The 1,110,775-nt window shown below is 48.0% G+C and overlaps 22 protein-coding genes, 9 long non-coding RNA genes, 1 other non-coding gene and 5 pseudogenes across 286 annotated transcripts in view, besides 134 other annotated features; 20 read left to right on the top strand and 17 right to left on the bottom strand.

Moving 5' to 3' along the window:
* ASCC2 (activating signal cointegrator 1 complex subunit 2) overlaps window positions 1-37,257 on the top strand; it is a 49,664-nt gene extending 12,407 nt beyond the window's left edge. For 12 of the 57 annotated variants that reach the window (NM_001369934.1, NM_001369940.1, NM_032204.5 and 9 more), the window contains 18 exons: window positions 88-246; window positions 611-781; window positions 3,404-3,533; window positions 9,795-9,862; window positions 11,101-11,211; window positions 12,326-12,438; window positions 17,683-17,757; window positions 18,964-19,071; window positions 19,315-19,383; window positions 19,578-19,652; window positions 21,038-21,230; window positions 23,660-23,874; window positions 24,758-24,877; window positions 32,192-32,291; window positions 32,378-32,508; window positions 33,333-33,435; window positions 35,320-35,399; window positions 36,684-37,257. In NM_001369934.1, coding sequence (NP_001356863.1) covers window positions 713-781; window positions 3,404-3,533; window positions 9,795-9,862; window positions 11,101-11,211; window positions 12,326-12,438; window positions 17,683-17,757; window positions 18,964-19,071; window positions 19,315-19,383; window positions 19,578-19,652; window positions 21,038-21,230; window positions 23,660-23,874; window positions 24,758-24,877; window positions 32,192-32,291; window positions 32,378-32,508; window positions 33,333-33,435; window positions 35,320-35,399; window positions 36,684-36,855 — 1,932 coding nt within the window. In that variant the 5' untranslated portion in view covers window positions 88-246; window positions 611-712 and the 3' untranslated portion in view covers window positions 36,856-37,257. Of the gene's footprint in view, window positions 1-87; window positions 247-610; window positions 782-3,403; window positions 3,534-9,794; window positions 9,863-10,574; window positions 10,697-11,100; window positions 11,212-12,325; window positions 12,439-17,682; window positions 17,758-18,963; window positions 19,072-19,314; window positions 19,384-19,577; window positions 19,653-21,037; window positions 21,231-23,659; window positions 23,875-24,757; window positions 24,878-32,191; window positions 32,292-32,377; window positions 32,509-33,332; window positions 33,451-35,319; window positions 35,400-36,683 lie in introns of all 57 variants that reach the window. The other 45 variants (XM_011530455.3, NM_001369920.1, XM_011530454.3 and 42 more) reach the window with 17 other exon arrangements.
* Window positions 4,354-4,648: a silencer, noted in NCBI's record as "tiled region #3108; K562 Repressive non-DNase unmatched - State 25:Art". NCBI's record gives its function as "represses a minimal TATA promoter and a strong SV40 promoter by Sharpr-MPRA in K562 cells {active_cell/tissue: K562}" and the evidence as "EXISTENCE:reporter gene assay evidence [ECO:0000049][PMID:27701403]".
* Window positions 4,354-4,683: a biological region, named in NCBI's record as "Sharpr-MPRA regulatory region 3108".
* Window positions 4,375-4,564: a silencer, noted in NCBI's record as "fragment chr22:30217293-30217482 (GRCh37/hg19 assembly coordinates)". NCBI's record gives its function as "represses an EF-1alpha promoter that drives an FKBP-Casp9 reporter gene in an ReSE screen in phorbol 12-myristate 13-acetate-treated (for megakaryocytic differentiation) K562 erythroleukemia cells {active_cell/tissue: K562(+PMA)}" and the evidence as "EXISTENCE:reporter gene assay evidence [ECO:0000049][PMID:32094911]".
* Window positions 4,624-4,683: an enhancer, noted in NCBI's record as "active region_18821". NCBI's record gives its function as "activates an Ori minimal core promoter by ATAC-STARR-seq in GM12878 lymphoblastoid cells {active_cell/tissue: GM12878}" and the evidence as "EXISTENCE:reporter gene assay evidence [ECO:0000049][PMID:35858748]".
* Window positions 4,744-4,793: an enhancer, noted in NCBI's record as "active region_18820". NCBI's record gives its function as "activates an Ori minimal core promoter by ATAC-STARR-seq in GM12878 lymphoblastoid cells {active_cell/tissue: GM12878}" and the evidence as "EXISTENCE:reporter gene assay evidence [ECO:0000049][PMID:35858748]".
* Window positions 24,291-25,286: an enhancer, noted in NCBI's record as "H3K27ac-H3K4me1 hESC enhancer chr22:30196571-30197566 (GRCh37/hg19 assembly coordinates)". NCBI's record gives its function as "activates a minimal SCP1, AML or CMV promoter by ChIP-STARR-seq in primed H9 embryonic stem cells {active_cell/tissue: H9 hESC(primed)}" and the evidence as "EXISTENCE:reporter gene assay evidence [ECO:0000049][PMID:30033119]".
* Window positions 26,178-26,678: an enhancer, noted in NCBI's record as "H3K27ac hESC enhancer chr22:30195179-30195679 (GRCh37/hg19 assembly coordinates)". NCBI's record gives its function as "activates a minimal SCP1, AML or CMV promoter by ChIP-STARR-seq in primed H9 embryonic stem cells {active_cell/tissue: H9 hESC(primed)}" and the evidence as "EXISTENCE:reporter gene assay evidence [ECO:0000049][PMID:30033119]".
* Window positions 26,679-27,179: an enhancer, noted in NCBI's record as "H3K27ac hESC enhancer chr22:30194678-30195178 (GRCh37/hg19 assembly coordinates)". NCBI's record gives its function as "activates a minimal SCP1, AML or CMV promoter by ChIP-STARR-seq in primed H9 embryonic stem cells {active_cell/tissue: H9 hESC(primed)}" and the evidence as "EXISTENCE:reporter gene assay evidence [ECO:0000049][PMID:30033119]".
* Window positions 42,569-42,742: a silencer, noted in NCBI's record as "fragment chr22:30179115-30179288 (GRCh37/hg19 assembly coordinates)". NCBI's record gives its function as "represses an EF-1alpha promoter that drives an FKBP-Casp9 reporter gene in an ReSE screen in K562 erythroleukemia cells {active_cell/tissue: K562}" and the evidence as "EXISTENCE:reporter gene assay evidence [ECO:0000049][PMID:32094911]".
* Window positions 55,455-58,499, bottom strand: UQCR10 (ubiquinol-cytochrome c reductase, complex III subunit X). 2 transcript variants are annotated; one of them, NM_001003684.2, is made up of 2 exons: window positions 58,261-58,499; window positions 55,455-56,190 (listed from the first exon to the last, which is right to left on the bottom strand). In NM_001003684.2, exon 1 carries the CDS (start codon window positions 58,467-58,469, stop codon window positions 58,281-58,283), a length of 189 nt encoding a protein of 62 aa, NP_001003684.1. In that variant the 5' UTR covers window positions 58,470-58,499; the 3' UTR covers window positions 55,455-56,190; window positions 58,261-58,280. The 2 variants fall into 2 exon arrangements, with proteins under 2 accessions (NP_001003684.1, NP_037519.2); NM_013387.4 differs by having other exon boundaries at window positions 58,320-58,499.
* Window positions 58,327-58,976: an enhancer, noted in NCBI's record as "H3K27ac hESC enhancer chr22:30162881-30163530 (GRCh37/hg19 assembly coordinates)". NCBI's record gives its function as "activates a minimal SCP1, AML or CMV promoter by ChIP-STARR-seq in primed H9 embryonic stem cells {active_cell/tissue: H9 hESC(primed)}" and the evidence as "EXISTENCE:reporter gene assay evidence [ECO:0000049][PMID:30033119]".
* Window positions 58,327-59,007: a biological region, named in NCBI's record as "H3K27ac hESC enhancer GRCh37_chr22:30162881-30163530".
* Window positions 58,368-58,417: an enhancer, noted in NCBI's record as "active region_18819". NCBI's record gives its function as "activates an Ori minimal core promoter by ATAC-STARR-seq in GM12878 lymphoblastoid cells {active_cell/tissue: GM12878}" and the evidence as "EXISTENCE:reporter gene assay evidence [ECO:0000049][PMID:35858748]".
* Window positions 58,778-59,007: an enhancer, noted in NCBI's record as "active region_18818". NCBI's record gives its function as "activates an Ori minimal core promoter by ATAC-STARR-seq in GM12878 lymphoblastoid cells {active_cell/tissue: GM12878}" and the evidence as "EXISTENCE:reporter gene assay evidence [ECO:0000049][PMID:35858748]".
* Window positions 58,861-94,912, top strand: ZMAT5 (zinc finger matrin-type 5). 3 transcript variants are annotated; one of them, NM_019103.3, is made up of 7 exons: window positions 58,861-58,996; window positions 71,005-71,119; window positions 77,297-77,450; window positions 83,388-83,450; window positions 85,138-85,218; window positions 87,427-87,538; window positions 94,514-94,912. In NM_019103.3, exons 3-7 carry the CDS (start codon window positions 77,324-77,326, stop codon window positions 94,641-94,643), a joined length of 513 nt encoding a protein of 170 aa, NP_061976.1. In that variant the 5' UTR covers window positions 58,861-58,996; window positions 71,005-71,119; window positions 77,297-77,323; the 3' UTR covers window positions 94,644-94,912. The 3 variants fall into 3 exon arrangements, with proteins under 3 accessions (NP_061976.1, NP_001305058.1, NP_001003692.1); NM_001318129.2 differs by lacking the exon at window positions 71,005-71,119 and having other exon boundaries at window positions 58,861-58,919; NM_001003692.2 differs by lacking the exon at window positions 71,005-71,119.
* Window positions 58,977-59,626: an enhancer, noted in NCBI's record as "H3K27ac-H3K4me1 hESC enhancer chr22:30162231-30162880 (GRCh37/hg19 assembly coordinates)". NCBI's record gives its function as "activates a minimal SCP1, AML or CMV promoter by ChIP-STARR-seq in primed H9 embryonic stem cells {active_cell/tissue: H9 hESC(primed)}" and the evidence as "EXISTENCE:reporter gene assay evidence [ECO:0000049][PMID:30033119]".
* Window positions 76,951-77,696: an enhancer, noted in NCBI's record as "H3K4me1 hESC enhancer chr22:30144161-30144906 (GRCh37/hg19 assembly coordinates)". NCBI's record gives its function as "activates a minimal SCP1, AML or CMV promoter by ChIP-STARR-seq in naive H9 embryonic stem cells {active_cell/tissue: H9 hESC(naive)}" and the evidence as "EXISTENCE:reporter gene assay evidence [ECO:0000049][PMID:30033119]".
* Window positions 77,697-78,444: an enhancer, noted in NCBI's record as "H3K4me1 hESC enhancer chr22:30143413-30144160 (GRCh37/hg19 assembly coordinates)". NCBI's record gives its function as "activates a minimal SCP1, AML or CMV promoter by ChIP-STARR-seq in naive H9 embryonic stem cells {active_cell/tissue: H9 hESC(naive)}" and the evidence as "EXISTENCE:reporter gene assay evidence [ECO:0000049][PMID:30033119]".
* Window positions 87,745-88,598: an enhancer, noted in NCBI's record as "H3K4me1 hESC enhancer chr22:30133259-30134112 (GRCh37/hg19 assembly coordinates)". NCBI's record gives its function as "activates a minimal SCP1, AML or CMV promoter by ChIP-STARR-seq in primed H9 embryonic stem cells {active_cell/tissue: H9 hESC(primed)}" and the evidence as "EXISTENCE:reporter gene assay evidence [ECO:0000049][PMID:30033119]".
* Window positions 92,344-92,433: a silencer, noted in NCBI's record as "silent region_13596". NCBI's record gives its function as "represses an Ori minimal core promoter by ATAC-STARR-seq in GM12878 lymphoblastoid cells {active_cell/tissue: GM12878}" and the evidence as "EXISTENCE:reporter gene assay evidence [ECO:0000049][PMID:35858748]".
* CABP7 (calcium binding protein 7) lies at window positions 94,035-105,865 on the bottom strand. Its single transcript, NM_182527.3, has 5 exons — window positions 105,335-105,865; window positions 98,063-98,206; window positions 97,126-97,238; window positions 96,660-96,813; window positions 94,035-96,426 (listed from the first exon to the last, which is right to left on the bottom strand). The coding sequence occupies exons 1-5, from the start codon at window positions 105,441-105,443 to the stop codon at window positions 96,299-96,301; spliced, it is 648 nt and encodes a 215-aa protein (NP_872333.1). The 5' UTR covers window positions 105,444-105,865; the 3' UTR covers window positions 94,035-96,298.
* Window positions 103,766-104,556: an enhancer, noted in NCBI's record as "H3K4me1 hESC enhancer chr22:30117301-30118091 (GRCh37/hg19 assembly coordinates)". NCBI's record gives its function as "activates a minimal SCP1, AML or CMV promoter by ChIP-STARR-seq in naive H9 embryonic stem cells {active_cell/tissue: H9 hESC(naive)}" and the evidence as "EXISTENCE:reporter gene assay evidence [ECO:0000049][PMID:30033119]".
* A 99-nt stretch (window positions 105,866-105,964) lies between the features above and the next one.
* On the top strand, window positions 105,965-120,612 carry CABP7-DT (CABP7 divergent transcript). 2 transcript variants are annotated; one of them, NR_186695.1, is made up of 3 exons: window positions 105,965-106,320; window positions 119,634-119,737; window positions 120,439-120,612. It is a non-coding gene; the product is annotated as a CABP7 divergent transcript (long non-coding RNA). The 2 variants fall into 2 exon arrangements; NR_186694.1 differs by lacking the exons at window positions 119,634-119,737; window positions 120,439-120,612 and adding an exon at window positions 113,873-114,062.
* Window positions 108,841-109,041: a silencer, noted in NCBI's record as "peak4478 fragment used in MPRA reporter construct". NCBI's record gives its function as "represses an SCP1 promoter by STARR-seq MPRAs in K562 erythroleukemia cells {active_cell/tissue: K562}" and the evidence as "EXISTENCE:reporter gene assay evidence [ECO:0000049][PMID:32103011]".
* Window positions 120,035-120,698: an enhancer, noted in NCBI's record as "H3K4me1 hESC enhancer chr22:30101159-30101822 (GRCh37/hg19 assembly coordinates)". NCBI's record gives its function as "activates a minimal SCP1, AML or CMV promoter by ChIP-STARR-seq in naive H9 embryonic stem cells {active_cell/tissue: H9 hESC(naive)}" and the evidence as "EXISTENCE:reporter gene assay evidence [ECO:0000049][PMID:30033119]".
* Window positions 127,268-222,312, bottom strand: NF2 (NF2, moesin-ezrin-radixin like (MERLIN) tumor suppressor). 26 transcript variants are annotated; one of them, NM_001407056.1, is made up of 18 exons: window positions 221,756-222,235; window positions 197,095-197,210; window positions 188,992-189,117; window positions 186,656-186,778; window positions 183,583-183,666; window positions 171,143-171,211; window positions 170,192-170,274; window positions 167,604-167,679; window positions 164,529-164,663; window positions 160,804-160,878; window positions 157,422-157,535; window positions 153,920-154,042; window positions 152,382-152,599; window positions 150,927-151,032; window positions 147,545-147,672; window positions 144,267-144,429; window positions 142,804-142,848; window positions 127,270-131,116 (listed from the first exon to the last, which is right to left on the bottom strand). In NM_001407056.1, the coding sequence occupies exons 3-17, from the start codon at window positions 189,115-189,117 to the stop codon at window positions 142,813-142,815; spliced, it is 1,659 nt and encodes a 552-aa protein (NP_001393985.1). In that variant the 5' UTR covers window positions 197,095-197,210; window positions 221,756-222,235; the 3' UTR covers window positions 127,270-131,116; window positions 142,804-142,812. The 26 variants fall into 26 exon arrangements, 25 of the variants coding, with proteins under 25 accessions (NP_057502.2, XP_047297342.1, XP_016884298.1 ...); NM_001407065.1 differs by lacking the exon at window positions 197,095-197,210 and adding an exon at window positions 170,788-170,893; NM_016418.5 differs by lacking the exon at window positions 197,095-197,210 and having other exon boundaries at window positions 127,268-131,116; window positions 221,756-222,312.
* Window positions 132,776-133,396: an enhancer, noted in NCBI's record as "H3K4me1 hESC enhancer chr22:30088461-30089081 (GRCh37/hg19 assembly coordinates)". NCBI's record gives its function as "activates a minimal SCP1, AML or CMV promoter by ChIP-STARR-seq in naive H9 embryonic stem cells {active_cell/tissue: H9 hESC(naive)}" and the evidence as "EXISTENCE:reporter gene assay evidence [ECO:0000049][PMID:30033119]".
* Window positions 133,397-134,018: an enhancer, noted in NCBI's record as "H3K4me1 hESC enhancer chr22:30087839-30088460 (GRCh37/hg19 assembly coordinates)". NCBI's record gives its function as "activates a minimal SCP1, AML or CMV promoter by ChIP-STARR-seq in primed H9 embryonic stem cells {active_cell/tissue: H9 hESC(primed)}" and the evidence as "EXISTENCE:reporter gene assay evidence [ECO:0000049][PMID:30033119]".
* Window positions 134,019-134,639: an enhancer, noted in NCBI's record as "H3K4me1 hESC enhancer chr22:30087218-30087838 (GRCh37/hg19 assembly coordinates)". NCBI's record gives its function as "activates a minimal SCP1, AML or CMV promoter by ChIP-STARR-seq in primed H9 embryonic stem cells {active_cell/tissue: H9 hESC(primed)}" and the evidence as "EXISTENCE:reporter gene assay evidence [ECO:0000049][PMID:30033119]".
* Window positions 135,839-136,070: a silencer, noted in NCBI's record as "fragment chr22:30085787-30086018 (GRCh37/hg19 assembly coordinates)". NCBI's record gives its function as "represses an EF-1alpha promoter that drives an FKBP-Casp9 reporter gene in an ReSE screen in HepG2 liver carcinoma cells {active_cell/tissue: HepG2}" and the evidence as "EXISTENCE:reporter gene assay evidence [ECO:0000049][PMID:32094911]".
* Window positions 135,839-136,423: a biological region, named in NCBI's record as "NANOG-H3K4me1 hESC enhancer GRCh37_chr22:30085434-30085934".
* Window positions 135,923-136,423: an enhancer, noted in NCBI's record as "NANOG-H3K4me1 hESC enhancer chr22:30085434-30085934 (GRCh37/hg19 assembly coordinates)". NCBI's record gives its function as "activates a minimal SCP1, AML or CMV promoter by ChIP-STARR-seq in primed H9 embryonic stem cells {active_cell/tissue: H9 hESC(primed)}" and the evidence as "EXISTENCE:reporter gene assay evidence [ECO:0000049][PMID:30033119]".
* Window positions 136,643-137,142: an enhancer, noted in NCBI's record as "H3K4me1 hESC enhancer chr22:30084715-30085214 (GRCh37/hg19 assembly coordinates)". NCBI's record gives its function as "activates a minimal SCP1, AML or CMV promoter by ChIP-STARR-seq in naive H9 embryonic stem cells {active_cell/tissue: H9 hESC(naive)}" and the evidence as "EXISTENCE:reporter gene assay evidence [ECO:0000049][PMID:30033119]".
* Window positions 137,143-137,644: an enhancer, noted in NCBI's record as "H3K4me1 hESC enhancer chr22:30084213-30084714 (GRCh37/hg19 assembly coordinates)". NCBI's record gives its function as "activates a minimal SCP1, AML or CMV promoter by ChIP-STARR-seq in naive H9 embryonic stem cells {active_cell/tissue: H9 hESC(naive)}" and the evidence as "EXISTENCE:reporter gene assay evidence [ECO:0000049][PMID:30033119]".
* Window positions 194,527-195,026: an enhancer, noted in NCBI's record as "H3K4me1 hESC enhancer chr22:30026831-30027330 (GRCh37/hg19 assembly coordinates)". NCBI's record gives its function as "activates a minimal SCP1, AML or CMV promoter by ChIP-STARR-seq in naive H9 embryonic stem cells {active_cell/tissue: H9 hESC(naive)}" and the evidence as "EXISTENCE:reporter gene assay evidence [ECO:0000049][PMID:30033119]".
* Window positions 211,405-211,905: an enhancer, noted in NCBI's record as "H3K4me1 hESC enhancer chr22:30009952-30010452 (GRCh37/hg19 assembly coordinates)". NCBI's record gives its function as "activates a minimal SCP1, AML or CMV promoter by ChIP-STARR-seq in naive H9 embryonic stem cells {active_cell/tissue: H9 hESC(naive)}" and the evidence as "EXISTENCE:reporter gene assay evidence [ECO:0000049][PMID:30033119]".
* RPEP4 (ribulose-5-phosphate-3-epimerase pseudogene 4) lies at window positions 216,174-217,007 on the bottom strand (annotated as a pseudogene).
* Window positions 218,991-219,512: an enhancer, noted in NCBI's record as "NANOG-H3K27ac hESC enhancer chr22:30002345-30002866 (GRCh37/hg19 assembly coordinates)". NCBI's record gives its function as "activates a minimal SCP1, AML or CMV promoter by ChIP-STARR-seq in naive H9 embryonic stem cells {active_cell/tissue: H9 hESC(naive)}" and the evidence as "EXISTENCE:reporter gene assay evidence [ECO:0000049][PMID:30033119]".
* Window positions 221,890-222,469: a silencer, noted in NCBI's record as "silent region_13595". NCBI's record gives its function as "represses an Ori minimal core promoter by ATAC-STARR-seq in GM12878 lymphoblastoid cells {active_cell/tissue: GM12878}" and the evidence as "EXISTENCE:reporter gene assay evidence [ECO:0000049][PMID:35858748]".
* Window positions 222,720-222,849: an enhancer, noted in NCBI's record as "active region_18817". NCBI's record gives its function as "activates an Ori minimal core promoter by ATAC-STARR-seq in GM12878 lymphoblastoid cells {active_cell/tissue: GM12878}" and the evidence as "EXISTENCE:reporter gene assay evidence [ECO:0000049][PMID:35858748]".
* Window positions 235,744-235,793: a silencer, noted in NCBI's record as "silent region_13594". NCBI's record gives its function as "represses an Ori minimal core promoter by ATAC-STARR-seq in GM12878 lymphoblastoid cells {active_cell/tissue: GM12878}" and the evidence as "EXISTENCE:reporter gene assay evidence [ECO:0000049][PMID:35858748]".
* On the top strand, window positions 244,755-271,060 carry NIPSNAP1 (nipsnap homolog 1). 2 transcript variants are annotated; one of them, NM_001202502.2, is made up of 10 exons: window positions 244,755-244,823; window positions 255,336-255,463; window positions 255,661-255,706; window positions 256,581-256,675; window positions 264,006-264,076; window positions 264,222-264,362; window positions 264,666-264,697; window positions 265,040-265,134; window positions 266,915-266,998; window positions 269,869-271,060. In NM_001202502.2, the coding sequence occupies exons 1-10, from the start codon at window positions 244,786-244,788 to the stop codon at window positions 269,931-269,933; spliced, it is 795 nt and encodes a 264-aa protein (NP_001189431.1). In that variant the 5' UTR covers window positions 244,755-244,785; the 3' UTR covers window positions 269,934-271,060. The 2 variants fall into 2 exon arrangements, with proteins under 2 accessions (NP_001189431.1, NP_003625.2); NM_003634.4 differs by having other exon boundaries at window positions 244,755-244,883.
* Window positions 244,949-244,998: a silencer, noted in NCBI's record as "silent region_13593". NCBI's record gives its function as "represses an Ori minimal core promoter by ATAC-STARR-seq in GM12878 lymphoblastoid cells {active_cell/tissue: GM12878}" and the evidence as "EXISTENCE:reporter gene assay evidence [ECO:0000049][PMID:35858748]".
* Window positions 244,982-245,594: an enhancer, noted in NCBI's record as "H3K27ac-H3K4me1 hESC enhancer chr22:29976263-29976875 (GRCh37/hg19 assembly coordinates)". NCBI's record gives its function as "activates a minimal SCP1, AML or CMV promoter by ChIP-STARR-seq in primed H9 embryonic stem cells {active_cell/tissue: H9 hESC(primed)}" and the evidence as "EXISTENCE:reporter gene assay evidence [ECO:0000049][PMID:30033119]".
* Window positions 254,634-254,928: a silencer, noted in NCBI's record as "tiled region #10387; K562 Repressive non-DNase unmatched - State 7:EnhWF". NCBI's record gives its function as "represses a minimal TATA promoter and a strong SV40 promoter by Sharpr-MPRA in K562 cells {active_cell/tissue: K562}" and the evidence as "EXISTENCE:reporter gene assay evidence [ECO:0000049][PMID:27701403]".
* Window positions 256,394-256,688: an enhancer, noted in NCBI's record as "tiled region #2653; HepG2 Activating DNase matched - State 5:Enh, and K562 Activating DNase unmatched - State 5:Enh". NCBI's record gives its function as "activates a minimal TATA promoter and a strong SV40 promoter by Sharpr-MPRA in HepG2 and K562 cells {active_cell/tissue: HepG2 | K562}" and the evidence as "EXISTENCE:reporter gene assay evidence [ECO:0000049][PMID:27701403]".
* Window positions 271,194-271,891: an enhancer, noted in NCBI's record as "H3K27ac hESC enhancer chr22:29949966-29950663 (GRCh37/hg19 assembly coordinates)". NCBI's record gives its function as "activates a minimal SCP1, AML or CMV promoter by ChIP-STARR-seq in primed H9 embryonic stem cells {active_cell/tissue: H9 hESC(primed)}" and the evidence as "EXISTENCE:reporter gene assay evidence [ECO:0000049][PMID:30033119]".
* Window positions 271,741-271,810: an enhancer, noted in NCBI's record as "active region_18816". NCBI's record gives its function as "activates an Ori minimal core promoter by ATAC-STARR-seq in GM12878 lymphoblastoid cells {active_cell/tissue: GM12878}" and the evidence as "EXISTENCE:reporter gene assay evidence [ECO:0000049][PMID:35858748]".
* On the top strand, window positions 272,111-319,989 carry THOC5 (THO complex subunit 5). 11 transcript variants are annotated; one of them, XM_005261798.2, is made up of 22 exons: window positions 272,111-272,197; window positions 275,025-275,140; window positions 276,710-276,816; window positions 281,265-281,408; window positions 282,326-282,439; window positions 282,912-283,009; window positions 286,392-286,538; window positions 289,130-289,244; window positions 293,905-294,037; window positions 294,758-294,790; window positions 296,629-296,706; window positions 297,402-297,442; window positions 297,691-297,790; window positions 299,922-300,030; window positions 304,769-304,870; window positions 305,764-305,860; window positions 306,748-306,862; window positions 308,502-308,605; window positions 308,752-308,839; window positions 313,732-313,847; window positions 314,572-314,762; window positions 317,348-319,989. In XM_005261798.2, the coding sequence occupies exons 3-22, from the start codon at window positions 276,721-276,723 to the stop codon at window positions 317,409-317,411; spliced, it is 2,085 nt and encodes a 694-aa protein (XP_005261855.1). In that variant the 5' UTR covers window positions 272,111-272,197; window positions 275,025-275,140; window positions 276,710-276,720; the 3' UTR covers window positions 317,412-319,989. The 11 variants fall into 11 exon arrangements, with proteins under 11 accessions (XP_005261855.1, XP_005261854.1, NP_001002877.1 ...); XM_047441558.1 differs by lacking the exon at window positions 272,111-272,197 and adding an exon at window positions 272,213-272,420 and having other exon boundaries at window positions 275,033-275,140; XM_006724347.2 differs by lacking the exon at window positions 272,111-272,197 and adding an exon at window positions 272,213-272,420.
* Window positions 272,211-272,400: a silencer, noted in NCBI's record as "silent region_13592". NCBI's record gives its function as "represses an Ori minimal core promoter by ATAC-STARR-seq in GM12878 lymphoblastoid cells {active_cell/tissue: GM12878}" and the evidence as "EXISTENCE:reporter gene assay evidence [ECO:0000049][PMID:35858748]".
* Window positions 273,289-273,988: an enhancer, noted in NCBI's record as "H3K27ac-H3K4me1 hESC enhancer chr22:29947869-29948568 (GRCh37/hg19 assembly coordinates)". NCBI's record gives its function as "activates a minimal SCP1, AML or CMV promoter by ChIP-STARR-seq in naive H9 embryonic stem cells {active_cell/tissue: H9 hESC(naive)}" and the evidence as "EXISTENCE:reporter gene assay evidence [ECO:0000049][PMID:30033119]".
* NEFH (neurofilament heavy chain) lies at window positions 334,478-345,650 on the bottom strand. Of its 2 annotated transcripts, XM_011530200.3 has the most exons (5): window positions 344,723-345,650; window positions 342,294-342,493; window positions 340,021-340,145; window positions 336,576-337,019; window positions 334,578-336,287 (listed from the first exon to the last, which is right to left on the bottom strand). In XM_011530200.3, the coding sequence occupies exons 1-5, from the start codon at window positions 345,603-345,605 to the stop codon at window positions 335,165-335,167; spliced, it is 2,775 nt and encodes a 924-aa protein (XP_011528502.1). In that variant the 5' UTR covers window positions 345,606-345,650; the 3' UTR covers window positions 334,578-335,164. The 2 variants fall into 2 exon arrangements, with proteins under 2 accessions (NP_066554.2, XP_011528502.1); NM_021076.4 differs by having other exon boundaries at window positions 334,478-337,019.
* Window positions 343,774-344,628: an enhancer, noted in NCBI's record as "NANOG-H3K27ac-H3K4me1 hESC enhancer chr22:29877229-29878083 (GRCh37/hg19 assembly coordinates)". NCBI's record gives its function as "activates a minimal SCP1, AML or CMV promoter by ChIP-STARR-seq in naive H9 embryonic stem cells {active_cell/tissue: H9 hESC(naive)}" and the evidence as "EXISTENCE:reporter gene assay evidence [ECO:0000049][PMID:30033119]".
* Window positions 347,189-347,690: an enhancer, noted in NCBI's record as "H3K4me1 hESC enhancer chr22:29874167-29874668 (GRCh37/hg19 assembly coordinates)". NCBI's record gives its function as "activates a minimal SCP1, AML or CMV promoter by ChIP-STARR-seq in naive H9 embryonic stem cells {active_cell/tissue: H9 hESC(naive)}" and the evidence as "EXISTENCE:reporter gene assay evidence [ECO:0000049][PMID:30033119]".
* On the top strand, window positions 347,742-372,084 carry LOC107985541 (uncharacterized). Its single transcript, XR_001755482.2, has 4 exons — window positions 347,742-347,858; window positions 353,419-357,735; window positions 369,062-371,076; window positions 371,192-372,084. It is a non-coding gene; the product is annotated as an uncharacterized LOC107985541 (long non-coding RNA).
* Window positions 355,224-355,724: an enhancer, noted in NCBI's record as "H3K4me1 hESC enhancer chr22:29866133-29866633 (GRCh37/hg19 assembly coordinates)". NCBI's record gives its function as "activates a minimal SCP1, AML or CMV promoter by ChIP-STARR-seq in primed H9 embryonic stem cells {active_cell/tissue: H9 hESC(primed)}" and the evidence as "EXISTENCE:reporter gene assay evidence [ECO:0000049][PMID:30033119]".
* Window positions 361,461-361,988: an enhancer, noted in NCBI's record as "H3K4me1 hESC enhancer chr22:29859869-29860396 (GRCh37/hg19 assembly coordinates)". NCBI's record gives its function as "activates a minimal SCP1, AML or CMV promoter by ChIP-STARR-seq in primed H9 embryonic stem cells {active_cell/tissue: H9 hESC(primed)}" and the evidence as "EXISTENCE:reporter gene assay evidence [ECO:0000049][PMID:30033119]".
* Window positions 361,989-362,516: an enhancer, noted in NCBI's record as "H3K4me1 hESC enhancer chr22:29859341-29859868 (GRCh37/hg19 assembly coordinates)". NCBI's record gives its function as "activates a minimal SCP1, AML or CMV promoter by ChIP-STARR-seq in naive and primed H9 embryonic stem cells {active_cell/tissue: H9 hESC(naive and primed)}" and the evidence as "EXISTENCE:reporter gene assay evidence [ECO:0000049][PMID:30033119]".
* Window positions 365,294-365,845: an enhancer, noted in NCBI's record as "H3K27ac-H3K4me1 hESC enhancer chr22:29856012-29856563 (GRCh37/hg19 assembly coordinates)". NCBI's record gives its function as "activates a minimal SCP1, AML or CMV promoter by ChIP-STARR-seq in primed H9 embryonic stem cells {active_cell/tissue: H9 hESC(primed)}" and the evidence as "EXISTENCE:reporter gene assay evidence [ECO:0000049][PMID:30033119]".
* Window positions 372,085-383,412: 11,328 nt separating the features above from the next.
* Window positions 383,413-437,959, bottom strand: RFPL1 (ret finger protein like 1). 2 transcript variants are annotated; one of them, NM_001393612.1, is made up of 10 exons: window positions 437,772-437,959; window positions 418,991-419,065; window positions 417,301-417,365; window positions 416,230-416,294; window positions 415,664-415,691; window positions 414,690-415,170; window positions 408,536-408,856; window positions 391,261-391,430; window positions 386,704-386,994; window positions 383,413-384,326 (listed from the first exon to the last, which is right to left on the bottom strand). In NM_001393612.1, exons 9-10 carry the CDS (start codon window positions 386,987-386,989, stop codon window positions 383,746-383,748), a joined length of 867 nt encoding a protein of 288 aa, NP_001380541.1. In that variant the 5' UTR covers window positions 386,990-386,994; window positions 391,261-391,430; window positions 408,536-408,856; window positions 414,690-415,170; window positions 415,664-415,691; window positions 416,230-416,294; window positions 417,301-417,365; window positions 418,991-419,065; window positions 437,772-437,959; the 3' UTR covers window positions 383,413-383,745. The 2 variants fall into 2 exon arrangements, with proteins under 2 accessions (NP_001380541.1, NP_066306.2); NM_021026.2 differs by lacking the exons at window positions 391,261-391,430; window positions 408,536-408,856; window positions 414,690-415,170; ... (3 more) ...; window positions 418,991-419,065; window positions 437,772-437,959 and having other exon boundaries at window positions 386,704-387,285.
* Window positions 383,739-388,853, top strand: RFPL1S (RFPL1 antisense RNA 1). The gene has a single exon (NR_002727.2). It is a non-coding gene; the product is annotated as an RFPL1 antisense RNA 1 (long non-coding RNA).
* Window positions 390,912-392,527, bottom strand: RFPL4AP6 (ret finger protein like 4A pseudogene 6; annotated as a pseudogene).
* Window positions 410,428-416,800, top strand: LOC102723305 (uncharacterized). 2 transcript variants are annotated; one of them, XR_007068059.1, is made up of 4 exons: window positions 410,428-410,515; window positions 413,215-413,350; window positions 414,768-414,912; window positions 416,211-416,800. It is a non-coding gene; the product is annotated as an uncharacterized LOC102723305 (long non-coding RNA). The 2 variants fall into 2 exon arrangements; XR_007068060.1 differs by lacking the exon at window positions 410,428-410,515 and adding an exon at window positions 412,856-412,993 and having other exon boundaries at window positions 416,211-416,731.
* On the top strand, window positions 437,298-498,188 carry AP1B1 (adaptor related protein complex 1 subunit beta 1). 8 transcript variants are annotated; one of them, NM_001127.4, is made up of 23 exons: window positions 437,298-437,444; window positions 458,598-458,661; window positions 462,762-462,867; window positions 465,909-466,044; window positions 466,897-467,142; window positions 469,252-469,442; window positions 470,997-471,218; window positions 474,043-474,163; window positions 474,602-474,697; window positions 475,718-475,833; window positions 476,485-476,650; window positions 483,485-483,583; window positions 484,108-484,367; window positions 485,011-485,212; window positions 486,094-486,114; window positions 486,735-486,878; window positions 491,458-491,603; window positions 493,952-494,081; window positions 494,335-494,419; window positions 495,159-495,245; window positions 495,336-495,490; window positions 496,148-496,156; window positions 496,973-498,188. In NM_001127.4, the coding sequence occupies exons 2-23, from the start codon at window positions 458,625-458,627 to the stop codon at window positions 497,045-497,047; spliced, it is 2,850 nt and encodes a 949-aa protein (NP_001118.3). In that variant the 5' UTR covers window positions 437,298-437,444; window positions 458,598-458,624; the 3' UTR covers window positions 497,048-498,188. The 8 variants fall into 8 exon arrangements, with proteins under 8 accessions (NP_001118.3, NP_001365492.1, NP_001365491.1 ...); NM_001378563.1 differs by lacking the exon at window positions 486,094-486,114; NM_001378562.1 differs by lacking the exon at window positions 496,148-496,156.
* Window positions 492,610-492,705, top strand: SNORD125 (small nucleolar RNA, C/D box 125). Its single transcript, NR_003686.1, has one exon. It is a non-coding gene; the product is annotated as a small nucleolar RNA, C/D box 125 (small nucleolar RNA).
* Window positions 494,552-495,508: an enhancer, noted in NCBI's record as "H3K27ac-H3K4me1 hESC enhancer chr22:29726349-29727305 (GRCh37/hg19 assembly coordinates)". NCBI's record gives its function as "activates a minimal SCP1, AML or CMV promoter by ChIP-STARR-seq in naive H9 embryonic stem cells {active_cell/tissue: H9 hESC(naive)}" and the evidence as "EXISTENCE:reporter gene assay evidence [ECO:0000049][PMID:30033119]".
* Window positions 498,189-506,008: 7,820 nt separating the features above from the next.
* Window positions 506,009-512,935, top strand: RASL10A (RAS like family 10 member A). Of its 3 annotated transcripts, XM_011529822.1 has the most exons (4): window positions 508,550-509,393; window positions 509,645-510,003; window positions 511,881-512,005; window positions 512,300-512,935. In XM_011529822.1, exons 2-4 carry the CDS (start codon window positions 509,725-509,727, stop codon window positions 512,565-512,567), a joined length of 672 nt encoding a protein of 223 aa, XP_011528124.1. In that variant the 5' UTR covers window positions 508,550-509,393; window positions 509,645-509,724; the 3' UTR covers window positions 512,568-512,935. The 3 variants fall into 3 exon arrangements, with proteins under 3 accessions (XP_011528125.1, XP_011528124.1, NP_006468.1); XM_011529823.2 differs by lacking the exons at window positions 508,550-509,393; window positions 509,645-510,003 and adding an exon at window positions 506,009-506,559; NM_006477.5 differs by lacking the exons at window positions 508,550-509,393; window positions 509,645-510,003 and adding an exon at window positions 510,171-510,840.
* Window positions 510,175-510,979: an enhancer, noted in NCBI's record as "H3K27ac-H3K4me1 hESC enhancer chr22:29710878-29711682 (GRCh37/hg19 assembly coordinates)". NCBI's record gives its function as "activates a minimal SCP1, AML or CMV promoter by ChIP-STARR-seq in naive H9 embryonic stem cells {active_cell/tissue: H9 hESC(naive)}" and the evidence as "EXISTENCE:reporter gene assay evidence [ECO:0000049][PMID:30033119]".
* Window positions 510,980-511,784: an enhancer, noted in NCBI's record as "H3K27ac-H3K4me1 hESC enhancer chr22:29710073-29710877 (GRCh37/hg19 assembly coordinates)". NCBI's record gives its function as "activates a minimal SCP1, AML or CMV promoter by ChIP-STARR-seq in naive H9 embryonic stem cells {active_cell/tissue: H9 hESC(naive)}" and the evidence as "EXISTENCE:reporter gene assay evidence [ECO:0000049][PMID:30033119]".
* GAS2L1 (growth arrest specific 2 like 1) lies at window positions 513,081-519,218 on the bottom strand. Of its 7 annotated transcripts, none has more exons than NM_001362985.3 (6): window positions 518,715-519,218; window positions 517,130-517,781; window positions 515,322-515,429; window positions 515,134-515,230; window positions 514,870-515,041; window positions 513,081-514,406 (listed from the first exon to the last, which is right to left on the bottom strand). In NM_001362985.3, the coding sequence occupies exons 2-6, from the start codon at window positions 517,760-517,762 to the stop codon at window positions 513,371-513,373; spliced, it is 2,046 nt and encodes a 681-aa protein (NP_001349914.1). In that variant the 5' UTR covers window positions 517,763-517,781; window positions 518,715-519,218; the 3' UTR covers window positions 513,081-513,370. The 7 variants fall into 7 exon arrangements, with proteins under 7 accessions (NP_001349914.1, XP_011528127.1, NP_689422.1 ...); XM_011529825.1 differs by having other exon boundaries at window positions 519,099-519,218; NM_152236.3 differs by having other exon boundaries at window positions 518,682-518,845.
* Window positions 514,727-514,876: an enhancer, noted in NCBI's record as "active region_18815". NCBI's record gives its function as "activates an Ori minimal core promoter by ATAC-STARR-seq in GM12878 lymphoblastoid cells {active_cell/tissue: GM12878}" and the evidence as "EXISTENCE:reporter gene assay evidence [ECO:0000049][PMID:35858748]".
* Window positions 518,482-518,621: a silencer, noted in NCBI's record as "silent region_13591". NCBI's record gives its function as "represses an Ori minimal core promoter by ATAC-STARR-seq in GM12878 lymphoblastoid cells {active_cell/tissue: GM12878}" and the evidence as "EXISTENCE:reporter gene assay evidence [ECO:0000049][PMID:35858748]".
* Window positions 518,712-518,761: a silencer, noted in NCBI's record as "silent region_13590". NCBI's record gives its function as "represses an Ori minimal core promoter by ATAC-STARR-seq in GM12878 lymphoblastoid cells {active_cell/tissue: GM12878}" and the evidence as "EXISTENCE:reporter gene assay evidence [ECO:0000049][PMID:35858748]".
* Window positions 518,712-519,465: a biological region, named in NCBI's record as "H3K27ac-H3K4me1 hESC enhancer GRCh37_chr22:29702393-29703136".
* Window positions 518,722-519,465: an enhancer, noted in NCBI's record as "H3K27ac-H3K4me1 hESC enhancer chr22:29702393-29703136 (GRCh37/hg19 assembly coordinates)". NCBI's record gives its function as "activates a minimal SCP1, AML or CMV promoter by ChIP-STARR-seq in naive H9 embryonic stem cells {active_cell/tissue: H9 hESC(naive)}" and the evidence as "EXISTENCE:reporter gene assay evidence [ECO:0000049][PMID:30033119]".
* Window positions 518,782-519,051: a silencer, noted in NCBI's record as "silent region_13589". NCBI's record gives its function as "represses an Ori minimal core promoter by ATAC-STARR-seq in GM12878 lymphoblastoid cells {active_cell/tissue: GM12878}" and the evidence as "EXISTENCE:reporter gene assay evidence [ECO:0000049][PMID:35858748]".
* Window positions 519,466-520,211: an enhancer, noted in NCBI's record as "H3K27ac-H3K4me1 hESC enhancer chr22:29701647-29702392 (GRCh37/hg19 assembly coordinates)". NCBI's record gives its function as "activates a minimal SCP1, AML or CMV promoter by ChIP-STARR-seq in primed H9 embryonic stem cells {active_cell/tissue: H9 hESC(primed)}" and the evidence as "EXISTENCE:reporter gene assay evidence [ECO:0000049][PMID:30033119]".
* Window positions 519,812-519,861: an enhancer, noted in NCBI's record as "active region_18814". NCBI's record gives its function as "activates an Ori minimal core promoter by ATAC-STARR-seq in GM12878 lymphoblastoid cells {active_cell/tissue: GM12878}" and the evidence as "EXISTENCE:reporter gene assay evidence [ECO:0000049][PMID:35858748]".
* Window positions 522,419-522,919: an enhancer, noted in NCBI's record as "H3K4me1 hESC enhancer chr22:29698939-29699439 (GRCh37/hg19 assembly coordinates)". NCBI's record gives its function as "activates a minimal SCP1, AML or CMV promoter by ChIP-STARR-seq in naive H9 embryonic stem cells {active_cell/tissue: H9 hESC(naive)}" and the evidence as "EXISTENCE:reporter gene assay evidence [ECO:0000049][PMID:30033119]".
* EWSR1 (EWS RNA binding protein 1) lies at window positions 525,347-557,600 on the bottom strand. 52 transcript variants are annotated; one of them, NM_013986.4, is made up of 18 exons: window positions 557,519-557,600; window positions 553,616-553,652; window positions 553,437-553,488; window positions 552,004-552,127; window positions 551,586-551,603; window positions 547,652-547,838; window positions 543,311-543,478; window positions 538,734-538,945; window positions 537,082-537,262; window positions 534,269-534,303; window positions 533,699-533,731; window positions 533,262-533,380; window positions 529,500-529,629; window positions 527,919-528,041; window positions 526,973-527,135; window positions 526,537-526,634; window positions 526,017-526,269; window positions 525,347-525,746 (listed from the first exon to the last, which is right to left on the bottom strand). In NM_013986.4, exons 1-18 carry the CDS (start codon window positions 557,529-557,531, stop codon window positions 525,707-525,709), a joined length of 1,986 nt encoding a protein of 661 aa, NP_053733.2. In that variant the 5' UTR covers window positions 557,532-557,600; the 3' UTR covers window positions 525,347-525,706. The 52 variants fall into 52 exon arrangements, with proteins under 52 accessions (NP_053733.2, NP_001425429.1, NP_001425465.1 ...); NM_001438500.1 differs by lacking the exon at window positions 551,586-551,603 and having other exon boundaries at window positions 526,537-526,673; window positions 534,269-534,306; window positions 552,004-552,130; NM_001438536.1 differs by lacking the exon at window positions 551,586-551,603 and having other exon boundaries at window positions 526,588-526,673; window positions 534,269-534,306; window positions 552,004-552,130.
* Window positions 556,003-556,052: an enhancer, noted in NCBI's record as "active region_18813". NCBI's record gives its function as "activates an Ori minimal core promoter by ATAC-STARR-seq in GM12878 lymphoblastoid cells {active_cell/tissue: GM12878}" and the evidence as "EXISTENCE:reporter gene assay evidence [ECO:0000049][PMID:35858748]".
* Window positions 557,137-558,008: an enhancer, noted in NCBI's record as "NANOG-H3K27ac-H3K4me1 hESC enhancer chr22:29663849-29664720 (GRCh37/hg19 assembly coordinates)". NCBI's record gives its function as "activates a minimal SCP1, AML or CMV promoter by ChIP-STARR-seq in naive H9 embryonic stem cells {active_cell/tissue: H9 hESC(naive)}" and the evidence as "EXISTENCE:reporter gene assay evidence [ECO:0000049][PMID:30033119]".
* Window positions 557,255-557,344: a silencer, noted in NCBI's record as "silent region_13588". NCBI's record gives its function as "represses an Ori minimal core promoter by ATAC-STARR-seq in GM12878 lymphoblastoid cells {active_cell/tissue: GM12878}" and the evidence as "EXISTENCE:reporter gene assay evidence [ECO:0000049][PMID:35858748]".
* Window positions 557,515-557,574: an enhancer, noted in NCBI's record as "active region_18812". NCBI's record gives its function as "activates an Ori minimal core promoter by ATAC-STARR-seq in GM12878 lymphoblastoid cells {active_cell/tissue: GM12878}" and the evidence as "EXISTENCE:reporter gene assay evidence [ECO:0000049][PMID:35858748]".
* Window positions 557,685-557,744: an enhancer, noted in NCBI's record as "active region_18811". NCBI's record gives its function as "activates an Ori minimal core promoter by ATAC-STARR-seq in GM12878 lymphoblastoid cells {active_cell/tissue: GM12878}" and the evidence as "EXISTENCE:reporter gene assay evidence [ECO:0000049][PMID:35858748]".
* On the top strand, window positions 557,705-566,016 carry RHBDD3 (rhomboid domain containing 3). Of its 6 annotated transcripts, none has more exons than NM_001329536.1 (7): window positions 557,705-557,779; window positions 558,291-558,442; window positions 560,200-560,389; window positions 561,650-562,033; window positions 565,004-565,166; window positions 565,255-565,542; window positions 565,631-566,016. In NM_001329536.1, the coding sequence occupies exons 3-7, from the start codon at window positions 560,242-560,244 to the stop codon at window positions 565,806-565,808; spliced, it is 1,161 nt and encodes a 386-aa protein (NP_001316465.1). In that variant the 5' UTR covers window positions 557,705-557,779; window positions 558,291-558,442; window positions 560,200-560,241; the 3' UTR covers window positions 565,809-566,016. The 6 variants fall into 6 exon arrangements, 5 of the variants coding, with proteins under 5 accessions (NP_001316465.1, XP_024307977.1, NP_036397.1 ...); NR_138044.2 differs by lacking the exons at window positions 557,705-557,779; window positions 561,650-562,033 and adding exons at window positions 557,887-558,120; window positions 564,443-564,668 and having other exon boundaries at window positions 565,631-565,996; NM_012265.3 differs by lacking the exon at window positions 557,705-557,779 and adding an exon at window positions 557,887-558,120 and having other exon boundaries at window positions 565,631-565,996.
* Window positions 564,564-565,417: an enhancer, noted in NCBI's record as "H3K27ac-H3K4me1 hESC enhancer chr22:29656440-29657293 (GRCh37/hg19 assembly coordinates)". NCBI's record gives its function as "activates a minimal SCP1, AML or CMV promoter by ChIP-STARR-seq in naive H9 embryonic stem cells {active_cell/tissue: H9 hESC(naive)}" and the evidence as "EXISTENCE:reporter gene assay evidence [ECO:0000049][PMID:30033119]".
* Window positions 565,418-566,272: an enhancer, noted in NCBI's record as "H3K27ac-H3K4me1 hESC enhancer chr22:29655585-29656439 (GRCh37/hg19 assembly coordinates)". NCBI's record gives its function as "activates a minimal SCP1, AML or CMV promoter by ChIP-STARR-seq in naive H9 embryonic stem cells {active_cell/tissue: H9 hESC(naive)}" and the evidence as "EXISTENCE:reporter gene assay evidence [ECO:0000049][PMID:30033119]".
* Window positions 566,271-619,972, bottom strand: EMID1 (EMI domain containing 1). 19 transcript variants are annotated; one of them, XR_937808.4, is made up of 17 exons: window positions 619,729-619,972; window positions 610,829-610,942; window positions 610,238-610,341; window positions 600,652-600,735; window positions 599,317-599,378; window positions 594,728-594,848; window positions 594,360-594,410; window positions 594,186-594,275; window positions 593,466-593,612; window positions 592,400-592,489; window positions 592,202-592,254; window positions 591,669-591,731; window positions 591,519-591,563; window positions 582,379-582,423; window positions 571,778-571,938; window positions 571,581-571,665; window positions 566,271-567,051 (listed from the first exon to the last, which is right to left on the bottom strand). XR_937808.4 is itself a non-coding variant. In XM_011529869.4 (16 exons), the coding sequence occupies exons 1-16, from the start codon at window positions 619,827-619,829 to the stop codon at window positions 566,924-566,926; spliced, it is 1,383 nt and encodes a 460-aa protein (XP_011528171.1). In that variant the 5' UTR covers window positions 619,830-619,972; the 3' UTR covers window positions 566,271-566,923. The 19 variants fall into 19 exon arrangements, 17 of the variants coding, with proteins under 17 accessions (XP_011528171.1, XP_011528170.1, XP_011528172.1 ...); XM_011529869.4 differs by lacking the exon at window positions 571,778-571,938; XM_011529868.4 differs by lacking the exons at window positions 571,581-571,665; window positions 571,778-571,938 and adding an exon at window positions 570,507-570,597.
* Window positions 591,222-591,722: an enhancer, noted in NCBI's record as "H3K4me1 hESC enhancer chr22:29630135-29630635 (GRCh37/hg19 assembly coordinates)". NCBI's record gives its function as "activates a minimal SCP1, AML or CMV promoter by ChIP-STARR-seq in primed H9 embryonic stem cells {active_cell/tissue: H9 hESC(primed)}" and the evidence as "EXISTENCE:reporter gene assay evidence [ECO:0000049][PMID:30033119]".
* Window positions 591,723-592,223: an enhancer, noted in NCBI's record as "H3K4me1 hESC enhancer chr22:29629634-29630134 (GRCh37/hg19 assembly coordinates)". NCBI's record gives its function as "activates a minimal SCP1, AML or CMV promoter by ChIP-STARR-seq in primed H9 embryonic stem cells {active_cell/tissue: H9 hESC(primed)}" and the evidence as "EXISTENCE:reporter gene assay evidence [ECO:0000049][PMID:30033119]".
* LOC105372985 (uncharacterized) lies at window positions 600,038-602,460 on the top strand. Its single transcript, XR_001755481.2, has 3 exons — window positions 600,038-600,137; window positions 602,150-602,273; window positions 602,417-602,460. It is a non-coding gene; the product is annotated as an uncharacterized LOC105372985 (long non-coding RNA).
* Window positions 601,687-602,188: an enhancer, noted in NCBI's record as "H3K4me1 hESC enhancer chr22:29619669-29620170 (GRCh37/hg19 assembly coordinates)". NCBI's record gives its function as "activates a minimal SCP1, AML or CMV promoter by ChIP-STARR-seq in primed H9 embryonic stem cells {active_cell/tissue: H9 hESC(primed)}" and the evidence as "EXISTENCE:reporter gene assay evidence [ECO:0000049][PMID:30033119]".
* Window positions 606,057-609,541, bottom strand: LOC124905099 (uncharacterized). Its single transcript, XR_007068058.1, has 2 exons — window positions 609,233-609,541; window positions 606,057-606,905 (listed from the first exon to the last, which is right to left on the bottom strand). It is a non-coding gene; the product is annotated as an uncharacterized LOC124905099 (long non-coding RNA).
* Window positions 607,089-607,668: an enhancer, noted in NCBI's record as "H3K4me1 hESC enhancer chr22:29614189-29614768 (GRCh37/hg19 assembly coordinates)". NCBI's record gives its function as "activates a minimal SCP1, AML or CMV promoter by ChIP-STARR-seq in primed H9 embryonic stem cells {active_cell/tissue: H9 hESC(primed)}" and the evidence as "EXISTENCE:reporter gene assay evidence [ECO:0000049][PMID:30033119]".
* Window positions 607,669-608,248: an enhancer, noted in NCBI's record as "H3K4me1 hESC enhancer chr22:29613609-29614188 (GRCh37/hg19 assembly coordinates)". NCBI's record gives its function as "activates a minimal SCP1, AML or CMV promoter by ChIP-STARR-seq in primed H9 embryonic stem cells {active_cell/tissue: H9 hESC(primed)}" and the evidence as "EXISTENCE:reporter gene assay evidence [ECO:0000049][PMID:30033119]".
* Window positions 608,829-609,408: an enhancer, noted in NCBI's record as "H3K27ac-H3K4me1 hESC enhancer chr22:29612449-29613028 (GRCh37/hg19 assembly coordinates)". NCBI's record gives its function as "activates a minimal SCP1, AML or CMV promoter by ChIP-STARR-seq in primed H9 embryonic stem cells {active_cell/tissue: H9 hESC(primed)}" and the evidence as "EXISTENCE:reporter gene assay evidence [ECO:0000049][PMID:30033119]".
* Window positions 609,409-609,988: an enhancer, noted in NCBI's record as "H3K4me1 hESC enhancer chr22:29611869-29612448 (GRCh37/hg19 assembly coordinates)". NCBI's record gives its function as "activates a minimal SCP1, AML or CMV promoter by ChIP-STARR-seq in primed H9 embryonic stem cells {active_cell/tissue: H9 hESC(primed)}" and the evidence as "EXISTENCE:reporter gene assay evidence [ECO:0000049][PMID:30033119]".
* Window positions 609,989-610,568: an enhancer, noted in NCBI's record as "H3K4me1 hESC enhancer chr22:29611289-29611868 (GRCh37/hg19 assembly coordinates)". NCBI's record gives its function as "activates a minimal SCP1, AML or CMV promoter by ChIP-STARR-seq in naive H9 embryonic stem cells {active_cell/tissue: H9 hESC(naive)}" and the evidence as "EXISTENCE:reporter gene assay evidence [ECO:0000049][PMID:30033119]".
* Window positions 610,569-611,149: an enhancer, noted in NCBI's record as "H3K4me1 hESC enhancer chr22:29610708-29611288 (GRCh37/hg19 assembly coordinates)". NCBI's record gives its function as "activates a minimal SCP1, AML or CMV promoter by ChIP-STARR-seq in naive H9 embryonic stem cells {active_cell/tissue: H9 hESC(naive)}" and the evidence as "EXISTENCE:reporter gene assay evidence [ECO:0000049][PMID:30033119]".
* Window positions 619,538-619,597: a silencer, noted in NCBI's record as "silent region_13587". NCBI's record gives its function as "represses an Ori minimal core promoter by ATAC-STARR-seq in GM12878 lymphoblastoid cells {active_cell/tissue: GM12878}" and the evidence as "EXISTENCE:reporter gene assay evidence [ECO:0000049][PMID:35858748]".
* Window positions 619,618-619,777: a silencer, noted in NCBI's record as "silent region_13586". NCBI's record gives its function as "represses an Ori minimal core promoter by ATAC-STARR-seq in GM12878 lymphoblastoid cells {active_cell/tissue: GM12878}" and the evidence as "EXISTENCE:reporter gene assay evidence [ECO:0000049][PMID:35858748]".
* Window positions 619,788-619,877: a silencer, noted in NCBI's record as "silent region_13585". NCBI's record gives its function as "represses an Ori minimal core promoter by ATAC-STARR-seq in GM12878 lymphoblastoid cells {active_cell/tissue: GM12878}" and the evidence as "EXISTENCE:reporter gene assay evidence [ECO:0000049][PMID:35858748]".
* On the top strand, window positions 620,036-645,605 carry LOC101929638 (uncharacterized). 25 transcript variants are annotated; one of them, XR_001755477.2, is made up of 6 exons: window positions 620,036-620,397; window positions 620,547-620,708; window positions 639,606-639,671; window positions 640,669-640,898; window positions 642,487-642,696; window positions 645,205-645,605. It is a non-coding gene; the product is annotated as an uncharacterized LOC101929638 (long non-coding RNA). The 25 variants fall into 25 exon arrangements; XR_001755476.2 differs by having other exon boundaries at window positions 639,603-639,671; window positions 640,669-640,847; XR_001755475.2 differs by having other exon boundaries at window positions 639,603-639,671.
* Window positions 622,805-622,924: a silencer, noted in NCBI's record as "silent region_13584". NCBI's record gives its function as "represses an Ori minimal core promoter by ATAC-STARR-seq in GM12878 lymphoblastoid cells {active_cell/tissue: GM12878}" and the evidence as "EXISTENCE:reporter gene assay evidence [ECO:0000049][PMID:35858748]".
* Window positions 628,453-628,747: an enhancer, noted in NCBI's record as "tiled region #4816; K562 Activating DNase matched - State 6:EnhF". NCBI's record gives its function as "activates a minimal TATA promoter and a strong SV40 promoter by Sharpr-MPRA in K562 cells {active_cell/tissue: K562}" and the evidence as "EXISTENCE:reporter gene assay evidence [ECO:0000049][PMID:27701403]".
* Window positions 629,559-630,397: a transcriptional cis regulatory region, noted in NCBI's record as "candidate enhancer chr22.1165 targeted for multiplex CRISPR interference". NCBI's record gives its function as "positively regulates EMID1 gene expression in K562 cells {active_cell/tissue: K562}" and the evidence as "EXISTENCE:mutant phenotype evidence [ECO:0000015][PMID:30612741]".
* RNU6-1219P (RNA, U6 small nuclear 1219, pseudogene) lies at window positions 634,060-634,171 on the top strand (annotated as a pseudogene).
* KREMEN1 (kringle containing transmembrane protein 1) lies at window positions 657,535-752,833 on the bottom strand. Of its 6 annotated transcripts, NM_032045.5 has the most exons (10): window positions 752,641-752,833; window positions 731,448-731,610; window positions 726,915-727,006; window positions 704,387-704,511; window positions 700,452-700,605; window positions 688,194-688,526; window positions 687,035-687,244; window positions 685,502-685,586; window positions 683,768-683,924; window positions 657,535-658,824 (listed from the first exon to the last, which is right to left on the bottom strand). In NM_032045.5, exons 1-10 carry the CDS (start codon window positions 752,735-752,737, stop codon window positions 658,762-658,764), a joined length of 1,479 nt encoding a protein of 492 aa, NP_114434.3. In that variant the 5' UTR covers window positions 752,738-752,833; the 3' UTR covers window positions 657,535-658,761. The 6 variants fall into 6 exon arrangements, with proteins under 6 accessions (NP_114434.3, XP_011528731.1, NP_001034659.2 ...); XM_011530429.3 differs by lacking the exon at window positions 657,535-658,824 and having other exon boundaries at window positions 679,048-683,924; NM_001039570.3 differs by lacking the exon at window positions 657,535-658,824 and having other exon boundaries at window positions 679,048-683,924; window positions 687,086-687,244.
* Window positions 657,871-658,160: an enhancer, noted in NCBI's record as "active region_18810". NCBI's record gives its function as "activates an Ori minimal core promoter by ATAC-STARR-seq in GM12878 lymphoblastoid cells {active_cell/tissue: GM12878}" and the evidence as "EXISTENCE:reporter gene assay evidence [ECO:0000049][PMID:35858748]".
* Window positions 658,171-658,420: an enhancer, noted in NCBI's record as "active region_18809". NCBI's record gives its function as "activates an Ori minimal core promoter by ATAC-STARR-seq in GM12878 lymphoblastoid cells {active_cell/tissue: GM12878}" and the evidence as "EXISTENCE:reporter gene assay evidence [ECO:0000049][PMID:35858748]".
* Window positions 673,224-674,007: an enhancer, noted in NCBI's record as "NANOG-H3K27ac-H3K4me1 hESC enhancer chr22:29547849-29548632 (GRCh37/hg19 assembly coordinates)". NCBI's record gives its function as "activates a minimal SCP1, AML or CMV promoter by ChIP-STARR-seq in primed H9 embryonic stem cells {active_cell/tissue: H9 hESC(primed)}" and the evidence as "EXISTENCE:reporter gene assay evidence [ECO:0000049][PMID:30033119]".
* Window positions 679,383-680,083: an enhancer, noted in NCBI's record as "H3K4me1 hESC enhancer chr22:29541773-29542473 (GRCh37/hg19 assembly coordinates)". NCBI's record gives its function as "activates a minimal SCP1, AML or CMV promoter by ChIP-STARR-seq in primed H9 embryonic stem cells {active_cell/tissue: H9 hESC(primed)}" and the evidence as "EXISTENCE:reporter gene assay evidence [ECO:0000049][PMID:30033119]".
* Window positions 683,870-684,369: an enhancer, noted in NCBI's record as "H3K4me1 hESC enhancer chr22:29537487-29537986 (GRCh37/hg19 assembly coordinates)". NCBI's record gives its function as "activates a minimal SCP1, AML or CMV promoter by ChIP-STARR-seq in naive H9 embryonic stem cells {active_cell/tissue: H9 hESC(naive)}" and the evidence as "EXISTENCE:reporter gene assay evidence [ECO:0000049][PMID:30033119]".
* Window positions 684,370-684,871: an enhancer, noted in NCBI's record as "H3K4me1 hESC enhancer chr22:29536985-29537486 (GRCh37/hg19 assembly coordinates)". NCBI's record gives its function as "activates a minimal SCP1, AML or CMV promoter by ChIP-STARR-seq in naive H9 embryonic stem cells {active_cell/tissue: H9 hESC(naive)}" and the evidence as "EXISTENCE:reporter gene assay evidence [ECO:0000049][PMID:30033119]".
* Window positions 691,748-691,854, bottom strand: RNU6-810P (RNA, U6 small nuclear 810, pseudogene; annotated as a pseudogene).
* Window positions 696,660-696,868: a silencer, noted in NCBI's record as "fragment chr22:29524988-29525196 (GRCh37/hg19 assembly coordinates)". NCBI's record gives its function as "represses an EF-1alpha promoter that drives an FKBP-Casp9 reporter gene in an ReSE screen in K562 erythroleukemia cells {active_cell/tissue: K562}" and the evidence as "EXISTENCE:reporter gene assay evidence [ECO:0000049][PMID:32094911]".
* Window positions 751,925-767,196, top strand: C22orf31 (chromosome 22 open reading frame 31). Of its 4 annotated transcripts, none has more exons than NM_001386866.1 (3): window positions 751,925-751,991; window positions 765,025-765,453; window positions 766,686-767,196. In NM_001386866.1, the coding sequence occupies exons 2-3, from the start codon at window positions 765,145-765,147 to the stop codon at window positions 767,124-767,126; spliced, it is 750 nt and encodes a 249-aa protein (NP_001373795.1). In that variant the 5' UTR covers window positions 751,925-751,991; window positions 765,025-765,144; the 3' UTR covers window positions 767,127-767,196. The 4 variants fall into 4 exon arrangements, with proteins under 4 accessions (NP_001373795.1, XP_016884230.1, NP_056185.1 ...); XM_017028741.2 differs by lacking the exon at window positions 751,925-751,991 and adding an exon at window positions 763,850-763,956; NM_015370.2 differs by lacking the exon at window positions 751,925-751,991 and adding an exon at window positions 764,037-764,078.
* Window positions 752,815-753,144: a silencer, noted in NCBI's record as "silent region_13583". NCBI's record gives its function as "represses an Ori minimal core promoter by ATAC-STARR-seq in GM12878 lymphoblastoid cells {active_cell/tissue: GM12878}" and the evidence as "EXISTENCE:reporter gene assay evidence [ECO:0000049][PMID:35858748]".
* Window positions 762,900-763,667: an enhancer, noted in NCBI's record as "NANOG-H3K27ac-H3K4me1 hESC enhancer chr22:29458189-29458956 (GRCh37/hg19 assembly coordinates)". NCBI's record gives its function as "activates a minimal SCP1, AML or CMV promoter by ChIP-STARR-seq in naive H9 embryonic stem cells {active_cell/tissue: H9 hESC(naive)}" and the evidence as "EXISTENCE:reporter gene assay evidence [ECO:0000049][PMID:30033119]".
* Window positions 767,197-768,379: 1,183 nt separating the features above from the next.
* ZNRF3 (zinc and ring finger 3) lies at window positions 768,380-942,296 on the bottom strand. Of its 2 annotated transcripts, none has more exons than NM_001206998.2 (9): window positions 941,802-942,296; window positions 838,667-838,792; window positions 783,299-783,373; window positions 782,438-782,569; window positions 780,978-781,088; window positions 778,985-779,152; window positions 777,377-777,479; window positions 774,920-776,671; window positions 768,380-772,289 (listed from the first exon to the last, which is right to left on the bottom strand). In NM_001206998.2, the coding sequence occupies exons 1-9, from the start codon at window positions 942,099-942,101 to the stop codon at window positions 772,246-772,248; spliced, it is 2,811 nt and encodes a 936-aa protein (NP_001193927.1). In that variant the 5' UTR covers window positions 942,102-942,296; the 3' UTR covers window positions 768,380-772,245. The 2 variants fall into 2 exon arrangements, with proteins under 2 accessions (NP_001193927.1, NP_115549.2); NM_032173.4 differs by lacking the exon at window positions 941,802-942,296 and adding an exon at window positions 908,387-908,479.
* Window positions 770,373-770,667: a silencer, noted in NCBI's record as "tiled region #8961; K562 Repressive non-DNase unmatched - State 23:Low". NCBI's record gives its function as "represses a minimal TATA promoter and a strong SV40 promoter by Sharpr-MPRA in K562 cells {active_cell/tissue: K562}" and the evidence as "EXISTENCE:reporter gene assay evidence [ECO:0000049][PMID:27701403]".
* Window positions 780,733-781,027: a silencer, noted in NCBI's record as "tiled region #3696; K562 Repressive non-DNase unmatched - State 15:Elon". NCBI's record gives its function as "represses a minimal TATA promoter and a strong SV40 promoter by Sharpr-MPRA in K562 cells {active_cell/tissue: K562}" and the evidence as "EXISTENCE:reporter gene assay evidence [ECO:0000049][PMID:27701403]".
* Window positions 780,733-781,027: an enhancer, noted in NCBI's record as "tiled region #3696; HepG2 Activating DNase matched - State 14:Gen5'". NCBI's record gives its function as "activates a minimal TATA promoter and a strong SV40 promoter by Sharpr-MPRA in HepG2 cells {active_cell/tissue: HepG2}" and the evidence as "EXISTENCE:reporter gene assay evidence [ECO:0000049][PMID:27701403]".
* On the top strand, window positions 794,392-800,869 carry ZNRF3-AS1 (ZNRF3 antisense RNA 1). Its single transcript, NR_046851.1, has 3 exons — window positions 794,392-794,477; window positions 794,712-794,784; window positions 798,859-800,869. It is a non-coding gene; the product is annotated as a ZNRF3 antisense RNA 1 (long non-coding RNA).
* Window positions 794,443-794,612: an enhancer, noted in NCBI's record as "experimental_63211 CRE fragment used in MPRA reporter constructs". NCBI's record gives its function as "activates a minimal promoter by MPRAs in K562 erythroleukemia cells, with activity observed for both the introgressed and non-introgressed 22:29427329 variant alleles {active_cell/tissue: K562}" and the evidence as "EXISTENCE:reporter gene assay evidence [ECO:0000049][PMID:34662402]".
* Window positions 814,146-814,983: an enhancer, noted in NCBI's record as "NANOG-H3K27ac-H3K4me1 hESC enhancer chr22:29406873-29407710 (GRCh37/hg19 assembly coordinates)". NCBI's record gives its function as "activates a minimal SCP1, AML or CMV promoter by ChIP-STARR-seq in naive H9 embryonic stem cells {active_cell/tissue: H9 hESC(naive)}" and the evidence as "EXISTENCE:reporter gene assay evidence [ECO:0000049][PMID:30033119]".
* Window positions 820,383-821,193: an enhancer, noted in NCBI's record as "H3K27ac-H3K4me1 hESC enhancer chr22:29400663-29401473 (GRCh37/hg19 assembly coordinates)". NCBI's record gives its function as "activates a minimal SCP1, AML or CMV promoter by ChIP-STARR-seq in naive H9 embryonic stem cells {active_cell/tissue: H9 hESC(naive)}" and the evidence as "EXISTENCE:reporter gene assay evidence [ECO:0000049][PMID:30033119]".
* Window positions 821,194-822,003: an enhancer, noted in NCBI's record as "H3K27ac-H3K4me1 hESC enhancer chr22:29399853-29400662 (GRCh37/hg19 assembly coordinates)". NCBI's record gives its function as "activates a minimal SCP1, AML or CMV promoter by ChIP-STARR-seq in naive H9 embryonic stem cells {active_cell/tissue: H9 hESC(naive)}" and the evidence as "EXISTENCE:reporter gene assay evidence [ECO:0000049][PMID:30033119]".
* Window positions 822,004-822,815: an enhancer, noted in NCBI's record as "H3K27ac-H3K4me1 hESC enhancer chr22:29399041-29399852 (GRCh37/hg19 assembly coordinates)". NCBI's record gives its function as "activates a minimal SCP1, AML or CMV promoter by ChIP-STARR-seq in naive H9 embryonic stem cells {active_cell/tissue: H9 hESC(naive)}" and the evidence as "EXISTENCE:reporter gene assay evidence [ECO:0000049][PMID:30033119]".
* Window positions 824,473-825,038: an enhancer, noted in NCBI's record as "H3K27ac hESC enhancer chr22:29396818-29397383 (GRCh37/hg19 assembly coordinates)". NCBI's record gives its function as "activates a minimal SCP1, AML or CMV promoter by ChIP-STARR-seq in primed H9 embryonic stem cells {active_cell/tissue: H9 hESC(primed)}" and the evidence as "EXISTENCE:reporter gene assay evidence [ECO:0000049][PMID:30033119]".
* Window positions 825,039-825,605: an enhancer, noted in NCBI's record as "NANOG-H3K27ac hESC enhancer chr22:29396251-29396817 (GRCh37/hg19 assembly coordinates)". NCBI's record gives its function as "activates a minimal SCP1, AML or CMV promoter by ChIP-STARR-seq in primed H9 embryonic stem cells {active_cell/tissue: H9 hESC(primed)}" and the evidence as "EXISTENCE:reporter gene assay evidence [ECO:0000049][PMID:30033119]".
* Window positions 836,658-837,458: an enhancer, noted in NCBI's record as "OCT4-NANOG-H3K27ac-H3K4me1 hESC enhancer chr22:29384398-29385198 (GRCh37/hg19 assembly coordinates)". NCBI's record gives its function as "activates a minimal SCP1, AML or CMV promoter by ChIP-STARR-seq in naive H9 embryonic stem cells {active_cell/tissue: H9 hESC(naive)}" and the evidence as "EXISTENCE:reporter gene assay evidence [ECO:0000049][PMID:30033119]".
* Window positions 842,009-843,208: an enhancer, noted in NCBI's record as "BRD4-independent group 4 enhancer chr22:29378648-29379847 (GRCh37/hg19 assembly coordinates)". NCBI's record gives its function as "activates an origin of replication core promoter dependent on BRD2, P300/CBP, MED14 and CDK7 cofactors, and independent of BRD4, by STARR-seq in HCT116 cells {active_cell/tissue: HCT116}" and the evidence as "EXISTENCE:reporter gene assay evidence [ECO:0000049][PMID:35650434]".
* Window positions 850,051-850,551: an enhancer, noted in NCBI's record as "H3K4me1 hESC enhancer chr22:29371305-29371805 (GRCh37/hg19 assembly coordinates)". NCBI's record gives its function as "activates a minimal SCP1, AML or CMV promoter by ChIP-STARR-seq in naive H9 embryonic stem cells {active_cell/tissue: H9 hESC(naive)}" and the evidence as "EXISTENCE:reporter gene assay evidence [ECO:0000049][PMID:30033119]".
* Window positions 885,861-886,362: an enhancer, noted in NCBI's record as "NANOG hESC enhancer chr22:29335494-29335995 (GRCh37/hg19 assembly coordinates)". NCBI's record gives its function as "activates a minimal SCP1, AML or CMV promoter by ChIP-STARR-seq in naive H9 embryonic stem cells {active_cell/tissue: H9 hESC(naive)}" and the evidence as "EXISTENCE:reporter gene assay evidence [ECO:0000049][PMID:30033119]".
* Window positions 920,806-922,005: an enhancer, noted in NCBI's record as "CDK7 strongly-dependent group 2 enhancer chr22:29299851-29301050 (GRCh37/hg19 assembly coordinates)". NCBI's record gives its function as "activates an origin of replication core promoter dependent on BRD2, BRD4, P300/CBP, MED14 and CDK7 cofactors, with strong dependence on CDK7, by STARR-seq in HCT116 cells {active_cell/tissue: HCT116}" and the evidence as "EXISTENCE:reporter gene assay evidence [ECO:0000049][PMID:35650434]".
* Window positions 922,369-923,182: an enhancer, noted in NCBI's record as "H3K27ac-H3K4me1 hESC enhancer chr22:29298674-29299487 (GRCh37/hg19 assembly coordinates)". NCBI's record gives its function as "activates a minimal SCP1, AML or CMV promoter by ChIP-STARR-seq in primed H9 embryonic stem cells {active_cell/tissue: H9 hESC(primed)}" and the evidence as "EXISTENCE:reporter gene assay evidence [ECO:0000049][PMID:30033119]".
* Window positions 933,413-933,707: a silencer, noted in NCBI's record as "tiled region #5766; K562 Repressive DNase matched - State 19:H4K20". NCBI's record gives its function as "represses a minimal TATA promoter and a strong SV40 promoter by Sharpr-MPRA in K562 cells {active_cell/tissue: K562}" and the evidence as "EXISTENCE:reporter gene assay evidence [ECO:0000049][PMID:27701403]".
* Window positions 939,613-939,907: a silencer, noted in NCBI's record as "tiled region #4838; HepG2 Repressive DNase unmatched - State 1:Tss". NCBI's record gives its function as "represses a minimal TATA promoter and a strong SV40 promoter by Sharpr-MPRA in HepG2 cells {active_cell/tissue: HepG2}" and the evidence as "EXISTENCE:reporter gene assay evidence [ECO:0000049][PMID:27701403]".
* Window positions 942,190-942,589: a silencer, noted in NCBI's record as "silent region_13582". NCBI's record gives its function as "represses an Ori minimal core promoter by ATAC-STARR-seq in GM12878 lymphoblastoid cells {active_cell/tissue: GM12878}" and the evidence as "EXISTENCE:reporter gene assay evidence [ECO:0000049][PMID:35858748]".
* Window positions 946,360-946,461: a silencer, noted in NCBI's record as "fragment chr22:29275395-29275496 (GRCh37/hg19 assembly coordinates)". NCBI's record gives its function as "represses an EF-1alpha promoter that drives an FKBP-Casp9 reporter gene in an ReSE screen in phorbol 12-myristate 13-acetate-treated (for megakaryocytic differentiation) K562 erythroleukemia cells {active_cell/tissue: K562(+PMA)}" and the evidence as "EXISTENCE:reporter gene assay evidence [ECO:0000049][PMID:32094911]".
* Window positions 957,153-957,447: an enhancer, noted in NCBI's record as "tiled region #13625; HepG2 Activating non-DNase unmatched - State 23:Low, and K562 Activating DNase matched - State 18:Pol2". NCBI's record gives its function as "activates a minimal TATA promoter and a strong SV40 promoter by Sharpr-MPRA in HepG2 and K562 cells {active_cell/tissue: HepG2 | K562}" and the evidence as "EXISTENCE:reporter gene assay evidence [ECO:0000049][PMID:27701403]".
* LOC107985549 (uncharacterized) lies at window positions 977,315-985,861 on the bottom strand. The gene is made up of 4 exons (XR_002958745.2): window positions 985,433-985,861; window positions 980,808-981,741; window positions 979,356-979,550; window positions 977,315-977,477 (listed from the first exon to the last, which is right to left on the bottom strand). It is a non-coding gene; the product is annotated as an uncharacterized LOC107985549 (long non-coding RNA).
* On the top strand, window positions 989,654-990,254 carry BBLNP2 (BBLN pseudogene 2; annotated as a pseudogene).
* Window positions 990,044-990,545: an enhancer, noted in NCBI's record as "H3K4me1 hESC enhancer chr22:29231311-29231812 (GRCh37/hg19 assembly coordinates)". NCBI's record gives its function as "activates a minimal SCP1, AML or CMV promoter by ChIP-STARR-seq in naive H9 embryonic stem cells {active_cell/tissue: H9 hESC(naive)}" and the evidence as "EXISTENCE:reporter gene assay evidence [ECO:0000049][PMID:30033119]".
* Window positions 1,016,878-1,017,693: an enhancer, noted in NCBI's record as "NANOG-H3K27ac-H3K4me1 hESC enhancer chr22:29204163-29204978 (GRCh37/hg19 assembly coordinates)". NCBI's record gives its function as "activates a minimal SCP1, AML or CMV promoter by ChIP-STARR-seq in primed H9 embryonic stem cells {active_cell/tissue: H9 hESC(primed)}" and the evidence as "EXISTENCE:reporter gene assay evidence [ECO:0000049][PMID:30033119]".
* Window positions 1,017,694-1,018,509: an enhancer, noted in NCBI's record as "NANOG-H3K27ac-H3K4me1 hESC enhancer chr22:29203347-29204162 (GRCh37/hg19 assembly coordinates)". NCBI's record gives its function as "activates a minimal SCP1, AML or CMV promoter by ChIP-STARR-seq in primed H9 embryonic stem cells {active_cell/tissue: H9 hESC(primed)}" and the evidence as "EXISTENCE:reporter gene assay evidence [ECO:0000049][PMID:30033119]".
* Window positions 1,023,384-1,024,237: an enhancer, noted in NCBI's record as "H3K27ac-H3K4me1 hESC enhancer chr22:29197619-29198472 (GRCh37/hg19 assembly coordinates)". NCBI's record gives its function as "activates a minimal SCP1, AML or CMV promoter by ChIP-STARR-seq in primed H9 embryonic stem cells {active_cell/tissue: H9 hESC(primed)}" and the evidence as "EXISTENCE:reporter gene assay evidence [ECO:0000049][PMID:30033119]".
* Window positions 1,024,238-1,025,091: an enhancer, noted in NCBI's record as "H3K27ac-H3K4me1 hESC enhancer chr22:29196765-29197618 (GRCh37/hg19 assembly coordinates)". NCBI's record gives its function as "activates a minimal SCP1, AML or CMV promoter by ChIP-STARR-seq in naive H9 embryonic stem cells {active_cell/tissue: H9 hESC(naive)}" and the evidence as "EXISTENCE:reporter gene assay evidence [ECO:0000049][PMID:30033119]".
* Window positions 1,024,238-1,025,123: a biological region, named in NCBI's record as "H3K27ac-H3K4me1 hESC enhancer GRCh37_chr22:29196765-29197618".
* Window positions 1,024,914-1,025,123: an enhancer, noted in NCBI's record as "active region_18808". NCBI's record gives its function as "activates an Ori minimal core promoter by ATAC-STARR-seq in GM12878 lymphoblastoid cells {active_cell/tissue: GM12878}" and the evidence as "EXISTENCE:reporter gene assay evidence [ECO:0000049][PMID:35858748]".
* Window positions 1,025,174-1,025,753: a silencer, noted in NCBI's record as "silent region_13581". NCBI's record gives its function as "represses an Ori minimal core promoter by ATAC-STARR-seq in GM12878 lymphoblastoid cells {active_cell/tissue: GM12878}" and the evidence as "EXISTENCE:reporter gene assay evidence [ECO:0000049][PMID:35858748]".
* XBP1 (X-box binding protein 1) lies at window positions 1,025,299-1,031,308 on the top strand. 4 transcript variants are annotated; one of them, NM_001079539.2, is made up of 6 exons: window positions 1,025,299-1,025,570; window positions 1,026,715-1,026,811; window positions 1,028,663-1,028,791; window positions 1,029,676-1,029,714; window positions 1,029,741-1,029,821; window positions 1,030,136-1,031,308. In NM_001079539.2, the coding sequence occupies exons 1-6, from the start codon at window positions 1,025,344-1,025,346 to the stop codon at window positions 1,030,691-1,030,693; spliced, it is 1,131 nt and encodes a 376-aa protein (NP_001073007.1). In that variant the 5' UTR covers window positions 1,025,299-1,025,343; the 3' UTR covers window positions 1,030,694-1,031,308. The 4 variants fall into 4 exon arrangements, with proteins under 4 accessions (NP_001073007.1, NP_005071.2, NP_001380928.1 ...); NM_001393999.1 differs by lacking the exon at window positions 1,025,299-1,025,570 and adding an exon at window positions 1,025,791-1,025,908; NM_005080.4 differs by having other exon boundaries at window positions 1,029,676-1,029,821.
* On the bottom strand, window positions 1,036,567-1,053,173 carry CCDC117 (coiled-coil domain containing 117). 4 transcript variants are annotated; one of them, NM_001284265.1, is made up of 5 exons: window positions 1,052,645-1,052,731; window positions 1,052,090-1,052,143; window positions 1,044,696-1,044,920; window positions 1,042,223-1,042,360; window positions 1,036,567-1,039,779 (listed from the first exon to the last, which is right to left on the bottom strand). In NM_001284265.1, exons 3-5 carry the CDS (start codon window positions 1,044,761-1,044,763, stop codon window positions 1,039,542-1,039,544), a joined length of 444 nt encoding a protein of 147 aa, NP_001271194.1. In that variant the 5' UTR covers window positions 1,044,764-1,044,920; window positions 1,052,090-1,052,143; window positions 1,052,645-1,052,731; the 3' UTR covers window positions 1,036,567-1,039,541. The 4 variants fall into 4 exon arrangements, with proteins under 4 accessions (NP_001271194.1, NP_775781.1, NP_001271193.1 ...); NM_173510.4 differs by lacking the exon at window positions 1,052,645-1,052,731 and adding an exon at window positions 1,052,834-1,053,173 and having other exon boundaries at window positions 1,036,573-1,039,779; NM_001284264.2 differs by lacking the exons at window positions 1,044,696-1,044,920; window positions 1,052,645-1,052,731 and adding an exon at window positions 1,052,834-1,053,173 and having other exon boundaries at window positions 1,036,573-1,039,779.
* Window positions 1,043,145-1,043,645: an enhancer, noted in NCBI's record as "H3K4me1 hESC enhancer chr22:29178211-29178711 (GRCh37/hg19 assembly coordinates)". NCBI's record gives its function as "activates a minimal SCP1, AML or CMV promoter by ChIP-STARR-seq in naive H9 embryonic stem cells {active_cell/tissue: H9 hESC(naive)}" and the evidence as "EXISTENCE:reporter gene assay evidence [ECO:0000049][PMID:30033119]".
* Window positions 1,043,646-1,044,146: an enhancer, noted in NCBI's record as "H3K4me1 hESC enhancer chr22:29177710-29178210 (GRCh37/hg19 assembly coordinates)". NCBI's record gives its function as "activates a minimal SCP1, AML or CMV promoter by ChIP-STARR-seq in naive H9 embryonic stem cells {active_cell/tissue: H9 hESC(naive)}" and the evidence as "EXISTENCE:reporter gene assay evidence [ECO:0000049][PMID:30033119]".
* Window positions 1,052,761-1,053,060: a silencer, noted in NCBI's record as "silent region_13580". NCBI's record gives its function as "represses an Ori minimal core promoter by ATAC-STARR-seq in GM12878 lymphoblastoid cells {active_cell/tissue: GM12878}" and the evidence as "EXISTENCE:reporter gene assay evidence [ECO:0000049][PMID:35858748]".
* Window positions 1,052,761-1,053,395: a biological region, named in NCBI's record as "H3K27ac hESC enhancer GRCh37_chr22:29168461-29168962".
* Window positions 1,052,894-1,053,395: an enhancer, noted in NCBI's record as "H3K27ac hESC enhancer chr22:29168461-29168962 (GRCh37/hg19 assembly coordinates)". NCBI's record gives its function as "activates a minimal SCP1, AML or CMV promoter by ChIP-STARR-seq in primed H9 embryonic stem cells {active_cell/tissue: H9 hESC(primed)}" and the evidence as "EXISTENCE:reporter gene assay evidence [ECO:0000049][PMID:30033119]".
* Window positions 1,053,131-1,053,360: an enhancer, noted in NCBI's record as "active region_18807". NCBI's record gives its function as "activates an Ori minimal core promoter by ATAC-STARR-seq in GM12878 lymphoblastoid cells {active_cell/tissue: GM12878}" and the evidence as "EXISTENCE:reporter gene assay evidence [ECO:0000049][PMID:35858748]".
* Window positions 1,065,273-1,065,567: a silencer, noted in NCBI's record as "tiled region #506; K562 Repressive non-DNase unmatched - State 23:Low". NCBI's record gives its function as "represses a minimal TATA promoter and a strong SV40 promoter by Sharpr-MPRA in K562 cells {active_cell/tissue: K562}" and the evidence as "EXISTENCE:reporter gene assay evidence [ECO:0000049][PMID:27701403]".
* On the bottom strand, window positions 1,068,358-1,083,836 carry HSCB (HscB mitochondrial iron-sulfur cluster cochaperone). Of its 8 annotated transcripts, none has more exons than NR_134560.2 (6): window positions 1,083,537-1,083,829; window positions 1,081,945-1,081,986; window positions 1,081,164-1,081,253; window positions 1,079,860-1,080,004; window positions 1,074,580-1,074,627; window positions 1,068,358-1,068,790 (listed from the first exon to the last, which is right to left on the bottom strand). NR_134560.2 is itself a non-coding variant. In XM_005261359.5 (6 exons), the coding sequence occupies exons 1-6, from the start codon at window positions 1,083,685-1,083,687 to the stop codon at window positions 1,068,699-1,068,701; spliced, it is 672 nt and encodes a 223-aa protein (XP_005261416.1). In that variant the 5' UTR covers window positions 1,083,688-1,083,829; the 3' UTR covers window positions 1,068,358-1,068,698. The 8 variants fall into 8 exon arrangements, 7 of the variants coding, with proteins under 7 accessions (XP_005261416.1, NP_741999.3, NP_001305245.1 ...); XM_005261359.5 differs by having other exon boundaries at window positions 1,081,890-1,081,986; window positions 1,083,488-1,083,829; NM_172002.5 differs by having other exon boundaries at window positions 1,081,890-1,081,986.
* Window positions 1,083,362-1,083,421: an enhancer, noted in NCBI's record as "active region_18806". NCBI's record gives its function as "activates an Ori minimal core promoter by ATAC-STARR-seq in GM12878 lymphoblastoid cells {active_cell/tissue: GM12878}" and the evidence as "EXISTENCE:reporter gene assay evidence [ECO:0000049][PMID:35858748]".
* Window positions 1,083,492-1,083,571: an enhancer, noted in NCBI's record as "active region_18805". NCBI's record gives its function as "activates an Ori minimal core promoter by ATAC-STARR-seq in GM12878 lymphoblastoid cells {active_cell/tissue: GM12878}" and the evidence as "EXISTENCE:reporter gene assay evidence [ECO:0000049][PMID:35858748]".
* CHEK2 (checkpoint kinase 2) overlaps window positions 1,084,034-1,110,775 on the top strand; it is a 54,093-nt gene continuing 27,351 nt past the window's right edge. For 3 of the 21 annotated variants that reach the window (XR_937806.3, XR_937807.3, XM_011529844.3), the window contains exons 1-6: window positions 1,088,514-1,088,608; window positions 1,091,141-1,091,465; window positions 1,095,320-1,095,448; window positions 1,100,501-1,100,625; window positions 1,100,744-1,100,891; window positions 1,106,383-1,106,473. Coding sequence is in view for 17 of the 21 variants with exons in the window: in XM_011529844.3 (XP_011528146.1) it covers window positions 1,088,585-1,088,608; window positions 1,091,141-1,091,465; window positions 1,095,320-1,095,448; window positions 1,100,501-1,100,625; window positions 1,100,744-1,100,891; window positions 1,106,383-1,106,473 (842 nt within the window). In the remaining 4 variants the exon portion in view is untranslated. Of the gene's footprint in view, window positions 1,084,100-1,087,041; window positions 1,088,609-1,091,140; window positions 1,091,466-1,095,319; window positions 1,095,449-1,100,500; window positions 1,100,626-1,100,743; window positions 1,100,892-1,100,944; window positions 1,100,983-1,104,236; window positions 1,104,351-1,106,382; window positions 1,106,474-1,110,775 lie in introns of those variants that run through there. The other 18 variants (NM_001438295.1, NM_001438293.1, NM_001438294.1 and 15 more) reach the window with 15 other exon arrangements.
* Window positions 1,084,102-1,084,301: an enhancer, noted in NCBI's record as "active region_18804". NCBI's record gives its function as "activates an Ori minimal core promoter by ATAC-STARR-seq in GM12878 lymphoblastoid cells {active_cell/tissue: GM12878}" and the evidence as "EXISTENCE:reporter gene assay evidence [ECO:0000049][PMID:35858748]".
* Window positions 1,087,539-1,088,039: an enhancer, noted in NCBI's record as "H3K27ac hESC enhancer chr22:29133817-29134317 (GRCh37/hg19 assembly coordinates)". NCBI's record gives its function as "activates a minimal SCP1, AML or CMV promoter by ChIP-STARR-seq in naive H9 embryonic stem cells {active_cell/tissue: H9 hESC(naive)}" and the evidence as "EXISTENCE:reporter gene assay evidence [ECO:0000049][PMID:30033119]".
* Window positions 1,088,544-1,089,061: an enhancer, noted in NCBI's record as "H3K27ac hESC enhancer chr22:29132795-29133312 (GRCh37/hg19 assembly coordinates)". NCBI's record gives its function as "activates a minimal SCP1, AML or CMV promoter by ChIP-STARR-seq in primed H9 embryonic stem cells {active_cell/tissue: H9 hESC(primed)}" and the evidence as "EXISTENCE:reporter gene assay evidence [ECO:0000049][PMID:30033119]".
* Window positions 1,089,062-1,089,579: an enhancer, noted in NCBI's record as "OCT4-NANOG-H3K27ac hESC enhancer chr22:29132277-29132794 (GRCh37/hg19 assembly coordinates)". NCBI's record gives its function as "activates a minimal SCP1, AML or CMV promoter by ChIP-STARR-seq in naive and primed H9 embryonic stem cells {active_cell/tissue: H9 hESC(naive and primed)}" and the evidence as "EXISTENCE:reporter gene assay evidence [ECO:0000049][PMID:30033119]".

The raw sequence follows: 1,110,775 nt of genomic DNA, 5'->3' as shown, positions 1-1,110,775 counted from the left end.
GCCAAGTGTTGTCATTGCTGTGGGTTGGCAAATGGGCCCTCGCTGACTAACCTCTGCCACGTTAACACGTGGTTTTTGGATCCGTAGCACCCCGAGCAGAAGGCAGACCGGTATTTTGTGTTATACAAACCGCCCCCTAAAGACAACATTCCCGCCCTAGTGGAGGAGTACCTGGAACGCGCCACCTTCGTAGCCAATGACCTCGACTGGCTCCTGGCCTTGCCTCACGATAAATTCTGGTGCCAGGTAACATTCTATCAAAATTAACGCTAAGACAAAGCACATGACATGCCATTGGTTGGTTGCTGTTGTTGTTTTTCTTCCCCTAGGAGGTGCTTTTTTGTCTACTTCTTTCACTGGATCCTTAACAGCAAATTGTGGTTCGGATTGCTCTGTCTTGTATCACAATCTTAATGTTTACACACCTTTCAAAGTGTCAATTTTAGAATCTTGTGTTTAGCCCTTGGCTCATTCATACCTCCTTGGTCCCTTGGGGTCGGAGTGTTTGGAATAGGGCAGGGCTGATGGGCATTGAGTCCCTGCACAGTCCACCCACAAGCCCCTGGGGCCTAAGGGATAAATCCTCGCTCTCCTCTGTCTCCTGGTTTAGGTGATCTTTGACGAGACTCTACAGAAGTGCCTGGACTCCTACCTGCGCTATGTCCCCCGCAAATTCGACGAGGGGGTGGCCTCAGCCCCTGAGGTTGTTGACATGCAGAAGCGCCTCCATCGAAGTGTTTTTCTCACCTTCCTCCGCATGTCCACTCACAAGGAATCCAAAGTAAGCCACTGATCCCATGACAGGTCATCACCCGATACTCGACACCTCTGTGCCGGGCTCTCCACCCCTGGGAAGGAAGGCTCTGGAAGCATTGAGTTTCCTCTTTGTCTCTCTTCCATCTTTATTCCCACTGTTGGGGAAGAAATCTGTGCCACGTCCCTTATCCTCTAATTCACTGGGTTGGTCTGTGTTACACCCAGTATTTCCATCAAAGAGAGCCGAGGGCCCTTTGCCAGCTGACGCGTGACTGCCTTGACTTGTGCGTCAGAGAGAAAAAACATTGATTCTGACTTCTTAAAGGAACTTGTGTACTCTTTTTAAAAATCTTTACTGTTTTTTTTTTCCTGACTTTAAAAATAATACTGCTATCTCTAAACAACCCAAACATTGCGGAAATACGAATGTCACCGACAAAATCTCTCCCCTGCAAAATAACCACTGTTAGGTGCATTTTTCTTTCTTTGCTTTTTTTGAGACAGGGTGTCACTCTGTTGCCCAGGCTGGAGTGCAGTGGCGTGATTATAGCTCATTGCAGCTTCAGTCTCCCAGGCTCAAGTGATCCTCCCATCTCAGCCTCCCAAATAGCTGAGATACAGGCATGCACCATCATGCCTGGCTAATTTATTTGATTTTTAGTAGAGACGAGGTCTCGCTATGTTTCTCAGGCTAGTCTTGAACTCCTGAACTCAAGTTATATTCCCACCTCAGGCTCCCAAAGTGCTGGAATTACAGGCATGAGCCACTACACCCAACCCTATTACATGCATATTTCTTCAGGGAATTTGTTCCCTTTGAGTGTGTGTGTGTGTGTGTGTGTGTGTGTGTGTGTGTGTGTATTTAAAAAATAGGATCTTTTTAAAAAGTGTTATAATATGGACATTTTCTCTTCCTTTTTCTTTGTTTTTAGAGAATCTCTGTCACCCAAGCTGGAGTGCAGTGGCGCAATCATAGCTTCCTGCAGCCTCAAACTCCTGAGCTCAAGGAATCCTCCAGCCTCAGCCTCCAAAGTAGCTGGGACTGCAGACACCACCACACCCGGCTAATTTAAAAAATGTTTTTGGAGAGAGGGCATCTTGCTATTTTGCCCTGGTTGGTTTTGAATTCCTGGCCTCAAGCAGTCCTCCCTCTTCAGCCTCCCAAGTAGCTGGGATTATAGGCACTAGCCACCACACCTGACCTAGAATGGAAATTTCCAAATATACATAAATACAAAATTTTCTTTTCTTTTTTTTTTTTTTTGAGATGGAGTTTCACTCTTGTTGCCCAGGCTGGAGTGCAATGGCATGATCTCTGCTCACTGCAACCTCCGCCTCCTGGATTCAAGCATTCTCCTACCTCAGCCTCCCAAGTAGCTGGGATTACAGGCATGTGCCACCACTCCCAGCTAATTTTTGTATTTTTAGTAGAAATGGGGTTTCACCATGTTGGCCAGGCTGATCCCGAACTCCTGACCTCACGTGATCCGTCTGCCTCGGCCTCCCAAAGTGCTGAGATTACCGGCGCGAGCCATCGCGCCTGGCCACAAATACAAAATTTTCATATACAAAGTACAGTGAATCCCATGTACCCTTCAACAATTATCAACATTCCGCCAATCTCATTTTATCTCTCTCCCTTAGTTCTCTTTTTTCCTGAAGTATTTTAAAGCAATCCTAGATATCATACTAATTTATCTGCAAATATTTCAGGATAAATTCCCAACTGATTGTTTTATAGCATGCTTTGTTTTTACATTAAAAGGGAGAATGGGCCTGGTATGGTAGCTCATGCCTGTAATCCCAGCACTTTGGGAGGCCGAGGCAGATGAATCATTTGAGGTCAGGAGTTCGAGACCAGCGTGGCCAACATGGCAAAACCCTGTCTCTACTAAAAATACAAAAATTAGCTGGGTGTGGTGGCGAGCTCCTGTAATCCCAGCTACTTGGGAGGCTGAGGCAGGAGAATTGCTTGAACCTGGGAGGCGGAGGTTGCAGTGAGCCGAGATAGCACCACTGCACTCCAGCCTGGGCAACAGAGCAAGACTGTCTCAAAAAATAAAATTTAAAAAAAAATTTTTTTTAAAGGGGAGGCTGGGCACTGTGGCTTACACCTGTAATCCCAGCACTTTGGGAGGCCGAGGCAAGCTCATTGCTTGAGATCAGGAGTTCGAGACCAGCTTGGGCAATATAGGGAAACCCTATCTCTACAAAAAATACAAAAATTAGCCAGGCGTTGTGGCACGTGCCTGTAGTCCGGCTACTCAAGAGACTGAAGTGGGAGAATGGCTTGAGCTGGCGAGGTAGAGGTTGCAGTGAGCAGAGATTACACCACTGCACATCAGCCTGGGCAACAGAGCCAGACCCTGTATCAAAAAAAAAAAAAAAAAAAAAAGACATGATAATACAGCCAGTTGTAAAAGTCATGGGGATGTTTAGTCTAGAGACACAAAAACATAGATAGATTAACATTTAAAAAAAAAAAAAAAGGGCGGGGGGAGAATGGCCATTGCTCCAGGTCTATGCATAAGGCATCATTAACCAGTCCCCATTTGATGGAACCAAAGATCGTTTCTCATGAGTTTGCTATTTATAATGTAGGAGTGTTCAGAAAATCTCTATCCTTTCTCTCTGCATTTTTCCTTAGGATCACTTCATTTCCCCTTCTGCGTTTGGAGAAATCCTCTACAATAACTTCCTCTTTGACATTCCAAAGATCCTGGACCTCTGCGTGCTCTTTGGAAAAGGCAACTCACCACTGCTCCAGAAGATGATAGGTGTGTAGGATGCAGGACTGGGAGGATGCACCAAGATGGCCCCCACATGCCAAACTAAAGGTTGCAAAGGCCAGCGCTTTGACAGTGCCCAGGGACTCAGGGCGATAGGGGCAGGGAGTCTTGGGAAATTGCTTAACAGATATATGAGTGTCACCTCAAAATGACTAGGTAGTGACACTACCTAGGGAGGTGGAAATAAAACTGTGTACCAGACAGTTCCCCAGGGATCTGGAAATTTTTTGTTTTTGTTTTTTTTCAGGAGAATCACTTGAACCTGGGAGGCAGAAGTTGCAGTGTTTGAGATGGAGCAAGACTCCATCTCAAAAAAAAAGAAAAAAGACAAAGCCTTGCTCTGTCACTCAGGCAAGAGTGCAGTGGCGCAATCATATTTCACTGCAGCTTCACATTCCTGGAGTAAAGCTATCCCCCCAACTCAGCCTCCCAGGTACCTGGGACTACAGGTGCACACCACCATGCCTGGCGAATTAAAAAAAAATTTTTTTTAGTAGATGGGGTCTCACTATGTTGTTCCAGCTGGTCTTGAACTCCTGGCCTCAAGTCATCCTCCTGCTTTAGCTTCCTGAACAGCTGAGATTACAGTGTAAGCCACCATTCTGCCTTGGGAGTGTATTAGTATTATGCAATTGGCCATGCATCAGACATAGGAATGGGGAAGTTTCCTTTGGCGACGAATGTAAGAACAGCAGTGATAACTAAGCTAACCTTTATTGGAGAGTGTTCCGGGGACCTGGCATTCTGCCAAGCACTCCACATATGTTATGTCAATTGGATCCTCACAGCAGCCCTGTGAGATAAGTGCTGTCATCATCCCCACTTACAGATAAGGAAACTGAGGTTAAAATGTAGGGGACTTGCCTGAGAGGATATGACTAATAAGTGGCCCAGCTGGGACGTGTGTAAACGTAGACCTGACTCTCAAGCTCTTGCTCTGCAACTCCCTGCTTCAGGGATGATGGCACTGTGTCAAAAATGTCATGATTTGCATTGTTGCTGAGAGCAGGTAGGGACAGAGTTCAGAGAGGGCTCTTCTGGGTTGCAAAAGGAACGGACATTAGCCGTTGGATCCCATTAGCAGGCAGAGGGGAGAAGGTTTGATCAAAAACAAGCAGTTTTTTTTAGAGGTTCCTCTTTATACGCACACACACACAAAAAAATAAGAAAAAAAGAGAAACAGAAGCACTGTGGGACGTTACAGAGGGAGCGCCCCAGTGAATTCCTCTTTGAATTGTAGCTCATGGAGCTGGGCCTGGCACAGAGGGGTGCTCACCCTGGACGCCCTTGCCAGCTCTCCTCACCTGGAGACTGTAGGACACAGTCTTCGAAATACCTAGTTACAAAACTGAGTTATCCCTTATAATGGTCACTTTCCTTTATTCTTTCCTTTTTTTTTTTTTTTTTTTGTGTATTGAGATGGAGTTTCGCTCTTGTTGCCCAGGCTAGAGTGCAATGGTGCAATCTCGGCCCACCGCAACCTCCGCCTCCCAGGTTCAAGTGATTCTCCTGCTTCAGCCTCCGAAGTAGCTGGGATTACAGGTATTTTTAGTAGAGATGGGGTTTCTCCACGTTGATCAGGCTGGTCTCGAACTCCCGACCTCAGGTGATCCACCCGCCTCGGCCTCCCAAAGTGTTGGGATTACAGGCGGTGAGCCACTGCGCCCAGCCTTTTTTTTTCTTAATGGTAAAGATAATATGTGTTAATTTAAGAAATTTTGAAAGGATATAAAGTATAGTGAAGCAGGAAAGCAGTTACCAGATTTCTACAAGAAACAACCATTTGGTTGTTTTTTCCTTCTAGTCTTTTCTCTGTATTTTTCTTAAACCATACTTGATCATAATGTATATGAAATTTTGCAGCCAGGCGAGGTGGCTCACGCCTGTAACCCCAGCACTTTGGGAGGCCGAGGCAGGCAAATCACGAGGTCAGGAGTTCGTGACCAATCTGGCCGACATAGTGAAACCCCGTCTCTACTAAAAATACAAAAAATTAGCCAGGTGTGGTGGTGTGCACCTGTAATCCCAGCTACCCGGGAGGCTGAGGGAGGAGAATCGTGTTAACCCAGGAGGCAGAGGTTGCAGTGAGCCAAGATGGTGCCACTGCACTCCAGCCTGGGTGACAGTGCGAGACTCCGTCTCAGAAAAAAAAGAAAAAAAGAAATTTTGCATCCAACATTTTCACTGAAATAATCTCTGGTTTCTCATTCATATCTAATTATTTCCTGATCATCAGTTAATCTTTTTTTTTTCCAGCCTGGGAAACACAGCCACACCCTGTCTCTACAAAAAATTAAAAATTAGGCGTGGTGGCATGCCCCTGTAGTCTCAGCTACTCTGGAGGCTGATTCTGGAGGATGCCTTGAACCTAGGATGTTGAGGCTGTAGTGAACTATGATCACACCACTACACTCCAGCCTGGGTGACAAAGTGAGATCCTGTCTCTTAGACCCTGACTAAGAAAGACTCCTAGTAATTTTACCACATATTGAGAGGATGGAGCAAGTGAGCATCAGAAGGTACAGTTAGAGAAACAATTCTTAGGCCAGTTTGCTTAGAGAGTGGAGCATTCCAGGAGGGCAGCAGCAGGAGACGGGGGAGGGGGATTTGGAGCCTTGGAGCCAGATTGGGAAGGGCTTCATGCCAGGCTTTAGCACTTGGGGAGTGGTATTGCTTGGTGGCTAAGAAGACAGGCTTTGAAATCGAACTGCCTAATTCACACCACAGCTCTATTCCTGGCTGTGTCCCCTTAACCAAGTCAATTAACTACTCTAAGCCCCAGTTTTTTTCATCTGCAGAATGGGAAGACTAATAATATACCTACCCATAGGATGGGTGCAGGGATTACATTGGGTTGTTGAGGCTGGGTGTGGTGGCTCACGCCTGTAATTCCAGCATTTTGGGAGGCTGAGGTGGGTGGATCACCTGAGGTCAGGAGTTTGAGACCAGCCTGGCCAATATGGCGAAACCCCATCTCTACTAAAAATACAAAAAATTTGCCGGGCATGGTGGCAGGCACCTGTAATCCCAACTAGTTGGGAGGCTGAGGCAGGAGAATCGCTTGAACCTGGGAGGCGGAGGTTGCAGCGAGCCGAGATTGTGCCATTGCACTCCAGCCTGGGCAACAAGAGCGAAACTCTGCCTCAAAAAAAAACAAATTGGGTTGTTGAGATAGCATGAGTAGAGTACTCAGGACCGTGCCTGGCATGTCTCAGCCATTGGTAAGCATGAGCTCTTACTGTGATGAGACCGCGGAGCCTCCAGGAGCTTGGAGCAAGGCAAGGAGCCATCTGGTAACAAGATTCATCTGGCCACATGCAGGTGGGGAGGGTGGAGACAGGAGGCCTTGTAGGAGGTGGGCACATCTGTGTGGGTTTGAAGGTGAGAGCCTGGCTGGGCTGCTGGGGAAGAAAAGGAAATCCAGGAAGCAGATTTAAGCAGGGCTTGGTGAGGTCAGCTGGAACAGGTGTTGGTTGCAGGAAAAAGGCCCTTTGGGAGGTGGGAGAGGAAGCTTTGGGTAGAGGTGAGGTTCAACATGGGACCTATTGGGTGTAAGATGGCTGCAGGTATCCAGAGGGGACTGCGTGGTGATGGGAGAGTGAGAAAGCCTACTCACTTACTGCCTGGGCTCCTAATCGTCCAGATCACTGACTGCTTTGAGAATCAGATGAAAACTTCTGTCCAGAAAAATGTCCTCCCTCATAGATTCTGAGGTGTTTTTAAGAGTTCTCAGACCTTGAGGTTGAGAACCCTAAACTGGCTTATTAAGAAGAGCCCCTTCTTTGGCTCCTAGAGGGGAGTCAGCACAAAAGAAGTCAGGACCAGGCCTCAGGAGCCCCTTCACTGTGTGTGTGTGTGTGTGTGTGTGTGTGTGTGTGTGTGTGTGTGTGTGTGTGTGTGTGTGTGTGTGTGTGTGTGTAGGCAGGGAGTGATGCAGAGAAGGGACCTGCAGTTTCTGTCTGTCTCTCTCACACACACATACACAGCAGCTCTCTTTTTCTGTCTGTCTCTCTCACACACACATACACAGCAGCTCTCTTTTTAACCTTTGAGCAGAAGGCACAAGAAGGGGCAGCCGCCGATTTCTATACCGCGGAAACTCAGTCAAAGTGATCACTTGTAAGAGGATTGACAAGTGAAAGAAGGTGGGAGAAAGGGGACTGGTTGAGTGTTCTGTGAGTAGAAGCCCAGTTCCTTACCTTGCTTTTTTTTTTTTTTTTCCAAGCAATCCTCCCACCTTGGCCTCCTGAGTACCTATCCCAATCCCCCACCTAATTTTTTTTTTTTAACTTTCAAGGCTGGTATTGTGCATCAACAAGTATAATTTTGAAAGCAAGCCATTTCAGTTAGACTCTTGACACTGCTTTGCAAACCAGGAATGACTTGGGCCTTGGCCCAATTGTGGACTGCAGTGATCTACTTGGCAGTATCTCCATTCACCCTGGGTTTCTGAACTGCTTTCATCTGAGAAGGGACATTTCAAAGGATGCCATTGCTATTCCTTACATTTTTATTATTTCTTTAGGAGATCAAAAGTTACATCGTCACTGTCATTAGAATCAGATGAAGGTGAGGAAAGGGACTTAGAAGACCCCAAGAATAGAGTATGAAATTTGATCTATACTGATGCATGTAAAACCTCGCTTTACTCAGGCTGCAGCACTGGAAGGATCATGAGAGGGTGCCTCCCCAGTGCGAAGTGGTTGGGATGCTTTGGAGAACATGGTATGGCCCTGGGGGTTGTAAGAGGAGACCTCTCCTAATGCCTGGGTCAGGAGGCACTGCGTGGAGGAGGTGACACCTGCCTTATGGTGGAGTTAGCTCTAGGAAGGCACTCCAAACAGAAGGCGGGGACAGGGATGGTTTTCTGAGGTTGAGAATGGTGTGAGGGAGGAGTGTAGTGTAGGGAAGGGGGAAAGGGTGGCCTGGGATACCAGCAGAGGCCAGATCTCACAGGGCCTTTTGTGCCATGGTCAGGAGTTTGGACTTAATCTTGAGGGTTTTTTTTAGGAAGAACAGAGTTTGGTGGGGAGATAGCTCTGTCTTTCCTTGCCTATCAGGAGTAGGAAGTGGGTGCAGATGGTCTGGGCACACCTTCACAGGTTATGGGATCAGCACCCATCTGGAGGTGGGAGGTGCTGAGCAAGTGCGGGCTGGTAAAACTCAGCTTTCTGGAATCAAGAAATGCAGTGGCATCCAGGAAAGTGCTTACAGAAAGTCCAGCCACCTAGTGACTTGCTTACTCACCCAGCCCCATCTGGTTTTTGAACTCATTCATTTTTCAAATCCTCCAGGGTCCAGCAAGGGCTGCATGGTCATCGATAAGGAAACCAAGGACAGACCTGCCCAAAGGCAGAGAACACCTAGAATTCAGAGCATCCTGACCATCAGCCAGCCTTAGATGCTGGGATTACAGGGGGCCAAGAACCCTGGCTGCTTAAGGGCATTGGCATTTCACATTGTCACGTCCCCAAGCTAGCTGTGATCTTCCCTCCCTCCCTCCCTCCCTCTCTCCCTCTCTCCCTCTCTCCCTCTCTCGCCATTTGGGCAGCTGGAACACTTGGTTTCTGTTCCAGTTACCATATGCTCGAACCTACGCACTCACAGCGGCAGCACTTGGAGAATAGTAAACACTTGGAGACAAGCTTCATCTTATAGGAACAATTGCAAGTGTGTGGTAAATCTATCTCCAAGTCCTTCTCAGGCCTCTCACCTTGGAGTAGGATGGATTAGTATGGTTAGCATATCTAAAAGTGAAAGGTATGAAATTTCCGGAGAAATATCTCCCTGGAATCTCCTCATATTATTGGAGAGTCCTGGATTATTGCATCCATGTTTCTTGAGCAAAGAGATCCTATCTGCTAATTTTCCTGGATGACTAACTCCAACTTGCAGAGCCAAAGCTGTCATAGGAGGCAGGGTACCCAAGTGTGATCACTCCCTGGGGACATCAGTGTGAGCTGGTTTGACCAGGGCGGGTCTTTTATGTAATTCACTAGGCAGAGGTACTTAAAAGGTTAAATCATACTGAGCAAGGTCCCTCCCCCACCCTGGGGAAGCTTCTAGGCTGGGCCAAAGCTCAGTGCCAGCAGGGCCTGGGGCCAGGACTCGTCCTAGGTCCTAGCTGCAGATAGGATTAGGAAAAGGGAGAAAGGTCACAGACCTGCTGGCAACCATTTGTAATGTGTCCTCTTCACTGCCCCGAGCCCCCACCTTTTCTCAATTCCAACCTTTCTCTTCTCTTTTTAGGAAACATCTTTACACAGCAGCCAAGTTACTACAGTGACCTGGATGAAACCCTGCCTACCATCCTTCAGGTACCAGCTCTTGGCCCTGCGCAGGGGAGGTTGAGCTTGGAGGATAGGCCACCTCCCCAACTCAATGGTGTTGCCTGACTTTCCTGGAGGAGCTGAGGAAATGTTTATTCCCTGACTCTCGCATCTCCCCAGACAGTCTCTTTGTCTTACCCCTGACTACACCTCTTTAAATTTGCCGTTTTCCCTTTTGAACAAGACTTAAGCCTAAGGGCTGGCTGGCTGGCGCTCATACAGACAGAGTTTGGCTTGCATTTTTTGTTGCTTGCCAACAGCCATATGCCTCTAAGGATATCCCTCTAAGAGACCAGTGTTTCTCAAAAAGTAGCTTTAAAGTTTTACAAAATTATTTCATGAAATAATGTTCATTGTAGAAAATTCGGAAAATAAAAAATGAAAGAGGAACATTATCATTCCCTCATAATCCCACCACCAAGAGATATCTACTGTTCACAGTAAGTTTTGGAATCCTTACATGCTAGCCTTCTTAAAATGGCACAGTCAGTTCAGTGCCTACGATGGACCGTTTTCCTCTCACTGTTGATTTGTCTTATTTTCAATGTAGTTTCCATAAATAGCCATCTACAGGGGTTCTAAAGATTTGTTATACATTGCTAAAGTATATCTTAAATGTTCATTATACTTGCCTGGCCTATGCGGTCAGATAATATCTACAGGATTCTGGGAGGATTTTCTTTTTTCTTTTTTTTTTAAGACAGGGTCCTGCTCTGTCACCGAGGCTAGAGTGCAGTGGCACAATCATAGCTCACTGCAGCCTTGAACTCCTGGGCTCAGTTGATCCTCCCACCTCAGCCTCTCAAGTAGCTGGGATTACAGGTACACACCATCTTGCCCAGCTAATTTAAAAAAAATTTTGTGGAGATGGGGGTCTCACCATGTTGCCCAGGCTGGTCTTGAACTTCCGGCCTCAAATGATCCCCTATCCTTGGCCTCCCAAAGTTTGGGGATACAGGAGTGAGCCACCACACCTGGCCCCAGGTTGTCTTTTTAATCCTCTTCGCCCTCCTTTAAGAAGGATGCTCCCATCATCCCCATCTTACATAGTTTTTACTCTGACCTCACTCTTGGAGAAGGTAATTGTCTCAGCTTATATCCTGGAAACATGGGTAAATATTCTAGAAACTCCAAGGCAGTTTTCAGATCACCTGACCCTGGCTGCTGCCAGGGGTCCTAGCCCTGGTTCAGTATGATGTGAGAGAGCCCGTTCTTGTCTTTCACAGGTCTTCAGCAATATCCTCCAGCACTGTGGTTTGCAAGGGGACGGGGCCAATACCACACCCCAGAAGCTTGAGGAGAGGGGCCGATTGACCCCCAGTGACATGCCTCTCCTGGTAAGGTTGCCCTTCGGCCCAGTCTCTTTCCTGCCGGGTCCCTCCAACCAGGGCCTAGCTACCCAGAGGCTGGGAAGATTGCCCCAGTAGAGGACCCAGTGGCCTCTTCCCTGCCCAGGGCCCCTTCCTCCAGCACAGTGAGCAACTATTATGTCCCATCACACAGGTTTAGAGCATTTTCAGCTGGCTTGGATTTCTCTCTGGGAGCTTCATTTATAGAGTAGTGGAAAGAACTGGGGAATAAGGATTCAGAGTCCTCATTTATTTCAGTTTGACATGTTCACTTGTGCGTTATTCATTGAGCCATTTATTCAGTGGACTTATATTGAGGAGTCCTGAGCATGTGCCAGACCCTGTGCTATGCCTGGAGGCAAAGCAGTAAACAAAAGCAGACTGGCCCCTGCGCTCATGGAATTTAGAGTTGACAAGGGTGACAGATAGAAGGCAAACATTCAGGAAGCCTCAACATGTGTCAGGTGCTGCCCTAGCCCTGGAGATAGAACAGGAACAAGGCAGCTATGAGCTGTCCTCCTGGAGATGGTGATCTCATTTCAGAAGGGCACGTGGCAGGTGCTGTGGGAGCAAATCATTTTACCTCTCGGAACCTCGGTTTCCTTTTCTGTAAAATAAAGATCCTCAATAGCTTCCCAGCCTACTTTTCAGAGTTGTCATGAGAACCAGGAAAGTGTGTAAGAAACTTAGAAGAAAGTGTTTTGTATACCCTCTTCAAGATGTGAAAAACCTATGGACTTAATATTCTTGTCCTGCCTCGGATGTTCCTTCTTTGCATGATGTCTTCAGATTCAAGAGTTGGTTTTCCTTTAGCTTAGAAGAGGGAACTGTATTATCTTAGAACTGGAAGTAACCCTAGCGGTGATTGGGTGTAAGGCCATTGGAGTAATGACCTGAGGCTTAGAGAGGTTAGGTGACTCACCCAGATCGTGCTCCTGAAGATGGACTAGCCAGACTTTGCCTGGGACCTCCAGTGTTCTTTTCCTCCTGTGTAACATCCTGCCTGTTTGGGACCCTGACTGTTTTAATGTTGTCTCAGGTGCTCTGCAGATCTGTATGTGTGGACAGAGGAGAATAATGCAGTGTATTCTTTTGGCAACAGGAATTAAAGGACATTGTTCTCTACCTTTGTGATACCTGCACCACACTTTGGGCCTTTCTGGATATCTTCCCTTTGGCTTGCCAGACCTTCCAGAAGCACGACTTTTGTTACAGGTAAGGCGGTAGTTCTGGCTGTTGAAATAGAGATACTGGCTTATGTACTAATTTAACAAATATTTACTCATTTAACAAATATTTACTGGGTGCTTAGAATGTACCAGTCCCTCTTCCAGCCTGGGGATGCAGCAGTGAAAACGACAGATAAGCCTCCTGCTTGTGTGGCGCCTGCATTTTAGAAGCACTCCTGTTTTTGGCCAAGACCAGGATAGGGCAGGGAAAAAAAATACACACACACATACAATGGGCTGGGCGCGTTGGCTCATGCCTGTCATCCTAGCACTTTGGGAGGCCGAGGCGGGTGGATCACCTGAGGTCAGGAGTTCAAGACCAGCCTGACCAATATGGTGACACCCCATCTCTACTAAAAATACAAAAATTACTGGGCATGGCAGCATGCACCTGTATTCCCAGCTACTGAGGAGGCTGAAACAGGAGAATCACTTGAACCCAGGTGGCGGAGGTTGCAGTGAGCTGAGATCGCGCCACTGCACTCCACCCTGGGTGACAGAGCAAGACTCCATCTAAAAAAAAAAAAAACGCACAACCAAGAATAGTTTCAGTTCAATAGAGTAGCCTGGGGGGAACACACACTAGGAAACAACAGGAGTGCTCCAACATGGAGCTGTGAGATCACCCTTGAAGGATGTCTTGAAGGAACAGGTATCTTCCAGACAAAGAAAAGTTCCCATAGCAGGAAGGGCATCCTAGGCAGGTGAAGTGAAGCATGCAGAGGCCCAGAGAGAGAGCTGGGGAGTGAAGTGTGACATGAGGCAGAGGGTGGGGACACACAGAACAGCAGGAAAACAAGCCAGTAACAAGAGCCCACTTTGGGTAAGTCAGTAGAAGTCAGATCGTGGGGAGCCTGGGATGTGCTGGCAGGGCCTTTATGCTGTAGGCAGTGGGGAGCCCCTGGAGGCTTTTATCCAAAGGAGCTGTTAGAAAGATCCTGGTGGGAGGGAGACAGATATGAAAGAGAATATGAGCCAGGGAGGCAGACCCACTTTGCCCTCTTAGCACCAAGAGTATCTGTTGCTTGTGCAGTAAGAAAGGGGTGGGTGTGGGCATTCCAGGCCAGGGTGAAAGGGTTGGCAACCTGCGTATTGCCTGGCAGTTGTGGGCACAGGCCTCTTCCTAGTGGCCTCTGATTGTCACTCTAGCAAGACGTTTCTCCCCACCATTTGTAGCAGCTTCTGGGAGCTGCCCAACTCCATCCATTCAGCTGCCTGTCCATTCTGTCATTTACTCACCCATTTAACAAAACATTTATTTAGTCCTTACATGTGCCAGAGATGGCAGCTGGTGCTGTGACCCCTCCCTGGTCGCCTCAGCTTATAAAAATCAGACATTAGGGTTATTGAGCCTCCCAGAGAATGTTAGGATAACCTGCTGCCTGGCATTTTCCCCAGAAGAGAGGGGTATGTAGCTGTCCACTTTTTTAAAAAGGTATCTTTTCTCATGATAAAAGCAGCATGTGCTTGTAGAACATTTGGAAAATCCAGAAAAGTAGGAAATTAAAATCACCATAAGAAATCATACTATTCTTAGAATTTCGTACCTTGCATATTTTCGCTTATCATAGGCATTTTCCCATTTTGTTAAAGTGTTTCCCCAAATGTGGCACAGATTGCTTTTGAAAGGCTCTTTGGAGATGGGGAAGGGATAAGTTTTGGAAGAGCTGACTTTACTGCAAGGGACAGCAGAGGCAGGGGAGAAGCTATACCCATCTCAGGGTGAGGAGGAAGAAAGGGAAACACTTTTGACTAAAGGCAACACTGCCTTTGACCCACGAACACCCTGGGGCTGACCCAGCCTCCAACTGTGCTGGAGGCCAGGAACGCCCTGCTGAGCAAATACAGCCACCTCAGTTCTCCAGGCCTCTCTGAAAGTGGTTACAGTTGCCCAATCAGCTTTGTTGATAATCCCTCTCAAAATAACCTTTTTCCTCCTTCCTTTCCCATCTATTCAAGTATAGCTGAGTAGATATACTTTTATGAATAAATAACACATTCACATGGTTCAAAACTCAAAAAGTATAAAATACACACTGGAAAGTCCCCCTTTCTACTTTCCCAGTTCTATTATTCACATACAGCCATCATTAGGTTTTTTTGGTGGAATTTTCCAGAGATATGCAAGAATATATGCACATATGAGCAACTGTGCACATTATATGTCTCCCTCCTTTTAAAAAATTTAAGGCTGGCATATTATGAGTATTTACTGTTTGCATTTTACTTTTTTACTTAACAGTGGTGCCACATCAGTGCATTAAGCACCCTTTCTCTAATGTCTTTGGTATGGCCGGGTAGAATTCCACTGTATGGAATACCAGATCCCATAGATGGTCCTTTAGGTTTTTTTCAGTTGTTTGCTATACAAAAAAATACTACAGAGGCCAGGCGCAGTGGCTCATGGCTGTAATTCCAGCACTTTGGGAGGCCAAGGCAGGCAGACCACTTGGGGTCAGGAGTTCGAGACCAGCCTGGCCAACATGGTGAAACCCCACCTCTACTAAAAATACAAAAATTAGCTGGATGTGGTGGCACGCACCTGTAATTCCAGCTATTCGGGAGGCTGAGGTGGGAGAATTGCTTGAAACCGGGAGGCGGAGGTTGCAGTGAGCAGGGATTGCACCACTGCCCTCCAGCCTGGGCAACAGAGCGAGACTGTCTCAAAAAAAAAAAAAAATTACAAAGAATAACTTTGCACACACATTATTTGGTACCTCTGTGAGTATATCTGAGGAATAATTCCTAGAAGTAGACTAGCAAGGACAGATGGTATGTACATTTTTAATTTCCATAGATCTTGCCAAATCGCCCTCCATAGGGGTTGTTCCAATTTACTCTCCCACCAGCAACATATCCTGGCAACAGCTGAACCTGTTTAGGCCAAACTGCCCTCTCTGTCATTTTTCTGGACTATCCTGTGGGCCTAGTAGGGCCTGCCTCTTTTGGCCTAGTTACCCTTTGTTACATATAGCATTGTAGTAGGATAGACATTGCCAGAAACCAGCCAACTGACAGGCATGTGTTTACAGAGGACTTGCTCCAAATTCAGCACCAACCTAGACACTTAAGCTGCAGTTCCGGCTTTGGGAAGCTTAAGATGTTTGGGGGAAGAATTATACCACAGAAAAGAGGCAGCTGCAGTTTCACTTGCCAGGGCAACAGGGCAATATATTCCACATGCAGTGCATCTAGTTCTGGAAAGGAAGAATTCCCATGAGTGAGCATGATCAGGAAGTGCATGGGAGGAGATGGGCCTGGAATGCTGCATGGAGGAGGAGGAGAATGAGGAGAAAGAAGAGAAGAGCAGTGGCCAGCATTAGCCTGAGAGGAAGCCAGAGGGCTGTGGGAGTGCTGATCTCTGGAAGAATGTTGAGGGGTTGTGCGGCTGGGATGGAGAGTTTGAATTTGAGTTGGGAAAGGGTGGTATGAAATCACCTAGGTGAGAAGCAAGATTGGCTGTATACCGTGACAGATATGGATGTACCAGAGAGAATAATTATGGTTTGCTGTCATAAGAGGTAGGGAGCTGCTAGCAGCTGTTTTTCTTTTGTTTTTTTTTAATTAGTATAATTATATTTATTTGAAAATAATTTCGTATAAATTATTTTTAATTTTACAATTTTTAAATTTTTTTTTGAGACAGTCTTACTCTGTCACCCAGGCTAGGGTACAGTGGCACAATTTCAGCTCACTGCAACCTCCACCTCCCAGATTCAAGCGATTCTCCCTCCTCAGCCTCCCGAGTAGCTGGGATTACAGGTGCCCGCCCCCATGCCTAGCTAATTTTCGTATTTTTAGTGGAGACAGAGTTTCCCATGTTGGCCAGGCTGGTCTCAAACTCCTGACCTCAAGTGATCTGCCCACCTCAGCCTCCCACAGTGCTGGGATTACAGGCATAAGCCACCATGCACAGCCTTAATTTTATAAAAGTTTTAAGCCAGGTACCTGTAATCTCAGTGTCTTGGGAGGCTGAGGCAGGAAGATCGCTTGAGCCCAGGAGGTCAAAACTAGCCTGGGCAATATAACTAGACTTCGTCTCAAAAAAAAAATTAATTAGTTAACTAAAAAGTTATAGAAACAGTGCTAACTGGCTTAACTCATAAGCCAATGTAGAAAATATGATACATTTACTTTTTTCTTAAATTTTTTAATTATTATTTTTTATTTTAATATATTTTTTTCTCATTTCCAATGGGATTGGGAAAAAATCATGAGAACATTTAGCCTATTTTGACCAAATACAAATATTGTGTTGAGATTTTCATGTTAAATTTTTTTTTTTTTTTTTTTTGAGACAGAGTCTCACTCTGTTGCCCAGGCTGGAGTTCAGTGGGGGGCGATCTTGGCTCACTGCAACCTCCACCTCCCAGGTTCAAGCAATTCTCCTGCCTCAGCCTCCTGAGTAGCTGAGATTACAGGCGTGCACCACCACTTCTGGCTAATTTTTGTATTTTTAGTAGAGACGGGGCTTCACCATGTTGGCCAGGCTGGTCTCAAACTCCTGACCTCTAAGTAATCCACCCATCTCGGTCTCCCAGAGTGCTAGGATTACAGGCGTGAGCCACCGCACCCAGCCAGAACAATTTTTTTTTTTTTTTTTTTTGAGATAGGGTCTCACTGTCACTCAGGCTGGAATGTAGTGGTGTGATCATGGCTCACTATAGCCTTGACCTCCTGGCCTACTGCCTCAGCCTCCCAAGTAGCTGGGGCTACAGGTGTGGACCACCATGCCTGGCTAATTTTTGTATTTTTTGTAGAGATGGAGTTTCACCAGCCTGTTTCCCAGGCTGATCTTGAGCTCCTGGCTCAAGCAATCTTCCTGCCTCAGCCCCACAAAGTGCTGGGATTACAGGCATGAGCCACTGTGCCTGGCTAACTGACAGTTTTTGAGCAAGAAAATTACAAGCAAGTAATCTTGGATCTGCTTCTCAAACTTCAGTGGGTTCCGAGTGGCCTTCTGATTCCTCTGTTAGTATGAGCCTATCTGGGCCTCAGTTGCCCATCTGAATGAGGGACATGGCTATAGGTCACTTCTTATGAGCTGTTCCTGGGACCAGCCCTAGTGGGTCAGTCTGGGGTGAGCTCAGGGAAGAACCAAGGGGTCCCTGGAGAAAATTGTGTGGAAAAAGAAATGGGCCTTCCCACTCCCTGGGGTTTGCTTTGATGTTCTTATGAAGTGTGGTATTTATGAACTAATCCAACATTTTCCCTGTGTGTGCCTGCACAGACTAGCTTCCTTCTACGAAGCAGCAATTCCCGAAATGGAGTCTGCAATTAAGAAGAGGAGGCTTGAAGATAGCAAGTGAGGCGGGGACAAAATTAAGAATGTTGTTGTGGGACAGAGAGGCCCGAGCAGGGCCCTGCCTTCCCTGGGCATTAGCATCCCTATCTCTAAGACAAGTGGGTGGGACCAGGGACTGTGCAGCTTTGAGCTTCTGCATCCCTATCTAGCCACTTCCTGACCTCTGCATTTGTTTTTTTTTTTGTTGTTGTTGTTGTTGTTTGAGACAGGGTCTTGCTCTGTCACCCAGGCTGGAGTGTAGTGGTGCAGTCACAGCTCACTGCAGCCTTGACCTCCTGACATCAATCAATCCTCCCACTTCAGTCTCCCGAGTAGCTGGGATTATAGGCGTGTGCCACCACACCTGGCTAATTTTTGTATTTTTTGTAGAGATGGGGTTTTGACGTGTTGGCCAGGCTGGTCTTGAACTGCATTTTTTTTTAAACTCTTAGCATATTAAAAAAAATATATGTTCTCTGTAGACTTGTATGAAGACCTAATAAGAAAGACTGCAACAACTAGAGTTAAGTGTTACTAAACACCGTGAAGGAGACTTGACCCAAAGTCCTGCTTGTACTAAGGCAATTATGTCTATTAACCCAATCCCCCAAAATACCATGATGGCTGGGCCCTGCATTGAAGCCCTTCCCTCAGCTGTTACTCCATGCTCTTGGTACTCAGCCTGCTGGTTCCTGACCCACCGTTTGAACTGAGAAGCAGCCCTGGAAGCAGCTATCTTCTCTGGGCCTATGGCTTTTGCCAGCTGCTCTCAGCAGTGAATTGTGAGGCCTTCTCTGCTCCAGGGAGGCACCTGCAACTGCTGGGGAGAAGCTCCCTTTGTGCCTTTTTTTCTTTTTCTTTTTCTTTTCCCTTTTTTTTTTTTTTTTTTTTTTTTTGAGACAGGGTCTTGCTCTGTCACCCAGGCTGGAATGGCACCATCATGGCTCACTGCAGCCTTGACCTCCCAGGCGAATGCGATCCCCCTGCCTTAGCCTCCCCAGGAGCTGGAACTACAGGCCTGCATCACCACACTTGACTAATTTTTTGTATTTTTTGTAGAGACAGGATTTCACTTAGTTGCTCAGGCTGGTCTCAAACTCCTGGGGCTCAAGTGATCCTCCCACCTCAGATTCCCAAGATGCTAGGGTTTCAGGTGTAAACCACTGCACCTGGCCCCTCAGGGCCTTTTTGTCTCCTAAACCTGTGTCTTTTTTCTCTCTGGCCTAGGCTTCTTGGTGACCTGTGGCAGAGGCTCTCCCATTCCAGGAAGAAGCTAATGGAGATTTTCCACATCATCCTGAACCAGATCTGCCTCCTTCCCATCCTAGAAAGCAGGTAAGCCCTCACGAATTGCCTCCTGGTGGAAGAGTCTCCTCCCCAAGCCCTTCAGGAGCGTTTCCATTATTTCATCTTGGCTTCCTCCACTGCACTGGGGTTGGCTGAACAGAGATGAGAAACCAAGAAAAATGCCTCATTCCTCCACTGGGCCCCAGCCTTAAAGAGGGGCAGCGGGTGTGTAAAGGAGCTGCAGCTCATCTTGCATTGCATGAGCTCATCTTCCCTGGTGTCTTGTTCTAGCTGTGACAACATTCAGGGCTTCATCGAAGAGTTCCTTCAGATCTTCAGCTCCTTGCTGCAGGAGAAGAGGTGAGTGTGGCTGAGCTGGCCTGGGCCCATGACCCTCCCACAGGTCCCCAAGAGGCCTTACATGATAGACCCCCGCTATAGGCCCACCACAGCTCTAATAAGGTCGGGCTGCAAACACAGGGAGTGGCCTGCAGCAGCACAGCATTCCTGTGGCCCCAGCTCTGTCCATCCCATCTGCTCTCATCTGCCTGCAGGTTCCTCCGGGACTATGATGCACTCTTCCCCGTGGCCGAAGACATCAGCTTGCTGCAGCAGGCCTCATCAGTCTTGTATCCTTCTACCATAGCCCACTACGACAGGGCCCAGCTTGACTAGGTCAGAGGTGAGACAGGCTGCTGGAACCCAGAGGAGTGGAAAGAGGTTTAGCCCCAGAACGCATGGGTCAGCCAGCTGTCCGAGGTGGCCTGCCAAGGTCCCAGCCTTGCCTTTTCTAGAGGAGATGGCTGCTCTGATGCTTGGGGCAGGGGAGATGCAGTGCTATTTTCCGTCTGTGTTTCCTGAGTATCTGGGCCTATGTGACCAAGATGGACTCAGCCCCTCCTCACAGCAGGAGGGGAGGTGGACAAGTAAACAGGCAGTTAGATAGAGTGTCACGTGGGAAGATTTCAGAGGGCAGGAAACCAGAGGTGGCGCCTCACCCAGCAGAGCTCTGGGTGGGGGTCTCAGATGGAAATGATGTCCAAGCAGAAGAACAGCAGAAAGAATGGGAGAGCACCAAGCCAGGAGCAAGGACAAGGACAAGAATGTTCGCAGTGGACAGAGGACAGAGAAAACAGGCTCCTTAGAGCCACAGACGTGTATAGAGTACAGGGGGCAGTCCTTAAGGAGGGGTCTCCCAAGAGGAGGAATTGGGGTGTTGCAGGTGAGGTGAAGGCCAGCAACGTGCACAGCCCTGGGGTGACCATCACTAAGAAGTTTGGGCTCTGTCCTGCAAGCGCTGGGGAGCGCGGAAGGTTGTGAAGCAGGAAGTGACATGGGCAGTTCTATACTTTGGAAAAGCTCTGTCTGGCCCAGGGAAGAGAATGGACTGGCCCAGGACCACCGTGAGGCTCGGGCCAGTGAGGAGGCTGTTGCTGGCATCCAAGCATGGATGATGAGGGTTTGGACAAGAAGCAGTGAGGGAGTCTAAGGGGACTCTCAGATTTCTGGCTTGACAGTGCCCAGGGTTGTTAACAAGGAGGAAGGACAGGGAGGAGCAGCCAGCTTATGGGTCATTTTTGGTGGTTGCAGTAGATTGCTCAGTCCTGCTTCAGGGAAACCTGATGGCCCACAGCCTTTGCAGAATGCCCTCAGCTGGTTGGACAGGAAGCCCAGTGGCAGTGGCCCTACCACGCCCTCCTCCTGGCAGTCAGTACAAAAGAGGAGCTGCTGGCTCGTCCATACCTGTGCCCCAGGACACTCTGATGGCAGCCCTGGCCCTGTCTTTACTCAGAGCTGCTTTCTGCTGAGTGAAAGGCACTAGGTTGTGAGGCCAGAGTGGCTGTAGTCTGGCCCATTTTTCCATGCAGCCCAGGTGCCCGTGGGCTATACCACTTAGATATAGCCCAGAAAGCCCCTGGCAGGAACCATGTGGTCAGATGCTGGGGAGGGACTGAGAAATTATGCTGCTTCAGAGCTAGGAGCTTAAGACAGACCCCTTAACAAGTCCTCACAGGGACGAGACGCGGACTGCCTACATCCTCCAGGCAGTCGAGAGTGCATGGGAAGGGGTGGACAGACGGAAAGCCACAGATGCTAAAGACCCATCGGTGATTGAGGAGCCTAATGGGGAGCCTAACGGGGTCACGGTGACAGCAGAGGCAGTCAGTCAAGCATCATCACATCCGGAGAACTCGGAGGAAGAGGAGGTATGTGTCTGAGTGGCGCTTTTCCCTCTTCGCTTGTCCCTCCTTGGCCCTATCTGAGAGGCTGGGGCAGCAGGAAACCTCCCTTCTTTGCTTTTATACTCAGGGAAAAAGTTTTTTTGGGGAATAGACAGCCTCAAGCAACTGGTCAGCTCTGTGCTGCCTTTAGAGGGTCCCAAGCTGGGGGCATGCTGGACTGTGTGTGAGGAGAGAGCAAGTTGCTTCAACTATCGAAGCCTTAGCTTCCCCTCTATAAAATGAAGAGACGAAACTTTCCATGAACGTTTCCATGAGCCCTTCCCGGAGCTCTCCTCTAAATAGATAAAAGTGGAGCTCCTTTGGTTGCAACTGGGAACAGTGCCAAGTCCCATGGTTTGGCCTTCTTGGAAGCCCCTCCGTGGGGCTCCAGGATTCCACTGAACAAGTGTAGAAACCTCGGATCTGGTGCCTTCTCTCCAGGCTTTTCCAGGACTGGCCGAATCTGTGGCTGTCTTGATTGGCCACCAAGGCCAGGACTCTCCCCTGCATGTTGGGAGGCAGCATGATAAGAGAGATGAAGACCACACAGACTCAGGCGAGGCAGCTCAGGGGTGTGACCTGGTTCTGCCACTTGGCAGCTGTATGGCCTTAGGCACGTCACTCACGTTGAACCTTGGTTCCTCATCTATAAGGTGGGGACAGATGTAGTGCCCACCTCCATGAGGTGTTGGGATTCCCAGAGCTATCACATGGAATACCCTGAGCCTGACTGGCCTTCAGTGCTCCATTAACAAATGCCACAGTCCTTCCTCCCAGCCCAGACCCTGTGATTCCTGCAGGGCCTTGGAGAACAATGGCCTCCTTCACCTTTTCCCACCTTCTTCCCCATTTCGCTTCTTAGCAGAGTCATGGAGGTTTTATTGTTGTGATCTGTAAATTTCCTTAAATTAAAAGGCTAACACAATTAAGTCACATTGAGCAATATATAAAATGCATGCCCCTTACTTAAAAAAGAGATTGTAATTAAAGGGGAGCATCTCCACACAGTCCAGCTCTGGTGGTTGATGTTCGCCTCCACCGTCAGTAAACTTGTTGGAAAAGGACCTTGGATTAGTAGGAAGAATTGGTAGAAACCAGGGCTGTTTATGGAGGGCCTGGTCTGTGCCAAGTACTGTGCTCACTGGGTTTTGTGCCATCTTTGAACTATTTGAAACAACCCCATGAGGTGGGTGGTATAGGCCCATTTTATAAGGAGGAAACTGAGGTTCAGAGAGGGGAAGCATCCTGCCCAAAGTCACACAGCCAGTAGCCCAGCTGGTAAGTCATACAGTCCCTTCAAAATTTTAATTTAATTTAATTTAATATAATTATTTATTTGTTTTTGTTTGTTTGTTTTTTGTTTTTTTTTTGGAGATGGAGTTTTACTCTTATTGCCCAGGCTGGAGTGCAATAGTGCGATCTCTGCTTACTGCAACCTCTGCCTCCTGGGATCAAGCGATTCTCCTGTGTCAGCCTCCTGAGTAACTGGGATTGCAGACACCCACCACCACACCCAGCTAATTTTTTGTATTTTTTTTAGCAGAGATGGGGTTTCACCATGTTGGTCAGGCTGGTCTCAAACTCCTGACCTCAGATGATCCACCTGCCTCAGCCTCCCAAAGTGCTGGGATTATAGGCATGAGCACCATGCCTGGCCTAATTTATTTTATTTTATTTTTTATTTTTTGAGACAGGGTCTTGCTCTGTCACCCAGGCTGGAGTGCAGTGGCTTGATCAAGCTCACTGCAGCCTCGACCTTCTGGGATCAAGTAATCCTCCCACCTCAGCCTCCTAAGTAGCTGGGACCACAGGCGCATGCCACCACGCCTGGCTAATTTTTTTAGTAGAGACAGGGTTTCACTGTGTTGCCCAGGCTGGTCTCAAACTCCTGAGCTCAGGCAGTCCACCCGTCTCGGCCTCCCAAAGTGCTAGGATTACAGGCATGAGCCACCACACCCGGCCACCTGGCTACTTTTTTAAATTTTTTGAACAGATGGGGTCTTGCTGTGTTGCTCAGGCTGGTCTAACTCCTGAGCTCAAGTAATTCTCTTGCCTCAGCCTCCCAAAGTGCTGGGATTATAGGTATGAGCCACTGTACCCGGCCTTAAATTTTTTTTATTTTTTTTTTTTGTTTATTTTCCTGGATATGTAGTAGGTGTATATATTTATAGGTTACATGAGATATTTTGATACAGGCATGCAATAATCATAACAATCACGAGCCCCCTTTTTCACAGAGAAGGAAATGGAGGCTCAGAGAGACTTGAGTCACTTGACAAAGTTCCCACAGGCAGGAGGGGTAATCCCAGGACTTGAACCAGATCCCTGATGCCTAGTCCAGTGCTGTCTGGGGCCTGTGGCCCTATCACCGGCCCACTTAGCCTTCCCCTTCTTGGCTCTGGCTCTCACTACAGTGCATGGGAGCAGCCGCGGCTGTGGGCCCTGCCATGTGTGGGGTGGAACTGGACTCTCTCATCTCCCAAGTGAAGGACCTGCTGCCAGACCTTGGTGAGGGCTTCATCCTGGCCTGCCTGGAGTACTACCACTACGACCCAGAGCAGGTGATCAACAATATCCTGGAGGAGCGGCTGGCCCCCACCCTCAGCCAGCTGGACCGCAACCTAGACAGGTGGGAGAGACAGGTGGGAGGAGGCTCCCGCTGCCCAGGCTGCCTCGGGGTGGGGCCCCTTCCTCTCTTCCTTCCCTCATTCATGGCCCAGGACTCAGCTTGTTCTCTCTTCCCAGCCATTTAAACTAAAGCCCTCTTTGGGGAAACATAAAAACCTTAGGCCCCGCAGGAGTTTTTCACTTGCCCCAGGCAGGGCAGAGAGTGTACACATCCCTGCCACACTTTGTGGGAAGGCTGATTAGAGCGCCATGGATGTGTCTTCAGGGATGTAACACAGGGTTGTTGAGCCCTTCTGATCCCCTACATTCCTGACCTGCCCCTGTCATTACGACCTTCCCAGTAGATTTGTGAGAGAGGATGGCCACAGCGTCTCACTTTCATCACACCTACCATTTATTTGGCCCACTGCTGCCCTGAAGGCCCCATGGGACAGCAGGAACCAGTGCCCGAAAGGGTGTTTCTTCCATGAGCAAGTGATGTTTACCAATCACTTGTTAACTTGAGAAATTAGCTTTGTGCCTTTGGACAAGTTCCTCAGCCTCTGAGGCACAATGAGGTTGAGTGATCTGTGACTACTGATCTTATGCGACTATTACGAGCATTAAATGTGGGATAGCGCTTTTAAGAAACAGAAGGAAACCCTGTGTGAATGGCATGCAGAGAATGAGGGGGAGCTTTGTTTGAGGTGTGGCTGCATACCCAGGCAGAGGCCAGATCAGGCAGCAGCTTATCTCCCTCTTCAAGGTTTTGAGATTGTGTCCTAGGAGTGCCTGTTGAAGGGAACTGAAAAATCCGATGGATTTAATACAGCAGGGGGAAGTGGGGTGCAGATTGCATCAGCTGGCAGGGCCCCCTTAAATTGATCTCTGTGTCCCCCACCCAGAGAAATGAAACCAGACCCTACACCCCTGCTGACGTCTCGCCACAACGTCTTCCAGAATGACGAGTTTGATGTGTTCAGCAGGGACTCAGTAGACCTGAGCCGGGTGCACAAGGGCAAGAGGTGAGTGCAGTGGGCCATGGGGTTCCGATACCCCAACTCTGGAAGTGCAGAGAGGACACAGGGAAACCAAGGGCTCCATCTTCGCAGAATTGGCCATGGAGTATCAGCACAGGGATCCCTTCACAACCCTAGACCTGTGCACCCCCAGTGGTTAGGAGCAGGTTCTCTACTGATCAGGCTTCAGGTTCTGACTCTGTGCAGGGAGGCTGTTAGTGAATCCCCCCTGTTGATAGCAAAAGGCCAGAAGGGCCAAAACTATCCCCCTCTTCCCTTCTTCTTACATCTTTTAATGTGTTAACCATCAAATCACTGGTGGACAGTGCTTCCCAGAAACCACTCTTTGACCTGATTTTCCCCAGGCTGTGAGAAAATTAAGGACTTTGAATGAGCTTTTCAGAAGGTGAACATATTCCACTTTAAGGCCTTTCTATTTATTTTTAGTTTATGTCCTTCCTACTTTTTTGGCATTGAAAATTCCGTTCATGATTTATCCATTTATTCAACAAATATTTGTCTAATACTTACAGCATTCTAGGCTCTGGATTAATTAGGTTCTGGGGATATAGTGGGGAGTGAAACAGACACGGCCCCTGCCCACGTGGAGTTTGCATTAATCAACTCATCAAACAAGCAACATCAAATTGCAGGTATAACAAATACTACAAGCTGGAGGTGCACAGAATTCTGAGCCTTTGGTAGGGCTTCACCCCAGTCAAGAAGGCTCCTCTGAGAACATGACATGGGACCGAGAGCTAAAGGGTGAGGAGGGGTCACTTCTGCAAAGGAGGGAAGGAGAAGCTTCCCAAGCAGAGCAACAGGGACAGTGGTCCCGAGGCCATAGTGAGCACAGCAAAGGGTCCCATGAACCGACAAAGCCAGCATATTTTATGTTTTGAAAAGATCAGGGCTGGGTGCAGCGGCTCATGCCTAGTCCCAGCACTTTGGGAGGCCAAGGCAGGTGGATCACTTGAGTCCAGGAGTTCGAGACCAGCCTGGGCAACATAGCGAAACCCCATATATACAAAAAATACAAAAATTAGCCGGGTGTGCTGGCACACGCCTATAGTTCCAGCTACTCTGGAGGCTGAGGCAGTAAGATCACTTAAGCCCAGGAGGTCAAGGCTGCAATGAGCTGTGATCGTGCCACTGTACTCCAGCCTGGGTGACACAGTAAGAACCTGTCTCAAGAAAAAAAAATAAGAGAGTTCACCCAGCGTTGGAATGATGACCCATCAGAGGGACAGAGAGTTGGATGTCATGGTAAAGAGTACAACATCCAAGTAGAGAACAGCAAAATAAGATGTATTCTAGTCCCCCAAAGTTCTGCATGGAATCTAGAAATCAGGGGACTTCTTTACAAGTACAGGCTGCTCTTTCACCATCACGTGAATGGGGACCGTGAGGTTCAGAGAGGGAGGAGACCAGCCAGCCTTGTTCCTGTGGTAGGAGCCCCAGTGGCGGAAATGCCAGCTGCTTCTTCAGTTAGGGCCCTGTGCTGTTACCCCTCCCTAGGGCTGTCCACTGCTAAAAGCTTGGCTGGCTGAGGGCTTGGGGAACTGGCGCAGGGCAACTACAAAGCCGTCTGGCTGGCTGGACAGGAAGCACTTGCAAACTGCTTAGTCATACACATTGCAACACCCCCAGATCCCAGGCCAAAGATGTTATCCTGGATCAGTGGCCGCTATTCCAGGCCAGCATGGCCCTCTGTAGCTCCAGCGGTGGGCAAGGGGCAGACAAGGGGTCCTCCAGGCTGGCGAGAAGCCTGGCCCCCTGCTCCAATCCAGGAAGCCTGATTGGTAAGTTCCCCACAGAGATTAGCCATCTCTGGATATGGCCTTTCACCTTGATCTGTGGTTTTGTCCAGGGCCCATGGTATTGTAAAGTCTCATCTCACCCCACCTAGGTCATAAGTCACCTACGAGCATTTGCCAAGGGGCTGGTCCCAGCTGTCAGGGTCAGCAGAGTGGCTGGCATTGAGGTGGCCAGGTTTCTGGAACACTGTGCCCTTGTTCCTGGGGCCCTCTGGGCTGGCACGCAGAGAGACTCACTGTGCTGGGTAGCCCAGGGGCTGCAGATTGCAAAGAGGCAAAGCCTCCATTCATGTGTTCATTATTTATTCATTCAGCAAATATTTATTAAGAGATTTAGTAGCACCAGATCCTATGCTAGACACCAGGGAAACAGGGTGAGCTGGATACCCGGCCTTGCCCTCAAATGATCATAAGAAAGACCATTAAACAAGTAAGGACAGAGTGGGAGGTGCTGGGGTGGGGTACACAGGAACTTCGGCAGGGACACATGTCCTAATCCCATGAGAAATTAGGTAGGACGCTGCAGATGGTAGTGGAGTTAAAATGTGTTCGTTGTTGAATCAGATAGGCTGTACTCAGTGCTTAAGTAGTAAGGAAATCTGTTCCCTTGCATGACAAGGCGGTGTAAGGTAGGGCCGTCTAGGCTTGGTTGACCTATCATCCAGAATGTATCTTTCCAGTCTCTTGGGGCCTCACTTCGTGGTCAGGCTACTTCCTTTGAGGCTGCAGAGGGGCTGCAGCTGTTTCTACTATGGCTTCCAGACATGACAGTGCCAGGAGATAGTCCAGACCAGGTCTTCCTGTGTCTCTCCTAGAGCCTAGGATACCTTTCCCAGAAGTCTCCAATACCCCTCATATCTCATCAGGAAAACCAACTCACAGGGTGCAGGCCTGGAGCTCCAGGGTGAAACGGAAAGGTAGAAAGACCTAAAGAAAATGTAGGGTCTGTTTGGAGAATGGGTGAGGTGCAGCATGGCTGTTGTGGAGACATCAATACATGTGCTACAGGTATATCATAGCCAGTGAAGGAGTCAGTGGGCAAGAGGCAGGGTCCCCTAATCCCTTTGGACCATTCCATGGTGCCCTGGAAGACAACATGTGTTCTAAAAATATCTGTGCCGGCTGGGCGTGGTGGCTGTAATCCCTGCACTTTGGGAGGCCAAGGTGGGTGGATCACCTGAGGTCAGGAGTTCAAAACCAACCTGGCCAACATGGTGAAACCCCATCTCTACTAAAAATACAAAAAACTAGCTGGGCATGGTGGCAGGCATCTGTAATCTCAGTTACTCGGGAGGCTGAGGCAGGAGAATCATTTGAACCTGGGAGGTGGAGGTTGCAGTGAGCCAGGATCACACCATTGCACGCCATCCTGGGCAACAAGAGTGAAACCCTGTCTCAAAAAATAATAATAATTAAAATTTTATTTTAAGTGTCTGTGCCCTTGGTCTGCCTTTTGGGGAGTCGCAGAGCACATTAAGGCTCTGAAAAGTCCTGTAGTAAAAGAAACAGGATTCACTTTGTTGAGCCCAGAAAGTGCTGGATCTGCTTCGACATGTCATTTCTTTCTCACATCAGCCCTGGGAAGTGGGTGCCAAGAGAAGGAACTGAGACTTAGCGAGGTTAAGGGACTTGCCTGTGGTCACACAGCCCAGGAAGTGGCAAAGCAGACCTGAATCAGGAGACCTGTGTCTGGCCCTGGCTTTGCTCTTAGTAGCTGTGTGACCTTAAGAGGGTTGCTCTGCCTCTCTGGATCCCCTGATTCTTCACCTGGAAAAGTAGGAGTCTGTTGCTTCCACAGGCTCTTTAGAAGTTCAAAGGCAGGAGTCACCCTGCTAAGGACCAGTTTGAATTGGGCCTTGAAGGACAGGCTTGAGGAGATGAGGAAGGGAAAGGTGGCGAGGTTTCAGGGGCACCTGCATATTCCCAGGGCTTGCTCCCATCTTGGAGGCTGAGGAAGCTACCTGCTCCAGAGGGTCTCTGCAGCCACCATTGCCTGTGTTTCCAGGCTTGACTGAAGTTCTGGCCTCTGATGCATCTTTTCCCAGCTGGCTTTGGTCCTGATTTTTCTTTTTCCTTTCTGGCTCCAAATGAGGTCTGGGGCCAAGGTTGCATCTCCCTGGACAAGCTGCCCAGGTGCCCGGGCTTCACTGTCCCTACCTGTGTCTTCTTCCAGGGCATAGCTAGGGTGGGTGGAGCTTGCCATGCTTCTCTGCCTGGCCCTGCCAGGGAGCCACATAACCAGAGGCCACACAGCATGAAAGAACTGCCCCACTGCACAGAACCAGGGATGGGATGGACCAGAAGCCGAAGGTGTAGCAGAAAGGATGGTGATGCCTCTCATTCTTCCTCAGTCTCCTGGCCCAGCACAGGTCCTGGAACCTATTAGGCCCTTAGGAAATATGTGTCAAATGCATGGGTGTGCTCCTACCAGTGGCACCTACCACCTGAACAAGCTTGGGCTCCTTTTTCTTCCTCTCTACCTCTTTTTCAGCTTAGCATAGAAAGCCAGGTACAGGGCCAAGGTCACAGTCACAGGCCCCTTCCCTGGTGGATGTGAAAGATTTCTTTGAACTGAGATTTCTCCCTGGTCTAAATCAAGTGCACCATCCCTCCTGCCATACCTTGGGGCTCCTGGTCCAATCAAGTAACCCCCTACCGTGGAGCCTCCATTACCCCTTCCTACAGATGCCCAGCCAGACCTCCTGAACCAAGTTCATTCCCTTTGTTTCCAGGGCTTCCGTTCAGCACATTTCGTGTTGACTGGTCTGTCATCTCCACTACACTGAGTTCATGAGGGCAGATCTCTATCTTCTTCATTTCTGAATCTCTCCCCAACTCAGCCTCATACCCTGCCCGGCACAGAGAAGGTCCTTAATAAAGACTACTAAAAAAAAATACAAAAAATTAGCTGGGCTTGGTGGCACACACGTGTAGTCCCAGCTACTGGGGAGGCTAAGGCAGGAGAATCGCTTGAACCCGGCTGGTGGAGGTTGCAGTGAGCTGAGATCACGCCACTGCACTCCAGCCTGGGCAACAGAGCAAGAGTCCGTCTCAAAAAAAAAAAAGATGTGAAGGGAGGCAAACCCTAGCCCGCCATGCTGAAGGCTGCAGTCCTGACCTGCCCTGGCTGCCAGGCAGATAGCCTGACAGACTGAGATGGACTCAGACGCCTGCCTCTCCCTGCACCAAAAGCCAGTTAATAGAAGATTTTTATGGAAGCTCTGTTTGGCTTTGTGTCTTTTCTTTTTTTTTTTATTATCTTACCCTTGATACATTCCAGAGACCCGATTTCACAGCTAAGCTGGATTTTCTTGCCTGGCATCTCATATTGATTTTCCCCTGCAGGGCTAGAAGCTACATTCCACAGGCCTGGGTATGTTTCTGACAAGCCAGGTTTTTTCACAGGTTTGCAAAGCCGTGAGTTGAGAAGCCTCAGTCCCTGCCGAAGCTGTGCTGCAGCTCACTTGTGACCCAAACATGTTCCTTCTCCCACCCAATGCACCCGAGTTTCCTCACCTGTAACGTGACCAGAGTTGGGCTTCCAAACATTTTCTTCCAGTGAAATTTTACATGGAAACTTGAGCTGTGGAAGAGACAGAAGGCTGCTGTAGTGAGGTGGGGGTGATAGGAAGAGGACTGGGAACCCCCTTTTCTTATACCCCAGATATCCCTATGGCTCCCTTGAGCTCAGTCAGAAAGCCACATGTGGCCTTACTGCTTCTTAAATTTTTGTTTGTTGGCAAGGAAAGGTCATTTTTGAAAAAACAATAAACGAATAACAATTTTAAAATGAAAAAAAATTTTGTTTAAGAGATCCAGGCTGGGCACAGTAGCTCACACCTGTAATCCCAGCATTTTGGAAGGCTGAAGCAGAGGATCACTTGAGCCCAAGAGATCAAGACCAGCCTGGGCAATATAGTGAGACCCTGTCTCTACAAAAAATTTAAAAATTAGGCTGGGCACGGTGGCTCATTCCTGTAATCCTAGCACTTTGGGAGGTTGAGGCAAGCAGATCACTTGAGACCAGGAGTTCCAGACCAGCCTGACCAACATGGCAGATACCCCATCTCTATAACAAAATACAAAAATTAGCCAGGCATAGTGGCACGCACCTGTACTCCCAGCTACTCAGGAGCCTGAGGCACGAGAATCGCTTGAGCCCAGGAGGCGGAGGTTGCAAGATCATATCACTGCACTCTAGCCTGTAACAAAAAAAAAAAAAAAAGATTTAGACAACTCCAGGTGCTTCCAAGCAGTAACCACTGTCATTTGGCGTGGGGCTTCCTAGCCTTCTGTCTGCATTGTCATGCATAGGCGTGTGGCCATAGAAACAGAGTTAGCGTAGTTTGCTTTTGGGATCATACTGTACGCATTTTTCTGTAGCTTGCTTGTTTTCCTTGGGAATAAGTGAGAATTCTTTCCGCATCAGCACAAATAGATCAATGTCTTTCTTGACAACTACCACACAACGATCTAATACAGATGTGGCACAGTTCATTTGGCTCTTTCACTCATGATGGACATTAGTTGCTTTCCATTTTTCACTGTTGCAAACAATGCTGAAAAGAAAATCCCTAATCAGACCTCTGTACACAGAGCTGGTGTTTCTTTAGGGCAGATGCCTTGACAGGGAATATCCTGGTTGAAAGGTACGCACATTTTACCTTTTTTATTTATTTATTTATTTTGAGATGGAGTCTTGCACTGTCGCCCAGGCTGGAGTGCAGTGGCGTGATCTCGGCTCACTGCAACCTCCACTTCCCAGCTTCAAGCGATTCTCCTGGCTCAGCCTCCCGTGTAACTGGGATTACAGGCACCCGCCACTATGCCCGGCTAATTTTTGTATTTTTAGTAGAGACGGGGTTTCACCATCTTGGTCAGGCTGGTCTTGAACTCCTGACCTTGTGATCCACCCGCCTCGGCCTCCCAAAGTGTTGGGATTACAGGAGTGAGCCACTGCGCCCAGCCCCATTTTACCTTTTAACAGTGGCTCTTGGCCGGGCGCAGCGGCTCACACCTGTAATCCCAGCACTTTGGGAGGCTGAGGTGGGGGGATCACTTGCGGTCAGGAGTTTGAGGCCAACCTGGCCAACATGGTGAAACTCCATCTCTAATAAAAATACAAAAATTAACCAGGCCTGTAGTCCCAGCTACACGGGAGGCTGAGACAGAAGAATCGCTTGAACCTGGGAGATGGAGGTTGCAGTGAGCCGAGATCGTGCCACTGCACTGCAGCCTGGGTGACAGAGCAAGACTTCCTCTCAAAAAAAAAAAAAAACAGTGGCTCTTGGGATGCCCTCTAAAGTGGCTGGAGCCATCCTTATGGGCACCAGCAGCAGTGACAGTCCCACCCTCCCACGCCCTCACCAATGCTTGATTTCATTTGTCTCCGTGACAGTCTGAGGGCTGGAGCAGTTAAGCCTGTGGTCTCTGGACCCTCCGTACCCTGCGGCCTTCCAAGCCTGATGGTTTTCCTTCCTCTCTTTCTGCTGTTCCTTCTCAGCACCAGGAAGGAGGAAAACACGCGGAGTTTGCTGAACGACAAGCGTGCAGTGGCGGCACAGCGGCAGCGCTACGAGCAGTACAGCGTGGTGGTGGAGGAGGTAGGCCACCAAGGCCAGGTCTCTGCTGGGCCAGGGAAACCAGGCCAGCCCCTGAGCCCCCCAGACCCATGCTTATGCCATTGCAGGTGCCACTGCAGCCAGGCGAGAGCCTGCCCTACCACAGTGTCTACTACGAGGATGAGTACGATGACACATACGATGGCAACCAGGTGGGCGCCAATGATGCAGACTCTGATGACGAGCTCATCAGCCGCAGGTGAGGCCATAGTGGGGGTGGCGTTCCAGGGCAGAGCAGCTCTCAGGCCCATGGGGCTCCCTCACCCACTTGTTTACACAGATGTGGCAGATCCAGGGCCCAAACCCAGTCCTCCTGACTCCTAATCCAGTGCTCCTCCACCCCAGCCCACCCTGAATGGGGCAGCATTTATTCGGTGTCATGCAGTAGCTTTGCGTTTTTCTTTTTTGAGACAGAGTTTCACTCTGTCGCCCAGGCTGGAGTGCGGTGATGGAATCATGGCTGACTGCAGCCTTGACCTCCTGGACTACAAGTGATCATCCCACCTCAGCCTCCTGAGTAGCTGGGACTACAGGTGTGGTGTGCACCACCACACCCCGCTAACTTTTTTATTTTTTGTGGAGGTGGGGTTCTCACTATGTTGCCCAGACTAGTCTCACCTCCTGGGCTCAAGTGATCCTTCCACCTCAACCTCCCAAAGTGTGGGTATTACAGGCGTGAGCCACCGCGCTCAGTCCATTTTTCTTCTTAATTGAAGAAAATGTTTTCAGGTGGAATGTTACAGCGATTCCCCAATACAGATCCAAGCAGAGCTGTCCCGACTGAAGAGAGGACTGGAGACTCTCCCGGCCCCATTTCAGTCTCCCCCTCAACCCCACCTCAAATTCTGGTAACCTCAGAGAATCCAGGGGCTGGAGCAAATCTGGCTTGAAAGGCTTTTGGTTTTTCCCAACCTCCTGAGCCCTCCTGGCGGCCCCATCTCACCCAACCAGGTTCCCTCCTCCTTGTGGCTCTTGCTCCTGGTTGAACCTCGTCTTTGATCTCATTTCTCTCCACACCCTCAGGCCATTCACCATCCCTCAGGTGCTGAGAACCAAAGTGCCTAGAGAAGGGCAGGAGGAGGATGACGACGATGAGGAAGACGATGCTGACGAGGAGGCTCCCAAGGTACCTCCCTGGCAGGTAGCAGATGAAGGGGAGAGTGCAGTTCTGAGGGGTGAATCAGAAGGGCCCCTCACCCCTCCCTATGTCTGGCCCTGAGGCAGCCCCAGCATCACTGGCAGGGACAGGAGGAGTCCCTTTGAGCCCAGGATGTCTGCTTGGAGAGCTACTGGCTTAGAACTAACTTCTGCTGCCCACTAGTGAGGACCTAGGGGACAGATTAAAGGCAGGGCCTCTGAGCCACCAGCTTCATTATTAGGCCCAGGAGCCTAGGAGTCAGGAGAAGGGCAGTTAGCAGCACCATACCCAGGATGGCAATTCTTAAAATCAGAGAGGAGTTAGAGCCCAAGGGCCCTGGGAGGTCATCTGGATCGGTAAGTTAGAAAATTCTACTTTTTAGCAGCTAAACTTTTTATTTGAATGAAATCTTAACTAGAACCTCAACGTACAGAACAGATAAACGCGGTACTGCTCAGGTGACAGGGCAGCAACCTGGGATCATGCCCCACACCAGGGTGACAAATTCAGATGTTTCTGGGGCCAGGTCACCAACGGCAATGAGTAGCGGGGCCTGGTGGGGACTGCGCTGAGCAGTGGGAAGCACGTGCCCTGCCTCAGGGGCTCCTCGGTGCAAGCACAGACTCAGAGTTTCCACAGATTTATCTGCTTCTCAGGCAAGGGGTCAGCCCAGATTTTTATGTAAAACCTACCAGTTTTGTGTGTGTGTGTGTGTTTTGTTGTTGTTGTTGTTGTTTTGGAGATGGCGTCCCACTCTCGTCATCCAGGCTGGAGTGCAATGGTGCAATCTTGGCTCACTGCAACCTCCACCTCCCGGATTCAAGTGATTCTCCTGCCTCAGCCTCCCAAGTAGCTGGGATTACAGGAGCTCGCCACCATGCCTGGCTAATTTTTTGTATTTTCAGTAAAGACGGGGTTTCACCATGTTGGCCAGGCTGGTCTCCAACTCCTGACCTCAGGTGATCCACCTGCCTCGGCCTCCCAAAGTGCTGGGATTACAGGCATGAGCCACCACACCCAGCCTTCTTCTTCTTCTTCTTTTTAGAGACAGAGTCTCGCTTTGTCGCCTAGGCTGGGGTGCAGTGGTGCAGTCATGGCTTACTACAGCCTCAAACTCCTGGGCCCAAGCAATCCTCCCACCTCAGCTTCCCTAGTAGCTGGGATTATGGGCTCACACCACCACGCCTGGCTAGTTTTTATGTGTTTTTGTAGAGATGGGATCTCACAGTGTTGTCCAGGCTGGTCTCAAACTCCTGGACTCAAGTGATCCTCCCACCTTGACCTCCCAAAGTGCTGGGATTACAGATGTAAACTACAGTGTCTGGCCTTTTTTTTTCCTTTTTAAAGCTACTGGCCACCAAAGCCTGTCTGTGGTCCCTAGGTCCCAGTTTTTCCTTGCACTATTGGCAGAGAAGGCTGTCCTTGAGAGTGGGCACTCCCACACATGCTGCTAGTGGTGCCACAGTGAGGCCTAGGCCTGCAGCTCCCGGGACCACTTAGCTCCCACGGTGGCTCCCGCAGTCTTCAGGGCCCTGCACAGCCTCTCACAGTGGCCATCCTGGCTTCCCCACCACTCCCATTTGTCATTGTTATGCCATAACTATGGTCTATCCACTCTACCAGCCTGTCCAGGAAGCCTCAGTCCCTTCAGCTGCCACCCGCTCAGGGAAGAGGTGGGGCAGGGGGCTCCTAATGGAAACCTCAGACCACAGTAATCCCACTCCATTCCTGGGCGTCGCTCTGCCAGGCTGCAGCTTCCCCCCACACCTGGCATGGAGGCATCGACAAGCTTCACTTGAGCAGGGCCTCATCGCCGCTTAGGAAAATGTGGCAGCTCCTGACTCCAGATTTGGTCTCCTCTCCTTTCCACAGCCCGACCATTTTGTTCAGGACCCTGCAGTGCTGAGAGAGAAGGCAGAAGCCAGGCGCATGGCCTTTCTCGCCAAGAAAGGGTGAGCATTCAAGGGGCTGCTTCTGGGGGGACCCCTCCCACCATCTGGGGAGGGCCTAGCCAGCCACCCAGGAAACCCACACGTACACCCTAAGTGCTCCACGTGTATTTAGTTCTCACGACAACCCAGTGAAGTAGCTACCATTATCACTATCCTTATTTGACAGATGAAAAAACTCAGGCCCAGAGACGTTAAGTAACCAGCCAGAAGTCACACAGCTAGTAGGTGATGTAGCAAAGATGGAGCCCAGATGGCTCAGCTCCAGGGTCCCCACTCATAACCATTACTTGGTGAACACAGGAGGGGATTTATCACCCAGCGTGTCCAGGGCTAGCTGATATCAGGCAGAGTGTAAATGTGAGAGAGCTCAGACAGACACAGACACATCCTTTCTGGCTGATAGAGGTATGGAAGTGACGGGCACTTGAGTTGGGCCCCTAAGGGTGAAAAGGGCTCAGAGGAGTTTGTCATATGAGGGCAGAAAAGTAAGAAAGCAGGCGTGGTCAGGAGAGGGATCTTCGAGGGGAGCTGAGATCAGTACCCAGAGACTCCTCATCCAGGCCCCGCATCTTCCCAGTGAGGAAACATTGAGAGGGGCCAAGGATCTGCCTCCACCTAAGGCCAAGCCAGGAGTAGAAGCCCACTCCCGCATCCCGGCCCTAGGCTTCATGCAGCACTGTCTGCTGGGTTCAGGAGGCCTGGCCACAGGGAAGGCATTTGGATTTCATTCTGAAGGCAGTGGGGAGCCACAGAAGGTTGTTGAGCAGGGAGCAGAGCAACCCTGACTTCTCATCCATCCCAGCCCCCTGAGTGCGGAGCTCTGGCAAATCCCAGTGGTCAAGATGGTCTGAAAGGGCCCTAGGTCACATCTGTGAGTGCACTTGGTCTTTGGAGGCTGCCAGGCAAAGCCCTAGGGTAGAGAACAGGAGTAATGTCTCAGCTACAGCATGTGGCCCCAGAGGGAGAAAGGAGGAGACCCACCTGAAGCCCTCCCCGTCTCCTGTAGGCTGTGTCAGCTCTCTAGCTGTTCCTCCGCTACACGTAGCAATGGGCGGACCTGGAAGCAAGGCCCAGAGAAGAGAAAACACCAGGCTCGGGGCTGGTCAGAGCCCCAGGGCCCTGCCCCTGCTGGGCTCCATCTCTCCTTCCATCTGAAGTTGGGACATGAGTGACCAGGCCCAGTCTGTGTCCTCTCCCAGTGAACACCAAGGCAGGCTGTGGGCTCTCCCGCCAGAGCCTCTTCCGGCTGACAGGTTCTCGTGGGGTGGGTTGTTCCTCCCTCAGGTACCGGCATGACAGCTCAACAGCAGTGGCCGGCAGCCCCCGAGGCCATGGGCAGAGCCGCGAGACAACCCAGGAACGCAGGAAGAAGGAAGCCAACAAGGCGACAAGAGCCAACCACAACCGGAGAACCATGGCCGACCGCAAGAGGAGCAAAGGCATGATCCCATCCTGAGACCTGGTGCAGGGCCAGTGGGGAGGCAGCGGCACCAGACTCACCAGGCCGTGCTCCCATCGCCTGGGGCCTCCTCACTAGGGGCCCCAAGTTCAACTCAACCCCTCAACAGCCTCAGCTTTGCAGCCCCTGAGAAGGCCGCCTCTCATCTACCAGCCAGCCATGAGCGCCTTCCTGCAGAACACACAGTGCCTTATGCCACAGCCGAAGAATCCGTGGGGCCGGCAAGCAGGCACCTTCCCCCAGCTGCGCTAGCGGGAAAGAGATGGGGATGGAGTCCCAAGGCAAGCGCCCCAAACCTCGGGCCACAAGACACCACTTCCCCTTTACCCTGGACAGCAGGAAACCTGTATATTCAAAAACACAAAAAGTCCTGCTAATAAAATTTTTGACCCTTTCAAACGATCTGTGTATGTCCATGACCCACATTCCCTGTGTCTCATTCTTCAGGGACAGCTGCCAGCTGGAGGACAGGAAGGCAGGATGGTCACTGTACTCTCTCCGTCATCCTCTCCTGCTTGTGGCTCCTGTAACCCCTCTGATGCTGCTCTGCCTTGCTGTGTGACCCCAGAACATCACCCCCTTCTCTGAGCCTCCAGTCCTTGCTAGTGGAATGAAGGGCTGGGTGGGGTGAGCCCCTGTGGTCCTTTGCATTTTCTCATTCAGTTATGACAGCTCCACTGTAAGAGGTAGGTACCATTTTCAGCCCGGTAGTACAGATAAGGAAAATGAGGCACCGAGGGCTGAAGGCACCTGCCCCGGCCACAGCTAGGAAGTGGCAGAACAGGGATTGGACCCTGGCCTTTACAGGGTTCTAGACCCCTGTAGGTGGTGTCATCTCCATCTCACAACTGGCCCAAGGACATTCAGCCAGTGGCAGAGGCAGTACCCAAACTCAGCACCTCATGGTTGTATCTACATTGTAATAAATCCCCCCAAATCTAGAGTTCGGACAGAAACCTTAAGAAACAAGTGAGAATGTCGCTGCCAAGCCCTGTCAAAGTGAGTGGGACTTGGGCCTGTTTCCTCAAAGCCCCTTCCCAGGCATGGCCAACCAGTTCCTAGCGTGGCAGCAGATGCCAGGCCACACTGCGTGTTGTCACTCAATGGCGAGTCAACAGCGGGGCATTGACTGGGCTGACCCTAGCCCAGCCTAGCCTGGAGCCCCATCCTATCAGTGGAAGCCAGGGCCCATGCCTGGCTGGACCTTGACAAATCACCCTGGATGCTGGTGCAATTTATTTGCACGTGCTTAGGATGAGAGTCTGAAGCAGAGGCAGACAGGCACTTGATGGATTGGTTTTGTTAGGTCAGCCCGCACAAGTGAAAATCAATAGCAATCCCTCTGCCTGGCCAGCCCTCTTGGTGTATTTGAGATGCAGAGCAGATACGGGGGTGGTGTCCTCCCCCTGAGCTGCTGAATTAGCTGAGATCAGGCCCAGGGTCAGCCGTCCTGACAGGCAGCAGGAAGACTCTGTTTCCTCCTGGAGGCATTTGCCAGGGACCTCCCTAAACTCCTCAGGTCCAGTGCTTGTCCCTGGAGCAAGGCAAGGTGAGTTGGGAGTTCCCAGGATTTACTGGTCTTACCTGTTCCTGTTCACACGGCCCCTCTCACATTCTCTTAGTCATCTATACCTCCCACCCACCTGGACTGGTGTTCAGGCCTCATGTGAAAATCCTGGTTTAAAGTATTTGAGAAGGAGTCAGTTTTTCAAATTTTTCAGAATGTAGTGCCAGGTCAAACTTCATCTCCCTTGAGGATCTACTACTTTCTCATTTCAGATCTTGAAAGCACTCTTTCAGAGGTGCTTTGAAAACAGCTCAGGGGCCATCCAGAATGGTGTTCCTACGCCTACTGCCTCATCTCTCAGGGCCTCAGTTTTCCCATCTGTACAGTGATCCTGTTGGACCAGATGAAATCTTTCCACCTGGTGCCAGTTAAATCCTCTGAGGAGATCCCAAGGTTTAATTAACATTGGCAGCTGCTCCAGCCTGTGCAACATAGCAAGACCCGATCCCTCCAGAAAATAATAAATAAGGTGGGTATGGTGGTGCACACCTGTAGTCCCAGCTACGCAGGAGGCTGAGGCTGGAGGATCACTTGAGCCCGGGAGTTGGAGGGTGCACCCAGGAGTTGGAGGCTGCAGTGAGCTATAATCATGCCACTGCACTCCAGCCTGGGCAACGAGTGAGACCTTGTCTCTTTTTTTTTTTGAGACGGAGTCTTGCTCTGTCACCCAGGCTGGAGTGCACTGGCACGATCTCGGCTCACTGCAACCTCCGCCTCCCGGGTTCCAGTGATGCTCCTGCCTCAGCCTCCCGAGTAGCTGGGACTACAGGTGTGCACCACCGTGCCCGGCTAATTTTCGTATTTTTAGTAGAGACAGGGTTTCACCATGTTGGCCAGGCTAGTCTCAAACTCCTGACCTCGTGATCCACCCACCTCAGCCTCCCAAAGTGCTGGGATTATAAGCGTGAGCCACCGCACCCAGCCAGAGACCTTGTCTCTTAAAAGGAAAAAAAAAATTTGCAGCTGCAGAAGTGTTAGAAGCGAAGTGGGGCTAGAAATGCCTGCTGGGTCACTGCATCCCACCATCCCCACTGCTGCTTCTACACAGGTATTTTCTAAGTGCCTTCTCTAGGCCCTGGCAAAGAACACGACTATCACATTTGCCAGCAAGCTTTGAAGACCTTGCGTCTCCAAGAGGACTTAAGACTCCAGCGTCTTTGTTCCTAATCTGTGGGTGGCAATGTCATGGGCATGTGTGTTTGAACAGTGCTTCTGTGCCTCTGTGAGGTGGTGGGGCAGAGCCGGTCCTTGTTTACTAAAAGGGACCCGAGCCCCCACAGGGGTGGGAGGATGGGTTAGGCTTAAAGAGCCAGGTGCAGTCTGGAAGAAGAAAGGATTGGTGAGAACTTGCATGGCCCTGCCACACCAGGAGCTTGGGTAAAATCATACTGGGAGGGAAACAAAACAAAAAAAGTCAACACCCAAGAAATGCAGGGGGGTAACTCGACCACCTCTGTAAAGAAGAAAAAAAGCAAACAAAAGAAAAATGCAAGGGGGTGTTGTGTAGCCGTTTAAAATGATATCAACAGAGACTTGGTAGACTTGGTAGTGACATGGGAAACTAAATATTCAAGAATTTTTAAAAGTAGAATACATGATTGATGCACCATGATGGTGAAAATGTTAATTCTTTTTTTCATACAAACAAAGCAAGTCTGGAAGGGAATGTGCATAAATGAAAATAATAGAGGCCGGGCATGGTGGCTCACGCCTATAATCTCAGCACTTTGGGAGGCCGGGGCAAGTGGATCACCTGAAGTCAGGAGTTTGAGACCAGCCTGGCCAACATAACGAAACCCCGTCTCTACTAAAAATACAAAAATTAGCCGGGGGTGGTGGCACACACCTGTAATCCCAGCCACTCGGGAGGCTGAGGCAGGGGAATCACTTGAACCCAGGAGGCAGAGGTTGCAGTGAGCAGAGACTGCGCCATTGCACTCCAGCCTGGGTGACAGAGTGAGACTCCGTCTCAAAAAATAATAATAATAATTAAAATTAATTAAAAAAATAAAAATTAGCCAGGCATAGTGGTGCTCAGCTGTAGTCCCAGTCCTGACTATTCATGAGGTTGAGGCTAAGCCCAGGAGTTCGAGGCTGCAGTGAGCTATGATCAAGCCCCTGCACTTAGGCTTGGATGACAGAGCAAGGCCCTGTCTCTAAAAAAAAAGACAAAAAAAAAAAGGCAGGAGGGAAGGAGTTAAGGCCAGAAGGCAGGCCAGCCCACTGCCTAGTCAGTGGTTCAAAGCGCAGCTCTCAGTGTTTGCAGCTTGTTCTCAGAAATCAGGGACTGGGCGGTCAGCCCGGCTGGAAGGGAAAAGGAAGAGGAGGACAAGGGCATCCACTCACATATTCGCCAAAAATCGACTATGTGTCAGGCATGTGTGAGAAGAACCCAGACTCTGCCTTCTTGGAATTCACTGTACAAGAGGCATGTGGATATTATATAAGACATTTTGTAAAAATGATTAATAATTGTGCTAAATCCTAATACATGAATGAAGAAATGAGTGGGAAGAGAAATAAACAAGCAAAATCAACAGAAAGAGGCTGAGAGCAAAGAGAATTCCCAGAAGCAGAGAGAGAGAGAGATTAACTAGGCAGAGGCAATGGGGTTCACTGGGGCTCTGCCAGGAAGTGGCGGGGAGGCAGCCAGCAGGAAGAATGGAACAGGAGGATCCTTCTTGGAAGGAAATTGGCATTGACGAGGAAGAGGGGACTTAGAGGTGGGGAGGGGTGTTGGCACCCAGAGCATGTTTATGGGATGCCTAGAAAGAGCTGGGGAGGCACCCAGGCTCCAGGGGACCCACCTGGGGGAAGGCCAGTCCCCAGGGAGAGGAAGGGTGGAGCAGAGGCTCCCCAGAGCAGCTTGGCATCTGGCCTTCTCTAAATCTCTTGAGCGTGGGGCAGCAAGGCAGGGGCTTTGACTGTGGCCAGAGGCTGTTGCAATTCAGTAGTCAGAACTAGGGTTAAAAATTCATTCTGAGGGCTGGGTGCAGTGGCTCATGCCTGTAATCCTAGCACTTTGAAAGACGGAGGTGGGTGGATTGCTTGAGCCTGGGGGTTCAAGAACAGCTAGGGCAACATGGCGAAACCTCGTCTCTACAAAAAATAGAAAAATTAGCCAGGTGTGGTGGCATGCACCTGTAGCCCTAGCTACTCGGGAGCCTGAGGTGGGAGGATCACTTGAGCCTGGTGGGGTGGAGGCTGCAGTGAGCCCTGAGCATGCCACTGCACTCCAACCTGGGCAACAGAGCAAGACCCTGTCTCAAAAAAAAAAATCGTTCTTTCTAGAGGTTACCCTATGTGTGTATGGGGTGGGGGTGAGGATCCTCAAAACGAGCATGAAATTCTCACTTCACATCACACTGAAAATTCCCTTCCAACGATCGATAATCAGCAAGAGGATTTCATACAGACTGGCGGAATTCAGTACATCTTAAAGGGCATTTAGTCCAGATTTTCTCAACCTGTTTCAACCCCCAACCAGCCCCAATCTTAGGCTTTGGAATTCCAGACATCCCCCCTCCCCTGGGGGTGGGGAGCTTTGTCCTGCTTAAGACTCTGCTGGGGCCGGGTGTGGTGGCTCACACCTGTAATTCCAATACTTTGGGAGGCCGAGGTGGGCGGATCACCTGAGGTCAGGAGTTGGAGACCAGCCTGGCCAACATGGTGAAATCCCGTCTCTACTAAAAATACAAAAATTAGCTGGGCATGGTGGCACACATCTGTAGTCTCCAGCTACTTGGGAGGCCGAGGCACAAGAATCACTTGAACCCGGGAGGTGGAGGTTGCAGTGAGCCAAGATCATGCCACTGCACTCCAGCGTGGGCAACAGAGCAAGACTCTGTCTCAAAAAAAAGACTTTGCTGAGCTTCTGTGGCTCTCTTCCAGCCATGGAGGTTTCCTCCAGCTTTACTTACTGTGGTCTGAATTACAAAAATGACAGGTACTTAATTCTAGTTTTCTGAATATGAAATGATGACGGTGACGCTGCCTTTTCTAGCAACAGGAGTCCACTCTCAGCACTCTGACATGTCCCTTAAGTGCTCTGCCATCCTAAGGAGATTGTAATTATGGTTTTCTCCTCCTTAAAATGATTTTACGCAGAAGAGCCAGGTGGAAAAGGGGCCCCCAGTGAGAAAAGCACCAATGATTCCTATAAAGTTAGGAATTTGTCTTTCTTATTTTATTTTATTATTATTTTTAATAATACAGACAGGGTTTCACCATGTTGCCCAGGCTGGTTTTGAACTCCTGGGCTCAAGTGATCCTCCCGCCTTGACCTCCCAAAGTGCTGGGATTACAGGTGTGAGCCATTGCGCCCAGCCATCTCCCTTCTTTTAACCACCCTGCCAGAAACCCCTTTGCACACATCACCTGCTATTTCCGGGGGGCACAGTTCGAAGCATGGAATTCTGGGGTCCTAGGGCCATGAACAGTTATAGAGCGGCCCGTCACTCTGGGTTTTGGCTGGTAGTTCTCCCTGGTGGGACAGAATCGGGGGTGGCTTGAACTCCAAGGCTTTTGCCTCCATGGGTGACTTCTGTCGTGAAACAGCCTCTCCCCAGGCCCTTGTCTCTAGGGAAGGTTGGAAACTCCATATTTGAGCCCTTTGGATGGGAGTTTGTTTAGAAGAAAGTGAAGCTACTGGCCCCTTCACTCTGATGGGCTCCCCAGGTGCCCCATGACAGAGCCAATGTCCACAGCCCAGCCTTCAGGGTCAGAGGCCTTGCCACAGGACAGTGACAGTGACAGATGAGGACCAGCTTGATGACCTGTCAAACAGGAGGTGGCCTGTCACACCTGGAAAACCACACTCCCCTGCTTGAGAGAGGCCTACACAAAAAGGCATTTAACGCTCCCCAGGGTGTTAATTCAGAGTAAGACGTGATGGCCAGGTCAGACCTTTTCCCTGGGGGACCAGGGTCCCCTAAATGGCTGGTGGCCTATTTTGCTTTTGCCATTCAGAGCAGGGGCTAGGCTCTGGGGTCAGAACTGAGCTGGGCTCAGCCACTCCCTGGCTCTCTGACTTTGAGCAAGGTGGCCTCACCTTCCGAAGCCACAGTTGTCCTATCAATAAACTGGAGATGTTGGCAGGGTGGCTGGGATAAGGTGTGTACAGTCCCGGTCTGCCGTGAGACAAGCTAGTGAGCTCACAGGGACTTGCCCACAGGGACCGGGCTGGGAGAGGAGTGGCAGGTACTTCCAGCCAATGCTCCAGCTGGCTTTCTGTGCACCCCACACCCCACTCTCTTGGCAGAGCTGCCCTAATTCCTCCTGGGCCATCTCCCATGGGCTCTGGATGGCCTGGATACACAAGCTGGACACAGAAGACAGGCCTGGTAAGTGTGCAGTCGGTGTCCTGGGAGCCCAGAGGAGGTGCCCCACACAGCTTTGTAGGACTGGAAATTACCCTCAGTGAATCCTTGAAACAAAGCCAGGAAAATGGTTGATTAAAAGTCTTGTTTGGAAGTTCAGGCCGGGCACAGTGGCTCACGCCTGTAATCCCAGCATTTTGGGAGGCCAAGGCGGGTGGATCACCTGAGGTCAGGAGTTCGAGACAAGCCTGGCCAACATAGTGAAACCCTGTCTCTACTAAAAGTAAAAAATTAGCCGGGCATGGTGGCATGTGCCTATAGTCCCAGCTACTAGGGAGGTTGAAGCAAGAGAATTGCTTGAACCCGGGAGGTGGAGGTTACAGTGAGCCGAGATCGCACCACTGCACTCCAGCCTGGGCAACAGAATGAGACTCTGTCTCAAAAATAAAAATAAAAATAAAAAGGAAGTTCAGTCACTTGCTTTTGGCTGCAAAGTGGCTGAGTCAGAATTCAAACCCAGATTTGCAGCTTCCAAAGTCCATTCTCTCAGCCCCTATAGGCTTTCCTCCCCTATAGCTAGGCACTTGAACTGGAAGCTACAATACTCCACATGTGGTTAGCTCAGCACGAAAAAGAGGGCCTATCACCTCCTTTGTTCTAAATACCTTGCTTTTGCTGATATAGCCTGTAATTCAAGTCATTCTATTGGCAGAGGGGCAGGGGAAAGGGAAGAGAGTAGAAAGCTGGGCAGGGGAAAGGGAAGAGAGTAGGAAGCTGGGCAGGACATATTTCCCCAATCTCTGCTCTGCTGTAGCCTCTCCTGACTGCCAGTGGAGGGAAAGGATTCCCTGCAGAGGGCCCAATGGAAGGAGATGTTTCCATTAGGAAAGCTTGGTGAGCTAAGGAGATCAGGCATCGCATGGAGTTGCAGCCCCAGGGCAAGAGGTGGCCCTCCCTGTTTGGGGCCTGCACTGGAGGGAGACAGAAGCCTGCTGAGACAGCAAGGATGGAGGGAACTGAGAGGACTCTGTTCTCAGTGAAAGGTGCTGGGGAGAGATAAGGGATGCCCGAGGAAGATACACGGTTACTGGGGCTTAAAATAGTGTTGGAGGCATGGAAAATGAGATTGCCAAGGGACAAAAAGGAGAACACAGGAAAGCGATCAGGCCTCAGAGGGAGGGAAGGGATGCCGAGAACACGATTTTAAAGCAGCTGGGACAATGAGGGGGAGGCACTTGGCTGATTCAGCTGTACAGTCAGCCCCAAAGCGCTCAGCCTGCATTTTTGTGGATCAAATATGCTAATTAGGCACAGGTCCCTGAAGACTGTGTGGGGAGACCCATTCATTTACCCTCTGTAGCAACATAACAAATGACCCCTCCTAGACCTGTGCTAAGCACATCACAAGCACTCTCATATATTTTCCCAACCACCCTGTGACATGTCAGCATCATTATTCCATTTTTCAGATGAGGAAACTGAGGGTCAGAGAGGGGAAACAACCTGCCCAAGGACCCCCAGCCAAAGAGCAGCAGGGCTAGGATTCAAACTCAGGCATGTCCTGTCTCCCTAATCCATGCCCAGGCATAAGGTGATGGAGCAAAGGAAAGCCCAGCAAGGACCCTATTTGGTAGGTTTGTGAAGTGAGATTTGAGGTAGCCTGGGTCTTACATGTCAGGCTAGGGAATATGAACTTGATCTTGTTGTGGGCAGTGGGGAGCCATTGAAGGTGTTTAAGCAGGGGCATCAGTCTGGCCTTACAAGAGTGCAATGGAGGCTGGGTGCGGTGGCTTACGCCTGTAATCCCAGCACTTTGGGAGGCCGAGGTGGGTGGATCACCTGAGGTCAGGAGTTCGAGACCAGCCTGACCAACATGGTGAAACCCCATCGCTACCAAAAATACAAAATTAGCTGGGTGTGGTGGTGCATGCCTGTAATCCCAGGTACTTGGGAGGCTGAGGCAGGAGAATTGCTTGAACCCAGGAGGCAGAGTTTGCAGTGAGCTAAGATCGCGCCGTTGCACTCCAGCCTGGGCAACAAGAGTGAAACTCCATCTCAAAAAAAAAAAAAAAAAAAAAAAAGTGCAATGGAGAAGAAGGGTTCCAGCGCAATCAGGGAAGGTTCTGGATAAAAGTGTTTTGTTTTGTTTTGCTTTTTGAGACAGGGTGTCACTCTGCCACCCAGGCTGGAGGGCAGTGTTGTGACCTTGGTTCACTGCAACCTCCACCTCCCAAGCTCGAGTGATCCTCCCACCTCAGCTTCCTGAGTAGCTGGGACTGCAGGTGTGCACCACCACACCCAGCTAATTTTTGTATTTTTTGTAGAGATGGGGTTCCCCCATGTTTCCCAGGCTGGTCTCAAACTCCTGAGCTCAAGCGATCTGCCTGCCTCAGCCTCCCAAAGTGCTGGGATTACAGGTGTGAGCCACTGTGCCCAGTCTAGGCAGAAGTTTCAAAATGGGGATAGGCCAGGAGCAGCAAGAAGGCAGTCAGCACCAAGCAGCTGCCAGCCAACACTTTCGCTACACTCCATCATTGCTCTGTCCTTGATGCCTGCTGGAGTCTGCCCTTGGCATTCGGTCTATATATAAATTCAAGCATATCAGGCCAAGGCCCCAAAGAAAAGAGAAAAATGATTTTTTTTTTACATGGCACATAGTAATAAATATGAGCATAGCCAATGGTCCTGCATTTGGATCTCTGCTCTACTCTCACTAGCTGCGTTACCCTGGGCAAGACACTTAACCTCTCTGAGCCTCATTTTCCACTTGGAATGACAATCCAGTGACACAGGGTGCATGTGCGGCACCTGGCCCAGGCCTGCCCCCGAGTGAGTGCCCAGAGAAGGCACTATTTTTGTGTGTGTGATCTTCTGTGTGTGCTGGTTGCCTGCCCCACACAGTACAGAGTGTTCGTCCTTTGCTGTCACTCAAGCAGCTGCCACAACCTCCGTCTTGTGCAAGGAATTTGTATTCTCTCCAACTTTGCACATTGCTCAGGCATTGTAAATTCATTGATTTCTGTCCTTTCCCCAGAGGACTTCAAACTCATTTGTAGGACGGTCCTTGTTCCTTGTGTTTGGAAGGGCTGACTGAGTCATGGGGATGGAATCTATTTCTTTTTAATAACTTACATTGCTTCCCCCCTTAGTACAAAAGCAGTAACATGCTCGGTGTGGTTCACACAAATAAGCAAAGGAAAACTACTGATAATCCTGCCATGCGGAAATAATCACTGTTAAGATTTTAGTTCTTATCCTTACAGCATTTTTTTTTTAGAAAAAAAGAATACACATAATGGTTTTCTACAAATATGGGATCGTACTACACATGCTATTATCACCATTTATTCAGGTAATGAGATATTGTGAACATCTTTCTGTTTCTCATCTGCATCATGTCGAATGGCTTACTTGTCTTCTATTATACCATGCTTTAGTCGGGCAATTCCCTGTTTTTGTACATTGAGGTTCTTTCTAATTATTTGCCGTTAAGCTACAATGAAGAGTCTCCTGGCTAAATATTTGCCCACAATCATGATTATCTTCTCAGGATAAATTCTTAGAAATAGAATTGCTGGGTCAAGTTTTTTGACTGATGTTGTTGAATGGGTCTTCCCGCCAGCAGTGTTTGAAACGATCATTTCCCATATCTTGGCTCATGCCGGATATTATAATGATTAAAAAAAAAAAACTTTGTGAATTTAATAAGTAAAAGGACATCTAGTGATTTTTATTTTGCCAATCTGTTGTTACAGAGCTTCAAGAAGCAGATGCAGGTATAAAATGGGCCGGAGAAAGATGCAGAGGTAGGGAGGGGAGTGTGGTGGGTACCCATAGTCCCTTCAGTACGAAAGATTTACCACCTCAGATGCTGGACGTGCTGTTGGCCTCTTCAGGGATTGGCCAGGCTGAAGAGAACTGCCCTGCCCTGTCTGCCCACTTCCTAGGCAGCAGCCTCCAGCGAGTGATCAAAAGAGACTACAGTCTGGGTGCGGTGGCTCACGCCTGTAATCCCAGCACTTTGGGAGAACAAGGCAGGCAGATCACTTGAGTCCAGGAATTCAAGACCAGCCTGGGTAACATGGTGAAACCCCGTCTCTACCAAAAGAAAAAAAAAAAAACTCAAAAAGAAAAAGAGGCTATAAATGGCCCTGGTCACCCAGATCAGGACAGCTCTGAACGGCCATGCTTCAGAACTAACCAGGGTCAGCGGAAGCCTTTGTTGAAACTGCATCTATGGCCAGATGCAGTGGCTCACACCTGTAATCCCAGCACTTTGGGAGGCCGAGGCGGGTGGATCACAAGATCAGGAGTTTGAGACCAGCCTGGCCAACATAGTGAAACCCTGTCTCTACTAAAAATACCAAAACTAGCCAGACGTGGTGGTGGGAGCCTGTAGTCCCAGCTACTCGGGAGACTAAGGTGGGAAAATCACCTGAATCCAGGAGGCAGAGGTTACAGTGAGCCAAGATCATGCCATTGCACTCCAGCCTGGGTGACAGAGCAAGACTCCGTCTCAAAAACAACAACAAAAACAAAAACACAAAGAACACATCTACATCTTGGTCTGACTTCTTTTTTTTTTTTGAAATGGAGTCTCACTCTGTCGCCCAGGCAAGAGGGCAGTGGTGTGATGTCAGCTCACTGCAGCCTCTGCCTCCCAGGTTCAAGCAATTCTCCTGTCTCAGTTTCCCAAGTAGCTGGGATTACAGGTGCCCCCCCCCCCACCACCATGCCCAGCTAATTTTTCGTATTTTTAGTAGAGACGGGGTTTCACCATTTGGCCAGGCTGGTCTCAAACTCCTGACCTCAGATGATCCATCTGCCTCGGCCTCCCAAAGTGTTGGGATTACAGGGATGAGCCACCACGCCCAGCCAGTCTGACTTCTTCTGCTGGTCCTGTTTCTTTTCCTTGGTCTACACTAGCCCCCAGTGGAGTCCACTCCCCAGGGAACCCAGCCTGTGGTTAGGAAGCATCCTTGTGTCTACCTGGGACAAGCTCAACGTGTGCTTGGTGTACAAACCTAGAATGTTCTGAGAGCTGGGCCTTCCTTCTTTGGGCCACCATGACAACACAGAGGTAAAATGTTTTAAGCCCTGGCAGGCAGCCCTGGGGTGCCAGAAGCTTCTAGGGTACCCTCTGGCTGGGTTATTTAAGCAGTCAGCTGGGTGGAGATTTACTATACAGAGTTTACTTCCCTTGACACCCCTCCTAGATAACAACACCCTCAGAAACAACAAGAATTATGGCTGCCATTGTGCAGTATCATGGGGGTTATTTATTTTACAGATAAAGGAACTGGCTGAGAGAGGGTAAGTAACTTGTCTGAGTTCGCACAGCCGGTGAGTGGTGGGGCTTGAAGTCTAACCCAGGACTGTCCATTCTAAAATCAATGCTCTTGGCTGGCCACGGTGGCTCATGCAGGTAATCTCAGCACTTCGGGAGGCTAAGGTGGGTGGATTGCCTGGGCAACGTGGTGAAACCCCATCTCTATTAAAATACAAAAAATAATCTGGGCATGGTAGCACACACCTGTAATCCCAGCTACTTGGGAGGCTGAGGCACAAGAATCATTTGAACCCGGGAGGCAGAAGTTGCAGTGAGCCGAGACGGTGCCACTGCACTCCAGCCTAGGAGACTGAGTGAGACCCTGTCTCAAAAAAAAAAAAAAAAAAAAAAAAAGATAAAAGAAACAAAGCGCATGTAACGTTACTCTTCAAACCAGAGTCACTCTCCATAAATTATCAGTTTGATTTTCTTCATAGCCCTAACCTGAGCTGAAATTCTTTTTTTTTTTACTTTTTGTAGAGACAGGGTCTCATGTTGCCCAGGCTAGTCTCAAACTCCTAGGCTCAAGCGATCCTCCCGCCTTGGCCTCCCAAAGTGTTGGGATTACAGGCATGAGCCACTGCGCCCAGCTTAAGAGATATTTTTGAGCACAAGAGAGAAGCTAGGGAAATGACATTAACTCCAGTACTCTTAGGAGAGTGGTCCTGCTTGCTCAGAGTTATGTGGGATCAGAGACTTTCTGGAACTCACTTTCCAAGGTACCCAAGTATTTAACTTTTCCTAACACCTGTGCTGGGGAGCAAGTGGGAAGCCCTTGAGGCTTTCTGACTTTAAAGACTGTCCCAGCTTTTGCCTCCAGGAAATGCCTCAGGCTAAGCTTGGGAGGGAGGAGAACTGTTTTCTAGTTATAAACAGCTTCTTGGTGCCAATTGGAGGAGGGTGTTAATCCTACCTCTTCCCACCTGCATGGCAGTCCCATCCAGGGAGCTCTGGGGCGGGGGGGTGGGGAGGCAGCTCTCATTTGGCAGTGCCACCGAGGGACAAGTCCTCATTGGCATCTGAGGAGGGAGTCCTGGGCCACAAAGCAGAGGGGTTCCAGGCCTGGAGCCAGAGCTGGTGGCTCACGTTTCTTAGCTCTCTGTATTCACTCTCTATCTGGGAAACCCCCTTTTAATTTATGTACCCCACCTTATAAAAATAATACACGGTTGATGCAGAAAAGTTAGAAATCTAGAAAATACAATGGCAAAGAAAAATAACGGTGGGATACAGTGACTCATGCTTGTAATCCTAGCACTTTGGGAGGCCAAGGTAGAAGCATCACTTGAGGCCAGGAGTTCAAGACCAGCCTTGGCAACATAGCAAGACCCCCATCTCTTAAAAACAAACAAAAAATAGGCTGGATGGGCACGGTGGCTTATGCCTGTAATCCCAGCACTTTGGGAGGCCAAGGTGGGCAGATCACCTGAGATCAGGAGTTCGAGAACAGCCTGGCCAACATGGTGAAACCCGATCTCTACTACAAAATAAAAAAATTAGTCAGGCATGGTGGTGGGTGCCTGTAATCCCAGCTACTCGGGAGGCTGAGGCAGAACTGCTGGAACCCGGGAAGTGGAGGTTGCAGTGAGCCGAGATCACGCCACCGCACTCTAGCCTGGGTAACAGAGCAAGACTGGGCACAATGACTCACTCTTGTAATCTCAGCACTTTGGGAGGCTGAGGCAGGAGGATCACTTGAAGCCAGGAGTTCAAAACCAGCCTGGTCAACATAGTGAGACTCCATCTCTATAAAAGAAAAATTTTTAAATTAGCTGGGTGTGGTGGCAGGCAACTATAGTCCCAGCTACTGGAGAGGCTGAGGCAAGGAGATCCTTTGAGCCCAGGAGTTGGAGGCTGCAATGAGCCATGATTGTGCCATTATACTTTGGCCTGGGTAATAGAGTAAGACCCTGCCTCAAAAAAAAAAAAGACTTCTTAATAAAACTAACTTTAATTCTTTATGCATTTTTGTTTGTTTGTTTGTTTGTTTTCAGATGGTGTCTCGCTCTGTCACCCAGGCTGGAGTGCAGTGGCACGATCTCGGCTCACTGCAACCTCTGCCTCCCAGATTTAAGCGATTCTCCTGTCTCAGCCTCCTGAGTAGCTGGGACTACAGGCAGACACCACCACGCCCAGCTAATTTTTGTATTTTTAGTAGAGACAGGGTTTCACCATGTTGGCCAGGCTGGTCTCGAACTCCTGACCTCAAGTGATCCACCCGCCTCAGCCTCCCAAAGTGCTGGGATTACAGGCGTGAGCCACTGTGCCTGGCCCCTGCTTTATTGTTTACCAGAATGTTGCCCTCAAATAATTGGGAACAATTTAATATAAGTTGCAATCTTCAACCCCCAGAGTCATTCTCTATGTGATGCTGAAATCATTCATAAACATCTGAGACCAGGGATAGTGCCTCACGCCTATTTTCCTAGTGTTTTGGGAGGCCAAGGAGGGAGGATCACTGGAGGCCGGGAGTTTAAGAGCCTTCTGGGTAATGGCAAGACCACGTCTCTGCAAAAAATTAGCTGGGCACAATGGCACACACCTGTACTCCCAGCAACTCAGGAGGCCGAGGCAGGAGGAGCCCAGGAGTTCAAAGCTGCAGTGAGCTATTATGGCGTCTCAAAAACAAAAGTCTTAGAATAGCCTCCGCTTTGGTTCAGGGCTCCTTTTTTTTTTTTTTTTTTTTTCTCAAAAAAAAAAAAAAAAGCACACACACAGAAAAAACAAAAAAACTTCTGAATAAAACTAACTTTAATTTTTTATGCGTTTTTTGTTTGTTTGTTTTTGAGATGGGGTCTCGCTCTGTTGCCCAGGCTGGAGTGCAGTGGCACAATCTCAGCTCACTGCAACCTCTGACTCCCAGGTTAAAGCGATTCTCCTGCCTCAGCCTCCCGAGTAGCTGGGATTACAGGCATGAGCCATCACACCCGGCTAATTTTTGTATTTTTAGTAGAGACAGGGTTTTGCCATGTTGCCCAGGCTGGTCTCGAACTCCTGACCTCAAGTGATTCACCTGCCTTGGCCTCTCAAAGTGTTGGGATTACAGGCGTGAGCCACCACGTCTGACCGCGCCTGGCCTGGTTTAGGTCTTGATTTGACCCCCAGAGCTATACTATCTTCAGCAGGTCATGATTTTTCTAGGCTTCAACTTCGTCTTCACAAAGATACACCTCAGGTAGGAAAAACTGGACAATTTCTAGGGTCTCTCCTACCTCTCCATGGGTTTCCTGACCTGAATCTTCCTCCATCAGAGAAGATTCTGGATAATCCAGCTCTGGCTGAATCACATCAGGCTGTAGGTGAAAGATGGCAGACGGGTGAGTCATTTACCTTACTAGGCCAGGCAGCCACCCCAGCTACAAAACAACTGCTCTATGCCTGCTCAGGGCTTCCCAGTGTTCTCCTCTGGCACTCCCAGCCAGGAGGCACGGTTTCCAGCCAGGCTGCAAGGTCTCTAACAGCCATCAGCTCTAACCAGGAGCCAGGCATCAGCCTCCTAGCTAGGCTCTCTGCTTTTATTCCCACCCACTTCCAATCTAATTGCCCCACAGTTCCCAGAGTGAGGTTTTTATATGACAGAGCTTGTTGCTCCCTTGCTTAAGACATTTTCAGTAGTAGCTACTCATTCTAATTTTGGTAAAATCCAGATTCTTTTTTTTTTTTTTTTTTTTTTTTGAGATGGAGTCTCACTCTATCGCCCAGGCTAGAGTGCAGTGGTGAGACCTCAGCTCACTACAACCTCTGCCTCCCAGGTTCAAACGATTCTCCTGCCTCACCCTCCCAAGTAGCTGGGGTTATAGGTGCACGCCACCACGCCCCCGCTAATTTTTGTATTTTTAGTAGAGACAGGGGTTTCACCATGTTGGCCAGGCTGGTCTTGAACTCCTGACCTCAAGTGATCCACCCACCTCGGCCTCCCAAAGTGCTGGGATTGCAGGCATGAACCACTGTGCCCGGCCCAGATTCTTCACTATGACTTACCAGGTCCTGAATGATCTGGTCTCGTGTATTCTCCACCTTCAACCTCATCTACCTGGCCTGTGAGCTCCTGCAACACAGCAAGTGCTTTCCCCATATGGGCCCTAAAACCTGCTACTTCCCCTGCTTTGCCTCTAACGCCCAACGTAAGTGGCTCATCTTTATCACCTATCGGTCTCAGCTCTTCTGAGGCTTCCCTAGACCAGCTGTCACCCTGGTTAATCCCTCCCTCTCCTTGCACTGCTTCCCAGAGCCTTTGGCTCAGTCTGTAATAATACAGGATGGCTTTTAGTGTCTTCCCCATAGGAGTTTAAGCCCCACATGCTATATTACCATCATATGTCCTGCTAGCACAGTGCCTCACAGTGGCCAGCCAAACACTTGCTGAATGAATGACCAGACGTTTCTCCAACTCCTCCTCTTCACATTCCTACTGCTCCAGCCTTCCAGCAGAATCGTCTGGTTTTCTGAGTCCTTAGCCTCCATGTCTCTCTGCCAACAGTTTCTTCCATGTGCCAGCATCTGTGACTGTGCTAACTGCATTACAGCTCGTCTATTTTTTTTTTTTTTTTTGAGATGGAGTCTTGCTCTGTTGCCCAGGCTGGAGTGCAGTGATGCGATCTCTGCTCATTGCAACCTCCGCCTCCCGGGTTCACGCCGTTCTCCTGCCTCAGCCTCCCGAGTAGCTGGGACTACAGGCGCCCGCCACCACGCCCGGCTAATGTTTTTGTATTTTTAGTAGAAATGGGGTTTCACCGTGTTAGCCAGGATGGTCTCAATCTCCTGACCTCGTGATCCACCCACCTCGGCCTCACAAAGTGCTGGGATTACAGGCGTGAGCCACCACGCCCGGCCTACAGCTCCTCTATTTTTAAAAATTTAATTTAAAAACATTTTTGGCTGGGCATGGTGGCTCACGCCTGTAATCCCAACACTTTGGGAAGCCAAGGCAGGAGGATGTCTTGAGTCCAGGAGTTCGAGACCAGCCTGGGCAACATGGCAAAACCCTACCTCTACAAAAAATACAAAAAAACTAGTGGGGAGTGGTGGCGCACACCTGTAGTCCCAGCTACCTGGGAGGCTGAGGTGGGAGGATTGTTTGCACCCAGGTCGAGGCTGCATTGAGCTGAGATCAGGCCATAGCATTCCATTCTGGATGACAGAGCAAGACAGTCTTGCTGTCTCCCAGGCTGGAGTGTAGTGGCGCAATCTCGGCTCACTGTAACCTCCACTTCCCGAGTTCAAGCAATTCTCCTGCCTCAGCCTCCCGAGTAGCTGGGATTACAAGCATATGCCACCACACTCGGCTAATTTTTGTATTTTTAGTAGAGATGGGGTTTCACCATGTTGGCCAGGCTGGTCTTGAGCTCCTGACCTTAAGTGATCCGCCTGCCTTGGCCTCCCAAAGTGCTGGGATTACAGGTGTGAGACACTATGCCCAGCCAAAAATTTTTAGAGACAGGGTCTCACTCTCCCCCAGGCAGGAGTGCAGTGGCACAATCATAACTCACTGTAACCTTAACTTCTTGGCTCAAGTAATCCTCCCACCTCAGCCTCCCAAGTAGCTGGGATTATAGGCTGGTGCCACCATGCTCAGGTAATTTTAAATTTTTTTGTAGAGGCAGGGTATCTCACTATGTTGCTTAGACTGGTCTTAAACTGTTGGCCTCAAGCAATCCTCCCACCTCAGCCTCCTAAAGTGCTGGGATTACAGGCCTGCAACTCCTTTAATACTCCCAAAAATCCCACACAGTATGTTCTACTACCCCATTTTACAGATAAGGAAACCGGAGTTCAGCAAGTTCAAGTGCCTTGCCCTTGTGTATTAGTCCATTTTCACGCTGCTGATAAAGACATACCCGAGACTGGGTAATTTATAAAAAGAGGTTTAATGCATTCGCATTTCCACATGGCTGAGGAGGCCTCACAATCATGGTGGAAGGCGAAAGGCCCGTCTTACATGGCAGCAGGCAAGAGAATCAGAGCCAAGCAAAAGGGGAAACCCCTTATAAAATCATCAGATCTCGTGAGACTTATTCACTATCACGAGAACAGTGTGGGGGAACCGCTCCCATGATTCAATTATCTCCCACCGAGTCCCTCCCACAACACATGGGCACTATGGGAGCTACAATTCAAAACGAGATTTGGGTGGGGACACAGCCAAACCATATCACCTTGGTTCCCATAGCTAGAATCAGTGGAGTAAGGATTCAAACCCACCAACTAAGCACTTTTATGAACTGAACTCATCAGAGTGGAACTGTGGCAGGAGGCTGTGACCCAGAGAGGTATGACTGCTTACCAAAAGATACTCAGTAATAGGCAGAATACACCAAGCTTGTCCAACCCGTGGCCTGCAGGCTGCACGCAGCCCAGGATGGCTTTGAATGAGGCCCAAACACAAATTCTTCAACTTTATTAAAACATTATGAGATTTTTGCACAAACCATTGTTTTTTGTTTTAGCTCATCAGCTATGGTTACTGTATTTTATGTGTGGCCCAAGACAATTCTTCCAACATGGCCCAGGGAAGCCAAAGGATTGGATACCCCTGAACTATACCCTAGGGTGGGGAGTGGCTAAGACCCCTAGGCCAGGGTCTTTCCCCCAGCTGAGGCCATAGTGCTTCCCCATGGCCAAGACAGTGAGGTATTTAAGAATGGAATTACTGGCTTAGAAGCCAAAGTTGACTGTAATATCTCCAACTCTGGCTCCTGTTTTGAAAACCAGAATTCTTTGGAAGTTAATGGAAAACTCAAAATAGCAGATTCTGCCTTTGGGGTGTTTGCAGAGGGCTTTGAAGTGGTCTCAAATTACTGACAAGTGAAGATCAGGTAGAGTTAACAAAGCAACCAATGTAGAAGCAGGTCTCAAGGGCAATTCACATTTATTTCCTGAGCATGCTGACTAAACATACTTCAAACACAGCAGAAGGTAAAGAGTCTGTTTTGTAAGTAAAGCCGTTTCTTGCCAACAGCGAATGGTGGTCCATGAAGAGTACCTTGAGCATCATCTTCAAGCTGAGGCTCCAGCTCTGGGCAAACAGCTGCTGGGTGGACCTGGTCCTTCTGGCCTGGATGGGGGCCTCCAAGGAACTACTTGTTCTCATACTTGTGCTTGATGTGTTTCCACAGCTTCTGCATTTTAAAGACAAGAGCCACAAACTTTGACCTTTGCCTCTCACATTTTACAACTACTCCCACTGCCCTGGTCTCTAAAATGAGCTTGGGGGAAACACATGCCATGTCCTGATTAAAAAGATACACTTGTGGTGGGCAAACTCGAAGCAATCCTATGCTTGATGCACATTTTTTTTTTGAGACGGAGACTCGCTCTATCGCCCAGGCTGGAGTGTAGTGGCGCAATCTCGGCTCACTGCAACCTCAGCCTCTTGGGTTCGAGCGATTCTCCTGCCTCAGCTTCAAGAGCAGCTGGGAATACAGGTATGCGCTACCCGGCTAATTTTTGTATTTTTAGTAGAGATGGGGTTTCGCCATGTTGGCCAAGCTGGTCTCAAACTCCTGACCTCAAGTGATCTGCCTGCCTTGGCCTCCCAAAGCGCTGGGATGACAGGTGTGAGCCACCGCGCCGAGCCTTCATGCATAATTCTTGGCATTTATAAAATACTATGATGCTTTCAATCACCAGGTGAAGTAAGTGGAAAGGGGTGATCTTAATTTCACAGGAAATTCAGTTTGAGATTGAGGGAAGTGCCCCAAAACACACAATTATTAAGGAAAACAGCCTGGAAGATGTCTCAGTTCTTCAACTCCCAGGTATTACTGAAGAGATTATAAGTGCGTAGTCCCAAAATATTTCACCATGAGCCATTTAAGACATTTCCTGGGACCTAAATTGGCTGAAATTCTCATTCCCAGAAGCACAAGAGGTTGAGCACAGTGGCTCACGCCTGTAATCCCAGTACTTTAGAAGGCTAAGGCAGGAGGACTGCCTGAGCTCAGGAATTCAAGACCAGCCTGGGCAACATGGTGAAACCCCATCTCTACAAAAAATACAAAAATTAGCTGGGCGTGGTGGCGCATGCCTGTGGTCCCAGCTACTCAGGAGGCTGAGGTGGGAAGATCACTTGAACCCAGGAGGTCAAGGCTGCAGTGAGCTGTGATCATGCCACTGCACTCCAACCTGGGCGACAGAGTGAGATCCTGTCTCAAAAAAACAAAACAAAACAAAAAAAAGCACAAGGAAAATGGGTGAGTTATAACAACATACTTGGATGTCTCTCCAGATCAATGGGAGTGGTTAACAGAACCACTTGCAAGAGATGGGACAGTAGCAATGCTTTCATATGGGGCAGGAAGTTGCACTGGTCACAGGCAGCATAGCACTAGTGGACAGTGCCTTCCCGGGCTGCAGAGTCAGACAGTCTCAAATTAAAAACACAAGTGAGTGGTGGAACAGGGCTATATGTATAAGGCCTACTCCAGCACAGTCATAATTTAGCGATATAAAGCATGCACTGCACCTAGCACAGTGCATGATACATAAAAGTCAAAAATGTGTTGCGATTCCTACCTCATGCTTCCACTTTCTCCTGAGGAATGTAAGCAATGATTATTTTTCAGTGGTACCACCTACCAGGCATGTGGCACCCTGCCTGCATCTCATGTAATCCTCACAATCGTGCTCAGGTTACTATTAATATCTCCATCTCACAGTTAAAACGGAGTTCAGAGAAGAAACTTGCTCAACTTAATGCCACAGTTAAGTGACAAGGACCAGTGTTCCTATCCAAGGCTTTCTGATTTCATAGCCCCCACTCTCAACCATTAATACCAACTGTCTACGTGGGAAGCCTTGGGGACCAGAAGCGCCGTCTGAAACTTCAGCCACGGCGTCTAAGGTGTCTAACGTCCTTTTCACGACCGTCGCCTGCTCAAATCTGCCCTTGAAACTCTGAGAGACAGGGGTCCCGTTTCTGGCCCTGACTTGCCCCTGGCTTCCTGTGCAGCTAGTAAGTCCTTTGCTCTCACTAGCCTTTAGTTTTTGCTTCTGATAATGGGCAAGTGGGTATGTAGGGTGGCACACAGCAATACTTACAACCCCTGCAAAATGAAATATATTAACCTCGCTTAACGTTTTAGAATTCACATCAAGCCAAGGGGACAGACGGCGGACTCGAGACAGAAGACGCCGACGGTTTACCCCTTACCCCCTTCCTGGTAAAAGTATACTGAGTCCCATCCCACCTCTACTCCACTGTCACCCCTCAGGCGGGTCCAAGGTCAGGGATGGCACAGGCCCTCACCCCCTCGTTGATGTGGTCGTAGATAGCGTCCGCGCCTTGATCGAAGGCGCGCTCGAAGAACATGACGCCCACGATGATGGTGAGGGCGAAGGTGGAGGTCCTGCGGAACAGCAGGGAGTACAATTTCGAAGTCAACGTCGCGGCCGCCATGTTTCTTCACAGTCCAACTCGCGCCACCGCGCCTGCGCTGGGGCCGACCTCGTTCCCCAAAGGCCCTAGACGTGCAACACTTTATGGGATTTGTAGTTCCTCTGAATCTCAGCCTTCGTGTTTTGAACCACAGAGGTATTCCTATCCTGGGAATGAGGAAAAAAACTCAAAAGGTTCATATCAGGACAGCCCAGATAATCTGATAAGATTTATTACCCAATTTTTCTTCTCCAGAATTCCTGGCTGTTAGAATATGTCAAACTACAACTCCCAGAAGCCCTCGCGCGCCATCACCTTCTCCCCGCCCTCCGCCCAGTCCCGGCTTAGATTCCCAAAGCTCTCTGGGAAGGGCGAACTGATGGCCAAGGCGAGACTACGAATCCCAGCAAGCAGTACGCGACGCGAGGACGCAGGAGGAGGAGCCCGGAGCTGCAGCCACCGGGGAGCCAGGTACCTTCCGCGAGACGTCGAGGGGCGAGTCCTAGTCTCTTTTCTCCGCACTGGAAGACTTGAACACTTCCTTCTCTGTGCGTACGCCCTGCGGCGGGACGCACCATTTCTTGGGATAGGGTGTGGATAGAGGGGCGAGGGCAGCTGGGTTCCCGAGACCCTGGCTCAACTCTTCGCCTTGTCCCCTGCACCAGCCCCAAGTCTAGGCCAGGAGCTGGAGCCTGCGGCAAAAGTCTTGTCCTGGAGGTTAAACCCTTCACCCTGGATTAAGGGCAGGGACGGATCTGCCCTGCTTCCTGTTCCTCTCACCCCTGGGCTTCGCACCGGGCAACCCTGGTTTGGAAGGCTGGAGACTTGGAACCTGCTTGGGATTGAAAAGAGCAAGGGCTTTGGAGTACCTGGGGCATTCAACAGATGTTTTCCCAGCGCCTGTTCTGGTCCCTGCTCTGGGGACCCAGCAGTGAACAAAGTCCTTGCTCTCACAGAGCGCTCAATCTACGGAGTGGGCGGGTGGGGAGATGCAGTACAGCAAACAGATAGTGCTTTGGTTGACTGGAGAGGCAGTGGTGGTGACATTGCACCCTGGGTAGCTGCTCTGGGGGGTGACACTTGACTAGAGACCTGAATGAATAGTAGAGTTGAACAGGAAAACGTTGGTGCAAAGGCCTTGAGGCAGCTACAGTCCTGGGATGTTTGAGGGAAAGAAGTAGAGTGGACTGTGAAGAGGTTGACTCCGGTCAGCTCATGTCTGGCCTTGGAACCCACCTTACGGAGTCTTGTTTTCTTTGGTTTTTGTTTTTAGAGACAGGGTCTCACTGTGTTGCCCAGGCTGGTCTCCAACTCCTGGGCTCAAGCAATCTTCCTGCCTCGCCCCCCAAGGTGCGTGAGCCACCGCGTCTGGCCAAGGAGTCTTGTCTTTTTCTAGTTGCACTAGGAGGCCATTGAAGGGTTTTCAGGAGAAATGCGACAAGATTTAATGTGCACTTTAATGTCATCATCCTGGCTGGTCTATGGAGAGTGGACCGCAAGGGGGAAGTTATTGTAGTAGATCATTTGAGGGAAGATGGGTGGTTATTTATTTGAGATGGAGTCTCGGTCTGTCGTCCAGACTGGAGTGTAGTGGTGCTATCTCGGCTTACTGCAACCTCCGCCTCCCGGGTTCAAGTGATTCTCCTGCTTCAGCCTCCCGAGTGGCTGGGATTACAGGCGCCTGCCACCATGCCTGGCTAATTTTTTTTTTTAGTAGAGACAGGGTTTCACCATGTTGGCCAGGCTAGTCTCAAACTCCTGACTTCAGGTGATCCTCCCATCTTGGCCTCCCAAAGTGCTGGGATTACAGGCGTGAGCCACCATGCCCGGCCTGATGGGTGGTAATTTAGGTTAGGGTGTGGAGCAGGGCAGTGATCAGATTTGGGATGTAATTTGGGAGGGAGGGCAGACAGAGCAAGCTAGCAGATGTGTGTAGGGTGCACAGGAAAGAGGAATTGAGGAGGATATCTAAGTTTTTTTTGTTTTTTGTTTTTTGTTTTTTTTTGAGACAGAGTCTCACTCTGTGCGGCTGGAGTGCAGTGGCACAATCTTGGCTCACTGCAACCTCTGCCACCCATGTTCAAGCAATTCTCATGCCTCAGCCTACTGAATAGCTGGGATTACAAGCGGATGCCAACACGCCCAGCTCATTTTTGTATTTTTAGTAGAGACAAGGTTTCACCATGTTGGCCAGGCTGGTCTTGAACTCCTGGCCTCAAGTGATCCGCCTGCCACGGTCTCCCAAAGTGCCGGGATTACAGGTGTGAGCCACCGCGTCCAGCTGACATCTAAGTTTTGACCTCAACAATTTAAAATCAACAGAATGATCTTAAGTTCTGTTTTGGCCACATCAGTTTGAGCTAGCCAACAGACATCAAGTGGAGGTGTCTAGAGGCAAATGAGGACATGGATCTGTAGTTTAGAGGAGAGGTATGAGCCTGAGAAGAGTCATCCGGATAGGGGTGGCATTCAAAACCAGGGACTGGGCTGGGGATGGTGCCTCACACCTATAATCCCAGTGTTTTGGGAATCCAAGGCAGGAGGAACACTTGAGGCCAAGAGTTGAAGACCAGCCTGGGCCGTATAGTGAGACCGTCTCCATGAAAAACAAACTAGGGGCCAGGCGCGGTGGCTCACACCTGTAATCCCCACACTTTGGGAGGCTAAGGTGGGTGGATCACTTGAGGTCAGGAGTTCAAGACTAGCCTGGCCAACATGGTGAAACCCTGTCTCTACTAAAAATACAAAAAAATTAGCCAGGTGTGGTGGTACCCGCTTGTAATCCCAGCAACTCGGGAGGCTGAGGCAGGAGAATCGCTTGAACCTGGGAGGCGGAGGCTGCCACTAACTGAGATCGCGTCACTGCACTCCAGCCTGGGTGATGGAGCTCAAATGAAAACAAAACAAACAAAAACTAGGGATTGGATTGCAGGCCTGGCTCTGCCTCTGACTCTGACATTGATCAGGCTTTAACTCTCTTTTAATTCATCTGTAAAGAGCAACAGTAATACCAGGTTAGGGGATCAGAAGGTAAAATGTGAAATGCTTTACATCCATGAGTTATCCTTACTGTGGTTTTATACTATTTGCAAAGCATCCTGGGAGCCCCTCAGAGCAGGAAGTTGTGAGGCTCCAGGGGAAGACTACTTAGGTCTTGCTAATCATTTCCAACCAATCTGGCTGATGGGAAGTTCAGAGGAGGGAGAAATGAGTAGGGAAGACCACAGGGAGTTAAAGGTGTGGCTTGTTTCATTTGGTTTTATTATGTTTTATTTTTGTAGAGACAGGGTCTCCCTCCATTGCCCAGGCTGGAGTACAGTGGCACATAATTCCTGGTTGTAATAATCATAGTTCCTTGCAGCCTGGAACTCCTGGGCTCAAGCAATTCACCTGCTTCAACCTCCCAAATAGCTGGGATTACAGGTGTGCACCACCATGCTGGGTTATTATTATTACTATTATTATTTTGAGAAAGGGTCTTACTCTGTTGCCCAGGCTGGAGTGTAGTGGCACGATCATAGTTCACTGCAGCCTCGAACTCCTGGGCTCAAGTGGTACTCCCACCTCAGCCTTCCAAGTAGCTGGGACTACAGGTGCATGCCACTATGCCCCACTAATTTCGTTTTCTGGTTTTCTTATAGATTTTTTGTAAAGACTAAAAAAATTTAGGGGTGTCACCATGTTGGCCAGGCTGGTCTCAAATTACTGAGCTCAACTGATCCACCCACCTTGGCCTTCCAAAGTGCTGGGATTACAGACATGAGCCATCTCCCCAGCCTAATTTTTATTTATTTATTATTATTATTATTATTTTGTTTGAGACGGAGTCTCGTTCTGTTGCCCAGGCTGGAGTGCAGTGGCACCATCTCGGCTCACTGCAACCTCCGCCTCCTGGGTTCAAGTAATTCTCCTGCCTCAGCCTCCTGAGTAGCTGGGATTACAGGCGCCCGCCACCACACCCAGCTAATTTTTGTATTTTTAGTAGAGAAGGGGTTTCACCATGTTGGTCAGGCTGGTCTTGAATCTCTGACCTCGTGATCCACCCACCTCGGCCTCCCAAAATCCTGGGATTACAGGTGTGAGCCACCGCACCTGGCCTTATTTATTTATTTATTTATTTATTTATTGAGGCAGAGTCTCGCTGTGTTGCCCAGGCTGGAGTGCAGTGGTGCAATCTCAGCTCACTGCAACCTCTGCCTCCTGGGTTCAAGTGATTCTGTTCTCTCAGCCTCCCGAGTAACTGGGATTACAGGCACCTGCCACCACGCCCGGATAATTTTTGTATTTTTAGTACAGATGGGTTTTCACCATCTTGGCCAGGCTGGTCTAGAACTCCTGACCTCAGGTGATCTGTCCGTCTCGGCCTCCCACCCAGCCTAATTTAAAAAAATTTTTTTGTAGAGAGAGGGTCTTGCCACATTGCCCAGGCTGGTCTCTAACTCCTGGCCACAAGGGATGCTCCCACCTTGGCCTCTCAAAGTACTGGATTTTGGTTTTATATTTTATCTTTTAAATTCTCATTCGGAGGTAATCATTTAAAAAACGTAATTTCCCTTAAACTAGCAGTCCCCAACCTTTTTGGCACCAGAGACCAGTTTTGTGGAAGACAGTTTTTCTATGGACGGGATACAGGAGGGGGATGGTTTCAGGATGATTCAAGTGGATTATATTTATTGTGCACTTTATTTCTGTTATTACATTGTAATATATAATGAAATAATTATACAGCTCACCATAATGTAGAATCAGTGGGAGGCCTGAGCTTGTTGTCCTGCAACTAGACGGTCCCATCTGGGGGTGATGGGAGACAGTGACAGATCAACAGGCATAGATTCTCATAAGGAGCGTGCAACCTAGATCCCTCGCATGCGCAGTTCACAATAGGATTCGTGCTCCTATGAGAATCTAATGCTGCCGATGATCTGACAGGAGACGAAGCTCAGGCGGTAATGCGAGCAATGGGGAGTGGCTGTAAATACAGATGAAGCTTCGCTTACTCACCTGCCACTCACCTCCTGCTGTGCGGCCCAGCTCCTGACAGGCCATGGACCCGTACCGTTCCGGGGCCTGGGGGTTGGGGTCCCCTGCTTTAAGCCATGTATTTCAACTTAGAAATTATTATTCAATACATAAATATCGGCAAATAAGAAAAATGACCTTAATTTTTTTATTAATATTTGAACTCAAGTTGAAGATTCTGAATTTCTCAAGACACTCATCCCTATTTACAGCTTAATTTCATTCCTGCCAACATTTTAAATCTATTTGTAAATTTAATATATTTGATTTTCTTTTTAAGTACTTTATATGAATAACATAACAAGCACAGTTTTCCCCAGAGTAAAGAGTTACTACAAAATCTAATCAATTAAACTTATAATGAATTTCAAGTTCTTATAAATAATTATTTTTACAGACTTAGTAAAATTCTCTATGTCAGTGGCTCTTAGTTTAGGGAGCTAAAAAGAACAAAAACAAAAAAACAGGCTGTATTTCTGACATGAAATAGGAATATATGGGGGGCCCCTTAGTAACCTTTACAGCACCCCAGGTAATTCTGTTATACAGTCCATATTTCCAATCATTGCTAACCTCTCAATCTAAAATCACAACTCTAATATCAATTACTGACATATATTTTGTCACTAACTCTATATTTTAACTTTTGTATTTTAAATAGGAATCACAATGCTTATCTGTTAGACACTCAACATATCACATTTTTTTTTCAATATTACAGATACTTTTTTTGTTTTAGGCATTAGATTCTCATAAGGAGCACATAACCTAGATCCCTCGCATGCACAGTTCCCAGTAGGATTGTTCTGAGACAGTGTCTCACTCTCTCACCCAGGCTGGAGTGCAGTGGTGCAATCTTGGCTCACTGCAGCCTCCATCTCCCTGGGCTCAAGCGATCCTCCTACCTCAACCTCTTGAGCAGTAGTAGCTGGGACCACAGGCCCGAGCCCGCACCACCATGTCTGGCTAATTTTTTAAAAATTATTTGTAGAGACAAGGTTCCCCTATGTTGCCCAGGCTGGTTTTGAACTCCTGGGCTCAAGTGATCCTCCTGCCTCCCAAAGTGCTGGGATTACAGGTGTGAGCCACCATGCCCTGTCTACAGCTATTTTTTTTTTTTTTTTTTTTTTTGAGACGGAGTTTCACTCTCACCAGGCTAGAGTGCAGTGGCACAATCTCGGCTCACTGCAACCTCCGCCTCCCAGGTTCAAGCAATCCTCCTGCCTCAGGCTCCTGAGTAGCTGGGACTATGGGTGCGCACCACCACGCCCAGCTAATTTTTATATTTTTAGTAGAGACAGGGTTTCACCACGTTGGCCAGGATGGTCTCGATCTCTTGACCTTGTCATCCGCCTGCCTCAGCCTCCCAAAGTGCTGGGATTACAGGCGTGAGCCACCGTGCCTGGCCAACAGCTACTTTTTAATTCCAAAATATACAGATTATTACTAAATTTAGGATAGGAACATTAATACAGTGAATTTGATTTGCTCTTATGCTTCTATTTTTAATTCTAAACTTTCCAGGAGTGTGACAAGACACTTATCTAGTAAGAAAACAGCTTTATCCACTTTAACTAATTGTGCTTAGCATCAAGTTGGATTACCACTTCAGTGACCTGAGGTTATTCATAATTGGACTGATTTCTAGCTGGGACATGAGTCCAGGGGGCTGTGTCTACCCAGAATAACTGTCCCCAGCAGAGGCTGCATTTGGAACTCAAGGGAAAGTTCATTCCTCCAGGCTTTTGCTTCTTAAGGGGTATTAGACTTGCTAGTTAAAATGCAGATTTCTAGGTCCCCCTCCAGATCTGCTAAATCAGGATTTCTGGGGACCTGACCCAGGAGACTATTTTTTTGTTTTTGAGACAGAGTCTTGCTCTGTCACCCAGGCTGGAATACAGTGGCACAATCTGGGCTCACTGCAACCTTCACCTCCTGGGTTCAATCTCGTGCCTCAGCTTCCCAAGTAACTGGGATTACAGGTGTGCACCACCACGCTGAGCTAATTTTTTTTTTTTTTTTTTTGAGACAGAGGAGTCTGTCTCTGTCACTCAGGCTGGAGTGCAGTGGCACAATCTCGGTTTACTGCAAGCTCCGCCTCTCAGGTTCAAGCGATTCTCCTGCCTCAGCCTCCTGAGTAGCTGGGATTACAGGCGCCTGCCACCATGCCCAGCTAATTTTTTTTATTTTTTTATTTTTTGAGACGGAATCTCGCTCTGTTGCCCAGGCTGGAGTGCAGTGGTGCAATCTCGGCTCGCTGCAACCTCCGCCTCCCGGGTTCAAGAAATTCTCCTGCCTCAGCCTTTCGAGTAGCAGGGACTACAGGCTCGTGCCGCCATTCCCAGCTAATTTTTTGTATTTTAGTAGAGATGGGGTTTCACCATGTTGCCCAGGGTGGTCTCAAACTCCTGAGCTCAGGCAATCCACCCACCTTGGCCTCCCAAAGTGCCAGGATTACAGGCATGAGCCACCGTGCCCGGCCTAATTTTGTATTTTTAGTAGAGACAGGGTTTCACCATGTTGGCCAGGCTGGTCTTCAACTCCTGACCTCAGGTAATCTGCCCGCCTAGCCTCCCAAAGTGCTAGGATTACAGACATGAGCCACCATGCCCGGCCCCCTTTTATTTTTTTGAGACAGGGTCTCACTCTGTTGCCCAAGCTGGAGTACAGTGGCATGATCAGAGTTCACTGTAACTTCAGACTCCTGGGCTCCAGTGATCCTCCCATCTTAGCATCTTGAGTAGCAAGGACTACAGACACATGACACCCCAACTGGCTAATTAAAAAAAAAATTTTTTTTTAGAGACGGGGTCTCACTATGTTGCCCAGGCTGGTATTGAACTCGTGACCTCAACTGATCTGCCTTGGCCTGCCAAAGTGCTGGGGTTACAGGTGTGAGTCACTGCATTTAGCTGAGATTCATTTTTAATAAGTTTCTCACTTGGAAGCCATGGAAAATTTTGAGCAGGGATGATTTAAGGAGAGTTGATCTGATGCTGCTTATGATACAGTGAATGGAGGGGGCTGTCCAGATGTGAGGAGTCCAGAGGTGAGGAGCTGAGTTCTTTCTTGGGCAGTAGTGACAGTGGAGATAGAGGATCAGATGATATTTGGTGCCCAGACTCGGGAGAGAAGAAGCGGGAGGCAGAGACAGTTCTGAGTCCAAGTATCTGGTTCAGGAGCCTCATTCAGACTATTTTTACCTTTCCTATTTGGAAACTCTGGCCTCTTGGGACCTGTAACTATCTGATGAGAAACTTGTCTCCAGCCCGCAGTTCCTGGAGCCCAGATTCAGGCTCAGCCGACCTTCACCAGGCCTTGGGGTGTGCTAGGCCAAGTCTGGTTGGAATCAGGGTTTGCCTTGTCAGTCTTCATCCAGGGGGTGAGGGGAATGTCTGCTCTATTTCTTTCACTTACCACCCCTGGCTGGTTCATCCGAGTGAACCAGGTCTCTGGAACCCTCCATGGCAGCCTCCAGAGGGAGAAGGAATAGGATTTATCCCCGCCTTACAAATTTCCCTCTTGTTCTTTTTCTCTTTTTTAGAGGCTAGTCAAGCGAGGCAGTGGGAGTGCAGAAGGAACAAAGAAATCTGTATCTGGTTGTGATCAGTTAGTCACCAACACTGCTGCACTTGGACTAGCCCCCCACTTTTTTTGAAGGGACTTTTTGTGTGTGTGTAAATTTTAAAACAATACATGCCAAATATAGAAACTTTAAAAAATAGATACCAAATGAAAAAAATCTGGACATAATCCTATTAAGTTTTCTTTTCTTTTTTGAATGAGGTCTTGCTCTGCCACCCAGGCTGGAGTGCAGTGGCATGATCTCGGCTCACTGCAACCTTCATCTCCTGGGCTCAAGCGATCCTCCCACCTCAGCCCCCCAAGTAGCTGGAACTATAGGCATGCATCACCACACCCAGCTAATTTAAAAAAAACAAACTGTTTGTAGAGATAGGGTCTTACTATGTTGCTCAGGCTGGTCTCAAACTCCTGGACTTAAGCAATCCTCCTTTCTTGGCCTCCCAAGGTGCTGGGATTACAGGAATGAACCACTGCGTCCAACCTAAAGCAACAAACTTTTATTTTCTCATACTGTTTCTAGGGTCAGGAATCTGGGCGCTGCTTAGCTGAGTGGTTCTGGCTGAGTCTCTTGGGAGGTTGCAGTCAAGATACCAGCCAGGGTGGAGTCTTCTGAAGGCTTAACTGCGGCCAGAGGGTTTGCTTCCAAATGTATTCACGTGGCTGTTAGCAGGGGGTCTCAGTTCCTTGCCACGTGGGCCACCCTGCAGGGCTGCTCACAGTGTGGCAGCTGGCTTCCCCCAGACCAAGTGATCAGAGAAAGAAGACACTGAGATGGAAGCAGCAGTGTCTTTTTTTTTTTTGGAGATGGAGTCTCATTCTCTTGCCCAGGCTGGAGTGCAGTGGCGATCTCGGCTCACTGCAACCTCCGTCTCCCAGGTTCAAACAATTCTCCTGCCTCAGCCTCCCAAGTAGCTGGGACTATAGGTGCACGCCCCACACCCGGCTAATTTTTTGTATTTTAGTAGAGACGAGGTTTCCCCATGTTGGTCAGGCTGGTCTCGAACTCCTGACCTCAAGTGATCTGCCCGCCTTGGCCTCCCAAAGTGCTAGGATTACAGGTGTGAGCCACCATGCCCTCCCTGCAGTGTCTTTTATAACCTGTTCTTGGAAATGGCATACCCTCACCTCTGCTCTGTTCTCTTGGTCACATAGACCAACCCTGACCCAGCTTGGAGGGGACTACACAAGGTGTGAAAATCAGGAGGTGGGATTGCTGGGGGCTTGGAGGCTGGCTGCAACATGCACAAGCGTGTGTGAAGCACCATTGGCGTGCCAGGCACTGTGCTAAGCAGCTAGCATGCATGATTTAATTCTCACAGTAATCTTATGAAATAGAGTCATTACCCTCGTCTTCCAGATGAAGCTCAGAGGTAAGCAGTTTGCTGAGAGTTACACAACCTGAGAGTGGCAGGGACTGGATTCAGACCTGGGTTGGTGATTAGAGTAGTTGTGTTTAAGGGAAAACAGCTTCAAAGGATTGTTCTGTGTGACCTTGAGCATGCTCTCACCCTCTCTGTTCTGTCCATCATCTGCTACCTTAGGCTAGCATTTCTTTCTGTTTTTTTTTTTTTTTCTGTGAAGTCCTTTTTTTTTTTTTTTGAGATTGGGGTCTCACCCTGTTGTCCAGGCTGGAGTGCACTGGCGTGATCACGTCACACTGCAGCCTTGAACTCCTGGGCTCAAGTGATCCTTCCACCTCAGCCTCCCAAGCAGCTGGGACAACAGGTGTGTGTTATCATACCTAGCTAATTTTTTAATTAAAAAATATATATATTTTTTGAGATAGTCTCGCTCTGTCGCCCAGGCTGGAGTGTAGTGGTGCAATCTTGGCTCACTGCAACCTCCGCCTCCCAGGTTCAAGTGATGCTCCTGCCTCAGCCTCCCGACTAGCTGGGATTACAGGCATGCACCATCATGCCCAGCTAATTTTTGTATTTTTAGTAGAGATGGGGTTTCACCATGATAGCCTCGAACTCTTGACCTCAGGTGATCCACCTGCGTCAGCCTCCCAAAGTGCTGGGATTAAAGGTGTGCGCCACCATGCCTGGTCAAATTAAAAAAAATTTTTTTGTGGAGATGGGGTCTAACTATGTTGCCCAGGCTGGTCTCAAACTCCTGGGCTCAAGTGATCCTCCTACCTTGGCCTCCCAAAGTGCTGGGATTACAAGTGTGAGCCACTGTGCCCAGCCTGGACTCGCATTTCTCTGTGGAGTCTGAATCAGGACTTTCTTACATCCTGGCCCTGTCCCAGACCTGCCGAGTCAGAAATTGCAGTGGGTGGGCCCCTCGCTGCCTTAGACCTGTGGGAAAAAGATGATGTGCCTTACCCCAGGGGAGGGCAGGAGGCAAACACAGGGATGAGGTCAGGATGAAAAAGGTGTGTGGCTGCCACCCAAGGATCTCAAGGATGCCTCTAGCATACGGGGGTTCGGTCAGGAAAGACATCTGGATTTCCTTGGCGCTTCCTTCCGAACAGGGTCCTGCACCAGCAGTCTGCAGACCACCCCCACAGGGTGGTTCTGATGCCATCAACTCCAGATGGCAGGCATATATGACACTGGGACATTACCGAGCTCCTAGTGGGCGTGCAATAAAGCCGTCCTCTGGCTGTGGTTTACTGTTTACCTGGGGTCTGGAGGTGCCATAATTAGAAAAAATAACAGGTGAGCTTCAGGGTCGCCTGTGGTGAGCACAAGTCCAGGATAATTATAGTGCACATCCCAGCCCCTGGCCAAAGGCCGAGCTGTTGGCTTATTTTTGCCTTGTGCCAAAGCCAGCTCTTTCTGTACCTGAGACACACACAACGAAAGGAATGGAGAATATTGATGAAGCGCAAATGTTTGCCCTGTAGCAGCCTCACGGCAGGACAGTGGGATGGAGAGAGAGTGGGCTCTGGGGTCAGCCAGACCCAAGTGTGCGTGCCAGCTCTGGTGTGCCTTGGCTGTGGGGCCTTAGGCACGTGGCTTCACAGTGTCATGGTGAAGACTCCACAGGAGGGGATGTGGGGGTCCATGGCACCCTGGCCCACTGGCAGCTCAGGATGATGAGACGTGGTTGTTATTGGTTATTGATGTGTCATTATTGTTACTGACACTAACAGTAATTGTTATGGTTATTATTAGAGTCTTTCTGGCCATGGCTGTGAACAAATTAGGACCGAGTTTTCCCAAAACTGTTTTCTGGTCTGTAAAATGGACACTTGATATTGATATCTACTCAGAGTGTCTCTAGGAGGATTAAATAAGGGAATGAAAGCGAAGTGCCAAGCAAGCGGGAATCAAATCTGAAGCTGTCACCCCTCACCCACCATCCCCAGCCTCTTTTCTCCTCTCTGCCACCCCACAGTGCCTTGACTAGTTTTCTTCTTTCTTTCTCTTTGTTTCCTTTCTTTCTTTCTTTCCTTTCTTTTCTTTCTTTTCTTTTTCTTTCTTTCTCTCTCTCTCTCTCCCCCTCCCTCCCTCCCTCCCTCCCTCCCTCTCTCTCTCTCTCCTTTCTTTTTTTCTTTCTTTCTTTCTTCTTTTTTGACAAGGTCTCACTTTGTTGCCCAGCCTGGAGCATAGTGGCACAATCTCTGCTCACTGCAACCTCCGCTGCCTGGGTTTGAGCAATTCTCCTGCCTCAGCCTCCTGAGCAGCTGGGATTATAGGCGTGTGCCACCACGCCTGGCTAATTTTGTATTTTTAGTAGAAACGGGGTTTCACCATGTTGGTCAGGCTGGTCTCAAACTCCTGACCTCAAGTGATCCACCCACCTTGGCCTCCCAAAGTGCTGGGATTACAGACATGAGCCACCGTGCCCGGCCTTGACTGCGATTTTAAAGTGGGGTTCAGAGTGTGTTCACTTAGAGGGTGAGGGGGTGGGCAGCCCGGATGATAATAGTAACAACAGTAACAGCCTCCGTTATTGAGCAGGAACTATATGCTAGGCACATTTTTTTCTTTGTTTGAGACAGGGTCTCTGTCACCCAGGCTGGAGTGTAGTGGCGCAATCTCAGCTGGCTGGAGCCTTGACCTCCTTGGGCTCAAGCTATCCTCCCACCTCAGCCTCTCAAATAGCTGGGACTACAGGTATGTACCACCATGCCTGCCTAATTTTTTTCTTTCTTTCTGTAGAAATGGGGTCTGCCCATGTTGTCCAGGCTGGTCTCGAGCTCCTGGGCTCCAGTGATCCTCCCACCTCGGCCTCCCAACATGTTGGGATTACAGGCCTGAGCCATTGCAGCTGGCTACTAGGCACCTTAATGTACTACTGCCTCGGTAAACCTCAGCAGCTGTGGGATCCATATTTTATAGCTAAGAATAGATCAAGGGAGATGAAATGACTTCCCAGGGGTCACCCAGCTCATAAGCAGCAGAGCTGGAATTCAGATGTGACCCATGTGACCCAGAGGTTGTCCCACTAGCCTTGCCCGCTGCCCCTTGGCCAAGAGAAGCCAGCACTCTCACCTGCTGGTGCTCCAGGGATCCAGCAGATGCCTTTGCAGCCGTGCACCTGGTCCCTGGGAGTGGGTGGATGGCACCACCTGTGTTTCTGGCAGGGCGTGGGGCCGGATGGTTCTGTGTTCCAGACGGGACCTCGCTCACACTCTGCTGCGTGTGCCACCCTCAGAGGATGGGGATGAATCACAGCAGAGGGGGCCAGCTTAGTCAGCACCCCATGATGGTATCTGGGCGCCATTTAGAGACACTCCAGCTGTCCCCTTCCTCCCCTGTCCCTGACCCCTCCTCGGCTGCCAAGTACGGTGGTGCAGGTTGCACCTTGTGCAAGGACACCTGGCTGAGGGGTGAGCTGGAGCTGAACTCCAGCCGGCATTCTGCTTGCCAAGTTGTGTGTCTGGCAGGGCGCTGCATGTGTCCAGAGGATTCTGCAAGTTGAACCTTATCCTAATGTGGGCAAAGGCATCAGAGCGGGAGGCATTTGGTTCAGGAGCTCTAGAATTTTACATCTGAGCGAGGTCATCTTGTTGAAGGCCAGCCTCTGTCTGGGAACATGGCCTCAGGCACATGCCTGTGGGGACAGGACTGTGAAGTAGGTAGAATGTGTGCCCCCTCACCCCAATGCCATCCCTGGGCAGTGGGGGCTCTGCACAGCTGGTTCTTTTTTGTTGTTGTTGTTTTTGCTTTTTTTGAGAGGGAGTCTTGCTCTGTCACCCAGGCTGGAGAGCAGTGGTTCGATCTCGGCTCACTGCAACCTTCGCCTCCTGGATTCAAGTGATTGTCCTGCCTCAGCCTCCCGAGTAGCTGGGATTACAGGCATGCGCCACCACACCCGGCAATTTTTTTTTTCTTTTTCAGATGGAGTCTTGCTCTGTCACCCAGGCTGGGGTGCAGTGGTGCGATCTCTGCTTACTGCAACCTCTGCCTCCTGGGTTCAAGCAATTCTTCTGCCTCAGCCTTCTGAGTAGCTGGGACTACAGGCACACGCCACTATGCCCAGCTAATTTTTGTATTTTTAGTAGAGACAGGGTTTCACTGTGTTGGCCAGGCTGGTCTCTAACTCCTGACCTCACTATCCACCCTCCTCAGCCTCCCAAAGTGTTGGGATTATGGGCGTGAGCCACCACGCCTGGCCTGAACACTGTTATTATCCCAGTTTTCATAGCAGGAAAACAAGGCCAGAAATGCCAGTATCACTGAGTGAGAAAATTAGGAAGCAGTAGCGACTGGATGTAAGCCCTGACATCTGACTCCAGAGCCAGCTCTTAACTCTGTCCCCGGACAGCCTCCCCAGGCACAGAAATGCAGAGATAGCTGGTCCTGATGCTCAGTGCTGTCCCCAGGCTGGGTATCCCGCTCTCGGAGGTGAGATGGGGGTGCTGTGACCTGCTTCTTAGGGTGAGAGGGTCAGGGAGGGGCCTGCCCAGGTGGTGCTCAGTGAGCATGCTTTCCCGTCCCAGAGGGACTGTGCTGCCCGTTGGTCTCCCTGGCCTGACACTGCACATGTGTCTGTGACAGGTAGATAGAAAGCATTGCCGGCTTGGTGCGGTGGCTCTCGACTGTAATCCCAGCACTGCAGGAGGCAGAGGTGGGAGGATCACTTGAGCTCAGGAGTTTGAGACCAACCTGGGCAACATGGCGAGACCAATATTTACATTTTTTAAAAAAGCGTTATTTTGGGCATCTTCTCATCTGATCACTGGATATTAGAACCAGAGAGGCCTTTAGAGATCAACTGGTCCTGCCACTGCAGCTTCCCACATGGGGAAACTGAGGCCCAGAGAGGGCAAGTGGCTGAGTCACAGACTGAGCCACGTGGCAGAGCTGGGACTGGAATGTGGGGTCGTGTTGACCCATCCAGGATGGCCGAACACTTCTCATGTGCTAGATGATGGGTGGGCAGAGGAGGGCATGGGTGGGCAGCCATGGCCCTGAGCTGAGGCTGACAAGGTGATGAAGTGAAGGGAACCATTAGCTGGTTTGCCCCCCATGGAGTGGAGGGGGTGAGAGAGAGGGGGGAAAACATGAACACCCACACATATACACACACATACAGCCCACCAAAGGGGCTTACCATTTGGGTCAGAGTGTGGCTGGGGAGGCAGGCCGAGGAGCGTGTGGTCCAGTTTCCTGGTGGGCTGGTGTTTGGGACAGCTAGCACGGCAGCATGAAGACAGGCTTTCCTGGCAGACCTGAGCCCCAGGTACCCTGAGGCCTGCTCTGCCCTTCCTATGTGTGTGAGCTGGGGCCCCTCATGGCACCTGTCTGGGCCTCAGTTGCCTCATTCATGAATGAGATTATAATCCACACCTCTTGGGGCTTGAAGGGGCTAGCATGGTCCTAGGGTGTAGCTAGTGATTAATAAAGGAAAATTGTCATTATTATGATTTGTTGGAAGGAGACTTTTTTTTTTTGGATGGGGGTCTTGCTGTGTTGTCCAGGCTGGAGTACAATGGCTCAGTCTCAGTTCACTGCAGCCTCTGCCTCCTGGGCTCAAGCCAGCCTCCTGCCTCACTTCCTGAGTAGCTGGGAATACAGGCATGTGCCACCACACTCAGCTGATTTTTGCATTTTTTGTACAGATGGGGTTTCACTCTATTGCCCAGGCTGGTCTTGAACTCCTGGTCTCAAGCAATCGACCCATCTCGGCCTCCCAAAATGCTGGGATTAAGGAGGAGACTTTCATTATGTGATCAGGAGTGGGGACCCTAGAGGCCTGCTACCTGGATTCCAAGCCCAGCGGGGCTCCTTCCTAGCAGTGTGACCTTGGCTAAGTCACTTCATTTCTGGAACCTGAGTGCCCCCATCTAAAAAGGCATAACAGGCCCTCCCCCACAGGTTGTCCTGGGGATTAAATGAGATGATGCATATAGAGCTTTCAGCTTAGTGCCAGCACGTAGTAGGTATTCAATAAACCACTAGCCCTAATAATAGGTAATATTTATTGAGCACTTGCTTAATGCCAGGTATTATCAGCATCATTTTCACCATCTGCATTAGGAAACTTCTCTGTACCACTTCCTGATCAAGCAGCCATTGCCTCATATTCCCACAGTGAACGTAGAGGCCTAGAGACAGGAAGTGACTTGCCCAAGGTCACACAGGCAGCTTTTCAATGCCTGTGTGGTTTTGTCTATCTAAGTAGGCCGCAGAGCCACCGTTCTGTTCCAGTCTCCCAGAGAACCACCCTCCCTGTCCCCTCCCTTCCCCATTACTCTCCAGCGCCAGCAAGCTTCTGGGAGCTTCAAGCTTTCTGAATGGCTTGGTTTAGCACTCGGCCGTTAAACGTTCATCTCTTACAATTTCAATCCAATTCCTATAAGTTTATTGACAAGATGGGGTGTATTAGAGCTGCCAAATTTAATATATCAAGTGTGCGTGTCTGGGACACGGTCCCTCTGCAGTAATGGGAGAAGAGAGGTTTTATATGTTTTCATTTTGAATGACTGTCTGTTCCTGATCCCATTACAGCCCCTGACTTAATGGCTGCTGTCCCTGTCTGCTGCAAGAATGGCTTTCTCCATCAACCTGCTTGGCTGTTGGGACTGTCTCTGTGTCTCTCCCCAGTCTCCTCCTCCTGAGCTGTGTTCCCCCATTGGTCCACTGTGGTGATCAGGTCCTGGGAGTCCAGGGCTTTGGCTGCTAGCCCGGATAGCTACCTTGTGACCTGGGGGAAATCATTTCTCTTCCTCATCTGGGCCTCAGGAACCTTTTCTGTGAAGTGAGGGGTCTGACCACAGGGTGAGCAGTTGGTCTGGGCTCAGCCTTGGCAGATCCCCCTTGGTGGCCCAAAGTGGACCTGTCTGTCCTCCTGTTTTGCAGCACCATACTCATGGACCCAAGGGCTGGCCATGAGAGTCACTGAATTGCCACCCACCTTGGGCTGCAGATCTCCTGGGTCAGGAGTGGTGGCTGTGGTCACCATGGCTGAGGGGTCTTAAGACCCCAAAATGTTTTCATTTCCCTCTGTGACTGGATTCGGACCTGCCACCTGATAATTTAGTGATCTCCTTGGGAAGCTGTCAGCATTCACTGCCTGCGCCCTCTGGCTTCTCTAAGCCTTGAACTGGCTGTGGAAGAGAGGACACCTGGCAATGTAACGTTAGGGGACTGGGTTTGCCTTCTGCTTATCAGCTGTGTGACCTTGGGCAAATCACACTCCCTCTCTGAACCTCAGTTGTCCCAAAGGGAAAATGAGAATTGATACATTTAACAAGTACTTCAATGCCTACTCTGTACTGTGCACTATTTTAGGTGCTGGGGCTCCAGCAGTAAACAAAACACAAACCTGCCCTCATGGGTTTATATTCTCATTGTGGGAGAAAGACAGTAAACATAACAAGTAACTTATTGCATGAAGGGTGTATTAGTCCGTTCTCACATTGCTATAAGGAAATACCCAAGACTGGGTAATTTACAAAGGAAAGAGGTTTAAGTGACTCACAGTTCTGCATGGCTGGGAAGGCCTCAGGAAACTTACAATCATGGCAGAAGGGAAAGGGGAGGCAGGCACCTTCTTCACAAGGCAGCAGGAGAGAGAAGTGCTGAGCAAAGCACGAAGAGCCCCTTATAAAACCATCAGATCCTGTGAGAACTCTTCACTATCATGAGAACAGCATGGGGGAAACCACCCCCATGTCAGTTACCCCCACCTGGTCTCTCCCTGGACACCTGGGGATTATGGGGATTACAATTCGAGATGAGATTTGGGTGGGGATACAAAGCCTCACCATATCAAAGGGTGATACATGCTATGAGGGAAAATAAAGCAGGGAGTGGAGGAAGCTAAGTGGAAGATTCTGCCATCTTGGATAAAGTAGCATTGGAGCAAAGATGGAAGGGGTCAGGAGGGGAAGTGAGGCGGGAGTTTGCAGGAGGGCATACCCCTCCCTGGGGAGCCTTGGGTGCAAAGGCCGGGAGGTGGCCATGTGCCTGGCATGTGTGAGGAGCAAAGGGGAGGCCGGTGTGGCCTATATGATGCAAATGTGGAGGTCAGAGGTATGGTAGGGGATGGGGCGGTGGCTCGTACCTGTAATCCCAGCACTTTGGGGGGCCAAGGCGGGAGGACACTTGAGCCCAGGAGACCAGCCTCTGCAACATAGCGAGACCCCATCTCTACAAAAAAATTGTTTTTTTAAGTTAGGAATGATGACACGCACCTGTAGTCTCAGCTACTTGGGAGACTGAGGTGGGAGGATCACTTGAGCCCAGAAGGTTAAAGCTACAGTAAGCCGTGATCACACCACTGCACTCCACCCTGGGTGACAGAGCGAGACTCTGTCTCAAAAAAATAAAACCCTATGTGGTAGGAGACAAGGGAGGCCAGCCACAGGGTATAAGGTGGCAGTTCAGCCTACTTACATGTTAGAATCACCTGATAGACTTTAAAAACTACCAAACAGCAGCCAGGCACAGTGGCTCATGCCTGTAATCCCAGCACTTTGAGAGGCTGAGACAGGAAGATTGCTTGAACCCAGGAGGTGGGGGCTGCAGTGAGCTGTGTTTGCAACACTGCACTCCAGCCTGGGTGACAGAGCAACACCCTCTCAAGAAAAAACAGTGCCCAGGCCTCACCCACTGAGGTTCTACTTTAACTGGCCTAAGTTGCAGGCTGGGCATCAGAATGGTTAACAGATCCCTCTGGAATGAGGCCTCTTAGGCCATACTCATCAGCTTGACACTCCTAATGGGGCGGGGTGCATATGAGTAAAGCCTGGGCTCAGGCCTGGCCCTCAGGAAGCATTCAGTGGGCTGGTGAGGGATGTGTTTTCTCCAATGGTCTAATCTGAGCTCTTTGTGGCTTCCCAGGCAGCAAAGCACCTGCTCTGAGTGGCCATGGGGAAGCGATACTTCTGTGACTACTGCGACCGCTCCTTCCAGGACAACCTCCACAACCGCAAGAAGCACCTGAACGGGCTGCAGCACCTCAAGGCCAAGAAGGTCTGGTACGACATGTTCCGAGGTGGGTGCCGCTGGCTGGGGGCCAGGCTCCTGGAGCCCTGCTCTCTGATCTTTCTTATCATCAAAGACTCCTGTGGGTCAGTGACAGTCTAGGTCTGGGCTCTTTGAGGATCAAAAGAGAGGGAGGCCTGAGCCACTGGGCCCTCAGAGGAGCAGGCTGGTAGGTGAGCTCTTTCCCCAACAACGCTGACTGAAGGCTCTGTGGACAGGAGGAAGGCCCTAGAAGGAGGTGATGTTTGAGCCAACAGCTAAAATAGGGGAAAGCTAGCCATGCAGTTCTGGGTGGAGGGTGTGAAGAGAAGCAGGCAGCCCTGAGTCCAGCACCAGGGCTCTCGGAGCAGGAGGGAGAGGGTGTGGCTGGGCGGAGCAGGCCAGGGGAGAATGGTAGGGCTCAAGCTGGCTCTGGGGCAGGGATCTTCCAAGCCTGTGGAGGCCATCATAAGCAGGGGGCGGAGGTGGGGGGGTCCCTGTTCCAAGGGCAGAGAGCAGCCTTTGAAGGGCTTTAGCTGCCGTGGCCAGACCTGCCTTGACAGCGCAGACTGCTTCGTGGGGAGCAGTTGGGTGCGGTCAGTGGCAGTTGAATGACTGGCTGCAGGCACGGGTGAATAACCCAGTTGCAGAAGGAAGGCAGGCTCTTCTGGGAAAGGCCTCTCAGAGCAAGAACAATTGGGGTGAATGAGCTAAGGTCGGAAGTGCCTAGCACAGGGCCTGTTTCCCGGGAGGTGCCCAGAGAGGGGAGTTGTGCTGTTGCACGGCTGTCACTGGACATTCACACTGAGGAACAGCCAGGGAGGTTCCAGAGGGTGACTGGCAGGAGCCAGGTTGAGAGATATGGGCACTTGGCGGTGGGGCGAGGGTGGGCCAGGAGCTCCTGGAATGAGCCAGAGTGGGGCCGATGCCCTGTAGGTTGGTGAGCAGGATTCTGGGACAGGGCCTCCGAAGAAGGAACCAAATCCAGCAGCCAAGAAGGGAGGAGAGGTGGAGAGAGAGTTCCCTGGTTGGGGCTAGGTGTGGTGGCTTTCCCCTGTAATCCTAGCACTTTGGGACACTGAGGTGGGAAGATTGTTTGAGCCCAGAAGTTCAAGAGCAGCCTGGGCAGCATTGTGAGACCCCGCCTCAAAAAAGGCCTGAAACTGAGAGTTCACAAACAAGGAATGAGCATGGATCGCATGCCTGCTACATGCTGGTGCTTTTCATAGTTCGTCATTTGCTTTTCTCGACAACTCTCTAGGGCAGTGATTCTCAACTCCGGCTGCAGGTTAGGATCACCTGGAGACCTTTAGGCTAAAACCACTGATTCCCCAACCCCATCCCCTCCCCAGAGGCAGGTTTGGGGACTAGGCATGGTGTTTCTAAAGGCTTCCCAGACTCCGCATTTCACTTGAGGGAGCTGAGGCTCAGAGGTTCAAGTGAGGGGGTGGCCAGGCTGCTCAGCAGGCCAGGCGTGGCTGTGGTTGCAAGGCCACAGGAAAATTCATGGGCAGTGGGGTCTCCTAGCTCCCTAGGAGACTCTAACCCTGGTGTTACGCTAAGGCTCCCTGCTGTGCAAATCCAGTGTGGGCTGTGATCTAGAGGGAGCTGGGCCGAGATCACCTAGTCCCAGATTCTCAGCTGTCAACAGCTGGATGCTGGGATCCAGGGCTGATTGGCAGAGGTCCCTGTGTCACTTATAGAAAAGATGAAGCAGCAGGTGACAGGAGTGCCCCAGGGCTCCTGTGTTCTCAGTGTCCTCACATCCCCAACACATTCAGTCCTTAGAACAGTTCTGTAAGAGGCTGGGCAGGCCAAGCCAGGCATTCCCAGTTACAGGTGGTGACTTCAAAATCCAGAGCAGGCAGGGCATGGTGGCTCACACCTGTAATCCCAGCACTTTGGGAGGCTGAGGTGGGAGGATCGCTTGAGTCCAGGAGTTCAAGACCAGCCTGGGCAACATAGTGAAACCCCATCTCTACTAAAAATAAAAAAATTTGGCCAGACTCCGTGGCTCATGCCTGTAATCCCAGCACTTTGGGAGGTTTGAGGTGGGTGGATCACCTGAGGTCAGGAGTTCAGGACCAGCCTGGTCAACCTGGTGAAACCCTGCCTCTACTAAAAATACAAACATTAGCTGGGCGTGGTGGTGGGTTCCTGTAATCCCAGCTACTTTGGAGGCTAACGCAGGAGAATTGCTTGAACCTGGGAGGTGGAGCTTGCAGTGAACTGAGATCACACCACTGTACTCCAGCCTGGGCAAGAGAGCAAGACTCCATCTCAAAAAAATAAAAACAAAAATAAAAAAATTAGCCAGGCATGGTGGCCCATTCCTGTGGTTCCAGCTGCTCAGGAGGCTGAGGTAGGAGGATCACTTGACCCCAAGAGGTGGAGGCTGCAGTGAGCCGAGATTGCACCACTGCACTCCAGCCTCGGCAACAGAGCGGGACCCTGTCTCAAAAAAAAATAAATAAATGAAATAAAATCCAGGGCAGTGGGTTCCCTCACCTTGGGTCCCCAGCTACCGAGGACCAAGCTGGCACATGACCTCTTTCCACTTCCTCAGGAGGCTGCCCCAGGGCTTCTGCTCACTCTGAGCAACCGCAGGGACTTGCGGATATACCGTGTGAATGAACTCGACTTCAGCTTTGCTCCCAGCTTCTTGGCCTGGGCCACGTCCCCTTAGCCCTCAGAGGGGCTGATGATCCATCCGCCATGGTCAGGTGCAGGGCACCAGTCCCCAGGTGTCACTCACTAACACTGTGGCCCTCATTTTGTCATGTATAAAACAGCTACAACAGTCCCCACCTTCCAGGGCTATGACAGGGGCTCAGTAACCTCATGATGACTGCATGGCACATAAGAGCTTACTAAGTAGGCATGGTGCCTGTGGGTCCTCAGAAGGATTCCCTCCAGCCTTCATCTCATGGGCTCATTCATTCAGCATGTCCGCGGCTCCCAGGCAGGCTCTAAAGATTCAAAGGTGGATAAAATAGGGCCCCTCTGCCTAGCGAGCTTGCGCCCAATTAGAATGGTGTGTTCTGGGCAAAGCCCCTGTCCTGCCCAGGCCTCCATGACCTGCCGGCCTCTCCCTTCCAGCTGCAGCCACCCTGGCCACTGCATCTGCTGGGCATAAGCTGTCCCCTCTGTAGACATGCCCTTCCTGCTGTCCTCCCTGCCCCAAGCCAGGCCCCCCCACCACCTCAGAACTCAAGTCAGGCAGCAAATCCTCAGGGACGTCCTCCCCGACCCCTAGAACGGGTCAGGTCGTTTGGCTACACGCTAGATGTTTACCCCGCTTACATCCATAGGGATTAGTGTGACTGTTGGACCAGAAGGAAGGACCAGCTCCGACTTGTTCTCCACTTAAATCCTCAGCCTGGCGTGGTGCCTGGCACACAGGACATGCTCAGTGAATGTTTGGCAGATGAATGTCTAAGTGATTGAGCAAAGAAACATGAGGCACCAGGGGCAGCTGTTCATCTGGGAGATGAAGCAAGAAGGACCAATAGGATCAGATCATGAGGGGCCTTGAATACCCACTGCAAGAGCATGGGCTTCCTCGTGCAGGGCCTGGGCCAGGGGTTCTCAACCCTGAGTACACTTCAGAGTCACCGAGGAGCTTTAAACAATTCTGATGCCCTCCCTTCCAATGAATTAAAAGAGAACCTGAGAGGGCTGGGGCCGGGTGTCCATGTACTTTAAAAACTGCCTGGTGATTCTGATGTGTGGCTGGGGTCAGGAACCACTAAGCGGACGTGGGCAGCCTGGAATTCTTCTCCCACCCCAAGCCACCTGGCACAGCCCCTTGTATAGGACCCAGGCTCAGTCCCGCCGCCTGCCTCAGTCATCCCAGCCTTGGGGGTCCAGGGCAATGTCCACATGCCCTCCCCTAGTACCCCCCCACCTCAGGGAAAGGCAGGCAGTGGTGTCTGTAGCACCAGCTGGGTACAATGAGTCTGACAAGCCCGGCGCTAACAGATAGACCCTCCCCACCCTGCTGGTCCCCCTGGCATGAGTTCTCTGACAACCAACTCCTTATCCCAGCAGACCACACCCCCCGCCCGCCCCCGCCTCCCACAAGCCACCAGTTGCCCTTGGCAAATCACTTCCCTTGTCTGAACCTCTGTTTTCCCCTCTGCAAAGTGGGGATGTTTGCGCTGTTCAGAGGGTTTGTGAGGAAAAAATGAAGAATTGCTACCATTTGCTGTGTACCCACCCAGTCTTGGCCGTATACCTGGAGAACATGGTGCTAAGGCCACTGCTGGCCCCAGAGGCAAACCTGGTCACTTTCCTAGTGATTCTCATGTACCACCAGAGTTGGGAGCCACGGGCCTCCTCTGCAAAGCACTCTCCATTCATTATCTGATGACATTTTCACAGCAGCCCTGCCAGGTGGGAACTATCCTCCCATTTGACATATGGGGAAACTGAGACTTGGAGTTTATGCAGCTTGCACGTGGTCATATGTTGTTAGGATTTGAGCTCAGGTTTCTTGGACTCTGGAGCCTGTGGTCTTTCCTTGGCCTCTAGAAAAGGTGGTGGGTGAATGTCCAGCCCAGGCCTTGCCTCTCCCCTCCCCTGGGGTGGATATAAGGGTTCCTGAGTCAGGATACCATCCTCAGGTACCCTACTTCCTTACAGATTTTGACTGATTAATAGCTTGCCTATCAAGAAGCAAATTTAAAACCATACCTATATGATGAAAGTAAAGATAGGCTGGGCACAGTGGCTCACGCCTGTAATCCCAGCACTTTGGGAGGCCAAGTGGGGAGGATCGCTTGAGCCCAGGAGTTCGAGACCAGCCTGGGTAACATGGCGAAACCCCATCTCTACAAAAAAATTAAAAAATTAGCCGGGCATGGTGGCGGACGCCTGTAGTCCCAGCTACTCGGGAGGCTGAGGGGGAAGGATCACCTGAGTGCAGAAGGTGGAGGCTGCAGGGAGCTGAGATCATGCCGCTGCACTCCAGCCTGGGTGACAGAGTGAGAACTTGTCTCAAAGAAAGAAAAGAAAAATAGGAAAAATCAGAGGAAACTAGGGTTAAGATTAGGATCAGAGTGATTGCCGATGCTACAGAGTGATTGTCGGAAGTCCTGTCCGCGGCGGTGGCTGGTCTGGCCCTGAGTGCCCTACAGCTGGTGGAAGGAGGGGAGACAGAGGCCAGGGATTGCAGTCTTGCCTGTGGAGCAGTGCCTGGATCCTGGGATTGGCTGGTGGGCTTCCTGGGCACTAGGATTTACTTAAAAATTTTTAGCATTTTATTTTGAAATAATTATAGATTCACAGCAAGTTGCAAAGATAATAATGAGAAGTTCCATAGTGCCAGGATTTTTTTAAAGTATTATACCTCCAGGCTGGGCCCAGTGGCTCACACCTGTATTCCTAGCACTTTTGGAGGCCAAAATGGGAGGATCGTGTGAGCCCAGGAGTTCAAGACCAGCCTGGGCAACATAATGAGACACCAGCTCTACAAAAAGATAAAAAATATTAGCTGGGCATGGTGGTGCACAGCTGTAGTCACACCTAGTTGGGAGGCTGAGACTGGAGAAGGATCACTTGAGCCCAGGAGGTAGTGGCTGCAGTGAGCCATGATTGCACCACTGCACTCCAGCCTGGGTGACAGAGCGAGACCCTGTCTCTAAAAAACAAAAAAACCCAAAGTCCCCAGACTCTCCAGCTGACTCCCTCGTGCCAAGTTGAGAACTGCTGGCATGAAACTTGGTCCTTGTCTTTGGCCCGTCCTGCGTGGGGTGGGATGGATTGAGGTCACCTGCAGCTCGGATCCATCTGCCCAGGACTCCCACCTGTGGTCATCTCCTGCTTCCACTCCTCCGTGGAACAGGAAACTCTTCTTTCTGCACAGCTGTGTCGAGATAAAGGGTCCATATGCCCCTGTGGCTTCCACTTCCTGCCTCCTTTGGTGGAGCCTGAACCATCCGAATCCCGTCCCTCTCTTCTCTCGCAGATGCAGCTGCCATCTTGCTGGATGAGCAGAACAAGCGGCCCTGCAGGAAGTTTCTACTGACAGGTAAAGTCCTCTGCACAGCTCAGGTCCCTGCGGGGACCTGCGATATCCAGCCTGCCCCACTTGGACCTCTGCAGAGTGTCTTCCCCGACCCGGGCCACCATCCCAAGCCCACTTTGCAGCAGTGGCTCCAGCTGACTGGCCAGTCAGGGCCTTCCCAAGTGTGTCTCAGGACCTCCTAGAGTCTGGTCCTCAGCTCTTCAGATCTAGAATGTGATTATATCAGCTCACCTAGAACAAGCAAGGCGTGGGAGATTACATGTAAATCCAAGAGACACTTATGGGTGGAATAGACTTGTTGATTAAGTTAGCCTGGGAACCTGGCCTCCTTCCCAGCAGGCAGAACTTCAGAGAGTAACAGGGTTGATGATCTGAGGAAGTTCAGGATCAGAACCAAGGATGCTAGGTGTAGATTTGACTGCTCAGTACTCAGCTACTAGAGATGCATATAGGTCAGAGAGATAAAGGGCCGAGCATGGTGCCTCACTCTTGTAATCCCAGTACTTTGGGAGGCTGAGGTGGAAGGAATGCTTGAGGCCAGGAGTTTGAGACCAGCCTGGGCAACATAGCGAGACCCCATCTCTACCAAAAAAATTTTTTTTAATTAGCTGGGCATGGTAGCACACACTGGTAGTCCCAGCTACTAGGGAGGTTGAGGCAGGAGGATCACTTGAGCCCAGGAGTTCAAGGCTGCAGTGAGCTATGATTGCACCACTGCACTCCCACCTGGGCAACAGAGTGAGGACCCTGTCTCTTTTAAAAAAAGACAGAGCAAGAGGTAAAACCTCAGTAAGTGAAGGAACCAAAGACAGATACAAATAAGAGTAGGAAAAATAAGATAAAACCAAGAGAATAGTCTCCTCCATGCTTGCCCTTGAGGTCCTATGTATTCTCTAAGGGTTTGGCTCTGAGCTTCCTGGCAGCCATGGCAAAGAGGAAAACTATGATGATTCACATGGTTTGTAAGGGAGCTTAGCACTGGGGAGAGGTGCTGCAGCTGAACTAGGGAAACTGGGTGAATGTCCAAGCTCCCCTAGGATGGGCACCAAGCCTGCAGATCAGGGGCTTCCCTACAGACTTTGCCTTGATGTGAATATGTCACTGGTAGGTTATCCTGGCTTGAGACACCTCCAGCCTCCCAGTATCTCGACATACATTTTGGTCTCCTTGGTTGAAAGAGGGGAAGCCACCCCAGATTTTGGTGCCTCTTTGGCAAAGCTGCCACTGAAGCCTTTCTAAGGAGCAGTCCAATTGCTCCCGTGAGCCAGGTAGGCAGGCAGAATACTAGGCTGGGCATAGCACGTGCTGCGGCTTGGAGTGGAGAAAGGAAGCATTGCCCTTTCAGGAACCCATATGTAGTTCATCGAGGCAGGGCTGGGAGGGCTGGTGACAGAGACAGCCTGCAGAGGCTTGCGAGGCCCAGTCATGACAGGCTTCAGTTGGAAGTGATCCCCAGCATGGGGGGCAGCTGGAGAAGGGTCGTGAGCATGTGGCATGATAGGTGAGAAGTCGCTCTGGCTGCTGAATGGGCAGGGCCGGAGAGATTCCATTTTCTGTCCCGGATCAGGGTTGCTATTCTTTAGGCCCTGAAGTCCTGCCCCTAAGATTCTGGGATCCCTCATCTGGGCACCCCTCAGCCCCTGTGGGGAGCCCCTCCCGAGCAGCGAGTAACTCTGTCTTCCTGCTGCAGGCCAGTGCGACTTTGGCTCCAACTGCAGATTTTCCCACATGTCAGAGCGAGACCTGCAGGAGCTGAGCATCCAGGTGGAGGGTACGTCTCGGGATGCCCTGGGCTAAGCGGGAGTGGGGTGCTGGGGCATGTGGGCTCTGAGACCGGGGAAGCTGGCCTATGCCTCCCTATCTCCCCATCATTGGCAACCAAGGGCCACCCAGGGTGATGCGGAGCCCTGAGCCCCCGGTTTGGGCCAGGTGTTAGGAACAGCTTCAGCATGAGTGGAGAAGGCAGGCCTGTGTCCCCTTACAGTGGAGCCTGTGTGGCTTCCTGCCTGGGAGCCCTGAAGGTGCACCTCAGCCCCACCTGGACCCTGTGGCCAGCCCAGCAGTCATTGGTGGGTACACCCCATCCCTTCCTCAATCAGGCAGCATACCCAGTCCCCACTTGGCACCAAGCAGACCCCTTACGACAGTCTAGGGATAAGGAGTTTAGGAACGCACCTTCCCTGCCCTCTGGAGTCTCACAGCCTGGTGATTCCAGGGAGGGGCAAGTTCAGCTTCCATGGAAACTGACATCTCGCCTTTGGGAAATTCACTCCTCTAGTTAGAGAACAAGGAAGTTCTGACTGAGATGGTGTTTATCAATCTTCTTCCACAGCCTCTCACTGAACAGGTGGGGAAACTAAGGCCAACATTCAGACTGAAAGGCCTCGCGTGAGCCCCCCAGCAGGTTGGGGGCAGACTCCAGGTCTCTCAGTGCCTGCCCCCTTAAGCTTCTCTGTCCAGGAGGCCTCAGGGTAGCCAGTGAAGGTCTGGGGCAGCTTGGCCTTTGCCCTGATCCCCCTACGGGCCTCACTCCCCTCTGACCAGTTAGACACTGCAGGCTCCGTGCCCTGCCCTGGGAGCCAGTGGTGCTGTGGCTGCAGCCCCGGGACCAACACAGGGTTTCCAGGAGCATTTTTCCCCAGGGTGGAAGCAAGGCCTTGTGGGACTGGCCAGCAAGTCCTGGCAGCAGCGGCAGCTGCAGCTCTTCCCTGGCTATGGGCTCTCAGAGGACGGCTGGCCCATGGTGGGACGAGCACGGGGCAGTGGGCCTGGAACTGGAGACGATGCCGAGCGGGGACAGGAATGGGGAGAGGCCCAGGGAGGCTGGGAACAGAGTCCCAGCTGGCAGCTCTGACAGTCCCAGCTCTGCCACGTCCTCTGTAACCTTGGTACGTGGCTTAACCTCTTGGAGGCTGTGTCCTGTCGAATGTGATGTCTCTAAGGATGAAGCAAGATGACACCTGTACAGCCCAGGGCCCGGCCCCAAGTGAGCTCCAGAGACCAGGGCCCGGCCCCGAGTGAGCTCCAGAGACCGAGGCCTGGCCCCGAGTGAGCTCCAGAGACTGGGGCCTGGCTCTGAGTGAGTGCTAGTCAAGTGTATGATTACTTTCCTCTGGCCCAAGACTCCATCCCAGATGACTTGGCGACTCTGACCCCATCAAACGCTCACACCCAGCTTGTATAAATTCCATTCGTTGATTGGTTTTAATTCGTTGAGCAACAGGTTTTGTTGGACAGCTTATGAGAATAAAAACCAGGGAAGCTGAGGCTCATTACCCTGCCCAGGGTCAAAGACCCGGCAGGTGACAGAGCTGAGATGTGACCCCATTCGACTGCCCTCACTGCCTCCCTGCACCTCAGATTCAGACCCCTCCTTAGGGCCAGGCTCTCTCTCTCTTTTTTTTTTTTTGAGATGGAGTTTCACTCTTGCCGCCCAGGTTGGAGTGCAGTGGTGCGATCTTAGCTCACTGCAGCCTCCACCTCCTAGGTTCAAGCGATTCTCCTGCCTCAGTCTCCCAAGTAGCTGGGATTACAGGCACCCACCACCACACATGGCTAATTTTTTTTATTTTTATTTTTAGTAGAGGCAGGGTTTCTCCATGTTGGCCAGGCTGGTTTCAAACTCCTGGACTCAGGTGATCCGCCCGCCTTGGCATCCCAAAGTGCTGGGATTACAGACGTGAGCCACCACGCCTGGCCAGGGCCAGGTTCTCTACAAGCACTGTCCTGTTTCCAGCTCCCCAAGAGCTTGGAGGCAGCCGGGGTTGTCTCTATTTGATGGGAAAACAGAGCGAGGCCGAGTGCTGGGCCCTCGTGCACAGATGGCCTGGAGAAGCAGTCCAGGTGCATCCTCCTGGAAGGTTGCTGCAACTTCCCAGGCTTGCTCAGGGCCTACCAGTTGCTTCTGCTTTGTGAGAGGGTAGGGTTCTGGCAGGCAGGAGTGTACCCCTCACTTGCCTTTGTCTCCCTGTCCCCACAGAGGAGAGGCGAGCCAGGGAGTGGCTACTAGATGCTCCTGAGCTCCCCGAGGGCCATCTGGAGGACTGGCTGGAGAAGAGAGCCAAGCGGCTGAGCTCAGCCCCAAGTAGCAGGTACAGGTCCCCAGGGTTCCCTCCCGCTGTGCCCCCTGGGGGCAAAACCCCAGCCCGCCTTCCCCTTCCTGAGGCTCAGGAATCTCCATGAACTGCCCAGGCCCAGGGGCCGAATAAAGTTGCCTACACATAGCTCCCCGAGGAGCCCTTGGGGCCCCAGGCCCTGGCCAGAGGCTGAGGGGTGTTTGAAAGAGCCTCTCCCAAAGCTGGGCCCCTGTTGGAGTCTGTGCTGGCTGGAGGGGAGGCAGGCGGCAGAGCTGATTTGGCTGCAAGTCACAAGTCCGTTGCCAGAGGGAGGGGCCTGGGCTGTGGTCACCATGCACTGCTGCCCACTGTTGCCTCTAGGGCCTTGCAGAAGGGAAAACAGGGAGGGTGCGACTTGCCCGAGGGCACACAGACGGGAAAATGTAGAGCCGGGATTGCACAGGCGTGATGACGAGGTCCTGGTCCCACTGCCTTTCTAAGGAAGGGGGTCTGGAGATGGCCCCAGCCCTCGGGACGCTCACAAGTAGAAGGGGAGCTGCTGGATCGGGGTCCTTGGGGTGTGTGCTTCGTGATGTCCCTGGTCCTCCTCTTTGAGGGAAGGGCCTCGGGTGATATTCACATCAGAACGGGGCACAGGGCAGGCAGGGGCAGACAAAGGCTGGCGGCCAAAACCGAAGCCTGAGCTCCTGGGCTCTTCCTCCAGCAGTTGAAGGAGGGAGGGGAGGAAAAGGGGATAAAGCTGCGCCCAGGAGCCGCATGCGACTTTGAACACGTTTTCCCATCCCGACTACCTTGCTTTCCCCATCTTGCAACGGGCTTCAGACCTGACTACCTCTGTGGTGTGGCTTCACAAAATGGTGGCCTGGCCTGGGCCAAGGGGACCTGGCCAGATAGTCTGGGGGAAGAGGCCTTCCCTTGGAGCTCTGCCAGGAGGTGAAGGCCAAACTTCTTGCCTTCTCTGTGCTCCAGTGAAAGAGACTATGAGGGTGTTTTTTTTCTTTCTTTCTTTCTTTTTTTGTGATGGAGTCTTGCTGTATTGCCCAGGCTGGAGTGCAGTGGTGTGATCTCAGCTCACTGCAACCTCTGCCTCTGGGTTCAAGCGATTCTTCTGCCTCAGCTTCCCAAGTAGCTGGGATTACAGGCACCCACCATCATACCTGGCTGATTTTTGTATTTTTGTAGAGATGGGGTTTTACCATGTTGGCCAGCCTGGTCTTGAACTCCCGACTTCAGGTGATCCGCCTGCCTCGGCCTCCCAAAGTGCAACGTGTTGGGATTACAGGCATGAGCCACCACACTCGGCTTTTTTTTTTTTTTTTGAGACGGATTCTTGCTCTACCGCCCAGGCTGGAGTACAGTGGTGCAATTGTCTCATTGCAAACTCCACCTCTTGGGGTTCACGCCATTCTCCTGCCTCAGCCTCCTGAGTAGCTGGGACTACAGGCACCCGCCACCACGCCCGGCTAATTTTTTTGTGTGTTTTTAGTGGAGACGGGGTTTCACCATGTTACCCAGGATGGTCTCAATCTCCTGCCCTCCTGATCCACCCGCCTCAGCCTCCCAAAGTGCTGGGATTACAGGTGTCAGCCACCGCGCCCAGCCTTTTTTTTTTTTTTTTTTTTTTTGAGATGGAGTCTCGCTCTGTCACCCAGGCTGAAGTGCAGTGGCACGATCTCGGCTCACTGCAACCTCCGCCTCCTGGGTTCAAACATTTCTCATGCTGCAGCCTCCCAAGTAGCTGGGATTACAGGCATGCACCACCATGCCCGGCTAATTTTTGTATTTTTAGTAGAGACAGAGTTTCGCTGTGCTGGCCAGGCTGGTCTCGAACTCCTGACCTCAGGTGATTCACCTGCCTCAGCCTCCCAGAGTGCTGGGATTACAGGCATGAGCCACCGCACCCAGCCAGTAAAGGTGTTTTAAAACTAACTTTGTCTTTTACCTTTATTTTAAATCCGTGTTCAGTTTTTGTCTCCCCACCTTAAAAGTATATGTGGTACAGACATGACTCAAACGTTGGAGTGTGACATTCTCTCCTCCTGGTCCTGTCTGAAGGGTCCCGTCTAAAGGGGTTCTATCCTGTCTTTGTGCATGTGAGCACCTCCTTTGGGACTGGTTGCTGTCCAGGGATCCACGTCCTACACCCCAGACTCCTTCAGCCCGTGTGCAAAAGGCTTGAGCTGGTTGGAGGCTGCCCAGAAAGCTCTGGCCCCTGCACCGCTACTTGGACAGGATCTCCTATGAGTCCCATCCTCACTCTGCCACCTGCTAACCGAGTTGCACCAGCCACTCGCCTCCCTGCTCTGGGTCCATGGTGTCCTCCGCTGGGAGCGAGTCACAGAGGCCCGGCTGTCTCTTGGGGCTGTGACAAGGTTTCATGGAGTCCCTGTGGCTGAACTGGAGTGAGCACCAATGGGTGGGGTAGAGATGGGGTGCCCCAGAGTCCTTGCCTGGGTTCCAGACAGATGCATCCCTGTGCTGAAACAAGGCGCTATGAATTTGAGACTTGGGGGACTAGGGTACCAGATGGGGAAACTGAGGCTGAATGACTGGCTCCTAGTCACAGGTTGAAGTGGTGACCATATGAGAATTGAGTTTGGTGCTTACAGTGTTCCCAGTGTTTGGGGGCATTCAGGGAGATTGGCACCCCCATTTTGCATCTGAGGAATCTTAACCTCTCCAGGAGGTGGGGCCATCCTGATCACACGTGCCCTGCTGCCCTTAGCCCTCACTTGAGAGAGAGCTAGGTCCCTGCTCTGTGTCTAGACCCCAGGCTGCCTCTGACACCAAGTTCAGGGCTGGCCCAAGGCTCTGTGTGGCTGTGGGTAGTGGCAGTGGCAGCAGCAGGCTGCCCTGATGGCAGTGACTGTTTTGGGAATGATTGTTCTGCAACTGGAGCCCACCTTGGCTGTAGGGGGTCTGAGCCCTGTGCTCTGGGCCATTGTCCCTCTGGCCACCCAGCCTGGCCCCTTCCAGGGGATCTGCCACCTGCCTTCCTCCTGCCTCCTGAGGGCTTGGGGCCAAAATGAATTGTTCTCTAGGCAGAGCAGGCCTGTCCAGCCTTGAGAAAAAGGGGCTGTGGGAAGGGAGGTGACCGTTTATTCCTGCTTTTGCCATTGCTGCCTTGGGCGTCCATAACTGTCTCCGGGCAGGCTGGTCTCCTGAAGCCTAGCAGCCTTTCCCTCCGTCCTGGGCTTTGAGCCCCTCCCCTGCATCCACACCCCCTACCCTGCTTAATGGGAGGGGGTGGATTCCAGCCCCAGCCCCCGCAAGGCTACCTCACTTTCTTCCTGGCTCCCTCTCCAGCCTGGAGGCAGTGCTGCAGCAACAATGTTCTTCCTCCACCCTGGCTCTCCTGGGCACCCCAGCGGCCCCTCCCTGGTCTCCCACCTTCCCTCTGCTCCCGCGGGGGATCCTCCACACAGCAGCCCTGATGCACCCTGGCCCTGGCGCTTCCCCACATCCTCCACCTCTGGCCGCACAGCCCCATTTGCAGGGCTGGGGCTGGGGCTGGGGCGGGGGACCCTCCCTGATGCCTCCGCAGCCAGTCGGATCTCACCTTCTCACCTCTTGCCTCTGGCCTGACTGGTGGTCCCACTGGACACTCGGCAGCAGCTTAGATGAGGCATCATTTGTGATTTTGGAGCACCTTGCGCATGCTATTTTCTTGCCTGAAACTGCCTCCCACCTCTCTGCCTGGCAGAGTCAGACTTGTCCTGGAAGCTCTAGCTGAGACATCACCCCTCCCAGCCCCCGCTTCTCCTGCATGGCCTGGGCAGACTTGGGGGTGCCCAGGACAGGTTTACTGCATGAATGAGCATTTAGGCTGCTGTTCGGGCGTTCCCCAGGTGTTAGTGCTGCGAGCCTTTTGTGGGGCCTGGTCTGGAAGCCTGGGGGACCCCCTCTTCCTCTCAGGGTATCTGCTTCCTCCCCCAGAGTACAAGGCACAGAGAGCTGCCCACCCCACCTCGGGGAACCGAGACCTGCGGGCTCCAACCTCCGCTGGCTGAGCTGAGCCTCTCCAGTGAGCCAGGCCAGCCCTCCTTGTAAACATGGGGAAGTGGGGGTCCATGAAGCCCCAGCCTGGTGGCATAGCTCTTATCCCCCTCCGCAGACTGACCCTGAGGGATCTGTCAAGAGCAGCGGCGGCCTCAGACACACAGACTAATCCCTCGGCAAGGCCAGGCCTGGCCCTGCTGCCCATTGTTGGCTCTTCAGTTTGCGACTCTATCCCTCTTAATCTCTCCTTTGCACCCCTCTCTGGGCGGGCGCTGCCATCCTGGCCCATCCTCCTCCTCGACTCTGTTTCCTCTGATTAGGACCGCGGCTGGGAAAATGCAAGAGAGTGGCTCCTGTCCTCACGCACAGGACAAACAGGTCACCAGAGAAGCTACGAGCAGAGTTGTGCCAGACACGCACCTCAATGTCCCCAAGGCTTTGGCTCACGTGTCTGGGGCCCTGGCAGTGTGCCAGTGTGTGTGAGCAGGCACTGGGTATGCCTGTCTACTGGCGGGACCTCAGGGCAGGCAGGGGCACGGGGCTGAGACTTGGACCCAGGAGGTCCCAGGTTCCCAGGAATCTGCCCCATTTTCTAGAGGAAGGGCCTGAGGCTCAGGGGAAGGGGCTCCCCAGGATCACACCCTCCCTGGGGATCCCCACTGTCCCTGTGGCCCTGCAGGGAGCCCAGGCTTGGCTGGCAGCTAGGGCACTCCCTTCCAGCAACTGCGGAGCCTCCCCGCCTTCTCTGCGGCTGGTGGAGTTTATGAAATCTCCCCAGTGCCATAAATCATGTCAAGAGCTGCCTTCTGCACTTTCTAGCAGGCAGTGAGCCATGAAGCAGGGGATGTCCCTGTCCTCTCACACCTGGGGGTCCTGGAGGCTGCACCCAGAGCTCCCCGGAGTCCTTGACTCTGCATGGCAGGTCTGGTCCAGAGAGGGGCAGGTTGGGTGGGTGCAGCAGGGGAAACTCCCAGGGCTCCTGACCCCGGCTCTCCACCTCCCCCTCGGAGGTCAGAGGCCTCTCCAAACCCCTCTCCGCAGGCCCAAGCCCTTCTCTCTCTGCAGAGGGCTGGCCACTGGGCCCCTGAGCCTGCCAGGAGCTGCCAGGGCCTCACCTTGCCTGAAGGCTGGATGTTGGGGTGTGGGAGTGTGCCAGAGCAGAGGGAGCTGAAGTGGGAAGGCCGTGTCTGCAGCCGATGTGGGGCTGGTATTCCAGGCCCTCAGGCCTCATCCCGAGGGTGTCACTTGGTCACGTGACTGACTCCTTGCACCTCAGTTTCCTCATCTATAAAATGGGGTTCGCCTGAGGATTCTTAAGGTTTCTCTAGGTCATGGTGTGTGGCCCAGAATAGCACCTGGTCAGTAAGATCTTTCAGCATTGCTGTTTGTTCCACAATCACTGGGTGGCCTCCTGGCACCAGGCCTGGCCCTGCGCCTTGGGGTACAAATACACCTTACCCCTATCCCCTGGTCTACATCCTCTGGGGACTCCAGTCCTAAGTGGAAGACAGATGAGCTCCTGCCTGAATTTTGGCGGCGGCTGCATGGCACTCTCTGCTGTGGATGTGGATGTGCATGTGTACTTTTTTTTTTTTTTTTTTTTTTTGAGAAGGAGTCTCGCTCTGTCGCCCAGGCTGGAGTGCAGTGGCGCGATCTCGGCTCACTGCAAGCTCCACCTCCTTAGTCCACGTCATTCTCCTGCCTCAGCCTCCCAAGTAGCTGGGACTACAGGTGCCCCCCACCACACCCGGCTAATTTTTTTTTGTACTTTTAGTAGAGACGGGGTTTCACCATGTTAGCCAGGATGGTCTCGATCTCCTGATCTCGTGATCCACCCGCCTTGGCCTCCCAAAGCGCTGGGATTACAGGCGTGAGTCACTGCGCCCGGCCAATGTGCACGTGTACTTAATCAGTCCCCCACAGCTGGACATGAAGGCTACTTCCATTGTCTCACGGCTATTGCTGTAACTCAATGGCTGCCCACAACCCTGCTATTTCCTTGGGCTCAGTTCCTAGAGGTGAGGTTGCTGGTTCAAAGGGTCTGCATGTTTTTGAGGCTCTGCCTTCCAGAAAGGTCTTGTATAGGCAGCTGGGGTGATGGGAGTTCAAAGTGCTCAAAGGTTCAAAGTACTTCGAAGCCTGAGAAGGGCCATGCGGCCCTGGAGAAGCAGCATGCGTGGGGCCCAAGGCCAGAAGGATCTGAGTATGGGACAGGTGGAAGAATGGTTGGGGGGCCATCGCTGGGCCTTGGCAGGGTGCCCCGGGCTGGGCACGGAGGATGCCTCTCCTAGGGCAAGTACTTACATGGACCCCAAGTTCCAGGGGAGGTGGCTCGGGGTGGACGTTGAGGAGGAGGACAGTGAGTAGCATGAGAAATTAGGCTTTAAAAAAAAATTTAGACAATGTTTTTTTCTGATTTCAAAGGCTTGTGTGCTCGTAAAACTTTTGAGAAATATAAAGGAGTAAAAAAGTCACCCATAATGGCACCACTCAGATAGGACCACTGTTAACATTTTGCTGTGTCTTCCAGGATTTTTTTATGCATTTATATATTTTATATATTTTTAAACAAAAATAGTATCATGCTATATACATTATTTTATAAGCTGCTTTTTCTCCCTATCACACAGTATGTCTTTCCTCATCAGTGCATATAAATCTGCCTTAATTCTTACACAGGCCGCATGGCATTCTCTGCTGTGGACGTGCATATGTATTGAATCAGTCCCCCACAGGTGGACACGAAGGTTATTCCCATTGTCTCGCAGCTCAATGTCTGCCTGCAACCCCGCTATTTCCTTGGGCTCAGTTCCTAGAGGTGAGGTCGCTGGCTCAAACGGTCTGCCTATTTTCGAGGCTCTGCCTTCCAGAAAAGTCATGCAGGCAGCTGACCCTCCCCACAGCCAGGGTGGTGAGGCAGGTGGGCTGGGGGTGGCATAAGCCTGGGCTGTAGTGCACTCTTATTCTCCCCGCTTCTCTCTCTCTCTCTAGGGCTGAACCCATCAGAACCACTGTCTTCCAGTACCCCGTGGGCTGGCCACCAGTTCAGGAGCTGCCTCCATCCCTGCGGGCACCCCCACCTGGGGGGTGGCCTCTGCAGCCCAGAGTCCAGTGGGGCTGAGCCCCTTGCCCCCGACTGACCCCCACGTGGTCACTTTTCTCATCAGTCACAATAGGAAGCCAAGCCCGGTTCCTGCTACGCCCCATGGAGGCTCCGAGACCATCTGCCCAGCCTCACTGAGGCTCAGGACACGGCCACACCAAGTGCAGCCCTCGTCCTGGGTCTGCACCGGGCAGCTCTCCCCTCACTCTCCTCCACCTGCCCCCCTGCTTCTTAAGAAGATGGGGGAGAAAACTTCCAAATGTTTATAAAGAAAGTCTGTCACCACAGTGGTCTGGCTGTGTTTCCCTACACTGGGTGCTCTGAGCTCTGTTCTCCAGCCCCTAGCAGAGGTCGGGCAAGGAGGGAATCAGATGAGATTTTCCCCAGGTGACCCACGCTCACTCCCTTCTCCCTTGGGACCAGCAGAGGTTCAGCACGGCCAGGCAGAGGGTGTGCCAGGGTGGCTGTGCCCGTTGCCTGGTAAGAAGTGGCTCTAGGCCCAAGGAGCCCAAGGGCTCCATCTGCCATCCCCGCCCTGGAAGAATCCACAGCCCCCATGTCTGCCCATGCTGAGCTGCTGCCCAAGTATTTGGGATGGCACAGCTGGGGCATGGGAGCGGGGTCTCCAACCTTGAGGGCGTAGAGAAGTGGGAGGACAGGAGGGCAGGCCCTGGGCTGAGAGAGTGGCCTGGCGCAGCCTCTTGGCACTGACAGTGTGGGGCTGTGCCAGTTTCTTGGCCCAGGAGGTAGTACAGGGGCCCTCCCAAAGTTCAGCCCTGGAGGAGCCCCCTGGCTGGAGGCTGCTCAGAGCCTTCAGGCCCCAGCTCTGCCTCCTTCCTCAGCTGGACTACAGTTCTAGGCTCTAGGCTGGGGTGGTGGACAATGTGGCCTTGGTAGCTGGGCCTCTGGTGGGAGGGCCAGAAGGTGGGGGGCTGCAGGGCCACCTCAGATGCCCATCCTCCACGAGCTTCTGCCTTTCCTGAAAATCCCTGTGGAAGGAAGAACTGAGGCCAAGTCTCGGGGCCCTGAGCCTCGGGTTCCTCACCTGTGAAATGGGCTGGCCCAGCAGGTACATGGAGAAAAGGGGGTCTGGGTTGGGGTCCAACGAGGGTCAGAGGAAGGGGCCCAAGGAGAAGACCAGGGGCCTCCTCAGGCTATGCCAGGCAGCAAGGCCCAGGACACCCTGGCTTCCCACCCTCCCCCAGGAGAAGGCTTTCTGTCCCTGCCTGTGCCCTGTGCCCTGGGCAGACCTCAGGGACCAGGGCTGGGTTGGCTGTGTGGCCCCAGATAGGCTGCTGTCTCAAGGCACAGGGTGCCCGCTCCTGCCCAAGGGACCACAGCAGCGACTGGGTCCTGGGGGTTCCTGTGCAAATCCCTCCTTAATTTCCCAGGAGCCCCTGGATGGTAGGAAGAGTGAGTGCTCCTTACAGGCCAGGGTGGGGACAGGGTGGGGCTGGGGACCATCCTCAGAGCCACCACCCGGCCCTCCACAGCCAGGCCACAGCTCCAGGTGAGGACCGTGGGTGGGTGGGGAGGGCTCGCTGGATACCCAGGCCCTGAAGTACACGCAGATGGCGGCCCAGGGAGCCGGCCAAGGGAGAGGTCTGCAGGCGGCGGTGGTGTGGGGCGGGCCACGGGCACCGCATGCGGTGGATGGGGCATCCAGGTGGCGTCTACTTCATGCCACTGCGCAGCACCTGGTTGGCCGCAATGAGCATGACACTGATGATGAAGGCGATGGCGAAGGCGCAGATGAGACTCTTGCGCACGCAAGTCTGGCGGATCTGCTGGTTGGAGCAGGCTGTGGCCGCCCGCCGGGAGCACCGGGGAGACAGAAGGGGACATCAAAGCGATGGAGTCAGGAGCCGCCTGCCCTTCGGCACATGGGCTCATCCCATGGGGTGCCCCAATGGGACAGAGGCTTAGGACAGGCAAGGAGGCCCCCAGCCCCCCTCTGCAGACTCTCCCCACCCCGTGCGTCCCCCTGGCCAAGTCACTGGGCCCACCCGTGGGGTTCCAGGGCCAGCCACTCACTCTCCACATCCACGGGACACTCCTCGGCTGTGCCCAGGTGGCTCTCCTCCTCCGTCATGATGATGTTCTCTATGTCCTTCATGGACAGGTGCTCGCAGAAGGTGTCGTAGAGCAGCCGCTTCAGCTCATCCACCGTCAGCTTCTGCATGTCGCACTTGCGGAGGGGGACAACACGGTGCTCTGAGAGCCACCGCAGCCCCCACCCAGCACCCCACGGCCATACAGACCCGGTGACAGGCCTCTAGATTCTGGGGGGCTGGAAAACACTTGCTCCATTCCCCCAGAGAGTCCTTGACCAACACCGGCCTCCCCAGGGAGCCCATGGCCCTCTGAGAGGTGAAATGTCCAGTGGACACAAGCCTGAAGTGGTCATCCCCCCTTTACAGTGTGGGCCCAGCCATTCACTGGCTCCAGAACAGAACTCCACAGTGTGCACAGCCCTGGGTCCCAACTAGCCAGGGGATACCTTCCAGAAGACAGTATCAAAGTCGGTGCCATGGAACTTCTCTGGGATCCCTGAGGTGGAGAGTTTGGGTCCCAGAAGGGTCACAAACTCCTCAAAGTCCACTTGACCATCACCTGGTGGAGGCACAGGTCCAATCAATCAGTGGGTAGGGCCCAGGCCTGCAGCCCAGGGCCCAGAGGTCCTGGGATGGAGTCTTGATACACCTTGGGCCTACCGGGTGGCCTTAGGCAGGTGCCCGCCTTCTCTGAGCCTTGAGTCAGTGTCAGGGGCATCTACCAAGTGCCAGGCTCTGGGCTGACGCTGAAGCCACCCAGTGTGATGAGGCCTTACAAGGGGAGGTGGAGGTAGACAGCAGGTGGGCCGTGACCCTCCTATTTCACCCAGAACCCTCCGTTGCTCCCAGCACCCTGCGGCCATCCTGGGGTGGGCCATCCTCCACCATATAGACAGGAACTGAAGCTCAGAGTGGGGCAACCTGCCAAGGCTGTCACCTGGCCTCTGGATGGAGAAGAGGAGAAGAAGGGCCCGGGTGGGATAAAGAGGGGGCTTGGCATCACTATTCCTTATGAACTTTTCCTTAATAAAATGCCAGGTGGCAAACACAACTCAAGTAGTCATTTTATCTCAGGTGGTGGGAACTGGAGTATTTATTGCATCCTTTTACTTCTCTGTACTTTAAAACTTCTCAACACAGAGTGAAAGGAGCCATCTCTGAGCCCTGCATGTGGCTGGGACTGTCACTACCTCTCTGGCCTCAATTCTCCAGGCTGAGAAATGGGGCCAGACCGGGCTGCAACCTGCCACGGACTTTGAGGGTGGGAGTCAGGGGAGCGAGAGACCCAATTTGGATGCAGCCTCAGCAGCTCAGGCCCCAGCCCCTGCCCCACCCCCAGGGCCCAGATGCCAGGTGGGGAAACCGAGGCGGGGGGGTGCTCACCATCCATGTCCAGCCGCTGGATGATGACCTCCAGCTCCACCTCGTTGGGCATGTAACCCAGTGAGCGCATGGCTGTGCCCAGCTCCTGCTTGGAGATGAAGCCATTGCCGTCACGGTCAAACACCTTGAAGGCCTCTCGGATCTCTGAGGAGAGAATGGAGTAGGCTGGGACTTCACCCCGGTCCCCAACAGACCCCCTTTCCAGACCCCCAGGATCACCGACCCTGCAGCCTGAGCATGGCCTTGAGAGCCCAACCCAGAGCCTGCAGATCTGGTGAGAGCATGGCCCGAGGGTGCACAAGGGTGCCGTATTCTGGGACCTCTGGGCAGGCTGAGCAGGGCAGTAAAGCAGGGCTCAAGGCCCCCCAGCAGTGACCTCTTGGGATCTGATTGCGCCAGGCTCTCACAGCCTCTCCTGGTGTGCTCACAACGACCCCGTGTGGTGGGGACCACGTGCAGGGGAGGATGCTGGATCTCCCCGGCCCCCGCGGCTGCTGACGGCTTCCCCACCCGCCCCCATTCCTTTCATCCCCCTCTCCCCCACCATCTCCATCCCGCTGCGCCTCCTCCCCCAGGCTCGGATCCTTAGATCCTTAACACCGGCCAACACTTGCTAATGGCAGCCACGTGAGGCAGCTTGCTCCAGACTAATGGGCTGACAGGCGGCACAGACCTCTTTTGGTTCAGGGAAGACAGAGGGGGAAGGAGCCCCCCTCCAGGTCCAGGCCAGACCAGACTGGGTGGGGGGTCGCCCTCCACACTGTACGGAGCAGAAGACCGAGGCCTGATGACCTCGGTGACTCAGGTGGTGAGCAATGCACTGCGCTGGGAGCCCGGGGAACAAGCAACCCAACCTGTGACCTTGGGCCAGCCTCAGTTTTACCCACAGTGAAATGGGCAGAATGATGGTGGGGACTCCCTGGCACACAGTTGAGGGGGTCCTCACCTGTCACCTTAGCTGTACTGCTGTCTCTTCTGTTTCTCTGTTTTTAAGGGCTGCTGTCCCTTAATCATCACAGCCCCAGCAGGGCCCTAAACAGCATTTGCCTTTGGGAGTGGGGGGCGGGGCTCGATGCTCTCTCCGGCTCCCGGGGGTCTCCTTGTTTGCTTGCCAGCCACCTGGCCTTTGCCTAAGCTGTTCCCCTGGGTGGACTTTTAGCTTTCAGCAGGCAGAATCAATCTCCTCATGTGAGAGAGGGTGTGTATCTGTGTGTTTAAAAGTAGAGACACGCGAGGTGCTCCGTGCTGCAGACCAGAAACAGGCTGAGAGAGCCCCAGCGGCCGGCCCAGAGTCAGCGTGGGCTCAGAGCTGCTGTTGCTTGGGCTGGCCCAGGCCTTGCCTTAAGGGGTCCATGAACCCTGAAACTGCTCATAGGACCTTGCACTTTGGAGTCATTCCCTAGTCTCGGGGGACAGGGGAGCCTAGCCCAGCCTGTTGGTCTCACCACAGACTAGGGGCCATGGCCCGGAGAGGATGGCCACATGTCCCAGGCCACACTTCGAGGTGGCTTGGGCGGAGGCCCCACCCTTATCAGGCTTATCCCACTGGTGTCCACACCCAAGGCCTGAGGGTCAGACAGGCTCACATGTGCACCGGGGTTGCCTGGGCCCCCAGACTTTCTGACTCTGGACTTCCCCTTCACTCATCCCACCAGGACCTGGGAATCTCGTCTCCTAACCAATGGCCCCGGGGCCAGGGAAGCATCTGGGCGGGGAGGTCTGTGCCAGGGCCACAGGATTCTGCAAACCCTGGACTCTGGGAACTCCAGGCCAATTCCCACCTGGAGCTTTCCTGGGCCACCAAAGAGGTGGTGAGCTCCCCGTCACAGGGGATGTGTGAGCTGAGGCCTGTCAGCCACGGAGGCTGCTGAGGGGATTCCGGTCCCTAGAGCCTCTAGGTAGAGCTGGAGGCATCTGCACACACACGCTTAGGTTTCCGGCCAGCACTGCTGGCCTCCTCGCCCGGCCACATGTTCTGCCCACCCCAGGTGTCCTGAACTCCATCCAGGCTAGGGGCCCTCTCGGTCCTGTGGGTACCAGGACTGCTCCATCTCCAGTCCTTTGAACACGCAGCCCATTTTGCCTGAAGTGCTCTTCTGCTCGCCGTGGCAAACCCCGACACAACCCCAGCTCTCAGCTTGAACGGCACCATCTCCCTGGTGCCCTCCCTGTTCCCCACTGGCCAGCTCTGGCCCTCCTCTGGGCCCCCACAGGCCCTGCTCTTGCCCCATCCTTGCATGGGCCACGCTGGATTGTGCACTACAAGGGCCATGACAGCAGGGAGGGGCTGGTCTTGTTCGTGGCTGTGTCCCTGTTGCCTGGAACGGGGCCTGCCTCTTCGAGCATAAACATTTGCTGAATGAATGATGAAATGAATGAATGACTGATGTGGGGAGCCCATCCATCTGAAGCACGCAGTTCTCTGGCTCTTCTGAGCAGCAGTTCACATACCGCTTGCTGTGAAGCCGCTACTCAGAGCCCACGAACAATCCTGGTTAGGGGACACGTTCATTTCCACTCCCCAAGCAGCCGAGAAGCAGACAGGGAGGCTGAGGAGGCTGCTTGATCCCTTTTCCAGCCCCCAAGGATGCCATCCCCACCTGCCTGCGGGCCACCCGTGGAAGAGGGGCCTCAAGCTGAAGACGAGTGGGGGCCAGACGGTGGTGTGGGGAAGGAGGACCAGGGTCAGGCACCGCTCCTCCTCCTCCCTTTCCTCCTCTGCAGGGTCCTGCCTGGGAGATGTCAGGGAGGGATGGCAAAGTCCTGGACTCACAGTAGGGGATGCAGTGGGAGCCACCCCCTCCCCTGCCTGCTGTGAGCTGAGCTCCAGGTCATCCCTCCTACCCTTCGGGAGCTCCCAGAGCCCAGGGCTGCTTTGCTGGAGCCCCTGAGTCCCTTTGCTGGAGACCCTGAGAAAACGCACTGGGCCGAGGGGAGCCAGGGGAAGGCAGGTGAATATTGGGATGCACGGGCAGGCGATAAGCTGGGAGGCAGCCCTGCAGGCCCAGCAGCCTTTTCTCAGGCAAGGCTTACCTTCCCAGGCCACTAGGTAAATCCACACACTGCCACCTCCCCATGCATGAGTCCCTTTAACACCCCTCCTTGGCACATCCAACACACCACAAAGTCTCACCTTGGTGCCTTTGCCTGTGCTGGGAGCCCTGCCCCAGCCGACTCCCACCCGCCCACAGAGGCCGGGTTCAGGCACCACCTTCCCAGCCAGGGAGGCAGCCTGAAGTGGCAGAGACCCAAGGTCAAGTCCCAGCTCTCCTACATCCTGGCAGGGTGACCTTGGGCAGGTATTTGCTCACCTGTACAATGGGGCTGCTGGGATGATTAAGCAATAAAATCAAGCATGTGTCTGGCTGGTCCTGGCTCAGAGATGGATGCTATAAATCAGAATGTCCCAGATAGCAGAGCCAGAAGAAGAGGGAGGACTGAGTGAGCTTGGGACACCAGGCCACCTTTCCTGTTGGCGGTCGCTGGGACCAGAGGCCTGGGCTTGGATTCTGGCTATCCTGCTTAGCAGCCCAGTGGCCTGGGCAAGTCACGTCCCTCTCTAAGCCTCGGGTGTCTCATCTGTGAAATGGGGAGCGACTCCGGCACCATCACTGAAGCCCGGCCTCTGCCGGGGGCTCCCTGAGTGGGGCAGGTGTCGTGATTTCCTGCCACCGTTGTGCCATCAGCACCCCACAGCTGGGTGCATTTCCCCGAAAGCCTTGCTCCCTTCCCGTCCCGTAAGGCCAAGGGTAGCCTGACGGGTACCATCTTGGCATGAGGATGCTGGCAATGGGCTGGCAGGGCCACCAGGTTTCCAGGCTGACCTGCCCCCTACCTGCCACCTCCAGCCTAACATCCCCCAATGTCCTTCTCAACCTGTGGAGTTTCATCAGGGCCCAAGTCCCCAGCAGACTCCAAGGGACATCCGCACTCCATCAGGCAGCCAGAGTCCAGAGGGCAGGCACTGGCTGGAGGTCACTGAAGAGGGTAGTGTCCATCCTCCGCAGTGGCTGCTACTCTCCGTGGCACTGGCCCCGTGCCCCACCACTCTGGCCTCCCTGAGCTTTTGGCTGTGCAGAGGCGGCTCCTGGCCTTGCAGGGCAGAGAGGTAGGAAAGGGGACTCCCCAGCCTCCCCTGCCCTAAAGGCCCCCATTTGGCCACTCTCAATGAAGGCTCCACTCACAGACTGGGCAGGCCAAGTGTCAGCCCCAGAGCCCTACCCTGGGGACTGTCTGCCTGGAGGTCTGACTCCTTCCTCCTCTCTTCGGCCAGAAAGGGCTAAGACTTGCAGCCACCCCATTCCCACCCTTGGGTGCTCGAGTCAGCTGATGGTGCTGGGACCAGCCTCAGTGTTCCTGGAGGACTCTGCTGTGTGTGTATGTTGGAAAAGGTGTATGTCCCAGCCATGGTGGGCACACAGAGGGGATCTAAGAGAGTCCGTGCCTGTCCCTCACAGGGCCTGGGTGGGCCTCAGGCCAGCTCTGTGCAGCCACATTCCTACCCTGCCAACTGCCCTCCATGCCTCCCCAGGGCCACAGGTCCCCAGAGACCTTTTCCAGACCTTCAAGGCCTTTTCCACCCAGCTCTCCCTGCCAGCCTGCCCTTCTGGCTCAGCCTCCTGCACACCCTCACGGGCCTGGGCCCTGCACGCTCCAGCCTCTTACCCCCGCAGGGCCTCCCCTCATGTTGCATCTGGGTCCCTGAGCCCCCTGTGCTAGGTAGGTACTTTCACTGCATCCTCCATCACCAGCCCCCCTTTTATAGGTGGGGAAACCAAGGCTCAGAGAGGTGAGCGATTGCCCAAGGTCACTCCATGAGCTGAAGGTGCAGAGACTCAAACCCAGCGCCGCCTGGCTGGGAAGCCCTCATCTTAACTCTGTGCTTCCCACCTCCCTGCCTGGTCCTCCTTTCCGCTCAGACTGACCGCCCCCTGGATTTCTGCGGCAGGCACGTACTGTCTGCAGCATTCCATCCCGGGCTGCCCAGCTCCCTCTTCCTGGCACATGTGGCTCCTCCGCGAATGGCGTCCTCCCGGCAGAGGGCCTGGGTCTCGCCCAGACCGCCCTGGGGCAGGAGCACTCATGAGGCCCTGCAGAGGCGGAGAGGGCAGAGGGGGATCCGTGCCAGGAATGGCCAGCCCTGGCATTCAAGGACTGCTGAAAGGGACCTGGGGCCGCCAGAGGGCTTTTAGGGCACCTGCAGCCAAGAAGGGGGCTGGTCATGGAAAACTTCTTGCCTTCATCTGTAGCTGCCCACTGGGCCAGAGATGAGCTGGGACCACCCAGGCATCTGTCTACTCCATGACCCCACCTGCCCATCCCAGGGAGGGCCCTGCCCTTCAGATGCCCCCTGAGTCAGGGCCCCTCAGCTCCCCAGGGCCCAGGAGAAGGGGACAGGAGAGAAGCGGGGAGGGCACTTGTTGTGGCTGGTGACTAACGCAGCTGGGCTCCTGCCAGCACGCCATGTCGTTGGTTGGGGAGCCTGCGGCCTTGCCCCTGCACTGCCCACCCTGCGGCCCCTCGCCCCTGCAGCCAGCCTCTCAGCCTCTCCCCTTCCTCAGGGAGTGCACTCCAGGACTGGGGATCAGGAGAGGAGGGACCCAGAAAGGGCTGGAGTTGGGGTGGTGGGGTCCTGGTGGGGGTGCTGGGAGCAAGGGGAGGGAGTGAAGCGGAAGCTGCCTGGGGTCTGGGAGACATGGTGACTCCTGCTTGGATGGTCAGGAGGAGGGGATGGATGAGGGCCTCTGGAGGGAAAAATCTGCAGGAGGTTTGAGGTGGCCCAGGGCCGGAGGGGACAAAGGTGGGGAGGAGAAGGCCTATGCTCCATCTCCTGACCTTTCGCCCCCCACCATCGTACCCCTCCTTTCCCCGGGCTCTGGAGGAGGCTCTGGCCCTGGGTTTTAGGGGTGAATGGTGAGGTCATGTCGGGGGGCCCCAATCATCCATCTGTCCTGTCCGCATCAGACCCCAGACCCTGTCTCCACAGCTCTCCCCGCTTCTGAGGGTTTGCAGGGGCAGTTGGTGAGGAGCCTGGTGGCTCATGCCTATGGTGCAGTGAGCGAGGCAGAGGCTGCCTTCTCTCTCTGGATCTTCCCCCGACCCATTCTGACTCCTCTAAGATCTGCCCTCACCCTGGGCCTGGGTTGAGGGAGGACCTCCCTCCATGGCTTCCCCTGGGCTCCCACCATCCTCCCTGACTGTGCTGGTCTTGGCTGCACCCTCCCAGGCCCTAATGAGCCTCCAGATCTCAGAGACCCCTGGATCCAAGGTACCCCGAGAGGCCCATCCTCTGGGTGAGCTCAGCCCCTTGCAACAGCAGACATGCAGATCCCAGGAGGCCGTGACCCCCATCAGCCCAGATCCCCCACTCCACTCCATATGGGGGCTCCAGGAGGTCTGGGGGGAGGGGAAACCTCAGCACCTCCCCCAGCCCAGCAGGGAAGGAGCTGGGCGGGCCCCAGGGGTCTCACTGCTCCTCAGGACACACTGTCCCGGACCCCTGCCCCTGCCCTCTGCTCTGACCTCGCCCAGCCAGCGGCCTGCCATCCCCCTGCGAGTCTGAGAGGCAGGGGGAACGGGGTGGGGGCGGGTTTGGGTCCTGGCCTCTCTGCCTTTCCCTTCCAGGCTTGGCTATCGCGACTTAGCCGCCCAGTCCGGCCACTTGTTGTCGCCACCGCCTCCCGGGCCGCCTTCCCGGCGCGCCGGGCTGGGGGTCCCCGCAGGGCTGCAGGGAAGGGGCTACGGCCGCAGGTGGGGACGGGGGCGGCCCCGCAGCGGGCAAGAGCAGGGCAGTCGCCCTCTCCCCTTCTGCTGCTGCCCGAGCAGATTGAATTTTTAAAGCGACACGAGCGGAATGTCAATGCGAGCAGAGAGCCGCGGGCGGGCGCCGCGGAGGGGATCAGGATGCGGGTGCTCCGGCCGGGCCGGCGCTGGGGGCTCAGCGCGGACCCCCGCCCCAGTCCGCCGCGTTGCCGCACCGTCACCGCCGACTGCGCGGCCCCGTGACCCCGCTGCGGGGCCCGGCAAGTTTCCGCAGCGCTGGGGACCACGCGGGCAGGGGCTGGGCCGCTCTCCGCCTGAGCGACCCCCACCGCGGCGCCCCGGGGTGCGGACAGGTCTTGCCGCGGGGCACAGCTGCTAGCTGGGGCGCCCACCTGGCAACCGGCACCTGCGGACCGCCCCCCGCCCCCCGCCCCCGCGCCCCTGGCCCGCGCTTCACCTGGGCGCACAGGTAGGAGGGCCGCCGGGGCGGGGATCCCGGCGGACACTCACCCTCCAGCTCGTCCTCCGGGATGTCCACCGGGCGCTGCTCCGACAGCAGGTTGGGCACGGTGTAGATGCCCCGGTACATCAACGCCGCCGTCACCGGGTGGAACGGCATCTTGGAGGCTCCGCGCCCGCCCGCCCGCCGCAAACTTTGAGGCCGGGGCTCATGGGCCGGTGGCGGCCCCGGGGGCGGCTGGAGCGGGCGGGGCGCGCGGCTGCGGAGGGCGGCGGCGGCAGCGGCGAGGCTGGGGACGCCCCTCCGGGGGCCTAGCGCCCCCGCGCCCCGGGCCGCCGGGCCATGCCGCCCGCTCCCTCGTCGGGCTCCCAGCCGGGGCCCCGCAGGGGCAGCGGGGGCGGCGCCGCTCTGGCCTTTCCGAGAGCTCCGGCTGCCTCGCGCGGTGCCCGCCGCGCCCGCTCCTCGGTGCCCCGCGCGCTCCGCGCTGCTCGCCGCCCGCTAGTCCGCTCGCCGGCGCGGCCGCTACCGGCCCGGCGCTCAGGCTGTAGCCGCCTCTCCGCTCGCTCGCTCGCTCGTTCTGTGCCGCGCTGGCTGCGCTCCCCGCCTCCCCCGCCAGCCGCCCGCCCGCCCCCTCCGCGCTCCCCACCCCCAGCCCGCCCCTTCCCGCCGCCGGCCCCTGAGCGGCCGCCCCAAACCTGCCCGGGGCTCCTTCTCCCCTTCGGCCCCGATTCCCCTTTCCCACTAGGGCTCCCCTCTGTTCACTGGCTCTCCTCACCCTAAGTCTGCAGCCACCAGGACCAGGGAGGGGGTGGGTTGCGGGGGTCCTCCTTCCTGCCCCTTGGCTCACCTTCCCCCATCCACGCACCAGGAGCGGAGAGCCCGGAACTAAGAACTGTAGACCCAGAGAGGTGAGACTGGCCCCAAGCACCTGGGTCCTCAAGAAGAGTCACCGTTTCCGTGCCAGGAGGATCCAAGGTGGGGAAACTGAGGCTGAGAGAGAAGGACGTTGACCAAGGTCACAGGGCAGGAGCAGCAGGTAAGAGCTGGGTACACGTCTGGGGTAGGCTTCCTGCCCTGCCTGTGACTGACACCCTGCCGCTGACCTTGCTCCCCACAATGGGGCCCCAGTCCCGGACCCTTCCCAAGCCCCTACCTTTCAGCTTGCAGAAGAGGAGCCAAAGTGTCTCATGGCCCCCAGGGCAGTTCGGGACAGAGACATGGCCCGGTGCCTGTGGGGTCTGGTGTGAGGGCCTGCCAGTTCACATGGCTGCAGCTCAGACCTAATGTATGTGCAGGGCTTCCCCAGGCCCCAGGGCACGTCGGCACCCCAGAGCTGGGGTGGGGGCAGGTGTTTGAGGGAGCAGCCTGCGTGTGCATATGTCTGCTATCCATGAGGGTGTGTATGTGCCACTGGGCACGTGCGCAGGTGTCTGTGACTCCATATGCAGATGGACAAATGTCGGGAGTGTGTGGCCACCTGTGTGTGCCAAGGTTGTACGCTGGCAGGTCGGGGGAGGTGTGCAGGCCCTGGGGCTGGGAGTGGTGTGGGCATATGGTGCACAGATGTGCATGGGAGGGGGTGACCTTCTGGCCTGGCTGTGGCCCCATCTCTGGGTGCTTCCCTGAATCCCCCTACTGGGACCACCTCCCTGCCCCCTTTGGCCCAATCAGCTAAAGGTCCCAGCAGGAACGCTGATTGCACAGCCCTGCCCGGTCCTGCCCTGCCCTTCCCAAGCTGATTACACTTTTCTGCTTGTTTCTGTTTTTGTTACTGATTAATCGCAGCCTTGTCTCAGGGTCTGGGGAGAAGGGGCTCAGTGAGAGATGCTAGCCCCAGCCAAGCGGGGTTGGGTCAGCCTGGGCCCAGCACTTCCTGGGCCCTGCTCTGGAGGGAGCTCCTAGAAACATCTATAACCTGCGGAGGAGCCAGGAAGGACACCAGCTGTCTGTCTGTCTCCCCAGACCTCTCCGGGCTAGCTGGTTGCCCACTGGGACCTGGGCCTGGAGGTGAGAGAGGCCCCAGAAAAGCTCCCACCCCACTCCAAAGCTCTCCTTGCCCACCTGTCCCATCTTCTGACCTTCCACCGCTAGAGCTGAATGCCTTGAGCTTCCCCAGTGTTTTTGATGGAGCAGAGACTTGAGGAAGTAAGAACCCAGCACCAAGAGCCAGGCAGACTGGGGCTTCTGCATCCACCATCTCCTCACCATGGAACTACAGTCAGGTCCCTTAACCGGCCATAGCCTCAGTTTCCCTGCCTGTTAAGGTGGCAGTGCCACATCCCAGGCAGCGGTGAGGATGAAGTGACATAATGTAGGAAAGGTGCCGGGCATCACCTCCCTGAAACTCTTGGGAGTTTCCTATTAGCATGAACATCCCCCCCAAGGAATAGGAATTAATAATAATTATAGCTTCGAGTATTGATTGAGAGAGCGAGCCGCAGCAGCAGCTCAGTCGTTCCACGTTTACTAAGTGTCCAGGCTGTGCCAGCCCAGGCCTGTCAGTTCTAAATCAGAACCCCTGGGCCAAGGGAGAGTGGGCTAGAGCCTGCTGAGAGGCTGGCAGGAAACCCAGCTCCCAGTGACTCCCTGGGAGGCCGCTGCAGAGCGTGTTGGTACTCGCCCTGTGAAGGGGAAGCTCCTGGGCTTGCTGTCCAGGTGGGTATTTTTTTTTATTTTTTTAGGTGGAGTCTTTCTCTGTTGCCCAGGCTGGATTGCAGTGGCATGATCTCGGCTCACTGCAACCTCCGCCTCCCAGGTTCAAGTTATTCTCATGCCTCAGCCTCCCGAATAGCTGGGACTACAGGCACATGCCATCACACCCAGCTAATTTTTGTATTTTTCGTAGAGAACATGTTGGCCAGGCTGGTCACAAACTCCTGACCTCAAGTGATCTACCCGCCTTGGCCTACTAAAGTGCTGGGATTACAGGCGTGAGGCACCACTCCCAACCCATGGTGGCTTTTTTTTTTTCAAGTCAAGGGAATTCCAGGGGTCAAGAGGAGGGTGGGCAAAAGCTCAGAAGTGTGAGAGGGCCTCTCTTAGCTCTGAAGGGCAGGTCTGGGTCTGGGTTCTCCAGATCTCCTACGCTTGGCACAGGACTGGAATGGGCTAAGGTGGCTGGGGCTGGATGAACATCTGTCAAATGAATGAACGAGAGAATTAGTGAATGAACGACTGCCCGCTCACCACCGCCCCCCGCCCTTCGGCATTGCAGCCCCGTCCTCTCCTCTGTGCGTCACGGGGGAGCAGATGGCATGATCACAGGGTGTGAATTATGTCTGTCGCTCCCCCATCTGGGGAAGGTGCTGCTGCCATCACACTGCACTCTCTGGGGTGCCCACCGGGAGATGCCTGAGCCTCAGGTCCTCCCAAGAGGGGTTCTCCACAGGCCTTGCTAACTAATCATTGGGTCAGGAGGCTAGAGACACTGGGAGAGGTGACACGCTGAAACCTGTGATTCCAGGGGGGTTCCCCAAGTGGGAAGGAGACAAGGGGAGAGAGGTGGGAACTGCCATGTTCAGAGGCCAGACTCTTCCCTCCCTGAGACTGGAGCCCACTCCTTTCAAGAGCAGCACAGTCCCTGCCCTCCCTGGCCAGAGACCTCTTGTCCGAGGCCAGCATCCTCTTGCCACATTCAGCACCAGGGAGAGCTCCCAGCAGAGCTCAGGGCCCAGCTGTGTAGAGTGAAGCTGTGGAGGGACCCACAAGAGCCGGCCAAGGCTATCAATGAACCCATTGTCCAAACGAGGAAATCAAAGTGAAGAGGGTGTAAGCTTCAAGTTCAAGATCATGCTGGGACCAATAATTGCAGCCCTACCCAAGCCAGGGCTCCTGCTGGGGGAGAAGGTACTGGAGGAGGGGAGGTAGTGGTGGTAGGGAGGGGATGTCCAGGGAGGGCAGAGGCTATGGCCTCTGCTCCTAGGCTGAGGAACAATATTGTTCCAAGAACGCACTGGGGACAGTGTCTGGAGGTGAATAAAATATTCATTGTCCGGGCAAACTCCCGAAGTCAACTAATGAATAATGGAATTTATAGACTCAAAGATGCACACCGGGCTGAGAGGGGGTGCAGGCCAGAACCCAGAGGCCCCAACTGCTCAGATCCCTGCTCTTCTCTGGCTACCCCCCTCTGAACGCCCACATGCCCAGCTCTTGAAGGTGACAGGAGCGGAAAGGACAACAGGGAACAGAGTCCATGTGAGGGAAACAGAGTGAAGGGGACAGGCCCTTGAATTTGTTGCTATTGGGGGAAGGAACTTGGTGATGGGAAAAGAGCACTGGACTCGGAGTCCAGTGCAGCTGGGATGAAGTCTGACCCCTGCTACCAGCTCTATGACTTGAGTGTAGCCCCTGCCCTGGTCTCAGTTTTCGTCCCTGTAAAATGGAGTTTATGCTGCCACCACACAGCTTGCTGCAGGGATCTGCTGAGGTGACAGTGCTTGGTGCTGCTGTCCGAGGCTGGACCTTCTGAGCCTCCCTCTCAGGCTCAGGGCCCAGCTGCGGAGGGTGAAGCTATGGAGGGACCTAGGAGAGCTGGCCAAGGCTATCAATGAACCCATTGTCCAGACAAGGAAATAAAAGTGGAGAGGGTGTAAGCATCAAGTTCAAGGTCATGCCAGGACAGTATCCCCCGGCTGCACTGGGTCCAGCTGGAAGGGAGGGGAGACATGGTCCCCAGAGGAAAGAAGCTGCCAGCCCTCAGGGCAGGGATGATGTCAATAACTGCAAAATCCTGGCTCACCCTGCCACACATTCAAGTGCACTGCCCTGTATCCCCCCGAAAGGTTCTGCTCCCGTTGGTCTGGGCTGGGAGCAGAAACTTGGGGGGTGGGGCAGGTATTCTTCTAAAGCTCCTCTACGTGCTTCCAGGGTGCAGCCAGGGTTAGAACCAATGTTCCAGAGGGAAACTGAGTCTGGATAGGGGTAAGAGGAGCCTGGGGATGTCCCCGTTAGGAAATCACAGAGATCCTGTCCCTGGCGTCCTCTGGGCCTCCACCTATGCCCGGGGCCTGGCGGGGCTGCTGGCTGGGAGGCTGCCCCAGGGATCAGAACCTTCACAGATGGGAGGGGGACCATGGGTACTGCAGGCCTAGCCCTTGCTCCCAGACCACTTCCTGAGTGACAGCTGCGGCAGCTGGCGGGAGACGAGGCGCGAGGCAGCTCCTAATTGCTCTGGGCTCCCAGATCCCTGCCTCAGTCTGTTGCCTCTGATGAGACGCTCAACCAACTTGCCTGAGGCGGCTGCTCCCTGAGAAGAGGCCCAGCTCCCATCTGCCCGGGCATTAGCCTAGGGTGATAGGTGGAGGAAAGTCACCTCTCCTTGCCAGGTCCTGGAGCAGGGCGAGGCTGGGACCCTGCAGTCCCCCAGGGCCTGTCCCCCTCCTCTCTGCATCTCTCTGTGTCACATAAAGGGCTTGTGCATAAGCTTCCACTTCAACCAGGAGCTGCGCAGGTGTTGAAATAGACAGACTTTAGGAGTTTGTGGGTAAATGAATATTTATTTCACCTCCAGACACTGTCCCCAGCAGGTTCTTGGGACAATATTGTTCCTCAGCAAGGAGCAGAGGCCATAGATTCTGCCCTCCCTGAATACCCACTTCCCACCACAGGTACCTCCCCTCCTCCTTCTCTCCCAGCAGGACCCGCGGCTCAGGTAGGGCTGTGATCAACAGTCCCAGGATGACCTTGAACTTGGTGCTTACACCGTCTCCACTTTGATTTCCTCCTCTGGACAATGGGGTCATTAAAATATCCAGGTGCTGCCAGGTCAGCTTTGTGGCCTTGCCCGGCACACCCTGCCCCCCAGGGGGCACAAGCATGGCTTCATTAAGGGGTTCATCAAACCCCTGGGAATATCACTGGACCTCTGAGTTTTGGTGCCTCACCTGGGAATAAGGGCACCTGTTTCTCAGGATGATTAAGAGACGAGAGACGCTGAGCCCAGGGCCCAGGACAGCACAAATATTCCGGCGTCGGCTGGCGATGTCATGGACCAGGAGCCTTTAGCACACCTGCCTGGGGCTGAGCGTTCACGCTATGGCCGCCTCCCCATCTCCAGCTGACTGAACCCTTCCTGCTGCCCTGCCCTGCCCTGCCCTGCCCCTGTCCCTCTCTCTTTGTGGAAGCACTTCTAGGGCAGAGATGGAGAGCAGGAGACTGAACGTCTGGAATTCTTTCCCAAGAGGACCAAATGATTGATCTGGCTTCAGTTATCCAGCCCAACCCTGCCCCTTCCCTATGCGTGACCTGCTGTCTTTGCCTGCCACATGTGGCCTGGGTGCAGCCTCTGCACACCTCCAGAGACAGGGAGCTCACCCCTCTGAAGGAAATGGCTAGTATTCATCAAGTCCCTGGGCTCAGGCTTTGTGCTCAAATATCTTTCCTGTTTTGAGACAAAACACTGGGGGCCCCTACAGGGGCACCTGCTCATCAACTGGGAGAGGGACAATACTAACCTGTGATACCGCATCAGAGTGGAACCTCTCTCCACAGTGGGGGACACCCTGTGAGGTTGGCACCCTGAGCCTGTGGCAGCGAGAGGAGCAGGGGAAGGAGAGCAGGGGAAGTGGGGGCCAGACCTTCAGATGACCACCCCCGTCCCTTGTCCCAGGGCTCAGCTGCTGAGAGTAGCCCGACACTGAAAGTCTAGAACATGGAATAGATGAGTTTTGTCCCCAGGGAACATGAGGGAGGCCCAGACTGGAGGCATTGCCAGGGAGAGGCTGGGCTTGGGGAGCCCCTGCGCCCCCTGCCACCAGCAGATCTACAGGGAACTGGGCTCTAATTCTGTGGAGTCCCTGATGTTGGGGACTGGGCTGGAGTGGGGTACGAGGGCCCCGGTGGATGGAGGGACTTCCTCCAGGGCTAAGCTAGGCCCACACCCCTGGCTGGCCCCCCACCCAAGGGTCCGAGGATGGGCCTTGAGGCCTGCAGTGCCCCATCTGTGCCGAGTCTAAGTGATGAAAAATCGACAGCAGTTTAATTGGTGATTTTAGTCCTGGACAGAGCAGTAACAGCGTTACTAATTGGATCGTTAGAGATTTGTGCTTTATGGCTGTGTAATTAGAGGAGCTGCAGGGGTCCGGGTGAGCTAGGGGGCTATGTGGGGCCAGGGGCAGGGAAGAGGGGCGGGGCCCCTTCCCGAGCTACAGCTGGGTCATTGCTAAGACCTCCTGCTCTCCTGCTACTCCTGGGGCAGCTGGGTGAGGGAGGCTTGGCCAGGGGTCTACACACCACTCCTCCTAGACTCAGGGTCCCATCAGGTCAGGAGGAAGAGGGCTATGAGAGCATTTCACACAGGGACAATGATGGTCACTCCCCAGGTCCTCACAGGCCAGGGTGGAGGGGCTCCCCCAGCCTAGTCCTTCCCTGTGTCCTCACACACCTGTCCCCTGGGCTTTCTGGGGCTCACAGGGCTCTGTGCAGCCTGGCCCATGGCCACAGCCTCACCAGTGCCCAAGCCCACACAGGCAGAACCATAGCCCTGTCCCCTGGCACTGGTGGCCCCCAGGGCACTGGGTGACCACAGTGTGTCTTCATTTTAGAATAGGACAGGCTCTTAGGTCCTGTCCTCCAATCATTTCTCAGACGAGGAAACTGAGGCCCAGGAGGGAAGGGGACATCCTGTGTGCTCCACGCTGGTCCTAGATGTGTGTGTGACAGCCCCGTACACCAGTACACGGGTGTTCATTCTACACCCACAGGAGGCAGCACCTGGGCTGACCATCTAGAGTGTGGAGAGCGGCTGAGGTGGCCTGGCCTCCACCCCAGGCTGCAGGGTGGACATTGGAGGTGCCTTCCTAGGGGGTGGGGAGGGCGGAGCATCCCTTGGATTGAGTTCATAAAAGGCTAGACCTGTTCCTGCACTCGGCAAATACCTGCTGGATGAAGGAGTGAGAGGAAGCAAAAAAAGGGGCGGAAGGGAGAGGAGGAGGACAGACAGATGGCAGAGGGCCTCTGTCACATGCTCGGCCCCTGGTCCTCTAGGACCCTCCCACTGACCCTCCAACATCTCCCTTTGGGCCCTTAAGCTACCACCAATCACTCCCCCAAACAGCACGGTCCCTTCCCAGTCCTCCAGTGGCTCCCACCCTATTCCAAGGAAGAGCTGAAGTCAGCAAAGTTGCCCCAGGACCCACAGTGTCTCCCTCCTCCCCTCTCTACTCTCATTTCCTCCCCCAGCTCACCTGCTCTGCTGGCCTCGCCTGGCAGGCGCACTCCCACCCCAGGGCCCTTGCACTTGCTGTGTGCTCTGCCAGGAATGCTCTCCTCCCAAATACAATCACTTTTTCAGGTCCTTCCTTCCTTCCTTCCTTCTTTCCCTTCTCTTTCTTTCTTTCTTTCTTTCTTTTCTTTCTTCTTGCTTTCTTGCTTTCTTTCTCTTTCTCTCTCTCTCTTTCTTTCTTCTTCTCTTTTTTCTTTTTTTCTCTTTTTTTAGAGACAGGGTCTCACTCTGTCACCCAGGCTGGGTGCAGTGACACAATCATAGCTCACTGCAGTCTCCACCTCCTGGGCCTCAGCCTACCGAGTAGCTGGGACTACAGGCATGTGCCACCACACCCGGCTAATTTTAAAAAATTTTTTTGTAGAGACAGAGTCTCGCTATGTTGCTCAGACTGGTCTCCAACTTCTGGCTCAAGCGATCCTCCTGCCTTGACCTCGCTAAGTGCTGGGATTACCGAATGGGAGCCACCATGCCCAGTCTTTACTCAAAATTCACCTTCTCCCTGGGTCTTCTCTGGAGACCCTAGCTTTAAAAATAAACAAGTAAAAGACAAACCTTGCCCTTCTCCTAGTGACACCGCAGACTCCTTCCTTGCCTGGGGCTGGGTTTTGCTCGCTGCTGCGTCCCTGGTTTTGGGGTACACAGAGGATGCTCGTACTTAGTTGTGGGATGGATGAAGAGCTAGGGACTGCCTGCAGGAGCGGCCCTGGTAGGCAGGGCCAGGTGGGGGGCAGGTTTGTGGGTTTGGGGACAGGAGTGGTGGCTGAGACGCCCCTGGCTGTGAACCTTTTTCTTCCGGCTGCCCCAGCTCCCACCTGTCCCCCACCCATCCCCCCGGCAGCAGCTCAGTCAGGAGGCAGCACCCCAGCGACCTACATCAGCACGTTGCATGGCGAAGTGGAGGGGCTGGGGAGATAAAAATCTCTGTCCTCCTGCCAAATGCCACAGAGCCGCACCACCTCAGACCTTCCTGGCTGTCAGTCTGACCTCCACTCCCCTTCAGCCAGGTCACCCTGTGGCCTCCAGCTGCCTCCTTCAGGCTCCTGCCATCTGGGGGATGGGGGTGAGGTTGGGGCCCCAAGAAGACCCCTGTTCCCAGGCAGGTGTCCATGCCTGACATCCCACAGAGGGGGTTGCACCCGAGCCCAGAAATACCCTGCCCAGCTGCCCGGCCCAGCCTCCTCGGCATGGCTAAGTGATGTATGGCCCGCTCGCCCTGCCAGGAAGCAACAGCAGATGGACGGGCAGTGCCTGGGCGGGCTCAGAGCCAGGAGCCTTGAGCAGGGGGTGGGGAGAGGCCTGGCTCTGGAGACAGCCATTCCCGGAATGCCACCTCCCTGACCGAGGGCAGGACAGCAAGTGCGGGATGTTTTGGGCATGGCTCCCATGCTCTGGCCCTTGGCGTAGGGAGTGCAGGGAGCTGGAGGTGGGGGGTTCTTGCCCTGCGTAGTATCTCTCCAGGCCTCAGTTTCCTCATCTGTAAAATGGCGTTGAAGCCCCATTGGGAGGCAGTGGGGGGTACGAACTGAGAGAATGCACTTGAAGCAGAGCCCTGAACCCAGCGCTGCAGGCCTGTCCCTAAATCCCCGCTTCCTCCTCCTGAATCTCCCCACCAGAGCCCTGGCCTCACCTTCCTTTCCCGGTCTTTGGGAGAATCCCACAGCCAGACGTGGAAAGGACCTTGGAAAGTCAGTTTAGCCTCCCTCCGATTTTCCAGATGGGAAAACTGAGGCCTTGAGAGAGGAAGGACCTATCCAAGGTCAGGCGGGAGGGCTGGAGAGGCCCCTCGTGGTAGCTGCTGCAGGAAGCCCCCTCCCCACCATGGGGACATGGTAGCGTGTGGCGGCTGCTTCGGCCACCCAGCAGGTGGGGAAGGACAGGCAGGACAGCGCTGGGCACAGGGAAGAGGGCTGGGGGTGCTGGTGCAGCTGCTGCGGCCAAGTCAGGATGCGCCAGACGCTTCCGTGGGCTCTGTCTGCGTCCAAGGAGACCAGGACACTGGGCGGACGGACGGTGTGTCCTTGCCAGCTGGGCCCGGAGGAAGGATGAGGGAGCAGAGAGAGGGGTCATTCTGGGAACCAGGGCTGCCAGCGGGGCCAGGTGACATCTCCTGCCATCTGCTCACCTGCCCTGCTCCCCAGAGGAACAGGGACCCCATGTGGGCTCTCAGTGTCTGTGGGCATGTGACACTGATGTGCACGAACAGGTCTGGGTGGATGTGGGCTGTTGGTGCAGATGTGTGCATCTGTGGCTGGGTGTCTGGGTGCCAGGGTGGATGTGCACACACAGGGGTCTGACACTCTGAGGACCCGGGGCCAGGGCAGATGCAGGTGGAAACATACATGTGGCAAGTGTGCACACATCACAGGCATCTAATGTGCGGTGTACATGCACGTGTTACAGGTGCTCACTCCACATCCATTAGGCCCTGTGCAAGCTCAGCCTCAGTCAAAAGGAACAGGGGCTGGCCAGGCGTAGTGGCTCACGCCTGTAATCCCAGCACTTTGGGAGGCCGAGGCAGGCAGATCACCTGAGGTCGGGAGTTTGAGACCAGCCTGACCAACATGGAGAAATCCCGTCTACTAAAAATACAAAAATTAGCCGGGCGTGGTGGCACATGCCTGTAATCCCAGCTACTCAGGAGACTGAGGCAGGAGAATCGCTTGAACCTGGGAGGCGGAGGTTTCGGTGAGCCAAGATCGAGCCATTGCACTCCAGCCTGGGCAACAAGAGCGAAACTCTGTCTCAAAGCAAAAAAAAAAAGAACAGGGGCAGCTTCCCATTGCCAGATGGGGAAACTGAGGGCAGCAGCCTGCCCAAGGCAGCCAGGTTCCTGCCCGGTCAATTCAGGAGAATGATGCCTGCCCTGGCCTCCTGACAAGGTGGGGCTCAGACAAAAACATGTCCCACCCTGGTAGGGGGCAGGATTGACCCTGAAGACAGGCTCTGCAGCTGGTTATGGGCTGGGAAAATATCCTGAGGCGTGGGTCATGCTTTGTTCTTGTTCTGAGCAGGGGCAGGACATGGGCTGTGGAATGGCAGGGATGGCAGGGTCTCTGCTCAGGCCCAGTGGCCAGGAGCTTTGCAGAGGGGTGTCCTACCTGGAGGGTCGCCTCTCCAAGCCTCAGTTTCCCCACCTGTAGAATGGAGCCCCTACTTCTCCCGGGCTCCTGCTGGGAAGTGCTGATGGGATCCCAGACACCAAAGCCATGCCGTGAAGCAGAAGTCTGGGGACCAAGGTCATCTCAGGAGCAAGGCGATGGTCCTGACCACAACAGGCCATACCCCGCACAGGCTCCCCTGCCCACCTGCCAGCCTGGGAGGGGAGATGAGCTAGAGGGGATCCAAGGTGGGGAGGCAGGCCTTCTGGTTCAGTTAGTGAAGGGATTTGTCATTTTAATGATGTGATATTTCTTGCCTGGCTCCTGTCCATGGCGGCGCGAAGGGGACAGCTGCCTCCCTGAATGAGGAGTTGCTGGTGCTGGTGGGGGTGTCCTCAGGCTGCTGAGCCTCTACAGGCAGAGGGGGAGGGCGCCTGGACATGGAGGTCCAACGGGCCGAGAGCTCTCACCGAGCATTGCCTCCTGCCCAGCTCTGTTTCTCTGCCCCGCATGACCTTTTGGGTGAATCCTTCCCCAACTCCGAGCCTCAGTTTCTCATCTTTAAAATGGGGCAAATGCGACCACCCCTGGCTTCTGGTACTGACCGCCGTTGGTTCCAGGATTTCACATCCCTGCTCTTCGCTGGCTCTTCCAGTATCCCCTGCACCAGGGCTGATCTGCTTCTGCATTTTTCTTTTCATTTCTTTCTTTCTTTTTTTTCTACTTTTGAGACAGTCTTGCTCTGTCGCCCAGGCTGGAGTGCAATAGCACAATCTTGGCTCACTGCAACCTCTGCCTCCCGGATTCAAGCGAGTCTCCTGTCTCAGCCTCCCAAGTAGCTGGGATTACAGGCGCGTGCTACCACACCCGGCTAATTTTTGTTTTGTTGAAATGGAGTCTCGCTCTTTTGCCCAGGCTGGAGTGCAATGGCGCAATCTCAGCTCACTGCAACCTCCGCCTCCCGGGTTCAAGCGATTCTCCTACCTCAGCCTCCTGAGTAGCTGGGACTACAGGCACATGCCACCATGCCCAACTAATTTTTGTATTTTTAGTAGATGGGGTTTCACTGTGTTGGTCAGGCTGGTCTCGAGCTCCTGCCTACCCTGGCTTCCCAAAGTGTTGGGATTACAGGCGTGAGCCACCATGCCTGGCCGTTTTTGTATTTTTCATAGAAATGAAGGTTTCACCATGTTCGAGCCAGGATGGTCTCGAACTCCTGACTTCAAGTCATCTGCTCGCCTTGGCCTCCCAAATTGTTGGGATTACAGGCATGAGCCACTGTGCCCTGCCTTCTTTTCTTTTTTTGACACAGGGTCTTGCTCTGTCACCCAGCCTGGAGTGTAGTGGGGTGATCATGGCTCACTGCAGACTCAAACTCCTGGGCTCAAGCGATCCTCCTGTCTCAGCCTCCCAAAGTGCTGGGATTACAGGTGCACAGCACCACGCCTTGCCTGCTCCTGAATTTCAGCAGACCTTCAGCATGCCTCCTTCCCTGGCAGCAGCAGGGTCTTTTGGAAATGCCAACCTGGCCCAGCACCCTCCTGCCCTGGGGTGAGCCCAAACTGGCCTTGCTTCACCTCTCAGCCTGCCCTGGCCCTTGCCCCCGTCCCAACCCCACCATCCTGAACTTGTCACTATTGTGTAGACATGCCTTGCCCTTTCTCACATGGAGGCCTTTTTAGAAGCTGCTCGCTTTGTCCTGTGAAGACTCCTTGCCCTGGTCCCTCGAGTCAGCTCAGAGGCTTCCTCTGGCTTGCACAGTCACCCTCTGCTTGCCCTGTGACCATATTTGTCACATGGAGGGTGATGGCTGGTTTCCTAGTCTGTTTTGCTCACTGCTTCATTCTAGCACATAGTAGGCCCTGGTGAATACGTGTTTGTTGAATGACTGAATGAGCATCCGCAGACCTACCCTGCTGACCCTGGTGTGCAGTATCCAGAGTGCAGGAGGCAGCCTCGGCGAGGGTGGCCCAGTGAGTGGCCCATCCATCAGCCTGGCACTGCGCCTGACCAGATGGAGCCGAGCTCCTGGGGAGGGGGAGAGGAGGAAAAGATCCATCACCCAACGGTCGGTCGGCGGGTGTGTGTGCGTGTCGCACCTGCCCCCCGCGGGATCCTCATCCATCATGCTGTCCCTGCGATGCTGGCTGGGGGCCAGCCGGCTCCTCGGGGTGGAACCTTTAGAAAACTGCTGCTCGCTGGTGCACAAGGGAAACTGAGGCCTGGAGAAGGGCTGCAGAGGTTAAAAGTGGGGGCTCAGAGTGATAGCTCTTGTGGGACTCACTTGTGTGACCCGAGTGAGTCTCGGGAGACCACATCCTCATCTGTAAAGACTGGGGATGCAGCAGTGCCCCCCGCCAAGGGAGAGGAGGATGTGCAGAGGTGGGCATTGTGCCTGGCATGCAGACAGGGCTCAGGACAGGCTGGCCTGGCTTGGGGGTGTGACCCTGCCTGGCCCCTGCCTCTTGGACTGACAGGAGGAGGAGGCGGAGGCTTCAAGCGGTGGATTCAGGCGGGACTGCCTGATTGTCTGGGCCGTCATGGGGAAGGAGACTTTGACGGATGCTCCTCCTGGCCAGAGAGGCGTGGGGAGTGGGTGGCTGATTGATGATTGGGCCCGTGGTGATTACAGCTCAGCTGGCCCAACCAGCTGGCCAGGGGGACATCAGGCCCCGTACCCTCTCCCAGCCCCCACACCCATTTGCTGGGAAGTCACCGCCTCCCTCTTCCTCCTTCTCTGCATTTTAATTATAAAAACAAGCCCTTTCCAAGCCATCATTTCACCTGAATTGCACAGCAGCCTGGGAGTGGGATGAGTTTCTCAGGCACTGAGATGCTCGAGATGGGTAAACAGACACTCATTTATTCACTGAGTAGATATGTCCTGGGCACCTACTACGTGCCAGGTGCTGTGCTGGGCATGGTGCTGGGGATGGGGGCCAGACAAGTAGGCTTGGGCCACCAGCTCACCCCGGGCACTCTGGAGGTTACATGTGGCTCAGTCTGAGTTTTGCATCTGCATAGGCCTGCCAGATAAACGCAAATGTTATGGGACATCATCCCTTCTGGTGGCTCGAGCTCCCTGGCATTCTGGGTCCTCACTCTGTGCCAGGCGCTGTGCAAGCACTGTAAGTACATCATCTTACTTACTCATCCAAGGCAGACATCAGTGACCCCGTTTTCTAGCTGAGCAAACTGGAGCACAAAGAGGTGAAGTGTCTTGCTTGGGGCCCCCAGCTGGAGGAGGCAGAGCAGCATCTGCTCCCCAGACTTGGGTTCTTTCCTCCTCACCAGGGAGCACCGAGCCCAGTCCCACATCCCAGGTTCCTCCCCTGCCATGAGGAGGGGAAGGCCAAGACCGGGACCACCACTGCTTAGCCCATACCGAGCCCCGCTGGGCCTCCCACTGCTGAGCCCCCTCAGAGGGTCGTGGGCTGCACCCAGGAAATGTGAGGGGAGGGTCTCCTGTCCCACCCACTCTGAGCGGGGTGGGGCTGGGGGGATTCTTCTCTGAGGTTGAGTTGCTGAATGAGCCAGGCCCATGAGGAGGACAAGGTTCAAGTCCCAGCTCCGAGAAGTCAGTTGGCCTCCCTGAGCCTCAGTTTCCTCCTCTGTCTTACATGGGGATAATGGTAACTCTATGGGGCTCTCATGGGGGTCTCTGGTGATGACTCCAGGTAAGGCCTAAGTGGGAGCTGCTGGCATTCACTGGGCCCTAGTGTGCCTAATGGTCGCGGCCTCCTCTGGGTACTGCTGTGAGGATTAGGGAGAGACCAAGTGTGCCGAGGCCCACTCAGGTCACTGCTGGCGTTCTTTTCATCCTCCCTAGGGCCTGGCCAGAGCAGGCATTCAGAAGACATTGTGGCCCCAACCCCACGCACACAGGATCAGTGCTGGGGTTGGGACGGGGCCCATCAGCCAAGCAGGTGGGTCCAGGAGGAGCTGGGAGGCTTGGAGAGGGGGCTGCGCTTAGCCTGTGCTGCCCTACCCAGTGGAGCTGAGCCGGCTCTAATGAAGTGGGCTAGCTGCAGGCCACATTGATTTCAAGTCTCCGTGGCCACTTCCCAGCTGGTAAATGTCACTGGAGAGTGCAGCCGTGGCACCTGGCATGGGTCCAGTAGTGAGTGGGGGCTGGCAGGCTGCCAGAGGGGCTGGGGATGCCCATGAAATGCTGATACCAGTCCAGGGTCTCCAGAGCCTCCAGACTCTCCCACCAATCCCTGAGGAGGGGCTGTGTCAGGCCAGCTGAAGCTGCCACCCCCCTGGGGACATCTGCAACCACCAGCCCCTCTCCTGCTGTCAATATACAATGGACTGATGCCCGTTGCTGGGAGGGTTGCCCGTTTCTTTACTGGGGGGGCCGTTTAGGGTGGTCTAGAGATGGGCCCAGGGCCCAGGAGTCAAGGCGCAGCCATGTGAGGACCCCTCCTGGCCCACTGCCCTCCCAACCCTGAGCTGTCTCCTTTGATAACTGGCTCAGGACAAGCTAAGAGTAAACAGCCATAACCACACAGCGGCAGGCCTTGTTTAATAAACTCTCACTGCAGCCGGCACTGGCTCAGAACCGGTCCCTGTGATCTCATTCAACCCCACAGCGACCCTGTGGTGGATTCTGAATGCACTCCGTTGTTCAGGAGGGGAATGTGAGGCTGAGAGGCCAAGTTCTTAACTCTGAGCAGCACTGGGGGGCCCGGACACCCCCATCCCCAGTTCACCCACGGTCCTCATGGGACCCCTTCTCTGCCCCAGCTCCCCACCCCCATCTGCCCTGCACCTTTCTCCCCTTCGCCATCTCATGGGATGGTCAGGAGGTGGGGGTTGAGGGGAGGGTGGTGGGGTGGTCAGGAGGTGGTGGGGGAGGGGAGGGGAGGGTGGCGGGGTGGTCAGGAGGTGGTGGGGGAGGGGAGGGGAGGGTGGCGGGGTGGTCAGGAGGTGGGGGGAGGGGAGGGGAGGGTGGCGGGGTGGTCAGGAGGTGGGAGGGGAGGGGAGGGGGGCGAGGTGGTTAGGAGGTGGGAGGGGAGGGGAGGGGAGGGTGGCGGGGTGGTCAGGAGTTCGGGGGTGAGGGGTCCTGGGGAGGCATTCACTCTTCATGTTCCCTCCCCTGCCTTAAACTTCTCTCTTTCTAGAACCTTGATCTTGATCTCCAGGTCTGAGGCCTGAAAACCAAGGTTTGCCCAACCCACCCCCATCCTAGACTCAGCATTTCCCAGGCACTCTCGAGCATCCTAAATTGCATCCATGTGCTCCAGCCTGGACAGGACCGAAGGTGGCTAATACCAGTCCTGTCACCGGAGGGTCAGAAGCAGCACGCTTGGGGCAGACACACAGCAGCCACCAAGTCAGGCTCCCCTGTAACGCTGGGGGAGAGACCTCACGGGGCCCCTGAGCCCAGTGGAGGTCATCCTTGAGTATCCACAGCTCTTGGCCCCCTGGTGTCCCCCTCCCCATACCTTCCCTGCCCTGAGGAGCTCCTGAGGGTGGGGTGTTTCCCTGAGCCCTGCCTTGCAGGGTTCTCCACCCTACACACAGCATGCACTGGACACAGCAGGGAGGGGACTCTGGACTGGGGCTGGGAGCTGCCCCCACCACCTTCTGAGGGGAAGAATCTGCCCCAGCTGGGAGCTGCTCTCCCAACTTGGCATTTCCAGGGGCCCTTCCTACGTGATGTGGGGAGCCCTGGCATCCCCAGCCGCTCTCCCCCTTCCATGGGAAAAGAGGAGGGAGGAGAGGAAAGCCGTATTAATAAAAGAATAGGATACTGCACTAACCCCACAGCATGTGCGGCTCAGAATAGCAATGCGCCTTCTCAAGGCAAACAAAACTCCCCAGGTGTTAATGCAAATTCACTCCAGTTAAGATGAAAGAGGGTTGTTTCCCCCTTTGCTGGTTAATATGAAGGACTTAATAGATTCAGCCTCAGGAACTCAGGAACTCGGGCTGGGTGCGGAAGGCTGGCGAGTGAGGAGGGGGAAGGATGAAGGCGTGGGCAAAGAAGGGAGGTCCCATGGGTTTCGGGGCAGAGCAACTGTCACAGCAGGCCCGGCCGACGCTGCGGCTCCTGCCACCCCCCTCTGCCACCCGGGCTGACAGGCGCTGGGCCTGGTTGCTCAAGAGGAAAACCCAGAGTGGCCATGCCAATCCCCGCCCTGGCGCCTGCTGCCTTTCACTTGAGCTCGGGGGCTGGCAGCATGGTGGCCCCTCCCGAATTTGTGCCAGAGGATAGTGGGTCCAAGAGAAAGGAGGGATGTGGTGGGAGCTCTAACACAGGCCCCAGGCTGGGGTCCCTGCAGGGCACCTGGTTCCACTCCGGCTCCCGGCCATGGCTGTAGCCATAGCCACTCCTGCGGTATCCTGGGCCAGTCACTCCCATTTTGGCTCCTTGGAAGGTGAAGCTGGCTTGACATGGCCTTGGAGGACCTCGGGGGACCAGTCTGTGGAGTTGGAACCTAAGGGGGCCTCGAGTTCTGCTGGTCCAAACCTGACCTTCTATAGCCAAGGCATGGAAGCCCAGAGAGTGGAAGGGACTTACTCAAGGCCACACAGCAACAGGCGGAGAGCTGCAGGGGATCAGAGCCCACAGCCAGCTGGCCTGAAGCGCAGGCTGGACCATTGAGCTGCCTTCTGCTGGGACAGACAGGGCCCTGTCCTCCCAGAGTGGAGCTCCTCTCCAGCCCCGGGCTCCAGGCTAATCTGCTCATCCCAGAGCACTTGACTTTCTCAGATATATTCCCTGGGAATTATCCTCTGCTGAAAATCCCCAGGGCCCAAGGAGGGCCCCTGCTGGGGAGGATGGAGACACCATGCGCAGCTTGCCACAGCAGGGGTGTGCCAGGGTTCCTGGGGAGGCGCTGCCTGGCTCAGCTGGGGATAAAGGGAGACTTCAGAGATCCGGGGAGGGCCGGCCTGAGGCTGGGCTGTCCCTGTCGGTCCACTCCACTCCTCCAAATTTAACTCCTCTCTCTCTCTCTCAGGGTAAATGGCACAGCAGGTGCCTGCCTGGGACACCTCAGCAGCCTTCTTTGCTTTGTTTACCGACTTAATTCCTTCAGATCAAAGGCTGCCCCTTCCTCCCTGAGCAGGCAGATGGGGAATGACATTATTTATATCAGAAATGGGCAAGGCTCCATGGGACTTCTTCCTTATGCCTGATAAGAGAAAATTAGGTCACTCCCGTGCCTCCCTGGCGTCTGCAGTTGGGTTTTTACAGCCCAGGTACTCACAGGCTCAGGGAAGAGCTCATGTGCACAGTGTGGCCCACCTGGTTCTCTCCCACCCTGAGCCTCCAGTCAATTATTGACCTGAGCAGCCAGTATTAATGGGACAAAATGAGAACATCCTTCGCAGGCAGCTCCAGCCCGGAGTTATCTATCATTTCCCGGGCTTTGCAGCTGGCACTGGGCAAACATGGGCTTGGACAAACAGACCAGCTGCAGGCTCATTAAGCTCAGGGTGCAGGTGGAGGGGATGGAGGCCACAGGGGAGCCGTGAGTGGGCCTGATCCCTCTGAGCTGTGACATCCCCTGAGTCACTATGGCTCTTTCCTTTGCTTCCTCTTGCCCTCTGCCCCCAAAAGAAGTATCAGAAAAAAAGCCACCGTGTACCAAGTGGTGACTCACATCTAGGCAAGGTGCTTAGAGCTTTCTGGGCATTCGTAATCCCCACAAAACCCTATAAAATTCCCATTTTACAGGTGAAGAAAACTGCAGTGCCCAATAGACTGGACAATTTACGTAGGCTCACATGGCTGGTCAGTGGCCTAGCAGGAACGCAGGTTTGTCTGTGTTCTGAGGCAGGGAGGGCTCTTAGCCTCTCAGCTGTGCCGTTTCCCCAGCTCCCCCTGCAGCTAATGGTAGAGATTTCACCTTTCTTCAGGCCAGCTGCGTCTATTACTTGTAAGTTACGGTAACACTGCGACAGGTCCACACCCCTTTTCTTAGAAACCTGAGTGCATTTTGTTCCTGTTTTTCACGTTATCCTGACAACATCCCCCGGGTACCCAGAGGCCTCACTGTCAACTGTCTTCACAGGGGGTGGAAGGTCTGGCCCTTGTGGGGAAGGAAGAGCCAGGTGCCCTCCACCTCTCTGCCCTGGGCAAGTGTGGCTTAGGGGAGGGGCGAGATGCCTCTGGCTGCTCCCACTGCGGAGCCCTTCAAGAGAAGTCTTGATTTCAGCTCAGAGGCAAAATGCCAGGTGCTATTCTGGGGCCAAGTTGGTGAGAAATGGGCATCAAGTGGAAACCAGGAGAGGACACGGCGGGGGTTCCTCTCCGAGTCAGCTCGAGTCCTTGCTGGGCAGATTAACGGCCCTGTAATTTTCCCCAGGTGCTCCCATCACGGCGCAGAGGTCCAGAGCCATCTCTCTGGAAGCGAGCTGCGGTCTCCCTACCGGAGCTGGGGCTGTGGCTAGGATCCTGCCATAATGCAGTAATGACAGGCTGCCAGGGAGCCCCACACGGCCTGGCAGGGGAGGGGGAGAGGAGCCCTTGGCCTCCCTCTCTCTGCTGGAGATGACGCTGCCTGGGCTGTCTGAAAGGGAGACGGAGAACATGCGGGTGCCCGACTTTCTCTTCCCCAGACGGCTAAGAAATTGGACTAGATACAGTCACAGCAGTCTTCTCGCCAATACCTTTCCCCCCAGAGTTTCACTGCCAACTCTTCATTATATGTGGGTGGCTCCTTATCCTCTCTGCCACACGAAGGCTTCTGGGGTAGGCAGCCCTGGGGAACAGCTGTCAGGAACTCCCCACTCAGGCGAGGACCAAAGGCAAAGAATGAAGTGCTAGCAGGGAGGCCAGAATGAGCCACTTGGGGCTCCGATGGGACTGGCGGCAAATGCCACAGTGAAGCACTGAGGTCTGGCCCCCCCGCTTTGCATTTACAGCAGGGTCACTACAGACTAGAAAAAACAGCAAAGAATTCAACTGATCTCCTCGATACCAAAATACCATTAGAATCAGTCATTGGAACTCTGGTATTAGTAATTCTAACTCTACTTAGCGGGGACCTCTGACCTCAGGTCCCATTTACTATTTTGGTGGGGGTGGGGGGGCGTCGGGTTGTCTTTAATAGAAAGGTTAGGTAAAAATATTGCCTGGACGGCTTTAAATGACCAATATTTTTCAAAGTGCTTTCTTTGGCTTAGACTACGGAGGAAATCAAACTGCTTCCAATTACTAAAAATAACAATCTACATTTGCAAAATGAGTTTATATTATTCATCTAATAAAAAGTCTAATTAGTTACCTTTTTTTTTTGAGATGGTCTCACTCTGTCACTTTTTTTTTTTTTTGAGACAGTCTCGCTGTTACCCAGGCTGGAGGGTAGTGGCATGATCTTGACTCACTACAGCCTCACACTCCCAGGTTTAAGTGATCTTCCCACCTCAGCCTCCCAAAAAGCTGGGCCTATAGGTGCAGCCACACCTGGCTAATTTTTAAATTTTTTTGTAGACACGGGGTCTCTCTATGTGGCCCAGGTTGACCAATTCTATATATTCAAAGCTAACAACAAATTGTTAAAACTTTTCATATTCTTGCCGGACACGGTGGCTCACGCCTGTAATCCCAGCACTTTGGGAGGCCGAGGCGGGCAGATTGCTTGAGGTCAGGAGTTCGAGACCAGCCTGGCCAACATGGTGAAACCCCGTCTCTACTAAAAATACAAAAAAATTAGCTTGGCATGGTGGCAGGTGCCTGTAATCCCAGCTACTCAGGACGCTGAGGCAGCAGAATCACTTGAACCGGGGAGGCAGAGGTTGCAGTGACCTGAGATCAGGCCACTGCACTCCAGCCTGGGTGACACAGTGAGACTCTGTCTCAAAAAAAAAAGAAAAAAGAAAAAACTTTTCATATTCTTTAGTTTATCCACTTCAAACATCTTTCTAAAAAAAAAAACAAACACAAGTTATGTATAACTCAAAACATTTTGGAAAGACGTTGTGTATTTTGATAGGCTGTTTTCCTCACTGGCTTGTGCAATGGAAACCTGAAGTATGTCCTGACAAGTGTGTCGAGTGGGTCCCTTAGAAGTCCCGGCAGCCACACTGTGCTGTCTGACTCTCCAACTGGGGCTGCAGTGCTTCGGGACAGAGTTATCCTATAGAAGTTTTGGTCTTAATAAAGGACTTTTGTTGCTTAAGAAAACAGAAGCAAAACCCAAACTATAAGCTCTGCAGTGGTGATTTCCAACTTCAAGTGCAAATGTCACATAGCCCTGACAGTGGCTGCGCCTCATTTACTCTGCAGACAGCGCCTGGGCCCCAGGGGCTCTGCATGCACCCCCAGAGCCTGGAACGCCGAAAACAGAAATGTCTGGAAGGATCACCCAGCCCAGCTCCCTAGTTCTCTGGTCTGAAATCACGGATGGGCAGGGACCACAGAGAGGAAATGGAGTGCTGGGACGCCATGCAGGGCCCTTGCCACCCCCCAAGTGCCCCAGGAAGAGGGAGGCAGTTCCCTGGCGAAGGTGTCATTAGAGGTCTGTGGAAGGAGGTGATTCTTTTGCCACCAAAGACAAGGGGCCAGAGGTGAAGGCCCAAGCAGTGAGAGACAGCAGAGGGCTCGTTTCTCCACAGAACCACAAGACAGCCCCACCACCCAGCCGTGTTCTTGACGCCTCAATGGCCTGAGCAACAGGCAAACTGAGGAAGCCCAAGGCAAGTATTTTCCAGCTTAGAATTTTTATTAAAACAATCATTTAAGTTATAATCGTTCCCCAGAATAGAAAATAGCCTTCTATGATCTGGCCCTGATAGGAGGCAGGACTCGGGCCCTACAGGAAGAAGTGACGTTTGACATCTTTGAAAATGGATGGCGCTTCCCTGAAAGCCCTGGAGGGGCTGGCTTGGGCCCAGGGTCACTGGGCCAGGCTGTCTCCCTGCCAACGCTGCTCCCTCCAGGGGTGGTGAGGCCCCACCCTGTCAGTGAGGAACACTTAGACACTGCAGCTGGTTGTCAGTCTCTGGGCTTTTGACAAAAAAAAGAGAGGGAAAGAGAGAAACCTGTCCCCAAAATTACAAGACACAGCCACTCATGAAGTGTTATGTAATGCCACGGGGTGCTATCTAGCAGGGCCTGGCAGGTACATGAATAATAGGGTGGACAACACAGGTTGGGGGGACTGCTGTGGCTGAGGTGGGGCCTTGATCAGGATGAACGAAGCCATCTGTGCCACACAGCTGCACACGGCTACTGGCCAAAAGGACAGCCTCACGGACATCATGAGCTGGGCAGTGACCTCATGAATGGTCCCGGTGCTGTGGGGCTTCTGCCTGAGAGCCAGCAGAAGGGCTCGTAATGAAACCACCATGGTCAGGACGCTGCTCTTTGGGCTTGAGACTTCCTTACTTGACAAACTCCCAGGCCCTAAAATGTTCGCTTAAAAAGGACGCAGTCTGGCCAAGCGCGGTGGCTCATGCCTGTAATCCCAGCACTTTGGGAGGCCGAGGTGGGCAGATCACCTGAGGTCGGGAGTTCGAGACCAGCCTGACCGACATGGAGAAACCCCGTCTCCACTAAAAATACAAAATTAGCCGGACGTGGAGGTGCGTGCCTGTAATCCCAGCTACTCGGGAGGCTGAGGCAGGAGAATTGCTTGAATCCGGGAGGCGGAGGTTGCGGTGAGCCGAGATCACGCCATTGCACTCCAGCCTGGGCGACAAAGGCAAAAACTCCGTCTCAAAAAAAAAAAAAAAAGGATGCAGTCATCCCAGCCACAGGAACCAGTCTGTGAAAACCAGGCATCTCTTTCTTTCTTTCTCCTGCTACTGGGGCTTGAGATGCTCCTGAGGCCCATCCTCCTCTCCACCTTCTCCATCTGTGGGGAGGCACCTCAGTATTCCTGCCTCAAGGAGGGGGAAGTGCTCCTGGCTGAGCAAGGTCCTGCAGTTCCCAGCCTGCTCCCTGGAGCCCCAGGTGCTTCTGCCACAGCTCAAACACCAGCCAGCTCCCTTGAGGCCGCGTGGCTTGGCACTTCCCAGACTTCAGAAGTAGACACGGCAGCTAAAGAAGGAAACAAAGCCCGACAGCGTTTTTATAAACCACCATATGCTCCCACCTGCAGCCATTGTTAAAGAACAAATTTACAGGTCAGGAGGAAAGTAACTCCTGGTGGAAATCCAGGGATGGGCTTCAAGACTGAGAAGAGACCGGGCATGGTGGCTCACGCCTATAATCCCAGAACTTTGGGAAGCCGGGGTGGGAGGATCACCTGAGGTCAGGAGTTCGAGACCAGTCTGGCTAACATGGCGAAACCCCATCTCTACTAAAAATACAAAAATTAGCCAGGCATGGTGGCACACGCCTGTAGTCCCAGCTACTCGGGAGGCTGAGGCAGGAGAATCTCTTGTACCTGGGAGGCGGAGGTTGCAGTGAGCTGAGATCGTGACACTGCACTCCAGCCTGGGCGACAGAGCGAGACTCCATCTCAAAAAAAAAACAGAAACAGAAACAGAAAAAAAAAAAAAACGGAGGAGGCAGAGCCAGACCTCACTTTACAAACGCCTGAAGCTTCCGCTCCTGGCTGGGTCACACTAGGAAGACACAGGGCCACAACATCCATACTTACGCTCTAGGTCTGGAGTCCCACCCTGTAGACCCTAAGTGGCTGGGTGGCACCCAGGGCTGGTTTCCTTGGGGCAAGGTGACCCAAGCAGTTGCCGAGCAGCCCAACCCCATTAGGTCAGCCTGATAGTAGGAAGAAGGCAGGATCTCTGTGCTCTGTGAGCTGCTAAGTTTCTCAAAACCAGATGGAATTGCCAGAGACCACCTCTGCTCTCCAAAAATCTTGAGGCCCCCATAGCCTCTATCTTTTATCTGATTAAGACAAATCACCTGCTTTGCATAACAGCCAAACTGGAAGGATCTCAAGGGCCCTGGCTGGCCACAGCAGCATCAGCCATGGAGAAAAGAAAGGGCAAGAAGGGGCTGGGTGCAGTGGCTCATGCCTGTAATCCCAGGTGTGAGTTTGAGACCAGCCTAGCTAACATGGCAAAACCCCGTCCCTATTAAAAATACAGAACATTGGCCAAGTGTGGTGGTGCATGCCTGTAGTCCCAGCTACTTGGGAGGCTGAGGCAGGAGAATTGCTTGAACTCAGGAGGTGGAGGTTGCAGTGAGCCGAGATTGTGCCACCACACTCCCACCTGGGTGACAGAGAGAGACTCCATCTCGGAAAAAAAAAAAAAAAAAAAAAAAGAAAGGGCAAGAAGGTGGCCCCAGACCAAGGAGTGAGCCGTGGGGGTGGTTCTGTGGCCCTCTGTTGCCTGGCATGGAGGTGGGTCCTGTGACAGCCTAGGTGAGCGCCACCTGTGAGTGGACACCTGCATCAGGCCTGTGCTGGGAGGGGCACAAAGGGCCCTGGCTGGCCCCCAGGGAACAGAAAATTCAGGGCCCGAAGAGGGACAAGGGCAACAGCAAAGTGAGGCCTGGGTACAACAGTGGGTTGGGAAGTGGGCTGTGGCCACTGGCACGTGGCTGGGAGGGAAGGTGAAGCAGATGGGCCGTGCAGACTGGGCCGGTGGAGCTCAGAGTCTGGGCCAGTGAGAAGCAGCACCTGTGGAGCCACAGGGCTTACAGATCCCTGGTCATAGCCGGGTTACGGGTGCTGACTGCAGTACGACCAGGGAGTACCCCAGCCCCACACAGGAAGGAGCGTCTATGGGCGTCGGGCAATGGGGAAGACATGAGTGGCTCCTGCCTGCCTCTCGGACCCTGGTCTAGGGTGGCCGGAGGGGGACAGCGAGTGCCCTGTACCATCAGCTCCCGCACGGCACTACCCAGCCCCTCGGCTGGCAGTCAGCCTGCATCACAGCTTCTGCCTAAAGTCTCTCCCCAGCCACAGCTGCCCTGCCTATTCCCCACCAGCTGCCAGCCAGAGCGCCGCCTCGGGGTGCCTGGCGGGGACCCAGCACTTGCTCGTCACGAGCTCTGGGCGGGCTCCCTGACGATGAGAAGCCGGCAGGCGTGCTGGCCTGGGATCCGCCGGGCTGGGCTGCTTCGCTGCATGCCAGGTCCTCACCGGTGGGGGAATGAATGTTCCGGAACCCTGGGCGGGGTGGGGATGATGGCACTGGCTTCTCAGGGCTTCAGTGTCTCACTCCCTACAATGACTTCCCAGGCTGGGCGGTGGAGGTCAGCTCTGGAGTGCAAGACACACACACACCGGTGCCTTGGACGAAGGGAGTCAGGAATCCCACATTAGACAAAGGAAGACAAATACTTCTTAAAACAAAGACTCAGGTCAGAGAACTAGAACGCCATGAGAGAAATCTCTACAGGGTCGTAGTTCAAGGCAATTGCACATAAGAGGGGCTGGGCTCTTCACTCAGCTGGGGAAAGTTCTGGAGCTCCCACGGAAACCCCCAGCCAGCTCCCTATGGATGGCTCTCTTGATATCTGGTCCATCCCGCGGTCCCGGTAGCAGGAGAAGTGGCAGGTCCTGGGGTGGCTGGGTCACCTGCTAGAGCTCTTCAAAGAAGGCCACTCGGGACTTGGCGCTCTGCAAGGTGAGCTGTAAGAAAGCAGAGAAGAAGCTGAGAGGGCACAAGACCTCCGCTCTGTCACACAGGGTCCTGTCCTGCCACTTGGACTCACCTCAAAGGTGGCTGGGAGCGAAAGGGAAGGCTGTTCAAATAGATGCTCAAGAAGTTGGCTGTCAGTCCCAAATAAGCGGCCAGATTTGCCCAATAATTCAAATTAGGAGGTGACAAATGAGGATGTGCAAGGGGAAGGCTGGTGGGCAGAGGCACGCCAGCAGGAAAAAGCCGTCAGCATTGCCTCTTGACAGAGGACCGGAGATCCCTGCCTATTTTAATAGATTCTCACATTCCCATCTACCAAGGTCCCTGAGCCACCTCTGTGGTGTGCTGTCTGTGGCGGCACCAGCTGAGGCTGCTCATCCCCTCCGGGCTTGGCAGGGCAAGCATCTTAGTCCTCATGCCCTGGCAACATGGCTGGGGTAAGGTGACGTGGCCTGAGGCAAGGCAGGCCTGTGGCAGATGAGGAAGAGTTTACCCCTTCTACTCCTGGTTTCCCAGGTGGTCCCGAAGCAAACTTGCTCATGACGTGGCAGCTGAGAAGGTGTTTCTCTCCATGAGCTGGAGGCAACGGCTTTCTCAGTGTGGCTTGTGCAGGCAGGGAGGGCTGGTGCACACAGGTGGCACTCTGCCCAGCAAATGTAAAGAAGGACAGTCAGGGAGATGTGGAAGGGGATGGGGTGGATCAGGGACCGAGCTCTTGGCATAGTGAGGTTTGCAACCTCCTAAGCCCTTGACTCTGGGCCACTTCCCAGCATCTCCCTGGATAGAAGCATCTGGAGCCAGCACTCTCCCTACTCCCTGCTCTCTGCTGACTCCTGAAATCAATGCCTTGGGTGTGACTGTGTTCCATTTCCAGCTCCGGGACTTCCCACAGGAGTGCGGGGGTGGAGGGGAGGGAGTCTGTACCATTCATCTTCATATCCCCCAAATATCTGGCTTAGTGTTATGTGCCGATCAGGAGCTCAATGTTTGTTAAGCGACCAGGACGTGGGCTATGAAGATAACTAAACTGAGGTTCGCGGGAGAGGCAAGAGCTCCACACCCGGCTGAGAAGGTCCGAGAGCTCACTCTCTGCCATCAGCAGCTCACTGCAGACACCCCTGACCTCTCTGAGCCTCTTTCCTCTGGAGGTTGCCATGGGGCAGGCAAGATGGTCTGGCCCATTCTCTGGACCCCTCGAGTCTGCATGTGAAGAGTCCTCGGTACTATCGGCGGCTCCATAAAGGGCAGGGGAGGGAGACTCCAAACCCACCACTTCACCATCAGAAGACAGACAGCATTAGTGTGCTCAGAATGAGACAGCTTGAGAGCAACTCTTTAAATCCTGCCAAATCTTTTGGCCTTGAAGTTCCCGACTAACAAGCGGAATGTGGGGAGGCAGCTCAGCTGCCTTCTTCAGTGGAACCAATTTCAGAGCCCTTTGGAAAGCCCGGTTCTGATGGGAATGGAGAGCGCTTTTTTGCCTAAATGGAACTCCCTCTAGAAGGGAGCTGCATCAGGATGGGCTTCTCCCTAAATGTAATCAGAGGAGAAGGGCCAGGAGTTATGTGCCCTGTGATGATGGGAACCAGAATGGTCACTGGGGAAGAAAGGAGGAAGAGATTTAGCTGCCAGATAACTACTGGGGCAAAAATGAGAGAGGGTTTAAATGAAAGCATGTGAGCCCAGTATCTCCGCTCAGGTTTCTGAAAAGAACAGCCACTTTGAGTCAGATACAGGCACAGTCAGCTGCCTGGTGCAAGGCCCAGCTGGGCCACTGACCAGCTGTGTGGCCCTGGGCAGGTCACTTGCTCCCCTCTAGCCTCAGTTCCTCACTGTGAAGCGGGCGTGATGGCAGCCCCTTCCTCGTGGGGTGACAGGCAGAGGAATTGGGAACCGCGTGTGATGCACTCAACACTGCACCTGGCGCATGGTGGGAACTCGGCAGCTGTTATTGCTAATAGCAACATCACGTTTCTCCCCTCCCTGGGGAGGGAGGAGCCCTGGCCCCTCTCCTTCCAGTGGGGAGCAGGGTGCTCGTTAGGAAGGGGTGCAGGCAACAACAAGGTCACGTATGGCACTGGCCTCCATGCCTACCAGGCGGGCCAAGTGATGCCCCTATGAAGCCTGGCCACTTCCCCAGGCAGGGAGCCCAGGCTGTGGGGGCCTTGAGAGGCTCCTGCCCATTTGTGCAATGTTGGCTCCAAGAATTCCTGGATCCTCCACCCGAGGAGCATGCTGGCTGTCCCCTCGAGGTGCTAGGGGAGGGTTCTGGCACTGCCAGCAGCACCAGATTCCAGTGACTCGAGCATGTGCTTATTAGGATGCAGAGTGCTCTGGGGTGGGTGGGGTGCTTCCTGAGCCCCACCTGAGCTGCACTGCAGCGCCTCAGCCCCACCTCTTATCTTGCAAGAGCAGGAGCTTCGCCTCAGCCACAAGTAAAGGTAGAGAGGGAAATCAGTCTGCCCACACAGAAGTAGGAAGGCACCACAGCCACTGGGCAGGAGAGAGAGCCACAGTCCTCCAGAAGGCACTGAGGCGGTCAGAGGGGAAGGCAGACCCACCAGCTGGAGGCAGCCACGACCTGGCTGCACTGGTCAGCAAGGGCTGCTGCCCGAGGGCCCTGGGAGCCTTCGGCCACTGCTGCTCGCCCCTTAGACAGACCTGGCTGCTGCCGCCCCATCCTTTACCCTCATTGTGCAATTCCTATGGGTTCCAATCCCCACAGGAGCCCCGGAGTCAGAATTTACTGCACAATGCTCCTCCCTGCTGCTGGAGGCCACCCCCATGGCTCTGCTTCCACCTTGGGGGTATCCTTTATCTCAGACACCACAATGCCCTCCTCCCAGCAGGTGAAGAAGGCAGGCAGTGAGACGAGGAGAGCCCTTGAGCTTCTTTCCTGCAGGTAGCAGCTCAGTGGAGCCATTTGCCCTCAGGCAGTTTTTCTACAGAGAGCTTGGGAAGCCACCCCGCGGAGCATGCAAACAGCTCTGCCACCTGCACGCCCTGCCTGGGCACTGTCTCGCCCCTCCAGTGGGCAGGCTCCTCACCTGTGGATCTTTCACCATCTGCTGCTTCTAGAAAGCTCACTGGCTGTTACATTTACAGTACACCCATAGGCAGGAAGTATTCATAAAGGAAAAGGCAAAAGCTCAGAAGAAATGGCAAAAAGCTAGCCCTTCATAAAATAAACTCTGCCTCCGAGTCTTCTTTTTAAACACATGAAAACCAGCTAACAAGTTTCCTGGTTCCCCTGCGATGCTCTCATACCCTAAGGTGTGCAGGCCCATCAGTGTTAGGTACATCTTCCTGCTCAGCAACCGGCCTGGGTCCCTCTACACTGCCCAGCAACACCTGCTTGCTAGAGCCAGAAGAGGCCTCCCAAGAAGGCCTTCACCTTGTCCTATGTTGCACTGTGAGTTGAGCACTGAAGCCACTCTGGTGAGTCCCATTCCCACCCTGAATTCCAAACAAAAATGTCCATGCTCCCTTTGGCAATCCAGCAACAGCCCTCCCCTTGCCCAACCTTGCCTGCCTGGGGAGTGGAGTCCCCCCAGGAGGGCGGGGAATTCCTCGCATGCACAATGAGTATCTTGAAGGTTATCCAGGAAGAAGAGGTCTCCAAATTTCAGCAGGTAATGAAGCAGAAGCACCTCAGGGTGTACAACCAGGGTCTCGAGGACAGTGGCTGCACCAGTCTGGGACTTGCCAAGTCTGGTCAACTGCCTTTGAATCCTTCTGAAGACAAGTGAGCCAAGCTCTGGTGAACCTGACCAGTGACGTCTGTCATGCACTGTCCTTCAAAACTTTCACTGAATCTAGACAAGGTCCAACCATGGGAGTCCCGCAGCCAGGCCCAGTTCCTTGGGCAGGCTATAAACCCAAGGGCCCTGCTCAGAGTCTCCAACCCAAAGCGCTCCTGCCAGTTCCCTGAAGATGCCTACAAGAACATGAAGCCTCCGCACCAGGCATGGGCTGACCCGCTGCTCTCCTCCAGCTGTCTCTTCACATCTGATTAGAATCAGCCGTGTGAATAACACAGGAGGAATTAAGTTCTCTCTCGACTGAACCGGCTGCTCAAGTCTGTCACTAATCCAATTCCATTCTGAGGAGACGAACTTCCTTTTCTTTCTCTGGGGCAGATCTATGAGGCTTTATTGCTATCTGACTGTTCATCTTCACATCCCCCCTCTGATCCACTTGTTGGGTCCTGGCTTTTACTTCCTGCCCAACATCGAGACTCAGCCCCGGCAGGGTCCCTTTTCCCCTGCCCACTTGTCCATAAAACTGCCAGCTGTTTGTGACAGCCAGCAGGCTGTGAGACGGCAGGGGAGAACTTAGGAGAGTTCCATTCTGGCAGAGCTGGGCCTCCTTACGCTCCCCAAATTGTGTGTGGTGTGACAAAAACAGACACATCCACCCAATCTAAACAAGTTCAGATTCAGGAGACACATCTGTCTACTTAAAAAGACAGAAGAGGCTGGCTAAAAGAACCTGGTACCCAGCCGGCACTCTCTAACCCAGGCATGCAATCTGCATCTTCAACTGTTCCTCCTCACTGCTACCTGAGGATTTTGGGTGGCCCATTAGGGTACTTCTGAGAAATGGCCCCAGGGTCTGGAGAAAGCAAGCCTGGAAGGCACCTGTGACAAACATTCTCCTGCTGCCCTGCCAGCAGCAGACGGCTTCCAGCTACAAAGCCTCCGCCAGCATCGTTCCTGAGTGCCCCCTGCTGGAAAACCACAGCATGAGGCGCACGGCCAACTCTCCTTCCAGCTCTCCTCTAAAAGCCCTTTTGGGGGATCGTTTCCCAAAGTGATGGGAGGGTAACTAAATGTATTCCGGCACGGAGCCTGCAGCAGCAAGGCTGCTTGATTAAGAATGAATTACACTTTCATCAGCACAGACAGAAAATTGATTCACAAGGCTGCATTGTGATCATCTTGTTCCTAAAGCAAGGGAAGGTTGGGGGAGACACAGAGCTACTTTGGCTATCAGTGGTGAGAGAAAGGAAGCTGTACAATTAAGCTGGGGAACAAAACTAATCAGAGCACCAGGATTCCTTCAACTAGTCTCTGGGGGCCTTGCCTCAATCCACTCATCCCAGGGGAGGAGAAAAGAAGGTAGGAGGGGACCATCTCATTCATTTTAAACAATAAGACTCACAGTACTGAACCCATTTTAGATACTAACCTAATAACTCCAGGCGCTGGGTCTCTGCTTGTCCCATAAAAATGCAGTGGAATTGAAATGTGAGCCCTAAAATCATGTTACACTTCCTCTCCACTACTACATATTGAAAACGAAGGAGCGGGGGAGGGTGTAGACACAAAAGGACGTGCAGATCCTCTGGCACCGGATCCACAGGGAGAAAGCAGACTCAGAGCAGAAAGGTGACAGCTGAATCCAGCAGCAGCAAATTCCAAAAGAATCTTTGGTTTGGGGTGTGGGAAACCTTCCCCCTTCCAAATAAGCAAAGAGGAAGGGCCAGTAAAGGGGGATGGCTGTACTAAGTGGCCAGATCAAGCTTTTCTTTACTTTCTCTTTTTTTTTTTTTTTTTTTTTTTGAGACGGAGTCTCACTCCGTTGCCAGGCTGAACTGCAGTGGCGCGATCTCCGCTCACTGCAGCCTCTGCCTCCTGGGTTTAAGTGATTCTCCTGCCTCAGCCTCCTGAGTAGCTGGAACTACAGGCGCATGCCACCACGCCCAGCTAATTTTTGTATTTTTAGTAGAGACAGGGTTTCACCATGTTGGCCAGGATGGTCTCAATCTCTTGACTTCGTGATCCGCCTGCCTCGGCCTCCCAAAGTGCTGGGATTACAGGCATAAGCCACCGCGTCCGGCCCAGATCAAGCTTTTCTGCAGTCTGGCTAGGGACAGCTGCACCCAAATGCCATATGGTGATGTGCACAGTGGGAGCACTATCCACACACTTATCCTACACAGAGGTGGAACGAAAGGCCAAGTCCACCCCAATGAACAAATCCAATTTGTTATTAGCGACTTTATCTGCTCTCAAGAGAAATCTGCCACTGAATACCCAAGGGGCCCTTTTTGTGTATTAATCCCTGAGGGACCCAAAGCAGCAAAAGCTGCCTGAAAACCTGTCTACCTGCTTTGCAGGCTGCCCTGTGGCACTGGCCGGCGGGGCCCTCCGCTGCTCCTCTGTTCCTTCCCCTGACAAATGGCCTAATGGGCCTGATTCACCTCACTGGGCAGGTGGCGGCTATCTACTGAGTGGTCTGAGCAAGAGCCTTAGGAAAAAGGTCCAGATAGACTGATGTCATTTTAAAATTGCCAACATCAAAAGAGAAATCACAGCAAGGATCATGAGAACAGAACCTCGGGCTCGCAGAACGAGTTTGCATCTGGCTCTTCCCTCCCACTGTTGCAGCAACGAATCCGGTGCCGAGGAGAGCTGCACTGAAACACATCTTCAGTGCCGAGGGGCCGAACAGGGTGTTTTACTGCCTCAAATAAGGCCTGGTAATATCCTCAGGCATCTCCAAATGGTGGTAAAGTACCTAGGCAGGCAAGGCAGGTTTGTAGGCTCTTCAACACCTCCCAAAGAACAACTGCTTGACCAGGTAAAGTCTCTTAACCAAAAACAGGATTGGCTTGTTGACTTTTAGAAGAGGCCGATACAGTCTTCTATCTAGAGCTACCAGAAACAAGCAAGAAAACTAAGCTCTCAACAGTTACGAGACACCAGGAACTCAGTGTGTGAGAGTGGTAGGAGTGGCCTTCAGGGATGAGCCCAAGGTGTCCCATCCGGGAGGAGCACTAAGAGCAGCCTGCAGTTCCTAATGCCTTCCCTGGGCTTCCACAGAGCCAGGAGGCGGAGAGGAAGAGTTCAGATCGCCACTGCAATTTCTTCCCAGTGTGCTATGCCCACATCTGGTGCTGCTACTGCTCCCTGTTAATCCTTGCTCCCCACCCCACTCCCCACTCCTTTTTCTTTCCTTCCCCCTCTCACCCCTGCCTTGCTCTAGCAGGGAAGGTTCAGGGCTGGGGAGCCAGTATGCTACCTTTTATGTCAAGGCCAAGATGCTCTACCATACAACGCCCAGTTCCTAAAGCAAGCAGAGCCATTCAGCCCACTGGGGTCATAAGGAGGGTTGGCTATATTAACTACCTATTAAACTTAAGTAATTTAGGAGCCATCTTCAGGGCTGGCAATGCAGACCAGAGGTCGCCAGGGAGGCTCTGGCCACTTGTTTTAATTGTGGGAGACACCTTTCCCGCATATGCAATCTCTCTCTGTGATTTATCACTTCCCCGGGTGTTTTTTTAACTGTTCTACTTCACTTCACTGGCTCTGCAACTCCAAGGGGAGCCTGCACAAATTGAAGATGACATTGGACTTTTATGTCTTCCTGATCCAAGAGAAGCTGCTGGCGCTTGAGATAAATGTCAAGGCTCCTCTTCTTCCTGTTCCTCCATCAGTGGAAACCACAGCTGGACCTTGACGGTTCAAACCATTTACTAATGAAATAAGCTTTCTAAGCTCCACCACCCCCATGATTTCTCATCCGTCAATTTCCTTGGAAATCCTGTGCTCCTTGGGAGACCACAGGCACAAAAGTGATGACTTTGTTTGCTGGCACTCAGACCAGCTCAGGATCGGGAGACTGAAACCCCTCTCTTGAGAAGCGATGAAAGAAAGACCCTGAATGTATATATTCCAGGACTGCATTCTACCATCAAGGTATGGTGGTACAGTTACGCCACACCAAGCCACCACTCCCATCATTGGCACTGTGGCTCTGAAGGCACGAAAGCCAGGCTCAAGGCACCCTGTGTCCCTCAACCCCAGCCTGATGGCCAGACTCACTCCCCTCACTCGGAAGGCTCAGATGCCAGGACACGTGTCGCTCCCACTGAGAATGAAACAATTCCAGGTTCCCCAGGGCGGCTTTTGATCGCTAGCACTGCTCTGACTCAGATGCAAATGGCAAACTAGTTGTACTGATCATCAATTGGGAAAAATGGAAATACAGGAAGTTAAGATTAGCAAGAGGAGAAAAATACATCCTTGCAAACCCAAGTGAAATATTACAAGGAAACAGTGAAGTTAATTATGGCTATTTATTTATTTATTTATGAGATGGAATCTTGCTCTTGTTGCCCAGGCTGGAGTGCAATGGCACGATCTTGGCTCACTGCAACCCCCACCTCCCAGGTTCAAGCAATTCTCCTGCCTCAGCCTCCCAAGTAGCTGGGTTTACAGGCATGCGCCACCACACCTGGCAAATTTTGTATTTTTGGTAGAGACGGGGTTTCTCCATGTTGGTCAGGCTGGTCTCGAACTCCTGACCTCAGGTGATTCACCTGCCTCGGCCTCCCAACGTGCTGGGATTATAGGCATGAGCCACTGTGCCCGGCCAATTATGGCTTTTTAAAAGTTTTTACTTTCAGCCACGTAGCAATTAATACAATGAATGAATATGCCCAGCACAAGCAGTGTACCTAGATGTGGCGGTGTGGCCCACATGCCGTCCTTCGCCCTTTGCTGCAGGATCACAAGCAGATTTTCCCTTTTCAGAGTTTTAACCCCTTACTGAGCTCTGACTGTGCACTGAGTGTTGCACACACATTCTCTCATTTATTCCTCACAACACTCCTGGGGGCAAAGACTATTTTTATCCACCTTTTGCAGGTGAGGACACTGTGCCTCAAGAGAGAGTAAGAATTCATCCTTTTTTATAGCTGCATGTATACATATGTAACAAACCTGCACGTTGTGCACATGTACCCTAGAACTTAAAGTATAATAAAAAAAAAAAAAGAGAGAGCGAGCGAGTAAGAATTATAGAGAAAGGAAGTGGCAGAGAAGTAGGAACCTCGGTTAATCAGACTGGATGGCCGCTCAGCATTCCTCAGGGAATGCGGTAACCCCTGGTAACCTAAGGGCAAACTCCTTGAATCAGCTTCAATGTTACACAGCCCCCATGGGTACTGCTGAAACCACACAGCAGACTCTGAGACCTCTCAGTGAGGCAGAAGAGTACTGAAAACGAGGACAAATACAATGGCCAGGCAAGATGGCTCATGTCTGTAATCCCAGCATTTTGGGAGGCTGTGGCAGGAAGATCACTTGAGCTCAGGAGTTCGAGACCAGCCTGGAAACATGGCGAAACCCATCTTTACAAAAATAAAAATAAAAAAATCAGTCAGGCATGGTGGCAAATGCCTGTAGTCCCAGCTACTTGGGAGGCTGACGTGGGAGGATCGCTTGAGCCCAGGAGGTCGAGGCTGTCACCAAGGTGGGTGACAGAGTGAGATCCTGTCTCAAACAAAACAAAACAAACAAAAAACCTTATTAAAAACAAAACAGGCCAGGCACAGTGGCTCACTTTTATAATCCCAGCACTCTGGGAGGCAGAGGCGGGCAGATTGGTTGAGCTCAGGAGTTCGAGACCAGCCTGGGCAACATGGCGAAACCCCATCTCTATAAAAAATACAAAAATTAGTTGAGTGTGGTGGCTAGTACCTCTAGTCTCAGCTACTTGGGAGGCTGAGGCAGGAGGATCACTTGAGCCTGTGAGGTGGAGGTTGCAGTGAGCCGAGAATGTACCAGCCTGGGTGACAGAGGGAGACCGTGTCTCAAAACAAAGCAAAACTAACATCAACACAGGCTGGTTTGATCCCAGATTAGCAAGCTTTTGGACATTGGAAACTGTTCCATTCACTATCAGCTTTTGCATCTCATCCCCAGGCATTCTAGATGGAGTTCTGCCCTTGACATCTAGGTATCCCCACATCCAAGCCTAAAGCAGTACTTCTCTTCAGCTAGGCTTGTGCCAGCCAGACTGCAGCATGCACCACCCCAGAGCCACCCTAGTGCAGGCATGTGGCTGCTCATCAGTCCCGGTCACTGACCACAGGCACTGCCAAAGTCTAGAAAATGGAACATGCACTGAACTTCATGTGCAGCAAAATTTAATAGTGCAGCATTATTGAATCTAGTGATGCTGAGAGAATGCCTGTCCCATTAAACATCAAGTCCCTGCTTTTATTAACCCTTGATTAACCCGAGTGTTTGATTAACTGCCTGGTAGCCTGCTTTAAAAACAAGTTCACATCGAGACATTAAAATGGATGAATAAATAAATGCATCCATGTATGTCCCAGGAGCAGTGCAAATTTAACTAAAAATGAAACTTCTTTTGTCTGCAGTAAAAGCTCAGTGAGAAATGACAGTCAAAATCAGGACCCTGAAGAATTTCAGCATTCTGCATCATTATAGAAAGAAGAAAGAGGAAGTCACATTCAGGTTGAGCAGCACCTTCCCATGGAGGGAACACCTGGCAGCACTGGCTGAAATGCAGCGGGGTTTTCTGCTTGCCCCCATGGTTACAAAAAGTTCAGTAAACCAAGGTGGGTCCACCTGGCTGCTCTGGGTGCCATGAGCTGGCCTGCCCGTGACAATGCTGGCCATAACTGCCCTGCTCAGAGCGCGGACTGTTCTGTATCAGGGTATCAATGCCAACAAGGATATGAAAGCTGAAGAAACAGGAGCCCGCTAAATGAAAGTGTCGCATACAAAACAGGGTTCATGTCATGGATTCTTGGAACCACTGACAGCTCAAGTGTACCTTTTAATAAGATCTATCAGGGACTTTAACAGCTGACCTCTCTTGATGGGATAACGACCACAAGTAGGATCTATCTTATGCCAGATCTCTTTTTGTTAGAAAGGTTCCAATGAGCTTATTCCACTCTATGAGCAGAAACTGCAGGGAAGACTCCAAAGGACACATCCTATGCTGCTGTCAGGTGGTGTGGGGCTTGTTGGCATGGGTACTACTGGGGATTAGGTGAGAAGTAGAGGCAGGATGTCATTTTATTATTGGGCAAAATACATTCTCTCCACTGCCTAGGCATGCTGGAGGAATAATGAACTGTTGCAGGAGAAAAGCAGCAAACATTCGGTTAATTCACTCAGCAACCAGTGACCGCTCCTCTCCAGGGTGCCGTGAGTGTACTGTTCCAATGTGAGTTCACTCTGACCACATCTCTGCTCAGCCTATGGAGAGGAAGCTGAAGCAGAGGTGGCTGAGCACAGATGAACAGACAGTCCACTCCCCGTGGACTCACATATCAGACCCTGTGCTCTGGGTTTGCTTTATTTGAAAAGAAAAGGGATGTGTGCAGAAAGGGAAAGCTCTAAAGGAAAATGAGCCAGCACAAGCAACCCTTTTGCCCCACTACCAGAAGCTGCCAGGTGTGACCATGGGTCTTGAGAGGCTGTCAACGCATAAAAGGTCTTGATCTTGAGTTAAACACACCAGTCTCCAAAGTGCCCAGATTGACCCCATTTCCATGCTAGGAGTATGCCACCAAGACAAAGGACTTTTAGACACACCTGACTGGACAAGAAGCCATAACCTTCCCCAGCCCAACAATGACCCGAGATGGGAAGAATGGCTGGTCCTACAGCCCCATGACATGCTCTTCGGAACGAGGCAGTCTTCTGGGGCCCTGGAGGCTGGTCTGGCTTCACAGGGTGGGTGCCTACTTTTAGACTCAAAGCATGCTGCGGCCAGTACCCAGGCACCACCTGCCCTCGTAAGGGCTCAGTGTGGCCCGAGGACAGAGACAGGCAAGCTCATGCACGGGTTAGTATCACAGAGGGCAGCACCATCACCACATAGAGAGTACCTGGGAACAACCTACTTTGAGGGCTCAAATGCAGATAGGTCTTCTGCCTTGGGCTTGAGGCTAAACCAGCAAAATAAAATGAAGAAAAACAAAAACATACCCTGTGATATCAACAATGCCATAAGTGCCATCTGCAAAATGCTTGGATAGGCCTGAAATCGTGATGAGTGATTTTGTTTGTTTTAATGGCTTGGAACGGGGTCTCTCCAGCTCTCACACTGCAGGTTTCTGTGGCTGAGGGCACTGCTCATTGCAGCAGCAGTGGAAATGGTGAGACTGTTCCTGGGACCCAGATGACAAGGCTGGGGGTAAGGGGTGAGATGGGGTGTCTGAGGCAGTTCATTTAAGGGCTGACTGGCTCACTGGCTCAGCCATCGTTTTACCTCTTTCCTTAATGACCGAGGCCTCCCTTGAACTCCCCTTTACTGTTTAATAATTTTGTTTTGGAAGGGAAGCCCAGTAAATTACAGAAGCCAGAGGAAAGAAGAATGTGGAATGTGGAAATGCCTTTCCTTCTAGGTTGCACTATTAAAAGGAATTCTCTACCCGGTGCCAGTTGTGACTGGAGTCGAGAGGTAGAAGTCAGGGCTGCCTACTGTACCCAACAACGAAGGCAGGCAGAAACAGATCCCCTGGAGTTTTCAGATACAGCTTAACCACTAAAAACAGAGACAGTCCATAAAACTGGAAGCCTATTTTAAAGACTGAGGTAAAGAATAAAAAATTAACTGTATCAGTATCACCTAAACTCAATGGACAGTCTTATCTTAATAACACCTATTTTATAGGTGTTAACCTGGTCCTGGGCTATCAGTTAAGAGCAGAGCATTATTTGGTATGAGAGGACCCTTCTGCTTGGCCCAAATGAGAGAGGTATGCTCTTGGGCTGATAATTAGTATGGAATTTAGCTTCTGAATCTCGACAATGCTGAAAGCTCAAAATACCAGTAGAGAAAGATATGAAACCATTTGCAAAGTAATAAAGTCTTCTCTTTTAAAACAAAGAGGTTCTTTCCTAGACACTTCCTTTTAAGTATGAAAAAAGTTAAAAATTCAGTTTGGTTTTATAGTCCTTGCCACTTAAAGACACCACAAGACTAGAGGGAAAGTCCATTCTCAATAGCCTCCATTTCATTCTGCTTTCTCATAAAGTAAGGCAGCTCCCTGGGTATAACACCCCTTGGCTTAAAAGGGCATTATGCTTTACTGCTAAATGAGGGCTCAAAATCCACCCTGTAACAGGGGTTCATTACATCAGAGCTTTTAACACAAGCTCAACTTCCATCCAGCCAATGGGTTCATAGTCATTGGCAGATTAAATTCCCTTTCTGGCATAAGTTAAAAAATTTCCTCAACTAAGTACATACAAAAGATGCCAATAGTCTAGTGACTTGGCTACTGAGGAAACCAGATGCCAACCGCACATTTCATTAATGATGGTCCTGATCAGCAAAATACAAGAAAGAGACCCTGGGTACCTTTTTAATGGTATTGTGCTTGCTGCTGCCACCCCTGTCGGAGTTCTCATTGTGCAGAATATCCAGAGCTGTCTCCCTCTCTTTCAGTTTCAAGGCCTCGATTTCTGTCTTGAGTTCATTGAGCTGCTCCTGCAGATGCTTGCTCTTTTCCATGTATTCCACTCTGCCGGCAAGAGGGTATCATGCATCAGGGCTTGGGCAGACAGTGAGACACGGCTCAGGTGCTCTGCGGCCCACAAGCTGCTTGGTGTGCGATCTAGGGTTTGAGGCCTGGGGTTCACGTCTCTACTTGGCCACTCACAGGCCATGGGAGCTTGGGCTGGTCACTTAAATGCTATGAATGTTTCCTCATCATTAAAATTGGGATAATGATCACAGGGCCGTGGTTAGGATTAAATAAAACAGTGTAGGAGGCCAGGCACGGTGGCTCCACCTGTAATCCCAGTACTTTGGGTGGCTGAGGCAGGAGGATTGCTTGAGCCCAGGAGTTGGAGACCAGCTTGGGAAACATAGCAAGACCCTGTCTCTATTTTTAAAAAAAAAAAAAGAAAAGGAAAGAAAAAGAAAGAGTAGAAAAGCCCTTGGTAAATTCTCATAGGGGGCTCTACAAATACCAGCTCTCATGGACAGCTTTTCGTTCTGTACAAAAAAAAAACATACGTGAAACAAGCTTCCTGGGAACCCAGAACAATCTCCTTGTCTCAACCCTTCTTGGAGCAGTAATTCAAGTAAACTCTTTTTTTTTTTTATAGGATCTTGCTATGCTGCCCAGGCTGGCTTTGAACCCCTGGTCTCAAAGGGCTGGGATTATAGGCATAAGCCACAGCGCCCAGCTTCACGTGATCTCTTTTGATAGGCCACATCCACATTCCCACTTGTTCTGAGACTTCATCTAAAGATGACAGAAGCTCACTCAGAAGCTCACCCAACGCAAGGAAGAAAAGATCCCCACCCTCACCTGAGAACAGATAACACTGAGTGACAGCATCTATGATGGTGAAAATCTGGAAACCACCCACAAAGTGTCCAACTACAAGGCATGGCCAGAAAAACCATGCAATACAAATACCAAAAACACTCCATAGGGATTGCCATGGTTAGTATAGAGACTCTGCCAATATGTGCAAGGGTAAGAAGTGCTATGGTCTGAATGTTCGTGTCTTCAAAATTCATATGTGGAAACCTAATCACCGGCTGGGTGTGGTGGCTCACGCCTGTAATCCCAACACTTTGGGAGGCCAAGGTGGGCGGATCATGAGGTCAGGAGTTCGAGACCAGCCTGACCAACATGGTGAAACCCCATCTCTACTAAAAATACAAAAGTTAGCTGGGCGTGATAGCATGCGCCTGTAATCCCAGCTACTCAGGAGGCTGAGGCAGGAGAATCGCTTGCACCCAGGAGGTGGAGGTTACAGTGAGCCGAGATCGCACCACTGCACTCCAGCCTGGGCGATGGAGTGAGACTCCATCTCAAAAAAAAAAAAAGTGTCAGGAGGTGGGGCCTTTGGGCAGTCATGAGGGTAGAGCCTCATGAATGGGATTAGTGCCCTTATAAAAGAGACTCCAGAGAGACCCCTCATCCCTTCCACTGGGTGAGCATGCAGCAAAAAGGGGCTGATTATGAACCAGCAAGAATGCCCTCACTAGACTCCACCTCTGCCCGTGCCTTGATCTTGGCCTTCTCAGCCTCCCAAACTGTGAGAAATCAATTTCTTTCTTTTCTTTTTTTTTTTTTTGAGACAGGGTGTCTCTCTGTTGCCCAGGCTGGAGTGCAGTGGTGCAATCTGGGCTCACTGCAACCTCTGCCTCCCAGGCTCAAGCAATCCTCCCACCTCAGCCTCCCGAGTAGCTGGGACCACAGGCATGTGCCACCACACCCAGCTAATTTTTGTATTCTTAGTAGAAATGGGGTTTTGCCATGTTGCCCAGGCTGGTCTTGAACTCCTGGCTCAAGAGATCTGCCCCCCTTGGACTCCCAAAGTGCTGGAATTACAGGCATGAGCCACTGTGCCTGGCCAAGAAATAAATTTCTGTTGTTTATAAGCTACCCAGCCTCTGGTATTTTGTTACAGTAGCCAAAACAAACTAAGATAGTAACAAAATACAAACTATAAAATAGCAGACACAGAACAGCTTCACCCTGATCCCGGATCCCAACCACATAAATGTATATGTCTGGATAATGGTGAAAGGAACATGGACAGCAGATATGACAGCTAGAGGCTCTGGTTCATTGGCTACTTAGCTATACCCTCAGTGTGAGAGCCCAAAGAAAAACAGCCTGGGTTCTGGTTGCCCATACTGGACTCCATGGAGACACTTTCCCCAAAGGGTTTTCCTGAGGATACCACCCATGGTAAAAGCACATGGGCTGCAGAGTCAGATGGGTGAGGGGTTTCAACCCCTCTGCATCAGCTGTGGGATGCTGGTGGAGTTCACTAAACTCTCTAAATCTGAGTTCTCACTTATAAAATGGGAACATGAAAACCTACCTTTGATGTCATTTTGATGTTTGTAAGTTAGCAGGAATTAAATGAGACAAAAGCCAAAACCCCTGACACACAGGCACTCAATGCATGGTAGCTACTGTGGTTGTCCTCTAGCAAGCAGCAGCAGTTAACCAACTTACCGCTAGCTCTGGGAACTAGGGGCCCTCGCTTAGATTTCCTCTGCAGTGGGGATCCTTTCCTTTCCATCTCTGATCCACTTCTACCCACAATAAAGGGAAGACGGAGGGCAGCTCAGCAATTGCTGCCATGATCAGGCCATGCTGGGGCCCTGCCCAGTGCCACCCACTGCAGCAAAGTGGCCCCACCAGCTGTCAGCTTTCCTTAGCCTCGAGCCTGAGTCTCTTCTCTCACCTTTGTTTGTTCTAGACATGGGAACCACCACAGATCCCAGTTGCTGGAGAACACAACTAGGAGGTGACTACAGTCCAGTAGTATAACAGCAGTTGAACTGACTCAGAGATGCTAACAACCCAGTCCTACACTTTAGGTGAGGCTTAGAGCCACCAAAAACTCCAGCTCACCAGTCAAGTGTTATTTTTATCCTGGATAAAAATTGTTATTTTTATTCGTTCAGAATGAATGCTGATCTGTTGTCCTTAATTTCTGATTAAGGAAATTCTTCCTCCAGGGTGTAAGAGCAGAGCAAACCTTTGCAGGAGTAATGACAGGCTGCTGCAGCGACCTCTCACCTCTGCCCCAGCTTCCCAAGGCCCCAATCACTCAGTCTAGTTCACAGCTGCCCACAGCAGGGCACAGGGGGCTACATACTTTTCTTTCTCTATCTCCATGGAAAGCCGCTTCATGTCAGTATCTTTGAAGTCGAAAGACAGGCTGTCACCAATGAGGTTGAAGCTTGGTATGTCAGGAGGCAACGGTGCTGGAATTGGGTTCATGGGCTGTTAATGAGAAATTTCGGATTAGGAGCTTGGGTCATACAAGCACAGAAGGACACTACTGTGTTGACAACCGATCCTCCAGCAGCCACAGAGGCAATGGGCACAACTCGGGTCCCACCTCCCAATGCCACCACGAGTCCCCATCCCTCCACTTCACTCCCTCCACATTTGCCACTGCCAGGTAAACAATATCAAAGACTACAAATCCAGGAAAATCATCCCTCAAATCTCTAACCGTTCTTCATGCTCAGCTGAATCAAACACAAACTCCCACTCGCTTTTTCATTTAGGAAACTCCCAGGCCCTGTGCAAGGGGCTGGAGATGCAGAAAACAAGACAGCATCCTTGGCTTTGAGCAGCTGAAAGTCTTGTTCAGGAAATAGATGTGTTCACAGATCATCACTGTTAAAAAAGGTAAACACTGTAGCCAGGGAGCGAACAGAGGCTAGAAGAGATGCTGCTTTTGCTGGGATCCAAGGCAGTGCCAGGAGAAGGTCTGCCGGACGGGAAGTATGGCAATGGGTGGGGCAGTGCCCAGTGAGGGTGCCAGGAGTCTGCCATGCAGTGTGGAGAGGTGGGGTGGGAGATGGGCACCACCACAAAGGGCTCCCCACCGGCCCACCGAGGGGCTTGGGCTTGGACAATGGAACCGGAGTAGGGCCTGAAGCAGGGGTGGTGTAGTTTTTTTTTTTTTTGGACTTTCATCCCAGCACAAAGGGTCATCTAAAGAGGACCCCAATCTAGCTTCCCGGCTTCTCCTACTATTTGCCCTACTAAGTCACAGACAGTATTGTTTATTATCCCCTGGACTACTGCCTTCCCATCTCTGTACCCCTGCCTATCCCATTTCTCCTCCCTATGCTCCATCCCTCTTTCAAGGCCCTTCTCAAACACCACGATCTCTCACCAAAGCCTTTCTAGCCCCTCCCAGCCAGCCGGCAACCCTTTTCTTTGCTGTCCCTTAACGCTGTGTTTACGGTTCTCTAATGGTTCTTCTGCGATTCCACCCTGTAAAAGATTTCTTTTTGGCTGTATCTTCTTTCTACTATTTGCAAGTTTCCTGCAAACAATCTGCCTCTTTTTCATCCTTGGATCCCGTATTGAGTCTAGGACAGTGTCTGGGAAAGAGCAGAGGCTTGGAACATTCATTTGAGACATTCTCAAGGCCTGAGGCAGACCGTCTGCAAGGGTGCTGAGAGAAGGCTCCTTGGGTGCCAGGGATGTCCTGTTTTCTGATCTGGGTGCTGGGTACATGGGTATGTTCAGTTTGTGAAAATTCTTCAAACTGTACAGTTGTAATTTGGGCACTTCTCTATGTGTATGTTACACATCATAAAAATTTTCAGCAAAAACGCGTACTAGTTGCTGCACCACTAGTGAGAGCATGAACTGGTATGACTTCTTTGGAGAGTATCAAAATCGAAAATTTGACCCCACAGTTCTATTATAAGAATTTATTCTACCAATATATCCACGTGTGTGTGTCAAGATTTGTGTTCAGGGATGTTCAGTGTCATTTTGTTCAAAATTGCAAAAGAAAACAGACTAAATACTCATCCATGAGGGACTGGTTAAATAAATTACAATCCATCCACACAACAAAACATGATTAAAAAGCTGATATGGATGATCTCCTTCAGGATTGACTGCTAAGAGGAAAGAGCAGTTACAGCAGTGTATAAGCTTTGCTCCAGTGTATATTTTAAAAACAACACATATAGGCTGGGCACAGTGGCTCATGCCTATAATCCCAGCACTTTGGGAAGCTGAGGCAGGCAGATCACTTGAGCTCGGGAGTTTGAGACCAGCTGTGGCAACATGGCAAAACCCTGTCCCTACCAAATAAAAAAAAAAATTAGCTGGGCGTGGTGGTGCATGTCTGTGGTCCCAGCTACTCAGGAGACTGGGGCGGGAAGATCGCTTGAGCCTATGAGGCTAAGGTTGCAGTGAGCCGAGATTCTGCCACCGCATTCCAGCCTGGGTGACAGAGTAAATAAAACTCTCTCTCTCTAAAAAAAAAAATAATAAATAAAATAAAAAATAAAAACATAACACATCTCAGGTGTTCAGCCCAGTTGACTGCTCAGACGACTCCAGTCCCAGCTACCATCTGACTGTGACCACCAGAGAGATCCCCAGCAAGGATCTCTGTCTGGCCCAGTCAACCCAACAAGCCACCAGAGGTACTAACAAAGCCACACAGCTGGCTTGGGTGGGTTGTTACACAGTAACGGAGAACCGGGATATACGGCAACAGCAAACTGCTTACATTTTCCCCACCTCAAACCCTGGGCAGCTTGTGCCTCTGGTGCCCTTTGTGCATCTGGGTCATGTATGTGCCTGTGCCATGTGCATGAATGTAAGTATGGGTGCGTGTGTGTCCGTGCTGTGTGTGTGGATGTGCTATGTGCATCAATGTATGTATGGGTACGTGTGTGTGTCTGTGCCATGTAGATGACTGTGCTGTGTGTGAGTCTGGGCCATGTGTGCATCTGTGCCCTCACCCTGAATACCCTATGTTCTCTTCTCCACCTGGCTACTTCCTGCTCCCCCTTCAAGCATCAGTGTAGACACCACACTGAGCCTCTCCTGCTCCTCCAGGGTGGGCTGTGTCCTCCTCCTCTAGGCACCTGTGCACCCTGAGAACACCTGTCAGGATAGAGACTTCCAACTGCATGGCACTATGTGGACACTGAACAAATATGAAAAAAAAAAAAATGCCAAACTGAATGCACAGAAGAAAGGAAGGAAAGAGGCTTCTATTCATTTTGTGACCCCATTTAATGGAAGTCTGACTCTCTGTCCCCAAACTGAGAGTGGCTGCTCGTTCTTGCACGGCAGTAATTCACTCTGAGGTGTACAGCCAATCCCTTCCCAGAACTATAATTATGATATATGGTATATACTGATAGTTGAAGATTACATTCAGCTCAGCATTAAGAGGCAAGAGAGCAAATTCTCTTGAGGATAATTTGGGACTATATTACTTAGAAAAAGAAAAACATTCCAGAGCTGGAAAAGGCCCTGTTGCCTGTTATCCAGGCAACCAAAGAGACAACTAACTAGTCCAAAGCCAAATGGCAGACCAGGATGTTCTACCCAGTCCCTAACTGCAGGCTCTCTGCACCTCTCATCCAGCCATGTGTTTGCCTGAATGGTCACCCTGAAGGCACCGCCAGATGAACTGAAGGGCCGGGAGGAAAGAGAACATCACCAGGACTAAGGCAGCCCCAGCTGGTGGCCCCCAGGCTCACCGGGTACGTGGGCTTGGTGGCAATCTCCAGGAGCTTCTGCTTGGCTCTTCGCTCCGCCTCGCGTGCTTCCTGCAGGTCCTGCTTCAGCTGATCTGCCTCTTTGGCCCTGCAAGGAAAGGATGAGATGTCAGCTTCACAGAAGAGGGCAGGTAGCAGGAAAAGACACCACCCCACCCCTGCAGAGGAGGGACCTGGGCTAACCCTGAGGATGGCACCCAAAGAGGTGAAAAAGGACAGTGAGACAGGGATATTTACATGAAATCAGAACTTCCAAGCAAGGACAACATTCCTGAGGACTTTTGTTTGAGTTGGTAAATCTAAACTGGAAGAGCAGGAAAACTGGTGGGGAATGAGAGAAACCAGACCTTCTGCAGCCAGGAGACAGAGGAGCTGGAGAGGGCACCAGCAGCTTTCTCTGCTTTATTTTTGGGTGAGAGTGAGCTGGGCAAAGGAAGAACCTGGAGGATCAAAGTTCTTATATTGGATCGCAAAGGGCAGAATGTGCAAGAACTGCGTCTTCACAGCCCCCGGATAAAACACCAGTGGGCCTTGTGCCCACTTTCTCCAGCAGAAAGATGAGCCCAGTCACTGAGGGCACCCGCACCCTGGTGCAGATCCTCATCCTATGGGGCTCAGGTGGTCACGGCATGTGAGGCCTGGTGCAGGGACCTGGCCCAACCTGCATCATGCACAGGGAGTGACCCCCGAATACAGTAAGGGGCCTGAAGCAGGGCAGGCAAAAAGGAACCATATTCCCAGAACGACATGCAAAGCGTGGTGAGGAAAACTGTAGTGAATGCACCTTGGTAGCTAAAAGCCAAATTCAAGTGCTCTAAATCAACAGAGCCAAAAGCTGTGGGGAATGTGTCAGTGTTTATCTGAAGGTTGCAGGCCTAGAATAGTCTTTCAAAAGTACAGACAACAGTTCCATCCTTCAACCTGGCCATGAGTGGGACATCCCAGTCACAGAGATCATCCTAGCCCTCCTCCCCCATGTGCCAAGAAAGGCTGGGGGATGCAGGCACTAGCTTCCCTTTAAAGGTAGGCAGCTGCTGTTCTCCTGCAGCCCCACTGAATGAAAGCAGAAAAGAACCACACTTTTTTTAAATGCACAAAGAGCCTCCTCACATCTCTTCAGCTGAAAGCGGTCTGTGGATATGCTCAGGGGTTTTCCTGCACACACGGCCATCAGAGGGACAGGGGCTTATCAAAGAGACACAAGTATGACCAGAGAGGCCCCCCTGGAGGGGGAACTGAGTTCCTGTGCCCAACCAGTAGCGCCAGCCCCAAAATGGATAAAGCACCAGTCACCATCAGCCAAGGAGGAGCCTCCCCACGGCCCAGAAGATGGGCAAGCAGCTTGAGGACAACTGCTGTAGAGCTCAGCCTCAGGGCAGGCTGGTCTGCGGCCCTTCGCCAGCCTCCTCGCCAGTCTGGTGCCCGGTGCCCCCTCACCTCCTCTCTGACTCCTCAGCCATCTTCAGTGCCAGCACCTCGGCTTCCAGCACCTTCTGCTCCATCAGGCGCTTCTCCTCCTCCGTGCGAATCGCTGTGGCCTTGATGCGCTGCATTTCCTGCTCAGCCTCTGCGGCCTTCTGGGCCAGAAGTTTTGCCTCCTCCTCGGTGATCTGGGCCTTTTCAGCCAACAGGTCAGCTGTCTCCTCAGACCGCATCTGGAGGGCACAGTGCTCTTAGCTGAAGTGGGATCATGTGCTGTTCTCCCGCCCAGATCTGCCTTGAACACTGAGATGGGACAAACCAGAGTCTCGGACTCCTGGGGCCCTGCTGCTGAGTGCCCTCCATGACCCTCTGACAAGAAATGACAAGCCACATTCCCCAACTTTTCAGAAGGGCCCTTCGGGCTGCACCCATGGGGAGTAACAAGAGCACCTTCTCTGAGTACCCACCTCAGCTCAGGCTTATGCTTCACGTGGAGAAAAACAACTTAAACTCTGTTCTTTCCCTTTAAATCAGTGGTTAGAACCAGAGGAGTTTTTTGTCCCCTGCAAGAGACATGTGGCAGGTGGGGCACGGTGGCTCACGCCTATAATCCCAGCCTTTTGGGAGGCTGAGGCGGGCAGATCACCTGAGGTCAGGAGTTCAAGACCAGCCTGGCTAACATGGTGAAAACCCATTTCTACTAAAAATACAAAAAAAAAAAAGCTGGATGTGTTGGCGCGCACCTGTAATCCCAGCTACTTGGGAGGCTGAGGCAGGAGAATCGCTTGAACCCAGGAGGCGGAGGTTGCAGTGAGCCAAGATCATGCCATTGCACTCCAGCTTGGGCAACAAGAGTGAAACTCCATCTCAAAAAAAAAAAATAAAAGTACAGCTGGGCACGGTGGCTAACACCTATAATCCCAGCACTTTGGGAGGCTGAGGCGGGCAGATCACGAGGTCAGGAGTTCGAAACCAGCCTGACCAACATGGGGAAACCCCATCTCTACTAAAAATACAAAAATTAGCTGGGCATGGTGATGCATGCCTGTAATCCCAGCTGCTCAGGAGGCTGAGGCAGGAGAATTGCTTGAACCTGGGAGGTGAAGATTGCAGTAAGCTGAGATCGTGCCACTGTACACTCCAGCCTAGGCAACAGAGCGAGACTCCGTCTCAAAAAAAAAAAAAAAAAAAAGAGACATGTGGCAATGTCTGAAGATGTTTTGGATTGTTACAAATGGAGGGTGAGGTGCTGCTACTGGGATCTAGTTCCTACAGCAAAGGATGGTCAGCCCCAAATGTCAGTAGTGCCCAGGCTGAGAAGCCCTGCTATAAAGGCAACCTCGTGGTGAAAGTGGAGTTTGGCTGCACATAAGCTCAACCTAAATCTGCTTCTGCCAACACAGGTGAAAAGAAAAGGCACTGATTTTTTCAAAGCTGAAATTAAGTATTTCAAAGCAAACGCTGCTAACTCATGGTTTTCAGGAGACCAAGCTCCAGAAAAGCCAAGGAAGTCCCCAAGTAGCCTCCTGGAACCCCAGCCCCTCAGAAATCACCAGTGCTTCGTTGGCCATTGTTGCTTCTTCTTTCATCTGCAGCAGCCTCCTCTCCAACTCATCCCTCGTGCGTTCAGCCTCCTCCCTCATCTGCTTCTCTCGAGCGAGGCGCTGCCGCTCCATCTGCGAGGGGTGAAGAAAAACAGTCATTGAATCACAGGGCTCGAGACCTAGGGTGCCACAAGGGCCCAAAGATGCCCCATCTCCAGTCTCCCCTTTTGGGACCTTTTTCCTTCCCTTTCCTTTAGGTAGCCAGGGTCATTCTTATTGCCCCCCACCCCGTCCTTCTAAACCAGTTGCAGAGTTGAAAGCTGTGCCACTTGAAAAACAGTCTAGTGGTGAATGAACAAATGAACAAACAATAAAAACCTGTTGAGTCTTGACCCGGATAGAAAAAGGCATTCTTTTTTTTTGGTGGAGGGGACAGAGTTTTGCTCTGTCACCCAGGCTGGAGTGCAGTGGCGCGATCTCGGCTCACTGCAACCTCCGCCTCCCAGGTTCAATCAATTCTCCTGCCTCAGCCTCCCGAGTAGCTGGGACTATAGGCACCCGCCACCATGCCTGGCTAATTTTTGTATTTTTAGTAGAGATCAGGTTTCACCATATTGGCCAGGCTGGTCTTGAACTCCTGACCTTATGATCCACCCACCTTGGCCTCCCAAAGTGCTGGGATTACAGGCATGAGCCGCCGCGCCTGGCAGAAGGAGGCATTCTTATACACGGTGCACTGAAATGGCTACCTTGCCAATGTTGCTTTTTGTTGGGAAACCCCAGGTGGCTCTGCCCCATGGCCGATGGGATGCAATGCAGGACCTCCTCCCTCAGATAGAGCCCCAGAAATAAGCAGCTTTCTCATCTGGGCAGGCAAGCCATCTCACCATTTCTAATCCACATGGACCCCTCTCACATCTCTGATTTCATCAACAATAGCTCCACTCTTGCCTCTGACCCACAGAGAAGATGGAATCATTCTACGTGATGCATCAATAGTTCACACATTGTATTTCACAGGGGGGAGCTGCAACAGCCACAGCACAGACTTGCACAGCCTCATGTGGAGACAACTCCTGAGCCAGGCCTAGGACAGGAGGGAGCCAGGCGGGAAACACAGCCCCGTGTCCTTAAGGCAACAGCACAAAGCCACCACTACCTCCCTTGCCTTCTGGATCACTGCATTAATTGGGCCACATGCTGAGCTTAATAAGGGGAACAAGCACAAGACAGTGCCATTCCTCTGTGATCCCAGGGTACTAACTGAGTTCAAAAAGCAGAACCCAGAAGTGACCACTGCACTATTTTCTGCCTTAAATAATTAAAGCACATTTAATTACTTCTTGCTTCAATCTTATCCCACACTCTGGTCATACAAGGTTTCTAAGACTGCTGCTTTTTCTAAATCCTAAGCCAAATACACACACACACACACACACACACACACACACACAAGCTCAAAAAGATAATGCAAAGACAAGCAATAAAACAGTGAAAGTTCTTCTCCAATTTTCTCCTTGTAAGTCAATGAAAAGCTTGGCCAATTTGTTCTCTAATTTCCATCATATTACAATTTCCATAAGGTGGCTTACTACATATCTACAATTCTTTTAAAAAAAAAGAAACTAAGAAAGAAAGAAAGAAAAAGCCCAGTCAGGCCAGGCAGGCATAGCAGCTCATGCCTGTAACCCTAGCACTTTGGGGGGCTGAAGTAGGAGGAATGTTTGAGCCCAGGAGTTTGAGATCAGCCTGGGTAACATAGCAAGACCTGATCTCTACGAAACAATTAAAATTAACTAGGTGTGGTAGCATGCACTTGTAGTCCCAGCTACTTGAGGGGCTGAGGCAGAAGGATTGCTCAAGCCCAGGAGCTTGAGGTTACAGTGAGCTATGATGGCACCACTGCACTCCAGCCTCAGTGACAGAACAAGACCCTTTTATTAAAAAAAAAAGCCAGGTAATCTCCTTCAGTTCCTGGCCCTGTACTTTCCCTGAGACCTCTACCCCAATATAAAAGACCTCCTATTCACAAAAGAAGTTTACTGCATACAAAGACTGTAAGGTGTAATATACGTCCCTTCATCTGAGATGGAGAAGGTATATCATTAGTTTCACCTGATGGATGAGAAAACTAAGGTCTGGAAGGTAAGTCATTGACTTACTCACATTCTAAATTTCAGATCTGGCTCCAAGGTCAGTGTCTGTCCACCTGATCTGTGGTTGCCCAGATGCCAGGTTTGTGGCTCTGCTGTGCTGTAAGCAGTGCCGATCTGCAGTGTTCCTGCTATTCTCTGCCAGGGCCCACAGACTGCATATTCCCTGACACTTTCAGATTTCTTACTTCTAAGCTTTGCTCTGCTAAGAAAAAGGTCAAAGAAAGCTCTCCTCCTCCTTCTTATTTATTTACTTATTTATTTATTTATTTTGGTATTTTGTTTCTGCTTCTGTTTTAAAACAGGGTCTTGCTTGGTCACCCAGGCTGGAATGTAGTGGTGCAATCATAGCTCACTGCAGCCTCAAATTCCTAGGCAAGTGATCCTCCTGCCTTGGCCTCCCAAAGTGCTGGAGTTATAGGGATGAGCCACTGCCACGAGCTCTTCATGAAACTGCCACTATGACCCCATGCTGGCTCAGTAGGATTTCTTTGTCCAACAAATCCATCCCATCACCCTGAAAGCATCCCAAAGAACACATTTGTGGCCCACTACCTCAGAAAGCAAAGAGATAGAGAGCTGAAAGCACACTGGGCATTTCATTCTAAATCCTAGGGCTGGGACCAGCCTCTCCAATGTATCCAAATCAGAAAGGTGCACACAGACTAATTATTACACTTCTGAGCTTGCAAGTCCTGCGGGCAGCCAACTGCAGCTGCTGCTACTCTATCTAGTAGTTTATCCAAAAACACAATTGATATTCTCAGCAGTAAGGCCCAAATTAGTTGTGTGGATTTCCATGAGCAGAGAAGGTTTATGAGTAGAAAACAATGATGCAGATCATCCAGTCTGCTGATAGATGCTCCTGGCACCTCCTGGGGCAGGTGACATGCCATAAGGCCTGACCTGCAGTGGGGAATTGCAGCCAGAGTCAAATTAGCATTCCAGCCGCAAGCACTGAAATGCCACCTGGCATTCTATCACCATCTAATTAGAAAAGGAGAAGGCTGCACAAGGAGGCAGACAGGCAAAAAAAGAAAGCAAGCTAGCTAGCCGGACGGATAGATGCATGCACTCTTGGCTATTTCATCCCAAACTGGTGTTAATCACACTTAATTTCTCCAAGCGTAGAAATTACTAGAGATGTTTCTTTTAGATATGCTATTAGGGTTTATTCCTCATTTCCAGAGATGACATCCCACCAGGTAGGCATCGGCAAATGAAGATCCAAAAGGTATAAAACAAGAGCAGGTATGTCCACGGCCAAAAGACTCCTGCCAGCCCATGACCACTCCTCGCCTCCCAGGCCAGGACTGACCACACAGTGACATCATCAGTTAAAACAAGGTTGTGCTCACCTGCTTTCTAGCCTTCTCCTCCCTGGCCTGGGCTTTCATCTGCTGAACTTCCAAAGAATCGGCTTTCCTTCTCCTCATAAATAGATCATGGTTCCCGATACATAGCTGGAGAATCTGTGGCCACAGAAGCAGACAAAAAGGTTAATATCCACAAATTTACTTCACTGCCTACTGGCCCACTAGTGCCATAGCAGTTTGAGCTCTTGCAGGTAGCAGTAAACGTGAAGATGAATGCATAGAGTGAAACACCAAAGCCCTACTAGTGGCCTCTAGTGCCGTCAGCTCTGGAAACATGCAAAATGAAGGCGCCTCAGATATGCCAGGAGGTAAAAATCATAAATCAAGAGAGGACTGGAGGACACTTCACCATGTCTTCTGGGTGCACCTTACTCTCCTACATCAAGATGTGGTTCTGCAGACCAGGGAGGATAGGAAAGCTCGTTCAGTAAGCTGGGCTGAGGCAACAGGTTATGCATGTGGAAAAAAATAAGTTGTATCCCTCCCTTACACCTTACACAAAAATCAACTCCAGAAGGATTAAATACTTAAATGCAAAGATTAAGCCCTTGAAACTTTTAGAAGACAATATAGAAGAATATCTTTATGATCATAGGATAAGAGAAGATGCCAAGTAAGACACAAAAAGTGATTAAGGAAAAAATGTATATATTTGTCTACATTAAAATTAAAAATTCTTATTGTCAAGACATAAAAAAAGAAAAAGAGCAACAAACTGGAAGATATAGCCAATAAAGAAAACAGGCTAGGTGCAGTAGCTCACACCTGTAATCCCAGCACTTTCGGAGGCCAAGGTGAGAGGATCCTTGAGCCCAGGAGTTCAAGACCAGCCTGGGTGACATAGTGAGACGCCATCTCCACAAAAAACTCAAAACATTTGGCCAGACCTGGTGGCTCAGCACTTTGGGAAGTGTAATCCTAGCACTTTGGGAAGGGGAGGCAGGCAGATTGCTTGAGCCCAGGAGTTTAAGACAAGCCTGGACAACATGGCAAAACTTTGTCTCTATAAAAAAAATACAAAAAATTAGCTGGGCATGGTGGTGTGTGTCTGTAGTCCCAGCTACTGGGGAGGGTGAGGTGGGAGGATCACTGAGCCTGGGCAGGTCCATGCTGCAGTGAGACATGATCGTGTCATTACATTTCAGCCTGGGCAACAGAGTGAGACCCTATCTCAAAATCTCAAAAAAAAAAAGTTCATTTGATAATGAGATACCATTTTAGATGCACAAGATTGGCAAAAATTTTAAAAGGCTGATAATACAAGTATTAAGGATAGCAAAAAACAAACTTCACCCACTACTGTTGGGTCTGTAAAAATCGATTCACCTTCTTTAGAAAACAATGTGTCATAATTTTGAAATTTAAACATATACCAAGCCCTGTACTTCTACTCCTGTGTATATACTCTAAGCTCTATTTTTGATTTATTTTTATGTATTTATTTTTTTTTTGGAGACGAAGTTTTACTCTTGTTGCCCAGGCTGGAGTGCAATGGCATGATCTCGGCTCACTGCAACCTCCACCTCCTGGGTTCAAGCGATCTCCTGCCTCAGCCTCCTAAGTAGCTGGGATTTATAGGCATGCGCCACCACGCCCAGCTAATTTTGTATTTTTAGTAGAGACAGGATTTCTCCATGTTGGTCAGGCTGGTCTTGAACTCCTGACCTCAGGTGATCCGCCTGCCTCAGCCTCCCAAAGTGCTGGGATTACAGGAGTTGAGCCACTGTGCCTGGCCCTCTTTTTTATTATTTAAAAATTTTATTTATTTTCATTTTTTTGGAGACAGGGTCTTGCTATGTTGCCCAGGTTGGTCTCGAACTCCTGGCCTCAAACAGTTATCCTGCCTTGACCTCTCCAAGTGCTGAGATTACAGGCGTGAGCCACCCCACCTAGCCCAGTATACTCAAGACTCCAAAGAAACTATTGCCTATGTGCACCAGGAGGCAGATACAAAAGTTTTCATAACAGCCTGTTAAAACAGTATAGAAGTGGCTGGGTGCAGTGGCTCACGCCTGTAATCCCAGCACTTTGGGAGGCCAAGGTGGGCAGATCACAAGGTCAGGAGTTCGAGACCAGCCTGACCAACATGGTGAAACACCATCTCTACTAAAAATACAAAAATTAGCCGGGCGTGGTAGTGGCCGCCTGTAATCCCAGCTACTCAGGAGGCTGAGGCAGGAGAATTGCTTAAATCCGGGAGGCGGAGGTTGCAGTGAGCCGAGATTGTGCCTGGGCAACAGAGTGAGACCCCATTTCAAAAAAAAAAGTATAGAAGTAAAAAGCACTTAATTATCCATTAACAGAAGAATCAGAAAAATATATAACAGAGTGCTACAGAGGTGAGAATGAACAGACTATCTTTAAGCATCAACAAAGATATATCTCAAAAAAATAATGAAAAAGGAAAAGGAAAATGACAAAAGAATATATATACTTGACAGCATTTAGATAAATTTCATAAACATATGACATTGAATGGTATTTTTCTTTTGCCATATATGAAATAAAATTCTGTTGAAAAGCAAGAGGATGATGAATACTCAACTCAAAACAGTGATCACCCTTGGGGAGAGGGAAAGGAGAGACCAGCAGGGTGTTAACATGAAGGGTCTCAACAGTATTGGGACTGTGCTATTTCTTTTTTCCTTTTTCTTTTTCTTTTTTTTTTTTTTTCCTGACCTTGTGATCCACCCGTCTCGGCCACCCAAAGTGCTGGGATTACAGGCGTAAGCCACCGCACCCGGCCAGGACTGTGCTATTTCTTAAAGTGGGGTTGTGGGTACACAGCTATTCACTTTTGTTATTCTTTATAATTCATATGTTACACTTATCCTTTTATATGTATGAAATACTGCATTAAAAATCCTTTTTAAAAATTCCTCATCGGCTGGGCGCAGTGGGTCATGACTGTAATCCCAGCACTTTGGGAAGCCCAGGCGGATGGGTCACCTGAGGTCAGGAGTTCGAGACCAGCCTTACCAATATGGTGAAACCCCGTCTCTACTGAAAATACAAAAATTAGCTGGGCATGGTGTCTCATGCCTGTAATCCCAGCTACTTGGGAGGCTGAGCCAGGAGAATCTCTTGAATCTGGGAGGCGGACGTTGCAGTGAGCCGAGATGGCACTGCCACTGCACTCCAGCCTGGGCGACAGAGCGAGACTCTGTCTCAAAAAAAAAACAAAAAAAAAAACTTCTTCATGATATAATTTAGTTTTAACTCTTTAAGCTAAACAGAAAGTATGCGCCAAGTGAGATACCATTCTATACTTCACAAGATGTCACTCTGATATCCTTTAAAAAGAAGTATTCAATTCTCAGAAAAGCTACCATTATCAGTAATGAAAACCAGGATCTCAACTTACCAGCTTATTAACACGAAGCTTTGAGGAGTTAAACTTGAAGACATCAATTTTCTTATCCAGTGGTTTAATAGTAAACTGGAAGAATGAAGCAGAACACAGTTTCAGTCCGACAGCCTGGAATGTTACCAGCAATTGGAAATTCCACAAATGCGCAACCACACTGGCCACAGACCAGCATGAAGTTATGCCTTGTCCTGGCTTCCCAGTATCCAGGCACTAAACCTCAGGGAATTAGGAGCACCAAGTCTCGGGCTGTGGAAGCTCAGGACCCTAAAGGTACGCTCTCTAGACCATCTTAGGCATGAGTGTGGGAAGGGATTCTTGACAACCTAAAATAAGCATCCTTAATGGGCCCAACCCTGAGGCCAACACTGGAGGGCTACTGTAGTCGAGGGCATGGGCCCACCTTCATGAAGCTCACCATCTAGTTGGAACTAGGCTAACAACAGCCAATTACTCAAGAAATCACATCAAATATTAGTGCTTCACTGGGTGGTACAAATCACAAATATGTGGAGGTTCAGAGTAGATCCACCATAAGCAAGAGAGAGTGAAGCTGATCTTAGAAGAACAATCCAACAGGGTAGCTAAAAGGCAGGTGAAGGGGCATTCTGCACAGGGCAAAACCAGAAATAAGGTAGAGACAGGGAAATGAGCTGTGTGTGTGTGTGTGTGTGTGTGTGTGTGTGTGTGGTATTAGCTTTTTGGTGACTAAGATGATATAATAGGTTTAGCCTGAGAGGGAGGAAGGGGTGGGTGTAGGGGCTGGCAGTGAGAATAAAAGTCAGAGGCGGCCAGATATGGTGGCTCACACCCGTAATCCCAACACTTTGGAAGGCCAAAGCAGGAGGATCGCTTGAGGCCAAGAGTTTGAGGCTGCAGTGAGCTGTAATTGCACAACTGCACTCCAGGCTGGGCAACAGAGCAGACCCCTATCTCAAAAAAAAGAAGGGTTTAGGTTTGATGTGACAGGATACCTGAGCTCACCACAGGTTTCTGAACATGGGAATAATTTGGTAAAAGCTGTTAATAGAATCAAATGGGGAAAAAATGGACTATAGTAGAAGGGAAAACAGTTCTTGATGCTGAAATCAAAATGGAGAGAAAGATGAATGATAAAGACAGGGTGGTGGCTTGGTAGGAGAACCTAGGGTTAGACCACTAGCAGGAAAGCCTGCAAGGAACAAATGGCTGCTGCTCTCAACCACTCCCGATAAGACCAAACAGATCCTAGATTTCCAAGATGCACTTACAAAATGGATATCCATTCCCAAGAAAGACTTGCTAAGCAGATAAATATGTTTGGGAAGATATATTTCTTTCACACGTTATATTGCCCAAGAAGGGGTTAGTACACTGAGGACAGAAAATGATCCTTTGTTTAGCTTTCAGCCAAGTTAACTTAGAAGCAGTGTTGCTCTTGTGTAGGCTGCTATTCATGAATTTTGTGAGCTTATTTTTGGCTTTGCTGTCAAACCCTGGAGCTGTCATTGGGAAACCACAAGTAGTGGGGAAACCGCAGGCTCTGCACCATGCCAGGGCGTACACAAAGAATCAATGGATCATTTAAAATAAACTAACATTTCTGTTTTGACAGCATGGCTGTCATGCATAACTACCAAGACTACTTCTTTTATGTCAAGTCAGCTTGGGGTCTGCTTACTGCATGAGTTATTGACATGATGGAACATGATGGCGCCTGTCCCCCGGAGAGGGCATATTAGAGTTTACTGTGTCAGGCCATAGTATGGGAGATTTCAATCCTTGGCTTCTTTGAAGAACGGGTGTTTAGGGAGCCTTTAGCACACAAATGTGTGGACGTGCAATAAACAGACTTTATGAAATTGGGAGATGAAAAACTACCATACGGTGGCACACATACAGCTTTATGTCATGTGGAACTTTCAATTTAAGTACTTTAAAAAAGAAATACCTAACTGCTTATCTCCTGGGCTAACTACTAACAAAAACTTCAAAGTCAGAATGTTTTGAATTAAGGGGCTCAGTCTGTCTTATCAAGCATGGCTGAGTAGATCCCAACCATATACTGGAAACCAGGGGCCTGGTGTTCCCTTCCTTGAGTTGCCATGAAAAAGAGAAAACAGGAAATATGCTCAGGTTTGGGGCTCTGCAGGCAGCAACATAAGCTGTTCCTGTTCTTCACTCTCTAGTCTGTGTCCTGGCTGTGCAGGTACCAGGAGGTCACTGAGTGGAGCCTCCCTCTCCCCAGTGCCCCTGTGCTCTCAGGACTCAGCCTCTGGGCCTCCCTGAAAGGCGGGGGCTGTGGCATCAGCAACTCTGGCTCCTAATCTCTGCTACTTCACTCAGACACAGGTCACTTGATCCTTCTGTGTCTCTGCTTCCTGATGTGACACAGAGATATTGACAACACAGCCCCTGCCTTTACAGCAGTGTTCTTATAGAGATTAAATTCAGACGGTCAGGGTGAATGTGCTTGTATGTGGAAGACTACATTTGTTGTCATCATGTCTCTTCCACGGCACTTATTTATTATAGCAGGTGAGTAGTTACTTGACTTCCTTGAATGCTAAGACTGGATTTTCTACATCTTTGTTTCCCCCATGAAATCTAACACAAAGCAGATGCTCAATAATTCCTTTAAAATTAATGAAGAACTGCTGAGCACAGTGGCTCACACCTGTAATTCCAGCACTTTGGGAGGCTGAGGTGGGAGGATTGCTCAAGCCCAGAAGTTCAAGACCAGCCTGGTGGGCAATGTGGCAAAACCCCATCTCTACAAAAAATTAGCCAGATGTGGTGGCACACGCCTGTAGTCTGTTACCTGGGAGGCTGAGGTGAGAGGATCACCTGAGCCCAGGGAGGTCAAGGCTGCAGTGAGCCGTGATCATGTGCCACTGCATTCCAGCCTCGGTGACAGAATGAGAGCCTGTCTCAAAAAATGATAATAATAAAATAAAATGAATGAAGAATGAATGAATGGATGAGTGAATGAATGAATGGATGGATGAGTAAACATAAGATTATACATTATGGGACCTTTTTGGTAAAAGTCACCACCCTATATGGAAATATTTAAATTCTAAGAGCATTTATCTAAGTTATTCCACCTTAATTATTTTGGAATTCTTGTAAGCATATTAACCTAATATACTTATTTATATAATTACTGAGAGATACACACACAAAACACATATATGTCCATATGTGTATATGTGTGTATATGTATTTCTCTGCCACATGTATCAAGCACCGGACACAGAAAGAAAGCTCAATAAAGACCACACTTAAAATACGAAGAGAATTTAAGCCAGGTGCTGTGGCGCACACCTGTAGTAGCTACTCAGGAGGCTGAGGTGGAAGGATTGCTTGAGCCCAGGATTCAAATCCAGTCTGGGCATGCATAATGAAATCCTGTCTCTAAAAAAGAAAAGAAAACATACAAAGAGAATGTATCGACAAAAATAGAAAGCCAAGTAATAAGAAAATGTTACTGTTTTTGTTCACTATTCTTTGGGGTTTCTCCCTGGCCAGTTGAGCTTCCCAGTTTCCTATTAGTCATAGTGGGGTTATTGATGCCAATACTGTTCTGTAAAGACTTCGAAAATCAACAACCACACCCTCAAAGCCTGGGAATTAAAGGACTCTATGAATAACAAGGAGATGCCCTGGCTGGGGAGGCTCCAGTGAGGGGGGCAGACAGGGAAAGATCTGCTGGACCCATCTGCAGTACACACATGTCCTACCTCCTTGTCACTGTACGAGATGTTTCGGATTTCATTCCACGGGAAGGAGATCTTGGGGGTCAGTCTGTTCTCAGGGTCATAAATGTGAAGCCCCAGGGCATCCACTCCAAGCAGCAGCTCTGTGCCCTTTTTATTCTGTGGATCCAATAAGAACAGCTACTGTAAGCGCCAGCTGAGGCTCAAAATTTTATTCAACCTTCCAAAGAATCTGGCACACACTGTCACATGTGACAAGTTTCAGCAGGTCCCAACAGAAGTCACAGCTGTCTTATAAACCAAGAAGATTTCAGCTTTCTGAATTGGGGCAGGTAGAAGCAAAACTGTTCCATTCTTGTGACTTCTGGGTCCCCCAGAACAATCACTGAGGGCTTCTGTCACTGGCTCGATGGCTAAAGGAAGAGTAACATAAGTGTTGTTCCCTCTGGTTAAATAAGCAGGCTATCATAGGTATAGAATTAAAGCCCATAGGTTTAGGCGGGGAGCAGTGGCTCATGCCTGTAATCCCAGCACTTTGGGAGGCCGAGGCGGGCGGTTCACGAGGTCAGGAGTTCAAGACCAGCCTGGCCAGCATGGTGAAACCCCATCTCTACTAAAAATACACACAAAAAAATTAGCCGGGCATGGTGGCACGCGCCTGTAATCCCAGCTACTCAGGAGGCTGAGCAGGAGAACTGGTTGAACCCAGAAGGCTGCAGTGAGCTGAGATGGTGCCCCGGCACTCCAGCCTGGTCGACAAAGAGAGACTTCGTTAAAAAACAAAACAAAAAAAACCCATAGGTTTAATGATTTCTTATATTTAAAGAAACCATTGTTGGACTACTAGGAAGAAAATTTTCAGTGCCTGGGGCTGGATGGTCTCATTTTATGATAAAATGTAGTCTTCATGTGATAAAGCAAGTCTGGTAAAATGTTAACTGTAGAATCTAGATTGTGCATATATATGGGTATTCACTGAAAAATTCTTTCAGTTTTCCTGTAAGTTTGAAATTTTTAATAATTGCATGATGGGAAATACATATCAAAAAGAATTCTATTCATCAACAAAGTTGTCTAAAAGCCGTACTTATGCTCTGCCCCTGACAGCGGTCCTGGCCAGCAGTCAGAGCAGCCCGCGGCGGGTGCCCTGGGCTCCCACAGCACTGAACCTGCGACGGACTGAGTGGCTGTATCTTCACGTGCAGGTCCACCCGCCAGTGCTGTGGTCTAGCCCTCATTTGGAGTGGAAGGAAACTCGCTGCACAAGGATACTACAGCTCCTGACCCCTTGACGATAATGGAAACTGAACCAAGACTCAAGGGCAGAAAAACAGGTCTGCAAACTGAGAAGGTACTGGGACTGTGAAGAGAAGTACCCATCTAACAGCAGATATCAGACTGAGGAGTGAGTACTCCAGCATAAATCTTTTTACTCCTAACATCCTGAAGTCAGGTGCTATCACCAAACCATGAGAGACTCTTCTGCTCGTCAGCAAAGCCATGAAAGCTACTGCATTAATAGAAGTGAGGCTTTGTACTTTTACATCTGCAGTACATTTTGGAAAATGAGATGTTTCATTGTGTTTCAATAGTCAGAAAATAGTTTCTGACTATTTAGTTTAAATTTTTAAAAAAAGATTCAGCCTTCTGCCTCCTACCATTATGACTCCAACACTCCTAGAGATTAAACAGAGAGAGAGGTGAGGACTCAAGCAGCCCCTTTTAAACTGTTTTAAGCATACATCTTCCTTAGTTAATGGTGAGATTTCAGGAAATTTAACATAAAAGACACTAAGATAGCCAGTAGCTTTGTCTATTGCTCAATATAGGAAACACACACAAAAAACAGTATCCATTAGTCTGACTGATGTAGAAATATTCCCTAATAAGAAACCTTTTCAGCCAGGCACAGTGATACTCCCCAGCTACTTGGAAGGCTGGGGTGGAAGGATCACTTGAGCCTAGCAGGCCTGGGCGATATAGCAAAACTCCACCTCTAAAAAACAAAAAAGATTTTTAAAAACCAAAAAAACTGTTTTCTGAGGATTATAAAACTTTAGTTTTCTAGAATCTAGGTGGCCAGAACATGGGGCAAGAGGAGTTGAGTTGACAAAACCACAGAAATGTGTTACATTAGTTTGACCTTAAAGAAACCAAGCAATTAGCAAATACAAACTGACAGAACTTTAGAAAAGAACTTCCTGTACTATTATGGAGCATCTTTTAGGCACTTTAAGTGTGCCTTATTTTCTTATGCAGTGTAATCCATACAAATCTGTATTTACAAAATACAAATGAAGTAGAAAGCTATCCTAGAATATTTAAAATATGTTTCAATTTACCTGAATTTAATACAACAACTGTAGGAACCCAATAAGGGAAAGCAAAGCATGACTATGAAAATAAAGGTGGACCCGCCTCATTGTTTTAACATCTACTCATCTGCAGTTTGGAGTCCGTAGTGAAATGCTTTGGCAAATCGCATGCATCCCTTTGTAAGAAGCTGCCTATACACTGCATCCAGATACTGACCCACAGGAGAAAGACATTCTAAAGGCCCAGATCTGGGCTGCACACAAATGCCTCTCCCTGCAGAAGCAGTGGGTTCCCAGCAGACAGCAGACTATTAATAGTCTGAATAGAAAACCAATTAGCCTCATAGTGAGAATCCCAAACAAATCAGTAATCTATAAAGGCAGATCTACTCTACTAGTGCCTGGGGTGGGGGTGGGGGTGGGGATGGGGGTGGGGTGTGTGTTGGGGGGAGAAGTACTTACAAGTGCTCCCTGTGGACGGAGATCTCACAGAGCCAGAAATAATCAAATCTTACACTCAGAGCATTCAAACAGGTTTCTGCTGAGAGCAGAACCAGGTCCAAGTCCCCCAAGGCTCAAGTGACACTTAATTACCTATGATCTAATTGAAGTCCAAAAATAGAAAGTTAGGCACTAAGACCTCTCTTTCCTTCCTCTTTCCTTCTTTACCACAGAACCATAAAAGAGTCTATCGCCTTGGAATGAAGAAGTAACCATTTTAGCAGTCTGGCCCTCACTCAGTCTCTGTCTACTACACAAGGAGCTCAGAGAGGTTTCAACACACCCGGATTGCAAAGTAGTTCACACCGTACATCTCCAGGTCCTGAGCTATCTTCAGATATTCCATTTCAGCTTCATCCCTGTGGGGAGAACGGAAGACACTGTCATTGGAGCTAAGTGAGATGGGTGGAGAGCGGGTGGGCACCAAATCAAGCATTCTGACCCTGCCATTCCTCTAGAGCCACGTCGCTGCCAGAAGACAAAAGCCACAGCAGACACCAGCAAAGCTCTGCCCGGCCCTGAGTCTATTAAACACACTGAGGTCAAGCAGAATTTCCCATCCCCATCAAAAGATAGTCAGAGAACAGACTCATCACGGAGTTTCTTGGCCTTAGTTTCCCACCTTGCCCTTGGTAAACAGTAAACTCATCTCAAGTAATTCAACAAGAGTGTGTGGTATGTTATCTTCTACCCTCAAACAGATTTGGGTGTTGGAATTTTATTTAAGTTCTTGCTTTTCCTTTGTGTACTTTCTTTACCTGGAAGGTTCTGGAAATGAAACAGCTCTCTCTGCAAGCTTCCTGAGTATTGTTGGAGGTTAGGGCAAGAGTTATCTGGGTTGTAAAACCCAAGTCAGATCACCTTCATCTAAGTTATAATTTAAAGTAAGCTCTTGAAGTAGCAATAACTTGCAGAAAACTCCCAAACAGGTATCATACTGAAATATTTTAACTCAAGTCTCCCTATGACCTTGTCCTCTTCCTTCTCTCTCCAATCTCCAAATGCTCTCAATGAATTTTTAAAAACCCAGCCTGAGAGAACGCCAAGTGTTGGTGAAAAGGTGGAGAAATCAGAAATCATGCACATTGACGTAAATTGGTACAATTACTTTGGGAAATTGTTTGACATTATTGTAATAGCAAAACTCAGGGGACAACCCAACAACCTAACTGTCCATCATTAGTAGAATGAATAAATAATTTTTAATATACTAATACAGTGGAAGTCTATACAGCAATGAAAATGAGAAAACTATTGCCACATGCCACAAACCCCAATCTGACAACATGATGCTGAGTAAAAGGAGACACAAAAAACAGAATGCAAAGTTTAAGATGGGCAACGCCAATCTGGAATTAAAAATCAGGAGACTGGTTGCCTTTGGGGAGGAAGAAAGGGGAATTGGGGGTAGGGAGACACAGGTTATTTCTTCCTCTGGTGTTTTCACCTTACAATAATTGATCAAGTTGTATACTTATAATTTGTCTACTTTTCCATATGCATGTTGCACTTAAGTTTAAAAAAAAAAGTGTTAGGAAACTGATTTGAAGAAGAGAAAAAAATGTTAAAGGCTAATGAAAACATGACCAATTCCTAATCAAGGGAATGGAATTCTAACATAATACAACTTTTCACTTTTTAGATTACAAAAATTAGACTGATAAAAACAATTGTTGAGGATAGACTGGGGGTGGGGGGTGGGACACTCTCATAACACTTGTCGACAGGCATGTATAAACAGGTACAGCCTTTTTGGAGAACAATTTGGTGGTACCTGGCAAAATGCAAAATGCTCACATCCTTTGTCCCAACAACTCTTGTTTTAAAGAATATATTGGCTGGGCGCGGTGGCTCATGCCTGTAATCCCAGCACTTTGGGAGGCCGAGGCAGGCAGATCACGAGGTCAGGAGATCGAGACCATCCCGGCTAACACAGTGAAACCCCATCTCTACTAAAAACACAAAAAATTAGCCTAGGCGTGGTGGCGGGTGCCTGTAGTCCCAGCTACTCGGGAGGCTGAGGCAGGAGAATGGCGTGAACCTGGGAGGCGGAGATGCAGTGAGCCGAGATCGCGCCACTGCACTCCAGCCTGGGTGACTGAGTGAGACTCCGTCTCAAAAAAAAAAAAAAAAAAAAAAAGAATATATCCCCAGAACTACTCATACAATTGTATAAAAATAAAAGATTGTGCACTGCAGAAATTTTTGTAAAAGTGAAAAACCTACAGATACTCAAATGCCATCAATAAAGGGATGGATGCAAAAGCAATGGGATAGCCATACAATAGAATTCTTAAAATTCAGGCTAGGCACAGTGGCTCAGCTCACGCCTCTAATCCCAACACTTTGGGAGGCCGAGGTGGGCAGATTGCTTTGAGCCCAGGAGTTGAAGACCAGCCTGGGTAACATGTTGAAACCCCATCTCTACTAAAAATAGAAAAACTAGCTGGGCATGGTGGCGTGTGCCTGTAGTGCCAGCTACTGGGGGTGCTGAGGCAGGAGGTTTGCTTGAACCCAGGAGGTCAAGGCTGCAGTGAGCTGAGATGGCGCCACTGCATTTCAGCCTGGACAACAGAGCAAGACTCTGTCTCAAAAAAAAAAAAAAATCTTAAACTTAATTACCAGTGAGTACAGGTCTATATATCTTGACAGGCAGTACACATACCTACTTTATGTCATACGTACTAGAAAAGGACACACACAAAACTGAAGACCAACGTTACTCCCAGCTCCCCAGCTCTCCCCTTTTCTTTTATAGACTTCAGTACTGCATTTTGTTTAACAAGCATGTCCTAGTTTTGCAGTTCTTTAAGGCAAAAAAAAAAAAAAAAGCCCATAAAGGAATGTAAACCAACAATGAATGGGCCTCACCTGGCTCGGCCTCGGTGCTCTGCGTACCAAGCAGTAATTCTCTCCTCCCACATTTCCGGAGTCATCTGATACAGATTTATTACCTACCAAAAAATAGAGCAAAATAAAAAACCTACACATGAAGTAAATTTGGTATTGTTTGCCACTTTTATAATTATGCATCATTTTTACAAAACAGTAAAGCTATTTTTAAAAAGCTACACCCAGGGAGATAGTCACACAGAGAGAGGGCGTGTAAATAAGGCACCATTCTATTGGAGGAGCAACTCAGAAAGCTGCATGATAACTCAGACCTAGGTGCAACCCTCATCTGGCAGTGCCCCTGTCCCTGCCTGGGCGATACATCACAGAGACCACCTCTGACAGCGGAGCTCAGTCAGAAGCAATGCTCACTCATCTCAGGCCTTCACATGCTCAGAAGCCATCGAGGGACAGGTAAAGAGAGTGAGAGGTGAGAAACGGGCCTTTATTACCCAGTGACAGATGAGTGAGGGCTGTAAAATCGGCAGGAGCAAAAGGGAGGGCGGGCCTGCTTCTGTGGCTAATGAATAAGATGAACAACACTGAGGATTAAAAACCACAATGCCCACCCCTACCTCATCTCCTCTATCCGCCCCTCGCCACTGCAAACAGCTCAATTCCCCAAGCTGAATACACTCTGCTCCAGCCTCCTCTTTGGGAATCAATGATGCTCAACTGCATCTGAAAAAACAACCACGCTAGAAAAAACATTTACAGGCCATGCTAGTCCTGGTGACCCCAAACTAACTCCAAAAACCTTTGCTTTTTAATATTCTTAACAGAGATCCCACACTGTTTACTGGAGATTACAAAATATTTATTAAAATTAAATTGCTATGTACTTCCAATATTCCTTCAAGTCCTTTGGTTAGCTTTCTTTTAGACCACATATCTGCTATGTCTTCCTGAAAAGGGAATTTAATCTCTTACCCTTTTTGGAAGCAATTCCTCTTGGGCCAAAAATCCCCGCTTGTGAACACTGGGGTCGTAGTCACCATACTGGAAAGAAGAAAGGGAGAGCAGGCGATTGAGATTCTAAAGATAACTGCCATTTCTGAACAGAGCTGGACCAATCTCATTCCCTCCCAGCTCCAGGGAGCAATTCAATTCCGATGACAAGTCAAGATTTCAACCTTGCTAGTTTGTTATCCTTGAATGAAAATACAAAGCTGATTATATCTATGAACTGAGTTGCATAATCCTGTAAGAGATGGATGGGTGATGTGCTAACAAGAATGTGACACTTGTATGGAAATGTGGGCATGTTTTCTAACCCTCAAAGAAAGCAGTCACTTCCAAAACAGTAGCTTTTGAATTAAAACACCAAATCACAACTGTGAAAGTTGTGATTAACAACATATGATAAGAGTCTTACCTATAAATTCTTATAAGTGACTGGTAATTGGAGCCCATTACTAGGGGGATCCAGGAATAATGCAGGCAGTAGTTTTAATACCTTTCACCCAAGTTTCTGAAAAATACTTTGGAAAAATCTGATGTCAACACTGCCATTCCTATTGTACAGACAAAGAAGTGAGTAAAAGGTTAATTGATCTTCCTAAAGCTACAGAGAAGTCACTAATGCGGTTGGAAATAGGCCCTGCATTTTAATTTATCCCTCCGGGGACAATGACTTGGAAATTTATTCTCTGATTAAAAAAAAAAACTCCTTTCCTAGAAAACTCAAGTCTGATAAGGAAATAATCAAAAGTTAAAGAATGTTTAAAAAGAAACTAACTGAAACATACAGTAGAATATAAAATCAAAGCCTATCTCTTATCAATCAGCGTACAGTGGCTCTTCATTTTACCAAAAACAACAAAGCTCAGTACTTCAGTATAATCTATAAACATTTATTCTTTTAGCCACCAACAGTGAAAAAACAAAGGTCAGGCACAAGGCTGCTGTTTCTATATACCACCAAATCTCATTATTTCGTTATGTTCTCTCATTCTCAAAGAGCCTCAAGTTAAGACTTCTGGTGTGTTCTCCAAATGAAGCGGCCTAAAACTACAGACACAGGAGTGAAAGAAGATATTCATCATTAACTTTAAATCATGTCTCATTCCCATATCACCTTAACTGTAAAAGCCCCATGAATTCATATTTCTTTTGAATCTCATAATTATCTTTCAAATAGCAGAATTGTATTGCATTGTTTTTTTTGAATCTTAAGAGAATTAATTTGTCAATTTTTTTTTTTTTTTTTTTTGAGACAGAGTCTCGCTCTGTCACCCAGGCTGGAGTGCAATGGCGTGATCTCAGCTCACCGCAACCTCCACCTCCCAGGTTCAAGCAATTCTCCTGCCTCAGTATCCTGAGCAACTGGGATTACAGGTGCACGCCACCACCCCGGGCTAATTTCTGTATTTTTAGTAGAGACAGGGTTTCACCATGTTGGCCAGGCTGGTCTCGGACTTCTGATGTTGTGATCTGCCCGCCTCAGCCTCCCAAAGTGCTGAGATTACAGGCGTCAGCCACCGCGCCTGGCCTAATTTGTCAAATTTAAACATTTTAAACATGCCACAGTTTTTGTAACACAGTTTAGGCATTTCTTCATTTAAAAAAATAGGGTGGGCACCATGGCTCATGCCTGTAATCCTAGGACTTTGGGAGGCCAAAATGGGAGGGTCACTTGAGCCCACGGGTTAAGGCTACAGTGAGCTGTGATTGTGCCACTACACTCCAGCCTGAGTGACAGTGGAAGACCCTGTCTATAAAAATAAAAAATAACTTAGAAATTATAAATGAAAGGCCTTGGTATCTCTCTATTTCTGGGAGGCTCAGAGATGTGATGCAGTAAGTCGTAACTGTACTAAGCTTTAACAGTACTCCCTGCAAGGCAGCTGTAGAGTGAGGGTAGGAGCCTGGCTCTGGAGGCAGGCTGCCTAAGGTTTTATCCTACATCTTTCACATAGTAGCTATGTGGCCTTGGAAATTTTTGTGTCTCAGCTTTCTCATCTGTAAAACAGGAATAATAATAGTATTTATCTTGCAGGACTCTTACAGGGATTTAATTAAATAAGACCAGCAAAGTTTTTAAAACTATGCTTGGCTGGGCGTGGTGGCTCACACCTGTAATCCCAGCACTTTTGGGAGGCCTAGGCGGGCAGATCACCTGAAGTTGAGAGTTTGAGAGCAGCCTGACCAAATGGAGAAACCCGTCTCTACTAAAAATACAAAATCAGCCAGGCGTGGTGGTACATGCCTGTAATCCCAGCTATTCGGGAGGCTGAGGCAGGAGAATCGCTTGAACCCGGGAGGCGGAGGTTGCAGTGAGCCAAGATCATGCCATTGCACTACAGCCTGGGCAACAAGAGCAAAACTCCATCTCAAAAAATAACAAAATAAAATAAAATAAATAAAACTATGCTTGACACATAAACCTGATGTCCAAAAGATCTCAGGTCTCTCCAAATCTGTCTTTCATTTGTCAAATGAGAGCACTGGCCTTAGAGGATCCTGAAGGGAAGTGGGGGGGTGCTGAAGTACCCCTTCTGAGGCCTTGAGTAAGGCATCCTCTCTCTAAGCCTCAACTTCCTCATCTGTAGAGTGAGGGTCATAATAGCATCTGCCTTATAGGGGATGATGAGGATGAAGTAAAACAATACAGGTAAGCATTTCGCACAGCACATGGCTTATGGTGAAAGTCAGGTATTATTATTATTGCCATCCTCTGCATTACTTATGACAACATTGATCATTGTTTGCCTCCTGGATTTTTGAAAGGGTAGGATGCTAAAAGAAAGCCCTGTTAGTTGCATTTGCAAATCTCTCAACAGTGCTGACCAAGCTCTAATGCAAAAGCAAGCAGATATGCAAAGTTAAAGCTGTAAATTCAGGTTCCAAAGGCATGCAAGATTAACAACCCCCATTATTATACCAAGTTCTCAGCTAGTCCACTGATCAAATACATCACATTTGAGCAATGCAGAGGTGGCAAAGACCCTGCTGAAAGAACTTCTCCACTGGACTAACTCTGCTTCCAACATTAAAGCCACCTTGATGTATGTGTCTGCTCTTAAATGTCTCTTTAAACAACAAGGGAAGAAAAAAATCCTGAAGTTGTGGTAGCTGGTGAATACAAAAGAAAGTCATACCACTCCAGGGATGGAGATGGCTGCTCCTCATCGTTTTATGTAACAGATGCATTCTGATAATGTAACCAGGGTGAATTTACTGGGAAGCTAAGGAAGCTTGGATTTCAGGTCTCTGCACCTTCATATGCCTGTACCTAATTTGGTACTCTTGCATTAAAGACAATCCCCTAAATTATTAAAATTCAGACCCAGAAAACCTGGACCTACTCGTGACATAAACTAATTGAATTTAAATTCAAGGAGTTTACCATTTAAAAGACTTGTGGAGCCAATACTTAGGTTAAACGGAGGCTCTATCTGGATATGAAATAATTTCCTGTCTATAACTATGAGAAATGAGATAAAATGCTCTGAGTAGGATTTCACAAAAACATAAAGGTTAGATTACTACATATATAGAAAAAAGACAGACCCCCTCCCTACTATACCCACACACCAGTCAATAAATTCTTAAACCTATAAATGAAAATCCATAAAAATACCAGAACAAAACATAACAGAGTATGGATATAATAATGGTTGGTAAACGCATTCTAAAAGTCACTCAAAACATACAAAGAAAAAGATTGACCAGTCCTATACGTAAAATAGACAAAAGGTTGATAACTCATAATACATGGAGCATCTACAAATCAATCGGAAAAAGATGAACAGGTTGGGTGCAGTGGCTCATGCCTGTAATCCCAGCACTTTGAGAGGCCGAGGCGGATGGATCACCTGAGGTCAGGAGTTCCAGACCAGTCTGGCCAACATGGTGAAACCTCATCTGTACTAAAAATACAAAAATTAGCTTGGCATGGTGGCGCATGCCTATAGTCCCGGCTCCTCTGGAGGCTGAGGCGGATGGATCACTTGAACCTGGGAAAGGAAGAAAGGAAGAAAGAAAAGAAAAAGAAACAGAAGGGGAGGGGAGGGGAGCAAAGGGGAGAGAAGGGAAGGGAAGGGAGAAAGAAAAGAAAAAGGAAAGAAAAGGAAGGGGAGGGAGGAAGGAGAGAGAGAGAGAAAGAAAGAGAAAGAGAAAGAAAGAAAAAGAAAGAAACAAACAAACAATACAGTAGTAGGCAAGTCATAAACGGTTGATTCACAGAACAAAGAAATACAAATGGACAGTAAGTTTATGAAAAGACGTTCAGTCCCAATAGCAATCAAGGAAATGCAAATTTTAAAAAATCTTTTTCTATCAATTAGCAAAAATTTTAAAGACTGATAGTATCTACTGTTCGCAAGAATGTGGAAAAACAGGTATTCTCACACACTGTTATTGAAAGTTAAATTATGACATCAGTTTTGGAGGGTGATTTGGCTATATCTATTTAAATTTTTTATTGAGATAAAATTTATATACATAAAATTTACATTAAGTGTACAATTCAGTGTTTTTTAGTATATTCAGAATCTTGTGCAACCATCACCACTATCTAATTCCAGAACATTTCCATCACCCCAAAAAGAAGTCCTGTACCCACTAGCCATCACTTCTAATTTCATTTTTAATCTTTGTAAGTTATATTTATTTTTAATTTTTAATGTTTGTGGGTACATAGTAGGTATATATATATTTGTGTGGTACCTGAGATGTTTTGATACGGTGTGCAATGTGAAATAATCACATCATGGAGAATGGGGTGTCCATCCCCTCAAGCATTTATCCTTTGTTTTACAAACAATCCAATTATGTTCTTGTAGTTATTTTTAAGTGTATAATTATTATTGACTATAGTCACCCTGTTGTGCTATCAAATAGTAGGTCTTACTCATTTTTTCTTTTTTTTTTTTGTACCAGTGGCTCCTTTTTTATTTTTATTTTATTTTTCAGACAGAGTCTCACTCTGTCACCCCAGGCTAGAGTGCAGGGGTGCAATCTCAGCTCACTGCAACCTCTGCCTCCTGGGTTCAAGTGATTCTCGTGCCTCAGCCTCCTGAGTAGCTGGGATTACAGGCATATGCCACCACAGCTGGCTTTTATATATTTTTTGTCTTTTGTTTTGTTTTGTTTTGTTTTGTTTTTGCCTTTTTCTGGAGAAAGGGGTCTCGCTATATTGCCCAGGCAGGTCTCGAACTCCTGGGCTCAAGCTATCCTCCCACCTCTTGCCTCCCTGAGAGTTGGGATTACAGGCGTGAGCCACCGCACCCGGCCAAGTAGAGACAGGGTTTTGCCATGTGGCCAAGCTGGTCTCAAGCTCCTGGCCTCCAGTGATCCACCCACTTCAGCCTCCCAAAGTGTTGGGATTACAGGTGTGAGCCACCGTGCCTGGCCAGTATCAGTCACTCCTAATTTCCTCCTTCTCCCTTTCCCTGGCAACCACTAAATCTACTTTCTGTCTCTATGGATTTGCCTGTTCTGGACATTTCATCTACAGGTAAGTGGAAGCATAAAATATGTGGCCTTTTGTGTCTGGCTTTTTTTTTTGCTTCACATTACTTACATTTTAAATGTTCTTATTCTTTAACCCAGTTATACCATGTCTTGATATCTATTATAGAGAGATATTATCCATATATGCCCAAAGATGCATATTCAAGGATGTCCATTGCATCTGTTTCACCAATAGAAAAACAACAGAAAGAAAAACAAACCTAAATATCTACCAATAAAGATATATTTAAATAATCCAGTCCCTCCTTTCTATGAAACATAGTTCGGCAGTTAAATGAAAATGAGCTGGGGTCAGGTGCAGTGATTCATGCCTGTAATCCCTGCACTTTGGGAGGCTGAGGCGGGTATAGAGTTTGTGCCCTGGAGTTTGGGACCTGCCTGGGCAACAAGGGGAAACCCTGTCTCTACAAAAAACACAAAAATTAGCAGGGCATACGCTGAGGCTGAGGTGGGAGGATCCCTTGAGCCTGGGAGGCAGAAGTTGTAGTGGGTGGAGATTGTGCCACCTGGGTGACAGAGAGAGACTGCTGTCTCAAAAAGAAAAAGAAAATGAAGTGGGTCTATCTGTTGTGACAGTTTTAAGTGAAAAGGATGTGTGTGCAGAGATTCCTCTGGAGTAGCCACCTGGAACAGCCAGCGGTGTGTCTCCTCACTTCCACCCGTCCCTTCCACACTTGGTGCTCTACAGAGGTTATGCCAATTTCACAATCCCTTTGGCAGGTAAATGAGCACCAACAATGCAGTTACCCAATCTAGTAATCCCTGCCAATCTTATGGGTTTGAAATGTTGCCTTATTGTTGTTTTTTCTTTTTCTTGATTACCTGTGAGATGAAACATCTTTTTGTATTTATGACCATTCTTGTTTTCTCTTCTATAAAGTGCATGTTTCATGCCCTGTTTATAGCATTTGTCTTTTTATCAACTTAAGATTTTTTTTATATTGGGGTTCACCTCTTCTGTCAATTCTATGCAATTCTTCTTCTAGACACCTACCTTTTTTAATTTTTTTACTTTATTTATTTATTTATTTATTTATTTATTTATTTTGAGATGGAGTCTCACTCTGTCGTCCAGGCTGGAGTGCAGTGGTGTGATCTTGGCTCTCTGCAACTTCTGCCTCCCGGATTCAAGCGATTCTTCTGCCTCAGTCTCCCAAGTAGCTGGGACTACAGGCGCCCACCACTGCACCCAGCTATTTTTTGTATGTATGTATTTATTTATTTATTTTCGTAGGCACCTACCTTAAGGGGAAAAAGCATTTGCACATGTACATAAGGAATCACATAAAAGGATCTTCATTTGAGCACTGTTTAGATAATAAGGAAAAAGTGGAAACAAACTACCTCTCCCTCAGAAGAGGAACAGATAAATAAACTAGGTTTATTTATCAGTGGTTACCATATTAAATCAATTAAAATCAGTGAGCTACATCTATACACACAACATGGATACATCTCAAAGTAGATGCTGAGTGGGAAGAAAAATACCATTCTGTAAAAGGATATGAAAAAAAGGGATATGCAGAGTATAGCACCATCTAATCAACTTTTTATCTCCTGGATATTTTTAAATCAGTCAGCCCCCATCCAACCAACCACCTGAAGTGTGAACCTAATATTCTCTCACCAGGGCAACTATCACAGCCTTCTAATAGGTCTCCCTGTTTCCAAAGTTGTCTCACTCCAATCTGTCCATCACACAGCCACTACAGGCTCTATCTAAAATATAAACCCTTCACTGCATCGCCTACAGGATAAAGTTAAGACCTTTTAAGATCTGATTTTTTGCATACCTCTCCAGCCTCAACTCTTGCCACTCTCTACCTACACTTTACACACTCAATTTTCTAACTCAATTGTACTTTGGCACTCTGTCCCTGATTTGCATTAAAGAGTACTAAGAAACTAAGCTTCCCTTCCCACAATTCTTTTCTCTCTTCTGATCACTAGGAGTCTGCACACAGCAACATGAGATTCATAAATTATATGCCATTCTCTCCCAAAGTCATTTTCAATAAGAACACATTTCCAACACCAAATGGTCAATATACAATCCAACAGGTGACTTAAACATTGCAAGATGGTTTAGTGTGTCATGTGACTGCACCAAAAAAACCCTGACTACATTTTTTTTTTTTTTTTTGAGATGGAGTCTCACTTTGTCACCCAGGCTGGAGTGCAATGGCTCAATCTCAGCTCACTGTAACCTCCACCTCCCAGGTTCAAGCAATCCTCCTGTCTCAGCCTCCCAAGTAGCTGGGACTACACCACCACGCCTGGCTAATTTTTGTATTTTTAGTAGAGATTAGGTTTCACCACATTGGTCAGGCTGGTCTAGAACTCCTGACCTCAGGTGATCCATCCTCCTTGGCCTCCCAAAGTGCTAGGATTACAGGTGTGAGCCACTGTGCCCAGTCCCTGCCTACACTTTTGATTCAAGTATAACTCATATATGGTTCTTGTTAACTGAACCATGTGATTAGTATTGTATTTATACTTTGAGGGTAATTGTTTCTTTATGCTTTGGAATTAACTGTGTCTATATCATTCCAACAGCTGAAATACTGTAATGAATACATTTGTGCATAATTACATTCCATGTGTTAATGAGCTCAATTCGCTTTCCCTTCCACACTTCTAAAGTTCCTTTCTGTTTCAGAAAGGTTGTGGAAGAAAACAAGCTGAATATAATGGAAGGAACCAGTATGACTTACTGAAGAACTTAGACAAATGTGATCATATAAATGAAACTAGCCTTTAGTGAAAGGCAGTGGTTGCTACCCAAAGACCTCCCTCAAGCTAGACAGTGACAGGCAAGTGCAATGTGCTAACTTAGGCAGCCTGGACACTAGGGTTCCCATCCCAGCTCCACTCATTCTATTTGGCCTGAAATCCTCTCCATCGAGAAGTGGGCTAAAAATTTCATAAAAATAGGCTTAACATAAAAGTATTGTGAGTTTGCACAAGTCACAAATCCCTTTCTGAGCCTTAAATTCCTCATCTGCAAAACAGGCATAATACTCTCAAGCCTTGGCTTCTGGAAAGACTACACTGAGTGTCGCACAAAATATTCATTTGTATTGCTTTGGTAAAACTAGAAAACACTATGGGCATGTAAGATCTTATTAATATTATAATCAGATATCCTTTAACTATTAACCAGCAGTCCTAGAAACTGGAAGTATGTCATAGTAAGCCTTAGTTTCCCAAATGAAGACTTTAAGCCATAGATTACCTTTATTTGTAAGATCCTTAAAATTTACACCAGAAAAAATAGCTAGAACATCCTCCTCCATGTGAGCCACATATGTCGTCTGTGAATCACTTTCATCTCCAAATTAGTACGATCCAAATTAGCAGGGCTTTCCTACAGTGAAACCTGTTTAAGCAAACATCTGCTGGTTCACTGAAAAGTAATTTTTTTCTACAGGTGGCCTTTGAATTTGTGGCCCAAAAATCCATGGAAAGAAAATGTAGCCTTTGAGATGGAAGCCCTTCAAAGAGAGGTGGTGTCCTTGAGAGGCTGGGTCTGCTCTCGCTGGGGAGAAAGCGTGCGAAAAGGAACTCAACTCCAGGCCAGGAAGTGCTCGGATTTAATCAAAGTGCCAATGACTGCTTCATCACTGTCGGGGTGATACTGATTGAAAGGACACATTTTTCCTCTTACTAATATTCTTGATCAAAGCATAAAAGGAAGCATATGTTTTAGTTGAATGAGGGCCCATTTTCTGTTTTCTCAATTACTAATTTTTCAGGAAAGTAGAATATTGGAGGCACAAAATGCAATCTCAAAGCCATGAATTCTACCCTTCTGCTCTTAGCTTTGCCCAAGATTGTCTGAATGATCTTGGGCAAATCACTGAGGGCAGATACTTGCTTTAGTGCCTGCAACTATGAGATGGTCAACAACTCTCATGCTCTCTCCCCACCCTGGGCCTGATGAATACTCAGCAAATATTACATGAGCCATCAAATGATTAAATTGACTTTGGTGCTTCTATTGGTCTGACTAGCATGTATAGCCTTTTTTCCCCACAAATGACAGTTACTTCCTGGCTTTGATCTGAAATTGCATTAATCTACCCCAAAAAGTGAGTTAAGAGTATTTTATTATTTTTTCTAACCTTAAGGGAAATGGCTTCATGAACACCTTTAATTAAAAAGAAAAATAAGTGAAAAGATTATGTTTTAAAATCACACAAGTGCCCTCTCCCTCTCCCTCTCCCCATGGTCTCCCTCTCCCCATGGTCTCCCTCTCCCTCTCTTTCCACGGTCTCCCTCTCATGCCGAGCCAAAGCTGGACTATACTGCTGCCATCTCGGCTCACTGCAACCTCCCTGCCTGATTCTCCTGCCTCAGCCTGCCGAGTGCCTGCAATTGCAGGCGCGCGCCACCACGCCTGACGGGTTTTCGTATTTTTTTGGTGGAGACGGGGTTTCGCTGTGTTGGCCGGGCCGGTCTCCAGCTCCTAACCGCGAGTGATCCGCCAGCCTCGGCCTCCCGAGGTGCCGGGATTGCAGACGGAGTCTCGTTCACTCAGTGCTCAATGGTGCCCAGGCTGGAGTGCAGTGGCGTGATCTCGGCTCGCTACAACCTCCACCTCCCAGCCGCCTGCCTTGGCCTCCCAAAGTGCCGAGATTGCAGCCTCTGCCCGGCCGCCACCCCGTCTGGGAAGTGAGGAGCGTCTCTGCCTGGCCGCCCATCGTCTGGGATGTGAGGAGCCCCTCTGCCTGGCTGCCCAGTCTGGAAAGTGAGGAGCGTCTCTGCCCAGCCGCCATCCCATCTGGGAAGTGAGGAGCGCCTCTTCCCGGCCGCCATCACATCTAGGAAGTGAGGAGCGTCTCTGCCCGGCCGCCCATCGTCTGGGATGTGGGGAGCGCCTCTGCCCCGCCGCCCCGTCTGGGATGTGAGGAGCGCCTCTGCCCGGCCGCCACCCCGTCTGGGAGGTGAGGAGCATCTCTGCCCGGCCGCCCCGTCTGAGAAGTGAGGAGACCCTCTGCCTGGCAACCGCCCCGTCTGTGAAGTGAGGAGCTCCTCCGCCAGGCAGCCGCCCCATATGAGAAGTGAGGAGCCCCTCCGCCCGGCAGCCACCCCGTCTGGGAAGTGAGGAGCGTCTCCGCCCGGCAGCCACCCCGTCCGGGAGGGAGGTGGGGGGGTCAGCCCCCCGGCCAGGCCAGCCGCCCCGTCCGGGAGGGAGGTGGGGGGGTCAGCCCCCCGCCAGGCCAGCCGCCCCGTCCGGGAGGGAGGTTGGGGGGTCAGCCCCCCGCCCGGCCAGCCGCCCCATCCGGGAGGTGAGGGGCGCCTCTGCCCGGCCGCCCCTACTGGGAAGTAAGGAGCCCCTCTGCCCGGCCACCACCCCGTCTGGGAGGTGTGCCCAACAGCTCATTGAGAACGGGCCAGGATGACAATGGCGGCTTTGTGGAATAGAAAGGGGGGAAAGGTGGGGAAAAGATTGAGAAATCGGATGGTTGCCGTGTCTGTGTAGAAAGAAGTAGACACGGGAGACTTTTCATTTTGTTCTGTACTAAGAAAAATTCTTCTGCCTTGGGATCCTGTTGATCTGTGACCTTACCCCCAACCCTGTGCTCTCTGAAACATGTGCTATGTCCACTCAGGGTTAAATGGATTAAGGGCGGTGCAAGATGTGCTTTGTTAAACAGATGCTTGAAGGCAGCATGCTCATTAAGAGTCATCACCACTCCCTAATCTCAAGTACCCAGGGACACAAACGCTGCGGAAGTCCGCAGGGTCCTCTGCCTAGGAAAACCAGAGACCTTTGTTCACTTGTTTATCTGCTGACCTTCCCTCCACTATTGTCCTATGACCCTGCCAAAGCCCCCTCTGTGAGAAACACCCAAGAATGATCAATAAAAAAAAAAAAAAAAATCACACAAGTAAGACCAGGCATGGTGACTCAGACCTGTAATCCCAGCACTTTGGGAGGCCAAGGTGGAAGGATCACTTGAGCTCAGGAGTTCAAGACCAGCCTGGACAACATAGTGAGACCCCATCTCTATAAAAATACAAATAAAACATAAATAAAATAAAATCACACAAGTAATCAAGGAGCCCCAATTCTGGGGACAACATCTTGTGCTCTGGTGAAAGGCAGGGATCAGGGGAACCAAGAGAAGGTGATATATGACTGAAGTGAAAAATCTGAGGGACATGAAACTCCGTGGCTAACCCTCTCATCGGTCTTGTAAAAAAAAAAAAAAGGTCTATAGTGATTTAACGGAAGTGAACGATTTTCAGCTAACCAGACAGCTCAAGTGGGCTTGGTGGGCCACAGCACCTGCAGTGCTTAGCCACATGAACAGCTAGCATGTCAATCAGGGGCAGATGAAGCAGGGCATTCTCTGAAGGTGTAGTGTAGTGTCCACACACAAGGCAGCTTGTTTGCAAATGAGTTTGGAGTGAGGACCTGGGCCTTTCTGACCTAAAGGCCATGTTTGGCTAAAATTGGAGACCATAAATTCATTTTTCCTGGCTAATAGAAAGGTTGTACCACATGGTTGAGTTTATGGTTTAAAAAAAAAAAAGAAAAAAGGTTTTTCCAGTAAATGTCATAAACCACATGTACATAATGAGATTACACAGGAAATTCATCTTTCTGAATGAATTCACTTAGAATGAATTCTAATTCATTAGAACGATACTTATAATTTCTGCACACCACACACACACATACACACACACACACATACACACACAAGATTATACAAACACTGGAACAGTGACAGTGGTTCTTCAAGTCCACAAGTCCCATAACATCTCACTTTCTGGGGCAAGTCTCTCTGAAGTACAGAAAACCCAAAGAAAGAGAAGATAGGAGTGATCCCATGACCCAAATTAACGCCCAGGAAAAATACATTTTTCTTCTTTGAGCCTACCTTGGCCTGGACGGCGTAAGAAGCCAGGAGCACAGAAGCCTCAGGAGGGCAGTAGATCTTTTCATCTAAAATCTGCTTCTTTACCTGAAAGGAGCAACAAGGGAGACATGATACTCTGTGAGTGGAAGTGAGGTGTGTAGGCTGATCACAACAGATGGCCTCACGGCGTTCTAATGAGGGCTGCCAGAGCAGCCTGTTAATAATTTTCTGACAAAGGGTACAATTTTTTTTTTACTGATGCAGACAGGTGGAGAGTTCAGTCACAGAAGTTACTGGTATGACGGCTATGCATAAAAACCCCTTATCTCTTCTCTTCATGATCAATGCTGAAGAGTAAAAACGGTCTCTGTAGTTACAACAGAGGCTGTGTGACAGAGCGCTATGAACTCAAGAAGTGTCAAGAGCAGCTCTGGGGATGACTACAGCCTCAGCCCCTTTGAATATGCATGGCCCCAGAGGAAATGGATCTACTTTTAAGTATTAACACAAGACAAAAGTCACCAAGGCCACTGAGTTATGATTGCAGAAAAAACCATCACTCTCAACGTGCTGCTCTAAGGGAAAAGGAAGCAATAAAATTTGATCGATTCAACTTTTAAGTACACGTGAGGTCCAGGAAATATAATTCTTAAGCCATAATGTTGAATTAACATATTTCATTGCACTTAATTTTCTTAGAATGGTGCAACTTGGGATGTTCCAGACACAGAAGCAAGACAACTGCATGACGTGGCAGGGGGACACTGAAATAAACACAGCAGGAAAGCCAGCTCTCCTCTCACAGATGTCAACAGTCACCGGATTCATAAAAGCAGTAAATTTTGCCTTGCTCAGTCATAAAAATGCCTTAACATTTCAGTATGGGGAAAATCAAGTCAGTCACACAAGAGACAGGCAGTGCTTCCAAGTACTTACAAGAAAGCCATTTCTATAACATTAGGACATTCTGGGACCTAGGAGATTGTTAGGTGTTTACGTTCAAACACAAAAATTCTTCTTAGGTTTTAAAAGTGATTTTACATTCTTAGAGAGAAAATGAAACCTGAGATGTTTCTCAAGCAGTGCAACTTTCTAATCCCTTGGTTTCATTTCCAAAGAGAGGGGGGAAAAAGCAACGCTATAGAAAAACTGCAAGAACATCCCTTTTCTTTTGAGAAGGAGTTTCACTCTGGTTGCCCAGGCTGGAGTGCAATGGCGCAATCTCGGCTCACTGCAACCTCCACCTCCCGGGTTCAAGTGATTCCCCTGCCTCAGTCTCCCAAGTAGCTGGGATTACAGGCATGTGCCACCATGCCCGGCTAATTTTGTATTTTTAGTAGGGACGGGGTTTCTCCATGTTGGTCAGGGTGGTCTCAAACTCCTGACCTCAGGTGATCCACCCGCCTCGGCCTCCCAAATTGCTGGGATTACAGGCATGAGCCACCACGCCCAGCCTAAGAGTGTCCCTTTGATCTGCAAACATCAGAAATAAATTTGTCACCTCTTTTGCGCGTGCACACACACACACACACACACACGCCCCCCAGACCTTTTTTAAAAAGAATTTAGGGGGTTTTATTATATTTAACTTAATATTTGCTGACCACAATATACTGAGGCTGAAATTAATTACAGGAGGGCTATGTGACAGACTACCCAACTATCTCTGGGAAATCATGTAATTAATGCCCCTACTGCCATCTTTTACATTACTGAAACCTTTGAGCACACAAATAGCCCCAGTGCCAATCACTGCAACTGGCCATGAAACTGGGGAGCCACTCTGACCTGCAGTAAGAACATAAGTGAAACTGATAAGGTTTTCATCCTCAGACCAGTTCCCCTCCCTGTGCCTCTGGATGGTCAACCTGTAATTGTGAATTTCTTAATTTCTTCAATTCGGTGGGACAATTACTTATGGAATGCCTACTGTGTACTTAATGAGGCTTGCCTTTAAGGGGCTTACAATCTAATGAGGAATTAAGGAAGAAATAGGACAATTAGAGACACAGCATAGCATGAAGCACGATGTCTGAAGTACCACATATGGGGGACAAACCAAGTGTCACTAGAGCTCTGAAGTCCTCTTTTTTTTTTTTTTTTTTTTTTTTTAAGACAGAGTCTCACTCTGTCACCCAGGCTAGAGTGAAGTGACTCAATTTTGGCTCACTGCAACCTCCGCCTCCTGGGTTCAAGTGATTCTCCTGCCTCAGCCTCCTGAGTAGCTGGGATTACAGGCATGCATCACCATGCCTGGCTAATTTTTGTATTTTTAGTAGACATGGAGTTTCACCATGTTGGTCAGGCTGGTCTTGAACTCCTGACCTCGTGATCTGCCCGCCTCAGCCTCCCAAAGTGCTGGGATTACAGGGGTGAGCCAACCCGCCCGGCTGAAGTCCTTTTTTTTTTTTTTTTTTTTTTTTTTGAGACGGAACCTCACTCTGTTGCCCAAGCTGGAGTGCAGTGGCGCGATCTTGGCTCACTGCAACCTCCATCTTCCAGGTTCAAGTGATTCTCCTGCCTCAGCCTCCCGAGTAGCTGGGACTACAGGCACCTGCCACCACACCCGGCTAATTTTTGTATATTTAGTAGAGACGGGGTTTCACCATGTTAGCCAGATGGTCTCGATCTCCTGACCTTGTGATCTGCCCGCCTCGGCCTCCTAAAGTGCTGGGATTACAGGCCTGAGCCACCATGCCCGGCCAGTCCTCTCTTAATGAGAGCAGATTTTAAACTTTTGGAAGAACTACTGCTTTATAAGACTCTCTCTTTAGCCTTCCTTTGAAACTATTGAGTACTTTTAAGTTAGCTAGAAGAAAATAGGACCCATTTTCAAGGAGGTTTTAAGTTAGGTAGCTACTTGTATCCATTCTTCACCATCACACCTTCACAATTTCATCTGACACCAATTTTCATCACTCAAGTATAGTTCTGTTCTGAAGCCTTTTTTCCATTACAGAACCAAAGGGGCTGACCTTCCAGAGGTAGAATATTTTTGCAATACAAAGGTGTTTGTGGTCAACTCTGAGGCCAACTCTGCAACCACTCCTGGGCAAGTTCTCTCAGAACTGGGGGGTAGCCTTGACTGATGTACCTGTAAGAAGAATAAATGTTGTGTGATCTCCTGAACCAGCTCCTCTTCAGCATTCTCAGGATAAAATTTGGCCAAGAAGTGAAAGGTGACTGGTTCTTCCTTTGAAACATCATGATCCAGTACCTGCAGAATTGCAGAGCAAAAGACAAACACACTATATTGGCACTTCCTCCTGTGCTACCCTCAAAGAAGCCTTTGCAAGGCGTGCATTAAATTTTTTTCCCACTAAATTTATCACATTTCCTGAAAGTTGTGATTTTACAGTTTGAAGTATTCACAAAGTCACCTATAGCAAGAGGTAATATTCACTTCCTATGGTGTTTCTGAAACAAATTAATCAATAGCCCCAAGAAGTGAGCAGAGCTAGGATTAAGGCATAAATGTTCTCAGGGCCACAGAATAGTTAAAAACTAGAAATGTATCACTCAGCAGTCTTGGACACTGTCCTTTATGGTAGGTGGAAGGTTTTTTAATTATCTGAAGTAGTGGAATCTTCCTTTATTTCTTTTTTCTTGGTGCCTACTGCCAATATTTAGGTCCGTGATAGAATACGGCTTAGAGCGCTGGGCGTGGTGGCTCACACCTATAATCCCAGCACGCTGGGAGGCCACAGCGGGTGGATCACCTGAGGTCAGGAGTTCAAGACCAGCCTGGCCAACATGGTGAAACCCCATCTCTACTAAAAATACAAAAAATTAGCCAGGTGTGGTGGTGGACACCTGTAATTCCAGCTACTCGGGAGGCTGAGGCAGGAGAATCTCTTGAACCCAGGAGGTAGAGGTTGCAGTGAGCCGAGACTGCGTCATTGTACTGCAGCCTGGGCAACAAGAGCAAAACTCTGTCTTAAAAAAAAAAAAAAAAAATACAGCTTAGAGATGATGAACTAGATCATTATGAAGTCATCTAAACATTAACTGAGCAACAGAATAAAATGTGTCCATCATGGCAACCCTTTGTTTCAAGGAACCTCCAGAGATGCCCCACAAAATACTTGAAGCACAGTCTGTAAACCACTGCCTTTAAATCTTCTAACAATTCCATTCACCCCTGTAAAGCTTGAACCATCTGCTCTCCAGAGTGAATTTCAAGACATAAACACGCCATGTGACAGGCTACAAGGCTCCATTAACATGTGTCATGATGTATTTCCCTTGAGCAGCAAGTTCCACGGCTCCTGATGCCCCCAGTCTAATATCCATTTGGCCTACACTCAGCTATCATTAAAATTCACTTTGCTAAGAATCATGAAAAACATACAAAAAGTTTTGCTGTCTTTGACACATAACTCTCCATGCTCCTGCCCAAATTCTAGATGGCAATGCCAAGGAGATTCAAAATCTGGTCTACGACACCCTCACTGACAGTGGCCCCCAGTGGCACTTAGATGCTCATGATCATTGGGAATTACCATTGAACTTACAACCAGCAGGGATTCCCATGTGATTATTTAGATTACTGTGTACATATGTGAACACAATTCGAACACTTAAGCTTTGAGTCAAACTGGTAAAAAAAAAAAAAATAGGAAGCTTTCATTATTTATTATGCTCAGGTAGGCAACTGGAGGGGGCATCATTTGGGGTAAGAATTAGACATTGACTTACTTTGAAGTTCAGGTGTCTTTTAGGAGTTACTGACAAAAGCATATGGTCCTGCTCCCCGCCTGCCTTTCATGGCTAGGTAGGCAGGTCAGTAAGCAAGTGTATCCTTGTGTGAACATATGAACCCATGCAGAGGGCAGTTCCTTTAGGCAATATTCATTTCCAAGCCACATTAAAATTGCCAGGAGCCCAGCTTTCTTGGCCATGTGTCAGAAGCCCCAGAGAATCCTGAGGACAAAATGGACATTCTTTCACCCTGGGGACCAGGCACTCTCTATTCCTTAGATCATATTAATGATTACTTCATGTCAGACTATGGTGTTCCTCAAAAAGACTTTAAAAAATTCCCTAAAGAACACAAGCCCCAATACTCTCTAAAAGACACAAATTGGTTATTTTTAAGTATATGAAGATAACAGTAATTTTTATTCATGAAGTTTTTATTCATAAACTGAAAGGCATAAAGCCAGAAGCAATCAGGCTGGTAACAATGGGTAAAGAAGCCAGGGCCAGCAGCAGTCTAATCCTGGTAACTTCTGCTTGCCCAGGAGAGCCTGTGAGGAGAAGGAAACTGGTAGCATCTCTACGTCCTGCTTTCTGCATGACTTAATTCAGGAATGTGCCCCCTTCTCTACTATACAGCTACAGCGCCCCAGTGATGAGCTAGGCGCCTGCTCAGGGAAAAACTGGAAAGCTCACGTCAGCCCCACCAGTTTCATCGAGTTCTAGCCCAACCTTCTTGTCCATTTTGAGCCAGGCCACTGTGTCCTTGATTGTGTACTGCAGTCCAAAGAACCAGGTTTCTCGGAGCCCCAGAGTCCGGCACACCAAATCAAAGAGGTCCTTCCCTTTCCACTTCATCTGCAATAACAAACCAATGGGGAAGGACACTGTGAGCAAAAATCATTAATAAAACCTTTTCTCTGCACTCTCCACTCTCAGGTTCCAAAACGTGGGGATGACACTAAGACAGCTGATGAGGACTGAATTCCTAAATAATTTTAAAGCTTCCTTTACAAACCCATGAGTGGGAAAATACCAATTAGAGCTTAATGGCTTAATCACTGCAAAGCATACACAATACATCCCTTGGACAGTTCCTTACGGATTTTAACATCTCCAAAGCTGCTAATTTAGGAAAGCTGGTAAATAAGCATCCTCATTTAGGAGAGTCTAGCCTCTTAAGTTAACTCGGGGAGATGGCTAGCTTCTAGGGACATTCATTCCCTTGAAATTTTGTTGTTGATTTTTTTTTTAAATCATTACTTTGCCCTTTGATAAAAGGCTAGTATTCCTTTAAATAAGACTGGTTTTACTACAAGTTTTTTTTTAATATAAAGAAATCATAATCAAAGTCATAAATCATGGAGAAAAAGAACCATGAGAGACCAGACAGTCCAATCACAGGTCTGTCCTGTCAAGGATGCCTAACTGAGGCCAAAGGGGAAGCTACTCACCCAGTCACCCAGAGCAAATTCAAACTCCTGGTATCTAAACCCAGGTGACGAATAGATATCAATATACTGTAGTGTGTTTATCCTATAGCCTCACTTTCAAAAGAACCTGAAGCAATGGCAATCTCTTTTCTCAGCTATTCCATCTGCTATGTGGAAAAGCAAGTTCAATGTCTTAAGGGAAGAGAATGGCTGGCAACTTAGTAAATGTTGCCACCTAGTGGCTTTCAAGTTAAACCACCAGGATGTTCCCATACAACCCCTTAGTTGCTGCTTGCCCCCTCCTTGCCCCAACCACCCCTAAATATCAGATGGACATTCAAATACAAACTCGAGTGCATTAGGATCATATGAGATGCATCATAGAAATGGTGGTCATGAAAGAGTAATCTTTCGACAGACATGGGAAAAATGAGACCACTCAATTGCAGAAGCATCCGTCCCTTCCTGCCCTCATTAGAAATCTCCACTCAAAGTCTTGGCACACTGAAGATGTATATAATGAAAAGGAATGAAAAAAATTCTTAGGCAGCCGGGCGTGGTGGTTCACACCTGTAATCCCAGCACTTTGGGAGGCTGAGGCAGGCGAATCATGAGGTCAGGAGATCGAGACCATCCTGGCCAACATGGTGAAACCCTGTCTCTAGTAAAATACTAAAAAATTAGCCAGGTGTGGTAGCGCATGCCTGTAGTCCCAGCTACTCGGGAGGCTGAGGCAGGGGAATCACTCGAAACCGGGAGGCGGAGGTTGCAGTGAGCCGAGATCATGCCACTGCACTCCAGCCTGGCGACAAAGCAAGACTCCATCTCAAACAAACAAACAAAAAATCTTAGGGTTTAGAGACTTGCTATAAAACCAAGAAGGGAAAAATAAGTTAGACCTCTGATACCTGATTGGTTTTTGCTAAAACCTGATTCTACAGGGGAGTTTTCAAGTAGGCTTTTCATTTTTAACACATATGAATGAACAGTGGGTTCTCTACAAGGTACTCAACAGGAAAGCCCATCCCTTCTCTGTGTTTGCAGTCAAAGTCAAGCAAAGCAGCAACCTAGATGGAAGAATATCAGGACCACAGCAGACAAGTAGCTGAGATGCATACTGGCTTTTATCTTTTAGCAGGGCCGTTTCTCCTATCTGTCCTTCAACTTCTGCCCTGTCTCCTCTCTGACTATAGTGGGGCCACTGGAACACTATAAAGATTGAGGTCTTTAGGGATTATTTTGAGAAGAATAAAAGAAAATGATGAGTTTTATTTTTAACAGATGATCTCCTTCCTCGTTTTTAAGGCTGAGTAATGGGCACATCCATTTCCCAGTCTGACAATAGGACAAAAAGCTTTTTAATTCACCAAAAGTTTTAATTCCTACAGGCAGACTTCACTGAAGAAATGTTATTTTGGAAAACTAGAAGTTTCAGGATGCTGATTATCCTCTTGTCTCTATTTTAAGGCAGCTCTAGTATATAAATTATAAATGACTACCTTGCTACAAGATAATGTAACATTAAAGAACAGGCATTAACTTGGAAAAGGTAAACACCCAAGGGTTGAGAAGATCAAGGTAACGATTCCCAATCTGCCATAACTCATGGTCATGGCTGGGCTGGGCTTTGGCAAGAAGGGGCTGTCTGTAAGTGGGGTGTGCAGTGCAGAGAAACAAAAGCTGCCAAGGGAATGATGAGTGAATTTCCTGACATGGGAGTTTAAATTCTCCAGCATAAAATTGTATTAATGCAGTTTTCCTGTATTCCCTTCTACTTTGTTTTTAAAATGCAAAACTGTCTTTGTTGAATGCAAAAAGACAATGTATTTGTCCCCTTGGCACTTGCAATACAGTGAGAAGTGCATCAACTCTGACACCAATTCAGAATGCCCTACTTAGATTTTTAACTTTGACACAAAGGATCGTAGACTGTCAAGAGTTGGAAATGAGCATGAGTAATTACCTAATGTAGACTCATACCCTTTTTGTGCAAATAAGGAAACTGAGTCACAGGATTCTTTGCCAGCTGCCAAAGCATACACTGGCCTTTTTCACGGTGATCTAACATAGGCAAACCGCAGACCCTAGAGTGCCTCTTTTCCTGTTCTGTGGGGTCCCTTTGTTCTTGCTGTCCAGCACTCCCCAGACACCTTTTCCAGTAAGTAACCAGTGTTTGAAACAAAATCCATTCTCAGAAGAGTCAGATATTGCTCGTTTACAGCTCAATGTGAATTAAGCCTCTGTTACCTCCCACTTATTCTTTCAACAAGGATTATAGAGCACACCCTACATGCCAACCAATGTTAGACACTGATGCTACAAAATGGTGGAAGCAGTGTTCTGCAGGAGAAACAGGCAAGACCTAGGTCAGAGAAGGCTTTAAAGAGCAAGTGAGAGTTAGATGCAGGAGAGAAGGAAATAAGTCTTTTTTTAAAAGTCATGCTTTCTACAGGAAACTGCAAGTCATCTTGTAAAGCTTAAACAGACAGGAGGTGGCATGGCGGGAATGGGGCTCCATTTGGGACCAGGTGGCTCAACTTCAGCCAAAAGCTGCAAAGTCTTTGAAGACCCTTGAGCAGACGAGTCATAGGCTCCAATCTGCAATCTGGATGGGCTCTGACAACAGGGTGGAGTATGAGTTGAACAAAAGAAGCCCTGGATCAAGAAGGCCAGAAAGTAGGCCAACCCCTGACATAAGGAAGGCAGTAGAAGGGAGAGAAGGCAGCCTGAGAAACGGAAAAGAGGCAGAGTCACAGAACAGGTGCCTGAACAGGACCAGAGGAGACAGAATTAAGAGGGACACCTGTGTGTCTGGCTTGAGTACCAGGTGGTTCCACTAAAGGAGAGATGGAATCAAGGAGAAGCAGCAAATCTGGCAGGGATAGACCAGCAATTAAGTTTTAGACAAGATGAGTGAAGGTGCCTGAGGAAACCAAGTAAAGACGTTCAAACATATTTGATTTAAAGCCCTAATTCCACTTATAAAATAAAATTTTGTCTTTAAGCAATTAAGAAGTCTTTCTGTTTGGTTAAATCTAACCTCAACATGTTGCTACCTACATCAGGTTCCACTTTCCAACAAGCCCTTCCCCAAATGCATGAGGTTTGCTCAGTCTTCCTAATTTGGGTTTCTACTTCTTTAAAAACAAGCGCCATTGGTCACAGTTGCTCTGGGTGGTTCTCAGGACACCCTGGGAAAAGAGGTCTTGGGGTGTGGACGGGACTTCCAGGTGTCAGCCAACTTGCCAGAATATGACCAAGCTCATCTTCAGTGTCATCACTCATCCACTATACCATGCTGATGCTGTGAAGTGACTCACTGTCCTCTGAACATCTCCCGAGACTGTAGGTGCCTCAGCACAAGGGCAGTATTAGTCCTCTTTCTGCTCCCCACAGTGCCCAGGCAAGTGTGTACATACAAGACATGGCAAACAATGGCTGTCCACAGGACGGACTGTGGACGGACTTGACTACTTCAAAAACCCAAAACTCAAAGACTTAAAGCCAGTTAACTCCCGCTCACCCACCTCTTCCACAAATAGTTAGTGAACACACACATTGTGTCCAAGCACCGCCCAAGGTGCAGGGGACAAATGGGGAAAAAGAAACAAGTCTCTACACTCAGAGGACTAGGATATGAACTAGCTGGGAAAAGATAATCACCTCCTTCATCGCACACATAAAAACCCCAGGAGTGGGCTTTCAGCACTATAACACTTGTGAGTGCCACAACAGGACACCCAGCGGCTGTGGGAACCTCCTATCCTGGGCAGGTAGGGAAATGACATCTAAACTGGCTCATGGTAGAAAAGAGGAACCAAGTGAAGACTGGGCTTGGGGAAAGAGGAGCAAGCAGGTAAGTATGTTCCAGGCAGAGGGAATAGCATATGCACAAGTCTAGAGGCAAAAAAGAGGTCAGTCGTCCTTACAGGAAATGGGAGTAGGATAGTTCAGTCTGGCTGGAGGATAATGCTATGTTTCCAAAAGGACCGAAACTACCATCTAAAATCAAGAACAAAAAAAACAAAATAAAAATAAATACATAAAATCAATTCTTTGTCAACTAACTCTACCTATCTCATCTGAACCAAAAAACACAGAAAGTTATCTGGTGACCATTTTCTCCATTCTCCCAAGTAGGGAACACACTAATACCATTCTAGAAACAAGAGAGAAGTTAAATTGTTACCTAAGATGGATGCCTCAGGACATGAGGGCTTAATCTTTCCAGGAACTAGTCTAAAAGGAATATAGATAAGTGATGGTTGTCTCCATTGGTATGAATCTCTGCACTGTCACTGTGTGACCTTGGGCAAGTGACTGAACTTCCTTGTGCTTTGCAAAGGGGATAATAAACAGAACTCGTCTTAGCAGATTGATCTAAGGATTAAGTGCATTGATTCATTTAAAAACCCTAAGAGAGTGCTTGGCCCATAGCAAATAAATACTCAGTAAGGGGTAGTTATTGTTAATTGTAACTCTGCCACCTCTCCTTAGATTCTCAAGTGGCACTGTTTAAAGCCTCCCAGCCCTGCTTCACACCAAGGATGATGGATGACAGATCACAAAGGGCACCATCAATTCTCACTGAGCTAACCATACTATCAGTCATTTGACAAACCTTTATTGAGCATCCACTACGTCCTGGTCATTGTGCTCAAAACAGGAGAAAAATGATGAATTGAGGACAAGACACTGTCCCTGTTCATGTCTGACAGGGAAGACAGGTAAATGGATCACAAAAATGCAACCTGGTAAGTGCTAACAGAACAGGGTACAGTGGCAACACAACTCGGGCCTGGGTCTCCGGGAGTAAGGTCTTTCCTGAGGAGAGATGCTGTTTGAGCTGTATCTTGAAAGCCAGGGGGGTAGTTGAGCTGTGGTGAAGGGGCTGACAATAGGGAGGTCACGCCAGCCTGAGGGAACAGCAGGTCTGCCACTTGGGTCCAAGCTGTTGCAAAGTGAAGGAATGTTCTTTGCACTTTTCTAGTATCTGACAAACAGCATAATTATCCTATCTGCAGTACTGAATGTTCAATGCAGTACTGAATATGCAGCTTCAGCCCAGTGCGTGTGACAATTCTGACTCTCCACGCTGATTAGGAACTGGGTTGTTCAGTCACTGATTCGAAGCAATGATGCATCCTGCAACAATACCTGTGGGGCTCCAAGAACCTAGGACTAGTGGGATGAGTCTCATGTTTATTTTCTGGTTAAAAAATGTTCTTTTTGGATAACTGATGGCACGTAACGCTTTCAGGCCCTGCACTCGTGCCACTTGAGGGCCTTTTTGTTAGGGTTTATCATTTTTCCTCAACAGGTTGCCAAAAGAACAGCTCCTGGTTCTGATTAAATGCTCATTTAACCCCATCGCTTTCCACGCAGCCAAAGTGTTCAAACTGCTCTGGATCCACCACGGTTCCCTGCCTCATCTCAGCCTAGTGACGAAGAGGGAGGCTAAGAGGCAGATGCTCATTTTGCAGAAGGAAAGAGAGAGGTGGAGGGCGTGAGAAAGGTGACTTGCGGGAAGAAGAAAGAGAGAAAGGAGCACAAATGTGGACTCCAATGCCTGGAAGCTCCCTTCCACAGACCTCCTCCTCAAGGTGCCCTTCAGGCATAGAGACTAATAGGAGGAGTCTGGAAGTCGGATGCTTCTCGCCTTTGTGGCTGTGCTCACCCATTACTTTAACAGGCTGCAGTGCTATTTCATAGATATATACTTGTGCCTATATCATGGATAGATGTGTATGAACTTTATAAACAGGACTAAGTGCTATCAGCTTGCTATTTTTTTTGTAGGAGCTGGATTTATGAGCTTTACCCAGAGTGAAGGGCTTGTAATTTATCAACCTAGAATGTTTTAAGTAAATAGCACTAAGCACTTATGTTCCACAGCAGGAACGTAGCTGGAATGCAGTACTTTTCTGTTATAGGAAGCAACCAGCACCAATAACCTGCAGGACTGATTGAGTTCTATTAACCAGGGAAGCATTAGGAATAACATCTACTGAACAGCCATCTTGCAACTGGCCAGGTTGAGACTCAACCTTAAAACTGCTATTTGTTTTTTGCTTTGACAGCTGCATTTCTCCCACTGTTTTCTTTGGGACATACAGTCATCAGCAATCAAATCCTAGTACCTGCTGATACAACAGTGCGGGGTGAGTAAGAAACCAGACCCATGACAGGAAAAGGCCACAGTTTGAAAAGGACAACTTTCTTGAAGAAAGTGAACTGAATTTGGCTACTATATATGAAATGCCTAGGTATTAGAACCTATGGAGAAATGTTGGCTTTAAAGAGAATACTAAAATGTGGAAAAAGCTAAGAGAGAAGCAATATTCCCTTTCATAGGGGTCTGGTGGGCTAAATTATCAGCCACACGAAGAATGCCGTTTCAACGGCTGTCTCCTCTGCAGAAAATGAAAGAGAATCGACAAACTCAGCATTCACTTATCAGTTTCTTCTAATTAGCTCACAAGCTGCCCTAGCATTTGCCATAAAAATTGTCAAAAGGTTAGCTCCCATACAGATAGAGCAACAAAAGGAACGGCACCACCCCAGGCTCAGGACATGTGCCACGTGTCTGCCGTTATTTCAGAAATGGAAAACAAAGGATGATGTGATCTCCCCTCTCAATGTTTATCTATAACTGACTTCTGCAGCCATAGCTGGCCTAAGAGAACAGGTTTATAGGAGACTTGAGAATTTAAGATGCTAATATACCAGATCCAAACCTAACCTGAATACAACTTTTGTCTGTTTTGAAAAATAGAGGCCAAATACCTCAATTTACAAGAAAAACACAATGGAAAGTTATAAAAGTAATTTTACTGTACAGTAAGTGAATAATAAATTCCATTAAAATCTATTTTGATTAAGCGAAGAAGATAAAAAAGTGCAGTAATATATGTCTGACACTGATAATCTCAATTCAGGGTATGGTATCACCACACAACAAAAGCTGTTCTTGTGTCTCATGATTAAACCGCAAAACCATCATGCCGTTTCCTTTCAAAATTAAAGGATACACCACACCTCAGCCATTATTCTCAACATGAGGGGAAAAGAGATCCACCAAATAGAAATAGATCACAGGACAACACCTGTGAAAAGTGTGGGAAAAAAAATAGATCACAGCAAAAAGAGGGGAGTGGGGAGAGAGAGAGACTTTTTTCCTCTGCTGTACCAATCCTGAACCCCACATCCTTCATTTAAATCTGGGCAAGATCTCACAAACTTGGAGGCCAGGCGCAGTGGCTCATGCCTGTAACTCCAGCACTTTGGGAGGCCGAGACAGGTGGATCACCTGAGGTCAGGAGTTCGAGACCAGCCTGGCCAACATGGTGAAACCCCGTCTCTACTAAAAATACAAAAACTAGTTGGGCGTGGTGGCGCATACCTGTAGTCCCAGCTACTTGGGAAGCTGAGGCAGGAGAATCGCTTGAACTTGGGAGGCAGAGGTTGCAGTAAACCAAGATCACGCCACTGCACTCCAGCTAGGGTGACAGAGCAAGACTATCTCAAAAAAAAAAAAAAAAAAAAAAAGATGTCACAAACTTGAAAGCTCCTCTTTGCAAAAAATCCCAACTGTAATCTCTTGCCCTGTCAGTTTCTGCCATAATCAACTACAGCAAGTAATTTTCTTCTCCCAGTTCTCCAATCATCTCTGTTATTATGCCAAATCTATTTAATTACTGCCTTCAACTCTTCACCAATTTCTTCCTCCCTCCTTCAACCAATTACCCTACCTTATTACAACCCAGCCTATGTCCTCCCATGTCAGCAAACTTATGTGCTTCCATTTATTTGTAACTAGACCTTTCTAAGATCTATCCCTTTGTCTCCCTGCTGTCCATGTCCCCCAATGCCACATACATGAATCAGTATGGGCTTTACACATATTGAAAAATGAGGTACTTGTCTTTCCCCAAGTTTTCTGTCTTTCCTCCAGTTCTGCAGATCACAAACTCCTTGAAGGCAAGGGTGTACACACACACACACACACACACACACACACACACACACACACACAGATTAAGTCTCCCAGAACCCTGGCAAGTGCTGCATAATCTGTGGATACTCCATAAATGCTTGATGCTTGTGGTTGGTTGACGATGTTGATGATAATCATGATAACTAGATGAGGCTTCTGAGCAGAACAGTCTTCCAATTAATGATTGCAATGAAGCAAGAATTTATGACACTCGTTATTAAAAATGTAATTGCATAATTAGGCCTTAAGGTATATATTTTACCCCTTTGGTGAAACATACTGATTTCCTCTCTCTAAAAATACCTTGGCAAGGAAATCTAAATCTCAAACAACCAAAGAAGAAAATTTTCCACAGAACAAAGGAGACTAGTAAGAAACAAATCACAGCACCTTGGGAAGCCACAAAATGGAGCTTTTAAACTCTGGTAAGTCTTTCAAAACCAAATGAATTACAGTTTTTTAGGGGAAAAAAAGGCCTTATGCTTGCAGTTTCTGGCATCTTTCCCGCTGAAGTGCAGAGCAGTTATGGGAGCGGGAGGAACCCAGCAGGGAGGTCTGTATCCTAGATTCTCTGCCTCAACCACACACAAGTCTATGACTTGGGTGTGCCATGCAGCTCAACCGGGCCTCAGTTTCTTCATTTGTAAATCTCTTATGAGCCATGCAATCACCATATTTTACTATGCTGTAAACAAAGAAGATTCACTTCAAAGTTGACTGACAGATGACAAAGCAAAAAGAAACAATACAACCATCATGCTATGAAAGCAATACAGTCCCCACAAAAGCAAACACGACAATATCTTTGGAATTTAGCTCACAACATGAGAGCAATCATAGCTCATATAGTCAAACAGCTATAAAACACCCAAACCCGCTGTGCTGGGTAAGTCACTTAACCTCTTTGGGTCTCGGCTTCCATAATCATCAAGTGGTCTTCAGGATTAACACCACTCTCTGAGTCTATGAGCTTGACATGACTTTGTATAAACCATGTAGCATTTTTCATTGCTACGATAATTTTCTTTTGATCCTTTAACATCTCATTCTGTATCTTAAAATCATTTTCAGGGATGTAAATGACTTCACCTTTAGTTTATGTGTGGTTTCACATTCTTTTCCCTCATTCAGGGTCTGCTATTACGTTCCTTACTCCTAATAATCATGAGTTGACTGTATAATGATGAACTCTCTGATGTAGTAAAATTGGGAATGATAATGCTGCTGAAAAATAGAAGTTCTTATCACCTAGCATGTTATTGATATTCAGTGATTGGCAATGATTACAAATGTGTGATATACTGAGAATAATTTTGCAGAGCACTACAAATAGGAAACAATAGTAAATTCAGCACAAATAAGGCACAAGGTTAAATTTCAAATGCCTAAACATCAAGTACAACTAGCAGATTACGAAACACAACCCCTGACTAAGTATCAACCAACTGGTTACTCCTGCCCTGGACAATGTAAAAATTGTGGTTAGTATGTAACAATGCATTCCTTCAAAAAAGCTCCAGCACAACAGAGCTAGAGCATGATCCATTCATGTGAACTAGCTTCTATTGAACCCAGATGTTTGCCTGGAAAGAAATTTTGAATATTCTCTGTTTCTAGCTTGACCTTTTGATTAAGTCTCATGGTCATCAATGATAATAAAACTGACTTTAATAACATTAGAAGGTACAGGCATGAGTGGATAGGACTGGTAAAAATATCTGCAGATGGGGCTGGGCGTGGTGGCTCGCACATGTAATCCCAGCACTTTGGGAGACCGAAGCGGGTGGATCACGAGATCAAGAGATCGAGACCATCCTGGCCAACATGGTGAAACCCTGTCTCTACTAAAAATACAAAAATTAGCTGGGCGTGGTAGCAAGCACCTGTAGTCCCAGCTACTCGGGAGGCTGAGGCAAGAGAATCGCTTGAACCCAGGAGGCAGAGATTGCCATGAGCTGAGATGGCGCCACTGTACTCCAGCCTGGTGACAGAGTTAGACTCCATCTCAAAAAAAAAAAAAAAAAAAGTCTGCAGATGGATGAGAACTACCGTGGGCTGAAGACTAACATATTTATGAGACTGATTTAATCTCAAAATCAATATGATTAAGCAAGTAGGGAGATGCACTGTTGGTGAATTTAAAACCACAGATCAGTCGAGATACATTTAGTAATTACTTTGGGCTTCAGTTTTAAGTTTTATCTGAATGTCAAACTATCAAAACTATTGAAACAAGAAGACTAAAACAGGCAAGGTGGAGGGAAAAGCTATAAGCAACATAACTCACTAAGAGAAAGTTTATATGAAGTTTTCAAAGCTCGGTCCAAATTTGGCAAAGAAGCAAAAAAGAGAACAGTGGCAAAAGAGTTGGAAGAGAAAAGGCTGTCTTTAAAAATGATGCAGTCTGGCACCACCTAGTGGTGCCACACAGATTCCTGCACTAGGACAAGCACCTTGTGTCAACATGAGTGACTAAAGATTCCATTAAAAATTTTTCCCTGAAGTCAGCACTACTTTGGTAATAAATTTTGACACGCTAAAAATGTCCTAAACATGTGGATTTAGAATCTAAATTAGACAAAGCACAGACAGGAGGACAGAACACATCATCCTGTAACAAGAATTGAGAAGCCTCGTCACCAGCTGGCTAGAAAGATTAGCAGCTCTGAGAAAACTCAATTCTGGGTTTTTAAAACCTCAAACGCTTTAGTTTATGAAATTAAAAATAAACAAGCAGCAAAAATGTTCTTGGACAGGAATGCAAAACTAGCATGAATAACTGGAGAAGTCATCAAAAACAAAGAAAAAAGAAAAATTTCAATATGACACACTAGGGACAAAAGAATGCAGAATAATTAACTATGGCAGAAATCCGAAAAGAATCCTGCTATCACCGTGGACATCAAGCTAAATAGAGATTGTATTACTTAGCATGTTACAAAAAAGAAGATCTGGCCGGGTGCAATGGCTCGTGCCTGTAATCCCAACACTTTGGGAGGCCGAGGAGCGTGGATCACGAGGTCAAGAGATCGAGACCATCCTGGCCAACATGGTGAAACCCCGTCTCTCCTAAAAATACAAAAATTAGTGGCGCACGCCTGTAGTCCCAGCTTCTCGGAAGGCTGAGAAAGGAGAATCGCTTAAACCTGGGAGGCAGAGGCGGAGGTTGCAGTGAGCCGAGATCTCACCACTGCACTCCAGCCTGGCAATAGAGCAAGAAAAGAGAAAGAAAGAAAAAGAAAGAAAGAAAGAAAGAAAGAGAGAGAGAGAGAGAGAGAAAGAAGAGAGAGACAGAAAGAGGAGAGAAAGAGAAAGAAAGAAAGAAAGAAAGAAAGAAAGAAAGAAAGAAAGAAAGAAAGAAAGAAAGAAAGAAAGAAAGAGGACCCTTCAACAAGAACATGGCATAAGGTGAGTCCATTTTATTTGGACTAATTATAGTTTAGAGGGTCTACAATTACAAAGGCATGGACAATCTGAATAAGGTTCAAAGAAAATGAAGGCAATGATTAAAGGAGAAAATTCACAGTGCTTCTGGCATGAGACACTTCCTGTTCCCACACTCCCAGCCCATGACAACATAGATAGGTAACATTTATCAAATGCTCACTACGGGTCAGGCCCTGAACCAAGTGCCTGTAAAGGTCCACCTCATTCATGTCTCAAAACAACCCTGGCCAGGCACGTTGGCTCACACCTGTAATCCTAGCACTTAGGGAGGTCAAGGCAGGAGAATCACTTGAGGTTAGGAGTTCCAGGCCAGCCTAGCCAACATGGCAAAACCCCATCTCTACTAAAAATACAAAAATTAGCTAGGCGTGGTGGTGCACTCCTATAATCCCAGCTACTCAGGAGGCTGAGGCACGAGAATCGCTTGAACCCGGGAGGCAAAGGTTGCAGTGAGCCGAGATCGTGCCACTGCACTCCAGCCTGGGCAACAGAGGGAGATTCCGTCTAAAAACAAACAAACAAAACAAAAAAAACCCTATAAAAAAGATACTATTATTCTCATTTTATAGATGCAGCAACTGAGGTTTAAAGAGTTAAGTTCAAGGTCACTTGGGAAGCAGGTAGCAGAGGCAGGGCTTTTCCCAGGCCAATTTACCCCTTCCATCAGGGCTGTAGCTCTTATTCTTTAAGCAATATTCTTCCTGTCCTCTAGCAGACTTCCTCATGCCTATACACTCAAGTCTTGAGATGACTTCCTACCAAAGCAGGAAATATGAAAGGGAGAGGAGCACAGTGAGACTCTTCTGCCCAGATCACCTAAAATAAGACGCTAAAGCTGAGGGCCTTTGAATGTGAGTTCTTCCCCTCATCTTTCAGAAGAACTGAGGCCTGGGGGAAATAAGTGATGCGCCCAAGGTCACACGGTGGAGCTCTGCCTAGAAGCCTGGTGTTCAGACATCGGTTTAGGGATCTTGATGATTTTACACAAGTAAAACGATGCAGGAACCAGACAAGAGAAAGTGCACTGACTTCCTGAGCTCAACTCTGGCCAGCTTGATCCAACTTCCCTTCTGCCTGACTGACTTCGGAGACTGAGGACTGGCTTTGGACCTGAGAATCTCCTGAATCTTGAGCCTAGCAGGTCTTCTGCTCATTCTTGGTCACAGAACACCCTAATCTCTAGATTCACTAGATGCTTACATCTGCCTAGTTTTGTCCCAACCCCCAGCAAGTCCCACTGCTGTTCAGGTTTCAATGTGATACCTTGCCCAAAGCGTTTGCCTTCTAATTGTTTCCTACTTCCAACCTCTCTCTCCCTACCCCAAACCCCAAACGTTCCAAATCATTTTGCATGCCAACCACTTTAAATCACACTTCTAGTAAAAACTTCAAAGCTCTTCATCGCATCTGATGAATACAAGCCTCTTTAACCTGGGCTTCATGAGCCTCCAATATCTAGCTTGAAGCTACCAATTCACACACATCTCTAGCTGGGCATGTTGGCTCATGCCTGTAATCCCAGCACTTTGAGAGGCTGAGGCGGAAGGATCGCTTGAGCCCAGAAGTTCCAGACCAGCCTAGGCAACATAGCGGGATCCCATTTCTTCAAAAAAATTAGCCAGGTATTGGTGGCATGTGCCTGTAGTCCCAGCTACTTGGGAGGCTTAGGCAGGAGAATCACTTGAGCCCAGCAGGTCAAGTCTGTAGTGAGCTGTGATAGCACCACTGCACTCCAGTCTGAGTGAGACCCCATCTCGAAAAAAAAAAAAAAAAAAAAAAGGCCGGGCACGGTGGTTCACGCCTGTAATCCCAGCACTTTGGGAGGCCGAGGCAGGCTGATCACAAGGTCAGGAGATCGAGACCGTCCTGGCCAACATGGTGAAACTTCGTCTCTACTAAAAATACAAAAATTAGCCATGTGTGGTGGTGCACACCCATAATCCCAGCTACTCAGGAGGCTGAGGCAAGAGAATTGCTTGAACCCGGGAGGTGGAGGTTGCAGTGAGCAGAGATCACGCCACTGCACTCCAGCCTGGGCGACAGAGCGAGTCTCTGTCTCAAAAAAAAAAAAAAAAAAAAAAAAAAATACAGGGTCTTCCAAAACTGAACTGTCAGTGAGAGGGAAGCGGATTGTAAAAGTCAAAGAAACAATGTCGTCTGAACAGTTAACTAACTTTTCAAAATCCATACATGAAAGAGTCTCAGAATAAAGATGTTACCAATTGCTATCTAGGTGGGCATACCAAATATTATAAGACACCAGGCTGAATACAGGCAGGAGCATTCTGACTATGTTAAATATGCAACTAGACAATGCTTAACTGTTATAACATAAGCCTCATTTTAAGCCAAAGGTAAGGAATTCTCATTATATCATGAGCAAGTGAAAATGATTCACTTACAGAAAATGTCCACTTGATTCAAAATGACAAACTAGACACTGAGGTAATGTAGCACGGATCGTTAGTCATGTCATTCATCCGGCAAAAATGTAAGCCACTGGCAAGTTTACAAAATGCTTTTGAGATAGTATCATACACCAAATGCAATAAAATAATGCCATAGGCAAATAGTTGTTAAGTTGAGGAAGTCCTTCAAATGATCTCTTCTTTCCACTTTCTTTTTCCTGTTTACCAAATACCTAAGTTCTCTCCAGGTTTCTAACTTTTTCTCTCCTACTTCTCTTTTACGCTTCCTATTTGGGTAGCATAGGGTAGTGGAAAGAGGGCTGGCCTGAAAGACAGATGACCTGGCTTCAAATCTCAGTCCCATCACTTAGAAGCTATGTGGTGACTTTGGACACAAAGAAGAGGAAACCCTTGAGCAGAGCCTAGAAGGAGAATGAGTTCAGTTCTGCCAAGCAACAAATGAGAATGGCATTCCAGGCAAAGAGAACAGCCTATGCAAAGATGTGGCAGTGTGAAGGAGGGACCAGGATAATAGGCTCAGAGCAAGAGGGTGCGTGAGGAAGTGGAGGAGAGGCTGAGAAAGGGAGCAAGCTAACGACAGGCACTGAACTTATTTCCTTTTTATTTTTTTAATTTATTTTATTTATTTATTTTTTGAGACAAGGTCTCACTCTGTCACCCAGGCTGGAGTGCAGTGGTGCAATCAGGAAGCTTATGGCAACCTCGACCTCCCAGGCTCATGTGATCCTCCCACCTCAGCCTCCCGAGATGCTAGGACCACAGGTGCACACCACCACAACCGGCTAATTTTTGTATTTTTTGTAGAGATAGGGTTTCGCCATGTTGCCCAGGCTGTTATTTCTTTAGGTAACAACCATTATATATAGCACTTATCTTGTGTTAGGTACTATTCTACGTACTTTACCAGTAATTACTCAAATTTAATTCTTGTAACACTATGCAGGAAGAATTAATTACATTCACCATTTTACAGTTAGGGAACAGAGGCATGTGAGGGGGTTAAGGAGCTTTAAGGTTGCAAAGCTGGTTAGAGGCAGAGCCAGGAATCAAACTCTGAAGTCTATGCTTGTAATCTCTAGGCTATGCTGCCTCAGCGGCCCCAACAAGGAAACTGAAGCTTGAGTTAAGATTTGCTCAACTTACATGTCAGCCTCAATGTGAGGTTCAAATAAGCAACTGCAGGCTTTACTGGTCGATATTAAGTTAAAGGGTGTGCCCATCTATTCTCCCTATTCTCTCACTACCTACCTGTCCCTGTCCTATTCTGCCTCTTTCAGAATAGATAGTGGCTGCACTAAGCCTTTAAGCATGCTATGTATCCTGTCTGAGCCTCTGTTTCCCCACTTAAAGATGAAGTCAGTTACAGAACCTAGGTCCAAAGTAGTCCTTGATCACTGCTAGGAGGTGTTCCCTGCCTGGTCAACGTGGGCACCCAGTAAATCAGAGCTGCGTGTGGTGGTTCACACCTATAATCCTAGCACTTTGGGAGGCTGAGGCAGGAGGATCCCTTGAGCACAGGAGTTTGAGACCAGCCTGAGCAACCAACGTAGGGAGACCCCCATCTCTATTTTTTTTTTTGGAGTCGGAGTCTCTCCCTGTCATCCAGGCTGGAGTGCAGTGGCTCAATCTCAGGCAACCTCCACCTCAGGCAATTATCCTGCCTCAGCCTCCCAAGTAGCTGGAATTACAGGCACATGCCATTGCCCCCGGCTAATTTTTCTATTTTTAGTAGAGACGAGTTTTTCCCATGTTGGCCAGGCTGGTCTTGAACTCCTGACCTCAGGGATCCACCTGCCTCAGCCTCCCAAAGTGCTGGGATTACAGGAATGAGCCACCATGCCCGGCCAACCCTGTCTCTATTATTTAAAAAACAAATAAATAAAAGAGACAGAGTCTCACTCTGTCACCCAGGCTTCATGCAGTGGTACGAACATAGCTCACTGCAGCCTCGAACTCCTGGGCTCAAGTGATCCTCTTGTCTCAGCCTACCAAGTAGTTAGGACTACAGGTGCGCACAACCACGCCTAATTATTGTCTTTTTTTTGAGACAGAGTCTCGCTCTTGTCGCCCAGGCTGGAGTGCAGTGACGCGATCTCAGCTCACTGCAACCCTCACCTCCCAGGTTCAAGCAATTCTCCTGCCTCAACCTCCGGAGTAGCTGGGACTACAGGCGCCCACTACCACGCCTGGCTAATTTTTGTGTTTTCAGTAGAGACAGGATTTCACCATGTGCCCAAACTGGTCTCGAACTCCTGGCCTCAAGTGATCTGGCCACCCCGGCCTCCCACTGGGATTACAGGTGTCAGCCACTGTGCCTAGCCTATTTTATAATATCTCTTGAATGAATAAATGAGTCCCTGTTATATCAAATGAGGTAGTGTGCATTTAAAGCATTTAGCATGGTACCTAGCACAAAGTAACTGCTAGTCCCTAGCCCTTTGTCCCACACAAAGGCAGAATGGGGTCCAGTGGAGGGCAGCACTAGCCAGCATCTGTTTCTTCGCACCCCTTCATCAGCACGCACGCACTCATCACTCACCCCTGCCTGTCCTAGACCTGAGTAGTGGCACCCATGCCATCCATAGGCACTACTTAAAACCCATGGGAGAGGTCGGGCACGGTGGCTCATGCCTGTAATCCCAGCACTTTGGGAGGCCGAGCCAGGCAGATCATGAGGTCAGGAGTTCAAGACCAGCCTGACCAACATGGTAAGACCCCATCTCTACTAAAAATACAAAAATTAGCCTGGCATGATGGCAGGCACCTGTAATTCCAGCTACTCAGGAGGTTGAGGCAGGAGAATTGCTTGAACCCAGGAGACAGAGGTTGAAGTGAGCTGAGATCACGCCACTGCACTCCAGCCTGGGCAACAGAGCGAGACTCCATCTCAAAACAAACAAACAAACAAACAAACAAAAAAAACCCATGGGAGAGCACAGCGGTAAAAAGGTAGATAACAGGCCAGGCGTAGTGGCTCGTGCCTGTAATCCCAGCACTTTGGGAGGCCAAGGCAGGTGGATCACCTGAGGTCAGGAGTTCGAGACCAGCATGACCAACATGGAGAAACCCTGTCTTTACTAAAAATCTAAAAATTAGCAGGGCGTGTTGGCACATGCCTGTATTCCCAGCTATTCGGGAGGCTGAGGCTGGAGAATCACTTGAACCCAGGAGGCAGAGGTTTTGGTGAGCTGAGATCATGCACTCCAGTCTGGGCAACAAGAGTGAAACTCCATCTCAAAAAAAAAAAGGTAGATAACAGTCTTACTTCTGAAACAGGAATAGAAGTTTCTTGTTGCACTAATATAGAGTATAGAACTATTACCCTGTACAACTACACTGCCCTCCAGAGTTTACATCCTTGAAGGGGATGGTTTGCCTGGTCCTAGGGAGCCTAGGATTTAAGATTTTACTGAAAATGCCAGAATTGTTCTATCTGTCTTCCCCTTTAGAAAGTTCCTTCTGTTATGGACAACTTACGTCCACTTGTATGCTGGAATGATCTGCAATGTTGGTATTTAATACAATCATAATCTCACTTAGGTATGTGAAAACATTTAGAATGCCAAACAACAGGAGAAGGAGGCTTTGTTTTCAATATAAGATAGTATTAGGATCTCTTACAACTTCCTATTTGGCTTTTCTTACTGATAGATTGAATTATTAGAGTAAAATTCCAGCCTAGATAAGAAATAACATAGCCGTTTAGCCTCCTGGCAAATTACACTCAGCACCCACTTTCTCAAAATGACAAACAACAAATCTTTCAAGTGGAAAAATCTTCCAAAGCATCCAGCCAATTGAGCAATGCAGCAAGTAGTGCAGGAGATTTTTCCCCCTATCTCTGCAGTAAAAAGAAAAAAAGTCTGAACTTATTAGCATAAGGTAACATGACTCATATGTTAAATGCCACCGGTTCTGAAATTGAGTCCTTCTTGAAAAGCCACCTACATTTGACCTCAATAAAGTCAAGAATTCTACAAGTACTCTCTCTCTCCTTTTTTTTCAAAATGCATCTGCCATCTCCTTGCATCAGCACCTTGCTCATTAATGGACAACATAAAAAGCAGGCAGGAGAATAAAACTAATCACTTACCTGAGCCCTATCATCATAAATCAAACTATGATTACTTTCAACAGAATATGTGAACATGGTTTACAAACAGGTTTTTCCACTGGAAATCTGAGGTTCAGTGAGGTGTAATGGCTTGATAAATCACAACAGGGCAGTGCCCATGGTAACCAGAGCCTCCTACTTTAGGCCAATTATAGTCCCTCCTATATCTTCCTTTCTGCCAGGGACTATGCATTCCATGAATCCTTATAAGAACTCTGCAGGGTCAGCATTATTAGTCTCATTTTACCAATGAGAAAATAAGGTCCAGAGAGCTATGTAACTTGTCCAAAGTAGAAGTATTTTAGCTAGAATTCAAGCCCAGGTCTGTCTTCTTTCAAAGCCGATGCACTTTCTACTACTGCTCTGCTATTCAAAGTGTGGTCCTTGGGCCGGTGGCACAGGTATCATCACCTGAGAGTTTGTTATTAATACAAAATTCTCACTTCCATCCCAGAACTACTGAATCAGAACCTACATTTTTCCAAGATTCCCCAGGTCATTTATGTAAAATTAAAGTTTGGCAAGCTTTGCACTATACCATCCTGCCTCTCTGAATGTCACTACTATTATCCTTTTCTATAGATCAGTGGTTCTCAATGTGGTCATGGAGGTTGGGTAGGGAGAAAGAGGAGATTGGAGGGTGTCCTCCCTACCCCAGGGACACTTGACAATGTCTGAAGACATTTTTGGTTGTCACAACAACTGGGATGGGGTGGGGGAATGCTACTGGCATCTAGTAGGTAGAGGCCAGAGATCCTGCTAAACATCCTAGAACATACAAGACAGCTCCCCACAACAAAGAATCATCCAGCCAAAATGTCAATAGTGCCAGGGTTGAAAAACCTTGCTCTAGCTGATAATACTGTCCAACATCTTTGGGTCTGGAATCTACTTAATGAAGAAAAAAGAGCTTTTCCTGGCAAAATTGCGGCTGAAAAATGTCATACAAAATCCCTTTCCTGGATGGACACAGTGGTTCACACCTGTAATCCCAGCACTTTGGGAGACCAAGGAGGGCGGATCACCTGAAGTCAGGAGTTCAAGATCAGCCTGGCCAACATGGTGAAAGCCCATCTCTACTAAAAATACAAAAATTAGCCGGGCATGGTGGCACATGCCTGTAATCCCAGCTACTTGGGAGGCTGAGGCAGAAGAATCGCTTGAGCCTGGGTGACAGAGGTTGCAGTGAGCTGAGATCACACCATTGCTTTCCAACCTGGGCGACAGAGCGAGACTCCGTCTCAAAAAAAAAAACCCCCAAAAAACTAAAATCCCTTTCCTTATAGGCTAGTCTCTCTTACCCTCTCACAACATCTAACATCTATCAAATAGTAACTTAGATCAGAGATCAGCAAACTATGGCCCACAGGACAAATCCAACCCACCACCTATTTTTGTGTGGCCTGAGAACTAAGAATGATTTTTACTTTTTTTTTTTTTTTTTCTTGAGACGGAGTTTCACTCTTGTTGCCCAGGCTGGAGTGCAACGGCGTGATCTCAGCTCACCACAACCTCCGCCTTCCAGGTTCAAGTGATTCTCCTGCCTCAGCCTCCCGAGTAGCTGGGATTACAGGCGTGTGCCATCACGCCCAGCTAATTTTTCTATTTTCAGTAGAGGCAGGGTTTTACATATTGGCCAGGCTGGTATGAAACTCCTGACCTCGTCATCCGTCCACCTCGGCCTCCCGAAGTGCTGGGATTACATGCGTGAGCCACAGTGCCCAGCATGTTACATTTTTTAATGTTTATTTTCTTGTGAAAATTATGTGAAATTCAAATTTCTGTGTCCATAAAGTTTTCTTGGAACACAGTCATGCCCATTGTTTACATTTTGCCTAAGGTTTTTTTTAAACATCTTGATATATAATTCATATACCCTAAAATTCACCCATTTAAAGTGTATAATTCAGTAGTTTTTAGTACATTCAGTGTGTACAACCATCACCAGTCAGTTTTAGAGTATTTTCATCACTTCATAAATAAAACCTTGTATATTTCAGCTATCACACCCTCTACCCCACCCATTTTTCCCAGCCCTGAACAACCACTGATCTACTTTGTCTCTGTAGATATGCCTATCCTAGATTTGCATATGAATGGAATCATATGTGTTCTTTTGCGGCTGGTTTCTTTCACATAGCATAGTGTTTTCAAGGTCCATCCATGTTGAAGCACGTGCTGGTACTTCATTCTATTTTATTGCCAAGTAATTCCATAGTAAGGATAGACCACATTTTGTTTATCCATTCATCAGCTGATGTATATTTGAACTGTTTCTACCTTCTGGCTATTATGAATAATACTACTATAAACATTCACATATAAGTTTTTCTCGTAAAGCTATGTTTTCATTTCTCTTGAGAAGACATCTGTAAGTTGAATTGTGGGGTTATATGGTAACTCTGTGTTTAACTGTTTGAGGAACTGCCACCATGTTTTTCTTTTTATCTTTTTTGAGACTGGGTCTCACTCTGTCGCCCAGCCTGGAGTATAGCACCACAATCACAGCTAACTGCAACCTCAAAATTCTGGGCTCAAGGAATCCTACCACCTTGGCCTCTCAAGTAGCTGTGACTACAGAGGAACGCTACCACACCCAGCTAATTGTCTTCCTTTTTTTGAGACAGGGTCTCGCTTTGATTACCAGGCTGGAGGTGCAGTGGTGCAGTCATGCCTCACTATAGCCTCTCCCAGGCTCAAGTGATCCTCCCACCTCAACCTCCCAAGTAACTAAGACTACAGGTGCAAGCCACCACGCCTGGCTAATTTTTAAATTTTTTGTAGAGAAAAGGTCTCACTCTGTTGCCCAGGCTGGTCTCAAAATTCTGGCTTCAAGTGATCCTCCCACCTTGGTCTCCCAAAGTGCAGGAATTACATGTATGACCCACCATGCCTGGCTAACTAGTTTGCTTTTCAAACTGGCTGCACCATTTTACGGTCTTACCAGCAGTGTAAAAGGGTTCACATTTCTCCACATTTGTTTTTTGTTTTTGTTTTTGTTTTTTCCAGACAGAGTCTTGCTTTGTTGCCCAGGTTGGAGTGCAGTAGCACAATCTGAGCTCACTGCAACCTCCACCTCCCGAGTTCAAGTGATTCTCATGTCTCAGCCTCCAGAGTAGATGGCACTACAAGAGCATGCCACCACGGCTGGCTAATTTTTGTATTTTTAGTAGAGATGGGGTTTTGCTATGTTGGCCAAGGTAGTCTTGAACTCCTGTCCTCAAGCAGTCCACCTGCCTCAGCCTCCCAAAGTGCTAGGATTACAGGCATGAGCCACCACACCCAGCCTAATTTCTGTATTTTTAATATAGACAGGGTTTCACCATGTTGGCCAGACTGGTCTCAAACTCCTGGCCTCAAGTGATCCATCCACCTCAACATCCTAAAGTGCTCAGATTACTGGGGTGAGCCACCTCAACTGGCCCTTTGATCCATTTTAAGCTTTTTTTTGGGTGGGGGATGGAGACTCACCCTGTCACCCAGGCTAGAGTGCAATGGCGTGATCTCAGCTCACCCCTGGGTTCAAGCGATTCTCCTGCCTCAGCCTCCCAAGTAGCTGTGATTACAGGTGCCCGCCACCATGCCCAGCTAATTTTTTTTTTTTTTTTTAGATGGAGTCTCCCTCTGTCGCCCAGGCCGGAGTGCAGTAGTGCGATCTCGGCTTACTGCAAGCTCCACCTCCTGGATTCACGCCATTCTCCTGCCTCAGCCTCCTAAGTAGCTGGGACTACAGGCGCCCGCCACCACGCCCAGCTAATTTTGTTTTTGTATTTTTAGTACAGACAGGGTTTCACCATGTTAGCCAGGATGGTCTTGATCTCCTGACCTCGTGAGCCACCCACCTCGGCCTCCCGAAGTGCTGGGATTACAGGTGTTGAGCCACCGCACCCGGCCTACTTTTTGTATTTTTAGTAGAGATGGGGTTTCACCATGTTGGCCAGCCTCGTCTTGAACTCCTGACCTCATGATCCACCTGCCTTGGCCTCCCAAAGTGCTGGGATTACAGGTGTGAGCCACCGTGCCCAGCCATGAGTTAATTTTTGTATGTAGTGTGAGGTAAGGGTTTAATTTCTTCTTTTTTTTGCATGTGGCTATCCAGTTGTCTCAGCTCCATTTGTTGAAAGGACTATTCCGGCCGGGTGCGGTGGCTCACACCTGTAATCCCAGCACTTTGGGAGGCTGAGGCAGGTGGATCACGAGGTCAGGAGTTCGAGACTAGCCTGGCCAACATAGTGGAACCCTATCTCTACTAAAAATACAAAAATTAGCCGGGCGTTGTGACAGGCGCCTGTAGTCCAGGTACTCAGGAGGCTGAGGCAGGAAAATCACTTGAACCCAGGAGGCGGAGGTTGCAGTGAGCCAAGATTGCACCACTGCACTCCAGCCTAGATGACAGAGCGAGACTCCATCTCAAAAAAAAAAAGAAAAAAGAAAAGAAAGGACTATTCCTTCTCACAGTCTGTGGCATGTAGCAAGAAAAGACAAGACAAGACAGTTCTCCCCCACTGAATGGTCTTTGCACCCTTGTCAAGAATCAGGTGACCATGAACTCTCAACTCTATTCCACTGGGTTTATTTCTGGACTCTCAATTCTATGCCACTGATCTACACATTTATCCTTATACCAGTACCACACTGTCTTTTTATTTTTATTTTTTTGAAATGGAATCTCGCTCTGTCCCCCAGGCTGGAGTGCAATAGCACGATCTCGACTCACTGCAACCTCCACCTCCTGGGTTCAAGGGATTCTTGTGCCTCAGCCCTCCCAAGCAGCTTGGACTACAAGTGTGCACCCCCACGCCCGGTTAATTTTTGTATTTTTGGTAGAGACAAGATTTCGCCATGTTGCCCAGGCTGGTCTCGAACTCCTGTCCTCAAGTGATCTGCCTGCCTTGGCCTCCCAAAGTGTTGGGATTATAGGCATAAGCCACGGTGCCTGGTGACGTTGTCTTGATTAGTTGTTTTATAGTATGTCTTGAAATCACAAAGCGTGAGTCTTTCTGCTTTGTTCTTTTTCAAGATTTAGCTATTGTGGGTCCCTTGCGATTCCATAGGAATTTATGAATTGACTTGTCAATTTCTTTTTTTTTTTTGAGATGGAGTTTCGCTCTTGTTGCCCAAGCTGGAGTGCAGTGGCGCGTGATCTCAGCTCACCGCAAGCTCCGCCTCCCAGGTTCAAGCGATTCCCTGCCTCAGCCTCCCGAGTACCTGGGATTACAGGTATGTGCCACCACACCCGGCTAATTTTGTAGTTTTAGTAGAGACAGGGTTTCTCCATGTTGGCCAGGCTGGTCTTGAACTCCTGACCTCAGGTGATCCGCCTGCCTCGGCCTCCCAAAGTGCTGGGATTACAGGCATGAGCCACTACGCCTGGAGACTTGTCAATTTCTACAATGAAATAAACTGGGATTCTGACAGGGATTATGTCAAACGTGTAGATCAATTTCCAAAATACTGCCAATTTGACAACGTTATGTCTTATGATCCATGAACAAGAGCTATTTTCTATTTATTTATTTATTTATATCTTCTTTCTTTTAAAAATGTTTTACAGGCCAGGCACGGTGGCTCACACCTGTAATCCCAGCACTTTGAGGGGCCAACATGGGAGGTTGCTTGAGGTCAGGTTCAAGACCAGCCTGGGTAACACAGGGAGACTCTGTCTCTACAAGAAATTAAAAAACAAACAAACAAAAAAAAAAAGCTAGGGATGATCGCGCATGCCTGTGGTCTGAGCTGCTTGGGAGGCTGATATAGGAGGATCACTTAAGCCTGGAAGGTCTAGGCTGCACTGAGATATGATTGCACCACTGCACTTGTTCTCACTTCAGTGCAAGTCCGAGAAAAAAAAAAATCAATTAATTAAATATTTTAAAAGGCCAGGCTGGGCGCACTAGCTCACGCCTGTAATCCCAGGACTTTCAGAGGCTGAGGCGGGTGGATCACCTGAGGTCAGGAGTTCGAGACCAGCCTGGCCAACATGGTGAAACCCCCTCTATACTAAAAATACAAAAATTAGCCAGGCATGGTGGTGCACACCTGTAGCTCCAGCTACTCCGGAGGCTGAGGCAGGAGAATCGCTTTAACCTGGGAGGCAGAGGTTGCAGTGAGCCGAGATCGCGCCACCGCATTCCAGCCTGGACGACAGAGTGAGACTCCGTTTCAAAAAAAATTAATTTAAAAAACAAAACCAAAAATGTTTTACAGCTTTTAGAGTATAAGTTTTATACTTTCTTTTACTAAACTGTCAGAGGATGGAAAAAAAGATACCTCTTTTGTTATAAGTATTTTTATTTTTTAGGTTATTGTAAATGGAATTTTCTTAATTTCCTTTTCAGATTGTTCATTCCAAGTGGATACATTTACAACTAAGTTTTGTGTAATGATCTTGTATCCTATAACCTTACTAAACTAATAATTTATTAGTTCCAATACTTTGGTAGTGGATTCCTCAGGGTCTATATGCAAGATCATGTCATCTGCAGAGATGATCTTACTTGTTCCCTTCCAACATAGATGTATTTTATTGCATTTTCTTGCCTAATTGCCCTGGCTAGAACCTCCAGTACAATGCTGAATAGCAGTAGTGAAAGTAGACTTATCTCTCTTTTTCCTAATCTTAAGGATAAGCATACAGTCTTTCACTATTTTGTTTGTTTGTTTGTTTGTTTTGAGCTCTGTCGCCCAGCCTATTGTGTGCAGTAGTGCTATCTCAGCTCACTGCAACCTCTGCCTCCCAGGTTCAAGCAATCCTCCCACCTCAGCCTCCCAAGTAGCTACAATTATAGGTATGCACCACCACACCTGGCTAATTTTTTTTTGTATTTGTAGTAGAGACAGGGTTTCACCATGTTGGCCAGGCTGTTCTTGAACTCCTGACCTCAAGTGATCCCTCCAACCTTGGCCTCCTAAAGTGTTAGGATTACAGGCGTGAGCCACTGTGCCTGGCCTCAGTCTCACTATTATGAAGTTAGCTGTGGGTTTTTCATAACTGCTGTGTATCAGGTTGAGGAACTGCTCTTCTCTTCTTAGTTTATTTAGTGTTTTTATCATGAAAAACATGCTGAATTTTGTCAAATGCTTTTTCTGTGTCTACTGAGATGACAAGGTGATTTTTGTTTTTTATTCTATTGATATAATGCATTACATTATTTACACTAATTCATTTTTGGATGTTAAACCAACCTTGCACTCCTGGAATAAATCCTGCTTGTTTATGGTATATAATTATTTTTATATGTTACTGGATTCAGTTTGCTAGTATTTTTGTTGAGGATTTTTGCTTCCACATTTGTAAGATATATTTGTCTATGGTTTTCTTTTCTTGTAATGTCTTTTCCTGGTTTTTGGCAACAGGGTAATACCAGTCTCATAAAATTCGTTTGTAAGTATTTTCTCCTCTTTTTCATTTTTGAAGACTTTGTGAAGAACTGTATTAATTTTTCTTGAAATGTTTGATAGAATTCAGTGGTGAAGTTATCAGGACCTCTAGTAGGTACAGGCCTGGGCTTTGCTTTGCTTTTCTTTCTTCTTTTTTTTTTTTTTTGAGATGGAGTCTCACTTTGTCACCCAGGCTGGAGTGCAGTGGCGCAATCTCAGCTCACTGCAACCTCCAACTTCCCGGGTTCAAGCGATTCTCCTGCCTCAGCCTCTCGAGTAGCTGGGACTACAGGCGCACTCCACCATGCTCGGCTAATTTTTGTATTTTTAGTAGAGATGGGGTTTCACCATATTAGACAGGCTGGTCTTGAACTCCTGACCTCGTGATCTGCCCACCTTGGCTTCCCAAAGTGCTGGGATTACAGGCATGAGCCACTGCACCCAGCCTCTTTTCTTTTTTTTAAGAGACAGGGTCTCACTCTGTCACCCTGGCTGAAGCACTGTGGCACAATCATAGCTCACTGCCTCCTCAACCTCCTGGGATCAAGTGATCCTCACACCTTAACCTCCTGAGTAGCTGGGACTCCAGGCTCACACCACCACGCCTAGCTGAGTTTAGATATAGTATGTATATTTTAGAGTTGGGGTCTCTCTATGTTGCCCAGGTTGGTCTCAAGCTCCTGGCCTCAAAGGATCCTCCTGCCTTGACCTCCCAAAGTGCTGAGATTACAGGCAACAGCCACTGTGCCCAGGTCTCTCTCTCTCTCTCTCTCTCTAATTATTTATTTATTTTTTAAGGGTATACTATCCTACCCAAACTTATATTTTTAAATTCCATTAGACTCATATTACCAAGCATATAAACAAATCACACATAACACGAAATAGAAAAAAACATTAAGACTTCCTTTGCTTTTGGAAAACAACTGAGAAACAACAAAATTCTTTTCAGAAATACAGAAAAAAATTGTTTTTATAGTGTAGCTAATATGCCCTCCTTAGACATTAAGACACTTTTCTGTTTGTACCCTTAATGCAGCCATATTTTTACTCTTTATAAAAATCAAGGCTCTCAATAAAAACAGTATCTCACTCACTAATCATTAAATTGCATCACTGAAAATGTAGTTATACACACCAATTTCTAACTTCTTAGAATACTCTGCACAATCAATTATAATCACTGAAACGAATAACTGCTCAAAAACGCAGAATGGCTTCAACTACACTATGATTTGGTAGTCAATATTCCTGTTTTCCAGTAAAAAGGAGATTTCATAAACAAACATTGGGCTCCTTAAGGTTTCATCAATCAAGAGAATCTTTCTGAGCAGCTTCTGAGCAAATGTTTCTTAACAGGCTGATCACAGATCTAGGGTCTTCACTCCTCACCATAGCACTGCCAGACACAATCATGTTAGCTTCGCCTCTGCACACCTATGGACAGTGTCAGGATCTATTCCACCAGCGACCTCTATAGCCAAAGATGGGAACTGGATCCTCAACCAGTGAACCTTTAACATCATATCTTCCATGAATTTATGCCCTCCAAACCCTGGTTCCACTGTCATAACCAAGGTCATACCTAGTTGATTAGCCCATGGTGCCAAATACTGAACTGAGGTTCCTGGTTTTATGGCAAGGCCAACCTTCATCCCATTCTCCTGAATGTCTTTAATCAAAGCCCCTGGGTTCTCAGTTTCCTCGAGATGAAAGATGTACTGATTGGCTCCTCTTATAGCCATTGGCTTTACCCACTGTTCTGGCTTGGACACCATCACATGCATGTTCATCCATTACATTCCGGTGGAGATAATCGACCCCAGAGTCTAGCATCCAGAGGCACTGGGCCCCTAAATTGGCCAGGTAGCATTGAGGATGGACAGGCCAATCTTGCAGCCCGATGCCATACTACTGGTTCCCAAGGGCAAGTTACCCCACGAGTCCCCTCAATTACTAATTTAATATCTTTACTTGTTATAGGTCTATTCAGATAGTGTCTCTTCTTGGGTCAATTTTGGTGGTTTATATCTTTCTAGGAGTTTGTCCATTTTATTGAAGTTATCTAATTACTTGGCATTCAACTGCCATTTTACTTTTTTTTGTATGTGTTTCACATCTTTTTTTTTTTTTTCAGGGCAGGGATGGAGTCTCGCTCTGTCACCCAGGTTGGAGGGCAGTGGCACGATCTCTGCTCACTACAACCTCCGCCTCCCGGGTTCAAGCAATTCTCCCGCCTCAACCTCCCAAGTAGCTGGGGTTACAGGCACCCGCCATCATGCCCAACTAAATTTTTGTATTTTTGTAGAGATGGGGTTTCACCATGTTGGCCAGGCTGGTCTTGAACTCCTGACCTCAGGTGATCCACCCACCTCAGCCTCCCAGAGTACTCCCAAAGCCACTGTGCGGTGGCTGAGGCAGGAGAATCGCTTGAACCAGGGAGGCAGAGGTTGCAGTGAGCCGAGATTGCCCCACTGCACTCCAGCCTAGGCAACAGAGCGAGACTCTGTCTCAAAAAGAAAAAAAAAATTAACGAATTCTTTCTTCACCCAGTTCAAATCTGTTATTGAGTCCTGAGTCCCTCTAGTTAATTTTTAAATTTGTTATTGTACTTTTTTTTTTTTTTTTTTTTTTTTTGAGACAGAGTCTTGCTCTGTTGCCCAGGCTGGTGTGCAGTGGCTCGATCTTGGCTCACTGCAACCTCCGCCTCCCAGGTTCAAGGAATTCTCCTGCCTCAGCCTCCCGCGTAGCTGGGACTACAGGTGCCGGCCACCACGCCTGGCTAATTTTTGTATTTTTAGCAGAGACGGGGTTTTACCATGTTGGTCAGGCTGGTCTCGAACTCCCGACCTCAGGTGATCCGCCCGCCTCAGCCTCCCAAAGTGCTGGGATTACAGGTGTGAGCCACCGCGCCCAGCTGTTATTGTACTTTCAACTCCAGAATTTTCATTTGATTCTTTTTTTATAATTTCTATATCTTTATGGATATTCTTTAATTGATGCAACAGTGTCATACCATCCTTTACTTCTTTGTCATCATATTTTCCTTTAGTATTGTGAATATATATAGTACTGTGAATATATATATAGGCCAGTTTGAAGCCTTTTTCATTAATTTGGCCCCTTGTCTCACAGGCAGTTGCTGCTGCCAGCTTTTTTCCAGTGTATGTGTCATATTTTCCTGTTTCTTTGTACGTCTCACAATTTCTTGTTGGAAACTGGACATTTTAGATAATATACTGTAGCAACTCTGGGGATTGGTACCCCCTCTCCAGGGCCAATTGTTATTTATTTGTTTAGCGACTGGCTGGATTATTTGAGTGAAATCCATTTCCCCTGAAAAGTGTTAAGGCCTATGATATTGCTCTTCAGGGAGGTGCAGCTTTGGGTATGCTCACAGTCACCCTGGGATGACAGTGGTTTTGGTAGGGTTCTCTTCTATTCTCTCCTTGACCACACCCAGCTATGAAGCTCCACTAATTGTGGCATATTGTTCTATTATTTTCAACAACACACTGAGGCATAACTTGCTCTTACTCTACAAACTGATACAATCAAATTGTGGCTGTTTGGAGGAAAGCATTTTTTTCCACCTCTGCCACATACCTTACTTTTCAAATTGTTTTTTATTGATTCATAATAGTTGTACACATGTTGGGGGTACCTGTAGTATTTCGATACATTAATATACAATGTATAATGATACAACCAGGACAGGAGGGACATCCACCACCTCAGAGGTCTGTGGTCAATGTTTTGTTTTGTGACAGGACAGAGCTTCACTGTCACCCAGGCTGGAGTGCAGTGGCGTGATCTTGGCTCACTGCAACTTCCACCTCCCAGTTCACGTGATTTTCCTGCTTCAGCCTCCCAAGTAGCTGGGATTACAAGTGTATGCCCCCATGCCCAGCTAATTTTTGTATTTTTAGTAGAGATGGGGTTCACCATATTGGTCAAGCTGGTCTCAAACTCCCGACCTCAGATGATCTGCCTGCCTCAGCCTCCCAAAGTGCTGGGATTACAGGCGTGAGCCACCATGCTGCGGTCAATGTTTGATCCTTCTTCTGATCCTAGAATGGCTTCTTCCAGCTGTCTTATTCCCCAATTCTTTCCAGCAAACCAGGAGGCCTACAGTCTAGGCTGCATCTCCATTAAATCCGCAGATCTCCCAGTTGCCTCTTACCAAAACCTTCACATCTCCAGATTGCCCTTAGGCATGAATTTCTCCACACTGTGTTGCAAATGAAGTCACTGCCATTGGAAAGAGATTAGGAGCTATCTGTTTTAGGGCCTGCTTCTCTCCTGAGGCAAAATCCCGGAGCCAAGGCTCTGGAGCTGTGGGGAAGGACCCTGGAAAGATTCTCTCTGAGAAATACCCTCACTCTAGGAACTGAGCACTTGGTGGAAGGAGGCAGGGGACCGCAATAACCTGAGGCTCAGCCTGCAAGAACTGGGGGATGAGCAATTGGGGCACCAGTAATTTCAGTATGTCATGTCCAAGGTACAGTCCTGTTCCACAAGTAGGGACTAGGTGGAAGAAGGGAGCTCCAACTTTTCGCAGGGCACAGTGGCTCACGCCTATAATCCCAACACTTTGGGAGGCCGAGGCAGGTGGATCACCTGAGGTAGGGAGTTCAAGACCAGCCTGACCAACATGGAGAAACCCTGCCTCTACTAAAAATACAAAATTAGCCAGACATGGTGGCGCAAGCCTGCAATCCCAGCTACTTGGGAGGCTGATGTGGGAGAATCGCTTGAACCCGGGAAGCAGAGGCTGCGGTGAGGCGAGATCACACCATTGCACTCCAGTTTGAGCAACAAGAGCAAAACTCCGTCTCAAAAGAAAAAAAAAGAGAGCTCCAACTTTCAATTGCACTCACACAGGTTTTAACCTCAGCAACAAGTAGCTCTAGGTAGGATGAGAAATGCTGATGTCCTGCTTTTCCTGGGAAGAAAGCATTTGATTGGGAGCTGGGGGAGCAGTGCCCGGTATTACAGTTTGCAATAGTCTGGAGTAGAAGCTCCACCTCACTAAGCTAGGAGTGAGTAAGGAGGGAATGATCTTGGTTCAAATACCATACCCTCTCATCTTTCTTACCGAATTTGTAGATTTTCTTGAATAGGTGTTTTTTCATTTGTTGTTTGCCCTCAGGACCATTGCCGGAGGGTTTAAATAGTTGATTTTAAAAAAAGAATTTTTGGGCCAGGCGTGGTGGCTGCATCTGTAATCCCATCACTTTGGGAGGCCAAGGCGAGTGGATTGCTTGAGCTCAGGAGTTCAAGATCAGCCTGGGCAACATGGCAAAACCCTGTCTTTACAAAAATTAGCTAGGTGAGGCTGGGCGGGGTGGCTCACATCTGTAATCGCACCACTTTCCCACCACTTTGGGAGGCCCAGGTCGGCTGGTCACGAGGTCAGGAGTTCGAGATCAGCCTGCCCAATATGGTGAAACCCTGTCTCTACTAAAAATAGAAAAATTAGCCAGACGAGGTGGCGCACGCCTGTAATCCCAGCTACCTGGAAGGCTGAAGCAGGAGAATCACTTGAACCTGGAAGTGGAGGTGGCAGTGAGACAAGATCGCGCCATTGCACTCTAGCCCGGTGCACTCTGGGTGACAGAGCGAGACTCCGTCTCAAAAAAAAAAAAAAAAAAAAAATTAGCCAGGTGTGGTGGCACACGCCTGTGGTCCCAGCTACTCGAGAGGCTGAGGCAGGAGGACTGATTGAGCCAGGGAGGTTGGTCAGGGTTGCAGTAAGCCATGATCACACTACTGCATGCCAGCCTCGGTGACAGAGTGAGATTCTGTCTCAAAACGAAACAAAACAAAAAAGAATTTTCACCAGTTTTACAGAGGAATGGGTTCCTTAAGCTGTCATGCTGGAAGCTGATCTTATCTAAGGCTGCTTTTGTGTTACAATGGTAGAGTTGAAGAGTTGAATAACTCCAACAGAGATTCTCTAGTCTACAAAGTTGAAAATATTTACTATGTGGTCCTGTACAGAAAAAGCATGCCAACCCTTGCTTACTGCTGCCAATGCTGCTGGTCCACAAACCACACTTTTAGCAGCAAGAACTTAAATTACTTGAGAAGCAGTACTGTACGGGCTGTGAGCTTGGTTCAAAACCCCACCTTGCCATTTACTAGATAAATGGGTTTGTTCTGAGGATTAAATGTGCAAATGTCTAGCACTTTGAAAATACTGAACAATTGATAGCTGTTATCATCATGTTGGAAACTATGTGGAAAGTAAGTATGAGATGTTATATCGTTCTTCAAAGGGTTTTTTTTCCCAGAATATGCAAGCTTTAGAAAAGGGAAACAAGTATTGGCTTTCCAATAAACAAGACGCAACTTCTAATACCTGGGTACATAACAATATTACCTAATGAAAGAATAAACTTTCAAGCTTTTAAGCGTAAGCCTAACTTAAGCCTGACACTGAAATCCTGAATTTTCTATCACAGGAGCATCCAGCTTCTTCCAATAACAATGAATGAAAATAACCTTCAGGAAATGCCAAAACCCAAAAGTCCTATGAAAAAAAGCAGCAATCATCTTTAACATGAGGTTTTGGGCCTAGTTGGCCCTTCCGGTTCTGCCCGTCTCTAGCTACACCCATAAGATGATATAAAGAGAACCTCTCGAGCTTCCACCTCGACTGTCACCGCAGCAGTCGGGGCTGCCGGCCGGTTACCTCGCAATTGAACTCCATCTCGGCGTCCATGGTGACGATCCTCACGGTGAACGTCTTGGGTTGCTTCCTCTTGAGAGAGCTGAAGCTCATGCGGGAAGCGATGGCCCCGGCCATGGCGCGGGGCTCAGGCCCGGGACCCTCGCGCCCCACGGCCTGCACTCTGAGCCCTTTAGCCCCCCTGGAGTTGCTGCACAGGCCTCAGGGCCACCATGGTGGCCGGCTGCCCGGCCCGGGAACGGTCTGGGCTGCGCGGGTCCCCAGCGGCCAGCATGGGCCGCGAGGACCCTGCCTGAGCGGAAAGGGGAGTTGGGGGACGGGCCCTGACGGCTGCAGGGAGGGCACAGGAGCCGGGACCTTCGGTGCAGGCGCGACCCGGCACTCCGGGATTCGGGCCGGAGATGCCGGGGACGCCTCGGGACGGGACCCCTAGACGGCAGCGGCCCAGACTCCGCGCGCCTCTCAGCGGCCGACTAGGGTCACGGGGCCGCGCTGCATCGGGCGCGTACGCGCGCGCGTGGCTGTCACCGTCCTCACTCCGCGCGCCCGCGGGAAGCGCACCCTCCCCACAGCCCGGGGCCTGCTCCCGGCCCCGCCCTCAGGTCGCCCAGACCACTACGCGCAGCGCAACCGAACCGGAGGCTGACGCATAGATGCTGCGATTGGCTGGGAAGGCCAAGGTAGGCAGGACTTTCCCGCTCCGTCCCGCCTCCTTTGGGGTGACTCCACCAATGGAAAGTTTCACTCTAACTGCAAAAAAAGCAGGCCTAGGCTCGGCGTTGAGTGGCTACAGTGGCAGTCACTCTGAATGCTTTTGTGCCTACTCTAACAAGACTGGTTGAGGCGGCGGACCTCTGCTGACCTTACCCGGGAAACCACTTAGAGGCTGGATCCGGGGCGAGGGGAATTGGGTCCTTCGTTGGCCCAGGGAGGGACTCTTCGGTTCAAGTAGGCTCCGAGTGTGGCGCCCCAGGGGACTGCGTTTCGGACACACGGCGAATATTCTTCTTTGGCAGTTAATCACATATACCGACCCCTATGAAACTTTAAAGACACTTGTGGAGGCCTGTTAGGTTTGCTGGCACTTTCCCGCCAGATCCCTCTGCTTCCCTTTAGAATTATTATTATTATTGTTATTATTATTATTATTAATTATTATTATTATTGGGACGGAGTTTCGCTCTTGTTGCCCAGGCTGGAGTGCAGTGGCGCGATCTCGGCTCACTGCAACCTCCGCCTCCCGGGTTCAAGCGATTTTCCGGCGTCAGCCTCCCGAGTAGCTGGGATTACAGGTATGCGTCACCACGCCCGGCTAATTTTGTATTTTTATTAGAGACGGGGTTTCTCCATGTTCGTCAGGCTGGTCTCGAACCTCAGGTGATCCGCCCGCCTCGGCCTCCCGAAGTGCTAGGATTACAGGCGTGAGCCACCACGCCCCGCCTAGAATTATTATTGGTTATACCTACCTCGTGAGGTTGTTGAATTTCAGCGCACTGAATACATATAAGGCTTTAGAGCTGAGCCTGGCATCCTATGAAATTGCTGAATTTGGGTTGAAAATGAAAGCATTCTTTATTTTATACTCTATGATGCCCATTTTTGAACCGTATTCATGTATTATTTATTTAGTGTCATCAAGGGTTCTAACGGGTGTAGGGGGGATAATTACACCTTTCTGTACTTAGATAATAAATTCTATTTTAAAATAGCTCTTAGTAGTCAAATAGGGACAATTTACTGTGTTTTTTCGTTTGTTTTTTGTTTTGAGACAGAGTTTCGCTCTTGTTGCCCAGGCTGGAGTACAATGGGGCGGTCTCGGCTCTCTGCAACCTCCGCCTCCCGGGTTCAAGCAATTCTCCTGCCTCAGCCTCCCCAGTAGTTGGGATTACAGGCACCCGCCACCACGCCCGGCTAATTTTTGTATTTTTAGTAGGGACGGGGTTTCACCATGTTAGCCAGGCTGGTCTCAAACTTCTGACCTCAGGTGATCTGCCCACCTTGGCCTCCCAAAGTGCTGGGATTACAGGCGTGAGCCACCGCGCCCGGTGTACTGAGTTTTAACAACAATAATCACCCCATAAATGTTAGCTAACATTAGCATCACCCCCCCAACTCCACAGGTGAAGATACTGAGAGATATGATAGAGCCACTCGCTGACTATAATGCAGATAGTGAAAGGCAAAGCTAGGACTCAAACCCAGGTCTGTCCCACCCAGAGCCTGCTGGTTAGCACTGTGCTGCCCTGCTTCCAAATTCTCCCTACTACAGCCTCAGGAAATGTGAATTACAGTTCCGGAGTACTCAGCAGACATTGTTGCTGTAACGGTATATTAATGGAATAAATCTAGTTCTTCTGCACGGACCCCTGCTGTGCCTGGTAGCACCGGCCAGGCCTCAGGAATGATTTGCTGCCACACCCAGTGAGGCTGCTGTGGGGACTTTATGTCCTGCCTTCTGCTAGCAAATTCTCCCCACCAAAACTGATTGCTCAGGGCAGTATGGGCTTGGCATGGGAGTGTCTTCATTATCATTGCTTCATTTCTTCCCCGCAGGTGGGAGAACCGGGCTGGGTTTTCTGGGCTCCCCACAGGGACAACAAATGGCTGCTGATAAAAATACGTGACACCGGGCCGGGCCCAGTGGCTCACGCCTGTAATCCCAGCACTTTGGGAGGCAGGCAGATCACAAGGTCAGGAGATCGAGACCATCCTGGCTAACACGGTGAAACCCTGTCTCTACTAAAAATACAAAAAATTAGCCGGGCGTGGTGGCGGGCGCCTGTAGTCCCAGCTACTCGGGAGGCGGAGGCAGGAGAATGACGTGAACCCGGGAGGCGGAGCTTGCAGTGAGCCGAGATGGCGCCACTGCACTCCAGCCTGGGCGAGAGTGCGAGACTCCGTCTCAAAAAAAAAGGAAAAAGAAAATGCGTGACACTGGGAACCCAGTGAGGAGTAGCAAAAGGAGGTGGATCAGCTAGCAGGGACTAAAAAGCGACACTGATGATTGGTAATAGCTCATTTTTATGAAAAGACTTGCCAGGTGCTAGGCACTGGGCTAATTGGCCCCAAATGCCAAATTTAATGTTCCTGGGAGGACATCCAGCTGGACATATGGGTTTGAATCCCAGAAGGGAGGTCAGGGCCAGGAATAAAAATCGATGTGATAGAATCTTTTGCTGGTATTAAAAGTGCCATTCACAGGTTGGACACAGTGGCTTACACCTGTAATCACAGCACTTTGGAAGACCAAGGTTGGAGGATCACATGAGGCCAGGAGTTCGAGACCATCCTGGGCAGCATAGTAAGACCCCATCTCTACAAAAAAAAGTAAAAATTTAGCCAGTGTGTGCCAGGTGTGGTGGCTCACACCTGTAATCCCAGCACTTTGGGAGGCGGAGGCAGGTGGATCACTTGAGATCAGGAGTTCAAGGCTAGCCTGGCCAACATGGTGAAACCCCGTCTCTACAAAAATACAAAAAAAATTAGCCGGGCGTGGTGGCGCACGCCTGTAATCCCAGCTACTCCAGAGGCTGAGAGAGGAAAATCGCTTGAACCCAGGAGGCAGAGGTTGCAGTGAGCTGAGACCATGCCATTGCACTCCAGCCTAGGTGACAGAACAAGACTTCATCTCAAAAAAAAAGAAAAAAAAATTAGCCTGTGTGGTGGAGTGTGCCTGCAGTCTCAGCTACTCAGTGGGGCTGAGGCGGGATGGTCACACCAGACCAGGAGTTGGAGTCCACATGAGCCATGATGGTGTTATTGCATACCAGCCTGGGTGACAGAGTGAGACCCCCAGCTCCCCAAAAAATGCCATTCATAAAGAATAAATACGGGCCGGGCGCGGTGGCTCACGCCTGTAATCCCAGCACTTTGGGAGGCAGAGGCGGGCGGATCATGAGGTCAGGAGATCGAGACCATCCTGGCTAACACAGTGAAACCCCGCCTCTACTAAAAATACAAAAAATTAGCCGGGCGTGGTGGCGGGCGCCTGTAGTCCCAGCTACTCGGGAGGCTGAGGCAGGAGAATGGCGTGAACCCGGGAGGTGGAGCTTGCAGTGAGCCGAGATCGCGCCACTGCACTCCAGCCTGGGCAACAGAGCGAGACTCCGTCTCAAAAAAAAAAAAAAAAAAAAAAGAATAAATACGGCCAGGCACAGTGGCTCACACTTCTAATCCCAGCAATTTGGGAGGCCGAGGTGGGTGGATCACCTGAGGTCAGGAGTTCAAGACCAGCCTGGACAACATGGTGAAACTCCCGTCTCTACTAAAAATACAAAAACTTAGCCTGGCTTGGTGCTGGGTGCCTGTAATCCCAGCTAGTCGGGAGGCTGAGGCAGGAGAATCTCTTAAACCCAGGAAGCAGAGGTTGCAGTGAGCCGAGATCGCGTCATTGCACTCTAGCCTGGGCAACAAGAGTGAAAATCCATCTCAAAACAAAAAATAATAATAAATAAATAAACACAGATGATAATTATATGCACCAGATAAGGGTCTGAGGGGGAATTCAGATAGAGCTTATTATGATCTGGCACACAGACCCCAGTTAATAAATATCTGTTGAATGAATGAGTGACGGTCATAAAGAAATACTTACGGTGTCAACTATGGTCTGGACAATATTAGTAGCTACCATATTTTAAATGCTTACCATATACAGCACTCTGCAAAGTGCTTTGCATGCTTTGTTTATCTTGATCTTCTTTTTTTTTTTTTTGACATGGAGTCTTGCACTGTAGCCCAAGCTATGGTGCAGTGGCACGATCTCGGCTCACTGCAACCTCTGCCTCTGGGGCCCAAGCAATTCTCCTGCCTCAGCCTCCAGAGTAGGTGGGACTACAGGTGCGCCACCACGCCCAGATAATTTTTTGTATTTTAGTAGAGACGGGGTTTCACCATGTTGCCCAGGCTGGTCTGGAACTCCTGACCTCAGGTGATCCACCCGCCTCAGCTTCCCAAAGTGCTGGGATTACAGACATGAGCCACCGCGCCCAGACTATTTTGACCTTTTTCAAAACCACATTTGGTAGGTGTAATATCCTCAGTTTATATCTGAGGAAACTGAATAAGGCTGAAAAGAGGTAATTTACCCACAGCCATGATTGGTAGAGCTGCAATTTGCATCTAGGAGTGGTTTCATCCATATCTCTCCTGATTTACACTTTGCTCTTCCAGATCAGTGTTTCTCAGATAGTGGTCCCTGCCCTACAGGGGACATTTGGCAATGTCTGGAGACTTTTTTGGTTGTCACAACTGGGGGATGTTCCTGGCCTCTAAGGGTAAAAGCCAATGATGGCGTTCAACATTCCACAATGCGCAGGACAACTCCCCACAATAAAGAATTATCCAGGTCAAAGTGTCAATAGTGCCAAGATAAAGAAACTGTGCTCTAGAGCAGAGATTTTTGTTTGTTTCTGAGACAAGGTCTCGCTCTGTCGCCCAGGCTGCAGTGCAGTGGCAAGATCATGGCTCAGCCTAGACCTTCACTGGATCAAGTGATCCCTCCGCCTCAGCCTCCCGCGTAGCTGGGACTGAGAGGTGAGGTCATGCTGGCAGCCCTCGCAGCCCTCGCTCGCTCTCGGTGCCTCCTCGGCCTTGGCACCCACTCTGGCCGCGCTTGAGGAGCCCTTCAGCCCGCCGCTGCACTGTGGGAGTCCCTTTCTGGGCTGGCCACGGCCGGAACCGGCTCCCTCAGCTTGCGGGGAGGTGTAGAGGCAGAGGCACGGGCAAGAACTGGGGCTGCGCGCGGCGCTTGCGGGCCAGCGCGAATTGCGGGTGGGCGTGGGCTCAGCGGGCCCCGCACTTAGAGCGGCCGGCCCGCCGGCAAGCCCCGGGCAGTGAGGGGCTTAGCACCTGGGCCACCAGCTGCTGTGCTCGATTTCTCGCCGGTCTTAGCTGCCCCTCCGCGGAGAAGGGCTTGGGACCTGCAGCCCGCCATGCCTGAACCTCTCTGCCACCGCCGTGGGCTCCTGCGCAGCCGGAGCCTCCCCGACGAGCGCCGCTCCCTGCTCCAGGGCGCCCAGTCCCATCGACCGTCCGACGGCTGAGGAGTGCAGGCGCATGGCGGGGGACTGGCAGGCAGCCCCATCTGCGGCCACGGTGCAGAATCCACTGGGTGAAGCCAGCTGGGCTCCTGAGTCTGGTGGGGACTTGGAGAACCTTTATGTCTAGCCAAGGGATTGTAAATACACCAATCAGCACTCTGTATCTAGCTCAAGGTTTGTAAGCACACCAATCAGCACTCTGTGTCCAGCTCAGGGTTTGTGAATGCACCACTCCATACTCTGTTATCTAGCTAGTCTGGTGGGGACTTGGAGAATCTTTATGTCTAGCTAAGGGGAATGCACAAATCGGCACTCTGTATCTAGCTCAAGGTTTGTAAATGCACCAATCATCCCTCTATGTCTAGCTCAGGGTTTGTAAATACACCAATAGACACTCTGTATCTAGCTAATCTAGTGGGGAGGTGGAGAACTTTCGTGTCTAGCTCAGGGATTGTAAACGCACCAATCAGCACCCTGTCAAAATGGACCAATCAGCTCTCTGTAAAACAGACCAATCGGCTGTCTGTAAAATGGACCAATCAGCAGGATGTGGGTGGGGCCAGATAAGAAAATAAAAGCAGGCTGCCGGTGCTAGCAGTGATAACCTGTGCAGCTTGTTTCATATATTGTGGGAGCTTTGTTTGTTTGCTCCTTGTTTGGGTCCACAGTGCTTTTATGAGCTGTAATATTACCTGCAAAGGTCTGCAGCTTAAGTCCTGAAGCCAGCGAGACTACGAACCCACCGGGAGAAAGGAACAACTCCAGAAGCGCCGCCTTAAGAGCTGTAACAGTCACTGCGGAAGTGTGGAGTTTCACTTCTGAGCCGGTGACCATGAACCCACCAGAAGGAAGAAACGCGGAACACATCAGAACATTAGAAGGAACAAACTTTGGACACGTCGCCTTTAAGAACTGTGACACTCAACATGAGGGTCCTCGGCTTCATTCTTGAAGTCAGTGAGACTGAGAACCCACCAATCCCGGACACAGGACTACAGGCATGCACCGTCACGCAACGTTAATTTTTTTTTTTTGGTAGAGACAGTTTTGTGATGTTGCCCAGGCTGGTCTCCGGGGTTCAAGCCATTTTTCTGTCTCAGCCTCCCAAAGTGCTGGAATTACAGATGCGAGCCACTGTGCTTGGCCTGTATGTTACTTTAAGCCACTAAATGTATAGCAATTTATTGCACAGCAATAGAAAGCAGCCAGAAAGAAAAACATTTTTTGGTAAAGAAATGGGAACTCACTCTCACCCAAGCTGGAGTGCTGCTGTGACACGATCATAGCTAATTGTGGCTCTGAGTTCCTAGGGTCAAGAGATCCTTGCACCTCAGCCTCCCAATTAGCGGGGGCTAAAGGCACCACCATGCCATGCTAATTTTTAAAAAATTTTTTGTAGAGACAAGGATCTTGCTATGTTGCCCAGGCTGGTCTCAAACTCCTGGCCTCAAGCGATCCTCCCAGCTTGGCATTCGAAAGTGCTGGGGTTACAGGTATGAGTCACCCAGCTCACCTCGCCCGACCAAGAAAAACAACTGTTGGGGCTGAGCGCAGTGGCTCACTCCTGTAATCCCAGTATTTTGAGAGGCGGAGGCGGGTGGATCACCAGATCGGGAGTTTGAGAGCAGCCTGACCAACATGGTGAGAACCTGTGTCTTAAAAAAATACAAAAGTTAGCTGAGCGCAGTGGTGCGTGCTTATAGTCCCAGCTACTGGGGTGGCTGAGGCAGGAGAATCGCTTGAACCCAGGAAGCAGAAGTTGCAGTGAGCTGAGATCGCGCCACTGCACCCCAGCCTGGATGACAGAGCGAGATTCCGTCTCAAAAAAAAAAAAAAAATTTAACTCGCATAATCCACTGACCCACTGCTATCGCATACTACTTATTGTTTTATGATTTGTTAATTTTATTTTTTTTGAGACGGAGTCTTAGCTGGGCTGGAGTGCAGTGGCGCAATCTTGGCTCACTGCAACCTCCTCCTCCTGGGTTCAAGCAGTTCTCTGCCTCAGCCTCCCGAGTAGCTGAGATTATAGGTGCCCGCCACCACGCCCGGCTAATTTTTGTGTTTTAGTAGAGACGGGGTTTCACCATCTTGGCCTGGTTGGTCTTGAACTCAGGACCTTGTGATTCACCCACCTCGGCCTCCCAAAGTGCTGGGATTACAGGCGTGAGCCACCACGCCTGGCCATTTGTTAATTTTTCATTCATTAATATCCTCACCCGTCACTAAATATTTTATAATATAATTTTCTAAGAAATGTACAGGACTTTATGTATGGATGTAAATTTTAAGTTTTTTTCTCTTACACACATTGTAACTCAAGTAATCAAGTTTCCTTCCTGCTGGTAAGAAGCTCAGAGCCAAATTGTATGTCTGCCTCTGGCAATTGTACTTGACCTTGCCTTATTTTTGGCTTTATTTTATTCTTGCTGCTCTTGCTTACTTTACAGTGAATTTTTCCCTACCCACTTACTATTTAATTGTTGCACTAGCTGTATTTCTTTTTACACAGTTATAGATCTCTTATTTAAGGTTTTGTTATTGTTTATTCTTCTTGGGACAAGACCTTACATAACAAATTTGTTTTTTGAGATGGAGTCTTGGTCTGTCACCCAGGCTGGAGTGCAGTGGCGCGATCTCGGCTCACTGCAACCTCCGCCTCCCAGGTTCAAGCAATTCTGTCTCAGCCTCCAGAGTAGCTGGGATTACAGGTGCCTGCCACCACGCATGGCTAATTTTTGTATTTTTAGTAGAGACAGGATTTCACCATGTTGACCAGGCTAGTCTCGAACTCCTGACCTCAAGTGATCCGCCTGCTTCGGCCTCCCAAAGTGCTGGGATTACAGGCGTGAGCTACCGCGCCCCACCAACAAAGTATTTTTTAATGTGTATAATTTATAAGCTTTTTATTTTGACCTAATATTGGACTTAAAACCTGCAAAAATAGTAGAGTTTCTCTATATCCTTCACTTAGCATCCTCTAATGTTAACATTTTAGTTAATCGTAATACAATGATCAAAATCAAGAAATTAACATTGAGGCCTGGTGCCTGGCTCATGCCTGTAACTCTTAACACTTTGGGAGGTCAAGGTGGGTGGATTGCCTGAACTCAGGAGTTGATGAAGAGCCTGGCCAATGTGACAAAACCTCATCTCTACTAAAAATATAAATTAGCTGGGCATGGCGGTGCATGGATGTAGTCTCAGCTACTCACTGCCAGCTCCACCTCCCTGGATTCAAGGATTCTTGTGCCTCAGCCCTCCCTTGTAGCTGGGACTACAGGCGTGTGCCACCACACCCAGCTAATTTTTGTATTTTCAGTAGAGAAGGGTTTTGCCATGTTGCTCAATGTGGTCTTGAACTCCTGGGCTCAATTAATCCACCTGCCTCGGCCTCCCAAAGTGTTGGGATTACAGGCATGAGTCACCGTGTCCGGCCAGCCTTGACACTTTTTAAAGAGTATGTATGGGCTGGGCGCAGTGGCTCATGCCTGTAATCCCAGCACTCTGGGGGGCTGAGGCAGGTGGATCACCTGAGGTCAGGAGTTTGACACCAGCCTGGCCAATGTGGTGAAACCCTGTCTGTACTGACAATACAAAAAATTAGCTGGGTGTGGTGGTGGACGCCTGTAATTCCAGCTACTCGGGACGCTGAGGCAGGAGAATCTCTTGAACCCAGGAGGAGGAGGTTGCAGTGAGTCAACATCGTGCAACTGCACTCCAACCTGGGTGACAGAGCGAAATTCCATCTCAAAAAAAAAAAAAAAAGTATCGATAGAATATATTTCTCAAAGGTCTGTCTCGTTGGTTTGTCTTACATTTGCTTAGAATTGGACTGATGTTCTAGATGCATTTTTGTAAGCTGCACCAGCTGAGATAGCAATAAGCAAACTAAGAGGTTCTTGCCTATCTTGCAGTCTGAGGCTCAGTGAGGTAACCCGACTCATTAAACATCACCTGACCCAGATGACCTTGCATGGTCAGAGGCTCAGCCAAGGCACCACACTGGGGTACTGAAGCTGAATGAAAGCAGGCTGCAGGTAATAACTCCTATCTGGACCTAGAACACTTTTGGAAATAAGTAGTACTCCTCGTGTCCTCTGTTCTCTTCAGGCCAGATTGCAGAGATTTGAATTTCTCTAGGATGTCAGTTGATGGTGGAGGCAGACAGGCCTGAGGTAGAATTTCTATTTCTCTGTGACCTTGGGCAATTTAACTTCTCTGAGTTTCAGTTACCCCGTTTGTAAAAATGGTAATACTGTAATAATAAATGCTATGACAAGTTTAAAACCCCTCGTAAACCATAATTAATATTTATCGGCCGGGCGCGGTGGCTCATGCCTGTAATCCCAGCATTTTGGGAGACTGGGGTGGATCACCTCAGGTCGGGAGTTCAAGACCAGCCTGACCAACATGGAGAAACCCCGTCTCTATTAAAAACACAAAATTAGCCGGGCGTGGTGGCATGTGCCTGTAATCCCAGCTACTAGGGAGGCTGAGGCAGGAAAATCTCTTGAACCTGGGAGTCAGAGGTTGCAGTGAGCCGAGATCACACCATTGCACTCCAGCCTGGGCAACGAGTGAAACTCCGTCTAAAAAAAAAAAAAAAAAAATTATCAAGCACCTCCTATGTCCAAGGTGCTGTGTTACCTCAAAAAGATTTTTTACCATTTCCTGGCCTTCGTTCCATCATCACTTAAAAAGGAGAGAATAAGAAATGGGGGCAAGGCACAGTGGCTCCCCTGTAATCCCAGCACTTTGGGAGGCCAAGGAGGGAGGATTACTTGAGCCCAGCAGTTTGAGACGAGCCTGGGCAATATGGCAAAACCCCGTCTCTACTAAAAATATAAAAAATTAGGCCAGACGCAGTGGCACACACCTGTAATCCCAGCACTTTGGGAGGCTGAGCCAGGTGGATTACCTGAGGTCAGGAGTTCAAGACCAGCCTGACCAACATGGTGAAACCCCGTCTTTACTAAATACAAAAAAATTAGCCAGGTGTGGTGGCTCATGCCTGTAATCTGAGCTACTTGGGAGATTGAATCACTTGTACCTGGGAGGCTGAGGTTGCAGTGAGCTGAGGTTGCGCTATTGCACTCCAGCCTGGGCAATAAGAGCAAAACTCCATCTCAACAACAACAACAGCCGGGCGCGGTGGCTCACGCCTGTAATCCCAGCACTTTGGGAGGCCCAGGCGGGTGGATCACGAGGTCAGGAGATCAAGACCATCCTGGCTAACACAGTGAAACCCCGTCTCTACTAAAAATACAAAAAATTAGCCGGGCGAGGTGGCAGACGCCTGTAGTCCCAGCTACTCGGGAGGCTGAGGCAGGAGAATGGCGTAAACCCCGGGGGGCAGAGCCTGCAGTGAGCCGAGATCGCGCCACTGCACTCCAGCCTGGGCGACAGAGCGAGACTCTGGCACAAAAACAACAACAACAACAACAACAAAATTAGCTGGACATGGTGGTGCGAGCCTGCAGTCCCAGCTACTCTGAAGGCTGACATGGGAGGATCGCTTGAGCCCAAGAAGTCCAGGCTGCAGTGAGCTGAGATTGCACCACTACACTTCAGCCTGGGCAATGGGAGTGAGATCTTGTCTCGAAAAAAAATAATAATTATTTTATTTTTTTGAGATGGAGTCTCATTTTGTCACCCAGGCTGGAGTGCAGTGGCATGATCTCGGCTTGCTGCAACCTCTGCCTCCTGGTTTGAAGTGATTCTCCTGCCTCAGCCTCCCAAGTAGCTGGGACTACAAGCGTGCACCACCACGCCTGGCTAATTTTGTATTTTTAGTAGACACTGGATTTCACCATGTTGGCCAGGATGGTCTCAAACTCCTGACCTCAAGTGATCTGCCTGCCTCCACCTCCCAAAGTGCTGGGATTACAGGCATGAGCTACCCTGCCCACCCAAAAGAAATAAAAATAATTTTAAAAAAGAAATGGAGGCCAGGCATGGTGGCACATGCCTGTAATCCCAGCTACTTAGGAGGCTGAGGCAGGGGAATCGTTTGAACCCACGAGGCAGAGGTTGCAGTGAGCCGAGACCGCGCCATCGCACTCCAGCCTGGGCAACAGAGTGAGACTCCATCTCAAAAAAAAAAAAAAAAAAAAAGAAATGGAATTTCAAATAGTAAATCCATCCTAAAAGCACAAATTTATTGAATTGTTACTGAATGCTCTTTTTTTTTTTTTCTTGAGACGGAGTTTCGCTCTTGTTGCTCAGGCTGAAGTGCAGTGGCACGATCTCAGGTCACTGCAACCCGCCTTCTGGGTTCAAGCGATTCTCCTGCCTCAGCCTCCCAAGTAGCTGGGATTACAGGCATGCACCACCATGCCTGGCTAATTTTGTATTTTTAGTAGAGACGGGGTTTTTCCACGTTGGTCAGGCTGGTCTCGAACTCCCAGCCTCAGGTGATCCTTCTGCCTTGGCCTCCCAAAGTGCTGGGATTATAGGCATGAGCCACCACGCCCGGCAATTTTTGCATTTTTGTAGAGATAAGAGTTTTGCCATGTTGCCCAGGCTGGTCTTGAACTCTTGGGTTCAAATGATCTGCCCACCTCGGCCTCCTACAGAGCTAAGATTACAGGTGTGAGCCATTGCACCCAGTCTAAATGTCCCCTGTTCACAAGGACATTAGTCATACTGGATTAGGGCTCACCCTAATGACCTAATTTTAATTTTATTACTTCTTTCAAGACCCTATTTCCAAATAAGGTCACATTCCGAGGTACTAGGGGTTAGGACTTCAACATCTCTTTTTGAGGAAACACAATTCAACCCATAGCTCCCTGCTTGCAGGAGTGGACTCAAGTGGCCATATTTATGCTGGGGAGGACCAGGAATGTCATATTTATTTGTTTGTTTGTTTTTTGAGACAGAGTCTAGCTCTGTCACCCAGGCTGGAGTGCAGTGGCACCATCTCGGCTCGCTGCAACCTCCACCTCCCAGGTTCAAGTGCTGCTTCTGCCTCAGCCTCCCAAGTAGCTGGGATTACAGGCATGGGCCACCAAGTCTGGGTAATATTTGTATTTTTAGTAGAGACCGGGTTTCACCACGTTGTCCAGGCTGGTCTCAAACTCCTAACCTCAGGTGATCCACCCACCTCAGCCTCCCAAAGTGTTGGGATCATAGGCGTGAGCCACCACTCCTGGCCAGCCTCCCTCATTTAAATGTCATATTTTACAAGAAGGATGCCATGCTGTAAACTTAACATGATTCAAAACTTTGTGTTCCAAGAATACGAGTAGGAGATGAAATGCACTCACATAACTCATAAATCTGCACAACCATCTGACCACATTTTTGCTTTTGATCCTGCTTTGTATCTTTGCAGCATTATCTGTACCTGCGGGCAGTCTCCTAAATTAACAGCACCACCTGTCATGGAGGTGGTTTGGTCTTCTTCATGGTGTCTCATCATGTCCAATATCCACTCCAAAGGTGTTGATTTGAGGACATGCTTTTCAGCACTAGCCCCTCTCCTTCAGGAATGCTTGAATGATGTTGTTGTATCCTTTTTCTTATTTGTTTGTTTTTGTTTTTTCTGAGATAGAGTCTTGCTCTGTCACCCAGGCTGGAGTGCAGTGGCACAATCTCAGCTCATTGCAACCTCCATCTCCTGGATTCAAGCAATTCTCCTGCCTCAGCCTCCTGAGTAGCTAGGATTACAGGCATGTGCCACCACACCCAGCTAATTTTTGTATTTTTAGTAGAGACCAGGTTTCACCATGTTGGCCAGGCTGGTCTCGAACTCCTGACCTTGTGATCCGCCTCTCTTGGCCTCCCAAAGTGCTGGGATTACAGGCATGAGCCACCGCGCCTAGTCTTGTTATAGCCTTTTAAAGTGGTTTATAATAACAGTGTCTGGCCAAATAATAGCACAAAAAAACAATTGCTAGTGTCCCAAGCACGTCAACAACCGTGTGATTTGCTCAGTAATGACAGGATGTGGGCATTTGCTTCCTTGCTAAAGTGGCGCCACCTTGTGGCAATAGCATAAACACAGTTTATAATCCACTCCACCAGCTTTGAAATTGTTCTATACTTAACAGGTTAATTTTTTCCCCTAGCATTTGTATTATTTATAATCTATACGCGGAGTGGAACTTTTTGTTCTTTTTTTTTTTTTTTTTTTGAGACGGAGTCTCGCTCTGTCGCCCAGGCCAGACTGCGGACTGCAGTGGCGCAATCTCGGCTCACTGCAAGCTCCGCTTCCCGGGTTCACGCCATTCTCCTGCCTCAGCCTCCCGAGTAGCTGGGACTACAGGCGCCCGCCACCGCGCCCGGCTAATTTTTTGTATTTTTAGTCGAGATGGGGTTTCACTTTGTTAGCCAGGATGGTCTCGATCTCCTGACCTCATGATCCACCCGCCTCGGCCTCCCAAAGTGCTGGGATTACAGGCGTGAGCCACCGCGCCCGGCCTTTGTTCATTTTTTTTTTGAGTCAGAGTCTCGCTCTGTTGCCCAGGCTGGAGTACAGTGGCATGATCTCGGCTCACTGCAACCTCTGCCTCCATCTCGGCTCACTGCAACCTCTGCCTCCTGGGTTCAAGCGATTCTCCTGCCTCAGCCTCCTGAGTAGCTGGGATTACGGGCGCACACCACCACACCTGGCTAATTTTTGTATTTTTAGTAGAGATGGAGTTTCACCATGTTAGTCAGGCTGGTCTTGAACTGCTGACCTCAAGTGATCCACCTGCCTTAGCCTCCCAAAGTGCTGGGATTACAGGCGTGAGCCACCTCGCCTGGCCTGTTAATGTTTTTATGTGGCACTCTGTCAAAGGCACATGATTCATATCTGTATATGATGCATAGTCCAGAAAGGCTGGGACTTAGCTCTGTGGCTCTTGCCCCAGGTGAGACATAAAAGCTTTCTTGTCCCTTTCCCTCCTGTTTGGGGTCCCATAAGAACTGAAGGGTACAGTTCTCAGACAGCAGTTGGGTCTGAGCATAAAAGCCCATTAATAAGGAGCAGGTGACACTGCCACAGCTGGGTAATTTGTCTCTTTGCTCGTCTGCAGCCCATTTGGTGATGATCTATTTGTCTGAGGGAATGGATGATGGCAGGTTTGTCAATATTTTACACTTATGAACCTGCCTGTTCTTCTCTGCCTGGCTCTGCCCAACTGTCTTTGTCCCTGGCTCCTCTCATTTCGTTTTGCAGATTGGATAACGGACTTCGGCAAAGAGTTATGAAGGTGGATTCCATGAGGGCAGCTTTGGGAAGGGAAGAGGGCAGGAGAGGAGGGGTCGGCTCTCTGCAGGGAGAGGAGGGGTGGGTGGGAGACATGTTCAGGAGAAAAAGATGTCACAGACATAGTGGTGGGCAGAAAGGAACTTCAGAGAGAGAGAGATCCTAGGACAGAGGACAGTGGGGACTCTGGGGAGGCCTTGTAGAAGACAGCTTGAAGAACTGAGTCCAACCCTAATAATTAAGTTGGGCCTAGTACAAAAGCTAATTGTGCTAGCCAGCCTCCAGGATGTCCCACGTGACTCTCGCATGTTGATATTTACACCTATTGGTTAGACATGCAGCCCTGCTCACGTATTGATATTTATATTCTGAGCATGGATGGCGCATGCCTGCAGTCCTAGTGACTCAGGAGGCTGAGTCAGGGGGACTGCTTGAGCCCAGGAGTTGGAGACTTCAGTGAGCTATGATTGTGCCACTGCACTCCAGCCTGGGCAACAGAACAAGACCCTGACTCCTGCAGAGGAGGGCTCCATGTCCAACCAATGGGATGTACAAAAACGACAGTGTGACTTCCAAGGTCAGATCACAAAAGTCCTTGAAGGTTTCACCTTACTGGATCACTTGCTCTGGGGGAAGCCAGCCGCCATGTGGTGAAGACACTCAAGCAGCCCTCTGGAGAAGCCCATGTAGCAAGGAACTGAGGTCTCCTGCCAACTACCAGCGCTAACTTGCCAGGCATGTGAATGACTCACCGTGGAAGGGGATTCTCCAGCCTTGGTCAAGTCTTCAGATGACTACTAACCCAAGCCAATATCTTGATTACAGCCTTGTGAGACCCCCAGAGAAGGAACCGCCCCAGCTAACCACCCACTCCAGAATTCCTGACCCTCAGGAACTGTGTGAGATCATAAATGCTGATTGTTTCAAGCTGCTAAGATTTGGGGTAATTTATTCCATAGTAATTGGAAATTGTCTAAATCTCTATTTGTGGAATTTTTCTTTTTTTCTTTTTTTTTTTTTTAAAGACAAGATCTCCCTCTGTTGCCCAGGCTGGAGTGGCATGGCATGATCATGGCTCACTGAAGCCTTGACTTCTTGGGCTTAGGCAATACTCTGGCCTCAGCCTCCCGAGTAGCTGGGACTACAGGCACACACCACCAGCTAATATTTTAAAATTATTTTTATAGAGATGGGGTCTTCCTATGTTACCCAGGCTGGTCTTAAACTCTGGCCTCAAGTGATCCTCCTGCCTCAGCTTCCCAAAGTGCTGGGATTATAGGTGTGAGCTACTGTGCTCAGCCACATTTTTACTGGTGGAATTTTTTTTTTTTTTTTTTTTTTGGAGACAGGGTCTGACTCTGTCACCCAGGCTGGAGTGCAGTGATATGATATTGGCTTACTGCAACCTCCGCCTCCTGGATTCAAGCCATCCTCCCACCTCAGCCTCCTGAATTGCTGGGACTACAGGTGTGCACCACCACACCCAGTTAATGTTTGCATTTTTTGTAGAGATGGGGTTTTGTCATGTTGCCCAGGTTGGTCTCGAACTCCTGAGCTCAAAGCTATCTGCCCACCTCGGCCTCCCAAAGTGGGATTACAGGCATGAGCTATCCCACCCGGCCTATTGATGGAATTTTATCCTAACTGGTTTGCTGACCAGAATACAGCAACTGGTTTGCTACACAGAATGAATGGTCTGTGGGTAAGGACAGTTCACATCAGGTGCCCAGTTAACCAGCATTGTATGTCACTGAGTGCCACAAAGAGAGCCCAGTTCCACCCTCACTCTTTTTTTTTCTTTTTCTTTTTTTTTTTTTTTTGAGATGGAGTTTTGCTCTTGTTGCCCAGGCCGGAGTGCAATAGCGCACTCTGGGCTCACCACAACCTCCGCCTCCCAGGTTCAAGCGATTCTCCTGCCTCAGCTTCTCGAGTAGCTGGGATTACAGGCACGTGCCACCATGCCCAGCTAATTTTGTAGTTTTAGTAGAGACGGGGTTTCTCCACATTGGTCAGGCTAGTCTCGAACTCCTGACCTCAGGTGATCTGCCCACCTTGGCCTCCCAAAGTGCTGGAATTACAGGCGTGAGCCACCGTGCCCGGCATACCCCTTTTCTTTTAGAGTGAACGTCTTGTTCTGTTGTTCAGGCTGGAGTGCAGTGGCATGACCATAGCTCACTGCAGCCTCCAACTCCTGGGCTCAAGCAGTGCTCCCACCTCAGCCTCCTGAATAGCTGGGACTACAGGCACACATTACCATACCCAGTTCATTTTTAAAAATTTTTAGTAGAGACAAGGGTCTCACTATGTTGCCCAGGTTGGTCTTGAAATCCTGGCCTCAAGTAATCCTCCTGCCTGGGCCTCCCAGTGTGCTGCGATTACATGTGTGAGCCACTGAGCTTGGACCCCATCCCTGCTCTCTTTCTTCCTTTCCTTTTCCTTTTCCTTTCCTTTCTGTCTTTCTTTCTTTTGTTTTTTTGTTTTGTTTTGTTTTTTTGACACGGAGTCTTGCTGTGTTGCCCAGGCTGGAGTGTAGTGGCATGATCTTGGCTCATTGCAACCTCCACCTCCTAGGTTCAACTGATTATCCTGCCTCAGCCTCCCGAGTAGCTGGGACCACAGGCACCTGCCACCACACCCGGCTAATTTTTGTATTTTTGGTAGAGATGAGGTTTCACCACATTGGCCAGGCTGGCCTTGAACTCCTGACCTCAGGTGATCCACCCACCTCGGCCTCCCAAAGTGCTGGGATTACAGGCGTGAGCTACCTCGCCCAGACCCCAGCTCCCTTTCAAGGAGGGTAAATAGGGCCAGGCACGGTGGCTCACGCCTGTAATCCCAGCACTTTGGGAGGCCAAGGCGGGCGGATCACGAGGTCAGGAGATCGAGACCATCCTGGCTAACACAGTGAAACCCCGTCTCTACTAAAAATACAAAAAAAAATTAGCTGGGCGTGGTGGTGGGCACCTGTAGTCCCAGCTAGACGGGAGGCTGAGGTAGGAGAATGGCCTGAACCTGGGAGGCAGAGCTTGCAGTGAGCCGAGATTGCGCCACTACACTCCAGCCTGGGCAACAGAGCGAGACTCCATCTCAAAAAAAAAAAAAAAAAAAAAAAAAAGGAGGGTAAATAGATTTAGTTAAGCAAGGAAAAGATTCTGGGATGGAGTGGGTATATCTCCTGGGGAGAGAACTAGGGCCGTAATTGGGGTGACCAAAGGTTCTGGCTTGTCCAGGACTGAGGGGTTTTCTGGGATGGAGGACTTTCAGTGCTAAAACTGAGAAAGTCCAGGATAAACTGGGATATGTGGTTGCCCTAGCTGAGGTGGGAGTAGGGGCCTTGAGGTTGCCCTTCTAGTCAGCGGCCACACTGTGGTTCATGTGGGTTGGGGAGGGATGCCCATATCCCATCTCTCCCAGGCAGGGGTGGAAGCATGCTCCCAGCACCACCTTTTTTCACCCTCCTGCCCTATTTGGCTGGACAGAGATGGAAAACCCTTCTTAGAAATGCTAAGACCCACAGGAGGAGGCTGCAGGTCAGTCCTCCCTCATTCTCCTCACCTGGGAGGCAGTGTGAGGCAGCCAGGAATGCCAAGGCTTTGGTGAGAGCCTCTCACCCTAAACCACCAAGGCCGGCTCCTCCCTGTCCTTGGGTCCAGCTTGCTGTGGCCTGACTGCCAAATGCCCTCTACCACATAGCCAACGTGCTGCTACTCGGCCTCTGTTGACACAATTCAATGACATGCCACCAAGGCAGCCCATTCCATTGTTAGAAAATTATTCCAGCCAGGTGCGGTGGCTCACACTTGTAATTCCAGCACTTTGGGAGGCTGAGGTGGGTGGATCATTTGAGGTCAGGAGTTCAAGACCGGCCTGGCCAATGTGGTGAAATCCCATCTCTACTAAAAATACAAAAATTAGCTGGATGTGGTAATGCAAGCCTGTAATCCCAGCTATGCGGGAGGCTAAAGCAGGATAATCGCTTGAGCCTAGGAGGTGGAGGTTGCAGTGAGCTGAGATCACGCCATTGCACTCCAGCCTGGGCGACAGAGTGAGACCCTGTCTCAAAAAAAAAAAAAAAAAAAAGAGAAACAAAATTATTCCTGTACTGAATGAGAGGCTGCCATCACATAATCTCCACCCATTCATTATATTCAACTGTGCTTTCTTCCTGGAAGAGCCCTCAACACACACCCCTCATTTTTTTTTTTTTTTTTTTTTTTTTGAGACAGAGTATTGCTGTCACCCAGGCTGGAGTGCAGTGGCACAATCTCCACTCACTGCAACCTCTGCCTCCTGGGATCAAGCCATTCTCATACTTCAGCCTCCAGAGTAGCTGGGACCACAGGTGTGGCTACCATGACTGGCTAACTTTTTGTATTTTTAATAGAGATCGGGTTTTGCCATGTTGGCCAGACTGGTCTCAAACTCTTGGCCTTAATTGATCCACCTGCCTCGGCCTCCCAAAGTGCTGGGATTACAGGCGTGAGCCACCGCGCCTGGCCTCTGGCAGCCCCTTCACATACTGAGTACACATTGCTTCCTCTGAGTTTCCGCTGGTCCTTCCCTCTCTCCTGGCAGACTCCTACTCATCCTTTGAAGCTCAGGTCCAAAGTCAGGTTGGCGGAGGTGGTCACTTCCACCACTCCACAGTCAGTCTGCCACGCTGGGTTCCTAAGGAAAGAGCTGCTCCCACCACATGACACCATTTGCTGTGCTTCCATCAACCCACCTGGGTTTTTCCTGAGTGGCTTTGACTGGGGACTCTGCTAAGATCATACTGACTTTGATTTTTTTTTTTTTTTCGAGATGGAATCTCTATCACCCAGGCTGGAGTGCAGTGGCGCGATCTTGGCTCACTGCAACCTCTGCCTCCTGGGTTTAAGCCATGTTCCTGACTCAGTCTCCGGAGTAGCTGGGGTTACAGGTGTGCGTCACCATGCCATGCCTGGCTAATTTTTGTATTTTTATTTTTTATTTTATTTATTTGTTTGTTTTGTTGAGACGGAGTTTCGCTCTTGTTTCCCAGGCTGGAGTGCAATGGCGCGATCTTGGCTCACTAAAATCTCTGCCTCCTGGGTTCAAGTGATTCTCCTGCCTCAGCCTCCTGAGTAGCTGGGATTGCAGGCACATGCCACCACATCCGGCTAATTTTTATATTTTTAGTAGAGATGGGGTTTCATCATATTGATCAGGCTGGTCTCGAACCCCTGACCTCAGGTGATTCCCCTGCCTTGGCCTCCCAAACTGCTGGGATTACAGGCATGAGCCACTGCGCCCGGCCTAATTTTTGTATTTTTAGTAGAGATGGGGTTTCACCATGTTGGCCAGGCTGGTCTCGAACTCCTGACCTCAGGTGATCCACCCACCTTGGCTTCCCAAAGTGCTGGATTTACTGGCATGAGCCACCGCACCCAGCCTGATTTATTTATTTAATTAAAAAATCATAACTCACTACAGCCTGGACCTCCTACCTCAAGTGATTTTCCTGCCTCAGCCTCCTGAGTAGCTGGGACTACAGGTGTGTGCTACCATGCTCAGCTAATTTTTTGAATTTTCATAGATCCTCCTGCCTTGGCCTCCCAAAGTGCTGGGATTACAGGCATGAGCCACCACACGTGGTCCTAATCTTAAAATTATTATTATTTTTTTATAGAGACTGGGTCTTGCTCTGTTGCCCAGGCTGGAGCGCAGTGGTGCAATCATGGCCTGGCCTCCACTCCCCCCATGCCAAGCATAACAGGAGGCAACCACTAGTCAGTGGGTGGACATTCTTTTGGGGAGCTGTCCCTGCCCCTTTGGAAGTGGATAGAGCCCCTGCCCCCTGTGGGGTCTGCAGGCTCTCCACCCCTGCCAATGTCTGTGATCTGGGGGATTGTGGGCTGAGAAGGGATTAGTTTAGAGGGCGGGCAAAAGAGCTGGGCAGGGCAGAAAGAGGCCCCAGGATTTTCAGGCAGAGAAGTCAAAGGGGGATGAAAAGGGGAAAGGAGATGGTGGAGATAAAGTGTCTGCAGCTGACAGCCTTGCCCCTGTCTTCACTTGTAAGGAAGTTTGTTTCTTTGATGGTGATAAACCTGGCATGTGAATGCCTTTCCCCAGAGAATGCACCACAGAGGAGCACGTAACGTTGTATACAATTTCAGGGGGCTTACTGATGCAACCCCTTTGCAGAAATTTTAACAGTGAGAAAATTATGACAGTGAAAGTGATCTGACCTAACCGACTCCATTTTGCTTCTAACCCCCAAACTGTCCATATTCATTCCTGGGCATAGGCCAAACTTACAGTCTTTTTGTTTGTTTTTTGAGACGGAGTTTCGCTCTTGTTGCCCAGGCTGGAGTGCAGTGGCGCGATCTCGGCTCACTGCAACCTCTGCCTCCAGGGTTCAAGAGATTCTCCTGCCTCAGCCTCCCGAGTAACTGGGATTACAGGTGCCCGCCACCATGCCTGGCTAATTTTTTTGTATTTTTAGTAGAGACGGGGTTTCACCCTGTTGGCCAGGCTGGTCTTGAACTCTTGACCTAAACTTCTGATCCACCTTTGCCTCCCAAAATGCTGGGATTACAGGCATGAGCCACCATGCCCGGCAGCAAATTTATAGTTCAACTTTGAAACAAAGATAACAGCCCTCTCCCAAAATAAACCCCTTTCTTGCCTGGGGACCAGACTGCTTTTGTAAGACTAACAAATTAGCCACGAGATTAGAAATTACGGTTTAGGAGTCATGCAGGTAGTGGCCACAGATTCTAAACCTCCCCAGTTGCTCCTAGGGATAACATCACTACTGTAAAACCTAAGATTGGTGCTCAAGATATTTTTCCGATCCTGCACTCAATGGATCCGCTGGCGATACACAGATTAAGAAACCGGATCATCCGGTTTTGTGGCCCCCACCCAGAGATCCACTCAGCACAAGAGGACGGCTTCCACTCCCTATGATTGCATCTCCGACCTGACCAATCAGCACTCTCCACTCTCTGGCCCCTACCCACCAAATTATCCTTAATAAAACCCAGTCTCCGAATTTTCAGGGAGACTGATTTGAGTAATAATAAAACTCCGGTCTCCCATTCAGCCGGCTCTGCATGAATTAAACTCTTATTGCAATTCCTCTGTCTTGATAAATCCGCTGTCTGGGAAACGGGCAAAATGAACCCATGGGGTGGTTACACTGACCCTCTGCTGCACATCCCGGACAGCCTTGTTAAGAACCCTTGGTAGGCTGGGCATGGTGGCTCACGCCTGTAATCCCAGCACTTTGGGAGCACGAGGCAGGCAGATCACGAGGTCAGGAGATCGAGACCATCCTGGCTAACACGGTGAAACCCCGTTTCTACTAAAAATACAAAAAATTAGCTGGGCGTGGTGGCAGACGCCTGTAGTTCCAGCTACTCGGGAGGCTGAGGCAGGAGAATGGCGTGAACCCAGGAGGCGGAGCTTGCAGTGGGCCGAGATCGCGCCACTGCGCTCCAGCCTGGGCGACAGAGCGAGACTCCGTCTCAAAAAAAAAAAAAAAAAAAAAAAGAACCCTTGGTATTATTGTTCCACGCTCCCATTTTACCGAGGTGGATCCTGAGGCCCAGAGTGGGCAAAGGGCTTGCCAAGGTCGCAGAGCGCGCAGAGGATTAGAACCCTGACTTCCGTCCAGCACCTGCGGAGTTGGAGACGCCCACAGGAAACGCCCACCTGACCGGGTGAGTGAGGGGGCGGGCGAGCCGGAGGGGTGGAGTTTATTCGCGCCCCGCCTCCGCCACCAGGGCTTGGGGGCGGGGCCTTCCTGCAACCTTTGCGGCTCCAACATGGCTCCGCGGCTGTGCAGCATCTCTGTGACGGCGCGGCGGCTGCTGGGGGGCCCGGGGCCTCGCGCTGGGGACGTTGCGTCTGCAGCTGCGGCGCGGTGAGAGCCCGGCCAGGCAGGGATAGACGCGCGCGGGGTGGGGTGCAGGCGCGGGGGCCAGGGACTGGGTCGTGGGGGAGGGGCTGAGACTCCTCGCTTGGAATCTGGGGGTTAGAGGCGGGGCAGGATCAAGGCCTAGGGAGGGGTCTGGGCAAAGAATGGGGGAGGTGAGAAAGGGATGGGTAGGGTCTTTGTCCTGGTTGGGACCGGGCTGTGATGGGGACCTGATGAAAGATGGTGAGAAGGGCAGGTACTGGGCCCTGGAGAGTGGGAGAGGGCAGAAGACAGGAGGAGTGGCCCATTCCCAGGCGTAGCTTGTGATTTAACACCCACTGGGGGCTTCTGGTAGTCAGCTCCTCCGTCGGGAAGTTCTGTGGGAAAGAGATGATGGCAGGGGAGCAGTGGGGGATCCCCAGGGGCCATGGCTGCACAGACCCTTTGTTCCTCCACCTCGAACTGTACAGGTGGGGAAACGGACCTGAGAGGGAATGGGAGTTGTCCAAGGTCACCCTCCCTGCTGTGCCGTGGCAGCACCAGGTCTGGGACCCAGGCCTGCCAATGCGCCATGCACTTTGCACCCAACTGGTGGCCTCCTGGGAGTGGGAGTCTGGCTGGGCCATGTGCTCTCAGCCTGGGCTTTTGTTTGGGCCCTGCTCTGGGCTGAGCTAGGGCTTGGCCTCCCTGACTGGCCCTGGGCAGCCCCTCACTCCTTGGTCCCCACAGCCCTGTACTTCCCCCATCTCTGCATATATGACCCTGCACAGTTATGACTTGGTGCTTGTCTGTCTCTCTCACTAGACCATGATCTCATTTTTCTCTGTTTCCCCAGCCTCCCACCCTCAGAGGGCTCAGGACTGTGTATGGTCAAGGAATATTTACCAAAGAAGTGAGGCCACCTGTTCCCCCTCCCCCAACCTGTGAAAAGGAAGCAACCATCCCTCCTGCCCTGCAGCCCAGGAATGAAGCTGCAAAGTTCTGATAGTGCCTGCCATGAGATGTTACAGCACAGAGCAGTGGGGCTTTTGGACAGCTGGGAAAGAGGAGTGGCATAAGCGCCCCACCTAGACTGCCCAATAATTAGGGATAAAGCTGACACCGTGGGAAAAGCCTAGAGTTTGCCTGGCACTAACAGATCTAACTCAGACTTTGTAGGTGGGGTGACCTCAGGACTCTTTAAGCCTCGGGTTCCTCATCTGTAAAATGGGAGTAATCAGGATGTATCTCATAGGGTTGTTGAGGATTAAAGATGCTGTGGTTGGTCGGGTATGGTGGCTCATGCCTGTAATCCCAGCACTTTGGGAGGCCGAGGCAGGCAGATCACTTGAGGTCAGCAGTTCAAGACCAGCTTGGCAACACGGCGAGATCCTGTCTCTATAAAAAGTACAAAAATGGCCGGGCGCGGTGGCTCACGCCTGTAATCCCAGCACTTTGGGAGGCCGAGGCGGTGGATCACGAGGTCAGGAGATCGAGACCATCCTGGCTAACACGGTGAAACCCCATCTCTACTAAAAATACAAAAAATTAGCTGGGCGCGGTGGCAGGCGCCTGTAGTCCCAGCTACTCAGGAGGCTGAGGCAGGAGAATGGCGTGAACCCAGGAGGCGGAGCTTGCAGTGAGCCGAGATCCTGCCACTGCACTCCAGCCTGGGCGACAAGAGTGAGACTCTGTCTCAAAAAAAAAAAAAAAAAAAAAAAAGTACAAAAATTTCACCATGTTGGTGAAAACGTGTCTCTACTAAAAATACAATTAGCTGGGTGTGATGGCTCACCCCTGTAATCCCAGCTACTAGGAAGCTGAGGCAGGAGAATCAATTGAACCCGGGAGACAGAGGTTGCAGTGAGCCGAGATCACGCTACTGCACTCCAACCCGGGTGACAGAGCGAGACTCCGTCTACAAAAAAAAAAGATTCCGTGGTTGTGAAGTGTCTAGCACTTGACGAACATGCAGTAAGTGTTGCTCCTTAACCCCTAGCCTATGTTTCAAGCAATTTCTGCATGTGACCCACATAATGTTGAGGCTCAAAGGGCTCTGGGAAGATCATCTTTTATGAGCCCTTTGTTTTCCAGATAAAAATATCAAGATTGGGGAAGGGACAGAATGGATTGGTGGTAAAACCATTTGTGTGGCAAACACCCAGAGGCTGTAAAAGGAGCATGGGTCTCAGAGTCAGCCTGCTGCCCCTCACTCAGTGACCCTGGATGAGTTGCTGAACCTCCGTCAGCCTCAGTTTCCTTTTCTGTAAAGTGGGGATGTTGGTGTTTTCGGCAGGATTGCTATGAAGCCACTTGAATTAATGTTTATCAAGTCCCTCAAGGACTGTCTTGCAGTTACTTATACCTTAATTCCACATTGGATACCTGAGAACACTCTGTCCTGCTGCCCCTCAGGCTGCCCCATATCTCTCCAGAGTCACTAGTAGGGCCAGCAGCAGCCCTTCTGGCCTGTGAGGTTTGGGGGCAATGAGGCTGCTGGGGTGGGGATGGAGTGTGGGCTTTGAAATCAGATGGACCTGGGCCAGGCACCATTGCTCACGCCTGTAATCCCAACACTTCGGTAGGCCAAGGTGGGAGGATTGCTTGAACCCAGGAGTTTGAGACCAGCCTGGGCAACATGGCGAGATCCTGTCTCTATAAAAAATACAAAAATTTGGCCAGGCACAGTGGGTCATGCCTGTAATCCCAGCACTTTAGGAGGCTGAGGCGGGTGGATCACCTGAGGCCAGGAGTTCAAGACCAGCTTGGCCAACATGGTGAAACCCCATCTCTACTAAAAACACAAAAATTAGCCAGGCCAGGCCTGGTGACTCCCACCTGTAATCCTAGCACTTTGGGAGGCCCAGGCAGGCGGATCATGAGGTCAGGTATTCAAGACCAGCCTGGCCAACATGGTGAAACCCCGTCTTTATTAAAAATACAAAAATTAGCTGGGCATGGTGTGTGCGCCTGTAATCCCAGCTACTCTGGAGGCTGAGGCAGGAGAATCGCTTAAACCAGGGAGGTGGAGGTTGCAGTGAGCTGAGATCGCACCAGTGCACTCCAGCCTGGGTGATAGAGCAAGACTCTGTCTCAAAAAAAAAAAAAAAAAAAAATTAGGCATGGTGGTGTGTTCCTGTATTCCCAGCTATTCTGGAGGCTGAGGCAGGAGAATCGCTTGAACTGGGGAGCTGGAGGTTGCAGTGAGCCAAGATCGCGCCACTGCACTCCAGCCTGGGCAACAGAGGGAGACTCCGTATCAAAAAAACAAAACAAAACAAAACAAAACAAAAAAACATGCCGGGTGCGTTGGCTCACACCTGTAATCCCAGCACTTTGGGAGGCCGAGGCGGGCAGATCACCTGAGGTCAGGAGTTCGACCTGGCCAACGTGGTGAAACCCTGTCTCTACTAAAAATACAAAAATTAGTTGGGCGTGGTGGCAGATGCCTGTAATCCCAGCTACTTGGGAGACTGAGACAGGAGAATCACTTGAACCCAGGGGGCGGAGGTTGCAGTGAGCTGAGATCGTACCATTGCACTCCAGCCTGGGGAACAAGAGCGAGACTTCGTCTCAAGAAAAAAAAAAAAAATTAGCCAGGCATGGTGACACATGTCTATAGTCCCAACTACTCCGGAGGCTGAGGCAGGAGAATCCCTTGAACCTGGGAGGTGGAAGTTGCAGTGAGCCGAGATCGTGCCATTGCACTCCAGCCTGGGCAACAGAGTAAGACTCCATCTCAAACAACAACAAAAATTAGCCAGACGTGGTGGTGCTCACCTGTGGTCTCAGCTACTTGGGAGGCTGAAGTGGGAGGATCATTTGAGTCTGGGAGATAGAGGATGCAGTGAGCCATGATTGTGTCACTGCACTCCAGCCTGGGTGACAGAGTGAGACCCTGTCTCGAAAAAAGAAAAAAAAAATAGAAGAAAAAAGAAAGATGAAGCTGAGCTAGGATCAAAACCTGGATTTGTCCAGAGCTTGTGCTCATAAGCACTAGTTCTGCTGTTGGTGTTAAGGATGGAAAGGACCCCTGATCCCTGAGTGAAGTCACTCTGGGTCAAGGTCTACCTTTTTTTTTTTTTTTGAGACGGAGTCTCATTCTGTCAGCCAGGCTGGAGTGCAGTGGCGCGATTTCGGCTCACTGCAACCTCTGCCCTCTGAGTTCAAGCGATTCTCCTGCCTCAGCCTCCCAAGTAGCTGGGATTACAGGCGCCTGCCACCGCACCCAGCTAATTTTTTGTATTTTTAGTACAGACGGGGTTTCACCATCTTGGCCAGGCTGGTCTTGAACTCCTGACCTTGTGATCCACCCGCCTCGGCTTCCCAAAGTGCTGGGATTACAGGCGTGAGCCACCACGCCCAGCCTAAGGTCTACCATTTCTTTTGTTTCATACTTTTCAGCTTTCATCATTTTCATGCAAGAATGTCTTAGCTCCTCTTTCATTCATTTCTCAAACTTGGACTGCATTCTCACCATGTGCCCAGCACTGCTCCAAGCATAGGGGATACAGCAGGGATACAACAGAACAGACAAGGATTCTGCCCCGCTAGGGCTGCCTCCAGTTTAGAGACTGACAATAAACAAAGCACATAATAAGCCAAAAAGTATAGTGTTTTTTTTTGTTTTTAATTTTTAGTAGAGATGAGGTCTTGCTATGTTTCCCAGGCTGGTCTCAAACTCCTGGGTTCGGCCGGGCATGGTGGATCATGCCTGTAATCCCATCACTTTGGGAGGCCAAGTCAGGCAGATCACTTGAGGTCAGGAGTTCGAGACCAGCCTGACCAACATGGTGAAACCCCGTCTCTACTAAAACATACAAAAATTAGCCGGGTGTGGTAGCACGCACCTGTAGTCCCAGCTACTCGGGAGGCTGAGGCAAGAGAATCGCTTGAACCCAGGAGGTGGAGGTTGCAGTGAGCTGAGATTACGCCACTGCACTCCAGCCTGGGCAACAGAGTGAAACTCCATCTCAAAAAAATACAAAAAAAAAAAAAGGCCAAGTGTGGTAGCTCATGTCTGTAATCCCAGCACTTTGGGAGGCTGAGGCAGGAGGATCACCTGAGGTCAAGAGTTCGAGACCAGCCTGGCTAACATGGTGAAAACCCATCTCTACTAAAAATAAAAAATTAGCTGGATGTGGTGGCACATGCCTGTAGTCCCAGCTACTTGAGAGGCTGAGGCTGGAGAATTGCTTGAACCTGGGAGGCGGAGGTTGCAGTGAGCCCAGATCACGCCACTGCACTACAGCCTGGACGACAGACTGAGACTCCATCTCAAACAAAACAAAAAAAAAAAAACAACTCCTGGGTTCAAGCAATCCTTCCCTCTTGCGTCAGCCTCCCAAAGTGCTGGGATTATAGGCATGAGCCACTGGGCTAATCCTAGTATAGCGTTTTAGAACGTGCTCTGGAACAAGATAGAGAGCAGGAAGAGAGGGCTTGGGGAGGTCAAGGGTAGGAGAACATTGTAATTTCACTGAGAAAGTGACATTTGTACTCTTGCAGATGTACCCTTGGGGATGCTGGCTTGGAGTTCAAACCCTCCTCTGAGATCTTTGACAAGCTCCTTCTTGGATTTTACCTGTAGAAAACAGCTTTAGGGATGGGCTCCACCACCCTGCTCATTTGACAGATGGGGAAACTGAGGCCCACAGGCAGGAAGGATTAGAGTAGTGGGAAGAGACGGGAGCCCATCAGAGCTCCTGAAGTTTCCAGTGTTCCAGCCCCTAATCTCTTTCTTCAGGGCTGGCTATTTGACTGATATTTATCTTGGTCAGTGCTGATGTTAATAAATTACTCTGTCTAGTCCTTTCTAGAGCAAAGGTCTTGGTTGATAAATAGTAGGAGCTGCTCTCCTCACTGCCCATCTCCCTCCAGGGGAAGCAGCCCCTCTACATTAAAACCAAAGGTCAGGTCCCTCAGTGCCCAACCTGAGGTGGGGATTGGCTTTCAAGGAAAGAGCGCTGGGTTCTTAACTCTGCCCTCTGATTTTCTGTGCGGCCTTGGGCAAGTCCCTTAAACTCTCTGGGCTTCTTTCCATTTTATCCTCGCGAGAATGGGAATACTAATAGTACCAATACTATAAGATCATTGCATAGAATCAGTGAGATCCTGCAACTGAAAAGTACATCACAGATCCCTGGCTTAGAGCCTCCCTTATTCTGGTCCAAAAACTTCACAGACCGCACTACCCATCTAATGATAATTGTCTTTTTTTTTTTTTTTTTTTGAGACAGAGTTTCGCTCTTGTAGCCCAGTCTGGAGTGCAATGGCACGATCTCAGCTCACTGCAACCTCCGCCTCCCGGGTTCAAGTGATTCTCCTGCCTCAGCCTCCCGAGTAGCTGGGATTACAGGATTGCACCACCATGCCCAGCTAATTTTTGTATTTTTAGTAGAGACTGAGTTTCACCATGTTGGCCAGGCTAGCCTCAAACTCCTGACCTCAGGCAATCCGCCCGCCTCGGCCTCCCAAAGTGCTGGGATTACAGGCATGAGCCACCGCACCAGGCTGATAATTGTCTTTTTGCTAATGAAGCAGATGCATGTACAATGATCGAGAGAGTTCATGAATTCAGAAATGCTTAACACACTTTAAAATCTTTATAAAAAATTACAATGAATAAAGAAAAATTTAGCCATCTCCTATTCCTCTTTCCCAGGTAAGCAGTATTAACAGTTTGGGACAAGTAATTTATTTTCTTTTCTTTTTCTTTCTTTTTTTTTTTTTTTTTTTTTTTTTTTTTTTGTGAAGATGGAGTCTCACTCTGTCATCCAGGCTGGCGTGCAGTGGCGTGATCTTGGCTCACTGCAGCCTCCGCCTCCTGGATTCAAGCAGTTCTGCCTCAGTCTCTCGAGTAGCTGGGACTACAGGCACACATCACCACTCCTGGCTAATATTTTGTATCTTTTTTTAAGTGGAAATGGGGTTTTGCCATGTTGCCCAGGCTAGTCGTGAACTCCTGAGCTCCAGCAATCTGCCCGCCTCAGCCTCCCAAAATGCTAGGATTACAGGCATGAGCCACCATGCCCAGCCTCTTTTTTTGTTTTGTTTTGTTTTGTTTTGTTTTTTGAGACAGGGTCTGCTCTGTTGCCCAGGCTGGAGTGCAGTGGCCCGATCTCAGCTTGCTGCAACCTACGCCTCCTGGGTTCAAGCGATCTTCCCACCTCAGCCTCCTGAGTAGCTGGGACTACAGGCGCACTTGACACTCGACCACACCTGGCTAATTTTTTTTTTTTTTGAGACAGAGTTTCACTCTTGTTGCCCAGGCTGGAGTGCAATGGCCTGATCTCGGCTTACTACAACCTCCACCTCCTGGGTTCAAGCAATTCTCCTGCCCCAGCCTCCTGAGTAGCTGGGATTACAGGCATGCACCACCACGCCTGGCTAATTTTGTATTTTTAGTAGAGATGGGGTTTCTCCATGTTGGTCAGGCTGGTCTCAAACTCCCGACCTCAGGTAATCCACCCGCCTTGGCCTCCTAAAGTGTTGGGATTACAGGCGTGAGCCACCGTACCCAGCAATTTTTTTATTTATTGCAGAGACAGGGCTTCAGACTCCTGAGCTCAAGTGATCCGCCTGCCTCGGCCTCCCAGAGTGCTGGAATTATAGGCGTGAGCCACCATGCCCGGCCCATTTCTCATTTTTATGCTTATACAAACATATCACCACTTTGGCCCAGCGCAGTGGCTCATGCTTGTAATCCTAGCACTTTGAGAGGCCGAGGCAGGTGGATCATGAGGTCGAGAGATCGAGACCATCCTGGCCAACATAGTAAAACCCCGTCTCTACTAAAAATACAAAAATTAGCTGGGCGTGGTGGCACACGTCTGTAGTCCCAGCTACTTGGGAGGCTGAGGCAGGAGAATCACTTGAACCCGGGAGGTGGAGGTTGCAGTGAGTGGAGATCATACCACTTTACTCCAGCCTGGCGACAGAGCAAGACTCCATCTCAAATACAAACAAATGAACAAAACAAAACAAACATATCACCACTTTAAGATTATTTTTAAAAAGAAATTTTTTTTTTTTTTGAGACATGGTCTCTGTCACCCAGGCTGGAGTGCAGTGGCCTGATCATAGTTCATTGTAGCCTTGATTTCCTGGGCTTCATGCGATCCTCCTAAGTCTCTCAAGTGGCTGAGACTACAGGCATGTGTCACCACACCCGGCTAATTATTGTATTTTATTTTATTTTATTTTATTTTTTTGAGATAGAGTCTCACTCTGTTGCCCAAGCTGGAGTACAGTGGCAAGATCTTGGCTCACTGCAGCCTCAACCTCCCAGGCTCAAGTGATCCTACCACCTCAGCCTCCCAAGTAGTGGGACTACAGGCACATACCGTCATGCCCAGCTAATTTTATTTTTTGTAGAGACACGGTCTCACAAGTTTCCCCAGGCTTGTCTCATGGCCTCAAGCAATCCTCCTGCCTCAGCCTCCCAAAGTGCTGGGATTACAGGCATAAGCCAGTCATATTTATTATTTTTTTTGTAGAGATGGAGTCTCATTTTGTTGCCCAGGCTGATCTTGAACTCCTGGGCTCAAGTGATCCTCTGACCTCAGCCTCCCAAAGTACTGGGATTACAGGCATTTAGCCATCGTGCCCAGCTGATTTTATCCGTCCCAATGGCTGCTCCATATTTTGGAAAAAATTGATTGATTTTTTATTTGCAAGACATTTGTCCTTTTTTTTTTTTTTTTTTTTGAGATGGATTCTCGCTCTGTTGCCCAGGCGGGAGTGTGATGGTGCGATCTTGGCTCACTGCAACCTCTGCCTCTCAGGTTCAAGCAATTCTCCTGCCTCATGCTCCTGAGTAGCTGGGATTACAGGTGCACACCACCACGCCTGGCTGATTTTTGTATTTTTAGTAGAGACAGGGTTTCGCCATGCTGGGCAGGCTGGTCTCGAACTCCTGACCTCAGGTGATCTGCCTGCCTTGGCCTCCCAAAGTGCTGGGATTGCAGGCGTGAGCCATCACACCCAGCCTAAGACATTTGTCTAACCACATAAAAGTCTTAAAAAGGGATAGGGCAGCCGAGTATTTGTATTGTAAAAATACGAAAATTACCTGGATGTGGTGGTACGCGCCTGTAATCTCAGCTACTCAGGAGGCTGAGGCAGGAAAATTGCTTGAACCCGGGAGGCCGAGGTTGCAGTGAGCCGAGATCGCACCACTGCACTCCAGCCTGAGCAACAAGAGCAAGACTCTGTCTCAAAAAAAAAGAAAAGAAAAAAAGAAAAGAAAGGATAGGGCTTCCTGTGACCTCACTTGGAAAAAACAAAAGAGAAAAAAGAAAAAAGGGATAAGGCTTGCTGCCACTCAGGGATCCCTCTTGCCAGGCTCCCTGGCTAGGAATTGTCTCCATTGGGAGACTTCCTTTTCAGGCCTGGCTGCAAGCTGCACCAAGGCTGTGGAGCGGGAAGATTGGTAGTCTCAAAATAAGCACCCCTGCCTCCTGCTGGGACCTTGGGTATGTGTTTAGGATGGGAGTGCAGTTCTGGTCCAGTAGGAGCTGGCAGCAGACCCTCCACTGCCCTTAACCACAGTGCTCATGGGCAAAGCACATAATCATATTCATTGATCATTCATTCATTCATTCTCAGTATCCTATGGAGATGGGCAGAGCAGGTGTTGGCTGGATGAGTGAATGCATCTTGCTTTGCAGTGCCTTTTACTCCCTCTATCTGCCAAACCAGTCCTGGGGACTGACCAGCTCATCTCCTCCTCTGTAGAGAGTCTGCCCAGGTTGCCAGAAGCAGAGTTAAGGCTAGTTCACCTGGGCTCTTCCAGAGACCCCTCCTATAATTGTGTCCCAAGGCCCATTTCTCCTAGTGGACTATGAGCTCCTCAAGGACAAAGCTTATTTGTATTTGGCTTTCCATGTGTGGGGTCAGGGTGGGGACATGGGCCAAGTGCACTGTGAGAGTGCTGGGGAGGACGGTGAGAGCAGTCTTCTCGTTAGAGGGGACAGAACTTGTACAGAAAGCACAGAGTAGCAGATCCTGGTGTGTTCAGGGAAGAGCACACCTGGAGAGTGAGGTGTACAGGTGAGGGGGCAGGAGGGGAGGCTGACAAGTTAGGTTGGGTTGTCAAGGGCTTTGGGCATGATGCAAGGTGGATTTGGGGTTGATCCTCTTGGCGAGAGGCTGGAGTTATATGACCCAAGTAGAGGACCTCTTGGAAGGGGGATGAAGTGGAGGCAGGGAGGCTAGAGAGAGAAGTGGGAGGTGGGGCTGCCTCTCCTGGCGTCCTGAGGCTCTGCAAAGCTTCAAGAAGCCAACTGGGCAGCTGGAATATCTGTAGAAAGGAGCTGGCTCCAATAGCATTTCACAGTCTGGAGCTGCCACAGGACTCCGTGGCCCTGTTCCCAGAAATGTGGGTCACTGGTCTAGGGGAGCAGGACATCCAAGTGGATGGAATTGCTGGGGCTCCCCCAACCTCCGCGCGTCCCCCTCAACTCCTCTGTCCTGCAGTTTCTATTCCAAGGACAATGAAGGCAGCTGGTTCCGCTCCCTCTTTGTTCACAAAGTGGATCCCCGGAAGGATGCCCACTCCACCCTGCTGTCCAAGAAGGAAACCAGCAACCTCTATAAGATCCAGTGTGAGTGGCTGCTGAGCTGACCAATTTCTGCCCTTTCAGGGGCTCTGGGGGCCTGTGAGGCTCCAGGAAGGAGATGGGAGGGTCTGGAATGTCCTCAGCTGTCCTGGGACCCCTGGCCTTGATGGGCTCCCCTCACCCCAAGTTCTTCCCTGTGTACACACCCTACCTCACTTCTTGTTCTCTGTCCTCTGTTGCAGTTCACAATGTAAAGCCTGAATACCTGGATGCCTACAACAGCCTCACGTGAGCACCCTGCATCCATACATCCCATCCCCTGCTTGGGTGGGGAACACACTTTCAGCAAATTTGCGGAACATCCTCCACCCTGTTCTTTTCTGTAGAAATCCAGGAGATGTAGATTTCTTTTATTTCTGCCTTTTTCTTTCTTTCTTTCTTTCTCTCTTTCTTTTTTTTTGAGATGGAGTTTTGCTCTCGTTGCCCAGGCTGGAGTGCAATGGCGCGATCTCGGCTCACTGCAACCTCTGCCTCCCAGGTACAAGCGATTCTCCTGTTCCAGCCTCCCAAGTAGCTCGGATTACAGGCATGCGCCGCTAAGCATGGCTAATTTTTTTGTATTTAGTAGAGACAGGGTTTCACCATGTTAGTCCGGCTGGTCGCAAACTCCTGACCTCAGGTGATCCACCTGCCTCGGCCTCCGAGTGCTGGGATTACAGGCATGTGCCACTGCGTTTGGCCCCATTTTCTTTCTTTCTTTTTTTTTTTTTTAAGAGATGGTCTCCAGGAGGCGGAGGTTCCAGTGAGCCGAGATTGCGCCATTGCACTCCAGCCTGGGCAACAAGAGCAAAACTCTGTCTCACACACAAAAAAGAGAGATGGGATCTCACTTTGCTTCCCAGGCTGGTCTCAAACTACTGGGCTCAAGCAATCCTCCTGCCTCAGCCTCCCAGTGTTGGGATTACAGGTGTGAGCCACTGTGCCCAGCCAGGATGTAAATTTCAGTGTCGGAAGTCCTGAGGGCCTCTTGCCTAGCTTCTGCATTTTAGAGATGGAGAGTCTGAGGCCCAGCCCCAGGGTCTGTTTGAACTGAGTTTGAACCCTTATCTCAGAGGCCCTGGTGGCTATGTGAACCCTGCCCCTCTCTGCACCTCCCCCACAGGGAGGCTGTGCTGCCCAAGCTTCACCTGGATGAGGACTACCCATGCTCACTCGTGGGCAACTGGAACACGTGGTATGGGGAGCAGGACCAGGCAGGTAAGGCGCTCACCTCCCTAGTGCCATTGCCACTGCCCAGCCCTGGCCTCCAGCACCTTTCACACCTGGCTGTTCTCCACTCCCTCTCCACAACAGCACCTGGTGGGGCTCTTACTAAAACCTCATCACCTCACTCCCCTGCTCAAATACCTGTCCTGGCTCCCCTGTGCCCTCAAGGTGACCCGTGAAGCCTGTGACTCCTTCCCGGCCCTGCCCCCAGCCTCATGGCACCAAATCCTCCATGCCTCGCTGTGCTGTCCCACCCAGGACTCAGTTCCTCAGATTGACAGTTTCACTCTTTAGTTCCAGACTACTGCTCATTCTCTTTCTTCTGCCTTAAGCATTATTTCTTGTTTGCCTGCTTTACCTGGATCACTGTCTTTTATTCTTTTTTTTTCCGAGACTGAGTTTCACTCTTGTTGCCCCAGGCTGGAGTGCAGTAGTGCAATCTCGGCTCACTGCAACCTCCGCCTCCCCAGTTTAAGCAATTCTCTTGTCTCAGCCTCCTGAGTAGCTGGGATTACAGGCATGTGCCACCACGCCCAGCTAATTTTGTATTTTTAGTAGAGACGGGATTTCACCATGTTGGTCAGGCTGGTCTTGAACTCCTGATCTCAGGTGATCCACCTGCCTCAGCCTCCCAAAGTGCTGGGATTACAGGTGTGAGCCACCGCACCCGGCCTTTTTTTTTTTTTTCTTTTTTCTTTTTTGAGACAGGGTCTCGCTCTGTCACCCAGGCTGGCAGATAGTGGCACAGTCTTGGCTGACTGCAACCTCCACCTCCTGAGTTGAAGATATTCTCCTGCCTCAGCTTCCCGAGTAGCTGGGATTACTGGCCTGTGCCACCAGGCCTGGCTAATTTTGTATCTTTAGTAGAGATGGGGTTTCACATGTTGGTCAGGCTGGTCTCGAACTTCTGACCTCAGGTGATCCACCTGCCTCGGCCTCCCAAAGTGCTGGGATTACAGGAGTGAGCCACCACTCCCGGCCTTTTTTTTTTTTTTTTTTTTTTTTGAGACAGGGTCTTGCTCTGTCACACAGGCTGGAGTGCAGTGGCATAATCTTGGCTCACTCGAGCCTCAATTTCCCAGGCTCAAGCAGTACTCCCACCTCAGCTTCCTGAGTAGCTGGGACTATAGGTGCGCTCCACCATGCTCGGCTAATTTTTGTGTTTTTTGGTAGAGACGGGGTTTCTCCATGTTGCCCAGGCTGGTCTTGAATTCCTGAACTCAAATGATCCTACCTCCTCGGCCTCCCAAAGTGCTAGGATTGTAGACATGAGCCACCGTGCCTGGCCTTTCAGTTTTATTCATTTTTAAATTTTCATTTATTTATTTATTTTTGAAACCAGGTCTTGTTACCCAGTGGGGAGTGCAGTGGTGTGATCACAGCTCACACAGCCTTAACCTCCTGAGCTTAAGCAATCCTCCTACCTCAGCCTCCTGAGTAGCTGGGACCACAGGTGCATGCCACAATGCCCAACTAATTTATTTTAAATTTTTTGTAGAGACGGGATCTCCCTATGTTACCCAGGGTGGTCTCAAACTCCCGGGCTCAAGCGATCCTTCCACTTTGGCCTCCCAAAGTGCTGGGAGTACAGGCATGAGCCACAGTGCCTGGACTATTCACTTTTCTATTTTGGCATAGATGTCACCTCCTCCTGGAAGGCTGCCGAGATTTCCTCCACGCGGGCTGGGTCAGGCACCTTCCTTAGCTCTCCAGGCCTCAGTAATTACCTCCTCACGCCCTGATCATGTACCCCTATAGCTGCCTGTTTAGTTGTCTGTCTCCATATATGGGTGAATCCCCAATATGCAGCACATATTTGTGGAATAAATAGGAGTTCTTCTTGTCTGAGCTGGTGTCTTACAGTCCCAGGGGCACCCCTAGCATGCCCCATCCCAGCCTAATAGACACATCAAAGTTGGCACCAGCTATAAGAACCCACACATGAATTTGGCTGACTCACAGCATCTCAGCCACTCAAAGGGACCTCAAATTCAGACCCACACTGTCCAAAATGATAGCCACTAACCACATGTAGTTATTTATTTATTTATTTTTTTGAGATGGAGCCTCGCTCTGTACTGTCACCCAGGCTGGGGTACAGTGGTGCAATCTTGGCTCACTGCAACCTCTGCCTCCTGGGTTCAAGTGATTCTCCTGCCTCAGCCTCCTGAGTAGCTGAGGTTACAGGCGTGTGCCACCACACTTGGCTAATTTTTGTATTTTTAGTAGAAACAGGGTTTCACCATGTTGGTCAGGCTGGTCTTGAACTCCTGACCTCATGATCCTCCCGCCTGAGCCTCCCAAAGTGTTGGGATTACAGGCATCAGCCACTGCGCCTGGCCTATTTATTTATTTTTTTGAGACAGCGTCTCACTCTGGTTTCCCAGGCTGGACTGCAGTGGTGCAATCACAGCTCACTGCACCCTTGACCTCCCGGGCTCAGATGATTCTCTCACCTCAGCCTCCCAAGTAGCTGGAACTACAGGTGTGCACCACCACAGCCAGCTAATTTTTTATATTTTTAGTAGAGACAGGGTTTCGCTATGTTGCCCAGGCTGGTCTTGAACTCCTGGACTCAAGCAATCCGTCAGCCTTGGCCTCCTGGACTACTGAGATTACAGGTGTGAGCCACTGCGCCCTGGCCTCACATGTAGCTATTGAAATTTATATTAGTTAAAATTACATAAAATTTAAAGTTCAAGCTGTGTGCCAAGGTGCTCACCTGTAGTCCTAGCTACTTGGGAGGCTGAGTTGGGAGGACTGCTTGAGCCCAGGAGTTCGAGGCCGTGATTGAATACCATCACACCTATGAATAGCCACTGCACTCCAGCCTGGGCAACACAGTGAGGACCCTGTCTCTAAAAAAGAAAAAATTCAGGACTGAATATGGTGGCTTATGCTTATAATCCCAGCAGATTAGGAGGCTGAGGTGGGAGGAACACTTGAGGCCAGGAGTTTGAAACCAGCCTGGGCAACATAGTGAGACTTTGCTTCTATAAAGAAAATACATATTAAAAAAAAAAGAAGAAAAGATTTTAAAAAGAAAAAATTCAGTTTCTTAGTCATACTAGCTACATTTCAAATGCTCACTCATATACACACAGGCTCATGCAGAAAGTACTTTTGGACAGTACTGGTTTAGAGTGTCTGCATAGCACAGCCATAACAGATGGTCCTCTAAACTTCCCTTGAACACTCCTAGCCATGAAGAGTTCACTTGTAAGCCAATCTATTTCATCCTTTGACAGCCCTGATAATCGTGTCTTTGAAAATAATCTGTGACCTGCAGATAGATAGGTGTATCTCCTTAATCAATTATTTGGTTTCCGTAACAGACATTAACATATTATTTATGTTTTATTTTTATTATTTCCATTTAGAAACAGGGTCTCACTATATTGCCCAGGCTGGAGTTGAATTTCTGGGCTCGGGCAATCCTCCTGAGTAGCTGGGACTACAGGCGTGTGCCATCATACCTGGCTAGACACTGATATGTGGCTAAGGGAATAAGAGAAAAGCAAATTGCCTTCAGTTTCAGCCACTACAGCTTTCCCATTTTAAGCTTGACTTGATCAGCTCCAGCAGTATTCCTTGAATTCTCTTAAGCATTTGCTAGTTGTGAAATGAACTCTGAGGGATGGGATCCTGACTTTTTCTTTTTTTTCTTTTTCGAGACCGAGTCTCACTCTGTTGCCCAGGCTGGAGTGCAGTGGCGTGATCTCAGCTCACTGCAACCTCTGCCTCCCGGATTCAAGCAAGTTCTCTTGCCTCAGGCTCCCGAGTAGCTGGGACTACAAGTATGAACCACCATGCCTGGCTAATTTTTGTATTTTTAGTAGAGATGGAGTTTCACCATCTTGGCCAGGCTGGTCTCGAACTCCTGACCACAGTTGATCCACCTGCCTCGGCCTCCCAAAGTGCTGGGATTAAAGGCGTGAGCCACTGCCCCTGGCCTTTTTCTTCTTTTTATTTTTCTGTTTGGGACAGGGTCTCGCTCTGTCACCCAGTTTGGAGTGCAGTGGCATGATCATAGTTCACTGTAACCTTGAACTCCTAGGCTCAGGCGATCCTCTCACCTCAACTTCTCGAGTAGCTGGGACCACAGACATGCACCACCATGCCTGGGCTAGTTGTTTTGTTTTGTTTGTTTGTTTGTTTTGTAGAGATGAGGTCTTGCTATGTTGCCCAGGCTGATCTCAGACTCCTGAGCTCAAGTGCTCCTCTCCTGCCTCAGCCTCCCAGAGTGTTGGGATTACAGGCCTGAGCCACTGCGCCTGGCTGATCCTGACTTTTTAAAGCATACCCTACATTTTTTGTACCTTGAAGTTCAGTCCCTCACATAGTCAGCTGAATCATGTTGAGCTGTACGCTGGGAGTAGGGTTCAAGAATCTACATTTTAATAAACTTGTAAGAACCATTGATCCATCTCCTATGGAGAGCACCACAGTTGTTAGACAATTCCTTCTTCTTGGCTGGGCGCGGTGGCTCATGCCTGTATCCCAGCACTTTGGGAGGCTGAGGCAGGTGCATCACCTGAGGTCAGGAGTTCAAGACCAGCCTGGCTAACAAGGTGAAACCCTGTCTCTACTAAAAATACAAAAATTAGCTGGGCGTGGTGGCATGCGCCTGTAATCCCAGCTACTTGGGAGGCATAGGCAGGACAGTCTCTTAAATCCAGGAGGTGGATGTTGCAGTGAGCTGAGATCACGCCACCGCACTCCAGCCTGGGTGACAGAAAAATAAAGAAAATTCCTTCCTCTTGCCAATGATGCTGTCCTTGTAACTTTTCTCCGTTAATCCGTTTTCCACAGGTCATTCCTGGTTTTGGTAGATTTCTATCCATACAGTACTTTTGCCATTTCCTTTGGGAAAAAGACCTTTAAACCATAGGGTCAGGCCATTTTGCAGATGGGAAAATCAAGGCACAGATGGAGTCAAAAAACAGGTGAAGGTCAGGCTGGGGATGGGGATGGGAAGTTACAGAGTCTGAGTTTCTAGACTGCTGGCAGCCAGCTGCCCTTAGCTCTAGCTTGCCTGTGTGATCCCCTGGGGACCTTCCTCCGCTGATGGGCCCAGCCATGCTCCCAGGATGGCAAAACTGTTCCTTTCTTCTCCTCCACAATTAATTAGGTTTCTTTGTTACTAGGAATTAGATTAGTTTCCTGGGGTGGCCAGCATACCGCAAACTGGGTGGCTTAAAATAACAGAGGTTTATCCTGTCACAGTTCTGGAGGCTGGAAGTCACAAATCAAGGTGTTGACAGGGCTGTCCTTCCTCCTAAGGCCTTAGGGGAGAACCCTTCCTTGCCTCTTCCAGTTTCTGGGGATTGCTGGAAACTCTTAGTGTTCCTTGGCTTGTAGACTTGTCATTCTAATCTCTGCCTCCCTCGTCACATGCTGTTCTCTCTGTGTGTCTCTGTCTTCACATAGTGTTCTCCTGTGTCCAGATCTCCCACTTCTGATAAGGACACTAGTCACTGGACTCAGGGCTCACCTAGTATAATCTCATCTTAGGTCGATTATACCCACAGAGACCTATTTCCAAATAAGGTCACATTCTGAGGTTCTGGGTGGGCATAAATTTTGAGGGGACATTGTTCAACTCAGTGCAGATAATATGATTTTTATTTATTTTTATTTTTATTTATTTATTTTTTGAGACGGAGTCTTGCTCTTTTGCCCAGGCTGGAGTGCAGTGGTGCGATCTCAGCTCACCACAACCTTTGCATCCCAGGTTGAAGCGATTCTCTTGCCTCAGCCTCCTGAGTAGCTAGGATTACAGATGTGCATCACCACGCCCAGCTAATTTTTGTTTTAGTAGAGATGGGGTTTCGCCAAGTTGGTGAGGCTGGTCTCAAATTTCCGACTTCAGATGATCCACCTGCCTCAGCCTCCCAAAGTTGATTATTTATTTACTTGAGACGGAGTCTCACCCTGCCACCCAGGCTGGAGTACACTGGCACAATCTTGACTCACTGCAACCTCTACCTCCTGGGTTCAAGCGATTCTCCTGCCTCAGCCTCCCGAGTAACTGGGATTATAGGCATGTGCCACCACACCCAACTAATTTTTTTTTTTTTTTTTTAAGATGGAGTCTCGCTCTGTTGTCCAGGCTGGAGTGCAGTGGCATGATCTCGGCTCACTGCAAGCTCTGCCTCCTGGGTTCATGCCATTCTCCTGCTTCAGCCTCCCGAGTAGCTGGGACTATAGGTGCCCGCCACCACGCCTGGCTAATTTTTTGTATTTTTAGTAGAGACGGGGTTTCACTGTGTTAGCCAGGATGGTCTCGATCTCCTGACCTCGTGATCCACCTTCCTCAGCCTCCCAAAGTGCTGGGATTACAGGCGTGAGCCACCGTGCCCGGCCCAGGATTTTTATAAATTCTAACAGTACAAAGAGTTTTCCATGCAAAGTAAGCTTCCCTCCTGCCCGAGGCCCCACAGGCCTCCATTCTGTGTCCCAGGGGCATCTACTGTCAATCTCTTTTTTTTTGAGACGGAGTTTCGCTCTTGTTGCCCAGGTTGGAGTGCGATGGCACAATCTTGGCTCACCGCCACCTCTGCCTCCCAGGTTCAAGTGATTCTCCTGCCTCAGCCTCCCAAGTAGCTGGGATTACAGGCATGCGCCACCACACCTGGCTAATTTTGTATTTTTAGTAGAGATGGGGTTTTTCCATGTTGGTCAGGCTGGTCTCCACCCACCTCAGCCCCGCAAAATGCTGGGATTACAGGTGTGAGCCACTGCGCCTGGTCTACTGTCAATCTCTTAAGTCGCCATTAAGAGGTGATGCATAAATTAGCATCTCTGGATGTCCTTGCCACCTCAACACATGAGGTAGCATACCACACATCCTCTTCTGTTCCTTGGTTCCTTTTTTCAATTCACTGTCTTGGAATGTTCCATATCAGCCCATCAGTTCTCCCCTGTTCTTTTGTTCAGCTGCCCCTCTAAGGCCTGGTGGTCTTCCTTATGCATGCCACTGCTTCCAGGGTACAGGACACATCTGATCTTCTTGTTGCTATTTAAGGAAGGTGGGGTGGGAACATTATTCCCATTTTCAAGATGAGAACATTGAGGCCTAGAGCAGTCCAAGGCTGCTGGGCAGAGCTGGAGCTCAAATCCAGGTCTCCTAGACTTGTGTCTAGGGTCATCCCCTCCCCAGCATGGTCTTCCACCAAGGCAGAGGGAACTCAGGGAGTCTTGCTGCTACAGGGAACCAGGCCACCCCGCCTCCCCCGTCCCCACCACTTAGCCAACCTTGAGGAGGTCATCTGCTGGGGGTCCCAGCAGCTCACTGACCTATACCTCTCACCCCCAACAGTGCACCTGTGGCGATTCTCAGGTGGCTACCCAGCCCTCATGGACTGCATGAACAAGCTCAAAAACAATAAGGTATGTTAGTGTCCACTCAGCACACCTCTCTGGATGTGGGATGCAGCCCAGCCCTGTTCTGGGGACTACTCTGCTACCCCATGAGGCACACTGTCAGGATGGAGCGCACTTCCTGGTAGCCATGCCTTTACCACCATGCCCACAGGAGTACCTGGAGTTCCGAAGGGAGCGGAGCCAGATGCTGCTGTCCAGGAGAAACCAGCTGCTCCTCGAGTTCAGCTTCTGGAATGAGCCACAGCCCAGAATGGGTCCCAACATCTATGAGCTGAGGACATACAAGCTCAAGGTGCCTCCCTCCGACAGACCCCCTCCTGCCCCCCAATTTCCCTGCTGCAATGCTGCTTTGCAGCTGCCCCAACACCTAGACTGGGGCTTCTGGCTTCTCCCTCCCTATGGGCTCAGAGCAGAGTTGTATACACATGTGTGCAAACATGCACACCAGGTGTGTGTCAGGGCCTGCGAATGAGGCCAAATGGCCGCTGCAGCTTGGGAGGTGGGGAGACAGGGCAGTTTCCCTTCCTTGCCAAGCTGTGATGCTATGAATCTGAGGTGGGGGCTCATTCCCATCATCCCTTTGGTTCTCTTTCAGCCAGGAACCATGATCGAGTGGGGGAACAACTGGTAAGTGGCAGCACCAAGACTGGGGTTGGGGGAGGCGTACCCTGCTCACCTGCCCCACCAAGGCCCCTGGTGGGCCACCTTTTCCAGGGCCATATCACAGGGAACTCTTTACCTTCTGCCCCTCATGGATCTGGGAGAAGGATCCAGCCAGGAGGTGAGGATCTCCTAGAAGGTTGTGACCCCTCCGTTGGTAGAACACCCCGCCATCAGTCCTTTCTCTCAGCATCCCGGAGGACCGTGGGTTCCACCTAGGCCCCTCCTGTGAAGTGTGGCCAAGGAATCAGCCTCAGTACCCTCTGCACCAGCCCTGGCTTCTGCCCCATATTATTGTGCCTTCTCCAGGGCTCGGGCCATCAAGTACCGGCAGGAGAACCAGGAGGCAGTGGGCGGCTTCTTCTCACAGATAGGAGAGCTCTACGTGGTGCACCATCTCTGGGGTAGGTTGAGGACCTTCCAGGAGCCTTTTGTTAGTTCTCTTTCTCTGTCATCACTCTCTGTAGCCAATGGGGTTGTATTAGTGTCCTCATAGAACTTAATGTTCTAGCAGGAGACACTATCTTAGATGTAAAGTCACAAAAAGATCAATTTCAGATTACAAATAATATTTATAGAAAATAGGCAAGGAGTCTGGGAGCGGTGGCTCAAGTGTATAATCACGACACTTTGGGAGGCCGAGGTGGGCAAATCACAAGGTCAAGAGATCGAGACCATCCTGGCCAATATGGTGAAACCCCATCTCTACTAAAAATACAAAAATTAGCTGGGCGTGGTGGCGCATGCCTGTAGTCCCAGATACTCGGGAGGATGAGGCAGGAGAATCAGTTGAACCCGGGAGGTGGAGGTTGCAGTGAGCTGAGATCACGCCATTGCACTCCAGCCTGGCAACAGAGCGAGACTCCGTCTCAAAAAAAAAGAAGAAAAAAAAAAAAGGCAGGGAGAGATGATGGTGAAAAACATAGGGGATCTACATTGGTCTAGGTAGACAAATAATGCCTCTCTGAGGAAGTAAAATGTAAGCTGAGAGCTAAAGGATGAGAAGGAGCCAGCTGTGAATTGCTAGGCAAAAGCATTCCAAGTAGACAGAGCAGCACATGCAAAGGCCCTGTGGTGGGGAAAGGCCTTCGGGGTTTTGAGGTGTGGCAAGGAGGCCAGTGTGGAGTGAGTAGGGAAGAATGTGGGGAGATGGAACAGGAGAGGGGGAATGAGTTGGGATTTATTGTAAATGCAATGAGAGACTATTTGTTTCAAATAGCAGTGACACGACCTGATTTTTGTTCTAGTATGATTTCTCTGGCTGCTGTCTGCTTTGTTAAGAGTGCTTGGTAGGCGAGCAAGAGAGAAAGCAGGGCTTCAGGAAGCCATTACTCTAGTTCAGGCAGGAGGGGATGGGGCAGTGGGATGCTGAGAAGTCCACAGAAGATTTGTTAGTCTAGAGGTGGAACCAACAGGACTTGTGGATGAATTGTCTGTGTGGGGCAAGAGAAGGAGAAGGGCATTCCAGAAGAGCTCCCAGGCTCGTGCTTGAGCTGCTGTGTGTCATCTCCTGAGTCTGGGAGGTCTAGGGAAGGAGCAAGTCAGTGGGGTCAGGAGCGTAATTTTGGCCCTTGGAATTGTTACTTTTTTTTTTTTTCTTTGAGACACAGTCTTGCTCTGTCACCTAGGCTGGAGTGCAGTAGTGTGATCTCAGCTCACTGCAACCTCCGCTTCCCAAGTTCAAGTGATTCTCGTGCCTCACGCTCCTGAGTAGCTGGGATTACAGGCATGCAGTACCATGCCCAACTAATTTTTCTATTTTTAGTACAGAGTTTCGCTATGTTGGCCAGACTGGCCTCGAACTCCTGGCCTCAAGCAGTCCACCAGCCTCGGCCTCCCAAAGTGCTGGGATTATAGGCATGAGCCACCGCACCTAGCCGGAAGTGTTAACACTAAAAATGCTGACACACCAAAGTAGAGATGTCAAGTAGGCAGTAGATGGATATAGGAGTCTGGAGCCCTTGGGAGTGTTTGCGACTAGAAATATAAATGTAGGCAATATTAACATATGTACTGATTGGATGGATGATTAAAGCAGACAGTGTTTGCTAATAGTCTGAGGGAGGCATCTAGGGAGGAGGAGACAGCAGTGCAGGGTTTAGGGGACAGTGGGAAGAGGGCCCTGTGCTGGGTAAGGGATCCAGTCCTCTGTGCCTGAGGAATGAGCCTGTGCCTTTCTCACAGCCTATAAAGACCTGCAGTCTCGGGAGGAGACTCGAAACGCTGCCTGGAGGAAGAGAGGCTGGGATGAAAATGTCTACTATACAGGTGAGTGAAGCCTTTGGAGGTCTTCTGCTGAGAACCCTGTCTGAGGATGGAATCCTCTCTGCAAGGAGATCTAGTCTTTCTTGATTACCTCCAGTGATGGGGAACTCACTTTTAAGACAATGAGTTAATGGGTTTCTATCCAAGTGGCACACTCCATAGGATACCAGCAGGCCTAGGTGAGTACTCTAGGGGATGATAACATAGCCAGGGCCACGCCTCTGCCTAGGAGATGTGGATTAGCAAACGCCCATTGTGACCTTGGGCACGGTTCTTTACCTCGCTGAGGCTGTTCCCTCGTCTGTAAGATAGTGATGGTGATAGTGCTTCTGTCAGAGGGCTATAACGGAAGATTCTACAAACTATTTTATTATTTTATATTTTATTTTATTTTATTTATTTTTGAGACACAGTCTCACTCTGTCACCCAGGGTGGAGTGCAGTGGCATGATCTTGGCTCACTGTAGCCTCCGCCTCCCAGGTTCAAGCCATTCTCCTGCCTCAGCCTCCCGAGTAGCTGGGATTACAGGCGTGTGTCACCATGTCCAGCTAATTTTGTATTTTTAGTAGAGACGGGGTTTTATCATGTTGGCCAAGCTGGTCTCGAACTCCTGACCTCAGGTGATCCGCCTGCCTCGGCCTCCCAAAGTGCTGTGATTACAGGCATGAGCCACCACATCTGGCCCACAAACTCATTTATGAAAAGTGCTTTCTCCAGTGTCTGTCACAAAGGAAGCATGCAGGAAATGTTTTTGAATAAGGTTTTTGTTTTTGTAGAGATGCAGTCTTACTATGTCACCCAGGCAGGTCTCAAACTCCTGGGCTCAAGCAGTCCTCCCACCTCAGCCTTCCAAAGTGCTGGGATCATAGGCATGAGCTACTGTGCCCAGCCTTGAACAAGTTTTTTGCTCAAGGTGTTTGCCACTTTGCTAGGAACCTGAAACCACCTAGAGTCAGTGGGTGTTAATTAAGCCCTCACTGTGTGCCGGGAACTGTGGTAGGTAGGTGGTTGAGGGGCACATAAATGAACAAGAGCCTGTCCTTGCCATTGAGAAGTTTACAGTGATCACTTACCAGGTGGTATGAGGGAGAATGTGTCTGCTGAAGGAGTTAGCAGGAGCCTTGCTATTCAGTGTGGTCCCAGCTGGGTATGGTGGCTCACAACTGAAATCCTAGTACTTTGGGAGGCCAAGGCAAGAGGATCACTTGAGGTCAGTAGTTTAAGACCAGCCTGGGCAACATAGGGAGACCCCATCTCTACAAAACATTTTTTAAAAATTAGCAGGACGTGGTGTTTCCCATCTGTAGTCCCAGCTACTTGGAAGGCTGAGGTGGGAGGATCACTTGATCCCAGGAGTTTGAGGCTGCAGGGAGCCATGATTGTGCCATTGCACTCCAGCCTGGGCAACAGTGAGACCCTATCTCAAAAATAAAAAATAAAAATAATAAAAAACAAGACAAGCACAGTGGCTTACACCTGTAATCCCAGCACTATGAAGTTGAGGTATGTGGATCAATTGAGGCCAGGAGTTGGAGACCAGTCTCGGCAACATGGTGAAACCTCGTCTCTACTAAAAATAAAAAAAATTAGCCAGGCATGGTAACTCAAGCCTGTAATCCCAGCTACTCGGGAGGCTGAGGCACAAGAATCACTTGAACCCAGGAGGCGGAGGTTGCATTGAGCCGAGAACCTGCCACTGCACTCCAGCCTGGAAGACAGAGTGAGACCCTGTCTCAAAAAAAACAAAAAACAAAAAAAATCAAGTGTGGTCCCAACTGACAGTATTGGCATCCCCTGGGAGCTTGTTAAGAATGACAAATCTCGGCTGGGCGCAGTGGCTCACGCCTGTCATCCCAGCACTTTGGGAGGCTGAGGTGGGCAGATCACCTGAGGTCAGGAGTTCAAGACCAGCCTGACCAACATGGAGAAACCCTGTCTCTACTAAAAATACAAAATTAGCCAGGCATAGTGGCACATGCCTGTAATCCCAGCTACTCGGGAGGCTGAGGCAGGAGAATCGCTTGAAACCGGAAGGCAGAGGTTGCAGTGAGCCGAGATAGTGCCATTGCACTCCAGCCTGGGCAACAAGAGTGAAATTCCATCTCAAACAAAGAAACAAACAAGAATAACAAATCGCAGGCTTCCTGCAACCTACCAAATCAGAATCTGCACATTAACAAGAACTGCCAAGTGATTTGTATGCACATTAAAGTTTGAAAAGCTCTGAGCTGGAGGAAAGAGTCTAACCTCCTGGATGACCTGGAGCTGACCTTCTCTAGGCTGCACCCTCTCTATCTGTAAAACGAGGCAGTTGGTCTAAATCAGTGTTTTTCTTTTCTTTTTTTTTGAGACGGAGTTTTGCTCTTGTTGCCCAGGCTGGAGTGCAATGGCCTGATCTCGGCTCACAGCAACCTCTGACTCCCGGGTTCAAGCGATTCTCCTGCCTCAGCCTCCCGAGTAGCTAGGATTACAAGCATGTGCCACTACGCCCGGCTAATTTTGTATTTTTAGTAGAGAGAGGGTTTCTCCATGTTGGTCAGGCTAGTCTCGAACTCCTGACCTCAGGTGATCCGCCTGTCTTGGCCTCTCTAAGTGCTGGGATTATAGGCACAAGCCACCATGCCTGGCCAACAGATAACTATTAAAATTTAAGAAAATGTTATTCTCATCACCACCAAAGTCCTGTCTTATCCCATAATTTGAGGGATCTGGTGCTCTTCATGGGCCCTTCCACGAGGGCAATGGGACATTCCTGTCGCAGCATCTGGGGCCTCCTCCTGCCCACTCAAAGGCCAGCATGTGTGGGTGGGGCCAGGGGAGGTTGTTGGCTTGCTTGAGCCCCCTGTGTGACCTCTGCCTTCTCTCTCCGCAGTCCCCCTGGTGCGACACATGGAGTCTAGGATCATGATCCCCTTGAAGATCTCGCCTCTGCAGTGATGCTGCCTACACCTCCACCTCCTTCCCCTTCTCCCTCAGGCAACCCCGACAGACAGTGGCACTCCTGGTCCTGCTGTCTTGGTTTTGTCTTGGCTCTGGGAGGACTCTGAGGGGCAGTGCTCAGTTCAGACAAGGGGGAACTGAAGGCTGACAAGTTCTGAGGATTACAGCTCTGCCCAGGCCCTTTCTACTTTCCCTGCCTGCCTCCCTCCCCCTGCTAGAAGTAGTTTCTGATTTCCCTGAATGAAAGATAGTGATCTTTTAGGCCTTCATTTATCTTCTAAAATTCCTCATCTCAAGGCCACCAGTCCCCAGTTATCACCCTTGGAAATCCTCTGTTTAGCTTAGTTGCACAAAAGGTAGTATGTCCAGTGGCTAGAGGTGGGGTGGGAAGAGAGGAGGCCAGGCCAGGCCCTCAGGAATTCCCTGGTTTCCACTGGGCCACCCACTTGCTGGACAGTCTGAGCCAAGTCCCTCCTGCTGGAGAAAAGCCTGGAACTGCCAAAACAAAAAAACAAATACAAACAAACCTCGTCACCACGGTCAGGAGGAGGTTCAGACATTCTGCCCAGAGGGGCTGGGGAAAGGGATGGGAGCCAGGAAAGATTTAGGGGCAGGAGACAGACACGTAACAGGAACTCGGAAGGTAGAACTTAGAATTCAGAACTTGGGTTTCAATTGTAGAATTTGGAATCTGGAATACAGAATTGGGAAGAAGAACAGAGATGACAAAAGACCACTTGAAGAGAGGTTCCTAATACTAGACAGATGGAGAGTGGCTTGGCTGTTTCCCCCTGCATATTGGGGTTGAAAACTTAAATGTGTAGTTCCAGTCCTTCTATGCAGAGTCTCTCCTGCCCTCCCTCCTTCCTGCAGGCAAATATACAAGCTAGACCCTGTTCCCTCACCCTGTATCCTGTCTCCCCTAATTGACATTCTATCAGCCCAACCCTCATTCTGCAGGGCCACCTGGTGTGTGGAGGTGGCGGGAGGGGTCAGTGACTCTGGGGGTCTCCTCAGTGACCCCCATACCTCATCATGAACCCTTGGGTAGCTTGATTCTGCCTACCATCCAGGAAAACTTGTGCTGGAATTGCTGATGGAAACAATTAAATATTTACTATAAATCAGTGTCTTTTCTTCATCTGCAAGGAACTTTAGCAGGTGCCTGAGGCAGGGCACAGTAGAGCTGGTGGGCTTAGTCCCACATGGCAGATCTACCCTCCTGGAGGGTACTGTGTTCTTGAGCTATTCTCAACAGTCAGTACTGGTTGGGTGCAGTGGCTCACGCCTGTAATCCCAGCATTTTGGAAGTCCGAGGTGGGCAGATCACTTGAGTGAGGTCAGGAGTTCAAGACCAGCCTGGGCAACATGGTGAAACCCTGTCTCTACTAAAAATACAAAAATTAGCTGGGCATGGTGGTGCATGCCTGTAATCCCAGCTACTTAGGAGGCTGAGGCAGGAGAATCCTTTAAACCCTGGAGTCGGAGTTTGCAGTGAGCGGGGATTGCGCCACTGCACTTCAGCCTGGGTGAGAGAGCAAAACTCTGTCTCAAATAAAAATAAAAATAAAAAAGAGCCAGTATTTTCCTCCTTGCTCCTGGGAAGGAGAAGGAACTGGCCCCGTACAACCAGGGATTCAGGACACGTGTTACTAGCTCCAGATGAGGATTTACACGAAAAAATCCTGGGCCTTGTTTGTACAGTTCATGCCAGGGGTAGGAAATACCTGAAGCTTTCAAATACTGCGTTAGAGTTGTGACTCTGTCCTGGGCAAGTCAGGCCTAAAATGGAGAAACTGGTGATGCACTCCTCAAAAAGCCAAGTGTAAAATGAGGTTAATGCCCTCCCTGACTTGTTGCCTTCACTGGCGTGGCATATTATGGTAAAAATAATAATTAAGAAGTAAGGTTATGCAGGCAAATCCTCTAGCGCCGAAATCTTCCCCGCCGCGCTACCAGGTTCTTTCGTGTTATCTTGGACATAACACAACATTAATTCAACTACTCGGTGGAGCGCCCACTAGCTGCTGGACACTCTCTTAGGCCCTGGGCACAGTGAACGAGAAGCATGTGTCTTTGTTTTTACAGTCTCACCACGCCACCACCTCCCTCGGGGGCCTCCGCGCTGAGCTTCCGGCCTCTACGCCTCGCTTCCGGTCGGCCGCCCCTTCCTTACTTCCGGTTCTCTATGGTGCGCGGGCAAGCTTTGCTCCGCCTCCGGCAGTGGCTTACTCCCGGTGCCAGGTTCTTGGAGCTGTGAGGTGAGGAGGGGACAAGGGCAGTGGGGCTGGGAGATGGGGCGGGGCTGGGCGCTCCGGGACTGAGGTGCTGATCGCCCAAAGGGCGCCCCTGGGCTGGGGTCTGACCCGGCTTCTCCTCCCTCACTACCCGCGGTCCCCGGCCTCTCGGCGCTGCGCTGTTACCTCATCCGAAAAGTGTTCGCTGCAGCATCCTCAGGCTTCACGTTGGAGCCTCTTGATTGTGGTAATGTAGCCTGATGGGGGTGGGGGTGGTGGTGATGGTAACAGCTCACATATATCGTGCTCTTCGGTGTGCCAGGCACTCTACTGTGTTGCCAAAGTCAGGATTTCCCACACTTAAGCCTTTCAGGTCCGGTCTTTGTAGGCTTTGCCAGATCAACTTACCACCTCTACTACCGTTTATTAAAAATTTGTTTGTTTGTTTGTTTTAGTATTTATTGATAATTCTTGGGTGTTTCTCGCAGAGGGGATTTGGCAGGGTCATAGGACAATAGTGGAGGGAAGGTCAGCAGATAAACAAGTGAACAAAGGTCTCTGGTTTTCCTAGGCAGAGGACCCTGCAGCCTTCCGCAGTGTTTGTGTCCCTGGGTACTTGAGATTAGGGAGTGGTGATGACTCTTAAGGAGCATGCTGCCTTCAAGCTTCTGTTTAACAAAGCACATCTTGCCCCGCCCTTAATCCATTTAACCCTGAGTGGACACAGCACATGTTTCAGAGAGCACGGGGTTGGGGGTAAGGCTATAGACCAACAGCATCCCAAGGCAGAAGAATTTCTCTCAGTACAGAACAAAATGGAGTCTCCCTTGTCCACCTCTCTCCACACAGACACAGCAACAATCCGATTTCTCTATCTTTTCCCCACATTTCCCCCCTCTCTACTAGACAAAACCGCCATCGTCATCATGGCCCGTTCTCAATGAGCTGTTGGGTACACCTCCCAGACGGGGTGGCGGCCAGGCAGAGGGGCTCCTCACCTCCCAGAAGGGGCGGCCGGGCAGAGGCGCCCCCCACCTCCCGGACGGGGTGGCGGCCAGGCGGAGGCGCCCCCCTACCCCCGACCCGACGGGGCGGCTGGCCGGGCTGGGGCTGGCCCCCACCTCCCCCCCGGACGGGGCGGCTGGCCGGGCGGGGGCTGCCCCCCACCTCCCGGACGGGGCGGCTGCTGGGTGGAGGGGCTCCTCACCTCTCAGACGGGGCAGCCGGGCAGAGACGCTCCTCACCTCCCAGACGGGGTCGCAGCCGGGCAGAGGTGCTCCTCACATCCCAGACGGGGCGGCGGGGCAGAGGTGCTCCCCACATCTGAGATGATGGGCGGCCGGGCAGAGACACTCCTCACTTCCTAGACGGGATGGGGTCCGGGAAGAGGTGCTCCTCACTTCCCAGACTGGGCAGCCGGGCAGAGGGGCTCCTCACATCCCAGATGATGGGCAGCCGGGCAGAGACGCTCCTCACTTCCCAGACGGGGTGGCGGCCGGGCAGAGGCTGCAATCTTGGCACTTTGGGAGGCCAAGGCAGGCGGCTGGGAGGTGGAGGTTGTAGCGAGCCGAGATCACGCCACTGCACTCCAGCCTGGGCACCATTGAGCACTGAGTGAACGAGACTCCGTCTGCAATCCTGGCACCTCGGGAGGCCGAGGCTGGCCGATCACTCGCGGTCAGGAGCTGGAGACCAGCCTGGCCAACACAGCGAAACCCCGTCTCCACCAAAAAATACGAAAACCAGTCAGGCGTGGCGGCGCGCGCCTGCAATTGCAGGCACTCGGCAGGCTGAGGCAGGAGAATCAGGCAGAGAGGTTCCAGTGAGCCGAGATGGCCGCAGTACAGTCCAGCTTCGGCTCGGCATCAGAGGGAGACCGTGGAGAGAGGGGGAGGGGGGAGGGGGAGGGGTTTACTAAAAATTTTTAATCCAGTCCAAATTTTTTTTTTGCAACGGGATCTCTGTTGTCAAGACTGAGTGCAGTGGCGCGATCATAGCTCACTGCAGCCTGGAACTTCTGGGCTCAAGCCATCCTCCCACCCTAGCCTCCAGAGTAGCTTGGGACCACAGGTGTGCACCGCCATACTAGGCTAATTTTAAAATGTTTTCTAAAGATGGGGTCTCGCTCTGTTGCCCACTCTGGTCTTGAACGCCTGGGCTCAAGCGATTCTCTCACCTCTGCTTGCCTTGGTTTCCCAAAGTGTTGGGATTACAGGTGTGAGCCATGGTGTTGGGCCCAGTCACTTTTTTTGTTGTTGTTGAGACTGAATCTCGCTCTGTTGCCCAGGCTGGAGTGAAGTGGCTGCGATCTCGGCTCATTGCAACCTCTGCTCCCTGGGTTCAAGTGATTCTCCTACCTCAGCCTCCTGAGTAGCTGAGATTACAGGCGCCCGCCTCCACTCCCGGCTAATTTTTGTATTTGTGGTACTGACGGGGTTTCACCATGTTGGCCAGGCTGGTCTCAAACTCCTGACCTCAGGTGATCCACCCGCCTCAGCCTCCCAAAGTGCTGGGATTACAGGCCTGAGCCACTGCGCCCAGCCAAGTCACTTTTTAAACTCAAATTTACTTTGAGAGAAAACTTGAAATCTCTCCACCAGAAATGGAAAGCTGCTTTCACTTGTTTTATGTAGAAGGTAAAAATTAATATAGTTAATATAATGCAACTAGATCATTGTTAACAAACTCTGGCTAGATTTTGTTGTTTAAGGCTGTGGGATAGAGTTCTTTTGTTACAAAGGAACATTGGCATTCATAGATGTTAAAGACAAACTAGGGAACTGAGATGTTCTCCTTGAAGCAATCAGAAGTTTCAAAATAAGAATTGAAAAGGGATTAACTTTCTCCTTAGGTGTTCAGCATTATTTAAGATCACCTATGCATCATCTGAAGCCACAGTCCCAGGTCATCTTCATCACCTTCCCCAGTGGAATGCCTCCTGTGTTAAAGCCCACAACAACCCCTGTGGTAGGGACTGTTATTCTCATTTGATTTGTGAGGAATCAGACCCAGAGAAAAGTGAAGTGACTCGTCCGGGGACTCATAGCCATGAAAGAGTAGAATGGAGATTCCAGTTCAGGGCTCTCTGACTTTTACCGTGACAAACTATTGGCTCCCTCAAGTCGGGGATGTGGAAGCTTCAGTGAGTGATGATTGTGCCACTGCACTCCAGCTTGGGTGACAGAGCAAGAGGGATTAGGGTAAAGGGGACAGTGCTGCCCACCTCAGGAGGCTGTGGTGAGGCAACAAGGGAGGATGCTTTGTGACTGTAGAGCCCCATGAAATGTAGGTTCTATACTTTAAATTCTAGGATCAACCTGGGAGTCAATGGCATCACTAGATGAGAGGCTGGCAGGACTAGGAGGCATAAAAGTGTAGTTAAGAGCACCAGTATGGCATTGATTGGATAGATCCGGATTTTGGCCTACTAGTCATGTGACTCGCAATTACTTGCAAGTAATTCCCCTTGCGAGCCTCAGTTTTGTCATCTGTGAAATGGTGGTAGTTCTTAGCTGAAAAGTTTGTTATAAGGAGCAAATGAGAACATACCCATAAAGTAGTTAGATCAAGGCCCAGCACACAGTGATCACAGTAGTATTGGGAGTGTCTTTAAATGCCAGACCGAGGAGTTTGGATACTAATTTATGGAGCACTCTGCCAGGCTCAGGGGGAAGAGGGTAGAGCTCACAATCTAGGTGGGAAGACAGGTAAATGATTCATAGAGATAAATTCCCTAATAGTGTACCCAAAGTAGCCAAAAGAGGGCTTTGGGGAGACCTGACAGGCTTCCTAGAGCAGATGAGCATTGCTTAGTCTTGAAGGATATAGGGAGGAAAAGGAAGATCTTTGCAAGCAGGGGAAAAGACATGGAGTGTTTGGGGAACTGGGATTGCAGGGTGCAGTTGCAGCTAGGAGCAGAGGTTGGGGACAGTGGGAAGGTCGGTAGGAATAGGAATGCAAGAAATGAAGTTGGGAAGGTAGGTTGGGGACAAACCATCAAGGGTCTTTATGACAAGTCAGGGAATATGGATATTCAGTGCATTATGAAGAGCCAGCAAAGGTTTTGAAACAGGAGAGGCATTAATTAGGTCGGTCTTTTTTAAGAAAGAGAATTTAGACAGTATTGTTGGGCAAGACTGTTAGAGTAGTCCTGGAGAGGAATGTGGAGGGCCTGGCCTAGGGTGTTGAGATGGAGACACACATGGTGCCTGGATAGCTGGGTGAACACTTGAATGCAGGTCTCCTCTATGGAGAGTGTGGAGCAGGATGTGGGTGGAGGCAGGGCAGGGAGAGGTTGAAGTAGATGATTCCGAGGTCAGTGGGAGTGGGTGGTGATGCCTTTTTAAAAGAGAAGGTGGAGTTTGTTTTGGACAGGCTGAGAGATGCTTCCCTGTTGTATTACAGAGGGTTAAATTGAGGCTTTGAGGGGTTAAATGACTTTCCTTGAGTTACCAAGTCTGTAAGTGGCCAGAACTGCTAGTTTGACTTCAGTGTTATGACTCCAGAAGAATCTCAAAAACTTTCTCCTCTTAACAGGAGGAACAACCATGTCATCAGAATCGAGCAAAAAACGGAAGCCCAAAGTGATCCGAAGCGATGGAGCCCCAGCTGAAGGAAAGCGGAATCGATCTGACACCGAGCAGGTGAGATCAGTCAGGGTTGCCATGCTGCTGAGAAATTACATCTCATGGCCAAGCACCTGGCTGTGTGTTTGCAGCAGCTCGGGGTCGCATCTACCAGGTACAACTTTTTGGTGGCTTCCACTTGACCAGGTGACTGGGATTCCTGTTTCTTCACTAAAGCTGAGTGTCCACATCTGGTTTAGCTGCAGCATCTCCAAAACCAACAAGCCTGTATTAGACATGATTATACCTACCCAGAGAATGTATTCCAGTATGATATGTGTCTCCAGTTTTCCTGATGGTCAGAAGAAGGTAGTCCATCTGCAGCATGGCACTGGAGCTTCAGGAATCCCTCGGTGTGCTGCTGAGACAATACCAGAACCATGTGCCCACAGAACCTCTTTTGTGGCCTGAGAGCTCATGTGGTCGTCAGGTTCTTTTCTTCTTTTTGTCTGTTTCTCTGTCCTTGAATCTGTCAACTTCATTTGTGACTTAGCTATTTAAAAAAAATTTTTTTTGAGACAGGGTCTCACTGTGTCGCTCACGTCGGAGTACAGTGGCACGATTTCTGCTCACTGCAGACTGCATTTCCTGGGCTCAAGCGATCCTCCCACCTCAGTCTCCCAAGTAGCTGGGACCACAGCTGCACGCCACCATGCCCAGCTAATTTTGTATTTTTTGTAGATATGAGGTTTTGCCACGTTACCCAGGTTGGTCTCAAACTCCTGAGCTTAAGTGATCTACCTGCCTTGGCCTCCCAAGGTATTGGGATTATAGGTGTGAGCCACCCCGCACCCAGCTGGAATTCCTCTCTATAGGAGACTGTCATGCAGCCATTTTGATTGAGATCTGTATTTACTGGGATGGTCATATGGTTTGGCCGTGTCCCCACCCAAATCTCAACTTGAATTGTATCTCCCAGAATTGCCATGTGTTGTGGGAGGGACCTACGAGGAGGTAATTGAATCATGGGGGCCGGTCTTTCCCATGCTGTTCTTATTATAGTGAATAAGCCTCATGAGATCTGATGCGCTCATCAGGGGTTTCTGCTTTTGCTTCCTCCTCATTTTTCTTTTGCTGCCGCCATGTAAAAAGTGCCTTTCACCTCCTGCCATGTTCCTGAGGCCTCACCAGCCATGTGGAACTGTTAAGTCCAATTAAACCTCTTTTTGTTCCCAATTTCAGGTATGTCTTTATCAGCAGCGTGAAAATAAACTAATCCAGTAAATTCATACCAGTAGAGTGGGGGTTTGCTGAAAAGATACCTGAAAATGTGGAAGCGACTTTGGCACTGGGTAACAGGCAGAGGTTGGAACAGTTTGGAGGGCTTGGAAGAAGACAGGAAAATGTGGGAAAGTTTGGAACCTCCTAGAGACTTGTTGAATGGCTTTGACAAAAATGCTGATAATGGGCCGGACATGGTGGCTCACGCCTGTAATCCCAGCACTTTGGGAGTCTGAGGCAGGTGGATCACGAGGTCAGGAGTTAAAGACCAGCCTGGCTAAGATGGTGAAACCCTGTCTCTACTAAACATACGAACAAATTAGCCAGGCGTGGTGGCGGTAGCCTGTAATCCCAGCTACTCGGGAGGCTGAGGCAGAGAATTGCTTGAACCCAGGAGGCAGAGGTTGCAGTGAGCCAAGATCATGCCACTGCACTCCAGCCTGGGTGACAGAGTGAGACTCCATCTCAAAGAAAAAAAAAAAAGTTGATAATGATATGAACAATAAGGTCCAGCCTGAGGTGGTCTCAGATGGAGATGAGGAACTTATTGGAAACTGCAGCAAAGGTGACTCTTGTGTTTTAGCAAAGAGACTGAAAACATTTGCCCCTGCCTTAGAGATTTGTGGAACTTTGAACTTGAGAGAGAGGATTTAGGGTATCTGGTGGAGGAAATTTCTAAGTAGCAAACCATTCAAAAGGTGACAGGGCCATGTGCAGTGGCTCACGCCTATAATCCTAGCACTTTGGGAGGCCGAGGCAGGTGAACCACTTGAGGTCAGGAGTTTGAGACCAGCCTGGCCAACATGGCAAAACCCTATCTCTACTAAAAATACAATAAAAATTAGCCAGACATGGTGGTGGGCCCCTGTAATCCCAGCTACTTGGGAGGCTGAGGCAGGAGAATCGCTTGAACCCGGGAGGCAGAAGTTGCAGTGAGCTGAGATTGCGCCATTGCACTCCAGCCTGAGCAACAAGAGCAAGACCTTGTCTCAAAAAAAAAAAAAAGAAGTGACTTGGGTACTGTTAAAAGCATTCCATTTTAAAAGGAAAACAGAGCATAAAAGTTTGGAAAATTTGTAGCCTGATGACACAGTAGAAAAGAAAAACCCGGCTGGGCACGGTGGCTCACGCTTGTAATCCCAGCACTTTGGGAGGCCGAGCTGGGTGGATCACTTGAGGTCAGAAGTTCGAGACCAGCCTGGGCAACATGGTGAAACCCCATCTCTACTAAAAATACAGAAATTAGCCGGGCCTGGTGGCAGGTGCCTGTAATCCCAGCTACCCACTGTAATCTCCAAGCCTGAGGCAGGAGAATTGCCTGAACCTGGGAGGCAGAGGTTGCAGTGAACTGAGATCATGCCACTGCACTCCAGCCTGGGCGACAAGACCGAGACTCTGTCTCAAAAAATAAAAATAAAAAATAAAAAAAGGAAAGAAAAACCCATTTTTTGCGGAGAAATTCAAGTTGGTTGCAGAAATTTGCATAAGTAGCAAGGAGCCTAATGTTAATCCCCGTGGGGGATTAACACCATGGGGAAAGCGTCTCCAGGCCATGTCAGAGACCTCACGGCAGCCCCTTCCCTCACAGGCCCAGAGGCCCAGGAGGAAAAAGTGGTTTTCTGGGCCAGGCCCAGGGTCCCTGTGCTATATGCAGCCTAGGGACTTGGTGCCCTGTGTCCCAGCCAGTCCAGGCATGGCTGAAAGGGGCCAATCTAGAGCTTGGCCTGTGGCTCAGAGGGTGGAAGCCCCAAGCTTTGGCAGCTTCCAAGTGGTGTTAAGCCTGTGGGTGCACAGAAGTCAAGAATTGAGGTTTGGGAACCTCCGCCTGGATTTCAGAAGATGTACGGAAACACCTGGATGCCCAGGCAAAAGTTTGCTGCTGGCGCGCTCATGGAGAACCCCTGCTAGGGCAGTGTGGAAGGGAAATGTGGGGTCAGAGCCCCCACACAGTCCCTACTGAGGCACTGCCTAGTAGAGCTGTGAGAAGAGGGCCACCGTCCCTTCAGACCCTAGAATGGTAGATCCACGAACGGCTTGCACCATGCACCTGAAAAAGCTGCAGACACTCAATGCCAGCCCATGAAAGCAGCCAGGAGGGAGGGAGACTGTACCCTGCAAAGCCACAGGGGTGGAGCTGCCCAAGACCATGGGAAGCCACCTTTTGCATCAGCTTGACCTGGATGTGAGACCTGGAGTCAAAGGAGATAATTTTGGAGCTTTAAAATTTCACTGCCCTACTGGATTTTGGTCTTGCATGGGCCCTGTAACGCCTTTGTTTTGGCCAATTTCTCCCATTTGGAATGGCTATATTTACCCCCACTGTATCTACGAAGTAACTAGCTTGCTTTTGATTTTACAGGCTCATAGGCGGAAGGGGCTTGCCTTGTCTCAGATGAGATTTTGGACTATGGACTTTTGGGTTAATGCTGAAATGAGTTAAGACTTTGGGCGACTGTTGGGAAGGCATGATTGGTTTTGAAATGTGAGGACATGAGATTCGGAGGGGCCAGGGGCGGAATGATATGGTTTGGGATTTAAATCTCAACTTGAATTGTATTTCCCAGAATTGCCACATGTTGTGGGAGGGACCCAGAGGGAGGTAATTGCATCATGGGGGCCAGTCTTTCCCGTGCTATTCTCATGATAGTGAATAAGTCTCACGACATCTGATGGGTTTATAAGGGGTTTCTGCTTTTGCTTCCTCCTCATTTTTCTCTTGCCGCCGCCACATAAGAAGTGCCTTTCACCTCTCGCCATGATTCTGAGGCCTCCCCAGCTATGTGGGACTGTAAGTCCAATTAAACCTCTTTTTGTTCCCAGTTTCAGGTGTGTCTTTATTGGCAGCGTGAAAATGGACTAATGCAGATGGGAAGTTGCACTTAACAGCACGGACAGTATGATCCCGTTTTGTTTACAAATAAAATGTTTATTTATCCACAATCTTCACTCAGTTTCGGACTGAGAGGCGAAATTATAGGCAATTTTTCCATTTTCTTTTTGATACTCCTCTGTATATTCTGAATCTTTGATACCAGGCATGCATTACTCTGCAATCAGAAAGCAAAAGAGGTTTCTATTTTGAAGAGAAGAAAAGCATTTAATTTAAGGACCAGATCTTTTAGAGACCTGACTGAGGCTTCATTGTTACTGTTTTTATCTAAAAGGAGATGTCAGCCAAGTGTCCCTGATCCCAGCAGGGAGACTTTTACCCCATGCACACAGAGCCTTTATCCTTACCTCTACAGGAAGGTAAATACTACAGTGAGGAGGCCGAGGTGGATCTGCGGGACCCTGGCAGAGACTATGAGTTATACAAGTACACCTGCCAGGAGCTACAGAGGCTGATGGCTGAGATCCAAGACCTGAAGAGCAGGGGTGGCAAGGATGTGGTAAGGAGTGGGACCAGGTGGCCGTGAACCTGGTGGGTTTACATAGATGAGGCTGTTTTTGCACCTACCAGGGCCCTTCCTGATCTTGATCTTCTGTCCTAGCCATGATCAGGTGATTGGAGCCTGAGGGCTCCCAAAACCTGTGAATTTATTGGAACTTCTTATCACCATTCAGTCACCAATTACAGGAATGAAAGTACAGGATAATTAATTTTTTCCCTACTAATTTGATCATTCATCCAATTAATATTTATTAAGTGCCAGGCATTTTGCTAGGTGTTGAGAAATGATGGTACTTATACATTTGCTTGATACAAAGATGGATGTGTACAAGTAAATTGTAGATACCAAAAATGAAATTATCATTAATAGTAAATGAATAAATGAGGTTTTAGGGGCAGAGAAATTAAACAATGTGACTAAAAACTCGATAGATAAGTTTTTTAAAATCCATTTTTTCCCCCAGGAATCTCACGTATTTGTGCTTATGCTGACAAGTTTTGTTAGAATTATTGCATTCAATCTATTCTAGCCAAGCTTTATGGCTATAATTCTGTTATTTTCCATTTAAGTTATCCTGTAATGTTATTTATAGAGGTCAAATTTTATGACAAGATGTTACTATTGCTGGGATCTCTGTGTAGGATCTGTAGAGATAGATTGTGCCTTTGCTGCCCTTATTCCATCTTCAATTCCTGTTACTCTAGTCCAAGCAGAAATTACTTTTTTTTGCCCGAGATTCTTAATCATTTTCCTTATACAATCATCCTCTTATTTTCTTCATGACCCTTCTCATGGTTCTGAGCTCCCTCCGGTGCCGTTTTTGGCCCCAGATGAGGATGGGTCAGTGGTGAAGGACTGAAGGAAGCTGAGCTAGCCCTGTCGTCAGTGGGCTTTACTGTTTTCTTTGCCCACAGGCAATAGAAATAGAAGAACGGAGGATCCAGAGCTGTGTGCATTTCATGACTCTAAAGAAGCTTAACCGATTAGCCCACATCAGGTTGAAGAAAGGAAGAGATCAGACCCACGAGGTAGTAGTTAAAAGGTTTAATTTTAACCTTCCTCCTTCCTCCTCCCCATCCCCTTCTTTTTTTTTTTTTTTTTTTTTTTTTGAGACAGAGTCTCGTTCTGTCCCCCAGGCTAGAGTGCAGTGGCACGATCTCAGCTCACCACATCCTCTGCCTCCCAGCTTCAAGCGATTCTCCTGCCTCAGCCTCCTAAGTAGCTGGGATTACAGGCACCTCCCACCACCATGCCTGGCTAATTTTTGTATTTTTTAGTAGAGATGGGGTTTCACCTTGTTGGCCAGGCTTGTCTTGAACTCCTGAGCTCAGGTGATCCACTCGCCTCGGCCTCCCAAAGTGCTGGGATTACAGGCGTGAGCCACTGCACCCAGCCCCATCCCCTTCTTTATTCCCTTTACACCTTCTCTTAGTTTGCTGACCCTCTCCTCTGCTCCATCCTGACTTGCCCTGCTCACTTCTGATCGTATTTTCCTTTCAGGCTAAGCAGAAAGTAGATGCCTATCATCTGCAGCTCCAGAACCTGTTGTATGAGGTGATGCACCTACAGAAGGAGATCACCAAATGTTTGGAGTTTAAGTGAGTTTGGGAGGACAGGGCTTTGGCACATGTGGTCTTTCGGTAACTGCTTTTTCCCATGTAGCTCACTGTAAGTCTGTTTCTTTTTTTTTTTTGAGACGGAGTCTTGCCCTGTCACCCAGGCTGGAGTGCAGTGGCGCAATCTCAGCTCACTGCAACCTCCACCTCCCGGGTTCAAGCAATTCTCCTGCCTCAGCCTTCTGAGTAGCTGGGATTGCAGGCGCCCACCTCCACATCCAGCTAATTTTTGTATTTTTAGTAGAGACGGGGTTTTGCCATGTTGGCCAGGCTGTTCTCGAACTCCTGACCTCAGGTGGTCCTCCCGCCTCGGCCTCCCAAAGTGCTGGGATTACAGGCGTGAGCCACCGCTCCCAGCCTAAGTCTCTCTTTAAAAAGAAATCTGATGAGCTTAGAAAACTGTAGGATCTGGGAGAAGGGCAAATTGCAAGGGTGAATGTGGGAGAATTGCAAGCCGTGATTTCAGGCTGCATAAAGAACCTCAGAAGTCTCTCTGACCTTTTTGAGTTTTGAGCTCTGCACTTGGTAAAAAGCAGGTCTCTCTCCCTATCAGGGGTCTTTACATTACCAGTTTGATTTCTGGGCATGTTGTATGGGAGCAACTCACTTCCAGTCACATTCTTTTAACCTTTTGGCCCAGTTTTCCTTTCTGTAGTCCCAGCAGTTCATTTCTGCAAATGGATTTTATTCTTTGGAACCTGAATTTCTTGCTGCTTAGCTGCCTTCAGGTGAAGAAACTACAGTTTGTCAGTGTCCTTCCTCAAAACCAAGCTGAGAGATGAGAAGGAGGAAGGAGTAAACGGGAAGAGAAGGGGAAGTGTTCTCACTTGATCAGACCTGTTTATGCAAACTGAAAGCAGCTTTTATCTGTAACAAACTTGACATATGCAGGGGCCCTATTAGACATTGGGTCCAGGATATATATATATATATATATATATATATATTTTTTTTTTTTTTTTTTTTTTTTTTTTTTTTTGGAGATGGAGTCTTGCTCTGTCGCCCAGGCTGGAGTGCAGTGGCGTGATCTCGGCTCACTGCAAGCTCCGCCTCCCGGGTTCACGCCATTCTCCTGCCTCAGCCTCCCGAGTAGCTGGGACTACAGGCGCTTGCCACCACGCCCGGCTAATATTTCGTGTTTTTAGTAGAGACAGGGTTTCACCGTGTTAGCCAGGATGGTCTCGATCTCCTGATCTTATGATCCGCCTGCCTCAGCCTCCCAAAGTGCTGGGATTACAGGCGTGAGCCACCACACCCGGTGGGTCCGGAATATTTTTAATAATCATGATACTGATTGATTGTTTTGTTTTTTGTCTTTTTTTTTTTTTTTTTTTGAGACAGGGTCTCACTCCTGTCACCCAGGCTGGTGTGGTGGCACAATCCTGGCTCACTGCAGCCTTGACTTGACTTGGCTCAGATGATCCTCCCATTTCAGCCTCCTGAGTAGCTGGGACTATTGGCATGCACCACCATGCCTGGCTAATTTTTTGTATTTTTAGTAGTGATAGGGTTTTGCCATGCTGGGCTAGTCTCAAACTCCTGGTTGCAAATGATCCACCTGCCTTGGCCTCCCAAAAGGGTAAGATTAAAGGTGTAAGCCACCAAGCCTGGCCTGATGCTGATTTTTTTCTTTTCTTTTCTTTTCTTTTTTTTTTAAAGATAAAGTCTCGCTCTGTTGCCCAGGCTGGAGTGTGGTGGCGTGATCTTGGCTCATTGCAACCTCTGCCTCCTGGGTTCAAGCGATTGCATGCATGAGCCACCACACCCAGCTAATTTTCGTATTTTTAGTAAAGACAGGGTTTCACCATGTTGGCCAGGCTGGTCTCAAACTCCTGACTTCAGATGATGCACCCATTTCGACCTCCCAAAGTGCTAGAATTACAGGCATGAGCCACTGTGCCCAGCCCTGATGCTGATTTTTGAGAGGCATCTTTATCTGTTCCACAAAATCGTCACATAACAATAGTTAAATATGAATAGAGGTGAAATCTGCATCAGGTCTGTACTTGAGTTAATAATATTGTACCAGTGTCAGTTCCTGGTTTTGACAATGTATAATGTGGTTAGATAAGATAGTATCATTGGGTGAAGGGTACATGGAGGAAATACATTCTAAGTATTATTTTTGAAACTTCTTGGAGTCTTAAACTATTTCCAAATTAAAAAGGTATCAAAAACAAAATAATGTGATGCACTGGTCTGTAATCATCACCCAAATGGAAACTGACAAACCCAGAATACAGTGGAACTTGCGCCTGTTGGGAGGCAGACGGCCACATGGAAGGAGCATAGGCCTTGAAGTTACACAGCCTGGGTTCAAATCCCAGCTTGGCCACTCCCTAGCTGTGGACCTTGGGCAAGCTGCTTACTGATAGAAGCCTCCATCTCAGTCAAAAAATGGAGATTAAAACTCCCCACCTCTTAGAGTTGTTGTGAGGCTTAAATGAGGTGAGGATGACATATAGTGGGTGCTTATTAATATATGATAGCTGCCGTTATCATTACTGTCATCTGACCATAACCTGAGCAGTCAACTATGTTAATACAGCAAAGAGGGTTGGATTTTTTTGAGATGGAGTCTCGCTCTGTCTCCCAGGCTGGAGTGCAATGGCGCAATCCTGGCTCACCGCAACCTCTGCCTCCTGGGTTCGAGCGATTCTCCTGCCTCAGCCTCCTAAGTAGCTGGGATTACAGGCATGCGTCACCACGCCCAGCTAATTTTTAGTAGAGACGGGGTTTCACCTTGTTGATCAGGCTGGTCTCGAACTCCTGACCTCAGGTAATCCACCTGCCTTGGCCTCCCAAGGTGCTGGGATTACAGGGGTGAGCCACCGCGCCTGGCAGAATTTCTTTTCTTTTATACATATAAATCACTATGCATGCAACGGTTTAAGCCTCTAGATCTTTTTCCATCCAGTTCTCCCATGCTGGATCTTCCTCATTCTGTTCTTACGCGGCTAATGTCTTGAACTTAAGTGCAGACCCTTGTATTTATTCCTGTTAAATTATGTCTTGCTTTCAACCCTACAGCCTAGGCCCAGGCTGTAGTGTTTTTACTTGACTTTTTAGCTAGTAGTTCTCCTGCTCAGCTTGGAGACATTTGTAAATTTGATAAGAATCCCTTCCGAGTCTTTAATTCATGGGTAAAAAGGTTGGACAGCATGGATAAGGATCCTATGGCATGTCACCAACTACCTTTCTTCACACTGAAATATCTGCTAATGAGCATTTGTGGAGAAGACTGGATTCCAGGATCCTGTAGACCAGGACTAAGCAGGCATATGTTGGGGATAACTTTGGGCCTGCTTAAACTACAGTTTAGTTTCCTGAGAACAGCAGCTTGATGTCATGTTTTTGTCTGTAGGTCAAAGCATGAAGAAATTGATCTGGTCAGTTTAGAGGAGTTTTATAAGGAGGCTCCACCAGATATCAGCAAGGCCGAAGTCACCATGGGAGACCCTCACCAGCAAACACTGGCACGTCTGGACTGGGAGCTGGAGCAGCGGAAAAGGTAGCATTTCCTCCTTCCTGACCTTTTAACCACAAAGTGTCAGTGCTTTGTCATGACCCAGGATAAGGCAGCAAAACACTGTGCAACTCTCAGAATAGTTTCTAAGACCAAATCCCATTTTATGATTAAATCACACTGGATAGTTTAAACTTCACCAACCTCATCATGGATGGGGTTGGGGTTATAATTGCTTAAGGGTTTTTTTTTTTTTTTTTTTTTTGAGATGGAGTCTCACTCTGTCTCCCAGGCTGGAGTGCGGTGGTGTGATCTCAGTTCACTGCAACCTCTGCCTCCCAGGTTCAAGTGATTCTCAGTCCTCAGCCTCCCGAGTAGCTGGGTGGTAGGTGTGCACCACCACGCCCATCTATTATTTGTATTTTTTGTAGAGATGGGGTTTCACCATGTTGGCTAGGCTGATCTCAAACTCCTGACCTCAAGTGATCTGCCTGCCTTGGCTTCCCAAAGTGCTGGGATTACAGACGTGAGCCACTGTGCCTGGCCCTTTTTTTTTTTTTTTTTTTTTTTTTTCCAAAGAGATGGCGTTTCACTCTATTGCTCAGGATGGAGTGCTGTGGCACTATCACGACTCACTTCAGCCTTGACCTCCTGGGCTCAAGCGATCCTTCTGCCTCAGCCTCCCAAGTAGCCAGGACTATGGGTGCCTGCCACCATGCCTGGCTAATATTTTTATTTTTGTAGAGCAGGGTTCTCACTCTGTTACCCAGGCTGGTCTTGAATTCCTGGCTTCAAGTGATCCTCCCACCTTGGCCTCCCAAAGTGCTGGGATTACAGGTGTGAGTTACCATGCCTGGTCTCTCCTTGAAATTTTAATGCCGAAGACCTTATCTTTTGTACCATAAATCTAATTTTGTATTTGCCTTTCCCCTTATCTGTAAGTGTATGCCTATGGCAGAAAGCTTTGTAAACACTATTTCAGGAGGTTGTGCAACATTCTAGTGTATATTCTGGTGTATAGAAAAATGCACAAAATTATTCCCCTGTTGGATTTTAGGTTGTTTCCATTTTTTGCTGTCATAAATAATGCTTCAGCCAGGCGAGGTGGCTCACGTCTGTAATCCCAGCACTTTGGGAGGCCAAGGCAGGCGGATCACAAGGTCAGGAGATCGAGACCATCCTGGCTAACATGGTGAAACCCCGTCTCTACTAAAAATATAAAAAATTAGCCGGGCATGGTGGCGGGTGCCTGTAGTCCCAGCTACTCAGGAGGCTGAGGCAGGAGAATGGCGTGAAGCCGGGAGGCAGAGGTTGCAGTGAGCCGAGATTGCGCCACTGCACTCTAGCCTGGGCGACAGAATGAGACTCCGTCTCAAAAAATAAATAAATAAATAATGCTTCAAGTCACACTTTAGGTATAAACTTTTCTATATGAATAAAGAGGTTTATTTATTTATTTATCTATTTATTTATTTATTTTTTTGACACAGAGTTTCACTCTTGTCGCCCAGGCTGGAATGCAATGGTGTGATCTCGGCTTGCTGCAACCTCCACCTCCCTGGTTCAACCAATTCTCCTGCCTCAGCCTCCTGAGAAGCTGGGACTACAAGGCGTGTGCCACCACGCCCAGCTAATTTTTGTATTTTTAGTAGAAGCGGGGTTTCACCATGTTGGCCAGGATGGTCTCTACCTCTTGACCTCGTGATTCACCTGCCTCGGCTTCCCAAAGTGTTGGGATTACAGGCGTGAGCCACTGTGCCCGGCCAATTTTTGTATTTTTAATAGAGTTGGGGGTTTCACCTCCGCCTCCCCAGTTTAAGCGATTCTCCTGTCTCAGCCTCCTGAGTAGCTGGGATTACAGGCGCATGTCACTGTGCCCAGCTAATTTTTGTATTTTAGTAGAGACGGGTTTCACCATGTTGGCCAGGCTGGTCTCGAACTCTTGACCTCAGGTGATCCGCCTGCCTGGGCCTCCCAAAGTGCTGGAATTACAGGCATGAGCCACCATTCCCGGCCGAGTCTGGTTCTTAGGAAATTTGTGTCAGTGTCTTAGCAGATGGGGCTGACCTGTCACTCCGCTGTCCAGTCCACTGATTGTGCTGGGCACTGACTCAGCCATCAGTGCTGCATTCTTGTGGCACTGGTCCAGAATCTGTTCCCACCCTGTGCTAACCAGGCCAGTCCATGGGCCTCTTTTGGGTTATATAGCTGCTAAGTCCATGTTTGTGAAAGTTTTAGGTCTTACCTCTCAAGCAAGAAATGGAGCAGAAGATGGCATGTGTATTCCCTAGTGGTTACAGAGCAGACAGAGCCTCTGGAGAGCAAGAGACATGGATCCAAAGCCTAGCGCAGTGTTTGTTCTTAGCTGGATGCCCTTGGGCAAGTTATCTACTTGCCTGAGCCTTGGTTTCCTCCTTTGGGGATAAGCAAAGTCCCTGTCTTCCAGGGTCTTTATAAGTATTAAATGTAATTATGCTTTTAAAGAGCTCACCAAAGTACCTGGCACACATTGAGTGCTGGATAAACATTGGCAGTTAATCATGGCTGCTACTATTAGGTGGAGTCTGACAGTGAACAGGCATGTTGAGGTATCACTGGGGGATATCAGGTGACAATGCTCTTTCCTCCCCCAACAGGCTGGCAGAGAAGTACCGAGAGTGCCTATCTAACAAGGAGAAGATTCTCAAGGAGATTGAGGTGAAGAAGGAGTACCTGAGCAGCCTCCAGCCCCGCCTCAACAGCATCATGCAGGTGGGGCCCTCTGGCCTTTTGCTTTGCCTTCACCACTGACCAGGCGCTGCCAGAAGTCATGTCACCCTTTGGGCTTTGCCAGGTCTATTACCCTAAATTAGAGTATAGTATAAGGATGGCCTTGTCTGCATCCCTACCCAGTTGGTGTGATAAGCTTGTGTCTGGGAGGAAGAAGTGCTGGCCTCAGGAATATATACACACATTGACCTGGGTGTTTTCATCCAGAGGCCTTCTCTGGGTAACGTACTTTCTCAGACTGTGTAAATTTAGTTTACCCCCTGCATGGCCCCCACCGGCCTCACAATCTCCAGGCATCTAAACTTGCTTCCTGTGGATGTCTGTTTGATCCCCCGACCATGCTTCAGGGTCAGACTGCTCAGCAGATCTTCTCACTCTGAAAAAAACTTTACTCATGAGGAAGAGTCAACACTTCGCCTGTAAAACATAATGTCTTTCTGTATAGGTGATCCACTTTTTATTTGCTTTGCGAAGCCAGATTTGGTCTAAATCCTTATAATTTTATGAAGCAAGATGGCTAATATGAAAGAACTTTGTAAAAGGATCCTAGAGATAAATTTGCTTTTCTTCTTAGGATTTGGCAAGATCTATATTTCCTTTCTTCAACTGTAAGCGTAGAAGGAGAGTTGTTGACTGCTTGTGGTGCCTCATGCCTGTAATCCTAGCACTTCGGGTGGCTGAGGGGGGAGGATCACTTGAGCCCAGGAGTTTGAGACCAGCCTGGGCAATATCGGGAGACCCCGCCTCTACAAAAAAAAATTAACTGGGCATGGTGGCCTGTGCCTGTCGTCCCAGCTACTTGGAAGGCTGAGGCAGGAGGATCGCTCCAGCCTGGGTGATAGAGCAGAAATTAAAAGTTTTGGTTGTACTTAACCAAAGCCTCTGCATGGTTAAATTTTCTCTTGTTACCTGGAAATTTTCTAAATGTCCTTAAATAGGGTACAGGTTAAATAAATTCTTGTATGGTACAGCCTTAGAGCTGTGATGAAAGTATGGAATCAAACCACTGATATTTGAACCACTGACAGAATAACTGAAATATGAAAGAAGATCTGTCATATTAAATAAGAAATGCAAGTTGTAGAACATATAGTATGGACTCATTTCTATACCTTGGTTTACAAAGTATCTGTAGGGATATATACAAGTAGGAGTTGGGTATATGCGGTATATGCTTGGAAAAGTCTATATTCATAGCAGACCATTAGCAGCTACTTTGAGGACTGGGAACTGGGAGCTTTTGTTTTACAAACTTGAATACCACTTTTTTTTTTTTTCCTTTTCCTTACCCACCTTTGCCACCGCCCCCCATGACTTTAAAATGCTTTTTTTTTTTTTTTTTTTGGAGACAGAGTTGCTCTGTCGCACAGGCTGGAGTGGAGTGGCGCCATCTCGGCTCACTGCAACCTCTGCCTCCCAGGTTCAAGTGATTCTCCTGCTCTGCCTCCTGAGTAGCTGGGTTTACAGGCACCCACCACCACACCTGGCTAATTTTTGTATTTTTAGTAGAGATGGGGTTTCATCATGTTGGCCAGGCTAGTCTTGAACTCCTAACCTCAGGTGATCTGCCTGCCTCGGCAAAGTACTGGGATTATAGGCATGAGCCCCCACACCCGGCCTAAAATGCTTTTTTTTTTTTTTTTTTTTGAGACAGAGTCTCGCTCTATCACCCAGGCTGGAGTGCAGTGGCGCAATCTTGGCTCACTGCAAGCTCTGCCTCCTGGGTTCACGCCATTCTCCTGCCTCAGCCTCCTGAGTAGCTAGAACTACAAGCGCCTGCCACCATGCCCAGCTAATTTTTTGTTTTGTATTTTTAGTAGAGACGGGGTTTCACCATGTTAGCCAGGATGGTCTCGATCTCCTGACCTTGTGATCTGCCCGCCTCGGCCTCCCAAAGTGCTGGGATTACAGGCGTGAGCCACCACACCCAGCCTAAAATGCTTTTTATTTTACTTTATATATTGTACAATTGGTCCTCATGCACTGTGCAGAATCTGCAAACTTGAAACTCAAGGCGATCTAGTTCAGTCTTTCCCGAGTCAAGAAAAAAAAGAAAAAAAAAAACAGAAGAAAAGCACACAAATAAAATCTCTGAAACAAAACCTGAATTCATTGCCTAAGGTCTTGAATACAACTTTTAAAAACAGTGTACCATATATTACTTTAAAACAGAGTTTTTTATACAGAAAAGCATGTAACTCGCAAGTGTATGGCTCAATGAATATTCACTAAGCAAACACATCTGTATAACCAGCACCCAAAATCCCAGAGAAAGAACATTAACAATTTCCTGGAAGCTCCTTTATTCCCCCTCGCAGTCCCTATCTTCCCTCACACCCCAGTAACCATAATCTTGACATCTTAACATCATAGGTTAGTTTTGCCTATTTTTGAACTCTATACAAAGAGAATCATAGTATATACTCCTATGTCTGGCTTCTTTTGTTCAGCAGTATGTTTCTAAGATTCATCTGTGCTATTGTGAGTACAAGAGTTTGTTTTCATTGATGTTTAGTAATTGGTTGTTTCCGGTTTAGGGCCATTTCAATAATGCTGCTATGAGCATTCTTATACATGTGTTTTGGCATACATGTGTACATCTGTCTGTTGAATATATACCCAGGAATGAAATTCTAGGTCATACAGTATGTTATACATATATTTAGCTTTTGTAGACACTGAAACAGTTTTCTAAACTGGTTGTACCGATTTACAGAAATTCCCACCAGCACCATATGCAAGTTCTAATTGTTTTACATCCTTGTCAACACTTTATACTGTCAGTCTCCTTAATTTTGGCTACTCTGGAGGGTATCTCATTATAGTTTTAATTTTTATTTCCCTGAGGACTAGTGATGTTGAACACAGCACATTTTGCCTTTTGGATAACCTCTTGTGATGGGTCTAGGCAAGTCTTTTGCCTGTTTTCTGTTGGGTTGCCTGGAGATGAGTTTTTTCCCAGGTCTTCCCCATTCTGTAACCTCCTGCCTTTTCACTTTGCTAATGGTATCTTTTAATGAGTGCATGTTCCTAATTTTACTAATTATTCTTTTCCTTTATGGTTAGTACTTTTTTTGTGTCTTGTTTAAGAAATCTTTCTATTTAAATCTGTTGTCATCCTGGAAGTGATTTTGTTAGTTAAGGGTAAAGATTCATTTTTTCTTTCCACATAGGTATTTAGCTGACCATTTATTGAAGACATTCTCTTTCCACTGCTCTGTAGTGCCACTTTTGTTACAAATCAAATGTCTTTGTACATGTGGATATGTGTATAATCTCTGTGTCCATCCTTGCACAGTATCACACTGTCTTATTTACTGTGGCTTTATCAGAAGTCTCGATGCACAGTTCCAACCTATTTCTTCAGGATTGTCTTGGTTATTCTTGGCCCTTTGCATTTACATACAAGTTTCAGAATCAGGTTGTCTGTTTTCACCTGCTGGGATTTTGACAGGGATTGCATTGAATCTGCAGACCACTTTAGAATAAATTGTTACCTGGACAATATTTGAGTCTTCCAGGCCATTGACATTCACATGTATCCACTTATTTTAGACTTTTCATTTCTCAGGTTTTTGTGTAGAGGCTTATATGCCTTTCATTTGTTTATTTTATTTTGTTTTATTTTGAGGCAGGGTCTTGCTCTCTTGCCCAGGCTGGAGTGCAGTGGTACAATCTTGGCTCACTGCAACCTCCGTCTCCCAGGTTCAAGTAATTCTTCTGCCTCAGCCTCTGGAGTAGCTGGGATTACAGGTGCGTGCCCCCACACTTGGCCAATTTTTGTATTTATAGCAGAGATTGGGTTTCACCATGTTGGCCAGGCTGGTCTCAAACTCCTGACCTCAGGTGATCCACCTGCCTCGGCCTCCCAAAGTGCTGGGATTACAGGCATGAGCCACTGCACCCAGCCTGCTTGTTTATTATTTTTTGTTTGTTTTTTGAGACAGAGTTTTGCTCTTGTTGCCCAGGCTGGAGTGCAATGGCATGATCTCGGCTCACCGCAACCTCCACTTCCTGGATTCAAGTGATGCTCCTGCCTCAGCCTCCCGAGTAGCTGGGATTACAGGCATATGCCACCACGCCCAGCTAATTTTGTATTTTTTTTAGTAGAGACGGGGTTCTCTGTGTCCGTCAGGCTGGTCTTGATCTCCCGACCTCAGGTGATCCATCTGCCTCAGCCTCCCAAAGTGCTGAGATTACAGGCGTGAGCCACTATGCCCGGCCTGTTTATTCTTATTTGATGTTTTATTGATGGTATTGAAATGGCATCTTTTTATAATTTCTTTTTTTAAATTGATTTTTATTTTTTGTGGAAATGGCATCTCGCTAAGTTACCCAGGCTGCTCTTGAACTCCTGGCCTCAAGTGATCCTCCTGCCTCAGCCTCCCAAAGTGCTGGGACTATGGGCATGAGCCAGGGTGCCCTGACAGTAGGTAAAATAAAACAATTTTATTTCCTTACTGTTTGTTGCTAGTATAAAGAAATATAATTTTGTTTACGTTGAGCTTTTATCCACCTATTAGTTCTATTAGTTTATCATGTATCACTTTTATAAATAATGATTTACGGTCACTAAGTAGCCACTTTTTCCTGTGTGGACTGGCTAAAAAAGGAAGAACAAAAATCTGTCTCTTGTGTGCAGGCTTCCCTTCCGGTGCAGGAGTACCTGTTTATGCCATTCGACCAGGCTCACAAGCAGTATGAGACAGCCAGACACCTGCCGCCTCCCCTCTATGTCCTCTTTGTTCAGGCCACTGCGTATGGGCAGGCCTGTGGTGAGTATGGGGCCTGGGTGAGGACAAGGGGCTATGGGAGCAGCAGCTGTGGCCGAGTGAATCAGTTGGAAGCAGTACCTGCTCAGGAAATTTCTCAGTCCTGCCCGAAGCCCTCAGGTGACAGAAGCTTTCTTCCCTCTGCATTGCCCAGCATGGCTGCTCTGACCAGCTGGCCTAAGGCTGGATTAACCTGATGGGTATTTCACAATGGGTGGCTTTGAGTCATTCGTGAGCCTGGCTGGACAGCTCTTGGGTGCAGAACCCAGGCAGCCTGTCTGGGCTCCCAGGTGCTCACCCCATCAAGGCACGCTTGGCAGTTAGATCAGTGCCTCTTGCTCTGCTTCAGGGTGGGGGTGCCTGGTGAATACAGGTCTCAGCCAGCTCTCCCAGGCTTTCACCATGCCTTGAATCAGGCTGCATGTCTTTGTTGTGAATTTCCAGGTTAGATGATATGTCCTCATTAAGCTTGAGGGCAGCCTGTGACTCTGCTAGGGTTTTGAGAAAATTTTGGAGACTCTGCCTTTTGCCCTAATGCAGCTTTCACCCAGCACCTACATTTTCTCCCCCACCCCACCCCACCTCATCAGACAGACATACACCGCACCAGTGCTTGCTTCTCCTCCCACCTTGGGCACCAACACATTACTGTCTCTTCTTGTGTCTTCCTCGTCCTTCTGGTCCTCCCCTCCCCTTTGTTCTCCCTCCTGTTTCCATCATCAGCTCATATGAAATCCTCCCAGCCCCCTAGACAGGGTGAGTAATTTTCTTTTCTTTTATGTTTAAAATCGGCCTGTTCCATTCTGATGTTCTTGTAGAATGCTAATATTAAATGGCTGAAAAAAATAGTCTGTTGTTTGCCAGTGCTTGATGGGAGCAACTAGTTGCTTGGGGTGAAGGGTGGTGATTCACATAGGGTTGCCATAGATAAGGCAGTGGTCAGCCACTTGGGGGAAGTTTGCCATCCCTCCTTAGTGTGGCTAGGCAAACCGTTTCAGGCTCTTGGGACCATATGTACCCTTAAGAATGGAGTTGGACGGTGGTGGCCTGTCTGACCTCACAACGCTAGACCCTCAGAGGGGGTCTCAAGACATCACTCAATGAGGTGTCATACCTGGTGTATGCAACAGGCTGTTAGCTCATGTGCTGGAGAGGCCAAGCTTAAGTTGAACAGACCTGGTCTTGAATCCTGGTTTATCAGCCTTATAGCTGTGATGTCTAGCTTCTCTGAGCCTTAAGTTTCTCATCTATAAATGGCTATAATGTATTACTCCTGTAGGGTTGTTGTGAGTATTAAAAAAAATTTTTTTTTTTGAGATGGAGTCTGGCTCTGTTGCCCAGGCTGGAGTGCAGTGGCATGATCTTGGCTCACTGCAACCTCTGCTTCCCAGGTTCAAGCAATTCTCCCTGCCTCAGCCTCCCAAGTAGCTGGGATTACAGGCACCCACCACCGTGCCTGGCTAATTTTTATATATTTAGTAGAGACAGAGTTTCACCATGTTGGCCAGGCTGGTCTCGAACTCCTGATCTCAGGTGATCCACTCACCTTGGCCTCCCAACCAGACATGAGCCACCACACCCAGCCTAAAAATTAATTTTTAATAATTTTATAATTAAAATTACAAGCATCAGCTCATTCAGTCCCCACCACTAATGGGGCAGCTACTGTTTTTCTTTTTTCTTTTTTTTTTGAGACAGAGTCTCACTCTGTTGCCCAGGCTGCAGTGCAGTAGCATGATCTTGGTTCACAGTAACCTCCACCTCCTGGATTCAAGCAATTCTCCTGTCTCAGCCTCCCAAGTAGATGGGGTTACAGGCACATGCCACCACACACAGCTAATTTTTGTATTTTTAGTACAGACGGGATTTTGCCATGTTGGCCAGGCTGGTCTCTGAACTCCTGACCTCAGGTGATCCACCTGCCTCGGCCTCCCAAAGTGCTGAGATTACAGGTGTGAGCCACTGCACCCGGCAGCTACTATTTTTCAAGTCCCCTTTTCATAGATACAGAAACTGAGGCTCAGACAGTGACATAACTTTCCAGGTCATGTGTTTGAGAATTGGTTAGGCAGGGACTCAGGTCTGGAACTGGACTGCAAGATCCAAGTTCCTATTCACTGTCCTACTGCCTCCCAGTTAAGTGAGACAATGGCAGCCATGTGCTTGGTATAGTGTAGAATAGAGAATAAGCACTTAGGTGAGAGTCATTGTTTCTGGGATGTGGACAGGTGTGGATTTCTGGGTGAGAACCTCTAAGACAACTGGCAGAGGAGTTCCATGTGGCTTTAGGCCCTCAGTTTGAATTTCTGTGCTTTGGTGTGCACCAAAAAAGAGAGGCATTCACTGCTAGTTTCAGGTGATGCTGGTTTAGGAATTTGTACTTAAGTTCTCTGTTCTCAGTAAATGACGGAAAAAAAAGCTTAAGTGTCCCACCTTGTTTCCCTTCATCTGGAGCAAGGACTTTTGCCCTTCCACCCTTAGTCAGCAAGGAGCTGGGCAGAGGTGGGAGAAATGCAGCCCCAGAGCTGGCCTACTCACACTGCTTAGCAGCTTTCCTCAGCAGCTTTCCTAACAGACTTCTTCTTGCCCCCCAGATAAGACGTTATCTGTGGCAATCGAAGGCAGTGTGGATGAAGCCAAGGCTCTGTTCAAACCTCCAGAGGACTCCCAAGGTAATGTGGTGGTTGGGATTCGTCCCCCAGGGACACCAGGTCACCATCCAAGGGCAGTCCTGGTCTTTGGAGAACTAGCTGGACTAGTTCTGTGTAGCAGGAAGCTTGACTTGAATGTCTTAGCACCCTGGAGTAGACAGGAAAGAGAGCTCACTTCCCGGAGTCACAAGGTGCGGCCCGTGGATTTCAGCCCTGCCACTCACTAGCTGACTGACCCCGAGGAAGGTATTTAATATTTCAGAGCCTCAGTTTATTCCTTTGTGAAAACAGATAGTAACACCTCATGTAGGATTGTTATGTGGATTAAATAAGGTAATGCACATACAGCCTTTAGCATAATTCTCAGCACATAGTACCCCCTCAAGTTATGCATGCTTCTACTACTATTATTATTATTTGTGTTACTATTATTACCACAGCCACCACCACCATCACAAGGAGGGGCTTGTGTTCCATCTAAATGACATCAAAAAGCCCTTTGAAAAAAATGAGTTATACGTCATTCTTCTTTTTTCTTTTTTCATCACCATGTTTTGTATACTGAATAAGAAGCAGCAAGTTAATTTATTATTTATTACAGAGAAACTTATTTACAAAAGACAGAGTCAGGGCCCCTTTATGCCATGTGGGTTGGAGTGCTTTAGGGAGCATTTGGAGCCCCCTCACCTCTAGCTGCCTTCTCTCTGTGGCTGCAGATGACGAGAGTGACTCAGATGCCGAGGAGGAGCAGACTACGGTGAGAACCATTTCCTCTTGTGGGGGCATCAAGCAGCTGCATGCACTGGGGCATGCTTGTTCGCAGGTGCCGTCCTCCCTAGAAGCAGAAGAGGTGTGAAAGAAGGTGCTGCTGGGAGGGGAGTCTGACAACCCAGCTAGCTGAAGCAGCAGGTGCCAGGCAGTAGGGCTGAGGCCTGGCTGGTTGGGAGAGGGAAGGGGAGATTGCTATGACTGATGCTCATCAGCTTGGCACTTTCCTTTGTCCAGAAGCGCCGGAGACCCACACTGGGGGTTCAGTTGGACGACAAACGCAAGGAGATGCTGAAGAGGCACCCACTGTCTGTCATGCTCGACCTGAAGTGCAAAGGTCTGGTTGCACTCACCTTGTTTAAGGGATCTGTAGCACCTAAGAGTTCACCCAGCTGCAGGTGCAGAGGGTCCGGGAGCCAAACACCCATTTGCCCAACAAAGGATTCCCATTTCATATTGCTTTGTTTTTCCTTATTGTTTTGCATGGACTTTGTTTCTTTTTGTTAAATCATAACCGTAACAACATAGCAACAAAACTCCAGTCACATAAGGCAGAAGCTTGAGAAAACTATACCTCTTTCTGAATCTAGCAAGTCAAATATCTAGAACAAGTTGCAAAAGTATACAGGTTTTTAGTAAGACCAACATGTTTAATAAATGTAAGTAGAACTTTGTATTCTGCAGAGTATATGTTTTGAAGTTGGTTTGTATGAAAAAGTACCATATAATAAAATGTTCTAGCAGTAGAAGAGCTAACAGTAAAATTTAAGTTTCCCTCTCACCACAGGTTCCTATATACCAGTCCTAGGTCTCACCTCCAAGGGCAACCATTATTACAGACTTCTTATGTATTTTTTAGAAAGATTCTTTGCACCTGGAAGCTTTTATACAAATGTATATTTATCTGCTTCCCACTTTATTTTTTACACAAATGGAAATAGGCTCTACGCACTGGTTTTCTTTTTGCTGGTTGTTTGTTTGTTTGTTTGTTTTTAGAGATAGGGTCTCACTCTCGTCATCCAGGCTGGAGTACAGTGGCATGATCACGGCTCACTGCAACTTCAACCTCCTGGGCTCAATCGATCTTCCCACATCAGCCTCCCAAGTAGCGGGGGCTACAGGCATGTGCCATCATGCCAGTTAATTTTTGTATTTTTTGTAGAGATGGGGTTTTGTCATGTTGCCCAGGCTGGTCTTGAACCCCTGGGCTCAAACGATCCTCCTGCCTCAGCCTCCTAAGTAGCTAGGACTGGAAGCGTGCACCACCATGGCTGGCTTTGAGATAATTTTAGGCTCATAGAAGACTTGCCAAAATAACATGAGTTCCTATATACTCTTCATTCAGCTTCCCTAAAGTTACATCTTAATTAAAGATGGTATGATTAACAGCGATCCACACCACTCTTAATTTCATTGGCCCAATACTGTTAACAAAATGACAGAATTTTTTTAGTTTCTTCCTTTTTTAATTAATGTCCTTTTTCTGTCCCAAGATCCAAGCCAGGGTCTCAAAGTGCATTTAGTTGCCATGCTCCTTAGTCTGCTCTAGGCAGTGAGTGTCTCAGTCTTTCCTTGTGTTTCATGACCTTGATTAGACTGAGATTATGGATTTGGGGGAGAGAATAGCATAGATGAGGTCGTCGCTATCATGTCATATCAGGAGTACCTGATGCCACTGTATTATTTCTGCTGATATTGACCTTGATCGCTTGGTTCCCTTTCCATCTTGTATTTGTTAGAAGCAGAGTCACTAAGTCCAGCCCACTCTCAAGGGCAGAGAAATTAAGCCCTACCTCTTGGTGGGAAGCGTAGCAAAGAATTTGTAGATGCTCTCCTTGCTTCTTTTTGTTCATTATATTACTGTTGTGATTTTTTTTTTTCTTGAGACAGAGTCTCGCTCTGTTGCCCAGGCTGGAGTGCAGTGGCGTGATCTCTGCTCACTGCAAGCTCCACCTCCTGGGTTCACACCATTCTCCTGCCTCAGCCTCCCAAGTAGCTGGGACTACAGGTGCCCGCCACCACGCCCGACTGATTTTTTGTATTTTTAGTAGAGACGGGGTTTCACTGTGTTAGCCAGGATGGTCTCGATCTCCTGACTTCATGATCTGCCCACCTTGGCCTCCCAGAGTGCTGGGATTACAGGTGTGAGCCACCGCGCCTGGCCGATTTTGTTTTTATAGTAAATGATTGTAAAAGTCTCTGAATTTTTCTATAATTCTGTTTTTCTTTTTTTGTTATAATTTCAACTTTTATTTTCGATTCTGGGGATACATGTGCCGATTTGTTACACTATTTTGCGTGGTCCTGAGGTTTGGGGTATGAATGATCCCGTCACCTAGGTAGTGGGCATAATACCTAGTAGTTAGTTTTTCAACACTTGACCCCCCCACCTTACTACCCCCTATGACTCTGTTCACTCTGCTCTGAGTGTTTTGACTCATAAATTCTCTCATCTTCCTCCCCTCCAGATGACAGTGTGCTTCACCTGACTTTCTACTACCTCATGAACCTCAACATCATGACAGTAAAAGCCAAAGTGACAACTGCCATGGAGCTGATCACCCCCATCAGTGCAGGGTATTGAGCAGGCGCTCTGGGCAATGACGTGCGGGATGGGGAGGTGATGAGAGCCTCATTGTGGGGCTGCTCTCGGTTCCTCCCTCTGGCTCTGGAGAGGGCTACGGCTGTGTTGACTTGTCTTGTATCCAGATGGACCAGAAGTCCTGGCACATCGCTGGTATTTAGAAAGCACTCTCTGACTTTAATTTGTGAAGTCCTCTTACTACACAGCAGATGATAAAAGTGACAACAGCATATTTGCAAATTGAGTAGGTGGGGCAGAGCACCAGCTTTTTGCTACCAGTGGAAAGTGTGTGAATATAAAATGAGATTTGGCAGACATTATTAGGTTGCCAAATTCAGGCCACTCTTTCCCTTTTCTCTTTCTATCCCAAGGTGCTGGGATTTTTGCTCCCCAGCTCAGCCCAAGCCCATGTCCTTATCTGGGTGGTGGGAGGACTGTGGTGGGTCCCTGTGAAAGTTTTGAGAAGAGTGAGCAGAGGCACAGTAATGACAGCCATCATCGCATCCCCAGGAAGGCCCTGACTACAGTGTTCTTTTTTTAATTTCTATTTTTGTTGATACACAGTCTCACTATGTTGCCCAGACTGGAGGACCATGGCATAATCATAGCTCACTGTGGCCTCAAACTTCTGGGCTGTAGTGATCCTCCTACCTCAGCCTCCTGAGTAACTAGGACTACAGGTGCATGCCACCATGCCTGGCTGACTTTCTATTTTTATTTTATAGAAACGGGGTCTTGCTGTGTTGCCCAGGGTGGTCTTGAACTCCTGGCCTCAAGCACTCCTCCCGTCTCTGCCTCTCACAGTGCTGGAATTCCAGGCATGAGTCACCATACCTGGCCCAATCATGGCATTCTTCTTCTGCAAACATGGGCGGGAAGAAGGGTCATGCGGGGCTGAGGGTGAAATAGCTTCCATTCACAAGAGCACTGCCCTGACCTAGTCCCACTGTCAGCTGCAGAAAGACCACTGAGGCTTAGGGAGGTACAGCTCTGGTGCCTGGTAGAGCAGGGCTCTTTCCACCCCTGCCAGTTCTCCATGATGCTGGTGTCTCTTGGGTTTTAGACTGCCCTTAGAGTCCACATCCCCTTCAGGCCATAGCAGCTTTGGCTGCTGTGCCTGAGAGTGTTGTTGGACACCCCCAGGGGTGCTCTGGATGAAATTGCCCCTGTTCCCATCTGACCCCAGCAGAGGGAGCCCAGGGCTTGCTTCTGAGCACCCAGTTACACTGTCCAGGGCTCTCAGTTCATTGAGGAGTTCCAGGGCCCCCAGATCGTGGTAGAGCTCATCATGAACATTCTGCTTGTTCATTTCTCAGGTGCCCTACATGCTAATAACAGGGCTGCAGCCTGGCTTTATTGCATGCTCAACTCCAGCTCTTCACTAAGCTGTATACCTGGCCTCAGAATCTGTTTCCTCGCTGTGTGGTTGTTAATTGTAATATCCCCTCCCAGGGTGCTTGTGAAGAGTCAGGTCAAGTGCTTAGCATAGAGGAAGCACTTGGTAAAGGACAGCTGATTTATAATCATTGACTCTTGTAACTTTCACAATAGCTCTATGAGGTGAGTTAACTGAGGCTCTGGACAGTTAAGGGGTAGCCTCAAGGTCACAGGTAGAGAGTGGAGAATTATGATTCGAAGTCAGCAAGACCTGTATACCACTGCTGTCATAGCCAGGTGGGCCCTGACCCCCAAACAGGGAGGAGACATAAAAGGAGATGCCACTGTGAAACTGGGATTAGGTCTTTTAGGCCTTCAGGTGTTGTCTAGCTCATCCTCCTTTTACAAATAGAGAAACTGAGGTCCAGGGAGCATACAACCAATTATCGCAGCACTGGACCTAAAGCCCGAGACTCTGGGCTCCCAGCCCAGAAGCCTTTGCTCAAATACAGGCTGCCTTTGGCCACATGAAGACAGCAACCTGGCATACAGTTTTATTGATTTATCTATTAAAACATAAAGGGTATATTCTCACACTAATTCTTGAATCTCATACTATCATTCTAATTTCCCTGATTTTTTTCATATATTTTTTGGGGGAGGGAGTTTTCAGACAAACAATTTTTTTTAATAGTTTTGTGTTTTGAGTCTGGATCACTATAAGGCCCATACATTGCCAATGAGCAAAGCTTCTTTCAAGTATCTTATCAGAGGGTCCTGCCATCTCTTTTGTTTTCTCCTAAGATTCATTGTCTTGGGCTTTCCACCGTCTTTGTATTTGTTGGAGAAAATGGGTCGTTTGCTCTGTAGGTTCTACCTAGTCTGGATTTTGAGGACTGCGTCCCTGTGGTATCGTTAAACGTGTTCGTCTTTCTACCTGTGTGTTCTTGTGAACAGGGAGTTGGCTTAGAGACTTGATCAGATTAGGTTTTCGAAATTTTTTTGTGGTGGTGGGGTGGGTAGAGGGCAGGACTGTATCATGGCTGTTGTTGAATACTTCCATCAAGAGGCACAGGCTCTCTTTATTTTTGTGATGTTACTGTCTTGACAACTGTTGCCTAGATCCATTAATTCATTAGAGAATTTTTAAAAATCCTCCCTGACAGAGTTAATGTTTTTATTTTATTATTTATTTATTTATTTATTTATTTTGAGAAGGAGTCTCTGTGTGTCGCCCAGGCCGGAGTGCAGTGGTGAGATCTTGACTCACTGCAACCTCCACCTCCCTGGTTCAAGTGATTCTCCTGCCTCAGCCTCTCGAGTAGCTGGGATTACAGGCATGCGCCACCACGCCTGGCTGATTTTTGTATTTTTAGTGGAGATGGGGTTTTGCCATGTTGGCCAGGCCAGTCTTAAGAGTTAATGGTTTGGTTTTTTGTTTTCTTTTTTTCTTGAGACAGAGTCTCGCTCTGTCGCCCAGGCTGGAGTGCAGTGGTACGATCTCAGCTCACTGCAACCTCCGCCTCCTGGGTTCATGCAGTTCTCCTGCCTCAGCCTCCCAAGTAGCTGGGACTACAGGCGCGTGCCACCATGCTGGGCTAATTTTTGTATTTTCAGTAGAGACGGGGTTTCACCATTTCGGCCAGGATGGTCTCGATCTCTTGACCTCATGATCTGCCCGCCTCGGCCTCCCAAAGTGCTGGGATTACAGGCGTGAGCCACCACGCCCGGCCACTAAGGTTTTTTTAATCCCTTACTTTTTATCAAAATTTTATAACAAAGATTTGACTGGTTGAGAAGTTTTTTTGTTTTGGTGTTATATTTTTATGACTATAAATAGCCTTTCCTTTTATGTTCATCATTTTTACCAAGTTCAGTTGTCTTAGCCATATGTTGCAGATATAAATTTTGCCAAGAAGGTGATTCCTTCATCAGGTTTTGTCAATTAATAACCTTCATCGTGGGCAGTTTTAGTTCTGTTTTATTTATTTACTAATAGATTGAATCAATCTATTAGTAATAGTCCCTAAACACTTGCTAAAAGACTGAAAAGTTTTATTTTATTTTATTTTATTTTATTTTATTTATTTTTTTGAGACAGAGTCTCGCTCTGTCACCCAGGCTAGAGTGCAGTGGTGCAATCTTGGCTTATTGCCAGCTCCGTCTCCCGGGTTCACACCATTCTCCTGCCTCAGCCTCCCAAGTAGCTGGGACTATAGGCGCCCGCCACCATGCCCAGCTAATTTTTTTTTTTTTTTTGTATTTTTAGCAGAGACGGGGTTTCACCGTGTTAGCCAGGATGGTCTCGATCTCCTGACCTCATGATCCGCCCGTCTCGGCCTCTCAAAGTGCTGGGATTACAGGCGTGAGCCACTGTGCCTGGCCTGAAATGTTTTATTTGTTTGGTAGTCAGTTCTCCATTTGAGGTGGTGAAGGGGGCAAAGACCTTGGGGAACAGGGATACTCAGTGAGACACAGTAGGGAAGAGCTGGAAGCCTCCACTGTCCTAGCATGGAGTTCCTGAAGGCATGCTGGGGCCAAAACGCAGGACCGGCACGTGCTGCCCAAGTTGCTCCTGACGTTATCCATGGAAAGATGAAGGAGAACCCCCTTTGGTTCAGGGAAAGAATGGGCCTTGTCATCCTTTGTGATAAAATTACTACATTACCCTCCCACATTATCTCTTTTTTGCTTGTCACATTTAATGACAAACTGTGCCCGAACCATCCCAGGTGGGTGGCAGTGGCGTCACTATTTCTCTCCGCTTGTAGCTGTGGGTCTCCAGTGTATGTGATTGTATCTTTTTCTGGGAACATACAGGGGGCCTTTTCCTGTGATGAGCATAAGATTTGGTCAAAGTGAGATAGACATAGCACCAAAGCTATACACTTGTTCTCTCTGTAGCAGAAAGGAGTCTGTTCTGCTTTTATGAAAATTGAAATTATTTCTACTGATGGTGTCATGGGACTTTGCTCCCCTGAGGTAAGGCCTTAGGCACCATATAAATCTTGAAGGGATGAGTTTTTTAAAAATTAATGATTAAGAGTACTAGTCTGTTTGATCAGACAATATAAAGCCACCTCTAGCACTTACTAGCAGTGTGATCTTGAATAAGCCATATCTTTTAAAGCCTTGAGTTTTTCCTCTATAAAATGGAAATGATAATCCTCCCTCATAGGGTTGTAAGGATGCAATGACCTCAAGCATATAAACGGTCTGGCCCACAGAAAGCCTTCAATAAATGGTGGCATTGGTCATCAGTGAGACGTGGCATTACCATCCCCAAATGCCCAAGCCTATGTTGAAGAAAGATGTTGGCTGCATTCTCACTGCTTACTGTTTTTCCTTTTCTAGTGACTTGCTGTCTCCTGACTCAGTCCTGAGTTGCTTGTATCCTGGGGATCATGGAAAGAAAACTCCGAATCCAGCCAATCAGTATCAGTTTGATAAAGTTGGGTGAGTCAGCAGTTTCCTCCTCTCCGAGCTCTCTACTTCTGAGTTTCTCTGGTGGCTCAAGCTAAATGCTGGAGACCTGTTAGGGCCAGAGGTGACCCAGAGGATAGGAAAGACCACAGGGTAGAAGGAAATGTTTGTTCTTTCTTGCTTACAAGGCAAAGGGAGATCACAAAAAGGGTGGAAGGATCAAAACTCGGAAACATGCTGGGTGTGGTGGCTCACGCCTGTAATCCCAGCACTTTGGAAGGCCAAAGCAGGTGGATTCCTTGAGCTCAGGAGTTCGATACCAGCCTGGGCAACATGGCAAAACCCTGTCTCTACAAGAAATACAAAAATTAGCCAGGCATGGTGGTGGGCATTTGTAGTCCCAGCTACTGGGGAGGTTGAGGTGGGAGAATTGCATGAGCCCAGGAGGTTGAGGCTGCAGTGAGCCATGGTCATGTCGCTGTACTCCAGCCTGGGGGCAACAGAGCCAGACCCTGTCTCAAAACAAAAACAAAAAGAAAAACAAAAAAAACCCTCTGGAAGCATAATAATACGTGATACAATAAAAATGTTTGACATTTTAATTATCCGAGGATTAATTTTTAAAAGATTTTCTAAATTGGTAGACCAATAAAGACATTAGTACACTGCCTTTGTATTTGATATTTGCTTATAAGTTGAAGGCTGCAAGAAGAAAAGGAAAAAGAGGAAAGTGAATGTGAGAGAGATGAAATTCACAGTAGGGAACTGACAAAGTTGAAGGGCTTTGCCAGCAGCCTGGCTGTGAACATGGCCAAACCTGCAGGACTGGATGGTTTGTGGGGCATGGGAGGGTGGGAGGAGGCTGTATCCTGGGACCACAGCAGAAATGACTTACAGCACAATTTTATTTATCTTCTTTTCTGCAGCATCCTGACTTTGAGCGACTATGTACTTGAGCTAGGTCACCCCTATTTGTGGGTGCAGAAGCTGGGTGGCCTCCACTTCCCCAAAGAGCAGCCCCAGGTCTGTACACTGATCTCATCTAGTTGGCTGAGGAGCTTACCTCTTCTCTTCCTGTATAGACTCTAGAAAGGCCAGGCCAGGTGCGGTGGCTCATGCCTATAATCCTTGTACTTTGGGAGGCTGAGGCAGGTGGATCACCTGAGGTCAGGAGTTTGAGACCAGCCTGGCCAACATGATGAAACCCCATCTCTACTAAAAATACAAAAAATTAGCTGGGTGTGGTGGCACGTTCCTATAATCCCAGCTATTCAGGAGGCTGAGGCAGGAGAATCACTTGAACCAGGGAGGCAGAGGTTGCGGTGAGCTGAGATCATGCCACTGCACTCCAGCCTGGGCAACAAGAGCAAAACTCCGTCTCAAAAAAAAAAAAAAAGGCCTGTCATGGCCTTTGGAGTTTTGAACTGGCAGAATGTGTCCCCTCAGGGCTGTGACCTGTCTTCTATCCACTCAGGACACTAAAATGTCTTAGACTTACAAGAGTTTACGTACCTTTTGCATTTTCTCTGAGCCTAGTAGCCTTTTAGACCCAGGCAACTTGAGTCCTTGCTCTGGGACTCATGTCTGCAGGCTCTGCTGCCCTTGTTCTTGTGTGCAAGTACCAAATATGAGGCATGAGCAGAAATCCAGGGGGCCTGGCCCCTTAGCAGAAGCCTGCCTTTCCTCAGGAGTTGGACACAGCTTCTCAAGAACGCAGCATATTGTGTTGTTTCTGCCAGGACTCAGCGTCTGGCCTGTCATAGCAGATAAACCTTGCCATGTCTAAAGGGTACCCATCTTGGGGCATGGATAATCCAGGGTGCCGCAGACAGGCAGGTCCCAGGAGAGAGATGGTGCCCGGAGGAAGGGATGGGGGAGCACACGTGTATGTGTCTCATTGTCACTCACAGCAAACAGTGATTGCTGACCACTCGCTGAGCGCCAGCCACATGGAGACCACCATGAAACTTCTGAAGACCAGGGTGCAGTCCCGCCTGGCCCTCCACAAACAGTTTGCATCCCTAGGTAAGCTGATGATGGGGCAGTGGTTTAAGAGTCACTCAGACAACACACGGACAACAACAACTTAGCCTTTCACTCAAAACTTGAATCCTGATGACAAATACAAGACCTGGATTCCTGGCTTTACGGAGTGGGCATCTTGGCAGAGCCACTGGGGAGAGCTCCAGGCCTGTCCAGGCAGAGGACCGAGCTCCCCCTTAGAGCCATCAGTGCTGTCCTGCCTCACAGAGGAGGCCCAGAGCCATTGGGTGGCACAAGTTTGTGGACTGGTCGGGGCAGTTCATCCTAGGTCATGCATTGCAGATTTTGATGTGCATTCGACACATATTTAGTGAGATCCTGATTCATGCCAGGCACTGAGCATAGTGCTGGGGGAAGAACTGAGCACAGTGAACCCCTGCCCCTGGCTCTGTGGCTCACAGTCAGCTTTTTGAATATAGCTATCCAGGGAGCAACTCGCATATCCCTTCCCCAAGGCCTACTGACCTCGTGTTCCCCAGGGTGAGGCTGAGCCTATGTTTTCTTCTAAGCTCCCAAGTGATAATGATGAGCCACTGACTTAGGTGGTGGCATTTGGGGGCTTCTTTTAGTTTATTCACTCAGTAAGTGGTTGTCAAATGCTTACCATGTGGCAGGGGGATGGGGTCAAGATTTTTCTGACCTAAAAGAGTCTCTGGGACAGGCGCAGTGGCTCTTGCCTGTAATCACAGCACTTTGGGAGGCCAAGGCAGACAGATCACTTGAGGTCAGGAGTTCAAGACCAGCCTGCCAACATGGTGAAACTCCGTCTCTACTAAAAATACAAAAATTAGCTGGGCATGGTGGTGTGCACTTGTATTCCCAGCTACTCAGGAGGCTGAAGCAGGAGAATTGCTTGAACCTGAGAGGCGGAAGTTGCAGTGAGCTGAGATCGCATCACTGTATTCCAGCCTGGGCAACAAAGCGAGACTCCATCTCAAAATAAAAAGTAAAAAATAAAAAAGAGTCTCTGTCAGGAAAGGCATTGGGTTTCCAGGACACATCTGGAGACCACTCCCCACCAGTTCTTAGACTCCACATGGCTGCCGATCTCTCCAGAGCACTGATGTTTGTCCATCGGGCCGTGCTCCCCATCAGCACTGCTGAGTTTGTTTTGTCCCAAGGTAGGGAACTTGTCATTCTGGACAGTACTTACTGTGTTGGCATATTTGCTTATTTAAATGCCAGCAGGAATTTACCCTGGAGCAGTTATCTGGCTCTTCTCCCTGACACACAACACTTCAGTTGTTTCCTCCATCAAGGTCAGCTATGAAAACACAGGCCTCTATGCTATTTGATCTAATTAACAGTCACTGCTGCAGGGGCACCCTCCCTAGTTCTGACTGTAAGGGTTTTTCTTTGGCAGGCTATCATTTGCATTAAAGAGAAAGCACCATAAGTGCTGGCACTGGATCTGGCCACAAGCACATAGCACTGGGTGAAGGTCAGGTTGACATGCTTGCATTCCTGGCACGTGTTGACCTGGGTACTTCCTGAGTACCAGGTATACCAGGATAGCTGGCCGGGCCATCTGAGCCCTTCAGAGAGCCCCAGGAGGATGCTAGTTACCCATCTGTGGCACCTGATTTCTACCTGTGACGTCATCTGTCTTGTTCTCTTTTAGAACATGGCATTGTGCCAGTTACCAGTGATTGCCAGTACCTCTTCCCTGCCAAGGTTGTCTCTCGCCTGGTGAAATGGGTGACAGTTGCCCATGAGGATTACATGGTAGGTGAAGGAGTGACAAGTTACCCTTACTGTCCTGAGGATTGCAGGACCATGTCACCTTTCAGCTCCTGCCACCTCACTGGAAGAGCAGGGGGTTTAACCAGAGGAGCCAGCAGTTCACCTCTTGTCTGTGGTACCTCTTCTAGGAGCTGCACTTCACCAAAGACATTGTGGATGCGGGACTGGCTGGGGACACCAATCTCTACTACATGGCGCTCATCGAAAGGGGCACAGGTAATTGCTCTGCTGATTACAGGGGTTCTAGACAAAGGGCGCTGCCAAGAATCAAACACTCTCCGGGGCTGCCCAAAGCAGAAGATCCTGGAGTCCTGCAAGGACTTAACAGATAATAATGATCGTGAGAGCCTGTTCAGCAAGGACTCATTCTGCAACACAGTCACACACACGCTGTGTATCACTGAACCCTCACTGCAGTCCTAGGGGTGGTGCTTTCATTTCTATTTTACATGGGAGGAAATTCAGGCTTAGTTGCAAGCCCAGTCTGAGCGCTGAGCCTGAGCTCTTTGCTCCTTCCTTCACCGCTTTCTAGTACCGGACATCTCCTCCTTCTCCCTCTTCATAACAGGGCTGAGGTGTCACCCTCAGGTTGTAAAGGGCAGGGCCACAGGGCCTCGCTCCCTCTTCTGCAGTCCCTGCACTCACTTTAGAGGCATTGAAAGCTCTGATTCTTCATACCTCTTCTGGCATCTGACTCTGCCAGGGCTCCCTGCTGAAGTCCTGGGATGTTGTGTTTGGGCCGTTGTGCTGTTGTCCCACCCAAGCCGCAGCAAGCCTGGCACTGCCCGTGGGATCTGACACCCTCAAGACTTGGTGCTGAGCTGAGGAAGTTGTCTGTAGTTCTAAGACAGTTCCAGAACTGTAAGGAAAGGCTGAACTCTTTGGTATCAGAGTTTCTGTCCTCACTACCCCACTTTCTTCTCTTTCTATTCTTCATGTCTTTTAAAAAAAAAATTCTGAAGAAACTGAATATTTCAGATACAGTTGAGGCCTCCCTATCCCACTTTATTCCCTTTCTCCTAATAAGTGACCACTATTTGGATTTTATGCATTTGCTTTCCATCCTTTCCCCGCTACACCCTTTTTTTTTTTTTTTTCAGTAGAGATAAGGTCTTGCTTTGTCGCCCAGGCTGGAGTGCAGTGGCACGATCATAGCTCACTGCAATCTTGAACTCCTGGACTCAAGCAATCCTTCTTCCACCTTAGCTCCCTGAGTAGCTGCGACTACAGGTATGCTACCATGCTCAGCTAAGATTTTTTGTTTTTGTTTTTGTTTTTTTGTAGAGGCATGTTCTTACTATGTTGCCAAGCCTGGTCTCAAACTCCTGGCCTTTCTTCCAAAGTGCTGGGATTGTAGGCATCAGCCATCATGCCTGGCCTCTCCCCTTTCAAAATTTAATTTAACTTATTTTTTGAGACAGGGTCTTGCTCTGTTGCCTAGACTGGAGTACAGTGGCTCAGTCATGGCTCACTGCAGCCTCAACTGCCTGGGCTCAAGTCATTTCCCTACCTCAGCCTCTTGAGTAGCTGGGGCTACAAATGTGCACCACCATGCTTGGCTAATTTTTTTTTTTTTTTTTTGTAGAGATAAGGTCTTGCTTTGTTGCCCAGGCCAGTCTCGAACTCCTAGGTTTAAGTGATCCTCCCAACTCGGCCTCCCAAAGTGCTGGGATTGCAGGCATGAACCACCACACCCGGTCTTCCTTTTATCTCATCCCTAAACAACATAAAGTACAGGCATACCTCAGAGATATTGCAGGTTCAGTTGCAGACTACCACAATAAAGCAAACTTTGCAATAAAGTAGGTGACACAAATTTTTTGGTTTCCCAGTACGTATAAAAGTTATGTTTGCACTATAGTCTAAGTGTACAATAGCATCATGTTTTTAAAAAACAATATACAGCCGGGCGCAGTGGCTCATGCCTATAATCCCAGCATTCTGGGAGGCTGAGGTGGGCAGATCACCTGAGGTCAGGAGTTCGAGACCAGCCTGGCCAACATAGTGAAACCCTGTCTCTACTAAAAATACAAAAATTGGCTGGGCATGGTGGCATGCACCTGTAGTCCCAGCTACTCAGGAGGCTGAGGCAGGAGAATCGCTTGAACCCAGGAGGTGGAGGTTACAATGAGCCGAGATCATGCCACTGCACTCCAGCCTGGGCGACAGAGCAAGACTCTCTTTCAAAAAAAACAACAACAAAAAACAATATATATACCTTAATTTAAAAGTACTTTATGGGCTGGGCATGGTGGCCCATGCCTGTAATCCCAGCACTTTGGGAGGCTGAGGTGGGAGGATCACTTGAGGTCAGGAGTTCAAGACCAGCCTGGCCAACATAGCAAACCCTGTCTCTACTAAAAATATAAAAGTTAGCCGGGGTTGGTGGTGGGCACCTGTAATCTCAGCTACTTGGGAGTCTGAGGCAGGAGAATTGCTCGAACCCGGAAGGTTCGAGCTTGCAGTGAGCCAAGATCGAGCCACTGCACTCCAGCCTGGGTGACAGAGCAAGACTCCGTCTCAAAAAATATATATATATATATTTTTTCATTTGAGTGCATTGTGAAATTGAAAAGCAAAATTTAGACGAATAAGTGGGCAACAATTGCAAATATAATTCTTCAGTCATGGCCGGGTGCGGTGGCTCAGGTGTGTAATCCCAGCACTTTGGGAAGCCGAGGCGGGCGGATCACGAGGTCAGGAGATGGAGACCATCCTGGCTAACATGGTGAAACCCCATCTCTACTAAAAATACAAAAAATTAGCCGGGCCTGGTGGCGGGCGCCTGTAGTCCCAGCTACTCGGGAGGGTGAGGCAGGAGAATGGCGTGAACCCGGGAGGCGGAGCTTGCAGTGAGCTGAGATGGCGCCACTGCACTCCAGCCTGGGTGACAGTGCGAGACTCCATCTCAAAAAAAAAAAAAAAAAAATTCTTCAGTCATTCTACAACAGATCCATTTGGAAACTTTCTGTAGTGTGAATTTAAAAATTGGTGAACAGCCTGGGCGTGGTGGCTCACGCCTGTAATCCCAGCACTTTTAGGTGGAGGCGGGTGGATCACGAGGTCAGGAGTTCAAGACCAGCCTGGCCAAGATGGTGAAAACCCGTCTCTACTAAAAATACAAAAATTAGCTGGGCGCGGTGGCGCATGCCTGTAATTCCAGCTACTTGGGAGGCTGAGGCAGGAGAATCGCTTGAACTTGGGAGGCGGAGGTTGCAGTGAGCTGAGATTGGGCCATTGCACTCTAGCCTTGGTAACAAGAGCGAGACTCTGTCTCAAAAAAAAAAAAAAAATTGATGAACAGAGATAAATCCAGAAATGTATGCTGATTATTAGGACAGAAGCAATACAGCAGCAGAGAAAGAAAATACTTTTTATTTTATTTTTATTTTTTATTTATTTAATTCTTTATAGGGATGAGGACTTGCTATGTTGACCAGGCTGGTCTTAAACTTCTGGCTTCAAACCATCCTTCTGCCTCAGCCTGCCATTGTGCTGGGATTACAGGCGTGAGCCACGACGCCTGGCCAGAAAGCACTTTTTATTTATTTATTTTGAGACGGAGTCTTGCTTTGTTGCGTAGGCTGGAGTACAGTGGCATGATCTCAGCTCACTGCAACCTCCACCTTACCAGGTTCAAGTGACCCTCCCGTCTTGGCCTCCTAAGCAGCTGGGATTACAAGCATGTCCCACTAGGCCTGGCTAATTTTTGTATTTTTACTAGAGATGAGATTTCACTATGTTGGCTGGGCTGGTCCTGACCTCAAGTGATCCACCCACTTCTGCCTCCCAAAGTGCTGGGATTATAGGCGTGACCCCCCATGCCCAGTCCAGAACACTCTTTTTTGGGGACAGGGGGAGGTAAAGCAACTTTTTTTTTTTTTTTTTGAGACGGAGTCTTGCTCTGTCACCCAGGCTGGAGTGCAGTGGCACGATCTCTGCTCACTGCAAGCTCCACCTCCTGGATTCAAGCGATTCTCCTGCCTCAACCTCCTGAGTAGCTGGTAGCTGGGACTACAGTCGCCCACCACCACGCCCAGCTAATTTTTTGTATTTTTAGTAGAGACGGGGTTTCACCATGTTAGCCAGGATGGTCTCGATCTCCTGATCTCGTGATCCGCCCACCTCGGCCTCCCAAAGTGCTGGGATTACAGGCGTGAGCCACCGCGCCAGCCACAACTTTTTAATTAATGTTCTGACTGTTAGGGAAGAATTGTGTTAACCTCTCCTCTCCTCTGTTATTTGAATAACTAGTGGTCAGAGAGTGAAAGTCTCCCCCCTAAAAATAACTAAAAAGGAATGGCATACCTATCCCACTTGAGAAGATAAATGTCTTCCTGTTGAAAAAGGCAAAGGCTTTCACCAGAGAATAAATGAGTATGTTCAAAAACACAAATATTTTGTTTAATGATTATGAACACAGCTTTGATATCAGCCAGTTCTGGTTAAACTCAGCACTGCTACCTTCCAACTATTTGATGGTAGGGAAGTTTCTGTCAGAGCCTGTTTCTTTATGTGTAAAATGAGGATGAGGATAATAGTACCTAACTCATAGAATTATTGTTAGGATGAAATAAAATGTGTCTAGAGGGTTTAGCACAGTGCCTGGGATACAGTAAGGACTCTCTACATGTTGGCTAGTATACAGAATTTTATGTAACAAAGTATGTAAAAATCAAATGAAGAAAATAGAGAAAATATATTTGATGTGATAGTTGATACACAGTATTGTTGAAAAATTAGTAAGCTTTCACATGGAGAAAACCTTAGCTTGCTGGCAAATAAAGAAATGACAATTACACTTCTATCAAAGTAGCAAATAGAACTCATGGAGAGAGCCAAGGTGGACCAGACTCTGGGGAGTCCGCAGCTTTGTGGCACAGTAAATATGTCAAAGTCCTTGGAGAGACCAATTATAGGACCTCACATTCTGCAAGCTGGCAATTCCACTTAGGACATTCTGGAACAGTTGGTACCAGAATATACTCTGCAGCATTCAGATTAATAGGAGACATCTGAGCTAGCCTCAGGGGTGCAGTGGGGAGGCTGCCATGGCTGGCAAGCTGAGTCTTAGAACTGCGCATTTCCCCTCTCTCCTCTCTTCCCAGCCAAACTGCAGGCCGCTGTGGTGTTGAACCCTGGCTACTCCTCCATCCCACCTGTTTTCCAGCTCTGTTTGAACTGGAAAGGGGAGAAAACCAACAGCAACGATGACAACATTCGGGTAAGACCCAGCTGGGGATGACAGGAGGAGCAGGCAGAGCTCCCGGGGGAGGTGGCCGTGGCAGAACCCACTGCAGCTGAGGACTTGGGCACTGCCTTAATTCCCAAAACAGAAGGTTGTGCCAGGATTTGCAGAATTTGCTGGAGCTTGTGTGGTGTACTAGAGGAAAGAGCCCAGACCTACTTGCCTACCTTGGGGTCCACAGGTTTCCCCACTTAGAGAGTAAGGAGAAATACCTACCTTGAAAGGTTATTGGCTTGGGCTCCTATAAAAAATGTGAATAAGCTCTGAAGCATTATAGAAGCACTGGAATGACATGAGGAATGACATCACTGCAGTTGTTAATCAGCATTGCAGCTGTTAATCAGCATTGCAGTTGTTAATCAGCATTGCTGCTACTAAGTCAAACATGCCATGGAACACGTTTTTAACCAACATCTTCTGACTTAGGTCTTATTTTGAGACTGCTTCCCTGCACACCTCTGTTTTCCTGGCTGTGGGCATATGAGGCAGGGAAAGCTATGGGTCAGAATCAGGAAGACCTCATTGTCTTGATGAGGGGGCCTGAGGACAAGCCAGTCTAGCTTGATCTGATGGCCTAGCCCCTGGCCCAGCCCCTGCAGAGGCATCAGCGCTCGGGCCCATCCAGGGACGGAAGCCTGGCCAGTGTGGTCCCCCACATGCAGGAAGGTAGTGCTGAGATGCTGGCTTTCCTATCACACAGGCCATGGAGGGCGAAGTCAATGTGTGCTACAAGGAGCTGTGTGGCCCTTGGCCCAGCCACCAGCTGTTGACCAACCAGCTGCAGCGGCTGTGTGTGCTGCTGGATGTTTACCTGGAGACCGAGAGCCATGACGACAGTGTGGAGGGGCCCAAGGAATTTCCCCAGGAGAAGATGTGTCTGCGGCTCTTCAGGTGAGGAGAGGGTTGGGGCTCTGGTGACTTCTCATGGTGATGTGGGACAGAGATCAGAGCCAGATTTTCTGGGGAGAGCTTGCTTCTTCCTTCCTGAAACTTCCCCTGCAGCCGATGCCTATCACTCTGGTCCACCTGTTTTTCACTAACACCTCCTGAAGGTGTTAGTGCCAGGTCTGAGCCAAGAGGATTTGGCTGAACTTTATTTTCTATACTTTCTGTGGAAAACAATAGAGTTTGTTTGCTTTTTAGTGTCCAAATAAGCTTTTTAAACTGTGTGCATCCTCGCCTGTCCCCAGGGAGTCTGCTGTGGTCTTTCTAGGGTACTGTCCTGTCAGTGAGAATCACAGCTTAGGCAGTCAGGTGGCACAGAAGGAACCAGCTTCAAAGTAAAACAGATAGGAGTGCAGATCTCTGTTTTGCTGCTGACCTTAGAAGAGTCAGTTCTGCTTAGCTCTGAGCCCTCCTCCAGCTTTTTGTTTGTTTGTTTCCTTTTCTTTGAGACACGGTCTTACTCTCTTGCCCAGACTGGAGTGCAGCAGCATGATCATAGCCCACTGTAGCCTTGCAGTCTTGACCTCTGGAGCTCAAACGATCCTTCCGCCTCAGCCTCCCTAGTAGCTGGGACCACAGACATGCACCGCCACACGCAACTAATTTTTAAATTTTTTTGTAGAGATGGGGTTTCACCATATTAGCCAGGCTGGTCTCAAACTCCTAGGCTCAAGTGATCAGCTTGTCTCAGCCTCCCAAAGTGCTGGGATTACAGGCATGAGCCATTGTGCCTGACCCCTATTTTCTAAAGACAGAAATGGTGAAAGTAATACCTTCTAGCTCATGATGAAGCAGAAGTAATTCATATAAAGTCCTGGCACAGGACTGGGACTCGGAAAATGCCAGCAGTTCCTGACAGCTTGGTACTCAAGAGTGTCTGGGCTCATGGCACTTCCAGCTACTTTTCCTTTCTCTTTCATTTTGGGTCCTTTATTTCCCTTTCAGCCTCTAACTCATGTTCTTTTAAGAGTCAGTTTCAAAACTGCAGATTTCACTGCTCAGGCATCCCTTCCCTTCTGCATGAGGTTGGCGGGGAGCAGTGTTTGGGAAGGAAGAAGAGTGATAATCTGTTTCTAATCAGAACATCCCCCCTTGTTCCCTGTCAGTCTACACAGTGCCTTATCTCTCCCTCACCTTGTTCTCTGTTCCCTGTCAGTCTAAGCAGTGCCTTACCTCTCCCTCACCTTGTTCTCTGTTCCCTGTCAGTCTAAGCAGTGCCTTACCTCTCCCTCACCTTGTTCTCTGTTCCCTGTCAGTCTAAGCAGTGCCTTACCTCTCCCTCACCTTGTTCTCTGTTCCCTGTCAGTCTAAGCAGTGCCTTACCTCTCCCTTACCTTGTTCTCTGTTCCCTGTCAGTCTAAGCAGTGCCTTACCTCTCCCTCACCTTGTTCTCTGTTCCCTGTCAGTCTAAACAGTGCCTTACCTCTCCCTCACCTTGTTCTCAGACAGCCAGTTCTAGCCCCTAGAAGCAGTCCCAGCATCCTTTCACCTCATCTGACACCTCCACTGGCCTGGTTCATTATGTTATCTCATAATAACCAGTTCCAGCTCTGAGTGGCTGCTGGGAGGTGGAGCTGGTGGCCAGATGCTGGCACCTTCTAGGACTTGCTCTCTCCCTAGAGGGCTTGTGTGAGACCTCTGCTCTTCTCACCTGCCCAGCCCATTCTAGCACATTGCCAGGGTGGGAATTCTCACATGGCCAGCATTGATTTCCTCTTCTCCAGTGGTTCCCAAAGGACCCATTTCTTTTTCTTTTTTCTTTTTTTTTTTTTTTTTGAGACAGAGTCTCACTCTGTCGCCCAGGCTGGAGTGTAGTAGCATGATCTCGGCTCACTGCAACCTCCACCTCCCGGCCAAAGGACCCCATTCTTGAAGGGCTTTGTTGTGTCTCCAGGCTGAGCTCCTCTGTCAGCATTCTGGGAAGGTGCTCCTTCAGTGACTCAGATCCAGTTAACTCTATGGCCGGTAGATGTGAGAGGCAAGGCTCTCCGGCCAGGATGCAGAGTGCTGGCATGGGCAGCAAGAGACCTGAGGCCAGGAGTTCCACCAGCCTGGCCAACATGGCAAAACCTAAACTAAACCTCAACCTAAACCCGGGCGTGGTGGTGCATGCCTGTAATCCCAGCTACTTGGGAGGCTGAGGTACAAAAATCCTTTGAACCCGGGAAGCAGGGGTTGCAGTGAGCCGAGATCACGCCACTGCACTCCAGCCTGGGCGACACAGAGACTCCGTCTCAAAAAATAAAAAAAGGAACAATCCTAAAAAGTGAGGGTGCCTAAAGCTATGTCCCCGAAGTGCCACTGTCAGTGAGGGCCTTTCCAAGTTTGTGTTCACTCATTTGCAAGCACAAAAAGACATTTTTACAAAAATAGTATCGCACCTTATATGTTGTTCTGCCGTATGCTTTTCTCAACAACATTCTGTGTCATGTAACTCTGCCTCTTCTTTTTCCCTTGTGTGAATGAACCATAATTTATTTTATCAGCCTAGAAGGTGTGTTATTAACAACTCCGTTCTCCTATTTCTCTAGGGGTCCTAGCAGGATGAAGCCATTTAAATACAACCATCCTCAGGGATTCTTCAGCCATCGCTGATCTCCCGCGCAGACCGTTGTTTCCCCCAAGGCCTCACCCTGAGCACTGGGCTTCTGCTTTCTGCTCTGGCCCACATGTGACTCTTGATATTCTCCAAAGACACCAGCCAATTAAAAAGCGTCACCTGACCAGTGGCCTTTGTCTGTGGTTCCTGGCAAGGTGGCTTTGCAGTCTGGAAGGGCAGGTGGGAGCTGTGACACAGTGTGAAAAAGCATTTGTAGAGAGACTTTTTCTCAGCAGCCAATAAAAGCAGAGTGGAAAAAGATTCCAATTCTGCAGAGAGATGCTCACCTCTTGTCTACGCACACCCTATTTGTGCTTTGCGGGGTGAGGTCCTCATGATCTTGTATTTATTATCCCAAGTTCCTGCTGTTAAGAGGTGGTAGGAGAAGCCAAAGGCAGCAGAGCACAAAAAGCAAAACTCTTCCCTCCCCACCCGCTCTTCCCATTAGTCCTGTCAGGGTTGCCGATGGACAAATTGTCTCTGATCGTTGGATGTTATAAATGTCTGACAGTGCAGTGCAAACAGAAGACAAACTCAGTTGATCCTTGAACAACTCAGGGGTTAGGGGCACCAACACCCCCTGCCCTGCACAGTTGAAAAATCCGTGTATAACTTTTGACTCCCTAAAAACTTAACTAATAGCCTGCTGTTGACCAGTAGTATGCTATTAGTAGTTACTTACTGCTAACATAGTCAGTACATATTTTCAGTATATATTTTGTATCTTATACACTGTATTCTTACAATACAGTAAACTAGAGAAAAGAAAATGTTATAAGGAAAGTCACAAGGGGGCCTGAGTGCAGTGGCTCACGTCTGTAATCCCAGCACTTTGGGAGGCCAAGGCGGGTGGATCACTTGAGGTCAGGAGTTTGAGACCAGCCTGGCCGACATGGTGAAACCCTGTCTCTACTAAAAACATGGAAATTAGCCAAGCGTGGTGGCGCATGCCTGTAGTCCCAGTTACTCAGGAGGCTGAGGCAGAATTACTTGAACCCATGAGGCAGAGGTTGCAGTAAGCCAAGATCACGCTCCTGCGCTCCGGCTTGGGCGAGAGTGAGACTCCGTCTCAAAAATAAATAAATAAGAAAGCCATAAGGAAGAAAATATATATCTACTATTAAGTAGAAGTGGATCACCATAAAGGTCTTCACATACTGTCTCAGGGTTGAATAGTCTAAGGAAGAGGAGGGGTTGGTCTTGGTGTCTCAGGGATGGCAGAGGCAGAAAAAGTGGGGGAGGTGGAGGGGGAGGCAGGCACCACTGTTATTTTTATTGAACAAAATCTGTGCAGGGACTCATGACTGTAATCCTAGTACTTTGGAAAGCTAAGGCGGGAGGATCCCTTGAGGCCAGGAGTTCAGGTCCAGCCTGGGCAACGTAGTGAGAGACCCTGTATCTACAAAAAATTTAAAAATCAGCCAGGTGTGGTGGTATGCACCAATAGTCCCAGTTACTCAGAAGGCTGAGGTGGGCGGATGACTGGAGTCCAGGAGTTCAAGGTAGCAGTGAGCTATTCATCGTGCCTGTACTGTACTCCAGCCTGGGAAACAATGCGAGTCCCTATCTCTAAAAAATTTTAAAAAAAGAAATCTGCATATAATAGACCCACAGAGTCCAAACTATTGTTCAGAGATCAACTGTACTTCACAGAGAGTAATTCTAAGTCTTACAGGATTTCATGGAGATGGCGAGAGTGGTGTTGGAGAATCAATCACATACAGAGATACAGGACAGTGAGACCAGGTAACATTTGAGGAGAATATTTTTTTTTTATTGAGACAGGGTCTTGCTCTGTTGTCCAGGCTGGAGTGCAGTGGCACGAACACAGCTCACTGCCGCCTCAACCTCTCCTGGGTTCAAGTGATCCTCCTGCCTCAGCCTCCCAAGTAGCTGGGACCACAGGTGTGTGCCACCATTTCTGGCTAATTTTTAAATTTTTTGTAGAGGCGGGATCCCACTATTTTTCCCAGGCTGGTCTCAAACTCCTGGGCTCAAATGATCCTCCCACCTCGGCCTCCCAAAGTGCTAGGATTATAGGCATGAGCCACCACACCCGGCCTGAGTAGAGTCTTTAAGGTAATGACAAAAGTGCCTCAAAATATAATTATTTGATTAAGAGAAGTCTTGGGAAGATAGGTAACAACCTTTAAAATGTTCATAAAATTACATCCTTTGTAATACTCCTGCAAGTCAAAGTAAAGGATGGCATAGACTATTCTTGGACAGTTTTGTCAAAAAGTGTATCTTGACCCCACCATCAGTACTCCATTCTTCATTTTAAAAAATAAGATGGGCTGGGCACAGTGGCTTACGCCTTTAATATCAGTACTTTGGGAGGCTGGTGGGCGGATCACCTGAGATCAGGAGTTCAAGACCAGCCTGGCCAACATGGTGAAACCCCGTCTCTACTAAAAATACAAAAATTAGCTGGGCATGGTGGTGCGCGCCTGTAATCCCAGCCACTCGGGAGGCTGAGGCAGGAGAATTGCTTGAATCCCCGAGGCGGAGGTTGCACTGAGCCGAGATGGTGCCACTGCACCATCTGGACAACAGAGCAAGACTCCGTCTTGGAAAAAAAAAAAAAGATGTAGAAATGTAAAAATATTTGAGAATTATTACATAGTTGCAGATATAGTTTGCTAACTCCAAGAGGAAACACATTTTATTTTTTGTGATTGTCCTGATGAAACTTTATCCCCCCACAACATGCTGTTAAGCTTGGTTCCCATCATAAGCATATTCCCCCTAAGTGGACTTTTACTGATTTTCCATGGATAATGCAGACCTCCAGTATAAAAGCTATTCCTCCAGGTCTCTCTGCCGACCACTGAGTATCCCAGGGATAAGGATTTTAAGAGTAAGAGCTAAGTAATAAATTCCTGCCCCTAGCAGGGCCGTTCATTTTACGGATGAAAACCTGATCCTTGCTGGGCGTGGTGGCTCATGCCTATAATCCAAGCCATTCAGAAGGCTGAGGCAGGAGGATTGCTTGAGCCCAGGAGTTCAAGACCAGCCTGTGTAATATAGTGAGTCCCCATTCAGAAAAAGAAAAGAAACCTGAGCCTAGCAAGGAGAAGAGAATGGTACCTTTGGTGGCTGTTAAATCACCACCGCTACCCTCAGTCCACATCAGTCCTTTGAATTCCAAAGGCAGGTACTCTCTAGCTCAGAGGTCCTCGAACTTCAGCCTGTGTGGGAGTCACCCATCCTGGCACCTGATTAGAAACACAGACACCCAAGTCCCATTCCAAATATTCTGACTCAATTGACCTGAGATGCACCAAGGAAGTGTATTTTTTTATTTTTATTTTTTGAGCCTTGCTCTGTCGCCCAGGCTAGAGTGCAAGGGCGCAATCTCAGCTCACTGCAACCTCTACCTCATCGGTTTAAGTGATTCTCCTGCCTTAGCCTCCCAAGAGCTGGGATTATAAGTGTGCGGCTAATTTTGTATTTTTAGTAGAGACAGGGTTTCACCATGTTGGCCAGGCTGGTCTCAAACTCCTGACCTCGGGTGATCCACCCACCTTGGCCTCCCAAAGTGCTGGGATTACAGGTGCGTGCCACCACGCCCAGCCAGGAAGTGTATTTTTAACAAGGATCCCTGGGTATAGGCTGCCCTGGTCTCTTTATGGAAGGCACTGTACTTTCTTCCCTTCCCTTCCCTTTCTTCATTTTTCTTGATGACTCTACAGGGCCAAATTCTCTGGGCAGCTGTCTTTCTTCTGTCTTCTGCACTTGGGTAGCAGCATGAGCATCTGGGTGCTTTTTTTTTTTTTTTTTTTTTTTTTTTGAGACGGAGTCTCGCTCTGTTGCCCAGGCTGGAGTGCAGTGGCATGATCTCGGCTCACTGCAACCTCAGCCTCCCGGGTTCACGCAATTCTCCTGCCTCAGCCTTCTGAGTAGCTGGGATTACAGGCGCCCACCACCATGCTAATTTTTTATATTTTTAGTAGAGATGGGGTTTCACCATGTTAACCAGGATGGTCTCGATCTCCTGACCTCGTGATCTGCCCGCTTCGGCCTCCCAAAGTGCTAGGATTACAGGCGTGAGCCACCGCGCCTGGCTAAGTATTTCTCTCCACATAGCGAGATCTCCTTGTCTTTTCCCTGACCTACTTGCCTGGGACTTTGTCCCAGGCGGCATCCCCCTGGTCTGTCCACCTTCAGGCCTTGTGTCTCACCGCCTGTGCTGAATAAGATTGAAATAGAGCCTAAAAATAGTTTAATGGCCCCTGCATTGCAGCCTGCACTTCTCTGTTCTTGGCTGGAAGGCAGCCAAACTGACTCAGCACAAAAGCTCATCTCCAGAAGCCGGGACAAGATTTCAAAGAGGGCTTGTGAGGGCTGGGAAGAGGCTTTGCTTCTTAGACAGGGGATATCAGAGCCTGTCACCCTCCAGAAGAGATTTTCCCTTTCCAGAGAAGCAGACTGAACAAAAGAATCCCTTGGCTTTAAGGAGGATTTTAAAACAAGCGAGAAGCCCAGGTCAATCCCTCCCCTGTGAGCTACTTAGCCATTCATGCCAAGGGTGGGCAGATTAGGGGGAAAGGGACTGGCTTGGGAGGACCTAGAAGCTTCCTCCTCAGCTGGAATTGTCCACGGACTTTTGGCAGATTATACTCTGGGGCATATCGCAGACCGCAGCCCATCTGTCGCTCTCTTGTACCTGGGACTCAGCCTGTGTTCCTTGCTTTTTTTTTTTTCCCCTTTACAATTTTTTTAAAACATTTTTTTTTCTTTTGTAGAGACAAGGTCTTGCTATGTTGCCCAGGCTAGTCTTGAACTCCTGGCCTCAAGCAATCTTCCCACCTCGGCCTCCCAAAGTGCTAGGATTACAGGCGTGAACCCACCATGTCAGGCCTGTTCCTTGCCTTTTTAAAGCTGCCGTCCACATTCCTGATTTATTGGTATCTTCTAGTTTCTCCCTTATTTTCTTCCTAGCTTATCCCTTACTATTTTCTCTGCAAATAACTCCACAGACTCTTTTCATAAACTTAAGGGTGTTCTTGCTGATCACTCCGCAAAGCTAAGCAAAACTCTATCCCTAGGAAGGAGCAGGGCTGCCAGACTTCCAAAGGAACTTTGTCCCTGTCGGTGTAGCCGACTCTGTCCTTTCTATGGCGTTCAGCAGTGTCTCTGATGAGAATAGGCATTAAGCATCTATTTTGGGTCAGGCCCTGTGCTAATCACACTTTTACATTCACTGTCCTATTTAAATGAAACTTAGTGTATAAGTCTTTTGCCTCCTTGGTTAAATTTATCCCTAGGTATTTTATTATTTTTGATACTATTATAAATAGAATTATTTTCTTAATTTCTTTTTCTGATTGTTCATTGTTGGTGAGTAGACATACAATTGTTCTTTGTGTGTTGACTTTGTCCCCTGCTGCTTTACTGAATTCATTTATTAACTCTAGTAATTAAAAAAAACTTTTCTGCCAGTCTGGGCAATATAGTGAAGCCCTGTCTATACAAAAATAAGATTTAAAAATTAGCCAGGCATGGTGGCGCATAATTGTAGTCCCAGCTACTCAGAAGGCAAAGGCAGGAGGATCACATGAGCCCAGAAGTTGGAAGCTACAGTGAGCTATGATCACACAGGTGCACTCCAGTCTTGGGGACAAAGTGAGACCTTGGTCTCTAAATAAATAAATAAATAAAAGGGTTTACTGTGGATTATTTGGGATTTTCTATATATGTGATAATGTCATCTGCAAATAGAGATCGTTCTATTTCTTCCTTTCCAATTTGGATGCCTTTTCTTTTTCTTGCCTAATTTCTCTGGCTAGGACTGCCAGTACTGTGTTGAATACAACTGTGAAAGTGGGCATCTCTGTCTTGTTCCTGATCTTAGGGGAAAAGCTTTCAGCTTTTCACCATTGGTTTTGTGTTTTTTGTTTTAGATACAGGGTTTTGCTCTGTCACCCAGGCTGGAGTGCAGTGGTGCAATCAAAGCTCACTGCAGCCTTCAACTCCAGGGCTCAAGCAATTCTCCCACCTCAGCCTCCCATGTACCTGGAAATACAGGTGTGAGCCATCGTGCCCAGCTCCCCTTCATTCTTTAAGGCAAGGTAGTGTACTACATTAATTGATTTTCTTTCCTTTTTTTTTTTTTGAGACGGATTCTCGCTCTTTCACCCAGGCTGGACTCAGTGGCGCTATCTCGGCTCACTGCACGCTCCGCCTCCCGGGTTCACTCCATTCTCCTGCCTCAGCCTCCCGAGTAGCTGGGACTACAGACGCCCGCTACCATGCCCGGCTAATTTTTTGTATTTTCAATAGAGACAGTTTCACCGTGTTAGCCAGGATGGTCTCGATCTCCTGACCTCATGATCCACCTGCCTCAGCCTCCCAAAGTGCTGGGATTACAGGCGTGAGCCACTGCGCCCAGCCGATTTTCTTTTCTTTTCTTTTCTTTTTTTTTTTTTGAGACAGAGTCTCACTCTGTCGCCCAAGCTGGAGTGCAGTGGTGCAGTCTTGGCTCACTGCAACCTCTGCCTCCCAGGTTCAAGCGATTCTCCTGCTTCAGCCTCCCGAGTAACTGGGACTAGAAGTACTCGCCCCACCATGCCTGGCTAATTTTTGCTTGCTATTTATTTATTTATTTTATTTATTTATTTTTTTTGAGATGAAGTCTCCCACTGTCGCCAGGCTGGATTGTGCAGTGGCACAAACTCAGCTCACTGCAACCTCCGTCTCCCGGGTTCAAGCGATTCTCCTGCCTCAGCCCCCCGAGTAGCTGGGATTACAGGCGCGTGCCACCACACCCAGCTAATTTTTGTATTTTTAGTAGAGATGGGGTTTCCCCATGTTGGCCAGGATGGTCTTGACCTTGTGATCCGCCCACCTTGGCCTCCCAAAGTGCTGGGATTACAGGCATGAGCCACTGCGCCCAGACTGAATTTTTTTTTTTTTTTTTTGAGACAGTTTCACTCTTGTTGTCCAGGCTAGAGTGTAATGGAGTGACCTTGGCTCACTGCAACCTCCGCCTCCTAGGTTCAAGCGATTCTTCTGCCTCAGCCTCCCAAGTAGTTGGGATTACAGGCACGTGCCACCATGCCTGGCTAATTTTTGTATTTTTAGTAGAGACGGGGTTTCACCGTGTTGGCCAGGCTGGTCTTGATCTCCTGACCTTGTGATCCACCTGCCTTGGCCTCCCGAAGTTCTGGGATTACAAGTGTGAGCCACCCCACTTGGCCAGATTTTCTCATTTTTCTTGAGTCAGTTTCAGTAGTTTTTATATTTCTAGGAATTTATGCATTTAATCTAAATTATTGAATTAGTGGACATACGGTTGTTCACAGTATTGCCTTATAATTCCTTTTATTTCTGTAAGGTTGGCATTAATGCCTTCTCTTTTATTCTTGATTTTAGTAATTTGAGTCTTTTCTTCTTTTATCTTAGTCAGTCTAGCTAAAGGTTTGTGAATTTTGTTGGTCTTTTTAGGACCTTTTTTTTTTTTTTTTTTTGAGACAGAGTTTCACTCTTGTCATCCAGGCTGGAGTGCAATCTTGGCTCACTGCAACCTCCGCCTCCCGGGTTCAAACAATTCTCCTGCCTCAGCCTCCCAAGTAGCTGGGATTACAGGCGCTCGCCACCATGCCTGGCTAATTTTTGTATTTTTAGTAGAGATGGAGTTTCACCATGTTGGCCAGGCTGGTCTCGAACTCCTGACCTCAGGTGATCCGCCCTCCTCAGCCTCCCAAAGTGCTGGGATTATAGGTGTGAGCCACTGCGTCCGGCCAAGACCTAACTTTTAATTTCATTGATTTTCTGTGTCATTTTTATATTCTCTATTTCATTAATTTCCACTCTAATCCTTCTTTGGGTTTACTTTGCTCTTCTTTTTTCAATGTCTTAAGGTAGAAATTTAGGTTATTGATTTGAGATCATTCTTCTTTTCCTTTATTTATTTATTTAGAGACAGGGTCTTGCTCTGTCACCCAGGCTGGAGTGCAGTGGTGTGATTGTAGCTCACTGCAGTCTTGAACTCCTGGGCTCTGGCAACCCTCCTGCCTTGGCCTCCCAAGTAGCTGGGACTACAGGTACACGCCACTGTGCCTGGTTAATTTTTTAATTTTTATTTTGTAGTGACGGGATCTCACTATGTTCCCCAAGCTGGTCAGGAACTCCTGGGCTCAAGTGATCCTCCAGCCTTGGCCTCCCAAAGTGCTGGGATTACAGGCGTCAGCCACTGTGCCTGGCCTCATTCTTCTTTTTAAATGTAGACATTTACAACTTTAAATTTCCCTCTAAGCATTGTTTTACTTGCATACCGTAAGTTTTCATATGTTATATCTTCATTTTCGTTCATCTAAAAATATTCTGATTTCCCCTCTGATTTCATCTTTGACCCATTGGTTATTTAGGAGTGTTTGTTTTTCACATATTTGTGACTTTCCCAGATTAGTTATTAACTTTTACTCTAGTGTGATCAGAGAACGTACTTTGTACGATTTCAATTCTTTTAAATTTATGGAAGCTATTTTTTTTTAATTGAGGCTTTTTTTTTTAAAGATGGAGTCTTGCTCTGTTGCTCAGGCTGGAGTGCAGTGGCACCATCTCGGCTCACTGCAACCTCCGCCGCCCGACTTCAAGTGATTCTCCTGCCTCAACCTCCTGAGTAGCTGGGACCTGGTACCGGTGTGCATTACCACATCTGGCTAATTTATAAATTTTTTGGTAGAGACAGGGTTTCACCATGTTTGTGAGGCTGGTCTTGAACTCCTGACCTCAAGTGATCCACCTGCCTCAGCCTCCCAAGTGCTAGGATTATAGGCATGAACCACTGTGCCCAGCCCTAATTAAGGCTTTTTTATTTTTATTTATTTTTAATTCATTTATTATTATTACTTTTTGAGATGGAGTCTCACTCTGTTGCCGAGGCTGGAGTGCAGTGGCGTGATCTCCACTCATTGCAACTTCTGCCTCCCAGGTTCAAGTGATTCTCCTGCCTCAGCCTCCCAGGTAACTGGGATTACAGGTGTGTGCCACCATGCCTGGCTAAATTTTGTATTTTTGGTAGAGACAGGGTTTCTCCATGTTTGCCAGGCTGGTCTTGAACTCCTGACCTCAGGTGATCCACCTGCCTCAGCCTCCCAAAGTGCTGGGATTACAGGTGTGAATATATATATGTATATATGATGGTATACTACTCAACCATAAAAAGGAATGTATTAACAGCATTTGCAGTGACCTGGATGAAACTGGAGACTATTATTCTAAGGGAAGTAACTCAGGAATGGAAAACTAAACATTGTATGTTCTCACTGATATGTGGGAGCTAAGCTATGAGGACGCAAAGGCGTAAGAATGATACAATGGACTTTGGGGACTTGGAAGGAAGAGTGGGAGGGGGGTGAGGGATAAAAGACTCCAAATATGGTGCAATGTACACTGCTTGGGTGATGGGTGCACCAAAGTCTCCCAAATCACCACTAAAAAATGTACTCATGTAACCAAACACCACCTGTTCCCCAATAACTTATGGAAAAATAAAGTAATAAAAATTAAAAACAAACTAGTTTTATTTTTTGCTTTAACATGTTTACTAATATAGATGTAATTTATTTAGCCAGTCTCCTATTAGTGTATAATCAGTATATTTTCTGTTGTTCCAAATTATAACCAAAACTGAGGTACATAGATTTCATATTTGAATATTTCTGTATATACCTAAGTATTTATTTAGGATACATTCTTCAAAGTGGCATACCTTGGTTAAAGACTATCTAAGCTTGAGGCCAGGCACAGTGGCTCAAGCCTGTAATCCTAGCACTTTGGGAGGCTGAGGTGGGTGGATCACGAGGTCAGGAGTTCAAGACCAGCCTGGCCAAGATGGTGAAACCCCATCTCTACTAAAAATACAAAAATTAGCTGGGCACAGTGGCAGGTGCCTGTAATCCCAGCTACTTGGGAGGCTGAGGCAGGAGAATTGCCTGAACCCAGGCGGTGGAGGTTGCAGTGAGCCAAGATCACACTACTGTGCTCCAGGCTGGGCAATAGAGTGAGATTCTATCTCAAAAAAAAAAAAAAAAGACTAAGGTTTTAAGGCTTTTGATATATTTCGTTAGATTGTCTTCCTGGAAGATTTTCATTCCAAGCATTAGCTCCAGAAAATTCAGGTTTCTCTACATAGCTGCTAACACTGGGTATTATCATTCTTTTGGATCTTCTGCTACCTGCACTCCATCCACTGTGGACATTTATCATTACCAATGTCCAACATTCACTCCTTTTTCTCCTGCTAAGAGTACTTCTATTTTCCTTTGGGAAACTCCCCTCTCAAACTCTCAATTTCAGACTGAGGGGTCTGACATATTCCCTAGCTCCAGGGATGAGCAGGTGAACTCTGTCTAGCTCATCAGTGTCTCATGCATTGGCTCAAGGAGGATCATATGGCCCTACCAGCCCAGTGAGAACCAAACCCTGGACTTTTACTGGAATATTGAACAAGAGTTCTTTTTTCTCCCCTGAGTTTGCTAACCTGGTAGGATATAAGCCCAAAGCTTCTGGAGACCACATGGAGATGTTCTGCCTGACGTTAAAGCTGACACAAAAGGAAGCAGCTGAGAGATGGAGAAATGAGTGACAGCTTCCTGGGGAACATCATTTGAGAGTTCCCCTGGATCCAGCCATTCCTGAAGCAATTCAAGCTTCTCTTTTTTTTTTTTTTTTTTTTTTTTTTTTTTTGAGACAGTGTCTCACTCTGTCCCCCAGGCTGGAGTGCAGTGGCACAATCTCAGCTTGCTGCAACCTCCACCTCCCAGGTTCAAGTGATTCTCCTGCCTCAGCCTCCTAAGTAACTGGGATTACAGTCATGCACCATCACACTCAGCTAATTTTTGTATTTTAAGTAGAGACGGGGTTTCACTGTGCTGGCCAGGGTGGTCTCGAACTCCTGACCTCAGGCGATCCATCCACCTCGGCCTCCCAAAGTGCTAGGATTACAGGCATGAGCCACCACGCCCAGCTACGATTCAACCTTCTTGAACTCCTTGGGGTTATGTAAGCTAATATATTTATCAGCAGCAGCAGCATTAGTAAGTATTTTGCACAAACTAGTTTAATTCTGTTTTGGTCACTTGCAACAGAAATAATGCTGATGATGCTGGGTGCTGTGGTTCACACCTGTAATCCCAGCACTTTGGGAGGCTGAGGTTAGTGGATTGCTTGAGCTCAGGAGATTGAGACCTGCCTGGACAACATGGCGAAACTACGTCTCTACCAAAATATAAAAAATTAGCCAAGCGTGATGGCACGCAACTGTGGTCCCATCCCAACTACTCGGGAGGCTGAGGCAGGAGAATCACTTGAACCTGAGAGGTGTAGGTTGCAGTGAGCCAAGATGGTGCCACTGCACTCCAACCTGGGTGACAGAGCAAGACTCTATCTCGATAAATGAATGAATGAATGAATGTAGGTTTTTCTAAGTAAGGGTCACCCAGGGAAGCTTTATTTTATTTTATTTGAGACAGAGTCTCCCTCTGTTGCCCAGGGTGGAGTGCAGTGGCTTCATCATAGTTTGCTGCAGCTTCAAACTCTCAGACTCAGGCTATCCTCCCATCTTAGCCTCTGGGACTACAGGCACAGGCCACCATGGCCAGCTAATTTTTTTTTTTTTTTTTTTTAGTAGAGATGAGGTCTCGCTATGTTGCCCGGGCTGGTCTCAAACTCCTGGGCTCAAGCATTCTGCCCACCTCAGTCTCCCAAAGTGCTGGGATTATAGGCATGAGCCACCACATCCAGCTGAGATGACTATTTTTGATCAGTCACACATCCCTTTGCCCCTTTCCCCATCTTTCCCATTTATTTAGCTTACTTTCTGGTATAATCCATATTCATTGCTTTTATTACTATTAGGTAAATATTGTTACCTGTTGAATTGGCTAGTATATAATAATTACAACTTCTTCTTACACACAATTTTTCACTTCTCCTGGAGTTAATGTTTTCCTCCCTTTTATTACTTGTTTTGTCTTTGAAATTGACTAAATATTCCCGCAGTCTCCAGTAGTTCAATAAAAGACTTTCTTTTCTTTTTTTTTTTTTCCAGATGGAGTCTTGCTCTGTTGCCCAGGCTGGAGTGCAGTGGTGCAATCTTGGCTCACTGAAACCTCCCTGTCCCGGGTTCAAGTGATTCTCCCTGCCTCAGCCTCCCAAGCAGCTGGGACTACAGGTGCGCACCACCATGCCTGGCTAATTTTTGTATTTTTAGTAGAGACAGGGTTTCACCATGTTGGCCAGGCTGGTCTCGAACTCCTGACCTCAGGTGATTCACCTGCCTCAGCCTCCCAAAGTGTTGGGATTACAGGCATGAGCCACTGCACCTGGCCCAGTAAAAGACTTTCAATTCAATTTTACCCACGGTCATTCATGTCAAATAATTTGTCAGGTTTTTTTTTTTTTTTTTTTTTTGTGCCTCAGAACTCCCCCTCTTCCCCCAGACTCACTCCAATCTGGATGGAGGCTACACAGCTATTGTCCATCAATTTCTCTTTGTCATCAACCTAAGGAGTCCCTTCTCTCATCTTTGTGTAGCCCCTGTTTTCTGTATTCCCAGAGTTTCTATTTCCTGGCTTATGCTCACTTTTTGTTGAAGCATGTCCTCCAGTAATTTATGGAAAGTAATTTTTTGAGACTTCGTAAGCCTGAAATTGTCCTTTTTCTACCCTCATGCTTGATTTATCAGTATAGACTTCTAAGCAGTGTCCATCATTGCTGCTGAGAAGTTTGGGGCCATTTTGATTCTGTTTTTTTTTTTTTTTTTTTTTTTTTTTGAGACGGAGTCTCGCTTTGTCGCCCAGGCTGGAGTGCAGTGGCATGATCTCGGCTCACTGCAAGCTCCGCCTCCCAGGTTCACGCCATTCTCCTGCCTCAGCCTCCCGAATAGCTGGGACCACAGGCGCCCACCACCACGCCTGGCTAATTTTTTGTATTTTTAGTAGAGATGGGGTTTCACCGTGTTAGCCAGGATGGTCTCGATCTCCTGACCTCGTGATCTGCCTGCCTTGGCCTCCCAAAGTGCTGGGATTACAGGCGTGAGCCACTGCTCCTGGCTGTGCCATTTGATTCTTGACCCTGCTTTTTCTTCTCTCTCTCTGGAAGCTCTTAGGATTCTCTCTATCCTTGGGTTCTGAAATGTCAGGTCTAGTTTATGTGGTTGAGATAGGTTCAGATGGGCTGACTCCATCCCTGGATCTAGAGTTGGGTATGTGACCCAGCAGGTCCAGTCAGTGTGTTCCATCCTCCCTGGCCACAGTAATTAATTTCAGGATGGGTGCATGACCCAGTCTTCCACTGAGACTCACTTCTCACACTTTGATTTGAACTGGTAGGAACAGAATCTCTTTCCTGTGATTTGTACCTGGAATAATATAAGCCTATCATAGCTGAGGATCTCCATGAAGAGAAGGCCTTTCTGAAAGAGAAGCTTCATTACATCTATTTCTGTGTAACAAATTACCCGAAAACTTGGTGACTTCAAACAACAAACATTTATATCCAGGCACAGCTTAGCTGGGTGGCTCTTCCTTAAAGCCTCTCATAAGGCTGCAATCAGGGTGTTGGATGGGGCTGCAGTCTCATTTGATGGCTCAACTGGGGAGGATCTGCTTCCATTCTCACTCATGTGGTTATTAGTAGAATTCAGTTTCTCACTGAATTTAGGACCTCAGTTCCTTACTGGCTATTGGCCAAAGGCTTCCTTCAGTTCCTTACCATGTAGGCCTCTCCTTAGGGCAACTCTCAACATCGTAGCTGGCTTCCATCAGAGTGAGAGCAAGCAAAACAGAAGCCAGAATCTTCTTGTAAACTACTCACGGAAATGACATTCCACCACTTTGCCATATGCTAGTCATTAGAACGAATTACTAGGTCAGGCCTACATTGAAGGGGAGGGGATTACAAAACAGCATGAATAACAGGAGGTGGGAATTGTTGGGAACAATTTTATTAATTTTTAATTTATCTCTTAGAGACAGGGTTTTACTCTGTCACCCAGGCTGGAGTACAGTGGTAGCAATCATAGCTCACTATAACCTTGAACTCCTGGGCTCAAGCAATCCTCCTGCCTCAGCCTCCCAAGTAGCTAAAACTACAGGCATGCACCACCATGCCCAGTAGTTTGTTTAATTTTTGGTAGACAGGGGCTTTGTTGCCCAGGCTGGATTCAAACTCCTGGCCTCACACAATCCTCCTGCCTCAGCTTCCCAAAGTGCTGGGATAATAGGCACTTGGCCATTGGAGCCATTTTAGAGGAAGCCTATCACAAAAGCCAATACTGAGAGAAACAGACCTGAGAGCCAAGAAGTGACTGAGTCCAGTGACTTCACTTCAGCCCTTGAATGTTGCCATTAGGTTTTGTCATATGCAATATTCTGAAATGTGCTAGAATGGCTGCCCAAACATTAGGGGGAACAATTCATCCCCATTTGCCCAGGACTTTCCTGGTTTTAACACTAAAAGTCCTATATCTTGGGAAACTCCTATATCCCAGGTGAATTAGGACAGTTGACACCTGACATAGCAGTTATTTGATGACCAAAATTAAACCAATGCAGCTTGCTCAGGATTCTATGGCATGGTAGTACAGAAAACATGGACTCTGGAGTTAAGTTTTGGATTCAGATTCTGGCACTATCATTTACTAGCTTTGTGGCTCTGGGCAACTCACCTCGCCTGTTTTCTCACCACTAAAATAGGCATCAGAATCTCTACATTGAAAAATGCCCATGTGGATTGGAGAGAATTTATGTAAAAACATGATTATCTCTGCCAGACATGGTGGCTCACACCTGTAATCCCAGCACTTTGGGAGGCTGAGGCAGGTGGATCACCTGAGGTCAGGAGTTTGAGACCAGCCTGGCCAACATGGCAAAACCCTGTCTCTGCTAAAGAATACAAAAATTAGCCAGGCGTGGTGGCATGCGCCTGTAGTCCCAGCTACTTGGGAGGCTGAGGCAGGAGAATTGCTTGAACCCAGGAGGCGGAGGTTGTAGTGAGCCGAGATGGCGCCACTGCACTCCAGCCTGGGTGACAGAGCAAGACTCTGTCTCAAAAACAAAAACAAAAACATAACATGGTTATCTCAACAAATGGTACTGTCATCATTATAAGTATTTTGAGGTTCTCAACCAACTGTAACTTTTTTCAGACAAGACACATGGGAATTTCCTGGGTCTTAGATCCCAGTTTGATATTCAGATGCTATACTGTGTGCCTGGGCCTGTGGAGGTCCGTCTGATTTCCCTAGGGCAGAACTGCTCAGAAAATTAATGCTTAGGTTTTCATAGAGTCCTTGGGCATGTTTGATAATCAAGAGCCAATCAATCAAAGCCCTTCTCTCTCTGTTTTTTGGAGAAAAGGTCTTACCCTTTCACCCAGACTGGAGTGCAGTGTGTGATCATAGCTCACTACAGCCTTGAACTCCTGGGTTAAAACAATCCTCCCACCTCAGCCCCCCAGTAGCTGGGACCACAGATGTGTGCCCCATACCCAGCTAATTTTATTTTCTTTTTCTTTTTTTTCTCTATCAATCACCCAGGCTGGAGTGCAGCGGCACAATCTCGGCTCACCGCAACCTCTGCCTCCCAGGTTCAAGCAATTCTCATGCCTCAGCCTCCTGAGTGGCTGGGATTACAGGCACCTGCCACCATGCCCAGTTAGCTTTTTTGTTTTGTTTTTTGAGATGGAGTCTTTCTCTACCACCGAGGCTGGAGTGCAGTGACACAATCTTGGCTCACTACAATCTCTGCCCTTCTGGGTTCAAGCGATTCTCCTGCCTCAGCCTCCCAAGTAGCTGGGATTACAGACGTGCACCACCACACCCAGCTAATTTTTGTTTTTTTAGTAGAGATGGGGTTTCACCATGTTGGGCAGGCTGGTCTCGAACTCCTGACCTCAAGTGATCTGCCTGCCTCAGCCTCCCAAAGTGCTGGGATTACAGGCGTGAGCCACCACGCCCAGCCAATTTTTGTATTTTCAGTAAAGATGGGCTTTCACCATGTTGGCCAAGCTGGTCTCGAACTCCTGACCTCAAGTGATCCACCCGCCTTGGCCTCCCAAAGTGCTAGGATTACAGACATAAGCCACCATGCCCAGCTCCAGCTAATTAAAAAAAAAAAACAAAAAACAAAAAACTTTTTTTTAAGAGATGGGGTCTATGTTGCCCAGGCTGATCTCAAAATCCTGGGCTCAAGTGATCCTCCCACTTTGGCCTCCCAAAGTGTTGGGCTCATTGGCATGAGCCATCATGTCCTGCTGGAGTGTTTGTTTTTTGTTTTTTTTTTTGAGACGCAGTCTCACTCTGTCGCCAGGCTGGATCTCAGCTCACTGCAAGCTCCACCTCCCGAGTTTAAGCGATTCCCCTGCCTCAGCCTCCTGAATAGCTGGAACTACAGGCGCACGCCACCATGTCTGGCTAATTTTTGTATTTTTAGTAGAGATGGGGTTTCATCATGTTGGCCAGGCTGGTCTTGAACTCCTGACCTTGTGATATGCCCACCCTGGCCTCCCAAAGCTGGGATTACAGGTGTGAGCCACCACACCTGGGCAAGCGTGCATTTTTATTTATTTATTTATTTTTTTGAGACGGAGTCTTGCTCTGTCGCCCAGGCTGGAGTGTAGTGGCGCCATCTCCGCTCACTGCAAGCTCCGCCTCCCAGGTTCACGCCATTCTCCTGCCTCAGCCTCCCGAGTAGCTGGGACTACAGGTGCCCACCACCACGCCCGGCTAATTTTTTGTATTTTTAGTAGAGACAGGGTTTTACCATGTTAGCCAGGATGGTCTCGATCTCCTGACCTCGTGATCCACCTACCTGGGCCTCCCAAAGTGCTGGGATTACAGGCGTGAGCCACCGCGCCCGGCCAAGCGTGCATTTTTATAATACTCCCAGGTGATGCTGCTGAAGACAGTCCACAGTCCACACTGAGAAACCACATACCAGGCCACCTGTACAGATCATAAAAATAAAGCCCCTAGCACACTGCCTGGCACATGGTTTGTGCCCAGGAAACAGCACTAGAGAGACCATGCAAGTCGCTCTAGACCCACGAGGGAACTGATGCTTGCTCAGTCCCATGCAGTCTGGGGTGTCACATCCAGACCTCCCCTGCCCTGCCCCCAGCCTTCCCAGGGAAAGAGAATAACAGCAGCAACATTTTCATTTTATAAGCACTTGGTTTTATTGCACAGAAGCAATTGAAAGTGAACTCCAGTGGAAAGTGCGCCCTGGCATAATTCAGTGGCCAGTCCCCGGCCCCACCTGGACCGCTCTTCCAGAATAGAGAGCTCTGGGCAAGGGCTTGACCACTCCTTTGGAAAACAGAAGGCATTTGGGAATAGGTTAAGACATCTCAAGCATAATGTATTTCTAACTGCTCATTCATTATTGCGGTCATCTGTCAGTTGCACATAGAGGCAATAAATGCACTTATTTGGAAAGGAGGGGGGCAGTTTTTATAGTCAAGTGTTTACGTGTGGCATTCGGCATGTATCACATTCAGCTACATAAGCTATCATAATTGTCCATCGCCTGGGGAGGGCCTGGGGGCAGGGGCCTGGGAGTGCCCTCTCTTGCTAACATATTGCTAACAGAAATTCCTGTTTGAAGAAGGAGGCCCCGTCATCTAAGCAGTTTCTTCTTACATAAAGACAGAAAAAGTGAAAATTGTGTTACTCTGATCCTTGAGCTCCGGGACTCTTCTGAGTTTCTTTGGCTGTTCCGGATGTTCCTTTCTCCCTGCCTTACTTCCCCTTGGCGGCCTTGTCTTCTGTGGCCTTCTCTGGAGGCTTGCTGTCTTTTTGGTCTGTGCTGGAGGATTTTTCAGCCTTTTCTGCCTTAGGCTTGCTAGGCTCTTTTGAGAGGGTCTTGTCATCTTCCTTGGCTTTGGCCTCTGTCTTGGGTTTCTCCTCAGGCTTCTTGGCCTTCTCCTCCTTGGTGTCTTTTTTCTCCGGTGCTGCCTCCTTCTTCTCTGCTGGTTTGCTGGGTTCCTTGGCCTTGGCATCATCTGGTTCCTTCTTGGCTACCTCTGTCTTTTCTTTGGGTTTAGCGTCTTCCTTCACCTCCACCTTGGCAGGAGCCTCCTTCTCTGGGGTGGGGACTTTTTTCTTATCTTCAGCCTCTTCCTTCTTGGCTTCAACTTTGGATTCTTTGGGCTTTTCGACAGCAGGTTCCTTCTTCTCCTCCACCTTGGGCTTTGGAGCCTCCTTCTTGGGTGCCTCCTCTTTCTTGCTGTCCTTCTTCTCCTCTGTTTTTGGTGTGGCAGGGGCTTTCTCTTCCTCTGCCTTCTTTGGGGGCTCTTTGACTTTCACCTCCTGGGGCTTCTCCTCCTCCTTCACTGGGGACTTCACCTCTTCCTTTTTTGGGATCTCCTTCTCAGGGGCCTTGGCATCCTCCTTCAGGGGAGATTTCGCCTTCTCTGGGGACTTGACCTCCTCCTTGACAGGGCTTTTGGCCTTTTCAGGGAATTTGTCTGCAGGGGACCTTGCTTCCTCCTTCGCTGGAGTCTTGGCTTCTGGAGACTTCACATCAAGAGTCTTGGCCTTCTCTGGGGACTTGGCCTTCTCTGGGGACTTAGCTTCTTCCTTCACTGGGGACTTGGCCTTCTCGGGGGTCTTTGCTTCTTCCTTCACTGGGGACTTGGCCTTCTCAGGGGACTTTGCTTCTTCCTTCACTGGGGACTTGGCCTTCTCAGGGGACTTTGCTTCTTCCTTCACTGGGGACTTGGCCTTCTCAGGGGACTTTGCTTCTGCCTTCACTGGGGACTTGGCCTTCTCAGGGGACTTTGCTTCTGCCTTCACTGGGGACTTGGCCTTCTCAGGGGACTTGGCCTCTTCCTTCTCTGGGGACTTGGCCTTCTCAGGGGACTTTGCTTCCTCCTTCGTTGGAGACTTGGCCTTTTCCGGGGACTTGACCTCAGCTGGAGATTTTGCTTCTTCCTTCACTGGGGACTTGGCCTCAGCCGGTGACTTTGCTTCTTCCTTCACTGGGGACTTGGCCTTCTCTGGAGACTTGGCCTCAGCCGGTGACTTTGCCTCTTCCTTTGCTGGGGACTTGGCCTTCTCGGGGGACTTGACCTCAGCTGGAGATTTTGCTTCCTCCTTCTCTGGGGACTTGGCCTCAGGCGGTGACTTTGCCTCTTCCTTTGCTGGAGACTTGGCCTTCTCAGGGGACTTGACTTCGGCTGGGGATTTTGCTTCCTCCTTCTCTGGGGACTTGGCCTCAGCCGGTGACTTTGCCTCTTCCTTTACTGGTGACTTGGCTTCCTTCTCTGGGGATGCAGCCTCTTCTGCTGGGGGAGACTTTGTTTCTTCTTCTCCCCCTTCTGCCTCCTCTTCTTCACCCCCTTCTTCCTCCTTGCCCTCCTCCTCTTTGGCCTCTTTCTCCTCTTCTTCAGTCACTTCTTCAGTCACTTGGGTCTCCTCTGTCTGTTCCTCCACAATCACAGTTTCTTTCTCAGACTTCTCCACCACTTTGATCTTCTCTTCGCTTTTCACCTTTATGTGAGTGGACACAGAGGGAATTTTGGGGAGTCCTTCTGGAAGCGAGAAAGGAATTGGGCCAAAGCCAATCCGACACTCTTCACCTTCCAGGAGTTTTCTGCAGGATGGATCACGGAACACATTAGTATAAACTCAGGGCAAATTCACTATTTGGGTTCTTCCTAGACTATCCTGAAGGTCACTGACATCGAATGATATGGGTTTTGGTGGAACAGGAATGTGAATGGTGGGCATTATGAGACTAGAGAAAGTCACTTGGCAAATCATTCCAGTGACCACCCAGAATGTGTACCCCGGTGGGACTGGTCTTTTTTTGTTGATGTTGTTGTTTTTGAGAGGGTCTCACTGTGTTGCCCAGGCTGGAACAGCTGGTCTTCTTCAACACAGCTAAGCCTGAAACTTTTGAAATAAAACAACTTTTGCCCCATAAAAAATGGCCCTCAAGAGAAAGCTCCTAAATAAATTTAACAAAAGTTAAATTTATTGTCCCTCAAACTAAAATATTATTCAAGAGAACCCTGGGAGCCTGAGCAAACAATTCCACTTTTTTTTTTCCTTTTTTTGAGACGGAGTCTTGCTCTGTCACCTAGGCTGGAGTCCAGTGGTACAATCTCAGTTCACTGCAACCTCTGCCTCCCAGATTCAAGCAATTCCCCCAGCTTCAAGCAATTCTCCTGTCTCAGCCTACTGAGTAGCTGGGAGTACAGGCGCACGCCACCACGTCCAGTTAATTTTTGTATTTTTAGTAGAGACGGGGGTTTCACCATATTGGTCAGGCTGGTCTCGAACTCCTGACCTCAGCCGATCCACCCGCCTAGGCCTCCCAAAGTGCTGGGATTACAGGTGTGAGCCACCGCACCCGACCACAATTCTACTTTTATAAATTTGGGTTTAAGAGGTCTTAGAACGCTCCCATTTGAATCGCGAGTGTCTCTCATCACCCTGTATTACCATCTTTTGAGTTTCAGGAATAGGGTAGAGGCCGCAGTTTCTCCTCTTGGCTTTGCTCCTCACTAGATGGGTGACCTTGGCCAAGACACACCAACTCTTTGAGCCTCAATTTCCTCACTGGAAAAAGAGGGTCATTAGAGTCCCTACGTCAGAGGGTTGTTTCAGTGAGACAATGAATGGAAAAGACTTGGCAGAATGCTTGTCTCAGAGTAAGTGTGGGGGTTACCCCTCAGACTAGTACTTCCCAAATTTAGCAGCACACAGATGACCGGGGATCTTATCAAAATGCAGATTCTGATTCAGCAGGTCTGGGGAGGGGCTGAGCGTCTGTCTTTTGTTGTTGTTGTGTTGTTGTTATTTTTGAGACAGTGTCTCACTCTGTGATGACAGGCTGGAGTGCAGTGGCACGATCATAGCTCACTGAAGCCTCCAACTCCCAGGCTCAGGTGATCCTCCCACGTCAGCCTCCTGAGTAGCTGAGACTAAAGGCATGTGCCACCATGCCCAGCTATTTTTTTTTTTTTTGTATTTTTTGTAGAGATGGGGTTTTGCCATGCTGCCCAGCTTGGTCTCTGAACTGAAACAATCTGTCTGCCTTGGTCTCCCAAAGTGCTGGGATTACAGGCATGAGTCACTACACCCAACCAAGAGACTATCTTTCTGATAAGCTCTTGAATGATGCCAATTCTGCTGGTTCATGTGCCATGCTTTGAGTAGCAAGATTACAGACGAGAGCCAAGAGGTAGGAAGCCACAGGTCACCAGTCAGAACTGGGACAAGTCCTCAGGGAATCAGTCCTGCTCCCTAGCCCTGCTCCCCCCGGTCTTATTCCTCAGACTGGATTTCTCAAGGCTGCCACTGACTAAGGGTTCCCTCTGTAGCAGCCCAGTGGTACCTGTGCTTCCTGGATTAGCTTGGGAATGGGATTAGCTCATCTTCCTGACAACCCTATGACATGGTTGCCCTTATTATCATCTCCACTTTATATCCCCAAGAAATGAATGCTTGCAGAGCTAAGAAACTCTAAAGGACAGAGTTTGAAAGGTCCCTGACTCAAGCACCTCTTTTCCCTTCAAAGCAGGCCTCTGGCTGGCTGGATCTGGGGAGGGGATAAGGAACTTCCACCGTCTAAATCATTTCAGAATGAAAGTAAGTCACTCTCAAGACTCATTGGCTGGGCACAGTGGCTCACGCCTGTAATCCCAGCACTTTGGGAGGCCGAGGTAGGCGGATCACCTGAGGTCAGGAGTTCGAGACCAGCCTGGCCAACATAGCGAGACCCAGTCTCTACTAAAAATACAAAAAATAGCTGGGTGTGGTGGCATGTGCCTGTAATCCCAGCTACTCGGGAGGCTGAGGCAGGAGAATCACTTGAACTCAGGACACAGAGGTTGCAGTGAGCCGAGATAATGCTGCTGCACTCCAGCCTGGGCAACAGAGTGAGATTCCATCTCAAAAAAAAAAAAAAAAAAAAAGACTCATGTCTCTCAGAGTAAAAGAGTGGCTGCCAGGGGCTGAAGGAAGGAGAGAATGATAATGACGGTTTCTTGGGTATGGAGTTTCAGTTTGCGATGATGAAAACAGTTCTGGAGACAGACAGTGGTTATGGCTGCACAGTAATGTGAAAGTACTTAATATCACTGAACTGCCTACTTAACATTGTTGAATGGGGCTGGTCATGGTGGCTCTCGCCTGTAATCCCAGGACTTTGGGAGGCTGAGGTGGGCAGAGGGCTTGAGTTCAGGAGTTTGAGACCAGCCTGGCCAACATGGTGAAACCCTGTTTCTACTAAAAAAAAAAAAATAAAAATTAGCCAGGCGTGGTGGCGGGCACGTGTAATCCCAGTTACTCAGGAGGCTGAGGCATGGGAATCGCTTGAACCCAGGAGGGAGAGGCTGCAGTGGGCAGAGATCGCACCACCATACTTCAACCTGGGCAACACAGTAAGTCTGTCTCAAAAAATAAATAAAAAATAAAAGAAATTGGTTCAATGGTAAATTGTATGTTTTGTCTATTTTGCCGCAATTTAAAAAGAATTTTGTCCCTAAGACAGGTAGGCTGCCTAAACGGGGTCTTGAAACCCAAGGCTTAGCGTCTCGCAGGAACACAAGCTTTCTTCACCATGTGACAGCCCCTGTGCGTCTCACCTGTAAGCGGCTATCTCTATATCCAGAGCCATCTTGACATTGAGCAGGTCCTGGTATTCTCGCAGCTGGGCGGCCATCTCCCACTTGGTGTTCCTCAGCTCAGCGTCCAGCTGCTGAATGGCTTCCTGGGAAGGAGAGGTGACACACATCACATGCCAGCCAGTGTCTGGCCCTCAGTACCAGAGAAGCTGCGGCGGGCTGTGCGACCCCAGAGCAGGCCCATCCAGCCAGGCTCACTGGGGCCAACCCCAACCCTGCCAGAGCTGTAGGGTCCTCATTAGTGGACGTGGAACAATCTGGAGCAAAAATCCTGCTGTATAGTGACCTCAGACTGGAGAAGGTCTGAAATGAAATTCATCAGATGTCAACAGTTGTTCCTGCTGGTTTGGCTGGCAGGATAATGGGATAACATTTAGAGATCTTGAGCTTAGAAAGTGCTCAGTGAGGCCGGGAGTGGTGGCTCAAGCCTGTATTCCCAACACTTTGGGAAGCTGAGGAGGGTGGATCACTTGAGGTCAGGAGTTTGAGACTAGCCTGGCCAACATGGTAAAACCCTGTCTCTACTAAAAATACAAAAATTAGCGGGATGTGGTGGCACATACCTGTAATCCCAGCTACTTGGGAGGCTGAGACAGGAGAATTGCTTGAACCCAGGAGTCGGAGGTTACAGTGAGCCAAGATCATACCACTGTACTCCAGCCTGGGAGACATAGCGAGACTCTGGTGGTTCATGCCTGTAATCCCAGCATTTTGGAAGGCTGAGGAAGGAGGATCACTTCAGCCCAGGAGTTTGAGACCAGCCTGGGCAACACAGTGAGACCTCATTTCTACAAAACAATTAAATAATTAGCTGGGCATGGTGATGTGCACCTATAGTCCCAGCTACTCAGGAAGCTGAGGGAGGAGGATTACTTGAGCCCGGAAGTACAAGACTTTAGTGAGCTATGATCTCGCTGTCACATTCTGGCTTGGGCAACAGCGTGAGACTGTGTCTCAAAAAAGAAAAAAAAAAAAACCCAGTGGGAGCAGGGCCTTGCCTGCTTTTGCTCCTGTCTTTCTCCAGTGTGCCACAGTGTCCACCACACAGTCAGGGTTTGGTAGGCATTGATGACTGCCTCAGCCTTCTGAGTAGCTAGGACTGTAGGCACACACAACCATACCCAGCTAATTTTTTTAATTTTTTTAAATTTTCTTGAGACAGAGTCTCGCTCTGTCGCTCTGTCGCCCAGGCTGGGTGCAGTGGCACGATCTCGGCTCACTGTAACCCCCATCTCCCAGGTTCAGTTGAAGCGATTCTCCTGTCTCAGCCTCCCAAGTAGCTGGGATTACAGGCACGCACCACCATGCCCAGTTAATTTTTGTATCTTTTTAGTAGAGACAGGGTTTCACCATGTTGGCCAGGCTGGTCTCAAACTCCTGACCTCAAGTGATCCACCCGCCTTGGCCTCCTAAAGTGCTGGGATTACAGGCATGAGCCACTAGGCCCAGCCGCCAGTTATCTTTAAAAGAAGGAATCTGCTAAGGTCTTCCCCTGGCCACCCAAGACACTGGTTGCTGTTTACAGAATGTCCACTGCGACCAAGACCAACCTAGTGAGTGGCAGAGCTGGGATTCAAATCTAGAAAGATTCGAATGTTGAAGACCTTGCCGAGCTCATTCACAAGTTCACACTAATCTCATTTAAAGTATATCTCTTTAGGCCAGGCACGGTGCCTCACACCTGTAATCCCAGCACTTTGGGAGGCTGAAGTGGGAGGATTGCCTGAGCCCAGGAGTTTGAGACCAGCCTGGCCAACATGGTGAAACCCTGTCAATACTAAAAATACAAAAGTTAGCCAGGTGTGGTGGCATGCACCTGTAGTCCCCGCTACTCGGGAGGCTGAGGCACGAGAATCTCTTGAGCCCAGGAGGCAGAGGTTGCAGTGAGCTGAGATCATGCCACTGCACTCCAGCCTGGGCAACAGAGTGAGACTCCATCTCAAAATAAATAAATAAATAAATAAATAAATAAATAAATAAAAGTCTATCTCTTTAATCTTTCCAGCTCTGCAAAGCAGGCTTTTTTTTTTTTTTTTTTTTCATGGCTGGAAAGGAACTCAGATTCAGAGAATTAGATAACTTTCCTAGGGTCACACAGCTGGAAAGTGCTGGTATGTCTGACTCCAAGGGCCACAATCTTAACCACTACAACCCCACTCAGTGAGGGACAGTAACTTGTCCAGGGCTACCCAATCAGGTAAGGCAGTCTGGCTGTCTGCCTTGCCCCTGCCCACCTGGTAGGAGGCAATGTCGGCCTGATGACGGTCCTCCAGCTCAGAGCGCTGCCTCTCCAGTGAGTCCTTGGTGCTTTTCAGTGCCTCCAGCTCTGTGGTCCTGGCCTGCAGCTGACGCCGGTACTCAGTTATCTCCTCCTGCGCTGAGCGCATAGCGTCTGTGTTCACCTTGGCTGCCTCCGACAGTCGGTCCAGCCTCACTGGGGGAGAAGGTAGCAGGGCACAGGGTTAGACACACCTGGACTGGGTTCTAATGCCCAGATTTTTTTCTTTGTTCTTTTTCTTTTTTTTTTTTTTTGAGACGGATTCTCGCTCTCGCCCAGGCTGGAGGGCAGTGGTGCACTCTCAGCTCGCTGCAAGCTCCGCCTCCTGGGTTCAAGCGATTCTCCTGCCTCAGCCTCCCGAGTAGCTGGGATTACAGGCACCTGCCACTACGCCCAGCTAATTTTTTGTATTTTTAGTAGAGATGGGGTTTTGCCACATTCGCCAGGCGGTCTTGAACTCCTGACCTCATGATTCGCCCACCTCGGCCTCCCAAAGAGCTGGAATTACAGGTGTGAGCCACCACGCCCGGCCTAATGCCCAGATTTTGAAGGTGACACATGTGGATTGACCTACTGCGTGTGCCAGACACCATCCTGTATGCTTGACTCACTCTGTCCTGTGAGATAAAGGCAAGTGACTACTCCCCAAGGCCACCCAGCTAGTGAGTGGCAGAGCTGGGACTCAAATCCCCAAAGATCATGCTCTGTCTCCCCCAGTGTGGGATCCAAAAACCCTGCAGGGCAGAGGAAACCCTGGTCCTAATGCCTGGTCCAGCTCCCTAGCAAGGGCCTGGCAGTGCTGGTGGTTCAGATGTGATACCTGGCCCATGGGGCTTAACACTGAGCTGGAGGCTGCAGGTTTGTGGCTGAACAAGTTAATGAGCTTGTGACCTTTAGGAGGCATGAGGGTACCGTGAGCAATCAGGTCACCTTGTAGCCATGGTCCCTTCCTTACAGGTTTCTGCGCACAGTCCAAGGTCAGTGCAGAGCCCGTGGCCTGGGTGCCAACCCCTGTCCCTTTCTCCACCTAGCTGAGCATTGCCCCTGAGCATTGGTAGCCACACCCCGGCCCCCGCCAGCAACCCGCTCGTGGTTCCCAGGAAACCTTCCAGAGGCAGTGGAGGTCTGGAGACTGGTCTTTAGCTCGTAAAAGTGAACATCCTGAATCCCCAGATAGTGGCACTCAGGGCACAAGTCTTGGCGGGGAGGAAGGAAGCCAGCTGAGTGGGCCAGTACAATCCTGGGACGTCTGCCCCTACGACTGGCAAACCCAAAAGAGGTTTGCGCAGGGAGGGGCCTTGCTGCGGAGATGGAGGAGGGGATGGTTCTGCTCTGCAGAGGAGTGGAAAAGGAACAGAAAAAGCTATGCATCAAAATCCCAGCTTTCCCTGCTAGTGCTGGCAAAGACTTAGAAACCATCCAGGTGGTTGGAGATTCTCAACTATTGTCGATCACAGATGCTTTTGGAAAATCACTGAAGCCTCTGCCCTCTCTCTCAAAAACAACGCAAAGTTTTACAGACAGTTTCGTGAGACATCATGGAACTCCCCGGATTAAGCAGCCCAGTTGATCTACCCTCCTCTTTCAACTCAAAAAGAAATGAAAACCAGAGAGGGCAAGTGTTGGTCAAGGTCACCCTGCAGCTGCTGGGCACAGCCTCAGGGCAGCGCAATCTAGCTGACTCAGGGCTGCAAGGAGTTGGGGGAGGGGCAGACTTGGGAGGCTCCCAGCTTCCCTAAAGGAGAAAGGGGACATTAAAACATGAAAGGGCCCACCAGCCACCTCCGCCACAGGCAACAACTGACTGTAGTAATGGTTCCCTCTAGGAAGAAAGGATGCGAAAAGGTCCTGACCCACCCCCACGTGGAAGATTTAAGGTAGGAACGTTAAGCACTGAGCAGGTAGTGGGAAGGAGCCTGGTAGGGGTGAGAGGAATAGAGTTTCTTGCGGGGTGTAGGAGAGGGCATGGCAGCATTGGCGGGGAAGCCTTGCTACTTAGAAGGGCTAAGAGTCTCCAGCGCTTGCAGACCAGAATCCTGCACCACTTTTTTCCTGTAGAGGAAACTTGTTTTTTTCTTGACGGGGGAGGGATCTCAGAGTGGGGTCGCCTAAGCTTGGGGTAGAGAGCAGCAGGGGGCCCAGAGTTGAAGTACAGCCGTAAAGAACCTGGAAAGGGGGAACCGAAGGACAACCCAGAGTTGGGGCGTCCCACAAGAGACCCAGAGTAAAACTGCGATTTAACTAGGGGCATGCACTTTGCAGAGGGAAGGTGAGCAGCGCGCCACTCCACGCGCAGTCCGGCAGCGCCCCCTTGGGTCACGCAGCCCAAAAGTTCGCTGCGGGGTCAGCAGGGGCGCCCCTCCCCCCACCCGCGCGCCTGCGTACCTCGGAACCACTCCTCGGACTGCAGCGTGCTCTGCACCGCGTGGCCTTCAAGCTGCGCGCGAATCTCGCGCAGCGCCGACGTCACGTCGCACTTCAGGGCGTCGCGCGTCTCGGCCTGCATCTGCGCCTGCGCGGCGCCGGAGCCCTGGATCTGGCCGAGCAGCTCGCCCACCTCTTCCTGGTGGTGGCGCCGCAGGTAGCCGCACTCCTCCTGCAGCGCCTGCGCCTTCTTCTGCAGGTCCACGCGCGCCGCCTCGGCCTCCTGCGCGAAGCGCGCCAGCGCGCGGGCCGCCGCCTCGGCCTCCTCTCGCTGCCGGGCCTCGTCGTCTAGGCGCTGGCGCACGTGCGCGATGTCCTCGAGCAGGTGCTCCTGCTCCAGGCGTAGCTGACCGCGCGCCGCGCCCAGGCGCAGCACCGCGCCGCGCATCTCGCGGACCTCGCGCTCGTACAGCTCGCCCATAGCGGAGCGGCCCGCCTGCTGCTGCCGCAGCGCCGCAGCCTCGCCCTCCAGGCTGCGGTTGTGCGCCTCCAGCTGCCGCACCTTGTCGATGTACCCGGCGAAGCGGTCGTTCAGCGCCTGCAGCTGCTCCTTCTCACTGCGTGAGGTGGCCACCGCCACCATGCAGCCCTCCGGCCCGTTGCTCAGCGTGTCCAGCGAGTCGGTGCTTGAGGCGGCGCCTGCGCCACGGAAGCGGCTGGGCGAGGCGGACACGGAGCTCACGGACGTCCGTGTCCACGAGTGGAAGCCGCTGGAGGAGCCAGCGGCGGAGCGCGTCCCGCCTGCGCCACCCTTTCGGGCTAGCGCGTAGTGGAGGCTGCCGCCGCCATGCAGCGGCGCGAACGGGGCGCCCAGCAGCGCGTCCGCGCCGCCGAAGCTCATCATGGCCTGAGCAGGTGCGCGAGGCCGGGACGGGGCGGGAGGCACTGCGGCAGCACCAGGGCGCCGGCCCTTTTATAGCCGCCGCGGCCGGGTCCAACCCCTTGGCAGTGAGAGGGTGGGGAGGAGGGCCCCGCCCTCTCCGCCTCCTCCCCTGCGGCCCCCCGGCCGACCGGCTCCGCCGCAGTGAGAGGGGCGGGGCAGGGGACCGAGGAGGGAAGGGGAATCGACGCTGCGTCAGAGGAGACCCTCGAGGTCGGGGAAGCGGGCAGAGGACTCCCGGAGTGGGCCAGTGAGGACCCCCGGGTGCGCGTCGGAAGAGCCTGCGAGTGTGTTCGGAATAAGAAAGGGGACTTGAAACAGGGAGAGGACAAGGAGAAACCTGATGGGAATAGGGGCAGGATGCCCTCGGGATGGAGCAATGGAAGATTGCAGTCATTAGGATGAGGGGATCCCTGTATGAGACAGGACACGAGGCTTTCCAAATAGTTAAGAGAGGCTTTCAGGATAGGGGGTGCAGAGACTGTGCAGCCAGCCCCGGAACAGAGGAGGGAGCAAGGCAGTCCTGAATGGGAGCATGGACGCTCCATAGAACGGAGACAGGAGACCCCTGACCGGGGGAGGTACAGTGTTCTCCTAACATCTAGAGGACCCACTTGGAGAGCGCTCAGGAAACTCCGCGGCCAGCCCCGGAATAGATGAAGGGGGACCTGGAGTTGGGGAGAATAGCAAGGCTACCCTGAATGGGGGTATGGGAGACACTGCAGAGGATGGAGAGAGGGAACCCCGGATGGGTGGGGTTGGGGGGAGGCAAGGCGTTCTCTAAAAAGTCTGCAGTGGCCCCCGAGAGAGGAGATGGGAGACCCTGCTGCCAGCCCCAGTAAAGGGGACGGACCCTCAGCGAAGCGGGCAGAAGGTCCCCTGAACAGGCAGGAGAAAGCTGGGCTGAGTTTGAGGGGCAGAGAACCTACAGTGGGGGTACCGTAGGAGGGCTTGGGCATGAAGTTGAGAGAGCTGGCCCCTGTGTGGGGTGGGGGGAAATGATGGGTGTCACCCGAGCCAGCTTCTGCACACTGGGGTCAGCTAGGCAGTTTGCTGGTCGAATGACCTTGGACAAGCTGTGTCCTCCCACCCTTGTTTTTCCATCTGTACAACGAAGGGGTCTTGCCCCAGAGACAAGCTCCAACTCCTGACCCCCGACTGCCCCAGGAAGTTCCACTTTGAGGGGTCTCTGGCTGAACTGGGGATGGGGAACCCACATCTTGCCGTTCTGTCAACACTAGGAAGTCCTCTTTTCTCCCTCCCCCTCCCCATCTTCTCAGCCTCAACTTGTCCTCTCTTCCCCCACTCCTGTAACAGACAAGCAGGCGCCTGAGTCGGCATCCCTTCTCTCTTACAGGGAAGTGATGAGATGCTTTCTGAGTACCAAAGTCCCTCACCCCAATAGGATGTCAGGTAGAAGAAGGGGTCCCCAGGATTTAGGGGGCCCTGCAACGGCTGTGACATTTGGCTCTTTATTGGTTTTGGCTCATGTTTTATGCTGTGGGAGTGGGGGTGGTGCTGCGGCTGGCGCTTCAGCACCGGGGACAGGGCCTGCTCTTTGTTGGGCGTGGGGCGGGGAAAGAGATTAACCCTCTGCTTTTACTTTAGGGGAAGGAAGGGAGGGACACTGTGCTGAGGGGACCCGAGAGGGGAGGCAAGTGATCCAGCAGGGTCACATAGTGAGCCAGGGACCCCTCCCTGGACTTCCTGTCGGGGGTCCAGTTCCGTGTTTTCTGGGCTGTTCCCCTCCTGCTTAGGGACCCCTGCGAAAGGACCCCTGGGGATGCTGGGAGCCCTGAGACGCCCTTGAGAGTTTGTAGACTCGTACTTCCACTCTGAACCTCCCCCAGGCAGTTATCTCAACACCCACTACACCCCTACTTTACGCGGGTTTTCCTGCTCCAGGATCCCCAGGACAGAACAGACATATCCCCCAGGAAAGACCTCTGCCAGTTCCTTTCTCTTTGCCCTCTGTCTCCTTCCAGCCCCCTAGTTCTAAGCAGACCCTCAGAGCTGGGAAATTGATGGCGCTGTCCCTTTAACCACTTTTTACTGGAAGGAGAGTGCGCTGGGAGGAGGGAAGAGGGGGAGGGAGTTTCTGGTTTTGCATGAAGCAGCAGAACATGATGAAGCATTTTTCCCCCATCTAAAGATCCAGTCGTGCTCCAGTTTGCAGAGGGCAAGGGGCTGGTTGCAGGTGGTGCTGGGAGGATGGAGGTGAGTGGCTGGTCTGAGGTCCCTGAGAAAGGCATGGGGCGGGTGTTGGGCAGGACTCCCTTGCTCTCAGATGGCTCCCCATTTATTTGTCATTCTACTTGGAATTTTGCCATTGGAGCCTTGTTCCTCTGGGTCTTTTCAGTCTGCACAATGCTGATACATTCTCTGGATGTGAGAAGGCTCACAAGCAGCTGACAGCAAGGAGGAATGGGGGTTTGGGGTAAAAAGGGGGCTCCAAGATGTATTCTGTTGAGGCCAAGGGGCCACAGCCATCAGATTGAAGCTGCCTATGTAGTCCAAGAAGCCCCAAGCATGACTCTTGTGGCTGGAGAAAATGGCATGAGGGCTGGAGCCCTGAGGTCAGTTCCCCCAAAGGACCCTTCAGGCTCACCTCCAGAAAGCCATCCCTGGCCGCCTTCACCCCCACATTTAGTTAATTGTCCCCTCCTGGTGGTTCCCATGGTTCCCAGTGCTAATCTCTAATGCTGCTCTTACCACTCTGTGGTGTGTAAATGAATCAATGAATGAATAAGTTCCGTCTGTTTTCCAGCCAAACTTGTGGTCTGGAGGGGCTGTGAATGGTTCTGCCCTGAGTCCTTGGGGCTCGAATCGCTTTCACTTTCCTCCCTGTGATTCTTACCATTTGGAAGTGAGTAGAACGATATATTCATCTATCTATCCATCCATCCATCCATCCACCCGCAGTTCTTGGAGTTATCTTCCCAAAGCCTGGACTTGGCAGTGAGCATTGTGAATCTCCCAGAGGCAAGTAGAGTGTGCTGAGTTTCCCAAACTTAACTGCTCTTGGGCCCTTCTTGTCCCCAAGTGTCTCCAGGACAAGGGTCCAGTGGCTCACACTGAAAGGCACACTGAGATTTGGGTCTCAGCCCCTGCTGTCCCTGGGCTTTTGTGGACCCCAAGGCTGGTGCTCTTCAGGAACATACTTGCAGGGTGAAGGATAAAGCAGTAGGCGCTTAAACAGCCACCAGCCTCGCTGCTACTCACTGTTCACTCGGCAGGGATCATTGTCCCTATTTTATAGGCAAGTAGACTGAGACCCGAGTGAGGAAGTGGGTTGCCTGAGTTGACTCAGTGACACAGCAGAGCCCAGTGTCTCAACTCATCCAGACCTGAGCTGGCACAGGACACAGGGTGGAAACTTGTTTCTCTTGCATAGTAGAGGCCTAGATGGTCTGAGGGTAGAGGATTGAGAGGCCTTCAGAGAGGGGATGGGCAGCTTTCTGGGGCTGGGGTTGGGGTCTGGCCTCTGACAGATCACCCATCTGTGAGTCTCTGTGGCCCATGACCCAACATCAGCATAGCCTGTATGTGAGAACCTACTTCCCGGCCTGGGTACCCTCTGACACTGTGTCACCTCTGTGGGAGCTACATGTGACCACTGTTTGAGGTGCAGATGCTAAATTCCTCGTTCTCTTTTCCTGCTTGTTTTTTCTCCATAGGACTTGACGTTTTCTGACATGCTACTATGCATCTTCTCCACTAAATAGAACTTCATCAGGACAGGGATTTTTGTTTGTTTTATTCACTGCTGACATCTCCAGTGCTCGGAATATTGTCTGGCATATAGTGGGTGCGTAGCAAATAGTTTCAGGATGACTGCGAGGCTCTGCCTGAGAGGCCCGTGATCACCCAGACATTTTAGCACTGGGCATCTGGACAGTTCCAGGCCCTAGGGAGGCTGCCCGCAGGTTGACTGGAGAAGGAGGTCTTGAAAGTGTGGCCCCCATCCTGGGGCCTGAAGCCTCCCAGCCCGAGCTGTGTAGTCCCCTTTGCTGAGGCTCAACCTTGCTGGCTTTGTTGTCTGCAGACTCACCCTGCTCCTGCACAGCCTGTTCCTTTTTATGTTCAGCAATTCCTTTTAGGAAGTGCTGAGCCTTTCTTCTTGCTTCCTTTCCCCGTGAATGTCCGTCATGTCCCACATTCTCCGTCTCTCCTCTTGCCCCTCTCTCCACTGCATTCCCTTCCTTCTCCCTCTATTATATCCCTCCCTCTTTCCCCCCAATTTCTCTGTCCTCTTTATTCCTCCCCTTTTCCTTCCTCTCCCTCCTTTTTTCTCCTCTCCCTCCTTAGAGATGCCGTCTTTTTGCCGCGTTTGAATCTGATTTATAATAAAAGGGCGGCAGTCTCCCCATGTCTACTCCGTTTAGGACACAGACAGCAAAAAACTAAACTGTGTGCAGTTTTGCATAAGCCTCCCCCTCCTAGCTTCCACCCACAGCCTTAACCCCCAGGGACCAGCCACCGCAGACTCAGGCCTGCAGCAGGTCTGCCTGCCTGCCTGCCCGCCCATCTGCCGCCCTGGGACTGCACCAGGTGGGAAGCTGGATTCTACCCCAAAGGCCAGGAACTGGTGGATGGGGTCACAGGTCCACCCTATCTCCCCTGCTCTAGTTCCTGCTGTGGGAGATTATGGATGAATGATTCTTGGGCTGTGGTTCCCAAGATGGAGAGTGAGATGGTTTATTGGACTTTCATCTAGTAACTGGGGCTTGCCAAGTTACAAGTGCCCCAGGGCTGTCATTACTCTTCTTACCTAGAGCAAGAGGCTAAGTAGCAATGGGAATGAAGGCTGTCATCTAAGGAAAGGAGGAGATGCCTGGCCTCTCTTATTCTTGCAATCCTATGAAATAGATACCATTACTATCCCCATGTCATGGTTTGAGAAATGAAGAGAGGCTGGTCATGGTAGCTTATGCCTGTAATCCCAGCACTTTGGAAGGCCAAGGTGGGAGGATCACTTGAGCCCAGGAGCTTGAGACCAGGCTGGGCAACATAGCAAGACTCCATCTCAATAATAATAATAAATAAGTTTTTTAAAAAATGATGGCTCAGGTTGAATAACGTGCCCCAGGTTATACATCTGATAAGTGGTGGAGCTGGGATTTGAACTCAGGTCTGATGGGCTCTGCAGGAGGAATACTGAACTACAAGACTGTACATCTCGCATTCAAGGCAGGCCCAACTGGACCCAGCACTTTCCTGATTCCATCACAGCTGGCCAGGGTCTTTGCTCTAGGGCTTCCTTCTGGTGCCTTGGTGGAAGCAAGGGGGATTGAAAATTGGCTCAATCAAAATTTGTTTCTTTTCCCCCAGGTTTTTATACTCTCTCTGGTTGTCTTGAGGGAAGGAGGCTTCCCAAGCAGTATAGTCAGGAAGTTAAAATGATGACTAGCTCAGCTTTCTGGATGATCCTGACTGAAGAGATAGATAAGTAGAAAGAAGTCATTGGACAGTGATTGATGTTCACAGTGTACATCTTTTTTTTTTTTTTCAAAGTCTTGCTCTGTCGCCCAGGCTGGAGTGCAGTGGCACAATCTCAGCTCACTGCAACCTCTGCCTCCCAGGTTCAAGTGATTCTTGTGCCTCAGCCTCCCGAGTAGCTGGAATTACAGGTATGTACCACATGCCTGGCTAATTTTTGCACTTTTAGTAGAGGTGGGGTTTCGCCATGTTGGCCAGCCTGGTCTGGTCTTGAACTCCTGGCCTCAAGTGATCCACTCGCCTCGACCTCCCAAAGTGCTGGGATTACTAACGTGAGCCACTGCACCTGGGCTCACAGTTTAAATCTTGAGTAATGGAGAAAACAGCTTTGTCATCCTTTACGTGGTGGGCACCTGCCTGCTGTGCTCCACGTACATACGTGGTGTCTGCAACAACTCTGTCAGCTGTGCAAGGTCACTGTCCTCTACAGAGTAGAACATCGACACTGAGAAAGTGACCTGCCAAGGCCACAGAGTGAGGTGGTGGAGGGGCTGTGGCTCACATCTAGGCTTTGTCCAGGACCCTTGCACCTCCCACTATCCATACTGACTCTCAGGAAAAAAATAAGAAAAGGTTTCAGTGCTGTTTCATCTCTTTATTCTGGGGGAGAAGGAGGGAGCCCATAGTACATTTGAGAGAAAGATTCATGCCAGAGTTTAAATTGGAATGTTGGGGGCCGAGTGCAGTGGCTCACACCTGTAATTCCAGCACTTTGGGAGGCCAAGGCATGCGGATCACCTGAGGTCAGGAGTTCAAGATGCCTGGCCAACATAGTGAAACCCTGTCTCTACTAAAAATACAAAAATTAGCCGGGTGTGGTGGTGCGTGCCTGTAATCCCAGCTACTCAGGAGGCTGAGGCAGGAGAATCACTTGAACCCAGGAGGCGGAGGTTGCAGTGAGCCGAGATCACGCCATTGCACTCCAGCCTGGGTGACAGAGCAAGACTCTGTCTTGAAAAACAAAACAAAAAAAAACGGGATGTTGGGACTTGAGGGAGAATTAACAGTTGGATAAAAGTTCATTCCTGATGGCCAATGTTGGCATTACTGAGCCCTAAAAGAGGCCCCCCAGGCTGGGCACGGTGGCTCACGCCTATAATCCCAGCACATTGGGAGGCCAGGGTGGGAGGATCGCTTGAGCCTAGGAGTTTGAGACCAGTGTGGGCAACAAAGTGAGACCCTGTTTCTACAAAACAATTTAAAAATTAGCTGGGTGTGGTTGTGTGCATCTGTAGATCCAGCTACCTGGGAGGCTGAGCTGGGAGGATCATTGAGCCCAGGAGTTCAAGGCTTCTGTGAGCTATAATTGTGCCACTGCACTCCAGTCTAGGTGACAGAGTGAGACCCTGTCTCTTAAAAAAAAAAAAAAAGAAAAGAAGAAAAGCCCCTGCAAGTGGGCATGGCCCCAGGCTTGGTGGACATGAAGCTTCCCCTGCCCAGGGGCAGCTGCACCCTGGCTTGTCTCTCTGCAGCTGTGTGGGGACATGGAGGACTCGGGTGCAGCCTGGCACTGCCAAAGACAGCAGATGCCAGCATGAGAGAGACATGCCAAGAAAGTTTCTGAAACCTCTGCCTCAGCCCCGAGCGAGGCACTCCGTGTGCATGGAAAACTGCAGGAGCCCAGAGTGAACCTGAACCAGGGACCTGGCCACACACAGCAGGGACAGCTCTGCTGGGCGCCTGAACTACCTTCTGGCATTTGGGGAGGTTAAGTGGCAGAGGAAAGAGGAAGCAGGGCTTGAGGTCTTTGCTGTCTGTTAGGGGGAGTTAGTGGAGAAAATATACTTTTTATTAAACGTTTTGCTTGTGTGGTGGTCACCACAGAATTTCATTGCAAATTCCTGGGCTCGTCCAGATCATCCAAGTCAGAATCTCTGATGGAGCCTGGGGATGTGCATTCTGAGCCAGTGTCCCTAGAGCAGGAGAACTGACTCTGGATCTGGCCTCAGCCAACCTTCCAGGCTCATCGTTCGAGCTCCCACAGAGTCTTTCACATAGACTTTTACAAACATGATCTCATTTAAGCTCCACAACTCTTTATCTATCTATCTATCTATCTATCTATCTATCTATCTATCTATCTATCTATCTGTGTATCTATCTATCTATCTAGTATTTTGAGATGGAGTCTTGCTGGAGTGCAGTGGCGCGATCTCGGCTCACTGCAACCTCTGCCTCCCGGGTTCAAGAGATTCTCCTGCCTCAGCCTTCCGAGTAGCTAGAACTACAGGCACGTGCCACCATGCCCAGCTAATTTTTTTTTTTTTTGTATTTTTAGTAGAGATGGGGTTTCACCGTGTTAACCAGGAATGTCTCGATCTCCTGACCTCGTGATCCACCCGCCTCAGCCTCCCAAAGTGTTGGGATTACAGGCGTGAGCTACCACGCCCGGCCCTAGGCTCCACAACTCTAAGAAGCTTTGGTGAGTAAACAGGCCTGAAGAGGTGAAATCATTTGCCAAGCACAGAACCAGGATTCAAAACTTTGCAGTCTGGCTCTAGAATGCCACCCCGTCCCACCTCAGGACTGGCCCTCTCCTGGGAATTCCTTTCTCCCTCATCCTCCATGTCCTTTCTCTGTGGAGCCGTGTGCCCTGCCCATATCTAAGTACATGTCCTGGGATCCAGGGGATGACATATACTGGAGTCCCTGGTGCCCATGCCTTCTGACTCCTCCTAGACCATGAGCTGAGGGGACAGAGAGTGGCTCTTGCACCTGGGGGGCTCAGGGTGTGTACAGTGGGTGAACAAATGGGGGGACATTTGAGGCCCAGGCAGAAGGACACAGAATGTTCCCTGGTGGCAGCTTAGGAGGGGGCAGGGGCTGGGCAGAGGGGGCAGTTGTGTCCTTCCCTACCTGAACCTCTTCTACTCTCTGGGTCCACCGCCATGAAATTATTCATTCTGCCACATTCTCTTGCACCCTGGCTTTCTGTCTGAAATCCTTTCTCTGCCCCAGTATTCACTCTCCGACTCTTCAGCTCACTCCTCTTAATCCTTGAGACGTTCCAGGTTACCTGCTCCCTCAGGAGCTTTGCTAACCCCAAGGTTGTGATAACTGCTTTCTTTAGGCTCCCACAGTTGCTCGTTCTAATCCCAACACGGTATTTGAAGGGCTATTTATTTCTCTCCTGACTGGACTGTTGGGAGCTTTGTAAGGGCAAGAGCCATCTCTTATTTAATGTTGTATTCCTAGGGCCTGGTACCAGAGTATTAGTAAAGCTTGTTGAATGAATAAATGCGATTCAGCGGTGACTTCCCATAGATGCTACTCCATGTTATTCATGTCACTGTAATCCATCTTGGGCTGCATTTCACAAGCCAGCATTGAAGAAAGCTGGGCTCAGAGAGCCTTAGAGACCATCAGTGGTACAGATGAGGAAACCGAGGGCAGGCCTGGTTCTCACTGCCTCGCCTCTGGTTCTGCGACTGGAGCTCCGTGAGGACAGGAACCAGGACTTGGATGTTGTTTTCTGGCTTGGCAGGGTGCTTTGCCTGTGATCACAGTCATTGCCTTTTACTAGGTGCTTATAAGGTGCCAGCCCCTTTATGTGTTTTTCCACGTTTGCATATCCACAGGGAAGGGAGGTGCAATTATCCCCATTTACAGATCAACAAACAGGTGTAGGGAGGTTAAGTAATTTGGTTATTTATCAGTGTCTTCTGGTTCCTTTCATAAATTTATCTGGGTTCCACTGTAGCCTCACAACATTGTCATCAAACCCACTTTCGGCGGTGCAGTGGCTCACACCTCTAATCCCAGCACTTTGGGCGGCCAAGCGAGAGGATCGCTTGAGCCCAAGAGCTCGAGACCAGCCCAGGCAACACAGAAAAACCTCATTTCTACAAAAAATAAAATAAAATAAAAATAGCTGGGTGTGGTGGCGCGCCTGTGGTCCCAGCTCCTCGGGAGGCTGAGGTGGGAGGATCGCTTAAACCTGGAGAGGCGGAGGTTGCAGTGAGCCGAGATCACGCCACGGCACTCCAGCCTCGGCAACAGAGCGAGACCCTGTCACAAACGAACACTCTCCAGAGGGGGAAACCGAGGCCCTGGGACTGCAGAACCGGTTTCTCTGCCTCGGCATACTGCCTCGGCTGGCTCTGCGCTTGATAGAATCGCGCCAGCAACAGCGCCCCCTGCAGGCGACGGCGGGCACGCCTGCGTCACAGCCATCCCCGCCCTTCCGCAGTGGGAACGCCCGAATGCTTCATCCGGCCTCGGAAGATTGAAGAGCGCTCCTCCAAACTGGCTCAGGGAAGCCGGGCGCGCCGCCTTCAGCCCCGCCTTGGCCGCCGCGGCGTCGCATCAGTGGCATCCCCAGGGGCTGCAGGAAGGTAGCCGTAGCCTTGGCTGTCGTGGCTTCCCTCATCGTAACGGCCTGGGGGCAGCGGTGCTCAAAGAACTCAGGGGGTGGGGCTCAGGTAGGGGCATGGCCGGTGCTCTTCCTAGGGGCGGGATCCTGGGAAAGGGGATCGTCCCAGAAGGACCCAGCCACAAGCGAGGACACCGGTGCATCAAGCCCTGGCGCCTGTGTTTCCGTGAACAGCGCCCTTCTCCTCCTCCCCAGACATTGGTCCTGGCACCTGTGTGTCCGTGGGCAGCAGCCTCTTCCTCCTCCCCAGACCTCAGTTTCTGCACGTGTGAAAAGGGGGCTCTTCCAAGACTCTTACATGAATGCAAAAATCGGGATTTCGTCCAGCATGCTCAGAATTGTCGACCCTACACAGGCACCTGAGAAATCAGAGCTGAGTCAGGAGAGCCGGTGTGGATGTACTGGGAGCTCCTTCCCTTGCTGCGTCAGCACTCTTGAGACTGGAGAGCCCTGGAGGTTGGGGACCGGCCACTTGCTGGTGGACCAGACTCCCTGCAGTCTGGGATGGTGACAGACATGAGACATGGCTGTGGAAGTAATTGGTAACAGTAGTAGCCCGCATTTATTGAGCACTGACTATGTGCTTGGCTTTGTGTGAAGGCCAGTCACATGCATTATTTCCCCCTCCCACAGCCTTGTCTGGTGGGTACTGCTATTCTGTCCCCAGTTTACTGATGAGACATTTGAGGCCCAGAGTTGCTGGGTAGTAACCAGTCCAAAGTCACCCTGCTGACAAGTAGCTGAAGCAGTAGTCCCCAGTCTTACCTACTATACTGTACTGAGAAAGGTTTGACCTGGAAGGCAGAATGGCAGAGGGGGAAATGACAAGGTTCTAGCAGTATTAATAATAGATACCATGCATTGAGCACCCACTAAGTGCTGGGTGCTGGCCCAAGGGCATTTCATGAATCATTTATCCTCCTGACAGTGAACCCTATACTGTAAATTTTATTTCCATTTCAAAGGTGAAGCTCGGAGAAGTCACTTTATATGCCTTAGGGCACATATAGTAAAAAACTAACTTTTCGATTCATTGATGGTGCATTCTGCCTGCCTGCATGTCACTCTTAGGCATATTCCACTCTTCTCTGAGTCAAGCTTTCTCCTACTGTGAAATGAGAGGCTTGGACTGGGAGACTTTGAATGTTCTTTCCCCAGCCGATGTTGTTTGATTTTAGGGAGTTTTGACATGAATGTTGGAGATCTGGATTTGAGGATTACATTTGTTCCTAATTAACTGTAATTTAGGCACATCTCTGCATCTCTGGGCTTCAGTTTCCGCATTAGTAAAAGGTAAGACTAGACCAGGCATGTTGGCTCATGTCTGTAATCCCAGAACTTTGGGAGGCTGAGGAGGAAGGAGGATTGCTTGAAGCCAGGAGTTTGAGTCCAGCCTGGGCAACAAAACAAGACCCTGTCTCTACAATAAAAAAAAATTAAAAAGTTCAAATTAGCCAGGTGCAGTGGCTCATGCTTGAAGTCCCAGCTACTTGGAGAGCTGAGGTGGGATACTCACTTGAGCCCAGGAGTTTGAGGCTGCAGTGAGCTATAATCATGCCACTGCGCTCTATCCTGGGCAACAGAGCGAGGCCCCGTCTCTAAAAAGAAAATGGGCTGGGCACGGTGACTCACACCTGTAATCCTAACACTTTGGGTGGCTGAGGTGGGAGGATCACTTGATCCCAGGAGTTTGAGACCAGCCTGGGCAACATGGCAAAACCCTGTCTCTACGAAAAATACAAAAAACTGGCTAGGCATGGTGACATGTACCTGTGGTTCCAGCTATCTAGCTATCCGGGAGGTGGAGGCAGAAGGATCACCTGAGCCCAGGAGGTTGAGACTGCAGTGATCCATGATCACGCCACAGCCTTGGCAACAGAGTGAGACCCTGTCTCAAAAAAAAAGAAAAAAAAATTACAGAGATTAGCATTTCCAATCACCAGAGTGCCTTCTGGCTTGAATATTTTATGACTGCAGATGAAGAGACAACCTGAGGTTCAGCAAACTGCATCCTCTGAGAAAGTCTAATGAACGTAAATCTGCTACCTTACTCAGAATGTCCCTGGCACAAGTTTCCAAGGATAGACCCTCTGTGTGAAGGGGAGCAGCTGCCTTTGAGCAATCAGCAGTAACTGCTTGGGGAGGCTTAGTCCCCTAATAGTTCAGAAGTCACCTCCAAGGTCAGACGGACCCACAGCTGAACGCCAACACTTCCACTTCTCGGTAAGGCATCTCAGGCAAGTGACCTTTCCTTTCTGTATCTCAGTTTCCCCCGTATAAGATGGAATGCTGGCTGGGCACGGTGGCTAATCCCAGCACTTTGGGAGGCCGAGGCAGGCAGATCACCTGAGGTCAGGAGTTAAAGACCAGCCTGGCCAACATGGTAAAACCCCATGTCTACTAAAAATACAAAAATTAGCCAGGTGTGTTGGCAGGCACCTGTAGTCCCAACTACTAGGGAGGCTGAGGCAGGAGAATCGCTTGAACCCGGGAGGCAGAGGTTGCAGTGAGCCGAGATTGCTCCACTGCACTCCAGCCTGGGCAACAGAGCAAGACTCCCTCTCAAAACAAAAACAAACAAAACAAAAGGATGCTAATGGTACCAGCTTCATCTGGGAATTGGTGAGTAAACATGGGGGGAAAAATCTAACACCATTTTTTTGGCCTAGAAAATTCTCAGTAAACACAACTGTTACTAGTTGTGTCTGCAGCACCAGTCTGGGCAGCACCAGTCTGGGCACTGGGGGAGTTCCTAAGCCTTGGACCCCACCCATCCTCTATGCCCTAAGATGATTTTAGGGGAGGAGAGGCAGGATCCTGCTGAGTCAGTGGAGGATCCAGAGTTAGGACTCAGGCAGCCCCCACCTCTGAGGTTGCCAACACCAGCTTCTGGCCTAAAGTGGCATTAATGGGCATTCTAGCATGTCCCTAGCTGGCAGCAGCTCCTGGGGAGGGGCAGCGGCCGCTGAGAATAGGGAGGCAGAGGAATGGTGTTAGGAGTCCTGCAGTGTGTGCCGGGGACTATGGCTCAGCGCATCCTTGTGGTTCCAGGTGAGTTAACTGAAGTGTGTGCCGTGCTTTGGGCTTTTATGAAGTGCATTTGCATCAGTTGTGTCCTCAGGACAGGGTTGAGTGGCATAGGATACAGGGTTCTCAACGAGCAGTATAGGGATTCGACTACTGCAGACCTGTACAAGGGATCAGGAACCCCCAAAACTGTGCAGGATTGTGTGGGTGATTCTCCAGAGGCATAAGACCCAAAAATGTCAAAAGAGTTCTTGATTTAGGAGTCAGAAGACCTGCTCACTAGATCCCATCCCCATTTCTCCCTTTCTTCCACCCTTCTTCTTCCTTCCTTCCTTCCTTCCTTTCTTTCTTTCATTTGTTCATTTGTTCGTTCATTTTAGAGACAGAGACTTGCTGTGTCGCCCAGGCTGGAGTGCAGTGGTGCAATCTCAACTCACTGCAGCCTTGACCTCCTGGGCTCAAGCGATCCACCCACTTCATCCTCAGCTTCCCGAGTAGCTGGGACAACAGGTGCACACCACTATGCCTGGCTAATTTTGTTATTTTTTTATTATTATTTTTTGGTAGAGACACCCCATCTCACCATGTTGCCTGGCTGGTCTCGAACTCCTGGGCTCGAACAGTTCTCCCACCTTGGCCTCTCAAAGTGCTGAGATTACAGGTGTGAGCCACTGCACCTGGGCCTTCCCTCCTTCTGTCTCATCCATTCAACAGACATTTCCTAAGATGTGTTTCAGGCCCCACCCTGCACTGGGAATACAGCCATGAAGAAGACAGGCTCCCAGCTCCCCAGCAAGTTTGGGGCCAATTTTGTAAGAACTGATAGAGGGGGCAAGTCCAGGGGTTGTTAGAGCTTCAAACTGGGGCTCCTGACCCAGCATGTGGTGGGGGGCAAGCTGGGAGTCAGCAGGGGAGTCCTGGCTCAGTGCCTGTGGCCTTGGGTAGGCCACTAGCCTTGCTGAGCCTCAGTTTACCCCCCTCTCCTTGATGGGACCACTTGACAGAATGGGGTGAGGATGGAGGAGATGCGGGCCTGGTGGAGCCTCCTCAAAGGGGATGTGGCTGTGTTTCGGCTCCCATGGAGCCAGGACACCACCCGGGCACCCAGGCTCACAGCACAGTGCTCCCTTTACTTTGTTGGAGCTGGAGCATTTCCCGTTTGAAACAGGCCAGAGGAAGAACACTGGTGAGGAAGTCAGAGATCTGGCCCTGGGCCCCAGGGCTCTGCCTGGCCTCACTGGCCAACCTCAGACACCTTACCGAGGGCCTTAGGTTCCCACCCACACACACAGGAGGCCAGGCTGCCTGATCTTCTATGGACAAATACATATGAGCAGCGGGGGTACCAAGAAAGGTGAGCAGCCAGGGAGAGCCTCCCAAAGGAGGTGGCATAGCTGCAGCCTGAAGGATTGAGAGCAAGAGTGGGGAAATAACTGGATGGGTTCCCTGGTCCCGAAGTGTTTCTGGTAGAACCTCTAGGGGTGATGGAGGAATGTGGGGATGGGGCCCTGGGCTCGGGGAGGAGAGAAGGAGGGTCGGGGAGAGCTGCCCCTTTGCTCCAAGGCTCTCTTAACTGGTGACAAAGAGCAGGCCCTTGGGGCCAGGAAGGCCTCGGTTTGAATCCTTTTTGACATTGCTTCATTAAGGACCCCTAGGTAAGGGTTTCATCTGTCTAAGCTTCATTACTTCCATCTGGGAAATGGGTGATAATCATACCACATTCAAAAGGTTGTTGGCTATTATATGACTTTATTTATATGAAATGTCTAGAATAGGCAAATCTATAGAGACAGAAAATAGATTAGTGGCTACCTAAACCTGAGAGGATAAGGGACTTGGAGAGTGATAGCTAAAGAGTATGAGGTTTCTTTTTGGGATGATGAAAATATTCTTTTTTTCTTTTTCTTTTTCTTTTTTTTTTTTCTTTTGAGACAGAGCTCACTCTGTCACACAGGCTGGAGTGCAGTGTTGCAATCTTGGCTCACTGCAGCCTCCGCCTCCCAGGTTGCAGCAATTCTCCTGCCTCAGCCTCCCAAGTAGCTGGAACTACAGGCTCATGCCACCATGCCTGTCTAATTTTGTATTTTTAGTAGAGACAAGAGTTTCACCATGTTGGCCAGGCTGGTCTCGAACTCCTGACCTCAAGTAATCGGCCTGTTTCAGCCTCCCAAAGTGCCAGGATTACAGGTGTGAGCCACTGTGCCTGGCCTGGGGTGATAAAAATGTTCTAAAATTGATTGTGATGGTTGCACAACTCCATAAACATGGCATTGTTGCTTTAAATGGTTGAGTTGTATGGGATGTGAATTATCTCTCAATAAGGCTGTTATTAAAAAACCAAGAGGTTCAGACGAGATGTTCCACGCTCCCTAAATGTTGGCTGTCACTGGTGTTATTTACTCCTGGCAGCTCTTCCAGCCCTCCTCCAGAGAGGGCTGATAGGTTCCGGGAGAAGGGGAAGGGGCCTGGGCCCCTACTAGCTGGCTAGGGGCCCCAAGCAAGCTACATAACCTCCCTGAGCCTCAGTTTTCTCATCTGTGAAATGGGTGGGGGCGGTTTTCCAGGCCTTGGCCACCTCTTTGGACACTGTGCTGCTCAGATCAGACCATGGGCTTTGCTAGATATAGTTACATGGCCAGTTGTAGAGAAGGGCAGTGGGGGGATTGGATGTTCTCTCCGTCTGCACCCAGAGGGGCTGACTTCACACATCCGCTCATGGTTGCATACCGAGTGTGTTTTGTGAGCAAGGCACCATGCAGGAGATGGAGGAGGGACCGCAAGAGCCTGTGCCCCAGCCTGCCTGGAGCTCAGAGCCCCAGAAAAGGGACACGCAAGGGTTTGCCAGGGCTGATGGGAGCACTGCTGGCTGTGCAGGCCATCATTTCATCACTCTGGCCCTCAGTTACCTCATCTGTAAAAAGGGGAATAAATGGTACCTCCCTGCTAGGGTCGTGCTGAGGCTCACAGTGGCTGGCATAGCATCTCTAGTAAATACACAGGAACCATTGTCGTCACTATGGCTATCAATATCATCAGCCATCAGGTGCCTTTTGTCCCCTCCCCCCCTCCCCTTGGCTAACTTGTCGCATGGTGAATCATGTCAGGGCTAGCTTTCCTGTCTCTGTCCCTGCCCCAGAGCATCAACCAACTTCCAGGGTGGAGCCTGGATGCTCCCTTTTCAGACCCAGCCCACGCACCCAAAGAAGCTGTAGGCTCCTCAGTGAGCCTCGAGCCCCTTTCCTGCCCCCATTTCTTCAGGCCCAGCTGCAGAAGGCATGACCCTCTGGCCAGCCCGAGACTGAAGCCTCCCTCCTGTCCTGTCCTCTCCTTCCACCTGGCTGCAGGGTAAGGTCAACAGGCCACCCCCAGCCAGCCTTTCTGGGCGTTCTACTCTCTCTGCGGCGAGAGCCAGTTGAGCCCAACTCAGAATCTCCTCCCGCATTCCTCCACCTGCAGAGCCGCAGCAGGGCTGGGGACCTGGCCTGGGCCTCCACAGCCTCTGCAGCATCCCTGTCACTGTGGTGGGCGAAGGGCCCAGATGGGGGGCAGGCATCCCTGCTGGATGCTAGTCCCTGCTCCTGACCAGTAGCCGCAGTGCCTGATTTATGGCTCCCTCTGGGCTCTCTCCAGCAAAACTGCTTGCAAACCACTCCTGGCCTGTTCTTTTCTGGGTCCTGGTTTGCAGACAGGTTGCCTCAGGCCACAGCCTGCAGCCCCACCCCACCACACCCCCAGTCCCCAACCACCAGGCACCTGGGACATCAGGGCAGGTTGTGCCTTGAGAAGAAGGACAAAGTTCCATCCCAGCCCTGCCATGGGTGGGCTGGATGGCCTAAAGTGGCTTATGGAACCTCTCTGGGCCTCAGGTTTGCTGTTTGCACATTGAATGATCTTGAAGGTATCCTCACTGATACCCATGCTTCTGAGTTTCCTTCACATGGCCCCACCGCCTCCCAAGTCTTTTGCCTTGGAACTGAGTCTCCTTTTTTTTTTTTTTTTTTTTGAGATGGCGTCTTGCTTTGTTGCGTAGGCTGGAGTGCAGTGGCACAATCTTTGTTCACTACAACCTCCGCCTCCTGGGTTCAAGAGATTCTCCTGCCTCAGCCTCCCAAGTAGCTGGGATTACAGGCGTGTACTACCATGCCTGGCTGATTTTTGTATTTTTAGTAGAGAGGGGCTTTCGCCATGTTGGCCAGGCTGGTCTTGAACTCCTCACCTCAAGTAATCCGCCCACCTCAGCCTCCCAAAGTGCTGGGATTACAGGTGTGAACCACCATGTCTGGCCTGGAACTGGGCCTTCCATGTGTCTAAATGGAGACCCCAGCAACCAGGCCAGGTGAGCAAGAAAGAACTAGGCCTGGGTGGGTGATGGGTACTGGAGACACCCATCTTTGGAGCCCCACAGCCTTGGGCAGGACCGCTGGCTTTTTCCAGGCCACTCTCTTGCCTCCCTGAGCCCCATCCATAAAATAGGGAGAGTCGGACCTGAGCTATTGCAGGTGGATCCCTGTGCTAGACACAGCTTGAGCGGGTGACAATAAATATGGGTCTCTTTTCCCTTCAAGGCCTGGCTCAGCATCCTCAAGCCTGGTTCCCAGGGGCTGCCAAGTCCAGGCCACTGCAGACAGTGGGAGCATGGGCTGTGGGTGGGCATTTTGTGGCCAGCGTGGGGGTGGGGGTGGCGGTCATCACTGTGCCTCCAGGTCATCTGTCTGATCCATGAGCAGGAAGTGGGGAGGCCACAGTGGTCCCCAACACTGGGTGTCTGCAAGGAGGGCGTGGAACTGTCGAGAGCTTGGTGGCCTGTTTGCTCATGTGTGCATCCACTCAGACATATTTAGTCAGCATCATCTTCTTCTTCTTTTTTTTTTTTTCTTTTGAGACGGAGTTTCACTCTTGTCACCCAGGCTGGGTCTCAGCTCACTGTAACCTCTGCCTCCTGGGTTCAAGCGATTCTCCTGCCTCAGCCTCCCAAGTAGCTGGGACTACAGGTGCACGCCACCATGCCCGGCTAATTTTGTATTTTTAGTAGAGATGGGGTTTCACCATGTTGGCCAGGCTGGTCTTGAACTCCTGACCTTAGGTGAACCACCTACCTCGGGCTCCCAAAGTGCTAGGATTACAGGTGTGAGCCACCGCACCTGGCCTAGCCAGCATCTTCCTGATGGCCACTCTGCACCTGGGTCTGCAGAGGACCGTTCTAAGCACCTTACATGCATTAACTTGCTTTTATCCTCACGACAACCCTACAGGGTAAGCACTGGTCACATCATTTTTGCTCAAGGTAACACAGCTGATAAATGGTAGAATCAGGGTCTGAAGCCGGGCCATCCTTTCAAGTCCATGGCAAACGCCTTTTCTCAGCTTCGCACTGCCCTCAGCACCAGCCTGCTTCCTGCTCATCTGGAAGCAGCATTGCATCCCCGCTCTGGCCTTCGCTCTTGCTGCTCACCGCACCGCCCCCTTTCCTGACTCCCTTTCTCCTCTGATTGAACAACAAACTGATAGCCTTCTAGACTCAGCTGTATGGCTGGGTGCAGTGGCTCATACCTGTAATCTCAGCATTTTAGGAGCCTGAGGTGGGAGGATCACTTGAGGTCAGGAGTTCAAGACCAGCCCGGGCAACATGATTGAAACCCTGTCTCTACAAAAAGTACAAAAATTAGCCAGGTGTGGTGGTCAGCGTCTGTAGTCCCAGCTACTCAGGAGGGTGAGGCAGGAGGATTACTTGAGCCTGGGAGGTCAGGCTGTAGTGAGCCGAGATTGCACCAGTGTACTCCAGCCTGGGCAGCGACAGTGAAACCCTGTCTTGAAAAATAAAAAAATAAGACTCAGCTGTGGCATCACCTCCTCCAGGAAGCCTTCCTTGATGCCCTTCCTGTCCCAGGCTGAATTAGGCTCCTCCACTGGCCTCTCTCAGTTTCCCCTGTCCGGCACTCATCCATCTTGTTGCAAGCATCTGTTCATGTGTTTACCTCCTCTACCAGACTGTAAGCCCCTCGTCCTCACCTTGACACCCACTGTGCCTGGCACCATTTGTGGTACAGAGGAGATCACTGGGGAATTTTGAAGGGCCAAATCTTTTTTTTTTTTTTTTGAGATAGAGTTTTGCTCTTGTTGCCCAGGCTGGAGCGCAATGGCACAATCTCAGCTCACCACAACCACCGCCTCCCGGGGTTCAAGTGATTCTCCCACCTCAGCCTCCCGAGTAGCTGGGATTACAGGCATGCGCCACCACAGCTGGCTAATTTTGTATTTTTAGTAGAGACAAGGTTTCTCCATGTTGGTCAGGCTGGTCTCAAACTCCCAAACTCAGGTGATCCACCCGCCTCAGCCTCCCAAAGTGGTGGGATTACAGGCGTGAGCCACCATGCCCGGCCTTTTTTTTTTTTTTTTTTTTTAATGGAGTCTTGCTCTGTTTCCCCGGGCTGGAGTGGCATGATCTTGGCTCACTGCAACCTCTGCCTCCTGGGTTCAAGCAATCCCCCCACCTCAGCCTCCTGAGTAGGTGGGATCATAGATGTGTGCCAGCATGCCCAGCTAATTTTTTATATTTTTAGTAGAGACAGGGTTTTGCCATGTTGGCCAGGCTGGTCTCGAACTCCTGACCTCAAGTGATCTGTCTGCCTCAGCCTCCGAAAGTGCTAGGATTACAGGCATGAGCCACCATGCCTGGTCAGATGACCAAATCTTGATCGTTCGTAACCTTGTGAATAGTGGACAAGTTCTAGTATCTGTTTCACAGAGGAGGAAACTGAGGCACAGAGAGGTGACATGATTTTCGCAACTCACAGAGCTAGTGGTGACAGAGCTGGCATTTGTTGGAATGGCCTCCATTTCAGAACAAGCTCCTAGAAGGGTTTACCAAACCAGGGCTTAAATTTTTTGAATTATTTATTAATGGCTCAAAAGTCTGAAGGCGCGAAGGGTAGACAGTGAAAAATCTCCCTTCTCTTCTGTCCCCAGCCACCCAAATCCTCCTAGGGAAGCAGCCGGGGTGATCTGATTCTCAGGTGTCCTTCTCAGCAGTGTGTGTGTTCCCAGACAAACCCAGCATGTGTTATTTAGAACCAGGTTTAAACCCAGGCCTGTGGGATGCCCATCTCACCTGGGGCTGCTCAGGGCTTGGGACAGGGTCCACCATGTCCTGGCAAAGATATCGGGCCACCAGAGGCCTCCATCTCCCCATCTGGGGTCCCCTCCCTGTCCCAGGTCCCCTCCGGCTGTTGCTGTGCCTCCTCAACGGAGCTGCCTGCCTGGATCTGCTCCCCAGGCTGCAGCAGAGGCTGGGCTCAGGCCCACAGCCCGGCAGGGCTACAATGGTGAAGGGCTGCTTTGGGCTGAGGGGGCCTCCCTTCAGGCAGTCTGACACTTGCTTTCATTATTCCTCACAGAACGGGCCCAGTGTGGGGAAACAAGCCCAGCAAAGGCAGGGGCCAGAGTGAGGAGGCACTGGGCAGGCGGGGCACACAGGGCACATCACGGCAGGGCAGGGCAGGGATGCTGGCTCCACCCCTTTCTGCTGGGAACCGAGTGGGCATAATAGCTCCCCGAGCAGCCTCTTTTCTCTGAAGATTAAGAGACAGTACCTGGAATTGCTTGGAGAATGCAGTAAGCGCTCCAGAAGTGGTGACTGGAGTGTTATAGTTAGGGAGGCTCCGGGCTTTTCCACCACCCTAGACTTCCCTGTGACCCCTGAAAAGCAGAGACACAAGACCCTTGGGGCCTGTGCTCAGGGCTCTGACCCAGTCCCTTCCCCTGTGTGCATAAATATTTGGGGGATTGTTGTTGTTACTCTTTTTTTTTTTTTTTCTTGAGACAGAGTTTCGCTCTTGTTGCCCAGGTTAAGGTGCAGTGGCACAATCTCGTCTCACCGCAACTTCTGCCTCCCAGGTTCAAGCAATTCTCCTGCCTCAGCCTCCTGAGTAGCTGGGATTACAGGCATGTGCCACCACGCCCAGCTATTTTTTTGTATTTTGCATAGAGACAGCGTTTCACCGTGTTAGCCAGGATGGTCTTGATCTCCCAACCTCAGGTGATCCGCCCACCTTGGCCTCCCAAAGTGCTGGGATTACAGGCGTGAGCCACCACGCCCAGCCCTGTTGTTGTTACTCTTATTGGTGTCCAGTCTTATGATGTCCAATAGGAAACCAGGACTCCCACCTCCACCCTGTTGCCCAGGGTAGCTTTGGTGGAGGGCAGGGCAGCAGTGAATATGTGCACAGGTTTGGAGGGTGGGGAGGAGGCTACCAGGAGGCTGGGTGGGGCACAGACAGAGCACAGGGCTAGGAACCAGGCCTTTGGGGTTCCCCTCTTACATAGGAGCCCTGGGTCTGCCTGAATCCAGTTCCCTCCTCTATGAAATTAGGGTGATCATCCCTCTCCCCATTAACTTCATGGGATTTGGGATGCTCTGGGGAGAGAATGCATGAGAGAATCTTTGCCTTGAACTCCTGGCCTCAAGTGATCCTCCTGCTTCAGCCTCTTAAACTGTAGGGATTACTGGGATTACAGGCATGAGCTACTGCACCTGGCTGGGGATCTTTGCCATCTGCAAATCAGAGGTGGCAAGCAGGCATCCACAGGCCTGCAGAACCACAGAGGACATTAAAGGGATTTGATTTGGAAATAGTAGTAATGATTGTGCAATATTTTGAATATAATTAATACCACTGGCCTGTACACTTAAAATGGTAAAAATGGGCAGTTTTGTGTATAGATTTTTTTTCTTTTCCTTGCCCATCTTTTTTTTTTTTTTTTTTTTTTTTTTTTGAGACAGGGTCTTGCTCTGTAAGCCCAGGCTGGCATGCAGTGGTGTGATCTTGGCTCATGGCAACCTCTGCCTCCCGGGTTCAAGTAATTCTCCTGCCTTAGCCTCCCAAGTAGCTGGGATCACAGGCATGCACCACCACACCCGGCTAATTTTTGTATTTTTAGTAGAGATGAGGTTTCGCCATGTTGGCCAGGCTGGTCTCGAACTCCTGACCTCAAGTGATCCACAGGCGTCGGCCTCCCAAAGTGCTGGGATTACAGGCGTGAGCCACCATGCCCGGCCTTACACAGCCATTTTAAATATGGAAAAAAAAAAAGAGGATTTGAGTTAGTTGCCCTATCAGTCAGAAAAACAGAACCCACTTTAGGGGGTCCAATGGGGGAAATTTTGGAAAGCCAAACAGGAGGCTGGACAGAGGTGGGTTACCCAAACCCATGGCCTGGGACCACAGAGGTCTATCTGGAGGGAATTGTAAGTTTGGAGAAGACCCAGCCACTGCCCAAAGGCTGGAAAAACCCGGGCCTCTTCTATCTGCCAGTCTCCCTTCAGTGCCTCCCATTGGCTGGACCTAATCAACGCCGGTTTGCAAAGGAGCTTGGGAAATGTAGTTTGAAGGGTTAGTTCCCCCACCTTTCCAGATGGTGAGCAGAGGAGGGACAGCAAATGGATGTGAAATCATACAGCAGGCAGGGCATGGTGGCTCATGCCTGAAATCCCAGCACTTTGGGAGGCCAAGGCGGGAAGATGACTTGAGGCCAGGAGTTTGAGACCAGCCTGGGCAATATAACAAGACCCTCATCTCTACAAAAAATTTTAAAAAATTAGCCAGGCATGGTGGCACACACCTGTAATCCCAGCTACTAGGAGGCTGAGGTGGAGAATGGCTTAAGCCCAGAATTCGAAGCTTCAGTGAGCTATGATCGCACCACCGCACTCCAGCCTGGGTGACAGAGCAAGACCCTGTCTCTTAAAAAAAAAAGAAAAAACATCATATGGCAAATGAGGGTTATAGTTGTCAACATGAAATGACTGGGCGATTTAGCATAAAAATCTGGATTTATAGATTCTCCTGAAACACCAAAGGCTCCACTCCCTTGAGTCCAACATCTTAGCCTAGTTTTGCTGTTTACATTGTCCTTGGGGAGCCCTGCTGAGGAGTCCTGAGAAGCCTACAGGGTGAGGGGCATGAGGGGACCCCATATCCTTCAGGGTGGGATCAGAGGAGGAGAAGCCATGAGGACCCTGAGGCAGGTGGGCTGAGCAGGCAGGGCCAGGGGATCCAATGGGGCCATCAGTTTCTAGAGAGAGCACATTGGGGATCTGGAACTGTGGGGACCTTCCTATTGTTGCTTTTGTGTGTGTGTGTGTGAGACAGTCTTGCTCTGTCACCCAGGCTGGAGTGCCGTGGTGCGATCTCAGCTCACTGCAACCTCTGCCTCCCAGGTTCAAGCAGTTCTTTGCCTCAGCTTCCCGAGTAGCTGGGACTACAGGCGCCTGCCACCACTCCCAGCTAATTTTTGTATTTTTAGTAGAGATGGGGTTTCACTATCTTGGCCAGGCTGGTCTTGAACTCCTGACCTCGTGATCCACACGCCTCGGCCTCCCAAAGTGCTGAGATTATAGGCGTGAGCCACCACGCCTATTGTAGCTTTTAGAGACTGTCTGGTCTTAACGCAACTGTGAGGGTTGTGTTTGTTCATTTTAGTTATCTTTCTGACACTGTCAGGCCCTGTGTTCTAAATTTTCCAGGAAAGCCCAACGTGTAAACTGATGACAGACTATCCTGGAGGAAGAGGTGGGGCAGCCTGGAGTTTTCCTCTGGACATCCTGAGAGGGATACTGAAGCACTCAGGAGGGGTCTTAGACCTGCCCAAGCTCACTCACACAGTTTGAGAAGAGCTGCGCTTAGACCACAGGCCTCTTGGCTCCTGGGAAGCTGAGAGCATCGGCGTGGGAGTTCGTCAGACAGGGGCAAGTTCCAACCGCAGCTCAGTGACCTCAGACAAGCCCCCTCACCTCGCAGAACCAGGTTCTTCTTCAGAGTTGTAGGAAGGAGTGGAGGAGGGTCTCCGCATGTCAGATGTCCACACAGTGCCTGGGAGCTGAGGTTGTCATGGTTACCAAGAGGCCAGTCTCAGGGCTGCTGTGATGACCTGGGCTGCTCTCCCATTCCCAAGAAGGGGAGAACTCCTCAGATTCCCTACTCTGCTCTTCTTGCTCCCTCCCAAGCAATACATGAGCAGGAATTTGTCCTCTGCAGGAATGTGCAGCGAGAAAGTCTCCTTTTTTGATGAGACAGCGATGAGGTGATGTCTGGTTTTTTATATCCTCACTTGCTGAACTGGTGCCAGATGTAAGAGTCCAGGCTGGATTCCATTAGCCATATTTGTCCTCTGGGCTCCCAGCCCTGCAGGACCTTCTGGGGGCCCACCTTGAGACCCTCCAGTTGGTAAGAAGTTGGCTGGGGCAAATGATGCAGCCCTAAGACGAACCATTTCCACTGGGGACTCAGGCAGGGTCCCTGAGAGCCTGACTTACTCGAGTCTTTTCTTTAAAAATTAAAAAAACAAGGCTGGGCGCGGTGGCTCACGCCTGTAATCCCAGCACTTTGGGAGGCCGAGGCGAGTGGATCACGAGGTCAGGAGATTGAGCCCATCCTGGCTAACATGGTGAAACCCCTTCTCTACTAAAAATACAAAAAATTAGTCGGGCATGGTGGTGGGCACCTGTAGTCCCAGCTACTCAGGAGGCTGAGGCAGGAGAATGGCGTGAACCCGGGAGGTGGAGGTTGCAGTGAGCCGAGATCGCACCACTGCACTCCAGCCTGGGCAACACCGTGAGACGCCATCTCAAAAAAAAAAAAAAATTAACAAAACACATTGATCTTTTTTTTTTATTTTTACCGAAGTAAGAAACCCTTTGAAGTTTAGGAGCTGCAACTAATCCACGTTGAAGGCTAATCGGAGGCCTAGATAGGTTAATACCTTTCCCAGAGGAACCCAGTGGTAAATGTAAATGTCAGATTGATCAATTGTAGATTGAACTTCAGAAGCTGGAGTCCTCATTACTATTCTGGGGTGATGGTCGACTCTATTTGCTCAACAGAAGGATCAGTGGCCTGGAGAATTTGAGATAGTTGGTGATAACATTATAGGATTCTATTTTAAATGGGAAAGAAATTCCTAAAAGTTAAACGCATGTTAAAAAAAACTATATTAAGGCCGGGTACAGTGGCTCTTGCCTGTAATCCCAGCACTCTGGGAAGCCGAGGTGGGAGGATCGCTTGAGCCTAGGAGTTCCAGATTAGCCTGGGCAACACAGTGAGACCCCATCTCTAAAAAAAAGAACAAAATTAGCTGGCATGTCATTGTGCACTTGTAGTCTCAGCTCCTTGGGAGGCTGAGGTGGGAGGATTGCTTGAGCACAGAAGGGTGAGGCTGCAGTGAACTGTGATCACACCACTGTGCTCCAGCCTGGGTGACAGAACAATACCTTGTCTCAAAAATAAAAAAATTCATATACAAAAATGCCTGAGGTATACAATGAAAGCTCTTGAAAGCCACTGTCTACAGATAAGCATTAGAGCCACTTACACAGATTTTTTCAGATTTTTCTATGCATTTATATGTTAAAATTTATATTTTTAAAAGATTAACACTATACATTCTGTTTTGCAGTTTGCTTTTGCAAATAGCAGTAGCTCCTGAAATGTGGAAATTCTTTACCTGGCTGATTCATGACAAACTTGGTGGGAGAAGTAGCTGGTAAAGTTTTATGCAAAATTGTGTGTTGTGTGTATGTGAGCATTCTTTAGAAATAGTGACTATGATTCTCATCAGAATCTTAGGAAAGATTCAGACCCAAGACCCTTGATTTCAGATGGGGAAGGGACTCAGTCCTCGGGCTGGCCTTGAAGGATGAGGACAAGAATGCTGCAGTCGCCTGGCCCTGGGCATCCTGCCCTGGCCTTGGAGAGGAGCTGCATTCTGCAGAGCCAGAAGGAGGACAAGAGAGGCAGCCTGCCCAAGCACCAGGCTGAGCCTCTGCAGTCCCTGCCAGGAGAAGACTTACAGCCGCCGGGAGCTTGGGAAGGTTACAGAGAAAAAGCCTCTCGCAGCACTTGGGAGGACACTGCCTGCAGCACCGCGCCTGCTGTGGGCCTGCTCCAGGGTCAGGGAAGCCTCTGAGGGACAGGCTTGGGGCACAAGGGTGGGTGAGGGGCAGGGGAGAGAGTGTACTCTCTGGGCCAGGACCCCGGCACACCTAGCACACAGACCATGGGGAGGGTGCCAAACACAGGACTTGGCTACATTTTGTTACTGTCACTTTGAGTATTACCTGTGCAATCGAGCAGGCTTTATGGATCTCAGACTGCCCAGGACTTTTCTGGCTGCTATGGGAGGATGTAAGATTTACCAAGAACACCAGCCACCACCCAGAAAGCAGGTTTCTCATGTGAGCCCTGCGCCAAGCACTGTATGTGCACATGCCAGATTTTAATTTGCTGTGGGGAGGTGCTTTTATACTCGCCACTTGACAGTGGCCCCCAAAAAGCCAAGAAACCTGTCCAAGGCCCATGGGATCAGCAGGTGTTGATTTAATACTGGTACCCCCAGTTGCAGAGTCCCCAGCCTCAACCATAGGCACTCTCCTCTGCCCCCCGGGGAGGGACTGCCACCCTGACTCAGGGATGACCTCTGCGAGATGAGAGCAGAGGGGTTTTGTTCTGTTTCAACCTTTTTTGTTGTTTGTTTTTGAGACGGAGTTTTTGCTGTGTTGCCCAGGCTGGAGTGCAGTGGTGCAATCTCAGCTCACTGCAGCCTCCACCTCCTGGGTTTAAGCAATTCTCCTGCCTCAGCCTCCTGAGTAGCTGGGATTACAGATGCATCTCACCATACCCAGCTAATTTTTTGTGTTTTTAGTAGAGATGGGGTTTCACCATGTTGGCCAGGCTGGTCTCAAACTCCTGACCTCAGGTGATCCACCCACCTCGACCTCCCAAAGTGCTAGGATTACAAGTGTGAGCCACTGAGCCCGGCCTCAACCTTTTTTTATTATTATTTTTTGAGATGGAGTCTCACTCCATCGCTAGGCTGGAGTGCAGTGGCACAATCTCGGCTCACTGCAACCTCCACCTCCTGGGTTCAAGTGATTCTCCTGCCTCAGCCTCCTGAGTAGCTGGGACTACAGGCGCCCGCCACTACACCCGGCTAATTTTTTGTACTTTTAGTAGAGATGGGGTTTCACCATGTTGGCCAGGATGGTCTCAATCTCCTGACCTCGTGATCCACTCACCTCAGCCTCCCAAAGTGCTGGTATTACAGGTGTGAGCCATCGCGCTTGGCTTTTTTTTTTTTTTTTTTTTAAACCACAAGCATGTGTCACTTTTATAGTTAAGAGGAAAAACAAACTTTTTCTAAAAATCTGTATTTCTGAAATGGTTAGCAGGAGCCCAGCTGAGTCTGGGGTGCTGCAGGCCTCCTGCCTGTGGGGACCTCTCCTAGGCACCTCCTTTCTTAGACCCATCCTTAGGGCTGGGAGAAACTCCTTCCACAGTGTTCTTGGCTTCAAAGCAGGGCAGGCTTCCCAGATGGGGAAGCTCATAGGCTGGTGGGGGTGAGGTGCGGTGGGGAGCGGCAGAGAGACCTTCCAGGCCAGGTGTCCAGCCTAGAAAAAGGCTCAGAAGTGTGCATGAGTGTGAGCTGTTGTTGGGAATAAGAAGATTGTCCCAGGAGGGCCCAGTATGCACTAGAGGCTTATAAGTAATACTGCTGGGGGCCAGGTGTGGTGGCACGCACCTGTAATCCCAGCGCTTTGGGAGGCCAAGGTGGGCAGATCACCTGAGGTCAGGAGTTCGAGACCAGCCTGGCCAACATGGTGAAATCCTGTCTCTACTAAAAATACAAAAATTAGCCAGGCGTGGTGGTGGGAGCCTGTAATGCCAGCTATTTAGGAGGCTGAGATATGAGAATCACTTGAACCCAGGAGGCAGAGGTTTCAGTGAGCTGAGATTACACTGCTGCACTCCAGCCTGGGTGACAGAGTGAGACTCCTCAAAAAAAACAACAACAACAACAACAAAAAGAAATAGGCCGGGCATGGTGGCTCATACCTATAATCCCAGCACTTTGGGAGGCCGAGGTGGGTGGATAACCTGAGGTCAGGAGTTCGAGACCAGCCTGGCCAACATGTTGAAACCCTGTCTCTACTAAAAATACAAAAATTAGGCAGGCGTGGTGGCACGCACCTGTAGTCCCAGCTACTCAGTGGGCTGAGGCATGAGAATCGCTTGAACCCAGGAGGCGGAGATTGCAGTGAGCTGAGATCGTGCCACTGCACTCCAGCTTGGGCAACAGAGCAAGACTCTGTCAAAAAAAAAAAAGAGAAAGAGAAAAGAAAGAAAAAAGAATGAAAGAAAGAGAAAAAGAAAGAAAGAAAAAGAGAAAAGAAAAGGAAGGGAGAAAGAAGAAAGAAAGAAAAAGAGAAAAGAAGAAAAGGAAGGAAGAGAGAGAAAGAAGAAAGAAAGAAAGAGAAAAAAGAGAAAAGAGAAATACTGCTGGGCACCTGGGTGAGATGGCAGAGATGGCATGCGCTATAGTCCCAGCTACTCAGGAGTCTGGATGGGAGGGTCACTTGAGCCCAGGAGTTCGAGGTTAAAGTGACCTATGATCTTGCCTGGGTGGCACAGTGAGACTCTTTCTCTAAAAAAAGAGGAAGAAAAAGAAAGCAATCTTGCTCTGCATCTGTAGTTCTTGGGGGTGTCTCTTTATTCTCACCTGTCCATGCATTCATGGTGTCCAGGCCTAGGACCCAGAGTGACTTGACTTGATGGAGCCTTAATTGTCTCACCTAGAAACTGAGGATGCAGAAATGGCTTCCTGAGGGGCTGAAGGTATTCTGTGACTGTCAAGGGCTGTGCCAATATCAGATATTATTTCTTGGATTCACATGAAGCTGGGCATACAGTAGGTACTTTTTATTTATTTTTTTTTTTTGGTTATTTTTTTTTTTTGAGACAGAGTCTTGCTCTGTAGCCCAGGCTGGAGTGCAGTGGCATGGTCTCAGCTTACTGCAACCTCCACCTCCCAGGTTCAAGAGATTCTCCTGCCTTGACTTCCTGAGTAGCTGGAACTACAGGTGCATGCCAGCACGCCCAGCTAATCTTTGTATTTTTAGTAGAGACAGGGTTTCACCATGTTGGCCAGGCTGGTCTGGAACTCCTGATCTCAAGTGATCCACCCGCCTCGGCCTCCCAAAGTGCTGGGATTATAGGCTGGTCTTGAACCCCTGACCTCAAGTGATCCACCCTCTTCGGCTTCCCAAAGTGCTGGGATTACAGGCCTGAGCCACCGCACTCTGCCAAATATTTTTAAAACTTTTTTTTTTCCTTCTTTATGTTTATTGTGGATGATTTAGGAAATGTATATAAGCAAAAAAAAGAATATAGATGTTATCCATGATCCCACTCCTGCTAACATGTGGGCCTGTGTTTGTGTGTACTTAACAAAACTGGAATTACACTGCATGGTCTCGGCTTTTATGTATTAATTTTTTTTTGAGACAGGATCTTACTGTGTTGCTCAGGCTGGAGTGCAGTGGTGTGATCTCGGCTCACTGCAGCCTCTGCCTCCCAGGCTCAAGGTATCCTCCCACCATAGCCTCCCAAGTAGCTGGGACTATAGGCACATGCCACTACGCCCAGCTAATTTTTTGTAAAGATGAGGTCTCCCTGTGTTGCCCAGGCTGGTCTTGAACTCCTGGGCTCAAGCAGTCCGCCCACCTCAGCCTCCTAAAGTGCTGGGTTTACAGGCATGAGCCACCACACCCGGCCTATTTATTAATTTTTTAAAATTGAAGTAAAATTCATATATCATGAAAGTACTCATTGTAAAGTGTACAACTCTATGGCATTGAGGACATTTATAACATTTTGGAACCATCACCTCCCTAGTTGTGAAACATTTTCATCACCCCAAAGGAACCCTGTTCCCGTTAGCAGCCACTTCCCACCCTCTGTTCCCCACTCCCTGGCAATGGGCTTCCTGTCTCTATGGATTTACCTACTTCGGGCATTTCATATGAATGGGATCACACAATATTTGTCCTTTGTGTCTGGCTTCCTTCGCTTTGCATAATGCCCTCTAGGCTCATCCGTGTTGTCACATGTGTCAGTGCTTTATTCCTTCGCAAGGCTGAATAATCCTCTGTTTGTCCGGATAGACCACATTGTGTCCATTTATTAGTTGACGGGTATTTGAGTTGTTTCCACGTTTTGGATGTTGTATGTAAAGTTTTCAAACCTACTTTTTTCTTTTCTGTTCTTTTCTTTTTTTTTTTGAAACAGAGTCTCTCACTGTCTCCCAGGCTGGAGTGCAGTGGCGAGATCTCGGCTCACTGAAACCTCCACCTCCCGGGTTCAAGCCATTCTCCTGCCTCAGCCTCTTGAGTAGCTGGGATTACAGGTGCCCACCACGACGCCCGGCTAATTTTTTGTATTGTTAGTAGAGACAGGGTTTCACCATTTTGGCCAGGCTGGTCTCGAACTCCTGACCTCATTATCTGCCCGCCTCGGCCTCCCAAAGTGCTGGGATTACAGGCATGAGCCACCACACCCGGCCCTTTTTTCTTTTCTTAACAACGATGTGTGGCGAACATCTCTTCGTGCTAGTAAACCATGTTTATATCCTTGCATTTCAGGCATATACCCATCTGCTGTGTGGCTGGACCATGTGGGTAAACTCTCCGGAGGCCTGCGTGAGCTAAGGGGGATGCTCCATCCCATGCGCAGTGGAGCCTGCCTCCATGGGCCCTGCTGGCCTTCATGGCACCACCTCTCCCATAGACATCAGAGCTCCGATGCCAGCGCTTCCCCCCACAGACCCACTCGGTGGTGCCCAGCCAGGCTACCCTGCACAGCATCCCACTCATCTATGCCAGAGTGATGGCTGCTCAGCTAGCCACGAGAGGGTAGCACACCCTCTGCCCATCCTGCAACATGTCTGAAGCCCACTTAGACCCCTTCATCCCATGGACACTACATTAAGCACATGCACAAGCACCTGGGCTTCAGGTAAGAGCTACCTGGCCGCCTGCCCACCAATCCCCTGGAGCCAGCCTGTGCTGCCTTCCTGCCTGAGGCTAACCTCTTCGTGCCCTGCATGTGGGGATACCCGGAGATCCTGGTACTAATTTTTTTTTTTTTTTTTGAGATGGAGTCTTGCTCTGTTGCCCAGGTTGGAGTGCAGTGGCGTGATCTTGGCTCACTGCAAGCTCTTACTCCCAGGTTCATGCCATTCTCCTGCCTCAGCCTCCCGAGTAGCTGGGACTACAGGTACCCACCACCACACCTGCCTAATTTTTGTATTTTTAGTAGAGATGGGGTTTCACCATGTTGGCCAGGTTGGTCTCGAACACCTGACCTCAGGTGATCCACCTGCCTTGGCCTCCTAAAGTGGTGGGATTACAGGTGCGAGTCACGGCACCTAGCCCCTGGTACTAATTCTTATTGTTCTCCCTCAAAACCTTGAGAAGTAGGCACCAACCCAGTGATGATAGAGTTACTAATAACAGCAGCTCAGGCGTACTGAGAGCTCACACCCTATTGGGCTCTTCACATGCATCGGCCCAGGAAGCCTTCCCTGCAACTTTGCCTCTAGGTTCTGTTATTACCCCCAATTTACAGATGGGGAAACTGAGACACAGAGAAGTAAGTATTGTGGGCCTATATCACAGGACTCCAGAGTGGCAGGGCCTGCCTCTACTTGGTGATGTGTGTGGGGACACTGCAAGCAGTTCAGTGTGGTGGGGCCAACTGTCTTCATCATGGTGGGACTGGCTCCAGGAGGGATGGTGGAGATATGAAGCCAGATGGGGCACAGGGCTGTGTTCTGAGGGGCCTTGAGGCCTCAGAGAGGGCTTTGCACTTTATCCAGGGATTTCAGCGGGTCGTAAGCAGGAGGGGCATCTGGTTGGGGCTCTACTGGAAGGCTCATTGCTTTGGCCAGGAAGATGGGGAGGCTGGTGGCAAAGAAGCCCGTTGGAGGCTGTTAATGCCACCCAGGCCAGGGAGGCAGGGCCCAGGTGAGCCAGTGACAGGAGTGAAGGAGAGAGGGTGCCAGGGTAGAGAGAGCTGAAGGGGCAGTGGCAGCGCTGGGTAGCCCTGGGTAGCTCAGCACATTTTTGGGGGTTGAAATGCATTAGATATTTTCAAAAGGTGGTTTATAATCAAATCAAATAAAATAAAATAAAAAGAAATGCATCAGATAGAGCCTGGCATGGGACTGGTGAGCAGTCAGGAAGTCCAGCTCAACCCTCTAGCAGGAGCCAAGCGTATACTCAGAATTCATCTCAGCAGGCATTCCAGGGGGTGTCTGAGCGCATCCCAAAGTGTGTACATTTGTCCACCTGTAGCTCCCACGGTGGGTCCACCACAGGCATTTCTGAGTCCTGACCACCCTGAGCTGCTGTTTTTTCACCATTTCTTTGTTCAGCTCACCTGTCATTATCCGTTCTCAAAACCAGATCCTGAGCTTCCAACCACTAAGACAGGAGCATAGCTCACACCTGTGATCCCAGTACTTTGGGAGGCTGAGGCAGGCAGATCACGAGATGAAGAACCAGCCTGGGCAACATAGCAAGACCCTGTCTTTACAAAAAATAATAAAATTAGCAGGAGGATCAGTCGAGCCCAGGAGTTCAAGGCTGCAGTGAGCTATGACCATGCCACTGTTCTCCAGCCTGGGTGGGTGACAGAGTGGTCTCTAAAAAAAAAGAGCACACAGTGACATGGGAGGGCCAGGTACACATAGCTTAGGAGTGGCTGTTAAAAGCCAGAAAAGAGCCTTACAGATGCAGGTTCGAGTCCCTGCTCCACCCCTTACTAACCCCATCATTAAAATGTTTACCAAGCACATATTATTAAATTGCGCCCCATTGTGAGCAGTGTGATGAAATCTCCAGCTGACTGGGGTGTGAATCCTCCCTTTGTCCAATGTACCCACGCTATTTTTCACTACCCCATAATCACGTAGTAGCCCTCCCAGTTATCAAATCAACCATCACAGTTTTGCAGTGCTTGTGTTCAAGAAATCCTTATCTGACTTAACTATAGCCCCAAAGAGCAAGATTCGTGATGCTGGCAATTCAGATATGCCAAAGAGAAGTTGTGAAGCGCTTCCTTTAAATGAAAAGATAAAAGTTCTCAATAAGAAAAGAAGAAAATCGCCGGGTACAGTGGCTCCAGCCTATAATCCCAGCACTTTGGGAGGCTGAGGTGGGTGGATCACCTGACATCAGGAGTTCAAGACCAGCCTTGCCAACATGGTGAAACCCCATCTCTACTGAAAAATGCAAAAATTAGGCTGGGCACGGTGGCTCACTCCTGTAATCCCAGCACTTTCTGGGGTGAAGGTGGGTGGATCACGAGGTCAGGAGTTCAAGACCAGCCTGGCCAAGACGGTGAAACCCCATCTCTACTAAAAATATAAAAAATTAGCCGGCCATGGTAGTGGGTGACTGTAATCCCAGTTACTCGGGAGGCTGAGGCAGAGAACTGCTTGAACGCAGGAGGCAGAGGTTGCAGTGAGCCGAAATTGTACCATTGCACTCCAGCCTGGGCGACAGAGTGAGACTCTGTCTCAAAAAAAAAAAAAAAAATTAGCCAGGCGTGGTGGTGCGCACCTGTAATCCCAGCTACTCGGGAGGCTGAGGCAGGAGAATTGCTTGAACCCAGGAGGCGGAGGTTGTAGTGAGCTGAGATCACGCCACTGCACTCCAGCCTGGGCAACAGAGCAAGACTGTCTCAAAAAAAAAAAAAAAAAGAAAGAAAATCTGCTGAGCACTCTAGGGAAAAAAGTAAAAGAGAATGAGATCATGTCCTTTGCAGCAACATGAATGGAGCCGGAGGCCGTCATCCTAAGCAAACTAATGCAGGAACAAAAAACCAAACACCACATGTTCTCACTCAGAACTGGGAGCTAAACATTGAGTGCACAGGGACGCAAAGAAGGATGCAAAGAACAATAGATATGGGCCTACTTGAAGGTGGAGAGTGAGAGCCGTAAAACTACCTATTGAGGCCTGGCTGGATGGCTCACGCCTGTAATCCCAGCACATTGGGAGGCCAAGGCGGGCGGATCACCTGAGGTCAGGAGTTCGAGACTAGCCTGGCCAACATGGTGAAGCCCCATCTCTACTAAAAATACAAAAATTAGCCGGGTGTGGTGGTGAGTGCCTGTAGTTCCAGCTACTCAGGAGGCTGAGGCAGGAGAATTGCTTGAACCCAGGAGGCAGAGGTTGCAGTGAGGCGAGATCATGCCACTGCACTCCAGCCTGGGTGACAGAGTGACACTCTTTCTCAAAAACCAAAACAAACTACCTATTGGGTATGGTACTTATTACCTGGGTGACAAAACACTCTGTATACCAAGCATGCAATTTATCTGTAGAACCGACCTGCACATGTACCCCTGAAACTAAATAAAAGTTGAATTTGTAAAAAAAAGAAAAGAAAAAAATTATATGCTGAGGTTGCTAAGACCTATGGTAAGAACAAATCTATCTGTGAAATTATGAACGTGATGTTGTTATCATTGTCCTTTTTGGTTACTCTTGTTGTTCATCTCTTATTGTGCCTAATTTATAAATGAAATTGTTTCACGGGTATGGGTGTATAGGAGCAAACATAGTATATATGGGCTCAGTACTATCCATGGTTTCAGGCCTCCTCTGGGGATCTTGGAATGTATCCCCCAAGGACAATGGGGGGGACTGCGGTTGTCTTTTGGTCTCCTGTCCCCCACTCAACTCTGCCACCCCCACTCCCATCCACCTCGTGTGTCTCATCCACTGTCCTGGATCCACCTGTGGCTTCCCTGATCCTTAGTCCTGGCCTCTGGGCCACCCTTCAGGTTTGCTCTTTCATCTGGATGTCCCACAAGTCCCACCACCTCACTGAGCCCCCAAACCATTCATTTTCTTAAGTTTTTAAAATATTTGTTTATTTATTTATTTATTTTCTACTGAGACAAAGTTTCACTGTGTCTCCCGGGTTGGAGTGCAGTAGCGCGATCATTGCTCACTGTAACCTTGAACTTCCAGGCTCAAGTGATCCTCCTGCCTCAGCCTCCAGAGTAGCTGGGACTGCAGGTGTACTCCACTGTACCTGGCTAATTTTTTAAAAATTTTTCTGTAGAGATGGAGTCTTTCCATCTTTCCCAGGCTGGTTTTGAACCCCTAGGCTCGAATAATCCTCCCATATCAGCCTCCCAAAGTGCTGGGATTACATCTGTGAGCCACCACACCTGGCCCAAACCATTTTTTGATCCATTCAGTAGATGTCTAATGGGCACTCACTGTGCCTGGCTCTTTTTGGATATTGCTGAGACACAGGAATAAAACAATATAGCCTGTGCCCTCTTGGAGCGCACCTTCTTCTGCACGACCATTCACGGATTCATTTGGCAAACAATTCTCATGCTGGGGAGTGGCACCCACAGTCAGGAAAGATGTCGTCTGTGTTCCTGAGGAGCTCAGAATAGGCAGAGGCTGTACTGCATGACAGCTAAGGGTATGGGCTTTGGAACCAGGCAGCCAGGTTCTGCCTCTAGCCAGCTGTGTGATCTTGGGTGAATCGCCTCCCTCCCTGAGTCTCAGTTTCCCTCTGTAAGATGGGGGAAGTAATGATACCTACTTTGTAGGGTGGTTGTGGGAATTAAAGGAGATTTTTTTTTTTTTGAGATGAGTCTGACTCTGTCACCCAGGCTAAAGTGCAATGGCATGACCTTGGCTCATTGCAACGTCTGCCTTCCAGGTTCAGGTGAACCTCAGCCTCCTAAGTAGCTGGGACTATAGGTGTGGCCACCATGCCTGGCTAATTTTTTTTTTTTTTTTCTGAGGTGAAGTCTTGCTCTGTCACCCAGGGTGGAGTGCTGTGGTGTGATCTCAGCTCACTGCAACCTCCGTCTCCCAGGTTCAAGCAATTCTGTAATCCCAAGTAGCTGGGCCACTGCACTCCAGCCTGGGTGACAGAGCAAGACTCCGTCTCAAAAAATAAAAAAAATAAATAGAATAGTCCACTTGCAGCTCGGAAGAGGGGGCCATGTATTCGTAGGCTCCTGTGCCCTATGAGTCTGTGTGCCTGTGGCTGCCAGTTCCCTCTCAGGACTGGGCTGGTGTGCTAGGAAGCACCAAGAGCATCCCATGTCGGATGTCAGTGAACCCATGGGTGGAATCAGAGAGAGACGTCTGCAGGTGGCCAAGGCAGCAGTGACAGAGACCACGCACACTCAACGCGAGAGAGAGAGGGAGGGAAGGAGAAAGATCCAGACAGGAAGAAACAGGGAGATGCAGGGAAATGACAGGAGAAGAGCCTGGGGTGGGAGGGAGAGAAAACAGAACTGCTGGATGTGCAGGGTCAGCCCTGCCACCCCTCCGGCCTGGGGTTCTGCCGCACAGGACCTTCTGCTCACAGTTCTCCCAGGGACGTTTGGAACCGGACCATTCTGGATACCAGGGGTGGGGTGTGGCTTCATTCTAAGCATGGATGCCTGAGGGCACTGGGGCTCTGTCTCCTCAGGGATCCTTGAAGAGAAAGGCCAAAGGGATACATTAGTAACTAAAGTCTGTCATTCACATAGTGTTCTTTCTTCCTGTTACACATTTCTATGAATTTTGAAATATTTATGATGTTATGTTTACCATTTTGATCTCAGGAGGAATACTCTCCCCGCTCCAAAACTTCCCTCTTCTTTACTTGTGAATCTCTGTCCTCTTTCTCCAGAAACCTTACCAACTATTGATATTTTTACCGTCCCCTTGGTTTTGCCTTTTCCAGAATGTCATGTAGTTGGAGTCATGTATTAGGTTGACGCAAAAGTAATTGCGGTTTTCCCATTCTTTAAATGCCAGAAACCGCAACTAGTTTTGCACCAACCCAGTATTATGTAGCTTTTTCAGATGAACTTACTTCACTAATTAACATAAAGTCACCCTGCTCTGCCGCCTTTCTGTGTGTCTCATCCAGTGAAGGCATGCCCTCACAGTCTTTCTGATATATGCCATTGTCTTTTCTATGCCTTGTTGGAGAACTCCTTTAAATCACAGAATAATACTGTGTTTTATGGATGATTTTTTTTTTCATTCACCTCTTGAACATCTTGCTTCTAGTTTGGGTGGTTATAGATAAAGCTGCTGTAAACATTCCTGTGCAGGCTTTGTGTGGACATAACTTTTCATTTCAGCTGAGTACATACCTAGGAGCACAATTTTTGGATTATATTGTGAAAATATGTTAGGATTCATAAGAATTTGGTGGATTTCATAAGAGAAATCATTTGGTTCTGGTGTTGTCTTTTTGGAATGTTCTTAATGTCAATTCACTTAATAGGCAGAGGCTGTTCAGATTGTCTGTTTCTAGTGTGACCTTGGGAAGATTATGTCTCTCAAGGAATTGAGAGACTGTGTTATCAAACTGTGGGAATAGAGTCATTCATAACAGTCCCTGATTATCCTTTTAATGCTCAACAGTTTGGTAGACGTGGCCCCTCTTTCATTTCTAATATGAGTAATGTGTGGTTTGTTTGTTTTTTTTTTTTTTTGCTTTGTTAGCCTGCAGAGGTTTATTAATTGTTAACAATTATAATTAATAATTATAATAATTAATTGGGGGGAATTATCGTTGTTAATGTAGATGAATGCACATCCAGGAAAATGTTACCTATACTGAGCAATGATGGCAACAACTTGTTTTTTCAGTTCTGGTTAGGACATAGGCATTTATCCAGCTCTCTGTCCAAATACACACACACACACGCACACACATACACACGCTCACGCATTTACTATGAATAAAATCTATCGTACTCCTATCATTTAGAAAATCACATAATCCGGCTGGGTGCAGTGGCTCATGCCTGTAATCCCGGCACTTTGGGAGGCTGAGGTGGGTGAATCATGAGGTCAAGGGTTCGAGACCAGCCTGGCCAACATGGTGAAATCCTGTCTCTACTAAAAATACAAAAAATTAGCTAGGCGTGGTGGCAGTTGCCTGTAATCCCAGCTACTCAGGAGGCTGAGGAAAGAAAGTCACATAATCCATTAGGTGATATTCCAATGTTTATTTAACTCATAACTTCTATAATACATTAATTTGAACTTACAGAAATAAAAAAGCATTTGGAAATTGATCCCAGAATACAGAATATTTCTATAGGAAACAAGATGTGAACCATAAGACTCAATGAGTTGGATGGTGGCAATAATTAATACTTAGGACTCAATTTATAAACTAATCAAATTAGATTAAGTATAATCATGAATTGTCCCATATTTTTCTCCTATGACTTTGTATAACGCTTTTACCGAGTAGAGCGTTCCTAAGTCTGCCCACCCAAGTAATTTTCTTAACCTGTTTTTTGTTTTTTTGCAGTGGGGGCTTATTTGGCCTCCCCAGGATGGACTGGAGCATCAGTAGTGCCCGGGTTTATCACAGGACAGATACTCAAGACACTCTTATCACCATTAGGTGGACTTGGAGGAGCAAAAAACAAGTGCAGTGGCTCCTCAGCAGAGACACTCCTGAATGTATAGACATGGGAACCACCTTCAGCATCAAAAAAGGAAACGTTCTGCATGCCCATATCCAGAAAAATCCCCACTCGCTGTAACTTGCGGTCTACGAAGAGGAAAGTCAGCGGCACCGTGCTGGCAGAGAGGCGGCTTCCATCCCTCAAACTCACAGTCCAGAATCCACGCTCTGTGGTCAGATGGATCCTCCCTTTGCGGTGAACAGATTCTCTGCAGACTCCCAGGTCCCATTCTGTGCTTGTTCCCACGTCCACCTCCCAGTAGTGGCGGCCACAGGTAAAGCGAGGGGAGCCCAGGATGCAAATGGACACGTCAAATCTCTCGGCAAGGTCTTGCCGATTCTGTGTGATGCACCCACTTCGGACGCTCCTGAGGTCGTCAGAAATGAGGAGGAAGTTGTTGGCTGTGTCGGCATCCAAGGTCATATCCACTGTGAAAAGGAAAAAAAGTTGATCAGAAAATGGACAGAAGCCAACCCCATGCCTCTCCTCTACTTCAAAGGCCCAAATATCTCTTGACTTTGGTTTCTTTAATTCTCTTCTTCCCCCAAAATCAAAACTTTTCATGAGGCAACTTCCCTGACTAGTTCAAATTCTCATAGGTATGCTTTGTGGCAATACCCAACTCTTATTCACAGTAGCAATTATTTTACTTTATGTCACGTGTTTGCTTCATTGGACTTTTCTTCATTTAGAGTGGAGGGTCTCTGAAGGCAGACACCATGACCCCCTTTCTACCACCTTGATGCATGAAAAAATGAATGATAATTAAGACAATGCAAATGGTCGATGTTAAATATGTTTCTGCTTCCATCTTGTATTGCTCAACTCAGTATATAGAGCATGATTCCAGGCCTTTGTTTTCCATGTTTGTAAGCAAATTAATTGTGCATGGTTCTGACAGCAGGTAGGGTATCTCTGCAGCTGACAATGTGATGACAGAGGTGCCGGTCCTGGACATTAGGAGGCTCCAAGGCCAGGAGGAAGAGGGGGGCCTTAGATGAAAGAATGTTTTCCATCCTACATGGGAGGTGAAACCTTAAGCAAAACAATGGTAAATTTTGGAGTGAAGAGAAAGGTATTTGAAAGTTGTTTGTTGGCTGAGCGCGGTGGCTCACACCTGTAATCCCAGCACTTTGGGAGGCCGAGACGGGTGGATCACGAGGTCAGGAGATCGAGACCATCCTGGCTAACACGTGAAACCCTGTCTCTACTAAAAAACATACAAAAAAATTAGCCGGACATGGTGGCGGGTGCCTGTAGTCCTAGCTACTCGGTAGACTGAGGCAGGAGAATGGCATGAACCCAGGAGGCGGAGCTTGCAATGAGCAGAGATCATGCCACTGCACCTCCAGCCTAGGCGGCAGAGCGAGACTCCATCTCAAAAAATAAAAAAAAAAAGAAAGTTGTTCGTCATAACTGACTGATCGTAGAGAATAAGGGCAGTAAATACAAAGGTCAATAATTTAATGCATTGGGTATGTGGTTGATAGGTGAAGCTGCCAATTCTCATGGAGGAGGCAGTGTGATCTGGCCTAAAGAAAATTAATTGTCCAGAGCATTCTGAAAAAAAAATCTACAGAACATATGATCCTTCAAGTCAAAAAACTGATGATCACCAATATAGATTTTATAGATTACAGTAAGACTTGAGGAGACTGATTGCTGTTTGATGGTGAATTAGGGAATGAAATGAGATGAGTGGACATGGACAAGGAAGGAGGAAGAGGGTTCCAAACATGACTTAGGCAGGGTGAATCTGTCCTCCATATTTCAGCAGAGACACAGTCAGGTATGGGTAGGTGGATGAGTAGAGATCATGGGTGTCAGGGCAGAAGCCACCACCATTTATAGGTGTAATTCTTTGCCCAGGCTGACCATAACCTCTTCATTTAAATGTCCCTATTCCCCAGAGTTATGGAGAGTGATAGTATTTTCTGTAGCCAGGACCCCTGTTGAAGTCCATGGCACACCGATGAGGAGACCAGCGTCTGCAACTCGCCCCACTCACAGAAACAAACACCATAGGTGCTCCATTCCAAACTCTTCCCAACCCTGGGGTGAGGTTGTTTGGTACAGTGGGTGCCAATACTCACTGTGCATTAGAATTACCAGGCCCATTTAAATGTCAGAGTCCTGGGAACCTTTGCTAGAGAGAAATTCAAATTAAGTTGCTCTGTGTTTTTGCTACTCAGCAAAGTCCCCAAGCCAGCGGGATCAATCCTGAGACTTCCCAGTTCAGCATCTGCATTTTAACAAGATCCCCAGGTAATCTGAGCACACTAAGTTTAGAGAATCCCTTGTCTAACCCATGACATAGACATCAGGTTTTTTTTTTTGAGACGGAGTCTCACTCTGTCACCCAGGCTGGAGTGCAGTGGTGCAATCTTGGCTCACTGCAAGCTCCGCCCCCCCCAGGTTAACGCCATTCTCCTGCCTCAACCCCCAAGTAGCTGGGACTACAGGCACCCACCACCAAGCCTGGCTAATTTTTTGTATTTTTAGTAGAGACAGGGTTTCACCGTGTTATCCAGGATGGTCCCGATCTCCTGACCTCGTGATCCACCCGCCTCGGCCTCCCAAAGTGCTGACATTACAGGCATGAGCCACCATGCCCAGCCAGCCTTTTTTTTGGAGATCACCAGGTGATTCTGTATGTTGTCAGGGCTGAGAATCTGATGATGAAGAAGCATCTCAATTTTAGGTGCCAGACAGCAGCTAATCCCCATATGGAATGAGGGGCCAGTTGCACAGATGATTTTTCCTGGTCTGGTCGTAGGAAGGGGGCAGTGTATACAGATCCCTCACCTTGGAACTTCCGCATCCTTGGGTTCATCTGCAGAATCTTCTTCAGCTTGGGCTCCAGTTCCTTGATGTGGGAAGCCAGCCTCTCTAGCTGCCAACTGGGCCTGATTTTGTTCTTCTGAGAGACCATGGAACAGCAACAGCAAAGTAGATCCTCCCCATGGGGCTCCTTCTGCAGTGAATTGATGCACTTGAAGCAGACAGCGCATCCACACTCCAGGGACATTGGTTTCTCTAGATAGTCTGAGCAGACGGGACAGCTGCTTGCTTCTTGGAAGAGTGCAGCCATGTCCACTGCCAGGGGAAAAGTGCACAAGGGAAGAAAATTTCCGTGAGGTGAAAGCCTGTTAGTTGTGACAAGTGACAACCTTTTCATGCATAAAGGTATTGTGTCCCAGCTTTGTCACTTCTAGAACAAGACCATGAGTACAAACACTCAAGCACATCCCCCCACCCCCCGTCTTCAGAGATTTGAAGTTCTATTGGGAAAGAAAGTCACGAATCATCACTGTGCTCTGAACTGAGGTGGAGGAAGGGTCCATTCTACTGGTGACCCAGCAACTGAGCCTGAGCCAGTGACACGGCAGCACCCATGTGAGGAACAGCGAGCTGGGGTCATTTCACCTCCTCCTAGGGGAACCCCAGCAAGAGATTGATTGATGAACATAAGAATTAGGGGCTGGGAGGCCGGGCGTGGTGGCTCAGGCCTATAATCCCAGCACTTTGGGAGGCTGACGTGAGTGGATCATCTGAGGTCGTCAAAAGTTCGAGACCAGCCTGATGGGTGAAACCCCATCTCTACTGAAAATACAAAAGAATTAGCCAGGCGTGGTGGCACACGCCTGTAATCCCAGATACTTGGGAGGCTGAGGCAGGAGAATTGCTTGAACCTGGGAGGCAAAGGTTGCAGTGAGCCAAGATCCAGCCATTGCACTCCGGCCTGGACAACAGAGTGAGACACCATCTCAAAAAAAAAAAAAAAAAAAAAGAGAGGGACTGGATGCAGTAGCTCACATCTGTAATCCCAGCACTTTGCGAGGCCAAGGCTGGAAGATCCCTTGAGCCAAGGAGTTTGAGATCAGCCTGGGCAACACAGGAAGACCCCCTCTCTACAAATAATAGAAAAATTAGCAGTGAGCAGAGATCACACCAGGTCACTCCAACCTGGACAACAGAGTTAAGACCCTGTCTCACCAAAAAAAAAAAAAAAAAAATCACATCCTTCTCCAGCCTTGGAAATGAATACCAAATTGACTGCCACCACTCCTAGACTGGAGATCTGGGGATCCAGGGTGACTGGTTTTCAACTCTGAGGCAGCACTCAGACAGCCTTTGTTGAATTCATTAATTACGAATTTCTCTCATTCATCCCCCAAGGCATAACCCCCATTTCTAGGCATCTAAGGAGGAAAAACACACACACAGGCATGGGCTCACCTCTTCTGCTGGAAGCTCCTCTGTCCTCCAGCTGCTTCCACTGGGCGCTCAGGTCTTGTGCGGAAGGGGCACATGAGGGCGTTTTATTGGTGAGATTCCCACCTCCCACTGGGTCATGCCCTTCCACACCCTCTAACCTAATGAGGCTTTGATTTAATTATAACAGGGAATTAGGTTTTTACTGGTGATATATCTCCAGTTAATTGTAACTTTAGTAAATCCTTCATCCTGACAGTGTATTTTTCTTTCATATGAAGATAAGATTAAATTGCCTTTATATTAAATTAGGCTTAATGTACTAACTTCAAAAGCTTATTTTAGAGATGTTTCCATCAGTTGTCAGTAAAGATAATTCCTGTAATATGTTGTAGGCTTCAAGCTTTGCTTGGAAACCTGAAGTATTAAGTATGATTGGATTTGCAATTTTACAAAATGGTTTAAATTCATATACATCAGACTCAAAGGTAATAGGGGCATGCATTCCATTGAGGAAATTCTAGGGAATTTTTATTTATTTTCATTGGTTTATTTCTGGTTTTGAAAAAATTTCATAATTCATAGGAAAAAATTGGATAATTACTATTTTGACAAATGACCATTAAGCTTCTTGGACCTTGAGTACTTCACACAGTGTTAAGATAAAAGTCACAATTTAAAAAAAAAAGATGATTTTCTTGTGAAACTTGTGTTCTCAAATAAAAATTGTTACCCGTGAAGTGAGTTGTGCTTTCTTCCATTTGAATCAACCCCGAATCTTTTCATTTTCATGCCTTTCTGTGTAGTGGGATCTTTACTGCTTTGTTTTCAAATTTCAAATAATTTGAATATAATCTTATCATTTTCCCTATTCCCTTTGGCACATATTAAAGGAATTTTCTCTTTTTGCATAATTAAAAATAAAGACCTAATTTTGGTCGGCTTTAAATATGATTCCTCATGGGATTAGAGGACTCTGAGACACTCAGGTCTTGTTTTGGTTTACTTTTTTTTCCTCTTTACTTTCAGTTGACATGTAATAATTGTACATATTTATGGCACACAGTAATATTTTGATACATGCATAAAGTGTGTAATAATCAAGTCAGGATAATTAGCACACTCTAAACATTTCTTTCTTTTTTTTTTTTTTTTGAGACAGATTCTTGCTCTGTCAGCCAGGCTGGAGTGCAGTGGCACAAACTTGGATCACTGCAACATCCGGCTCCTGGGCTCAAGCAATTCTCCTGCCTCAGCCTCCTGAGCAGCTGGGATTACAGGCATGTGCCACCATGCCTGGCTAATTTTTTTTTTTTTTGTATTTTTAGTAGAGACAGCATTTCACCATTCTGGCCAGGCTAGTCTCTAACTCCTGACCTCAGGTAACCCGCCTGCCTCGGCCTCCCAAAGTGCTGGGATTACAGGCGTGAGCCACCGCCTGTATTTATTATTTCTTTGTGATGGGAGCCTTCCTAATCCTCTTAGCTTTTTGAAAATATGCAATCATGTACAAGTGACCATATTTACCCCACAGTTGTGCTAGAGCCCATTTCTCCCATCTAGCTGTAATTTTATATCCAATTACCGACCTCTCCCCAAGCTCCCCTCCCCCTTACCCTTCCCAGCCTCCACTAAAGCCCATTTCTCCCATCTAGGTATAATTCTGTATCCAATAACCAACCTCTCCCCAAGCTCCCCTGCCCCTTACCCTCCCAGCCTCTATACCCACAATTCTATGCTCTGCTTCTGTGAGCTCAGCATTTTTCATTTAGCTCCCATATAGGAGTGAGAACATGTGGTATTTATCTTTCCAGACCTGATTTATTTTGCTTAACATAATGTCCTCCAGGCTGAGACTCAGGTCTTGACCAGAAAACTGATGAATCTGCATGTATCATGGAAATGGACAAGTTAGTGATTAACTTGTACTTAATTCATAAAATAACAGCTTTGTTTTCAAATTTCAAATAACTTGAATATAATCTATTTCCCGCTCCTAAAATGTATCACATATTAAATAAAGATTTTTTTCTTTGTATATATATTTTTGAAAGACCTACATTTAGTTCTATTAAAAAATTATGTACAATGGGATGAGATCACTCCTTGGGATTCAGTGTCTGAGCAAGAAAACAAAGCTTGGGAGACAGTGTGTAGGGAGCCAAGTTAACTTTACATGATTGGAATGAATTGGATCCGGTCATAAAGCAATCATTTGGGGTTTGCTCTCTGCTGGATTCTGGGTCACTCCACAACCACATGTAAAGACAGAGTCCAGCCCTGGTGTATCCTGTATGTGAGAAAAACTTTCTGCCAAAACCAGGCTGGATACAACGTAAAGAGTGTGAGAATGACTTAGGAAATGAGTCAAATTCACAAGATGATCCTTTCAGATGCTCCAGGGAAGAAGGAACAGACAACAAGATAGATTTGCAGAAGAGATGTGATGTCAATGAGACAGCAGCACGGTGCAGGGTGAGGCAGCCAGGGCACAGAGAGCCAGCAAAAGCCACTCGGACAGGTGTGGGAGGGACACGGAGCCACGGCCCATAAAACCCAAAGGACAACTGTAACAATACTTTTTAGTATTTAAAAGGCAATTTCTTATTAATCTACTTAATTGACATTCATGGTTTGAGATGTTCCATATTTTTCTGCTGTAACTTTGTTCCATTATCTTGTGGCAAGCAGAAAAGTTTCTTGCATTGAGCATAAAGTGATTGTCTAAATGGTTTTGTGGCTAAAAGTTTATTTGCCCTGCTCAGGAGAAACTGTAGATTTGTCAATGCCAAGATTAATCACAGGACAGATAGGAAGCCTTGGTCATCGATAATTGAATCTGCAAGAGCATAAAATGGGCACAGTGGCTCTGCAGCAGAAATCTTAGTGAATGTAAAGATATGAGTCCCATCATTAATGTTATAAAAGGAAATCATTGTCATACCCATATCCAGGAAAATGCCTACCCTGCATAGCCCCGGACTCACCCAGAGGGTGGTTAAAGGCACAGTGCTGGCTGCAAAGAGCTTTTCTTTCCTCATACCCACAGTCCAGAAGCCAAGTTCTGAAGACCACACAATTCTCTTGTCGATTAACAGATTCTTTGCAGGCACCCAAATCCCATTATTTGCCTGTCCCCATGTCTACCTCCCAGTAATGGTGTCCAGAGGTGAAGCGAGGGGAGCCCAGGACACAGATGACTTGTTTGAATCTCGGCATACTCTGTGCGGTTCTAAGAAATCCACAATGGACACTCCACAGGTCTTCAGAAATGATGAGTCGATTGTTGGCTGTGTCAATATCTGACGTCATATCCACTGTGGAAAGAAAAAAGGTAAATCAGCAAATAGAAACTTCCCTGCATTCCCTGATTCCGTAGAATTTCTTAGAGAAGATTGAAATAGAATTGTAACAAATCCCTCTTGTTCATAGTAAGCATTCTTTTTACATTTTGATTATTCAAGATTTCTTGAGATCCATGAAGGCAGAAACCATGTCTGTTGTTTACTCTCAAAATCATAAAATTTAGCAGACTCTGTTCAAATATAGATATCTAATGAATATCTAGATGATGGAAAAACTATTTATTATACTATTAGATCAGGCTGTGTACGGCGGCTTATGTCAGTAATACCAGCAATTTGGGAGATTGAGGTGGGAGGATCGCTTGAGCTGAGGAATTTGAGACCAATCTGGGCAACATGAAACCACATCTCAAAAAAATTTGTGTGTATGTGTGTGTGTGTGTGTGTGAGTGTGTGTCAGAAATCCAGATTCTCAACCAGCCTAGTCCAATAGAAGGAGAATTTGCATTTTATAAAAGATCTCCAGGTAATTTTAAATTTTTCTGTAGACATTAAAAAAAATTCAACAATACTTTAAATAACATATTATAAGCTTGTATATCCAGAATTATTGTCACTTCCACATGGGGTACACCCATGTTTCAAGGGCCCCATAGCCACTGGTGGCTACCATATTGGGCAGCACAGGTCTAGGGTATGACTTAAATGTTATATTTTCTTCAAAATCTTCTGTTGTCTCTAATCTATACTCACAGCTGAGAACTGTTGTTGGGTGGGCATACACATTTTAGGTGCCAGAATTCAGCTAATGCCCCTATTTAATGGAGAGCCTTTTGAACAGTTGCTTTTTCCAAGGCTGTTGGTGGGCCGAGCGCAGGTTATACAGATTTCTGACCTTGAAACTTCCGCATCCTTGGGTTTTAATATAGAATTCTTCTCAGCTGGGGCTCCACTTCCTTGATTTTGGAAACCAGTTTTCCCAGCAGGAGATGGGGCGTGATGTCTTTTATAGTGACCACAGAGCAGATGGCGCACAATACATCATCCCCATTGGGCTCCTTTGGAAATGAACTGATACAGCGGAAGCAGCAGAGATATCCACACTCTAGGTATGTGGGTTTTTATTATTTTCTTTTTTCTTTTCCTTTTTTTTTTTTTTGAGACGGAGTCTTGCTCTGCTGCCCAGGCTGGAGTGCTGTGGTGCCATCTTGGCTCACTGCAGCCTTTGCCCCTGGGTTCAAGTGATTCTCCTGCCTCAGCCTCATGAGTAGCTGGGATTACAGGCACTGCCACAGCACCCGGCTAATTTTTGTATTTTTAGAAGAGACGGGGTTTCACCATCTTGGCCATGCTGGTCTTTAACTCCTGACCTCGAGATCCACCCACCTCAGACTCCCAAAGTGCTGGGATTACAGGCGTGAGCCAATGTGCCTGGCTAGTAAGTGGGTTTTTCAGGATAAGATAGGCAGCCGACACATCGACTTGCTTCTTTAAAATGTTCTGCCATGGCCAATGTCTGCAGAAACGGTACATGATATTGGAGTTCAATTAACTGAATGACAATACTCCTTTAGGCTCTTTCACTTTTACATGCATAGAGACATATCAGTGCCTGCTATAAACAATCACTAGTGATAGGTGATAAAAACACTATAAAATACATATAAGAAGAGTCATGGCCTTGAACTTCTAATATCGGAAATGCTAGTTGGAATGAAGGACATGATTCTTCAGTTGAGAAGCTGGTGTTGTGAAGGGTCTAGGCCCAGCGGTCCAGCCACATGTGGTTCTTGAGCACCCCAAATGGGGCTTATTGGAATTGGGATGTGCCTTTGTTGTAACCAAGCGAGTTATAGAGAAACGCCACACTTTGAGACTAATTCAGGAGTCCTTTATTAGCCGGCGACCGAGAGACGCTAACGCTCGGAATTCTCTCGGCCCTGAAGAAGGGGCTAGATTTTCTTTTATACTTTGGTTTAGAAAGGGGAGGGGGAATTGAGCTGAAGCAATCTTACAGAAGTAAAACAGGCAAAAAAGTTGAAAAGACAAATGGTTACAGGAAAACAAACAGTTCCAGGTGCAGGGGCTTTAAATTCATCACAGGGTGATAGGAGGGGGGCTCCAGACACAAATGCAGGGGGCTTTAGAGTACTGTCACCTGAGCAAATTCCTGGGAACTGTGGACATAGTTTGCCACAGTATCTTATCAGTTAATTGCACTCTTTGACGCGCTGAGAGTCAGCTTGCACAAGTTAAGTCCTTGAGGGAGGGAGTGGGTAAGGAGCCCTTAATGTCTTGCAAATGAAGGAGCCGAATGGAATCCATCCAGCTTTCTTAGCTAAGAGAGAGTCAATCAAGTTAATGTAAGTTAGCGTATCACACCTTCAGTGTAAAATGCGCACTGGATTTTGAAGAGGTATGAGAAAAAGAGAATGTAAGTTATCTTATTAAGAACTTTGGCCAGGTGTGGTGGTTCATGCCTGTAATCCCAGCACTTTGGGAGGCCGAGGTGGGTAGATCACGAGGTCAGGAGTTCAAGACCAGCCTGACCAACATGGTGAAACCCCATCTCTACTAAAAATACAAAAAAAATTAGCTGGGCTTGGTGGCGCACATCTGTAATCCCAGCTACTCAGGAGGCTGAGGCAGGAGAATCACTTGAATCGTCTCCGGGAGATGGAGGTTGCAGAGAGCTGAGATCGCACCACTGCACTCCAGCCTGGGCAACACAGTGAGACTCTATCTCAAAAAAAAAAAAAGAACTTTTAAAGATTGATTACACGCTGAAATAACTTTTTTGTATTAAAATTTACATTTTGTAATTTAATGTGGCTACTAGAAAACTTATCATTGCATATGTGGATTACATTATATTTCTACTGGACAGCTATGTACTAGACTCAGAGACCCTCCAACACCCCTATCCCCTGCAAAATCGTTCTAATCTGGCTGTGGCAAAAGCCCCTCCTAAGTAGCTGAAAGGTTGAATAGGTCAAAGAGAGAAACTCCATCATCATCTCATCGAGTTGGCCACACTATGATTAAGGAAAATGAAGACTGTCATTTCTCCAGACTGGGTACTGAAAATTTAAGTTCTGCTGTCTGCTTTTAGAAGGTGACCCAGGGTCTCTCTAAGTGCACACACTGTGCCTGGCATTGAGCTGCCCTCAAACAATGTTGCCGAATTCATAGTGACTCCATCCTGCAGCCCTTGCTCTCTAATACCTGCCCTTGGTAGGAATCTAGTAAGTCGAGAAAAACTACATAAGCCTGGATGTGTGTCTCCTCCATTAGGTTCTCCCCTGGCCTCCAGTAGCTTCCACCGACAGCTCAGTTTTGAGTGAGCTCCACTTACAAGGGGTTTTTATTACAAGAGCCTCTCCTCCCCTCTCATTTACATCCTGCTTATCTTCCTTAACCCAATCAGATTTTGATTTAATCATGCCGTAATTTTAACTGAGGTTGTAAACTGGTTACCCCAAGTAAAGATTATTTTAACTTAAGGGTTTTTAAAATTGATACAGACTAATATTGCCATCTCATTCTAAATTAGGCCATGTATATTATGGGTGTTGATAAGATTTGGGATTTCTGTAGCTATCTGCTTAGGAAAAATAAAAAGATTCAGGATTAGGGCTGAAACTGTTACAATGAAATATCTGGCATTAAGATTAATCTATGAATAGGGCTAGTTTCAAGTAGTTTTCTCATGAGAATAATATCTCCTCATGTTTTGATCAAAGAAATCTATCAAACTTACTAAGATGTTTTTTCTAAAATCACACTCATGTGACCATTTATTTAAAGGGACTTTTTCTCCAAGATCGTGAAAATGCACATTTAGAAGTTTGGTTTAAAAGAAACCCTAAAACTGTTCACATACAATCAAGCAGAGCCTTACAAGATCCTGTTTTTGTTGTTGTTTTGTTAGTTACAGTATTAATACTAAGATTTTTAAAAACTTTGATAATTTTACTGTTTCCATTACATCACAATATATATAAATATAAAAGTATACATATTTAAATGCGTATATATACATTTATAAACAAATGTATGGATACATTTGTTTAAATGCACACTGGATTTGAAAGGCTGAAAAAGAATTAAATTATCTCATTAAGATATTTGAGTGTCAGGCACCTGCAGTCCCAACTACTTGAGAGGCTGAGATGGGGTGATTGCTTGAGCTGTGGAGTTCATGCCCAGCCTGGGTATCATACTGAGACCACCCCACTGCCCCCCAAAAATCATCTTTGAAAACTGCATCATGTAAACCCATGTTTAAATGGCAAAACATTTTGCCAATTAAAATAATTGTGACTTGATTTTTTTTCACTTTCTTCAACGTGGCTACTAGAAAACATGTAATTACATAGACGAGTCACATCATATTTCTATAGTATACTGATACATCCAACGTGCTGGAAACATTGTTTCTGATAACCTCAGGAATGTCCAAAGTGGGCATTCAAAATAGAAATAAAAGAGAGACCGGAGAGATTCACCAAGTCAATTTGCACCCTGAGCTCTCCTTGGGTGACCTCTGGCTACCATACTGGGAATAAATGTGGGAACAGGCAAAGAGTGGGATTTCACCATTTTCAGGTTGTTCTCTGTTGGCATATACAGTTGCTACTGATTTTTATGTGTTGATTTTATATCCTAAAACTTTACTAAGTTTGTCATTTCTAACAGTTTTTTGGTGCGGTCTTTAGGTTTTTCTAAATATAAGATCATATCATTTACAAGTAAGGCCAGTAAGACTTCTTTTCCAATTTGAGAGCCTTCAATCTTATTATTTGAGATTGGTCTGTTCAGGTTTTTTGTTTCTTTCTGATTCAATCTTGGTAGGTTATATGTGCCCAGGAATCTGTGCATTTCCTCTAGTCTTCCCAATTTGTCAGTATTAAAATATAGTCACTCATAATAGTTTCTAATGATCCTTTGTATTTCTGGATTTCCAGTTGTAATGTCTCCTTTTTCATTTCTGATTTCTTAATTTATTTGGGTCTTCTTCTTCTTCTTCTTTTTTCTTAGTTAGCCTAGCTCACAGTTTGTCAATTTTGTTAATCTTTTCAAAAAATCAACTTCTTGGCTGAGAACAGTGGCTCATGCCTGTAATCTCAGCACTTGGGAGGCTGAGGTAGGAGGATTGCTTGCAGCAGGAGTACAGGACCAGCCCGGGCAACATAGTAAGACCCTCGTCTCTACAAAAAATAGAAAAATTCACAGGGCATGATGGTGTGCACCTATAGTCTCAGCTACTTTAGAGGCTGGGGTGGGAGGATTGCTTGAGCCTGGAGTCCAAGGCTGCAGTGAGCCATGATCATGCCACTGCACTCCAGACTGGGTGACAGAGCGAGACCCTATCTAAAACAAAAAAATGAAAGACAAAAAACCCAACTTTTCCTTTCACTGTGAGTTTTTTAAGTCTCTATTTTGTTTAGTTCTGCTCTGATCTTTTATTATCTCTTTTCTTCTCATTTTGGGTTTGGTTTGTTCTTGCTTTTCAAGTTCTATGAGGTACATTGTTAGCTTGTTTATTTGAAAGCATTCTACTTTTTTGCTGTCAGCATTTATTGCTATTAACTTCCCTGTCAGTACTGCTTTTATTATACACCATAGATTTTGGTATATTATGTTTTCATTTTCATCTGTTTCAAGACATTTTTCAATTTCCATCTTCATTTCTTCATTGACCCAATGGTTCAGTAGCATGTGACTTGATTTATATCTTTTTGTAGGCTCCAAAACTCTGTTTGTTATTGATTTTTTGTTATATTTCATTGTGGTCTGAGAAGATTACTTAATATGATTTCAATTTTTAAATATTTTTGAGACTTGCTTTGTGACCTAACATGTGGTCCATCCTGGAGAGGATCCCATGTGCTGAGGAGAAGAATGTAGATTCTGCAACTGTTCATCTGTTAGCTCTACTTAGCCTATAATGCAGCTTCAATCTGACTTATTTTACATTACTTTATTTTATTTTACCTAGATGATCTAGGCATTTCTAAAACTGGGGTGTTGAACTCCCTAATTATTATTGTATTAGAGTCTCATTAGCTCTAATAATATTTACTTTCTATATCTGGTGCTCCTGAGTTAGGTGCATATATATTTATAATTGTTATATCCTCTTGCTGCTTTGATCTCTTCATCATTATATAATGACCTGCTATGTCTCTTTTTATGTTTTTTGACTTAATGTCTATTTTGTCTGACACAAGTGTAGCTACTCCTGCATGCTTTTGGTGAACCTTTCGTTTTTCAACATTAGCAATGAATCCCTGTTTCTTAGGGGACAGGGCTGTGAAAACGTATCCCTAAAAGTCCCAGGAGGCTGAGAGGCTGAAGAAAGCTGACAAATCCACTTTCTTAGAAACATTTAATAGGGACTTATGAACAGAAGCCCTGTCTATGTCTCCGGTTGTGGTAAGAGAAGATAGTGAATCCCTGCACCATTATCCCCCAGACCCTCTAGGGCTTATATACCATATAGAAAGGGTGAATTACAAGGGATGTGTAGGATAATTGAAGTAGAGTAACATCAAGGTTGTTTGACCAAAGGGCAGGATTCATGGCAAGTACCTGCTCTTACACAGAACAACAGGTAAACTGGAACTCTTAGAGGCCTCCTGGAACAGGGGTTCATCAGAGGCCAACATGGCAAATATCAGCACCCAAGATAGAGTTGCTTTGGCCTCCACCCTTCACCCCCACCCCCAGTCCAGCTCTTACAATCTCATGTGCCCTCCTCTTCCACGATGGGCCCTCAGTCTTTAGGGAGGATGCTTGATATGGTATACTTTTAGCAGCAGGGCATTGGCAATGGAAAACAGATTGGGCCCAGTGGGATTCCAAATAAGGGAGAATCACAAGCTGTTGAATCATCTCTAGTCTTGGAATGAGAAAGGCATCTTCCCCAGCACAGAATGGGCATCCATTGGTTGTCTGATGGAGGCTGTGTCAGAATCCTATTCAGTTAGGAATCGGGGCCAGGTGACACTAGGTCAAGGCAGGGTAAATGTGACTTGAGGGCTACAGGCAGGAACAGGCTTTCACAGGACTCAGCTACCCTAGACCCCATCTCACCAGGCCCTACTTTCTCCCTCACTCATGTGGCTCAGCCCCCACCTTGTGCCCCTACAGCCTGAGGTCAGAGACACATTCATCCCAGGGTACCTGTCAGCAGGTGAGGTGGCTTTGGGAGATGCACTTCCCAGCCCTCCTCATCAGTCCTGGGCACTGTCAGGCCCCCCCTCAGTGTTTCCAGCACAGGTGCCTTCACCAGAGCTGCTGGGTGGCCAGGCCAGGCCTGGACAGAGCCACCTTGCGGCAGATAAATGTGTTCTTTTGGAACTTAATCACAGCCACCCCAACCCCAAATCACAACTTACAAGTTGGAAGGAAACTTAAGGGTCCTGATTCTCACCACTCTTTCTGGCCCCATTTCATGGATGTAAAGGCTGAGCCTCTGCAGCAAAGAGAACCACGTTCGTCTCCACCTTCTCAATGGCCCTGCTGGGTAGAACGCCAGACTCCTCTCTCGATGTCCCCCTGGGTGCTGTCCCAAGACTAAGCCCTCTCTTTACTGCCTTGTAAGATATTACAGAAAACTGACAGGACAAAAATAAGGAAACAGGAGGATAATACAGCTAATGTTGACCCACCCACAATCAAATAACTTTTTTTTTTTTGATACAGAGTCTGCTCTATCACCCTGGCCGGAGTGCAATGGCACGATCTCTGCTCACCGCAATCTCCGCCTCCGGGTTGAAGCAATTCTCCTGCCTTAGCCTCCTGAGTAGTTGGGATTACAGGCACCCATCATGCCCAGCTAATTCTTCTATTTTTAGGAGAGAGAGTGTTTCACCATATTGGTCAGGCTGGTCTTCAACTCCTGACCTCAGGCGATCCTCCCACCTCGGCCTCCCAAAGTACTGAGATTACAGGTGTGAGCCACTGCACCCAGCCTCAAATAACTTCTTTTATACGGTTGTCTGAAACAAATTGCAGATATCATATCTATTAGTCTATATATTCCATTCGTGTCTCTAAAAATATGGACAAAAAATACATCATTACAAACCTAAATAAAGATTATCAATAATTTTTTTTTTTGACATGAAGTTTTGCTCTGTCGCCCAGGCTAGAGTGCAGTGGCATGATCTCAGATCTCCGTAACCCTCATCTCCCGGATTCAAGCGATTCTCCTGCCTCAGCCTCCCAAATAGCTGGGATTACAGGCACTTGCCACCACGTCTGGCTAATTTTTGTATTTTTAGTGGAGAAGGGGTTTGGCCATGTTAGCCAGGCTGCTCTCAAACTCCTGACCTCAGGCGATCCGCCCGCCTTGGCCTCCCAAGGTACTGGGATTACAGACATAAGCCACCGCACCCGGCCTCAAATAACTTCTTTTACACAGTTGTCTGAAACAAATTGCAGATATCCTATCTATTAGTCCATATATTCCATTCGTGTCTCTAAAAATATGGACAAAAAATACATCATAACAAACCTAAATAAAAATTATCAATAATTTTCTTTTTTTGACATGAAGTCTTGCTCTGTGGCCCAGGATGGGGTGCAGTGGCATGATCTCAGATCACCTCAACCCTCACCTCCCAGATTCAAGCAATTCTCCTGCCTCAGCCTCCCAAGTAGCTGGGATTACAGGCACCTGCCACCATCTCAGGTGATCCACCCACCGCGGCCTCCCAAAGTGCTGAGATTACAGGCGTGAGCCACCACACCCAGCCATATCAATAATTATTTCCTATTAAAAAAGAATGTTTCCCATCAAATGCTTCACAAATGTCCTGCATTTTTTTTCACTAGTTTGAGCTGTTGTCATTTTGTGCTTTTGCATTTCATTTCTATGAGAATTCAATATGGTTTGAAATTCTGACCGGTGGCTGTGTTTTTAGGCCTGCTCCATCTGCAGGTATCTTCCTAATAGGTTTTTAATTTCCTTGCAAGGCAGAAACTGAGGAGCTAAGGGTTGGTCCCAGGACCTTTCCATGGTCAAGATGCAGCCCACGGCCTCCCCAAGCTGGAACTGAGTGCTTCTCTCTGCTTCTGTGTTCCCTGCAAAGGCGTTTCTTAAACAGAAAGGTTTACCAAGGTTCAGCGTGACTTCCACAGATGCAAAAAAAGGGACAAAGTGAAGTGGGTGTTCTCCATTCAAATGCCTATTTTATTTTTTGGAGTTGTGTGGTTTTCTTTTTTTTTTTTTTTTTTGAGACGGAGTCTCGCTCCGTCGCCCAGGCTAGAGTGCAGTGGCGCAATCTCGGCTCACTGCAAGCTCCACCTCCCGGGTCCACGCCATTCTCCTGCCTCAGCCTCCCGAGTAGCTGGGACTACAGGCGCCTGCCACCACGCCCGGCTAATTTTTTGTATTTTTAGTAGAGACGGGGTTTCACTGTGTTAGCCAGGATGGTCTCGATCTCCTGACCTCGTGATCCGCCCGCCTGGGCCTCCCAAAGTGCTGGGATTACAGGCGTGAGCCACCGCGCCTGGCCTGGAGTTGTGTGGTTTTCTATAACATATAAAAACTACAGATAGGATTGGAAGGCTGTACTTGAAAGTCTCAATTTTGCGGGGGGGGGGGTGGGAGGGACAGGGAGACAGAGTCTTGCTCTGTCACCACGCTGGAGTGCTGTGGCTCAATCTTGGCTCACTGCAACCTCCGCCTCCTGGGTTCAAGTGATTCAGCCTCCCGAGTAGATGGGACTACAGGTGTGCACCACTGCGTCCAGCCTCAATTTTTTTTTTTTTTTTTTTTTTTACTTTGTCCTTAGCCACTGTCAAGGAATTGTCCTCCTTTTCAGAAGCGGGAAGCAGAATTCCTTCATCGATAGAGCATAGGAACTAAGCTCAGGTAGACCTGAGATGGTCTCCCAGCCCAGCCACTTACAAGCCATTTGACCTTGGGCAAATTATGCAACATCCCTGAGTCCTTTTCTCATTTTCTGTAAAATGGGATTCAAAGCAGTTATATTATTGACAAGATTAAATGAGGTAATGTGGGTGAAGCTCCTGCCTTTAATAGGGGCTCGGTAAATGATAGATTCTTAATAAATCTTAGAACCATCCTAGAAGCCTTGGCCATGTATCCAGGGTATCTTTGTTCCTGTGTAACTTCTTTTCTTTCATCTGTTGCCCAGAAGAACTATTGAGGTACACAGTAGATGCTCAGTAAATTTTTGTTGAATGAATGGCGGAGCTTCACTACTTTCTTTGTCCTATGGTCTTTTTTTTTTCTGAGACAAAGCAGGATTCTGTCTCCCAGGCTGAAGTGCAGTGGTGCTATCTTGGCTCACTGCAGCCTCCGTCTCCCGGGTTCCAGTGATTTTTCCGCCTCAGCCTCCTGAGTAACTGGGATTACAGGCACGCACCACCACGCCCAGCTAATTTTTTGTATTTTTAGTAGAGATGGGTTTCATCTGGTCTCGATCTCCTGACCTCAGGTGATCCACGTGCCTTGGCTGGGATTACAGGCATGAGCTATAGCACCTGGCCCTTATTGTCTTACAATAGTACTTTACACCGTGAGCTTTGCTCTAGGAGATGTCCTGAGAGAGCCTGTAAGAAATTTGGCCAGGTAGATTTGGGAACTGCTATAGATTCTAGCCCTTTCCACAGATGAATCATACATGTTACTGTTTTAGCAGCTTAGAGAAGTCATGGGGAGAAGTCTCCCTAGCCTTTTAAGCTTGGTATTTTCTAATCTCATTTGACTGTATAGGGTAACATCGTGCCTTGATGATGCTGTGATGAGGCTTCTAATGAGTTAATGTGTGCCAAGCATTTAGGACAGTGCTGAGCAAAGTGGGTCCCACAAAGGGGCTGCTGTAAGCCCGTCCATCCTTGTGCAGATATTTTTGTGGGAAAGATTTCTAGAAGAGGCACATTCAAAAATTTGATGGGATCAGGTGTGGTGGCTCACACCTGTAATCCCAGCACTTTGGGAGGCCGAGGCAGGAGGATTGGCTGAGCCCAGGAGTTTGAGACCAGCCTGGGCAACATGGTGAGATCCCATCTCTGAAGAAAAAAAAAAAAGTTGATAGATTCCTCAGAATTACTTTTCAAAATCTAATCTGCCATGATCTAAAGTTTGTTTCTCCAGGAAATAGATAAGCAGCTGTTTTCCTGTACCACATGTGTTCTGGATCCTTCTCCTCCTCCCTCTGCACCATAACTGAAGATGGGATGGAGCATAACTGAAAGTCACCCCTCTCTTCTCTCTCTTGCAGAAGCCTGGCTACAGATAAGGGACCAAAATGACTGACTCAAAATATTTCACCACGACCAAGAAAGGTATTACTTGTTTAATAATGGGCCTTGTCCTACGCTTTCTCTTCCTGTCCCTTCTGTTTTCCTCCTATGGCGGTAGGGAGTAGGGGTGGGAATGAAGGCCTGGAAACATGTGGCAGGAATGACCTAGAGCTTGTGGTAGATCTAGAAAATTGAACTGTTGATGATATAAGAAATTGACCACTCCTTTTAGAGCTCAGAAAGGGAAGAACATTAGCTCCAAGTGCTAAAATAATTATGTTTTTGTTTCCAGGGGAAAGAAGACACACAATCCTATCAGCATCCCCACAGCAGAGAGAGAGTGTGTGTGTGTGTGTGTATGTGTGTGTTTCCGTCCATGTACCTGTGTGTCCTTATCCAACGGCACATGTTTTTCTTTTTTTTGAGATGGAGTTTCACTCTTGTCGCCCAAGCTGGAGTGCAGTGGCGCGATCTTGGCTCACTGCAACCTCTGCCTCCCAGGTTCAAGTGATTCTCCTGCCTCAGTTTCTGGAATAGCTGGGATTACATGTGCCCGCCACTATGCCCAGCTAATTTATTTATTTATTTGAGACTGAGTTTTGCTCTTGTTGCCCAGGCACGAGTACAATGGCACCAATATTGGCTCACTGCAACCTCTGCCTCCTGGGTTCGAGCGATTCTTCTGCCTCAGCCTCCCAAGTCATGGGATTACAGGCATGCACCACCATGCCTGGCTAATTTTGTATTTTTGGTAGAGATGGCGTTTCTCCATACTTGTCAGGCTGGTCTCAAACTCCCAACCTCAGGTGATCCACCAGCCTCAGCCTCCCAAAGTGCTAGGATTACAGGTGTGAGCCACTGCACCTGGCAGTTTTTTGTATTTTTAGTAGAGATGGGGTTTCACCATGTTGGCCAGGCTGGTCTCAAACTCCTGACCTCAAGTGATCCACCCACCTTGGATTGAGTCTATTGAGTAGCTACACTGAAATTTGCTAAGCTAGGCTTATATCGTTGGATATTTTGGTTGTTTCTGCTTTTAAGGAAATGGAGGATGTTGTCGTAGCTGACAAATGTGCTTTGACCCTGTAAGCATCTTTCTGGCCAGCCCTTCCTTCCTCCCTCCTTCCTTCCAAGTGATACTGACACATGCCTGCCGACCAGATGAAAAGAGTCTGTTGTTGGATCAGCTGATCCAGGACCCGAAGTCTGCCCCTTATCAGGCATTTCATGTATTGGTCTAGCTGGTTTTTACTGAGAACCTACCATGTGCAGTGGAAGAGAAACAGAGCCTCTGACCTGGTGTTGCTCAAGGTTGAGCAGGGAAGACAGTCTGTAGAGTAGTAACCACACTGAAGTGTACTGGGTCCAGGGGGGACTGTGGGAGAGCTCTGGGTGGAGCTGGCCAGATCGATGGGGGATAGGAAGGGGAAGGAGTGAGTGCTGTGCCTGTGACACATTTGGGGAAAGGAAGGTAGTGGGCATGAGCTACCGAGGAGGGTGATACAAGAAGAGGTTAGAGCCAGGCACAGTGGCGCCCCAGGTGGTGGCTTGGGTGGGAGGATTACTTGCTTGAGCCCAGGAGTTCGAGTCTAGCCTGGGCAACTAATTGAAAAAAGAGAGAAAGCAATTGGAGAGGTACACAGGGATCAGTCTTGTGGGGCTTAGTGAGCCACAGGGTGAACGTAGTGCTGAGTGTATTGGAGTCCCAGGGGTGGGTTTTGTTGTTTGTTTGTTTTTTTTGAGACAGAGTCTCTGTCACCCAGGCTGGAGTGCAATGGGAAGATCTCTGCTCACTGCAGCCTCCTGGGTTCAAGCAATTCTCCCAAGTAGCTGGGACTACAGGCACGTGCCACTATGCCGAGCTAATTTTTTTATTTTGGGGTTGGGGTTTTTTAGTGGATTTCTTTTGGGAAGAGAGATGTGTGGACAGACATGCCTGGGTTCAATGCTCCAGCCAAAGAGACAAGGAAACAGGTTTAGGAAAGCAAAGTGAGTATCTTGGGTAGGCCCAAGCATAGGGATTGAGAGCATGGGCTTTGGAGCTAGCAGACCTGGTTTTGAGTTTCAGTCCTACCACCTGCTGGCATTGGGTTTACGTTACTGAGCCTCTCACAGCCTCCATTTGCTCACTGCGAAATGGAGGGAAATGCAGAGTTGTGAGGATGAAATAAGAAAATGTGTGGGAACAAGTTAGTATGGGACTGGGCTTAGAGAAGGGCTCAGGGGGGCTGGGCACGGTGGATCACGCCTGTAATCCCAGCACTTTGGGAGGCCAAGGCAGGTGGATCACCTGAGGTCAGGAGTTTAAGACCACCCAGGCCAACGTGGTGAAACCCCGTCTCTACTAAAAATACAAAAATTAGGAGGGTATGATGGTGCCCGCCTGTAGTTCCAGCTATCTGGGAGGTTGAGGCAGGAGAATTGCTTGAACCCGGGATGTGGAAGTTGTGGTGAGCCGAGATCGCACCGTTGCACTCCAGCCCGGGAGACAGAGTGAGACTTCGTCTCAAAAAAAAAAAAAAAAAAAAAAAAGCAAAAAACCATCTGCAGTGGCTCATGCCTGTAATCCCAAGGCTTTGGGAGGCTGAGGAGGGCAGACCACGAAGTCAGGATTTCAAGACCAGCCTGGCCAACATGGTGAAACCCCATCTCTACTAAAAATACAAAAATTAGCCAGGCATGACGGCACGTGCCTGTAGTCCCTGCTACCCGGTATGCTGAGGCAGGAGAATTGCTGGAACCCGGGAGGCAGAAGTTGCAGTGAGCTGAGATGGGGCCACTGCACTCCAGCCTGGGTGACAGAGCGAGACTCCATCTCAAAAAAAGAGAGAGAAGGGGTCAGGAAATGACATCTGCCCTCCTAACCTGTTATCAGGGTCCTGACTATCTGTCCATGGCAGGACCAGACAACCCTACTTCCTCATTTGTTTTTCTCACATCATGAAGTTCTTCAGAACAATTGATTTCATGCTTGAGCTCTCATGGAGCAGCTGAATTCCCATTTTCAGAGCTGAGCAACCACTTGTGTCTCAGGAAGTGAAATCCTGAGCAAGCTGTCTTAGAGGTTTGAGGAAAACAGGAAAGGCCTCCATGTGGGAATCCACAAATCCTGCTCTCACCCCGCAAGCCTTAAGTACTCAGGTTCTATTGCACTGAGCCTTTTAAGGGTCTTTTGTTGAGTGAGGGTAGCTGAGGACAGCTTTGCCTTCCACTGGGTTTTTAGCTCCCTGGCTGAGCAGAGCCTGCCATCATGTTTTTGATGCTTTTGTCTTCCTCAGAACCTTTGTAGCTTCCATGGTTCCTGTTGCTTCAATCCAGAGTGGCCTCTAAGTTTCTTTTTTTTTCTTTTCTTTTTTTTTTTTTTTGGAGAGAGGATCTCACTTTGTGTCACCCAGGCTGGAGTGTAGTGGTGTCATGGCTCATGGCAGCCTCGACCTCTGGCCTCAAACAATCCTCCAGCCTCAGCCTCCCGAGTAGCTGGGATTACAGGCTTGCACCAAAAAATCGCGCTGATTTTTTGTATTTTATTAGAAACGAGGTTTCACTACGTTGGCCAGGATGGTCTTGATCTCCTGGCCTCGTGATCTGCCTCCCTCGACCTCCCAAAGCGCTGGGATTACAGACATGAGCCACCGTGCCCAGCTGATCCTCAGCCTCTTAAAGTGCTGGGATTACAGGTGTGAGCGACTGCACCCGGCCTACAAGTTTCCATCTTGTTAATTCCTGTCCTAACAGTCATCCCTCACTGTTGCCTGGCCCACCTGAGGCCAGGCGCCTGAAGCTTCCCTCAGCCAACAGCATAGGATGTCTTACGTGCCTCCCTCCGGTTCTTTTGGAAGTTAGATACTGGGAATTGTCCCCTGCCAGGGTAGGGAGGGATCACTCATGCTTGCCTCCTTTCCTTAGGGGAGATCTTCGAGCTGAAGGCAGAGCTCAACAGTGACAAGAAGGAGAAGAAGAAGGAGGCAGTGAAGAAAGTGATTGCATCGATGACCGTGGGCAAAGATGTCAGGTGTGTAGGAGTAGGCCTGGTGGCAGCTGGAAGCTGGCTGACAGGGGAGGGTTTATAGCTTGGGTCCACTTCAGTCTCTCCTTTAGGGTGTCTAGGGACCCATGTCTCCCCTCATACAGCTCCCTTCATAAAACTTTCTTCCCAATAGAAGGTTTTGTTTACACAGGAATCACGAGCCCAGACACTGACAGGTCAGGTGGTGATGGAGTGAGTTAACTGGAGTAGGTGGGAAAGGCAGCAGGTGATGGAGTGGGTGTGGCATGAACCCTCTCAGAAACTCCAGAGGATCAGTACTGGCTGGGGAAGAGGACCCAGTGTGGCCAGGTCTTCTGGTTTTTAAAAAGAATGGGAAATCTGGGCCAGGCGCAGTGGCTCACACCTGTAATCCTAGCACTTGGGGAGGCCCAGGTGGGCGGATCTCGAGGTCAGGAGTTCGACACCAGCCTGGCCAATGTGGTGATATCCTGTCTCTACTAAAAATACAAAAATTAGCCGGGCATGGTGGCACATGCCTGTAATCTCAGCTACTCGGGAGGCTGAGGCAGGAGAATTGCTTGAACCTGGGAGACAGAGGGTGCATTCAGCTGAGATTGTGCCACTGCAGTCCAGCCCAGGTGACAGAGCGAGACTCAGTCTCAAAAAAAAAAAAAAAAAAAAAGAAGACGAAGAAGAATGGGAAATCTGGATTTTTCATTTTAAATCTCCCTGTCTTAAGTGGCCAGATGATATTAAACAAACACTGTGTGGTGCAAGTAAAATACATGTGCAGATTGGATTTCTCTAATTTGTCACCGGTGTGCAGCCTCTATCGCACCCGATAGCTAAAGCAGGTCGTGTGTAGAGCGGCTGCCGCACCTTGGCTCATGCTTCCCCTGTGGGAGCGCCCAGTGACCCAGCTTGTCTTCCCATCTTTGAAAACCCATTCGAGGCTGGGTGCGGTGGCTCACACCTGTAATCCTAGCACTTTGGGAGGCCGAGGAGGGTGGATCACAAGGTCAGGAGTTCAAGACCACCTGGCCAAGATGGTGAAACCCCATCTCTACTAAAAATACAAAAATTAGCTGGGTATGGTGGCGGGCACATGTAATTTCAGCTGCTCAGGAGGCTGAGACAGAGAATTGCTGGAACCCAGGAGGCAGAGGCTGCAGTGAGCTGAGCCTGCACTCCAGCCTGGATGACAGAGCGAGACTCCCTCTCAAAAAAAAAAAAAAAAAAACCATTCAAGGTCTGCCTTCCCCGCATTCCTGCCTTCCCTCATCACCCCAGCTCACTACCCCAAACTCAAAGCATTTGCCTCTGTTCCCATCACCCAGCACTAAATGGAGACTGTTCTCTTGTTATGTGTACTTGTGTTTACCTGCTCACCAGATTGTAAAATCTCAAAGGCAGAGACTGGATTTTAAAACAGCTTGATATTTGCACAGTATTTGAGAGTCTGCACAGAACATTTTGAGATTTGTTTTCTCAGTAGTTCCTTACAATTCCCATATTGTAGGTAATGACAGTTTTACTGCCAAAGAAATAAAAACATAAAGTGACTGCCTAAGAGTCACATGGTTTATGGCAGAACTAGGACTCAAGCCCAGTTCTTCTGAAATCCAAATCCAGGCCACTTTCACCCATGCCCTCGTGGTGCCCAGCCCTGTGCCTCATAACCTGGGTGCTGAGGTGGAGCAGCTCCCATCCAGGTCCCAAGATAGGCTCCCACTGCTCCAGACGTCCCCATGGATCACCCCCCAAGCAAAGGACCTCCTGCCAGCAGCTCCGGGAAGGGGCTCTGCAGAGAGCCCTTTGGAAGCCAGAGCAGAAAGGGAACAGGTACCTGCTGGACAACTGGGCCTCCTTCCAAGTCAGATTCCTTCCAGGACAAAGCTGCTCTCCTTCACCCAGAACACCACTGTCACCTCCTCACAGAGGAGAAACATCTTTGTTCTTCCATCTCAAAAGAGCTGGCTTTGCTGATATGATAAGCCCCAAAGAGCGAGTCGGCCTCATCAGCAGTTTTTCCTCCTCCCTCCTCCCCATTCTTCCTGGTGCGTCATCTTCCAAGGTGACACATACATTTTGGCTTTTGGGGATCTGCCTGTTGGGGATCAGGAAGTTCACTTTGTCCTCCTAAGTCTCTATGTTGACACGTCCTTGACTGTAAATACATAAGAATTGAGAGGGGATATGATGATTCCAGAGATAGAAAATTGATCTCTAACCAAATTTCACATCTTGAGAAGGCCTGTGACTCTGGGACCACGGGTACCATGTTGAGAAGGGTTCCACCCAGTGGTCATGAGCATGGACCTTGTTCTCAGACCTGGCTCCTCCAGGCAGGTTATTTGACATTTATGAACCTCAGTATTCTCTGAAATGGGGATCATCCCCTGACTTCTAAGGGCAGTTAAATGAGATCAAGCATGTAAAGCTCTTAGCACCAAGCTTGGTGTATGGTGTGTGCTCCATGCATGCTGTGCTGGTTCTTACTGGGTGCCAGAGCTTGTGGAGAAAGCAGCGTGAGCCATCCTGCTTCCCTGCGACCCTCCAGAACCAGCAGCCCAAAGTAAGGGGCCACATTAAGTATCAGAGAGGGAGAAAGGATCATTTTCATTTACTCAGCATCTCCCAGATATCAAGGACCAGATACCTAAGTATGTTGTCTCATTCAGTTATAAAGGCCCTGGGAAGTGAGTTTCAGTTGCATCTTTCTTTAGGACGGTCAGCTGGGTCTCTCTGCTAAACATCAAGTGCTGTGACACAGGCTCATACAAAAACTACTCCCTAGGACCCCCTATGCCCCCCTCCCCAGCCCCCACCTGCAGCAGTGATGCAGGAAAGCTGAACCCCTGACTCCGGTGGGCATTTGCTCAGCAGGGTGTCCACAACTCTGCCTGCCCTTCTGAAGCTGAGATGAGACAGTCAGCCCCATGCATGCAATGACAGGATGTCTGGAAATGCAGAGGCCCAAGGAAATTCATGTCTGGATCAGGTTTTCCCTTTGACTGTGGCCCAGGAATGGGAATGAGCTCCTGGGAGGGCGTTTGCTTCCCTAAAGAATGAAGTGGCATGGAAGGGGACAGGGATTCTCTACATTATAGGGTTGTGGTAACCCCAATCTCTTGGTGACCACAAAGTAAGAGCAGGGAGGCATCCTCAGGTGTCTCCAATGCCCCAGGGTCTCAGCAGCCACGGGAAGGTCCAATCTGACCACAACCACAACTCCAGGGGTCTCACTTCCATCCTCTCTGGTGTTGCTTTAGCCTGTAGGCTGAAGATTAACCCCCACCCTAATCGCTTGTGCTATCTATAGATCACAGACAATGGTGTGGAGAAATACTTGCCTTGCTTACCCCCACCTAGTCACGTACCCCATGCTTGCTCAGTCTATCACGACCCTGTCACCTGGACCCCTTAGAGTTGTAAGCCCTTAAAAGGGCCAGGAACTCTTTCTTCGGGGAGCTTAGTTCTGTTCTTGAGACGCAAGTCTGCCGATTTCCCGGCCGAATAAAGCCTCTTCCTTGTTTAACCCGGTGTCTGAGGAGTTTTGTCTGTGGCTCATCCTGCTACATTTCTTGGTTCCCTGACCGGGAAGCGAGGCAGCCTCTTAGGCAGCTTAGGCTTGCCCTGTGGAGCATCCCTGCAGGGGACTCCGGCCAGCTTGAGCTACGCGGTTCCTGAGCATGCTCCTGGGTAGGCATTTGCCCCGGTGCAATGCCTCGTCAGAGCAGTGCATGGCAGGCCCCCGCAGAGGATCAGTGCAGTGGCTGAACACCGGGAAGGAACTGGCGCTTGGAGTCCAGATATCTGGAATACGGTAGGACTGGTCTTGGGAACTTGCCCACTCCATTTGAGTGGAAGCGTGGCCTGATCACCCACGGCATGCCTTTATCGGCACTTTGGTTTTGGTTTTGATTTTGACTTGGTTTGAATTCCTAGGCAAACGGGCGTGCCTTTATCAGCACTTTGGTTTTGGTTTTGATTTTGACTTGGTTTGAGCTGCTTGACAGGACCGGTCTTGGGAACTTGTCCACTCCATTTGAGTGGAAGCATGGCCTGATCACCCACAGCGTGCCTTTATCAGCACTTTGGTTTTGGTTTTGGTTTTGATTTTCACTTGGTTTAAACTGCTTGACGAACGGGCGTGCCTTTATCTGCACTTTGGTTTTGGTTTTGATTCTGATTTGATGTGAATTCCGTGAACCCACTAACCCACGGATGGCCCAAATGCATTCAGTCTGTAGCGGCAACTGCTTTGCTGACAGAAGAAAGTAGAAAGATAACTTTTAGAGGAAACCTCATTGTGAGCACACCTCACCAGTTCAGAAGTATCCTAATTAAAAAAAAAAAAAAAGCAAAAAGGTAGCTTCATAACTCAAAAATCTTAAAGTATGGGGCTACTCCGTTAGAAAAAGATGATTTAACATAAACCCCTGAAAATTCCCTTAACCCAGCAGATTTCCTAACAGGGGATTTAAATCTTAATTACCATACAAAGGTCTGACCAGACCTAGGAGGAACTACCTTCAGGACAGGATGATAGATAGTTCCTCCCAGGTGATTAAGGAAAAAAAAACACAATCAGTATTCTGTAATTGAGGAAAACTCTTGTAGAAGCAGAGTTAGGAAAATTGCCTAATAATTGGTCTGCTCAACTTTGCCACTCAGCCAAGCCTTGAAGTACTTACAGAACCAGGAAAAAAAAAGCCATCTATACCAATTCTAAGTTAATTTGGACTAAGCAATGTCTTATTTATAGCAAAGGATAATTGAAATCCCACACTTACAAGGTTTTCAACAAAAGTAAAGTTGTTTTGCTAAAAGTTAACAGTGTAACATGTATTATGGTAATTTCTAATCTGTGGCCTTAGAAAATCTAGTCCACAGACATGAAGGAAGTTTGCTTTGGAAAAGAATGGTTATCATCTTCGAAAAAAGAAAAAATTGGGGGTGCAAAAGGAATGTTATATGGAAAATTCTTGTCCTGAAATAAACTAACTAGTTGTTTAAAGAAAGGGATGTTTCCAATAAGTCAGAAAGTTGAGGCATGTCGAAGAATTGTCTGTGAAAGTCATGAAAAAAAGTGTTAGAAAAAGAAATTTATGCAAGAAATGTTGTATAATTTAAATTAATTAGTCCTCCTGAATGTAAAACTATTGAAGAAACAGTTTATGTGCAAGGTGTATAAGGTAAGTAAAATATGCCTTTGGTAAAAGGATTATAAGGAAGCATAAGAATATGAATTTTTACCTACATTAAAAGGTTACAAAAATAGTTTTGAAGGTTTAAGCAAGTTTTGAAATGTTAATTGTAAAGAAAATTCTGTGTGTAAACATTGGCTAAAGTTAAAGGGGTATCATCCAGTTTTTCTGTGAACTGGACATTAAAATAAAAACACAACGGGTTTTTCTTAAAGCGCTAACCTGCTGTTTGACAAAAATTATAAAAGGTTAAAAAAGCCTATAAAAATCTTATGGTCAGACATTAAAAGTTGAATAAATATGTCTACAAAGTTTTATTAAAACTGTTTAACATTAATAACACTAATATAAAGGTGAAATCTAGCTTATCTGGTATAAACATACAGGAAGCATTGTCAAATATAAAATGGTGTTTGGCTTTCTTTGGTCTAAAAACTAATAAAAATAGGTGCTAAAGGAAATTTCTCAGTAAGAAGGCACCAAGGACTATAAAGTCCACTGCTGATGTCCCTACATTTAAAATAAAAGGTCCATTTCTTAAAAATTATATACTTGATTTATCTCCCACTTTCCTTTCCCTCAAAACTAAAAGTCTTTTAGCACATGTACCACCCCGAGAATTTCTGGTAAACCAGCACCAGCCTGAAGATCATGTTCTCATCAAAGGGTGGAAAGAAGGAAAACTCGAGCTGTATAAACATGTGGCTGCTGGGCCATTGCATGGTCTCTGTTGATGAGGTTCTGAATTTTTAATTGTATATATTTAAATTTATTTAACCATGAAGAGGCACATATATGACTGAGAACCACACTAGATGGGACAGCTCCAGAGATCCAGAAATGAGGAAGACAAGACTCCCCTATCCTGGTGTTTTTTTCTGCAGAATCGTTTGCTGCTCTGATCCTACCATACATTTAAGGTTACTTCCTGGGCATCTGCATAAGGGCCAGTCACTGTGTGGGGCTGGGGATATGACCATGAGGACAATATCCAGGTCCAGAGGGATTCCAGCAGGGGGCGCTCTTGCACCCAGTGGAAGAGCATGGCCCTGCACACCCTGTCTAGACAAGATCACAGCGGCAGGAGCAGAGAGGTAGGGGCAACTCGCTGTCCTCAGGAGCTCACCCTCATCTCCAGGGACCCTGAATCATAAGCTGGGCAGGCTCCAGGATGAGTGTGGGGCTCAATAGGCTGGACAGGCTGTGAAGAAAACCTTTCCACACCTGCACTAGATACCAGCCCAGGGGTGATCTAGAACTCATCTCTGGAGTGTGTTCATTAAAACATTCATGGGGCCTAATGTGTCTTCCCCAGGACTGAGCTCTGGGATAAGAACAAATGAGGAAGAGACAGTCACTGCCCTGGCAGCAAACACCCATGGCCAGGGTTCCTCTATCCATCTGTGGGAAGACCCCAAGTTTGATACTGAAGATGTTAAACCATCTCCAAAGTAAGTGGAAACTGAGGTGTTGTGGATTCGATGACCTGGACCCTAGGGTCAGTCCCCACCCCTTTGCTGAGCTCACCCTGCCCTGGAACTCGTGTCCCTCCCCACCTCCCCTGCTACTCGGGAGCGCTGCCACTGCCCTGGCCAAGAACTGGGGGGCTACGTCTAGTTGAAACATATTTCTGGGCCAGACAACCATTGGCCAACAGTGTCTACTGAAGGACCATTCCCCAGGTGACTTCCAGAAGAGGTGAAAAATGAAAACTTATCTGTCCCAGACCCAGGAAGATCAGGTCTGGGACCTCTCTGTGTCTGGCCTGACCCTGAAGTCCATCCCTACTGACTCGTGTCCTGTCTGCTCTGTGTCAGAAAAGTGGGGACCTGATTCCTGTTCTGCCCCTCTCACCAATTTCTGCTGGTGTCATTGCCATCATCACACAAAGAGATGGGGAAGACATGGTACAATAAGGAAGCTGCTTTCTCGAGGCACTTAGGATGATGTTCACACCATACTCTCGGCAGACAGGAAGGCCAGGTCCTGCTCACTCCAACTGAGGTGGGGGGATCACTTGAGATCAGGAGTTCCAGACCAGCCTGGCCAACATGGTGAAACCCCATCTCTACTAAAATTACAAAATACTAAACATAAGAAAATAGCCTCATTTATAACACAAACCCCCAATATATTATGTTACCCATGTCTTACCATCATTTCAAACAACTTTCAGATTTATTTTCAGTTCCTGATTTCTACCACTCAGACTGGGCTGGAGGAACTCTAAGAAACAGACTTCCTGCTGACCCTCCTGCTCCGACTTCTAGGCATGTCTTTGGTGCAAATGTGGGCTCCTCTTCCTCCCTCATGCAAATTAACTCTTAAAGATTAGTCCACCAAGTCTTCTAGAGATATCTACACAAGTCTGAATTTTAAGGTAAAAGTGGCTGAGATTTAAGTTGAGAGTCAGTGTGGCAGATTCCTGGCTCTTAAAGGTTTTTACTTTGAAGAAGATAAAATGCATGAATCCTACTAGGGCAGAAAGAGTTCACAATAGGTGTTTTGGTGACAAAGCACTTGTTCTACATAGCCCAAGGGTAAATGCCAATACCTATTCAGAATGGAGCAGGGAAATTGAAAATAAATTTGAACGCTTCTAATGTAAAACTTCTGTTTCATATCCTGGCTCTCAGCAGCTGAGTGACCTTGGGCAAGTTATATAACCTTTCTGAGCCTTCATTTTCTCACCCTAAAATGGAGATAATATCAATATTGTCTCCATCACTCCCAACCCCCTTACTATTTGGTAAGAATTACATGAGATAAAATATGTAACTAACACAGTACCTGGTACAAAATAAGGAGTCAGTTAATATTAGATCTTCTTCCTCCACCAGCTCAGCTCCTTTCCTCTTCCTTATCCAGGAAATACAGAAATATATGGATTCACCGTAGAAGCTGGACCCAGCTCCTCAGATGCAGCAGATGGATTGGCCCACTCTGTAATGACCCAGGATGGGGCGGGTGTTCTTCTGCATGGTGACTGAGAATGTGAGCCTCAGAATGAAATGTAAGAACAGCAGGCTCCATGAGGACTGGCTGCAGCCACAAACTGCAGGTCACTGTTCACAGGTGCTCAGTAGGAAGAGAGAGAGGCTTGTGATTTTTTTTTCACCCAGATGGAAATATGCATTCATAAAATGATTTGAGCTGGGTGTGGTGGCAGGCGTCCGTAATCCCAGCTACTCGGGATGCGGAAGCCGGAGAAGTCCTCAAACCTGGGAGCTGATGGGTTCATTGAGCCGAGATTGTGCCATGTTAACCCAGCCTAGGGGAAAAGAACAAGACTTTGTCTCAAAAAAATATATATATAGATAGATATATCTACAATATATCTATCTATATATAGATAGATATATCTATATATATCTATATATAGATAGATATATCTACAATATATATATCTACAATATATATCTCTATATATAGTAGATATATATATCTACAATATATATCTCTCTATATATAGATATATATCTACAATATATATATCTATATATAGATATATATATCTATATATAGATATATATATCTACAATATATATATCTATATATATAGATATATATCTACAATATATATATCTATATATATAGATATATATATCTACATATATATCTATATATAGATCTATATATCTACATATATATATCTATATATAGATATATATCTACATATATATAGATCTATATATATAGATATATATATCTACAAATATATATCTACTATATATATATCTATATATATATATAGATATACTTACAGAGGTAATCTTCGCGTCTCTCCTTTGCCTACAATAGGAGAAAGGAAAACGCCATGAGGATTAGATCATGCTGGGCCCTGTTGGCACAGGTCTATTATTCACTTGGTGACAGTAGAAAACAACATGTCAAACAGTGATCAAGTCACTGGCCCCCCGAATGAAGCATAGACGATGCTTGTGGAAAAGGCAATGGGTTTTCATGGAATATTTAGCAAGTCTTTGTTGGCTGGCAAATACAAAATTATTTTTCAAGAAGAAAAAGTTGCTACTGAGAAATATGCTCACTACCAGATAATTTGTAAGTGATGCGCTCATTTTTGACTACCATCATCCAACTGGCCTCAGTTGGTCATAAACTCCAGTGACAGTCGCTAGAGTCCATGATCAACCAAGACCTGGTGGATGACGGCAATCAAATATGATATTCCCTTGATGTTCCAGCCAACAAAAAAATTGTATTTGTCTTCTATAATATACATGGTCAGATTTTTATATCTTCATTTCATTAATAAGGCAAGAGGGCCCAGAAAAAACATTTCTGTTCCAGACAGAGAAATGCATCTTACCATCTCCGGTGTCATGAGGTCTTCAAGATGGACAGATGGGTATTCACTGAGATCTTCGACCAAATCTAGGAGAACATAGTGACAGTCAGTGCATTGGTGCTGCTGAGGAATCCCACAAGGAGCCTTGGGGGATGTGGACCGGGGCTGGAGTGTGTGGAGGTGGGCGGTTGACAAGCTTGGACCGAGCTGTTGCTGGACCATTCTCCTTGGTGTTGAAGGATGGCAAAGGAGAAGGGCAGAAGGAAATGAAAGAGCCTTGGCTTTCTAGCTAGAGCAACTTCATCAATGCGAAATAGTCACCTTAAGAACCGGTTAATACAGAAAAGCACTGTACTATAGAAACAGGAAGTACATTTGTGGCTGCCTAGATCCAGGGGCATGGGAGATGGGAAAAACAGGAGTGACTACTAGTGGGGTTTCTTTGAGGGGGGAATAAAGAGGTTCTAAGATGAGATTGTAACAATGGTTGCACAACCGTGTAAATATAGTAAAAACGCTGAATCACGTACTTTAAATGGGTGAGTTGTTTTGCATGTCAACTATGTCTAAATAAAGCTGTTTAAAAAAAAAAGTATATGTACAGACTTGACGCTGGGCTTTCGACTTTCTCTGCAATAAGAGAAAAAAAAAACACCATGAGGATCAGATCATGCTGGGTTCTGTTGGCAAAGGCCTTTATTCACTTGGTGAAATAAAAAACCGGATGTGAAACAGTGATCAAGTCACTGGCCCCCAAATAAAGCATAGAGGATGCTTGTGGAACATGCAGTGGGTTTTTTGGAATATTTAGCAAGTCTATGTTGGCTGGCAAATACAAAATTATTTTTCAAGGAGAAAAGGTTGCTACTGAGAAATACACTCACTACCAAACAGTTTGTAAGTGATGCCGTCCTTTGACTGCCATTTTCAATCAGGCCTCAGCTGGTCATAACCTCCAGTGACCGGTCGCTAGAGTCCATGACACTGAGGCCTGAATCATGATGGCAGTCAAAAATGATACTCACTTGATATTCTAGAAGCCCCAGAAAAAACAAAAAGCATTTCTCTTCCAGAGAAAGAAATACATCTTACAATATCTGATGTCATATTCTCCTCCACACCGCCGTGTGCAGACGCCTGCACATCTTCAATGGGACCTAGGAGAACATAGAGTGACAGTCAGTGCATTGGTGCTGCTGAGGAATCCCACAAGGAGCCTTGGGGGATATGGACTGGGTCTGGAGTGTGGAGGTGGGCGGTTGACAGGCATGGACTGAGCTGCTGCTGGACCATTCTCCTTGGTGTTGAAGGAAGGCAAAGAAGAGGGGCAGAAAGAAATGAAAGAGCCTTGGCTTTCCAGCTAGGGCAACCTCATCAATGTCACCTTAAGAACAGTTTAATACAGAAAGGCACTGTATGGTTCAGCGACAGCATCTCATCACACCTCCTCCCCATTTGAAGGTCCAGGCAAATCCCCAATTTTATGAAATGTTACAAGATCATTTAACTTCTGTGGATCTACATATCCTGCCACTACATTGATCATCTACCCTGTTGTGTTTTTCAAATTGTAGTGAAGCATGCATATTTATCATTTTAATTATTAAGTGTGCATTTTAATGAGATTACATTCAATGAGTTACATTCAGGATGCTGTGTCAATAATGAGAAATGTCTAAATTCATAATCTTAGCTTCAACTTGGGCAATGAGAGAAAAACAGCAGTGTGATATAGAACAGAGGAAAAATAAATAACGATTGCAGAATACAATGGAATAGGAAACAGAAAATCCTCAGAGAAAATCAACAAAACCAAAAGTCAGTTGTTTGAAAAGATCAGTAACATTGATAAACCTCTACCTTGGCTACCCACAAAGGAAAGAAAGAAGTCACAGTATACTAATAATATCTGTTTAAGAAGAGTCAAATCAAAAAATAGTAAATAATAAAGGAATATCCTGAACACATCTGTGCTCACAATTGGATACAGTAGATGAAATGGGCTAACTGTTAAAATCTATTTTAGAAGACCAAAACTCAGGAGAAATAGATCATCTGAATAGGCCTATATTTATTTTAGAAATTAAATCAATGATTAATATCTTTTCAAAAAACTAAAACAGTATATTCAGATGATTTCACTGGTAAATTCTACTGAAATTCTTACAAAGAAAAATGTAGTCTTACCATACAAGCAAGTAATCATAATCCTAAGTATTTCCTCAGTTACATTTTAAAAATTGTGTTTCCAAACAAGACACAGGAAGGTTTATAATAGCTGTATTCATAATTGACTAAACTGAAAGCAAATGTCTAAATATTTGAGATGTCCTTTACTATCAAAGTTGAACTAAGCCTGGGCAACATGGTGAAATCCCATCTCTACGAAAAAAAAAAAATTAGCTTGGTATAGTGGCACGTGCCTTATGGCCAGCTACTTGGGAGGCTGAGGTGGAAGGATCCCCTGAACCTGGGGAGGTCAAGATCGCAGTGAGTTGTGATTGCACCAATGCACTCCTGGGTGACAAATGAGACCTTTTCTCACACACACACACACACACACACACACACACACACACAAAAGAACAACTCTAACTTGTCAATATTACTTTACTTGTGTAGTTGTATCATCTACCATTGATTTAATGCATTTAAATTGGCACAAATGAAATAAATGAAGAACATGACATAGCATTTACTGAGTTTCTCTAATATGGAGCACTGAATGAATAAACTGGAATTATTTGCTTAAATGAACTTAATGATTTAATTTCCACATTACCTATATTTTCTAGAGGCCAAATCCCGTGCCGTCTCCATATTATTTTTAACCAGCGCTTGGAGCGGGCGTCCAAACCTGCAAGGTAGAGCAGACTTCTTATAGATTCCAGGAAATGTATTATAATAAAGACAGTGCTTGACATGTTGCTGGCAGAGGATAGCAGAGAAATTAGTAAAAACTTATTCACAGATGAAAGTTTTGATCCCGGTTTGCACCGTCTGCTTTTCAACTCTACCTGAATTAGATTTGGGTTCTAGGAAGATTTTGCAAGGTTTGTTGCACTTAAAACAGACTGTGCAGGCAGATACCTTTATTTAGATGAGACAATATAGAAAAGCAGCAGATCCAAGTCACCAAGAATGGCCTGGGTTCAAATGCTACTTAGAATCTGCACATACCTGGGAGAGTGAAATGAACCCCTCTGTGCCTCAGTTCCCTATTCTGAGATGTGGGAATGTTAGTAGATCTCTGCTATAGACCTACTAAGATCTATAGGGCTAAAAAGGATGAGATACAGATAAAGGCTTAAGAAGACTCATGAGTTGTAAATGCCCAACAGTGTTCAATCATTCAATGTCTGGAAGAATAATCCAGATACTTGGTAGTGTATAGAATACAGAGAGGGAGCGTGTATGGCTCCCGGGCAGGGGAGGGTGGAAGGTGACTTCACTGTTTCCATGGGCATGATGCTTTCCAGCTCATGAAAGAGATGTGTTATTTCTTTTTTTTTATTTTTTTTTTTTTTTTTTTTTTTTTTTTTTTGAGAAGGAGTCTCGCTCTGTCCCCCAGGCCGGACTGCGGACTGCAGTGGTGCAATCTCGGCTCACTGCAAGCTCTGCTTCCCGGGTTCACGCCATTCTCCTGCCTCAGCCTCCCGAGTAGCTGGGACTACAGGCGCCTGCCACCGCGCCCGGCTAATTTTTTGTATTTTTAGTAGAGACGGGGTTTCACCTTGTTAGCCAGGATGGTCTCGATCTCCTGACCTCGTGATCCACCCGCCTCGGCCTCCCAAAGTGCTGGGATTACAGGCGTGAGCCACCGCGCCCGGCCGAGATGTGTTATTTCTTTGATCCCCACATTAGCCCCGAGGGACGGGCAGAGCAGGGGCTACAACCCGTATTTTCCAATTCAATGAATTAAAACTTAGACGTTTTGAGTGACTTGCCCAGAGTTACCACAGTGAGGCATGAAGATGTGGGGCAAGAATGTAGTTGGTTCCCTGGGGACAGAGATCCAGGAACATCTGAGTCCTCTAGATCATGCCCTGGACCCTGAACTGAGAGCTCTTCTCAAAAGCTTTGTCAAATCCTGCTGCCCCAATATTTCTTTGGGATGGTTGATGCCCTGGAGAGGTGGCAGGTGGCTTACTGCATTTACTCACCTGCTCTATTATCCCTGCGTCTTCACTTTGATTAGCTTTATGCCCCATAAGACAAACATTTAAAGTCTCTCAGTTATGATGCACAGTCTGGGATTTTACCTAAATCCACTCTATTTTGGGTGATTTTACCTAAATCACCCATCAGGTGATTCTCATCTGCTGGCCTGGAGGTGGCCTGCCATGTAAGAGGACACACAGCATACCATGGAGCTGCTGCGTCCCCCAGTCCTGTGCACACTCACGCCTTGCTTCTGCTTTCCCTGCTCCGACAATCCTAATTCTGGCTTCCAAAGCAATCCTGTACTTCCCTCTCAGTTCTCAGACTTGCCTAAACTGTTTAACGTTTTAATCAATGTTGTGACCATGACTGAGCTGTGACATTTGATATATCATAGTATATTTTTATCCATTTATAGATTTGTTAATAGCATTTAACTTCATTTTTCAGAGTTTTAGGAACATTTCTGGGCTAGGTGTCCTGGCACATGGCTGTAATCCTGACATTTTTGGAGGCTAAGGCAGGAGGATTGCTTGAGGTCAGAAGTTTGAGACCAGCCTGGGCAACATAGTGAGACCTCTTCTCTATAAAAAATGTTTTAAAAATTAGCCAGGTGTGGTAGTGAGCTCTTGTTTACCTAGGTACGTGGAAGACTTATGTGGGAGGATTGTTTGAGCCAAGGAGTTTGAGGCTGCAGTGAGCTATGATCAGGCCACTGCACTCCAGCCTGGGTGACAAAGCAAGACCCTGTCTCTTAAAGATAAAAAGCATTACTGAGTTACAAGTATCTCCATTTTATTTCTCATTATCTAATGTTACTGTTTTAATCCTGAGGCTTAACTACTTTAATAAACTAAAGGAAATTTTTTTTAAAAGAGGTAGTATTCAAAGCAGCTCATATGCACCTTGTAATAAATTCTAGTTTTATATGCCATGTCTAGAATTTACATTCTTGATCTGACTCTTATTTTTTCAAACCTTGAAAAACTCACTTTATACTTATTAGAACCAGCCTTCTCATATGTGACACAAGGAAAATTCTCATATTACACCTAACTTAAAACATTGAGAGGATCAAATAAAATGCAAGAGCAGTCTATTTACTACATAATGCACAATCAATTACAAAGCAAAGCTTCTGGGTGAAAAGTAAACAGTTAACATCCTTTGGAAAACCCATAGCAAAATAACATTTTGAGAAAACACGCACTTTGGCTACCCACTGAAGTTAAGGAGAAAACAGTCACAGGTCAGCATCAAGAATTCCCCAGCGTTGTTTTTTTGTTTGTTTTAATAATCACACATTATTCCCCCTGCTTTCTTTCATGTATGTTACCGCATGTTCTCCCTTTTTGCTTTTCTGTGTAACCTATCTTGGGAATCACTCCATAGCAGTAAAATGACATCTTACCCTTGTTTACAGCTCCATAGTTCTCCTTTAGGTGGAAGTACCAGTTAATTTTACTAGTCCCTTACTAGACATTTCAGTTATTTCCAATATTGAGCTATTGAAAATAATGCAACAAGGACTTTGTGCATAGGTTGTTTCATATTTATGGAGTATACCCTCGGGATAAAATGCCTCAAAGTAGGATTTCCGGTTTAAATGCATTTGCAAGGTTGTGAGATTGTGCCAAATTCCCCTTCGTGGAGTCGAGCCATTTTGCATTTCCACCAGCAATATATGCATGCAACTTTCCTTACAGCCAAACCAAAGAATGTATTGCCACGTTTTTGGAATTTCACTTAATAGGAGAGACACTGCAGTATAGTTGTCATTTGCCTTTCTCTTATGTGTGAAGATGTGTTTAAGGATCGTCTGCATTTCTTTTTCTGTGACTTCTCTATTTATCACTTTATTACCTACTTTTAGGATCACTTGACTCTAGAGATTCTCAAGTCAGCCTATTTCAGGTCATGATCGTCTGTCTGTTCACTGTTGACTCTCACCTGCACTTCGCCACCAGCCTCCTAGCTGGTCTCCCTGCTTCCACCCTTGCCTGCATTACAGGACATTCTCACACAGCCGCTGGTCAGTCTTCTTCTTGGAGAATTAACAGTAATCCCCAGGCTGTAATCCTCCAGTGGTTTCCCATCTCAACTAAAGTCCATATTCTTTGTCAATGCTCACTACGTGTACGAGGCCTTAGCCCATCATATTCATTTCACTCTGCTGCAGCCACCTTTGTGTCTTTCTGTCCTTTTCCCAAAACAAGTTTGTTCCCATTTCAGGAATTCCAAAGAAGAAATTCCTCTCTGGAAGCCCTCTCCCATCATCCTCACAAGGCTCCGCCTCACTTTTCAATTTATTTTTAAAAACAAATAAGATGGGATCTCTCTATGTCTATGAAGGTGGGGACCTTCTGTCTTATTTCAAAAAGAAAGGGACATAACAAGAACCAAGAGGCAAAAAACAGTCGTGAGAGTGTAGTCAGAGCTCCTCCTTCCACTACCAGCTACTGAAGGCTGCTGGCCCTGCCCAATGGCTAGTACCCACAAAGCCTCCTATGTCACCTGGTTACCAGGAAACAACCAAGTCAGGCTAGTGGCTCACAATGGCCGACCCCACAGACCCAACCAATGGCTCACACCTCCCTGCTGCTGCCCACCTTGTGGCCACCCTGTCCCTCTGTGGTGACTGCACTATTCGTCCTGGGCTGCCTGAGCTTTCCAGTCCTGAGAAAAGTGCAGGGGGGCGGGGGTTGTTATTGGAAGTCACCCCGGGCAATGAACTCAATGGAAAACCCTGGTTACTAAAGTCAGTTCCATTAGCATCTCTGTTTTTCTGAGTCTGGCAGCTTTCGTTTGCTCACCAAATGTAGTTATACACAAATTTCGGACTGCTTTGTAAGTAAATGCTTCTCTCCTGTCTTACAAGTGTTAGTTTTTGTCTTCAACTTGACCATAGCAACTCCTAGAGCCCTGGTCCCACTCTCGATAAAGCGTGATGACTGTGACTTGAATGAAACCCTAGGACACATCACACTTTCCCTTCCTTGTCTATAAAATAGGGACTGAACTCATCCTTCCCAGTTCTGAAATGCTAGGACCTACCAACTCTCTTTTCTCCCTCTGTTTCTTTCTTCCATGGCAGGGATATTCAGATATTTCTTTTACTAACAATGCATAAAGCGTGTTTTTCTTATACAAAATTGAGAACCACTGTCCTCATTTGATGAAGATGAATAGTAAATATCTGGCAAGCCTGACAGTGTTCCAGCTGTGGTATACTAATTTAACCCCCAGAAACCATTCCATTTTATGGATTTTACAGAATCAATCTAGATGGAGAAGTTAAGTAGCTTTCTCCAAGTTTCCATGACGGCTCAAGATGGGGCTAGGATTTAATCCTGAGTAATCTTGATCCCCACAAGCCGATCATGGTTATCAGAAAGTAAAGGTAGACGTCATGCTTGGAGGGGCAGTGACCTTGTAGATTAGTATTTTTTTTAAAGAATAACAGTTTTTTGATGTGGATTTTAAAATGCCTCCCCTTCATTCAACATTAAGTCTAAGTGCCAATACTGCATGTGTGAAACAGTCCCAACCCTCCGTGAGTTCAGGCAGATGAGCAAACAAAGGCTTAGAGGATTCAATTGTCTGAGGCTACACTGCTGGACAGTGAATCAACCTGGAATGAAAACGCAGATCTATCTGACCCAAAATTAGATGCTGGGGTAGAGTTTGAATTTTATTCTGGAAACGAGAGTCACTGAACCACACAGGGGTGAAGAGTCTCTATCCGATGTGTTTGCAGTGACGTCACTCTGCGCAGTGGAGAGGGCTTTATGAAAGCAGTGGGGCTGATTAAGATACTCTATGTTCATCTGGAGAACAGTAAGGCTAAAAAGGCAGCAGCAGTGACTGAAGTGGAAGGAAAAGTTTTGTGATCAGCTGGGAGATAGAAGAGGAAGTGCTTGGTGATTAGACGTGGAAGAAGAGGGGAAGGAAAAACAGGCTGCTAAGGCCCTAGTTTGATGGACTGTGTAAATAGCAGTGATTCTCCCCTAGACAGAGAATGTAGGACGAGAAAGAGGTGTGGGGAATGAGACAGTTTTGAACTCTTTAAGTGTCACATTGAAATGGAACCGTCTGGTTGAAAATTGGATATAAACCTCTGTAGGCTAAGTCCATTCTGTGACATCCCAACTCATGTTTTCAAAAGTAACACACACACAGTAACTCAAATCATTAAGGAAATTTCCTAAAATTTACATACTAAGAATATGACAATTTTTTAGTGATTACTTTCTTAGGGAAACTTTGAATTTATGGTTGTAGCGAATGAGGTGTCACGTAAAATAAAACTGTTATATAAGAACAACATTTAAATTCTATTGTCATAACAGCATATACAATACAATTGAAGCCATGGGTATGACCGTGACTGCTTTAAAAGGCTGTGTCTAATAAGGGGAGGGGTTTGGAGAGAAAGGAGGCTTGGGGAATAGGGAAATGTACGTGGCATGAAGTAAAGACTGCAAAAGTGAAAAGTGAGAGTCAAGGCACCTGAGTGTTCATCAGCAATGGCTGATCTGGTGGGTCTCATCGGAATGGAGGTGGTGTCTGCTTCTCATTTCTGTAATGGCCTCACCTAGCACAGGGCCTGGTCAGTAGGTACTTTATACCTAATACCCCAATCAACAGAGCCATATTTTGCCAAGAAGGCAGAAAAGCCACAGATGCCATTGCCTGTGGCAACTCAGTGATTGAGGATGTGTGTGAGTAAGCTGAGCGTCAGCAGTGGGGAAAGAGTGAACTAGAGGTGAGAAAGTAAAGACATCAACTGAGGGCTTCTCCTCCTAAAAGTATGGCTGAAAAGAGAGATGTGGGAACAGTTGAAGGGAGATATATGGTTAAGAAAGCTTTCATTCCCCCCCCATAAAGATGAGTATACTTTTATCCTAAATGGTAAGAACCAATAAAGGAAACATGTTTACAATTGGAAGAGAGGGAGAATTAATAACACATGATGCCCAAGAAGGCACAAGTTCATGCAATCCAGAGTGAGGACAGATTAGCTTCGGACTGATACAAAATCAAGAAGGGAGAAAGCACTGTGTGACTAGAGACATTTCTTCTAAAGGAGAGGTTTACAAAAAGCTCTTTTCATGACCAGCTCTCTGAATAGACTTGTCAGATAACTACTCTAGGAAAGAGGCAATTATGTATAGAGAAGTCTACACTTTAGAAAAGCTTGATAGGCCGGGCGTGGTGGCTCACACCTGTAATCCCAGCACTTTGGGAGGCTGAGACGGGTGGATCATGAGGTCAGGAGATCGAGACCATCCTGGCTAACACAGTGAAACCCCGTCTCTACTAAAAATACAAAAAAATTAGCCGGGAGCGGTGGCGGGCTCCTGTAGTCCCAGCTACTTGAGAGGCTGAGGCAGGAGAATGGCGTGAACCCAGGAGGCGGAGCTTGCAGTGAGCCGAGATCGCGCCACTGCACTCCAGCCTGGGCGACAGAGCCAGACGCTGTCTCAAAAAAAAAAAAAAAAAAAGAAAAGAAAAGCTTGATACACCTTACAATCCCCAAATAATGGCTTTCTTCAACAGTGAGTAAATTGAAAAGCAATTTGAGCAAAAACCCAGAGGCTCAAATATGAATAGGTGCATCACAAAAGTTGAAGAGGGGGCTAATTAACTCCCTCAAAGAGTTAAAAGAAAAAGCAACAACTGCGAGAAGAGTGAAAAATAAGAATAAAAGTATATGTAGTTGCAAAAAGTCTGAATGTTTACAAACCCTGTGACCACAAAAGGGGCCACAAAAGGGGCCACAGGGAGTGTTATCACAGGAGGAAAACGGTTGCTTCAAAAAGCAGAGGAGCAGGGGTAATAAAGATTCCATTTAGTTGAAAAGATTTAAGTAAAGTTTGAGGACAGTTAGGTGACATGTTGAAATGTGGAAAACCACAGTGGAAGGGGAAAAGACCCGATAAAGTTCAGTTTCAGCAACCAACATCCGATGAAATCCTCAGGACCCAGTGACTGCATTCTATGTCAATAATAATATTGGCTGAGGTCCCAGGAATGTCATTAGATACCATTTTGGATGATTCTTATGGACTTGAGGTGAGGTCTATTTTGTTCCAAATCAGTGCCTCCATTTAACAACAGACGTACACAAAAATACGTATCCATGACCAAGAAAACTGAAGAATTTTAAACTTGCTAAGCAGGACTATACTGGGAAGCATTGTCATGAAAATAGATTTTAAAACTTTTTTTTTTTTTTGAGGGGAATTCTGGAGCACATTTAAAAAAACAAAACACTATCCTTCTATGACAGGTGCAAGTTTGGGAGAGCAAAGGAAAGCAAATAGAAGTAATGTGACTTAAATTAATCAATACTTTAATTCTATGAAGGAAGCTGAAACCTTATTTATTGGTGAGTCTGAAGTAAATTCATTTATTCACCTATTCATTCAATAGTCATTCAATACCTGTGCCCTTAACACGTGACACACACTTTGTAAGTGTTCTGGAGGTCGCTTTGACCAAGATAAACAAGATTTCTGTTCTTGTGTAACTTGTCTTCTAGTAAGGGAGTCAAGAGACAGTGTGGCCCATCCCTGCTATCTTTGTGGCCTAGGGTGGCTGTTGATCTTCAGCTTTTGTATATTCGTTCCAGAGAGCAGGATGGAGGACAGGAAGAAGAAGGAAGATTTTCTGGAAGTTCCACATAGGACAGTGCTTACAAATCATTGGCTTAAAGGTTAGTCATATGGCCATACCTAGCTACACGGGAGACTAAAAGAAAAACCATAATCATCACAATGATTGATGACTACGGTGTGTTCTTTGTGCACCACGCATAGTGCATTGCCTCCTTTAGGCCACATAGCAGCCCCGAGGAATGGGCATCAGAGGAGACAGAGGCACAGAAAGGGCAAGTGACTTGCTCAGGGTCACACGGCTAGAAACAGCAGAACCTGGGTCCCGATCTAGATCCATGTGGCTGTCCTATCTTCCTCCCAGCTCAGCTCCTTTCCAACTGCACGAGGATTGCATGCCCTCAACTACGAAATGGGGATAACAACTGTGCCTGCCCCGTGGGGATATTTTGCAGATTAAGGGAGCCAGTCCAGTTTCATGATTTTTGCGTGGAGTCTGGCACATGGTGAGTTTTTGGCAAATGGCACCGCCATCATCATCACCATCATCACCATTATTACGAGTCCTAGCTGGAAGCCAAATGAGTGATCATCCAGTCCAGTCCCCTTGTTGTACAGATGGGAAACTGAGGCCTGAACTGGGGTCAGTGGATCACTGTTGGTAATTAGCAAAGGAGTAACAGAGATCTTCATGAGGCTGAGGCCTGCCATCTCCAGCCTTCCCACACCCCCATGAGTGCAGCCCCAGTGGTGGTCTCAGATGGCACTAACCAGCTTCGTACCACCAGCTGCCCAGGGTAGAGCGGATGAGCCACAGCACTGAGAGCTCTGACAGGTGCAGCTTGCTGCTTTGCGTGGGGAATTTGCCCTGCTCGATGTGGGAGACCCCTCGGGCAAGCCAGATGCCAACCCCCCCTTCCATGGATTCTTCCCACTTCCCAGCCACCCTGTCACACTGAGGGCCATCATTGTCCCCTTGGACATGGCCTCAGAGCCCCCTGGGAACTAGCCAAGGCCCGGGCTGGAGAGTCTGGGTGTCATGAAGTCCAGCTCAGCCCCAGATGGAAGCTCAGCTTCCACATGCCTCTTTACCCAACTAGAAGTGGGCACTACTCAAGCAGGGTCCCAATCTGCATGCAGAGACCCAAACCCCACTCCTGGGAGCATGTAACCCTATCCCAATAGGAGAATGGGGGTTAACACTCACCCACAGAGTCCCATCACCACTTTTGTTCCCAGAGTGCCCCAGTTCCAAGATGCCCACTTATCAAAAGACCCTCTATTGATACAGAAGATCTGGTTTTTAGGTCCAATCCTGGGTTTTCTTTTGTTCTGTTTGGCCCATCGGTCGGCAGGTAACTGCAGTTTCTTGCTGTTGGCACTGGCTTGGGAAAAGTCTGTCCTCGTCCAGCCACTGGTAGCTACAGGGCGGTTAGGAAAACTGGACTCTGAGCAAGTCCCACCAGGAGGACCCAAGGCTGATGGGTTTTGGAGACCTCACGCTCTAAGGACCTGCCTTAGAGCTGAACCAGTTGAAGACCTGAATCAGTGTATCCCCCCAATTCAGTCAGGGTTCAAGCACAGAAACGGAAACACCAGGGCATATAGATTAAGAGATTTGTCTCAGTTGTTGAACTTATGTCATTGTGGGAACTACTTAAGAAGTTTCAGGTGGCCGGGCGCGGTGGCTCAAGCCTGTAATCCCAGCACTTTGGGAGGCCGAGGTGGGCGGATCACGAGGTCAGGAGATCGAGACCATCCTGGCTAACACGGTGAAACACCATCTCTACTAAAAATACAAAAAAAATTAGCCGGGCGCGGTGGCAGGCGCCTGTAGTCCCAGCCATTCGGGAGGACTGAGGCAGGAGAATGGCGTGAACCCGGGAGGCGGAGCTTGCAGTGAGCCGAGATCAAGCCACTGCACTCCAGCCTGGGCGACACAGCGAGACTCCGTCTCAAAAAAAAAAAAAAAAAAAAAAAAAAAGAAGTTTCAGGCTGGGTGTGGTGGCTCACACCTGTAATCCCAGCACTTTGGGAGGCCAAGGTGGGTGGATCACTTGAGCACATGAGGCAAAACCCTGTCTCCACAAAAAATACAAAAATTAGCCAGGTGTGGTGCACGTGCCTGTAGTCCCAGCACTTTGGGAGGCCAAGGCAGGAGGATCACTTGAGGCCAGGAGTTCGAGACCAGCCTGAACTACATGGTAAGACCTCCCTCCAACCTCTATTTTTTTTTAATTAATACAAATTAAATTAATACAAAAGCTCCCATTTAAGGGGGACTTATAGATGCCAGGCACTGTACATTAGTTCTACAATTTAATCTCTACAGCAACCTTGCAAGAAGGCACAACCAACCTATGTTAGTCTGTCTTGTGCTGCTTTAACAGAATACCTCGGTAATTTATAATAAACAGAAATGTATTTGGCTCATGGTTCTTGAAGTCCAGAGTCCAAGGGCATGGTGCCAATATCTGCTCGGCATCTGGTGGGGGCCTCCTTGCATATTCCCATGGCAGAAAGAGAGAGAGTGAGAGAGAGTGCAAGAGATCTAACACACAGCCTCAAGCCCTTCTGTGATTGGCATTAATCCACTCATGAGAGTACAGACTTCATGACCCAAACACCTCCCATTAGGCCCCACCTCCTAACACTGTTGCAGTGGGGACTGCCAACATGTGCTTCCTGGGGGATGCATTCAAACCATAGCAAGTCCCATTTTTCAGACTGGAAACTGAAGTCCCATAGCTGAAGATCTGAGCCCAGGTGGGGTTGAGAGCCTGGGCCTCTTCTCTTCTCTTTTCTCTTATCTTCTCTTCTCTTCCTTCTCTTCTCTTCTTTCTCTTCTCTTCTCTTCTCTTTTCTTTCTCTTCTCTTCTCTTTTCTCTTATTTCTCTTCTCTTCTCTTTTCGACAGAGTCTCGCTCTGTTGCCCAGGCTGGAGTGGACGGGCATGATCTCAGCTCACTGCAACCTCTGCCACCCAGGTTCAAGTAATCCTCCTGCCTCAGCCCCCCTAGTAGTTGGGATTACAGGCACTCACCACCATCCCCAGCTAATTTTTGTGTTTTTAGTAGAGACAGGGTTTCACCATATTGGCCAGGCTGGTCTGGAACTCCTGACCTCAGGTGATCCACCTGCCTAAGCCTCCCAAAGTGCTGGGATTACAGGTGTGAGCCACTGTGCCCATCTGAGAGCCTGGGCTTTTTCGATGCATCGGCGGAGGGTAGTTCAGCACAGGGGTACCTGAGAGAGCAGAGCTCTTCAAGAGGGAGCCTGTGGTGTACAGCTAGGAGGGGCTGAGCAGGAATTTGCTACTGGGAAGACTAGAAATGGTGCACTGAGGACATCTGCAGCAAGGAGAGCTGGAGGCAAAGGCTGGGATCCCTGGCAAGCTCTAGGCCTCTCTGCCCTGGGGGTTGTGCCAGGCCTGGGCTGGGCGGGAGGGATGGGAAGCTGCCTGCCCTCAGCAAGCAGGTGGAGGCTGGTGTTCCTGAGGCTATGGACAAAGCCACCTCCTGCCTCCTTTTAGAAAGGCTCTGTGGCAACTTTTAGAGATTTGCAGGATGAAAACAACAAAAACCAGCAAGCAAACAGAGACTGGAGTAGAGGAATAGTAATCACAGAGGAACAAGAGTGCGGAAAGGCTGGGAATGTATATAGAAAGGCACAGCGGCCCCTGTGAAAGGATGGCAATTGAAGGGAACGGTGGCGGTTAGTGGCACCTGTGCGCACTCTAGTGGGCGCAGAGGGGAAGAATACTTAATTTGTTCATGTACTTATGCACCCATTCATTGTGGAGGGAGGATGGGAAGGACTTTGCTCTGAGATTCTGAGTATCAGAAAGGGGAAGGGACTTGCTGAGGGTCACAGAATGCCAGTGGCAGGGGTCACAGTGGGTCATTTCACGAGACCGCACGAACTCTCAACCTTCCTGGCATTGGATGAAACCTCATGAAGCAGGTAAGGGTGAGTGGAGAAGAAAGCATGAGGCCTGCCGTCATCAGCCCTGGCCTTGACTCTCCGCTAGGCCCATTGCTGCTTTGGGAAGCTGGGAAAGTCCCTCAACATTTCAGGACTTCAGTGGCCTCATCTGTAAAATGGGGTTATCTTAGCATCTACCTATTGAGAACGGTGAGAGTTAAATGAATTGATGGATGTCAAGGGCATACAACGATGCTTGGCCCATGGTGGGTGCACAGTTCGCAGAGAAGAGAAACTGAGGCCCAAAGAACTGGCCAGGCCCGGTGCAGTGGCTCACGCCTGTAATCCCAGCACTTTGGGAGGCCAAGGCGGGCAGATCACCTGAGGTCAGGGGTTCGAGACCAGCCTAGCCAACATGGTGAAACCCTTTCTCTACTAAAATACAAAAATTAGCCAGGCATGGTGGTGGGTGCCTGTAATCCCAGCTACTCGGGAGGCTGAGGCAGGAGAATGGCTTGACCCCAGGAGGTGGAGGTTGCAGTGAGCCAAGACCGCACCACCGCACTCCAGCCTGGACGACACAGCGAGACTCCGTCTCAAAACAAAACAAAACAAAACAAAAACAACAACAAACAAAATTAGCCAGGAGTGGTGGCACAGGCCTGTAATCCCAGCTACTCGGGAGGCTGAGGCAAGAGAATCACTTGAACCCAGGAGGCGGAGCTTGCAGCAACAAAAGCGAAACTCTGTCTCAAAAACAAAGAACTGGACAGCCCTGTCTCCACCAGCCAGCTCAAATCGGGCAGGGTATAAAAACACTGGGGCTTGGAGAAAAGTTTTAAAATGTCCTGGCTGGGCACAGGGGCACATACCTGTAATCCCAGAACTTTGGAGGCCAAAGCAGGAGGATCACTTGAGGCCAGGAGTTTGAGACCAGCCTGGGCAACATAGTGAGACCTCATCTCTAAAACAAATAAAAATAGGCCGGGCGTGGTGGCTCATGCCTGTAATCCCAGCACTTTGGGAGGCCAAGGCGGGCAGATCATTTAAGGTCAGGAGTTCCGAGACTAGCCTGGCCAACATGGTGAAACCCCATCTCTACTAAAAATACAAAAATTAGTTGGGTGTGGTAGGCAGATTGGGCAAAAAGAGTGAGACTCTGTCTCAAAATAAATAAATAAATAAAAATAAAAACTAGCCAGGAGGTAGTATTATTGTCAGGAAGTATGTATTTCTTGGGAGGAAGCCAGCGCCCTCTCTCTCTCTCTCTCTCTATCCAGGTGGGCTTGGCTACCATTGGCTCTGCTCCCCACATCCTAGGGCAAGGAGTTTCTCCTGGGCCTGGGGTCTCAGAGGGCCGGGGCACCCACATGTGCCCCAGGTGTGGCAGTTCCAGTTGTAGCTGTCAGCATTTGATGGTGTGGATGACTCAGGCAGTGTAGCTAGGTGGGTTTAGTGGTGGGGGCAGAGAGGGAAGTTCCCTTAGATGCTCCCTTCCCCACTTCTGTCACCCACCTCTGCAAGCTGTAATTATCCAGCCTTTTACTTTGAACTGTACTTCCTCTTACTAGTATATTTTTAGCTCTCCTGCCAGATCATGCTGTGGGAGAGCAGGTCCAGGCCCTCATGGAAGTAGGGAAGAAATCAGTTCTACCCACTGGTCTTTTCCTTATCTCTACTTGGGGACAGTCATGGAACTGTCATGGAATTATTGGGAAAGTTTAATGAGTTAATATGCAGAGGCGCTTCACACAGTGCCTGGTTAATGGTTAACTATTAGTAGTAGTCTCACCCTTCACAGTTCAGGTTGGGTGTCACTTCCTCCAGGAAGACTTCCCTGACTTTCCCAGGCTGAATTTGGTGCCTGCATCCCCTGTGCCTCCCTGGTACTTCCTACCACTCTGAGTTATAATTGTCCCTTTGTTTATCTTTCTCCCATACTCAACAGTGAGCCCCCAAGGGGGGATTGTGCCATACCCTGTTCACTGTTGCATCCCCAGTGTTCCTGGCTCAGATGGCAGTGATGATTATATTTTAGGAGAATGAATGAAACTCATGACAGCTGGGGCTCTGGGACCAGGCCCTCAGCCTTGTCACTCACATGCTATTTAAGTTCTCAGGGTTGAAGTTCCCCCCAAGATGAAATGGAGCTAAAACAACCCCTTCCTCATGGGGCCGATGTCAGGAGCAAATGAGATTTTCTGCACACTACCTGCCACGCTACATGTTCCATAAACATTCACTGTTGTTCTGCAGTTCCTGATTAAATACACTCTACTTGGCCGTGTGTGTTGGCTCATGCCTGTAATCCCAGCACTTTGGAGGTGGATCCCTTGAGGTCAGGAGTTTGAGACCAGCCTGGCCAACATGGCAAAACCCCATCTCTACTACAAATACAAAAATTAACCAGGCATGGTGGTGTGCAAATGCAGTCCCAGCTACTTGGGAGGCTGAGGCAGGAGGATTGCTTGACCCTGGGAGGCAGAAGTTGCAGTGAACCAAATTTGCACAGCTGCACTCCAGCCTGAGTGACGGAGACTCTGTCTTAAAAAAAAAAAAAAAAAAAAAAAAAAAAAAAAAGCCAGGTGTGGTAGCTCATGCCTATAATCCCAGCACTGTGGGAGGCCAAGGCGGGCGGATCACCTGAAGTCAGGAGTTCAAGACTAGCCTGGTCAACAGGTTGGAACCCCATCTCCACTACAAATACAAAAATTAGCTGGGTTTGGTGGTGGGCGCCTGTAATCCCAGCGACTCGAGAGGCTGAGGCAGGAGAATTGCTTGAGCCCGGGAGGCAGAGGTTGTAGTGAGCCGAGATTGCTGCCACTCCACTCCAGCCTGGGGGACAGAGCAAGACCCCGGCTCACCAAAAACAAAACAACAACAACAACAAAAACCTTCTACTTGTCCAGGCATCCCTGGTCCCTCCAACCCAAAGGAACTTCAGTTTTAGCTCTGGACTCCCATAGCCTCCCAGTATGTCCCCTCTCACAGCATCAGTCACACTTGTGACTTGCTCCTCTGTCACCCCCTCTCCCTGCAAACTGTAGGCTGAGCAAGGGCAGGGCCTTAGCCTCACCCATCTGACTATCCAGCACCCAGCCCAGGGCCTGGCTGAAACCAGAGGCTTGGAAAATGCTTTCTGCAGGACTCAGACACCTGGCTCCCTTGCACTGGGCGTGGGGGTGGGCCCGTGAGGTTTTCCTGCCTCGGCACAGTTCTTTTCTCTGGATTACCCTTTCCTTCTCTCTCAGCCTACGCAACTCTGTTCTCATTCGGCAAGACAGCGCAAATGCCATCTTCCCCAGGAAGTCCTTCCTGAGCCGCCCGGTGCTGTGACCTCTCCCTCCTTGGAAATCTTAAAGCTCTGACTCCTTCAACCACTGACTTGCCACTTGCACATAAGCTCTCCAGCTTGATACCTTTAGGTTTGTTGGTTTGTTTTGTAGGATAATTTTTCTCTTCTGATGTTACATTCCCAATGAAATTTTGTTTTCCACTGAGGCGGGTGGCATTTACCAACATCTATCATCAGAGAAGGGCAGTTCCTCCAGAAAGTTGCATATCACACATGCTGCATGGCACATACATACACATAAAATTATTCCAGGCACACAGAGGAAAGATCGTGTGAGGACATAGCAAGAGGGCGGCCATCTACAAGCCAAGGAGAGAGGCCTCAGAGGAAAGCAGCCATGCCAACACCTTGATCTTAGACTTCCAGTCCCCAGCACTGTGAGAAAATAAATTCCATTGTTGAAGCCAAAAGAAAAAAAAATTCCATTTGTTCCCTGACTACTTTTTTATTTTTATTTTTTTTGAGACAGAGTCTCACTCCGTCGCCCAGGCTGGAGTGCAGTGGTGCAATCTTGGCTCACTGCAAGCTCCACCTCCCGGGTTCACGCCATTCTCCTGCCTCAGCCTCCTGAGTAGCTGGGACTACAGGCACCCACCACCATGTCCGGCTAATTTTTTGTATTTTTTAGTAGAGACGGGGTTTCACTGTGTTAGCCAGGATGGCCTCCCTGACTACTTTTAAAAAGGATTTAAAAATGGAATAAGGTGGCCGGGCACGGTGGCTCACACCTGTAATCCCAGCACTTTGGGAGGCTGAGGCGGGCGGATCACAAGGTCAGGAGAGCCAGACCATCCTGGCTAACAACGGTGAAACCCCGTCTCTACTAAAAATACAAAAAAAATTAGCCGGGCGTGGTGGCGGGCGCCTGTAGTCCCAGCTACTCGGGAAGCTGAGGCAGGAGAATGACGTGAACCCGGGAGGCGGAGCTTGCAGTGAGCCGAGATCGAGCCACTGAACTCCAGCCTGGGTGATGGAGCGAGGCTCCGTCTAAAATAAATAAATAAATAAATAAATAAATAAAAATGGAATAAGGTTTGTAATTTAGATAACGGTATTTTACCAACACCACCAATTTCCTGCTTTTGCTATTATACTGCAGATATATAAAATGTCACCATTGTGGGAAGCTGGGTGAAGGGTATATGGGACTCAATTTTGGTACTAATTTTGCAATTTCCTGTAAGTCTATAATTATTTAAAAATAACTTTTAAAGGCTTTGAGGCTGCTTAAACATCTAAAATTATATTAAATATAAAAACCAGTAATATCTATATTAGATAGGACGTAGAGACTTAGCAATAAGTGCACTTAGCAGTAAGTGCAAGCTTATTTATTAACAACTTTTTGATAATATTAAAAAAGATGGATAACAACCTCAGGGGATTGTTTTTGAGATTAGCAGTACCATCCACGTAATGGAATACTATGCAGATACTGGAAAGTGCCAAGTAGAAATGTATTTACTATTTTGGGAAACTTTTACCAATATTTTGGTGAGTTAAAAAATACCAACAGTGGCTCACGCCTATAATCCCATCACTTTGGGAAGCTGAGGTGGGCAGATCACTTGAGGTCAGGAGTTCAAGACCAGCCTGGTCAACATGGTGAAACCCCCGCCTCTACTAAAAATACAAAAATTAGCTGGGCACGGTGGTGCATGCTTGTAATCCCAATTACTTGGGAGGCCCAGGCAGGAGAATCGCTTGAACCTGGGAGGCAGAGGTTGCAGTGAGCCAAAATCACGACACTGCACTCCAGTCCGGGCAACAGAGCGAGACCCTGTCTCAAAACAAACAAACAAAAAAAAACAAATGATCTATCAAGTTTGGAAGAATATTCACCAAAATATTAAAAGTGATTGTCTTAGGTCAGTGGGATTGCAGATGGTTTTTTTCTTTTTTCTTTTTTTTTTTTTTTGAGACGGAGTCTTGCTCTGTCGCCCAGGCTGGAGTGCAGTGGTGTGATGTCGGCTCACTGCAAGCTCTGCCTCCCGGGTTCACGCCATTCTCCTGCCTCAGCCTCCTGAGTAGCTGGGACTACAGGCGCCTGCCACCACACCCGGCTAATATTTTGTGTTTTTAGTAGAGACGGGGTTTCACCATGTTAACCAGGATGGTCTCGATCTCCTGGCCTTGTGATCCGCCCGCCTCGGCCTCCCAAAGTGCTGGGATTACAGGTGTGAGCCACCATGCCCGGCCATTTTTTTTCTTTTTTTGAGACAGGGTCTGGATCTGTCGCCCAGGCTGGAGTGCAGTGCTGCAATTATAGCTCACTGTAACCTCAACCTCCTGGGCTCAAGCTATTCTCCTGCCTCAGGCTCCCGAGTAGCTGGGACTACAGGTATGAGCCACTGTGTCTGGCTCAAGGTCACTCATCTTAAGAATGGAGGGGTCCAAACTAGAGCTGTAAACCTAGTTTGGACAGAGAGAGACCCCTCTGTAATCCCAGCACTTTGGGAAGCCGAGGCGGGAGGATCTCTCGGGTCCATGATTTCGAGACCAGCCTGAGCAATAAAGTGAGACTCTCTCTACAAAAAATAAATAAGTAAATAATAAGTAATTAGCCGGGCGTAGTGCTGCGCACCTGTGGTCCCAGCTGCTTGGGAGGCTGAGGTGAGAGGATCACCTGAGCCTGGGAGGCGGAGGGTGCAGTGAGCCCAGATCTTCGAGCCACTGCACTCTAGCTTGAGCAACAGAGCAAGACCCTATTTCAAACAAACAAACAAAAAATGAGTGACCTTGAGCAAAACCCTGCCCCTCTTAGAACCTCAGATTTGCCGTCTTTACACAGAAGATGGACTTCAAACTCCCTACGACCTTGCCCGGCCCCCTCACGCTGAATTGGCTAGCGGGATGGTTTCCCAAGGGCTCTGCGGGAGACTGCAGCATAGCAGCGCCGCGGCTGCCGAGGGGTTAATACCGTTGGGCTCTTCCCCTTTTCTTGCCCCGCCCCACGGGCACCACCCCCGCCAGGGTTGTACCCTTGACCCCGCCTTCAGGCCTTGCGTCCACCGGAAGTACCCGCGCGCGGGCAGCTCACTTCCGCCCGGCAGGTGACAGCCGCGGGGCTCCGAGCCGCCGGCAGCCCGGACGCACCGGGAGAGCGAGAGGTGGAGGCCGCGGACATTTTGGTGCCAAGCCGAACCGAGCCGGGGCGCCGGGAGCTATTGGGACCTGCGGGTGAGGAAGCGGGGACCCGGGCGAGCCAGGAGAAGAAGTGGGGCGAGGGGTCAGGGGTCCTAGGTGAGGGGTTTGCGGGGTCAGAGGTCATGAAGAGGACGCGGCGCTGCAGGGGCGCGAGCGACGTCCCCAGCCAGAGGAGGAGGAAGGGCTGAGGGTTCGTTCATTCATTCGCGCCCACTTGGCCGCCGGCCTGTTCCTCGGCCGCCCCATACCCGCAGCACCTCCTGGGGCTTCCGCCCGGAGAGACAGGACTTAGGCCCCGAGGAATTCCCCACTGGCCTGAGGGAAAACTCTTCGGGCTCTGATTTCCTCTTTCGGACTCACCTCCATGGCCATCCTGAGGCCTCCTCGTTGTTCAGGGCGTTATCTCTTTGCCAAGGTTGAAAAAGAAGAAAGAAAAAAAAACTAGAAAACGGTCCCGTGCCGCCCGCCTCCGGCTAGGCACTGGCTTGGTCTTGTTTGTTGGAGCCTCTAAGACAAGTTAACTGAATGGAGACACCGGTGATAATGCTGCAAAATAACGAGGGAGATGCTTGCTAGTGGCTATCGAGTCCCTTCTGTGTACCGGGCACTGTGCTAAGCACTTTCCTTACAATGACACATTTAAACTTCACAGCAACCTTTGTGGGGATTAAATATCCCTATTTTATCGATGAGGACCCTGAGGCACAGAGAGGTTAAATCCCACATGTAAGGTCATTCGGGTAGTAGAGGCAAGGCCAGGTTTTCTGCCAGGCTGTCAGAGACCTGCAAAGTACAGAGACAAAGGAAAGACTGGAGTTAAGGTTGGGGTGTAGGGGATATTTAAGACTTTTAGCCAGACATGGTGGCTCACGCCTGTAATCCCAGCACTTTGGGAAGCTGAGGCGGGTGGATCGTGAGGTCAGGAGTTCAAGACCAGCCTGACCAACATGGTGAAACCCTGTCTCCAATAAAAATACAAAAATTAGCCAGACATGGTGGCGTACGCCTGTAATCCCAGCTACTTGGGAGGCTGAGGCAGGAGAATCGCTTGAACCCAGGAGGTGGAGGTTGCAGTGAGCCGAGATCGTGCGACTGCACTCCAGCCTGGGCCACGGAGTGAGACTCCGTCTCAAAAAAAAAAAAAAAAAAAAGATTTTTAGCTGCCGTTGTATTTATTTGGATTTATGTCACGATGTAGCCTTATTGCTTTTTGTCTGATCTTCATAAGGGGCATTCGACTTACTTTCTTTAGGATAAAACAATCCTACAGGCTGTTGCTATTAGTGATACCTTTCAGGGCAAGAGTCTAAGATTTTCCTGACTTTAGGGAACAGTGAGACACAAAACAGGCTATCCGTGAAAACTATTTGAAGATTGTCGAGAACTTCTCTTCAGAGTGGTTGAGCTGCATTCGTTTTGGTCTAAAAAGAGAGGAACCACATGACCTCTAGGGGATCTTTTGGTCCTAGGTTCTGGAAGAAGGTACCCAGAGGAAGAATCTTTGCCTTTCTGAGAAATATGCAGGCCCCATGGCTTCTTGCCAGAGCAGAGCACGTCTTACTTGGGAGGTGGTGAGACGGTTTGGTGGCTGGAGGACTAGGCTGTATGAATCTAAGCCTCATTCCATTGCGGATATTCACTTGCTTCAATTCTGCCTCAGTTTCCCTGACATCAACATGAGAAAGACCTGCCGCCTTCCTGTCTGCTCCTAGGGGTATGAACCTGTGAATGAACCCGTGAGGGCTTCCACATGGCTTCTGAAGAAAGCTGTATATAAATATTACTGTAATACCTTTTTTTTTTAAGCTGTGTGATCTATTCTCCTAGTTCCATTGAATTCACAGAAACTTAATATTGTCACCTTATATTCCCATCCTTCCAAGGGAGGATTTGAGATGAAGCAACTTGTCACAGAGGGTAGGAACATGAGCAGAGCTCAGAGCTTCTGGTTTTCTGTCCTGAGTTGAGCCCACCAGTCTCCTCTGACCTCTTAGAAACTGTCATGAGGAGCATCTTCAGTAGGTCTCAAAGAGTCAGATCCCTCAGAGATTGTGTGAAGATCATCTGTTGAGTGTAGGTCAGTGGAGGCTTCACCCTGAGCTGCTTCAAGAGCCCAGAGGTATGATGGAAAGATCACCAGACTCCCAGTCAGTCAGCCCTGGGTTCAACCCCAGCTCAGCAGCTTCCTGGCAGTGTGACCTGACCTGGACCGTTGACATAGGCTGGCCCTCCTTTACCTCAGTTCTAAAATAATACTGGCCACCCTTTCTGACTCCTCTACCCCTGGTTTGTGTGAGGGTTAGATGGGAAAATTTGTGCAGGGCCTGTGATTTTTGGGTGCTTTGACTCTAGGCAGACTGATGCCTGCTGGGGGCCTGTGTCTGAGGAAGGCTGCCAACCTTGGCTTCTGGAGCGTTACTTCCTTCTGCAAACAGAGACCTTAATGTACGCAGGACTTTTTCCACCCTTCTTGTTTCACTTCCTAAAAGTAGTTCAGAACAAGTTCAATTTGTTGGTCCTTCTGGCTTTGAGCTTGGGCTTGCATCTTTTTCTAGTCATCCTCTGAAACTCTTGCATGTCTTAACTACTTCCCAGGAACTTCCCGTGTCTGGCACCAAAGCCTGACATGCTGACAGTAAGCAAACATGGCTTGGGTTTTGCACTTCGCTGTGTTTCTGAAGGTTGAGGTGACATCTGTGCCTTGCAGACATTTCTTTTTCTCAGCAGGTCTTTTTGCCTAAGAGACATCGTTGATATTATCACAGCCCAGAAGTGATTTTTCTGTTCTTTATGTCTTCACATGGAGAGGAACAAATACTCCTGAGAAAAAATGTCAACAGAGCAGTTGGGGAATCCTTAAAGAAAATTCTGCTTGAAAATTCATCAGTGGCTCCTAGTTGCCCTCGGGCTAAAACTCACATTCCTTAGCATGGCATTCAAGGCCCTTTGGACTCTGACCCCTGCCTAGCTCTCTTTTGTCATCTCTCCTGCTCCACACTCACCTTTTCCCAAGCTCCAGTCAACCTCAGCTACTTGCTACTTCTGCAAGCACCAACTCTTTTTCTTTTTTCGAGACAGGATCTTGGCTTGTTACCCAGACTGTAGTACAGTGGAGCTGTCATAGCTCACTGCAGGCTCCAACTCCTGGGCTTGAACGATCCTCCTGCCTCAGCCTCCCAAGTAGCTAGTACTACAGATGGGTGCCACTGTGCCTGGCAAATTGTTTTTATTTTTTGTAGAGATGGAGTCTTGCTATATTGCTCAGGCTGGTCTCAAACCCCTGGCCTCAAGCAGTCCTTCTGTCTGGGCCTCCCAAAGTGCTGGGATTACAGGCGTGAGCCACCACACCTGGCCTCCCAACTCTTTATACCTCTCTGTCTTTGCTTTGCACTCTTCCCTCTGCCTGAACACCATTTCCTGCTCTCCCAACCTTACCTGCCTAGCTGGAGTGCTACTTGGTTCTTCCCATCTGATCATCACCCCTAGGTCTGAGCTAGATGCCCCTCCTTGATGCCCTCTGGCAAGGGTCACAGTGGGTTGTGATTGTTTATTTGGCTCTCTTCTAAGTAAATAGCTCTTTTTTTTTTTCCAGACAGAGTCTCGCTTTTTCGCCCATGCTGGAGTGCAGTGGCGCGATCTTGGCTCACTGCAACCTCCGCCTCCCGGGTTCAAGCAATTCTCATGCCTTAGCCTCCAGAGTAGCTGGGATTACAGGCACCTGCCACCATGTTTGGCTAATTTTTGTATTTTTAGTAGAGATGGGGTTTCACCATGTTAGCCAGGCTGGTCTCGAACTCCTGACCTCAAGTGACCCGCCTGCCTCGGCCTCCCAAAGTGCTGGGATTACAGGTTTGAGCCACCGTGCCTGGCCAGTAAATAGCTTTTAATCCTTGACGAAGACCTGCCTTAACTACGTCTCCAGCACCTAGTGAGGTGTCTGGTACATAGTTGGTGCTCAGCAGGTGTTGAATGAGTGAATGAATGAATATTGCATTGAATTGTTAGGATTCCTTGACTCCTAAGGGGTTCAAAGCACTTTCTAGATTATCTCCTGTCCATCCTCATGTCACCTCATAGAGACAGGGAGAAATCTGATCAGTGCTGAGACTACTTTCAAACTACAGTTGGTACCACCAGACAGCCATCAGGGTGTTTCAGGGCTTCCAGAGACCTGGGAATCTGGTACGGAGCAGGGAAGTGGTAAACTCTCTCTCTCTCGGTAGTAGTAATAGTGGCTAACATTTATCAGGCATTTTGTGGGCCGGGCACTGCTAAGGGCTAGGTATGTATTGACTTGTTTTAGCCTCACAAACCCTTCAGGCATGTAACATTGTAGTTCCCATTTTACAGTTGTGCTGCAGTTGTGCCTGTTTGCTTTGTAGAACCTGGGAGAGCCCCTGTCCTACCTGCAATGGCTGCCTTCACCTACCCACTCCTTGTGTTTAGATTGTCCCCTCTTATATAGTGGAGCTGAGGAAGGACTTGGCTATGGTTCTACACTCCTACACCTCATGCTGTCTGGGTCTTTAGCCTTGGACTTGACCTCTGACCTCTGTCAGGAAGGGAGGCCTCTCCTAGTTGTGGTATGAGTGTGGCCTAACTCTGGGTTGACCCCACAAGGCCCAGAATTCATCAGTTACTGGGATGCCTTAGTCACTGATCCCCCAGGTTACCACCAATTACCACAGTCTACCCTGTGGACTCGGAGCTGGAAGGTGGTAGGTTTGAAAGTCAGGTCTCAAAAGCTTTTTTTTTTTTTTTTTTTTGAGACGGAGTCTGGAGTGCAGTGGCGTGATCTCGGCTCACTGCAAGCTCTGCCTCCCAGGTTCACGCCATTCTCCTGCTTCAGCCTCCTGAGTAGCTGGGATTACAGGCGCCCGCCACCACGCCCGGCTAATTTTTCTATTTTTAATAAAGACGGGGTTTCACCGTGTTAGCCAGGATGGTCTCGATCTCCTGACCTTGTGATCCGCCCACCTCAGCCTCCCAAAGTGCTGGGATTACAGGCGTGAGCCACCGCACCCGGCCCAGGTCTCAAAAGCTTTAAAACTGAACCTTCAGTGTTCATTTTTGGCATTTCAGTAGCTGAGTTCCATAGAGGAATAGACTTGGGTGGTAGATACTTTTTACCACACCCTCCTTACATTTAGGATCTTAAGCCTATTGGGAGCAGAATAACACAATTTCAGTAGAGCCAGCCTTGGGTCTGCTGCTGTGGTGGTCTTCATTGCCCGATCTCCGAGTATTGGGTGGCTGGCTGCTGGGACACTGAGGACAGAGACTTTCTAAGTCCAGTATTCATTCAGTATTTATCGAGGCCTGCTAATGCCTGGTGCTGGCCTATGCTGATAGGTCAACAGGCCAGATATGGCTTCAGGCTTCAGATAAGCCCTCTAGTTGCTTACTTCATTTTAATGGGAGAGAGAGACAAAGAAGTAGAGAAAAAAATGCAATGATTAGAAAAACCAATAAGCCACAAGGGAAACAAAAGGCATAGCAGCCAGAACTTATTAAAATATAGGTCAGATGTCAGGACTCCTCTGCTCAAAACCCTCCAGTGGCTCCAGCTCACTCAGTAAAAGCCAGAGACCTCACGCTTGATCATAAGGCCCCCTGCATTCTCCTGTGACTTCCTGACCCACTGTTTTCCTCATTGCTCACTCAGCCACATTCACTTCCCTTCTGTTCCTCAGACATGCCAGGCACATACTCACCTTTGCACTGGCGATCTCTTTTGCTTGGCAGGCTCTTTCGCAGACAGTGTCACCTGTCACCTTCTCAAGGAGGCCTTCTATGGCCACCCTAGTTAAATTTTAACTTCCCTTCCTCCCCTCTCCCCTCCCTATCCTCCTTCCCTCCTCTTTTTTGCCTCCATTGTGTTTATCACTATCTAAGATGTTATATATTTTACTCACTTATCTTGCTTACGGTCTCTTTCCCCCATTAGGACATAAACTCCATGTAGGGAAGGATTTTTGTCTGTTTCTTTCACTCCTGCATTCCCAACATGTAGAAGTGTTTCTGGTACACGAAAGATGCTCAGGAAATGTATGAATAAGAACACTGAAGGATGTGGACAGAGAAATACCTTCTTAAGGTTGTACATGCATGGCCAGGTGCCGTGGCTCATGCCTGTAATCCCAGCTACTTGGGAGGCTGAGGTGGGAGGATCATTTGAGGCCAGGAGTTCAAGACCAGCCTGGATAATTTAGCGAGACTCCACAAAAAACTTGAAAAGATTAGCTGGGCATGGCACACGCCTGTAGTCCCAGCTACTCAGGAGGCTGAAGCAGAATTGCTTGAGCCCAGTAGTTTGATGCTGCAGTGAGCTATGATCACACCCCTGCACTCTAGCCTGGGTGACAGAGCAAGACTATCTGTCTCTAGCAACAACAACAAAAAAGATAGTACATGTAGGAAAGGTATTTTTTTTTTGTTTCTTTTTTTAAGCATCAGAGGTATCACGCTGAAGGGAAGTTATCTTTGAAATGAGATCATCTAAGCTGAGATTTGAAGGATAAATTGGAGCAGTTAGGAGAGGATAATCCAAGCAGAAGGATCAGCAAGGGTAGAGATAGTGAAGAGTTGGCTGTTAGAGGAACAAAGAAGGCATGTGGGCCTGGAGGCAAGGACCTGGTACTTATATCCTGTGCCAGAGCCCCCCACCTTCTGCAGCTCTGTCACTCTGAGCTGATACCTATGGGAGCAGGTGAGAGTGACTTGGCCTCACTGAACGTTTCTCCCACTGGAGATGTTGCCACCTGATCTTCTACCCTTGCCATTTCTTCTCTCTCTCATAATTTATTCACTTAACTTCCATTTATTGGCTGTAAATGTGCTAGGGGTCTGGCATGTTCAATTTCAGTATAGTTAGAATAGCTTGACAATCAGAGCAGATGTATCTCTGATCCTGGATAACCCCGTGAATGGAACATGGAGAAGCTGCTCTAGCAGAGGTTGGTTTACAAAACATGAAATTTGCCCAAGAAGAGAGTTGAGCACTGGTCATTCAGCTACTTATTGAACACCTGTTTGCCAGGTACCAGCCTAGGAGTCAGGAATATGATAGTGAACAAAATGGACAAAATCCTTACCCCCATTTACATTAGGGAATTTATAGGGGGAGAAAGAATAGACAACGTAAGTATATTTTATAGTGTGTAGGTAATAGGTAATAAGTACTTTGAAGGGAAAAAGGGCAAAGAGGGTTAGGAAGTGGTGGGGATTATGGGGGAGGGGTATACAATTTTAAATAAAATGGTCAAAGAAGGCCTCAATGAGAAGATGACATTTGAGCCAAGACCTAAAGAGGTGAGGGACTGAGCCATGAGGCTGTCTGGAGAAAGAGCCTTCCTAGCAAAGTGAATAGCACGGGCAAAGGCCCTGGGGTGGATGCATGTTGTGTTCGAGGATCAGTAAAGAGGCCTGTGCGGCTGGAGCTGAGGGAATGATGGGGAGAAGAGTTCAAAGGGTAATGGCCAGCAGGGTGCATGCGTGAGAGAGGAGGGGCATGCATCTCTTATAGGACCTGTGGGCTATGAGGCCATGGTAGGGACTTTGGCTTTTACTATGAGTAAGACAGAGAACCGTTGGAAGACGTTGAGCAGAGGGGTGCTACTGTCTGATTTGGACTGTAAGAGGATCATCCTGGCTGTTGCTGAGATGGGGTGTCAGCAAAGCAGTGTGGGAGCAGCTTTGTTAGCACTCTAAATGGAAGGTGATGCTGGCTTGGAGCTGGGGTTAGTGATGGAGCTAGTGAGAAGCTGCTCATGGATTCTAGATTCATTTTGAAGGTCGGAATCCAATAGGATTTGCCGATAGATTTAAAGGAGAGTATGTTGTTAAGAGTGACTCAGGTTTTTAGCCTGAGGCCCTCTTAAAGATGGTGCTGGCAGGAACTAGATGATGTAGACTGCAGGGTGAGCCAGTTGGGGAAAGGAAGGAAGCAGGAGGTCAGTTTTTATCCCATTGTTTGAGCTGCCTGCTAGTCATCTCCACAGTAATGTGGAGATGTCAGTTACACAGTTTGGACATGTGTGCCCGGGGGTTCTGGGGAGAGGTTGGGCTATGTGGATGGTATGTAAAGCTGTGATACCGGATGATCCACCAAAGAGGCAAAATAGCATAGATGGGGAAGAGAAGAGGTACCAGGCCTGAGCCCTGGGGCACACAGTGTTGAAGGAGAAGGAGAGGAACAAGCAAAGGAGACTGAGAAGGCGCAGACAGTGGCGTAGGAGGGCAGGCAGAGAGCATGGCATCCTAGCATTTGAGGGAAGACAGGTTTTCAGGAAGGAGGGAGTGATCAGTAGTGTCAAATGCTTATCAGCATGAGACTTGTCATTTGACATGACCATTGTGTCTTCTCCTGGCAGGACCCAACACACCTGGCATCCAGAACCATTTCTGAATCTCATTCTTCCTTCCCTAGCCTCGTCTGCTCCTTTCCCTTCCAGGTCCTTTCCTTCAGCCAGGCAGCGGGGCTCACAGACTTCTTGTTTTGGCCTTAGGTAAATCACTCATCTCTCAGTGTCTCTAATTCCTTGTTTTTTAACTGAATTACCCTGAGAATTAAATGAGAAGGGTTGTAAATCACTTAGCAAGAAGCCGTTCCCCAGCTAGTGTTGATTTAATTGTTGTCAGTTCCCTCCGTTGTCACATTGGCAATTTCGTGGTGCATCTCTTTGCCACCTCCACTCTTGCCTCTCTAAATCTGACCTGTCTTTTTGCGTCAGCCAAGCCCCTCTTCATCTAAGAGAACTTCCCTTGCTGCTCCACCTATCTCAGAACCCTCCTCCTCTGGAGGCATGATCACTCTGCCGTTCCCCTGCAGTCCTTTACCTGGCCTCTAAATCTGTAAGAGCTCAGTGAGAAAAGACTGTCCTTTGTTTACTGTGTGCATGCTTCCGTGTGGGGCACAGTTCCAGGCATGGAGCGGATGGTGCTCTACACTGTTAATTTGACAGATCTTCAGAAAGTGTTCCCATTACATAGATGGGAAAACCGAGATCACAAAGAGCGTTGTTCTGTAGTCTCTGGCCTCTTTCTCCTCATCTCGATTAATTTAAGTATTGTTCAGAAGAAGCCTTACTTACTTTATTTTCAAGTCCAGAGGAACTTTTTCTTTTTTTGAGATGGAGTCTTGCTCTGTCACCCAGGCCAGAGTGCAGTGGTGCGATTTCAGGTTCAAGCAATTCTCCTGCCTGAGACTCCTGAGTAGTTGGGACTATAGGTGCGAGCCACCATGTCCAGCTAATTTTTGTATTTTTAGTAGAGATAGGTTTCGCCATGTTGGCCAAGCTGGTCTCGAACTCCTCACCTCAAGTGATCTGCCCACCTCGGTCTCCTAAAGTGCTGGGATTACAGGCATGAGCCACTGCGCCCATCACTTTTTTTTCTTCACAGCAGATCTTTCCGCACATTACGGCTTATAGATCAGTTCAGAACTGGTACCTGATTCTAGAATGGAGTTCTAGAGACTCAAAGCCAATATAAGAACGTTTGCATGTGACATTTGTCTGCCTTTAGTTCCTTTTCATTCTGAAGTCTTTAATTGCTAGTGGGCCTCAGGAAACTGACTTTTTTTTTTTTTTTTTTTTGTGGGACGGAGTCTTGCTCTGTTGCCCAGGCTGGAGTGCAGTGACACGATCTCAGCTCACTGCAAGCTCCGCCTCCTGAGTTCACACCATTCTCCTGCCTCAGCCTCCCGAGTAGCTGGGACTACAGGCACCCGCCACCAGGCCCAGCTAATTTTTTGTATTTTTAGTAGAGATGGGGTTTCACCGTGTTAGCCAGGATGGTCTCGATTTCCTGACCTCATGATCCGCCCGCCTCGGCCTCCCAAAGTGCTGGGATTACAGGCGTGAGCCACTGCGCCCGGCCTTTTTTTTTTTTTTTTTTTTTTTTTGATACGGAGTTTCTTTCTCTCGCCCAGGCTGGAGTGCAGTGTCACATTCACAGCTCACTGCAGCGTCAACCTCCCAGGCTCAAGCAATCTTCCCACCTCAGGCTCCTGAGTAGCTGATACTACAGATGTATGCCACCACACCTGGCTAATTGTATTTTTGTAGAGATGGGGTTTCGCCATGTTGCCCAGGCTGGTCTTGAACTCCTGCGCTCAAGAGATCTGTCTGCCTCAGCCTCACACAGTGCTAGGATTACAGGTGTGGGTCACCGTGCCCGGCCAGGAGATTGATTTTGACTAATCAGTTTTCATCCAAATCCCAGGAGGCCCATAACTTGGCAAGCGCACCCAGATAGGCTTTCACTAGGCACATGACCAAACTTGACGTTCCCTGTTGTCCAAACCGGCTGGGCTGGCCCTAAAATAACCTGTAATTCAACATCTGAGGGACTCTGCAGGGATGTGTGGCAACCCATTTCACATACCCTTTACCCTAGAGCATGTATATTTCTGCCAGGGCTTCATTCAGAGAGGAGCAGTTAGTTGCCTTGCTGGACAGAGTGGGACATGTGTGACCTTATTAGGGGGCAGCAGTGGAGAGTGCCGGCACTGCCATTTTCTAGCTGTGTAACTCCAAACAAATGCCTTGACCTCCCTGGTACTTCAGTTTCCTCATCTGTAAACTTGTGATAATATTAAAACCTTCATGGATTATCGTGAAGACTAACTTTTTTTTTTTTTTTTTGAGACAGAGTCTCGCACTGTCACCCAGGCTGGAGTACAGTGGCACGATCTTGGCTAACTGCAACCTCCGCCTCCCAGGTTCAAGCGATTCTCCTTGCCTCATCCTCCAGAGTAGCTGTGATTACAGGCGCCCGCCACCATGCCTGGCTAATTTTTTTGTATGTTTAGTAGAGACAGGTTTCACTATGTTGACCAGGCTGGTCTCAAACCCCTGACCTCATGATCTGCCAGCCTCAGCCTCCCAAAGTGCTGGGATTATAGATGTGAACCACCACGCCTTTCCACGAGGACTAACTTTAAAGCTCTTTACATAGTGTCTGTCACATGGTGCACATCCATTTACCATTACTACTACCACTGCCACCTTTGTTCCAAATTTCATGCTGAGCCTAAAGAACACAGATTATTTTCTCATAGTGATTGAACTGACTTGGAAGAGCCTGTCTGAATTTGGTAACCACGTTTTCTCAGAGAGAAAGTCTGAAATCTGGTTTTTCTACTGCTGACTCACCTTTTAGTCTTCCAGCTGGCCTTACCTGTTTCCCTGTCTGTAAAGTGAACTTAAGTATTTACCTATAAGGACCTTTTTCCTTTTTTTTTTTTTTTTTTTTTTTTTGAGACAGGGTCTCACTCTGTCACCCAGGCTGGAGTGCAGTGGCACGGTCTCGGCTTACTGCAACCCCCGCCTCCCAGGTTCAAGCGATTCTTCCACCTCAGCCTCCCGAGTAGCTGGGATTACAGGCACCTGCCACTACACCCAGCTAATTTTTGTATTTTCAGTAGAGACAGGGTTTCACCATGTTGGCCAGGCTGGTCCCAATCTCCTGACCTCAAGTGATCCTCCCACCTCGGCCTCCCAAAGTGCTGGATTGTGGGCATGAGCCAGCATGCCCGGCCCCTTTCCCTTTTTAAAAGGAGATTGTCAGACAAATGAGGAGTGGTGAATAGCGTCATCATCTCTAACGAACTCTAAGCTTTGTGGGAGCAGGTACACAGTCCAGGGCATGGCACAGAGTAGAGGAATACTTGTCAAATGAATTAACCTCTGCCTTTGAAACAGAACCAAAGCAGCAAAACACATGGAATGAACAAAGTTTGGCCTTTCTGCTCCAAATGAAGAAGAAACAGTGGCATCACCCCAGCCCCTTTTTTTCCACTCTTCCCTAACTTCCTCTTGACTGTCCATGAGCTAACAGGTTCTATGGAGCAGGTTTCTGACAGCTATTCATTCATTAGGGAAGTGTTTAACAGTGGCAGTTCCAGTACCAAAGTTGGAAGCCACCAACATAGACCTTCAGAGATCAGTTTTCCCTGCTTGAATGTCCTTGAGTTCAGAGATAGAGATGCAACTGGATCTGACCTTGTGAAATGTCTCTTTCCCCTTTTCCTTTCCTAAAGCTTTTTCTCTGCCTCATCTCACCACACTGATGGTCTCCTTCATTAATTCACTGAGTGCCAAGAGTGTGCAGTGCCTTGTGCTGCCACCACCAACTTCACACTTCTCATCTGATTGAAGAGCATGGGCTGCTCTGACATGAATCATTGCCCGGAGACTAGAAAAGGCCTTCCCCTGACATTGGCTGGCCATTTGGAGAAATTGAAACACTCTGTTGTTTGGCTTCTTACTGTTTTCCTTCCTACAGAAGACCTAATGGGGTTTGCTGGCCTTGGCTGCATTCTGAATTTGTTCTCTTTTTTTCCCTTTGGAAACATCTTATGTCATGTTCTTAGAATGATCATACTCTACTTCCTCGTGTTTGACACCTGGGAAGAACACTCATTGGTAGGGAAATGGGCCCCTCATCCAGCAGAGAATCATAGAATGTGAGATGTGGGAGAGATTTGTCATTCAGTAGACTGGTTTTCAAGCTTTGCTCCATAGAACCACGGGATGTCTGAAGGGCCGTGGTGAGGATGGGGAGAGGTAGGCATAGTGAAATGAGCCAGGCTCTAGGCCTCCCACCCTTCTTTCCACCAGAACAGTTCCACTTTTATCTGTTTGAAATGGTTTAAGAGTAGAGAGGGACTTGAGCCATTGATTAATCATATTCTTTTGTTTGACATTTGGAGAAAGGCAGGCCCAGAGATGGGGGTAGTTGCCCAGGGTCACACAGCTGTTGGTAGTAGGGCCAGATTTCCTGGCAGCCATCTTGACATTGCATCAGCCTTGCCATGTTAACTGCAAAGCCTTATGTTCCCAGTCTGGTCTGCCCAGTCATCACTGTCTGGCACTTGTCACAGCTCTCTCATCTTAATCTGTTTTGGGCCCTTGGTTTTGTAGCTTCTCTGGGAAACTGTCTTTTCATTCATTTTGCCAGCAAACATTTGGTGAGCTCCTAGAATGTGCCAGGCATCGTGGCAGTCACTGGGTTGACAGCATTCAACAGGACAGATCCCAAATTAGGGGAGGAAGTCTGTGGGGAAATCTGAGATGCTTTTTTTTTTTTTTTTTTTTTTTTTTTGTGATGGAATCTCACTCTGTCACGCAGGCTGGAGTGCAATGGCACAGTCTCACCTCACTACAACCTCTGCCTCCCAGGTTCAAGCGATTCTCCTGCCTCAGCCTCCCGAGTAGCTGGGACTACAGGCGTGTGCCACCACACCGACTAATTTTTTTGTGTTTTTAGTAGAGACGGGGTTTCACTATGTTGGCCAGGCTGGTCTCGAACTCCTGACCTTGTGATCCACCTGCCTCGGCCTCCCGAAGTGCTGGGATCACAGGCATGAGCCACCGCGCCCGGCCAGAACTGCCTATTCTTTTGCATGGTTGTATAGTATTCCATATGTCCATATGCTGTGCTATCATTTTATTTATGTATAGAGTTGGGGTCTTACTGTGTTGCCCAGGCTGGCCTCAAACTCCTGGGCTCAAACTATCCTCACCACTCAGCCTCCTGAGTAGCTGGAGCCACAGATGTGCCCAGCTCTACTGTGCTGTCATTTTTTAAAACAATCCTGTGGATGGACATTTACAGTATTTTGCTATTAGAAAGGATGTTGCATGAATAATTTTGTATCTACGTAGTTTTCCACATGTAAAGTCCTAGAAGCAGAATTACTGGGTCAACGGGTAAGGACCTTTGCAATTTTAATGGCTGTTACCGATTTGCTTCAGAGGTTGTAGCGTTTCAGACTATCACTAGCCTCAAATGAGGGCGCCTATTTACCTATGTCAGCTCCAACATGGGGTGTTATTAGACTCTTGGCTCTTTATCAGTTCAGCAGCTGACAGGTTATATTTCACCGTAGTTTCAGTTTCTGTGTCTCTTAGAAATAAGCTTGAACCATTATATTAATTCACTTTCTGTGAACTGTCCACATCCTCTGCCATTCTCCTATTTGTAGTCACTTTTTATATAGGAAAATAGGCCTTGTCTGCAATGTGATGCAAATGTTAGTGAGTATGTTTATCATACGGCTTTTGGCTTTTTATTGTTTTGGCCATGCAGGAAAACTCAATTTTTATGGAATTGAATTCATGGTTCTTTTAAGATTTCCAGATTTGATGTCACACTCCAAAGACTTTCCTCTGGATGCAATGTTTCATTCTTCCTTTCTTCTCCAGATTTGAGTTTTATTTTGTTATTTTTTTAAAAACAAAATTTTTTTTTAGACAGAGTCTTGCTCTGTTGCCCAGGCTGGAGTGCAGTGGCGCCGATCTTGGCTTACTGCAACCTCTGCCTCTGGGGTTCAAGCGATTCTCCCACCTCAGCCTCCCAAGTAGCTGTGATTACAGGCATGCACCGCCACCATGCCCAGCTAATTTTTGTATTTTTAGTAGAGATGGGGTTTTGCCATGTTGGCCAGGCTGGTCTTGAACTCCTGACCTCAGGTGATCCACCCCCCTCAGCCTCCCAAAGTGCTGGGATTACAGGTGTGAGCCACCGTGCCTTGCCTTTTTTTTTTTTTTCAGACCGAGTCTTGCTCTGTCGCCCAGGCTGGAGTGCAGTGGTGCCACCTCAGCTTGCTGCAACCTCTGCCTCCTAGGTTCAAGCGATTCTTGTGCTTCAGCCTCCCATGTAGCTGGGATTACAGGTGCCCACTACCAGGCCCAGCTAATTTTTGTATTTTTACTAGAGACGGGTTTCACCATGTTAGCCAGGCCAGTCTCGAACTCCTGGCCGCAGGTGATCCACCCGCCTTGGCCTCCGAAAGTGCTGGGATTACAGGCCTCTGCGCCCAGCACATTTTTTAAAATGTCTGTTTAATTTACACCAAGTGACATGCTTGGCTCTTAAGTGTACAGTGTGTCCAGTATCTGCATCAGGATGCAGATCATTTCCCTTACTGCAGGGGCCCTTCATGCCCACTTTCAGTCCTTCCCACCCAGAAGCATCCACTGACCTGACTGTTATCACCGTAGCTTAGGTTTGCCTCTTAGAGCTTTGTACACATGAAATCTTGTGATATTTATGATGTTTACATTTTTTCTTGTCAACGTGCTTTCATTCTCACATTAGCCCTTGTCAGAAGAAATATGTGAAATACACAGAAGAGCAGGTACAGCAGTCCCCACCCCCCACTCTTTTTTTCTTTTTTTGAGACACGGTCTCACTCTGTCACCCAGGCTGGAGTGCAGTAGTGCGATGTTGGCTCACTGCAACCTCCTGCCTCCCAGGCTCAAGTAGTCCTCCCACCTCCGCCTCCTGAGTAGCTGGGACTACAGGTGTGCACCACCATGCTAATTTGGTAGAGACAGGATTTCACCATGTTTCCCAAGCCAGTCTCAAACTCCTGGCCTCAAGCAATTTGTCCGCCTTGGCCTCCCAAGGTGCTGGTATTCACAGGTGTGACCCACAACACCCGGCTTGATCTCCCCATTTTAAAGAGGGAAATTGAACTATGGAGATGAAGTAGACTCAGTTCAGCATACTTTCCTTTTAAAGGTTGTCACCAATTTTGAGACATTGGAGAAAAATTGAAATACTATACTTAGTACCCATTTTCTTATGTTTTTATTTTTTTCATTCTCAAAGGAGGTGATTTTCTTATGTTTTAAAAATAGATATAAATTCATTTTATTAGCTTAAAACACAGAAAGATAGTCTATATTTCTTGTTCCTAAAATTATATTTAGATATATGAAGACAAAATTTGAAAAATATTGAGAACTTTTTTTCCTTTAAGCCTAACCCTAACTTCAGCAGCTAAAAACCAAAGTCTTTAGATGGAAATGTTTTTTCTTCTTCCCTTTTTTTTCCTTAGGACCTAGGACCTCTTTTTCCCTCTCTTAGATCATGTTACATCTTTGTCCCTGGACACTGTTTCCAAAAGTCTCACCAAGGGCTTCTTTATACATCTAGAAAACATAAGAGAGAAAGCTACTATATTTTAGGCTTTATTGCTCAGTTCCTTTTCTTTTCTTTTTTCTTTTTTTTTTTTTTTTTGAGACCCAGTTTCGTTCTTGTTGCGCAGGCTGGAGTGCAATGCTGCGATCTCACCTCACTGCAACCTCTGCCTCCCGGGTTCAAGTGATTCCCCTACCTCAGCCTCCCGAGTAGCTGGGACTACAGGCACCCGCCAGCATGCCCGGCTAATTTTTTGTATTTTTAGTAGAGATGGGGTTTCACCATGTTGGCTAGGCTGGTCTCGAACTCCTGACCTCAGGTGATCTGCCCACCTGGACCTCCCAAACTGCTCGGATTACAGGCGTGAGCCACCATGCCCAGCCTCAGTTCCCTTTCTTTAATTCTAAAAAATGAAGTTAACCAGAACTGTTTCTGGGATGTGACATCAAAGTCATAATCTTTCAAATGTGGGTGTGAGAAATATTAAGATTAAGAGAGGACAGCCACACTGGCTCCTCAAGGGTGAAACCAGTTGTTCCAGGTATGCCCCTCTTTTAATTTTGACCATGCCATCCCCTTGAGGCATTTCTTGGCCTGTAAATGCTGAAATTGAGGGGGGGATCCCAGCCCAGAATGCTGTCTCCTTAGCAAAGTGACTCATTATACTGGCCAGAGCAGTTTCTGAATCAAAAATTCCCCGTAATTAACCACTTTAAAAAATTTGCCCTGACACTTCCAAAGATGGAATCCAAACCCTAAGCTTTTTCTTGCCTAAATTTGCTGGCTTTTTTTTTTTGAGACGGAGTCTCACTCTGTCGCCCAAGCTAGAGTGCAGTGGCGCGATCTCTGCTCACTGCAAGCTCCGCCTCTGGGTTCATGCTTCTCCTGCCTCAGCCTCCTGAGTAACTGGAACTACAGGCACGTGCCACCACACCCGGCTAATTTTTTTTATTTTTCATAGAGATGGGGTTTCACCATGTTAGCCAGGATGGTCTCGATCTCCTGACCTCGTGATCTGCCCACCTCAGCCTCCCAAAGTGCTGGGATTACAGGCATAAGCCACCGCGCCCAGCCGCTGCCTGCTTTCAAATATGATTCGTGTACCCGATCAGATTCATCAGAGAACAAGGTCTCAGCCCCTTTGGCCTCTATGGGGTAGGGATACAGTGCATGATAACAGCCAAGCAGGTGCCAGGAAAAACACCAGTCTTTCTCATGGCATCTATGAGTCTGAGCCCCGTTAGGACTGAACTGTAGGGTTTTTTCCATTCCTGCGGAGAGAATGAGAAATCTCTTGCACTGATATCCATCCAAGAGGCAACTGCAAGACCAGGTACCAGCATTAGGTGCTCACAATGGAGAAAGGACACGAGGAGATAGCTGCCCTCAGTACATCACTAAGCTGTAGGTAGGGAATCATTCATGGTGAAGTGAGGTGTTTTGTTTTGTTTTGTTATCTGTGTTTTGGGGTGGCTTTCTAAAGCGTTTCACTTTTCTCCGCATCTCCTCCCTTCTCTACTTTAATTTCCTGCATATGAAACAACTTCAGAGGGATACATTTCTGCATCATCAGTCCCATTGGGCCCTCTGCAGAGGGATATGTGAAACAGATACTGCGGAAAAAAGCTGCAGCCAGCACCAGTGCACTGAGTGGCAGTTAAGTTTGTGAGTAGTTGCTTAGCACCTGTAAAAGGAAGACTGTCACGGAAAGCTCAGCGCTGTTGGGGTATCTGCAGCTGTGCTTTGACCAGCTACCCTGCAGCTGTGCTTTGACCAGCTACCCTGCAGCTCTGTCACTTTTTTTTTAAATCCCCAGAAAGAAAGGCTTTCTCACCCGTTTCTCCTCTTGGTCAGTTGCATACAGCACCCATCTGTCACCAGCAGGTTGCGTCCTGGGAATTTAGGGCCCTCTGATGTTGTATTGGGCCTGCAGGGGAGGGGACAGGCTCTGACGGCTTTTTCTTCTGGAGAGGCAAGAAATTCCGAGCAGCTCTCACATTAGTTATCTAAGGTATTTTGTTTGTTTTATTCACTTTTCTTTCTTTCTTTCTTTCTTTTTTTTTTTTTTTTTGAGACTGAGTCTCACTCTGTCGCTCGGGCTGGAGTGCAGTGGCACGATCTCAGCTCACTGCAGTCTCCACCTCCTGAGTTCAAGCAATTCTCTTGCCTCAGCCTCCCGAGTAGCTGGGACTACAGGCACATGCCACCACGCCCAGCTAATTTTTTGTATTTTAGTAGCGACGGGGTTTCACTATGTTGCCCAGGCTGGTCTCAAACTCCTGAGCTCAGGCAATCTGCCCACCTCAGCCTCCCAAAGTGCTAGGATTACAGGCATGAGCCACCACGCCCGGCCACTTTTGTTTCTTTTTAGATTTAATGTTGGAGTGGTTTCTGTGTTACTTTCTGTGTTTCTTTGTGGCCTGTGAGTTTTAGCCCCTTTTGTCTTCAGTTATCCCTCTTACACTCAACCTTGAGAAATGATATTATCCTATTATTTTGGATACTTTTGGCAGTTACACTCTCAAGTCTGTGACTTCTGGAACCATGCAGATCTTTATTGTAAGACAGAAATCCCATTATCTGATTTACCTGCCCATTTTCAGAGGTCCCCAAAGAACCCCTAGGTTGGTGAGGTTTCTTTGAGAAAATGGCTTTATGTGTGTGCAAAAAAAAAAAAAAAAAAAAATCGTTTTTAATGTCGGTAAATTCCTGTTGGAAACAAATGCTAACTAGTTACGTAACAGGGCTGCCAGAGAGCAGGCTGAGGCTCCCTGGGATTTTCAGTGGCCCCTTTTCATTTCTTTCAACAACTATCAATTGAATACTTGCTATGTGCCGGGCCTGGGCCAGGCATGAAAGAGGAGGGCGAACGGGAGCTGTGAGCCTGGCGCATGCGGGGCCTTCCTTTGTGGATCTGTCTACAGCCATGACTCATGCTGGGAGGACCAGCAAGTTTAGAGTCCCCACTGTGGGACTTGCAACATCAGACGCAGTGGGCTCTTCTGCTCTTTCCTGCAGCTCCCATAGAAAAGTGCCATCCTTCCTTTTCAACTTTGCAAAGCAAAAGGGAAGTAGAATTGTGCCTTTTTTTGTACTGTTTTGTCAGTGAAGCCTTTATTCCTTTATTCCTTCAGGATCCACAAAGGATTTAAGGTGACCCCAAGACAGTACGTATTTGTTTCCCAGTGATTACTGAAACAAAATCTATGGGTGTCTCTCGGTTGGGAGGCTTGCTCAGTGCCATCCTGCCATAAATACAAGCTTAATTTGGAAAAATCCAATTGGGCTGGAGAGGAGGTGCTGTGTTGGCTTGGTTTCCAGAGGCTGTGAAATGACTCCTGATCCCTCACATCCGTTGCACTAGTAACTTTCATCTTGCCCCCGTATAGTAATGACTTGAAAGGAGATATTGGTGGGTTATTTGTTTGAGTCCCTTCCATAGACGCAACAAAAGAGATAAAGTGAAGTGGGTTTTCTCCATTCAAATGTCTGTTTTTTGGAGTTGTGTGGTTTTCTATACCACATAAAACTACAGGTAGGATTGGAAGGCTGTACTTGAAAGTCTCAATGTGTTTTTTTTTTGCGGGGGTGGGGCGGGGAGACAGAGTCTTGCTCTGTCACCACACTGGAGTGCTGTGGCACAGTCTCAGCTCACTGCAACTTCTGCCTCCTGGGTTCAAGTGCTTCTTGTGCCACTCAGCCTCCCAAGTAGATGGGACTACAGGTGTGCACCACTGCGTCCGGCCTCAATTTTTTTTTTTTTTTTTGACTGAATCCTTTAGCCACTATCAGGGAACTGTCCTCCTCGTCAGAAGGGGGAAACAGAATTCCTTCAATAGAGCATAGGAACTAAGCTCAGGTAGGCCTGAGATGGTCTCCCAGCCCAGCCACTTACAAGCCATTTGACCTTGGGCACGTCATGTAACATCGCTGAGTCCGTTTCATCATTTGTAAAATGGGATTCAAAGCAGTTACATTATTGACAAGATTAAGTGAGATAATGTGGGCGAAGCCCCTGCCTTTAATAGGGGCTCAGTAAATGATAGATTCTTAATAAATGTATCTAGGGTATCTTGGTTCCTGTGTAACTTCTTTTCTTTCATCTGTTGCCCAGAAGAACTACTGAGGTACATAGGAGATGCTCAGTAAATTTTTGTTAAATGATTTTTGTTAAATGAATGGCAGAGCTTCAGTACTTTCTTTGTCCTATTGTCTTTTTTTTTTCTGAGACAGAGTCTTGCTCTGTCTCCCAGGCTGGAGTGCAGTGGTGTGGTCTCAGCTTACTGCAGCCTCAGTCTCTTGGGTTCCAGTGATTCTCCTGCCTCACCCTCCCAAGTAACTGAGATTACAGGCACACACTACCACGCCTGGCTAATTTTTTGTATTTTTAGTAGAGATGGTTTTTACCATGTTGGCCAGGCTGGTTTCAAACTCCTGACCTCAGGTGATCCACCCGCCTCAGCCTCCCAAAGTGCTGGGATTACAGGCATGAGCTGTGGTGCCCAGCCCCTATTGTCTACAATAGTACTTCACGCTGTGAGCTTTGCGCTAGGAGATGTCCTGAGAGAGCCTTTAAGAAAACTGGCCAGGTAGATTTGGGAACTGCTGTAGAGTACAGATTCTAGCCCTTTCCAGAGATGAATCAGGCATGTTACTATTTTAGCAGCTTAGAAAAGTTGTGGGGAGAAGAAGTCTCCCTAGCCTTTTAAGCTTGGTATTTTCTAATCTTATTTGACTGTATAGGGTAATATCGTGCCTTGATGATGCTGTGATGAGGCTCCTAATGAGTTAATGTGTGCCAAGCATTTAGGACAGTGCTGAGCAAAGTGGGTCCCACAAAGGGGCTGCTGTAAGCCCATCCATCCTTGTGCAGATATTTTTGTGGGAAAGATTTCTAGAAGAGGCACATTCAAAAATTTGATGGGATCAGGTGTGGTGGCTCACACCTGTAATCCCAGCACTTTGGGAGGCCGAGGCAGGAGGATTGGCTGAGCCCAGGAGTTTGAGACCAGCCTGGGCAACATGGTGAGATCCCATCTCTGAAGAAAAAAAAAAAAAAAAGGTTGATAGATTCCTCAGAATTACTTTTCAAAATCTAATCTGCCATGATCTAAAGTTTGTTTCTCCAGGAAATAGATAAGCAGCTGTTTTCCTGTACCACATGTGTTCTGGATCCTTCTCCTCCCTCTGCACCATAACTGAAGATGGGATGGAGCATAACTGAAAGTCACCCCTCTCTTCTCTCTCTTGCAGAAGCCTGGCTACAGATAAGGGACCAAAATGACTGACTCAAAATATTTCACCACGACCAAGAAAGGTATTACTTGTTTAATAATGGGCCTTGTCCTATGCTTTCTCTTCCTGTCCCTTCTGTTTTCCTCCTATGGCGGTAGGGAGTAGGGGTGGGAATGAAGGCCTGGAAACATGTGGCAGGAATGGCCTAGAGCTTGTGGTAGATCTAGAAAATTGAACTGTTGATGATATAAGAAATTGACCACTCCTTTTAGAGCTCAGAAAGGGAAGAACATTAGCTCCAAGTGTGGGGAAAAAAAGTGCCCTTTTATTTCCCATGGCTTAAAATAATTATGTTTTTTTCCAGGGGAAAGAAAACACAGAATCCTATCAACACCCCCACAGCAGTTGTGTGTGTGTGTGTGTGTGTGTGTGTGTGTGTGTGTGTGTGTGTGTGTCCTTATCCAAGGGCACGTGTTTTTCTTTTTTTTTGAGACGGAGTTTCACTCATGTCACCCAGGCTGGAGTGCAGTGGTGCGATCTTGGCTCATTGCAACCTCCGCCTCTCGAGTTGAAGTTATTCTCCTGCCTCAGCCTCCGGAATTGCTGGGATTACATGCGCCCGCCGCTATGCCCAGCTAATTTTTCTTTCTTGTTTTTTTGAGACGGAGTTTCGCTCTTGTTGCCCAGGCTGGAGTGCAATGGCGCTGATCTCAGCTCACCACAACCTCCGCTTTCCAGGTTTAAGTGATACTCCTGCCTCAGCCTCCCAAGTAGCTGGGATTACACCACCATGCCCGGCTAATTTTGTATTTTTGGTAGAGACGGGGTTTCTCCATGTTGGTCAGGCTGGTCTGAAACTCCTGACCTCAGGTGATCCGCCCCCTCAGCCTCCCAAAGTGCTGGGATTACAGGCGTGAGCCACCGCGGCCGGTCAGGCATGTATTTTCATCGTTTTAATCCTGTTTTTCATTTGATGTTTTGATATCATAAACATTTCCCAACAATTCTAATGACTCACTATTAAGTCTATTGAGTAGCTACACTGAAATTTGCTAAGCTAGGCTTATATCATTGGGTATTTTGGTTGTTTCTGCTTTTAAGGAAATGGAGGATGTCGTCGTGGCTGACAAATGTGCTTTAACCCTGTAAGCATCTTTCTGGCCAGCCCTTTATTCCTCCCTCCTTCCTTCCAAGTGATACTGACACATGCCTGCCGACCAGATGAAAAGAGTCTGTTGCTGGATCAGCTGATCCAGGACCCGAAGTCTGCCCCTCATCAGGCATTTCATGTATTGGTCTAGCTGGTTTTTACTGAGAACCTACCATGTGCAGTGGAAAAGAAACAGAGCCTCTGACCTGGTGTTGCTCAAGGTTGAGCAGGGAAGACAGTCTGTAGAGTAGTAACCACACTGAAGTGTACTGGGTCCAGGGGGGACTGTGGGAGAGCTCTGGGTGGAGCTGGCCAGATCGATGGGGGATAGGAAGGGGAAGGAGTGAGTGCTGTGCCTGTGACACATTTGGGGAAAGGAAGGTAGTGGGCATGAGCTACCGAGGAGGGTGATACAAGAAGAGGTTAGAGCCAGGCACAGTGGCGCCCCAGGTGGTGGCTTGGGTGGGAGGATTACTTGCTTGAGCCCAGGAGTTCGAGTCTAGCCTGGGCAACTAATTGAAAAAAGAGAGAAAGCAATTGGAGAGGTACGCAGGGATCAGTCTTGTGGAGCCTGGTGAGCCACAGGGTGAACGTAGTGCTGAGTGTATTGGAGTCCCAGGGGTGGGTTTTGTTGTTTGTTTGTTTTTTTTTGAGACAGAGTCTCTGTCACCCAGGCTGGAGTGCAATGGGAAGATCTCTGCTCACTGCAGCCTCCTGGGTTCAAGCAATTCTCCCAAGTAGCTGGGACTACAGGCACGTGCCACCATGCCCAGCTATTTTTTTTATTTTGGGGTTGGGGTTTTTTAGTGGATTTCTTTTGGGAAGAGAGATGTGTGGACAGACATGCCTGGGTTCAATGCTCCAGCCAAAGAGACAAGGAAACAGGTTTAGGAAAGCAAAGTGGGTATCTTGGGTAGGCCCAAGCATAGGGATTGAGAGCATGGGCTTTGGAGCTAGCAGACCTGGTTTTCAGTTTCAGCCCTGCCCCCTACCAGCATTGGCTATACGTTACTGAGCCTCTCACAGCCTCCATTTGCAAAACGGAGGGAAATGCAGAGTTGTGAGGATGAAATAAGAAAATGTGTGGGAACAAGTTAGTATGGGACTAGGCTTAGAGAAGGGCTTAGAGGGGCCGGGCATGGTGGCTCAGGCCTGTAGTCTCAACACTTTGGGAGGCTGAGGCGGGTGGATCACCTGAGGTCAGGAGTTTGAGACCAGCCGGGCCAACATGGTGAAACCCCGTCTCTACTAAAAATACAAAAATTAGGAGGGTTTGATGGTGTCCGCCTATAGTTCCAGCTATTTGGGAGGCTGAGGCAGCAGAATTGCTTGAACCCGGGAGGCGGAAGTTGCGGTGAGCCGAGATCGCACCGCTGCACTCCAGCCTGGGTGACAGAGTGAGACTATGTCTCAAAAAAAAAAAATGGCCGGGCGTGGTGGCTCATGCCTGTAATCCCAGTGCTTTGGGAGACCAAGGCGGGCGGATCACGAGATCAGTTCAAGACCAGCCTGACCAACATGGTGAAACCCCGTCTGTACTAAAAATACAAAAATTAGCTGGGTGTGATGGCGCACGCCTGTAGTCCCAGCTACCCGGTATGCTGAGGCAGGAGAATTGCTGGAACCCAGGAGGCAGAAGTTGCAGTGAGCTGAGATGGGGCCACTGCACTCCAGCATGGGTGACAGAGCAAGACTCTGTCTCAAAAAAATAAAAAATAAAAGAGAAGGGGTCAGGAAATGACATCTGCCCTCCTAACCTGTTATCAGGGTCCTGACTATCTGTCCATGGCAGGGCCAGACAACCCTGCTTCCTCATTTGTTTTTTTCATGTCATGAAGTTCTTCAGAACAATTGATTTCATGCTTGAGCTCTCATGGAGCAGCTGAATTCCTGTTTTCAGAGCTGAGCAACCAACCACTTGTGTCTCAGGAAGTGAAACCCTGAACAAGCTGTTTTAATTAGAGGTTTGAGGAAAACAGGAAAGGCCTTCATGTGGGAATCCACAAATCCTGCTCTCACCCCGCAAGCCTTAAGTACTCAGGTTCTATTGCACTGAGCCTTTTAAGGGTCTTTTGTTGAGTGAGGGTAGCTGAGGACAGCTTTGCCTTCCACTGGGGTTTTAGCTCCCTGGCTGAGCAGAGCCTGCCATCATGTTTTTGATGCTTTTGTCTTCCTCAGAACCTTTGTAGCTTCCATGGTTCCTGTTGCTTCAATCCAGAGTGGCCTCTAAACTTTTTTTTTTTGGAGACAGGATCTCACTTTGTGTCCCCCAGGCTGGAGTGTAGTGGTGTCATGGCTCACGGCAACCTCGATCTCTGGGCTCAAACGATTCTTCAGCCTCAGCCTCCAGAGTAGCTGGCACGGCAGGCACATGCCACCACACCCGGCTAATTAAAAAAAATTATTTTGTAGAAACGAGGTCTCACTATGTTACCCAGGCTGATCTCAAACTCCTGAGCTCAAGTAATCCTCAGCCTCTTTTTTTTTTTTTGAGATGGAGTCTTGGCCCTGTCGCCAGGCTGGAGTGCAGTGGCGCCATCTTGCCTCACTGCAACCTCCACCTCCCGGATTCAAGCAATTCCCCTGCCTCAGCCTCCCGAGTAGCTGGGATTACAGGCACGCGCCACTATGCCCGGCTAATTTTTTGTATTTTAATAGAGACAAGGTTTCACTATGTTGGCCAGGATGGTCTTGATCTTCTGACCTCGTGATCCGCCTGCCTCGGACTCCCAAAGTGCTGGGATTACAGGCATGAGCCACTGTGCTGGCCAATCCTCAGCATTTTAAAGTGCTGGGATTACAGGTATGAGCGACTGCACCCGGCCTACAAGTTTCCATCTTGTTAATTCCTGTCCTAACAGTCATCCCTCACTGTTGCCTGGCCCACCTGAGGCCAGGCGCCTGAAGCTTCCCTCAGCCAACAGCATAGGATGTCTTACGTGCCTCCCTCCGGTTCTTTTGGAAGTTAGATACTGGGAATTGTCCCCTGCCAGGGTAGGGAGGGATCACTCATGCTTGCCTCCTTTCCTTAGGGGAGATCTTCGAGCTGAAGGCAGAGCTCAACAGTGACAAGAAGGAGAAGAAGAAGGAGGCAGTGAAGAAAGTGATTGCATCGATGACCGTGGGCAAAGATGTCAGGTGTGCAGGAGTAGGCCTGGTGGCAGCTAGAAGCTGGCTGACAGGGGAGGGTTTATAGCTTGGGTCCACTTCAGTCTCTCCTTTAGGGTGTCTAGGGACCCATGTCTCCCCTCATACAGCTCCCTTCATAAAACTTTCTTCCCAATAGAAGGTTTTGTTTACACAGGAATCATGAGCCCAGACACTGACAGGTCAGGTGGTTATGGAGTGAGTTAACTGGAGTAGGTGGGAAAGGCAGCAGGCAATGGAGTGGGTGTGGCATGAACCCTCTCAGAAACTCCAGAGGATCAGTACTGGCTGGGGAAGAGGACCCAGTGTGGCCAGGTCTTCTGGTTTTTAAAAGAATGGGAAATCTGGGCCAGGCGCGGTGGCTCACGCCTGTAATCCTAGCACTTGGGGAGGCCCAGGCGGGCGGATCTCGAGGTCAGGAGTTCGACACCAGCCTGGCCAATATGGTGATATCCTGTCTCTACTAAAAATACAAAAAGTAGCCGGGCATGGTGGCGCATGCCTGTAGTCTCAGCTACTCGGGAGGCTGAGGCAGGAGAATTGCTTGAACCTGGGAGACACAGGGTGCATTCAGCTGAGATTGTGCCACTGCAGTCCAGCCCAGGTGACAGAGCGAGACTCAGTCTCAAAAAAAAAAAAAGAAGAATGGGAAATCTGGATTTTTCATTTTAAATCTCCCTGTCTTAAGTGGCCAGATGATATTAAACAAACACTGTGTGGTGCAAGTAAAACACACGTGCAGATTGGATTTCTCTAATTTGTCACCGGTGTGCAGCCTCTGTCGCACCTGATGGCTAAAGCCGGTTGTGTGTAGAGCGGCTGCCGCACCTTGGCTCATGCTTCCCCTGTGGGAGCGCCCAGTGACCCAGCTTGTCTTCCCATCTTTAAAAACCCATTCGAGGCCGGATGTGGTGGCTCACACCTGTAATCCTAGCACTTTGGGAGGCCGAGGCGGGTGGATCACGAGGTCAGGAGTTCAAGACCAGCCTGGCCAACATGGTGAAACCCCGTCTCTACTAAAAATACAAAAATTAGCCAAGCGTGGTGGTGGGCACCTGTAATCCCAGCTACTTGGGAGGCTGAGGCAGAGAATTGCTGGAACCTGGGAGGCAGAGGCTGCAGTGAGCCAAGATCACGCCACTGCACTCCAGCCTGGGCAACAGAGCAAGACTCCATCTCAAAAAAAAAAAACATTCAAGGTCTGCCTTCCCTGTGTTTCCTTCCCTGATCACCCCAGCCCACTACCTCAAACTCAAAGCATTTGCTGTCTGTTCCCATCACCCAGCACTAAATGGAAACTGTTCTCTTGTTATGTGTACTTGTGTTTACCTGCTCACCAGATTGTAAAATCTCAAAGGCAGAGACTGGATTTTAAAACAGCTTGATATTTGCACAGTATTTGAGAGTCTGCACAGAACATTTTGAGATTTGTTTTCTCAGTAGTTCCTTACAATTCCCATATTGTAGGTAATGACAGTTTTACTGCCAAAGAAATAAAAACATAAAGTGACTGCCTAAGAGTCACATGGTTTATGGCAGAACTAGGACTCAAGCCCAGTTCTTCTGAAATCCAAATCCAGGCCACTTTCACCCATGCCCTCGTGGTGCCCAGCCCTGTGCCTCATAACCCGGGTGCTGAGGTGGAGCAGCTCCCATCCAGGTCCCAAGATAGGCTCCCACTGCTCCAGACGTCCCCATGGATCGCCCCCCAAGCAAAGGACCTCCTGCCAGCAGCTCCGGGAAGGGGCTCTGCAGAGAGCCCTTTGGAAGCCAGAGCAGAAAGGAAACAGGTACCTGCTGGACAACTGGGCCTCCTTCCAAGTCAGATTCCTTCCAGGACAAAGCTGCTCTCCTTCACCCAGCACACCACTGTCACCTCCTCACAGAGGAGAAACATCTTTGTTCTTCCATCTCAAAAGAGCTGGCTTTGCTGATATGATAAGCCCCAAAGAGCGAGTCGGCCTCATCAGCAGTTTTTCCTCCTCCCTCCTCCCCATTCTTCCTGGTGCATCATCTTCCAAGGTGACACATAAATTTTGGCTTTGGCAGGACTCCTGCCTGTTGGGGATCAGGAAGTTCACTTTGACCTCCTAAGTCTCTATGTTGACACGTCCTTTCCTATAAACACATAAGAATTGAGAGGGGATATGATGATTTCAGAGATAGAAAATTGATCTCTAACCAAATTTCACATCTTAAGAAGGCCTGTGACTCTGGGACCACGGGTACCATGTTGAGAAGGGTTCCACCCAGTGGTCATGAGCACGGACCTTGTTCTCAGACCTGATTCCTCCAGGCAGGTTATTTGACATTTATGAACCTCAGTGTTCTCTGAAATGGGGATCATCCCCTGACTTCTGAGGGCAGTTAAATGAGATCAAGCATGTAAAGCTCTTAGCACCAAGCCTGGTGTATGGTGTGTGCTCCATGCATGCTGTGCTGGTTCTTACCGGGTGCCAGAGCTTGTGGAGAAAGCAGCATGAGCCATCCTGCTTCCCTGCGACCCTCCAGAACCAGCAGCCCAATGTAAGGGGCCACATTAAGTATCAGAGAGGGAGAAAGGATCATTTTCATTTACTCAGCATCTCCCAGATATCAAGGACCAGATACCTAAGTATGTTGTCTCATTCAGTTATCATAAAGGCCCTGTGAAGTGAGTTTCTGTTGCGTCTTTCTTGGAAGTTAGAAAATTGAGACTCAGGGCGAGGGGGCAGGTGACAAAGGAATTTCTCCAATGTCATATAGCTAGCAAGAGGCAGTGGTGGGTTTGATGGGCTCCAGAACTCATGTTTGAACTATATGAAAAGAATCAAGGACTTTCCTGCTTTTAAAATTACCCTTTGGGATTCCCTTTCTATCAATAGGTGTTGATTGTTAACAGCAGACCTGAAACCCTCCCTTTTACCAGGAAGTCCAGTGTGTCTCTCCTTTCTCTCCTACCCACTGTCCTCTCACCCACTAGTTAGCAGCCTGAAAATCTTCCTCTTCCTTTGTTCAGCCTTTCCCATGCTGACACCATTTTGACCTTCCAGTGCCCTCTTCCCCGATGTGGTCAACTGCATGCAGACGGACAACCTGGAGCTGAAGAAGCTAGTATACCTCTACTTGATGAATTACGCCAAGAGTCAGCCTGACATGGCCATTATGGCCGTCAACACCTTTGTGAAGGTGAGCAGACGCTTGGTGGGCGTGGGGACATTGGGTGCTTAAGGCTCTGTCTCCCCTCAGTCTCTTTGGGGCGGGGCCCTGTGGCACTGGATGGAGTCCAGACCTTCAGACTGCCCGCGCCCGCCCAGCCTGCAGGCCTCTTCCTCCAGCAGAGGGCTCCCACTCTCCAGAAAATCAGATGCTAAGGACCCTGCGTAACTCATCCTGTGTGAGGTCCTGCCAGGCCTGTTGATCCCCTCACTGCCCTGATTGGACCCTGCCCTGCATGCTTTGCTAGGGCAGGAATCAGCAGGTGCCCGAGAGCTTCTCTGTTGCCCTTACAGACTGCTGCTTTCTCCATTTTCTGTCCTTCAGATTAAATTGTCAGCTCTGTGCACCTATATTTTAATTTTATTTTCTCCTAATGTTCAGTACCTCTGAATTTGTATACCTTTAGAACCTTAGCTCCCCTGAGTCCTGTCCGTGCTCGGATATGGGGAAATGAGGCTTCTGTGGCCCAGTGGAAAGACCGAGGGCTGTGATGCTAGGTGGATGTGGGTTTGAATCACGGCTCTGCTCTGTGGCTTCAGATGAGCTCCTAGCCTTTCTGAGAGCCTCAGTTTCATCATCTATAAAATGGGACCCGTATTGTATTTCTACTGTGAGGATCAGAGGAGATGGTGTGCAGAGCTGGCATGGGTGCTGGTTATATAGCATTTACTTTTGCTGTTGTTGGCTGTAGTTGGTGAAGATCCACAGCAGCCATCTGATGTCGCTCAGCCTAGCAGGGCTCAGAGCTGCAGGCCAGGGAGAATATGAAGCCACAGATGGCTCATCCCACCCCTGCCCTGGCCGATGGCTGGTTCCCCCCAGGACTGTGAGGACCCCAACCCCCTCATCCGAGCCCTGGCAGTGCGGACCATGGGCTGCATCCGCGTTGACAAGATCACAGAGTACCTGTGCGAGCCACTCCGGAAGTGCCTGAAGGACGAGGATCCATATGTGCGCAAGACAGCAGCTGTGTGCGTGGCCAAGCTCCACGACATCAACGCCCAGCTGGTGGAGGACCAGGGCTTCCTGGACACCCTTAAAGACCTCATCTCCGACTCTAACCCCATGGTAAGCCACTGCCACCCACCGTGCTACCTCCACCACCTCCTGGGTTGCTTGGGAAGACATTGGCTTGACTCTTCACCAGGCAGTCCTGAGTACCTAGAAGTCGGAGCCTGGCTGGGGGTGCCAGTTGTTCTTGTGCCTTTTGGTGGTTCAGGCACCCTCTCTGGAGGGAGCTAGACCTAGATTCCCTTCTCCTCACCCTCTGACTAGCTGCGCAACCTGGGGCAAGCTGCCTAGGCTCTCTTTTCTTCATCAGTGAGATGGATCTCATTCTACGTGGCTGGCAGGAGTGCTGTGAAGGTGACGTGCCTGGGATGGCCTGGTAACGGTGCACCATCAATACTAGTGCCCTCCTTCCCCTTCTAGTCACTGTTATTGTTGCTGTCTTCTCACCAAGCCAATATGCTGCATGTGTGGTGCTTTTCCCTTCCCCCATCTTTGTTGGGTTGTAGAGGGTCACCCTTGAAGTAGCATAGCCTGGAAGACAGGACATCAGGATGTAGCTGGATGTGGAACCCCACAGTCCCCTTACCCACAATGGTGGCAGCAGTTTGGAGGGCAGTTTGGCAGGGCCTGTTTAAAATGAATGCACAAACCCAGCCATTCCCCACTCTGAGCAGAAACACTGAGCAACTGCCATACACAGTACTGAGCGGCCAGTACAGGGATGGGTACTGGAGCACTGGATGGTTCACAGAGAAAAGTTGGAAACAATGCAGAACACCCTTAAAAACAGCTGCCTGGGCCGGGTGCAGTGGCTCACGCCTGTAATCCCAGCACTTTGGGAGGCTGAGGTGGGTGGATTACGAGGTCAGGAGATTGAGACCATCCTGGCCAACATGGTGAAACCCCATCTCTACTCAAAATACAAAAATTAGCCGGGTGTGGTGGCATGTGCCTGTAATCCCAGCTACTCAGGAGGCTGAAGCAGGAGAATCACTTGTACCCAGGAAGTCGGAGGTTGCAGTGAGCTAAGACTGCGTCACTGTACTCCAGCCTGGCGACAGAGCTAGACTCCGTCTCAAAAAAAAAAAAAAAAACAGCTGCCTGAGGCCGCGCGCAGTGGCTCATACAGGATTACATGCCTGTAATCCCAGCTATTTGGGAGGCTGAGGCGGGTGGATCACCTGAGGTCAGGAATTCAAGACCAGCCTGGCCAACATAGTGAAACCCTGTCTCTACTAAAAATATAAAAATTAGCTGGGCATGGTGGTGCGTGCCTGTAATCTCAGCTACCTGGGAGGCTGAGGCAGGAGGATTGCTTGAGCCCAGGAGGCAGAGGTTGCAGTAAGCCAAGATTGCACCACTACACTCCAGACTGGGCAACACAGTGAGACTCAATCTCAAAAACAACAAAAACAAGCTATGTGCAGTGGCTCACGCCTATAATCCTAGCACTTTGGGAGGTTGAGGTGGGAGGATCACCTGAGGTCAGGAGTCTGAGACTAGCCTGGCCAACATGGCGAAACCCCATCTCTACTAAAAATACAAAAATCAGCTGAGTGTGGTGGTGCATGCCTGTAATCAGTCCCAGCTACTCGGGAGGCTGAGGCATGAGAATCACTTGAACCCAAGAGGTGGAGGTTGCAGTGAGCTGAGATCACACCACTGCACTGCAACCTGGGCGACAGAGCACAACTCCATCTCAAAAAAAAAAAACAAAAAACAAAAAAAAACACCTTCCTAGTGGAAATGGATTGAGGGCCTGGAGCTTCACCTGGCAAGCCCCCATCCACTCCCAGTAGCCTCGAGGAGCTCTGCAGGAATCCCCTAGCTCTGAGAAGCACAGCTGACAAGCATTGAAGTGAGGTGCTGTTGCTGGTAGACAGGCGCTGCTGTGTTAGGAAGCTGAGAATGCTTTCTGTGGCTAAGCCCTTGGAGCTAGGTCTTTCTTGTTTTTCTAAATGGCAGGCACACTTGTTTTGTTCCAGTTTGCAGAGGAGTCAGCAGGGTGAGTGCTTGGAGTGGGTCTCGTTGCAGCTCCAGACCCTGCCCATTGGGTCATATTCCTTTCAGGATATTTGACCTCTGACCAGCCAGCATCATTAATGCACTGCCCCCTGGCCTGTGAGCAGCACCCCCAGCCTCTGCCCCTCCCACCCTCTCAACCAGGTGGTGGCCAATGCAGTGGCAGCGCTCTCAGAAATTGCCGAGTCTCACCCCAGCAGCAACCTGCTCGATCTGAACCCACAGTCCATCAACAAGCTGCTGACAGCCCTCAATGAGTGCACCGAGTGGGGCCAGATCTTCATCCTGGACTGCCTCGCCAACTATATGCCCAAGGACGACCGCGAGGCCCAGAGGTGAGCGGGCTGCCCGTTGCTTGCCAGCCCAGCTTGAGGACCCTGGTCCTCAGGGGCTCCAACCAGGCACTGGGCCTTGGGCCTTAGTGGGCCCCTTTCTAGTGCTTTGCCCCATAACCCACCCTCAGACACACCTAAAGGGAGGCCTGCCTGCTTCCCACCTCTCCAGAGCCAGGTAGACAGGAGAGTTGCCTTGGGCAGCTATGGGCATACGCATGGCCTGGCCTTGGAGCTGGCAGAAGCCCAGGGCACCTCTTTTGAGTTCAATAGGTGGGTAGCGCCAGAGCCACTGCTCATTGAATTCTCACTGGGTGTCTGGGGCTCTGCCGGGTGCTTTCCACACTTTAGAGTCTTTAATGCAACTTTTATCATCATCCCCCACTTTCCAGATGAGGGAGCTCCAGCTTAGAGAGGTGGAGGGAATAGTGCAGGTCCCCTGGCTGGGGCTCACCTGACTCATGGTCTTAACCAACAAGATACCCTCCAAGTCGGAGGAAGTGAGGAGTTGCCATCTATACAGTATGTACTACATGCCAGTACTGTGCTTGTTCTTTTTTTTTTTTTTTTTGGCAGGGTCTCTGTTCTGCAGGCTGGAGCTGCAGCCCCAACCTGCAGGGCTCAATCAATTCTCCCAGGTAGCTGGGACTACAGACATCTGCATGCCAACATGAGCAGCTAATTTTTATATTTTGTATAGAGACAGGTTTTCTCCATGTTGCCCAGACTGGTCTCAAACTCCTGGGATCAAGCAATCCACCCATCTCAGCCTCACCCAGCCTTGTTCTTTACATGCGTTGTGTCAGTTAAGCCCCTAGCAACCCTGTGAAGTAGGCATCATCATCTTGATTCTATAAATGAAGAAACTGAGGCTCAGAGTGATTTGAACCTGCTAGGGGTTATCAAGCAGCAGAACCAAGATTTAGATCTTTCTCCTACAAAAAACATGTTTGTTTGTTTGTTTGTTTATGACAGGGTCTCGCTCTGTTGCCCAGGCCAGAGTGCAGTGTCACAGTCTCAGCTCACTGCAGCCTCAAACTCCTGGGCTCAAAGCAGTCCTCCTGCGTCAGCCTCCCAAGTAGCTGGGACTACAGGCATGCACCACCATACTCAGCTAATGTGTAAAATTATTTTTAGTAGAGAAGGGTCTCATGATTTTGCCCAGGCTGAACATGCTATTTTTTTTTTTTTCGAGACAGGGTCTCACTCTGTTGCCCAGGCTGGAGTGCAATGGCGCGATCTCGGCTCACTGTAACCTCCACCTCCTGGGTTCAAGCGATTCTCATGTCTCAGCCTCCTGAGTACCTGGGACTACAGGTGCTTACCACCATGCCCAGCTAATTTTTATATTTTTTGGTAGAGACAAAGTTTTACCATGTTGGCCAGGCTTGTCTCAAACTCCTGACCTCAAGTGATCCACCCACCTCGGCCTCCCAAAGTGCTGGGATTACAGGCGTGAACTATCACGCCTGGCCTGGACATGCTATTTTGGTAACTAAAAACAGAATGTTTCCCCTTGTCTTTCCTGTTTGCCCCGTTGGAATGGACGGACCCCAGCATCTGTGAGCGGGTCACCCCCAGGCTCTCCCATGCCAACTCCGCTGTGGTGCTCTCTGCTGTGAAGGTGCTGATGAAGTTCATGGAGATGTTGTCTAAGGACTTGGACTACTACGGCACACTGCTCAAGAAGCTGGCCCCACCCCTGGTCACACTGCTGTCAGCCGAGCCAGAGCTGCAGTATGTGGCCCTGCGCAACATCAATCTCATCGTGCAGAAAAGGTACTGAGGTCACCACACGCACGTCCATGCGTACCCCTCGGGGAGCCTCTTCTGCTGGGAATGGGGGCTCTCAAAGGAAACTGACCTGTCACCATGCAGGAAGTCTCAAATAGCTTAACCCAGAATAGCTTAACCAAAGTGGCAGCTTTGCCCCCCTGAGGGATATTTGGTGGTGTCTGGAGATACTTTGGTTTTCACAGCTGAGGGGGGCATGCTACCGGCTTCTAGTGGGCAGAGGCTAGGAGTGCTGGTCAGCATCCTACAGTGCACAGAATAGCCCCTCACAGTAACTGTCCAGCCCGAAATGTCAGCAGTGCTGAGGTTGAGAAGCCCTGGCTTAACCTAACTAGGAAGCAGGCTATGTAAAGACTAGCTTGGTGATTAAACTAGATATTGTCTTCATAGTCCACGAGCTGTCCTGAAATGGGCTGTCAGATTTTGTGTATCTGTGTACATTTCTTCGGGGGACAGAGTCCGTAGCTCTAGTCAAACTCTCTGAGGTTGGAACCTTGAGGTCTGGGGGAGAGGTACATCGGACTCACTCCAAATGCTGTGCCGCCCACTTCCCTCCCATGAGAATGGCTGAGCAGTGAGCTGCTGCTCCCAGGGCACGTGGTATGGTAGTGGGGGGTAGGCGAGAGCAGAAAAACCATTGAGCAGTGCTGGATCGGAGGGGTTCATGGCATGATCCCCTTCTTCCTCTGAAGTGGCTCTGAGTGGCAGAGCCCTGCAGCTCTGGGGAGGGGGATTGACCTTGAGTTCTCCTCACAGCTTTTGGTCAAATGGCTCAGTCAGCAGTGGGGACTTGACAGTAGCAACCATTGATCATTCGTGGGGACTTGACAGTAGCAACCATTGATCATTCGTATGTTACAGCAGGCCCTGTGGCTGGGAGTGGGGCTACACAGAGAACTGGGGCCTCATTAGTCATTTTCTCTTGGAAGACAGCACATCCTCCTGGTTGTAGCTTCAGTCTGGGTCTTAGTACTCTCCCGGGGGACCCAGAGATATTGGTCGAATTGGGTTATTAGGGAGGTAAATATGGGAAAGCCTTCTGAGTTCCTAAACCAAGGGATGAAACTAGGGCTTCCTGGTTGCAGTGTGGGTCTTTATACGCCAGTGCCCTTGGGTCACGGATTTAATGCGGCGTAGTGACTAGTAGAGCAGATCAGCGTGCAGGATTCCCTGTGCTATATTTAACATAGTAAATCTCTTAAGAATTTGTCCACGTCACTGAGACATGCCCTGCCCTGGTCCTGAGATGTGGCTGGGCAGCTTTTGCCAAGTCCTAATCGCAGAAATATCTTCCTGCTACCCAGCTCGGGGTCTTGCCTCTCCCATGGGGCACGACAAAGGCTCCTTGCTTGGCCAGGACCTCCCCGCAGTGTGCACAGCAGCACAGAGTACCCAGTTTTCTCCTTTCTCTCTGTCCTGTCTTCTCCCTTCCTCACCATCTGTCCTCGTATCTTTTCCTTCCTCCTCTCTGTTCTGGAAGGGCATAGGAGTAGGAGTCAGAGGCAGAGGATTCTCGCCCCACTCTCGTCTTTACTGACATTAGCCATGTGACCTAGTACCAGCCTCTCACCCTCTCTGAAGTTTCCTTGTTCAGGAAAAATGTGGTGGGTGATACTCGCGGAAGGCAGAAGGATGTTGCCTTTGAGGGAGGAACAATGACACATGTGAAAGGGCTCAGCTAGTGACAGCTCCTGCCTAGCGGTGCCTTCTCTGAGGCAGGCATCGATCATGCTGGATGCTTCTCGTCTCACTCTCACAGCAGGCCGATTAGGTCGGTGTCCATGTTGGGGTCCCAAGACCACCCTCATGCTCAGGTTTCACTAGCAGTACTCACAGGACTCAGCATATATTTTTTAAATATATATATTTTTTGAGACAGGGTCTCACTCTGTTGCCGAGGCTCGTCTTGAACTCCTGGACTCAAGCAATCCTCCTGCCCCAGCCTCCCAAAGTGTTGGGATGACAGGCATGAGCTGCTGTGCCCAGCCAGGACTCAGCATATAGCTATACCCACAGCAAAGATCTATCAGCAGCAGAGCAGGGCTGCCCGGCTGGGTCATAGGGGAGAAGGACACAGGTGGAGTCTGGAGGGTTCCATGAGAGGCTTCCTTGTACCTCCTCCTTCCCATGGGGAGTCATACAGAGCACACTCCTCCCCCAACAAAATGCAGCAACATGTATGTAATGTTTCTGCCCAGGAAAGCCTATTTGAGACTTCGGCACCCAAGTTTGTTATTGGGGGCACCTACACAAATTCCATATTCCCAGTAGGGAAGCATGTGTTCAGCATAAACTGTATTCTTTGTACAAATGGTCTAGGTACAGTTAAATACCTTTATCATTTAGGGAACAGTGAGAACACTTCAAAATCCAAGTTGCCACGTGCCAGGCCTTCTGAGGCTAGCAGTCCCAGACCTGCAGTAGTAACATGTTTCTGTACAGCGTCATTCCCATTTCATGGGTGAGGAAACAGGCCTGAGGTCACAGGCTGGGACTGGGACTGAGATATGTCTGATTCCCAAGCCCGTCCCATGGGGCCTGCTGCCTCTGGAGAGTGAGTGAGCCGTCTCTCACTGCCCTCCGTCTCCCTTCCGGCGACGTGCTCAGGCACACAGGAGCAGTCACAGCCTTGCTCAGGCCGGTTGCTGGGCCCTCTACCCAGGAGCTTGCAGCCATGGCAGTGACTCTGCCTTCACAGACATCAGGCTCCACCTCAGACCCCAGAAATGTCCCAGCAAATGTGGAGGGCATTTTCTCACAGGGCTTAAGCCTTGTTTTTTGCTCTCCGGGCATCCTGCCCCACCACCAGGCCTGAGATCCTGAAGCATGAGATGAAGGTGTTCTTCGTGAAGTACAACGACCCTATCTACGTGAAGCTGGAGAAGCTGGACATCATGATCCGCCTGGCCTCTCAGGCCAACATCGCCCAGGTCAGCTGCGTGTGATGGTCAGGACACGGGCTCAGTGTGGGACCATTCCACCACCACCAGACTGTAGGCTCTGGCCCAGGTGACCAGTCTCACCATTAACGGTTTATCTCATGAAGAGTGTTTAGCATGGGACATGGGGCTTCGTAAGCAAGTAAAAGAACTGATGTTTTTATTACTAAAGAATGTTTCTCCATGTTATCACCTGTCATCCCTTACAACGTGGTGTTGGATATGTTAGCTAAATCAACCCCAAACAAGGTTGTCCAGGCCTTCTTTCCTTTTCAGGCACCTGCCAGCTCTCTCCCTTGGGCCTTCTACCTGGAGCAGGAGGCAGAATCCCATTCTCCTAGGGAGTCTGTGTATATTCACTGCCCAGGAGTGTTCCAGCAGATTGCCCCATCAGGTGCCCCAGCCCCATCTTTTCTGTTTGGGCCACAGGTGTTGGCAGAGCTGAAAGAGTACGCAACAGAAGTGGATGTGGACTTTGTACGGAAGGCTGTGCGTGCTATTGGCCGCTGCGCCATCAAGGTGGAGGTGAGGCTCTGGGACTCTGTCCTTGGCTGGAGAAGGAAAAGGGGGCTGAAACCGGGAAACCAGTCTGATTCAAGCAGAATCTGCCAGCTTGCTTGTGGTCTGGGAAGGCCTGAGGCTCATCACTGGAGCCCCCATGGCAAGCATTGTGCAGATCTGGTGGGGTTCCTTCTCACTCTATAGTATCCTTTAGGCCTTCGAGTTGCTGCCGATCAAATTAACCCATCATAATCATGGTTCTCCTGCAGCATTTGTTAAGATGCTGGGGCAGCCACAAGTTAATGGACTTAGCATTCACTTCACAGAGCTCTGGGGTAAGGGCCCTGCCTGTTGAACACTTCTTGGCAAATATTGTCATCATTCAGCTGCCCACGTGCCTCTGTGTCCCAGCGTCCCAGGGCCACTCTAGACTCCTGTGTCCTGGCATTTTATCCCCGTCCTTTCTCTGTCTGTGGAGATGTTCCTCGACCACTAAGCCAGATTCTCCTTAAATGGGTCCACTGGTGGCTACAGTGTCCTAGGATAGGTGGTCGCCCCCGACCTATCCCCTTGAGGCGTGCTCACCCTGGAGCCTATGATGCCGTCCTGAGAAATCTCCTTCAGAGCAGGCCGTGAGAGCAGTGTGTGGAAGTAAAGGCAGAAGCAGTCAGAGGTTCTGTGAGTGTTTTTGGACATAGGAGCCCCCTTTCTGAAACAAGTAAAAAGAGAGGTGGGGTTGGACTGCAGCGTAGTCACCTTGCCCTCAGGTCCTGACTTAGAGGAGCTCCAAGGACCCTCCTGGCTCTCAGGAACTCTTCCTCTGGCTTCTCCTCAGTCTCATTCCCCATGTCCCCACCATCCTAGGGCCATGATTTGGTACTGGTTCTCTCCTGTTACCTGGGGAGAGGGTTCTCCTGTTTTCCCACTGTGATGAGGAAGGTGTGCCAGAAGTGATTTGCAGCCCTTGGCCGAGGCGTGGACATCAGAGGCTCTACTGGAAATGGGGTGCGGGGACCTCGCCCACACTCTTCTCTTCCCATGCAGCAATCTGCGGAGCGCTGTGTGAGCACGCTGCTCGACCTCATCCAGACCAAGGTCAACTATGTGGTCCAGGAGGCCATCGTGGTCATCAAGGACATCTTCCGCAAGTACCCCAACAAGTGCGTGCCCGCCCTCCTAGGGAGAGGGCATCTAGCTCTGCCTGGGGACAGGGATGGCGGGGCAGAAAAGGAAGGAGGAATCTCCTCTTCCTTACTTCTTGGCCACAAGCGTCATTCTCAAAAGAAACCCTTTGTTTTTTATTTCGTCCACACTGCCCCTCCTCTACTCCCCAGGCCAAAATAAGGGCTAACGTGTGACAGATGAAACTCAGATCCCCAGGCCAGGTGTGGTGGCTCTTGCCTGTAATCCCAGCACTTTGGGAGGCCGAGGCGGGTGGATTGCCTGAGATCAGGAGTTCAAGACTAGTCTAGCCAACATAGTGAAACCATGTTTCTACTAAAAATACAAAAAAATTAGCTGGATGTGGTGGCATGTCCCTGTAATCCCAGCTACTTGGGAGGCTGAGGCAGGGGCATTGCTTGAACCAGGGAGGTGGAGGTTGCAGTGAGGTGAGATCACACCACTGCACACCAGCCTGGGCAACAGAGTGAAACTCCATCTCAAAAAAAAAAACAAAACTCAGATCCCCTTTACCTGCCACCTTGGGGTCTTAGGAGGCAGGTCCCCTTCCCTCCTGGCCCCTGTCTGGCTTCCCTGGGTTTCCCGTTCTCCTTGAGGGCTCCCATACCAACTGTGCCCTGGTCTCCCAGGTATGAGAGTGTGATTGCCACACTGTGTGAGAATCTGGACTCCCTGGATGAGCCTGAGGCCCGGGCTGCCATGATCTGGATTGTGGGCGAGTACGCGGAACGGATCGACAACGCAGATGAGCTGCTGGAGAGCTTCCTCGAGGGCTTCCATGACGAGAGCACACAGGTGAGCCAGCGAGCTGGCCAGGGTGTGAGTCATGACTGGCAGCTCAGCCCCACTGTGGCCCATACTGCCATGAAACCCTCCCTTCCTATTACCTCGTAAACAGCCCTGACAGACAGATGAGTGATGTGCGCGTAATGGACACCGCCCCTTTTCCTCCTCACTGCAGTACAGTCGAGTCGGGGACACGTGAGAGTCTGTGGTGGTGTGCGTGGAAGGCAGGCAAAAGTTCTTCATTTTGTTTTAATTCCATAGTCATATTTTAATAGGAAATATATTGACTTGGTTTAAAATTGATACAAAAGCATATATAGTGAAAAGTTTCCCTCTCATCACTTTGTAGGACACAAATTCTCCTCCCAGAAGTCATCACTTTTTTGATTTCTTAGGAAAGTTCAGGAGATCATTTAGGAATACACCAGTAGACCCACAGATACACACACATGCACCCATCCTTCCTATACACACATACACACACATATGCAACCAATTCTTATTTTTCATGGTGCTTCTGTTCCATAGTCATGGCAGACACTGAATTAGCAAGTACTGAACCATAGCTCCTAGGAGAAATATAGAGTTTAGTTTCTGTGAGCATCTAGACCCAACGTTTTTGTCAATTGATCAGTTAATAACCTTTTTAAATGTGTGTTTCTGTTTAAAAACACCTTAGTTAATATATATTGTCAATTCATTGACATTGAACTCATGGCCATGGATACTGTAATTCATGCCTTAGCGAAGCTTATCAAGGACATGTTTTCTCTGAGGCACATCACAGCCTTCTGTGCTTGGGGACACTAGGCAAGCACTTCAGTGCTAGGGAGCATTTTAAACAAGGAAATCAACAAAAAGCTCAAAAATGTGAAAAACATGGCACTAAATAGGTGGTGGAAAGGATGCTTGTTTACAGGATGAGAGCTGAAACATGAGTGTTGCCTTATTTGACCTCAGCTGTGAATGTGTGTGTCAGGCAACTGAAAGCTTTCACGGTTCTGCACGTATTTGCAAATGACTGCAAAGGCACCATGAGTCTTGATTTGGGGGCTACAAGTAAATTTTAGCAAGTAGGCAGATTCACAAACATGGATTGCTCAAGTAGTGAGAATCAACTGTATCTACACTGCCCTCTCATTTATTTTTAAACACTGCTGTAGCATACTCTGTAAATTCAAATTGTTTAGCACCTTGCCTTTTTCTGTTACCAACACCTGCAAAGACCATGCTCTCATTCATTTATGCTTTATTTAACCATCCTCTCCTGGTGGGTATTTAGGTGTCCAGTCTTGTGCTCATTGAAACAGTACTGCCGAGAATAACCTGTGTAATGCACATCTGCAGGCATAGCTGGAGGATACATTCATAGGAGCAGGATGCTTAGAGAAAAGAGCATGTGAGTTTGAGATTTGGGTAGCTGTTGCCAGATTCCTGTTGTGGAGGTTGTGCTGGTTTAGACTCCTATCTCAGATGCTGGGATTGCCCTCTCCTTACTTCTGCTTTGTTTTTGCCAGTCCAGTAGCTAACAGGGGTACCTCACTGTAGTTCTGTTTGCATTTCTGTTATGAATGAGGCTGAATGTCTGCCTTGTCATTTGTATTCCCTTTTCTCAGTTAACTGGGAACTGTCTGTTAGTCTGTTGGTGAGCACAGAAATTTTTGCTGCCCAACTGGGGTTGTGTAATCCCGTGGGTCCAAGTGTGGGACTTAGAATGAGAGATCCCAGAGTCCATACCCCTCCTCTGCCCCTTCCTGGCTCAGTAACTTTATGCTTATCCCTTTAACTCTCTGAGCCTCAGTTTCTTCATTTGTAAAATGAGAATCATTAGATCTTCCCTCATCCTCTTGCTACGAAAGTTAAATTAGGGTGCTTTGTGTAATGTCCTTGACACATGGCCAGCCCATAATAAACACTCGTTCATGGTAGTGTTGGTTTGGGCCAAATTGGTTTCAAAAGCAAACTAGTCCAGGCCAAAAAGGGGACCAACTGGTTCCGGTAGCTGGCAAGTGTGGGTAGCATGCTCTCTTCTGGGACTCCTGGCTGAGGGTGCTTGGATGGTGGCATTGAGCTATCTTCTGCCATGGATAGGCTCCCAACAGTGGGAGCTGTAAGGAATCAACAGTTCCAGGCTATGTCCTTATGGCACAATAACTCCCATGGGAAGAGTTTTTCCCCTCCCCTCAGTAGTTCCAGCAAAAGTCCCAGGACCTATTTGCATTATCCTGAGCCAGGCACTGTGACTCTGGTTGGCGAGGTCTCTCAGGCACCGATCCCAGTTTGTGTGGACTGAAAGGGACAGAAAGAAGGGCGAGGCTCTGAAGGAAAGCCAGTGTTTCTGTTCCCAGAAGACAGAATAGATGCTGGGTGAGCAAAAACAACAGATGTCCATCTCAGAATCACAGTACTAATTCCCACCGTCACCCCCCCCCACTGCCACCTGCCTCCAGACTGCCTTTGCTTGCAATACCAGCCTCTTCCCTCTGTCTCAGAAGCAAAGCTTGCCTATGCTGGGTTCTGCTCCTGCAGTCAAGTCCTGCCTGGGATCACTGCAAGGATGTCCTGTAGTGCAGGGATCCCCAACCCCCGGGCCACCATGGCCTGTAAGGAACTGGGCTGCACAGCGGGAGGTGAGCGGCGGGCAAGCAAGCATTACTGCCTCAGCTCCGCCTCCTGTCAGATCAGCGGCGGCATTAGATTCTCATAGGAGCGCAAACTCTATTATGAACTGCACATGAGAGGGATCTAGGTTGTGTGTTCCTTATGAGAACCTAATGCCTGATCTGAGGTGGAGCAGTTTCATCCTGAAACCATCCCCCAACCCGCATCCCCTATCTGTGGAAAAATTGTCTTCCACAAAACTGGTCCCTGGTGCCACAAAGGCTGGGAACCGCTGCTGTAGGGGTGTGCTTCTGCCCCTATAATAGGGTCAGTCTTTTGCAGCTAAGCCTGCTAAAAAGCTAGAATGAGAGAAGCTGGACAGGGAGAGGTAAGCCAAGAGTCTGGTGGTGTGAACAGAAACAGAGCTCTGAAGTTTGAGATCCAAGCTCCTCCTCCCTGTTGTGTGGCCTGGAGCACAGTTACTTGAACTCACCAAACCCATTTCCTTGTCTCTAGTGCAGTTATTGCAAAGACTGCTGGGCCTTGTTTGTAAAGTGGGGGTGTGATGTAATTCAGTAGCCTGTTCACTTTGCATCTTTGGTTCACAACACAGTTCAAAGCTCTTTTAAGAATACTTGTTAGGGCCAGGCACAGTGGCTTACACCTGTAATCCTAGCATTTTGGGAGGCCAAGGCAGGCAGATCACTTGAGGCAGGAGTTTGAGACCAGCCTGACCAACATAATGAAACCCCGTCTCTACTAAAAATACAAAAATTAGCCAGGCATGGTGGTGTGCGTCTGTAATCCCAGCCACTCAGGAGGCTGAGGCAGGAGAATCGCTTGAACACGGGAGGCGGAGGTTGCGGTAAGCCGAGATCGCACAACTGCACTCCAGCCTGGGCAACAGACCAAGACTCCATCTCAGAAAAAAGAAAAAAAACAAAACAAAACTTGTTAACTGGGTGCAGCGGCTCACGCCTGTAACCCCAGCACTTTGGGAGGCCGAGGCAGGAGGATCTTTTGAGTCCAGGAGTTCGAGACCAACCTGGGCAACATAGTGAGACCTCATCTCTATAAAAAAAAAAAATTAGCTGGGTGTGGTGGCACACCCCTGTAGTCCCAGCTACTTGGGAGGCCTAGGTGGGAGGATTGCTTGAGCCTGGGAAGTTGAGGCTGCAGTGAGTCAAGATCACACCACTGCACTCCAGCCTGGGCAACAGACCGAGACTCCATCTCAGAAAAAAGAAAAAAAACAAAACAAAACTTGTTAACTGGGTGCAGCAGCTCATGCCTGTAACCCAGCACTTTGGGAGGCCGAGGCAGGAGGATCTTTTGAGTCCAGGAGTTCGAGACCAACCTGGGCAACATAGTGAGACCTCATCTCTATAAAAAAAAAAAAATGAACTGGGTGTGGTGGCACATACCTGTAGTCCCAGCTACTTGGGAGGCCTAGGTGGGAGGATTGCTTGAGCCTGGGAAGTTGAGGCTGCAGTGAGCCAAGATCACACCACTGCACTCCAGCCTGGGCAACAGAGCGAGACCTTGTCTCAAAAAAAAAGAATACTTGTTTAGTGCTTGACGATTTGGAGTTTTTTGTTTGTTTGTTTTAGTGGCGAAATCTCACTATGTTTTGCCCAGGCTAGCCTTGAACTCCTGGGCTCAAAGGATTCTGAATAGCTAGGACTATGGGCCTGCACCACTGCACCGGGCTTGACAATTATGGAACTCATTTTATATTGTCTTGTTGAATCTTCTCATCCTTGGCTCCTAGGCCTCTCTAGCCATGGACAGCAGACTTAGAAAGTCTTGGTCAGCAGCTGGGCTCACGCCTGTAATCCCAGTACTTTGGGAGGCCGAGGTGGGTGGATCACTTTAGGTCAGGAGTCTGAGACCAGCCTGGCCAACATGGTGAAACCCATCTAAAAATACAAAAATTAGCCAGGTGTGATGGTGTGTGCCTGTAATCCTAGCTGCTCGGGAGGCTGAGGCAGGAAAATCACTTGAACCCAGGAGGCGGAGGTTGCAGTGAGATGAGATCATCCCACTGCACTCCAGCTTGGGCAGGAGAGTGAGACTGCATCTCAAAAAAAAAAAAAAAAAAAAAAAAAAAATCTTGGCCAGGGTGGTATATCAGCCCAGCGTCTGGCCCTGTCCTGCCATCCCATCCTGTCTGGATGGCAGGGGCAATGGCATTATTGCAGAAGGCTGCCCTAAATATGCAGGCTAACGGCCTGAGTGTGTTGAGCGTGTTGAGAGGAACTGGAACGGATTGTTGAGCCAGGGCCCTGGGCACCTGGCCAGACCTCCCTCTGGCAATACAGCCTGAGGCATACCTGACTGGAACCACAGCAGATCTGACAGTGATGAATAATTCCAGGCATCCGGCTGACTGGACTGGGAAGAACTCTTTCAAGAGTCCCTGTGTGATGGTAGTGGTGATAATGACTGTGATGATGATAGCTGTTCTGTAGTGAGCAGAATACACAATGCTTCTTTACTTTTTTTTTTTTTTTTTGAGACAAAGTCTCGCCCTTGTCCCCCATGCTGGAGTGCAATGGCGAGACCTCGGCTCACTGCAACCTCTGCCTCCCGGGTTCAAGCAATTGTCCTGCCTCAGCCTCCGAGTAGCTGGGATTACAGGTACCTGCCACCAGGCCCAGCTAATTTTTGTATTTTTAGTAAAGACAGGGTTTCACCATGTTGGCCAGGCTGGTCTCGAACTCCTGACCTCAGGTGATCCAACCACCGAGGCCTCCCAAAGTGCTGGGATTACAGGTGTGAGCCATCACGCCTGGCCACTTCTTTACATTTGTGGTTTCATCAACTCTCCATTAACGCTGTGAGGTGTAATGACTGTTTTATACGTTAGGAAACTGACTCAGAGAAGCTAAATGACTTGCCGAGGGTCTGTCAGCTGAGAAGTGATAGAACTGGAGTTCACATAAGGTGTGATCTGACTCCAGCTCCAAGCAAGCTGCCATAAGTTGCTGTTTTTAAAGCTCACAAGAATCCCTGAAGTAGGCCACACCTCTCCTTTACAGATGGGGGTAAACGGCTTCCCATTGGCTGCCCAGGCAGGGCTAGAGTCTGGAAGCCAGATGCTGGGCTGCCTCCTGCCTTGGAAACAGCCAGCCTACTGCTCATCTGCTGCTGGCCCCCATGTAACCAAATTGCAGACTCTGGTTCACCCCAGAATTGGAGGACCACGTGCCCTCCATTCTGCCTGCCTCTGTCAGCCTTCCCTGCACAAGTGCCCTCCTGCTGGGCAGGTGCCAGAGATGCCGTCAGCACGGCTGCTGCTGGGCTTCCTGCACTGCCACTCCTGCCCTCCTGCTGCAGACCTGTCCCTGGCACAGCCTATGGGCTCCCACTGCCCCTGACTCCGGGAGCATCAGGCTGCCCCCTTGTCCTAGGACTAGCAAAAATGAGACCGTGACTAAGGAAGGATTATGTGCAGAGACTTGTTCTCGCATAGATGTTTCTTCAGTCAGCAAGTATTTCTTAAGTGCCTGCTATACACCAGGCACTAGATTGGGCAGTAATTAGTGACACGACAGTAAGCAAGACAGACATCACTCCAGCCCACAGGGGGCTCACTGTACAGGATAGCCAGCAACTGGTGGCGCTGTGACGGGGTGGAAGAGGCTGCAGAAGCATGGGGGGTCTGGAGGTGGGGTTGGCATGAGATCTGAAGGGTGAGGAGGTGTTGGCCAGGATGAGGGCAGCTTTGGGTATGTCCAGGCATGTGGCAGGGGCCGGTGGAGGGCCACCAGGAATAGTTCCAACCCTCTGGTAGAAGCACAGGTCCTTGACGGCAGGCTCTGTGGGCCCTGCTGCCCCAGTCCCCTGGGCCTCCATGGGACTGTCGCCACTTGTTGACAGATGGTCCTGATAAGAAGCACTCCAGCCACACATGTGAGCTTCTCATAGTTCTGTGAATTCTAGAGCTCCAACAGGTTTCTAAAACCCTAGGGCTGGGCAGCGGCCCCTGGCCTACTTGGGTTTGCCAAATAGTCCAGTATTCAGCTCCTTCCTGAGTGAGTGATGCCGAGGTCTGGCTGCTCAGCGGCACCAACACTTGTGGCAGCCCTTTGCCTGTGTGCCGTGACAGCCCCAAACCTAGAATAGCTATGCTTGGCTTCCAGGGACTTTGAACACCCTATTCCTCTTCAAGCCTTTTTGTTCTCCCTCTATCCCCATGTGAGGCCCACACTTCCTCCTCGTCACCGCTGTTCCCTGCAGGTCCAGCTGCAGCTGCTGACAGCCATTGTGAAACTCTTTCTAAAGAAGCCAACAGAGACCCAGGAGCTGGTGCAGCAGGTCCTCAGTTTGGCCACTCAGGTGGGTGCCCCAACCTCCCCGCTGTGCCCAGCATAGCCCTCACTCAAGCAGGGGAACTTTTGTCCCAGGAACTAGACCTGGAAGCCAGGCCCGCTCCTAAGACAGGTATCTTGTGGGTGGGACTGGCTTCCAGCCCCAGAGTTACCCAAGCTCCCTGCCTTCAGGGTGCTTAGAACACAACACAAAGTGCAGTGAGGTCAAGTAGTGAAGTTGAGACAAACTAGACAGAGGAGGAGGGCCCATGGAAACCTGAGGGTGTGTGTTGGGGGCAGGAAGGGCAGGCCACAGAGGGCGGTTGGGAGTAGAGACAGGCATGGCCAGGCTGGAGTAGAGTACCATGGGGAATGAGCCCGGGGCCAGGGCATGGCCCTGTAGGTGGTATAGGGGCAGGCTCATGGGAGCACTCAGGACTGCTGTCCCCATTGGCCACCCCTGTGCCGCACCTGGCTCATGGCTGCAGGAAGGTCTCCTCCCTTCTCACCTGGCTACTCTGAGTTTCATGGGCTTCTCCTCACCCCCACAAGGACTCAGATAACCCAGACCTGCGGGACCGTGGCTACATCTACTGGCGCCTGCTGTCCACGGACCCGGTGGCAGCCAAGGAGGTGGTGTTGGCTGAGAAGCCACTCATCTCTGAAGAGACGGACCTCATCGAGCCCACACTGTTAGACGAGCTTATCTGCTACATCGGCACGCTGGCTTCCGTCTACCATAAGCCTCCCAGTGCCTTTGTGGAGGGGGGCCGGGGCGTCGTGCACAAGAGCCTGCCACCTCGCACGGCCTCGTGAGTGAGACTGGCCAGTCGGCCTGCGCCTTCACACTCTGCTTCCCCAGTTTAGCAGCACAGGCACTCAGGCCTGGCGTGTTGTCCCCCAGCAAGACCTGAGTCTGAGGAAAACTGACAACCTTTTATCAGCTATTTATTGTACACAAGGTATTTGCTAGATGACCTCATTCCAGCCTAACGACAGTGCTGAGAGCAAATGTCCCCATTCTTCAGGTGGGAACAAGAGACAAGGAGAGCTTGAGGGACTGGTCCAGGATCTCACAGCTAGCAGAGCTGGGACTCAGACCAGTTCTGTCTCATTCCAGATCCCTGTCTGCGCCTCCTCCTCTGTTGTTCCCAGGTGGTTGGTGTGGCCTGGTGGCACCGTCCTAGGGCACTGGCATCCAGTTTTCTTCTTAGCATGGGCTGAGGGCTAGAAGCAGGCGGCCCTCTCCCTTCACTCATCCTCACGGAGGACCTGAAAGATGGACCTGCTGTGGGAATGGGAATGGGGAAGAAGTGGGGCCGTGTGGACAGCCCTGTCGGGGACAGTGAGGAGACTCAGTGCCTGTCCTGGGGGACAGCTCTGCCTGGAGGCTGGGGTCTCTTTGACCTTCCTGAGACATCCTGATGCCTCCACCCTACTTCTGTGTCCCGGCAGGAGTGAGAGCGCAGAGAGCCCTGAGACAGCCCCTACTGGAGCACCTCCTGGGGAGCAGCCAGATGTCATCCCCGCCCAGGGCGACCTGCTGGGTGACCTCCTCAACCTGGACCTCGGCCCCCCAGTGAGCGGCCCACCCCTGGCCACCTCCTCGGTGCAGATGGGAGCTGTGGACCTTCTTGGCGGTGGCCTTGACAGCCTGGTATGTTGTGGGCCCCCTCTGGATGATGTTGATAATGATCCTCAGAGGAGCAGTCACTGAATGCCCCTCCATGCCAGGCACCAGCTGAGTGCCTCAGGTACATTATATAGAGTCCTTACCATTTACCCTTGGAGGTGATTGTGTAGCTCCCTACTTATGATGAGAAAACCAAGGTTTAGAGAGGCCAGGCAGCCTTCCCTCCGAGGTCGCACAGCCCCTGAGAGGCAGACAGGATTCCACTCCCTTGTTGAACCTTCGAGTCCCAGGAGACCCTGGGCAGGGAGGCGCATCCTAGCCCTTGCCCTGATCCTGGCATCACAGTCACCTTTGCCCTGTAAGGCTAGGGTGTTCCTGGCTTTGAGGAATCAGACTTGTGTCCACTTACCCTTATGCAGCGCCAGCTGGGAATAGCAGCCCATCCAGGCCTATTTGAGAGGGCATGGGAGGCCGGGGAGAGAGGGGAGTGGGAAGACAGTAGGGAGGGGAGTGGTGAGACTGACTTGGGTATCTCCCTGGGGCTTCCTCAGGCAACTGGCAGGACCATGTGTGGGGGCGCCTAAACCTCTTCATTTGGCTGTGCTCGGCTCAGGTCCGCACGGTGGCAGCACGGGGGCAGGACACTGGTGATCAGTGCTGCTAGGGTGAGGCAGGAAGGGCTGTGGTGCAGGACAGGTGTTGGGGTAAAGGTGTGGGGTAGTGCCTTTCATAGAGACAGGGTCTGGGCCTCTCGCCAGACCTCACACCACACTCCTCTCGGATGGAGCTACCGTTGACTAATCTCCCTCTTTCCCTTCTCTCTCTTGTTTCTCTGTCTTCCTTCCTGGCTTTTTCTCTCTGCATGTGGCTGCCTGTTCTCTTCACCTGCCTGCTTCTGCTTGGAGATGGGGGATGAGCCTGAAGGGGTATGGTTCAACCCTTGCGTCACCAAGCCTTCGTCCTTGCTCCTCCCGAAAGCGCTGGCCCAGCATCCCAAGGGGCGGGGGCGGGTGATGTCACAGCAGCCTCCACCTGCTGAGCCCCTGCCTTGGTCCAGCATCCTGGCAGCCTCTGTCTTGACCACCTGGCATCCGGCTGCCACTGGGCCCCATAGCCATGGATTCTTGCCCAGTCCTCACCACCCCATGACACGTCGCCTTGTCATCGCGGGGATTGCCAGCCCTCAGTCCCACAACCCTTCTCTGATGTCCTGGAGGGAGAGCACCCATCTGCGTAGCATGTCTCCACCCAGCCGTGTGTCTTGGGACCTCCTTTTATCCATAGGCTGAGCGTCAATTTGGGAGTGTCCCCAGCCCTTTCCCAGAGGTTACTCCTAAGGCTCAAGGCTTGCAGGGCACGGGAGGGCTCAGCCTCTCTTCTCCACCCACCTCTCTCTGTCTTGTTTCTGTAATTTAGAGTTGATATGGAGGCTGTCCTGCCCCCTGCCCCCAGTGTCTTCTAAAGAGCCAGGTGGCTCTACTCATTCCCAGACCCTGATGTCTTTGCCTCTTGACGCCCACCTCTGACTCTTTCCCTCCCTTTCCAGATTGGGGGCACCAACTTCGTGGCACCTCCAACAGCAGCAGTACCAGCCAATCTTGGAGCACCCATCGGCAGTGGCCTGAGTGACCTCTTTGACCTGACCAGTGGCGTGGGCACCCTGTCAGGATCATATGTGGCCCCCAAAGCAGTAAGTCACTTGTCTTCTGTCTTGGCGGGAGCAGAGAGAAGTTATGGAGACTGGCATGTGGGCTCCTTTAAATGGCCTCGGCTGTGGAATTGGCTCAGGCCAGCAGTGATGAGGGAAGCTGGGGGCCACAGGGGCACCGAGGAAGAGGAGCTAAGTCAAGCTTGGTGGGTACCTAGGAAGGCTTTCCAGAGGAGTCGCAGGACCTCAGTAGCTGAACAAAAGCGGATAGGGGCTCCAGACCAAGGGAACAGTCTGTGGTAAGGCCTGGAGGGAAGGGAGACCACGGCCTTTGTGAGGGAATCAGCAGAGGCCTGTCAGGTGGGAGCAGTAGTTCTCAGTGCCATCAGACTCAGCACCCCTTAGTCATCATAGACATTTTACATTGTCACCATTCCTCTCCTTAAATGCAATTGGTGGGCTGTGTAACCTACCTACACATAGCATTCCAAAAATACTCAGATGCTTTCACTGCATGGAGGAGACATAAAAGGGAGAGAATACAAGTGTATGTATCAATGTTATAAACGTCTGGGCACGCCTGCCCGCTCACCCCAGAAGACATGAAGTTGCCAGGTGTTTGCTGCAGGGCAAAGTCACTGTGACTGTGGCAACCACAGTCTGGGTGTTTGTAGCCTGGACCCCGTGAATGGTTTGGCCAGTGGTGCCATTTGTTTCTGAAGTGGTCACTGACTCCCAGTAAGGTTTGGAGTAAGATAAAGAACAGGCTTCCCTCGATTTTCCTGAGAATTGTGTTCCTGGAAGTCTCAGGATATGTTGAAACCATGCAGAAAATACTGGAAGGATGCAGGACAGTTGCTTGTTGTGGGGTGGTTGTCCCCATGGTAGGATGTCCAGCATCCCTGACTCCAGCCCACTACATGTTATGCCACCTGAAGATGCCCACAGATGCCCACTATGCCACCTAGGGCACACCCCCAAGACTCCTGGCTAGACTAGGGATCAGTGAAGGAGGAAGCTGGCAAGGCTGGCGGGCCAGGCTGAGCGTTTCTTCTTGATCCTGGCACAGCCGGAGCCATTGGAAAGTTTTAAGCAAAGAGATGAACCAGTCTGATTTGCACTTGAGAAAGATGGCTGCGTCTGCAGGGAAGGGGTGGGGCAGAAGCACCGGCCCCGGGGGATTCCGTGGCAGGGAGGAGGAGTGCTGGGGCAGCTGGACCACGGGGGCTCTTGTGGGTGGAAACAGCGGCCAGACTTGAGAGCTCCCTGGGAGGGAGGAGCCGGGGCTGAGGGAAGGAGAGTTGAGTTTGGGATGTGAGGACATGCGGGCCTGGCACTGAGGAGAGCTCAGTGTGGGCCATGTTGTCAGTGTCAAGGAAGCTGCCAGAGGGGACCAACCAGGCCTGATCCCCTCATCACACTCAGATCAGAAGTTGTGTTTGCCAGAGCTCCCCTCTCTCTTCTGAGGTCCCCACCCCAAAGCAGGATACAGTTGGCGGTCAGGGGCAGTGACAGCTCTGTCATGACTAGGGAGCCATGAGCCAGCACCTCCCCACCCCCTGAGCTGGCTTTCCCCACCATATGCCAGCTGCACCTGCAGTGGTGGTGACTGGAGCCCCTGGCAGGGTCTGGGCACTGAGAGGCCCACAGCAGACAGCAACTCGGACACTAGTAGCCGCACACTTCCTTGTAGGGACAGCACAGCATTCCACAGCCACCGCCAGCACGTCCTCCTCCCAGCAGCCCTTTGTGGCTCTTCCTCCTATTTCGTGGTTGAGAAATCCTAGTGCTTTTGCCTAAGGTCACATAGCTGGTGACAGAGTCTGGAAGTGAAAGCAAGTGACACTAAAGCCTCTGCTCCAGACCCCTATATGATGGTCCCCACAGAGCGTGAGAACCACCTGTGCACCTGCCTTCATGCGTGGGGTGTCAGGGCCAGCAGGGCCACGGGAACGTAGAATCGCGGCATAACGTACAGCATGTGCAGTTGACTTACTACCTGGATTAGCTGCACCAAGGCATGAGGCCAACTCGTACTCACCAGAAGCCCAATATCACAGGCATACAAAGCAGGACTAAGGGACAGAGAACAGCAAAGACTCCTGTAACCCTGTGGGTGCCAGCCCTTGCCAGGCACTGCAGAGCTGCCAGGAAAAATAAGCCTGGAGCTGGCCTTTGGCAAGCTGGCACTAGGCTTGTGTGTTCATCTTTTTTTTTTTTTTTTTTTGAGACAGAGTTTTGCTCTTGTCACACAGGCTGGAGTGCAATGGTGCGATCTCAGCTCACTGCAACCTGTGTCTCCGGGGTTCAAGCGATTCTTCTGCCTCAGCCTCCCGAAGTAGCTGGGATTACAGGCACCTGCCACCATGCCTAGCTAATTATTTGTATTTTTAGTAAAGACAGGATTTCACTATGTTGGCCAGGCTAGTCTTGAACTCGTGACCTCAGATGATCCACCTGCCTCGGCCTCCCAAAGTGCTGGAATTACAGGTGTGAGCCACTGCGCCCAGCCATGTGTTTGTCTTACCAGTGTTACCCCTGCTTTGTCTTCGTGAAGGGTCAGATGAGTGTATCCAACAGAGCATGCTGGAAAGGAGAGGGGAGGGGATCTCCTAGTCAAGAGTCATCAGGGCAGGTTGCCTGGAGGAGGAGTTTTTCTGCCACGGGCAGGACTTTCCCCACTGCCTTGGTCATGGGAGGGTTCTAGGGTGTGGGTGCACTATCCCTTCAGAATCACTCAGTAGGTATCCACATCTTCCTAACAGCGCTGTGGCCACCTGGAATTGTTCATTCCTCATGCATTTCCACACCCTGCTTGTGGGGTTACAGACATTGGCCAACCATGTTGGTCTAAGGAATGAGGCTGTCTGTGCATAAGAACTTTTGGGTTCCTCACCATTTGAGTCTGCTGGTGGTGACAGTTCATTGGTTCATCCAGTAAAGATTGAAGATGGTTCTGTTGGGACCTGTGTGAGATGCCATGAACCCATAGTGACCAAGAGCAGTGCGGTCTGCATCCCCAGCCTTGGGCGACTGAGAGAGGGCCAGGGGAAAGGAGGCCTGATTGGGGGGCCCCTGGAGAGTTGTCCATGAGAGAGCCATGCCCCCCGGTCAGGTTCAGCCAGCTTCTGCGTACTCTCTCAGCCGCCGTGGCACAGCCAAGAACAAAAGCAGGGTGCTTTCTGTCCTCACAGATCTGTCCGGGGGCGTGCTCAGGGTTAACCGAGCAGGATGGGGGTGGGGAGGCGCTTTCAAAGCAGAGGGAACAGCCAGTGTGAGGTCCCAGGGGCAGGGGCAAGCCAAGCCTGGGGAGCAGATGGGCACCAGGCTGTGGAGGCCAAGGCCCGTGGAGGCCATTGCAGGATTGGAAGGAGTTTCTCAGGGTGCCATGATCAGATTTGCATTTCACAAGATAACATCAGCTGCTGTGGAAAGGGGGAGAGGGTGGAAATGGGGTGCCACCTGGCAGCTGCTGTCTTACCTGGGAAATCTGGTGGCAGCTTAGATGCTGGTGGCACCTCTGGAGATGGAGAGAAATGGAGGCCCTGGAGGCAGATGTAAGAGGTGGCCTTCACAGGACTTGGGTTGCGTGACTGTCTCAAGGGGGTTAGGGTGGGGTGGGGGGCTGGTGCCTGATGTTTCTGTGGTTTCTGGCCTGGCAACCTGAGAGACAGTGGGACCTTTGTTGGCACTGAGTGCGCTGCGGAAGCTGTCGGTGGGGTCTGAGCCTTTTCACCTCAAGGGGCCTGTGAGCCGTCCACAGGAGAGTAACCGCCTGAGAGGCGTTTGTGAGCCCACAGGATGCCGCTGGTGGATGTCTTCCATGGCAGGGCTCTAACTCATCCTGTTTGCTCAGCAAACACTCCCCAAACACTGGTTTCACACCAGGCTCTGAGCCAAGGTGGTAAAGACAGAAAAACAGAGCCTTTCCCTCAGCGAGCTCTCTGAGTACAGGAGAGACAGACACAAGCTCATATTTATCTGCCATAACATCACTGGGGCGAGGGAACCTGGGGGCAGGGTTCCAGGAGGAGGTGGTTCTTGAGCTGAGACTTGAATGACAAGGGCAGCCAAGCAGCAGAAGGCCTGCCAGGCGAGGGGTCCTCTTAGGTACTGTCCTTGGTCAGACCAGTTTCTACAGCCAAAGGCCAGCCCTGCCTCCTGCAAGGGAGGACAGGCGGTGATGGCCAGGAAGGCCCAGATTCTGGCCGAGGCCCAGGATGCCATTGGGCACTGAGCTCTGTCCTTAGCTCATGGCATCCCTCAGCCCTACTTCCCAAGTGATCCCTCCATTGCCAGCTCATGGCCTCCCTCAGCCCTACTTCCCAAGTGATCCCTCCATTGCCCTCTGAGGACTCAACGTCAGCCCTGGAGCGCTGAAGTGCCTCCCCACCCTGAGCTGCTCCGAGAGGCAGCCTGTCATGGCGGTGGCCCTAGATGGTACATGGGATTGTTCTGTTCCCAGTACACACCTGTTCATCCCCTAGCAGTAAAGGTGGGGGTGCTGGATCTGGGAGGCCCCTGCAGGAGAGAGAGAGAAAAAGCACCCTCAGGTGGGCTGTTGAGTTTGGGCTGCAGGAAGAGGCACCTACCCGCCCCCTCCGCACCCTCTTCCCTGCAGGTCTGGCTCCCAGCCATGAAGGCTAAGGGGCTGGAGATCTCAGGCACCTTCACCCGCCAGGTGGGCTCCATCTCCATGGACCTGCAGCTGACCAACAAGGCCTTGCAGGTCATGACCGACTTTGCCATCCAGTTCAACCGCAACAGGTGAGAGCTCCCTGAGGCCAGCGCACCTCTCAAGAGGAGGCCTGTGAGAGAACCCACTCGGAGTCTGTTCTGGGGACTGCAGGCAGGGGTGGGGGCTGTAGAGGGGAGGGCAGTGCCCCTTTTCTGAAGGATGTTCCCCACCACCGCTCAGGCCAAAACTCTCTGAAGCACTGGGTTTTGTTTGTTTGTTTTTTCTTTTGGAGACAGAGTCTCACTCTGTCACACAGGCTGGAGTGCAGCAGCGCCATCTCGGCTCACTGCGGCCTCCACCTCCTGGGTTCAAGCAATTCTTCCGCCTCAGCCTCCCGAGTAACTGGGACTACAGGTGCACACCACCACGCCTGGCTAATTTTTTGTATTTTTAGTAGAGATGGGGTTTCACCATCTTGCCCAGGCTGGTCTCGAACTCCTGAGCTCAGGCAATCCGCCCACCTCGGCCTCCCAAAGTGCTGGGATTATAGGTGTGAGTGACCGTGCTCAGCCAAGCAGTGGGATTTTTACCCCCAAGTGGCCTCTTCATATGGACTCCAAAGTACCAGGCAGAGTGGGAAAGGACGTCTTTCTTTTTAGTTTTTATTTTTTTTGAGATGGCCTCAGTGTATTGCCCAGGTTGGTCTTGAACCCTTGGGCTCAAGCAATCCTCCTGCCTCAGCCTCCTGGGTCTCTGGGACTACAGGTGCACGCCACCACACCTGGCCCCCCTTATTTTTGCCTCCACAGTCCAAAGGAGTGTTTTACAGACAGAAACGCCCTGCTCCAGCTGAGAAGCCCACCTCTGGCAAACACCCCACATAGGAGGGGCCCATCTTAGGGACCAGCTCTCAGAAGGCTGGTGGGGAGTGGGCCTGCCTACCAGCCTCCCCATTGTGGCAGAGGATTAAAGTGTCAGATGGGGCCTCTGGGAGCGGTAGCTGCTTCAGGCCCCTCCCCACCGGGTCCGCTACACTGGGTGTCAGTGGGAAGGTTGCGTCATGGACCCAGCCAGTGAGGCTAGGACTCCCTGGGGACCCCTGGCAGCCCCTCCTGATGATTCTTCTTCCTGAGCACGCTCATGATGAGCAAACTGAGCCTCTAAGAAGTTGACTGAAGGGGCTGCTTCCCCAAGGAAGCCTGGGGGCCAGTAGGTCCTGACCCTTGGGCAGACCGGGGCTAGGGGTGGCTCTACCACTTACCCTCATGTGACCCTGGAGGCCACAGAAGTGCACCAGGCTCCGAGAGGTGGTTCCAATGGTTGCCTCTAGCAAACTTACTGTGTGCTGAATGCTTCCTGGGCACCCAGGCCCTGTGGCACCGGCTTTGGGAGTATTGTCTCACTTGAGCCACTTGATGGCCCAGCAAAGTCACTGCCATCACCCCTTTTTAGTAGGTAATGACACCTGGGCTCCTTGGACAGCTCACATAGCGAGCAGTAGTGGAGCTCCCAGGAAAGCCTAGTGTGCTGAGCCACCAAGCGGACCTGGGGTTCCCCAAATGGTCTCCCTCTGTGTCCCAGGCAGGCTGATGGCTTCTTGGGCAGAGCACAGGCTGGGGTCAGACAGCCCAAACTCTGATTCTCAGCAGCGCCCTCACCCTATGGGGTCTGACACAGGCCTGCTCCTCCCTGAGACGGTGTCCTCATCTAGAGGATAGGAAGAGGTGTACCTGGCTCTGTTTTTATGAGGCTAGGAGCAGGTATAATATTGAATCCGCAGCCCAGGTATACCGAGCCCTCGGTTTGTGCCCCCAGTCCCATGCCCTGTGACTTACCTTCCAAGAGCCTGCTGCTGGCGTGTCTCACACCCATGAGGATCTTCCTAATTTGTCACTGTGCTGCTTTGCAGAGAAGCAGAGCTTTCCTGAATCTCTCTGTGGCCACTGTGTGACCTGGCAAGTTCTGGCCAAGAGAGTAAAATCTAGCGTCTTGCTTGGGATGGTCAGATCCCTTCTGGGAGTTGAGGATTGGCAGCAGAGACTTGGGTGGTCCCAGAGTTTTCAAGGTAGAAGCAGCTTATACTCCAGGCCCCTGGCATTAGACAGAGCTCCTTGAGGGCAGGACAGGGCAAGGCCTGCCTACCTGGGCCCACCAGTGCCTGGCCCAGAGGAGAGGAACAGAGCTGGGCTTCAGGCCTGCAGCCAGGCTGGGGCAGAGCAGAGCAATTGGCCTGGGGCTCTTTCTTTCTGTCCAGATGGCCATCTGGGGGAGGGGACCCACAGCCCATCCTTCTGTCCAGGGTCCAGAACATGGGAAGGCTGGCACGGTGAGAGGCTCCCTGCCAACCACAGCCCCAGCTCCCGAGTCGGAGGAGCTCACCTGTCCCGCATCAGCACCTACTCCCCCTGCCATCCCTGTGGGGCTTCTCTCTCCCCAGCTTTGGCCTGGCCCCCGCCGCCCCCCTCCAGGTCCACGCGCCACTCAGCCCCAACCAGACAGTGGAGATCTCCCTGCCTCTCAGCACGGTGGGCTCGGTCATGAAGATGGAGCCTCTGAACAACCTCCAGGTGGGTTCCGGGCAGGGCAGGCACCCCAGTCCTTACTCACCTACCAGCCGGGCCCCACTGGGGTCAGTAGAAGGTCGTGTCTGCGGAGTCATGCTCTTAGCTGCAGATGTGTTGGGGAGGCCCAGGTTGGGGAACGAAGGGGTGTGTTTACCAGGGAAGGCCCTGGGAGAGAATCTGCTCAGTGACACTCTTCCTGGGGCCTCAGAGGTGGCGTCAAGCCCCAGAGACTGACTGGGGACCCCCTTGTGCCTAGGTGGCCGTGAAGAACAACATCGATGTCTTCTACTTCAGCACCTTGTACCCACTGCACATCCTCTTTGTGGAGGACGGGAAGATGGGTGAGTCATGAGGGAGCCCGCTGGGGTGCCTGAAATGGGGCTGTGGCTTGGGAACCTGGCCAAGGTGGTGCCTTTACCAAGGTCCAGATGGACTGCCTTGCCCGTAAATGGAGTCGGGGAGTTGCTGCTTCCCTGCAGGGCCTGGAGTGAGGGGTATACCCAGGACCCCCCCGGCCTTAGTGGCCAGTTCTGGTCTGGCAGGTGGGCTGTGCCACATGGAACTCACCCCACTCCCAGGCTCTCCTGCTCGCTCCTCAGCCTTGTCCCATGGGCTGCAGCGAGCCCAGGTCATGCCCCACACCTGGTAACCCCCTCCTCTGTGCCCTTTCTGGAACCCCCAAGAAGGGTGTTGATCACAGCACACAGACGGCCTGCACCCTGCCCCTGGCTGCGTGGAGCCCTTGGCCCATGTCATCTCTTGCTTGCCACAGAAGGCCTGCATGGGAGGCTGTGACTAACGAGCAGGCTGCTCACCGAGGAGGAGGAAGGCGTGTGGGGGTGGGGAGGGGAGATCCAAGGCCTGGAGGCAGGAAGCCAGGGTCATTTGGAAGCGGCACTGGGGCCTCCCTCACAGAGCGGAGGGTGTGCTTAGGGAAGCAGGAGGGCTGTGCGGCAGCTAGTGCCTGTTGTCAGCTTTCACGTGGCACAGTAAAGGCCAGACCCATTTCCTGCTGAGCTACAGAGGGCCCACAGGTTTATGAGGGGCTCGCCTCTCATCCCCACCCTGCTCACCCCGCAGACCGGCAGATGTTCCTGGCCACATGGAAGGATATTCCCAATGAGAATGAGGCCCAGTTCCAGATCAGAGACTGCCCCCTCAATGCAGGTGAGGACTCCGAGCCCCCGACCCCAGCCCCTCGCCTGTACCCAGGCCCCCGCGCTGACTGGGGCCTCTCACGGCCATGTGACCCCACAGAGGCTGCGAGCAGCAAGCTGCAGAGCAGCAACATCTTCACTGTCGCCAAGAGGAACGTGGAGGGCCAGGACATGCTCTACCAGTCCCTGAAGCTGACCAACGGCATCTGGGTGCTGGCGGAGCTGCGGATCCAGCCGGGCAACCCCAGCTGCACGGTGAGAGCCCCGGCACCCGCCCTGCAGCCTTGGAGCCTCCCCTTCGTCCCATGCCAGGGGGTGGCCCTGGTGGAGGACGCGGTCCAAGCGTCCCTTCAAGCCTGGCTTGAACTAGAATCAGTTTGGTCCCTGAGAAGGACCTTTCTAGAAAGCTTCCAAATCAACCCCGTCAGGTTACCCAGATAAGACACCAATTGGGTCTCGGAACAGTGAGTTGGACTAGAAGATTGTGTAAAATTGGGCCCTGTAAGGTGGTGCAGTTGGTTTGGCACCCCTGACTGGGAAGTGACATTGCTGGGCACAGGCCCTGGCCCTGTCCTGTGAGTGCCTGCATGTCCAGCTGGGAGGACAGTGGTTCCCAGGAGCCTGAACCTCCCAGCCTTTGAGGTAGACCTGTTAGAGAATGGCTTCCCTGGGGCACACAGTTGTCCTGGAGGCCTGCACCGCTGTTCCAGGGCCCCGGACAGCCCCAAACTCTGCTTCTCCCCCACACCCCTGAGTCTCTGGCAGGCATGGCCCTCCAGACACTGCCCCTCCTGGGTCCTGCTGGCAGTGCTGGTCGGTGGGGGGCTGTGGCGTGGCTTCGGTGGTGGTAACTTCCGTCTCCCTGTGTTTGGTTGCTGCATGTCACCTTCCCTGCTGGTTCCCGTGGTGCAGGACTTAGAGGTTAGCAGATCGCTTTCTCTTTCCCCGTCCGCCCTCCCCAGTCTTGTCTCCTGTCATGGCCCCCATGCACCCCATGTCTCCTGTCTGCACCTCATCTCTTGGCCTCACCTCACCCGGGGGGCTTCAGCCAGGTGGCCCTGATTGAGGTGCTGACACCCCACTTCCACACATTCACAGTGTGCACAGAGTCCTTCCTAGGAGACCTGGAGGGCCCGTGGGCTGCTGCTGACCTGCGGAACTCCATTGTTCCCACTTCCTAACTGCACCCTGCAGAACCAGTGCTTTAGAGTGGATGGGTGGGGGCTCCTCTCTCCTCTGCCTGTGATCTCAAGCTCAGGCCCCAGAGCGGAGGCAAAGTCTCTACCGTGCCTGCTTCCTACGCAGGAAACCAGGAATGAGCCCAGCACCCCTCCAGGCTCCCTCCCAGCCCTCCGCACCCCCTCGGGATTTTCTGTCAGGCTTCAGTCCTGAGGACCCCAGACCTTCAGGGACTCTGGGGGGCCGGGCAGCCCTCAGGGTGGGGGCCGGGCACTCCCTGGCAGCCTCCGGCTCGTGACTCACACTGCTCGCCAGCAGGGCTCTGGTGACTGGGCTGACAGCAGGTGTGTGGGCTGCAAGTATATTTGGTCCACACCCGGCTGGCTGCGACAGCCGCCCCCTCCGCTTTACCTCACATCTGTGCCAGGCGCAGCTGCCGCCAGGCTGTGTGCACTCCACGCTGTCCCATTGGTTCCTGCTCTCTTCCCCACCCCTTTCCTTCCTGAGAGGAACCCCAGGGATGAGCGCTCTTTCCCCCGACCCCTCTCTCCCCTGCAGCTGTCCCTGAAGTGTCGAGCACCAGAGGTGTCCCAGCACGTGTACCAGGCCTACGAGACCATCCTCAAGAACTGAGACCCCGGCCAGCGCCCACCCCAGCCTTCTGCCCGCCCCATCGAGGAGGCCCCTCGGGGGCAGCACATCTTCCTCCTCGCAGGAGGGACCAGGCGGGGCTCCAGGCCACTCAGTGGGCTCCCTGGTCCTGATGGCAGAACCCACCCGATCCCTGGGGTAGGGCACCACCCCCTCCTGGGGTGAGAGCGCAGTGCACTCCCGTGCTCTGGGACACCCCTGCTCCTGTGGCTGTGATGTGGGGTTAAGTGAGGTGGGGACCAAAGGAAACAGAGCCAGAGCAGCCACAGAAGCTGTGCCTGAAGGGTGAGTGTGGAGCTTGCCCCTCCGGCTCACAGCCCCGGCAGCCCCTGGCTCCTTGGTCTCTCCGGTTGGTGTTAAAGGGCCCTCCACTGCCACCTCTCATGGGATGGACCCTGCCAACCTGGCCTGGGTGTGCAGGGAGGGGTTCCCCTTGGTACCAGGAGAGCTGCTCACTTAGGGCCTGGGGCTCAAGGAGCTGTAGGTGCCGGCAGAGGGGCAGAGCTAGGCTGGGAGGAGCCCAGGGCCTGCACCACCCACTTGCAACCACCAGGCTGGTGCCCTGCAGCTGTGCCAGTTGGGCCACAGCCTCCCGAGTGCTGACCCACATGGTCAAGACCAGGCAGAAGCTCCCAGAGCCCCTGTCTCGGGCTCCCCACCGACTGGCAGCTGCACTATCCCCAACTCCCCACTTCTGCCCCAAGGGTGGTCACTGCCTGTGATACATTCCTCAGTGTCGCCTCTGAGCCCAGGCCTCCTGCCACAAAGACTGGGCCGAGAGATGGGGCTGGGTAAGCGGGTGCGCCTCCTGTTTGGGTTTCTTCGGGGTTTCTCTGTAGTGTCTGCTGCCCTCCTCCTGGCCTCCCAGGTTTCAGTTGTGTCTGACAGAGCATTAGGTTTTCCTGTTACTGCTGTGTAATAATAAAGAAAGATTCGGCTTTTGGCAATCACGGACACTTTTTTCCCCTCCACCGAATGTCAGGATTGAAAGCTGCCTCCGAGTGGTTGGGGATGGTTTTCTGACCCTACGGTAACTAGATCTAATATATATCATCAGAAAATATATATTGTATGTTTACTCTTATTTTCAGAAAGAGAAAATGAATAAAAATGATGACATCAAGTGTGTCCCCAGCCAGTGTGTCAGGCCCGAGGCTCTTCTGGGCAGGAGTCCCGGGCTGCAGGGACCCCAGGGTCAAAGGCTCCAGTGGTATGTGCGGCAGCAGCCCCTCCCGTGGCACTCTGAGGACAGCGCCTTCCCTCCATCCTATCCTTGGCAAACTGACTGCTGCGGCCTGCTGCTGTCCCTGACCCCTCTCCTGCCATTGATCCCACCTCCCCCAGAGCTGACAATGCCTCGCCTTGTGATGCTGGCCAGAAGGCTGGGCTCCCCTTGTGGTTTTCCCCAGCTCCCTGCCATCTGGGAGGCTCCAGGGGCCGTGGGAGATCCCCTGATCAGGGGCAGCCGTGGGAGAGGGGGTGGGCGTGTGGACCAGGCCAGCCGCCACCGAGGACACCTTGTGTGGCCCCAGTCCTGGCACTGGCCTGGCTCCCAGTGAGGGTGGCCAGACCCTGGGCAGGGCTTCATCGGCTGAGCTGCCTCCTGGCTGGTGGGCCTCAGCCTGCTTCTGAGGGAGGAGCAGCCCAGGTGTCCCTCAGCCTGTTTCAGCTCCAGCCGCTCCCTCGTGTTCTGTCTGCACTTAGTCCCCCCACATGCTGCCCACCTCACACACACCGCTGCCTTCCTGGCTGCTGGAAGCTGGGTGAGACAGCCTGCCCTCTTGCAGGGCATCACAGGGGCACCTGGCCCTCCACTGCCCCACCTCTGACCTCTGTGGTGTCACTGTGCTGCCCTGGGGACCCCAGGGTCAAGGGCTCGAGCTGTGTGCCCAGCTGTGGCCCCTCCAAAGAGTCCAGAACCAACCAAGGCCCTTGACTGTGCAACCCTGGTTCTTGCCTCGCCTGAGAGTCTCTGCCCAAATGCATCTGGAGTCCCTGCCCTGCCATGGAACTAGAGGTTGGTGAGCCCTTAATGAGAGGGACTCTCACCCTGCCGTGTCGTCTGCCTCCCCTGAGCCCAATACCTTCGCACTCTGCCTGGGAAGCAGCTGCACGGGCCACCACGCCCATGGCCTGCCAGCTCAGCCATTCAGGGAGCTTGGCACTTCACCTCCCCACCCCTCCATTGCAAGGTCGGAAGAGTGCAAGTGTGGGATCGCTGTCCCCACCGGAGGCCCAGGACAAGCCACCCGGGTGAGGAGAGCTGGCAAGAAAGGAGGACCATCCCTAGACACCTTGTGTTTGAATGAGTCTGCTCAAGCCTCAGGTGATTGTGAGCGGTGCCTCACTACAGTTGGGCCCCTCTTTCACCCCCACAGTGCTCAGCATAAGGCGACCCAGCATATACTGGACTAAGCATATAATGCGGCTTAGTTTACATGCAGGGAAACTGAGGCAGGGAGGGCCTTCATGCTCCCAGTCCCCCACACTACTGCATCAGGAGAATAGACACACAGGATGCTACTTTGGGCCCCTGCCTTTAGGAAGAGTACCTCAGGGCATAGCCAGTCTGTGCCCTTCAGCTTCCCTGTCCCTCCCTCACCTCTGAGGGTCATCACAGGCCGCCTCCCTCCTGCTCATGTGGCACTTCCTGGTCCTGACACGCTCAGGCCTCCCCGTCTCGCCTCTTGGAGGCCTTGGCATCCCGCAGCTTGGGGAACTTCCCAGACTTTTCTTGGGAAGATTCCCAAGTGTCTTGAACCTTCCCAGCCAATCAGGAAATCCAACAACAGCAACCAGTTATTTCTGGAGGGTCCAACACATACCCAAGGGCCGATGGGCTCCCCTGTGCACCAGACACTGCCAAGGCTGTTGCGGGACCTGGTTTTACGTTGTTTAATTTTCAGCTAGTGGTTTGCGTTCATTTTTGTGGAGCAAGTAATTCAGGACCATGGTGAGGTCAGCCAGCCAGAGAATAAAGTTCTCCCTCCCACCCCATCCTCAGTCCTTAATTTTCCTCCCTTGAAGGCAGACATTGTCACTAGATTTTGATTTTCCTCCAGGGATATTCTGCACATGTGTATAAGCAAATCCATATAGAGTTTTACTAAACGAATGATGGCCTACCTAGACACTGCTAGCACATCGCTTCTCTGACCTGACAGTCGTTTCTGGAGCTCTTTCCCTATCAGTAGGAGCAGACCGCCTCAGGCTTCCTTGTGTGAATGGGCCACCGTTAGCCAGTCCCTGCTGCGGGGCATTCAGGCTGTTTCTGCACCCTAAGCAATGCTGCAGCGAATACTTCCCACATACACCCTCCTGCCTGGGCAGGGATGTAGCTGTAGGATCTAGCCCCGGAACTGCTGAACCAGAGGGTATACCCAAGATGCATTTTCTATTTTAGTTCTTGTTTTGAAAAGGTAACACATTCACATGGCTCAAAATCTAAAGACAAGACAGATGTAAAAACCTACCCCTTTCCCTCATTTTCCTCCCCAAAGGAAACCACGTAATTATCCAAAGAGACTTGGCAGTGCCTAATTGGATTTTTTTCCCTTCTTGTGTGGAAATAGTAGCACGGAATACATGTTGGGCTTATATCGCAGAGGTTTTTCCATTATTAGCCCATTACAGAGAGTGTCCTCATGCCTTTTTTTTATTTTTTCATTTTTAAATTTTTATTTCTTTTTTGAGATGGAGTCTCACTCTGACGCCCAGGCTGGCGTTCAGTGGTATGATCTCAGCTCACTGCAACCTCTGCCTCCCAGGCTGGCGTTCAATGGTATGATCTCAGCTCACTGCAACCTCTGCCTCCCAGGCTCAAGTGTTCCTCCTGCCTTAGCCTCCCAAGTAGCTGGGATTACAGGCGCCCGCCACCACGCTTGGCTAATTTTTGTATTTTTAGTAGAGACAGATTTTCGCCATGTTGGCCAGGCTGGTCTTGAACTCCTGACCTCAGGTGATCTGCCCGCCTCTGCCTCCTAAAGTTCTGGGATTACAGACGTGAGCCACTGCACCCAGCTGCCTTTTTTTTTTTTTTTTTTTTTTTTTTTTTGAGACAGAGCCTTGCTCTGTCGCCCAGGCTGGAGTGCAGTGGTGTAATCTCAGCTCACTGCAACCTCCGCCTCCCAGACCCAAGTGATTCTCCTGCCTCAGCCTCCCAAGTAGCCGGGATTACAGGAGCACACCACCATACCCGGCTAATTATTTTTTGTATTTTTATTAGAGATGGGGTTTCACCATGTTGGCTAGGCTGGTCTTGAACTCCTGACCTCAGGTGATCCGCCCTCCTTGGCCTCCCAAATTGTTGGGATTACAGGCGTAAGCCATCGCACCTGGCCTTTTTTCTCTTCTTCTTTTCTTTCCCTTTTTTTTTTCTTTTTTTTTGTGACAGGGTCTCTGTTGCCCAGGCTGGAGTGCAGTGATGTGATTACCACTCACTGCAGTCTTAACCTCCCAGGCTCAAGTGATCCTCCCACCTCAGCCTCCTGAGTAGCTGGGACTACAAATGCGCACCACCACACCAAGTAAATTTTTGTATGTTTTTGTAGACGGTCTTGCCGTGTTGCCCAGGCTGGTCTCAAACTCCTGGGCTCAATAACCTGCCTGCCTCAGCTTCCCAAAATGCTAGGATTACAGGCATGAGCCATCGCGCCTGGCCCTTCCCATGTTTTCAATGTGCCTCTTTGCATGTGTTTTTGAGCCACTTGTATGTCCCTTTCTGTGAGCTGTCTTCACATTTTCTGCCATTTTTCTATCTGATTATTGATCCTTTTCTTACTGATTTACCATTATTCCTCCCTATTTTGTTACTGCTTTTTACTTTTCCATGCTGAAATTGGGCTTTTTAAGATGTAATTTTCTTTTAATTTTTTCTTTCTAGTACTTGTCTGCTCTTCATTTTTGCATTTCAATCCTGTTCCATCTGGGCTTTCTGTAGGAATGAGGTAGGGATCCAACTTCCCTTTTTCCCCAGATGGTTCCCCACTTGTCTCCACACCATTTACTGAATAATTCATCTTTTCCCCACAGATTTGAAATGCCATTTTTATCATATTCTAAATTTCCACATATATCTGGGTGTTTTTCTGGACTCTGTTCTATACAAGATAATTTGTCTATTCATGTTTTGATAACTTTTATTTTTATTTTTATTCATTTATTATTTTTGAGACAGGGTCTCACTCCTGTCACCCAGGCTGTTGTGCAGTGGTGTGATCTGAGCTCACTGCAACTTCCACCTCCCAGGCTCAAGCAATCCTCCTGCCTCAGTCTCCCAAATAGCTGGGGCTACAGGTGAGAGCTACCACACCTAATTTTTGTGGTTTTTGTAGAGATAGGGTTCCCCCACGTGGCCCAGGCTGGTCTCGAACTCCTGAACTCAAGTGATCCACCCGCGTTGGCCTCCCAAAGTGCTGGGATTACAGGCATGAGCCACCATGCCCAATCATTTTTTATTTTTTGAGTCAGGGTCTCACTCTGTCACCCAGGCTGGAGTGCAGTGGCATGATCATAGCTCACTGCAGCCTCGAACACCTGGGCTCAAGCGATCCTCCTGCCTCAGCCTCTCAAGTCATTGGGATTACAAGTGTGAGCCACAGCTCCCAGCCATGTTTTGATAACTTCTTGTACCCTCTTATTCCCATTTCATTCTATTTGAACTTTAGAACTAGTTTGTCCTTAAAAAAAAATTGATCGTATCATTTGGATCACATCAAATGTTTATTTATGGAGAATGGCCTTGTTATGATGTCAATAACAATATTGGATCTTTATATGTAAAGAACAGGAGTAGATGCTTTCCCATTGATTCAGGTTTTCTTTTATGTCTCTGTAATATTTTAAGTTTTCTTCATGTAAAAGTTCTTTTTTTTTTTTTTTTTTTTTTCAGACGGAGCCTCCCTTTGTTGCCAGGCTGGAGTGCAGTGGCACGATCTCAGCTCACTGCAACCTCCGACTCCCTGGTTCAAGTGATTCTCCTGCCTCAGCCTCCCAAGTAGCTGGGATTACAGGCATGCGCCACTGTGCCCAGCCAATTTTTGTATTTTTAGTAGAGACGGGGTTTCACCATATTGGCCAGGCTGGTCTCAAACACCTGACCTCAAGTGATCTGCCTGCCTCAGCCTCCCAAAGTGCTGGGATTACAGGCATGAGCCATCATGCCTGGCCGCCCATTTCGGTTTTTTATTCGTGTTTCACTAGTTGTGCGCTCGTGTCCTCTTTCTGTTCCAGAATCCCACATTCCACGTGGTACTCATGCCTCCTTATATCTGTGAGAGTTTCTCAGCTATTCTTGGTGTTTCATGACCTTGACTGTTTTCAAGGAGTCCTGCTTGGGTATTCTGTAGAAAGTCCCTCAGTTTGGGTTTGTTGGGTGTTTTTCTCATGGTCAGCCTGGGATTATGGTTTTTTAGAAAGAATACCACACAGGTGACTTTTCCTACGCATCATAATCAGGGTGACATGCTATCGACATTTCTTGTCACCTCACGTTTGCCTGGATCACCTAGCCAAGATAATGTTTGCATGTTTGCAGTTTTCTCTACCGTGAAGTTACTTTTCCCCTCTTTATTTTTTATTTTATTTATTTTTTTAAGACAGGGTCTCATTCTGTCCTCCAGGCTGGAGTGCAGAGGCATAAACACAGCTCACTGCAGCCTTGACTTCTGGAGCTCAGTTGATCCTCCCACCTCAGCCTCCCAAGTAGCTGGGACTACAGTCACACACCATCACACCTGGCTAATTTCATTCAATATTTTTTTTATTATTATTTTTAGTAGAGAGGAGGTCTCACTATGTTGCCCAGGCTGGTACTGAACTCCTGGGCTCAAGTGATTCACCAACCTTGGCCTCCCAGAGTGTTGGGATTACAGGCATGAGCCACCGTGCCCGGCCATCCTCCTTTATGTACTCTATTCTTTGGAAGCAAATAACTAAATGTAGCCTACACTTTGGAAAGCGGGGTGGGGGAGTAGCTACATGGAAGTGTTTGGAATTCTTCTTTAAGCAAGACTGGTTTCTTCTCAGATGTATTTTTTTCCCCTGGGAGCAAGCAAGCTGAATGATCACATTTATTCATTTATTTACTCAGTCATTTATATCAGTTTGGACTCATGGATATTTATTTTATAATCTGGGCTTAATCCCATACAACATTATTTACTTTGTTGCTTGAATTGTTGCAGGTTTGGCCACTGGGAGCTCCTTCTGGAAGGTTCCTATGTCCCTGTGACATACCACCATCCTCGTTTTTGAGCACTTCCCTCCTTTCTGCCACCATAAGTGGCTCCAGGATCATCTTGTACTGGTCCTGCGCCAACCCTAGAAACAGTCATCTCTCCAAGGAGCGTGGTTCCTTTCACTGGAAAACCATATTAGAAACCAGGAGCAGCCAGGCTGGGCGCGATGGCTCATGCCGGTAATCCCGGCCCTTTGGGAGGGCGAGGTGGGTGGATCACCTGAGGTCAGGAGTTCGAGACCAGCCTGACCAACAAGGTGAAACCCAGTCTCTATTAAAAATACAAAAATTAGCGGGGCGTGGTGGCAGGCGCCTTGTAGTCCCAGCTACTCAGGAGGCTGAGACAGGAGAATTGCTTCAACCTGGGAGGCCGAGGTTGTAGTGAGCCGAGATCACGCCTCTGCACTCCAGCCTGGGCAACAGAGCGAGACTCCATCTCAAAAAAGAAAAAAAGAAAAAACAGAAACCAAGAGCGGCCAGGCGTGGTGACTCACACCTGTAATCCCAGCACTTTGGGAGGCCCAGGCAGGCTGATTGCTGGAGCCCAGGAGTTTGAGACCAGCAAAACCCTGTTTCTACAAAGAAATGCAAAAATTTAGCCGGGTGTGGTGGCCTATGCCTGTGGTCCCAGCTACTCAGGGAGGCTAAAGTGGGAGGATTGCTTGAGCCCTGGAGGTCCAGGCTGCAGTGAGCCATGTTTGTGCCTGTGCATTCCAGCCTGGACAACAGAATGAGACCCTGTTTCAAAAATAAATAAATAATAAAAAGGAAAGAAACCAAGAGCTAGATGCTGGATGTATTCACTGCCACTGGGTGTCACTTCTTCCAGGCCCTCTGCTGACAGAGCTAGAAAATATATGTGTGCCTGTTTACCCACGTATACACACATATGCCTCCATTATGTTTTGTATTTGTAGCCATTTACATAGAAAAATGGAAGTTTTATATGTACCAATTTTGTCTCCCCAAACTTAACAAGTTGTCTTGTTTTTCTCTTTGTATCATCTCATTGCATCCCACAGCTCAGTGAAGTCAAGAAAATTAATATTTCTTTCACAGAGAAGGAAGCTGAGAAGCAGAGGTGTTTTTTTGTTTGTTCGTTTTTTGTTTTTTCGAGACAGGGTCTTGCTCTGTCACCCAGGCTGCTGTACAGTGGTGTGATCATGGCTTACTGTAGCCTCGACCTCCAGGGCTCAAGCAATCCTCCCACCTCAGCTTCCTGAGTAGCTGGGACCACAGGTGTGCACCACCACGCCTAGCTAATTTTTTTTTTTTTTTTTTGAGACAGAGTCTTGCTCTGTCGCCCAGGCTGGAGTGCAGTGGTGCGATCTTGGCTCACTGCAACCTCTGCCTCCCGGGTTCACGCCATTCTCCTGCCTCAGCCTCCCGAGTAACTGGGACTACAGGCGCCCACCACCATGCCCGACTAATTTTTTGTATTTTTTAGTAGAGACGTGGTTTCACCATGTTAGCCAGGATGATCTGTATCTCCTGACCTCGTGATCCACCTGCCTCAGCCTCCCGAAGTGCTGGGATTACAGCACCCAGCTAGTTTTTTAATTTTTTTTTTTTTTTTTTTTTGAGACGGAGTCTCGCTCTGTCACCCAGGCTGGAGTGCAGTGGCGCAATCTCGGCTCACTGCAACCTCTGCCTCCCGGGTTCAAGTGACTCTCCTGCCTCAGCCTCCAGAGTAGCTGGGACTACAGGCCCCCGCCACCATGCCTGGCTAATTTTTATATTTTTAATAGAGATGGGGTTTCACCATGTTGGCCAGGCTGGTCTCAAATGCCTGACCTCGTGATTCCCCTGCCTCGGCCTCCCAAAATGCTGGGATTACAGGCGTGAGCCACTGCACCCAGCCAATTTTTAAAATTTTTTCTAGAGTCGGGGTCTCACTGTGTTGCCCAGGCTGGTCTGGAACTCCTGGGCCCAAGCGATCCTCCCGCCTGGGCCTCCCCAAGGTGCTGGAATTACAGGCGTCAGCCACTGCACCCAGCCCAAGGTGCAGAGAATTTAAGTAACTTGCACAGATGACACAGCCCTGGAAGGAGGTTTCAAACCCAAGAAAAGAAACTTTCAGAGGCTTGGAAGCCCAGCCCTGCCCAGCCTCCTTGTGTCCTGATGGCTGGAAGACCAGCCCAGCCCTCAAGAGGCTGCCTGGCTGTGATTAGTGGGAGTCATCATGAGGATGTCCAAGGACCCACTACACCCCAAGCATGTGAGCTGTGGAGGATCCCTCCATTCGTGGGTCCAGGAGGTGAGTTACTGGTGGTGTGGAGCCATGATTCGTGGCCAGGACAGACCATAATTAGTGGTGACTGGTGTGGCCTAGCAAAGGAGTCCAGAACTAACACCCCCTGGGAGCTGGATGCAGTCTTGGGTGCCTGACTTCAGGGATGGGCTGGAATCAGGCCCAGTTGGGAAGAAACACATGGGTGAAGGCCAGGTAGCTGGTGTTAGGAGCCTGTGGGCAATGAACTGGGGAAAGCAGAATTCCCCACCTGGTGCCTGCCCCTGCCCAGCCCTCCCCACTATCTGTGGCTTGATCCTTCAGGGCTCAGTATAAGCCCCTCAACTCCCGCTGGACTGGTGCTTACCCTAGGCCTCCTCATCTCCCCAGGCCTGAACCAGCCCAGAGCTCCTGTCTTCACCCGTCCCTGCCTAGCTGCATGTCTGTCTCTTTCTCCCTGCCACAGAGGGTAGGCAGGACCACCTTGGCCACTGTGTGCCTAGTGCCAGTCCCCTCTGCTGAAGGAGAAGATGCATGCATAGTTGGCAGGTGGTCCCTGGAGCCCTGGATAGGGGCATTCAAGGAGTGCCCAGGAGGCCCCTGGGGAATAGGGATTGGAGGGGGGCAGCAGGCAGGAGGCCTACAGCCTTTCCTTGGGGAAGGAATGAGGGGACTGATGAGAGAACCCTGAAATCCACATCCCAGGCAGACAGGCAGCTTCAGCCCCCCAGCCTGCTGGTCTTTAGGAAGCCTGGCACAGGGCTGCACACTCCCATTAGAGCTCATTTCAGCCCCTGTGGATGGGGGGCTCCACGGGACCTAGAGGCCTCCCCAAGTCCCTCCCGACAGGGGGCTGAGTGGTCACTGGGGGCTGAGCTTCAGTTGAGTACTTCCTGAGAACCCTCTGGGTCCAGATGAAGCCAGGCTTCTCAGCCAGGCTCTGGAGCCCAAGGGCCTGGGTTCCGGCCCCTGTGCTGCCATTTTCCTGCTAGGCAACTGTGGCCCAATCATGGCGTCCCAGGGAGCCTTAGTGAGCATGAGGCTGTGGGTCAGGCTTGGCACATCGCAGGCCCTTGATAAATGGGCACTGCTGCTAGGAACGCTGCTGTGAGAGTCTCCTAGGGAACATGGCACGTTTGCAGGGCTTCATGGGAGCCTCAGGACGTTCCCAGTCCACAGTGCCCCTTCCCCTCGCCATCCAAAAACACATACTGGGAGCCAGAGACGCCTCACACACAGCTCTGTTTGCAGTGTCGGAAGGAGAAGCAAGGAAAGTTTTTCAGAGAAAGAATACCCAGGGGTGGGCGGGAGTGCGCCTAGCATTGAGAACACCTTAAAAAAGACCGTCCTGGCCGGGCGCAGTGGCTCATGCCTGAAACCCCAGCACTTTGGGAGGCTGAGGCGGGTGGATCACCTGAGGTCAGCAGTTCGAGACCAGCCTGACCAATATGGTGAAACCCCGTCTCTACTAAAAAACACAAAAATTAGCCGGGCATGGTGGCATGTGCCTGTAGTCCCAGCTACTCTAGAGGCTGAGACAGGAGAATTGCTTGAACCCAGGAGGTGGAGGTTGCAGTGAGCCAAGATCGCACCACTGCACTCCAGCCTGGGTGACAGACCGAGACTCCATCTCAAAACAAACAAACAAAAGACCGTCCTGGTGTCAGCTTTTCAGACTTCTGGGTTTTGTTGTTGTGTTGCTGAGTGCCTTGTTATTTACTCCTTGCCTTGTTCCCCGAAGGAATTGAAGCAGCTCACAAAACCCAGAAGCCTGAAAAGTCAAAAACCCAGAAGTTTGGCCAGATGTGGTGGCTCACGCCTGTAATCCTCGCACTTTTGGAGGCTGAGGAGGGAGGATTGCTTAAGCCAGGAGTTCAAGACCAGCCTGGGCAACATAGTGAGATTCCACCTCTACAAAAAATAAAAATAAATCAGCTGGATGTCGTAGTACACACCTGCAGTCCCAGCTATTTGAGAGACTGAGGCAAGGAGGATCACTTGAACCCAGGAGGTTGAGGATGCAGTGAGCTAAGATCACACCACTGCACTCCAGCTTGGGTGACAGAGCAAGACCTTGTCTCAAACAACAAAACCCAGAAGTCTGAAAAGTTACAACGTGAAAGAGGACATCAAGTGAAGGGAAAAATCATGGTAGGAAAGAAAGATGAAGCCAGCAGTCCCCACTCACTGAGCTAGAAGACCTGGAACACTAGACAGAGGTGGTTCTGAGCTTCCTAGTGGCTGAGGAGAGGAGTGAAAGCGGACCCCAGCCCCCGATCTAGCATGGGAGGATGAAAGCACAGCCATTGTTCTGGAGACACTTTCTGGTTGTCATTATACAGGCTCCCTGGAGGATGTGCCTCCTCCCCCTTCAGGATTTAGCTCCTCTACTTCCCCTGGGCTGGTGTGGGCACATTGTCTGTGCTTTGACAGTCCCTAGATCCCATGTGTTCTAGAACCTTCTCTCCCAAAGCAGAACTTTTTTTTTTTTTCCTGTTTTCTGTTTTTTAAATCTATCTCAGCCTCCTGACAAGCAATAAGATTTGGAATATTTGTTGAGGGGATAAATAAATGAACTCCTTAGTCAGTGCAGAGATCTGTGCATTGCGGCCATTTCTTGAGCATTGCCGCCATTTCTTGAGCATTGCCATGTGCAGGTCAGAGACGTGGGAGCCCCCACACAGCGGGGAGGAGAGCAGAGGCGGAGGATGGGGGGGCTGGGCTAACCCAGGCTTTCCAAGCTGTGATGGGGCAGGAGCTTCTCCACTAGCTCGAGGGAGGGGGAACTTGGGCTCTGGGCGCCTGTTTTGGAGGTTGCATCCCTTTGAGGGGCGCTACGGGTTGCAACTCACGCAGGAAAGGTGACCTTAGTAGTGATGGAGGTGGAGTGGGCCAATTTCTGGATCTTTATTTAGTCACCTCCAGCCTTGCTGGGACAGGGATCTGGGGCTAAGCTGCTGTGGTCTCGGCACCCTCTGTCCCCACTTCCCCTCGAGGACGGCTGTTTGAATATTGTCTAGTGTGGGCCATTTACCCCCGTGGGCAGGAGGAAGGTAGGAGGGACTTCAAAGGAGACTTCAAGGGCCCCCCCACTGCCCTTCTAACCTTGCAGATTCCCCTCTCGGGCCTGTTTCCTCTTCTCTCAACCAGCGATGCCAGGCTGAGGCTGTAGGTTCGAGAATCACGTAGGTAATGGGCCTGGCACATAGTAGGCTCTCAAGAAAAGGTTGGAGCCTCTTGAGGAGTCTGCCTGTGATGGATGCGGAGCGCAGACCCAGCGCAGTGCGGCGATTCGCCCAAGGTCACACAGCCGCCCCCCCCAATTCGGACCCCGGGCGGCCTGACTCCGGGGGCCGGGGCTTGTCGGGAGCCAGCGTGGGGGCGAGCAGTGTTTGGAAGAGCGGCCGCGGCAGTGGGTGGGAAGGGGCTTCTATTTTGGAGCGGGTGAGAGGAGCGGGACACGCGGAGGAGGTAAGGAAGGGGTAGGCCCTCTCCGGGATCTCTGTCCCCCAGTCACCTTCCTGCGACCCTTCCTGGGAGGGGCGTCCTGGGCGGTGGGGGAAGGTGGGAGGGGCGGGCGGTTACCTCATCGCCGCCTCCGGGAGGCCCCGCTCGCTCGCGCCGGCGGCTGGGGCGGCGACTCCAGGCGCGGAAGCGAGAGAAGGATAGAGGCACAGAGGCTCCGGGAGGCAGCGCTGCCCCCCGCGCCCCGCACCGCTGCGGGACCCGCGCCGCGAGAGGGGCGGACTTCGGCGCCTCGCGCGTCCGCCGGCGCCTGGGTTGGCGCTGCGGGGCGGAGGCGGTGTCTGAGCGCCGCTCCGGCTCTGCTCTCTCTCGAGCTTCGGCACCCGCCCGAGCCGCTCGCGCGCCCGCCACCTGTCTGCCCACTCGGCTGTCTGTCTGCCCTCCCGCCGCCAGCTCCTGCCTCGGGCCTGCCCTCTCCGGTCTCGGTGCTCCGAGGGGCGACGAGAAGCGCGACGGGGCCGTGGCGCACCGGGCAGGGCGCGCGGGGCGCACGGCCTGGGGGCGCACGGTGCGGCGCCGGCCCATGAGGCTTTCCAGCGCGGGGAGCGACAGCGCCGGCCGGCCATGGGGGGTAGCCTGCGGGTGGCCGTTCTAGGCGCCCCGGGCGTGGGCAAGACGGCCATCATCCGCCAGTTCCTGTTCGGTGACTACCCCGAGCGCCACCGGCCCACGGACGGGCCGCGCCTCTACCGACCCGCGGTGCTGCTCGACGGCGCCGTCTACGACTTGAGCATCCGCGACGGCGACGTCGCTGGCCCCGGCTCGAGCCCCGGGGGTCCGGAGGTAGCGGCTCGAGGAGCGGGCAGGGGCGTGTGACAGTGTGAGGGGTGTGCGTGCTCGGTGCACACGTGCGTGTCCGCGTGGAGGCCTCGGGCGCCTGGCTGTGCTCCGGGATGGAGGGATGTGTGTGCGTCCTGGGATACTTGCGTTTCAGCCCTTCCCGCCGACCTGGAGACGCCCAAGCCCAGGCTGGAGGCCGGGCGATTTTGCCCAGGGGCGTTCCCTTGCTCCTGTGAGCGCCTCCACCTTTGCCTGCCTCGGCTGGGGGTGTGGAGCAGCTCTTGGTGGTGCATAACGGTGCCTTCCCGAGAGTGTGGCGTTTTGTGTTTGGGGCCTTGAGCAGAGCTACAATGGGAGAGACTGGGGTCAGGAGCAGGGGTGTACTTTCTACGGGGGCTGGTGGAGGGGTTCATTCTCTGCCCTATCATTTTTGTCCCCTGGAGCGAAGACTCGTTTAGTAATTTGTGCAAAGTAAAGGACAGACCTCCGACCCTAGAGCAGTGAAGAGGAAAGAGCAGGCAGGATTAAGCAGGGCTTCCTGGAGGGAGTGGCATTTGAGCTGAACCTGGAAGACCGAGTGAAGTTCTGAGTAAAGGAAGTGGCAAAAACATACCAGGTGGAAAGACCAGCAGGTGCTTACGCTACGGTCATAAACGGTTACAGCTGACAATCTGGGGGCGTGGTGGACCACGGGACTCGGGCCAAGGGCTTTGGAATTAGTCTTAGAGGCCGTGGTAAGCACCGAGAGCATCTAGGGAGGAGAGCGGCCTGAGCCGAGTTGGGGAAAGCTGAAAAGAGGAAGATTCGGGGTAAACAGAGGGGAGACCAAGGATGAAGGAGGCTGGCTGACAGGCTCCAGGCACGATTTGGAAAATTTTACCCTGGTGGTCATGAGGAGACGGCCCGGAAAGCTTGGGGGAGGGGCACAGAGGTCTGTATGGGGGTGATGTTGGCCTGAGGATTAGCGTCCAGGCCCCTGCAGAGGGTTCGAGAGCGGAAGAGTGGAAAGGAGGCTTCCGCAAACCCTGGCCTCCTGTCCCCAGGAGTGGCCAGACGCTAAGGACTGGAGCTTGCAGGACACGGACGCCTTCGTGCTCGTCTACGACATCTGCAGCCCGGACAGTTTCGACTACGTGAAGGCCCTGCGGCAGCGCATCGCGGAGACCAGGTAGGGGCCCGGCAGTTCTGGCGGTGGGGAGCTAGGACAGGTCTGGCAGGGCCTTTGCCTGAGGAGAGTGTGTAGGGTCTCCCAACGTCGTGGGCCGGGTCTTAGGCCTTCGCCCGTGGGAAGGTCTTAAGCTGTATGTGCTCTTTGGCCCACATGGGCCTGGGGTTTCGTTGGGGCGGCGGGGGGGGCGGTGTCTCTGGCCGTAGGAAGGGAATGCGCCTGCGTGTGTATACCCACTGGGGGAATTCTCCGGCCGTGGGGTCCCCGCGTCTCTCATCTCCATTCGGCCCCCAGGCCGGCGGGCGCGCCCGAAGCGCCCATCCTCGTGGTAGGCAACAAGCGGGACAGGCAGCGGCTGCGCTTCGGACCGCGGCGCGCGCTGGCCGCCCTAGTGCGCAGGGGCTGGCGCTGCGGCTACCTCGAGTGCTCCGCCAAGTACAACTGGCACGTGCTGCGTCTCTTCCGCGAGCTGCTGCGCTGCGCTCTGGTGCGCGCGCGCCCTGCACACCCGGCCCTGCGCCTGCAGGGGGCGCTGCATCCCGCGCGCTGCAGCCTCATGTGACCCGATCGGACAGTGCCATCCATGGGCCCCACCTTGTGACTGGGACAATCAGGGACCTGGATTGGACGGGATCGCCCAACTTCACTGGGACTGGACAGGGAAGTCTCCGCCCTGATTGGATGAGGAAAGCTCCAACCCAGTCTCCTAAGCGACTGGCCCCCTTTTGAACCTCATTGGACCCAACCAGGTCCCAAGCTCCATTGGAGATGACCAGTCCTTTCTGGGACCTCAATGGGTCACAATCCCATTGGATGGAAAGGACTTGGCTATGAACTTGACTGGAAACACGCAGCCTGCTCCTGGAGCTTCACTGGACATATTCTTTATGCCACACCTACCACGGGATAATAAAAGGGAAAATAATTTGAGTGCGCCTGGGATTTCTGGGCTGGGCGGGATAACGCCTTAAGCCTAGAGGTCAGAGTTGCCAGGCTTGGCCTCCAGGCAGTTAACTCCAGGGTCCTCGAAAGGGTCTGAATGGCCCCAAGGTGGAGTCCCCAAGAAACAGACAGGTGGCTGGAGCAAAACTTTACTGTCAGAGGCTCTGCTGGGCCACAGGTCTTCAGAACACCGGGCTCGCCCGGCCTCCTCTAAGGCATTCAATAATATTAGTAATTAAATAGCAACGCTCATCCCCCAACCGGAATGTACAACAGAGGTCCCATTGTGCCATGTGGTCCCAAGGGGTCTGGTCCCATGAGGTCTGGTACTCAAGAGGCAGAGGGGGCTCCCTGATGCAGAAGGGTTAAGGCCACAAAGGAAAAGGAGAAGGGATGGGGTCTGGGGACAGCTGAGCTGGTCCATCACATCCAGGAATCTGGCTCAGCCCTCGGGGTGACTGAGTGCAGGGCATGCCATGTCCCCAGCTCTGCGGGTCCGGAGGGGCGGCGGGGGCCCCGAGGCGTGGGGATACGTGAGGGTTTACGGTCTGGCTGTGTGTCCATCCGACCCCGTGCCCAGGTCCTCGAGGGTTCAGTGCAAGCCAGGGGGCTCCCAGGTGCATCTAGTGGCCCCCCCATGCCAGGGCAGGGGCTGCCTTCATCGGAGGAGCTGGAAAGGGCTTGGCTTCGGGGCCCAGGCAGCCCATTGGCCGTCCGGCCAGAGTCCCCAGGTTGGCCACATTTGCCACCCAGGACGCTGAGGGACGAAGAGGAGGAACTGGAGGAACAATAGGCAGAGTCAGGAGCTGGAGGGTCGGGGGCCCGAGCTGGGTCAGGGGCTGGTCCAGTGGGGGTCACGCTAGCAACAGCCTCAAGGGCCCGGGCATTGGCCAGGAACTCCTCTTCCAGGCGCCGGAACAGCTGCTGCTCCTGCTGCGGGTCGAGCTGCAGGGGTGTGCGGAAGATGCTGGCCGGTGTGGTGCCCAACTCTGGACTGGGGCTGGAGACCCGGGAAAGCCGGGGTGCTGCAGGGCTGCGGGCACGGGGAGTCTGGGGGGTGCTCCTGCCCGAGCCCCCACTGCCCCTGCCCCTTGGCACCCATGAGTGCTGCCCGTCTCGATCCCTGCGCACAAGCAGCACAGCCTGCTCCTCGCGGCTCTGGCTCCGGGCCCGCCGGGCAGGGCTGGGGACCGACAGCTGGGCTCCCCTGCCTCCTGGGGCCCCCCGGGGCCGGCCGCGATCCAGCCGGTCTCGGGACTGGCTGCGCAGGGCAGGAGGCCGTCTCGGAGAGGCCGGGGTGCCTGTGGTCAGCCGCCGGCTGGGTCGCTCCCTCCGGGGGCCAGTGCCTGTGTCATCACTGCGGGTACCAAGGGGGCCGCTCTGGGCGGAGGAGGCTGAGGAGTCACTGTCCCCGGAGTAGCGGCGGGAGCGGGGATGGGGGGGCAGCTGATCCCGGGGCCTGGGGCAGGGGGACAATAGAGACAGATGGGGTACCACGGAAGGACTGGCATGCAGAACAGGCAGGGAGAGGAACAGCAGGGTATGTGGCTGGTGGACGGGGCTGTCAGGGGCATCGGTCTGTCCTGGGGACTTCCAGGGAGAAGTGAGCAGCTTCCTCCAGCGGCCCAGGGCCCCAAAAGCCACGGAAGAAGAAGTTTCCTGGGCTCTAGACACCCCCCTTCCCAGGACGGGCCAGAGGAAGCAAGAGCTGGACTGGCTGCCGCCCAGCCACAGGGCCCGCCCCAGCTGTGTTGTTGGTTTGGTTGGGTTGCCATGGAGATGGGAAGCCAGGCCCGCCCCCACCCACGGGAACTTTTCCCAGGGTGTGAGTCACTCTGGCGCACAGGCAACCCATCATGCAGGCCAGGGCTGACGCCCCCCCACCCTCTGGACCCCTCACTCCTCGTCCTCCTGCATCTCACCTGGGTGGGGTCTCGGGCCCCTCCTTTGTGCTTCGTAAGCTAACGGGAGTCATCTCAGGCCGGGAGCCCCGGCGCTCACTCCCAGGGACTGGGCTAGCAGGGCGGGGACTGGTGGTGGGCGACACCCTCTGTGGAGAAAAGGTGCAGACCCTCGGCTGGGGTGGGCGATGAGCTGCGGGGAGAGAGGACAGGCAGCATGTGAGGGACAGAGCCACAGAAGCAAGTCCCCTGCCCGTCCAGCCCCAGCCCCACCCTGGCACTGACCAGTGGAGGAGCAGCGGCACGGGTCGTGCTTGTCCAGGTAATGCTCCAGCGTGTCCCAGCCACCACCCACTCGCACCATCACGTGGCTCCTCAGCACCTGCAGGTGTGGGCAGGTCACGGCTGTGCCCCGGGCGCCCCGCAGCCCACCACCTTGGCTGCTGCCCGCTGGGGCGGCCCCAGGCCCTTACCCGCACAAAGATGAGCAGGCTCGAGTCCCCCACACGGTACTTCCCCTCTGAGACCTTGATCATGGGAAACTGGTCAGGGCAGGTGCAGCGGCCCAGAATCTCCCTCACCTGAGGCCAGAGAGAGAGGGTAGGGGTCAGAGGTCAAGTCCTCCTCCTGGGGCTTAATGTCAGCCATTCCAGGGTCAGGAGGAAGTCAGGCTTTCCGGGTAAGTGGATGGAGGCAGTGTTGCCCCGGATGGGGTACAGCTTCCACACGTGACCTTTCTTTTATTTTTTTTATTTTTTTTTATTTTTTTTTTTTTTTGAGTTGGAGTTTTGCTCTTGTTGCCCAGGCTGGAGTGCAATAGCACGATCTCGTCTCACCGCAACCTCCGCCTTCCAGGTTCAAGCAATTCTCCTGCCTCAGCCTCCTGAGTGGCTGGGATTACAGGCATGCACCACCACTCCCGGCTAATTTTGTATTTTTAGTAGAGATGGGGTTTCTCCATGTTGGTCAGGCTCAGGAGTTCCACCCGCCTCGGCCTCCCAAATTGCTGGATTACAGGTGCGAGCCACCACGCCCGGCCCACACATGACCTTTCACCGGCTCCCCTTTCTTGGCTCTCTGGGTCCAGGGAGCTGCCCAGGATGAGATGATGGGACTGTGGTCAGGCCATGGTCTGAGACCCGGTGACGAACATCCCACAGCCCCTAGACCTGGGGAAGGCCCAGAGCCCGTCCTCACTCCCGCTTCACCCACTTCTCAGACAAGAAGGCTGGGGCCCACAGGAAGGCCAGGCAGGCTACAGGACACAGGTGCAGGGGGCCCCATGCCCCTGGGTGGGCACTGATGTGGAGGCGTACCACAGACACATCGGACACATGCACACACAGACCACTGGCCGGGTGAGCACGCACCACATACAGCCCCCCACCAGAGCCAGAGCGCTGCCAAGCTGGCTATGTGGGCAGCCCTGCCCGCCTCCCCGCCCACAGCGGCAGTGGTGCCGCCAGAGGAAATAAGCAGGTGGGGCCTTGAGTGACCCTGGTCCAGGACAGGGGGTGGGGCCCCAGGCTCTGCCCACTGCCATCCGCTATCTGCCTCCCAGGCAGGCACATTGTAGTCCTGACCTTCTGATAAGAAGGAAACTCTTGGTCCAGCCCTCAGGGGTGGCAGGGGCCACCCAGATCCTGGGAGAGGAGAGACTTGGGGGCAGGGCCCAGCAACGCCTATGCTTAGAGTAGAACGAATCCTGTAATTCCAAACAGGATCCCTGCTCCCAGCAACAGCAGCAACCCAGCTAGGCTTCCCAGGGGTGCCTGGGGAGTGGGGAGACCTGCAGAGCCCCCTGGGGCACCTACTGTGTGCCAGGCACCTTGCCCAGGTTTTTCCATGCCTCGTCTCAACCGAGCATCACAGCACCCGCTCAACCTCGAGCCTCCATGAGGTTGTGGGTACATCTGCCTAAGACTGACTGCAGGGAGGGCACAGAGGAGGCGCCCCGATCATGCGGCCCCCCAGAAGAAGGAATGCACAAGCTCAGTTGAGGCACAGTTAGCACACAAAGTGAGGGAAGATCGTGCCAGGAGCCCGCATCCTGTCCCAGGCCCGGCTGGGCTGCGTCATCTCCCCGGCACCTCCCTCTCTGTGGGCTACCCATTTCCTTGGGGTCAGGTATACATTCCTCGGTTTGGTGCTCAACATGTGCACTCTTTTTGTGGGGCAGACTGTTCTGCAGATAGCAGGGTGGACCCTGGGAGGTTCAGGGACAGATTGCAGGCACTGGCTGTGCTGTCGGGTCCCTGGCACCTGGTGCTGGGGGACTCACCAGCTCGTCGAGGTTGCGCAGGTCGCTGGGTGTCATGCGGGGGCCGCGGGCAGGAGTCCCTGGTGCGGGGGCGGTTTCAGTGGTGTCCTCCCCAGCGGCAGGGGCGTTGGGGGCTGGGGGTGCAGCACGCAGCTCCCGCTCAATCTCCTGCTCAAACTGCACGAGGCGTGGGGCCAGCAGGCCCAGGCGTGCCCCACGCCGCGCCACCTCCAGCAGGCACAGCACCACGCTCTTCTCGTTCTTGCGCAGCACCAGGTCCTCAGTCTCAAACATGAGCACCTCCGGCACACCCAGCTCCACGCGGCACCAGCCGATGAAGGTGGCCACGTTGTCGCGCGCCATGAAGGAGCCAGGCACTACACTGTGCGCCTGGAAGGCCACACCTCGGGCCGGGCGGGCGGCTGCCAATGCACGGGCAGCCTCGGTCACGGCGTTGGCATGTTGGCACAGGGTCGTGCCCGTGGCCAGCCCTGTCAGGAAGCCATCGCCACCACCCGGGAGACCCAGGCCGTACAAGGCATTGAGCCACTCGGCCAGGTCCTCCTTCATGGCCTCCACGTAGGCCTCACTGGAGCGAAATGGCCGCACGCTCTTGGCCGCCGAGCCCGCGATGCCCGCCACTGGGTCTGCCATGCCCGGACCGGCCGAGTCACTGTGGGCAGGAACACAGTTCAGGATCGCTGTGGGGACCCAGTAAGCGCTCAGTACAAATTAAGCTGCTGGCCACCTGCACCAGTCTGTCACTCAGGCCAAATGCCTGGTTTACATGTTGGCTCTGGGAAATGTCGGTGCCCCAAGTTTCCTCATCTGCGAAATGGGTACAGTAACATTCCCTGCCTCATAGGACTCTATGGGATAATTTTTATAAATTTAGGGTCCATTAAGTGTTTGCTGTGTGGCTTTTTGCGGTGGAAACTGGGGCTTGGCTGGGGCCTCCCTCTCAGGCAGGGAGGCGCGCCCATTGTGAAGGGCTGGGACCTAGAGAAGTGAAGACAACGGCTAAGGCCCCCAGTGGACACGAAAGGAACCCAGGTCCTGACCTCAGAGTGGGTTATGTGCATGGCTTAGGGCTGGTGCCCACCCCATGTCCTGCGGGAAGGTCCCCGTGCCTTCCTTGGCCCCCCTTCCATAAGGGCTGTGCCGTCATTAACGACATAGCAGCAGCAATAGTGTAACAGCACGACCGCGCTCGGGCTCAGCGCGCGGAGGCATTATCTCCATTTTATAGATGAGGAAACTGAGGCGCAGAAAGGGTCGAGCTCGTGAAGGTCGCAGAGCTGTGGGTGGAGGAGCCCGGCGTCCAGGCGGCGCAGCGTGGCCGGTCTCGGCGATCCGGGGCCAGGGCCAGGCCCCGCCTCCTCCAAGAAGCCTCCCCAGCGCTCCAGGCCGGTGCCTGCGGGGCCAGGACTCAGAGCGGCCTCCGCAGGCCCTGCCGGTGCTGGGGCTCTGGGCCCAGAGAGGGTGCGGGGCCGCCCAAGGTCACACAGCCCCGGGGAACAGAGGCCGAGGACGCCGCTTCCCGCCCCGCCTCCCCACCCCCGTCCATGCGCACCAGGCAGGGAGTGCTGGGGGTCTCCGCGCTCACCTGGCTCATCCCGCGGCCCCGGGGAGCATTGCCCCAGCGGGGGCCGGAGCCGGGCCGGGCCGCCGCAGGGAGGCGCCGCCCGAGCCGCAGCTCTATGCGTCCCGCGCCGCGGCCTCCTCCTCGCCGCCGTCTCCGCCCCGCCTCCCTGGAATTCGGATCCTGCCCGGAGGGGGCGGGCGGGGCCGCGCGCTCTTAAAGGGGCCGCCCCTTCCCCGAGCCGGCGGGAGCTGGGGTGGAGCTGGGGTCTCCCCCCGCCCGCGATCGGGCCAGGAATCCCGGGTCTTCGAGCGCTCTCGACGCAGAGAGCCCCAGGGCCCCCAGACAACTGCGACCGGCCCAGGCGCCCAACCCCCACCCAGCCTAGTACCCGGGGCCCCGTCCAACCTCTTTGGTCTCCTGGGGAGGAGGTTGGGACCTTTTAATCGCCCCCCTCCCCAGACGGTGGGCTCCCCGGGCTGGCGCACAGCACGGCCTGTTCCCAAGATGAAGGCAGGAAGCGATAGCGGCTGGAGGCTGCAAAGTCACCTCCTCCCGGGTGGACCTCCCCTGGCCAGATAAACGGCACCGCCGCGGGGAGGGGGAGGATGCCCCTGGCGACTGAGGGCTCCTTGTGCTCACTGAATGCTCATTTTTGACCCTGAAATGAGGGGAACCGGTTTTACAGATGAGGATACTGAAGCTCAGAGAAGTAGGCAGATGGCCAAAGCCGGAGTTCCGCACAGAACAGGGGACGGGGGGCATCGGAGGCCGGCCGGACGCGGGAGGGTTAAGCCCCGCTGGGCTCTTTTTAAACTGCAGAGGACGGACCGCCGGGATCAGCGGGAAATCCTGCCCCCTGCTGCTGCCGGCTGGGCTGGGCGGGACGTCGGGCGGGTCTGGGCGGCAGCCATGCTACACGGGTGGGGCAGGCCTGCAGGGAAGCCGCCAACCACAGCCAGGCTCAGAGCTCCAATAAATCTCCTACTGTGTGCTGCCAGGACTGCTCTGCGCCCTTGACCTGAATGAACTGGTGTGTCACCTCTGTGAAGGACACTCATGCCCAACTGGGGCACAGTCAGGAGAGCAGCTGGTGGAGCCAGGATTTGAACATGACGATTATGGGGACGCCCTCATCCACGGATCAGCAGCATTGGTTGAGCACCTGTGAGCCAGGCCTCTTGGTGCCAGGCATTCACAGGCATCCCAGAGAGTCCTTGTGACCTTTTCTTTTTTATTTTCTTCCTTTTTTTTTTTTTTTTTTTTTTTGTCTCGCTCTGTCGCTCAGGCTGGAGTACAGTGGCTGGATCTGGGCTCATTGCAACCTCTACCTCCGGGGTTCAAGCGATTCTCCTGCCTCAGCCTCCCGAGTAGCTGGGATTACTGATACCTGCCACCACGCCCGGCTTTTTGTATTTTTAGTAGAGACAAGTTCACCATGTTGGCCAGGTTGGTCTCGAACTCCTGACCTAAGGTGATCTGCCCGCCTCCACCTCCCAAAGGGCTGGGATTACAGGTGTGAGCCACTTGCCTGGCCTGTGTGACCTTTTCAAAGGCGTTTTCTCACCTCAGCGCCCCCCATGGCACTTCCTCCAGTGAGGAAGGCAGTAACTAGCAATCCTCAAGGCTGACACCTGCGTGGCACCTACTGTGTGCTGGGTCTCTTTGGGCACTGGAAATCAACAGCAAAACAGCAGGGAACCAAGCAGAGCCAGCTCTCAGGGCCTGTTGTCCAAGTCTGGCAGGGAGGCAGCCCCAGGGCAGAGACAGGGATGAGGTGCAGAGAAGACAGGGATGGAGCCGGGTGAGGGTGTGGGTGTGAGGGGGCTGCAATTTAAAATCCCTCATCAGGAAAGGAAGTGAGGGAGGAAGGTCGGGGATATCTGGAGAGGGAGAGGGAACGGCCAGTGCAAAGGCCCCATGGTGGGCATGTGTCCGGCGTGCTCAAGAAGACTGGGGAGGTGGCTGAGGCTGGAGTGCAGGGAGGTGGGTGAGGGAGGAGGTAGAGAGATTAGAGAGACCCCAGGGCCGGTTAAGCAGGGCCTTGGGGGCCGTGTCTCTTTTGAGGGACATGGGAGCCATGCAGTGATTTAGAGCAGGGGTGGTTGGCTTAGGTCTTAACATTCCCGGCCGGGCGCGGCGGCTCACGCCTGTAATCCCAGCACTTTGAGAGGCCGAGGCGTGCGGATCACGAGATCGGGAAATCGAGACCATCCTGGCTAACATGGTGAAACCCTGTCTCTACTAAAAAAATACAAAAAAATTAGCCAGGCGTGGTGGCGGGCACCTGTAGTCCCAGCTACTTGGCAGGCTGAGGCAGGAGAAGGAGAATGGTGTGAACCTGGGAGGCGGAGCTTGCAGTGAGCCCAGATCGTGCCACTGCACTCCAGCCTGGGCGACAGAGCGAGACTCCGTCTCAAAAAAAAAAAAACATTCCCTGGGGCTGCTGTGGTGGGCCAGGGCAGGAGCTGGAGCCTCAGAGGAAACCAGGTGGTGAGAGGGCGCTGGATTCTGGCCATATTGTGAGGGGAGAGCTGATGTGCTGGTGGATTGGTTGAGTGTGAGGACGGAATCCAGGACAACTCCCAGGGCTGAGCACTGGGAGGGCGGAGGTGCTAACACCTGGGGAGGGAAGGGCTGCTGGAGGTGGAGGAGGGTTGCAGGTTTGGGGTGGGGGTGAATCAGGGTGTGGACATTTAACAGTTTCATCTTCAAAATACCCCGATGAGCTATGATACTCTTAGGTGTTCTCATTTTACAATTTGGGGAAACTGAGGCCCAGAGAAGGCATGGGATATGTGTAGCCAGCAGCTGTGCAGGAATTTGACTCCTGCTTATACCTACCTTGCTGCATTTTGGGGTTTTGGACATGGGTGAAGTTGGACGGAACCCAGGCTCTGTCATTGGTCATTGGGTGGGATGGTGAAGCTCCCTGAGCCTCAGTGGCACCATCTGCAGAATGGGACAGTAGTAGTAGTTACATCATGGGGTTGTGAAAAATAATGCCACTACCCAGCTCAGTGTGGCCTGGCTCAGCATATCCACTTCTCTGGGGAGGAGGGATTATAAAGAAATTCCTTCTGCTGGGCGCAGTAGCTCACGCCTGTAATCCCGGCACTTTGGGAGGCCGAGGCGGGTGGATCATGAGGTCGGGAGATCGAGACCATCCTGGTTAACACGGTGAAACCCCGTCTCCACTAAAAATACAAAAAATTCTCTGGGTGTGGTGGCGGGTGCCTGTAGTCCCAGCTACTCTGGAGGCTGAGGCAGGAGAATGGCGTGAGCCCGAGAGGCGGAGCTTGCAGTGAGCAGAGATCAGAGATTGCGCCACTGCACTCCAGTCTGGGCGACAGAGCGAGACTCCGTCACACACACACACACACACACACACACACACACACACACACACACACGAGATTCCTTCCTCCTTCTCTCCCATGAGCTGTGGCTTGTGATAAGAGGCCTGTTCTAGACCACAGCCTCCCACCTGATTCTAGGACATGTAGCTGCTATGATGCAGACCTCACTGGGGGGTCAGACCCCTGGCCCAGGGCATGGTAGACCGTAGCTTTGACCCCCTCTGTCGTGTGGTGGCCCAGGGCCTGTGGGGCCACCTCTGGGAAAGCCTCAGCCTCTACATGGTCTCCCTTGTTCCTTGCAGGACCAAGAGAAACCACAGAAACTGCTGGAGGGACAGGAGGTTTGGGCTATAGAGACCCTGAGCCCATCTGCACGGACCCTTGAGGCCACCCACCTCTATGCACAGAATGCTGTGGCTCCCATGTGGGCTCCTTCTGGCCTTTGGCCAGAGGGCACATAGCCAGTTTCTTGCGCCCACTGCTGGGTGCCAGCCAGCAGCCTGCTTGGCCTTGGTTGCAGCTAGAGGTCAGATGATGGCTGTGGCAAAACTCTCATTGTGGCCTACATCCCTGCTACCGGGCAGCTCCAGGAAGCTCTGGCACTGGTTGGATTAGAACTCCAAATTCTCCAGTCTGGACTGAGGCTCTGAGCACAGCCCAGGCTAAGTGAGGGACTCGCAGGAGGCTTCCGGCTGCTGTGTCCAGGTGTGGGCTCAGCTCCAAGGACACCTGCTGGTCAGCTCCTGCTCTGGCTGTGGGACAGGTGACCCTGAGCTGCCTCCAGTGCCCTTCACAAGAGAGACGCAAAACTGGAAAACCCAAGTGGGCTCTTTCCAACCTGCCTGCATCACACTGTCCTCACTGCCGGCCCTGCGCCCAGCAGATCTGTCAGGAGTGGGGTAGGAGGGGACAGCACGAGGGCCAGCTGTTGTCCCTGTCACAGACTGCACAGTCCTCAGCCCCACAGCTGCTGGTACTGCTGTTGCTGCAGCCCTGTGCTCTTCCCCGTCGAGCAGGGGAGCCACTCCCTGTGGGCATAGATCAGTCTCCCCATGGACCCCGCCACCTTTGCCCAGGCCTGTGCCATGTGGCCTCGTGGGACCTCAAGTTTGTGTTGGCAACTTTTAGTCTAGGTGCTTTTGGGGAGTTTGACCAGGGTGTGGGTAGAGACTAGGCTTTTTCTCCACCTGCTCTGCTCTCTGCCCTGCCCACCTCCTTCATGCCCTGGCACCAGCCAGCTTCCTGCCGCCCTTTGAGACAGGCTTGGCATCCATGCTGCCTGAGGGAATCTGTGCCCAGAGCATCCAGAAGTTTCTTTGGGCTGAGAAAAATAGACCTGCCTGCTGTAAACATCTCTACCAGGGCTATTTAGTGCCAGTGACAAACCCCTCTCGGGCAGGGACATAAGGCTACTCCTGGGGAGCCTATGCAATGCCAGAGTCTGACAGATGCTTGTGCAGTAGCAGCTTCCAGAGCAGGCTGCTTGTCTTCCCTTAGTGCTGGCAGCATGCGGGTCATGTCAGAGCACCCATCCTTTTCAGAAGCAGGTGCCTGTATACAGTGGGTTGGTGGGAGGGTGAGCGTGCGGGGCCTGGAGGGCGACCACCCTTAGCTCAATTCAGGCCTCTCAATGGCAAGTCCTCCCTTGACCTCTCTCTTCCCATCTCAGCTGACGTGTGGCTGTCCTATGTTACCTGCCTTGAAGGTTATTAGGAATTAAACGCACAGAGGTACTTAGCGCAGTGCCTGGCACGACGCAGGGACCCAGTGATGCCCTAGTCGAGTTTGGGCCTCCTAGGTTATGTGTGCATCTTGGCTCTGACACACCAAGGCTGCGGTGAGAGCGTCCTCGGCCCCTTGAGGAACAGTGCTGGACTGGCGTGCAAGGTAGAGCAGGGCAGCTGGGGTCCCAGAGGTCTTTTGGGGCATGGCAAGCGTGCTTGGAGCCACCAAATGGTTTTGAGACTGGAGATGACCTCCCGTGTCAAGTTGGTTTGGGCCAAGTGTGGTGGCTTACGCCTGTAATCCTAGCACTTTGAGAGGTCAAGGTGGGATGATCACTTGAGCCCAAGTTGAGACCAGCCTGGGCAACAGTGAGACCTGGTCTCTACAAAAACATCAAAAAAATTAGCTGGGTGCTACACCTGTAGTCCCAGCTACTCAGCTCAGGAGGTGAAGCTGTGATTGCACCACTGTACTCCAGTCTTGGTGAGAGCAAGACCATCTCAAACAACAAAAAACCCCACAAACCTTGGTCTGGCTTCTGAGGAAGGGCTGGAGATACTGAGGGGAGAAGCAGGGAACCCAGTGAGGGGGCGTTATGGAGGTGGGGGCTGTGGGTGGATTTGCACCGTCCTGGATTTGCAAGAGAGCTAGGTTGGGGGCTGGGGTTTGAGAATGGGTCATGGATGACTCCAAGGTTTGGGGCAGGTGTGTGTTTACTGAACTGGGGTGTAGGCAGGACGGGACAAGAGCAAGCCCTGCTCTACACCCATCATGCACCCAAGCCGAGTTGGCCCTAGGGAGAAAGGGCTAAAGCCACAGTATGGAAAGGACAGCCAGGCAGTGTGGCGGCTCAGGGGAGCGCAATGCTAGCTTTGGGGCCTTCCTGCATTTAGGGATAGGAGAAAAAGGAAGCAATGAAGGAGATGGGAGAACAGAGAAGGAAAGACCATTGATTGGGCAACATTAGAGGTGGTTGGTGACTGAGAGCTGCTTGTTTTAGTGCAGGTGAAGAATGAAGTGGGTTCCAGAGAGGGAGGGGTGGACAAAGCTCTTTCCATGTGCTTCCTGTAGAAAGGGCCAGGAAGATGGTTTGATGGAGGGAAGGGGATGATGGCTGGTTAAGGGAGGGTTTTCCAAACGCAGGGAGTCAAACACATATTAGAACAGGAAATGACCAGGGAAAGAAACAGCAGAGGTGCACACAATGCATGCCCAGAAGTGCTGGGGATGAGAGGACCCGACCCAGTCCGCCTGAGAGGGATCGTCCCTCACCTGAGGGAGCAGCCCCTTAGATGCTCCTAGTGCCTGATCCGTGATCCCATGGAAGGCAAAGTTATTTCCAGTTCTTCCTGTGCCTCCCTTACCTGGATCTCCCCTTGAACCTTTGGACACTAGTGGGTCTCAGAGGCTGCATCAGGGCCAGAGTCTGTTTCCATGTCACAACCGCTTATTTCCCCTCACACAAACCCTGAACCAACCGTTTACCTGGAAGGCACCCCTCTCCTGGGTGGGGTGGGAGCATGCTCCCAGCAGACACACAGTGACTGTGGAACAGAGGCCGAGAAGGATGACTCTTTATAAACATTTGGAATTTTATTTAAAAAAAAAAAAAAAACATCACAACCATGAACATTGTTACAGTTAAGAGGCCCTCTTGGTTCTCCACAATGATACTGAGCATGCTCACAAGGGGTTCCCATTGTTAAAGTCTTAAACAACCATTTTTAAAAGAAGGAAGAAAAAAAAACTCCGCACACTACCATTTAACTTGTTTTAATGTTTCTTCACAAATGGTGAAAAATACTAAAGTACAGACAAGGAATAATCATAATGTTGTGGCCAACATTATAAATATGGAATTATAAATTTAAAACATTTTCTGGTTTAAAAAATAAATCTGGTAGTCAATGCAGCTCTGCGGGGTCTCTGCATCTAGTAGGGCCGATCTCTGCGCTCCTGACGGTGCTCGCCTCTGCAAGGTAAAGAGGGCCCTTCGGTTAGAATGGGAAGGGGTGAGGAAGCCCTTCCAGAGCCCCCAGGTGCCCCTTCCTGGCTCCTCCCAATCGGTTAGAATGGGAAGGGGTGAGGAAGCCCTTCCAGAGCCCCCAGGTGCCCCTTCCTGGCTCCTCCCAACCACTATCACAAGCTTCCTAGAGACATGAGGACTTGCGCCAACCAAGCTGGGAAGGGCTGTCCTCTTACTGTGCCTGGCGGCCCACAGCTGCTTTTCACCAGCACTTACTTATCCATTTTTCCAGGTCCTCCACGTCCTCCTCTTCTTCCTCCCATCTGTTCCATCAAAGGTCCAGGGGGCCCCCCAGGGCCACCTCGTCTTCCTCCACCAAAGCCACCTCGGTCCATGCCCCGGCCACCACGGAAGCCACCTCTGTCTCCACCACGGCCACCTCTGAACATTCCACCGGGACCACCACGATCCATGAGGCCACCTCTTCCTCCCCGCATGCCACCAGGGCCACCTCTGCCACGATCACCACCTAAGGTGAGAATAGCAGGGCGAAAGCAGTCAGTGGGTGGCTGCAGAGGCCCTGTGGACACTGTGGAAGCTGCTCTGCTTCCTTCTCTCACAGCAGAACAAACCAGACACTTCACTCAATCTCGGCATCGGGCTGACAATTTAGAAATGAGGACACGACAACTCAAAGTTGTTAAGCAGAGGGCAACTGCAGTTTACCAAGCCCACAAATAAGAAAAGAGGTTTAGCACCAGGAAGCTGAGGGGACACTCATGAAACCTGCACCTACCCGGGGGCGGAAAGGGTGGCGGGAGGAAGCCTTCAGGCTTTGGGGCCTTACACTGGTTGCACTCTGTTCTCCAGGCGAAGTTCTGGTTTCCACAACCCCTGCATACAATTACATCACAGCAGAAATCACCAATTGAACTAAGGAAGATAAACAAGGAAAGGTGGTGTGTGAACAGGTACACACTCACTATCAAGAGGATCTATGTACACCCATGCTTTAGGGCACAGCCTCAGGCAGCATTGCACCCACAGGACAGGTCAAATCAATCTTCAGAAGGCTCTGAAGCGTCCAGTGAATGGCTGACTAGTGTCCCTAACCAGCCATCAGGGTCATCATTCTGTTCCTCTAGACAGAGCAATCCACTCTAGAGTGGGGATGGGGTGAGGGAAGGGTGGCTTCACTCGTAGGGTATCAATTTGCCAAGACAAGTACATACGGATTGGGACACTGCCAGTCTCCAGCTCGGTGCTGGACGTTTCCTCCTCCAGAGGGGTTCCCTCGGGAACCCCGGGGTCCTCTTGGAGGGAAGCCTCCTCTATCTCCTCCACGGCCTCCCATGCGACCCATGGGTCCCCCAGGACCTCCTGGGCCTCCTGGACCTACAACAAGAACAACAAGAAACAGCAAATCATTTCTCTGTAGCACCAAATTTGCTATAGGAAATAAAAATCACTAAGTAAACCCACAGATACTACTGCTGTCATTTCCCCATCACCTGTCCCGTGTTTCCGTGTGGCTCAGGCCATCAGCCCCCTTCCCTGTGAGGAGCGTGTTCCACGTGCTCTACAGAAACAGAGCTCCCACAATTTTTTTTTTTTTTTTTTGGAGACGGAGTCTCACACTGTTGCCCAGGCTGGAGTGCAGTGGCACGATCTTTGCTCACTGCAACCTCCACCCCCCCAGATTCAAACAATTCTCCTGCCTCAGCCTCCCGAGTAGCTGGGATTACAGGCATGCACCACCATACCCGGCTAATTTTTGTATTTTTAGTAGAGAGGGAGTTTCACCACGTTGGCCAGGCTGGTCTTAAACTCCTGACCTCAGGTGATCCGCCCACCTCAGCCTCCCAAAGTGCTGGGATTACAGGCGTGAGCCACTGCACCTGGCTGAACTCCCACAATTCTGTAAGGAATAGGCATGTCTATACAGACACAACCAAAGCTGAATAAATGGCAGTCTGGAGTTGACAGGCAGAGTGGCTTCCAGCCTCCCATGTTCTTCTCTTCCTTTTATTCCCAACAAACATTCATTGTTAGCTCTCGATAGTCTAGTATTGACTCTACACACAATTTTATATTTCTTCACTCTAATAATCAAGTTTCTCAAGGGTATGAAGTGTACTGAAAACCTTTTAATGCAACATAGGAGCTCAGAAAAAGTACCTCCACGGAGTGGTGGTGGCATGCCTCTGCCCTCACGGGGTGGCAGACCACCCCGCATACTGTTCATTGGAGGCTTCTTCCGAGCAAGGGAGACTTTAAGTTTGCTCCCTTGAAAATCTTTCCCTGGAACAAGACAACAGAACATCAATTACTCCCCTGTACTCCCTGTTCACCAACTCCACATCATCATCAAATGACCACTCCCAGATGCATTAGGTCTGCCTGTAATCTTCTCTAAGATCTTTAATGACAAGGCCAGAAAAAGGCTTTTTTTGAGATGGGAGTCTCACTCTGTTGCCCGGGCTGGAGTGCAGTGGCACAGCTCACTGCAGTTTCAATCTCACTTGCTCAAGCAATCCTCCCAAGTAGCTGGGACTACAGGCACGCATCACCATGCCCGACTAATTTTACAAAATTGTTTGTAGAGGCAGTGTCTCACTAGGTTGCCCAGGCTGCTAGTGAACTCCTTGGTTCAAACAATCCTCCTGCCTTGGCCTCCTGAAGTGGTAGGATTATAGGCAAGAGCCACTGTGCCTGGCCAGAAAAAGGCCATACTTAAATACACTTAAAAACCTTCCTACAGCCTGACCAACATGGTGAAACCCCATCTCTACTAAAAAATACAAAAGTTAGGCTCAGCGTGGTGACATGCGCCTGTAGTCCAGCAGCTACTCGAGTGGCTGACGCACAAGATTGGCTTGAACCTGGGAGGTGGAGGTTGCAGTAAGCTGAGATGGCTTGTGTCACTGCACTCCAGCCTGGGTGACAAAGTGAGACCATCTCAAAAAAAACAACACAAGCAAAAAACACTGTCTACCATAAGGAGGAAAATAAGCTGGTGGGAAGCTGACTGCATGACCAAGAAAACAGAACCAGGACTTGTTATTTGACACTTTCTTTGAGACAGAGTCTTGCTCCGTTGCCCAGGTTGGAGTGCAGTGGTGCAATCTCAGCTCACTGGAGCTTCAAACTCTCCGGGCTCAAGTGATCCTCCCACCTCAGCCTCCTGAGTGGCTGGTACTATAGGTATAGGAGTGTGCCACAACACCTGGCTAATTTTTGTATTTTTTTTGTAGAGACAGGGTTTTGCCATGTTCCCCAGGCTGGTCTCAAGCCCCTGGATTCAAGCAATGCACCGATGTTGGCCTCCCAAAGTGCTGGGATTACAGGTGCAAGCCACTGGACATGGCCAAGTCATTCAATGCTTTCAAGTTGGTTTTGTCTGAAGTGAAATCCCACCATTAATGTCAAGGCCTCATTTAAATATATATATTTATCTATATGCAAATGTACACTGGCTAAGATGTTCTTTTGAAGGGTTTTCTGTACCTTCTGATAATCTGTGCTTAGGAAGTGTTTGCCACTTTAAGCAAGGTTGATTTGTAATACTAATGCCTCAAAATAAAGGGATCTCCAAATCCAGGGTCAATGGCTGGGTGCTACTACTACTGCAGGGAGACCGGCCATCTACCTCCCCCAGGAAGAGATGGAAGGTCTTCTTGCTCCTATGGTTCACAAGTTTCTCCCTCATGCCATATTCTATAGCCAGGGAGATTAAGAATGCCAGTGAGTACATCTCACCATCAAACCATTCCACGGCAGCCTTGGCAGTGGGTGGGTCTTCATAGGACACTGTGGCATCGCCTTTGGGCTTTCCTGTTTCCTTGTCCAGGTAGATGTGGATCATGGGTTGCCCAGTTCTCTTGTTCATCTAGACAAAGAATAGCATAGTTAGGCATGACTAGAATATACTAATTTGGGAGAAAAAAGTCCAGGCAAAATCCAGGAAAAGTACCAATTTCTCACATGTAGTAAGTCACTAAATGTCACCGTTTCTCCGCTTTTAAGTTTTTCAGAATTCTAAGTTATTTTCTCCTCTATCCCTGCTTTATCATAAAAACCAAAGTAGACCAAAGTGTGGAAGTGAACAGGATAGGCCCCACTCCTGCCTTAGCCATCTTCTGATGCTGGTTTGCCTGCCCTGGCATTTTCTATGCCCAGACAGGTATCCACTGAGCACAGCCACCTCGTAGGGGTAGTCAGACTTTGATACCACCACATAAGACATGACTGGCATAAAGAAAATTATCCTTAAACCGTGAAGGACAGTGTACAGGCTGTGAGTGAACTACAGGGATTCTTGGTTAGTCTAACACAGCCACTACTTCCTCCAGTTAGAACAGATGACTAGTCTTTCAGCTGAATATCAGATGTGGTTGACTTGAATTCAGGAGCTACCTTGTATAAGAATATCTTCACGTGTACTTTTTTGCATTATATATGCACACGATCAGTTTAGTCTGTAATTGTTTACATATATCCAGTAACACAAGAGCAATCTATTTATAGGACTTAAAAAAGATTACAACAGGATATATATATTGATACCTCTGACTTAAAAAAAGGAACGTGATACCTAAAAACTGAAAAGAAAATATGGCAAAACTGTGGTATGAATAATGTGGAAATGCATTTTTTTCTTTTTTGTGAGACAGAGTCTCACTCTGTTGTCCAGGCTGGTCTCAAACTCCTGGGCTCAAGCAATCCTTGGGATCCTCCTGCCTTGGCCTCCCAAAGTGCTGGGATTACACATGTGAGCCACTGTATCCAGCTTGGAAATCTATTTTAACATCTTTATTTCCAAAATTTTGATGGTAAATACTACTTTCTTAACCAGGATAAACTCCACATTCCTCAATAAACTACATGTTATATACATATTAAAAAGCAGTCTTTTTAATATGCTCAAGCCTGTACTCCCAGCTACTCAAGAGGCTTGAGGCTTGAACCCAGGAGGCGGAGGTTGCAGTGAGCTGAAATTGTGCCACTGCACTCCAGTCTGGGCAACAGAGCAAGACTCCATCTCAAAACAAAAAAGCAAACAAGGAGTCTTGCACAGGGTAGAATGTGACAGTAGACACTAAAAGCATTTTACTTTTGAGGTGTGTGTGATATCTGTGCACACACACACCTACAAGCAGGGAGAAATCACCTTATATAAGATTTACCAAAATCAACTGTATTTCCTTTTTTTTTTTGAGATGGAGTCTTGCTCTGTCGCCAGGCTGGAGTGCAGTGGCGCCATCTCAGCTCACTGCAACCTCTGCATCCTGGGATCAACTGATTCTCCTGCCTCAGACTCCCAAGTAGCTCAACTACAGGCGCGTGTCACCACACCCGGCTAATTTCTGTATTTTTAGTAGATACGGGGTTTCACCACGTTGGCCAGGATGGTCTCGATCTCTTGACTTCGTGATCCACCCACCTCGGCCTCCCATAGTGCCGGGATTACAGGCATGAGCCACCACGCCCGCCCAAAATCAACTGTATTTTTTTTTTTTTTTTGAGGCGGAGTCTCACTCAGTCACCCAGGCTGGAATGCAGTGGCGCCATCTCAGCTCACTGCAAGCTCCGCCTCCCAGGTTCATGCCATTCTCCCGCCTCAGCCTCCGAGTAGCTGGGACTACAGGTGCCCGCCACCAAGCCTGGCTAATTTTTTGTATTTATAGTAGAGACGGGGTTTCATCGTGTTAGCCAGGATGGTCTCGATCTCCTGACCTCGTGATCCACCCGCCTCGGCCTCCCAAAGTGCTAGGATTACAGGCGTGAGCTACCGCGCCCGGCCAAATCAACTGTATTTCTATACACCAGTAATAACCAGAAAAGTGTCATTTAACGAAGACCCTTAACCACAGCAACTTGAAAATAAACGAAACCTAGAAGTAAAACTAGTAAAATTTGCAAGACCTTTAAGGAAATCGATAGTCTTTACTGAAGATCTAAATAGGCTGGGTGTGGTGGCTCACACCTGTAATCACAGCACTTTGGGAGGCCTAGGTGGGTGGATCACGTGAGGTCAGAAGTTCAAGACCAGCCTGACCAACCTGGTGAAATCCCATCTCTACTTACAAAAATTAGCCAGGGGTGCTGGCAGGCGCCTGTAATTCCAGCTACTCGGGAGGCTGAGGCAAGGAGACCCGGGAGGCAGAGGTTACAGTAAACCAAGACTGCGCCACTGCAATCCAGCCGGGTGAAGGAGTGAGACTCTGTCTCAAAGTAAAATAAAATAACAAATAGAGACAGGCCAGGCACAGTGGCTCATGTCTGCAATCACAAAACTTTGGGAGTTGAGGCGGCAGATCACCTGAGGTCAGGAGTTCAAGACCAGCCTGACCAACATGGTTTCACCAAACCCCATCTCTACTAAAAATACAAAAATTAGCTGGGTGTGGTGGCGGGCACCTGTAATCCTAGCTACTCAGGAGGCTGAGGCAGGACAATCGCTTGAACCCAGGAGCCAGAGGCTGCAGTGAGCCGAGATCGTGCCACTGCACTCCAGCCTGGTGACACAGCAAGACTGTCTCAGTAAATAAATAAGCAAATAAATATACAAATAAATGGAGAAATAAAATCTTCATGGGGAAAAAAAGATCACTCAGTATCATAAAAATGTAAATTCTCCTGAAATTACTTCATAGATTTAGTAAATATTCAATTGGGGTTTTAAGGTTTTGAGGTTTATGGGGTTCATAAACTAACTCTAATACAGAAGAGCAAGAACTGAAAAACAGTCAAAATCCCTGAAGAAAAAATCTGCGTTACTAGCTATGAAGAATTAGCATAAAGACACAATAATTTGAGGTTGGGTGTAGTGGCTCATGCTTGTAATCCCAGCAATTTGGGAGGCTGAGGTAGGTGGCCACTTGAGGTGGCCAGGAGTTAGAGACCAGCCCGGCCAACAGGCAAAAATCCATCTCCACTAAAAATATAAAAATTAGTTGGGTGTGGTGGCATGTGCCTATAAGTCCAGCTACCTCAAGAGGCTGTGGTGGGAGAATCACTTGAACCTGGGAGGCTGAGATTGAGCAACACTCTGTCCCTAGGGGTGGAGGAGGGAAGGCCGGGCGTAGGGGATCACACCTGTAATCCCAGCACTTTGGGAGGCGCCAAGGTGGGCAGATCACCTGAGGTCAGGAGTTTGAGACCCGCCTGCCCAACACGGTGAAACCCCATCTTTACTAAAAAGACACAATTAGCTGGTGGCGCACACCTGTAATCCCAGCTACTTGGGAGGCTGAGGCAGGAGATTCGCTTGAACAGAGGTTGCAGTGAGCCAAGACTTGCGCCATTGCACTCCAGCCTGGGCACCAAGAAGGAAACTCCGTCTCAAAAAAAAAAAAAAAAAAAGGCTAATCTTTTTTAAAAAGGAACAAACCATAAGATACCTAGAAAGAAGTCAGGCAAAGGCAACCTTAGAAAACAACTCTCAACATCAATTCAATCTCTTTAAAATGCTCTGTGGTTTAAAGTTCTGCCAGATGACCTGGTTATGCTTTTACTGACCTTAACAACCCCACACTGCTTAAAGAAGTCTGCCAGATCATCTAGAGTCACACTGTCATTTAATCCTTGTACATAAATTGCACTGTTGTCAGAGTCTTCATCTGGATCTACAGGTGGGCCTTTCAGAGACAACAAGACAGGAGAATTATTATCATGTATCTATAGGGGTTTCTTAACTACCTGATCACTACTGCCCAAGGATATTCATCATAAATCTAAGAAAACTACCAAGCATACTAAGAAGAATGCTATCAAACTTTTGGTTTACTTCACTTAAGGCAATTATGAGTAGATGCTCACATAGGATTTCCCAAACTGTCCTTGACAGCAAGAATATCACACTGGTCTATAAGGCTGCTGAACTCTACGCATGCATTTACCTCTGTACCATTAATTTACAAAGCACGATATGAAGCACAACTAGAATTCAAAATTACCTAGATCAAGATCTGGTCCTTCATCCATGGGTCCTGCCAACCAGGAAAGATCATATAAAATATTATTAGTGCACGTCTTGCAAGCTACAAACCTTACAAACACACATAGCTATCTACTATACCACCATTTGATGGGGATTCATTAAACTCAAAATGACCCGCACTGCTAAAATGGAGCAGTGTCTCTTTAACATTTGTGAAAGGTTTGCTAGGGTTTGCTTTTTTCCTTTGCTGGTTTGCTTCTAAACCATTAACCAAATACACTCTCAATGCTTATGTGCCAAATCAGTGTTAAATTTAAGTCAAAATTTTTCCTCTAAATAAACCAAATTTAAAAATTTATTCTCCCCCATATTACAGAAGCAGTTACTCAATACTTCAAGTTACCCTTTGTTTTGTAACCATAGGTTAACCTTATTAACCCCTAAGACAATGCCGGCAGTACCCATTAGTCTCTTTTGTATAGATCATTTTTAAACCACTTATGAAACTAATAAAAAAATTATAGTTTTCTAAAAACTGACTGCATTTTTTTTTAAACACTATCTATGGTAATACTCAAAAACTTACCACCAGGCTTATTGAAGCCACCTCGCTCTCCAGCGCTGCTGGGGGGATAAACGAAGAAATGAAGGCCTTTCCCTTTAAAAGCCAGTACCGCTCTGAGCCTTGGGGGGGCTCGTGGGGAAGAAGGGCACTGGCTAAACACATCTCCAAACAATGCATCTCTCTCATCTTGTCACTATGCCTTTCTTCAGGGCAGCTTGCTCAAATTTCCTCAATATACAACCTTGCTTGTCTGATTGTACACACCAGTGTGGTTGGTTCCTTTCATTTCGGGGGCTGGTATTAATAGTGCAATACTTGGCAAATTAGCAAGAAAAAATAGATCCCAAACACCCACCCCGTCAGGTGAAAAACCAGAAGAGCTTGGTATAGAGGGGAGGAGCAAGTGGGGGTTAACTGCTGTGATAAACCTTTCCATGTTCATAAAGGTGCACCCTCAACCTCTCCCAAGGGAGAGCCAAATGAGGCCCAGGGTTTCCTAACAAGTCACAGTATAATAAAAGCAGGAGACAACCACATTAAATTCCTACAACACACATCAGAGGACGCATCCAGCCAATCTTCAGCATAAAGCCATACATCTCAGGGCACGAATAGATTTAACAATCGCTGTGAAAGGAGAATTTACAACAAATACCAAGGCTCAACGGACTGGGGGTGCAACTTTATAGACATATCAGTTAGAATAATGACTATGGCCATGTAAAATTACTTAAAGAGGGGAGAGGGAAATATGAATTGGACTTTTTGGGTTAGATTTTGTTTTCTTTAAAATTAAATAAAGGCAGCTCCCCAGTGGGAGGCCCTGAGTTTTTTCTAACCAGTATTGCACCTTTAATACCTGAATATACAATTTCAAGCTGTTGCATGCAGCTTTGTTTCCTTTTTAAAAGTACACACCATAAAATGTTCTCTCTCTTTAAACACAAAAGTTTACACTTTAATGTTACACAATTCTAGAGTATTATACCTCCTCTGGTTCATTACCAAACAACAAGTATGCAGTTACCAAAGTTACAGAAGGATTCCATTTATACAATGAATACATTTTGTTAAAAATATTCTATGTATATTTTTCCTCTCCATATGGACACCGTGTCTAGTCCCACTTTTCATTATGCTGCCGGCTGAGTACTGAGTACGGGTACTTTTTAAGTATTGAAGTGTATACAAGGCTCTCACTTTGTAACCTGTAGCATATAAATGCGACAAAGCATGTTAAAAAGTTTCCACGTTTAACAGCCAATGAAAATATCAAAATACTGAGGCAATGAAAAAGGGCATGTTAACAACATTGAGTGCCTTACCTGTACAAGACACTGAAAACCATCACCACACCACAATAAAAAGGGGGGCAACGAGGGAAATGCCCGTCTATCCCCACAGGATCCGACAGACTGCTTCACAGTCTGTTGAAAAACCTATGGGGAAAGCCATGGTCTCTTCTATGGCTGCAAGAGAGACTTCTCATCCAGAAAGAGGGGCCCCCTCTACTAGCAAAGTCTAGCACAATTAGTAGGATTATAACTTCTGGAGTATTTAAATAAACTTGAAATTGTATTTGCAATTTAAAAATACTAGGAATTCTAGGTGATTTGAGACGTGATGATAGTACTTTCAAGTGTCTATGTCTATTTTAAAACATCCAAAAAGAAGTGAAACCTTTATAATAGAGTATTTTCCAAATCAGAAGATTGATTTTACTTCATACCGAATCATTAAATTTTTGCCTGTTGTCAAATGACTTTCTTCCAATAAAGATTTCACTAAAGACTTTCTTAAAGTTATGCAGAATATGCAAAATAGTACTGTCTTTCAGTAGTGAAGAGTATTTGCTAATATGGAAGTTAAAAATCAACTTTAATTTTGAAGTTCATTCTGTTTTTTAAAAAATGCTATTTAATTTTTCCTTGAATAGTGGCACACCGTATCAAATGTAAATATCTAACATTCTGCATAACTTTTTTTTTTCTTTACCAGTTTATATAGGGACAGAACACACACAGAACTAAGCCTTCTGGATTATGTTAACCACCAATATTATAGCTCACCTTCATCAAAGTACAGACACCAGATAGGGAAAAGGGGATGGGAGAAGGGAGGGGAAGGGCAGGCAGAGGCAGCAGGGTTATGTCATTGATCTAAACAAAGTTTTCTAAACCAGATTGTGCCATCAATCAAAATGGTCAAACCGATTTAGACTTTCAACATCTCCAGTAGGAAGTGAGCCCATAATTATATACATTACTCTGCAAAATGCTATTGGATTTTTCTTTGCTCCATCCAAACTCTATGTAATCAGGTGCACCTCAGGCTATAGTTTAAGGATTATGGGACCAAAATCTTCATATGTTCAACGATTCTGAGTACAAACAGAAGTTGGGGACAAACACTGTGGAAAACAGCTGCATTCCTTTTCTGCAGTATATACACCAGGTATTTCAAGACAACCATTCAAAGGCAGTTAGTTAACAACTTAGGGTCATTAGAAGGGTTGTGTGTGTTCCATCCCAAATCTACTACCCACAGAGGCTTCTCACCTCTGGAAACCATGAAGGGAACTGAAAGCTCTGGTTTCAAAACCATTCTTTGTTCTCCCCGACCCAACGAAGTATACTGGCAGGGAAAGAAAATAAACTGCCACTTAATATATGCCACAAAGATGACATTTCCATGTTTTAGAAGATGGCTTGAGCTCAACAGATTGTCCATGGAAATGCAGAAATTAATTTCTTATGTCTTTCAGTCCCTTCTTTCCACTGAAAATCCTATGGATGAAACAAAATTAGGTAAAAGGAGAAAAGGTTTGCTCTTACCCCATTCCACCGCGTCCTCCTCCCCGCCCACCTCTGCTCATGCCTCCACGATCAAATCCCCCTCTTCCCCTGCCCCGGTTATCAGGGCCACTCATGCTCCGGTTCTCTCCTGGTCCGGAAAATCCTCCAGACTCCTGCCCATAAACACCCATGCTACTGGGGTGGTCCTGTCGGAATGAACCTGAGGAAAGAGTCACATCTGTAAGCCATGGACCAGCATTTACACCACTGCCTGATGTACTTTCTCCTGGAATCACAAAATCCTCAATTCCAAGGCACTAACCAAGGCACCATCTTCTTTACATCACGATAAAGCATCCTTAATAGGTAGGCTCTTTTAAGTTCAACAAAACTGCTGGATCATCACAGCTGAAATAACCTTATATAGTTAGCCTATAATAAACCTCTTCTAAATAACAACAACAAAAAAAGCCCTCTGGCTAACATATAGTTTATAGGGTTCTATATCCTAAGATGTCTCCAAAAGCAGCTTCTTTTGAGCTAAACTCAAGAAATGAAAACAGAGCCAGGTTTCTTAGGGCTTTAGCACACTGCTAGGGGCTGAGCTCCATAAATCAACACTACTCCTTTGAGTTGTTGAGAAATCCCCGTGGATAGAATGTAATTTAAAAAGAGCAATGATCCTAAATTCTGAAGATAATTATGTGTTTTGGTTACCTCTCTCCATACAGAAGAACTGCAAATATTCTGTGAGGAGGATTATTTTTCCCCCTTTCCTTTTCTATTTTCTTAAAGAATCTTTATTTATCTTTAAAAAGACAGGGTCTCACTATGTTGCCCAGGGTGGTCTCAAACTCCTGGTCTCAAGTGATCCTCCTGCCTTGGCCTCCCCCAAAGTGCTGGGATTACAGGTGTGAGCCACCATGCCTGGCCATTTTTCCCCTTAATGGATATAAACAAACAGCAACAAAAAAACATAGCTTTTACTTGACTATCAAAATCATAGTGGCCTGCAATAGCTGCCTCCCCACTTTACATTAATGACTGATAGGGAGGCCAAAAACGATGTTGAATTTACTCACTGCATACAACTTCCCCAAAGACAGCAGGGCTAGCAGTCTAAAACATTTTTTCTGATCAATTAGTATCTCTTTTCTTTTTTGCCAAGGCATACTAAAAACAAATTGGAAAAAAGCACTGAAATCTTCACTGGGGCATCCAAGATGTTAGCTGGAATGCCATGCCCTAAAGATGTGTCCTGGATTCCAAAAGCAAACAATGGCAAAGAGTATTCCCCCTGTTCAAAAACTCCAAACGTGGCTGGGCGCAGTGGCTCATGACTGTAATCCCAACACTCTGGGTGGCTGAGGCGGGAGGATCACCTGAGGTCAGGAGTTCGAGACCAGCCTGACCAACATGGTGAAACCCCGTCTCTACGAAAAATACAAAAAATAGCTGGGCATAGTGGCAGGCGCCTATCATCTCAGCTACTCGGGAGGCTGGGGCAGGAGAATTGCTTGAACCAGGAGGCGGAGGCTGCAGTGAGCTGAGATGGCACCACTGTACTCCAGCCTCAGCCCCAAGAGTGAAACTCCATCTCAAAAGAAAAACAAACCAACAAAAAAAATCAACCCCACAAAAAAACTCTAAACACATTCATTCTTATTTGGTTTTCTCTCTTAGCAACTCACTCTGCTGCCCGTAGCTGCTGCTCTGTTGGCTATATTGACTTGGAGCTTGGCTGTAGGATCCAGTTTGGGGTGGGTAACTAGTGGGAGGCTGCTGCCCATAGCTGCTTTGTTGACCATAGCTACTCTGCTGTCCATAGCTGCTCGGTTGCCCATAGGTGTTCTGCTGAGAGTAACTGCTCTGATCATAACTAGTCGGCTGTGTAGAGGAATAGCTGAAAGAGAGAGAAGAGAAAAAAAAAAAAGCTTTTTTAGAAAGAGGCTTGTTATTTCAAATCCCCTGAATAAAAGAGACATTCACACCATGTGACACAGACATCCATAAAACAGTAGTTACTTTCTACACATCAACAATTTGAATTTCAACTCAGCAAATACTTTTGTGTTCAGAATAAAACATTAAATGGGAGGGTAAAACAAAAAAATTTTTTTTTTTTTTTTTTTTTTTTTTGAGACAGAGTGTTGCTCTGTTGCCTAGGCTGGAATGCAGTGGCGTGATCTCCGGTCACTGCAAGCTCTGCCTCCCGGGTTCATGCCATTCTCCTGCCGCAGCCTCCCGAGTAGCTGGGACTACAGGTGCCCACCACCACGCCTGGCTAGTTTTTTTGTTTTTAGTAGAGACAGGGTTTCATCTTGTTAGCCAGGATGGTCTCCATCTCCTGACCTCATGATCCGCCCACCTCGGCCTCCCAAAGTGCTGGGATTACAGGCATGAGCCACGGTGCCCAGCTGGGAGGGGGAAATATTATAACCACCATCTGTATAATCCTTAAAGAGTTTTCTCTTAATCGCCACTCCCATTTAAAACAATGGTCATTTTCAGCTGGGAGCGGAGGCTCATGCCTGTAATCCCAGCACTTTGGAAGGCTGAGGCTGGGGGAATGGCATGAACCCGGGAGGTGGAGTTTGCAGTGAGCTGAGATCCGCTACTGTACTCCAGCCTTGGCGACTCGGGAACAGAGTGAAGATTCCGTCTCCAAAAAAAAACCCAAAAAATCAGGCCGGGTGCGGTGGCTCACGCTTGTAATCTCAGCACTTTGGGAGGCCGAGGCAGGCACATCATGAGGTCAAGAGATCGAGACCATCCTGGCTAACATGGTGAAACCCCCATCTCTACTAAAAAATACAAAAAATTAGCCAGGCCTGGTGGTGGGCGCCTGTAGTCCCAGCTACTGGGGAGGCTGAGGCAGGAGAATGGCATGAACCCAGGAGGCGGAGCTTGCAGTGAGCCGAGATAGTGCCACTGCACTCCAGCCTGGGCGACAGAGCGAGACTCCGTCTCAAAAGAACAAAACAAAACGTCATTTTCAACTATATTCAAGGCAGGCAAATATGGGAGTTTAGATGCTTCCTGTATTGTGGCAAGAATATGCACTTGGGGAAGGCTGACCCAGTGAAATGGGGACTGAGAAAATATAGAGAGAGTGAAGTGAGGCATTCAGTTCCAAGCCTGCCCGCCAATAATCTCGAGTTAACGATTTTCTGAAGGGATAAGGGTACTCAACACAAAAATAGTAGTTTTCCCTCAAAGATTTGTCTTTGCTACTTTCAATCTTTCAGACATGCCTGATTAACTATGAAATCTGAGTATTAATAGAGGAAACTTCAGAATGAAGGAATTGTATGAAAGACAAATATTAAGATTATGTCAATTACATGGGAGAAATTAATAGATACATTCTTGCACAGAAATGAAGCTTGAAAAGAACTGGTATTGGCCAGGTTTGAAGGCTCATGCCTGTAATCCCAGCACTTTGGGAGGCCAAGGCAGGTGGATCACCTGAGGTCAGGAGTTTGAGACCAGCCTGACCAACATAGTGAAACCCCACCTACTAAAAATACAAAAATTAGCTGGGTATGGTGGCACACGCCTATAGTCCCAGCTACTCGAGAGGCTGCGGCAAGAGAACTGTTTAAACCTGGAAGGCAGAGGCTGCAGTGAGCCAAGACAGCGCCACTGCACTCCAACCTGGGCAACAGAGCAAAACTCCATCTCAAAAAAAAAAAAAAAAAAACAAGGGCCAGAAGCAGTGGCTCACACCTGTAATCCCAGCACTTTGGGAGGCAGAGACGGGTGGATCACCTGAGGTCAGGGGTTCGAGACTAGCCTGACCAACATGGAAAAACACCGTCTCTACTAAAAATACAAAATTAGCTGTGTGTGGTGGCACATGCCTATAATGCCAGCTACTTGGGAGGCTGACGTAGGAGAATCACTTTAACCTGGGAGGCGAGGGTTGCGGTGAGCCAAGATCGCACCATTGCACTCCAGCCTAGGTAACAGGAGTGAAACTCCGTCTCAAAAAAACAAAACAAAACACACACAAAAACAAAAAAACCCATCTGGTATTAAGCTTTACAAATCATGATGAGAAACAGTAAGGACACATATTTTAAAGTCCGATTAAACTAGGCCAGGAAGTTCGAGGCTACAGGGGGCTACGACTGTGTCACTGTACCCCAGCCTGGACAACAGAGTGAGACCCGGTCTCCAAAAATAAACAAACAAACAAAGCTTCTAACACACCACATCCCTCACCATTGCTGTATGAATTCAATAATCTCTCACTGTGTACCTATCCAACTTGCCAGATTAACTGCTATTAACTGCTCTCAATGCAATAGGTACGAACCTGCTCTGTGGAAGAAGGGTTGTAAGCCCTACCCACTTTTGCTCCAAGCTGGCTGTATGGAGAGACACCCAATCAATTCTACTTGTTCCTAAACCTGTTCACATCTGCTGCAAAACAATGAAATGAGTGCAAAAAAGGGAACCGCTACTTCTAGCAAAACTTTCAGGGCACAATTCAAACAATTTGAAAACCCACATCTAATTAAACATGGGTTAAGAAAACTTGCAGGCTGGGCATGGTGGCTCACACCTGTAATCCCATAATCCCAGCACTTTGGGAGGCCAAGGTGGGCGGATCACTTGAGGCCAGGAGTTCAAGACCAGCCTGGCCAACATTGTGAAACCCTGTATCTACTAAAAATACAAAAACTGGGCCAGGCGCAGTGGCTCATGCCTGTATTCCCAGCACTTTGGGAGGCCGAGGCAGGCGGATCACCTGAGGATGGGAGTTCAAGACCAGCCTGACCAACATGGAGAAACCCCGTCTCTACTAAAAATACAAAATTAGCCGGTTGTGGTGGCGTCTGTATCTAATCCCAGCTACTAGGGAGGCTGAGGCAGGAGAATCGCTTGAACCCAGGAGGCAGAGGTTGCGGTGAGCCAAGATCACGCCATTGCACTCCAGCCTGGGCAACAAGAGCAAAACTCCATCTCAAAACAAACAAACAAACTGGCTGGGCGCAGGGGCTCGCGCCTGTCACCCCAGCACTTTGGGAGGTGGAGGCGGGTGGATCACCTGAGGTCAGGAATTCCAGACAAGCCTGGCCCACATGGTGAAACCCTGTCTCTACTAAAAATACAAAAAAAAAAATTTTTGCCAGGTGTGGTAGTGAGCACTTGTAATCCCAGCTACTCAGGAGGCTGAAGCAGGAGAATCACTTGAACCCAGGAGGTGGAAACTGCAGTAAGCCGAGATTGTGCCATTGCACTCCAGCCTGGGCAACAAGAGCGAAACTCCATCTCAAAACAACAATAAAACAAAAAGAAAAGTTAGTCAGGTGTGGTGGCATGCACTTGCAGTCCCAGCTACTCGGGAGGCTGAGGCATGAGAATCCCTAGGAGGCAGAGGTTGCAGTGAGCGGAGATCGTGCCACTGCACTCCAGCCTGTGCAACAGAGTGAGACTCTGTCTCAAAAAAGAAAACTTGGCCAGGCGATAATAATAAAAATAAAATAAAAAGAGTTGGCCCATACATTAAAAGGTTAGTGCATGAATAAACCTTTATGTGTTAGGTAAAATGTAAAATGATTAAGGTGAATTATAATGCCCTGCGCTTTACTTATCCTAACTGCATTGGGGAAGATGGCTCTTACATCTATTTACATGCTTTCATATACTTCTGCTTCCCATCTGAGTTAACTAAAACAGCAAAAGGAAGAAACTTAAAGAAAGAACTTAGAGTGGTAAAAATGTTTTTGTATTTAGAAAGAATAGTTATTAGCTGGGCCGGGTGCGGTGGCTCACGCCTGTAATCCCAGCACTGTGGGAGGCCGAGATGGGTGGATCACGAGGTCAGGAGATTGAGACCATCCTGGCCAACACAGTGAAACCCTGTCTCTACTAAAAATACAAAAAATTAGCTGGGCGTGGTGGCGGGCACCCGTAGTCCCAGCTACTCGGGAGGTTGAGGCAGGAGAATGGCGTGAACCCAGGAGGTGGAGCTTGCAGTGAGCCGAGATCGCGCCACTGCACTCCAGCCTGGGCGACAGAGAGAGACTCCGTCTCGGGGGAAAAAAAAAAAAAAAGAAAAAAGAATAGTTATTAGCTGCCAGGCAACACTATGGGACCCTAGATCTCAGGCTTTAATGTAACCAAGTATGGTCAGATGACTTATCACTGCGACAGTCAGATAACATACCTTAGCTGAAGAAGTCAAAGCAAGCTGGTCAACAACCTGAAAAAAACTGTTTTGTCACTGTTTTTGTTTTGCCACAAAAAGTAGACTGACCTGGTAGGAGGGTAGGATGGAGGTGCAGTGACTGGCTGCATGGGGTAGCTCCCAGGTACCTGGGGATAACTGTAGTTACTCTGTCCATATCCTAGGCTGGGCTGGTTGTAACCCCCTGTGCTAGATTGAGGTTGACTAGTCTCAGTGGGCTTGTTTCCATCCTGCGGTCTAAGAGGAGAAATAATAAATAAAATTAAAAAGTGACTTTTTTTGTGTGGTTGGTCAACCACAAAACTCCTGGGTAAGAATGCTACAAAGCTACGAGCAATAAGCAATGTTATGATTAAGCCTGGAAATAAATACAATAATAAATACAATCCTAAAGTAAACTACATCAAACTCAGTGTCGGTCCAACTATATTTGCTTGAAGACAACACTAAGGAAGGGGGAGAATCAATCATATCCACAGAAGAGACATTAATATGCTCCATTCATCACAGTAAACGCTATAAAAGTGCGTTGCGATATTGTGTGCTACCAGTTTAGGTGATCCGGGAGAAGTGATCTGTTAGGGAATAAATGCTTTTTCTCAAAGGGGACTGCTGAAGACCAGAAACTAACAATAATGTTAAGTTTTAGGTTGAAGTAACATTTACGTAAGTCCATGGCATCATAAATTTAGAGAATTTGTGGGTTTATGTTTCTCATTTATTAAAAACAGACCAGGTCAAGGCCAGGCGAGAATGGCTCATGCCTATAATCCCAGCACTTTGGGAGGCCGAGGAGGGCGGATCACGAGGTCAGCAGATTGAGACCATCCTGGCTAAGACAGTGAAACCCTGTCTCTACTAAAAATACAAAAAAAAAAATTAGCCAGGCATGGTGGTGGGCGCCTGTAGTCCCAGCTACTCAGGAAGCTGAGGCAGGAGAATGGCGTGAACCCAGGAGGCGGAGCTGGCAGTGAGCCGAGATCGCGCCACTGCACTCCAGCCTGGGCGACAGAGCAAGACTCCGTCTCAAAAACAAACAAACAAAAAAAATCCCAGCACTTTGGGAGGCTGAGGCAGGAGGATGGTTTGAGCCCAGGAGTTTCAGACCAGCCTGGTAATATAGGGAGACCCCACCTCTACAGAAATAGAAAAATATTAGCCAGGTATGGTGGTACATGCCTGTGGTCTCAGCTACTTGGAAGACTGAGGTGGGAGGGACTGCTGGGGCATGGGAGGTGAAGGCTGCAGTGAGCTGTTAGATCGCGTACTCCATCCTGGGCAACAGAGAGACTCCATCTCAAAAAAAACAAACTGCCAGGTGCGGTGGCTCATGCCTATAATCCCAGCACTTTGGGAGGCCAAGGCAGGTGGATTGCATGATGTCAGGAGTTGGACACCAGCCTGGCCAACATGGAGAAACCCCGTCTCTACTAGAAATACAAAAAATTGGCTGGTAGCGGTGGTTCACACCTATAATCCCAGAACTTTGGGAGGCTGAGACAGGAGGATCACGAGGTCAGGAGATCGAGACTATCCTGGCAAACACAGTGAAACCCTGTCTCTACTAAAAATACAAAAAATTAGCCAGGCATCATGGTGGGTGCCTGTAGTCCCAGCTACTTGGGAGGCTGAGGTAGGAGAATGGCATGAACCTGGGAGGCGGAGCTTGCAGTGAGCTGAGATGGCGCCACTGCACTCCAGCCTGGGCGACGGAGCAAGACTCTGTCAAAAAAAAAAAAAAAAAAAAAAAAAAAAAAAAAAAAACAACACACACACACACACAAAATTAGCTGGGCAGAGTGGCGGGCACCTGTAATCCCAGCTACTCAGGAGGCTGAGGCAGGAGAATCACTTGAACCCCGGAGGCGGAGGCTCCAGCGAGCCGAGATTGTGCCATCGCACTCTAGCCTGGACAACAAGAGCAAAACTCCATCTTAAAAAAAAAAAAAAAACCAACCAAACCATCCAACCAACCAGAAAAAAATCATTTCCTAAACTGGGCTGCCATAAACTAATCTAACTTGGCTCAAAGTCTCCGTAATGGAAACACCAGAGTAAGGCAAAGAGACCCCTCCCAAGTCCCTGCTCAGATGAACCTGGAAGTAAGTATCCCTGTTAAATGACGAAAATTAATCTCAGTTCCAAGGAAAACTCCAGGGGTTTCTATTACCTCTTGGCCCTAACACTTTACATCAAGGCTGCAGCAGACTGAGTTAGAGCTATTAATATTTTAAGCAAAGTCCAAAGAATCAACAGGCAGGCCGGGTGCGGTGGCTCACACCTGTAATCCCAGCACTTTGGGAGGCCAAGGCAGGCGGATCACTTGAGGTCACGAGTTCGAGACCAGCCTGGCCAACATAGTGAAACCTTGCCTCTACTAAAAATACAAAAATTAGCCGGGCATGGTGGTACATGCCCGTAGTCCCAGCTACTCGGGAAGCTAAGCCAGGAGAATTGCTTGAACCTGGGTGGTGGGTGCACTCGCCACTGCACTCCAGCCTGGACAACAGAGCAACACTCCATCTCAAAAACCAACCAACCAACCAACCAACCCAGAAAAACCAGAGAGGGTGTGAAGTACTAACTTTTCCTGAGCTGAAATAGGTCCCATACCCTTTTCCAGTCGAAAAAGCAGTTGCCACTGATTATGAGACAGACAGCTGTTTTAAAGTGGTAACAAGTGAAAAGAAAAAAAAAGGATGACTTATCAAAACCCAATTCATATATAAAACCCTCCAGATATGGCTTGGATATACTGTTGCATCAGAGTATCAAATGGGACTTCATACATCTGATGACACTCGGAAATGAGGCCTTTCAGGAATAAGCCACTAAGTTTAACTTAGCTACTGCAAAGGTGGTCTACCAAGGGTAAATTGCCAAGCGGCTCCGATTACTCACTGTGCATTTTAAAAGTAATTTCACGAGTGTTTGTCAGAGCTAATTTCTTACCTCTAGAGCAGATATATCTAGGTTAGAAGTTGATTTCCTAAAATGTCTTCTTTCAAACCAGAATTCAATGTCCTTTCAAGACTGTATACACAAGCCAGTTAAGTGACTGCCTAAAGCAAAGATCTAAAATCTTTTGTTAAGTAATAATTATACTGTTTACCTGCTAACCAGTCATGGGGTATGAGCTCTGCTCATCCTATAGCAGGGTACCCAGTTAAGAATTTTTATTTGCCTATAATATTTAGATTAAGCCTCTATACAATGTAGGGAAGTCATGTCAATTGCTTAAGCCGAGACAGTAATGTTTGATTTCTTGAATATGGTTATGTCCTTTCCAGACAATTAGGTCATACGACCATTTCTTGACTCACATGATGCTCCCTTCCCCTCCTGCCTGTGTGAACTACCATGTTTTTGCCAAAGAGAAAGCGGTTACCCATTTACAGGGTCAATGAAATCAAAGATAAAAGCATCAAAAGTACAATTCAAAAGTACAATTCTATCAGTTATGCTGTTTTGAGTGAAAACACACACACACACACTCTCTCTCTCTCTTCTTCTGGGTTTAAAAACAATAGCCTTCTCCTACCCTAAAAGGTCATTCTGAAACCAGAGAACCTATTCAGTGCCATTCCTCATTTTGACCCTTCGATAGCACCATTTCACTTTTTTTTTTTTTTGAGGTGAAGTCTTCCTCTGTCGCCCAGGCTAGAGTACAATGGTGCCATCTTAGCTCACTGTAACCTCCATCTCCCAGGTTCAAGTAATTCTCCTGCCTCAGCCTCCCCAGTAGCTGGGATTACAGGTGTGCGCCACCACGCCCAGCTAATTTTTCTATTTTTTTTTTTTTGAGACCGAGTCTTGCTATGTCTCCCAGGCTGGAGTGCAGTGGAGCGATCTCAGCTCACTGCAAGCTCCGCCTCTCGGGTTCATGACATTCTCCTGCCTCAGCCTCCCGAGTAGCTGGGACGACAGGCACCCACCACCATGCCCGGCTAATTTTTTGTATTTTTCAGCAGAGCCGGGGTTTCACCGTGTTAGCCAGGATGGTCTCGATCTCCTGACCTTGTGATCCCCCTGCCTCGGCCTCCCAAAGTGCTGGGATTACAGGCGTGAGCCACTGCGCCCCCCCGGTATTTTTGCATTTTTAGTAGAGACGGGGTTTCACCCATGTTGGCCAGGCTGGTTTCAAACTCCTGACCTTATATGATCCGCCCGCCTCGGCCTCCCAAAGAGCTAGAATTACAGGCATGAGAAACCGCGCCCAGCCAATTTCACTGTTAAATGCAGAATATTTCTGTGGTATGTTCTAGCACATCAGTTACTAACAGTGAACATCTGAGAGTATATGAAAGCAACCACTAATAAGGAACTAAACCACAGATTATTTTAAGTGTACACAGTTGCTTTCTTTCCCTCCAACATAAGACTGACGCATTAAGGACACCATGGCCTTACCTTGTAGGTGCAGTGGCTGCTGGCTGCTGCCCATAGGCTGGATAAGCAGGCTGAGTGCCATATGCAGACTGAGCTGCATAGGAGGCCTGGGTGGTGGTGACTGTAGCAGTGGTGGTATCATAAGCACCAGTGCCATACCCCTGGACAGGCTGGCTGTATGCCTGGGGGGCAGTTGGAGTAGTATAACCTAGAACAAAGGAGAGCTGCATCAGATTTCAGGTCCCCTCAGAGATCTGCCTAGACACTCATTATCAGAACAATTTGTAAACCACTTACTTTAAACCATCAGGATATTGAATCCCTTTAAATATTCCCCCTTCCGCAAGAGTAGCAACAAACTGGTATTTAAAGCCTAAGTTCTCTGAATGTACCTAGTTTTTGGTAAAGTAACTGTCTCATTTGCTCTAAAACCACACCTAACAGAAATGGCATGTCATGCTACAGAAAACAGGGTTCCTTCTGCCCCCTCTTGAATGCTGTGAATAGGAGACAAGTCTGTTTTTGCCAAGTCTGTACTGATTTTGCTAGCAGGTCGTCTTAACAAGTTTGTAAACAAACTTACCCCAAAATACCCTCAAGCAGGAATAAAACATCCCAGAAGAAAAGGTAAAAGGCAAATGACATAGCATTTTAAAATAATTAGAAAATGATCCAGGTACTAGTTCTAGCACTAAAACCTGTAATTTGGGTAGTAATTAATTTAATCACTTTCTTTTGGTCCCAAGCACTAACATCATGTGAAGCACAAGCTTAATTACTTGAGCACATGATTAATAAAAATAAGCTATAAATTATAGTTGCTTAACACAGTTTATCCTTTTTTTGTAAATTATTTAAAATTAAACTTCGATATTGCTCCAAACAAACATTTAAAAGGTAATGTTTTCACATCATAAAGCAGATTCCTGCCTCGTTATCAAGTTACTCAGCTCCATTCCTCTTACTTACCTACCACAAGCAAAAGGCCTTTTTCCTGCTCAGCAATATTGGAGGTAAACCCTAGAGTCTCTCCTCCCCTTCAGTATTTCACTAACCAGGTGTCAGAAAAAACCTGGTTTCACAGGTATGCTGCAAAGCAAGATGCATTCTATCCCTAGCTCCTGCCTCTGCCAGACCAGGCAGGATCCATGCCTTTCCCTTCGGGACTTCGGCGTGGAGCATGACCAAAACCACGAAAGTCTGCAGCTCCTAACTAGAGTACCTTTCCTGTAGGAGGTGTTACAACCATTCCTGGTGCTGGACTCTTCTTCCTCATGGTCAATGGGTACAATTAAGCCATGCAATAAAAAGTTTGGTTTACACTTTGGGAGGCTGAGGTGGGAGGACTGCTTGAGTTTAGGAGTTAGAGACCACCCTGGGCAATATAGTGAGACCTCGCCTCTACAAAAAATAAACAAACTTAGCTGGGCATGGTGGCGTGAGCCTTCAGTCCCAGCTACTTGGGAGGCTGAGGTGGGTGGACTGCTTGAGGCTGGGAGGTCAAGGCTGCAGTAAGATCCAGCCTAGGCAACAGAGACCCTATCTTAAAAAAACAAAACAAAACAAAACTTTGGTCTAGGTGCTGGCATTTATATCCAAAAAAAAAGTCTACATCTCACTAAAGAAAAAGCTTCCATATTTAAAATAAATCCTGAATCAAGACTGCCCATTTTAGTTAAGATTTAGGGCCTTAAAGTGTCCTCATGTACTGGCCAGAAACAAGTATCAGCTTCCTTTTGTACAATCACCATTTGTAGCACAGAATATAATAATACTCTTTCTTCTCTACCTCAAATATTAAAAGGAAATTCTGAAATTATACACAGAGATAGTAATGTCCTTGTCAAAACTGCTGAGTTAAAATGTGTATGAAAGTATACATAGTTCCAGAAAACAGGAAGCCCCAAGCAATAAAAGTTTTTGAGTTGGCATGTTGTTCATCTGAACTGCTTAAGTTTTTGCAGAGTCCTAAGGTCAACCACATAAGGCATTCATTTATTTAAATTAGAATCTAATACCATCTACCCTACCGTTCATATACCGATTACACCCCACTACATGACACGTCTATAAGATTTACAAGGAGGGCAATTAAAAAAACAAAAAACTAAAAGTGATCAGGGCAATAACTCATGTCATAAAACTATGCAGCAACAGTTAGGGCCTTGTCATGCTAAAGATTACAGCAATAGACACTGGGTTAATAAATAACCTTTTAATTAATCTGTAGTACCCACAAAAGCAGCCAAGCAAAATGAACAAAAATCAACAGAGCAAAATGATTTAATGACCAAAAAAAAAACAAAAAAACAAAAAAACAAAAGACCAGTGGCAAAAAAAGAAAACACACCTACTATGTGCTGACAACTTGAAGGAAAAAGGTGGTAAGAAATATTACACAAACCAAAACTTTTGTTCAACGTAAAAATTAAGAAGTTTTTAAGAATTCCATTGAATTGAGGTTTATATAACCCCTTTCTTCTGAAGTTTAATTTTTAAAAATCCTAGAAGAGAACAGTGTATTTCTATGTATTCCCTCCAATGACTATCCGATAACTTTCATGTGTAAAGGCAGTATGAGGTAAGGAAAAATGCAGCATGTGTGCTTGAACCCACGCACTACCAATTAGGCTCCTGCTAAGTTTTGTTCACACAGTTTGCTCATCAGGCTTAATTTTGGTGTTTTTATACCCCAAAAGTTCTTGGGAGGATTAAGGGAGACAAGAAGGCCACTCTATAAACTGTGAATTTTATACAAACATTATTATTACTAAGTGCAATCTCCAGCTCATCAAAGCTACTAGTCTCTAAACTAGAATGACCTGTACTTTTTAGGCCCACAGTCATGATGGGGATTTCTCAACCAACGACAATGTGATACATGGCTCTAGAGAACCATTAATTTGCCTATAAATCACTCCGTCTCATTCCTGTAAAATGATCTAAGGATTCGGAAGGCTAGATCTAGGCCACATTAACTTTCACATCATGCTTGTTTTAAAAAATGTAATGGCTTTAATACATGAAGTTTATCTCACAATTTCAAAATTCTATGCTAAAAAATCCAAACTGCATAACCTTAGTTCCAGCTCTTCCCACAGCTGCAATTAACACCACTAGAAAGTTTAGATAAACATTTCCCATCCTATTTGAGAAACACCCTAGAAGAGGTTAGGAATTACTTCCCATCAAAATCAGGACACTGGTACTCAATGAGATAAATTACAGACAGGTTTTTCCCCTTAACTGGACTATATATAATTTGGAGAACTAAAGACAGTTTGAAAATAAGAGCTCTGATATCTTTAAGACTTTATTAGAGTCTTTTATAACAGCAATAATAAAAGGGCAGGGGGAGACAGCCTGAAACATTACACAGCACTGAACACAAAAAAATTATCATAGGTTTTTCATGTATCCCACCCAACCTCAGTATCGGAATACAATTTCTTCTAATTCTTAGAATAGTTTATTTTTTAGTATCTTGGAATAATGTTATATATATTCAAGACATACCATGGATTAAAATAATTCATAACACTTAAAACAGAAAATAAAATGTGTCTGGACTAGAAACCAACCAATAGACAAACATGATACATGCAGGGTGGCAGTCTGCTCCTCTAAATAAATCTCATCATGCAATCTATCCTTCAGGGAACAGGGGAAAATCAGCTGGGGAGAAATCACCTGAAATACCTTTGGGAAGGTAAATAACTATTATTAAGGCTTGAAACAAAGTAATATTAAATAAAAAAACCTTTCCCAAAATCATATAAAGAATAGGACATGGATCTGCAAATGGCACCTGAAGCAGTTTTTCATTAGCACCTTGCTGTGTGTGATGTTAGAAAGTTTGGGGGTTCAACAAATGAAAACACCTAAAGGATTAACATTACAGGGTTAGACAAGATGGAAAGCATTTCCCATGCAAGAATGAGCAGGATAGTCAAACCTGTACTGGTCCCTTCTACTGTGGAAAGCACAAAACAAAAAGTAGAGGGTACACTATCAGATGAAGCAAACATGTGAAAACCAGTTTGATTTTTAAGCAGCTCAATTTAAGAAGACTCATTCTTACTCAGTATTAGCATTAGCAAAATCTTTTACATAGTCTCCATTTCATCGTGAGATTATTCAAACAGTTAAAAGTTCTTTTCTCTCTTGGAATTTATCCCACCCACATTCTATTGGAGATCTCTCAAGACTATAAGAGTAGGGAAGAAAGAGAAAAAATACCTCTTCCTAAGAATAAAGGATTCCCCAGATGCCAAGGTATGGACCAGAATATACATCCGAAAGCATGACTAATAAGCTTCTTAGCCAATGCCCTAGCCAGAACGACCCAAAAATCTCTCCAAGGCAGGCCTTACCAGTGGGAGGCTGTCCATAAGAAGTTGCATAGGCGGTCTGCCCATAGGTTGCAGTGGTCTGAGCCTGGGTATAGCTGACATCAGTGGGCTGTCCATAGGTTCCATAGCTTTGTTGCCCATATGCCTGCTCCAAAAAAAAACGAATGCAAGAACTTCATACATGAACTTTTGTATTTTAGCAATAAAATGGACTAAATTGGAGAACCAAAATCAAAAACATTCCTTTCTAGAAGATTAAAAAAACAAAACAAAAACAACAAAACAAGACAAATAATCACAGTATCATGAATGTTATCCCTTATCTGGTTCACTCATATTATGGTAAAGTTAGCTACGGAAAAAGCTCATTAGGTAAGTAGGCAATGTCATTCACAGCTTCTCAAAAGGGGGAAAAAAAAGATAATCAGGCAAAACCTCAGTTAACTATACATGAGATTAACAAGACACTCTCAAGGGAAGAGCAATAAGGGCACAGGTGTATTAACTGCTAGCACTTAGCGTAGCACAGTTTTAGTGATTGGAAACAAAAGGTACGAAGACAAATGAACAGAGAAAGCAATGAAGAGGGCTAAAATCTGTCAGAAAAAATTGAAAACCAGATTTTCAGCCTGACAAAAAGACTTTAAAACTACTATACCACTTCAAAGAAAATGAACCAGAACGCTGTATGTCCTCTTATGGTGGGCACATCAAGAGTACTGTCTTTTGAACTTAGACATCCATAATACTTAAAATCAGGCAAGGAAGAGTTGTTCTTTCAGATATTAGCATGATTATTCTCTAGGTTTGTTTAAATGACCAGTTATGTAAGATCTGCCAGAGACATCACATTCTGCTTGTCCTAGAACATGTTTCCATGGCAGTTATTAGTATCCATTTTATGGCATGGATCATTTCAGAATTCAACATTATCTTGAAAACACTAGAAGGCTAATTTCTAGAATCTGTTGGCCTAGGCTTTTCAACAGACTCTTCACTGGAAAGAGCTCAGCAGCTCCTTGGCTAGGTCGCCAGTTTTTAGAGCTAACCCCGCCACTTACTGTGCAACCACTGGCAAGTTACTTAATATCTATGCACTGCAATGTTCTCCTCTGCAGAATGGTCATATCATCCTCTTCCTTTGCAGAATTGCTATGATGAATAAATTCACTAAATTTAAACATAATGAAGAAGGACCAAGCATGGAACAGGGCACCTAACTTGAGAAATCATATTAAAAAGTTATAAAGAGTCAATTATCAGCTTCTGAATGGTTTCATTTATGATGGCACAATGGAGTCCTTCGCACTCCCACTGTGAAAGTTTAAAATGCCTGGGTATTTTACTATTCCAAACACATTACTCATTTGTTTTACTGGATAACTGAAAGATAACTGGATAATATACTGATTTTACTTGGAGGTGCAGCTACATGTAATTATTTTAAAGATTACCTGGGTGGTCTGTGCATATCCTTGAGTGGGCTGGGCGGTGTAAGCACTGTAGCTGCAAAAGAATTAAATGCAATAACTTGAATAGAGAACATTCAAATACCACCTCTACAATTATAGAAGGCTCCATATTCAAAAAATATTAATCACACACAAAATACGGTTATAAAAGACTGACTTACCCCTGCTGCGCTGCAGCTTGGCTATAGGTACTGTAATCTAGAGGAAAACAAGGAGGAAAAATAGTGTAAAGTTAGCAGAAACAAGGAGAAGAGAAAAAAGGGGGAAAGAATTCACGTGGCAGGAAGAATTCTTTAAACTGTAGGGAGACCTGCCAACACAGGTCCAAATGAGTCCCCCTTACCTCTCAACATCTAACAGAAAAAAAAGTCTAAACCAGTTAAACTCAACATTTGACTGTGGGACTAGCTAATGAGGTCAAGATCAGCTGATTTGGCAGGTATACTTTTTATGTTCCCATGACCACAAAACCCATCCCAATCCCAACTGTCATTTAAAATACAGGATGATCATCAATATCACAGACTGACAACAAGATCTACTAACAGGATCAGAAGTTTCTACCCTCATATAAAACGGAGGCATGCAACAATAATACAAAGTTTAACACTAGATTGGTTACGTTAGAACCTACCTCTCCTCAAAAATTAGTTTTCACTCCCCTCACTTTAGCAAGTTAGACAAACCATCATTCCCTAGCTCAACGACAGTGAAACGGAATGGCAGACAAGAAGGCAGTCACCACACTCCAGTGTTTTAAAGGGTTTGCTGTGTCAGAACTATATTTGTGCAGCAACTTAAAAGCTAGATATATTATAAACCCTGGTGAAGCAGAGCTAAGGCAGAACCCTGAAGACTGGCAAAGAAGAAAAAGCATTTAGTCTTTCTGGGAAAAATTTGGTAACACCATTGTCTTTCATACAACTCAAAATGATTTCAACTTAAAAAAAAGACATGAATTTTCATCCCTTATCTAAGTAAACCTCCCTATAATTTTCCTTTTCCTATGAAATTTATAACATGCATCCAAAGGGACCAAAAACTGGTCCACTGAGGTGTCTACAAGTAGTAAAAACAAACGGAAAATAGTTTTCAGAGCGCTACTGCATTAAAGTTAGATAAATTTAGTTTTTTTTTAAAGGCAGTTAAAGTAATTATTTTTGAAAATTCTGCCCAATTCTTTCTTCTCCACAAGAACACATATCTTGTTCTGTCTGAAGACAGTACTGCCATTAGGACGGAAAAAAGGGGTCCTTTATTTTCCAATCAGAAAGTAGTCCCTCATCCAAAACCAACAATTGACAGCTCTTCATGGCATCCACTTCATGGAATCCAAAGCCAGCCTCACAATCCCTCGGCGGCCTGAGAGAGCTTTGCTGAATCCATCTCTTCACGTTGGCTTATCTGCCTACCTCTCTGTACTTTACTGGACTACTTTCTTTCCTTTGTACACACTCTTAACTCAAAACCCTGAATCACCAAGAGGAACAAATCAACTGCCCAAAGGCTAACCTATAATGAAAAAAATAATCTGTTCATGACAATCTTAAAGGCATTTTCAATAGCACTACAAGTCATACTCTCTCTGACATTAAAACTAAATGCAGATCATTTTTTCCATGTGGCATCTACAAAATAAACACAGCAATGAATCATTTAACATCAAATATTTTAACCCACGTTTTGTTGAGGTCTTTGCTTGAGAAGTGATTGTAAATCACTGTCATGTAAGTTCAACGTTTGCAAGACGACTTTTACGCAAGAGCAGTTATGTAAAACATCAAACTGGCAAAGCTGATATGGAACAACCAATGACCTCTTATCAGTGAGAAACCACAGGATTCGGCCCTATACTAACTGGTGGGCTATAGAAGGTAGCAAATTTGTTTCATGAACTTACATTTATCTTCCTAGAGCACACAAACATCACAGGCCCTCAAGCAAGCTATTAGGTTGATGCAAACGTAATTACTTTTGCACCAACCTAATACAATTACAAACTGGTCAGATTATTCAGCAACCGTGTTCGTTTTTAACCCCCAAAAGTGAGCCACTGACTTCACTAAAAATCACTTCACTGTGATTGAGCGCTGGGGGTTCTAGATTGCTGCGAGTCTGCATTCCAATTCTTTGTTGCACTGGATATATATGCTTTACGTACTTTTCTACATGAGATAACATACGAGGAGAGAAAACTTCTATTATTAACCCAAGGCAACGGTTTAACACTTTAGAGCAGTCACTATGGAAGCTGCTTCACACTACCTGAGTTGAGCTTCACAGTACCTGAGCTGAAGTCAGCATAGGACAAATTTGTGGAATGCTTATGCTGGAAGGTCAGAAGGGCTCAAAAGCTTAAGAGGTCTAGCCTAACTTCTGTATTTTACAGGAAAGGAAACTAAGGACCAGATTACTTATGTGACTCTCTGAAGGCCCCCCCAGCCAGGCCTAATGTGTTTACTTTGTGTCAACAGAAACCACAACTGTAATTCTAATACAGTACAGCACATGGTAGTTACTGGTGAACAAGGTTTGAACAAAGTTGACTGAAAAAAGGCACGTCCAGCCACGCAAAAATGTCAACGCACACGTTTTGCCTTTTCAGGCTTTTGCAGAGCAGAAGAGGGTGGATAGGGCACCTAGGAAACCACTTCCCACCGGGAGGTTAGCTGTGGTATTTCAGTCCTCTCTTCTACCGGCACTCTTTGGTATCCACTCTTTGGTATCCCGGCACGAACAGCCAACACTTACCTGTTTATTGACCACAGATGGGGAGAATTCTTAAACTGTCCTTAAGTTGCTGGATTCTGGACTCCAAAAACTCTGGAGTGCCCAGAACTTTTCCTGTCTTCCTTCTCATCTTCTCCCACTGTCTCTAAGGCCTGGAACCAGGTGGCCTGAGAATACCCCCGGGGCAAAAATGCTCCACCCTGCCAATTTTCGCGGGTTAGTGTACCCACAGATTGCGAACTGCAGGTGATGGCTAGGCGACACTCTTAAACGCTCCTTCCATCAAGGACCACTCTACTCCCATTTTGGAGTTCCCAACCGGGGCTTGCTTGCAAGTGCCTTTAAGATTGCTTCTACTGGCCTTTTTTCCCCTCTCCTCTGTCGACCTACGAAATCAACAGGCCTGCCGGCCTAACGCAGGCGAATAAACGTGCGAGGCCACTGCTGAAACATAATTCAAATGAAGGCTCGGCCTTTTGTTCCTCCTAGGTCAGAGAGACCAGAAATATCTTTCTGGTAGCGTTTCTCGTCTCTCGACCCAGGCTGGCCTTATTATACAACGGATGTCCCTCGGCGTTTGCAGAAAAAGGGCCCTGGGAAGCCACTTAATTGGTTTTGGGGGAGGGGAGGACGTGGATTAATAACGATAAAAATGGAGAAGCCCAAGAAAGCGGCAAACTGGGGGCCCTGGAGGAGGGAAGCACATTCTGTCTAAAGCCCAGGCGAGCAGAAGTTCGGCTTGGGGCTGGAAGCCACAGAGGGGGCAGCTCGGCAGCGCCAGACGCCCCAGCCGACTGGGTCTTAAGGATGACGGGGCTCCCGCTCATAGGCCGGCACCCCTCGGCCCACAAATCCACGGTATCTTTATTTGCTTTTTCCCCTGGTTTCTCAGGAAACCCTGAAAACGGGGAGGGAGGCCTCACAGGGACAGCAGCCTGCGGGCCCCCCGGCGGTTTCATAGTGACCGGCTTGAGGCCTGGCCAAATCCTCCCCTTCACGCAGGGCCTCGAAGGCCGCAGGCCCCGCCCACGTGGCGGGAGGCCCGGAGCTCAGGGCGCGAGGACCGCCACACAATGGAGGCCAAGGCGGGCCCCGCGCGCCCCCGCCGCAGCAAGCCCCCCGCGCGCCACGGGCGCCGGAAGATTCCAGAACCGGCCCGCCCGGTTGGGGGAGGGGAGAGGAATGCGGATCCCCGAGCTCGTCGGGCCGCGGCGGGTGCCTCAACCCCCTCTCGGCAACTCCACTCAGTCTTCCCAGCCAAGCCCAGAGACGAACGACCCCCAGTTTGGGCGTTCCGGCTACCGCCGGCGCGACCGCAGTTCCACCATACTCACCCGTGGACGCCATTTTCTCTCCTTCCTCCTCGTTCTCTCAACGTCCGTCTCCCTCTCGCTTTCCCTCTAGGCGCCGCACTGCGCAGGCGCAAATCTCGCAACCCCGGGCGCGACCATCGGGCCAGGCCACGGGGGTGGGGTCAGGAGGGATGAACCACCGCTTACTCGTTCTTCGCGTCCGCAACTCTTGTCCCAGTCCTCTCTAAAGAGCGCCCGACGTGACACTCGGGCCAAAATAGCATCTAAGGGGCCAGAGCGGGGGTGAGCGGGTCTCAGCGTGAAACCGGAGAGGCTCTCAGCACGAGACTAGGCTGTTTGGAATGGTTCCGTCCGCTGGCTCTAGGGACGGTCGCTGAAGAGTCGGCCCTGCAGGGAGACGGAGATCGGCGGGAGGGCTGGGGGAAGGGACCCGGACTAGAACAACTGCTGACTAATCCGCGGGCCGCGGGGAATGGGTGGCGCGCCAGCCGGTCGGCAGGGGTCACGCGGCCGGGTGTGCGCGGAATGGATTCAGGGTTCTCGGGTCGCGCCCGGGAGCTAGAGTCCTGACTCCCAGCCGGGGTCCCCGACCGGCCTTTCGGGGTTGCCGGGCGCGCTCTGCAGTGAGTACCCGGGACGCGTGGCCCGGGCCAGCGGGGAAGGGTCCCCAAGGCCGGTCGGCTGGGTGGGAGGCCTCGAACGCCGTGCCTGGCCCCGAGACCCTATCCCCGGTAACGGTCGAGGTGGAGCAGGCCCTTTAATCATCCCTCATCCGATATCCTTGTTTCTACAGAAGGGGAAACTGAGGCCCAAGGAAATTGAGTATCTCTGCAAAGTCACCAGCTGAGTTCGAACCAGACAGATCCTGGGACCCCCTACTCTATCCGCCACCGGAAGAATCTCCGTCCTTGTCTTTCCATTCTGCCCTCCCGGCTTCCCAGTAAGGTAGGCAGGGCCTGGTGGTGCACTGCCCCGTTTCATAGATTGAAGAAAGTGAGGTCCAGGGGGCTCAAGTCCCAGTTCCGAGTGTCCACGGGTAAGCCCTTCACCCTTGCTAAGGTGCCCAGAGCTGGGGAATGGTTGTGAGGTGTCGATGCAGGAGGAGGTTTACGGTGGGTGCCTTGGCCCCAAACCCTGCCTCCAGGCAAGGCTGACCCTGCCCACCTTCCTGGACCTCTAGCCCCAGCCCCCTAGGTGGATGCCCGGGTCCGCGAAGGGCAGGGTTCACCTTCAAATCCCTCGGCAGGACCAGGAGCCAAGCTAGTGTCCTTTTTTCAGTGAACATATATAAAGCACTGGCTGTGTGCTGTGAATACCCTGGGGAATGTGGGGTTGGATCAGAGGAGCCATGAGCTCAGACCACCTGCCTAGGGAGACAGACTGGCCAAGCTGTGCTCCTAAGGATAAGATCCATGATGTTAGGGGGCCAGAGGAGGGGAAGGGATATTTGAGCTGGGCTTCCAAGGGTGAAATAGGAGTTTGCCTGCTGGCAAAATGGAGGGAAGGACAATGCAGGCAGAGGAGCTTTCCACATTTTTCCTGCAGGAAACTGGTAGATGTGGAGAAGGCGCTTGGCAGGGGAGCAAATTAGGCAGCCTTCTTGTCTCTCTGGGATCCTGCTTCCTGCCCTGAATCAGCTCAGTGGGAGTCCTGGGACCGAGAGGCCTGACCAGGGGTGAAGACCTACAGGCCCTGGAGGACAGGCTGGATGCAAGAGAACAGCACGGGGGAGAAGGCCTTGCTTTGGTGGGCAGGGAAAGGCCATGTTTGAGGGCCAAAGCTGGGACCAGCTAGGCTGGAGCAGCCACCTCCATATTGAGGCCTTCTCGATGGGCCAGTTGGTGGCTACAGACGCCTGCCATGATTAGTGCGGATTGCTATGGTTTATGGAGGAAGAGTTGTGGGCCAGGGCCTGCCTTAGCCTATTCCTTTTTATTTCATCATACTCTGAGGAAAAGAATTTATGAATTTCCATTTTACAGATGAGAAAGGAGAGGCTCATCTGTAAAATGAGGCTCATCTGTAAAAAGATGAGGTTGGAAACTTGCCTCAGGACACAGAGCAGAAAGAGGTGGAGCGCATACTGTACCCTTCCTGTGGAAAGGGGAGCCAGGGCCAGAGGGGCTGTGCCAGTAAGGAAGCAGGAGGAGGCTTACAGTGGATGGGTTCACCCTCAAAGGGGATGTCTCAGTCGCAGGTCTCTGAGTATGGCTCAAGATGTGGGACTTCTGCCCATCTGCCCTACCCCTTACCCTGTCGGCTTGCCCATTGTCTGGCCCCACCCCAGGGTCAAGGGCAACTGAAACCATCTGGAGCATTAAGGCTGGGAACAGGGGAGGGGAGGAAGGAGGGAGGTAGTAGTCTGAGGGAAGGGGGAGGACAGAAGAGGGCTAGAGATGGCCCTGAATTCGCCCTGGGGGGTGAGGGCCTGAACCCCTCTTTTTGGGAGTTCAGGGCCTATCAGGACTCAGAAGTCTCTATGCCTGTCCCCTGCCAGTCCTTAAACAGAGGTGAGTGGAATGGTAAGATGGCTTATGAGCGCATGGGTTAGGGTCTGAGCTCCACTAAGGCCAAGCTGCTGGGCCTGCGTCTCCAGCCTGTTTCCACCTCTGTAAAATAGGGCTGTTGATAAGGTGCTTGAGAGGGTATTGGTGAGATAAAAGCTCCAGTAATAACTTGTTATTGTTTTCTTTTATCCCCAGCACACAGCCCCAGGACCACCCTTGACCGTCCTCAACCAAGCGATGCATGCCAGGGGCCCCCATGGCCAACTGTCCCCAGCACTGCCTCTGGCCTCCTCAGTCCTGATGCTGCTGATGAGCACCCTGTGGCTGGTGGGGGCCGGCCCCGGCCTGGTCCTGGCCCCGGAGCTGTTGCTGGACCCCTGGCAGGGTGAGGGCCAGCCACGTGGACCTTGGAGGAAGCAGGAGACTTGCTGTAGGGCCTGGGCCCACTTGGCAGGAGCAGCACAAGGCCTCCAGGGGTCAAACAGGGATGGGGCCCAGTGTCCCGGGAAAGCATGGCCTTAGACAGGAGCATGCCCAGCACATCCACAGCCAAGAAGGGAGGCAGAGGACTCCCTAGGGTGGGCTGGAACCTATGGGTAGGAGTGCTTTTCTCATGGTTTCCCTTTCTAGCAGCTTTTCCTTGAAATAAGAACTAAGGCCAGGTGGCTGACGCCTGTAATCCCAGCACTTTGGGAAGCTGAGGCAGGTGGATCACTTGAGGTCAGGAGTTCGAGACCAGCCTGGCCAACATGGTTAAACCCTGTCTCTACTAAAAATACAAAAATTGGCCGGGCGCAGTGGCTCACTCCTGTAATCCCAGCACTTTGGGAGGCCGAGGCGGGCGGATCACGAGGTCAGGAGATTGAGACCATCCTGGCTAACACGGTGAAACCCCGTCTCTACTAAAAATACAAAAAGATTAGCTGGGCGTAGTGGCGGGTGCCTGTAGTCCCAGCTACTCGAGAGGCTGAGGCAGGAGAATGGCGCGAACCTGGGAGGCGGAGCTTGCAGTGAGCCAAGATCGCGCCACTGCACTCCAGCCTGGGTGACAGAGTGAGACTCCATCTCAAAAAACAAAACAAAACAAAACAAAAAAACAGCTAAGACTTTCAACTAAGCATCAGGATGGGAGGAGGAGGTGTTGGGGTTTTGAGGAGTGACCTCAGCTGAGCACCTGTTTCCCAATAATAACTCCTCCAATTTGTATTTGAGGACCCCCAATGATGCTCAGAGAGGTTAAGTGATTTGACCAGGGTCACACAGCTTGAGGGAATGGGGTAGCTCCAGGATTGAAGCAGGCCATTTCATGCTCTCAGCCAGGTATGATTTAGTAAATACAGAAGCAGAGTACCTTCATGGTGTCTGGGACATAGTGAGTGCTCTGTAGCGGGTTGTCAGTGAAAAGACTGAGTGGCACGTCCAGTGTATTCTGTTTAATACCACAGAGGCGTAGCCACAGTGTTTGGAAGTCCTTGGTCCCTTCCACCAATGATTAAGTGCTGGCTGTGGGAAGACTGGCTCCTGGGGAGGGGAGGTGGGCTCAGCAGGTGGCCCTGGTGTAGCGTAACCTTCAACCTGGCACACCTGGGACAGCCTTGGATGTTGGGGCCACTAACCTGGCACATAAGCCCCTTCTCTCTCCCAGTGCACCGGCTGCTGACCCATGCCCTGGGCCACACGGCCCTGCCAGGCCTGCTCCTGAGCCTGCTGCTCCTGCCCACTGTGGGCTGGCAGCAGGAGTGCCACCTGGGCACGCTGAGATTCCTGCATGCCTCAGCCCTGCTCGCCCTGGCTTCTGGGCTGCTGGCAGTGCTGCTGGCAGGCCTTGGGCTGTCCAGTGCAGCCGGCAGCTGTGGATACATGCCTGTCCACCTGGCCATGCTGGCTGGGGAGGGACACCGCCCTAGACGGCCCCGTGGGGCACTGCCACCGTGGCTGTCGCCGTGGCTGCTGCTTGCCCTGACCCCACTGCTCAGCTCTGAGCCACCCTTCCTGCAGCTCCTTTGCGGCCTCCTTGCCGGCCTGGCCTGTATCCTTTGCCTGAGCCCAGGGCCCGTGGGGATGTGTGGGTTCTGTGGGTGGGTGCCTGGGAAGGAAGTGGCACAAAGGGGTGAAGGCCCAAGCAATACCAAGGAGCCGTGCACACACATTCCAGGAGCTTCTCTGAGTCTTCCTCTGGGACATGCTCTGGGCTGGGACCTGGGGTCTTATGGCCTGGTGGAGGTGCCAATTACAATGTAAAGGGCTACGTGGGCTCCCTGTAATATCAATGCCATTCTTCGCAGAAATAGAAACAATAACCCTAAAATTTATATGGAACCACAAAAGGCCCAGAATAGCCAAACCACCCTGAGCAAAAATTAAAAATTAAAAAAATTAAAAGCCTGACCGGGCGCAGTGGCTCACGCCTGTAACCCCAGCACTTTGGGAGGCCAGGCGGGCAGATCACTTGAGGTCTGGAGTTCAAGACCAGCCTGGCCAACATGGTGAAACCCCATCTGTACTAAAAATAAAAAAATTAGGCCAGGCGCGATGGCTCATGCCTGTAATCCCAACACTTTGGGAGGCCAAGGTGGGCGGATCACGAGGTCAGGAGTTCGAGACTAGCCTGGCCAACATGGTAAAACCCCATCTCTACTAAAAATACAAAAATTAGCTGGGCGTGGTGGCGTGCACCTGTAATCCCAGCTACTTAGGAGACTGAGGCAGGAGAATCACTTGAACCTGTGAGGCAGAGGCTGCAATGAGCCGAGAACATGCCACTGCACTCCAGCCTGGGCGACAGGGCAAGACCCCGGTCTCAAACCCCAAAAAACAAAAATTAGCCAGGCGTGGTGGCAGGCGCCTATAGTCCCAGCTACTTGGGAGACTGAGACAGGAGAATCACTTGAACCTGTGAGGCAGAGGCTGCAATGAGCCGAGAACATGCCACTGCACTCCAGCGTGGGCGATAGGGTGAGACTCCGGTCTCAAACCCCAAAAAACAAAAATTAGCCAGGCGTGGTGGCAGGCGCCTGTAGTCCCAGCTACTTGGGAGACTGAGACAGGAGAATTGCTTGAATCCGAGAGGCAGAGGCTGCAGTGAGCCAAGATAGCGCTGCTGCACTCCAGCCTGGGCGAGAGAGCGAGACTTCCTCTCAAAAAAAAAGAAAATTAAAAGCCTAAGTGAATGGAAAGATCTCATGTTCACGGATTGGAATACTTAATATTGTTAAAATGGTAATGCTACTCAGTTGATTTATAGATCCCACACAATTCTTATCAAAATCTCAGCTGTCTTTGTTGTTGTTGCAGAAATTAGCAAGCTGGTCCTAAAAATAATATGGAAATGTAAAGAACCCAGAATACCTCAGATAATCTTGAAAAAGAAAAGCAAACCTGGAAGACTTACACTTTTCAATTTCAAAACTTAAAACTACAAAAGTGGCCAGGTGCGGTGGCTCACACCTGTAATCCCAGCACTTTGAGAGGCCGAGGCAGACAGATCACTTGAGGTCAGGAGTTCAGGACCAGCGTGGCCAACATGGTGAAACCCCATCTCTACTAAAAATACAAAAATTAGCCAGGTGTGGTGGCACACGCCTGTAATCCCAGCTGCTCAGGAGGCTGAGGCAGGAGAATTGCTGGAACCCAGGAGAGAGGTTGCAGTGAGCTGAGATTGCACCACTGCCCTCCAGCCTGGGCGACAGAGCAAGACTCTCTCCAAAAAAAAAAAAAAAAAAAAGCCGTACAAAATTATAATAATCAAGATATTGTGGTACTGGCATCAGGATAGACATACAGATCAATGGACTAGAATTGACCATCTAGAAATAAACTGTTAGATTTACTGTATAGTCAATTTATTTTGACAAGAGTGCCAAGTCGATTCAATGAGGAAAAGAATATTCTTTTTAATAAATGGTGCTAGAGGCTGGGTGCAGTGGCTCACGCCTGTAATCCTAGCACTTTGGGAGGCTGAGGTGGGCCGATTTCTTGAGGCCAGGAGTTTGAGACCAGCCTAGCCAACATGGTGAAACCCTGTACTAAGAATACAAAATAATTAGCCAGGTGTGATGGCACGTGCCTGTAATCCCATCTATTCGGGAAGCTGAGGCAGGAGAATTGCTTGAACCTCGGAGTTGGAGGTTGCAGTGAGCCGAGATTTCACCACTGCATATCAGCCTGGGTGACAGAGTGAGACTCTGTCTCAAAAATAAATAAATAAATAAGTCGTGCTAGAGCACTCTTTATTGGTGTTCTGCTTCTGAGATTTTTTTTTTAATTTTTAGAGACAGGGTCTCATTCTGTCACCCAAGCTGGAGTGTGGCGACGCCATCATAGCTCACTACAGCCTCAAACTCCTGGGCTCAAGCGATCCTCTTGCCTCAGCCACTTGAGTAGCTGAGATTACAGGTGTGCACTGCCACGTCCAGCTAATTTTAAAAATTTTTTGTAGAGACGGGGTCTATGTTGCCCAGGCTGGTCTTGAACTCCTGGCCTCAAGTGATCCTCCCGTCTCAGCCTCCCCAAGTGCTGGGATTATACAGCTGTGAGCCACTGCGTCCAGCCCTAAGATGATTCATACCTATCGGGGAAAACAGTGCCACTGGAGAGAACAGGCTGGCCTCTGCACTCTGGATTGGTGACAGGAGTTATCCAGGCCTGTCTGAAGGCAATAGCAGGTGTGTCCATGGGACTTCTTCCAGGACGGGTGGGTCTTGAGTTACAGACCTGAAAAGGTGCATAGGGTTCTGGGAACAGAGTGGGTCACGGGTGAGCCCAGGCCTTGGGGTGAGGCATACCTGGCTCTGTTTGGCTGAGTAGCTTCAGGCAGATCCCTTTTCCTTTCTGAGCCTCTGCTGCTGACCAGGGTGACGCTATTCCATGCTGGTCCACAGTGAGGAGACGGGAGGGAATGGTGGCCAGCACACTTGGCATGGGGCCTGGCCTGTGGCGTGGGCCCACCCCTGGCTGCTTTTGGTTTTCCTTGACCGGCCGCCCTGCCCCGGGCAGACAGATGCAGCTGGGGCCTTCCGGTGGCTGGAACCCTCAGAGCGACGGCTGCAGGTGCTGCAGGAGGGCGTCTTGTGCAGGACCTTGGCGGGGTGCTGGCCCCTGAGGCTCCTTGCCACCCCGGGTAGCCTGGCGGAGCTGCCTGTCACCCATCCTGCCGGAGTGAGGTGAGGGTGATGGGGGGGATGCCAGTCCAGGTGGTGGGCACTGTGGCAGGGCTGCCAGTCAGGCCCTCTTCTCTTCCCACTCCTCCAGGCCTCCCATCCCTGGACCGCCTTATGTGGCCTCCCCTGACCTCTGGTCCCACTGGGAAGACTCAGCCCTGCCCCCACCAAGCCTGAGGCCTGTGCAGCCCACCTGGGAGGGCTCCTCAGAGGCAGGCCTGGACTGGGCTGGGGCCAGCTTCTCCCCAGGGACTCCGATGTGGGCGGCCTTGGATGAGCAGATGCTGCAGGAGGGCATCCAGGCCTCGCTTCTTGACGGGCCAGCCCAGGAACCCCAGAGCGCACCATGGCTGTCCAAGTCCTCTGTCTCCTCTCTGCGGTAAGGTGGGGTGGGCAGAGGTGGGGTCCCCTGGTATAGGGGCCGGGGTGGCCCTGACACTCCCCACTTCTCCCCCCACCCCCAACAGGCTGCAGCAGCTGGAGCGCATGGGCTTCCCTACGGAGCAGGCGGTGGTGGCACTGGCAGCCACAGGCCGTGTGGAGGGTGCCGTGTCACTGTTGGTTGGAGGACAAGTGGGCACTGAGACCCTGGTGACCCATGGAAAGGGTGGGCCTGCCCACTCCGAGGGTCCTGGGCCTCCCTAGCCCAGGCAGAGAGTGGGGCACAGGCAGGCCCTTGGGTGCTAAGGGCTGGGCTGCATGTGGGTAGCCCGAGCTCCTACTCTGTCTAAAGAGGGCCACAGTGGGGAGCAGGGGCACCTCTGGAGGCAGGAGAGGCCCCCCAGCATGCTGCCCTAGTACGTGTTTAGAATAAAAACCAGTTTGTTTTTCAACCTGGACCTCCTTGGAGGCAGCAGTTGTGTTTGACTCTTCTGTGTTGGCATCAGGGGGATGAATGAATGAGTGAGCACCAAATGAATGACCAGTTGTGGGAGAGCTGTTCCCTGATGTCCAGAGACACAGGCTTCCTGGCCCTGCACCTTGCAGCCTATACCTCCAGGAGGCTCTGTCCTCCAGCACAGAGCATTCTCCACCGCCCATTTCTAGCCCTCTCCGTCGTAGCCTCATTCCCAGCTGCCCCCATCTAAGCACACACTGAGACCAAGCTGCGGGGAATCAGGTAGGGGCCTTTATTGGCCAGCACACATCTACCTCCTGGCATCTGTCACAAGCATTTGCAGGAGTAGGCGGCCCCTTCCTCTCCATGTCCCCATCCCCAACCTGAGATGCGGGAGGGCCTGGGGGCTCAGAGGGAAGAACTGAGGCAAGAAGCCCCCGGTGATCCAGTCAGAGGATTGGGCAGCCTGACCTCGGGGTGGGGAGCCCAGCACTGGACAACAAGGAGGGAGGGGCACAGGAGGGCTCCCCGAGGTTTGGTCGGGGAGGGGGAGGAAGACTGCCCCCTGCCCTGTCATCTCTGCATGTGCCGAGCCCCAGCTCCTGACTCCCTCAGTGCCTTTGGGCCTGGATGCTCAGACAGCAGATGAGACGAAGCCTTGTACCTCTATCCCTCCTTGAAGGCCTGCCTCCCCCCACTTCACAGAGGGAAACTGAGGCCCAAGCCTCTCCTCTCAGCCCTTGCTCAGCCTCAGACATGTGCATGGTGCCAGGACTGAGACCTGCTTACCCCTAAGGCCTAGATGGCAGAAGGGACCCTGAGGACATTAATAAATATGGACGGGCGGTCCCTGGAGGCAGCTGGCCGAGTCCAGGTAGGAGGGGAAGCCTGGCCTGGTCTGCCTCAGGGGCCGCCACCACCCTCAGCCTCTCTCGTCCCGGCTCCTGGGGGCCACGATCCGGTAGTTGGTTGCATGTCCGCCCCTCTTGCCCCGAAGGAGGCTGGGGGTGCCTGTGCCGGCAGGGCCCGCCCCAGACCCCAGCTCTGGTTCTGCCGGAGGGAAGAAGGAGAGAGGCCACATTAGAGGGGTTCATGTGAGGTGCCCACCTCCCCTTGGCCCTCTAGGGGGTGGCAGAACCGGGCACGCTCTGCCAGGTATAATCCACCCTGGTATCTGGCTGCAGAGCTGTGGGAAAGGGGGTCTGCAGATTGGTTGGTGCCTCACGCCAGGACTTACCAGCCCCCCAGCCCAAGGAGAGCACTCAGGGCCTCTGCTTCCTGCTTTGTCAGGTGGGGATAACCACACCCACCTCCTTTAGGAAGTGTTTAGATGCAGTGAATGCTTCATAGAAAGGCTGCTTCTTTTTCTATTCATTTTGGGGTGGAGGTGTGCCCTGAGTCATCCCCATTTGGTAGCTGGGTAAACTGAGGCCAGGGAACAGACATGGGCTAGGCCACCAGTTGGGGGAAAGAGCTTAGGAGGCCAGGCTCTGCCACTGACCTACTGTGCAGTCTTGGGCAAGCTGGACCTCTGTCAGGGCCTCAGTCATCTCATCTCTGAAACAGGGACAGTTCCGGATGGAACCAGAAAACTACTCATCCTTCAAAACCAAGGGTAGGAGCCATTTCCTCCAGGAAGCCTTCTGTGCCTATCATCTCAGCCCTTCCCAAAGTAAAATGAGCAGGCCAGGCAGGTCAGAAGAATAGGCTGTTTTTCTAGGGGGAGATGGACACTCAGGGAGGAGAGGGCCACGGTGGAGGACTTGGCTAAGCCTCCATAGGACAGATACTTGGGTTCTGGTAAACACCAGGTTCCCACTGAGGGCACTGCCATGGAGTGGGCTGTCCGTCGTAATCATGACTGCCAGTGCCCCGACCCTGTGTGGCCCAGCCTGCCCTGCACCTCTGGGCTGAGTTGAGGGCTCCCGGAGCAGACAGGCATGTGTGGTCACTGAAAGGGACATTCCATGCCTTAGGGAGCGTGGGAGGGGAGTGGCACAGAGCACTGGCCCCAATGCCAGCTGGGATCATGGCTTGGTCCCACTCTGCCAGTTATGTGGCCTTGGGCAAGTCATAGAACCTCTGAGCGTCATCTGGAACGTGGGCATAATAGTCCCATTTTCACACCCTTGTGATACATGTGTTTACCGTGACCAGGACTGGAAAGTGGTTTTCACGGGAAATGCTGGATTATTATGGTTACTAGGTTGGTGTCGCTTCCACCCAGGTCTCCTGCAGGTCTGGCCCCTGTGAGTTTGTCACAATCAAATTTGGGGCCCTGGATGAGTGGCAGAGTCAGCAAACCTTTGCTGATGCAGTCCAAAGGGCCAGGACTTTAGAGGGGAGACCTGAGGTGGACCCCTAGCCTGACCATTCCCATTCCTGTGACTCTGAAGCAGTCACAGGAGCCTCTGAGCTTCTGTTTCTTCACCTGTAAAATGGCCACGGCATCGCTCACCTAGCAAGTTTACTCCTCTAAGAGATTGGAGATGATCAATCCAGCCCAGGTGGGCCAGACACGTGGCAGCTGATACTATTATCATAATTATTGATTATAACCTAAACATGAACCCCATCTGGGTCTTCAGTAGCACCTGATGTGTATGTTGCGCCAATGGGGAGGGTCCCACCTCCTTCCCTGTCCCATTTCCCAGTCCCCCGACCTGTCCCTCCAAGCCCCGACCCAAGCTGGCTTGAGGGGCCACTGGCAGTGGGTGTGGGACTTCTGAGGTGTCTGGCACTTTTCTCCCTGGGCTGTCAGAGACAGAGCTGGCTGAAGGCAGGGACAGATCCAGGGACATGGTGGCTCAAATGTGTCCCTTCTAGCTCCTGCTCCAATCCTCAGAGAGGAGGTGGAGACACCTAAAAAGGTTCTGAGAGCCTGAGATTTGGTCCTTGGCCCCTCTCTGTAAGAGGGGAGGAGGTCTGGGAGCTAGGCACTGAAGTTTCTAGAAGTTAGAGAAGCATGTGGCACTGTGGGAGGAGCTTTGGAAGCAGACCCCACACCCTTCCCAGGCTCTGGGCCTCTGCACAGGCAGGACTCTCTCAAGGCTGCCCGACCCACTTCCCCACCTGGCACACTCATTGGGATCTTCCAGGACGCAACGCAGAGTCCCCTCTTCCAAGAAGCCTTCTCCAACCCCTAGGGACAAGTGACTCTTCCTCATCCATATCCTTCCATGCTCCCCTACCCCATATCTCCGTAGATACGATTCCCTGCCACTCATGGCCAGCTCCCCAAGGCCAGCACCTATCTGTACTCCAGAGCACCAGTGCCCAACAGGTCTGGCTTTCAATGAGTGCTCCCTACAGTTTTGCTGGATGAAGGAGGCTGGGCTCTAACCTTAACCCTTCTTCCTGCTTGGGATCTAAGTTTCTCAGTCTTTTTTTTTTTTTTTTTTTTGAGATGGAGTCTCGCTCTGTCACCCAGGCTGGAGTACAGTGGTGCGGTCTCGGCTCACTGCAACCTCTGCCTCTTGGGTTCAAGTGATTCTCCGCCTCAGCCTCCCGAGTAGCTGGGATTACGGGTGCCCGCCACCACACCCAACTAATTTTTAGTAGAGACGGGGTTTCGCCATGTTGCCCAGGCTGGTCTTGAACTCTTGACCTCAGGTGATCCATACGCCTCGGCCTCCCAAAGTGCTAGGATTACAGGTGTGAGCTAACATGACCGGCCTCTCAGTCTTTAAAATAGATGCGAGGTTGGACATGATATGGAGGCCTCTGTGCACTGATGTGCTCACTGGGCTGCGAGATAGGGCGGCTGGGCAGGTGAGGAATAGAGCTCAGCCCCTCGGGTGGCCAATCCCTTCCTTTCTTCAGGGCCAGCCACAGGCTCCAGTTTCATGGGGAGAGATTTTCTCAGCCTCACTCCCAGGAGCCAGACGCAAGGAGGGGTACCACCCACTGGTGTCTAACCACCTCCTGTACTACCCCAACCTGCCTTCTAGGACCTTCTCAATCTAGGCCCTGCCAGATTCTGTTGCTTCTAGGCTCCTTCTGGTCTCTTGGCCTTCGCTTATGCTGTTTCTCTGCCTGTTCACTCTCCCCAGATCCTTGCCCTTCAAGTCTTCACTTAGATATCACCTCCTCCAGGAAGACCTCCCTGACCCCCCTCCAACCTCCTCTGGGCCAGGCCAGAGGCACTTCTGTATTTCCATGGCTGCCTGTACTCCCTTTCCTGCAGTGTAGCTCACCTGGGTTTCTCTACCAGTGTCAGGGTTCTCCTGAGCCCCCCAGCACCCTACACTCCTCAAGGGCAGGACTGTGTCTGTCTTATCTTGTGGAGCCTGTCCCAGCAAGGTGCCTGGCACAGAGCAGGTGCGCATTCACTCAAGTGACCAGAGCCTTCTCTCTGCCAGGCACCATTTGCTGGCTGGCTGGCTGGATGAAGAATGAGTGTCCGCTGGCCTGGGCCAAGCATCGGAAGGCGCCTTCTGCATGCCCAGGCCTTTTCCAGGCCCTTCCTGGAAGAGGCTGCCCCTGCCTGCCCGCCCTGCCATTACCTGGCCAGATGATGGCTTCCAGGAGGGTGACCCGTCTGGCCAGGAGCTCCAGCTGAGCCTGCTGCTGCAGGAAGCTCTGTAAGCTAGGAGCCTGATGGGAGATGGAGAAGAGCAGACGGTGCGAGTCTGGCCTCCGAGGGCTGGGCTGGGGAGCCAAGCGGGGAGGGTGGGAGGGCACTGCCAGCTGGCGTCAGGGCAGGAGCCTGGGAGTGAGTCTCAGTACTGAGACCTCAGTTTCCCCTCCTATGGTGGGGACAGGGCTGGCCTGGCTCCTCAAATAACCACATGGGTGGAGAGTTTCTGGGTGAATGAATGCCTGGGGTGAGTGAGGGCCTGGCTCTCTTAGTCCCCTAAAGGGACCAACAGAACAGGTTAGGAGGACCAAAGGGAAAACTGCAAAGGGGACACCTGGGACCAGGAGGATCTGCCTTGTGAGAGCCTCTGGGGGCTTATGGGAGAGGAAAGTCAGAACTAGTAGGTGGTGTATTACCCAGAGTCCCCTGGGGCCTGAGCCTAGCTCTGTCACCCACAGTCCCCTGCCCTTCTGGAGTCTTGCTCCATGACCTATTGTCCTGCGGGCCTGACTCTGTTACCCATGATTTCTCTAGAGCTGAAGGCTGACTAGAGTCTGGATCCATTACCTATAATCCTCCTGTTGTCCTGAGCTGTGATTGGATTCCCCATGGTTCCTTGCACTCCAGGAGTCTGGCTCTGTTACCCACAATCCCACTGCTGGAGTGGAGTTTGGTTCCATTGCCCATAATTTCTTCCAAACTTAAAATCTTTCATCTCTGGTTCCCTGCAGGCCTAGAAACCACACTACCCATAATGCTTAGAGGCCCAGGTCTGACCACAGCAGCAGGGCCCGGGTTTCTAGGGCACCCCTGCACCCGTGGAGGAGGGAACCAGTCATTGAGGGAAGGGTGGTTGTGGCCTCTCAGGTCCATGCTTGCCTGGGGCAGGCACCTTCTCCAGCCTCATGACTGGGCTCAGGCCAGTTCCACCCCAGGAGGGCTTGGGGAAGGCTGGCAGGCAGGGGCTGGGCCGTCTGTCCGTCTGTCTGTCTCTACTCACCATAGAGCCCAATCATTGTTTCCAAGATTAAAACCCTCTCAGCTAAAATCTTCAAAGCCTCGCGTAGCTGGTGCAACCCCTCCCCCTGTGGAGGAAAGAGACAGATGCAGCCGTGAAGGGGGCAGGGGAGGGGACCCTGCAAAGCCCGTCGGTGGCCCATGCCCCACCCGGGACATGCACCTGCAGCCCCACACTACCTGCCACAGCCCAGGGTCCATGGACAGCCAGAACAAGACCAGGTGAGGACAGGAGGGGGACAACAAGGCAGACGGAAGGAAGCAACCCCTGCAGGACCTCCCAGAAGGTCCCGTTGGATCCCAGCTGGCTGCTCTCTGACAAGGCCGCAAATCCTGCTGCGCTGAAGGCAGGGGGAGCCAATCTTCAGGGGCAGAACGGCAGTCCCAGAAGCTGCTGGGAGCCCTCCTGTCCTCTAATGTCTGTCGCCCAGCACCAGTTGCTCTCCCAACACCTGCATGACTATATCTCTTGGCCACCTATATGCTTATTTACTTCACATTCTTTTTGCTTTAAATCACCACATTAGCCTCACCCTAATTACTCCGATCAGTGAGTTCAGGCTACTTACCAGTATTTCCACTTATGCCCAAATGAATATATAGATGTTCCTTGACTTTCAATGGGATTTCATCCAGATAAACCCAGTGTAAGTTGAAAATATCACAAGTCAAAAGTACATTTTTTTTTGAGACGAAGTTTTGCTCTTGTTGCCCAGGTTGGAGTGCAATGGCGCGATCTCAGCTCACCGCAACCTCCACCTCCCAGGTTCAAGCGATTCTCCTGCCTCAGCCTCCCAAGTAGCTGGGATTACAGGCATGCACCACCACACCCAGCTAACTTTGTATTTTTAGTAGAGACAGGGTTTCTCCATGTTGGTCAGGCTGGTCTGGAACTCCTGACCTCAGGTGATCTGCCCGCCTCGGTCTCCCAAAGGGCTGGGATTACAGGCGTAAGCCACCGCGCCCAGCCAAACACATTTCTTTTTTTTAAGAGACAAGGGTCTTGCTATGTTGCCCAGGCTGGCCTCGATCTCCTGGCCTCAAGTGATCCTCCTGTCTCAGCCTTCCAAAGTGTTGGGATTACAGGCGTGAGCCACCATCCCTGGCCAAAAAAGTGCATTTTTGACATACAATATTTTCAACTTACGATGGGTTTATTTGGAAGTAAGTTGAGGAATGTACTGAAAGCCTATATTGCTTTCGCACAATTGTAAAGTTGAAAAATTGTAATTTGAACCATCGTAAGCTGGGGACCATCAGTATGTCAATAAAATTAGACAAGGTTTGAGTTACATTGCTTTTGGAGAACTTGCGCTTAAAATTCTGAGAAACCTGAGGCTCAGCACTCTGTCCCTTCCCCAGGTCTTCACGCTTTGGGCTCCCTGCCTGGAAAACAGTGCTCACCTCTCCCAGGGCTTAGACTATGCCAGGTCCACAATCTGGCACATCCTGATGCGTCACCCTCAGCCCAGCCCTCTCCTCTTAGCAGTACGGGTCTGCTTCTCCCTGTCTCTGGCTCCCAGACCCCAGGGATGTGGCACTGGGCTCACAAAGCCCCTCCTCCAAGGCCACCAGCTCTGGGGCTCCCCACTCCCCAAGTGGTACCAGCTGCTACCCAGGGCTCATGCCAGAGACCTCATCTCTTTCTCCCCATCTGCATCCTTTCCTTCCCCAGCATATGGTCCATAGTCTTGACAACGCTCCACACTCCCTCACTCCTTCCTCTTTCCTAGTCCAGACCAAAGCTATTTCCAGAATGTAGATCTCTCAATTCCAACAGTGCACCAGGATGACAAATAGAACTATCCCAGCTCTGACAACATCTGGAAATCTCTCTTGGTGCCCTTTACTCAGTACAGATAAGTGAAGGGATAGACAATATGCATAATTGTATAATTACAAGCCAACCCTTTAAGGTTGCTGCTTCCCACAAAACCATCTAAACAACTAAGAGGTCTCTCAATATGTCCATCATGAGTGAGCCTGCTCGCTGGGGCTGACCCTTGTGATCCAGCTGTCCTGTCCACATCACATGGATCGGGTGACCCTCAGGCCGCTGAATGGCCATTTCAGCCTGGGGGTCCCAGGGTCACCACGAGCTGCATGCCAAAGTAATCCCCTTTCGAGTATTACAGGGGCAGGATCTAAAAATGAATGACCTTCGCTAGGCACAGTGACTTACACCTCTAATCTCAGTGCTTTGGGAGGCCAAAGTGGGAGCATCACCTGAGGCTAGGAGTTTGAGACCAGCCTGGGCAACATAGCAAGACCCCATATCTACAAAAAATTTAAAAATTAGAGTGGGCACGGTAGCTGTCCTGTAATCCCAGCACCTAATGACACTTTGGGAGGCCAAGGTGGGCAGATCACTTGAGGTCAGGAGTGCAAAAGCAGCCTGGCCAACATGGTGAAACCCCATCTCCACTAAAAATACAAAAATTAGCCAAGCTTGGTGGTGTGCACCTATAGTCCTAGTTACTTGGGAGGCTGAGGCAGGATAATCACTTGAACCCAGGAGGCAGAGGTTGCAGTGAGCTGAGATCACACCACTGTACTCCAGCCTGGGTGACGGAGGGAGACTCCATCTCAAAAAAAAGAAAAAAAAATTATTTGGGTGTGGTGGCACACACCTGTAGTTCTGGCTACTGTGGAGGCTGAGGTGGGAGGTTCACTTGAGCACAAGAGTTTGAGGCTACAGTGAGCTATGATTGTGCCACTGCACTCCACGATGGGTGACAGAGCAAGACCATGTCTCAAAAAACGCCGGGGGGGCTGGCATGGTGGCTCACACCTGTAATCCCAGCACTTTAAGTGGCCAAGGTGGGAGGATCACTTGAGCCTAGCCAGGGCAACATAGTGAGACCCCATCTCTAAAAAAAAAAAAAAAATGGCCAGATGCAGTGGCTCACGTCTGTAATCCCAGCACCCTGGGAGGCTGAGGTGGGTGGACTGCTTGAGCTCAGGAGTTCCAGACCAGCCTAGCCCACATGACGAAACCCCATCTCTACTAAAAATACAAAAATTAGCCAGGCATGGTGGTGTGCGCCTGTAGTCCTGGCTACTTGGGAGGCTGAGGTGGGAGGATTGATGCCCAGGAGGCTGAGGCTGCACTGGGCTGAGATCGTACCACTGCACTCCAGCCAGGGCGACAGAGACCCTGTCTCAAAAAAAGAAAAAATTAAAAAATTAGCCAGGCGTGGTGGTGTGTACCTGTAATTCCAGTACTTTGGGAGGCTGAGGTGGGAGGGTGGCTTGGGCCCCTGAGGTCGAGGCTGCAGTGAGTCATGATCATGCCATAGCACTCCAGCCTGGGCAACACAGCAAGACCCTATCTCAAAAAATAAAAAATAAAAAAAGATGATCTTAAAAAATTCCAGGCTGAGCACAGTGGCTCACACCTGTAATCCCAGCACTTTGGGAGGCCTAAGCGGATGGATCACCTGAGGTCAGGAGTTTGAGACCAGCCTGGCCAACATGGAAAAACCCTGTCTCTACTACTACTAAAAAAAAAAAAAAAAAAAAAAAAAAAAAAAAAAATTAGCCGGGTGTGGTGGTGCATGCCTGTAATCCCAGCCACTCTGGAGGCTGAGGTGGGAGAATCGTTTGAACCTGGGAGGCAGAGGTTGCAGTGAGCCGAGTTCATGCCATTGCACTCCAGCCTGGGCAACAGAGCAAGACTCTGTCTCAAATTAAAAAAAGAAAAAAAAAAGATAAAATAAAATTCCATGAAGCCATTCCTGGCATGGACAATGGGACAAGCTGACATCATGAGCTTCCTAACGAGGTACAATAAAAGGCACCACAGGTGCCCCTGCCAAGATTATTTAGCCTGCATCTCATCATGAAGAAACAATCAGACAAATTTAAATTGTGGGACATTCACACAAAGACAAAGTCAAGAGAAGAAGAAAAAGGCAGGAGGCCTGTTCTAAGTTAAAAGAGACAAGAAATGTGACAACCAAACGCAGTGTGTGAGAACCTTGATTATATTTTGGACTTTATTGATTGATTGATTGAGACAAGGTCTTGCTCTGTTGCCCAGGCTGGAATGCAGTGGTATGATCATGGCTCACTGTAGCCTTGACTTTCAGGACTCAAATGATCCTCCCGTCTCAGCCTCTCAAGTAGCTGGGACTACAGGTGTGCACCACCACACCCAGCTAATTGAAAACAAATTTTTTTATTTTTTTTGTAGAGACAGGTGTCTCCCTATGTTGCCCAAGCTGGTCTCAAACTCTTGGGCTCAAAAGAGCCTCCCACCTTGGCTTCCCAAAGTGCTGGGATTACAGGCATGAGCCACCTTGCCCAGCCAGATCTTGGACTTTGGAAAAAAAGAGCTTTAAAAGGCATTTTGGGGGCCAGGCGTGGTGGCTCACACCTGTAGTCCCAGCACTTTGGGAGGCTGAGGCGGGCAGATCAACTGAGATCAGGAGTTTGAGATCAGCCTGGCCAACATGGTGAAACATCGTCTCTACTCAAAATACAAAAATTAGCCAGGCGTGGTGGCAGGCACCTGCAATCCCAGCTACATGGGAGGCTGAGACAGAAGAATCGCTTAAACCCAGGAGGCAGAGGTTGCAGTGAGCAGAGATTGCACCATTGCCCTCCAGCCTGGGCAACAAGAGTGAAACTCCATCTCAAAAATAAATAAATAAATAAATAAATAAATAAATAAATAAATAATAAAGGTATTTTGGGGGTCAGGCGCAGTGGCTCACGCCTGTAATCCCAGCACTTTGGGAGGCTGAGATGGCCGGATCACCTGAGGTCAGGAGTTTGAGATCAGCCTGGCCAACATGGTGAAACCCTGTCTTTACTAAAAGTACAAAAATTAGCCAGGCATGGTGGTGTGCGTGCACGCCTGTAATCCCAACTACTCAAGAACTGGAGGCAGGAGAATGGCTTGAACCTGGAAGGCGGAGGTTGTAGTGAGCTGAGATCACGCCACTGCACTCCAGCCTGGGTGACAGAGACTCCGTCCTGGTGCTCCAGCCTCGGTGACAGAGACTCCATCTCAAAAAAAAGGAAAAAAAAAAGAAAAGCCATCTGGGGACAACTGGTAACATTTACAGGTAAGTCACATATTTAATGGCATCATTTTGCTAAATAAATGTTAGCTTTCTTAAGTATGACGACGGTATTGTGGTAATGTGGGAGAATGTCCATATTCATTCACGGTGCACACTGCAATGTTAGGGGAAACGTGGCTGGGTTTTGCAGCTTACTTTTAAATGAATTTGAAAAAAAGATCTATAAATATGTAAGAGAGAATGACAGAACAATTGTGGCTCAATACAGTCATACATCACATAATGATGTTTCAGTCTACGATGGATTGCATATCTCCACAGTGGTCTCATAAGATTATAATGGAGCCAAAAAATTCCCATTGCCTAGTATTTACTATATTTTACTTACTTATTTATTTTTGAGACAGAGTCTTGCTCTGTCGCCCAGGTTGGAGTGCAGTGGCGTGATCTCGTATTACTGCAGCCTCGACTTCCCCGGCTCAAGCGATCCTCCCACCTTAGCCTCCCAAGTACCTGGGACCACAGGCACATGCCATCATACCCAGCTAATTTTTTTATTTGTACAGACAAGGTCTCGCTATGCTGCCTAGGTTAGTCTGGAACTCCTGGGCTCAAGTGATCCTCCTGCCTTGGACTCCCAAAGTGCTGGGATTATAGATGTGAGCCACTGCACCTGGTCATATACTATACTTTAAATTGTTATTTTAGAGTGTACTCCTTCTACTTATTTAAAAAACAGTTAAGCTGTAAAACAGCCTCAGGCAGGTTCTTCAGGAGGTATTCCAGAAGAAGGCATTGTTATCATAGGAGATGACAGCTCTATGCATGTTACTGCCCAGAACTTCCAGTGGGACAAGAGGTGGACATGGAGACAGTGATACTGATGATCCTGACCCTGTGTAGGCCTAGGCTAATGTATGTGTTTGTGTCTTAGTTTTTAGCAAAAACATTTAAAAAGTGAAAAAAAAAAAAAAAAAAAAAGGGCCAGGCACAGTGTCTCACACCTGGAATCCTAGCACTTTGGGAGACCGAAGCAGGCGGATCACTTGAAGTCAGGAGTTTGAGACCAGCCTGGCCAGCCAACATGGTGAAACCCCATCTCTACTAAAAATACAAAAAAATTAGCTGGGCATCGTGGCGTTCACCTGTAGTCCCAGCTACTTGGGAGGCTGAGGCAATGAGAATCGCTTGAACCCAGGAGGCGGAGGTTGCAGTGAGCCGAGATCAAGCCACTGTACTCCACTGTACTTTTCTTGAGACATAGCAAGACTCTGTCTCAAAAAAAAAAAAAAGTAAAAAAAAAATTAATTTCACCAGCGCGGTGGCTCACGCCTGTAATTCCAGCACTTTGGGAGGCTGAGGTGGGCGGATCACTTGAGGTCAGGAGTTTGAGACCAGCCTGGCCAACATGGTGAAACCCCGTCTCTACTAAAAATACAAAAAATTAGCTGGGCGTGGTGGCTCATGCTTGTAATCCCAGCTACCCAGGAGGCTGAGGCAAGAGAATCGCTTGAACCTGGAGATGGAGGTTGCAGTGAGCCGAAATCACACCACTGCACTCCACCCTGGGCGACAGAGCAAGATTTTGTCCTAAACAAACAAACAAAAAAGCTCCAAAAATCTTTTATGGTGTATTTTTGCTGTACCTTTTCTATGTTTAGATACACAAATACTTACGACTGTGTTGCAGTTGCCTGCAATATTTAGCGTAGTAACGTGCTGTTTAGGTTTGTAGCCTGGGAGCAATTGGCTACACCATACAGCTGAGGTGTGTTGTAGGCTATCCCATCTAGGTTTGTGTATGTACACTGTATGATGCTCATGCCACAACAAAATCACCTAATGGCATATTTTCCAGGACATATCCCCATCATTAAGTGACACATGGCTGTACCAATAATTGGTCCATCTACAGGAAGGGCAGAATGACATTCATTGTACCAACTTTTCTGTATATCAAAATGCAAAATAGCTGGGTGCAGTGGTTCACACCTGTAATCCTAGCACTTTGGGAGGCTGAGGCGGGTGGATCACGTGAGGCCTGGAGTTCAAGACCAGCCTGGCCAACATGGCGCAAACCCATCTCTACTAAAAATACAAAAATTAGCCAGGCATGGCTACAGAGTCCCAGCTACTTAGGTGGCTGAGGCACGAGAATTGCTTGAACCCAGGAGGCAGAGGTTGCAGTGAGCTGTGATTGAGCTGTTGCACTCCAGCCTGGGCGATAGAGACTCTGTCTCAATAAAAAAGGAAAAAAACAAAATAAAAATAAACAAAAATATTGGGGAGGCCAGGTGCAGTGGCTCACACTTGTAATCCCAACACCTTGGGAGGCTGAGGTAGGAGGATCACTTGAGGCCAGGAATTTGAGACCAGCCTGGGACACATTGTGAGTTCTTGTCTGTATTTTTTAAAACATAAAATTAAAAAGAAAAATATGGGGAAAAGTGTTTTTAAAATCCACTGTTTGGAACTCCCTCAGACCAGGTGGCCTGATGTTTGCACTGATGACAACCCAGTCTCCTTCAGCCTGGCCTGCCCTCTGCACTCCGGATCTAAGTGTCTGGGCCTGCTGGACAACCCTACTTGGCTGTAACACAGACTCCTCCCGTTGGTCCACAGACAAAACTCAGCCTGCTTGCTTCTCCTGGTTCTCTTTTGCTATTTTAAGTCTCCCTTGACTCCTCACTCCCTTTTGCAGCCAGACCAGCACACAAGTGTCTTTTTGCTCCATCGACGGCTGTCTGTCCTCACTGGCTCCCACCCACTGCCCGGCTCAGTCTCTCACCAGGATGACCACGACAGCCCCCGACCTACTGTCTTTCTGCTTCTCCCATCCATTCGCCATGGCAATCAGAGGGATTCTTTGCAAATAAAAAAAACCTGACCGCATCACTCTGCTGCTTCTAGAGCCTTCAATGCCTCCCCACTGCCCTAGAACAAAGTCCAAATTCCTGAACGTGGCCTCCTACACCCTGAAGGCCTCTTTGGCCTCTGTTCCACTCTCTACCTGTCACAGTGCCACTCCAAGTATTTGCAGCTCCTCAAATATCCGAGGCTCCCTCTTGCCACAGGGCCTTTGCACCTGTTGTACCCTCGCCTCTGCCTGGACACTCCGTGCCTGGTTAATGCACCTTTCAGGCTTCACCTGGCTCCTCCGGGAGGATGCTAAAGTGTAAAGTGTTTATAAAGTTGACAGTCCTGTAGCTGCTGATTATAGGTCTTTTTTCCCTCACCTCACTGTGACCACCCTGAGGGTGGGGACTGTGTCTGAATTGCATCTGTGTAAACAGTGCCCAGCTCCAGGTCTGGTGCCTATGGAGGAGATGCTTGGGGAATGGTAGCTGGTTCTCTGGCCCTAGGAACTTAAAAGTCAGGGCTCCAGTTCCCGCTCTGCCAAGGATTCTCTCTGCCGAGTCGGGCCTCAGTTTCCCTGTCTGAATAAGGGGTGAGAGCTTTGATCCAGGTGGGCAGGCCCAGCACAGTCACTCCAGTTCCTGCAGTGCACTATCATGACCACCAGGTGTCACTGCTGGGCCACAGCCAGAACGCATCTGCAAGCTGCACTAAGGGAGTTGGTTGGTGAAGTGTACATAGGAGCCCTCGGGGACCTTGCCAGCACTGAACCTCATTCCCACCTGTCCCCAACAGAGCTGTTCCCCCAGCCCCCAAAGCTTCATGCAGCCCCCAGCCCAGTGGGTCCCCTCCCAGGCAAGCAGCAAGCAGGGGCAGAAGTGCAGGTAGAAGAGGGGCAGGAAGGTGGGTGGGCAGGGGCCCTGCTACCTCTTGCGGGGAGCCCACAGGTGGTTCTGGGTTCAAGGACTGGTCTAGGGTGGCCAGGGCATCCTGCCGGGGATTCTCATGAAGGGACAGGACTGCCCAATCTCTCCCACCCCTCCTGGACTGGGTGGTAAATGTGTTCCCAGACCAAGGGCCTCTGGGAGAGGCCAGTAATTAGCCTAGGGGAGGCAGAGAGCCAGGCTTGCATGGGTCTATCTGATCCCAGCTCAGCTCATGTCCATACTGGCAGTATTAAGAGACTCTGGAGCTACGGAGGATGGGTATGGGGTAGGAGGAGATTCAGGACAGCAGGGGCCAGGAGAGGCTAACTGGAGAGGTAGCAGGGCACCAGAAGTCATGGGCAGACACAGGGGAAGACTCGTGCAGGGTAGGGGGCTCCCACGGCTGTATCCATCACTGACCCCACAATCAAGAACTAAGAGGGCAAGGCAGGCACTGGGTGCCACCCACATCCTCACTAACTTGTGACTGCCAGGAAGTAGGGTGTCCCAGCCAGACTGCATGTGGAGGGGGAGTCACAATCCCCCCCACCGCCAAAAAGAGCTTCCTAGTTGTCTCTCTCTCCTGAAGGAGTGTCTGCCTCCACTCTGTCCATTTTCCAGATGTCTCCCCTGTCAGTGATGGTTTCCAGATCCCTGTGTCGTGGGGCTTTTGGGTATGGTATGTTTTAGGGTCCTCGTCTTTCCCCCACGTCTCTTGGGTGAGTAGATTTCTAGGTCCTAACCCGAAAATCCCTCCCCTGCAATGATTTTCAATGATTGTGAAGGTTTCTATTTTCTTTTCTTTTCTTTTTTTTTTTTTGAGACAGAGTCTCGTTCCGTCGCCCAGGCTGGAGTGCAGTGGCGCGATCTCTGCTCACTGCAACCTCTGCCTCCTGGGTTCAAGCGATTCCCCTGCCTCAGCCTCCTGAATAGCTAGGACTACAGGTGCGTACCACCATGTCCAGCTAATTTTTGTATTTTTAGCCCAAACCTTTAAGGCTAATTTTGTATTTTTGTATTTTTTTGTATTTTAGAGATGGGGGTTTTGCCATGTTGGCCAGGCTGGTCTCAAACTCCTGACCTCAAGTTATCTACCCGCCTCGGCCTCCAAGAGTGCTGGGATTACAGGTAGGAGCCACGGCATCCCGGACGATTGTGAAGGTTTCTAGGACCCCACATTAATCATGAGATTTTGCGGTGTGTGGTTTCTAGTTCCCCCTTCTTGTCCCCTTCTCATTTACTCTGTCTCCTGTATATGTGAGAGTTTCTAGGCTTCCCTTCTCATCCATCATGGGTCTCCTATGTATGTGATGGTGTCTAGGACCTTGTGTAAACTATAGGTCCTTTAAGTATAGAGGAGTCTAGGTCACCTGGCCTCATTAACCACATCAAACGTGTACATAGCAGTTTCGAGGCGTCTCTTCACAGGCTTCATGAATTTCCGATGTGTATGGTGGTATCTAGTTCCCTGTCCTTTTTACCACGTGGCTCCTATGTACCTCATCATTTCTAGGCCCCTTTCCTAGGTCCTCTATCCCATTCTCCTGTGTAGATATTGTCTTCATTCTTCCCTTTGTTCTGCAGACAAGGGAGCAAGCTAAGCCTTGGCTGGGAGGGGGCTATGGAGGCAGGGGATGCAGTCTGGCCTGGGTCAGCCCAAACCACCCAGGAGGAAAAGGCAGAGCCACCCTGGCCTGGAAAGGCCACAGAGGGAAGGTGGAGACAGGGACAGAGACTGAGACAGAAGGCATGGGGTCTGCTGATAGGGCTGGCCCTGCCCGGTTGGGAGCAACAAGATGGGGGAAGGAGTTGGGGCTGATAATTGCCAAGGCTCCTGCCTGGGAGACCAGGCTGTAGTGGGGATGTGGATGGGATGCTCCCACTCCCAGGGCCTCCTGGGGAGGGAATACTCTCTTGAGCATGTAGGGCTGAGAAGGCAGGGAGAGGCCAGTGCCAGGCCAGAGCTTACCCAGTGGCTCTTCTCACCAGGGTCTCCCTTAGGGCCAGGTTCCCCCTGCAAGGAGAGACAGAGATAGCAGCAGTGAGGAAGGCAAGGAGACAGAAAGGGACGGGAAAAAAAGAGGGAGGAAAAAGAGCGGGGAAAGGGAGAGAAACTTAGAGAAACAGAAAGTAGCTTGTATTGGATACAAAGCAAAAACCAACTGATTGAAGGCAACGGAAAGTAATAAAAAGCAGACAGACACTGGAGAATATTCAACCCTTAAAAGAAGGGAATGGCATTGGGTAAAATCCATGTATTTACAGCTTTTCCTCAGAGGGTGCACCTCAGCCCCATCAGCCTGGCAAAACAAGAGCTCAAGCAGAAAGTTTCAGTTTTATTGGCCTCAGGAATCAGAGGTTGAGGTTGCCAGAGAAGCAAGAAATTGATGAGAAATACTGGGAAGCAGGGAGCTACAAGTGGGGGAACTAAATCTGCATAAATGTTCCTTTCTGACGCTTGGATGGTCCCTGGATTGACCAATCACAGGGCAATACTCCAAGGAGCCCAGAGGGGGAGAACCAACAGATTGGTAGAACTGACTAAAGATGTCAAAAATTGCCCACCATATAGGAGACAGAGTTTAGAGTTCCAGTCCAACCAAGTTAGAGGTGCTTGTGAACACCTAAAGCTTTCTAATGAAACTCTAGAACAGCCATGACTTAGGAAGAAAGACCCTATCTCAGGATTAAGGGATTTTTCCTAGGACTAAGAGCAAAACCAGAGATTCTCTCTGATAAAACCTACAACTAAGTCTCTAAAAGAGCAAGATGACCCATCAATAATTTAACTGTTCTAGAATAAAACTCAATACTCTTCAGGAGATAACAGAATTTAGAGTCTTTTCAACATATTATCTACTTTGTCCAGTGTGCAACAAAAAATTACTAGATGTGAAGACACAGGAAAATGTGACCTATATTCAAGAGAAAAATCTGTCAATAGAAATAGATCCACAGCCGACCTATATGTTAGAATCAGCAAAGGAGTTTAAAATATCTATGATTAATATGTTAAAGAATCTACTGAAATTGATATCATGGGTGATAAGATGGAGAATTTTAGGAGAGATATATAAATTATAAAAAAGAATCAAATGGAAATCCTGGAAGTGAAAACGATAATACCAGAAATAGAAAATTATCAGATGAAATTAACATAAGATTGGACACAACAGAAGAAGTAATCAATCAACTTGAACATAGATCAATGGAATAATTTAAAGTACAGACAGAGCCTGTAATCCTAGCACTTTGGGAGGCCAAGGTGGGAGGATAGCTCCCTAGCCAAGGTGGGAGGATAGCTTGAGGCCAGGAGTTTGGGGCCAACCTGAGCAACCCCATTTCTACTAAAAATGAAAAAACAAAAACCAAACAAAAAAACAAGCCAGATATGGTGGTGTGCACCTGTAGTCCCAGCTACTCAGGAGGCTGAGGTGGGAGGATTGCTTGAGCCTAGGAGCTCAAGACTGCAGTGAGCTGTGATCACACCATTGCACTCCAGCCTGGGTGACAGAGCAAGACCCTATCTCAAAAAAGTAAAATAAAGAAATATAAAGCACAGAGAGACAAAGATTGTTTAAAAAACTAACAGAACTTCAGTGACTCATGGGAGAAAATCAATGGAGTTCCAGAAGGACATACTGGAGAGCAGAAACAGAAAAAAATGTTTGGGGAAATGTTGACCTTTTTTTTTTTCAAATTTGATTTAAAAACAAAACAAAACAGACTTCTGGGTTCCAACCTGGCATGTAAAGAGGTTAGAAGTTGTTGGCTGGGTGCGGTAGCTCACGCCTGTAATCCCAGTGCTTTGGGAGGCTGAGGCGGGCGGATCATCTGAGGTCACAAGTTCAAGACCAGCCTAACCAACATGGTGAAACCCCGTCTCTACTAAAAATACAAAAATTAGCTGGGCGTGGTGGCAGGTGCCTGTAATCCCAGCTACTCTGGAGGCTGAGGCAGGAGAATCGCTTGAACCCGGGAGGTAGAGGTTGCAGTGAGCCGAGATCACACCATTGCACTCCAGCCTAGGGGACAAGGGCGAGAGTCATCTCGAAAATAAAAAGACCTTAGAAGTTATCATTCCATCTTAACAACAAGTGGAAAGTTGAAAAAAACTGAAAAATCAACAACTCTTCTTAGATCTGTTGGAGAAGTGAGACCATAGGCAAACGATTGCCCCCAAAGCTGGAGAGGCAAATCCAGACTATCACAACTTACTAAAGCAGAAACCCACAAGCACAAGCCTCCAGAGGAACCAGGGCCAGGGTAGGAAAACCTAAACTGTAATTGATGAACTTCTGGAGGCTCAGTGTAGACCAGTCTTAGGGTTAAAAACTCCAGGGGGACCCAGTCAGACCCACATCCCTCCTTTCATGAGTTTTACCTCAAGGAGCTCTACAAGGCCCTCACAGTGAATATCAGAGAAAAATGCCCTTGTCCTTCCAGCAAGGAGAGGAGAGAAGGCATCATTTTGAAATAGACCAAGCATTCTGTTCTGAACAAAGCCTGACTCAGGAGAAACTACTTTACCAGAGCCTAACCTGTTGGAGTGATCGGACCCAACACCAGGTCATGGGGGCGACAAAGTCTGACAGAGTCAAAGGAATGAGAAAAGACAGTTTGAGAGAGAAAGTGCGTCCAGGGGGCCAACACAAGTATGGAGGCTGTGAAGGCCCCGAGTTCTGGGAGCCCACACTATTTACTGGTGATCAAACAAAGAAACAGGTGGCAAGGATGTGGGGGTTGAGAGAATGCGATGCGTCAAGCGCATGATTTACAGCTGTGACAGTTTAGCATTTTCTTTGAAGCATATGGAACATGTTCTGCTACTTGAGGTAATGGGAGTGCTAGAAGCAAGGAGCCAGCAAGTCTAGACACATTCCAGAGGCCACGAGGGGTTTTATGCCCTGAGCCCTGGATTCCATCCAAGTCACGAGGGGTTTTATGCCCTGGGCTTAGATTACGGTGTGGCAGGGTAGCCTTCCACCCTTTAGCACAGAGTTTGGTGTTCCAAAGGCCACGAGGGGTTCTTGACCCTGGACCCCAGACATGTTCCAAGACTCTTTTACATTATGTCAGACGTGCAAGCCCTGCCTCAGCTTCCCTCCCAACACTCAGCTTTTCTCCCAACACTAAGCAACCTGGAGGAAGCGAAATACCCACTTCCAGCTCCCTCTAGTTTCCACATGAAAGAAGGGAAATATCCAACTCTAACTCCCTCTAGATAACCTGTCCCACCTAAGGGGCAAAACAACCCCCAAACAAAAACAAAACAAAACAACAACTGAGACACACTGGTGAAGTTCACAGTCCAAGGGCACAAGCTCATCTAAAGACTGAGACCTAGGCCAGGTGCAGTGGCTCACACCTACAATCCTAGCACTTTGGGAGGCCAAGATGGGTGGACTGCCTGAGCTCAGGAGTTCAAGACCAGCCTGGCCAACACGGTGAAAGCTCATCTCTACTAAAATACAAAAAAATTAGCTGGGTGTGGTGGCGGGCGCCTGTAGTCCCAGCTGCTTGGGAGGTTGATTAGCTGGGTGTGGTGGCAGGCGCCTGTAGTCCCAGCTGCTTGGGAGGTTGATGCACGAGAATCACTTGAACACAGGAGGTGGAGGTTGCAGTGAGCCAAGATCGAGCCACTGCACTCCAGTGCCTGGGAGACAGAGTGAGACTCTGTCTCAAAAAAAAAAAAAAGACTGAGATCTAATCATAGGACTCCAGAACACTTCCCTTCCCCAATACCTTCTCACTACATTACTAAAGGCCTATCTACTGCAGTTCTTTTGCACAGTACATTATGTCTACCTTCCAGTGAAAAATTACAAGGCATACTAAAAGGCAAAAACACAGTTTGAAGAGATTCAACAAACATCAGAACCTGCATCAGTTATGGCAGAAATGTTCAGATTATCAGGCCAGGAATTTTAAAAATCTACAATTAACATGCTAAGGGAATTAATGGAAAAAGTAGACAACATGCAAGAAGAGATGGATTATAAGCAGAGAGATGGAAATTCTAAGAAAGGCCTGGGCGTGGTGGCTCATGCCTGTAATCCCAACACTTTGGGAGGCTGAGGTGGGTAGACTGCTTAAACTCAGGAGTTTGAGACCAGCCTGGGTAACATGGTAAAACCCTGCCTCTACATTAAAAAAAAATTTTTTTTAAAAGAAAAAAAAGATATTCTAAGAAATAATTAAAAATAAGTGGTAGATATAAAAAGCACTGTAACAGAAATAAAGAATGCCATTGATGGGCTTATTCGTGGACTGGACATGGCTGAGGAAAGAATCTCTAAGCCTGATGATATGACAATGGAAACTTTCAAAACTGAAATGCAAAGAGAAAAAAGGCTGAAAGAATAGAACAGAATATCCAAGAATTGTGGGACAATTACAAAAGATGTAAATATGCATAATAGAATACCAGAAGGAAAAAAGAGAAAGAAACACAAGCAATATTTGAAGTAATAATGACAGAATTTTCCCCCCAAAAATGTCAGACACCAAACCACAGATCTAGGAAGATAAGGGAATACCATATAGGATAAATGCCAAGAAATGACAAGTAGGCATATCATATCCAAATTTCAGAAAATCAGGCTGGGTGCAGTGGCTCACACCTGTAATCCCAGCACTTTGGGAGGCCAAGGCAAGAGGATCACTAGAGGTCAGAAAGACCAGCCTGGGCAACATAGTGAGATCTTGCTTCTAAAATTAAAAAAAAAAAAAAAAAAAATGGCCGGGCACGGTGGCTCACGCCTGTAATCCCACCACTTTGGGAGGCCGAGGCGGGCGGATCACCTGAGGTCAGAAGTTTGAGACCAGCCTGGCCAACATGGTGAAACCCTGTCTCTACTAAAAATACAAAAAATTAGCCGGGCGTGATGGCAGGTGCCTGTAATCCCAGCTATTTGGGAGGCTGAGGCAGGAGAATCGCTTGAACCCAGGAAGCGGAGGTTGCAGTGAGCCAAGATCACACCATTGCACTCCAGCCTTGGGGACAAGAGTGAGATTTCATCTCAAAACAGAAAAAAAAATTAGCCAGGTGTGGCACATGACAGTAGTCCCAGCTACTCGAGAGGTGGAGGCGGGAGGATCCCTTGAGCCCAGAAGCCTCAAGGCTTCTGAGGTGACAGAGTATGACCTTATCTCTAATAATAATAATAATAATAATAATAATAATAATAATAATAATAATAATTTTTAGAAAAACTTCAGAGAATCAAAGATAAAAAAATACTGAAAAGAAAACAGAGGGAAAAAATATCTTTCCTGCAGAGGAGCAACAATAATAATTACAACCAACTCTGCAGAAACCATGCAAGCAAGAGAGTGGAGAGTAATATACCAAGTATTGAGAGGAAAAAAACACATCAACCTAGAATTCTTTACCCTGAAAAATTATCCTTCATGCATGAAAGGGAAATGAAGACTTTCAGACAAACAAACAGTGAGGGAATTTTTGTCAGTAGATCTGCCTTGTAGGAAACATTAAAAGAAGTTCTTCAGCGGAGCACTTATTTTATTTTATGGAATGAAGTGTTGCCCGATTCTAGAATCACAAATAAAGCCAACTGGGAAAAAATAAAGGTAGTTCTTCAGAGAGGACAAAAATTATGTGTCAGAAACTCAGATTTTTTTTGTTTGTTTTTTTTGAAACGGAGTCTCGCTCTGTTGCCCAGGCTGCAGTGCAGTGGCGCGATCTCCACTCACTGCAAGCTCCATCCCCCAGGTTCATGCCATTCTCCTGCCTCAGCCTCCCAAGTAGCTGGGACTACAGGCACCTGCCAGCACGCCCAGCTACATTTTTTTTGTATTTTTAGTAGAGACGGGGTTTCACCGTGTTCACCAGGATGGTCTCCATCTCCTGACCTCATGATCTGCCCACCTCGGCCTCCCAAAGTGCTGGGATTATAGGCGTGAGCCACCGTGCCTGGCCAGAAACTCAGATTTTACATAAAGAAAGGAGGAGCATGGCCGGGCATGGTGGCTCACACCTGTAACCCCAGCACTCTGGGAGGCTGAGGTGGGTGGATCACCTGAGGTCAGGAGTTTGAGACCAGTCTGGCCAACATGGTGAAACCCTGTCTCTACTAAAAATATAAAAATTAGCCAGGCAGGGTGGCAGGTGCCTGTAGTCCCAGCTATTCAGGAGGCTGAGGCAGAGAATTGCTTGAACCCAAGAGGCAGAGGTTGCAGTAGCAGAGATCACACCACTGCACTACAGCCTGGGTGACAGAGCAAGACTCTCTCTCAAAAGAAAATAAGTAAGTAAATAAATAAATAAAGCCAAAAAAAGGCAGAAAAAGTCTGGCAGACAAAAATAGGAACAAAGAACAAGGAAAACAAATAGAAAATAGTAGCTGGGCGAGGTGGCTCACACCCGTAATTCCAGCACTTTGGGAGGCCAAGGCCGGTAGATCACAAAGTTAGAAGTTCAAGACCAGTCTGGCCAAGATGGTGAAACCCCATCTCTACTAAAAATACAAAAATTAGCCAGGTATGGTGGTGGGCGCCTGTAGTCCCAGCTACTTGGGAGGCTGAGGCAGGAGAATTGCTTGATCCCGGGAGGCGGAGCTTGTAGTGAGCCGAGATCCAGCCACTAGACTCCAGCCTGGGCGACAGAGCAAGACTCTGCCTCAAAAAATAAAAAAAAAAAGAAAAAAAAGAAAGAAAATAGTAATATGGTAGCTGTTAACCCAACTATATAAATAACACTTCATTTATTTAGTTATTTTTTATTTTACTGATTGACTTATTTTTTTGAGATGGAGTCTCACTCTGTCGCCCAGGCTGGAGTGCAGTGGCACAATCTTGGCCCACTGCAACCTCCGCCTCCCAGGTTCAAGCAATTCTCCTGCCTCAGCCTCCTGAGTAGCTGGGATTACAGGAGTGCGCCACCATACCTGGCTAATTTTTGTGTTTTTAGTAGAGACGGGGTTTCACCATGTTGGCCAGGCTGGTCTCAAACTCCTGACCTCAGGTGATCCCCCTGCCTCCACCTCCCAAAGTGCCAGGATTACAGGTGTGAGCCACCGTGCACAGACTATTTAGTTATGTTTTAGAGGCAAGGTCTGGTTCTGTCACTCAGGCTGGAATGCAGTAAAGCAATTATAACTGTCACCTTAAACTCCTGGGCTCAAGCAATCCTCCCAGCTCAGCCTCTCAGGTAGCTGAATCTACAGGTGCACACTACCACGTCCAGCCAATTTTTAAATTTGTTTTATAGAAAAAGGGTCTCATTTTGTTGCCCACTCTAGTCTCAAACTCCTGATTTCAAGTGATCCTCCTGCCTTGGCCTCCTGAAGTGCTGGAATTACAGGTGTGGGCCACTATGCTGGGCCTCAATAATCACTTTAAATGTCAATGGCCTAAATGCAGCAAATAAAAGATGAGGATTGTTAGAATGGACCAAAAAATAAGACCTAACCGTAGGTTTTCTATAAGAAACTGACTTTAAATATAACCACAAAACAGATTAAATGTAAAGGAATAGAAGTTAACTGGGCATGGTGGTACATGCCTGTGGTCCCAGCTACTCAGGAGGCTGAGGTGTGAGGATTGCCTGAGCCAGGGAGGTTGGGGCTACAGTGAGCTATGATTGCACCACTGCACTCCAACCTGGGTGACAGAGAAAGACCCTGTATCAAAAAAAAAAAAAAAAAAAAAAAAAAAGCTTAAATTCTAGAAAGCTTTAATTCTAGAAAGAAAATTAATTTTAGAAAGAGAAGATTTTAAGTCAGGCACAATGGTGCACACCTGTAGTCCCAGATACTTGGGAGGCTGAGGCAAGAAGATCACTTAAGACACTTCATTCACTATGTGCCCAGGAGTTTGAGTTCAGCCTAGGCACATAGGGAAACCCTGTCTCTAAAAAAGAAAAAAGAAATCATAAAAAGTACTCAATCCAAAAGAAGACAAGAAAAGAAAAGGGAAAAAAGAAACACAAAACAGAAGGAATAAATAGAACATAAACAGCAAGATGGCTAAACAGAACCATATTAATCAATTATACATATCATTAAATATAAATTAACTAAACAGTCAAACTGTTTTTAAACAGCAAGACCCAAGTCATATGATGCACTTTTTTTTTTTTTTTTTTTTGAGATGAAGTCTCACTCTTATTGCCCAGGCTGGAGCACAATGGTGTGATCTCAGCTCACTGCAACCTCTGCCTCCTGGGTTCAAGCAATTCTTCTGCCTCAGCCTCCCGAGTAGCTGGGATTACAGGTGCCTACCACCATGCCTGGCTAATTTTTGTATATTTAGTAGAGACGGGGTTTCACCATGTTGACCAGGCTGGTCTTGAACTTCTGACCTCAGGTGATCCACCCGTCTCAGCCCCCCAAAGTGCTAGGATTACAGGCGTAAGCCACCGTGCCCGGTCCACACTTTCTTACATTTAATAAAATTTATATACATATTTTTATATAAAGACAGAGTTTTGTCATGTTGCCCAAGCTGGTCTTGAACTCCTGAGCTCAAACGATCCACCTTCCTCGGCCTCCCACAGTGCTGGGATTACAGGTGTGAGCCACCACACCCAGCCATGATGCACTTTAAATATAAAGTTACAGGTTGAAAAAAAAAAGGATAAAAAAAGATATAACATGCAAATAGCAAGCATAAGAAAGCTGGTGTGCTATTAAAAGCACACAAAGTCGATTCAAGGCAAGTATTATCAGAGATAAAGATATTAATTTCATAAAGATAAAATGACCAAGGAGACATTAAAATACTAAATGTGAATGCACCTAATAACAAAGACTCAAAATACGTAAAGCAAAATTCACCAAATTAAAGAGAGAAATGAACAGATCTACAATCAGAATTGGAGAGATAGAGTGTAAATGAAATACAGAGTCAAAGAGACAGACGTACAGAGGGAAAGAGAGAGATACAGAGAAACAGAGAGCCAGAGTGAGAGAGACAGAGGCAGCCTAATCCAAAGAGGACAATGAGTCTCAGAGACAGGGAGCATCTGAAAATAAATGACAAGACAGGGAGGGTTAGAAGCTCTGGTTGCAGGGGATGGAGTCACAGGAGGAATCTGGGACTAAGGGATCCTGCAGGGATGAATGCGGGACAGACAGCAACACTTACCCGCTGCCCAGCAGAGCCTTGGGGGCCAGGCTCCCCACGCAGTCCCTGTGTAAGAGGGAGGAGACGAATGGCGTCAGCTGTTGAGGACTCTGACCTGGGGCCCTCAGGACTCCCCAGAATTCCCCCACCTGGGGCCACCTGGGTACTCACTCTCTCGCCCTTCTCTCCTGGGTGGCCAGAGATTCCTTTGGGTCCAGTGGGGCCTGGGGGTCCCTGAGCAACAAGACAGGGCCTCAGCCTTGTGTTGGGGCAGGATGGAGTGGGCAGGGGCTTGGGAACAGAGGTGTTGGGGAGGGCGCTCAAGCTTGGTCTGGGCCTCTGGGTTCTTCACCATACACCCAGCACACCGCAGTCAGTTCATACAGCTCAGTGTTAAAAGATCTGATCCTGGAGTCAGACAGTCCCACCACAGCTCATTGCCATGTGCTGGCACAAGAATCTCTACTTTTCTTGGTCTTAGGTGATAACCACACATGGTTCTCATTACTTGGATTGAATAAGATTTATGGAAGGTAGTTTGCATATTAAGTGCTCAATAAATACTTGTTGAATGAATGAATGGAAGGATGAATGGATGGATGGATAGATGGATACAAGGGTGGATGATGGACAGATGTATGGATGTATGCATAGATGGAAAGATGGACAGACACATGGGTGAGAGTACAAGGAGAACTACTCACTATGTGACCAGGACTCCCAGGGACACCTGTGGGGCCAGGAGGCCCAGGGGGACCTGGAAAAAGACAGGATGTCCTAAGGGCCGGAACAAAGTACAATCTCAGGAAGTGCCCCATCAGCTCCCTCCTGATAGCCACAAACCCTATTCCCTCTGCCATCTACCAACTTCACCCTTTACCCCTGGCCTGGACTCAACTTACCCATGGGCCCTGGAGGGCCTGGAGGCCCAGTGGGTCCCTGGGGCCAGTGGTTGTTGGTCTCAGTGAAGGTGTTGGACAGCAATGGGTCTCCTGGGTGAGCAAAGATGATGAGTGAGTAGAGCTGGGTAGAGTGGGGTGGTTAGTCTTCACCTGCCACCTCTGCCAAGACAGCTTGGACTGCCCTATGGGGCAGCCTGCAGCATGGCTGGTACCACCTGGGCACCTGCTCCAGGGTGAGGAGTGTGGAGAGTGTTGGTCCCGCAAGACCAGGAGGCAGGGAGATGTGGGTTCTAACCCCACTGCAATCCAGCTGGTGACATCCAGCAACACTTTCTACTTTTCAGAGCCTGTACTGTCACCTGTCAAATGGGAATGACAATAAAAGATACCATTTATCCACCACCTACTGTGTGCCAGGCTTCTGTACATGGATGTTACGCAGCTCTGGGAGGCTGGCACTGTCATTGTCCCCATCGTATGGATAGTGAGATGGAATGAATGCTGGGATGGCAGAATGAATGAATGGTGTGCTGGGTTGTGCACCAAAAACACAGTGGAGAAGAGGCTGAAACCTGGCGCTCCACACTCTGACCCCTGGCAGCCCATGGGCAGGTCAGGCTGGGCTGCCAAAGGGAAGAAGCCAAGGACGCACGTCAGGGCCTGGAGGAGGGGCCGGGCCTGTGGCCTTGGGAGTTCAGGACTCACTTCCTGCCGCCGGGTCTTTTGCGTCCCAGTGTTCCGAGAACTGGATTCCAGCCAGTTCCAAGGCTTGGGAGGGCCTGATGCCCGGTGGCTCTAAGCACAGGTTCTGGAGGCAGCCTGGGTTTGAAGCCGTTCCCCTACGCCCAGGCTGTGGGACCCTGGCAAGCCACCTTCCCTCTCTGGTCCTCAGTGTTCCTCACCTGTAACCACAGGAGGACAACGGCGCCTGCTGGAGGACTGGGTCACATGTGGCCTATCGTGAGCAGGGCTGGCACACAGAAGGCACGTGGCAGATGGTAGCGGGCACTGTGCTGATGGCTACTCCACCCCCACCTCCACCTGCTGGGATCCCAGGGGGACTCACCATGCTGGGAGATCCGGGCATGGGGTGGCCCAACAGGGGCTGGGGGCCCAGGGGGGCCAGGAGGCCCTGGTGGCCCAGGAGGTCCCCTCTCTCCAGGGGTGCCCACAGCTCCAGCCCGGCCAGGGCTCCCTGGGGGGCCCTGTGGACCTGCAATGGAATCACACGGATTTGTGGGTATACAGGAGGCAAGGAGGCCCAGGGTGGCCTTGAGCGACAGGACAAGGCAGCCTGGAGCAGTGGGCATGAGAGAGGGCCCCGGAGTCCACAGGCCTAGGCTGCCTGGTAGTCTAACAGGGGGATGAGCACAGCACCTAGTTCTCCACCTCGTCCAGGCTGAGTCTTCCTTCCTTGGGGCTCCCAAACCCCCAAAACCCCTCATAGAAACCCTGGTCACATGGGGCAAGCATTGCTGCTTCTCCTCTGCCCAGCCCTGCTCCCAGCAGCATGGAAGCTCCAGAAGGGCAGGGACATGTCTGACCCCACCCAGTGCCCAGCTCAGAGCCTGATAAGTGTAGGTGCCCAGGGAATGTGGGTCAGTGAACATAAGAGAGGACTTCATGGAGCCCAGGCGTGGGCAGGGCACTCCGTGGTGGGGTGCTGAGTGAAGAGGCAAGTAGATGAAAGGGCCCAGGTCATCCTGGCCATGTCAGGAGCAGGGAAGGGCCCACCTGGTGGAGGGGATGGCCAGAGGAGCTGTGGGGCAGCATTGCGGGCACTCACCTGGTGGGCCTCTCATCCCCATTGGGCCCCGACTGCCGGCATCTCCCTTGGGGCCGGTGGGCCCGGGAAGCCCCCAAGCACCGACTTGGTCTGGGGGGTAAAGCATATCAGACTGGCAGCTCCACATCTGCTCTTGACCCCCACCCTGGCCCCAGCCCCCCAACCAGCATCTACCATTTCGGGGAAGCAGCGGGACCCTCACACTCTCTATGGCTCCTGGCAGCCCTGGGGTGGGGGGGGTAGGCAGAGGTCAGTGTCCCTGCTGGGCCTGGAGGAGGGAGGCTCATCCAGAATCCCCACTCCCAGCTCCCCCCGACCTCCAGGCAGGGTCTGCTGGGGCTGCTTGGTCTCCAGGGACTGCAGCATTCAGGAGTCCCAGGAGACGGTCCTCTTAGGCGGGTCTAAGAAACGGGAAATGGGAAGACTGAGGCCCACTAGAGGGTTAAGTTGGGAGTCAGCGACAGGGTGGGGACCAGAATCCCACTTCCCCGATTCCCAACCCACTGCTCATTCCCACAGGGGAGTCTGAGTCTGACACTCACCCTGGAGGCCTCCATCTCCGGGGCTGCCCTGGGCAGGAGGGGGACCCCAGAGCGGGGCAGGGTCCTCAGGGGTAGCTGGTGTTGGAGGTACTGGCTGCTCTATGACAGTCAGCATGGTCATCTGAAGAGGAAGACAGGGACGGGGTGGGTACCAGGGTCTCACTAGGACCCCTCCCTATTTTTTTTGAGATGGAGTTTTGCTCTGTTGCCCAGGCTAGAATGCAGTAGTACTATGACGGCTCATGCAGCCTCAACCACCCGGGCTTAAGCGATCCTTCTGCCTCAGCCTTCCAAGTAGCTGGGACCACAGGGATGCACCACCACACATGGCAAATTTAAAAAAAAATTATTTGTAGAGACGAGGTCTCGCTATGTTGCCCAGGCTGGTCTTGAACTCCTGGGCTCAAGCAATCATCTTGCCTCAGCCTCCCAAAGTGTTGGGATTACAGGCATGAGCCAGGGTCTCACCACGGACAGGCCAGCCAAGGGGCCTGGTGTGGGAGGCAGGAGGCACATGGCCAGCAGGGCCCAGCTTGGAGTGGAGCCCCAGGCTCGCAGGGGCACCGAACTTCATCAGAAGTGACAGTGTTTTTCAAAGCACACAATTCATAACACGCATTATGGAAAAGTCACTGACACCATCATTGCCATCAAAGTTGAGCTTTGTGACTGTCGCGGTGCTTGCTGGGCCATGTGCTTTTTCTCTATGGTTATCCAAATAAGAAGCTTGTCTTGATTTCTTAAAGCACCACAGGGTATGGCTGGAAGAGTTTCACTTAGTTTGTTTTTTTGTTTTTTTTTTTTCCAAGATGGAGAGCCTTGCTCTGTTGCCCAGGCTGGAGTGTAGTGGCACGATCTCGGCTCACTGCAACCTCCGCCTCCCGGGTTCAAGTGATTCTCCTGCCTCAGCCTCCAGAGTAACTGGGATTACAGTCATGCGCCACCACACCTAGCTAATTTTTGTATTTTTAGTAGAGATGGGGTTTGACCACATTGGCCAGGCTGGTCTCAAACTCCTGACCTGAAGTGATCTGCTTATCTCAGCCTCCCAAAGTGTTGGGATTACAGGCGTGAGCCACCACTCCCGGCCTTTCACTAAATTTGGAAGGAAGTTTGGAAGAGTCTGACATGAAATAGAAACCTGGAGGTGTACACAAAGTCCACTTTTGGGCCCATGGTGAGGAAGACTCTGGGAAGCTGGAAGTGTCCCCTCAGCTGCTGAGGACCAACGAAAGGCCAGATGACCACAGATCAGGGGCTCAGGGATCGTGGGGGCCTGTCCAGAGAAAAGCTGAAACTCTCTGGCAGATCCTGAACCAGGAATTCCCATCAAGATGTGGGACTGAGTTGCCTCTTACATGGGCTTCTCCTGGGAGGGAGCTCAGGGAACTGCTCCTGGAACCCCGTGCCTTGTAACTCAGGTGCCAGCACACGCTATTTGGAAGCTTGGTTTTCCCATTTGATAAATCAGGGGCATCTTCTTTTTTTTTTTTTTTTGAGGTGGAGTTTTGCTCTTGTTGCCCAGGCTGGAGTGCAATGGCGTGATCTTGGCTCACCGCAACCTCCGCCTCCCAGGTTCAAGCAATTCTCCTGCCTCGGCCTCCCTAGTAGCTGAGATTACAGGCATGCGCCACCAAGCCTGGCTAATTTTGTACTTTTAGTAGAGATGGGGTTTCTCCATGTTGGTCAGGCTGGTCTCGAACTCCTGACCTCATGTGATCCGCCCGCCTCAGCTTCCCAAAGTGCTGGGATTACAGGCATGAGCCACCGCGCCCAGCGGCATCTTCTTTTTTTTAATTTTAGAGACAGGGTCTAGCTCTGCCGTCCAGGCTAGAGTGCAGTGGTGCTATCACGACTCACTGCAGCCTTGTCCGTCTGAGCTCAAGTGATCCTCCTGCCTCAGCCTCTTAAGCAGCTGGGACTGTGTGCCAGCTGTGTGCCACTAAGCCTAGCTAATTTTTTGTAGAGATGGAGTCTTGCTATGTTGCCCAGGCTGGTCTCGGGCTCCAGGCCTCAAGCAATCCTCCTGCTTCGGCCTTCCAAAGTGCTGGGATTACAGGTGTGAGCCACCATGCCCAGCCTAGAGAAATCTTTTCATATTAGGGAAGGGAAGTATTGTAAATGGCTGCTGAATGCCCCATAGAATGAATTCTCCACAATTATACAACCATGCCTTCTTTTGCCTGGTTTTCAAATTTCTCTATTGGTAAACATTTTTGCATCTGATAATCTCATTAAGTTCCCAGGCTGGGCACAATGGCTCACATCTGTAATCCCAACACTCCTGGAGGCTGAGGCAGGAGGATTCCTTGAGGCCAAGAGTTCAGGACCAGTTTAGGAAACATAGCAAGACCCCAGCTCTAAAAAAAGTTTTTTAAACTAGCCAGGTGTGGTGGCACATGTCCGTAATGCCAGCTACTCAGGAGGTTGGGGCAGGAGGATAGCTTGAGCCCAGGAATTGGAGGCTGCAGTGAGCTCCAACTCACGGCAGATTGCAATGCCTGCACTCCAGCCTGGGTGACAGAGCAAGACCCTGTTTCTGAATCAAAACAAAACGAACAAACAAAAGATAAATTTCCAGAGAAGGGAATGATGGAGCAAAGAATGGCACTAAAGTGTATGCATGTCTGTGTGTTTAGAAAATCTGGAAGAAAGGATGCTTAAGTGTCGACAGTTGCATTCTTTGGGGGCATGGGCAACTGCTGTGAATGGTTTGCTGGCTGTTTTTTCACATTTCTGAATTTTTCATGTTTCTAAATTTAGAATGTTGTACTTTTTAATTTAAATTAATTAATTAATTACTTTTTTTTTTCTTGAGACGGAGTCTCGCTCTGTCGTCCAGGGTGGAGAGCAGTGGTGCAATCTCGGCTCACTGCAACCTCTGCCTCCTGGGTTCAAGCAATTCTCTGCCTCAGCCTCCCAAGTAGCTGGGATTACAGGTACCTGCCACCACACTCGGCTCATTTTTTTTTTTTTTTTTTTTTGAGATGGAGTTTCGTTCTTGTTGCCCAGGCTGGAGTGCAATGGCACAATCTCGGCTCACTGCAACCTCTGCCTCCCGGGTTCAAGCGATTCTCCTGCCTCAGCCTCCCGAGTAGCTGGGATTACAGGCATGCGCCACCATGCCCGGCTAATTTTTGTATTTTTAGTAGAGATGGGGTTTCTCCAAGTTGGTCAGGCTGGTCTTGAACTCTTGACCTCAGGTGATCCGCCCTCCTTGACCTCCCAAAGTGCTGTGATTACAGGCGTGAGCCACGGCACTCGGCCCCGGCTAATTTTTTGTATTTTTAGTAAAGATGAGGTTTCACCATCTTAGCCAGGCTGGTCTTGAACTCCTGACCTTGTGATCCACCCGGCTCGGCCTCTCAAATGCTGAGATTACAGGCATGAGCCACTGCGCCTGGCCTAATTTGTTTTTTTTTTTTTTTTTTTTTTTGAGACAGAGTCTCGCTCTGTTACCCAGGCTGGAATACAGTGGCGCAATCTTGGCTCACTACAACCTCCACCTCCCAGGTTCAAGTGATCCTCAAGCCTCAGCCTCCTTTGTAGCTGGGATTATGGGTGTGTGCCACCATGCCAGGCTAATTTTTGTATTTTTAAAAGAGACAGGGTTATGCCATGTTGGCCAGAATGGTCTCGAACTCTTGGCCTCAAGCAATCCACCTGCCTCGGCCTCCTAAAGTATGGAGATTACAGGTGTGAGCCGCTGCGCCAAGCAGTACTTTTTAATTTAAAAAAAAAAAAAAGTTTTATGGCAGCGCAGCGGCTCACACCTGTAATCCCAGCACTTTGGGAGGCCAAGACAGTGAATTGCTTGAGCTTAGAAGTTCAAGACCAGCCTGGGCAACATGGAGAAACCCCATCTCTACCAAAAATTTAAAAATTAGCTGGATGTGGTATTGTTCACCTATGGTCCCAGCTACTCAGGAGGCTGAGGTGGGAGGATCATTTGAGCCCAGGAGGCATAGGTTGCAGTGAGCTGAGATCTCGCCACTGCACTCCAGCCTGGGCAACAGAGGAAGACCCTGTTTCAAACAAAACAAAACAAAAAATACACAACATTTTATCTTGAAATAATTTGAGATGTGTGATAGATGTTTTGTTTTTGAAACCAGGAAGATAGTATTATGGATGGGGGTTGGGGGGATAGAGAAAGGGGATGGGGCAGGGGCAGGCAGGAGATCCTACCAGGATCTCTGGGCAGTGTCTATGCTGATCTGGTGGGGATGGTGATGGAGCCCCATGGGAGGGAGCTCACAGGCCTCCTGGAGGAAGAACAGGCCAGGCTGGCTGTGACTTGCGCTTCACATATACAGTTTTCCCTGAGTGGATGCTAGTATCCCCTCCGCTTGACAGGTGGGAAAACTGAGGCACGACCTGTGAGCAGGCTTCCTAGGGAGGGACACTGGAGGAGACCATGACATGCCTGACAGGGGATGCTGCTCGCCGAGTCAGTTCAGAGCTGCCCTGTGGGTTCACTGAGGGTGCGAGCATGGGGTGCGGGGAAGGAGGTGGGGAGGGTGGGATGGTGGTTGCCTGGACTGGCCTGTGGCAGGGAACAACCACCCAGGAGGGAGCTGCTCACCCACCTTGGCCTCCAGCACCTTCAGCCGCTCTGTCAGCTCTGACACTTTGCTGCAGTTGAGACAACCTGCGGGGAGGGAGGAAGCTGGGGCCAGGGCCAAGGGTCCTAGGCTTCCCCTCAGAACCCTTCAGTCTCTGGGGGTTGGGATGGAGGAAAGCGTCAGATACCTGATGACCCCAACCCACGAGGGACCTTAGGCTTGGGAAGGGCTATAGGATCACAGTGGGTCCAGGGGGACCTCACCCTATGGGTTCCTTTTGGCACTGGAGCCTCCAGAGTGGCCTGCTTCTCCGGCAGCAGGACCAGGGACCTGACCCCTGGCAGCCTCTGTGTCCAAAATGACCCTTTTCCCAGAAGCCAAGAAATGGCAATGGGGCGGGGGCCATGGATGAGGCTGAGGACTTCTCCAGCGACCCCAGCCAGCCTCATGGGCTAAGAGTTTAGAGCTCAGACAAGCCTGGGTCTGAGCCTCGACACTTACTGTCCCGCGTGACTTGTCCTCTCTGGAAAGATCCTGTTGCTTCCTGCCTGGGCAGGGCTGGGGCCAGGGCTTGCCGGCTTTGGGGACCCACCCAGCGCAGTCTGGACTGGGCTGGCCTCAAAGGTCCCAACCTCTGAGCCTCCCCTGACCCACCATCCAGCACCGCTCCCCCGGCCGCCTGGCTGAGACTCACGAGAATGACATGAGTCATTCACAGCAGCTGTGGACATTTACAGAGCCTCCCAGCTGCTGGCCCAGCCAAGTGCTATGCCAGCAGTCTCTCCCCTCCTCACGGGAGTGTCACCCCTGTTCACACCTGAGGACACGGCTCAGAGCAGGAAGGGGTGAGTGCCTAACTAGCACAACATCTGGGGTCTAGTCCTGGTGCTGCCCCCACTCCTGGCTGTGGGGCCTGGGGCGGGGCAGGGCAGGGAGGTCGGAGACCTTCAGCTTCCTCCTCTTTAAAAAGGGGACAATGGGCGGGCAGTGAACAGCTGTGAGGTCTAAACGAGCTGCTGATGGGAAGCGCCTGGCACAGGGCCTCCAGCACTGCTGATGCTCAGAAAAGTGCTGATTAAATAAAAAGGGGAAATGGGGGATTGAACTGGCATCTGCAAGAGTCCAGGGGTCATGGGTCTCAGGGTGTCTGGGCCCAGGTCAGATGACCCTCTAGGGTCCTTTCTGTGCCCCTTGAAGCAACTTTTGTAGCCTGGGGAGCATGGGGTGGGAAGATAGTTACTGTCCTTGACCCTCCACTGCCAGACCTACTGGCTTTTAGGACAGTTACCAAACTGCCCTGAGCCCCCTCCAGGGCTCCCTCAGCCCAGGGGGACCTCAAGAAGCTATCCCAGGACCCACCTGAGAAGGCTGTGGGCCGAAGCGCCATCCGCCGCATGGTACTGCCCGACCACATGGGCTCCAAGGAGGCAGAGGAAGCTGCAACTAAGGGATGGAGGGTGAGAGCCCTGCTGGCATGTGATCCTTGCCTCCTCAGGCCCCCCTGCCCACCACTGTAGCCCCAGCAGGGACCCCTACTGCCCTCAGCGTAGGACACAGAGGCCCAGAGGAGAGGCAATGTATCTGGGTCAAACAGCATGAACTGGGCTGAGCTAGAGCAAGGCTGGCCACCTGATAGGGCTGGAAAGAGGGGCTGGCAATGGGGCGGGGGCCATAGATGAGGCTGAGGGCTTCCCCAATGACCCCAACCAGCCTCATGGGCTAAGAGGTTAGCGCTCAGACAAGCCTGGGTCCGAGCCCTGACACTTACTGCCCTGCATGACTTGTCCTCTCTGGACTTATTTTCCCATCTGTAAAATGGGATTCTAAGGCCTCTAAACCTCCCAGGCTGGGGTGAGGCCTGAGGTCGGCCATGAATGCAAAGGGCCCACTGTGCACACACAGGGACTGGCACACACAGTAGGTGCTCAATAAATGGCCGCCGTGGCTGTCGCCATCCACACTCTTGCTGCCTGGCTTGGTAAGAGGAGACTGAAGTGGATTCAGCCCTGGTTTTAAATGAAAACCAGAGGGAGGCTGGCTGCCTGGGAGGGCAAGGGGAGCCAGTTCCAGGGCCAACCCCTGCTGCCACCCCTACCGGAGGAGAACCCCCCTCACCCTCCCCAGCCGCCCTGGCTGGTCTGGTTTTGGGGGACTGGTTTTCTCCACAGCTGGAGGGATGGACTGGCCAAACCAGGGGCGGGGGCATAGCTGGAGAGGCTGTGGAGCCAGCACTGGCAACTGCCCCCCTCAGCCCCCCAGGCCTTCCTTTTAAGGCCACGAAATGTTGTCTGGGAGGAGACAAGACCCAAATAAGGCGCGGGCCTGGCAGCTCGGAGCGGGGCTGTGGGTTGATGCAGGGAGCGAGAGGCGCCGGGAACTCAAACCAGACGGGTCCCTCTGGCCAGCCCCCAGCGGAGGCTGCCAGGCCCTGCTCTGGGTCCCATTGTGGGGCCTTCACTCGTGCTGAGCCTGCATCCCCAGCATACCCTCCTCAAGGGCCTGTGACTTGCCCAGGCACAGGGGGCTAATCTCACCCAGGATGGAGGAAGGTGGGTTGCCAGCCCAGGACTGGGGCCGGCACTGGGGACTCCCTGGGGAGGGGAGACATCACTGTGAACCATGCTCATGTGAAGGACCTTGTATAGCCTGGCTCAATCCTACAAGGAAGGTGATAATCAGAACAGACAACTCTTGTTTAGCATTTACCCTGGCCCTGGCACCATCTAAGCACTTCACATACATAGTCTTAACTGTGAGTGGGTGCTAGTATCACCTCCAATTCACCTCCACTTTCCAGGTAGGGAAACTGAGGCACAGGGCAGCTCTGTGCTACCTCTTCTCTGTCACCCATGCTCAGATAAAGGTGGATGAGAGAATGAAGCTCAGCTCCACTTCCCCGCTAGGAGGAAATGAGGCAGAGAAGAGAGGCAACTCGGCATCAGTTGTCCACGGGACAGTCCCAAGCCTGGATTTGAACACAGGTCTGCCTGATTCCAGGGCCAGATTTCTTTTTTTGGTTGGTGGAGGTGGGGGGCACCTGGCAGGGAGGCTCAATGTTCAGCAGGAGCGCTGGTGCCTGAGAAGAACAGTCTCACCAAGCCCTCTTCATTCTTTCTGCTTCCAGGTGGAGATGTGATGTCATTTTAGTACTCTTTTTGAGAAGTTGACCAAAAGAAGCGGCCATCTCTTGCAACCTGGGGATATTTGAGTTTCCTCTGTGATGAAGCTTCGGCTGCTCCCCCCACCTGCTTCTGCCCTCCCCTCTACTCTGCTGTTGTTTTCTTTTTTTTCCCATTGCATTATCTACCTTCTAGCGTGTTATTAACTGCTCCAGTTTCCCAGGCCACTGCCTGTCATCTGGCCTCCTGGCTGGAACATCAGCCCCACTAGGGCAGGGACCTTGTCTGTTTTGTGCTTGGCCTACAAAAGTGCCCAGCACCCAGTAGGACCTCATGGGCCTCATGTATAAAACTTCTTTTTTTTTTGAGACGGAGTCTCGCTCTGTCACCCAGACTGGAGTGCAGTGGTGCAATCTCGGCTCACTGCAACCTCCGCCTCCTGGGTTCAAGCGATTCTCCTTCCTCAGCCTCCAGAGTAGTTGGGACAACAGGAGCGTGCCACAATGCCCAGCTAATTTTTGATATTTTTAGTAGAGGTGGGGTTTCACCGTATTAGCCAGGATGGTCTCCATCTCCCGACCTCGTGATCCACCCGCCTTGGCCTCCCAAAGTGCTGGGATTATAGGCATAAGCCATCGCGCCCGGCCATGTATAAAACTTTTGTTGATGAATACATGAATCACCAACTGAAAATAAATTTTGAGCAAGCAAACCAAATATAAGGCAGAAACAACTGTCTTGAAAGTCAACATAGGCCAGGCACAGTGGCTCACGCCTGTAATCCCAGCACTTTGGGAAGCCGAGGAGGGTGGATCACCTGAGGTCAGGAGTCCGAGACCGGCCTGGCCAACATGGCAAAACCCTGTCTCTACTAAAAATACAAAAATTAGCTGGGGGTGGCGATGCGTGCCTGTAATCCCAGCTACTTGGGAGGCTGAGGCAGGAGAATCGCTTGAACCTGGGAGCGGAGGTTGCAGTGAGCTGAAATTGCACCACTGCACTCCAGCCTGGGTGACAAAGTGAGACTCCTCAAAAAAAAAAAAAAAAAAAGTCAGCATAAATGGGCCAGGCGCAGTGGCTCACACCTGTAATCCTAGCACTTTGGGAGGCTGAAGTGGGCAGATTGCTTGAGCCCAGGAGTTTGACACCAGCCTGGGTAACATGGCAAAACTCTGTCTCTACAAAAAATTTAAAAATTAGCTGGGTATGGTGGCGCATGCCTGTAGTCCCAGCTACTTGGGAGACTGATACGGGAGGATAGCTTGAACTTGGAAGGTCGAGGTTGCAGTGAGCTGTGATTGTGCCACTGCACTGAAAGAGTGAGACCCTATCTAAAAAAAATAATAAAATCAGCATAAATGTTTTAATGTCACACTAGAGTGTCCCTGAGTTATTAATCTGTAAACTTGTGGTTGGAAATTCTTTTTCAACCAGTTTGTTTTCAGCGTTTCTCCAGGGACCAGAAAGAATTAGGAAAACAAATAAAAACATGGTCTGACCAGCAGCATAGACATCAAATGCTCAAAGTAATTGCAAATTTAAATTAAAAAAAGAAAAGAGTTTAAAGAAATAACAAAACTGTTCAAAAGACCAGAAAATTTTGGCTTTGGATTCAAGATTCACAAAAAGTTATCCAAAAACTCCCCCAAAATTCTGAGAAATGGACAGAAACATTTTAAGGGATGTAGCAGGTTGTAAAACGACCCTGTAGCACACAAAATTCCAGTAAGGAAGAAGCCACAGGTTGTGGGGAGATCTGCTGTTGGACAAAATGTCATATCCTGGCCGGGCGTGGTGGCTCACTCCTGTAATCCCAGCACTTTGGGAGGCCGAGGTGAGCAGATCATGAGGTCAGGAGATCGAGACCATCCTGGCTAACATGGTGAAAGCCCATCTCTACTAAAAATACAAAAAATTAGCCAGGTGTGGTGGCAGACGCCTGTAGTCCCAGCTACGCGGGAGGCTGAGGCAGGAGAATGGCGTGAACCCAGGAGACGGAGCTTGCAGTGAGCCGAGATCGCGCCACTGCACTCCAGCCTGGGCGACAGAGCAAGACTCCTTCTCAAAAACACAGAACAAAACAAAATAAAACAAAACAAAATGTCATATCCCTCCCATTGGTGTTTGGTCAAAGGCCCTGAAACAGGCCCCCATGAGCTGAGACCCTCCTCACCTCAGCCTGGTGGTTCCTACTGAAGGGCTCCTCCCTAGCCTCAACCTTGTCCTCTCAGGGGGGCCCTGAAGGCTGGTCCCAGGACCACAAACCCCAGCTCCACTCTGGGAGCCTGACTGTGGGCCACTTCCCACCATCTGGGAGGCCCTCACGTGCCCTACACACACACACACACACACACACACACACACACACACACACACACACACACACACACGTTCCCACCCCATGCCCTCCCCTAATCTCTACAGCTGCTGCACCCATGTCACCTCCTCCAGGAAGCCTTCCCAAACAGGCCAGTACACCTCCCAGTGTCAAAGCCCCTTCGAAGCTCATCACTCCCTGTCTTGACCTCCACATCTTGACCTCCACACGGCCAGTGTTGCCTGTAGTTTCTAGCCCTGGGCCCCATAAGCAGCTCTTCTTCCCTCTGCCCAGTGCCAGGCCTGAGCTAAGAAGCTTTGTGCCCCTTCTCAGGACCCTCATGACACCTCATGACACAGAACACTGAGGTCCAGAGAGGAGAGGCTTCCGCTCTGTCCTTGCAGTGGGACGAGGGGGGCTGGGATTCCAATCTTGCCCTAAATTGGGGATTAGAGATGTGAAAAGTTGGGGATTCGGGGTGTGAAAAGCTGGGGGTATCCCTGGGATCCACCTTCATGACATTCTCTCCCTGGAGAGGAGCCAAAGGGCTTCCTCGTTCACAACCGACCCCCGAGATCTGCTCTGCTCGGTTTAGTAACCACAGGCCATAGGGAGGCAGCCTTCCCAGCCCCAGTCCAGGTCTCCTGCAAGGAATTTACTTTGCAAATGTAAATATTTGCTTCCAGTGACCAGAGCCAGGGGTTAGGGTCGGAGCTGGGGCTGGGAGCTCCAAAAACTCTCCAGCCCAATCAGGAGCCTCCAGGAAGGCTTAGTCTATGTCCGGCCTGGCCTCCTCCTCAGGGTAGGCAAAGTTCCTATTCAATTCCTGTGCACTCACTTTATACATGGCCCGTGCCAGGCACTGGGGATGTGGGAGTAATGGTGGCAGGATGGGGGTCAACCTAGCCAGGTGGGAGCACCCAGTGGGTTGCAGGCAGAGCAGCGACTTGCCGGCCACTGCCAAGGCCGTGTATGGGAGACAAAGCCAGTGTGGGCAGGGGGTTCAAACAGAAGGAGGGTGAGGTTCAGGGGATGCAGGCAGGGGCTGAGAGAGTGGAGGAGGCAGCCATGTTGGCTGGGCGTGCAGGATGGGCTGGCAGGAGGTGGGGGTTGCTGGGACTTCCAGGAGTGGGGGTGGCTGGGCGGTGGATGTAGGTGGATTTGCAATGTTTAGCCCTCGGATTCTGAATCTGCAAAGTAAAGCTCAGACTTAGCACCATACCTGGAACCTGGTTAAGATGAAAGAGATGAGTGTGGAGAGCGCCCAGCCCTGGATGGTAGAAGGGACCAAGGAGCACAGGAAGGGCCTGGGCTAGAATCTCAGTCTGTTTTTAGGCTATTTTAAAATTTTATTTTTAGAGACAGGATCTTGCTCTGTCACCTAAGCTGGAGTGCAGTGGCAGGATCACAGCTCACTGCAGACTTGAACTCCTGGGCTCAAGCAACCCTCCTGCCTCAGCCTCCTGAGTAACCAGGACTATAGGTGTGCACCACCATGCCCAGCTAATTTTTTAACTTTTTTTTTTGAGATAGGGTCTTGCTATGTTGCCCAGGCTAGGCTTGAACTTCTGGCCTCAAGCAATCCTCCTGCCTTGGCCTCCCAAAGTGCTTGGATTACAGGTGTGAGCTGCTGTGCCTGGCCTGTTCTTAGGCTATTTTGTGGTCGACCTCGGGCAAGTGTCCCCTCTCTGGTTCCTCTTCTTGGAAGACAAGGGCTGTGAGGAACCATGGACAGGGAAGGAATATGTATGCTGGGGACAATGGGACCTATGAGGGGGAAGCAGAGGCAGCCCAGCTCCAGGGGGCCCATGGGGAGGGGAGGGGAGGGAGCCCCGGCCTCTCTATCTTTCTATCTAGGAGGAGCTGGGGCTGAGACTGGCTTCTGCCAGCCTCACAGCATCCCAGCTGTCTGAACACACTCCCGGGGACATCCTCAGCCAGCACTGCTGCAGGGGAAAGACCCCTGACTGCAGTCAGACTGACCGGGTTTGAGCTCGGCTCCTCAGCTCACAGGCTGCTCCCCTGGACAAGGCATTCCCCTCTCTGAGCCTCAGTTTCTGCATCTGGGCCTTCTGTACCATGACTTGATGGCTCCTGCAGGGGGTAAACCTTGCAGCGCCCAGCACGGAGGACGGTGGCAGCTTTCTTTCTCCTTGTCCTGATTATTGCAGGAGGATCTGGGGCAGGGGGATGCCACAGAACTCAGGTCGGCACCCTGGGGAGAAACCTGGCGACAATACTTGCTTGCTGTGTGACCTTATGTGAGACCCACGCCCTCTCTGAGCTTCACTTTCATCATCCGGACAGTGGGGCTGATCTGTCTGCAGGAAGCCTCAAGAGGCAGAGTGACATGGGGTTTACTGCAGCAGCCCCAATGTCAGCAGAGCCCACTGGCCCAGGCACTCAGGGGTCAGGCCCAGGCCCAGAAAAGGTGATTGTGGGGCTCGGCCCGCCCTCCTGACATGGCCCTGGCATTGCGCCCACCCCTCCCTGGCCCACTTGGTGCATTCTGGCCTTGGTTCTTCCTCACCCATTGTTTCTGATAAGCCCTATTGTTTCTGATGAGAGGCAGCCAGGTGACCCCTTCCCCACCTCCTGAGGCCTGGGGGCACAGAAGCTTGCTCAGACAGGTCCCAATCCTGGCTCTCACCTGCCGAGTGACCTCAGGCCAGTCCCATCACCTCTCTGAGCCTCAGTTTCTCCATCTGTAAAATGCAGCCCATTCTAGCCCCTTCTCCACAGGTTGCCATGGACACCAAATGAGACAATCCTCATTCGTCACAAAGTGAACATCCCCATTCTGCAGAAAACCAGGGCCCAGTGCCGTGAAGTCCTTCACTAGAGCCCACCAGCCTCACAGAGACTCAAGGTCCGTTTCTTGAGCAGCTGACTGTGAAGTGGGGTCTCAGAGGCGGGAGGCAGGGCTGTGTCTGCCAGGTCGCCACGGAATCCCCAGCATGGGGTAGGCGGTGGGGGAGCAGGATGGGAGAGGAAGACATTTGCGGAGCATCTACCATGAGCCAAGCATGAGTGCTACTTCTTCATGCTGGGTGACTTCCAGATAAAGCCAAGGTTCAGAGAGGAGAAGTGACTTGCCCCAAGTCACACAGCAGAGTGCAGCTGATTTAGGGCTGGATTCCAGAATGGCAGGTGTTCCCTCTCCTCCTTTGGCCCACCCCAGGCTGCCCTGGGTCCTGTTGGCCCTGGTGATGCAGCTCTATGGCTCGAGGGTCAAGAGACAGCACTGGGCAGGTGACAAGAGTGGGCACCAGCAGGAGAAGCAGCTTGGGAGCCCAGCCTGAAACCAACTGTGGGAGGAAGGGCAGAGACCAGGGTCCCCTGGCAATGTCCCTATGCCTCTCTGCTCCCCATTCCTAGGACCCCAGCAGAGTTTTCTAGAATAGTGGATGCATCCACTCACCCACCTCCCTTTCCTCCATAGGCTCCAACATTTCATCCTAGCAATACCCAGGGAGGCAGACTCTTATCATCCTGCCCATTTCCCGGGTGAGGACACTGAGGCTGAATGTGGACGAGCCGGGGCTGCTGCAGGCACACACAGCAGCTTGGTGCCTTTTAGTGATGGTGCCTTTCCCTCCGAGTGGGCATGAGAAGAATGCTGCCTGGAGTGCAGCACCCCCAAGCCCAGGGCCCTTGCACAATGACTTGCACAAGCACGGGAAGTCCCCGGCCCAAGGCCATGCAGCTGGTGTGTGGCAGAGCTGGCCCAGCCTAGGAAGCCTCAGATATCCCATACCCACGCTGGGACCTGAAGGCCCCACAGAGGGAGCTGGCCTGGCTCCATTGCCTGGCTCATGCCCCTGCCTTAGCATCAGCAGAGCCCCCAGCCCTTGGCCTGGCTCCTGGACTCACGGCCTCCAGCAGCTAGATTCAAGGGCATGGGTGCTGTCCCCACCTGTCCTCTCCCTCACCAACTCCTTGAAGGCCCCAGAGACCAGGAAGGTCTGCCCTTGGGAGGGGAGCCAGGGACAGAATGGCCTTTGTCTGGGGAGGCTCTGCCTGGGCCCAGGCGGCCCCCATGCCCTGGGGATTCGGCCCTCCCCTCCACAGCTCCTCTGTGGTCTCCTTGGCAGCTGCCCCTCCTGGCTGGCTCTCCTGCCCCTCGGCCCCACCTGCCTTCCCCTCTCCCTCCCACCAGGGACAAGAGGGTGCTGTTCCTGGCTCCCCTTCAAACGTCTGTCCACCCGCTCCAGCCTCCCACACTGGCCCTTGTGGCTGCCTCTCCGCAGGGGTGTTTGGCATGGGGCGTCTCAGCTCTCCCTCTAGCCACCCGGTTTCTTCCCGGCTTCACTGGGTACTCCTCTACCCCATGTCAGAACCTGCCAGACCCCTCCCCACTGCGTGGTGAGTTCTGAACCCCATCCCCATGGCCGTGTGCCTCTGGGCACTCCACTCCACCTCACTGGGCCTCAGTCACCCTATCTGTGAACTGGGCTGTTGAGGGTCCCCGGGAGGTGAAGTGTGCAAATCTCCCAAGAAACACCTGTGAGCCGTGGCTTCTGGAAGCACCATGTTCCTTTGAGTCAGAGGCTACATTTTCGCACATTTGTGTTTCCGGAATTGGGGTATATCCTGAGACTGATGTTCACGTTCATGTGCTGCTGTGGGGGCCCTGAATGCTTCTGTCCCTTGAGCTGTCTCTGGGCCTGGTTCTCAGGATGGTTCTGGGCCAGCCCATCCTCTTTAGCGCCATGCTTGGAAACACAGCTCTTGGTGTCCAAAAATCTGCTGCTCATGGGTTCAGCCAGGCAGTGAGGATGGGAGAGGCCTGGGCTGCTCAGCAGAGGGGCAGGTGCCTGGAGGAGAGGAGAGGGTTCTGCAGGGGAGAGTGTGGCCAGGCTCCTGGGAGGCCCAGGCTGCCTCCTCTGTGCCCCTGCAGGGTGCTCAGCCCTGAGCCACCCAGAGGTACACACAGTGAAGCCAGGTGGGGTGAGAGAAGTCCCTGAGCCTGGGACATGCTCTGCACACAAGGGCCCAGCCGAGCCCTCCCATCCCTGGAGCCCAGGGGTGGGGGGGCGGGGAGTGCAGCCTGGCAGACAGACAGAGGTGTGTGCCCCTCCCCTTCCTGAGCCTCGGTTTCCTCATCTGCAGGATAGGTAAAACCATTCTTACCTCTCTGACCCATGAACTGACTAAAATGGTTCTTTGCTTCTCTGTAATGTCTGTTATCGTGTCATACAGAAATGTCTGGATGGGTTTTCCCCGAGTGTGGAGGAAAGATTTAGGATAGCATGACTTAAAATGTGAGCTATGCAGCATATATAAAATTCTTCTGGGGGTCCTGAGAGTCTCCCAAGAGGCAAGCGGTCACCGTGGGGGGCAGGGGGGACAACAAGCACTGACTGTGTCTGAGCCAGGCTCTGTGCAGCTGGCCCCAGCAGGCATGGTACTGTGCATGACTCTCTTAATAGTTCACGGCTCCATGCACCTGCAGGGAGGCACCTGGCCTGCTGTCGCAGGGCTCCGGGAGCCGGCCGGGCAGTCCTACCTTCCTCGCAGCTCACTCCTGAGTGCCCAGGGCAGCACCTCCACTCACGGGCGGTCACTATCTTGTACATCACCTTGTATGTGGGTCTCACCACAGTTCTGTAGCTGAAAGAGTCCCCAGGTGGCCCAGCTGAGACAGGGTCCTCCATGACCTCTCCCACTGCCCTGGACACCCATGGGGACAAACCTAGAGCTTCCAGGATCCTCTGCTGCCTCCAGGTCCCTTTGGAGGCTCTCTCCTGCATTTTGGGATTCAGCCCTTCCATCCCCCCACCACCTTGCCACAGGGATTGGAGATTGGATACCAGCTGGACAAGAAGACCCTGCAGGCTGGGCTGGCCTGAGCCCAGCGTGAATACTCACTGAGTAAAGGAATGCAGGCAAATGGTGTATCCATCCCTCAGGAAGCCCTCCAGGGTGCTTCAACAGCACAGGGGATAGGCTGAGAATGGTGTCGGCTGATGCTACCTTTGCTCCGCCCACCCTGGGGTCCAGTCTTCCCCCACACTCCCCATGCAGTCCCCCAACCAGGCCTTTGCCCAAACTGTGCCTCCACCTGGAATGCCATCAGTTCCTTCTCCACCTCATTTACCTGCTCCCCGGACAGCTCATGGGCCAGGGGCAGTTCTGCAGCACTCGCTGAAGGTAGGTGCCATTCTGCACATGGCATGAGATGGTGCGGGTCACCACATAGGAGCACCAGTTCCTGAAACAGACCCAAAGAGAGGAAACTCAGGTACCACACAGGGTCCCCTGCTGGGGACTCCAGGAGGATGGGTGAGGACGTCCGTGTTCTCTTCAAGAGCCCTGAATCCCCAGGCAGCGAGAAGCCCTGAGCTTGCAAAGTCATTTGGGCCCAAATGGCTGGGGGGAGTCCCTGTGGCTGAGGGGTGAATGTCATGGCCCTAGGGGTGGGGCTGTGCAGAGAGTTCTCAGTAGGTCTTGAGGAATGAATGGCAGGGGAAAGATGGAAGCGGGCCATCTTCCCCTGAGCTCTCGCTCCCCAACTTCTCTCCTCTCCAACTTTGACCCATCCAGGCCATCATCACTGCCTGGCTCTTGCCTGGACAACTACAGTGAGTGGCCTCTCCATCTGCCCCTCGGTCCCTCCCTAGAGGCAGTGTCACAGAATGGAAACCTGCCTACATCCTTGCCTTGCCTACCCAACTCCCCAACCCTCAGGATCTCCTGTACCCACACCTGCCCCAGGCCTTTGCTGGTGCTGGGCCCTCTGCCTGGAGTACCCTTCCTCCGCTTCTCCCCATGGCGCCTCCTACCTTCAAAGCCCAGATGTGACATGGCCTATTCCCTCCATCCTTTCCCATCTCCACCCTGACCCGAGCAGTTCTGATGGTGCCCTGCCCTGGCTCCCGCAGCATCTGCACACCTGTCACGCTGAATTAAGCTGCCAATTTGTGCCTGCCCCCTCCGCCAGCATGCAAGAGGAGAGGCCCTGTCTCACCCATTCCCATGTCCCCTCCGTGGAATGGCTGGGATGTGTAATCAATGCCCCAAGCCCAGAGGACTGAGTTCTCCAAACACCAACTAATAATCGGAGTGCACTGCACATATTGAGCACTTATTATATGCTAAAGGTATTTACACTATCCTCTGATGGTGAGGAAGGTACCCCCACCCTGTTTTTACAGAGGGGAAACTGAGGCTTGGGGAGGTGAAGACAACTGCTTATGTCACAGCTGGTGCGTGGAGAAGCCAGATTTGAACCCAGCAAGGTGGATGGCCTAGCCCAGCCTCTGACGCCATCCCAGAGCCTCAGCTCCCGTCTTCTCCTCATCTCCTTGAGCCACGGTCTGTGGCTCTGTAAACGCCCCGGCCTGGGAACCTGCTGACCCCAGGCTTGAGGGCAGGAAGAAAGTCTGGGAGGGGTGGGGGACCCAGGCTGAGAAGGGTCACCTGAAACCATCCCTCCTTCCCCAACCCCTGCAAAAAGCACAGGGCCCGTGACCCTGTGCAGGGCTGAGGGCTGCTGAGCACCTGGAATGTCCCGGCCTTCACAGAGACTCCCATGCCGACCACAGTGCAGCCCCCACTCGCTGCAGCCCTGCCCCCACCCCAGACCACCAGAAGGAGAAACTCCTGGGCCAGGACCAGGCAACTAACTCAATTTAGGGCCCTGTGGAATTCCCTTCATCTTTCTGTGCCACACCAGAATCAGTGCTGGAAGAGGAAACAACCTAGGTACAGCCCTGGAGGTGGGAAGGCTGGGAGAAGGGATGGTTCAGTTTGGCCCATGAAGCAGGAGAAGCTCAACAGAGCCTTCAGCCAGCCATCCCATGCAGAGGTGACAGGTGCCTGCCATGGCACCATCAGAAATGGCACAAAACTGGGAACAGCCTAAACAGCTATGGAGCCACCGGACATGGGAAACCAGATGCTGTGACAAAGCCCGAGGTCTCTGCGTGCTGACCTGAGACCCAGCTATCACACCTAGTTACGGGGAGGAAAAAAGCAGACAAAGACCAATGGATATACAGTGATTGCATTTCTATTACATTAAGAGAGAGACAGAACGTCAACTATTTCTATATGCGTGCACATGTACAGATATGTGCATATAAAGTGAGAAAAAAATGACACTTTTCTCAAACTGCCATGTCTGGGAGCAAGGAGGGCTTTCCATCTGCTCCGTCTACTACACGAACAGTAGCTATGTTTATCATGCTTGCTGCACGCCAGGAGCTGTGCCCAGAGCCGTCCACGTGTTCGCTCAGTTAAATTCTCACACTCTTATTAAAAAGCCACTTCAGGCTGGGCACAGTGGCTCATGCCTGTAATCCCACCACTTTGGCAGGCCGAGATGGGTGGATCACGTGAGGTCAGGAGTTCGAGACCAGCCTGGGCAACATGGAGAAACCCTGTCTCTACTAAAAATACAAAAAATTAGCCGGGTGTGATGGTGGGAGCCTGTAATCCCAGCTACTCAGGAGGCTGAGGCAGGAGAATTGCTTGAATCTGGGAGGCGGAGGTGGCAGTGAGCTGAGATCGCACCATTGCATTCCAGCCTGGGCAACAGAGTGAGACTCCGTATCAAAAAAAAAAAAGCCACATTACAGATGGGAAGACTGAGACTCTGGGGTCCAGGACGTGCCCCAGGCACCCATGATAGGCGGCACAGTCAGGGTTGGAACTCAAGTCCCTCTGGCTCCAGAGCTTGCACTCTCAACCCTAGGCTAGAAATGTTTCTCCTAATGAGTAGGTGAAGATTTCAGCCCTTTTGGAGGCTGAGGCAAGGAGGATTGCTTGAGGCCAAGAGTTCAAGACCAGCCTGGGCAACACGGTGAGAACCCCATCTCTATAAAAAAATTTTTTTTAATTAAAAAAAAGGGTCGGGTGCAGTGGCTTACGCCTGTAATCCCAGCACGTTGGCAGGCCAAGGCAGGTGGATCACTTGAAGATCAGGAGTTTGAGACCAGCCTGGGCAACAAGGCAAAACCTCGTCTCTACTAAAAATACAAAAATTAGCTGGGCGTGGTGGTGTGCGCCTGTAATCCCAGCTACTTAGGAGGCTGAAGCAGGAGAATTGTTTGAACCCGGGAGGCAGAGGTTGCAGTGAGCCCAGATCGTGCCACTGCACTCCAGCCTGGGCAGCAGAGCGAAACTCTGTCTCAAAACAAAAAAAACCAAAGGTGTGGTTTTGAACCTGTTAGGGTTGAATATGGAGAGTGGGGGCATAAGCCCCTTTAGAAAATTGCGGTGAATCGTGGCTCCTCTCCAGAAATACGCATAAAACTTGGTGTACAGGTTAAGGGGGTTCAGAGGCTCCTTGGAGCCTACGTGACACTCACCAGGCTGGCCCAGGGGCTTCGTGAGTGAAGGAGGGAGGGAGGAAGAGGACAATCTGGGCAGAGGACAGTCGGAAGCTCTGGAGACAGGAAAGGGGCCCTGGACACAGAATGAATACACTATGCCAGTGAGCAGATGCTCGCAAACACACAGTGCCTGCACACGCAAATGCACGCACACACATGCACACACAGGCACACAGGAGCAAATATGCATGGCAGTGAGCACGTACACACAGACACACACAGGCATATGTACACACAATGCATGGACACACATGTTCATGCATATGCACACAGATCCACACAAACACACAGATACACGCACACACATGCACACACAGGCACACAGGGCAAATACGCACTGCAGTGAGCACGTGCACACACACATAGGCATATGTACACACAACGCATGGACACACGGGCCTCCGTGTGCACACACAGATCCACATAAACACAGAGCTCCATACATGCACACAAACGCACACAGACAGGCTAAGGCAAATCCAGCAGGACACTTAATCACAGAAATGACCGTCCTCCCTGCACACAAGTCCATACCTGCAGATACAGGACTCTGTGCCCTCACACATTCACATACACACACTCATCGGCTCTGTCACATGGACATAGACAGACCAAAGCAGGCCCAGAGGGGCACACAGTCACAGTCAAACCTTCTCCCTGCAAATGCGTTCACACTTGCACACACACTGACACACCTGCACATGCACACACACACGCATGCCCTCTCGCATGGACGCATATAGGCTGAAGCTGTGATCTCTGGGCATGTCCACACACGGCCCCACAGTGCTCTCATTCATGTACATCCATGCACATGCAGGCACATGTGTACACACACACACACTTCTCACATGTACACAAACAGGTGAAGGCAGGCCCAGCAGGGTACTGTTGGCCATCTTCTCACACATATCTATACAGGCACGCACAGAGCCATCTGCCCTCACACACACACACGTGGACAACAGCCCTCACATGCCCAGCCCCCAGACTAGGCCGGGAGAGGTGGGCCTGTGATGGTCCACAATGGCCAGAGCTGTCCTTCTTTTTACCAGGGAGGAGCTAGAGAAAAAAAACAGTATTTTTCCTTCTTCTTCCTTAATTAAAATCTCTACCATTGGTGCTTGCCTGTAGTCACAGCTACTTGGGAGGCTGAGATGAGGATCGTTTCAGCTCAGGAGTTTGAGGCTGTAATGAGCTATATTCACGCCACTGCACTACAGCCTGGGCAATAGAGTGACACTTTGTCTCTTAAAAAAAATTGTTGGCCGGGCGCAGTGGCTCAAGCCTGTAATCGCAACACTTTGGGAGGCTGAGGCAGGTGGATCACCTGAGGTCGGGAGTTCGAGACCAGCCTGACCAACATGGAGAAACCCCATCTCTACTAAAAATACAAAATTAGCCAGGCATGGTGGTGCATGCCTGTAATACCAGGCAGGAGAATCGCTTAAACCCAGGAGGCAGAGATTGCGGTGAGCCAAGATCGCGCCATTGCACTCCAGCCTGGGCAACAGGAGCAAAACTCCGTCTCAAAAAAAAAAAAAAAAAAAATTTGCCATGTGGGTCCCTGCCTGGTTGCCATAATCTGGACTGTGCTTGAATCCTCTCCTTAGGAGACATGGAGCTGGTGGCCGGCTAGCCAGACCTTTTGGACAGGAGAGGACACTCATGCCATGTGGAGTTCAGGTTTAGTCCCTTGCCCCCTCCACCTGGGGATCACTAATAATTACCCCATCCCCCACCTTGAGGACCCCAGCCCCAGGACTCCTAGCATCAGCCCGAGCTCCTCCACAGGGTCCCAGCCTGGCCCTGCCACCCTCCTGCACCTCTATCCACCTTCCAGGGGTAGCAGGAGGCTCTTTCTAAAGTGCAGACCTAATGTTGCCACCACCCACTGTGGAGTCCGCAGCCCACCATGACTCCCTATAGCCCTGCAAGCGCTGCCCTTCACTTCTTATTCTGCTCACCTCTCCTGCACACTCATGCAGCCCCTCCTCCCACCTCTGATCTTAGCATATGAAGATCCCTCTGCCTGGAAAGCCCCTCCCTCTTGCTCCAGCCAACTCTTATTCATCCTTTGGGTCTCAGCCCTCAGGCCCAGGCAGGGGTTGGGCACCACCCATTAGCCACTCACAATAGCCCTGGGCTTTACTCACTCACGCAGGTGCTGGAGGAGGGCATGAGCTGGGACCAAGTTTGTGTAGGGCTCAGCCTGAGGACGCTCAGCGATGTTTGTTGAATGACTGAATGATGGAGAACAGGCAGCAGCTCCGGCCAGAGGAGCTGGGACCCGAGGTTTCCACAGATGAAGGGACCCATCCCCATGTGCTCCATCCCTGCAGCCCCTGGGGGCTTCCTTCCCTGGGGTGTGGTCATTGATAAGCTGCCCAAGAGCTGGATGAGGCTGGGCAGTGGGGTTGGTGAGGGCAGGGGCTGGGAAGAGGCGGCACTTCCCTCCTGGGCCCAACACTTCTGCCCACTCAGCACCTCCAGGCCCCCAGAGGCCTCCAGGAGGGGAGAAACAGGCCAGACCAGCTCAGCCTGGCACCGGCCACTCCCACAAAGGCCCCCCACCTACACCCACACTCCACCCCCTGCCACGAGGGGCCCAGGGGACTTTGTCTCTGTAGGGCCCAGGGCTGCGATCCGGAACAGTGATAGGGGCTAATTGCAGGAGGCAGCCAAGCGGGCCCGGGGCCAAGGGCTGTGATGAAAAGGAGAAGAAAGAAAGGACCGGGCGGGCAGGGGTGGTATGATGAGAGCCAGAGCCCCGCAGTAGGGGCGAAGTTCCAGTCCTGGCTCTGCTGCTTCCTACATCGGTGACCTTGGACAAGGCCCTGACCCTCTCTGGACCTCATTTTGTCCATCTGCAAATGGGGACAGCAGAATTTCCTCCAGCGGGGGAAGCTTCACTCAAATCCCTTAGCACAGCGCTAACAGCTATTGTTCATTCCTGTTCCGGGACTGAGGGGCTCAGGCCCAGACATGGGCCCCACACCCAGCAGCTTGGTCCAGGGGCTTCCCTGGGGATTGGGGACACCAGCACAGTACCTTCTTCACAAGGTCTTCCCCTTGGAATAGGGATTATCAGGTTCTGCATTTTACAGAGGGGGAAACAGGCTCCAAGAGAAAGCACCTACCCAGGTCACCCCTGTGGGCATCAGCTGGGATTGCAGCCCCCTAGACAGAGGCTGGGGCAGATCCCCTCCATTTTAGAGCCCTCCATTCTCCCTGATCCTAGGATTTGCCGGAAGGAAGCCGGTGCTGCAGGGGCGAGAGATCTGGGCTGGTGAAGGCTTGAACCCTCAGCTGAAACGCTGAGATGAGTGGTTAAAGGAAGCAGACTCCAGGCTTAGAAGGACCTCAGCGGGGCAGGAAGCAGCCCCAGGGGCAGGGGCAAGCCAAGGCAGCTCTGCATAGCCCTTGGGCACCCTGGTTCCGGGGGTCTCCAAGTGTCACCACCTTCCTGGGGCAAGGGGCGGCCCCCTGGATGCCTTCCCAGGCCACCCCCTCCCCAGGACAAAGCCTCTTTTCTGCGTCTGGTCCCTTGGCTGCCAAGGGGTGCCTGGGGTGCTGGGGTGTGGGTGGCAGGAAGGCTGACAGGGCATGACACCCCCATGCTGTCTCCAGCAACGTGGGGATGGGGCCACAAGTGGAGGTTCTGGTAGCCCACAGACTCCTCAAGCTCCAGGTCCCTACCCCCATGTGACATGATTGATAGCAGGAACCACTGCAGGTGAGGCCCGGTGCTGGTCCTTCCCACGAGGAAAGAAGGAAACTGAGAGCAAAACTGAGACCCATGGCCAGGAAGTGACCCACTTGAGGTCACACATCAAGCCTGTAAGAGCAAGGAATTCTGTCTCCATTCTGTCCAAGGCTGGAGCCCCTAACTCCTAATCATGACTGCAAACCTTTCCTGGTGCCCCCAAGCCGACAACCTCTTTCCCTCTTCCAGCAAGGCTGCTGGAGAGAAAAAGCCACTGGATTTGGAAATCGACTGGTCTGGACTGAGGTGCCACTTGTCCTCTGTAGGCCTCAGCCTCCGTATCTGTACAATGGGTGCAATAGTGTTGCCCACAGGGTTTTTGGGATGCTCAGGCTACTGTGATAGGCTTCTGTCAACACATGGAGTGACAGTCCCCAGTGACCACCAGATACCTGGTTATAGCCATCATCCTGTTCCCACCCAGGAGACCCTGGGAGGTGAGGAGCCCAGGCTGGGAAGCCCTGCCTTGAACTGGCTGCAGGGCGGTCTGGGCCTTAAGCTGTCGCCACCATCATCCTGAGCCTAACAGTGGGATTTCTGAGTTCATAGTCTCTGTCCTCTTAGCATCTGGGATCCTGGCGGCTCACTTCCATGCTCTGGGCAGGTCATGTTCCCTCTCTGAGCCTCATCTTCCTCCTCTATGAAACAGAATCATAAAGAGCATACCTCCAAGCAGCTGGGAGGATTCTGGAGCTGATGAATGCAGGTAACGGAGCCGACTCAGGCTAACTGTTGTCTGCACACAATAGGTGGTGGCTGTAACATCTGCCACACGTCCACCCCTGTCTCAGACAACTGCTCTTCTGGCCTCTGATGCTTCAACCACCTCCGTCCTCCAGCCCTGCCCATGTCAACTGCTCTTGCTAGCCCAGCAGGGGCATGCTGGCCCCTGACCACTGGGAAAGGAGAATTTCTGAAAAGAATTAAAGAATTGAGGCCGTAGGGGGTGGGGGCCGCGCAGGCCTTTGAATGGGATGAAAAGGCCTGGAGAGGCCTGGCTACTCCACATTGTCTGCCTTGGACAACGGCGGCTGGCCTTTAGGAGGGGACCCTCGCTGGGGCTGCAGCCAGGACAGAGGCCAGGACAGGTTCAAACACTGTCATCAAGGATAGAAGGGCAGATTTGCAACCTAGCTCTTCAGTGAATAGCCCATGAGGCTAAAAGATGATGCCAATTCCCTAGGGTCTCAGTTTGCTTAACCGTTGAATGGGGACAGTTTTCCCTACCTCATTCGGTCCTTCAAGGATTGATGAGGACACTATATATAATAATGGGCCCCACCATGTCAGGTTCTGGGAGCTCCTCCGTAAAGGCCAGCAGGGAGGAGGTTCCCCGCCGCTAGGAGAGCAGAAGGAAGACTGTGCTCCCTCTTTTCTCTGTCCAAAATGCCAGGTCCCTGGGGTATCTCCGACACTGACCCACTGGGCTGTGAGACTCCACCCCAGTCCCTCCTCCGAGGGAGATAAATAGCCTGGGTACAAAACAAACAAACAAAAAACAAAACAAAGCAAAAAAACAGGAACAGGGAAAAGGGGAGAGAGGGTCCGAGAAGAGTCGGCTAGGGGGTGTCATAGGCCTTTCCCAAGTGCAGGGGGAGGGGCCCTAGGGACAGGGGAACAGAAGGGCCAGGGCTTCGCCCTCGTTGCGCCCCTTCCCCCTCCTCTCGAGCTCCTGGGTTGAAAGGGAGGGAGTAGGGGAGGCAGCCAGCTCCGACACATGGAGTAGGGGACCCCGCACTCGCGGGAGCCTCAGCCGGACCGCGGGATGGCCGTGTCCCTGCCCTCACCCGGGCTGGGGACTGGATCGCCCTCCAATCCCAGCCCTTCCTGGAGGTGGGGGCGTGTGCGCGCCGGGACCCTCGGCCAGCGGGGTGCAAAGGCGCCGGGAGCTCTTACCTGCGTCCGGAGAACGGAGCTGCCCCGATGCTCCACGCAGCGCCGCCTCCCGGGAGCAGGAGCCCGAGGCAGAGCAGCGCCCAAGCCCGCGGGCCGCCCATGCTGCACCAGGCGCCCTCCGCGCGCGGCCCCTCGCGGTCGCCGCCCCCAGCCTGTCCTCCCCGCCTGCCTGCCCGCGCCGCCAGCCGCCCCGGACGCGCGGAGCCCGGTTTCCAGCTCCGCGGCCGGAGGGCGGGCAGGAGGCGGGCGGGCGGGGGCGGGGGCGCGCGCTCCCGGCCTCGCCCGGCCCCTCTGCGCTGCCCCCCGCCCCCTGCGCCGCCGCTGCCAACCCGGAAGGAGCCCGGAGGGGCCCGGGCGGCCAGGGCGCCCCCGCCAGGAGGCCCGCCAGGTGTCCACCTGAGCCCCACGCCCTGCGCCGCGGGGCCCTTTTGGGGGCGGGGTGCCAGCTCCGAGGTGTCCTCCCACGGGCTGTAGACTGGGAAACTGAGGCCCGGGCCACGGTCCCAGACGCAGCCGGGACCCGAACCCACCTCACCTGAGCGAATGATATCCGGGACTCATCCTTTTTCGACACCTTTGCGGGATCCAGCCCTCCAAGGAAAGCTTCCTGAGCAGTGCGCGCCACGTGTATTGGGCACCTCACCGCGGCCACTTCACATCCTATCTCAGGTGACTCTTCAAGCCACTCTGCTCGAACTGGGCACAATATCCCCATTTTACAGAAGAGAAAACTGAGGCCCAGGCACTCGCAGTCTCCCTAGGAGGAGATCTGGGCTGACCCCATAAGTGCAGAGTCTGTTCTTATTCTCATTTTACAGGTGGAGAAACTAAGCCACAGAAAGGAGCTGTCATTTACCTAAAGCACCGTGGCAGGGGTTTGGCAGAGCCAGGATTTGTACCCAGATCGCCTGACTTCGGAGAGTAACAGCTCTTAACCACAGCACTTCGGTCTATGCCTTGATTTCACCATATGTAACAAGGTAAGAATTGGTGTTGGGTGGTTTCATCTGGGGTACATGGATGGGCTTCTGGAGGAATGGCTCTACATCCCACAAAGGTATATGTAAGCGTAGTGTGTGTGTGCAGGGGTGCATGTGTGTGTCGTATGTGTGTATGATGGATGTGTGTGCATGCTTGATGTGGATTTATGTGCATGTGTGTTATGTGTGTGTCTGTGATAGGAGTGTGTGTTTATAGGGAGAGACCAGAGCTCTCATCAGAGGGGACCCAGACCCCCAATCTCCCAGGGCAGTCTCTAACCCCGCCTTCTGCCTGGATCGATGGGCAGTAGTTAGGCCTGGGCTGGGGAAGCCCTTGCCCAGCTTGGCTACTTCCTGTTATGGCTTGTCCAGACCCACGGTCCCTTCTAGAAACACTCCCCAGAAAGGATCTGCCAGTCACTGGATTGCCCCTCCTGGACTCACCAGGGGCAGGCAGCATAGGCCACCATAGGCAGGCAGGCAGGCAGGACGGGGGATCCATCACCAGTGTGTCCACATAGAGAAAGCTGTTGCCCTGTCCCAAGGGACAGGTAGTGAGAGCTGGGTTCAAACCCTGCCTCTGCTACTTCTGCTCCAGTTAGCTCAGGCAAGTCTTGCCCCTCTCGCAGCCTCAGTGTTTCTTTTGCAGGGAGGACAGTTGTACATTCGTTACAGGAGTGTGGGAAGGATTGAGATATCATGGTAATGGCCTGTCACCCACTCTCCCCTACTTCACATAGTCCCCCAAGGGCTCCCTCTCCCTCCAGCGACATCACCATGGTGCCAATGTTGCCCCCTTGGGGAGCTGTTGCCCTCCTTTTCACGTGAAATTTTGGCACATCTCCTGTGCCATCTCTCTGACCTCCAAGAAATGCAGCTTTGTACCTCTCTGGTTAGCCCTTGTTTTTGACACAGCTAGATCAGTGACTTAACACCCTGGATAATTCGTCACTCCTGAGGAGCCATGCCCCCAAGAGGATGCCAGGCCTGTCTGAAACCCCAATCAAGCGGCCCAGATAAAAACCCATCACCCCAGGGGTGCTTTGAGCTGTTTAGGAAGCTCAAACATGCAGCTGTTTAGGAAGGAGAAGCACTGGATAATGCCTTGGAGGGACTGAGAGGTGTCTAGGGTGTCAGATGGGTGCCACAGAATGAGGAGGCACTACTAGGTCTGTTTGCAACATGTCTGAGATGCTCCTGCGATTAATGGCATCCACATTTCTTAACCAATGCCATCAAACTTGTGGCAGACTCAGGCCGCTGCAGAATTTCCCCAGCAAGAGACTCTCCTGGTAAAAGCTGTTATCAACATTTTCACATCAGAGAGGGGCCTGTCCTTACTGAGGCTGGGATTCCCGGGTCCAGGGTATTTATTTATCACTGTAGACCCGGATAAATAAATATAGATTTATTTATCACTATTTATCACCTTGTGGCTGTGTGGCCTGATGGATACACCCCACAAGCCATGTGACCCATAGGCCAGGGTGTCAATTCCAGAGCAACCTCTGGGAGCTGTGTGACCCAAGACAAGTCACTTCCCCTCTCTGAGCTTCATTTCTTTGCCTGAAAAAACAAGCCATGGGATCTTCTTTTTTTTTTTTTTTTTTTTTTTTTGAGACAGGGTCTCACACTGTCACCCAGGCTGGAGTGCAGTGGTGCCATTTCCGCTCACTGCAGCCTCAACCTCCTGGGCTCAAGCGATTCTCCTGCCTCAGCCTCCTGATTAGCTAGGACTACAGGTGTATGACAGCACATCTGGCTCATTTTTAATATTTTTTGTAGACACAGGGTCTTGCTCTGTTGCTCAGGCTGGTCTCGAACTCCTGGCTTCAAGCAACCCTCCCACATAGGACTTTTAAGGTCCCTCTGGCTCAAGAGTCTGAGCTTCTGGGAAAGTGTGAAAACGTCAGGTCTCCCCTTCAGTGGCCCTGGGGCACAGCTGAAGCCCCCGTTTAAGGGCTCACTTTCCTGTTGGATGACAGCCGGCTTTCTGGTCCTCTTTCCTAGTTGAGTGGAAAGGCAGGAAATGCCGTGGGGGCCTGGGGTTTTGATTATTTGAGGTTTCAATGTTTGCTGAAACTGAGAGGAGAGGGGCCGGCTAGCTTGAGGTCTCAGGGCCTGTCCCTGCGGGCGGGGCCTCCCCCCTGGGGGCCTGGTCCTTTCCACTGCCAAGACGAGACCACAACCGCCAGTAACGACAGCAGCTTCCGTTCCCCATGCTGACTGTGCGCCAGGCGCTGTGCTAAGCGTTTTGCTTGTATTGTCTGCTGCGATCCTCTCTGCCACCCAGGAGGAAGCCTTATTGTCCCCAGGTGTGGGGCTCACGGCTAGTGAGTGATGGGCAGCTGTCTATGAGTTTACCCACCAGACCACACTGCCACCCACTGGCTGAGCCCTGAAGCAGGTCTTCTTTGGGGTAAGAGATAACTTGGCTCACATTTGGAGTCCCATCTTGGGGCTGATGAGGCCAGAGAGAATGTGTGGACACATACCCAGACCTGGACCCACACCCAGATGGACCACACAGGGACACACACAGACACCCTCCCAGGGCAGGCCATGGGATCCGGGAAACACAGCCCCTCTGGGGCAGATTCACTGACGCATCCACCCTGGCCTAGTCCAAACAGGAAATGTTTTATCCTCTTAACAAACAACCTGGGCGGCAGCCTCCTTCCCCTGTGAAGTCTCTGGGGGCCGTAGCTAAGGGACTCTTTCCTCCCGCTGTGTCCTACAGGACTGTCTCTCCAGCTTGGGTGTGCCCCGTCATATCAGCCCTGTGCACACATTAGCTCGTGTGAGCCCAGGCACTCTTCCCATATCGTGCCTGTTCCATAGGTGAGGAAGCAGCCCAAGGGGTGCCCAGAGCCCATGGCCGCAGCCCCCAGGGGCCCAGGCCTAATTGCCAAGCAGTGCCTGGACACCATGAAAGGGAAGGGACCGTGTAAGCCACAGCCTTAAAAGCTGCTGACCAGACAAAGGACAGGGCCCAAGAGCAATGGCTGCTCTCTGCACTTTTGATCAGGGGGTTTGGCCCTCCTGTCCCTGGCTCTCAGAGATGGAAGCACCCTGCAGGGCCAGGGTCGGGGCGCTGGGAGACCTAGGCAGCCTGCAGCTGCCCAGCCGAGTTATTTATGCTCCATGGAGCTGCCCTTCTCATTCACCCAGCTCATTCTTTCCCCAGAGAGCTGGGACTGGGGCTGGAAGGGAGTAGTGGGAGGAAGGAAGCTGTCAGAAAATCATAAATTAGGGCTTGGGAGGGCCTTCCTGTCCTCTGGAATCTCCCGTTTTGCATCTTTGAGGGGGGTACAGGGGGACGACAACAGAATGACAGGGCCGGACATAAGCGAGCATGGCAGGACAGGGTACCTCTTGTTGGAGTGAGGAGACCTGGATGTTCTATGTGATCTAGAGAGTCCCTTCTCTCCGAGCTTCGGTTTCTGCATCTGGAAAATGGGGGTGTGAGGACTCGGGGACTTTCCTGCAACTGTGCTTTGTTGACTGCAGGAATGGACAAATGAGAGGCTTTCTCCTTAGCAACGTTTGTTCCCCCTTCCCCTCCTCTGGCAATTTCTCCTAAATCCTCCCCTTTCTGACCCCCCACCTCTGCCCTACTTGCCTTCTCTCAGGTCCCTTCCTCTGCTTCTCTTTCATCTCCTCTTGCAAAAATGGATGAACAGTATCTCCATATGCAGCATCCACCCAACTAGGGGGTAGAGGGAAGAGCTCTTGGCTCATTCCTACTAGAGTGTGAATGACTGATGTGTTTAATGTTTAATGTTGGGAGGAGGGGGAGTTAACAGGGCTTCCTGCCATTTAAACCCTAAATCGTTGGTAGTGGAACTTCTAGGCTGGTGAGGGAAATGTTTGGTGACCACAGCCTAGGAACGTGGCCTAAGACCTTCTGTATGGGAAGCTGTCCATCTCCCACCCCAGCGAGGTGAAGCCCACTCCCGGCTGGATGCATCTGAAGTGGCAGCTGTGAGTCCATGTGGTTGGACGGATCTGGCAGGAGGGAAGGGCAGACCAGAGAAGCCCCTCAGAGCAGAGGCCCTGGAGCAGCCCACCAGCCCTGCCAGTCCCGGGTGGCACCTGCCGGGTCATGAGCATGTGGGCCCGCCCCACCTGACAGCTCCAGGATGAATGGGGAGGTAGTGGTGGTGCTGAGAAGCAGGAGGAGAATGAGAGTGGTGGGGACAGAGGAGAAGTCAGAGACAGAGACAGAGAGATATAGTGAGTGACTCTCAGGAGAGTGTGCCAGGTAGCCAGAGAGAGAGGGAGACAAAGTGATCTAGAGAGATGTCTTCATCTTTCATAGAAGGAGACAGATGGAAAGACAGAGAGACAGAAAAAGAGACAGACAGACTTAGAAAGAGGGACTCTTTTGGAAGAGGGTCCTAGGTGGTTGGTCTCGGCTCCCATAGGAGCCTGGCAGAGGGGGCAGGACCGGGGCACCACCCCCCCACCATCCTGAGCCTCATTTGTTCTCAGCACCTCACAGACTCTGGCCTCCCTCAGACCCCCATCCCATGCCAAGGGTGGGAAGCCTCTCCTTCCTCCATCACCCACCCATGCATCTGGTAATGGCTGCCTGTGGGCTCTGGGCTGCTTGGGGCTGGAATACATCATGCTTGGGAAGCCCCATTAGACAGAGCCCTTGGGCCCAGGGGGAATGGATTCCTCACCTGAGGCTTGGTCCTGGGAGTCTTAGGTGGATGGACAGCTATATAGGGGGAGGGGGACCTGACTATAGATTGTCCCTGCCCCACCATCCGGTCAGCCTTGCAGGGCTAAGTCTGGGTCCTCTTTCCCTGTGTCCATTCCTTGGCTCCATCCCATCCAGCCTCCACCCCCTTATGGGATGTGGCATCGGTCTCCTCGATGGCCTCTTGTCTCCTCTGATACTTTCAGTCCTGCAGAATCTTCCCAAAGGCAAATGGAGCCAAGCAACCCTGCGAAGAAAACCTTCCAGTCTCCCTGTCCCCCTCAGGCTGAGAACTGAAGGTGGCCCAGCTTGCTTGTCCTCCCACTGTCCCCAGACCCTGGGACAGACCCCCACACCCAGGGTGGGCTAGGGGATGTCTCAGTTCCCTAGCCCATCCTGTGCTCTCCGTCTGTCTGCGGGTTTTCCTGCCCTGTCCCTCTGCCTGCCAATACCCACTCACCCTGCCTGAGCTCACCATCCAGTCTCAGCTCAGACATCACCCCCACTCCACCCCTAGAAGGATGTTTCACACCCCCAACACTGGGTCATGTGTCCACTGGGGTTCACCACTCACAGCGTTCTGGGCTGGGGACATCTGTTGATTTGTGTGGTTCCCCTGATGGATCATAAATAGGCACAGATGCTGAGCCCTTTTTATAACCTTTCTAAGAGTTCTAGGGCACATACAACTCCAGAAGCTGTACAAGATACATCTGGGTGCGTAACAATTTCTGTTTTTGTTGTTGTTGTTGTTTTTGAGACAAAGTCTTTCTCTGTCACCCAGGTTGGAGTGCTGGAGGACAGTGGCATAATCTTGGCTCACTGCAACCTCCACCTCCTGGGTTCAAGCGATTCTCCTGACTCAGCCTCCTGAGTAGCTGGGATTACAGACATGCATGACCACGCCTGGCTAATTTTTGTATTTTTAGTAGAGACAGGGTTTCGCCATGTTGGCCAGGCCAGTCTTGAACTCCTGACCTCAGGTGATTCACCCACCTCGGCTTACCAAAGTGCTGGGATTACACTGTGAGCCACTGTGCCAGGCCACAATTTCTGTATAGAACAAAAACACAGCTGACTCTTGAACAACATGGGTTTAAACTGATGGATCCCTTTATATGCGGATTTTCTTCAGCCCCGTCACCCCTGAGATAGCAAGACCACCCACTCCTCTTCCTCTTCCTCCTCCTCAGCCTACTCATCATGAAGACAAGGATGAAGACCTTTATGATGATCCACTTCCACTTAATAAATAGCAAATATATTTTTTCTTCTTTATGATTTTCTTAATAACATTCTTTTTAAAATTTTTTTTTCATATTTTTAAGAGTTGGGGTCTCGCTATGTTGCCCAGGCTGGTCTTGAACTCCTGGACTCAAATGATCCTTCCACCTCAGCCTCCCAAAGTGCTAGGATTACAGGCAGGAGCCACCACACCTACCCACATTTTCTTTCCTCTAGCCTACTTTATTGTGAGAATACAGTATATAATAACATATAAAATATGTGTTAATTTTTTTTTTTTTTGAGATAGAGTTTCACTCTTGTTGCCCCAGCTGGAGTGTAATGGCGTGATCTTGGCTCACTGCAACTTCTGCCTCCCAGGTTCAAGCAATTCTCCTGCCTCAGCCTCCCAAGTAGCTGGGATTACAGGCATGTGCCACCACACCCAGCTAATTTTGTATTTTTAGTAGAGACAGGGTTTCTCCATGTTGGTCAGGCTGATCTTGAACTCCCGACCTCAGGTGATCCACCTGCCTCGGCCTCCCAAAGTGCTGGGATTACAGGTGTGAGCCACAGCGCCCAGCCTTATGGACTGTTTATGTGATCAGTAAGCTCCCGGTCAGCAGTACGCTGTTAGTGGTAAAGTTTTTCGGGAGTCAAAAGTTATGTGCACATTTTTGAGTGTGCATGAGGGGGATCAGTGCCTTAATCCCCATATTGTTCAAATGCCAACTGTAATATGATTAATTGTGGAAATTTTTGCAATGTCTAAATTAGATAAAAAGGCTAATTTTCTCCACATATAAAGAGCTTTTACAAATCAATAACATTTGATCAATGACTTAATAAATGAATAAAATTTGTGAACAGACGACTAACTCAGAATGAAAAGGCTTCACTCAAAAGAAAAGCAATGTGCTTACGTGTGGTGGCTCACACTTATGATCCCAGCACTTTGGCAGGCCATGGCAGGATGATTACTTGAGACCAGGAGTTCAAGACCAGCCTGGGCAAGATAGCAAGACCCCTATCTCTACAAAAAATTTAAAAATTAGCTGGTTGTGATGGTGCACACCTGAGCAAGATCGTTTCTTAAAAAAAAGAAGAAGAAGAAAGAGTAAGAGAAAAAAAAAGAATTCAAATGAAAATCACAATGCAAAGCTGATGGTAAGGACTTAACATTTTTGATAAAATGGGTTGGCAAGGGTATGGGGAAAATGTCGCCTTCGTATGTGCCCTCTTTGGAGCACAGTTGGTAAATATATAAAACTGAAAGATGTATACCCTTTTGACCCAGCAATTTTACATCGAGGAAGTTTCTTACAGGTATATTTGCAAAGAACACAAGGAAATTAACTGCAGCAATATCTGCAGTAGCAAAAGACTGGAAGCAACCTAAACGCCCATTGCAGGAGATGGGTGAATTAAGGTACATCAGCCTGGGCAACATAGCGAGATCCCATCTCTACAAAAAATACAAAAATTAGCTGGGCATGGTGGCACGTGCCTGTAGTCCCAGCTACTCGGGGGGCTGAGGTGGGAGGATTGCTTGAGCCCAGGCGGTCGGGGCTGCAGTGAGCTATGATTGCAACACTGCACTCCAGCCTGAGTGACAGAGTGAGACTACTGTCTAATAAAAAAAAAAAAAATTAAATACATCCATCAGTGGAATACTACATTGCTGTTAAAAAGAAAGAGGGGCTAAACAAAATGTAGTATATGTGTACAATAGAATATTCACCATAAATAAAGGAACAAAGCACTGATACAAAGCTACAACATGGAGGAAACTTGGAAACATTACGTGAAGTGAAAGAAGCCAGACATGAAAGGCCATATATTGTATTTATAAGAGAAACCCACACTAGGCAAATCCATAGACACAGAAGACAGATTAGCGGTTGCCAGGGACTGAGGGCAAGGGATGCGGGGGTGTCCACTCATGGGTGTGGGATTTCTTTTTAGGGTGATGAAAGTGTCCTGCAATCAGGTAGTGGTGACAGTTGCACAGCTCTGACTATACTAAAAACCACTGAATTGTACACATTAAAGGGTAAATGTTTTGACATGTGAATTATATGTACATAAAGATGAGGCAGAGCTAAGTGTTTTGATATGGAACTAGTTTCCAAGATCACCTGTTAAATGAAGAAAGTTAGTATAGCTGTAAGTAAAGGATGCTGCCATTTAGGGGAAAATTGCAGGAATATATACTCATCAATATTAATATTTGAATTATGCATTCACTTTCTCTGGAAGGATTCACAAGAAACTGACTGCCTTCAGAAAGGTGAACTGAGGGACCGAGGGTGTTAGGTTTGTTTTTTTTTTTTCTTCTTGAGTTGAAGTCTTGCTCTGTCACCCAGGCTGGACTGCAGTGGCACAATCTCGGCTCACTGCAACCTCTGTCTCCCAAGTTCAAGCAATTCTCCTGCCTCAGCCTCCTGAGTAGCTGGGACTACAGGGGCACGCCACTGTGCCGGGCTAATTTTTGTATTTTTAGTAGAGACAGGGTTTCACCATGTTGACCAGGCTGGTCTCCAAATCCTGACCTCAAGTGATCTGCCCACCTGGGCCTAAGGTATTAGTTTTCATTATGAATCCCTTTGCGCTGTTTGAAAAAAATTTAGCGCCAAAAAGTATGCATGGCATAGGCACCCTTTGCCCTAAAAATGAAGTGTGTGTCTATGTGTCTGTGTGTGTGTACCTGCATGTGTGTCTGTCTGTATATGTGTTTGTGTGTCTGTGTATATGTCTGTGTGTGTGTCTGTGTGTGTGTGTCTGTGTATCTGTGTGTGTGTGTGTGTGTCTGTGGTGTGTGTGTGTGGTTTGTTGTAAAACAGCAGCCCTTGCCATTCCAGGCTCCAGGAGCTGCTGTCTGCAGCCGGGGAGTGTTCCTGAGTGCTGTGTGGAGGTTTCCATGTAGGTTTCCACCTCCAGGAAGAAAGATGGGGCAGAGGAACCACAAGTGACAGGGCTGATTCAGGAGCTCCTCTGAATCGGGCCCCAGCCCCAGCCCCGGGAAGCTGTGAGGGTGGCTCCTAAGGGAGATGACCCCTCCGTGCTCTCCCAGGAGGGACCCAGTGTCCTTGTCCTCAGCAGGCATGGCCCAGGGCTCCCAGTTGCTCGGGACACACCTGAGTGGAGGCTATTCAGGGCGGTGAGTAGGGGAGATAGGGGCCTGACCAGAGGGAAGGGCCTGTCTCAGGAGGTGGGCTGGTGGGCAGCCAGGTTTCCCCCCACCCCCGGCCTGCCCTACGTCTGCAAGTTGGGGCCTCACAAAGCCAAAGTTGGCTGTGTCCTGTGTCCTCCCTTGACCCCTCGGAGGGAGGAAAAGGAAGAGAGGGGGAGGGAAAGACAGAAAGACAGACAGTAGTATAGGGAGACACACACACACACACACACACACACAGAAGGAGACAGTGTTAGAAACAGAGATAAAGGGGCGACCACTGACCTGCTTTCCACTTGTCAGCCTCGAGCCTTTATCTATGTGACTGCACGCATTATCACAGCTGCCCCCAGAGGAGGGATCTGGCACAGGAAAGGGAGGCCAGGGAGGGTGGCAAACTGTTGCACAGCTAGCAGCATCCATATTCAAACTCTGGCTGCAGAACCCTAGGGCAGTCACCAGCATAGTGCAGGTCCAGAATTGGCCCTGGGACCCTACACCGTCCCCTTTCCCTCCTGACAGGCAGCCCTTGGCCCATCTGGGCTGACTATGCCCAGCCCTGGTGGGACATTCCCAGGGGCACAGCTGACCTGGGACTCCTCTGGCAAGAGAAGGGTGGCCTGGTGTCAAAGAGGGGCCCAACATGGGGCTAACGTTGTGGGGCCTGTAGGCCCAGGTTGGCCAGGAAAATGTTTCAATCCTGCCTGTTCCTGAGTGAGACACTGAGTAACCTTGGCCAAATTGCTTCCCCTTTCTGAGCCTCAGTGTGTTCACCTGGAAAATGGGGATAGGGTACTTGTCTCAGGGCAAGTTGTTACGAGGAGCATCTAAATGAGGCACGTGGATTTCTTTGCCCAGTGCCTGGCACAGACTGATCAAGAAATAGTACATAGGTTATATCCAAAGCATGTTGCATGTAGACTGCAGAGTGAGGAATCTGAGCAGGCTGGGGATGCAAGGCTTGGGACAGCAAGAAGCAGCAAGAAGGGTCAGCCTTTGGCAAAGAGGACATTGGGAAAATAATCTGAGGTTTTCTTTTCTTTTTTTCTTTTTTTTTTTTTTTGAGACGGAGTCTCACTCTGTCACCCAGGCTGGAGTGCAGTGGTGCAATCTCGGCTCACTGCAACCTCTGCCTCTTGGGTTCAAGTGATTCTCCTGCCTCAGCCTCCTGAGTATCTGGGATTACAGGCACCCACCATTATGCCTAGCTAATTTTTGTATTTTTGTAGAGGCGGGGTTTTGCCAAGTTTGCCAGGCTGGTCACAAACTCCTGACCTCAAGTGATCCATCCACCTCGGCCTCCCAAAGTTCTGGGATAACAGGCGTGAGCCACCATGCCCAACCAGAATCTGAGGTTTTCTAAAGGCCCTTTGCTACCAACTGTCACCTGAAATGCTTCTATAAGCCAGTCTTAAAATCCCTAAAGCAAAGAAAACTCATGTTAAAATTCAAAACTCTTCTCTAGGAGGGATGTATTTACAGAAGACTAGACTGAATTATTCATTCATTTACTGCCCTTTTGTCTTGCTTTGGTCCTCTAAGTACTATGCCTGCAATTAGAAAGCTCCACCACTGGGAGGCATCTTAGTTTTGTGCCTGCACAGAGATGAGATTTCCGCCCCCACCCCCCCCCGCCCCACCCAACACACACCCTTCTGGATGCCAGCTCTGATCCACTCCTACAAGTTGCCTTTTAGAAGAACAAAAAGGGATAGAGAGGCTAGAGAGTCTTTAGATTAGTGGAGAAGAGTGCTGTAATCAGTTCACCATGTCTGTACTGGGTGAAGGAGTGGAAAGTAGATTCTGTGCCAGGCATTCTGCTACCTCTAGACTGTGCTTCTGAGTAGATAAGTATGTTTTTCTATTTCATAGTACTTTTTAGAATAAGTGGAACTCTTTTTAAAACACTTGAGCCTACATAATAGAACTATCAATCACTGTGTAAGGAGGGATGCTTGTACGAATCATTTTTGCAATAGAGAAAATATAATTTGAGATTGGATACTTACACAGAGAGATATTTTAAAAGGCAAACACTGGCCAGGGGGGTGGTGGCTCACACCTGTAATCCCAGCACTTTGGGAGGCTGAGATGGGAGGATCACTTGAGCTCAGGAGTTTGAGACCAGCCTGGGCAATGTAGCAAGACCCCAGCCCTAAAAAACATTTAAAATTGAGCCAGGCATGGTGGCCTGTAGTCCCAGCTACTGAGGCAGGAGGATCACTTGAGTCCAGTAGTTCGAGGTGACAGTGAGCCATGATCATACCACTGCACTCCAGCCTGGATGACAGAGCAGGACCTTGTCTTTATAATATAAAATAAAAAAAAATATATTTAGGTGCAGCCTTTCTTACTAATCATGAATGATCAAGAATTCCTGATTTTTTTTAACAATGATTTTAAAGAGAGAAACCTTTTATGCCTTTTCTTACCTGCTTTTTCCTATGTGCTCTAAGTCACTCTCATTCTTTTTTTTTTTTTTTTTTTGAGACGGAGTCTCGCTTTGTCGCCCAGGCTGGAGTGCAGTGGTGCGATCCCGGCTCACTGCAAGCTCTGCCTCCCGGGTTCACACCATTCTCCTGCCTCAGCCTCCCAAGTAGCTGGGACTACAGGCACCCACCACCATGCCCAGCTAACTTTTTTTTTTGTATTTTTAGCAGAGACCGGGTTTCACCGTGTTGGCCAGGGTTGTCTTGATCTCCTGACCTCGTGATCCGCCTGCCTTGGCCTCCCAAAGTGCTGGGATTACAAGCGTGAGCCACCGCACCTGGCCACTCTCATTCTTGCAGATGAGATGGTCATAGCTTCCCTTAGGTCTGCGGCTGTCTGCCTGCTCAGCCTCTGACTTGGTGAGCCAGTTATTGGAAGAAACTATAAAGGAGTGAGAAAGCTTTTTTGGCTGTACTCTTCTTAAGAATTGCTGAGTTTTATAAAATCATTCTTTTTCATCCATAATCCTAAGAGGCTTCGTAGAATCTTTTTTAGTAGTAAAATATTATAATAGCAATATAATATCATTAAAGCACTTTTTTTAAAAAGAAAATAAATCACCCATAATCCATCCATCTTAATAAAACGATTCCCCAGAGGTTTTTTTTTTTTTTTCCTTTGGAAGGTTTTTTTTTGGCCTTCTTTTTTGCCAAAGAAAGAGAGGTTCCAGCCCTTTGAATATCTTTCCCCATCCCCAGGGAGCTGAAAATCCTCCTTCTTTCTCTTACTCTTAGCTGCTTGGTCCTTTGAAGTCAAAGCTGGTTTTATGTCTAATCTGCACTGAATGGGTCATTACTGATGGGCACATGTGGGATCAGAGGGGCCTGACACAGGCTGCCTTCTGCACAGGGCAGGAGTTGTCATAGTTTCCTTCCACACGATTGCTGTGTCACATGCCGTGAACGTAAGCATTAGCAAACGCACATCTGCAGGGCGGGACACACCAGATATCTTTGGGGACATTATGGGTGTGTCAATATCTTTCAATATCTTTTTTTTTTTTTGAGACGGAGTCTCGCTCTGTCACCCAGGCTGGCGTGCAGTGGCGTGATCTTGGCTCACTGCAACCTCCGCCTCCTGGGTTCAAGCAATTCTCCCACTTCAGCCTCCCGAGTAGCTGGGATTACAGGTGCGCACCACCATGCCTGGCTAATTTTTGTATTTTTTTAGTAGAGATGGGGTTTCGCCATGTTGGCCAGGCTGGTCTCGAACTCCTGACCTCAGGTGATCTGCCCACCTCAGCCTCCCAAAGTGCTGGGATTACAGGCTTAAGCCACCATGCCCGGCCTCAATATCTTCTTTTTAAACATTTTTAATATTTTTATTTTTTTGAGACAGGGTCTTGCTTTTTTACCCAGGCTGGAGTGCAGTGGCACAATCTTGGCTCACTGCAGCCTTGACTTCCGAAGCTCAAGCGATCCTCCTGCCTCATCCTCAACTAGGACAACAGGTGTGCACCACCACACCTGGCTAACAAAAAAAAATTTTTGTTTTGTAGAGACGAGGTCTGCCTATGCTGCCCAGACTGGTCTTGAACTCCTGGGCTCAAGCGATCCTCCCACCTTAGCTACCAAAAGTGCTGGGATTACAGGCATGAGCCACTATGCCTGGCCTTGTACAGTATTTGAATTATGTGTCAATAAAGCCACACATACACATTCAAACAGAACAGATTCTAAAGGTGAGAAACATTTTCTGGTTTCCAATTTGTTACTTTGGTGATCTCTAACGAATCACTTTTGTAATTAAGTACACACGTGCTGGCTTTGGCGGCACATATACTAAAAATTGGAACAACACAGAGCAGATTAGCATGGCCCTTTAACAAACTGAAAGATACTTAAACATAAAAAGAAATTATACGTAAAAAAAGAACATATGTTATTTTTAATTTAAAAAACACATTCACTGGCTGGGCGTGGTGGCTCACACCTGTAATCCCAGCATTTTGCGAGGCCGAAGCAGGCGGGTCACCTGAGGTCAGGAGTTTGAGACCAGCCTGGCCAACATGGTGAAATCCCGTCTCTACTAAAATACAACAATTAGCCAGGCATGGTGGCCCGTGCCTGTAATCCCAGCTACTTGGGAGGCTGAGGCAGGACAATCACTCGAACTCAGGAGGCAGAGGTTGCAGTAAGCCAAGATCACACCACTGCACTCCAGACTGGGCGACAGAGTGAGGCCCTGTTAAAGAAAAAAAAGTTTTTAATAAAAGAATTTAATAAAACCACATTCACCACTCTTAGGTATCTAACCAAGAGAAATGGAAATAGGGTCACACAAAAACTTGCACCTGAGTGTTCACAGCAGCATTATCTGTAAGAACTAAAAAGCAGCAACGACCCAAATGCGCGTCGACAGATGAATTGAACAGACAACATGTGGTCCATCCACGCAATGGAATATTGTTTGGAAGGAATGAAGCGCTGACACATGCTGCAACATGCTTGACAGCATTATGCTCCGTGAAAGAAGCCAGCCGCAAAAGGCCACATGGTGTATGATTCCATTTACGTGAAATACCCAGAATAGGAAAATCTACAGAGACAGAAAGTGGTTGCCAGGAGCTGGTGGTGGGGTGGGGGCTGCAGGAGAATGGGGAATCACTGCAAATGGGTATATGGTTTTTTTTTTTTTAGACGGCATTTTGCTCTTGTTGCCCAGACTGGAGTGCAATGGCATGATCTTGGCTCACTGTAACCTCCACCTCCTGGGTTCTAGTGATTCTCCTGCCTCAGCCTCCCGAGTGCTGGGATTACACGTGCCCGCCACCACGCCCAGCTAATTTTTTTTTGAAATGGAGTCTCACTCTGTTGCCCAGGCTGGAGTGCAGTGGTGCAATCATAGCTCACTGCAGCCTGGAACTCCGGGTTGAAGTGATCCTCCTGCCTCAGCCTCCTGAGTAGCTGGGACTACAGGCACCTGCCACCACATCCAGCTAGTTTCTCAATTTTTTGTAGAGATGGGGCCTCTCTTTGTTGCCCAGGCTGGTCTTAAACTCCCGGCCTCATGTGATCTTTCTGCCTCGGTCTCCCAAAATGCTGGGATATCAGGTGTGAGCCACTGCACCTGGGCACTAAAAACTCTCAATTACAGCTACACAGACCCTTTTCCAAATAAGGGCACCTTCGCAGGTTCCTGGACATGGACCTATGTTTTGGTGGGGGCCACCATTCAACCCACTGCACCTCCCTACCCCAACCTCCATTGTTCAAGCTGGGTCACCCTGCCCTGGTCTCTAGGCGTCCTCGGTCTCCAGCCCTTGCAGCCAGAGGAGGCCAGACCCACGTACCCTGCTACTTGGAGTCTCACAGTGGCTCCCAGGGCATCTGGAAGCAGCTCACGCTTGACCTGCAAAGCTCCATTGCCCGGCCCTGCTGGCATCTCAGGCACCCTGTTCCCACCACACTGACCTTTTCCCCGGTTCCTAAAGGGCTCCAAGCTTTCTCTTGCCTCCAGAGTTCCTCCATGTTGATCTCCCTGTTCCTTCCACCCGGCACTCCTCCTCCAGGCTTCACCTGGGTGCCTTTTGCTTACCCGCAAGTCTCAGTTTAGGTGCCCTACCCCAACCCCAAACCTCTCTTCACAAACTGAGATGTTAGGGGCCCCTTGGGGGCTATAGCAGCAGGTTATAGTGGTGGGGTTCACCTGGATGCACTCTCTGGACTGGGAGCTCAGCCTGGGCAGGGCTACATAGCTCGTGTCTATCTTGCTCCCTGTAGAATGGCAGTGTTCTTTTTTTTTTTTTTTTTTTTTTGAGACGGAGTCTTGCTCTGTTGCCCAGGCTGGAGTGCAGTGGCACGATCTCGACTCTGCAACCTCTGCCTCCTGGGTTCAAGCAATTCTCCTGCCTCAGCCTCCTGAGTAGCTGGGACTACAGGCACACGCGAACATGCCCGACTAGAATGGCAGCGTTTCTGAGGGTGGGAGGAGGGCATAAGGGTCAGATGAGCCTGAATCTTACTCTTCACTTTCCACCTCTTCCCATCTTCCTTCCTCATAGTCTTGGGGAACACTTTTTTCTCACCTTTAAAAATAATTTTTTTTTTTTTTTCTAGAGACAAAGTCTTGCTCTGTCACCTAGGCTGGAGTGCAGCAGCATAACCATAGCTCACCACAGTCCTGTCTGCTGGGCTCAAGCAATCCTCCTGCCTCAGCCTCCTGGGTAGCTAGGACCACAGGCATGTGCCACCATGCCTGACTAATTTTTTTAAATCTCGTTTTTGTAGAGATGAAGTCTTGGTATGTTGCCCAGGCTGGTCTCGAACTCCTGGCCTCAAGGGATCCTCCCACCTTGGACTCTCAGAGTGTTGGGATTACAGGCATGAGCCACGTCACCTGGCCCTTTCTCACCTCTAAAATCTGAAGTTCTGTTTGAATGTGAAAAAAAGACAAGAAAAAAGAAAGGAGGGAGGGAGAAAAGGAGGGAGGGAGGCCTCCCCCTCACACACCTTTTCTGCCTGAATTCCCAGACGCTGTCTTTTACTCCCAACTGCAATCATTTGCACTTAATTCCTCCAACTTCAAGTTGTTTGGGGTCAAAGGAAGGAACACAGGATGGGAATGGGGAATGTGTTCAGGAATAGGAGGAGTTACAGAAACCTCAGGGCCTCTGCTCAGACAGGTGGTGGGATGAATCCCACAGATGGGAATAATCAGCCTTGAGTCTCTGAGCGAGTGACTCCTCCCAGGTGAGCCTCAATGGCTCACCTGTATAATGGGATGATAGCAGCCACCCTGCAGCTGAGGACTGGGGAGTTATGTTGAGTGCCCGGCACACAGCAAGCAAGCACTCAGTATGTGGTGGCAACAGGTAACAATTCATAAAACCGTAGAGACTATGTGAAATGCCATTTCAGTTTGCAAACATCTCCAATCCCCAGAATGTTCCCCACTGGCCTCCTGGGCAGCTGAGAAGAGTAACAGCATTGTGGGATGGTGTTATGGTTTGAATTATGTCCCCCCCACCACCCCAAAAGATGTTGAAGTCCTAACCCCTAGGATCCGTGAATGGGACCTTCTTTGGAAATGGGGAGTTTGCAGATGATATGTTGAGATGAGATCTCGAGGGTGGGCCCTAATCCAATGTGGCTGTGTCTTTATATAAAGGGGAAATGGGACACAGAGACAGACGCTCACAGAGGCAGATGATGTTAAGACACAGAGAGAAGATGGCCACCAACAAGCCAAAGAGCGCCGGAGGCTACCCGAAGCCAGGAGAGGGGCCTGGAACAGATTCTCCCTCTCAGCCTCAGAAGGAACCAGCCCTGCCCACACTTTGATTTCAGATTTCCAGCACCAAAATAGTGAGACAATAAGTGTCTGTTGTTTAAGCCAGGCAGGTTGTGGGGCTTTGTTGCAGAGGTGGGAATAAGACAAATCCACTGTCAGAGCAAAATGGGCCTTCTAGGGCCGGCAGGATCCCCCAAAGGCTCCAAGGAGATGGACTCGAGGCCAGTGCCAAGCCCCGCCAGCCCCCAGTCACTGCCCAGGCCCATGGCCAGGCCTGGCTGCTCCTCGGCCCCCCACTGCCCCAGCAGGAGGGCACCAGATGCTTCCAGGACAGAAATCTGGGATGCATTTGGAAATCCTGGCAGAGCGGTTTCAAGTTAGGCCCTGTCCTAACTGGGTGAACCGCCATCTGGATCCTGTTTGCTGGCCCCTGCCAGGAGAATCTGAGTGGGATTTTGGGGGAGCCGTCAGGGAAGGGGGCCACTCCCTCTGTGGCTGGGTGCAGTCAGCGGTCCTGGGTGGAATCCTGGCCCTGCCACTCGCTGGGTGACCTCAGGCTGCTCATGTCACCTCTCTCTCTTGGCCTTCTCACCTGAAAACTGAGGACAATCCCAGAATGCACCTTGAAATGTCGCCACCAGGATTTACTAGGATCATGAGAATAGCAGGCTGCTTAATGAAAGGGAACTTCAGATTTCTTTTCTTTTCTTTTTCTTTTTTTTTTTACAAATTCTGGTAACATAAATAATGTAAAATTGACTTTTTTTTTTTTTTTTTGAGACAGGGTCTCACTGTGTCACCCAGAGTGGAGTGCAGTGTGGTGATCATAGCTCAGTGCAGCCTTAACCTCCCCGGCCTCCAGGGTAGCTGGGGCTACAGGCATGTGCTACCATGCTTGGCTAATTTTTCTATTTTTTTGTTGAGATGGAGTTTCCATGTTGTCCAGGCTGGAAAACTGACCATTTTGCTTATTTTAACCAATTTAAAGCATTTTAAAGCATACAGTTCAGTACATTCACATTGTTGTGCAACTATCACCCCCGTCCAGAACTTCTTCATCTTCCGCAAATGAAACTGTATTGGTTCAACACTGACTCCTCATTCCCCCATCCCTCATTCTACTTGTCTCTACAATGTTGACGACTCTAAGTACCCCATTTAAGTGGAATTTTACCATTCTATTCATTACAAAATATAACAAAATTTACCTTTTTTTTTTTTTGGGAGACGGGGTCTCACTCTGTCACCCCTGCTGGAGTGCAGGGGTGTGATCATATCTCACTGCCACCTCGATCTCCTGGGTTCAAGCGATCCTCCCACCTCAGCCTCCCACGTAGCTGGGACTATGGGCATGCACCACCATAAACAGCGTATCTTTTTGTAGAGACGGGGTTTCGCTTTGTTGGCCAGGATGGTCTCGAACTTCTGGGCTCAAGCCATTCCCCCACCCCACTCCTCAGCCTCCTAAAGTGCTGGGATTACAGGCATAATTGCACCACCGCACCCGGCAAAATTGGCCATTGTTAAGGGTACAGTTCAGTGGAATTAACTAAACTTTGTAGTGTTGTGTAACCATCACCAACATCCATCTCCTGAACCCTTTTCATCTTGTAAAACTGAAACTCTGTATTCATTAAACAATAATCCCCATTACCCCTTTTTCCCAGCCATCACCATTCTACTTTCTGTCTCTATGATTTTGACTACTCTAGGTACGCCATATAAGTGAAATCATACAGTATTTATTGTTTTGTGACTGGCTTCATTTACTCAGCACAATGTCCTCAAGCTTCATTCTCATTGTAGCTTGTGTCAGAATTGCCTTCCTTTTCAGGGCTGAATAATATTCCATTGAATTGACAGACCTCATTTTGCTTATCCATTCTTCCATTGATGGATATGTGAGTTTCTCCACATTTTAGCAATTATGAATAATACTGCTATGAACATGGGATCTCTTTGAGACCCTCCTTTTAATTCTTTTGGGTACATACCTGGAAGTGGAATTGCTGGGTCACATGGATAATTCTGTTTAATTTTTTGAGGCATCACCATCTGTTTTCCGCAGCAGCTGTGCCACTTTGCATTCCCACCAGCAGCACGCAAGCGTTCGAATTTCTCCGCACGCTCCCCAACAGTGAGTAGTGGACTGTTCTCCGGGGCTGCCTGGCTCCTTTCTCTGGGGAGCTCGAAAGGGGCACTTTACTTAGGGATGCCAGAACTCCTGGAATCCTGACTCCTTTTGAGTTTCTAAGGTTTCTAGAAGATCCCAGGGCCCTAGGGGAAGCCCACTGTGGGAGTGATGGCCTGGCTCTTGGCCTGGGGTGCACACTGGGCTGGGGAGCGCTGGTTCCAGGCACGCAGGGGTGAGGAAGTAGCTGTGTGCATAAACACTGTGTGTATATAAACCTGTGTAAACCAAAGTGGGAAGTTGCTGCTATGCCGGGAGACCCAGGCTCATTTGGAGATGTTCAGTAAGCATCTGACATAGGGCCTGGAAGTCTCTCCCTCAAAGGGCTGCATCTGGGCTCCGGTTCTGCCATCAGGACAGCCAGGCTGGCCAGGTGCGATAGCTCACGCCTGTAATCCCAACACTTTGGGAGGCCGAGGCAGGTGGATCACTTGAGGTCAGGAGTTCAAGACCAGCCTGGCCAACATGGCAAAACTAAAAATACAAAAATTAGCCAGGCGTGGTGGCACATACCTGTAGTCCCAGCTACTCGGGAGGCTGAGGCAGAAGAATTGCTTGAACCTGGGAGACGAAGGTTGCAGTGAGCCGAGATGGCACCACTGCACTCTAGCCTGGGCAACAAAGTGAGACTCCAGCTAGGCTGGACTCTGCCTGAGAGAAGCTGAGGTTCCCAGACATATGGCAGGAGGAGGACTGATGCTAGGGAGGGGACAGAGCCTGCTCATGATAGACAGCAGGGGCTGGCCTCCCTGGGCCCTGAACCCCGTGGGTGTTCCCAGAGGATGGAGCTCTTAGCCCCTGAGTCAGCCTCACACACGACTGGGTCTGCTCCCTTGGGCCTCCCTACTCCCTCGGGCTCAGCAGAGCCTCAAGCCCAGCACAGATGAAATAGCTCTTGGCTGGATGGTGGCCCAAAGGGCCTTGTGATCATCCTTCCGCACAGTGGTCTTCACCATCCACGGAGAAGGGAAAGCAACAGAAGCTGAGAGCCAAGCATGGGGCCTGGAGGTCGGACAGACTTGTGCCACCCATTGGCTTGAGCAGGGACCCCATCTCTCTCAACCCCAGTCTCTTCACCTGTACGCTGGAGCTAATAATGACGGTGGCTGCCTGATCGAGCAGGTGATGATTCAATGGCGCAATGTACAACATACAGCCGGCACCAGGCACATTGTAAGTAAATGGCCCTGTTTCCATCAGAAAGGAGAACAGCTGCCTGGACTGAATATGCAACAGGACACCCGGAATGTGTTTTTTGGATGCATCAGCTCACTTTCTAGCCACTGGCCTCTTCTAGAAGTTGCACACAGATAAAAGGTCCCAGTTAATGAGGATTCTGGTTAAAGTTTTAAAATTCACAGCAAGCCCACTCCGCATAATAATGTATCAGAAACACAACAATCCTTTAATCTAGAAGGAATTAATTGCTGGGCCCAGAAATTCAGGGCACGCTGACAGAATCCTTAATTTCTCGAGCTGATGGTTTCAAAAAGCGACTGATTTTAGACTGGCTTCTCTCTAGGCGTACGTAAGGCTCCCACAGCCCCAACAAAAGGCGAGATTGTCTTGGTGTCTAACTCAGTAAGAATCACGTATGTGGGGTCTGAATTAATGTCAGCTCTGAATTTTTCCTGCTGAGTGGAACGTGGTGGACCTTAACCCCCAGGAGATTCAATGGCAGCTCTGTGGCCTGGGCACCCCAGGCATCGTCCAGGGAACGTCCTCACTCGTCCCACATGTGTTTACAGAGCGCCTACTCTGAGCCAAAGCTCAGGTTCTGTGTTGGAAATGCAGGAGCCAGCAAGACCAGCCTCAAAGACAGACACACAAACCCACGGTCAGATAACTGCTTGACTGCACGTCGTAAAAAGGAATGAGGCAGGGTGTCTGAAAGGACATAACAGGCTGGGCACAGTGACGCACACTTGTAATCCCAGCACTTTGGGAGGCTAAGGCGGGAAGATCACTTGAGGCCAGAAATTCAAGTCCAGCCTGGGCAACATAGTGAGATCCTGTCTCTGCAAAAATTAAAATATTACCTGGGTATGGTGGTGCATGCCTGTGGTCTCAGCTGCTCAGAAGGCTGAGGCAGGAGGATTGCTTGAGCCAGGGAGGTTGAGGCTGCAGTGAGCCGTGATTGCACCCTTGCACTCCAGCCTGGGTGACAGAACAAGACCCTGTCTTAAAAAAAAAAAAAAAAGAGAGAGGACAATAGGGCCCTAATTTAGATGACAGGGCCTGGCAGATAGGGCCACAGATCTTATAAAATGTTTTTATTTATTTATTTTTTGAGATGGAGTCTCGCTCTGTCTCCCAGGCTGGAGAGCAGGGGCCTGATCTCGGCTCACTGCAAGCTCCGCCTCCCAGGTTCATGCCATTCTCCTGCCTCAGCCTCCGGAGTAGCTGGGACTACAGGCGCCCGCCAACACGCCTGGCTAATTTTTTGTATTTTTAGTAGAGACGGGGTTTCACCGTGTTAGCCAGGATGGTCTCAATCTCTTGACCTCATGATTGGCCTGCCTTGGCCTCCCAAAGTGCTGGGATTACAGGTGTGAGCCACCGCGCCTGGCCTTTTTATTAGTATTATTATTTTGAGACAAGTTCTCACTCTGTTGTTCAGGCTGCAGTGCAGTGGCATGATCACAGCTCACTGCAGCTTGGAACTCCTGGGTTTAAGTGATCCCCCTGCCTCAGCCTCCTGTGTAACTGGGATTACAGGAGTGTACCACCATGCCCAGCTAATTTTTTTTTTTTTTAATAGGGACAAGAGCTTGCCGTGTTGCCCCAGGCTGGTCTCAAACTCCTAGCCTCAAGCAAACTTCCTGTCTCGGCCTTTCAAAACCCTGAGATTACAAGCATAAGAAAAGAAAATCTTGTAAGATGAAAGCTGAAGGATGAGAGCAATTAATTGATGAAGTATGATGATCCAGGTGTCCCTGGGTGAAGAAACAACCTCTACAAAGGCCCTGAGGTAGGAATATGCCATTATAGGACCTAGGAGCTGTTCTCAGGGAGCTGACGGTGATTGAGGCTCATGGAACAAGAAAAGAAAAATCATCATCACCATTGTCACTATCACTACCATAGTCAGATGAAGGTGAAGTCTTACAAATACTTCATATGGGGCCAGGTGTGGTGGTGTGTGCCTGTAATCCCAGCACTTTGGGAAACCAAGGTGGGAGGATTGCTTGAGACCAGGAGTTTGAGACTGGCCTGGGCAACATAGCGAGATTCTATCTCTGCAATTTTTTTTTTTAATTAGTGTGACGTGTTAGTATGCGCTTATAGTCACAACTACTCAGGAGGGTGAGGTGGGAGGATTGCCTAAGCCCAGGAGTTTGAGGCTGCAGTGAGCTATAATTGCACCACTGCACCCAGCCTGGGCAACAGAGTGAGACCCTGTCTCAAAAACAAAAGAAACAAAAAGCCTCATGTAGGATCATATACACCAGGCCCTGTACATATTCCCAGGAGAATCTGAGCACCATTTAGGGCCCCAAAGGGATCATCTTGGGTGCAGACTGGGAGGCAGGAGACAGCCAGGTAAGGACATAGGCTCTGGGTCAGATGACCTGGCTTTGCATCCTGACTCCCCTCTTAAGGCAGGAGAGAAGGCTCCCCTCCCCTCCCCGTCTCACTCTGCCACCCAGGCTGAAGTGCAATGGTGCAATCATGGCTCACTGCAGTCTCGACCTCCCAGGCTCAAGTGATCCTTTGGACCACAGGCATGTGTCACCGTGCCTGGCTAGTTTGTTGTTGTTGTTGTTGTTGTTTGTATTTTTAGTAGAGATGGGGTTTCCCCATGTTGCCCAGGCTGGTCTCGAACTCCTGGGCTCAGCAGTCCACCCACCCCTGCCTCCCAAAGTGCTGGGATTACAGGTGTGAGCCACCGTGCCTGGCCTGTAGTTACAATAAACTACAGAGTGTAAAATTTCACCAGTTTGACATGTCTTCACCTGGGAAATCATCTCCACAATCAAGACAGTGAATCTATCCACCACCCCCAAAAGTTTTCTCATTCCCCTTGGTCACCCACCTCTCTCCTGATTCCCAGGCAAACACTGATCTGCTTTCTGTCACTATAGATTATTTTGCATTTTCTAGGATTTTTCTTCTTTTTAAGAGACAGGGTCTCACTCTGTTACCCAGGCTGGAGTGTAGTGGCATGATCATAGCTCACTGCAGCCTTGAACTCTCAGGCTCAAGCGATCCTCCCACCCCAGCCTCCCAAAGTAGCTGGGAAGACAGATGCACACTGCCACACTTGGCTAATTTTTATTTTTTATTTTTTGTAGAGATGGGGTCTCCCTATGCTTCCCAGGCTGGTCTCGAACTCCTGGACTCAAGCAATCCTCCTGTCTTGACCTCCCAAAGTGCTGGGATTACAGGCGTGAGCCGCCTCACCTGGCCTATAGAATTTTATACAAATGAAATCATACTGTATGTACTCTTTTTTGGTCTGGCTTCTTTTATGCAACATAATAATTTAAGCTTCACCCATGTCATTGTGCATATTACTAGTTCATTTCTTTTTCCTGCTAGGTATGTTTCACAACTTGTTTGTCCACTCACCTGTTGATGGACATTAAGTTGGTTACCAGTTTGGGGCTATTATAAATAATGCTGCTATGAACATTTGCATACACATTTTTGTATTGCCATATGTGTTCATTTATCTTGGTTAGATACCTAGGAGTGGACCTGCTGGGTCTCAAGGTAATTGTATGTGAAGTATGAGAGAAACTGCCAAGCTGTTTTTCTTTTCCTTCTTTTTTTTTTGAGATGGAGTCTCGCCCTGTCGCCCAGGCTAAAGTGCAATGTTACAATCTCGGCTCACTGCAACCTCTGCCTCCTGGGTTCAAACAATTCTCCTGTCTCAGCCTCCTGAGTAACTGGAATTATAGGCATGCAACACCACACCTGGCTAATTTTTGTATTTTTAGTAGAGATGGGGTTTGGCCATGTTGGTCAGGCTGGTCTCGAACTCCTGACTTCGTGTGATCCACCTGCCTCAGCTTCCCAAAGTGCTGGGATTACAGGCATGCACCACTGCGCACAGCCCAAGCTGTTTTTCAAAGTGATTGTAAAACAGTACCTAAAAGCTCCAGTTGCTCCACAACGTCACCAACCCTTGGTATTGCCAGTTATTCAAATTTAAGCCATTCTAATAGATGCGTAGTAGTCTCGCTGTGATTTTAATTGGCATTTCCCTAATGATTGATGCTATGGAGCATCTTTTCACCTGCTTATTTGTCATCCGTACGTGTTTTTTTGATCAAGTGTCTGTTTCAATTATTTGTTCCCCATGGGCACTCTTAAAAATTCTTTGTTTTCGTATTATTGAGCGTTGAGAGTTCTTTATATATTCTGGATATGAGTCTTTTTTAAATCAGATATGTGATTTACGAATATCTTCTTTCAATCTGTGACTTGTCTTTTTATTCTCTTAACAGTGTCTTTCTTTTTCTTTTTGAGACAGGGTCTCGCTCATCACCAGGCTGGAGTACAGTGACATGATCATGGCTCACTGCAGCCTCAACCTCCCGGGTTCAGGCTATCCTCCCACCTCAGCCTCCCAGGACCACAGGCGTGTGCCACCATGCCCAGCTAATTTTTTGTAGAGATGGGGTTATGCCATGTTGCCCAGGCTGGTCTCGAGCTGCTGGGCACAAGCAATCTACCCATCTCAGTCTCCCAAAGTGCTGGCATTATAGTCGTGAGCCACTGTGCCCAGCCAACAGCGTCTTTCAAAGAGCAGAGAGAGGTTAATTTTGATGATGTCCAGTTTGCACCTTTGTTGAAAATTGACCATATATCTGTGAGTCTGTTTCTAGACTCTTTGTTCTGCTTTATTAAACTACTTGTCTATTTGTACACCAATGCCACACTGTCTTCATTGCTGTGCCTTTGTAATAAGTTTTAAAGTTAGGTCATTTAAGTCCTTTAATTTTGTTCCTCTTTTTCAAAGTTGTTTTGACTATTCTAAGCTTTTGCATTTCCAATACATTTTGTAATCAGCTTGTAAATTTCTACCAAAAAAGCCTGCTGAGACTTTGACTGAAATTATGTTGAGTTTGTAGATTAATTTGGGAAGAATTGACATATTGACAGTATCGAGTCTCTCAACCCATGAACATGGTATACCTCTCCATTTATTTAGACCTTTAGAGCTTTTTCTCAGAAACATTTTGTAGCTTTTTTTTTTTTTTTTTGAGACGGAGTCTTGCCCTGTCACCCAGGCTGGAGTGCAGTGGCACGATTTTGGCTCACTATAACCTCTGCCTCCCGGGTTCACGCGGTTCTCCTGCCTCAGCCTCCCAGGTTCACGCGGTTCTCCTGCCTCAGCCTCCTGAGTAGCTGGGATTACAGGCAGGCGCCACCATGCCCGGCTAATTTTTGTATTTTTAGTGGAGACGGGGTTTCACCATCTTGGCCAGGATGGTCTCGATCTCTTGACCTCGTGATCCGCCCGCCTCAGCCTCCCAAAGTGCTGGGATTACAGGCATGAGCCACCACGCCCAGCTTGTTTTGTAGCTTTAATTGTATAGGCCTAACATACTTTTTTGTTCTGTTTAGTCTATTTCATATTTTTATGCTACCGTAAATAGTATTTTTTAAAATTTCAATGTCCAGGTGTTTTTTGCTAGTAATATATTTTTTATGTTGATCTTGTATCTTTCAACCTTATTATACTCATTTATTAGTTCCAGCAGCTTTTTTGCAAATTCCATCAGATTTTTAACTTAGATGAACATTTTTTTTTTTGCAAATAAAGGCAACTTTTCTTCTTTATATCAAATCTGAATTTTTTTTATTTCCTTTTCTTGTCTGATTATATGGGCTAGAATCTCCAATACAATGTTGAATAGAAGTGGTGAGAGTAGACAGACCTGTCTTGTTCATGATCTTAGGGGAAAAACATTAATGAACCCTAATGTTCATTATAGGGTTTTGTTTGGTAGATGCCTTTTATTAGGTAAGAAGATTCCCTTCTATTCCTGGCTTGCTTAATTTTTTTTTTAACAATCAGGAACGAATCTTGGATTTTGCCAAATGTTTTTTCTGCCTTTAATGAAATGATCTGATCATTTTAATTGTTTAGTCTGTTAATACAGTGAATTACACTGATTGATTTTCCAGTGTTAAAGCCACTTTGCAGTCCTAGGAGAAATCCCACTGGTTGTGATGTACAGTTGTCTTCCCTTATCCATGGGGGATGTGTTCCAAGACCCCTAGTGAATGCCTGAAACCTCAGATAGTACCAAACCCTATATACACTATGTTTTTTCCTGTACAGACATACCTATGATAAAGCCTAATTTATAAATTAGGCACAGTAAGATATTAACAATAACTAATAATAAAATAGAACAATTATAACAATATACTGTAATAAAAGTTATATGAATGTGGTCTCTCTCTGTTTTCTTTTACTATACTATGGGTAGCCAAAACCGTAAGAAGTGAAACTCCAGATAAAGGGGGACTACTGTATTATTTATTAATAAATAGTCATGAGTCACTTAACGATGGGGATATGTTCTGAGAAATGTGATTTGATTTGATTTCATCATTGTGTGAACATGACAGAGTGCACTCACGCGAACCTAGCTGAGATAGCCTACTACACACCTAGGCTATGTGGTGTAGCCTATTTCCCCTAGGCTACAAATCTGTACAGCATGTGACTGTACTGAATACCATAGGTAACTGTATCACAGTGGTATTTGTGCATCAAAACGTAGAAAAGGTACAGTAAAAATACAGTATTATAATTTTTTTTTTTTTGAGACAGGATCTTACTCTGTTGCCCAGGCTGGAGTGCAGTGGCACGATCTCAGCTCACTGCAACCTCCGCCTCCTGGGCTCAAGCCATCCTCTCATCTCAGCCTCCCATGTAGCTGGGACCACAAGCACAAGCCACTATGCCTGGCTAATTTTAAAAAATTTTTTTGTAGAGATGGGGTTTTGCCATGTTGCCCAGGCTGGTCTTGAACTCCTGGGCTCAAGCTACCCACCTGCCCTGGCCTCCCAAAGTGCTGGGATTACAGGCATAAGCCACTGCACCTGCCCCAGAATTATAATCTTATGGGATCACTATTGTATATGTGGTCCATCATTGACGGAAATGTCATTATGTAGCAAATGACTATTACATATTCAGAGACAACTTCTGGTATAGTGGTGTGAGGAGCTCCACCTACCCTCTGCCCAGAGAAATAACTATAACTGGTAAATATTATATGAAAAAACAACCATTTAAAGTCTCTGGAAATTGTCCTGAGGTCACACAGCAAATGAAACATTTATTCAAGAAAATCGGCTGGGGCCGGGCGCAGTGGCTCACACCTGTAATCCCAGCACTTTGGGAGGCTCAGGCAGGCGGATCATGAGGTCAGGAGATTGAGACCATCCTGGCGAACATGGTGAAACCCCGTCTCTACTAAAAATACAAAAAAATTAGCCAGGCGTGGTAGTGGGTGCCTGTAGTCCCAGCTACTCGGGAGGCTGAGGCAGGAGAACGGTGTGAACCCGGGAGGTGGAGCTTGCAGTGAGCAGAGATCGTGCCATTGCACTCCAGCCTGGGCAACAGAGTGAGACTCCATCTCAAAAAAAAAAAAAAAAAAAGAAAGAAAGAAAAAAAAGAAAATCGGCCTGGCGCAGTGGCTCACGCCTGTAATTCCAGCACTTTGGGAGGCTGAGGCAGGCGGATCATGAGGTCAGGAGTTCGAGACGAGCCTGGCGAATGTGGTGAAACCCGGTCTCTATTAAAAATACAAAAAAATTAGCCGGGCATAGTGGCACGCGCTTGTAGTCCCAACTACTCGGGAGGCTGAGGCAGAAGAATCGCTTGAACCCAGGAGGCAGAGGTGGCAGTGAGCCGAGATCACCCCACTGCACTCCAGCCTGGGCAACAGAGCAAGACTGTCTCAAAAAAAAAAAAAAAAAAAAAAAAGAAGAAGAAAAAAGAATCTATTTAATCTCAGAACAGTAGAACAGTGAGAGCCTGTGGCATTTGAGCCATGGCCCATTCTCTCCCTTCCCCGTCCCCCCAGCTCAGCGAGATGGATGTTCTACTCCAGGTGGATGCAGCCAAGAACACAGGTCTCCCTCTCCTCAGTCTCAGCTGGGGAGCTAGAGTATCTCCCTAGGAAGGGCAGGACATCAGCATTTCTCATCCACCACGTCCTGTGTTGTAGATACTCCATTCTAGGCAAGAGTGGCTGAGAGTTCTGGGGTTCTCCTCCTCTACCCAGCCCCACTCTGTAAGGTGGAAGCTCTACCTTAGGTGCAGCAGGCCAAAAAAATGCCTGGTTGCATTTGCCCCAGCTCATTCATAGGGTAGAGGTTCCATAACATAAGTAGCAAGCCAAGAAGATCAGAAGCTACTGCCCCATCCAGCAGCCTGTTCATAAAGCACGTGTGTTATTCTCTGAGAAGGGGGCCCATTCTCCCTACCTCCAGAGCAGTTGTGCAGAGGTTTTGCCCAGAAAGTGGCAGGCTGTAAGAACAGAGGGATCTTAAGGGAACTGACTTCCTTTGGAACTGAGTGTGGAGGAGTTCCAGCTTAAGGGGAAAAGCAATGGAGATTTTGATGGTAAGCAATTTTGGTGGCAAGCAATTATGAGGAGGCTAGTAGCTTGTCAGATTAACAAACTAAACTATAGAGTAGCTACTGAGAAGAACGCTCCTGGAGTTGTAACAAACCTCAAAGACTGGCCTCAAAGAGTACCTTTGCAAAAGGGCCTGAATTTAATTGAATCACATGTGGAGCAATTTCTACCCCAGGGCACTGTTGAAAACAATAGAGCAATTAGTTATCAATGGAGGATAATAGCTGGGTACGATTCCAACAAAGCCAGACAGCTTGACAGAGAAATCATAAAAAGAGACAAAGAGACCCCTGCTAAAACCACTGTCACCTAGGGTGACCCCGGTCATGCCCAAGGCTGCTTTCTCTGAGGAGTAAAATCAGAAGCTGCATACTTAGGAGAAATAGACTTCGCTAAAATAGTCCAGCTAAGTCACTAAACAAATAAGCAAACAAAAAAGAGCCCCAGAATGTGAGAGTTCAGTGTTTAGAGTGCTACAGTATATTCTCTAAAATGTCCAGTGGTTAACAACCATTTATGAGACATGAAAAAAAAAAAGCAGGAAAGTGTGACCAGACATAAGAAAAAGAAAAGCAGGCAACAGAAACTACCTTTAATCTTCAGAGTATGCAAATTCAGTAAAAAAGAAAAATAAATAAAAAAAGAAAGAAACTTCCCCTCAGAGGGTCCAGATATCAGGCTTAGCCAAGACTCCAAAGCAACTGTTATAAATATTTTCAGAGAACTAAAGAAAAGAATGCTTAAGAAAATAAAGGAAAATAATTTCTTGTCAAAATAGAGACTATCAATAAAGAGATAGAAATTATAAAATAGCACCAAATGAAAATTCTGGAGTTGGAATACAATAACTAAAATGAAAACTTCATTAGAGAGATCCAGCAGTAGAATGAATGGACAAAAGAATGAATCAGCAATTGTAAGGAGAGATTAACAGAGATTACACAATTGAAAGAGCAGAGAGACGGAAAAAATGCAGAAAAATGAACACAGCCTTAGAGAAATGTGGAAAACCATTAAGCACAACAACATACATGTAATTGGAGTATCAGAAGAAGAAAGAGAAAGGAGCAGAAAAAATATTTGAAGAAATAATGCTTGAAAACTTCCCAATTTTGAGGAAAACAATCTACACATATCCAAGAAGTTTAATGGACTCCAGGTCAGAATTTGCAAATATGCAAATATATCCAGACATATTGTAGTGAAATGATTAAATGATCAAAAACAAAGAGGCTATAATCCCAGCTACTCAAGAGGCTGAGGTGGGAGGATAACTTGAGCCCAGGAGTTTCAGTTTAGCCTGGGCAACACAGTAAGACATCATCTCTAAACAAACAAACAAATAAAAAGCAAAGCATTAAGTGAAAAAAGACTCATCAAAGAGAACAGCACCTCAGACTAACAGCTGACTTGTCATCAGAAACAGTGAAGGATAGAAGCCAAAGTGCTGACGGGAAAAATAAGTATCAACCAAGAATTGTATATCCAGCAAAGCTGTCTTTTAAAACTGAAGGTGAGGCTGGGCGAGGTGGCTCACGCCTGTAATCCCAGCACTTTGGGAGGCCAAGGTGTGTGGATCACAAGGTCAGGAGATCGAGACCATCCTGGCTAATGCGGTGAAACCCTGTCTCTACTAAAAATACAAAAAATTAGCCGGGTGTAGTGGCAGGTGCCTGTGGTCCCAGCTACTCCGGAGGCTGAGGCGTGAACACGGGAGGCAGAGCTTGCAGTGAGCCAAGATGGCACCACTGCACTCCAGCCTGGGCGACAGAGTGACACTCCGTCTCAAAAAAATAAATAAATAAATAAAACTGAAGGTGAAATAAAGACATTTCCAGATGTGCAAATACTGAGAAAATTTATTATATACTATTGAATTTAATTTGCCAAAATTTTGTTGAGAATTTTTCTATGTTCATGAGTAACATTGGATTTTAGGTTTTCTGTTCTTTTTTAAAAAATTTTACATACAATTTTGTTGCTTCCTAAACTCACCTGACCTTAAAACCTTTTTCTGTTTTTTTATAATACTGTGGTCTGGTTTTGGTATCAATAAAATACTGGCCTCATAGAATGAATAAATTAGGAAATGTTTCTCCCAGTTCAATTTTCTGGAAGTTTGTGTAAAATTGGTATTCTTGGCTACTTGGGAGGCTAAGGTGTGGGGATCATATGAGCCCAGGAGTTTGAGTCCAATCTGGACAATACAGAGAGACCCTGTCTTAAAAAAATTGCTACCATTTATTCCTTCAATGTTTGGGGTCAGCCAATCCAGAATCATACACCAGTAAAAGATCCATTCAAAGTGTAAGGTCAGTGGATTTCACTGTCACAAAGTACAAAAACTCCATTGACCTGGTTTCAGATTTTACACTGCAACTAACCTTTGAAAAACTACCACTTTTTGCATTTTGGTTTATATCAAAGAAGAATATCCATGCTTATCTAAAAACCTCCTCCATAGCTGGGTGCGGTAGCTCATGCCTGTAATCCCAGCTCTTTGGGAGGCCAAGGCAGGTGGATCACTTGAGCACAGGAGTTCGAGACCAGCCTGGGAAACATGGTGAAACCCTGTTTCTATCAAAAATAATAGAATAAAATAAATAAAATAGCTCCTCTTTTTTCCACTCCCATATCTGTGGGATGGAAGTTTCTTCATATACTGCAACCAAAACAACAACATATTACAACAGACTGAATGCAGAAACAGGTATGAGAATACAGTTGTCTTCTCTACAGCCAGACACTGAAAAGATTTGCAAAAAAACCACCACCAACAACAAATACACAGAAAAGAAGCTATTCTTTTTAGTAATATTTAAAAATATATATTTTTAATAAAAATATAATGTTTATGCTAAGAAATGCACCGTTTTTTTTAAAGCAAACCAGATTTTAAGTTCTCTATTTAAATTTCTGATGACGTGTTAGTTTCCCATTGCTGCTATAACAAATTACCACAGATTTCATGGCTTAAAACAAGATGTATGGCTGGGCGTGGTGGCTCACGCCTGTAATCCCAGCACTTCGGGAGGCCAAGGCGGGCAGATCATGAGGTCAGGAGATTGAGACCATCCTGGCTAACACGGTGAAACCCAGTCTCTACTAAAAAATACAAAAAATTAGCCAGGCATGGTGGCGGGCGCCTGTAGTCCCAGCTACTCGGGAAGCTGAGGCAGAATAGCGTGAACCCGGGAGGCGGAGCTTGCAGTGAGCCGAGATCGCGCCACTGCACTCCAGCCTGGGCAACAGAGCGAAGACTCTATCTCCAAAAAAACAAATAAACAACAACAAAAACAAAACAAAACAAAAAGCAAGATGTATTCTCTTACCGTTCTGAAAGCCAGAAGTCTGAAATGGATCTCAGTGGGGCAAAATCAAGGCAAGGCATCTGCAGGGCTGTTTCTAGAGGCTCCAGGGGACAAACCATTCTTTGCTTTTTCCAGATACCAAGGCAACCCCATGTCTTGGCTCGTGGCCCCATGCCACATGGCCTTCTCTTCTTCTGCATCCATCATCACATTGCCACCTTCTGCCCTTGACCTTCCCGCGTCCCTTTCATAAGGACCCTTGTGCTAATGCTGGGCCCATTCAGATAATCCAGGATAATCCCCCCATCTCAAAGTTCTTAATCACATCTGGAAATCCCTTTGCCATATAATGGGACAGATTCACAGATTCAGGGATTAGGATGTGGATCTCCTTTGAGGGCCATTATTCAGCCTTTTACATACGGTAAGAATCAGGAGTCATGCGCCCCATACACAGAAGCTCCTTGGGGTCTTTGGTAATCCTCTGAGTGTAGAGAGGTCCCAGCAATGGCTGCTCTGGGCTATCAAAGTGAGTGGGCCTGGGGGATTTTCTTGAACAGCCTCCCCTGCTTGATGCCCAGGGAACCCAGGCCAGGTCGCAGCTTGAGGGCAGCACAGAGCATGGCCAGGTCAGATCCCTGCTTGATGCCCAGGGAACCCAGGCCGGGTCACAGCTTGAGGGCAGCACAGGGCATGGCCAGGTGAGTGCCTCTGCTGTTCTATAGCCGTGTGGGCAGCAGCCCAAAGAGCTGGGTCTGCAGCAGGGCTGAGTGCGAATCCTGCTTGGGTCCCTCTGTGTTGCAGGTCCGTGAACTCAATATGTTCACAACCAAACCTGTGACCTTCCACCTAAACCTGTACCACCACCCGCGTCTGCCCCACCCTTCCCTGGTGCCCAAGCCCTTGTTCTCCTTCACAGACCACCCACCTCCCCACCCAAACCATAGGAAATTCCACCAGCATTCCTTCCAAAACACCTCTCAAACTTACTCCTTCTCTACCCAACTCCACTCCTGGTCCAAGCCACCGACACCTCCCATCTCCGTGACTGCAAAGCTCCCTTGCTGGTCTCAAGCCTTCAGCCCTGTCCCTCCCAGTCCACTTCCCAGCCACAACCTCTGGGAATAAATGCGATGGCAATCTGGCAGGGCTGCCTCCTGCCTCACCTCCTCGTGGCTCCCCATTGCCCTCGTGGCAAACGTCCAGCGTGCCTGCTGCTGCTGAGCCCTCCAGCCTCATCTCTTGCCACATCCCCACTTGCACCCCAAGCTCCAGGCAGACGAGCACTGCTTGGCTCCTCAAACCAGCCAGCATCTCTGGCCTGTGAACCTGAGCACGTTCTGTGCCTCGGCTCCCTCTCCCCGTCCCCTGCCCAGGGGTCATTCCTGGGCATCCCCTGAATTTCTGGGGTGGGTTGAGGGCCTCTGTAGTCACTCGGGTGTCCTAGGCTTGTCCCTACTGGGCCCCTAATATCCCTCCAGGCTTGGCCCAGGTTAGACTTGGGGAGGGCGCATGGAACAGTTGTGAACAAATTGATAAGAATTCCAGGTACGTGGGGAGGGAGGTCATCCACGGAGAGGTCCCCCCCAAAACCCTCAAGGACCTCAACTGGAAGGTGAACCCCAAAGGGAAAAGGAGCCCCATCTACCCCTGCTCCAGAGGCCCAGGGGTGACGCTGTGGAGGGGTCAGAATCAGGGACTCTGCCCACAGCCACTGCACCATAGAAGGCCGCAGAGCCACTCAGGAGGGGCGGGAAGACAGCCACGGGTGACCAGGATTCTCTCATTCTTGCCTTGACCAAACTCTACTCTGCCACCCCGGACTCTTTTATTACCCTTAAGATGGTATCTCACACTGTCACCCAGGCTGGAGTGCAGTGGTGAAATCTCGGCTCACTGCAACCTCTGCCTCCCAGGTTCAAGTGATTCTCCTGCCTCAGCCTCCCCAGTAGATGGGATTACAGGCGTGCACCACCACGCATGGCATATTTTTGTATTTTTAGTAGAGACGGGGTTTCGCCATGTTGGCCAGGCTGGTCTGAAACTCCTGTCCTCAAGTGATTCACCTGCCTCAACCTCCCAAAGTGGTGGGATTACAGGCGTGAGCCACTGCGCCTGGCCCCTGGGCTCTTTTTCAACCAGGCCTGACCTTTTGACTTCCGTGGTCACCTCTGTATTGTCCAGTTTTAGCAGGAATCCTGCTAAGTCAGTTTATCCAGAGCCCCCCGTATCTGACCACCTTCCATGTCTGACTGGGTTCCTCTTCCTCCACCACCCCTAGGTGCTGTCTGAGCACCCTGGCCTGTCTTCAGCAGGAATTCTGTTAGGTGGGTTTAGCTGGAACCCCTCTTCGCTCGGATGTTTCGTTTTAGTCACTTTCCATCCAGTGCCCCCCACCCTGCTCCTTGGCGATCAATCCCAATATCTCTCCCGAACTGCAAAACCCCATCAATCTCAGTGGCTCCCCACTGCATAAAGTCAGCCTGACCATCCTTAACAAGTGTCATGAATGATAATGGTGGGCTTTGCAGCTGGCCTCGTGCCCTCCCTTCTGGGCTTAGCAAAACACTCCCGCTCAACCCTGGTTCTCCTCAGATGACCAAAGGCTTTCCTCCTCACATTGGATGTACATTTCTTCTTTGTTTTAGAGACAGGGTCTTGCTCTGTTACCCAGGCTGATGTACAGTGGCACAATCATAGCTCACTGCAGCCTGGAACTGGACTCGAGCAATCCTCTTGCCTCAGCCTCCTGGGTAGCTAAGACTACAGCTGTGCCCAGCGAATTAACCACAATGCCCAGGGAATTAATTATTTATTATTATTATTACTGTGAGATGGGGTCTCATTCTGTCGCCCAGGCTAGAGTACAGTGGTACAATCATGGTTCATTGCATGATTTTTTTATTTTTTGTAGAGACGAGGTTTTGCTGTGTTACCCAGGCTGGTCTCAAACTCCTGGGCTCAAGCGATCCGCCTGCCTTGGCCTCCCAAAGTGTTGGAATTATAGGTGTGAGCCACCGCGCCTGGCCTCATGTACATTTCTAAATCTCCCATGCCAGGACCTCTGAGGTTTCTGCAGACCACACTCTCTCCTTCCACCCCTCATCACCTTTCCTCTGCAAGGGGCCTCCCTTTCTGGCCTGGACCCCTCCACACTCCCCAGCCACCCCTTCTCCCCAGCTCAGCCTGTCCACCCTGCTGCTCCCCTTGAGTCTTCCCTGAGGCTCAGGGAGTCCAGGTTGGGGGTGCTTGGGTCTCAGCAGGGCCAGCACTCACCACTGGTGTTCCTTGCCATACCCTGTGTAAGGCCCCAGAGCAGGCCCACCTGTGGCCTCTATGAGATCTCAGTATCGGACTAATTAACACCCTCAACCCATGCCATGGGGCCCCTGATGTGTTCCCAGCACTGGACCAGGTCGGGGAATCCAGAGATTATGTTCAGACCCAGCCCTGCCTTCCTGGAGCCCTCAGAGAGCCAAGCCAGCAACAGTCCTCACCTGGCTCAGCCAGGACACTGGTTGCCTAGATAGGACATGCGAACCAGTCACAGGCAGACCTGCAAATGGGTTTCACTGTCCAGAATTGAATGGATGGCTACCCAGCTGTGGCAGGGCGAAGGCATTACTGAGCAAAAGGGGCTCACTGCCCCATGTGCTAAAAGCCAATGCTATGACACTGAGTTTTTTTTTTTTTTTTTGAGATGGAGTCTTGCTCTGTTGTCCAGGCTGGAGTGCAGTGGCGCCATCTCAGCTCACTGCAACCTCCACCTCCTGGGTTCAAGCAATTCTCCTGCCTCAGCCTCCCGAGTAGCTGGGATTACAGGCATCCGCTACCATGCCCAGCTAATTTTTGGATTTTTAGTAAAGATAGGGTTTCTCCATGTTGGCCAGGCTGGTTTCAAACTCCTGACCTCATGATCCACCTGCCTTGGCCTCCCAAAGTGCTGGGATTACAAACATGAGCCACCGCGCCTGGCCGACGCTGGGTTTTTGAGAAAAGAAAAGCTTTTATTGCAAGTTGATTTACAAGGGGATAGGAGTCCAGCTCAAAGCTGCCTCCCTGTACTGGCTTTAAGGCAGTAATTTTATTGGAAAAGGTTTATGGGGTGGAAGGAAAGGGAGGTCCTTGGGCAGGCGCAGTTATCCTTCATGCCTCATGGGTCGCATGTGCAAATCAGGAGACATTAGTGTGAAACACGCGGTGGAAATTTAGGCTTTGATGTCTGAAAGCCTGCTCTGCACAGACTCCCATTGGCCATCTTGGTTCCAGCCAATTTCAGCCAGTTTCTAAAATCTCACAAGCGGAGGGAGTGTCAGCTTTTTAGGAAGTTGTTTCTTTTCTTACCTGCTATCCTGCAAACTCAAGAATTTCTGTTAGTCCCTGACGTCTTTAACTCCTTGGGGCATAGTTTCGGAGGGACCCATAGGGGCGGCAACACAGACGTGCGACCTGTGGGCTGCTGCCCAGGGCCTTGTGGGCAGAGGGTCCCTGTGCTCCATTTAATGCTCTGCTGTTGCTGTCTTGAAATTCTTCATAGTTTTCCAATGGGGACTGCTCATTGTCATTCTCTCTTTTTTTTTTTGAGATGGAGTTTCATTCTTGTTGCCCAGGCTGGAGTGCAATGGCATGATCTTGACTCACTGCAACCTCCACTTCCCAGTTTCAAGCGATTCTCCTGCCTCAGCCTCCTGAGTAGCTGGTATTACAGGTGTCTGCCACCATGCCTGGCTAATTTTTGTATTTTTATTAGAGACAGAATTTCACCATGTTGACCAGGCTGGTCTCAAACTCCTGACCTCAGGTGATCCACCTGCCTCAGCCTCCCAAAGTATTGGGATTACAGGCGTGAGCCACCGTGCCCAGCCCTTTTTTTTTTTTTTTTTTGAGACAGGGTCTCACTCTGTTGCCTACACTGGAGTGCAGTGGCGTTATCTCAGCTCACTGCAACCTCCGCCTCCCAGGTTCAAGCAATTCTTGTGCCTCAGCCTCCGAGTAGCTGGGATTACAGGTGTGTGCCACCATGCCCAACTAATTTTTGTATTTTTAGTAGAGATGGGTTTTCGCCATGTTGGCCAGGCTGGTCTCGAATTCCTGGCCTCAAGTGATCCACCCTCCTCAGCCTCCCAAAGTGCTGGGATTACAGGCATGAACCACTATGCCCAGTTGTGTGGGCTGCTTATTCTTATTTCATACTGGACCTTGCAGATTATATGGCCAGTCCTGAGGGTCTTGAGTCTTCGTGCGTGGGCCATCCACCAGGTACACATCCATCTAGCATCACCCGTCATCCTCATCTTCTGCTGGGTGCCTTGCCATGTGGCAAAGTCAAAGGCCTGTGGTTGAAGTGATCATGGGATGTGGCGCTCAGGAGTGGTGTCCAGCTGGGAGCTTCAGGAATGCCCAAATCCTGCTTCCTGTGAAGTCCCCCAGCGAGATACAGGCACAAAGACACAGACGCACAGGAAACCAACGTGCCACTTGGTTCTGGGAGCCTCTCAGAAAAAACCACAGTAGGCCTGGGGCCTTTTGAGGTCTCTGGGTGACGAGTCCCTCTTGGGATTAGACCATGGTGACTGCTGATCCTGAGCAAGTCACACAAAGCTTCACAACCGTTCCAGATGATAAAACATGGCACTGGGGCCGGATGCCGGTGGGAAGTCCCTCCTTCCGCTCTGGTTTTGTGGTTGCTTGCTGTGTGCTGTTTCCACGAGAGGACAAAGGGGAACTCACCCCCAAAGGTCCCAAAGTAGGTGAGAAAGGTGCAACTGGATGTCACTCTCGGTCCTGCCTCAAGTGAGTCACACAGTTCTGACCGGCTGTGCGGAGGACACCGTTTCTCTTTCTTTCTTTCTATTCTTAGAGACGAGGTCCCGCTCTGCTGCTCAGGCTGGAGTGTGGTGGTGTGATCATAGCTCACTGCAGCCTCGACCTCCTGGGCTCAAGCAATCCTCCCATCTCAGCCTCCCAAAACGCTGGTATTACAGGCATGAACCACCACGCTGGGCCAGAGAGAGCCCACCATTTCTGTGCGAGGAGAGGCAATGAAGGTGTCCCCTCTGCCCTCTGAAATTGCCACCCAGATATGCCCACGGAGCCTAGTTGTGTCTACAGTCAGATACTTCTGGGCTGCCCCTGAGACCAGATGAGTGATGTCACTTCCGAGTCCTGAATTGCCTGGGAAGGTAGGAAGGACAATGAGTGGTGTCTGAAAGTACAGCCCTAGGCACGGAGGGAGAGAACAGTTAGAAGCATTTGACTGATTTTGGTCTCTTTTGTTTTGTTTTTGAGACAGGGCCTCACTCTGTCACCCAGCCTGGAGTGCGGTGGTCTGATCATGGCTCACTGCAGCCTCAAACTCTTGGACTCCAGCGATCTTCCTGCCTCAGCTTCCTGAATAGCTGGGATTACAGGCATGTGCCACCACATTAGGCTAATTTTTTTTTGAAAGATGGGGTCTCACTATATTGCCCAGGCTGGTCTCAAACTCCTGGGCTCAAGTGATCCTTCCACCTCGGATTCCCAAAGTGCTGGGACTACAGGTGTGAGCTACCGCGCCTGGCCTGATCTTGGTCTCTTGATTTTCTGAAAGCTCCATCTCACTGTGACTAAAAGAGTTGAGAGAGGCTGGGTTTCTGTAACTTCTGCAGGTTGTAACATACTCTAAAGGTTCTAAACTATTACTAAGTGGATGATCAATTCCTTAATTTGGGCTTTTGTAAAGTGGGCCAGAGTTCGAGGCTTAGGCTCGAGGTCTAGGGGGACCTCCCCATGCCTGTGCCCAAACACCATGTGGAAGAAGTCAATGAGTCCCAGCAGATGTGAGGAGCAGAAGTGACCCCCGGAAAGGCAGCTGTCCAGCAGGTGCATGACCACAGGCTCCACACGAGCAGACACCATGTCTCTCTGTTCCATGCCCTGTGTCCTTTGCATCCAGCAGAATACCAGTCACCTAGCAGGTGCTCAATAAGTATTTGTGGAAAAAAAAAAAAAAAGAGCCATCTGGTCACTCAGAAGCAGACGACTAGGAGGCGAGTGTGCATGTGTATGGATGTGTGTGCATGTGTGTGCATGTTATGGTGGGCGTGCATGTGGGTGATGTGTGCATGGGTACTTGTGTGCTTGTACCTGTGTGTGCATGTGTGCACACATATGGTGTGTGTGTGGTGAGGGGATAGGTCTTCTGATAGTGACCCTGCCTTCCAGCAAATTTGACCCAGTCACTGTCCTGGAACCTGACCCATTCTGAATGGCAGCCCTCATCTTGGGGCAAAATGGGGAGTGACAGGAGAGAGGCAGCTCTTTCCTCTCCCCGCTGCTAACGGGCGCCCTCCCAGGGCCTAAGCTCCCCTTGACCTGTGTGAGAGTCTGAGAGAAGATGCAAGTCCCCCTAGGGACCCGGCAGGAGGAGAGAAACACAATGTCTTGCCGCCTGGAGTCCAGCGTTGAATGGGGTTCGGGGGACACTTCTATCAGTCCTTGCTTGTATTGCCTCTGCATACCATAGAGCTCCAACATAGCCAAGGACAGTGGGGTTCAAATCCAAGGCCTGCCACTTCTTAGTTGTTTGGTCTTGAGCAAAATTCCCTCTTTTGAGTAGGGGGAAAATTATTACTAGCCTGTTGTGATTATTGAACAGGATCATGAAGTAACACGTGGTGGGCGGCAGCCTCCAAGATGAGAGTGTGGCCAATGAGCCCCACCTCCTGGCTTCATGCCCTGGTACGGTCACCTCCCATACTGAATAGGGCTGGCTTCTGTACCAATTGGATGTTGTGAAAATGACAGTATGATTTCTGAACTACTTTTTTTTTTTTTTGTGACAGGCTCTTGCTCTGTCACCCAGGCTGGAGTGCAGTGGCACAATCGTGGCTCACTGTACCTTTGAACTCCTGGGCTCAAGGAATCTCCCGTCTCAGCCTCCGGAGGACTACAAGTACACACTACCACATCGGGCTATTTTTTGAATTTTTTGTAGAGATAGGGTCTTGCTCTGTTGCCCTGGCCAGTCTTGAACTCCTGGCCTTTATTTTTATTTTTATTTTTTTGAGATGGAGTCTCGCTCCGTTGCCCAGGCTGGAGTGCAATGGCACAACCTCGGCTCACAGCAACCTCCACCTCCCAGGTTCAAGCGACTCCTCTGCCTCAGCCTCCTGAGCAGCTGGGACCACAGGCACGCACCACCATGCCCGGCTAATTTTTGTATTTTTAGTAGGGACGGGGTTTCACCATATTGGCCAGGCTGGTCTAGAACCCCTGACTTTGTGATCCGCCTGCCTGGGCCTCCCAAAGTGCTGGGATTAGAGGCCTGAGCTACCATGCCTGGCCAAACTCCTGGCCTCTTGATCCCAAAGTGCTGGGATTACAGGTGTGAGCCACCATGCCTGGCCTAAACTGCTCTTGAATCCCTGACCCACAGAAACTCAGGATAATCATAGTTCCTTGTTTTGGGTTTTTTTTTTTGTTTTTTTTTTGAGATGGAGTTTCACTCTTGTAGCCCAGGCTGGAGTGCAGTGGCACGATCTTGGCTCACTGCAACCTCTGCCTCCCGGGTTCAAGTGATTCTCCTGCCTCAGCCTCCGAAGTAGCTGGGATTACAGGCACCCGCCACCACACCCAGCTAATTTTTGTATTTTTAGTAGAGATGGGGTTCCACTGTGTTGGCCAGGCTGGTCTCGAACTTCTGACCTCATGATCTGCCTGCCTTGGCCTCCAGTTCCTTGTTTTAAGCTGGTAAATTTTTGGATAGTTTGTTACATGGCAAAGGATGACAAATGCATGTGTGTAGTCCAATGCCTGGAGCACAGTAAGAGATCAATAAATGATAGCAAGGCGCTGTTACTAATCAACCTTCTTCTCTGGAATCATGCTTTGTAACCAGATTGAGATCATTGTGCCAGGCTCCTTCTCTCCTTCAACCGTTCCAGCCAATACAACAAAGGACTGGTCCCATCAGTTTGCCAGGTGTGTCCAGATTCCTCTTTGACTTCAAGAAGGCCCCCCACACCATAGTCAACAGCCGTTTCCATTTTGGACTAGTTAATTGATATCCTGCTTTTGTAAATCTCTTACATCTGGACTGTTCTTTTTAAAATGTAAGGTCCTCAGCTGGGCGCAGCAATGCGCGCCTGTAATCCCAGCTACTCGGGAGGCTGAGGTGGGAAGATCCCTTGAGCCCAGCGGTTTGTCCCTTGAGCCCAGCGGTTTGAGGCTGCAGTGCGCTATGATTCAATCTGTGAATGGGCCCTGCACTCCAGCCTGGGCAACATAGCAAGACCTCGTTTTTTTTTTCAACTTTTATTTTAGATGTAGGGCGTACATACGCAGGTTTGTTACGTGGGTGTATTGCGTGATGCTGAGGTTTGGGATATGAATGATCCCATCAGCCAGGTGGTGAGCATAGTTCCCAAGAGTTAGTTTTTTCAACCCTTGACCCCTTCTCTCCCTTCCCCCCTTAGTAGTCCCCAGTGTCTACTGTTGCCATCTTTATGTCCCTGAGTACCTGTATTAGTCTGTTCTCACACTGTTATAAAGAAATGCCTGAGGCCGGGCGTGGTGGCTCATGCCTGTAATCCCAGCACTTCGGGAGGCTGAGGTGGGTGGATCACTTGAGGTCAGGAGTTCCAGACCAACCTGGCCAACATGATGAAACCCTGTCTCTACTAAAAATACAAAAATTAGCTGGGCGTGGTGGTGGCCCCTGTAATCCCAGCTATTCGGGAGACTGAGGTAAGAGAATCGTTTGAACCCGGGAGGCGGATATTGCAGTGAGCCGAGTTCGCGCCACTGCACTCCAGCCTGGGCGATGAGAGTGAAACTCCATCTCAAAAAAACAAAACAAGAAAGAAATACCTGAAACTGGGTAATTTATAAAGGAAAGAGGCTTAATTGACTCACAGTTTCGCATTATTTGCTGGGGAGGCCTCAGGAAACTTACAAGCATGGCGGAAGGCAAAAGGAGAAGCAGACACCTCCTTCAAGAGATGGCAGGAGAGCGTGAGAGCTAGAGCAGGAAAAAATTCCACTTTTAAAACCATCAAATCTCGCGACATTCACTCACTATCACGAGAACGGCGGGGCGGTGGGGAATTGCCCCGGTAATCCTTCCCTCCCTCAACACGTGGGGATTACAGGTCCCTCCTTGGCAAGCAGGGATTACGATTCGAGATGAGATTTGTGTGAGGACACAGAGCCAAACCATATCAGTACCCAATGTTTATGGTTTTATGTACTTGTGAATGGCCTCCAGCTGGATCTGTATTGCTGCAAAGTACATGATTTAATTCTTTTTTATGATTATGTAGTATTCCACAATGTATATGTACTATGATTTCTTTATCTAATCCACCATTGATGGGCACCTACGTTGATTCCTTGTCTTTGCTATTGTGAATAGTGCCGCAATGCACACACAAGTGCCTATGTCATTTTGGTATAATACTTTGTTTCCTTTTGGATATATACCCAATAATGGAATTGCTTTTTTTTCTTTTTTTCTTTTTTTTTGTGTGACGGAGTTTTGCTCTTGTTGCCCAGGCTGGAATGCAGTGGCACAATCTCGGTTCACTGCAGCCTCCACCTCCAGGGTTCAAGCAATTCTCCTGCCTCCCGAGTAGCTGAGATTACAGGCATCTGCCACCACGCCCAGCTAATTTTCTGTATTTTTAGTGGAAACGGGGTTTCACCATGTTGGCCAGGCTGGTCTTGAACTCCTGACCTCAGTTCATCCACTTGCCTCAGCCTCCCAGAGTGCTGGGATTATAGGTGTGAGCCACTGTGCCCGGCCGGCATTGCTTTTCTTGTTCCAAGGGGGAATGCTTCAGTGTTTGCCTATTCAGTATGATGTTGGCTGTGGGTTTGTCATAGATGGCTCTTATTATTTTGAGGTACATTCCTTCGATGCCTAGTTTCTTGAGGGTTTTTATCACGAAAGGATGTTGGAGTTTATTGAAAGCATTTTCTGCATCTATTGGGATGATGGTTTTTGTTTGTAATTCTGTTTATGTGGTGAATCACATTTATTGATTCATGCATGTTGAACCAATCTTGCATCACAGGAATGAAACCTACTTGATCATAGTGAATTAATCTTTTTTTTTTTTTTGAGGTAGAGTCTCGCTCTGTTATTCAGGCTAGAGTGCAGTGACACAATCTCGGCTCACTGCAACCTCCACCTCCAGGTTCAAGTGATTCTCCTGCCTCAGCCTCCCGAGGAGCTGGGATTATAGACATGCACCACCATACCTGGCTAATTTTTTTGTATTTTTAGTAGAGATGGGGTTTCGCCATGTTGGTCAGGCTGGTCTCGAACTTATGGCCTCTAGTGATCTATCCACCTCAGCCTCCCAAAGTGCTGGGATTACAGCATGAGCCACCACCCGGCCAACTTTTTGATGTGCTGTTGAATTCAGTTTGCTAGTATTTTGTTGAGGATTGTTGTGTCTATGTTCATCAGGGATATTGGCCTGAAGCTTTCTTTTTTCACTGTGTCTTTGCCAGGTTTTGAGGTCAGGGTGATGCTGGCTTCATAGAATGAGTTAGAGAAGAGTTCCTCCTACCTGATTTTTTGGAATAGTTTCAGTAGAATTGGTAGCAGCTCTTCCTTGTACATCTGGTGGAATGTGGCTGTAAATATAACTGGTCCAAAGCATTTTTTGGCTGGTAAGTTTTTTAGTACCAATTCAATATCTTTTTTTTTTTTTTTTTTTTTTTTTGAGATGGAGTCTCACTCTGTCACCCAGGCTGGAGTGCAGTGGCGCAATCTCAGCTCACTGCAAGCTCTGCCTCCCGGGTTCACGCCATTCTCCTGCCTCAGCCTCCCAAGTAGTTGGGACTACAGGCGCCTGCCACCACGCCTGGCTAATTTTTTGTATTTTTAGTACAGACGGGGTTTCATCATGTTAGCCAGGATGGTCTCGATCTCCTGACCTCATGATCTGCCCACCTTGGCCCCCCAAAGTGCTGGGATCACAGGCATGAGCCACCACGCCTGGCCAGTGCTGATTCAATTTCTGAACATGATATTGATTTGTTCAGTCTTTCAGTTTCTTCCTGATTCACTCTTGGGAGATGGTGTGTTTCCAGGAATTTATCTATTGCCTCTAGATTTTCTAGTTTATGTGTGCAGAGGTGTTCATAATAGTCTCTGAGGATCTTTTGTATTGTGGGGTCCCTTATTACAAGTGACACATTTGTTATTTCTGATTTTGCTTATTTGATCTCTCTTTCTTTGTTAATCTAGCTAGCGGTTTACTGATCCTGTTTATCCTTTCAAATAATCAACTTTTGGTTTTGCTGATTCTTTGTATGAATTTTTGTGTCTCAATTTCATTAAGTTCTACTCTGATTTTAGTTATTTCTTTTCTTCTGCTATCTTCTGGGTTAGCTTGTTCTTGTTTTTCTAGTTCCTCTATGTGCGATATTAGATGGTTAATCTGAGGTCTAACTTCTTGAGGTAGGCATTGAGCACCATCAGCTTTCCTCTTAACACTGCTTTTGCTGCATCCCAGAGATTTTGGTATTTTGTATCTCTGTTTTCATTTCTTTCAAAGAATTTTTTTGATTTTGTGCCTTTATTTTGTTGTTTACCCCCAAAATCATTCAGGAGCAAGTCATTTAATTTTCATGTAATTGTATGGTTTTGAGAGATCTTCTTAATTTTTTTTTTTTTTTTTTTTTTTTGAGACGGAGTCTCGGTCTGTCACCCAGGCTGGAGTGCAGTGGCATGATCTCGGCTCACTGCAACCTCCATCTCCCAGGTTCAAGTGATTCTCCTGCCTCAGCCTCCCGAGTAGCTGGGATTACAGGCACCTGCCACCATGCTTAGCTAATTTTTTTTTTTTTTGTATTTTTAGTTGAGACAGGGTTTCACCATGTTGGGCAGGCTGGTCTCGAACTCCTGACCTCAAGTGATCCACCTGCCTTGGCCTCCCGAAGTGCTAGGATTACAGGAGTGAGCCACCACACCCAGCCGAAATCTTCTTAGTATTTTCCGTCTTCATTCTACTGTGGTCCAAGAGTATGGCTGGTATGATTTTGATTTTTTTGAATGTATTGAGACTTGCTCTATGGCTGAGCATGTGGTTGATCTTGGAATATGTTCCATGTGTGGATGAGAAGAATGTATATTCTGTGGCTGATGGGTGGAGTTTTCCATAGATGTCTAATAGGTCCAATTGGTCAAGTGCTGAGTTTAAGTCCAGAAATTCTTTGGTAGTTTTCTGCCTTGATGATCTGTCTAATGCTGTCAGTGGGGTGTTGAAGTCCTCCACTATTATGGGGCTAAGAGACCTTATCTTTAAAAAAAAGTCCAGGTCTCCTTAAGTGTTTCTACATATATATAAGTAGAGTCCCCTGAGGTTAGCCTCCCTCTTGCTTTAATCTGATGTCCCCATTTTCCTATATGGGCACGGACTTCATCCACCCATCTGCCATCCTCAACATCACGTCACGTGCAGAGTTCATCGTTCTCTGTTTGTGAAAAATCTCTCACCAGTAAGCACCTGTTTCTGACCAGTCTTGCTCCTTAGCAAGGAGAGTCTGAAACCTGTGCTTCCTGAATGTTTGTTTATTTATTTATTTTTGTTTTTGTTTTTTATTTTTTAGACAGAGTCTCGCTCTGTTGCCCAGGCTGGAGTGCAGTGACGTGATCTCGGCTCACTGCAACCTCCGTCTCCTGGGTTCATGCAATTCTCCTGCCTCAGCCTCCTGAGTAGCTGGGATTACAGGCGTGCGCCACCACACCTGGCTAATTTTTGTATTTTTAGTAGAGATAGGGTTTCACCATGTTGGTCAGGCTGGTCTCGAACTCCTGACCTCAAGATCCACCCGCCTCAACCTCCCAAAGAGCTGGGATTACAGGCATCAGCCACCGCTCCTGGCCTTTGGTTTTGTTTTGTTTTTGCTTCCTGAATGTTTACACCTGAGAACATTAAGGAGCAAAACACTCCTGGGCTGGCTGGGTGCAGTGGCTCATGCCTGAAATCCCAGCACTTTGGGAGGCCAAGGAGGAAGGATCACTTGAGCCCAGGAGTTCGAGACCAGCCTGGGCAACGAAGTGAGATCCTGTCTCTAAAAAAAAAAAAAAAAAAAAAAAACACTTGGCTGGGCACCGTGGCTCATGCCTGTAATCCCAGCACTTTAGGAGGCCAAGGCAGGTGGATCACTTGTGGTCAGGAGTTCGAGACCAGCTCTGGCCAACATGGAGAAACCCTGTCTCTACTAAAAATACAAAAATTAGCCCAGCTTGGTGGCAGCTGCATGTAATCCCAGCTACTTGGGAGGCTGAGGCAGGAGAATCGCTTGAACCCAGGAGGCGGAGGTTGCAGCGAGCTGAGCAGTGAGCCAGCCTGGGCAACAGACTGAGACTCCGTCTCAAAAAACAAAAACAAAACAAAAAATCAACACTCTTGAGCTGACCACTACTGCCGATCATCTTCCAGACCCATTTCCTGTGGTCTTGGTCTCCCACTAGGCTGGCAAATAACCATCAGCCACAGCCATGCCCTGGAGGTGGGGCCATCTGGAACCAAGACTGATCCCTTCTGGACTCAGGACTGACTTTGTAATTTGTGAGGCCCAGTGCAAAATAAAAATATGGGGCCCCTTCTTGGAAAATGATTAAGAATTTCAAGACAGTGACAGCTAGGGCCAAATGTGGGGCCTTTGTGAGGATGGGCTCTGTGTGACTGTGGAGGCTGCACATCCATGAAGCTGCCCTGCTGGTGGCAGAGACTTTTCCAGCCCTCCAGGCCCAGTTTCCCTAGAATTCCCCGTGCCCCATGTCGGCGCCTCTCCGCTGTTCTCCCTTTTCCTTCCCCAGTGCCCTCTTACATCCTCTTTTCTGCAAAGTGAGCCAGGAATCTTGGCTGGCGTGGCCTCCCCTTGATGTCTTCAGGGCTATTGGGTTTCCCTTGACATTCATCTGGGGGACTCTGTCTCTTGCTCCGGCATCATTTTGTCCCTCTACTGCCATGGCTGGCTGCACGTGAGGAACCTGGACCACATGGGGCTAGATTGCAAATTGGTACCCCGTGTTTTACCCGTGTTTCTCACACTGGGCCAGCCCACTTCTCCAGCCTCATGCTCTCATGTGCTGAGCAACAATCTCAAGGCATTCTGGGCCCTGACATGACTACGAGTTTTTGAATAGTGTGGCAGAGACAGGCTATATATTCGCTAATTTCATTGTACACAACTCCTGGCCCACTGGAAGACTACATTTCCCAGTGGCCTTTGCATCCAGGTGAGACCATGTGACCTGTAACAGACAATGAAATGTGAGGGAAAATGAAGTACAGGACTCCTAGGCCATGTCCCTCTGCCATGTTTGCTCCCCTGACCTGCCTGTTTGTGACACAGATGGTGGAATGACAAGATGGAAGCAATCCCTTCTTACTTTGTAGTCTCCCTTAGAGGCTACACAATGCCCTTCTCCCAGCCCAAGGGCTCAGGGGATGTATCTAGGGGGATTGGCTTTCTCCCCATTTTCCAAGGCGGGTCCTTGCCACCAGCCTCCGTGTTTTCAGGAAGCTCCGTGCAGCCATGGACATGACATTGGCCACAGAGGCAAAGTCATGGTGGGGGCTGGATGTGGTGGCTCACACCTGTAATCCCAGCACTTTGGGAGGCCGAGGCAGGTGGATCACTTGAGGCCAGGAGTTCGAGACCAGCCTGGCCAACATGGTGAAACACCATTTCTACTAAAAATACAAAAATTAGCTGGGCGTGGTGGCACATGCCTGTAATCCCAGCTATTCGGGAGGCTGAGGCAGGAGAATCACCTGAACCCAGGAGGTGGAGGTTGCAGTGAGCTGAGATCGTGCCATTGCACTCCAGCCTGGGCAACAAGAGCGAGACTCCATCTCAAACCACAACGAAAAACAAAGTCATGGTGGGGCCTTGGACACGAATTCTGCTCTCTGGGCCTCGGCTCCCCCACTGGAAAGAAGGCAATCCCCCAGCCTCTCATGATGGAATTCTGGTCCAGGGGACAGCTCTCAGCTGTCTCTGGCTACATCCAAGGGAAGACCTGACTGTAATCTTTGCGTGGAGCCCCCACAGGTCGGCTCCTCTGACTTGGCATAGTTTGTAGAAGCCTGAAGATGATAACCCTCTGGAAAGAGTTTTCCAATATGAATATGTGGGGATGGGCAGGTGTGGCTTCAAAGTTGTAAAAAGGGTTCAGTCCATCTTTACCCCCACTTACCAGCAGGATGACCTTGGTCTAGGAACACCTGTCTGAAGAAGAGATGTTATCCACCCAGGATTAAGTGATGGCAGCACAGGCTTTATTTCTCCAAGACTCAATTTCCTCATCTATAAAAACTGGAATAGAACTGTACCTACCTCATGGGGTTGCTGGGAGAGTCAAAGGAAATAAGGCACCGTATGTAGAGTTGAGCGGGGAGCCTGGTCCGAGGGTGTTTAGTGAATGCAATGTCAAGATGACCGAGTGCCTGCCCCTCAGCAGCCTTGCTCCTCCCAGCTCTGCGTGCAGGCCCTGGGGCTCCCCCGAGTGGTTTGATGAATGCTAGGGCTGCTCACAGCCCTTCATCTGGAATGGGATGCAGCAGTGTGGGGGCCTTCTTAGGGGTGGGTTCCTAGTACCTCATTTAGAGTTTTGAAGAGGCAGCCAGCGTCCTGTGCGGAGAGCATTCCTGTGCGGAGAGCATTCCAAGGCCTGGAAGGCCCACCAATCACCAAGTTCTAGCACAGGCCCAATCAATCACTCCCACAACCTGCTGCAGACTGGCTGGTGGAAGATCAGACGCCCTGGTTGCTGAGGGTTAATTACCAACTTGGCACCCATTGTCTCAGGGAGAAATTGCAAGAGTCTTTCTCTTTTTGTCTCTTTCCAAAGGCATAAACATCTGTACTGCAAGTGGCCCAGGGGGCCTGGAGATGTTTATTTTGTAGTTAACAAAGAGAAGGACATTTTGGCTTGGGAGCTGAGCATTCTGCTGGCCCAAAGCTTCTGGGAGACTCCCTGCACTGGGAGGTGTCTCCAGGAGTGGCTCAGGGTGGGGCAGGGCAGTGGCATGGGTGATGCTGGACAGCAGAATAGATGTCTAGTCCAGGGCATTGGCCAGGCCCCCTTCCTGGGGGCAAGCAGGGGAAGCAGTGTTCCTCAGTGCTCCTAGTGCGTGCTGGAAACACATGCACCAGCCTTTTAACAGTGCTTCCACTGAGCAGTGTGACAGTGAGAGAGACTTATGTTGTTCTTTTTGTTTTGTGTGCTTTCCAAATTTTTTTTTTTTTTTGAGATGGAGTTTCACTCTTGTTGCCCAGGCTGGAATGCAGTGGCACCGTCTCAGTTCACTGCAACCTCTGCTTCCTGGGTTCAAGTGATTCTCCTGCCTCAGCCTCCTGAGTAGCTGGGATTACAGGCACGCGCCACCACACCCAGCTAATTTTTGTATTTTTAGTAGAGACGGGGTTTCGCCATGTTGACCAGGCTGATCTCAAACCTCTGACCTCAGGTGATCCTCCTGCCTTGGCCTCTCAAAGTGCTGGAATTACAGGTGTGAGCCACCGGGCCCAGCCTCCAAATTTTAAAATAATCCACCTGCACTTTATTTTCAAACTTGCACATGTAATGCATGAATGTAAGAGATTCAAGCCACATATAAATATATCAAATAAAATGTGAAAATGTAAGTGTCCTCACCTTCTCTTTTCCTTTTTGGAGACAGGGTTTCACTCTGTTGCCCAGGCTGGAGTGCAATGGCGTGATCACGGCTCACTGCAGCCTAGACCTCCCAGGCTCAAGTGATTCTCCCACTTCAGCCTCCTGAGTAGCTAGGACTACAGGCACACACCACCATGCTTGGCTAATTTTTATATTTTTTGTAGACACCGGGTTTTGCCATGTTGCCCAGGCTGGTCTCGAACTCCTGGGCTCAAGAGATCCACTTACCTTGGCCTCCCAAAGTGCTGGGATTACAGGCGTAAGCAACTGCCCCTGGCCTCCTCCTGTCTTCTTCCTTTCCTTTTCCAAAGGTGACCACAATAAGAGTTAGGCACAGAACTTGCAGGACTTTGCTGGTGCCTTTGTATACACATACATATATTTCCCTCCCTCTTTTTAAAATTTGGCCAAAAAAAAAAAATTACACTTATGCTTTGTTCTTTGACTTTTTTCACGTAAGATATTCTGATACAGTGTGTGTAGAAGCACTACATTAATTTGTTCTTTTTTTTTCATTGCCTTTGGAGATTATACACCACATTAATTTCAATGGTGACATAGGATTTCATAGTATGGAGGTAGAATAATTCATCTGATCACTTATCTGATAGAATGAGTTCTTTAGAGGGCTTGGTGAGAGTGAGACCTGGGCTAATGTCCAGGTTTAGAGTCAGGACACCTGTGACATTATTTTTTTCTTTTTTCTTTTCTCTCGCAATTTTGCCCAGGCTGATTCTGAACTCCTGGGCTCAAGGCATCCTTCCTCTCAGCCTCCAGAGTAGCTGGGATTACAGGCACGCATCACCGCGCTGGGCAAAAAATCCGTGTAACTGTAATGGAAGGGCTTGAGAGCAGTTGCGGTTCAGGGCTGGCCTTCTTCCGCAGATCTGCAGTCTTACCACGGGGCGGCGCTGGTGAGCAAGCCTGCGCTGGGACGGCTCCTGCAGGAAAGGCGAGGGCGGCAGGAGGCGGCGGCTGGGGGCTCTGCCGCAGCGGGAGCTGGGCGGGCGGGCAGCTCCTTACCTCTGCCAGCTGGGCCAGGGGCCTTAGCCTATTTGTCCACCTGCAGCATTGGGGGAACTATGAGGACATTCAAATTCTGCATTTGTTCCCTTACCTGAAGCAACAGATAAGGAAATCCACTGCAGGCAGGGAGTCGGCAGAAAAGGGTATTTTCACCCAACAGCTAGGTCCCTAAGAAAGTAAAGGTCAATAGATACCTTTATTAAATGGGGTCACATATTGAAGGTCCTGGGGGAAACCAGCTACTTGAAGGAACCAAGTCAGGAATTATTCTCTAAGGAGGGAACTGCCCCTACTTTGTGCATTGTAAACTTGGAGTTTGATAAATAGGGTTCTCAATCTGAAAGGCAGGGCAAATCTGAGGTGCCCCCTGCTCCTGGTGGTCCCCTGAGTTTACTGATAAAAATTGTTAAAATGTATTGAGGACTCACAGGCCAGTCACTGAGCTAAATATTGTACCTTTCTTATTTCATTTAATCTTCACAACAACCCTATGAGAAACTACTGCTGTATCTCTTTTCTTTCTTTTTTTTTTTTTTGAGAGGAAGTCTTGCCGTTACCCAGGCTGGAGTGCAGTGACTAGATCTCGGCTCACTGCAACCTCCGCCTCCCAGGTTCAAGCGATTCTCCTGCCTCAGCCTCCCGGAGTAGCTAGGGAGTAGCACGCCAGGCTGATTTTTTTGTATCTTTAGTAGAGACGGGGTTTCAACATGTTGGCCAGGCTGGTCTCAAATTCCTGACCTCAGGTGATCCGCCCGCCTCGGCCTCCCAAAGTGCTGGGATTATAGGCATGAGCCACCATGCCCAGCCTGTACCTATTTTCTAGATGAATAAATGGAGGTTATAAAGGAGCCAGGCATGGTGGCTGGTGCCTGTAATCTCAGCACTTCGGGAGGCCAAGACGAGAGGATCACTTGAGCCCAGGAGTTCAAGACTAACCTGGGCAACATAGTGAGACGCTGTCTCTACAATAATTAAAAAAAAAAGAAAAAATCAGCTGGACGTAGCAGCCCACGCCTGTGGTCCCAGCTACTCAGGAAGCTGAGATGGAAGGATTGTTCAAACCCAGGAGAGTGAGGCTGCAATGAGCTATGATTGTGCTGTCAGAGGCAATGGAAACAGAGCGACTCCATCTTGAATAGGGGCTGAATAAAATGAGGCTGAGACCAGCTGGGCTGCATTCTAAGGAGGCTGGGCATTCTTAGTCACAGGATGAGATAGGAGGTCGGCAGGACTGGCTTCACAAGATACAGGTCACAAAGACCCCGCTGATAAAATGAGATGCAGTGAAGAAGCCGGACAAAACCCGCCAAAACCAACATGGCTGGTTGTCCTCACTGGTCATTATATGCTAATTATAATTCATTAGCATGTGAAAAGACACTCCCACCAGGGCCATGACAGTTTATGAATGCCATGGCAATATCTGGAAGTTACCCTATATGGTCTAAAAAGGGAAGGAACCCTCAGTTCCGGGAACTCCCCACCCCTTTCCCAGAAAACTCATGAATAATCCATCCCTTGTTTAGTATATCATCAAGAAATAACCGTAAGTCTACTCAGTCAAGCAGCCCATGCCGCTGCTCTCCCTATGGAGTAGCCCTCCTTTATTCCTTTACTTTCTTAATAGACTTGCTTTCACTTTACTGTCAGCTCACTCTTGAGTTCCTTCCTGCTTCAAGCCAGGAACCCATGGGGCACCCCCAGGCTGAATCCCAGTTTTGGAGTTTACCCTGTGACGGTGCCACTGCTCTCCAGCCTGGGCGACAGAGTGAGACCCTGTCTTTAGAGAGAGGAAAAAAAGGAAAGGTTGTGCTTGGCAGGCAGTGTGCCAGAGCCCCAAGAGTCAGCAGGAGGGGTTGGGGGGAGAGTGGAGGGGTGCAAGGGGCGGGGAGGAGCTGGAGAAAGTTGAGCAGATTCTGTCTCCCGCTAGGGCAGATCCCAGCCCAGTAAGTCAGCGCACAGAAGGGCAGGCCTCGCCCGTCTCACAGGACTGAGAAGAAAGGCGAGTTTCTAAGAGACTGGAGGACTCCCTACATGGGAAAGGGAAGTGATTTTAGCCTGTTTGGCTGGGAGTTCGGCTGATGGTTCCAACTCATGGGTATTAGCAGAGGGGAACAAGGAATTGCTGAGGGTGGCAAATTGGTTATAATTAAGAGAACCTGGGAGACGCAAAACAATGTGAAGGCCACCAGCTGTCCTGGATCTGGAGACTCTGTCCTTGGAGCCGCTTGTAGGGGGTTAGAGGGATGGCTCAGGAAACCAGCCGCCCTCCCCTGCAGTGCAGACCATTCAGCAAAGACTGCAGGAGGATGGAGCCTCTCTGCCTGATATTCCCAGGGCCCAGGGGACTGCCCTTGCTCCTGGGTCTTCCTTCCTGCTTCACTGTCACCTTTTCTTCCTCCACAATTTAAATGTACCCATCTTGTCTCTTAGGAAAGCAAACAGGCTTGGGAGTGGGCTCAAATCCTGACTCCTGTGCTTTTTTTTTTTTTTTTTAAGACAGAGTCTTGCTCTGTCTCCCAGGCTGGAGTGCAATGGCACAATCTCGGCTCACGGCAACCTCCACCTCCCCGGTTCAAGCAATTCTCCTGCCTCAGACTCCTGAGTAGCTGGGATTACAGGCATGTGCTACCACACCTGGCTAATTTTTATATTTTTAGTAGAGACAGGGTTTCACCATGTTGGCCAGGCTAGTCTCAAACTCCTGACCTCAAGTGATCCACCCACCTCAGCCTCCCAAAGTGCTGAGATTACAGGCATGAGACATCATGCCTGGCCGGTTTTTACACTTTTTAATTTTGGGGGGAAAAAATCAAAAGAATAGCATTTTGTAGCATTTCGTGACACATGAACATTATATAAACTTCAGGTTTTGGTGTCCGTGAAGTTTTATGGGAACACAAGCGTGACCATTTGTTTACATATTGTCTGTGGCTAATAACAAGGGGAGCTTGGTGGCCCCCATCCCCCGACTCCTCATGGAGTTGCGTAGATGGCTCCAGGGCTTGTTGGAGTCATCCAGGGTCCCAGTGGCTGGCCTGTGGTTCTGGTCAATGGATCTGAGACTGTATAGCCTGCAAAGTCTAAAATGTTTAGTATTTAGCCTTTTACAGAAAATGTTTGCCGACCCCTGGCATAAATGCCTGACAACAGGTGATCAGTAAAATGTATCCTGTTATTCGTATTATTATGACTGTTACTATTATCCCTTCTGGCCTCATTTTAACTTTCAAATAATCATGCTCATGGCTTAATGGAGAGATTCTAAACCTGAGGTCCATGGAAGGGTTTCAGGGGGCAGGGGGTCTCTGGACCCCTGCAGTTTGGCAGATGGGGTCTTTTTTGCAGGGAGAGGCTCCATCCAACCCCTGGTTCTCAAAGGGGTTTGTGTCATCAAATAGGTAAAGAAGTGTAGGTTTGATTCTTCCTTGACCCAGGAAAATCGATCCACACTTTCCCTGGGCTTTCCGGAGGCCATATCCTTGAAGATGAGCTATTTGGGGGCCCACCCACTGCCTGTGTTGGAGGGGCCTGCAGCTCAACAGGAGTAAGGACCCCCAGCTTTGGAGCCAGTGGTCCCAGGCTGAGTCCGAACCTTGGCGGCCCCTGGCTGGACCCCTTCTCTGACCCTCAGTTCCCTTGTTGGGTTGCGGCAAAGATGAATTCGGTAATGTCTGTTGGTCACTTGGCACAGCGTCTGGTACACAGTACGTACTGCAGAGATGGTAGTGGTTATTAATCTTATTGTCCTTGCACATTCAAAAGTGCTTTCCTCAGCTCACTCAGACCCAGGAAAAGCTGCGCCTGTGTTTGGCTGAATTTGAGGTCTGAATACCCCTTGAGGGCCCTTAATCTCTATCTTAGGTACCAGCAACTAAGGCAAGTCCACTAAACATTCACATGATCAATATGCAAAGAAGCACGACCCTCAGTGAAGTTTTTAAAAGTTCAGTGACCTCATTTGAACAGAGACAATGCTACTAAGACGGAAATAAATGGGATCTGCAGCTTCACTGTTGCGAAAGCCCTGGCTGTTTCCGAGTGTTTGGTGTTTCTCCCGGAGGGGTTACTCTGGAGCTCAAGCTTGGGTCTACTTTCCCCCTAAAACGCTTCTTGTGGAGCCCCTTTTCCCCGCTCAGTCACCCAGAGCTAACGGGTTTATTCCAAAGCCCAGCAACCACCACCGGGAGGGGACAGGGTGTCCTTGCAGCCAAGCTGTCCTGGAGATGGGCGTCCTGCACAGACTGGTTCATGTTCAGTCCGGCAGGCACTGCCCCCCCCCCCACCAGTTGCTGGGCATAGGCCCATTCAGGGGAGGCCTGGTGGCTCCAGACAACAGCTGGAGACCAGAAATGAAGACTTCCAGCTACAAGCAAATGTTGCTGCTTCTTAAGGTTGAAGTATTCTATCTCTAAAGTGTCCCTTTGAGCTGAGCGAAAACAATCCCCCATCGGGACCCGACCTCGCCACAGAGGAACAAAAGCTTCCCAGTTCTCTGAGTTCTAGAGACTGTCTGCAGTTTCAGGCACGCATGGCCCAGAGGGGAAAGAAGATGGTCATGTGACTTCCAAGCCTGGAGACAAGGTCACCCTTGTCCAGCCCCGTTCCCCTTCACAGGAAGAAGAGCCTTTGACTGCCTGACAAAGGATGGGGCTGGTGCTGCCCTGGTGCTGGCTCCCGGGTGGTGGATTCTCCAATATCTGCATCTGTCAGGTTCAGGAGAACACAGGGCAAGGTCAGTGGTCCCCAGAGTCCACTCAGATGGGTTTGAGGGTCTCATCCTGGCCTCATTGTCCCATAATCCCAAAGGGGTTCTTCAGGTGGGACAGTTGCACATTCTGGCTGCATTTATTTTATTTTTCTATTGCAGCGTAATTTGTCCCTAAGAAATTCACCAGCAAGGCCGCCCTGTTTGTTTTCCACCAGCCATTTCCTGCCATTAAAAATATTTTCCTTCATGGAAGGAAAGAGCCTCTAGGAGAGAGAAGGAAAGCCCAGTGAAGATAAACAGTCAAGTGAAGCTGACCTTTAAAGGGGCCATCATGGGTCGGACGCGGTGGCTCACGCCTGTAATACCAGCACTTTGGGAGGGCAAGGTGGGCGGATCATCAGGTCAAGAGATCGAGACCATCCTGGCCAACATGGTGAAACCCCGTCTCTACTAAAAACACAAAAATTAGCTGGGCATGGTGGCACGTGCCTGTAGTCCCAGCTACTCGGGAGGCTGAGGCAGGAGAATCGCTTGAACCCAGGAGGCGGAGGTTGCAGTGAGCTGAAATAGCGCCACTGCACTCCAGCCTGGAGACAGAGCGAGACTCCGTCTCAAAAAAAAAAAAGGTGCCATTATGTTGCAACATCTGCGGCAGCATGGGGGCTGGCTGCAGGGTGGAGGCAGAAGTTAGCCAGGGAGGGGACAGTGGTGAAGTGAAGGGCACGGACTCCATGTCGAGGCAATGCTTCCAGGGATTCTGATGTGGTAGGTCTGGGGTGGGGCCCGGGAACCTGAAGTTTAACAGAGCACATAGGGATTCCCAGGCAAGTGGTCAAATGCATCCCACCGAGAGCCACGTCTGCGGTGGTAATATTCTTTAGCTGGACTGGCCTGTGCCCTCTTTTCTCAGAGAACACTATCCTAGCAAAAACTGGCTGGATGAGGGAGATTTCACCTGGCCAAGCTGTCTCCTGAGAATCTGGAACTGGGACTCAAAGCACGAGCAGTCTGTGTGTGCCAGTCAGGTTAGAAGCTTTGCTCACCAGGCGCGGTGGCTCACACCTGTAATCCCAGCACTTTGGGAGGCCGAGGCGGGCGGATCACCTGAGGTTAGGAGTTTGAGACCAGCCTGGCCAACATGGTGAAACCCCATCTCTACTAAAAATACAAAAATTAGCTGGGCGTGGTGGCGGGCGCCTGTAATTCCAGCTACTCCGGGAGGCTGAGGCAGGAGAATCGCTTGAACCCGGGAGGCGGAGGTTGCAGTGAGCAGAGATTGCACCACCATACTCCATCCTGGGTGATGAGCAAAACTCCGTCTCCAAAAAAAAAAAACAAAAAAAACAATTTTGCCAATAGGTTCTTTGGCTTCCAGGGGAGTCCTTGTCTCCTGTCCTACTCCTGCCCACCTTGGTCCTGCCAGGCACTCCCTCACTGCCTCAGTGCATCCCAGGACGCTGTCCCCCATAGCCTTCTGAGGGGTGGCCCCAACACTCACCCTGAGGATGCCACCTTTGCCCATGTTTCCTTGGGTTGTGCAGAGCCCTGTGCTCCTTGTGGGGGGCTCAGGCTGTCTGTCCAATGCCTGCCGGACAGCTCTGCCTCAGTGTCCCACAGCGACTGCAGTGGACTTAGCCCAAAAGAACTCATCAGGTTTCCTCTCACACCTGGCTCCTTTTACATTCCTTATGTCGAAGAGTGGCCCCTCTCTCCGCTCAGGCACCCATGTCAGGTACCGGAGCACCATCCCAGACACCTCCTCATTCTTAACCCCCACCTCTATTCTAGAATGAAAGGAACATCTACCTTTGATGGAAAACATACTGCAGGTAATAATAATTCATACAGCCCAATGCCTCACAAAGGCAGGTACTATAACTGTCTCCATTTGACAGGTGAGAAAACAGGCACACAGGGCCGTGTTACTCACCCCAGGTCACATGGTGAACAGTGGAACTGGGATGTGAGCCTGAGCTACCCAGCCCCATGCACGTGCCCCTGCCCTGGGAGTGCAGTCAGCATCTCTCTCCACAGCACTGGCTTGGGGGCCCAGGCATGCCCTCAGCATCTCCTGGCTGGGCCTGTAGAGTCTCCCGACTGGTTTCCTTGCCCTCGGTCTTACCCCGCTCAGATCTGTTTTCCCAGATGCAAGGAGGAATGCTTTCTAAACTGGGAATCTGATGTCACTCCTCCGCTGAAACCCTTCAAAGGCTCCCTGTTTTACCCTCACTGGCCTCACAGAGAATGAATGGAGGAAACTGAATCCTGGAGGGCTGACTCCAGGGCTGTGCTCCCAGCTACTGTCCCCCACAGCCTCTCCATGCCTGAGCTGTCTCATCTGCCAAAGAGGGAAAGTGGTACCCATGGCGAAGAGTTGTAGGATATGCACAGTGTCTGCCAGCAGAGTGCCTGGCGCAGAGTGGGCAGCTCATACGTGGAGCTTCTATTAGCTTCTTTCCTTCCTAAGAAGGAAAGTGTGGGGCAAGAAGGGGGTGGAGAGGAAGAACTGGTTGCTCTGAGAGGCAAGGTCAGTTCCACCTGGGATAATAATTACATAAGCACTTTAGAGGCATTTTGTCAAAACATAGCCTCCATAGCCTCCTGAGGAATAGATTCCATTACCCTTTTCAGATGGGGAAGCTGAGGCTGAGTAGTCGAGGGACTGGATCTAGGCCGGCTCGAGCCCAGATCTCTCTGCTGCAGAGCCTTGTGCTCTGCCCTGACCCTCCTTGGATGTGGGCTGCAATGCAATGGTTTTGGAGTACCTAATCTTTCAGATCGTACCAGCTGAAGGTCGGCTGTGGGTCGAAGCTGTCACAAGACTGGAAGAAATTTGGAGGCACTACTAGGAAACAGCAAGCAAAAGGCGAGGACTGGCACCCAAGGGGAGGCAGGAATCCCACCACAGACACCCTCCGCTTGTCCCACGCTCTCTGGGGAACTCCCATAGAAATGACAGCATAGGGCCCATCACTCTTTCTACAACAATGAGAATATTTATTTTTTCCAGAAAGTAAAAATAACATTTTTTCTCGTTTGTAAAAGTACCATTACATTCCATTTTCTTAAATAACAAAACCCTAAAAATATATATTAAATTGTATACAGTGCGTCACACTTCATCTTATATTTTAAAATACATGATGTTTCTATTTTATTCTCAAAGTTGCATATTAAGAGCATATTTACAAATAAAGCCTTGTCATCCAAAGTCAAAATCCCTGCTGGAAGCTGAGTTTGGATGTGGGAAGGTCTTGACGTGCATGAGACCCACGATGGCAGCTCCCGTGCGGGCGGGGAAGGGCCTCCAGTCTTTGTGTCTAAAGACCCTTCCTTTCTGAAGCAGATTTCCCTCTGACTTTCCTCCACACCCCACTTCTGCCTCCGTACCCAACTCAGCAAGACGGAAGCCTGTGAGATGTGCCCACCAGGGGTCTGCAGGCAGAGGGTGAAGCCCTGTCACCCCGGAGCCGTCCAGCCTGAGGGGAGACAGCTGTGGCTGGAAGGCTTGAAAAACACCCCACACCAGGGAAGCTAAGCTGAGACCTGGCCAGGAGGTAGAACAGTGAGGAAGGTAAACAAAGACACCAGAGGAAACAATCCAAACTCCCAAGGTAGGAACAAAAGCCGACATCAAACACCACACGGGAGATCTGAAACCTAACGGTGCCAGGTGGTGGGGTGTGGAGCTGCCCGGCTCCGTGGGAGACCTGGCCTGACCTCAGCAGACCAGGGAGGCAGGGTCTCGGAGGCCATCCGCGTATAAGTGCTTGTGAAGAGTAAGCGTGCAGTGCCAGGATGCATCGGGGCTGGGTGATGGCCTGGCTGGGCTGCAGGCAGATCCTGAGCCCGGCCAGGAAGGCTCCTGCCTGGGCTGACAGTGGGGCATGTGGGTGGAGCCGCACCCAGGCACGCCCGTGGGTTCTACCCGAGGGCCAGGACAGCTGAACTTGCTAGTGCTTTGATCTCTGTGGGCTTCTGGCCGATTGGAGTCTTGAGCCAGAGCCCACTCTTCAGAAGTTAGAGCAGCCTGGTTTCCTCGCTCACGCCCAGAGAGGCCTCAAGCCTGTCCTGACGTGGGGGACAGGGCGGGTGAAGTCACTCGGGTTCACTCCTACTCATTCTCTGCTTTGCAAGCAACTGGACAAACGGGGAAGAACAGGGCACCGTGTGCCTCCCGCCTGCCTTCTCAGAAGGGCCAAGGACACTGAGAAACGCTGCTAGAAACTAGGGGCCACAGCTGGCCAAGACACTGTCACCACGGAGAGTGACAAGATCGGCTGGTGAGGGCTCTCCTGTTGGCACAGGTACCAAGAAGGCAGGGCCTGGCGCCAGCGGGGAACAGGGGTGAGGATGGCACGCAGGCCCAGTGCAGCCTCCTCCCACGCTCTGTCACCTCAGGAGGGGCTTTGGCCAGGGTGCTTTCAGAGCTCTGTCCACAGTGGTCCCCGAAGCCCCTCCCCTGCCTCTCCTGCAGTCTTCTGCCATGGGTTCTGACTGACTTTCCCAGGGTTACCCTCTTTTCGCCACCTCCAACCCCCACTTTATCTCATCTAAGGAGTTTCCTAAAAGTTCAAGTGCCACCTCCTCCATGCTCCTGGAAGCCCACGTCATCTCTTCTGGAGCAGTTTCTTTCTCAGGTGTTTACCTAGCCGCAGTGGCCTTCTGTGGGGTGTCGCTGACTTTCTACCTGGTTCTAACTGAGTCCATAGCCAGGCTGCGGCAGGAGCCAGTGCCCACGGAGGCTTAGCCTGGGATGATTTACAGCCCTCCTGCCCGTACGCTGTCCTGAGCCAGATTTGGGTTTCCCGGGGCTGCTCCACGGATCGTAAGTTGATCCTAGAGGCGCTGGGCCATGCCAGGGCGAGGCAGGAAGAGAAGCGCTGGGGCATCCCCAGCACCTCCCAGGCCCTCCGAGGAAGTGCTGCCCCCGCTGCAGGCTGTGACAGCACATTGGCTTGGGCATGGCCTCCCCTGACTGAGATGTGAGGAGGGCAAGGTGGGCATTTGGGCTGCAGGACACCCCAGAGGCCAGTGGTCAGTGTCAGCCCCAGGCAACTGAACAACTGCCCCCTGGCCGGGTGAACTCTTCCTGGGGCCACGTGCCACATTCCCTTTGTGCTGCACATGGATCTATTCACAGCACAGGACCCGTTGGGACGACACACACCTGACACTTATGTTTGAGAGAGATTCCACAAACAGCATGAATAGCTTGGAGGGGAGACTGCACGTGTTGGTATGTTTCCAGCGGTCCTCCTGTGTGACAGGCCTCTTGGAGACAGAGGCCTGCGGACAGCTGCTCTTTCCAGATCAAAGCATGAAGGCTGCACCGAGCAGCTCTGTGCCCTCAGCAGGCCTCCCACGGGGCCTGGGGTGGCAGTCCTGCCCCTGCCTGCCTGTGACACATTGCTCCGTTTCCCTCCTCTGAAGGCCCCTCTGCCTGAAGCTCCAAGCACCTCTCCTGAACTCAGGCTGCCGAGTGCCACCTCTCCCTGCAGACACTTCCTGTGTGGCCCTCTTTCCTCCCAGGGGCGGCAGGTGCAGAGGTGTTTCCAGAACCTCAGTAGGAGCCCCAGCAGGCAGTGGCTCAGGGCTTGGGGGAGGTAGGCAAAGTGCTGCAAAGAGGAAACGCCAAAGCCAGAGGCGCAACAATCACCCAGGCCCAAGTGCCTTGTGGAGAGGCACGCTCTGACGAGGGCCTAGGCCTGGCCAGCAGAGGCACAGGCTGCTTTTCTCAGCTGCTGTTGACAAAGCCTGATTCCAGATGGCAAGGACTTTTAAATTAGTGATGGCACTTACTCTCCCAACCAGCAGCCACTACAGCTGCAGCACTCAATCTTAGGAGGAGCTCCTTGGAGGAGCTCCAATTCCCAAACCCACCCTCTTCTGGCACCAATCTCTGCAGCCCACCTCCCTATCTAAGGGACAGGGTGGCAAGGGACTGGGGACAAGAGTGCTCTCCTTCCCCACTGAGCCATTCCTAACCCCACTTGGTCCCCACAGGAGGGGCAGAGAGCACGGATGGCCCTTGGAGTGTTTTTTTTTTTTTTGAGACAGAGTCTTGCACTGTCACCCAGGCTGGAGTGCAGTGGCGTGATCTCTGCTCACTGCAAGCTCCGCCTCCCGGGTTCACGCCATTCTCCTGCCTCAGCCTCCCGAGCAGCTGGGACTACAGGCGCCCACCACCACACCCAGCTAATTTTTTGTATTTTTAGTAGAGACGGGGTTTCACCATCTTAGCCAGGATGGTTTCGATCACCTGACCTCGTGATCCACCCGCCTCAGCCTCCCAAAGTGCTGGGATTACAGGCATGAGCCACCGCGCCCGGCCCTTGGGGTGTTTTTTATCTTTTAACACGGGGGACACCAGAAGGAAGGACCACAGGCCCCATGTCTCATATAGTGCTGCCTAAGGGCAAAAACACAAGATTGATACTCTCCACTCTGAACTGAGAGTTAGCTGAGCCAATCATGGAGAGACTGAGGCCTGGCTCAGGTTCCATAGGACCATGAGCTGCTCAGTGGCAAGGCTGATAAAGCCAATCCTGAGTACTTACTGAGTGCCCATAAAAGCTTGCAGGAGAATTTATTGCATGAGTAAATGAATGGATTTTTTTTGTTTATTTGTGTTTTGTTTTTTTGAGACAGAGTCTCACTCTTGTCACCCAGGCTGGAGTGCAGTGGTGCGATCTCGGCTCACTGCAATCTCAGCCTCCTGGGTTCAAGCTGTTCTTCTGTCTCAGCCTTCTGAGTAGCTGGGATTACAGGCGCCTGCCACCACGCCTGACTAATTTTTATATTTTTAGTAGAGACGGGGTTTCACCATGTTGGCCAGGCTGGTCTCGAACTCCTGACCTCAGGTGATCTGCCCGCCTCAGCCTCCCACAGTGCTGGGATTACAGGCATGAGCCATCGCGCCCAGCTGAATGGATGTTTTATATGACCAAAGCTCTTAAAGCTTTCCCTGCAGCTCCATGAGCTATGGAAAGAAGAATCTAGAAAGAAGCCCATGTGTAAGGTATCAGGTTTGATATAAATGGGGGTCACTAGATCTTATTCTCAGACCCTCCCAGGCTGAAGGAGGCCCACCCTAGTCCAGCATCTGGAGAGCAAAGCTGCCGGGGCAGCACAGACACTGCCCTCTTTACACCTCGCTAATGTCCAGGAGTCCGCACTTGTATGGGACCAACTCCCAAGAGTACCTGAGAGTTCTCCCTGTCTGGCCCTGTTCCAAGACATAAAGATCAGGAGAAACTGATTTGTGTGTGGACAAAAATAGAGAAGCAAGAAAAATTCAATGTAACTAAAGCTACCCACCACCTGACAGCCATCTAGAATGTACCTGAGCCCTGTGCCAGCCATGACCACCTCTGTCATCTCAGCCTCACTGTCCTGACACCCCCACTGCTAGCTAGATCAGAGAGAGATGCAGAGAGGGCCGGGCCCCAGGGCTTTGAGTCTCTCTCCTAAGTGCAATCGATGAAGCAGGAGGAATCCAGGCTCTGCCTGCCCTGGCAGCAGGGTGCCTCTTCCTAGTCTGTAGGAGGAGGGTTTCCCCGAAGAGGCCGAGGCAGAGGGAGAGGAGGGGAAGAGTCTGTCAGAGAAGAACCACAGGAGAGGTTGACCACGGCAGCCTTGAGCTCAAAGAGGGACCTCAAGTCCTAGGCACAGTGGGGTTTTTAGTCACTCACAAGGGGATTGCGGTCATCTTGTTGACTCTGACCCTTGAGTTTCTTCTTAAAGATGGAAATTGAAGTGGAAGGCTTGTAAAAAATGCTCCAGATTTCCCCCGAAGTCCCTGGTTGATGACAATCCCTAAGGTCCCCTGAAGCAGGAACACGATGGGATCTGTCAAGCAGATAAATATTTTTTCCAATAGATTAGAACAACGCAAACAACCTACCATCTCACGAGATACTGTATCTATGAAATGGGGTGGGGCAAGGTCTTGGGAAGGACCTCACAGCCACCTCTAAAGATCTGAAGGACTAGCGTGCAACTGAAATGTGGCCTGTGGGCAGCAGGGGCTGAGGCCAAGTGCAGCAGGGCAGCGTCTGCATCAGAATAACAAAGAACTTTCTAACTAGCAGAATTCTTCAAATCTGGAAAAGCCCAGCCTGAGAGATTATGGATTTTCAAATTCTTTTATTTTAAATAAAAGAACTGTCTTCAAATGCCATTTACCTGGAAGCCCACCTAGCTAAAACAAGATAAACACAAAACTTCTCTGCTTCAAGCAGAGACCCGTCTAGCCTCCGGTGCTGGCCCGGACTCTGTTCAGCCCCCACGGCTGCCTGGCAGGGAAGCTGCAGCCGATGTCAGAGGAGAGTTAGGCATGCACTTTAGGGCCTCAGCCATGCTATCAGATGCTGGACGCTATAGGAAGCATTGGGCTCTCTTGCTGCCACAGGGGATGTGGTCAGGACTGAGCCTGAGAGGCTTCCCCAGAGCATGTGAATTGTGACTTTAAAACACACATACACACACACACAGACACACACACACAGACACAGACACACACACACACACATGCACATGCAGACACACACACACACACACACACACGAGGACATTATTTCCACTAAAAATTTCAAGTGTAGGGTGGAGGTGTCTATGTAAAGGGGTTCCAATGTGGCCAAAGGCAGCATTCACAACGCAATGGAAGAGCTCGCATTTAATGTATAAGAAGTCTGTAGCAGAGGGCAAGTGAGACGGTCAGGAAAAAGACAGCTTTTAGTGGACATACATACATTTTCAGGGAGGCTGTGAAATGAGAAGAACCTGGAGTAGAAAGCACCGGAAAGACAGAGTAGGGGTCTAGGAAAAATTAGAACGAGCTCCCCTCTAAGTACACAAACATTAGTAGCATGAACAATTGCCCCTTTCCTGGAAGGTGGAACTGTTAGACTTGAATAGCAAAATAAGGGAAGGAAATATATTTTAACCCAAATTGGTCAGAATTGAATGATAAAGCTTCCATAAGTTTTTTCAATAACTGTTTTAAAATAACTACTGAGCAATAGTTAATAAAATGTGAGAATTCTCTTCCTAAGGATGTTTCTCAATTTCTAGAAGGCATCAGGAAGTATGCACGGCATCGTCCTAGCTATCTTCAGTCTTGCATAAAGATCTCCGTAAGGGACTAGCACATTTGCTTTTTAAGCCAGGAATGTTGCAATCCTCCTTGAAATTGTATGCCTTGGACACAGAGCAAACAAAATCCCTGAAACCTTAATGAGATTTGTCCAGTTGTACATTTCACTCTACAAAGAAGGGGGAATGTCTGCTGCCTTCCGTTCCCTAGGACTGAGGGCTTTGGAATCATGTGCTTATTCTACAGTTGTAACCAGACAAATGAAGCATCATAGAAAATGAACTCTGAGCCTTCCCTTTCCTGGAATTGGGCAGCTCCCTCTTGTACTCACTTGAATGTGACGTGCAGAAGTATCTTTGCTACAATGGCTGTGACTGTGAGGATGAGGAGAGTTGCCAGACCATAGACTGTCCATCCTGCAAGTGCAAAAGACAGAGCTTACCAGACTTGTTTATGGTTGGTTTTCGAAAGGAGGTCGGCTGGAATACCCAAGTGAGTAAGTCTGGCTGAGGGGCTCCCTGCAGGCCGGTGTGGGAGGGCAGCTAGCAAACCTAGCCTCAGGAGCAGCTGACCCAGGCTAAGCATGGGGCCCCAGGTGTTCTGAATATTTCCCTTTGTTCTACAAGTCACTCTCAGGGAGAGGCAGACAGGATGATCCAAAGTCTATTGGACTCAGAATCTAAAGGGATGACATGCATTTTGTCTCTGCCACTGGGACCACTGTGTAACCACAGATGGAGTTATGTAAACTCTTTGGGCCTCAGTTTCCTCATCCGAGGAATGAGATATGTGACCTATGAGATGCTACCTATGAGAACCACAGCCTAATGACGCACAGGAAGTGCTGGACAGGCCCTTCTCCCTGACCTTCTATGGTGGGTCCTGCAGGGGCCCAGGGCAATTTGAAAGCCTCCAGGCTAGGTCACCACTGAGGATACTTTCCAGTTCTACCAGCTCATAAAGGCATCACTTCCTTGGCTCACTGCATCCTCAAGCTCCTGGGCTCAAGCAATCCTCCTGCCTCAGCCTCCCGAGTAGCTGAGACTATAGGCATGTGCCACTACGCCCAGCTAATTTTTCTACTCTTTTCTTTTTGAGACAAGGTCTCATTCTGTCACCCAGGTTGGAGTGTAATGGTGCAATCATAGCTCACTGCATTCTTGAACTCCTGGGCTCAAGCGATCCTCCCACCTCAACCTCCTAAGTAGCTGGGACCACAAGCGTGCACCACCACACCCAGATAATTTTTTTTATTTTTTGTAGAGAAAGGGTCTCCCTATGTTGCTCAGGCTAGTCTCGAACTCCTGGCCTCAAGCAATCTTCCTGCCTCGGCCTCCCAAAGTGCTGGGGTTACAGGCATGAGCCACTGCACCTGGCCCTGCATGACTTTTCTTCATAGCTCTTATCATTATCTGATTTTTATTTTGCTTTCTATCTTTCTCCTCTCATTTATACGCCACAGAAGGGCAGGGGTTGTGTTTGGTTCACTCTATAATCCAGTACCTAGAACAGTGCCTGGCACCACTGAAGCACTTATATATCTTTTGAATGAATGAGTCAGTGAGTGAATGAATGGAGTTCTTGCAAATGCCAGTGGATTTAGGGAGTTTCCATGTGGGGCTCTAGAAAGATAATCTCAATGTGGGAAAATACGGGATTAGCTGATTAGTCACAATGTACAAAAGGCACGCTTGCCTAATTTTTGGAGGTGAGCACTTTTCCCTCAGGACTAAGGAACCAAGCTAATAAGAAAATTTCCCTCAAAAGCCAGGACAGACTATAGGTCACAGAGCCAGTATCCCAACCTGCCTCTGAATAAGAAACACCCAAGTGCTTTTGTCTTTATAACTGTCAAGAGCGCTACCTTCAACTCTGTGGCTTCCAGCCCCCATGGGTGGCGCCCAGGAATTGCTACCTGGGACAGTCTGAGGTGGGTGGCTGGGGCTGGTGGTGATGACATAGAGGACTTTGGAGGACCGGGCAGCGCTGACACTGAGGTTGGCCTGCTCCGTGATCACCTCGGCCACCGTCTGGTTGACAGCGGGCCTCTCCTGTGGCAGTTCTTCCTTGACGGCTGGAAGAGAAAAAGCAATTAACTGGGGACAGGGCTATGGAGACAACAAAGAGTTGTGCGGGAGGAGAGCACGAGTTATGAAGAAGAGTTCTTCTCTGATTCAATTCTGGGTGCAATTCCTTCCATAGGTGGGTCCCACCAGCCCCAAAACAGAACCTGTCAGGCTGTCACCCTTTAGAAGGCAGAAGGATGAACCTGTCAACTTCACAGAATGTGGCTAGTCTCATCTCAGACACCTGGGCATGGTTTACAGCTTCTCTGCCCCTGTACTTGGCAGCTATGGCTCCCTATGCCTGGAAGGTTCGCTTTTTTCCTATTGATCCAAATGCTACCTGTTCCTCAAGACTGTCCCACCTGGAGAGAGGGCCTCTTCCCATGGGTCTCCTGGAGCACACACTACCTGAACTCTTCTTGAGGTTTGCTATCCAGGACAAAGACAATGTCTCAAACACCTTCTGTGTTTCTTGTGTCCTGGCAAAGAGATGTGCCCGGCACACATGTGCTCACATTACAGAGGCAGAGAGTGTGGCTCCATCATAGCAGGGTTTGAAGATGGCAAGCCAGTCTTTTGGAATTAGCTAGGATGTTTAGAGGAAGGAGGACGGACCAGATGACCTTTTGATAACCTTCCAACTGTCCCAGTCTCAGCTGTTCCTTTTAGTTATTCTGTTTTTTTAAATTCTTTTAACCCTCCCATGAAAACTGTCATTAGACCTACTAAAATAGCCAAATTGACAGGTTTTCACCTCTTTTCTGTCTCATGAAACATAAATGAGTTATGAAATGGGGGTAGGGAAGGAGCCACAGCCTCGGGGTGATCTGCAAGTTGAGTCAGTAGTTCCTGAGGCCCAATCTGCCCCGCAAGAACTGCCCAAGTCACAAGGGTGAAGAAGAGAAGCCCAAGGCACGTGGGCCCTGAAGAACCCCCAAGGAGGCAAAGATGTCTTACCTTGGTATAAAACAGCAAATCCCTGGGCCTGATTGATGCGATCAGAGAAGAAATACAAGATGACGAAGTCCAGAGAGACGTTGAAGGACAGAGGTGGGCGGCTCCTCCCGTGGAAGCGGGCTAGGACACGGTGGGTGTAGCCATCCAGAAGCTCCACCATGTCCGCCGAGTCCCTGATGTCAAATAGGGGGAAGCTGAAGTGGATGTGGGAGGCCCCCGGAACCCGGATGGTCCAGTAGCAGACCCTCCCCGTGGCATAGGTGTCGGGGAAGTCAGGGGAATAGACCACAGAAGACATGGCTGAGTAGTTCCCACCGCAGGCGCCCACGAGAGCTGTAGGAGAGAAAAAGACACCACGCCCTCAGTCTGGGCCTTTGCCACAGGCGCGCTTCCAACACCAAGGCACTAAAGCCTTCCTAACGAGCAGGATCCCATTTAGGACATTGTTTCTATCTGTAAAACCTGACAGTCACAAAACGAATCGCTGAGACTCTCGAAAAATGACTGTGGAGATGTTTTTCCCCCCAGAGACCTTAGAATTAGCACACAGCACAGTGGTGTGGCCTAGGTTGGGGCAGGGCTGGAGTCAGAGAGTCTGGACTTGGGACTGGCAGGGCCAAGTGATGGCAGGGGCCGCACTTCACTCGCGGGCCTCTTGCTTCTCTCAGTTTCAAGGCTGGAGAGAGCACCATCTGCTCCTGTATCACGGGAATGTGTGATGGCACATGAGACAAAGCACACGAACCACTCAGGCCACTCTGCAGGGAAGCCACCCGATGAGGTAAAGCTGTCAAAAGAGAAGGGCTTTACAGCTGCTTGTGTGTCCCCAGTACCCATGCAACGCTCCCATGAGGGACCACGTTTTCAAGCAGGGAAACTGCAGCACAAGAAATGACTTTCTGCAGTGAGGAAACATGCTAGATTCTGAGCACTCTGTACTGGGCACATTTGCTTTCTCTGGACTCCTGTTTTTGATAGGCATGTTCTAGAAAGGGGATGCAGTGATTTCCTGTCTTACATGGTGAAATGTAAACAAGATCTTAGAACTGAAACTCCTTGGGAGGGAATGTAGGGCTAGGATTCTATTTTTTTTTTTTTTTGAGAAGGAGTCTCCGTCTGTCTCCCAGGCTGGAGTGCAGTGGTGTGATCTCGGCTCACTGCAACCTCCTTCTCCTGGGTTCACACCAATTCTCCTGTCTCAGCCTTCCGAGTAGCTGGGACTACAGGTGTCCACCACCAGGCTGGCTAACTTTTTTTGTATTTTTAGTAGAGATGGGGTTTCACCGTGTTAGCCAGGATGGTCTCGATCTCCTGACCTCGTGATCCACCCGTCCCGGCCTCCCAAAGTGCTGGGATTATAGGCATGTGCCACCGCACCCGGCCAGGGCTAGGATTTAAAAAGCAGGCTTTGGGGGAGTTCTGGTTCCCTTTAGGATGTAGAAAACAACAAGCAGTCCGGGCGCGGTGGCTCACGCCTGTAATCCCAGCACTTTGGGAGGCCAAGGCAGGTGGATCACCTGAGGTCAAGAGTTAAAGACCAGCCTGATCAATATGGTGAAACCCCGTCTCTACTAAAAATACAAAAATTAGCTGGGCGTGGTGGCGTGTGACTATAGTCCCAGCTACTAGGGAGGCTGAGACGGGAGAATTTCTTGAACCCGGGAGCTGGAGGTTGCAGTGAGCCGAGATCACGCTACTGCACTCCAGCCTGGGCAACAGAGTGAGGCTCTGTCTCAAAACAACAACAACAAGTGAATGCTGCTTCTATCCTAACAATGAGAAAAAGCTTAAAACTCAGCTGAGGTCTCATGACAACCAGGGGAACTTAATTCTACAAAATCAAAGCCCCATCAAGGAGAGTCAGGCCACACAAACAGTTTCATCTTTGAGAGAACACAGGAGGAAGAGGTGACCGCCAGAGAAGTAACAAGAAAGCACTAAAATTTTAACAAACTCTTAAAGGCTGAGAGTGGGCTAGTGTCTCAGCTTAGGGCAACTGGGAGTCCCAGACACAACGGGCATTTTGCACTCACTTGTGAGCTTTTCTGCACAGACCTCCACTCAGTGCTTTCACAAGTGACTCGGGTTGGCCAGCAGACCACAGTCCCCCTGAGTGGCATGAGTGTGCAGGAGGTGACAGGCTGCCACTGGCGGACAGGAATGGAATACTGCCCACTTCCTTCTCTTCACACTTGCAGGAAGGGACTCTCCTCTCTAAGAAAGTAAAAGCCTTCGGCAGCTGGGAGAGGGGAAGCAAATCCTGTTACTCCCAGGGCCACTGAAAACAGACAGAAGCAAAATCTGTTTGCCTCTGGGGGAGGGAGTAGACCTGATTTGACTAGAAAAGTCTATACCAAACACCATTTCACAAACCCAAATTTCAGCCTCCTTGAAATTCCCCTTCCTATCAAAGTAACCAGGTGAAGATTCACTGCTTCTAGGGGAAGAACAGAAGCAAAAGCCATTGGTCCCTGATTGCCTTGAGCCCTCTTGAGTCCAGGATACTGCAGCCGATGCAAAGCAGAGCTCTACTACTCCTGGAGGGAGGGCAAGAAATTCTCCTTCCCAAGATCCACCACAGACGCAAGGCAGTGTTTGGCTGCCAGGGAGAGAAGAAGGGTGTGGGAATGCTGAAAAGACCTCAGGCTGGTGGCCTTTACACATCCTGTCTAAGACTGAGGACAGGGCAGGAGAACCAAGAACCACCTCCATGACCTCACCATGAGTACAGCCAGGTAACAAACAGCCATAGCCTACCACTGAGGGAGGGAAAGAGGGTGGAGAAGGAGCCCCTCTGTGGCACAGGCATGTGGGAACTCCTCAAAGCTGAGGATGGAACAGGGCTACTGAGGAAAACTCACGGGTACTCTAGGCTCCACACTAAGCACAAGCTGATAGCAGCCCGTCACTGGAGGAATTTAAAGCCTGATGTGCATTGAGGGTAGTGATAGAAACAACCTAGCTCAACTTCTGATAGACTGGCTCAGTCCCTACACTATGCAGATCTGCCCAGGTGTAAACACTATCTCAGCCCCTAGTGTTCTTCTATACATAGCATATGGCATTCAATAAAAAATTACAACACACATATAAAAGCAAGGGTGGGAGGGGGGAAAGACATTGTTAAAACAATCTACAGAACTAGACTCAATGATGACCCAGATGCTAGAACGATCAGACAGAGACTACATGATGAATACGGTAAATAATCTACTGGAGGCAAGGCATGGTGGCTCATGCCTGTAATCCCAACACTTTGAGGGGCCACGGGAGGAGGATCTCTCAAGGCTAGGAGTTCAAAACCAGCCTGAGGAACACAGTGAGACCCCATCTCTACAAAAATTTTAAAATTAGCCAGGCATGGTGGTGTGTGCCTGCAGTCCCAGCTACTCAGGGTTCTGACGCAGGAGGATCACTTGAGCCCAGCAGGTCAAGGCTGCAGAGAGCTATGATTGCACCATTGCACTCCAGCCTAGGTGGCAGAGTGAGACCTTGTCTCTTAAAAAAAAAAAAAATCTACTGGAAATCAAACAATATTGGAGATGAATTTTTTTTTAATTATAGAATGCTTCATGAATTCGCATGTCATCCTTGCACAGGGGCCATGCTAATATACTCTGTTTTGTTCCAATTTTAGTATATGTGCTGCTGAAGCAAGCACTGAAGAATTCCTTTGATGGGCTTATCAGGATACTAGACACAGCTGAGGAAAGAATCAATAAACATGAAGACAGGTCAATAGAAATTATCCCCAAATGAAACAAAGGGGAAAACAAAGTGAAACAAAGAGAACAGAGCTCCCAACAGCTGTAGGACAATATCAAATAGTCTAACATACGTGTAATTGCAGTGCCAAAAGAAGAAAAAAAGAATGGAACAGAAGAAATGTTTGAAGAGATAATGGTGAAAAATGTTCCAAAATCAGTAAAAGGTGACAAACTACAGATCCAAGAATTTCAGCAAACCCAAGCAAACAAAAAAATTAAAAACAAAAACAAAAGCAAAAAAAACAAACAAAAAAAAACAGACAAAGAAGACACACCTAGACACATCATAGTTAAATGTTGAAAACCAGTCTGGGCATGGTGGCTCATGCCTGTAATCCCAGCACTTTGGGAGGTTAAGGCAGGAGGACTGCTTGAGCCCAGGAGTTCAAGATCAGTCTGGGTAACATAGTGAGACCCTATCTCTATACAAAATTAAAAACTTAGCTGGGTATGGTGGCACATGCCCATAATCCCAGCTACTCAGGAGGCTAAGGCAGGAGGATTGCTTGAGCCCAGGGGGGTCGAGGCTGCAGTGGGCCATGACTGCACTACTGCACTCTAGCCTGGGTGACAGAGTAAGACCCTGTCTCAAAAAAAAAAAAAAGTTGAAAACCAAAACCAAAGATAAAATCTTTTTTCTTTTTTCTTTTTTTTTTTTTTGAGATGGAGTCTCGCTCTGTTGCCCAGGCTGGAGTGCAATGACGCGATCTCTGCTCACTGCAAGCTTCACCTCCTGGGTTCACGCCATTCTCCTGCCTCAGCCTCCCAAGTAGCTGGGACTACAGGCATGCGCCACCTCGCCTGGCTAATTTTTTGTATTTTTAGTAGAGACGGGGTTTCACCGTGTTCGCCAGGATGGTCTCGATCTCCTGACCTCGTGATCCACCCGCCTCGGCCTCCCAAAGTGCTGGGATTACAGGCATGAGCCACCACATCCGGCCTCAAAACCAAAGATAAAATCTTGAAGGCAGGCAAGGAAGAGGAAAAGATTACATACAGGGGAATAAAGATAGAGCAGACATCTCTAAAAACCATACAAGTCACAAGAATATGGACCAATATCTTTGAAGTACTGAAAGAAAAAAGCTGTCAGCACAGAAATCAATACCCAGCAAAAATTACTCAAAAAAATGCAGGTGAAATAAAGCTTTTTCGAACAATAGCTGAAAGAAGCTATTGACAGTCAACCTGTACTAGACAAAATGCTAAAGGAATTTCTTTAGGGGAAAGGAATATACCAGATGGCAAATAAGAATACAAAAAGATGTTCAATATCATTGGTAATTAGAGAAATGCAAATTAAAACCACAATGAGATACTACTACATACCTACTAGAATGGATCACATTTAAAAAACAGATCATACAAAAGTATCTGTAGCTGGAGAGAAAGTGGAGCAAATGAAAATCATACATATTGGTGGTCAGAATGCAAAATGGCACATCCACTTTGGAAAACAGTTGGCAGTGACTTATAATGCTAAATATGCACTTAGCACATGACCCAGCAATCCCACTCCTAGGTAGGTACCCAAGAGAAATGACAACATATGTCCACATAAGCACCTGTACTTGGATGTTTACAACAGCTTTATCATAGACAGACCAATGTTTGTCAATTGGTGAATAGATGAACAGATTGCGATACATCTGTACAAAGGAACGCTTCTTAGCAATAAAAAGGAAAAAAACTACTGATACAGGCAACAACATAGGTGAATCATAAAGCATTATTCTGGCCGGTCGTGGTGGCTCACACCTGTAATCCCAGCACTTTGGGAGGAAAAGGCGGGTGGATCACCTGAGGTCCGGAGTTTGAGACCAGCCTGACCAACCCGGAGAAACCCCATCTCTACTAGAAATACAAAATTAGCCATGTGTGGTGGTGCATGCCTGTAATCCCAGCTACTCCGGAGGCTGAGGCAGGAGAATGGCTTGAACCAGGGAGGCGGAGGTTGCTGTGAGCCAAGATCGCGCCATTGCACTCTAGACTGGGCAACAAGAGTGAAACTCCATCTCAAAAAAAAAAAAAAAAAAAAAAAAGCATTATTCTAAGTGAAAGAAGCCAGAGACAAATGGCTAAATACTGTGATTCCATTTATATAATATTCTGCAAAACACAAAACTATATATATATATACATATATATATACATATATACATATATATACACATATATACATATATATACATATATACATATATATACACATATATACATGTATATATGCATATATATACATGTATATATATACATATATATACACACATATATATACATATATACATATATATACACACATATATACATATACACACACACACACACACACACACACACACACACATATATATATATATATATATATATATATATATATATATGAACAGAATACAGATCAGTTGTTGCTGAGGAGTTGGGTTGGGGAAGGGAACTGACCACAAAGGAGCAGAAAGGAACTTGTGAGGTGATAAAAAAAAAAAGTCCTAATCTCGATTGCTTATATATTTGTCAAATCCCACTGAAGTATACAACTGAAAGGGTGATTTTTACTGTATGTACATTATACCTAAAATTAGAACCTAATTTAAGAAAAAATCAAGCTTTGGAGAAAGACTTCCTGGGTTCTAATCCTGACTTCACCATGTACTAACTATGAATTTGAGCAGGTTACTAAACCTCTGTATATCTCAGTTTATTCATCTATAAAATGAAAATGGTAATAGTTTCTCTCTCGTGGGGTCATGAGAATTAGCAGGAGCAATGCTTATGAAGTGTTCTGTGTAAGATGTGACACACAGTATAAGCTCAGTAAGTGTTGGGTATTCTATTTTTACCATTATTTGAAAAGAATAAAGTATCCAACTGAAACTGGTATTTTTCAATAGCAAGGGCAGACCTTAAACCTAAAACTTTGGATTCCATGCTGACAGCATATTTAATTCAGCAGTTTTGAGAACAGATGATCTTTATGATGGATTATTAAAATTCAGTGATAATCCAACAGGAAACTTGAAATATAGTAGTCAAGACCTTATTTTTTGAAGGAGAGATTAGCCCGACATATACAATCTGGGTGAGTGGAGGGCCCAGGATAGACCTGGGCAAGCCCTCCATGGCAGGGGGCCGGTGTCCTCCTGCCTTCTGTGATTCTCTTCAATCTTCCTGCTCCTTCTCGATACTAGCTGAGTCCATTTCTTTGGGAAGAAGCCTCAGGCACTAGTCATGACAGGCAGCTTCCCGGAACCCCAGCTGAGTGCTCCACTTCTAGACAGGAATGATAATGGGCATGTCTCAGGAAACAAACCTTAGCCAAATGGGTCCCAGCCATGAATCAGATTCCACTCAGGATGGAAAGATTCTACTCTTTCTTGGCACCCAAGAAAGAAGGCTGGTACCATATTTCATCAACTCTAAGGGATACACTTTAATCTTTTAAACTGGGATGTATCTTTTAGTCAATGCATGTCATTGTTAAACTGGAAATACTTTTTCCCTTAATGGTGTATAAAATAATGTTGCACCTCAGAATTGAGGCATCTTAGAGTCTATGAAATGCAATTGCTAACACAGTCCCAGGAGCCAGATCCTACCCATCCTTAGACCAATCACTTTCACAATTAATCTCTTCCCTTCCCACTAAAATAAAGGTTCCATGAAGGCAGGATCTTTATCTGTGGGACCTTGGGCAGATTACTGAACTTTTATGAGCCTCAGTTTTCTCATCTGTAAAATAAGCATAACAGTACCTGCTTCACAGTACTGTGAGAATTAAGGGAGACAACGCATGTAAAGTGAATAGCACAGGCTCCTGTCAATGATAAATGTTCAACTAATGCTACAAAATAAGGTCCAATCCAGATGACTGACCCCTCCCTTCAGGGCCTAGAAGCCAAGGGAGTCCCAACAGGCTAGCCTGGGTAGTTCCTGTAACCCACTGTTGACTCTGGCCTACATGTTCTTCTGTTTGGTTATGTTAATTCAATAAATTATAATCCCTAGGGGTAGCAGAGGCTATGAAGCCCCCGTCAGTGTTGTGCTTGCCCACAGTACACAGCTCACCTCTGTGACCTCTCCAAGTCCATGAGCTTGCTGAAAAATCAGCCAGAGAGTCTGTGACAAATTACTTGATGTGGCAGTGATGACTGAGCAGACAGCTTCTGCCAGCTGCCCCTCACCCTCCACCCCCACTAGCCCCGTCGTCTGTCTGCCAAAGAGCAAACACAGCCTGAGTACTTCTACTGCAGAGGAGCCTGGGTGTTCCTCTAATCAGCAGAGGACAGGAAGATGTCGCTGACACTCTGACTGAGACCCACATGCGAGCCACACTGGTAGCAGGGCCTCATGTTCTGGGAGACAGACTGTAACCTGGTCGTTTCTCACCATCTAACTTCTCCAATATCTTTAGGGAGACATCTTCACCCTCCTAAATCATGGGACAGTCTGTGGTCACCATTTCCAAAGTGCTCAGCCTTGTTCAATGAGTCATAAGGATTTCCATGAGGCGGTACTTGAGCTGTTCAAACTATTTTACTCTCTACTAGATGGACCTTTTTTTTTTTAGATGGAGTCTCACTCTGTCGCCCAGGCTGGAGTACAGTGGTGTGATCTCGGCTCACTGCAACCTCCACCTCCCGGGTTGAAGCGATTCTCCTGCCTCAGCCTCCAGCCTAGAATTACAGGTGTGCACCCCTGTGCCGGCCTCTAGATGCACCTTTAGAGATTATTTATACAGTGCTGCATTTTGTACCTTTCTCAGCAGAGCAATGGGGTGTGAGTTACAGAACTGGCTGCTGTCAGGGGTCCTGTAGACCACAGGCATCTGGGCCTCTGGAGGATGGCGTGAGCAGCCTCTCAGAATGCCAGCCTTCTTAGTCCTTGAGCAAATGCAAGCCAGGAAGGGCAGCTTCTGGAGAGCTGCACAAGGGGCCAATGTGGGAATAATCAGAACTGGGCATACTTTGTTCATATAACTTTAAAGCATAAAACTGGATCCGTTATTATGATCTATTTTTACTATTGTTAATAAAAGGGATTCTAGCTGCTGAAAATAGAAAAATTTCAAATGTGGCAAACCAGGGTTTGAATCCTGGCTCTGGCACTTACTAGCATAGACAAATTACTTCATCTTTTGATCCACAGTTTTCTTATCAACAGGATTGCTACAAGGATTAAATAACATAAAATTCACAAAAGCACTTGGCATCAAGTCTAGCACATGACAAGCACTCAGTAAATAGCAATAATTGTTGTTATAATTAATTCACTTCAGTGCACCTTTATGTGAGGGCCAGTACTCTTTCCTAGTAGTACCAAAGATGCTACTTGGTGTGCACTTTAGAGACTATTTCCATAGTGCTGCATTTACAATTTAATCCAGATTATTTCTGCTTGACACCTCCAGTAAAGGCACTATACTAAAGAAAACATACTTTTATCTACCACACAGCAGATGCCCAATAAAAATGTACTAATTCAAAGACTGTCTTATAAAAACTACATTCTATTTCTTCTTGATCTAAAATCCACCATTTTAACCATTTTAAAGTACAGATGTTCCTTGACTTATAATGGGGTTATGTCCTGATAAACTCATTGTAAATTGAAAATATCAAAGTGAAATATGCATTTAATACCCTGATAAACCTACTGCAAAGTTGAAAAATCATAAGTTGACTGTCCTAAGTTGGGGACTATCTATATATGAATCAGTGGTATTCAGTATATCCACAATGTTATACAATCATCATCCCTAATTCCAGAACATTTTTATCACCCTAAAAAGAAAATCCGTACCTATTAAGCAGTCACTCCATATTCTTCCCCTTCCCCCAGCCCTTGGCAACCCGGAATCTGGCTTCCATTTGTGTGGCTTTGCCTATTCTGGACATTTCATATAAATGAGATCATAAAATATGTAGCCCTTTGCATCTGGTTCTTTCATTTAGAATAATGGTTTCAAGGTTCATCCATGTTGTAGCATGCCTCAGTACTTTATTTATTTTTATGGTTGAATAATATTCCATCATATGGATATCCACTTTGTTTATCCATTCATCAGCTGATAGACATTTGGTTTGCTGCCGCTTTTTGGCTATTATGAATAATGTTGCTAGGAACATTGGTATGTATGTTTTTTGTGGAAACATGTTTTCAGTTCTCTCAGGTATATACCTAAGAATGGAATTGCTGGGTCATACAGTTACTCTCTGTTCACGTTTTGAGGAAATGCCAGACTGTTTACTTTTTTTTTTTGAGATGGAGTCTCGCTCTGTCGCCAGGCAGAGCGCTATCTCAGCTCACTGCAACCTCCACCTCCTGGGTTCAAGTGATTCTTGTGCCTCAGCCTCCCGAGTAGCTGGGATTACAGGCACGTGTGCCACCACAACCAGCTAATTTTTGTATTTTTAGTAGAGATGGGGTTTCACCATGTTGGCCAGGCTGGCCAGACTGTTTTCCAAAGCAGCTGCACCATTTTACATTCCCACCAGCAATGTATGAGGGTTCCAATTTCTCCATATATCTGTGGACACTCATTTTCCATTTTTTAATTGACACTGCATTCTATTTAAAGTCAAAAAACAGGTAGTAAACCCTCACACTACTCCTCTTTCCTCTCTAGCACCTCTCTAGTGGTTTCTTAGCAGTATGAATCCCAGCAAGTTATTTATCCTGTCCATGTCATGTGGCTGTCTTCTGTGAAATGAGAGTAATCACAATAACCCCTACTTCAGAAGGGTGCCAAGAGAACCGAATGTGATAATTTAGATAAGGCCTTCATGCATACTAGGTACTCAAGAAACATTTCCTTTGTTTTTTCACTTAAGAGTATACCAGGCATTCTGCAAGTTCAGAAAACTTACTCTCCTGAGTTACAGTGTTAAGGCAGAGAATCTTATAATAATGAACTCTAGAATAAAAGGTTAAATAGATGTGCAGTGGGTAGTTATTTGCCAACTAAGCATTAGCAAGATTCGTTAATCATTAGCCAAAGTTCAGTCTTTAGCCAAAACAAAGGTATCAAACTAAGCATTGGTCTGGACATAACAGGATGTATAGGAATCAACTGGCAGTCTCCAATGGGCACACTTAGCTAAAAAAACCAATTGACTGTAAGTTCTGTTCACTAATCCTGTCTTCCCACCCCAAATACAAACACACTTTAGATAATATCTAAGCTATAACATGTAAAAGGCTCAGTTATAAACCTTGGCTGGGTTTTATAGTCACCATATATATAGTGGCTGAATTGTGTCCCCTAGAAAGATAAGTTCGAGTCCTAACACCTGGTACCTGTGAATGTTATGTAACCGAGTTAAGATGAGGCTATACTAAATTAAGGTGGGCCCTAAATCCAATGATTGGTTCCTTTTAAGGAGACACACAGAGACATAGACACACAGACACACACAGAGGGAAGATGGCCATGTGAAAGAGAAGGCAGAGACTGGAGTGGTGCAGCCAACAAATGCCAAGGATCGCCGACAACCACCAGAAGTGAGGAGGGCTTCCCTGGAGACTTTGGAGAGAGCACAGCCCTGCTGACACCTCGATTTTGGATTTCTAGCCTCCAGAACTGTCAGAGAATGAATGTTTGTTGTTTTAAGCCACCCAGTTGGTGATAATCTGTTATGGCAGTCCTAGGAAACTAATAAACCATATGTCATTTTTGCTCAAAACTAGCCATGCTGCCTGGTTGAGATGCCAGTAGCGCACCTCCTCTAGCCTAAAGGCCAAAGACACCACAGACACTACAATATTTCTTGGTAATCTCGAGCCTTTTTTTTTTTTTGTCTGCCTCCACTATCTTTAAATCTGGTGCTGCACAGCGCTGTAATTATCATAAAGTTTCACTGCCACTGAGAGGATGCTGGTGGATTATGATGAGGAATCAGCTGGCTCAGTGGTTAGAACATGATGTTGGTGAGGTCAAGGCCCTGGATCCACTCCCATTCTGAACACACTCTGCCCCTGGCCAGTATCTCACAAATGCGGCAGTTTAGAGAGGAGGTGGGTCAGGGCAAACCCAATGCCAGGCCTGAAAAAACAACTTAGAGCTACGCTGTCTCCTCAGGTCTATCACAATAATATATAAATCCCAAATGCCTAAAAAAAAAACAGTCAAAAGGGTTTGGAAATTATATTAAAGCAAGAGTATAATAAAGCTGATACTGGATTGTTATATTAGTGTCTATGTAAAATTGGAAAGGTTATCATTTCTGGGTTGTCTAAGCATCACAGAATAGGCCACGTTGCTTCAAACCGTTTGGCATGACTGTAGCTAATCCCTTTTTAAGTGTCTGTTCTCTCTTCCAGAAGGCAGGGGCTGAGTCTTCATGCACTGTGCTGTATTCCCAGGGTCTAGTCACAAGTATTGTCTATTGCCAAGTGAATGAATGAATACATAGAAGGGAGGGAGGGTGGGCAGGCTTGTTGCTCTGGTCCAAGGGTTCCTGTGCCTTGGGCAGTGATGGGCACAGGGCATACTCACTATCAAAGAGGATGATCCTGCCATCGCCACCACAGGGTTGGGTGTGATCCCCGAAGCAGACGCTGTTGCATTCGGTACTGGCTGCCTCCCCGTACTTCCAGTAATCAGGATTGTTTCCACAGAAGCAAGCATAGCCTGACTCCATCCCAGCAAACTGCCACAACAGAGAAGCAGCACACGGTAAGCATCATCAGGGATGTCAGATGGCCTGAAGGAGCCTGGCAGGGTGGGCTTCCAGCAAGCAATCAGCCTCAACTTCCCAGGGTCCCTTCCCCTGGGACCTCCCCCTTCTTCCACTCTTGCAACACTTAATTTCAAGCTGAACAATAAGTACGCAACCACCAATGTGTTTCCCTGTCGGCGAGCATCACTTTTTAATGTTTGTGTTTCTACTGCACTTCAGTAAGTTTTAAGGGGGAGAAAATCTCATAAACTTCAAATGTGAGTAACAGCTAAACATTTTATTGACTGTTTACTATGAGCCAGGCAGTGAGTGCTTTATAGCTAACCCTCAAAGCAAACACATTATAGGCCCCATTTTACAATTTTGTTTTTACATTGCTATATAGTATTTTGGCATATAGTTCTATAAATTTTAACACTTGTATAGATTTGTGTAACCACAGCCGGGCATGGTGGCTTACGTCTGTAATCCCAGCACTTTGGGAGGCCGAGGCAGGTGGATCACTTGAGATCAGGAGTTAGAGACCAGTCTGGCCAACAAAGTGAAACCCCGTCTCTACTAAAAATACAAATATTAGCCAGGTGTGGTCGTGGGCACCTGTAATCCCAACTGCTTGGGAGGCTGAGGCAGGAGATTTGCTTGAACCCTGGAGGTGGATGTTGCAGTGAGCCGAGACTGCATCACTGCACTGCAGCCTGGGCAACACAGTGAGACTCTGTCTCAAAGAAAAAAAAAAAAAAGATTTGTGCAACCACCAGTACAATCAGGATTCAGAACAGCTCCATTACCCCAATAATTTTCTTTGCACTATTGCTTTATAGGCCCCCTCCCCCAGAAACCCTGGCAACCACTGACGCATTTTCCTTTACTGTAGTTTTGTCTTTTCGAAAATGTCACATAAATAGAATCATATAGTATGTAATCTTTTTGAGACTGGCTTCTTTCAGTCAGCATAATGTCTTTGAGAGTCATCCAAATTGGTGTTTGTATCAATAGTTTACTCCTTCTTATTGCTGAGCAGAGTTCATTGTATGGATGTATCACAGCTTGTTTATCTGTTGGGCTGTTTCTAGTTATTCATAATTATGAATAGAACTGCTATAAGCATTTGTGTACTGATTTTTATGTGAATATAAGTTTTCATGTCTCTAGGGTAATAACTAGGAATGGAATTACTAGGTCATATGGTAGATGTATATTTAACTTTATAAAAAAGTGCCAAACTTTTTCCAGAATGACTACCATTCTAGATCTGCACCAACAATATATGAAAGTCCCAGTTGCTCTGTATCCTTGTCAGCACTTGTTATTTTCAGTATATTTTATTTTAGCCATTTTAATAGGTATGTAGTGATATCTCATTTTAGTTTTAATTGGCATTACCTTAATGGCTAATGATGTCGACTATATCTTCTTTTTCTTTCTTTGTTTTCTTTTGTTTTTCAGATAGAGTCTCACTCTGTCATCCAGGTTGGAGTACAGTGGTATGATGTTGGCTCACCGCAACCTCCACCTCCCAGGTGCAAGCAATTGTCCTGTCTCAGCTTCCCGAGTAACTGGGACTACAGGTGTGCTACCACGCCCAGCTAATTTTTGTATTTTTAGTAGAGACAGGGTTTTGCCATGTTGGCCAGGCTGGTCTCAAACTCCTGACCTCAAGTGATCCTCCTGCCTTGGCCTCCCAAAGTGCTGGGATTACAGGCTTGAGCCACCACGCCCAGATGACTATCTTTTCATGTGCTTATTTGTCATCTGTATATCTTCTTTGGCTTCTTTTCATATGCTTATTTGCCATCTGTATATCTTCTGTTCAGGTCTTTTGCCCATTTTTAAATTGCTTTGTTCAGTTTTTTTAACTATTGAGTTGTTTGGCTTTTTTTTTTTTTAATTTTACACATTATGGATACAAGTCCTTTGTCACATATGTGATTTGCAAATATTTTCTCCCAGGCTATAGCTTGTCTTTTCATCCTGTTAAAAATATCTTTCACAGAGCAAGATCTTTACATTTTTATGAAGTCCAAATTAAAATGTACCAATTTTTTCTCATGATGGGTCGTGCTTTTGGTGCCTCATGTGAGAACTTTTTGCCTAAACTCAAGTCATGAAGATTTTCTCTTATATCGTCTTCTAGAAGTTTTATAATTTTACATTTTACAGTTAGATTTGGGATACATTTTGAGTTCAGTATGTAGTCTTGTGTTTAAGTTCTTTCAATTAGCCTACTGTTTTGGAGATTCATCCACGTTGTATATAACAGTATGTCTTTTTTTTTTTTTTTTTTTTTTTTTTGAGACAGAGTCTCGCCCTGTTGCCCAGGCTGGAGTGCAGTGGTGCGATCTCGGCTCACTACAGCAACCTCCGCCTCCTGTGTTCAAGCAATTCTCCCGCCTCAGCCTCCTGAGTAGCTGGGATTACAGGCACACACCACCATGCCCGGCTAATTTTTGTATTTTTAGTACAGACGGGGTTTCACCATGTTGGTCAGGCTGGTCTCCAACTCCTGACCTCGTGATCCACCCACCTTGGCCTCCCAAAGTGCTGGGATTATAGGCATGAGCCACCGTGCCCAGCCAGTAGGTCTTAATATGTCTCTTCGTTTTATTGCTGAGTGGTATTCCACAGTATGGATATACTGTACTTTATTTCTCCATTCATCAGTTAATGGACGTTTAGATTATTTACAGTTTGGAGCTATTATGAATAATGCTGCTATGAACATTCATATATAAGTCTTGATGTGAACACAGGTTTTCATTTATCTTGGGTAACTATCCAGGCGTGATATTGCTGAGTTTTAAGGTATGTGCATATTTAACTTTGAAAGAAACTTTAAGATCTTTCTTCAAAGAAGCTGTAGCATTTTACATTCCTACTAGCAGTCTATGAGAGTTCAGTTGCTCCACATCCTTATCAATTCTTAGTATTTTCAGTATTAACTTCAGACATCCTGAAGTGGTGTGCAGTGGTATCTCATTGTGGTTTTAATTTGTATTTCCCTGACAACTGGTGATGCTGAGCATCTTTTCATGTGTTTATTGGCCATCTATGTATTTTTGGGGGATAAAATGTCTCTTCAAATTTTTTGCTGATTTTTAAAATCAAGTTGTCATATTGTTGAGCTGTAAGTGTTCTTTATATATTCTGTATACAAGTCCTTTATCAGATATATATTTAACAACTACTTTCTCCTAGTCTGTGGTCTGCCTTTCATATTCTTAACTCTATTTTTTGAAGATAATATTTTAATATTGATAAGTTCAATTTACCAACTTTTTAAAATGATTTGTTTTTGTGTCCAATTTATAAATCTTTGTCTAACCCAATATTTTAGGATTTTCTGTTTATTTTTCTAGAAGTTTAGTTATTTTAGGTTTTTTAAAAACTGAAATGTAATTCACATAACATAACATTCACTGTTTCAGTGTATATTTCAGTGGTTATTGGTATAGTCACTGTGTTGTGCAGTCACTGCCATCTAATTCCAGAACATTCATAACCCAGAAAAGAAATTCTGTGTTGATTAGCAGTTAGTACCAATTCCTCCCGCTTCCCACCCTCTGGCAACCACTAACCTGCTTTCTATCCCTATGGATTTGCCTATTCTAGACAATTCATGTAAGTGGAATCATACAATATGTGGCCTTTTGTGTCTGGCTTATTTTACTTAGCACTTATTTTTAAGTTATCTCAGCAAAATGCATTTACATCTTTATATTTTTCTATAGTTACACAGCCACAGAGTCATCACCTTGAACCTCTGACTCCGACAAAAACTGATGCAAGTTTGTATGGTGAGTTTGTTGGACGTTTTACTGGTGCCAGTTAGAGGAGGTGGGTTTCCATGATCCTTGTAGCAGCCAAGGTTTCCAGGCACTAAAGAAAAAAGAAAAACAAAAGAATTTCGCAACATCTGGCTGTGAAACACCAAGAAGGAAAAGCGATTTGTGCCAGGTACTTTCATCTCAGCCAGTATTTCCACTCCTGAGGTACAAATAAACAACAAGCAACCAGCTTTGAAAATGGAAGCTTTAGTGTCCTCTGCTAAAAACCATGTTTTTGTTTTATTTTGAAGAGTATGTGAGACTAGGTCTACATTTAACTAACCGAATACGTATTTAAAAAAAAAAAAAACTGTTTAATATTGATAGGATTTAGTATTGAAGAAAACTAGGAACAATTTCCTAAAAACAGAAAGACTCCAATAATGTAAATTATGTTTCAGAGTTACCAGAGGGCAGGAAAAGCCCTCTCAGAAGCCCATTATCCTATACCTTCTATTTAAGCTCCTAATTCCTTCAAAGATTCCACAAGTGGGTTTCCTCAAGGACTTTTGGTGAATATATTAGTTCCTTATTGCTGCTGGGACAAATTACCACAAACCTAGTGGCTTTAAATAACATAAATTTATTATCTTTCAGTTCTGGAGGTCAGGAGTACTAAGTGGGGCTTATGGGTCTAAACTCAAGGTGTTAGTGGAGCCAAGTTCCTCCTAGAGGCTCAAGGGGAGAATCCATTCCTTGCCTTTTCAACCTCCTAGCAGCTGCCCATATGCCTTGGCTTGCAGCCGCACCATTTCACCCTCTGTTTCCGTCAGCACCTCTCCTTCCTCCGTTTCCTTCATCACTTCTCCTTTCTCCCTGTTTCCATCATCAACTCTCCCTCCTCCCTGTTTCCATCGTCACCTCTCCCTCCTCCGTTTCCATCATCACCTCTCCCTCCTCCGTTTCCTTTATCACCTCTCCTTCCTCCCTGTTTCCATCATCACGTCTCCCTCCTCCCTGTTTCCATCATCACCTCTCCCTCCTCCCTGTTTCCTTCATCACCTCTCCCTCCTCCCTGTTTCCATTATCACCTCTCCCTCCTCCATTTCCTTCATCACCTCTCCCTCCTCCCTGTTTCCATCATCACCTCTCCCTCCTCCCTGTTTCCATCATCACCTCTCCCTCCTCCATTTCCTTCATCACCTCTCCCTCCTCCCTGTTTCCTTCATCACCTCTCCCTCCTCCATTTCCTTCATCACCTCTCCCTCCTCCCTGTTTCCTTCATCACCTCTCCCTCCTCCATTTCCTTCATCACCTCTCCCTCCTCCCTGTTTCCATCATCACCTCTCCCTCCTCCATTTCCTTCATCACCTCTCCCTCCTCCATTTCCTTCATCACCTCTCCCTCCTCCCTGTTTCCATCATCACCTCTCCTTCCTCCCTCTGTTTCCTTCATCACCTCTTCTTCCTCCCTCTGTTTCCATTGTCACATCTGTCTTCTCTGACTCAGATCCTCCTGCCTCTCTAAGGACCCTGTGATTACATTGGTCTCACCTGGATAATCTATCACAAAATCTTTCATCATATCTGCAAAATCTCCTATGCCATCTAAGGTAACGTATTCACAGATTCTAGGGATTATATCATGAACATCTTTGGAGGGCCATTCTTCAGCCCACCACACTGAGCATATTAGTGTTTCACAGCCACACATCAGATGGTTTGGTCTAGTAGAAAAAGCTGTAGCTGAGAACAAAGAAAGCTAAATATATGTACCAACTCTGGTAGACAGCTTTCAAAGATGTACCTCAATGATTCTGCTATGCACTCAATGTTTGCATACCCCCGTGACACTTGGTCTCTGCCCTGGCACAGAGCAACTCTCCGGGAATTTTCTGGGTGACCAGAGCATCTTTTGTTCTAATGAGGCAACTCTTGGTAGGCTCCTGGATAGCTTCAGGATGGAGGGTGGTCACAAGAAAGATGAAGCCATGATTAAAAGCTTGGAACTTTCAGTCCCACACCCCCACATCCTCCAGGGAGAGGAGAGAGTCTAGAAATTGAGTTAATAATCAATCATGCCTATGTAATGAAGCCATCGTTAAAATTCCTAAAAGATGCCATTTGGAGAGCTTCTGGGTTGGTGAATAAATATCTGTGCCAGGTATGGCAAACTCCACAAGAACAGAAGCTCCTGTGTACAGGATCCTTCCTGACCTCACCCTATATATCTCTTCATCTGCAGTTCACCTATAGCCTTTTAATTTTATTTTTTTAACTATTGAATTGAGATGGGGTCTCACTATGTTGCTCAGGCTGGTTTTGAACTCCTAGGCTCAAGCGATCCTCCTGCCTCAGCCTCCCAAAGTGCTGGGATTACAGGTGTGAGCCACCATGCTTAGCCACACCTATATCCTTTATAATAAACTGGTAAGTGTGTTTCCCTGAGTTCTGTGAGCTGTTATAGCAAATTAGCAAACCAGAGGAGAGGGTTGTGGGAAACCCCAATTTGTAGCCAAGTTGGGACCCACTCCTTGTAATTGGCATCTGAAGTGGGGGGCAGTCTTGTGGGACTGAGTTAGGTAGTGCCATAACTTAATTGTAGGACCCCCAGGTGGTGTCTGGAAACTTGGAGAATTGGCTGGTTTGAGACAAATCCCTATATCTGGTGTTAGAAGAGAAGTGTATGAATGTATGGGAAAAGGTTTTTTCCCCCTATTACTCCCTAAAATTAATATATTGAAGCCTGAATTCCCAATATGAAGGTATCTGGAGGTGAGGCCTTTGGGAGGTAATTAGGTTTAGATGAGATTATGATGGCTGAGCCCCCATGATGGAATCACTGCCCTTATATGAGGAAGAGACCAGAGCCCCCTCTCTCTCTGCAGCAAGAAGGTAGCCCTCAGCAAACTAGGAAGAGAGGCCTCACCAGGCACTGAGTCACCAGCACCTTGACCCTGGACTTCCTAGCCCCTTGAACTATGAGAAATAAATGTCTGTTGTTTAAGCCACCCACTCTATGGTATTTTGTTACAGCAGCCCAAACTGCCTAAGACAGATCCCCCCTTCCTGGTATTCATGCCCTTGTATAATCTCCTCCCCCTGAGTGTGAGCTGGACTGCTGACATGCTTTTGACAAGTAGAATGTGGCAAACTTGATGGGATGTCACTTCTGGGATTAGGTTACAAAAGATTATGACTTCATCTTGCTTGCAGACTCTCTATTGTTTTCTCGCTTTGCATATTTCTGTGAAGCAATAATGAAGCAATATGCCATGTCAGAGGCTGTGTGGTAAGGAACTGAGGGTGGACTTCAGCCAACATCCCACAAGAAAAAGAATTTCACCCAATGGTCCACAATTAACTAAATCCTACCAACAACTACGTGAGGTTGAAAGTAGATCTTTCCTCAGTTGAGCCTTCAGATGAGACTCCAGCTCTGGTAGACACCTGGCTTGCAGCTTTGTGAGACGCCTTGAAGCAGGATATTGCGAAGTCATACCCCACATTTCCTGACCCGCAGAATGCATGAGATAATGAATGTGTGTTGTTTTAAGCCACCAAGTTTTGAGGTAATTTGTTAGGCAGCAATAGATAATATACCTTATAATACTAAATATAGCTTTATTGAATAAAGAAATTAATTCATCATGGGTCATGGACGATGAATCTCTGTGGACCTTAGTTTTCCATCTATGTTATCGATTTATGAATCACTCCACTATCAGCTGAAGTCCTTTCCCTTTCTCCATTTGTTCCTCATGGTTTATATAACTGAAGATATAACAAAACACAAATGAGGCCTGGTCTCAGAAGCACTTCTAGGTCAGCTGAGAGTTATGTATTATACAATTCCAAAGTGACAGGCATATAGACTCTTAGATAGCATTTTTTTTTTTTTTGGAGACGGAGTCTTGCTCTGTTGCCCAGGCTGGAGTGCAGTGGTGCCATCTTGGCTCACTGCAAGCTCCGCCTCCCGGGTTCACGCCATTCTCCTGCCTCAGCCTCCCAAGTAGCTGGGACTATAGGCGCCCGCCACCACGCCCGGCTAATTTTTTGTATTTTTAGTACAGACAGGGTTTCACCATGTTAGCCAGGATGGTCTCGATCTCCTGACCTTGCGATCCGCCCACCTTGGCCTCCCAAAGTGCTGGGATTACAGGCGTGAGCTACTGCGCCCGGTCCAATAGCATTTTTTTCCTTTATGTTTCAGACTGGAAAACAGCATGGTCCAGTTTAATAAGCTTTATATCCACATTAGTCTTTTGGGCATATAAAAATATATTCATGTGTATGTGCGCATGTACACACACACACACAGACACACACACGTTTTAATGTATTCCACCATCTAACCAGCTCATTTTAAATTGGCAGGAAGTACCTCTGTTAACCCAAAGACTCACCCTTCCCCCTCTAAGCCAAGTGGTTACCTTTCTCCCTTGCGTCACACATGGTTCAAATATAACAAATGTGGCTCACCACACAAAAGTTAAAATGCATCCTTCGGAAACAAACTAAATCTCTATAGTAGCAAATGTAAACAGAAAAGCTCTATGCAGTAGGAGTCCAGTGTTGGGGGTGGAGGGGCCTGGCTTGGAAATGTCTGGGTTTTAGGGTTTAAACAACTGCAGTGAGTCAAGCTTCTCTGGTCAAGAGCATATGATATAAACTGAGTTTGTTAAAGGACCTTGTGCGTGGAAACCTGAGCCAGGCATTTAATGGTTGTTAATAAGAGCTACTTGATGATGATCATCTTGGTCATTTACTCTGATTTTTCTCTCATTTATTCCATTATGCTTACAAGTAAGCATGTTATTATGTATTAGTTTACAGAAAGCCTAAGGCATATAATCATAAATGTTAAGGTTAGACATAAACATGGCCATGGCTTGCATTAACACAGCTGGAACCTCTAAGCTTTATTAATTTGTTGAGCAAATCCAGGTGGTTCATGTTTCAATAGGACAGTGAGGTCTTGAAACACACCATGAGGTAGATCACTGGGAATCAGACCACAGCCTGCTGCCCTTCTAACCCATTTGAACATCAGTGGCCTAAGGTATCAAACTTGCCCCCAAAGGCAATCACTTGCCAATTGTGACACTGTCAATTCTACCTCCTACAATATCACATACATCTGCCCTTGCCTCTCTGTCCACGCTGCCACTTCCCCAGTTTTGGTCACCATCTCCTTTCACTTAGACCACTGCATCAGCCTCCTATTCTATCTCCATTTCTAGGCTTACCCTACTCTAATCTAGTTAGCAAACTGCAACCAGAATAATCTTTGCAGTACATTCCAGACAGAAGTGCAAAGGCCTGAAGCAAGAAAGATTGTGGCCTTGGCAGGAACTACAAGAAGTGAGCGTGACTGGTAGCAGAGAAAGGGAAAAGCAGCAGCAGCTGGTGAGGTAAATGGAGCCCTTCCCCAAACCCTCAAAGCTCTCTGGTTGCCCCCCAGGATAAAGTCCAAACTTTCTCACATGGTACACTGCTGCTGCTCCTGTGCTGCTCCCCCTTCCCCTCTCCCACCACCATGACCTGTCTACCCTTCAGCTCACATTCTATACAGAGACCAAATTGTAGTGTATTTGCAAGTTTCCCAACTGGACTTTGCTCTCTGGCCTCCGGGTTTTTGCACATGCTATTCCCTGTGCTTAGAATATTATTCCCTTCTTAAGATTTCAGCCTGAACATCATTTCCCCTGGGAAGCCCCATGGCCCTCCCATCCTCCCCACCCTATCCCCCACAAGAAAGAGGGTTATGTGTCCCTGCTGTGTAGTCCTACAGCAGTCTATGCTGAGTTTGATTCTGAACACCTGTTTACTTGTCTCTCTACCTGATTAACTATGAGCAACTAAAGGGCAGGACTATATCTTCCACACACCCCTGTATTCCCAGGGCCTGGAGTGGTCCCGGTCACAAAGCAGGTGCTCTAGGACTATATGCTGAATGAACAAGCACTTCCTGTGTCACCCACTGAAATCATGGAATGAGTGGATAATGGTACTTCTGGTTTTTTTTTTTTTTATTTCCATAGGTTCTTGGGGAACAGGTGGTGTTTGGTTACATGAGTAAGTTCTTTAGTTTGATTTGTGAGATTTTGGTGCACCCATCACCTGAGCAGTATACACTGCACTCAATTTGTAGTCTTTTATCCCTCACCCCGTTCCCACCTTTTCCCCCTGAGTCCTCAAAGTCCACTGTGTCATTCTTACGCCTTTGCATCTTCATAGCTTAGCTCCCACTTATGAGTGAGAACATACAATGTTTGGTTTTCCATTCCTGAGTTCCTTCACACTTGGAATATAATCTCCAATCCCATCCAGGTTGCTGCGAATGCCATTAGAGTGGATAAAGGTACTTCTTGGGCAGAGTGAATGAATAAGGTAGAGTGAAAGTGGAAAGCAGACTCAACCACTTAACGACATCCACTTAAAGCTAGGAACAGTTGGTTTTGACTCCTTTCTTCTCACTGTCTTCTTTGGCTATGTAGGAACATCATTCTAGATAATTGAGTTTTCCATAAAGCTTAACTTTAAAACTTAACATTTTATCTTAATCATTTTGGATGAAACCTTTCTAACATGCATTAGATCTTTCTTAAACAAATTTAACAAATTTAGCCTACTCTTTAAATATTTCTTGGTAACTTGAGGTCATCAAATATACTTCAAAATGGCCCCAGACTGGTGTGCTTTTTTATGTTCTAGTATCTGACTTTAATAGTTAATTTGTCTTTTGGTTGCTGTCTCAGTCCACGCAGACTGCTATAACAAAATACCATAGGCTGGTGGCTTAAACAATGGACATGGTTCTGGAGGCTAAGAAGTCTAAGGTCAAGGTACTGGCAGTTTCAGTTCCTGATGAGGGCCCTCTTCCTGGCTTTCAGACCAAAACCTTCTTGCTGTGTCCGCACATGGCAGAGGGAGATGTAGCTCTGATTTCTCTTCCGCTCCTTTTTTTTTTTTTTTTTTTTGACACGGAGTTTCACTCTTGTTGCACAGGCTGGAGTACAATGGTGTGATCTTGGTTCACTGCAACCTCCACCCACTGGGTTCAAGTGATTCTCCTGCCTCAGCCTCCCGAGTAGCTGGGGTTACAGGTGCCCGCCACCATGCCTAGCTAATTTTTTTGTATTTTTAGTAGAGATGGGGTTTCACCATGTTGGCCAGGCTGGTCTCGAACTCCTGACCTCAGGTGATCCACCTGCCTCAGCCTCCCAAAGTACTGGGATTACAGGCATGAGCCACTGCACCCAGCCCTCTTCCTCTCCTTATGGGGACACTAATCCCATCCTGGGAGTCCCACTCTCATGACCTCATCTAAGCCTAATTACCTCCCCAAGGGCCTCATCTCCAAATACCATCACATTGCAGGGTTAGGGCTTCAACATAAGAATGGTGGGGGTGGGTGGGGGACAAACATTCAGTCTAAAACAGTTGCTGTCAAGGCTGCTGCAACCTCAGAACATTAGAACTGAAAGGGGTCTTTGTGGGCATCTACTTCTTATTACTGTCAATGCCTGCAGTCTTTGCTTAACCTCTTCTTAATTTGCTGCTTCCTAGGCTTAGAACAAAAGTGTGGAGCTTATAAGAACCGTATGAAAAACAGAACATGCAGCTTCTATAAGAGGGAGGGCCATTATGCTCCTCACTTTCTGCCATCCACACTGTGGCTCAGGAGTGGGTTTTGCTTGCTCCCTTCCTAGGACTTGATAATGTTCTGAAGGGCACTGGTGCCACCACCATGTGTCCAGGAGCAGGTGGCCTTTTACAGTGAGACAAACCCTAGGGTAAATTCTGGCCTCTCCATCACAGCCCTTCTCAGCTCAGTTTCATCAACAGCGGAATGAGAATCAATACGGACCTCAAAGGGTTCTTGTGAGAAATAAAATGAGATAATGTAAATAAAGTAAATACCACAAGGCCTAGCAGAATAGAATGTGCTGAATAAATAGTGTTTGTCATCATTATATACAATAAGGCTTTCATCATTCACCACACAAACAAGAACAACTTGCTGAATAACAGAAAAATAAAATAGGCTGATTTAAAAGACAAAAATCAAAGGCAGCCACCTCAGAAAACGGTTTGATTCCGGATATTAAAATATTAATCTCTTACATCTGTATAGCATACAGCACATTTTCACATAAGTCAGCTCACAGGAAGCTCTAGCCCCTTCAGGGAGGCAGGACAGATGATATTATTCCTACTGGACAAAGAAGAAACCAGTCTAACAAGGTTAAAGGCCTTGTGTGGGCACACATAAGGCAGAATGGAGAGCCAGGGTAAGCTCCAGGATTGCCGACTCCCATTCCATGGGTTTTTGTTTTTGTTTTTCATGTCTCTGACCCCTTTTCTTATAGGACCAGTCTGGGCAACTAAATGAAAGTGACTCCCTGAGACCTGAGATTCAAGACTGAATTCTCAAACACATTAGTCCCTCAACACTCTGTTCACCACGAGGGAAGCCTCTGCGGTCCCAGTCAGCCTCTGAGGGGGCCACTGCCTCTGACTTGTCCTGGAAAGTGTGGCTCGAAGTCTAGTCGGAGAAGACACGTCATGTTGCTTCAAAAGCATTACTACTCAACTGAGTGGATTTCTAGATCGTGTCCCACCCTTAGCGCTTCCCAGAAGCAGGGAGGAAAAGCCAATTTGAAAAAGGATATTTGTCTTCAAATTCCTTTTTCATTTCAAGCTTACTTTGAAATCCTTGTGGCTTGGTCATGCATTTTTCCTCTTACCAAAGAGGCTTCATCACTTTCAATTTTTAAAAAATTATCTTAACATACAAATGGACCCCTTGTTTATCTTAGCTGAGGCTTCAAAACTTGTGAAAATTAATTACAAATATTCAGATGTTGAAGATAAAAATTTTGGAGGAGTTAAAGAGAGAAGGTCCTCCATTCACATTAACCCAGGAACTATTGTTCTTTTACTATCATAAGAAACAACTGGGAAGCAATCAGGCAGGCCCACTAAACATTGTTACATTTGAATATAACTGTGGCTTCATTGTGAAGGTACTGCACACACCTCCATGGGGGCCTCCATGGCTGACAGCTGTTCTTTGAGAACCACCTATTACCCACAGCACCTTCTCAGAGCATCTGCTCCCATAACTACTGCTGGCTGGGGACAAGACAAAGGGCTCCATCCTCTGGCCACAGCTGCCTCACACTGGGGCCACCAGATTCTCTTTCTTAGGAAGCTGGAATTGGGATCCGCTCAGTGAATGCAAGCACTGAAATTGTAGGGATTTGTCAAGTAGGAGTTGAGGCAACCAAACTCAAGTTTGAGCCACGTGAGTGGATGAATGAGCCAATTCTGCTGGTCCACGAAGAGGAAGAAGGATGGATAACAAGCTGAGAGAGAGGCAGAGAAGGGAGATGAAGTGGCCACAGAGACAGATAGTGAAAGTCCCTGCTTTCTTTCTAGTTTCTTGGGATACAGGGTTTGGGTTCTGTGATACATCCCAATGGTCTTCAAATTGATTTCTTTTGCTCAAGTTAGCTTGAATGAGTTCTAGTCCTGGTAACCAAATCATTATCGAAGACAGAAGGCACGGCCATCATAGTAAAGGCTCAGTTTGAATCTAAATCTTCAGCTGGTAATTCACTAAGAAGCAGCCCTGACTATTATTATGTTTTCTATTCCACTGCTCTCACCAGATCTGGGATATTTGCTTTAAGAAACCAGATGCTAAGTTCTTGTCCTATGTCTTAAAAAACTAAAAAACTCTTTCCAAGGCTCTGCAGAGCTCCTTTTTTTTTTTTCCTAAGTAAAATCTGCTTCTTCAGAAATGATGTAACTCCTCTGCTAATTTTTTTTTTTTTTTTTTTTTTTTGAGACGGAGTCTCGCTCTGTCGCCCAGGCTGGAGTGCAGTGGCGCGATCTCAGCTCACTGCAAGCTCTGCCTCCCGGGTTCACGCCATTCTCCTGCCTCAGCCTCCCGCGTAGCTGGGACTACAGGCGCCCGCCACCACGCCCGGCTAATTTTTTGTATTTTTTTAGTAGAGACGGGGTTTCACTGTGTTAGCCAGGATGGTCTCGATCTCCTGACCTCATGATCCGCCCGCCTCGGCCTCCCAAAGTGCTGGGATTACAGGCGTGAGCCACCGCACCCGGCCTAATTTTTTTTTTTTTTTTTAATAGAGACAGGGTCTCACTCTGTTGCCCAGGCTGGAGTGCAGTGATACAATCATACTCACTGCAGTCTTGAACTCCTGAGCTCAAGTGATCTTCCCATCTCAGCCTCCCGAGTAGCTGGGACTACCAGTGTGTACTACCATGGCTGGCTAATTATTTGTGTATCTTGTAGAGATGGGGTCTCACTATGTTGCCCAGGCTTGTCTCAAACTTGTGGCCTCCAGTGATCCTCCTGCCTCAGCCTCCCAAAGTGCTTCTCTGCTGATTTTAAATGTCATTTAACTCTGTGTCAATACTATCTTCTGCCTCAAGGACCCCACACTGGTGCCTCAGTAGCTGATTTCTCCCCTCCATGGAAAGAAAAACTATGTACATCTGAGACGCTGCAGCTGGTATCCTACTTCTTTCAGAGCATCAACAGGTTAAGTGTGGATTCATCCACACCCTCAGACCCGTGACCGTAAGCTCACTGCACCCTGTGCTGTTCATCTGCAACTTCCGTTCCAAATCTGACAGCTGCCATCTTGGTCCAACCCCTTCTCATGATATGGCCCCACACTACCTCTGTAACTTTATTTCTAAACATAAACTTCCTTTTCAGTCACTCTGATTCTTCCAACAGTCTTAATTGTGCCCCCGAGTCTTACAGCAACACCCCCAAATAAATAAGTAAGCACAGCTTTTTCTTCCTCTGTGGAATTCTGCCCTTAGGGGGAGGTAGTAAGAGTTCCTAAAAATCCTGATCCCATAAGGCCAGGATCTATCACAGCAGTAGTTCCCTCCTGGTGGGAGTTCCTTCTCTGAAACTTAGTTTCTGGTGAGTTAATGTGATAAAGAGTCAAAAGAGGCTCTAGTAATTTCTCCCCTCCCTGTACATGTGTGTTGCTCCCACTTTAATAGATTTCCCCACTTCTTAAATCGGGCCTTGCCACTTGCTTTGATCCATAGAATGTGGTGGACTTCTTCTGAGTTCATGCCTTAAGAGGAATGGCAGCTTCTGCTGCTTCTCTCTTGGAAGCCAGCCACCGTATAAGAAGTCTGAATACCCTGCTGTTGAGAGAAGTCACTGGATAGAGGTCTGAAGCCACCTTGAATGCCAGCAGAGCTCCCAGTTGAATGCAGGCACCTCACTAAGCCCAGGTGACAGCAGCAGAAGAACCACTCAGCTGAAACTCAGTCGACCCAGAGAACTGGGAGAAATGATAAACTGTTGGCGCTTAAGTCACTGCGGCTGGGGATGGCTCATTACACAGCAATAAACAACTAGTACACATTACTTGGTAAAAGGTCAGTCCAAGTTCAAGAGGAATGATAACTGCTGTGTCCCTGGGAAGAAAAGCTCGTTTGTTGACTTGGACTTTTTTTTTCAGGGACACCACAAATATCCCAGGCAAGGAACCTCTTCCTGCTGTTTTATCCCTTACATATTCCACTTGTCAACAAGTTCTGTCTTCTTCCTAAGTGCATCTTGGACTTAATCCTTCCTGTCTTGTCTCACTGCTGCCATGATAGCCCAGGCCCTTATCCCTTGAGTTTAGAAATCTACACGCATCCTCTCTTCCCCAAACTTTCTTCCTTTGATCCGTCCTGTAAATGACACTGGACTTGCTTCTCTTCCTAAACTAGGGCTTTCAGCATATCAGTCCCATCTAATTAACTCTTGCTTTCCAGGTCTGACCTGGTTCCTTTTTGTCCACTCCTCTACTCAGGAAGCCTGGATCCCAACCCACACACTCATCAATTCTGTGCTTCCTCCAAGCCTCTGTCCTGCTGTTCCCTGACCCATTCAGCCACCAGCCACCTTTCTTCCAATTTCCACAATCTTTACTGAGTCCTCTTGTCTTCAGAAACTCACAACACTCTACCTCATAATTCAACACTTATTTATATGATTGGTGTGCTGGTCTGCAATTTTCTCTTAGGTTTATAACTCAGATTCCCAATTACATCATAAGATTGAGGGGCTATTTCTTCCTTATAGGCAAGTGCTGGTATAAAGATTTTCAGTAAAGTCATCCCTATCAATTTGAATGAGTTTTCCTTTTTAAGTCCCTAGTGTGCTTTACACAACTGTGCTTTAGAACATTTGTATCTGTGACTGAACTGATATCCATTTGGTTCAGAAAGTCTGTATTTTTTTAATGGAAAATTAAATAATACCCACTGGCAAAAACCAAAAAATAATTGAGTACATAAAACCTCATTGTAGGAACAAACATGGGAGCCAGGCAGAGTGGCTCACACCTGGAATCCTAGTACTTTGGGAGGCCGAGGTGGGAGGATTGCTTGAGCCCAGGAGTTTGAGACCAGCCTGGGCAACATAGCAAGACTCCATCTCTACAAAAAGTAAAAATATTTGCCAGGCATAGTAGTGTGCGCCTGTTGTCCCAGCTACTTGGGACACTGAGGTGGGAGGATCACTTGAGTCTGGGAGGTCAAGGCTGCAGTGATCCATGATCGTGCCACTGCACTCCAGCCTGGGCAACAGAGCAAGACCCTGTCACAAACAAACAACAAACAAACGTGGGGCCTCTTGTGTTCACCGAGTTCAGTGCTGCAACAGGCCACAGGGAGCAGCCACTGCAGCAGCTGATGCCTGCTCCTAAGACCCATGGTCAGTTAGATAAAAAAGAGATGGGCAGAAATAAAATGCAGGTTATGAATAACATATTCTAGGAATTAGATGACAGGGACATACTAACGGTAGTCCATTCCCTGGGGAGAGCATACCATCACAATACCTGTTGGTACTTTCATGTCTACCTGATATGTGCTAGGACTTAGGGCAGCATGCATTTTATTCATTTAATCTTCAAAAAAAACTCTGGAAGGCACCAATGAGGAAACCCAGGCACAACTGAGAGTCATTGTGCCTAAAGCTATTAAGCAGATAATGATTCAAACCTAACTGGGTGTGACTCAGATGTCCACATTCTTTCCATCTTTCCACCAGCTTGTGTTGTCTCTTATGGGAAGAGAGGAAGAGATAAGACTTCATGGCATCAAGAAAGAATTTTGTCTTTTGAGACAGGGTTTCACTCTCATCGCCCAGACTAAAGTGCAATGGCGCAATCTAGGCTTACCGCAACCTCCGCCTCCTGGGTTCAAGCGATTCTCCTGCCTTAGCCTCCCAAGTAGCTGGACTACAGGCTACATGCCCATCACACCTGGCTAATTTTTGTATTTTTGGTAGAGACAGGGTTTCACCACATTGCCCAGGCTGGCGTTGAACTCGTGGGCTCAAGCGATCTGCCCATCTTGGCCTCCCAAAGTGTTGGGATTACAGGCATGAGCCACCACACCCAGCCAAGAAAGAATACTTAGCAAGCACTTTTACACTCTCCACTGTGCTAGGTGTGGGGAAGATTGTTGAAATATATGGCTTTTTTCAGTGGCTACCAAGGAGAGGCTTAAAGAGGTAAAGCCTCCATAAATTCCATCAGCACTCTTCCACAAATAAAAGTACAATCAAGTAAAACAAGGGTGCCTGTGATGCGAGCTCAGCCTCAACCTCCTGAGCTCAAGCAATCCTCCTGAGTAGCTGGGACCATAGGCACATGCTACCATACCTGGTGAATTTTTAAGTTTTCTGTAAAGACAGGGTCTCCCTATGTTGCCCAGGCTAGTCTTGAACTCCTTGGCTCTAGCGATCCTCCCACCTTGGTCTCCCAAAGTGCTGGGATTATAAGCATGAGCCACCTCACCTGGCCTATTAATGTTCATTTCAATATTGCTTTGGCTATCAACAAAAGTTGGAATTTTCACTTTAGCTGTAAAGTATAAATGGTACACAGCCAAGTGTGGTGGCTCATGCCTGTAATCCCAGCACTTTGGGAAGCCGAGGCAGGCGAATCACAAGGTCAGGAGTTTGAGACCAGCCTGGCCAACATGGTGAACCCCGTCTCTACTAAAAATACAAAAATTAGCTGGGCACGGTTGTGGGCACCTGTAATCCAGCTACTTGGGAGGCTGAGGCAGGAGAATCTCTTGAAACCAGAAGGCAGAGGTTGCAGTGAGCTGAGATCACACCACTGCACTCCAGCCTGGGCAACAAGAGCAAAACTCTGTCTCAAAAAAAAAAAAAAAAAAAAAAGTATAAATGGTACACGGGGATGTGTCATTTCAGAGAAGGTGAATTTCAGCCCACAGCAGTGAAGACATGGTATTGGGGGAGAACCTAAGGCCCAGACAAAGCTGCTGACGAACTGTTTTGTGCAGTGGGTCCAACCCCAGGGGAGCCCTTTCCTCGCTGAGAACAGCTGGTCTGGGGACACCCACAGAGATAGCCCAGCATACTGCAGAGTGGCTCTGTTGGGCAGCAAATGCTTCCCAGATCCCATCTCAGCCTGCTTTACTCCTGGGGCTTAGGATTTCCCAAAGCCAAAGAAGAAAATAAAATGACTTAGAGCTAACAGCATGAACTGCAGACCCTCTGTCGCCACTGAGTTAACCCTTTGGTTTCCACAATGTCACAAAAGCAATCTTAATAATTCACCATACTATCAGAATTTCAAACTTTAATTCCCAAACAATTCACAAAGAAAATTCTGAAGAATGACCTCAACAGTAGCCGGAATCCATCCCAGAGCCCCTGTTTTCAAGGAAATAAAGGAAATGGGACTGTTCTCAAGTGCTAGAAGGAAAAGGCACTGGTCTAGCTATCAGGAGTCCTGGTCAAAAATCCTGTTTGACTCAGACTGTAATCCTCATCAAATCACTTAACTATCTGGGCTCAATTTTCTTATCTGAGAAATGGAGGCGGGAGAGTAGACATGCCACCTGCTTCATAGGATTGTTGAAAACGTTAAATAAGATAATGTGTTGGGAGGCCGAGGCGGGCGGATCACGAGGTCAGGAGATTGAGACCATCCTGGCTAACAAGGTGAAACCCCGTCTCTATTAAAAATACAAAAAAAAAAAAAAATTAGCTGGGCGTGATGGCGGGCGCCTGGAGTCCCAGCTACTCAGAAGGCTGAGGCAGGAGAATGGCGTGAACCCGGGAGGCGGAGCTTGCAGTCAGCCAAGATCACACCACTGCACTCCAGCCTGGGTGACAGAGTGAGACTCTGTCTCAAAAAGAAAAAAAAAAAAAAGATAATGTGAATATAAGTGCTTTTTGTACATAGTAGGTACTCAGCAATAGCTGAAACATACTAGAAAGCAGTGCTGACATTAAAACACAGAAAGTGCTGACAGAAACAAAACATTTTCTATAATTGAGAAACTGCCTTGACCACCACTGCCACAGTGCCCTTGGCTTTTTACACATACTCTAAACACAGTTTTAAAAACCCTTATCAGGGATAATGGGAACCTTTCACATCCTATTTTTTGGGCTGACTTTTGTAAGGCAAATACTAACATCTGAAATCTATTTTAAATCTATTTTTAACAAGTCCAGGTATTATTTAGTTAAAAGAAACCTGAGCTGGTGAGGTCACCAGCTGAGATGGACCTAAGGTTCCACACGTATTGCAGAAGTGCAACTGCTGGCATCCTCTTAGGGCTGATGTGTGTGAATGATACAATCACTAGAGAACTTCTCATAGGTTAAAAGTGGGAAATCTTGACCCAAATCCCTAATACAGAGGCTCAACGAACTATGGAGAAATGCCTCCCTCAGACACTCAGCCCTCACCTCAGCTTCATCATCATCTTCCTGGATCAGGTCCAGGCTTCATACCCAGACCATAAGACCTGACATCATCTAGCCCTGTGTACTTCTCAGACCTCATCTCCTGCCCCTTTCTTCTTAAAATTTATGTTTCAGCAACACCAACTTGCTTGGAATTCATCAGAGTGTGTGTGTGTGTGTGTGTGTGTGTGTGTGTGTATGTGTGTGTGTGTGCGCACACGCACGCTCATGCACATGCAGGGGCACAAACTGTTCCCTTTGCCTCCAATGCCCTTACTACCCCAACCCACCCAGCCCTAACATCTAGAACCTTGCTACTTAAAGTGTAGTCCTGCAGCTCTGGCATCCCAGAACCTTGTTAAAAATGTAACGGGTCTGTTCTAGACATACTGATAAGAATCTGTATTTTAATAAGATCCCAGGTGACTGGATGTACTTTAAAGTAGAGAAGCCCTAAACAAGACCCCACTCTTTCCAGAAGCCCTCTTCAACAGACAGTAGCCCCTGCCTCCCTACCATGCCAGACAGATGGCCCTCCTGGGTGCTCCGAACCTTTTGCTCACCTCACTTATTATAGAGTATCTCGCATATGCTTATCTGTTCATTTGTCTGTCTTCTGTCCCAGACTGAGGATTCCCCACAGGCTGCAGAACATACTATCCTTGTGTCCCCCGTTTTGTACAAGGTCTGACAGATGGTCAGAGCTTAAGAAATGTCATTTGACACAACTAATAACTTCTAAATATGTCTAAGTTATTGTGATTTTATTTTATTTATTTTTTTGAAATGGAGTCTTGCTCTGTCGCCCAGGCTGCAGTGCAATGGCGCCATCTCAGCTCACTGCAACCGCTGCTTCCCAGGTTCAAGTGATTCTCCTACCTCAGCCTCCCGAATAGGTGGGACTACAGATGTGCACCACCACGCCCAGTTTATTTTTGTATTTTTAGTAGAGATGTTGGCCAGGCTGGTCTTGAACTCCTGACCTCAGGTGATCCGCCCACCTTGGCCTCCCAAAGTGCTGGGATTACAGGCGTGAGCCACTGCGCCCAGCCAAGTTCTTGTGATTTTAAACTTTATTTACTAACTTTAACCTCAATAACTAATAGTTCTAATAACTTTAAATAACTAATAGTTTTAGCAAGTTTAATAACTAAAACTTTAATAACTAACTTTAACAATGACATCAGATACCTGTGGGCTATGTGTAAAATTATTACAATTGGCTGGGTGTGGTGGCTTATGCCTGCAATCCCAGCAATTTGGGAGGCCAAGGCAGGAGGATTGCTGAGCCCAGGAGTATGAGACCGGCTAGGGGAACATGGCAAAACCCTGTCTCTACAAAAAATACAAAAATCATCCAGGTGTGATGGCATGTGCCTGTAGGCCCAGCTACTCAGGAGGCTGAGGTGGGAAGACTGTTTGAGCCTAGAGGTAGAGGCTGCAATGAGCCAAAATTTCGCCACTGCACTCCAACATGTGTGACAGGGCAAGACTCTGTCTCAAAAAAAAAAAAAAAAAATTACAATTTAGGTTAATCATGTTACATATTTGAATCTAGATACTCAGAATGCTGTGTTTATTTACTCTTTATATTTAAAATATTATAAAAATAATTTTAAATTTTTATTATTCAAAGTTGCAAACATACACAAAAGTGGGAAAGAATAATGAACCCATCACCCAGCATCAACAAATAATCCACTTTTTTTTAAACCATTCTTGTTTCATCTATTTCCCTTACCCCTACCTAGTCACTGTTTGGGGGGCTGGATTGTTTTAAAACAAATCCCAAATATTATGTCATTTCAACCACAAATATTTCAGTATCTGTAATTTTAAAGGACTTCACCACCACGCCATTATTGTAGCTAATAAAATTGACAGTAATTCCTTAATATAATCTAATACTCAGTCTGTATTCAAATGTCCCTATTTCAAAGATGAATTTTTATAGCTGGGTTTGTAGAAATTGGGGGAATGTTTTTCAGCAAACAAAAAATAGCTCTCAATAGTCAAACCAACAGGCCTTAGAGATCTAAAGCGTGGGATCTAGAGACATGTTAAACCCGAAGACGTTGGAATTTGCTTTTGAAGTCTGCATTTCTCCTGGCTGCAATAAGAACTTAGGGTTTCTGAGAAACATTCTGGCAAAAGCAGTTTCAGGGGCAAATCCAATTACCTCCGAGTTGTTCTTTTAACAGTAAGTTCTGATCCATGCTCTGCAGGTCAAGAGCAGTTCAGATTTCCCTCTGCTCCCATTTGAGTTGTACTTCAGGTCTGCCTCCTGCTTGTTGTAGCTCTACACATAACACACCAAGGGGCAGAGATCTGGTTTCCACACAATGGCCCACCATTCAGCCAGATTCTGCTTTGTCCCTAAACATTCATTCCCCCTGGCTCCTGCTGGGTCTGTTATATTCAGATATGAACTTTCCAGGAATCTGATCATGTCACAGGACTTTTTCTGTATGACAAGTTCAATACTAATCATGAATAGCAGGCTTCATGCAGAGGTTTAGTATTATTCATGAAAATTGTGACTCCACATCCAGAAATAGGGCAAAAGTGGCCTAAAATAGGATGGCTGTATCTCTGTTAAATCCACCAGGCAATTACAAACATCTCTTGCTACAAACTGTAAAACAGGTTTTGCTCAACTATGTTAATCAGACACACTAGAAGTACAATATGCTGCCAGACTCAATGTCTGAGGTCCGGCTTGATGGGGAGCCCTGGTCCCCACAGGGTAAACTGAAGGGTTTTCCAAAGAACCAAAGCCAGACACCACCCACCCTCTATCCCCAGAAACCAGGTACTATAGAGCTCTCATTCCCAACTTCTACAAATCTCTCTGCCCAGACCATCTCAAGGCTAGCTTTAGAGATTTTAGAGGGTTATCAAGGGGCCACAGAAAAACTGAAATAATATTTAATTTTCCTTTTTTGGAACAGGAAAGCATATCCGGTAAATATTACAAATTAGAGGCATACTAAGCGGTTTATAGCATTTTGTTATAATTCTTTCTTCTGGAACCTGGTTTCAATGACCACATGAATCAGTCCCTATTGGCCCAGACTGTATTTTAGAAATGCAAGTCAAAGATTATCTTTCCAAATAAAAGTGCCCAGATTGAAACCCCCTCTTTACCACTCCCAAGAGAATGACACAGGCTGGTACTAAAAGACTATCTTTGTGTTGAACAAATGGACCGAGGAAAATCTGCTTTCCTCTCCCTCTGCTTCTTTCTTCTTTACATAACTAGAGGCAAATGAGATGTTTTTCATTTTAAAAATTTGATTAAGCAGACTGAGCAAAAGCCCATTCTTCTGGTCTTTACTGTTTTCTAAGTTTGGGGACTGGATGAAGGCACACTCAGGTTGGAAGGATAGTGAAGCTAAGCAAAAGGTGAGTACTAGGTCTGCAGCACTGGTCAGGGGCTGCCTTTCCCCCTGGAGGCCTCAGCATTCAGATGCTATTCCAGGTATCAGTGAAAGGGTTGCCAGATCCCATACACAAGACTCCTGACCTGAGAGGTGAGAAAGAGGGCAATGCAAAGAGCAGGTTTAAATAATAAGAAAAAAATAACCCAGATAGGATGTTACGAATTCACTGTCTTTTTCCTCAGCTCTAGGCACTGAGCTCTTCTGGCATATTTTAAAATACATTATATATACTACATTAATAGACTCCTTATAGAAGCAGATCTTGCTTTAGTTTCTGTGGTTCAAACCTTCTGCAAGACCTTTCTACACACAGTATTTTCTTTACCTTGTTTAAAAGTATAGTCATGTATCTCTTAGGCAAGGTTTCGCTCTGAGAACTGCATTGTCATATAATTTTGTTGTTGTGTGACCATCATAGAGTGCACTTGCACAAACTGAGATGTGATAGTCTACTACACACCTAGTCTATAATGGGATAGCCTGTCACTCCTAGGCTACAAACCTGAGCAGCATGTTACTGTACTGAATACTGTAGGCAACTGTAACATAATGGTAAGTACTTCTGTATCTAAACATATCTAAACATAGAAAAGGTACAGTACAAATACTGTATACAAGATAAAAATTGGTTTACCTATTTCATGGCACTTGCCACGAATGAAGCTTACAGGACTGCAAGTTGCTCTGGGTGAGTCAGTGAGTGAGTGGTGAGTGAATGTGAAGGCCTAGGACATTACCATACATTACTGTAGACTTTATAAACACTGAACATTTAGGCTACACTAAATTCATTAAAAATAATTTTTCTTGAATAATAAATTAACCTTAGCTTACTATAACTTTTTTACTTTATAAACTTTTTAATTACTTTAGCTTTTTGACTATTTCATAATAACACTTAGCTTACAACACAAACACATTGTATAGCTGTACAAAAATATGTTCTTCCCTTACATCCTTTTTTTTTTTTTTTTTTTTTTTGGAGACAGACTCTTGTTGTGTTTCCCAGATTGGAGTGCAGTGGCATGATCTCAGCTCAGTGCAATCTCTGCCTCCCAGGTTCAAGTGATTCTTGCTGTTCAGCCTCCCAAGTACCTGGGATTACAGGTGCATGCCACCAAACCTGGCTAATTTTTGTATTTTTAGTAGAGATGGGGTTTTGCCATGTTGGCCAAGCTGGCCTGGAACTCCTGGCCTCAAGTGATCTGCCCGCTTCAGCCTCCCAAAGTCCTGGGATTACAGGCGTGAGCCAACGTGCCCAGCCTTTATATCTTTCTTCTATAAGGTTTTTTCTATTATATTTTTTAAATGTTTTACTTTCATTTACTTTTTAAACTTTTTTAAAAAAACTAAGACACAAACACACACAATAACCTAGGCCACACAAGGTCAGGATCATCAATATCACTGTCTTCCACCTCCACATTTTGTCCCACTGGAAGGAGACAATAACCCACATGGAGCTGTCATCTGTGAAAACAATGCCTTCTTCTAGAATACCTCATGAAGGAGCTGCCTGAGGCTGTTTCACTGTTAACTGCTTTTTTAATAAGTAGAAGGAATATAGTCTAAAATAACAGTAAAAAGTATAGTATAGTAAATACATAAACCAGTAACATAGTTGTTTACTATCATTATCAAGTATTATGTACTGTACATAATTGTATATGTTATACTTCTGTGTGACTGGAAGTGCAGTGTGTTTATTTATACCAGCATCACCACAAACACATGAGTAATGTGTTGCACTACAGCATCATGACAGCTACAACATCAGTAGGCAACAGAAATTTTTCAGCTCCATTATAATCTTTATATACATATATAAAGACTAGTCCACGCCTGTAATCCCAGCACTTTGGGAGGCCAAGGCGGGCGGATCACCTGAGGTCAGGAGTTCAAGACCAGCCTGACCACATGGAGAAACCCCGTCTCTACTAAAAATACAAAATTAGCCGGGCGTGGTGGCACATGCCTGTAATCCCAGCTACTCGGGAGGCTGAGGCAGGAGAATCACTTGAATCCAGGAGGCGGAGGTTGCAGTGAGCCGAGATGGCGCCGTTGCAGTGAGTTGAGATGGCACCACTGCACTCCAGCCTGGGAGACAGAGTGAGACTCTGTCTCAAAAAAAAAAAAAAAGACTAGTCAAGTGTAGTAGTGAGAAGGGAAGAAAGAAGGAAGAAAGAAGAGTAGAAAAAGAAGTGTGATCTGTAACTGACTGAACAATCAGTTGAGATACTCCATATGGGACCACCATTGTATATGTGGTCTGTTTTGTGTGGTGCATGACTGTATCTTTTTAAGATTCATCCTATACCATACACTCCTGAGGGTCAGGGTATCCTATTGTCTTTGTAGTTTGCATATAATAAACAGTGAATACAGGTGCCGGGTGTGGTGGCTCACGCCTGTAATCCCAACACTTTGGGAGGCCTAGGCGGGCGGATCACGAGGTCAAGAGATCGAGACCATCCTGGCCAACATGGTGAAGCCCCATTTCTACTAAAACACAAAAATTAGCTGGGCGTGGTGGTGCACGCCTGCAGTCCCAGCTACTGCGAAAGCTGAGGCAGGAGAATCACTTGAACCTGGGAGGTGGAGGTTGCAGTGAACTGAGATCACGCCACTGCACTCCAGCCTGGTGACAGAGCCAGACTCTGTCACAAAAAAAAAAAAAAAAAAAAAAGGAAAAAAAGTGAATACGGGAATAAATGAATGAAACAGTTAGAAAACAGGCATTTTAGTAAAAGGCTGAAGAAATTGGGTTGTGAGTTATTATTATAAACAGTAGAACATGTTAGGCTAATGTGGGTAAAAGAACTACCACATGAGCTTTGTATGGTATTTAGCAAGGCATTTATCAAATATTACTTCTGGGGACCCATTCAAATCCAAGTAATAAGTAGTGCCATAACTGAGTTTCACTATGTATAAAGATGTTCATTCCAAAAAGTACAAGATATTTTTCTCCCCTAGGCTGCTTCTGAGCGGTTGCCCTCTCTATACCTGAAAGAATCAGAAATTAACCAAAAGTAGGAATTCTCATGGGGCTTACCCATCAAGGGAATACCTTTAGAATGAGGTGCTAAGGAAATCAGCATTCCTATTCCTGAAAAGCCTCAACAAGAGAAGTGAAAATCCTCGCCCAGGATGGCTTCTCCTTTCACATGCTCCATGAAATCCACCAGCCTAACTACCTGACCTCTGGCAGGGGCCTCCCTCTACGCACTCTTAGTGTTCACAGTCCTGTAAACCATCACATTGGGTATTACAGTCTTACTCTGGCAAGCAGGTATCTCACAGTACTTCCAGTAGACACCATCCTCGTGCTCTGCCACATAGCACCAGGGGCTCACGTCTCCATCTGGATTTCTGTTGGGGAAAAGGACACAATTGATGACTTCTGATGTTTTAATTCAACTGGTTCATTGCTTTTCAGTTTTACAGAAAAGGAAATGCTTTAGCTTCTGTATTATTTCTAATAGTTGGTCTGTATCTCAGTGCCATCTCTCATCAAAAGGGAAAAAATGGTAATATTACAAGAACAAACATATCTATTCTGACATATACTTCAGAGTTTGGGGGGAAGTGAGTAAAGGTAATATATGTTTGGGCAAATTCACTATAGCATAACTAGGACAAATGGCCACTGCACACATCATGCCAAATAGCACTGGCACCTTGAATGTGAGCATGGAGATTCCAAGGCTGAGTAAGCACAGGGGCTCTCAATGCCGCTGATGAATATGCAAACTGACACAAATGGTCAGAGCGGCAATTTGGGAATTAGAGCCAAAGGCCCTAGAAATATGCAAACCCTCCACTTGGCAATTTCCTCTTTAGGAATTTATTCTAAGGAAATCTTACCTATAAAGATGTTCAACAAAACATTTTTATAATATAAAAAACAGGTGGAAACAGCAAATATCCAACAATAAAGGTTTGGTTAAATAAATTGTATATCCATAGAAGGGAATATGTGGTATAGAGACCAGTCTTATTAATTTGCAAATATATTCACAATGTCTTATGAGGCTTTTTTTTTTTTGAGACAAACTCTCAATCTGTCACCCAGGCTGAGCTGGAGTGCAGTGGCATGATCTCGGCTCACTGCAACCTCCGACTCCCAGGCTCAAGCGATTCTCCTGCCTCAAGCCTCCCGAGTAGCTGGGACTACAAGTGCCCGCCGCCATGCCTGACTAATTTTTGTTTTTAGTAGAGGTGGGGTTTCACCATATTGGCCAGTCTGGTCTCCAACTCCTGACCTCAAGTGATCTGCCCATCTCGGCCCCGCAAAGTGCTGAGACTACAGGCGTGAGCCACCGTGCCCAGCCTTATTAGATTTTTTTTTTAAAGAGGCAGTTATAAAACCCAATAGATGACATAATTCCATGTTTTGAAAAGACTTATTTAGGAAAGAATGTACACCAAACTCTTATAAAGTATCTCTAGACACTGGAACTACTGGTGATTTCAGCTTTTTTTCTTTTCTGGTTTTATTTTATTTCCTCTATAGTGAATACTCCAATGGTGTAATTTTTAAACAGTAAAACAAAATTCACTTAATAAAGACTCCACTGGGCCAGGCGTAACAAGAGCGAAACTCCGTCTCAAAAATAAAAAAATAAAATAAAAATAAAATACAGACTCCACTGACAAACTTTCACCAGGACGAGGCTCACATTTGCTAGAAATGGGTGCTATTCCTTCCTCAAAATGCTGACTCCTCAGAGAATACTGAAGAAAACTGCGTCAGAGTCTCAGCTAGAACTTGTGATCCTGTCATGAGGTATCAACTTCTGATATGGAGATAATATTTTTTAAAGCTCTATTTCACATTTCTAAATGAGAATGGCCTGGAATAAATACATGCTTTAAGGTCTTTTCAACTCATAGGTGGCATAACAATAACAAGCAACACTACTGAAGCAGATAAATAAAATGGCAGGGGCTACTGGACACACAGAAAAGGCTCGCCTCTCTTCACCGCTTTCCAAGCCCCTTTTATTTAGACTCAGAACACTGGAAAGCTGACACTCCGGTTAGGCCGGAAATGGGCATAAAGATCCTGCAGCAGGAGCTGGGAGCAACCCCTATCAGGCCAGAGTGGGCTAAGCCTGTCATGTGGCGTAGAAGATAAGCTTTCCCAAAGTACAAAGCGTCCTTTTGTTTCTTGTGCCCAAAGGCAGGTGCCAGCACCAACTCTGCTCTTCCCCAGTCTCTGCCTTCCCTTCTAAGCCAGTTACTTTGAGCCCAGAAAAGTGCATTCCCATCACTCACCAACTCTCAGACATCTCTAATGTGATGGGTCTGAAAAAGTCACACAAGACAAACATGGTGTCGGGTGTCAGTTGAGAAATCAAAGTAGGAGAACTTGTACAAAGCCCTTCTTTAAACAGTATTTCATTGTCATTTTCCTCCCTCTATTCGGTGTTCAGCTTTGATGTATTTATTTGGTAAAGCCCTTAGAAAACTGTTTATTATCAATGTCAAAACCATATTGAAAAGCATCAGAATAGCTTAATAAAGAACAAGCAAATTCATCCTTGACTTTGCTGCAGTGCTAAAACAAAAGGCCTGGGCTCTTTGATGTGATAATCAACAATTTCAGCCTCCCTTTTCCAAAGTATAAACTGGTATTAAATAGTTCAGGTCTCCTGCATTCCATCAAATCAAACGAGAGGGTTTGATGTGATGGCTGATCAGGGCTAAGGAGAAAGGTGGTCCCTCCTGGCTCTCACTGCTCTCTTAATGGATGTTTATGGGTACATTTCTAGAAGCCTGTGAGTAGAAGTGGGTGCTAATCCACAAGAAAGAAAAATTTTTCACATAAATTAGGCCTCACTGGAAACTTAAAATTTACCTTAAAGTCAGACTTAAAAACATGAGCTCTTCTGAGAAGACTTGCTTGATAGGAAGCAACAGAGCAATAGAATAAACCAACAGCCTACTACCAAGAGATATTTTGGAACAAGAAGATAAGCAACTATGGAAAAACAAAAACCAAATACTTGTCTCTCTTCCTAAACACTCTTCCCAACCCAACCAACTATTCCTATGAATAGAAAACCTAGGGGAAGGTAATAAAAAATGGGGTGGGACTAATTTTTTAATTTATGCAAAAAATAAATTAACATGTATAACTTGGAAAATAAAATATAAAAGAACTATTTAATAAGCATGTGTAACTTGAACAATAAAATACAACAGATAGCAAAATGTGAAGTGGCAAATACCCAAATTGGTTGTCTCTGGGACTTGGGACTTGGTGGGGAGGGTTTCAGGGAAAATAGGTAAAATGGGGAATTTTAACTATTTAAACCACATATATTTGTGGTGTTGGAGAAGTTTTTTTTTTTAAGAATAAGCTTTTAACACTTTTATAACAAACAAAATAAGTCAATAGCAACTAGGAGGGAATGGTCAGTTGATACAAGATAGAGAAAGGTATAGGGATAAAGAAAACATAGACTAAAGGCCTGGTGACTTTGAGACAACTACAAGGGCCCTAGAGCGTTAGCAAAGGTATGTAGAGGGCAGAAGGTAAACAGTGTGGCCCATACAATACAGGAAAATATATGTTGGCTCAGCTGCGTCAACAGTGCCATGGTTGAGATTCCAATGTATGTAGAACCAGGGACAGGGTATATAGTTCAACAATCATTTTTCCCTGTCCCAGTAGCTCAAGAGGCTGCCTTTGCACCTGTACTAATAATAATTAAATTCAATGCATTGCTGAACCATAAGTCTCATTACCAGGATCTTGGGCATAAGCAGCACAAATGTATAACCAAAAGTGCTTACAGTCTTTGTTCTGGACCCTACATACCAGTGATCCTGAACTTGTTTTCAATCACAGATAACTTTGAGAAGCTGATCAAAGCTATGGATCATCCCCAGGAAATTGTGAATCACTTTTGAAGCACCATAGATGTCAGGTTAAGATCCCCTGCTAGAGTCAGACGGGAGGTGAAAAGCAAAGAAACACCTTAGTCGACTAAAAGGAAGTAAATGGCACACATCTGATGGATACAGCTGTTCCCAGAGCAAGGTTATCCTGGGCTGGCCGGAGGCACAACAATGTAGGCAGCTTCCTTTGCTCAGAAGCAGAGGGAGATTTGGGTCACACATGGTGCTGTCTGACCACGACATTCTCGGTAGTGTAGGCTGCTCTGCTAACTGTGTATTGTCCACTGGTGGTAGGGCTAACTAAGAAAACCCTCCCAAAGAGACAAGGAAGTGATCAGACAGAAAAGCAGAGCTTTCAAAGCCAGCATTAAAACAACCCATGTTGAAAAGAGTGGTAAATTGGCCGGGCGCGGTGGCTCACGCCTGTAACCCCAGCACTTTGGGAGGCTGAGGCGGGCGGATCACAAGGTCAGGAGATCGAGACCATCCTGGCTAACACGGTTGAAACCCTGTCTCTACTAAAAACACGAAAAATTAGCCGGGCGTGTTGGCGGGCGCCTGTAGTCCCAGCTACTCGGGAGGCTGAGGCAGGAGAATGGCGTGAACCCGGGAGGCGGAGCTTGCAGTGAGCCGAGATCGCGCCACTGCACTCCAGCCTGGGCGACAGAGCGAGACGCCGTCTCAAAAAAAAAAAAAAAGAGTGGTAAATTGTGTGTGTGTGTGTGTGTGTGTGTGTGTGTGTGTGTGTGTGTAAGGTGTGAAAGAAATATTTTTAAAACTGACAAGATAAGTCTCTTGAGTTGGTCAAAAGACTTCCCCTAGTTGTGAGCTGGGATGAAAGGGGTTGGAAGAAGAGACTAGATATATATCTATCTTTTTAAAGTACTGAGTGGCCCCATCTTACCTGCAATAGTTGTGCTCACCCAGGCCCCCCTCCCCGTTGGGGTATTTCAGAGTGTTGTATGGATGCTGGAAAGTCTCGTTCCAAAACAGACATGGCTTCCCGCCTTGTAGTGCTGTCCAGTTCTGTGTTCCCCTATAATCCGCACCATTGGCTGTGAAACACTCTAGAAGAAAAAAAAGACAGAGCAAACTAATTTTCTGGCAACATTCATGGTTTCCTCCCTCTTTGGTTGATGTTTTGTTTTGTTTGGACCAAGCTGGAAATGGATAGTGTCTTGCTAGATCCTGGACACAGTGCAGTTAACACTTCTGGGGCTGAATAAATCTGAAACAAGGTACCCTCAAAAAGCTAGGCTAATCTTGGCACTAGCTTGTCTACAGACACTAGAACATTTTCCCCTAAAGTATACAGATCCCAACTAGGAAATAAACAGGGAGCTGAAGTGTACTGAAGCCCATGAAGTGAACCAGGAAACCCCTAAATCTGGGAACAGTTGGTAACAGCCATCCATGTGGAATTCTGGATACTCTGAGGGGGTCACTGCTCTCGCCAGTGGCTCTGTGTGGTAACTGGAACCAGGTCACCAGCTGTAACTGAGCTCTTCCCTACAGTCTGAAAGGCTGCACTGACACTTGGATTTAATAAGATCATCGGATACAGCAATGCTTTGGAATCCCAATCACACAAATCTGGGAATGACTCACATTCCCTGGTAATGAAGAACAGTCCTCCCCATGCTGTTTGAGATAGAGGTGGAACAAAACAGACAGTCAACATGAGGGAGGAAGGGCCGGGCTGGCATTTTCTCTCACCTCTTTCTGAAATTCTTTTGATGAGGCACATTGAAAATGGTCTCAGGTCCAATTTAATAAAATGACAAATCCTCACAGGTGCAACAATGTGTTTCTAAAATCTGCTTCTCAGACTTTGGGGGATGGGGACTGAGGCTGATAGGATTTTCACCCACATATTGCATGCATTAAACTCGAAGAGGTTCATGAGACAGGCACAGTACAAAGAACAATTTTTTAAAATTAGCTTAGTTGAAACTGACAGAAGCACTTCAAACACTTCTTTAAGATATATCATTAGAAAACTGACAACCTGGGGGAGTTACACTAGCATTCTTAGCTGCATTTCTTTCCTTCTCCTGGCATGCACTGACCTATAACTTCCAGTATTAAGGACTCTTAATGCCATCTCCTGTTGTCATCCATGTGCCTACTCCAGTCTAAGCGTGTGAACAACATGAACACATTCTGGCAGATATTTCTTTTAATACTTCAAACTATCCACAGAACATCTCTCTTCCAGCACCTCCTTCCTCTGACCATCCAGGCCCTGTGTTTTGTCTGGAATGGCACCATTTTATGGATAGCCAAAATAATCTGAATGTCCACCTATGCAAGAAACCCTAGGAATTTATTTTTTATTATTTTTATTTTTTGAATGGAGTCTCACTCTGTTGCCCAGGCTGGAGTGCAGTGTTGCAATCTTGGCTCACCACAACCTCCGCCTCCCAGGTTCAAGCGATTCTCCTGCCTCGGCCTCCCTAGTAACTGGGATTACAGGCACCCACCACCATGCCCAGCTAATTTTGTATTTTTAGTAGATACAGGGTTTCACCATGTTGGCCAGGCTGGTCTCAAACTCCCAACCTCAAGTGATCCACCCACCTGGGCCTCCCAGAGTGCTGGGATTATAGGTGTCAGCCACCACACCCCACCAACCCTAACAATTTATCATGTTTGGTGCAATGCTCATGTGTTATGATAAGTGCAACTCTTCGTGTACCATAAGGACCAAACCCCTCTACCAAGAGTCTGCACAAATAAGTTCAAAGGAGGCATAAATTGAAGGAGGCAGTTCAGTGTCGCATAAAATGCACTAAACCAAGAGACTAAGCCTTGGCTTCTTGTCCTGGACCTGCTGCTGACCAGCTGTGCGACCTTGGATGAATAAACATCATCCAAATCACTTCTAATATTTACACAGTGTTTTACCATGTGCCAAACTCTGTCTAAGTGCTTCACAAATGTCAACTTGCCACCAACCCAGAGAGGTACCTTAGTACCCCATTTTACAGATAAGGGAGCTGGGCACTCGACCACACCCTATACTGCCTCTAATGGACCCTCCTCAGCATCATTCTTGCTTCTCCCATTCTCTCCCTCACTCCACTTCCGATTCGTCAGCAAGTCCTGTTGACTTCCCTAAAACATACACCCTGAAACTGCCTTCTCTCCATCTTTGATGCCACCAGTATAGTCCCCTTTATCATCAGAGAACAGTTTGGGTCTCACAGCTTCCACTTCTGTTCTCTCACAATCCATTCTCCATAGTTCTTAAAAGAATGATGGCACTCAAAACAAAACTCAGACTCTTCCTCGGTGTCTGCAAGGCCTCTGTGATGCAGCCTCAGCCCCTTCCTCCCATGAAGCAGAGCTCTTCCCTTACTCACTCGCTGTGCTTCGGCCACACTGGTCTGCTTTTAATTCTGTGAACACACTATGCTATTTCCTGCCCAAAATGTTCTTCCCCTAATACTTCCCATCACAGACTGAACACTACCTTCTCAGAAAGCCCTTCTCATCATCTTTACTCCTATTTTTCTGCCCTTTGTTTGCTTCACAACACTTACTATCACAAGAAATATATGTGATCTGAGAGAAAGAGAGAGAGAGAGACAATGTGTGTGGTATGTACCACACCAGACACACCAGAGCTCTATCCCAATCCCAGAGCTAGAGCAGGACCTGAAACCTGTATTTCTGAAAGGCAGCCCAGGTGGTTCTGTTAAGCAATCAGGTTTGAGAACCACTAGACTAGATGATTCTAAGAACATCAGCCAACCCTTGCCAATTGCTAGAATTTTAATTGCTGTGTGTTAATACATGTTTTTCTCCTATCAGAATTTGTACATCAAAACATCATACTGTACCCCTTAAATATATAGGATAAAAATAAAATTTTTTTTAAAGTGTGAAGGGTGATCCAGGGGCCAGAAATCAGAGATGCAGCTCAATAGATCAATGGAAGGTCTTAGCTATACATAGCAAACTGCAGGACAGGTGGGGTTCCTGAGACTCGGATGACTTGGTTTGTAATACAAAAGAATGTAGCAGAATGTGTAATAAAAAGAATCCATGGCCGGGCACAGTGGCTCAAGCCTGTAATCCCAGCACTTTGGGAGGCCGAGGCGAGCGGATCACCTGAGGTCAGGAGTTCGAGACCAGCCTGGCCAACATGGAGAAACGCCGTCTCTACTAAAAATACAAAATTAGCCGGGGGTGGTAGTGCATGCCTGTAATCCCAGCTACTTGGGAAGCTGAGGCAGGAGAATCGCTTGAACCCAGGAGGCGGAGGTTGTGGTGAGCCGAGATCGTGCCTTTGCACTCCAGCTGGGGCAACAAGAGTGAAACTCTGTCTCAATAAATAAATAAATAAAATGCACACACATGACAGTCCTCATGGAGACGAGATGGCATCTGAGAGTGGAAATGGGAAAGTGCAGGCTTCTTTGCTTGGGTCTGTTCCTCTCAGACCCAATCTTGTTCTCAGTTACACTGGTGAAACTGAGGCAGTGTATCAGATTCTGTGATTGTTTTTTGACCAGACTTGCCCAGTACATATCAATTACAGAGAAAAGCAAGGGAAACCAACTCGAATGCTCTGCATTTAAAGTCATCTAGCGCATCTTGATTTCATCAGAGTACTAGGGTGTATGTTAGGTAAATAGGACCCTACCTCCCTTATTTTTTTTCTTCAAAACAGTGATTTTATTTCCTTTGAATATATACCTAGAACTGAGATTGCTAGAATATGGTCATTCTATTTTGAATCATTTGAGGAACCTCCACACTGTTTTCTATCGTGATCATGTTAAGTTTTTTAACTTTTATTTTGGGTTCAGGGGTACATGTGAAGGTTTGTTACACAGGTAAACTCATGTCACAGGGGTGTGTTGTACAGATTATTTCATCACCCAGGTACCCAACAGTTATCTTCCTGCTGATCTCCCTCCTCCCACCCTCCACCCTCAAGTAGACCCCAGTGTCTGCTGTTTCCTTCTTTGTGTTCATAAGGTCTATCATGTAGCTCCCAGCCTCCCTTATTTTCTACTGCTACGAAACTGATGTAAGCTTTGGCTAAATAAGCAAGGAGCGGCTTAAACCAGTAAGAAACACACACACACAGAGCCAACTGTTTATTTACGTATTCAGTGAAAAGAGAATGAGTGAAAGCAAGAGATCTAATGTCTAGGAAATTATTCATTAATTAGTTCAGCAAATATTTATTCAATACTATGTGCCTGGCACTGTTCACAGCACTGGGGCTACAGAGATGAACAAATATCCTGTATTCATGGAGCTTACATGTTTATAATAAACTGATCAAAATGAACATCAGATAGTGATAAGTGCTATTAGAAGGAATGAAGCAGAGTAAAGGGAGTACGATGGAATGGTGAGGGTTCTCTCCTAGGGTGGGTCAGGGAAAGCCTAGTGAGCAGAGATGTGGATGAAGGGAGGAAGCAAACCCAGTGAACGAGGCGGCAGGTGTGTAACTGGCAGAGGGTCCAGCAAATGCAAAGCCCCTGCAAATGGCAATATGCTTGGCAGATTTGGGGAGCTACAAAGCTGCTCCTCTAATCTGACTGGAGCAGGAGAATGAGCAGGGAAGGGCAGGCAAGGTCAGGACGTGTAAGGTCTTGAGGGTTAGATAAATGAGATTTTGGCTTTTGTTCTAAGTGTAAGGGGAAGCCACTGGAGGGTTTAGAGCAGGGGAATGACATAATGTGACTTATCTTTATTTATTCATTTTTGTGACTTATCTTTTAATAGAATTGTCTAGCTGTTGGGTGGAGGAAAAACAACTGACAGGCAGGACCTAGGCAGGGAGAAAAGTAGGTAGTTACTGTAGAAGGATGGGCGAGAAACAAGGATGGCCTGGACTAGGCTGGCAGCTGTGGGGTGGTGAGAAGTGGACCGATTCCAGATATATTTTGAAGGTAGTGGCAAAAGTATTTGCTGGGGGTTTGGATACAGGGTCTGAGAGACAGATGGGTCACACAGCACACCAAAGGGGCCTGAGCAACCAGCTGAGTAGTGATACCATTTACTGTAATAGGGAGGGCTCAGGAAGGTCAGAGTGTTTTGGGGTAGAATTAAGAGTTTGGTTTTGGATAGGTTAAACTTGACATCTTCAGAAAACTGAGTGGAGATGTAGAGTACGCAAATGGCTACATGAGTCTGGAGTTGAGGAAAAAGGCTGAGGCTAAAGCTAGAAATATGGTCCCCAGCACTTACGTGTAGAGAGAATAGGATACTGTGTGTATCAGCCCCAACATCTGGGGCTGAGCCCTGGGGCCCTCCAACATACCACACTTGGCAATGATGACTGAGAAAGTACAGCCTGTGGGGTAGGAGAAAAGCTAGGAAAACTTTTTCAGTAATTTTTTTTTCTTTATCACACAACTTCTAGCAACAATGTGGTAGAGTATGGAAAGCGTATGTTAGGGGCTCTAGAGCCAGACCTCAGCTTTTCAGTTTACAAGCTACAAGCACTTGCCTAACCTCCTTGAGCCTCAGTTTCTTGACTTGCAAAATGAGAGATTTGATTATCTACAGCTCAGGGCAGTTGGAAGAATTGGAACGTGTGCAAGTAAAGTACTCGGTACATAGTAGGTATTCAAAAATTATTATTGTATAATCATAAAGGTATAAAAATAATCAAACTTTATATAAGCTTAGAAATATTATAAGCATCATGATAACTGAGGTTATTCTGAGGCCAGGTGCGGTGGCCCACGCCTGTAATCCCAGCACTTTGGGAGGCTGAGATGGGCAGATCACTTGATATCAAGAGTTCGAGACCAGCCTGGGCAACATGGCGAAACCCCATCTCTACCAAAAATACAAAAAATTAGCCAAGCGTGGTGGTGTGTGCTTGTGGTCACAGCTACTCAGGAGACTGAGGTAGGCGGATCGCTTGAGCCTGGGAGGCAGAGGTTGCAGTGAGCCAAGATCGCACCAAGGCACTATACCCTGGGTGACAGAGCGGGAACCCCATCTCAAAATATGTGTGTGCGTGTGTGTGTGTGTGTGTGTGTGTATGCACGCGTGCACGCGTGCGCACGTTATTCTGGTCCATAAAATAATTAGCTATAAAAGGTAAGATAACATGAGTATGTGGGCACATCATCCTACTACAATTCTGTTTAAAGTTAGGCTACCATCAAGATGGAACATATATATGGTTTGAATCCTGTGTTGAATCCTAGCGTTCAATGGATAAGCGGTAAGGGAAAAAGATACAGAGGAGCAAATAGGTTTTTCTTAATCAAAATTTCAGCTATAAATATGATGAAACACATCTTCATTTATTTATGCTACTAAAACCACATAATTCAATATTTATACTAATCATAAGTGAGGAAAACACAAGTTAATAGAGTCCCAGGAAAAATTCTGCCAGGTTGTATAATACCTGCTCTGCAGTTTTAAAGTTCATGTTTAAACTATAACAAGGTATTCTTTTAAAATAATTAAAACTTGGCTGGGCGTGGTGGCTCATGCCTGTAATCCCAGCACTTTGGGAGGCCAAGGTGTGCGGATCACCTGAGGTCGGGAGTTTGAGACCAGCCTGATCAATATGGAGAAACCCCATCTCTACTAAAAATACAAAATTAGCCGAGCATGTTGGTGCATTCCTGTAATCCCAGCTACTTGGGAGGTTGAGGCAGGAGAATCACTTAAACCCGGGAGGCGGAGGTTGCAGTGAGCCAAGATCGCACCATTGCACTCTGGCCTGGGCAACAAAGAGTAAAATTCCGTCAAAAAAAAAAAAACTTGACATGTATAAGATAGTGGTAGGAAAACAGTAGTTAATCTAAAAGACATCCTAATCTTTGGTAAGATTTAATAAAGCTGAAGAATATGCTCTCTATAAAACTCTATAACTAGGTAATTCTTAATTTGTCCAAAAACACACTATTGAGAAATACAACATTTTTCTCTATATTCTTGGTTTTCTGGTAGAATTACTAGTTAGATCTCTACATATGATGCTTATGAGAGTCATTGTTTTTTTTTAATCCACCAAAGTTAAGTCTCTGTTCTCTGTGGGACCGCTTAGCACTTCTACTGATCTTATGTTGGAAGAATCTGTCTGGTTTTAGCCTGGCTTGAAATCAACATGAATCAATTCACATTAAATTCAATTACAGCATCTTAAAGCAAGACAGCAGAGAACATATTCCAATGAGAATATCCTTCGTTCTTTAAAAAAGTCTATGAAACTTGGTAGGTAGATAGATTATAGAAATCTAAGGTTTAGGTATAAATGCTTTTTTTAATATTTAGAGGGTATGGCTCATGCCTGTAATCCCAGAACTTTGGGAGGCTAAGACAAGAGGATCACTTGAGCCCAGGAGTTCAAGACCAGCCTGGGCAACATAGGGAGACCTCCATCTCTACAAAATTAAAATTAAAATTAAAATTAAAAATTTGCTGGGTGTGGTGGTGTGTGCTTGTAATCCTAGTTATTTGGGAGGCTGAGGTGGAGCCCAGGAAGTCAAAGCTGCAGTGAGCCATGGTCATGCCACTGCACTCCAGCCTGGGCGATGGAGTGAGACCCTATCTCAAAAAAGATATATATAGAGAGAGGGCAACATGACAGTGCCGTCAAATATTCACATAGCACACCTATCGCCCTGTTGGGTTTCAAATACGGACTGGTGCCCGGTGGGAACTTGCACCACTTTGAAGCCCCTGGGCAGACTACCCTTTGCCCTCAGACACTCAAAAGCACTATGGGAAAGCTGATTTCAGTTATGTGAAACCCTGTAGTAAAGGGGCATGTGGCCCTGGGAAGGCAGGGGTTCCCAGCCTTTTCCAACCCAACACCACTGAGGCTGTGATAGGACACACTCCCATCTTCAAAAATGGCTCTCCAAGAGCAGTGATTTCTACAATTACATAGAGGAATGTCATCAGATCTAGAATAGAGAGAGGACAGTTTAGGGAAAAAACAACAACCCTGTACACACATAGTACATATGGAGAATCAGTGCAATAAAGGGGAAATGATATCAGAGAAGCAGCTAACACTGTGGTTTGAACAAACCACTCAGACATCATTGGGCCTCAGTTTCTTCCTTGGTTTCCTCATCTGTGAAATTAGGAGAGTCGAGCCAGATTATCTCAACGTCCCTTCACTGTAAATGTCTGCAATTTCAAGTTCAAGATCTAAATAAATGAAAATCAGGTCCAAAAGTCTGGGGTGATATGACTGGAAAGTACTCATGGCTAAAAATCTCTTCCAGGCTTAAAATTCTCTAATTCTACGTTTCTCTAATGGAAGTAAGAATTATATGGTTAAAAAAAAAAAAAACCTCACCTCCCATGTGGGCCTTCCCTCTGAGAGGCACTTAGGCACTTTTTTTTTTTGAGACAGGGTATTGCTCTGTCACACAGGCTGGAGTTCAGTGGAGCAATCATGGCTCACTGCGGCCTCTACCTCCTGGGCTCAAGTGATCCTCCCATCTCAGCCTCCCACATAGCTGGGACTATAGGCATGTGTAACCACACCTGGCTAATTTTTTAATTTTTTGTAGATATGGGGTCTACATTGTCTAGGCCAAACTCAAACTCCTGGGCTCAAGCTATCCACCTGCCTCTGCCTCCCAAAGTGCTAGGATTACAGGCAAGAGCTATTGTGCCCGGCCTACTTAGGCATTCTTCTTGCTTAAAAGAAACTACATCTTCAACAAGTAAATTGCAAGAAAAGAAAAAAAGGGGAAATCTAAGGCTTAATAGAGATTTAGGACTCACATTACCTAAATACACCTTGTTTAGATCCTGACTGAAGTGTAAAAAATACTAATAAGACAATCAGGAACATCTGAACATTGACTGGATATTTGATGGCATTAAGGAATTATTGTTTTTTTTTCTACGTGTAATAATGGTACTATTACTATGTTTTTGAAAGGAATCCTTAGCATTTAGAGATACATACTAAAATGTTTACAGATGAGGTGACATATCTGAAATTGGTTACAAAATAATGTAGTAAGGGGAATGAAGAGGGTATAGATGAAATAACATTAGCCATGGTTAATAATTGTGGGAGTCGGGAGATAGATACATGGGACTTCCTTATACTCTCTTCTCTATTTGTGTCCTAAATTTCCCATAATAAAAAATTTTTCAAAGAACATCTTGAAAATAGTTACCAACATGTTATTTTGAAATTAATCTACCTTAGCCTTTTTTCAAGAACTATAAACAAATTCGGCCATAAAGTTAGCCATCTAAAATCAAAATTGATACTCATATATCACGTTCTTGGATTATGTGTTAACAGTGCCAAATGACCATAGAACGAGCTGCCCTTTTGCCCAAAGTGGAATTACCACAACAAAAATCACTGTAATGTTTTATGTACTAGTAGCTTTTTTATTAAAATACCTTTTAGATCTTCTTTTCCATTTAAGGAGATGGTGCCCTTAAAAACAGTACGGAAGGAAAGGCCATGCCTCTCAAAGATACTTTAACTAAAGAATTTATACTTTTGGAAGGGGACATGAGGTCTTCTATTTGAATCTCCAGTTTATCTATCTCTACTAAGAGATGAAATATTTAATTACTTAAAAGACCATTATAAGAAAAACTGAACTTACAGGGTAAGCATAAGACCAGATGTTTGAATTCAGAAGAACCATGAAAACGCTTCGGAGAGAAGGCCTTATTTGTTAAATAAAAATTCAAAAAACAAATAATTATCAAGGCAGAGAAGGTCCAGAATGCAGTGGCTTGGGTACCACTCTTTTCCCATCTGGCTCTCATCTTGCATATGCTCCACTCCTACCCAGGCAGGGCCCCCTGGAAAACATGCCATGCTTGTCACTGTGAAGCATGTGTGTTTCTGCCAGGAATAGTCATCCTGAATATGCATTAGTGTTCAGGAATTTTTATTTATCATTTACCATATTATAAACCCATAAAATAGAGGTATTTGAGTCAGAGCCACTCCATCTTGAACAGCAGATGGGTAAAATGAGGCTGGGACCTGCTGGGATACATCCCAGTTTAGGCATTCTTAGTCACAGGATAAGATAGGAGGCCAGCACAAGACACAGGTCACGAAGATTTCGCTGATAAAACAGGATGTGGTAAAGAAGCCAGCCAAAACCCCCCAAAACCAAGATAGTGATGAAAGTGACCTCTGGTCATCCTCACAGCTCATTACACACTAATTATAATATATTAGCATGCCAAAAGACACTCCTACAAGCACCATGACAGTTTACAAATGCCACAGCAACATCCAGAAGTTACCCTATATGACCTAAAAAAAAGAGGATCCCTCAGTTCCGGGACCTCCTCACCCCCTTCCCGGAAATCTCATGAGTAATCTACCCCTTGTTTAGCATATGGTCAAGAAATAACCATAAAAATAGCCAACCAGCTGCCCTCGGGGCTGCTCTGCCTATGGAGTAGCCATTCTTTTGTTGATTTACTTCTCTAATAAACTCCTTTTCACTTTACTCTGTGGACTTGTCCTGAATTCTTTCTTTTTTTTTTTGAGATGAGTCTCACTCTGTCGCCCAAGCTGGAGTGCGGTGGCGCAATCTCAGCTCACTGCAACATCCGCCTCCTAGGTTCAAGTGGTTTTCCTGCCTCAGCCTCCCTAGTAGCTGGGATTACAGGCACCCACCACCATGGCTGGCTAACTTTTGTATTTTTAGTAGAGACAGGGTTTCCCCATGTTCGCCAGGCTGGTCTCAAACTCCTGACCTCAAGTGATCCGCCGGCCTCAGCCTCCCAAAGTGTTGGGATTACAGGCGTGAGCCACTGTGCCGGACCCCTGAATTCTTTCTTATGCAAGATCCAAGAACCCCCTTTTGGGGTCTAGATCAGGACCCCTTTCTCGTATCACAACCATCAAATTGAAGTCCAAAAGACACTTTTTGAGAAAAAAATGTCCATTAACCTATCAGCATTCAGGTCTATAATATGTAGAGATTAAACTTCAGTTAAAGAATGGACTCATTCAAATAGTCAAAAGTCACTGACTCAGCAGAACTCTAAGAAAAATATTTCATTTATTAACCAAAGCACCTTGATGGATTTTACTTCCAATACCAATAGAATATATTCTATTATACTTTGCTGATGTAAAGCATCTATCTCTCAATGTAATATGTGAGCACAAATAAATCTACCTTAGATATTTATTCATAAATATCTTCCTGAATCTTGAAATAAAATTTCATACTATAAAGTTTTCATAGACTTGGCAACATAGCGAAAAGCTGTCTCTACAAAAAATATTTTTTAAAAATTAGCCAGGCGTGGCGGCAGGTACCTCCCAGCTACTCGGGAGGCTGGGGCAAGGGTCTGTCTTGAGTCTGCAGTGAGCTGTAATCATGCCTGGGTGACAGAGTGAGACCTTGTCTCAAAAAAAGTTTTCACATAAGGATACAGGAAACGTGAGATATTTTAAAGCTGAAACTTCAGCTTGCTGATGGACAATACCTCAGCTCATTATAAGCCAGCTCTAAAGAAAACACAAAAACAAAAGGCGAACTATTTGAAGGCTCAGGGTCTAGAATAGGTAGCACTAACTTCTATAGAAACCAGAGGTTTTGAAACAAGTCACAGTGCCTGCTGCCACAGCTCTTAAAGGACTTGATTACCTTGAAGTGTAACTGCTCAGGAAGCACATAGCCCTGTTTCCAATAGCCTGTGAGCATCTTACTCACCTTTGTATTCTCAGCAACTACAGACCACATAGAAGGTGCCTGGCTAAGTGTCTGTTGAAAGAGGGAAGCTGGTGAATGAGGGGCTAGGGGAAAGCTCCATTACAGATACATTCAGGGTGCATTAGTTTCCTCACCAATGTATTCCTCCTAGGCCAGCCTCAAGACTTACCTAGCAATACCTATGAGAAGTTCTAGGAAAGTTCATGTAAATCAAGTACAAGTTTATGTAAATCAAGGAAATCAAATATTTGCTATTTAAACCAGGGACTCTGCTATTTAAAGGAAATGGATGGGGGCTGGGTGCAGTGGCTCACCCTTGTAATCCCAGTACTTTGGGAGGCCAAGGTGGGAGGATTACTTGAGGCCAGGAGTGCCACTGCCCCCCAGCCTGGGCAACAGAGCGAGACTCCATCTAAAAAATAAAATAAAATAAAATAAAATAAAAATATGAATTTTATATTCTTAGTTTGCTTTAAGCAGGAGGCACCCAGCTCAAATCTACGCCTTGCCTCACTATCACTTGAGCAACCTTTTTCCATGTTGTCTGAAGGTCAACTGGATATAATCCAGCTTCTAGACAAGTTTTGTTAGTAATGCCTGTGACCTATTTTTAATGTCAGATGGCAAGAAAATTCCCCAATAATAGAGTCCTGGAGGGCAGCCAATACTCCATGGAAGCCAGACTCTGGGCTTTTCAGTTTCCCTTGGCTGATATGGGATAGACAAATAATATAAGAGCTCCTGAGTGGGGAGCTGATACCAGGTAGACCATATATCTCTAGAGCACATTTCAAAGTAAAACTCGAAGCAACAAAGTTGTAGCCTTCTGTCAATTGGCACAGGGATAAGTCCTAATCAGAGATGCTGGGCACACAGGAGGAATTTGATAAGTACTTGTTAATTGGTCCCAACATAAAAATATGACTCAAGAGATGGGTTTCATAAGTTCTGGCCAGGGAGACAGTTTAGGGCAGAAGGAAAGGCTCAGTGTAACACTCATTTATAAGTAGATGGAACCATCATCTCTGGTCACTTGGAGCAATAAGAATAAGAGCAAATAGTGGCCAACAGATTAATTCTGATTGTCAAAGCTTTAAAGTTTCATGGAGTGTTCCATGAAGCTCGATTAGGGTTGCCAGATTTGACAAATAAAAACAGAATTCTCAGTTAAATTTGAATTTCAGATAAACATCAAAGAATTTTTTAAGACAAGTATTCCTAAACATTGCATGAAACAGACTTTAATTAAAAATTATTTGGTGTTTGTCTGAATCTCAAACTTAATTGGGCATCCTGTAATGTATCTGACAATTGTACTCTAGAGAGAATAAAAAGACACAGTGAATCACAGACCCCCTTACTGAATTAAGGTTTCTGAAACACTGTCCACAGAAATGCTTAAAGAGGTTAGATGTGGATAATGAAGAATCTGCTTAAGAGTGAAAAAAGATGCTGATCAGAATCAACTGTTCCTAGGCAGGCAACTAACAGTAAAAAGAAGGACGGGGGGAGTGGGGAGGGATAGCATTAGGAGATATACCTAATGTTAAATGACAAGTTAATGGGTGCAGCACACCAACATGGCACATGTATACATATGTAACTAACCTGCACGTTGTGCACATGTACCCTAAAACTTAAAGTATAAAAAAAAAAATTCATTGCTGGTAACAGGAAAGCTTGACGCTAAAAAAAAAAAAAAAAAAAAAGGACAAAAAAATAATACAATCAGGACGGGGTTTCTCAACCTCAGTGCTACTGACATTTTGGGCTGTATAACTCTTTGGCGTGGGGGCTCTCCTGTGCATTCTAGGATGTTTAGCAGCAGCATCCCTGGCCTCTACCGGCTAGATGCCAGTAGTACCTCTTTAGTTGTGACAGCCAAAATGTCTCCAAGTATTGCAAAATGTCCCCTGGGGGCAAAATCTCCTCCAGTTGAAATCACTGAGTTAGAAGAAATGGTCAAATAAACAGAAAGTGTCACACCCATTAACCAGTGGTCATATAACTAAAGATTGTTCTCAAGGGAGACTTTCTCAGCTCAGCCCCTGGCCCCCTCCAAGCCCCTAACAAAGAAGGCCTAGTCATTTCAGCTAAGACAACCAAAAACCCTTCATCTGCCAGAAGCGCTAGGGAAGAATCTTTGGTGAGCCAGGCCAGTGAAGCTCTGCATTGGCCATGCACACATCACAGCAAGCAGGGCATCGCACCCAGCCTTTGAAGACACTCCTTTTAAGTTAATCTCCCCTCCAACTAAACTTTTTCCAAATCTCTTCCTGCCATTTGGAAGTTGAGTGATTCTCAGCTGAAAAGGCCTGTATAGACGAGGTGCAGATGGCAGCAGTTACAGCCCTCACCAGATGCTACAGTCTCTAATTTGATTGAAAGGATATAATTAGACAACAGAAACACTTTAATGAAAGAGCAAAACATGGAGGGAGGGAAGGATTGAAGGCCCTTAACTGATGCCAAAACACCCACCAGTAATAGAGGCTTTGAGTCTGGGGAAAGGGAAGGGGAAAGCCCCTTAAAAGGACAGTCCCCATCCTGTTTATTTCCCCATAGACATAGGAATAGGGATTTTATTATTGTAGATTTCCACTGTATTTTATGTGGGAACAATCTGATTAGAACCAGAAGGGTCTTCGGAAGAACATCAAAGAAAAACAAATATGGCTTCTGTGGTCATTATTAAAAATATTTTTACCAGCCCAATAATTTTCTTTGAAGATGAATTTTTATAGATTGAACAACAGCAAGTAATTTACATACTGTGATGGGATTGGTTAGCAATCCCTACTAGTCTAGAAGAGAACTACTTGGTTGCCATGTTTTCCTCCAACTTTAGGACACTAAGGCACATGTACAGCCATCTAATATGTCTGTTTGGAAGGTGTGAAGAAACCACGCAGAGTCAATCATACACGCTGATAGCTACAGCCGCTCTGAATCACCTTTAAAAGTTGCCTACACTGTTTTTACTATTTCCTAGCTTTAAAATTTTGTGTGTGAGTATACCGTTCTGGTTCTAACCAAGAATCTAACCAAACTGAAAGAAATCCAGCCCTCAAAGTCTGCAGTTGCTAATGTGGTGTGACACTTGGGTTTGGAAGCAGCTGCAGCCTCCTCAGCCCACTAGAAGCAGGGCCCCGCCCTTGTGGCAAATTGAACAATAAAAGTTTAATGCTTTGGCTACTTGCCAGAGATTAAATCCGTGGCAAGGGAAGCTAGAAGCTGGGCCCGGCAGAGGGGTAGCTCTGAGAGGGCCCTGTTGTATAAATGCAGGGAGAGAGGCAACTTTGCGTGTGAGGTGGCCTAAAACATTTTGTCTGCCAAGGTGCTCCCTAGCACCCCAATTCATTCATTCCTCTTTAAACTGGTACAAGTGCAGGCTAGGAAGGTGTTTACCTAGAAAGAGAATTTAAAAGGAGGGGAAGGAATTCCCTTAGAAGAGAAGTCACGTTTCTGTGGAGTAGTTATTTGTGAGGTGTATGGACGCCAATCTGACATTTTTTTGCGATGGCCTCTTTCCTTTCCCTCATCAGTCTGAATACAGACAAAGTCTCAGAAGGTGAGGTAAGGGTTGAGGGAAGCACCGCCATCTTGGGAGGACAACTATGAAGATAAGACAGGGAGGAAAAATAGAGTGACCTCAGACTGCTCCTCCTAGACTAATACTTACGGGTTCCAGCTGGATTCTCAAGGTCAAACTGAATATAGAAGGAATGTCAGTCATCATTCTCACCAATGACAAGGCTGCCCAGTGAGCCGGCCAGAAGGTAACCTGCCAAGTGGCGTTGGGGGTGCTGGATCTCACTTCAAACCTATACAGGTAGTTTTCTAAGGGACACATTCACTTCCTCCTATGTTGTCCTTATTCAGGCGGCAGACACTCAAGGCAAAACTACAGATCCAAACTTCCGGCCTCTCTCAAGTGTTTTGCATTAACTGTTCCACAGTACAAGCACAATCAACTTGGTATGTTTGAATGTTTCATTTTGTTTTTTCAGAAATGTTTTAATTAAAACAAAATAATCAGCTATGCTAAGCACATTGTTATTTTTTAAAACGACTTTAAATATGACAACAGAACCATGGACATAAAAATTAACTGGTTAGGAAAGTCATAGAAGTTTGTTTTCTTCTTCTTCTTCTTTTTTTTTTTTTTCCTGGCTGTTTTTCTGTGTCAGGGCTGGTGCCACCTGCTGCCTGGGCTTTCCTCTGAGAAATAGATCTCTCAACGGTTTGTTCTAAGCAACATCTGCAGGCATAGTTGAACAAACCATAGGCCAGTTCCAAGGCAGGCACTATTTATGTAGTGTACACTGAACCATGCTGAATTTCTCTTTAGGACATTTTCAAGGTGTTTTTGTTTGTTTGTTTGTTTGTTTTTGAGACAGGGTCTTGCTCTGTTGCCCAGACTGGAGTGCAGTGGCACAATCTCAGCTCACTGCAACCCTGACCTCCCAGCTCAAGTGATCCTCCCACCTCAGCCTCTTGAGTAGCTAGGACTACACGACATCTGTCTAATTTTGGTTTATTTTTTGTAGAGACAGGGTTTTACAGAGACAGGGTCTCACTATGTTGCCTAGGCTGGTCTCAAACTCCTGGGCTCAAGGGATCCATTCACCTGAGCCTTCCAAACTGCTGGGATTACAGGCTTGAGCCACTGCACCTGGTCTAAAAGTCCTATTAAAGACCCAAATGTACGTGCACAAACTTTTCCCCATACGTATCTTTTTAAAAAAAAATTGTAGTAAAATATTAACATAAAATGTACCATTTTAACCATTTCTCCCATATGTATCTTAAAGTTAGTTAACAGTAAATGGTAAAAGTTTCATTCATTCACCAAAATCAAGCCTCCTTCTCACCTTTTCTAGACCAGTGAACACTGAAAAAAATCAGAAGACATGGACCTTGAACAGAACTCAGCAAAGCACAGCCTGTGGCCCAGATCTGGCTCACTGCCTGTTTCTGTATGGCCCACAAGCTAAGACTTAAAAAATCTATAATTTTAAAAATATTTTAGTTTTGAAAAATCAAATGAACAATATTTTGTTAACATAAAAATTATAGGAAATTCCCAGCCTGGGCAACATGGTGAAACCCCGTCTCTACTAAAAATAAAATACTAGCCAGGCATGGTGATGCATGCCTGTTATCCCAGCTACTTGAGAGGCTGAGGCAGGAGAACTGCTAGAACCCGGGAAGCGGAGGTTGCAGTGAGCCGAGATTGCGCCACTGCACTTCAGCTTGGGTGACAGAGTGAGACTCCGTCTCTTTAAAAAAATAAATAAAAATAGGAAATTCAAATTTCAGTGTCCATAAAGCCTTACTGAAACACTGTCACACCCATTCATTTGTCTTTTGTCTGTGCTGCTTTTGCCCTACAGAGTTGAATAATTGCAACACAGATAGTATAAGGCCCATGAATCTCATATTATTTACTGTCTTCCTCTACAAAAAATGCTTGCCCACACCTGACCTAGATTATCAGTTGACATTTCCAGACTCAAAAATTCTAAACTAAGGATGGTATATTCCCCATCACCAAAAATCCCTAATCTGTATATTGTGAAGCTATTTAAAGCAATATATTTTATCTTACTCATTTATTGCTTTTGGTCTAACTATGCTAAACCATGAGTTTATCAATAATATCTGTATTGATATACAAGAAGTGCATCAACTTTCTGTTTATGAGTAGTGAGCCTAAAAGGAATGCTTTCTTGCTTTAAGATTTATAAAGGGACTCATTGCCTATCTCAAATACTTTTTATTTATTTGTTTATTTTGAAACAGAGTTTTGCTCTTATTGCCCAGGCTGGAGTGCAATGGTGTGATCTCAACTCACCGCTACCTCTGCCTCCTGGGTTCCAGCGATTCTCCTGCCTTAGCCTCCCAAGTAGCTGGGATTACAGGCACGTGCCACCATGCCCGGCTAATTTTTTGTATTTTTAGTAGAGATGGGGTTTCACCATGTTGGCCAGGCTGGCCTTGAACTCCTGACCTCAGGTGATCCGTCTGCCTTGACCTCCCAAAATGCTGGGATTACAGGTGTGAGCCACCGCGCCCGGCCTCAAAGATTTAAATGGTTTGTCTAGGGACTAAAGTATATTTTCACAAAAATATCAGAGGTCTTTGATAGCAGGTCGAAATGGTGTTTCTTAAAATACTCAGAGTATGCAAGTAACTGGTATGCACCCTTCACTCCTTCACTGCTTCAGCCCCCATGTCGCTTACAGGTAATTCTATTAGCATTAATGAAGTCCCCAAGAGAACCAAGAATTGGTAGACAGTATGAAGCTCTAGCTGTTAACTGAACTCATAGGTTTTAGGGCAAACACACTACTGGCTAGTGGGGCAAATTCCAGATGAGGAGGTAGAGGAGAATGAGCATCAGTCTATAAACTTATAAAAGGTATTCACAGCAAACATAACCTGAGTGGAGAAGCTCTGTTGATGTGCACCTAATAGACCCTAAAGGTAGTAAAATACTCAAGTGAGTAGACCATAAATTCCATAAATTCCAGATGGGACCTACTACAGAGAACCTCTCGACCACATGGCCCTGGTTGCACTCCTCCTTGAAGGAAAGTCTAGATTCCATTACCTTCTACTTTCCTTCTTATGAGTTGTGAAGGAAGGAAGAGAATCTTAGAGGAAGAATGAAAAGAAGGGAGATCATTTGGGGTTGGCTACACATTGTAATTAGAAGTAGGATTGATGGGGAATGAGCTAACTGTTTTTATAAAGTCAGCATTCAAAAATGCAAACCACCAGTAATTTAAATATTACAAAATTGTGCAGAATATAAATATTGAAATAATTTTTTCCATCCACAAAATTTTAGAGAAAATTACAGTATCAAAAAATATAAAATGGCAAGTTTGGCATATCCTCAGAGTAAAGTGTGTGTGTGTATGTGTGTGTGTGTATGTGTGTGTGTTTTATTGGGAAGGATTTTAAAAGCTAGTGAGTAGGATCTAGACAGGATGTGTTGGTGAAGACCATGGGGTATCTCCCTAAAATTGCTTCTGCAACTAGACAGGAAAAGTCAAAAAAGCAAAGCACTGAGTTATCAGGACGGTAAGGCACCAAGCTGGCAAGGCTCAGTGAGTTGGGAACTTGGGCCACTTATCACAAATTATTTCACAACGATTATTTGCCCCTACCCCAGACTCCTAAATAAAAGTACACCAAAATTTGGGGTGCAAACTTGATAAGAGATGCTGCATTTGACCTTAAAAAAGCAAAGATATCTGGGAAGAGACTAGCTTCCAACGAGCTTAAGGAGAGTTGGCTCACTTGATGCAAATCAGAGCTGCTGCTCTGCCCTTTCCAGAAGGGGAACCAGTCTATTTCCACCCATACCTCTCTCTTTGTAGGGGACATTAAACCCTGACCACACAGATAGCAAAGTGGAGCTAAGGGGTTACCAGGTTACAGTCATGTTGACATATCCTGGCTCTCGGAATGTCCCTCACTCCTCACAACAGTAGAAGTGATCATACTGTAGAAGTCCCATAAAAGACGGTGATCACTCAGAAACCACTTACTGAGCCTCAGGTTTACAACACTTGGAGACCCCAGTTCTACTAATTTAAAGCCAAGCTTAGCCTTTTACAGAAATGAATCAGACCGAAAGCTCTTAGCATTCCCAGGGTAAATGAGGTGTCTAGCACTCGATGAACTGTGAGGCCCTATAAAAGTATTATTAAAATATGTTTATTGACTCCCTCCTATATGCGGGTATGTTACCTACAGTATATCATTTAATCTTCACAACACTCTGCAAAGAAGTTATCCTGTCTTTACAGATGAGGAAACTGAGGCTCAGAGAGCTGAAGGCATGGCCCAAAGTCACCCAGTAAGTGACAACACCAAGTCCTAGCTTTTTCGCTAATCCAAGCCAATGAGTAAACAAAGCAACTCTGAGTTTTCTTACACCAGCAAAATCCCATCCTTTCCAACATCAGTCTGTGACTTTGGGTGGAGAACCCAGAGGCGGGTTTTCCTACTCCTGCAGACTGGTAATAAACTCTTCCCATCCCTTTCACAAATGGCCTATGCTCAACACCCAAACAGCCTGCAGAGAAATGCAACGCCCTCTTGCCTTCTCTTCCACTTAGAAAGGATTCGGCTACAAGGTTGCGTGTGGAAGTTAAGCAAAAGCCAAGCTTCATCCTGGTCCAGGGCCTCACCTCGGGAAGACCTGGCCTTGGCCTTGGCCTGGGTAGTGAGTGACCTGTCTAAGGTGTGGGCTGACCCAAAACACGGAGCTCGGCGTTGCACCCTCAGGAAGAGCACCCTAAACTCAGTTGGGGAGAAGTTTCCCATCACTGCTTCCTTTTTTCTCTCCCCCTTCTGCGCCATCACCTGAGTCATAGGGAAGTTCAAAGCGGCCCAGCGGAGAGAGAGGGCACGTCCCGTCCGTCTGGGTACAAGGTCGTCCCAGGACCCTAACCTGCCTCTAGCAGGGCGAACAAGTCCATCCCGTTCCTCGCGAGGCAGAAGTTATAATGTCCGCCAAGCGGGTGCAGCCGAGGACTCGGGAAAAGGGGCTGAGCGCCGGCTCCTCCCGCCTCCGCTCTGCTCTGCGCGGGGAGGCGCCGGGTTCCACCGGTGTAGGCGGGAGGAGAGGACTGGGGGACGCGGGGGCGTCGCAGTGAGGCTCAGGGAGGGGACCTTGGCCCAGGGGAGGGATGTCGCTGGAGGTCTCGGAGAGGGGCGTATAGCCTCTTGTAGCGGGGGAGTCGTCCCGGTGCAAGGTGCGTCGATGAAGGACTTGGGGCGGGATCCCAGGAGGTACTGGGGAGCAGGGGTCGTCCCGGCCCGGGAGGGGTCGCTGGGGACTTGGGGACGGGATCCCAGGAGGTACCGGGGAGCAGGGGGCCTCCTGGCCCGTGGGGAGTCGCTGGGGATTTTGGGACGGGATCCTAGGAGGTACCGGGGAGCAGAGGACGTCCCGGCCCGGGGGAAGTCGCTGGGGACTTGGGACGGGATCCCAGGAGGTACCGGGGAGAGGGGGCGTCCCGGCCTGGTTGGGGTCGCTGAGGGACTCGGGCAGCGGGTCCCAGATCCCGAGACAGAGAAGATGTCCCAGCCCGGGGGGCGTCGCAGAGGGTCTTGGAAGACTCAAGGCGGAGAGGGCCTCCTGGGCTGAGGGGCGTCGCTGAGGAGCACCGGGTCCTGCAGCCGGGGGACAGTACCGGGCCCGGGGGCGTCGATGACGGGCCTGGGGGTAGCCCGGGTCCCAGGAAGGGACCATCCCGGCCTGAGGGGCGTCGCCTAGGGGCGAGGGGAAGGGGCCCGGAAGGTCCTGAAGCGGGAGGGAGGGGGCTCTCAGGCCGGCCGGCCCTTGTCGCCCCTCGAGTGGGCTCCGCTCAGGGCGGGCGGCGGGGGGTCGCTCACACTCACCGGGTCCGGGGCCGAGGCCGGGGCTAGGCGCGGGCCGGGCCGCCAGCGTGAGCGCCGCGGCGGAGAGCAGGGCGAGGCGGGCGGCTGGCGGCGCCATGGGCCGTCAGTGCGGGGCCCCGGGGCGCGGCCCGGGGTAAAGGGGGCAGCGCGGGGAGCCGGGGGCGGCCATGGGAGCAGGACGCGGGGCCCGAGTGTAGCCCCGCCCCGGCCGCCCGGCCGCCCCGCCCCGGCCCGCCCAGCTCAGCGCCGCCACCGCCCCTGCAGCCTGGGGCCCGCCCGGATCCGCGGAGAGGCCCGGGGGGCGGAGCCCACTGCGCACGCACGCCCCGCCCCGGCCGCGCGCTGCTCCTGCCACTCACGCATCAGGCCCCGCCCATCTCTCGCCTCACCTGGGCCGGCCCAGCAGGGCCCTCTGTTTGTCCCATCCAAGGGTAGGATCAGCAGGTGAGGGGCGGGGCCTCGGCCCGGCCTCCAAGTCACCAAGCGGTTTGGCCGGGCTGAAATAGGCCGGGCTCCCAGTGACCCCTGCTCCACCCTCACTTAGGTCGTGACCCACGCGCGAGCTCAGCTACAGCGGTAATAATTACAACAGCAGTTTGCAAACTGTTTTCCCTTGCTTAGCTCATCGTAATGGTTAAAAAAAGAATGCTTTGGAGAGTTCACATCCCACTTGGTCACATGTAACACCTTGGACAGGTTTAAAGGAAAAATAGCTCTTACCTCAATTTCCTCATCTGTTAAATGGAGGTGATAATAGCTGCTACTCCTCAGAGCGCTTGCACTAAATAAGAATGCCTACAGCCGAGTGCGGTGGCTAACAACTCCTGTGATCCCAGCACTTTGGGAGGCCGAGACGGAAGAATCGCTTGAGCCCAGGATTCTGAGACCAACCTGGGCAACACAGCGAGACCCCATCTCTACAAGAAAAAAATAAATAACTCAGTGGTCCCAGCTACTCAGGAGACTGAAGCAGGAGGATCGCTTGAGCCCTGGAGGTCGGGCTTGCAGTGAGCCTTCTTCGCACCACTGCACTCCAGCCTGGGTGACAGAGCAAGACCCTGTCTCAAAAACAAAAACAAAAACAAAAAAAAACCAAAACGAAAGCATGGAAGCTTTTACGCACGCAGAGTAGGAGTTCAGCAAATGTTGAATTTCTTTCTCCACCCCAAGTTTGCAGCCACATACTGACCCCTGGTTCCGTATCTTATCACATAGCCAGTTTCAACCAGGGCAACTTTCCTGATCTGTCTGAGGCTCAGCCGTTTGCAGAATAGGAATAATAAAAGGCCTTCAGAGGATTCGATGAGATAGAAGCAAGTAAAACGCCCAACGCAACGTCCAGAAATGGATGAGACAGTACTGCTTATCCTACAGCCTGGGATGTTAGGGATCAGAGAGCGCGCGGCTTGCTTAAACTTTCGGCCCCAGCGTGGTAGGCCCTTTGCCCGCCTCCCCCCGCCCCGACCCCGGCAAGGTCTTCCCCTGCCGCACCCGGGGTCGGTCGTGGGCCGTCCTCCTCCCCCGCCCTCCCGCCAGGCAGAGGGGATTTTCCTACAGTTCCCGCCTAAAGCGCAGCGGTGACGCCCGGCGGGGCAGGTCCAGGCGGCGCGCCGGGCGCTTTCAAGTCCCTGGTCCCGGGCTTGCAAGTGCAGACCTGCGCCCGGCGCGGCGGCGGGAACATCTGCACCAGTGTGCAGACTCGCCGCACCCAGAGCGCGGCTGGGCGGGACCGGCACGCCTTGGGTACACTCGCCCCTGGGCCCCCTCAACCCCCGGGCGCCACCCCCTTATCCACTCCCAGAGCCCGCGTACCCCCAAACTCCTTTCCCCACCCACGGCTGCTCGCAGGGCCGGGCCCCAAGGGCGCAGCTACCTCCCACGAGGCCTCTCGATCTCTGTCCCTCTCCACCCACACGACTCAGCGCTGTAGCAAGAAGAATCTTGTTCAGTTATTGTTTTCATGTGTCATTCCCGAGTTCAAGGATCCTCTGGGCCTCTTATTGGAACTTAGGGGCACCCACCATCCCCTCACCCAGCCAGCCTCGGTCCTGGGGACCGCCCCCCCCACCTCCTGCCACCGGTGATCCCCACTTTTGTCCAGCTTTCCCCTTTTCCACAATTTTGGGCCCTTCCCACCTTCTCCACCGGACCTGAGAACCCTTATTCCAGGACTTCTGTGCCCTCCCAGACAGCAGTGCCTTTGAAGAGAATGAAATGAGAAGATGCAGGTGAAGCTCTCAGCCCAAAGCAAACACTCAATAAAGTCGAACTTTCCTTCGTTCAGCAAATATTCAGCGAGGAACATGCCAAGGGCTGAGGATACAGCCACCAAGACCAAACCTTCCTCTTGGAACTTACATTCTAGTCAACCTGAAAACACACAAATTCCGAAGAACAAAAAGTACTGCAAAGACAAGAAAATTATGTTGACCACATGTTCTGTGGATTTTTTTTCTTTTTCTTTTTCTGGAGACAGGGCCTCCGTCTGTCGCCCACACTGGAGTGCAGTGGTGAGATCATGGCTCACTGCAGCCTCCAATTCCTGGGCTCCAGTGATCCTCCCGCTTCAGCCTCCTGGATAGCTGGGACTACAGAGGCATGCCACCACACCTGGCTAACCTTTGGACTACTTTAAGCAGGATGCCAGAGAAAGACTTCAGCAAAGCAGGACACAGGTCTCTCCAGTTCACAAGGTTCTTTCTGCATCTCATTCAGGTTTCAGAGGAGAAAATAGGAAGGGCACCCAGGAGGTTGGAAACAAAGTTTATTTGGCCAAGTCTGGGCAGCCATGCCTTGTGATAGTAGCTTTGGTCTGTCCTGCCTGCTGCGGGAAGGCACCCCTCCTGGGCTGGCAGCAGCCCCTCCTCCAATTGGCTCTCTCTGTCATGTACACTGCTTAGGACCAGCCATATAATTGGCATGACACAGTGAGAAATGAAAATGTATGTCCTTTGTCCAAACTTATTAAGAATTTCAAGACAGGCCAGGCGCTGTGGCTCACGCCTGTAATCCCAACATTTAGGGAGGCCAAGGCAGGTGGATCACCTGAGTTCAGGAGTTTGAGACCAGCCTGGCCAACATGGTGACACCTCATCTCTACTAAAAACACAAAAAATTATCCGGGCTTGGCGGTAGGTGCCTGTAATCCCAGCTACTCAGGAGGCTGAGACAGGAGAATTGCTTGAACCTGGGAGGTGGAGGTTGCAGTGAGCCAAGATCGTGCCACTGCACTCCAGCCTGAGTGACAGAGCAAGACTCCATCTCAAAAAAAAAAAAAAAAAAAAGAATTTCAAGACAGTGACAGCAGAAGATGAAAAGATAAAGCATGTGTGGGGCCCTTCCAAGCAAGGGGGCCTATGTTGATATACAGGTTGCACGCCCATGAAAATGGTCCTATTGTACAACAGGACTCAGAAATTTGTGTGCAAGCTCCTCCTGGCACTGGCTGCAGTGAAAAACATCCCTCTAACCTTCTCCACCCCCACCTTCTCTTTTCCAGCTGAAAGCCCAGCACAGGTGATGGAAACAGTGCACAAGAGGCTAAAAATACAGCCCAGCACGTCTAGGTCATGGCACTTAACAGCTCAAGGTCTTTTGTGGTCCTGGCTTCTGGCAGAGAGCAACCCGGGATACTCATTTCAGTGCTTTACATGCCTGGGGTGTTTAGCAGCTTTATTTCATGGAAAGAGTGAGGACACTGAATGCAGCTCCTGGGCCTCCAGAAAGATGTTGGTGTCCGTTTGTCTGTTTGCACTGTGCAAGTAAGGCCCCTTTCTTCCTCCGAGGGCAGCAGGATTGGCCAAGAAGCCAGGAGACCTACAATGTTGGAGTTTGGGTCATTCAACTGTCTTTGAAACTCCAGTTGGGATGATTTCTGCTCAAAGGGCAGTCATTTTATGGAAAGAGCCCTGGAGGAGGGGGCCTGATTATAATGACAGCAATAGCAAATGTTTACTGCAGACTTGACTAAGGCTATGCAGGGTGTCTACGGTTGCATTTCACAAAATCCGCCCAGTAGCCTTATGAGGGAGGCATTCTTACCAGCCCCACACCCACCCCAGAACAAAGAGAGATTAAATGACTTGCCCAAAGGTGACATCGTGTTAGAGCTGGGCTTTGAACCCAGGCAGTGGAACCCTAGTCTTACCCTCACAAGTACCAGGCTGGGCCAGGGGTGGTGGCTCACACCTGTAATCCCAGCACTTTGGGAGGCCGAGGCAAGAGGATCACAAGGTCAGGAGTTCAAGACCAGCCTGACCAACATAGTGAAACCCCATCTCTACAAAAATACAAAAACTAGCCAGGTGTAGTGGCGGGCGCCTGTAGTCTCAGGTACTTGGGAGACTGAGGCAGGAGAATGGCTTGAACCCAGGAGACAGAGGTTGCAGTGAGCCGAGATCGTGTCACTGCCCTCCAGCCTGGGAGACAGACCAAGACTCCATCTCAAAAAAAAAAAAAAAAAAAAAAAGTACCAGGTTGAGCCACCTCCTTGTCTTTTTTGTTTTAAAGACAGGGTCTTGCCGGGCACGGTGGCTTACGCCTGTAATCCCAGCACTTTGGGAGGCCGAGGTGGGCAGATCATGAGGTCAGGAGATCGAGACTATCCTGGCTAACATGGTGAAACCCCGTCTCTACTAAAAATACAAAAAATTAGCCGGGCATGGTGGCAGGTGCCTGTAGTCCCAGCTACTCAGGAGGCTAAGGCAGGAGAACGGTGTGAACCCGAGAGGCAGAGGTTGCAGTGAGCCAAGATCACACTACTGCACTCCAGCCCAGGCAACAGAGCAAGACTCCGTCTCAAAAAAAAAAAAAAAAGAAATTTAAAGACAGGGTCTTGAGCCCGGGCAGGATGGCTCGTGCCTGTAATCTCAGCACTTTGGGAGGCTGAAGCGGGTGGATCACTTGAGGTTAGGAGTTCGAGACCAGCCTGGCCAACATGGTGAAACCCCATCTGTAAAAAATAAATAAATAAATAAAAATTAGCCAGGTGTCAGGGCATGCGCCTATAATGTCAGCTACTTGGGAGGCTGAGGCAGGAGAATCACTTGAACCCGGGAGACAGAAGTTGTAGTGAGCAGAGATAGTGCCATTGTCCTCCAACCCAGGCAAGAGTGAGACTCTGTCTCAAAAAAAAAAAAAAAAAGACGGGGTTTGATATGTTTGATATGTTGCCCAGATTGGATTGCAGTGACTATTCACAATCATGGCACACTACAGCCTCGAATTCCTGGGCTCCAGCAATCCTCTCACCTCAGACTCAGTAGCTGGGGCTACAGATGCTTGCTACTGTACCTGATGCCTCCTTATTCTGTCATTAGGCCAGGTATGGTGGCTCACATTTGTAATCCCAGTACCTCGGGAAGCTGAGGTGGGAGGATCTCTTGAACCCAGTATTTTGAGGTTACAGTGAACGAGGATACAGCCACTGCAACCCAGCCTGGGCAACAAGAAAGCCAGACCCTGTCTCTAAAATTAATAATAATAGCCTGGGCACGGTGGCTCATGGTTGTAATCTCAGTACCTTGGGAGTCCGATGCTGGCAGATCACCTGAGGTCAGGAGTTCGAGTCCAGCCTGGCCAATATGGCAAAACCCCAGTTCTGCTAAAAATACAAAAATTAGCCGGGCGTGGTGGCTCATGCCTGTAATCCCAGCTACTTGGAAGGCTAACGCAGGGTTCAGCTACTTGAACCCTGGTGGTGGAAGTTGCAGTGAGCCAAGGTCATGTCACTGCACTCTAGCCTGGGCGAGAAAGCGAGAGTCTGTGTCAAAAAAGAAAGAAAAGAGAAGAAAAAAGAAAATTAATAATAATAATTAATAAAAAATAAAATAATAGGTTTCTGTCACCAAATGCTTACTGAGTGGTCCAGAGCTGGGACTGGAATGGGGCAAGTGAAGTATGTGCCTCAGGCACAGAGTTTAAGAGGATTTTTAGAAAACACAATAAAAAATCCAGTAATCAAGATAAATATTATTTAATAGATATTTTATACATTTAATAAATATATTTAGTAAATAGTATTTAATGCAATATTTTAAAATAATTTTTTAACATCTAAATGAATGCAAAAAAATCCATTATGAACAGACTGTCCCAGCTTTAAATGAAGATAGGATCTGTATTCCCGATTTTCCTTCAGCCTCGGGTTTGAGGCTGCACTGTATCATTACTGAGTCTCCCAGGATTCTGGCTCAGACAACTAGTCATGGGAAATTCAAGAGAGGCAGTCATTTGCTTGTTCTGATGGGGGTGAAGGAAGAGAAAGACTCTGGTCTTGAACATAATGAGTTAGAGTTGTCTGTGGGGCATCCAGGTGGGCACCTCTGAAGACTCACAGTAGGGTTTGGGTTAGCATTGAGGAGGCGTTGGCTGGGCGCGGTGGCTCCCGCCTGTAATCCCAGCACTTTGGGAGGCCGAGGCAGGTGGATCACCTGAGGTCAGGAGTCCAAGACCAGCCTGGCTGACATGGTGAAACCCTGTCTCTACTAAAAATACAAAAATTAGCTGGGCATGGTGGTGAGTGCTTGTAATCCCAGTTACTCAGTAGGCTGAGGCAGGAGAATTGCTTGAACCCAGGAGGCGGAGGTTGCAGTGAGCCAAGATCGTGCCACTGCACTCCACCCTTGGCAGCAGAGCGAGACTGCATCTCAAAAAAAAAAAAAAAAAAAAAAAAAAAAAAAAAAAAAAAGAAAAGAAAAGAAAAGAAAGAAAGAAAGAAAGGAGGAAGTGTGGGACATCTGCGGGAGTCAGGTGAGAACTGGTGGGAAGGCACACAGGACACCATTATTTTGCATACTTGGCCCATGATTGGTGCATATTCAGCACATGTGGTCCAAATCATTGGTCCTCCGAGTTTGCATCACAGTTCAGGAATCTTTTCCAATTCTTTCCCATCCAAAGTGTTTCTCTTTTGCATCATGAACCTCAGATATGTTCCCACATGGGTATGGAAGTTTACTGCTTGGGTGTTAAAACAAAAACATCTGAGGAAATTAAAAGCAACTAAATTCCACTAGAATTGCATGGGTGGGGCAGGGCCATAAAGGTGGAAGACAAGAATTAATAGAAATTGACTCAATTTCTTCTTTATTAGCTGATCCACCAGAAGGAGAATAAGAGCTAAGAGAAGCTAAAAAGAAGAAAGGTCGTAGTAAAGGAAAGACAAAAAAAAAAGGAAGAAGGAAGATTATACGAGCTAAAAATACTGTGAGGAAAGTTTGGCTAAACATCAAAGAAGGACAGATGTGTTTGCAAATAGAAGCGGTGGTTTAGATATGTCAGGAAGCACAGCTCCAAATGATGGGTGGAAAATAAAGGTTAGTGAGACTGAGCTCAGCAGAATAAAAAAGCTTCATGGGAGAATCAAACTAAGGAAGAGGTCTTTCAGCAACATGGAAGCCCTACTGCTTCAACCCCGAGTTCCCCAGATCAAGTGCTGGCACCCATGATGGAAACTCTTGCCATGGTTTTAGTACCCTGGACCAAGTAGTCATTCCATCCTGACTTTAAAATTCTAAACAGCCTTTGATGGGACAATCTCTGCTAAAGACTAACCACTTCCTTATCTTATCTTCAGCTACCTGCTTCCCTTTCCGTTTAACAAAGCATAGAATATTCTGAACAACTCCCGTAACCAGGGGATGTAGCTCCTCTACATTCAACACTTCTGTGAGGTCAATCGATCTGACAAATATATAATGAAGATGGATCATGAAAGTCTGATACCCAAGTCAGATCAGAAACTTTCCCTACTTCCAAGAGGCTCATTGCTTGGCCTCATACACTAGATTTTTTTTTCTTTGTTCTTTTTCTTTTTTGTAGAGATGGGGTCTTGCTTTGTTGCCCAAGCTCATCTTGAACTCCTGGATTCAAGTGATCCTTCTGCCTCAGCCTCCCAAAGTGCTGGGATTATAGGTGCGAGCCACCACACCGGCCATAAACCAGATTGATGTACATGAATGACCTGAGACAAAGATCATATCAAATGTTGCATTACATCACTTAGACCATGAGCAACAGGAGCTCAAGAAAGGGTCAGATGAGTAAATGGACCATAATATTAATAACATTCACATGGTCAGGCGCAGTGGCTCACGCCTGAAATCCCAGCACTTTGGGAGGTGAAGGCTGGTAGATCACGAGGTCAGGAGTTCGAGACCAGCCTGGCCAACATGGTGAAACCCCCATCTCTGCTAAAAATACAAAAATTAGCCGGGCGTGGTGGTGCACACCTGTAATCTCAGCTACTCGGGAGGCTGAGGCAGGAGAATTGCTTGAACCCAGGAGGCGGAGGTTGCAGTGAGCTGAGAATGTGCCATTGCACTTCAGCCTGGGTGACAGATTGGGACTCCATCTCAAAAAAATAAATAAGTAAAAAATAACTTTCACATGGGTTAGGTGTGTTGGTTCACAGCTGTAGTCCCAGCACTTCGGGAGGCCAAGGAGGATCACTTGAGACCAGGAGTTCCAGACTAAGCTGAGCAACACAGGGAGACCTCATCTCTACAAAAAAAAAAAAAAAAAAAAAAAAAAAAAAAAAAAAAAAAAAAAAATCACTGGGCAAAAACAAGCCTGTGATCCCAGCTACTTGGGAGGCCAAAGTGGGAGGATTGCTTGAGCCCAGGAGGTCGAGGCTCTCATGAGCCGTGATCACACCACTGCACTCCAGCCTGGGTGACAGACTGAGACCCTGTCTTGAAACAAAAACAAAAACACAAAAAAGCAAATATTCATTGAGTGCTTACTATATACACCAGGAGCCATGCCAAGTATTTCAGATGCATTGTCCCACTTCAAACTCACAATAACCCTTAGGTAGGCAGTATGACTAGGCCCATTTCACAGCTGAGGAAATTAAGGTTCAGGGGTATGAATTCACTTGCCTAATGAAAGATGGATCTGGGATGCCATCACAGGCAGATTCCCTCCTGGGCCTAGAGAAAGTCTCATGACAAGGACAGGACTAGAACTGGGCCCGGGTATGGTAGATGGATGGGCTGACCAACAGAGAGGCCAGGCATCACGGTGATAACTGTGAGTGTTTAAGAACAGGGGCAGTAGGGCTGGGTGTGGTGATTCACACCTGTATTCCTAGCACTTTGGGAGGCCAAGGCAGGTGGATCACCTGAGGTCAAGAGTTTGAGACTAGCCTGGCCAACATGGTGAAACCCCATCTCTACTAAAAATACAAAAATTAGCCCGGCATGATAGTGCGTGCCTATAATCCCAGCTACTTGGGAGGCTGAGGCAGGAGAATCCCTTGAACCTGGGAGGTGGGGGTTGCAGTGAGCCAAGATCGTGCCACTGCACTCCAGCCTGGGTGACAAGAGTGAAACTCCGTCTCAAAAACAAAAACAAAAACAAGGGCAGTATAGACTTTGGTTGGGTTCAGCCTTTGTTGGTTACTTGAGGCATGATACTTGAGCAACTTGTGCCTCAGTTTCTTTATCTGTAAAACAGGGAACAGTGCTCAAACTCATAGGATGGTTGGTAGCATTTCATGACATGATGCTAATAAAGTGGCTAGAACAGTGCCTGGCCTTCAGGAAGCATTCAATAAATATTAGTTTTATTGACATAGGAGAAATAGCTTAGAACAAAGTACCCTGGGTTAGTTCTAAGGAAGGCTGAGGGTTACCTGTTGTGGCATAGTCAATTGAAGTGAGTTACAATGAAGGCAGAGAAGGCAGAATTTGATAGAACTTGAAGAGTATGTATCAAGTGCTGCCCATGTGAACAGCTCTCTGCTGGAAGAAGGAGATTGAGGCTGAGCACAGGCTCACGCCTGTAATCCCAGCACTTTGGGAGGCCAAGGTGGGTGGATCACTTGAGGCCAGGAGTTTGAGACCAGCTGGGCCAACATGGTGAAAACTCATCTCTACTAAAAATACAAAAATTAGCTGGGCTTGGTGGTCCGCGCCTGTAATCCCAGCGTCTTGGGTGGCTGATGCACGAGAATTGCTTGAACCCCAGGAAGCGGAGGTTGCAGTGAGCCGAGATCGCACCACTGCACTCCAGCCTGGGGGACAGAGTGAGTAAAAGACCAAGCAGAGTCATTGAGTAAAAGACCTAGCAGAGTAAATCTAACGGATGAGTGTGTGGAAAGATGAGGTGCAGGAAAGCCAAACTCAAGATGGAGAAGGAGAAAAGAGAAACAGATGACCTACTCCTATTATGCCTTTTTTTGCTTGACATTTCCCTCCTGTCCCTGCTTTGCAGAGTAAAGACAGATGGTAATTTCCAGGTAGCCCAGGAGCCCGGTGCCATTTTTCCAAGACTGACCAGCTTTGAAAAGACTCTTGCCTGCCCAGTCTCCAGACATTCGCAAACTCTTCCCAAAGACAAACCCTTTCCAAAGCCCTGCTCTAAAATCGACCCAGCTCTTAGGAGGTGAGGCCAGGGCTCGCCACTGAAAGGGAGCAATTGTCCTCTCAACTGTCTGTGGGTCCAGCTGCCATAGGCCTGGAGGTGGTTCCACCACAGCCTGTGGTGCGGTCCGCCTGCAGGCTCTGATTCACTCCAGGGACAACACTTAAAAACGCAAGCAGGCAACACATGCGATTCCAGGAGCCCCTGCCAGATTCATACTCTGTTTTTCCATCATTTCACTGGCCTCCCCCTCAGGAGGGAGGCTCCTGAGGCATTTTACAAATAAAAGAATCAAACCCACCAACAGGACGAGCACCTGATAAGCAGTGAGGCATTGCCCAAGAGTTCCCAGGAAGAGGCGGCTTTGTTCTCCTTTCAAGCCCTTGACACTGCTAACAGCTCTAATTACTGCATTTGCCATGGGATGTAAAAGAAACCCACATTCCAGAAACCATGTAGTCTTCCCGGGAGAGACATGCAGGGAAAGGTGCCCAGGTCTGCAGGAACGTGTTCTTTCATTCCTGGTCCCTAACCTTGGCAGCTGTTCTGAGAACTTAACAGTGCCTCCTTTATGTACATGAAGGAGGGCACTTTTGCACATGTAGGGATGCATCTCACTACCCATATCCCCAAATCTGGTCTGCATATTTGACTACATTTCCTGCAAAACATACTTCTTAAGAACATGAAGATCTTCAAAATTCATCCAAGCCATTTTGGGGGAAATGAGGACTTCAGAAGTTTCTGAGGCTAGAAGCAAAACCGTATAGAACTTCTTCCCACATAATTTAACTATAAAATCTGATGATGTAACACCCACCCACACCCACATCACAAACCAAAGTGACATCACAAATACTAGAGATAATGGCTCAAAGCTGCCTGCATTGAGCCCACATCTAAACAAACAGCAATTTGCCCATATGTGACTAAGGCAGAGAAAGACAGGTGACTAGAAATATTAAAACAAAAACAAAAAAAAAGAGAGAGAGAGAAAAAGGAAAGAGAAAATACATATTTCTTCCCCTTACTAAGCTAGCGAAAATAAAATTTAAGGCAACTGAAATATGGTAAGGTGATTTTATTTCTATAGATGACATTTCTTAGAAAGCCAGATCTCTTTAAATATGTGATTCTAATCTATCCAAATTGTTCTGTTGCTCTTAGTTGGTCCCAGGAAATGGAGGCCGGCAGCATTAATGTTTTCGTGTTGCTTTTATGGTCCCCAGAGTATATTGATTTCCCTGTGAATGAGCTCTTCTTGGTGCATGGCAGTTGGTTAGAAAGTGTATTCAGCCGAACATGGTGGCTCATGCTGGTAATCCCAGCACTTTGGGAGGCTGAGGCGGGCGGATCATCTGAGGTGGGGAGTTCGAGGCCAGCCTGACCAACATGGAGAAACCCTGTCTCTACTAAAAATACAACATCAGCTGGGTGCGGTGGTGCATGCCTGTAATCTCAACTACTTCGGAGGCTGAGGCAGAAGAATCCCTTGAGCCCGGGAGGCGGAGGTTGCAGTGAGCCAAGATCACGCCATTGCACTCCAGCCTGGGCAACAAGAGCTAAACTCCGTCCCCCCCACACACAAAAAAAGAAAGTGTAAAGCGTATTCAGGGCTTGGCAGAACTTACCGGCTGTCATGTCTGTGTTGCAGCATGGTTGAGTGTCTACAGCTCATATGGAAGTCTTGAGTGACCCTGCCGTCCGTATCTTTCCAGCAGGCAGGAATTGTCTTCAATTCCTTGTGAACCCTCCCTGACCCCCGACTTCCTGCCCTGGCATGCTATGTTCTTTGAGAGCCTGAATATTACTGTAACCTTGTGGAGTGACTATCTCCTCCCTACTTGGTATAAAAGGCTTTGGTGAACAGGAGAGGACATATAGTAAATTTCTAAGAACTGGGTGGAAGGAATGGCCTATAAAAAGATGTTAATATTTTGCCTTCAAAGTAGACCTTTTATTCTCTGCTGAAGAACGGTCCTTTTAAAATTCATTTCTCCCTCCTTATAATTCTAGCACCCAATCAATGTGAGACGAGACCCCAGCATCCCTATCTATGGACTCCGACAGTCCATCTTATTAAATACCAGGCTTCAGGACTGCTATGTGGACTCACCGGCTCTCACCAACATCTGGATGGCCAGAACATGTGCAAAGCAGAACATTAATGCCCCAGCACCAGCTACCACTTCCTCTTGGGAAGTTGTAAGGAACCCATTAATTGCCAGTTCCTTCTCCCTGGTTAAGCTTGTACTCAGGCGGCAACTGAAGAATAAGTGCTGCCCACCACCATGCAAGTTTGGAGAAGGAAAACTCTCGAAGAGATTAAAGCACAAGGACGATTCAGTGATGAAAGCCACCCAGCAGGCCAGGAAAAGAAACTTCATCAGTTCCAAGAGCAAGCAGCCAGCAGGGCATAGGAGGCCTGCAGGAGGCATCAGAGAGGTAGACGAGGACCAGTGGTGGGGAAAATGTGACTGGCGAGGGGAGGGAAAAGGTAAAGCCAGAGAACACTTAACGGTTGAGATTATATGGCGTGCGGCTACCGCCTATAATCTCAGCACTTTGGGAGGCCAAGCAGGGAGGATCACTTGAGCTCAGAGAGTTCAAGACCAGCCTGGGCAACATAGGGAGACCTCATCTCTACTAAAAAAAAAAAAAAAAAGCCAGGCATGATGCACATGCCTGTGATCCCAGCTACTTGGGAGGCTAAGGAGGGAGGATTACTTGAACCCAGGAGGTTGAGGCTGCAGTGAGCCATGATTGCACTACTGCATTCCTGATTGGGCAACAGAGCAAGACCCTGTCTAAAAAATAAAAAAAAAAAAAAAAAAAAAAGAAAAGAAAAAAAGATCTATACCAAGTGAAGGAAATCCTAAAGTTGAAGACAGAATGTGGGGAGGAGGTGTAGCATGACAGAGTGGAAGAATGCCCCAGATTTTGGGGTCATGCTATTTATCATTTACACTATGCTTAGTTCTAGAGAAGGATGAGGTGGCTTTCATAAGCACAGACTTGACATGAAGGAAAAATAAGGGTGAGAAGGAAGGCTAGGATATGGGTAGTGCATGCTTGTGCACACACACACACACACACACAACCAGTGGTCAGCTATGGATCTGGATTGTGAGCGTCCACATGGAGAACTTGGCCTACGAAGGCCTGATTGGAATCCAGGTATGTTACCCCGTGGTGGCCAGCAGGCCATCAGGGTTCAAATCCCAACTCGGACTGTAATTGAGGACGACCTCGGGCTTAATTTCTTTGTGCCTTGATATTATCATATTAAATGGGGGATAACGGCCCTTCCCTCATAGGGCTTCATGAATGTTAAATAATACATGCAAAAGGCTTTTGAACAGAGCCTGGCAGAGGGTAAATAATTAGGATCTTGCGTGGCATTCAATAGATGACAGCTGTTATTAACCTTCTAGCTGTGTGGCCTTGGGCAAACCAATTCCAATTTCTTTGCCTATAAAGTTGTCTCCTGCTGACCTCACAGGGTTATGGGGAACACATGCAGTGGTATGTACATAAAGGAATTCAGTAAACTAGAACATGCTAGACAAATGTTGGTTGTTGCTGTAACCAAGACTCTGGGACACAAATCCCAGATAATTATTCTGAGCTCCCCTCTCAAGTTTTAGCTTTGACTTCTCTGCTTTCTTCCTGGCTAGAGTAAAGAAAGTTCAAAGGAGAAAAAACTAACAGTCCGCCAAGATCTTGAGGACAGATATGCTGAACATGTGGCTGCCACCCAAGCGCTACCCCAGGACAGTGGGACAGCAGCCTGGAAGGGCCGAGTGTTGCTTCCTGAAACCCAAAAGAGACAGCAGTTGTCGGAGGACACGCTAACCATCCATGGTCTCCCCACAGAGGGTTACCAGGCTCTGTACCACGCTGTGGTGGAGCCAATGCTGTGGAATCCTTCAGGGACCCCCAAGAGGTACAGCCTGGAGCTGGGCAAGGCCATTAAACAAAAGCTCTGGGAGGCTCTTTGCAGTCAGGGTGCCATCTCTGAAGGTGCTCAGAGGGACCGGTTCCCTGGCAGGAAGCAGCCAGGTGTCCACGAGGAGCCTGTACTCAAGAAATGGCCCAAGTTAAAGAGCAAAAAATAGGAACAAGAACTCATGGGATTAGAGTATTCTCTGCTAGAGATCTGAAAAATAAACACAACTTTGCACCTTCCGTGTTATCGCAGAGTGCTTTACAAATTAGCGACACCCTCTCAGGGGAAACAAAGAGGTACCAGATTCACTGAAGACCAAGGGTCCCTCTCCACTCATGATTAGGTAATTTTGAAGGGTAGATGCTTGGAATATTTTTCCTCCAAGGCCTTGAGAGTCTCTTAGTCTTCCAGGTAGGAAAAGACCTGACAGATAAAGCAGATGTTTTATATTCAGGCTATGGTTCCCTATTTCCTTCCTTCTTTCCCTTCCTTTTCTTTCTTTTGAGACAGCTCTGTCGCCCAGGCTGGAGTGCAGTGGCATGATCATAGCTCACTGCAGTCTCGACTTCCTGGGCTCAAGCAATCCCCCTGCCTCAGCCTCCTGAGTAGCTAAGACTACATTTGGACCCCAACACGTATAGCTTTTTTTTTTTCTCGGTAGAGAGATGGGGTCTCACTATGTTGCTGAGGCTGGTCTCCAACTCCTGCCTCAGGAGATCCTCCTGACTCAACCTCCTGAATAGCTGGGATTATAGGTATGAGCTCCCACGCCTGGCCATATGGTTCCTTATTTTTATAAAGTGGATGGCCGGGCGCGGTGGCTCATGCCTGTAATCCCAGCACTTTGGGAGGCCAAGGTGGGCAGATCATGAGGTCAGGAGATCGAGACCATCCTGGCTAACATGGTGAAACCCCGTCTCTACTAAAAATACAAAAAAAAAAAAAAAAAATTAGCCGGGCGTGGTGGGGAGCACCTGTAGTCCCAGCTACTCAGGAGGCTGAGGCAGGAGAATGGCTTGAACCTGGGAGGCGGAGTTTGCAGTGAGCCGAGATTGCGCCGCTGCACTCCAGCCTGGGCGACAGAGTGAGACTCTGTCTCAAAAATAAATAAATAAATAAATAAATATAAATAAAAAATAAAAAGTGGACCCCTAGGCTCAATCACTATCACTTTCCCTAGCTCCTTCTACATAGGGCTGAGCAGAAAGCCTACCATTCTCACAAGGATGTAAACCCACACACCTTATAACAGATGCTCTCCTGTGACACTGCCTAAACCCCCAATAACCTGGACTCTATATTAACAGGAGAGAAAGTTATATGAATGCTTCCATGGACGAGTAGAAGTTAAAAGTACTGCCCCATGCAAACCTCCCCTTGTTGAATCTGCAGACTTTTACTGAACAGACCAATGACAACATATAACACATACTTGATAAAATTGTATTTTTTTTTTACAGTCATGTGTACAATTTGTTACAAAACCATAGAAGACTACAACTTGTTTTAAATCATTTTTGGTCTGCAAATATGTAAAATCTGTGTGCAATTATCATGTATTTACAGGGTCTTGTGTTAGTCATTTTCAATGATTATTCCAACAATGTCACACTCTCAACATAAGACATGGCTTAAGATAAATATATTAGTAAATAAATATTCTGAGAACATATTTCCATAAATGAAATGTGCTGCTATACATATACAGAATATACATAAGTTGTCTTCTAGCTTTTAAAACATTTTTTAAAAATGGTAATGTTGGAAAAAGAGCCCTTAGACCATTTTATTACAAAATCTTTACAGCAAGGTCTTTACAAAATCTCTTTTAAGTGCTATGGGAAAAATTAAAAAATTTTAAAATAGTGCCTTGTTAGACCAACACAATAGAAAGAGTTTACATAAAGAGTAGAAAAAGGCAGTTCTGTTTAAAGAATAATAGTCTCGACTAGTAATTATTTTTTAGACCTCATTTTAAAAGCATTAGTCCTGCACGAACTTCGAGTAGAGACTAGCAGCACATAAGTATGTGAGCAGTGGGACAGAAGGGGCTTTATTTTATAAAAGGGCTTGGATTAGGAGGAGACAGGGAAGGAGCTGAGAGTTAAAGCCAGCTTACTGGGGCTGCATCCATAAAGAGGTACCTTGTTGGTAAACACCCAAACTTCCATTTTTAGCTGGTTCTAGAACTCTTCACTGTATATGGCTGTCCTACAGCCAGGGCTGGGTCACTTGACCCTGCCCAACTGCCACACCCCAACTTAGAGGGATTGGGGGCAGGGGTTCTCAGTGGAAAGTGAGATACTCCTAGTTTCCATGGCTATAAAACCACTACACACCACTCAGAGTCCACCGAAAAGGGTGTCTGTCATTGGTGGAGTCTTACAACTTCAAAGAGGACATTTCTTTTGATTTACGTGTGACAAAATAAGACCATCGGTTATTTTATTCCAGTGATCTCCCTGTCTGAGAAGCCAACACGAATTTAAAAGACAATGGTTGGTATTGCTGGGCAGGCATGGTGGCTCACGCCTGTAATCCCAGCACTTTGGGAGGCCGAGGTGGGCGGATCACCTGAGGTCGGGAATCCAAGACCAGCCTGACCAACATGGAGATACCCTGTCTCTACCAAAAATACAAAATTAGCTGGGTGTGGTGGCGCATGCCTGTAATCCCAGCTACTTGGGAGGCTGAGGCAGGAGAATCACTTGGACCCGGGAGGCAGAGGTTGCAGTGAGGTGAGATCGCGCCATTGCACTCCAGCCTGGGTGACAAGAGCAAAATTCCATCTCAAAAAAAAAAAAGGCAATGGTTGGTATTTGGTATTTAAGGTTTTAAAATTGCATTTTTGTTTCTACCACCTGTAAGCTACAAAAATTAAATGGGTTTCTTTCGCCATCTGCAGCTATCACTTGTTCAAGTGAAAACTAGACACACTTACTTTAATAAGCCCAGTTGAAGCCACATTCTCTACTCATCTATTTATTGCTTAAGGCTATTGAGAGGTGGTTTTCCAGCCAGGGCTAAAGAAAGCCACTTTGGGAGTTCGGTTTCAGACGAGGAAGAAAATATGCACTCAAAGGCATTAAAAACAAAACAAAAAAACCCCCCAGAAACAACAACAAAAAAATATCAGTGAGAAGCTGCTTTTTGCAGTTCATATTAAAAGCCAGACCCTGCTTCCCTAAAACCACGCAATGCAAGCTGCTGTCCTTAGCAGCTGCTACTCCTGGCCCGAGAAATGAAGGCGTCCCAGATCACATGTCACCAGCTTAGGCGCTTCTCACACCCTCGATAACAGGTGTGCGGGGCGCAGTCCGAGGAGCAGCCCCCAAGGGACTGCACCCGAGGACGGAGAACGGATCTCACCAGTGAAGCCTCAGTGGCAAATGTTTTGATCATTTGATGTTGGAATTTGTCAAATCCTAGCTAGAGATAAGTAAATTTCCTCATCATACGCTGAGGTTAAGAAAAACATTCTGATAAGAGTGAGATTCTCGTTCAAGACTGGAGAACCCAGGTGGTCCTTGTTCTCCTACCCACAGGGGGCCAGGTCTCAAGTTTCCTATTCTCAAGCGAGCTTTCAGACCCACTGGGCCAGTTCTTTCAGATGGCAACAAATATCTGATGAATGAATGAATAAATAAATACAAGTGACCAGAAGAGTTAGTGAACACAAAGACTAATATTAGTTTCCTCTAAAAAAAATTTTTTTAAAGAACAAGGAATACATTGGACAAAAAAGGATGACAATCCCTGATCTGAAATAGCTTTAAATAGATTCTCTCTCCCTTTTAAAAATGAAACACCTTAAAACCACAACGGTTTGGGTTTTTAAACTCTCCCCTTCCCCTTAATAAAAAAGGCTGGAAAAATATACAAAAACCTACCCTTTGGGTGTAAACTATCTGATAGTCTCTCTCTCTCTCTGTCTCATGGAGAATCAATACATAATAGTGCATTAGGTAGACAGGATAGTAGACATCTGCAGACGAGATGAGCAATTTCAGCCATGAGGCAGAGGACTGAATAACCCTGAAGCGGTGCTTCCGTGGGGGAAATGGGATAGGAAAGGTATCATTCAAATGGAGCTCAGTGCAGACCTCGTAGGTCCAGTCACATGCCCCCAGAAAGGCAGCCCAAGGAAGCAGCAGCCAAGGGGTGTGGCTGCCCCCACACAGATGCAGGCGCACTGCACATGGGTGTGCTGCTGGGTCAGTGGAGAGCACTCTCCCCCAGCCCCATCGGACACCAAGGCCACAAAAGTACATTCCTTCTGGGTGTCTGTCCCCACACACCCCGTCGAGCCATTTCTGCAGCCAGTGGCAGGGGGCCCAAAATATTTTTGCAAAGGACTCCAAAGCCAGGACAACCAAAGGGGACAACCTCCTCTTCCCTGCCCGGAGGGTCAGAGTTCAGGTCGAGGGCCCCAAGAACATGCCCTTACTATGACCTGGACCTCAGCCAAGACCAGGGCTGTGAACTCTGTCATTTCACTTGGGACCATGACCTGAGGGGACAGACTGAGGACACTGGGCAGAATCGTCCCCATCACCCTGGAGCTTTCATAGCAGCGGCTTGACCTGGCTCCGCAGGGCTGTGGATCATGTACACCCTATTCCTAGCTGCTGCCATCACCTGCCTAAAGGCGTGGGCTGGAGAGGCATGGCGTCTGAGACCTGAAATCGTGTACATTGGGATTTGCCACGAGAAAGAAAGAGGCAGTTTTGCACTGCTCCTCAGAGCCTGTACCCCTATCAACTAGCTTTACTTCAAGTTTCTGGTTCATTTTCTAAGGCAGGTGAAGCCCTGAGCTTTTCAAAGGCCTGAGCTCCCTTCAGGGAGACAACAGTATCTACACATGATGTGGTTCATTTAATGCAGCAGTGATTTTTTTTTCTTTTTCAGCAAAAGTTGGCAGTTAGGGTTCTTTAAAATATATATTTAAATAACTTTTTACATTTACATACAATATCTTAAAAAAAAACAAAGCAGAGAACTCAATCCCACACCTCGGAACCCCAAGCACACACACTTTACAAAACAGAACAACATGTTATCAAAAGAGGCAAAGGACTCGGAGAATTTTGTCTGTTGATTTGTTAATGGGGTAGGGGGTGGTTTTGCCACAGGGGGCTCACATTTTGGGTTGACAAGGAGGGCTCTCTTTATTACCACTTTTGTGTGTTTGTCAAAGCTAAAAAAATTTTTTGTTTTTGTTTTTTGAAAGAAGTCAGTTTGGAGTCTCCATACAGTTCCCAATTTCCAGGTAAGAGTTCCTCCTGAGCTCAGGCTCCCGGGCTGCTGCTGTCTGCTGAGTGAGATCTCGGTCCTGGGAAAGAGAGAGAACAATCATCAGGGGAGGGAGCTGGCACCACACATGGGACCAGGCAAGGGACTCAGGTGGCCCTGTCCCCAGCATGTGGCAGGCCTGTGTATGCTAAAGGGCTGAAGCAGGTTCCTGTTCCCAGAGGGGCTCCATTTGTGCTGAGAGCACAGGTACCTCCTGGAGAGCCAGCCTCTCACTTGGATGTAGAGAGCTTTCTAGAAGCCCTCAGGTAGCACGAAAGCCCAATATATTAAAGATGTTAACTGGGTGCCCGGTGTGCGTCAGGCCTTGGGAAAAGCAGCAGAGAGGACTCCCTCACAGAGATTACGAACCTTGAGACAAAGTAATTTAGCAATAGGATGACAGAAGTGAACAGAAGGTGTGTAGGTGATCTCAGAGGGGGCTGGAGTGTTACCTAACCTAAGATCTGGAGGAGAAAAGTAGCGGACAGGTCTGGGGGCTGGAATGAGCTTGGCACATGGGAAGAACGGGACAGGGGCCACAGGAGGTGAAAGCAGGAAGCAAGGAGAGTGAACCAGGAGCTCATCAGATGGGTTGGCAGGAGCTGGATCACACAGAACTGAGTGAGATGCTAACATTTATTATTATTTTTGAGACAGGGTCTTGCTGTGTTGCCTAGGCTGAAGTGCAGTGGTGAGATCATGACTACAGCCTCAATCTCTTGGGCTCAGCCTCCTGGGTATCTGGGACTAATGGCATGTGTCACCGTGCCCAGCTAATTAAAAAAAAATTTTTTTTTAAATTTTTTTTTAAGAGATAGGGTCATTCTATGTTCCCCAGGCTGGTCTCCAGCTCCTGGCCTCAAGTGATCCTCCTGCCTTGGCCTTCCAAAGCACTCAGCCAGGAGTTAACTTTTTTTTTTTTTTTTTGAGACGGAGTCTCGCTCTGTCGCCAGGCTGGAGTACGATGGGGCGATCTCAGCTCACTGCAACAACGGCGTCCCGGGTTCAAGCGATTCTCCTGCCTCAGCCTCCCGAGTAGGTAGAACTACAGGCACACGCCACCACGCCCGGCTAATTTTCATATTTTTATTAGAGACGGGGTTTCGCCATGTTGGCCAGGATGGCCTCGGTCTCTTTACCTGGTGATCTGCCTGCCTTGGCCTCCCAAAGTGCTGGGATTACAGGCGTGAATCACCGCACCCGGCCAACATTTTTAAGATTTTAAAGGTAATGGCAAGTCATTGAAGGGTTTTCTAGCACAAAGACATCAACTTATGTTTCAAAAAAGGCCACTCTGGTTCCAAGTGGAATAGAAGGCAAGACCAGTGACAGCAGATCAGTCAGAGGTTATTGCCTCTGTCCCGAAGAGAGGAAAATGAGACTGGACTGAGGGGATAGCAGTGGGAGTGCAGAGAAGTAGATACATTTGGGATGTACTTTGCAGGTAGATCTTGTTGCAGTGCTACTCAGAGGTGCTAGACTCCAGTTTATTACTGAGACAGCATGTTTGGAAATCTTGTAGCAATCTGATGTCTGTTGAATCTAATAATAAAATACCTGGACTTGTATCTTACATGTCTTTTGCTAAGTTTCATTTTCTGGGAATTCATTTTCATGGACTGAGGCAAAAACAAGCAACTGGGGTCCTTCACAGGCGGGTTGAGAAGCCCAGGAGGCTGAAGTGCAAGGGGCAGGGTGGGCACAGGGATGGGGCCTAGGTTTTTTTTTTTTTTTTTTTGAGATGGAGTCGCTCAGGCTGGAGCGCGGCTCACTGCAACCTCCGCCTCCCAGGTTCAGGCGATTCTCCTGCCTCAGCCTCCGGAGTAGCTAGGATTACAGGTGCCCGCTACGCCCAGCTAATTTTTTTGTATTTTAGTAGAGATGGGGTTTCACCATATTGGCCAAGCTGGTCTCGAACTCCTGAACTCAAGTGATTCACACGCCTTGCCCTCCCAAAGTGCAGGGATTACAGGCATGAGCCACTGGGTCCTGCCTTTTTTTTTTTTTTTTTTTTTAAGACAGAGTCTCGCTCTGTCACCCAGGCTGGAGTGCAGTAGCTTGATCTTGGCTCACTGCAACCTCTGCCAACCAGGTTCAAGTGATTTTCCTGCCTCAGCATCCTGAGTAGCTGGGACTACAGGCACCCGCCACCACCCCTGGCTAACTTTTGTACTGAGTAACGAGAATGTTTATGAAGTGGCTCCTACATAATATCCCAGCCATGAGGAGTCATGAACCGACTCCATGGTTTTGCCATGTTGGCCAGGCTGTCTCCAACTCCTGGCCTCAAGTGATCCACAGCCTCGGCCTCCCAAAGTGGTTGGGTGAGCCAAGATTAGAGGCATGAGCCACTACCCCCAGCTGGTGCTAGGTTTTTGGTGTGAGCATGCGGATGGGGAGCAGGGCAGAGGGGGAAATGAGTACTGCTGTGGACATGACAGGCTGCAGGCATCTTGGGGAGAGATCCCGAGATCATGGAAGCAGAGGGCTCAATGGGTCTGAACTCCAAGGGAGGGCCAGGCTGAGGAGTAACCCTTGGAAGTCTTCAGCCTCAGATGGTGTTTAAAACCAAGGACACAAAAGAAGTCATTCAGAAAATGCCTAAGACAGAAGACAAGACGACCCTGATGGAAACTCCTGCTCTGACCTACTGCCATTTCCTGCTCTCACCTGCAGCCTCAGTGGCAGTGGTGCTGGACTCCTGAGTGTCCTGGAGGGCACTAGGGAAGTTGGCCCTGACAGCACCCGCCTCCTCCGGAGGGCAGCCAGGCCGCAGTAGGGCCCTAGCCTGGCAGCACAGAGCCCGCTCCTCTTCCCGGGTTGCTCCCAGGCCCCTGTGGGGCCGTGGGGTATCCGGGCCTCGCGTCCCACCCCAGGAGCCGAGGCTGTGGGTCCCTTGGCAGTCCGAGGGCAGGCCCAGATCACAGTCCACATCCTCTGGAATGATGGGGATGCGCTGGCTCAGGTCCCGGGCCCCGGGGTAGCAGCCGGGCGGTGGTTCCTCGGTGAGCGTGTACTGCACACTCACCGAGTAGTCCTCAGTGTAGCAGCCGCTGCCCCCTCCGCCCCCGCGGGCCACCTGCTTCTCTTCATAGAAGCAGCAGGGCAGACCCTCGTATTTCACCCCATCTGTCCTGGGCAAATGGTCGGGGTGAAGGCCGTACAAGCCCTGGGAGCTTCCTGACTGGGGCTCCCCACCCGCCGGGCCAGAGCCCTCGTAGAGGTGGGGCCCCAGGAACAAGGTGCTGCTGCCAGCTGCTCCGGCGCTAGGCCCGGCTGGGGAGGGCTGGGGCTCGCAGCAGCAGGCACACGACGGCAACTCGTGGCCCCCCTTCCAGGTCCTCCTGAGGTCAGGGGCGGCCCCAGGAGAAGCCTCGAGCCCCACTTCTGAGGTAGAGCTATTGGGCCCCCTGTGCTCCAGGGAGGAGTTGCTGCTGTAGTTCATCTCCAGGCTGCAGGTGGACACCTGATCCCCCGAGGGAGAGGCAGGGCCCGGCCAAGGCTCGCCCCGCCCAGCACCATGACTGTGCACCGCCGGGAGCTCCTCGGGAGGCGGGGAGCCCTCGAAGCACAGGGCAGGTCCCCGGCCCGAGCTGCCCGAGCCCCCCGCCTCACTGGCACGACAGGGGCTCCGGCTGCGGTAGATGAAGGGGTCATAGTCGCTGCTGAGGGAGCTGCGGAAGGTGGAGCAGCTCCCGTACACGCCCTGGTTGCTGACCTCAGTGCAGTCTACCACAGAGTCACTGGAGGAACAGTGGCACTGGCCGGAGCTGCTGCTGCTGCTGCTGTCGCTGCCTGGGCAGTCGGCCAGGTAGCCACTGCACACCGAGCGGTGGCCGTGATAGCAGCTGAAGCTGGACGTGCTGCCGCTCTCCAGGTGGGAGGGCGGGGCCACGTGCACCACGGTGGGGAAGAGCAGGCTGCCACTGCCGCTCGGAGGAAAGGCACGGGCCGGGCCCCGGGGTGCGAGGCTAGGTGGGGACTGCCCCTCCTGCTCCGGGTAGCTGAGGCCCTGGAAGTAGTAGTGCTGGTACATGGTCTCATACTGGGAGAAGCAAGCTGCCTTGGAGAAGCTGCGGCCACTCAACTTGGGCCTGCGGAAGGGGTGGGCTGGGGAGTAGGCCCGGTGCTCCAGGCCGCAGCGGTGAGCGGCCAGGCTGTGGTCCAGGTGGAGGGGTGGGTAGCTGCGGATGTAGGCGGGGGTCTGCGGGGAATAGAGGCTCTGCTCCCCGTGCCGGTCCATGGTCAGCAAGGTGACGGGGTTGCCGTGGGAGTCCATGCTTGTCCTCGTAGGGTAGGCTGGGATGGCGTTGGTCCTGTGCACGCGGCCGGGGTAATGCACCGGCAGGGTCACCCTCTGCTGCCGACCACGTGAGAGGTTGCTGGTCTCCACACACACCGCGCTTGGGTTTCCCTTTTGTTCTGGAGACAAGTGGAGGAAACAGAGTAGGCAGGGCTGAGCATACTGGTGTCAGAGGCTAAAGGGATTTTTAAAACGGGCAAAGGCTGAAGCAGCAGGCTTGGTCACCTGCCAAGGTACCCATTCTCACAACCCTGCCCCCAAACTGAGCTGCAGCGGCAGAGGCTGACCTGCCTGTCTGTGTGAAATGGCCCATCTCCTGTAAGGGCCCCGCTCCCAACTCCCCACTGCTCTGCCTGACAGGGCACCACAGAAGTCTGCAGAAAAGAATCGGATTCAAAGATGCCAGTGTCCCTCCATCCCTGTTTAATGACACAGTGATGCAGGAGCAACAGCCCAAGCTGGCCTCTGCACACTCATCGTCTCTCGTGGTCCTAGGAACACCCCCATGGTACTGGGTGTGGGCAAACACCATTACTGTCATTGCCACTAAAGAGATTAGGGGCCTCAGGCCTAGGAGAGGCCAGATGTCTTGCCCGAGGTCAAGAAGCTGCTTAATGTGAAGCCCAAACTTGAACTCAGGGTGATTCTTAATGCCAAGCTCTCCTAAGGGTCGTGCAGACAACCTCCAAAACCCAGGGCTGCCAGGCCTCCAAGTCCAGAGGGCAGTGCCACGGTGGTTCTGAGTGTTCCCAAGCCTGCGGTGTGTGTCACACTCTAGCTAGGCACTTGACTCTTCAGCAATGGCTAAGGCGGGTGACAGTTACCTATGATGTTGTGCCGACAGTGGGGGCAGGTGTGGTGCTGCAGCAGCCAGGGGTCCACGCACTTCCTGTGAAACCGGTGAGTACAGGGGATGACCCGCAGCTCCTGGGCAGGGAGAGAGGGGACACAAGTCTGCCTTCAGCCTCGCAGGTGTGTCCTCCTGCAGAGTCCAGCATAGACCAAGGAGTTCTGCACAGCATGCCCGTGCCCTTCCCTACTCTCCTCCCCACCTCCAATTAGGGCTCAATTCCCTAGAAGCAGGGCCCACCCATGTGTTCTAGGAAGAAGGAAACTGCCAGCAGTCAGCCCCATCCACAGTCCTCAGTGTTAAGGGAGTGGGCACGCACAGAGGCAGGCGTCTTTCCCGTAGCTGGAGGAGGGCAAACACACTCATGCCTCCACCCAGGGAGGGCCGAGTCCTCCTGCTAGTGAGGATGGGAGGCTTAGGGGTATGGAGAGAGGGCCAGGTATACCCCAAGATATTCTGCATCTCTGAGGTGCTGGCTGTCCCTGGGTATCCCAAATAGGCATGAGTAGAAAGGAAGATACCTGGGACTCATGATTGACAGGTGTGGCAGCAAAGGGGTAAAGCTCTGCTATCCCCTCCTTTACTGGATCCTGAACCTCACCATGGGGTGTGTGGTTTATAAGAAAAGCAGCCTATCTAGACAGATAGAGTTATTGGGACAGAACCACCTCCAGAGTTCCTAAGCCTAAGCATCTTCCAGATTTGCTCATTTTACTTTGTCTTTCAATTTTCTGACCTGTCTAGTACAGTAATATTCCAGCTCACACCTAACACTGTGCCTGACAGAATGACAAAGGGTCTACCCTGGATCTTCTCATGGAACCTTCATGATCACCTGGAATGCTGGTCAGTGTCAGGCCCATGTCACAAGAAAACGAAGTCACTTGCCCAAGATCACAAAGCTAGAATCCACCCAGGTCAGGATTAGAACCCAGAGTCTGTGTAAGAATCTACTATTCTATTCTGCAAAAATTCCATTTCCATCCAACAGTCTCTGCAGCAGTGGAACATTTTCAACAAAGGCGCATCAAATGTCTGTAATTCTCAAGTGGTTTGCTCCCTGCCCCGCAAATATGTGTATGTATGCATCTGTCTAGAGAGAGGGAGAGTGAGCAAATGTGGCAAAATGTTCATCATGGATGATTCTAGGCCCCTGACATATATCGTCTATGGTACTAGTCTTTTCTGAAGGTCTGAAATTTTCTAAGACAGACAAAGTCTCACTCTGTTGTCCAGGCTGATATGCAGCGGTGTAATAATAGCTCACTGCAGCCTCAAGTTCCTAGCCTCAAGTGATCCTTCCACCTCAGCCTCCCAAGTAGCTAGGACTACAGGCATGGTACTAGGCCTAAAATTTTCAAAGAGCTACAAGAAAAAAAAGTGAGGGATATAAAATCCCTTGTCTCTTTGTAAGTAAAAACACCCAGCTAAGTATCAAGTCAAGTCTCAGAATTTTCAGAAGAGTGACTCTAAAAGTTGATGTGTGTGATGGAACACAGGGCCCTGTCCTTCTAGGTCTTGGGCACCTCTGCTGACCTGCCTATGTTTTCCCCACCCAGGACGGGCCTGCTTCTGCCATTACCTCTCCATCAATGTACTTCTCCAGACAGATGGCACAGTCGGACGTGGAGCTGCTGCTGAGTGTGTCCAGGGCCCCACAGCTCCCCTCCCGGCGCCCCTTGCTCTTGGAGTTGAACTTTCTGGTTTCCATCTTCTCTAGAGCCTGCACAGCCAGCCTGTTCATGGAATTCTGCAGGGCAGAATGTAGTCTGTGTGAGGGTCCAGTACGTATGAAAGTGGCAGTCACCCCAGGGACATGACACACGATTCACTGGGACAGGCAGACAATTCTCTATCATGCCGGAACAGACTTCTGAGAAGTCGCTCAGAACTCAGACTGCCATAGCACATATTCTCCAGACGCGTGGGGTGTCCACGACATCAACCTAGGCTTTTCCTAAGTGGCAAGACTAGCAGGGGTCTCTCTGATTTGAAGGCAGGGGTCTCCTCCAATTACTTGGACCTGCTGCCTCCTAACTCTGCCAGACCCCGAGTTATCAACCTGTTCTACGCCAAGCGTTCCTCCTCTTTCTGTTGAAGGAGGTGGTGACAGTAAATAGACAATGTGTAAGTGCTTAGCACCTGGCAAATAGGCTGTGCTCAAAAAACACAAGCCATCATCTTGTTGGGGGTGGTCGCTCAACCCTCAAGAGAACTTTGGTGATTCTCTTCTCTACAGATTGCCTTCCAAGATCCACCATCTCTCCCCTGAGACATGACCCTGCCATACATTTGGGGGTCCAGATCTCTGCTTATCCTCTCACCACCCCCTACCCGAGTTTCTCCTTCCTGCAAGCACAAAGTGATGTGGCTGCAGTGCTACAGCAGCTACTGTTAATCAAGCATCACCCAGAGAGCCTGGTATACTGTGTAGGTGGCCTGGAGCGGAGCCTGAGACCCTGCATTTCTATCAGGCTTCCAGGTGCTGCCGTTGCTGCTGGACCACAGATTCTATCTGAGGACCAAGGCTCTAGGGCGCCACTTGATGTACTGGGACAGGCAAACACTTCTCAATCATGCCAGAATAGACTTCAGAGAAAGCACTCAAAACTCAGACTGCTACAGCACATATTCTAGACCTGTGGAGTGTTTATAATACTTATTAACGTTGACTTAAACACTTCCTTTGGGACGGGCGTGGTGGCTCACGCCTGTAATCCCAGCATTTTGGGAGGCCGAGGCGGGCGGATCACATGAGGTTAGGAGTTTGAGACCAGGCTGGCCAACATGGTAAAACCCCGTCTCTATTAAAAATACAAAAATTAGCCGGGTGCCTGTAATTCCAGCTACTTGGGAGGCTAAGGCATGAGACTCAGTTGACCCCGGGAGGTGGAGGTTGCAGTGAGCCGAGATCATGCCATTGCACTCCAGCCTGGGTGACAGAATGAGATCTTGTCTCAAAGAAATAAAAAAATAAAATAAACACTTCCTTCGAAACACCTGCTGGAGATATTCCCAATGCTTAACCTTTGTAGGACTAGCCCTTTTAGAACAGAGAAGGCACTGGGCTGTAAGTTTTGATCTTTTTTTTTTTTTTTTTTTTGTGAGACAGGGTCTTACTCTGTTACCCAGGCTGGAATGCAGTGGTGTGATCATAGCTCATTGCAACCTCTGCCCTCTAGGCTCAAGTGATCCTCCCACCTCAGCCTCCCGAGTAGCTGGGACTACACGTACATGCCACCATGCCCAGCTAATTTTTGTATTTTTGGTAGAGACGGGGTTTTGCCATGTTGACTAGGCTGGTCTTGAACTCGTGAGCTCAAGTGATCTGCCTGCCTCGGCCTCCCAAAGTGCTGGGATTACAAGCGTGAGTCATGGTGCCTGGCCTAGTTTGCTCTTATTTTTTTTCCATCTTTGCAGTTTCTAGGCCACTGGGAACAGGCTGCAGAGCTCAGAGTCCACAGCTGTGAGGCTCCATGTTGCACCATCAAAAAATAAGGTGACGAGAGTCCTGGTTTTCCCCAGTGTCACGGCAAGAGGGGTTACTGCTCACGGGCTACACACAGAGGCACTACCTGACTGCGTCGCTGCTTCAGCTTGATTTTGACAAGGAGGATGAGGCAGACCAAGGAGACCACGACGAAGAAAGCCAGGAAAATCCCCATGTCAAAGTATTCAGTGGGTTGCTGGAACGGAACACAGACACAGTGAGTCACAGCCTCTCTCCAGCCTGGTAAGCGGCACATGGGCTATCTTGGCTTTGTCAGGATAAAGATGGGGTGACCGGGATGAGTTTCCCCTCAATTTGCAGGAAACTCCTGGGGTTCTGCTCACATGCACATGGTGTGCTCCCTAGGCCCATGTAGTGCCTTTGGTGTGGCCCAGGGGGACGCCTGTGGCGATCTCAGCCAGGCCCCCCAAGAGCCAAGGGAACTCTGTTGGTAAAGCCTGTGGAATACTGCAAAGTTGGCTGTAACTGGTAAGAAAGGCCCTTCCAAATCAACACAAATAATCACATTTATAGGACAAAAGAGTGAGTGTCATGTTTTGAGGGAACAGTGATTACTAACCGTATAATTAATGGTTTACAACAACTCAGAAAATTGTATGCTGCTTCCACAAATATCAGCTTCCACTACAATGAGTCATATTTACCAAAGCGCTTTTTTTTTTCCCTTTAAAAAGAAGCCAACAAGTCAGTTCAGCAAACTCCCTCTAGTTTTAGTTCTTACCTTTTCCTCACTGCCTCCTAAAACCTCACAGCCACCTTATCTGGGACCTCCATTTGGCCAATGGGAATAGAGCTTTGCAAAGTGGAAGCTGCATGTAACCGGCTATGTTGTGTATGGGAAAGAATCATCCTACACTGTGAATGTCCCAATATTTGTGAGGAGGAAATAACACCAATATAGGGCACCAGCCCAAGGTTCCTGGAATTCTTCAGCTTGAGGTTTGAGCAGAAGAGGCTGGTTAAGAGTTAGTGGCCAGTAGTGTCTCTTCTACATACTTAAGAGATGCAGATGCTATTCATTTAGCCGTCGAACTCAATCCCAGTTGAAAGCTAACTTTTCCAGACTCAAATTAACTTGGGGAGTTTCAATAAGGTAATCTACTCTACAGGAAGAAGGAAATACAAGCCTTTTTTTCTAGTGTCTAAGCCAGATAGAAGAAGGAAGCCACGGGAAGCCAGGTGCTGGATGCCCCATCCCTTCAATCCTCCTCAGTTTGCCTTTCAGAGGGAGATGGGATGGAAAAGAAAGGATGAGAGATGGCCAAGAGGGAATGCCAGGTGGAAGAGGCCAGAGACATCTTAGCACAAAAGTATCTATTTCTGGTAGGATTTCTCAAATTCACTATAAAGGAACATGAGTAAAATTTCACCCTGGCCTTGAGTCCAATAGCTGATCTAAGCCTGCAGGAACCTGGGGTATGCCAGCATTTCAGACAGAGATAGGAATGAAAGCCCAAGGGAAATAAAGGGACAGGTAGTAGCAGAGAAGGCCCCGAGCCTGTGCCAAATGGTGCGGAGGCTCACTCGAGGAGGGCGGTGCTGGATCCTTGCTCGAGCCACTTTCTGCTTGTTGACGATGTTCATCAGCTTAATGGCATCTGCACCCTTCACATACACCACCGGCCTCTTGAGCGGGTCTTCAGAGCCCTGGTTCAGCTAAGGAAGAAGAGAGGGCTCTGGTTAAAAGGTGCGCTTACTTTAAGAAGCAGTAGAGAGAAAGAAAGGCTGGAGGGAAGGAACACTGAATACCTGTCTGGAATCCTCCAGCTCTTCCAACATTACAGCCTTGGAGCTCCCAGAAGAGCAAGGCTGAGAATGACGCTTGTTTTGGGATGGACTGGGCAAGCAGAAGGCCCAGAAAGGTCTTAGAAAATGCCCCCTGAACCCGGTGCAGTGGCTCACGCCTATAATCCCAGCACTTTGGGAGGCCGAGGCAGATGGATCACAAGGTCAAGAGTTCAAGACCAGCCTGGCCAACATGGTGAAACCCCATCTCTACTAAAAACACAAAAATTAGCCAGGCGTGGTGGCTCGTGCCTATAATTCCAGATACTTGGGAGGCTGAGGCAGGAGAATCGCTTGAACCCGGGAGGTGGAGATTGCAGTGAGCTGAAATTGCGCCACTGCACTCCAGCCTGGGTGACAGAGCAAGACTCCATCTCGGGGGAAAAAAAGAGAAAATGCCCCCTGTGCCCCAATTCCCTGGCTCTTAACCTCGCCCAGTATACCTCCTTTGGGAATTATGTCCAAACATGGACACCTAACTTCAGAAGACAAGAGCAAATGCTCTGAGATGAGGGTGACATGACCGGGACAAGCCAAGCTCACTAAAGGAAGTGCCTTTCTCAGGGAGGCTGCAGTGTTGGCATGGCCTGAGGAGCTTACCTGATCAATAGCTTCTGGGTTTTCAGACACATCAAAGATGACTGCAGTAGCTCCCCGCTGTACTGCTCGCTTGGCCTGCCAGAGTTAAAAAAACAGCAGGTTGGCCCTCTGGTCCTCTTACCTTTTCAAAGTTGGCCTTGGCAATCAGGCCTGTAATCAAATGCAGAATCTGACAGTTACCAACTTAGGTGACTTCAGGGATGTTACTTCACTTTCCTAATCCTCAATTTTCCCATCTATAAAGAAGGGGACTGATGACTAGAGTTAACAATAACATATAGTTTCAAATAGCTAGGAGAAGGACATTCCCAACACAAAGAAGTGATAAATGTTTGAGATAATGGATATGCGAATTACCCTGATCTGATCACTATACCTTGTATGTATTGAAATATTGCTATGTACCCCACGAATATGTACAATTATTATCTGTCAATTAGAAAACTTTTTTTTAAAGAGGACAATTTCACCTACCTTGTATGGTAATCATGAGGTCAGATGACTTATAATAGGGGAAAATACATAATTGATAACTTAACAAACTTTTGTCTTCCTATCCAGCCCAAATACTGAAAACAACCTACACATCAACAACCTGCCCAGTCAGTACAGAGGTATTGGTTTCAGTATTTCCTGTTTCAGAGCCATTGGCAACCAAAGCAAGTGCCTTTGGTCCATCTCATGCGGTTCCTTTTTCCTTCCCATGTCACCCAGTTAGAAGAATATATTGAGTATTTCTGAATGAGTCTCAAAATGGTTAATTTTAATAAGTGACACAAGCTGAAGACCTCTGGAGACACTGTCGGTGGTGGGAGCTGTGAAAAATAATTGTAAATGGGGTTTTGAAGCAGTTGGCTGCCAGACCTGGCTACACATCAAAAGCCACTTGGGAAGTTTGTAAAGCAGGTTTCCTGGCTCAAACCACAGAGACTGATTGAGCAGGGCTGGAGTCAGGCCCAGGAAACTGAGTTGTGTATGCTTTCTGGGGGATTCAGATGATTCAACTACTTGGGGAACTACTGATCAGAGGGATGAGATTAGAATGTTTTAGGAACAAATGAGAAGTGACGGGATTCTTTTTGGGGGAGGTGGGGGAAGGATTCCTTTCCATCCCAAAGAACCTTCTAATTCCATGTCCAGCTAAGGGGACAGCAAGGCAGAAGCTGTGGAAAAACAAGACTTAAGATATAGCATGGCTGGAGTTCGAGACCAGTCTAGGTAACATAGCAAGACCCCATTATCTAAAAAATAACAGAAAAATTAGCTGGGTGTGGCAGGACGTAACTGTAGTCTCAGCTACTCGGGAGGCTGAGGTAGGAGGTTTGATTGAGCCCAAGAGGTAGAGGTTGGGTTGTGATTGCACCACTTCATTCTAGCCTGAGTGACAGAGCAAGACCCTGTCTCCACAAAATATATACATACATACATACATGCATGTCCTGGCTTTTAGGAGCCTGAATCTTGTTAGGGAAGTAAGACACTTCTAATGTGTGTATGTATAGAAGGCAAACCCAGCCTTCTATAAGACGCGCAAATGATGGCTAGTGCTTAGAGATCAACAGAGTTACTATGGGCCACAGTGCTTGAGAAAGAATAAAATTGAAATTCCTTTCCGTAGGAATAATCGCTCTACATTGATGTGGCGTGAGAAAGCAAAGTTGCCCAGAACACAGCTAGACCAATAGCTCCACTGGCCCACTAGAGGGCAGTCTCACCCTATAGCTTTTACAACAAACCAATTCCTTGTATTTAGCACCAAACAGTACCAAAAACAACTTCAGTAAAATCTTCAGTATACTGCAAGTTCCTTGGCAGTTTAAGAAGTTCTGGCACTCTGGACAATCTGTCTTTGTCTTGCAGGGGACCCTTTCTTTTTGAATGGAGATTCAATGCATTGAAAGTCTCTGCCGATTGTCCACCACACCCTGTTTCATCACCAGATTGCTAGGCTAGGAGTCAGGAATGAATCCTGGGAGCTATTCCTGCCTCTGCCACTGGCATGCTGCCAACAGTGGACAAGTCACTCAATTGCTTTCAGCCTCAGCCTCAGTTTCCCCATCTGTTAAAAAAAAAAAAGGCGGTGGGGGATGGCTGGGCATGGTGGCTTATGCCTGTAATCCCAGCATTCTGAGAGGCTTAGGCGGGTAGATCACCTGAGGTCAGGAGTTCCAGACCAGTCTGGCCAACATGGTGAAAGCCTATCTCTACTAAAAATGCAAAAAATCAGCTGGATGTGGTGGCATGTGCTTGTACTCCCAGTTACTCGGGAGGCTGAGGCAGGAGAATCACTTGAGCCTGGGAGGCGGAGGTTGTAATGAGCCGAGATCGCACCACGGCACTCCAGCCTGGGCGACAGAGTGAGACTCTGCCTCAAAAAAAAAAAGGGGGAGGGGGTGCAGGGAGGCCGCCTATGTTATTATGACTAGAGTCCCTTCTAAATTCCCAGCCTTGGTCACTCAAATGAGAAGCAGCAGGCTATCAGAGCAACTCAGAACTACACTGGCCCTGTCACCCTCCTCCAGGAAGAGAGGATGCTGATGACACAGCTGAAAAAGTGTGAGGCGAGAGTGGCATCACTTTCCTCCACCATAGAGCTATCTATCTTTCTATCTATCAGAGATGGGCTTTCACTCTGTCACCTGGGCTGGAGTGGTGCAATCATAGCTCACTGCAGCCTCAAACTCCTGGCCTCGAATGATCCTCCTGCCTCAGCCTCCTGAGTAGCTGGGACTGCAGGTGCCTGCTACCATGCCAGGCTAATTTTTTTTTTTTTTTTTTTTTTTTTGGTAGAGACGAGGTCTCACTATGTTGCCCAGGTTGGTCTTGAGCTCCTGGGCTCAAGTGATCCTCCCATTCCGGCCTCCCAAAGTGCTGAGATCACAGGCATGAGCCACCATACTGGCTATCCATAGAGCTCTTTAGGGACACAGACTCCTCTGCCAGAGGCCAACAGCTCATGGATGCCAGAGTTAATATAATTGTAAGTAGATGCTGGTGTTTTCCGCTTAGGTGGTATCCTAGGCTTTTTCATAAATTCCTTCTCCAGACATAGAAGGGCCCTGAGGAAAAGCACTAAAAATGAGGAAATAAACAGCCCCTCTCATTCCTTTATTTGGCTTTCATTCCACAATCAAGCACATCAAACAGCACCCTCGGGGAAGGTACAATTCAGATAAGTCCAGATCAGGAGCGCGGTACCTGTGCGCTTTGATGCAGGTGCACCTGGAGAGTCTAATGGCCTCAGGATGAAAGGCTGCAGGATCTGGGGTAGGGAATGCCTTCCCAGGAGAGACATGCCTCAGGGAAGCCATTTAGCCACGTGGCCTTCTTAAAGTTCAGGCTTCCCTGCTCCGCCCGGAACGTGGAGGTCTCAAGGACTCAGAGGTTCCGGATGAAGCATGATCCATTTGAGAGACACAAAAGACGTTTTTCACAAAATCTAGGACATGGTGATATGTTTCCTGGTTTTTACAGTGAAGAGGGCAGGTCAGTAATAAGGCAGCTGGTTGTAGTTGCACGGGCCTGTAATCCCAGCTACTTGGGAGGCTGAGGCGGGAGTATCACTTGAGCCCAGGGGTTTGAATCTGTCTCTCTCTCTCTCTCTATATATATATATATGGTGCTTAAATTCCATTTACAGCTTGACTTCCAATACAACCAGGCAAAGGCACAGGATCTAAGGACATACCTTGTTTGAGAAAAATACTTCATTCGCACAGGTGATCTACTTTTAAAATAATATTTAATGTAAACTACTATTAAAATCAGTTTGTATTTCCTGCACACACCAGGACTGGACAGGAGGGGAGCCAAGCTAAGATCCTAAAGGGAACTTGCCTGTCAGAAGCCAGCTTAGGATTTAAAATAGGCCATGAATAACCCATATTTAGAAAAAGACACTTTTATTATACTGTTCTGAAAGGAAATTAAAAAAATACAGGCCAGGTGCAGTGGCTCATGCCTGTAATCTCAGCACTTTCGGAGGTTGAGGCAGGAGGACTGCTTGAAGCCAGGAGTTCAAGACTAGCCTGGGCAATATAGCAAGACTGTCTCCACAAAAAAGTTAAAAACTAGGCAGGCATGGTGGCATTCACCTGTAGTCCCAGCTCCTCGGGAGGCTGAGGTAGACTGCTTGAGCCCAGGAGGTTGAAGCTGTAGTGAGCCATGATTGTGCCACTGCACTCCAGCCTGGGCGACAGGGCGAGACCCTGTCTTAAAAAAAAAAAAAAAAGCAACAGAACATTACTTGGTCATTCTTTGCCCCCTGCCCTTATTTTCAGTTTAAAAATTGATGAGGCATATTCCTTGAACCAATCACTCTCACAGATCATTCACCATTTTAATTACTCAAGTGTAGACCAGAATATTATTTCAAAACAAACCTAGACCCTAATTAGGAGTTCACAGTCTTGTGGCCACCAGAAATCCTATCTTTAGGATCTTTAAGTCACATACTTAACGTCCAAAACTCTGAAGCTGGGGCCCTTTCAAAGAAAGGATGGGAAAGATGCAGCCTGGTGGATATGGTTGGATGAAAGTCACTGGTAAACTGGGCTGTAGCTGGAGAGGGCCGTTATCCCTAAACTGTGCACAGCCTGGAGTGCAAGATTAACAGAAGGGTGTGACTGCAGAACACAGGTGGGAAGTTTTGGCAAGGCCTCCCAGAAGCAGCCAAAGGCCTTGTCTTGCTGCCCTCTATGTGCCCTTCCCCTCATCCCCACCCACAAGGGTATCTTCACATCCTTCATCACCTTTGCTACTTCCATCCTTGCTCAGGCCAGGGCAGGTTGGCACCAGCCAGCAGGTGACCAGAAACCCAGTGCAGAGTGCTGAATGAAAGATTGCCACGGTCCTTTTATTTACCTTCCCAGGGCTGCTGGACTCGAGACTAGATAATGTCTGTGGCCATTGAGACAAGTAGCAAAAGAGCAAACACTTGCGCCCTTAAAATACATTTGCAAAGTACAAAATTCCAGCCTCTAGAAGACAGGGCCCTATTGTGGTTGGCACTTACCACTCCTATGGTTATTCAATAAATGTTTATTATAAGTGAAAGCAAGCTTGCCTGGTACCATACTCGGGTTACTACTGGTAAAAAGAAAGTGCTCCCTGACTGTGAATGTTATGTGGTTTTCTTTCATAAGGAAGTGCTTTTACTAGTAAGATTGAGTCTAGAATGTTCCAGTGCAAATGTACCAATTATGATGAGAATTGTCCCATCACCACTTTGTGGGTGGGAAAACGTGAAGCCTAGAGCCCACCACTTACCAGGAATTCCACTCAGGAATGGATCTGGCATTCTCCCCAGTGTGTGTAGTTATACCCAGACTTGGTTTGGGGCTTGGACCTACCGCCATCTCTATTCCCTGGAGTCTCTGGGGCACGGATTCCACTTTCACCTGTTTACCTGTTCCTCTGTCAAGCTCTTGGATGTGGTATCCCTAGTGCCTACCCTTTATTGCGGGAAAACTTTGACAGAATACAGTCTTAATAGGAAATAACCCAAAAGATGACTAAAAATCTCATTTGTCCCACATTCCTGACCATAAGCTAACCAAGGAAGCTGGACTGTTAGCGCTAATATGAAGACATGTCTTCAACCTCTTACAGGAAGTTGCAGACATATGGGAGCCCCAAACAGAATTTTTTGCCTCTACTGAATACAATTTTGCCTTCTGGCTTTTTTTCTTTATCATAAGCTTCTAAGTTATTAAAAATTCTTTGTAAATATTTTAAATGGCTGTGATTTTTTTTTCCTACACACTATACATGTATTTCTGATATTTGGGTTGTTCCAGTTTTTAAAATTATAATTAATACTACATTGAATAAATACTGGTTTTCATTTCTAGTTTCCAGAGGACATAGGTAGGCCCTGTGCCAAAGAATATAAAGATTATGAAGAATCTCAATAAAATCCACATCAAATTTTAATGCTCCTCTTATATACCCACCCAATTCTTACTTGGCTGCATAAATGACAAGATAGATAGACTGGCACAGACAATACAGGCAAATTTGTCAACAGATTTAATTTCTGGGTTAGGCGGTCTGTTGATGAGCTGGGTGGAAGGGAGAAAGAAGTGAGTTTGAGAGTAACTCTCTAGATGATGATACTTCACATGCAGAAAGACACTTTAGAGTCAAATATAATGAGTTGATCATATTAATACTAACATTACTAATCCTTCAAGGTCCAGTTCCTGTGTAACCTTTTCCATAAAACTAATGGTGCTTCTCCTTAGCCAAAGGACAGATAAGATACCTCTCTCTGAGCTCTAATATCTTAGGGTTTCTCTTGTTGTTTACCACTTCTGTAATACATTTTCCCTGAAAATACGATCATCTTTAGAGTTTTTGCTATTTATAAGGGTAATATGTGCATGATATGAACAATTTAAAATAACTCAGAAATTGAAAGCAAAAAATAACTCATCTGTTACCCCCTATATCCCAGCATTTTAACATAATGGTGTGGTTTATAGCCTCCATTGTTTTTTTAACCCACATATTGGCAAGAATAAAATGCATGTGTTACAGACACACGCCCACCAAAATGTAGTTTAAAATATGCTGGATTAGTACCTATAATCCCAGCTACTTGGGAGGCTGAGGAGGGAGGATCGCTCGAGCCCAGGAGCTTGAGGCCAGCCTGGGCAACATAGACCCCAGCTGTTAAAAATCGTTTAAGGCCGGGCGCAGTGGCTCACACCTGTAATCCGAGCACTTTGGGAGGCCAAGGAGGGTGGATTGCCTTAGTTCAGGAGTTCGAGAGCAGCCTCGGTAACACGGTGAAATCCCACCTCTAATAAAATAAAAAAAAAAATTTAGCTGGGCGTGGCAGCGTGCCCCTGTAGTCCCAGCTACTCAGGAGGCTGAGGCAGGAGAATTGCTTGAACCCAGGAGGCGGAGCTTGCAGTGAGCCAAGATCACGCCACTGCACTCCAGCCTGGGCGACAGAGCGAGACTCCGTCTCAAAAAGAAAAAAAATTTTAAAATAAATAGACTGGACATATTGGACATACACTGTTCTGTACTCTACTTCCCCCTTAACTCAACAATTTACTCAACAATATTTATATGCATTGATGTGGAAAAATATTCATTCTTCTTACCAGCTACACATATCATTCCATTGTATGGTTATTCAGAGCTCCTTTAATGACCATCTCCCTAAGAGGCACGTAGCAGATTTCTATATTTTCTCTGTTATAAACAGTGCTGTATTCATATCCTTGTACTCATATTCTGGAGGCATCTGTCCTTAATAGCCATGAGTGGTTCTGCTGAGTCAAAGGGTATAGATGTCCTATACATAAAGGCCTCGCTTGGGTGCCAGGCATACCCTTGGAGATTAACAGAAACTCCCAGGAGCCAGGAGGTAGACCTTACCGACCACATTGGTATGCCCCATAAAGCCTAACATGGCTGAGCGCGTTGGCTCATGCCTGTAATCCCAGCACTTTGGGAGGCTGAGGTGGGCGGATCACTTGAGGCCAGGAGTTTGAGACCAGCCTGGCCAATATAGCAAGACTCCGTGTGTCTATTAAAAAAAAAAAAAAAAAAAAAAGGTCTAACAAAGCAGACTGCCCTGGGCATGGTTCACAGTCAAATTCTATTTGCATTAACCATGTATTAATTTAGTTGTTCCACGGTAGTTATTAACTGGTTACTATGTGTTCTAGACCCTGGGGACTCATACAGCAGCCGGCAGCAAGCGTGGTCACAGACCCCTGTCCTCACCAAGCACACATCCTGCCCATGGTGCTGGCAGATCCCTCTCTGAAGAGTCCAGGAGAGTCAATAAGGAAGAGCATGTACATTTAGTTCCAAGGGCAAATGGGTAAGAAATTAAGAACATGGCTTCACTTGCCTCATATCTCTATAGTAGCCTTTCCCAAAGTGCATCTACTAAGGGAATGATTTTCCTGGTCGGTGTCCTTTGAGAAATGCTGCACATTCCAGAGCTATCCCTGACATATACATCACTAACATGCTAGAGGCTCCTATTTTACCCAGCATCCCAAACTTTTTTGAACACAAAGCCTGTTTGCAGCAACTCCTGTTAACACTCTCCCTTCCATGGAGCACGCTTGAGGACTCTGCTCCATGGCTCATGGTATGTCAAGGTGAGAGGAGTATCATCCCCTTAACCCACTCCCCATCACTTTAACTCACAGGTGGAAGGCTGAAGGATATGACAGAAGACCTACATTTTGATCTGGAAACCAATTACTAAATGGCACCCATAATTTAAATGAGATGGTTATCAGTATGGAAACATTCGAGTATACAGTTCCATCTGACAACTACTGAAGAGGGCCAACTGGGTGCCAGGCATCCCAAGGAAGACACAATCCAGGACCTTCTGGAATTGTCTGTCATAACACACTTGCTGCTGTCCTGGGTGAAGAGACCTTGCTTAGCAAGCAGCAGCATGAAGACACTGAGGTCTCTCCCCTTCTTATCCAAGTGAGTGTTCACTTGGGCCTCTTCTCTGACAGACTTACATATAAGTAGTGTGACCGAAGGGGGCAGAAACCATGCTCATGGAGAATCCAAAATGGCACCAGAGTCCCAGGGCTTGGTTCTCAGGACTTGACATTAGCATTCTGCTTTATTTTGGGTCCCCAAGTTACTTCTGCAGCTATTCGCAGAGCACAGCACACTGTCCCGGACATTTCTGGGTCATTTCTTGCTCGGGTGGATGTAGGTGCAAGGGGTCTTGCCATGGGCCTGCTCTTCATACAATCCTTACTTCCCCCAAACCTGGGCTCCCTCCTCAAGGAGGTACCCCATCTCCCCCATTCCTCCACCCATGGGGCAAAGTCAAAACTGCAGCCCTTTGCCTTTTCACCTATGCCCAATGGCTTACCAAATTTTGCTGATTCTGACTTCCAAATCCATCCATCGTTTTTTCATCCCCACTGCTGCCACCCTGGCCAGGACACCAGATTTCTCACAAGTCCCAACAACATTCTCTTCTGGGGGCTCCTCAGCCCAGCCCACCTTGCACGCCCCTGCCCCCTCCCCAACACGGTCTCCATGCAGTAGCAGAGGGACCGTTCTCAATCATGGATCTGACCTGCACCACCCTTCTCCAATGACTGTGCTGCTCTTAGGGTAAGATGTGACCTCCTCCTGCTTATTGTTTCTGAACACAACACTCAAACTCCTAAGTTGAACTATATTGAGCCTTTTTTTTTTTTTTTTTTTTTTGAGATGGAGTCTCACTCTGTCGCCCATGCTGGAGTGCAGTGGCACAATCTTAGCTCACTGCAGCCTCCACCTCCTGGGTTCAAGCGATTATCCTGCCTTAGCCTCCCGAGTAGTTGGGATTACAGGTGTGCACCATCATGCCCGGCTAATTTTTTCTACTTTTAGTAGAGACAGGGTTTCGCCATGTTGGCCAGGCTGGTCTTGAACTCCTGGCCTCAGGTGATCCACCCTCCTTGGCCTCCCAAAGTGCTGGGATTACAGGCCTGAGCCACCACACCCGGCCTAGACTGAGCTTCTTTTAGTTCTCTTCAAAATCCCAAACTCAATGGTGGCCACATGTGGGGTAACAGGAGACCAACAATGAGGAGCACATTACCCACCCCCTGCCACAGGGTTCATTTACTGCTTCTCTCTCTGTTCAGGTATTATTCCCTCAGGCTGCGGTGCCCAGTGGCCTTATGCTGTGCTCCACCACTGTGGCACTTATGACATCACACTGTCATTGTTTACTTAAAATGCCTCCTTCACTAAAGGGCAGCCAGTGTGTCAGACTTCTTTCCTGCTGAATTCCCAGAACCCGGCAAAAGGCCTGGCACAGGGTAAATGGCCAAAAAATGTTTGTTGATTAACCTAAAAGATCAGCTTTTGCCCTAGGGGTTAGCATCAAACACCATGGGCCCTGCTACTGAAAGCACTGATTGCAGCTCACTCTAGGCCACCTATCTCCTCCCTTTGACTTTTTAGAAAGGTCTGTTCTCTACCAAATTTTCTTGGAACATAATATTCTTCGCACTTTAAGATTCTCAGGATTCGGTTTCTTATTACTGGTGCCATCTTCTGCTGTTGCATTTCCTGACAGCCTTTTTACTGGTTGTCAGTTCGAATGCAGACATCGTGTCTCCTCCGGCCAACCTTGACCCCAGGCACTAAAAGTGGCTTGGCCTTGTTGTGGATCTGTATCAGGCCCCAGCCCCTGCGTGTGCTCATCTCTGGATATCAAAGCTCTCTGAAAACAAGCCCAACCACTTGCAGTGTTTGTTCCATCCATTCTGCAGGAATGGGAGCCTCCCTTAGTACCTTTACCAAAAGAAAGCTGGCCAGATGACTACCCTTGGCCATGTCCACAAGAACAGGCTGTATGTGAATTTTTACAGCCTCCTCCCATTATCACTAGGGGGCCTTGCCTTTCCTCCAGCCTAAAAGACTGATGGAGTTCATCCTGCAACCTGCGGAGAAATATGGCCACACCATACAGCGGCCCAACCCCAGGAAAGTGCAGGTTTGGCTGCTTTCCCCACCTGGTGCGAAGCTCTGGCGCCTTGGCTCTCTGGGTGAACTGGTGGCAAATTCTACCACAGCTTCAAAATCCCCAACTCAATGGTGCCCTAATTTGGGGTAACAAGAGACTTAAGCATAGGCTTGAAGGCTTGAGAGACACAGCCATCTAAAGCCGGAGCCTGGAACACGTCACTGCTGAAATGCAGGGCGGCAGGAACCAGCCCTGTTTCTGTTGCCGCCACCAGGCCTGCTCCTGTGGTCAGGGAGGGGAAAAGGGCGGTTAACACGATGGAGAGCACCCAGCCGGTCCTAGGGACTGGCCACGCCTGACGCCCACAGGTCCCTCTTGGCGGGTCCTACCCCAGGCCAGAGAGCCCAGGCTCTTTGAGTCCTGTTATCCCCCTCCCTCTGGAGGCCACTAAGTGGATTTTAAATCCTTACTCCTCACTTTTTCCTTTCCTCCTCCTCGAGTTCTTCACTTAGTAGTGACCACCCAGGCACCAGGCTCTTGAACATTCTGGTCAGCTGCTGTTCTCTGAAGCATGAGTCACTGCATGACACAGGACATTCTCGCTGGGCAAGGGGGCTCCCAAGGCCTGCCTCACCAAGGGCCCTGTTTTCCGACAGAAACTTTTCATTCCATAGGAAATGAGGTCACACACCAAGAGCACACGGGTAACCGGTGAGAAAATCCTGGTGCCAGGAACGGGGGTGGTGGTGGTGGTAGAAGAGGAGAGGCAAACTAGACCCTAACACTCACGAACCAGCAGGGGGAATCACCTGTGGTTCTTGGGTAATTTGTACTAGGGTGGGGATGAGGAGGGTGGAGGAAAGGGACGCACACAGCTTTAAAAAAATATCTGGTTTCTTTTAAAGTATATACAACATACATGATTTTACTAAGCCAAACTTGCAGGGCATTTGGCTAGCTTACTTTCAAGACTTGGAGCCCCTTAATCTACGGCCTACAGGAGACCAACACACAGGAGGTAAAGAGGGGCAGGGGCAGGGGCAGCGGCAGGAGCGGGGGCGAGAGGCCAGGGCGGCCAGGCGGGCTTCACTGCTTGGGGGGTTGGGAGGTGAGGGTGGGTGGCGCAGTGCTGCCAGCTCCACCCGCCGGCTCCTCGCTCCAGGGCTTGGCTGCAGCCCGGCCTGACCTTCCAGGTTTCCCTGGCAGGAGATCAAAGCGCTGAAGCCACAAACACAGCTCAGAACTCCGAGGCCCTGCGGCCAACATCCCCCCTCCCGCGGCTCCTCCCCGCGCCAGGAGCCCTCCTCCTCCCCACTCCCACCCGTCGTGTACCGCCCTGCAGGGTCCCTCCTCCCCTCCACCAGCCCTGCTTCTCTATGTTCCCCCCACCCCCGAACCCCCAATCCAGCGGGCCGGGACTTTCGGGGCGGGCTGCCATCCGGCCTTCTCCGACCCGGGAAAGTGCCCTCCTCGCCACCGGCCGCGCCCCTCCCCACCGGGAGAAGATATTTCTCGCCATAATTAAAGTCATTAAGCCTCCAAAGGCTCCCGTCGGCTGCAGGTTCTGAGTTCCGGAACGAAGATGATGCATTTTAAGTCCTAGTTAAGATTATGCTGATCTATTTAGGAGACATGTAGCAGCGAGAATTCAGCGGTTAAGTTAGTGGTTAAGGCTGCCTAAGTTTAAATAGTGTTACTTATTCTCAAAATATGTAGCAGCCCCACTTAATTTCTCCTAATTAAAGGTACCCGACTTTAGAGGCTGGAGTCCGCGGCCGGGTCGCGGCGCCATTGCACAGGTTGGTACCCTTTTCACAATCAGAAACTAGTGGGTGTCAAACGGAAATGCATTTCCCTAGATCTTAATCTTAAACATAGACGTTTAGGCCAGTTCCAAGAAACACAATGATCCTCTTTGTTTTAACACCTGACAAGGAGCACCAAAAACCCAGGAAAGCCTGTCCACACCCTCCTGCTCCATCGATACTGTGGGGTGAAAGATGTTATGGAAAAAACCGCAGTTGGGTTGTTTCATTACCTGCCTATGCCTGGAAGATAAGCTTTTGGAAGAACCTGGAAGTCGTTATCTTGGTTGAGTTTCCAGAAGTCCCACTTCAGGCCAAATCTTATATAGTCAGCAACTAGAAACTTCAAAAAGGACCACTCCCCTTCAATGCATATGGCAACTAATTAATATAAACAAGTGTTAATTAGGTGGCAGCATCAGGCTTAACGAGGAACAACAGTGCCTGCAAAGTCTGGACACCCTACAGCCTCTCTGGAGGATGAGAGGCGGCGGGCAGGCTCTCTCTGAAGGCTGAGTTCCTCACAGGGGCAGCTATGCTTCTCAACCTTCGCTCACGGAGGAGGCAACTGGGGAGATTAAAAAACACAAAAACAAAAACAAAAAAACTCGAGCCCAGGACCTACCCCTAGAGATGATTTGATCTATATAGATAAAACCCCAGCAGCAATATATTTTTTAGAAGTTTCGCAGTTATTTTAAAATTCAGATAGGGCAGAGAACCACTGATCTAACCTAAAATTGCACACGGCCTCTGGCATGACTGTCCAGTGCACCTTCTGGAGCTCCTCTCCTGATTCAGTTGGACTGATGTAGACCCAGAGGCCATCTAACCAGCATGCACTGGGACTACTTACAATGAGGCAAATGAAGGTGTTAGAAAATTGCTGAATCAGGTGGTAAACTCATTGAGAAGGCAGAAGATTATTTTGATTACATGATTTTCTTATTTTTATGAAGAGGAAGGTAATTTGGATGAAAGCATTTTTGCTTGCTTCTAACATTCGTGGGACAGGGGACAAGGGCTAACAAACTAGTAAATAAAATAGATCTTACTCTTCTATCTTGACATATGTACCTTCATAAGAACTTGAAACATAGGTTCCAGGTGAGCTTTCCAACTCCTTGGAGCTCCTTGCCAGAGCATGTCAGTGTGGAGACAGCTGACCCCTGGTCCACCCTGCACTTTGAGGGGGTTGTACACAGGCAGGTGAACACCCTAGGCTTTGAGGCCAAGCTGTGTCTACATCCTTGGGAAGAGGGGCATGCTGCCAGTGCACTGTGCCTCCAGGAGGATGGTCCTAGAAGAGAGGTCTGTAAGGGCTAGAAACCAACACAAGGTCATCTTAGGGGAGTTTAGGGATGCTGGGAATGGTTTGGACAGGGGCTTCCCCTTGGACTCCTCACCCTGTGGCCAGAAGGTTTAAAAGAGGGGCCTTAAAGCACGGCCCCCCTGCTTGGTCATAGAGTGGTACTGAGACTCCAAGAGGGAAAGTAAGGAAAGTACCTATTAATGTTCCAGGCAAGGCACCGAGTGCTTTCAAATGATACTGAATCTGCAGAGCAACTCTGCAAGGGAGGTGGTGTTGATCCCCATTTTACAGCTGGAGGCTCAAAGGTTACGTAACTTGCCCATGGATACTCAGCCACAAAGTGGAGAGCTGACATTTGACCTAAGCCTCTCTCCATAATCCCAGGCCAGAGAAATACTCATGTTGTCCCAGGGGGTTCTAAAATCAAGTGTAATGGAGATACGTACACATATATCAATGTGAATGCTGAACCTCCAAATATTCCATTAATAGCTTATGTAAGTATTATATTTCCTGGTAACACAAGGAAATTCCAGATAGCTCTTATCCTAACCCACTTGGTCTCCCTTCTCTTGAAATTTCCCTTTACAAATGTCGTGCAGCTCATGTAGTCAACATAAGGAGGGATTTTTTTTCTCCCCTTGCTGCCTATCACACTCATTGCATCACATCTGGCCCTCCCTGAGAGGTGGCAGGGTGGAACATTTTCCTACTTTTGTACAGGGTTACCTGCTTAAAAACTCAGGCCTATTTAGTCAAAGACTATTTCATCCAAAGGCGTTATATTCATTGCCATTGTAGCCAATGCAAGTTCACAAACACTACAACTTTCATCCTTTATTCTTAAGGATCTAAGTTGTTTCAAAATGGTCCCCTGTGTACCCTATGATATTGACTCCTTTTACGTGATTTTGTATTAGTAGAGTTTAAGAAAATTTCATTATCTCTTCACCTTAAACCAAAATCATTTATAACAGCTACAGAATCAAATCCCTTTCTCTAGAGAAGGGCAGTTACATGGCCCCCCTCAGCCATGTTATTCTTATCTGGGTGCAGTCAGTTTGATGACACCCTACCAAAGCCAGGCTGGCCAACCCAGGCTCTTTTTAGCACTGCTATAGTGGAAGAGCAGGAAGAAAAGGGGGTATCTCACACTGCTTGGACTGAAATCCTAGCTCACCTTCCCAGCTCTGTGACTGTGAGCATGTGATGAATTTTCTGTTTTATTTCATCTGCACAATGGGGATGACACTGAATCTATCTCCTGAAGGCTTCTGGAAGTTGACATGACCATGTTACACTTCATATACATGCAGGGACGTCCCAGTTTAGGCCAAGAAATGATGACACAGCATGAGTCTGGCAGAGGGTGGTCAGTGGCTGTCAGCCCAGTGGTATGTCGGAATGCCTGGGGGAGCTTATTAAATAATAGAGGGGGCCAGGCATGGTGGCTCACGCCTGTAATCCCAGCACTTCAAGAGGCCGAGGCGGGCAGATAACCTGAGGTCAGGAGTTCGAGACCAGCCTGGCCAACATGGTGAAACCCCGTCTCTACTACAAATACAAAAATTAGCTGGGCATGGTGGCAGGCACCTGTAATCCCAACTACTCGGGAGGCTGAGGCAGGAGAATCACTTGAACCCGGGAGGCGGAGGTTGCAGTGAGCCAAGATCGCGCCATTGCACTCCAGCCTGGGGGACAAGAGTGAGACTTCATCTCAAAAATAAATAAATAAATAAATAAAATTAAATAAAAAATAGAGGGGTAGACTCCTTCCTGGAGATTGACTAATGGGAACCGGGCTGGAGGTAGATCTAGCCTTTGTAGGTTTGAAAGCTCCTCAGGCCAACTCTTAGGTGCAGCCAAGATGCGTAACCACAGACCAAGATGCTAAGGAGGTAAGAGAGGGAGAGATGGTGAGCTGGGAATGTGCTTCTTAACCTAACTCATCAAGCCCTTGTTCTTTCCCTCCTAGAATGGCCCAACTGCTTTCTCAGCTACATTTCTGGTTTTCAAGAAACCCACTTATGCTACTCTACCTCAGACTTAAGGAAAGCGCTTGTTGAAGAGAAAATGTGTCTTCGAGGCAATAAACAATTGAGCTTTTTGTGATGTCTGGGGAAAGATACCCCCAAAGCAGAAGTCTGGGTCCCTCACAATCAAAAGCCTCCAAACAACAATGATCACAGACATCCTCTGGTCACCAGGTCTTGGCATGGCACCTGGAACCCAGCAGGCACAAAAATGCTGGGTGGACACAGCCATGGGCACAAGAGCAACCATTTATACGGGGCAAGCTTTTGGGGTTTGTGGCAGAAGTCCTCCTGACTTTTGGGTCCAGGCCTTTGGCCTCCATGCCACAGGAGTCCCAGGGTCTTGCATAGGAGCCTCTGCCTTGAGTAGGAGACAGCAATGGAATGCAAGTTCCAGATGGGTCTTCTGCGATAACAGGATAAAAATAGAGAACGATGAGAATCTCAAGGACACCATTTTCAGGTTTAAGACCTATTTTTAAAAAATGAAACACATGCTTTCTTGAAGTAAGCCCTCAAACATACTCTGAACTGAGCTAACCAAGTCACAGAACTTGTATGTCAACTGCCCAACTAATATCCACTTATCTGTGATAAGTGGTGACGGTTCTGCCACTAGAAGGAATTTTAGTGATGGGGTCTGGGGGTGTGGAGAAGGGATATTGGCCATAGCAGTCATGAGTTAGGCTGTAAAACATAAGTTAAACGCAGAGTGTCCTATATTGAATTAGACCCTAAAATGTGCTATATTTTCGGGTCTAATTCAAGTAACAAGTGCTATAATCACCTTTCCATAGGCTAACAGAATGAAGGCTGTGTCAAATCTATGCTTTTATTTCTCCCAAATGCGTTCCAGTCCTGGTACTCAATAAATAGTCATCACAATGGTGCTGATGATGGAGGGGGAAGGAGAAAAGTGGCAGAGTCATCAAGCTAGCCTTCCTCAGCCCGACAGCTAATGCTAGCTGGAGAATAAAGGTGCTCCCAAGCATCCCTACCACGCATCCGGGGTGTAACAATAATCATTAATACTACTTTCTGTCCTGTGTTCACAATCCCATCAATGCCCCTTTCGGGCTGGAAAGCAGTGAGGGGCTTGCAATCCACTAGGTTAAAGAAATGGAACTAGAGGCTGGACGCGGTGGCTCATGCCTATAATCCCAGCACTTTGGGAGGCTGAGGCAGGCAGATCACCTGCGGTCCGGAGTTTGAGACCAGCCTGGCCAATATGGTGAAACCCCGTCTCTACTAAAAATACAAAAAATTAGCCGGGCATGTTGGCCTGCACCTGTAATCCCAGGTACTCAGGAGGCTGCCGTGAGCCTAGATCATGCGCTTGTATTCCAGGCTGGGTGACAGAGCAAGACTCCGTCTCAAAAAAAAAAAAGAAAGAAAGAGAAATGGAACTAGACCAACAAGGGAAACAAATGGATTAAGAGTTTAATTGGGTGGGATTATTTTGAAGGATGCTCAATACACTTCTGCAATGGAGCATCCTGGATGGGGGTGATGTGTGCCATAGGCTGGTGTGGTCAGGAAAGACTTCATGGAGGCCAAGCTGCCAGAATGAAGAGGAAGAGAAGGCCAGCCAGCAGCTGGATATCAAAGGTGCTGGTGGAGGCAGCAGACACACCAAGTATAGGGGAGAGGTTAGCAAAAGGTGGCATAGAGGCTGGGTATGGTGGCTCACATCTGTAATCCCAGCACTTTGGGAGGCCGAGGCGGGTGGATCACTTGAGGTCAGGAGTTCGAGATCAGCCTGGCCAACATGGTGAAACCCCGTCTCTACTAAAAATACAAAAATTAGCCAGGTGTGGTGGTGGGCACCTGTAATCCCAGCTATTCAGGAGGCTGAGGCAGGAGAATTGCTTGAACCTGGGATGTGGAGGTTGTAGTGAGCGAAGATGGCACCACTGCACTCCAGCCTGGGCGACAGAGCGAGATTCTGTCTTCAAAAAAAAAAAAAAAAAAAAAAGTAGCACAGGGTTGCATGGTTGGGTATTATTATCCACTCACATGGCCATTGTATAAACTTAACAACTATTTAGTGATTACCCTTTCTGTTGGTGGCAGCTGGCATGCCCACAGTTTAGTTTCTGGAACACAGCATCCAAGCAGTCACTATGGTTTACTGACATTTTTGGGTCACTACCTGAAATTTTATTTTTTCTGGAAGGGGTTCCCTAATCCCTACACCAAGGCCCAGTCCTGTGGCAATGTGCTTCCAGACAAAATATTCATTAATTTAACAAATACTTATTGAGCATATACCATGAAGGTACAATCATATGCCAAAAGAACCTAGTCCTAAAAGATCTAGTGCCTCTTCTCATGGTGTTCTAGTAGTTATACTAGGGACCCTACATGCACAGTGAGAGGTAAGTGCCCTGAAGAAGAGAAATATCACAGGACTGCAAGAAGAAGAAAGGCACTGCTGACTGAGCCTATGTGTCTCCACTTTATATCAACTTGTTATCTTGTGAACAGCAGACCTCAGTAGCAACGCACGCTGCCTGGGAACCCTCAGCAAATATTAAAACATCTACTCAATATTAACACTCATATTCACCAACAAATACAGGGGCAATTATTGTTTCAGGAAGGCAGATTAAAGTATAGTTTGACAGCCTTTAACAGTGCAGAAAATTGAAAGCAAAAAAAAAAAAACAGTTAATGCCTTTGAAAGTCATTATAATGAAAGAGACTCGAGAGACTGAACCACAGAAAGGTGGAGTTGGGCCGGATCGCTTCCTTTGGTCAATAACAGGTGAATGACTGTCATTAAGAAAAGGACTTCTTGCAAAAGAACAGCTTAATCCCAGGAAAAGGAAAGAGTAAAAAGGTTACATTAAGGGAATCAGGGATAATCTCTATCAATTACCCAGAGCCTTTCCTGTTAGGAAAGTCTCAAAAGAAGAACAGGAAAAGAGCTGGGTCATGATCCAGGGTGCTTACACTTTGTTTTATGATCCAGGAGTTTGGCAGTCTGGTTTGTGGGTAAGTGGAGAGAGCTATAACTACAAGCACTATGTAACCCCCACAAATAAGCAGGTAATTGTAGAATATGCCGACATTGGCTCAAGAGGCACCCAGCTATCAGGCAGGCATGGGGAACTGGCTGGCATTTGGGGGCTAAACAAATCAAACTGCATACCTACCAGGTGGCTGGGACATTTGGAAAGACTGATGAGCCAAATCCAGAAGAGGGACCACAAACCACTCCCTTTGGAGGGAAGAGTTCTGGCCAGACAGCCCCACATGGAATAAATGACTGATCCTACTTCTCTATTCCTGGGAGACAATGCAGCACACCCAAGGAGAGACTGAGCCTGCTTCTCCATTTGTGGGAGCTAATATAGCCCACCGTAGGGAACTGAGCCTGCTTCTCCATGCCTGGGAGTTAATGGATCCCATGCAAGGGAAGCAGCCTGCTTCTCCACTCCTGGGAGCCACTTGAAAGTCACTGCAGTCCTCATGCTGGGGGACAAAGAGGGTCTCTTAGGCAACATGGACCTTGACTATGGTCTATCTGAATCAAGTGTCCCTCAGTCCTGGAGTGGGATGAAAGCACACCTAGTCCCATGTCCAAGATTTGCAAAGGAGGCATGACTTTCCTGAGGTCAGAGTGTGCTGGCAGCGGGGGAGGGTGTTCCATCAGAGCCAACTGCTTCCTGTCAACCCTGCCCCGACTTCTGTAGAGTCCATTAAGTTTTATAATATTGAAGATTTTTTGTTTTCTGGGAAATCAGAATTTAGAGGACTCCAATGTTAGTTTCTCAATAATAACTTTAATCAGGATCTATTAGTAAACACATAGACATTTTGTGTATTATTTCAAGCAATTTTTTATCAGAATTACAGAATTCCTGTACCAGGAAATTTGAAGCCAAGCATTTAAGGAAAGAATTTTTTAAAAACCAATTTGTTGGAGGTGGGAGGGGGGTGGACGATGAGAAATTACTTAATGGGTACAATATACATAATTCAGGTAATGGCTACACTAAAAGCCCTGACTTTTCCACTATGCAATATACCCATGTAACCAAATTATACTTGTACCCCATACATTTATACCCAAAAAACTCTCATTTGTTACAGGGAAGTTGACTATAAAGGACCTGCTAGCAGGCAAGTGTATGGTAGCTTATAAGGGAGATGGAATCTTGAAAAGAAGGGTAAATTAAAGTATTTTCAAATATACCAATTGAGTTCACTTAATACATTTTAAAGTGAGTATCTGTAACAACAATAAATTCTCCAACCTACTGAGATTGCTTCTAAAAGGATTAGGACATCTGCGTAACTCAGACTTGTAAGACGGACAGCTGACAAAAGTCAGGGTTGTGGGTTCTTTTTCCCCCATCTGAAACTTCATGAAGTAATTTAAAGTCAAGGTTTTTAACAGAGTACTGCTGGTCACACAGTCACATACCTAACCCTGTTCTCACACTATCATGAGACCATGCTACACCAAGATCCAGTGATGGGCAGGGACCAACCAAGACTCAGAAATACCAGGCTCCCCAAGTCTCCAGTCCTACTTCAGTTTTAGCCTTTAGAGAAAGTGTGTCTGGGATCAGGATCTGACAGTCAAGAGGAGGTTAGGTTTGGGGGTCACGTTAACAGCTAACAGATGAAGTTACAGATTAACTCTTCACTGCCATTAGTTGGTTAATGTACAATTCGTAGGTAACTTCAATCATCCTGGCCCAAGTTCAGAGTAAAAAAAGCAGCGTTCTCTTTTCTTAAAAAGTAATAAAAAGAAATGAACTACTGTTATACACAATCCACATGAATGTATCTCAAAATAATTATGCTGCGTCAAAGAGGCCAGAATAAGCAGTATATACTGCATGATTCCATTCGTGTTAAATTCTATAAAATGCAAACTTGTCTACAGTAGGAGAAAGCAGATCAGTAGTTGTCTGGTGTTTGGCAGGGAAGCCAGGAAAGGGAGGGAGGGATTTTAAAGGGGAATTGAGGGAATGTGGGGGGAGTGACATATATGTTCATCTTGATTGTGGTGATGGTTTAATGGGTGTGTGTGTGTGCATGTGTGTGTGTGTATGTGTGTGTGCATATAGGTCAAACCTTAACAAATTGTGCACTTTAAATATGTGCTGTTTATCACATGTCTATTATACTTCAATAAAGATTAAAACAAGGCCGGGCACGGTGGCTTACGCCTGTAATCCCAGCACTTTGGGAGGTCGAGGTGGGTGGGTCATTTGAGGTCAGGAGTTCGAGACCAGCCTAGCCAACATGGTGAAACCCCGCCTCTACTAAATATACAAAAATTAGCCGGGCATGGTGGCGCGTGCCTGTAATCCCAGCTACTTGGGAGGCTGAGGTAGAAGAATCTCTAGAACCTGGGAGGCGGAGGTTGCAGTGAGCCGAGATCTCGCCACTGCACTCCAGCCTGGGGGACAGAACGAGACTCTGTCTCCAAAAAAAAAAAAAAGATTAAAACAAGGAGTGAGGGGAGAATCTGCAACTATTCTTTTTCCATTATTGCCTCTTATTACTTCAAAGCAAAACTATTTTGACACAGACAACCTTTCACCATGTGAATGCATTTAATTTTAGTTAATATAGGAAAATTCCAAAGCCAGTTTTAAAAATTATGCAGATCGAGCAACATAATACCTCCTTCTGCTATCTACTAAAACTGGCTCAGTATTTTATTTTATTTTTATTTATTTATTTATTTATTTTTTTTGAGACAGAGTTTCGCTCGTTTCCCCAGCTGGAGTGCGATGGCACAACCTTGGCTCATTGCAACCTCCGCCTCCTGGGTTCAAGTGATTCTCCTCCCTCAGCCTTCTGAGTAGCCGGGATTACAGTATTTTTAAAACAGGCCGAGTGCAGTGGCTCACGCCTGTAATCCCAGCACTTTGGAAGGCCGAGGTGGGCGGATCACAAGCTCAAGAGATAGAGACCATCCTGGCTAACACGGTGAAACCCCATCTCTACTAAAAATACAAAAAATCAGCCAGGCGTGGTGGTGGGTGCCTGTAATCCTAGCTACTCAGGAGGCTGAGGCAGGAGAATGGCGTAAACCCAGGAAGTGGAGCTTGCAGTGAGCCAAGATCGCCCCACTGCACTCCAGCCTGGGCAACAGAGCGAGACTCTGTCTCAAACACACACACACACACACACACACACACACACACACCCACACACACACAAAAACAAAGCCCCTCTCAATGAAATCTGGATGAATGGGTAAGTTAGACCAGCAGAACAGAGCCCACCTGGACTCTGGGAGGCAGGCAGACCCCAGGTCAGTAGATGTGAGTATACAGTCGGCCCTCCTTATCAGTGGGTTTCACATCCGTGCATTCAACCAACCACGGATGAAAAATACTCGGAAAAGAAAAAGGATGGTTGCGGCCAGGCACGGTGGCTCACACCTGTAATCCTACCACTTTGGGAGTCCGAGGCGGATGGATTGCCTGAGTCTAGGAGTTTAAGACCAGCCTGGGCAGCATGGTGAAAGCCCGTCTGTACTAAAATACAAAAAATCAGCTGGGCATGGTGGCATGCACCTGTAGTCCCAGCTACTCAGGAGGCTGAGGCACAAGAATTGCTTGAACCCAGGAGGCAGAAGTTGCAGTGAGCCGAGATTATGCCACTGCACTCCAGCCTGGGTGACAAAGCAAAACTCTGTCTTGGGGGAAAAAAAAAAAAAAAAAAAAAAAAGGATGGTTGTGTCTGTACTGAACATGACTTTTTTTCCTTGTCATTTATTCCCTGAACCATGCATTATAACAACTATTTATTAATACATAGTACTTACATTGTATTAGGTATCATAAAGTAATCAGAGATGATTTAAAGTATACGGGAGGATGTGCATAGGTTATATGCAAATACTACCGCCATTTTATATAAGGTACTTGAGCATCTGTGGCTTTTGGTATCCATGGGGGGATTGGGGGGGAGGTCTTGCAACCAATTTCCCACAAATGTGAGGGGACAACTATATTTCATCAAGATAAGGATAATCAAGATGGGGGTGGGGTGGGGTGCATACTTGCTAATGCTGCCTACAGTCAGGGGAGCCCAGTGGCCTGAGGGAAATCCCTATTTCCTATTTCTGGTTCTATCACACTTACTGATATCCTCGGGCAAGACACTTAATATTTGATCCCTAGTTTCCTCATCTGTAGAACTAAGACAGTGATTGTACTTTATAGGGTTGTTGAGAGGATTAAATAGTTCATGGGTGTAAAGTGCTTGGTGTAGTTTGGGTACATGGTAGGTGCCAATTAATGATTGCTAATCATTGATCTAGTCTTAAATAACATGGCACTAAGATGTTAATTGCTGCAAATCAGACAGTACTGCTTTGACAGAGGGGACCTGTGTTTGAGTTTTGAACTGGGTATTATCAATTTCTTTAGTAATCGCTTTAGCTTCATGTCATGAATGCAAGTGGTACTGTTTTTCCCTGTACTACCTTCAGCTTTCATATGGGAACAGAATTAAAATAATCACAATTAAATGGGTCTTCAGAATTTAAGTTGTTCTGTTGTAATCTTCAATCTTTACTAGCTCAACTAGAAGGAAGATACATGATTGACACAAAGAATCAAATATCTCCTGCCAAGTGTTACAAGACATTCACACCTCTTAGAGTAAAGAAAATGGCCACAATATTTTATGATTCCTCCCATCAAGAAATTGAGCTTATTTTTCCACCCCTTGAATTTGGGCTTGGCCACATGAGTTGCTTTGGTCAATGGGACATGAGCAAATACAATGCCAGCAGAAGCTTGGAAAATGCTTGAGGGGATCGAATAGTTCATGGGTGTTCATGCTTGCCCTCTCTTGCGGCTGGGAACCCTGAGAACTATCATGTAAGAAGCCTGGGCTAGTCTACTGGATGATAAGAGACCACATGTTGAGAGGGCATGGCTATCCCAGGTGAGGCCCCAAACACTTGAGTGAGGCCATCCTAGATCACTCAGTCCCAGAGGAACCACTAGCTGACCACAGAGATCAGCCAAGCTGGCACAGACCAGAACAACTGCTCAGCTAACCCACAGAATCATGAGCAATGAAAATGACTGTTGTTTTTAGGGTGCTATGTTTTAAGGGCAGTTTGTTATGCAGCAAAAGCTAACTGATACACCTGTGCTAAATGAATGCACAGGGCCATGCTACCTCACCCGTGTTGTCATCTGTACTATTGCTACTCTACCAACCTGTTTACATTGCTTTGTGCTCCTCAGCCTATTTCTGTTTTCTTCTCTCTGAGGTCTTCGGGTTCCCTTCACTGACTCTTACATGGTCCCAACTCACTTACTTGTTTTCCTTTAAGTCCTATGCTGTACCCCTTCTCTCTTCCTAGTCTATACTCTTTTCTGGACAAGCTCATTCTGGACTCCTGGTTTGAATACACACTCCCCTATCTAATGACTTCTCAACCTTCATCTCTAGCCCTGACCCTTTTCAGGGCTAGAGTTCAAAGGGCTCCAGTTCAAAGTCAGAGTCAGGGCTCTAGTCCTGATCAAAGTCAAAGTCACCAAGTTTCTCCCAAACCTACATTACTTGTCTCAGGTTAAGGGAATCACCATCATACAAATCTAGAAACCCAAATCTTCCTCCTCTTCTCTCACTACCCCTTCCCCTTCCTCTCTCCACATCCAATCTCCATAAAGAATCATTTTCAAGTGGGCTCTCCCTTTGCATCCCTGCTACCCTGTAATGCAGCAGTTTCTCTGTCTCCAATCTTTTTCCAGTTCATTCCATACATGATGCCCTGAGCTGTCTTCTCATCCTTCTCAGATTCAAGTCTCAATTCCTTATAATGTTCAAGACTCTCCTTTGGATCCAGTTTGGATCCGGTCTGCCCGTCCGCCCTCCCCTCCCACACTATCTGCCCTCCAAGCACCAGATGCTCCACCCACACAGTTCCCCCATTTCTGAAAAGTTAAGGCATACGCACATCTTCCAGCTGTTGCATAGGTTATTCATGTTACCTCAACTGCTGTCCTGGACCCTTGATTACCTCTCAAAGCGCTTCAATGCTTAAGGACACATCTAAAAGCCTCCTTTCTCTGCAAAATCTTGCCCAATTTTTCTAGAACAATTTCTATACCAGCGTAGCCTCTATGTGAGCTCCTCTTATGAGTCTTTTCTGCACTCATCCTGGTTGACGGATATAAGCTTTCTGTTTCCATGTCCCATTCACAGGCCTAGGGTGTCCACAGTTTCTGTCCTAGCATGCCCAGGACAGCCCCAGTTTACATTTCTCCTCCCACCATAACCCCTTCCATTCTCAAAAGCGTCTCAGCTTGGATGACAAATGATATGGTCACCCTAAATTGGTCTTCCAGTGCTTGACAAAATCAGAGTATACAAGTCTGCTAATCCAGCTTCTCTGTGGTCCCTCTTCATATTTATGGTTTGACTGTCAGAAATTATTGGTCTGCGTTCACACTTGATTTGCTCAACTTTCCACAGACAGCCTGGATGATCTTCCTCCCTGCAATTTAAAAATCACACAACACAGATTGCAAACTCAATTGTCCACAGGGGCCACACTTAAGATTTACGGCAATGGATGTGCTGCTGCAGTGTGAGGACAGCAGAGAGTGGCAGGCGCCGTGGCAGACTGGACAGTGTACACCTGCCTGATGGGGGCAACTTCTAGGCAGCTGGGGCTTCCTTTACCAGGAGAAATGGGACACCAGCACTGCCAGACCTTCTGATTTTTCAAGAGAAGGTAGAAATGTGGATTTTTATATTAAACCTTCCAATTCAAGTGTTGGCAACCAAGTTACACTTAAAATACTGCACAAGTGTACCCTGTGTGGCTAATGCATTTTTGGCTTTCATAAAACTGACAGAGCTCTGCCTGGAAAACATCTCACCTTTGGAAATGGAAATAGACAAGTATACTCCAGAGGCTGGGCCTGTCTTTGACACTCAATGGTTCTGTCCTAAAGGCCATTTGTGGGGGCAAAGAATAGCTGTCTCAATTTCATAGAGAATATAGGGAGCAGACAACTTTCCTTTCTAGGCAAGTGTTACTTTTCCTTCCTACTTCATGTTTCTTGGATGAAAACATTGCAGAGGTGGCTTTAGTGCACCACTGGGCAGGCACAACCCCTAGCATGCTACAGGTGCTTGACACAGGAAGGAAGTTTCTCCAGGTGAATGAACAATGCTCTGAGATAGAGCAGCCCTACTCTGTTCATAGCTCACTCCAACAGAAGCCAGTTCTCTGAGCTGGAGCAACTTCTTTAAATCTGAATATGAAAACATCTCCTTTGAAACTCCCTGGTTAATCAGTAATCACTCTTAAATAGTAAGAGGTCATGCACATATTAAGGAACAAATACACTTCTGTTTTCATGGCTTTAACAGGTAATTTGCAAAAATCCCTAAATTCAAGCTCTATCTCAAGTCCCATTGGGTCCTTAAATTAACCTTTATTGAACAAGTAAAAGGATGGCCTCATTCAGGCTTTCTTGACTATAATTATTCAGCGTTAGCAAGACTTTACTTAGTAGAACAAAGGAAGTGGGTTCTAGAAGAACCTCTTATTTGCCAGAGCTCCCACCCCCTGCCCCAGCAAAGCCTTGTTTCCTTATTCACTATTTTCTAAAGAGAAAGTTCTAAACCATTACAATCTGTCTCTAGGCTTTCACCTTCCTTCAAGGCAGTCACATACCACTTCACCTCCCAGAATGCACCTGACAGGGGCTGAGTGGACACTTCGTTGATCAGGTATCTAGATCTTCATGTGAACATGAGGTCGATACACTGTGCAGGTCTGCATGAACTATGACAACAACCTTCACTAGTACCAGGGGCATCATTTAGTAATGATCACTTAATCTCTTGCAACATTATTCAGTTCACAGTATAAGATACAACTTTCATCAGCCAAGCCAGTTTCAGTTTTTTTGTTTTTTTTTTTTTTTGAGACAGTTTCACTCTTGTTGCCCAGGCTGGAGTGCAATGGCGTGATCTTGGCTCACCGCAACCTCAGCCTCCTGGGTTCAAGCGATTCTCCTTCCTCAGCCTCCTGAGTAGCTGGGATTACAGGCATGTGCCACCACGCCCAGCTAATTTTATATTTTAGTAGAGACGGGGTTTCACCATGTTGGTCAGGCTGCTCTCGAACTCCAGACCTCAGGTGATCCACCCGCCTCGGCCTCCCAAACTGCTGGGATTACAGGGTTAAGCCATCATGCCCAGCTGTCCTTCCCTTCCTAAAACCACGGGAGAGGGAAAGAAGTCTGGAAGGATTTTTTTTTTTTTTTTTTTAAACAGAATCTCACTCTGTCACCCAGGCGGGAGTGCAGTGGTGCAGTCTCAGCTCACTGGAACCTCTGCCTCCCAGGTTCAAGTGATCCTCCCACCTCAGCCTCCTGAGTAGCTGGGACTACAGGCGTGCACCACCATGCCTGGGTAATTTTTGTATTTTTAGTAGAGACAGGGTTTCGCCATGTTGGCCAGGCTGGTCTTGAACTCCTGACCTCAGGTGATCTGCCCACCTTGGCCTCCCAAAGTGTTGGGATTATAGGCATGAGCCACCGTGCCCAGCCTGGAAGGAAGAATATTAACCCAAAGCCAAAAAACAAAACTGGATTTCAATTAAACTTTGGACTTCTTAGGCTACAATAAGCGTTAAAACAATTCAAACTGGTAAGTTATAGGCAATTATTAGAAAAATAAAGGTTTTATATATACATCCTTTCGTATCACATAGCATATTATGCAACTTTCAGAGGATTTAAAAGCAACTGTCACATAATAATCAAGTAGAGAATATTTAACGAGATACCTAAAATAAAGGAGCTAACTTTCTGTAAGACTTGAGTGCCTTCATTTTATTTCTTAGCAGACAGGAGGCAGATACTAATACTTATATGGTAGCAAAGTGCTGTTTGATGGGTTAGAAAGTGACAGAATGACAGGAAGCATCAGAGCACACCCCAGGTTGCAGATGTGTCAAAGAACAGATGACGGAGCGGAGGCAGGCAAGCTCTGATGTGGGGAGTGGGCTGTGGGAATCTTTCCCTCTCTTCTTTCAGGAACCTTGACTCTGAGCTCTTGGCTCGAGGCAGCCTATGCAGAGAAAAGCCCCACTCACCCAGTTTGTTGGCCTTGCAGCTGCATCACAATCTGCAGTTGCCCTGTTTGTTGTCTTTGTGTTTACTTGCTGCTAGTTGTCTCTGTGTCTCCTCTACTGACCAGGAGCCCCATGGGGGCAGTGAACTTGTCTACTTTAATAAGTACTGTATCTGCAGCGTCTAGCACACTGCCTGGGATACAGGCAGTGCTTAATAAACATATGAATGAATTCCAAAAACAGAGTCTGTATTTTACACTGAGCTACAAAAGGGAGATACTTAGTCAAGCTCACTGCATCCAGGCTACCTTTAAGTGCAGCTAGGAGGCTGAAGCATCTCTGCTTTCTGTCAAACACGGAGCGGCAGGGAGATGGTGTGTAAGCCTAGCTTCTGAGCAGCTGCAGCTGCTGAACTGCTCTTGGTTCAGGGGTCTCACCTACATCAGGAATCACATCACCCAAGCCTGCACTACAACTCCTGCAGGCCGGGGGACTGCTGCCACTGGGGGAACCAGTGGGGACATTCAGGGGATAAATGAGTGACTTCAGATGACTGAACAACATCAAATATGCCACTAAGTGAGGGGGTAAGGGGTGAGACATGACCCCAAAGCAATAAAACCATCAGTGATAATTAGAGTAACATGTCTCAGCTCTTCCTGAGGACAAGATTTTGGCTGGGATCCTTGCTGTTGTCACTGCAATACTCGGAATGGCTGTGTGACTTTGGCTGTGTGACTTTACAGCAATGACACAGAAACGACCAGGACAGATGAAAAAAATCCAGGGAAAAGCTATTTAGGGGATAATATTGAGACTATTAAGACTTTCATAATGTTTTTCTCTGAACACAGACATTTTTAGCATTATTAGCAATGCAAGACCATCCTGGGAAAGGCTACCACCAATATTCTGTGAGGCCCATGGTTGCTTATGTTAGAGCATTGCGCCCAGCCTAACCAGGCCTCCACGCCTGCCCCATCCAGTGCCTCATGCTAATGAAGCAGCAATGCCAAAAATCCAGTATTATTCAATTTACTCCATATCATCACGCTTTTATGGCCTATACAAGTAATCTAAAAATCTGTGATAGAATCTGGTTCTTGATATCTGAGTCCCCTTCCAAAGCCACTGTCATAAATTTAGCCAGGAATGAGTCAAGCTGTTCATTAGGTACAAGTGCAAGTTGACATCCAAATTATCAGGGACCCTCTCTTAACACCATTTTGGTTGGATACAGCTTTAAATTAGCTGTAACTGTAACTTGGCAAAGATTTTCAATAATAACAAAGGGTAAAAATTGCCATCATATTTTGCCATTTAATCAGCACATGTTCCAAGGAGCCAAGGAATAAAATCAAAGACAAAAGGGCAAGGTGTCGTCTTGCCTTATCTTTTTAGAGGGATCAATGTTGCATCTACAAAACCAGTTTTCTTTTTAGTCCTTGATGTACCTGTTTCCCAATGACTTTAAGTGGTTTCTAGAAGCTTCACTGAAAATTAAACTGAGAAGTTGGAACAGGGGAAGTTACTAGCATGGAAGGGATACTCTTCACAGTCATCATTTTGCCCGACAGCTAACAGAATGGGCCGTTTTTCTCCAAGTTGAAGCAGCCTGACCACAAGCAGAGAGCTGAAAAAGAAACATCTTGGGATTCCCTGAAAGCTAACTTTAGACAGCATGAGCAAGCTGAGGACTTCTGGGAAGTAAATGCAGCAGACATATTTGTCTACCATGTGGCAACCAGGAATGGGTGGCTCTTCAACAGCACTCGGCTTCCCAAAAAAGAGGGGGTAGGAGCAGACTGTTGGTCAGGAACCTATCAGTCTGTTATGCAGAACTGTATCAACTACCATCTATACGCTTAAGTAACTCAAAGGACAGAACTGATGAGAAGAGCAGGAGGTCTGGAGCTAACCTGGGACGGAGCCATGGCTGATGTCTGTAGCTTAGCCCCTTCCCCTGAGTCTCAATGTATTCATCTTTAAAGCAGGGTACCAACCAGATCACAGAGTTGTAAATATTAAAGATGATTCTATCTGGACAGAGCCCAGCCTGAGACTCAGCATGGAGTCGTGGTTAGGGAGAAGCATCCTTCCTATGTTAAGACTAAAAAATGTGTAATTCCCCTTCAGAAGTTGAAATCACTTAGACACAAGCATCCTGTAGTAAGCTGCGAATTTAACAAGTAAGTTAACGGCCCTCGATGGGGGCCCTTCCTACACCTACCAGTGTAAAGGATGCTGAAAGGTATGTCTTTGTTTTCACTTCAGTTATCCACAACTATCTAAAATTGATTGTATCATTCACTGACCAGCTTGATACTTTGGTCCCAGAGAGCTCTACTCAACTGCCTTTCCAGGGCCAAAGAGAAATGAAATTGAGCAGAATCATCAGTTCGAAGACCTTGAGAATACTGGGTAAGTCAATGGTGCACCCACAACAAAACAACACTGGCGTGGGCAGGTTCTCCACGTATGTGATACTTCTGGATGTTTTGAGAACTAAGGTGATCAATTTGAAAGAGAGCATAGTCCCTCTGCTTCACTGTTTAGATCCAATAGTGAAGACCCAAATAGAAGGCTGAGGAGATAAGAGGGCTCCACACCCATTCAATTGGACCTTGGCCCTAGTGCCTCAGAGCTACAGTTCTCTCTTACTGCTTTGCATTTTGTTCACACTGCTGTTCTCCTTTGGAAGTTAAGAAACTTCACTTGCACTCTAAGCACGGATTTGAGTGTCTCACGGGGCAGGGGCAACATAAGATCCAACTTGGCTAGCAACTTCAAACGACTTGGCCAATCCAGGTGACCCAGCTGCTCCGGCCCAGACCAGGCCTTTTTGTTTTGGATTAGGCTGGTTGCAGGGTCCCCCGGCTGTGGTGGGCCCACATTGTCGGCTTGTTGCTTCTTTCCCAAAAGAGGATCTTGTTACAAAGAGAAGCTGGAAATTTCTTTGCACACAAGCAGAGACATGGTGGCCCTGCAAAGGCCCCAGGGTAAGGATTAAAGAAAAACAAAATAGAAACCCTTCCATCTCTAATTAGGGTCTTCATTTGCCAAAGTGCCATTCCCCAGCGGGAGGATTTACATTCAGGCTGTTGCTTGGAGTTACTTGGAAAACGTCTCCCAGCAGGTTGGTTCCTCGGTTCAGGCTCCTTTGAGCCAACAGTTTCTGGTTACTTAGAGGAGAGCTGCCTGCATATTGTTTTAACTGGCCTAGCTTCTGCAGCCAGCTTAGCTGTGTGAACAATCTCCCATTCAGAACCTAAAGATAAAAGCACAGTTTGGTTGAAAAATCTTTTTTATTTTTTAAATTTTTTTAAACTTGCGAATTATAGGTTTCGGAGCTAGCATTATTTCTCTCATACTCAAGAGTGTTTTTCCCCCTCTGCCTTTGGTTCTCTGCCAGCCAAGGCTGCATCCTGGAGTTCGGCCAGCCGCCAGTCCCCACTTCCTTGCCATTCACACCATAGGGCTGGTGGCAGCTGGCCACGGAGACGGACAGGAGCACCCCATTTGTAAGAGGTTGACCACAGAATAATGTAGCCAGCCTGCTGGACCCCCGCAGCCAGCCTAGGGCACCTTTTGTATACTTCCTCATCATTCTTTGTATTCACAACAGCATTTCTTCTTGCACATCAAGACCCCAAGAGCCTAGCCAGGGAAGCAAGAATTCTTTTCCTTTCTGAAATTCTTAGGGCAACAGTAAATTATAAACCAAGGCTGAGTAGGAAGATATGTTTGTGTAACCTTCTATGTGTTTAAAACAAAAAAAAGGTAGATGAAGATGAATTAAAGAGCAAGCACAAAAAAAGAGAAGAGACACCGAAAGCACAGGTGACGAAAGAAAAAATGGATAAAGTGGGCTTCATTAAGAGTCAAAACTTTTGGCCAGGCATGGTGGCTCATGCCTGTAATCCCAGCACTCTGGGAGGCTGAGGCGGGTGGATCACTTGAGGTCAGCAGTTGGAGATCAGCCTGGCCAACAGGATGAAACCCATCTCTACTAAAAATAGAAAAATTAGTTGGGCATGGTGGTGGACACCTGTAATCCCAGCTACTTGGGAGGTTGAAGCACAAGAACTGCTTGAACCTGGGAGGCGGAGGTTGCAGTGAGTTGAGATGGTAGCATTGCACTCCAGCCTGGGTGCAGAGTGAGACTCTGTCTCAAACAAACAAACAAAAATGAGAAAAAACTTTTGTGTATCAAAGGATACTATCAATAGGATGAAAAGGCAAGCCACAGGATGAGAAAGACTATTTCATGTATATCAGGTAAGGGATCAATATACAGAATATATATGGTAGCATTATTTACAGTAATCAAAAGGTGGAAACAACCTAAGTGTCCATAGATAGATGAATGAATAACCAAAACGTGGTATGTAGATACAATGGGATATATATAATTCCATCATAAAAAGGAATAAAATTCTGATACATGCTACAACAAGAGCGAACCTTGAAGGCATTATGCCACGTGAAAGAAGCCAGTCACAAAAGGACAAATACACGACTCCACTCACAAAAGACCTGGAGTGGTCAAATTCCTAGAGACAGAAAGTGGAATGGTGGTTGCCAGGGGCTGTGGGGAGGCAGAAGTGAGGAGCCTGGGTTTAATAGGTATGGAGTTTCAGTTTAAGAAGAGGGGCTGGGTGCGGTGGCTCATGTCTGTAATCCCAGCACTTTGGGCGGCCGAGGCGGGTGGATCACGAGGTCAGGAGATCGAGACCATCCTGGCAGACACGGTGAAACCCCATCTCTACTAAAAATACAAAAAAAAATTAGCCAGGCGTGGTGGCAGATGCCTGTAGTCCCAGCTACTCGGGAGGCTGAGGCAGGAGAATGGCATGAACCCAGGAGGCGGAGCTTGCAGTGAGCCGAGATTGAGCCACTGGACTCCAGCCTGGGAAACAGAGCGAGACACTGTCTCAAAAAAAAAAAAAAAAAAAGAGGAAAAAGTTCTGGAGATGGTCAGTGATGATGGGTGCACAGCAGAGTGAATGTGCTTAATTAATGCCACTGAACTCGTACACTTAATGGTGAAGCTTATATGATGTATATAGTTACCACCATTTTAAAGAGAGAGAGAAGATTCAAGGTCAAAGAATTAGGACCACAGAAGTGGGGAAATGAGAAGGCTGTTCATTTTTTTATGTTTCCTGGGTAACTTCTACCAAGTCCCACTTTTTAATTCAGGTATATAAAAATCTTCTTGGATTTTAAGTTTTAAGGTCTCTAATACATTACAAAGTTTTATTCCTCTCTTTTACTTAAATTGCCACAGAACAGTAATACACAGCAATATCATGGAAATGACCAGAATGGCAATCTATTTCTAGGCCTAAGCACATCCTGTTCCCTCCCTCCACCGCGCACTACTCTTCTGCATGCCTCTTTTTTTGAATTTATTTTTTTAAACTCTACTCTTATGACAGATTATTCTGCATGCCTCTTGATGCACTCCCTGGAAATGCCTTCCTTATCAAGGGGACCTTCTCCTGCCTGCTAAAACCATCACGCCCAGTCAAGTTGCTCTTTTTGACTGGCTCTGGGATACGCCACATGTTATTTCTGCTCCTGCCAGCCCCACTGCTGGAATTTCCTTCTTGGTCTCTTCCCTCCCCCAAACCCAGCCAGTCTTAAAAGTTGAGTTTCATCTCTTCTGTGAAGCCGTCCCTGCTGACAGACTATTGGTCCAGAAAGACTTTTAGGAAAAAAAGATGCCTAAGCCAAGACCTGAAGGATCCTGTCCTGATTCCCTCTTCACAGTGGCCCTGCAGTACCAAGGAGGGAGGCCGGAGTGCTGTGGGCACTGCAAAGCTGCTTGCTGAACATCAAGGGACCAGGGCAACCAGAGCAAAAAAGAGTTTGGATAGCTCTAGTTTTGAGACACAAGCTAAATTTAACATCCTGGACATGTCCACACCTTAAATTACAAACCCTAGCACAACAGCAGTATAAATCTTCTTAGTTAACAAAAAAGAGTAATTGGCTACCTAGATTATCACAGCCACAGAATTTAAACAAGAGAACTGCATTAGAAAATCAATTGCGAGTGGTACGAGATGTCCAACTTCCTTAGTCCTTCTGGTTAAAGCTGGTTAACAAGGATAGTTGTTGGTCTTACCAGTGAAAAACCAACAATCTTCTGAAAAATCACTAAATAAGTCAAGATCTATCACCAATGCACTTTCCACACACACAGCTGTGAATGAGTCCTAGGCCATCTCCTCCCTCTCCCTATTAAGGAAAACAGAACTCATTCATTCAGCCTTGAAGTTAGATGGCCTTGATGCTGACGAGAAAGGAAAGACATAAAACCCAAAAAAGTTCGAGTGAATCAGAACTTCAAGCCCCTCTTCACTGGTCTCTTCAAGACACACGCCTGGCATCTAAAATAGTCAAAGTAAATCATGCCACCATTAACTTCTGCAGGCCATGTTAGATAAAAGAATCTTAGGAGAGTTGGCTCAGAGCATGGAATAAGTGAAACCATCACCCTCAGGGAGAGCACAAACAGGGTCATCAGCAAACTCGTTCCTCGGGGGAATCCACAGCCATGGCCCAGTGCTCTGAAATGTGTGGTTGTGGTGCCCTGGCCAGACTCTGAACTATTCAGGATCTTCTACTCTCACTAGTAAGAATACAATCTGCTTATCAAACGAGACACAGTGATGATGACATTTTTGAACACAGATTAATTGTGCCACCCTCTCTTATTTCCTTCCTCATTGAGCATACAAATGAGAGAGGTACAATTTCAGGTAACTTTGCAAAAAGGAAAGAAATAGAATTTCTGAGCCGGGCGCCGTGGCTCATGCCTGTAATCCCAGCACTTTGGGAGGCCGAGGTGGGTGGATCACCTGAGATTGGGAGTTCGAGACCAGCCTGACCAACATGGAGAAACCCCATCTCTACTAAAAATACAAAATTAGCCAGGCATGGTTGTGCACGCCTGTAATCCTAGCTACTTGGGAGGCTGAGGCAGGAGAATTGCTTGAACCTGGGAGGCGGAGGTTGTGGTGAGCCGAGATCGCACCATTGCACTCCAGCCTGGGCAACAGAGTGAAACTCTGTCTCAAAAAAAAAAAAAAAAAAAAAAGGAAGAAATGGAATTTCTATGAAAGGGGCAAACTGATAAAAGAAAAAGGGGAGCTATGATAAAAATATTACAAAAGGGAACGATCAGGAGCAAATTAAAAGCTATAGGAGAGATTTGTTTTCTAGAGATGAGGTCTTGTCACCCCAGGCTGGAGTGCAATGGTGCGATCACAGCTCAGCTCACTGCAGCCTCAAACGATCCTCTTGTCTCAGCCTCCTGAGTAGCTGCACTATAAGTGGGTGCCACCAGGCCCAGCTAGTTTAAAAAAAAAAAAATTTGTAGAGATGGGGGTCTCGCCATGTTTCCCAGGCTGGTCTTGAACTCCTGGCCTTAAGCGATTCCCCTGCCTTGGCTTCCCAAAGTGCTGGGATTACAGGTATGAGCCACCGTGCATGACGTGAACAAGATAATTTCAGTGGGACGTTTTGTCCACTTATTAGGTTCCCAAGTACCCAAATGATGAGAAACCAGTTACCTAAATTTAACCAAACTTTCCCCCTAGAATCTGTTCAAAGTAATCCCAAAACCACTGGTAGGTACCCCTGTGAAGACCATTCATTAGAGCCAGGGGCCTTTGCTCCCACCCACCTCTGCCCAGACCAGCTGCATGACCACACACGTTATTCAAGTCGTTCTGTCCCCTCCTCCCTGCATTAGCAGCAAAATGATCATCTGATAACAATTCTCTCCGGGGATACTGTAAGGATTTCAGATAATGTGTGAAAACACCTGGCATACAGTAGGAATGCAATCATGACACCTGTTTTATGGTAGCCAGCATTCTTCTTCAGTTTGCTTTTCACAGGCATGCCAAATGTACTAACTTTTAGGTCTGTGTATGCATGTTCTAACAGAAAAGCATCTTTGGGATGCTGCGGCTCCTGGGCTAAGACTTTATCAAAACCTACCCTTAAAATGCTACATGTGGCCAGAGAAGACAGATTTTGGTACAATGATGGAAGCTTCAAGTCTGCAAGTTTTAGAAACCTTTTCCAGAATCATGAGTTACAAGTAGAAATTAGAGTTAATACCAAATAGGTGCACTTTATTCTAGTAATACAAAGGGCACATCTGAAATGGCCCTGAAATTCCCATCACTACACAGAAAGCCATGGAGCACAACTACTGAGAGTGTCTTCTGCAGGGGGCCACCCACACTCCAACAGCAGCCAGCCTGGAGACTGATAAGGAACCAGGAACGATAAGGAAAGACAATATCAGGAGTCAAAAGAGCCCAACTGGGCCAGGTGCGGTGGCTCACACCTGTAATCCCAGCACTTTCGGAGGACGAGGCAGGCAGATCACCTGAGGTCAGGAGTTCGAGACCAGCCTGACCAAATGGTGAAACCCCATCTCTACTAAAAATACAAAAGTAGCCAGGCGTGGCGGTACACGCCTGTAAGTCCAGCTACTCAGGAGGCTGAGGCAGGAGAATCGCTTTAACCCGGGAGGTGGAGGTTGCGGTGAGCCGAGATTGTGCCATTGCACGGTAGCCTGGACAAGAAGAACAAAACTGTCTCAAAAAAAAAAAAAAAAAAAGAAACGGATGATAAGAACCTTGATCACTGGTAATACTGGAGAAATGTCCAATTTCCCATACAGGCTCTATATAGTGCAATAAGCCCAAGGCAGATATTAATATTGTGAGCTCCAAGCTAGGGGAGCAGGCTTTGCATCTAAAACATAAGCTCTTCAGAGGACAGTCTTTTTTTTTTTTTGAGACAGAGTTTCACTCTTGTTGCCCAGGCTGGAGTGCAATGGCGCAATCTCAGCTCACTGCAACCTCTGCCTCCAGGGTTCAAGCGATTCTCCTGCCTCAGCCTCCCGATAGCTGAGATTATAGGCATGCACCACCACGCCCAGCTAATTTTGTATTGTTAGTAGAGACGGGGTTTCTCCATGTTGGTCAGGCTGGTCTTGAACTCCCGACCTCAGGTGATCCGCCCACCTCGCCTGGCCTGACAGTCACCTTTTAATTCCAGTGTCATCATGTAGCAGCCCTCCAAGATCACTAGACCACTGACTCTCTCCAGTCAGATGTGAGAGGCTTCATTCCCCTGCATTATTCAACAAATAAGCAAAGCCAAATTTCAAGCCTGGTGGGCAACTGCTCAGGCATCCTTGGCCCTGGAAGAGTGAACAGGTACCACCCTCACCACCCCAGCTGCAGGGAGAGGAAGCCCAGAGCTAAGTTCTTCAATTCCATTCTCTGCTGACCCAAAAGACATGGGTCTTCTTCCTCCTTTCCTCCTACCCCAAACAAGCTCATCTCTTTTCCTACAAGGGGCTTAGGCTTTGCTCTTTTCTTCAATTTCAGAAAGGTTCCTAAACAGAGGGATGTGAGGAAAGTTAACACTCTCTCACCAATCTATAAGCTCTATATCTCATAAAAATCTACAAGTAGGCACGTGAGGACTGATGTGCCACAAGTGTGTGTGCATCCACATGCTCTGCTGAGGAATATTTCTGTGAGGCTGCACAGCCTTGCTTGGCAAAGGCAAGGTTTTCCTCCTGGCAAGTGAGGGTCAGAGGCCTGGCTTGGAGGAGCCGCTTATTGTGAGCCTGGCTGGGGCAGGCAGCAGCGAGTGCTGGGAGGGGAAAGGTTCCCTTTGAAGCACATGGCGCTAAGAGCTTCCCAGTGACCATGGAAACAGGCGCAGTGGGTTCCCAGCCTGAGAACCAGGGAGAGCAGCCGTGATTCAAACACAAAACACACACAAAGGTCTGAAAAGCGGAGACAAGAGGGGCCAGAGTGAGGGGCAGGCAGTCCCTGGCTGGCAGGAACTGAGCGGCTCCCTGGTAGGAAAATCCGGCCAATGAAGCCGAGCAGGTTCACGGGGTTTCCTTTTCATTCCCGAAGCTTTCTTCTTGCTCTGTCCCTGCCCTTCGGGTCCTATTCAGCACCTCATCAGATCAGTAGAGTCGGGCCTTTGGCTGGCCTGCTGGCAGCAGGGACTGGAACCGGGCGGGAGGTGATCAAAGGAGCCGCCACTGCAGCCGCCACCCGCCCTCCTCCCTCCTCCACCCACCCTCCTCAGGATGAGGCCCTGCCAAGGTGATCCAGGGGAAGCCACTGGGGGAGGGCGAGGAAGAGAGGCAGTTCTCTGATGTCTGCCTTTCTGTTGAAGAGACACAAAGCACAGCTTGAAAGGAGACATGCCACTAGCTGGTCAGAGCTCCTTCCTTCTAAGATGTCTGTTCTTAAACCAGGTGACAGAGGGGCCACCTAGACTGGCGTGCTTCGGGTACACTTGGGATGCCCAGATTCTGCTGCTTTTGGGTCTTCTTTCATAGCTGTCTGCCTCCCAACCCTCGAGATAGATGAAGTTACAGAGACTGAAAAGGTGGCTCTTGTTATCTGACAGTATCTGAGATACTGTGCCTCCTAACTTCAGGGTTCCAATTTAACGGGAGAGAAAAATCTACCTGGGCTTTTTTTCAGCAAGGAAGAAGAAGCAATATGACTAAAGTCTGTTAAGGAGGAAAGATCCTCCACTTGCTGATGGTATATTTTCTCTTGGGTCAGACTGAATCAAAGTCAAATGGCGTCCTATCTGGCTCAGGGCCAGGACCAGCAAGAGAAGCAAGCCCACTTCTCAGCCGGGCCTTGCTGTTGACAGCAGGGCAGGCTTTGTCCCTGACCAGCGTCTCTTGAGGAAGGCAGTGTTTGGACAAGCCTGTAATTCGAGAAGCCCGTTAGGTGCATGCTTCTTTTCTTACCTTTGTTGGGTTGCCAAAATATTTACTTGACTTTTTAACTCCAAATCTCTGAAACACACCTGGATTGCCCAAAACAGGCAATTTTCTTATTTTCTATTATTCATAAAAGAAAGCCCAACCTAAGCAAAGACAGAGGGATTGGGGTATGCAGGGGGCTGGTAAGAGATCCAGCTTTATGTAATTCAGTCACTTCTTTTTTTTTGAGACAGGGTCTTGCTCTGTCACCCAGGTTGGAGTAGCAGGATCACCACCCACTGTAGCCTCCACCTCCCAGGCTCAAGCCTCCCGCTCCAGCCTCCCGAGTAGCTGGGACCACAGGCATGCACCACCACATCTGGCTAATTTTTTAATGTTTTGTAGAGACAGGGTCTCACTATGTTGCCGAGGCTGGTCTCCAACTCTTGAGCTCAAGCAATCCTCCTGCCTTGACTTCCCAAAGTGTTGGGATTACAGGCACGAGCCTTCAGTCACTTCTTAAGAGATGCGTGCACATCAAATGGATTCTTTTTTTTTTTTTTTGAGTCGGAGTCTTGCTCTGTCACCCAGACTGGAGTGCAGTGGCGCGATCTCGGCTCACTGCAAGCTCCACCTCCCGGGTTCAAGCCATTCTCCTGCCTCCTGAGTAGCTGGGACTACAGGCGCCCGCCACCACGCCTGGCTAATTTTTTTGTATTTTTTTAAGTAGAGATGGAGTTTCATCGTGTTAACCAGGATGGTCTCTATCTCCTGCCCTCGTGATCCGCCCACCTTGGCCTCCCAAAGTGCTGGGATTACAGACATGAGCCACTGCGCCCAGCCAAAACAAATGGATTCTATTTTGACCTTTAGTGAAGAGTCAATTTCCATCCCAAGTAAAACTTCTGTGTGGTAGTCAACTCCATTTATTTTATTTTTAAAAACATAATCATGATATAAAAGCCAATTGCATTATATCTGCAGAGAGACTGAATATCTTATAACAGGAAAAATGGGGTGCTAAAACATCAAACAAAATTTGAACTGTTTCAGATGAATTTCATGTGATAGAAAAGACCCAAAAATAAGTGCAAAATTTTTTTCTTCTCTTTCCTTGGTGCTTCTGGTGTTATGAAAAAGAACATGGGAAATGGTCTCTGGTCTAGTTAGTGTCAAGCCACTGCACAAGGATCTCCCCCTGCCATGTGCGCCTGTCTATCAGCTCCCATTTCTGCCAGGCGCTTTCGGAAGTACATGCTTGCCAAGGCTGAGTGGCCTGGAGTCAGACCTTCCAGACAGGCTGTGGTTTACAGGTAGAATTCAACAGAAGGTCCCTGCACTGCCTGTTGCTGCTGTTCTTAGGAGCACAGATCCTGCTTAAGGATACCCATCCCACAAAGACACCTATATCCCCTTCTGAGAATAAGGGCCTGGCCATCAGTTAGGGCAATTATTTACAGTCTGGTGCGCATCAGCAAACCTTTGAGAGAAAAATTAATTTGGAAACATTTTTTAGATCTTTAACATTCTAAAATGGAACTTGGAGTTGTTCTCTTTTCAAACACACCGAAAGCGCAGCAGGGGTGGGAAGCTTACTGACAGCTGTTACTTGCCTACATCCTTTCTACAGCATTAGGTTTCAAAATGGCACCTCTTGTACCTTTATTTTGATAAGCTGTCTTTTATCTGCCCTAACTTAGATTTGATGGACTATAACTTTAAGCCCATAAGAAATCAGGCCCTCCCTAAGGCTGGTCAGCAGCAGCATGTACATTCATGGATACTTTCTGGAATTGTAAGAAATAGCAGGCCAGTCCCTTCCAGAACCATCATTAGCTAAAAATGGGAGGAGATTTGGCAGTGGCTCTCCCATCTTTCCACATTTTTAACCAGCCACTCTGCTATTGAGCTGAAATTGAAGGAATCCTGACCATCGACATACATAAGGATCTACCATCCTCTTGCCAATGGATATATATAGAGACTTTTGTGGCTCAGATGTCCCAGATAAAATCAAGGGATCATGCTTTAAGGCAGGTCAGGATAAGGACAAGTGATGAAGAGAGAGGAACACTTCTAGACCCTCTATTAACTTAAAAGCTTTTGAAGAGAAAAGGGAATTAATTATTTTTAGGAATCTCAGAAGGACCTTAAATATATGACCCATGTAAAATACTACAGTAAGGACAACTGGCAAATCTCAGTGACAGAATGTGCCTTCCAATGGTTTCTTAGATATGACACAAAAAGCACAAGCAACCAAAGAAAAAAATAGATAAACCAGACTTCATCAAGATTAAAAACTTTTGGCTGGGCGCGGTGGCTCACTGTAATCCCAGCACTTTGGGAGGCCAAGGTGGGCAGATCACTTGAGGTCAGGAGTTCGAGACCAGCCTGGCCAACAAGGCGAAACCCCGCCTCTACTGAAAAATAAAAAAATTAGCTGGGCGTGATGGCGTGTGCCTATAATCCCAGCTACTCGGAAGGCTGAGGCAGGAGAATCGCTTGAACACAGGAGGTGGAGGTTGCAGTGAGCCAAGATCATGCCACTGCACTCCAGCCTGGGCAACAGAGCGAGACTCCATCTCAAAAAAAAAAAAAAAAAGTTTAAAAAATCTTGGGTTGCAAAGGTTATCATCAAGAAAGTGAAAAGATATCCCACAGAATGGGAGAAAATACTTACAAATAATGTATCTAATAAGGGACTTATGTCTAGAGTAAAGAACTCTCATAACTCAATAAACTCAATAATAAAAGGAAAAATTCGCCAATTAAAAAAATAGGTAAAGCTCCATCCTGGTTAACATGGTGAAACCCTGTCTCTACTAAAAATACAAAAAAATTAGCCGGGTGTGGTGGCAGGCATCTGTAGTCCCAGCTACTCGGGAGGCTGAGGCAGGAGAATGGTGTGAACCCAGGAGGCGGAGCTTGCAGTGAGCTGAAATCGCGCCACTGCACTCCAGCCTGGGCAACAGACTGAGACTCCATCTCAAAAAAAAAAAAAAAAAAAAAAAAAAAGGCAAAGCTTTGGGAGGCCAAGGCAGGAGGATCATGAGGCCAGGAGTTGGTGACCAACCTGGGCAACAGAACAAGACCTTCTCTCTACAAAAAATAATCTAAAAATGAGCTGGGTGTGGTGGGCGTGCCTATAGTCCCAGCTACTCAGGAGGCTGAGGTGGGAGGATCGCCTGATCCCGGGAGGTTGAAGCTGCAGTAAGCCATGGTTGCATCACTGCACCCCAGCCTAGAAGCATCCCACCCCCATCTCATTCCCACTCTCGCCGTGTGATACACCAGCTCCCCCTTTGCCTTCTGTGGTGATTGTAAGCTTCCTGAGGCCCTCACTAGAACCAGATGCTGGCAACACACTTCCTGTACACCTTGCAGAACCATAAGTCAATTCAACCTCTTTCTTTATAAATTTCCCAGTCTCAGGTATTCCTTAGAGTAATGCAAATGGAATAATACAGTAACTGAAATAGTAAGATTAAGTTGATGCTATAAATTGTAAATTGTAACTACACCTTTACAGTTAGGTTCTAAAAGATGTTAAGATTTCATCAATTAAAACTTAAAAAATTAGAAAACACCAAGAAAATGACTATGTTTACTAAGAAATGAAAAAAGAACCTTCTAAAGCTAAAACATTTTAAAATTTAACTTCTAAAAATCAAGCCAAGGTTAACAAAAATTCCTAGCATATTTCACATTCTTTTCTCTGAGGTTCTTTTGTGAATTGATACATTTGTGAAAACCTCTAGCAACAGGTTAATGTGAAATAGTAAAGACCACATACCTTTATATATAGCACAAGAAATAGCCCACGTTCTTCAGGCTGACCAGAATTTTATTTAATCCAACAGTGCTTAGAACAAATGGAATGTGTTGAAACTCTTTTATTATTTTTATAACTAGCAAAAATGATGCAAAATTTAAAGTATTTCAGTACCCCCAAAGGAATTGTTTAGACTGTCTCAAACTTAATACTCAGCACAAAAAGCATTACTCAGACCAGAGAGCCTGATGCTTGATTTGGAAAACAACATCACAAAAGCAGAATGGTCCCCTGTACCTTTTATCAAATAAAATATGGTGCTTTTGGAAACACAAAGGACAGAAGAAAAGTAATTGCATGTCTCTGCAGTCTGAGGTCTTGTGACCAAGGCTCACAGACAAGCTTTCTCTGCCGTCCCCTTTCCTTCTGTCTCTACATTCAGTGAGAATTTATGTCACCGAGGTTAGGGGTGTGGTGCTCTCCTGCACAGGTGCTATACAAGTACACTGAAAGGGAGGGGGAACTCCAGAAATGTCCAGGTTTTCTGGGAGCTTCGTAGACAGAAAACCAATCATGTGCAGTCACTGTCATGGTAGCCCCAGCAACCTGCAACGCACTCGAGTGACTGCCCACTGTTGTGGCTGGCATAACGTATGTGCATGGCCAGATGTATATGAGGCCTCTCTATTTGAGAACAAAAAGCAGATGGGACTTTTGGGCTTGTCTCCAGGAATGAGAGATTCTGGCCAACTGACCCGATACTGGTACTTCCTCTATCCTTCAAAATGGCCTCTCAAAGGTAGACAAGTTCAGTAGCTTTCTTTGAGAGTCAGGGGTCTCGCTCTATCACCCAGACTAGAGTACAGTGGCACAATCATAGCTCATTGCAGCCTCAAGTGATCCTCCCACCTCAGCCTCCCAAGTAGCTAACCATGCCCAGCTAATTTTTTTTCAATAGCTTTTTTTTTGGAGACAGAGTCTTGTTCTGTCGCCCAGGCTGAAGTGCAGTGGCACCATCTTGGCTCACTGCAACCCCCACCTCCCAGGTTCAAGCAATTCTCCTGCCTCAGCCTTCTGAGTAGCTGGGATTACAGGCACCCACCACCATGCCTGGCTAATTTTTTTTTTTTTTTTTTTTTGTATTTTTATTAGAGATGAGGTTTCACCATGTTGGCCAGGCTGGTTTCAAACTCCTGACCTCAAGTGATCCGCCCACCTCTGCCTCTCAAAGTGTTGGGATTACAGGCATGAGCCACCGCACCCGGCTTCAGTAGCTATTTTTGATGGGCTTTTCAGCTGGCCAGTCATACCATCTCTAGTTCTCTGATTTAGCCTCATTTGTGACCCTTGTTGCATCAAGAGCCTGGTTCAATGGATGGGGACAGTGGCAGGGAGGAGTGTCTAGAGCTAGGCTTCCCCCAGTCCTGGGAGGTGGCCAGCCGCCTGTGCTCCTTGGCTTGACAGACACATTATTTGTTCTGTTAACTCACTCTATCTTCAAAACTCTCTTAAGCCTCCCAGTGGATCTCAAATAATGGTTTCAGTTAGCCTTTTATAGCTAAAAATGTCTCTGATCTAGTTTTTTAAAAGTATTGTGCTTAATATAGCCTTTTAACCAAGAGGTTCATGGAAGATTTAGGTGGTGTAGATGAAAAGCATCAAATTAAAATTTTGTGACTTTCAAATCATACATATGACCTTAGAAGAAAACTTGTATTCCCTGAGTTTTTCCACTTACATCATGCCAATCTTTTCTTTCTGATCTGATTTCCTTTACTAAGTTTCTTGCTTGCATCCGGTTTTAATCAAATGTAGGAGATAGCTACCCAAGTGCTCCTTAAAATAAATATGAAGAGCTTTCCAAACTTCCTCCTCAACAAGAAACCCATCTTGCTCACCTTAGAAAAGGGACTTCCATCTGCTTGGTAGCAGTATGTTTAGAAATTGATAGTGATATTTGTTGAGTATTCACATATTCCAAGAACTTTACATACTTTTTTTTTTTTGACGGAGTCTCGCTCTGTCGCCCAGGCTGGAATGCAGTGGTGCGATCTTGGCTCACTGCAACCTTTGCCTCTCTGATTCCAGCGATTCTCCTGCCTCAGCCTCCCGAGTAGCTGGGATTACAGGTGCCCGCCACCATGCCCGGCTAATTTATGTATTTTTACTAGAGACGAGATTTCACCATGTTGGCCAGGCTGTCTCGGACTCCTGACCTCAGGTGATCCGCTCGCCTCAGCCTCCCAAAGTGCTAGGATTACAGGCGTGAGCCACCGTGCCTGGGTCATACTTTTTTTTTTTTTTTTTTTTTTTTAAAGAGCCAGGGTCTCACTCTCAGTTGTGTGATTATAGCTCACTACAGCCTTGAACTCCTGGGCTCAAATGATCCTCCCATGTTAACCTTCTGAGTAGCTGAGACTACAGTGTGTGCCACCATGCCCAGCTATTTTTTTGTTTTTTTGTTGAAATGAGTTCTCGCTTGTTGCCCAGGCTGGTCTGGAACTCCTGACTTCAAGTTATCCTCTCGCCTCCCAAAGTGCTGGGATTATAGGTGTGAGCCACTGTACCCAGCCACTTTATTCTTTTTTTAATTATCAGAATTCACTTTACAGAGGCGGTATGGAGAAACGGAGGCAGAGAGGTTAAACAGCCCAAAGTAACCCAGCTGTTACTGAACAGAACGATCACTTGCACCTCAGCTGTTCAGCTTTAAGATCTAGGCTCTTCACACTCCTCAGATGGAGAGAGGAATGTGCCAGAGCACCAATTCCCAACAGAACCATAGCACAAAGGCTACCAGGAACCTGTTGTTCATGGCAGGCAATGGGGCAGAGAAAGGAATGAAGGAGGAAGGGGAACTCCACTAGATACCAGTAAGCACCCCCACTCCCACCCCCCAACCCTGACATTTTTGAAGACCAAAAATGTTTCCAGACATTGCCAAGTATCCCCTGGGGTGAAAATTGCCCCCGTTTGGAAACAATGTGATAAGAGGACCAGGGAAGGTACGATACCGTCAGTCCCAAATAGTTGCAGCGTGCTTCCAGGGATGCCATGGCAATAAGCAATAGTCAGTATGCCCCGTGCTCAGGTACATGACAAATACCTACTTGTTTCACTGACCAGAGAAGGCCTGGTGAGGCCAAGACCTATGATGTGGAACAGCTGTGACCAGGTCCATGGGACAGTTAGCCTCCTCCCCTTCCCACAGCAAATCAGACCCAAGGATTCCGGCCCAACCGTCCCTCTTAAGTTGAGAATCTCACCACTCAGGAGTGCTAAGCTGAACTTGGGTTAAAGCCGAGGGCACTCAGGTATCCCAGGAAATACAGATCTGTGATCAAAACCCCAATGAGGATGGCATGCGGAAGGATAAGGCCCCTCATCCCCACAATATCTACATGGCTTATAAAAAACTCTGTAGCTTTACCCAAGTTCCTGTCTCAAGTAAAGACCCATCCAGGTAAGCCCTGTTCTACGTCAAGGTTGAAGGTTATATCCCAATGCAAGCAGCAAAGATATTCAGATCTTCTTCGCTGAGGTTCTTCAAATTCACTGTCTGGTTGTTTGTTATTAAATGTGGAAAACTGCAACCCATTGGTTTTACTCAAATTACTAACACTTCAGAACCAACATTCTTTTGGCCCCAGTACTGCAGAACAGAATAGTTCACCTTTACTCCCTGTATTGTCCTCTAGTTTCTGTTCATTTCCACTGATTTTATAGAAGGGTTTCTCTAACCCAGCTAAGCTCTCTGAGATGATCTTTACAGTGGGGCCATAATGCCAGCTCAATGAACTCAGATTACAGACCTCCTTCACATTCTCAAAAATGATTAAGAACCCCAAGAACTTCTGATTTGGTTATATCTATTGATATTTACCAAATTAGGAATTATAATCTGAGAAATCTTTAAAACACAGAATATGCAAGCACACATTCCATTAGTTGTCAGAGTGATGAAGTCACTACACACAATGATGTCCCTGGAAAACCTCACCATACATTTGTGAGAGAATAAGAGTGAAAAGGGCAAATGTCACTTCAATATTACCATGAAAACAGGCTGGGAACAGTGGCTGATGCCTATAATCCCAGCACTTTGGGAGGCTAAGGAAGGAGGATGGCTTGAAGCCAGGAGTTTGAGACCAGCCTGGGCAACATAGTAAGACCCTGCCTCGAAAAAATAAAAATAATTTCAAAATAATATTACATGAAAACAGTTTTGGCCAGGCACAGTGGCTCACGCCTGTAATCCCAGCACTTTGGGAGGCCAAGGAAGGTGGATTGCTTGAGCCCTGGAGTTCAAGACCAGCCTGGGCAACATGGCAAAACCACATCTCTATTAAAAATAGAAAAATTAGCTGGGCATCATGGCATGTGCCTATAGTCACAGTTACTCGGGTGGCTGAGGTGGGAGGATCACCTGAGCCTGGGGCACAGAGGTTGCAGTGAGCCAAGATAGTGTCACTGCACTCTAGCCTGGGTGACAGAGTGAGATCCTGTCTTGGAAAAAAAAAAAAAAGGCAGTTTTGATCCTGTGGGTGCTCCTAGAAAAGACCTTGAGAATCCCTACCAGCCCCCAGCCACACTTTGAGAACTGCTGTGCTAGATTAACACCTACACTGTAATTTTACGAGCTTTGACTTTCATCAGAGAACTCAGTGAGACAATGGTCAGAAAACAAAAGCCCAAATTCTGAGAGGTTTGGCAAAACCCATTCATCATCATAAGGTGACTGCCCCCTTCCTGGATTCTTCCTGAGTTCTTTTTCCTTTAAGTACCAACCACACTCCATCACTGTGGTACATATCAGGTTCTGGCTAATATTTAGTGAAGAAATTCAAACATCTTTGGATTTCTTCTTTTTTTTTTGAGATGGATTCTCGCTCTGTCGCCCAGTTTGGAGTGCAGTAGCGTGATCTCGGCTCACTGCAAGCTCCTGGGCTCACGCCATTCTCCTGCCTCAGCCTCCTGAGTAGCTGGGATTACAGGCGCCCGCCACCACACCAGGCTAATTTTTTTGTATTTTTAGTAGAGATGGGGTTTCACCGTGTTAGCCAGGATGGTCTGGCTCTCCTGACCTCGTGATCCACCCGCCTCAGCCTCCCAAAGTGCTGGGATTACAGGCGTGAGCCACCCCGCCCAGCCTTGGATTTCAATTAGTTTGATTTTCCTATCCTCCATCCACTTTGTCATGAAGAGAGGATAACAAATAAGTCTGTCTTCCCTTCCCCGAAATTCTCTATTTTGGGAGTTGTTCTTCAAAAGTAAGTAGAAAATTTCCCCAGGGCATCCTGATGCACAAAGAAGGGTTTGGTCTCTGTCCTCATTGTACCTAGATTGTCCAGAACACTCCTTGGGAATAACATTCTATGGGATGCGGGTTTGCTTTGCCCCAGGATTCAGTAACATCAGTCACCCACTTCTTTCCTGGAGCAACTATGCTCCATCGCTTAAGGAAAAAATTGCTTATTTTTTTTATACCCACTGCTCTCAACTTCCATATATTATGAAATGATTTAAGTAATACCATTGTTTTTTTAACTGTGGTAAAATATACATAACATGAAATTTGCCACTGTAATCATTTTTAAGTGCACAGTTCAGTGGCATTAAGCATATTCACGCTGTCATCCAACCATGACCACCACTCATCTCCAGTACTTTTTCATCTTCTCAAATGGAAGCTTCATACCCATTAAACAACTCCCCTTGCCCCATACCCCACCCCAGCAACCACCATTCTACTTTCTGTCTCTACGGATTTGACTCCTTAAGTAATACCACTTTGAGTGATAAAAGGAACGAAGGAGCCGGGAGCGGTGGCTCATGCCTGTAATCCCAGCACTTTGGGAGGCTGAGGTGGGTGGATCACCTGAGTTTGAGACCAGCCCGACCACCATGGAGAAACCCCGTCTCTACTAAAAATAAAAAATATAAAATAAATTATCCAGGCGTGGTGGTGCATGCCTGTAATCCCAGCTACTCAGGAGGCTGAGGCAGGACAATCACTTGAACCCGGGAGGCGGAGGTTGCAGTGAGCCAAGATCACACTATTGCACTCCAGCCTGGGCAACAAGAGTGAAATTCCATCTCAAAAAAAAAAAAAAAAAAAAAAAAAAAGAAAGGAACTGAAGGACAATAAAGGAGGGAGAGAGAAAGGAAGAGAAGATGGACAATAAGAGTCAACACCTGGTTTAGTGCTTTTGGTTGTGCCAGGAATGTGATCAACACTTGATATACATTATCTCCTTTAGGGGCTATTCCCATCTAAACACACAGACGCGTTAAGTGACTGCAGGAGCTCACAGAGCTTAGAAGGCTTGGGGCTGAGTGCGGTGGCTCACGCCTGTAATCCCAGCACTTTGGGAGGCAGGAGGATCGCTTGAGTCTAGGAGCCTGTTGCCTGGGTAATATATTGAGACTCTGTCTCTACAAAAAAATTAAAAACTAGCTAGGTGTGGTGGCACACACCTGTAGTCCCAGCTACTTGGGAGGCTGAAGTGGGAGGATTACTTGAGCCCGGGAGTTTGAGGCTGAAGTGAGCCATGATTGTGCCACTGCACTCCAGCCTGGGCAACAGAGCAAGACCCTGTCTCAGAAAAGGGTTAGAACTGGGGTTGAAACCTGTGTTAGTATGATGACTAAACCCAAGTCTTAACCCTTACATGCTCCCCCTCTCCCAATCACTTTGAAAAGTCAAGGTTCCTTTGACTCGGTTCTCTGTCTTCTGGTCATTTTGGTTACCAGAGTCTGTATTTGTGCTTTGCAAAGAAGTTCCCAAGACACTGAGGGCTGGACGTGGGTTAGTGGGCTGACCATATGGTTCAATTTTCCACCCACCTCTCGTACCTTGGTTTCCCCGCTGCTTATCAGAAGAGCCAGGATTAAAAACCAGCTCTCCTCCCTTTCAACATAGTTTTCCACCTTCCCATGCTGTTGGACATGTTGCTCCTACATTTCACATTTGCTTAAATGTGCAAACAGAAAGGAGAGATGGCAAACATGAAGAGCCCTCAGTAATTTCCGGGCTTGAGCCCCACTAAAGCATTTAAAATAACAGATGCCTGGTTCCACTGGGTTCCTCAAAACATCTAGTGGCAGGGTAACTTGATCTCTCTCCAACCAGAATAGATGCCACTGCCAAGTGAACATTCCCAGAATACAGATTCTACAACACCTGCTCTTTTGTCAGAAGCCTTCAGTGGCTCCCAGCTCTTTAGAGAATGAAGACCAAACTCTTTCACTTGAGAGCCTCTTCCTTCAGCAGCAACTTTCAATGCTCCTTGAAGAACATCTTGCTCCCTTTTCTTCTGCCCTGTTCTGGAGATTCTTTTCCTACCTCATCCTGTCTCCTCGTACGTCTGTCTTACACAACCCCCACTCTGTAAAACCTGCCCAACTCCTCCAGTCCACGTGGACTCACTTTTCACTCACCACAATCACTCTCTGTGTTCAGGGGAAGAAGAGGATTTGATTCTATGTAGTACACATAGACCATGAGTTTCTTCCAGCTGAACCTTCTCTGAATGACTCAGGATAGACTGAGGACATCACCCACAAGCTCATGATCACATATATGATTTAGTGACTGCAGGGGCCTGCTATGAGGATGACAGCCCAGCACTGCCCCCCACCAGCTCTCTTCTGGAGAACACATCTTCCCCTTGCTCCCCACCTATGGCAGGACAGCCCCCAGGGTACAGCTGACTAGCCTAAGTGTGAGCCCCTGATCCAAGATGGGCCAATGAATCCCTTTTCTGGAATTTTTCAGACTCAAAACCCAGAGAGTTCATGCCCAGGGAGACTGGGGGGCTGCGTCTCCTACCAAATGGGGAGTGAGAGAATAAAGCAGATGCGTGGATGGAGAAGAGTTGAGGAGGGGGCCGCTGGCATCCAAGCCCTGGAGTCAGGTGCTGTGGAAGGGCATCAGCACCCCTGTCATGGGTTCTGTGACATAGCCCAGAATCCTCAGAGCAAATTCCTCTTTCTGCTCAACAGAGCTCAGGCTGAGTTTCTATTATGTGGAACTAACAGTTTTAACCAAGCCTTTGACTACTAAAAGGCATCTGATTTCTTTTTCGTTTTTCCGGGGGGTGGGGGGTGGTGTGCGGGGCCGGGGCGGGGGGTTGGGGGGAAGAGGGAGAGAGATAGGGTCTCACTCTATATCCCAGGCTAGAGAGCAGTGGCATGATCATGGCTCACTGTAGGCTCGAACTCTTTGGCTCAAGCCATCCTCTTGCCTCAGCCTCCCGAGTAGCTAGTACTACAGGCTCGTGCCACCATGCCCAGCTTATTATTTTTTTTTTTTTATTCTTTTGTGGACAGGAGGTCTCACTATGTTGCCCAAACTGGTCTTGAACTTCTGGCCTCAAGCAGCTCTCCTGACTCAGCCTCTCAAAGTGTTGAGATTATAGGTGTGAGCCACCGTGCCCAGGTGAGCATCTGATTTTTATCTAGAAAAACTGGCGAAGACAAAAGGAGGCAAAGAGAAGAAACCAACATTGATGAAGCAGAAGGGTCTTATTTCAGATCTTGGCTCTTGTAAGCTGTTCAATTTCAGGTTATGTAGAGAACTCTCTAGGACTCGATTTGCTTATGGTAAAATGGGAATCTGGATAGGATGTCAAATTAGCATTAATTAAAGGAGACGCTATAGGTAAAGCTCTCAGCACTCGGCGAGCACCCAACATGTGATGGCTGACTTCTACATGGTCATCCAACATTTCCCATAAGCCAGGCTCTGAGCTAAGTGCTCTACAAATATCTCACAGAGCCCCCACTACAATGACACAGGCAGCATTAGCCCTGCTGCACAGAGGAGAATGCACCGAGAACTGAATGAAGTACCCTTTCTGAGGTCAGTCAGCCAAGGCTGGGTCTCTGTGACATGAAACTCCCTTTCTTATCTTTTTCTCAATTTCCCCACATTGTACTATTAAGCCTTGGAGAGAGCTAAGGCCATGCCTATTGACCATACTGTTCTTCTTTTTTTTTTTTTTTTTTTTTTTTTTTTTTTTGAGAGAGGGTCTCTCTGTTGGCCAGGCTGGAGGGCAGTGGCACAATCTCAGCTCGCTGCAGCCTTGACCTCCTGGGCTCAAGCAATCCTCCCACCTCAGCCTCCCGAGTAGCTGAAACCACAGGCATGCACCACCATGACTGGCTAATTTTTGTGTTTTTTGTAGAGATGGTGTTTTGCCATGTTGCCCAGGCTGGTCTCAAATCCCTGAGCTCATGCAATCGGCGCGCCTCAGCCTCCCACAGTACTAGGATTACAGGCGTGAGCCACCACGCCTGGCCCATGCTGTTTTCCAAACCTCTCCCTAAGAATCTTCTCTAACATGGGGTGGTGGTTATGGGGCATTTATTCTGCCTTGAGTTACAGAATCAGGGCCAACCAGGCTTTGCTAGAAACGCCAGCACCTCTCATGTTCCCTGCCATGAGACTCTCCACAGGTAAAGCTATTAAAGTCAACCTTCAAAATTCTTAGCTCTATAAGATGCTTAATAAACACTGATTGAATTGGAGGGTTAAGATGCCCGGGACATAAACATAGACTCCTTTGCTTTGGGGATGGTTTAAGACCCTTACATTGATTGACTGATTGACTGATTGATTGACTGGAGACAGGGTCTTCCTCTGTCGCCCAGCCTAGAGTACAGTGGTGCGATCACAGCACACTCCAACCTCCACCTCCAGCAATTCTCCTGCCTCAGACTCCCAAGCAGATGGAACTACAGGTGCATGCCACCACTCCCAGCTAATTTTGTATTTTTAGTAGAGATGGGATTTCGCCATATTGGCCAGGCTGGTTTCAAACTCCTGGCCTCAAGTGATCTGCCCGGCACGGCCTCCCAAAGTGCTGGGATTACAAGTGTGAGCCACCGTGCCTGGCCAAGACCCTTACTTAATAGCAAACTCTAAGAAATGTCAATTTTATTCTATTTTAACTTCTTAGGACTTAAACTGCCACAGGTAACAGAGCCTGTTTTTCAATGCTGTAACTAGAATCTCTCCGAACTAGAATATCAAAGAAAGATTTTAAATATGATACAGAAGCTCAAAATATTAGAAGAACAAGGAACCCACAACAGCCTCTCCACATTAAGTACAGGAGAGAGGCTCAGAAAGCTGGAGAGATGCGCCCATGCCTGGTCTGAGGCTGGGCCTGGCCTGGCGCCCTGGCCTGCTGCTCCCCTGTGGGGTCTTGCCCTCATCCCAACGCTGCCTCCCTAGCTGATCCTGACTGTACCTCCTCCCACAGAATGGAAAAGAAGAGAAGGAGGGGATCATAAATCATATTTCTCTCATGAGTTTATAGAGTTCTTTTCTGAGAAGTTCAAAAGCACTCAGTAATAAACTGAGGTGACAAGTTTATGCCTTTTGCTTTTAAAATGAAATTTTATTTGAACTCTTGGAGAGGCATTTACGTGTTTTAATTTAGGACATCCTCTCTTATTTCAAGGTTTCACCCTGTGGCATTGTCTGTAAGTACGCGGGTAGGTGAAGAGGGTGGGTGGTGGGGAGGGGGTTAGCCTGTGTCTAGGCCACCCCTCTTCTCCCACAGGCTTTTCCGAATGCCTGGCCCGCCTGCAGCGGACAGAGTCCTCCCTTCGTGGGTTTTCAACAAGTTTCAACATCCACAGGAAGGAGCTCCCACCCCCAAGCTAGCTTGGCTGTTTTCCTCCTATGCCTTTTCTGCCTCTGTCCACTGCCTGCTTCTTCAGAGCCAAGAAATGGATGGAAAATCATGAATTCTGCAGGGACTAAGCTGCCCAAGGGGATAACTTTGCCTTCCTTTAACCTATTTTTTTGCTACCAGCCCCCGGGGGGCTCATAAAACAAGAAAACGCAGTTGTCAAAGTTAATGAAATTGAGACTGAGAACAACCACACTTTAAGAAGATGATGAGAGAAAGAGGGGCGGCAGGAGAGAGAGGGAGGAAGAGAGAGAGATCTTGACTCATCGCACCTCCTACACTGGCCCAGGCTTTAAACAAATGCAAAACTGTCTTTCTTTGGCCCAAGCTTCTGTGCTAATGATTTTATTCAGGTGTAAACTCAAAGCCAAACTGCAATGACTAACCATGTGCAAATGCTGCCCGCCACCAGCCTCTCCAGAGAAACGTGGGGGCTGCTGCTTGCAAGCAGGTAGAACCACATGCTCAGCTTCTGGGCCCCTGCATCCAATAAATATTTGGTGAGTGAATAAACTTAAGAAGCACTTAATGATTCAATATATGCCTAGGGTTTTTTATTCCCCCTGGCATCACAGGCTAGCAGGCCAAATCATACAAAACTCTCCAAGTAAAACCACTACATGGTTGTTCCAGGCAGAGGAGGAAATAGTTGGGTTCTCTGAGTGACTTCAGCAAGTTTCCCCACCGCTAAACCATGGGAGAACTATAGGGTGACCCTGTAATCCCTGTTCCAACCCATTTATAGATGCGAGAGACACAAAGATGGAGCCCCACCAGACCGGGGCAAAGCAAATGAAGTCAAGGAGCCAATTCCTGCATAAAGTACAAGAGAAAATGTTGTATTAGGAGCGTAACACCTACAAGGAAAGCACTGTTCCTACCCTGTAGATGTAGCTGGCATTTCTCCTAAGAAAACACTAAAATATTCTCAAGGGGGTCATTGCTCTCCTACCACCACTAAGCAGCTCTGGCCAATTATTTAAATGATGAAGTATCAGGGCCTGAGCCACCTAAAACACCTCGATTCAACTTTGTGAACTGTAAAGCAAACAGCTAATAATTCCTGTGGGGTTATTTTTTCCAACTAAAGGGCAGGAGAACTTGACAAGTGACTTGAAGTTATTCAGAAGACAAGAGGGATGCAAAAACCACAAAAAGATTAGACCTGTGAGGGTACCTGGAGCCAAAGGTCTTTCAGGAGACACTGGCAGGGGCTACTTTAAGTCTGGAAAGTCTTCCCTCTCTAGCACCCTGCTTCAAAACCACCCCTTGTCTCTCCTGGATTTCTCAAGAGAGCCTCAAGAGGTTAGGAACCAGGACAGTTTTTTGCCCCAGCTCTCTCCCCATGGTACCTAGAATGGCAGCTTTTGAGAATATAAAAGATATCCAGTCAGTACCACTATCCTTAGGACAGACTACCTTTCTCCCAGCCAAAATTCAAATCACCTTCTCTGAACCTCTCCTTTTAACAAAATGATGCAGTCTAAACAAAATCCAGTTTAAAACAGGTTGTTACCTGTCATATTTTAAGATTGTTGATGAGTGGCTTTCCAAAGTAAATTTATTTCTATCTTATACTGCAGTCAAAGTAATGCTGACCCTCTTGGCTAAAAAGTCTTTTTTAGTACTTCTAAATGGAGTGATGGTAGCCAATGGCAGCAAACGTTTATTGAGGGCTTACTCTTGTGTGAGGCGTTTGCATCTCATCTCACCTCCTAACCACCTATGAGGTAAGTTCTAATACAGGACCATAATTGCTGTCTGCCATTCTGAAACCAAAAAAAGCTCTAAAACCGAAACATTTTCCCATAACTTACTTGGCAGCAAAACTTAATGGACCTGAACTCATCTGGAGGCAAAGCTGCCGTGAACTAACACGAGGCTATTTAGATTTTAGTTATCCCACTTAATGTGAAGATCTCTATGGTTTGCTATACAAATGTGAATGTGTTTGGTTACTGAGTGCCTCCCCATGTCTCTTGGAGGTTACTTAATATAAAATCTATACCCCTTAATGCCTTTCTAAACCCCCCAAATCTCAGAATTCTGAAACATCTGGCCCAAGGGTGTAAGATAAAGTATTGTGAATCTCTATTATTAGCCCATTTCACAGACAAGAGACTAAGACTCCTTGAGGGGAAGCAACTTGCCCAAGGCCACACAATGGACAAGAGGGTAGAGCCCGCTCTGAGACTGGCAGTCTCTTTCAGTCTGGGCTTGTAAACACTGGTGGGCCACTGCAAGGCATGTCTCAGTCCCCACCTCATGCAACTTCAGCCGGGAAGGAGCACTGTGCCAGCATGGCTCTTCTCCATAATCAACTATTTGAGGAATGCTGAAATGGAAGAGTGGAAAACACCAACCAGAAACACAGTGATTCCAAGGGCCTGGTGCTTACCTTGCCTAGGACAGTGAGGCATGGTTTCGGGTCCAATTCTGGCTGTTCCAGCTTCACCACTCCTACCCAGCCATATTCATACAAGTCCTCTTCGTCATTGTTATTACATAGGCCCAGTGGGTGCATCTAGGAAATAAAATGGAAAGAAAACTTCAGCAGGCAAGCTACACATTTGCTTGACTCATATTGTGTATTTCTCAGATGCTATAGCCAAAAGTAACGTCAAAACTTAAAATTTTAAGAGTGGGGACAGTTTTTCAACCCAAGGGGAATTTTATTTCAGCACAATGAGCTGAGCACTGGGGAGAACACTATAGAGCCATTATAAATGTATGTTATGCATGCTTTTTTACTGCCTTGTAAGTGATGGTGATCCAAGGTGGAAACTGCCCAATAGGATCTAGGGAAAGAAAACAGCACAATTCCCATATAAATGCCAATCTAAATTGCTGTGAAATACCATAAATTTAACACTAAGTAGCAATTACAGACGAGACTAGCTATGTTAGTATCCAAGATTGTTTGGCTTCTAGACTTCAACAACATGTCTACTTCAACTTACGCAAGAGGATCTGGAAACACATCCCGGACTCTATGCAGAGACCACAGAAATCACCAGTGTAATTAACAGGCTGTTTAAAGGCTACCCCTGGTTACTGGGAAACAGATAAAATTCTTTGAGGTCTTTTCAAAATTTGCAAAGCACAAAATCAAAGATGGGCAGATAAGCAGTGTCAAATTTCTGTGTGTGAAAGTGCAGTCAAACCAGAACAACCCTAAGGTTTGTGCTCACAGTTCTATCACTGAGTGGTACCAGGCCCTAGAATCCCTAATAACAATCTGAGAAGAGGAAATCCTCAGGGATAAACATAACTTATCAAGAAGCTGATAAGCCTAGCACTGTGTGTGCTAAGCTCTTAAATAAGTGGAAGAAATACGTCTTTAGATTCATGACAAGTTAGAAACACAAGAGACCTAAGAATGCACTCTAGACAGAATATGGCCCCCAAGATATCTATGTCCTAATCTCCAGAACCTGTGCATAAGTTACCTTACACAGCAAGAGACTTTGCAGATGTGATTGAGTTTGAGATGGACAGATTACTGAATTATCTGGGTTGGTCCAGTGCAATCACAAAGGTCCTTATAAGGGAAGCAGGGAAGCATGAGAAAGATGGAGAACAGATGTGATGACAGAAGCAGAGGCTGATGTGCTTTGAAGGTGGAGGAGGGGGCCGTTAATCAAGAAATGACGATGGCCTCTAGAAGCTGACAAAGATGAAAAATGGATTCTCCCCTCAAGCTTCCAGAAAGAATGTAGCCCTGAAGACCTGTTTGGGACTTCTGACCTCCAGAACTGTAAGAGAATGAATTTGTGTTGCTTTAAGCCACTAAGTTTGTAGAAACTTGTTACAGCAGCAAATAGGAAACTAATACACCCACATTATCCCCTACTTGTTTTACAGATGAGAACAGAAATCCAAGATAAGTGGCTTTTCCAAGACACAGCCAGTATGTGGCACACCCAGAGGTGACCAGGCCCTTGGATTCACAATCCAGTGCCTTCCCACTCCACCACTTGCTTACTTTATCTTCCCTTCCTCTGAGAGCTGACCATCTGACAGGGAAAGACTAAGAGATAAAATCCTTAGAAAAAAAGTTTCCAGCTCTAAATCCTGTGGTATTCAAGCGTAACATGAGTTTGGTGCAGGCAGCAAGAGTTGCTAGAATGTTTGGGGAGGCTTTGCGCAGCTGCTGAGCCTCGAGTGAGCTTAGAAGGAAGAGTTAGACTGATCAGGGCAAAACGAGAGAGAGAGGTCAGTTCCAAGCCCGGGGAGGAGTTGCTAAGAGATGATATAGAGGGGAGAAAAGGATGCATCCAGTCTGATGAGTAGGAAGGGTCACTGTCTACACTGAGAAGGAAAGAGAAGGGCTCAAAAACCAGGATGGAGTCTGGACACCAAGACAGCATTACAGGTCCTTAGGCAGAAGATTGTGCACTGAAAGAAGTTATTTTAGGCAGGCAGGTAACCTCTTGGAGCAGTGGTATTCTTGGACTCCAGAGACAGCAACGAGTGGAGGGCAAAGGGTGCAGGCCAAAAATGAGAGTTCCTTGACAATTCAATGAAACAACAGGAAAGGGGTTGCACAAGCTCATAAGGCAGGTGAGAGGTCACCACTGCTGAGCACAGGGCGGCCAGCAGCTGTCTTTATAGTGGGTGAGAGATATCCCACCCCTTGGGAATTCCAAGATATGAGATAGAGGGCCCTGGGATCTAACTTTGCACAAACTTTCAGGCTCATGGAATTTGCCTGAAGGGCCAATGGAGGTTCTGCGGTGCCATGGGTGGGGCAACCTTTCCTCCAGGGTGCCCGTGCAGGATTCAGCCCACTCTAGAATGTTCTACAGTTATTAAACAATGAGTAGTCTGAAATGCTGAGACCTCCAACTAGAAAAAGGATGAGCAAGAGGGATGAGCCAATTATGTCAACAGCTCAGGCACCTCTGACCTCCAGGAAAGGGCTCAAGACCCGGCTCACTCCAGCACAGCTCAGCCAGCTTCCTGAAGTCCCAGGTCAAATCATGGTAACGGCAACCAGTATTCCAAGGTATTTTTAACCTGGCCACACAACTTGGAGGTTTCCAGATGAATGGCTGCTTTTGGTTACTTATACATTTATGGGGTTTGGCCAATGATAAAGAGTTGCTTTGGAGGAGCATAGGTATCATCTGGGTCTAAGACTTTGCATCTATATCAAAACTTTACTAAAGAAAGAAGCCAGGCACAAAACACCGCATATTGTATGATTCCATTACATGTCCAGAAGAGGCAAAACCATTGAGACAGAAAGAAGACTAGTGGTTGCCAAGGGCAGCAGGGAGGGGCAAATAAGGAGTGACTGTTCAATGGGTACAGGGCTTCCTTCTGGGTGATGAAAACGTTCTGGAACTAGATGGTGGTGAAGATTGCACAACACTGTGAACATATTAAATGCCACTTAATTTCATGCTTTAAAATGATTAAAATGGTGAATTTTATATGAATTTCACAATTAAAAGGTTTTTTTTAAAAAAAAAAAACAAGCAACTGTCCTAAGAGCTTACTCAGGAATGACTTACGCCCTGCCTAGCACTGCCCTCAGCTAACACGGGGATCCCACAGTGAAGGACAATGTGGTTTCTACCCTTCCAGAGCCTAAGTGAATTCCAGCAGCCCTTCAGGAAACTGGGTCCTGCAGAATACTACCTACCACAAGATGAAAAACAGGTTCTTGCACAAGTAAATAACACTGAGAAACTCTTCACAGGGACTCAGGATCTACATGTGTGAATTAAAGCTCTGCAGTGGCCAATGGTTTAAAAAGGCTTTTAACCTTTGCTAAAACCACCATTTCCTACCCTTTGTTTATAAACTTGTTTTGCATTTAATCTGATCACACTATTTCATGGGACACACGTTGAGAGATGCTAAGTTAGGGAGAACACATACACACGCATGGCAATAAACCTACAGTAAATATGACATGAGGTAAAGCTAAATGTCTGCAAATGCTGAACATCCATGACGCAAAGACTTAAGGCCATGGTAGAAAGAAATGGAGGGACAGTCGAGGGCAGCTGGAGAAAAGACAAGGCTTGGGAGAGCGGCAGATGTGGAGGACGGGGAGAAGACAAGGAATGGAAACCAAGAGGCAGCTGAAGCCAAAGCCGAGGCCTGACCCACTGCAGCCAGTGAGGTGGAAGTGGGCCTGACCAGGCCAGAGGCTTACTCTCTTGGAGGAGCAGAACACACGGCCTCAGGAAAGGCATGTGGAGAGCGTGTCCGGGCATGCAGAAATCTGAACTATGAAAGCCTCAAACACACCCAGGGGTCCCTCGGGGCTGTCAGGCTGGTGCCCTGGGCCACATTTCATTGCCAGGCTCTCTCCCCTCCTAAGCAGTCATTCCTTCCCACTCTCCTCCAAACTCCTCTATCAAATCTTCCTGACACTGGGATGGGTGACTGTTAGCAGCTCAACACATCAGCCCCGTCAAGGGCATTGACTTCTGAACAGGAATGAAAGCCTTTAAAACTAAAAGGAATTTTTCTAAAGTGCCAGTGGGAGGGACGCTTTACCCTCTTGTGGAGGGTAAAGAAGCCACTGAGATCACATCTCAGAGGATAGAAAACTTACCTCACCATCCATTCCACCTTCCCACTTCCACCCTAAGTTCCCTCTCTCCTGAGCTCCTTATTCCAGTTTACATCTCCAGTGCAAGTCTGTTAATTCAATCTAACAGGCTCCTTTGACCCACCTATTGAATATCATATTATACGATTCAGGTCTCTGTCAGCTGGCCCCTGACGACAGCATCGGCCACCCTAGGCCTCCAGCCATTTCCACCCTGAGGTTCTCTTTTCCCAAGGGCTCCAAGTTACGAGCTCAGGAGATGTTTTTATAGAGAAGCAGAAGTAGTCATTATGTGAAAATATTCTTAGGGAACTGACCTGTCCCAAGGATGGAGTATTCTAGGCAAAGGCATAAAATGCAAATGAACATACCATTTCATTTGCATTTTATGGGAAAAGTGAAACAGAGGCCTTTCCTATTAACTGGACATCTGCAATGTTAACACTTTTTTTTTTTTTTTTTAAAGGCAGGGTCTTGTTCTGTCACCCAGATGAGAGTGCAGTGGCGTGATCACAGCTTACTGCAACCTCGACCCCCTAGGCTCAAGCAATCTTGCCACCTCATTTATTGACTTTTTTTTTTTTTTTTTTTTTTTGTAGAGACAGGTCTCACAATGTCGCCCAGGCTGGTCTTGAACTCCTAGGCGCAAGCAATCCTTCCGCCTCAGCCTCCCAAAGTGCTGGAATTACAGGTGTGAGCTGCTGCACCTGACCGGTTTACACATTTTAATCTCTTATTTAATCCAACAGTGAACTCCTGCTAATTGTTGGAATATCAGATGATATAGTGACTAAACTATGTAAATAAGTTGCAAACTAGAACTGCAAATCAGCAACCAATGCAGAATTTAACAGAGTCCATGAAAGTCCTATTAGTCAACAACTGGATTCCACTCAAAGCCAATGGCAAACAATCTAGTTAAGGATTAAAGAAGAAGAAACACGCATGGGAGCTTCCACAGAGAATGATCAAAGGATTAAGAGAGACCTTTGGAAAAAGTGAGAGTCCTCTCAGTTGGAAAACAACTTTTTTTTTTTAGACGGAGTCTCCATTGCCCAGGCTGGAGCACAGTGGCGCGATCTCGGCTCACTGCAACCTCTGCTTCCCGGGTTCAAGCAATTCTCTTGCCTCAGCCTCTTGAGTAGCTGGGATTAGAGGCGCCCGCCACCACGCTCAGCTAATTTTTGTATTTTTAGTAGAGTCAGGGTTTCACCATGTTGGCCAGGCTGGTCTCAAATTCCTGACCTCAGGTGATCCACCCGCCTTGGACTCCCAAAACGCTGGGATTACAGGCATGAGCCATCGCACCCGGCTGAACTCAAACCTAAGTGAAGGATGCTATATGCACAGTCTTATACAGTTTTGCTGAGAATATCCCCGCATGGCCCACAAGAGATTCAATCTTTGTTTATTCTCAAAAATCAGTACAAAGCTGCAATTATAATTTAAATATAAACCATTACTTTCATTTTTATTTTTTAAGATATAGCCCCAATGAAACCTTTATTTCTACTTTCTCCTAAGAAATACTAGGCCCTAAACCAGGCATAGTGACACACACCTATAATCCTAGCTACTGGGAGGCTGAGGTGGGAGGATGGTTTGAACCCAGGAGTTCGAGACCAGCCTGGCCAACATAGCAAGACTGCATCTCAATTTTTTTAAAAAGATAAAAAAGAATTATTAGCCTCTGATTTTAAAAGATCCCAAGGTCCTTATCTGGATAACAATCATCTGTAGAGAATAAGAACCTTCTCTGTAAGAAATTCCTAAACTCTCCCAAAGTTTCAGCTAGACACTACTTCCACACCATCCCTGCAGTCATCAGGTAAAAACCAGGCGTGTTATTCACACATGCTAACACTAGCCAGCGACATATAGGCACTGACTACATATAAGACCTGTGTGGTTCTGAACGCCTAATCATTGAAAATTCATCGTAGGATACTTCCGTGTATGGTGTTAAGCATGTTAACTTTGAACTTAATGTAGCATATAAGCATTTAAAAGTTATAGGCATTTCTGAGTTTATTTTCTTAAAATATTTGGATGGGTAGGGCTTTCCTAGTCAGATGCTTGACATTTATGTTTTTGCCTTATTATTTTTAAGAAGATTAAAAACAGCTGAATTGTGTGTAAGAACTCAAGAACTACTAATGAAAACGTAAAGAAAAAAATCAAATAGACATGGAAACCCTAGACTGGAACCAAGACTCCATCCAATAGAGAATACTAAGGGGAAGGATGGCTTGAAATGAGAAGACAAGAAAAACTTCTGGGGCAGATTCACAGAAGAACTTCATGCAAATAATTAATAAGCTACAATGAAAGTGCAAGGATATAACAGAAAATATGTCCTGGGTTATAACTTTGATTTTGTTTTACTTTTGCTCTTTGTGCAATAACTTTGGGATACTTGACATCTTGCTTAAGTCAACTGAAGGAAAATGCCTACTCACTCCTTTATCAAGAGTTTGACATTATTATGAAACTGTGGCTCTTACCCTCTCACTCCTTATTTTGTTCCAAGGGATATTTTGGGAAGGAAGGAATGAGATTTGAGATCATGCAATCTTGTGTTGAAATCTCACTTCTGCCTTTTATGAGGCACATCACCTAGGCAGATGAGTTGATTTCTATAAACCTTGATTTTTAAAATTATTTGTATATATTGAAGTGTGATTTTGTTACATGGCTATATTGTTTAGTGGGGAAATCTGGGCTTTTAGTGTATCTATCACCTGAATAATGTAAATGGTACCCATTAAGTAATTTCCCATAATCCATTCCCCTTCCCCCCCTCCACCCACCCTTCTGAGTCTCCAATGCCTGTACTTCCACACTCTATGCCCCTATCTGTTTTCCATATGGATTTTCTTATCTGTAAAATGGAGACTGTAGCATCTGTCTTAACTGATATGGACAAATACAGACATCGTTAAGGATTAAATGAGATAAAATACATCAACATAGTAACACCAGTAGACGTTCCATCAATGGGAAAGCTCTCTCCTTCACCTTCTCTAGACCTGTCATGTCCATTTGCATTTTATGCCTTTGCCTTGAATGCTTTGCCCTTCAAGACCAACTTAAATATCACCCCTTCCACGGAGCTTTCTTGAATGAACTAATACTTTTTGATTCTCAAATGCTTTGTATGGTGCTTACTGGTTCCTACAGCCTCCCCTCTAAGATGGGCACCTGCTTCTAGAAAGACAGTCTTATTCAGAAGTCCCCTTTCACCCTACACAGAGCTTTGCACCCAACAGGTGCTCAATAAATGACTGCTGGCTGAACAAATGACCTCTGGCCTGGAGGCAGGCCTGCTGCCATGTCTCTTGCTGTTTTTGCTGAGCCACTTGGGTCTCTGCTCTGCTAAGTGAGGGACCAGGGCAAATAGGTCAGGATTTAATTAACTTGCTGCATGAACTTTGAAAGACCTAGCTCTTACAGTTATTGATTACTGAGTCATCAAAGACATTTCCAGGACAAAAAAGATTTACTGGCAATGGTATAGGAGCAAAGGCTGCTCCTCCTTGGCCTTGCTGTGGGGCCACAGCAGCCCAAGAACGCTGGGGTGGCTACTGCTTTCTATACACAGAGACCACAACACTGGTGCCCTTCACCATGACAGCACCTTGAAAGGACAGTAGAAGGGGAAGGAGAATAGAAGATGTCCTCCCCAAAAAAGCAAGTCTCAAATTTTCCCATCCACGTCCAACCTCAGGAGTTGCTGTCAGCAACAACAAAACAAAGAAATAAAACTAAGGAAAAGGCAGGCATGGGATCCAAGCACAGGGACTCCCACAGATTAGAGAAATAAAGAGAAATCCCAGGACGATGGCTTTGCAACCAGCCTGTTGAATGACAGGTCCAGATGGGGCCAGAAGGATGAGGCTACAGGACAGCCAAACAAATAACAACAAAAATATGACTCATTACCCAGTGGGTTAGATGGTACTGAGGAGAGTTTTATAGTTCTGAACAAGAGGATGACACGTGATAGTTACAGCAAACTAAAGTAATGGAGGGCCAGGGTGAGGGGAGCAATGATTAACTCCAGAAAAAAAACAAAAACTTACACCAGGATTGGAACCCATAATCAGGGTATGACCTATGTGATATAACTACATTGGAAGAATGCAGGAATGAGAAGAGGGGAGTGAAAAGCAAAATCTTTTTCTACAGGAGGAGGTCAATAAATTATTCTGCAATTGACTATAAGAGTTACAGAAATTTAGAAAGAATCACAGAGATGAAGACAAAAGAAGCCACTAAAGAATTGAAAATGGTTGCCTCTGGGAATAGCAATCAGGGGTGGTGAAGGTGAAACAAGATAATGCTCTTTTTTATTATAAACCATGATGTACGCTTTGTCTTTTTATAAACAGACACGTGAATTATTTTAATCAAAAATTTTATGCACTGCTGGAAATAAGTCCCTTTCTCCAAGTGTTCCAGCAGATTCTATGGGTCCTTCTCACTGGAAAAGGCAGAGAAGGATTTCATCAGGACCAAGAGAGACCCCACAGGCCCCCTGCACTGAGGAGTGGACATCTGAAGGGAGACTTCGTCTGAGACGGCTGTTCTGGGAGCCATCCAGGACGTGGGCTGGGGATGACTCAGGGACACACGGTAAGAGAAAGAACCAGCAGCTTTCACCACCCTTCGCAACCAAAAATAGCTCCCAGGTGGCATCAGAGTGTGATATAGATTTGGGTGTTACAGAGACGGCAGACACAATAACCAGGGTGATTGTTCTGAGAAGCTCCAATTTTCTCCCAGATACAGATATAACCTCTAGAAGAGGAACTCAACATTCCACTTGCATTTCTGAATAGTTACTAAGGCAAAATGCTACCAACAAGCAATGCATATACCTGGCCATCTCTGGTACCAGGTATCAAACAACTGGTTTTATGTTTAAATATGAAGATGAACTTTCTTCAACTTCCTCAGAGCCCAGTGAGACTGACTATCATGGTTTCATGTGGTTTCATGTTTTGTTAATGGACAAAGAAGCTAGGGGAACTTCGAAGCCAAAAGACGATGTCAGACAAGGTTAAATATCTGGAGAAAAAGAACTATGTTCCCTTGAGTATGGTACATCAAGCCAAACTTTGAAACCAAGACCAGCTCTTTAAGAAGCTTTCAGTACAAAATCCTTGAGATATACTGGTGCACTTTCCACATGTCTGAAAGGGCAAAACTGAAACTAGGGCTAGTGGTGCTTTTATCCAAGGTTACAAATCTCTACACTAGGCTGAGAGTTTAAAATAACTTCAAAAGAGCCGCCTGCTTCTAAGTGGGTTACTGTTACACAGAAGCCAAATACTAAACTAATAGGAGGACGAGACATTTCACTCTGTAATATTATCTCATCAAAAAATTCCTGGGGATTTAAAAGGGAAACTTCCTTCCTTTTGTTCTTTTGCCACTGTCGGCCAGGGTAGGGTGTCGCTGTGGTACAGAGTCTCACATCAGTCCCAGACCTTTTCTTAAAAGGTGTGGTGGCTAGAACCAAGACTTATAATTTACGTGAAAGAAAGGAAAAAGGACAGACGCACCCATTTTTCTCTTGAATCATAAGGATTTTTTTTCCCTCTTCTATGTACAAAGAAACGGACAATTCTTTTGCTCTTTGAACAAAGAGCCTAAACCTTTTTCTGGATCTAGAATCAAACAGAACCTGAATAATTATTCTCCCTGTTGTCATAGCAATGAAGGGAACTGTGATGGGTCAGAAACTACCCCAGACACCAAAAAGCTGCTGGCTGTTGCTGCTGTTTCACAGAGAATTCCAGCTGGGAACGGCCTGAAGACTGTGGAGTTCTCTCGGCTGAGGACTCTGGCTTTCAGAACACTCGGCTGGAGTCTCCCCCAGTGGGTATCACTTTTTTTGAGAAAAACCAAAAAGAGCCTCTATACCTATTTCATTCCTCTGTACCAAATGCACAACTGAGAAGTGACCTGTCAGAAACTTGGGGAAGCAGGGGGCATTTCAAATCCACCTTTTCTCTTGAGTATCTCCCACGCCCTAGAATTTCATTTTGTCAGAGAATTATGTTAAAACTTACATATGGCCCCATGTATATCTCACGCCTGACTTTACAAACCCTCACTTAGAATGGCTGTTGCTAGTTTCAAATAGATAAGATGCCTCGTAAGTTAAATTTTTTTTTAAGTATCCAGTAGACTATAGAAACCTTAAGCTAAATTAATTCTAAATTCATTCTTGAAGTGACTCAGAGTGACTCATGTGCCTACCAGATGACAAGTATTGTTCTCTACACAGAAATTCACTCACACAGTTTTACTTCAAATTGCAAGGCAACTTATAAAGGACATTTGATCGTTCTTATTATGAAAAGGATTAGGTGCTTAAACACATCAAAGAGTTACTAAATTAAGATGAAATACAATACTATAAAACAACAAATCATTCAAACTACATGATGCTGAACTGAAACTAGAAAAATAAGTGAAAAAAAATTCCAAAGCTATATTAATTTATTTTTTATTCAGACAGGGGTCTCACTTTGTCACCCAGGCTGGCGTGTAGAGGCACAATCTTGGCTCACTGCAGCCAGGACTTCCTCCTGACTCAGTCCCCCAGGTAGTTGGGATTACAGGCATGCACAACCATGCCCAGCTAATTTTTGTATTTTTAGTAGAGACAGGGTCTCACTATGTTGTCCAGGCTGGTCTCAAACTCCTGGATCCAACTCAAGTAACCCACCCACCTCTGCCACCCAGCCTATTCATTTATTTTTTGAGACAGGGTCCCGCTCTGTTGCCCATGCTGGAGTGCAGTGGCATGATCTTCGCTCAATGCAACCTCTGCCTCATTTATATGTTTATAAATGATGAAGCAACATGAGCTAAGTCAATTCCTTTAGGAAAATTAGTGAACTAGATAGTGACAAAGTGGGGCAGAAAGTACTAATGTATTTTTTGAACTTCTCCATATGAGCAGGTACAGAACAAAGATACACTGCAAGGAATGAAATGACTGAGAGTTAAGGGATATATGCAACTAATTTATAGTAAGAAAACAGAATCATCATCCATCTTATTGGTGATGAATACAACAGCAAAATCAGCCAAGTAAACCAGCTCTAAACCCAACTTGGGCAAACACATTCTGGCCATGCTGCAAATTGGCTCAAATTTGGGGGGAAGCGGTCTGGCAATGAGACAATGCCCAAGCTCCGTTATGTCCTTCCCCCACAATTTCATTTTTCAAACAGACCCCGAGGAAATAACCTCAAAGTAGTAATTTTTTTTTTCTTGAGACAGAGTCTTGCACTGTTGCCCAGGCTAGAGTGCAGTGGTGCGATCTCAGCTCACTGCAATCTCTGCCTCCCAGGTTCAAGCGATTCTCCTGCCTCAGCCTCCCAAGGAGCTCGGATTACAGGCGCCCGCCACCATGTCTGGCTAATTTTTGTACTTTTAGTAGAGACGAGGTTTCATCATGTTGGCCAGGCTGGTCTTGAACTCTTTTTTTTTTTTTTTTTTTTTGAGACAGAGTATCGCTCTGTCTCCCAGGCTGGAGTGCAGTGGCCCGATCTCGATCTCGGCTCACTACAACCTCCACCTCCCTGGTTCAAGTGATTCTCCTGCCTCAGCCCCCCGAGTAGCTGGGACTACAGGCGTCCGCCACCACTCCCGGCTAATTTTGGTATTTTTAGTAGAGATAGGGTTTCACCATATTGGCCAGGCTGGTCTCGAACTCCTGACCTTGTGATCCGCCCACCTCGGCCTCCCAAAGTGCTGGGATTACAGGCGTGAGCCACTGCGCCTGGCCTGGTCTTGAACTCTTGACGTCATGATCCGCCCGCCTCGGACTCCCAAAATGCTAGGATTACAGGCGTAAGCCACTGCACCCAGCCAAAGTAGTAACTTTATATGATGAAATCTTCAAGTAGTCCTCCTCTAAACTGTGAAAACTTAGAAAGAAAAAAAAAGTTCCCCCAAAGACTATATAATAAAAACAATGTGCATAATTTATGGGATGTAATGTCACCACAGTAAGATAATAATGAAGACAACATAGTATTAGATGTACAGAATTTTCAGAAAAATTAATGTACAGATTTAAAAATCATATCTGCCTGTAATCTCAGCACTTTGGGAGGCCAAGATGGGAGGATTACTTGAGCCCAGGAGTTTGGGACTAACCTGGGCAACACAGTGAGACCCCTGTCTCTACAAAAATTAAAAAATTAGGTGGCATGCACCTGTGGTCCTTGCTACTCGAGAGGCCAAGGTGGGAGGATTGCTTGAGCCTGGAAGGTTGAGGCTGCAGTGAGCTAGGATCTGGCCATGGCGCGCCAGCCTGGACAAGAGTGAGACTCTGTCTCAAAAAAATAAAAATAAATAAAAATCACATCTGTATCTAGATGAAAACTAAAAGGAAACAAAGAATTTACAAACTTAATGGACTGGAGAGTAAGAATAGTAGGAGATTTTTTCTTTTTTGGATTCTACTACTCATTTAAATCAACATTTGCTAAGCAATGACCTTGTGGCTGGACACCAGGCAAGGAACAGTGATTAAGAGCTGAGCCCTCCTTTACTGTAATGTTGTTTAATCGGGAGTTTGAAAACAATTATAAAATGTATATGCATCTGCTGACAGGACAGGTGACCAAAATTTGAAGCTAACCAGGGCTTTTTCCCATGAATTGGCTCTATGTATAACACGGTTTAAAAGTAACAAATGGCAGTATTAAGTGGCAACATGCATTGTCAAAGAGATGCATTCCAGCCAGGCATCGTGGCTCATGCCTGTAATCCCAGCACTTTGGGAGTCCGAGGCAGGCGGATCACGAGGTCAGGAGATCGAGACCATCCTGGCTAACTCGGTGAAACTCCGTCTCTACTAAAAATACAAAAACAAAATTAGCCGGGCATGATGGTGGGTGCCTGTAGTCCCAGCTACTCGGGAGGCTGAGGCGGGAGGATGGCGTGAACTCGGAAGGTGGAGCTTGCAGTGAGCCGAGATCGCGCCACTGTACTTCAGCCTGGGTGACAAAGCGAGACTCCGTCTCAAAAAAAAAAAAAAAAAAAAAAGAGAGAGAGAGAGATGCATTCCTTTCCCACAATATTTCCTGATATTTGGAGAATTTCTTACAAGGAACCAGTGGGATGTATTGGTTTTTTGTAACCTTGAGTAGTTTTCTGAATGCAAAGGAAGGCAGGCCCTTGAGAGGCAGGTTCATTACCCTCCAGTCAAGATTTTAAGTTCATTCCTTTTTCTTTTTTTTAAATTTCTTTCACTGGAAAAACATAGAAACAAAAATGAAAGAAATAATTCAACATTTGCCAAGTAACCATTCTGAGAAGGGGATTCTCAACACAGTGTTAAGAGCGAGCACTTTAGTGAAGGGCCTAAGGCAGAACCTCTCATTCTCCACTCCCTGATGATGCTGTGCTATGCTGTGGTGTGCTATGATGAATAAGGGCTTCGAGTTGCACTGGCCCACGGTGGATCCCAGTACTGCCTCTTCTGTGTGACCTTAGAAGAGTCATGTAACCTCATCTGAAGGGCAGTCCTGATCCTGCCCATCCTGCTTTTATTTCTGATGTTCAGATACAAAGAGGCCCATGTACCTCTCATGCAAAAAGTAGGGCAATAGACATCATACCAAAAGCATAGGCAACCAAGGAAAAAATAGACAAAATGAACTTCATCAAAATTAAAAACTTTTGTGCTATAAAGGATACCATCAAGAAAGTGTAAAAAAGGCCAGGCACCATGGCTCACACCTGTAATCCCAGCACTTTGGGAGGCCAAGGTAGGAGGATTATTTGAGCTCAGGAGTTTGAGACCAGCCTAAGTAACATAGCAAAACTCTGTCTCTACAAAACGTTTAAAAAATTAGCCAGGTGTGGTGGTACACGCCTGTAATCCTGGCTACTTGGGAGGCTGAGGCAGGAAGATTGAGCCCACAAGTTTGAGGCTGCATTAAGCCATGATGGCTCCACTGCGCTCCAGCCTGGAGACAGCAAGGCCCTGTCTCTAAGAATAAATAAATGAATAATTTAAAGGTATAAAACCCACAGAAGAAAATGTATGCGAACTTTTACAACTCAATAAAAAGACAAACTATTCAATTAAAAATGGGCATAGGATCTGAATACATATTTCTCCAAGAGATATGCAAATGTCAACAAGCACATTAAAAGATGCTCAATATCATTAGCCATCAAGGAAATGCAAATCAAAACCATAATGAGACATCATGTCATACCAAGTGTTGGCTAGAATGTGGAATAATTAGAACCCTCAAACACTGCTGATGGCAACGCAGAATGGAGCAGCCACTTTGGAAAAGAGTCTGGCAGTTCCTCAAAGGCTTAAACATAGAGTGACCATATGACACCCAGCAATTCCACTCCTGAGTATATACCCAAGAGAAAAGAAAACATGGCCCAGAAACTTGTACATGAACGTTCATAGCAGCACTATTCCTAATAACCAAAGAGTGGAAACAATGTGAATGTCCATCAGCCGATGAATGGAAACATCAAGTGTGGTTAACCCACACCACGGAATATTATTTGGCCACAAAATTGAACAGAGTACTGATATATGCTACAACAGGAATAAACCTTGAGAATATGCTGAGTAAAAGAAGCTAGTCACAAAAGTCCACATCTTATATGAGTCTATTACATGAAAGCCCAGAATAGGACAGAGACAGTCGATCAGTGGTTGCCTAGCACTGGGGAGGTAGAAGAATGGGAAGACAGGGGAGTGAGAGTTAAAAGGTACAGGGTTTCTTTCTGAGGTGATTAAAATGTTCTAAAATAGATTGTGGTGATGGTTGTACAACTCTGAATATACTAAAAGCCACTGAATTATACACTTTATATAGGTGAATTATATGGTATGTGAATTATATCTCAATAAAGCTGTTATTAAAGAATTATGCAAATAAATGGTAAATGGGGAGAAAAGGAAAAATATAGTGAGGCAAGACTATCACCAGTGGAGTCATGTGATGAAAAGAACAGGCTGGGCGCAGTGGCTCATCCCTGTAATCCCAGCACTTTGGGAGGCCGAAGCAAGGGGATCACTTGAAGCCAGGAGTTTGAGACCAGCCTCAGCAACATGGCGAAACCCTGTCTCTACAAAAAATACAAAAACTTAGGCAGGTGTGGTGGTGTAAACCTGTAATCCCAGCTGCTTGGGAGGCTGAGGTGGGAGGATTGCTTATGCCCAGGAGTTCAAGGTGACAGGTGACCTATCATGGCGCCACTGCACTCCAGCCTGAATGACAGACAGAGAGACCATCTCTTAAAAATTTCTTATTTAATTTTTAAAAAAGAATGCAGCTGAGCTCCATTACTCCAGGCAATTACTTTATTTCCCCAAGGTTGTTTCCTCATCTGTAAAATAAGAATGGTGCCAGCCCCACCTGAGTGAGATGGCACAAGTCGATGTCCTTAATAAACACACGTCTTACATCCTGTGGGATGTCAGTCTTTATTCTACCACAATTAGGGCGTACGAGGCATGGAAAAGAACCACTTTCATGCTAGCTGTCTTAAAAGGGCATTGTGTCTTAGGTCCTTGGGTGTTTCATGGCCTGGTTCTTAGCCATACCTGAATCAGAAGAGTAAAGTTCCCTTTTTTCTTCATCAAGTCATCTGTTTATGAATTAAAAGCCCATAACTGAGGCTGCTGGTGATAATCAAGTGGTCAGCACTGGAATTACTATGACTTTTGGTTGGGTCATAGAGCTCTATGGTAGACTTGTTGACTCTCTTTTAAGAATGCTGTCATTGTTCATATCCTGAATTCAGTAATTAAAAAAAAAAACATTTTTTTAGAGACAGGGTCTTGCTCTATTGTCCAGGCTGGGGTACAGTGGCACCATCATAGCTCACTGCAGCCTCAAACTCCTGGGCTCAAGCAGTCCTTCCACCTTAGCCTCCCAACTTGCGGGGACTACAGGCTTGTGCCACCACATCCCAAAAAACAAACACAGACTTAATTGAGGTGTTTATATACAATAAACTAATCATTTACTGATAACAATGTGTAGTGAGTTTTGACAGGTGCAGACATCTGTGAAACCACCACCACTATCAAGATACAGAGCATTTTCATCACCCCAGAAAGTTTCTTGTTCCCTGATAGTCCATTTCTTCTTCCACCCCATACCCAGACTATCACCGATCTGATTTCTGTTACTATATAAGTTGGTTTATATTTTCTGGAATTCCACATAAACGGAAACATGATGTATCATGCACTCTTTTTTGGGGGGAAGGGAAGAACCCTGGATCCTTTGATTCAGCATTATGTTCTTGAGGTTCATCCATGTGTCAGTGTTTTGCTGCTTATTGCAGAGTAGTGGTCCACTGTATGGGTGAACCACTTTTCATTCACTCATCTGTTGATGGACATTGGATTGTTTCCACTTTTTCACTATTACAAATAAAGCTGCCACGGATATTTGAGTAGGTTTGCGTAGACAAATGTTTTTATTTCTCTTGTGTAAATACCTACGGGTGGAATACCTGGGTCACATGGTAGGTGTATGTTGAGCTTTATAAGAAACTCCAAACTTTTCCGAAGGAACTGTGCCATTTTGGATTACCAAAAGCAATGTATGGGTTCCCATTGTTCCACTTCCTCACTGACACTTTTTAGTATCAGCCTTTTAATTTTAGCCATTCTAGTGGCACGTAGCAGTATCTCATTGTGGTTTTATTTTGCATTTACTGATGCCCGATGTTGCTGAGCAACTTTTCATGTGTTTATTTGCCATCCCTATCTCTTCTTTGTAAAGTCTCTATTCAAATCTTTTACCTGCTTTTAATTGGGTTGTGTACTTATTGAATTTTCAGAGTTCTTTCTATATTCTGAGTAACAGTCTTCAGTCTTCTTTTGAATCTTACAGTAATTATCATATCTTTGTAGTCGGGTAAGAAGGGCTAATTTTCATTTCATTGTTTAAAACTGAGCTTCCTCCAAAACAAACCTTTTCTGTCATGTTCCTCTTCTCAAGTAATGGCATTTCATTCCTTGGAGTCATCCTTGCTTCCTTTCTCCCCTACCCACATCCAACCCTTCAGCAAATTCTGCCGACTTTACCTACAAAACCTATTCAGAACCCAACCACTTTCCAGCACCTCCCCTGCTTCCACCCTGTACCAAGCCCCCTTCACTTCTCCTCTGGGTTACTGCCAGAGCTCCTAACTGCTCTCCCTCAACTCTTCCACTCCCTGACACTGCCCCTTCCCCAGTCTTTTCTCAAATACAGCAGCCAGAGCAATCCTGTTAAAATATAAGTCATGCCATGTTACTACTCTGTGCAAGTTACCACTGGCTTCCTAGCTGACTTATGAAGCCCTGGAAAATCCTGTGTCTGACCTGCCATGACCTTTGACCCCTCTCTTCTGCCAGTCTCTTTCTTGTTCACCCTGTTCCAGCCACACTGGCCTCCCTGCTGTTCCTCCCACATGCCAGGCCTACCTACCATAGGTTTTTTGCACTTGCTCTTGTTCCCTCTGCCTGGAATAATCTACCCTCACTAGGCTTGACTCTGTCCTTAACCTCCTTTACATATCACCTTCTGCTCAGTGTATAAGTTTATTTTTGATTCAGTTTCCCTCCCCTCCATTCCAAACATCAAATACAAAAAGAAAATGAAAGGTGTAAATTATGCTTAAAAACAAGATAAACATATCTACGGGGGAAAAAAAGAACAGAACAGAATAAAGCAAAGATGAATGCTGAAGCCACAGTCCCGCTGTGCTTTGAGTCTGAATGTAGGTGGTGGTGCTGGGAGCTCTATTCTGGTGGACTGGGAACTAAAAGTAGCCCAAGTGGGGCGGGATGGGAGCCACTGTCCTTACTTAAAACCAAAGTTTGGGCTAGGCTGCCCCAGCTATGAAAGGAGACTGAAAACATCTGACAATTACAGCTCACAGTGAAGCCTAGGATGTTACGAAGAAGCATGTACAATCTACAGCCTGCATGTGGGCCAAGACCACATGGAGGTATGAAGACTGAAGTTTATCTGTGTCTGTATGTCCTGGTGGTCCTGACATGTCACTATGAGACCTGTTATAGGCTTACAGGTCCTTGGAGAAGTAAACACAAGGCTGTTGGGGGAGGGATGGCACAGAGAAGACCATTTCCTCCAAACGAACTCTGACTCCGTGAGTTTCCAAACCCAATTTCCAAAATACCAAAAGAAAACTAACTCAAGAAGACAGCCAACAAAATCGACACTGGGGGGTTAATTTATTTGAGATTAAATGAAAATAGGGCAGTCTGACAATGACTTTATTTTTTTGGAGACGGAGTTTCACTCTTATCGCCCAGGCTGGAGTGCAATGGTACAATCTCAGCTCACGGCAACCTCCGCCTCCCGGGTTCAAGCCATTCTCCTGCCTCAGCCTCCCAAGTCGCTGGGATTACAGGCGTGTGCCACCATGCCCGGCTAATTTTGTATTTTTAGTAGAGACAGGGTTTCACCATGTTGGCCAGACTGGTCTTGAACTCCTAACCTCAGGTGATCCACCCGCCTCAGCCTCCCAAAGTGCTGGGATTACAGGTTTGAGCCACCATACTCAGCCTGACAATGACTTTTAAATGTATGTTTTAGGAATTATGGGAGATGCAAAAAGGAATTATAGCTATAAGAAAGAATAAGGAAATATAAAACACAACAGGCAGAAAGGAAATAATACATGGATATTTTTAAAAAAGAATAATGTATATATGCTAGAAATGAAAAACAGACATTGAAATTAAATTTTAAATGATAATCCAAACTGGACAAAGATGGAGATAGGATTAGTGAACTGGAAGACATGCTGAGGAAGTCACCCAGAATGCAGTAGAGGAAGAAGAAAAATAGTAGTTAGTGACACAGAGGGCAGACCTAAGCCTCTAACACAGCTTTGATAGCTATCCAGGGGAAGGGTGTTGGAGTGGTGGCAGACCAACCCTATTCAGAAAGATGAAGGCTGTGAACTTTCCAGAAGTGAAATAAGACATAAGTTTTCAGATCAAAAACAGAGGGCTTTGCTCCACTATATATATAGTTGTGTTTTTTTCTTTTTTTTTTTTTTTTTTGAGACACGGTGTCACTCTGTCACCTAGGCTGGAGTGTAGTGGTGCGACCTCAGCTCACTGTAGCCTCAACCCCCCTGGGCTCAAGCGATCCTCCTGCCTCAGCCACCTGAGTAGCTGGGACTACAGGTGTGTGTCATTATGCCTGGCTAGTTTTTGTTTTTTTGTAGAGATGGGTTTCACTATGTTGTCTAGGCTGGTCTTGAACTCCTGGGCTCAAGTGATCCACCCACCTCAGCCTCCCAAAGTGCTGGGATTACAAGCATCAGCCACCGCACCCAGCCTCAACAGGATATATTAAATCCATAAATTCACCCCTAGGTATGTCGCAGTGAAACAGCCCAATACAGGATAAAACAAGTTTCCAAAACTAACAGAGAAGACAGATGATCTGTGAAGGAGTAACAATTCAAAGGTAGTCTTTTCTTTTCTGTCCACGGTTCTACTTCACTGAAAGCCTTAATCCTAAATACAGTTACGTGTCACCTCATGACAGGGGTCATGTTCTGAGAAATATTAGGCGATTTTGTCACTGTGCAAACATAAGAGTGTGGTGACACAAACCTGGATGCAATAGCGTACTACACACCTAGGCTGTACAGTATAGCCTATGACTCTGAGGCTACAAACTTGTACAGCATGTTACTGTACTGTAGTCAACTGTAACACCATGGTAAATATCTGTGTATTTAAACATATCTAAACATAGAAAAGGTACAGTAAAAAATATGGTATAAAAGATTTTTAGGCTGGGTGCAGTGGCTCACGCCTGTAATCCCAGCACTCTGGGAGGCCAAGGTGGGTGGATCACCTGAGGTCAGGAGTTCGAGACCAGCCTAGCCAACATGGTGAAACCCCGTTTCTACTAAAAATACGAAAAAATTAGATGGGCGTGGTGACAGGCACCTGTAATCCCAGCTACTCAGGAGGCTGAGGCAGAAGAATCACTTGAACCCAGGAGGCAGAGGTTGCAGTGAGCCGAGATTATGCCACTGCACTACTGCACTCCAGCCTGGGCAACAGAGCGAGACTCCATCTCAAAAAAAAAAAAAAAAAAAAAAGATTTTTAAAACTATGTGCCTGTAACTTAGGCTACACTAAATTTATAAAAAATACTTTCCTTTCTTCAATAATAAATTAACCTTAGCTTACTGTAACTTTTTTACTTTATAAACTTAATTTTAACTTTTGACTTTTGTAATAACACTCTAATAAGAAACACATTGTACAGCTGTAAAAAAATTTCTTTATATCCTTATTTCATAAGCTTTTTTCTATCAAAACTTTTTTTTTTACTTTTTTAAACTTTTTTTGTTAAAAATTAAGACACACACATTAGCCTAGGCCTACACAATGTCAGGATCATCAATGTCACTGTCTTCTGTGTCCATCTTGTCCCACTGGAAGGTCTTTAGTCGCAGTAACACACATGAGCTGTCATCTCCTATGATAATAATGCTTTATTCTCGAATACCTCCTGAAGGACCTGCCTGGGACTATTTTACAGCTAACTTCTTTTTTAATAAGTAGAAGAGTACACTAACATAAAAAATACAGTAAATACTGAGTGATAGAAATTTTTCAGTTCCATTATAATCTTTACGGAACCACTGTTGTATATGCAGTCTGTTGTTGACTGAAACGTCATTATGCGACACATGACTATAGGCAGTAGTTTTCACTCTGTTCACTCTGTTGCATTTCAAACATTTCATTTTTAATGTTTTTCCCCTTTCGTTAGACAAGGACCTGAGATCTTTGCAGAGGGCGGAATTAGGCTTTTGCCAGTCAGGGCTTTAGGAAAACTATCTGAAAGTAGACAGGAGATGCAGCGGGAAAATCACCAATTTATGGAGTGGGTGGAGTTTGCTTGCAATGTAGGTGCAATGGGTGGATTTATTATGCAGTAAAGTCACCAAGTTTACACTGTTTCAAGAAATCAAGGGGTTGAGGTATAAAACAGTAACAATACATCAAATACTAGCCTGAAAAATAGTATTTCTCTCTCTCTTCCTACAAAATGTGACCACCATTCTGAATTTGGCATTTTCATGTCCACTGTCACATCTAGCTTATTCTGTCCAGCATTTGGCTAAATGTATTACCAACACTTGCGTATTCCTAAATTGGGGCCTTTGACTTATGAGACAGCTTTTGAAGTTTGTCCTTCTCCTTAACTACAAACCAAGTACATATTCTACCACCTGCAAACCAGATCACTCATCACTTTCAGAGTCTTCTCTATCTAGATCCCTGCCAGCCCTTCTGTCTTGTTGTTTCCTTCTACTCAGGCTCAACCTGATACTAAGATATAGGAGACCAGAACTGTTCTCAGCACTTAGACTGGATAAAATGTTACTTTCTTTTCAGCAGCAAAGTGTGGGAACGTGGCTGATGTCCACTGAGGCAGGGTGGTTAAGAACCCAGGCTCACAGCCTGCCTGGGTTTAAATCCCAGCTCTGCCACTAACTTGTATGTGACCTTGAGCAAATTTCTGAACTTGGCTTCCTCATCTACATAAAAAAAGAATATCTACTTCAAAGGTAGTTGTAAGGGTCAGATGAGTTAGCCTATAAAACTAGCAGAACAGTGCCTGGAACGAGGCAAGCACATAGTAAATGTTAGTGGCTGTTATTTTCTGTTTTAGTAGTTGTGTCGGGGACGGCTATGGAAGTATAACATACATTATCTCCAATCTTAACAACAACCTTATAATGTCAGTATTAGTGTCCTCGTGTGTGGCTGATGCAACAAAGATGGAAAGAATTCCAGCTGTGCTAGGATGGCTGAGCCAGGTGGCACTGGTCTGCATGGGTCTAAAGCTTTGCTGGTTGCCCTCGGTCCTGCTCCCTTCTCTTTTGACAGGCCCTGGGAACCAGCTCTATCCTTTTGGCCTAAAGCTTTGGCGCAGTTGAGGTGAGAGTTGGGCACACCCTCTTTTCAAGCATACGAGACAAGGCAAGGCCAAGACCTTACTAATTCGGCTGGTAAAGGTATCACAAGCCACTTTTGGATTCAGGCAGTTTATTACTTACATAGACAGCAAAAGAAAGAGTAGCCAAAGGTGCCAGCTCCCCACGGCTTTGTCCTTCATACCAAAAATTATGACCTTGGAACAGAAGGGGCCAGATGACCGCAGCGTGAGCTGCGGGATGCCCTGTTGCTGAGGAGTCCACTTGAGACTGTAGCTAAGCAGCTTTACCTTCTGCAGCTCTATTCTGAGGGGGCTGGAGTACAGAAGTTCATCCTCATCAGAACCTGAGGGGTGATGAGACACTGTCTCACGACAGCCTCCCAAGAGATAGGAGGTGGGTGGGAGATGGCCTTGAAGTGTACCTTAGGATCTTCCTGTCCTCTCCTGTTCCAGGAGGATCACAGGTACCTGAAAGCCTCCTGTGAACTGTGGTTCAAGCCTCTGTCTGCATGGCCTCTGGATACACTCGAGGATGTTGTGGCTGAGTTGTTCCCCTCACCCCTCTGCCCCTGGCCCAGGCTCAGCCTCTGAATCCTTTGACCTGAAGTGCTTTGATCCCCTAATCTGACTTCTCCCCTGGTCTATATCAAGGCTGGTGAGCTTTCTAGGAATAAATGTCAAATTTATCCAACTGGATGAAGACCTTTGAGGATAGAGACCCACACTGAATATACTTTTTTGTGTCTTTTACACATAATACACATTCATACAACATGGACTTGCCCTCACTTAGAAACACAATCAATATAGGTTTCTTGGTATGTGAACTTAGAGCCGCCTGGTTTCTTTAGTCGGTTGCCTCAAAATTTGACACTGAAAAAACCTGTCCATCCATCTGACAGCTACTCATTCTAAAAACTGAGTAGCTGAAGACTCCTGGAGCTTGTCCCTCATCCCCGGCAACCTGGCAGTCACTCCCCTAGGTGCACTAGAATGTAGGTGGGTTGGTAGTAGTAACACAAAACACAGAAGTGCAAAAAGTCCACAGGATCTTCTTCTTTCTTTTCTTTTTAACCATCCGTCTCTGGCATTAGATGCTGGGTACTGTGCTAAGCTTTCAAGGTGCCCTGTTGCTGATGAGTGTGGGTTTAGGGAGTGGCTTTAATGAAACCAACCAGGACAGATCCAGCCTGGGTTATGACCTTCCCAGTCCACTCTTCTTTGAGCAGCAACTTTTATAAGCAGATGTAATCAGGCATAGGTAGCTTAATGAGGTAAAGAATAGTCAAGAAACTGTCCTAGCTTGTGCTAATAATTCCTGATACATAGTGGCTGTCTCCAAGGAGCCCAAAGCACAGCTCAGACATTATGTCATTAATCCTCCCAAAACCCCCAAGAGGTAGGCAGGTGGCAGGCATTCCCCCTGCTCCAGGATCAGAGAGAATGGGGCCCTTATGCCACTTGCCCAAGGTCATACTGGGTGGCAAAGCCTAACAAATAATTTATTGCTTTTAACGCTTGAGCCTGTGGTTTTTTTCCCTCCCTACCCCCCTCTCCTGCGATTAACAGCAATATTTTAATCAGGTGATTTTCATCTAGTGCATCTCTTCCTAAAGGGCTATTGGCTCTTTCCCTTCATTTGGAAACTCACCAGGGCAATTACAGAGAAGCAGGGGATGCAATGAGGTGAATCTGTAGCCTGTGGCTATAGCCTGTGAGCCCTTAAAGAACCCAAGTCACTGTCTCCCTCTCTGGGGCCCTCTGCCCATTCAGGATTCATCTCTGTGTCCTGCTTTCATGCACTCTGTGTGTTGGGTTTCCTGCTTCATTACATGGTCTTGAGGACCTTAAATGGGGTTAGCTCCAGTCCCACCCAACTCCCCGTTTAGTGTGTCTCCTGTGAGACCACCATCATTTGCATCCTGTTCACAGTAGTATTGGGCCCCTGGCCAGAGCCCTTTTGCCTTTGGTAGCACACTCTAATCTACCCAACCTTCCATTCAACAGTCTTACCATCCATTCAGGCCATGTATATGGTGAAGTCACAAAATAACCCTCTTTGTTTAGTCTTTCCAAAAGGATGTTCAGGGTACAAGCCACTGTGCATAAAACGGCTTCCTTCAATGCATTTGAACTAAGAGCAGACCCCTGCCTATAACACTGCACTGAGCCTTTTATTCTTGCAAACTAAAGAATGTACGTACCAAATTTCAGCCAGAGACCAGCAACCACAACACAGAACATTCTTAAGAATGGAGGCATCAGTATGGCAGCTCATTCCTTCATATAGGAGCTTTTTGGGCTGCAGCTGTCCTCCCCTGCATACCTCCCCAAATACAGGCATGTATCCTCATGGGTAGACATTGAGGCTGACACACACAACAGTGTAAATGACTAATGACACATGGAGCACTCCATCTATAACTATGGAAGAAATGATAACACAGTGGCTCCAGATCCTATCATGGCCTGCCTGTAGCACCTCTACGAGAGTCAGTATAATAGCTAGAATCAGGGGTTCTCTCTCTGTGAAAAACAAGTGACTGCTTGTGCCTTTTGGAGAGCTGACCCAGAGAACATTACAGTATGGCCTGAGATAAGCATAAGTATCACAGACAACTTCATTGCACCCCTCTGCACTCCAAGCCTACCTTGTAAGGTCAAAGGTTACACAGAAGTTACAAGTTAGAAGTTACAGAGAGTCAGAGGTTACAGAGAAGTCACTTAGCTGAGACAGCAGCTTTAGGCTAGTGCTGTCCAACAGAACATTCTGCAATAATGGCAATGTTCTGTTTCTATACCAGCAATGTAGGAGCTACAAGCCACATGTTGCTATTGAGCAGTTGGGATGCGGTAAATGCAAACCGAGAACTGAATTTTAAGTTTTACTTAATTAACTCAAATTTAAATAGCCACATTAGGCTGGTGACCACTGTGTTAACCTCAGACTCTGAAATCTAATACTTCCCTATATTCTCAAGGAAGAAAGTCCACATGTATTCTTACCCTATTCTCCTCAAGATATCTTAAAGTCAGGACCAGCTTGAATCAAGAAGATAAAGACATATGTTTGATGCTACTGAGGAAATGTTGTTTTTAAAAGATTTAGTTTTTAATAGCAGTACCATGCTGTGCAAAACAAAATAAAATACCACAGGAAGTCAGCAAGGAAGGTCTTTTGGGGTCAGATACCAGTGGGTGGTCAAGTAACATGGAGAAACTCAAATAGCAACGGTGAGAAGCTCAGGCTGCCATTAATTTCACTGTGTGTCTTGGGTAAAGCATTTTTTTCCCCTCTGGACCTCCATTTCTCAACAATAAATAGATTTAACCATCTGCCCTTTCTAATTCACAGAGTTGTTGGAAGGAAAAGGTAAAGTAGACTAAAGAGTATCAAATGCTACTTATTTAATAAAACCAAGATGTCATACTAAATTCACCTAAGTCACTAGGAGGTCCTTATCCCCCATTCTCCTGCCTGCCCATCTTCTGCCCCATCCATTCTTCATGGTCCAGCTCTTGCCCCATTGCCTCCACATGATCTTTCTAGAACCCTCCAGCTCACTATCACTGTTTCCTCTGAATACTGTCCATATTTTGACACTTTAAGCTCAACTATCACATGTGTGTTCTTGTCCCAATGGGATGGGATGTCAACCAATAGCTCTGGATTAAATGAGATAATGCATGTGCTATGGTTTGAATGTATATGGCCCTCCAAAATGCACTTTGGAACTTAACCCCCAAGGTGATGGTATTAAGAGGTGGGGGGCCTTGGGAGGTGATTAGACAGTGTGGGCTCTTCCCTCATGAACAGATTAGTGCCCTTATAAAAGGTCTTGAAGAAGAGTTGACCCTTTTGTGCCATCTTGGAAGGAGAAAGTGAGCCTTCAGCAGAAACCAAATCTGCTGGCACCTTGATCTTGGACTTTCCAGCCTCCTCAACTGTGAGAAATAAATTTCTTTTATGAATCACCCAGTTTCAGGTATTTTGTTAGAGCAAAAGGAACAGACTGAGATAGTATGTCACATAATAAAACTTTATGTTAAAAAGATAAACAGCAACATGATAAATTGAGATGATGTGGTTAAGTGAGCCACTAGGCAGAAGCCAAGGATGATGTAGCTTCTACACTTAGAATGACTGAGAACAGCCAGGGAAGAGTGATCGGCTGGGAAACCCTACTAGTGGAATTGGAATTGCTGGGGATCCCTCCAAGAGGAAGTAAGAATGAGCAGGAGCCTGGCAGGTAATGGGCTCCAATCTGAGACTCAGAACAACAATGCAGCCTCCCCACTCGGAACTGGAAACGACCCAGTTTCAAAAGGGGGCAGTAAACAGGCCCAAAGATGAACTCATTGCCATTTCCTTCCAACCAGCTGCCCAACTATCCCTTTTTAAAAATATAGCCCCTATCAATATGACCCAAGAGCTACAGGATTTGAGAACCTTGAGTTCAGGATGGCAGTCCCAGACCTCCCTGCTAGATCAAATTTATCAGCTGCACTGTTGCTCAAATTAATTAACAGTAGCTCTCCAGCTACTGCCACCATAGCAAACAGCTCTGGGATGCCACTGAAGATCCCCAGTGGGGACTGATTGGGAAGGGACACCAGGGAACTTTCTGGGCTGATGGTCATGTTGTTCTCTATCTTGACAGGGGTTGGGTCTCACAAAGGGACTCATTTATTAAAAACCCATGAGACAGTACACTTAGGATTTGTACATTTCACTCCATGTAAAGTTTATCTCAAAGAAAAAAACATAAACGAAAAATGCACAGTCCAGCCACACATATAACTCCCATCAGAATCTCTGGGGTTGGGACCCAGACTCTGGTTTTTTAACATGCTTCCCAGGTGATTCTGATGAAGATGAACTTCACAGAACACCTTGAAAATGACTTGCCCAGACCAAAGAAAACAGGCCAAGAACAGATAAAGAACATATTCAAATTAGCTTCTCACTTTCTATCTGAACTAAGTATCTCAGTCTGCTCAGGCTATCATAACAAAGTACCCTAGACTGGGAGGCTTAAACAACAGAAACTTATTTTCTCACAGTTCTGGAGCTGGGAAGTCCAAGATCAAGGTGCCACTGAGGCAGGTTTCACTCTGAGGCCTCTTCTCTTAGCTTGTGGTGGCCACCATTTCCCTGCATGCTCACATGACCTGTTCTTTGTGCATACAAGGGGAGAAAGAGAGAGCAAGCTCCCTGGTGTCCCTTTTTATAAGGGCACTAAGCCCACTGTGAAGGTCCCACCCTCTTGACCTCATCTAACCCTAACTGCCTCCCATAGACCCCATCACCAAATACCACCACCGTGGGAGTTAGGGCTTCAACACAAGAATTTGGTAGAGAAATGAAATGAATATTCGGTCCATCATACTTGTCTACATGACAGAAATCACAACTCAAGATTCTCAAGAGTTACTGGGAATTACCATATGAAATGGCTAGTTTCCTGATTTTATTTACAAAAATGGCACTTGTGTATGTTCTACTTAATATTACTGTGGTAACATGATGGTATTACTTCTAGACACAAGCATGTGCCTTGGTGAATGAGTAACTTCTTAAGCCACAGATGGGCATAATCTTATTTGAAAGAGGTCTTCCCAGGCCAGAGGTTCATCTCCAACCCGAACTAGACTATTCCTCCAGAAAGACAGAAGAAAAGAGAAGGAGGAGAGGAGGCGCAGCAGCTAATGGGCAGTCATAAGGTGTGGCAGTCATAAGGTGAGGTGTTCACCTACCCACCTGGGTTCCACAGCTAAGGGGACACTTCCCACAAAGGGAGCCATGGGCTGCTGGGTCAGATGCTCATGCAAGCTGAGCTGCCTGCCTTCTTCCTCCAAGAAAAATGGCCTTGTACTTTCTTGTTTCTGAGCTCTAGCTTTGCAACAAAACCAGAATTCTCACCCAAGGCTGCAGGACAAAACTTGAGAAGCAATTCAGCCTTTCCTTGAGAAGGATGAGAGTATGCAAAAGGTTAATTTTCACAAGCACTTGTGATCAGGAGAAATTTCATACCAGAACGGGTGCTCCCTCCCAAGTGACTCCATTCTTCTCTGCTGATGAAGTGAGTCTCATCTTGCCAAGCCTCCAGAGTACCATTTAATCTTTGCTGTAAGACGCAAGGACTAAAAGTACCAGATGCAATTCATTCGGTTCTGAACAGAGAGTCACTTGTTTACTCTGAGCTAAGACAGAAGCTGAACTGGGAAGTATGTCTAATGAAGTCTAATGAATCACCTTCCTTGGGTGATTGGTACACAAGGAGGGGAGGAGAACCAAATGAGGCCAGTCATGAGCCTGAGGCTCCTGGTGTCCTCTGTACTCCAAAAGGGCCACTCTTATACCCTCTCTCCGTCAGTGGCAATCATTTCCAGTGTTCGGTCTTTACAACTCATAATTCAGGTCACATCCACTTCCTCCCTGTGAGGTGGGCAGGAGAGTGATTACTGCCCCATGGGATGATAAGGAACCTGGGCTCAGGAGGTCATAGACCCAAAGAAACAGTCAGCTGGACCCATGTTCAAAAAGACACTCTAACACCGCCCGCCACCTCAGTTAATGCTCTTAATCACTGTATCATATACCTTTCCCTCCCCTAAAGGAGGGGAGTGAGAGAAAACCAACTGTTTTATCCATCTCCAAATCTACTGATCACTGCTTTATTGCCTGCCCAGTGGACTACTCAAATAGTTGTTGATAGACCAAGTGGTTACTAAGTTTCAGAAAAGACAAAACTCATTGTTCCATGAATTGCAACCTTAGCTGTTATTAACAAGTGGACAGAAGAGAAGAGTTATGCTTTTCTTTTGAGACGGAGTCTCGCTCTGTTGCCCAGGCTGGCATGCAGTGGCGCAATCTCAGCTCACTGCAAACTCTGCCTCCTGGGTTCACGCCATTCTCCTGCCTCAGCCTCCCGAGTAGCTGGGACTACAGGCACAAGCCACAACGCCCGGCTAATTTTTTTGTATTTTTAGTAGAGACGGGGTTTCACCGTGTTAGCCAGGATGGTCTCGATCTCCTGACCTTGTGATCCGCCCGCCTCGGCCTCCCAAAGTGCTGATTGATTACAGGCTTGAACCACCGCGCCCAGCAAGAGTTATGCTTTTCAAAGCATCCTTCTTGGCTCTTCACTCCCACAAAGTTCTCCAGATCCAAAACTGCACACAACATTTATTTCCCACCCCTAATCACGGTACAGTCTCAAGAAACTTCACTGGATTCAGTGTAATGTCCAAGGTCTCAAAAAGAACAGTCATTGGCCGGGCGTGGTGGCTCACACCTGTAATCCTGGCACTTTGGGAGGCCGAGGCGAGCGGATCACAAGGCCAGGAGTTTGAGACCAGCCTGGCCAACATGGTGAAACCCCGTCTCTACTAAAGATACAAAAAATTAGCTGGACATGGTGGTGTGTGCCTGTAGTCCCAGCTACTTGGGAGGCTGGGGCAGGAGAATTGCTTGAACCTGGAAGGCGGAGGTTGCAGTGAGCCAAGATCATGCCATTGCACTCCAGCCTGGGCGACAGGGCGAGACTCTGTCTCAAACAAAACAAAACAAAACAAAAACTGTCATTATTATCCAATCAGAAAGCAATTTGGAAGTTTAGAAACTCGTTCAGTAAATTTACTGGGCACCCTCTGGGTAACATACATGCATTGTGACAGGTGCTGTGAGTGACACAGTGAAGAGTGAGGCCAAGGATCCAACTGTGGAGTGGTTCTAGATGATAATCCTCAGTTTGGAATTTTGTAACTATGAGTCTCATCTCATAACCAGTGCACCACAGTAAAATCTCAGGACTACAAAAGCCCTTGACAAAGACAGAATGTAAGAAGTACTGTCCTGGCTCGAAACCATAAAACTTAAGGGTTGTAACAGACTCAGAGATGCTCTGTGTAAATCTACACTGCTTTGTCATTCTACTTCCAAATGGAGACAGCCTTGAACAAAAAGCCCTGCATTCTGCACAATAGGCACGTTATCTTCTCTAGACTGAATTCATATCCACCTTCTTAACAAATCAAGATATGCTAGGCCAGCCAAGACTCCTGGTGGCCCTGGACCCCACAATCAGCTGCTTAGACCCCTGTGGCTACATTTTGGGAAAAGAGCCATGCTTATTAGGCCTTATTTTTCCTCCAGAATTGACCCAGGCTGATTCCAAAGCCCTCTGGGACTGTTTATACCCAGGGCATGAGGCAATGGAGCCCCTCCTGGACAGGAAGCCCTGCCACACCAAGAGAAGTCTCAAGAAGCAGAAATGCCTCACTCAGTTCTCAGCTCTCTTGCAGATGAAGTCAAAGCAGGAGTAGAGGAAGTCCTCTACACTGACCTGCTTTCAGCAACTAAGTAATTTTTTGCTCAGCTCAAGGTCCAAAAAGGGACAGGGAAACTGTCTTTGTCAGACCAGGTGGCTTCAAAGGACTGAAAGGCAGACCCCTTTCTTTGCAGACGAGTCCCTCTTCCTGTAGGAGAAAAGGCAAAACTAGCTTCTCCAAATTCTCCATGCTGCATTGTCAGTCACAAACACACAAAAAACACCAGCCCTGGACAAGAGAATGGAAGAAGAGTTAGGAGATGCCCTTGATGGGGTTTCATTCGATGCAAAAGGATGCAGCTTTAAAAAAAAAAAAAAAAAAAAAAAAGGAAATGGAAACAAAGGCCATTCGGAAAATCTAAAACATGCCACCAGCATGCCCACCTCACAAGGAAAGCCAAAACTATCCATCACCCTCTCTACCTTATCCATACTACATGCCTGTCCAGTGCCTTCTATTTCAGGGAAGGCCCCACACATCACATTACTAGCCTACTCCCATCCCAGAAAGCAGCCTGCAATGAGCACACTCCCTCCTTGAAGGTGACATCTGCCAGGCCAGACATCCCCGTCGCCAGCCATCTCTGCAGCACTCAACATGCTCTACTGGTGACAGAACCACCTCTCCCTCAACCAGATGGGGCAACTTGCTCCTAGAGGGGATAATCCTCCGCACCCCCACATCCTGTTTGGTTTGTGGGACACCTCAACAGGATGTTAGTGAGGCAAACGAGAAGATGGCTTACTGATGTGGTTTTCTTTTGAGACAAGGTCTCACTCTGTCATCTAGGCCAGAGTACAGTGATGTGAACCTGGCTCACTGCAGCCCGGACCTCCTGGGTTCAAGTGATCATCCCACCTAGGCCTCCCAAGTAGCTGGAACCACAGGCACGAGCCACCATGCCTGGCTCTTTTTTTTTTTTTTAATAGAGACAGGGTCTCGCTATGTTGCCCAGGTTGGTCTTGAACTCCTGGGCTCAGGTGATCCTCCCACCTCAGCCTCCCAAAACATATGGTTTTCCAACGTCTTTAGTAGTAAAAGTCCTTCCCATAATCCAAACCTTAAGTAACACTTCAGTGCGTGAGACCAACCAAAGCACAGCTATGCTGAGTGAGGATGCTGCTCCACAAAACATGATCCAAAAACTATACACCACATTCATGTTTCCCAGAGGGTAGGCCAGGAGTCCACTGCTGATCCACAGAGGCTGCAAGGTGGTACACAGGAGGACTTTTTAAAACAACAGACATTTATTCATTTTAACATGGGTTGGAAAAACATAACTAGCACAAACTCTTGATAATATTTCCTTTAAAAAACTACCATTTTAAAGGGGCTCAGCATGGTGGCTCATCCCCATAATCCCAGCATTTTGGAAGGCTGGTGAAGGAGGATCACTTGAGTGATCCCAGGAGTTCAAGGCCAGCCTGGGCAACACACCAAGACTCCATCGCTACAAAACATTTTAAAAAATTAGCTGGGTGTGGTGGCACGTGCCTGTAGACCCAGCTACTCCAGAGGGTGAGGCAGGAGGATCATTTGAGCCCAGGAGGTCAAAGCTGCAGTGAGCCATGATTGCACCACTGTACTCCAGCCTGGGCGACAGAACAAGACCTTGTCTCAAAAAAAAAAAACAAAAAAAAAAAAACACCAAAAATACCATTTTCCACCAAACCTGTGATGCCATCAGCCATTATATCTTTTAGTGGACAAGAAAAAAATTAAACCAGGACATTTCACAGATTTTAAGATATTATCCCACAGTGCCCAGCATATGGTGGCTCACGCCTGTAATCCCAGCACTGTGGGAGGACAAGGTGGGAGAATCCCTTGAGCCCAGGAATTCAAGGCCAGCCTGGGCAACACGGTGAAACCCTGTCTCTATAAAACATACAAAAATTAGTTGGGCATGGTGGCACACACCTGTAGTCCCAGCTACTCAGGAGGATTGCTAGAGCCCAGGAGGTAGAGGCTGTGGTGAGCCATGGTCATGGACTGCACTCCAGCCTGGTCAACAGAGTGACTCAAAAAAAAAAGACATTCTAATTTCAGAGATGATATACAAAAACAAGAAAAGCATCCAAGAATCAACAAGATAAGTTATTCCTGTTTTAAAAACTGTCACTTTTAAAGAAAAACACTAAATAAATGACTGCTGTGGACTGAATTGGGTCTCCCCAAAAGTCATATTTTGAAGCCCTAACTCCCCCAATATGCACTTGGAGATGCGTGGGGTCTTTGGGAGGTAATTAAGATTAGATAAGGTCCTGAGGGCAGGGCCATCATGATGAGATTAGTACCCTTCTAAGAAGAGATGCCAGAGAGCTTGCTCACTCACTCACACTTTCTTCGCCACAGGAGGATACAGCAAGAAGACAGCTCTGTGAGCCAGGAAGAGGGCCCTCACCAGAACCCGACCATGCTGGCACCCTGATCTCAGACTTCCAGCACCTAGAACTATGAGAAATAAATGTCTGTTTAACCACACAGTCCATGGTATTTTGTTACAGCAGCCTGTGCTGACCAAGACAATGACTACACAGCTGGCACGCAGATATGGCAGAAACTGTGAAGGTCCTAAGAATGAAGAAGTCATGAAAAAAAACACACACAGAGTGAGCCGTGTGCCAGGCCCTGTCCTAGGTGCTTTATATACATGGACATATTTAATCTTAAAAACAACCCTATGGTGTGGAACCACAATCGCCCCATTTTCAGAGCAATCAATGGCAGTCAATGGCAGTGGGTGACCTGTCCAGTGTCACATACAAATAAGTGCCAAGGTGAAAATTCCAGCCTAGCACAAGGCCCACAGGTCCCAGGTCCCTATTCTGAAGCACAATGCTACATGGCCTCTCCAGAGTACTCCAGGTAAAACCATGGGAAACTGCCAATATCCAACAATTTCTGATCTACAAAAATGGCAAGGTCATAAGATTCAACCTAATATAAGTACCATTTGTAAAGTGTCTGATTAATGATTGATGCCTAACTGGCCTTAGAGAAATATCCTTTCAGGATATATGGGAACCTTGGTCGTTGATGGCATGTCACTAAGCTCAGTTGAAGCCCTGAAACTTGAAAGGTTCTAATGTTTAACTAAAGTCCCTTTCATGTTCTTTACTCATATTCCAGTCTCCAGAGTCAACTGAAGGACAAGAACACTTGGAGGAGAAAGAAGTCAACAGGAGAAACACAAGCACACTCTTTTCCTAAACTTCAGGGTTGGCCTCCAGGCGATTTTAAAGCAACTTAAGAGACAACTAATAATTCTCCAGATTGATTTCTCACAGGCTGTGGCCTCACAACTCTGTCAAGCAGTGGCTGAGGGGCTGGAGGAAAAGCCGTACCTAGAGTTGGCCGAGTACTCCTCAAGATGAATGATCTGGTTTAAAAACATGGAATAACAAGGGTATGGCTAGGATACGTTTTGAAAAGTAATTCCATATTAATGCACCCAAGAAACAGGAACCTTCACCTACCATGCCTTCCCTGCTAGCACCTGCACATAGCACTGCACGCTGCCTAGGGCCCTTGACACCCTGGTCTAATCCACACTCTAAGATGAATGGGGCCCCTGCAGTTATGCAACATGCTGGCTCCTCCTGCAAGTAAGTAGGGAAATATCTCAGGTTTCTAATAACACTGGGAAGATACCCAAAGAAGATCTGAAGTTAAGCAGAAACCTGATACACACTGTGATCATCACAAAGGCAGGCAAGGGAAAACCTGGATTTTAGAAAAATGCTGCCTTATCCTGAAACTTAACTCAAAAGACCTAATAGTCAAGGACTCTCCATAGGTTAATACTCCTGGCTCTCATACCAGCAGACTCAGACACAGGAACCTCTTTTATTTCTTTGTAACTTCCAAAGCTCATTCTCATTACCTAATATACCTTCATAAACTCCTAATTCCAGAGATGTTTTAAATACATTCGCAAACACATTCTTGCTTTTTAACTGTCAAAGCTCGACACCAGAAAAAAATTAACTCAAGCCAGAAGATTATCTTCATAAACATTATGTTCTTAATAGAAGCAAACTGCTCTTTTCTCTTAAGCAAAATAGAAAATAACGATGCAATACCTTTTATACTTGGCTTTCAAACTGTGAATGGGAACACTTTTCCAAAGTTGCTAATATACAAAAGAACCAAACAAAATGGTTAAAAAAAAAAAAAAAACATGGAAATGAAAAACTTCTCTCTGCTGAAAGAAACTGTTCTTTGTTGATAAAGGGAGGTTCAAACATATTTTAAATATTTTTAAACAAAGGCCTAGCTGATGTCCCTTAATCCAGCCAGCCAGCTCAACTTTCTGTGCAGGCAGCTGCTGCAGTGGAGCACCCGTCCAGAAGGGAGGGCCAGAGCATTTCCATAGCGTTCCACATTCCTGGGGGACATGGGACTTAGCAAGGTTAACAGCAATTTTCAACCTCCAATGCAAGTACAACAACATCTTCATAAAAGTTTTACAAGGACATCCTGGCAAGAACCAAACTATCACGAAGAGTAATGTTTTGGGGCCCTGAGCATTCCATCCAGCAGCTCGCTTTTCTTGGCCACTTCTCCTGGCTGTGTGGTGCAAACCAGCGGTCAGCTGGGAACCCGCAGGAGGGTCCCATGGAGAATGCACTCGGAGAAAAGAAAGCCAGATATACCCATGCTGGCTCAGTGCTCCTTGCTCCACGGGGAAGAGGAGCAAGTGGAGGCCAGCAGGATTTTAATACCTCTCATCAACACAGGGGAAGAGGTACATGCAAACGGGATGGGAGCAGGTACATGGAGTCGCCTATCTCTGAGTCCCTAAACCATCTCTATCCATCTTTCCAGAAAACACAGTCCTCAACCTTGCATTCTTCATTAGCGTGAGCAGTCACAGAGCACTGCTCTGAGGAGGAACCTTACATGGCAGGCGCACAGGTCACCCTGGGAGACCAGCCGTGGTGTGACCTGTAGAACAAAGGTCCAAGGTGAGCAAGAGAACCACAGGGCCATGGGAGACAGCAGTCAGCTTTGAGTTGGTATTCATTTCCCAGGGCTGCCTTAACGAACTACCATAAACTGGGTAAAAAAGAAATTTGTCATCTTGCAGTTGAGACTAGAAGTCCAAAATCAAGATGTCGACAGGGTTGATTCCTTATGGGGGCTATGAGGGAATCTGTTCCACACCTCTCCCCTAGCTTCTGGTGGGCTGCTGGCAGTCTTTGGTGTTTCTTGGCTTGTGGAATCATCACCCCAATCACTGCCTCCATCTTCACTTGGCACGTTCCTGGTGTGTGTGCATATGTCCAGATTTCCCCTTTTAATAAGGACACCAGTCATATTGGATTAGGGCCCACCCTGACGACCTTAATTGAACTTGATTACCTCCGTAAAGACTCAATCTCCAAAAAAGGTCGCATTCTGAGGTGCTGGGAGTTAGGGTTTCAACATATAAATTTGGGGGGACACAATTCAACCCAGAAGAGGGCCCTTAGGAGAACCACTAGTGGTTGAAAAAGGAAGGGCGCTATAAGAAGATATTAGCATTTTCATTCTTCAGTATCTCTTTCACACTAAATAACTACAGAAGCCAAAAGTCTATAATACCACAATAAAGGAATAAGTTAAATGAATAATTTTTTTAAGTGGGTAGAAAGATGTGGGAGAGAGAAACACAGGCAAGGTGCCATCACAGGGGGAAACAAGGAAAAATGAGGTGTAAAATGATACATTCATAGACTGTTTTGGCAGAGGCCTGTTGCCAGTAGCTATACAGTAGACTCTCAGAGTTTGGCAAGATATAAAAGAGGACAAGGCGCAAAATACATTAATGGCCCAGCTACGGCTTTAGATGGAGTCATAATTGGCTGGGAAACTGGGCTCACCTTACAATTCCATGAACTGCTAAGTTGGAGTCTCATGCCATTCAGTAAGGATTTACATGGCAAGAATGAGGTCATTGCCAGCCACTGGCCTGGGCCTGAACTAGACATCAGTCAAGCGTTCTAAGTATAAGGAGTATCCTCAGAAACAGAGATATGGAGGAAGGCCCTAAAGAGCCACTGTCTTTTTAAAACTCAAAACATGAAATAAGGGAAACAGCACATTTGCAAGGTAGGTGGTGAAGAGGTGCTTTTCTTGTTAGAAAGGAAAGGAAAGGAAGAAGAAAATGAGGAAGCAGTTTATTTTCAAAGGAGTCTCAGTGGTTAGTGCTTTGTGATTTTGCATATTGCTAAAGACTGGAAAGAACAACGCAACAAGGTACACAACACTATACACATTTTGCTGCTATCACCATGCAAGTTTATGCTACCAGTCTCAGACAACAGAGCAGCAAGCACCTTCAAAACAATTTTATCCCCATTTCCATTAAATGCTGTCTAGCCCAGTGGTTCTCATCCCATCTGCAAGCCCAGGGCAGGGGGCGGTGGGTGGAGGTTTGTCCTTCAACCTTTTCAGGTAATCTGTGAGGGCAAAACCATTTTTGTAATAACACAAAGACATTATTAGCCTTTTACAGTCTGCTGACATTTGCACTGATTCATGTACAAAAGCAGTGGTGGGAAAAACTGTTGCAAGAATTACAGCAGTGACACCAAACTGCACTCTTGATCATTGTATACTTGGAATTGAAATAAAAGTTTCCTTAAGAATGTTGATGAAGCAATGCAGATGAAGCAATAAAAACTATTAAGTTTATTAAATCTCAACCCTTGAGTACATTAAAAAAAAAATTCTGCGTGGCGAAATGGTTAAATACGCATAAAGCACTTCTGCTGCATACCAAAGCACAGTGGTTGCCTCAAGACAAAATACTTGTGTGATTGTTAGCTGTAAGCCAAACTAGTCAACTTTTTTCACGGAACACCATTTTTACTTAAACGAGTAACTGACCTTAAAGTACAGTTATATAGATGAGTGCAGGGCAGGCATTTTCTCAAAAAGGAATGAAATGAGACTAACACTTCAAGGAAACAATTGATAATATTTTTTGCCAATGATAAAACTTGAACTCTCAAGCAAAAATTAAACTTTTGGGAAATGTGTACCTATCACTATGAGTCTGACAGAATCCTGATACTTAGAGACTTTTCTGTTGGGAACAAATGTGAATTTTTGGCCGGGCACAGTGGTGCACGCTTAATCCCAGCACTTTGTGGGGTCAAGGTGGAAAGATTGCTTGAGCTCAGGAGTTTTGAGACCAGCCTGGGCAACATGGTGAAACCCCATCAGTATAAAAAAAAAATAAAAAAATATAGCTGGTCACAGTGGCATGCAGCTAAAGCCCTAGACACTTGGAGGCTGAGGTGGAAGGATCACTTGAGTCTAGGAGGTAGAGGCTGCAGTGAGCCTAGCTCATGCCACTGCCTTCCAGCCTGGGCAACAGAGTCAGACCCTGACTCAAAAATAAATAAATAGGCTGGGTGCTGTGGCTCACACCTGTAATCCCAGCACTTTGGGAAGCCGAGGCAGATGGATCACCTGAGGTCAGGAGTTCGAGACCAGCCTGACCAACATGGTGAAACCCGTCTCTACTAAAAATACAAAATTAGCTGGGCGTGGTGGCGCGTGCCTGTAATTCCAGCTACTCATGAGGGTGAGGCAAGAGAATTGATTGAACCCGGAAGGCAGAGGTTGCAGTGAGCCGAGATCACGCCATTGCACTCCAGCCTGGGCAACAGGAGCGAAACTCCACCTCAAAAATAATTAATTAATTAATTAAATGTGAATTTTTAAGTACTGTATAATGAAATGTTAGTATTTGGAAGAGCTACATGACTAAGTGAATCAATATTTTCTAAATGACCAATGCATGAGATGATAATACAAAATCATTCATTAGTAAAAGATCCATTCAAAATGCAACAGAGACCAATAGATTTCAAAGTGAAACAGTAGGAATAGTTCATTGACATGGTTTCAGATTCTACATTGCAACTAATCTTTCAGAAACTACCTCTTGTCCAGTTTAGATATAGTATCAAAGAATACTCATAATTACTAATATCTTAACAGGCTATAAAATACTCCTCCCTTTTCCAACTACATATCTGTGTAAGGCTAGATTTTCTTAGTTATACTTCAACCAAAGCATATTGCAACAGACTAGGTACGGAAGTGGATGCAAGAATCCAACTGTCTTACTAAGCCAGGCATTAAAGAGATTTGCAAATATATAAAACAAGGCCATTTTTCTCACTATATTTTCTAAAACAAAAAGATATTTTAGGCCAGGCTTGCTGGGCCAACACCTGTAATCCCAGCACTTTGGGAGGCCAAGGTGGGAGGATCACTTGAAGCCAAGAGTTCGAGACCACCCTAGGCAGCAAAGCAAGACTCGGTCTCTACAAAAATTTTTTTTAAATAGCCAGGCATGGTGGCACATGCCTGTAGTCCCAGCTACTTGGGAGGCTAAGGCAGCAGGATCACTTGAGCCCAGGAATTCAAGGCTGCATGGAGCTATGATTGTGCCACTGCACTCCAGTCTAGGCGACAGAGCAGGACCACATCTTTTTTAAAAAAATTTTTTTTTAAATAAAAAACGTTATTTGTAGCCAGGCGCAGTGGCTCACACCTGTAATCCCAGCACTTTGGGAGGCCAAGGTGGGCGGATCAGAAGGTCAAGAGATTGAGACCATCCTGACCAACACGGTGAAACCCCGTCTCTACTAAAAATACAAAAATTAGCTGGGTGTGGTGGCACACGCCTGTAGTCCCAGCTACTTGGTAGGCTGAGGCAGGAGAATCACTTGGACCCAGGAGGCGGAGATTGCAGTGAGTCGAGATCACGCCACTGCACTCCAACCTGGTGACAGAGCAATACTCCATCTCAAAAAAAAAAGTTATTTTTGTTAACATGTAATGTGTTTTTAACCATTCTTAAATGAATTTTAAATGTTTGATTCTAACTTCTCAGATGGCAAATCTCTTTGTGATCCAACACTTTAAAAGTGTAACTACCCTTATGATTCAATAACAAAATGAGTAACCCAATTGAAATGGACAAATGATCTAAACAGGCATTTCTCCAAAGAAGGTATATGAATGGCCAATAAGTACATGAAAAGATGCTCAACGTCATTAGGCATGAGGGAAGTGCAAACCAAAACCACAATGAGATATCACTTCATACCTGCTAATATAGGATGGCCATAATAAAAAGAATATAAATAATAACAAGTATTAGAGAGGGTATGGAGAAATTAGAATCCTCATACACTACTGATGGGAAATGTAAAATGGTATAGATATGTTGGAAAACAGTCTGGCAATTCCTCAAGACATGAAACAGAGTGGCAAATATGACCCAGCAATTCCGCTCCTAAGTATATACCCAAGAGAAATGAAAACATGTCCATAAGCTGTACATGAACATTCATAGCAGCATTGTTCATAATAAACAGAGTGAAAACAACCCAAATGCCTACTGACTGAAGAGTGGATACATAAAATGTGGTATATCCACACAATGAAATACTACTCAGTAATACATGGCTGATAGCAAGTTATCAGTGGAAGAAAATTCTATCTACCTGTGCATTCCCATATGTGCTTATTTAAAGGATTCAAAATAAAGTGTTAAAAGACTAAACCAACTTAAGAGAACCAACTCTACCCTCACTAGTCTCTCCCAAATGATGAGCCCAATAGAAGTGCAGCATTCTAGTTTTACCCATATTCCAACATTTTGAACTACCCTCTCAATACCTGCCCAAGATATGGCTGCTATATTTCTCTTCTCCCCATTCTTACAGGTTTCCCAAGCAATTGTTGACAGTGAAGGCTGAGGAAGCGTAAGGCCTGTCAGGTTGTGATCTCATAGCTACTCACCTCCTCACTCAACCAACCTCATGGTCAAGTACTCCTCAACAGAGACCATAGATCTTTCAACTATCAACAGCCATCACCAGCTACTGCCAAACACAAATGAAACCCACTCCCCAGTCCCCAGAACACCCTCCTCCCACTCTGATGCTCCTAGACAAACTGTTCATAGAACCATCATCTGCTAACACTTCTCATTCTTCCCAAATTACAAACATTTCCAAATAAAGATGGCATCCATAACTAGTGATTTCAACCACCATCAAACAGAAAGCTCCCAAGTCCCTTGCCATTCGTCCGTATTTAGTAAATGGACGGTCTACCTGGACTTTCTCATAAACAACCAGTCCAAACACCAATTCCCAAATACTAGTAAGTCATTTTGAAGTCAGGCATCATTACATGATTACAGAAGGATGACACATTATTGTACTGAGTTCCTGCTAAGCGATATAACTTCCTTCAGATAACACTGCAACTTAAAAACCCCAAAGCCATCTCTCACACAAAGAAAAAAGGGGGCTTTAATTTTAAAAAGCACAAACCCACAAACACATTCTAACAACAACAAGAAGAAACACAGAGAAAAGTCATTGTCTTGGTTCATCTATTAAGTCCTTAGCTTTAGACAAAATATTCTCAAAATAATTTTCGGGGGGTGAAGAGTCAATTAAAACAAAAGTTTTCTCAACTTATAAAACTACAGGCTGGGGTGTCCCTTATCCGAAATGCTTGGGACCAGATCCTCAAATATTTGCATTATACGGACCAGTTGAGCATCCCTAATCTGAAAATCTGAAATGCTCCAATGAGCATTGCCTTTGAGCATGTCAGCACTCAAACAGTTTCAGATTTTGAAGCATTTCAAATTTCAGATTTTCAGATTAAGGATACACAATCTGTGATACCTGACCACTGAAGAACTTGGAATATGAAGAAAATGAAAGCACTAAAAATCCCATTACCAAAGAGACAGATTGTGGATAGAATTTCATTCTTTTTCTGTGTATGCCACACAATTCTTTTTTTTTAAATAGAGATGGGGCCGGGCACAGTGGCTCATGCCTATAATCCCAGCACTTCAGGAGGCCGAGGCGGGCAGATCACGAGGTCAAGAGATCGAGACCATCCTGGCCAACATGGTGAAACCCCGTCTCTACTAAAAGTACAAAAATTAGCTCAGCGTGGTGGTGCCCCCCTGTAGTCTCAGCTACTCAGGAGGCTGAGGCAGAAGAATCGCTTAAACTCGAGAGGTGGAGGTTGCAGTGAGCCAAGATCGCACCACTGCACTCCAGCCTGGCCACAGAGCAAGACTCCGTCTTAAAAAAGAAAAAAAAAAAAAAATAGAGACGGGTTTTGCCATGTTGCCCAGGCTGGTCTTGAACTCCTGGGCTCAAGCCATCCACCCTCCTTGGCCTCTCCAAGTGCTGGGATTACAGGTGTGAGCCACCGTGCCCGGTCCTTCTTTTTAAATTACGATCATATGACACATTGCTTAATATTCTGCTTTTTTCACTTATGAGCATTTTCCCCTGACATTAAGTATCCTCAAACAATCTAGATGTCTGCACAGTACTCTACTATAAGAACAAAAATATTATCATTTAGCTAGCCCTTTATTGTTAGATATTGTTAGTAATTTTCTATTACGAATAACATGTTAGTGAACATCCTTACCTGTAAGTCTTGAGATACACATCTTTGACTTTTTTTTTTTTTTTGAGACAGGGTCTCATTCTGTTGCTAGCTGGTCTTGAGCTCTTGAGCTCAAGTGATCCACCCACCTCAGCCTCCCAAAGTGCTGGGATTACAGGCATAAGCCACTGCACGCAGCCCATCTTAAACTTTTTTTAAGGATAAACTCCTAGAAGAAAAACTGTTGAGTCAAGGAGTATGAGTATTATTATTATTTATTTATTTATTTATTTATTTATTTATTTATTTGGAGACGGAGTCTCGCTCTGTTGCCCAGGCTGGGGTGCAGTGGCACGATCTTGACTCACTGCAACCTCCACCTCTTGAGTTCAAGCAATTCTCCTGCCTCAGCCTCCAGAGTAGCTGGGACTACAGGTGTGTGCCACCATACCCCCGCTAATCTTTTTTTTTTTTTTTTTTTGAGATGGAGTCTCGCTTTGTCACCTAGGCTGGAGTGCAATGGCACAATCTTGGCTCACTGCAACCTCTGCCTCCTGGGTTCAAGTGATTCTCCTTCCTCAGCCTCCTGAGTAGCTGGGACTACAGGCGTGCGCCACCACGCCCGGCTAATTTTTATATTTTTAGTAGAGACAGGGTTTCGCCATGTTGGCCAGGCTGGTCTCGAACTCCTGAGCTCAAATGATCCACCTGCCTCGGCCTCCCAGAGTGCTGGGATTACAGGCGTGAGCCACCGCACCCGGCATTTTTCATATTTTCAGTAGAGACGGGGTTTCACCATGTTAGCCAGGATGGTCTCAATCTCCTGACCTCGTGATCCGCCCGCCTCAGCCTCCCAAAGTGCTAGGATTACAGGTGTGAGCCACTGCACTCAGCCAAAGTAGTAAGTTTATATAATGAAATCTTTAAGTAGCTCTCCTCTAAACTGTGAAGACTTAGAAAAAAAAAATGTTCCCCCAAAGACTATATAATCAAACAAAACAAAGTGCTGGGATTACAGGTGTGAGCCACTGCACCTAGCCGGGGTATGAGTATTTTTAAGACTCTTGATACATTGTACTGCTACAAGCCACCCTCCCCACCAGCAGTGTGTAAATATCTATTTTCTTGTATCTTTTTATAAAAATGATTGCTAATTTTATTTTAGACTCTCCTCTTTGGGTAGCTTTAAAAATGGCTTTTTTTTTTTTCCTTTTTGGCCTTAATCCGGGGTTCTTTTGGAATTCTTGCTGTCCCACAATGTCCTTGTCCCTAATTTGTCCAAGGCAAATCCACCGAGCTAAACAGAAATGCACAAACTAGTTACACACGGAACATCATAAGCTGTCCATGCAAAATAAGAGCCACATGTCCAGGAATACTGCTACTTTAAATAAAACAAAAACTTAATGCTTTGGGAGAAAATAAATGTGTTAAAATGTGTGGAGATTTAGGTAATTTGGCAATTCTCAGAGCTCAGATTACACCAGGAAACAAGTTTAGTGCCAACACACAAACACTTGGAAAGTGTAAAGAGGAACAAATGGCACCCCTCCCCCCCCATGTGTGTTAATCACATTATAATAAAAATGAGAAGTAAATCAAGTAGCTTCAGTAACCACCACAGCATCTACTTCAAAATTAGCTCACAACTAGGACAACCCTATGAACTTAAAACTGTTTGATTCGGCACTAATATCCCCGCCACACATAAACACACATGCACCCTCTCCAAACCTCATATTTTAGAGAGAGAAAACACAGGCTGAGGGACGCTGGGAACCCTAAAAGAAATGTGCTAACAGCAGGCCTCTACCCCCAGCCTGGTAAATCTCTCATCTATAATCCAACATGAGAGACAACAGGCAAACAGCAAGAGGTCATCGTCAAAGGATCGGTTGCTAAGGGAAGCAAGTGTAGAGGCAGCAAGCATGTCCCCATCAAAGTCCAGCAGCTGCAGAAGAACCACAAAGGTACAGCTCCCTTCAGACCGGAGCAAGAATGGGGCAGGGGGAGGCACTGGGGGAGGACCCCCGGGGGAGGGGAGACAGAAGGAGGAGGAGGGACAGAGAGAAAAACATCAGACCAGCAGCAGCTGCCCAGTGGAACATAAAACCTGGTAGTTTTGCACTGTTCAACAAGGGGGAAATAGGGTAAAGAAGAAACACTTAAAATAGCATTTTCTGAACATACCTTTTAAGTGCTAGTCAAATCTTTCAACATACCTGCAAGATGGTCAGATAAAGCCCACAGCTCTGGAAATAGCAGCCATTAGTGATAAAAGGGGAAAGTACCAGCTTTAAGGACATCTTAGTACGCATACAATCCTGTCTCGGTAAAAAAATCTCTAAATCCTTAGTCCAAAATGTCTACATCCCAAAAGGGCAACACCAATCACACAGAAGAGGAGACTTATCACTGGTTCACAGAATCTAAATAGGGGAATCTGAGGGCACCTCTTAATTTGAGTAGAAGCTGCTCTCATTTTTCCAGTTGAAAGACACAAGGGTCAATAGAGTTTGCAGCTCTTAAGTGGACACCTCAAACAGTCTCTTTCACATCTGAGATCTCTAACCTCAGACGTAGCACGGACCCCTAAGAATCATACAGGATTCCAGGGTAAGAGACCGCTAGAGAATCAAATTCCACTCTCTCGCTCTGGAGAAAGATCTTGGGATACACTAAGAGACTTGCCCGAGGTCACTCAGCTAATCTGGAGCCCAGGTAGTCTCCCAACTCCCAGGCCAAAGTTCTTTCTACTGACAAGCTACAACTATGAAGGTCTAGGGACAAGAAGGAAAGGGGCTAAAAGCTTGCATTTGTCACTTAGTTTCTGGTTGCTACCAAGGCTTGATGTGCTATATGAAAGGGCCAGGTCTTTTTTCTTGTCCAAAAAAAGAACAGTCCGCCTGTTGGTTTTAGTAGGTTTTCAGAGAAGTCAGGCTATCAGGCAGTTGGGCACATCTGTGCAGCCTCATCCAGGCTCTCTGCATCGGCATCGCGTCACATCACATAGCTTCAGACAAGCTTTGTTGAGAAACTTCAGATCCTCAAAGAAAGTATGATTTGCTCAAAATTATTTCCTAAAACAGGTGAGAGGTTCACCGGGCTAGAGGTACACATTTGGCTTCAGGCCTGAAACTGCATCAAAGAACCACATCCCATGTGCAGGACAAAACTAAAATGGCACCAGAAATTTCTTCCAGACTAAACCTCAGAAGTCGAAGACTTATGCAGTCTGGTTTGTGTTTGTTTTTGTTGTTGTTGTTGTTGTTTTGTTTTTGAGACAGAGTTTAGCTCTTGTTGCCCAGGCTGGAGTGCAATGGCACGATCTCTGCTCACTGCGACCTCCGCCTCCCGGGTTCAAGAGATTCTCCCACCTCAGCCTCCCCTTCCACCTCCCGGGTTCAAGAGATTCTCCCACCTCAGCCTCCCGAGTAGCTGGGATTACAGGCATGCGCCACCACGCCCAGCTAATTTTTGTATTTTTAGTAGAGACAGGCTTTCACCATGCTGGTCACTTGAGGACTTTGGGCCTCAAGTGACCCACCCGCCTCAGCCTCCCAAAGTGCTCGGATTACAGGTGTGAGCCATGGTGCCCAGTTGAGCAGTCTGTTTTTAATGAATGGGTCTGTCTTCACCACATTTTGCAGATATAAAACATCCCAGGTTAGAAACAAAAATAAAACAACATTTTACTGGCTCTTCAATAGGCCAAGATTTTATCTATATTTGTCCTCAGCCAAGTGGAAAAGAGAAAAGGAAAACGAGAAATTTTAAAAAATAAAAGTAATAAAGTCATCTTATTTTATCAGTTTGGTAAGCTTAGAATTGCATATGTAGGATTTTAGTAGTGACAATTAGGGTGAAGCTGAAATTGAATTTCTAAAATGAAAAATAAATAAATTAGTTAAATTAAGACCAAAAACCTTCTCTGAATTCAAATCAATAAAAATACAAATTTGCACTACTCCAGATGACTTACAGCCACGCATCTAATAAACAAGCAGGTGCACCCAGGCACATGCAAAGGACTCTTGATTTCCCTCCCTGGCTGCCACCACCACCACCGGCATCTAAGCCAACCATTTTTGCAGTGATAGGATTTCCAAGTCCCCTACCCTACTCTTCTCATTTTAATGCCAGAGGAAAATAAAAGTATGAGGAGAGACATAGGTACTTATTTACATGAAGAAAGATTTCCTACAGCCCTTTTGCTTCTGTCACTAAACATGCCAGAGAACTGACGTCCAAAAAGGGGGAGGAAAAAAAAAGGGAATCAGGAGGGTGATCAAAGTGCTTAAAATGGAACAACTGTCCATAAAATGAACAACCTCCATGAAATAAATTTCTGTAACATTTTGGTCATTTTATAAATTTTTTTCTGGGTGGGGGTGCTGAAACCATCAGGCTTCTGGCTGCAATAGTAAATTACGGAGGAGAGTAAATCCCTACTGGTTCGTCTCTTTTACAGTTCACACCCAGAAATTAATTTTAAAAGATCCAACCCAACCCCCTATCCAAAGAATCAGACTCACTCCTGCCCTTTGAACCTTCTGAAGGTTGAGGAGGAAGACCTCCGTGGCCCCAGGTCAGGCGCTGCAGCCTCTGAAGGGGAGGGCAAGAGCCTCTGAATGACCAGATTAAGTGTGAATGGAAGAAGAACCTGTGATTAAGTTTTCTAAATCGTTGGCTCTCTTAAGAGGGAGCAATCTCCTATTTAAGAAAAAAAAAAAAAAAAAGCAGAAACCTAGTGTGGCTCTGTAACTGCCCTCCAAAAAGAATCCTGCTCTTCAAATCTAGGAGAGTAGATTTTCACATACTCTAACAAGTTTAGCTGATTTTCCAGAAGGAGAAAAAAAATAACACTGCCATACCTCTCAAGATTACTATTTAGACAGTTCAGGTTGACATGGAACATGGTTTAACTACCAATCTTTCTAGGACGAACTCAGAAACTTATTAAGAAACTAGCCTTTCCCTTAATTCATTTAGCCTTGTCTTCAACCAAAACTTCTTTACAGTATTATTCCAATTTCACTGGCCCAGAATCCCTGCCAGAATGCTCCCTCCTCTAAGCACGAGCAGGAAAGGAAAAGAATGGGCAGCATTTTCTCTAACCTGTGGCAGTCTGGTAAGAATTGCCCTGGCTACACAAGACATAGGCCTGCTGAGGTTTTGTTCTGCTTTTCTAAGTTGGGGGAAAATATCAACATAAATCTTTCCTCACAGTGAAAGACCTGAGGATTAAGTTAATTCATAATGAGGACTACTCATATATCAAGATATAATTCATTAAAAATCTTTTTGAATAAAATGCTCAATGGCCCTTCTATGTTAAAACTCAAGTTTGGGTGTCAAAGGCTAACGTCTAAAAAACCAGTGGGGGAAGGATGGTTGGAAGAGGTGAAAAAAACTCTTCAAAAACCATAACATGTAAGCTCCACCTGACTTGGGGTGTAGGATGTGAACCCTTTCTACAGCATCTGGTTCTACAACTAATATTTAATGTGCTTCCATTAAATTGCAGGGGACACAAGAATGAAAGGCACAGATTCTGCCCTCCGAGAAACAGTACTTGCAGAGGAGAGACGGCACAAACAGGATAACATGTAAATGGGAGTGAGGCCCATTAAGAGAATGCTCTGAGGATGCAAAGACTGAGGGCACAGGGGATTTCAGGGAGGGCTTCAGGATTTGGTCTTAGAGATAAAAGACCGGGGGATTTCGTTCTGTCCTTGTTTCTATCCGGAACTTTCCAAGGACTTTTAAAGGCAGGTTTCAACTCAGCAACTGATGTGGCAGAGATTATACGTTTATGCTAAATATACTAAACACATTATATGTACATATTTACTAAACACAACAATAGCTACTTCTTATATGTATTTATTTAATCTTAACCCTAACAAACATATGAAGTATATTTTGAGGTTTTGTTTTTTTTTTTTTTTTGAGATAGAGCCTCACTCTGTTGCCCAGGCTGGAGTGCAGTGGCACAATCTTGGCTCACTGCTACCTCCGCCTCCCAAATTCAAGAGATTATCCTGCCTCAGCCTCCCAAGTAGCTGGGATTACAGGCACATACCACTATCCCAGCTAATTTTGGTATTATTAGTAAAGACGGAGTTTTGCCATGTTGGCCAGGCTGGTCTCAAACTCCTGGCCTCAAGCGATCTGCTAGCCTTGGCCTCCCAAAGTGCTGGGATTACAGGCATGAGCCACCGTGCCTGGCCTATTTTGAGATATTAATACCAAAAACTCAGAGAGGTTAAATGCCTTATCTAGAGTCACACAGCTAAACAGTAATATTCAGAATTAGAACTCGGGTCTGATTGCCAAATCTGATGCTATACTTCCATCTGTTCTGCCATGGTTCCAAGCACATGCCTTACTTCTAGTGGATTTTTTAAGGTATCCGAAACCCATCTTACATCTTACAAACTCTAATGTAATACTTATCACATAATCATTTGTTTTATATATACATCTCCCCTCAGCTATAAGACTGTGAGTTCCCTAAGCATACCCTTCACCTTCATATTCTGGCACTAGGTGTGGCACTCAGGAAGACTCCATAAACCAAGCAATGTTCACCCTAAGCTGAACAGCTCATGTCACCCAAAGTACCAGAGACAGCCTGCTTCAGCTAGAAAGTCGTCAAAAGTTTTTGCTCACTTAACCTCCCTGACCCTCAGTTTCCTCATCTGTTAACAGGGATAATGATACCTATGAGTAAGACTGTTTTGATAACTAGGTTAGATAATACACGCTAAGTGCTTGGCAGTGCCTAGAATACGCTAAGTACTCCACAAAGGAGGGCAAATAATCTCTAACCTCCACTTTAAGATAAAAGGGAGGTGTGCCAGACCTCACCTTTAATCTGCTAGATTAAAATAGATAAGATATATTTAAAAGGGTGTAAAACAATGTGTTGTCCATTAAAAATAATGGTGCAGATCTAGGTATACTGAAAAAAAAAAGCTTTCAAGACATATTTAAATGAAAAAAGCATGTCTTAAAATAAGATGGATGGGTGTGTGTGCATAATTACATGTGTATATAAATATATAAAAAATACTCTGAAATATATAGGAAGTGGGATGGTAGGAGTGAAGAGGCACTCTGTCATTATGTATTTCTGATATTTGAATCCTATGAAAATACATTCATGTATTTTCAATAAAAGCAGTAACAATGTGGAGTTAACAGTAATGTATCAATGTTGGCTCCTTTGTTCTGACAAATGTTCCATAATAGTGTAAGATATTAACAGTAAGAGAAACTGGGTGCTGGGTATACAGGAGCCCTCTGTTCTATCTTTGCAACTTTTCCACAAATCTAAAACTATTCCAAAAGAAAGAAGGTTGTTTTTTTAAAAAGCAACGCTATGTACAGCACAAAACTATCATTGTTTTTAAAAATATGTCCACATATGTATGAATATATTCATTATACCCTAAAATGTTAACAGTGGTTCTCTCCCGAGTGGTAAGACTGAAGACGATGTTCATTTCCTTGTACCTTCTAGATCAGTGGTTCTCAAAGGGTGGTTGCCAGGTCAGCTGCAGTAGCAGCAGCATCTGGGAACTTGTTAGAAATGCAGATTCTCAGGCCCCACCCCAAAGCTACTGATCAGACACTCTAGAGGTGGGGCAGATGATTCTGATAGATGCAAGTTTGAGAACACGGTTCTAGATCACAGAAACTGGTTTTGTAACAAGTGCCACTTTTATAGTCACAATAATAGAACAATGAAACTTGCAAAAGGGGTCAGTATGTTGATGGATGAACAGCATTTTAAGAGCCAACACATGCCCAAACACAGTACGTGCACCAGGAGGCAGGCGCAGTCTAGTTCAAGCTCACACTGACCTGTTCTGTCCAGTCCCCAGCCGCAGCCACCACTAAAGCCAGCTTCCATGGGGGTCTCTGGGATCCCTACAGTGATAAATCTCAGACAAACAAGTCTGGCATGAGTTTTTTTCTTTCCTTTTGTTAAAAAAAAAAAAAAAAAAAAAAATATATATATATATATATATATATATATATATATATATATATTATAAGAGAGAAGTAGGTTGGCAGCGGATTACTGTCTTCGTCTTCAAATGTATGGCCTCCAGTCTCAATTTTATAATAACAGCACCAGCCAGGGCATGACAGCTAAGAGTTTAAAAGATAGAGACTCATTTGCACAATTTAAAAAGAATCCTAAACCTGTATGCAGTAGCAGCTCAGATGAATGAGGTGTCATGTTAAGTTACAAGCCCTGGCTTTGGGATGGCCGCTCAATGCCCTTCTTTGATCCCGTTCCATGGTCCAGGTAGATATATAATCCCCAGCTTCTTCCCCTCCTACTACATTCTGAGACTCCTTGGACAGTGCAGGACTCCAGCTACTGTAGAAGACGCCTAGAATTTTTATTTCAGCTCTACTCTCAGAGGCAGTCGAGGGACTGTTTTTGTCTATTAGCAAAACTATGAAAGCCATGGTTAAGAAAAGCACAGAAATCCAACCTTAAAAAAAGAATCACTACTTCTTAGAGCCACTTAATTTATTTCTACTCTGTGGATGAAAAAACCAAGGTGGGCTGGAGTACAGCAAATATAAACGGATCAGAAGTAACCCACCCACCACCAAGTAGCTACTCAGGGCACTTCCTGGGCCCAGGAAGCAGGGGCCACAATCCCAGGTGCTCCCAGGAGCCTGCTGCTCTGCCAGGGCATCCAGCAGAGTGGACCTCAGGATCCCAGGAGAGGTACCGGGGCACTAGGAGCTGAAAGGAGTCAGGGTTGCCTGCTGATGTACTCCAGGGCAAGGGACACACCTTGTCAAGGCAGGAGACCACACAGGGTGGCATGCTGGGTGGGCATGATGGTCACGACACCTAGGCTGAATAGGCAGAGATGAGAGATGGACCAAGCTGGAAAAGTGGCCAGGGCTCTGGCTCTGGGGCGTGGCTGAGTCAGGTCAGGACTCTCAGCCAGAGAGGATTAGGAGAATAAAACTGGAGTGCAGAGAGGAGACCATTTTTCCTGATCAGGGACCTATGGCTGAAAGACCTTTGCAAGATGTTAGGAGCACCGTAAGTGGAGATTCACAATAAAAGCCCCAAGGTGAAACAAAACTATGGCGGTTGGGAGGGAGTGACCAACTGACTCAGAGAAACCTGTGCCAAGGAGAACATGGAGAGCTTAGCTTCCTAAATTACCTTGACTATGTTCACTCTGCACCCCCGAACTCCTCTCACATCACAGAGGGCACCAGAAGAGCCTGCCAGAGGGGTTCAATATGCCCTGGTGGTGATGGATGGGAAGTACAGGCAACACTTCTTGAAGCAAATGCATCATCTACTCACCTCTCCCCACCCTCTGAGTTAGTGGGATGGTCGGGAATTCGGGTAGGGGAGCCATTTTGAAGACCCTAAGAGAATTACCTTGCTGCTGGGGAAAGTGATCCTACATCAGATTTAAGAAAATGGATTCTATCATAAACCACAGTGAAAGAATTGTAGAGAATCATTTTCTGCAGCCAATAAAGGGTGGAACTGAACAAATCTAAGAGGAGATGGGAGAAGGCAGCAGGCTGATCCAAGGTGGCTGGCCAGATCTGTGTCAGGGATGTTGGTGTGGGCACCCTACCCACACATTACTTCAACAGAGACAGGCTAGCCTCCAAGTGCACAAAGACAGCAGTCTTGACCCCAAAGAGTGGAGCCTAGTGAGGATATTTCAGGCAAAGAACCCGGAATGAGAGAAATGAACTGAGGACATGGGCAGAGCACCCAGAAAGCAAAGCCACAGAACAACAGGGCTAAGGGCAGAGAGGAATGACTGGAAACCTGACAACGAGTAGGCTTCACCACACGGGCGCCAGGGTGGGCTGCCCCCATAAGGCCAGAGTGGATCATGTGACTGGGGCACTCACAGTGGGACCTCTAGGGGCAAAGGGCAGGTACACAGGCAACCTTAAAAACCTTCTGCTAAAGGGTTTGTGTGCTTGTGTCTCAGATGGAAAGAATCAAGTTATTTTGAAATTCCATCCTAGACAAGCCCTATTAAGAGAAAAAGAAAGGAAGAATCCAGAACCATAGCACATCCAGAAAGCAGGGCAATGCCTGAAGCTTCCAGAAGAAAAGTGAAACCCAGCAGCTTACGCTAAATGCCTGAATTACAAGCCATGATGGGGCTGTGTTATCGTGCATCTAGCATACCCTACATTCAGAGAAGTCCTGGGCCAGCAAGTCAAGTAACAGGTGTATAGGATAATCCCATTTATGCAAAACCATGTGTGAGTATAGAGAAATGCACAGAAAAAAAAACTGGAAACCCAGCTGGTCCCAGTGATATCTACAGGAAGAACAGGATGGGAGGGTTTCCCCTTTTTAATCAATATACTTTTTTTTTTTTTTTTTTTTTGAGACAGAGTCTTGCTCTGTCACCCAGGCTAGAGTGCAGTGGCACTATCTCGGCTCACTGCAGCCTCCATCTCCCAGGTTCAAGAGATTCTTGTGCTTCAGCCTCTGGAGTAGCTCAGACTACAGGCATCTGCCACCACACCTGGCTAATATTTGTACTTTTAGTAGAGACGGGGTTTCACCACGTTGGCCAGGCTGGTCTCGAACTCCTGACCCCAAGTGATCTGCCTGCCTCAGCCTCCCAAAATGCTGGGATTACAGGAATGAGCCACCGCGCCCAACCTAATCGATATACTTTTTCGCTGTTTAGATTTTAATGAGTATGTCTTCTTGCATTACAGGAGTAATTCTTTTCTTTCTTACTTCAACATTCAGGGGAAACAGGGGTAATTCTTTAAGACTTTTTGTGATTGTTGTTTAACAAAATTTAAGTCCAAGAGAGTTGAGCGATGGCTATCAATGAATGGCTTTTGATGCCAAGTCTCAATGCACCTCATCAGCTCTTTTTCCAAAGGGTATTTGAGAGTAAATAAGAGGCAGAGAGAAACGGCCACTCCAAAGCACTCTATACAGAAACAGACTAAAATTTTATGGGGCCCTCTAGGCTGAGAAGCTATTAGGCACGACAGCTCCAAACAGCTAGGTGGTAAAGAAAGCACTCCAGAGGAGCCACTCAAGAGTCTCCAAGATCTTCCCATTTGGAAGCTGGAAAGTACTTTTGTTCTCAGGGTTTAAGTTTCTGGGTCACCCAGCCTTTTGTTAATAAGCAAATGAACACATCTGCAGTAGAGCAGTACCCTCTTTGTTCCTTCCCCCAAATATGAATGACCTGGAGAGCATTAATACATCAGGTCCTTAAGCAGAAAGCACTCAGCCATGTTTAACTGCACCCCACCATCATTCCATCTCCACCGAGCAACTCTAATGAGTATCCCAAATAAGAAAAGAGGTACCACTCACCATGATACAATGAAATAATCACTGCAGCCCTCTTCCTCAGACCCAGATGAGGGGGAGGGGGAGGAGGGAGGAGGGAGGGGAGAGAGAGAGAGAGAGAGAGAGAGAGTGAGTGTGTGTGTGTGTGTGTGGGGGGGGTGGGGTGGGGGTGGGGGTGTGATAGGAGTTTACAAAATATTAAGGAGGCAAACTCTCTGTACCCACAAGGCCAGAGTTTCTTTGGACATAATCAAGAATCTTCCTTTGATGTGGCCTAATGTCTATTCTCATCCTGTTCTAGCATCTCCTCGGAGGAAAAACAAAGCTCCACTGCCAGAAAATGTTCCAAGTAATTGTTGATAACAGATAATAGCAGAGGAAGCCCTTTGGTTAATGTTTAAACATGGCAGAGGTAACATTAACTCCTTAATCGTTATCATGAGCACCAGGAGACTCAAACATTAATGCAATGGGCTCATGGCTCATCAGGAAAACTGACTGCTTCATTCAGGCTCAGGAATGCTCTTTATAAAAAATCCCAATAACACCTAAAACTGCTTTGAATTACCACATTGCTCAAACTTAAATTGATTCATTTTTAAACAACTATAATATACAATCCCCCCAGTGTTTAAAAGCAGATTCCAATAATTTCCAGAGAAGTTAAGGAGAAGAAAGAGAAGATGATGGTAGAGTTGGGATATAATTGAGAAGAATGCGTTAGTTCATGAGTTTAGATGATATTTTTAAAACCACAAGCTATTAAAATACAGGTTTGCTATGAAAGGGAAGTCTGTATTCTAAAATGTCAGATGATGTACTTTGGAAGATTTGGCCACTATCATAGGTGGAACACACACTTCATCCTAATACAAACCTTGGCAATCTTTGTTTCCATATAATTAGCCGTTTTGCTCTTTCATTAAGGTAGAAGAAGGGAGAGGAAGGGGGCATGGGAAAGATCAGAGAGAACAGACAGTATCTCTTAGAGAAGACATGTATTAAAGATTCACTGCTGGTATCAAGAAGGCTACAGAGCTCCTGATGAATCTCTTCTCAGCCTTTTAGCTGAGATCAAGTGCAGAGCTCCTGATGGGCAGACAGACATTTGGTGACTTTCTTCTGTGACGGTTCTTAAGGAGAGCCAACCATGGCCAGTAACACCCAAGACAAGGATTCAAGGCAATACGGGTCAGCTCTGCCCAGGCTTTTGGGGTTCCAGTTGCAGAAGCCCACTTTTCTGCCCAGTTTTGCCTCTCAGCTGAGTCAATGCAGGGCAGACTGGCAATGCATCTTAGATCAAGATGAGCAGCAGCATGGTGATAGATCACAAGGACATGCGCACAAAGACCCAATGTTGCTAGGTGGCTACTACACTCTCACACTGCCTGAGATTCTCTGTACATGCCAACAGGGAGCCTGTCATCAGCAAAATGGACATTTTGCACTCACTCCAAAGGCAGCAGGCACCAGGAAAAGTCAGGTTCTCTCCACTCATGCGGATCACTGATCAAAGATCAAAGAGGCAACCAGTTACATTCTTACTCAACAAAGTTAAGATTTTTTTTTTTAACCTGGGTGACCTTTGAGATACCGGCCTTATTTTACAGGTGAGGAAACCAAGGCCAGGAGACAGAACAGCCTCCCCAGCTAAGATAAGCCATCAGCTCTTCCACCTCCCACTTATCACACAGACCTCTTCTTCAATCCTTTCAACCTTGGTTACAAACAGGCACTCAATGATGACCACAGGTGTGGCTGAACGGGTCCTCTCCATGCTAGAGCAGAGTAAGGTTATCATCTAAGCCTCAGCTACAGGTGCCACGCACTACACCTGTCTCTTCCATGGCCTCTGTCCCAAGCTGGCCCATGCCTAGAGTTCTCAAGCTGTCTACAGTGATGCATCACTGAGCTCAGCATATCCCCATTATGCCATCTGCCTTCTCTGTCCATAGGAACCTCACCTGTATTTTGCCATTTGACCAAAGTTTAGCTGAGTAAGACCAAAGTTTAGCTATTACTCACATATTCTCTTTACATGTCTAGCCCAGTGGAACTGGGCAGGAAGAGTCCTCCTGATTCTAGGGTGACAATGTGCTAGGATCTGGTTTGCCTAGTACAATGTTGGCTCCACAGGGCAGGGGTTTTTGTCTTTTCCACTGCAATATTCCCAGTACCTTGCATTGTTGCACAGATGGACAGACGGATGGGTAGGTGGACAGATGGGTGTGTGGACAGATGGACAGATGGGTGGACAGATGGATGGGGCTCCCTAACAATGTAGTAGCCTCTTTGTTTCCCCTTTTGTCAAGACAGTAATGCCGGTCTAACAGCAGAATTTCTGCTGCACTGAAGAGAGACTTAGGCCAATAATCCCAGGGTTTCCCTCATGAGAACTGCTATATACTTTCAGTCTTCTTCAGGTTACACAAGTACTCCCAAAGTAACATCTTCACCTACGGGGCCAAAACTGGGAGATTCTAGCTTCTTTGGGGGCCCAGGGAGCAAGGTTACAAAGAGCAATTGGATCTGCTCCATTTTACACAGGTTCAGTTTCTCTAACACATGAAGTTCCACAAAAAAGGGTCCTTCAAGGTATGAACATCAGTGCAAGATTTATCTAACCATTAGATGGGACAAGACTAGCAGACGGCTCTAATTTTAGTCAACCTGCTGACGAATCACTGGAAGAACAAAAGAGGCATACTGGCAAAAATAAATATAATTTCTTACTTTCCAGAAGACCCTAAAGTGTTGCACTGAAATGACTACTTCTTTTCCTCCAGGGTGGCACAATCTTCACGATGTCACTCACTTTGTATACACATCAAAGCATGGGTAAAGGACTTGTAATGAGAACCTTGGCTGCCTGTTATACTCTGGCCAAACCCTTGGTATTCTCACCCCCTGCCTGCTCACTGGGTTTATCACTGAGAAGCCAGTAATCTCCACTCAAGCAAAACCTATGACAAAGACCCAGCCATGTGATGTGCCTCCACCTTCAGCATGGCAGGAGCCCAAAGCTGTTTCTGCAAGAGTGGGTATAAATTTGCATTGAGCAAGGCCCCCTCCATTCCTCTTCTGACCTAAATCTCTTACTGTGAGGCTCAAGTGCTCTGTGCTCAAAGAGCAAAGGATAGCCAACACATTCTCAGAAGTGCACATCTCAGGCTCAGCATAACCAGCTCATTAATAACATACCAGTGCGCCATGGAACATTTATAAAGGCATTTCCTGTTATGTGGCCTGTGTGTAACCTGCAAGATAACCTGCTCCGTAGTCAAGACAAGCATTACTATCATTCCCATTTGACAGATAAGCAACCTGAGGCTTGTGCCTACTGATGGGCTTGTCCCAAAACCATGGAGAAAGCAACAGAACCGGGGCTTGAACCCAATCTTCCAACTCTCAAATCGGAACCATCCTCTGGGGCCCTTTCCATGAATTTCAGAATATGGCAGGGGCTATTAGCAGACCTATAACTTCAGCCTGCATGCACTGCAGACTCCTGGCTGGGAAACTACTCTCTAGTACCTCCACACACCACTGCTCCCACCAGCTGAGCTATATGTGTTTCTAGATCTGTTTATGCAGACTCACCTCCTATAATTATGTAACTGATTTTAATATTAAACAATGCAAAATATACTATTTTATTCTATGAAAATAAGTTGAATATACTTTGGATAGAAAGACTAAATGAAGGCAAATAACTACAAAAAAAACAAAAACCAAAAAAAAGCACCTGAGAGCTAAGTGCAACTTTGGAAGACAAAAAAAAGCAAAATTCTAGATAGTTCCTGATAGCTTTACAAGTGTTTATACGTATTTGTTCTGCTTTGAAAAAACAAACAAATAAAAAACCCATCAGAAATGTACATTTTCATTTTTTCTTTTTAAATGTTTTTTATTTCTATTTTTTCTCAAACTGAGAGAAATGTTTTAAACGATACATCAAGGCTGAGGTTAATGTAAGGAGTGCATATCTGTGGTCCTATTCACAAAGGCCTGAGCTTGAATCCCTTTTATAAGCTTTAATTAAAACTTAAGATGATTCTTTTTAAATCATTCCCTGCTTCAATTTAACTGACCTTTTTCAATTACCCAACCACCTACAGGTCCCAACAGTATCAGATAACAAGGCTTCTGCTAAAGTGTGAAAATCGTGAAAAGGCACACACTCAGTTGTCATCTGCCAACTGATTTCAATCCCTTGGCCAGTGGACATCTAGACACTTCTGGATTTTCAGATTGGGATGGGGCTTATTATAAAAGAAAATGTCCCTCCGCAGAAATTTATCAGTAACACAGTCAATCTCAATTTAAGTTAGTCCTGAAGAATTTCTAGAACAGTAGTTCTCAACTGAGGTCAACTTTGCCCCTCCCTGCCCCTAACCAGGGGACATCTGGCAGTGTCTGGAGACATTTCTAGTTGTCATAACTGGGAAGGAGGTTTTGCTACTGGCGTCCTGTGGGTAGAGTCCTGGGATGTGGCTCGATATCCTACAACGCACAGGACAGGAGCCACAACAAAAAAATTATCCAGTTCCAAATGGCATCAGTGCCAAGGTGGAGAAACCACGTCTACAATAAGGAAAAAGGAATCCCAAGACCTACAGACACTGTTATATCATCAATAAAGTCAGCTTTTGAACAAACAAAAGCAATAGTTGATTTCTTCCCTCTTGTTTCAAACATTACTCAAAGGCCGCTGGCTTCCTGGTATTCTTAATAAAACTCCAAATCTCTCAGCAAGAACTTTCAAAGACCACAATTTGTGCTTATGCAGTCAAACAGCACCACAGTCTTGATCAGTGTTCTTTTTTTGTCTCATGGATGGTTAGGAAAGTGAACTAAAGAAAATCTGTCCAAAGCTTCATTTTTAAAGAACAGAGAGATGAAAAAGAAATTGGTTTGAAACTGTGGTAGTAGAATTGTGAGAGAAATCTTTCCTTGTCTTTTGCCTCTTGTTAGCATTATAGGACCTGTGCATCTATTCAGTATAAATATTTTAAAAGTTTAAATACCTTATGGGAACCTTGCATGGGTCCTGGATTTTTTAAAGCCATCTATAAAAGACATTTCTGGGCCGGGCGCGGTGGCTCACGCCTGTAATCCCAGCACTTTGGGAGGCCGAGGCGGGCGGATCATGAGGTCAGGAGATCGAGACCACCCTGGCTAACACGGTGAAACCCCGTCTCTACTAAAAATAAAAAAAAAAATTAGCCGGGTTTGGTGGCGTATGCCTGTAATCCCAGCTACTCGGGAGGCTGAGGCAGGAGAATTGCTTAAACCCGGGAGGTGGAGGCTGCAGTGAGCCAAGATTGTGCCACTGCACTCCAGCCTGAGTGACAGAGCAAGACTCCGTCAAAAAAAAAAAAAAAAAAAAAAAGACATTTCTGGAACAATCAGAGAAATTTAAATATGTCAAGTTCTTCGGTGTGACAATGGCACAGCAGTTAGGAGTACATCCTTGGTCTCAGCAGATGTATATATGTTGGAGTACTAAGGTGTGAAATGCCATTATGTTGGCAACTTTCAAATAGTCTGGCCTAAAAAGGTGGTTTTAAAAAGTGAGTAAAAACGCGGGTAAAAAAAATCAAAACTAAGTGTATGTAAGAGAGAATTCACAAATCAAGCAACTGTTAACATTTTGCCACACACAACTAACTATTCATTCAACTTTTCTATGGGCTTAAAAACTTTAAAAATAAAATTTAAAAAAGATTGGGCAAAAATTAAATACAGACCAAAAGAGAAGGTTGGGAGACACTAATCAACTTGCAATTATCCACTGGCTCTAAACTGTACCAAAAATGGTCTCTAAACAAAATCAAACTGGAGATGGTGGTCTTGACTTCATTATTTAAAGCCTGTGCAGCTGCCTTCTATAGCTACAGCAAAATACAACAGGCACAACACTGGCACAAAAGGCACAGTCAGCAGATCCACTACCCAGGTAGCTAAAGTCACAGCTCTTGGCATCCTGGAAGCCATAGGAGCCCAATGCAAAGTCAGATCATGCTTCTAAAGATGCACACTCATGCATGCACACATATAGACACACATACACACACAGTAAAAGAGAAATCTATCTGAGCTCCCGTAAGGAGGGAAGCCACAGGCTGGAATTAAAATATGCTGCCATGTGATAAAGAGCTTATCTATTCTGTGAATCTAGTCTGTTCTAAGAATCAGGTTAGCTTGTAGACCTGTCCAGCTCCTGTTCACAACAGCGAAGATGATGAATGCTGCTTCTACTCTAAAAGACCTTACACACACATACAAACACACACAGAATCACATATTAATTTGTTTTGGAGGGGATACAGAGCAAAGCAAAAGAAAATAGTTCATATAAAGCCATTCTAAGTGCAACAAGTTGTAGCTCATCTTAACTTTGCAAAACATGCTCATTTAATATATAAATCAAATTTTTCTGGGCTTCCCGGATCCTTTGAGCAGGTTTTTTTTGTTTGTTTGTTTGTTTTGGTAGAGACAGGGTTTCACTGTGTTAGCCAGGATGGTCTCAATCTCCTGACCTTGTGATTCGCCTGCCTTGGCCTCCCAAAGTGCTGGGATTACAGGCGTGAGCCACCACGCCCGGTGCTTTGAGCAGGTTTACAAGAAAAGCTAAAGCCTTTCTATGAAAGCGTTAACATTTCAGATAAGCTGACTTTGCCAAGTCCAATGGAATGCCCCTACTCAGCCAAAACTCAAGTTTACATTGATAATCTCAAGAAAAGTAACTTGTTTTATTCACTTTTTTTTTTTTTTGAGATGAAGTCTCACTCTGTTGCAGTGAAATGATCTCAGCTCACTGCAACCTCTGCCTCCCAGGTTCAAGTGATTCTCCCACCTCAGCCTCTTGAGTAGCTGGGACTACAGGCATGTGCCCACACCCAGCTAATTTTTGTATTTTTAGTAGAGACAGGGTTTCACCATGTTGACCAGGCTGGTCTCAAACTCCTGACCTCAAGTGATCCTCCCGCCTCAGCCTCCCAAAGTATTGGAATTACAGGTGTGAGCTACCGCGCCCAGCCACTTGTTTTATTCACCTTTTCTTTTCTTTTTTTTTTTTTTTTGAGATGGAGTTTCGCTCATTGCCCAAGCTGGAGTGCAGTGGTGCAATCTTGGCTCACTGTAACCTCCGCCTCCCAGGTTCAAGCGATTCTCCTGCCTCAGCCTCCCGAGTAGCTGGGATTACAGGCATGCCCATGCCCAGCTAATTTCTGTATTTTTAGTAGAGATGGGGTTTCACTGGCCAGGCTGGTCTCGAACTCCTGACCTCAGGCGATCCGCCCACCTCAGCTTCCGAAAGTGCTGGGATTACAGGTGTGCGCCACCATGCCTGGCCTATTTTATTGACTTTAAAAAATAAAATTAAAAAAAAAAAAAAAGCCAGGCAGGGTGATGTGTGTATAATCCCAGCTACTGGGGAGACTGATGAGGTGGCAGGATCACTTGACCCCAGGAGTTCGAGGTCTGCCTAGGTAACATAGAGAGACCCCCCCATCTCTTTAAAAAAATCAATCAATCAAAGAAACAAAATACTGTTTAGAGATTTTTCTTCAAATCAATTTAAAACCCACCAGAAGTCCCACCCAGCTGGCTTGCTCCATGCTCTGCAGCAGCACCTCCACCCCATTGCACAAAAAACTGCAGTCTCTGAACAGAATGTGCACATGCTCACTGTAGCCACAAGGCCAGACCACTAGAAGGCAAAGAGAGGGACAAGATGAAGGAAGGGCAGTAGGCTTTAGGAAATGTGAGAGGGCAAGTCATTCAAACACAACAGGGTCTCCATAGCAAACTCCATGCCCCAGGTGGTCCTCCAGGTGCAACTTCCTGGGTTCTCCCTTGAGTGTCTGAACAAAGACGCAAGATCTCTAGGGCTATTCCCAGCCAGGGGATGGGGTAGGGGTTGGTTAGCGGGGAGGCAGTAGATAGGGAGAGAAGGGGAGACCTGGATCTAAAAGTGATAGAAACCAAATTAAAAAGGGAACCTTACATACTCTGTCACATCCATTATAACATCTCAGCCCCCATGTGCTTGATTTTCAAATATCAAAAACCCATCACGAGGTAGGAGAATCACCTGAGTTCAGGAAGTTGAGGCTGTAGTGATTCATGATTGCTCCACTGAACTCCAGCCTGGGCAAACCTTGTCTCAAAAAACCCCATCACATGCACAGATAGATAAAAAATGTAAGAAAGCAAATACAGTGAAATGTTAACGGTGGAATATAGATAGTGGGTATATGGGTGTCGACTGCAAAACTCTCACTTTTCCTGCATGCTTGAAATTCACAATATTGGGGGGTGCTTTTACAGAAGATGGGGGAAACCTGGTTTGTAGTTTAAAAGGGAAGGAAAAACCCTTCCAGTCTTGCCTTCCAGTAACTTACAGACAATTCAATGTGCATGGGTAGAGGCATCATGGGGTTAGAGAAGGGGACACCTCATTGAGGATAAACAGCTTAGAATGACACCAGCTTTTTAGCTGGAGTAACAAAAGAACCTAACAGAAACAGGTTTGTGGAGAGAAGAGAAATCTGGTTTTACACATGCTGGGTTTGGTTGGGACATCTGTAAGATGCTGAAGTGGACTTTAGTCACTATGACTTAAGTTGAGTAGTGCCTCAGACCCCACTGACCCTGAATTCTGATGTAGGGAAGATCTTGGGAAGGACCTCAGCATCCAACAAGCTGACTCCGTTTGGCAGGCTTCTTCATCTATCTGTCAGCAAGATTTGCTAAGCAAGAAAACAGAATATGACCACGATTTCACTCATGGAGGTATGTATGGTACAGGGTTTCACTGATTTGTGTACTGATCAACTACTAAAGGCAGGGATACCATCTTAACTGGGAATACCCCAGAAAAATCAGCCACATGTCTATGATTTTTACAGAGACTGGGAGAATATTCAGGCTAGGGGTGGTGGTGATCCTGGCACTCAGCCATATTCTTGGAGACCCCTCTCTCCTTCCAACAGGATGGGATCTGACTACCAGCCTTGGGCAAGCCTCTCACATACTCTAGGGAAGGGACAGATGAGCTTCCTTTCTAGACCCAAGGAATGACTGACCAAAGTCAGCCCTCTTGCCTACTTTTTAAAAATTATTATTATTATTATTTTTTAGAGACAAGGCCTTGCTCTGTTGCCCAGGCTGGAGTACTGTGATGCAATCATAGTTCACTGTAGTCTCGAACTTATGGGCTCAAGCGATCCTCCCACCTTAGCCTCCCAAGTAGCTAGGACTACAGGCACACATCACCACAGCCAGCTAAATTTTTTTAAGAGACAGGGTCTCACTATGTTGCCCCAGCTGGTTTGAACTCCTGAGCTCAAGCAATCCTCTCAACCTCCCAAAGCACTGAGATGACAGGCGTGAGCCACCATGCCCTGGCTGCTTACCTACTTTTTGATCTGAATTCCTAGCTGGCTCACCAGGTGTGTTCCAAAGCCTGACAACCCCACCAGAGGAAAGCACTTTCAGTATTTCAGGAAAGTCACTTGAGAACAAGCCTGACTATACTAAAAAAGGGAGAAAAAAATTACTCTTAACAGAAACAGGTTGTCTTTTATGGAAGATCTACAAGCCCGCCTGAAAATTCTAGTCACTTGCAGCATTCCTGCCCTACCATGGACCCACCAGGCCAGAGTGGAGCCCTCCAGATGCTGCGTGCCCTCTGCAACACATGCTTCACCTCACTAAACAAACAAGGGGTGTCTTTGTTTAAATTTAAAAAAAGAACCTGTCTCACAGGCTACGATTACATCAGCAGAGAGCTCTCATTCTGGGCATCAATCCGGGCTGCTCCACTGGCTTTGAAGCACCCCGGTGCGCGGCGCCTTTGATCTTGTGGTTCCCGCCCGGGGCAAAGCCGATACCATCACAGCGCCCACGCGGGATCCGAGATCATCATGATTGCCCGGCCAGCGCAAAGCCATGGCCTCGCCCGCTCGGTCCCCCACCCCACTTGGGCTCCACCCCAGACCCAGCCTCTAGACGTGGCTGCCAGTGCATGAGCAGTGAAACACATACACCATCTCTCAGGGAGTGTGGGGTTGCCCCTTGGGAGGGGACATCACTAGCTTAACATTTGTGGGAACAGCCTTGAGATCATGTTTTTTAAAAAGAAGCTTTTATAGATATTTTAGAAATATTTACGGGCAGGGAAATGATATGGCTGGCTTTGCTTCAAAATAACATGAGGGTGGCATGGGGGTGTAAGTGAAACAAGCGGGGCCAGGTGTTGACAACTATTTTGGGTGATGGTGAGTATATGGAGGGACGGTGTGTACATAACATGTTCTATCTATTGGAGTCTACATGTAACATTTCCTATAATAAAAGCTTGAAAAAAAAAGGAACTTCTGACCCTTTGCTATTTTTAAAGTTTATTCCTTGCTTACTTTTAAGAAGGAAAAAAAGCCGTTTGAGACTGGCGGGTGTGAGGGTAGATCACATCTGACTTTCCTAATGTGTCCCCAGGACACTCACTGGAGCTTCCAGAGGGGTGCAGGCCACAGACACAGCTTCTCCAGTACAATCCCTGCATGGGGAGGGGCATTAGCGGCACCTCTATCAGGGGATCTTCACCAGTTTTGGGATGTAGAGTCCATCTCTCCAGAAAAATACCCATGAACACAGCAGACCAGGAGGAAATACAAGAACCCACTCTCAAAAATCCACTACTTACAGAAATCAGATTAGAAATGGCCCCTGGAGTAAGCGCCCCAGGTTGCTTCATTTTATCAACTCCTTTCCTTTAAGAGCTACAGGCACTTGATGAGCCACTGAACTCCCAACACCAACATATGGGGCCATCACGGGGCACAGCACATCCCTGGGGCTATGTCACAAGGCCAGTTTTTCTCCTTACTGGATGTACAGCCTTGGATAAGTCACTTAACTTCTCCAAGCCGGTTTCCACATTTTAAAAAGGGAGCACTATTCATGCTGGCCCTGTGTCTTTACACCTCTTCTGCTACACGTTTAACTCAGGAGTAAGAAAAGAAAAAAATGCTAAGAAGGAAAAGGTTATATGGGGGCACAAGCATGATTCCACCCACAGCTGTGGCGGAACATGCCACATATAGATCGGGCACAAAAGAGTTAACTGGGAAACGGACATGGGCCAGGACTGCTAGGTGTGTTCAAGGCCAGAATTTCATACACCCAAGGCCAGAACGCAGAGGGACTGGGAGGGGATGGAGAAGGGAAAACAAATCTTTCCCATACAGGTGGATCCACCTTTGGGAGGTCAAACCTAAAATTCCAGTGGAAGCCATCAACCTAACAAACTACAGAAAGGGTCAAGAAAACAAAATATATTATCATAATGGCTAAAAAAGATTAGAAGTATGTTCAAGAACACAATTGTAACAGTGCGAATACGGATCCAAGAAATTACTTAGAGAAAAAGTTATAAGAACAACAAAGTAAAAAAGTAAACAGGCATCTAGGGTGCTAAATAGCAACAACAGCAAATTTTAAATAACATGCATTTATTTACTTTCATCTTGAAGGGGTCTAGGTCAAAATTTTCACTATAGACTGTTTGCCAGCAAAATTACACAAACAAAAAAATAATTACAACAAACTAAAATTCCCTGATTCATTCAAGTAACCCGATTTAAAGTAAAGGTTAAACATCCTTAACTGAAAAACGCAAAATCCAAAAGGCTTCCAAATCTGAAGCTTTCTGAGCACCAACATGACACCACAAGTGGAAATTCCACACATAAGTACTTAAGAGGAACTTTGTTTCATGCACAAAATTATTAAAAATACTGTATAAAATTACCTTCAGGCTATGTGAATAAGGTGTATATGAAACAAATGAATTTCATGTTTAGACTTGAGTCTCACCCCCCAGACATCTCATTATGTATATGCAAATATTCCAAAATCCGAAACACTTCTGGTCCCAAGCATTTAGGATAAGGGATACTCAACCTATATATTAATCCTAACGTAGCACAGATCCTATTAAAAATCTCTCTAGTTAATCATTTTATTCCTTTTTGGGGAAACTAATTTCTTCCATTCCTATTAACAGTTAGAAAGATAATAGCATTTCAGTCCCAGATCTTTGCACAGCATACAACCTAGGCCCTGTGGAATGCTGTGGGGGAATATGAAACAGTTCAGAGGGGAATACGAAGCAGTTCAGAAGGCATGCTGTTGACCTCAGTGAACTTACAATCTAGTTAGGGAGACAGACACATCTACAAGTTAAACAACACAAAACAATATTAAGTGTCAAATGAGTTGCCAGACCAGATTGTTTCAGGTTCGGAGGCAGCAGAGGCAACTGGGTGCTGCATTAGTCCAACAGAGCTTCCTGGAGGCAGCAGCATTGAAAGATGGGCAGAATGTGGGCAAAGATGCAAATAAAGGCCAAAGCTCATTCGGAGGAGCCCTTTGACTAGAGGCAAGGGGCTCTGTGGTTGGATGCCAAAATGCAAAGACAGACTGGGCACAAAATGTCAAGGGCTTTAGAATATTAGGGGAAGGCGGGGTTAGACTCCATCCTATAAGCAGTAAAAAGCTCTGAAAGGTTTGTGAAGGGGAGCACATCTGGCAGCCGAGTAGCAGAAGGGGAGAGGAGGTATGGAGCCCTAAGTGAAACAGACTACTAGGGGTGGGGGGGGCTTCCCACTTAAAAGAGAAATGACTGCCCCTCAATGAACCGGAGGGAACCATGTGCTGATGCTACCAGTTGTGGTTTGGTGGGGGTTTTTTAAACAATGGGGCAAAGATCAAAAGAAACTGTTTGCAAATGACAGCCCTCCTACTCCTCTGACTGGTCATTTCTATCCCTTTCATCTTCCCTCCTGTTTGAAATTCAGGTGAAAAGGAGAAGCATGTGGCCAGTGGGCTGGGAACCTGCCAGCCTGGCCCTGGGTCTAGCCCCGTGTGTGACTGGGGGCAAATCACTCAAACTTTCCCAGGCCTTGGTTTCCCCCATGAGCTAAGGAGGGTCAAGCACAGGATCTCAAGCCCCTTGAAGTAAGTGCCAAGTCTGGTTCTAGGCTGGGGAAAGACCAAAGCCTACAGCTAAGGATTCCAAGGGGTACAGGCTACCCGTCAATCCCTGACACCAAGACCTTCAACCGTAACAAAGCTGCAGTTACAGAGCAGCCATCTTCCCAACCCTTTCTAATGAGAGGGAAAAAAGCATAGCTATTGTAAAGTCAACACAGAGAATGAGAAATAAGAAAAGTTTCTTTTCAGTAACCGCAAGGCAAAACGCACTCATGTGTATTGAAATATAACTGATCAATAAGAGTCTGCTGGCCAGGTGCTGTGGCTCACGCCTGTAATCCCAGTACTCTGGGAGGCCGAGGTGGGTGGATCACTTGAGGTCAGGAGTTCGAGACAAGCCTGGCCAACATGGTGAAACCCCATTTCTACTAAAAATACAAAAATTAGCTGGGCGTGGTGGTGGGCACGTGTAATCCCAGCCACTCAGGAGACTGAGGCACGAGAATCGTTTGAACCCGGGAGGCAGAGGTTGCAGTGAGCCAAGATTGCCCCACTGCACTACAGCCTGGGCAACAGAGCGAGACTCTGTCTCAAAACAAAAAATAAAATAAAATAGGCCAGGCACGGTGGCTCACACCTGTAAACCCAACACTTTGGGAGGGGGAGGTGGGTGGATCCCCCAAGGTCAGGAGTTCGAGATCAGCCTGGCCAACATGGTGAAACCCCGTTTCTACCAAAAAAAAAATAGCTGGGCATAGTGGCGGATGCCTGTAATCCCAGCTACTCGGGAGGCTGAGGCACGAGAATTGCTTGAATCCAGGGTAGGTGCAGAGGTTGCAGTGAGCCAAAATTGCACCATTGCACTCCAGCCTGGGCAACAAGAGCAAAACTCCATCTCAAAAAATAAAATAAAAGTCCACTGATGAATATAACATGAGTCAAAACAGCCAGAATGAACAGAGTTCAATGTTCCACCTCTTTCCTTAAAAACAGCTTCTGATCAGGTTTGGGGCACAGAATTAAATTTCACCCCCTCATCGCTTATTGTAACTTACATCTCTTAAGAGTAAAGGGGGCCAGGTGTGGTGGCTCATGCCTGTAAGCCCAGCACTTTGGGAGGCTGAGGCAAGCGAATCACCTGAGGTTAGGAGTTCGAGACCAGCTTGGCCAACATGGTGAAACCCCACCTCTACTAAAAATACAAAAATTAGCCAGGCATGGTGGCACGCGCCTGTAATCCCAGCTACTCGGGAGGCTGAGGTGCAGTGAGCCAAGATCGCACCACTGCACTCCAGCCTGGGTGACAGAGTAAGACTCCGTCTCAAAAAAAAAAAAAAAAGTAAAGAGGCTAAAAGTCTAACCGGGTCTGTATTTCCATACCTGCATCAGTAGGTAAGAGGACCTTGGATAAGTCATCTCACTTTTTCCAGCCTCCCTTTCCTCATCTATTCAATGAGGACAACAGCAGCAACCAGCATAGGGATGTTATGAGGAATAAATGAGATCATTAATGTTGGGTGCTTAACCCAATACCTGGCAAAAGCCAACAATAAATGTTAGCTCTATGGTATTATTTTAGATCTGTCTAAGGGACACTCCTTGTCTAAGGGAGATAGGAAGTAGTGTAATAAGATGTAAGAAATCCATATGAAGGCATTTTCCAGGAAAGAAGGGACTGCAAACTCCAGTTCAGAAATAACTTGTGTGGTCCCCTCTGTGGGGAGAAACAGGTTGGCATTCTTCTCTAGAAAATAACAGCTGCCTCTCCTCCCATCTTGCCCCAACCCCTCCTTGGCTGCAAATACTCAAGGATTAAGAAGACATTCAAGCTTTGTTCCGTCTCATTTCTGCTCTGGCATTCTTCTCTTTGGCCTCTTTATCCTAAATGCCATTTCTGCTCAACTGCAGGCTTTACAGTAGAGAAGTGTCTTGCACTTTCTCAAGGTGCCCCCAATCCGGTATTTCCACCAGCCCAACTTTATTGATGGGAAACCCAAGGTTAAGAGAAGTCAGCACCACTGACTTCATGCCCAGCGTTCTTTTAGGCTGCTGTGCTTTGACCTGAATCAGAGATGGGATCAGTGGCAGCTTTCCTACCCCAGTAGGGAGCAAGAACAGGGCTGGCCACTTTAGGACGAAGTGGAAACATTGTAGCTTCGCACATACCCCAGGATACCACCCTGACTCAGACCCGCCCTAGGGAAAAGTGCCTTCAAAGGGATTCCAGCCACCAGGCAAGCTTGGTGGCTGTATTCTAACTATCTCTCTTGAAAAGAAATACTCCTTTTGAGGAGACTTTACACACACACACACACACACACACACACACACACACACACACACGCACACATGCAGATACACATACACACACGTGTGCATACACACACACGCACGCACCCACACATGCACATGCCAGCTGCAACTAGGCTCCAAGCTGTAACTATGTGAGGAGAACCACTCAGCTCTATAGGTTACGAGGAAGGCTGTGGGGCTCAGTCACCCAGCAAACTCCCTGGAAGAGAAATGCATTCAAGCCCCACTCCAGGTTTTATTCTTCACCAGGTTTTACCCTTCACCGCTTCTCCTAACACTTCAAAGGAAGTATTTTTGTACAGCCCAGGGAGGAGTGTAAACTGGCCAGCTGCTTCCAAAGCAGAGAAGTTAACCCTAAAAGGGCCGCTGGGCTGGCAGGGCAGGGGGAAGGCAAACAAGGTCGTGGGGAGTTGGGCATTTGAGTCCCCACACTTCGCCAGGCCTGCCTTTCAGCCCACACCAAGGGCACAGCTCTTAAACCACTACAGAAAGGCAGGACTTCAGTTCCTCTAAGCACGCAAACAGCTAGTTATAAATACCCTCCCAGGCTAGAGGTTCAAAGGATCCAGCAGTTAGCACTTCAATGGAAACTCCAGCTAACAGAACAGGCCTCTTGAGCACTGCTCACTGTTCAGTCCAGGCAAAGAAATGAAGAACCCAAAAGCTACCACCACAAAACCTGTCCCCAAAAGCCCAACTTGGCTTGGTGGCCAGGGGACAGCACGCCCTCTGCAGTGTTCTAACGACTGAGCCTGTTCTAAATGGTACCCTGTGGAGGGGGCCTCCCCTCACTGTGTACTCTGAATGGCAAGCCAGGAGATCCTTTCCAAGGGGCAGCTGAGGGAAGATAAAGACCCTATGTCCTTTTGGCCTTTTTAAAAGCTTTTTTTCTTTTTAAAGAGAGGGAGTCTCACTATTGCCCAGGCTGGATTCAAACTCCTGGGCTCAAAGGATCCTCCCGCATCAGCCTTACAAGTAGCTGGGACTATAGGCACCCAGCTATAAGAGCTTTTATATACTCTTCAAATTCTTCAGCCTACAGAGAGTATATCTTACCCAAATTTAGATTTAACATTCTTCAGTTACCTTGTTGAAATGAGGGGATCCTTCCTAGTAAGATTAAGTGGACACCACACAGGACACTCCCCAGCTCACCAGTGATGCAGCAAACTTCTGTGCACAGATGGCTGACAACACAGCCTCCTGAGGAGTTGGCAGTTAGATCAGAATGGGCTTCTCTCAAGAGCACACATACCTAGTGTCGTGTGTGTGTGTGTGTGTGTGTGTGTGTGTGTGTGTTTTATCCCCAACCACTCCATCGCAAAGGACATGGACTCTACTGGAACCCCAAGACATCCTGGCAGTCCTTAGTTTCCTGTGGGAGTGCCAGGTGAGGACCTGGGAGCATTCAGGTGGGGCTGAGCTCCTGCCACCTGGCCGACGCTTCTAGGCAATCACACAGTGGCAGGCAGATGAGCGTTCACCCCATCCACTGGCAAGGGCATCCTATAATTTACTGACACTGAAAAGTATGCTATAAATAGTTGGTATTTTTAATGTTGTCGGGCCTCCAGAATAGAGGGGGCCTAACAGCTGTGTGGGGCCAGGGTTCCAGGCATCTAAAGGCTACAATTTGGAAATCCTGGGCGGTATAGTCAAAGCATCTTCAAAGAAAGGAACTCCAAGAGCGTCACACTCCATCTAAAGAGACTACGGTAAGGAGAAAAAGCCTGTCAAAACTATCAGTCAGGACTTACAAACCACAATTTAGCAGAAGAGTGAACAGCACTGAGGGTCTCTTTGTGGGGAGCTCCACAATTCAAAAGCAAAAGGGACAGCGGCCAGAATAATCCCTAAACCCCAAGCTGCCAATTCTACCAAAGACACAACAGGATGCTCCTGATTAAATAAGCACAAGATGATTAAGAGGATGCCTTTAGTCACTCAACAATTTTTTTTTAACCTTCACTCTGCTAAGTGCTGAAAATGCAAAGAACAAAACATATGAGCTTTTTTGACACAATTTTTGGTGCACAAGGGCAATAAAAAGTAAACAATTTCCAAAAGTGAAGAGAATAACTAATAATTTTAAATCTAACTACACTACAGGTTGGCATGACATTATGAACCTAAAATGAGTTATACTCCAGTAACTGAGTTATTTCTACCCTCTCCAGACAGCAATTACATTTAAAAAATAAAAATCTCAGCCAGGCATGGTGGCTCATGCCTATAATCCCAGCACTTTGGGAGGCTGAGTCTGATCCCTTGAGTCTAAGAGTTCAAGACCAACCTGGGCAACCTAGTGAGACCTCGCCTCTACAAAAAAATAAACAAAATTAGCCGGGCACAGTGGCACCTGCCTGTAGTCCCAGCTACTCGGGAGGCTAAGGTGGAAGAATTGCTTGAGCCCAGGAGGGGGAGGCTGCAGTGAGCTGTGATGGCACCATTGTACTCTGGCCTGGGCAACAGAGCAAGACCCCATCTCAAAAAAATTAAATGTAATTTAAATTTAAAAAATAAAAATCTCTACATTCATTTATTCTTTTGAAATAACCCTCCCAACTAGGTTTCCTAAAACTAAAAAAGTATGAAGGAAGGGAGGAAGGGTGGTGAACAAACTTAGACCTTGAGCACTTACTAACTCTAACGTAAATGCTTAAGTCAAAAGAAGACATAAAGTTAGCACTGGATGCATGGGGTGGGATATGGGGGCGGTGCCCGTGTGTGTGTCAGTGGTCAGACCTACTCAGGCAAAATTAAAGACAAATATCTTAAAGCTGTTACTGAAACTGTACAGTCTGATTTTTAGCCTTTTAATCTTTTTCGGAAATCATCAAAATTGTTTGCTTGGGCAGACATTAGAATGAATTCTATCTATAATATCACGGGTAGTCCAAAGTATTCCACTTTGTCCTTCCAAAACTAAGGCAAGTCCAGAAGATTCCAAGATGGTGAGGGACTTCAAAACCATCTCATATAAAGAACGGAAAGAACTGGGGGTTCTCAGCAAGGAAAAGACAAGTGACAAGAAAATCACCTTCAGAAATCTGGAGGGTCATCATGTCTTAATGGCTCTGTGTTATGGGCAGAGTTCTGTCTCTCAAAAATTGATATGTTAAGGTCCTAACCCCCAGTACCTCAAAATGTGACTACCTAGAGAGAGGGTCTATAAAGAGGTGACCAAGTTAAAGCAGGTCATATAGGTGGGCCCTAATACAATATGAGTGGTGTCCTTATAAGAAGAGAAAATTTGGACACAGACAGTTACAGATGGAAGGCCACGTGAAAACATAGGAAAACCATCACTTTATAAGCCAAGGAGACAGGCCTCAGAATAAATCAACCCTGATCACCTTGATTCTGGACTTCTAGCCTTCAGAATCATGAGTAAATATGTCTGTCATTTAAGCCACCTAGCCAGTGGTACTTTGTTATAGCAACCAAAGGATACTTAATATACTCTAGAAGACAGAACCAGAACCAAGGAGCAGAAGAAATTTGGTTCAGTGTAAGGAAGAACGATTTCTGATAATCTGCATCTGCAAAAAGAGAACGCCTCCCCTCTGGGGTTTGGGGGTATGACAGGGGATGGGTCCTGAACTAAGGCTAAGCCCTACCATTAATACACAGCAGAGCCTGGGGCCTCATCGAAAGCTAGAGGCAAAAGGCTGAATGTCCCAGGCTAGACAGAGCTCAGCTGCCAACAATATCCATCAGGTAGGTTAACCTAATTTTTTTTTTTTTTTTTTTGAGACGGAGTTTCATTCTTGCTGCCCAGGCCGGAGTGCAATGGCGCCATCTCGGCTCACTGCAACCTCCGCCTCCCAGGTTTAAGCAATTCTCCTGCCTCAGCCTCCCGAGTAGCTGACAATATAGGCATGCACCACCATGCCTGGCTAATTTTGTATTTTTAGTAGAGACGGGGTTTCACCATGTTGGTCAGGCTGGTCTCAAACTCCTGACTTCAGGTGATCCTCCCACCTCGGCCTCCCAAAGTGCTGGAATTATAGGCGTGAGCCACCGTGCCCGGCCTCCAACTTTTAAAGTTTAAAAAAAAAAAAAAAAAAAAGCTCTATGTCAACAGTCTATGAAATATGACACATATTTGGAGAAGAATTTAAACTCCTCATCTCAGTTTCCTCTTAGCATCTCAATGGGGGATATCTCAGCCCCGCTTATGTCACACACATCCTTCCTATGGGCAGCTAGAGTCAGCAGAGCCTATTTACTCTTCCCTGCATTAACCAAGGTAGACTAACCCGGAAAATGCACTTCCATTCAACTCAGCCCAGCACTTCCAAGGCACCAGGTCTCCAAAACCAGATAGCCAAGCTCAAGGCCTAAGAGTCACAGAAGGTGGCCACCTCGAAATCCAGGATGCCAACCCAGCAGTGGGGGCCTGCAGATCAGCCAGAGGGAGTTCTCCTTCCAGAAGGAACCAAATGTTCCCCAGTACTTTGGGTCCTTTGAGAAAAAGGAGTTCTGGGATCAAATACATCTGGAAAGTACCAGAAGGAGTTCTTATCATGCATTTCATCCAACTCTAAAATGTCTACCTTGCGGGGAGTCTAAGAGACTTTCACACATAGTACATTACACACAGAGGCGGGGCAAACGAAGAGGCATTTAGGGCTGCAGGGGTCGGGGGGACTCCTCTATCTTATCTGCCCGCCATCACAGTACCCAAAGTTTGGTAAGTCAAGTCACAATAAAGGCTGCCCCTGCTTCCTGTGGCCCCCACCTGCCTACAAGACAGGCTACAAAATGCCTACAAGACAGGCTACTTGACATTATTTCATACCTACTTGGACGGTGGTACTGTTTAACTCCTTCATGAATCTTCCCATTCCAGTAGAAATTAAATTCTTCAAAGAGAAGCACTGTTTCTTGGTTCTTTTATACTACAACTCCCTATACCCCATCACCCAATTATAGAGAAGACCACAAATCTAAGCTGAAATGGAAGAAATAGTCCTACCACAGTTCAAAGGTGTTCAGGCCATTCATTCTAGGTGGTGATGACTCTATCCCAGGGCCCTGTGGAAAGCTGGTAGTTAACTTGGTGTTGGCCTTCCATCCTCATAATCTAACAGGACACCAACTGAACCAGTGCAGACCCTAAACTAACCTAATACTGGCTACCCGCCACTCCATATCCCCTAGCACCTTGAGTCCTTTGAGAAAAAGTTCTGTGATCAAGTACATTTGGGAAGTACCAGATTAAATAAAGTGAAAGACCGCTCTTCAACAGAATTTCTCAGAGCCATTAATTCACTACTGTGCAGAATATATCTCTAAGAGAAAACTAGGATCAACAGTATTTCTCAAATACTGAGCCCCACCATTAATGCATAGCATAGATCCTCATAGAACCCTTTCACCACAGAACATTGTGCAGGACTGCTGTTCTTCAGGCGATGCCTTGAGAAAAGCTCATCTTGGGCATACTCCAGAAAAATGTGCAATTGGCTTAAGAAAGTATACATCTATTTTAATACAAGTGTACCCAATGTTCTAAAAATCCACAACTTCCCAAGCCAAGATAAATCAAGCCGCTCAGTAAAGACTCAAATCGGCAAGGATTCGAAAACTGTGTCCCTGCCGGGTGCGGTGGCTTACGCCTGTAATCTCAGCACTTTGGGAGGCCGAGATGGGTGGATCACCTGAGGTCAGGAGTTCAAGACCAGCCTGGCCAACATGGTGACACCCCATCTCTACTAAAAATACAAAAAATTAGCTGGGTGTGGTGGTGGGCGCCTGTAATTCCAGCTACTTGGGAGGCTGAGGCAGGAGAATCACTTGAACCCGGGAGGCGGAGGTTGCAGTGAGCTGAGATTGAACCATTGCACTCCAGCCTGGGCAACAAGAGCAAAACTCCGTCTCAAAAAAAAAAAAAAAAAAAGAAAGAAAAGAAAACCGTGTCCCTGAGCCTAGATGGACGGTCTTTGTGGATCTCCAAAAGAACTGGAGAGTGGCAATTCTCCCTATCTTATCCAGACAATAATGAAGTTAAGGCGAGCCTCAGCCTCCCTCCCCTGGAGTGTTTGTGCTACAGCTGACATCTTTCCTAGGGACAATAATTGAGTGCTTTAAGAGGCGGGCTCCTTGATCCCCGGATGTAATCCAGCATAGCTAAAAGATAAGAGATAAGATCAAGCTTAAAAAAAGAGTTACTTAAGCAGAAGGGAATAAAGGTCACAAGGAGCTGATACTATGAGAAGCCGGGTTAAGATGAAAACCAAAAATTAAACATTCTAAAGAAAATTCTGCCTGGACTGGCCCAGTCCATTCTGCACCTCTTGCCCTAAATAAAAAAGCTGACACGTGCTTTGGTTCTGGCCAGAGCAGGCAATGTTTCTGGAACAACTTCACCTTGGTTACATATTTCTACTTTAAACATTCCAAAGTTGCTGAAGGCCTCCCAGGAGCATCTGCTCCTGTTTCTCGGGAGGGAGTTAGTTCCTGTGGAAAGTGTTTGTTTAGTTTGATTACAACTTTGAAGAGGGCTAGGAATTCTGGCTCAGAAGAATTTAATGGCCGGGCCCTTCTCTTACATAATTTGTAAACAAACAAAGTTTATCCCAGTGTGGCTCATTTGGCTCACTGGCTGGATTTAGAAAAATATATTCCTCATTCATTTGGGGGAAGCCGCAGTAAGGCCTGTCAATAACCAGAAATGTCTAAACCAGCCTACCACTCTATTGCCTAATCCTAAAGGACCATGTTCAAGAGAGCACACTCACTATCTCCCTTCTGAAACCCAGGGCAGTCAACAGATGGAGCCCAAACTGAGGGGTTAGGGGCAGGACTCGAAAGGCAACTGAGGAATTGCTCCCCAGAAGTTTCTACATACTCATGATATATAAAAAAAAACTCTCAGAAAAAACAAAGTGCTAACCAAGGTCAAATGCCATGGCAGCAATTTTCTTCCAAGGTGTCATGAATGGTCAAGTGTACGGGTAGAAAGCTATTTGTTACTAATAACAGCTAAAGGCCAGAGTTGGCATGTGATTTATTTATCTTTAATAAAGTGAATTCAAGGTTGTCACTAGAACATCACTTACTCCCTTACATTCCAGACTGTTCTCAAGAGAGGAGTGACTGCTGGAAAACTGCCCCTGAATAAGCCTGCCGACTGCTGTGCAGTGAGGGCTGCAATTACATACCATGCTGCTGGAGGACACAGGGCAGGCGGGAGTTGTGTCACCAAAAACACGGTCATGCACATAGACATCACCTATATTCTGACTATGGGACCCACTGGTCTCCATGATAAAAGTCACATACCCTTTTCTGGCATTCAAAGCCCCTCTTATCCCTCCCCTAACTTGCCCTCCAAAGTTCTTTCCCTCCCCAATTCCCCAGTTAGTGTGCTTCTTCCCCACTTACACTTCTGTCCCCAGACATCCTTCAGAGGCACAGCTGCAGATCCCCCAATTCCCCCCAGGAATCTCATCTAGCCCCACACCCAGTTTGCAGATGTGGAGACTGAGGCTCAGAAAGGCTGAATCCAATAGATCCCACTTAAATGACAGACCAGAGAGCATAGCAGATCTGTTGTCTCCCAGCCGCACCTCACTTGGCCTCTTCTTTCTCCCCGCCCTGCCATGGGCACATTCTATGCCAGGCAGCCTCCAGGTCTACACAAGCTAGAAAAAGCTCCACTAGTTGCCAGCCTAGCCTGGGTCTCAGCAAGAAATGCCTTCCCCATAGCAAGAGCCAGCAGGAGCAAATCCAAGCACCAATCTTCCTTAAGAGTCCAGCTGGAGGTCCACCCCCAAGACCTTTCTCTGATTTCTAGGCACTTTCTCTGGGCCCCAAGCATTTGGCACTCAGCCTATGCATGTTATACTGTCACCATCTCAGGGACACATCTGACTTTCCCACTGGTCCATAAGCCCTCCCTCAACAGACATGCAGGAGGAGGCCAGCATTCACTCGGTGATTCTGTGAACACTATTCAGAAAATATTCAGTGCCACATCCATCAACCCTTGCCAGAAAATAAGAGGACATTAAAGCTGGCACTCAGAAAGCAAACCACAGCCAGACACACCTTGAAACATCCAAAGCCTGTTGCAGACCTCACTTTTGTACCCAATAATTCGGTAACAAAGTGGACCATCATGAAGAGGCCAAGACTGCTTACGTCCTCTAGGAAAGGACAGAACTAAGTTACTTTGCTTTTTTTCTTACTATCTTCCAGATCCAAAGTCTGATGGAGAGGCTGGGCATGGTGGCTCATGCCTGTAATCCCAGCACTTTGAGAGGCCCAGGTGGGCAGATCACTTGAGGTCAGGAGTTCGAGACCAATCTGGTCAACATGGTGAAACCCCGTCTCTACTAAAAACACACACAAAAAATTAGCCGGTTGTGGTGGTGGGCACCTGTAATCACAACTACTCAGGAGGCTGAGGCAGGAGAATCGCTTGAACCCAGGAGGCAGAGGTTGCAGTGAGCTGAGATTGCACCACTGCATCTCAGCCTGGGCAACAAGAGCAAAACTCTGTCTCCAAAAAAAAAAAAAGTTAATGGAGAAAGTGAGGCTCCCAAATACAAATCAGGCCAGGTGCAGTGGCAGGAAGATCATTTGAGGCCAGAAGTTCAAGACCAGCCTGGGAAACATAGTAAGACCCCTGTCTCTAGAAAAAAAAAATTAAATTAGCTGGGCGTGACCAGCCATGGTGGCTCACACCTGTAATTCCAGCACTTTGGAAGGCCGAGGTGAATGGATCCCTTGAGCCCAGGAGTTTGCAACTAGCCTGAGCAACATGGTAGAACCCTTTCCCTACCACCAAAAAAAAAAAAAAAAAAAAAATTAGCCAGGCATGGTGGCATGCGCCTATAGTCCCAGCTACTCAGGAGGCTGAGGCAGGAGGATCCCTTGAGCCTGGGTGGTGGAGGCTTCAGTGAGCTGAGATCACGCCCCCGCACTCCAGCCTGGGTGAAATCAAGTTTCATCTGATTCATTTTATGAATGAGGAAAGTATGTGGGCTAAAGGAAGGCGCTGTTTTCTTTTCACTGAACTACATTTCTAGGAAGATAAGCATGCAGACCTGATTTGCATAGTCACTCTGTATCAGCAAGGGAAAGTTTTGGTTTGATTATTTTCTGAGAAAAAAAAAAATACCATGAAAATCATCCTGATCTGAAGGCGGAGTCCACAGTAAGGTTAGTAAACAGGCCCAACACGCCCCCAGGAGAGGTCCATGCTTAAAAGCTGTTAGCCCCAAGTTGCTGTCCATTCCCAAAGAGCAACTCTTCCATAGGTAGCAATAGTTAAAATCAGGAAGAGCTTCAAAGCTCTAAAAAGTGGCTCAAAATCAAAAGACTTTCTTCAGACAAGTGTGCCTAAAAAACCCAACAGAGGCTGGGCGCGGTGGCTCACGCCTGTAATCCTAGCACTTTGGGAGGCTGAGGCAGGCAGACTCAGGAGTTCGAGACCAGCCTGGGCAACATGCTGAAACCCTGTCTCTACTAAAATACACACACACAAAAAAAATTAGCTGGGTGTGGCAGCGTGCACGTGTAATCCCAGCTACTCAGGAGGCTGAGGCAGAAGAATTGCTTAACTCAGGAGGCAGAGGTTGCAGTGAGTCGAGATCGTGCCACTACACGCCAGCCTGGCAACAGAGCAAGACCCCATCTCAAAAACAAACAAACAAACAAACAAAACACCCAACGGAGACACCAGGCCCTCATCTGGGGACCAATGGTCTCTACTAGACCAATAGCTTCATCTTTGCTCTCCACCCAGACAAATCTAATCACCGCTTTAAAAAACACAAACTGAAAGCACAGGTCTTATCATTGTATTATTAATGCAGGCCTTCTTTTTCTTTAGCAAAAGCAAATTTGCATCCAACTGACCGCGCATCCAGCAATCCGGCTAAGTCTAAAGAAGGAGAGCCAATGCAGAATGGATTTTGCTTCTGTTCTTAGTTTTGACATCCAGGGAATGGGGTGACATGCCCCATAGGACACAGGGCAAATGATGCTCCACAAGGATCATTTAAAAAAGCAAACATCACCACGTACAGGCCCCAGTGGTTACTAATTCAACCCTCTTGGACTTCTTTTTCCCTAAAGGTTGCTAGTTAGTGACTCTCGCATATCCCCACCAAAAGAGACTTGCACACGGCCCAACGCTAGTTCAAGATGTGTTTCTAGATATTACTGCCTTCTCTACAGCATGATTGGCATGCAACATACACCAAGGACAAAAGGAGGCCACCAAGACTCCCAGGAGAAGGTAAGTTAACATAGAGGGTTGTTGAGGGTTCTTTGGAAAGAAAGCTGAGCTTCACTTCATTCTCAATCACCTTATGGAGATGACTTGCAGCCAATTTCCATTGCATGCTGCATTTTCTCTGTCATTTTGCTTTCTTCCAAACCATCTTTTCAGTTTTTGTTTTAGCTGAACAGAAGCTAGTTTTAATGTGAAATTAAACATGCTATTTAAAGAAAGCATGAATAAGAGTTGAATATAAATGACCTACTCCAGTGGTCCCTCCAAACAGCCAAATAAAAAATTAACATTATTTTCATGATCCAAAAGTAGAGCATCATGTTAGCTTCAAATCAATAGTGCATTTAGAAAACGCCCACTTCCCTCTGAAAGCTTGCTTGCTAATTCAAAAGGAAAGACATAGAAATGACCTCAAATCTATTTTAGAGGCTTGTAACTATACAAAGACAACCACAAATGCTTTTCAATTGTATCTTTTGTTCTAGATTCAATATGTTACCAATCAACTCAGCAAGTGAAAGTGTGCTGACACCACTCTGCACCATGCGCTGTGGGCAGGGAAAAAGTTCTACCACATAACCATCCCCACTGATTGCAAAGGGGTACAGGGGTGTGGAGAATGGGACTTATGTTTCAAGACAGCCAGTGACTCAGACAATGAAACTCTGCAGAGAAAAAAGCTAGTACCAGTAATCAAATCTAAATATGCTGCTGGGTTGGAAAACCAAATGAAAGCAAAATCTTATCAACAAATCCCCATGGAACCAGACCATGAAAGGCACGGACACCATCTGGGCACTGTGGGGAACCATGCGGCCACCACCTGCTCCCTTGGTGAGTCGCTTGTACATTCTCAAGGACCATAAAGTTTTCATGTAGAAGAGACCAGAGAAATTGGAGAAAATTAGATAAGATTAAAATGAGAGTTGAAGGACAGCACAAGGCCATGTAAGATACATGGTCAAATGCAGTGTGGCTGTGCCATTTGGCACCTTGGCATTTTATGTGAAAATGACTCCATGTGGCCAGGCACGGTGGCTCATGCCTGTAATCCTAGCACTTTGGGAGGCCAAGGTGGGCAGATTGCCTGAGCTCAGGAGTTCGAGACCAGCCTGGGCAACATGGTGAAACCCTGTCTTTACTAAAATACAAAAAAAAAAAAAAAACTGGACGGGCGTGGCGGCGTGTGCCTGTAGTCCCAGCTACTCGGGAGGCTGAGGCAGGAGAATTGCTTGAACCCGGGAGGCGGAGGTTGCAGTGAGCTGAGATGGTGCCCCTGCACTCCAGCCTGGGCGACAGAGCGAGAGTCCATCTCAAAAAAAAAAAAAAAGAAAGAAAGAAAGAAAAGAAAATGACTCCGTGAAAATCTTTCTTCAGGTGGCAATTAACATTTTAGCTCAAATTCTCCCAAGAAGGGAAAGAGAAAATTGGGAGGTGAGGGGGAGCTGGCAGCAATCAGTGTGATCCAGTGGCTCTGCCAGCGCAGGGTAAGCACTCAATACATATCTGCTGAATGAAAGAAAATAAAAATCCAAGCCAGTGGTTTCTGCCCTGGGTTCCTACTCAGCACCAGCACGTCTCTCTATTGTAGCTGCCAAGTCGTCTTCTAATAGGTGGTTTACCTGATGCTTTCTTGCAGGACTATGAACCCTTTGAGAGTCACAATTTTGTAGCAACAGACACCAACCGAACATGTGTTAAGCACTTAATGTACACCTTACATATATCATCTAATTTTCATAGTCTTTTGGTCGTACAAGCTATCTGTCCCATGTTATAGATGAAGAAGCAGAGGTTCAGAGAGGTTGGATGACCTGGCCAAGGTCACAGAGCTGTCAGTAGCAGGGCTGAGATGCAAAACACAGGCCTATCTGGTCTCAGGGATGTACTCTCCACCACTATGCCCCTTACATGGCAAGAATCTGGTCAGCTCTGAACTCTCACAATGCAACATACAGTAGATTTTAGCCTTGAGAGGTTTCTGTTTTGTTTTGGAGACAGATCACTGTCACCTAGGCTGGAGTGCAATGGTGCCATCTCAGCTCACTGCAGCCTCTGCCTCCCAGGCTCAAGCAATCCACCTGCCTCAATCTCCTGAGTAGTTGGGACTACAGACGTGCACCACTACACTCAGTTAATTTTTAAATTCTTTTTGTAAAGATGAGGTTTCACCACGTTGCCCAGGCTGGTCTCAAACTCCTAGGCTCAAGCAATTCACTTGCCTCAGCCTCCTAAAGTGCTGGGATTATAGGCGTGAGCCACCATGCTTAGCCTCAACAGGCTTTTTTAGCTCTAAGAGGTTAGCAGACTGCCATTGGATTTACCTGCCTCCAATTACCTCATGGTGAGGCTATAAGACACAGTCCTGAGCTCCAGGCCAGCTTCTCCATTCACTCACCAGCTGTATAAACCTCTCTGCACTTTAGTGTCCTCATCTAAAAAAACAGATATGAAATATCTTATCGCTCAGAATCCTCTTAAGGATCTAGTGAGAAAAACAGTATAAGGTCCCAAGAATAGTGTATTCATTCATTCACACATTTCATCAACCACCTATGAGACCTTCAGCACTAAAAGGCTTCCACCTAATAGGAGGCACAGCCAGCAATGATGGAAGAAGCCATGATATCTTCTGGTCTTCTGTCTGCCAGGCCCAGGTAAGTAACAGCAGCTGAGAATTCAGTAATTTGGATTGTTTCACAAGCAGAATGTTTACCCAGAGGCCAAGCTGGAGGAAGCACTATCCTCTGTTCTATCATTTGTTTTGATTGGTACAAAGTTTCCTTTTTCTTTTTCTTAATGGCTTAACAAATCTATGTTGCAGCCCTGTTTTTCCCATCCCTGAGACCAAAATCTTTGATTCTCTGTTATTTTCAGCCAAGAAGTCTAACAGAGCCAAACAGAGCAAGCCTGAAATGATCAGGACAGAATTCTGTCTATCTGAATTTCCTGCCCCAGCTAAAACAGTATCTGCAAAACATACACTGTAAATCATAACTTGCTGAGGCCCCATCAGTGTCAATGCAGGCAAGCAGAGTAGGATATTACAGCCTGGTCATCCATAAAGAGACACATTCAAGGCCAGGTGAGGTGGCTCATACCTATAATCTCAGCACTTTGGGAGGCCGAGGCAGGAGGATTGCTCGAGCCCAGGAATTCGAGATCAACCTGGGCAACAAAGCAAGACCTCATCTCTATAAAAAAGTGAAAAAATTAGCTGGGAGTGGTATCAGGTGCCTGTAGTACCAGCTACTCGGGAGGTTGAGGCAGAAGGATCACTTGAGGAGATCAAGGTGACAGTGAGCTATGATCATTCCACAGCACTTCCAGTCTGGGTGACAGAGTGAGACCCTGTCTCAGAAAAAAAAAAAAAAAGACACTTTCACACAATGCCCAGGTCTGCATGATAGTCTGAAAGCTCTCAGGTCAGCCAAAGAACAGATTCCTGAGCCAGATTAGGAAAAAACTCAGCCTGAAGAAAGTCAAGGGATGAACAGAAGTGCCTTAAGCAATCTCAAGCAGGCAGGAGGATACAGAGAGGTAGCCTTTACCAAAGAAGCAAAAAGAAGGGTCAATCTCATGTGTGTGTGTGAATGCAGCCAGACAGCCTTCGCCAAAGCTGCAAAGGAAACAAAAATAAACTAAACAGGATAAAAGGAAGGCTGTTGCATGAGGAAGAACTTTTGCTCCAGTTAAAAGAGAGAGAGAGAGAGAGAAGAAAAAGAAAGCACACACTGAAATGATCTAAAGCTGCCTATAAATATTTGGGAACATCAAAGGCGGTCCTGTTAAATTAAAAATGCTGTCACACAGATAGGAACTAGCCTCTAGCACTGCCAGCTTCAACATGTGAGCCTGTGATCTGAGGAGCGAAGGCTCAGCTCCTCAAGAAATCTGATTCACTAAAGAAAAAAGTGAACGAGCAGTTGAGTTTTAATAAGGGCATTAAATACCTTAGGAATGAGCTAATTAGAGTTTAACTCTTTCAAGATTGTTCGAGCTCTTAAGAATGCTGTAAAGTAAGCTCCCTCCAGAATCTAGTTAAATCAGTCTCGAAGCCTGCAACGTAAAAGAACAGTATTAAAATAGCACCTTAGGACTTCAAAGCTGATCAATCCCACCAGGTCACTCAGACTTAAAGACAGAGGCCGAGTGAAGAGGAGCCAAGGTTAACTAGGAGTTGTTTTCTGGGGTGAGGTTAGGTTGCTTATTTAAATGCATTTTTTTTTTCCAGTTTAGACTAGATAAGAACAAGCTCACTCTCTAACGCCAGATTAATTCCACCCTGTGAGTATGCCCTTTACCCAAGACACTTTGAGGAGAGAGACAGGGTGTTGAGCGGGAAGGCCCACTGACCTCGCTGGCTTGCTAGCTCACTCACAGGCCACACAAGAAATTCTGGCTGAGCCTCTCAGACACACTCAAGGTCACCATGGGAAGTCACCCAACAGTTTTCCCTATACACATTCTGGATCAGAATCCCAAGAAATCCAGGACAAGTTCCCAGTTAGGAAAGTTCCATCAGGACGGCAAATCCTTTCTTTGGCCTTGACGTAGGAAGGAGTGGAACCTCTTGCGGAAAACACACAAAAAACACACCTTCAGAAAGGGGCAATTTCCTAGCACCTAGTTTCAGGAATGTTAGAGGAGGAGGTAGGCAGTGATGGAACTCACCTTCTCCATTCAAGGAGAGGAATGCAGAGCCCAGTCTTGCTGGAGGAGGGGTTCAGGATGGGGAGGGGATTTAAAAAAAAATTCTGCTCTCCAATCATTCCCATTTTTAGAAAAAGTCAATGTGTCTAATTTGGGGGGTTAAGATTAATAAAGTATTTGCTTTGGCAAAAATCACACGCTGGATCAAACCAAGCGCTGAAGTCACTTGTGCTTGCCCCAAGTCCCACGTAATTAGGCCCCCAGAGCACAGGCTTAGTATGTTGCAGCATTCCATGCGTCCGGCTGGATCCAGAGGAGCAATCAGCACCCTCCTTTCCTCGGAGCAACCAGGAACAACAAGCAGGCTGGCCTAGAAACACACTGGAGTCAAGAGTTCACATCCAGCTGTGCGTGTGTGTGTCTGTGTGTGCACACGTGCCCGACTGACAGAGCTTAAGGCCTGGACAATGATCTAGCTGTAGAGAGTAGGGATAAGCAGGTGAAGCTGCAGCAAAGCGTCCCTCCCAGGAAACAGAGGGAACTGGGAATCGGAGAAATGAGCAGCCTGCACCTCTTGCAAAGTGCTTAAGCACTACCCTGGGGAGCCCACAGACCCCCACACTAGGGGAGAAGGGACATAGGTGCAAGTAGAAAGGCACTAAGCATGTTAAAAAAAAAAATTCCTATGTTATGACCACTTCTCTTCTCAGTAAATGGCATTTTTGGATTCCTTTAACTTTGATAAGCTACCATTTTAGAATAAGAATTTGCAACCACTTGGGAACTGCAACATAAACGTTAGGTATATGTGAGGAGCAGCATGAAATTATGTATTTTCTTCAACCTCATCCCCACTAAATATAAATTGCATGCTGTGAGTAACTCATGTAATCCTCATAACAACGCTAGGAAAAGTTTATCTCCATTTTACAGATGCAGAAACTGAGATCCAGAGAGGCAAAGCCATCTTTCCACAGCAGGTAACTGCCAAAGCCAGGATTCAAACCCAAGCTGTCTGGCTCCAGACTCAGCACTCTGCAGCCTCTCCCATCAAAGGAAACCCAGAACCAATTTGTTCTGCAAAGTTTACAACATGCTTAAAGAACCTGGTGAAAAATACAAAAATCAGCAGGGCGCCTGTAGTCCCAGCTACTCAGGAGGCTAAGGTGGGAGGATCATTTGAGCGCAGGACAGGGAGTTCGTAGCGAACCAAGATCACACCACTGCACTCCTGCCTGGGCAACAGAGTGAGATCCCATCTCAAAAAAAGAAAAAAAAAAGGCCTGGCAAATGCTGGGTGTCTGCGTAGCAAAGTGGAAAACTACTGCTCTGTCCTCCCAACTCCTCTTAAATACAGTCAGCTAAAAGTTGTAGTTTGAAGAACTAAAGAGAACTTATACCCAAACCAGGTGAATGAAAGTTAACTTGCCAAGCGCGGTGGCTCACACCTGTAATCCCAGCACTTTGGGAGGCCAAGGCAGGTGGATCACCTGAGGTCAGGAGTTCAAGACCAGCCTGGCCAACATGGTAAAACCCCATCTCTACTAAAAATACACACATTCACTGGGCATGGTGGTGCACACCTGTAATCCCAGCTACTCAGGAGGCTGAGGCAGGAGAATTGCTTGAGCCCTGGAGGCGGAGGTTGCAGTGAGCCAAGATCATGCCACTGCACTCCAGCCTGGGTAACAGACGGAGACTCCATCTCCAAAAAAAAAAAAAAAAAAAAAGTTAACTTAAAAGTTGGTGATTAGGAATACTCACAAAATAGTGGTGCCATTTCTGCACCATAAAACGCCTAGCCACTAGCCTGGGCAACATGGCAAAACCCCATCTCTACTAAAAATACAAAAAATTAGCCAGGCGTGGTATTGCGCACGTGTAATCGTGGCTACTCAGGAGACTGAAGCAGGAGAATCGCTTGAACCCAGGAGGCAGAGGTTGCAGTGAGCCGAGATCGTGCCACTACACACTCTAGTCTGAGTGAGAGAGCAAGACTCTGTCTCAAAAAAAAAAAAAAAAAAAAAGGTCCATCCATCATTTATTACATGCCCCCAAAATTTGAGGACTCCATGCGCCAGTCAGCTGATCTCTAAAGAGGAGCCAGCAAAAAGCAGAAAAGCAGCCAAAGCAGCCACATACTAAACTACTTACACACCCCCTTGATGTCTCTGTCCCCTAACTTTACACATAATTCTAACAAACATGGTTCCCTGGTTTCCTAGGACTACAGAAATCAGAAGCAGCAAATCACAATTGCTGAAGGAGAAGCATTAGAGAAGGGGGAACAACTCAGGTGCCACGTCAGCCAACAGGGAGATGGAAGAGTGCCTTCTGGGCGTTGGCCTTATGCACCGCACAACTCTAGGAGGTGCCGTTCACATCTGTGCTCATCCTAGATTCACATTATGACCGATGAGCAGAAAATAGAATTCAGGTATCTTCAGGAAGGGACAGCTCTTCCAAATTCAAACAAAGAGGCTCTTTGAGTTGAACTGGGAAATGTTTTCTGCATTTAAAAAAAAATTATTTATTTATTTATTTATTTTTGTAGAGACAGGTCTCGCTGTGTCACCCAGGCTGGAATGCAGTGGCACTACCACAGCTCACTGCAGCCTCAACCTCCAGGGCTCAAGTGATCCTATCACCTCAGCCTCCCAAGTGGCTAAGACTACAGATGTGCACCACCATACCTGGCTAATTTTTTTAAAAAAAATTTGTTGTAGGAACAGTCTCGCTATGTCGCCCAAGCTGGTCTTAAACTCCTGGCCTCAAGCGATCATCCCACCTCAGCCTCCTAAAGCTGGTATTATAGGTGTAAGCCACCGCACCCAGCTGAAAAATGTTAAATAGATTGAAACACCAACCCTGCCCGGAAGGAGGTTACAATCTAATGGGGAGTTGGCTCCAAGTCAGCAAGCAAAGATTAAATCATTGGACTGCCTCCCTCTTCTGAAACAGTAAGTTTCTTTTCAAAGGGGTGGGGTTTTTACTTTTTTTGTGTGATGAGGCTTGAGGACAAGCCCTCCACAACAACAGACTGCCTGAGCTGTTGAACCTGGACAGGTGGCAGCTTCCAGAGACTTGGATCATCTTCTGTAAAGAGGCACTAGAACAGCAGATGCCACCTGCAAGTCACATCCCACTCTGCCATTCTGGGCTCTGATCTGGCTTACCAGACTTGATCAATTCCCTTCCAGACATTTTACTGCACAATACCAAGTACCATAGAATTAATCATGCAAGGCACCATTTGCAAAGAGGTAACAGCATTCCAGTGTGAGATGCCAGGGATGTTTCCTTCCTCTCATCCCAGTTCTGTCTGCCGAAGCTCGTGAGCAGGGCACCCTAACATCCCACTTATGGGTGATGGCACCTTCGACTGTGATCTTTGCTTATATACAATAGGGAGGAGCAAGGAAACCCCATCTTGGTATAAGGGAAAGTGAGGAATATAAATAAGGAGCTGGGGGAGGAGGAGTCCCCCATTTATCCTTCCTGTTTTTCTTTCCCTTCTCCCTCCCCCAATCAGTCATCACTAGGTTAGTTACCAGAGGGCAAGGGAGGTTGGCAGGAGTTGAGAGAAGAAGGTCTGTAATAGGAAGAGATAGAAGATCCCCTGTTTACCCTCCAACAAGTAGGGAAGAAATTCACACATGAAAGGCCCACCATATAACTTCCACACCTTTGCAAAAGGACAATTAAAACAGCCTTGCAAAAGTAAACTAACTATTGCTTGAGCCCAAGAGTTCGAGACTAGCCTGGGCAACACACTGAGACTTCATCTCTAGAAAACATAAACAAAATTAGCTGGGCATGGTGGTGCACGCCTGTGGTCCCAGCTACTTGGGAGGCTGAGGTGGGAGGATCGTTTGAGCCTAGGAGGTCGAGGCTAAAGTGAGCCAAGATCATACCACTGCACTTTAGCCTGGGTGACAGAATGAGACTGTCTTAAAAAAAAAAAAAAAAGAAAGAAAGAAAGAAGAAAAGAAAGAAAATTAACTCATGCTATCTGAGCACATAGTAAGAATTATAGTTTTCTATAGCATCTTCTTGCAGGGAACATATAGGGAATAAGTTTACTTGGAATATTCAAAACTATTCTGCCCCCATCCCATTGCTGTTTCAGAGCTTTCCCTTCCAAAAACAAGGTTGGTATGGCAACCAATGCCCCAGTCACCGTGGTCCCTAACCACATCCGCCGGGGCTTGGCATGCTGAGACGTGTGCCAACTCTGTTGTCTGTAGGGCACTCCTGGCCACAGTACACAGCAAGCTATAATCAAGTCAGAAACCACCACATTCGTATAGAACTTGGCTCAACATAAATATTCATTAAATGTGAAAACTTACAGTGATGCAATGTTGAGACTGCAAATTTAAACACAAGAGTCAGGAAATGCAAAAATTACCACTGCCACTGGAACTTGAAATCACCCACCCGGCACATTTAATACCACAAGTGTGTTTATATGTGTCCTAGAGATTTAAGCCTAATAACACCAAAACTTCAAAACTATAATCTCTTCATCTAATTCCTAGGATGAGGGTGACATTTATTGATGGGCATTAGAGCATTTCTGGAGTGAACATGCCATGAAAAGGCAGCCTGAAAACCCTCTAGCACAAGTGAAATACAACATATCATAGATTCTGGAATATTCCTGAAAGTCCCAATGCCCATGTAATCACCACTGTCCCACAAAAACAGTTAAAAAAAAAAAAAAAAAAAAAAAACCTCAGCATGTCAACTTATACAGAACTAAGCAATAATTCAATAATTTCCCAAATGCTTACAGTCAGCCCCATAAAGACTAGAAAATCAAACGTTTGCTAAATTGAAATCTAAAATTCTCTCACATGTAGCCTGTTAAGTCTCTTTAGAAATACTACTACAGTCCTTTTAAATTCTGCTTCCCACACAGCGCTTAAACACAGGATCAAGGCCCATGCCAGAGCTTCCAAAGGGAAAAAAATATAGGGGGAAGCAATATGGCACAAATGTAAGTAAAGACTCATATACATTTGTTTCTGATGGGTCATTCTGAAGCTACATAGAACTTCTACTACGCCTCCAAAAGTCCCGGTGTTTTAAGTGACACCAAAATATTATATTTTACATATTTAAATAAAACACATCCCCAAAAGTCTACAGTCAGGCTGTGATATTCTCTTCTCCAGCATGTTCTGAACAATGTTCCCAGGGCAGGCACACGCCAGACTGGAAGGAGCCAGAGGGTGTCACCTCCTACTGTCTCCTTTCTCCAGACCTCCAGGAAGCACAGGCAAGGTGAAATTATTTTGAGAGTCTGGACTATCCCAACTATTTGGAATAATCAGGACACACCATGTCTGAAAGCTGCTTGCAAATAGTTGCGACAATCACAGAAAATTCTCCCTCAAAAAAACAAGTCTTGGCTGGGCACAGTGGCTCACGCCTGTAATCCCAGCACTTTGGGAGGCCGAGGTGCATAGATCACCCGAGCTTAGGAGTCCAAGAGCAGCCTGGGTAACACAGCAAAACCCCCTCTCTACGAAAAATACAAAAAATTAGCCAGGCGTGGTGGTGTGTGCCTGTGGTCCCAGCCAGCTACTCAGGAGGCTCAGGTGGGAGGATCGTTTGAGACTAGGAGGCGGAGGTTGCAGTGAGATGAGATCGTGCCACTGCACTCCAACCTGGGTGACAGAGTGAGACCCCACCTAAAAAAAGAGAAAAAAAGCCAAGCCTTTTTTTCTGCAGGCCACATTAACACCCCTTTCACATCCCTCTCACTATGCTATCCCAAAGTAGTGTGATCTAGGAGAATTCCGGTTCGGTAAATAATTTACATGTTTTACATCCAAGACAATAGGGAGATGGAGTGCTCTGATTCAAAGGAACACACTGGTGGAACCCAGGAAAAAGCTTCATGGGAAGGACTGAAAGTTTGGCTGCAGATGGGAGGAGCTAGGACAGGAAAAAGACAGTGGAAAGCAAAGACGGGAGTTGAAAATGTGGAGGTGAAGACACGTATTACAGCAGGCAATCCAAAAGGAAAGGCACAGGCCAGGTGCGGTGGCTCACGCCAGTAATCCCAGCACTTTGGGAGTTGAGGCAGGTGGATTGCTTGAGCTCAGGAGTTCAAGACTAGCCTGGGCAACATGGTGAAACCATGTCTCTACTAAAAATACAAAAATTAGCAGGGCGTGGTGGCGCATTTCTGTGGTCCCAGCTACTCAAGAGGCTAAGGCAGGAGGGCTGCTTAAGCCCGTGAGGCAGAGTTTGCAGTGAACGGAGATCACGTCACTGTACTCCAGCCTGGGTGGGTGACAGAGTGAGATTCTGTCTCCCCGATCCCCCTAAAAAAGAAAGAAAAGCACTGAGAGAGGAAAGCCCAGGACCCACTCAGGAACAAGGACAGCAACACACAGGCCCACGCCCGGAGGCAACAATGAGAGACTGGGGCAGCTAGGTCACCTCTTCACACAGCTCAGTAGTAAGCAACAGGACGCCACGAAAGATTTTGATCAAGAGACTGATGTGACCAAACACTACTTTAGAAGGATGAATCTGAAGGGAAGGGAAGAACTGATGGGAAGAAAGAGAATGTGAGAGCCGACTGCAGTGGCACATGCCTGCATAGTCCCAGCTACTCGGAAGGCTGAGACGGAAGGATCGCTTGAGCCCAAGAGTTCAAGTCCAGTCTAGGCAACATAGTGAGACTTGGTCTCTTTTAAAAACAAAGAAAAAGAAAAACCAAAAGAGAGAGAATGAGAGACAGGGAAACAGCTTGGGCAGCATCAGGCCTGAAGAGGGAAGTCAGCAAGAGGCAGAGCAAGCCAAGCATTGTCTTGAAGATACCACCATTTCCCTTCAACTCAGCCACAAGCTACCTTTATTTAAATTTTGAAATAGCTTTGCAAGTCAAGCTTGCAACATTCTTTACATGCCATTAGCTGTCTGCTCACCACCTACTCCAAGACTGATGTACTTTCTGAAAAGATGCCAAGTCTCCAGGTACCCAGCGATATTCCAGAAATCCCATAAAGGTGCTAAACACACAATGTCAAATGCATTTAAAGAAAAGTATACAAATTAGGTACAAAGAAAAGCATTCTCAGGCCGGGCACAGTGGCTCACGCCTGTAATCCCAACACTTTGGGAGGCTGAGGCAGACAGATCACTTGAGGTCAGGAGTTTGAGACCAGCCTGGCCAACATGGCGAAACCCTGTCTCTACTAAAAATATAGGGGCCAGGCGTGGTGGCTCACACCTGTAAGCCCAGCACTTTGGGAGGCCGAGGCGGGCGGATCACGAGGTCAAGAGATCGAGACCATCCTGGCCAACATGGTGAAACCCTGTCTCTACTAAAAATACAAAAATTAGCCAGGCGTGGTGGCACACGCCTGTAGTCCCAGCTACTCGGGAGGCTGAGGCAGGAGAATCGCTTGAACCCGGGAGGCGGAGGTTGCAGTGAGCCAAGATCGCGCCACTGCACTCCAGCCTGGCCGACAGAGCGAGACTCCGTCTCAAAAAGATAAAAATAAAAATAAATAAAAATAAAAATTAGCCGGGCGTGATGGTGGACGCCTGTAATCCCACCTACTCGGGAGGCTGAAGCAGGAGAATCGCTTGAACCCAGGATGGGGAGGTTGCAGTGAGCCAAGATCACTCCACTGCACTCCAGCCTGGCCGACAGAGCAAGACTCCGCCTCAGACCACCTGAACAGCAGACAGCCTTCTGGGGCAGAATCCAGAAAAGGCACTCCCAAATGAGAGGATGAACTAAGATACTGTAAGTGAAAGTACACCAGGAACCCTAAAGCAACAGGCACATGGAAGATTTTCTGGAATTCAACCATCGCAGCAGAATGCCATTCTAGAAAGACCACCCCTCCCCCGAGAACCCCAAGTTCTGAGTTCTAATCCCAGCTCTTAAGACCAAAGGCTAGATGCCCTTGCCCACAGTTCCCTCACTGCAAAAGGAGAGCTAAGTCACAGCATTTTCTTTTTTTTTGAGACGGAGTCTCGCTCTGTCGCCCAGGCTGGAGTGCAGTGGCGCAATCTCGGCTCACTGTAAGCTCCGCCACCCAGGTTCATGCCATTCTCCTGCCTCAGCCTCCCGAGTAGCTGGGACTACAGGCACCCGCCACTGCGCCTGGCTAATTTTTTGTATTTTTAGTAGAGACGGGGTTTCATCGTGGTCTCGATCTCCTGACCTCGTGATCCACCCGCCTCAGCCTCCCAAAGTGCTGGGATTACAGGCGTGAGCCACCGTGCCCGGCCGGAGTCACAGCATTTTCAAGGTGCCCTTCAGCACAAACAATTAAGTCTCAGAGTTGAGAAACCATGGAGCCAAAAAGAGAGAAGGAGCAAAGATCCTGAAGGCACAGGCCAATGGCTCCAGACTTCAGCCTTCAACACCTACACCAAAGCAAAAAGAGCCCTCTGGTCACATCAAGGGTAGCTGGGCCTTCCTCAGTAGCATAACTTGAGACTCATGGGGTCCACTGATGGACATCTCACACTCAGGTTGGTTGGGGAAGGAGAGAAAAGAGACTTGCCAAGCACAAGTTAAAAGCTTTCAACTTTGGAACTTCCAGAGACAGAAAGGATGGCCAGCTACAGTGTCTACAGGGCCAGGCATCTGTAAATGGAACTGTCAGTGAGGGAAGTAAGCTGGGCAATGCGATAAGGACTTGTGACTGGAGGGCCTGTGTACCTGCTGAAGGGGGGCAGCTGCCACTCCACTATGGCAGGCTATTGCCTCATGGGACTGTGGACCCACTGATGCCAGATCTTTTAATTTTTTTTTTAGAAGAGCCCATTTTTATGTACACTTTCTAGATTTTTAACAGCGATCGAACAAAATACCTGGAAGCTGTTTTCAGCCTATATGCTTGCTGCTTAAATGCACCCCTGAGAGTCTGGTGCTTGGGCTCAACTTGCATCTCTGCCCACCACCAACTGACAGTGTCACTATGAATTCAAGGACAGATTCATTCGGCCTTTCTGAATCCAGCCTGTTCAGAAGCAGAAAGCCTGCTCGACAGGAAAGAGGAAGGGCAGAAACCAGCAACTGAAGCAGCACCCTCCTGGGCAACAATCTGCTGCCACAGGGTGTGACGACAGCACAGCGGTCCCCACCGTGAGGCCTCTGAGCATGGCCATCTGCCTGGACAGACGCCGTGTTCCTGCCCAGAATACAAGGGCAACCTGCTGCTCCTGAATCATGCTCTGATACACCTACAAGGGAGGCACCCAGATGCCACGCCAGGTACCTTCCCTTCAGTGCAGACATTAGTCATAATTCAGATCCTTATGGCAGACAAAAAAAAAAAAAAAGCCAGTATTTTACTATTTACTAAATGATAGGAATATATAGACTTTCACTTTTACGACATTTTGTATTTTTGAGAAACATACAGTGGGTCACAGTGGCTCACGCCTATAGTCTCAGCACTTTGGGAGACCAAGGTGGGTGGATCACTTGAGCCCTGGAGTTTGAGACCAACCTTGGCAATATGGCAAAAACCCATCTCTACAAAAAAAAAAAAAAATTAGCCAGGCATGGTGGTGCATGCCTGTAGTCCCAGTTACTTGGGAGGCTGAGGCGGAAGGATCACTTGTGAGCCTGAGATTTCAAGCTGCAGTGAGCCAAGAAAGATTGCGCCACTGCACTCCAGCCTGGGCAACAGAGCAAAATATACTATCTGTTGCGAGCAGGGCTATTGTGTAGAAACATACATGGCGACCTGGTAGGGGTGTATAAACTAGACCACTCCTGTAGAGCAATCTAAAAATATGTAGCAAAAGCCTCAAAAATGTTTATATCACTTAACTCAGTGAACCTAATTCTAGAAATCTTATGAAAATAACCAAGGCAGGCCGGGCACAGTGGCTCACGCCTATAATCCCAGCACTTTGGGAGGCCAAGGCGGGTGAATTGCTTGAGCTCCCAAGTTCAAGACCAGCCTGAGCAACATGGGGAAACCCCATCTCTACAGAAAATACAAACATTAGCTGGATGTGGTGATGTGCACCTGTAGTCCCAGCTACTCGGGAGACTGAGGTGGGAGGATGGCTTGAGCCCAGGAGGCAGAGGTTGCAGGGAGCCAAGATCACGCCACTGCACTCCAGCCTGGGCGATAGAGCCAGAACTTGTCTCGAAAAAAAAAAAAAAGAAAAAGAAAGAAAGAAAATTACCAATGCTGGCACGGTGGCTCACACTGGTAGCTGCAAGGCTCACTGCAGCCTCAAACTCTCGAATAAATCAGAAAAATAACATTTGAAAAGCACAAATTATACCACGGGTGCATAAAACCGATGTTTCTTCTCTATACGGTATCTACAGTAAACATTCAATAAATGTTTGCTGACAAGATAGCAAAGCCAAATTAACTCAAGTAGAAAATTAAGTTATAATAAAATTCTTACAGTGCTGGATGGGAACTTACACACACCTAATTGAGTACTACCCCACTCTTAATTTTATTTTTTATTTTTTTATTTTTTTTGAGACAGAGTCTCGCTCAGTCGCTCAGGCTGGAGTGCAGTGGTGTGATCTCGGCTCACTGCAAGCTCCACCTGCCGGGTTCACACCATTCTCCTGCCTCAGCCTCCCGAGTAGCTGGGACTACAGGCGCCCGCCACCACGCCTGGCTAATTTTTTGTATCTTTAGTAGAGACGGGGTTTCACTGTGTTAGTCAGGGTGGTCTCGATCTCCTGACCTCGTGATCTGCCCGCCTCAGCCTCCCAAAGTGCTGGGATTACAGGCATGAGCCACCGCGCCGGCTCTTTTATTTTTTAAATGCAGGCACTTCTGCACCAGGAGGCCAGAAGTCCCCATTCTAACATACGTTTTCCCATCAAAATTCTAGGATCAAACTTCGTTTTCACAGAATCAAACTCTATACTGAGTTTCTAAACAACTATATTACACTGGCTGCTGGGGAGAGGAGGAAATTAATATCAAGTCTTACAACACATCTTAAGGGCAATAAAAATAAAGTGCTCTCCTTTGAACCACAATGGGCCAGCTGACCTTATTCTTTTGACACTATCATGAGTAAACAGAGCCACTGAAAGTCAGATTTTAAAACATCTCATTCAAGCTACAAATAGAACAAAGAACCTCTACTCTCTACCTCCTTCCTATTCCGTTAGAAAGGTATAAAGGCACCTCTCTTCAAAGAGGTTATCAGCTTTAACCTCAAAGGTAGGTAAAAATGAGTTGGAAAAGGCCAGAATGCTCATACAGTGACAGACAGGTCTAAACTTAGCACCAGGGCCCGATTCCCTCCCCCAGGTGTTCTTCAGTATCCTATAGGCTGTTTCCTACCAGATAGGACATGCCCCACTGTACTGTAAGGTAACCGTTCGTGTGCTGTCTGGACACCTACACTCAGCTGCCTGCAGGCAGGGACCAAGTCTTACTCTTGTGTTCATTGCCTTGCCCCACAAAGGATCTGATGGACGGGGGGCACCACTGAATGTTTGCCCACTGAGGCATGTAGCACTCGTGGTAAGTTTTAACAACCAAGAGGATTCAATGAGCCTGTGCAAAGTAAGAAAGGTCACAAACATGGGACGTGACCTCTTTGGAGAAAGACATGCAGACTCCCAAATTGCTATAAAAGTCAGCCACAGGAAGGAGGTGTGTCTCACACCAGAAATCCCTTTAAATGCCAGAAAACTACAGCCATTCCAGCTTGCCCAATAGCTGAAAACAACAGAAGTGCCATCGAGTGACAGTTATATATGTCAAGTCACTGGTCCCTCTTTGTGAACCTGGTAGATTGGCTCTTTATGGAAAAAACTAAGTTAGAATGAGACTTTTGTGATTTAAAAAAAGAAGAGGAAAAGAAAGGAAGGAAATACATCTTTGTGAGGATAGGGGATTTTCTCAGTTGACGTTATAGACTTATTTCTTGGTCAATCGTTTTGGGTTTAAACTCAACTCTAAATTCCACATCAGTTCCCATAACCTCATCATAAGAAAGTGTGAAGTGAAGCGGGCTTGTGAAAACAGAAATGGCTTAGAATCAGACAGACCAGGATTTGAACCTCAGCTGCACTAATGACTTGCTCAGTGACTTTGACAAGTGACTTTACCTCTCTGGCACATGCCATCTACCTTGTCTGTTAAATGTGAGCAAAGCACTGTGCCCAGTGCCTGGCACACAATAAGCACTTGATCATTAGTAGCTATTTTTAAAAGCTCTGACAGGGAGGAAGACTGAGAGACTCAAAATCTAAATTAATTAGAGAAGAAAAGCAACCACTTAAACCCAATATACAATTTAAGAATGCCTGGCTTTCCTCAATTATACATCTGATCATAAAGCATGCCCTGCATCTGGTGTCCCCTGTCACACTCAGCCAGGCTACAGCCGGGGGTAACAGAAGGGCTCCAAGCCTGGGAGTCAGGGGACCCAAATATTAATCCTGGGTCATCTCTACCTTATGTGGACTTCAGCAAAGCATTTCTCTGGATTTCAGTCTCCTTTCTAACACATTAAAGGACTGAATCTGGTTCTTTTGATTATGAAGATTTACTTAAATGTCACAAATTAGAAATCCAAACTCTCCAGACTTGGGAAAATACCATCAAGAAGCAAAGTTCTGACCAGATATGGTGGCTCTCACCTGTAATCCCAGAGCACTGGGAGGCCAAGGCAGGAGGATCACTTGAGGCCAGGAGTGCAAGACCGGCCTAGGCAACATAACGAGACCCTATACCTACAAAAAATAAAAAATTAGCTCGGTATGGTGGCATACACCTGTAATTCTAGCAACTGGGGAAGCTGAGGCCTGAGAACTGCCTGAGCCCAGGAGTCCAAGAGTACACTGAGCCATGATCTTACCACTGTGCTCTAGCCTGGGCAACATGGTGAGACCCTGACAAAAAAAAAAAGAGAGAGAGAGAGAAAGCAAGCAAGCAGCAAAGTTTTTCACATGGCATATATTTAGGTTAACGATGATACTGAATGCCAATCCCTTATTGTTACTCCCAGGGACACTGGAAATTCAAGATTCTTTCCTTCCATAACCTATCCACTTTAAGGCTTTGTCAATACTCAGTTTCATCAGGAAAAGAACACCTTCAGACTTTTCTTATGCCAGGTACCCTGCCTTGGAATATAAACACCCCACACAGATTTCTTTTTATTTTTTTTATTTTGAGACGGAGTCTTGCTCTGTCGCTCAGGCTGGAGTGCAGTGGCGTGATCTCGGCTTACTGTAACCTCCACCTCCTGGGTTCACGCCATTCTCCTGCCTCAGTCTCCCCAGTAGCTGGGACTACAGGCCCCCGCCACCACGCCCGGCTAATTTTTTATATTTTTGGTAGAGACAGGGTTTCACCGTGTCAGCCAGGATTGTCTCGATCTCCTGACCTTGTGATCTGCCCGCCTCGGCTTCCCAAAGTGTTGGGATTACAGGCGTGAGCCACCACACCGGGCCAGATCACTTTCATACAACCCAGTATTGTAATACCAGTGGGTCTATGGGAACCAGAGAGAGAGCTATCCTTTCCATCCAAGCAAGTTTCTGGAAATAACAATCAAAAAGGAAGGATAATCCCAGAATTTATTAGCCAAGCCAAAGCAAGTTGTTCTCATCAATTAAAGCATAAATAATCCATAAAACCCACTGCCTGCCTGATGTCCACTCTCCATCATTTATTCATTCAATACTGAGTGCCTCATGCATAGCAGGCAGTGGGAACCCAGGGGGTCGATCCAGAAATGAGCAAAAACAGACCCCATGGGGTCCAGGTCCACAAGGGAAGGTGTGAGAAGCTACTCTTCAGGCATTTCAACAGCGACAGGTGCTCCGTTTCATTTTTCAATGAACTATGAAACGGAACTATACTCTGCTTTCCCACATCCTGCATTCAGAGTGTCAAGTTCTTACACTTTGCCATGTAAATGCAGAAAAGTCTTTGAGTGACTATATTCTCTCTTCTCCCAAGGATGCTGCGCAGTGCACAGGAGGGAAGTTAATTCATTATAGACAATGGATGCCTCAGGGCCTAAGGGCTCAGTTCGGTGGAGAAACCCATTTGGTAAGAATTATCATTTATCCATGCATGTGTCTGTCTCCATAGGAGACTGAACTCCAGAAGACAACAGCAATACAGTGTCTGGTACAGAATAGGGCTGTGATAGATGTCTACAAAATAAATATGTTCAATGGAGGCACCCAGACCTGTAGACTTCCGTACAACTCTTGTCAGCCTGAACCCCACTCAAACTCTTGGTAATGGATTATTCAATGCTCTACTAGATTAGAGTTTCCCCTTTTCCTTGTGGGTATAGAGGGGACACATCACAGAACCCTGGAAGAGGCAAAGTTGTAACTGCCCATAGACAAGAATACGCATACACTTGCAGGAGTTCATGGACTATCTCTGAAAGTCTGTGACCCTCAGGTTAAGAACCCCTATATTATATGTTGTTCAAAATTAGACTTGAATTAATGTCAAAATCCTAACCAGCCAAGTTCTGTTCACTTGGCAAAAACAAGAACAAGCAACCCAGGCAGACCTGGGTTTCTTTTTTTTTTGAGACGGGGTCTCGCTCTGTCACCCAAGCCGGAGTGCAGTGGTGTGATCTCAGCTCACTGCAACCTCCGCCTCCCGGATTCAAGCAATTCTCCTGCCTCAGCCTCCTGAGTAGCTGGGATTACAGGCATGTGCCACCACACCTGGCTAATTTTTTTTGTATTTTTTTTGTATGGTTTCACCATATTGGCCAGGCTGGTCTCGAACTCCTGACCTTGTGATCCACCCGCCTCGACCTCCCAAAGTGCTGGGATTACAGGCGTGAGCCACCGCGCCCGGCCAGACCTGGGTTTCAATCCAGGTTTGTCATCTGCTAGCCATGTGAAGTTAGAGAACTCAACTTGCTTCTCTCAGCCTCAGTTTTTCTCCTCTGTAAAATGGATTAACAATAGTTGCTAATTGCATGTTAGTGTCAGGATGAGAAGAACCAAAACATGACATGCTTGGCAGTGCTCTGTATAAATAAGAGGAAACCATCACTACTTTCCCTTTAATCTACAGCTCTACACTGAACTCCAATTTCATTCCTATTCAGAATTGTACTAGTAACTCCCATGAGATCTCAGGGAACAAAACAGAAAATAAGGGGCTCTAAGAATGTATAACATCACAAAATACAGCCCCAGTTTTCCCCCTGAATCAAATGCTTGGTTTTAACCTATGAAGGCCCATCTGAGAAGACAGTAGGCAATCCCTTTCTGTCTAAATCCAGGTCAGCTGTCAGCACACAATTGTTCTATTAGACCAAGTCAATTTTTAGAGGCAGGCCTGTTAAGTTAACTTAAAATGGAGATGAAAAGAAAGTGTTTGATCAAATGCTAAACTGCAGAAGCACACTGACAGGGAAACAAAGCAGAGGAATTAGTTTCCTAAAATTACTCTCTGTGATACCTTTACTTAACATCGGATATTTAAGGACCTTGATCAGCCCTTTTAACCCACCACCCAGCTCTCTACCCACCCCTAATAGCTAAAGGAACTGACTTAGTTCTTAAATGTCCTCAGCTTCTCTCTGTTTTCAAGTCCATTCAGCATTTAACCTAGGACCCAGAAAGGCTGAATTTAAAGTTACACAGAACCTGTCATTCAGATTCCTTCTACAAATGAATTTCTCAAGCTTTTCTAAATATTTGACTTCAAGCAAAAAAAAAATGCATTTCGACTTTAAAACAATCTTTCATCTCTAGCAATGCAAATTTTCTTTGTTTAACCAATCCACATACCACTAGCCGGTGTTTAATCGGGCCTTTATTTAACATCACCAACCATGTGAGTTGCACAGCCAAGTCTGAAAGTTTCAGATAATGATCTCATTAACAGCAACAAATTGGTTCAAAGATGAAATATGTATCAATATATCTAAGAACCCTTTAAAGTCCCACACTTCAGAACTACAGGAGAAGTGTAATTAATTTCTCCAGCATTCAAACTGTATGCCTGACACTCTTACAAGCAAACAGGCTTTAATACTGCATAAATACATAAGATAATAAAAGTAACTAATAGCATTTCATACCCACAAATTGTTTTCACCACAACTTTCACAGATGGAGACATTAAAAAAAAAATTCTTCATTCAGATTACATTGGTGACCTTGGGATAGTTATTTAAGCCTAAAACGCAAAGGAGAAGAACCAAGATTCCTGATGACGAATCCTAAGGTTTGAATTACTACCTCCCTCCCTCTTGCACTCTCTCTCTCTCTCTGACACTGACAAACTGACACAATTCTTAACTAGGCTTCCCCTACCCTAACCCATGGAAATGACTGAACAGGTACTCTAGTTAGAATTATCTAGGCAAACCAGACTATGATAAGGTATCTACTATACAAATATATGTATACACACACACACACACACACACACACACACACACACTCTCTCTCTCTCTCTTCGTTGGCATATAATAAGGAGGGGGGTTAAAAATCAGTAATACAAACGAATTCCTTATCTTAGAATTCTTAAAGGTGACACTCCTAAACAGGTTTTTTCTCCCCTAAACCATGAATAAATAAAACTGCTACAGAACCCCAGTGGAAATAACAAAAGCAATGCTATAGTGCTACTATTTAGCTTTAGTTATAGGAAAATGAACTCTGCTCTGAGACGATAAAACACTAAGCAGCAAATCACAGTTTTTGTTTGTTTGTTTGTTTTTGAGAGAGTGTCTCGCTCTGTTGTCCAGGCTGGAGTACAGTGGTGTAATCATGGCTCACTGCAACCTCAGCCTCCCAGGCTCAAGCAATCCTCCCACCTCAGCCTCCCAAATAGCTGGGACTACAGGTGCACACCACCATACTGGGCTACTTTTTTTTTTTGTAGAGACCAGGTCTAACTGTGTTGCCCAGGCTGGTCTCGAACTCCTAGGCTCAAGCAATCCTCCTGCCTCAGCCTCCCAAAATGCTGAGACTACAGGCGTCAGTCACCATGCCTGGCTACTATTTTCTTTTAAGATAGTAAATAAAAGGAAGTTTTGAAAAGTTCAATGAGACTGTGTCACCAGGGCACAGTGAAAGCCTCAAAGAAAGACAAGAAGTTACAATGAGCAAGAGTTAAGATTCAAACTATTCTTGAAGACTGTGGATAAAATGTTTGGGAATCTTCAGCATAGCATCATCTCTAAAGCTTATAAAGGTTTTTCAAGATAGTAAACAAAAGGAGGTTTATTTAAAGACAGTAAATAAAAGGAGGTTTTGAAAAGTTCAGGTTACTTAGAAAACATGATTAATCCAAAGCTGGACAGCAATTTATTCCTTCTGCTTTCTCATTTCTCACCAAAAGAAAATGTTATATTCCCTCTCAGCGGCCCTAAAACATCATCAGCCTTCCTTACAAAAAACTTTTTCAGGGCTGCCAGACAAGGTCCACACCAATTCCTTCAATCAAACAGTATTTGCAGAACTCATAAAAGCATGCTAGCCTTTGTACACACACATCCCTGAAAGCCACACTGCACTCTGTCCGCAGAAACAGGGAGGTTCAACAAGTCAGCTACCACAATAAAGTTACTAAAGATACGAGGTGCACCATGAAATGACTATTCAGACAGCTCAGATAAACTCACCAACATTACTGCAGCTATAAGGGAATTAAGGACACCTATTAGTGATTGCTTAACAAGTAAACTTATTAAATACCATTTAAGTCACTTTACTTAGCAACTATTGACTTTTTTTTTTTTTTGGCTAGGCTAATGGACTACAAAAGAGTTAGATAAGCACTTCAAAAAGTTTCAGAAGAGAATAGATTCCTTCTGCCAAATTCACATATTATCTCTCTACTCACAAGGATAAAATAGTTACAAATGGTGTTTAAACTGCTAATTTTGTATTAAATGGTGAACCCAAGATTATCTCCAAAGCATAACACTCCTCATAATGGATAGCTCGCTCACCAGACAAACTACTGTTGAGAAAGAGTGACACGTTAAAACATTGCAGATAAAAACTGCAAACTTCAAAAGTCTCCTTCAAAAAGTCAAGTGCCACGCTAGAGCGTCTTTTTTTTTTTTTTTTTTTTTTTTAGAAGGCTGTAAATCAAACATTTCTAAAACCATCAGGACACAATGAAAGCCTCAAAGAAAGACAAGAAGTTGCCAAGGAGCAAGACTTAAATGTTTAGGAATCTTCAGCAAAGCATCATCTCTAAAACTTATAAAGATCATAATTACAACTTTTTTTAAGTCCAAAAGCATTAACATAGATAGTCAAAGGGCTCAATGAAGGAGTTTCCTCTTCTATTTACCCTACAGAAGTTTTCGGATGGGGATAAGAGCCCGGTAAGGCAATGCTGCTGATTAATCGCATGGGCCTGGGTACCTCCTCCAGCTTTGTAAGGGCACACCTCTACGGAGTCAAGCTGCACAGCTCTCCCTGTCCTATGAAGGCAGGGCTTTGAGTCTGCACCCAAGGAAGGAAAAGGACACCACGGAACAGGCTGTCTACGCTGCGGGCTGCTATGCAATCATTCCATGGAGTCCCCTTCTTTTCATTCATAACTCACCCAAGAGTAAAGCACAGAAGGCCCACAAAGCTTAGGCCCTGCAGACATCCGATCACCCCAAAGATTCAAAGACAAGCCAACCTTTACGAATCGCCCCCATCCGAGGCGCGCATATTAACTGCCATTATTAGTGCGCTGGCTGTCTAGTAACAAGTTGATAAAATCACGGCCAAGGAAGCGGGAAGACATCCACCCAGCTAACCATCCGCAGAAGCTTCAGTTGAGAGTCCCTCCTCCAAAGAGTAGGCACGGCTTAAAGGTCTCCCTAGCCAGTTTCCTTTGGAATGTAGATCTCTTTCATTTGGTCCAAGGTGGAGGTCCTGTCAGTGAGATACGCCATCTCCCCATTTGCAGGTCCTTCGCATCAGTCTTTGGCCGAGGGACGGGCAGGCGGTATCCCTCCCACCCTCTGTAATGTGAAGCATGCAGCGAGGGCTGCCTTCCATCGCCACTCCAGGGAACCCCCGATCCCCACTCCTCGACCAGCTCCGCCTCCTCCCCTGCCTGCTGCTGCTTGTCCAGAGCCCCGCAGAAGGGTCACCGGCGCCCAGGTGAGGCGGACGGCAGGTTCCGGGGAAGAACCCGACGTTGTGCAGCCCTTCAGACAAACCTGGCCGCACCCAAAAAGAACATGCATGGATGGAAAAGCAAAGCCTGCAACCTGAAACGAGCCACCCCATCCCTCATCACTTGTCTTTTCAAAGTTGGCATTCAACAGGTAGTTCCCGGGACTTCCACCTGAGGCAGACCTAAATACCCAACCGGCCAAGGGGGCTGCCCCAGCATGGGTGCCGGGCCCAGGATGCCCCTCCCGCCCCGGGGTTCACAGGAGCTCTAGCCCCCACGTGCGCTCGCCCCCCGCGGATGCGCCCCGGAGGCCGCGTCCCGCCCGCCTGCCCGCCCGCAGGGGAGGGATGCCGCCGGCCTCTCGGCCACCCCTCCCGCCCGCCCGCCAGTCAGGCAGCCCGCGGCGGGGTCGGCGGGCGCAGCCCCCGGAGCCATCTTGTGGCGGAGGCGGCGCGGGGCCCGGGCGGCGGGCAGCTACCTGCACGATCTCGCCCTCGGCGCTGAGCGTGGCCCCGGCCCGCGAGAAGCGGCCCGTGAGGCCGGTGGTGTAGGTGGTGTAATCGCCGCTTGGGCTCGACTCGAACAGCACCACCTCCACGAACGCCGTCTCCTTGGCCCGCGCCGCGCCGGGCCCCGCGGCCGCCAGCAGCAGCCCGAGCAGCAGCGGCAGCGGCGGCGGCGGCGGCAGGCGGCTGCACCGGAGGCCGCGGGGGCGGCGGCGCAGGCGGCGGCGGCGGCGGCCCGTGGCCCCTGGGCGCCCGCCCGAGCGCGGCCTCATGGTCCTGCGGCGGGAGGGCGCGGAGGGCGGGCGCGGCCGGGCATAGTCGCGGGCCGGCTGAGGACCGAACGCGGGCGGACGCCTCACAGCCCCATCACGGCGGCGGCGGCGGCGGCTTTGTGGGTCGCAGGCTCAGCTCGGCTCCCCCGGCCGTCGCGCCGCGGCCCTTTCATCTGCTCCACGTGAGGGGTTATCCCCGCCCCGGCAGCGTCGTGACCCGCTCTCCCCTCCCTCCCCGCCCTCGGCCTCCGCAGCCGCCGCCGTGGGGAGTGAGAAGGCGGGGCAGGCGCGCCTGCGGCGAGAGGCGGGTCCCAAAGGCCGAGAACGCCCCTCCCCTCCCCGCCCCTGTTTCTATCTGTGCTCCGCCCCTTTATCCTCGCTCCTCCCCATCATCCCAGCTCCGCCCCCCGCCCGCGGTCTGCGCTCCGCCCCGTCGTCCTCGCTCCGCCCCCGCCCGCCGTCTTGCTCCACCCCATTATTCTCGCTCCGCCCCCCGCCCGTCGTTTCTACTCCGCCCCTTCGTCCTCGCTCCGCCCCTTCGTCCGCGCTCCGCCCCCGCTGCGCTCCGCCCCCTACGGCAGACATTTCTCCTCGCGGTTGCTAGAGTTCGGCGGGAACCGGGACCGCAACCTGCTCCGGGCGATGGGCGTCCTCTCTGGAGGCGCCACGCGTCCTGGTCCGGTGCAGGAGTTAGGGCCATTTGGTCTGGAAAGGCCTCGTCCTTCCTGCTTCCCCCGCCCCAATTCACAGTTCCCAGGAAGCTTGATCGCCCGCTCTGGGCGCTCCATTCCCACCCCCACCTCCAGGATCGAACGGGGAAGGCCGGGATGGTCAGGGGCAGTTTGCAGCTTGGGTCGTGTCCAGTTCTTGCACAGGTGTCGCCTAGACAGTTTCTCTGTATGAAGTCTGCACTGAAGGAGTGGGGAAGACCTTGAGGATCTTCTGATGGAGTTCATCTTTCTGCAGCCCCGGAGACTGTAATTCAGACACCGCCCCCAAAAGAAGTCTGGAAACTTTGAGTCTCGCCACGTGCAGGCCAGAGGAGTCCAACACCATTATCACCCTCTATGCACAGACTGCTGGCTGCCAAACTAACATATCTAAGGCACGTGCTCAAGGGCTCAGAGGTTCCCAGTCACCCAGAAAATAAACTTTTAATTCCCTGCCCCTTTTTGGAACATGCCTTTTCCTTCCTCATCTAGTCCTCTGAGAATTGAACCCCTCCTTCAAAAGCCAGATCCAATTCCCACTTCCTCCGTGGAGTCTTCCTTCCCTGGCCAGAATAGCTTTGTTCAGATATTTGCAAATATTTGGTTAGGATGAATCTGCTTCTACTTGCTACCACACCCAAAATGTTAAAAAGACAAAAAGAAAGAAAGAAAACTCATTAAGAATTTTCTTGAGTAAACAACTTACCAAGGTTACATTTTAAAGCTGAAAAAAAAAATTTAACGTGCAACAGAAAACACACTTGAAAAAAATCCACAGATCTCTATTACCACATTTGGACCACCCAGAGCTTCCGCTCAGGAGGGAGGCACCTGGGAAAGCAGGACTCTGGAGGGAGTGGCTTTTTAGTTTCTCCAAAACCGGGCCTAACCAGTGCTGCCTGCAACTGGGCACCATTGGTCCTGACAATGACCCCTACAAGGTCTTATTTTTTTCATTTAGATATAGCGTCTCCCTCTGTCGCACAGGCTGGCGTGCGGTGGTGTGATCACAGCTCACTGTGCCCAAGTATCGAACTTCTGTGCCCAAGTATCCTCCCAGCTTAGCCTCCTGAGTAGCTGGGACTACAGGTGCCACACCCAGCCTCCATCCAGTTCTTAATTAAGGGGGAGGGCAAATCTCTATAGCTCATGGATGACACTTTGCGATATTTAAAATTCAAAGGCACACACCACCAACTGATAAATGGATAACCAAATGTGGTCTATCCCTGCAATGAGATATTATCCATCAAGAAATGAAATACTGGCTGGGCGCAGTGGCTCACGCCTGTAATCCCAGCACTTTGGGAGGCCGAGGCGGGTGGATCACGAGGTCAGGAGTTCGAGACCAGCCTAGCCAACATGGTGAAACCCCATCTCTACTAAAAAATACAAAAATTAGCCGGGTGTGGTGGCAGGTGCCTTAATCCCAGCTACTCGGGAGGCAGAGGCAGGAGAATCGTTTGAACCCGGGAGGCAGAGTTTGCAGCGTGCCGAGATCAAGCCATTGCACTCAAACCTGGGGGACAAGAGCGAGACTTCTCTCAAAAAAGAAAAGAAAAGAAATGAAATGAAATACTTGGCTGGGCATGGTGGCTCACGCCCGTAATCCCAGCACGTTGGGAGGCCAAGGCTGGTGGATCACCTGAGGTCAGGAGTTTGAGACCAGCCTGGCCAACATGGCGAAAACCCATCTCTACTAAAATTACAAAATTTAGCTGGGCATGGTGGCATGTGCCTGTAATCCCAGCTACTCAGGAGGCTGAGACAGGAGAATCCCTTGAACCCGGGAGGCAGAGGTTGCAGTGAGCTGAGATCGCACCACTGCACTCTAGCCTGGGCGACAGAGTGAGACTCCATCTCAAAAAAAAAAAAAAAAGGAAATGAAATATGAATACATGCTACAGCATGGATGAACCTTGAAAACATTATGCTAAGTGAAAGAAGCCAGACCCAAAAGCCCACATATTCTATGATTCCATTTATATGAAATGCCCAAAATAGGCAAATCTATAGGACAGAAAGTGGTTGCCAGGGGATAGGGGGAGGCAGGAATGGGTAGTGACTGCTAATGGGTTTCTTTGGAGGGTGATGAAAATAGTCTGGAATTAGATAATGGTGATGGTTGCACAACTCTGTAAATATACTAAAAACCACTAAATTGTACACTTTTAAAGGGTAAATGTTGTGGCATATGAATCTTTTTTTCTTTTAGAAACAGGGTCTCACTGTCAGGAGAGTGCAGTGGCGCCATCACGGCTCACTGCAGCCTCCACCTCCTGGGCTCAAGTGATCTTCCAGCCTCAGCCTCATGAGTAGCTGGGACTACAGGTACACACCACTACACCAAGCTAAATTTTTAATTTTTAATTTTTATTTGTAAAGACAGGGTTTTGCTACATTGCCCACATTGGAATCAAACTCCTGAGCCCAGGCAATTCTCCCGCCTGAGTCTCTCAAAGTGCTGGGATTAACAGGCATGAGCCACCACACCTGGCTGGCATGTGAATTATATCTCAAAATAGCTGCTAAAAATATTTCCATCTGGGCACGGTGGCTCACGCCTGTAATCCCAGCACTTTGGGAGGCTGAGGCAAGCAGATCACTCGGCAGCAGGAGTTCGAGACCAGCGTGGCCAACATGGTGAAACCCCGTTTCTACTAAAAATACAAAAACTATTCCGGTGTGGTGGTGCACACCTGTAGTCTCAGCTACTTGGGAGGCTGAGGCGGAGGTTGCAGTGAGCCGAGATTGTGCCACTGCAGTCCACCCTGGATGACAGAGCTAGACTCTGTCTCAAAAAAAAAAAAAAAATCCATCTTTAGTGGTATTTTCATGCAAAACACACACACACACACACACACACACACACACACACACAGGATACAGCATAAGGATATCCTCTGCTCTTTGAAGTCTTAGCGCACATTTCACACCCTCAACAGGGACTACCCTGGCAATGCTATTTTAAACTGCAACGTGCCCCCTGTCATCCACTCCTATCCTCCCTTGGCCTGCCTTCCCCTACCCCTGTGGCATTTATCACCTTCTAACATACTAAATAATTTGCATATTTATTTTTGTCTGTCCTCCACACCCCACATGCACACATACCAGAGAACAAGCTCTGTAATGAGAGATCTTTGTCTTGTTCAGCGACTTAGGCCGAGGCTGCCTGACCCAGAGTAGGCACTCAATAAATATTTGTTGCATGAATTAATAACTAAATGAATGAGTGATAACCTCATCAATTTGTATCCCTCCCATTTTGCAAACATTTGGGGCAGCTTGTTAACAGCTGCATTGGAGCATTGGGCTTCATGGGACCAAAATAAATTCTGAGTGTGGAGAAGAATGACCATCCTTTCCTCAAGAAATGCAATGCAAACCCACGTAAGGGTCAGAGAACAAATCAGTTTTGATTTTTTAAAGTCTGCTTAAAGAAAGATATGAGGCCGGGTACGATGGCTCATGCCTGTAATCCCAGCACTTTGGGAGGCCAAGGAGGGCGGATCACTTGAGGCCAGGAGTTCGAGACCAGCCTGGCCAACATGGCAAAACCCCATCTCTACTAAAAATACAAAAAAATTAGCCAGGTGAGGTGGCACATGCCTACAGTCCCAGCTGCTTGAGAGACTGAGACAGGAGAATCGCTTGAACCCAGGAGGCAGAAGTTGCAGTGAGCCGAGATCACGCCAGTGCACACCAGCCTGGGCAACAGAGTGAGACTCTATCTCAAAAAAAAAAAAAAAGAAAAAGAAAAAAAGAAAGAGAGAGAGAAAAAGAAAGATATGAAAGCTGGGCACTGTGGCATGTGCCTATAATCCCTGCTACTCAGGAGACTGAGGTAGGAGGATCCCTTGAGCACAGGTGTTCAAATCCAGCCTGGGCAATATGGCAAGACCCCATCTCTCTCTCTTTTTTTTTAAATTTTATTTTATTATTATTATACTTAAAGTTTTAGGGTACCATGTGCACAATGTGCAGGTTAGTTACATATGTATACATGTGCCATGCGGGTGTGCTGCACCCATTAACTCATGGTTAATGGGTATATCTCCTAATGCTATCCCTCCCCCCTCCCCCCACCCGACCCCATCTCTCAAAAAGAAAAAGGAAGAAGGGCCTGGGCAACATAAAGCGACCACCATCTCTACAAAAAAAAAAAAAAAAAAAAAAAAAAATTAGCCAGGCTTGGTGGTGGGCAGCTGTGGTTCCAACTACTTGTGAGGGTAAGGTGGGAGGATCTCTTGAACCCAGGAGGTGGAGGCTGCAGTGAGCTAAGATCGTGCCACTGCACTCCAGACTATGCAACAGAGCAAGACTGTGTCTCAGAGAGACAGAAAGAAAGAGAAACATAGCGTTAATAAAATATAGTTCAGCAACACAGAGGTAGCATGATTCATCTTTCAGCAGTGTGAAGCTGTTCAGAAAGGAATTATTCACTGAGTAATGAAGTTTCACCAAAATCTGGCAGGCAGCAAGGGGAGACAGAAAATAACTTCAAATAAGAGGCCGGGCGCAGTGGCTTAGGCCTGTAATCCCAGCACTTTGGGAGGCTGAGGCGGGTGGATCACGAGGTCGGGAGATCGAGACCATCCTGGCTAAAAAGGTGAAACCCCGTCTCTACTAAAAATACAAAAAAATTAGCCGGGCGTGGTGGCGGGCGCCTGTAGTCCCAGCTACTCGGGAGGCTGAAGCAGGAGAATGGCGTGGACCCGGGAGGCGGAGCTTGCAGTGAGCTGAGATTGCGCCACTGCACTCCAGCCTTGGCGACAGAGCGAGATTCCGTCTCAAAAAAAAAAAAAAGAAAAAGAAAAAGAAAATAACTTCAAATAAGAGATAAGACCCGTCAGCCAGGACAAGGAAGGGATCCACAAGCTGGACCAAGTGATAGAAGAGAAGCGCATTCATTATCTTGTATGGCACATCCCTAGCAGATCATCCTGGGTGTAATTTAGCTTACACCTTTTCTTGCTTATCAGACACAGCTCAGAAGCAAATAACTGAGAACAGGTGCATCAGCATTGGCTAAAGCTGCCAAACCTTTGGCAAATCTCACTGACTTAGGCCAAAAACCACACAAAGCTTCAGGAAATTTTCTACTAGCAAAGTTCTATTTATATGTCTAAATACGGAAGTTCAGGGATTTCAAATTCATAAACATATGATTTAGTACCTAAAGAGACTGTATCTGTGCCAAATAAATACAGATGCATATGGCATTCTACAACAGAAGAGGGATGGGTGAGTAGACAACAGATACATTAAGGTTTGCAAACATTACCTACATATGGAAGGAGACATTAGAAACTAATAAATGGTTGTCTCGGGAGAGGCATCTTGGTGACTGGGAGGCAAGGAATCAAGGGAAACTTACTTGTCTCTGAAAAGTCGGCCCTCCATTTCTGTGAGTTCTGCATTCATGGATTCAATAAACCATGAATAGAAAATATTCAGGAAAAAAGGGGCGGGCATGGTGGCTCACGCATGTAATCCCAGCACTTTGGGAGGCCGAAGCGGGCGGATCACGAGGTCAGGAGATTGAGACCATCCTGGCTAACACGGTGAAACCCCGTCTCTACTAAAAATACAAAAAAATTAGCCGGGCATGGTGGCACATGCCTGCAATCCCAGCTACTCGGGAGGCTGAGGCTGGAGAATGACGTGAACCTGGGAGGAGGAGCTTGCAGTGAGCCGAGATCGCGCCACTGCACTCCAGCCTGGGCAACAGAGCAAAACTCCATCTCAAAATAAATAAATAAATAAAAATAAGGTGGCTGGGCACAGTGGCTTACCCCTGTCATCCGAGCACTTTGGGAGGCCGAGGAGGGCAGGTCACGAGGTCAGGAGTTTGAGACCATCCTGGCTAATATGGTGAAACCCTGTCTCTACTAAAAATACAAAAAATTAGCCGGGTGTGGTGGCAGGTGCCTGTAGTCCCAGCTACTCAGGAGGCTGAGGCAGGAGAATCACTTGAACCCGGGAGGTGGAGGTTGCAGTAAGCCGAGTTCGCCCCACTTCACTGATGCCTGGGGTACAGAGCAAGACTCCATCTCAAAGTAAATAAACAAATAAATAAATAATAAAGTATACAGGAAATGTGTGTAGGTTATATGCAAACTGTACACTTTTTTTTTTTTTTTTTTTTTTTAAGATGGAGCTTCGCTTTTGTTGCCCAGGCTGGAGTGCAATGGCGATCTCGGCTCACTGCAACCTCTGCCTCCTGGGTTCAAGCGATTCTCCTGCCTCAGCCTCCCGAGTAGCTGGGATTACAGGCGCCCGCCACCATGCTCAGCTAATTTTTTTATATTTTTAGTAGAGACGGGGTTTCACTATGTTGGCCAGGCTGGTCTTGAACTCCTGACCCCATGTGATCCGCCCACCTCACCCTCCCAAAGTGCTGGGATTACAGGAGCAAGCCACCACACCTGGCCACTGTACACCATTTTATATTAAGGATTTGAACATCTGCAGATTTTGGTATCTGCAGAAGGTCCTGGAACCAATCCCGCATGGATACCAAGGGACAACTGCATATCCTTTGTACCTAGTGAATTTTGCTTCACGTGCATTTTGTTACATATTCAAAAGTAATAAAAATAAAAAGACTAACATGTTAAATCAGCTGATGATAACATTCATTTCCTATATGCAAATAGATTCAATAAACTGTATTGAACACCCATGTGTGCCACTGGAATATGAAAACAGATAGGCCTATAGTTATGGAAGATGTCACCATTGGAGAAAGCTGAGTAATGGGCTTACAGATGCTCTATGTACTATTTCTGCAACTTCTAATTATTTAAAAATAAAAACTAAATTTAAAAAATGGGGCCGGGCACAGTGGCTCACACCTATAATCCCAGCACTTTGGGAGGCCGAGGCGGGTGGATCACAAGGTCAGGAGATCGAGACCATCCTGGCCAACATGGTGAAACCCCGTCTCTTCTAAAAAATACAAAATAATTAGCTGGGCATAGTGGCGGGCACCTGTAGTCCCAGCTACTTGGGAGGCTGAGGCAGGAGAATGGCATGAACCCAGGAGACAGAGCTTGCAGTGAGCCGAGATTGCGTCACTGCACTCCAGCCTGGGCGACAGAGCGAGACTCCGTTTCAAAAAAAAAAAAAAAAAAAGACCAGGGCGGTGGCTTACATCTGAAATCCCAGCACTTTGGGAGGCCAAGGTGAGTCAAGTGAATCACTTGAGGTCAGCAGTTTGTGACTTGCCTGGCCAACAGGGTGAAACCCCGTCTCTACTAAAAAAATTAAAAAATCAGCCTGGCATGGTGGCATGCGCCGGTAGTCCCACCTACTCAGGAGGCCAAGGCAGGAGAATTGCTTAAACCTAGGAGGCAGAGGTTGCAGTGAGCCAAGATCACGCAACTGCACTCCAGCCTGGGGGACAGAGCGAGACTCCATCTCAAGAAAAAACAACAAAAAGCTAAATTTAAAAAATGGATTAACCAGTCTCTGTATTCAAGTAGTTCCTTTCTTTTTTCATTTCTTCCTTCTATCTGCAAACATTTATTACTATATGGGACAGATAAAGAAGTCAATAAAAGATTTTAATAAAATCTAAGTACACATTAACATTTTACAAAATAATTTTAAGACTTTGAGCCTTATGTTGCTTCTTTAAGGTGATCCAGATGTACGACATGCTAGCATTCTTCTACAGTATTTATATCTATTTCTGGAAACGTTCGTTTATTGTATTTAAACATCATATAATTCTCTTGAAAGGCACAATAGATGTTATATAGACAAGTAGCGGCAGTTCTTTCAAAACTCTTAGAAGTATCTCTTTGGCCTTTGAAGTATGCCATCAATCTATGTCTACTTTGAGCCTTAAGGCAGAAAGCCAATCTAGGCCCCAGCTCATCAGTAGTTTAAACCTTGCTTCAACCTGCCCCTGATTTGCAATGGCTGCCCAACTGGGAGTCACAAACTCCAAGAGTGCTCCAGGGGCCAGGCAGGGAATGTGACTGAGTGAAGTGGGCCAAATGTAAGCAAAAATAACCAGCAAATGAGATGGTAAATGACAACAGTGCTTCAAATGGTAACACCCTTGGGAGTGGTGGCCTTGGGAATGCATGGCCAGTCCAGAGGGCCACTCCAGCATGTCACTGCTGTGGGGAATGTGGACCTAAGATGCACAGATCTTCTGATTTGTTCAAAAGAAGTAAAAATTCATATTTGTTTGTAGCATCTCCTAGTTTTTAAATGTTCGCAATAGATTTTTGTTGTTGTTGTTTCGGAGACGGAGTCTTGCTGTGTCGCCCAGCCCGGAGTGTGTTGGCGCAGTCTCGGCTCACTGTAGCCTCTGCCTCCTGGGTTCCAGCGATTCTCCTGCCTCAGCCTCCTGGGTAGCTGGGATTACAGGCGCACGCCACCAAGTCTGGCTAATTTTTGTATTTTTAGTAGAGATGGGGTTTCGCCATGTTGGCCAGACTGGTCTCAAACTCCTGACCTCAGGTGATCCGCCTGCCTTGGCCTCTCAAAGAGCTGGGATTACAGGCGTGAGCCACTGTGCCCGGCCTAAATGTTCGTGACAGATTTTTAAAGATTAGTATTGCTGTGGAGCTAAATGAATACATCTACAGGCCATTTTTGACTCAAGAGACACAGAAGAGAAATTAGACAAAGTAGACGCTGATTGGACCAAGTGGTAAAATGATCACTTCTAAGCTATTAAGGTGAGGAAAAGGAAGAAGTTCCAAGATCTCACAAGTATAAATACTGCACTATATATAGGATACAGTTGTATTCGTGGGCAGCACCCTTGACCACAAGAGGCATCTGTCTTCAGGGTGCAGCATTTAATTGAAGTGGAAATGTAATCATATGCCTACTTGGCCAAGAAAGGCTGATGATGGATGAGGGATCATCAGACCTTCAAAAGATAGGGAAGTCAGGTTGCTTTTACACTGATCGTATCTCTATTTGAAGATAAAGAAAAAAGGATTGGGAGAAAACATCAGAAGGAAATAAAGGCCAATTACTTGCTTATGTCCAACAATATCAGACAGGAGGGCTTACCACAGAGGCGAGTTAATAGGAAAGAAGACAGTTTGGGTGAGAATATACACTCCATTCACTGTGAGTGGGAAACAACAACAGCTTGCAGGGAGGTAATAATGAACAGGAATTACTGACTCAACATCCCTTCCTAGGGTATCATCCTTCCTGGCCCATGCTATCTCTGGGGGGATGTCAATTACAGAGCTCAGTATCCCAACATAAGTGGGCATGTGACTCAGACTAGCCAATCAAAGCACTGCACTCCCCTAACTACAAGCATTGGTTCAGAAGTGGGCATGTGACCAAGGCAGGACCAATTAGAATCTTCCCTGAAATATGATCTATAGCAATTTGGGAGAGAAATCTTTCTTCTCCTCTCGCATCTCAAACTGTAAGGATTATGTAAACTTAAGCTGTGGCTTTTTTCCTCAACCGCATAGAAAATGCTGCTGTCGCTGCTGTTGCTGCTGCAGGAAAAAGGAGCAGAGACAAGCTGAGATGAGATAAATAAGAAGAGGAAGGATACTGGCTGCATCCATTGAGCACTTGGATCCATCCCTGTAACAAAAGACTCCTGACAAATACAGCTGTAAAGCTGACTAGTTCAGTGACTAGCAGCAGCAATAAGAGGTAGACACTCACATACAACATATGCACCAACAAACCAAAGAAACTGAGATTGAGGTGGATCAAGAAACCCAAACTTTGCTAAAATCAGTTGAGTCAAATATAGTTTCACTTTTCAATCTCTAGTATGTACCTCTCAAAGAATCTTTTGCAAATCAAGAAAAATGAAAAAGATTCCAAAGCCAGAAACCTAAAATAAAGAAGTGCTCTTTGTATTAATTAAGTGAATGAATGAACAAATACTCAGACTAGACTTCCTTATCATTTATTTTTAATTTTATTTTATTTTTCCTGAGACAGAGTTTCACTGTGTTGCCCAGGCTGGAGTGCATTGATCATAGCTCATTATAGCCCCAAACTTCTGGGCTTAAGCCATCCTCCCACCTCAGCCTCCTGAGTAACTAGAACTACAGACATGCACCTACCACACCTGGTTAACTTCTGTTTTGTTTTTGTTGTTTTTGTTTTTGTTTGTTTTGTTTTGTTTTTGAGACAGAGTCTCGCTCTGTTGCCCAGGCTGGAGTGCAGTGGTGTGACCCAGGTTCAAGCAATTCTCCTGCCTCGGCCTCCTGAGTAACTGGGATTACAGGCGTGAGCCACCATACCCGGCTAATTTTTGTATTTTTACTAGCGATAGGGTGTCACCATGTTGGCCAGGCTGGTCTTGAACACCTGACCTCAAGTGATCCACCAGCCTCGGCCTCTCAATCACGCTGGGATTACAGGCGTGAGCCAACATGCGTGGCCTGTTTTTGTTTTTGTTTTTGTTTTTGTAGAGACAGGATCTTGCTTTGTTGCCCAGGCTGGTCAAACTCCTGGCTTCAAGTGATCCTCCCACCTCAGCCTCCCAAAGTGCCACAGGCCTGAGCCATCATGTCCAGCCTCCTTATCATTTCAATTGAGGGCACTTAGAAGAAATAACTCACAACATAGAAGATGACAAATCCGTCATCTCCAAATGTGACATGGAATTCAAATAGGCCTCACGTTTTATTGCTGAAAGACACCTTAGAGATCAGAAAACCAAGACCTAGAACCTACAACAAGCTAATAGATCAATAAAAGTACACAGCATGGAGGTGCCCAGCCTCCTACACGGTCTCATGTATACACAGGTGCTATCTGGCAACAATTAAATACTGAGCACAGACATGATGTGGAAGAGGGATATCCCACAACCTTGCCTTCTTCGTTTGTGTATTTGGGGCACTGGCTTGCAGCAGTGCCACTTTCTTTGGTGTTGGTCAACTAGAGCCTTAAGGCTTTTGGAAGCTACAGCCACAAGGATCGAGAAAGCCTACTTTTATTCTACAGATACTTTCACAATGGTTTGCAAAGATTTACACTATATATATGTATATAGTATATAAACAGTATATACACACATACATTTATAGTGTATATATACTGTACATCTATAATATATACTATAGATACAGTATATACCACATATTGTATCTATACATATACTGTATATACAGTAGATATAAGGTTGATACTATGATATACTGTATATACTATAGATTAATAGTATATATACTATATAATATATACTGTAAAGATTTATAGTACAGACTAAATCTGTATATATACTGTAAATATATATGTATATGTGTATATTACATAGGTATCACATATACATATATACACACATGCATATATACATATTTTTGTTTTACAAAAAACGAATATGTAACCCTAAGATTCCATCTCATGCCCCTGCCTTCCCCTACTTAAGTTATCCATTATTTTGAATCCCTTGCTTCCCTTTTATATACTGTCTTTGCATCTGTATGTAATCTCAAATTTTATTTTTATTCATTTTCGTTGCTTTTACTTTTATAAGAGTATCATAATGAATATCATCTTTTGGGACCTTTCTTTATTTTTTTCCACTTCATAGTGTATTGATAATCTTTGTCCATATTATCAAGTCATTGGAGTTCACCTGTTTTGACTCTTGTATAGTGTTTCATTGCACAGATAATATCAGAGTTCATCCATTTCATTCTTCTCTTGATGGACATTCGGTCTATTTCCAAGTTTTGGATCTTGTGGAGCAAAAGTTTTTTTATCTAATACTTCTCTTAACATATAGTACATGTTAATACTATTAGCCTGTTTTCACACTGCTATAAAGAAATACCTGAGACTGGGTAATTTTATAAAGAAACGAGGTTTAATTGGCTTACAGTCCTGCAAGCTGTACAGGAAGCATACATGCTTCTGGGGAGGCCTCGGGAGCCTTACAATCATGGTGGAAGGTGAAGGGGAAGTAGGCACATCTTACAGGGCCGCAGCAGGAGGAAGAGAGAGAGGGAAGACGCTACACACTTTTCAATAACCAGGTCTCAGGATAACTCACTCACTCACTGTCAGCAGAGCAGCACCAAGGGGATGGTGCTTACTCATGCATGAGAACTCCATACATATGATCCAGTCACCTCCCACCAGGCCACCTCCAACACCGGGGATTACAATTCAACATGAAATTTGTTGGGGACATAGACCTAACCCATATCAACATGTCATATTTTACAATAGCCTGTAGGTTATTTTCTTTTTTTTTTTTTTTTGAGACGGAGTCTCACTCTGTCACCCATGCTGGAGTGCAGTGGCACGATCTCAGCTCACTGCAACCTCCACCTCCTAGGTTCACGCCATTCTTCTTCTTCAGCCTCCCAAGTAGCTGGGACTACAGGCGCCTGCCACCACGCCCAGCTAATTTTTTTTTTTTTTTTAGTAGAGACGGGGTTTCACCGTGTAAGCCAGGATGGTCTTGATCTCCTGACCTCGTGATCCGCCTGCCTCATCCTCCCAAAGTGCTGGGATTACAGGCATGAGCCACCGTGCCCGGCCTGTAGGTTATTTTCAAAGTCCTAGTTTTCATTCTGGATGGTGGGATCGTGGGTCTTTATTATATTATTAAAACTCGTTAACTGGCCGGGCACGGTGACTCATGCCTGTAATCCCAGCACTTTGGGAGGCCAAGGCGGGCAGATCCCCTGAGGTCAGGAGTTCGAGACCAGCCTGGCCAACATGGTGAAACCCCATCTCTACTAAAAATACCAAAAATTAGCCGTGTGTAGTGGCGGGTGCCTGTAATCCCAGCTACTCAATAGGCTGAGACAGGCGAATTGCTTGAACCCGGGAGGTGGAGGTTGCAATGAGATGAGATTGCACCATTACCATTGCACTCCAGCCTGGTCAACAAGAGTGAAACTCTGTCTCAAAAAAAAAAAAATTAAAACTCGCTAACTAACTAAATAAAAGCAAGCCATACATGGACCAATGACGCCAGTGTGTCATGACTAATCTAATTCTATACACCCGAGATCCAGAGAGAAAAATAAATCAGGAAAATATTATATATACTGTGATATGCCCTGTATTTTGTCTTAGAATGCTTGCTGTATCAGCACATCTAGGCCTATTTCACTTTTAACTGTTGCAGAATATTCTGGTAATGGACATAATATAATTTAAAATTTTTTAAATTTTATCTTGGAAAATTTCAAACATATTCAAAAGAGTGAATGGAACTGGATGAGCCCAGTTTCACTAATTATTAACATCTGGCCAGTCTTGCTTCAGCTTTTCCCCCATACTGTCTCCCTCCCTCCCCCTCTGCATTACTTTAAAGCAAATGTAGGCTATCATTTCATTTGTCCATAACTCCTTCTCTGTTGGTGGATGCAGGTTGTTTTCACTCTTTGGCTTCTACAAACACTGCTGCAATGAACGTCCTTGAAAATACAGTGAAATTATATATATATATATACTCCATATATATGTATATAAATATTTATATATTTTTCCTGGGATGGTACAGAAGAAACTTACCAGAATTATTTGGAAAAAAAGGAAAACTAGAAGTCAGGAATAAGAGATCAAACATATTAAAACCCTTTCTCTTATAGTGACAGAAAGCCATCTCAAATTGCCTTAGCAAAACAGATAATTTAGGCCGGGTGCAGTGGCTCAAGCCTATAATCCCAGCACTTTGGGAGGCCAAGGCAGGTGTATTACCTGAGATGAGGAGTTCAAGACCATTCTAAGCAACATGGTGAAACCCCATCTCTACTAAAAATACAAAAATTAGCTGGGCATGGTGGCGGGCGCTTGTACTCCCAGCTACTCAGGAGGCTGAGGCAGGAGAATAGTTTGAACCCGGGAGGCGGAGGTTGAAGCGAGCCGAGCTGGAGATCTTGCCACTGCACTCCAACCTGGGCAACAGAGTAAGACTGTCTCCAAAAAAAAAAAAAAAAAAAAAAAAAAAAGGTGCCAGGTGCGGTGGCTCACGCCTGTAATCCCAGCACTTTGGGAGGCTGAGGCGGGTGGATCAACTGAGGTCAGGCGTTCCAGACCAGCCTGACCAACATGGGAGAAACCTCGTCTCTACTAAAAAGACAAAATTAGCCAGGCATGGTGGCACATGCCTGTAATCCCAGCTACTTGGGAGGCTGAGGCAGGAGAATCTCTTGAATCTGGGAGGCAGAGGTTGCGGAGAGCTGAGATCGTGCCACTGCACTCCAGCCTGGGCAACGAGAGCAAAACTCCGTCTCAAAAAAAAAAAAAAAAAGCTAATTTAGTGATTTGCATAACTTCAAGGTCCAGAGATAATATATTGATAAGGTTTGGCTGTGTCCTCACCCAAATCTCATCTTGAATTGTAGCTCCCATAATTCCCACGTGTTGTGGGAGGGACCTGGTAGGAGGTAATTGAATCATGGGGGCGGGTCTTTTCCCTGCTGTTCTCGTCAGAGTGAATACGTCTCACGAGATCTGATGGTTTTATAAAGGGGAGTTTCCCAACACAAGCTGTCTTGCCTGTCACCGTGTGAGAAGTGACTTTGTTCCTCATTCGCCTTCAGCCATGATTGTGAGACATCCCCAGCCATGTGGAACTGTGAGTCAATTAAACCTCTTTCCTTTATAAATTACCCAGTCTCGGTTATGTCTTTAGCAGCATGAGAACAGACTAATACAGTAACTATATACATATATATATTTGTATATATATATATAAAATATATATATATATATTTTTTTTTTTTTGAGACAGGGCATCACTTTGTCACCCAGACTGGAGTGCAGTGGCACAATCTCAGCTCACTGCAGCCCCAAACTCCTGGTTTCAAGTGATCCTCCCACTTCAGCCTCCTGAGAAGCTGGAACTACAGGTACGTGCCACCAAGCCCAGATGATTTAAAAAAAAAAAAACTTTTAGTAGAGACAGGGTTTTGCCATGCTTCCCAGGCTGGTCTCGAACTCAAGTGATCCGCCCGCCTTGGCCTCCCAAAGTGCTGAGATTACAGGCGTGAGCCACCCTGCCTAGCTGAAGTCTAGAGATAATTTTGGGTTCAGACACTAATGGGACCAGGGGCTCAAAGATACTGTCAGACGCCATTGCTCTCCAGTTGGCTGCTCTGCTTTCCTCTGTGACGCCACTTTTCTCGTTTTTTTTTTACATGGCGGCCCCTCTCTTCCAGGCTCAGCTAATCCATGTTGCCAACACTCCTGGTGTAAAGAGAGCTCCTTTCCCCTCAGTGCCAACCCAAATCATGGGTTGACCCTCATTGGCCAGACCTGACTTATGTGCACCTTTCTGAACCAATCACTATGGCCAGGGAGATAGCCTCTGTTGATTGGCTAGACTTGGCTCATCTGCCCTTCTCTGGAGCAGGGGACCTGAGTCAGTACCTTGAAACTATATGGACCAAGCTTGGCTGATGACTGTGTCCCCTTAGTAAAGGAGGAATGGATGGCAGTCAGGCAAAACACATAAAAGCAAAAATAGACAGGGTAGTTGCTTCCTCTAAGGTCTTTTCCACCTCTCTCCCAAACCTCTGGTGGACAGGTGCTCCTCCCCCTGTTCTCCCACCTTCAGCAGGTCCCTCTTGGAGCTTGAATCATGTTGCAAAACATTCATCCATTTTTGTGCCCGTTTCCTCCTACTAGGCCATTTAACTCCCTGAGGACAAGGACTATGCCTTTTGCTTAGGCAGGTAATTAATCCCTGGCAAAATGCCTCCCATACAGTTGAATGGAACATAATGCTTCCCACACGTTCGCTAAATGAATGAATGACTCTTGAGTCTACACCAAAATAAAATCCTGGCATTCAAGGCTTGCTTTTTTCTTTACTTCTTTCTTTCTTTCTTTCCTTCCTTCCTTCCTTCCTTCCTTCCTTCCTTCCTTCCTTCCTTCCTTCCTTCCTTCCTTCCTTTCTTTCTTTCTTTCTTTCTTTCTTTCTTTCTTTCTTTCTTTCTTTCTTTCCTTCTTTTTGAGAAGGAGTCTCACTCTGTCACCCAGGCTGGAGTGCAGTGGCGCGATCTCGGCTCACTGCAAGCTCCGCCTCCTGGGTTCAGGCCATTCTCCTGCCTCAGCCTCCCGAGTAGCTGGGACTACAGGAGCGTGCCACCACGCCCGGCTAATTTTTTGTATTTTTAGTAGAGACGGGGTTTCACCGTGTTAGCCAGGATGGTCTCGATCTCCTGACATCGTGATCCGCCCGCCTCGGCCTCCCAAAGTGCTGGGATTACAGGCGTGAGCCACTGTGCCCGGCTCTTTCTTTCTTTTTCTTTCCCTCCCTCCCTCCCCTCCTTCCTTCCTTCCCTCCTAACAGGGTCTCCCTCTGTCATCCAGGCTGAAGTGCAGTAGCACCATCATAGCTCACTGCTGCCTCAAACTCCTGGGCTCAAGTGATCCTCCTGCCTCAGCCTTCCAAGTACCTGGGACTGCCATCTCAGTATGCCATCAAGTCTGGTTAATTTTTTTTATTTTTTGTAGAGATGGAGATCTCGCTATGTTGCCCAGGCTGTTCTTGAACTCCTGGTCTCAAGCCGTCCTCCCACCTTGGCTTCCCAAAGTGCTGGAATTGCAGGCGTGAGTCACAGCGCCTGGCCTCAAGCCTTTTTCTTAACTGGGCCCCGAACTACACCTCCTGCCTCTTCTGCACCTTCCATGGCCTATAGATCACCCACCCCCTCAAACATACCAGGCCCTTTCCTACCTCTGAGCCCTCATCCTGCTATTCCCTCAGCTTGACTGCCCTCCCTGATACCCCAAGTGTTCATGATGGAGGAATTGGGAAGGTTGATCACAAGACCCTGCAGTTGAAATTCCTGTCACAGAAACCTTTTGACTAGTCTACTTAACTTCTCAGGCCTCCACTTTTCTTCAAACTAGTCCACACATACCTGAAACTGTGTTTGAATGAAATGACCCTCCCTCTCTCCCTTGCTATAGTTGGTATAGTTGCTATACCAACTTGCAATAGTTGCTTCTTCTGGCTGAAGAAGTCAGAAGGAGGGTGCTAGTGAGTTGATGGGTGTTTGTGGAGCTGGGAGGCTTGGGGAGGCTGTTTCCTACTAGTAAAATGATAATAGCAACTTGGGTTTTATTGAGCATATATTATGTGCCAGGCACTGTGCCAATGGCTTTGCCCATGTTTTCTCCTGTGATCCTTACCTGGGGACTGTGGTATCCCTGTTTTGTAGGTGGGGAAGTAGGCTTGCCTGAGATCACAGAGGTAATAAATGGTGAAGCCAGGACTGGACCCAGATCAGATGCCAGAACCCTTGCTCTTAACCTTCAAATAGAGGGAAGAATAAAATAAATCTTCCATGAGAAGTAGAATTGGGAGACTCTATGGTCCCAGACAGGGTCAGTGGCTGCCTTGCCTCCTGATGGCTTTGCTGGACCTGGCTCCTGTCTTTCAGGAAGTTGTGCTTCCTGCCCTTAAGTTCCTAAACACATCCTTGAACCCTAACAATTTCTTCCCCTTTCTGCAAAAGCCAGCTCCTGTTTATTTTTCTCCACCACTGACAAGCTGTGTGGCCGAGGCAAGTTGCTCTCCCTCTCTGAGCTTGGGTTTCCTTGTCTATGAAATGCAGGCAATCCTTGCCCTACCTCAGAGGCATGAGAATTACATGAGATGATGGATGGGCCGTGGTGGGCCTGGAGACAGGCATGGGCATGCTCACAATGGCTGTGAGCTCGTATTCCCCCAGCTCCAAGCTCAGGTCAGACTCTGAGCCTCTTCATGCATCTGTTCCCACAGCACCTGGCACGAAGACTTGCTTATAGAAGGTGCTCACCAAATGCTTTCACTCACTTACAGAAGCCATGAGTGGCAGCCACTTCTGATATTCAGGAGTTCTTAACATCCCCGTGGCTCTTGAATCCTGGTGCTAGAGATATGGCCTGCACTCCTGTTTGTTTCTTCAGTGAGTTAATGATTTACCTCCTGTGTTAAATTTTGTTTAAACAGACATGACCCCGTTGGTGGCCAAGGCTCTGTCCCGTCCAAAGTGTCTCAGGGATCAAAGAAGCCCAAAGACACAGGACCCCTCCCACTGCCCCATTCCAGAATTGTCCTTTAGCCTGCTGGCATCTGCCTCTGCACCATGGTCTCTTCATGTTAGCCACCTTGCTTGTAGCCATGCTCTAGCCAGAGGCCCTTAGCCTCCTCTGAGAAGAGTCTGCCTCTCTCCAGGCCACAGCATAGCCATGTGCCCCCGAGGGCCCTGTTGTCCTTACCGCCATCACTATCTTTCTTCTTTCTTTCTTCTTTCTAAAGAAAATAGTGAAGGTAGAGACCCCATCCTCCTAGCCCTGGGGGAATGGACCTGCCTATGAGTAAGAGGACTGCCCTGCTCCTGGTGCGTGTGGGAGGTGAGCACGCCTCATCCTGCTACATGCCTGGTCTTCTCCAGCCTCTAGTCTGGGCTCCCTGTCCCCTGACTTTGCTGCTCCCCGCTCCAGCTTCCTGCCTATTAGTATTTTCCCAGGGCTGCTGTAGCAAATTACCACAAACTTGGTGGCTTAAAACAACAGAAATGAGGCCAGGCACAGAGGCTCACACCTGTAATCCCAGCACTTTGGGAGGCCAAGACAGGAGGATCACTTGAGCCCAGGACTTCGAGATCAGCCTGCACAACATAAGGAGACCCTGTCTCTGTTTCACAGTTCCGGAGGCCATAAGTCCTAAATCAAGGTGTCACCAGGGCCATCCTCCCTCCAAAGACTAGAGGATGCTTCCTTGTCTTTTTCAGCTTCTGGTGGCTGCCAGAGTTCTTTGGCTTGTGGCTCCCTCACTCCAATCTCTGCCTCCATCTTCACATGACTTTCCCCTTGGCTCTGTGTCTTTTCCTCCTGTGTCTATTATGAGGACAGTTGTCATTGGATGTAGACTCTACCCAGGTCATCCAGGAGGATCTCATCTGGAGATCACTGACTTCATTTTTTTTTTTTTTTTTTTTTTGAGACAAGAGTCTCGCCCTGTTGCCCAGGCTGGAGTGCGGTGGCATGATCCTTGCCCACTGCAGCCTCTCCTTCATGGGTTCAAGTGATTTTCTCACCTCAGCCTCCCAAGTAGCTGGGACTACAGGCGTGCACCACCACGGCCAGCTAATTTTTGTATTTTTAGTAGAGACGCGGATTCACCATGTTGGCCAGGCTGGTCTCAAACTCCTGGTCTCAAGTGATCCGCCCGCCTCAGCCTCCCAAAGTGCTAGGATTACAGGCGTGAGCCACCGTGCCCAGCCTAATTTCATACTTTTCCCAAATGAGATCACATTTACAGATTGTAGGCAGACATATCTTTTGGAAGGGCCACCTTTCAACCCACTGCAACTAGTATCAACTGAGACCAGAAGAATATGGGCATGCTAGGTAGTAAAAACAAAATCAGCAGTCCAGGTGTGGTGGCTCATGCCTGTAATCCCCGCACTTTGGGAGGCTGAAGTGGGTGGATCACAAGGTCAGGAGTTCAAGATCAGTCGGGCAAAGATGGCTAAACCCTGTATCTACTAAAAATACAAAACTTAGCCAGGCATGGTGGCAGGTGCCTGTAATCCCAGCTACTCGGGAGGCTGAGGCAGAGAATTGCTTGAACCCGGGAGGCAGAGGTTGCAGTGAGCCAAGATTGCACCACTGCACTCCAGCCTGGGTGACAGAGCAAGACTACATCTCCAAAACAAAACAAAACAAAAAAATCAGTGAAGGATAGAGAGCCCAGCCCTTTAGAAGTGAAGGAAGGTCAAGGTACTTGTGGCTGGAGAACAGGAGAGCAATGAGAGGTGAGGTGGCAGGGGGCTGGCAGGGGTAGGGTGGTCGGGGCAAGTTGTGCAACCCTAACAGACCAAGACAAGAAGATGGGACAGCCACAGGATGGTTTTAAGTAGGGAAATGATATTAATCAATTGCCATTGATTTTTTTTCCTTTTTTCTTTTTTTCCTTTTATTTTATTTTTTTATTTTTGAGACAGGGCCTCCCTCTGACACTCAGGTTGGAGTGCAGTGGTGTGATCATGGCTCACTGCAGCCCCGAACTCCTGGGCTCGATGAATCCTCTTACCTCGGCCTCTTAAGTAGCTGGAGCTATGGGCACATGCCACCATGCCTGGCTCTGCCATTGATTATTGAACAACTAGTTATCCACATAGAAAAAAAAAAGTGTGTGTGTCAGGGGAAGATTCCTGCATCACAACATACACAAAAATCAACTTCAAGAAGATTAAAGTCAGCCGACTGTGCTGGTTCACACCTGTAATCCAAACACTTTGGGAGGCCGAGGTGGGTGAATTGCTTGAGCCCAGGAGTTCAAGACCAGCCAGGGCAACATGATGAAACCCCATCTCTACTAAAAATACAAAAATTAGCTAGACGTGGTGACAGGCACCTGTGGTCCCAGGTACTTAGGAGGCTGAGGCATGAGAATCGCTTGAACCTGGGAGACGGAGGTTGCAGTGGGCCAAGATAGAGCCACTGCCTCCAGCCTGGGCGAGAGTCTCACTCTGTCTCAAATAAATAAATAAATAAATAAGCTGTACAAACATGCAAAACAATACCACTTCTTGTTAGGCCATACGTATGGATGTAATAAAATTATAAAGAATTACATGAGAATAATAAACATCAAGCTTAGAATAGTATTTACTTGGGGGAGGGGAAAAATAAGTGATTGAAGAGCACACAGGGGTTTTCTGCAGTTTGGGGATGTTTTTCTTTTCTTTTCCTTCCTTCCTTCCTTCCTTCCCTCCCTCCCTCCCTCCCTTCCTTCCTTTCTCTTTCTCTCTCTTTTTTTTTTTGAGACAGTCTTATTCTGTTGCCTAAGCTATAATTCAGTGACATGATCACTGTTTACTTCAGCCTCAAATTTCTGGGGCCAAAGCAATCCTCCCACCTCAGCCTCCCAAGTAGCTAGGACTATGGGCATGCGCCAACACACCTGGCTAATTTTTTAAATTTTTTTCTAGAGATGGGGTATTTTTTTTGAGACAAGGTCTGGCTCCGTCGTCCGAGCTGGCGTGCAGTGCTGCAAACTCTGCCTCCCAGGCTCACTGCAACCTTAGTTCACTGCAACCTCCACCTCCTGGCCTCAAGCCATCTTCCCACATCAGCCTCCCAAATAGCTGGGACTGTGGGTGTGCACCACCATGGCAGCTAATTTTTTTTGTTGTTGTTATGGAGATGGAGTCTTGCTCTGTCGCCCAGGCTGGAGTGCAATGGCGCTGTCTCAGCTCACTGCAACCTCTGCCTCCGGGTTCAAGTAATTCTCCTGCCTCAGCCTCCCAAGTAGCTGAAATTACAGGTGCATGCCAGCATGCCCAGCTAGTTTTTGTATTTTTTGTAGAGACGGGGTTTCACCATGTTGGTCAGGCTGGTCTCGAATTCCTCACCTTGTGATTCGCCCACCTCAGCCTCCCAAAGTGCTGGGATTACAGGGGTGAGCCACCACACCCAACCTAATTTTTGTATTTTTATAGAGACGGGGTTTCACTATGTTGCCCAGGCTGGTTTCAAACTTGTGAGCTCAAGTGATTCACCTAGGCCTCCCAAAGTGCTGGGATTACAGGTGTGAGCCACTGCACCCAGCCAATGTTTTATTTCTTTTCTTTTCTTTTTTTTTTTTTTTTTGAGATGGAGTCTTGCTCTGTCGCCTGGAGTCTCGCTCTGTCGCCCAGGCTGCAGTGCAGTGGGGCCATCTTGGCTCACTGCAAGCTCCGCCTCCCAGGTTCACGCCATTCTCCTGCCTCAGCCTCCCGAGTAGCTGGTACTACAGGAGCGTGCCACCATGCCCGGCTAATTTTTTGTATTTTTAGTAGAGACGGGGTTTCACCGTGTTAGCCAGGGTGGTCTCCATCTCCTGACCTCGTGATCCGCCCACCTCGGCCTCCCAAAGTGCTGGGATTACAGGCGTGAGCCACCACTGTGCCTGGCCTATTTCTTAAGTCATGTGGTGGGAACAAAAATGTTTGTTGTGTTGTCCTATATATCTTTTGGTATTTCAAATTTTTTTATTTTAAAAAAGAGATGATACCAAAAAAATAGTTGTACCAATGGCCAACAAGTACATTAAATGATTCTTTGCATTATTAGCCTTCAGGGAAATGCACAATGAGATATTATTTCACATCCACTAGGATGGTCATGATTTAAAAAAAAAAAAAGGCCAGGCACAGTGGCTCACGTCTGTAATCCCAGCACTTTGGGAGGCTGAGGCAGGCAGATCATGAGGTCAGGAGTTTGAGACCAGCTTGGCCAACATAATGAAACCGTGTCTCTACTAAAAATACAAAAAAAAAATTAGCTGAGCGTGGTGGTGGGCACCTGTAATCCCAGCTGCTTGGGAGGCTGAGGCAGGAGAATCACTTGAACCTGGGAGGCAGAGATTGCAGTGAGCCGAGATCGGGCCACTGCCCTCCAGCCCGGGGGACGGTGCGAGACTCTGTCTCAAAAAAATAAGGGGGGGCTGCTGGGTGTGGTGGCTCATACCTGTAATCCCAGCACTCTGGGAGGCTGAGGTGGGCAGATCACTTGAGGTCAGGAGTTGGAGACCAACCTGGCCAACATGGTGAAACCCCGTCTCTACTAAAAATACAAAAATTGACTGGGCACGGTGGCTCCCTCCTGTAATCCCAGCACTTTGGGAGGCCAAGATGGGCAGATCACGAGGTCAGGAGTTCAAGACCATCCTGGCTAACACAGTGAAACCCCGTCTCTACTAAAAATACAAAAAATTAGCCGGCCGTGGTGGCGGGCGCCCATAGTCCCAGCTACTTGGAAGGCTGAGGCAGGAGAATGGCATGAACCTGGGAGATGGAGCTTGTAGTGAGCTGAGATCACACCACTGCACTCCAGCCTGGGAGACAGAGGGAGACTCTGTCTCAAAAAAAAAAAAATACAAAAATACAAAAATTAGCCGGGTGTGGTGGCGCGCACCTGTAAATCCCAGATACTTGGGAGGCTGAGGCATGAGAAATGCTTGAACCTGGGAGGCAGAGGTTGCAGTGAGCTGAGATCACACCACTGCACTCCAGCCTGGGTGACAGAGTGAAACTGTGTCTCAAAAAAAAAAAAAAAAAAAGTGTTGGTGAGAATGCAGAGAAATGGAAACCCTTGTTTATTGCTGGTAGGAATGTAAAGTGGTGAGCTGTTATGGAAAAGTTAGGCAGTTCCTCAAAAAGTTAATCATAAAATTACCATATGAGGGCTGGGTGTGGTGGCTCACACCTATAATCCCAGCACTTTGGGACGATCACAAAGTCAGGAGATTGAGAACATCCTGGCTAAAATGGTGAAACCCCATCTCTACTAAAAATACAAAAAATTAGATGGGCATGGTGGCAGGTGCCTGTAGTCCCAGCTACTCAGGAGGCTGAGGCAGGAGAATGGCATGAACCTGGGAGGCGGAGCTTGCAGTGAGCCGAGATCATGCCACTGCACTTCAGCCTGGGCAACAGAGCGAGAGTCTGTCTCAAAAAAAAAAAAAAAAAAAATTACCATATGGTCCATCGATTCACCTCCTAGGTATACGCCCAAAAGAATTGAAAGCAGGGACTTGTATGCAATGTTCATAGCAGCATTATTTAAAATAGCCAAACGTGGAAACAACCCAACTGTTCATGAACAGATGAATGAATACACAATGTGATGTAGACATTCAACGGAATATAATTCAACCTTAAAAAGGAATGAATTCTGATTCATGCTACAACATGCAAGAACCTGGAAAACATCATGCTAAGTGAAATAAGCCAGACACAGAAGGACAAATATTATGTGATCCCACTTGTATTTGGTACCTAAAATAGGCATAGTCACAGAGACAGAGAGTAGAATAGTGGTTACTAGGGGCTGCGTGAAGGAGAAATGGGGGGTTATTGTTGAATGGGTACAGAGTTTCTGTTTGGGAAGATAAAAAATTTCTGGAGATTGACAGTGATGATGGTTGTGTAACATTGTGAATGTGTTTAATGCTACTTTAAAATGGTTAAAATGGCAAATTTTATGTTATGTACGTTTTATCACAGTAAAAAATAATCACAGGCCGGGCGCTGTGGCTCACACCTGTAATCCCAGCACTTTGGGAGACTGAGGTGGGCAGATCACCTGAGTTCAGGAGTTCAAGACCAGTCCGGTCAACATGGAGAAACCCTGTCTCTACTAAAAATACAAAAATTAGCTGGGCATGGGGGCATGTTCCTGTAATCCCAGCTACTTGGCAGGCTGAGGCAGAAGAATTGCTTAAACCTGGGAGGCAGAGGTTGCAGTGAGCTGAAATCATGCCACTGCACTCCAGCCTGGGCGACAGAGCAAGACTCTGTCTCAAAAAAAAAAAAAAAAAAAAAAAAATCATACAAAAAAATCAATGAAAAGATGGAAAGAAATATACCATGTAAATTCTAATTAAAAAGCCAGGATGATTGTATTAAAAAGCAAATAAAACACTATGGCATGGCAGGCGCGGTGGCTCATATCTTTAATCCCAGCACTTTGGGAGGCTGAGGTGGAAGGATCACTTGAGCCCAGGAGTTTGAGACCAGCCTGGGCAACATAGTGAGACCCTGTCTCAAAGAAGAAAAAAATACTATGGCAAAGTGGCATGCTGCTGAATCTAAAGTAATTGTCATAAATAATTGCCTAATAAATATTTCATTTATAAAAAATTAACTTTTAAAATAAAGTTTCTGGGTCAGGAGCATACACTTTGTTTTTTTGGACAATTAAACCAACACTCCGTATTTGCCACCATCAGGATTTATTTCCACTCAGTGACTCACCCACAGCCCAACCTGAAGGCCCCTCTCCAATTGACCACACTGATTCAAGCTCATATCAGAAAACAGCAGAAAGCAGTTAGAGGGTACGGCGCACTATGATCATGCCAGTGAATAGCCACTACATTCCAGCCTGGGCAATATAGTGACACCCCATCTGTTAAAAAATAAATATGTATCATTTTTCTTTGGAGTTGTATAGTGTATTATATAATCTCATTTGACCCTCACAACCTGAGATAGATAGGGCAGGTATAATTATTTCCATTTTAAAGACAGGGAAACTGAATCTCTGAGAGGTTTAGTCACTTCACGTGTAAAGGGTGAGACCAGATTAGAACCTAGGTCTTCTGACTTCTAGTTGAGTAATAACATGACATTAATTAGGACATGTTTACTTGCACCCATTTTTTACTGAGTGGTAATGATATCATATGATGGTGATATCCTCCAGTAAAGAAATCTGAGTTAATTTCAAATTTACCTAGAAGAACCTGATACTTGAACCTGATAAGGTTCTTATTAAATAAGAACCTTAATTAATTAATTAATTTTTTGAGACAGGGTCTCACCCTGTTGCCCAGGCTGGAGTGCAGTGGTGCAATCTCCACTCACTGCAGCATCCACCTCCCGGGTTGAAGCGATTCTCCTGACTCAGCCACCTGAGTAGCTGGGATTACAGGTGCACGCCACCATGCCCGGCTAATTTTTGTATTTTTAGTAGAGACAGGATTTTGCCATGTTGGCCAGACTGGTCTTGAATGCCTGAGCTCAAGCAATCTGCCCACCTCCATCTCCCAAAGTGCTAGGATTAGAGGTGTGAGTCACCACGCCTGGTCCTGTTCCTAAATTTAAATAGCCACGTTCTGTATTAGATCTGAAAAATTCCAAGCGACATTCTAAAGGCCAAGGGCAAAGCTGAGTATGTGATCTCCTACCTCTTAATTACTTTGGAACTATGACTACCAACCTCGCCACAAAAGTAACTCCTTTTTGCTAAACCAGTGGGCTAGAGTGTCATGTTCTTCCACCCTTGATAAGCATTATAATCAAGTAAAGCAATAAACTTGTCTGTCTCTACCCAATGTACAAAGTCATTGAAATATTGACCCCAAACCATCCAGAACCAGCCAAAGTTGATCAATAACAGAGAGGTCTCTGCTATTAAAGCCCCATTACCATACAATGCTGGTGTTGAAAGGATTTTTAGAAATAATCTAAGGTCAGCCTGGGCTCAGTGGCTCACGCTTGTAATCCCAGCACTTTGGGAGTCTGAGGTGGGTGGATCACTTGAGGCCAGGAGTTTGAGACCAGCCTGGGCAACATAGTGAGAGCCCATCTCTAAAAAAAAAAAAAAAAAGAAGAATAAGAAGGAGAAGAGAAGAAGAAATAATCTAAGGTTAATAGAGATGGCAAAAAGGTTTCCCCTCAAGGGCCAACTCTCACCAGCTGTAATGTTAAAAAGGACTCCGAGGCTGTTTCTATGTCTGGACTTGGTAGGAAAGGCTCCTACGTTTGGTAAGAGATACCTGTCCTGGTCTCTTGACTCCCATGTTGAAGACACTTAACACAAAGTGACAATTTAAGAAACAATTTCCGGCCGGGCGTGGTGACTCACGCCTGTAATCCCAGCACTTTGGGAGGCGGAGGCGGGTGGATCACGAGGCCAGGAGATCGAGACCATCTTGGCTAACACAGTGAAACCCTGTTTCTACTAAAAAAATACAAAAAATTAGCTGGGCTTGGTGGTGGGCGCCTGTAGTCCCAGCTACTCGGGAGGCTAAGGCAAGAGAATGGCGTGAATTAGCGAGACTCCATCTCAAAAAAAAAAAAATTTCCTTAAAAGAAGTAATGATCCAACATAGTACATGCTATAAAACACACAACAAAATGCACATAAGTCTTTCCTCTTTTAGAATGTAACTTATTTCAAGGTAGGAATGTATACGGGGTATGTGTTGGCTATGTATAGGTCCCTCCTACTTGTGTAGGTAGAAGGTTGATTCTCATATGGGAAGTAACTTGCCCAGGGTCACACAGCACTTTATTGGACAAGCTGGGACTTCAATGCAGGTCTCCTAGGGTTCATGGCCATGGATCCTGCTGTCTATGCACAGCCTCCATGGACCTTCCAACCACATACTGATCTCAGTCCAACATCATAGCAAGATGGTGTTACTAAATTGTTTTTCTCTTCTGAACAAAATCTAAGTCTACACCTCAGTTTTCCTCCTTTGGGGTGTCCATTTGTCACTCACAGACAATGTATTAGCCACATGCCATCTCCCTAACCACATACATAGTCCACAACAGACTCAAAAGTGATGGAGCCAAGATTTCATGGGCCAGCCAGTCCTGTTCCCTTTGATGAAAGTTTCTGTCTCTCACTAGTCTGGGAGAAGGCTCAAATTTGTGAGCTTACAGTTTCAGAAGAGGTGGGAGAACCAAAGCGGAGAGCAATCATCTTTCTGCATCAACTCTAACCTGACTGCAGGAATTTTAACAGCAGAATGTGTTGCAAGGTGCTGCTTGTATTGCCCCCTAGTGCTAGAAACAGGAACAACACACTAGGCAAGTCGTAACATTTTCCAGCTGCAAAGAGTTGATCTCAAAGATCTTAATTCAAATCACAACACTTTATTTCACAGTAGAGGAAGGCAAGGTCGGTAGAGGGAAAGGGATTCACCAGAGCCTATGGCAAATTAGTGGTGAAGTCAGAAATAGAACCAAGTTCTGAACTTTGACTCCTATATTCAAGACGCTTATCACAGAGTGATAAACTAAGAAACAATTTCCTTTAAAGAGGGATGATCCAACATAGTACATGCTATACGACAGAGCAAAATGCACTTAAGTCTTTCCTCCGTTAGAATATAAACTATTTAAGGCAGAAACTTTAGTTGATATGCCAAATACCCTTAGGATTAATAAATATTAATGAGAAGGATAATGGTCTTTAACATCTATTGTGCTAGTCCCATTTTCCAGATGTTGGGCTTTAGTAGCACTTGGCTGACACAACCACTACCCCACCTCTTTTTTTCATTCACTCAACAAATACTCATGGAACATCTCCTATGTGTTAGGCACCATTATTGGTGCAGGAGATGCCATAGTGGCCAAAATGGAGTCCCTTCTCTTAGGGAGACCAGACTCTAACTGGGGGAGATGTTTGAGAAACATGTTAATAACCAGATACTTGGTATGTTGGTGTTATGAAATGAATATCTGTGTTCCTCCCACCCCCAAGATTCATATGTTGAAGCCCCAACCCCCAACATGACTGGATGTGGAGATAGGGCCTATAAAGAAGTAATTAAGGTGGCCGGGAGCGGTGGCTCATGCCTGTAATCCCAGCACTTTGGGAGACGGCGGATCACAAGGTCAGGAGATCGAGACCATCCTGGCTAACATGGTGAAACCCCATCTCTACTAAAAATACAAAAAATTAGCCAGGCATGGTGGCACAGACCTGTAATCCCAGCCACTCAGGAGGCTGAGGCAAGAGAATCTCTTGAACCCAGGAGGTGGAGGTTGCAGTGAGCCAAGATCACGCCACTGCACTCCAGCCTGGCAACAGGGCAAGACTCCATCTCAAAAAAAAAAAAGAAAAGAAAAAAAGAAGTCATTAAGGTAAAATAAGGTGTTAAGGGTGGGATCCTGATCCCTTATAAGTATTAGTGCCCTTATAAGAAGCAATACCAGAGAGCGGTCTCTCTCTTTCCCACAAGCATATGGAGAAGAGGTCATGTGAGCACACAGCAAGAAGGTGCCCCGGAGTTCAAGACCAGCCTGGGCAAGATAGTGAGATCCCCATATCTACGAAAAATAAAATAATTAGCCACATGTGGTGGTGTGTGTCTGTAGTCTCAGCTACTTCGTAGGTTGGGGTGGGAGGGTCACTTGAGACCAGGAATTTGAGGCTACAGTAACCCGTGATCGCACCATTACACTCCAGCCTGGGTGACAAAGCAAGACACTGTTTTTAAAACCAAATAAATAAACAAATCCACCAGGCGCAGTGGCTCACGCCTGTAATCCAAGAGTTTTGGGGGACCAAGGCAGGTGGATCACCTGAGGTTAGGAGTTCGAGACCAGCCTGGCCAACATGGCAAAACCCCGTCTCTACTAAAAATACATAAATTAGCCGGGCGTGGTGGCATGCGCCTGTAGTCCCAGCTACTCGGGAAACTGAGACAGGAGAATTGCTTGAACCCAGGAGACAGAGATTGCAGTGAACTGAGATCATGCCACTGCACTTCAGCCTGGGTGACAGAGCAAGACTCTGTCTCAAAAATAAATAAATAAAAATAAAAATAAATAAACAAACTTACAACCTCTCTTCTGGGGAAAGCAAGGAATGATCCTGTTTCAGCAGGTTCTCATGCCTCCCCCGACACCCCTCTTCTCTTTCCTGTCATCTGCAAGTTTCCACTAAAGCTACTTTCTCCCAGAAATACTTGTTTCCTCCTCTGAACTCCCACAGAAAGCTCTCCACATCTTTCTAATGTATCTCAACACAGTTCTACATTGTATTAATGACCTTCGGTTCCCTCGTTGTCTGTGAGCTTCTAGAGAACAGGGCTCCGTGTGCGATCATTAGGGAGTGGGCAAGGGAAACAGTATAATGAAATGGGAAAAGTATAGACCAGTGTGATCCAATGGAACTTCCACAATGATGGAAATGTTCCACACTTGTGCATCACTTGATGAGGAACGCCTTCTGAGAAATGCATCATTAGGCGATTTCACCATGTGAGCCTGGAGGGCATTTGCACAAACCTAGCTGGTGTAGCCTACTCTACACCTAGACTATATGGTGTAGCCTATTGCTCCTAGGCTACAAAACTGTAAAGCATGTTGTTGCACTGAATACTGTAGGCAATTGTAATGCAATGGCAAGTATTTGTGTATCTAAACACATCTAAACATAGAGAAGATACAGTAAAAATACAGTATTATAATGTTATGGGAAGACTTTTGTCTATGCCGTCTATCATCTACTGAAATGTCATTACATGGTACATGACTGTAGTTGCACTGCCCTATGCTATGGCCAGTACCCAGCTATGGCTGTTGAGTGCTTGAAAGGTGGCTCATGGGGCTGTGGAATTGAATTTTTAATTTTATGGGTTTTTTTGTTTGTTTGTTGTTGTTGTTGTTGTTGTTGTTGTTGTTGTTTGAGACGGAGTCTCGCTCTATCCCCCAGGCTGGAGTGCAGTGGCGCAATCTCGGCTCACTGCAAGCTCTGCCTCCCAGGTTCATGCCATTCTCCTGCCTCAGCCTCCCGAGTAGCTGGGACTACAGGCGCCCGCCACCATGCCCGGCTAAATTTTTTTCATTTATTTTAATAGAGACGGGGTTTCACCGTGTTAGCCAGGATGGTCTCGATCTCCTGACCTCGTGATCCGCCTGCCTCGGCCTCCCAAAGTGCTGGGATTACAGGCTTGAGCCACCGTACCCGGCTTAATTTTATGTTAATTGTTATTAATTAAAGTATTTATTTACTTCTTCATTCACTCATTCATTTACTTATTTTTGAGACAGGGTCTCATTCTGCCACCCAGGCTGGAGTGCAGTGGCATGATCATAGCTACTGCAGCCTTGAACTCCTGGGCTCAAGCAATCCTGCCACCTCAGCCTCCTGAGTGGCTGGGACTAACTGAGACTCCTGTGCACCACCATGCCTGACTAATTTTTAAACAATTTTTTTGTATAGATGGGGTCTCACTATATTGCCCAGGCTGATCTTGAACTCCTGGCCTTAAGCAATTCTCTTGCCTCAGCCTCTTCCAAAGTGCTGGGATTATAGGTGTGAATCACAACACTTGGCCTGTTGTTAATTAATTAATTTATTTATTTTTATTTTATTTTTTGAGATGGAGTCTTACTCACTCTGTTGCCCAGGCTGGAGTGCAGTGGCACCATCTCGGCTCACTGCAACCTCCGTCTCCTCGATTCAATCGATTCTCCTGCCTCACCTTCCCGAGAAGCTGGGATTACAGGCACCCGCCACCATGCTCACCTAATTTTTGTATTTTTAGTAGAGACAGAGTTTCACAGCATTGGTCAGACTGGTCTTGAACTCCTGACCTCAAGTGATCCTTCCGCCTCAGCCTCCCAAAGTGCTGGGATTACAGGTGTGAATCACACCACTCAGCCTGTTATTAATTAAATTTAAATAGCCCGGTGGGCCCAGTGGCCACTGTATTAGGTAGCACAGGGCTAGACTTTGAAGAAAGGAAATTGACCCTCAGTTCTACCACTCATAAGCTCTCAGGAAGCCCTGTCCACTCTACTTCCCAAATGTGTTCCAGATCCATTGCCCCCTCCTGTCCCCATGCCACTCTTGCCTAGCTCACTGCCACAGACTGGTCCAGGTTGTTCTCTTGCTCCTAGCCTGATCTTTCAGATAAAAAATCTGGTCCTGGGCTGGGCGTGGTGGCTCACACCTGTAATCCCAGCACTTTGGGAGGCTGAGGCAGGTGGATCACTTGAGGTCAGGAGTTCGAGACCAGCCTGGCCAAATAGTGAAGCCCTGTCTCTACTAAGAATATAAAAATTAGCCATGCATGGTGGTGGGTGCCTGTAATCCCAGCTACCCAGGAGGCTGAGGCAGGAGAATTGCTTGAACCTGGGAGGTGGAGGTTGAGGTGAGCCGAGATCGCACCATTGCACTCCAGCCTGGGCAACAGAGCGAGACTCCGTCTCAAAAAAAAAAAAAAAAATCAAATCTGGTCCTGTTTCTTCTGTACTGAAAATACTTCAGTGTCCCTTACTGACCATAGTGGTTTCTCATACCCGGAACTAATGACATATTCTTGGCGCTCCTTGAGTTCTTTTTTCCGTTTGTTTGTTTTTTGAGGCAGAGTCTTGCTCTGTCACCCAAACTGGAGTGCAGTGGCACGATCTCGGCTCACTGAAACCTCCACCTCCAGCATTCAAGCAATTCTCCCGCCTCAACCTCTCAAGTAGCTGGGATTACAGGCGCATTCCACCATGCCCGGCTAATTTTTTTTGTATTTTTAGTAAAGACGGGGTTTCACCATTTTGGCTACACTGATCTTGAACACCTGACCTCAAGTGATCCACCCACCTGGGCCTCCCAAAATGCTGGGATTACAGGCATGAACCACCGTGCCTGGACCCCTGAGTTCTTTATGATAATCTTTGTTTTCTTTTCTAAAATTTCAAACCTACAGAAAAGTGGAAAGAACAGTATGTATAGCTTTCATTGGCATTGCAAATTATTAACTTCTACCCTTTCTGTTTCACTTTTCCTGAACCATTTGAAAGTAAGTTGCAGATATGAAGACTAAAGCAACAACAACAACAACAGCAACAACAACAAACTCCTAAGCACTCAGGCTGGGAGCGGTGGCTCAAGTCTATAATCCCAGCACTTTGGGAGGCTGAGGCAGGAGGATCACTTGAGGCCAGGAGTTCGAGACCAGCCTGCACAACATGGCGAATCTCTGTCTCTACTAAAAATACAAATATTAGTCACGGTGGTGCACTCCTGTAGTCTCAGCTACGGGTGGCTGAGGCACAAGAATCACTTGAACTCAGGAGGCAGAAGTTGCAGTGAGCCGAGATCACGCCACCATACTCCAGCCTGGGCGACAGGGCGAGACTCTGTCTCAAAAACAAACAAACAAACAAACCAAAAAACTCCTAAGCACTCAAAATACATCTCCTAAGAATAAGGACATTTTCCTATACAACCACAATATCATTCTGGTTATGATAATTTTAACTTTTGTTTTAATAATGTAAATAACACCATGTAAACATATTCTGGAACATCTAGATGGCCTCATTATATTACAGTACTGTCTCTCAAATTCAGTGCCTTTAGTAGACAGGATAGGCTAGATTATGCTGCAGGTAACAGCCCCAGCCTGGGCAACATAGGAGACTCCATCTCTACCAAAAGTCTTTGAAAATTAGCCAAGTGTGGTGCTGTGCACCAGTAGTTTTAGCTACTCGGGAGGCTGAGGCAGAAAGATCGCTTGAGTTCAGGAATTGAAGGCTGCAGTGTGCCATGATCACGCCACTGCATTCCAGCCTGGGCAACAAAGGGAGACCCTGTATCAAACAAAAAGAAAAAGAATGAAATCATGTTATTTACACTAACATGGATGGAACTGGAGGTCATTATGGTATAATTGAAATAAGTCAGGCACAAAAAGACGAATATTGGATGTCCTCACTCGTGTGGGAGCTAAAAAGCTGATCTCAAAGAGTCAAAGAATAGAATGCCATGTACTGGAGGCTGGGATGGGTGTATGGACGGGAGGGGGGTGATGAAGAGAGGTGGGTTATCAAACATACAGTTAGATAGAAAAAGTTCTAATGTTTGATGGCAGAGTAAAGTGACTATACTTAGCAACGATGGACTGTGTATTTCAAAGCAGCTAGAAGAGAGGACTTGAAATGTTCCCAACACTTAGAAATGGTAAGTCCTCGGGCTGGGCATGGTGGCTCACACCTGTAATCCCAGCACTTTGGGAGGCCAAGGTAGGTGGATCACCTGAGGTCAGGAGTTCAAGACCAGCCTGGCCAACATGGTGAAACCCTATCTCTGCTAAAAATACAAAAATTAGCTGGGCATGGTGGCAGGCACCTGTAATCCCAGCTACTCGGGAGGCTGAGGCAGGAGAATCGCTTGAACCCAGGAGGCCGAGGTTGCAGTGAGCAGAGATGGAGCCGCTGCACTCCAGCCCCTCCAGCCTGGGTGACACAGCAAGACTCCGTCGAAGGGAAGGGAAGGGAAGAGAGGGGAGGGGAGGGGAGGGGAGGAGGGGAGGGGAGGGGAGGAGACGACGGGAGGGGAGGGGGGAGGGGAAGGAAGGGAAGGGAAGGAGGGAGGAAGGAAGGAAGAAGGAAGGAAAGGAAAGGAAGAAGGAAAAGAAAGAAAAGAAAGAACTGGTAAGTCCTCAAGGTGATGGATACCCCAAATACCCTGACTTGATCATTACACATTCTGTGCCTGTAACAGATACTCACATGTCCCCATCAATATGTGAAATATATGTCCCCATCAATATGTGAAATATTATGTATCAATTTATAAAACGTGTACTGCTGCAAGGCGCAGTGGCTTACAGGAATTTGAGACCAGCCTGGTCAACATGGCAAAACCCCATCTCTACCAAAAATACAAAAATTAGCCAGGCGTGGTGGTGCGCACCTAAAGTCCCAGCTACTCTGGAGGCTGAGGCAGAAGAAGAATCACTTGAACCCAGAGGACAGAGTTTGCAGTGAGCCAAGATCGCACCACCACACTCCAGCCTGGGCAACAGAGACTCTGTCTCCAAAAAAAAAAAAAAAAAACGTGTATTGCTACCTCACACTATATATCCATTACATGGCACCTGGCAGTTTCACATCACCTCCCTCCAAAAGCCAGGATGACACCAAAGTAGACTTTTTTTTTTTTCTTTTTTTTGGATACAGAGTCTCACTATGTTACCCAGGCTGGTCTCAAACTCCTGGCCTCAAGCAATCCTCCCACCCTTGGCCTCCTGAGTCGCTGGGATTACAGGCATGAGCCAGCATGCCTGGCAGTAGCCCTCATTTTGAATATTGCTGGTTGCCATTTTGAATATGGCTGGTTGCCATGACAGAGGGAGATAGAACTCTCAAAAGGTCTCGCACCAGCTATTCTATGCTCTGGCCCAGCTCACAGCTCATTAGCCAGTACTAGGTGCCCAGAAGTCAGAGCATAGAGATTTGGGTGAGCAAAATTAATGGCATGTGTTTGTGATGGTCATGGAGATGAGATAGAGCTAACTTTAATTGTCATGGGCAATAAGAACAGAACACAGTGGGGCCCAGTGGCTCACGTCTGTAATACCAACACTTTGAGAGGTCGAGGTGGGAGGATCTTCTTGAGGCCAGAAGTTCAAGACCAGCCTGGGCAACACAGCAAGTTCTTGTCTCTACAAAAAAAATTTAAAAATTAGCTGAGTGTGGTGACGCATGGCAGGCCGAGACCAGAGTATCACCTGGGCCCAGGAGTTTAAGGATGTAGTGAGCTATGATAGTGCTACTGCACTCCAGCCTGGGTGACAGAGCAAGACTCTATCTCTAAAAATAATAAATAAATAAATAAATAAATAAATAAATGATTTTATTCAAAAGCTTCTCCTAGCACCTTCTGTTGACACCTCATTGGTAAGATCTCAGTCACGTGGTCAACTATGGCTGCAAAAGAGCCATGGGAAATACCGTTTTTCTAGCTAGGTACACAGCTGTCCTAATGAAGTAAATTGAAATTCTGTTATTCTAATTTAGTAAGAAAGAATAGACATTAAGAGGTCTCTAAGCAGGCCGGGCGTGGTGGCTCACGCCTGTAATCCCACGACCTTGGGAGGCCGATGCAGGTGGATCAATTGAGGTCAGGAGTTTGAGACCAGCCTGACCAACATGGCAAAACCCCATGTCTACCAAAAGTACAAAAATTAGCCAGGCGTGGCAGCAGTTGCTGTGATCCCAGCTCCTCTGGAGGCTGAGGCAGGAGAATCGCTTGAACCTGGGAGACAGAGGTTGCAGTGAGTCCAGGTCGCACCATTGCACTCCAGCCTGGGTGGCAGAGTGAAACTCCCTCTCAAAAAGAAAAAAAAAAAAAGGCCGGGTGCGGTGGCTCATGCCTGTAATCCCAGCACTTTGGGAGGCTGAGGCGGGTGGATCACCTGAGGTCAGGAGTTCGAGACCAAACTGAACAACATGAAGAAACCCTGTCTCTACCAAAAATAAATTAGCCAGGCATGGTGATACATGCCTGTAATCCCAGCTACTTGGGAGGCTGAGGCAGGAGAATTGCTTGAACCTGGGAGGTGGAGGTTGCAGTGAGCTGACATCACGCCATTGCACTCCAGCCTGGGCAACAAGAGTGAAACTCCGTCTCAAAAAAAATAAAGAGTTCTCTAGGCAGCAGTGTCTGCCACAGGCTGCCTGCCTTTATGCAAGATGTTTTCTTTACCAGAAATGCCCTTCTGGATATAGCCAACCCCCATCCAAGCTACACTTCCCCTATGTTATATGTGAAATGTTTATTTAGAAACAGAATGCTTGTTCCCTGATGCTGTAAAGAAATAGCACTCAAACATAAATTTAATTCTCTCAGCAAGGCAATTTTTACTTTCTGCAGAAAGGGTGCTCACTGCAGATGGAACAATGGCAAGAGCACACCTGAATAAAGGAGGGAAGCAATTTTTATCCCTTACACAGTTCGTCCCTGCTACTGTGTCCCGTCTCCATTGGCTGGAGCCAGACCTCAAAATTTAAACTAAAACCTGATTGGCTAATAACATTAAACTTTTCTAAATAGGTAAAAGCAATGGAAAGACAAAGGAAAAGAGGAAGCTGCTTATGAAAGGATTTTTAAAAAGTAATAATATTCCTAAATAAGGAATGGGTATAGGCTGCGAGCTGGGACATGCCTGTGAGCACGTCCAGCACAGATACCTTGGTTAAAGTACTACATAGAATGTACTACCTGCCTGTGAGCATGTCTAGCATAAAGTTAATCTTTAAAAGAAACTATTATTTTTAACAGTTGTGATTTATTCTTTAACAAGAAAGGAAACTTTGAAGAGGAACTTTTACTTTCTACACCCTATTTCACAAAGGTCTCCTTGACTTCACAGTTTTATCAATCCCTGTCCACACCGAACTCCTTGAGGGTAAGGACTGTGTCTTATTTATCTTATGTATCCATATGCCTTTGCCTGGCACAGAATAGACCCCTAGTAAATATTTGAATTAGTGGGGACTTGAACGTGCTATTGTTTATTAATCATAAAAATGTGACTCACCCCAATCATGAGATCAGGGCCATAGTGAATCCACCTTGGCTTTCCCCACTGTGCCTGGCCCAGAGCAGATGTTCCAGCTGGAACACACTCCATCCAGCCCCACCTTCCCTGGCTTTCCTGAGGCAGATCCGTTTTGTAGATCATAGTACTGGACAGGATTTGGCAGGTTTCTGGCCTGGGTCGTTCCTTATAGAGCTGTGAGAGGTACATGTGAAAAGAGCCTCATGTGAGGTCATACAGCGAGTTAGCAGCAGTGCACATATCAGACCCAGAGCTTCAGCTTCCCAACCCAAGGACATTCATTCAGTGACTATGCTCCAAAGTCATGCTGGCTTCCTTTCAGGCCCAAGGCTAGGATGGCTAAGATTGCCCCAAAAGATGACCCCAGGATTAAGTAAGCTGTAACAGTATGTTAAAGCTACTTTTTTTTCTTTTTTTCTTTTTTTTTTTTTTTTTTTTTGAGATGGAGTCTCACTCTGTTGCCCAGGCTGGAGTGCTGTGGCATGATCTCAGCTCACTGTGACCTCCACCTCCCAGGTTCAAGTGCTTCTCCTGCCTCAGCCTCCTGAGTAGCTGGTATTACAGGCATGTGCCACCATGCCTTGCTAATTTATTTTTAGTGGGGACGGGGTTTCACCATGTTGGTCAGGCTGGTCTCGAACTCCTGACCTCAACTGATCCACCTGCTTCGGCCTCCTAAAGTGCTGGGATTACAGGTGTGAGCCACTGCGCCTGGCCTACTTTCTTTTTTAACAGAGAGAGCTGGCCAGGCGCAGTGGCTCACACCTGTAATCCCAGTACTTTGGGAGGCCGAGGCAGGTGGATCATGAGGTCAGGAGATGGAGACCATCCTGGCTAACACAGTGAAACCCCATTTCTACTAAAAATACAAAAAATTAGCCAGGTGTGGTGGTGGGCGCCTGTAGTCCCAGCTACTTCGCAGGCTGAGGCAGGAGAATGGCATGAACCCGGGAGGCGGACCTTGCAGTGAGCTGAGATGGTACCACTGCACTCCAGCCTGGGCAACAGAGCGAGACTCTGTCTCAAAAAACAAAAAACAGAGACAGCCTCACTCTGTCGACCAGGCTAGAGTGCAGTCTCTCAATCATGGCTCATTGCAGCCTCGAATTCCTGGGCTCACATGACTCTCCCACATCAGCTTCCGAAATAGCTGGTAATTCCAGCCTCTGGAACTACAGATGTGTGCCATCATGCTGGGCTAATTTTTATCATTTTTATTTTATTTTGTTTTGTTTTGTTTTGTTTTTAGAGATAGGCTCATGCTGTGTCACCAGGCTGGAGTGCAGTGGCACAGCCATAGCTCACTGTAACCTCAAACTGCTGGGTTCAAGCGATTTTCCTGCCACAGCTTCCAGAGTAGCTGAGACTACAGGTGCATGGCACCATTCTCGGCTAATATATATATATTTTTTAATAGAAATGGGGTCTCACTATGTTGTCCAGGATGGTCTCAAACTCTCGGCCTCAAGAGATTCTCCTGCCTTGGCTTCCCAGAGTGTTGAGATTACAGGTGTGAGACACTGCACTCAGCCTGCTACTTTTAATTCCACTAAAATAAGTGCCAATGTTCACTGAGGGAAAAAATGACAGAAAAATTGCTGTTACTAAACTCATGGCTTTTACATTTTATTTGATAAATTTGTCTCTCACCTTAAGGAACTATTTTTGTTTGTTTGTTGTTGTTGTTTTTGAGATAGAGTCTTACTCTGTCACCCAGGCTGGAGTACAGTGGCATGATCTTGGTTCACTGCAACCTCTGCCACCCAGGTTCAAGTGATTCTGCTGCCTCAGCCTCCCACGTAGCTGGGACTACAGGCACCCATTACCATACCTGACTAATTTTTGTATTTTTATTAGAGACAGGGTTTCACCATGTTGGCCAGACTGGTCTCGAACTCCTGACCTCAAGTGATCTTCCCACCTCAGCCTCCCAATGTGCTAGGATTACAGGTGTGGCAACCTCACATGGCCTGTTCTTCTTCTTCTTCTTCTTCTTCTTCTTCTTCTTCTTCTTCTTCTTCTTCTTCTTCTTCTTCTTCTTCCTCTTCCTCTTCCTCTTCTTCTTCTTCTTCTTCTTCTTCTTCTTTCTTCTTCTTCATTTTTTACAGAGTCTTGCTGTGTCACCTAGGCTGGAGAGTAGTGGTGTGATCATAGCTCACTGCAGCCAGCTTCAAATCCCTGGGATCAAGCGATCCTCTGCCTCAGCCTTTCAAGTAGAAAGAGCTGCTCATTCTAAGAAACACAGTGCTTAGTTCCTGCCAAAGCTTCTAAATTCCATAAGTCTCTCCTCACCTTGGTACTTCCAAATTCAAAGGTTCCCCAAACATACACACACCTCCAAACATATATATGCCCAGAATAAAACCTGGAAGGAAAAACATAAAATATCAATAGTGGATTTTTCTGTAAGTGGTAGAAACACAGGTGATTTTCATTTTCTTTTTGGTTTGCTTTTTAATTTTCCAAGTTTTCTACAATCAACATGTATTACTTTTATAAGTAGAATAAAAGCACTAAAAACAATAAATAAACCTAATGTTTGGAGAGGGAGAAGAAGTCACCAATATGCTTAAACTTGTGCTATTACAATGATGCATCTATGATTTACTCATTCACTCAACATGTGTATCCTGAGCACCTATGTGCCAAGCACTTTGTTGGGTACAAGGGTTGTTACAATGAATAAGACAAACATGGTCCCTCCCTTAACGGAAACTTTTTATCTTCTTTATTTTCCAAAGTTACTGTGATATATGTATATTGCTTACATTCTCTTCCTTTCCTTCCTTTCTTTCCTTTCTTTCCTTCCTTCCCCTCCCTCCCTCCATCGCTCTCTCTCTCTCTCTCTCTTTCTTTCTTTTCCAGAGTCTCATTCTGTCACCCAGGCTGGAGTGCAGTGGCGTGATCTCAGCTCACTGCAACCTCCACCTGCCAGGTTCAAGTGATTCTCCTGCCTCAGCCTCTTGAGTAGCTGGGATTACAGACGTGTGCCACCACGCCTGGCTAAATTTTGTATTTTTAGTAGAGATGGGATTTCACCATGTTGGCCAGGCTTTTGGGTCTGGCTGCTTTCACTTAACACAATGCTTTCAAGGTCCATCCATGTTGTATGTCATTCCTGTTTATTGCTGAATAATATTCCGTTGTATGAATAGACCACATTTGTTTATCCATTCAATATTGGTTATTATGCATAATGCTACTATGAATATTCATATGTTTAGTGCAGACATAAGTTTTCAATTCTCTTGAGTATATACCTAGGAGTGGAATTGTTGGATTATATGATAACTATGTTTAACTCTTAAGGAATTGCCATACGTGTTTTCAAAGCAGCCACACCATTTTGTATTTCTACCAGCAATATATGAGAGTTCCAATTTCTCCACATGTTGAAGAACACTTCTTGTTTTCTCTCTTTGTGATTACAGCCATCCTAGTGGATATGAAGTTGTATCTCACTGTGGTTTTGATTTGCATTTCCCTAATAACTAATGATGTTTAATGTCTTTTTTTTTTTTTCCAGACAGAGTCTTGCTCTGTTGCCCAGGCTAGAGTGCAGCTGCGTGATCTCGGCTCACTGTAACCTGCGCCTCCCAGGTTCAAACAATTCTCCTGCCTCAGCCTCCCGAGTACCTGGGACTACAGGCACCCGCCACCACACCTGGCTAATTTTTTGTATTTTTAGTAGACACGGGGTTTTGCCATGTTAGCCACGATGGTCTCTATCTCCTGGTGATCCACCTGCCTCTTGGGATTACAGGCGTGAGCCACCATGCCAGGCCTGTTTAATGTCTTTCATGTGATTACTTACCATTTGTGTATCTTCTTTGGAGAAATATGTATTCAAATCCTTTACCCATTTTTAATAGTTTTAATAACAAATTGTTATTTGTCTTTTATTGTTTAGTTGTAAGAGTTCTTTATATAGTCTGGATACTAAACCCTTATCAGATATATGATTTGCAAATATTTGCTTCCATCCATTCTGTGGGTTGTTTTTTCACTTTCTGTTTTTTGTTTTGTTTTGTTTTGTTTGTTTTTCTTGTTTTTTTTTCAAGATGGGATCTCAATCTGTTGCCCAGGCTGGAGTGCAGTGGTGTGATCAGATCGTAGCCCACTGTAGCCTCAAACTCCTGGACTCAAGCCAGCCTCCCACCTCAGCCTTTCAAGTAGCTGGAACTACAGATATGTGCCACCATGCCCTGCTAATTTTATTTTATTTTTCATAGAGACAGGGTCTTGCTGTGTTGCCCAGGCTGATCTCAAACTCCTGGCTTCAAGCGATCCGCTTGCCTCGCTCTCCCAACATGCTGGGATACAGGCGTGAGCCACTGCACCTGGCCGGTTTTCTTTCTTTCCTTATTATTTATTTATTTATTTATTTTTGAGACAGAGTTTTACTCTGGAGTACAATGGTGCGATCTTGGCTCACTGCAACCTCCGCTTCCCAGGTTCAAGCGATTCGCCTGCCTCAGCCTTCCCAAGTAGCTGGGATTACAGGCATGCACCACCATGCCCGGCTAATTTTGTGTTTTTAGTAGAGATGGGGTTTCTCCATGTCGGTCAGGCTGGTCCTGAACTCCCGACCTCAGGTGATCTGCCCGCCTCGGCCTCCCAAAGTGCTGGGATTACAGGTATGAGCCATCGCACCCGGCCCTTTCTTTCCTTATTTTTAAGTTTTATTTATTTATTTTAGAGGAGTCTTGCTCTGTTGCCCAGGTGGTAGTGCGGTGGCTATTCACAGGCATGATCATGGGGCACTGTAACCTTGAACTCCTAGGCTCAAGTGATCCTCCCTGCTCATCCTGAGTAGCTGGGACTGCCTTTTCACATTCTCGATGGTGTCCTTTGATGCACAAAAGTTTGAAATTTTGATGAAGTCCAACCTCATCACTTTGCATTTTGCCTTTTTTCTCAGCCCCTTGCTTTGGCCTGCTTGTGATGGACTGAAGCAACATCAGTGCTGCCACTGTGAGAACTTCAGGAAGCTTCTTCTGTTCTCATCTATTTGCAGCATTTTTGTACAAGTTGCTTCACATTTTTTGCCCTTGCCGTAACCTCTCCTACTCAAAGCGGTTTTTATATTGGGCACATTCTAATTTATTATTAGGCTCTAGTCAGGAGCAACCCACATTTTCAACTGATGTTTGTTGATTTCAACATCCATATGTACAATGCCCAGGTTTGGCCACCAGGTTCCTGAAAAGTTCTTTTGCCTGCTGGTGGTAACTATACATTTCCTCTGGTGAAACGGAATAAATTAGTAGGATTTCCACATCCTGGACAATGCCAACTTCTACTGCAAAAAGTTCTAAGGCCGCACACGGTGGCTCATACCTGCAATCCCAATGCTTTGTGAGGCCAAGGTGGGAGGATTACTTGAGGCCAGGAATTCGAGACCAGCCTGGGCAACATAGCAAAACCCTGTTTTTACAAAGAATTTTTTTTTTGTTTTTAGTTAGCCAGATGTGGTGGCATGCTGCCATAGTCCCAGCTACTTGGGAGATTAAGGTGGGAGGATTGCTTGAGTCCAGGAGGTTGACGCTGCAGTGAGCCATGATTGTACCATTGCACTCTAGCCTGGGCAACAGAGTGAGACACTGTCTCAAAAAAAAAAAAAAAAAAAAAGCCAGGCCTGGTGGCTCATGCCTGTAATCCCAGCACTTTGGGAGGCCAAGTAATCCCAGCACTTTGGGAGGCCAAGGCAGGTGACCTAAGGTCAGGTGTTTGAGACCAGCCTGACCAACATGGTGAAACCCCGTCTCTACTAAAAATACAAAAATTAGCCAGGCTTGGTGGTGCATGCCTGTAATCCCAGCTATTTGGGAAGCTGAGGCAGGAGAATCACTTGAATCCAGGAGGTGGAGGCTGCAGTGAGCCGAGATTGCACCGCTGCAGTGAGCCAAGATTGAGCCACTGCACTCCAGCCTGGGTGGCAGAGTGAGAGTGAGACCTGTCTCAAAAAAATAAAAACAAAAATAAAGTTCTAAAAAATACAGACGTGTCATTTCAAATTCTCCAAGAAGCAGGGGCAAAGAAGGGATTAGACGTACAAGATTTGTGGAAGAAACACCAATGGATGATAAAGAGAGGCAGAGGAGGCAGGGGGTCCTTTAGACCTCGAAGCAGGTCTACTCCTGTGAAAAGAAACGGGCAGGAAGGTTTAGGTAAGAAGAGCCTCAGAGGGCCCTGCACATCTAATAAAGTTTCAGCCAGGCTAATGGAGAGTCCTTGAGCCAAAGCTGACTGTTCTAGGTGTCCTGTGTCTCCCAGGAATGGGCCAGTACCCCATGTGCTCTGTCACTGGCTGGCTGGGAAGCCTCAGTGCAAACTCAAATGCTGAGTGGACCCAGGCGGGGCAGCACCTGGGGCTGCCAGTCTATTATGTTCTCTACAACAGTAAAGTTGAGTGGTGCATTTTCTGTTTTTTATTTGTTTAAGATGGAGTCTCGCTCTTGTTGGCCAGACTGGAGTGCAATGGCACCATCTCTGCTCATTGCAACCTCTGCCTCCTGGGTTCAAGCAATTCTCCATCCTCAGCCCCCCAAGTAGCTGTGATTACAGGCACCCGCCACCATGCCCGCCTAATTATTGTATTTTTAGTAGAGACGGGGTTTCGCCATGTTGTCCGGGCTGATCTGGAACTCCTGACCTCAGGTGATCCACCCACCTCGGCCTCCCAAAGTGCTGGGATTACAGGCATGAGCCACCTTGCCTGGCCAAGTGGTGCATTCTCATGACTACAATACAGCATATTCAATTTTTAGATAAAAGGACCTTGGCTGGGCATGGCAGCTCACGGCTGTCATCCTTGGGAGACTGATGCAGGAGGATCACTTGAAGCCAGGAGTTCGAAACCAGCCTGGGCAACATAGGGAGACCCTGTTTCTCTCTCTTTTTTTTTTTTTTTTTTTTTTTTGAGATGGAGTTTCACTCTGTCACCCAGGCTGGAGTGCAGTGGTGCCATCTCGGCTCACTGCAACCTCCACCTCCTGGGTTCAAGCAATTCTCCTCCCAAGTAACTGGGCCTCCCAAGTAACTGGGATTATAGATGTGCACCACCACGCCCAGCTATTTTTGTATTTTTAGCAGAGACGGAGTTTTACCATGTTGGCCAGGCTGGTCTCAAACTCCTGACCTCAGGTGATCCACCTGCCTCAGCCTCCCAAAGTGCTGGGATTACAGGCATGAGCCGCTGCACCTGGCCGACCCTGTCTTAAAGACAAATAAAACAAAAAAACAAAACAAACAAACAAAAAGGACTTCTAAACTCCTCCCCCTATAGTGTCTGCAGTCCAACGGTCAAAGTCAGACACTGACCATCCTGTGCTCTTCTCCCTCCCACCCACTGCCCAGGGTCGAGGAGGGAGCAACAACTATTAAGGGTCGAGTAGATGTCCAGGCCTGAGCTGCATGCTTTTTAAACTCCATTTAACCATCAAAGTGACTTTTGTGAAGTAGGTATTGTCTGACTTACTTCATAGTGATGTGGTGGGTGGCTGAGCCTAGCTGCCTGGGGGCAGGGGCAAGCTGGTATCTGGAGTTTTTGGCTTCTGGAGTGGGAAGCAGGCTCTTCCAAGATTATATAGTAAGGAACTCCATAAACAGAGAAAGGGGGACATCCAAGCGCTGGGCAGGAGAAGAAAAAAAAAAGGAAAGAAACAGAAATGTCTCTTCCACGTTTCCTTCCTTCCTTCCTTCCTTTCTTTCCTTCTTTCTGCCATTTCTTTCTTATTTTATTTTTCGAGATGGAGTCTCGCTCTGTTGCCCAGGCTGGAGTGCTGTGGTGTGATCTCTGTTCACTGAAAGCTCCGCCTCCTGGGTTCACGCCATTCTCCTGCCTCAGCCTCCTGAGTAGCTGGGACTAAGGCGCCCGCCACCACACTCGGCTAATTTTTTTTTTTTTTGTATTCTTAGTAGAGACGGGGTTTCACTGTGTTAGCCAGAATGGTCTCGATCTCCTGACCTCGTGATCCTCCCGCCTTGGCCTCCCAAAGTGCTGGGATGACAGGCGTGAGCCACCGCACCCAGCTGTCTTTCTTTCTCTCTTTCTTTCTCTCTCTCTTTCTCTTTCTTTCCTCTCTCTCTTTCCTTTCTTTCTTTTCCTCCTCCACTCCCCTCCCCTCCCCTCCCCTTCCCTTCCTCTTTCTTTTCTTTTTCTTTTTTTTTTTTTTTTTGATACAGGGTCTCACTCTGTCGTCCAGGCTAGAATACAATGGTGTGATCATGGCTCACTGCAGCCTGGGCCTCCCAGGGCCAAGCGATCTTCCCGCCTCAGCCTCCTGAGTAGCTGGGACTACACGTGCAATCCACCACGCCCAGCAAATTTTTTGTATTTTTTGCAGAGATGGGGTTTCGCCATGCTGCCCAGGCTGGTCTCAAACTCCTGGGCTCAAACGATCCACCCACTTTGGCCTCCCAAACTGCTAGGATTAAAGGCTTGAGCCACTGCGCCTGGCCACCTTCTGTTTTCTGACCCAGACCCCTGCCCAGGCAGCACTGCAACTCTCTCCTTTGTGTCCCTGCCCTGACTGCAGCCCTCATCATGCTACTGGTGGTTGCTTAGATTTACCTTCCCTTGTTTTAAGTCTTTGGCTGTGTGGATACAGTCTTTGTTATCATTCATTCTCGCAGCCCTGTAGACCCTGGGGACTTAGTGGTAAATGAGATAGGCACCACCCCTGCGCTGCCAGAGCTTCAAGCCTAGCAGGAAACCAACAATAAAACACAATGGGCCAGGTGTGGTGGCTCAAGCCTGTAATCCCAGCAGTTTGGGAGGCCGAGGCGGGTGGATAGCCTGAGCTCAAGAGTTCAAGACCAGCCTGGGCAACACGGCAAAACCCTGTCTCTACAAAAAGTACAAAAAATTAGCCGGATGTAGTGGTGCATGCCTGTGGTCCCAGCTGCTTGGGAGGCTGAGATGGGAGGATCGCTTCAGCCTGGGAGGTGGAGGTTGCAGTGAACTGAGACTGTGCCACTGCACTCCAACCTGAGTGACAGAGCAAGACCCTCATCTGACACACACAATGGATATGAAGATGGGGTGTACAGAGTCTATGGATGGGCGCAGCAAAGGAATGAAGCTGGGGTCAGGAACAGAAGTATATGGAAGGCTTATAGGCTCTAGAAGGGACAGCTATCATTTTCCCTGCCTGGCATGTTCTCCCCTGTCTGCCCACCTGTCCTCACCTTCTGTGGTCCAGGTGAAGCTCTCAATCATAGTGCTCTGTCCCTCTCCCACCACCATCCCGCTGGACTTGTGATTCAAGCTGGCCAGTCAGACCACCCATCCCCATGTCCACAGAGACTGGCTTAGGACGTGGGTATGTAAGCCCAGTAGAACCAATCAAAGACTTCTCTGAGGCTTGATATAAGGAAACTGGGAAACAGGGGGCTTCACTTCGTCTAAGATCATAAGCTGTAAGGACAGTGTAAGGTGGAGCTGCTTGCCATTTTCCCAGGCCAGGTGGAGGAAGCCATCTGCAACAGGCAACAGCAAGGCTGACGCACAAAGGGAAGAAAATAAAGATGGAGTTGGGGGAGCCCTAGTGATATCTTTTTTTTTTTTTTTTGAGATGGAGCTCTGTCACCCAGGTTGGAGTGGTGCAGTGGCACAATCTTGGCTCACTGCAGCCTCCGCCTCCCAGGCTCAAGCGCTTCTTGTGTCTCAGCCTCCCGAGTAGCTGGGATTACAGGCGTGTGTCACCATGCCCAGCTAATTTTTGTATTTTTAGTAGAGATGGGGTTTCTGCATGTTGGCCAGGCTGGTCTCGAACTCCTGACCTCAAGTGATCCACCTGCCTCAGCCTCCCAAGATGCTGGGATTGCAGGTGTGAGCCACTGGTGCCCGGCCCCTGGTGATATCTTTTAAGTTCCTGGATCCATTTGTACTTGAAGTTCATCTCTAGACTTTTTAGTTATATGACTCATTAGCCAGAGTCTTGGTCTGTCATCCAGGCTGGAGTGCAGGAGTCCCATCATAGCTCACTGCAGCCTTGAACTCCTGGGCTTAAGCAATGCTCCCACATCAGCCTCCCAAGTAGCTAGGGCCACAGGTGTGTGCCACGAGGCCTGGCTAACTTATTATTATTATTATTTATTATTTTTTAGAGATCGGGGTCTCACTATGTTGCCCAGGCTAGTCTGAAACTTGTGGGCTTAAGTGATCCTCCCACCTCAGCCTCCCAAAGTGCCGAGATTACAGATGTGAGCCACTGTGCCTGCCTTCATGAACTTTTTTTTTTTTTAAAGCTTGTTTAAGTAGGGTTCTGTTGGGCTTTCAGCATGATGGTTTCTGTGTTCCATCCATGGTTTCACGGCCCTTGATGTGATCAAGCCTGAGACTGCAACGTCAGACCCCAAAAGGGACCCGGGAATGCTGTTGGAGGCAGGAGTGGAAGGCAAGAATGATAGCTTCGAGGAAGCAAAATACCTGCCAGCAACTCCATGCTGGACCAGATCAACTCCCGTCTGGAGCAGCTGGAGGAAAACCACCACCTCCACACCCACTTCCAGGAGCTGCTGGAATCCAACCGGCAGACACGCCTTGAGTTCCAGCAGCAGCTCCGGGAGGCCCCCAGCGATGTCAGCCTCTAGGCTCTGGGAGCCCCCAACCAGGCCCCAACCCTGCTTCCCTGGGCCAGGCTCTGGCCCCGCACCCCCTGGCTTAGATACCTTCCCAAGGGCTGGCCTTCAGTTTCCCCCAATGGGTCTGGCTGCCTGGGCCACCCTTCCAGCACTCCCCTTGGCCTGCCTGGGCCAGTCCCCACTGCCTGGCATCCCCTCCCAGAGTCAGGCATGGGCCTGCGACCCTCTACTTGCCTGCCACCCAGCTCATTCCACCCAGGCCTTAAGTGTCCACATAAAATGGGTCTCTCTCTCTCTCTTTCTCTCTCTCACACACACACACATACACACACACAAAGTAGGGTTCCATCACTGGTAAACAAAATCATCCTGACTGAAAGGCTGGGCTTTTTGTTTTGGCTATTTGGTGCTATCTGGTGGAGTAGGTGATTGGTAAGTATTCGTTAGATGGGTGGAGGTGTGGATAGACGTTGACATGAGGCAGTTTTCTTCCTTCATCCTGCTTTTCAACTTTTGAAGCCTAAGTACAGTCTTATTGTACAATATGGTGACTATAGTTAATAACATTGTATCATATACTTGCAAATTACTAAGAGAGGCCAGGCATGGTGGCTCACACCTGTAATCCCAGCATTTTGGGTGGCCAAAGTGGGCGGATCCCTTGGGGCCAGGAGTTCGAGACCAGGTTGGCCAACATGGTGAAACCCCGTCTCTACTCAAAATACAAAAACTAGCCGGGCGTTGTGGTACGCGCCTGTAGTCCCAGCTACTCGGGAGGCTGAGGCACGAGAATCGCTTGAACCCGGGAGGTGGAGGTTGCAGTGAGCCGAGAAGGCACCACTGCACTCCAGCCTGGGTGACAGCGTGAGACTCTGTCTCAAAAAAAAAAGAAAATTACTAAGAGAGATTTTAAGTGTTCTCACCACGCACACACACAAAAGATAAGTATGTTAGGCAAGCATATGTTGATTAGCTTGATTTAGCCATCCCACAATGTATACATATTTCAAAATATTATGTTGTGTACCATAAATATAGACAAATTTTGTCAATTAAAAATTAAATATTGGCTGGGCGGATCACTTGAGGTCAGGAGTTTGAGACCAACCTGGCCAACATGGCGAAACCCCATCTCTACTAAAAGACCGTCTCAAAAGAAAAATTTGAATAAAAATATCAATAATAATTTTTTTGAGACTACTCACTCTGTTGCCTAGGCTGGAGTGCAGTGGAGTGATCTCAGCACACTGCAACCTCCGCCTCCCAGGTTCCAGCTATTCTCGTGCCTCAGCCTCCCAAGTAGCTGGGACTACAGGCACTCGCCACCACACCAGGCTAATTTTTGTATTTTTAGTAGAGTCAGCGTTTTACCACATTGGCCAGGCTGGTCAAACTCCTGACCTCTAATGGTCTGCCCACCTGGGCCTCCCAAAGTGCTGGGATTACAGGCGTGAGCCACTGCGCCTGGCCTAAAAAATAATAATAATTTTAAAAACTATGTATTGTCCATGGTAGCCCAGGCCAGCCCTGCTGCACTGAAACCTCAAGTACATCTAATAGCACAGTGAGGAATAAAGTGCAGAAGTAACTGGTAACTGTGGCACAGCAAGAAATTTTCAACCTGTGGCTCAGACATTACGCTTACTTCGTGGTGGCTGACATGGACCTTCTCCCAGAATAAAAGGGATAAATGGCAGTAGCCCCCAGAGATCTAGACCTTTCTGACGGGACACATTCCTCATCCCATGTGGGCAGCTGAGGCCGGACTTCAAGTGCGCGTCTGAGGACCAAGGATCTGTGCCCAGGGCCAGGAAGTATGCTCGGTCTAAGGTATCTCCTTCACACAGCTCTTTGGCAGGTCCTGTAGAAAAGCCAATGACACTGGGCATGGTGGTTCACACCTGTGATCCCAGCAACTTAGGAGGCTGAGGCAAGGGGATCCCTTGAGGCCAGGAATTCAAAGCTGCAGTGAGCTATGATTGTGCCACTGCACTCTAGCCTGGGAGAAAGAGCAAGACTCCATCTCTAAAAAACAAGTGAAAAAAAAAAAAGCAAAGTGAAAATAATTCCAGCTGAGTCCATCTGCCTCACCAGTGCTTGAACCCAGACTGGGGGTCTGGTCTACCGCTTAGTCTCATCCAGGTATTGGTGGCATAGATACAGATGTGGGGACGGGGGAGGAAATGGCTTGAGGGATGAGACACTCATAAGTGAGAACCACAGAGTGGGTCAGAAACAGTCACTGTCAACTACCAATAATCAAGGCTGTCACTTTTCACTTTGTTTATAATGTGCCTTTTCATTCAGATGCTTTTAATTTTGATGCAAAGCAAATGATGTTTCTCCTGATTGGTACCTTTTGCATCTCTTTTTTCTTTTCTTTTCTTTTTCTCCTTCCTTCCTTCTCTCTCTCTCTCTTCCTTCCTTCCCTTTTTCTCTTTCTTTTTCTTTCTTCCTTCCTTCCTTCCTTCCTTTCTTCCTTCCTTCCTTTTTTCCTTTCCTTCTTTCCTTCTTCTTCTTTCTTTCTTTCTCTTTTTTATTTTTTTTTTGAGACAGGGTCTTGCTCTATTGCCTTGACCTGCTGGGCTCAAGCGTTCCTCCTACCTCAGACTCCCAAGTAACTGGAATTACAGGCACATGCCACCATGCCCAGCTAATTTTTTAAATTTTTTTGTAGGGATGGGGTTTTGTCATGTTGCCCAAGTTGGTCTTCAACTCCTGGGCTCAAGTGATCCTCCCACCTCAGCCTCCTAAAGTGCTGGAATAACAGGCAGGACCCACCCCACTGGCCTCATTTCATTTTTACATATAGTGCTTGGATGCATCTGAAATTTATTTACAGTTTGATGTGATGGAGCAAACCATTCCTATTTTTTTTCCCATATAACTAAGCTGTTATCCCAACACCATCCCCACTGCCCTGCTATTCTGATATCTGGGCTGAGTCAAAGTGGGCTGATTCAGCAGACTCAGTGAAGGTCACAGTGTGCCCAGCAGACTTTCTTGGGCACAGAACACTGGCCTTGCCCACACCTTAGAAGCTATGTTAATGAAGGAAGATGTTCTTATGAATTTTTTTTTTTTTTAGACAGAGTCTCGCTCTGTCATCTAGGCTTGAGTGCAGTGGCACAGTCTCAGTTCACTGCAACCTCCATCTCCTGGCTTCAACCAATTCTCCTGCCTCAGCCTCCCAAGTAGCTGGGATTATAGGCACCACCACCACGACCGACTAATTGTATTTTTACTAGAGATGGGGTTTCACCATGTTGGCCAGGCTGGTCTGGAACTCCTGACCTCAGGTGATCCACCTGCCTCTCGGCCTCCCAAAGTGCTGGGATTACAGGTGTGAGCCACCGCACCAGGCCTTCTTATGATTTTTTGAAAAGTCTCGGTTTAAAACTGTAACAACTTTACAGGCTGGGCATGGTGGCTCACGCTTGTAATCCCAGCACTTCGGGGGGCTGAGGCAGGCGGATTGCTTGAGCTCAGGAGTTTAAGGCCAGCCTGGGGAACATAACCAAACCCTGTCTCTACAAAAGATACAAAACTTGGCAGGGTGTGGTGGTGCATGCTTGTAGTCCCAGCTTCTTGGGGGCTGAGGTGTTCACTTGAGCCTGGGAGGTGGAGGCTGCAGTGAGCCATGTTCACAACACTGCAATCCAGCCTGGGTGACAAAGCAAGACACTCTATCAAAAACAGAAACAAAAAATATTATAAGCAGAGAGTGAAGAATAGTACAAGGTCATGGTTACAAATCCAAGCTTTAGAGTGAGACAGAGGTAACATCAAACTTTGCTTCCCCTCTAAGATGTGTTTCTTCACAGGACTCTATTGATACCCTTCCTGGATGGCCCCAGCTAGCATCATCACCTCCAGTTCTTCCCTAGCTGTCAAACTCCACAACCCTACTCCAGATTACGACGGCTCACAGTGGGAACCCACTCTTAAAGGCTTAGGCTGGGCTCCCAGAAGCAGAGACTGAGGCAGGAATTCCCATGCAATTGATTTATTGAGGGAGGCCCTAGGGAGAAACCTGCAAGGAAGTGAGGAAAGCGGAACAGCGCCAGGGAGGGAGCTGAGCAAACATGTGCTTTCAGGAGAGGTCTGACCACAGCCTGATTCCAAGGGGAGCGCTGCAGTGTTGGCCCCACCTTGAGGTCAGGGGCTGGCTTTTATGCAGCACCCCATTAGCCAGTCACTGGCCTTGGGCCACCCCGGCTGTGTGTGTAACCTCTCAGACACCCACCAGAGACAACTGTACCCACCACAGAGACACCAGCACCCACCAGAGACAACAACACCCACCACAGAGACACCAGCACCCAACTCAGAGACAACAACACCCACCAGAGACAACAGCACCCACCACAGAGACAACAACACGCACCTCAGAGACACCAACACCCACCTCAGACACAACAACACCCACCACAGAGACACCAGCACCCACCTCAGAGACAACACCCACCACAGAGACAACAGCACCCACCAGAGACACCAGCACCCACCTCAGAGACAACACCCACCACAGAGACAACAGCATCCACCTCAGAGACAACAACACCCACCAGAGAGAAAACAGCTCCCACCTCAGAAACAACAACACCCACCAGAGAGACAACAGCACCCACTCAGAGACAACACCCACCACAGAGACAACAGCACCCACCTCAGAGACAACAGCACCCACTGCAGAGACACCACCCACCAGAGAGACAATAGCACCCACCACAGAGACAACAGCACCCACCTCAGAAAAATATTCTTTGAGTTTTGTTTTTTTTTTTTAGAGAGACAGGGTTTCACTTTGTCCCCAGGCTGCACTGCAGTGGCCTAATCGTAGCCTTGAACCTCTGGGCTCAAATGATCCTTCTGCCTCAGCTGCATGAGTGCTGGGATTACAGGAGTGCACCACCATGACTGGATTTTTTTTCTTCTAATTTTAGTAGAGATGGGGTCTCATCATGTTACCCAGGCTGGTCTCAAACTCCTGACTTAAGCGATCTTTCCTTCTTGACCTCCCAAAGTGCTGGGAATACAGGCATGAGCCACTGTGACCAGCCCATAAAGAAGTATTCTAAGCAAAATCTGAGGATAGGGTTGGACCAGTATGATGATGGGAAAGAATTAGAGAAAAATGTGAACTTGGATATGTCTTCACCAAGCTTAATCTGAGAATAATCTATTTTACTGTTTTATGTCTGTGATGTTTCTCTGGTTTAATAAAAATGTGCTTTGCCTTTTTATTTGAGATAGGATTTCACTCCCATTACCCAAGCTGGAGCGCAATTGCACGATCTCAGCTCACTGCAACATCTGACTCCCAGGCTCCAGTGATCCTCCCAGCTCATCCTCCTGAGTAGCTGGGATCAGAGGCCCGGGCTAATATGCCTGTAATTTTTTTTTATTTTTTGTAGAGACAGGGTTTCACCATGTTGCCCAAGCTGGTCTAACACCCCTGGGCTCAAGCCATCCACCTGCCTTGGCCTCTCAAAGTGCTGGGATTACAGGCATGAGCAGTGCGCCTGGCCTCTCTTTCTTTTAAACAGGGTCTCGGTCTATTACCCAGGCTGGAGCATGGTGCTGTAATCACAGCTCATTGCAGCCTCTAATTCTTGGGTTCAAGAGATCCTCTGCCTCAGCCTCCTGAACAGCTGGGACTACAGATGCATGCCAGAGCACCCGGCTAATTTTTTAAAATTTTTGTAGAGATGGGGGTCTCTCCATGTTGACCAGGCTGGTTTTGAACTCCTGGCTTCAAGTGAACCTTCTGTGTTGGCCTCCCAAAGTGTTTGGATTACAGGCGTCAGTCACTGCACTCGGCTGCTCAGGTTTCGTATAGCAAGCCTTCGCTTCAGCCTGTTTGATTAGGTTTCTGTCCCTTGACTGGACTTTGTTTCTAGAGGTGTTAAATCAGTAGCAAACACTTATTTGTCAGGAACAGTAGCACATACATGACATGCACACTTGCCTTCATCTTCAGAACAGTCCTGTCTTTGCTACACAAGAGGAAATGGAAAGTCAGGAAGATTATGTAACTTGCCCAGTCACCCAACAGCAAGCACTAACTCAGGCCTGTCTGATTTGGCAAACAGTGGCTCAAAATCACCGTTCAATGGCTGGAAAGCTAATCTTCAGATTTATAGTGAGGCAATCCTTTTAAGTGCAAAGCTGAAGGAATGTTTACAAAACAAATGTCAAACATTTTACAAATGTTTGAAAGTGGCAAAAGTTGATCCTCACTGGGATCAACCTGGGTGTGGGTTACGGGGTTTTGTTTTGGGGAACTGCTGAATAGAACCATCATCGCATGTGCAGTGAAGACAATTGGCCACTAGATGGCCCTGCAGCTCTTTGCGGTGCCATCGCCAACCGCATTGGCCTCTTGGCTCCCAGGGGCCAAACCACATGAAAACAGACAAATGAGAAAAATAAGCACAATGTAGGGCATTTTTCAAAAAACGTAATGTACTAAATTTAAAAGTCCATCCAATATTCTGAGATCATGTTCTTCCTACTCTTTTGAATGGTAATAGATGATCGCTTCTCGCCAAATATTCTTTCTTGGCAAAAATTGACCTAGCTTTGGACACATTTCCCCTCCCCACTTTTAAAAAGTGGGATTGTGAATTGCAAAAACCTGGGATTGGTAAAAATACCAGCTTCTCATAAAAAGTGGATCCAAGGCCAGGCACGGTGGCTGACGCCTGTAATCCGAACACTTTGGGAGGCCGGGGCGGGCAGATTGCCTGAAATTGGGAGTTCGAGACCAGCCTGGCCAGCATGATGAAACCCCATCTCTACTAAAAATACAAAAATTATCCGGGCGTGGTGGCAGGTGCCTGTAATCCCAGCTAATCAGGAAACTGAGGCAGTAGAATTGCCTGAACCCAGGAGGCGGAGGTTACAGTGAGCAGAGATTATGCCGTTGAACTCCAGCCTGGGCAACAGAGCGAGACTCCATCTCAAAAAAAAAAAAGGCTGGGCGCGGTGGCTTACACCTGTAATCCCAGCACTTTGGGAAGCCAAGGGGGGCGGATCACCTGAGGTCAGGAGTTTGAGACTAGCCTGGCCAACATGGCGAAATCCTGTTTCTACTAAAAATACAAAAATTAGCTGGGCGTGGTGGCGGGCGCCTGTAATCCCAGCTACTCAGGAGGCTGAGGCAGGAAAATTGCTTGAATCCAGGAGGCAGAGGTTGCAGTGCACTGTGATGGCACCACTGCACTCCAGCCTGGGCAATAGAACAAGACTCCATCAAAAAAAATTATATTTACATTATTAGAAGCTATTTTTTAACAGTAAAATAAAACACTGTTGATAAAAATATTGTAAAGTCGGCCAGGCGCGGTGGCTCATGCCTGTAATCCCAGCACTTTGGGAGGCTAAGGCAGGTGGATCACTTGAGGTCAAGAGTTCAAAAACGGCCTGACCAACATGATGAAACCCTGTTTCTAATAAAAACACAAAATTAGCTGGGCACGGTCGCGCATGCCTGTAATCCCAGCTATTTGGGAGGCTGAGGCACGAGAATCACTTGATCCCAGGAGGTGGAGGTTGCAGTGAGGCCAGATCGCGCCATTGCATTCCAGCCTGGGCAACAAGAGCAAAACTCCGTCTCAAAAAAAAAAGAAATATATATATATATATATATATATATATATATATATATAGATGTCAAGGAAGTTTAGAGTCAGTAAGAATTTCCTAGGGGAAATATCGACATTAATTGTTAAACAATTGGACCATTAGGAAGGTACAAATACGTGGGGTACATACATAGACAAATATGTCTCTAGTTGGTTCTAGAGAAAGTGAAAGGAAAAGACGTTTAGTGCATTGCAGACAGTGGCACAACTGAGGGGTTGGCTGAGAAAGCTCAGATCTACTAGGGTCTGAGGATGTCCTAAAGTGGATAGGGATGAATCTGGGAAGAGGAATCTCAAATGAATACAGTCTTCTTTTGCACTTAAAAGATGAAGTGTAAAAAAAAGTAATAAATAAGACCAGGTGCGGTGGCTCAGGCCTGTAAACCTAGCACTTTGGAAGGCCAAGGTGGGCGGATCACTTGAGATCAGGAGCTGAAGACCAGCCTGGCCAACATGGTGAAACCCTGTCTCCACTAAAAATACCAAAATTAGCTGAGTGTGGTGGCACACGCCTGTAATACCAGCTACTGGGGAGGCTGAGGCAGAAGAATCGTTTGAACCTGGGAGGCGGAGGCTGCAGTGAACCGAGATGGTGCCATGGCACTCCAGACTGGGCAACAGAGTGAGACTCCGTCTCAAAATAACTAAATAAAAATAAATAAGTACATACATACATAAAAGATGAGGTGTGTTGGGCCAGGCGCAATGGCTCACGCCTGTAATCCTAGCACTTTGGGAGGCCAAGGTAAGTGGATCACCTGAGGTCAGGAGTTTGAGACCAGCCAAGCCAACATGGAGAAACACTGTTTCTACTAAAAATACAAAAATTAGCTGGAAGTGGTGGCAGGTGTCTGTAATCCAAGCTACTCGGGAGACTGAGGCAGGAGAACTGCTTGAACCCGGGAGGCAGAGGTTGCAGTGAGCTGAGATCACGCCACTGCACTCCAGCCTGGGCAACAGAGCAAGCCTCCATCTCAAGAAAAAGAAAAAAAAAAAAAAAAAGGAAAGTAAGTGTTGGGCAAGAGTCAGATCAGAAGCCAAGGATGAGCATCTGAGAGCAAGCGTGACCGCTCACTAGGTTCAGGAAGCAGTGCCCGAAAGATTCCCAGAGATAAGGGGGCGAGGAGCAGAAGAATTTTGGAGGGTGCCGCTGTGTGGTGCCTGGAATCCGTAACCTCAAATGGCAAAGGGTAGCAAGAAAAGAGGCTGGCCCTAGTACTGTGGTTCCTCTAGGCAGCTGCAGGACTTAGAGACAGTGGAGAAGGTGGAGGAGAATGTCCCCTGCTTGGGACAACTCTTCCCCCAATCCTGCCATTTCTCTCCTGCCTCCTCCCTCTTGGTGTTCTGAGCCCCAAAACTAACCCCAGTTTTCCTAAATAAGAAATAAGCATGCAAAATAGTTCAGTAGCCAAGTAATTTGATCATTCTAATTCCATGATTTATAATCCTTTGGGTATATACCCAGTAATGGGATGGCTGGGTCAAATGGTATTTCTAGTTGTAGATCCCTGAGGAATCGCCACACTGTCTTCCACAATGGTTGAACTAGTTTACAGTCCCACCAACCGTGTAAACGTGTTCCTATTTCTCCACATCCTCTCCAGCACCTGTTGTTTCCTGACTTTTTAATGATTGCCATTCTAACTGGTGTGAGATGGTATCTCATTGTGGTTTTGATTTGCATTTCTCTGATGGCCAGTGATGAGCATTTTTTCATGTGTCTGTTGACTGCATAAATGTCTTCTTTTGGGAAGTGTCTGTTCATATCCTTCGCCCACTTTTTGATGGGGTTGTTTGATTTTTTCTTGTAAATTTGTTTAAGTTATTTGTAGATTCTGGATACTAGCCCTTTTTCAGATGGGTAGATTGTAAAAATTTTCTCCCATTCTGTAGGTTGCCTGTTCACTCTGATGATCGTTTCTTTTGCTGTGCAGAAGCTCTTTAGTTTAATTAGATCCCATTTGTCAATTTTGGCTTTTGTTGCCATTGCTTTTGGTGTTTTAGACATGAAGTCCTTGCCCATGCCTATGTCCTGAATGGTATTGCCTAGGTTTTCTTCTAGGGTTTTTATGGTTTTAGGTCTAACATTTAAGTCTTTAATCCATCTAGAATTAATTTTTGCATAAGGTGTAAGGAAGGGATCCATGTCAGCTTTCTACATATGGCTACACGGCTGGCTAATTTTGTATTTTTAGTAGAGACGGTGTTTCTCCATATTGGTCAGGCTGGTCTTGAACTCCTGACCTCAGGCGATCTGCCTGCCTCGGCCTCCCAAAGTCCTGGATTACAATTGTGAGCCACCGCATCTGGCTGCCACCATTCTAAATAATGTCTACTTTGCTTTATCTTGATTTATCAGTTTTTGACTTTATTCATTGATTTCCAAATGAGTGATGAATTTTCTTTTTACCACCACTCCCACCTTCCCCCTTCTCCTAATATATTTTGTCACTATTTTTATTAAATGTTTACAGCGTGCACACTATTGTGATTATGTAATTATTATTCATAGCTGAGACACATAGTATATGATGATTACACTTTCATTCTTTTATAACTTTTCGTTTTTCCTGTAACTTTTTTTAAAAATAGAGATGGGGGCCGGGGGTGGGTCGGGGGGATCTTATTGTGTTGCCCAGGCTGGTCTCAAACTCCTGGCCTCAACCAATCCTCCCACCTCAGCCTCCCAAAGTGCTGGAATTACAGGTGTGAGCCACCACACCAAGCCTGTTTAACCTGCCTCATTTTCTTCATTTCTTTACTTTTTAAATACATACCTATTGCTATTTTTATTAAAAAATGCATCTGCGGATGTCTTTTTTTTTTTTTTTTTTTTTTGGTGAGTTGGAGTCTCGCTCTGTCACCCAGGCTAGAGTGTAGTGATCATGGCTCACTGCAGCCTTGACCTCCTGGACTCAAGCAATCCTCCCAGCTCAGCCTCCCAAGTAGCTGGGATTACAGGTGCACACCATCATGCCCAGCTAATTTTATTATTTTTTGTAGAAATGAGGTCTCACTGTGATCAGCTCAGACTGGTCTCGAACTCCTAGACTCAAGTGATCCTCGCACCTCAGCCTCTCAAAGTGCAAGGATTACAGGCTTGAGCCATCACACAGGCCCTAAAGAAAATCTTTATTTTATCCTGACACTTGATTAGTGTGTTTGGCCAAGTTGAGAATGAGGGAAATAGGAATCTGATGGGAAGTTCTCTATTTATATATGAAGGACTTATTAATTGCTTGGTTTTTCCTGCAAAATGATCAAGGGGAAACTTGCCTTTTCCTTTGATGACTCCCAAAATGAGAGTGTGTGGGATCATTTATCTGAGACAACTCAGTTTTTCTAGAGAAGAACCTACAATCTCCTGTCTGGGCACAAACTTTCTGGGAGTAGGAGAAATGAAGGGGACTGGAAGTCTTTGTGTTTTTTTGTTTGTTTGTTTGTTTATTGAGACAGAGTCTGGCTCTGTTGCCCAGGCTGGAGTGCAGTGACACAATCCTTTTTTATTTTTTATTTTTTTTTGAGACGGAGTCTCGCTTTGTCACCCAGGCTGGAGTACAGTGGCGCCAGTGGCGCAATCTTGACTCACTGCAACCTCTCCCTCCCGGGCTTAAGTGATCCTCCCACCTCAACCTCCCAAGTACCTGGGACTACAGGTGCGCCGCCATGCCCAGGTAATTTTTAAATTTTTTTTAGAGACAAGGTCTCACCATGTTGCCCAGGCTGGTCTTGAACTCCTGGGCTCAAGCGATCCTCCCGCCTCAGCCTCCCTAAGTGCTGGGATTACAGGTGTGAGCCACTGCACCCAGCCTTATTATGCAGACTTTCAATAAAAGTTCTTAGTTCTGAGTCTTATCTCAATTCCCTGCCATGCCTGGGGTACCTAAATCTGGAGCTTCTTAGGTTCAATTTTTCCAGACTTCAAATTTAACTACACAGGTGAGGGTTCTAGGGAACCAAGTGATAGACAGTGATCTGTTCTCTTTTTACCAGATAGATCACCCTATTTTATCCCTTAATGACAAAAGGACTTTCTATAATGTCTCAAACATAGGGTTGCCAGATTTAATAAGTAAAAATACAAAATGTCTGGTTAAATTTGAATTTCAGATTTTCAGATGAACAATGCAATATGTCGGATATACTTATACTAAAAGTAATTTGTTTCTTTGAAATTCATATTTGACCAATAGCCTTTATTTATTTATTTATTTATTTATTTATTTTGAGATGGAGTCTCACTCTGTTACGCAGGCTGGAGTACAGTGATGTGATCTCGGGTCACTGCAACCTCTGTCTCCCGGGTTCAAGTGATTCTCCTGCCTCAGCCCCCTGAGTAGCTGGGACTATAGGCGCACACCACCACGCCCAGCTAATTTTTGTTATTTTTAGTAGAGAACACTGTTTCACTGTGTTGGCCAGGCTAGTGTCAAACTCTTGACCTCAGGTTATCCACCCGCCTTGGCCTCCCAAAGTGCTGGGATTACAGGTGTGAGCCACTACACCCGTCCCACTGTTCTAATTTCTATCACCATAGTGTACTCTAGCCTGTTCTCAAACCTCATATACCTAGGCTTATAGATTGTACTCTTGTACCTGGCTTCTCTCATTTAATATAATTAGTTTAGTTTAGTTTAGTTTGTGTGAGTGTGTGTGTGTGTGTGTGTGTGTGTGTAACTAAGGGGAAATGCATGTAACATAAAAGAAATTGTTGTAAAGTGAAAAATTCGGTGGCATTTAGTACATTTGCAATTCGGCACAACCACCACTTCTGTCTAGTTCCAAAACATTTTCATTACCCGCAAAGGAGTCCTCATTCCTGTGAAGCACTCAGCATTCTCCCCACCCCCAGCACCTGGCAACCACTAATCTGCTGTCTGTCTAACCTTTTCTTTTTATGGTTCATCAGTTCTTTACTGTCTGGTAAAATCCCACAAGCAGAGAAGGATTATTTTAAAAGGGCTCCAAGGAAGGAAAGCCAGGGGAACAAAAGCAGCACTAGGTAAAGTAAAATTTGGCCAGATGATCAAGCCACAAAGAAGGAAAACATTCCTAACCCCAAGATAGAGTCTACTCTTCATCTTGGGCAGAAGGTTCCTGTTCAAACCAGTCTTGAAGGCTGCCCTGATGCTATCTACGTGAGCAGTGTTTAATTTCTGTCAACAAAGCACAATTCAGTGGCAATGTTGAAAGAGAAAAAGCCACACAGCTGGCTCTCTCTGCAAATGACATTGACATAAAGACCAAAGTAAATGTTAGCATCCTGGAAACAGCAGCAGGTGTCTTAAGTGGAACAGCAGCTACTGGGGAGAACTGTGGCCACCTGCTAAGTAGCATCTACTCAGAATTCACTTGAAACAATTATAAAAGTTATAATTTCAGACTTCTGGATGCATTTGATCATGCATTTTTTTGCTGTGTCTTTCTTTGCATTGCTGGGGATTGCTGGACAATTTCTGATGTTTTCTAGAGAGGTTCTTGCCCACCACCATATGCTTAGCACCCAGTACCTAGTGTGATGCTTGCCACATAGTAGGTGAACAATAAACATTTTTTGGGGTGAATGAATGAATGAGCAAACCATCTGGGGCACTGACTCGAAAAGTGGAATCATAAAATCACTGCAGTTTAGACTTAAGAGGAGAAGGAGAAGGAAAAACAAGCTAATAAATGAACTCCCGGGCGGGCAAGGTGACTTACACCTGTAATCCTAGCACTTTGTGAGGCCGAGGCAGGTGGATCACTTGAGGCCAGGAGTTTGAGACCAGCCTGGCCAACAGGGCGAAACTCTGTCTCTACTAAAAATACAAAAATTAGCTGGGCATGGTGGCAGGCGCCTGTAATCCCAGCTACTCGGGAGGCTGAGGTGCAAGAATCATTTGAATCAGGGAGGTGGAGGCTGCAGTGAGCCGAGATTGCACCACTGCACTCCAGTCTGGGCGACAGAGCAAGACTCTGTTTCAAAACAAACAAACAAACCAAAAAACCCCAAAAAAACAAAAAACCAAGAACTCCCACAAGGGACTATGCAAGGTGGTTTACATGCATGACTCCCTTTAATCTTCACAATTACCTTCAAAGTTATCATGATGCCAGTTTTACAGATGAGGAAACTGATGGTCACAGAGATTGTCTCTTAGAATGCCAAGTCGAAGCCTTTCACTTGGAAGCTGAGGAACCTCAGGCCCAAAGCGCTCAGGGGTCTTGAACTAGTCGACAGAGCTAGCCTCGTTACCGGCCCACTTAGGATGTTTCCAGTTCTGCTTTTGGCTGAAGGCACACTGTAATGATTCCAGAAGCAATATGACCATCAATATCCAAGGAACAGAAAGTTTCCAAAAGCAAAGTGTTCATCTATTAAAACGGGATGGGGACATTAAGACTCCTGGGCAGGTTTTAGGCAAATAAGTCTTTACAGGTTACCCAAGGTGGATTCATGTCTCGAGGTCTCAGGAGATAGATATGGATGAGCAGCAGTAGGTCAGAGGTTCAGGAGCCAGACAGGCCTGGTGCTGGAGCCATGGGGATTTGCCAGCAGGTCCTGGCTGCATCACTTTTAACCTTTCTGTGCCTCAGATGAGCAACTGATTAGGGATGTACTGAGTCCCTGCCAGGTGCTCTGCCAAAAAGGACAAATTTGGCCAATAATAGTTACTGAGGGCTATCAAGTGGCTTGAGAGTTACAAAGGTTCATACATAAGATACAGTCCCTATTAGCTGGGCATGGTGGTACATGTCTGTTGTCCCAGCTACTTGGGAGGCTGAGGCAGGAGGATCATATGAGCCTGAGAGGTGGAGGCTGCAGTGAGCCATGATCACACCACTGCACTCCAGCATAGGCGAGAATGAGATCCTGTCTCAAAAAAAAAAAAGAAAGAAAGAAAAAAGAAAAAAAAAATTCCAGTCCCTGCTTTTTTCTCTAATCAGGTGACAAACCATCCTGCTTTGCTGGAACTGTCCCAGTTTAAGCACTGAAAATCCCCCATCCCAGGAAACCCCTCAGTCCTGGGCACACAGGCCAATTGGTCCCCATGGAAGGTCTTGATGGGAAGGGGAAGGAGAAACCACACATGAGAGATAATGATGAACACTAGCTGGGGGCATGTGATGCCACGTCTAATACAGAGGCCCCCAAGGGACTCAGGACAGCAGTGCTGTACACACCACATCAGACCCTGCAGCAAAAGGAAACACCAAGAGTATTGATCTTTCTTTGTTTAAAAATGTGGTATTTGGGGCCAGGCACAATGGCTCACATTTGGGAGGCCGACATGGGAGGATCACTTGAGCCCAGGCTGCCTCCCTCCCAAAGTGCTGAGATTACAAGTGTGAGCCACCATGCCCAGCCCAAAGCAGTTTTTTGTTGTTGTTGTTGTTGTTTTTGAGACGGAGTTTCACTCTTGTTGCCCAGGCTGGAGTGCAATGGCGCGATCTCAGCTCACCGCAACCTCTGTCTCCTGAGTTCAAGTGATTCTCCTGCCTCAGCCCCCCAAGTAGCTGGGGTTACAGGTGCCTGCCGCCACGCCTGGCTAATTTTGTATTTTTAGTAGAGACGGGATTTCTCCATGTTGTTCAGGCTGGTCTCGAACTCCTGACCTCAGGTGATCTGCCCACCTCAGCCTCCTAAAATGCTGGGACTACAGGCGTGAGCCACTGCACTGGCCATTTTTGTTTGTTTTTAAGAGACAGGGTCTTGGCTGGGTGCGGTGGCTCACACCTGTAATCCCAGCACTTTGGGAGGCCGAGGTGGGAAGATCATTTGAGGTTTGAGACTGGCCTGGTCAACATGGTGAAACCCCATCTCTACTAAAAATACAAAAATTAGCCGGTTGTGGTGGTGCTTGCCTGTAGTCCCAGCTACTCAGGGGGCTGAGGCAGGATAATCACTTGAACCTGGTTCCAGTGAGATGAGATTGTGTCACTGCACTCCAGCCTGGGCAACAGAGCAAGACTCTGTCTCAGAAAAAAATTTTAAAAAGAGACGGGACCTTGCTCTGTCACTCAGGCTGGAGTGCAGTGGTGTGATCATAGCTCACTGTAGTCTTGAACTCCTGGGCTCAAGTAATCCTCCCATCCCACTTCAGCCTCCCAAGTAGCTGGGACTACAAGTGCACACCACCCTGCCCAGCTAATTATTTATTTTTTGTAGAAATGAGGTTTTGCTCTGTTGTCCACTCTGGTCTTCCACTTTGACCTCCAAAAGTGCTGGGATTACAGGTATGAGCCACCTTGTCCAGCCATGAAGCTCATACTGGACCCCAGGCAACTGGATTCTACTCTGTGTGTGCCTAACCACCAGGCTGCACTGCCTAAGTCAAACTGACCCCTGCAGCCTCAGGCCTCAAACATCATCAACTTGGTTTTCTTCACTTCAAAGATGAGGAACAGAGAGGTGCAAGTGTTAATAACAGTAGAACTAGGACTACAGCTCTGGATTCCTGGCTTCCAGTCCAAGGGCACATTCTCATGGTTGTCTCTCAAAGCAAGGCACCCCTGGGGAGCTTGCATGCCCTGCCAGGGCCTTCAGGTGCTATTTACTCAGCTAGGTGTGGACTCTGCCCGGCTTCTGGGCTATTGTTTGCACAGCAAATGTCACCCAGCACCCCCTCCAACCAAGGAATGGGGACAAAGATGAAAAAACATTCTTTTGCTGGTTTCAGACACCTTGACATGAGTTTTCAGTTTCTATCTAATCAAACGCAAATTACTGAAAGAGGGGGTTGCCTGAGAAGTGTCTAAAAGCAGTGGACCAGGCCTGGATCTTTTCCATGCCTGGGCAACCTCCAGGACACGGGGCAAGGAATCTAGATTTGAATCCCAGTTCCATTAGCAGGGCATGGTGGTTTACACCTGTAGTCCCAGCTGCCTGGGAGGCTGAGGTGGGAAGATCACGTGAGCCTGGGAAGTAGAGGCTGCAGTGAGCTGTGATCACACCACTGCACTCCAGCCTGGGCGACAGAGTGAGACCTTGTCTCAAAATAATAATAATAATAAGATCCCAGTTCCACCACTGACAATTTCATGGTCATCAGCTTAACCTCACAGGGCCTCATTCTCCTCTGAGAAAAGGGGCCAATTCCTAACTTGCGGGAACCAAAGAGAGAATGGATGCCAAGTGCTCACACAGTGCCTAGCATACATCCAACATTCGTTAGCTATCCTTCCTAAAGCTGACTTATTTCAGATATCTCATGTATGTCTCTTTGAAAATAAAGGAAGCTTTAAAGTATAGAGGACAAAAACAAGGCTTACTGTTTTTCCCTACTCTGACTTTACCTGGCTTCTTCCTAGAAAAGGGTTCCAAGAACTTTTAGAAATAGAAAGTGAACAAACAAGGCAGATCTTAATCTGTAAAAACAGCCCTACAGATTCCCTCTTTCTCAGGAAGGCCACTGCCTGCAGCTGGAAGCAAATCCACTTAATCAGTAATTTTAGCTCCCTGATCAGTTTCCATCAAGCAGTTCCTATTCTTGAACCAGGATATGCAAACATGGGCACTTACTGGAAGGGAGGTTTCAGGGCCTCTGGGATTTCGTCAGCTGCTCACTCTCCCAGGAGAGCTTGTGGGACCTGTCAAGCCAGTGGCCAAGGACAGAAAGCAAGCTGAACATTTCAAGGTCTACTGGGCCTCCCCCCTTTCAGTTTTTAATTCAGGCAGAACACATTTAAGAAATGCCAAGGAGGAAACTGGATTTATGGCTGCCACGCCAAGTGGGGTGAGGAAAGAAAACAAGAGGAAATACAAAAGGTTGCCTACCTCATTGTACAAAGTGAGGAGGCAAGACAGGTGCACAGAGCATAGCTTTGTCCCATCTCAGGAGCCCTGGGTTCCATCCCAGCTCCTGATCCCAAGAGATACGTTTCCCGGGACTCCAAGGGAGAGCTGAAACACTGGTCAAGCTCAGAGACCTGAAGCTCTTTCCCACTGCTTTAGGGACAGCATCAAAGCAGGGAAGTAGGGGTGGTGAGTGTGTAAAATTTAAGGCCAATTGCAGAGGTGGGGGAAGGATATTCTTTCTCTCTCTCTCTCTCTTTCTCTCTCTCTCTCACACACACACACACACACACATACACACATCCTGCCTCCCATTTTTAAAACAAGTTGTTTATTAAGGTCAGGTGAGGTGACTCACGCCTGTAATCCCAGCACTTTGGGAGGCCAAGGCAGGCAGATCACCTGAGGTCAGGAGTTCGAGACCAGAGTTGCCAACACGGTGAAACCCCGTCTCTACTAAAAGTACAAAAATTAGGCGGGCGTGGTGGTGGGCGCCTGTAATCCCAGCTACTCGGGAGGCTGAGGCACAAGAATCGCTTGAGCCTGGGAGGCGGAGGTTGCAGTGAGCTGAGATCACACCACTGCACTACAGCCTGGGCAACAGAGCGAGACTCCATCTCAAAAAAAAAAAAAGTTGGTTAAAAGAGAAATATTAAGGGAGTCTTGAAGGGGCTGGAGTGAAGGCAGGAAAGAGACAAAGGACAAGAGTTAAAATAAGTAGAGACAGAAATCTAGCAGGATCAGCCAGGCATGGTGGCTCATGCCTGTAATCCCAGCACTTTGGGAGGCTGAGGCGGGTGGATCACCTGAGATCAGGAGTTTGAAACCAGCCTGGCCAACATAGTGAAACCCCGTCTCTACTAAAAATACAAAAAATTAGCCAGGTGTGGTGGTGGGTGCCTGTAACCCCAGCTATTTGGGAGGCTGAGGCAGGAGAATCGCTTAAACCTGAGAGGCAGAGGTTGCAGTGAGCCAAGACTGTGCCACTGCACTCCAGCCTGGGCAATAGTGCGAGACTCCGTCTCAAAAAAAAAAAAAAAAAAGAAAAAAAATCTAGAAGGATCTTCTTATACTGCCTTGGGGACAGTAGCAGGTGTTAAAGGCTGAATATATTTTTTTCTTTAGTTTCAAGTAATTTTTAGCACTAGATGAACTGTTATTGCTTTTTTGAGATTCTATCTCAGGTGCAGGTGGCTTCTAGCTTCTTTGGCAGGGAAAAGAGGCATGAAGAAAAGAAGCTAAATTCTGTGCAAACTCCTACTCATCCTTCAAAGCCTATTTGAACATCCTCTCCTTTACGAAGCCTTCCCTGATGGCCCTGGGGAGTTAGGTGTCTTTCTCTTTCCTCAGTACCACCACTTAGGGATGGTGACAGTTACACTGCATTGGAACTATTTGCATGTCTCTCTCCTCTTCTGGATTCTGGTCCCCTGAGAGCAAGATAAAGGCATCAGCGTTCAGGATGAATGCATGACCCCAAATCCAAGGTTTTCTGGCAGTGGTTACGATCATGATGCTAGAAATATCAATTTATTGCAGTTGTCATGACCCAGCTTCTGGACACCAAATAAAAAAGCATTGAATGCAAATGATAGAGCACAGGTGAAGGATGGTGAATTTTAGGAGAACCTTAAGTCTGCACAAAACCAAATTGTTCTCCCTCTCATGCTGGTACCTGAGAGAATGTGGGACACTCCCTTCTCCCTTGGTCAAGATTAGAGGAGTCCCTTTAGTTTTTATTTATTTTTTTGAGACAGATTTCTCTCTTGTTGCCCAGGCTGGAGTGCAGTGGCATGATCTCAGCTCACTGCAACCTCCCTCTCCCGGGTTCAAGCGATTCTCCTTCCTCAGCCTCCTGAGTAGCTGGGATTACAGGCACACGCCACCACACCTGGCTAATTTTTTGTATTTTTAGTAGAGACGGGGTTTCACTATGTCGGCCAGGCTGGTCTCAAACTCCTGACCTCAGGTGATCCACTCGCCTTGGCCTCCCAAGGTGATGGGATTACAGGTGTGAGCCACTGCACCAGGCCAGAGGAATCCCTTTATAAAGCTGTGTTTTCGGCTGGGTGCGGTGGCTCACGCCTGTAATCCCAGCACTTTGAGGGGCCGAGGCAGGCAGATCACCTAAGGTCAGGAGTTTGAGATCAGCCTGGTGAAACCCCATCTCTACAAAAATACAAAAATTAGCCAGGCGTGGTGGCGTGCACCTGAAATTCCAGCTACTAGGGAGGCTGAGGCAGGAGAATCACTTGAACCCGGGGGGCGGAGGTTGCAGTGAGCTGAGATCGTGCCACCACATTCCAGCCTGAGCAACAGAACAAGACTCTGTCTCAAAAAAAAAAAAAAAGAAAGAAAGAAAAAGAAAAGAAAAGAAAGATAACTGTGTTTTCAGTGATTTTCCCCAAGACTTTTTGTTTTGTTTTGTTTTTTTGAGACAGTGTCTTGCTCTGTTGCCCAGGCTGGAGTGCAGTGGTACAATCTCAGCTCACTGCAGTCTCAGCCTTCTGGGCTCAAGTCATCCTCCCTCTTCCCACCCAAACCTCCCCGGTAGCTGGGACTACAGGCATGTGTCACCACGCCCAGTTGATTCTTGTATTTTTTGTAGAGACGGGGTTTCACCACGTTGCCTAGGCTGGTCTTGAATGCCTAGGCTCAAGCGATCCGCCTGCCTTGGCCTCTAAAAGTGCTGGGATTACAGGCATGAGCCACAATACCTGGCCTTCCCCAAGACTTTTAAGTGAAACTTAGAATCAAATAATGCACTTCCAGCAATCCTGAACAAATCTGATTTTTCAAGACATTGCTGAAACACTTCAATTTGAGAAATGTTTATTCCGACCCAAAGCCATACCCAGGGCAGCTGTCTTCTTTTTCCCTTTATTCCATAAGGTAAGAAAAAAACATACTCACAGAGCCTTAGAGTTGTAAAGGCACCTGGTCACCTGGAAGGTGACTTGAAAGAACCCCTGCCCCTCCTCTTGCATATACCTCTGGATTGTTGGGGAATCTGCATTCATTTCTTCACCCGCACTGCCTCTGTACAGAACCCCGCTGAGTCAGTGTCTGTTCCAGGCACCTCCACACGTGTTCCCATGTGCTGAGGGGGCCATTGGTGGGCAGGCAGACCTCAGAAACAGTTGGTTGCAGTTGCTATCACTTTCCTTTAGATATCTAGGCAGTATTTCCTAGAGTGAAGTCAGAGTGGCTCAGGCTAAGATGGGCTGCCTTTGTTTTGGAGCCCGGAACTATACATTCAACAAGCTCCTTCCTGTGTGCCAGGCACTCTGCTAGGTCGTCTTCACGCACATTCCCACATTTTCTGGTAGAAACACACAACAGCAATGAAGGAAAAAAAAGGAAGCTCTCAAAGAAGTTAATGCTTTGTTCCAGGTTATCTAGCAGAATCGAGAGCTAACCCACAACTTACATCTCAAGTTTGGTAGTTAATCTCATAATTTTTTAAAAATGAAAACAGCCAGGATTTATGCAGTTCCAAGAGCCAGCCGGGTAAAATATAGACCCAACTCTGTTTTGGTGAATGGAGGGGAGATGAGAAGAGAAAAACCTCCCAGAACAAAGGAGGAGGTATAATTATGTTTGCCTCAGAGAAAACTGGGAGAGAAACCATTCATCTTCCATTCATTCATCTTCCGTTCCCAGATCTTGGAAGAATAGTCACTGTAATGTGGGGGCTAGAAGCATTGGCTTATGAAGTGGACAGGCAAAGGTAGGTTTTCAGCTCCACCACATCCTAGCTAGGTAAACTTGGACAAGTTGCTTAAACTCTCCACTACTCCAAGAGGTTACAGATCACTGAAAGTACAGACATTGGCAAGTATTTTTTGGAAACACATTATGGGTCCTAAGGACTATAATATAGTCTATAAATCTGGAATTTTATGCTGGAAAATACAACTTGTTTTCAAATGGAAAATGATTGTGTTTTGTATAAAACAACAGAGTCACATTTTAAGACCAGGCTGGATAACATAACAAGACCCCTTCTCTACAAAAAATAATAAAAATAAGCCAGTTATAAAGAGAGCTGAATAATAACAAAAGAAAAAAGAAAAAAATTAGCTAGGTGTGGTGGTGTGTTTGGGAGGCTGAGGCAGGAGGATCACTAGGGATCAGGAAATCATGACCAGCCTGGGCAACATAGCAAGACTCCCATCTCTACCAAAAAAAAAAAAATTGTTTTTAATTAGCTGGGCATGGCAGTGTGCTTGGAAGGCTGTGGTGGGAGGATCACTTGAGCCCAGGAGTTTGAGGTTATGGTGAACTATGATTGCAGCATTGCACTCCAGTCCAGGCAACAGAGCAAGACAGTGTCTCTGAAAATAAAAATAAAACAGCAGAGTCACATTTTCAAATTGTAGATGCCAACCTCTTCTTTCCCAGGCCTGACTGCCTCACACACTTTGTTTAGTATAGAGCACTTCCCCATAAGCCACCAAGCCCCAGTTATGGCGTAATTCAAACCCTGCCCCTAGAATTTCATGTAGGAGGGTCACAGGTCTGTGTGCTCAGCAAATGTTTGCTGTCCTCTGCTGGGAATTTTGTTCCAGGTCACACTAACAGGGCAGATACTTGGCAGCCTGTGACCAGGTCCAGCCCACTCATTGGTCAGATGGAAATTTTCTTTCCAGTTTGGAGGAGGGAGCAACTGGAGAAAGCTTATCCAAGGTTCATCGCTGTGACATTTTTCCTGCTTTGTGGACCCCATTTCTGCTTGTGACCAGTGATCAAATTTTATACATACTTAGACATATTTTGAAGACATGAGTACCCTACTGTTTCACGTAGACCTCTGGGAACTGTCAAACTTCTTTCCTACCAAATTCCTTTTTTCTTTTTTTTTTAGACAGAGTCTCACTCACTCTGTTACCCAGGCTGGAATGCAGTGGTGCGATCTCAGCTCACTGCAAACTCTGCCTCCTCAGGTTCAAATGATTCTCCTAACTCAGTCTCCCGAATAGCTGGGATTACAGGTGCACGACACCATGCCCAGCTAATTTTTGTATTTTTAGTAGAGACGGGGTTTCACCATGTTGGCCAGGATGGTCTCCAACTCCTGACCTCAAGTAATTCACCCGCCTCAGCCTCCCAAAGTGCTGGGATTACAGGCGTGAGCCACTGCGCCCAGCCCTTGGCTACCAAATATCTAAAGATAGAAGAAAGGATGAGATTAATGATAGACTAAGAAGAGTTTGGGAATGCCTGTTGGTAATTAGGGTGGACTGTCTTTGGAAATAATAATAGGTAACAAATATGTGTTTTCTCTATGTCATGTGCTGTGTTAAATACAGGATCTTATTCAAAGCTCAGCCCTCATTTTGGAGACAAGGAAACTGAGGCTCAAAGAGGTTAAGCAACTTGTCCAAGGTTACCTAGCTAGGTGGTGGAGCTGAAAACCTACTTATGCCTGTCTATTTCATAAGCCAATGCTTCTAGCCCCCATGTTACAGTGACTACTCTTCCAAGGTCTGGGAATGGAAGACGAATGAATGGAAGATGAATGGTTTCTCTCCCGGTTTTCTCTGAGGCAAACATAATTATACTTCTTCCTCTGTTCCTGGAGGTTTTTTCTTCTCATATCACCTTTATTCAACAAAACAGAATGGGTCTATATTTTATCCAGCTGGCTCTTGGAACCACATAAATCCTGGTTGTTTTCATGGAAAAAAAAAAAAGAAAGAACAGAAAAAGTACAGCTTGCTATCTTATCCCACATGAATATCAGATGTGCAAAGTCAGCTATAAATAAGAGGATATTTTGGCCAGGCACATTGGCTCACGCCTGTAATCCCAGTGCTTAGGGAGGCCTAGGCGGGCTGATCACTTAAGGTCAGGAGTTCAAGATCAGCCTGGCCAACATAGCGAAACCCCGTCTCTACTAAAAATACTAAAAAAAAAAAAAAAATTAGCCGGGCATGGTGGCAGGTGCCTGTAGTCTCAGCTACTCAGGAGGCTGACCCAGGAGAATCACTTGAACCCAGGAGGCAGAGGTTGTGGTGAGCTGAGATTGCGCTACTGCACTCCTGCCTGGGTGATAGAGTGAGACTTTGTCTCAAAACAAAACAACAAAACAAAAACAGGATATTTTTTAAAATGCTGAGAGTCCCTAATTCATTCTCAGGAAATTCAGTCTCCTACAAGCCAGATCATGCACAAATTCTCAGCATCACCTAAAGCCTAAGCCACCTCACCAAAGGGGGAGGGAGGGATCAGTTGTTACCATTTTGCAGTCAAAGCCCCAGGGTGTGTGTCTGAGAAGACTGAACTTGAGTAAATTAAGCTCTTCAGATAAATACGGTTTGCTGAAATTAAACATGAAACATTCTGCAAAAGTAGGTGTACTATCCGGAAGCCAAGTAATTAACATCAATGCAGGACCCCGGAACAGAAAAAGGTCATTAAAGGAAAAACTGGTGAAATCCAAATAAAGACTAGAGTTTAGTTCCTAGCAATGTGTCAGTGTTGGTTTCTCAGTTTTGACAAATGTGCCACAGTGGTGTAAGCTGTTAACATTAGGGGAAACCGGAACCGGGTGAGGGCGTGCCTGAGAATTATCTGTGCTAGCTTTGAAACATTTCTGTACATTTGGCTGAGCTCATGCCTATAATCCCAGCACTTTGGGAGGCCGAGGCGGGTGGATCACATGAGGTCAGGAGTTCAAGACCAGCCTGGCCAACATGGTGAACCCTCATCTCTACTAGGAGGTTGCAGTGAGCTGGGATTGTGCCACTGCACTCCAGCCTGGGTGACAGAGCAAGACTGCGTCTCAAAAGAAAAGAAATTTTTCTGTACATTTAAATTATGCCAAAATAAAAAGTTTAAAATTTCAGTACCAATGAACTGGTTTTCTTTCTTATAGGAATACTGAAGGGGGCTTGTAACACTTAAACTTCTTTCTCTGGAGACAGGGTCTCACTCTGTTGCCCAGGTTGGAATGCAGTGGCATGATCACAGCTCACTGCAGCCTCGACTTCCTGGACTCAGGTGTTTCTCCCACCTCAGCCTCCTGAGAAACTGGGACTACCAGTGCACGCCACCATGGCTGGCTAATTTTTTGTATTTTTTGTAGAGATGGGGTCTCACCATGTTGCCCAGGCTGGTCTTGAGCTCCTGAGTTCAAGGGATCCGCCCACCTCAACCTCCCAAAGCGCTGGGATTACAGGCATGACCCACCGCATCCGGCTAAGCTTCTCTCAAACAAGATAAAGCTTGCTTCTCTTGCTACCTTTGAACCTCAGCATAAAGAATAGTTACCAACAATGGAGAGTTTGTGCTTTCTTTTAAAAAAAAAAAGCAAAACCAGATGCAGAGCCAGGTCAGTGCCAAGTGAAAAAGAGCCATGCGATATCTTCGCATTTTTTGAATGAATCTTTTCCTTTTGTTGTCATGCCCTTTTAGTGTCATTTTTAATTGACTGGGCAAATGAACTGCAGCATTTTGTAGATGCCAAAGAGGTACTGAATTTCTTAGAACCCAAGTGCACACAAGTGAACTTCAGGAAGTTTTGCAACTTTTTTTCCAGAAAGTGGTGGGCAGCCACAGGACCGAAGGAAACACCCGTCAACATAACCAAGAGGATTTCCTGCCCACACACTCAGCGTCTCAACGTTATTTGAACGGTTTGTAGATGTCTTTCTTTAGAAATATACTAATAAAATTGGAAATACGGGATCAGTAGTCCTAGCAAACCAAAATGACTTCATCCATTTCTGGAGAATAATGAAGTCCTATGCATTCAAGTTGTTTTCTTTTTTCTTCTTTCTTTCTTTTTTTTTTTAAGACCTTTTCTTGGTTATGACAAATGTAACACAATAATTTTTTTTTTTTTGAGATGGAGTCTTGCTCTGTCGCCCAGGCTGGAGTGCAGTGGCACGATCTCAGCTCATTGCAACCTCCGCCTCCCAGGTTCAAGTGATTCTTCTGCCTCAGCCTCCCGAGTACCTGGGACTACAGGCGCTCGCCACCAAGCCCAGCTAATTTTTGCATTTTTAGTAGAGACAGGGTTTCACCATATTGGCCAGGCTGGTCTCGAACTCCTGACCTCGTGATCCACCCACTTTGGCTTCCCAAAATGCAGGGATTACAGGTGTGAGCCACCGCGCCTGGCTGTAACACAATAATTTAAGATGACAACATTCGAGGAAGTTAGAACTGAGAAGAGGGTACACAGCATTTTCTGCGAGATTGACTCAACTTTGATTCCATCAAGGAAACAAAAATATTGTATAGAAATTTACTCTTCATTCTCTCCCAAAACATTTAAGAGTTTTTCATTTTTCTTTGTAAGAATATAAAAGGTTTTCCTAAACTCTTTGCATTCTTTTCCTTTTTCTTCTTCTTTTTTTTTTTTTTTTTTTTTGAGACAGGGTCTCTCTCTGTCACCCAAGCTGGAGTGCAGTGGCACTACCACTACCATGCCTCACTGCAGCCTGGACCTCCTGGGCTCAAGTGATCCTTCCACCTCAGCCTTCCAAGTAGCTGGGACTGCAGGCATGCACCATGACTCCCGGCTAATTTTTGTATTTTTTGTAGAGACAGCGTCCCACTTCGTTGCCCAAGCTGGTCCAGAACTCCTGGAATATGCCCGCCTCGGATTTCCAAAGTGCTGGGATTATAGGCGTGAGCCACCTGCACCCGGCCTCTTTTTCCATTAATTGGTATGTTTAAAACAATGAGCAACATACCTTCCTTGCTAGAATCTGCCTCTTGACTCTAGCATTGGAATCTATAAAATACAATGCCAAGCAAAGGCATAGGACACGAGTCCTTTACAATGAGTGTTGAAATCATGGCATCAGGGACCCAGAATTCCTGAATTATATTCCTATTCTTTGCCCAAGCCATTTTTATTTTATTTTATTTTACTTTATTTAGAGATGGGGTCTCGCTCTATAGCCCAGGCTGGAGTGCAGTGGCATGATCATAGCTCACTGCAGCCATGAACTCCTGGGCTCAAGCTCAAGCAATCCTCCTGCCTCAGCCTCCCAGGTAGCTAGGACTACAGGCACAAGCCACCACACCTGGCTTCCCGAACAATTTTAAAATTCATTTAGTCAATAAACAGGGAGATGCAGAAATGAGTCAAAGAGCCTTCAAGGACCATACAGTGTAATCTGGAGATACAGACAGGTAACAGTGCTGCAGCTGTTATGTTGGAAGTTTGTGGGGGACATGTGGGAACAAAGCAGGTATAGATTGGAGTGGTGTTTGACCTGACTTGAGAGTAGTGATCTCAGTGGGGGAGATCTTGGCCCCCAGGGGACATTCTGCAATGTCCAAAGACAATTTTGGTTGTCACAACTTGGAGGAGGGGAGGGGTGCCACTGGCATCTGGTGGGCAGAGGCCAGGGATACTGTTAAACATCCTATAAGGGACAGAGCTGCCCCTCACCACAAAGAATTGTCCAGCCCCACATGTCAATAACACTGAGGTTGAGAAACTGTAGTTTAAACAAACAGAAGAAATGGGGTTTACCAGGCAAACTAAACAGAGAAGAATAATTCAGGGAAGTGGTAAGACAGGAGTGAGGGATGGACAGATAAGCTGGAGATGTAATCTGTATGCTTAAGCTGATTATTTTTTCCCTTTGAACCTTAATTTTCCCATTCACAAAATAGTGATGCTATAATGTGGAATGACTCACCTCTTTTCCTGGTATCAGAAGAAAGTGCCACTGATAAAAATTGTGTGCCTGGGTCCCACCTACTTCTAATTGTCCTGCTCAAGCCTACCTGTTCCTCAGCAGTGCTGGTAGCTTATTGATGAGAACAAAGACGGTACTTGGGAAATCTAAGGAAGGGCAATGTGGCAGGTAAAATTGTCAGTAAGCCGGGCGTGGTGGCTCACGCCTGTAATCCCAGCACTGTGGGAGGCCGAGGCAGGCTGATCACCTGAGGTTGAGACTTCGAGACCAGCCTGACAAACATGGAGAAACCTCGTCTCTACTAAAAATACAAAATTAGCCGGGCACGGTGGCGCATGCCTGTAGTCCCAGCTACTCGGGAGGCTGAGGCAGGAGAATGGCGTGAACCCAGGAGGCGGAGCTTCCAGTGAGCCGAGATTGCGCCACTGCACTCCAGCCTGGGCGACAGAGCAAGACTCGGTCTCAAAAAAAAAAAAAAAATTGTCAGTAAAAGCGAGGACTGTATTTAATGGCATGTAACAAGAACCCAGCTACCACAGGAATTATAATTCTTATGTAATGTGACATCTGGAAATGGGCAGTCTAGAGCTAAATGGCCACTCCATGGTGCCATCAGGAGCCCAGACTCCTTCTGTCTTTCCCCTCTGACGTCCTTAGCATGTGACTCCAATCCGCATATTTGTGAGATGGCGGCTGAACCTCTCAATCTTTGGAAGTTTCATCAGCATTCCAGGCAAGGAAGAGGGGAAAAAAGGAAAAGAGCAACAGGCAAAAGGTGAAAGCCTTCCCAGTTGAGTCTCCTCCACTTAACAAACTTTCCTGGAATCGTCTGTGCCCAGAACTTCCACGTATGTATACATTGGCCTGAACCACATTATGTAACTATCCATAAACTCCAGGGAGTCTGGAAGCTGAGTGTTTTCAAGTGGGCATCTTGAACAAAATAGTTTTTTTTAATAAGGAAGAAAAAGTATAATAGGTGCCGTGTAGGTAACTAGAACTGTTGCCTTAGTGCTTTAAAATGAGTACATTCAGGGCCAGGAGCGGTGGCTCACGCCTGTAATTCCAGCACTTTGGGAGGCCGAGGGGGGTGGATCACCTGAGGTTGGGAGTTCAAGACCAGCCTCACCCACATGGAGAAACCCCGTCTCTACTAAAAATACAAAATTAGCTGGGCATGGTGGCACATGCCTGTAATTCCAGCTACTTGGGAGGCTGAGGCAGGAGAATCGCTTGAACCCAGGAGGCAGAGGTTGGGGTGAGCTGAGATGGCGCCATTGCACTCCAGCCTGGGCAACAAGAGTGAGACTCCGTCTCAAAAAAAGAAAAAAAAAATGAGTTCATTCAGCTGGGAGCGGTAGCTCATGCCTGTAATTCCAGCACTTTGGGAGGGTGAGGCGGGTAGATCACCTGAGGTCAGGAATTCGAGACCAGCCTGGCCAATGTAACAAAACCCCGTCTCTACTAAAAATACAAACAAACAAAAGAAATTAGCCAGGCATGATGGTGCATGCCTGTAATCCCAGCTACTTAGGAGGCTGAGACGGGAGAATCATTTGAACCCGGGAGGCGAAAGCTCCAGTGAGCCGACATCATGCCACTGCACTTCAGCCTGAGTGACAGAGTAAGACCCTGTCTCAAAATATAATAAAATAAAATAAAGCATATTGCAGATAATGTAACCATTCAATAGTCATTCGAAAATATTTATTGAATGCCAAGTATGTACTCAGCACTATCGTAAGCACAGAACACACAAAAAATGGAACCACGAATAACCCTAGCTTCTGCGTCTAATGAGCTTGTTGAAATCCAGTTGGGAAAAACATACAACATAAACAATAAGAAGTTGGACAACCATGAAAGAGTTAAATAACAATCTATAATAGCAATATAAAAAAGCAGTACATCACTGGTGGGAATGTAAAATGGTATAACCTATAGCCACTTTGGAAAGCTGCTAAGTTTCTAAAAAATTTAAACATAGTATTTACCATATGATACTGCAATTCCACTTATAGGTATTTACCTAAGAGAAATGAAAATATAAAGATTTCGCCAGGTCCCGTGGCTCACGCCTATAATCCCAACGCTTTGGGAGCCCAACTTAGGTGGATTACCTGAGGTCAGGAGTTCCAGACCAGGCTGGCCAACATGGTGAAACTCTGTCTCTACTAAAAATACAAAAATCAACCAGGCTTGGTGGCTTGTACCCGTAATCCCAGCTACTCGGGAAGCTGAGGCAGGAGAATCAAGAGTCGGAGGTTGCAGTAAGACAGTGAGCTGAGATCGTGCCACTGCACTCCAGCCTGGGCAACAAAGCGAGATTCCATCTCAAAAAGAAAAAAAAAAGTGAGAATGTTTCTTAATTGAAAAAACATAGGCCTGTCTGGGCACAGTGGCTCACACCTGTAATCCCAACACTTTGGGAGGCCGAGGCGGGCGGATCACAAGGTCAGGAGTTCTATACCAGCCTGTCCAACATGGTGAAACCGTCTCTACTAAAAAAACAAAAATTAGATGGGTATGGTGGCAGGCGCCTGTAATCCCAGGTACTCGGGAGGCTGAGGCAGGAGAATTGCTTGAACCCAGGAGGCGGAGTTTGCAGTGAGCCGAGATCGCGCCACTGCACTCCAGCCTGGGTGACAGAGGGAGACTCTGTCTCGAAAAAAAGAAAAAACATAAGTCCTTGGTTGGGAGGAAAGTTGTACTGTTCAAATTTTTTCTGTCTGCTCCCTCTGTTGATTCTGAGAATTGTATTTATCTCCCATTGTGATTTGTGGATCATTTTCATCATTTCAGTCTTTGTTTTATACATTTCTTTTCTTTTCTTTTTTTGAGACAGAGTTTCACTCTTGTTGCCCAGGTTGGAGTGCAATGGTGCGATCTCGGCTCACTGCAACCTCCCCTTCCCGGGTTCAAGTGATTCTCCTGCCTCAGCCTCCTGAGTAGCTGGGATTACAGGCGCCCACCACCACGCCCAGCTAATTTTTGTTATTTTTAGTAGAGATAGCTGTTGGGAGCAAGCCCCCCAAAGTCTGGTCATAAACTGGCCCCAAAACTGGCCATAAATAAAATCTCTGCAGCAATGTAACATGTCCATAATGGCTATAACGCCCAAGCTGGAAGGCTGTGGGTTTACGGAAATGAGGGCAAGGAACACCTGGCCTGCCCAGGGCGGAAAACTGCTTAAAGGCATTCTTAAGCCACAAACAATAGCATAAGCAATTCATGCCTTAAGAGCATGCTCCCGCTGCAGTTAACTAGCCCAACCTATTTCTTTAATTCAGCCCATCCCTTCGTTTCCCTTAAGGGATACTTTTAGTTAATTTAATATCTATAGAAACAATGCTAATGACTGGTTTGCTGTTAATAAATATGTGGGTAAATCTCTGTTCAGGGTTCTCAGCTCTGAAGGTTGTAAGATCCCTGATTTCCCACTTCACACCTCTATATTTCCTTTTTTTTTTTTTTTTTTTTTGAGACAGAGTCTCACTCTCGCCCAGGCTGGAGTGCAGTGGCACGATCTCTGCTCACTGCAAGCTCCGCCTCCCGGGTTCACGCCATTCTCCCGCCTCAGCCTTCCGAGTAGCTGGGACTACAGGCGCCCGCCACTACGCCCGGCTAATTTTTTGTATTTTTAGTAGAGACGGGGTTTCACCGTGTTAGCCAGGATGGTCTTGATCTCCTGACTTCGTGATCCGCCTGCCTCGGCCTCCGAAAGTGCTGGGATTACAAGCGTGAGCCACCGCGCCCGGCCTCACACCTCTATATTTCTGTGTGTGTGTCTTTAATTCCTCTAGCACTGCTGGGTTAGGGTCTCCCTGACCGAGCTGGTCTCGGCAGATAAGGTTTCACCATGTTGGCCAGGCTGGTCTCAAACTCCTGACTTCAGGGGATCCCCGCCCCAGCCTCCCAAAGAGCTGGGATTACGGGCATGAGTCACCGTGCCCAGCCAATTTTCTTTTGTTTTTTCTTTTGAGACAGGATCTCACTCTGTCACCCAGGCTTGAATGCAGTGGTACCATCTCGGCTCACTGCAGCCTCAATCTTCTGGGCTCAAATGATCCTCCCACCTTAGCCTCCCGAGCAGCTGGGGCTACAAGTGCACACTACCAAGCCCAGCTAATTTTTTTTTTTTTTTTTTTTTTTTGAGACAGAGTCTTGCTGTGTCCCTCACCCAGGTTGGAGAGCAGTGGTTCGATCTTGGCTCACTACAACCTCTGCCTCCCGTGTTCAAGCAATTCTCGTGCCTCAGCCTCCTCAGTAGCTGGGATTACAGGCACGTGCCACCATGCCCAGTTAATTTTTGTATTTTTAATAGAGACGGGGTTTCGCCATGTTGACCAGGCTGGTCTTGAACCCCTGACCTCAGCCTCCCAAAGTGCTGAGATTACAGGTGTGAGCCGACATGCTAGGCCTATACATTTCAAAATTATGTTGCTATGTTCATAAAGATGTATATATGGTAACTTGTACCTTCAATCAACATGAAATACCCTTCTTTGTCCTTTTAATGCCTTTATGATAAATTCTGTCTCATATTAATATTGCTACATATGCTTTCTTTCCATAAACATTTCCATAAACATAAAAATGGCTGGTAAGTCATTTTCCTTTTTTTTAAAAAAATTTTTGTTTTTTAGAGGCAGGAGCTCATTCTGTCTCCCAGGTTGGAGTACAATGGTTCAATCATAGCTCATAGTTTACTGCAGCCTCGAACTCCTGGGTTCAAGGGATCTTACCACCTCCGTCTTCCGAGCAGCTGGGACTACAGGTGCAAGTCACCACGCCTGGTTAATTTTTTTAAATTTTTTGTAGAGACAAGGTCACAATATGTTTCCCAGCCTGGTCTTGAACTCCTGGCCTCAAGCAATCCTCCTGCCTTGAGAAATATAGTAAACAAAAAATGTGAAATAACATGGCAGAAATAAGTCCAAATAAATAAATAATCAAAAATAAATACAAATGATTTATATTCTCTTCTTAAAAGAGAGCTCTGAGAAACCCCAAAGCCAGCTATATGTTGTTTATAAAGAGACATACATAAAACAAAACAGCATGATTAAGAAGATAATATAACCCATTCACATTTATGTTTTATTATTTATATATTTGGACTTATTCCTGCCATGTTATTTTCTGTTTTCTGCTTACCAGTGTACAGTATTTTTCTGTTTTCCCTTTTCTGGAATGCCTATTTATTTCTGTTCCTGTTTTGTCCACCCTTTCCTGACTGATTCTTTCTGAATAATGACTTTTTTTTTTTTTTTTTTTTTTTTTGAGAAAGTCTCACTCTGTTGACCAGGCTGGAGTGCAATGGCACAATCTTGGCTAATTGCAACCTCTGCCTCCCAGGTTCAAGACATTATCCTGCCTCAGCCTCCCCAGTAGCTGAGATTACAGGCGCCCCCCACCATGTCCGGCTAATTTTTGTATTTTTAGTAGAGACTGGGTTTCACCATGTTGGCCAGGCTGGTCTCGAACTCCTGATCTCAGGTGATCTGCCCACCTCGGCCTCCCAAAGTGCTGGGATTACAGGGGTGAGCCACCGCGTTTGGCCTCAAAGACCGAGAACTTTGTAATTTATATATTTTATAGCTCTTATCACAGGTGTCTAGTAAATATTTTTAAACACTTATGGCACCTGATGCAAGAATTACCAGGTTCATTTTATAGAGAGGATATGAAACTGTCCAAGGGTTTGGACTCACATGTTCAAGACTGCATGGACAGCAATCTGTAGTGGGTCAAATTATTGTTTTTAGTATGATTTAAAGTGTTTGTCAAAAATATAAAAGTTTTGAAAACAAGCTGGGGAAGTGAATTTCAATATCGCATTAACTAAGATCAAAGTGCAATTCATCAACCTTTTTTCCCCATCCCGCACCCTGTGCTTTCTCTACTCAGTTACTCACTACACCCTGCTGGACTAAAAGGGTCCTCCAGCATTTTCTTTCTTACACAGTGAAAGACATTCTCTTGGCATTAATAAATGTTCACTTAATAAATAAAAAGGGCCGGGCTCTGTGGTTCCTGCCTGCAATCCCAGCAGTTTGGGAGGCCAAGGCAAGAGGATCGCTTGAGCCTAGGAGTTCCAGCCTAGGCAACGTGGCGAAACCCAGTCTCAAAAAAAAAAAAAAGGAAAAAAAAGGCATCAAAAAATAAAACGTAACAGGTGGCATGACATGACATGACTTTTCTAACAGCCTCTTACAGCTTTCCAAGGTCTTTTAATATGAAGCTATAGGTCTCGGCTAGAAGACACCTCCAGACTTCTCCCAAAACATTTCAGAGGCCCGGAGTAAGTCTCCCCACATCTGAAGGCACATCAGAACCCAGGTGGCCCAAGCTGATGAGAGTTAAACAGGAAGTTGGTTTCTTGGTCCGGCAGAGACTCCAATCACCCCCACCTCTTTTCCAACCCACAGGACAGCACGTGCTCAGGAGGCTCTGGAGTTGGGACAGCCCAGTTAAAAAAAAAAAAATCATTGATTTCCCTCCCAACGAAGAGGGAGAAAACACGTTAGGAGACTCGTGGCCCAGTCCTGGCAAAAACCAAAACTATGTCCCTTTAGAGGGCTTAGATATCAAGAGATGGACTTGCTTTTAGTTCTTTTTCCCATCCTGTTCCCTCCCTACCAAAATAAAATTGACCAGCTAATCCGACTTAATAACACTAAAGAATTACTTAGGAACCTGCTATCTTAACATTTCACTTTTTGCATATCCTCCAAATACCAGGTAGCAGTCTTACTACTGTTTGCACCCCTAGAACCTGGAATAGTGCTGCCCGCAGAGGAGGAAGCAATAATTACTTGTTAGAGAAGGTATTGCTGTGCATTTCTGGGGAATTTCACATTTTGTAATTTGCTTTAAAAAAAGTGGACAGGCATATTTACGGGGGTTTCTCGGACTTCTCCATGTTAATATTCGTGTGTATAAATCGCTCCCGTGCTGCTCTCTGGGGGCCCCTCTTTCACAAACACCTGGCCACCCTCACGCCACAATGGCCAGGCAGGAACCTCGACCTCCCCTCGGAGAGGGGGCTCAGGGTCAACCCCGGGGTCTCAGTCTCTACATGTGACGTTTTCCTGTCCCCTCATTTAAAATAACAAGAGGCTGGGCGCAGTGGCTTACGCCTGTAATCCCAGCACTTTGGGAGGCCGAGGCGGGCGATCACGAGGTCAGGAGATGGAGACCATCCTGGCCAACACGGTGAAACCCCGCCTCTACTAAACTACAAAAAATTAGCCGGGTGTGGTGGCGGGCGCCTGTAGTCCCAGCTACTCGGGAGGCTGAGGCAGGAGAATTGCTTGAACCCGGAGGCGAAGGTTGCAGTGAGCTGAGATCTCGCCACTGCACTCCAGCCTGGTGACAGAGCCTGACTCCGTCTCAAAAAATAAGAAAAAAAAATAAAATAAAAATAATAGAGGCCGAAGCGGGAGGTTCACTTGAGCTCAGAAGTTCGAGATCAGCCTGGGCAACACAGTGAGACCTCGTTTCTATTTAAAAAATAAAATAAAACTAAATTTAAAAAAATGCACGCTCATAGTACAAACTTTAGAAATGGAACGAAAAACTAAAATTGAAGGTATTCCCCTCCAACCCAGAGATAACACCTATCGTTTATTAAGCCCTCACTATTGTTAAACTTAGTTTTAAAGGGCACGATCTCATTTCTTAAAGACTTCTATTCCGCAGAATTTCTTTCCAGGCTTTTTTCTTTTTCTTTTTTTGAGACGGAGTCTCGCTCTGTCGCCCAGGCCGGGGTGCAGTGGCGCGATCTCGGCTCACTGAAACCTCTGTCCAGTCTTTTCGAACCCAAGGCCCAACTGCGCTCTATCTCGACTTTCGGCTCCACTCGGATCCCGAAGTGGCGCACGAGATAAAATGTTGTCAGGCTGAGGTAATTCTCTGTTAGTCCCGGTAAAAATTCGTCAGTCTGGAAAGCTCTCGGTTTGGAATTAAATTCTGTCACTCCGGATGGAAATAAGTCCGCTTAAGGGGGGAAAATCCGTTTGTGGAGGACACGCTCCCGCACGTAACCCCCCGCGGAAAATGACCCCAAGTACCTTTGGCCAGGGATTGCCGCTGCCACGCCGGACTCCATAGCCACGGTCCTGAAACGCCCCGCCGGGCAGGCCGGACCAATGGACGCCGAGCTCGGCCGTGCGTCACGCGACGCTGGCCAATCGCGGAGGGCCACGACCGTAGAAAGGCCGGGCGCGGCGAGGCTGGGCGCTGGGCGGCTGCGGCGCGCGGTGCGCGGTGCGTAGTCTGGAGCTATGGTGGTGGTGGCAGCCGCGCCGAACCCGGCCGACGGGACCCCTAAAGTTCTGCTTCTGTCGGGGCAGCCCGCCTCCGCCGCCGGAGCCCCGGCCGGCCAGGCCCTGCCGCTCATGGTGCCAGCCCAGAGAGGGGCCAGCCCGGAGGCAGCGAGCGGGGGGCTGCCCCAGGCGCGCAAGCGACAGCGCCTCACGCACCTGAGCCCCGAGGAGAAGGCGCTGAGGAGGTGGGCGAGGGGCCGGGGTCTGGGGCCAGATCTGAAGCCGGGACTAGGGACAGGGGCAGGGGCAGGGGCTGGGAGCGGGGACCCAGCACTGGCCGCCCCGCAGGGCTCCGTCGCCTTTGGCCTGGCGGGTCGGTGCCAGCGTGGCGCGGGGCGGGGCAGGAAGCCCGGACTGACCGGATCCGCCACGCTGGGAACCTAGGGCGGCCCAGGGCTCTTTTCTGTACTTTTTAACTCTCTCGTTAGAGATGACCAGAGCTGGGGATGCGGGCACCTGTCTTCCAGGCCCTCTTGCTGTGTGGCCGCAGACTGGTGGTTCAGCCTCTTAACTCGGACATGAGGTCGAATAATCTGTTTTGGTTTACTGCTATTTCTGGAGAGGCGCGGAGCTGAAATAACAGAGCTGTTGAAAGGGCTGGGAATTCTGCGAGGCTCACTGGTCTAGCTCAGTATCTGCGTTCTTAAAATGGAACCTACTTCATGAGGTCTTTGGGGAGATTGAGACTTGGATATAATGTGCCTAGCACTTAGTCCTCCGTAAATGTTCACTCTTTTGTGATCATTGTGCCTTCTGTGATTTATGAAGTGTCTCTTCTGAGTTAATTCTTTTAAAAAAAAAAGTGTCTCCTCCAACAGACACGGACCCATCAGCAGGTCACTGCCTAGGATCTCAACACTAGAGATCAGGGAGTGGCATCAGCCTCTCCCTTTTCTAAATTGGACTGGGGGACGGAGGGTTGATGTCATAGCAAGATTGCAGCCTTCACTAGATTAATGAGGCCAGGTTGGATCCTGTTTAAGAGAACTGGAGACAGGAAGCAGCGGGGGAATAGATGGGGAAAGAGGAAAGTTCCTTATGATGCAAGATGAATAGTGTGTGTGTCCAGCCCCAGTGCTGTGACGGGGATGAGTCTGAGGTGGACGGATGATGCAATATAGGAGAGAATAAAGCAGGTCTTCGAGCTAGATTGACAGAAGACTGTATTTTTTATTTTGTTTTATTGAGGGGAGGAGCCTGAAGTGTATTTTATCATTAGTCTGTCTTATACTGTAAATAAAAATGAAAGCACCAGCTGGTAAAGTTTTCAAATAAAGACATAAATAAGGTTTGATATGACTCAGTGTGGTATGTTCCTTCTCTTCCTAGGAAACTGAAAAACAGAGTAGCAGCTCAGACTGCCAGAGATCGAAAGAAGGCTCGAATGAGTGAGCTGGAACAGCAAGTGGTAGATTTAGAAGAAGAGGTAAAACTACTTAAGGTCAAACTCTTTTATCCATTGTATACCCTTCCTTGGTGAATGTTCTGATATTTGCTTCCCATCCCAAGTTGTTTCAGCCCCTATTAGAATACAATTGAATATATGATTAAAAGTTAAACTAGGCTGGGCATGGTGGCTCATGCCTGTAATCCCAGCACTTTGGGAGCCTGAGTTGGGCAGATCACTTGAAGCCAGCAGTTTGAGACCAGCCTAGCCAACATGGTAAAATCCCGTCTCTACCCAAAAATATACCAAAAAAAAAAAAAAAAAAAAGGCCAAGCGTGAGTGCCTGTAGTCCCAGCTACTCGGGAGGTTGAGGTGGGAGGATTGTTTGAACCTGGGAGAGGGAGGTTGCAGTGAGCTGAGATCGCACCACTGCACTCCAGCCTGGGCAACAGAGTGAGACTCTGTCTCAAGAAAAAAAAAAAAAGTTTGCTGGGCACCGGGGCTCACACCTGTAATCCCAGCACTTTGGGAGGCCAAGGTGGGTAGATAACTTGAGATCAGGAGTTCGAGACCAGCCTGACCAACGTGGTGAAACCCCATCTCTATTAAAAATACAAAAATTAGCCGGGTGTCGTGGCAGGCACCTGTAATCCCAGCTGCTCCGGAGGCTGACGCAGGAGAATCACTTGAACCCAGGAGGCGGAGGTTGCAGTGAGCTGAGATCACGAGATCATGCCACTGCACTCCAGTCTGGGCGACAGAGCAAAAACCCTGTCTCAAAAAAAAAAAAAAAGTTAATCTAAGTTAGGACAGAGAGTTGGTGAAGTGGTGAAGCTTGTTGAGGGCAGAAGTGATTGACTTTGTGGCATTTGGTGCTAGATGTATCTCAAAGTAGATGGATTTAACAATGTTTATTGAGTTTGTAGTAAGAAATTAGCAAGGGCTAATAGGAAATAATTGCTTAAACTTTACATTCTTCCTGGCATGGCCAGAAATTCACTAAAGGTTCCTTTCCCCCTCTAGGGTCCACCTGTTAATCAATCTTAAATTGTTGCCAATTACACATCTTGAATACATAGAGATTATTTATATTGTTTTTTTAACCCCTTGGTCAATTTGCATATATTGAGCTTTTTAAAGTTTTAATCATTAGTTGGTTCTTCTAAGAATCATGAGTCAGGAGCAGGGATTTTTTTTAACTTATTTTGGATTTATAGTCACCACTACCACTTTTATTATTACCTGCCAGTTCAAGATAGTTATTTATTTTTATTTTATATTATTATTATTATTATTATCATCATCATTATTTTGAGATGGAGTCTCACTCTGTTGCCCAGGCTGGAGTGCAGTGGTGCAATCTCGGCTCACTGCAACCTCTGCCTCCCAGGTTCAAGCAATTCTCCCTGCTTCAGCCTCCAGATTAGCTGGGATTACAGGCACCCCTCACCACATCCAGCTAATTTTTGGATTTTTTAGTAGAGATGGGGGTTTGCCATGTTGGCCAGGCTGGTTTTGAACTCTTGACCTCAGGTGATCCACCTGCCTTGGCCTCCCAAAGTGTTAGGATTACAAGTGTGAGCCACCGAGCCTGGCCAAGATAGTTTAAAAAAAAAATTATATCTACATTAAAGCCACAAGTCACCCTTTGCTGAAGTCAGTATTAGTAGTTGGAAGCAGTGTGTTATTCTTGACCCCATGAAGTGGCACTTATTAAGTAGCTTGCTTTTCCATAATTATGGCCTAGCTTTTTAAAACCTACTATGAACACCACAAGCATAGAGTTTTCCAAAAGTTCAAGAAGGAAAGGAAACCAATTATACTGAATCAGGTAGATTCTTAACTGAAATAATTAGATGTTTTAATAGCCTCTTATGAACTTTCTTCCAGAACCAAAAACTTTTGCTAGAAAATCAGCTTTTACGAGAGAAAACTCATGGCCTTGTAGTTGAGAACCAGGAGTTAAGACAGCGCTTGGGGATGGATGCCCTGGTTGCTGAAGAGGAGGCGGAAGCCAAGGTAAATCATCTCCTTTATTTGGTGCCTCATGTGAGTACTGGTTCCAAGTGACATGACCCAGCGATTATGTTTACAGTCTGGACTTCTGATCAAGAGCGTTCTTGAAATTTTCCTTCAGTTTTAAGACATTTTCATGCAGGCAGAGTGTTCTTCCCCTAAAGGCACTTGACACTCATTTTTTAAGTGTGTAGTGAACAGTACTAAGATCTAATAATGAAAACAAGTTACATGGCTCCCTAAGAACAAGTACTAACAAATGCAGTAGCCAACAAGATTACCATGCAATCATTAAGGAGAACCAAAGTAAGAGAGCCACTCAAACCAGATTTTGAACGCTACTAAAATTAAAGTAGTTCTTTGATGAATATGAATGAGTAGGGAAAGGATTCTTTGTAATAGTGATACCTCTGTGGTAAGAGAAGGGTGGTATGTGAGTTTTAGTCTACAGATTATGGCAAATTCAGTGACAACAATCAAATGGTCTAAGATTGACAGTAGCACAGTTTTACTCTGTGAAGGTAATGTTCAGGACAAATTTCAAGAAAACTAGAAAACCATTCTTTACAGCTGAAATCTTTCCCTAACCATTGTTATTTCCACTTTTAAGTCCTCAAGAGATGAGAAAAGGGAGGTAAGGCTTCCTTATACATTTCCTGCACAATGAAACATTTTTCCTCCTCCAGGCAAAGATTCAAGCAGAACTGGCAAATATCTTATCTTGCTCTTCTCAATAATAATAATGTTGTTAGATAATAAAGTTCTATAGCAATTTAACCCTAGAATCTTTTTGAAAAGTAATTCTTTAAAGTTGAGAATCACAGCTGTCTAGCAAGCATTTCCTTGGGCACTTGAAGCTGTTTATTCACTTTGGTCTTTCCTCCCAGGGGAATGAAGTGAGGCCAGTGGCCGGGTCTGCTGAGTCCGCAGCACTCAGACTACGTGCACCTCTGCAGCAGGTGCAGGCCCAGTTGTCACCCCTCCAGAACATCTCCCCATGGATTCTGGCGGTATTGACTCTTCAGATTCAGAGGTAGGGATCATTCTGACTTATTAAAGAGCTATATAACCAGTTAATTCCATCTGTTTGATGCTTGACATCCCTAACTAGACAGATGAGGGTTGAAGTTAGTTTTTGGTGGGGTTGGAGGTGAACATCAACTACCTTCCTAGTTCCAGGTAATATAGAACATGGAGTGAAGTGTAGATAAATGGGTCTGGTGGGTCCCGAGGTCATCTTATCACATAATGACTAATTTACATTATGGAACCCAGTACAAAGTGTTCCAGTTAGATTTTCCATTGTATTCTGACAGTTGTACTTCATTTAATTTTTGCCTCTTACAGTCTGATATCCTGTTGGGCATTCTGGACAACTTGGACCCAGTCATGTTCTTCAAATGCCCTTCCCCAGAGCCTGCCAGCCTGGAGGAGCTCCCAGAGGTCTACCCAGAAGGACCCAGTTCCTTACCAGCCTCCCTTTCTCTGTCAGTGGGGACGTCATCAGCCAAGCTGGAAGCCATTAATGAACTAATTCGTTTTGACCACATATATACCAAGCCCCTAGTCTTAGAGATACCCTCTGAGACAGAGAGCCAAGCTAATGTGGTAGTGAAAATCGAGGAAGCACCTCTCAGCCCCTCAGAGAATGATCACCCTGAATTCATTGTCTCAGTGAAGGAAGAACCTGTAGAAGATGACCTCGTTCCGGAGCTGGGTATCTCAAATCTGCTTTCATCCAGCCACTGCCCAAAGCCATCTTCCTGCCTACTGGATGCTTACAGTGACTGTGGATACGGGGGTTCCCTTTCCCCATTCAGTGACATGTCCTCTCTGCTTGGTGTAAACCATTCTTGGGAGGACACTTTTGCCAATGAACTCTTTCCCCAGCTGATTAGTGTCTAAGGAATGATCCAATACTGTTGCCCTTTTCCTTGACTATTACACTGCCTGGAGGATAGCAGAGAAGCCTGTCTGTACTTCATTCAAAAAGCCAAAATAGAGAGTATACAGTCCTAGAGAATTCCTCTATTTGTTCAGATCTCATAGATGACCCCCAGGTATTGTCTTTTGACATCCAGCAGTCCAAGGTATTGAGACATATTACTGGAAGTAAGAAATATTACTATAATTGAGAACTACAGCTTTTAAGATTGTACTTTTATCTTAAAAGGGTGGTAGTTTTCCCTAAAATACTTATTATGTAAGGGTCATTAGACAAATGTCTTGAAGTAGACATGGAATTTATGAATGGTTCTTTATCATTTCTCTTCCCCCTTTTTGGCATCCTGGCTTGCCTCCAGTTTTAGGTCCTTTAGTTTGCTTCTGTAAGCAACGGGAACACCTGCTGAGGGGGCTCTTTCCCTCATGTATACTTCAAGTAAGATCAAGAATCTTTTGTGAAATTATAGAAATTTACTATGTAAATGCTTGATGGAATTTTTTCCTGCTAGTGTAGCTTCTGAAAGGTGCTTTCTCCATTTATTTAAAACTACCCATGCAATTAAAAGGTACAATGCAGCATCCTTGTTTGATTTCTTCTAGGGCCGTAAGTCTTGTTTTCTCTCCAGATGTTTATCTGTGTGCTGTGGTAGGAATTAATCCAACTGAAGTGAGCCTAACGCTTTTTAAAGTGACTGAAGGCTTTTCCACCTTAATTACTGCCTGCTTTAATTCTGGACTGCCATAAGTGATATAAGCTATAATTTGAGCAGTTACTGTCTTTCTGAGACAGATTCTTGAGCCTAACTGACCAATATCACAGCTAGTAAGTGGAAGAGCTAGAACCCTAACCACTATTTGCTACACCATCTTATAAATGTTAAACAAGGACACACCATCACATATCGAGATTCTCTTGCCCTTATTATGGGAATTAAGAGCATTTTCTAGACTGAAACTCCCTATTTTCAACTCTGCCACTGGTAAGCTGGGTAACCCAGGGGTTATATATAATCACTTATTTCCTCATCTGTAAAGTTGGATAATGGTATCTCTAAAGGTTAAGATTCAAAGAGACGATGCATTATAAGCATTTAGTATATGCTAGGCACCATCCTAAACACTGGAAAGTTAGTTAGTTATTATCTCCTAATCCACTTTGGAAGGGTTTTAATCTCTTCCAGAATTATATTTACTCAAGAATTTGTTTCATCAAAGAATAAACCTCGGCCAGGCGCGGTGGCTCATGCCTGTAATCCCAGCACTTTGGGAGGCTGAGGCGGGTGGATCACGAGGTCAGGAGATCGAGACCATCCTGCCTAACATGGGGAAACCCTGTCTCTACTAAAATTACAAAAAATTAGCCAGGCGTGGTGGTGGGCGCCTGTAATCCCAGCTACTTGGGAGGCTGAGGCAGGAGAATGGCGTGAACCCGGGAGGCGGAGCTTGCGGTGAGGGGAGATCGCGCCACTGCACTCCAGCCTGGGCAACAGAGCGAGACTCTGTCTCAAAAAATAAATAAATAAATAAATAAATAAATAAATAAACCTCTTCAAGAAAAAATCCTAGTGATATTAATACAACTCCCAAAGACTTGATAACCTCCTCATCCTTCATAGCATCTTTTCCTTGGAAATCTTACAAGGTTTTACAGGACTTTACTTATTTATAAAAATTTCACCTATGCCAGTAGATGAAATCATTCTATGCCAATTTAGCATTTAAATGCTATGTTCCCAACTTACAAAGACTAACTCTGGGGAGGTCAAAGTGAATGAGTAGAAAAAAGGCAGGATTCAGAGAATCCCAAGCAGCAAGGCAAAGTGGATTATAGAATACCTTTGGTGTAGGCCAGGTGTAGTGGCTCACGCTTGTAATCCCAACACTTTGGGAGGCTGAGGTGGGCGGATCACCTGAGGTCAGGAGTTCATGGCCAGCCTGACCAACATAGTGAAACCCCATCTCTAGTAAAAATACAAAATTAGCTGGGTGTGGTGGCGCATATGCCTGTAATCCCAGCTACTCAGGAGGCTGAGGCGGCAGAATCACTTGAACCCGGGAGGCAGAGGATGCAGCGAGCCGAGATCGTGCCATTGCACTCCAGCCTGGGCAACAAGAGCGAAACTCCATTTAAAAAAGAAAAAAAAAAATAGAATGCCTTTCATGTAGTGACTGGAGGCAAGTCAGCTAGCTGCCTTCAAGATCCGGTCGTTGAAGCCAGGGCCCAATCCTGGTGCTCAGCAATACAAACTTGCTTAGGCTCTTAAGTTTCTTCAGAAACAGGCCAGGCATGGTGGCTCACACCTATAATCCCAGCACTTTGGGAGGCCGAGGCCAGCAGATTGCTTGGTTCAAGACTAGCCTGGACAACATGGCAAACCCGTCTCTCCATGAAAAGTAAAAAAAAATAGCCAGGCATGGTGGTGTGCACTGGTGGTCACAGCCACTCAGGAAGCTGAGGTGGGAGGATCGCTTGAGGCCAGGGGGCAGAGGTTGCAGTCAGCCAAGATCGCAGCACTGCACTCCAGACTGGGTGAAAAAGCAAGACTGCCTAAAAAAAAAAAGGTTCTGTATATAAGAACAGCCTCCAGCTGACCCCATGATTGAAAACTTTATCTCACCTGATTTTCTATAACTCTGCAAACCTTAGGGCCAAGAACCTATTTAGGAATTGTATAGGCAGATGTAATTACAGATGTACTTTATCCTCTATCATTATAGCACAAGCATCTGGAGGTTGAGGCTCAAGTTATTTATATTCAATGATACCACATGAAAGAGGCAGCTGTACTAACAGGACAGGACATATATAACCTGTGTAAATTATCAGGGTTTTCATTTCCTGCACAGATGGGTGGAAATTACTAAACAGCCTTGAGAAAACACCTGGTATTCATGGACATTTTCATACTGAAACACCAAATTGAATGGTTAGAACCAAAAATCAAGATATTCCCACAAAACCAAAGCCAGAGTTCCATTAAATGCAGAGGGTTGTCTCAGATTGAAGAGGCAAGTGGTAAGATGCCTGCATGCCATTTCCCTAGGCCCTGTCACACCAATCTATTTCTCTTTTTTTTTTTTTTTAAAAAAGACTGAGTTTCGCTCTGTCGCCCAGGCTGGGGTGCAGTGGCATGATCTTGGCTCACTGCAACCTCCACCTCCTGGGTTCAAGCAATTCTGCCTCAACCTCTTGAGTAGCTGGGATTATAGGCACATGCCACCACACCCAGCTAATCTTTGTATTTTTAGTAGAAATAGGGTTTCACCACGTTGGCCTGGCTGGACTCAAACTCCTGACCTCAAGTGATCCACCCACCTCAGCCTCACAAAATGCTGGGATTACAGGCGTGAGCCACTGCACCTGGCCCCCTCCTTGCTTTTCTACTAGATATGTTATTGGAGCAGAGAGAAAGTAGGGACAGAACTGTAGGCAGAAGGTAATACTGCTTACTCCAGGCACACTTTAAAATAATCAGTCACGTTCCAGTCTCCTAAGAATTCAATTCTCTTATGACATAAAGTTCATTAAGAAACAGGAAGACTGGGCCAGGCACGGTGCTTCACGTCTATAATCCCAGCACTTTGAGAGGCTGAGGTGGGAGGATGGCTTGAGCCCAGTTCGAGACCGGCTGGGCAACAAAGCAAGACCCCATCTCTAAAAAATAAATACATTAAAAAAAAAAAAGCAATAGGAAGACTGGCTTGTTTACCCAACCAACCAGTTGTTGAAGGAAAACATCAGTCTTTTTTGAGGCAGGGTCTCACTGGCACTCAAGCTGAGCTGCAATGGCGCAATCATGGCTCACTGCAGCCTCTAACTCCTGGACTCAGGCCATCCTCCCCCCTCAGCCTCCTGAGTAGCTGGGAACAGCCACCACACCTAATTTTTAAATTTCTTATAGAGACAGAGTCCCACTGTGTTGTCCAGGCTGGTCTCAAACGTGTGGACTCAAGCAATTTTCCGACCTCAGCCTCCCAAAATGCTGGGATTATAAGCATGAGCCACTGCACCCAACCAAACATCATTGTCTTGCTGGAGCTATAATCCAAACACTGTTCTAATTACAACTACTTCATCTCTAAGATGCTACTGGTAGTCTGAGGAACTAGGGAATTAACACAGCTATAGGATTTGTACCAAACTGATACATACTAAACCATGTTTCCTCAAGGAGTTTAATGTTAGACTGCTTGAACTATATTATCAGTTATTTCAACAAAATCTAAATGACATCTTAGATCGGCAAAGACTCTAAAACCAACTGGTCAAGTGGAAAGAACACTGACCCGAGGAACAGGATGACACGATCTACTTAGGCTTTAGTTTCCAAACCTGTAATTAGATCATTTTTAGCTGTGATTTCCAAATTTTGATTAAAAACAAAACATCATGCAGCCGGGCACAGTGGCTCACACCTGTAATCCTAGCACTTTGGGGGGCTGAGGTGGGTGGATCACAAGGTCAGGAGTTCGAGACCAGCCTGGCCAATATGGTGAAACCGTCTCTACTAAAAATACAAAAATTAGCTGGGCGTGGTGGCACATGCCGGTAGTCGCAGCTACTCAGGAAGCTGAGGCAGGAGAATCGCCTGAACCCAGGAGGCAGAGGTTGCAGTGAACCGAGATTGTGCCACTGCACTCCAGCCTGGGCAACAGAGGGAAGACTCCATCTCAAAAAAAAACCCACCATGCTTTGCTTTTTGTAGTTGTATCCCAAACTTAACTCCTCCTGCCCACCAAATCAGGAATGCATTTATCAAAGAATGTAAATATGCAGGCAATACTGCCACCCAGTGACCTGTCAAGTCTTAAAGGAAACGGCTGGGCATGGTGGCTCACACCTGTAATCCCAGCACTTTGGGAGGCCGAGGCAAGCAGATCATCTGAGGTTAGGAGTTCGAGACCAGCCTGACAAACACGGAGAAACTCCATCTCTACTAATAGTACAAGAAAAATTAGCTGGGCATGGTGGTTCGCGCCTACAGTCTCAGCTACTCAGGAGGCTGAGGCAGTAGAATCGCTTGAACCTGGGTGGCGGAGGTTGCAGCGAGCTGATATTGCACCACTGCACTCCAGCCTGGCGAAACAGCGAGACTCCGTCTCAAAAACAACAACAACAACAACAAAAAACCCACAAAAATTAGCCAGGTGTGGTGGCGCATGCCTGTAATCCCAGCTACTCAGGAGGCTGAGGCACGAGAATTGCTTGAATCCGGGAGGCAGAGGTTGCAGTGAGCCAAGATCACGCCATTGCACTCCAGCCGGGGCAACAAGCAAAACTCCGTCTCACACGCAAAAAAAGAAAACACCATGTAAGTGAACATCACTGGGTTTTCCATTCCCCATTTTCAAAGATCCTCAACCCCCTCTCTATGAACTCTGTATGCCACTTCCAACTCTACATTTGAATATATATATATATACTTTTTTTTTTTTTTTAAGAGAAAAGGTCTTGCTAATATTGTCCAGGCTGGTCTCTCCTCAGCTTAAGTGATCCTCCTGCCTCAGTCTCACAAAGTGCTGGCACAGGTGTGCACCATCGTACCTAGCCCATTTTAACATTTTTGAATACACAGTTACCACTGCCATCTAAATACTAACAATAGCAGTGAACTGCTCTGAGTGGAAAGCAGTCTATGGGTTTTAGAATAGCAACACATGGCCTGCCTATTGTGGGAACAGCTAATTCAAATATGATACTTAGCTTTATCCCAACATAATCATCCCTTCAGGATAAATTTAAGTCCTTCACTGATATGAATGCTGCTTCAACTACAATTCAGAGGAAAGGAGATATCTGATTTCATTATTTAAGTGGAGTAATACAAATATCTCAAAAGTCCAAAACACTTAAGAAGTTTTATTGAAAACGATAAAATACAGTAACACCAGATTCTCATTTTAAAGTAAAATTAACAGCATCTTCCAGAACATTCCTAGAACTGAACCATTCTTGTCACTATTGAAAAACAAAGCCAAGTTCCAAATCCAAAATAATAAATGAACGTGCTGATAAACATTCTTCTTATGGTTCCAGCCCCTACTTTAGTTATTTTCCTAAATTTTACATGTGTACCTTTTCAAGAAAGAGTAAGTTTTTTAAGTGATCAATATTTATGAGAACTGGACTTTCTTCATATAATTACAAAAAAAAAAAAAAAACCCAAAAAACAAAATCCACAACGCACCCTACTCAAACTCAGATAAAATACACATTTGTTCATTAAAGCTCACCTGCTTTAGAGAATTTTTTCTCTTCACACATTAGCACAGTAAGCCAATGTTTGATCCATGCTGCAAAAGCTACACAAAACGAAAAGCCCTGGTAACTCCCTAGGGAACTCTTAAGGCAAAGCAAAAGCAAAAACCTTATGCTACAAAAGTAAAACAAAAAGCAGAGGCATTGGGACTGTGGAGACGGCTCAGATGAATAAGCACCACAAGGATGAAGAAAACAATTTTTGTAGAAATTTTTGCAAGAAGATAAAGTCCAAAAAAGAACATAAAACATCAATTATCCTGCAGAAATAATTATCATGTCAGGTAACTTGACTACTGAAATAAGCTCTGTTTGGATTTTAATTAACAGATTCTTAATTCTCTCCTACATTTACCAGTAGTATCAGAGCCTTGTGTTGGGGGCTTGTTTCTTCCTTTTCATCATAAGACCTTTAGTCGGAGACCTGCCCAGCAATTCCTGTAGAAGACAATCTTGGTGTGTTTTAGGTCCTTCTTTGGAAAGCTGTCATCTCCCTTTCCACCTAAACACTAACTCTACCTCTGGGCAGTCACTTCATGTTTTTGTGTTGCATTAGAACACATTTTTCAGCATGGAGATTTATTTAAGGCTCATACTTTACAAGTTGGTCCCATCAAACAATGACTACAAGGCAGAAGTTTATCAAATGGCATGAATCAAACACTTGCACATTTCAAAAGAATACAGTTTACATTCATCTCGAAATCTGAGATTAAGAAACTATTAGCTGGTTTCCAACTGCTTTCAATACTGGTTTGAAGTTTGAATAATTTTACTGTATAGACATTAAATATTTTGTTTAAATATTAAACATTAAATCTTTTCCTGACTATCCAGACAGAAAGAGAAAGCAGGAACAGGCAAAGAAGCAACAGTCCAATTAACAGACTTGTGACTTCTACGCCATCTGTAACAAGGGGAGGGATTTCAGTAAGGGTTCCAAAAACGCCTAGAAGGTGGTTTCTAAAAATTCACCTTTACGTGGCATAAGCCATTTTTTTCTACAAAAGGTATCTGATTCCTACAAAGGGGGAAGAAACCCAGAAAACAAAACTGGGGTGGTGTCCTGTTGTGTGATGGAAGGGCATTATACCATTACACTCGTTTAATAACTTATAGAGGATACTCTGTAGCAATAAAGAAATTGTCATTTTATTTTGCCCTATCAGCCCCTGCCACATAGAAGAGCTCTTCCTGAGAAACTAAAAATTTCAAACCTGGCTATCCTCAAAGGACACCTGAAGCCTGGTTTGGGTACTCAAGAAGATGAAGGCTTCCTGCTAGCAGGAAGCAATTCTCCACTACCTTTTAGGTTTACTGCACAATAGTCTAAGCACCAGTCAAATTGGCTATTTCAGTAAACCTCAATGTCACCTGCTCATATATTTTCAGCTAATCCTTCACTGTTTTCTATATTAACATTTAAAAACAACTTGCTGGCTGCGTGCCGTGGCTCACGCCTGTAATCCCAGCATTTTGGGAGGCTGGGGTGGGCAGATCACCTGAGGTCAGGAGTTCGAGACCAGCCTGGCCAACATGGCAAAACCGGTCTCTATTAAAAATACAAAAATTAGCTGGGCGTGGAGGTGGGCACCTGTAATCCCAGCTACTTGGGAGGGTGAGGCAGGAGAATTGCTTGAACCCGGGAGATGGAGGTTGCGGTGGGGGAAAAAAAAAAAAACTTGCTAATACAAGTATAACTTTTTAAAAAAATTACCAAAGTTATCAATGTTGGGTTTAGCTGATAAAGCACTTCCTTAAGATGAACTAAAGGATGCTTCTCCCACAGGCAAATTGCAGATGGGTTACCTCATAATCTTTTAACTATCAAAGTCAATTAATTTGTAAACATTACTGAATAACTGGGCTTATCAATTACGCAAGGGAAACCAAGGAGCAACAGTGGCACAAGGCAAAAAAGCCTTAAAGAAAAAACTTTCTCTATATTTTCATAGTCAAAGAGGAGAGCCACAATACTATCGGCTATTTAATCAACAGAGCTATATTGAATTGATAACTAAATTACAAGTTGCTAAGAAATTAAATTTCTTAGCAACAGGCTTAAGCTACTGCTGCTCTCTTCCCTTCTTCTCCCCAATTATATATAGTCACCACTGTAAACAGCTCATATCTACACATTAAGCTGTGACTTAACTGTCAGGATACAGTTGTAGGAGCATCCTTCTTAATCATCTTTTTTAATTCAAGGAGAATATTCTCCAAGTGTCTGAATAGTTTAGACAATGTGACATATGATTTAAGTCACCCTTACACATACAGCTTCTATACTTGTCTTTGAAGACAATGTAAACCAACATTCCTTTAATAAGCCCCACAGAAAACTGCTTTTCCCTTGAGACAAACGTCCTTGGCAAAAAGGTGAAGTCAATAAATGGCTACCCAAAATAAGAGTCCCACCCCCAAATCACAGGTGGAGATATTATTACACCCGTCTCATAAAACTTTCAAGTCCCTATACTATGCAAAGAGTCTCATAACTGAACACAGGATTCTTCTAACATTTGACAACTTTAGTGTAGAAATTGGTTTCTAGAGTTCCATCTCTTCTTCTGTGCTAGTAGCTGTCTCCAAACTATTATAAAGAGACATCCCTGTTGGCCGAGGTTCCGAAAACAGTTCAGTTCTCTGAGGGAAGGCAGTGCCAGCAGCTACATGCTTAGCTTGGCTCTCTCCTGTATAGTTCTTAGTATTAGAGGATGGCTTTGGCTTATCAGAAAGGAGTTCAGGGAGGGGTTTCCAGAGAACAAGCTCCATGGAAGGACGGCTCCTAAGACATAAAATACAGACTTTTATCAAAAAATTTTAGGACATGAAAACAAAAGCTGTAGGTTGAAAAGCCAACATTACCTAGTATCTTAAGGACTGATGATAGCAAAACAGGAGATTTAGAACACACAAACTGATCTTTACTTTCTTTTTTTTTTTTTTTTTAAGAGATGGGGTCTTGCTGTGTTGTCCACAGTGGAGTACAGTGGTACAGTCATAGCTCACCGCAGCCTTTAACTCCTGGGGTCAAGCAATCTACCCACTTCAGCCTTCCCAGTAATTAGGACTACAGGCACATACCACCATGCCTGGCTCCAACTGATCTTTAGAAAGGCCCCTCAAATACATAACATTGCACACTTCAACATGTATATTTAACCAAATCAAGTGGTTGTAATGATGCTGTGATTGGAAGTATTTAAAAATCCAATATGAAAACGCAGAGCCCTTGATTGTTGGAAATTTTTTTAAGTTGTGGTTAATATTACATGTAGGCAGCTAGCTCATACTAAATCATTATAAATGAAAAGGAAACACTGGACAAACATGCTGAAAGTATCTCAGATGCCTTTTAGTATAGGTACAAAGTATAATGCTTTATGGGCCAGGCACAGTGGCTCATGCCTGTAATCCTAGCACTTTGGGAGGCCAAGCCAGGCAGATGGTTTGAGCCCAGGAGTTTGCAACCAGCCCGGGCAATGTGGTGAACCCCGTCTCTACAAAAAATACAAAAATTAGCTGGGTGTGGTAGCAGGTGACTGTAGTCCCAGCTACTCGGGAGGCTGAGGTGGGAGTATCACCTGAGCCCAGGAGGTCAAGGCTGTGGTGAGCTGTGATCATGCCACTACACTCCAGCCTGGGTGACAGAGTGAGACCCTGTCTCAAAACACAAAACAAAACAAAACAAAACAAGCTTCATGGTTAAGGCAAAATGACTATGTTACACACACACTGTGGCAGGGATGGTGTATGGGCCCAAAGACGAAGCAAAAATAAAACATAAAATAATGAGATACCCTTGGCTGGGCGCGGTGGCTCACGCCTGTAATCCCAGCACTTTGGGAGGCCGAAGAGGGTGGATCACAAGGTCAGGAGATCGAGACCATCCTGGCTAACATGGTGAAAACTCCAACTCTACTAAAAATACAAAAAACTAGCCGGGCAAGGTGGCAGGCGCCTGTAGTCCCAGCTACTCGGGAGGCTGAGCAGGAGAATGGCGTGAACCCGGGAGGCGGAGCTTGCAGTGAGCCAAGATCAGGCCACTGCACTCCAGCCTGGGCAACAGAGCGAGACTCCATCTCAACAACAACAACAACAAAAAAAACGAGATACCCTCAAAGGCTAGCTTCTGGAAAACTACCAAAAGCAGAAAGTGCTATATTTTAGGCTGGAGGGCAACGTGACCAGCTTACTTCTGGCTATTTACCCACCCTTAGGGATGGGTACTTAATTATAAGCTCAAGATAGGACCCTAATGCAAAACCTCTGTGATCAAAGACCAAATAGCAGCTGAACTTCTAGCACAAATCATCTCCACTGTATCCAAAGGTAATAATGCCTCACCTATCTGCCCTCACTGACTGGTGTCCTAAGAGGCTTTTTCAGATACCTGAAACTTGCCCTTATTGAGTGCCAACTCGATCTAAAGTCTTTCCTAGGCACTTTATAACTAACTTCCTTACTATTTTACATAGTGAATAATGACAATTTGAGATCACGGAGGCTTCACGGACTACAGGATTAGAGCTGGGCTAATCATTACTCAGGGGCCCCAGGCCACTTTACTTTTTAGGTTATTGTGTTTGCTTTCCAGTTTCCTCTCTTGTCCTCACAGTGTAGTCACAGCTCCCTGTTAGGAGTTTTGTTTGTTCTGCTCTCATTTGCTGTTTCTGCTTCTACTCTGATGATCTAGGAAACCAGATAACTGAGCTCATAAACTGTGTTTAGATTAAGAGCAAAACAGTTCTGCTAAAGGCCTGGAAGGACTATGCTATGAGCCAAGAATATGAGCTTTGTTTTGCAGTCTTTGCAGCAACTGCTTTCACTGTTGGGCCACTTTATTTTTTTTCCTAGGCCGCAGTGTTGTTCCTGGGTCACTTAGAAAGCCAGGTAAACAAGAGCCTTTAAAATGTGGTTCCTGTATCACAGGAACTTGAGAGTGGGCTCTCTTGCCAGTCATCTCATTTCCAAATAGCAGACTGCAGTCCATTTCAGGTCTTCAAAGGAACCAAAGAGTAAGTAGGCAAGGCAGCCACTTCCCCATACTTCAAACTCCTGCTTGTAAAGCACTTTGCTCACCCCTAATGAACTAGGAAAAAGCCAATCTCCAATTGCCTGGGGATCAGGAGATAAAAAGAGCTAATGAGGACAGGGTGGGCAGAATCTAGACATTGGGTCTTCCCTCCAAGATCATAATTAAATAGAAATCAGGTACCAAAACTTACATAGACTCAATCATTTTCTTTGTAAAAACTTCATCAAATTCCCTCTTCAAACCTGTTTTCATGGTATCAGAAAGGACAAGACTGGGGAGATGGTTAACATTTCTGTCAGCTTCAACTTCTTCATCTTCATCAATTATCCTAAATCAATTAAGGCAGCAGAAGAAAGAAAAAATATTTAGTCAAGCTATTATATATTCTAGTATTTGGACAAAATTTTAAAAATAAAAAAGGATAAAAGCAGTAAGTAATACAGCAATAGAACAAGCAAAAAATGAGGCTATACCTGAGTATAAAAGGTATACTCAGGCCGGGTGTGGTGGCTCACACCTGTAATCCCAGCACTTTGGGAGGCCGAGGCGGGCAGATCACCTGAGGTTAGGAGTTCGAGAAGAGCCTGGCCAACATGGTGAAACCCTATCTCTACTAAAAATAGAAAAATTTGTCGGGTGTGGTGACACATGCCTGTAATCCGGCTACTCAGGAGGCTGAGGCAGGAGAATCACTTGAACCCGGGAGGCGGAGGTTGCAGTGAACCAAGATCGTGCCATTGCACACCAGCGTGGGCAACAGAGCAAGACTCCGTCTCAAAACAAAAAAAAACTATACTCAGAGGGTTGTTCAACATTTCATTTAACGAAAAAGTTTTACATATAATCAAATCTGAATAATATTTCAGAGAATTATCACATAAACCAAAATTAATACTCAGAGGCAGTAAGTGAAAACGCTCAGTAGTTCTATGAGAAGAATTCACTTTAAAAGCACATACTTCGGGGCCGGGCGTGGTGGCTCACACTTGTAATCCCAGTACTTAAGGAGGCTGAGATAGGCAGATCACCTGAGGCCAGAAGCTCCAGACCAGCCTGGCCAACATCACAAAACCCTGTCTCTACTAAATATACAAAAAAAGGCCGGGTGCAATGGCTCATGCCTGTAATCCCAGCCCTCTGGGAGGCAGAGGCAGGCGGACCACAAGGTCCGGAGTTCGAGACCAGCCTGGCCAACGTGGTGAAACCCCATCTTTACTAAAAATACAAAAATTAGCCAGGTGTGATGGCAGGCACCTGCAATCCCAGCTACTCAGGAGATTGAGGCAGGAGAATCGCCTGAACCCGGGAGGTGGAGATTGCAATGAGCTGAGATCGCACCACTGCACTCCAGCCTGAGCAACAGAGCGAGACTCTGTCTCCAAAAATAAAAATAAAAATACAAAAAAAAATTTGGCCAGGTGCGGTGGCAGACACTTGTAATCCCAGCTACTCAGGAGGCTGAGGCAAGTGAATTGCTTGAACCTGGGAGGCGGAGGTTGCAGTGAGCGCCGAGTTCACACCATTGTACTCCAGCCTGGGTGACAGAGCAACACTGTTTCAAAAAAAAAAAAAAAAAAAAAAAAAAGGCTCAGTAGACTGGCCCGGCACAGTAGCTCATGCCTGTAATCCCAGCACTTTGGGATGCCGAGGCAGGCGGCTTGCTCGAGCCCAGGAATGCGTGACCAGCTTGGGCAACATGGCGAAATCCCGTCTCTACAAAAGATACGAAGATTAGCCAGGGGTGGTGGCACATGCCTGCAGTCCCAGCCACTTGGGAGGCTGAGGGGGGCAGATGGGTTGAGCCTGAAAGGTTAAGACTGCAGTGAGCCACTGCACTCCAACCTGGGTGACAAAGCAAGACCCTGTATCAATTTAAAAAAAAAAAAGGGGGGGGGCTGGGTGGTGTGGCTCACGCCTGTAATCCCAGCACTTTGGGAGGCCGAGACAGGGGGATCACCTGAGGTCATGTGTTCCAGACCAGCCTGACCAAAATGGAGAAACCCCATCTCTATTAAAAATACAAAATTAGCCAGGCGTGGTGGCGCATGCCTGTAATCCCAGCTACTTGGGAAGCTGGGGCAGGAGAATCACTTGAACCCGGGAGGTGGAGGTTGCATTGAGCCAAGATGGCACCACTGCACTCCAGCCTAGGTAACGAGCAAAACTCCATCTAAAAAACAAAACAGGCCGGGTGCGGTGGCTCACGCCTGTAATCCCAGCACTTTGGGAGGCCGAGGCGGGCGGATCACGAGGTCAAGAGATCGAGACCATCCCGGCTAAAACGGTGAAACCCCGTCTCTACTAAAAATACAAAAAAATTAGCCGGGCGTAGTGGCGGGCGCCTGTAGTCCCAGCTACTTGGGAGGCTGAGGCAGGAGAATGGCGTGAACCCGGGAGGCGGAGCTTGCAGTGAGCCGAGATCCCGCCACTGCACTCCAGCCTGGGCGACAGAGCGAGACTCCGTCTCAAAAAAAAAAAAAAAAAAAAAAAAAAAAAAAAACAAAACAAAAAAACAAAAACGAATACACTTTGAATTATCTGACTTAGTCTTTCTGAGAGGCTAAGGATCAAGGTATCACCAAATGATAAACAGAACTAGCTTATATGAGCAGAGTTATTACAAGAGAACAGCAAAAAACCAGCTATATACACTGCCCATTTACCTGTCCTCAATCTCCTGAAGCTTCCTTCGGGCAACTTCACACTGTGGTTCTCCAGTTGTCTGATCCATTTCTTCACAAATAACATCTAATATCCCAGGTATGGAAAGGCCACTAACACTGGGATTTACTCCATGCCCCTCTACATCCTGATGTGCACAAAGAATCCAGTCATTAGGACCAGCACAGAGCTCTGCTTCAGTTATCCTTTTCTTTCTTACTGGACAACTGAAAAAAAGAAAAAAAATTCAATGAAAATCCCAACTAATATAAATGAAATGTTTATCATTCCTATCTCCAATCAAGTTTTTGTATTTAAAAAACTAGCTTTTTTGACAAGTGTGTAGTAACAAGATGGAAAATACTGCGTATTTTTCCTGCTATTCTCACAGCCACACTAAACTGTTTTCTTCTACTGCTCTTTGCCAAATAAAGATGCACCTGTAAGATTCTGCCTGTTCAGACAGTAAGTGTTCAATGTGGGACCTTAAAGTCATTCCTGCTTATTTGGCTCTGGAAAGGTCAAGTGGGAAGTAAAGAAACCAAAAGTTGGCTAGGTGTGGTGGCTCACACCTGTAATACCAGCACTTGGAATGGCTGAGGTGGGAAGATCACTTGAGCCCAGAGTTCAAGACCAGCTTGGGCAACATAGTGAGACGCTAATTCAAACCATGAATGAATGAATGAATGAATGAAAAAAAGAAACCAAAAGTCAGCAATTCAGCATCATATTTAGTCATACTGCTACTGCTCCATCAAACATATAGGAAGATGGTCTGGCAGCCATTCTATATTCCCTTAGGGCAAAAACATGTCTCATGAGGTTTGTTCAAAGTATTAATATTACAGGTGTGGGTGACAGCATTAATTTCTTGGTCCCCTTCAAAATGTCAGAGGCTCTATCAGTGTCCAACCAATAGTGGGGTCCAATTTTCTCCCACTTTGCAACATAATGTCTTCACATCCTGAACAAATTTGTATTTCATAGAAACTTTAGAATTCATCAAATCCATTTTTTTTTATTTGGAAACTAGGACCTAGAAAAACTAACCCGGCTTCTCCAAAGTGTCACCGTAAAGTAGTGAGTTTATCTTGAGGACCAGACACAAGAGCTGCTGAATCATATCTCCATGCCATTTTTACTAACTCCCTGTACCTTCTTAGGGAGGTTCAACTGTTCAAGTGCTTACCACCAAGTAGTATTTGCAAGCACTACGATATACCCAGTGTTTAGCTGAAAGCTGTCTGAAGCAAGCTGAATAGTCAATCGGCCCTGTTCTATTATGTACGTAGACCAAAAGTACTTTATTGCCTGGGCATCAGCAAGTACAGTCTCAAGGCCAGAATACAGCTTTATAACCAAAAAAAATCATTAATGGCTACCACAGCCTCTGATTCTTTAAACTGAGGGCCAAAGAAGAGGCATGTATTTTACAAAAAGAAATTTCTATTCCATGTTAAGACTGTGAAAACCAACATTAAAGTCTCTGGCAATATAAAATCTGACAAGTAACAGATCTCTCAAACCTAGATTTTTTTTAATGCAGTCAACTATTAAACAAAATGTTTGGTTTATAATTAGTTTTAACTCCTAAGAAAGCATTAAGAATGTTCAGCTATATCTAACATTTCTGTCATATTTCAATAGTTTTAAAATATGGGATATTTTAGGCCGGACACGGTAGTTCATGCCTGTAATCCCAGCACTTTGGGAGGCCGAGGCAGGTGGATCACTTGAGGGCAAGAGTTTGAGATGAGCCTGGCCAACATGGTGAAACCCCGTCTCCACTAAAAATACAAAAAAAAAAAGCTGGGCGCAGTGGCACGCACCTTTAATCCCAGCTACTAGGAAGGCCAAGGCAGGAGAATCGCTTGAACCCAGGAGGGGGGAGGTTGCAGTGAGCCAAGATTGCGTCACTGCACTCCAGCCTGGGCGACAGACCAAGGCTCCGTCTCAAAAATAAATAAATAAATAAATAAAGTATGTGATATTTTGAAAAGCAGAAAATAGTTATACTTACAAAAAACAGCTAAGAAAAAGCAGAATAAGGCGAGTGTCGTGGTGTGTGCCTACAGTTCCAGCTACTTGGGAGGCTGAGGGAGGAGATCACTTGAGCCCAGTGTTTGAGACCAGCCTGAGCAACACAGTGAGAGTCCACATCCCCAAAAAGCAAAATAAATCTAAAGGGAACAGGTAATTTCCCCACACATCTAATAATTCCACTATAAAATGCAAATAAAGTTTAACACCTGGGTTCTGCGCTCTGACCTCCAACAACATGATTTAGACTAAGTTATTTCATGCCTGTAGGTCCACTTTCTAAATAGAGATCACTGATAATTAAGTCCCAAAGATAATATGATAGCACGCTTCTGGGCATTAGACATCCAAAGATCTCATCCCACTGCCTCCCAAGGCCTCAACTTCTCCATTTGTAAATTAAAGATGGTTAACTTTTTAAGCCGATAGTTTCTATACTTTAAACTTTTTATTTATTTATTTTAGCATCTATAATAACATCTTAAGAGAGAACCGCAAAAGATAAAAGCAAAAAGTTTCCTGTGTTATCCACAGTAATCCTAAGGCAATAAAGAACATAAATATTTTCTGTTCAGTGGGCCTCACTGCAACCTCCGTCTCCTGGGTTCAAGCAATTCTCCCGCCTCAGCCCCCCGAGTAGCTGGGACTACAGGTGCGCACCACCACGCCCGGCTGACTTTTGTATTTTTAAGAGAGAAGAGGTTTCACCATGTTGGCCAGGCTGGTCTCAAACTACTGATCTGAGGTGATCTGCCTGCCTCGGCCTCCCAAAGTGCTAGGATTACAGGCATGAGCCACCGCACCCGACCTAGTGATTTTTAAATTAAGGGAACTTTCAAATTTAATGTTTTATGAATCTATGTATCAACAAGTTTAGAAAATCCAAAGTGTCCAATGGCAAAAAGAATCATACACAAAGTTAAAAGACAAAGGATAAATTTGAAGAAAACATTCCTTAATAAAGATTTCCTGGCAGGACGTGGTGGCTCACGACTATAATCCCAGCACTTTGGGAGGCCGAGGCCACTTTGGGAGGCCGAGGCGGGCGGATCACAAGGTCAGGAGATAGAGACCATCCTGGCTAACAGGGTGAAACCCTGCCTTTACTAACAATGCAAAAAATTTGCCGGGCGTGGTGGCACGCACCTGTAATCCCAGCTACTCGGGAGGCTGAGAGAATTGCTTGAACCCAGGAAGCAGAGGTTGCAGTGAACCCTGATCGTGCGACTGTACTGCAACCTGGGCAACAGAGCGAGGATACATCTCAAAAAAAAAAAAAAATTCCTATAAGAAAAAGATCAATAAGCCAATAGAAAATTTGCATAAACAGCCAGGAGCAGTGGCTCACGCCTGTAATCCAGAGCTTTGGGAGGCTGAGGCGGGTGGATCATGAGGTCAAGGAATCAAGACCATCCTGACTAACATGGTGAAACCCCATCTCTACTAAAAATATAAAAATTAGCTGGGCCTGGAGGTGCAAGCCTGTGGTCCCAGCAACTCGCGAGGCTGAGGCAGGAGAATCGCTTGAGCCCAGGAGGTGGAGGTTAAAGTGAGTCAAGATGGTGCCACTGCACTCCAGCCTGGTGGCAGAGCAAGAGTCCATCTCAAAAAAAAAAAGAAAAAAAAAAAGAAAAGATGTCCAGTATCACTTATAATTAACAAATATAAATTAAATCACAATCTAAACTTCTTTAACCTTTTTAACTATAAAATTCTACAAACATAAAATTACATCAAACATACAGCTTAACAAATAATTACAAAACAAACAATGATGACAATATAATTTAAGATATAGAATAGGCCAGGCGCAGTGGCTCACAACTGTAATTCCAGCACTTTGGGAGGCCAGGGCCAGCGGGCGAGCGAATCACAAGGTCAGGAGATTGAGACCATCCTGGCTAACATGGTGAAACCCCGTCTGTACCAAAGATACAAAAAATTATCACACGCCTGTAGTCCCAGCTACATGGGAGGCTGAGGCAGGAGAATCACTTGAACACGGGAGGCAGAGGTTGTGCCGAGGGAGCCGAGATTGCGCCACTGCACTCCAGCCTGGACAACAGAGCAAGATGCCATCTCAAAAAAAAAAAAAAAAAACAGCTACAGTATACTGGCCAGGCACAGTAGCTCACGCCTGTAATCCTAGCACTTTGGAAGGCCAAGGCGGGCAGATTACTTGAAGTCATGAGTTTTAGACCAGCCTGGCCAACATGGCACAACCATTTCTCTACTAAAAATACAAAAAATTGGTTGGGTGCGGTGGCTCACGCCTGTAATCCCAGCACTTTGGGAGGCCAAGGCGAGAGGATCATCCGAAGTCGGAAGTTCCAGACCAGCCTGACCAAAATGCAGAAACCCCATCTCTACTAAAAATGCAAAATTAGCCAAGCATGGAGGCACATGCCTGTAATCCCAGCTATTCAGGAGGCTGAGGCAGGAGAACTGCTTGAAGCTGGGAGGGAGAGGTTGTGCTGAGCTGAGATTGCACCATTGCGCTCCAGCCTGGGCAACAAGAGCGAAACTCCGTCTCAAAAAAAAAAAAAATTAGCTGGGCATGGTGGCACGCGCCTGTAATCCCAGCTACTTGGGAGGATGAGGCAGGAGAATCGCTTGAACCTGAGACAGAGGTGACAGTGAGCTGAGCCTGCGCTACTGCACTCCAGCCTGAGCAACAGAGCAAAACTCCAGGGAAAAAAAAAAAAAGAAAAGATATACAATACTGCCAGCATCCCAAAATGGTAATCTAATCTTGCTCTGTCACCTAGGATGGAGTGCAGTGGCACAATCTTGGCTCACTGTAACCTCTGCCTTCTCCTCGTGCCTCAGTCTCTGGAGTGGCTGGGATCACAGGGGCGCACCACCACACCAGCTATTTCTTTGTATTTAGTAGAGACAGGGTTTCACCATTTTGGCCAGGCTGGTCTTGAATTCCTGGGCTCAAGCAATCCACCCACCCTGGCCTCCCCAAGTGCTGGGATTACAGGCATGAGGCACCACACCGGATGCCAAATCAGGACTTTAATGTGGATGCCTAATGATCCTAATGGTCCCAATTTACACTCCTACCCATATTTAAGAGTTCCTGGTGCTTCACACGCATCCCAACATCTGGAGGTAGAGTGGCATCTCATTGTGGCTTTAATACACATTTCCCTAAAGACTAATGAGGTTGAACGCTTTTTTATTTGGTTGTTCATGGATATTATCTTTGGGAAACCTTTTTACTTTTCTTTTTTTGGGACAGTCTCACTTTGTCACCAAGGCTGGAGTGCGGTAGGACGATCTCGGCTCACTGCAACCTCTGCCGCCCAGGTTCAAACGATTCTCCTGCCTCAGCCTCCCGAGTAGCTGGGATTACAGACACCTGCCACCGCACCTGGCTAATTTTTGTATTTTTAGCAGAGACGGGGTTTCATCAAATTGGTCAGGCTGGTCTTGAACTCCTGACCTCGTGATCCACCTGCCTCGGCTTCCCAAAGTGCCGGGATTACAGGTGTGAGCCACCGCGCCTGGCCTTACTTCTTTTTCTATTAGACTGTTTATGAGATATAATTTTTCATCTATTAGTTGGGCAGCAATCCCGAAGTTTAAAAACACACTTGTGTTCAGAGGATGTTAATGGGCATATAAATTGGCAAAAACTCACGTTCAAAATTTAAAATGCACACACTTTAAGACCCAGCAATTCCACGTCAAGGAAATCATTCATATACTTCCAAACATATACAAAGAACTTCAAAAGAATGGTCAGGGTAGATTGTAATAGCAAAAGATTAGAAATAATTTAGAAATGCATCAATAGGAAATTGGTTAATTATCTACACCAAGTCCTACGATAGAATTCCACACAACTACTTTCTTTTGTTTTTTTGAGACGGAGTCTCACTCTACTGCCCAGGCTGGAGTGCAATGGCGCAATCTTGGCTCACTGCAACCTCCACCTCCCGGGTTCAAGTGATTCTCCTGCCTCAGCCTCCTGAGTAGCTGGCATTACAGTTACGCACCACTACCCATGGCTAATTTTTGTATTTTAATAGAGATGGGGTTTCACCATGCTGGCCAAGCTGGTCTCAAACTCCTGACCTCCTGATCTGCCCTTCTCAGCCTCCCAAAGTGCTGGGATTACAGGTGTGAGCCACCACGCCTGGCCTCCACTCAACTATTGAAAGAGAAATTACGTAAACCTCTCTCTATGTGCTGATATGCAACAAGCTACAGAAGAGTAAAATGAAAAGATCAATGTGTTGCACAGTGTGAACCATATCTTCCTACAAATGTAAAAACACAGCCACTGCACTCCAGCCTGACAGAATGAGGCCTTGTCTCAAAAAAGAAAAAAAGAAAGAAAAAGAAAAACACTTGTGAACTTGGTAAATTTTTAGATTATCTTCTAAAGGAGACAATGAAAACAGGTAAGGGGGTTGTCTCTGGTGGGGAAAACTAGGGGTGTGGAGTAAAAGATTTTGTAATACAGCCTGGGGGACGGTTCACACCTGTAATCCCAGAGTTGGGAGGACTGCTTGAGGCCAGAAGTTCATGACCAGACTGGGCAACATAGTGAGACACCATCTCTACAAAAAATTTTTTAAAAAATTAGCTGAGCCTGGTGGCACAAGTCTGTAGTCTCAGCTGTTCAGGAGGCTGAAGCTGAGGGATCATTTGAGCCCAAGGAGTTTGAGGCTGCAGTGAGCTGTGATCACACAACTGCACTCCAGCTTGGGTGACAGAGCCCCTGACTTTAAAAAAAAAAAAAAAAAAAAGACTTTTCAGGCCGGGGCGGCTCAGGCCTGTAATCTCAGCACTTTGGGAGGCTGAGGCGGGAGGATCATGAAGTCAGAAGATCAAGACCACCCTGGCTAACACAGTGAAACCCCGTCTCTACTAAAAAAAAAAAAAAATTGCCAGGCGTGGTGGCGGGCGCCTGTAGTCCCAGCTACTCGGGAGGCTGAGGCAGGAGAATGGCATGAAGCCGGGAGGCGGAGATTGCAGTGAGCCCACATAGCGCCACTGCACTCCAGCCTGGGCGACAGAGGCAGACTCCGTCCCAAAAAAAAAAAAAAACAAAAACAAAACTTTTCAATATGTATCCTTTAAATTATTTTACTTTGTGCATGTAATATTAACATGGCTCAAAATCCAAATATTACAACTTGTTATAGAGCGAAAAGTTTCCCTCTGACCTGTCTGCCTGCCACTGTTACTTTCTCTAAAAGACAACCAATGTCACTAATTTCTGTGTCTCTTTCCAGAGACACTCATCTAATGTTTCACCTTTTCACTTAAGTAATTTAGACTATAACAGGGGTTCAACTAACGGTGACCACAGAGTGAATAAACAACCACTGAAACTTACTCATCATCCTCCTCCTCCTCTCGCTTGTGTTTCTTTTTACAGTGAACAGAAACACTGTTGAAACAAACAAAAATCAGTCAATTAAGAAATGTACTCGAGCTTGTGGTTTCAGTATCCTCTTTCTTGCTCCAATAATCTTGCTCATCCCCACATACCAAACGTCCCTTTCTGAGCCTAGTGGGATGGGTACAAATCACAGGTCAGTCGGGTAACGGTGGATTGCCCCGACAGAACTGGACAGTGAAATCTCAACTTGTCCTTTTATCAACGTAATGGAAGACAGATTAGGGAGGACCAAACCAGGGAAACGTCCTCGGGGCAGGCGCTGTGTTAAGCACTTTATTTAAATAATCTCACTAAGAGGACCCATTTCTGTCCCATGCTTGGCATACTTTGCAGATGAGACACTGAAAGTTGTCACTAACAGCGGCCGCGCCGAGGGGGCACCCAGACCGAGTCGCCCAGGTTCCAACTGGGAAAGTCTCACTTCTCCGGGCCGCAGTCGAGCTGAGGTTCGGACCGGACTCCTGGGCTATGTGACCCCCGGCGACTTACAGTTAACGTCTCCGGGGATCAGTTTCTTCATCTGTAAACTGGGCTGCGAAGCTCCCGCGGAGGGCCGTGGGGAGGGAGTCAAAAAGCCCCGGCGCGGAGCCCGCGCCCCTGCCCGCGCCCGCCGCGAGGGGCGCCCAGCCTGCCCGCCCGCCCGCCCGCCCTGCGCCCTGCGCCCGACGGGCTCCTCACCGTCCGCGCGCCGCACTCCCAGCGGGACTGCTAGGGACTGCGCGAGGTCCCGGCCGCGGGGCCAACTCGGCGCCGTCAGCCCCCGGCGGGAAGGCCCGGCCGGGGAAGGCCGGCTGCGGCGGCTGCAGGAAGTCCGAGCCGCCGCTCAGAGGGAGGCCGCTGAAGGGCCGGCCGAGCGCAGCCATAGCCGGCGAGACGAGGAGGCTGCGACGGCGGCCTCGGCCGCCCGCGTCCCCAGGCCCGGCAGCCGCAGCCACAGCTACTGCCAAAACCCGCCAGCCTCGGATCCCGCTCTCGACCCCACGTCACGCCTTCTAGAACCCTCCACCTCAGGCCGCTCGGGGGCATGCCGGGATTTGTTGTGTGTAGAGGGCCGCTGCCGCGAGGGATGCCGGGATTTGCAGTCCTTCCGGACTACAAGCAAAATGGCTGCTTCTCGACCTCTTAGCTGGGGCTTAGGGTGTCTCTGGCTGGCCAAGAGTATGACCTAGGTTCAAATCCTCACTCCGCAAGTTTCGTATCTCAGTTTCCACAGTAGTAAAATGAGATAATAATAGTACATATAATCATAGAGTTGATGTGCGGAGTACATGAATTTAAACATCTAGAGCCAGGGCAGGGCGGTGGCTCACTCGTGTAATCCCAGCAATTTGGAAGGTGGAGGCGGGAGGATCTCTTGAGCCCGGGAGACCCTGTCTCAAAACAAAAACAATCTAGAGCCCTTAAAGCAGTGCCTGACATACAATACACGCTCATTATCAGTTATTCATATGTGACTCTATTAATAAAAATGTAACAATTTTAATACAAATGAAGTTGGTGGTGCCTTAGAACAGCATAGAAAATTAAGTAAAAACCTCAGCTGCTGGCTGGGGGCGGTGGCTCACGCCTGTAATCTTACCACTTTGGGAGGCCGAGGTGGGCGAATCACTTGAGGTCAGGAGTTCAAGACCAGCCTGGCCTACGTGGTGAAATCCCGTCTCTACCAAAAATATAAAAAATTAGCCAGGTGTGGTGGTGCGCGCCTGTAATCCCATGTACTCGGGAGGCTGAGGCAGGAGAATCGCTTGAACCCGGGAGGCGGAGGTTGCAGTGAGCCGCGATCGTGCCACTGCACTCCAGCCTGGGTGGCAGAGCGAGACTACGTCTCAAGAAACAAAACAAAACAAAAAAACACCTCAGTTGCGCGGCAAGGTGGCTCACGCCTGTGATCCCATCACTTTGGGAGGTCGGAGGTGGGAGGTGGGAGAATCGCTTGAGGCCAGGAGTCCATCCTAGGTCTAGCTTGACCCTATCTCAACAACAAAAAAATAACAATTAGCCCACCGTGGTAGTGCATGTCTGTAGTCCTAGCTACTGGGGAGGCTGAGGTGAGAGGATTGCTTGAGCCCATGAGTTTGAGGTTACAGTGGGCTATAATTACACCACTGCACTCCAGTCTGAGTGACAGAGCAAGACCGTGTCTCAAAAAAAAAAAAAAAAAAAAGTAAACTCAGGACTTAAACAAAAACAAAAGCCTCAGAGCACTTGTGACAGGTACTGGCAAGCCTTCCAGCCTCTTTGGGGCATTCAGAGGCAGTATCTCCTGCCTGGGCTTGGCAGATGGTCAACCCCCAATCACTGACTATGCCCTGTTTTTTCCATCTCACAACAGCACCACCATCCAATCGAAACTGCTTATGCCAATGTCAATGCCCTTCAGCCAAAGCACACACATGTACATAATTGAACAAAGAAAGGTTTATCTACTCATTCCAGTGAGGAAATTTCTCCCTTAGGAGGTGTTACAAAGGCTTTTTATAGGATTTGGGGTTGTGTTAGACGTTTTGAGGGAAGGTTTTAAAAAACAGCTTTTGGCTGGGCTCCGTGGCTCACGCCTGTAATCCCAGCACTTTGGGAGGCCGAGGCAGGTGGATCACGAGGTCAGGAGAGCGAGATCATCCTGGCTAACACGGTGAAACCCCGTCTCTACTAAAAATACAAAAAATTAGCCGGGCGTGGTGGTGGGCGCCTGTAGTCCCAGCTACTCGGGATGCTGAGGCAGGAGAATGGCGTGAACCCGGGAGGCGGAGCTTGCAGTGAGCCGAGATCATATCACTGCACTCCAGCCTGGGCAACAGAGTGAGACTCTGTCTCACAAAATAAATAAATAAATAAACAAATAAATAAATAAATACAAAAAATTAGCCGGGGGTGGTGGCGGGTGCCTGTAGTCCCAGCTACTTGGGAGGCTGAGGCAGGAGAATGGCGTGAACCCGGCAGGCGGAGCTTGCAGTGAGCGGAGATCACGCCACCGCACTCCAGCAAGGGAGACACAGCGAGACTCCCTCTCCAAAAAAAAAAAAAAAGAACTTTTCGGCCAGGTGCAGTGGCTCACACCTGTAATCCCAGCACTTTGGGAGGCCGAGGCAGTGGGATCACAAGGTCAGGAGTTCAAGACCAGCCTTGTCAATATGGTGAAACCCTGTCTCTACTAAAAATACAAAAATTAGCCAGGCATGGTGGTGGGCGCCTGTAGTCCCGGCTACTCAGAAGGCTGAGGCAGGAGAATAGCTTGAGTCGGGGAGCCCAGGAGGCAGAGGTTGTAGTGAGCTGAGATTCGAGATCGTGCCATTGCACTCCAGCCTGGGCGAAAGGGCAAGAGAAAGAAAAGGAAAGGAAAAAGAAAAGAAAGAAAACAGCTTTGCTCTGGAATTAATTCTGTCTGGAAGTGGGGATAAATTTGTGATTGGGTGTCCTTTTTGTTTTGAGACAGTGTGTCACTCTGTTGCCCAGACTGGAGTGCAGTGGTGCTATCTTGGCTCACTGCAGCCTCTCCCTCCCAGGTTCAAGCAATTCTCGTGCCTCAGCCTCCTGAGTAGCTGGGATTACAGGTGTGTGCCACCTTGCCTGGCTAATTTTTGTATTTTTAGTAGAGATGGGGTTTCACCATGTTGGCCAGGCTGGCCTCAAACTCCTGACTTCAAGTGATCTGCCCGCTGTGATTGGGTATCTTAACCAATCTTTTCTATAAGGTGTGAGGAATGAAGGAAAGCTCAACCTCTAACTGGTAAAGTAGCAACAGTCCTTCATATCAGTTAGGGTAGGGTGGTATTTAGCAATTTTTGTGGTTTGGACAATGTTTATGCTTTTGCCTGTATTTGGACAGGATTAAGTGAACTTGTTTTTGTCGTGATCCATGAGGTCAGAATAGCCTTGTTTGATAACGCTCTGTGAAATTTTTATGTTTAACAGGAGGACAATGAAGTCTAACAGTATTGTGTCTGGAATTTATTCTTTCCGGTTGGTTCTTGGTCTTCCCAACTTCAAGAACGAAGCCATGGACCTTCGCGGTGAGTGTTACAGCTCTTAAAGATGGTGCGTCTGCAGTTTGTTACTTCAGATGTTCAAATGTGTCCGGAGTTTCTTCCTTCCGGTGGGTGCGTGGTCTTGCTGACTTCAGGAGAGAACCTGCAGACCTTCACAGTGAGTGTTACAGCTCTTAAAGGTGGCCTGTCAGGAGTTGTTTGTTCTGCCAGGTGCGTTTGTGATCTTGCTGACTTCAGGAATGAAGCAGCAGATCCTCGCGGTGGGTGTTATGGCTCATAAAGGCAGTGCAAACCCAGAGTGGGCAGCAGCAAGATTTACTGTGAACAGTGAAAGAACAAACCTACAGTGTGAAAAGGAACACGAACAGGTTGGCGCTGCTGTCTCAAGTGGCCAGCTTTTATTCCCTTATTTGGTCTTGCCCACATCCTGCTGATTGGTCCATTTTACAGAGTGCTGATTGGTCCATTTTACTGAGCGCTGATTGGTCCATTTTACAGAGTGCTAATTGGTGCGTTTTTACAGAGTGCTGATTGGTGCATTTACAATCCTTTAGCTAGACACAGAGCACCGATTGGTGCATTTACAATCCTTTGACTAGACACAAAAGTTCTCCAAGTCCTCACTGGACTCAGAAGCTCAGCTGGCTTCACCTCCCAGTATCAAGGAAGTTTCCTCTGTCAGAAGATACTTTTCTCTTTCTGACCAAAAACCAAGGCATCACCATGAATGCCTCTCTTTTGTTCACACCCATATCTAGTCAGTTAGCAAGTTCTATGGACTTTACTTGCAAAATGCTTCCAGATTCTCCCCATTCCTCTCTAACTCTATTGCCATTGTGATGATGCAAGAGAAAACTAACGAACCCCCTTTGCCAAGATAATGGATTGGGTTTCAGTTTTCTTAATGCCATTTACAATTCAATTTTGCATTCTTAAAGTAAAATCCTGCTTAACTGGATATAAAAGATACTCTCCTGGGCAATTTCTACAAATGGCCACCTCATTCCTTACCTTAAAAAATATCCTTTTTTCCAGCCTTGGCTACCAAATAGTCTTGTTGACTCTGGGGTTTAGGGGAAAAAAAAAAAAAAAAATATTTTTCCAGGCTGGGTGTGGTGGCTCACATCTGAAATCCCAGCACTTTGGGAGGCTGATGTGGCTTGAAGCCAGAAGTTCAAGACAAGTCTGGGCAATATAGCAAGACCCAGTCTCCAAAAAAAATAAAACCTAAAAAATTAGCCAGGCATGATGGTGCATGCCTGTTGTCCTAGCTACTACTGAGGCTGAGACAGGGGGATTGCTTGAGCCCAGTAGTTCAAGGTTGCAGGACACCATGATCATGCCACTGTACTTCAGCCTGGGTGAGAGGGCAAAGCTCTGTCTCAAAAAAACAAAAACGATACTTCCAGATGATCCTATGTATAAATATAAATACATATATATATATATATATATATATATATATATTTTTTTTTTTTTTTTTTTTTTTTTTTTTTTTTTGAGACGGAGTCTCGCTCTGTCACCCAGGCTGGATTGCAGTGGCGTGATATCGGCTCACTGCAGGCTCTGCCTCCCGGGTTCACGCCATTCTCCTGCCTCAGCCTCCCGAGTAGCTGGGACTACAGGCGCCCGCCACCACACCTAGCTAATTTTTTGTATTTTTTTTTAGTAGAGATGGGGTTTCACCATGTTAGCCAGGATGGTCTTGATCTCCTGACCTTATGATCCGCCCACCTCGGCCTCCCAAAGTGCTGGGGTTACAGGCGTGAGCCACCGCGCCCGGCCATAAATATATATTTATAAAAAGAGAGTCATGGCCGGGCGTGGTGGCTCATGCCTGTAATCCTAGCACTTTGGGAAGTCAAGGTGGATGGATCACCTGAGGTCAGGAGTTTGCGACCAGCCTGGCCAACATGGTGAAACCCTGTGTCTACTAAAAATACAAAAATCAGCCAGGTGTGGTGGTGGGCAACTATAATCCCAGCTCCTCGGGAGGCTGAGCAGGACACTCGCTGGAACCCGGGAGGCAGAGGTTGCAGTGAGCCGAGATCGTGTCACTGCACTCCAGCCTGAGCAAGAAGAGCGAGATTCCGTCTCAAAAAATAATAAAAATAAAAAATAAATAAAAATAAGAGAGTCATACTCCATATTATTCTAAAATTTGCTTTTCTACCTAATTATATTTCTTGAATATCTATCTAAATTCATTCTTTCATTCTTTTTTTAATCACATGGCAGAAAGAGAAGGAGAGAGGGAAGGAAGGAGAGAGGAGGGAGAGAGAATGAGAGTGAAAGCCAGAGAGCCAGAGAGAGAGAGAAGAGAGGAAGCATGGGGTGTGGTGTAGAGACACCTTTGGCAGGCCCTGCCCTGAGCTCCTGGGAGGGGAGGCACACACAACCATTCTTTTCATTCTTTAATTCAAAATTTTTTTTTTTTTTGAGATGGAGTCTCACTCTGTCACCTAGGCTGGAGTGCAGTCGCTCGATCTCTGCTCACTGCAACCTCCGCCTCTGGGGTTCAAGCGATTCTCCTGCCTCAGCCTCCTGAGTAGCTGGGACTACAGGTGCCTGCCACCACGCCTTTCTAATTTTTATATTTTTAGTAGAGACGGGGTTTCACCATGTTGGCCAGGCTGGTCTCGAACTCCTGACTTCAGGTGATCTGACCGCCTTGGCCTCCTAAAGTGCTGGGATTACAGGCGTCCGCCACTGCACCCGGCCATAATTCATAATTCTATACTAAGTTATACCCCTTATCAGTCAATGTACTATAATTAATAATTTATTAGGTGCTTTCTATTTTCAAGTGCTCTTTACTCAGATTAAGTATTCCTCACAACTCTGTGAATTGGATGATTTTCCTACCCCCATTTTACAGATAAGAAAATTGAGGCAAGTTATGGTCCCCAATTCCCTCAGCTATATGTGAACTAGCCAGTGCCAAACCCCAGATCTGAGACCCTAGATCCTGCCCTAAACTTGTAGGGTCTGCTCATCTCATTGAATTCTGTGGAAGAAAGGGCTATGGGGAATCAATTTGAAAGACTCACTACAGTGTGTCTGAGACCTTGGAGCTTAAGACCCCAGAAGCATAAGTCAGAGGATTGTAGTTAGTTGTCCCCTCCATTACCCTGGGGAGAGCAGCTACAGAATTTGACAGTGGCCTCTAAGAGCCCCTCCTCTTATTTTTTTTTTCTTTTTTCATTTTCTGAGACAAAGTCTCACTGTGTCACCCACGCTGGACTGCAGTGGTGCTCACTGCAACCTCCGCCTCCCAGGCTGAAGCAATTCTCCTGCCTCAGCCTACCGAGTAGCTGGGACTGCAGGTGCACACCACCATGCCTGGCTAATTTTTGTTTTTGTTTTTGTTTGAGACAGAGTTTTGCTCTTGTAGCCCAGGCTGGAGTGCAATGGCACAATCTCAGCTCACTGCAACCTCCGCTTCCCAGGTTCAAGTGATTCTTCTGCCTCAGCCTCCTGAGTAGCTGGGATTACAGACATGTGCCACCACAGCTGGCTAATTTTTTGTCTTTTTAGTAGAGATGGGGTTTCACCATATTGCCCAGGCTGGTCTCAAACTTCTGACCTCAAGTGATCCATCTGCCTCAGCCTCTTTAAGTGCTGGGATTACAGGCGTAAGCCACCGTACCCGGTCAAATTTTTGTATGTTTAATAGAGACAGGGTTTTGCCATATTGGCCAGGCTGGTCTTGAACTCCTGACCTCAAGTGATCCACCTGCCTTGGCCTTCCAAAGTGGTGGGATTACAGGTATGAGCCACTGCGCCTGGACCCATCTTTTTCTTAGTGATTGTCCAACCGTGCCTCTTTGATGTTACTTCCAGCGCACATCTCATAGGGTTGGTGGGTCAGAGACATACAGACACTCAGACAATCCTTTCATGACTCCTTTTTCCTTGGTGGTTAATCTCCACTGTTCCCCCCTACCTTTTTTTAAAACAATGTTTTCTGGTTATAAAATGAACACAGCTTCTTAGAAAGTTAGTGGTGGGGCTGATAAAAGTGTAGAAAAGCAAATAAAAATCACTTAATACCATCCAGCAGGAAACTCCATTATGACTATCCAGGGAGGTTGGGGCTGCAGTGAGCTGTGACTGCACTACTGCACTCCAGCTTGAGTGACAGAGCAAGAGCTTGTCTCAAAAAAAAAAAAAAAAAAAAAAGCCAGGGCCGGTGGGGAGGCGAGTGAGTAATTTGCCTACATAATAGTTATTAACTGGTAGAACTTAAGAAACAACCTTAGCGGCCAGGCACGGTGGCTCATGCCTGTAATCCCAGCACTTTGGGAGGCTGAGGTGGGCAGATCACTTTAGGTCAGGAGTATAAGACCAGCCTGGCCAACATAGTGAAGCCCTGTCTGTACCAAAAAAATACAAAAATTAGTTGGGCGTGGTGGCGCACGCCTGTAGTCCCAGCTTCTTAGGAGACTGAGGCAGGAGAACCACTTGAACCCAGGAGACAGAAGTTGCTGTGAGCTGAGTTCGTGCCACTCTACTGCAGCCTGGGTGACAGAGCAAGACTCCATCTGAAAAAAAGAAACAATCTTAGCAAGCAAGTCAGGTAAATAATAGCAGAGTACTAAGCTTTATCCCCTCTGAAAGAAACACATGATACCAAACTGTTCATGGCAATGATCCATGAGGGGTGGGGTTGTCAGAAGTTATCACCTCAAGTGATCTGCCCTCCTCGGCCTCCAAAAGGGCTGGGATTACAGGTGTGAGCCACCGTGCCCGGCCAACCCCTTGGTATTGAGTCTATCTATGCTTCCTTACAGACAACATTTTCACGTGTTGTCACAACTTGTTGCTAGGGGAATTATGGGCGTCTGACGTGACTCCACTGGAAGAAGACCCTTGGAAGCTTGCATCTGATTTGTATCAGACTGTGCCAGGAGACTTTTCCTTGTGTTGATTTCATTTTGTACCCTTTTGCTATAATAAGTTATAGCCATGAGGCTGGGCATGGTGGCTCATGCCTGTAATCCCAGCACTTTGGGAGGCCGAGGTGGGCGGATCACGAGGTCAGGAGATTGAGACCATCCTGGCTAACACGGTGAAACCCCGTCTCTACTAAAAATACAAAAAATTAGCGGGCGTGGTGGCGGGCGCCTGTAGCCCCAGCTACTCAGGAGGCTGAGGCAGGAGAATGGCGTGAACCCAGGAGGCAGAGCTTGCAGTGAGCTGAGATCGTGCCACTGCACTCCAGCCTGGGCGACAGAGCGAGACTGCGTCTCAAAAAAAAAAAAAAAAAGTTATAGCCATGAGTAGAACCATATACTGAGTCCTGTGAGATCTCCTGGCAAATCCTCATAACTCGGGGTGGTTTGGGGGACACCTGACATAGTTTCTCTCTGCTTGTCTGGATTCTGTTCCTCCTCTTCCTTTCTTCTTTAGTTACCACACCTGGAAATGATCCCTCCCTAGACCCAGTGAGGCTGTATGCACGGGCTTTGGACATAGGGACTCCTAACAAATCTTACCTCTCCATGGCATGGCACAGGCCCTGGTAAATGGCACTTCTCGTTATGAATTGCTTAACCCCATTGGCTGGTACTTAATCTTGGTGAGTTCAGCCCTGTAAGAGCACAGGCTTTGCAGATAGATGGGTTTAAATACTCTTACTTTTGTTTTTCTAATTTTCTTTTTTACATTAAAAAAAATATTGAGACGTGGCCGGGCACAGTGGCTAACACCCGTAATCCCAGCACTTTGGGAGGCTGAGGCAGGCGGATGGCTTGAGACCGGGAGTTCGAGACCAGCCTGTGCAACATGGAGAAACCCCATCTCTACTAAAAATACAAAAATTAGCTAGGCGTGGTGGTGGGTACCTATAATCCCAGCTACTTGGGAGACTGAGGCAGGAGAATCACTTGAACCTGGGATGCTTCAATACGCTTAGACCACACCATTGCACTACAGCCTGGGCAACAGAGCGAGACTATCTAAAAAAAAAAAAAAAAAGAACTTGAGATGGGGTCTTGCTATGTTGCCCAGGCTTGTCTCTAACTCCTGGCCTGAAGTGATCCACCTACCACGGCCTCCCAAAGTGCTGGTATTACAGGCATGAGCCACCTCGCTTGGCTAACTCTTACCTTCTTGAAGTGTGTTTCTTCATCTGTAAAGTGAGTCAAATTGGGCTTATTTTGATGGAATCAGGCAAAATACTACAGATGTTCCCTGGCATACGGTAACTGTGAAGCAAATGGGAACTTTTTTTTTTCCAGGCAGGGTCTTGCTCTGTTGCCCAGGCTGGAGTACAGTGGCATGTTCATAGCACACTGCAGCCTCAAACTCCTGGGCTCAAGCAATCTTCCCACTTCAGTAGCTGGGACCATAGGCTGCCAACAGACCCGGCTAATTTTTAACACTTTTTGTAGAGATGGGGTCTCACTATGTTGCCCAGGCTGGTCTTGAACTCCTGGGCTAAAGTGATCCTCCCACTTGGCCTCCCAAAGTGCTGGGATTACAGGTGTGAGCCACCATACTCAGTCCAGAACCTTTTTTTTTAAAATGGAGTCTCACTCTGTTGCCAGGTTGGAGTTCAGTGGTGTGATCTCAGCTCACTGCAACCTCCACCTCCCAGGTTCAAGTGATTCTCCTGCCTCAGCCTCCCAAGTAGCTGGGATTACAGGCGCACGCCACCACGCCTGGCTAATTTTTGTATTTTTAGCAGAGACGAAGTTTCACCATGTTGGCCAAGCTGGTCTCAAACTCCTGACCTCAAGTGATCCACCCGCTTCTGCCTCCCAAAGTTCTGGGATTACAGGCGTAAGCCACCACACCTGGCCCAGCCCAGAAGTTTTATTATTGTTTTGTTTTTGGTGAAAAGTGATTTCCCCAATGTACAGGAAGCATCTGACTGTTCTCTCTCAGGGCTAAGTGGTCTCTTACATAAAGTAGGTGCTTGGAATTTTGTTGAAAGAATGTATTTATGGTGCAATGAAAGGCATGATTTTGTTTCCCAATAAAAATAATAAAAGTAGTAATTATAATTGAAAGTAAAAGAAAGTATTATCTCTGAGTTCCATGTGCCATGCACCATGCTAAGCAATTTGCATAGATAATTTATTTCACTTGATCTTCACAATGACACTGTGAGATAGGTACTATTATTACCCTTTTAAAGATAAGGAGGCCATGTCCAGGCACAGTGGCTCATGCCTGTAATCCCAACACTTTGAGAGGCCACCAAGGCGGGCAGATCACTAGAGCTCATGAGTTTGAGACCAGCCTGGGCAACATGGCAAAACCCTGTCTCTACAAAACGTACAAAAATTAGCCAAGCGTGGTGGTGCATGCCTGTAGTCCCAGATACTTGGAAGGCTGAGGAAGAAGGATGGCTTGAGCCTGGGAAGTGGAGGTTGCAGTGAGCCGAGATCATGCCACTGTGCTCCAGATTGGGCAACAGAGCCAGACGTTGTCTTAAATAAGTAAATAAGATGAGGACGCTGGGCATGGTGGCTCACCCCTGTATTCCCAGCACTTTGGGAGGCCAAGGTGGGTAGATAGCTTTAGCCCAGGAGTTCGAGACCAGCCTGGGCAATGTAGAGAGACCCCATTTCTACAAAAAATTAAAAAATTAGCCAGGCATGGTGGTGCCCACCTGTGGTTCCAACTACTTGGGAGGTTGAGGTGGGAGGATTGGTTGAGCCTGGGAGGTTAAGGCTGCAGTGAGCTGAGATGGCACCACTGCATTCCAGCATGGATGACAGAGCCACACCCTTTCTCAAAAACAAACAAAGAAAATACAGATGACGGTGTTACCGGGGGTCCTTGCTCCCAGAGCTCCCAAGATGGTGGTGGGCCACTTCCAAGATGGTGGCCGGCCACTTCCAAGATGGTGGCAAGCCTCGTGTTTTCTGACCTGGGGTTCTTGGCCTCAGGGATTCCAAGGAATGGAATCTTGGGCCATGCGGTGAGTGTTATAGCTCTATTAGAAGTTGTGGGTCATGGAAGAGAACCGTGGAACCCAGTGACTAGTGTTCAGCTCGATTAGGACGAACCCAGGCACTTAGCTGTGCAGGAACAATGAAAAGCCTTTAGCCCGATCGGGAGCGGCAATGGGCGCCCTGCTGTATCAGGAGCACAGAGGACACCCTGCTGGATCCAGAGGGATGGAAGTCAGCGACGGAGGCAAAACAGCAGTGGTGGATGGAAAGCTCAGCTCGAGTTGCAACAAACATGGACCAGAAGAGTGCAGTTGCAAGATCCAATAGAGTGAAATAAAGTGAAAACAGAGTTCCCATATAAGGGGAGGGGACCCAAAGGGGGTTGCCGTTGCCGGCTCGAATGCCTGGGTTTATATCCGGATCCTTGTCCCTCCTGCTGTGCTCTCAGGCAATAGATGATTGGCTATTTCTTTACCCCTGTTTTTGCCTAATTAGCATTTTAGTGAGCTCTCTGATTGGTCGGGTGTGAGCTAAGTTGCAAGCCCCGTGTTTAAAGGTGGATGTGGTCACCTTCCCAGCTAGGTTTAGGGATTCTTTGTCAGCCTAGGAAATCCAGCTAGTCCTGTCTCTCAACAGCAGCCAGGCGCGGTGGCTCATGCCTGTAATTCCAGCATTTTGGAAGGCTGAGGTGGGCGGATCACGAGGTCAGGAGATCGAGACCAGCCCAGCCAACATGGTGAAACCCCGTCTCTACTAAAAATACAAAAAAAAAAAAAAAAAAAATCAGTCGGTTGTAGTGGCGGGCGCCTGTAATCCCAGCTACTTAGTAGGCTTAGGCAGGAGAATAGCTTGAACCCGGGAGGTGGAGGTTGCAGTGAACCAAGATGGCGCTACTGCACTCCAGCCTGGGCGACAGAGCGAGACTCCATCTTGAAAAAAAAAATACAGATGGAAAATAAGTAGGGGAGCTGGGACTTAAACCCAGGTATTAGGTAGCTTAAATAACAGCAATTTATTTTCTCACAGTTTTGGAGGCTGCAGTCCAAGCTCAAGGTGCCAGCATGGTCAATTTCAGTTTCTCTTCCTGTCTTGTAGAATCTTAATTACTTCCTTAGAGGCGCCAGAACTGCAACGTATGAATTTTGGGGGACAAAATCATTCAGTTCACAACACGAGCACTGTCTGACACCAAACTCAGGACGACATAGTCACAAATTAGTTGAAACCTCTGATTTGTTCTGACACTATATTGGGAACTGTGTGTGTGTGCCTGTGTGTGTGTGTTGGGGGTGGCGGACAGGGGGTGCTTCACTTGCTTCAATTGTTGGTCTGAAACTTTAAACCAAATTTGGCTGCCAATTTTTCAGCCGTCTATTAGCATACCTCCCACAGGGCTTTGTTAGGGAACACTTGAAAGGGTTCCTGGATTTAGAATTGCAGTTAAACTTCAGATGAGAAGGGAAAGAATTTGGAAGAGAGGGGAGAAAAAAGTAAACCCACTCACCTCAGAAGCCATGACTCAGAAATAATGTCTTTTTAATTTATTCCCCAAGTCAGACATGGTTTGTTGGGAGGCCCTGCAGCCTTTCCAGCTGATGGTAACAGGTAAGGGAAAGTTTCTTTGAAGTTCCTCCAAAGATGTGGCAATGTTGATCTGATTTGTTTTTGTGGTCAGATTGTTTTGGTCCTGATGATTGTTCTGAAGAAGGAATGAAGATTGTCTACACAAGTATTTCAAACCCTCCTTTCATTTCCTCCTTTGTTTTGCAGAAGCACCCAATTAAATGAGGACATATGCTTGCACTGTAATTATTTACTTAAAGGACTCCTGGTGTGTTTTCAGACAAGTAATTCATTCTCCTAGTATATTGTGAGGGGGTGGAATTGTACTGATGTTCCCAAGTATCATTAAGCCCGACAGCTGCTGTGGTTACTTTGCCTTCTAAAGATCAGTGAATTATAAAATGTTAACTGAGTATAACTGGTTCGGTATTCACAAGATACACATTTTTCAACAAGGATAAGAAACTGGGATAGTGGCTCATGCCTGTAATCCCAGCAGTTTGGGAGGCTGAGGCGGGTGGAACACCTGAGGTCAGGAGTTCGAGACCAGTCTGGCCAACATGGTGAAACCCCGACTCTACTAAAAATACTAAAAAATGTCCAGGCATGGTGGCAGGTGCCTGTAATCCCAGCTACTTGGGAGGCTGAGGCAGGAGAATCACTTGAACCCCGGAGGTGGAGGTTGCAGTGAGCTGAGATCGTGTTATTACACTCCAGCCTGGGTGAAAATAGCAAGATTCTGTCTCAAAAAAAAAAAAAAAAAAAAAAAGAAACTGCAAAGGAGCTACAGTTTCAAGTTCTTGGAGTAGTATTTAAACTTTGGTTCAGACTCCCTGTCTTTTTTCCAATTATAAACAGGCAATTATCTCCAGAGTTAAAATGTTGTTTCTTGGAATTTTTTTATTTTTATTTTTATTTTTATTTTTGAGACAGTCTTGCTCTGTCGCCTAGGCTGGAGTGCAGTGGTACGATCTCAGCTGACTGCAACCTCCACCTCCTGGGTTCAATCAATTCTCCTGCCTCAGCCTCCCAAGTAGCTGGGATTACAGGCATGCACCACCACACCTGGCTAATTTTTTTTATTTTTATTTTTAATAGAGACGGGGTTTTTCCATGCTGGTCAGGCTGGTCTTGAACTCCCGACCTCAGGTGATCCGCCTGCCTCGGTCTTCCAAAGTGCTGGGATTACAGGCATGAGCCACCGCGCCCGGCCTTGTTGGAATTTTTAATCAGAATTTTCTGTTTGCTATTCAAATTTTCCCTGATCCAGAGACTTTTTAAGTGTTTTTTTGTTTGTTTGTTTTTCTGGAAAGGGATCAAGAACTTAAACTGAATTTCCAAAGATACAGAAGGGGAAGTAGAGATGCACTGGGCTGAATTAGAAGAGCATGGAAATAGTGACAAGTGCATCAACTGTCCAGAGAGTAACACAACTGCTCCACTCCACTAAGATGGAGCAGAAAATGTGGTTAGTGCTTAATACCAGATTAATTCTTTTTTTTTTTTTTTTTTAAGATGGAGTTTTTTGCTCTTGTTGCCCAGGCTGGAGTGCAGTGGCGCAATCTCGGCTCCCTGCAACCTCCGCCTCCCGGGTTCAAGCGATTCTCCTGCCTCAGCCTCCTGAGTAGCTGGGATTACAGGTGCGCACCACCATGCCCAGCTAATTTTTTGTATTTTCAGTAGGGACAGGGTTTCATCATGTTAGCCAGGCTGGTCTCGAACTCCTGACCTCAGGTAATCTATCCGCCTCAGCCTCCCAAAGTACAGGGATTACAGGCATGAGCCACCATGCCCGGCCTAATACCAGATTAATTCTTTATAATATTATCTACAATTTGAAATTTAGACCAAAGAGACCCTTAGGCAGCCTTGCTTGTTAGCAAACTGAATACCCCAAGGCCACAGTACCAAAGGGGACTACCTATCTTAGGGAGGAGGATCATGCCATTAGAAAGTTGTGGCTCTTGGGCAGAGGTTGGCAGAGCCATGGCCAAATCTGGCTCATCATCTGTTTTGTAAAGTTTGACTGGCACACAGCCCTGTCCATTTGTTTTCATATTGTCTATGCTGATTTTGTGTCACAATGGCAGAACAGCAGTTACAACAGAGACCACATAGTCCAGCAGTCCCCAGCCTTTTTGGCACCAGGAAGTGGTTTCATGGAAGACTGTTTTTCCATGGATGGGGACGGTGCTGGAGGATGGTTTTGGGATGAAACTATTCCACTTCAGATCATCAGGCATTAGATTCTCACAAGGAGCATGCAACTTAGAACCCTCACATGTGCAGTTCACAATAGGGTTCATGTTCCTTTGAGAATCTAAGGCCATAGCGGATCTGACAGGAAACGGAGCTCAGGCGGTAATGCTTGCTTGCTCGCTCACTTGCCACTCACCTCCTGCTGTGGGGTCCAGTTCCTAACAGGTTGGGGACCCTTGATATAGTCCACAAAGTTGAAAATATTCACTACCAGGCCCTTTGCAGAGAAGTTTTTGGATTCCTCTTTGTAGGGCCTCAAATTGGCCCCATCTCCACCTCTTCAACCATTAGCCTACACTGGGGTCATGTTGTATCAAGTATCAGATGAAGAACTGACCACCCAAGCTCTGACTAGGCTGTGTTTCTTCCCACATGACAAACTTTGCCATCCACTAATGCTTGAGCCATAGGCTTAATTAAGATGATATAAACGGTAAAGGCTTATCTATTCCCAATTACCAGAAGCCAGAAAAGAAATATACAAGAATTTTATTTTTCATTTATTTATTTTTCAAGATTAAGTCTCACTCTGTTGCCCAAGCTGGAGTGCAGTTGCGTGATCTCTGCTCACTGCAACCTCCACCTCACGGGTTTAAGCGATTCTCCTGCCTCGGCCTACCAAGTAGCTGGGATTACAGGCACGCGCCACCATGCCCGGCTAATTTTTGTATTTTCAGCAGAGACGGGGTTTCACTATGTTGGCCAAGCTGGTCTTGAACTCCTGACCTTGTCATCCACCCACCTCAGCCTCCCAAAGTGCTGGGATTACAGGTGTGAGCCACTGTGCCCAGCAAGAACTTTATTTTTTAAACTTTAAACTATCCACAATTAAAGGGGAATCTTCTTTAACTTGATCTTTTCTTCTATATTTGAAAAGTATCTCATCTTTGTCAAAATTTCCTTGGCTTCTTCAAAGTCATCTGAAATAGACAGAGACACTGAAGTCAGGCTTCATTTCAAGCAAGAATAAAACCAACTCTGATGACTAGGGCAGCGATATATAAGTGGAGCCCTGGGGTCCGGAGGGCTCATCAATTCCTCAGTAAGACTGAGCAACGAAGAGGGAGAACATCTGGATTGTTAAGGAGACACAGGGATAAACCAAATGGGGCGAGAGTTGTGTAAGAGCATGTGTACAGGATTCACATAAATTAGAGAAGTTGATTCTCTTCAGGACAGTCCCAAGTAATAAATGGGTGGTGGAAGCTAGATGCAGGAGCTCATACCTGCTATCCCAGCATTTTGGGAGGCTGAGGCGGGAGGATGGCTTGAGCCCAGGAATTGAAGACCAGCCTGGGCAACAAAGCAAGACCCTGTCTTTACCAAAAATAAAAAATAAAAAATAAAAAATAAAATAAAAAATTAGCCAGGCATGGTGGCACATGCCTGTAGTCCTGGCCACTCGGGAGGCTGAGGTGGGAGGATCCCTTGAGCCCAGGAGTTTGAGGTTGCACTGAGCTATGACTGTGCCACTGTACTTCAACCTGGGCGACAGGGTGAGACCCTGTCTCTTTAAAAAAAAAAAAAAAAGGGTGGGTGGTTGTGTTTTAAAAATTTCTCCCTAACATGTGGTGGTATACTGAGGATATGAAAGCACTGAATGCTTCCTCTATGCCAGGTGCTGAGGCATAGAGCTGCCTTCAGGGGGCTTACAGTTCAGGTGCTGAGGCACAGAGGTACCCTCCGGGGGCTTATAGTTCCCAAGAAAGACACCTTTAGACCGGTGATTTTCCTTTTTTTTTTTTTTTGTGAGATGGAGCCTCACTCTGTTGCCCAGGCTGGAGTACAGTGGCGTGATCTCAGCTCACTGCAACCTCCACCTCCCGGGTTCAACCAATACTCATGCCTCAGTCTCCAGAGTAGCTGGTACTACAGGGTGTGCGCCACCATGCCTGGCCAATTTTTGCATTTTTAGTAGAGGCAGGGTTTCACCATGTTGGCCATGGCTGCTCTCAAACTCCTGATCTCAAGTGATCCGCCTGCCTTGGACTCCCAAAGTGCTGGGATTATAGGTGTGAGCCACCATGCCTGGCCAGACCAGTGATTTTCAACTGGGGATGATTTTGCCCCCATGGGGACATCTGGCAATGTCTGGAGATATTTTTGGTTGTCACAGCTGGGAGGTAGTACTGACATCTGGTGGGTACAGGCCAGGGATGCTGCTAATCATCTTATAGTACTCAGGACAGCTCCCCCAAACGAAGAATTATCTGGCTTACAATATCCGTAGTGCCAAGGTTGAGAAAACCTGACTTAGATAAGTAAAACACAATGTGAAGAGTGCTAAAATGAAGATATGTTATAACCATTTGCATCATTCCAGATGACTCCAAAAATAAAATATTAAGCAAAAAAGTCACAGAAGGATATGTATTATTTATATAAAGAAAAATATGTGAGACTAAATAATATACTATTATGTACATATATGGTTAAAACTATCAAGAAAAGCAAGGGAATGAGTAACACAAAATTCAGGAGTGGTTACTGTGGAAGGGAGATGTAATGGCAAAATGTCAACCAGGGACTTGGAAGGCCTTGGTCGTATTTCATTTCTCAATTTAATTTATTTAACATTTTATTTTTTTGAGATGGAGTCTTGCTCTGTCACCCAGGCCGGAGTGCAGTGGCGCAATCTTGGCTCACTGCAAACTCTGCCTCCCCGGTTCACGCCATTCTCCTGCCTCAGCCTCCTGAGTAGCTGGGACTACAGGTGCCCGCCACCTTGCCCGGCTAATTTTTTGTATTTTTAGTAGAGACGGGGTTTCACCGTGTTAGCCAGGATGGTCTCCATCTCCTGACCTCGTGATCCGCCCGCCTCGGCCTCCCAAAGTGCTGGGATTACAGGCGTGAGCCACCGCGCCCGGCCTATTTAACATCTTTTTTGTATTCAAAAAATTTTAGGGCCAGGCGCGGTGGCTCACGCCTGTAATCCCAGCACTTTGGGAGGCCGAGGTGGGCGGATCATGAGGTCAGGAGTTCAAGACCAGCCTGGCCAACATGGTGAAATCCCATCTCTACTAAAAATACAAAAATTAGCCGGGTGTGGTGGCAGGCTCCTGTAATCACAGCTACTTGGGAGGCTGAGGCAGGAGAATCACTTGAAACCGAAAGGCTGAGGTTGCAGTGAGCTGAGATCATGCCACAGTACTCTAGCCTGGGCGAAAGAGCAAAACTCAGTCTCAAAAAAAAAAAAAATTAAGTTGGTAACACATGACATAAAATTCATCATGTTAGCCATTTCTAAGTGTACAGTTCAATGACATTAAGTACATTCACATTGTTGGGCAAGCATCACCACCATCCATCCACATAACTTTTTTTTTTTGAGATAGAGTCTTGCTTTGTTGCCCAGGCTGGAATGCAGTGGCATGATCTTGGCTCACTGCAGCCTCCACCTCCCGGGTTCAAGTGATTCTTGTGCCTCAGACTCCCAAGTAGCTGGGATTACAGGCATGCATCATCACACCTGGCTAATTTTTGTATTTGCAGTAAAGACGGGGTTTCACCATGTTGGTCAGGCTGGTCTCAAATTCCTGCCCTGAGATGATCTGTCTGCCTCAGTCTCTCAAAGTGCTGGGATTACAGGTGGGAGCCACCGTGCCTGACCTTCCACAGAACTCTTTTCATCTTGCAAAACTGAAGCTCTCTACTTATGAAATAACTCTCTATTTTCCTCTTCCTGACTCTATCCCCCCACAACCACCATTCCACTTTCTCTATGAATCTGACTACCACAGGTACCTCATATAAGTGGAATTATATAGTATTTGTCCTTTTGTGACTGACATTTCACATAGTACAATGTCCTCAAGGTTCATCCATGTTGGAGCCTGTGTCAGATTTTTTTTTGTTTGTTTGTTTTTGAGATGGAGTTTCGCTCTTGTTGCCGTCAGGAGTGCAGTGACACGATCTCGGCTCACTGCAAACTCCACCTTCCAATTTCAAGCGATACTCCTGCCTCAGCCTCCTGAGTAGCTGGGATTACAGGCATCTGCCACCACACCCAGCTAATTTTTCAGAGACGGGGTTTCACCATGTTGGCCAGGCTGGTCTAGAACTCTTGACCTTGTGATCTGCCGACCTTGGCCTCCCAAACTGCTAGGATTACAGGCGTGAGCCACCGCGCCCGGTCCTGTGTCAGAATTTCTTTTTTTTTTGAGATGGAGTCTCCCTGTGTCACCCAGGCCGAAGTGCAGTGAGGTGGTCTCCACTCACTGCAAGCTCCACCTCCCAGGTTCACGCCATTCTCCTGCCTCAGCCTCCTGAGTAGCTGGGACTACAGGTGCCCGCCACCACGCCTGGCTGATTTTTTGTATATTTAGTAGAGACGGGGTTTCACCGTGTTAGCTAGGATGGTCTCGATCTCCTCACCTCATGACCCACCCGCCTCAGCCTCCCAAAGTGCTGGGATTACAGGCGTGAGCCACCGTGCCCGGCTGGTGTCAGAATTTCTATCCTTTTTTTTTGAGTTGGAGTTTTTCTCTTGTCGCCCAGGCTGGAGTGCAATGGTGCGATCTCAGCTCACTGCAACATCTGTCTCCCGGGTTCAAGCGATCTTCCTGCCTCAGCCTCCTGAGTAGCTGGGATTACAGGCGCCCGCCACCATGCCACCCTAATTTTTTTGTATTTTTAGTAGAGATGGGGTTTTACCATGTTGGCCAGGCAGGTCTCGAACTCCGGACCTCAAATGATCCGCCCGCCTCAGCCTCCCAAAGTGCTGGGATTACAGATGTGAGCCACCACGCCCGGTCTAATGTTGCTTTTATTATTTTGAAAACACTTTGTTAGATCAATTTAAAAAATAAGTTTTAATTTTGCATTTACTTATTCCTTTCTCCAATGGTCTTCCTTTCGTTATGTAGACCCAAGTTTCCGACCTATATAAATTTCCTCCACTCTAAATAATTTTTTTTTTTGAGATGGCATCTCATTCTGTCACCCAGGTTGGAGTGCATTGGCGTGATCTCGGCTCACTGCAACCTCCGACTTCCGGGATCAAGCCATTCTCCTGCCTCAGCCTTCGGAGTAGCTGGGATTACAGGCGAGCGCCACCATGCCTGGCTACTTTTTGTATTTTTAGTAGAGACGGGGTTCCACCATGTTTGTCAGGCTGGTCTCGAACTCCTGACCTTGTGATCCGCCCACCTTGGCCTCTCAAAATGTGGGGATTACAGGCGTGAGCCACCACGCCTAGCCAATCAATTCTTTTAACATTTTTTTTACGTGGCAGGTCTCCTGTCAACAAATTTTTTTTTTTTTTTGAGATGGAGTCTCGCTCTGTTGCACAGGCTGGAGTGCAGTGGCGCGATCTCTGCTCACTGCAAGCTCCGCCTCCCGGGTTCACGCCATTCTCCTGCCTCAGCCTCCCGAGTAGCTGGGACTACAGACGGTCACCACCAGGCCTGGCTAATTTTTTGTATTTTTAGTAGAGACAGGGTTTCACTGTGTTAGCCAGGATATTCTCAATCTCCTGACCTTGTGATCCGCCAGCCTCAGCCTCTCAAAGTGCTGGGGTTACAGGCATCATTAACCATGCCCGGCCCAATTTTTTTTTTTTTTTTTTTTGAGACAAAGTCTTGCTCTGTCACCAGGCTGGAGTGCAGTGGCGTGATCTTGGCTTACTGCAGCCTCCGCCTCCCAGGTTCAAACGATTCTCCTGCCTCAGCCTCCCTAGTAGCTGGGATTACAGGCGCGCCACTGCGCCTGGCTAATTTTGTATTTTTAGTAGAGATGGGGTTTCACCATGTTGGCCAGGATGGTCTTGATCTCTTGATCCACCCGCCTCGGCCTCCCAAAGTGTTGGGATTACAAGTGTGAGCCACCGCGCCCAGCCCAAATTCCTTCAATTTTTATTTGCCTGAGAATAGCTTCATTCCTCCTTCAGGTTTTTTTTTTGTTTGTTTTGAGAGGGAGTCTCGCTTTGTTGCCCAGGCTGGAGTGCAGTGGCGTGATCTTGGCTCACTGCAACCTCAGCCTCCCTGGTTCAAGCAATTCTCCTGGCCTCAGCCTCTTGAGTAGCTGGGACTGTAGGCACATGCCACCACACTCAGTTAATTTTTGTATTTTTAGTAGAGCTGGAGTTTCACCATGTTGGCCAGGCTGGTCTCAAACCCCTAACCTCAAGTGATCTGCCCACCTCACCCTCCCAAAGTGTTGGGATAACAGGCGTGAGTCACTGTTCCCAGATCACTTTTTTGATATAGTTTGTTTCTCTAGAAAGGCAGAAATGTTGATTTTTTTTTTTTTTTTGAGATGGAGTCTCGCTCTGTCACTCAGGCTGGCGTGCAGTGGCACGATCTCAGCTCACTCCAACTTCCGCCTCCCTGGTTCAAGCGATTCTCCTGCCTCAGCCTCCCAAGTAGCTGGGACTACAGGCGTTGTGCCACCACACCCAGTTAATTTTGTATTTTTAGTAGAGACAGAGTTTCACCGTGTTAGCCAGGATGGTCTCAATCTCCTGACTTCGTGATCCGCCCGCCTTAGCCTCCCAGTGTTGGGATTACAGGCATTAGCCACCGTGCCTGGCCAGAAATGTAGATTCTTAAAGGCATTTTTTTAAAGACAGAAATGTAGACTCATAAGTATTTCATATCTCCCTATATAGCTATCATAGGAAGGTATATAATAGCTAGTTATTGAATGAATGGCTATGCTTCAGTGCTTGAAATTTCTTTCCATATTTAAGAAAGTGAAGAAAAGAAAGTACCTTGTTCAAAAGCACTGCTCACATTGTCAGTAAATTCTTTCTGTTTAGCTGAAAAAGAAAACCATTCTGTTAATTTTTCCATTGAAATAGACTCATAATATGAAGACAATACTTAAACTTTGTAATCATGCTGGTTTGAACACAACAAAGGAGGAAGTTTGTATTCAAGGGTAAGGCTTCATAACCTTTGTCTCTGTGTGTACCATGATGGCAGCTGCTGTTTAGCACAACTCTGGTTTACCCTAATAACACTGTTTTTCCAACCATGAAAGGTCTAAGGAGCAATCACCAAGGCTTATAAAATGGCTATAGAATCAGTAAAAAAAAAAAAAAAAAAAAAAAAGACAAAGATATACTTTGATTATCTCCACGAAACAGTTTGGGTCTTCGACATTTCAGCAAGGAGAACATTAACATGCTGGGAACACCTATCAGTAAAGCATTACTGAGTGTTTCCGGCAACCACTTGCAAACTGTATAGCCTCTCAGGAAAATGAAAACATTTACATCATGTTGTGTCATAAGGGAGAAGATGCCAAACAAAATAAAGCAGCAGCTATCTCATATTTCTCGTTTCCTTGTTAGAAAATGAGGAATTTTCCAGTAATCTCATTTTCCAGATATAAATAGTGTCAGTTATTTATATGGTGTCGTCTTTCGAAGCACTGTCAAATACATTATATCCGTAAGGCAGGAAATGACAGGTATTGGGGGAATTGTCCCATGGGTGATGAGTGGAAGAGCTGGGAACAGAATCCAAGTCACTTGACTCCCAGTCCGGTGTTTGAAACTCATCTCTCAGGTAGCAGTGTGGTGTCCACAAAAGAACAACAGACTAGGAACCTGGAGGTTCTTAAGCCCTGACCCTAAAATTAACTAGCTCTATGCCCTTGAACATTAATTTTACCTGGGCCATAGCAGATACCTTACAGGAGAAAATTTAGGAATTAATCTAAATTAAGGTCAGTGAGCTGCTCAAAGTCAAATGTTTACTATAGGGCTAGAATAAGTGTTTTTTTTTTTTTTTTTTTTTTTTTTTTTGAGACAGTTTCGCTCTTGTTGCCCAGGCTGTAGTGCAATGGTGCGATCTCGGCTCACTGCAACCTCCACCTCCTGAGTTCAAGCAATTCTCCTGCCTCAGCCTCTGAAGTTGCTGGGATTATAGGTGTGTGCCACCATGCCCGGCTAATTTTGTATTTTTAGTAGAGACAGGGTTTTGCCATGTTGGTCAGGGTGGTCTTGAACTCCTGACCTCAGGTAATCTGCCCATCTCAGCCTCCCAAAGTAATGGGATTATAGGCATAAGACACCAAACCTGGCCTAGAATACATGCTTTTACGTGCTTTATCTCATTTAACTTGATCCCCACAACCACCAGTACTAATATTATCTCCACGTACAGATGAGGAAATTGAGGCTCAGAGGAATGAAGTCATTTGTTCAAGGTCACGCAAAGTCAGTAGCACGCTGCCCTCACTCCAGATCTTCATGCTGCCCTGACGTCTAAAATTGGGCAGCTGAGCCCACTGACTGCAACTCCTGAGTTTCTCTTATCCCTACAACCCAGTCCTAATGCTGTGAACATATCTCCAAGCTGACGGTCCCCTCACCACAAATTCTATATTACTGCTTTAAACATCTTTTCTCATTACTGTTTGCTCATTTAGTAAATACCAAGTTCCTTTTAAACTATAAGTACTTTTCTGTGAGCTGAGGATGTGAGGGAAGCAAAAAGTAGACATGATTTCTCCTGCAGAACTTCCAGTCTAATGAGGGAGGCTGATATTGATCAATTAATGTCACATAGAACAGTAAAGTTATAACTGTGATTAGTCCTACAAAAGAAATAGCCACTACTAATAGATAGCTTAAAAAGGCTTCTCTGAGGAAGTGATGATTGCCTTCAGATCTGAAGAAGGAGGGGTTAACTTAAATGGGGCGGAGGAGAGGAGGGTTTCAGGCAGAAGCAACAGGCCCTAGGGTAGGAGGGTGCCCAGTATAGATGAGGAACTGGAAGTGGTCATTGTGGCTGGAGTGGAGAAGGCAAAACAGAGAGAAGCAGAGGCCACGGCATCCGGGCCCTGTAAGGGATGCTAAAGAGTTTTAGAGCAGTGAGAAGCCACTTAAAAGTTTTTTTTTTTTTTCTTTGAGACGTGTTTTCGCTCTGTTGCTGAAACTGGAGTGCAATGGTGCAAACACGGTTCACTGCAGTCTCCACCTCCTGGGCTCAAGTGATCCTTCTGCTTCAGCCTCTCGAGTAGCAGGGACTACAGGCATGCGCCACCACATCTGGTTAATTTTTAAATTTTTAATGGAGATGGGGGTCTTGCTATGTTGACTAGGCTAGTCTTGAACTCCTGGGCTCAAGTGATCCTTCCACTTCAGCCTCCCAAAGTGCTTGGATTACAGGCGTAAGCCATCACACCTGGTCAATTGAAATAAGGCCAAGAGTAGTGATTAGATTTGGGTTTTGGCCGGGCTTGGTGGCTCACACCTGTAATCCCAGCACTTTGGGAGGCTGAGATGGATGGATCACCTGAGGTCAGGAGTTTGAGACCAGCCTGGGCAACATGGTAAAACCCCGTCACTACTTAAAAAAAATAGAAAAATTAGCCAAGCATGGTGGCACGCACCTGTAGTCCCAGCTACTTGGGAGGCAGAGGCAGGAGAATAGCTGGAACCTGGGAGGCGGAGGTTGCAGTGAGCCGAGATCATGCCAGTGCACTCCAGCCTGGGCAACAGAGCAAGACTCTGTCTCAAAAACAAAACAAAACAACAAAAAAAAACGCTTGGGTTTCAAAAAGATTCCAGTGACAGTGAAGGGATTTGTTAGATGGGGCCTGAAGGTACGGACAGACCAGTGAAAAGCTACTGCAGTTGTCCAGGTGAGAGTGAATGGTAGCTTGGAAAAGGCTGGTGGCAGTGAAAGTAGAGATGGGTGGATGAATTTGAGGCAAATTTAAGTCAGCTCTTTCAGATGTAATAGATTGACTATGGGCATAAGGAAGAAGAAGGTTGTTAAGGCCTCCTCAGAATTTACGCTTGTGCAAGTGGTGTCACTCTCTCAGGGAACACTGGAAGAGGAACAGATTATTATTATTTTTTATTCGGAGTCTCGCTCTGTCACTCAGGCTGGAGTGCAGTGGCACAATCTCGGCTCACTGCAACCTCCGCCTCCCGGGTTCAAGCGATTCTCCCGCCTCAGCCTCCCGAGTAGCTGGCACTACAGGCGTGTGCTAACACGCCCGGCTAATTTTTTATATTTTTAGTAGAGACAGGGTTTCATCATGTTACCCAGGATGGTCTTGATCTCCTGACCTCGTGATCTGCCTGCCTCGGCCTCCCAAAGTGCTGGGATTACAGGCGTGAGCCACTGCACCCAGCCTAAGAGGAACAGATTTTTTTGGGGGGGAAAGGTGGGGAGGGGAGACACTTGGGAATTCCATTTTGGGTACAGTTGACATATATAAACTCCAAGAAGGCACAGTCTTTCTTGTTCCGTGCTGTATCCTCAGTGTCATGCACAGTGCTTGATATTTGTAGGTACACTACAAATATTTGTGAAAGTACATAACTGAATATAGTCTAACGGAGAACCTTGGAATCTTTTCTATGTGGAATGGTTAATTTTATGCGTCAACTTGGCTAGGCTATGGTGCCCAGTTGCTTGATCAAACACTAATCTATGCCAGGCACATTGAGTCACACCTGTAATCCCAGCACTTTGGGAGACTGAGGAAGGTGGATTGCTTTGAACCTAGGAGTTTGAAGCCAGCCTGGGCAACATGGTGAAACCCCATCTGTATAAAAGACAGAAAAAATTAGCCAGGCATGGTGATGCATGCCTGTAGTCCCAGCTATCCAAGAGGCTAAGGTGAGAGGACTGTTTGAGCCCATGGGTCAAGGCTGCAGTGAGCTGTGATTGCAACACTGCGCTCCAGCCTGGGTGACAGAGTGAGACCATGTCTCAAAAAAAACAAAAACCAACTAGTTTAGATGATCCTGTGAAAGTATTCGTAGATGTGATTAACATTTATAATCAGTTGACTTTAAGTAACAGATGTTACTCTATATAATGTGGGTGGGCCTCATCCAATCAAGTAGAGGCATTAAGTGCAAAAACAGGTTTTCTGGGAAGGAATTCTGTATCAAGACTGTAACATAGAAATCCTGCCTGGACTTTCAGCCTGCTTATCTACCCCTATAGATTTTGTTTATTTTTTTTGTGACAGGGTCTCACTCTGTCACTCAGGCTGGAGTACAGTGGTGTGATCTCAGCTCACTGCAACCTCTGCCTCCTGGGCTCAGATGATTCTCCCACCTCATCCTCCTGAATAGCTGGGACCACAAGTGCGCACCTCCACGCTTGGCTGATTTTTTTTTTTTTTTTGAGACGGAGTCTCACTCTGTCGTCCAGGCTATAATGCAGTGGCACGATCTGGGCTCACTGCAAGCTCCGCCTCCCAAGCTCAAGCGATTCTCCTGCTTCAGCTTCCCGAGTAGTTGGGATTACAGGCATGCACCACCATGCCTGGCTAATTTTGTATTTTAGGCAGAGACGGGGTTTCTCCATGTTGGCCTGGCTGGTCTCGAACTCCCAACCTCAGGTGACCCACCCGCCTTGGCCTCCCAAAGTGCTGGGATTACAGGCGTGAGCCACCACACCTGGCCTACGCTTGGCTGATTTTTTTGTATTTTTTTAGAGATGGGGTTTCGCCACGTTGCCCAGGCTGGTCTCGAACTCCTGGACTCAAGTGATCTGCCTTCCTCGGCCTCTCAAAATACTGGGATTACAGGCATGAGCCACTGTGCCCAGCCCTACCCTATAGATTTTAGATGTGTCAGCTCCCACAATTATGTGAGCTAATTCCTTAAAATAAATAACCTTTTTTTTTTTTTTTTTTTTTTGAGATGGAGTCTCGCTCTGTCGCCCAGGCTGGAGTGCAGTGGCCTGATCTCCGCTTACTGCAATCTCTGCCTCTCGGGTTCACGCCATTCTCCTGCCTCAGCCTCCCGAGTAGCTGGGACTACAGGCACCCGCCACCACGCCCGGCTAATTTTTGTATTTTCAGTAGAGACAGGGTTTTACCATGTTGGCCAGGCTGATCTTGAACTCCTGACCTCAGGTGATCCACTTGCCTTGGCCTCCCAAAGTGCTGGGATTATAGGCGTGAGCCACTGCACCCGGGCCATTATATACTCTACGTTCATTTTTCACTAATCCTTGGACAAGTGTTCATAACAGCAATGAAATACATTCAGTGCTATTTTATCTTTCACCTTTGACAATGGATTCAATCTCTTTCATGGCAGCTTCACTTTCAGCTTCTGCGAGTTTTTCATTGATTTCCATTATTTCTATGAGGAATTGCCTGTCCATTTCATAATCTGTCCTTTCAGGAATCTCTATTCCATGGAGCTTTAGCTATTGGGGTAGAAAGCAAGAAAAATAAGTTGAAGAAGCTATGGGCAGAGTAATGTAAATCCTACTCATCCATTAGGAAATAATACCACTAATAGAGAAAACTGCAACTGTCCCGATAATGAAAGACTAAGGGGTATCAAAAGCTTGGACTGAAACAGAAATGCTGGAATGGGATTTCCACTCATGCTACCCAAAACTATGTGACCTTGGTGTGATCTTGGGGTAGTCATTCCTCCACTCAGAGGTTGAACTAGATGTTTGTAAAGATTCTATTCAATTATAAAATTTTCTAGATTGTAAGATACTTTTTTTTTTTTGAGATGAAGTCTCACTCTGTCGCCCAGGCTGGAGTGCAGTGGTGTGATCTCAGCTCACTGCAACCTCTGCCTCCTGGGGAAGCAATTCTCTGCCTCAGCCTCCCGAGTAGCTGGGATTACAGGCACCCGCCACCATGCCCGGCTAATTTTTTTGTATTTTTGGTAGAGGCGGGGTTTCACCATCTTGACCAGGCTGGTCTTGAACTCCTGACCTCGTGATCCACCCGCCTCGGCCTCCCAAAGTGCTGGGATTACAGGCGTGAGCCACCATGCCTGGCCTCTTAAGATACTCTGGAGAGGAAAAAAAAACAAAACAGAAAATGACTCTTAACTAAAAGCTACCATCATCAAATCCTTGAAATTCACAGAAAAAAGCTAGAAAATCACAATTTAAAAAATGCAGTTGAGGCAAGTAATATTCACAGAGAAAATTATACTTGTGCTCTGAGGCTAAATACTATTGGGTCCCTGGACTTTTTTTTTTTTTTTTTGAGAGGGTGCAGTAGTACAATCACAGCTCACTGCAGCCTTGACCTCTCAGGCTCAAGTGATCCTCCTGCTTCAGCTTCCAGAGTAGCTGGGACTACAGGTGTATGCCAACATGCCCAGCTAATTTTTGTATTTTTTGTAGAAATGGGGTGTCATCATGTTGCCCAGGATGGTCTTGAACTCCTGGGCTGAAGTGATCTGACCACCTCAGCCTCTGAAAGTTCTGGGATTACAGGTGTGAGCCACCATGCCTGACCTCAAGCACTCTTCTGCTGAATAAAGGGGACGTGGCTGTCCTACGCCATAATGGGCATCAGGACGTCATACACAGAAGTGTTGGGAAATCACCTTACAAGGTACAGTCCTCTGCTCAGGGGGGCCAGGAGGGTCTTATAGGCATCATTCACCAGGGTCGAATGCTTCTCTGAGAAGTCCTTTTCAGTCTGTTAGTGGAGATGAAGATAGTACTATTACCATCCAAATCACAAAGTTTTTTTGTTTTTGTTTTTGTTTTGACGTTGAGTCATCCAGGCTGGAGTGTGCAGTGGCGCGAACTCAGCTCACTGCAACCTCCACCTCCCACGTTCAAGTGATCCTCCTGCCTTAGCCTCCCAAGAAGCTGGGACTACAAGCATGTGTCACTGCACTGGGCTAATTTTTATATTTTTAGTAGAGACAGGGTTTCACCCTGTTGGCCAGGCTGGTCTTGAACTCCTGACTTCAAGTGATCTGCCTGCCTCGGCCTCCCAAAGTGTTGGGATTACAGGCGTGAGTCACTGTGCCAGGCCCACAAAGTTTTATAATATTCTAATGGGCAGGCACCTAAGGAAGTGGTTAAGTAGAGCTGGTGTGGGATGAGGTGTCTTTATATTCAGCTGATAGGTTTTAAGTTATCTGGGAAGTCAGACAAAAGCTGTGAGTGAATGGCAGCTCTGGGTCTGACAGGCTGGGGTCAGACTGCCATGGGGCAGACACAGCTGATTTTCCAGCTCAGTCCCTGATAATCACATAACCACAAGGCTACTGCCACCCAGTGTGCACACATATTTGGGGATTATTGGGGTTGGCCAATAAGCTACCTGAGACCTCTGGCTGAAGAAATCTGGGTGGACAAGACGCTGCAGTTGCTGGTACCTGTGCTGGAGCTTCGCTGTATCAACTCTGAAGGAACGGTTGCTGGAAGGAAATTGGGAGATTAAATTTATACAACAAATATTTAAAGGTTTATCTACCATGAGCCTGGTTCTTGCTCTTATGGGGAAGATGCAATAACATATAAGCAGTTAATTTCAAAAAGTGGTAAGTCCTATGAAGGGACACAGAACAGAGTCAGAGAGTGTAGCAGATGTAGTGGACAAAGAGATGACACTCAGCTGAAACCTGAATGATGATGAGTAATCAAAGATCAGAGGAAAGAGACGTCCAGGTAGAATTGCAAGAGCAAGGACCTCGAGGTGGGAGCAAGATGGGGATGCCTGAGGAACTTAAAGATCAGCGTTACTGTAGCCCCTCATACATGTTCAGTGACTGGTGGGGAAGATCCCATAGTTAAGGAAAAGGGACATTCCTAAATTACACAGACAAAGATTCTTTGCCTGGCCAAACTTTAGTCAGATTTCTGAACCTTCTCCTAGGCCCAGATGTATGCTTTCTTGTAAAATACAGTTTTGGCAAATAATCTTGCCAAGTCAGTTTAGCTAGAATCCTCGATCCTCATATTTTTGATCATCCTAGATCTCTGATCAGATTCTTCATCCTCTACTATCCCCCAGGTGGTGTCTAAGCAGCCTGGCCTGTCTTCAGCAAGAATCCCGTTAGGTCGGCTTAGCCAGAATCCCGTTTACTCTGCTCCTTGGCTACAAATTTCCTTCTGCCCATGCCCTTTTTGGAGTTGAGACCAATCTCTCTCCCCAACTGCAAGACCCTATTGCAGTGGCCCCTCTACAAGATGGTCTTGAAGAAAGTCTTTCTGGTGCTTGAACAAGTGTGACTGAATCATGTTTTCTTTAATACCACCCTAACTTTTCCACGGCCCAGGTCCCTTCATCCCTGTCTCTCCCGGTTTATTTTAATTCAGCCCCTTTCACATTCTACTCCCAGAGTCTGTCCTATTTCCTTACCAGTTCAGCTCTATCCACACTGCCCCGTCTCTCCAAGAACCTCAGTCTCAGGGGGAAAAACCATTTATTGGACCCTCTCCCTCCAATTCTCACTTTTCCCTCAGGCCTCGCCCACAATATTAAGCTTTTCATGCTTTACTCCCTAATCTCGGATCACACTTCTGCAGTCCTTTCTTAAATACATCAACCCAACTTTAAACCTTACTCACCCTATTCATTCAAGTCTTCCAGTCTCCCAGGCCCTGCCCCTCAAGTACCCTTTCCTCAAGTTCCGCCCCTCGACTTCTCCTTCCCTTTCCCGTAGGTACCGCCCCTCAAATCTCCCTCCCCTCTAGCCTCGGCCCCCCTATTTCCTCTAACTTCAGCGCCCGCCCCTCCAGTCCCGTTCGTCTCCCTTCTCCACACCTCAACGTTGCTTCCCTCAGTCCCCGCCTCTCAATTTCCTCCTGAGAAATCAAGACACTTCTCTCACGCCTGCTCTCTAGACCTCCGCCCCCCCATCAGTCCCGCCTTCTCTTCCGCCAGCCAGATCCGTCCTCCCCTCTCGCAGGCCAGACCTCGACGTGTCTCTCGCCCGGGCCCGTTTCCCGAAACCGTCGCTCGTACCAGTCCATAAGGCTGAAGTAGTCTCGAGTGGGGTCAGGTGCCTGCAGCGCTCGGCACTGTGGGCAGAAGAACCTGTCCTCCCGCCCGGGGCCCCATGGGCCGCCGCAGTTCCAACAGCGGGGATAATTGCTTCCCGCCTGCGACGCAGCATCGCAGCTTAGCGGTCTCCTTCTGGGAACCCCTGTCGGCCAAAACCCCCACACCCGGAGCAAAGCCCCGGCTCTCCCCCGCCACATCTGGCCGGCGGCCTATCTAGCCGTGGTCACTCGTGGGGAAAAGCAAAGAGAGCGTCTAACCAGACTAATGTTGCTGATTGGCTGGGGAGTCGAGGGGGCGGGATCACCCGAGGGGAACCCGGGTTCTAAGTTCCGCTCTCCCTTCTAAACTACAACTCCCAGGAGGCATTGAGGCGGCGCCTGACGGCCACATCTGCTGCTCCTCATTGGTCCGGCGGCAGGGGAGGGGGTTTTGATTGGCTGAGGGTGGAGTTTGTATCTGCAGGTTTAGCGCCACTCTGCTGGCTGAGGCTGCGGAGAGTGTGCGGCTCCAGGTGGGCTCACGCGGTGAGTCATATGGGGAACTTCTGTTGGGTGTTTGGTGGTTCGAATCCCATCTTAAGCGTTTTGTGCGAACGGAGTCTCCTGAGCTTCGCTTTGTCTGTAGTTTTGAGCTGAAGGGGGAGTGTGTGGGCGACTCTCTTCCTTTTCAGTAGATCATCCTCGAGGTGAAGTTCACTTCCCGTATTACTTGCAAGCTGAAACAGGCCTGAACATACAGGATAAGAAGAACAGCGTTGTATTCTTCAATATCAGAGCGAAGTGACTTCGTAAAAATTCTATAGATGTTAGAAATCGTTGCCATTCTTTAGGTTCAATCTATAAAATACTTATAGAGAAGCCAGTCTTAGCTACTGGGCGCTGCAGGGACTGGAAACGCACTGAGCTGTGTAGGAGGATGTTCTGCGTGTCCCTAAATAAGTCCCTAAGTAAATGTATGGGATAGGGTGGCCAGAAGTGGGTAGGAGGGCATCAGTCCTCCTTCGGACTTAGGTTTTCTGCTTGAAAAAAATATTGTGTTTCACTTGAAAGACCTCTGGAATTTTTAAAAAAAATTATTTATTTTTGATATAAAGTATACATATATGATTACCATCTGTACCTTTTTTTTTTTTTTTTTTTTTTTTGAGACGGAGTCTCTCTCTGTTGCCAGGCTGGAGTGCAGTGGCGCGATCTGGGCTCACTGCAACTTCTGCCTCCTGGGTTCAAGCGATTCTCCTGCCTCAGCCTCCTAAGTATCTGGGATTATAGGTACCCGCCACCATGCCCGGCTAGTATTTTTAGTAGAGACGAGGTTTCACCATGTTGGCCAGGCTGATCCCGAACTCCTGACCTCAGGTGATCCACCTGCCTTGGCCTCCCAAAGTGCTGGGATTACAGGTGTGAGCCACCGCGCCCGGCCTATTTTCAATTTTTTGAGGAATCACAATACTCTTCTCTATAGTGGCTATACTAATTTGCATTCCCACCAGTGGTGTATGTGAACAGTGCAAGGTCAGACATAACCAGGTCCATGCACATTTGTGTCTTTCCACAAGATCAGACTTATTGATGTTTTATTTTAATTGTAAAAGCCACGAGCTATATGGAGTTCCCAAGGAAGCAATTTTCCGTAGTACTCCCTGTTTACTTGGTGGTCAGAGCCATGGGCACACAGGCTCAAGCCATTCCACAAGTCAGTCAGTATTGTAAACCGTACACAATAGTATATTTATTTAATATGTAAATGTTATAGATTAAAAATCTTACATTAAAGTAACATTTAACATTCGGAGAAAAGGGGATAGGGAAAGTGGTTATCAAACCAGTCCAAGGAGAGCAATGTGGACAAAGAGAGTGTTTTGGCTTTATCTGGGGTGTCAGTGTCTTGTAAGGAAGAGTTTTTGATGCGGGCAGAGCCTTTGATGGCGGATACTGGGTGTTAATCATGAGTGACAGCAAGATGGTGTCTGTTAGGACAGCCATTTTGACCTAATAAAGTCCTGCTCTTATGACCAAAGAATTTTCTTGTGAGGACTAATAACAAAAGCGTGTACATATTTATATCCTTATCTGGTTTAGTACAGTGTTTTTTTTGAGACAGAGTCTCGCTTTGTCACCAGGCTGGAGTGCAGTGGTGCGATCTCGGCTCACTGCAACCTCCGACTCCCTGGTTCAAGCGATTCGCCTGCCTCAGCCTCCCGAGTAGCTGGGACTACAGGCACGCGCCACCATGCCCAGCTAAGTTTCGTATTTTTAGTAGAGTTGGGGTTTCACCATGTCGACCAGGATGGTCTCCATCTCCTGACCTTGTGATCCGCCCGCCTTGGCCTCCCAAAGTGCTGAGATTACAGGCGTGAGCCACTGTACATGGCCAGTACAGTCTTTATTAATTAGACAAACATCTGGTCCCTGTTGGCATAATGCCTTTTAAAATATAAGATAGAGCCTTTTTCTAAGATAAAATTACTTATGTCAAGAGCACTCTATACAGTTCCCCTTTCTGCACATTCTTTCCAGCATCTGTTTTGCCTATCTTTTATACAAACCATTTTAACTTGGGTGAGATGGTATCTCATTGTGGGTTTTTTTGTTTGTTTGTTTGTTTGAGACAGAGTCTTACTCTGTCGCCCAGGCTGGAATGCAGTGGCGCGATTTTGGCTCACTGCCTCCTCTGCCTCCCGGGTTCAAGAGATTCTCCTGCCTCAGCCTCCCAAGTAGCTGGGATTATAGACGCCTGCCACCATGCCCAGCTAATTTTCATATTTTTAGTGGAGACAGGTTTCACCATGTTGGCCAGGCTGGTCTCAAACTCCTGACCCCAAGTGATCTGCCCGCCTCCGCCTCCCAAAGTGCTGGGATTACAGGCATGAGCCACTGCACCCGGGCCTCACTGTAGTTTTGATTTATATTTCTCCAGTGATCAGTGATGTTGAGCATTTTTTTAATATACCTGTTGGCCATTTGTATGTCTTCTTTCGAGAAATGTCTTTTCGGATCTTTTGCCCATTTCTTTTTTTTGAGACAGAATCTCACTCTGTCACCTAGCCTCGAGTGCAGTGGTGCGATCTCGGCTCACTGCAACCTCCGTCTCCGTCTCCTGAGTTCAAGTGATTCTCGTGTCTCAGCCTACCAAGTAGCTGGGATTACAGGCACGGGCCACCATGCCCAGCTAATTTTTTGTATTTTTAGTAGAGATGTGGTTTTGCCATGTTGACCAGGCTGGTCTTGAACTCCTGACCTCAGATGATTCACCCACCTTGGCCTCCCAAAGTGCTGGGATTACAGATGTGAGGCACCGTGCCTGGCTTGCCCATTTCTTAAATTGGATTATTTGTCTTTCTGCAGTTGAGTTTCATCTCCTTATATATTCTGGTTATTCATCCCTTGTCAGATGGCTAGTTTGGAAATGTTTTTTCCCATTCTGTGGGTTGTCTCTTCACTTTGTTGATTGTTTCCTTGGCTGTGCAGAAGCTTTTTAGCTTGATGAAATCCCAGTTGTCTGTTTTTGCTTTAGTTGCCTGTGCTTTTGAGGTCTTACGTAAAAACCCTGTGCCCAAAAAACCTGTGCCCAAGATGAGTGTCCTGGAGCACTTCCCCAGTGTTTTCTTCTAGTAGTTTTATAGGTTTTGGGACTGGATTTCTGTCTACAGTCCTGGAGTTTTGCTGCCCTCACTTTGGTTTTTCACTCACTTCTCTGCATGGCTTTCCAATAGCAATAGCTCCCAGATAGCAAGCATGGGTGGGTGGGGGGAGTATTACATGCGTCACTTCACTTAATCCTCATGGTCTGTCTACTTATTTTCAGATGAGAAAACAGGTTTAGAGAAGTTGTGATCTACCTAAAGTCATGCACAGTTTCACTCAAGTGTCTGACTCCAGATCCGCTTGCCTCTAATCTCTCATAGTAACTTGTTGACACATTTTCTCCAGTTGTCCTGTCTTGCTTAAAAAGCTGTGGGGAAGACTCAGCCTGGCTCAGGTAGTATTAGACCAGCAGTCCCTGGTGTGGCATACTCAGTTTTGGCATTGCCTTCCTGGTATGTTTTAAAGAAAACTCATCAGAACCTTTGTATCTTTTTTATTTTCCTTGAGACAGGGTCTCGCTCTGTCACCCAGGCTGGAGTGCAGGCTCGATCACGGCTCACTGCAGCCTCAACCTCCTGGACTCAAGTGATCCTCCCACCTCAGCTTCCCAAGTAGCTGGGACTACAGGTGCACACCACCATGCCCTGCTAATTTTTTGTATTTTCTGTAGATACTGGATTTCACCATGGTGCCCAGGCTGGTCTTGAATTCCTGGGCTCAAGCAATCTACCTGCGTTGGCCTCCCAAAGTGCTGGGATTACAGACATGAACCACCACACCTGGCAGAACCTTTGTATCTTGAAAGCTGTGTAAATACAATCAGTGTGGGTATCTTAGTCCCTCCTTATCAGCGGTAGTAGTTTCACTTACCAATGGTCAGCTGCGATCTGAAACTATTAAGTGGAAAATTCATAAGAAATAGTCAATTCATGGCTGGGCATGGTGGCTCAGGCCTGTAATCCTAGCAGTTTGGGAGGCTGAGGTGGACCTGAGGATCACCTGAGGTCTGCAGTTTGAGACCAGGCTGGCCAATACGGTGAAAACCCTGTCTCTACTAAAAAAAATATACAAATTAGCCGGGCATGGTGGTGTGCGCCTGTAATCCCAACTACTTGGAAGGCTGAAGCAGGAGAATTGCTTGAACCCAGGAGGTGGAGGTTGCAATGAGCCAAAATTGTGCCACTGCACTCCAGCCTGGGTGACTGAGACTCCGTTTCAAAAAAAAAAAAAAAAAGAAATAATCAGTTCATAAGTCTTAAATTACATGGTTTTGCAGTGCTTGTGTTCATGTCACCCTTATATTTAATAATGGCCCCAAAGCAAAAGATGCTGGCAATTTGGATATTGTAAAGAGAAGCTGTAAAGTGTTTCCTTTTACTGAAAAGGTGAAAGATCTCAATTTAATATGGAAATAAAAAAATTTGTATGCTGAGGCTGCTAACGTCTATGGTAAGAACTAATCTTCTATTTGTGAAATTGTGAAGAAGGAAAAAGAAAGTTGTGCATAATTTATATAGGGTTCTGTACTATGCGAGGTTTCAGGCATCCACTGGGGGGTCTTGGATCTTATCCCCCTCTGATGGTGGGGACTACTATAGTGTTGTTTCCTATGTTCTCCTAGAGTAGTAGCCTGAGTTTGGGGAGGAAGAGAATGCCCTCCTCTCCCTCCCTTTTTTTTGTTAATCCGATTAGGTCAGCAGTGGATGTTACTTTGATTTTACTGGTGGTTCTGTTATCAGAGTCTTGGTTTGTTTTCTGTTCTTTGGAGATAGGGTCTCACTCTGCCACCCAGGCTGGTATGTAAGTGGTATGATCATAGCTCACTGCAGCCTTCAACTCCTGGGCTCAAGTGATCCTCCCACCTCACCTTCCTGAGTAGCTGAGCCCACAGCTGCATGCCATCATGTCTAATTTTCTTATTTTTTGTACGGGGGGCGGGGGGGGTCCCACTATGTTGGCCAGGCTGGTATTGAACTCGTGGCCTCAAGTGGTCCTCTTGCCTTGGCCTCCCAAAGTGCTGGGATTACAGGTATGAGCCACTGCACCCAGCCTGTTATGACAGTCTAACTGTCTATCAGGTTAATTCTAAGACAAGGGTGGAAGCCTCTGTTACGGTCTCCAGTTTATAAAAGAATGGTTCCTGCAAGATTACATCAAGGCCGGAAGGCCATTTAGGATGCTGAAAAGATAAGCCCTATGGTTATTTAGCATCACAAAGGGATAGGTGGAGTTGTTAAGAGCTGTCTTCCTTTGTGTTCTGCCTCATTAAGTCACTGGGTCCTTAGGTGTCAGGGAATATAGATTGAACGAACAGGTGTGTTTCACTTTAGGAGCAAGCCTGGGGGAAAAGGGGTACCAGTGACATTTTATGTAAATGGACCCTTTGGAGTAATGCAGCAGGTTATTGTACAATTTCTTTTTGACTTTTATATCAAGCCACCTGATTTTTTGTCTTCTTTTGCTTTCCAAAGTACACAGATGCTCCTCAACTTTCAATGGCATTATGTCTAAATAAAACCATTCTAAGTTGAAAATATTGTTAAATTGAAATTACATTTAATACACCTAAGATACCAAACGTCATAGTTTAGCCTAGCCTCCTTTAAACATGCTCAGAACACTTATGTCAGGGTACAGTTGGGCAAAATTATCTAACACAAAGATTATTGTTATTATTTTTTGTAGAGGTGGGGTCTCAAACACCTGCCCTCAAGCAATCCTCCTACCTCCACCACCCGAAATATTGGGTTTACAGTTGTGAGTCACTGCACCTGGCCTATTTTATTTTATTTTAAAATTTTATTTATTTAATTAATTAATTTTTTTGAGACAGGGTTTCACTCCTGTCACCCAGGCTGGAGTGCAGTGGCGCGATCTCAGCTCAGTGCAACCTCTGCCTCCTGGGCTCGAGCAATTCTCCTGCTTCAGCCTCCTGAGTAGCTGGAACTACAGGCGCCTGCCACCACACCCGGCTAATTTTTGTATTTTTAGTGGACACGGGGTTTGACTGTGTTGGCCAGGCTGGTCTTGAACTCCTGATCTCAGGTGATCTACCTGCCTTGACCCCCCAGAGTTCTGGGATTATAGGTGTGAGCCACTGCACCTGGCCACCTGGCCTATTTTATAATAAGGTGTTAAATATCTCATGTAATTACTTGAATACTGTACTGAAGGTGAAAACCAGAATGGTTATGTGAGGACTTGGAGAAGTAAGTGTCTACTGATTGCTTTCACAGAAAGTCTAAACATTGTTAAATAGAAGCATTGTTAAATTGAGGACTGTATATATGAGTTTTTTTTTTTGAAACGGAGTCTTGCACTGTTGCCCAGGCTGGAGTGCAGTGGTGCAATCTTGGTTCACTGCAACCTCTGCCTCCCGGGCTCAAGCGATTCTCCTGCCTCAGCCTCCCGAGTAGCTGAGAATACAGGTGCCCGCCACCACGCCTGGCTAATTTTTTGTATTTTTAGTAGAGACGGAGTTTCACTATGTTGGCCAGGCTGGTCTTGAACTCCTGACCTCATGATCTGCCCGTCTTGTCCTCCCAAAGTGCGGGACTACAGGAGTGAACCCCCGCGCCTGGCCCCCTGTATATATGAAATTTAAATGTAGTGTTGATTGTATCAGTACATTTTTGGTTTCAGTCTTAATTTAAAAGAATTGGACAAATGTAAGCTTTTATGAGCCCCCCAGCTCAATTTTATTGCTTTTTACTTATTTGTAACCTTCAGATAATTTGTTTTTCCCTGTAGTTTATGGCTGTCAGATAAAAAACTGATCTGGTGACAATGATCTGGTGAAAAGCTCAGCCCAGAAGAACTATAGGTCTGGGCTGTTAGGACTTTTAATTTTTGGAGAGCATGTTTGCCCTGTTTTTTTTTTTTTCTTTTCTTTTGCTGTTGTAATAGGCCCATCATTTACTTTTTAATTTTAAGTCTTGTGCCTTGAAACTCACCTTTGTTGTTGGACACTTTCTTTTTGAGGTCGTGATGTCTCGGGAGTCGGATGTTGAGGCTCAGCAGTCTCATGGCAGCAGTGCCTGTTCACAGCCCCATGGCAGCGTTACCCAGTCCCAAGGCTCCTCCTCACAGTCCCAGGGCATATCCAGCTCCTCTACCAGCACGATGCCAAACTCCAGCCAGTCCTCTCACTCCAGCTCTGGGACACTGAGCTCCTTAGAGACAGTGTCCACTCAGGAACTCTATTCTATTCCTGAGGACCAAGAACCTGAGGACCAAGAACCTGAGGAGCCTACCCCTGCCCCCTGGGCTCGATTATGGGCCCTTCAGGATGGATTTGCCAATCTTGGTAAGACCCTTTGTTGTATAGTATCACGTTTTGTTCAGAAAAACACTTACAGAAAGTTGTATTACCAGGTGGAAGGTTCTGATTGGAGTTGTCCAGGTTTTTGGCACGTTGAACAAATAATTGAACATCATGCATGAACAAGCAATGAAAGCATAGATTTATTGAAGTGGAAGGCAATAGAAGCTAAAGTACATGTCACAGGATGGGAGCAGGCCTGAGCAAGTGGCTGCAGAGCCCTTGTAGCAAAGTCTTCTGGGGTTCAAGTACCCTCTAGAGGTCTCCCACTGTTTACATCCTATGTAAATGAAGTGCTGGCTCACAGCCCATTAGAGGCCAAAGTGAATTGGAGCTCGGCCATTCCAAGACTGGTGTGGATTGACGCCTTATGCAAATGAAGGTCCTAGAATGGACGGATCATAGGCCAGAGTGCAAATTCTTCCTTTTTTGTTTAGTTTCAGGAATTTTTTTTTTTTTTTTTTTGGCAACGGAGTCTTGCTCTGTCGCACAGACAAGTGCAGTGACGCCATCTCGGCTCGGCTCACTGCAGCCTCTGACTCCTGGGTTCAAGCGATTCTCCTGTCTCAGATTCCTGAGTAGCTGGGATTACAGACACACACCACCACACCTGGCTAATTTTTGTATTTTTAGTAGAGACGGGGTTTCACCACGTTGGCCAGGCTGGTCTCGAACTCCTGGCCTCAAGTGATCCTCCTGCTTCGGCCTCCCAAAGTGTTGGGATTACAGGCATGAGCAACCGTGCCCATCTATTCCAGGAAGTTTGCGTGAATTGGCCATAGATTCCCTGCCTTCAGACCCTATTTTCCTGCCTTAGTTAGTTGCAGCAGAATGCTTGAGCCACTCTTAGAATAATTCTGGAGTTTGAATGTGATAAAAGGTAAAACCAAAGAGGCAGTATTGGGTGTTGCCCTGGCTGTTACCTGCTGTGGATTCTGTTCATTTACTCTTTCAACAAATAATAATTGGACATTTACAATGTGCTGTCCATCCAAAGATCTGAAGGTAGCTTTGGACCCTCTTCCTAGAAAAATGCAGATTCACTCAAACTTGCAAACATTATCCCCTAATCACAAAAGCTTCACTAGTTAACCTCTGCTGTGGTTTGCCACAGCTTCAGAGAATCAGAGCTGTTCAGAATAGAGATGGCCATTTGTTGACTACTTGTTACTTGTTTTTGTCTCAAAATAGCCAACCTTGTGATTTAAACATGTTGACCCTTTCTGACACCTCCTGGTTCCAATAGTAAGTTTTGCTCTGCATATGTTTAAAATACACATGTGTGTATTTTAACATTGCCAGGCATGGTGGCTCACGCCTGTAATCCCAGCACTTTGGGAGGCCAAAGCGGGAGGATCACTTGAGGCCAGGAGTTCGAAACCAGCTTGGGCAACATGGCAAAACCCTGTCTCTCCTGAAAATACAAAAATTAGCCAGGTGTGGTGGCGCATGTCTGCAATCCCAGCTACTCAGGAGGATGAGACATGAGAATTGCTTGAACCTGGGAGGCAGAGGTTGCAATGAGCCAGGATTGCACCACTGCACTCCGGCCAAAAAAAATAGTGTTTTTTTTCCTTTCGCTTACATTGCAATGACCTCTTTAATAAACAAATTTGAACTTGGCATTAACAGGATAGAATATGTTAATATAAAGAAATGAAGGACTGATGTATCATTTTGTGTTTTGTCACTCACCATCCTTGTTTTATTTCATGTCTAACTTTGATATCTTGAAAAAACTATAAAAAATGGAGGAATATACCTGCATTCCACATATACAACTTTAAATTTATAAGTAGACACTCGAAGCTATTTTTAACTGATTTAAAATATATTTTTCAGACCGGGCATTGTGGCTCATGCCTGTAATCCCAGCACGTTGAGAGACCAAGGCAGGTGGATCACCTGAGGTCAGGAGTTTGAGGCCATCCTGGCCAACATGGGGAAACCCTGTCTCTGTTAAAAATACAAAAATTAGGCCAGGCGTGGTGGCTCATGCCTGTAATCCCAGCACTTTGGGAGGCCGAGATGGGCGGATCACCTGAGATCGGGAGTTCGAGACCAGCCTGACCAACATGGAGAAACCCTGTCTCTACTAAAAATACAAAATTAGCTGGGCATGGTGGCGGGCTCCTGTAATCCCAGCTACTCAGGAGGCTGAGGCAGGAGAATCGGTTGAACCTGGGAGGCAGAGGTTGCAGTGAACCGAGATCTCGCCATTGCACTCCAGCCTGGGCAACAAGAGCGAAACTCCATCTCAAAAAAAAAAGAAAAAAAAATTTGCGGGGCGTTGTGGCAGGCATCTGTAATCCCACCCACACAGGAGGCTGAGACAGGAGAATTGCTGGAACTTGGGAGGTGGAGGTTGCAGTGAGCTGAGATTGCGCTACTGCAGTCCCGCCTGGGTGACAGAGCGAGATTCCGTCTCCAAAAAATAAACAAATAAATAAAATACAATATATTTTTTCAGATAGGCCTATAGGTTTAGATGAGTGAGAAATAGAAATGGTGAGAAAGGGCTAAATGGGATACATCACCTTTAAAAGTAAGAAAACAAAGAGGCTGGGTGCAGGGGCTCTCAACTGTAATCCCAGCTCTTAGAGCAGCAGAGGTGGGAGGATAGCTTGAACCCAGGAGTTTGAGACCTGCTGGGCAATATAGCGAGACCCCATTCTCCACAAAAAGGAAAAACAAAAAAAGACAAGTAAACAAAGATCCTGATAGGATGACCAGCATAAAGTAGGTGCTGAATAAATAGAGACTGTTTATCATTATTATTATTATTATTATTTGAGACGGAGTCTCACTCTGTCACCCAGGCTGGAGTGCAGTGGTACGATCTTGGCTCACTGCAACCTCAATCTCCTGGGTTGAAGCCATTCTCCTGCCTCAGCCACCTGAGTAGCTGGGATTACAGGTGCCCACCACCGTGGCTAAGTTCTGTATTTTTTAGTAGGGACGGGTTGTCATCATATTGGCCAGGCTGGTTTCAAACTCCTGACCTCAGGTGATCTGCCCGCCTTGGCCTCCCAAAGTGGTGGGATTACAGGCGCGAGCCACCACGTCTGGCCGAGGCTGTTTATTATTATTATTTGTTAATTATTTATACCTATGTTTTCTTTTAAAATTTTACAGTTTTAATTCCTTTTTTTAAATTTTTGTTTGTTTGTTTGTTTGTTTATTTTGAGACAGGATCTCACTCTGTCATCCAGGCTGGAGTGCAGTGGCACAATCTCAGCTCACTTCAGCCTCTGCCTCCCAGGCTCAAGCAATTCTCCCACTTCAGCCTCCTGAGTAGCTGGGACCACAGATGTGCACCACCACTCCCAGCTAACTTTTTGTATTCTTGGTGGAGATGGGGTTTCATCATGTTGCAGTCTGGTCTCAAACTCCTGAGCTCAAGCAATACATCCATCTTGGCTTCCCAAAGTGTTAGGATTACAGGCATAAGCCACAGTGCCTGGCCTAGTTTTAGCTCTTATGTTTAATTAAGGTCCTTTATTCATTTTAAGTTTTATTTATTTATTTATTGAGACGGAGCCTTGCTCTGTCACCAGGCTGGATTGCAATGTCATGATCTCGGCTCACCGCAACCTCCTCCTCCCGGTTTCAAGCGATTCTCCTGCCTCAGCCTCCCAAGTAGCTGGGATTACATGCTTATGCCACCATGCCTGGCTAATTTTTGTATTTTTAGTAGAGATGGGGTTTCACCATGTTGGCCAGGCTGGTCTCGAACTCCTGCCCTCGGGTGATCCACCCGCCTCGGCCTCCCAAAGTGCTGGGATTACAGGCATGAGCCACCGTGGCTGGCCTAACTTTTTTATTTTTATTTTTTGTAGAGACAGAGTCTGGCCATGTTACCCAATCTGATCTTGAACTCCTGCTGTCATCTGATCCTCCTGCCTCAGCCTCCCAAAGTGCTGGGATAAGAGGTGTGAGGCACCATCCCCGGCCAGTTTGCAGTCTAAGTATGATGTTAGCTGTGGGTCTTTCCCTTTCCCTTTCTCTTTCCCTTTTCCTTTTCCTTTCCCCTTTCCCCTTTCTTTTTTCCTTTCCTTTCCTTTCCCTTCTGCTTTCCTTTCCCTTCCGCTTTCCTTTCCTTTCCCTTCCGCTTTCCTTTCCTCCCCTCCCCTCCTCTCCTCTCCTCTTTTCTTTCCTCTTCTCTCTCCTCTTCTCTCTTCCTCTCTCCTTTCTCCTCTGATATCTGAAGACTAAGCTGTGGATGTTTCATAAAAGTTCTTTCTGGGGTGGGTGCAGTGGCTCATGCCTGTAATCCAAGCACTTTGGGAGGCTGAGGTGGGCGGATCACAAGGTCAGGAGATCGAGACCATCCTGGCCAACATGGTGAAACCCCGTCTCTACTAAAAATACAAAAACAAAATTAGCCGGGCGTGGTGGCAGGAGCCTGTAGTTCCAGCTAGTTGGTGATAGAGTGAGACTCTGACTCAAAAGAAAAAAAAAATGCTTTCTGGCTGGTTGCTCTGACTCTTTCACCCTATAATCTCAGTGCTTTGGGAGCCTATGGCAGGAGAAGTGCTTAAGGCCACGAGTTGGAGACTGCAGCAAGCTATGATTGCAGGCCACAGAGCAAGACTTTGCCTCTAAATTAAAAATAAATAGATAATAAATAAAATAAAAGCTCTTTATTAGGTTGAAGGAGTTTACTCCTATTCCTAGTTTTCTGAGTATTTTTTGTTATAAAAGGGTGTTGCATTTTGCCAAAATTTTTTTCTGTGTCTATTTTCCTATATTCTATTGTTATCGTGTATTATATTAATTGGTTTTCAGATGTTAAACCAACCAAGCTTTCCTGGGTTAATTCTTTTTTTTTTTTTTTTTTTTTTTTTGAGATGGAGTCTCGCTGTCGCCCAGGCTGGAGTGCAGTGGCGTGATCTCGGCTCACTGCAGGGTCTGCCCCCTGGGGTTCACGCCATTCTCTTGCCTCAGCCTCCCGAGTAGCTGGGACTACAGGCGCCCGCCACCTCGCCCGGCTAATTTTTTGTATTTTTAGTAGAGACGGGGTTTCACCGTGTTAGCCAGGATGGTCTCCATCTCCTGACCTCGTGATCGCCCGCCTCGGCCTCCCAAAGTGCTGGGAATACAGATGTGAGCCACCGCGCCTGGCGTCCTGGGTTAATTCTTGTTTGGTCATTTGTAATCTTTTTTATGTGTTGCTGGATTTAGTTTGCTACTGTTTTGTTGAGGATTTTTATATCTATATTCACAAGGGATATTGGTTTGTGGTTTTACTGTGATGTCTCTGTCTGGTTTTGGTATGCTGGCCTCATAGATGAGTTGACAGTGTTCCGTTCCGAATTTCTTCGAAAAGTTTGAGAATAATTGGTATTAGTTCTTTACATATTTGATAGAATTTAAAATGAAGCCAGCCGTGTGTTTCTTTTTTCTTTTTTTTGAGACAGGGTCTCACTCTTACCCACGCTGGAGTGTTACCCACTATCACGTTTCACTGCAGGCTTGACCTCCCAGGCTCAACTCCTACCTCAGCCTCCTGAGTAGCTGGGACCTCAGGCATGTGCCACCATGTGTGGCTAATTTTTTTATTTTGATAGAGATGGGGTGTCCCTATGTTGCTCAAGCTAAAGTGAGGCAATCTGGGACTGCACTTTTCTTTGTAGGGATATTTTGATTACTCATTCAGTCTTTTGTTTTGTTTTGTTTTTTTGGAGACAGAGTCTCTCTCTCTGTCACCCAGGCTGGAGTGCAGTGGCACAATATTGGCTCACTGCAGCCTCTGCCTCACAGGTTCAAACGATTCTTGTGCCTCAGCCTCCAGAGTAGCTGGGACTACAGGGGCGCGCCACCACACCTGGCTAAATTTTTTTTTGTTTTGTTTTTAGTAGAGACGGGATTTTGCCATGTTGCACAGGCTGGTCTCAATCTCCTGAAGTCAAGCAATCCGCCTGCCTTGGCCTCCCAATGTGCTAGGATTATCATTCAGTCTTTTCACTTCTTATGGGTATATTCAGATTTTCTGTTTCTTCTTGTGTTAGTTTTGGTAGTTTGTATCTTTCTAGGAGTTTGTCCATTTCACCTATGTCATCTAATACTGTCACACAATTGTTCAATTATTCTTTTTAAATCATTTTTATTTCTGTCAGATCAGTAGTAATTATCTCTCTCATTCTAATTTTAGTAATTTGAGTCTTGTCTCTTTTTTTCTTGTTCAGTCTGTCTAAGGTTTGCCAACTTGTTGATCTTTTTAACTAACTAAATTTGGATTTGTTAATTTTCTTTTTCTTTCTAGAGATAGGGTCTCACTCTCACTCTGGAGTGAGTGGTGCAACCACAGCTTAGTGCAGCCTCGACCTTCAGGCTCAAGTGATCCTCCTTCCTTGGCCTCCCAAAGTACTGGGATTACAGGTGTGAGCCATCGTGCCCAGCCCATATGTAATTTTGATAGATCTTGCTAAATTGTCCTCCCTAGACAATTATAGACAATGTGTGTATAAATTATATTCCCAATGGCAATGTATGAGAGTACCCGCTTTTTCATACCTCTTGCCAGCACAGGGTGATATGAAACTTTTGGATTTTTGCCAATCTAATAGGTAAAACATGAAATCTTAATGTGTTTTTGATTTCTGAATTTTCTTATATTGGGTTAGCTTGGCCACCTTTCATATGTTTGAGCCAGCTGTATTTCTGTTTCTTGTAAATTATCTTTTCATATCCTTTACCTATTTTTCTACTGGACTGTTTAGCGTTTTCACTGATTTATAGGAACCTAACATTTATTAGGGAAATTATTCCTTTTCCTGATAGGAGTTGCTAGTATTTTCCCTAGTCTGCCTTGCAATGAACATTTAATTACCTGCCATGTGCAATATCCCAAGTGCTGGAGTTGTACTGTTAAACAAGAGGTCTCCAGCTGCCCTCCTGGAGGTTATGTTCTAATGCAGGGAGGTGGGGAGAAAATATACAAATAAGCAAGGTAATTTCCAGCCGTGGCCCATACCCAAAAAGATATAAAACAGGATAACATTATGATAACAGGTGAGTAATGTTTATATAACAAGCTGAGCGGGAGGCCGGGTGTGGTGGCGCATGCCTGTTATCCCAGCACTTTGGGAGGCCGAGGCGGGCGGATCACAAGTTCAGGAGATCGAGACCATCCTGTCTAACATGGCGAAACCCCGTCTCTACTAAAATTACAAAAAATTAGCTGGGCATGGTGGCACGTGCCTGTAGTCCCAGCCACTCGGGAGGCTGAGGCAGGAGAATCGCTTGAACCTGGGAGGTGGAGGTTGCAGTGAGCCGAGATCGCGCCACCGCACTCCAGCCTGGGCGACAGAGCGAGACTCCATCTCAAAGAAAGAAAGCTGAGTGGGAGATGATAGTAGAGTCCTAAAGGCAGATAGTGTTGTGTAGATAGTATCTGTTATACAAAAGGCAAGGTGGAATGAGCCATTTGTGTAGTTGGGGAAGAAGTGCTAAGACCACAAGGCAGATTGAACCCAGCATTCTTGGGGGCAGTGAAAGGAGGCCAGTGGTGCTGGGTGTCATGAGCAAGGGGAGAGGGGTATGAGGTGGGGCTGGAATGGTGGCAGACGCCAGACCCTGAGCATCTAGTAGGCCATGAGGAAGAGTGCAGATTTTATGCTAAGTGTCATGGAAAACCTCAGGAAGGTAATAAGCAGGAAATTACTGTATTGCAAGTAATTTTCCAAGTCATTAAAAATTACTCGAGAACTTTTAATGACTATTTGTTATTTCACGGTTTTATATATATATGTATGTGTATGTGTGTGTTTGTGTATATAAATACATATATTAATAGATTATAATATATATTATATATTATTATATATTTAGATATAATTACTATATTATAAATATATAATATATGTTATATTGTGTATAAATATATAATTATATTTAAGACAACTTATAAAATAAATTTATATAACATGTATAATAAATACAAATTATATATATTATATATAATAAATATAAAATAAATATATAATATATATTAAATATTTGTTTATTTATTTTTTTGAGACAGGGTCTTGCTCTGTTGCCCAGGTTGGAGTACAGTGGCAGGATCACAGCCCATTGTAGCATCAGCTTATCTTGCTCAAGTGATCCTCCTCCTTCAGCCTCCTGAGTAGCTGGACTACAGGCATGCACCACCACATCTGGTTAATTGTTTTTTGTTTTTTTTCAGACAGAGTCTTGCTTTGTCGTCCAGGCTGGAGTGCAGTGGCGCAATCTTGGCTCACTGCATCCTCCACCTCCCAGGTTCAAGCAATTCTCTGCCTCAGCTTCCCGAGTAACTGGGATTACAGGCACCCGCCACCACGCCCAGCTAATTTTTGTATTTTTTAGTAGAGACAGGGTTTCACCATCTTGGCCAGGCTGGTCTTGAACTCCTGACCTCGTGATCCATTCGTCTCAGCCTCCCAAAGTGCTGGGATTACAGGCATGAGCCACCACACCTGGCCATTTTTTTTTTTTTGAAACTGGGTCTCACTCTGTCGCCCAGGCTAGTGTGCAGTGGCGCAGTCTCAGCTCACTGCAGCCTCGACCTCCTGGGCTCAAGCGATCCTCCCACCTCAGCCTCCTGAGTAGCTGAGACCACAGGGACCCACCACCACACCCTGCTGATTTTTTATTTTTTGTAGAGATAGGGTTTCACCATGTTGCCCAGACTAATTTTTAAATTCTTGGTAGAGATGGGTGCCCCCTATGTTGCCCAGGCTGGTCATGAGCTCCTGGGGTCAAGTGATCCTCCTGCCTTAGCCTTCCAAAGGGCTGAGATTACAGGTGTGAGCCACTGTGCCTGGCCATGTGGTTATAGATAAACTGCCATTTGTTAAACTCATTGGTAATGTTGTTTTTTCTCTCCTAATTTTTAATCTTGTAAAATCTTGATAAGCAGATTGATAATTCTGATTGCCTTCTTAGGCTATTTTCCTACAATTAGCATTTATGAGCAATTTTTAAACGTTTGATACATGAAATTCAACAGCCCTCTGATGCATGCTTTTATATTACAGAATGTGTGAATGACAACTACTGGTTTGGGAGGGACAAAAGCTGTGAATATTGCTTTGATGAACCACTGCTGAAAAGAACAGATAAATACCGAACATACAGCAAGAAACACTTTCGGATTTTCAGGGTAGGTAATGAATACCCATGTATCTAGGAGAGCTGGTAATTTGGTCATTGTTTTTAGATATTTTCCCACTATAAATCTCTGCTATTCAAAGTCTGAAACAAAATGTTCTCTATTTTAGGAAGTGGGTCCTAAAAACTCTTACATTGCATACATAGAAGATCACAGTGGCAATGGAACCTTTGTAAATACAGAGCTTGTAGGGAAAGGAAAACGCCGTCCTTTGAATAACAATTCTGAAATTGCACTGTCACTAAGCAGAAATAAAGGTAATATTATTATCTTATGGTTACTGGAATTTTTTTTTTCCACTCTCTCATAGGAGGAAAATTTGTCCTGTCCTTACAGAATATGGTTTAAGTGAGTAAAGATGAGTAAGTTGCTGGGCGTGGTGGCTCACACCTGTAATCCCAGCACTTTGGGAGGCTGAGGCGGATGGATCACCTGAGGTCAGGAGTTCGAGACCAGCCTGACCCACATGGAGAAACCCTGTCTCTACTAAAAATACAAAATAAGCCGGGCATGGTGGTGCATGCCTGTAATCCCAGCTATTCGGGAGGCTGAGGCAGGAGAATCGCTTGAACCCGGGAGGCAGAGGTTGCAGTGAGCCAAGATCGTGCCATTGCACTCTAGCCTGGGCAACAAGAGTGAAACTCTGTCTCAAAACAAAAAAAAAGATGAGTAAGTTAGCACTCAAGATTCAACTTTGCCGTCCTAGTTGCATTGTAAAATTATGAAAAAGTTCCATCCAGACAGATTTTTAAGGTTTTAAGGTTTAATTGGTTTTATGTAATGCCATATACTGTTTTTTTTGTTTTGTTTTGTTTTGTTTTTTTTTAGACGGAGTCTTGCACTGTCACCTGGGCTGGAGTGCAGTGGTGCAATCTCGGCTCACCGCAACCTCTGCCTCCCAGTTTCAAGCGATTCTCCTTGCCTCAGCCTCCCAAGTAGCTGGGATTACAGGCTCCTGCCACCACACCCATCTAATTTTTTTGTACTTTTAGTAGAGACGGGGTTTCACTGTGTTGGCCAGGCTGGTCTTGAACTCCTGACCTCGTGATCTGCCTGCTTCAGCCTCCCAAAGTGCTGGGATTACAGGCGTGAGCCCCCGCCTGGCCCATATACTGTTAATTGAATTATCATGGTGATTAAAATAAGTTATAGTTCATTGATTGATTCAGTTTATACCACATCAGTCTTAGATATCTATGAATTGTTGTTTCAGGCCATTAATTCATTTTTCCTTCCTCTTCACCTCATTCTTTCCTTTCTTCATTTTTTCCATTCATTTTTTTCTTTCTTTCTTTTTCGAGACATGGTCTCACTCTGTCTCCCAGGCTGGAGTTCAGTGGCACTGCAACCTCTGCCTCCCAGGCTCAAGTGATCCTCCCACCTTAGCCTCCTGAGTAGCTGTGACCACAGACACATGCCACCACGCCTGGCTAATTTTTTGTATTTTTGGTAGAGACGGGGTTTTACCATGTTGGCCAGACTGGTCTTAGACTTCTGAGCTCAAGCAGTCAGTCTGCCTGCCTTGGCCTCCCAAAGTGCTGGGATTACAGGTGGGAGCCACCATGTCCAGCCCTATTCATTTATTTCTGTATACATTTATTGAGCTCCTTTTTTTTTTTTTTCTTTTTTTTTCCTTGTGACGGAGCCTTGCTCTGTCGCCCAGGCTGGAGTGCAGTGGCGCGATCTCGGCTCACTGCAAGCTCCGCCTCCCGGGTTCACGCCATTCTCCTGCCTCAGCCTCCCCAGTAGCTGGGACTACAGGCGCCCGCCACCACGCCCACCTAATTTTTTGTATTTTTAGTAGAGACGGGGTTTCACTGTTTTAGCCAGGATGGTCTCGATCTCCTGACCTCGTGATCCACCCGCCTCGGCCTCCCAAAGTGCTGGGATTACAGGCGTGAGCCACCGCGCCCGGCCTATTGAGCTCTTTTTATATGCCAGGTACTAGGCTGTGAGTGCTTCTGTAAGAGGCTCACTTTAGAGCTTCTACCTTTGTAAATACTACAAGGTTATCGTGCACAAGTGGAGATGTTTATCAGCCTCATCAGGTAGCATTTTATAAGCATCCATTTCTGAAACTATGAAAATAACATCTAAAATGAACAACTGTTTTTCTGGGTAATATCTAGAAAGGATACCTGACAAAAACAACCAATAGAGTTAAAAGTAGCTCAGCGTGATTAGACAGGAGGAATACAATTTTTCTTTAGTTAAAGAAACCATAGACGTTCCCAAACTTATCTGAGAGTCGAATGACTTGGAGGGTGTCTATGTGTGTGCGACACATTTTGAAAATAAAGGTTCATATAAGCACTCTTCTCCAGATTCTGGTAGGGATTTTAAAAATCATGCCTCTAGGGGCTGCGGCATGAGTCTGTAGTCCCTGCTACTCAGAAAGGTGAGGCTAGAGGATCCCTTGAGCCCAGGATTTTAAGGCTACAGTGAGCTATGATTGTGCCTGTAAATAGCCACTGCCCTCCAGCTCGGGCAACATGGTGAGACCCCATCTAACCAAACAAAATAAAGTCATGCCTAAGGGATTTTCATGCAAGTCAGTCTTCAGTCTGGTATCTTGGAACTATGTCTATGTTGGGCATCCTAAAGTACATTTTATGATTAACTTAGTTTTCCCTGTTTCTATTTTGACTATTTTGTTTTCTTTTCTTTTCTTTTCTTTTTTTTTTTTTTTTTTTTGAGACGGAGTCTGGCTCTATCGCCCAGGCTGGAGTGCAGTGGCATGATCTCGGCCCACTGCAAGCTCCGCCTCCTGGGTTCACGCCATTCTCCTGCCTCAGCCTCCCAAGTAGTTGGGACTATAGGCGCCCGCCACTGCGCCCGGCTAATTTTTTGTATTTTTAGTAGAGACGGGGTTTCACCGTGTTAGCCAGGATGGTCTCCATCTCCTGACCTCGTGATCCTTCCGCCTCGGCCTTCCAAAGTGCTGGGATTACAGGCGTGAGCCACCGCGCCCGGCGACCATTTTGTTTTCTATCTGACAGTTATAGTCAGGGCAGCTGCTTTAGGTTTTGCTGTTTGTGGGTACCTAGGGGAGGAGGCAACTGGGTGCTGAAATTTGGTCTGTCCTCTCCTTGACAAGCTGTGTGCCACCTTCTCATTGGTCTACTCAAAGGGCACTTTTCTTCCTCTTTTAAAAAAATTAAATAAACATTAAAAAATTTATTTAATAGATAAATAAAAATTATAGGCTGGCGTGGTAGCTCATGCCTGTAATCTCAGCACTTTGGGAGGCCAAGACAGGAAGATTGCTTGAGTCCAGGAATTCGAGACCAGCTTGGGCAACATAGTGAGACCCCATCTCTGCCAAACATAAAAAAATTAGCTGGGCATGCTGCTGTGTTCCTGTAGTCCCAGCTACTTGGGAGTCTGAGGTGGGAGGATTGCTTGAGCCTGGGAGGTCGAGGCTACAGTGAGCCATGATTGCACCACTGTACTCTTCCCTGGGCAAGAGAGTAAGAACGTGTCTCAAAAAAATTATATGTATTTATCATGTACAACATGTTTTCAAATATGTATACATTGTAGAATGACTAATTTGAGCTAACATGCATTACCTCACATATTTATCTTTTTTTTTTTAATAGAGAAAATACTTAAAATCTACTCTCTCAGCTGATTTTCAAAAATACGGCGGGGCGCGGTGGCTCACGTCTTTAATCCCAGCACTTTGGGAGGCCGAGGCTGGCAGATCACCTGAGGTCAGGAGTTCGAGACCAGCCTGGTCAACGTGGTGAAACTCTGTCTCTATTAAAAATACAAAAATTAGCCGGGCATGATGGCAGGCGCCTGTAATCCCAGCTACTCAGGGGTCTGAGGCAGGAGAATTGCTTGAATCCAGGAGGTGGAGGTTGCAGTGAGCCAAGATTGCACCATTGCACTCTAGCCTGGGGTACAAGAGCGAGACTTCGTCTCAAAAAAAAAAAAAAAAAAAAAACCCAAACAAACAACAAACAAAAAACAGTACATTGTTGTTAACTACAATCACCATGTTGTACAATAAATCTCTGTTTTCTCTAATTTGAACAAAGATGTCATATAGGCTAAAGGTGACCCTTATTAAAGTAGGTCAGACTGGTCCTCTGCAGGCTGCATTTGGCCTATAGATATTTTATTAGGCATTTACTGATACTTACAGTGGTAATGTGAACATCCAGATGTCTTAGAGAAGTTGTAATATGTGGCCACAGTGAGTCTATAGTCCCACAACCGGAGGATCTGTAGGCACTGAGTAGAGGCTGCCTCCTTTAGATGGGAGGTGTGTTTTCTCTCCCCACTTCTCCATGGTGTCTTAAACTCAACACAGCCTGACCCTGTTACATTACCTTCCTGACTTGTGTGGACAATGGCGTTTGAGCCCTTGAAGTAAACCTTGACAGGAGAAATACATCATGAGAGCCAATCAAATTTCTACATTCTCAGATGCCACTGGAACATACAGCGTTATGAATAGCTACAAGCATAGAGGGACACTTGTGCCTGGGTGGCCAGCAGGTGTCTGTCACCAGACAAGTGCCTGCCTCTTGTGTACCAGCCTGAATGAAATATACTCAGGTGGCTCAGATTTGTGCCAGAGACTGGATCCTTAGGTTATTCTAGGGAGGTCAAAACCTGTCACCTGAGATCTGAGAAACTCAAGGGTCTTAACAAATTTCACCTTTCAAGATGGCATAGGCAATTGCAAATTTATCATTGATGACTTTGTAGAATTGAAATATTTGATAATTTATCACAGGCTTGGCCCACGTGGGTGGTTAAATTATTAAATCATCAGCACTGTCCTGGGTTATAGAATTTAAAAAGTAGTTGTTTTACTTTTTTTTTTTTTGGCTGGGCACATTGGCTAACTCCTGTAATCCCAGCACTTTGGGATGCCAAGGTGGGTGGATCACCTGAGGTCAGGAGTTCGAGATCAGCCTGGCCAACATGGTAAAATCCCGTCTCTACTAAAAATACAAAACTTAGCCGGGCATGGTGCTGTTCGCCTGTAATCCCAGCTACTCAGGAGGCTGAGGCACAAAAATTGCTTGAACCTGGGAGGTGGAGGTTGCAGTGAGCTGAGGTCATGCCACTGCACTCCAGCCTGGGCAACAGAGTGAAACTCTCTCAAAAAAAAAAAAAAAAAATTACTTTTTTTAAGATACAGCCCAAATAATGGAGAAAAAAGGGAATTTGTTTAGAAAATGTTATTTACCTAGCTTTACAAATATGTTGAATATGGTTTGCACTATAAAATACTTAATACCGGATATATAAAGGTATAAATGGCTGAGAGATGATAATACCCGTATGGTGATACTGATGGCCTAATTTTCATTGGGATATTTACTTGCCTAGACCATTTTTTCTAGGCTCAGACTGATGGATTGCTTTTTGATTCTGGGCCTGTTGTAAATCTGCATGGGCATTTTATATTAGTGTAATTGATTGATATTCTGAGGTCAAGGAATATAAATAATGTTGTGTTACGGATTTTTTGCACTAGTTTCAGAGTGATGCTTATAGTTCCATTGAAGCATGAAATTTGACTATCATTTATTTCTCAAGGGCTTTACAATATGTATTAGCCCACTAATACCTATTATATTACATACATACTAATTTCCTTAAGGTTACATGTTAAATGTAGTTAAAAACAGTTCTTATATTCCATATGATGAATAAATTTTAGAATCAGTGATCGCCTCTTGTGAATAAATTAATGAAACCCATTTCTACTCTTTTCTTCCTTAGTTTTTGTCTTTTTTGATCTGACTGTAGATGATCAGTCAGTTTATCCTAAGGCATTAAGAGATGAATACATCATGTCAAAAACTCTTGGAAGGTAAATTATTTTCTTATATAAATGCACTTAATTTTTTCACTATACATTTGTGATTGGTGGTTTCTCATTTCTGATTTTATAACACTCATTATGTATTGATAACATTTGTATGGTATCTATTTGTGTATTATTTTTTATTTTTATTTTTGTGTGTTATTTCACACAGTCATTTTAATTTATTTTTATTTTATTTCTTTGTGAGACAGGGTGTTGCTCTGTTACCCAGGCTGGAGGGTAGTGGCACGATCAGAGCTCACTGTGGCCTTGATCTCCCAGGTCAAGGGAGATCAGGCATGCAGCACCATGCACAACTAATGTGTGTTTTTGTTTTTTAGAGTTGGGGTTGCGCTGTGTTGCCAGGGCTGGTCTTGAACTCCTGGGCTCAACCCATCCTCCTGCCTTAGCCTCCCAAAGTGCTGAGATTAGTAGCGTGAGCCACCATGCCCAGCCAAATATTTCTTTTTTTATTTCCTGTGTGTGTGTGTGTGTGTGTGTGTGTGTGTGTGTGTGTTAGTGTCAGAGTCTTGCTCTGTTGCACAGGCTGGAGTGCAGTGGTACGATCTTGACTCACTGCAACCTCCACTTCCAGGGCTCAAGTGATCCTCCCACCTTAGCCTCCCAAGTAGCTGGGACTATGGGCTTGAACCACCGTGCCTGGCTAATTTTTGTATTTTGTGTAGAGATGGGGTATTACCATGTTGCCCAGGCTGGTCTTGAACTCCTAAGCTCAAGCAATCCACCCATCTCGGCCTCCCAAAGTGCTAGGATTACAGGCATGAGCCACTGTGCCTGGCCATGTGTATAGTATTTCATTGTGTATATATACACCACATTTACTTTGTCCGTTCATTCATTTATGGACACTTTGGTTGCTTCCCTATCTTGGCTATTGTGAATAATGCTGAAATGAACATGGGAGTGCAGATATCTCTTCAACATACTGATTTAAATTTTTTTTTGGATATATATCCAGAAGTGGGATTGCTGGATCATATGGTAATTACAATTTTAGCTTTTTGGGGAACCTTTATACTATTTTCCAAAATGGCTGTACTAATTTACTTTCCCACCAACAGTGTACCAGGGTTCTCTTTTCTTCACATCCTCTCCAACATTTGTTATTATTCATCTTTTTGATAATAGCCATTCTAACAGGCTTCAGGTGATGTCATTGTGGTTTTAATTTGCATTTCCTTGATGGCTAGAGATACTGAGCATTTTTCATACATCATGATAGGTGCATTTTTGATGTGTTTGAGGTGAAATTAACTCTTTCGCCTCACGAATTTTATTGGTGATAACTTTTTTTTCTTTGAGACGGAGTTTCACTCTGTCACTCAGACTGAGGTGCAGTGGCGTGATCTTGGCCCACTGCAACCTCCGCCTCCCGGGTTCAAGCGATTCTTCTGCCTCAGCCTCCTGAGTAGCTGGGACTACAGGCTTGCACCATCACAGCCGGCTAATTTTTACTTTATTTTATTTTTTTGAGATGGAGTTTTGTTCTTGTTGCCCAGGCAATGGTGTGGTCTCTTGTTGCCCAGGCAATGGTGTGCAATGGTGTGGTCTCAGCTCAATGCAACCTCTGCCTCCTGGGTTCAAGTGATTCTCCTGCCTCAGCCTCCCAGGTAGCTGGGATTACAGGTGCCCGCCACCACACACCCAGCTAATTTTTTTGTATTTTTAGTAGAGATGAGGTTTCACCATGTTGGCCTGGCTGGTCTTGAACTCCTGACCTCAGGTGATCTGCCTGCCTCGGCCTCCCAGAGTGCTGGATTATAGGCGTGAGCCACCACTCCCGGCCCTAATTTTTATTTTTTTTTTTACTGTAGAGATGAGTCTTGCTGTATTGCCTAGGCTTGTCTCGAACTCCTGGGCTCAAGTTATCCTCCTGCCTCAGCCTCTCAAAATGTTGGGATTACAGGTGTGAACCACTGCATTTTGCCAAGACATTTTTATATTAATTCATTAGGTAAATTTACTACATGTTAAGATGAGTTACATTTATTTTTTTCTTCTTGAGATGGAGTCTCGCTCTGTCACCCAGGCTGGAGTGCAGTGGCACGATCTCAGCTCACTTCAACCTCTGCCTCCCGGGTTCAAGCAATTCTTCTGACTCAGTCACCCAAGTAGCTGGGACTACAGGCCTGTGCCACCACACCCAGCTAATTTTTTGTATTTTTAATAGAGATGGGGTTTTACTGTGTTAGCCAGGATGGTCTCGATCTCCTGACCTCATGATCCGCCTGCCTCGGTCCCCCAAAGTGCTGGGATTATAGGCATGAGCCACCGCGCCTGGCCTGAGTAACATTTTTTATAAAAAATAATTATTAAAAAGATTAGTGAGAAGAGAGGCACTGTTCAACATTTTTGCAAAATTTTTTTAACATCTGGCTTAGTTAGAAGATGGCTAGATTCTGTAATTTGTTTCGTCATTCAGTCTGTTATGTTGTCACACGCCACGTAGTGTCTGGAAATCTCCATACTTATGAGCTAATGAGAATGGAAAACACAAATAATGTCTTAGTATTATTCTGAGCATAGTTGTGGCTTTGTGGATGCCCTGCAAGGTCTTGGGGTCCTTTTGGGGTGATCCAATCATACTTTGAGAACCATTTCTTTAGGAAAGTATCAGGATACTGTTACCACATTACAAAATGTTCTTCATCCCCCTTCCTGTCTCACAAAGGTCTTTCTACTGATATTTTTGGAAACATGGAAGGAAAGTACATAAAAGGAAATAATCATCCATATTCCTGCAACATAGTTAAGCACAGTATCCTCTGTATTATATGGGAGAAATTTTAGTTTACTGATACTGAATTCAGTAACTGATGTGTTTCCATATTTGCACTGGTTGCTTGGAATCTAACCGTCAAACCCTTTCTTAAGAAATGTATGGGCTGGGCACGGTGGCTCACACCTGTAATCCTAGCACTTTGGGAGGCTGAGGCGGGTGGATCACCTGAGGTTGGGGGTTTGAGACCAGCCTGGCCAACATGGTGAAACCCTGTCTCTACTAAAAATATAAAAATTAGCCAGGTGTGGTGACGCATGCCTGTAATCCCAGCTACTTGGGAGGCTGAGGCAGGAGAATAGCTTGAACCCAGGAGGCGGAGGTTGTAGTGAGCTGAGATCACGCCACTGCACTCCACCCTTGGCAACAGAGTGAGACTCTGTCTCAAAAAAAAAAAAAAAGAGAAAAAAGAAAAAAGAAATGTATGAGGCTGGGTATGGTGGCTCATGCCTGTAACCCCAGCACTTTGGGAAGCTAAGGCAGGTGTATCACTTGAGTCCAGGAGTTCAAGACCAGCCTGGGCAGCTGGGCAATAGAGAAATCCTGTCTCTAGAAAAAATAGAAAAAGTTAGCTGAGCGTTGCGGTCTGCACCTGTAGTCCCAGCTACTTGGAAGGTGGAGGTGGGAGGATTACCTGAGCCCAGGAGGTGGAGGCTGCAGTGAGCCATCATCATGCCACTGCATTCCAGCCTGGGCGATAGAGTGAGACAATGTCTCGGGAGGAAAAAAAAAAAAAAGAAGAAGAAATGTATGGAATTCAATGTTTTCCTAAGGGAAGATTTAATATGAATTCTCTAACTTGTAGCAAATGATAGAAACTCAACTCAAATGAGTCAGGTAAGAGAAAAAATTTACTGGCTTTTGTAACTGGGAAATAGCCAGGCCGGGCATAGTGGCTAACGCCTGTAATCCGGGTACTTTGGGAGGCCGAGGCTGGTGGATCACTTGAGGTCAGGAGTTTGAGACCAGCCGGGCTGACACAGTAAAACCCTGTCTCTACTAAAAATATAAACATTAACTGGGTGTGGTGGCATATGTCTGTAGTCCCAGCTACTTGGGAGGTTGAGGCAAGAGAATCGATTGAACCCAGGAGGCGGAGGTTGCAGTGAGCCAAGATGGCATCACTGCACTCCAGCCTGGGTGACAGAGCAAGACCCTGTCTCAAAAAAATAAAATATTAAAATAAATAAATAAATAAATAAAAATAAAAATAAGCAGGCAAATCCTTACTTCAGGCATGGCTGGATCTAGGAGGTCATTAGGCTTTACTTCATGGTCTTTGAGTTCTGATGGTCTGGTTGACTGCGTCTAAGAGCTCCTGCAGTGTCACCAGGGCTCTAGCTCCATCTCTTGATTCAGCTGTTTGTTGGCTTCCTATAGAATTGTTCTCTCTATGTGGTAGGAAAAATGGCTACCAGGGGCTGCAGAATGATATTTTCTTTGTCTAGAAACTACAACAGAGAGAAGTCTGTCTCCCAATGTCAGCATTTGATTTCAAGGGCAACTCT

This window comes from Homo sapiens, chromosome 22 (genome assembly GCF_000001405.40).
Source record: "Homo sapiens chromosome 22, GRCh38.p14 Primary Assembly".
Taxonomy (NCBI): Eukaryota; Metazoa; Chordata; class Mammalia; order Primates; family Hominidae; genus Homo; species Homo sapiens.
This window is presented reverse-complemented; position numbering and strand designations above follow the sequence as displayed.

Excerpts from the sequence above, each read along its gene's own strand:
- ZNRF3 (NM_001206998.2), bottom strand. The coding sequence starts at position 942,101 with ATGAGGCCGCGCTCGGGCGGGCGCCCAGGGGCCACGGGCCGCCGCCGC. Across the intron at positions 776,672-777,376 it reads CTGTCGGCACAACATCATAG|AACAAAAGGGAAACCCAAGC; the intron begins GTAACTGTCACC and ends ACTTGTCTCCAG. Across the intron at positions 772,290-774,919 it reads CACTGCCACTGAGGCTGCAG|GACCGAGATCTCACTCAGCA; the intron begins GTGAGAGCAGGA and ends TCTCTTTCCCAG.
- NIPSNAP1 (NM_003634.4), top strand. The coding sequence starts at position 244,786 with ATGGCTCCGCGGCTGTGCAGCATCTCTGTGACGGCGCGGCGGCTGCTG. Across the intron at positions 255,464-255,660 it reads CAACCTCTATAAGATCCAGT|TTCACAATGTAAAGCCTGAA; the intron begins GTGAGTGGCTGC and ends CCTCTGTTGCAG. Across the intron at positions 255,707-256,580 it reads GATGCCTACAACAGCCTCAC|GGAGGCTGTGCTGCCCAAGC; the intron begins GTGAGCACCCTG and ends CCTCCCCCACAG.
- NEFH (NM_021076.4), bottom strand. The coding sequence starts at position 345,605 with ATGATGAGCTTCGGCGGCGCGGACGCGCTGCTGGGCGCCCCGTTCGCG. Across the intron at positions 342,494-344,722 it reads GTCCGAGGAGTGGTTCCGAG|TGAGGCTGGACCGACTGTCG; the intron begins GTACGCAGGCGC and ends CTTCTCCCCCAG. Across the intron at positions 337,020-340,020 it reads ATAGAGATAGCCGCTTACAG|AAAACTCCTGGAAGGTGAAG; the intron begins GTGAGACGCACA and ends TCCATCCTGCAG.
- GAS2L1 (NM_001362985.3), bottom strand. The coding sequence starts at position 517,762 with ATGGCAGACCCAGTGGCGGGCATCGCGGGCTCGGCGGCCAAGAGCGTG. Across the intron at positions 515,430-517,129 it reads TGCGCAACCTCGACGAGCTG|GTGAGGGAGATTCTGGGCCG; the intron begins GTGAGTCCCCCA and ends CTCTGGCCTCAG. Across the intron at positions 515,231-515,321 it reads GCCTGCTCATCTTTGTGCGG|GTGCTGAGGAGCCACGTGAT; the intron begins GTAAGGGCCTGG and ends CCACACCTGCAG.
- RFPL1 (NM_021026.2), bottom strand. The coding sequence starts at position 387,076 with ATGAAAAGGTTGTCACTTGTCACAACTAACAGGCTTTCACCTCACGGA. Across the intron at positions 384,327-386,703 it reads AAGGATGCGGAAGTTCCAAG|TGGATATGACCTTGGATGCC; the intron begins GTGAGGGATCTG and ends TCCTTTTCACAG.
- THOC5 (XM_005261797.2), top strand. The coding sequence starts at position 276,721 with ATGTCATCAGAATCGAGCAAAAAACGGAAGCCCAAAGTGATCCGAAGC. Across the intron at positions 276,817-281,264 it reads ATCGATCTGACACCGAGCAG|GAAGGTAAATACTACAGTGA; the intron begins GTGAGATCAGTC and ends TTACCTCTACAG. Across the intron at positions 308,840-313,731 it reads GCTCATCGAAAGGGGCACAG|CCAAACTGCAGGCCGCTGTG; the intron begins GTAATTGCTCTG and ends CTCTCTTCCCAG.
- RHBDD3 (XM_024452209.2), top strand. The coding sequence starts at position 561,493 with ATGATTAAGTGCTGGCTGTGGGAAGACTGGCTCCTGGGGAGGGGAGGT. Across the intron at positions 562,034-565,003 it reads CCTCCTTGCCGGCCTGGCCT|ATGCAGCTGGGGCCTTCCGG; the intron begins GTATCCTTTGCC and ends CCGGGCAGACAG. Across the intron at positions 565,543-565,630 it reads TCCTCTGTCTCCTCTCTGCG|GCTGCAGCAGCTGGAGCGCA; the intron begins GTAAGGTGGGGT and ends CACCCCCAACAG.
- ZMAT5 (NM_001318129.2), top strand. The coding sequence starts at position 77,324 with ATGGGGAAGCGATACTTCTGTGACTACTGCGACCGCTCCTTCCAGGAC. Across the intron at positions 77,451-83,387 it reads CTGGTACGACATGTTCCGAG|ATGCAGCTGCCATCTTGCTG; the intron begins GTGGGTGCCGCT and ends CTTCTCTCGCAG. Across the intron at positions 83,451-85,137 it reads CAGGAAGTTTCTACTGACAG|GCCAGTGCGACTTTGGCTCC; the intron begins GTAAAGTCCTCT and ends TTCCTGCTGCAG.
- AP1B1 (NM_001127.4), top strand. The coding sequence starts at position 458,625 with ATGACTGACTCAAAATATTTCACCACGACCAAGAAAG. Across the intron at positions 474,164-474,601 it reads CTCAGGCCAACATCGCCCAG|GTGTTGGCAGAGCTGAAAGA; the intron begins GTCAGCTGCGTG and ends TTTGGGCCACAG. Across the intron at positions 485,213-486,093 it reads GCGGTGGCCTTGACAGCCTG|ATGGGGGATGAGCCTGAAGG; the intron begins GTATGTTGTGGG and ends TTCTGCTTGGAG.
- CABP7 (NM_182527.3), bottom strand. The coding sequence starts at position 105,443 with ATGCCGTTCCACCCGGTGACGGCGGCGTTGATGTACCGGGGCATCTAC. Across the intron at positions 96,814-97,125 it reads TTGATACTGTCTTCTGGAAG|TGCGACATGCAGAAGCTGAC; the intron begins GTATCCCCTGGC and ends CCCCTCCGCAAG. Across the intron at positions 96,427-96,659 it reads GTGTCCCGTGGATGTGGAGA|CCTGCTCCAACCAGCAGATC; the intron begins GTGAGTGGCTGG and ends GGGCGGCCACAG.
- KREMEN1 (NM_032045.5), bottom strand. The coding sequence starts at position 752,737 with ATGGCGCCGCCAGCCGCCCGCCTCGCCCTGCTCTCCGCCGCGGCGCTC. Across the intron at positions 731,611-752,640 it reads CGGCCTCGGCCCCGGACCCG|AGTGTTTCACAGCCAATGGT; the intron begins GTGAGTGTGAGC and ends TTTTTCTTCTAG. Across the intron at positions 704,512-726,914 it reads TGAGATACCTGCTTGCCAGA|TGCCTGGAAACCTTGGCTGC; the intron begins GTAAGACTGTAA and ends TTTTTTCTTTAG.
- C22orf31 (NM_015370.2), top strand. Across the intron at positions 765,454-766,685 it reads CTGCAGGAGGCATCAGAGAG|AGTAAAGAAAGTTCAAAGGA; the intron begins GTAGACGAGGAC and ends CTTCCTGGCTAG.
- CCDC117 (NM_173510.4), bottom strand. The coding sequence starts at position 1,053,018 with ATGGCTGCGCTCGGCCGGCCCTTCAGCGGCCTCCCTCTGAGCGGCGGC. Across the intron at positions 1,052,144-1,052,833 it reads GGGAGTGCGGCGCGCGGACG|TGTTTCTGTTCACTGTAAAA; the intron begins GTGAGGAGCCCG and ends TTGTTTCAACAG. Across the intron at positions 1,039,780-1,042,222 it reads AAGAAAATGATTGAGTCTAT|GAGCCGTCCTTCCATGGAGC; the intron begins GTAAGTTTTGGT and ends TTTATGTCTTAG.
- NF2 (NM_000268.4), bottom strand. The coding sequence starts at position 221,869 with ATGGCCGGGGCCATCGCTTCCCGCATGAGCTTCAGCTCTCTCAAGAGG. Across the intron at positions 183,667-186,655 it reads AACATTTATTCTTCTTACAG|GTAAAGAAGCAGATTTTAGA; the intron begins GTACATCAGTCA and ends TGCTCCTTTCAG. Across the intron at positions 171,212-183,582 it reads CTTACGCCGTCCAGGCCAAG|TATGGTGACTACGACCCCAG; the intron begins GTAGGCTCAAAG and ends TCTTCTTTCCAG.
- EMID1 (XM_011529868.4), bottom strand. The coding sequence starts at position 619,829 with ATGGGCGGCCCGCGGGCTTGGGCGCTGCTCTGCCTCGGGCTCCTGCTC. Across the intron at positions 610,342-610,828 it reads ATGAGCTGTCCGGGGAGCAG|CTACAGAACTGTGGTGAGAC; the intron begins GTAAATGAGGTG and ends GGACTCTTTCAG. Across the intron at positions 592,255-592,399 it reads AGGCCCTCCAGGGCCCATGG|GTCCCCCTGGGCCTCCTGGC; the intron begins GTAAGTTGAGTC and ends GTCTTTTTCCAG.
- RASL10A (XM_011529822.1), top strand. The coding sequence starts at position 509,725 with ATGGGCCTGGCACATAGTAGGCTCTCAAGAAAAGGTTGGAGCCTCTTG. Across the intron at positions 510,004-511,880 it reads GAGCGGGACACGCGGAGGAG|GAGTGGCCAGACGCTAAGGA; the intron begins GTAAGGAAGGGG and ends TCCTGTCCCCAG. Across the intron at positions 512,006-512,299 it reads CAGCGCATCGCGGAGACCAG|GCCGGCGGGCGCGCCCGAAG; the intron begins GTAGGGGCCCGG and ends TTCGGCCCCCAG.
- HSCB (NM_172002.5), bottom strand. The coding sequence starts at position 1,083,772 with ATGTGGCGGGGGAGAGCCGGGGCTTTGCTCCGGGTGTGGGGGTTTTGG. Across the intron at positions 1,081,987-1,083,536 it reads TACTTCAGCCTTATGGACTG|CAACCGTTCCTTCAGAGTTG; the intron begins GTACGAGCGACG and ends ATTTCCTTCCAG. Across the intron at positions 1,081,254-1,081,889 it reads TCTTCAGCCAGAGGTCTCAG|ACTGAAAAGGACTTCTCAGA; the intron begins GTAGCTTATTGG and ends CTCCACTAACAG.
- UQCR10 (NM_013387.4), bottom strand. The coding sequence starts at position 58,469 with ATGGCGGCCGCGACGTTGACTTCGAAATTGTACTCCCTGCTGTTCCGC. Across the intron at positions 56,191-58,319 it reads ACGACCACATCAACGAGGGG|AAGCTGTGGAAACACATCAA; the intron begins GTGAGGGCCTGT and ends TTTAAAATGCAG.
- XBP1 (NM_001079539.2), top strand. The coding sequence starts at position 1,025,344 with ATGGTGGTGGTGGCAGCCGCGCCGAACCCGGCCGACGGGACCCCTAAA. Across the intron at positions 1,028,792-1,029,675 it reads AAGAGGAGGCGGAAGCCAAG|GGGAATGAAGTGAGGCCAGT; the intron begins GTAAATCATCTC and ends CTTTCCTCCCAG. Across the intron at positions 1,029,822-1,030,135 it reads TTGACTCTTCAGATTCAGAG|TCTGATATCCTGTTGGGCAT; the intron begins GTAGGGATCATT and ends TGCCTCTTACAG.
- EWSR1 (NM_001438500.1), bottom strand. Across the intron at positions 534,307-537,081 it reads GGAGGACGCGGTGGAATGGG|CAGCGCTGGAGAGCGAGGTG; the intron begins GTAAGAGCAAAC and ends TTATCCCCCCAG. Across the intron at positions 529,630-533,261 it reads AGCAGTGTGGGGTTGTTAAG|ATGAACAAGAGAACTGGGCA; the intron begins GTCAGTAAAAGC and ends TTCTTTGTCTAG.